General features: G+C 40.8%; 12 protein-coding genes, 2 long non-coding RNA genes and 1 other non-coding gene across 18 annotated transcripts; 10 read left to right on the top strand and 5 right to left on the bottom strand.

Moving 5' to 3' along the window:
* Positions 1–27,939: 27,939 nt before the first annotated feature.
* Positions 27,940–47,428, bottom strand: mrpl3 (mitochondrial ribosomal protein L3). The gene is made up of 10 exons (XM_034161227.1): positions 47,211–47,428; positions 44,088–44,269; positions 43,901–43,992; positions 40,344–40,442; positions 35,851–35,950; positions 35,697–35,757; positions 35,385–35,496; positions 29,773–29,850; positions 29,568–29,645; positions 27,940–28,180 (listed from the first exon to the last, which is right to left on the bottom strand). Exons 1-10 carry the CDS (start codon positions 47,282–47,284, stop codon positions 28,031–28,033), a joined length of 1,026 nt encoding a protein of 341 aa, XP_034017118.1. The 5' UTR covers positions 47,285–47,428; the 3' UTR covers positions 27,940–28,030.
* An 8,266-nt stretch (positions 47,429–55,694) lies between these two features.
* cpne4b (copine IVb) lies at positions 55,695–136,189 on the bottom strand. The gene is made up of 16 exons (XM_034160776.1): positions 136,014–136,189; positions 128,263–128,453; positions 111,026–111,205; positions 84,255–84,326; positions 84,056–84,130; positions 83,429–83,512; positions 83,240–83,329; positions 78,275–78,373; positions 78,114–78,200; positions 74,707–74,766; positions 74,477–74,610; positions 74,298–74,352; positions 74,105–74,156; positions 66,603–66,736; positions 65,942–66,178; positions 55,695–56,152 (listed from the first exon to the last, which is right to left on the bottom strand). The coding sequence occupies exons 2-16, from the start codon at positions 128,431–128,433 to the stop codon at positions 56,021–56,023; spliced, it is 1,662 nt and encodes a 553-aa protein (XP_034016667.1). The 5' UTR covers positions 128,434–128,453; positions 136,014–136,189; the 3' UTR covers positions 55,695–56,020.
* Positions 136,190–138,957: 2,768 nt separating this feature from the next.
* On the top strand, positions 138,958–152,499 carry dync1li1 (dynein, cytoplasmic 1, light intermediate chain 1). Its single transcript, XM_034160867.1, is given in 15 exon segments — positions 138,958–139,208; positions 139,458–139,531; positions 140,934–141,050; positions 141,221–141,451; positions 142,940–143,094; positions 143,364–143,457; positions 145,153–145,288; positions 146,904–146,913; positions 146,966–147,026; positions 147,029–147,066; positions 147,212–147,271; positions 147,369–147,413; positions 147,508–147,595; positions 147,696–147,818; positions 151,238–152,499. Coding segments are annotated over 15 exon segments (1,449 nt in total). The 5' UTR covers positions 138,958–139,104; the 3' UTR covers positions 151,351–152,499.
* An 8,859-nt stretch (positions 152,500–161,358) lies between these two features.
* LOC117501309 (catenin beta-1-like) lies at positions 161,359–180,479 on the top strand. Of its 2 annotated transcripts, none has more exons than XM_034160155.1 (17): positions 161,359–161,511; positions 162,466–162,515; positions 164,972–165,181; positions 165,480–165,730; positions 165,917–166,155; positions 167,180–167,381; positions 168,577–168,721; positions 168,914–169,017; positions 169,421–169,555; positions 169,712–169,915; positions 170,030–170,188; positions 170,272–170,391; positions 172,603–172,753; positions 177,722–177,843; positions 178,534–178,594; positions 179,241–179,436; positions 179,553–180,479. In XM_034160155.1, the coding sequence occupies exons 2-16, from the start codon at positions 162,503–162,505 to the stop codon at positions 179,429–179,431; spliced, it is 2,307 nt and encodes a 768-aa protein (XP_034016046.1). In that variant the 5' UTR covers positions 161,359–161,511; positions 162,466–162,502; the 3' UTR covers positions 179,432–179,436; positions 179,553–180,479. The 2 variants fall into 2 exon arrangements, with proteins under 2 accessions (XP_034016046.1, XP_034016047.1); XM_034160156.1 differs by lacking the exon at positions 161,359–161,511 and adding an exon at positions 161,738–161,919.
* Positions 171,480–172,011, top strand: LOC117501311. Its single transcript, XR_004558006.1, has 2 exons — positions 171,480–171,778; positions 171,951–172,011. It is a non-coding gene; the product is annotated as an uncharacterized LOC117501311 (long non-coding RNA).
* A 5,027-nt stretch (positions 180,480–185,506) lies between the features above and the next one.
* Positions 185,507–185,578, top strand: trnad-guc. Its single transcript has one exon. It is a non-coding gene; the product is annotated as a tRNA-Asp (tRNA).
* A 14,743-nt stretch (positions 185,579–200,321) lies between these two features.
* si:rp71-45k5.2 (uncharacterized protein LOC560783 homolog) lies at positions 200,322–201,594 on the top strand. The gene is made up of 3 exons (XM_034160402.1): positions 200,322–200,468; positions 200,816–200,911; positions 201,031–201,594. Exons 1-3 carry the CDS (start codon positions 200,322–200,324, stop codon positions 201,592–201,594), a joined length of 807 nt encoding a protein of 268 aa, XP_034016293.1.
* An 18,460-nt stretch (positions 201,595–220,054) lies between these two features.
* Positions 220,055–244,412, top strand: ndrg1a (N-myc downstream regulated 1a). Its single transcript, XM_034160192.1, has 16 exons — positions 220,055–220,182; positions 229,256–229,327; positions 236,085–236,120; positions 238,801–238,906; positions 239,072–239,192; positions 239,448–239,510; positions 239,611–239,671; positions 239,996–240,082; positions 240,223–240,279; positions 240,385–240,488; positions 240,671–240,727; positions 240,835–240,886; positions 241,193–241,240; positions 241,606–241,641; positions 241,938–241,989; positions 243,020–244,412. The coding sequence occupies exons 2-16, from the start codon at positions 229,274–229,276 to the stop codon at positions 243,235–243,237; spliced, it is 1,152 nt and encodes a 383-aa protein (XP_034016083.1). The 5' UTR covers positions 220,055–220,182; positions 229,256–229,273; the 3' UTR covers positions 243,238–244,412.
* A 66-nt stretch (positions 244,413–244,478) lies between these two features.
* Positions 244,479–259,329, bottom strand: ccn4a (cellular communication network factor 4a). Its single transcript, XM_034160193.1, has 5 exons — positions 258,996–259,329; positions 249,592–249,880; positions 249,201–249,455; positions 245,345–245,538; positions 244,479–245,239 (listed from the first exon to the last, which is right to left on the bottom strand). Exons 1-5 carry the CDS (start codon positions 259,041–259,043, stop codon positions 244,946–244,948), a joined length of 1,080 nt encoding a protein of 359 aa, XP_034016084.1. The 5' UTR covers positions 259,044–259,329; the 3' UTR covers positions 244,479–244,945.
* A 20,974-nt stretch (positions 259,330–280,303) lies between these two features.
* Positions 280,304–294,803, top strand: sla1a (Src like adaptor 1a). Its single transcript, XM_034161347.1, has 8 exons — positions 280,304–280,440; positions 280,861–280,948; positions 281,082–281,182; positions 286,634–286,720; positions 286,911–287,014; positions 288,360–288,491; positions 290,945–291,077; positions 294,250–294,803. Exons 3-8 carry the CDS (start codon positions 281,154–281,156, stop codon positions 294,449–294,451), a joined length of 687 nt encoding a protein of 228 aa, XP_034017238.1. The 5' UTR covers positions 280,304–280,440; positions 280,861–280,948; positions 281,082–281,153; the 3' UTR covers positions 294,452–294,803.
* Positions 294,804–319,276: 24,473 nt separating this feature from the next.
* abitram (actin binding transcription modulator) lies at positions 319,277–323,875 on the top strand. Of its 2 annotated transcripts, none has more exons than XM_034160183.1 (6): positions 319,277–319,455; positions 319,626–319,677; positions 321,082–321,211; positions 321,304–321,380; positions 322,631–322,700; positions 322,795–323,875. In XM_034160183.1, exons 1-6 carry the CDS (start codon positions 319,374–319,376, stop codon positions 322,909–322,911), a joined length of 528 nt encoding a protein of 175 aa, XP_034016074.1. In that variant the 5' UTR covers positions 319,277–319,373; the 3' UTR covers positions 322,912–323,875. The 2 variants fall into 2 exon arrangements, with proteins under 2 accessions (XP_034016074.1, XP_034016073.1); XM_034160182.1 differs by having other exon boundaries at positions 319,280–319,455; positions 322,820–323,871.
* An 8,009-nt stretch (positions 323,876–331,884) lies between these two features.
* Positions 331,885–509,867, bottom strand: ctnnal1 (catenin (cadherin-associated protein), alpha-like 1). 2 transcript variants are annotated; one of them, XM_034160180.1, is made up of 19 exons: positions 509,450–509,867; positions 397,892–398,081; positions 387,054–387,241; positions 385,171–385,290; positions 381,503–381,592; positions 380,012–380,182; positions 377,156–377,356; positions 373,940–374,026; positions 373,535–373,693; positions 363,476–363,568; positions 359,475–359,625; positions 354,379–354,416; positions 354,244–354,294; positions 353,778–353,932; positions 351,476–351,524; positions 350,113–350,169; positions 344,108–344,227; positions 333,155–333,238; positions 331,885–333,026 (listed from the first exon to the last, which is right to left on the bottom strand). In XM_034160180.1, the coding sequence occupies exons 1-19, from the start codon at positions 509,543–509,545 to the stop codon at positions 332,856–332,858; spliced, it is 2,271 nt and encodes a 756-aa protein (XP_034016071.1). In that variant the 5' UTR covers positions 509,546–509,867; the 3' UTR covers positions 331,885–332,855. The 2 variants fall into 2 exon arrangements, with proteins under 2 accessions (XP_034016071.1, XP_034016072.1); XM_034160181.1 differs by lacking the exon at positions 509,450–509,867 and having other exon boundaries at positions 398,013–398,081.
* A 25,197-nt stretch (positions 509,868–535,064) lies between these two features.
* elp2 (elongator acetyltransferase complex subunit 2) lies at positions 535,065–600,777 on the top strand. Its single transcript, XM_034160795.1, has 22 exons — positions 535,065–535,209; positions 535,292–535,370; positions 540,709–540,779; positions 540,877–541,021; positions 542,641–542,718; positions 543,106–543,170; positions 543,339–543,405; positions 551,784–551,933; positions 554,371–554,466; positions 555,179–555,279; positions 575,333–575,464; positions 576,250–576,399; positions 581,852–582,043; positions 582,224–582,293; positions 582,487–582,582; positions 588,421–588,478; positions 589,270–589,342; positions 589,631–589,823; positions 594,464–594,585; positions 598,501–598,634; positions 599,706–599,819; positions 600,154–600,777. Exons 1-22 carry the CDS (start codon positions 535,078–535,080, stop codon positions 600,356–600,358), a joined length of 2,523 nt encoding a protein of 840 aa, XP_034016686.1. The 5' UTR covers positions 535,065–535,077; the 3' UTR covers positions 600,359–600,777.
* A 32,603-nt stretch (positions 600,778–633,380) lies between these two features.
* Positions 633,381–651,851, top strand: LOC117501272. The gene is made up of 3 exons (XR_004557989.1): positions 633,381–633,623; positions 635,397–635,401; positions 651,841–651,851. It is a non-coding gene; the product is annotated as an uncharacterized LOC117501272 (long non-coding RNA).
* Positions 634,438–1,123,330, bottom strand: gabbr2 (gamma-aminobutyric acid (GABA) B receptor, 2). Its single transcript, XM_034160116.1, is given in 20 exon segments — positions 634,438–635,917; positions 641,455–641,572; positions 678,956–679,085; positions 679,253–679,435; positions 681,236–681,460; positions 683,474–683,584; positions 756,886–757,008; positions 768,200–768,307; positions 799,941–800,073; positions 800,394–800,544; positions 802,206–802,286; positions 812,504–812,564; positions 835,871–836,113; positions 838,121–838,309; positions 838,444–838,509; positions 853,549–853,650; positions 888,976–889,059; positions 889,061–889,147; positions 985,975–986,112; positions 1,122,457–1,123,330. Coding segments are annotated over 20 exon segments (2,817 nt in total). The 5' UTR covers positions 1,122,775–1,123,330; the 3' UTR covers positions 634,438–635,751.
* Between the last annotated feature and the right edge of the window lie 23,032 nt (positions 1,123,331–1,146,362).

The following is a 1,146,362-nucleotide window of genomic DNA, read 5'->3' as shown; positions in this document are numbered from 1 at the left end:
CTTTTTTTTTTTTTTTGCAAATTTATACAAAAAAAAAAAAATTAATTCATTTAGTTTATTTTGTGCCAAATCACAACAAACCTGCCTCAAGGTGCTTCACACAATTAAGGTTGAACTACCAACCCCTAGAGCAAGCACACAGGTGACAATGGTAAAGAAACCCCCCTCTGATGATTTGAGGAAGAGACCTCAAGCAAACCAGTCTCAAAGTGGTTCAACCTCTGCTTAGGCCATTCTAACAGTTACAGGGGTTTTGCAAAGTTTTTTGCAAAAACATTGTAATCCCATGTCCATAAGTATTCACACCCTTTGGTCAATTCTTTGTTGATGCACCTTTGGCAGCAATTACAGCCTCAAGTCTTCTTGAATATGATGCCACAAGCTTGGTGCACCTATCTGGGCAGTTTTGTCCATTCCTCTTTGCAGCACCTCTCAAGCTCCATCAGGTTGGATGGGGAGCGTCGGTGCACAGCCATTTTCAGATCTCTCAAGAGATGTTCAATCGGATTCAGGTCTGGGCTCTGGCTGGGCCACTCAAGGACATTCACAGAGTTCTCCTGAAGCCACTCCTTTGATATCTTGGCTGTGTGCTTAGGGTCATTGTCCTGCTGGAAGATGAGCTGTCACCCCAGTCTGAGGTCAAGAGCGCTCTGGAGCAGGTTTTCATCCAGGATGCCTCTGTACATTGCTGCATTCATCTTTCCCTCAATCCCGACTAGTCTCTCAGTTCCTGCTGCTGAAAAACATCCTCACAGCATGATGCTGCCACCATCATGCTTCACTGTAGGGATGGGGCCTTGTTTCCTCCAAACATGACACATGGCATTGACACCAGAGTTCAATCTTTGTCTCCTCAGACCAGAGAATTTTGTTTCTCATGGTCTGAGAGTCATTCAGGTGCCTTTTGGCAAACTCCAGGTGGGCTGCCATGTGCCTTTTACTAAGGAGTGGCTTCAATCTGGCCACTCTACCATACAGGCCTGACTGGTGGATTGCTGTAGACATGGCTGTCCTTCTGGAAGGTTCTTCTCTCTCCACAGAGGAATGCTGGAGCTCTGACAGAGTGACCATCAGGTTCTTGGCTACCTCCCTGACTAAGACCCTTCTCTCCTGATTGCTCAGTTTACACAGGCAGCAAGCTCTAGGAAGAGTTCTGGTGGATCTGAACTTTAACATTTATGGACAACAGACCTTCAAAGCAGCAGAAATGTTCCCCAGATTTGTGCCTCAAGACAACCCTGTCTCTGAGTTCTGCAGACAATTTCTTTGACTTCATGCTTGGTTTGTGCTGACATGCACCATCAACTGTGAGACCTTATATGCAGACAGGTGTGTGTCTTTCCAAATCATGTACAATCAACTGAATTTACCCCAAGTGGACTCCAGTTAAGCTGTAGAAACATCTTAAGGATGATCAGTGGAAACAGGATGCACCTGAGCTCAATTTTGAGCTTCATGGCAAAGGCTGTGAATACTTATGTACATGTGATTTCTTAGTTATTTTATTTTTAATAAATTTGCAAAAATCTCAAAAACTTTCACATTGTCATTATGGGGTATTGTGTGTAGAAGTTTGAGGGGGAAAAAAAAAGAATTGCTTCCATTTTTGAGTAAGGCTGTAAAATAAAATGTGGAAAAAGTGAAGTGCTGTGAATACGTTCTAGATGCGCCATATTATTTTAAATAGAAATGAATGGAAACACCTATTCTGACCACTGACCCAGTTGAAATGGTCTCTCACTATAGCTATTTATATTGCACATAGTATAAACTCTGGATCTGCGTGTTTTATGTTATCTTGCATGGTTACATTATGCAAAAAAAGGTGTTACAATAAAAAGGCAGTGACAGTGTTCATGTTGTGTCTGTTCGCCAGAACAAGCCAATAAAACAACCAAATGAGTAGAGTGGAACAACAAAAAAAAAAACAACTCTATAATCAAACGTGTTCAAGATTTTAAAAAAGTGATACAATTAGGTTTTTTTTTTTAAGAGGATTTCTGCAGTCAAAATTTGCTTTTTAAATTTGGTCCTGCCTCTCAGGTAGATCATTCGACACGAGTGAAGGAAAAGATCAAGAGCAATAAATAAAGTAAAAGTGCAGAAAGGGAGACGCAGAGGATGGATTATCACTCCTTCTGAGACCATCAGATCGTATCGCACATCCTCTCAGGAGTGTTCTGCTAATCCTGGAACACACTCAAAACCACCTGCACACATAGAGTGATGATTCTCTGTGTGTGTGTGTGTGTGTGAGAGAGGACAGCTGGTGCAGAGGCAGATCAGAGAGCTGTCAATGCTCAGATTTTGGCCCTGTATGAGCTCTTGTTTCAACCACATGGAGACAAACAGTCTGCATGAACAATGACAGTCTGAGTCTCACTGACAAGAGGGGAGAAATATTTACAACATACACCCATATGTAGTGTATGTTGTAAACATTTCTCCCCTCTTGATAGTATGTGAGCATGGGGGGGGGGGTGTTTGCTGCTATGATCATTACAGTAACAATCTGTGATAAACTGCTTGGGTCCAGCTTCCATAAAGACAAAATAAGCATTTCATGTGCAGAAACATACATTTTTGACACATTGTCCTCATTCTGGTGCACAACCTGCCCTCCAGTTTATTCCACCCCTCCCGGCATGCACCACTGAGTGGCAGCATCCTCCCACAGCCCAGCATGCATTGCTGCTGTAGATCCTGATAAGACCCACTGGCACTTTGAAACTGCTGATCTGCATCTTCATTAGCATTCCCTGTGTTGACTGAGGGAATGTGAGTGGAATCAGATATTGTTATCATGCAGATAGATAACTGTGTGATCTGTGATCAGCTCAGGTGCACGCTGAGGTGAGACATGGCACAGGTGTGGGTGTGAATGTGCATGTGGGCTGTGTGCTCGGCCCAGTCCTAATTAACACTGGCTCTTTAAGTAAATCTGGTCTTGTTTTTTGCTGACCCATAATCAATGTGCTTCTGCTCTTCTTTCTGTGACACACATGCACATCTCCAGGGGCGCCTCCAGAGCAGATGAAGGTTATTATAATGACTGAAATCCTCACATAATTCACTGAGTGTGTCAGTAAACAAAAACCAATCATAGTTTAAGCCACCCGTTGACAGATTTGATTACATTCATCATCAAATGCGATCAGAAGCAGAAGGATTAATGTACCTGATCTGAATACTGAAAACAGAATGCCATAGGTGCGGTTAAGGGTGGAGGGTTTGGGGTTCGAGCCACAAAGGGAAAAACTCTGCACAAGATGTCACAAACAAGGCTTTTTGAAACTTTGAACTATTTCAATATGTTAGAAAAAGCAAATAAATCAATTGATCCAATGATTTACTGTTTCAACAAGTTCGAAACATTTCACAAAAAAATTACTTCAGATGACGAGTTCATTGTTTTGATCACGGGTTTTCCCAAAATGAAGAAAAAAAAAAAAATCAGTTGTCTTTCAAAACAATTCACTTTTAGATTTTAGCAATACTCAAAATGGAATATTTACTTCAGAAAAGAATTCAGTGTTTCAAAAAGCTAAATAAAAAAAAAAACCCTTTGCTTCAGTAAATGATTCTTCAACAAAGCTTGAAAAGCTAAATGGGGGTGGGGGGAATGGCTTCAGACAGCTGAAGGAACAAATGAACTGAATTAACTTTGAAAAATGATTCATTTGTTTGAGGCATATGAATGTCAGCGAACTAAATGCTTCACAAGACAATTCAGCTTTTGAATTGCTCAAAAGAAAATCAGTGGCAGATCAGGGGGGCGCACCCCCCCTTCATGGACTAATGAACCCTTTATTCAGCAACAAGTGACTGCTAGATATATTTGTACCACACATTTCAAATGTTCTGTTACTTGTCATCATAACATTCAAGACTGTACAATAAAAGTTAAAATTAATAAAAATACAAAACAAAAACAGGTTATAAAGTATATTTTCTCTCCGATTGCATTTTGTGGTGAAAAATGCACCAAAATGCAGGAAAAGACACAAACATTCAAATTCTAAAAATGTAAAATTTTGTGTGGGGGGCATGTCCCCAGAGGAAGCACGATGCGAATCATTCACAAATCGATGCTCCCCCCCACCCATTTACAAAATCCTGGATCTGCCCCTGAAAGTTATTCATTTCTGAAATACATGAAATGAAGCAATTGTGTTTAAAAAAAAAAAAAAAAAAAAGAATGTTTCAAAACAGTAGAAAATAAAAAAAAGTGATCATTTTGAATATTTAGTCCTCCAAAACAATCACATACTTTTAGGAAATGCTATGATGGTGGCACCTAGTAAACATTTGGTCCCCAAAATGAAATTGCACCCTTGCAAACCACAATAAATTATTTATTAAATATGAGTATGTCATTTTTAAATGTTTTACTTCACGCTCCACAATATTATGAGGCTTCTCTCTCTCTCCATTGTCATGCTGCTTTTGTGTCGGGCGTCTTTCTCTCTCGGTCTGCCAGCCTGAATGGCTCTGCATTCTATTCAGACATGAGAAATGTCATCACGCGGGATGTAGTGAATGTGCAGCTCAAACAAGTCACACACAAAAAAAGATAAATTCCATATTTAACCCTCTGCTATGACGTAGCAGAAGCTGGGATTTGTGTTACCAACGTGACAGTGGAACTGATTCCAACAGGTCAGATGTGCAAGCATGGCCTGGTGCCATGTGTTGCTGGATGACAACCACCCAGGGAGACAACCAGTCCATCCCACCAGGCGGTGACACAGATGGTTCTCTGTGCCGCAGCCTGGTGAAACAAAGCCAACACCTGTGAGTCACCTGAGTGCTGGACCACATCCAGAGAAACCCCATGGCCAAAACACCCAAAGATACCTTAGGTCACTGGTATAGCGTCCAAGTCTCACAACCATATAGTAAGACAGCAAGCACCAGAACCCTAAAGACTTGAACCTCTATTCTCCTGCAAATGTAGCAGCATCACCAAACAACTCTGCACAGTGACCTCATGACTCCATCAGCTCTTACCAGGCGTGGTCCTGATCTCAAAGGCTGAGGGCCCAGTGACATAAATGTCACTGCTGAGGCCAGTGAACATCTGCACAAGTTCAGCTTTTTCACTGCACAGCAGTTGAGATAGGTCCAGGATCCAGATAGTCACTGAAAATCTAGATTGTATTCTGATCCAGGACAACTGTAAACCTGCACTGGATTCCTCAGTGGACCTGCCGCAACATAACAAAATCCCCGGGATGAACAACATGTGGCACCACAATATGTCCTTAACCAGAAAACGTGGATAATCGCCTACAGGGTGTTGTCTACAGTGTTGAGACATTAACACAAGCAAAATTCACTCCTTTGTAACAAATGTATCAAAATGAAGGTCAGTCAGAGGTGAAGGTCAACTTTTCTTCTTCTCCATACTCATTCTCTCCTACTTCTCTTTTGTTTTCATTTTCCACCAGCAGTAACATCCCACCCTGCCCACCCACGTTCATCCTCCTCCCTTGGCTCTGTATCGATTTCCTTGATATCCTGCAGACACGTTCTTGTGGCGAAGGCTTCCGGATGAAAATTGCTGACATTTACCTCTTACTTGGATTATTTAAGTACACAAAACATTGCACGAGTTTGCGCTCAGGTGATAATGTACGTGATTGACATTTGAGCAGCTAATGAAACAATCACCTCTCTGTATGACATGGTCACAGCCCTGCATGACAGAAGTTTAAAGTATGATGTGTTTAGCTGCAAAAAATCTCAATGCCCTTTATTCTAGTGCCAGCTTTCTCATCTTCAACTGGTCCTTGCAACTGTGTTACCATGGTAACACCTTGGTGGGCTTTAATTGAGAGGGGGAGAACATTGAAGAGACCAAAGACAACGGGTGAGAGAGAGAGAGCGATAAAGAGACACCGACAGCTAATGAGAGGGAGAGAGGGTGCTTTTAGTAAGGTCAAGAACACAGAGGCATCATGGGAGCACCTGTTGAGAGGAGGGCAGGAGCCCAAAGGCTACACCCTGCTCTTTCTCAGGGGAGCTGGAAGGAAGGAACCCAAATTTACCAACATGGGTAGGAGGCATCTCACACACACACACACACACACACACACGTGAAACGCAGGTGTTCATGCTTGGGAGGGGTGCAGCGCCACAGCAGGACCACTGGCACAGTCTGAGCGTGTCTGTGCCTTTTAAACACGTCAACATCATTAGTAGTGACTCCAGAACTTTTTTCTCTGGATGGAGGAATTCGTCTCATATGTGAAAATATTTACTTGAAACCTACAGTGTGTCTGATTTAGGGGCGTTTATTAGCAGACATGAAATACTGACTTCATAACCTTCTGGACATTAGTGTGTAATAACCACCAACAACAGGTCAGTGTGTTTTCACAAGCTTAGAATGAGTCCTTTCATTTCTACATGGGAGTCGGCCCCCTCATGGAGGTCGCCATGTTGTACCACCGTGTTAATACTGTAGTCGTATTTACTGCACCCTTCACCTTTTTCATACATATTGTTTATCACAAGAGGAGGCAAGGGAGCTTGAATTCCTGTCGCCAAGGAAGTGAAAACATGAATAGAAACAATACTGGTGAGGATATAATGCAGTTTGTAACTTCACCACTAGATGGCACTAAATCCTACATGCTGCAGCTTTAAAGTAGATCTCATAAGCCAATTCCTGACATGTATATACACGTGGATCTATTATATATATACACACACACACACACACACACACAGTGAGGAAAATAAGTATTTGAACACCGTGCAATTTTGCAAGTTCTCCCACTTAGAAATCATGGAGGGGTCTGAAATTTTCATCTTAGGTGCATGTCCACTGTGAGAGACAGTCTTAAAAAAAAAAAACGGAAATCACAATGTATGATTTTTTTTTAATTAATTTATCTGTACGTTACTGCTGCGAATAAGTATTTGAACACCTGTGAAAATCAGTTTTTGTTTTTTTTCTTTATTAGAAGACAAAGACAACAAAACAGGCATTAACGAGCACTGGCAACAACGGTAATATAAAGAAATAAATACATGAGGATAATAACCATATAGCATAAAACAATACAGACATGATACACAAGGAGGTATATATACACATGCATACCCACAATCATAACAACATCAATCCATACCACAGCAACAATGACTAAACAACCTTTCAAAATAGTGTGACATTGATTATTGCGTTGTATCTGACCCATTCTTTTTTTTTGTAGTCTGTGTGTGGGTCTCATCTTGTATGGTGCATTAAAAAAACATTGTGGAATGTAGTGCATTAAAAACACAGACATAAATGTAGGGTTAGAATGGACAGGATGCTTGAATGTGCAGTGTTTTATTTTTAATTATCTTTAATGTATATGGGTGATTCTTAGACTACGGGCACTTATGTCCTTTGATCATATTGTATGAAAAACAGAAAAAAAGGGGAAATTTCACACTTTTATAGTTATCTTTACAATGAAAGTGTTAAGAAATTTGTTCTAGCAGTCTATGATGACTTTTTCACCTTTTTTCAGCATCATTATATGCAAATATTGCCGTTTTGCGCTTGTCCCACACCCAGACTTTTGATCTTCAATGATAAAAATGAATGGTAAAGAAACGTTCATTCTAATATTTTAAAATATCTCTGAATAAAATATCAGTAAAATAATCAAAACATAATTGGGGTATTCAATGTCATACAACTGTTGTGATTTTGTTTTTGTTTTTTTTAAGATGTAGTTGTCCCACACTATTGCCGTAATTTCCACCACAACACTGTAATGTCCCTAAACAGTTTGTATGAAAGATTGTTTGGGTAGTTTCTATGGAGATAAACAGTGACATCAGAGCACATGTATATAGCGCCAAATCACAACAAACAGTTGCCCCAAGGCGCTTTATATTGTAAGGCAATGGTGTGGTGGAAATTACATTTACAAGGCCAATAGTGCCCGTAGTTAAAGAATCACCCATATATATTTATTCAACCTGTCCTTGTGTTGTTGTCACTATTAGTATTTCATGCAGCCGTTAATCATATAAGTAATCGTAAAATCTCATACATACACATCCATATCATGTCATATATCATATGAAAACAATTATAATAATATCAATAATTATTATATTACCATAAATAATGAATACATAAATAGCCTAAAATTTTTTTAATTATATACACACATACACCCAAACATATATCATAAAAATAATTATATCAATAATATATAAATAGCCTAAAATTAAAAAAAAATTATACGAGGTCTATTAGATAAGAAACCGACATTTTGTTTTTTAACTATATGGATTTGAATGACGTGCGATTACACCAATCATGCTTGAACCCTCGTGCGCATGCGTGAGTTTTTTCACGCGTGTCGGTGACGTCATTTCCCTGTGGGCAGGCCTTGAGTGAGATGTGGTTCAGCCCTCTCGGCTGAATTCCTTTGTTTTACACGCTGCTCGAGACGGCGCGCATTGCTTTATCAAAATTTTTTCTGGACCTGTGAGGGATATCCGAGTGGACACTATTTGAGAAATTTAGCTGTTTTCGGTGAAAAGTTTAACGGCTGATGAGAGATTATGGGGTGTTTGTCGCTGTAAGGACTTCCCATGGAGCGGGACGTCGCGCAGCGCTTCCAGGCGCCGTGGTCGGCCTGTTTCAACTTGAAAACATCCTAATTTAAGACTTAATTCACCCAGGACGTCATGAGAGAACAGAGAAGATTCAGAAGAGGCTGGCATGAGGACTTTATGCGGACATTCCACTGTTTAAGGACATTTTATAATGAAAGACGTGCGCGCAAATTCGCCGAGTCGTCATGTGTGTGCAGCGACAGGAAAAACACCTCCGTGTTGAAAACCATTTGTAAAATTCAGGCGGCTTAACAAGTGAGTAACTGAGAAATTGTTTAACAGCTTGGGCATGTTACAACTTGCCCATTAAGGTTTCCAAAGCAGGTGTTTTTCTTGTCGTGACCCCCCGGGGTTGGGTCCGGCCCGACATGCGACTCTGCCCGCACGTTCTTTCATTACAAAATGTCCGTTAATGGAATGTCCGAATAAACTTCTCATGCCGACTTCTTCTGAAAGTTCTGACGATTTCCTGTGTCAATAGAGCCTGAAATGTGGAAGTTTTCAACTTGAAACGGCGAGACGCTGCCGCATCGAAGCACAGATCGCCGTCAGGCGCCGTGGGCCATCAAAGCGATACTACCAGACCAAAATCTCTCAGCCGTTAAAATTTTTACCGAAAACCAGCTGAATTTATCGAATGGTGTCCACTCAGTTATGCCTTACAGTTTTTAAAAATTTTTTATCAAACAAAGCAGCAGTCTGAGCCATTCCTAAACAATGGGGAAAAAAAAAAAAAAAAACGACGAGAGGGTGGGCGACTCCTCACTCAAAGACTGCCCACAGGCGAATGACGTAACCGACAGGCGTGAAAAAACTCTTGCATGCCCACGAGGGTTCAAGCATGTCTGATGTAATCACACGTGATTCAAATCCATATGGTTTTTGGAAAAAAAAATAATAAGGTTGGATACTTTTCTAACAGACCTCGTATACATATGTATATACATACACCGATACATATACACACACACGTACAACTGGTGTGAGGTTATGAGAGAAAAGTTATTAATATTGACCAGATGCCAGTGGGCTCTGTGAGGGGGGTAGAGGCGAGTGTGCTGTCAAGAGTGACGTGGTTTTGATTTTTTTTCCCCTCCTTTTTCTTTTCCTTCTCCCTCCTTCTTCCCTTCTCCCTGAAAGGAAATTAAAACAATACCAGGTCAGTTAATGCTGAGTGGGAGGGTTGGGATGCTGCTGAGTCATTGTAGGGAGGTGAAGAATATTGCATTGTGATGAAATCTGTGAGAAGAGTTCTCCAATAATTGATGTTTATACGGTTTCGTGTTTTCCAGTTCATGAGGATAGTTTTCTTGGCGACGGTTAGAGCTATGAGAACCAGTTTGAAATCTATAGTTTTTTTGGTAATTACTGAAGTGTCCCCTAGCAAGCAGAGCGCGGGAGATAATCGGATGTGGCAGTCCAGCAAGGATGAAAGTGCCTGTGTAACCTGTTCCCAGAAGTGTCTGATGGGGGTGCAGTGCCATGTCGTATGAATGTACGAGTATGTGTCTGTGCAGTGCATGCAAATTTCTGATGTGAGTCCCATTTTTGATAACCTTTCCCCCGTGTAATGTGTTCTATGCAGTGTTTTGTATCAATTATAAATTTGCATTATTAGTCATAAAATAAATATTTTTATAGATTTGACTCCAAAAGCTGGCATCGGGAGAAATTGACAAGTCATTTTCCCATTTGGATGTCGCCAGAGATATTTCTTGAAGAGGTTTTAAAATAATTTTGTATATTTTGGAGAGTAATTTTTTGGATGAAGATAGATTAATTAATTGTGATATTACAGGTGATAGTTGTAGATTTGATGATCTGAAATGTATTTTTGTTTGTAGAATTGATTTTAATTGCAGGTATTTCAGGAACTGATTGCTCCCGATGCCAAACCTCTGGATCAGGAGTGGAAATTGTAAAAGTTCATTGGAATTGAAGATATGGTTAATGTGAGTGATACCCTTTTCAGCCCACGTGTTAAAGTTAAGTGATTTTTTTTATTATTTACAAAGCCCGGGTTATTCCACAGTGGAGTGAAGTTAGATGGGGCAAGAGTGGAATTAGTGATTTGGTGGAATTTCCACCAGGCTGTCAGGGTGGAGACTATTGTGACCGCGTTGAAACATGTATGGTGTTTAATGGACTTTGTAATAAAAGGAATGTCTGATATGTTTATGTCTTTGCACAGAGTTTGTTCCAAGTCTAGCCAGATGATATCAGATTGGGTAGGGTGTGTCCATTTATATATGTATTGTAGCTGGTCTGCCAGGGAGTATAATTGAAAGTTTGGTGCTTCTAGACCTCCTTGAAATTTTTTTTTTTTTTGGCAGAGTAGTTAGTTTTATTCTTGGTGGTTTGTTTTTCCAATAGAAATGGGAAATGATTGAATCTAATTTTTTGAACCAGTTGGGTTTGGGATGGATTGGAATCATTGAAAATAAATAGTTTAATTTAGGTAATATATTCATTTTTACGACTGCTATTCTGCCAATTATGGTAAGTGGTAAATTATGCCAGTGGAGTAAGTCATCTTCTATTGTTGTCAGTAATGGTGTAAAGTTGAGAGCACTCAGCTCTGACAGCCTGGAGGATATCTTCACTCCTAGATAAGTGATGTGATCTGTGCATAAGGGAATGGGTGACTGCTGGATTACCACATCCCGATAACTGTTAAGTGGGAGAATGGATGATTTATTCCAGTTTATTGCATAATCAGAGATTTGGGAAAATGACTGAATTGTTGTAATTACTTCTTGTAGAGAGATTTGTGGATTTTGAATGAAAAGTAAAATATCATCTGCATATAATGATATTTTATGACTTTGGGTTGTTTCAATACCTTTGATGAGTGGGTTCTGACGGATTGCTGCTGCCAGGGGCTCAAAGATGTTAAATAATGATGGAGAGAGTGGACATCCCTGCCTAGTCCCCCTGTGCAATGTGAAACGTTGTGATGTTAGTCCATTAGTAGTGACTGTGGCTGATGTGTAGAAAATCTTGATCCAATTCATAAATGAGTCCCCAAAGCCAAACCTTTGCAGTGTAGTGAGTAAAAAATTCCAGTTAACCCTGTCAAATGCCTTTTCAGCATCTAGGCTAACTATGAGTGTGTCTTTTTGTTGTACTGATAAGTAATGCATTAGGTTGTATAATCTGCAGGTATTGCTGGATGATTGTCTTCCTTTGATAAAGGCTGTTTGGTCAGGGTGAATAATATATGGTATGACTTTTTCAATTCTGAGGGCTAGAGCTTTACTGATGATTTTGAGATCTACATTGAGTGAAATTGGGCGATAATTTGATGCCAGGGTGGGGTCTTGATTGGGTTTGGGGAGAAGTGATATAAGCGCTGTGTTCATGTGTGTTGGGAATTTGAGATTGTTTTATTTCATCTATTCTCATAAATAATGGAGATAAGATTGACCACAAGTGTTTGTAGAACTCAGCAGGGAAGCCATCAGGTCCTGGTGCTTTATTGCTGGGCATTAAGTTAAGAGCGGAGTAAAGTTCTTTTTCTGAAATTGATAATTCTAATGCATTTGTTTGTTCTATGTTAAGCTTTGGTAAATGAATGTTGTTGAGAAATTGATTTATGTCTTCTTGACTTGGGTTCAAAGCAGAGGAGAACAGATTTGTGTAATAGTCTTGGAATATTTTATTTATTTCTTGTGGAGCACTGGTTGGCTCCCCTGCTGAGCTCATGATAGAATTTATTGTTTTTTCTTTATTTTTTACACTCAACAAAAATATAAACGCAACACTTTTGGTTTTGCTCCCATTTTGCATGAGATGAACTCAAAGATCTAAAACTTTTTCCACATACACAATATCACCATTTCCCTCAAATATTGTTCCCAAACCAGTCTAAATCTGTGATAGTGAGCACTTCTCCTTTGCTGAGATAATCCATCCCACCTCACAGGTGGGCCATATCAAGATGCTGATTAGACACCATGATTAGTGCACAGGTGTGCCTTAGACTGTCCACAATAAAAGGCCACTCTGAAAGGTGCGGTTTTATCACACAGCACAAAGCCATAGATGTCGCAAGATTTGAGGGAGCGTGCAATTGGCATGCTGACAGCAGGAATGTCAACCAGAGCTGTTGCTCGTGTATTGAATGTTCATTTCTCTACCATAAGCCGTCTCTAAAGGCATTTCAGAGAATTTGGCAGTACATCCAACCAGCCTCACAACCGCAGACCACGTGTAACCACACCAGCCCAGGACCTCCACATCCAGCATGTTCACCTCCAAGATCGTCTGAGACCAGCCACTCGGACAGCTGCTGGAACAATCGGATTGCATAACCAAAGAATTTCTGCACAAACTGTCAGAAACCATCTCAGAGAAGCTCATCTGCATGCTCGTTGTCCTCATCAGGGTCTCGACCTGACTCCAGTTCGTCATCGTAACAGACTTGAGTGGGCAAATGCTCACATTCGCTGGCATTTGGCATGTTGGAGAGGTGTTCTCTTCACGGATGAATCCCGGTTCACACTGTCCAGGGCAGATGGCAGACAGCGTGTGTGGCGTCGTGTGGGTGAGCGGTCTTCTGATGTCAATGTTGTGGATCGAGTGGCCCATGGTGGTGGTGGGGTTATGGTATGGGCAGGCGCCTGTTATGGACGAAGAACACAGGTGCATTTTATTGATGGCATTTTGAATGCACAGAGATACCGTGATGAGATCCTGAGGCCCACTGTTGTGCCAATCCAAGAACATCACCTCATGTTGCAGCAGGATAATGCACGGCCCCATGTTGCAAGGATCTGTACACAATTCTTGGAAGCTGAAAATGTCCCAGCCGGCATACTCACCGGACATGTCACCCATTGAGCACGTTTGGGATGCTCTGGACCGGCGTATGGGTGATTCTTAGACTACGGGCACTTATTATGTCCTTTGATCATATTGTATGAAAAATAGAAAAAAGGTGAAATTTCACACTTTTATAGTTATCTTTACAATGAAAGTGTGTTAAGAAATTTGTTCTAGTAGTCTATGATGACTTTTTCACCTTTTTTCAGCATCATTATGTGCAAATATTGCCGTTTTGTGCTTGTCCCACACGCAGACTTTTGATCTTCAATGATACAAATGAATGGTAAAGAAACGTTTTTTCTAATGTTTTAAAAAATATCTCTGAATATCAGCAAAATAATCAAAACATAATTGGGGTATTCAATGTCATACAACTGTTGTGATTTTTGTTAAACAAAATGTAGTTGTCCCACACTATTGCCGTAATTTCCACCACAACACTGTAATGTCCCTAAACAGTTTGTATGAAAGATTGTTTGGGTAGTTTCTATGGAGATAAACAGTGACAGAGCACATGTATATAGCGTCAAATCACAACAAACAGTTGCCCCAAGGCGCTTTATATTGTAAGGCAATGGTGTGGTGGAAATTACATTTACAAGGCCAATAGTGCCCGTAGTTAAAGAATCACCCGTATACGACAGTGTGTACCAGTTCCTGCCACTATCCAGCAACTTCGCACAGCCACTGAAGAGGAGTGGACCAACATTCCACAGGCCACAATTGACAACCTGATCAACTCTATGCGAAGGAGATGTGTTGCACTGCATGAGGCAAATGGTGGTCACACCAGATATTGACTGGTATCCCCCCCCCCCCAATAAAACAAAACTGCACCTTTCAGAGTGGCCTTTTATTGTGGACAGTCTAAGGCACGCCTGTGCACTAATCATGGTGTCTAATCAGCATCTTGATATGGCACACCTGTGAGGTGGGATGGATTATCTCAGCAAAGGAGAAGTGCTCACTATCACAGATTTAGACTGGTTTGTGAACAATATTTGAGGGAAATGGTGATATTGTGTGTGTGGAAAAAGTTTTAGATCTTCGAGTTCATCTCATGCAAAATGAGAGCAAAACCAAAAGTGTTGCGTTTATATTTTTGTTGAGTGCATTTGGTTTGCTAGGTATTCGCCGGATTTATTGCTATGGTGGAATGATTCTTGTCTCAGTCTATGAATAAGGAATAGATTTTTTGTTAATTATTTCATTTAGCAAAAGTTTATTTTTTCCTGAGTTCTCGGTCTATAATTTCAGTTGGTTTTGTTGCATTGAATTGTCTCCAATTCTTTAATTTTCATTTCTAGCTGTGTTTGTTTTTCCTTTTCTACTTTCTTTTTATAGGCAGAGAATGATATTTTACCTCGCAGAACGGCTTTCCAAGTTTCCCAGAGTATTGTTGGTGAAGACTTTGGGGAGTCATTTATTTCAAGGAAGGATGTCCACTCTCTCTTAAAGTAACTGTCGAACTCTGAGTCCTGTAAAAGAGATGTGTTAAAACGCCATCTGCTAGAGCATTTCTGAAAAGCAGGCAAGTTCCAAGTGAATGTTACAGGGGAGTGGTCACTGATGATTGGATATATTTGAGATTCGGAAATACTGGGTATGATTGAGTTGCTTGTTAAAAATAAATCAATACGAGAGTAACATTGGTGAACTGATAAAAAAAAAATTATATATATATATATATATATATATATATATATATATATTCACAGGCATTTGGGTGTTGAAGCCTCCAACCATCACCAAGACCAAAATCACTCATGAACTGCTGTATGGTTATAGTAGAATGCCAAGGTTTATTTGAGGTTTTTGATCTGTCTATTGACGGGTTAATGACTGTATTGAAGTCACCTCCTACAATTACTGGGCAGTGAGAATAATTAGAAATAGATGAAAATAGATTATGAAAGAAGGATCATCAGAATTTGGACCATAAATGTTGACAATTGTGATTGGGTTATTGTTAATGGAAATGTTAATAAAAACGCCCTTCTGGATCTGTAATTGTTAAGACAAATGATTTTTTTTTTTTTTTTTTAGTAGGATACATACTCCTCTTTGTTTTGAATTATATGGAGAAGAAAAGGAATTGGTAAATTGTGAGTTTTTTAAACTATGTTGATTTGAATGGGTGAGGTGTGTTTCTTGTAAGAGACAGATGTCTGCATGAATGCTGTATAAATAATTTTATTACTTTAATTTTCTTTGCCCGAGAGCCAACCCCCCGAATGTTCCATGTTACAAATTTAAGCTGCATAATTTGTTATTTTTATGGTAATCTGGAATGCTATGTGTGTATAGGTCTGCAAGCGTGTGACTGATGTATGTGCACGTGTGGTTTGGAGCGCAATAAATGTTGAGAAGGGGAGAAAAAAAAAAAAAAGGACATCCACAGACATACAACAACAAAAACAATAACATGAACAAACAAGAGAAACGACATAAGCGAGCAATGAGATACGTGCATGGTATATACAGTGTGATAAGCGCGGTGCAAATAGATTTATCTTCTGGGTAGAAAGAGTACGAAAGAAAACACAGGTGGTAATGTAATGTTAGTAAAGCCAGGGTGTAATGTTTTTGTCTCTAAGGGTGACTCTTAGACTACGGGCACTTATTATGTCCTTTGATCATAATGTATGAAAAACAGAAAAAAAGGGGAAATTTCACACTTTTATAGTTATCTTTACAATGAAAGTGTGTTAAGAAATTTGTTCTTGCAGTCTGTGATGACTTTTTCACCTTTTTTCAGCATCATTATATGCAAATATTGCCGTTTTGTGATTGTCCCACACCCAGACTTTTGATCTTCAATGATAAAAATGAATGGTAAAGAAACGTTTATTCTAATATTTTAAAATATCTCTGAATAAAATATCAGTAAAATAATCAAAACATAATTGGGGTATTCAATGTCATACAACTGTTGTGATTTTTTTTAAACAAAATGTAGTTGTCCCACACTATTGCCGTAATTTCCACCACAACACTGTAATGTCCCTAAACAGTTTGTATGAAAGATTGTTTGGGTAGTTTCTATGGAGATAAACAGTGACATCAGAGCACATGTATATAGCGCCAAATCACAATAAACAGTTGCCCCAAGGCGCTTTATATTGTAAGGCAATGGTGTGGTGGAAATTACATTTACAAGGCCAATAGTGCCCGTAGTTAAAGAATCACCCCTAAACAGTTGTCCGTTAATGTACAATTTGTCAACTGTGATGACTGCTTTTTACCTTGCTTCATCATGTCCTTGCGTATGGGAAATAACTGCTTGCGTCTGCGAATGATCTCTTGCGGATATTGGTCATTAAGTCCGTAATGGGTCCCTTTCAGCTGTCTGCTTTGCCTTTGGACTAATTCTTTTTGTTTGAAATGTTCAAACTTCACGATAATGGGCCGGGGTCAGATGGAGTTGGGGAGCTTGCGGCCTAAACGGTGCACACGGTGGAAAGTGATGTTGACAGTATCTAGTGGGAGGTTGAGTTCTTTAATCATGAAGTCTTTTAACAGTTTTTCGGGGTCGTCGATGTGTGGGTCCTTAATGCCCGTGAAAATCAAGTTGTTCCTCATACTGCGTGCTCGTAGATCCAGGCCAGTTTCATTCGTAGTTTTATTTGCGGTCGTGAGAGTGGCGAGCTGGGTTGAAACAGTGGAGCGTTGGTTTGTGAGCGAGGTGACGGTGTTTTGTAGTGATGCATTTTCCTTCGTGAGCGATTCGATTTGATGTTGACTGTATTCTAAACTGCGGCGAAGTTCTTGGAACTCTTTATGCTGGAGTTCAGTCAGCGCGACTCTTGAGTCCAGAGAAGATAATCGCTCCTTTATAGATAGTAAAAGGTTCGTCATTTCTGGGCTGTCCGATGGTTTAGCAGGAGAACACTGAGGTGAAAGATCAGATGATGATGAAGCGGATTCTACCGTGCGTGTTTTTTGTTTTTTTTTAGCCTTTTGAGTACGTTGAAATATTCGTCAATGTAATCCTCCGGGTGCTCTAGTCCTGTATTGTAATCCAGATTGTGTAAAATGGCACAGAATCGGATGAAGAGAAGAGAATAAGAACTTGATGGGAGAAAAAAAGTTTGTTGCTGTTTAGCAGCAGCGCGCCGCTCGTTGTTTAGCTAGCAGCAGCGCGCCGCTCCATTTCAGCGCCGAAACACCTCGTTTCTGCTTCAAACTGTACTCCAGTAATCATCTATCTCAGCGACAGATATCTGAAGCCTCTGTACAACAATCACCTCCACATAGAATCAGCCTTATATCATAAAAGGCGGCAGAAGCAATCGGAGCGCCGCGGCTAAACGAACGAGCTGCTAGCTGATGCGTTCACTGCGCCTCCAAAAAGTAGGCAAGAAATCCCCACACATGTGAAAATCAATGTTAATATTTGGTACAGTATCCTTTGTTTGCAATTACAGAGGTCAAACGTTTCCTTTCACCAGGTTTTCACACACTGTAGGAGGGATTTTGGTCCACTCCATACAGATCTTCTCTAGATCTTTCAGGTTTGGAGTTTCAGCTCCCTCCAAAGATTTTCTATTGAGTTCAGGTCTGGAGACTGGCCAGGCCACCCCAGGACCTTGAAATGCTTCTTACGGAGCCCCTCCTTAGTTGCCCTGGCTGTGTGTTTGGGGTCAATGTCATGCTGGAAGACCCAGCCATGACCCATCTCCAATGCTCTTACTGACGGAAGGAGGTTGTTTGCCAAAATCTCGCAATACATGACCCCATCCATCCTTCTTTCAATACGGTGCAGTCGCCCTGTCCCCTTTGCAGAGGACCACCCCCAGAGTATGATGTTTCCACCCGGTGCTTGACAGCCATCTTGTGTTTCTTCCACTTTCTAATAAATAATCATAACAGTTGTCTTCTACCAAGCCGCTTGCCTGTTGTCCTGTAGTCCATCCCAGCCTTGTGCAGGTCTACAGTTTTGTCCCTGGTGTCCTTAGACAGCTCTTTGGTCTTGGCTATGGTGGACAGGTTGGAGTGCGATTGATTGATTGTGTGAACAGGTGTCTTTTATACAGGTAACAAGTTCAAACAGGTGCAATTAATACAGGTAAAGAGTGCAGAATAAGAGGGCTTCTTAAAGAAAAATTAACAGGTCTGTGTGAGCCAGAATTCTTGCTGGTTGGTAGGTGTTCATATACTTATTTGCAGCAGTAACATACAAATAAATTAAAAAATCATACATTGTGATTTCCAGATTTTTTTTTTTTTTTTTTTTAGATTATGTCTCTCACAGTGGACATGCACCTAAGATGAAAATTTCAGACCCCTCCGTGATTTCTAAGTGGGAGAACTTGCAAAATCGCAGGGTGTTCAAATATATATATATGGAATAGTATATGTGGAATATTGTGGAAAAAGTTCAATATTTTTGTCAGTTATTTTAAAAAGCTAAAATTTATATATTGTAGACTCATAGCATATAACAAAATGTTTCAAGCATTTCAGTCAAGTTGCAGCAGTTTTGGCAGGTCACTGGGCAGGAGGTTAATAAGATTCTATGTACAAATAGAAATAACAATCCCTGATATCTGCTACTTGGCATACCTGATTTGTCCATCACTGACAAACTTAAAAGAAAACTTCCATCAAATACTTACTTTCTGTGCTAGAAAGTGTATTCTCTTAAATTGGATAATGGATAGAGTTCCATCCAAGGTTCAGTGGCAAAAGGTGACACTTGAATATGTTGCTTTGGACTATCTGCCGTATAAGATACACAGCAGAAATGATGTTTTTCGTAAAACATAGGAACTCTTTTGGTCATATACAGTTGTATGTAAAGGTTTGGGCACCCCTGATGATTTTCCTTTAGAAATTATTGGTTGTTTTGATCAGCAATTTCAGTTAAATATATCATATAGCAAACAAACACTGATTTAAGAAGTGAAATTAAGTTTATAGGATTTACAGAAAGTGTGCAATAATTCTTTAAACAAAATTAGGCAGGTGCATAAATTTGGGCACCGCAACAGAAAAAAATCATCAATATTTAATAGATCCCCCTTTTGCAGAAATAACAGCCTCTAAACACTTCCTATAGCATCCAATGATGGATTCTGGTTGAAGGTATTTTGGATCATTCTTCTTTACTAAACATCTCAGGTTTGTTGGTTTCCGAGTATGGACAGCCCAGAACGTTGTTCCTCTGCATGAATGCCTTAGTAGATTTTGAGCAGTGCTTAGGGTCGTTGTCTTGTTGAAAGATCCAGCCCTGGCACAACTTCAACTTTGTCACTGATTCATAAACACTGTTCTCAAGAATCTGCTGATATTGACTGGAATCCATGTGACCCTCAACTTTAACAAGATTCCCAGTACCTGCACTGGCCACACAGCCACACAGCATGATGGAACCACCTTCAAATTTTACTGTCGGTAGCAAGTGTTTTTCTTGGAATGCTGTGTTCTTTTTCAGCCATGCATACCGCCCCTTATGTCCAAATAACTCAATTTTAGTTTCATCAGTCCATAGCACCTTACTCCAAAATGAAGCTGGCTTGTCCAAATGTGCTTTAGCATACCTCACGCAACTGTTTGTAGTGTGTATGCTGAAAAGGCTTCCTCTGCATTCCAGCATCATACAGCATCTCTTTGTGCAAAGTGTGCTGTATAGTTGAACGATGCACAGAGACACTATCTGCAGCAAGATCATGTTGTAGGTCTTTGGAGCAGGTCTGTGGGTTGACTATGACTGTTCTCACCATCCTTCGCTTCACCTTATCAGAGATTTTTCTTGGCCTGCCACTTCCGACCTTAACTAGCACTGTGCCTGTGGTCTTTCATTTCCTCACTATGTTCCTCACAGTGGAAACTGACAGCTGAAATCTCTGAGATAGTTTTTTGTATCCATCCCCTAAACCAGGGGTGGCCAAGTTCGGTCCTCGAGAGCCACATTCCCGACACTCTTAGTTGTCTCCTTGCTCCAACACACCTGAATCCAATGAAAGGCTCATTAAAAGTCTGCTAACGAGTCTTTCATTGGATTCAGGTGTGTTGGAGCAGGGAGACAACTAAGAGTGTCAGGAATGTGGCTCTCAAGGACCGAACTTGGCCACCCCTGCCCTAAAACATGATTTTGAACAATCTTTGTTTTCAGGTCATTTGAGACTTGTTTAGAGGCTCCCATGTTGCCACTCATTGGAAGAGATGTAAAGAGGAAAAACATTTGTAAATGACCACCTTAAATACCCTTTCTCATGATTGGATTCACCTGTGTAAGGAGATCAAGGGTCAATGAGCTTACCAAACCAATTTTGTGTCCCAATAATTAGTACTAAATGTGTTGAAACCAATAAAATGACAAGGGTACCCAAATGTATGCACCTGGCTTATTTTAAATAACTATTGCACACTTTCTGTAAATACTAGAAACTTCATTTGGCTTTTCAAATATCAGTGTGTTCGTCTGCTATATGACATTTTTAACTGAAATTTCTGATCCAGACAACCAATGATTTATAAAGGAAAATCATGAAAATTATCAGGGGTGCCCAAACGTTTGAAAACTTTGAATATTTCTACCATTCCTGCAAGAGGGTTTGTATCATAGCTGTGAATGCTTTGCCTTGTAAATAATATACTATCATTCATGACAGTGTACACTTGGTTTATTTTACGCAATTTTTCTTTTTTGTGTAAAATGATTATTGAATCTCTCACCTGTATAAAGTTTAAATTTAATTTTGAATTTAAATGTGGAAGTGAGCCAAATGTATGTTTGTATGGTTGTTTTTGTTCTATGTGTTCCCGTTTTTTTTCTTTTGAAAACTTAATAAACATATTCTAAAAAAATTTAAAAAATTGAGAAAGGCAGTCTGAACCCCCTACACAAGGAGGATAAGCCACAGGAGGTCACTGGTGAAAGGGTGGCGCTGTTTAGTGATTTATCAAAACATGTTCATAGAAAGTCAACATTTCCGTTAGATCTTAAAAAAAAAAACTGATTGGATGAAATATTCTAAAAATTTTCAACATTTTTTTTTGAATCTGATAGCAGACAAAAGCATATTTGGAAACACTTCCAGAATATCACACAGCTAAAGTCAGGAGCTCCTCCTCAGCCAAAGCCAACAGTCCTTTTGACTTTTTCTTCTGTTAGATCCTGACAGCTGACCTTTGATTCCATTTACTCACCTTTATTTCTGAATACACATCCTAATTTTGTTACCGAATAAGATCCTTTGATCCTTCATAAAAGAACAGCAAGATCTGCTCCATGATCTGGACCAACACCAAAATTTTATCAGTTCCATCCATTTATACAGTATATAGTTACTTTATTTGTGGAAGTAACTAACCCCAGAGTGAGGACAGACATGGTGTTTAACTTTAGGTGGAGCTGTTGTCCGTCATCCTCTTATTCATTTTCACCAGTTTCTGGCTCTGAGACAGAGTTGAGAAGAAATTTTTTTCATAACGCTGACACACAGCCTATGAACACCATTAATCTACACTCTCTCTCACCAAGAAAGATGTCATTTTAAAAATTATTGGATTAAACTACAATCACAGAATACACAACTATTTATACTTCCAATTCAACTATTCCTCATTCATGTGAATATTAGTGGAGAAAAACACACCATCAGAAGTGACTTAACTTCAGTGACTGAGCTTTCAGCAAATCATCACATAAATAACATCCTTAATTAAATTCATGTTATTTAACTGCCTTGAAAACATTTTTAAATACCCCATAATATCCAGTCTGTATAATATAAGCCAGTGTGAAACTGGATTAAAATCAGACAAACGGATTCTCTCATTTCCATCCTCTTGCCTCAGTGTGGGCTCATGACAGGCTGTCTGACTGAGGGAATTAATGTGTTCAATAACCAGCTGTCCCTCAAATAACACACTCAATAATTCATATTGCACAGCGTGCGCACACACCGACACGCCTGTGTGTGTGTGTGTGTGTGTGTCTGCCTGTTGAGGTCAGATGAACACTTTTTTTTTTGTGTCAACTCTGCAAGCAAGAGGCCATATACACTAAGTGCTCTGCCAGGCTTGGACAGCATGCCTTAAAACAAACAGGCCTGCAACAGGCAAACACGAAGGGGGGGGGGAGCTTGTGTCCTCTTTCCTAATGAGAAATCCGATCGCTCGTGTTGAGCCAGCAGAAGCGCAGTACATCCATCACATCAAGACAGGTCAAAATTACGCACTTTCGCTAATTCCACCCAAAGCCATCCGCTTCAGCCAAACTTAGCCACATCTTTAATTAACGAAATGCAAATTACCGTAGTGATCAGCAGCTGCAGTTTGGACCGACGCTGCAGGTGGATGTGGTTCAGATCTACATGGGTGATTCTTAGACTACGGGCACTTATGTCCTTTGATCATATTGTATGAAAAACAGAAAAAAAAGGGGAAATTTCACACTTTTATAGTTATCTTTACAATGAAAGTGTGTTAAGAAATTTGTTCTAGCAGTCTATGATGACTTTTTCACCTTTTTTCAGCATCATTATATGCAAATATTGCCGTTTTGTGCTTGTCCCACACCCAGACTTTTGATCTTCAATGATAAAAATGAATGGTAAAGAAACATTTTTTCTAATGTTTTAAAATATCTCTGAATAAAATATCAGTAAAATAATCAAAACATAATTGGGGTATTCAATGTCATACAACTGTTGTGATTTTTTTAAACAAAATGTAGTTGTCCCACACTATCAATCAATCAATCAACTTGTTTCTTATATAGCGCCAAATCACAACAAACAGTTGCCCCAAGGCGCTCCACATTGCAAGGCAAGGCCATACAACAATCATGAAAAACCCCAACGGTCAAAACGACCCCCTATGAGCAAGCACTTGGCCACAGTGGGAAGGAAAAACTCCCTTTTAACAGGAAGAAACCTCCAGCAGAACCAGGCTCAGGGAGGGGCAGTCTTCTGCTGAGACTGGTTGGGGCTGAGGGAAAGAACCAGGAAAAAGAGATCGATCACTAATGATTAAATGCAGAGTGATGCATACGGAGCAAAAAGAGAAAGAAACAGTGCATCATGGGAACCCCCCCACAGTGTACGTCTAAAGCAACATAACCAAGGGATGGTCCAGGGTCACCCGATCCAGCCCTAACTATAAGCCTTAGCGAAAAGGAAAGTTTTAAGCCTAATCTTAAAAGTAGAGAGGGTATCTGTCTCCCTGATCTGAATTGGGAGCTGGTTCCACAGGAGAGGAGCCTGAAAGCTGAAGGCTCTGCCTCCCATTCTACTCTTACAAACCCTAGGAACTACAAGTAAGCCCGCAGTCTGAGAGCGAAGCGCTCTAATGGGGTAATATGGTACTACGAGGTCCCTAAGATAAGATGGGACCTGATTATTCAAAACCTTATAAGTAAGAAGAAGAATTTTAAATTCTATTCTAGCATTAACAGGAAGCCAATGAAGGGAGGCCAACACGGGTGAGATATGCTCTCTCCTGCTAGTCCCCGTCAGTACTCTAGCTGCAGCATTCTGAACCAACTGAAGGCTTTTTAGGGAACTTTTAGGACAACCTGATAATAATGAATTACAATAGTCCAGCCTAGAGGAAATAAATGCATGAATTAGTTTTTCAGCATCACTCTGAGACAAGACCTTTCTGATTTTAGAGATATTGCGTAAATGCAAAAAGGCAGTCCTACATATTTGTTTAATATGCACTTTGAATGACATATCCTGATCAAAAATAACTCCAAGATTTCTCACAGTATTACCAGAGATCAGGGAAATGCCATCCAGAGTAACGATCTGGTTAGACACCATGCTTCTAAGATTTGTGGGGCCAAGTACAATAACTTCAGTTTTATCTGAGTTTAAAAGCAGGAAATTAGAGGTCATCCATGTCTTTATGTCTGTAAGACAATCCTGCAGTTTAGCTAATTGGTGTGTATCCTCTGGCTTCATGGATAGATAAAGCTGGGTATCATCTGCGTAACAATGAAAATTTAAGCAATACCGTCTAATAATACTGCCCAAGGGAAGCATGTATAAAGTGAATAAAATTGGTCCTAGCACAGAACCTTGTGGAACTCCATAATTAACTTTAGTCTGTGAAGAAGATTCCCCATTTACATGAACAAACTGTAATCTATTAGACAAATATGATTCAAACCACCGCAGCGCAATGCCTTTAATACCTATGACATGCTCTAATCTCTGTAATAAAATTTTATGGTCAACAGTATCAAAAGCAGCACTGAGGTCCAACAGAACAAGCACAGAGATAAGTCCACTGTCCAAAGCCATAAGAAGATCATTTGTAACCTTCACTAATGCTGTTTCTGTACTATGATGAATTCTAAAACCTGACTGAAACTCTTCTAATAGACCATTCCTCTGCAGGTGATCAGTTAGCTGTTTTACAACTACCCTCTCAAGAATCTTTGAGAGAAAAGGAAGGTTGGAGATTGGCCTATAATTAGCTAAGATAGCTGGGTCAAGTGATGGCTTTTTAAGTAATGGTTTAATTACTGCCACCTTAAAGGCCTGTGGTACATAACCAACTAACAAAGATAGATTGATCATATTTAAGATTGAAGCATTAAATAATGGTAGGACTTCCTTGAGCAGCCTGGCAGGAATGGGGTCTAATAAGCATGTTGATGGTTTGGATGAAGTAACTAATGAAAATAACTCAGACAGAACAATCGGAGAGAAAGAGTCTAACCAAATACCGGCATCACTGAAAGCAGCCAAAGATAACGATACATCTTTGGGATGGTTATGAGTAATTTTTTCTCTAATAGTCAAAATTTTGTTAGCAAAGAAAGTCATGAAGTCATTACTAGTTAAAGTTAATGGAATACTCAGCTCAATAGAGCTCTGACTCTTTGTCAGCCTGGCTACAGTGCTGAAAAGAAACCTGGGGTTCTTATTTTCTTCAATTAGTGATGAGTAGAAAGATGTCCTAGCTTCACGAAGGGCTTTCTTATAGAGCAACAAACTCTTTTTCCAGGCTAAGTGAAGATCTTCTAAATTAGTGAGACGCCATTTCCTCTCCAACTTACGGGTTATCTGCTTTAAGCTACGAGTTTGTGAGTTATACCACGGAGTCAGACACTTCTGATTTAAAGCTCTCTTTTTCAGAGGAGCTACAGCATCCAAAGTTGTCTTCAATAAGGATGTAAAACTATTGACAAGATACTCTAACTCCCTTACAGAGTTTAGGTAGCTACTCTGCTCTGTGTTGGTATATGACATTAGAGAACATAAAGAAGGAATCATATCCTTAAACCTAGTTACAGCGCTTTCTGAAAGACTTCGAGTGTAATGAAACTTATTCCCCACTGCAGGGTAGTCCATCAGGGTAAATGTAAATGTTATTAAAAAATGATCAGACAAAAGGGAGTTTTCAGGGAATACTGTTAAGTCTTCTATTTCCATACCATAAGTCAGAACAAGATCTAAAATATGATTAAAGTGGTGGGTGGACTCATTTACTTTTTGAGCAAAGCCGATAGAGTCTAATAATAGATTAAATGCAGTGTTGAGGCTGTCATTCTCAGCATCTGTGTGGATGTTAAAATCGCCCACTATAATTATCTTATCTGAGCTAAGCACTAAGTCAGACAAAAGGTCTGAAAATTCACAGAGAAACTCACAGTAACGACCAGGTGGACGAGATAATAACAAATAAAACTGGTTTTTGGGACTTCCAATTTGGATGGACAAGACTAAGAGACAAGCTTTCAAATGAATTAAAGCTCTGTCTAGGTTTTTGATTAATTAATAAACTGGAACGGAAGATTGCTGCTAATCCTCCGCCCCGGCCCGTGCTACGAGCATTCTGACAGTTAGTGTGACTCGGGGGTGTTGACTCATTTAAACTAACTATTGCCGTAATTTCCACCACAACACTGTAATGTCCCTAAACAGTTTGTATGAAAGATTGTTTGGGTAGTTTCTATGGAGATAAACAGTGACATCAGAGCACATGTATGTAGTGCCAAATCACAACAAACAGTTGCCCCAAGGCGCTTTATATTGTAAGGCAATGGTGTGGTGGAAATTACATTTACAAGGCCAATAGTGCCCGTAGTTAAAGAATCACCCACATATGTGCGTTTCGTTTGTTAGGCTGCTGCAGAGATTACGCTGGAAGACGCGGTTTAAATTTTCACGTGCCCTCGCTGCTCAATGTACAAATGAAGATTTTTCGGCCATGTGTCAGAAAACACTTTAGCGGGGGTGAAGCAGATGTTGATATTTAAATATTATTCAACGCTGAAGCAGCTAATGAGCTCAGTGTATTTGAGTGCCACAGACAAATTTGCGCATCCAAAGCCGAACTGTAAGGAAGTGGCCCCCGTCCCGTTCCGGACTGAACGCCTGCGATGTTAATTTGTGCCTGAAGTGGATGGTTCAGTCTGCCAAGCAGATCTTTGTCCATCTGTGAGTCTTATGAAAGTCAGACGAGACCCCGGCTCCTGAAAGTGAGTTGGAGTTCTTCTCTTTCTGCTCTGCTGCTTTAACAGGCAGCCGCCCCCCCCACCACCACCACCACCTCACCATCCTCTCGTCCACCCCCACAAGAGGTTGATGATGTGCAGGCTGCACAGCAGGCTTTCAAACGGCATTACCATTTCAAAGAACCTGCCGCCGCCTTATGGACCTACAAACTGCTGCACATTACACAGAGCAGCAAGTTGTCATAAAGTCCATCATCACCCAACGCGTTCGTTCTGTTCACCTGACAGCCGACTCCCTGCACGCCGTGCATTTTTTTTGTAGTGTTTTGTTTCAATTAGGTAACAGCAATGATGCTCGTGTAACACTGTTTCAAAACAGAATCTTCAGTTGCTGCTGTCGATGGCGCGAACAGTGTGGGGACTGAATGACATCCACACCTCTGTGGATGCATTTACAGTGAATAGTTAACACATTCAAGAACAGTTCCAAAAATGTGAGAAATCCACATTGTGCTGAGGGAGACTGCCCCCCCCCCCCCCCCACAGCATTCATTTCATTAAATACTTCCAAACACACAGAAGCTTAACTGACCAGCAGTTCCTGCTGCAACATTAATGTCCTCATTTGTCCTCTTATGCACAAATGTCAACCTTTGTCATCCTCATCCCTGCTTCTCTCTCTCTCTCTGCACCTTTATCCTCTCTCCCTTCTTTTTACTCTTTTGTACTTGCTTCCACGCTTCCTACTCCCCACTTATTCATTCCTGCTCCCCAACCCACCGTAGCCTTTCCCTCAGTCTGTGATGCTATTCCGCTTCCACTTCATTTCTCTTGCCTCTCCCTTCTCATAGCCTGTGTGGTTATTGCACATTTCTCTTCCTCCCTGTTATTGTCTTTTCTCTCTGCTAGGGGATCCTCTGGTGACATCATCATTCCTGCGGTTACCATGGTTTCAGGAAAAAAAAAAAGGGGGGGCATAATAACTGTTTGGATCAAAGAGGCAGGCGTGGTGCTCTTGTATAGAAAACAAAAAAAAACAAAAACAAAAAACGGGCTCGAAACATCCAATGAGATTATCGTTTATTAAATGATCCGGATTGAACTACAGTTTTAGATGTAACATGTGCATTTGCTGGCGGTGAAGAGGACATGTCAGGTCAGTGTTAGCGACTCCTCTGTGTGAACAAACAGGTCATCGTCGTACAGGTCCTCTTCGAGGTCGCCTTCCTCCTCGGCGAAATAGGTTGGGAAAGGACCGCTGGGCATTGTGGGACGCCTGGTCGGCAGCACCGTATCTTTCACCTGAAACACATTGCGCATTTTTTATTTTAAATCTATTTTCTCCTTGTCTGCCATACAAATAATACGCTGCATGGAGCGTGCACAAAAATACAAAATGAGCACAATCTGCAGAGCAGGGCTGTGAAATGAAAACTGAAATCCGAGGAAAATTTGCAGAAGGCCCCCCTGGAGCCGGGTCCATGGGGCCCCAGAAACCAAATTAATTTGGTATCTAATGATACATTTTCAGCATCCCCTGGAATAAAAAAAAAAAAAAAATCTCAAAAGAAGTGCATTTTTAAATGGTCCTAGATTCAACCTCTCATTTGAACTGTCAATGATAAAGTTGAAATAACAGAATATGATGTGGAAGTAGGACCTGGAGTGATTTTCCTTTTAATTGCAAACCAAATTATGCATTAACTCAGAACAATTAAACTACATGAAATTCATGAAAACTGAAAAGACTGTGAAGGCATTTCAAAAACCAGCTAAAGCTTGTAGAATATTTTGAAAATCATTGTAAAATATCAATAACATACCTTATAGCAAAAAAGTCACTTATACCCTTGTGTAAATTCCTGCAAATCCATTCAAAGCCACAATGTCTTTTTTCCCCACTGAAAGAAAGTCTTGTCTGAAATTCTGTTTGAACAGCACAATGTTTATTTTCCAGACAAAAAAAAAAAAAAAATTCTTGAGGGCACAAGATGCAGTGAACTTTTCCCGTTTCTTTTATCTGTGTTCATGATGACGAACTTTAAATTCAACCCAGCGCCAATTCCACGGATTCTCTAAGCTTTTTCAAACCGTGTTTCTCACCATCTTCCCTCTCGCCGACATCGCTCCGTGACACACATGCTGCAAAATTCTTCTTTTAAAAACTTGATGGCTATTAAAGTATGCTATGTTTATCTTGCAGCAGTCACACAGCATCGCCGTAGCAACCAACCAGTCCTGCTTTACGACAACTGTCGCAACAGCCATGCTTTGCGAGAGGGATTTTTCTCCGTGGAGTTCCGCGGATCCAAGGACAAAGATTTGTATCTGTTATAAGTGTCTGCGGACTTATAAAACTTGCACGATGTGGTAAAAAACCAAACTCTTTGCGATAGGCATTTTTGATGAAATCCCTGAAATTCCATGGATCCGCGGAGTTTTCACAGCCCTGGCAGAGTACGGCAACGGATGCTCCAGATAGGACAGTCATCACCACGGTGCGCGCTTTCATTTGCTCATAGACACAAACGCATGCAGAGGCACTCTGCTGACACGGCACACTGTTAATGAAGATGGATCACGCTGTCTTACAGGTGCAAGGTCACCCGTCTCTATCAGAACATTAAGCATGCTTGGGGTTGACCTCCTGACTTCAAACGTTACTTGGCGTGTGTGTTGTTATTTTTACCTTCACTAAGCAATTCCTGTGGCCGGGCACAGAGCCGTGCACATACAGCACGTTATGTTTGGTATTGACTCGCCAAATCTGAGAACGAGAGAGAATGAGAGAGAGATGAGAAGGGAACAATGAAATGAATTCAAAGACAAATAAGTTCACAGCCATGCCGGTGTACATGCTGCAGCTGCATCTTTATGAGTCTAAATCTGCACACCTTGAGTCCGTGTTCTGTGATGTTTATGTTGCCCATCATGCCGGGCATCTTCTTTCCTTTGAAAACTCGGCCTGGATCCTAAACACACATGAAGAAGACAACACATGCTCATATCAGCAGATTATGAGAACAAAAATGTTTGTGTCTTGTTGTGATACGTGGCTCAGGGTTTTTTTTTTTTTAAACACCTGAACCCATCGACAGGTCCTGACGGCCAATCTGCACCATCCAACCCACAAAAATATGTGCTGATTAACGATCCAAGTCCAACCCAACCCACAAAGAAAAGGGATAAACACGGGTACAAACAACAAGGACGTGCACCGTCACTGTGGGCTACACTACTCATGCTGCTTTCACATGTTGGCTGTAAGTGGCAGCAAGTGTACTGCAAAGGGTTTTCGCACATCTGTCCATCTGTCTGTGCTCAGCGTAAGTCCAGTCCTATTACTGCCAGACTCTTGAAATTCACAGGGAACATTCTTGGGACACAGACCTCTGGATCGCTTGCAGAAATGCTGTGACGTAGCATGGGCACACAAAGCTGTTAACCCTCAAAATGTGAATCAGCTGTGAATCGTGAATTATCCACAAACCGCTAATTGCAAAACGTGAATACTGAAAAAATATCTCCAAAAACGGGAGCACAGGTCTCACAAATACACACACACACACACACACACGTTTTTTCAGTTTAAGTAGTTTCTGGATTTCAGTTTATGGATCAATTACTGCAGGAAATCTTGATCGCAAACCCTATCACTGTAAAAATGATTTTTATTTTTATTTTTTTGGCAGGGGTCACTGCAGCCTGAGGAGGTGATCCGAGCACAACTTGCTTCTGGTGTCAAGGGTCCGACCCCGCTGGGTCTGTCCCGCTCCACGGACAGTGTCAGGTGAGGAGTTTGACTGGGACGGTCCACCTGTCAAACAGGAATGAAGGCTTCGAACTCAGGAGGACAGAAACCTCCCCCTCTGGTAAACAGCTCAATAATCTTAAGAGAAACATTGTTGAAAAATAAACAATACTAGTTTCTAACCTCAGGAAGGTAAACAACGAACTGCAACCTTATTTTTATCCATATGAGCCATCCTCTGGGAAAACAGAGCGTAAAAATGTCTTTGTGAAGCTCAGTGCAGCTGTGCTGTCATCACCACGCTTTGAGAGACGACAACAGCTTTTTTTTCAACTCGGGGAGGCTGCTAAAAACTGCAGAGGAAAAGCTTGCAGCTCGCTGAAAGTGGGCAGTTCAGTTGAATCCCGACCTCCCCCTGCCCATGGACCAACTTTAAAGCTGTGATTGACCCACAATGCAAAAATAATAGTAACACACAGTGACTTGGAGAAGTAACTTTAATCTGATTACTGATTTAGAAAGATTAAAGTGTTAGATTACTCGATACTGAAAAAACATCAGATTAGAGTAACATATTACTAATTAACGTGTTATGGCATCACTAGTCGCTGGTCTCTTTAAAACCGGTTTGTTTTGTGTGTTTATGTACATGTTTGTCATATATTATGTAAAAGATAGCGAGCAATAAACACTTCTAAAACTGAAAATACTGTTTTTTAATAACACCTCTGAACTTATTTACAAGACATTTAGCTGAGGTTAGCATGGTGACATCACTTCCTGGTGTAGCTACTTGCTAACAGCTTAGTTTGCGGTATATTAAGCCCCTTTCACACCGGGTCTGCTTTGAGTTGCATTAGCCGCGTATCTAATGATGTAGGAATGTCTGTGGTGGTGGTGGTGGTGGGGGGGGGGGGGTTGAGGGGAGTGCAGAGGAGCTGCAGGCAGACTGTGTGCACTCTGATTTCTCTTCTACTTTATATTTCTTCTTGTGCAGTACTGCAGGTTTACACTGATTTCTGTTATAGTTTATATTTCTTCCTATGACCGTGGAGCTGCAGCCGGCATTTACGCGCACCACCTGTGAGTGGTCGTGGAGATGTCTGGAGTTATATGGGATGTGGACATGCCCTGTCCCTGGCAATCAGTCTGTGAGCAGGACTTTTATGGACTTAACACAATCGTGAGAGAACTGAGGTGAGCGCAAGGAGCTGCAGTCAGGCTGCAATGAGCATTTTTTTCTTTTAATTGTATGTGCTCTTTGAGTGGTATAGATTTATTGCATTGTGTACACGGTATAAAAAGTTCGACAACAATCCTGCATGATTTACAGCTCGGCAACAATGGAGGACAGCAGGAATCATAAACTGGCGTTGGGTAACGTAATATTGTGTGGGTGTGGCATCCAGTCATGTTAAGTTCCATTAAGTTGCCTTAACTTGTGAGAAAACGGCTTCCTTTCTGCGTCTTGTGCTCGACGCAGAAAAAATTAAACATTTAATTGTTGGCGTCCATTTCACTTCGCCCTTGTGTCCCTCACAGTGTTGTGGCGTTGAGCTGCATCAACTTGGCACTAGGTTGCACCAACGTGGCATCAACATGACGCCGCATGACGCAACTCGAAGCAGGCCTGGTGTGAAAGGGCCTTTATGTAAAAATCCCTGGAGTCATTTACAAGACTTTTTGTGGACGTTAACCTTGCATGCTAACTCAAAGCTAACATTCTATGGTGTTAAATTTGTCTCATTAATAACTACAAAAGCACAGAGGGTGAGCTACAAATATTCCTTGATTTGACAACATGAACAAATGCTGATTTGATCTGAATTTCTACAAATTGTTCATAAGACAACAGGATCTTAATAATTAATTAAACTGCAAATTATAAAGAACACAATGCTCTTACGGCCAAGGGTATTTTAGCATTACGTTATATTTATGATTTTAATAGCATTAAAACGTCCTTTGAAATGATTATGAAATTTTAAGGGACTTCTAACTGCACTTGAACTGTAATTGTAAACTGTTAGTTACTTAGTAGGAACTCTGCTTGGTCACTCTTTGACCCACCCCGTGTGTATCTGCAATATTTTCTGACCAAGCTTACTTTTAGATATTTAATTTGATGATGTGTTGGGATTACATTTTGGGATTACTGGGAGTGCCCTTGTATGGTTGACGTCATACTTGACCAGTTGTTCTCACTGTGTTTTGTACAGTAACACAACCTCTAACCTTACTGACATGAAATTTGGGGTTCCAAAGGGATCTGTCTTAGCCCCCCTGCTTTTCTCCCTTTATATAGCACTCCTTGGGCACATACTGCAGCGTTTTGGGATTACTTTTCACTGCTATGCTGATGATACTCAGTTATACATGCTGATAACTGCTAGTAATCTCATTCACTTAAAATCCTTAGCATCAGTGAGAAGTTTGGATGTCTAGAAACTTCCTACTTTTAAAATCTGATAAGACTGAAATGATGGTTCTTGGTCCAGTAAGACATTGGCATCAATTTGACCAGTTAACACTTAGCCTAGGCTCGTGTGTCATACATTACACTGAAAGTGAGGAACCTTGGGATAATTTTTGTTCCTACATTGTCCTTTGACCTCCATATTAGAAATATTACGAGGACTGCTTTCTTCCACCTGCGAAATATAGTGAAGATTCGTCCCATCCTGTCTATAGCTGGTGCTGAGACCCTGATCCATGCGTTTGTCTCTTCTAGATTGGACTACTGCAATGTTCTATTTTCTGGTTTACCGCAGTCCAGCATTAGGGCTCTCCAATTGGTTCAAAATGCTGCAGCCAGACTTTTGACATGAAGCAGAAAGTTCGACCACATTACACCCAATTTGGCATCCCCTCACTGGCTTTCTGTCCCAGTGAGATCAGATTTTAAGGTTCTGCTATTAGTCTATAAAACTGTTCAAGGACTGGCACCTCCCTACTTAGCTGACCTAATTAAACCTTACATACCGGCCCGGGCTCTGCGTTCTCAGGATGCAAGACTACTTTGTGTCCCTAGGGTGAATAAGAAGTCTGCAAGTCACAGAGCTTTCTCTTATCGTGCCCCTGTTCTGTGGAATGATCTCCCTGCATCAATAAAACAGTCAGATTCTGTGGAGACTTTCAAGTCCAGACTTAAGACGCACTTATTTTCCCTTTCGTATGGCGTGCATTCTGGCATAATATAGTTCTATGATTTTTAGTCTTTTAATTCATTTTATTAGGAAATGGAGCGGGCCGCGGCCTCAACTTTACCTAAATTCTGGGTCTTTTAGTGAAGCTTAGGGCTAGTGGCCGGTGATCACCTTAGTATTTCCTGTTTTTCTTGTTGTTTAATGCTGCCAAATTATACTGTATTTCTTGTCTTTCTGATGCCTGATTCTGTTTTTTCTCTCTGTTTAAGGTGCAGCTCCATCCAGAGATGGGTGTGGTATTTGTGCTGGAGACCCTCCTGTCCTGAGCACCAACAGCATTTCCTGTATATTTGTTTTGTGAATTGTTCTGTGATTTATGTCTGTAGCATGGCCCAAGCAGAGGGTCACACTTTTGAGTCTGGTCTGCTTGAGGTTTCTTCCTCAGAGGGGGTTTTGCCTTACCACTGGTGCTCTGGGGGTTAGTAAGGTTAGACCTTACTTGTGTGAAGCGCATTGAAGCAACTCTGTTGTGATTTGGTGCTATATACAGTAGTGTTCAGAATAGTAGTGCTATGTGACTAAAAAGATTAATCCAAGTTTTGAGTATATTTCTTATTGTTACATGGGAAACAAGGTACCAGTAGATTCAGTAGATTCTCACAAATCCAACAAGACCAAGCATTCATGATATGCACACTCTTAAGGCTATGAAATTGGGCTATTAGTAAAAAAAAGTAGAAAAGGGGGTGTTCACAATAATAGTAGTGTGGCATTCAGTCAGTGAGTCTGTCAATTTTGTGGAACAAACAGGTGTGAATCAGGTGTCCCCTATTTAAGGATGAAGCCAGCACCTGTTGAACATGCGTTTCTCTTTGAAAGCCTGAGGAAAATGGGACGTTCAAGACATTGTTCAGAAGAACAGCGTAGTTTGATTAAAAAGTTGATTGGAGAGGGCAAAACTTATACGCAGGTGCAAAAAATTATAGCATGAAGCATGGTGGTGCAAGCATCATGATATGGGCATGTTTCTCCTACTATGGTGTTGGGCCTATATATCGCATACCAGGTATCATGGATCAGTTTGGATATGTCAAAATACTTGAAGAGGTCATGTTGCCTTATGCTGAAAAGGACATGCCCTTGAAATGGGTGTTTCAACAAGACAATGACCCCAAGCACACTAGTAAACGAGCAAAATCTTGGTTCCAAACAAACAAAATTAATGCCTCGCAGATGTGAAGAAATCATGAAAAACTGTGGTTATACAACTAAATACTAGTTTAGTGATTCACGGGATTGCTAAAAAAGCAGTTTGAACGTAATAGTTTTGAGTTTGTAGCGTCAACAGCAGATGCTACTATTATTGTGAACACCCCCTTTTCTACTTTTTTTTTTTACTAATAGCCCAGTTTCATAGCCTTAAGAGTGTGCATATCATGAATGCTTGGTCTTGTTGGATTTGTGAGAATCTACTGGTACCTTGTTTCCCATGGAACAATAAGAAATATACTCAAAACCTGGATTAATCTTTTAAGTCACATAGCACTACTATTATTCTGAACACTACTGTAATTGAAAATAAATTGAAATTGATAATGATGTGTCTTACCCCTCCGGGTCCAGAAGCTCCCGGTCGGCGGTGAGTTTTGGTTTGCCCGTGGGTGGCCGGCTGACCACTGAACCCCCAACGCTTCATTACACCTTGAAAACCTTTGCCAATACTACATACACACAAATATTTTCAGGTTAAGTATGGCAACTTCTATTGCAAGAGAATGACGTAAAATGTTCTTGGAAAGTCAAAAATTGGTATTTTCTCTGAAATAGATTCTAGATTACAGAAGCAAGAACAAAAACAAATAAAAAAAGGCTAAGAAGACAGAGTGTCAGTGATGAGGAAGGCTGGCAGAACAGATCTTACGATTTGGCAGTGACGTCCACATACTGGCCTGGACGGAAATGCGCTGCATACAGAGGAGTGCCTGAACAGATGCAGATGCCAACCAAGGTTATCGAACAAATGTTTGAGCTTCAGTTCAGCATGAACACAAGTTAAATCCGGTCTTTGTTTGTACCTGGTTTGAGGATAGCATTGTCAGAGACTCTGAAATAGGCAATTTTCTGTTTTGGGGGCACTCCTGCATTTCTGAACATCTCGACTATGCTTTCCGACCTCTGTAAGTCAGACACAAGGGGGAAAAAAGATGAAGATGGTGCAAAAGAAAATAATACGAAGAAGAAGGAAAAAAAAAAAAAAACAAGCAGCGAATAGCAGTTGGAATTTGGCATTTTAAAATCTTTTCGGCCTGTTGTGACTGTACGGGAGCCAAACACTCACAGGCATACGCATCAGGGTTGGCAGTGAATGTCTCTGACATTTGCTTTCACCCGACTCGCTCATTTCAGCTCGCTCTCCCCTTCTGTTGACTGAAAATTAGCCTGCCAAAGCTTCTCACTCTGACAAACTCTGCCTCTGACTCGAGTGTGATGCGGTTGTGAGGACGAATCAAATCAACTTCATTCTCGACACATGCAACTTTTGACACCCGACATCATGCGCCTTGAAATAATCAACTAATAAATTACACAGAAATTAGGGGCTGCAACTAATTACCTCCAAAAAATTTTTTTTTAATCTAACATTTCGTAAATATGTTTGGAGTTTAATGTTAAATATCAAAGTCACGGTGTATGTCGAAATTATCCACAATAAACTGTATTAACCAGAAATCGCTCATTTGTGACATTATATTTGGGCTCCATCTTGCAATGTGTGACAGATGGACTACAGGATTTCCCCTACCACTGTACAGGCCTGGCGGCTCGACAGTGAAAAACTACAGCTTGCTGGGCCTGTGATGTTCCTAAAATACAGTTTAAATAACAAGAGTCAAGTGAGCGCTATTCACAGCAGCTCTCATTTCTCTATTGCTGCATGTAGTTAATGTGTAAGAGCACTGATGATAACTCATTCTCCTGAATGCACTGCATAACAGCAGCAGCCATTGCTCTGTGAAATTAGCTTGATGATATACTGGATGGCATTGGCTCTAAAGTGCACAGTGCCAGTAACATTTGGGCCGTTTCCAGCTCCCTTATCTGTAGTGCAAGTAGTCCAGTGGATAAGGAGCTGGCATATCGATGAGGAACCTGGTTTTGTATCATTCTCATGCTTGTCCATACTTTGCCAATTCACTTAATCTGCCTTGTCTCAGTGCATGCACCCAGCTGTAAACGGGTAACAGCCTACCGTAGGCTGGGGAAGTAACCTGTGTCAGACTGGCATTCCATCCAGAGAGAGTTGCAGACTCTCATCCGCTTCATGTTACAGAATCCGGAGAAACACCCCAGGGCCAATATGAGGCTTACTTCTTCTTCAACACCCCATTGCTATTTATACAGTGTGAAAACTGAGCACTAGAGGGCACAGAATGCAAATGGGCTGTTTAGGCTCATACTTTGGGTGCATTTTGGGTGCAACATAGAAGAAAACCATTTTTGGTGTAACACAGAAGAAAACAATCGGACCATCATCCCCTCAAGACATAAGGATTCGAGCATCTTGCCCACTGCAACTCGGAGTGTGACCTCGGAAGTGAGAGGTTTTCTGGCAAGGAAACAATTCTGCCTGCACAAGTGCATGAGGGGGAAGTAGAAGGTAAAACAGACAAAGACAACACTACAATACTTGTCAAGTGTAGCGACTGCTACAAGACTTGGAATGATACTTGGTGCTCTGAATGCTATGCCTGAAGATTCATTCACCGTGTTGCAAAATGTCTTCCTGGATCACTGTAGAGTCAAGCTCTATGCACATAAGGTGCAGCTGGTTCAGACAGCCTTTGAGAGAAACCTTACATGCAAGTACCTGAAGAAGTTGATGGATAATGTCCTCAGGAGATTCCACACAAAGACATGCGTTTCTTTCAACAGGAAGACAAAAAATGTCCCCTCTGACTCAAACTGAAAGTGTTTGTGCAGTCTAGCTTGGTTGTGCGTGGACACCGACATGGACTGACTTGAGTTTTTCTTTATCTGTTTATGATGGAGTGTGTGATTATAGTCTTTAATGTGTTTTGCATCAAAGTATGGGTTGTTACACAACTTAATGATGTATTATCAGCAGTCTATTTCTTCATTTCAAACCATGATTAAATTTTGGACCCCCTGTGAAACTGAATGCCCCCCTCCCCCCAGTTTGTTCTGACTATGAGATTGAGCAGCACCACAACTCCCTGAGGTGAAGCATTTAGTGCTCAATTCCTGCAACCCTTCGCCAGACCACCTGATCTCCTCTATAGCCAACAAGCTATGCGACCCCCCCCCAGCTAACCTAGGGAGGAAGCCAACCAGTCTAACACCCCATTTACAGAGTCCACAACCGTGTTGTGATTGAAAAATTGCCTCCACTTGCCGGCGCACTCAGTGATTCCCACTGGGGTTGTGAGCTGATCACAACGGGGTCTCTCCATGGTCAGAAAAAAAGATCCCTCTTGGTCACCATTGGTCTCCAACAGGTGTGCAAGTGTACTGTACTGTTTAAAGCACTCGTGCAAGTTGTGCGACCAGTTAACAGATACATGGGTCTCATAATCGGTCCCGATAAACTCTCAAGTCTCAACTCACTCTGAACGTGATCCTGTGGGTCACAATAGACTCTCCATTAAGTCTGCATGGGGTTGCATCAATGATCGCCGATATTAACATATTGTTCACTCTCACAATTCAGTCACAATGCGAGCTTGGTGCAAACACAAACAACAGATCACAACAGAGACCAGGCAAGACTTGTGAGAGTTGACAAAATGTGATGATCTTGTAGGTCTTATATAGGTCTCAGTCTGGTGTAAATGGGCATAAAGAAACCCGAGTCATTGAAGTTTTGTTTTTCCCCCCCCATTATTTCATACTTTTGTTTGACTGATAATGTCATGGACATGGACCTGCCTATGTGTAGTGTCTCCAAATCATGTGGCGTGTAAACAACAGAAAAACAACATGCAACTTCCACTTTAACAATGCATGGGCACTGTGCCTGACCACACCTCACTTTTAGACCACGGGCACACAAATGAGTGCTACTGTACTTGTTACATACACGCTGGATGCAGTGGGCGTGAAAATGACTGCTGCAGCTGAAAGATAGACACCCCCCCACGATCAGCAGGTCATTTTATACCGTCTAATACATTACAGCTTGATAATCGGTTTTGCTTGAAAACAGATATCCCACAAACAGAACTCCAATTAAAGGCCCTGTTTTCATACTTTTAATAACATTACTGTATACAGTACAGACAAGGTGGCAGTGGTTACTAGTGTTCCAGCAGAGAGCTAATGTGCCGACTGTCACTTTGGTTTTCAACATTTTTAATCATGGTAAAGGTGGAAAATTCTGATAAGCAATGAGGCACTGAAGGGACTGAGCATGAAAGACACTTTCCAGAAGTGTTCTTGGCAGCAATGAAATTAGTTAGACCTCATTTCTTTAGACACCTGAAATGAAATACTGTCATTGTTGGTTAGCAGGCAAGTTTAATTTCCTGACTACAACTCTGTATTCATAAAAGCGCTGAGAACTGAGTGGCATGATATGAACTCATTTCTCATGAGAAATGACAAACTTCACCTATAAAGCTGTCAAGATCACATTTCAGTGTATTCCTGAAACATGCAGCAACCTGCAGAAACAAATACATGTGAGTAATGTTTTAATTAAATTGCCAGCTTCTGAGAGAACATTAGGCTGGGTGGTCATGTAAGAGAGTATTTTGCACTGTCTGATGAGTTTGAAATATCTTTCATCAAGCCGGTGAAATTACAAATGAACAGAGCAAACAGATTTCTGTGTAATCACAATCCTGATAATAAACACGCTGACCTCACTCAGCTCTTAAGTAAACGCTCCCCACCACAGTTTTAATCTGAACAAACAGGCTTTGACAAAGTTGAAATTACCGAGTGAGTTACTGCTGTTTTCCCCTTAAGTAATTCTGGCAATGTTTCAAAGCGGCTGGAAAAATAAATAAATGACATTTTTGTGTGTTGACAGGTGCTGGCGAGAATGATACTTTGGCAGCAAAAATGACCAATTAATCAAAAGCTTTTCTACCTCATGGCAGAAGTAAAAATTTAGTAGAACTCCCTCTTCCAATTTTAATATTTGAAGAAAAAAAAAAAAAAAAAAAAAAAAACTGACATCATTAACCCCCGCCCCCATTTTTTTAACATGTTGGATCAGAATTATTTTCCTTTCTGCACATCTTGATATGGAGTGCCAACATTGCATATTTCATTAAAAGCCACCTATTTAGATAATACTGCACTTACAAGACACATGTATGAATAGACAGACAGACAGACAGACAGACAGACAGACAGAGGGACTCTTCCCCCCCAATAAAAGTTCAATGCCTGTGAGAGCAGAAATTCTGTAATAATAAAGCATTTACTTGCATTATAAGTAAGTTCCTTCGGCTTGTCTCTTAATTCACTCGGAGTCACTATTATTTAAAAAAAAATTTGTGGTCACTTTAACGATATAAAAAAAAAAAAAAAAAATTCTTACATAAAATGGTGATACATTTTTCCCTCCTACAAGGAGAGCAGCAGTGCGACCATCAAATTCTTCTTTGGAGACGTGCTTGATTACGTGGCAGTCCTGTACCTGGGAGAAAAAAGGGGGAGGGGAAAAAAGAGAGGGTAGGGACTATAAGGACTGATTGTATGTTGTATATCAAAAATAACAGCTCTGTACTCTAGCCTCTTCTCCCTTGGATACTGTATACAACCCCAGTTCCAATGAAGTTGGGACATTGTGTAAAATGTAAATAAAAGCAGAATACAATGAATTGCAAATCCTCTTCAACCTATATTCAATTGAATACACCACAATACAAGATATTTGATGTTCAAACTGATAAACTTTATTGTTTTTGTGCAAATATTTGTTCATTTTGAAATAGATGCCTGCAACATGTTTCAAAAAAGTTGGGACAGTGGCATGTTTACCACTGTGTTACATCACCTTTCCTTCTAACGACACTCAATAAGCGTTTGTGAACTGAGGACACTAATTGTTGAAGCTTTGTAGGTGGAAGTCTTTCCCATTCTTGCTTGATGTACGACTTCAGTTGTTCAACAGTCTGGGGTCTCTGTTGTCGTATTTTGCGCTTCAAAATGCACCACACATTTTCAATGGGCGACAGGTCTGGACTGCAGGCAGGCCAGTCTAGTACCCACACTCTTTTACTATGAAGCCACGCTGTTGTAACACGTGCAGAATGTGGTTCGGCATTGTCTTGCTGAAATAAGCAGGGACGTCCCTGAAAAAGTCATTGCTTGGATGGCTGCATGTGTTACTCCAAAACCTGGATGTACCTTTCACCACTGATTGTGCCATCACAAATACATGTTTCCCATGCCATGGGCACTAACACACCCCCATACCATCACAGATGCTGGCTTTTGAAGTTTGCGCTGGTAACATTCTGGATGATCTTGATCCTCTTTTGTCCAGAGGACACGACGTCCATGATTTCCAAAAACAATTTGAAATGTGGACTTATCAGACCACAGCACAGTTTTCCACTTTGCGTCTGTCCATTTCACTTGAGCCCGGGCCCAGAGAAGGTGGCGTTTCTGGATGCTGTTGATGTATGGCTTTCACTTTGCATGGCTGAGTATTAACTTGCACTTGTAGATGTAGCGATGAACTGTGCTAACTCACAATGGTTTTCTGAAGAGTTCCCCAGGCCACGCGGTAACATCCTTTACACAATGATGTTGTTTTTTAATGCAGTGCCGCCTGAGGGATCGAAGGTCATGGGCATTCAATGTTGGTTTTCGGCCTGGCCGCTTGCATGTAGAAAGTTCTCCAGATTCTCTGAATCTTCTGATTATATTATGGACTGTAGATGATGGAATCCCTAAATTCCTTACAACTGAACATTGAGAATCATTGTTCTTAAACTGTTGGACTATTTTTTCACGCAGTTGTTCACAAAGTGGTGATCCTCACCCCATCTTTGCTTGTGAACAGCTGAGCCTTTTGGGGATGCTCCTTTTATACCCAATCATGACACTCACCTGTTTCCAATTAACCTGTTCACCTGTGGAATGTTGCAAACAGGTGTTCTTTGAGCATTCATCAACTTTCCCAGTCTTTTGTTGCCCCTGTCCCAGCTTTTTTGAAATGTGTTGCCGGCAGCCATTTCAAGATGAGCAAATACTTGCACAAAAAAAAGTCCATCAGTTTGAACATTAAATATCTTGTCTTTGTGGTGTATTCAATTGAATACAGGTTGAAGAGGATTTGCAAATCACTGTATTCTGTTTTTAATTTACATTTCACACAACGTCCCAACTTCATTGGAATTGCGGTTGTAATACAGATATGCAAAACATATGAAAACTCCAATATGCTCTCTGGGCTAGCTATTATTACTAGGGATGGGTATCGAGAACCGGTTCCTTTCGGGTATCGTTAAGAAATTATTCGATCCACCGACATCAATAACCTTTTTACTTAACGATTCCCTTATTGGTCCTTCAGAGTGGCCGTTGTTTTTGGGGGTGTTTGTCAGGAAAATTATAATTTCTCTACATTGATTACAGACCCTGCAGTGGGTCTATAATCAACTTTTCTGCAGCTCGGCTTTGCGGCTTGTAAGAATCTTCTCACCCAGAAGAAAAAAGAGCGCCAACAAATACCCATAACTGTGTTCTTCACTCAGAAAAAGACACCTGCACTGAGGTGTCACTCAGTGGAAAAAGACGCGACAGCGGAGCGGCGCTAGGACGAAGAGGTGTGGTCAAAGGAACTGTGAAATACTGGTCAGTCACTATTAATAATTTCTTATGTGTCCAACCTCGTCAGTTAATCGTTAAAATTAAATTTGTTAGTTCTAAAAGCCATCATAATTATTTATAGGAAAACGTTCCTTTTTTATTTCTCAAACAAATGTTTGGGCCTGGAAAGAGGTTTTGATCTTTGGTTTCATTCTATAATACTGGTCTTATTTTTCTACTAAGGTTTGAACTTTGAGAGTGTTTACACATGACAGAAAAGTGAGAAAATGTTAATGCCTGTTTGAGAAAAGTGTATAAAGTGTGTAGTGAAGGGTTTTACAGCCTTAAAACATCTATAATAATTGTAAAAAATAACGCTGACTACTTTGCGGATTTCGCCTATTGCGGGTTATTTTTAGAACGTAACTCCCGCGATAAACGAGGGACCACTGTACATTAATCGAAGTATTAATGCATTAATCAGAAAATAATAAATTAGTCAGAAAAACAACTGACTGATTAATTGATTAGAAAAATAATAATTAATTGCAGTCCTGAGTTTTTCTAATACATATCACAGTATACCTGCTGCAAATCGAATATAAATGTGACGTGAGGCTGAAGTACAAATGGTGATTTACTGACACTGAAATTAGAATTTATGTTGCACAGCGCAGCACATCATGACTAATGAACCACAGAGTGAATAAACTCAGCTACTGTTTACTTTTTAAATACCTCTCTGATAGATTTTTCAGTTTACAAAAATGTGACGGGAATAATGCACACCTAAAACTTAAATGGTAAATGAACTGCATTTACGTATATAGCGCTTTTCCATCTGCATCAGACACTCAAAGCGCTTTACAATAATGCCTCACATTCACCCTGATGTGAAGGTGCTGCCATGCAAGGCGCTCACTACACACCGGGAGCAACTAGGGGATTAAGGACCTTGCTCAAGGGCCCTTGGTGATTTTCTGGTGAGGCTGGGATTTGAACCGAGGATCCTCTGGTCTCAAGCCCAACGCTTAACCACTTGACCATCACCTCCCCTACTTCTCTTTAGTCCTGCTATGAAGGCAGAAACAGCTTGCTGAAGAACAGTGAAGCAGTTCTAATGCCTTCAAGTGAGATTTAAGACTGCCAAAAAAAATGATATTCTTTTCCCACAGTGCACAGGGCTATCTAATTTATTTGACTGCCTCTGTGACCTGTTGGATGTGTCATTACGGTGACAAACATAAATACACATTATTATTGAAGAAACACTGAGGCTCCTTTGCAGTTCTTTGTCAAACGTGTGGAGGGAAAACACAGATCTGGATATGATACCTGCAGGATGGTGACAGGAAAGTTTTCTCCTGTTTTTGTCCAGATCGGGGCCATTCCCAACTTCACGGCTATTAACCCAACTCTACGACTGCCTGTGAAAGACAAAGATGAAAAGCCAGTGGGAGAGAGGCTCAACGAGAGGACTCAAGAAAGAGACACTGCTGTACCTAACAGTCATAACACAGACCTTCTGTCCATTCATGTCTTGGCCAGGGCTCGTCTTTAAGTGGGTTGAGCTTTTCAGCTGTCTGTCTTCTGTATTCCTCTGCAACGCTCCTTCTCATGAACTCCTGGTTGTCCTCTGTGAGGTGTTCATCAAACCATGTGCTGGATTCTATTGACCTAACAGAACCGACCAACTGGACAGGACTGCAAGAAAAAAAAGAAAGAATGAAATGAGCTGCTATAAGACAACTGCTTCCAGACACATACAAGTACAGCTGGCAGTTCAGTACCAATAAAACAAAGCATATTTCATACAGCATGTGCTGTACTGCACTTGATGAAGCTAAAAATTTATCTTACATTGTTTCACTGCTGTGTAATCAGGTCGGGGCATGAGGTACCAGTCGCAGTTAGGAATGAAACAGACAACAGGCACCGAGTCACTACACCCCTCCTGATACCAGAGGCAACATGCATATGCAATGTGTACTCACAAATACTAAATAAAGGCAGAATGTTCAGTGAAAATGTGTATACACTTCAGACCATGTGTACGCACACTGTTCAAATCAAGTCACACTTCACACTGGGAAATGTAAGTGAAGCAAGACAGAATTTGAGGTAAAACAAAGCACCCAACATCAGGGAATTTGTATTTCTTATTAACATCCTATTTTTTGTTGATGTACCCACACACACTAATATTAAATCACAACAGAGTTGCCTCAAGGCGCTTCACACAAGTAAGGTCTAACCTTACTAACTCCCAGAGCAACAGTGGTAAGGAAAAACTCCCTCGGAGGAAGAAACCTCAAGCAGACCAGACTCAAAGGGGTGACCTCTGCTTGGGCCATGCTACAGACATAAATTACAGAACACACAGGCCTGTGTTTATGATTCAGATGGTGAAACAAATTAGCCCAAATTAGTTTGGGATCTTCAGATCCCAAACACGTTCCATACTCTGGAGGAATGCTGCATTCCATAAAACTGGGATGTCTGACTTATCCCACTTAGTGTACTACATCTCACCTCAAAGCGTTAGAGACAAAGTTGAACGAAAAAAAAAAAAAAAAAACACACAGACGGCCACGATACGCTAATATTTGCTTTGTTTTTGAAGAGACACTGACTGTCAACAATCCAGTTTTCTTGCATACATAAACAAAACACAGGGTAAACAACTCATGAGGTAACACACCTCATTATACATTGTATAACCTTCCCTTTGCATTCCTGCTTAGAAAACATAGCCTATCAAAAAATATATTATAGCGACATATCTTAACGCCAATTTCGATGCAGAACAATTTGTGTTAAATGGTGATGTCTAGTAACCAATAAATACAGTTGATGGTCTATTAGTTGAGGTTTTACCCTTCACGGTGTGCATCTTCGTGGCGCCACCATTGTTCTGTGACATCAGGCTACTGTGTCTCAGTAAAGCTGGGGTAGATCATTTTGCCCCAACTTTGCTAGTAGTTATTCCAGTGCACTTTTCCTCGTCAGAGGTATGAAATTTCTGACTTTCCAGTTTACTAAAACATGACAGAAGCACCTCTTTTGATGGCCAACTGTTCTTACCTGCATACAGTAAACTGACCAGGTGTGGTGCACATGTAAACAACTACACTGTTAATACGAGCAAAGCGCCTGGTAGACCAGGGATGCCCAAGTTCGGTCCTCGAGATCTACCTTTCTGACACTGTTAGTTGTCTCCCTGCTCCAACACACCTGAATCCAATGAGACTCGTTAGCAGGCTTTTAATGAGCCTTTCATTGGATTCAGATGTGTTGGAGCAGGGAGACAACTAATAGTGTCAGGAAGGTAGATCTTGAGGACCAAACTTGGGCATACCTGTGGTAGATGAAGGTACAAACCAGAAATGGCACAAAAAAAAAATCTGCCCAGTGGGGAAAAAGCCACAAACCAAACAACACTGTCGTAAAAAGCCACAAACTGATGGTAGACAAACATAGACACTATAAAGAGTAGATGCCGCATTAGTTGTTGAGGCTCAAGAAATGTGGCCGCCATCATGGACATAGTCATTCCATCACAAGGCACAGTGAAGGTTTGATTTTATAATCTTGGTTATTTTTTTTTTATCCTTCTATAATAAAGTTGCTTTGTTCTTTGTTATTTTCTGTTCTGTTAAAGTGTCTTTTAGCACTGTGTAAAGCTATATATAAATATAATGCATTATTAGTAGTAGTATTATAATAAGGTGCTGATGCTCATGCTCCCCTGAAGCATTTACTCAAAAAACAGTCTGAAGGACCTAAATGACATAATGAGATGCTGAAGAAGAGCTTCGCTCGTTCTTGTCCGCAACATATACATATTATTGTGGGATGACAAATATGATATGGCACATCCCCACCACACAGACACATGGCTTTGAAGAAGAGGAGTTTCTTATTTAACATGGGCAGCCAACGAGTTTACGACTTGCTTCCAGAAGGGCCCATGGCACGTGTCACTACCCCCCCCCCCCCCCAAAGCACTGATGTTGAGAGTGCCAGTCGGGAGCGTGGTTGCCATCGGGAAGCGAACCCGAGTCGCTGGCATCCCAGTCCAACGTGCAAGCAGCCACCACCTGCCTGGCTTTATACGTCAGGTGAAAAGAATACATATGCACATTACTCTTTGTGCGTACACAGTTTTAATCGTGAAACTACAGTTTTAAGCATGTGGCCTCAGGTCTCACCCTCCTAGTCAGTCTGTTCATCTATCATTAATGTGCAATATATATATATATATATATATATATATATATATATATATAGACAAGATAACCGAAGCAAAATGTTAATGAATTGAAAGGCAAACTGCAGAGTCTACTTAATCCTCTCCCTCCCAACTCTTCTGTACTTTGCTGCACGGTGAAACCGTCTGATAAAACCGATGATTAAGTTGTGCACATATCATTCATCACAGAACCTACTGTGGGCAAACTGTATCTGCATGAATTACCGACCAATTTCCATTTAAGTCAGAATGGGAGCCTTGCTACCGTCAAGACATGAAGTTTGTAAAATGTGTAAAAAAATAAAAATAAATATATATATATATATTTTTTAAAATAAAAATTTTGCCTGGAAGGAAAAAGATTAAGCTACATGCTAGTTAGCTAATAGCCACCTTTCAGATGCTGCTCGGAAACAGAAGAATCCAACTCCCCGCTGCAGCACAAAACGACAACTCTGCGTCGCCATTTCCGTCCTTAATCTGTACACTTCTTTCTATAAAAACGTGACCGTTTTACAGGTTCGAATTACTGGTTTAAACATGCTTTCTTATTCGTCCTACGAGTCACCCGAGCTACATCCGGTACGTCACGAAACACTTCCGCCGCTCGCAGACTCACGACAACAGTTCCGAGCGGGCACACTTTAATGTAGCAGATAACTGAAACAATCCTGCAAATGGTGACAAAAGAACTGAATTCGGCACAAATACTCCTTAGACATTACTCTTTTGAAAAAGCCGATTGGCCATTTGAATTTTCAATAGGCAGCCATGTAGGGGTCAATTGAAAAATTACACAGGGGGCAAAATAAAAGATGCTCCAATTATATTGATAAATTATACCACATTATTTGTTTGATCATAAAGATTTCAAAAAGGTATAGTTTGGACTATCTATGGCTGAATGTTATGGAGTTATGGGGTAAATATAATACAATGCTAAAATACCCTCAGCTATATGAGCATAAAAAAAATAGAAAACAGAATGTGACCTTTTGACCTCTGATAATAGGTCAAGGTTAGCCATCTTTAAACTTGTCCAAGATCTGTGTCCTAAGAATGCTCCCTGTGAATTTGAAGACCGTGGAGGTCTGACACTTTTTCGAACTGAGTTGTGGAATTTTGATGACACAACGAAAAACATAACAGAAAGAATTGAATCATTTTCACCAAACACTGAAATCAGACACATCCAACCACTTCATTCAGATCCCCTACTAATTGAAATGTGATTTCACCCTCAATATCTTAATTACTTAATTTCCTAATTGACGTTAATGAAATAATACATATTTCAGAGTATTTATTACTGGATGATTATTGTCTGCTTCACGTTATGGATTCTACAACCCCTGGCAAAAATTATGGAATCACCGGCCTCAGAGGATGTTCATTCAGTTGTTTAATTTTGTAGAAAAAAAGCAGATCACAGACATGACACAAAACTAAAGTCATTTCAAATGGCAACTTTCTGGCTTTAAGAAACACTATAAGAAATCAAGAAAAAAAGATTGTGGCAGTCAGTAACAGTTACTTTTTTAGACCAAGCAGAGGAAAAAAAATATGGAATCACTCAATTCTGAGGAAAAAATTATGGAATCACCCTGTAAATTTTCATCCCCCAAATTAACACCTGCATCAAATCAGATCTGCTCATTGACATTGACCCTATGCCATGACATTGACCCTATGTGTCTTTTTGCAAGGAATGTTTTTGCAGTTTTTGCTCTATGGCAAGATGCATTATCATCTTGAAAAATGATTTCATCATCCCCAAACATCCTTTCCATTGTCCAAAATATCAACATAAACTTGTGCATTTATTGATGATGTAATGACAGCCATCTCCCCAGTGCCTTTACCTGACATGCAACCCCATATCATCAATGACTGTGGAAATTTACATGTTCTCTTCAGGCAGTCATCTTTATAAATCTCATTGGAAAGGCACCAAACAAAAGTTCCAGCATCATCACCTTGCCCAATGCAGATTTGAGATTCATCACTGAATATGACTTTCATCCAGTCATCCACAGTCCACAATTGCTTTTCCTTAGCCCATTGTAACCTTGTTTTTTTTCTGTTTAGGTGTTAATGATGCCTTTCGTTTAGCTTTTCTGTATGTAAATCCCATTTCCTTTAGGCGGTTTCTTACAGTTCGGTCACAGACGTTGACTCCAGTTTCCTCCCATTCGTTCCTCATTTGTTTTGTTGTACATTTTTTGATTTTTGAGACATATTGCTTTAAGTTTTCTGTCTTGACACTTTGATGTCTTCCTTGGTCTACCAGTATGTTTGCCTTTAACAACCTTCCCATGTTGTTTGTATTTGGTCCAGAGTTTAGACACAGCTGATTGTGAACAACCAACATCTTTTGCAACATTGCGTGATGATCATTAAAAAGTCTGAATTTGTTAATCCAAATAGTAATGCTATAGTGTAGCTTATTCGTAGCTTTGGAGGCCAGGCTGGGCGAATTGGAGACTCGGCTCCGCACCTTGGAAAATCCTACAGCTAGCCAGGCCCCTGTAGTCGGTGTGGACCAAGGTAGCTTAGCCGCCGTTAGTTCCCCTCCAGCGGATCCCAAGCAGCCGGGAAAGCAGGCCGACTGGGTGACTGTGAGGAGGAAGCGTAGTCCTAAACAGAAGCCCCCTGTACACCACCAACCCGTTCACATCTCTAACCGTTTTTCCCCACTCGGCGACACACCCACCGAGGAACAAACTCTGGTTATTGGCGACTCTGTTTTGAGAAATGTGAAGTTAGCGACACCAGCAACCATAGTCAATTGTCTTCTGGAGGCCAGAGCAGGTGACATTGAAGGAAATTTGAAACTGCTGGCTAAGGCTAAGCGTAAATTTGGTAAGATTGTAATTCACGTCGGCAGTAATGACACCCGGTTACGCCAATCGGAGGTCACTAAAATTAATATTGAATCGGTGTGTAACTTTGCAAAAACAATGTCGGACTCTGTAGTTTTCTCTGGGCCCCTCCCCAATCGGACCGGGAGTGACATGTTTAGCCGCATGTTCTCCTTGAATTGCTGGCTGTCTGAGTGGTGTCCAAAAAATGAGGTGGGCTTCATAGATAATTGGCAAAGCTTCTGGGGAAAACCTGGTCTTGTTAGGAGAGACGGCATCCATCCCACTTTGGATGGAGCAGCTCTCATTTCTAGAAATCTGGCCAATTTTCTTAAATCCTCCAAACCGTGACTATCCAGGGTTGGGACCAGAAAGTTGTAGTCTTACACACCTCTCTGCAGCTTCTCTCCCCCTGCCATCCCTTCATTACCCCATCCCTGTAGAGACGGTGCCTGGTCCCAGACCACGAACAACCAGTAAAAATCTATTTAAGCATAAAAATTCAAAAAGAAAAAATAATATAGCACCTTCAACTGCACCACAGACTAAAACAGTTAAATGTGGTCTATTAAACATTAGGTCTCTCTCTTCTAAGTCCCTGTTAGTAAATGATATAATAATTGATCAACATATTGATTTATTCTGCCTTACAGAAACCTGGTTACAGCAGGATGAATATGTTAGTTTAAATGAGTCAACACCCCCGAGTCACACTAACTGCCAGAACGCTTGTAGCACGGGCCGAGGCGGAGGATTAGCAGCAATCTTCCACTCCAGCTTATTAATTAATCAAAAACCCAGACAGAGCTTTAATTCATTTGAAAGCTTGACTCTTAGTCTTGTCCATCCAAATTGAAAGTCCCAAAAACCAGTTTTATTTGTTGTTATCTATCGTCCACCTGGTCGTTACTGTGAGTTTCTCTGTGAATTTTCGGACCTTTTGTCTGACTTAGTGCTTAGCTCAGATAAGATAATTATAGTGGGTGATTTTAACATCCACACAGATGCTGAGAATGACAGCCTCAACACTACATTTAATCTATTGTTAGACTCAATTGGCTTTGCTCAAAATGTAAATGAGTCCACCTACCACTTTAATCATACCTTAGATCTTGTTCTGATTTATGGTATGGAAATTGAAGACTTAACAGTATTCTCTGAAAACCCCCTTCTGTCTGATCATTTCTTAATAACATTTACATTTACTCTGATGGACTACCCAGCAGTGGGGAATAAGTTTCATTACAGTAGAAGTCTTTCAGAAAGCGCTGTAACTAGGTTTAAGGATATGATTCCTTCTTTATGTTCTCCAATGCCATATACCAACACAGGGCAGAGTAGCTACCTAAACTCTGTGAGTGAGATAGATTAGCTCGTCAATAGTTTTATATCCTCATTGAGGACAACTTTGGATGCTGTAGCTCCTCTGAAAAAGAGAGCCTTAAATCAGAAGTGCCTGACTCCGTGGTATAACTCACAAACTCGCAGCTTAAAGCAGATAACCTGTAAGTTGGAGAGGAAATGGAATCTCACTAATTTAGAAGATCTTCACTTAGCCTGGAAAAAGAGTCTGTTGCTCTATAAAAAAGCCCTCCGTAAAGCTAGGACATCTTACTACTCATCACTAATTGAAGAAAATAAGAACAACCCCAGGTTTCTTTTCAGCACTGTAGCCAGACTGACAAAGAGTCAGAGCTCTATTGAGCCGAGTATTCCTTTAACTTTAACTAGTAATGACTTCATGACTTTCTTTGCTAATAAAATTTTAACTATTAGAGAAAAAAAATACTCATAACCATCCCAAAGACATATCGTTCTCTTTGGCTGCTTTCAGTGATGCCAGTATTTGGTTAGACTCTTTCTCTCCGATTGTTCTGTATGAGTTATTTTCATTAGTTACTTCCTCCAAACCATCAACATGTCTATTAGACCCCATTCCTACCAGGCTGCTCAAGGAAGCCCTACCATTAATTAATGCTTCGATCTTAAATATGATCAAATCTATCTTTATTAGTTGGCTATGTACCACAGGCTTTTAAGGTGGCAGTAATTAAACCATTACTTAAAAAGCCATCACTTGACCCAGCTATCTTAGCTAATTATAGGCCAATCTCCAACCTTCCTTTTCTCTCAAAAATTCTTGAAAGGGTAGTTGTAAAACAGCTAACAGAATGGACTCGAACAGACGGTTACAATCGTGTTCCTATTAAGCAACTTCTCCAGCGCTGAATGCAGTCTGCGTCGGTGCGACTCTTTTGATGTGGGTGGTCTCTGATGGTGAAACAGATAGAAACAGGAGGCTCGTGTTGAATACTGATCTGACTCTGAGAGACAGATGCACACATGGAGTCTATTCTCAGGACAGCCCAACTTTAGTTTGCTCTAATTAAGTATATGGAGATTAGTGAAATAATTAATTCATGCATTTTAATGCTTGTCTAGAAGAGAGTTAAAGATAGACTTATGGGGATGAAAATGTCTGTGAATCCGTGTTATTTGTGCGTGTATAGCAAAGGGGTTCAAGGCACTTTGAAGTGGAGTGTTGGCTCATTTTCAGGACTAGCCGGGGCTGTCAACGAGAGAGGAGAGGGGTAATGTGAATAATGCGATACCACACCTCGGTTGGAGGTGTGCATTCACAAACAGGCTGCATGTTAACCGGAATACAGAGACAAGTCTATTCAGGCTTCCACTTTGCTGCACACTGTAGTGCAACAAATAACAGAATATTATGGTGAAACAACACCAACATTGGCACACATACTCCTTAGACATTACTCTTTTGAATAAAATGACTGGCCACTTGAATTTCCAATAGGCAGCCAGGTACACAGTAAATTTTGCTGAGTAAAATATACTCTGCTGGGATAACATTTGGTCCCAGTCTAAATAGAGTAAAATACACTCTATTATAAAGAGAGTGCAGGCAGGGTGGAGTGGGTGGAGAAAGGTGGCAGGAGTGATTTGTGACCGAAGAATATTAGCACGTGTGAAGGGGAAAGTTTACAAGACAGTAGTGAGACCAGCTATGTTGTACGGTTTAGAGACGGTGGCACTAACAAAAAGACAGGAGGCAGAGCTGGAGGTGGCACAGCTGAAGATGTTGAGATTCTCTTTGGGAGTGACGAGGATGGATGGGATTAGGAATGAACATATACGGTTTGTAGACAAAGTCAGAGATGTTAGATTGAGATGGTTTGGACATGTGCAGAGGAGGGATCCAGGGTATATAGGGAGAAGGATGCTGAGGATGGAGCCACCAGGCAGGAGGAGAAGAGGGAGGCCAAAGAGGAGGTTTATGGATGTGCTGAGGGAGGACATGCAGGTGGTTGGTGTGACAGAGGAAGATACAGAGGACAGGGTGAGATGGAAACGATTGATCTGCTGTGGCGACCCCTAACGGGAACAGCCGAAAGACAAAGAAGAAGACGAAGACACTCTATTATAAAGTGAATTCAGCTACTGTCTTGTCAAATCAAGTGTTTCTACTCCAATAAGTTGATTTTACACTGTGATAGTGTTAATTTAGCACTGTGGTAGAGTATATTTAACTCTGTTTGGACTGGGACCAAATGTTATCCCAGCAGAGTAAATTTTCTCTGCAAAATTTACTGTGTAGGGGTCAATTGAACAATTACACAGGGGTCAAAATTAAAAGATGCTCCAGTCATATTGAAAGCTGTACCACATTATTTGTCTGATCATAAATATTCCAAAAAGGTATAGTTTGGACTATGTGTGACTGAATGTTCTGGAGTTATGGGGTAAAAACAGCGAGAATGGTGACAAAGGTCAATTTCAGTTTGTACAGAGGTCAAAAGTAAAAGTTGCTCCAATTTTGGTAAAAAGTGGTGCAAATTATTGGTTGAGCTAATAAGTTTCTGAATGAAATATTTTTGATTGTGTAGAATGCTTGGTCTGGAAAGTAAAGGTCAAACAATGTCAACATCCAGTGGTTCCTATGACATGACATAGTTTAGGTTACCCCGTACCATGATAACTATTCATGACACACAGTGCAAACTATTCCTTTTTAAAACCCTGTTAACTCATCCAATAAGTTGCATCACCCTTCCATCCATCCATCCATCCATTTTCTTCCGCTTTATCAGGAGTCGGGTTGCGGGGGCAGCAGCTCAAGCAAAGCTCAAGCATCACTTTTAAACAAAATTAGAGCAGCTTTAACTTTTGACCCCTGTACAAACTGAAACTGATCTTTGCCACCATTCATGCTGTTTTTAACCCCATAACTCCATAGAATTCAGTCACAGATCGTCCAAACTATACCTTTTTGTAATCTTTGCATTCAGACAAATAATGTGGTATACTTTTCAATATGATTGGAGTATCTTTTAATTTTGACCCTGTGTAATTCTTCAATTGACCCCTAACCTGGCTGCCTACTGAAAGTTCAAGTGGCCAATCAGTTTTTTTTTTTGTTTTTGTTTTTTTTCCAAAAAATAATGTCTAAGAAGTATGTGTGCCAATTTTGGTGCTTGTTTCCAGAAATGAACAATTGTTACAGTTATCTGCTGCACTACCAAGAAAAGCAATAGATGACATGAGAAAATCAGAGTATTTTATTTATTTATTATAATCAACATGCAGGATACAGAAAAAAAAGGCAGCACATAGATGAATCTGTAAGATACACACTTTGCTAGTCTCCCCTAAATCTTTACAACGTATGAAATTATTACAGTTGTTCATTGGTTTATTACTGTTTTGCAAAATTTCAAAGAAGTCTGTATAAAAGAACCCAAACAACCCTGAATGTCACTCAAATGACAGAGATACTTTATTTCATAACTAGCAAGCAGCTACTGGAGACTGAGATTGGGTATTAGCTGGAGCTGAATTATGCATGCATTTATGCGTTGCACTAACAAGGATTCTACCTTTTCCATAAATAATATTTGCAATGCAAATCCTAAACATTTTTTGGGGGGAATGTGGGTTATGCAATCACACACACTTTGACTCGCCTACTTGCTGGTCTTTTGTACTAGTGCAGCAGATAACAGAATATTTACAGAGGAATCTTTCAAATCTGGAAACAAACACCAACGTTTGCACAAATACTCCTTAGACATTACTCTTTTGAAAAAACTGAGTATCCACTTGAATTTTCAATCGGTGTTCAGGTAGGAGTCAATTGAAGAATTACACAGGGGTCAAAATTTAAAAATGTTTCAATCACATTGAAAGCTATACCACATTATTTGTCTGATCACAACTATACCAAAGAGGTATAGTTTGGACTATCTATGACTGAATGTTATGGAGTTATGGGGTAAAAACAGCAAGAATGGTAACAAAGGTCAGCATTAGTTTGTACAGGGGTCAGATGTTAAAGTTGCTCTAAATATTGTAAAATGTGATGCAAATTATTGGTTGAGTTAATAGGGTTTTTAAAAAGGAATAGTTTGCACTATGTGTCATGCTTAGTTATCATGTTACAGGGTAACATATGTCACATGTCATAGAATCCAATGGATGTCGACATTGCTCTACCTTTACCTTGCAGACCAAGCATTCAACACAGTCAAAACTATTTCATTTATTAATCCTATTAGTTCAACCAATAATTTTCACCAATCTTTACCAAAATTGGAGCAACTTTAACTTCTAACCCTGTACAAACTGAAATTGACCTTTGTCACCATTCTTGCTGTTTTTACCCCATAACTCCAGAACATTCAGTCATAGATAGTCCAAACTATACCTTTTTGGTATCGTTGTGATCAGACAAATAATGTGGTATAGCTTTCAATATGAATGAAACATTTTTAAATTTTGACCTGTGTAATTCTTCAATTGACCCCTTCCTGAACACCGATTGAAAATTCAAGTGGATAATCAGTTTTTTCAGAAGAGTAATGTTTGAGGAGTATGTGTTCCAATTTTGCCACTTAATTGTTTCCAGAAATCAACAATTGTTACAGTTATCTGCTGCACTATACTGCACTTGCTAGTTATCTAAATAAGGTAAGAGTGTCATTTTTTGTGGTGGACTATGCGCTTGCATGCTGGTTCAGAACACGGCTCTTATTTCTATAAACACCTTTCTCTTATACAGTATACAGCAATAATTTCCCAAATGATGCCATTGTGGCAAAACATGCAACAGTCATCAATGTTAATATTTCATATTGTTTCACCAGAACGAGCTAATTCTCTGCGCTAGACTATATGTATGCATGATGGCTGCACATACGTGTGTGTGTGTGTGTGTGTGTGCATGTGTGTGCTTTTGCACGTGTGCATGAATAATACAATCTGTAAACGTATATACATATATACGATATACATATGCATGTCTTTTTTGCGTTTAGTCCACTGTCAGGGGCTGAAGGTTCTGTTTGACTCATAGTCTGACAAACACTTGGGTTTGATGCCTTTCGAGTTGTAATAATCCACCACTTGGTTTGGGACTTCTGCCAGCACACTCTTAGCCAGCGCAGCCGGGGAGGCCTGCAAACACAGAGACAGACATAAGCGGAGGGAGGTTGGGTGTGTGTGGGGGGGGGCACAAATGCTTCACTGCCCGTGCATGAGCCTGATGAGCCCCGCCACTGTCACAGGTCGACTCCACTGAAACTGATATGATCCGACAAGCTCGAATGACAGTTCTAAAAACATCACCCGTTTCACCTTTTTTGTCCTCAGACCAGGCTGCGTCCTACATACTGTACGTGCTCGCCAAAACCAAAAACACAAGAGAGAAACGCATCACACCCTTTTCATAAATGATGTAGTTAGGTGAACATTTTAGTGACGTCTTTACTTCTAATAAGGAGGCTATGTATCTGCAGCCATCTGTCTGTTTGCGTGTTCAGATACTAATGAACATTTTCATACATTTGGTGCAAACAAACACTCTAATGAGAGAAAAAAAAATATGTTTAACCCTTTAGGTTTAATGGTGATTTAAGAGAATGTGATGGTTGATCTCCAAGTTGATTTGGCACAAGTTTTATGCCAGATGCTTATTCTGATGCAACTGCAAATGTGCATGGGAAATGAGGCAAAGGCGAGTTTGAACCCAAGACCTTATTGCTGCCTTTCATTTTCTGAAAGGCATCAGAGAGTTGATACACACCGTGCACGCTCTGCACACCACAATATAAATGTACAAGTAAATATACATATGGCTGTAATGTTGTTGGTCTTTTGTTTTTTTGTTTTTTTTACTATGTATGACTTCAGACCAGTCAATCACAAATATTTTGCTGATCAATATATGCTTTAGATGATCCATCTACGCTTCTTTGTTTTCGAGATACACAAAAACTGGTGTTTTTTTTTTTTTTGACTGCGTTTTCCTTGATCATTCATGAAATTACTCCAAAATGTAATCACCCGTAGATAGCTTTCCAAGTAATATTCCTATCACATTTGAAAGGAGTCCATCCAGCTGTATTTAAGTTAATCTTGTCCACAAACACACTCATATATGCCAGAAAATACCCTGCTTTGCCTGTTTGCCAGCGCATAAGTTAAAAATTAAAACAGCATAAAAGACAAATCAAAATAATTAAAACTCAGAGAGCACACACCTCTGCCAAGGCAACATATCCCCCCGACCCCCAACCGACCGTCTCGCCAAAATACCCACTTTCACTTGTATTTAAGACTTATTTCCTAAGAACTGATCTATATGCTTAGAAAATTTCATCAAGATCCATCGATGTCATTTTGAGTTCAGTGTTGCCGTATCGCTACCATTCTTCTGGATCCTGGATCCAGAATGTTACAAATTGACTAAACAAATTTCATAATTTTTTATCTAAATGTTTGTGAACGCTTAAAACCTCTCATGGATCCAAAATATGTTCAAGACCTAATTCAATATAGAATCCCTCATTTTCTAAGAAAGTATCCATCTGATCACCAAATTTCATTAACATCTGTCAAATAAAGGCCAGTAAAAACATGCTGGTGGATGTAATCATATCATGCACATTTATTTGTTGGTAATTATAGACTAATGAACAGCTGGGTATGAACACTGTATTCCATTTCTGCTCATAAATCCTGCCCGCTGTAGCTTTAATAATAAATGAAGCAAGATTTTCACCAAGCAGCATCAATATTATTACTGTAAGAATACTATAGAATTAATTAGAATTATATAATGCTTAATATACAGTGACACTGTGAAACTAAACATTAAAAATATAACAATGATGAAATACCCTCGGCCGTATGAGCATTGTCTTATTTATAATTTACAGTTGTTTAATTGGTATCCCACTGCAAAGTATATATATATATATATATATATATATATATATATATATATATATATATATATATATATATATATATATAAAATTGTTATTTACATTAATTATTAAGATCCTATTGTCTTACTTAAAATTTTTACATGTTCAATAAAGCCTTTCAATCAATCAGTCACAAACAAAATTTACATTTATGAGCTTTTTGAGAAGAGCAGAAGTTAGCTTCGAGTTAGTGGAGGTTAGCGTGCATGGTGACGTCCGTGAAATGTCATTTAAATCACTCTGTGTTATCAGGTTACAAAACAGAGTTTTCAGTATTAGAAGTGTTTATCTCTCCCTAGCGTTTACATAATATATGACAAAGATATTATATTTACACACAGCGAAAATGGGAGTTTGCAGCTAGCTACCAGCCTATGACCTCACCACGCTAACATCCGCTAAATGTTTTGTAAATTACTTCAGAGGTGTTATTTGGTTCCAAAAACAGTGTTTTCTGGCTGATATGATGGAGAGGAGAAAGGTAGACATATTGTGTGTGCAAGAGACCAAGTGGAAGAGAAGTAAGAGCAGGAGCATCGGCGGTGGGTACAAGTTGTTGTACCATGGTGAGGACAGGAAGAGAAATGGTGTTGGGTGTCATTTTAAAGGAAGAGTATGTTAAAAGTGTGTTGGAGGTTAAGCGAGTGTCTGACAGGGTGATGAGTGTGAAGTTGGAAATTGAAGGGGTGATGATGAATATCATCAGTGCATATGCCCCACAGGCAGGTTGTGAGATGAAGGAGAAAGAAGATTTCTGGAGTGTGTTAGATGAGGTGGTGGAGAGTGTGCCCAAGCATGAAAGAGTGGTGATAGGAGCAGACTTCAATGGGCATGTTGGTGAAGGGAACAGAGGTGATGAGGAAGTAATGGGTAGATATGGTATCAAGGATAGGAATGGGGAAGGACAGATGGTAGTTGATTTTGCAAAAAGGATGGAAATGGCTGTGGTGAATACCTACTTTAAGAAAAGGGAGGAGCACAGGGTAACATATAAGAGTGGAGGAAGGTGCACACAGGTGGACTACATTCTTTATAGGAGATGCAAGCTAAAAGAAATCATGTTTGTAGGATGACTTTAGAGGTAAAGAAGAAGAAGAGAGTGAGAGCTCAACAAAGGATCAGATGGTGGAAGCTGAAGGAGGAAGACTGTTGTGTGAAATTTAGCGAGCAGGTGAGAGAAGCACTGGTTGGAGGGGAAGCAATTTTGGACAACTGGAAAAGTACTGCAGATGTGGTGAGGGAGACAGCTAGGGCAGTACTGGGTATGACATCTGGACAGTGGAAGGAAGACAAGGAGACTTGGTGGTGGAATGAAGAGGTCCACGAAAGCATAAGGAGAAAGAGGTTGGCGAAAAAGTTTTGGGATAGTCGGAGAGATGAAGAAAGTAGACAGGAGTACAAGGAGATGCGGCGTAAGGCGAGAAGAGAAGTGGCAAAAGCAAAGGAAAAGTCATATTGCGAGCTGTACAAGAAGTTGAATAGTAAGGAAGGAGAAAAGGACTTGTACCGATTGGCCAGACAAAGGGACAGAGCTGGAAAGGATGTGCAGCAGGTTAGGGTGGTAATGTGCTGACAAGTGAGGAGTGTGTGCTGAGAAGGTGGAGGGAATATTTTGAAGAGTTGATGAATAAAGAAAATGAGCGAGAGAAAAGGCTGGATGATGTGGTGAGAGTAAATCAGGAAGTAAAAGAGATTAGCAAGGAAGAAGTGAGGGCTGCTATGAAGAGGATGAAGAGTGGAAAGGCAGTTGGTCCAGATGACATTCCAATGGAGGCATGGAAATGTCTAGGAGAGATGGCAGTAGAGTTTCTAACCAGATTTTTTAATAAAATCTTGGAAAGTGAGAGGATGCCTGAGGAGTGGAGACGAAGTGTGCTGGTTCCTATTTTCAAGAACAAGGGTGATGTGCAGAGCTGCAGTAACTACAGAGGCATAATGCTGATCAGCCACAGCATGAAGTTATGAGAAAGAGTAGTAGAAGCTAGGCTTAGAAAACAGGTGAAGATCTGTGAGCAACAATATGGTTTCATGCCGAGAAAGAGCACTACAGATGCAATGTTTGCTCTGAGAATACTGTTGGAAAAGTACAGAGAAGGACAGAAAGAGTTACATTGTGTGTTTGTGGACTTAGAAAAAGCTTATGATAGGGTGCCAAGAGAAGAGTTGTGGCATTGTATGAGGAAGTCTGGAGTGGCAGAGAAGTACATTAGGGTAGTGCAGGACATGTACAAGAATAGTGTGACAGCGATGAGATGCACAGTCGGAATGACAGACTCATTCAAGGTGGAGGTGGGATTACACCAAGGATCAGCTCTGAGTCCTTTCTTGTTTGCAGTGGTGATGGACAGGTTGACAGATGAGATCAGACAGGAGTCCCCATGGACTATGATGTTTGCAGATGACATTGTGATCTGTAGTGAGAGTAGAGAGCAAGTTGAGTCTAGTCTGGAGAAGTGGAGATATGCTTTGGAGAGAAGGGGAATGAAAGTCAGTAGAAGCAAGACTGAGTACATATGTGTGAATGGGAGGGAGCCCAGTGGAATAGTGCAGTCACAAGGAGTAGAAGTGGTGAAAGTAGATGAGTTTAAATATTTGGGGTCAACTGTTCAAAGTAATGGAGAGTGTGGTAGAGGTGAAGAAGAGAGTGCAGGCAGGGTGGAGTGGGTGGAGAAAGGTGGCAGGAGTGATTTGTGACCGAAGAATATCAGCAAGAGTGAAGGGGAAAGTTTACAAAACAGTAGTGAGACCAGCTATGTTGTATGGTTTAGAGACAGTGGCACTAACAAAAAGACAGGAGGCAGAGCTGGAGGTGGCAGAGCTGAAGATGTTGAGATTCTCTTTGGGAGTGACAAGAATGGACAAGATTAGGAATGAACATATCAGAGGGACAGCTCAGGTGGGACAGTTTGGAGACTAAGTCAGAGAGGCGAGATTGAGATGGTTTGGACATGTGCAGAGGAGGGACCCAGGGTATATAGGGAGAAGGATGCTGAGGATGGAGCCACCAGGCAGGAGGAGAAGAGGGAGACCAAAGAGGAGGTTCATGGATGTGCTGAGAGAGGACATGCAGGTGGTTGGTGTGACAGAGGAAGATACAGAGGACAGGGTGAGATGGAAACGATTGATCTGCTGTGGCGACCCCTAACGGGAACAGCCGTAAGACAAAGATGCTCCAGTCATATTGAAAGCTGTACCACAAAGACAAAGAAGAAGATGACAAAGAGATTATACAAAGAAAACAGGAGTTTGCATCTAGCTACCAGCCTATGACCTCACTACGCTAACATCCTCTAAATGTCTTGTAAATGACTTTAGAGGTATTATTAGGTTCCAAAAACAGCATTTTCAGTTTTAGAAGTGTTTATTTCTTGCTAGCATTTACATGATATATGACAAAGAGATTATACAAAGAAAACGGGGCTTTGCCGCTAGCTACCAGCCTATGACCTCACAATGCTAACATCCTCTAAATGTCTTGTAAATGGCTTTAGAGGTATTATTAGGTTCCAAAAACAGCATTTTCAGTTTTAGAAGTGTTTATTTCTTGCTAGCATTTACATGATATATGACAAAGAGATTATACAAAGAAAATGGGGGTTTGCAGCTAGCTACCAGCCTATGACCTCACCATGCTAACATCCGCTAAATGTCTTGTAAATGACTTCAGAGGTGTTATTAAGTTCCAAAAACAGCATTTTCAGTTTTAGAAGTTTATTTATTTATTTATTTATATAGCGCCAAATCACAACAAACAGTTTCCCCAAGGCGCTTTATATTGTAAGGCAAGGCCATACAATAATTATGTAAAAACCCCAACAGTCAAAACGACCCCCTGTGAGCAAGCACTTGGCGACAGTGGGAAGGAAAAACTCCCTTTTAACAGGAAGAAACCTCCAGCAGAACCAGGCTCAGGGAGGGGCAGTCTTCTGCTGGGACTGGTTGGGGCTGAGGGAGAGAACCAAGAAAAAGACATGCTGTGGAGTGGAGCAGAGATCAATCACTAATGATTAAATGCAGAGTGGTGCATACAGAGCAAAAAGAGAAAGAAACACTCAGTGCATCATGGGAACCCCCCAGCAGTCTAAGTCTATAGCAGCATAACTAAGAGATGGTTCAGGGTCACCTGATCCAACCCTAACTATAAGCTTTAGCAAAAAGGAAAGTTTTAAGCCTAATCTTAAAAGTAGAGAGGGTGTCTGTCTCCCTGATCTGAATTGGGAGCTGGTTCCACAGGAGAGGAGCCTGAAAGCTGAAGGCTCTGCCTCCCATTCTACTCTTACAAACCCTAGGAACTATAAGTAAGCCTGCAGTCTGAGAGCGAAGCGCTCTATTGGGATGATATGGTACTATGAGGTCCCTAAGATAAGATGGGACCTGATTATTCAAAACCTTATAAGTAAGAAGAAGAATTTTAAATTCTATTCTAGAATTAACAGGAAGCCAATGAAGAGAGGCCAATATGGGTGAGTGTTTATTTCTTGCTAGCATTTACATAATATATGACAAAGAGATTATACAAAGAAAACAGGAGTTTGCAGCTAGCTACCAGCCTATGACTTCACCACGCTAACATCCTCAAAATGTCTTGTAAATGACTTCAGAGGTGTTATTAGGTTGTTTGGTTGGTATTAGGTGTTTTCAGTTTTAGTGTTTATTTCTCGCTAGCTTTCACAGATTATATGAGAAACATGTTATATAAACACATAAATTAAGCATTTTTAGAGGGACCTGCCACTGACATCACAGTGCCTCTCTGCTCTAATCACCTCCTCCACTCAAAAAAAAAAAAAAAAAAAAAAAATGGAACAGATTGAAACAGAATGTGACTTTTTAACCTCTTAAATAGGTCAAGGTTAGCCATCTTTGAACTTGTCCAAAGTCTGTGTCTCAAGAATGTTCCCTGTGAACTTGACGACTCTGGCAGATTGGACGTCTGCTGAGCAGAGACAGATGGATGGATGGATGCAAAGTCTTTGCAATACCCAACGGTCATATTTGATGGCCTTGGGTAACAATACAGATCAGCACCAAAACGGGACAACAAAACCCCTTCTACTTTCCACACAAGAACACAAACAGTCGATTGTGAAAGTGTTAACAGTCATTCTGTCCTACACTGTGTTTCACATAATTTGCAGAGACAATGGACAAAGTGCCCTCAGCCGTCCTCTTCCTCTCTCTGTCCTCTGCTCCTGTTATTCCCAACTCTGCCGTCACATGCCAGCTTGGCCCTGCTAATCCCTTCTGAAAAGAAATGACGGAGCAGAAAATCACCTCTCCACCTCTGTCACACACTCCCTCAGTCCCTTTTGTCTTTAGCTACGGTCTCCTGTTGACCCCCCCCCCCCCCCCCCCGCAAGATATTACAAGATATTTTTGAAGGTTTTTTTTTTTTGTGCACTTTAATGTCATCACTCACAGTCTAAAAAACAGTTTGGTTTCTGCTGCAGTTGTGCTGGCTTTGCAGAGTACCAGTATCTACTTAAAAAAGGGTGGACAAAAAAAATGCAGTCTGTTGTGGTACTACATGCTGGCTTATATTTAAGTTTTAATATTTTCAATCATGCATCATATCTCTAGAGACTGAACAGAATCTCTGACTAGAATAACTGTGTTACTCCTTTTAAGCAGACTTTTTGCCATCGCTGCTGCTACTCAGCGGCGGCACCAGAGGATTATTGTTGGTGGGTGGATAATTATTTAGTAGTGTGTGTATATGTGTGTGTGTGTGTGTGTGTGTGTGTGTGTGTGTGTGTGTGTGTGTGTGTGTGTGTGTGTGTGTGTGTGTGTGTTGGGGGGGGGGCAGAATTTGGATTAAGTTTGCAAATATGAAGTTTTAAGTAAATCTCAAAATGCCTATTATATACTATACACAATAAATAGGACCAGCAACAGCTACTGTTACTGTACTGACAGGACACGAGTGTGAATGTGGGAAATTAGACAAATGTACAGGTTCTTCTTTATATTTATCATCCTCCATTTGCCTGACAAGGAAATTAATCTTATTGTGAAGGCTTTGCATCCATCTGTCCATCCGCCTGTCTGTGCTCAGCCAGTCCAGTCCTATTTTTGTCAGAGTGTTGAAATTCACAGGGAACATTCTTGTGACACAGATCTTGGACAAGTTCAAAGATGGCTAACCTTGATATATTTTAAGAGGTTTAAAAAGTCACATTCTGTTATAATCTGAGCCGTTTTGTGTTTGAGTGATGTGGGTAATAGCCAATGAGTCGCTGGTCTCTTCAAAACTGCTTCATTTTGTGTGTGTTTATATACATGTTTCTCATATATGATGTAAAAGCTAGTGAGAAATAAGCACTTCTAAAACTGAAAATGCTGTTTTTGGAACCCATTAACACCTCTGAACTTGTTTATAAGACATTTTACAGAGGTTAGCATGGTGGCATCACTTCCTAGCTTAGCGACTTGCTAACCACTTAATTTCTGGTATATTATGTAAAAGCTAGCAAGAAATAAACACTTCTAAAACTGAAAAGGCTGTTCTTATAACCTGATAACATCTCTGGTGTCATTTATAAGACATTTTGTGGATATTAGCTTGCACGCTAACTTTCGCTAACTCAAAGGTAACTTTCTATGGAGTTAAATTTGACTCATTAATATTAATACGTGCAAATGAACAGAGCGTGAGGTACAAATATTCCTTGATTTGCACAACATCAACAAATGATGATTTGATTTGAACATGTACAAATTGCATGTAAGACAATAGGATCGTAATAATTAATTAAACAACTGCAAAGTATAAAGAACACAATGCTCATACAGCCGAGGGTATGTTAGCATTGCACCTCTGAACTTATTTATAAGACATTTTACAGAGGTTAGCATGGTGGCATCACTTCCTAGCTTAGCGACTTGCTAACTGCTTAATTTCTGGTATATTATGTAAAAGCTGGCAAGAAATAAACACTTCTAAAACTGAAAAGGCTGTTCTTATAACCTGATAACATCTCTGGTGTCATTTACAAGACATTTTGTGGATGTTAGTTTGCACGCTAACTTTCACTAACTCAAAGCTAACTTTCTATGGAGTTAAATTTGTCTCATTAATATTAATATATGCAAATGTACAGAGGGTGAGCTACAATATTCAAATGATGATTTGATTTGAACATGAACAAATTGCATGTAAGACAATAGGATCTTAATAATTAATTAAACAACTCCAAATTATAAAGAACATAATGCTCATACGGCCAAGGGTATGTTAGCATTGCGTTATATTTAATTATGCCAGCATAACAAAGTAAACTGAATAATGTGCTTCAATAAAAATAAATACAGCAAACTTCATATGATCAGTGGTGGCTCTAGAGTGGAGCTTGATGGGACTGTAGCCCCACTGAGAATTTCAGTGCCCTGCCATAAAACCACCAGAAAATGAATCAACATTTGCATTTCAAAAACCTGCAATTGCAGCTGGAGTTTCTCACATTCTCTGACTGCTATGGTTCCATAGCCCAGATGTGACCAACTGAGCAACTTCACACTACACACACACACAACACAATATGCTTTCATTTTATTTAGTTTTATTTGATTTAGAATTTTCAGCATTTGTGTTTGGGTTTTGTTGGAAGGGGGATTATTATTATGGATTTGTAAGCAACACTTCCTGTTGTTAGTTCAACCTGCCATGTTTTGTATGCAGGAATTAAGACCTACATATTTCAGATCTGCTTTAAAAATGCAAATTTGCATGTTTACTACATCTTTTGCCACATAATTCAATAACCTTGAGCCAAACCTAGCCCCACCAAGAAGAAAATGTCTGGTGCCGCCACTGTTTGTGAGAAGGGTGAACTCAGGAGATAATATTTAAAGGGTGCTATGGAAACTATGAGCATCCCTTGATAAAAGAACATGGTAAACTGAGGTAGAAAACAATTTATTAGTGGGGCTACAGCCCCATGAAGCCCCACCCTAAAGCCGCCTATGTACCACCTACATGTTTGAAGTCTTTGAAGGGAACAAACTGGACGATGTCACGGAGGACGGGTTCGCCTTTGGGTGAACGCAGGATCCCATCATCTCCATCCAGCATCTGCATGTCAGTGAAGTCTGCGTTGCCCACGCCAACGATGATGACGGACATGGGCAAGTGGGATGCATGCACGATGGCCTCGCGTGTGTCTGCCATGTCAGTAATGACGCCATCCGTCAGGATCAGCAGGATGAAATATTCCTAGTGGGACAGGTGGGAATGGGAGCAGAGTGAAATTTGCGGAGGATGTGAGGAGAGAGGGGAGGAATGAATAGATTTTCAATGAATGTATGTTTCGAAAGTAGCTTCTTGTCAGAGCTAATTTGAATAAAACTCATTCTAATCCACCAGAGAGCCAGAGAGAAGTGCAAAGCGTTAAGGCAGAGAGGCATTTGCTCCTGAAAATTTGTGACCGGAATTAAATCAAGATCACTAATTTCTTCATCTTTTCAATTTATCTTTTTTTTTTTTTTTGGCTGTATCTTGCTTTATTTCCAACTTTTCCTTCCTCTCCTCTCTCACTTTTTGATTTTTCATGGCATTTCTTGTCTGCAAGCAACAACTGCCCACAGGGAAAAGAAATGACATCCTGTCATATTTCTTTTATGCTTTCTCTCTCTCTCACCATGGCCTCTTTGGTGTGCATCTCCTCTGAGGCCGAGGAGGCCACTTTCTGGATGATTGGGGCGATGTTGGTCGGCCCGTACAGCTGGATCTTCGGGAGGCAATTCTGATAGGCTTCCACCACGCCTTGGATCCCTGCAATGCACACACAAAAAAGTTTGTTGCTGCTGGGTTATTTGTCTCCAAGGTGGGATATTATTCTGAAATGGCCTCACTGCTGTCTGTGTACTTGCAGTAGTGTTTGTAGGAATAAATGAAATTGCGCTCCAAGGTGACTGGGACATTCTCAGGAACTGAAAAGCGTCCACCCTCAAACAAAGAATGACAGACACCGTGTGCACTTTCACTGTGGGCATGCAGCTATGTGGAAAGAAGTCCACAGAAGCCCATTTCACACATACAGATTAGTGTTGTTTGTGTGTTCGAGCCTGAAATGCTTCACGGTAGCATAGTGACAAATCTCCCAGCTGCATGTGTTGGCGTGAGAGGGGACAGATATAGAGGGAGAAATATGGGACTGGCAGCAAGGGAGAGATGAGAAGCGCCCAGCAGTGATAGTATTTAGTCTTGAATATGTATGTGGGAGTCAAGATGTCTGTGCAAGATGGTGTCAAGTGAGTAAAACATCCAACGCACCATTCTGATGTCATATTTATAGGCGTGATGTGATTACATATTTAGTATGACTTGGGTCAACGAGAATCAATGGATATGAGAAGTTGATTAAGGAGTTAATCTACTACCTGGATAATCTTCGGAGTGAGATTGCATCAGAATTTTGGCTCTCTGTTGGGACTGTTTACACAGAGACTGCTACCTGCTGCTTTGGACTTGAACTAACAGTCTTTTCAAGACTTTTTTACTTTTTTACCTTTTTACTTTTTTTAACTTTTTTACTGTGCTCCAACGCCTAAGGAAGACCTCTAACGGTCGAAACATCGCGACGGAGCACTTTTATCAGCTAACTTTCATTAGCGTTGGCAAGCTAACTAGCTTGCTAACGCTTTCGTTTTATTTTTTATATTTTTATTTTATTTTAGCACCGTTGTCGTGCGTTCGCTGTTGTCGTGCGTTGCCTGTGCTGCTTCATGGCCTGTTTGGTGCCTTGATTGGGGCACTCCTTCTGCTGAATCACCTCTGGATTATTTGCACATTATTCACTTTGTGTGTTTTTGGGAATCCGCTAGCTTAGTGCAGCTACTAGCTCTTAGCCGATTTAGCATGGCGGCTTCTCCTGTCTCTCCCGCACTTTTCTGCTCTGGGTGTGAAATGTTTAGTTATTCCTCGGCCTCCTTTAGCAGTAACGGTACTTGTAATAAGTGCAGCTTATTCGTAGCTTTGGAGGCCAGGCTGGGCGAATTGGAGGCTCGGCTCCGCACCGTGGAAAATTCTACAGCTAGCCAGGCCCCTGTAGTCGGTGCGGACCAAGGTAGCTTAGCCGCCGTTAGTTCCCCCCTGGCAGATCCCGTGCAGTCGGGAAAGCAGGCTGACTGGGTGACTGTGAGGAGGAAGCGTAGCCCTAAAACAGAAGCCCCGTGTACACCGTCAACCCGTTCACATCTCTAACCGTTTTTCCCCACTCGCGATACACTCGCCGAGGATCAAACTCTGGTTATTGGCGACTCTGTTTTGAGAAATGTGAAGTTAGCGGACACCAGCAACCATTGTCAATTGTCTTCCGGGGGCCAGAGCAGGCGACATCGAAGGACATTTGAAATTGCTGGCTAAGGCTAAGCGTAAATTTGGTAAGATTGTAATTCACGTCGGCAGTAATGACACTCGGTTACGCCAATCGGAGGTCACTAAAATTAACATTAAATCGGTGTGTAACTTTGCAAAAACAATGTCGGACTCTGTTGTTTTCTCTGGGCCCCTCCCCAATCAGACCGGGAGTGACATGTTTAGCCGCATGTTCTCCTTGAATTGCTGGCTGTCAGAGTGGTGTCCAAAAAATGAGGTGGGCTTCACTGATAATTGGCAAAGCTTCTGGGGAAAACCTGGTCTTGTTAGGAGAGACGGCATCCATCCCACTTTAGAGGGAGCAGCTCTCATTTCTAGAAATCTGGCCAATTTTTTTGGATCCTCCAAACTGTGACTGTCTAGCGTTGGGACCAGGAAGCAGAGTTGTAGTCTTACACACCTCTCTGCAGCTTCTCTCCCCCTGCTATCCCCTCATTACCCCATCCCCGTAGAGACGGTGCCTGCTCCCAGACCACCAATAACCAGCAAAAATCTATTTAAGCATAAAAATTCAAAAAGAAAAAATAATATAGCACCTTCAATTGCACCACAGACTAAAACAGTTAAATGTGGTCTATTAAACATTAGGTCTCTCTCTTCTAAGTCCCTGTTGGTAAATGATATAATAATTGATCAACGTATTGATTTATTCTGCCTAACAGAACCTGGTTACAGCAGGATGAATATGTTAGTTTAAATGAGTCAACACCCCCGAGTCACACTAACTGTCAGAATGCTCGTAGCACGGGCCGGGGTGGAGGATTAGCAGCAATCTTCCATTCCAGCCTATTAATTAATCAAAAACCTAGACAGAGCTTTAATTCATTTGAAAGCTTGTCTCTTAGTCTTGTCCATCCAAATTGGAAGTCCCAAAAACCAGTTTTATTTGTTATTATCTATCGTCCACCTGGTCGTTACTGTGAGTTTCTCTGTGAATTTTCAGACCTTTGTCTGACTTAGTGCTTAGCTCAGATAAGATAATTATAGTGGGCGATTTTAACATCCACACAGATGCTGAGAATGACAGCCTCAACACTGCATTTAATCTATTATTAGACTCTATCGGCTTTGCTCAAAAAGTAAATGAGTCCACCCACCACTTTAATCATATTTTAGATCTTGTTCTGACTTATGGTATGGAAATAGAAGACTTAACAGTATTCCCTGAAAACTCCCTTCTGTCTGATCATTTTTTAATAACATTTACATTTACCCTGTTGGACTACCCTGCAGTGGGGAATAAGTTTCATTACACTAGAAGTCTTTCAGAAAGCGCTGTAACTAGGTTTAAGGATATGATTCCTTCTTTATGTTCTCTAATGTCATATACCAACACAGAGCAGAGTAGCTACCTAAACTCTGTAAGGGAGTTAGAGTATCTCGTCAATAGTTTACATCCTCATTGAAGACAACTTTGGATGCTGTAGCTCCTCTGAAAAAGAGAGCTTTAAATCAGAAGTGTCTGACTCCGTGGTATAACTCACAAACTCGTAGCTTAAAGCAGATAACCCGTAAGTTGGAGAGGAAATGGCGTCTCACTAATTTAGAAGATCTTCACTTAGCCTGGAAAAAGAGTTTGTTGCTCTATAAAAAAGCCCTCCGTAAAGCTAGGACATCTTTCTACTCATCACTAATTGAAGAAAATAAGAACAACCCCAGGTTTCTTTTCAGCACTGTAGCCAGGCTGACAAAGAGTCAGAGCTCTATTGAGCTGAGTATTCCATTAACTTTAACTAGTAATGACTTCATGACTTTCTTTGCTAACAAAATTTTGACTATTAGAGAAAAAATTACTCATAACCATCCCAAAGATGTATCGTTATCTTTGGCTGCTTTCAGTGATGAGGGTATTTGGTTAGACTCTTTCTCTCCGATTGTTCTGTCTGAGTTATTTTCATTAGTTACTTCATCCAAACCATCAACATGTTTATTAGACCCCATTCCTGCCAGGCTGCTCAAGGAAGTCCTACCATTATTTAATGCTTCAATCTTAAATATGATCAATCTATCTTTGTTAGTTGGTTATGTACCACAGGCCTTTAAGGTGGCAGTAATTAAACCATTACTTAAAAAGCCATCACTTGACCCAGCTGTCTTAGCTAATTATAGGCCAATCTCCAACCTTCCTTTTCTCTCAAAGATTCTTGAGAGGGTAGTTGTAAAACAGCTAACTGATCACCTGCAGAGGAATGGTCTATTTGAAGAGTTTCAGTCAGGTTTTAGAATTCATCATAGTACAGAAACAGCATTAGTGAAGGTTACAAATGATCTTCTTATGGCTTCGGACAGTGGACTTATCTCTGTGCTTGTTCTGTTGGACCTCAGTGCTGCTTTTGATACTGTTGACCATAAAATTTTATTACAGAAATTAGAGCATGTCATAGGTATTAAGGGCACTGCGCTGCGGTGGTTTGAATCATATTTGTCTAATAGATTACAGTTTGTTCATGTAAATGGGGAATCTTCTTCACAGACTAAAGTTAATTATGGAGTTCCACAAGGGTCTGTGCTAGGACCAATTTTATTCACTTTATACATGCTTCCCTTAGGCAGTATTATTAGACGGTATTGCTTAAATTTTCATTGTTACGCAGATGATACCCAGCTTTATCTATCCATGAAGCCAGAGGATACACACCAATTAGCTAAACTGCAGGATTGTCTTACAGACATAAAGACATGGATGACCTCTAATTTCCTGCTTTAAACTCAGATAAAACTGAAGTTATTGTACTTGGCCCCACAAATCTTAGAAGCATGGTGTCTAACCAGATCGTTACTCTGGATGGCATTTCCCTGATCTCTAGTAATACTGTGAGAAATCTTGGAGTCATTTTTGATCAGGATATGTCATTCAAAGCGCATATTAAACAAATATGTAGGACTGCCTTTTTGCATTTACGCAATATCTCTAAAATCAGAAAGGTCTTGTCTCAGAGTGATGCTGAAAAACTAATTCATGCATTTATTTCCTCTAGGCTGGACTATTGTAATTCATTATTATCAGGTTGTCCTAAAAGTTCCCTAAAAAGCCTTCAGTTGGTTCAGAATGCTGCAGCTAGAGTACTGACGGGGACTAGCAGGAGAGAGCATATCTCACCCGTGTTGGCCTCTCTTCATTGGCTTCCTGTTAATTCTAGAATAGAATTTAAAATTCTTCTTCTTACTTATAAGGTTTTGAATAATCAGGTCCCATCTTATCTTAGGGACCTCTGGGTACCATATTACCCCATTAGAGCGCTTCGCTCTCAGACTGCGGGCTTACTTGTGGTTCCTAGGGTTTGTAAGAGTAGAATGGGAGGCAGAGCCTTCAGCTTTCAGGCTCCTCTCCTGTGGAACCAGCTCCCAATTCAGATCAGGGAGACAGATACCCTCTCTACTTTTAAGATTAGGCTTAAAACTTTCCTTTTCGCTAAGGCTTATAGTTAGGGCTGGATCGGGTGACCCTGGACCATCCCTTGGTTATGTTGCTTTAGACGTAGACTGTGGGGGGGTTCCCATGATGCACTGTTTCTTTCTCTTTTTGCTCCGTATGCATCACTCTGCATTTAATCATTAGTGATCGATCTCTGCACCCCTTCTCGGCATGTCTTTTTCCTGGTTCTTTCCCTCAGCCCCAACCAGTCTCAGCAGAAGACTGCCCCTCCCTGAGCCTGGTTCTGCTGGAGGTTTCTTCCTGTTAAAAGGGAGTTTTTCCTTCCCACTGTGGCCAAGTGCTTGCTCATAGGGGGTCGTTTTGACCGTTGGGGTTTTTCATAATTATTGTATGGCCTTGCCTTACAATATGGAGCGCCTTGGGGCAACTGTGTGTTGTGATTTGGCGCTATATAAGAAAAAAGTTGATTGATTGATTGATTGAGTTGAACTGTCTGGGTCCTGGATTCTGACTGACATCCGGGCTTTCAATGACTTCCTGGACTCAGAAGTCTAGATGTATCCGGTGAAAGTGTTGAACTTCTGGAGAAATCCACTTATCTCTGCAGTGACATTCAGGTCTCTGGATGCTCGACGATTGAGAGATGCCTGGGAAGAGCTTATGGAGTCATGAGGTCACTGGACAGAGGTGTTTGGTGATGCAGATAGCTTTACAGGAGAATAAACGTCCAAGTCCTTAGGGTCATGGTGCTTCCTGTCTTAATGTATGGTTGTGAGACTTGAATGCTAACCAGTGACCTACGGTGATGACTACATGTCTTCGGTATCTGGCGCACTTTGGTACTGTGACAAAGACTTTACATTACTTTACCTCTGGGGACTACGATGAGGGATATCACTCGTATGGTGAAGAAGTGCCAGCTACAACATTTTGGCCCTGTGGCGCATTTCTCTGTGTGCAGGTGCCCAAGTGTCGAGGACCCAACAGATGGAGAAGCTCAAGGAAACAACCCAGTTTCATTTGAATGTGGCCGATAGATGGTTGTTTTCTAGAGATGGGGATGACGATTGTCTGCCTAGGTGGTTCCCATGCAGGACCTGGATCATTTCTGTGTTGTGGTGGATACAGTGACATGTGGCACCAGCACATGTTCCCAGACGTAGCTTGGTTCAATTCAGATTGAAGAGCATTCACTGTAGTTGGGCACTGCTGCATTCCTACGGGACGATACCTTAAAGTCTTGTTCCTACATGCACGATTTTTAACCAGGGCACCATCACAACTGTCAAATTTTGATAGGTCCTGGGGACAGCCTTGGTGGTGTTTTGGTGAGTCTTGGACACTGTTGGTAAGCCATGATGGTACAAGAAGCTCAGTACAGTTTAAACAGTTTAAAGTCCCATTTTCACATACTGTATGAGATTTTTTCAATGTTACCGTAGTGAATCTTGAACACTTTTAGTCAACTCACAAGACATCGCAATGAGGACTAGTATGTTGCTGTTTAAAGAACATGGGTGCCAGGTGTGAAAACCATAACTGTCAGATGGCCTGGTGGTTATATTGAACTGAATGTTCCTTTGGGCTGTTGAAAGATTGGGCCCAGACTCTTTCTCCAGCCTGCTGCTGTGACATTCCATCAACAAGCACAACAGTTATCCTTTCTCTTCCATGTGGCTGTGTCCTTGGACAAGACACTACATCGGGGTGGCCAAGTTCGGTCCTCGAGAGCCACCTTCCTGACACTCTTAGTTGTCTCCCTGCTCCAACACACCTGAATCCAATGAAAGGCTCATTAAAAGTCTGCTAAGGAGTCTATCATTGGATTCAGCTGTGTTGAAGCAGGGAGACAACAAAGAGTGTCTGGAAGGTGGCTCTTGAGGACCGAACTTGGCCACCCCTGCACTACATCATCCCAGTCCACCCAACTGTAAAGAGGTACCAGTCTTGACTGGGGAAGTAATCTGTATGGTGTCAGACTCGTGTCCCATCCATGGAAAGTCCTAGATGTTCATCCACTCCGTACTACTTTGGTCTGACAAGTGTCAGAGTCTTTACAGAATTTATGTACTTCTTCTTCTTCTATGTCTTCTATTCTTTTGGTCATAGTGGTCTAAAATTTGCATCAAGGTGATAGTAAGTGGTATTTAACATGGTCCCTACCCTGGATATTACTGGCCAATCCACAATATAAGAAATGTAAACAAACCAGTAAATGCAAAATATACCAAAAGGAGAACTTTACTGGCACAGAAACAAAAGCAAGTAAACATTCTCATTATAATATAACGGCATCGCAATCCTAAATCAATATATCACATTCATTAGCCGCAATATTTTTACTGTTGCACTGGAAGGTTTACTCGTTGATTTGTGTGGTAGCTCACCAGCACATTCTGGATTGTCCTCATCAAAGTTGACGGCGAAATCGTGCGATACCTTCAGAGAACACAGAGTGGTTTACAGCCACACGAAACAGTCCAAGTAACAAGCTGACAGATGCATTTTTATTTCTTTAATCCAAATAAAAAGCAAGGTGTTCCTTCTGTTCGCTGCACTTGCATCATAAATGGGTTTTACCTTGAATTCAGGTGGTATCAGAGCACCAAAACCAAACGCTGGGAACATCTTATCACTGGAGAAAGAGAAAGACAGGCGATTGAAAACTAATAGACGCAAGGGTTTTGGTCTCAGAGAGAAAGGCTCGCATGTGTGTGTGCTAACAAAAGGTGATTGATGTGAGATGGGTTAACCTCTACCTGTCATAGTCTTGACAGATCTCTCCAACAGCCACCAGGGCTTTGAGGTACTCATTGGGCTGATAAGGGTGGATGTAGTGGAGGGAACAACTGTTTCTAGGGTCCCCGTTGGATGCTGTGAAATCTATTGCCACCTGGCACACACAGAGACAACACAGACACAGCATGAGTAATCACAGACAAACAACGATGTGCTTCTGCAAATATCAGAGGAATGTGACAAAACGTACCGTGAACTGGATTTGACAGCCTCCCATGATGTAGTCCAGGAAGGAATACATTTTGATGATCTGTCAGAGACAATATGGATTATTTAGGTACGCAATTTGACATCAGATCTACAGTCAGGTCCATAAGTATTTGGATACTGACAATATATAAGTGATCATTTTTTGTAATTTTGCATCTGTACGCCACAACTATAGAGCTGAAATGAAAAATCACGATGTACTTGTAGTGTAGACATTCAGCTTTAATTCAAGGGGTTGAACACAAATATCACATTTAGGTATTACAGCAATTTTGACAAACAATCCCTCCATTTTCAGAGCCCAAAGCAAAGTAAATATAAGTACCGTTTTTAATACAAAATATCACTTTTATACTGATGGGACAAGTCAAGCTCCATCGTACAGTAGTGTTCAGAATAATAGTAGTGCTATGTGACTAAAAAGATTAATCCAGGTTTTGAGTATATTTCTTATTGTTACATGGGAAACAAGGTACCAGTAGATTCAGTAGATTCTCACAAATCCAACAAGACCAAGCATTCATGATATGCACACTCTTAAGGCTATGAAATTGGGCTATTAGTAAAAAAAAGTAGAAAAGGGGGTGTCACAATAATAGTAGCATCTGCTGTTGACGCTACAAACTCAAAACTATTATGTTCAAACTGCCTTTTAGCAATCCGGTGAATCACTAAACTAGTATTTACACTCAACAAAAATATAACGCAATACTTTTGGTTGTGCTCCCATTTTGTATGAGATGAACTCAAAGATCTAAAACTTTTCCACATACACAATATCACCATTTCCCTCAAATATTGTTCACAAACCAGTCTAAATCTGTGATAGTGAGCACTTCTCCTTTGCTGAGATAATCCATCCCACCTCACAGGTGTGCCATATCAAGATGCCGATTAGAACACCATGATTAGTGCACAGGTGTGCCTTAGACTGCCCACAATAAAAGGCCACTCTGAAAGGTGCAGTTTTATCACACAGCACAATGCCACAGATGTTGCAAGATTTGAGGGAGCGTTGCAATTGGCATGCTGACAGCAGGAATGTCAACCAGAGCTGTTGCTCGTGTATTGAATTTTCATTTCTCTACCATAAGCCATCTCCAAAGGCATTTCAGAGAAGTTGGCAGTACACGGATAAATCCCGGTTCACACTGTTCAGGGCAGATGGCAGACAGCGTGTGTGGCGTCGTGTGGGTGAGCGGTTTTCTGATGTCAATGTTGTGGATCGAGTGGCCCATGGTGGCGGTGGGGTTATGGTATGGGCAGGCGTCTGTTATGGACGAAGAACACAGGTGCATTTTATTGATAGCATTTTGAATGCACAGAGATACCGTGGCGAGATCCTGAGGCCCATTGTTGTGCCACACATCCAAGAACATCACCTCATGTTGCAGCAGGATAATGCACGGCCCCATGTTGCAAGGATCTGTACACAATTCTTGGAAGCTGAAAATGTCCCAGTTCTTGCATGGCCGGCATACTCACCGGACATGTCACCATTGAGGCATGTTGGGATGCTCTGGACCGGCGTATACGACAGCGTGTACCAGTTCCTGCCAATATCCAGCAACTTCGCACAGCCATTGAAGAGGAGTGGACCAACATTCCACAGGCCACAATTGACAACCTGATCAACTCTATGCGAAGGAGATGTGTTGCACTGCATGAGGCAAATGGTGGTCACACCAGATACTGACTGGTATCCCCCCCCAATAAATCAATACTGCACCTTTCAGAGTGGCCTTTTATTGTGGGCAGTCTAAGGCACACCTGTGCACTAATCATGGTGTCTAATCAGCATCTTGATATGGCACACCTGTGAGGTGGGATGGATTATCTCAGCAAAGGAGAAGTGCTCACTATCACAGATTTAGACTGGTTTGTGAACAATATTTGAGGGAAATGGTGAATATTGTGTATGTGGAAAAAGTTTTAGATCTTTGAGTTCATCTCATACAAAATGGGAGCAAAACCAAAAGTGTTGTGTTTATATTTTTGTTGAGTGTAGTATAACCACAGTTTTTTCCTGATTTCTTCACATCTGCGAGGCATTAATTTTGTTGGTTTGGAACCAAGATTTTGCTCATTTACTAGTGTGTTTGGGGTCATTGTCTTGTTTGAAACACCCATTTCAAGGGCATGTCCTCTTCAGCATAAGGCAACATGACCTCTTCAATTATTTTGACATATCCAAACTGATCCATGATACCTGGTAGGCGATATATAGGCCCAAACACATAGTAGGAGAAAACATGCCCATATCATGATGCTAGCACCACCATGCTTCACTGTCTTTACTGTGAACTGTGGCTTGAATTCAGAGTTTGGGGGTTGTCTCACAAACTGTTTGCGGCCCTTGGACCCAAAAAGAACAATTTACTCTCATCAGTCCACAAAATATTCCTCCATTTCTCTTTAGGCCAGTTGATGTGTTCTTTGGCAAATTGTAACCTCTTCTGCACATGTCTTTTATTTAACAGAGGGGACTTTGCGGGGATTCTTGCAAATATGTAAATTATTTTAATTTTATTTAAATGTAAATTGTAAATTATGCCATGCAAACACTATGGTAAAACTGTCTGGAGTGACTGTGCAAGAAGGAGACTCGTGAGGGAAGCCACCAAAACACATATAATAGCTCAAGGTGTTGTAGGATTCTGTGACCTTCGCTTGAGAAATTGTGCAGGGTGCCACTTTTGTCTGTTGCGTTACCAGTCGCAGCTTCATGGTGGAGCAGAGAAGGATTTTCTTAAAAAGTCAACATGAAATTTCAGCTACACTTTGCCAGAAAGCACACAAAGGACTGGAGTCCAGATCTGATCTGTTTTCTTGTATAAAAATCCTTGTCGGTGTTATTCCACCATTAAGCTGCAACTAATGGTGCAACAGGCAAAAAAAAAAAAATCCACCATACACACTTTCTGCAATCGCAGCCACAAATGTGTATCACTCCTTCACAGTTGGTGGCTTCCCTCACTTGTATCCTTCTTGCACAATTAATCAGCTTTTGAGAACTGCCTATTCCCCACAGGCTGAAATTCAACACAACAAACACATTGTGACTGTATCATTTCGACTCCATTGTGGTTGTGACTTTGCTGTCTTGGTGAACAGGATGTTTTTTTTTAACCAAGGCCAAATATGGCCACAGGGTATTACGAAGACTTTGCGACCATCTGTCTGTCTGTCTGTGCTCAGCATAACTCCAGTCCTATTACTGTCAGGGTCTCCAAATTCACAGGAAGCATTCTTGGGACACAGACCTTGGACAAGTTCAAAAATGGCTAACCTAGACCTATTTTAAGTGGTAAAAAAAAGTCACATTTTTTTTCCTATTTTTAATGCTCATACCACTGAGGGTATTTTAGCATTGTGCTATATTTTCACCTTGCAGTGGTTGAGAATGACAACACCAGAGTTTCTGTAATTCTTCTTCTTCATCTGATATTTAGGGTTGATACACTCCCACTGGATCTGGCAGGACGAAAACACGCGTTAGCAGGTGTAGCTGTGGGCGTGGCTTGGATTTGAGCATGACTTCTATTCACCTGTTTGCCTTCCTGCTCTGCTCTCATCTCCTTAAAGGTGGTCTGAAACTCCCCAATAAAGTCGTGTTTTCCGTTGGAATCCCAGTCCCAGACTGTGCACTGCAATAGAGAAACACATAATGTGTGCATGTGTCACCTAAACACATGCACGTGCACTCACAAGCATGCAGGAAAATGCCATGGTGAATGATTGATAAGGAGGTGTCTGTGTGTGTGTGTGTGTGTGTGTGGGGGGGGGGGGGGGGGGGGGGGGGGTACCACAAGTGGTGAAATATTAATCTGAAGACGCTGTGAGAGACTCGGCTTTGGAGACAGTCTCCTGTGCTCCCGTGTGTGTGTGTGTGTGTGTGTGTGTGTGTGTGTGTGTGTGTGTGTGTGTCGGCTCGGTGTGTTTTACTGTAATGGTTTGTGTCTCTCAAAGGAGCTACAAGACAAGATAAATGACTTCAATCACCAGTGAAATGTGCAGGTCAGCGAGTCGACGCTGGAGCACATATACCTTTAAAAAGAGAAAATCTATGCATTCAAAATGTGACAAACGATGCCGTCATCCAATATGTCGGCTTCTCCAGAGAGTTTGTGCAATTAACGGCGTCCAATAAACACATTTAAAGGCAACAAAGCTTTAAGCTCTGGATGATGCTTTCTGCCCCGTTGTCACCGACCGAACGGTCTCCGCTAAAAATCGGTCCACCCTGCCTTCACTGCGCATGCTTCATTACTGCACATCAGCCGCTGTTCACTGATTATCACCTCGTTTCTGCTTCAAACTGCACTCCAGTCATCATCTATCACAGCGACAGATATCTGAAGCTTTTGTACAACAATCATTTCCACATAAATTTAGCATTATTTCATCATAAAAACGAGGGAAGCGATCAGAGCGCGGCAGCCAGATGAGCTGCTGGTGAGTGTTCACTGCGCCTCCGTCATTTCAAAGCATCAGTACACTGTAAAACTCAAGGAGTTAGTTGAACTCAAGCCACTTGAGGAAACCGATTGCCTTAAACCATTTGAGTTTGCCAATTTAAATAAAATAATTTTCAAAAATGTAATTGTTAAAGTTTTGGTAAGTTAACAATTTATAGTTAATTAAACTTATGTAAATCTAGTTTATGTTTTTCAATAAAAAAGTGACATAAATTTCTGCCTAAAACATTTGCATTACATTTTGGATTAGATTTTTTTGATGCATTCTTTGGTTTACTTGTTTACTCTGCATTGTGTTGTTATGACTCTGCCCATATGCTCCCCTCGGGTCGCAAACTCACGATCTCCGGCATAGAAGTTGGACTCTCTAACCAGAAGGCTAAAACCCAGGGCTCTGGCCTTGTGACCAGATAATTCTTTTGAGCTGTTGGGAGCGAGGTTTGCTAACTACATCTGCACAGCGACACCTGCTGGCCTCCGTGACATAAACTCAATTAAAATGAGTGAATGGAATGCACTGGAAACACATCACCAACACTTAAATGCCCCAAAACTTTAAATGAACTTAAAGGAACTGAGTTGTGATGACAACAATTCATTTTTGAGTTAGTTTAATTAATGAAAATGAGTGATTATAACTTTTTCAAAGTTTGAATTACATTAACTTAATTATTGTATTGAAATGTAGTTTAACAGTGTAGCGACTCACCGATTATCGCCTCATTTCTGCTTAAAACTGACTTTAGAATGATTTAAGAGGTTTTACTTTGTCATCTGATGGTTAATAATCACATTATTCCCTTTGATCTCTTTGGGTATAGAGACTCAGTCTCAGATGAGCTGCTGTGGTCCCAAATGGCGCATGCACAGTGAAGGCAGGGCAGACCAATTTTTAGAGGGGGACCATTCAGCCTGCGTCACCGGGTTTCATGAATCTTCCTGTTGAAGTCACGACACAAACAGCAATCAGAAGCAAATCAACAAGGCTTGATTAACAGTAACAGCCAGCGGTTAATCCACTCATTTGCTGCCTGCAACTTCAGGCAAGAGCCTTCACCTGAAGAGCTGGGCTTCCCCCCGTCCTTTCTTTCTTTTTGCATGATCTCTTGTGCATTGTACTGTTTGTGTGTCTGTGTTTCTGACTGTAATTTGTGTGTACTGGGAAACATTTGCTTTTACAACCTTGCTTCCACATTAATTTGTTGAGAGCTGCACAGGAGACTAATGAAAAAATGAACAACCACTGTTCCATTCAGTGAATACTAGCTGTTTGATGGAGAGAGAGATCGAGAGAGAGAGAGAGAGAGAGAGAAAGGAGGGAGGGAGGAAGACCAGCAAAGAAAAGTGGAGAAAAGATAAGGTGGAACACAAAAGGAAAGAGATCACAATGCACTTATGCAATGGTCAGTTTTGGAGGTGAGCCTGAATAGAAATCTCGGCCTTGCCAGTTTAGCGTCGATACTTCAAGCATGTAGCCGTGGAAACCACTGCTGATGGCGTGCGTGTGAGTCCTTTCTCCTGCTGTCAGGAGCCACGCAGGGTTAAGACGCCTCTGAATATTTAATGATGGAGCTCATGGTTATTCATGGGGAAAAAAATAAGTGTTCAGCACTGATGTGTGGCTTCCAAACATGTAGGCAGACACAAAGGATTGTGGGACATGTTATAATCAGAATCGAATGTATTGCCAAGTAAGTTCGCACATACAAGGAATAACAATAAGAAAAGAAAATACAAGAAAAACACTTCTGTAAGAAGTAAAAGAGTCAAATAGGCAAAATTATATAACGGCTGTGTGGATCCTTGTCATTTGATTGGTGCTTTGTATGTCATGTGACATATATTATTTGTCCCATTTGTGTTGCATTGCAGGGTTCTCCCCAGAAATTTTTAGTATAGTGGTGCTGTTCACCGCGCGCAACGCTTCCACTCAGGGTCCTGTCCGACCTTGTGTCCTGAAGCCCAAAGACAAAAATGAAAATCCTTTCGTACTGTTTCTGGTCTGATTCTGTGCTGAATTGTTGATTAGTTAAATTAATCTAAATGTTCATGTTTCATTGACTTGATTTGTATGTTACAAATGTGCAATAAACATATTTGAAAGAAAAAGAATGTACAGAAAAACAATTTAAAATGTGGGAGATTGCAGACTTTATTTTTTACACATTTCCCTGCATTTTTTTAATTTGAAAAGTTTGACTTCCCAATTCACAATATGACCAGGCCGGGGGCATTCACTGTGAAAATCTCCCTTGTCCTTGTGATTCAGATTTGGACACCCCTCTATATTGTCAAAAATAAAATAAAAATAGAAAAACAAAGTGAGTCAGCAGGTGCATTCTGGAAAACGTCTTATGACTCTGGATTTTACTCTGCATTTGTCGGCATTCTCAGCGTTTGATTGCACATTTTAGGAAAAGCAGAAACATCCCGATGGCTGACAGACAGTGAAACGAACACTGCTTTGTCCAATAACAAAGCTTCCGAGCTTCATTCGAAAGTGAAGGTTCAGATTTACAGAGAGGCTGTACAGAGAGACAGGAGGTGACACACGTCACCCCAAAACTCTTAATTTTTTCAGAGTCTGTCAGATTTGGATTCTAACATGCGGTGACGCTACTGTTTGTGTCGCTGGACACTATTTTAGTCCCGCCATGAGCGTGCACACTCTCCATGCTGTCTCCATGACGCTGTTTTTTTTGGTGGAGCAGACTTTAGAAATCACAAGTGGATGACTGTTCAGGTTTTTTTTTTCCTTCTTCTCACTGAAGCTGGTCGGGTTTATTTTTATTTTACTTTGAGAGTCTGTCTTGATGTGACACTCTACTGTAAGAGTGCAGCATGCACCGCACTTGCGCAATGTGCAGGTGCACTAAGTTTTTGCACAGTGGAAAGCGGCTGCTGTTTTTTTCCGTGACTGCAGCAAAATGAACAGTTATCACTTAAAAAAACGAGTCATCATAACATGATATCATACTTATGTAAACTTTGTAATTAATCTGTGGTTCTGTTTTTAACGTTAGCAGCATTCAAGTGCATGCTGACACGTTTTCACGTGACTCGTGGTGCCATCTTGGTTCCAAAATAGCGTTCACTGTTAATCCGCATGTAAATCCAGCTATTTTATTTATTTATTGGCTGAAAATGTCAGGTTGTTGTGCATTTGGAGGCACAAATAGACACAACAAGGGCTTCAAGATGTACAGATTCCCTTCAGATCCAAACAGAAGAAAAATTTGGAAAAATAAAGTCAGCCGCGTGGGATGGAAGCCGACTTCATCATCAAAGTTTTGAGAGGTAAATTTATTGTTCAGTCTCATGTACACTAAATCTCACCTATCCAGTTTATACTCATCGTATGAACTGGATATTCGCAGTCACCGGACAAAAAAAGTCCCAATGTTTTTGTATTGTTTTCCATGTCATAAACATCGTATACTTGTATATCTCTCCCCACAAACAGCATGACTTCTAACAGAAAAAATGGTGGACTTTTTTGTTTCCGGCTGCAGTTTTTTTCAGCTTCCAGCAGAGAAGGGAAGACGAGGCAAATGGGAGAGGTTGTGTCAGTAAGTGTTCGCCTAGACAGCAGCCAGAGTAGCTGTGTTGTCCCTCCTGCACAACCGCCTCAAAACGTTTGAGCTCCGGGTCATAAACAAACCGCAACACGTGTCCGCTTTCCCACCGCATCGTCACTTTTTCTTTGCATTTTGACTTTGTTTGCATGTAATTTGCCCAAACCTTAGAGAAAATGCTGTGTTTTCATCCCCAGAAGTAGAGAAATGACGTCATATGCGTCATATTTTACCCCTGTAGCGCCCGTCCTCAAACGAGACTGCGCTGCCCAATTAGATGGAGGCAAAATGTACAAACTCAACTGACGGTTTGGGTTCACTGATTTCTCTACCACCTGATGGATGCGCCGCCCACTGTCACATGTGTGTCAGATAACAAATTAAGCTAGTATTATGTGTGATACGCCCTCCACTGTGTTGTCTGCCGCCTAGTAACCACCGATCCGAGTTGCAGACTCACCTTCAGGTCCCTGTCGTGGTCTCCGCTGCACAGCGTGTTGAAGGAAACTTTGAAGGATTTCCAAACCGGGCTCAGGTTATTCATGACCGTCTTCCCGCATGCAAACAGCACAGACACTGTTAATCACGGACTCGAAGCAGAACAGAACACGGCACAATCTATAGCCACATGCTGGTGGCGTACAATTACCTCAGTTCTGTGCACCAGTGACTCAGTCCCGTCGTCATTTAGTCTAAAAATCTCCAGGAAAGGGTCAGATTTGCTGAAGAAATCCTTCAGGGGGAAATTGCAGATATAAGAAAACACCTCTGATCTCTCTTTGATCACTATAAATCATTTCTACACTAACAGCATCATTATTTCAAACTTTTTTTCTCTCTTTTTCTCTCTTGCCTTTCTTCCTTTTTTCCTTCCAGGCATCCCTTCCCTGCCCTCGCTACTCTACCCATCCTCGCCTGCTTTCTTCCATCTTTCCCCTAAGGTACAACTTGTTTGGATTAGTCATCCATGGCTGTATGTATGCGAAGGCTGAAAATTAATATAGTTATCTGTGTGTGAGTGTGTGTGCGTGCGGTGGGTCGGGTCAGATAGAAGGGTCACTGGGGAGGTGGGGGTGCAAACCACTCTCGGGGGGCCTTCTCTAAGGCCAGATTGGATTTGTGTTTATTGTGCATGAGTTGCTACATCTTCAAATCCCTCCACCCGCCGGCCACTTCAGAAAAGCAGAAACATCTACACATGCACGTACACAAAATCTCACATCTCCAAGTATTAATTACATATCAGAGGAGCAATAAGAGCTTTCCCCACACGAACCTTGTCGTCTAGCTTGCGTGCACTGAAGGAGAGCTCAACATAGTCGTCATTGCCAGACAATTCCTCCGCTGTCACCTTTCAGATTTGGCAGGTGGGGAGGAAGGGACAGAAGATGAAATGGGAACACCAGAGCATCAGTTTAATTAGACATTTGAGTGCGACAGGTGAAGCGTGTTCATGCAGACGTGTAGCGTCGTACCGCTATGGAAGACTTGCCGGCGGTGTTTCCCTGCTTCAGCAGAGCTTTGGCCAGTTTCCTCTGTGAGACGATCTGAAAAGGCACAAAGAAGTCGGCCCATTTTGCCGTTTCTTGCTCGAACATCAACTTGACTGCCAAACATGTTGCGTTAAAGCTACAGTGTGTAGGATCTAGAGGTGCTTATTTGCATAAATGGAATATTTTTCCATTTCAATTTATTTTCATTTATATAGTGCCAGTTGCCTCAAGGCGCTTCACACAGGTAAGGTCTAACCTTACCAACCCCCAGAGCAGCAGTGGTAAGGAAAAACTTCCTCTGAGGAAGAAACCTCAAGCAGACCAGACACAAAGGGGTGACCCTCTGCTTGGGCCATGCTACAGACATAAATTACAGAACAATTCACAAAACGAATATACAGGAAATGTTGCCGGTGCACAGGACAGGAGGGTCGCCAACACAAATACCACACCCATCTCTGGATGGAGCTGCACCTTAAACAGAGAGAAAAAACAGAATCAGTCATTAGAAAGACAAGAAATACAGTATAATTTGCCAGCAGTAACAACAAGAAAAAACAGGAAATACTAAGGTCATCGCCAGCCACTAGCCCTAAGCTTCACTAAAAGACCCAGAATTTAGGTAAAGTTGAGGCCACGGCATGCTCTGTTTCCTAATAAAATGAATTAAAAGAGTAAAAAGCGTAGAACTATACTATGTCAGTATGCTAGCAATACGAGAGGGAAAAGTATGGACTTGAAAGTCTCCCCAGAATCTACTGTTTTACTGACACAGGAAGATCATTCCACAGAACAGGGGCATGATAAGAGAAAGCTCTATGACCCGCAGACTTCTTATTAAGTAGTCCTGCACCCTGAGAACACAAAGCCCAGGCCGGTACGTAAGGTTTAATTAGGTCAGCTAGGTAGGGAGGTGCCAGTCCGTGAACAATTTTATAGACTAAAATACAGCATTCATAACCATGTGTTCATAGTGTATACTGACTTGTAACAACAAATCGACGTGTTTTCATTAAGCTCAGAATGAGCCCTTCTAGTCCAGTCAAAATGGGCAAAAAGATCAGAAGAAAATTTGTAAAAAGCTGAAAATTGGTGTATGCTCTCCTCTCAGCAGCCTTGATAACATACAGAAAGTCCCAGCGTTTCCTCACTGAGCTTTCACCGTTATGACGTCATGACATCATAGCTTATAATTTACATGAGAAATGGCCTCCTCGGGATATATAATTTAGTATACAAGGGTATATTGATTTTTTTTTTTTATGAAACAGCCATACAATGCTTTGGAACATTGACATAAATGTAAATAAACAAAAGAGCATGAGATCATAATGTCATGACCTCATTTATGATGTCATCATGTTGAATTACCTCATAGTCGGTAATTATAGGGATTTTCATGGGAATGTTGAAGAACCACAAAAAAAGAGGTCGTTATACAATCCAGGATAGGAGTTCTATGCAGTTTATCAAACTTGGGGACTTGGGTTCACAATGTAGTATTACGGATTGAATCAGACTGTGCCAACATGAACATTATTAAGGGGATTTTCGTTTTGTGGATAAAAGTCACGGATGAAGTCACATTCATCAAAATGATCCTTGTCAGCCACCTGGAAATCATATGTTTCATTTTCGAGTACCAGTGAATTGGAATTGAACTCATCTTTGCTCTCTTTTCCATCAAATCACGCTCTTCATCAGTGTCTGGTTTTTCAGAATTTCTGCAGCCATTTCCACAGCACATAGAATTGTACAGAACAGAGCTGACTTCTTGCAGTCACACGATCGCTCACAAGCACTTTTGCAATTGCATGAAATCAAAGAGTTTTTCAGGTGCAGGTGGTTGACGGGTGAGAACTGGTCGCAGCTGTTCGTTTATCTATTCCCAACCCTATTCAGTCGGTGGCAGCTCCGCTGCGAACCACTGTTGCATTTGGGGATAGACTCTGAATGAATGTTCGCTTGTTGCTGTAAATGTTGGTGGTCACGATGTCGCAATGACATCATGGCATCTACAACTCCTGGCAAAAATTATGGAATCACCGGCCTTGGAGGATGTTCATTCAGTTGTTTAATTTTGTAGAAAAAAAGCAGATCACAGACATGACACAAAACTAAAGTAATTTCAAATGGCAACTTTCTGGCTTTAAGAAACACTATAAGAAATCAAGAAAAAAAATTGTGGCAGTCAGTAACGGTTACTTTTTTAGACCAAGCAGAGAGAAAAAAAATATGGAATCACTCAATTCTGAGGAAAAAATTAAGGAATCATGAAAAACAAAAGAACGCTCCAACACATCACTAGTATTTTGTTGCACCACCTCTGGCTTTTATAACAGCTTGCAGTCTCTGAGGCATGGACTTAATGTGTGACAAACAGTACTCTTCATCAATCTGGCTCCAACTTTCTCTGATTGCTGTTGCCAGATCAGCTTTGCAGGTTGGAGCCTTGTCATGGACCATTTTCTTCAACTTCCACCAAAGATTTTCAATTGGATTAAGATCCGGACTATTTGCAGGCCATGACATTGACCCTATGTATCTTTTTGCAAGGAATGTTTTCACAGTTTTTGCTCTACGGCAAGATGCATTATCATCTTGAAAAATGATTTCATCATCCCCAAACATCCTTTCAATTGATGGGATAAGAAAAGTGTCCAAAATATCAACGTAAACTTGTGCATTATTGATGATGTAATGACAGTCATCTCCCCAGTGCCTTTACCTGACATGCAGCCCCATATCATCAATGACTGTGGAAATTTACATGTTCTCTTCAGGCAGTCATCTTTATAAATCTCATTGGAACGGCACCAAACAAAGGTTCCAGCATCATCACCTTGCCCAATGCAGATTCGAGATTCATCACTGAATATGACTTTCATCCAGTCATCCACAGTCCACGATTGCTTTTCCTTAGCCCATTGTAACCTTGTTTTTTTCTGTTTAGGTGTTAATGATGGCTTTCGTTTAGCTTTTCTGTATGTAAATCCCATTTCCTTTAGGCGGTTTCTTACAGTTCGGTCATAGACGTTGACTCCAGTTTCCCCCCATTCGTTCCTCATTTGTTTTGTTGTGCATTTTCGATTTTTGAGACATATTGCTTTAAGTTTTCTGTCTTGACGCTTTGATGTCTTCCTTGGTCTACCAGTATGTTTGCCTTTAACAACCTTCCCATGTTGTTTGTATTTGGTCCAGAGTTTAGACACAGCTGACTGTGAACAACCAACATCTTTTGCAACATTGCGTGATGATTTACCCTCTTTTAAGAGTTTGATAATCCTCTCCTTTGTTTCAATTGATATCTCTCGTGTTGGAGCCATGCTTCATGTCAGTCCACTTGGTGCAACAGCTCTCCAAGGTGTGATCACTCCTTTTTAGATGCAGACTAACGAGCAGATCTGATTTGATGCAGGTGTTAGTTTTGAGGATGAAAATTTACAGGGTGATTCCATAATTTATTCCTCAGAATTGAGTGAGTCCATATTTTTTTCCCTCTGCTTGATCTAAAAAAGTAACCATTACTGACTGCCACAATTTTTTTTCTTGATTTCTTATAGTGTTTCTTAAAGCAGAAAGTTGCCATTTGAAATTACTTTAGATTTGTGTCATGTCTGTGATCTGCTTTTTTTTTCTACAAAATTAAACAACTGAATGAACATCCTCTGAGGCCGGTGATTCCATAATTTTTGCCAGGGGTTGTACTTGATATCATAATCTCTGTTTCATTTTGATGCAATCTTGTCTATCAAACAATGAAGACACATATACCACTGCAAATAATTAAATGATGAACATGTGTGAAATACTCCTTTTGACATCCATAACACTCATGACATCATGACATCATACCAGGAAAAGCTCAAGGAGGATACATGGGGACTTTTAGTATATTATTTAGGATGGTTAAAGGATTGCATCCAGCAATTTTCAGCTTTCTGCTATTTTTTTTTTTTCCGGCCTTGGCCAAAAAAATACCTAATATTACTGGACTATTCTTTTTAACATGGGAGCACATCCCCTCATGGAGGCCACTATGTTACAGTGAAATGTTGATACAGTAGCCCAAATGGGACATGCTTACTCTGCCTTTCACATTTTGAAGTGCTGCTATAAGACTGAATATATGGTCACTCCCTTATACATTGCCCACTGGTTACTAGCATAGGCTAGTCAGCTTAGTGCAGCAGATAAGAGAATATTTAAAGCGGAATCCTGCAAATGGTGATACAAGCATCAAGTTCAGCACAAATACTCCTTAGACATTCCTCTTTTGAAAAAAACAAACAAACAAAAAAAGATTGGCCACTTGCAATTGAAGAATTGCACAGGGGGTCAAAATTAAAAGGTGCTCTAATCATATTGAAAGCTATACCATATTATTTGCCTAATCATAAAGATTCCAAAAAGGTATAGTTTGGACTATCTGTGACTGAATTCTATGGAGTTATAGGGTAAAAACAGCAAGAATGGTGACAAAGGTCAGTTTCAGTTTGTACAGGGGTCAAAAGTTGCTCTAATTTTGGTAAAAAGTGATGCAAATTATTAGCTGAGTTAACAGGGTTTTAAAAAGGAATAGTTTGCACCATGTGTCATGCCTAACTATCACGTTACTCCAATGGACGTTGACCTTATTTGACCTTTACTTTGAAGACCAAGCATTCAACACAGTCAAAACTATTCCATATATTAATCCTATTAGCTCAGCCAGTAATTTGCTTCACTTTTTACCAAAATTGGAGCAACTTTAACTTTTGACCCCTGTACAAACTAAAACTGACCTTTGTCACCATGCTTGCTGTTTTTATCCCATAACGCCATAGAATTCAGTCAGATAGTCCAAACTATACCTTTTTGGAATCTTTATGATCAGGCAAATAATGTGATATAGTTTTCAATATGACTGGAGCATCTTTTCATTTTGACCCCTGTGTAATTCTTCAACTGATCCCTACCTGACCGCCGATTGAAAATTCAAGTGGCCTATTGTTTTTTTGTTTTTTTTTTTTCAAAAGAGGAATGTCTAAGGAGTATCTGTGCCCAATTTAATGCTTGTATTACCATTTGAAGGATTGTTTCCGTTATCTGCTGCACTAGCTTGAGAACCTTCATTTTTGCGATATGGTGAATCGCGCATATTGATTATGACAAGAGAAATCAAAGGAGTATGAATTCCCATTACCAGAGAAGTCACAGAGTGAAGGGATACAACACTGTTAGGTGATGGCTGTAACTGTGTAATGGTGTGATGGTTGTTTTTCTGTTTTTTTCTTCCTGCAGTTGTATTTGTTGAACAGGCTTTAAAGCTACAGTGTGTAGGATTCAGTGTCATCAAGTGGTGAGGCTGCAGACTGCATGACTGTTATGAATTTTTTGTTTCTTTGGCGATAGGGGTTCATGCTCCTTTGCCTTCTCTTGTGATAAGCAATACGTATTATTTTCTATTTCACAAAAATGAGGGTTCTCAAACTTGTTAGCCAACACTAGCAACAGGTAGACAGTATATAAGGGAGCAGCCACTGAGACCTCTTCATTTTTCTGCAGTCTTATAACTACACTACAAAAAGGTGAAAGTCAGAGTAAATATGTCCCTTCCGGGCTACTTTATGAACACAGCAGTGCAATATGGCTGCCTCCATGAAGGGGACCGCACCCATGTATATATGAAAAGTTCATTTTACGCTCATGAAAACACATTGATTCTTTGCTGCATGTAACTATACACTAATAAAGAGATGATTGTTAAAGTTATATTCCATGTCTGCTAATAAACACGCCTAAATCTTACACATTGTAGATTTAAATTTATTTAATTTGAAGTGTGACTGTATGGGAAAGTGTTAATTGCTTTGACACCTTGTGTGTGTGTGTGTGTGTGTGTGTGTGTGTGTGTGTGTGTGTGTGTGTGTGTGTGTGTGTGTGTGTGTGTGTGTGTGTGTGTGTGATTCGTGCTTCTGGTGCTTCCACTGTACGATTATAGCACTGGAGCCATAAACAATGGAGCCATAAACAAGTTGCAGCATTCAGAATGCAAAATGCTGTTGTTCACACCCAAATACAGTGTTGGCAGCACGTTGTCCTATTTCTGTAAAATTCTCTCATCGGCTAAATCCTCCAGTGCCACGTCAATTATCACATTTACACCAACTATTGTAAACCCCCCATTTTTATGTCGATGATAGCTTCTTTTAAGAAACGCGCTGGAGAATAAACAAATCCTTCAGTCCATAACACACTACACCTTTGGGTTGAGTCATTTTGTTGTTCCTCTGTTTGCTTCTATTCAAACTGAAATTGCTCGATCTGTTTACCAGCCCCGGTATCATTTGCAGTGTAGCAGGTTGTGCACTTCAGGAAATATGCCTGGTTAGATGATAACTCAGTGAGGTACTCACGTGAGTTACTCATGTCATTGCTATTCATAAATGCTCTTGGAGGTAAGCAGTGCTCATCCTGGTGTCCACCAGACCAACACTAGACTTTGAAAATGGAAGAAACTCACAAAACAACTTATTTTATAACTTCAACCACACCTACCCCTAATTTACATCATGCGTGTGATGATAACATTGTTCCCTGCAACAAGCCAGACATGTCCTTGTGGGAGTAGACATGGTACATGGTACAAGCATAGAACCAGATAGAAAAACTACACCACATCACTTTGTGACTCTAGCTCAAAGCTGTTCAAGGACATTCTGTCCCAAAATTGTCCTTTCAAAGTAAGAAAATATACTTTTTTGTAATCAAAAGCATTTCAGCAAGTAATATTAATTAATTTAACTTCAAGATTTTTTATAAGCTACATTTATGTACTGCTTTGCTGTCAAGTTACTGGTTTCCATTGTTTGTGAGTATGTCTTGCCCCATTCGGTGATGTTGGACAGCTCCCCATGGTGGCACACTTGCTATACATGCACAGTAGAGGAGGCTGCCCTCTAGTTCTTCTATATCACTCTGTGGGTACAAGATTATTTCCTGCAACAAGCCTGGACATGTCCAGCTTATTGAATGTGGTATATTCATAGACTGTATAACATAAGCAAGACAAACCTGCTATTTGTATTGATCTAGTACATCAAAGCTAAACAAAGGTTACGCGGTTTATCCTCATTATATGCCCTGTTACGAGGGCCGATTGAGAGGTTTTGAGCCTGACCCAGAAAAAGTAGAGTGTTGGTTCTCCATCTTTTGCATTCTGAGAAACCCAACATTTCTCAGCATTGCACCCAGTAAGTCCAAACTTGTCACATTCTCGAGAAATGTTAGTTTCTTAGAATGCAAAAGAAGGAGAATCAGGTCCTACTTTTTCTGGGTCAGACTCAAAACCTCTCAATCACCCCTTGTATTTTGGAGATTTTCAAAACTGTAATATTTATTGTGGTCTAATCCATAAACAAAATGTATCTTCATTAATTAGCTGATTTGCTGTACTGTGTCTGTCTGTCTGTCTGTCTAGTCACTCCATTTTATAGAGTACAAGTGCTGGCTTTCACCCAGCCTTTGGGTTTATTGAACAATAAATAAAACAAGTTTTTAAATATTAATCACTGCTATGACATAGGGATGGTAAATCCTTACAACTAACTGAAAGTCTGCTAAATGTTTTCAAAGATAGTCGAAAAGCTAATCTGCTAATGAAAATGCTAGCTTCGGGTGCTTAGCTGAAGTGCACTATCTATCTATCTATCTATCTATCTATCTATCTATCTATCTATCTATCTATCTATCTATCTATCTATCTATCTATCTATCTATCTATCTATCTATCTATCTATCTATCTATCTATCTATCTATCTATCTATCTATCTATCTATCTATCTATCTATCTATCTATCTATCTATCTATCTATCTATCTATCTATCTATCTATCTATCTATCTATCTATCTATCTATCTATCTATCTATCTATCTATCTATCTATCTATCTATCTATCTATCTATCTATCTATCTATCTATCTATCACTGCATTTGATAGGGTACAAGTGTTGGCTCTCCCACAGCCTTCGAATTTACTGAACCATAAATAAAGCAACTTTTTAAATATTAATTAGTACTATGACATTTAGAAAAGGTGGCAAATCCCTACAACTCACTTAAAGTCAATGGAACTACATTTAATGGAAGGTAATTGGACAGCTAATGGTTTTCAGCGTTAGCTAAGTAGCTAATTTGCTAACAGAAAAATTCAATCAATTTTTTTATATAGCGCCAAATCACAACAAACAGTTGCCCCAAGGCGCTTTATATTGTAAGGCAAGGCCATACAATAATTATGTAAAACCCCAACGGTCAAAACGACCCCCTGTGAGCAAGCACTTGGCTACAGTGGGAAGGAAAAACTCCCTCTTAACAGGAAGAAACCTCCAGCAGAACCAGGCCCAGGGAGGGGCAGTCTTCTGCTGGGACTGGTTGGGGCTGAGGGAGAGAACCAGGAAAAAAAGACATGCTGTGGAGGGGAGCAGAGATCGATCACTAATGATTAAATGCAGAGTGGTGCATACAGAGCAAAAAGAGAAAGAAACAGTGCATCATGGGAACCCCCCAGCAGTCTACATCTATAGCAGCATAACTAAGGGATGGTTCAGGGTCACCTGATCCAGCCCTAACTATAAGCTTTAGCAAAAAGGAAAGTTTTAAGCCTAATCTTAAAAGTAGAGAGGGTGTCTGTCTCCCTGATCTGAATTGGGAGCTGGTTCCACAGGAGAGGAGCCTGAAAGCTGAAGGCTCTGCCTCCCATTCTACTCTTACAAACCCTAGGAACTACAAGTAAGCCTGCAGTCTGAGAGCGAAGCGCTCTATTGGGGTGATATGGTACTACGAGGTCCCTAAGATAAGATGGGACCTGATTATTCAAAACCTTATAAGTAAGAAGAAGAATTTTAAATTCTATTCTAGAATTAACAGGAAGCCAATGAAGAGAGGCCAATATGGGTGAGATATGCTCTCTCCTTCTAGTCCCCGTCAGTACTCTAGCTGCAGCATTTTGAATTAACTGAAGGCTTTTTAGGGAATGTTTAGGACAACCTGATAATAATGAATTACAATAGTCCAGCCTAGAGGAAATAAATGCATGAATTAGTTTTTCAGCATCACTCTGAGACAAGACCTTTCTGATTTTAGAGATATTGCGTAAATGCAAAAAAGCAGTCCTACATATTTGTTTAATATGCGCTCTGAATGACATATCCTGATCAAAAATGACTCCAAGATTTCTCACAGTATTACTAGAGGTCAGGGTAATGCCATCCAGAGTAAGGATCTGGTTAGACACCATGTTTCTAAGATTTGTGGGGCCAAGTACAATAACTTCAGTTTTATCTGAGTTTAAAAGCAGGAAATTAGAGGTCATCCATGTCTTTATGTCTGTAAGACAATCCTGCAGTTTAGCTAATTGGTGTGTGTCCTCTGGCTTCATGGATAGATAAAGCTGGGTATCATCTGCGTAACAATGAAAATTTAAGCAATACCGTCTAATAATACTGCCTAAGGGAAGCATGTATAAAGTAAATAAAATTGGTCCTAGCACAGAACCTTGTGGAACTCCATAATTAACTTTAGTCTGTGAAGAAGATTCCCCCATTTACATGAACAAATTGTAATCTATTAGACAAATATGATTCAAACCACCGCAGCGCAGTGCCTTTAATACCTATGGCATGCTCTAATCTCTGTAATAAAATTTTATGGTCAACAGTATCAAAAGCAGCACTGAGGTCTAACAGAACAAGCACAGAGATGAGTCCACTGTCCGAGGCCATAAGAAGATCATTTGTAACCTTCACTAATGCTGTTTCTGTACTATGATGAATTCTAAAACCTGACTGAAACTCTTCAAATAGACCATTCCTCTGCAGATGATCAGTTAGCTGTTTTACAACTACCCTTTCAAGAATTTTTGAGAGAAAAGGAAGGTTGGAGATTGGCCTATAATTAGCTAAGATAGCTGGGTCAAGTGATGGCTTTTTAAGTAATGGTTTAATTACTGCCACCTTAAAAGCCTGTGGTACATAGCCAACTAACAAAGATAGATTGATCATATTTAAGATCGAAGCATTAAATAATGGTAGGACTTCCTTGAGCAGCCTGGTAGGAATGGGGTCTAATAAACATGTTGATGGTTTGGATGAAGTAACTAATGAAAATAACTCAGACAGAACAATCAGAGAGAAAGAGTCTAACCAAATACCGGCATCACTGAAAGCAGCCAAAGATAACGATACGTCTTTGGGATGGTTATGAGTAATTTTTTCTCTAATAGTTAAAATTTTGTTAGCAAAGAAAGTCATGAAGTCATTACTAGTTAAAGTTAATGGAATACTCAGCTCAATAGAGCTCTGACTCTTTGTCAGCCTGGCTACAGTGCTGAAAAGAAACCTGGGGTTGGTCTTATTTTCTTCAATTAGTGATGAGTAGAAAGATGTCCTAGCTTTACGGAGGGCTTTTTATAGAGCAACATACTCTTTTTCCAGGCTAAGTGAAGATCTTCTAAATTAGTGAGACGCCATTTCCTCTCCAACTTACGGGTTATCTGCTTTAAGCTACGAGTTTGTGAGTTATACCACGGAGTCAGGCACTTCTGATTTAAAGCTCTCTTTTTAGAGGAGCTACAGCATCCAAAGTTGTCTTCAATGAGGATGTAAAACTATTGACGAGATACTCTATCTCACTTACAGAGTTTAGGTAGCTACTCTGCACTGTGTTGGTATATGGCATTAGAGAACATAAGAAGGAATCATATCCTTAAACCTAGTTACAGCGCTTTCTGAAAGACTTCTAGTGTAATGAAACTTATTCCCCACTGCTGGGTAGTCCATCAGGGTAAATGTAAATGTTATTAAAAATGATCAGACAGAAGGGAGTTTTCAGGGAATACTGTTAAGTCTTCTATTTCCATACCATAAGTCAGAACAAGATCTAAGATATGATTAAGTGGTGGGTGGACTCATTTACTTTTTGAGCAAAGCCAATAGAGTCTAATAATAGATTAAATGCAGTGTTGAGGCTGTCATTCTCAGCATCTGTGTGGATGTTAAAATCGCCCACTATAATTATCTTATCTGAGCTAAGCACTAAGTCAGACAAAAGGTCTGAAAATTCACAGAGAAACTCACAGTAACAACCAGGTGGACGATAGATAATAACAAATAAAACTGGTTTTTGGGACTTCCAATTGGATGGACAAGACTAAGAGTCAAGCTTTCAAATTAATTAAAGCTCTGTCTGGGTTTTTGATTATTAATAAGCTGGAATGGAAGATTGCTGCTAATCCTCCGCCTCGGCCCGTGCTACGAGCATTCTGGCAGTTAGTGTGACTCGGGGGTGTTGACTCATTTAAACTAACATATTCATCCTGCTGTAACCAGGTTTCTGTAAGGCAGAATAAATCAATATGTTGATCAATTATTATATAATTTACCAACAGGGACTTAGAAGAGAGAGACCTAATGTTTAATAGACCACCTTTAACTGTTTTAGTCTGTGGTGCAGTTGAAGGTGTTATATTATTTTTTCTTTTTGAATTTTTATACTTAAATAGATTTTTGCTGGTTATTGGTAGTCTGGGAGCAGGCACCGTCTCTACGGGGATGGGGTAATGAGGGGATGGCAGGGGGAGAGAAGCTGCAGAGAGGTGTGTAAGACTACAATTAGCCTAATTAGCCTCAGTAATTAGCTGTGAGCTGATAAGCTGATCTGGGCCCAACACTACTTTCTATCCATCATCTGTCTCTTCACTCACTACACTTTGCAGGGTACTAGCCTTTGTTTTAACCCCACAAATTTACTGAACCATAAATAAAACACATTTTTAAATATTAATTACTACTATGACATTTAGAAGGAGCGGTAAAACCCTTCAGCTAGTATGAAGGCTTTGTGTATTATTAATTCAATGTGCACAAATGAATGTTCTGAAAACATGAACCTCCATACTTTATGGATTCAAGGTCACTGAAGGAATTGTGTAGTTTCACGTGGTGACAGCGCCTGACCCCAAGTCAGGAAATCACATTAAGTTTCCACACACGACCAAAAGTTGGCTCTGCTAACCTTAAAATTGCTCTGTCATCCTAATTATAACACCCAATACCTAATACATGAATTTAATATTTCTACAAGCTCAGTGAACTTGACACACTATATATCCTTTTGCAAATAATATCATAGGCAAAGGGCACACGCTGCATTCAAGCATGCCTGACACATTTACGTGCTTTAAATTGGTATAAAAATAAGAAAGTTATGAAATATGAAAATATGAACATTAAGGCGATGTGCTGGTCAAGTGCAATTTGCTGGTGGTAAGTGATTTATGGGCACTCACTGATGCACGTAAATGCACTCCTGTCACGTGTCCACCTGTAGAAGCATGCTCTCTCATCAGAGGCATTTCTGTTTGAGATAATGCACTCTAAGCATGCACTCACATGTGCGCTGTATCTGAGCTGCAAGATGCGATTAAATGCACCTTTCAGATGGTGTAGTAACATAAAACAGTGGACTTAACATACAGCGTCCTCTACGTTCGGGCTGGTCAGACTTGCTAACCTGTCCCTAAGGTGCACTCCATGGCTCCCAGGAAGTCAGCATCACGTAGGCCGTTGTTGCCAGAGCTAATGTCGTAAAGCTCAAAGCGAAGCCTTTGAACCTCCTCAAAGTAGTAATCCACCAGGAAGATCTTGGAAAAGACTGGGGTGCTACTGCTGCGGATCACCCTCGGTACGGTCCACCTGAAATTGAACAAGATCGTTTTTACTCTCTGAACACAAAAGGTGCACTATTTTTATTTTGACATTTCCACATAAATGATAAGAGTTGGGCTTCATTTATCACACGCTGACAGGCGGACAACCTGTGCCAAACCAATCTACTAGGTATCAGTTCACAAATACTGTATCACTCACCATCTAAATGTTGTTCTTGAATATCAAAGAAGATCAATTTGATGATACCTGCAATCCTATCACAGCGGAGGTGAGCAAGACTCACGGGATTCAGAGAGGTGCACGACATTTAAATACACACAGGGGATTATTGGCAGATCTAATTAGCTCATATTCAGGCTCTGAGGCCAGTTGGTGCCAGTACTTATCCTCAGATTCTGTAGCGTGAAGCAGTTGAGAGTCTACGACTCCCCCTGATGATATGCCAGGACATGCCATTAGTCCCCAGGTCAAGGCTGGTACCCATTTACAGCTGGGTGGACCGGGACAAACAGATCAGTGTCTTGTCCAGGACACAGACAGGTACTGTGAGCGGAGACTTAAACCCCAGTTTCTACATACTGGAAGCCAAACTCCTTATTTCACTGGTCTACATTAAAAAAAACTGACTCATTGGGATTGGATTTCTAATAAATATATGTCGTCCCAACTAAATTAATTAAATTATCTTGCATGGATGTACTTTATTTGAGTTGGGACTACATATATTTACTAGATGGAAATCCTGCTCATAACTGAATTGAGTTCAGTCCAATGAGTCATTTTTTTTAGTGACACTGCTCTAGAGTTATCGGCAGAAAAGGACAGAAAAACACAATTTGCTAATGCTAGTTCAGTAAAATATAGAAACATCCATCCATCCATCCATTTTCTATACCACTTACTCCAATTAGAGCCACGAGGGTGCTGGAGCCTATCCAGCAGTCATAGGGCGTGAGGCTGGGTACACCCTGGACAGGACGCCAGTCTATCGCAGGCTACGTTGAAACATATTCTCTAATATTTCTTAAAAACTGAAGGATCATATTGTACAATTTGCAAGCAAACAAAGATCACCAAGTGTCTTAAAACCTGATATTTAATTATAACTGGGAGAGCGCCATCTCAATATTTCAGATCATTATTGGTATAATATCAGCCAAGTGTACTGGCTTTGGCATTGGACCATAAATTATTAATCCAGATTCAAGCTTTATTTCCATTCTGAGTCATGTTGAGGACTATGTATATTTCCTTTACTGCAGTAGGCACACTTTGAGTTGATATTTTTGTTAGATAGCTAGGTTATCATAGTACATTAAGACAAATGTATTTAGGGAAGACAGTATTGGATGGGTATCAGTATGGGCAGATAATGAAGGTTCCAGTATCGGCATCATATAGGTATAGGACATGAAAAAGTGGTATTGTCGTGCTGTCTTGGTCGGCTCTCTCCCCCTCCCTTCCTGTGTCTTCCAGGCGCCAAGTCACAGAATTGATTGTCTCACCGTTCCTCCTCAGCAGCACCTGTATTTATACCAGGAACTCAGTTTACCTGCAGGGTACCAGGCCTCTGTTCGTATTCATCCATTCCTTCAACTCTAGCCTGGACTAACTGTTTACTCTTTCCTCAGATCACCTGCCGCCATCAGCTCCGTCGTAGCCACCTGGACCTATCCAACCGTTCAGGGTTCCTCGTTACAAACTCTCTGGCTCTCTCTACGTCTCCGGACCTACAATCCTGCTCTGAGCTCCTGTCGTGCCTCCGCTCTCCAGCGCCTGCTTCCGCAACTACCACCACTGCACAATTCATTATTTACAATAAATTGTTATTCCTTTTATCACAGTCTGTTCCTTGCCATTTGGGTCCAAATCTCATGCTCTGGGTTTTCAACCATAACAACTATTGTGCCATCCCAAAAAAATAATATAGGTGATGATGTTGACAATTTCCCAAATACAGCATAGAGCCTAAAGCAAGGTACCCTTAAAAACTAATGGAAAATTATTTCAAAGTTCCAAAAAGGTTTTTCTGCCTATGTGATTGTTACTTTAAATTAAGAAAATCCCTCAACAAAGGAGTGAGAGTAGGAGGACTGTGATGTCCAAATAGTCCATCTCTATCCTGTAGATTGTGTTAGTATGTCACAAAGAAAGCGTGAATGAAATATGGACTCTTGTGACATACATCACAAATATCTAAAACAAGGTGTTTCAGGGCTTGTAGCAGGGTAACGTCTGCCTCACGTCAACTCGTACAAATGTAGGAGGATTTTTAAGGATATTTAGCACAAAACCCCAATCATATTTAACAGTACGAGGTACATAAAACTGAATTTGCATAAGATGACCCCTTTAATCAAAGAGAGCAGAAGAGTTACGTCCTTAGTGAACGTAATAAAATCATTAGCATTTATCTATTGGTCTGTCTGTCTGTCTGACTGACTGTTAGCAGGATTACATCTAAACTACTGTATTTTGACAAACTTTTCACCACAGATACATATTAGGGCATGGAAGAATCCATAAATTTTGAAGGGTGATCCGGATCCGGATCTGGATTCGGATTCTGGATCAAGTTTCACTTCATATAGCGTTTGAAGGATTACTTTTAGCAGGATTATGTCAAAACTACTGCGCAGATTTGAGAAACGTTTCAACACAGATACATATTCAGCCATGGAAGACTCCATTAAATTTTGGAGGTGATCTGGATCCAAATCTGGATTCTGTATCAAGATTTCACTTTATATAGGCTTTGAACGATTACGTCAAAACTACTTCACGGATTCTCACCAAATTTGCACCACAAGAGATGCTAGGGACGGAAGACTCCCTGAATTTGGAGGTTATCTGGATCCAAATCTGGATTCTGGATCAAGATTTCACTTTATATAGGCTTTGAACGATTACGTCAAAACTACCTCCGATTCTCACCAAATTTGCACTACAGAGAGATGCTAGAGAAGGAAGACTCCACTGAATTTTGGGGGTGATCTGGAAAATCTATTTAAGCATAAAATTCAAAAAGAAAAATAATATAGCACCTTCAACTGCACCACAGACTAAAACAGTTAAATGTGGTCTATTAAACATTAGGTCTCTCTCTTCTAAGTCCCTGTTAGTAAATGATAAATAATTGATCAACATATTGATTATTCTGCCTTACAGAAACCTGATTACACAGGATGAATATGTTAGTTTAAATGAGTCAACACCCCGAGTCACACTAACTGCCAGAATGCTCGTAGCACGGGCCGAGGCGGAGGATTAGCAGCAATCTTCCACTCCAGCTTATTAATTAATCAAAAACCCAGACAGAGCTTTAATTCATTTGAAAGCTTGACTCTTAGTCTTGTCCATCCAAATTGGAAGTCCCAAAAACCAGTTTTATTGTTATTATCTATCGTCCACCTGGTCGTTACTGTGAGTTGCTCTGTGAATTTTCAGACCTTTTGTCTGACTTAGTGCTTAGCTCAGATAAGATAATTATAGTGGGCGATTTAACATCCACACAGATGCTGAGATGACAGCCTCAACACTGCATTTAATCTATTATTAGACTCAATTGGCTTTGCTCAAAATGTAAATGAGTCCACCCACCACTTTAATCATATCTTAGATCTTGTTCTGACTTATGGTATGGAAATTGAAGACTTAACAGTATTCCATGAAAACTCTCTTCTGTCTGATCATTTCTTAATAACATTTACATTTACTCTGATGGACTACCCAGCAGTGGGGAATAAGTTTCATTACACTAGAAGTCTTTCAGAAAGCACTGTAACTAGGTTTAAAGATATGATCCTTCTTTATGTTCTCTAATGCCATATACCAACACAGTGCAGAGTAGCTACCTAAACTTTGTAAGTGAGATAGAGTATCTCGTCAATAGTTTTACATCCTCATTGAAGACAACTTTGGATGCTGTAGCTCCTCTGAAAAAGAGAGCTTTAAATCAGAAGTGCCTGACTCCGTGGTATAACTCACAAACTCGCAGCTTAAAGCAGATAACCCGTAAGTTGGAGAGGAAATGGCGTCTCACTAATTTAGAAGATCTTCACTAGCCTGGAAAAAGAGTCTGTTGCTCTATAAAAAAGCCCTCCGTAAAGCTAGGACATCTTACTACTCATCACTAATTGAAGAAAATAAGAACAACCCCAGGTTTCTTTTCAGCACTGTAGCCAGGCTGACAAAGAGTCAGAGCTCTATTGAGCCGAGTATTCCTTTAACTTTAACTAGTAATGACTTCATGACTTTCTTTGCTAATAAAATTTTAACTATTAGAGAAAAAATTACTCATAACCATCCCAAAGACATATCGTTATCTTTGGCTGCTTTCAGTGATGCCGGTATTTGGTTAGACTCTTTCTCTCCGATTGTTCTGTCTGAGTTATTTTCATTAGTTACTTCCTCCAAACCATCAACATGTCTATTAGACCCTATTCCTACCAGGCTGCTCATTATAGGCCAATCTCCAACCTTCCTTTTCTCTCAAAAATTCTTGAAAGGGTAGTTGTAAAACAGCTAACTGATCATCTGCAGAGGATATGGTCTATTTGAAGAGTTTCAGTCAGGTTTCAGAATTCATCATAGTACAGAAACAGCATTAGTGAAGGTTACAAATGATATTCTTATGGCCTCAGACAGTGGACTCATCTCTGTGCTTGTTCTGTTAGACCTCAGTGCTGCTTTTGATACTGTTGACCATAAAATTTTATTACAGAGATTAGAGCATGCCATAGGTATTAAAGGCACTGCGCTGCGGTGGTTTGAATCATATTTATCTAATAGATTACAATTTGTTCATGTAAATGGGGAATCTTCTTCACAGACTAAGGTTAATTATGGAGTTCCACAAGGTTCTGTGCTAGGACCAATTTTATTCACTTTATACATGTTTCCCTTAGGCAGTATTATTAGACGGCATTGCTTAAATTTTCATTGTTCGCAGATGATACCCAGCTTTATCTATCCATGAAGCCAGAGGACACACACCAATTAGCTAAACTGCAGGATTGTCTTACAGACATAAAGACATGGATGACCTCTAATTTCCTGCTTTTAAACTCAGATAAAACTGAAGTTATTGTACTTGGCCCCACAAATCTTAGAAACATGGTGTCTAACCAGATCCTTACTCTGGATGGCATTACGCTGACCTCTAGTAATACTGTGAGAAATCTTGGAGTCATTTCTGATCAGGATATGTCATTCAATGCGCATATTAAACAAATATGTAGGACTGCTTTTTTGCATTTGCGCAATATCTCTAAAATTAGAAATGTCTTGTCTCAGAGTGATGCTGAAAAACTAATTCATGCATTTATTTCCTCTAGGCTGGACTGTTGTAATTCATTATTATCAGGTTGTCCTAAAAGTTCCCTGAAAAGCCTTCAGTTAATTCAAAATGCTGCAGCTAGAGTGCTAACAGGGACTAGAAGGAGAGAGCATATCTCACCCATATTGGCCTCTCTTCATTGGCTTCCTGTTAATTCTAGAATAGAATTTAAAATTCTTCTTCTTACTTATAAGGTTTTGAATAATCAGGTCCCATCTTATCTTAGGGACCTCATAGTACCATATCACCCCAATAGAGCGCTTCGCTCTCAGACTGCAGGCTTACTTGTAGTTCCTAGGGTTTGTAAGACTAGAATGGGAGGCAGAGCCTTCAGCTTTCAGGCTCCTCTCCTGTGGAACCAGCTCCCAATTCAGATCAGGGAGACAGACACCCTCTCTACTTTTAAGATTAGGCTTAAAACTTTCCTTTTTGCTAAAGCTTATAGTTAGGGCTGGATCAGGTGACCCTGAACCATCCCTTAGTTATGCTGTTATAGACTTAGACTGCTGGGGGGTTCCCATGATGCACTGAGTATTTCTTTCTCTTTTTGCTCTGTATGCACCACTCTGCATTTAATCATTAGTGATTGATCTCTGCTCCCCTCCACAGCATGTCTTTTTCCTGGTTCTCTCCCCTCAGCCCCAACCAGTCCCAGCAGAAGACTGCCCCTCCCTGAGCCTGGTTCTGCTGGAGGTTTCTTCCTGTTAAAAGGGAGTTTTTCCTTCCCACTGCTGCCAAGTGCTTACTCACAGGGGGTCGTTTTGACCGTTGGGGTTTTTCCATAATTATTGTATGGCCTTGCCTTACAATATAAAGCGCCTTGGGGCAACTGTTTGTTGTGATTTGGCGCTATATAAATAAAATTGATTTGATTTGACCCAAATCTGGATTCTGGATCAAGATTTCACTTTATATAGGCTTTGAACGATTACGTCAAAACTACTTCACGGATTCTCACCAAATTTGCACCACAAAGAGATGCTAGGGATGGAAGACTCCACTGAATTGTGGGGGTGATCTGGATCCAAATCTGGATTCTGGATCAAGATTTCACTTTATATAGGCTTTGAACGATTACGTCAAAACTACTTCACGGATTCTCACCAAATTTGCACCACAGATAGATGCTAGGGATGGAAGACTCCACTGAATTTTGGGGGTAATATGGATCCAAATCTGGATTCTGGATCAAGATTTCACTTATATAGGCTTTGAACAATTACCTCAAAACTACTTCACAAATTCTCACCAAATTTACACCACATATAGATGCTAGGGAAGGAAGTCTCCACAGAATTTTGGAGGTGATCTGGATCCAAATCTGGATTCTGGATCAAGATTTCACTTTATATAGGCTTTGAACGATTACGTCAAAACTACTTCACGGATTCTCACCAAATTTGCACCACAGAGAGATGCTAGGGATGGAAGACTCCACTGAATTTTGGGGGTAATATGGATCCAAATCTGGATTCTGGATCAAGATTTCACTTTATATAGGCTTTGAACAATTACCTCAAAACTACTTCACAAATTCTCACCAAATTTACACCACATATAGATGCTAGGGAAGGAAGTCTCCACAGAATTTTGGAGGTGATCTGGATCCAAACTGGATTCTGGATCAAGATTTCACTTTATATAGGCTTTGAACGATTACGTCAAAACTACTTCACGGATTCTCACCAAATTTGCACCACAGAGAGATGCTAGGGATGGAAGATCCACTGAATTTTGGGGGTAATATGGATCCAAATCTGGATTCTGGATCAAGATTTCACTTTATATAGGCTTTGAACAATTACCTCAAAACTACTTCACAAATTCTCACCAAATTTACACCACATATAGATGCTAGGGAAGGAAGTCTCCACAGAATTTTGGAGGTGATCTGGATCCAAATCTGGATTCTGGATCAAGATTTCACTTTATATAGGCTTTGAATGATTACGTCAAAACTACTTCACGGATTCTCACCAAATCTGCACCACAGAGAGATGCTAGGGATGGAAGACTCCACTGAATTTTGGGGGTAATATGGATCCAAATCTGGATTCTGTATCAAGATTTCACTTTATATAGGCTTTGAACGATTACTACTTCACAGATTCTCACCAAATTTGCACCACAGAGAGATGCTAGGGACGGAAGACTCCACTGGATTTTGGAGGTTATCTGGATCCAAATCTGGATTCTGGATCAAGATTTCACTTTATATAGGCTTTGAACATTTACGTCAATACTACTTCACGGATTCTCACCAATTTGCAACACAGAGAGATGCTAGGGACGGAAGACTCCACTGAATTTTGGGGGTGATCTGGATCCAAATCTGGATTCTGGATCAAGATTTCACTTTATATAGGCTTTGAACAATTATGTCAAAACTACTTCACTAATTCTCACCAAATTTGCACCACAGATAGATGCTAGTTCCTTCCCTAGCATCTATCTTTGGTACAAATTTGGTTATAGATATTAGGCATGTATGACTCCACTGAATTTTGGAGGTGATCCAGATCCAGGTTGCCGGATGTCAGAAATCTGATTGCTCTTGTTTTAAGTTTTGCACGATGGTAGAAGTTGAAGAAACACTATTCGATATACAGATGCCAGCTGGATTTGAATATTTGCACAGCATTCTTGTTGTAGCCTATTTTCTATTCTGGAAACACCATGCATGTCTTTCAAGAAATAATGCAATTTTCCAAGTGCACTGAAGTATGATGATTTCATTCAACATCCAACACTGTGCTTGTTCCCAGTATTGATTGTGAACCTCAGCAGCTTATTTTTTCGCAGCATTGCAGCAACGAATTACCACAAACAGCCATTACCACATTGTTTAAACTTATCAAGTTGAGAACTAGAAATATTGATTTTGGTTTTGTGCGGGCTGTGTGACTGCACAGACAAAGGGACTGAAGTGGCGACGCTGTTATTGGACATTCTTCACTCAAATTCACCAACACAAAAACAGAAAAGCAACAGAAACCCAAACAATAAGTCTCTCCCAGCAGTCCAACCAACAAACACAAGAACAACTGGGCTGCTTTTTTATTGTTGACGGCCCTTTGGCGTGCACATCAAGCATGACAGCGGGTTTGATGTGCACTCACAAACACACAGATTTCTGAGAGTCAGCTCAATGGGCTGGCATCTCATTAAAGCAAATAAATAAATAAGTAAATGGGTGATTCTTAGACTACAGGCACTTTTATGTCCCTTGATCATATTTTATGAAAAAAGAAAAAAGGGGAAATTTCACACTTTTATAGTTATCTTTACAATGAAAGTGTTTTAAGAAATTTGTCCTAGTAGTCTATGATGACTTTTTCACCTTTTTTCAGCATCATTATATGCAAATATTGCCGTTTTGTGCTTGTCCCACACCCAGACTTATGATCTTCAATGATAAAAATGAATAGTAAGCAAATGTTTTTTCTAATGTTTTCAAATCTCTCTGAGTAAAATATCAGTACAATAATCAAAACATAATTGGGGTATTCAATGTCATACAACTGTTGTGAATTTTTTAAACGAAATGTAGTTGTCCCACACTATTGCCGTAATTTCCACCACAACAATAATGTCCCTTTAAAAAGTTTGTATGAAACGTTGTGTGGGTAGTTTCTATGGAGATAAACAGTAACATCAGAGCACATGTATATAGCGCCAAATCACAACAAACAGTTGCCCCAAGGCACTTTATATTGTAAGGCAATGGTGTGGTGGAAATTACATTTACAAGGCCAATAGTGCCCGTAGTTAAAGAATCACCCAAATACATCACACAGCCACACTGACTTTATTAGCAATTACCCAATTAAAAGAAAACACTGAGTCTGATGGGCAGTGATAACATTCATGCAGTCCTACATTCCCACAAAGGGTCTTATCATAAAATGCATACAAATCTCATGCCCCCCCCCCCCCCCACTCCATTACACACCACAGACAGCCTCCAAAGACAGAACAATGCTGCACGACTTTCTGAGTGCTCGATCTGGTGCCCCTGTGGAAACAGGAGATGTGTACGAGAAGCTGCATTCATGCAGGGGAATGCGTGTTCCTGCATGTGCACATGCTTGCGTGTGACGTGCACGCGTGCATGTTCACATCTATCTACTTATTAAAAATTATGTTTGTTTTGTTTCCTCAGTGATGGAGAAGAAAGATGAAATTGTTTATTTCATTATTTATTTATTTGCCCTACAATCCAGATTTATCTCGCACCACAGGAAGCGTTGCTGCAAATTACAGGTAGTGCTACAGCAGCTGAGGCTTCAGCAGGGATCAGATGTTCTCTAAAAGAGAGATTCCATTTCAGCTTCCTGTAAGAGCACTTTAGGTAGGAGGAAATAGTAATAAAAATGTGTGTAATGATGCATTATGGGATAACTCAACAAAATGTAATGTAACAACAGCCACAATTTGAAATAATCTACCACATTTGGTAATAAACAGCCTGAACGTAATCCATAATAAATGTCCCCCACACACTCTAAACCCGAATGTTCAAATTAATTACAAACATTAAGTAGTGTAAACTCAAAGTTTTAAGAAAACATTTGATTTAAATATTTCAAGTTACATGGTCATGTAACATGTAACATGGTCTTCTTTTTTGAGTAAATTTAACTCAGAATTTTTGATTGACTTGAACTAATTATATATTAAGTAAGCAAAACTTAGCATAACTTAAGCACAACTTAAAAGAATTAAGTAATTATATCTATATACATAAAGGGCTACGTCTGTCTGTCTGTCCGGGACAAATTCCCAAACTATAATATGTAGCCCTAAAAACTATATATATTCTGAATCCTCATGACATGGAGAACAAACTGGTACCATTTTTTTTAAAAGTTGAACTGAAAATTACCCCAAAATAGCCATTTATGTAAGACCATACAGTGTTGTACCATGAGCGATAAACTCCCAAACTATAATATGTAGCCCTAAAAAAAAAAAAAAAAAATATATATATATATATACTGAAAATTACCCCCAAAATAGCCGGCTGTGGGTATGACAGGCAGATTCAAATTTCCAGCCCTGTATGTGTTGGCCATCTCTGTTTTTTTAATCCCTTCCTTCAGCTACTTTATGTTCTCAACTGTTAAGCACCTGACTGTCCTGTACAACCCAGTTTGCCTTCCTGTCTGAATACATTTGTAAAATTGCAATGTAAAAACAGTGAAATACACCACTACCTCAATTTTGATTCATTGATATTTCCATTTACTGTTACCTACCTTTTGTGTGTAATTTTGTTCTAAATTTGATTGCAAAACAAATTCTGCATGAAGGACTTCAAATGTGTTTGTCTTTTAACCAAGTATTTCCACTTAGTTTGGGGAGTCCACCTCTTATAATGATGCTGGATAGAGGTCAGGGTAATGCCATCCAGAGTAAGGATCTGGTTAGACACCATGTTTCTAAGATTTGTGGGGCAAGTACAATAACTTCAGTTTTATCTGAGTTTAAAAGCAGGAAATTAGAGGTCATCCTGTTCTTTATGTCTGTAAGACAATCCTGCAGTTTAGCTAATTGTGGGTGTGTCCTCTGGCTTCAGGATAGATAAAGCTGGGTATCATCTGCGTAACAATGAAATTTAAGCAATACCGTATATAAACTGCCTAAGGGAAGCATGTATAAAGTGAATAAAATTGGTCCTAGCACAGAACCTTGTGGAACTCCATAATTAACTTTAGTCTGTGAAGAAGATTCCCCATTTACATGAACAAATTGTAATCTATTAGACAAATATGATTCAAACCACCGCAGCGCAGTGCCTTTAATACCTATGGCATGCTCTAATCTCTGTAATAAAATTTTATGGTCAACAGTATCAAAAGCAGCACTGAGGTCTAACAGAACAAGCACAGAGATGAGTCCACTGTCCGAGGCCATAAGAAGATCATTTGTAACCTTCACTAATGCTGTTTCTGTACTATGATGAATTCTAAAACCTGACTGAAACTCTTCAATAGACCATTCCTCTGCAGATGATCAGTTAGCTGTTTTACAACTACCCTTTCAAGAATTTTTGATGAGAAAAGGAAGGTTGGAGATTGGCCTATAATTAGCTAAGATAGCTGGGTCAAGTGATGGCTTTTTAAGTAATGGTTTAATTACTGCCACCTTAAAGCCTGTGGTACATAGCCAACTAACAAAGATAGATTGATCATATTTAAGATCGAAGCATTAATAATGGTAGGACTTCCTTGAGCAGCCTGGTAGGAATGGGGTCTAATAACATGTTGATGGTTTGGATGAAGTAACTAATGAAAATAACTCAGACAGAACAATCAGAGAGAAAGAGTCTAACCAAATACCGGCATCACTGAAAGCAGCCAAGATAACGATACGTCTTTGGGATGGTTATGAGTAATTTTTTCTCTAATAGTTAAAATTTTGTTAGCAAGAAAGTCATGAAGTCATTACTAGTTAAAGTTAATGGAATACTCAGCTCAATAGAGCTCTGACTCCTTTGTCAGCCTGGCTACAGTGCTGAAAAGAAACCTGGGGTTGTTCTATTTTCTTCAATTAGTGATGAGTAGAAAGATGTCCTAGCTTTACGGAGGGCTTTTTATAGAGCAACATACTCTTTTTCCAGGCTAAGTGAAGATCTTCTAAATTAGTGAGACGCCATTTCCTCTCCAACTTACGGTTATCTGCTTTAAGCTACGAGTTTGTGAGTTATACCACGGAGTCAGGCACTTCTGATTTAAAGCTCTCTTTTTTAGAGGAGCTACAGCATCCAAGTTGTCTTCAATGAGGATGTAAAACTATTGACGAGATACTCTATCTCACTTACAGAGGTTTAGGTAGCTACTCTGCACTGTGTTGGTATATGGCATTAGAGAACATAAAGAAGGAATCATATCCTTAAACCTAGTTACAGCGCTTTCTGAAGACTTCTAGTGTAATGAAACTTATTCCCCACTGCTGGTAGTCCATCAGGGTAAATGTAAATGTTATTAAAAATGATCAGACAGAAGGGAGTTTTCAGGGAATACTGTTAAGTCTTCTATTTCCATACCATAAGTCAGAACAAGATCTAAGATATGATTAAAGTGGTGGGTGGACTCATTTACTTTTTGAGCAAAGCCAATAGAGTCTAATAATAGATTAAATGCAGTGTTGAGGCTGTCATTCTCAGCATCTGTGTGGATGTTAAAATCGCCCACTATAATTATCTTATCTGAGCTAAGCACTAAGTCAGACAAAAGGTCTGAAAATTCACAGAGAAACTCACAGTAACAACCAGGTGGACGATAGATAATAACAAATAACACTGGTTTTTGGGACTTCCAATTTGGATGGACAAGACTAAGAGTCAAGCTTTCAAATTAATTAAAGCTCTGTCTGGGTTTTTGATTAATTAATAAGCTGGAATGGAAGATTGCTGCTAATCTCCGCCTCGGCCCGTGCTACGAGCATTCTGGCAGTTAGTGTGACTCGGGGGTGTTGACTCATTTAAACTAACTATTCATCCTGCTGTAACAGGTTTTCTGTAAGGGCAGAATAAATCAATATGTTGATCAATTATTATATAATTTACCAACAGGGACTTAGAAGAGAGAGACCTAATGTTTAATAGACCACATTTAACTGTTTTAGTCTGTGGTGCAGTTGAAGGTGTTATATTATTTTTTCTTTTTGAATTTTTATACTTAAATAGATTTTTGCTGGTTATTGGTAGTCTGGGAGCAGGCACCGTCTCTACGGGGATGGGGTAATGAGGGGATGGCAGGGGGAGAGAAGCTGCAGGGAGTGTGTAAGACTACAATTAGCCTAATTAGCCTCAGTAATTAGCTGTGAGCTGATAAGCTGATCTGGGCCCAACACTACTTTCTATCCATCATCTGTCTCTTCACTCACTACACTTTGCAGGGTACTAGCCTTTGTTTTAACCCCACAAATTTACTGAACCATAAATAAACACATTTTTAAATATTAATTACTACTATGACATTTAGAAGGAGCGGTAAAACCCTTCAGCTAGTATGAAGGCTTTGTGTATTATTAATTCAATGTGCACAAATGAATGTTCTGAAAACATGAACCTCCATACTTTATGGATTCAAGGTCACTGAAGGAATTGTGTAGTTTCACGTGGTGACAGCGCCTGACCCCAAGTCAGGAAATCACATTAAGTTTCCACACACGACCAAAAGTTGGCTCTGCTAACCTTAAAATTGCTCTGTCATCCTAATTATAACACCCAATACCTAATACATGAATTTAATATTTCTACAAGCTCAGTGAACTTGACACACTATTATATCCTTTTGCAAATAATTATCATAGGCAAAGGGCACACGCTGCATTCAAGCATGCCTGACACACATTTACGTGCTTTAAATTGGTATAAAAATAAGAAAGTTATGAAATATGAAAATATGAACATTAAGGCGATGTGCTGGTCAAGTGCAATTTGCTGGTGGTAAGTGATTTATGGGCACTCACTGATGCACGTAAATGCACTCCTGTCACGTGTCCACCTGTAGAAGCATGCTCTCTCATCAGAGGCATTTCTGTTTGAGATAATGCACTCTAAGCATGCACTCACATGTGCGCTGTATCTGAGCTGCAAGATGCGATTAAATGCACCTTTCAGATGGTGTAGTAACATAAAACAGTGGACTTAACATACAGCGTCCTCTACGTTCGGGCTGGTCAGACTTGCTAACCTGTCCTAAGGTGCACTCCATGGCTCCCAGGAAGTCAGCATCACGTAGGCCGTTGTTGCCAGAGCTAATGTCGTAAAGCTCAAAGCGAAGCCTTTGAACCTCCTCAAAGTAGTAATCCACCAGGAAGATCTTGGAAAAGACTGGGGTGCTACTGCTGCGGATCACCTCGGTACGGTCCACCTGAAATTGAACAAGATCGTTTTTACTCTCTGAACACAAAAGGTGCACTATTTTTATTTTGACATTTCCACATAAATGATAAGAGTTGGGCTTCATTATCACACGCTGACAGGCGGACAACCTGTGCCAAACCAATCTACTAGGTATCAGTTCACAAATACTGTATCACTCACCATCTAAATGTTGTTCTTGAATATCAAAGAAGATCAATTTGATGATACCTGCAATCCTATCACAGCGGAGGTGAGCAAGACTCACGGGATTCAGAGAGGTGCACGACATTTAAATACACACAGGTGGATTATTGGCAGATCTAATTAGCTCATATTCAGGCTCTGAGGCCAGTTGGTGCCAGTACTTATCCTCAGATTCTGTAGCGTGAAGCAGTTGAGAGTCTACGACTCCCCCTGATGATATGCCAGGACATGCATTAGTCCCCAGTCAAGGCTGGTACCCATTTACAGCTGGGTGGACCGGGACAAAACAGATCAAGTGTCTTGTCCAAGGACACAGACAGGTACTGTGAGCGGGAATTAAACCCAGTTCTACATACTGGAAGCCAAACTCCTTATTTCACTGGTCTACATTAAAAAAAAACTGACTCATTGGATTGGATTTCTAATAAATATATGTCGTCCCAACTAAATTAAATTAAATTATCTTGCATGGATGTACTTTATTTGAGTTGGGACTACATATATTTACTAGATGGAAATCCTGCTCATAACTGAATTGAGTTCGTCCAATGAGTCATTTTTTTAGTGACACCTGCTCTAGAGTTATCGGCAGAAAAGGACAGAAAAAACACAATTTGCTAATGCTAGTTCAGTAAAATATAGAAACATCCATCCATCCATCCATTTTCTATACCCACTTACTCCAATTAAGAGCCACGAGGGTGCTGGAGCCTATCCCAGCAGTCATAGGGCGTGAGGCTGGGTACACCCTGGACAGGACGCCAGTCTATCGCAGGGCTACGTTGAAACATATTCTCTAATATTTCTTAAAAACTGAAGGGATCATATTGTACAATTTGCAAGCAAACAAAGATCACCAAGTGTCTTAAAACCTGATATTTAATTATAACTGGGAGAGCGCCAATCCAATATTTCAGATCATTATTGGTATAATATCAGCCAAGTGTACTGGCTTTGGCATTGGACATAAAATTATTAATCCGATTCAAGCTTTATTTCACATTCTGAGTCATGTTGAGGACTATGTATATTTTCCTTTACTGCAGTAGGCACACTTTGAGTTGATATTTTTGTTAGATAGCTAGGTTATCATAGTACATTAAGACAAATGTATTTAGGGAAGACAGTATTGGATTGGTATCAGTATTGGCAGATAATGAAGGTTCCAGTATCGGCATCATATAGGTATAGGACATGAAAAAGTGGTATTGTCGTGCTGTCTTGGTCGGCTCTCTCCCCCTCCCTTCCTGTGTCTTCCAGGCGCCAAGTCACAGAATTGATTGGTCTCACCTGTTCCTCATCAGCAGCACCTGTATTTATACCAGGAACTCAGTTTACCTGCAGGGTACCAGGCCTCTGTTCGTATTCCTCCATTCCTTCAACTCCTAGCCTGGACTAACTGTTCTACTCTTTCCTCAGATCACCTGCCGGCCATCAGCTCCGTCGTAGCCACCTGGACCTATCCAACCGTTCAGGGTTCCTCGTTACAAACTCTCTGGCTCTCTCTACGTCCCGGACTACAATCCTGCTCTGAGCTCCTGTCGTGCCTCCGCTCTCCAGCGCCTGCTTCCGCAACTACCACCACTGCACAATTCATTATTTACAATAAATTGTTATTCCTTTTATCACAGTCTGTTCCTTGCCATTTGGGTCCAAATTCTCATGCTCTGGGTTTTCAACCATAACAACTATTGTGCCATCCCAAAAAATAATATAGGTGATGATGTTGACAATTTCCCAAATACAGCATAGAGCCTAAAGCAAGGTACCCTTAAAAACTAATGGAAAATTATTTCAAAGTTCCAAAAAGGTTTTTCTGCTATGTGATTGTTACTTTAAATTAAGAAAATCCCTCAACAAAAGGAGTGAGAGTAGGAGGACTGTGATGTCCAAATAGTCCATCTCTATCCTGTAGATTGTGTTAGTATGTCACAAAGAAAGCGGGAAATGAAATATGGACTCTTGTGACATACATCACAAATATCTAAAACAAGGTGTTTCAGGGCTTGTAGCAGGGTAACGTCTGCTCACGTCAACTCGTACAAATGTAGGAGGATTTTAAGGATATTTAGCACAAAACCCCAATCATATTTAACAGTACGAGGTACATAAAACTGAATTTGCATAAGATGACCCCTTTAATCAAAGAGAGCAGAAGAGTTACGTCCTTAGTGAACGTAATAAAATCATTAGCATTTATCTATTGGTCTGTCTGTCTGTCTGACTGACTGTTAGCAGGATTACATCTAAACTACTGTATTTTGACAAACTTTTCACCACAGATACATATTAGGGCATGGAAGAATCCATTAAATTTTGAAGGTGATCCGGATCCGGATCTGGATTCGGATTCTGGATCAAGTTTCACTTCATATAGCGTTTGAAGGATTACTTTTAGCAGGATTATGTCAAAACTACTGCGCAGATTTTGAGAAACGTTTCAACACAGATACATATTCAGCCATGGAAGACTCCATTAAATTTTGGAGGTGATCTGGATCCAAATCTGGATTCTGTATCAAGATTTCACTTTATATAGGCTTTGAACGATTACGTCAAAACTACTTCACGGATTCTCACCAAATTTGCACCACAAAGAGATGCTAGGGACGGAAGACTCCACTGAATTTTGGAGGTTATCTGGATCCAAATCTGGATTCTGGATCAAGATTTCACTTTATATAGGCTTTGAACGATTACGTCAAAACTACCTCACGATTCTCACCAAATTTGCACTACAGAGAGATGCTAGAGAAGGAAGACTCCACTGAATTTTGGGGGTGATCTGGAAAATCTATTTAAGCATAAAAATTCAAAAAGAAAAAATAATATAGCACCTTCAACTGCACCACAGACTAAAACAGTTAAATGTGGTCTATTAAACATTAGGTCTCTCTCTTCTAAGTCCCTGTTAGTAAATGATATAATAATTGATCAACATATTGATTATTCTGCCTTACAGAAACCTGATTACAGCAGGATGAATATGTTAGTTTAAATGAGTCAACACCCCCGAGTCACACTAACTGCCAGAATGCTCGTAGCACGGGCCGAGGCGGAGGATTAGCAGCAATCTTCCACTCCAGCTTATTAATTAATCAAAAACCCAGACAGAGCTTTAATTCATTTGAAAGCTTGACTCTTAGTCTTGTCCATCCAAATTGGAAGTCCCAAAACCAGTTTTATTTGTTATTATCTATCGTCCACCTGGTCGTTACTGTGAGTTGCTCTGTGAATTTTCAGACCTTTTGTCTGACTTAGTGCTTAGCTCAGATAAGATAATTATAGTGGGCGATTTTAACATCCACACAGATGCTGAGAATGACAGCCTCAACACTGCATTTAATCTATTATTAGACTCAATTGGCTTTGCTCAAAATGTAAATGAGTCCACCCACCACTTTAATCATATCTTAGATCTTGTTCTGACTTATGGTATGGAAATTGAAGACTTAACAGTATTCCATGAAAACTCTCTTCTGTCTGATCATTTCTTAATAACATTTACATTTACTCTGATGGACTACCCAGCAGTGGGGAATAAGTTTCATTACACTAGAAGTCTTTCAGAAAGCACTGTAACTAGGTTTAAAGATATGATTCCTTCTTTATGTTCTCTAATGCCATATACCAACACAGTGCAGAGTAGCTACCTAAACTTTGTAAGTGAGATAGAGTATCTCGTCAATAGTTTTACATCCTCATTGAAGACAACTTTGGATGCTGTAGCTCCTCTGAAAAAGAGAGCTTTAAATCAGAAGTGCCTGACTCCGTGGTATAACTCACAAACTCGCAGCTTAAAGCAGATAACCCGTAAGTTGGAGAGGAAATGGCGTCTCACTAATTTAGAAGATCTTCACTTAGCCTGGAAAAGAGTCTGTTGCTCTATAAAAAAGCCCTCCGTAAAGCTAGGACATCTTACTACTCATCACTAATTGAAGAAAATAAGAACAACCCCAGGTTTCTTTTCAGCACTGTAGCCAGGCGACAAAGAGTCAGAGCTCTATTGAGCCGAGTATTCCTTTAACTTTAACTAGTAATGACTTCATGACTTTCTTTGCTAATAAAATTTTAACTATTAGAGAAAAAATTACTCATAACCATCCCAAAGACATATCGTTATCTTTGGCTGCTTTCAGTGATGCCGGTATTTGGTTAGACTCTTTCTCTCCGATTGTTCTGTCTGAGTTATTTTCATTAGTCACTTCCTCCAAACCATCAACATGTCTATTAGACCCCATTCCTACCAGGCTGCTCAACCTTCCTTTTCTCTCAAAAATTCTTGAAAGGGTAGTTGTAAAACAGCTAACTGATCATCTGCAGAGGAATGGTCTATTTGAAGAGTTTCAGTCAGGTTTCAGAATTCATCATAGTACAGAAACAGCATTAGTGAAGGTTACAAATGATATTCTTATGGCCTCAGACAGTGGACTCATCTCTGTGCTTGTTCTGTTAGACCTCAGTGCTGCTTTTGATACTGTTGACCATAAAATTTTATTACAGAGATTAGAGCATGCCATAGGTATTAAAGGCACTGCGCTGCGGTGGTTTGAATCATATTTATCTAATAGATTACAATTGTTCATGTAAATGGGGAATCTTCTTCACAGACTAAGGTTAATTATGGAGTTCCACAAGGTTCTGTGCTAGGACCAATTTTATTCACTTTATACATGTTTCCCTTAGGCAGTATTATTAGACGGCATTGCTTAAATTTTCATTGTTACGCAGATGATACCCAGCTTTATCTATCCATGAAGCCAGAGGGACACACACCAATTAGCTAAACTGCAGGATTGTCTTACAGACATAAAGACATGGATGACCTCTAATTTCCTGCTTTTAAACTCAGATAAAACTGAAGTTATTGTACTTGGCCCCACAAATCTTAGAAACATGGTGTCTAACCAGATCCTTACTCTGGATGGCATTACGCTGACCTCTAGTAATACTGTGAGAAATCTTGGAGTCATTTCTGATCAGGATATGTCATTCAATGCGCTATTAAACAAATATGTAGGACTGCTTTTTTTGCATTTGCGCAATATCTCTAAAATTAGAAATGTCTTGTCTCAGAGTGATGCTGAAAAACTAAATTCAGGCATTTATTTCCTCTAGGCTGGACTGTTGTAATTCATTATTATCAGGTTGTCCTAAAAGTTCCCTGAAAAGCCTTCAGTTAATTCAAAATGCTGCAGCTAGAGTGCTAACAGGGACTAGAAGGAGAGAGCATATCTCACCCATATTGGCCTCTCTTCATTGGCTTCCTGTTAATTCTAGAATAGAATTTAAAATTCTTCTTCGTACTTATAAGGTTTTGAATAATCAGGTCCCATCTTATCTTAGGGACCTCATAGTACCATATCACCCCAATAGAGCGCTTCGCTCTCAGACTGCAGGCTTACTTGTAGTTCCTAGGGTTTGTAAGAGTAGAATGGGAGGCAGAGCCTTCAGCTTTCAGGCTCCTCTCCTGTGGAACCAGCTCCCAATTCAGATCAGGGAGACAGACACCCTCTCTACTTTTAAGATTAGGCTTAAAACTTTCCTTTTTGCTAAAGCTTATAGTTAGGGCTGATCAGGTGACCCTGAACCATCCCTTAGTTATGCTGTTATAGACTTAGACTGCTGGGGGGTTCCCATGATGCACTGAGTGTTTCTTTCTCTTTTTGCTCTGTATGCACCACTCTGCATTTAATCATTAGTGATTGATCTCTGCTCCCCTCCACAGCATGTCTTTTCCTGGTTCTCTCCCCTCAGCCCCAACCAGTCCCAGCAGAAGACTGCCCCTCCCTGAGCCTGGTTCTGCTGGAGGTTTTCTTCCTGTTAAAAGGGAGTTTTTCCTTCCCACTGCTGCCAAGTGCTTACCTCACAGGGGGGGTCGTTTTGACCGTTGGGGTTTTTCCATAATTATTGTATGGCCTTGCCTTACAATAAGCGCCTTGGGGCAACTGTTGTTGTGATTTGGCGCTATATAAATAAAATTGATTTGATTTGACCCAAATCTGGATTCTGGATCAAGATTTCACTTTATATAGGCTTTGAACGATTACGTCAAAACTACTTCACGGATTCTCACCAAATTTGCACCACAAAGAGATGCTAGGGATGGAAGACTCCACTGAATTGTGGGGGTGATCTGGATCCAAATCTGGATTCTGGATCAAGATTTCACTTTATATAGGCTTTGAACGATTACGTCAAAACTACTTCACGGATTCTCACCAAATTTGCACCACAGATAGATGCTAGGGATGGAAGACTCCACTGAATTTTGGGGGTAATATGGATCCAAATCTGGATTCTGGATCAAGATTTCACTTTATATAGGCTTTGAACAATTACCTCAAAACTACTTCACAAATTCTCACCAAATTTACACCACATATAGATGCTAGGGAAGGAAGTCTCCACAGAATTTTGGAGGTGATCTGGATCCAAATCTGGATTCTGGATCAAGATTTCACTTTATATAGGCTTTGAACGATTACGTCAAAACTACTTCACGGATTCTCACCAAATTTGCACCACAGAGAGATGCTAGGGATGGAAGACTCCACTGAATTTTGGGGGTAATATGGATCCAAATCTGGATTCTGGATCAAGATTTCACTTTATATAGGCTTTGAACAATTACCGCAAAACTACTTCACAAATTCTCACCAAAATTTACACCACATATAGATGCTAGGGAAGGAAGTCTCCACAGAATTTTGGAGGTGATCTGGATCCAAATCTGGATTCTGGATCAAGATTTCACTTTATATAGGCTTTGAACGATTACGTCAAAACTACTTCACGGATTCTCACCAAATTTGCACCACAGAGAGATGCTAGGGATGGAAGACTCCACTGAATTTGGGGGTAATATGGATCCAAATCTGGATTCTGGATCAAGATTTCACTTTATATAGGCTTTGAACAATTACCTCAAACTACTTCACAAATTCTCACCAAATTTACACCACATATAGATGCTAGGGAAGGAAGTCTCCACAGAATTTTGGAGGTGATCTGGATCCAATCTGGATTCTGGATCAAGATTTCACTTTATATAGGCTTTGAACGATTACGTCAAAACTACTTCACGGATTCTCACCAAATCTGCACCACAGAGAGATGCTAGGGATGGAAGACTCCACTGAATTTTGGGGGTAATATGGATCCAAATCTGGATTCTGTATCAAGATTTCACTTTATATAGGCTTTGAACGATTACTACTTCACAGATTCTCACCAAATTTGCACCACAGAGAGATGCTAGGGACGGAAGACTCCACTGGATTTTGGAGGTTATCTGGATCCAAATCTGGATTCTGGATCAAGATTTCACTTTATATAGGCTTGAACATTTACGTCAATACTACTTCACGGATTCTCACCAAATTTGCAACACAGAGAGATGCTAGGGACGGAAGACTCCACTGAATTTTGGGGGTGATCTGGATCCAAATCTGGATTCTGGATCAAGATTTCACTTTATATAGGCTTTGAACAATTATGTCAAAACTACTTCACTAATTCTCACCAAATTTGCACCACAGATAGATGCTAGTTCCTTCCCTAGCATCTATCTTTGGTACAAATTTGGTTATAGATATTAAGGCATGTATGACTCCACTGAATTTTGGAGGTGATCCAGATCCAGGTTGCCGGATGTCAGAAATATCTGATTGCTCTTGTTTTAAGTTTTGCACGATGGTAGAAGTTGAAGAAACACTATTCGATATACAGATGCCAGCTGGATTTGAATATTTGCACAGCATTCTTGTTGTAGCCTATTTTCTATTCTGGAAACACCATGCATGTCTTTCAAGAAATAATGCAATTTTCCAAGTGCACTGAAGTATGATGATTTCATTCAACATCCAACACTGTGCTTGTTCCCAGTATTGATTGTGAACCTCAGCAGCTTATTTTTTCGCAGCATTGCAGCAACGAATTACCACAAACAGCCATTACCACATTGTTTAAACTTATCAAGTTGAGAACTAGAAATATTGATTTTGGTTTTGTGCGGGCTGTGTGACTGCACAGACAAAGGGACTGAAGTGGGCGACGCTGTTATTGGACATTCTTCACTCAAATTCACCACACAAAACAGAAAAGCAACAGAAACCCAAACAATAAGTCTCTCCCAGCAGTCCAACCAACAAACACAAGAACAACTGGGCTGCTTTTTATTGTTGACGGCCCTTTGGCGTGCACATCAAGCATGACAGCGGGTTGTGATGTGCACTCACAAACACACAGATTTCTGAGAGTCAGCTCAATGGGCTGGCATCTCATTAAAGCAAATAAATAAATAAGTAAATGGGTGATTCTTAGACTACAGGCACTTTTATGTCCCTTGATCATATTTTATGAAAAAAGAAAAAAGGGGAAATTTCACACTTTTATAGTTATCTTTACAATGAAAGTGTTTTAAGAAATTTGTCCTAGTAGTCTATGATGACTTTTTCACCTTTTTCAGCATCATTATATGCAAATATTGCCGTTTTGTGCTTGTCCCACACCCAGGACTTATGATCTTCAATGATAAAAATGAATAGTAAGCAAATGTTTTTTCTAATGTTTTCAAATCTCTCTGAGTAAAATATCAGTACAATAATCAAAACATAATTGGGGTATTCAATGTCATACAACTGTTGTGAATTTTTTAAACGAAATGTAGTTGTCCCACACTATTGCCGTAATTTCCACCACAACAATAATGTCCCTTTAAAAAGTTTGTATGAAACGTTGTGTGGGTAGTTTCTATGGAGATAAACAGTAACATCAGAGCACATGTATATAGCGCCAAATCACAACAAACAGTTGCCCCAAGGCACTTTATATTGTAAGGCAATGGTGTGGTGGAAATTACATTTACAAGGCCAATAGTGCCCGTAGTTAAAGAATCACCCAATACATCACACAGCCACACTGACTTTATTAGCAATTACCCAATTAAAAGAAACACTGAGTCTGATGGGCAGTGATAACATTCATGCAGTCCTACATTCCCACAAAGGGTCTTATCATAAAATGCATACAAATCTCATGCCCCCCCCCCCCCCCCACTCCATTACACACCACAGACAGCCTCCAAAGACAGAACAATGCTGCACGACTTTCTGAGTGCTCGATCTGGTGCCCCTGTGGAAACAGGAGATGTGTACGAGAAGCTGCATTCGTGCAGGGGAATGCGTGTTCCTGCATGTGCACATGCTTGCGTGTGACGTGCACGCGTGCATGTTCACATCTATCTACTTATTAAAAATTATGTTTGTTTTGTTTCCTCAGTGATGGAGAAGAAAGATGAAATTGTTTATTTCATTATTTATTTATTTGCCCTACAATCCAGATTTATCTCGCACCACAGGAAGCGTTGCTGCAAATTACAGGTAGTGCTACAGCAGCTGAGGCTTCAGCAGGGATCAGATGTTCTCTAAAAGAGAGATTCCATTTCAGCTTCCTGTAAGAGCACTTTAGGTAGGAGGAAATAGTAATAAAAATGTGTGTAATGATGCATTATGGGATAACTCAACAAAATGTAATGTAACAACAGCCACAATTTGAATAATCTACCACATTTGGTAATAAACAGCCTGAACGTAATCCATAATAAATGTCCCCCACACACTCTAACCCGAATGTTCAAATTAATTACAACATTAAGTAGTGTAAACTCAAAGTTTTAAGAAACATTTGATTTAAATATTTCAAGTTACATGGTCATGTAACATGTAACATGGTCTTCTTTTTTGAGTAAATTTAACTCAGAATTTTGATTGACTTGAACTAATTATATATTAAGTAAGCAAAACTTAGCATAACTTAAGCACAACTTAAAAGAATTAAGTAATTATATCTATATACATAAAGGGCTACGTCTGTCTGTCTGTCCGGGACAAATTCCCAAACTATAATATGTAGCCCTAAAAACTATATATATTCTGAATCCTCATGACATGGAGAACAAACTGGTACCATTTTTTTTAAAAGTTGAACTGAAAATTACCCCAAAATAGCCATTTATGTAAGACCATACAGTGTTGTACCATGAGCGATAAACTCCCAAACTATAATATGTAGCCCTAAAAAAAAAAAAAAAAAAATATATATATATATATATAGAACTGAAAATTACCCCCAAAATAGCCGGCTGTGGGTATGACAGGCAGATTCAAATTTCCAGCCCTGTATATGTGTTGGCCATCTCTGTTTTTTTAATCCCTTCCTTCAGCTACTTTATGTTCTCAACTGTTAAGCACCTGACTGTCCTGTACAACCCAGTTTGCCTTCCTGTCTGAATACATTTGTAAAATTGCAATGTAAAAACAGTGAAATACACCACTACCTCAATTTTGATTCATTGATATTTCCATTTACTGTTACCTACCTTTTGTGTGTAATTTTGTTCTAAATTTGATTGCAAAACAAATTCTGCATGAAGGACTTCAAATGTGTTGTCTTTTAACCAAGTATTTCCACTTAGTTGGGGAGTCCACCTCTTATAATGATGCTGGACAAACTTTAGCCCATTAACTATTATATTTATAAGACATCAGCATTACAAAAACAAATGTTGGGCAATTGTTTTGATTAAAATGATTGGCATTTGGCTTATGTCTAAAACAGGTTTATCTGGGCAATGCCGGGGGTGGTGACCAAGTGGTTAGGGTGCTTGGCTTTGATGCAGAAGGTTCCGGGTTCAAACTCCACCCCTGCCACACTTTTGTATGTAATGTGGAGTTGTATCAGGAAGGGCATCTGATGTAAAACTTGTATCAGCACTTTAATTTAATTGTAATCATGAGGTACAAGTAGCATATAATCAAAACTTTTATGTTCTAGGAACAATTGACTAAGTTTATGAACTAAAAAAAACATTGTGGCAACTGATTACCTCAGTATTTTGAGTAACTTGTTTAGGTTTACTGTGCATTTGGTAATAAATTATTACATCTTGCAGTGTTTATTACAAAACACAACAGTTGCATCGTTTTCTAAGTATAATGATATAGTGCATTATACACTAATGCAACAAAATGCAATACATTTTCACTTCATTACACTGTAAACCCAAACAAGTTAGCAGAACTCAACAATATTGAGGCAATTAATTGCCTCAAAATTTTTGAGTTCATAAACGTAAAAGTCAATTGGTCCCAGAGCTTAGAAGTTTTGATTGTATGCTACTTGTACACTCTAAAACATTGCAGCTGTGTTTAGTTATGTCCGCTTGCAAGGTTGGGTAGGATTACTTTGAAATGTAATCCAAAAGTAATCAGATTACAACTAATCCAAATGTATGTACATACATACATGTAATCCACATGTATTCTTTCAAAGTAATCCTACCCAACCTTGTCCACTTGCTACCTCTCTTTAACATAAAGAGCTCTTACAAGTTTTGGATGTTGAACAATTTCCATCCATCCATCCATTTTCTATACCAGCTCATACATGTCAACCCCTTTGAGGGTCCACCTGTATAACCAAGTGATAAAATCCATAAAATCAACACAAAATCCTTATAACCTCCTAAATCGCACCAAAATCAGTTTTATTATAGTACACACAACCGCATAGCAGTATCACATAATTGGGGTTTTGTCCATATATTAATAACTAACACCAGGGATCTCCATGGGCTCTTTTATGGTGGAAGTCCTCCACAGTTAAATCCTCTTGATCCACAGTAAAATTGCTTGCTGTCAATAAAATCAATGTCTACAAGTACATTGTAGGTACTTTGTACAAACTCAATATATTTCCCGTGAATATAGTGTCACACAGCTGTTCTATTTTTACAGAAACAAGAACTCACAGAGTAACAAATCACTGCTCCTAACAATCTTTGGCCCTACCATCTGAGACTGCTCTGCCCTACGATTGGATATTGGAAAACTATGTGACAGTGAACCAATTCTGATTGGACGCTCACATTGTGCACGTCATCACACAGCTTCTATGAGGAGTACAAAGATGGTGGGTGGCTGGCCGAAGGTCCATAGAGTTAAGAAAAACAACAGTAAAAAAATGAATTTACAACAGAAAACCCTGAATATCCATAAGACTTTATTTGTACGTCCGTATGACTCTGAAACTCTGACAAATCCGTATAATTTACGGACAATCCGTATAGGTTGACATGTATGCCCGCTTACTCCAATTAAGGGTCACGGGGAGGCTGGAGCCTATCCCAGCAGTCATAGGGCGTGAGGCGGGGTACACCCTGGACAGGACGCCAGTCTGTTGAAGGGCCACATATAGATGGACAAACAGTCACATTTGCACACACACACACACACACACACACACACACACACACACACACACACACACACACACACACACACACACACACACACACACACACACACACACACACACACACACACACACACACACACACACCTACAGACAATTTTAAAGTTCCCAATCCGCCTAACCTGCATGTCTTGGGGATGTGGGAGGAAGCCGGAGCACCTGGAGGGAGCCCACACAAACACGGGGAGAACATGCAAACTCCACACAGGAAGGCCACAGGTGGTTAAGCAACAGTGCTAACCACTAAGCCACCATGCTGCCCACTATTACACAATGAAGTGAAAATGTATCACTTTTGTTGTGTTATGACACAATGCAGTCTAAACAACAGGTGTAAAAAATCAGCCAGCAATTAGAAACAGCTTACTTCTATAGAAAATAATCATCCTCAGCCATTTGAGACATTTCATTGCATAGATTATAAAAATTATCCAGCGGATATGATCAAAATGTGATTTTATTCTCCCATTACTGTCATTATCAGAAAAATTGAGGCAGGAAACAGCTTTCATGTTTCTTGTGGATGAATGCAGAAACAAAACTGTCTTCATGTTATCGTTTTCAAGATGCCAAAAGCTTTCGCATAAATTCCTAAAACTACACACCAGTCAGCAAAAGCAAAGATGTTTGTTGCCTTTGGTGACAAGCTGGCATCCATAATGTATGAGCACTAAACATAACCCACAATTTCAGTGCAAGGCACAATCAAAACTCTGCAGGATATACTGCTGATCATTGATTACACATAATCATGATAGTGTGTGCGCTGAGGATATATATATATATATATATATATATATATATACACTCAACAAAAATATAAACGCAACACTTTTGGTTTTGCTCCCATTTTGTATGAGATGAACTCAGATCTAAAACTTCTTCCACATACACAATATCACCATTTCCCTCAAATATTGTTCACAAACCAGTCTAAATCTGTGATAGTGAGCACTTCTCCTTTGCTGAGATAATCCATCCCACCTCACAGGTGTGCCATATCAAGATGCTGATTAGACACCATGATTAGTGCACAAGTGTGCCTTAGACTGTCCACAATAAAAGGCCACTCTGAAATATATATATATATATATATATATATATATATATATAGAGAGAGAGAGAGAGAGAGAGAGAGAGAGAGAGAGAGAGATAGATAGATAGATAGATAGATAGATAGATAGATAGATAGATAGATAGATAGATAGATAGATAGATAGATAGATACTGGCAATGTCTAGATTGGGTAGTGTTTATCAAATACGTTGCTGATATTTTTCAAGGGTGGTAATGAATTATATAAAGTTTCTATAATGAGTTGGAATGTTGTGTGAGTCCAGAATGTTTTTAGAACTTTAGACCTCAACAGTTTTTAGAAGAACTCAACCCTTTCATTTCCTGTTAATTATGTAATTACATCTGCCAGATTTTCCTGACTTTGCCCTTTGACCTATAACCTTGAAATTGAATCAGTTCTTGCCTATTAGGATATCAATTTTCAGTAAAAATTTCATAACGATATATGAAAAATTGTAGACTCCGGGCTGTTCACAAACAGACAAACAGACCAATGGGGCGATAACATAACCTCCTCCAACTTTGTTGGTGGAGGTTAAGCCTTGGGTTCTTTGGATCTGTCCTGGATCAGTGAGACTCAGTTATTACTAAAAGGACAATTTAATGAATTTCACGTGAAGTTGATCAATCAATCAATCAATCAATCAATTTTTTTTATATAGCGCCAAATCACAACAAACAGTTGCCCCAAGGCGCTTTATATTGTAAGGCAAGGCCATACAATAATTATGTAAAACCCCAACGGTCAAAACGACCCCCTGTGAGCAAGCACTTGGCTACAGTGGGAAGGAAAAACTCCCTTTTAACAGGAAGAAACCTCCAGCAGAACCAGGCTCAGGGAGGGGCAGTCTTCTGCTGGGACTGGTTGGGGCTGAGGGAGAGAACCAGGAAAAAGACATGCTGTGGAGGGGAGCAGAGATCGATCACTAATGATTAAATGCAGAGTGGTGCATACAGAGCAAAAAGAGAAAGAAACAGTGCATCATGGGAACCCCCCAGCAGTCTAAGTCTATAACAGCATAACTAAGGGATGGTTCAGGGTCACCTGATCCAGCCCTAACTATAAGCTTTAGCAAAAAGGAAAGTTTTAAGCCTAATCTTAAAAGTAGAGAGGGTGTCTGTCTCCCTGATCTGAATTGGGAGCTGGTTCCACAGGAGAGGAGCCTGAAAGCTGAAGGCTCTGGCTCCCATTCTACTCTTACAAACCCTAGGAACTACAAGTAAGCCTGCAGTCTGAGAGGGAAGCGCTCTATTGGGGTGATATGGTACTACGAGGTCCCTAAGATAAGATGGGACCTGATTATTCAAAACCTTATAAGTAAGAAGAAGAATTTTAAATTCTATTCTAGAATTAACAGGAAGCCAATGAAGAGAGGCCAATATGGGTGAGATATGCTCTCTCCTTCTAGTCCCCGTCAGTACTCTAGCTGCAGCATTTTGAATTAACTGAAGGCTTTTTAGGGAACTTTTAGGACAACCTGATAATAATGAATTACAATAGTCCAGCCTAGAGGAAATAAATGCATGAATTAGTTTTTCAGCATCACTCTGAGACAAGACCTTTCTGATTTTAGAGATATTGCGTAAATGCAAAAAAGCAGTCCTACATATTTGTTTAATATGCGCTTTGAATGACATATCCTGATCAAAAATGACTCCAAGATTTCTCACAGTATTACTAGAGGCCAGAGCAATGCCATCCAGAGTAAGGATCTGGTTAGACACCATGTTTCTAAGATTTGTGGGGCCAAGTACAATAACTTCAGTTTTATCTGAGTTTAAAAGCAGGAAATTAGAGGTCATCCATGTCTTTATGTCTGTAAGACAATCCTGCTAATTGGTGTGTGTCCTCTGGCTTCATGGATAGATAAAGCTGGGTATCATCTGCGTAACAATGAAAATTTAAGCAATACCATCTAATAATACTACCTAAGGGAAGCATGTATAAAGTGAATAAAATTGGTCCTAGCACAGAACCTTGTGGAACTCCATAATTAACCCTAGTCTGTGAAGAAGATTCCCCATTTACATGAACAAATTGTAATCTATTAGACACATATGATTCAAACCACTGCAGCGCAGTGCCTTTAATACCTATGGCATGCTCTAATCTCTGTAATAAAATTTTATGGTCAACAGTATCAAAAGCAGCACTGAGGTCTAACAGAACAAGCACAGAGATGAGTCCACTGTCCGAGACCATAAGAAGATCATTTGTAACCTTCACTAATGCTGTTTCTGTACTATGATGAATTCTAAAACCTGACTGAAACTCTTCAAATAGACCATTCCTCTGCAGATGATCAGTTAGCTGTTTTACAACTACCCTTTCAAGAATTTTTGAGAGAAAAGGAAGGTTGGAGATTGGCCTATAATTAGCTAAGATAGCTGAGTCAAGTGATGGCTTTTTAAGTAATGGTTTAATTACTGCCACCTTAAAAGCCTGTGGTACATAGCCAACTAACAAAGATAGATTGATCATATTTAAGATCGAAGCATTAAATAATGGTAGGGCTTCCTTGAGCAGCCTGGTAGGAATGGGGTCTAATAAACATGTTGATGGTTTGGATGAAGTAACTAATGAAAATAACTCAAGACAGAACAATCGGAGAGAAAGAGTAACCAAATACCGGCATCACTGAAAGCAGCCAAAGATAACGATACGTCTTTGGGATGGTTATGAGTAATTTTTTCTCTAATAGTTAAAATTTTGTTAGCAAAGAAAGTCATGAAGTCATTACTAGTTAAAGTTAATGGAATACTCAGCTCAATAGAGCTCTGACTCTTTGTCAGCCTGGCTACAGTGCTGAAAAGAAACCTGGGGTTGTTCTTATTTTCTTCAATTAGTGATGAGTAGAAAGATGTCCTAGCTTTACGGAGGGCTTTTTTTTATAGAGCAACAGACTCTTTTTCCAGGCTAAGTGAAGATCTTCTAAATTAGTGAGACGCCATTTCAGATCTGGTTCTTCCACGGACAGAGTTTGTGGGAGCTCTGTCCGAGAAAGACCCCGAACATAGACATCCATTGACATCATTCATGATAAAGAATATTGTATAAGCTTGGATATTGCATGAGATATGTAGCAGGGGTAGTGGCCAAGTGGTTAATGCACTTGGTTTCAGTTCAGAAGGTTCCGGGTTCAAAGCCCACCCCTGCCACATTTATCCATGTAATGTGGAGTTGCATCAAGAAGGGCATCTGACGTAAAACTTGTGCCAATTCAACATGCAGATCCACCTTGGATGTGCCCGAGTGCAAACAAGGGAGCAGCCAAAGGGACTTACTTTTTACTATTGCATGAGACATGTGGTCTGGCTCTTGGCAGAGGTACGCACTCAAAGAGCACTGCTTTTAGATTTTCCTACAAAGGGTTAATAAGTATTATACATGTCACGGCCACGTTACAGTAATGTCTCCTGTCACACTGAAACATTTTGACTTTGACAGCCTGCTACCCTATATGTTACCTCAAACCACTGCCCGTGTGACTGCATCTTCAGCACCACGCAGGGATCTGGCTTGGAGAGGGCATCTCGGTCTGAGATTCCCCGGCAGGCCACTCTCAGCTCTACCTTGGTCAGGCACGGAGAGCTGATGAAGCCCAGCGTGGCCTCTGCAGACTCGTAGATGTTACTCATGCTGAACACACAATCACGCGCTGCAAAGAAAGAGAGAGAGCACAAAACATTAGAGACAGACAGACAGACAGACAGACAGACAGACAGATAGATAGATAGATAGATAGATAGGTATACTCGATGCAATGCAGTTCATTTGAACTGACTTGTGCAGGTGCAATGATCCTGACTAAGCAGAGAGCAAACAAACTGTTCAAGGTCGGGACACTGAAGCCGCTAAATAAGGTACCAAATGCACAACACAAACCTATATATATATATATATATATATATATATATATATATATATATATATATATATATATATATATATATATATATATATATATATATATATATACACTGCATAGAGAGGAGAAAAAACCCATACGTGTACACATACTGACACTGAGTGAACCCTGCTGAACAAAGACCTCTGTTTAGACTTCAGAGTCTCTGTATGATGATCATGTGGCTTAGCTATGGGAGAACTCTCTTTAATTTAAAGAGGTTGCGGCATTTCGACAAGCTAATATAGATCAAAAAGGGCTCTTTTTGATGGCGGTTGCATAACATGTACCTTTGTTGCTGACTAGTGTGCAGGAAAAATCAGCACAAACGCGTGTGATTTATTAACCTTTATTACTCAAGGGCGTGTTGTGGGCGTAACATAAAATTATTTTCTACAATACACACTAAAAAAATGGCTCTTTGGATGAACTCAATTTAGTTATGTGCAGGATTACCATCTAATAAATACACTCTAAAACATTGCTGCGGTGTTTAGTTATGTCCACACTCTAAGAAATAAAACAATGAATTTAATTGATAAAGTTAAGGTAACTTTTTCCACATAACATTGCCAGTTAAATGGAAAACAATATTGTAGTTGAAATTAATTAAATCAAATGAAACATTATTACTTAAATCCCTAAAATTAACAATTGCAAGTATATTGAAAATAATAGTATTAATTACATTTAAATCCCCTGTTTTTCATTTCTTACCTCTCTTTAACATAAAGAGCTCTTACAAGTTTTGGATGTTGAACTCAACTTTACAACTTGGCTCAACTTGAGCTGAGTTGTAAAGTTGAGTTCAACATCCAAAACTTGTAAAGAGACGTAGCAAGTGGACATATGAGTAACTAAATGCAGCTGCAATGTTTTAGAGTGTATATGAAGCCCCAACTCAAATAAAACACATCCATGCAAGATAATGTAATTTACATAATTTAGTTGGGATTACATATATTTATCAGGTAGAATCCAATGAGTCATTTGTTTGAGTCAAAAAACTGACTCATTGGATGAACTCAATTCAATTATGAGCAGGATTTCCATTGAACAAAAACATGTAGCCTCAACTAAATTAAATTAAGTTATCGTGCATGGATGCACTTTATTTGAGTTGGGGCTACATATATTTATTAGATATAAATCCTGCCCATAATTGAATTGAGTTCATCCAATACATCATTTTTTTGAGTGCATACACATCTTTGTTTCATTTTAGCTCCATTGTGGTGATGTGCGCAGAAGCAAATTTACACACACAAAACATCCATCGTCCAAATACTTATGGACATGACTGTATACACATATATACAGTGAAACTTTAAAATGAGTTTCACAATCTGCAGACTACCTGCAGTACCTCATACAATACACGGAAATTCACCAACAAGGTGGGAGTTTGGACCACTAGTATTTATTTTAGGGGTGCAAGATATCACTTTTTCATGTCCAACACAATACAAATACTGGAACCTTCAGTATCTGCTGATACTGATACCAATCTAACAACTAATCTGTTAATCAGTATATTTGTCAGGATGGGTTTTTCCATCATGGACATTAAACAAAACATCAACTCACACTGTGAAACAAATATTCCACTCCTCTCAAGGACAACACACATAACCCTCAACATACCTCAGACGTACCTTAGAAGTCTCGGATTGATCAGATATACACTCGCTGGCCACTTTATTAGGTACACTGTTCAACTGTTTGTTAAGGCCCCCTTCACACATAGTGTGAAATTGGTCAATTTGCGCATAAAGTGCACATGAAGCAGGAACCATGTGCAAAATGTGTAAAATCAGCTCAATTGCTGCATAAATAGCTGAGACGTGACTATGACATTTTAAAGCTGGCCACCATGGTGGTCGTATTTGAAATGGCAGAAATATTTGAACAAACTTTGAAGTTTCAACTTCATTGTGCCAGTGGTTTCGGAGAACATGTTTACACACATCGTCGATGACGACCGCGGACAGGTGACCCACGGCATTAGGTCATCGGACCTTCAGTCCAGGTGAGCTAATGAGTTGTTTTAGGCCTAAAAGCAGACATTAGAATGGTGGAACTTTGAGAGTTACTATAAAACCCCAAACAATTGTAAAAAGCAGGTAAAACCAGTTTTGCCACATTGAAAGAAAATTGTACCCGTTAGTGCTCTCCTGCTACTGCCTACTACTTCCTTCAAGACATTTTCTCCAACTGTTCACAGCTCTCACCCAATTAAACCAGGTAGTAAATCTACTTTAGAAGGACTGCATCACATGCATAATTAATCTCAAAATGCATGGATCCATTTTCTCAGTCTATAATGTACAGTATATATATCAGGGCTGTATATAGGAATGTGAAAGAGGGGGTTCAAATCCTTGAGTTGGGGGTCCAGTGGGCCGCAGGGCCCCCGGTGGGGTCAAGGGGCAATGCCCTCGTGGGGGGCTCAGGGGGGCGAAGCCCCCTGAAGCAGAAGCTTTTTGAGGATTTTGAGTGGTAAAAAGCTACATAAATTTCATTTGAAACCCAAAATGTATCATTTTAGGAAATACATTTTTATATACAAATAGTCCTTGCTTGGGATTGGATCAGTTGCCATAAGAACCACCCAGGAAGAACCAAGATAACATTAATGCAAACTTTATACCTGCCTGTCGGTTGCGAATGACACAACTGACAGGCGTGAAAAAACTCACGCATGCGCACGAAGGTTCAAGCTTGGCTGATGCAAGCGCACATGATTCAAATCCATATAGTTTTTGCAAAAAATAAAAAGGTCGGATAGTTTTCTAACAGACCTCGTATTTAGCGATATTAATATTCGCGTTTACATTATGAATATGTACGTATATGTACGTTATGTATTAAAATAGGGGTATTTAATTTGGCGACCTTGTTTAACTCGCAAAATTCGCATAATAAATCCCACGCGAATATTTGCACCTTTACAGTATTTGCAACAGGAAGGAGAAGCTCCCTTTATTTCTCAGCTTATACATACAAACATGTTTTTACAAACCAGACAAGTGTAATTGTGTGTCTACATGGGTATTTACAAGCCTACTAATCTGTTTGATATCAGAGGAAGATAGGGACCAGGGAGCAAAAATTCTCAACCCCCATGGGAAAAGTTTATCTAGCAGTTTCCCCTTTCATCACTTAAGGGATTACTCTGGCAGAGGAAATTGAAACTTGAGGGTGTGTGATAATAGCTGTGTAACAGTTAGTGCTTGTTGCTTATTATCAATGAAAAGAAAATACATAACGTTGATATCCTGATCAGAAAAAAATCAGCAGAAAAAAATCAGCAGAATTCTTGGGGGGGGGGGGTTGAACCCCCTGAGCCCCCTCTATATACGGGCATATATATATATATATATATATATATATATATATATATATATATATATATATATATATATATATATACATATATATATATATATATATATATATATATATATATATATATATATATATATGTGTGTGTGTGTGTGTGTGTGTGTGTGTGTGTGTGTGTGTGTATTATACCCTTATATATATAAATGTTAAAGATTTTATATATATATATATATATATATATATATATATATATATATATATATATATATATATATATATATATATATATATATATATATATATATATGTTATCACTGTTAAACATTTGTACCTTTGTCTTCTTTCTGATGAAAATGTTATTGTGCTGCTTTGTACCTGTCTGTCTTTAAAATAACCCTGATAATGTACTTGTTATTCAACTTTGTCTTAAGTATGCTGAGGTCAGTCTGAACTGGGAGTGAAGATAGTATGCTGAGGTCAGTTTTGACTGTTGTGAATTTGTGATGCAGAACAGATGATAAGTGCAACAGAAGAGCCTGCAAGAACGGGATGTGCTGTATATATATATATATATATATATATATATATATATATATATATATATATATATATATATATATATATATATATATATATATATATATATATATATATATATATACAGAGTTCAGGTGCAAAACCCAGTATCTCCAAAACCATAAATTTTTGGTTGAGGTCAACATGTACTTGGCTGTCAAGGGGACCATCAGTGTGCAAAATATGAAAGTTTTGGATAAACTGTTCTCATTTTATTGATGAAAGTCTGTGCATTTCTGTATATGGTTTCCTTTAAATCTCCATTTTCAACTGCATTTTTCTCCATTTGAAAAAAAAAAAGTACTTACTGGGTTTTACATCTGAACTCTTAATATATATATATATATATATATATATATATATATATATATATATATATATATATATATATATATATATATACAGCATGAGGGAGCTGCAGCAGCAGGGTGCGTATCTTAGGTTGAGTTAGTCTAAAATAAAGGATAACCACAGGTCGGATGTGCTGGATGGTACAAACTGAATATTAATGCAGTGGTCTAGTATTATCATCCTTAGGGAGCTACGCTTGTGGAACTGGGTCTGACTGTGACCTGAATGTCTCTCGCTCGCTCTCTCTCTCTCTCGCTCTCTCTCTCTCTCTCTCTCTCCCTCTCTTTCACTCTGTCTTTATTTCCCCACCACCACTGTCTTTCATAATTCATGTTTCATGTTTGTGTTGCTGGTGCTGATTATTTTTAGCTAAGCAGGGTGAACGGGCTGAAGCGACAGAGCCACAGGGCAGGTGTCTGACATACGACGGACCTGCATGTCAATGTCGTGTACTTAATTGTGTGTGTGTGCCTCCATGCAGGACGACACATTTCTGTGTGTGTGTGTGTGTGTGTGTGTGTGTGTGTGTGTGTGTGTGTGTGTGTGTGTGTGTGTGTGTATGCCAGAAGAAGCAGATGCCTGTCTATTCCACTTGACAGCAGATGACACCGACTGCAACAGAGGATGTGGAAGATATAAAGTCAGAGTTATAGGAGCGGTGCGGAAAATCTTATACAGTGTACATCAGAGGATAAGCTGTCACATGTAATGCAATGAGGGGTAAAGTGAAAAGGGGTGCAATAATTTTGCAGGGGGAAATTGTTTTTTGGCAGTAGCATCAAGGTAACATTGATGGAGAGAATTTTTAGTGTCTGTAGTTTGATCAATATCACACAGATTTTTATGCTTCCCCCAGAAGTTGCAGTGTGTACGACTTATGGGAGTTTATTAGCAGAGTTGTAAAACTGACAGATTTTTTTTTTTAACTTAAATGAAGAAACAGGTGTGTTAATGCATTAACAGAAAATATGGTGAAGAGTTTGTGTGCAAGCTGAGCCAGAAATTAATATTTTGTTCTTGAAATTTTACTTTTGTGAACATTATGTAAGGGCACAACAGGAGACCCCAACGGAGAGAACAGCAATGAAGGTGGGTAAAAAGCTGGCTTGTTACAATCAGTTCCTACAGACAGTGCAAAAACACACAATAGTAATAGGTGGTACCAAAGGATTGTCCTTGAGGTGGCAGAGAAGTTTGGTCGCTTAATCAGACCCAGGTCAATCCCGCAGTGTCCAGCAGTGTCCTTAACGGGAGTGAAGGAAGCATTATCCAAAAAACACAGGCAGAGGTTCAAAACCATGATCTGTCATACCAGGTGACCAAATTTGGAATCAGCAGAATGGTAGCATGGGACGTAATATCGAAAATCAAGGGGAGAGACCATGTGGGAATCTAGACAATCTGGCAAGAGGTTACAAAGTGTGAGAAACATTTAATCGTGGACATGGAGAAACGCATGAACCTGGAAACCATTGAACAGAAAGTAAAGCCACACATAGAACACATGGAAGAGACGTCAGAGTAGAAGCAGGAGAAATCACTAACATGGAGGAGAATATCACTAGAAAGCAATAAAATAACACTAGGATATGATACACAGGAGATAACACTAGAAACAGCCCAAAGACCAGAATAGAACACCAGAAACATGAACTATGACAACTGCACCGCCCCCGCCTCACCCCTTCCCCAATGGAAAGTGCAGCAGGGTGGACTTGAATCAAAGACTTATCCAAAATATTAGCCATCTGCTCCCACAAGCAGTCATCAGAGCATGACCTTCCCAATCAACCAGAAACTGAATACCCCAATGGAAGTGGAGCTCATACAAAGAAAGATATAGGCATATAAAGCTGTACAGTGGAAGGACTAAGAATGATTTGAAATAGGAAAGGGACCGATAAAATGCTCCACAACCTTTCCGCATGGGTTCCGCAGCAGCAGGTCCTATGTCAAAAGCCACATTCACTAACCTACCTGATAGTGAAGGACTACCAACCAGCCTTATTCCTTGCCCACACTGAGAAACCAACGGTGAACCCAACAAGGCCCTCCGCTAGGTGAGGTGACAACAGTGCATATACACAGAAGCTGAGGGAAGCATCACCTCCAGGTTTATGGGGGGGTCACCAATCTAAAATCGCGCCAAGAGCTCCATTTCTGGGGCCGGCCCTGACACAAATGTAGTATTTTCACTTTTTAAGGATATTAAAACATTGGTGTTCAAATGAAAATAATGCGTAACGAAAACTGTGATTGATTGCCAGGAAATCAAAACTGTCTCCAACTCATTCCGAGGCTCCTTGGTGTCAGCTCTTATTTTCCACACTGATCAGTTGTCACGAGCCTTGGCATTGTGTGCATGAACGCCTGTCCACCTTTGCCTATGTGCACGCGTGCAGACTCTTGACAGATGATTCAGCAAGCGGGAAGGTCGGTGACATGCAAGTACAATGGGACGGCTCTGTTTTGAACTGATCATCGTAGTAACAGTGACATCCCGGAGGCAAAGTACAGGAAACTTAAAGAGGCATTTGTCCCCTCATGCAACCCTGAAGGGGATTATTGGTCATGACAGATGCTTAGAGTGGACAAGAAAGTTGGCTGATGTGAGAAAGAAGACAAGAAGTGAAGCAACTCTGCAGCAAACTCACAGTGTCATTAGAGCTGACAGAGTGAGAAGAGCAGTGAAAGTGAGGGAGACAGAGGGCGAGACAGAGGTTGGGGGGGGGGGGGTGGATTAGAGAGGGATGACTGAGAGGAAGAGTTGAGCAGAGGCAAAAAAGGAAAATAAACAGAATGAGCCCGATCTCACATGGGATTGTGTGGAAATCAGCTTGGAAACATGTTTTCCAAAGATGTTTCTTGCTCTTGAATTCCCTATTGTGCTGCATTATAATGACATTTTAGGATAAAATAACTAATCCAACACCAAAGTCACACAATGCATCTGAAGCTCCACCAGGCTGCAGAATCTATATGATATGCAATCAAATCAAATCAAATCTGGCATGAACCGTCCTGCTTGGAGATACTCACCTCAACGACCTGGAGAGACGATCCAAGCGCATCAGAAGAACTTCACCAGCCCGTTTACTTGACAATCACAGATATGTCACCCATCTCCTCCCCACCTGCTTTACTCTCGATCTTCTCGCTCTACACTGCAGAGATCGGCCGCTTTTGGCACTGAGAGCCAAACACGGCTACTGAATCCTGCAAAAAAAAATTTTAAATAATTTAAAAAATAATAATAATTTCTTTAAATAAATAAATAAAATTCCCACAGGACGCGCGCGGTGAGGGTGCGCTCCGCGCGCCTGGCTTTACTCTGATAGATAGAAAGACAGAAAGGTGGAAGAGGAGGAAAGGAGGAGGAGAAGGGAAAGGAGGAGGAGGAGTAGGAGGAGGACGGTGCACCACTTAACTGGAGTTTGTAATCCGCTGGTTCCATCGGGGGACGCAGAGAGAGCGCGCGGTATCCAGGGACCAGCCGCCTCTGCACGCAGTCTGTCAGCGCCATCTGCTGGTCGCTACAGTGAAGTGTCACTCCGTGCTGATGCGCTGAAAGGCGCAGGATCAGTTTCAGGTTTGTGTGGACACAATTTCGCGCAGTTGATTCGTGTGAACCTACGAGTGCATAGATTTTTCTATCCATCCCAAAGTTGGAATATAGATCAGCTCCATAAGTATTTGGACAGAGACTATTTTTTGTTTGTTTGTGTGTGTTTTTTTTTTATTTTGCTTCAGTTCATCATCACAATTACAGCAGAACTGTATAGCAGCACAGAGGGTAAGAAGTACACAGAGTATCAAAAGTGAAAGTAAAAAGCAATTTGCAAATATAAATACACAAATGTAAACACCAGAAATACTGCTCGCTACTGGGTCACTGGCTACTCTTCCTCTCCTTCCTGTCCTCTGTCTTCCTGTTACTCTTCCTCCCCCTGAGTGAGGAGTTGTACAGTTTGATGGCCTGAGGGACAAAGGAGTTTTTCAGTCTGTTGGTCCTGCACTTGAGAAGGAGCAGTCTGTGGCTCCTCTGGTTGCTGATGACGGTGTGTAGAGGGTGACTGGCATCGTCCATAACGTCAGTTTTGTTCAGTGTTCTCTTGTTCAGTGTTTTGATCAGACCTGCCAGGTCTGATCAAAACAGGTCTGAAACCAACACAGTAACATAGAGACCAAGGGGATCACATAGTCCATGGGCCAGGCAGGTTTTCAGTGTCACTTAACAACACTTAGTTACACAGAGATAAAAATTTAAAAATGCTCAGATCATATTGAAAAATACACCACATTATTTGTCTGATCATAATGATTCCAAAAAGGTATAGTTTGGACTATCTGTGACTGAATTCTATGGAGTTATGGGGTATAAACAGCAAAAATGGTGACAAAGGTCAGTTTCAGTTCGGGCAGGGATCAAATGTTCAAGTTGCTCAATTTCTGGTAAAAAGTGATGCAAATTATTGATTGAGTTAATAGGGTTTCAAAAAGAAACAGTTTTCACCATGTGTCATGCTTAGTTATCATGTTACAGGGTAACATATGTCACATGTCATAGAATCCAATGTACATCCACCTTATTTGACCTTTTCTTTAGAGACCAATCATTCAACACAGTCAAAACTATTCCCTTTATTAATCATTTTATTTCAACCAACAATTTGTGTAATTTTCAAATTGGAACAACTTTAACTTTTGACCCCTGTACAAACTGAAATTGACCTTTGTCACCATTCTTGCTGTTTTTACTCCATAACTACATAACATTCAGCCATAGATAGTCCAAATTATACCTTTTTGGAATTGTTCTGATCAGACAAATAATGTGGTATATTTTTCAACATGATCATGAACATGACCAATTCTGTTCAATCTTCACAATAAATTTCACATTGTCAAATTAACACTTCAGCAAGTGCATTCAGTCCCATTTCAAATGTTGTTCAATCAATTCTATGAGAGGGTTACATCAACATAAAGTTAATTTAGACAATGATTTAACACTATGAGAGAGTTGATTTAAACTTTTTTTTTATTCAACCATGCACTGGCTGCTGTGTTAATTTTGTAGTTAACACATCAAAATTTGAGGATCCTGTAGCCAACCATATCAACCAATTTGCAGATTAGATTAGATTAGATTAGACAGAACTTTATTGATCCCTTGGGAACACTCCCTCAGGAAAATTGAGGTTCCAGCAGCATTGTATAGCAGCACACAGGGCAAGAAGCACACAAAGTATTGAAAGTGAAAGTAAAAAAAAAAAGTATGAAGCAGATTTCATCAGCAGTGCAAATATTACAAAATAAAATGTTGACATAAATAAAAATAGCATCGCTGTGTCTAAATTAAAGGATAAGTTCACTTTTTCCATGCAACAGTAACAGCAGATTGATTGATTGAATTTATTTAGTAAAACAATGTACAAATGTGTAATTGCACATTAAAATACATGGACAGTACAAGAAAGTGAAAAACACTTGTTTCCATTGTGGTCCCGTTAAAGTAAAATAACATAATAGGACAAAGTAACAAAGGTAATCTAAATTAAAAATTGTGACAAATTACATAAAATAAAAATCAGAGAAATAACAATGATACTAGAAATAATTATTAAAAAAAATAAATGATATTGAGCAGAGCTTGTTCAAAACCACTGCTCAGAACATCTTTGGGTGACATCACAGACTGTTCAGCATGATGACAATCTGTGGTGGAAACGGCCCTGTGAGCAGCACCCCTACATACGCCCCTGCTTTAGTGCAGTGTCATTCAAAATTAGGAATGCGTTTGGAAACCTTTGGGTAAAACAGATTTGTTTTGTTTTAATATTATAACATTAACATAAAGTCAGAAAAATGTCTATGTAAAAGCCACTTAAAAATACACTCCGTGTAAATAAATTATATGTCGTTCATTTATTCAGCATTATACATTACACACGTCCTGTGTAGTGTGTGTTTCATCAGCTCCAGGTGACTGTGCTTCGCCGGGGCGCGTTCGAGCTGTCTGCGGGCGGACCACGCCCCGGCCCCGGCGTGCTGAGCGCCAGGCTAGCCGGTAGCCTCGCACAAAGCCGCTACATCCGGGCGTTCTGTTCAGTTTACAAGCCCTGCAAAGATGGCGGCGCCAGGGAGGAGTGCATTATTATCCTTCACTTCAACCGGACCCAAGACGTCGCTGGAGAACTCCAACCCGGAGGAAGACGATGGGCAGAATTTGTGGTAAGCGAAAAGCGGTAAAAGTCGTGTTATAGGGAGCAGAGTTTCCGTACGGAGAAGTTTTATTGGATGGGTTGACAGCTAGCTCGCTAATATGGCTAACTAGCATCAGTACCAGCCTGACTGGGCAGTGATAGCAGGATGTGTAGTGACACAGCAGCCCTCATTATTTATTGCAGCTCGATGTTTATGAATGATTTTTTTTTTTAAGTGTCTGCTGGTCGTTTGGTAAAAGAGCTGTTCTGTCCGCAGGTCGACCATCCTCAGTGAAGTGTCAACACATTCAAGATCAAAGCTACCATCCGGGAAGAATGTCCTGATTATGGGTGGGTATCCGCCCGCTGGGCTGGCTAGCATCCTTAGCTTAAAGGTAGCAGGTGCTGCTAATGATTAGGCTTTAATAGGTCCACAACTCGGCTAAGTCAGTGCGAGTATTGGTGCTTTTGTTTTCGAGCGTGGAAGCTGATGCTGGTAGTGGGGGAGAGACAGGTGCATTTTCGGAGCGCACCTCATACAAGTGCAAGTCATTGTAGCACTGAGTGATGCTACTAGCGGCTAGGAGGAGATGATGCTGTCATCAGGCCATCTGCAGCAGTGTGCATCCGCGTGGTGCTCGGTCCTTGTGGACACACCGTGAAGATCCATGCATGAGATTATCTCCTCCCTACTGCAGCTATTTAGCCACGTGGCTACTGATTCATGCTGGTGTGTCTTAGCCATCACTTAAAACTTGCTGATTTTAAAGTGTTATTAGGATTCTAATGTTGCCTTTGTGCACCACCACAGTGGAGATGAAATAAAATACAAATTTCAGCTTTAAATCAAGAACTTTAACAAAAATATTGTGTTATCCATTCAAGAATGATCAACATTTGTCAGGTCAGGGAATGGCTTTATTAATATTTATAAATCACAAACTTCATTAATGCCAATCAATAGGAAATACAAATGTATTAGGTGGATGACAGGATCATTTAATAGGGTTCAGTTAATATGGTTTTAAAAAGGAATAGTTTGCACCATGTGTCATTAAATTATGTCGCGTCATTGAATCCAATGGATGTCGACATTGTTTGATCTTTACTTTGCAGACCGAGCATTCAACACAGACAAAACTATTCCATTTATTAATCTTATTAGCTCAACCAATAACTTGTACCACTTTTTACCAACATTGGAGTAACTTTAACTTTTGACCCCTTTATAAACTGAAATTGACCTTTGTCACCATTCTTGCTGTTTTTACCCCATAACTTCATAACATTAAGTCATAGATAGTCCAAGCTATACCTTTTTGGAATATTTATGATCAGACAAATAATTTGGTATAGTTTTCAATATGATTGGAGCGTCTTTTAATTTTGACCCCTACCTGGCTGCCTATTGAAAATTTAAGTGGCCAATCAGTTTTTTCAAAGAGTAATCTTGAAGGAGTATTTGTGCTGAATTTGGTGCTTCTATCACCATTTGCAGGATTGTTTCAGTTATCTGCTGCACTTGCACCACCACTTGTTATCAATAAGTGTCTGTGTGATAACAGGTTTCTTCTGTTTCATACTTTATTGGCTGGTTAACACCTTTTTCTTTATGTGTCAATGATTATCCTTATAAAATGTAGTTTGCAGTTCGAAACTGAACGGGATCTACTCATCGCACCAAATTGCATAATCACAGAAAATGCCACTTTTTATTCTGGTAAACAGAATTGTGTGTTACTTTTATGTTTAGGTGAAGTTGGCTCAGGGAAGACCACCTTGGTTGCAAAGCTACAGGGAGTGGACGAATACATGAAAGGACGTGGTCTGGAATACCTCTACTTCAGTGTTCATGATGATGACATTGATGGTAACTAGAGATGGCTTTCACTAGACCAATGTCTAAAGGGTTGTTTTGTTGTTGTTTTTTGGGGGGGGGAGGTAGAGAAATATAATAGTGGAAGCTTCATCATTTTTTTAACCATGTAATTTTTTTTCTTAAGCTTTGCTTTGTGTGTTTTTTTTTTTTTTTTTTTTTAGACCATACTAGGTGTAATGCCTGGGTGTTAGACGGTGACCTTTACCACAAAGGTCTACAGGGAGTAGCTGTACCAGTGGATGCGATTGGCAACACATTGCTGCTGATAACAGTTGATATGTCCCGGCCATGGAACGCCTTGGACTCGCTCCAGAAGTGGGCCGCTGTTGCTAGAGAGCACATTGACAAGCTCCGGGTCACCCCTGAAATACTGCGGGAGCTCGAGCACAGACGTGAGTCATACAGAGAACAGACAGACTAGTAAAGTAGAAAAGCTTTCCACTGTAGTTGCATTGAGGAAATATTGTCAGATGTATGAAAACTGTATTTAAATGAAAGGCATCAGCGAGCTGCACACTGAAATCTCTCCGGGTGCTCCGGCTTCCTCCCACATCCAAAGACACACAGGTTAGGTGGATTGGAAGCTTTAAATTGGCTGTAGGTGTGCGTGCGGGTGTGAATGTATTTGTCTATATGTGGCCATGCGACAGACTGGTGTCCTGTCCAGGATGTACCCCGCCTCGCACTCTAGGTCTGCTGGGATAGACTCCAGCCCCCTGCAACCCTTAATTGGACTAAGGGGTTGTAGATGAGTGTGTAAATTTATTAAGAATACAAAAAAAAAAGTCACATCTGCTTAGGTACATATGGTTTATTATTATAGGTTTTTGTTATTATTCACACCCTTTGCTCAGTACTTTGTTGACACACCTTTGGCAGCAATTACAGCCTCAGGTCTTCTTGAGTACAGTACCCTCTAAAAGTATTTCAACACTTGGTGTTTCACACATTTTAATTTGTTTATGCCATTTCAAATACAAAAAATAAAATTTAGTAAAATGATCTTCCTTAAACTCACAGTGAAAGCAAATCTCTACAACTTGATATAAATTAATTAAAAATATAAAACCCAAGATGAGGAGTAGCGTAAGTAATGGAACACTTTGGTATAATACCTGTAAATGATCAGTTTCATTGCCAGTTTTCTTCAGACAAGTCAGGAGATGGATACCTGAATATTTCCAAGTCACTGAATACGTCTTGGACTTTATTTACATCAGTTATGAAGAAACAGTATGGCACTCTATGGTAAATCAACAGTTCTCAATAACTGACTGTGCAAGAAGAGTGAGGAAAGACACCAAGAAGAAGTTTTAGTCTTCTCTGGCTGATTGGAGAAATTGTGCACAATATTTTCCATTTTGTGTGCACAGTTATACAGCTTCATGATGAAGAGGTACAGAGGAGGATTTTCTTTCACCAAGACATCGAATCCAGGCTTGCATTTCAGATGTACCTTCTGGAAAATTGTAGATGAACTTTCAGGTTTTCTTTTTAAGAAGGTGACGTTATATATAATATCAATCAATCAACAGCGTTATTAATCCCACAAGGGGCAATTTCATTTGAGCAGTTCGTTTAAGAAAAAATAAAATAATATATAACAACAATAAAACTAATAATAAAAAACAAATAAAACAGACTTAAGAAGTTAAAATGAATAGCAAGAATAAATAAATAAAAACATGGCAGACCTACGGAGCATTTAAAAGTCAAATTGCCAAAGGTATAAACAACTTTAAAAACCAATATAAACAATTCTCAGCTGTAAACCATAGCTGCTTATAATATGTAATAAACTTCAATGAGCAACAGCAACTTGAGTGCACATTTTGTACTGCAATTTGTCAATATTTGATTGCTGTTGTGTGTATGTGTAGTTGTAAAGCAGTTTCAAGAATACACAGAACCTGGCAGCGGGGAGGACGGTGCCCCACAGAGGCGGAGTGAAGAGGAGGAGGGTGTGCTGCTGCCGTTGGGGGACAACACACTCACACACAACCTGGGCATACCAGTGGTGGTGGTCTGTACAAAGGTACTCACACTCACTGCTGCCTCACCTGTGGAAGCATATTTTACTTTTTGTGTTAAAGTTCTCATCCATGCATTCTGCAAATTCCATTCACCTAATCTGTGATATTTGCCAGTTGCAAAAGTAGTGCATAATAATTTGAACACAAATGATTTTCAAACTTTTTTTTTTTTTCTTTCCAAGAACAGGCTTTCTTTCATAGCAGCACAGTGCTGATTTGTTGCTTTCCTTACACATGTACCTGTATCTAACACCTACTTCTCTGTCCACAGTGTGACGCCATCAGCACACTGGAGAAGGAGCACGACTACAGAGACGAACATCTGGATTTTATCCAGTCTCACATCAGACATTTCTGCCTGCAGTGTATCCTTCACTGAAATGGCATTGATTCTTAGATGTTTGAGTTTTCACAAATTGGCAAAAAGTGCTTCATGTTTACATCTAGTTATTATAAAGTACCTTATTTCTGTGTTCTGCAGAGCGAAAAATCACAACTAATTTTTTTGCTGCAAAAGTATTTATTTTGGAGGGATAAATGGTAAATGGACTGATTTATATAGCGCTTTTCCAACTGCATCAGACGCTCAAAGCGCTTTACAAAAATGCCTCACGTTCACCCTGATGTGAGGGTGCTGCCATATAAGGCGCTCACTATACATCGGGAGCAACTAGGGGATTAAGGACCTTGCCCAAGGGCACTTACTGAATTTCCGGTCAGGTTGGTATTTGAACCAAGGATCCTCTGGTATCAAGCCCAACGCTTAACCACTAGACCATCACCTCCCCTATGGTCTAGGGATATGAGTGCAAATGTAGAGTTTTTCTCTGTGAGGTTATTGCTTTGTTTGATTGGACTCTGAGGAGTGAGTGGGGTGAGCTTTGACTCTGGAAAAATGTAGTAGACCAGCCATTCCAGTTCGAATTACAAATCGGAAAGACAGACAGTATCCATAAAGCCCGATGTCGCCGAGCTGACGTCACAGCAATGTGGCGGCACACAAAGTGAGTGGTAAACAGAATAACATTTTTGTTAATTTTTACTTTTATGTAGTGTTGATGGTGGGTTTATACAGTAAACGTATATGACAGGTCCTGACTTCAGTTGAGGATCCAGGTGTATGGCAGTTGTAAACTGGTGACAATCCCCCTCCCAAGATGGAGAAAGTAAATATCACAGACAGGAACTCGATGTCCGATGCACTGGAATGCTTTTAGATCAGACATCTGAAATGCGGACTCGGAATTAATGACTTCCAATGTGCAATCAAACTCAGGATATGCAGACAGCGCGGAAGATGGAAATGCATGCGCACAAGTTCATACTGCCTTCAATTAATTGTTGCGTTCTGTATTGTAAACCTTTTGGTAGAATGGCCTAAGCAATAGGTCATCCCTCTGAGTCTGGTCTGCTTGAGGTTTCTTCCTCAATATCATCAAAGGGAGTTTTTCCTTACCACGGTCGCCTGTCCTTGCTCTAGGGATTGGTAAGGTTAGACCTTACTTGTGTGAAGCGCCTTGAGGGAGAAAGTTGGAACTTGGGATTTCAGAGTTGAAATTAGAACTACAATTTTAAGTAAGCTATGGAAAAATGTTAGTTTCTCCAAACTAAAAATGTCCAAAAGGATTACATCTTGAACTTTGGTTTCTAAGTGCTATAAAGTGCTTAAATTAAAATTCTTAGTTGCAGAAACCAAAACACTAGGTACATGGAGTTGGTGTTCCTGGTGATTAGTCCGATTCAAGTGAGTGGTAAAATTTGCACTTTTGGAAGGAAAAATCCATCCTTTCCATAATTGTAATGATAAAGAAACTGAATGTGTCATGATCTTCACTGGACAAAGACTTGGCAGTTTTGTGTTTTTATGATTATTTTTACATTTATATTATTAGCCAGGATACATGCATTGTTGGCAGTGATCCTACACAAGCATGGTAGCTTCTCACTATGTTTGTATTGTCCTCCTGTCATAAAAATCTGATTTGTGTAGATCTGGTGTTTTTATTTTTTTGCTCCAATTTTAAAAAGGTGTTGGAAAATATCCTTCACAGCTGTATCAGATGGAGCTTCTTTGGTTTACACATCGGTGAAGGAGATGAAGAATCTGGATGTACTTTATAAATATCTGGTCCACAGACTTTATGGTTTCCCTTTCCACTGCCCTGCACAAGTTGTGGAAAGAGACGCTGTCTTCATGTAAGTTCACTTTAGCATGTACACAAATGTGGACACTGGTGTTGGACTATTTGTGGGGCTGGGTGATAAAATGAGTAGAAATAAACATGATCATGACTGCCACAGTTTTTTTTGTTGTTTGTTTGGTTTGTTTTTTTGTTTTTTTTTTGCTTTTATATCAACATGTATGACCATTTCCTACTGCAAAGTGTTGTTTGAGCTATTGATCCACGGGGAAGAAAGCTATGGGAATGGAGCGAGCAAAAATAATAATAATAAAAAAAAAAACTGGTGATGGGCAAGAAAAGCAGCTGTAAAGGTGAACTTGTATCATCGCTAAAGCTGAGGAAATTGTTGAAAAAAGGTTATCTAACTGAGGGTTATAGTTGTGCATATAGTTGTAACAGGATAAAACAAAAACAGACATGGAGGCTCCAGTTGTTGAATGGACCAGTGCAGTGTCTGTAGGAAGTTTGTATGACTATAGAAAATTGGGAACTAAAAAGTCCAATTTAAAAAAAAAAAAAAAAAAAAAAAAAAAAACACCAGATCAATGTGTGCATAATAATGCCAAATACCACCACCAGATGGAATGTTAGTGTTGTGAAATGTCATCAGCTGAATGCAGCACTTTCAAATGACACCAGCTTTAATATAAATAATAAAAATTATAACAATGAATATACCTGTAAAGTATTTAGCACAGTGCTTTAATTATCCCTCAAAATATTTTATTTTACAAATTGTATCAACATTTTTGAATGGTTTATCTATTAAAGAGTAAAACCGGAAGGAAATCAATTGTAAGGCCTGAAAGAAGTTTCTGTAGGAATTATTTTAGCCATAAAGTCAAGTGAAAGACACTGGACTCATCGAGAGGATTCAGTACTGCTATAACAGACTGATGCAGAAGGTGGCAGCAGTGCAGCAATAAGGATATCGGCTGCCATTAAATGGCATAGAAGAAGAAAGGGTGCGCTGAGAGGAACGTGTTTCATGTCAAAATCAAGCCATAAAATCTATATTTATAGTTTTAACTTGGCGTTTGTTTTATGATGAAATAAACAGAACATAACAAATTTTGATGGTAATCCTTATACAAACGGAGGTTTTGCAGGACACAGACGCCACAGAGGGCACCGTCTTGGAAGTACTAATGCTACAGTATCAAAATAAAGGTTTTGAAAATTAATCCCCAAAATTTTCATAATAAAGGGTGCACATCATCGTGCCATGCGCAAGCCATATTGAAAGCTGAGGCCAATCTGACAAACAGAAAGATATGCGAAGCCACATGCACACACACACAGATGTTTCTTGCTTTTATAGATAGATTGGTAAAGGTTACATGACTGGAGAACACCTCTCACAGAACAAGAAAGAGAATCAGAATCATGCCCTGCCCGACCATTCATACCGAAAACCACAGACATGCACTGCTACTACTAACAATACTGCTAATAATAATAATGACCCTTTAGTTTCTTAGGTTTCAGCCATTATCAGACACTTTACAAACTGTCAGCATTACTATAATTCTATTTTGTGATTTTTAAATACCAAAAAATCTGTCAATACTGATTATTTATTTATTTATGATTTTTTTTTCTTATTTTTTAGATGCCCTATTGCCCAGCCCCAACTGTGTATTTTAGATGACATTTATGTGTAACTGCCTCTGTTTTACTAGTCCATCAGGTGGGACAATGAGAGAAAATCGGCATCCTTCACGAGAACTTCCAGACAGTTAAAGCAGAAGACGGCTTGAGGATGTAATAGTTAAACCGCCAGTCAGAAAGGTGTGCTATGATCATATTATTTTGCATGAATAACTTTGTCCCAAAACAATCATGAGTTTGATCAAATCTCATGATATACTGCACCTGTAAAGGAGAGTTGCGTGTGACCTTTTGTGGTTTATTGTTTTTTTGTTGTTGTCATCAGATTGTACATGAAAAAGAGATTCAGGCTGAAGATGATCAAGTATTTCTGGTCAAACTGCAGGTCAGGAAAAAAAAAGCTTGTTTATGCCAAATGGCTTCTTGTTTACTCAAACCTCTGTTCAGGGAAATAGAATGAACATTTGTACTCTAATTTGCAGTCGTTGCTCGCCAAACAGCCCGCTGTGACAACGGGCCGGCCAGTGGTGAGCAGTAACTCTTACACCTTTGCCTTAATGAAATTAAAGACATCTCCACATGTGTTTAAAATTTAAAAGGAACAACTTCTGTCACTAATAGGACACCACCACCAGAGCCCCGAGCAATTCTCCCAGAACGAGTAATCGCTCTGCCGCGGCCAATGTAGCCAATTCAGTGCCACAATCTGGTAAGCTATGTATGATTGGTGCACATGATTACTCTATCGCTGCTCGACAATTCCTAAATGCATGCATGAGTATCTTAACTGCAGTTCCTGTACGCTGCAGGTCAGACCAGTGAGGGGGTGTTGGCCAACTTCTTTAACAGTCTGCTGACGAAGAAGGCAGGGACGGGAGGACCTGGAACGCCAGGTGGAGGTAACAACACTCCAGGAACCGTACGCAAGTCAGGTGAGATCGTAGACATGACGTGATAGACGTGAATTGATTTGTTTGAAAGGGCTTTTGTTGTGTCATTCCTCATTTGCTCCTCATCTCTCTGCTTTTATGGTTTTCAGCTCCCAACTTTCATATTCACTTATCGTTTACTCCGCTTGTCTCGTTATCTAGCACATGGTAAAGAGAATCATAAAGTCTGAGTGCATGTTCCAAACACACAGCTATCATCTTATGCCTGTTGTGTGACCATGTCTCTACATTCTTGACTACGATCATATTCTTATTCTGTGAAATCTCACTGTGTGTGTGCACTAGTCAGAGGATGCTGGCCACGCTAAGGTGTGTGTGTGTGAGACATATTCCTCATTTGTTATTGCTTGTCTGCCAGAAACATCCCTTTGTCCTCTTGACCCCTATCCCCCAGCCTCCAACTTTATCATGTATCTTATGAAGAACAAACTTTGGCTCATGCCTCCTGTATCACCCATTTGCTTCTTGTCAGCACTCACGACCTGGACTGCTAATTTATTTGAACTACTATTAGCAACTTAGACCTGAAGGTGTGGTTTAAAAGATGATCCCATGGATTGGGCTACTTTTGTTTTACTCGTTAATGTCATCAGAAATGCAGGAATTGATGCCTACATATACGGTGCATCCCGAAAGTATTCACAGCACTTCACTTTTTCCACATTTTATGTTACAGCCTCATTCCAATATGGAGTAAATTAATTTTTCCCTCAAAATTCTACTCACAACACCCTATCATGACACATAAAAAAAGCTTTTTTGAAATTGTTGCAAATTTATTAAAAATAACAAACTAAGAAATCACACGTACATAAGTATTCACAACCTTTGCTCAATATGTTGATGCACCTTTGGCTTCTTCTTGAATATGATGCCACAAGCTTGGTGCACCTATCTTTGGGCAGTTTTTATCCATTCCTCTTTGCAGCACCTCTCAAGCTTCATCAGGTTGGATGGGGAGCGTTGGTGCACAGCCATTTCAGATCTCTACAGACATGTTCAATCGGGTTCAGGTCTGGGCTCTGACTGGGCCACTCAAGGACATTCACAGAGTTGTCCTGAAGTCACTCCTTTGATATCTTGGCTGTGTGCTTTGGGTCATTGTGCTGCTGAAAGATAAACCTTCACCCCAGTCTGAGGTCAAGAGCGCTCTGGAGCAGGTTTTCATCCAGGATGGCTCTGTACACTGCTGCATTCATCTTTCCCTCAATCCTGACTAGTCTCCCAGTTCCTGCTGCTGAAAAACATCCTCACAGCATGATGCTGCCACCACCATGCTTCACTGTAGGGATGGTGTCTGGTTTCCCCCAAACATGATGCCTGGCATTCACGCCAGAGAGTTCAGTCTTTGTCTCATCAGACCAGAAAAGTTTGTTTCTCATGGTCTGCGAGTCCTTCAGGTGCCTTTTGGCAAACTCCAGGTGGTCTGCCATGTGCCTTTTACTAAGGAGTGGCTTCTGTCTGGCCACTCTACTGTACAGGCCTGATTGGTGGATTGCTGCAGAGATGGTGGTTCTCCTCTCACCACAGAGGAATGCTGGAGCTCTGACAGAGCGACAATCAGGTTTTTGGTCACCTCCCTGACTAAGGCCCTTCTCCCCCGATCGCTCAGTTTAGACAGGCGTCCAGCTCTAGGAAGAGTCCGGTGGATCTGAACACCTTCCATTTATAGATGATGGAGGCCACTGGGCTCATTGGGACCTTCAAAGCAGCAGAAATCTTTTTGTACGCTTGCCCAGATTTGTGCCTTGAGACGATCCTGTCTCAGAGGTCCACAGACAATTCTGCAGAGGCTGTGAATACTTACGTGCATGTGTATTTTATTTATTTTTTGTTTTTAATAAATTTGCAAAAATTTCAAAAACCTTCACATTTTTTTTTTGTAGGGTATCGTGTGTAGAATTTTGTGGAAAAAATGAATTTACTTCATTTGGGAGTCATTATATGCATTATTGGGAAAACCAAAAACCATGTGGGGATCAAGCCAGAGATCTCTGGACTTTTTCCCCACTTAAGAGGAAGAAAAACAGCATTCCAAACCTAACCAAAAATTATTCTTTTGACTGTTGTGTGCCTGTCCCCCATCTGCTCTCTGTCATACAAGCTTTTATCAATTTATTTTTGCATGTTTCATTCATTGCATTTCACCCAACATCTCTCACAAATTTGGTGCATGGTTCAGATTAAGGCTGGCGAGTTATGGTTCAGTGTTTTTGAACACACGGGCAATGTGAACATTTTGTATCGGAAATGGATCGAGAAATTTATTTTTCATTTGGAACCACAATTTAAACTTTGGATAGTCCCTTAAATTTTTAAAAACAAAAATTCAAATTAAATTGGTTTTGCTTGAAGAATGTGGAACATGCACACCCAGACCATCACTTAAAATAAAATCCACATATTTAGCTCCTTACAAATCACATTAAACTTTTAATGCATTAAATCGTTGATCATCTGCTCCAAATTGGGAGTTAAACTTTTGTTTTCCAGAAGCAATAATGGGGCGGTATGGTTGTGTGTTCAAACCATGTGCTCAATCACATCTGCAGAAAACAGTCTTCGCATGCTGTTTTTTCAGTCATAAACTGTCGCCATCTGGAATGCATATCCATGAAAATGAGAGCAGGCCTTTAATTCTTGTTGGTAGCACCAGTTGTAAATTTAGGATTATTATTATTAATTTCCATGTGAATTGTACTTTGTGAAACAGTGCCCCCACGTGCCCTTAAACTCTGTTAAAGAACATAAATGTGACGTCGGGGCTTGGAGTTTATGCATTCTGTTACAGCCTCTAATAGTGAGTGTTTTGGTTTTCTGATAAAGAATATAGCTATATATATGTAAAAAAAAAAAAAAAGTTTAAACTGGAGGACACTTGCAGAGCAGATGCCTCTGCAAAGGTCCAACAGTTCCAATTATCCACCCTTCATTGTTAGCAAGGGCACTGTTGGTGACATTAGAAAAATATTCATTAAATATAAAGACAGTTTCCTACATTTGGCTTAAAAAAAAAAATTAACATTTCCTTGTTTCAAGGCCTCCCTCTTCAGCATAATTCACTGCTTTTAAAGTACTCTGCTACTAACACAGGCATTACCTGCTTTTCAGAAATGACAAATACTGCAATAAAAGTACACCATGAGTCACTCTTATGTCCTTATTTTTACACTACAGTTTTTACCACAATGTTAATATTCCATACTTCACCCAGCCCTAGTTGTAACCATGTGCGACTGCTTTTTTTCTTTCTTGAAATGTCTCAACCACTTGTGGCCATGATGGATTATTATTTATTGCACTGGCAACTTTTTATTTTTTCTGCATGATTGTCTGATTACATGATTGTCCCTCTGTGAAGGAGTTTTCTGATGTATAATATTTGTGTGCACTGGATGCAGGGTCGAAACTGGGCCTGAGCGATGTGCAGGCAGAACTGGACCGCATATCCAGCCGGGAGACTGACTCAGACTTGTCCAACGCCAACGAGGCCGCTGACGGCCAGGACACATGAAGATCACTGCACGTCACCTGCGCTCCTCTCTCTCACTCCCTCTCCACCTCCATCGTCCTTCCTACCTCCACTCTCACCTCTCCCTGTCTCCATCACAGCGGTGCAAAGAGAAAGAGGGAAGTAGGGAAACAGAAGGGGTGGACACTTTTTTTTTTTTTTTTAATCCCATCGTTTTCGCTCACTCTCCTGAACAACTTGTTCTCCTTCCTGGCTGTTCCACTGAGGATGAGTGTTTGTCATTGTTGCCAACCAGACTGTGTGTTACATGAGAATAAATGGGCATGAGAGACCAGTGGACAAGGAGAAACATGAGCCGGGATCAAAAAGACTGACTAAAAGTGTGCACAAACTGGAAATGTGTTTAAAAATGAGAGAGGTAGGAAAGAGGCGATGTCATTTCCATCCATTTGGGGTGGTACAGTTACTGTTTTTAACTGCAGGATTTGCTGAAGGGCACGTGTTGAAGAAACTGCACATAGGGTACTGGAAGGATTGTTGAATACATGTGAGGGCAAGTCGTGCTTGGCCAGTAATTTGGACGGATGAAGAGTTCCAAAACAAAAATATGACTGATTTAAAACTCTACTCTTGTTTTCTAAGATGAAGGGACGTGTGTGTGTATGTATGATAGAGTGAGTGAGGTGGTTGGAGGTTAATCAGTTAAGTTACTTCAAACTAGACCTGTATGTTGAAACTTGTTTGCACTTTCAACAAAAGGGAAGGACAGCTGTTAAGTTTAAGAACCTCTTAAAACAGTGCATAAGGAATTCCCGCATTTTGACAGCCATTTCGAAGACACTGCAGGATCTGAACCCTGACCGAGACTACACTACAGAATGTCACAGCCATGCATTAGCTCCCCTCTATGGTAAAACTGTTCAAACTTGTAGATAACTGACAGGGCACTATAAAAAGGGAATGTGACCGCGTGGGAGGGTAGCTGAGCTTTAATTGTACAAACATAAGCGTTAGTGAAATTCCATAGTTGGTGTGGGGAGGGGATGTGCAGGGGGTCAGACCTTAAGGTTATGTCAAGGTTGTACAGTCATTGTCTTGCTGATTGGTCCTGTTATTTCAGAGCTCTGTGTTGGCGTTTGTATAATCAGATCTGTTAATCAGTCTAATAAAAGGTGTATTTATTCGGATTCATCCTCTTGGCATTTCTTTTTTTTGATGCAAAAGAAAAGGAAAAAGTTGGATTACTTGGTTTGGGAATGTTACAGGAGAGTAAAATGCCTGACAGAATTTATGCCAGTGGTGTAAGTAGTACACAGTAGTACAGTTATTTTAATAATATCCAGATCAGGTCTAATTAAAACTGCTCTGCTTCATTTGTGAGATCGGATGGGGATCAGATGCACACAACAGCACCATTGTTGCCCACCTCTGACCAGATGATATCACTAGGGCCCGGTCACACGGCACACAACGATCGCTGAACGAAGGAATAAAAAGTCACAATCGTCGACAAAAAATGAGCCAAACTTCTCCCATCACTGAAAAGCCTGCGAGTCCAGCACGCAGAAAAAAAACAAAACTAAAACTAACAAAACAAAAACAAGCGAACAGGGTGATTCTTAGATTATGGGCACTTATGTCCTTTGATCATATTGTATGAAAAACAGAAAAAAGGGGAAATTTCACACTTTTATAGTTATCTTTACAATGAAAGTGTGTTAAGAACTTTGTTCGAGTAGTCTATGATGACTTTTTCACCTTTTTTCAGCATCATTATATGCAAATATTGCCGTTTTGTGCTTGTCCCACACCAGACATTTGATCTTCAATAATAAAAATGAATGGTAAAGAAACGTTTTTTTCTAATGTTTTAAAATATCTCTGAATAAAATGTCAGTAAAATAATCAAAACATAATTGGGGTATTCAATGTCATACAACTGTTGTGGTTTTTTTAAACAAAATGTCCCACACTATTGCCGTAATTTCCACCACAACACTGTAATGTCCCTTTAAACAGTTTGTATGAAAGATTGTTTGGGTAGTTTCTATGGAGATAAACAGTGACATCAGAGCACATGTATATAGCGCCAAATCACAACAAACAGTTGCCCCAAGGCGCTTTATATTGTAAGGCAATGGTGTGGTGGAAATTACATTTACAAGGCCAATAGTGTCCGTAGTTAAAGAATCACCCAACAGCGACCTTGACGCTTTAAACAAAATCAAAACAAAACATTAATTATGACGTGACTTGACAGCAGGTATCAGACCGAGTGCCAGCCTGTGATCATTTCTGCAGCCAACGTGCGCTCTCCACAGCACCTGCAGGTGCAAGAGTTGTCTTGACAACAGGTCTGTCTTCACAAAAACTGTGCGCACACGCACATTCCAGTCGTGCGTGTGCGCACAGACGGCATGCAAACGTGCGCACAGCCTCTCCAGCCAAAGACAGCATACGAACGTGTAAATAGAGTAGTTGATAAAACGTTCTTGCCACTATTGTTTCTGTATGACGTTGCTTTTCGTCCACATAGACGAGTCACGTTCATCTTGTCAGATCTTTAGTTATTGATCCGTTCTGATATCATCAATGTTCGTGCAAGACTTCGGACTGGGAGGTTGAACGACAGTAAACGGAATGCTGACTGTACAGGAACTACGCAAACGATGAGGAACCGTCAAGACAAAGCAAAATGGAAATACGGATGAATTGAAGTTGTCGTTGGGGTTCGTTCACGTTTTCAACAGTTTTGAAAATTCTGATGAAGCGGCAACTACAGGAACGAAGCTGGACGACGTTAAACAGTGTCAACGTAAGTCCAGATTCTTGTTTCGTTTTGGCTTCGGTGTCCTTTGATAGTGCCGTGTGGCCGGGGCTTAACACACAATTTAGATAAGGGACAGTCGTGAGAGAACAGTGAGGTAGCGTTCCATTTATAACTACCAAACTGACAAATTCACATAAATCTCAGTGTTGGTTTAATACTTTGCTATTTCACATAATTGCCAACCACATCCACCTATAATAACGAGGAATCTGAGATTTCTGACGGCCGCCGATCTGGATCACCTCCGAAATTCAGTGGAGTCTTCTATGCCCTAATAAATAACAGCTTTACCTCAATGAATGGAACATTCCATCTTTCACTGTGTGAAATAATCGTACCATTGAACTAATAAACATTAATTATTTGTATCATATCTGTGGTGCAAATTTGGTGAGAATCCGTGAAGTACAAAGTGAAATCTTGATCCAGAATCCGGATCTGGATTGCCTCCAAAATTCAGTGGCGTCTTCCATGGGCTAATATCTATCTGTGGCGAAAATGTCGTCAAAATCCGTGCAGTAGTTTTGATGTAATCCTGCTAACAGAGACAAATATACGTATAAACGCCAATGATTTTATCATGTCCTTGGCGGACATAATTAGCTCCGGCTATGAGAAGCCCATGTGGTGAAATTGAGATGCTGGTCCATCTTTCTGTCTTTCTGGATTCAGATCTCATCCCCAGTTCAGTGGATTTCCTTCATATTTGCTATGATGTTTTTTCCAACTTTTCACCAACATCTCTTCAGTTGGTCAGTTTCCGTCATATCTGTCACAGTGTTGTCACCTGTTGCTGTAGTTATGTTATAAATGAGGCATTTTGAAAGTGAGTACACTACTAATTTGTGACCAGACATTCAATTTTCCTACTGGAAATCTTGATGTGAAGATTTACTGCCCCCTGATGTTTGTAAGATGGCTGTGACATAGAGCAGCCCTTCCTGGTTGTTTGACATGTTAAACTCAGCCCAGTCTCACACTTTCTTCTGTGCCAATCACAAAAATGGGATGCGTTTTGTGACATGTTTTTTAAATTTACTACTTATAATCCTCACCCAAACCATAACTTGCCCAGACCCCCATCACCCTGCGTTTCTTGCCCCCGTCACGAAAGCGATATGACTATGACGAAATGAGGTGGGCTTCATAGATAATTGGCAAAGATTCTGGGGAAACCTGGTCTTGTTAGAGAGACGGCATCCATCCCACTTTGGATGGAGCAGCTCTCATTTCTAGAAATCTGGCCAATTTTCTTAAATCCTCCAAACCGTGACTATCCAGGGTTGGGACCAGGAAGCAGAGTTGTAGTCTTACACACCTCTCTGCAGCTTCGCTCCCCCTGCTATCCCCTCATTACCCCATCCCCGTAGAGACGGTGCCCTGCTCCCAGACCACCAATAACCAGCAAAAATCTATTTAAGCATAAAAATTCAAAAAGAAAAAATAAGTATAGCACCTTCAACTGCACCACAGACATAAAACAGTTAAATGTGGTCTATTAAACATTAGGTCTCTCTCTTCTAAGTCCCTGTTGGTAAATGATATAATAATTGATCAACATATTGATTTATTCTGCCTTACAGAACCTGGTTACAGCAGGATGAATATGTTAGTTTAAATGAGTCAACACCCCCGAGTCACACTAACTGTCAGAATGCTTGTAGCGCGGGCCGGGGCGGAGGATTAGCAGCAATCTTCCATTCCAGCTTATTAATTAATCAAAACCCAGACAGAGCTTTAATTCATTTGAAAGCTTGACTCTTAGTCTTGTCCATCCAATTGGAAGTCCCAAAAACCAGTTTTATTTGTTATTATCTATCGTCCACCTGGTCGTTACTGTGAGTTTTCTCTGTGAATTTTCAGACCTTTTGTCTGACTTAGTGCTTAGCTCAGATAAGATAATTATAGTGGGCGATTTTAACATCCAACAGATGCTGAGAATGACAGCCTCAACACTGCATTTAATCTATTATTAGACTCTATTGGCTTTGCTCAAAAAGTAAATGAGTCCACCCACCACTTAATCATATCTTAGATCTTGTTCTGACTTATGGTATAGAAATAGAAGACTTAACAGTATTCCCTGAAAACTCCCTTCTGTCTGATCATTTCTTAATAACATTTACATTTACTCTGATGGACTGCCCAGCAGTGGGAATAAGATTCATTAACACTAGAAGTCTTTCAGAAAGCACTGTAACTAGGTTTAAGGATATGATTCCTTCTTTATGTTCTCTAATGCCATATACCAACACAGTGCAGAGTAGCTACCTAAACTCTGTAAGTGAGATAGAGTATCTCGTCAATAGTTTTACATCCTCATTGAAGACAACTTTGGATGCTGTAGCTCCTCTGAAAAGAGAGCTTTAAATCAGAAGTGCCTGACTCCGTGGTATAACTCACAAACTCGTAGCTTAAAGCAGATAACCCGTAAGTTGGAGAGGAAATGGCGTCTCACTAATTTAGAAGATCTTCACTTAGCCTGGAAAAAGAGTCTGTTTGCCCTATAAAAAGCCCTCCGTAAAGCTAGGACATCTTTCTACTCATCACTAAGTGAAGAAAATAAGAACAACCCCAGGTTTCTTTTCAGCACTGTAGCCAGGCTGACAAAGAGTCAGAGCTCTATTGAGCTGAGTATTCCATTAACTTTAACTAGTAATGACTTCATGACTTTCTTTGCTAACAAAATTTTAACTATTAGAGAAAAAAATTACTCATAACCATCCCAAAGACGTATCGTTATCTTTGGCTGCTTTCAGTGATGCCGGTATTTGGTTAGACTCTTTCTCTCCGATTGTTCTGTCTGAGTTATTTTCATTAGTTACTTCATCCAAAACCATCAACATGTTTATTAGACCCCATTCCTACCAGGCTGCTCAAGGAAGCCCTACCATTATTTAATGCTTCGATCTTAAATATGATCAATCTATCTTTGTTAGTTGGCTATGTACCACAGGCTTTTAAGGTGGCAGTAATTAAACCATTACTTAAAAGCCATCACTTGACCCAGCTATCTTAGCTAATTATAGGCCAATCTCCAACCTTCCTTTTCTCTCAAAATTCTTGAAAGGGTAGTTGTAAAACAGCTAACTGATCATCTGCAGAGGAATGGTCTATTTGAAGAGTTTCAGTCAGGTTTTAGAATTCATCATAGTACAGAAACAGCATTAGTGAAGGTTACAAATGATCTTCTTATGGCCTCGGACAGTGGACTCATCTCTGTGCTTGTTCTGTTAGACCTCAGTGCTGCTTTTGATACTGTTGACCATAAAATTTATTACAGAGATTAGAGCATGCCATAGGTATTAAAGGCACTGCGCTGCGGTGGTTTGAATCATATTTGTCTAATAGATTACAATTTGTTCATGTAAATGGGGAATCTTCTTCACAGACTAAAGTTAATTATGGAGTTCCACAAGGTTCTGTGCTAGGACCAATTTTATTCACTTTATACATGCTTCCCTTAGGCAGTATTATTAGACGGTATTGCTTAAATTTTCATTGTTACGCAGATGATACCCAGCTTTATCTATCCATGAAGCCAGAGGACACACACCAATTAGCTAAACTGCAGGATTGTCTTACAGACATAAAGACATGGATGACCTCTAATTTCCTGCTTTTAAACTCAGATAAAACTGAAGTTATTGTACTTGGCCCCACAAATCTTAGAAACATGGTGTCTAACCAGATCCTTACTCTGGATGGCATTACCCTGACCTCTAGTAATACTGTGAGAAATCTTGGAGTCATTTTTGATCAGGATATGTCATTCAAAGCGCATATTAAACAAATATGTAGGACTGCTTTTTTGCATTTACGCAATATCTCTAAAATCAGAAAGGTCTTGTCTCAGAGTGATGCTGAAAAACTAATTCATGCATTTATTTCCTCTAGGCTGGACTATGTAATTCATTATTATCAGGTTGTCCTAAAAGTTCCCTAAAAAGCCTTCAGTTAATTCAAATGCTGCAGCTAGAGTACTGACGGGGACTAGAAGGAGAGAGCATATCTCACCCATATTGGCCTCTCTTCATTGGCTTCCTGTTAATTCTAGAATAGAATTTAAAATTCTTCTTCTTACTTATAAGGTTTTGAATAATCAGGTCCCATCTTATCTTAGGGACCTCGTAGTACCATATCACCCCAATAGAGCGCTTCGCTCTCAGACTGCAGGCTTACTTGTAGTTCCTAGGGTTTGTAAGAGTAGTGGGAGGCAGAGCCTTCAGCTTTCAGGCTCCTCTCCTCTCCTGTGGAACCAGCTCCCAATTCAGATCAGGGAGACAGACACCCTCTCTACTTTTAAGATTAGGCTTAAAACTTTCCTTTTTGCTAAAGCTTATAGTTAGGGCTGGATCAGGTGACCCTGAACCATCCCTTAGTTATGCTGCTATAGACGTAGACTGCTGGGGGGTTCCCATGATGCACTGTTTCTTTCTCTTTCTGCTCTGTATGCACCACTCTGCATTTAATCATTAGTGATCGATCTCTGCTCCCCTCCACAGCATGTCTTTTTCCTGGTTCTCTCCCTCAGCCCCAACCAGTCCCAGCAGAAGACTGCCCCTCCCTGAGCCTGGTTCTGCTGGAGGTTTCTTCCTGTTAAAAGGGAGTTTTTCCTTCCCACTGTAGCCAAGTGCTTGCTCACAGGGGGTCGTTTGACCGTTGGGGTTTTACATAATTATTGTATGGCCTTGCCTTACAATATAAAGCGCCTTGGGGTAACTGTTTGTTGTGATTTGGTGCTATATAAAAAAATTGATTGATTGATTGATTGATATCACAAACCCGTAGATTAATTGACTTTTTGTAATGCCATCATGAACTGCCGTGAGTCTGGGTTGTCTAAAATGATTTGAACAAAAAGGCAAAGTAAACGTAAGGTATAACCAAATAAATAAATTGTAGAATGTATTTTAGTTAAAAATATGATCTTGGTGTATATATTATAATTATCCGAGTATCACAATGTTACACACACACATTTTACAGTCTTTAAATATGATTTACTGAGAGTTCCAAAGTTGCAAAAGCCGGTGTAGCTGCCGTCTTCCACGTGATGAACGGCTGCCTATAAATCATAATGTTTCAAACCTTATTTAAGACTATTTGTACCTTTAAACAAACAAAAGGCCACTTTATGCAGCTTAATTACAGAGAGGTGAAGGTCTAGTGGATAGGCAGTGGCCTTGAGACCAGAGGATTCTTGGTTCAAACCCCCATCTTCCTGGATGCTCCAAGATATCGGTGTGAATGTGAAGCATTACTGTAAAGTGCTTTGAGCTTCTGATATAGATGGAAAGCGCGATATAAACACAGTCCATTAGTCACTTTTGTGGACTTTCCTGTGTTCATTTGCAGTTTGTTTTTGGTGCTCGTCAGCTTAGATTTTCTCGTTAAATTGCATCACACAAGATTTCCTTTCTATGTCAGTTGGGGGGGGGGGGGGTGTTTCCATTTGCAAGCCTATTTCCTTATTACTTCATTCAAATTAATTGAACTATTCTAACTATTTGCTTTTAGTCCTTTGACATATTTAGATGAATATCAGACGAGGATTTATTGAAATAAAGTTTTTAAAAAATTATCAGACCACCCATACTGCTAATCATAGTAACAGTTTCCATTGGTCCACTTTGAAGTAGTGCACAGACTTCTTTCCAGCAATGGGTGATCAATTGTGTCAAGTCAAAGAGTATGTGCTGGACCCGAGCTTCGCCACAGACACACCAATTTCAATTTCAGTTCAGTTTCAATTTATTTCATTTATATAGTTTCAGATCACATCAAAATTGCCTCAAGGCGCTTTACGCAAGTAAGGTCTAACCTTACTAACCCCAGAGCAGCAGTGGTAAGGAAAAACTCTCTCTGAGGAAGAAACCTTAAGCACACCAGACTCAAAGGGGTGACCCTCTGCTTGGGCCATGTTACAGACACAAATTACAAAACAATTCACAAAATGAACATATAGGAAATGTTGCCGGTGCACAGGACAGGAGGGTTCCCAGAACAGACACCACACCCATCTCTGGATGGAAACAGAAAAAAAAAACAATCAGGCATCAGAAAGACAAACAATACAGTATAATTTGCCACCATTAAGAAACAAGAAAAAAAAATACTAAGGTGATCACCGCCTGACTGGAAAATCACTAAGGGACCTTGGGCAAGGCCTTTTATCCCCTATTGCTCCCGTTGTGTAGTGAGCGCCTTGTATGGCAGCACCCTGACATCGGGGTGGATGTGAGGCATAACTGTAAAGCGCTTTGAGTGTCTGATGCAGATGGAAAAGCGCTATATAAATGCAGTCCATTTGATCGCCGGCCACTAGCACTAAGCTTCACCTAAAGACCCAGAATTTGGATAAAGTTGAGCCTGCGGCCCGCTCCGTTTCCTAATAAAATGAATTAAAAGAGAGGCACCACCAAGGAGCTGCCCTGGGTCCTGGATGACAACAACCCAGGCAGACAACTGGTCCATCCCCACATCTCAAAAGAATCCATCTATCTGCCACAGCCAGGTGAAAGGTGGGCATCTCCCACCCTGGCCATCTCCAGCTATTGGGGTCCTCAACACTCAGGCACCTCTGTGCTGGATCATGCCCCCCAAAAATGTGCCACATGAACAAAATGTCAAAGATAACATTCCCTCACACTACAAGTGATACTCCTCATCTTACACTCACTAAGTACCCACTCCTTTGCCACTAAGGATACCCAAGGATTCTCCGAGGAGATCGACAGACATCCAGTCGTCAGCGGCTTTTTCTTCGAAAGATTCATCGCCTTGACACCTACTCACTGGGAATAGCCTCCTATTCCTTTTTTCTTTTTAATTCTTTATTAAATGTTGAAATACACCGTTTAAGAATACAAATGAATTTCACCATTTCAATTGCACCATTGGTTGCTTATTATTTCACACAGTAAAACAAGCATGTTGCATTCTTGTGTGTTCAAGATAATATTTTAATACTTTTCTGTGTTGTGGCATACTTACAGGTTTTATTCATTCCATATTTATTTATTTATTTATTTATTTATTTAATAGAACTATCTTTTTAAAAACATGCCTATATACACATGTATTTTTACAGTGGGTCTTTTAATTGAGTGCATTTTACTCTATGCAATACTACTGCAGTCATCCAAATATTAATATATATAATTGAAAAAAAATGCGCCCTATATTTTCGAACGCGGCGGAATACCAGTTTTTGGCCTTCGCCTACAGGCGTAAGTGTCATCGGTGGCGCAGCAGCGGGTGTGCTTCGGTGTTTTACGGGTGGTTCACCTAAGCTGCCTTTTCCTATTTTCACCCGAAAGAAAGGAAAACTATCGTCCTGAAAACAGCCACGGGGGAGCAGCTTGACTCTGGTAAACATTGTGTGTTCAGTACGTGTTGTATAAAAAGGTATTTACGGCGCGTTAATGGCTGTTCGGCTAAAGAAAATCATCTTTAATAGGGAGGGGGCTCCGGTGGGGTTTTCTGATTTGGAAGACAGCACGGCAGGTTTTGTACGGTGGCGCTTGGAACTACTTTTCATATGTCCTGGCTAGCTATGCTAAGCTAGTTAAATCGAATTTTAAAGAAGGCGTGGGGTTTGTGTGCAAGTATCGATTTAGTTAATGGAAGGACTCATTCCCATTACAGCTCCCATCGAGACTGTTTCGGGACGAGTCTTGAGAATTTTGGATTGACGAAGCCTTAAGTTGTTTGTTTATGTTAGCTAACTAGCTCGCAGGTTAGCTACGCTCGCTAGGTTACCCGTGTGAGCTTTCAAGGTAAGCTAGCCAACCTGTTAGCTAGCTGATTAGCTCTGTTATCTTTTGCCGTTGAGAAACGGCCTGTGTGATGACACATTTAAAACTTTTGGTCGGGGTTTTCTTTGGCCATTGTGCTCGCAGTTGGACCCAGTATGAGAGGAGGAGTCGTGGAAGTGATCGTGGGGCGGAGGGTGGTAGTTTGTCTCGCTAGACACCCAAGCTGCGAGGTCAGAACTTGGCCGCTGTAGGGGGAGGGAGAGAAATATGCCTTTGATGTTTCTTTTGCTGCTGAATGGTGAATTGTGTTCATGCTGGCCTGGAAATACCCACCGCTTTGCTCTTTCGGCTGGTGGTGGAGGCTCGGCGTTTCCCCTCACAGTTGCGTTAGCAAACCAAACAAGCGACCGACTCAGAGCCAGCGCACCAGACAACGTTTTTATTATTCTTCACGCCACGCAGCAGGAACACATGTCACGTTTAGACGTGGCTTTGGCAAACAAGAGCTCAAGGTTGAGTGAAGTTGGCTTCTTTTCCCCCATGTGCTTATTTCCTTTTTTTTAACAGACATATTTGCTGTGCAGGCTGAGGGCAGGCGAGAATAATGGCTACCCAGTGTAAGTATAAAAAATGCACAATAATTCATGACATATATCCCTCATAAGAATTTTGGTTGAAAAAAAAAAAAAAGATGGGATACTGTAACCCAATAGGCAAGGTGAGCACCTTACGTTAACCCATAATAATAATGGTGACATTGATTTATAGAGTGCCTTATTATTGCTAAAGCACTTACAAAGTGCGTTATGCAATCACTCGCACATTGACACATCTTGGTGGTAGTAAGCTACTAGTGTAGCCACAGCTGCCCTGGGGCAGACTGACAGAAGTGTGGCTGCCATTCTGCGCCTATGGCCCCTCCGACTACAACCTCATTCATACACATTCATTAATAAGCATTTCTTTGATTGTGGAAGGAAACCGGCGTACCCGGAGGAAACCCATGCGGACACGGGGGAGAATATACAAACTCCACACAGAAAGGGCGGGAAGCGACAACTTTTTTGCTGTGAGGCATCAGTGCTAACCACTACACCACCGTGCTGACAATAGGCTTGTTTTTTTGTTGCATCTTATGTTTCTCCTTCAAGCGAAACACTTACATCTAAGAAGAATCCCACATTTATACTTTGAGGATGACATCAGTATAGAGAATGGGCAACTTAGTTAATAGGATATTGTTCTGGGTAGAGGTTGCTATATTTTAGGGCATGCAAAACAATAGGAAGTGGCTATTTGTATGTAGCTGTGTTAATAATTTCAAATTCTATTTTGTACATAGTGCAGTCTTCTTAGGATTAATGGTTGTCATTAATGTAGTTTTGGGATCTACGTATCAGCAAATACATGTACAAGTAGGCTGTGTAGCCTCATGATCATGTGACCTATATTGACTGAGAGAGATGCTGCAGACCAAAATAATTATATGAATGTGGCTACATATGGATAGCCGCTGCCAAAACATTAACAATGGTGATGGTGACTGTGACAAACAAGAAGCCTAATCAACAGAGGAGGGGGTTGGGGGGGACCCATGGATGGACACTGATAAGAGCAACGTGAAGAAAGAGGCAAAGGAACTATTTTTAGAGAAAGTAAAGTAGGGCAATTATTTTAATGAGCTATTAATTGAATGATTTTTTTTTTTTAAAGTTAGGTGTCAGGCCCACATTTGTCAAAAAAAAAGGGGTTAAAACTCTGTCAGTGTTATCCAGAGTCCAAGATGATTCCTTCGGATATCTTGTTTCGCCCATAGCTTAAATATATTCAATTTGCTGCCAGATAGGATCAAAGCAGCTAGCAAAAAAAACAACAAAAAAAACAGAAAATACTCACATTTAAGTAGTTCAAAGAGTTTAAATATTAAAAAAAAGCCTCAAAATGTAAACCGGTTACCAAACCGGTTGATTAAACAATAGAACTAGCAGAATCAGTCTTTATGAACACAATGGTCAGTGATCTAAGGAACCTACAAACATTACTTCCAACAAATGGAATTGCTGGCCAGTCAGCTAACTGGGCAAAGTTAACAGAGTAGTACCCTACAACATGTACACACTGGTAGTGTTAGTCTCACACAATAGTTAAGTGTGTTTTGATATCTTTTGTGAAAGTACCTTGACCAAATAAACATGCATTGCAGAATATTACTGAAGATATTGTTTTTCCTTATAGCTGCAAACGATTCCATTCAATGTCTCTTTATAATATTGAATTGGTGGACACCTTTGTTCATTTTCTAACCTGGATAACTGAAAAAGTATGCTCAGTTTCCTCATGGTTTTCCATGCCAGTTAAAAACAAAAAAGATTATGGCAAACATTTCACCATTAAGTAAGCTTTTCTAAAAGTTAGATCACATTTAAACACTCTTTCTCCATTAACACATAATCTGTACAGTAACTTCCATGCCATAAACTCATGTATGACAGGGTTCTCGCCAGCGTAGTTGAGCGTAGGGGGGGCCCTATGTTGTGATTTGGATCCCCGGCTTACGCTGTGATTTGGACTCTTATCCTGTCATTTAAGCAGCATAGGGAAGATCCAGCTCTAGCTTTTTTTTTTTTTTTTTTTAGCAAAAGTGGCCATCAAAATGCAAGAAATAGTGTTTCAAAGGCTTATAAATTTCAAGATTTTTTGGGGTAGGGGGGAAATTCTGGACTGTCCTACAATACTTGCGCCTGCAATGCTCATCACACGGCTACGTTGTTGCCCCTATGCTGTGAAAAAAATCCTGGAGAGAATCCTGTATGAGTGCATGCTTGTAATAATTCATCTTGTACAGTGTTACTTGTATGTTGTCACTTAAACATTGTCTTTTTTTCCCCCTCAATATCCATATCTTAGCATTAGATGTCTTCTCCACATTACGATAAAGATTAGTAAAATCTTTTAAGATTATTCTCTTTTTTTTATTGCAGACACAAACTTAAGCATGTTTTAACGTGAAGTTTGCCGTTTCTCCTAATCTTGAATCCTTTTTTTTTTTCCAATTTCTCTCACATTTGTGTAGCTGATTTGATGGAGTTGGACATGGCAATGGGAGACAGCAAGGCTGCAGTGAGCCAGTGGCAGCAGCAGTCCTACCTGGACTCAGGCATTCAGTCTGGAGTCACGACCACAGCACCATCTCTGAGTGGCAAAGGAAACCCCGATGCAGAGGAGGAAGATCCAACTCTGTATGACTGGGAGTTCAACCAACCTTTTACTCCTGAGGCTACAGGTATGTGTTAATATCAGAGGTGGGGAAAGTATTTCTGTGCCTGACTTACTAAAAGAACGGAATTGGATACAGCATTTGTTGCACCTCAGTGGTGTATTTGCCTGAAAAGCGGTGTCTATAATCAGAGTTGGGTAGGATTACTTTGAAATGTAATCCAAAAGTAATCAGATTACAAGTAATCCAACTGTATGTACATACATACATGTAATCCTACCCGACCTTGTCTATATTATTAATAATAATAATAATTGTCAGATGAGGTGTCGGTGGTTAAAATGTGATAGTATTTCTTTTTTAGACATTGAGGGTTATGCCATGACTCGGGCCCAGCGGGTACGTGCTGCCATGTTCCCAGAGACCTTGGAGGAAGGCATCCAGATCCCACCCACACAGCTAGATGCTGCCCACCCTACTGCAGTGCAGCGCTTGGCAGAACCGTCACAAATGTTGAAGCATGCTGTGGTCAACCTCATTAACTACCAAGATGATGCAGAGTTAGCCACTCGTGCTATCCCTGAGCTGACCAAACTGCTCAATGACGAGGATCAGGTATATGTACAAATGAATAAATTCTGATGATGGGTTACAGTACTTTAAACATGTACCAGTTTCACTGACACACTAATGGACATATATATTCATATGGGCATAAGAGGACTGAGAAACTTGAGTACATTATTAGCAGCCCAGTTTGCACCCCTTCTTAATCTGTGTGTTTCTGTCGTATCTGTTTAGGTTGTTGTGAACAAGGCAGCTGTAATGGTGCATCAGTTGTCGAAGAAGGAGGCGTCTCGTCATGCTTTGATGCGTTCACCACAAATGGTTTCGGCAGTTGTCCGTGCTATGCAGAACACTGGTGATGTTGAAACGGCTCGTTGCTCTGCTGGAACCCTGCACAATCTATCCCACCACCGTGAGGGACTCCTTGCAATCTTCAAGTCTGGGGGAATTCCTGCACTTGTGAAGATGTTGGGGTGAGCCGTACTGTCTTGCACCCATCACATAAGACTTTTCCAGTCTTGTGTACTTGGCTGCAATTCCCCCCCCCCCCCCCCCCCAATTTCATCGTTGTTTTGATTACACTTTCATTCGTATGGGTACGTCATTGACATGCATAAACCCCTAAAGTGTAAAGGGCCTTCACTGTCATTGGACATAGAGTAATTTCTCCTCTGCATTTAACCCATCCTAGTTACAGTTAGACACAATCCAACCACTAGGAGCAGTGCGCAGCCACAGCCTGGTGCCCGCGGACCAACTCCAAATGTAGAGGCTGCCTTGGTTAGTGGCAGAGAAAGGAGCAGACCCTAGTGCTGGCTGACCATCTGCAATACAGTGCCAACATTGTGCTGGTCTGCGTACTGAGCTTTCACTCAGGTGATCTCCTGAGTTGAGGGGAAGAGATCATCCTTGAAATCACATGCTGAGGAGATGCTCATCTGATGGTACATGAATGGTCAGCCCAGCATTAATATATGTGGATCATCACAGACTTAACTCTTCAAATGCTCTGACAAAAACCAACACAAAGGTGGTATATCAGTTGGTATTAAAGGGGCATTCTGGAATTTTTCTATATATATATATTTTTTTTAATCTTCTTTCCTGTGTTTTGTATATGTTCCTATTGAGCTCAGTAAATGTAAAGTAACAAACATTGATTTATGATTCTGTGCAGTGTTTCGCCAAAACAGGCTAAGTTAATATGTCAACTGTATAATCAGAAGTTTTTAAGTGTTGTTACATACTTATTGAGGTAAACAAGCGCACGGGTAGGTTAAAACTAGTCAAATATTTTTGCATTTCGAACAGTTGCAGCCAGCCAGCCGCAAAACATCAAGCAGCCTTGTCAGATCTTTTTAATATCGAAAACGGTGACATGTTAAACTAACACTGGTTCCCTTGGATGAAACCTCCGATGGTGTAGCTTTTTATTTGTTGACGAGCTGAGCGTCTTTATAGCTAAATTGGTCTGTCTTGATTTGTTTTTGTCCCCAGCTCACCAGTGGATAGTGTGTTGTTCTATGCCATCACCACACTTCACAACCTGCTGCTGCATCAAGAAGGGGCCAAGATGGCAGTTCGCCTAGCTGGAGGACTGCAGAAGATGGTGGCCTTGTTGTCTAATACTAACGTCAAGTTCCTGGCAATCACAACTGACTGCCTGCAGATCTTGGCCTATGGCAACCAGGAGAGCAAGGTATTGGAATATGAACTGATGACTCTGTCAGTTAGCATTTAGTAACTTCTTCTAGGTTGAAAAGCTGTCACCCCTTCATGTGTGTGTGTTGTGAGTCTTCTTAAATGATAAAGTTAATGCTATTGAAGCAGGTGTTTAAACACCCTCCAGGATTTTGTTTGTGTCTTTGTACTTTTTGTGCACAGACATAACATGTTTCTTGACTGAATGAAAATTATTTGATTAGGACCAACATGCTGGTACGGTGATCATATGCACAAAGGCGGCAGCACCCCCCACCCCCACTATCTTGTTCTTTTAGTTATTCTAAGAAGTTGAATTTTTTAGTTTATAATCCAAAAGCATGTCTTTCATTACCAGTGTAAAGGCCCATTTACATGAGTGCATTTGCTTCGTGCAATAGCACGGATGTCGTTGTGACGATCCCACCTGCTGTGTTCATAGCTGGACGCCGTTCTTTGTTCTACCAGCTGCCACGCACACTGCGCTGGACGCTGCGTATATAAAATATTTATTTCGATGCAGATTAATTGTTTTTTTTTTTCTGCAAATTGCAAGTTTATTCACTGTATCATTTGCAGAAAGTTGGGTAAGTGTTAAATTTCTTGATGCTAGCCTTGGCGCTTGCCAAGACTTTTTTTTTTTTTTTTTTTTAAGTTTGTGGTCTTCAGTTTTAGGATTTTACTAATTTACTCGTGTCATTTCTCGCCATATTAGGCCACTGTCCGTTTTATTGTACTTTGCTCTCCATGTTGTAGAATATATTTTGGGGATCTCGTGTTTCTAAACAACTTCTTGAAGAATTCTGTTGATAATGTCTGTTTTTAGGAAAGCTCTCCTAACTTGTTAACATCAGTAACCCAAATTACAGAAGGATTTTCAGTTTGTTTGACTGTTTAGCAGCTGCTTTGACATGATAATGCTTTTAGTGTCGAGCACATTCAGAAAAACACAGGTGATTAGCAGTGATGTTTAATTTACTGCCTGCAGCAACGCAGCAGGAAAGGGCAGAAGTCTTCAGCAGCTCTTTGTTTTAGTGGGGTACTTTCAGAAATCTTCAGGCTTGGCAGCCCTCAGCTTTTGTACAGTGAACTCTCAGGCCTGCACAACAACGGGAAATGTCATCATAAAATTTAAGCTCTCACTGGTAATATTTTGTAGTCAATGTGTACATTGTCTTTCTTGTCAATTTTAGCTCATCATTCTGGCCAGTGGTGGTCCCCAGGCCCTGGTCAACATCATGAGGACATTCACATATGAGAAACTGCTGTGGACTACGAGCAGAGTTCTCAAAGTGCTTTCTGTTTGCTCAAGCAACAAGCCTGCCATTGTAGAAGCTGGTACGTGCAATGCCAATGATATTAAAATAGAATAGACCCCTGGTACACTGGGATATGTATCACAAATGCAGGCTTGCATGGTCATACAATTGTGGGACTCTTTGCAGCTGCTTTAGCTATATTAAAGAAGTACTTGTGGCATGTTAAGAGGTGTAAGGTGGCTTATGTTTGCTTTGTCTTGTGTATGTGTAGGAGGTATGCAGGCGTTGGGACTCCACCTGACAGATCCTAGTCAGCGTCTTGTCCAGAATTGCCTTTGGACTCTGAGGAACCTTTCAGATGCTGCCACTAAACAGGTATCTCTTGCTTGGTAATGTCTTGTTTGTTTCTGAGTTCAGTCTTCAGAATGGATGACATTGGCATATAGTGTCATTTCAGCTGTTTAATCACATTAGAAGTGGCTGCTTTGTTGTAAAAGTTACAGTACAGAATACATACTGCATTCCTCAGTTAGTTTCCAATCTGGGAGATTTTTGCATGTGTTGTGTATCTCCTCCTCTCACTATAGTATAGAATAACTGTTAAAGAAAAAAGATGATTTGGATTTTGAGGCTTCAGAGCCACTTAACTTTATAGTTTACCATTTTATAGTGTTTGGATAGTTTACATTGTATGAGAGAAACGCTAAGAATGGACACTGCTGTTTTTCATCTTTTGTTTTTCTTTCTTTCATTCATTCCCACCCCTCGGTCTCTCCAGGAGGGAATGGAGGGTCTCCTCGGTACTCTGGTCCAGTTGCTGGGCAGTGATGACATCAATGTAGTGACATGTGCTGCTGGCATTCTCTCCAACCTGACCTGCAACAACTACAGTAACAAACTCATGGTTTGCCAGGTAATGCCTTTTGGGAAACACTGGTGGTTTAAAATTGTGTGTGTGTGTGGGTGGGTGTGGTATTGTGCATTTCTGGTAGCTTGGTAGTGTAATGTGATTTTTTATTTTTTTTTTCTTCTTTGTACGTGGTAATACTTAAATGTCTTGTTGCATTAGGTTGGTGGCATTGAGGCTCTGGTGCGAACAGTCCTTCGGGCTGGTGACAGAGAGGACATCACAGAGCCAGCCGTTTGTGCGCTACGTCATCTCACCTCTCGCCACCAGGATGCTGAAATGGCCCAGAATGCTGTGCGCCTTCATTATGGCCTGCCTGTTGTGGTCAAGCTACTGCATCCTCCATCCCACTGGCCACTAATCAAGGTCTTGATTGTTTACTATAAATGTCCTCACATGTACTTTTCTGATGTCCGGAAATGAGAGAGGAACAATATTAACTTGAAAGGGGTTTTATTTATTTTCTCCTATCTTGTCTAGGCTACGGTTGGGCTTATTCGCAACCTGGCTCTTTGCCCTGCTAACCACAGTGCCCTGAGGGAGCAGGGAGCCATCCCCCGTCTAGTTCAGCTGCTTGTCCGGGCTCACCAGGACACTCAGAGGCGCACTAGTATGGGAGGCAACCAGCAGCAGTTTGTGGTGTGTAACCAAATTAACATAAACATAACCTCTGTTTGAGAATTTGTTCATCTCATTGACTTCTTCTGCTTTCAAATGAATAGGAGGGAGTCCGTATGGAGGAAATAGTGGAAGGCTGCACAGGGGCTCTGCACATCCTGGCCCGGGATGTGCACAACAGAATTGTCATCAGAGGGCTTAATACCATTCCACTCTTTGTTCAGGTAAACTGGCAAGGCATTTCTTGTTGACTATTCTTAAATGGGCTAAACCATACAGTCCTATATAACTACCGTATTTTCTGCACCATAAGGCGCACCGGATTATAAGACGCGCCCTCAATTAGCGGGTACTTAACCCTTACAAAAGGCGCACCGGATTATAAGGTGCGCCCTCAATTAGAGGGAACTTAACCCTTACAAAAGGCGCACGCTAAAACATATAGTCTACAAAAAAAAAAAAAAAGTCACGGAAGCAAAACGGTGAGTTTATTTGAACTTTTTAACAACTTTGAACTACCGGTATTTAACAATATGGTACTCACATTATTTTTATTACAGTTCTGTCACAAATCCATCGAAGTCTGAATTGAACAGTTGGTCTTCTAGCTGTGGCCACCTCGCTTTGTTTCTGCGGAAACTCCGTTTGGTCTTTTTAATTTGGTGCAGTTCATTTTCTTGTTTCCTCTCGCAGCTGCTCTATTCCCATTAACAACCGCGTAACTGATAGCCTGCAGTTTGAATTGTGCCTCGTAAGCATGTCTCTTCGCTGGCGCTATTTTCGGGGGTCCTTAGACAAACGTTGTTTTGCAGGATACCTGTAGTATACGGTAACTACCGGAGGAGTGGCGGAGGTAAGTGTACGTAACACAGACTCACGGACTCTTCTCTGATTGGTTTATCGCTGGCAGCGTACGTACTCTACGCTACCAGCGTATGTACTTTACGTATTACGTAATGTTCTCCGATTGGTTTATCGCTGCCAGGGTATGTACTCTACGCTGCTAGCGTACATACTTTACGTATTACGTCCTTGTGTCAGCGGGAAATGGTCCGATATTCCGACGATCAAAGACAACGTCAGTCGTTTTTACAGATTTTGGAATTCAGTGCGCACATAAGGTGCACCGGATTATAGGGCGCATGGCCGATTTTTGTGAAAATTTAAGGCTTTTAGGTGTGCCTTATGGTGCGGAAAATACGGTATATTTTAAATCTCTGCAGCACTCATATTAATACAATAACATGCTTTTGGAGGGCGGTATGCATTTTCAGAGGCCCGACATCCATGCCATGTCTAACTCGGGCGAATATCTGTCATTTTGGGCATGGACGTCGGGCCTCTGAAAATGCATACCACACGACAACTGCATGTTATTTGCATTATTAGCACTTATGAGTATTCTGCCCTTTATAAGTTCAGCTGAGTGATGTGGTTTTGTACGCTGCCCTGGATCGCCCTCTGGTGGTTGCTTAGCATTAGTGTTTTGTTGATAGTGGAAGGAAAGAAGAAGAATCCAAGATGGTGGTACACAGCTCCGGGTTGTTCATGTGTTGAGCCGATGTTAACTTATAACGTTGTTGCCTTGAACAAGATTTGTCCGTAAGTATTGTGATAAGACAGAATCATAATTTTCTTTTTGTTCTGTGTAAAATATGCACAAATTTGTATGTTTCTGTTGAGTCGTGAGCAAGCTATTGTGCTAGCCTACGATTAGCATGTAAAGAGCTAGTTTGCTACGTGAGATAGCTAACATCTTTTGTATATTTTGTATTTCCTTTAGTTTTAAGACGGCCTAAAGAGGGCAGTGGTCAGAGGCCATTCTACAAATAAACCAGCACAAAGGGATATAAAGTCTGATTATTTGAAGCGTCGTTAACTCGCTGTCTAGCTGGTGAAAACTTGATACTTCAGAGTGAGGACAGCACACTGAGATACACAACACGTGGAATCACGTTAACAGTATTTAATGTTATTTCAAAATGCACTACACCCAGCAAACGCGTACATAAAAAGTTGGCTCACTTTAACTTTTGTTGTGTTGGCTGGTACCGCGCTGCTCTCCAAATTCGCCAGGGCGTCCTCATCAAGCTGGCTGCTTTGGCTGCTGTTCATTGTCATACTATCCATGATGAATTCATCCGGAATATCCATATTGGGACCAACACACACACTTCTCGCCTTTTCATGTTATCGTCTGTGGACAGTTCTTGACTTCCGCGTGCTAAAACGTCATCACTTGTATTGGGATACCCGCCCGTTACTGCGGGCAGGTATGGACAGGTAGTGTAAATGTAAATCTAAGCTACCGGCCCAGCAACGCCTCAGTAAGTGATAATAATGCGGGATCGTGTTTTTGACAGCAAAAGTATATTAGACCCTTATTATCTCTGTCTTATTTATTTATTTATTTTTCTGCATGCCATGTACTCCAGTTGCTATATTCTCCAGTAGAGAATATCCAGCGTGTAGCAGCAGGTGTGCTGTGTGAACTGGCTCAGGACAAGGAAGCTGCTGAGGCAATCGAAGCTGAGGGAGCCACTGCACCACTCACTGAGCTCCTGCACTCTCGTAATGAGGGCGTCGGTGCGTATGTTTGTATAAAAAGAGACTCCACATGTTTGTAATTGCAATTGTCATTTTCAGTGTGTTTTTCTATTTGTCCTCTGATTAGTACTCTAGATTTGGGTTAGATGCACATTTTTTTTCCTGTTATGATTATGGCTGCATGTTGCAGAAGCAGTCAAAGGCGTGACTGTATTTGATTATATTTATCTGCTCATTCCCTCATCAGGCAGTTTATATAAGCTCTTGCATCTCTTAGACATGTCAGTCAGGGTTTTCTGATTTCTCAGTTGCATTATATAGAACTTCTGCTCCTATTACGTGCTGGTTTCAGACTGTTGGCTCTCTCAGAATGTTAGTTTTGTTCTTTGCTGCATCAGCACTCATGTCTGTGACTTTGTCAACAATGCATTCCTTAATGATTTAAGGCCAGTATTTAGTCCTCTGCTATTGCATGTCTGTGTCACTTCTGGCAGATATAAACAAAAGAATTATGGGTAATCTGGTGATGCAGAGGCTTTTTGACGTGCTGTTATGCACTGCTGCTGTCATCTCTGTTACATGGTGGGCCTGAACTGTGACAGAATAATGGAAAAAATGAAAGAGTTGGATAGCTATATTAAAACATTGTGGGTTTAGGAAATGGATGTTTATATTAAAACATGCAAATGAGTTTTATGACATTGAAATTGGATGCTGTACTTGCAGGCTGAAAACTCATAGTTCCTCTTTCTGGGCTACTATGCTGCACTTTCTGGAATTGTATGTGCCACTATTAACAGTGGAAAAACTGTAAAGGGGAGCAGACACACAACAGTCTGTGCATGTTGGGTCACAACGCTAATGTGCATAAATGAAACCAGGCTTTAATCTTTACACTGACCTAGGCTCAGTAAAAAAAATGTAGTAGTCATTTAAATGCAGTGTAAATACAAATGTTTTCAACTTGGGGAGGCTAAAGCCGGGTTCACACGGCAGGATAATTAGGCCGATATTGGACCCAATCTTCCCCTTCCGACAATCTTAAGGACGCCCCGACAATCGTGATGACGTCAAAGATAATCTTATCAGATATTCCTGTTGTGTGGTGGGTTAAGAGCGCCAATCAGAAAGCGAGGTGACAGACGCACGGAGCGGAAAATAAAATCAAAACAGCTCTTCTGACTTACCAGAAAGTCCGGTGGTCGCGCTGTCTCCACTTCTTTAAAGAACACCTTTCCTTTTCCTTTTTTTTTTTTTTTTACCATTTTTCCCTCTGTTTTAAATAGTCCACAAAGTACCTCTGTTTGTTTACTCTGAAGTCACGTTTAATCTCGAGAGATTTTGGCGAGATTTCCTGTCTGAACTGTAAATGTTCGTGTGTTAAATCTGTTCGTGTGTGGTGGTGTTATTACCGTGTGGCTGAACACCACACACTGTACGACCAAACCTGTTAGATCCATGATTTTTTTATCTTCACATGTGTGGTCTCTCAGGTTTTGGAAACCTAAAGATAATTTTAAAATCCTGTCGTGTGAACCAGGCTTAAGATGAGTATTACTTGCATTTTAGGCAGCCTCAGCTTTGACATTTTGGCCATGTGGTGCTTGATGCCACAGGTGCTTGAGTGACAACTTGGCTGGAAAAAGCCAAGGGGGGTGCCCACACTTCATGTGGCTGTGGCAAATAGGTTATTTTACAGATGTGGGGATAGACCGACTGTCTGCATGGGTGGTTGCCATCCAGGATCTTAAGCGGATCTGTGGTGTCATGGATAAGGGAAGGCACGGCAGCAGGATCTTCCTCAGACTTAAATGACAATTTTGTCCCCCCTCCCCCCATGTTTTTTTTCTTTTCTTTTCTTTATTACTTGAGGCCAAATCCGTTGAGAAAATTTTAGGGGGTGGGGGTAAGAATGCAAAAAAAAATTAATGCCAGGAGTACCTTTAGGGGCTTTCAGTGGCGTATTCGTAGAGCTGCTCATTGCAGCGTTGTTTCATTTAAATATGGCCGAAATACGCGCGTACTCATCCTTTAAGTGTTCGTTCATACTTGCAGCTGCGTGTGTTTGCGTTTTAATGTGTGCACACAGTCGTGTGTGCCATGATGCACCAGTTTCAGTGCTATTTTCTGCCTCTGTGGAAGTGCGCTCTGCTGCATGGTGTGGTGTGGCTCAAAAACAGTCATTTAACATTATTATTATTTTTTTTTTATGCAGCGAGTGCGAGTTTATTTTAGAGTCACAACTCTTTTCAGCTTTGATCAGACTGATCGATCAGGGTGTTTGATGAGCGCACCGCCATGTAGCGAGTGCGCGTTTATTTTAAAGAGTCGCAGCTGATTAGACACACAGAGAGAGAGAGAGAGAGTGAAGGAGGGAGAGCGTGCGCGTGAAAGAGCGGGTTTATTTTATTTTAAGGAGTCTGATAGAATACGCCACTGTGACAGGCCCCTTTGTTTAATAAAATTGTCATCTATTCAGAACACTGAGTGGTCTTTGTTATCGCCGACGCAGCAAGTTCAATCAGTCCGTCAGTCAGCCGAACGCGGAAGTAACGCTGTGCTGATCAGTGACCAGTATGAAGTAGGTGCACAATGAGCATGTAGTGTAAGGGAGGCAACTGTGTAGTCTTTCAACTTCCAATATTCAGTAGTTTTCCCTCCAACAAATCATAAAAACCGAGACGTATCGAAGCGCAGTCGACGCTATTACTTGCGCACGTTTTCATTGGTTATTACAAAGCTTTTGCCCAGTCAGCGCAAAGGTTATATATGCGTTTCTCCCGCCCTTTCTTCGGTGTTGCGCACACACACACACACACACAGTCAGTGGATTATGTAAACAGACGTTTTGACGTTATTGTAATGTGCTAGAACATTGTAATTATATATACATATATACACGTGATGACTGTTATAGGTGGAGATCACATCGACTAAATATAAACCTTATATGGTCTGACTATTCAATGGACATAGAACATTGGATTATACATGTACATGTATTTGAGGATATACATGTATGTTTGTTGACAAGTGTGCCATGCTGAAAATCAAGTAAGTCTAGTTATGAAAAAATATTTTGTTCACAAAAATACACATGTACAGTAGATGGTCTTAGTAAGGGTTTACAGTTTGAATTATTGATATGAACACCTGGCATTTATAGTAGTTTTTAATATAATTTTAGTGCAGTTTACATGTTTTAAAACAGCAAAAATGCTTTGGCTTCAGACCCCCTGGCCAGGGCTCCCGCCGGGGCCTGCGGCCTCTGGACCCTGGCTTATTTTCCTCTGAAAATCTCATCCCTGGATATCTCAAGATCCAGTTTCATTCATATTTAGCATAAGGGTGTATGGGGTGATTTTCCCTGACACTTTGTATTGTTGATTTGTGGGGACTGAGGGTATATGTCATCTCCTGATGACTCTTGTTTACATTTGCCGTGTAGGGAAGCTTGGAGTGTTTAGCTGCAGAGGTTCATGTGTGCAGACCTGCTGCCCTGTATGCATTTTTCTTTCTAGACACATGAAAAATTTACGTTCATGAAAAAACGTGATAAACAAAACTAATTTCAAATCCTAACTTTCCCCTCAATTTGTGTTTTGTGTGTGTGGGGTTTTTTTTTTTTTTTTAAATCACTGCTTCTGTTCTGCCTACCTGATTTCATCACATCACATCCTTTAGCAACAGTTAGACCTGAAAGTGTTTAGTGGTGGGTTCTGTGTGCGCTAGTTGGCAACTGTTGCTCAATATTTCGTTCAAATAAATTTGGGCAACCGTACTCTGAAAATTATCCAAATATTTGGCCGTGAGTTTAAAACTATACTTCTTCTTTGTTGGAAACATGCTATAGTAACTTAATTTTTCTTATATTTCTTTACATTTACTGTGATGAATATGCACATGTACCTTGGCAGCTAAACACTCCATGCTTCCTGACAGTCTAATGATATTTTTGCATATTCAGTGGCCAGGGGAAGTATTTTTTTGCAATGTCTTCTGTTTGCCCCGTACACTTCCCCTGTTTTAACAAACTAAATATTGAAGTGATTTGATTACAATCTCATCTCTAAGTGAGGTATTTAACACAAAACAAAAACAGGGCTCAGGTTAACAAAAATGTCAGAATTTTCCTTTGGCGACATTATTGAACATGATGTGATTTCAATGTAAAGTTTCTTTGTAAAATGTGCAAATGAGTCTGTAATCACACTTTTGGCAGAGCTATTGGATAAAACAGTCAGACCACTTTTTTTCCACTGATCACCTAAAATTCATTCATTTTCTGTACCCACTTACTCCAATCAAATGTCATGGAGCTGGACCCTATCCCAGCAATCATAGGGGCGAGGTACACCCTAAATGGGATGCCAGTCGTGGGGCCACGTGTAGATGGACAAACTCAGTCACACTCGCATGCACACCTACATTCAATTTCAAGTGTCCACCTAGCCTTTGTTTCTTTGGAAGTGTGTGGAAGCCAGAAGGACTCTGCGCAAACACGGAGAACGTGCACACTCCTCACAGAAAGGCCCATTTAGGAAGTGATTCCATGACCTTCTTGCTCTGAGGCAACAGTACAAACCACTAAGTCACCTTGCCACCTTCACATGAAATTGTTTCACATTTTCCCCAGAAATTAATAGTGTATATACTACCTGACATGATGTACAGTTCCATAATTTTCCAAGACAACCTGTAGCATGTGGGACAAGCATGTAATTGTTTTCATTTTTCATACATGTTCATATAAAATAAGGTGACTGAATCACCATCTAATTGAGGTAGGTTTGTTTGCTTTAATAGGACTTGGTGGTATAAATCACTTTCCGTACAAACTAAAAGTGTTACTCGGGTTGGGCTGATAAAGGTTAAAATTTTAGGTGGTTAAAAAGCTCAGCACACATGCATTGAACAGTAAGTTGATCTATGTGCTATGTGTACCAGCTAATGTGCTCGTGTCCAAGCTCATCTATGTGACAATGTGCTGTGCATTGTGTTTTGCAGCAACTTATGCGGCAGCCGTCCTGTTCCGCATGTCTGAGGACAAGCCCCAGGACTACAAGAAACGACTATCAGTGGAGCTGACCAGCTCTTTGTTCAGAACTGAGCCTATGGCGTGGAATGAGGTATACATGATGCATAGTAATCTTTAAACGTATTAATAAAAGCGGGATTTTTTTTTAATGTGGCTTATTATTGTTATTAGTGTATATGCTGTAAATATAGTTAATGATTTTCAGTACCGGTGTGATGTCTGTAAACAAATGTTTAGCTGTTACTGTGTAATTTTTTTTTTTTTTAATTCAAAAACCGTTTCATAGGCTTTGTGTAACTTTTTTTTTTCCTGAGAATTACACCTCGCTATGGTGTGGGCATATTATTTCATTATTATTCAGGACCCAACGTAATCATGCTACTGATGGCTGCCGAAAGTGCTAATGCTGTTAGCATACAAAAATCAGTGACCTGGAAATACTGGCGCACAGATTTCTTAGATGAACTGTTAGGACAATTGGCCACACAACAAACCATATTACAGATATTTAAAATAAAATGCTCAGAAAAGATGAGCACGGTCTTGTACCAGGCTGTAAACATGTTTTTTAAGCTCTAAAGTTAGACATTTTAACATAGCAGTCAGCTCCGTTTTGGAGCCAAAGTGGCCTGTCAAGGAACTGCAACTCTTTCTTGTTCTGGATGTGCCTCATTTTGGATGAAATTTGCCTTTTGGTCATTTTAGGGCACAGACACATCCCGGTACTTGTCTTCATAGGGTGCATTTATCAGACTGCAGTAATTGTTGTTGTCTGGTTTAGACTGGAGACCTGGGCCTGGATATGGGAGCTCAGGGAGACCCTTTGGCTTACAGACAGGATGGTGAGTACATTTAACAAATTAAATCCACACTCTTCGTTGCCTCTTTTGTTTGAGAATTCATTATCTTTTGCTTATCGTATTTGATCGTGTGTGTGTGTGAGTAATACATTAATAAATTCTAGCTGTCCATTTAGAATATATTTTCTCTGGACACAAGGATGTTTCATGAACCTGTTAAATTAATCGTGACGTGAACTCTTGTGCAAAAATCCACATATCAATAACTGCAATGGAAATAATATTGCTTTATTGTATTATCCTCAGTACTTAATAATTTGTGTTTTATGTACATTTTATTGTCATTATCAAAAAGCAAAATAAGAAGTACTGGTTGATTAGCTGTTTGCTCAGTTGTGATGCAGAATATTCAATTAAATGGTATAAAGAATTCCACCATAGCAGTAATTGAGGTGGTGATGTCAGTCAACTATAGTCTACCCTCTGAAGCTGGATGAAGCAGAGATCCAAGGTGCCTCTATGAACACCCATGCAGTGGTAACATAACCTTTACCTCATTCTAAGACTGTTTTCTTTTGGCAACTGCTGATCATTTATAGAACTAAGTAGTTGCTATTAACAAACAGTTCTGAGTGATTGTATCCTATTTGGACCAGTTTTGTCATTGCTTTTTTATTAATAATTTCAGATGGAGCCTACCGTACCTACCCAGCAGCCTATGGCCAGGACACCCTGTTGGATCCAATGATGGAAGGTGCTGATTACCACGCAGACACACTGCCAGACCTGGGCCACAGCACTGATCCTTTGCCAGACCTCGGCCACACCCAGGACCTGATGGACAGTAACCAGCTGGCCTGGTTTGACACCGACCTGTAGGATTGGTGAGAGAGACATAACCTTCACACTAAGTTAAAGTGAACCCACACAATAAAGAAATCACTGCTATAAATGGCACCACGCTTATGCACTTTTCTTTGGCCTTGGTATTTTTTTGCAGTTTTATTTGAAAAGAACCTGCATTGTGATTGGCCCAGATCATCTGAAGGAGCATTATGATTGGCCTGTAGAGATGTTGAACGTATAGAAAGAAGTAAGGGGTCATGGAAAGTGCCTGACACAAGAAAACAAGAGCTGGTTTCCATTGGAATGTTTAAGCAAGTTGAACCTGGAATAAGAGAGGAATTAAAATTGCACAATGGAGGTTTTGGAGCAGGTTATCTAAATAAGTGCACATGCGGTGAATCTTAAAGTTGGAAACATGTTTTAGCCTTGCCTGTATTATCAGTTTTTGTTCCCTTTTTTTTTTTAATTTCTTTTTGTATTACTCATTCTCTGTTATGGTACTGACCCAGCTTGCCTTTGTACTAGCCATCTTCATTTCTCTTTAATTGCTAATCACTTGTAATTTTTTTTTTTTTAAACAACGTATATTATATGTAGTGTTAAGTTATAGTGATATTATACAATGTTCCTTTGGTTTATGGCCGAATGTGTAGAACACTAATAATCAGTTGAATTGTACTCTGACTTAAAGTGTAACATTGTGTAGTTTTTTTTATATATATATATATATATAATCTCAAAATGGAGAATTATGCATTCTTTAATATGTGCTTGTTTAAGCATAAAATGTCCAGTGTCACAAATGTTCTAAAGGGGTTAACTGTTAAAGCTGAGGGTGGGGTTGGGGAGAAATCTAGAGACGTGTTTTATATACAGTATCACCGTAGGTTATCAACTATTTTGTATGCTATCATTGGACGTGTGATAGAAAGTCTTTATCGCTATCATTGGTGGTCTAATAAAACCCAGTTTTATGTGCTATCAAAGGTAGCTCGGTTGATAAACCAGTTGTAGTCCTGCTGTGCTTGTTTTGGAGACGAGGTTATGACACGGCTGAACAATAAAGTGGCATTGTATTTGATTCAGTCTGTCGTTTATTCTTCTGTGCTGAAAGGTCTCTGGACAGAGTCTCAGAAGGTGACTACATGGGGGAAGAGGATTTGGTTTTTGCTATGATGCACAGCTAACCAAACAGTATACAAATAATGAATGTTTGAGTTCAGTAGTACGAATATTTCATGAGGTGAAAGCTGAAACATACAATTCAACTCGGCTTTGCCTCGTTGAATTGTATGTTTCAGCTTTCACTAGATTAAATATTTGTTGCTTTGAAAGAATGTAAAAACATTCATTATTTGTTTTATATAACGGTTAAAACAGATACTTGTCATTTGATATTTTATTAATTTATAAACAACAGAAAAGGGACTTACATTTTGGTGTTCCACTGTAACGTGTAGTCCAATGATGCTGTGCACTGAGTTAGGACTTACATTAAAAAAAAAAAACAGTAGTTCCTCAATCCAGTCAAAAATCACATAAAATGACACTACCAAGAATCAGTAATTATGAATTTAGCTTTAAAAAAAAAAAAAAAGGTTTAGCATGTCAAGATCAGATGATGATTGAGATGTACACAAATAAACAAGAGCAATCAAATTTCTGACCTCTACTGATTTGGATTACCACCAAAATTCAGTGGAGTCGCCTTAATATCCATCTCTGGTACAAATTTGTTGAGAATCTGTGAAGTAGTGTTGATGTAATCCTTCAAAGCCTATATAAAGTGAAATCTGGTCTCACCGGCCGAATGGTCCCCCTCTAAAAATTAGTTTGGAGCCGTCTAAAAAGATAATTTGTCATGTTACATTGTCATGGCTTGGTAAAACAGTTGCATGTACTTTTCTTTTTGTTTACAGCTGTAAAAGTATGTGGCAGATTTAACATCTCGTAATCGTTCAGTCGAGCTGTGCTCTGATGCAGTGCGCTGACAGTCACTCGCACTCAGTGTTTCTGAATTGTTTGCGCAATGTTCACTTGGGAGTTTGCGTCATTAATGTGTAATGGAGATTTTGAACATTTCAAAATTTTCTTTGCGCACTTGCAGGAAGCTGGGCACAGTTTACACCGGTTTCCAACGTGTTTGAGACATGTTTCAGTTCAGTCTGCGACACTGGATCACTTCCAAAATTTAATGGTCTTCCATCTGCTAATACCCATCTGTGGTGAAGATTTCATCAAAATCTGTGCAGTAGTTTTGATGTAATCCTACTAAAAGACAGACAAATAAATAAACACTGATTTTGTGATGGCCTTGGAGGATATAACAAAGTGTTTAAAAAGTCGACCCTCTCTTAAAATATCAGTCTAATTTGTAGTTAGTTTTGTTGTGACGATGTGTACATGCCGGCAGTCATGATGGTGACTGAGTGTATTCTCACGGTCCAGGGTTCCTGCTCTTGTGTATTAAAGCACAGACAGAAGAAAAGCAGCGGCTTCAATCAGCAAATATCTGAAAGGAGCAGCCTGAAGGTGCATTCAAGTGATTAAGCATTTCAAATAACTTCAAGGGCTTCAGACTCTTCTTGATGGCATGTTCAAAGGCTTCAAAAGAAGCTTTCACAAAGTCTGATTTTGAGACATGAAATGACTGACTACTGAAGGCTTGTGTGATGTTTCTTTGATGTATTGTCATCCTGATCACTCACTACTTAAAAAGATAACACCCCCCCCCCCCCCCATGGGTATTGCTTAACATTTAATTATATAGCCCCTGATGATGTACACTGAACAAAAATATAAACATATACACTAAAACCTGTTTCTCTCAAATATTGTTCACAAATCTGTTAGTGAGCACTTCTCTTTTGCTGAGATGAGCCATTCCACCTCACAGGTGTGGCATATCAAGATGCTGATTAGAATGATTATTGCACAGGTGTGCCTTAGGCTGGCCACAATAAAAGGCCACTCTGAAATGTGCAGTTTTGTTTTGGTCAGAAAAATGGTCAGTATCTGGTGTGACCACCATTTACCTCATGCAGTGCAACACATCTTTGCATAGAGTTGATCAGCAGCCAGATGCCATTGAATGTGAACGTTCGCCCACTCAAGTCAGTTATGCTGAACATTCTTGCAGTCAGCATGCCAATTAACACACTCCCTCGTGCGACATCTGTGGCATTGTGTGATACAACTGAACATTTCAGAGTGGCCTTTTATTGTGACCAGCCTAAGGCACACCTCTGCAATAATCATGCTGTCTAATCAACATTTTGATATGCCACACCTGTGAAGTGGGAGGGATTATCTTAGCAAAGGAGAAATGCTCACTGACACAGATGTAGACAGATTTATGAACAAGAAATAGGCCTTTTGTGTGTATAGAAAATGTTTTAGAACTTTGAGTTCAGATCATGAAAATGGGAGAAAAACAGAATTCTTGCATTTATATTTTTGTTCAGTGTATTTTGTGGATGTGCAGCTTTCCTGTTTATCAAATGTGTAAACCTGATTTGGAAATACATACCTGACAAATTCATGAAATCAAGACGTTTTTATAACACACAAAAAACGTCTGAAAAATAGCTATTAACTATTGTATGTGTTTCCATCTAACTGAGTCTACAAGTTAATAATCTACTTCCATAAAAATGCTGTTTAATTTTTTTTTCTTTTATAAAACAGAAAATGTTCTTGTGCACATTTGCAAGAGGCCTTGCACGTGATGTCACAGGTAATGTGCAGGGTGGTGTCGCGTGCTGCTGCCGCCATTTTGAAGATCAATTTTAGCCGGTCAGAAAACACTTGGCTGTATAAACAAGCCATCTCAACTCGTCTCTGTTTTTCCACTTTTACACCATGCTAGAGACTTTTTGTGCTGTTCACTGTCACAACAGACGTGGACACAAGGAGAATGTGAGCTACAGGGTTCCAGTGGACACAGCGCAGAATTTTGTGGATTGCTGCAATCGACCGAAAAGGCTGGTTTCCCACTGAATACACACACTTGTGTAATAAACACTTCATATCAGGTACGTTTGTTGTTAAAAGTCACTGGTGAGTGAAATGTGCACCAATTTCAGGAAGAGAAAGGAACGCCGGTGCAACATAGATAATTACACAGACATTTGGTGAGTCCAAAAATTTTACCAAACATTTAGATGTTTTCGATGTTTGGTTAAATCTTAGGACTCTGATGAAGATGTAGTCATACATCGTAATGTTACTCTTTATGTACCTTAGATAAATAATTACGCAAACATCTGTGTTCCTTTCTCTGTTATAAGACCAGGTGAGATCATCACTCATGCTTCTGAAACATTAGTTTCACTGAAACATCACAGTGTTGTTAGTATGTTACTATGCTTTTTACTCTTAAATTCATCTTATGGGGAAACGGAGGGGCCACGGCCACAGCTTTATCTAATTCTGGGTCTTTGAAGTTTAGGGCTAGCGGCCGGCGATCACCTTAGTAGTTCTTTTGTTCTTCTTGTTGCTTAATGCTGACTAATTATACTGTATTTGTTGTCTTTCCGATGCCTGATTCTGTTTTTTTCTCTCTGTTTGAGGTGCAGCTCCATCCAGAGATGGGTGTGGTGTCTACTTCTGCAACCCTCCTGTCCTGTGCACCGGCAACATTTCCTGTATGTTCGTTTTGTAAATTGTGTCGGTAGGATGGCCCAAGCAGTGGGTCACCCCTTTGAGTCTGGTCTGCTTGAGGTTTCTTCCTCAAATCATCAGGGAGTTTTTCCTTACCACATGCCTGTATGCTTGCTCTGGGGGTTGGTAAGGTTAGACCTTACTTGTGTGAAGCACCTTGAGGCAACTTTGTTGTGAGTTGGTGCTATATAAATGAAAATAAATTGAAATTGAAAATTGCTGGCCCTCCACCAAGACTGTGATGTCCTAATGGAGAAGGTTAGGGAGCTCAAGGACACTATAAAGAACACGAAGTTTGATGTGATGAGTCTGATAGATAATGAAAAAGAGAGTGCATGCACTGACAGGACTGCCCTCATAGACCAAGCTGGACGTGGTCTTCGACACAGGTCCCACCTGAAGGCCAAGTCATCTTGACTTTGATCAGACTTGGCATGAACTTGCCTTTGTACTTGCTATATTGTTCAATGTGCCCACTGCCACAGTGTCAAAACTTCAATAATACTGTGGATGTCATGTGTTCTGCTCTCACCAGAGACTTAGTATTTTGTCCGCAAACGTAGATTAAGTTTACCTGTGTCTTTTCTATCCGTTTTCAAGGATTGTGCCTGCATAATAGATCATTTTGAAATTTTTATAGATAAACCCAGTAATCGCAGGGCAAGGGCCCAAACCTATTCACAGTATAAACACCACAACACCATGAAATATCATAATGGCCTTACTCCCCAAGGTGGCGTTGCTTTTATTTCAAAAGGCTGGGGTGGGAGAACAAGTGATAAACGCATCACCAAAAATAGTGAGGTTTTAAATAATTTGGTACTAGGAAATGTTGCTCTTGCAGACAGGGTTTTTCTTGTAGGGGACACTGTTAAACTTTTTAATGCTGCCCGCTTTTACCAACGGTAAAACAAAAAAATTATAATTTTTATGAATCACATTCGTTTTGTTATCCCAGCTGTAGTTTATTGACGGCTCCTAAGTGTAAAAAAAAAAAACAAAAGTTATAATTTTTATAAATCACATTCGTTTTGTTATCCCAGCAGTAGTTTATTGACGGCCCCTAAGTGTAAAAAAAAAAAAAATCCAACGAGCGCTGAGAGATGAGATAAGCACCCGCAAGTAAAACAATGCCTTTGATCCAGAGTAAATATCTAATATCTCATAACTTTCACTGCGGTGCAGAGGACCGACACGACAGGTGAGACTCATGATCTACTACAGCGACGCCTAACGGGAATAGCCGGAAGAACAACAGAGAGCCGCCACCTTGCGAAATGTCTTCGTTCAAAAAATAAAACCAAATAAAAATAATTTTTCTTCCTTCAGTGTTTGGCTTTAAAAATGTCACGACGAAGAATGTCCTTGAAAATAATAATTTAATTGTATTATCTCATACTGTGTACAATAATGAAAACGAAGAATTGCGCACATGTAGACATTGGTTCCTCGTTAGTATAGTGGTCAGTATCTCCGCCTGTCACGCGGAAAACCGGGGTTCGATTCCCCGACGGGGAGAATTTACTTTTCGTTCTTTCTTGTACCGATTCCAAACATAATCAATTAAGAAATTAATCATTAACGCTCGTGAATGAAATATAAGCCAACTAAATAAATGAACATACAAACGAACTAAAAACTATTTTGCATTTATATACCGCCCCCTGTGGTCTCTGTCTGTCCCTGCCCGCTAGGTAAATAGCTATAATTTTCATGGCCTCCACATGGAACACACATAGTTCTGTGTGGGTTTAAATGGTTTGAAAAACTGTATTTATATTTTTCATGGTTGTGAGTTCTTTACCAGTCACAGAAAGAAGTAGTAAACTGTATTAATTATTTAATGTTGCCGTTATGATGTCAAATTGCCTGTCTGCAAATCATTTTTTTTAAATGTCTATTTCAGTGCGTGCTGCTAGAATAAAAAAATCAGTACCAGGTCTATTCTGTAGAGGGGAACGGCACACACAAAGCAACACAAGTGTCTTGGGCATGTCTTCGACGTGTCATGGCGCCTGTCTGCAAGGTTTAATCTGTTAACGTCGACACTTAAATAACAACGGTAGTAGTTGTCACATAATACTTTATAGTGCAAATACACTCCCCTCATGTATTTTCTAACATATTATTGGCTAGCCAACCAGCCATCACGCCGTTTTCATTGCTCATTGCGGTCTTTGTGCTAGTTTAGCTTGCTAGCATCTCACTAAGATTTCATGCCATTGTAGAGATTTCTACCATACCAAAGTGAAACATTCTAAAAAACGTTTGATGGACTGTAATTTAAGTCATTGTTAACGATAATGAATAGTACAAATATGTTTTCTTCATGCATTTGTTATTGCTTTTCTATGTACTGGCTGTGCATGCTAGATGAGCAAATAATAGCAAGTAGCCTTGTTCTGCTAATACGTATTGTCCCGTTCTCTGCTTCACTAGACAGGTTAACCTTGTATTTAATATTACATATTAACTTCTCATAGAGACTGTATTAGCTGCACTACAAAATTTTTAGAGGAGCAACAGAGGCCAGAAAAAATGCACCATACCCCTACCGGAGCTATAACAAGATGAAAATTTTCATCTGAATCTATAGTTTTCAGAACTGAAGTTGTACTTTACAAAAGTTGTGCACATCATGCCGTTTTAATCCTTTCAAGGTCAAAACACCCACAAAAATCGTACCGCTGGGTCTTTCAAGAACATGATCCAGGGATTAAGGAATCATGTTTTGAATCAAATTGGTGTTAGTTTTTTGTTGGGAATAAGTTGTACAAGACAACCATTGATCATTCAGGGGTTTAAAGTTGTCGTAAGGGTCCACTTGGACCCCTCAAAACAGCATTTTGGCCCTTTCTGGTGCTTTTTTTCAGGAAAGTTCTCTGCCAGATTACCTTGAAGGGTAAATTTTTACTTTTAACTCACACAAAGTGTTCCCCAGAGCCAAATAATTAAGAAAAAAATGTTTTAGAAGTCTGAAAAAATATGTAAGTAACCCTTTCAGAATCAGAATCAGAAGAAGTTTATTGCCATTGCCAGTGAACAGGATTCACAGACTAGGAATTTGCTTCGGTACAATGGTGCAACATTAAGAAGAGAAAAATGCTAGGATAAAATATAACATATGTGTCAAAATAAGATAAAATATAAGATAAAAAAAGAAATATGAAATATGAAAGGCTGTGTGCAACAGAAAAACAGAGAAACAGAAAAAACAGTGCAGTGGGAGGAGTGCAATTAAAAACCAAAGTACATTGTCTAAAGTGACCCGTGATAAAATGATAAAGTGACAGAGTTAAGCTTAAGGTGACTGAGTTATGAGGTGTTCATGAGTCTAATGGCAGAGGGGAAGAAACTGTTCTTATGGCGGGAGGTTCTGGTCCGGATGAACCGTAGCCTCCTGCCCGAGGGGAGTGGTTCGAATAGACCGTGTGCAGGGTGAGAAGGGTCAGCTATGATCCGACCTGCTCGGCCCAGAGTCCTGGAGACGTGCAGGTCGTGGAGAGATGGAAGGCTACAGCCGATCACCTTCTCAGCAGTGGCTACAATGTGTTGCAGTCTGTGTCTGTCCCTGGCTGTGGCCCCGGCATACCACACCGTGATGGAGGACCAGAGGATGGACTCGATGATGGCCGTGTAGAACTGCACCATCAGCTGGACAGGCAGCTTGGCCTTCTTCAGCTGCCGCAGGAAGTACATCCTCTGCTGGGCCTTCTTGATGAGGGAGCTGATGGTTGACTCCCACTTGAGGTCCTGGGTGATGGTGGTGCCGAGGAAGCGGTGACAGACCACAGTGGTGATGGGGCTGTTGGTGAGGGCGAGGGAGGGCGGGGGGGCTGTGGCTTTCCTGAAGTCCACGATCATCTCCACTGTTTTCTGGGCGTTGAGCTCCAAGTTGTTGCTGCTGCACCAGGTCACCAGCCGGTCCACCTCCCTCCTGTAGGCAGACTCATCCCCATCCGAAATGAGTCCGATGAGGGTGGTGTCGTCCGCAAACTTGATGAGCTTTATACAGAATTGTGGCTGGAGGTGCAGCAGTTAGTGTAGTTTATTGTAGTTTTTTGTATTTATTGTATTTATTTGTATATATATGTATATATATTGTATTTATTTGTATATGTTGTATTTATTTATTGTATTTATTGTATTGTAGTTTTTTGTAGTTTATTGTCAAAACACTGAATTGGCATACAAAAGAGCTAAACTCACAACTGTCTCATTCTGCAAGAAATTAATGAACATTGGTGATATTATGATGCTTGTGCAGTCATTGTTCAATGTCACTGTGTGTCAGTCAGCTATGCTTTAGAACACAGGATATGGGATGCCGCATTGAGGGACCCCCCCAACAGGTGGGGTCAACCCTGGGTGGGACCCCTCCTCGGTTAGCAGTCAGTTTTGAGTGTTACATTTCTAATTGAATATAGAAGACCTGATGAAATAACATCATTTGATGTATCTTTAGATCAACATAATATGTAGGGACACGTGATTTTTTTATATCCACAAAGCAATTAGATGACCTGTCTGAGGTGATAATACACATGTACATGCCTAATTGAAAAAAGAATACGTTTCAGGGTGTTTTTGAGTTTTGCACCACAGATCATTGTTTTCCTTAGTTTTATTATATGACTTTTCTACCATTTTGTAATCAAATAAGAAAAAGTTGCAAAACTGGCCCCAAAACCCATTTCAATCTATCGGTTAGACAAACCCGATGCCTTTTGTTTTTATCACAACCGTACAATATGCACCACGTGGTCAGTTTGTGAATCATTGCTATGAACCTTTAGAAGTAGAAGTATTCCATATGACTCCGCCGGTATTTTAGTGCATATCATATTAGTGCACTTACTGAATATCTGTCTGACATCTGAGCAATTTAGATTAGCATGTAGCTTTCAACCGCGCATCTTGCTAGTAACATTTTGCTAACGTGGCCAAGCGATAAAGTCAGGCTGCTATACAGTTGGTGCTTTAATAAATACTTTAATCAAGCATTTGTAATACATATTAGCTGCAGTGCAAATAAGCTTCCAGCTGTAACTGTTTCAACAGACCAAGCAATTATAACTGATGGACAATCAAATATCAATAAATCAATCAACTGTAATCTTATTACAGCAAATAAGATTTTAGAAAGTATTTTTACTGTTGTTAATGTCTAGCTTCTGCTGGAGCTACACTGGCATTAGCATGTTGCTGTTTTATAAAACAGTTAAGTGCCTTCTCTTACCAAAAGATAGTACTGATAAGTATATAAAAAGTAAACTGGAAGTATACTTGAAACATACTTGCATATACTACTTTTTGGTAAGGGTTTGATGGCAAATAATGAATTTTCCTAATATTTGTTTAACAGGTAATGCCAGGCTGCCAGCTGGTGGTTTAATTAAATAGTTTAACCTTGGATTTGTAATGTTACTGTTGGGAAGGTGTCGTAGCACGGACCCACAACAGGGGGCGCAAATGAACGGACAATGAATAAGCCAAAAAGTAACAATTTAATGTTGTGATAATACACAACTAAATACACAGAAATTGTAAAGTCAATTGACACCAGGTGACGTGTGGGCAGGCTCGAAGATAGAAGACCCCCGACGAGAGAGAAGCCGCGTCCCACACGGCTTCCACCACCAACGGTCTGAAGAACACCGGAGCCGCCAAGTCCCGAGTCCCCAGGTGGCCTCTGTCTTCGGCTGTCGACCCTGGTACTGCTGGCAGAAAGCAGAGACAAGATGAATGAGTGTGAGTCCGCACACTCAGTAATCCACAGTCTGTACACAGTTAGGAGGGAGCACCTCCACCTCCAATCACACACTCGTGCAGCTCCTGGTTAACCACTTATCTGGTTTGGAGTGTGAGGCGAAGCTGTCGCTGTCACACCAAACGCCAATCCCACAGACAAGGAAAACCACCAGGAAAACGGCTACAACAGAAGTTCAGATTATTATACAACGTATGTGTCAGCAGAGAAATTACCTCTTCAGTAGTCGATTTCTCGGCGAGGAGGTGGAGCTGCAGTCCGGCCTTTATGGTGATGATGATGATGATGAACGAGTGACAGCTGGTGCAGAGGATGAATGACAGCTGTCACTTCTTCTGGGTCTGGCGCCCTCTCGTGCTTGGAGCCCGCACTCCAAGGAGGGCGCCCTCTGGTGGTGGTGGGCCAGCAGTACCTCCTCTTCAGCGGCCCACATAACAGTTACATATTAGTGCCACATACACTATTAGCTGTGTTCCAAACACCTCCAAACAAGCTTCCAGTTCATCCAATTTCAATATCCCAAAGAAATAAAACTATCATTGTCCATCTTAATTTGACCATAGCAAATATGGCTTTTTAAAGGATTGCTAATGTTGTTAATGTGTAGCATTAACAACATTAGCAGAAGCTAGATTAGCATGTTGTTAACTTAGAAAAGAGAAACCAAATAATCAATCTTAATAATATTTTGCTAATGTGTTCAACAGGTAATGTCATGCTGCAGTTTGGTGTTTTAGTTAAATAGTTTAACCTTGTTTTTTTTTTATGTTACATTAATTCCACAATTACACCATATTAGCTGCTGAACAAAGCTTCCAACACACTGTATTTTCATAGACCAAGCAAATAACAGTATCAACCCTAATGTGAATTCAGAATTAATCTAATTATATTTCTATTTAAAAACATGATTGGTCTTAAATTATACACTTTTTTTTAAAAGTTATTTTTAAGTAAACCTATTTCAAACATGTCTCATATCAATGAACCTGCAGGCCTCACAACATTCCAGATTCTGTTTTACAGGAAACTTAATGAATATTAACAGCTGCAAATGGTCACTTTGACCTCTCGCTCAACGACCCTATCAGAGTTAAATGGGTATTTTAAATGAGGCGACAAACACTGGAATGTGGGTTGGTTAATTAAGTACTTACGGAAAAGTTGTTTCTCACATCCCACTGGTTTTCACCTCATAGTGAACAGAATGACACATTAAACACGTTTCAACTTACATTATGGATTTCTTCAATAAATAAATAAAAAGAATGTCACGCTGGTGCACAGAATTACCACATCATGTCAGAGTAACTTCAATGACCTGAGACGTTTCTCTTCATTTAACTTTGAAGCCTGCATGGCCATTTGAGTTGCCACTTTCTAGTGTTAATTACACATATGGTCGGTATTAAGGATGAGTGATTTCTTTTAGCTTCTCTGCTCTTCCCTCTGGGTCTCCACAGCAGATCTCAAATGGATCTGCAAAGTGATTTGGCACAAGTTTTACGCCGGATGCCCTTTGTGATGCAACTCCACATTACATGATGAATGGCCAGAGGTGGTCTTGAACCAGGAACCCTCTGCACTAACTGCTTGCCTACCACACTTCAGCATTAAGGATGTATTGATCAATTTTATTTATCAAAATTTTTGCAAATGTGCACTTTAGTTTCACGCAATAAATACTGATAAAACATATATGTTATGATGGTTAAGTTACAGTTTATGGTCACTAGCTGAGGTTACATGGACCACAAGTAATCTGATTGAACGATCAAAGTGTTATTGGTTGAAATAAAAGGATTAATAAATGAAATAGTTTTGACTGTTGAATGTTTGGTCTCCAAAGTAAAGGTCAAACAAGGTTGATGTCCATTGGATTCTATGACGTATGATACATGTTACCCCGTAACATGACAACTAAGATGACAGATGGTGAAAACTATTCCTTTTAAAAATGCTATTAACTCAACCAATAATTTGCATCTTTTTTTTTCTTTTTTTTACCAAAATTGGAGCAACTTTAACTTTTGACCCCTGTACAAACTGAAACTGACCTTTATCCCCATTTTTGCTGTTTTTACCCCATAACTCCATGAAATTCAGTCACAGATAGTCCAAACTATACCTTTTTGAAATCGTTATGATCAGACAAATAATGTGGTATAGCTTTTAACATGATTGGAGCCTTTTAAAATTTTGACCCCTATGTAATTCTTTATTGACCTCTGTAACTCATTAGAGGTCACCTCCAGGATGGCTCCATATCTGAGAATAAACATTAGTTAATTTAGAATATGTGTGCCAAATTCCATGCTTTCATCACAAAATGAACAATTTTTATGGAAATTTTAGCTAAGCTGCACCACTATATTTGTTGCTGTCTCATGTTCCTTTTGTGTTAGCACATGTTCTGATCTGACTGATCATGACACCTGTATCAGGTAAAGTTATTTAAGCTGCGCCCTCTATTTAAGCCGCGGTTGATTACACTCAGTTCTTTGCTCCTGTCAGATCTCTGGTATCTTGTAAGTGTCTTTAACCTGCTGTAAGTTTTAGTATTTTTTTTTCCACCTTGTTAGTCTTTTTCACTCATTTAGTTTACTTCATTTTGGAATCTAGTCACTTGGAATTATTTGGTTACAATTGTATTCTGTCACTTTGGAGAAGTAAAGCACTCATTTTTGTGAACTCAACCCTTTGTGTCCTGGCTGTCTTGCACCTGGGCCCTATCTTGATTGTTTGAAATGCAAACCGTAACAAAATCAGACAGAGTTTAGAGTGTCACATGAGAGATTTATTTTGATTAGTCATTATGCTTCGTTAGCACTTTTCATCTTCAGGCTTTTTCATATTTAGAAACTTTTAACTGCATCTCTCTTTTTTGTATATTTACTGTTTAAATCATACTTAAAATTACGACACAGGACAAGCTTCATGAGAAGTCTTATATACTCAACAAAAATATAAACGCAACACTTTTGGTTTTGCTCCCATTTTGTATGAGATGAACTCAAAGATCTAAAACTTTTTCCACATAAACAATATCACCATTTCCCTCAAATATTGTTCACAAACCAGTCTAAATCTGTGATAGTGAGCACTTCTCCTTTACTGAGATAATCCATCCCACCTAACAGGTGTGCCATATCAAGATGCTGATTAGACACCATGATTAGTGCACAGGTGTGCCTTAGACTGCCCACAATAAAAGGCCACTCTGAAAGGTGCAGTTTTGTTTTATTGGGGGGGGATACCAGTCAGTATCTGGTGTGACCACCATTTGCCTCATGCAGTGCAACACATCTCCTTGGCATCATCTGTGAAGAGAACACCTCTCCAACGTGCCAAACGCCAGCGAATGTGAGCATTTGCCCACTCAAGTCGGTTACGACGACGAACTGGAGTCAGGTCGAGACCCCGATTAGGACGACGAGCATGCAGATGAGCTTCCCTGAGACGGTTTCTGACAGTTTGTGCAGAAATTCTTTGGTTATGCAAACTGATTGTTTCAGCAGCTGTCCGAGTGGCTGGTCTCAGACGATCTTGGAGGTGAACATGCTGGATGTGGAGGTCCTGGGCTGGTGTGGTTACACGTGGTCTGCGGTTGTGAGGCTGGTTGGATGTACTGCCAAATTCTCTGAAACGCCTTTGGAGACGGCTTATGGTAGAGAAATGAACATTCAATACACGAGCAACAGCTCTGGTTGACATTCCTGCTGTCAGCATGCCAATTGCACGCTCCCTCAAATCTTGCGACATCTGTGGCATTGTGCTGTGTGATAAAACTGCACCTTTCAGAGTGGCCTTTTATTGTGGGCAGTCTAAGGCACACCTGTGCACTAATCATGGTGTCTAATCAGCATCTTGATATGGCACACCTGTGAGGTGGGATGGATTATCTCAGCAAAGGAGAAGTGCTCACTATCACAGATTTAGACTGGTTTGTGAACAATATTTGAGGGAAATGGTGATATTGTGTATGTGGAAAAAGTTTTAGATCTTTGAGTTCATCTCATACAAAATGGGAGCAAAACCAAAAGTGTTGCGTTTATATTTTTGTTGAGTGCTGTATTCTTCAACATTTCTTACTGTCTGAAAATATCACTACTACACAAATCTTTAGGCATCCTGGAATACTGACACTGTCAACAAAAATAATTAAATAAAAATAATAATCAGCTGTTTGATTAGTCACACCACCCAGGTGGCTGGATTATTTTGGCAAAAGTGAAGTGCTCACAAACACAGATTTTAAAGAAATTTGTAAACAAAATTTGAAGAAAATATTTTTTTTGTGTGTGCATAGAAGTGTTTGATATTTTATTTCAAATGATTGAAAAATGAGTGAAAACAAACATGTTGGTTAGATTTGTGTTGATGATCAGAGTTTCAGAAATCAGAATATATTTTTCAACCATTTTCTTTATTTGAACAGACTCACAAGAGTTTCAGAAGGACAGCCGACATGCAGTTCTTAGTAAAAAGTGTATTTTCATGAGAAAATAAAGTATGATTAGCTGTAATAAATAGACAAATACTGGGAACCTGGCAACTCAGAAGATGAGAGCAAAGACAATAAGTGGTGATGACCTGAAACTGGAAAAGCTTTTGATCACTGATTTATCCCGTTTTCACTTTGGTTTAATGGCTAATAGACTTCTTTTTTTTTGAACAGGTAACAACCATGGAACTAACATGTACGGAAGCACAATACTGCCACATCAGTGAAAGAAATCCGAGTATCGCGTTATAATTTGATTAGGTTGTATCTCGTAATAACGTAAGAGGTTTCACCTCATGATGGGATACTGAGCATTTTTTTAACTGGTGTGGTTGCAATACACGTACATAAAAATGTAATCCAGACCAGGTCCTTTTTAATGCTTTGCATGCATATATTTTGATTTATATTCACTAGACAAGATTATAACACAAAATATATGCATGCAAAGCATTAAAGGGGATGTCAGCCCCATTTCACTTTGGAAATTGTAGCTTGTTTAAGATTACTACAGGAAAAAAGAAAAAACCATTAAACTGTATGTTTCTTACGGTGCATCCGGAAAATATTCACGGTGTTTCACCTTTCCCAAACATTTTATGTTACAGCCTTATTCCAAAATGGAGTAAATTCATTTTTTGCCTCAAAATTCTACTCATAACACCCCATAATAACAAAATTAAAGTTTTTGTGTTTTTAAATTTTTGGAAATTTATAAAAAAAAAAAAAAAAAGAAGAAATCACATGTACATAAGTATTCACACCTTTTGTTCAATACTTTGTTGATGCACCTTTGGCAGCAATTACAGTAGGTCTGTGACAAAAAAATTAAATTACAGGAATTGTAACAGAAATGGTGGTTGCAAAATAGCTTATAGAGACCTTCAAAATGGTGTTTAAATATTTGTTCTATGTCAAATATGAAGAAAGTTATGAGCATTTGAAGGTGGAAAAATCTTGGTAATTTATGTCTGTGTGTTTTAAGGGACAAACACCAGAAAGCCATGACCAGTGTCTCATTGTTTACATTTCAAAATGATGGTACTCTGTCAAACATAATTATCTCATTTAAATGTGTGATTTCTAACGATCCACCGTATAAACACTGTTTTGACAGTAGTTTCCAAGGTAAAAAAATGTCAGTTTCGCCATGTTGACATCGGTTTTGTGGATCATAAAAAAATATGCATGTGAAGGCTTCGATCACCACCAAACTTCGCAGAAAGATATGTAATTACATGAATTAAATGTTCTATATGATTTGAAAACTGATCTTACTCACCTTCAAGGTGAATTTCTTCTACTTTTTCAACATAATTTTTCAATCACGGAATTTCTTAACTTCGACTCGTCACAGGAATGCCGTTCGAAAATGAGGTTGCAGGGGGGATTTCAACTACGTCATCAAATAGGGGGATCCCCGTTTGTCAAAAAATAAACACATTCCACAAAATGCAAACTCAGCACTATACTGCCTGGAAAGTCTCTCGAGCCAGGTGCAGCTGATACATCCACAGCAGCGGAGACCATATTTAGGTCATATGCGTGTACCTAATTACAGCCTCAAGTCTTCTTGAATATGATGCCACAAACTTGGTGCACCTATCTTTGGGCAGTGTTGTCCATTCCTCTTTGAAGCACCTCTCAAGCTCCATCAGGTTGGATGGGGGAACATCGGTGTACAGCAAGTTTCAGATGTCTCCAGAGATGTTCAATCGGATTTAGGTCTGGGCTCTGGCCTGGCCCCTCGTGGACATTCACAGAATTGTCCTGAAACCACTCCTTTGATATCTTAGCTGTGTGTTTAGGATCATTGTCCTGCTGAAAGATGAACCGTTGCCACGTTTGAGGTCAAGAGCTCTCTGAAGCAGGTTTTCATCCAGGATGTCTCTGTACATTGCTGCATTCATCTTTCCCTCAATCCTGACTAGTCTCCCAGTTCCTGCTGCTGAAACCCATCCCCACAGCATGATGCTGCCACCACCATGCTTCACTGTAGCGATAGTGCCTGGTTTCCTTCAAACATGACACCTGGCAGACAATTCCTTTGACTTCATGTTTGGATTGTGTGCCTTTCCAAATCATGACCAACTGAATTTACCCCAGGTGGACTCCAGTTAAGCTGTAGAAACATCTCAAGGATGATCAGTGGAAGTACGATGCACCTGAGCTCAATTGTAAGCTTCATGGCAAAGGCTATGAATACTTACGTAGGTGTGCTTTTTTAGTATTTATTTTAAATAAATTTGCAAAAATAAAAAAAAAATACTTTGTCATTATAGGGTATTGTGTGTCAAATTTTGAGGAAAAAATTAATTTCATCCATTTTTGAATAAAATGTGGAAAAAAATGATGCACTGTAAATACTTTCTGGAGGCGCTGTATTTTTTTCTTTGTAACTTGATGTCATGATATGAAATCATTGATCCAAATCTATAGTTTTCTTTAAAGCCTGCAGTCCTATTAAGAAAATTGAACTCAAAGCTCCTCATTTTGAGAAGTGAACCCTGTGTAGATGTGTGTAGATGTTTTACTTCAGGTTTCACCGTCTGTAGTTATTTCTGTGAATGGCTGTTAACCTTTTCCCATAATATGCCAACGAGCCCAGCTGACAGCCATCAGCCGGTATCAGAATGAAACCTGCACAAAGCACTGAGCTCAGGTCATGAGTGTTCTGCATCTGAATGAGGATTCCACATGCAAATAGCTCTCGTCATTCCTGGAACAAATAAAGGGAGTGATGATGAATGTAAAAACACTTTGGATGTGCAAATAGATTTGTTCAGCTGCTAATTTGAACATTTTGAGATGTGCACCGCAAAGCATCTGGCTTCTCTTCTCCCACGGCACCTGAAGGAATCTGGTGGAGCAAAATTAGAATTACAACAATAAAATTGTATTATTACATGAAAATAAGGCCTGTTGGATTATTTTAACTGCACAAATTGCACTATAAATAGATCATTTTAATTGTGACAAGAAAGTCGTGTACATAAGTATTTGGACAGTGACATTTTTTTAAACTTTCCTCCAAACACTACAACAATGGTGTTGAAATGAAACGATGTGTTTGTAGCGTCGACTACAAAACTTTACTCAAGTCATTTAACAAATTCTATTGTACATCGTCCCTCCAGTTTCAGAGACCATAAGTACCTAGACAACTAAATATAATGATTATTGTTACTATAAATAACACATTTTCAGCTAGTTTTCTTCAGACAAGCCAGGGGAAGGATACATGAACATTTCTAAGTATGTGAATATGTCTTGGACTTCATTTAAACTGATCATTAAGAAATACAGTTTGGTAATGTATGATAAGGCATTTCTCAAAAATGCAGTGACTGTACAAGTAGGCAAGCGAGGAAAGCCACCAAGATACCCATGAAAACTGTGGATGTCTTGGACTTCATTTGCATTGATAATTAAAAATACAGACAGTATGGTACTGTTGGCAAATCTGAAGTAGAGAGTCTCAAAAACTGAATGACTATGGAAGAAGGATAGTGAGGGAAGCCACCAAGAATATCCATGAATATTCTGGAGTTAGGCTTCTATGACTGGAGAAACTGTACATAAGGCAACTTTTGTCTAGAACAGAAAAGGATTTTCATACAAGAAAACGGATCAAATTGAATTATTCCCATTTGGTCTACACCCATTTCGTCTACACTGAAATTCCTTTTTCATCCTAGGCAAAATTTCCGTTTGGTCTACTCCCATTTGGTCTACACCCATTTCGTCCATTTTCATTTTGACCACTATTCCAACATCATCGACTCCTAGACTGTCTACGGCCCAAAAGTGTTGAACTTATAAATAAATAAGTGATATTGCCACATGAAATTTTGTAATAACATGCTTGTAAAATGTGATATTTAACGCGTGAAATGTGGTATTTTGACATGATAAATGTGATTTCTCATAATAATATGCTTTAATAAATATAAACACTAAAAACATGTCATCATTACACTTTTAGGCAAAGGTAGACGAAATGGGAAACACTGTCAAAATCGGGTGTAGAGGAAATGGGAAGTTACCATCAAGTCAAAGCTCCAGTCTCCCATGTGCCTTCTGGCAAACTGTGGCTGAAAAATCTTTCTGCCACTCCACCATGAAACTGTCTGCAACAGAAAGTTGCACTATCCTAAAATATATTAGCCTAGAAAGATAGTGTATGTTAACATTTTGTAAAAGTTTCACACATACTCGAAATTTTATTGAAAAAAAAGTCTCATTTTACTTTCTTCATCAGAGAATTAAATTTGAAACATATTGAATGTGAATCTTTTTTCTTCACTTTTAAATGACAGAGTGGACGTACACTGTACTTAGGTTTATTTATTCATAAATATTAGATGTGTAGCTGCTTTTTGCTCATTTTTTATAGTTTTCGTCATGTCTGATGTTCCTAAAACGGTTGCACAGTGCTGTAAAAGACAGTCACATAGTGGAACTCCTGGGAAATGTTTTTAACTGGTTATAATTCTTAATCCTTAAAACAAACTCTTGATGTTCGCTAAAGCTCATTATGTTTTGTTTACTGGACAGCCACAGAAAAATGAATTTGCTTTTGGTTTGAATTAAACATCAAGGTCACATAGAAAGATCAAAGTTTTTGTCTTAATGCTTGCATACAGCATATATTTTGCATGATTTTAAAAGTGTGTTACATTAATGATGTCAAATGAGTATGGATCTTGACTGTGGGAGGTCACAGTGATGGTCATAATTACGCTGATGCTTGCAGTGGTTCAGGTTAGGATGAAGTGATTTGGTGGAGATCTGGGTTGAGAATTTTCTTTTCTATGTTTAAGAATGACCGTTTTGGTAAATAAACTCTTTAGATGTACATATAGTGCATCCAGAAAGTATTCACAGCATGATGCTGCCACCACCGTGCTTCACTGTAGGGATGATGCCTGGGTTCCTCCAAACATGACGTCTGACATTTACACCAAAGAGTTCAATCTTTCTCATCAGACCACAGAATTTTGTTTCTCATGGTCTGAGAGTCCTTTAGGTGCCTTTTGGTAAACTCCAGGTGGGCTATAGGAGTGGCTTCCTTCTGGCCACTCTACCATACAGGCCTGATTGGTGGATTGCTGCAGAGATGGTTGTCCTTCTGGAAGGTTCTCCTCTCCACATAGGAATGCTGGAGCTCTGACAGAGTGACCATCGGGTTCTTGGTCACCTCCCTGACTAAGGTCCTTCTTCCCTCATCGCTCAGTTTAGATGGGCGACCAGCTCTAGGAAGAGACCTGGTGGATCCAAACTTCTTCTGTTTACTGATCGAGGCCACTCTACTCATTGGGACTTTCAAAGCAGCAGAAATGTTTCTGTATCCTTCCCCAGATTTGTCTCAGAGGTCTACAGACAATTCCTTTGACTTCATGTTTAGATTGTGTGTCTTTCCAAATCATGTCCAATCAACTGAATTTACCCCAGGTGGACTCCAATTAAGCTGTAGAAACATCTCAAGGATGATCAGTGGAAACAAGATGCACCTGAGTTCAATTTTGAGCTTCATGGCAAAGGCTGTGAATACTTATGTACGTGTGATGTCTTAATTTTTATTTTGAATAAATTAATTGTTAATAAATTTACAAAAATCTAAAAAAAAAAAACGTTTTGCACATTGTCATTATGGGGTATTGTGTGTAGAATTTTGAGGAATTTCATTCATTTTGGAATAAGGCTGTAACATAACAAAATGTAGAAAAAGTGAAGCACTGTGAGTACTTTTTAATGTTATGTCTCATGTGGAAGAAAAAACTCGAACAGGTTCCCAGATGGAAGTGCTGACGATCCTTTGGAAATGAACCATCAGCAGCTCCACCCTCAGTACTTACAGCTCGTCATCTTGTGAAAAGCTCCTCATTAATGTCCTATTGTCCCAACAGGACTTAAATCCAGAGTTGGCCCTTCCACCAGTACCCATCTACACAGAGTGAACTTGTGATCACAGCTCTCACAGCACGATGCAGAACAGGACAGAGATGTTTGGAGCTCAGCTGCCTGGATTTGCTGGGGTTCAGAGAGGCCCCCACAGGAGACGCACCACCTGCCTGGCAAAGGTCGCTATGGTCCTCCAACAGGCTCCAGACAAGATGCTCACTTTTACTGAGGTAATGAGAGCCAAAGTAATTTTTTTTAACTCTTTTCTGTTTTGTCACACACAAATATTACACCTCTGCTGCTCCAGTTTTAAGCAGGATCAGGACGTTTGACTATATTACTCCAGTTTTGGCCTTACTTTACTGGCTGCCTGTTCATGTGGCATCTGATTTTACAGTTTTATTGTTAATTTATAAATTGAACTCGTAAAACCTTATGTGCCACCCTGTGCTTTCTGGCCACAGGGTTGTTTAGATTATTTTTATGAATATATGCAATTGAAGTTTTATGGTTATTAACACCAGTATGTCAATCTAAGACACAGAACAAACCTAAATCTTACATTGCTGCTTTGCAGCTGATGGACAAACTGGAGCCGATCATCTATGAAAACCGAAAAGCTGCCGAGAACAACATAAGAGTCTGTCTGACAACCTACAAATGTTTTGTCAAGGTGAGTTGGAGTCATTTTGACAATTAAAATTAAAATACATTTTTAAAAAAGATGAGTGACCTCTGTGACCCCTGTCTGCTTGTCGCATGACTAACTCCTGTCGCGTTATGACTCTTCAGATTCCACTGATCCCAGATTCACTCAACTGTAAGAGGAACTACTGGAAACTGGACCCCAATCAGATCACAGTGAAGATGGTGCGCCGTCACTTCACAGGACTCCTGCATGTCTTCCCTGAGCTCGCCTCCAAAATGGAAAGGGAGAACAGGAACAGAGAATGGGCCGTGCCCTCCACTGAGCCCACGGCCTGCAGAGGTGTTCAGATCCGATGCAAGGTGAAGTTCCGCAGCTCCTTCTCCATTGAATCGCTGCTGAAGTCCGACACTCAGACCTCCACGGCTCCTCCTCAGACCGGAGACACGGCTGGAGAGGAACGCCAGAGGAGGAGCGGAGCTGCAACCCAGAGGAGCTTCACCTGGGCCCTTCCACCACCTGAGCAACTGCTCCTCCCTCAGGCTTCAGCTGGAAGTTCCACCATTTTCTCAGCAGGGGGCGACACACGACATGTTTTCCCAGTGTGCACAAGAGCCTATGCTGCCCCTTGTTTCAGCAGCCCACCCTGCAGCTACATCACTTACCCTGTACCCGCATTCTCCCATCACGCTCCCTGTTTTTGGTTGTGACCTTTTCTGATCAGGTCTTGCACTTTACCATTATATGTTATTTTGTCAGTACAAATGGACATACAGGAAGACCATTAATAGGCATGATGTGTTCAGCTTTATATTGTCAGAAGACAATTCATTGTTAAAGTAAACATACAGTTGGAATTTATTGTGATTGAGGTAAGAAACACTGCAGATTGTAGTAGTTTTATTTTTACAAAAAGCCAGCATTATGACTGAGGGCAGCACTGTGCATTTTATTAACGATTTTAATACAATATTTAAGGTCAGTATTGTGCACTGTGACTAGAGTGCACCTCACAGTAATGACTTATTTGAAGTCAGTATTACTATTGACCACTAGGGGAAGTATTGTACCATAAAGTGTGTGACATCACACCCTCTGTTGTGTCAGCTCAAAAGGATTAAAGTTGTTTTTGTTTTGCATCCAGGTTGTATAAAGTCATGCTTTATAGCTTTATTTACATCATAAAATAACATTTTATTAACCTCTGAAGGGAAATTAAGCATTGTAACAGAACAAAAACAGATTCAGCAGTAATATCTACAACCAATAAAACACACAAGTAACAAAACTTATTAGATGATATAACACATTACTGTACTTTATATGGTTTCAGCAGTGGTAGGCACAGTTCAGCTAATCTGCTAACAGCTAATTAGCAAAGCTAATTTTTTCATTAGTGGATTACCTTTTTAACTTACTTTGCAAGCCATTTCCGCTTCCACTAAATTTAGTTGCGCCAAAGTCAGCTAACATTTTTTTTAAATAAAGTTTAATGGACAAAACATTCATAAACCCCCAAATCTTGTATACTTGTTTCTATTGAAACAAGCATACAAGGGTTAGCATCTTAGATGCTAGTCCAATAAACAAAACTGATAGGTTGTCAATATTTATTAATTTACTTCTTTCTGTACTGTGAATAAACTGTTTTAAATGGAAAGTACTGTTTAATTTCATTTGTCCATTATTCATGTACATCTTGTTCATCACCTAAACCTTTTTGCAATTTTCTTTCATGTATATGGTTCATGTTAAAATTTCAGCTCTTTAGGTCTGTTTTTCTTGGTTTTAGAGCCCAAAACAACCAAGCCACAGGTACTTAGAATCAGAAAGTAAGTTACTGTCATTATGTTTGTCCAGAAATATAGAAAAAATAGATATCGGTAACTTCAGCTAAATATTTTCATGGTTTATTGGTTTAGTGTTATTAAAGTTAACGTTTCACTTAGCAGATTAGCAGTCACCGAAGCTAACTTAGCTGTGCCCACCGCTGGGATTCAGCATCCACCTCATGTAACAGACTACTTAATGTTTGAACTTAGGAGGCAGTGTTAACCGGTTTTCGTAACCATCCTACATTCAGTGATGACACATGCATTGGCTGCAATTGTAGAGTGAACGTTTCAGCTCAAATTTCTTTATTTACGTGGTGCAATCACTGTTGACTGACCAAAGTTGCAAAGTCGAGGTGAGCAAATACATGTGTCTATTTGTAGCACATCTGTACCATTGGGTACATCCTCTGACTTTTTTACCTTCCTCTGTCAGCTCAAAATGATATTAAAATATTTCACATTCAGGGTAATGGGGAAGTTGCTTTATTTATACCCATAGTTAGTCTGTTTGGTTAAAACCACTGAATTGTAGTAGATGGCTAATTCAGTATACTGGTATATACTTTGTCTGTTAAAGCACTTCAAAATACAAATTGCAAAGAAAAATGTCCAAGTGAATGCAAAGACTGCTGCGACCAAACTGATAGGTGTGGTTTGTTCAACAGTTTACACAATAGGATCACATTAAATCTGTGAGGATTCAGATTAGAGATACCTCCTTATAGTGCATACCTTTATCAAAACCAAATGTGTGCCAGTAATTTCTTTCTGTTCCAGGTCATACTTAGCAATTTGCAAGAAAATAAATTTATTTGTGAGCAAAACTGCCAACAGGAAGGGCGCTCTGTAAATTGCATATCTTTGTCAAGAATTTAAATTTAAATGACCATAATCCAATTATAGTCCATTCATTTTGCACTAAATCCATGTCAAATTTGATTTCTGATCCAGATATTTGGTACTGTCTGCTGAATGTTGATAAAAAAAATGATTGAACTTGAGTCTGTGATAGGCTGGTGTCCTGTCCAGGGTGTATCCCGCCTCTTGCTCTCTGACTGCTGGGACAGGTTCCAGGTCCGCCGTGACCTGTAATTTGAATAAGCAGGTATACAACATGATTGAATGACCTAATTATTCTGAATGCTATTGATTCTGAAAACTGACCCTTGATCTTGATTACTGATTGTTGATCCTAACTGCTGAACTTTAATCCTGAATGGTGACCATTAATTTTGTTCGCTGACATTTGAGCCAAAATATTGGACTTTGATCCTGAACCTTCACCATTAATTCTGATAACAGAATTTTGATCCTGACAGCTAAACTTTGATATTGCCCAGTGAACTTTGATTCTGATCATTGATAATTCCTGATCTTTGAGCTTTGTCAAATATCATTGATACCAATGCTAACATTTGAGCCTGATTGCTGATCTTGTATCCTTATGATCAAAGCAATCAGTTAACATTTAAAGTCCCAATTAGAGGATAAATGGTCAGGATCCACCACTCGATCCACATCTGCCCTGACTTAGCGGGCTTGTTGCGTGGCCCATGGCTCAACCCTCTGTTAAGTTACGGTAAATTGAAATAGGTTCATTCCATTCTGGGTAATCCTGACAGGAAGCAAACAAATAAACAGAAAATGGGAATCACAGAAGGTAGCAATCCAACCAGTAAACTGACAAAACATAAGCATGAAATTCAGTTGCTCTGCAGCAATTAGTGTTGACAAATGAGCTGCAGATAAGGAGTGCATCTGTTGAGGTTTATATCACAGGGAATAATTTATCCCTCTAGACGGTTGTCTCCTGTTTACAAATCTTATCGTGGTGAGAAATGTGTGCAAAGATAAGGTCAGAAGAGCATGTGAGTCCTGAGGTCAAAGAGGATCTTCCTGTCATGAGATCAGATCCTGGCTGGACAGAGGGCAGACGAGTTGGCTCAGTTCAGCATTCGGCATTGTGGGCGCCATGACATACTTCCACAGCCTGGGGTTACTGATGGACGACACAGATTGCGTCAGAGCCCTCCTGTCTTCCACCTTTCCTCTGTCCTCAGACAGGTCAAGAGTCAGAGCAGCTAAACAGAGTGGACAAAAAGCACTTTCCTGAATCCCACAGGTGATTTAACTGCTTTTCTTTCTTTATTTTCTGAGGCCCAAACACACAAACAGGCAGCGAACATAATGGACCGTGTTTACCAGACAGAATTTCTGTGGATTTTAATTTTTTTTTGCGTAAAATGACAGATTTCATTGATGTGAACAACAAAAGCAAATGGTTGCGTGTCTGTCTGTGCAGCCTTAAAGATTAAATTCAGCTGCTGGTGTGTATTTACAGACTAAGAAATCTGGTTCAAGCATTAATCCTCCTAAATGCTGCGCTGTATGTCTCTGTATATCCTGACCTCACACTGCGCACGGCACGTGTATCTCTATGTATGTGTGCACGTTAGTTTACACATTCATTCACCAAACCTTACTCATAAAGCTACAGATTGACTGTTTGACCTCTCTCCCTCTCAGCGTGACCCCGCTGTCTCAGGCTGCTCTGATTTCCGCTGTTCTTCGGCTTGTGTACATGTGGGCCCAGGCAACTGCCGTGGGATCCTGTTGCACAAGGAGTAAGCGGTTGAAGATGAGTTAAATAATAATATAAATATAAAATATAATACAATATAATATGTAGTGTAATTTAATATATATCAATACAACAGTCACATACAAATATACTTTATTATAATATATAGCAAGTGGTTATTTGTACGTAGCCGTATATAATCCAAAATTGTATTCGTATGTAGCACAGCCTTGTTATGGTTAAGGTTAAGGATAGGGGTTATGGTTAGAGGTTATTGTTATGGTTATGGCTTGGGGTTAGGATTAGTGGTTGTTGTTGGCATAGTTTAGGAATCTCTGGATCAGTAGCAAATACATATACAAATATGTAGCCTCATGATCACGTGACCTGTTACTGACCAATGAGTGAGACCCTACCTTTTGTCTCTAACTCGCTTCTAACAGCCACCACTGTGGTGGCTGTTAGAAGCGAGTTAGAGACAAAACAAAACCACCTTATTTCAAGAGAAAGTAATACAGCCCAAGCTTGGTTTCATTGGGCGGCCATTGACGGATATACGAATTCTTGCCTTCTCGCTTCTTCACCGGAAGTGACGTATACTCGCACCAACCCATACAAATACAGTTAGCTAGGTACTGCTAGCCACTGCCTAAACTAGACGTATATATTTGTTTACAATAATAATATTGTACTGAGATTAGACAGACAGATAGATAGATATAGATAGATAGATAGATTCTGGACAGGTCTTTTATGCTATTTATTGATAGTAGAGGTGGGCAGATCGATCCTAATATCTATAATATCGATACCAAGCTGGTATTGATATTGAACGATCCTCGTGTAAAAAGATCGATACTCAAGCTATTTTTGTCTCTTGCACACACTGACTGCTGCACACGCAGATTCATCAAAGTCTACTTACTCTCTGTCTGTAAGAGCAGCGCTGCGCTGTGTCACACAAAACGGAGCAGTGCACCCTCCCCCCTCTGGTCTTTTGTTGTTGCGCCGTCACGTGGCTCAGCGGCGCAAGCCAACAACCTTGTAGGTAGTCTCAGCCTGGCCCGCCCACTCAGCGCTCTTCTCTACCTCAGGAGATTTTGTTTTAAGTTGTGTTGAGTGATATTTTTTTAAACAAAAATGTTGATTGTGATAATAAAGTATTTTGTTGTCACGTATAATGCTTGGCGAAATTATATCCTAGGTCTTTTGGCTCCTTTGGATCTATGAAGCTTAAATATGAAAAAGTATTGGTATCGGTATCGATATCGGCGATACTGGGCCTGTATTTACTTGGTATCGGATCAGTACCAAAATTCTCGGTATCGCCCACCTCTCCTTCTCGCTACTTCGCAGAAAGTGACGTATACTCGCGTCAACCCATACAAATATAGCTAGCTATGTACTGCTAGCCACTGCCTAAACTATGTATATATATATATGTATATATTTCTTTACAATAATAATTCTACTGAAATTAGATAGATTCTGGACAGGTCTTTTACACTATTTATTGATAGATAATTTTCTATGTTATTTTAAATTAATGAATTTATTTAGGTTGTGGTATTTGTTTATGCCTTCTGAATGTCCTTTGTGGAAGCAACACGTGTTATTCACAGCTGTAAGCAAGAGCATAAACGTTCACTTTTGCTAAGAACAGTCACGTCGGTCACGTCGTGCTCGTCTCTGTCTGATAGTCATGCTCCGCCCACACATTCGTCATCATCATCATCATCATCGTCGTCGCTCCTGTCTTCACGTGCGCGCAGGAAAATGTCGTAATTGAACCGCCTGCTCATTTTTTTTTTTTTTTTTTAAGTTGAACAGACAAGACATTCTGTAATATTAAACACCCACTAGGAGTTCAAAACACTGTAAAATTCTATACATAAAACATTTTATACTATGTTCCGACCTTTAAAACACTTAAATAATATGCGTGCCCCTTCACAATAAAAGTTTATAATATAATATAATATAATATAATATAGGTAGACCTGCTTTATGTTTTCGCAATGTTGCCTTCATTGTAAAATCTTCAAGTAGTAGAACACAAAAAATTCCATACCAACTATTTTTCATTTATTTATTTTAGCTTTAGCCATTAAAGCTTTCATTTGACCTACCAAGGTGCTGCCTGCTTTGACACATGTACCTTTACAACTTGTTCATGCTTTGTGTTAAATGAACTGAGAAATGTTCCCTTGTTGTCCTTAGGTGACTTTTGATTTATTACATGCTGGTGTACTATATTACTTTTACATCAAGAGATTGTGATTTGTTTATTGCAGGTGCAAGGATAATGAAGAATTATTAAAGGTTGTTTATCTGGGCCACCAATGTAAATTATTAACAAACACTGAGTAAATAAGCCAGTGCATGATCTGTGTCCCATTTTTCAATAACAAATTGTTAATCATCAATTTAAATTATGAAACATCTACCTGATTCTTGCACTGTGTGTTTTCGCCTGCACTTTAAAATGATTTTAAGTTTATGTTTTCCTTGACTTTGGGTGACTATCTGTTGTAAAAATTAACACATGATTCCAGTCCTCTGAGTTGTTGCCTATGTCTCCTGGATCGCACACCAAATCAACAATTACAGCTCTATGTTAAGGAATCATCTGTTGACATTTCCATTATTTTTACATCCCATGGGGTTTTCACGAGTGGCCAATTTGTATAATTTTTTCCCCTTTCCTGTTCCACTTTCTCAATTCCATGGATGCTTCTCGTGCTCGTCCACAATGCACCATCGCCCCTTAAATCTGTGTCACTGACTGCTGGGGGCACACTGTCGCCTCCTCCTGTAACCCCTCCACCAAAAAAGTGCAGACAGCTGTGTATATAAACCCTGTTGTTCCACAGTGCATAAGATAATTTGCCTTTGTGGGTCGTGAATGAAAACAGAGTCCCACCTGTGACACAGCAGGAGATGTTTTCAGATCACTGGACTCCGATGATGCTGGTGAAGCATAATGATATCAGCATGATGGACAACAGGATCAAACCGTGGAAATGAATCCCATCTACATGCATCAGCCTGAACACAAGCAAAGCACAAAGGATACATCAAATAATCAAATATACTCTCCAAGGCATTTCTCAAGGCATTCCACCAAGACACCCATGACAACTCTAAAGGAGTTACGGTGTATCTGGAAAGTATTCACAGCGCTTCAGTGTTTCCACATTTTGTTGTTATAGTCTTATTCCAAAAATGGATGAAATTCATTTTTCCCCTCAAAATTCTACTCACAACACCCCATAATGACAACATGAAAAAATTTTTTTATTATAATTTTTCCAAAGTTATTAAAAATAAAAAATGAAGAAATCATATGTACATAAAAATTCACACCCCTTGCTCAATACTTTGTTGATGCACCTTTGGCAGCAATTACAGCCTCATATCTTCTTGAATATGATGCCACAAGCTTGGTGCACCTATCTTTGGGCATTTATACTCATTCCTCTTTGCAGCACCTCTCAAGCTCCATCAAGTTGGATGGGGAGCGTCGGTGCACAGCCATTTTCAGGTCTCTCCAGAGATGTTCAGTCAGATTCAGGTCTGGGCTCTGGCTGGGCCACTCAAGGACATTCACAGAGTTGTCCTGAAGCCACTCCTTTGATATCTTGGCTGTGTGCTTAGGGTCATTGTCCTGCTGAAAGATGAACCTTCACCTCAGTCTGAGGTCAAGAGCGCTCTGGAGCAGATTTTATTCAAGGATGCCTTTGTACATTGCTACATTCATCTTTCCCTCAATCCTGACTAGTCTCCTAGTTCCTGCTGCTGAAAAACATCCCCACAGCATGATGTTGCCACCACCATGCTTCACTGTAGGGATGGTGCCTTGTTTCCTCCAAACATGATGCTTGTGAGCGTGACAAATGTGATTTTCTAAAATATATTTTTTAGATTTTGTCTCTTACATTTGAAGTGTACTGATGATACAAATTACAGACCTCTCCATTCTTTGTAGGTGAAAAAACTTGCAAAATCAGCAGTCGCTCAAGAGTGACAATAAATGTAAGTGAGCGTAAACATATATGCATGTGAGAGTGACAACACATGTATGTGAGAGTAAAAATAAATGCATGTGAGAATGATGACACGTATGTGAGGGAAAAATATATGCAGATGATGGTGATAACTACAACCCCTGGCAAAAATTATGGAATCACCGGCCTCGGAGGATGTTCATTCAGTTGTTTAATTTTGTAGAAAAAAAGCAGATCACAGACATGACACAAAACTAAAGTCATTTCAAATGACAACTTTCTGGCTTTAAGAAACACTATAAGAAATCAAGAAAAAAAGATTGTGGCAGTCAGTAACGGTTACTTTTTTAGACCAAGCAGAGGAAAAAAATATGGAATCACTCAATTCTGAGGAAAAAATTATGGAATCACCCTGTAAATTTTCATCCCCCAAACTAACACCTGCATCAAATCAGATCTGCTTGTTGACATTGACCCTATGTGTCTTTTTACAAGAAATGTTTTCGCAGTTTTTGCTCTATGGCAAGATGCATTATCATCTTGAAACATCCCCAAACATCCTTTCAATTGTCCAAAATATCAATGTAAACTTGTGCATTTATTGATGATGTAATGACAGCCATCTCCCCAGTGCCTTTACCTTACATGCAGCCCCATATCATCAATGACTGTGGAAATTTACATGTTCTCTTCAGGCAGTCATCTTTATAAATCTCATTGGAACGGCACCAAACAAAGGTTCCAGCATCATCACCTTAACCAATGCAGGGTTCGAGATTCATCACTGAATATGACTTTCATCCAGTCATCCACAGTCCACGAATGCTTTTCCTTAGCCCATTGTAACCTTGTTTTTTTTCTGTTTAGGTGTTAATGATGGCGTTCGTTTAGCTTTTCTGTATGTAAATCCCATTTCCTTTAGGCGGTTTCTTACAGTTCGGTCACAGACGTTGTCTCCAGTTTCCTCCCATTCGTTCCTCATTTGTTTTGTTGTGCATTTTTCGATTTTTGAGACATATTGTTTTAAGTTTTCTGTCTTGACGCTTTGATGCCTTCCTTGGTCTACCAGTATATTTGCCTTTAACAACCTTCCCATGTTGTTTGTATTTGGTCCAGAGTTTAGACACAGCTGACTGTGAATAACCAACATCTTTTGCAACATTTCGTGATGATTTACTCTCTTTTAAGAGTTTGATAATCCTCTCCTTTGTTTCAATTGACATCTCTCGTGTTGGAGCCATGATTCATGTCAGTCCACTTGGTGCAACAGCTCTCCAAGGTGTGTTCACTCCTTTTTAGATGCAGACTAACGAGCAGATCTGATATGATGCAGGTGTTAGTTTTGGGGATGAAAATTTACAGGGTGATTCCATAATTTTTTCCTCAGAATTGAGTGATTCCATATTTTTTTCCTCTGCTTGGTCTAAAAAAGTAACCGTTACTGACTGCCACAATCTTTTTTTCTTGATTTCTTATAGTGTTTCTTAAAGCCAGAAAGTTGCCATTTGAAATGACTTTAGTTTTGTGTCATGTCTGTGATCTGCTTTTTTTCTACAAAATTAAACAACTGAATGAACATCCTCAGAGGCTGGTGATTCCATAATTTTTGCCAGGGGTTGTATATATATATATATATATATACACACACACACACACATATATATATATATATATATATATATATATATATATATATATATATATATATATATATATATATATATATATATAATGTGATAACATGTGATAACGTATGTCAGAGTAAAAACAGATGTATGCAAAAGTCTAAGATTGAATTATGTATTGTATTGGCCCTCGTATGGAATCCAACATGAACACGACTGTCGCTGTTATCAGAGCTGTGTGTACAGGTGGTGCTCCTGATAACGTCATTACCGCTATGATGGAGAACACGATGAACACGGACTGGGGCTGTGAGAGGATTATGTTAGCTCAGGTCCATTCACTGGTTATCCACTTTTCTTATGCAACATGGTAACAGATGCGTGCATGCAGCTCATTCGTGCAAAATGCTAAACGCATTACATGGAAGTGCCCAGCTGCATGTTGACTGTAAGATCAGTCCTACTAAGAAAATGCTGACTGTGCATGCTGGAAAGTCACTTCATGGTCATTTTTAATTGAGACTGTGTGAAGAACGAATGGGACTGCATGACTTTCACATTAGTCTTGTGCCTTCTATAGTGTTCAAATACAGCCAACAGTATATAGTTTAATTTTTGAAAAGACATCATGCTTTGATGCAATGTAGCCTTCATTAGTTACAGACTTGTCTCTTTGTGTGCCAGCTGACATTCAGTGGGTTTGGTGGTTATGTGAGTTTTGTCTTTTAAATAACGTCAGTTAAAAACCACAGTGGATTTATTGTCTTTATCATGCTTTAGATTTATCTCAGATATTTCACCATCTGTATGAATAAAAACATACTAAACCTAACAAGAACACTCATGCCGAACATGTTTGCCATTTTGTATACGAAAAGTTTATGTGTGATATTTTTTGTGCATGTCCCTACAAATTTCCAAATGCATGCACAAGGAGAATGCAGGGGGCATGGTTTGAGTTTGGGTAAGAAAAACAATAATAAATTTAAAGGCCATCTTCTGTTTGCCCTATTGCAAACATCATTAACATTGCAACATAAAATTCTTTGTATATTGTGCCTAAAACTCTTGTTGTTTATTTTCAATGGGAATTGCTGTGACCCGCGATCGCTTCCTGTTCAAGTCGTCCTGGGGGAAAGTGAACTTTGCTCTTTAACGTCCTGCTTATTGTCCTTTACAGCACTGTTTGTCCAGTTTGTTCCAGAGTAATATGTATATATATATATATATATATATAATGTAGCGGACACAGACTATTTGGAATATTGGTTTTAACAGGATTTCAAGGTCTCATGCATGCAGTCTCGTATTAATGTGATGAAAAACACAATAAAGTTCCATTTTGGTAGTATAATGTTCATTTGCAATTGTTGTCATGTGGCTTCTCTATGTTGTTTTGACTGCAGCGACTGGTATGCAAGGGATTATGGGATATCTCAATTGGGTGAATTACCAATTTTTGGCCTTGATTTCGTCCCAGTTTTAAAATTGAGGAAATTGGGTCAGAGTTTTTAAAAAAATTAATCAACAAAATTTCTATGTAATCTTCTTCTTACTAGTATACTACTACTATACTATTTTATGTCCAATTATATATGCTAATTGTAACTGATTATTGCCAATTACACACAATTAACATACAAGTCTCTTTATATGATTTTATTGTGCATGTGCCAGCGTGTGCACAAAAGGCTACTTCCTCTTTTCCAAAATGGTAAAATTTCTCTGATAAAATCTCAAAACTGTTTGTTGATAAAGACTGCAACTTGCAACATGTTTCATGTTGTGTAGGAGGATCAGGAGGCCCAAGATCGCCCCCAGTCTGCACCATAGATAAGATCAATTTTATTTATCCCGAAGGAAATTATTTCACCAGAGTACAGAAACAGTAAACAGTAAACAATGTTTTTTTTAATTTATCTATTTATTTATTTTACAATAGTACAACAAGCTAACTCTGAATAACTGCGAGTAGCTCTGTTTGTTATCTATTCATCTTGCAGAAGGGGGAGGAATTGCAATAGGTGTTGTTCTGTGGTGCACCTCTGTGGTCTCAGTCGGCTGAAGGTGCTCTGACAGGATGTCATTGTTGCATGCAGGGGGTGGGAGATGTTGAGCTGAGCAGGTTCCTCAGCATAGTCCTCTTGACTCTGATATAAGCCCGATTATTCACTTTTGCTGGATCACAATTTATTCCAACATCCCAATTTTTTTTAAACATCTTTAAAACATTCCCGATTGCTCAAAATGTTCTGCAACTCTACTTTTACCACCGGTTTCAGGACCTGATTTTTTTTTCCAGATAAGTGAGGTATCAAAAATCAGCAATAGTAGACAAGCTTAAGGCAAATTACCATATTTTTTTTTTCCACACAGAAAATTTCCTGTCCTGTTTTCAATGACATCATCACTGCTTGGCTGCTGGCAAATACAATTTACTACAATTTTTTTCATGACCATCGCCCAATGTGCAGTAGTTTCATGGCTTGACCTTGGAATGTGACCTTCACTTTTAAATGACATTTCTCAAAATCAAACAACTTTATCCTTGGCTGACCCTCAATCATTCCACCACATTTGGTCCAAATCGGGTAAAAATACACCCACGAGGTGGCTCAGTGGTTAGTTTAACCTTTGAGATCAGAAACTCACAGCTCAAACAATGTCCTTAACATTTTACTGTTTAATGATGGCTGTTATATATCTCTAAGAATGACACGGCCTGTCTTGTCATTCAGTAACAACTTTATCAACATCAAGAGAAGGAAGGTCAGTCTTATCACAGCGGGCGCTGCTGCGCCTCATTGAGATAATCAATACTGAACATGGGTTGTGCAGAGAAAAAAAAAATTCCTATCAGAACACGAAGGTGAAACAGCCGCTAGTTAACTCCATTTATAGCCAAATAAAAAAAGCTGCAAAGCTGATTCGTAAATCCGTACAGCAGAAAACAACAAAGCAACATTTTGCTTCAAACAAAACTTCATGAAACGGTTCATGTGGCCACAGTTCAGCCTCGTGTTTAACATCGCAAAAGGTTTGTAAAGATTTACTCATCAGGTGAACACACACTGCCAGACGCCACACCTTTTCCACGCACAGGTTACCAGTTATGCTTTAGTCATGAAATTACAGATACTTTTTCACCACATGGCCTACACACATTTCATGTCATGTGCGGCTGAATCATTGGCCATTGTTGTTGTTGCAGGATTGTTGCGTCACTGGCATTTTCACAACTGGTTTGATCTAGTTTAGAAGAGCTTCGGGACAAAGTGGAATCAGGGACAAAGTGGAATCAGGGAGAGGCTGTCTGGGAGTGTGTGGTCTGTAAATTCTGCTGTGTTTGGCCCCTGCAGATGCAGAGATCTGAAATAGCTTCAAATCGACTTGGAACAAGAAGGTTTCAAAGCAAATCGGAATTTGCAAAGGCACCAAATCTGTAGCACGTGTTTATCTCACTGAGGGCACCCTTAAAACTTTGCACATGGGTGCAGAGGAGACTTGCTTTTTAGATGCTTTGAAGAGGCTGCAGGCTTCTCCCACAAACCCTCTAATCAGGCTGGTGAAGTCCATTGATCTTATCAGGTATTGAGACACTCAGTGACCCACATGATGCAATAAAACTCTTGAAGTTGGCAAGCTTGTAAAGGCCATTTTCTGTTATCATTGTTGCGCAATGACAGTTGAGCTGGACAGTCAGAGAACGTGAACATGTGCATACAAAGTGAAGTTCCCCCCAGTTATCTAGCCAACTAACGCTACACCATGCTCTTATTCAGTTAAAGGTATAGTGCCACTGGGTTTTTTAAGATTTAAGTCATAAAAATAATGTTCTTTGGCACCACCATAATTTTATTCCTTAGCATTTAGATAAGGGATTCATAATATGATAGTGCCAATATGATAAAAATCCATGCTGTCTGGAAACAATTTAGAATTTCAACCCCTGAGGGGCAGAAATTCGAGGGATCAGATGCTATGACCAGCATTTAGTAGATTTGGAAGTGATTTACAAGAAATCTTCTTAGAATGTTAATGTAAAACGGTTCACAGGTAATCTCAAAACCTCACGCATGCGCACACGCGCTTCATACTGTAGTTTGCATGAAGGCGATGAAGGAAAAGACAGTGTTCACTGTGGAATTTCCTCCAGATAAATATGTCCTGCTCATTAAAATGAGCTGTAATTTTGCAACATGTTCCAAAAATAAACTTACATTATAATGCTTGGACTTTGGTAGAAACAAAATTTCTCAGTTTCATTTTGTTTGAAAGGCCCTATAGCTTTGACACAGTGGCTAATTCTTCCGTTTGGATGTGGGTTAGGTCCTGTTTTGTAGCTACTGATAGTCTCACATTACAAGCCCACACTGCTGCCATTGTGTCAAGACAAGATACATTCACACATTCATTGGCAATGCACAGTAACTCTTGCAAGTGTGGAATATTCCAAGAAAAGCTCTGCTCTTTTGTCTTTGGTAATGAAACACAGCTGATCTGACACAAAAGTATGCATTTATACATGACCTAAACAGGCCTCAGGACTGCCGCTTCTATATATAAAGACATCAGATTAGATTATTGGATTTAGGGGGTGGAGCCAGGGAGTAATTGGGTGTGGAGTTCCTACAGTCCACTAGTTGTAGACATCACGATGTTTCAAGCATTTCCGAACTTAAGATCTATTTCTGAATCAAATGATTCATTCATTGTTTCAAGTGATTCAAAACAGTGAATCATTTCTGAAAAATTGTTTCATTTAAGTGCTTCAAAATATATAATAGATAATAATTTTCTTCTGCAGTTGTGTCATTTAGTTTTTCAGGTGTTTCAAAACGGAATTATTTCTGATAGCTATTACCATTCACATCGACAAACCAGCAATAAAGTAGCAGGGTATTTTTTCACTGGAGTGTGTGTGTGTGTGTGTGTGCGTGTGAGACTGTGGACACCGTAACTCAAAAATGGCTGTAGGGGTTTTATTCAAATTTGGTGAGAATATTACTTGCATATATTGCAACAACTAAGAAGTTTAGATAGATAAAGCATATATGGAGCATCACAATATTTTCATAATGAAGTCATATGATTAACTCATACATAGTCAAATACACCATTACATACACATATACAGTATTTACTCGTACATTTGCATTGGGGCGTGCAGCGCATGCATCAACCCTCTGATGTCTTTCAATTTATTTTGTTTGTTTTCTGAAGTAGTTCTTTTATTTCATTTTTGAGAATTTTGAAGAAATTAATCATTTTCTGAAGAAAATACTTAGTTTGGTTTCAGTGATTATCTTTATTTCTGCCATCCTTACATGTAAAACATTTCTAAAGGGGCATCAACCTGAAATACACCTACTCCTGTGATTAGACACATATTGTTAAAGAGTTGTCACTCGCAGAGGGAAATGTTTGCCAGATTACACCTCTTTTATTATTTCTCAAGGTGACATTTACACAGCAGCTCATTCTGGTATTGATTATGTCCCCGTCCTGATAATACAAATTAAAATTGATTAAACAGTAGCGAATGACTGTCAAGGAAAGGTGGTACAAGGAAAAGGAAGGACTTCTCTTTGTACAGACTTACTGTGTCTCTTGGACTCAAATCAAGATTGCAGACTACATTCCAATCTTCTTCGTTCTATCCGTCTACCTCAAAAGTCAACTCAAAGAAAATTCATAAGAAATATCAGCTGTTGGGTTTCATACAGGGCAGGAAACCCATAAAGGATTTTCGGATACTTTGAGATGAAGTGTAGTTTACTGTAGAGGTGATACAAAAAAATTCCAGTCCACTCCCTGTTAGTACACGGAGTTACCAAAATAAGCAGTTGTGAATTTTAACAGTAGATCATTAAATGAAACAGACGGTCAAATGTCAAAGCAAATATGCATGTTGCACATATTTTTTATTAAATACATCCAGGGTTGGGTAGGATTACTTTGAAATGTAATCCAAAAGTAATCAGATTACAAGTAATCCAACATGTATGTACATACATATATGTAATCCACATGTATTCTTTCAAGGTAATCCTACCCAACCCTGAATACATCTTATAACTTTCATATGTAATGGCTGTACTACAAAGGTCCAGAGAGGGCAGTGCCCCCTAAACAACAGTTTTACTCTCTGGATGCACTAAAATGATACAGGAGTGTAATGTAAATGGACTGCATTTATATAGCACTTTTTCATCTGCATCAGACACTTAAAGCGCTTTACAATTATGCCTCACATTCACCCCAATGTCAGGGTTCTGGCATACAAGATGTTCACTACACACCGGGAGCAACTAGGGGATTAAAGGCCTTGCTCAAGGGCCCTTAGTGTCACGATTTCGGCCTGATCTGGGGTTTGATTTGGGTTTTCCCTCTTTCTTTTTTCCCCCTCACATGCCCCGGTCTTGATTTACTAGTTATTTTATTTTCATCATGTGATTATTCTTTGTTTTCTTTACTTGTTTCTTTGGCTTATCATTTTGTTCTAGTGTTCTTCAGTCAGTTGTGTTTTATTTATTGTTTAATTCATCACTTGTTTTATCTAGTTTCTCTCATTTGTAATATTTGTTGTACAGTTATGTCAGGATTTGTTTTCTGTTATTATTTAGTCACTGCTTTTTCTTATGGTTTGTCTTACCGCCTTGTTAAGTCAGTTCTGGTTTAATTTTGTATTTATCTCTATTTTCTCATGCAGTTTTCATTAGGTTATCACTTTTTTTTTCTTTTTTTTTTTACTATTAATACTTGTTTAGTTTTGCTTTACTATCTATGCTCCATGTTTTCTGATCAGTTTGTCATCTTCCAATTTGGTGTATTTTGTCTTCAGTTGTAGCTCTGTTTCACTCCATGCCCTGCTTTTGCTCTGTTCTCATTCCGCTCACATCTGTCTGTGTTGTCACGTCATTCCACTAGCTTTGTGCCCTGCTCTCACGCTTTGTTCCAGTCTGCTTTGTGTTATCACTTACTTACGCTCTTGGCTCCAGCTCACGTGTCTTTGTCTGTTACTTCACTCCACTCTGTGCTTTCCTTCCTTCATTATCTTGTACTCTGCACAACCTTTGGCTCCCCCGGTCACGCCCCCTTCCAGAGACTTCCACGCACCTGCTTCACATCACCCTAATTTGTTTGCTCCTTATTTAAACCATCACAGTCTCACTGCCAGGTTGTTGTCGCTTTATGCACACATCCCAGCCTCTGTATTTTTGTCCTGATTTCTTGCTTTGCTGTATACCGTGTTTTGCTCTGTTTTCCTCGACCACGCCTTTTTGCCTCACCCTTGATAACTGTGTTTGCTCGTGTCTGTGAATCCTGCCTGAATATGAGTGCGTTCTTGCCAAATCCATATTGTGCTTCTGCTCCACTGACTGATCACTGGTGTGCTGAACCTGAGCATGGAATAAAGACCATGATTACTCACATACCAAAAACAAGTCTGGGAGTCTGCTTCGCGGGTCCAACCGCTCCTGGTGTCGGGCACCCGCCCTCCCTGACACTTATTGATTTTCCAGTAAGGCGGGGATTTGAACTCATGATCTTCTAGACTCAAGCCCAGCACCTTAACCACTAGACCAACCCACGAGATTTTATAATGGTTTTCACTTTGGCAATTTACTTGAAGTTTGGAAGTAGGCTGGACTTAGTAAGCCCTAAGAAACATCAAGGTGGATTCCACATTGCTTTGTCGTGAAATTCCTTGTTAACTTTAGGAGCTTCAGAAGCATGGTGTGCTAACACTCTCAACTTTCTCGGGCCAGCGCTGCAGCACACTATAACGGAAAAACTATCTGAAAAATTACTTTCATGAAAAGAAGCTGTTGTTCTGTATAGCTTTTTTATTCAATCCAAAAGTTGACTTATGTCTTTGCTGTATTTTATGTGATTCAGCTGCGGGGGCCGGGGCATTAACTTCATAACTTAAGACACTGGAATTCTGTCTTTGGTATTGTAACTGAGATGTTCAATGCATTAAATTTTGTAAAGTTTGTCTGTGGTGGAATTTGTTCTTTGCTACCTTAAGATGTAAATTATGACCTCATCTGCAAGACTTTGACCAAATAAAAACAAGCAAAAAAAATTCTTAGTATGGTTTCCATTGTAAATTGTATGCTCCCCAAATAAATAAAAATAGATAGCTATTTACCACCATGGCTACTTTAACAGAACTAATGTTCCAGTTACCTCAGAAGCTGTAAATCCAGACTAGGAATGATGTTACCCTTGAGGTAAATGGATTCCAATTTCCACACAACACATAAGCTGGATGTCTTCAACCTTTTTGGAGTGTAGAGTAGAAAAATATGTAGTCCACCAAAGAGACCGCATGGAAGAGGACAGATACGAAGATACTCGTAGTGCTGAAGCTATATTTAGTGTTTGTTTACTGCTCACTTTATTGCACAGAGTTGTTCTTTGTTACCAACATCTACCACATTAGCGGCACCAGTTGATAATCAACACATTACACCATATTTCCCGCATAAAAATATTGTAGCAATATATCCACTGATAACAGCAGGACGACAATCTGTGTATAATTTTTTTTTAAACTGAACACAAAAAAGACCAAAGTCTGACTAAAAGCCAGTAAAAACTACAGCGTTCACTCCTGTTGGTACTTGGAGCAGCCATGTTGGATTGTGAACTCAAGGTATGTTTTTGAAAAAGTTGACAAGTTGGAATTCTGACTTCAGTGTGTATTCCTGGGACGCGCAACTGGGGAATTATGACCTCTGAGTACAACTGGAACACACCATTAAAAGCCCCCTGATTTATGGTTAAAATGATGGAGATCCGCCATTGGAAAACTGCACAACTAGATCCACACAAAAACAGCAAAAATTAACCCTTAAAACAGTGTGACAGTGGATAAAAGCACCTCGTGTGAGATTAATATGGTAATACTAAAGTAGGATAAAACTGAAGATTTAGGGTTTTTTTCTTCTTCTTTTTCACGACTGTTTATCACACGAACAAGTCTCAAAGTGTAACCGGTGGAAAAAGTGTCGTCGCCATTGTCCCGCCTAGAGCTGCTGCTGTCCAATAGGAAGAGCGGCTGGCAAACTGGGCGGGAAGACACGCCCCTTTAGCCTTTATAAAATTCTCTCATACATCCGCCTTTCACTACTGGTTGTAAACAAACGCAACGTTTGTCTTCTGAATTATTTGTCAACTTTTTTTTTTATGTGTGTGTGGAGTTTTAACGTCAGGACAATCAGGATTTATACGTTCACAGGTAGGTTTTTATTGCGAGCATTAAAAATTTTGATTTTTTTTTTTTTTTTTCTGTCAGAAACTGAGGAGTTGTCAGTTGTGGCTGAGCGATTGCAGCATGTCCGGACATGCTATTCTTGCTCGTCACTTCATCTTCTTAAAGATACACTCGGTAGGGTGGAAAAGATTTGGCATATGCTCGAATATTATTCTGAATATTCTGGTACCGTTCAGTTGCATTTTTAGGGTAGGGTGCGTGACGTGTAAAAGAAGAAGAGCATATACTTTCCCCACGTGACCCCGTGTGCGGAAGGTTTTTATGTCAACTCTTTTACAATCATGAGAGGAATAGTTCCGTAACAAATCCTCTTTCCTTTCGAACCTTAATATTTAGAGACCGGAGAAAACATGCATAATCTGTTTATTTTGGGGGGTGTGTGTGTGTGTGTGGGGGGGGGGGGTCTTTTTTTTTTTGCAGACTCAAAACTCAGGGAGTGTGTCTGTTAATCTAATGGCACTGATGGCAGATCGACCCCACTGGTTGGTATTAAATGCATTGAATGAATTTAATTGCATCCAGTTCTTGACTTAACTTGCTTTTCACCAGATACTGCAGTAAAAAGCCGTTTTTGATACCGTCTGTAAAGAAAGCCATGGGCAACACTAGCTACTTCAAATGCATACCCAGCTGCAGAACCCGACCCCCTGACCCCCAACTCTTCTGGCTCTCGCTCTGCAGGCTGTGTGTCATGACCACATATTGATAGGTGACACCACATGAAAATGTAGGTCTGTCACAGCTTAGTTGAATCGGGAAGGCTGACATTTCAGAATCAGGGATTTGACAGATTAAGCAAGTTCACAAAGATTAGTGAAGCAATCGTTTTTGGTTGTTTTTGCAGATTAGTGCTGTCGTCTTGTGGGTGTACAATTGTAACAGTGCTGAAAGACCTTGAGGCTTGGTTAAAAATAAGCCTATCCTTCTGTTCCAGCACATAAAGCGAATACGAGCAGAGTGTGACAGGCAATTTCAGATGTTTTGGCTTAAAAGCAGTGGCGTATTGATTAATTTTTACTGAAGGCCATCCGGTATTGCAAAGACTTCGCGTCCGTCCGTCCGTCTGTCTGTGCTCGGCATAAGTCCAGTCCTATTACTGCCAGAGTCTCCAAATTCACAGAACACAGAGCTTGGATAAGTTCAAGGATGGCTAACCTTGACCTTTTTATAAGTGGTAAAAAATTCACATTCTGTTTTCAGTCTGTTTCCTTTATTGCTTTGAGTGGCAGAGGTGATAGCCAATTGGAGTAGAGCGGCATCGTGACGTCAGTGATGGGTCTGTCTTAAAAACACTTAATTTATGTGTTTATATAACATGTTTCTCATATATTCAGTAAAAGCTAGTGGAAAAATAAACACTTCTAAAACTGAAAATGCCATTTTTGGAACCTAATAACACCTCTGAAGTGATTTACAAGACATTTCGCGGACGTTGGCGTGGTGACGCCACAGGCTGGTAGCTAGCTGCAAACTCCATTTTGTTTGTGTGTAACTGTAATGTCTTTGTCATATATTATGTAAAAGCTAGCAAGAAATAAACGCTTATAAAACTGAAAATGCAGATTTTGTAACTTGATAACACTTCTGGAGTCATTTACAAGGCATTTAGCAGACATCAATGTGCATGCTAACTTCCGCTCTTGTCAAAAACTTATCCACGTAAATATTGTTTATGATTGATTGATTGAGGGGCTTTATTGTACATGTACAAACTGTAAGTAAGACAATAGGATCTTAATAATTTATGTAAATAACAATAAATGCAGAATTGTTTATATATATATAAAATATACTTTGCACAGGGATATTAATTAAACAACTGCAAATTATAAAGAAGACAATGCTCATGGCCGAGTGTATTTTAGCATAGTGTTATATTTACTTTTTTCAAAAAAAATAAAAAGAAATGGAGATGTCACGTAGTCCGTCAGTGTTGTTTTTTCCCCTAAAGTAAAACCACATTGTCTTCCTGTCAAGCGAAAACATTGAATTTCTGAAAAAACTATCAGTAATCTACAAATGCAGCTTTATTCTCAAAGATATACAAATTGTGCTTGAAAATTCAGAAAGCTTTCAGGTTGTGTGTCCTCTACATTCTACTAAATTGTTGGAGTGTATGTGTTGGATCGTCCGGAGTTTGTGTCCTCCCACTGTTTCCTGTTGCTGATTGCATAACATTCTCTCACTTCTGCCAGACAAAAGCTGTTTCACTGAAGAGCTTCTCTTCCCCACTGCCTGAGAAAAGGGGTTAGTAAAAGGAATATGCATGTAGATGTTTGTGTGACTTTGTTGCACACACTGTGTGCATGTTGCCGTTGACACAAGCCTCTTTGGAGAGTTGCCAGATTAGAGGAAGCTCCCTGTGCTGCAGCTAAACGCATCAGATCTCTGTGACAAAATGATATGCTGCAAAATAGTGTTTCCCTTTTTAATTATGATTTCTAGAGCTGACAATTTGCCACCACCTCCTCGTGTCACTGAAATGAATCACCTGTTTTGTACAGCTGAGTAAGTATTGTATTGCAAACAAGGCAAATCAGAAGTAGTGTGATGCGCTGGTCTTATTTGACGTTTCAGTAAATTTCAATATGGTGGAAAATCTGGTATAGCAGAATGCTGGAATTGTAGATGTGAATAGAATGACTGAACTGTCCTCAGTATCATTTCACAACTTTTTACTGTATGTTGAAGTGCATTTCTGTATCGGCGGGCGAGAGTTAAAATTCCAAATCATTACTGAATTTTTACAAGTCTGACATTTGTCTTATTTTGAAATTGCTGTACAGGAAGGATCCTTGTGTAATGTCTTTCAAACGTTTAAAATTCAGTTAAACCAGCTTTTGGCTAACTGAACAGATTTTAAATTGTTTTCAAAAATACAATATTACTCTTTAAAATCTGATGCTAATTGGTTTTAATTAGAGGGTATCTACACTCAACAAAAATATAAACGCAACACTTTTGGTTTTGCTCCCATTTTGTATGAGATGAACTCAAAGATCTAAAACTTTTTCCACATGCACAATATCACAATTTCCCTCAAATATTGTTCACAAACCAGTCTAAATCTGTGATAGTGAGCACTTCTCCTTTGCTGAGATAATCCATCCCACCTCACAGGTGTGCCATATCAAGATGCTGATTAGACACCATGATTAGTGCACAGGTGTGCCTTAGACTGCCCACAATAAAAGGCCACTCTGAAAGGTGCAGTTTTATCACACAGCACAATGACACAGATGTCGCAAGATTTGAGGGAGCGTGCAGTTGGCATGCTGACAGCAGGAATGTCAACCAGAGCTGTTGCTCATGTATTGAATGTTCATTTCTCTACCATAAACCGTCTCCAAAGGCGTTTCAGAGAATTTGGCAGTACATCCAACCAGCCTCACAATCGCAGACCACGTGTAACCACACCAGCCCAGGACCTCCACATCCAGCATGTTCACCTCCAAGATCGCCCACAATAAAAGGCCACTCTGAAAGGTGTAGTTTTGTTTTATTGGGGGGGATACCAGTCAGTATCTGGTGTGACCACCATTTGCCTCATGCAGTGCAACACATCTCCTTCGTATAGAGTTGATCAGGTTGTCAATTGTGGCCTGTGGAATGTTGGTCCACTCCTCTTCAATGACTGTGCGAAGTTGCAGGATATTGGCAGGAACTGGTACACGCTGTCGTATACGCTGGTCCAGAGCATCCCAAACATGCTCAATGAGTGACATGTCCGGCGAGTATGCCGGCCATGCAAGAACTGGGACATTTTCAGCTTCCAAGAATTGTGTACAGATCCTTGCAACATGTGGCCGTGCATTATCCTGCTGCAACATGAGGTGATGTTCTTGGATGTGTGGCACAACAATGGGCCTCAGGATCTCGTCACGGTATCTCTGTGCATTCAAAATGCCATCAATAAAATGCACCTGTGTTCTTCGTCCATAACAGACGCCTGCCCATACCATAACCCCACCGCCACCATGGGCCACTCGATCCACAACATTGACATCAGAAAACCGCTCAACCACACGACGCCACACACGCTGTCTGCCATCTGCCCTGAACAGTGTGAACCGGGATTCATCCGTGAAGAGAACACCTCTCCAACGTGCCAAACGCCAGTGAATGTGAGCATTTGCCCACTCAAGTCGGTTACGACGACGAACTGGAGTCAGGTCGAGAACCCGATGAGGACGACGAGCATGCAGATGAGCTTCCCTGTGCAGAAATTCTTTGGTTATGCAAACCGATTGTTTCAGCAGCTGTCCGAGTGGCTGGTCTCAGACGATCTTGGAGGTGAACATGCTGGTTGTGGAGGTCCTGGGCTGGTGTGGTTATACGTGGTCTGCGGTTGTGAGGCTGGTTGGATGTACTGCCAAATTCTCTGAAACGCCTTTGGAGACGGCTTATGGTAGAGAAATGAACATTCAATACACGAGCAACAGCTCTGGTTGACATTCCTGCTGTCAGCATGCCAATTGCACGCTCCCTCAAATCTTGCGACATCTGTGTCATTGTGCTGTGTGATAAAACTGCACCTTTCTGAGTGGCCTTTTATTGTGGGCAGTCTAAGGCACACCTGTGCACTAATCATGGTGTCTAATCAGCATCTTGATATGGCACACCTGTGAGGTGGGATGGATTATCTCAGCAAAGGAGAAGTGCTCACTATCACAGATTTAGACTGGTTTGTGAACAATATTTGAGGGAAATTGTGATATTGTGCATGTGGAAAAAGTTTTAGATCTTTGAGTTCATCTCATACAAAATGGGAGCAAAACCAAAAGTGTTGCGTTTATATTTTTGTTGAGTGTATTTCTAATTATCTATGACAAGGTTACACTAATATAAAATGGTTTTAATACAATTTAGTTTATTCCATAGAAGCTGGTTTTAAAGTGGTTTTTATTCATTCAGTGTATTGATAACCAGTACAGAGTATCCCTTACAGTATTATAGGTTTAATGGGCATCCAGGCCAGACATATTTTGTTAATTATGCCAAGAAAAATAACGCTATTGAAATAAATGAAAGCACTGCTAAAATCCATTATGTAGGATACCAGTTACTAAATGATGCATCTGCAGCGCTTGGATTTCTTGATTTCTCATATATATAAAAAAAAATTGATTGATATATAAAAAATCTTCTGTGGAGTGTGTTTATATTTAATTTATTTTTATAAATCTTAATGCACTTGACTGACAGCAGCACAAAATTTAAAAACTCCTGTTAAACAGCCTGCTGTCTGCATCAATTAACGTTTGCAGTATGCACTATTAGTAAAAGGCAGAGTCTGATATCTACTCCACAGATTTTGCCTCCTATCGATGTGCCATTACCACACCTTATACATCACCTACAGCTATTGCCCCCCCCCCCCCCCCCCCCCCCCATGAAAACAAACCCAAAACCTTTGTGATTCTTAATGTGATCTGCGTGATGGTTTTGTCAAACAGCAGCTTATGTCTGCCGATGTACAGCAGCTGAATCGGGGTTGTTAATTTGCGCCTTGCAGGCCATGTTTGGCCCAGGCTTCTTTTGCATAGACATGGTTTATCATGTTGTCTGGAATTAAACTTTGATTAAAATAGTAGGTGAACATGCACCCTGAGGTCTACCAGTGATGTCTGAGGGCATTCTGACAAAATATGTATACATTAACTTTGGCTTATACCCAAATATATTGATGCTCCTATGCGGTTGGTGGTGGGGAGGACACTTTTGTGAGTAGCACCTGCCCTGAAAATTCTAGGTTAAACACTGCAGTATTGTGAAATTATTGTCACAAACCACCACCGCTGTTTAGTCAAAAGAAGTAAAAACTGAGAAGCAAAAATGATCTGCTTTGAAACTGAACCACTGAATTTTTTTACGCATCTACGTGACGAAGCTCAGAAATGGACACCTGTGAACTCCACTCGGTTACTCATTGCACAAGTATGGTGATCGCTGCAACATGTACAGGTCTATGTAAAGTTATAATTAAGATCCTGTGGAGGTTAAATGAAAACACTTTGCTCCATCCATCCGTGCCAGTTGTTCAGGTGAAATATTAGCGGTACGAGGTGACCATTCACAGGCACGTTTAGCATTTTGCTGCCTAACTGACATTGAAGGTCAGTGCTGTTTATATTTAGTTCTCTGGTTTACTGATTTCTAAGATTTCTCCATCTTCAACTCAAAAAGTTCATATGTTGCAATCAGTCTTTTTTTTTTTTTTTTTTTTTTAAACTTTCAGCGTTGCCTTGTTTCACATGGCTGTGGAATTTCAGCGAGGGCTGACCTCTCGCCGTCTTCAACAAAGCTCTTGCAGTGTGAAGACGGCCGGCCTCGGCAGAAAAATGAATCTGTTGTCTGATCGTTCTCGTCCTCTGAGCTCTTGTGTGTTCCAGCTGGCTCCAGTCTCTGCTCTCCCAGTCAGAGCAGCGTGTGGGGACATGCATGTGTCCTGGTCGTGTATGTGACATCCTCACTTCTGAGCTGCAATGAATCACTTCCCCCGACAAGGCCGCCACGCATGGCAGGCCGGGCCGCAGAGTGCCGTCAGCATGTTTCTGTTGTTTACAAAGATAAAAAGCCTGCAGAGGACTGAAAAGAAGCTGAGATGTTTTGGTGGAAACCATGGTGTCATAGTTATGTTATTTAAGGACCTCATCAGCAAGACAAGAGCGGCACGCTGCCCTCTGACTCTGTGGAGCTGCTGGGGCCCGGTGCACAAAGAGCTCTCTTAACCAGCTAATTTGATTTGCATGCAGAGATGCTGCTCGACTCCAAAGCGTCATGATCCGAGCACAATCTGATGCCTGGCATCTCTTTGCACGCCCCCTGTTTATTCTCTCTGCAGCCCCCGCAGCTGATTCTCTGTTCTTATATACATCAGAAACATTCTGATTCCTGAAAGTCATCAGGGTGTGTTGGCTGTTTTTAGTTTGTAGTAGATTTTGACTGTATTTTTAGGCGAAATTAACTGGAAAGGGGATTATTTGCAAATCACATTTCCTCCTGTTTTGTTTTCCTCTCTAGGAGACCATCTGTCACTGAGACAAATAGTCCATGAGCCAGTCATGAATTTTGGCCTAATCAGTACCACTTAAGGGGAAAAAAGCAACACTTAGAATCCAGCCTCAGTGTATCATGGCCTACACAAAAATGTATGATAGCCATCCCAGGGTGGTAGCTGTAGCCAGGTAGGGGTCAATGAAGAATTACACAGAGGTCAAACTTTAAAAATGCTACAATCATGTTGAAAACTATATCACATTATTTGTCTGATCATAACAATTCCAAAAAAGTATAGTTTGGACTATCTATGACGGAATGTTATGGCATAAAAATAGCAAAAATGGTGACAAAGGTCAACTTCAGTTTGTACAGGGGTCAAAAGTTAAAGTTGCTCCAATTTCAGCAAAAATGATACAAATTATTGGTTGAAATAAAAGGATCAATAAATGGAATAGCTTTGTCTCCAAAGTAAAGGTCAAACAAGGTCAACATCCATTGAATTCTAGGACATGACATATGTCTGTAACATGTAACATAACTAAGCATGACAGATGGTCAGTGGTGGGCACACTTCCGATAATCCGATAACAGATAATTATCGAAGATAATGTTTTCAGTATCGGATTATCTTTTTAGATAATTTTAAAAACAATTATCGGTCCAATTATCTTCCGATTAATTTTTGCCCGATAACTTTTAAACCGATAAACAAAGCTGAACAGGGGTAGACTGTTGAAAGAAAAGTGTGGTCTTATTGTTTGGGTCTGTTGTTATTTTTGATAATATTATATTGGAATTTATCTGTTATCGGTTATCTGTAACTTCTGATACATTTTTGGGTGGTTTATCGTTTTATCTTTATTGAAGATAACTTTTCAGTTATCTGATTATCTGTTATCGAAGTTAATTTTTTGGTTATCTGTGCCCACCACTGCAGATGGTGCAAACTATTCCTTTTTTGAACCCTATTAACCCAAACAATAATTTGCATAATTCTTTACTGAAATTGGAGCAACTTTAATATTTGACCCATGTTCAAACTGAAATTGACCTTTGTCACCATTTTTGCTGTTTTGAAACGCTGAAAGAGTCACTCCAGTCAAAAATGCATCTTATTGTTATATCTCCTGGGACGTCAGCGTCACTACATTCTGTGACATATCAGGGTTCTTGCCTGCGCAGTTGAGCATAGGGAGCCCCTATGCTATGTCGCATGTTATTTAACGCCCCAGTTAGCAATACAGAGTTATAAAAGCCCTCAAAATGCAGGAAAGCATGCTTCAAAGGGTTATAAATTTCAAAGTTTTCTTAGGGGGAGATGTCTCTGGACCCTCCTGCAATACTCACGCCTGCAACGCTCACCGCACGGCTAGGCTCTGCTAAGTTCCCACCTATGCTGTGAACAAATCTTGGGGAGAACCCTGCATATGTATGTGCATTACATTACTTCAAATTATTGAGCCTTGGGTTGAGACAGAAAATCCAGAAAATCTTCCTTGTCGACCCCGTTTGACAACTTGACTGAGATACTGTCTTTGTTTCCTCGCCACTGGATCTTGGGTGTTTGATGGGTGTGGCCTGTTATGTGGTCGGTGTGTTGGCGCCGATCAGTTCCCGTCTCTGTATGTCTGTGCACCTGCACCTGCACGTGAGCATGCATGCTCACGTGCAGGTCGGCGTTCACTTTTCTGAGTCACTTGTAGATAAGCGAAGCACCCACCCAAGGATCAGGACGTCGTAGCTGATTTTCACACCAGTTAATGAATCATAAATCCCAGTGAAGACTTTGACGTGGAATCTTATTAATGTGGAAGTCGCTGAAGTGTGGAATTTTGGAAAAACAGAATCAGACTGTCTGAACCAAAGCGATACTTCTTGTTTTGTGTGGATAACTTTGTTTGACCTTTTTCCATGCAGCTGCTTTTTTTTTTTTTTTTTTTTTTCACACCCTGAAGTGTCTTGGATTGCAACAGAAACTGGTTAAACCGGTCGTTTTTTGCATTTGCTTACTCTCCCCTCCTCTCTGACCCTCCAGGCTCTGCTGCTCACTAAAATGGACAACATCCAGGTTGTTGAGTCTAAACCTCTAGTTGACAGAGATGTGCTGGTAAGTATATTATTCCATGAAAATTCAGTAAGTTTTGTCTTCTATTATAGATTCCAAATCTAAGGTGGAATTCTACTAGTGTATACTAAAGTACACCTAAATTTCTTAAAATGCATTTTTTGCTGTTTATAAGCAGAAACAGAAAATAGAATTCATGACCATCTATTCATTGGTATCCAATTACCTGTAACAGTAAATGAATGTTTTCATGAGCTCTGAATGAACTCTTCATATCTACATGGAAGCTGCCATGTAGATATGAAGAAGCTCCGCCATGTTGCTACAGTAGCCCAAAAGGGTCATGCTTACGCCACCTTGCCACTTGCACAAATTTTGGCTCTGCACTGCCGTGCAGTTCATTGTGTCAATGCGTATCATTAGATGGTACGCTTGAAAAGCCACCATGACACTTGCACAAATTTGATCCCCACACTGGCACCCAATCTTGCGTGCCAATGAGTAAACTGTGCGGCACCCTGCGCGCAACAACAGACAGTGACACGCAGTGTTTACAAATAGGTTGCGCAGTCTTCACGCAAGTGTCATGAAATTTGTGTGCCAGAAATTTTGAACATTTCAGAATTTTCTTTGTGCATTGGCGTGCAGCTTCACATGGTTTATAACAGTTTACGATGAGTAAACTTGTCAAACTGTGCGACACCCTGCGTGCAATGAGGCATTGGCACACAGTGTTTGCGAATATGTTGTGCAATGTTCACGGGTAGTTCACACAAGTGGCATGAAATTTATGCATGCCAGAAATTTTGAACATTTCAAAATTTTCTTTGCACACTGGCGCACAGTTTATAACAGTTTACGATGAGTTTACTCATTGGCACTGCGTAAACTCATCATAAACTGTGCGAGGCCCTGCATACACTGACAGGCAGTGTTTTGCGAATAGGTTGTGCAATGTTCACAGCTAGTTCCCGCAAGTGGCACGAAAATTATCCATGCCAGAAATTTTGAACATTTCAAACTTTTCTTTGCGCTCTGGCACACAGCCTCGCACAGTTTGCAATGAGTTTACGCATTGGCACTCAAGATTGAGTGCAAGTGTGGGGAGCAAATTCGTGCAAGTGTCAAGGTGGCTTTACTCTGTATTTTGCATTGCAGCCACAAAAATGTAGGGGGGAAAAGAGGAATGTGTGGTTACTCCAGTATAAACTGTTTACTGGTTGCTAAAGCAGGCTAACAAGTTAGAGAACCCTCATTTTTGTAAAATGGAAGAAAATGCATGCTTGTTTTTTTTCCACAAGGCAGCACGAGTTTCTGTTAAAGAAGTAAGAATGTGACCGGAAACAAATTCTTCAGGGATGATGGTATAATGCAGTCTGTAGCCTCACCACTAGATGACACTAAATCCTACATAGTGTTGCTTTACGTTTCTAAAGTTTAGTTTAGAAATTTGTTTAAACATATTTTTTTTAAAATGCTATTCTAAGGACAAGATGATATAATATGACTACACTGACCTTGTGGACAATAAAGTGTACAGTGCCTATGCCTATAAATAAACCCCACTGGGCTTTTACATATTTTACTGCTTTGTGACATGTCATCAAAATAAGGAATTTACTAAAAAAAACATTTGAAATGCACACTGTTTCATCTCAAAGTAAAAACAAATCCCAGTAATGTGATTAAAAAAATAAATGCAACCCCAAATCAGGAAAATGGTGGAACATTAAGGAAAATGTATAGAAAAGCAAAACTCTGTGATTCTTACATTTACCTTAACTTCTGTTTCATAGCAGACTGTATGAACCAAAGAGATTTCATGGTTTGTGTACCTTCATTGCGTTTCTTAATATACACCCATTCCTGCATTCAAGACCTGCAACACCCCCCCCCCCCCCAAAAAAAAAGTGGGGTTGGGGGGGCAGTTTAGGGCTGTTAATGAGGTTTAAAAAAATACATTTAAATGGCGCAAGTATTATGTGTGCCAACTTTCTATTTGAAAGTGTTGCAGGCTTAAAATGCAGGAATGGATGTATACAGGTTGGCCAAAAAAACAAAAACAAAACACAACCCATAAATATTGTAATAAACTTAAATTTCAGTCTGTGTATGACCATTCCCCAAAGTTTCAGTTGTCTTGGTTGCTTTGTTTAAAAGTCACATTCTTTGCGCCAAATGGTGTGATTTGTTGGCAAAATACGCCTCTAGACAAATGTCTTTTCCTTGGCTCAAGCAGAGGGTCACCCCTTTGAGTCTGGTCTGCTCGAGTTTTCTTCTTCAAATCATCAGAGGGAGTTTTTCCTTACCACTGTCGCCTGTGTGCTTGCTCTAGGGGTTGGTAAGGTTAGATGTTACTTGTGTGAAGCACCTTAAGGCAGCTTTATTGTGATTTGGCGCTATATAAATGAATTGAGTTGGTTGAACAAGACATGTTGAGGAAGACGATTGGAACAATAGTCTTCCCCTAATTTTCTGGACCTTTGTTGGATTTATTACAATTTTTGTGTGTTCTGTTTTTTGTTTTTTTGGTCACCTTGCATTAACAAATTAAATGAAGTTGACCACGCAAAACATTAAATATCATGGGTTCATACTGTCTGCTATGAAACAAAAGTCAAGATAAAATCTGGAATCACTGCGTAGTTTTTATTATTATTATTATTATTTCATTAGCATTTTCCATATCGTCCCAGTTTTTTCAGTTTGGGGATTGTATGGAACTTCAAACAATGGCTTGAACAAGGACTTGCCTCCTTTAATATAACAACAAAATCATCACTTGTACACACACTTGGCTTTAGACAAGCCACGGGGTAGATTAAAAGTCCCTCAATGAGCATTAAGATGGGTTCCACTGGGCAATAAGAAATGGAGTGTGGGTGCATACAAATAAATGACTTGTGTTGGGTCATTCTGAAAAACTGAACTTGCACGCTTGAGGGGAAACTGTCAAGATAACCGCGCCAACTCTGAAGGAGTTACAGCTACTATGAGCTTTTCCATCTTTATATATATGACTGTGCACAATGACTTTTAGAGAAGATATCCACTGGGTGTCAGTTCCTTCAATGAATTGCCAAAAAAAAAAAAAAACCCAAAAACTGAATCATCCCAGAAAACCGTTGGTGTTTGAAGAGAATATTAAGTCTGGTGTTTTTGAAATGATCATGAAAATAAAGTGCAACTTTGAATTTTTCTGTTCTTATGGCATCAACTACATACTTGTTCATTTTGACAGATGGATCCTGTCTTCATTACTTTCATTCATTTATTTTTCTCCTTCGGTTATCTTGTAATGTTCAATACTGTAATGCACATACAAAGAAACAACTGATTATCAGCAGAATTTAGCACGACAGTCGGTCGGACCACTCAACCACTTGTTTGTTTTTTGGATTTATTCATGTATTTTTCTTGCCACATTGTTACATAGCTTTTATTCAGATTTGGATGGCTACATGTCTGTATGCTCAGGAAACTCTGTCACTACCTGAAATTCTATTTGTTATGAACCAAACTGGTTTGTTTACTTGTAGAGGGGGGAAAAAAGGCATTTCCAATGTTTGCTGGCTCATTATGGGGGAAACGTGTATATAGAGGAATTTTATCTGTTCTTATATCAGTCACAACTTTGTGGTGGATTGTAAAAAAGAGATGATTTTTAAAAAAGAAGACAAGAAATCAAGTTTTCCAGGAGGTGTGCTTAAGAGATTCAGATCTACGCCACCTGTTATGCAGATTTTTCACTTTAAGCTTAAATGACATATATTTGGAAGTTTTTGTATAGTGAAACCTTATTATACTTTTATGCATTTTCCAGATGTAAAAAAAACAATGGAAAATCACGTAAAGACAAAGGGGTGGGTACTTTTAAAAAAAATTTAATTTCAGTCATTGCCCTTTGAAACTACAAACAGTTCAATGATCACATCCCTCCTCAAAGGTTGGACAGTGCTGGAAATTTGCTTTAAAAAAATGTGAACCTGCAACAGATTACAATGAAAGACATCAATGGGGTGACACCTACCCTGCTTCAGACTATAGTGATGTCATTTCCTGATGTTTTAGTGATGTCATCTCATCATGCCATCAGTTATACCACATAATTGATCAATATGAGCTTTATATCGCCTTTGTAGCCCTGTTGGTTTTGGAGATATTCTTGAAAATGTGTTTTTCAGACCGTTTTTGATGACCTTAACCTTTGACCAATCTGTTCCTAAAGTTAATCACCTATAGACTAGGGCTGCAACTAACCACTATTTTTCATAATCCACAAAGCTGTTCATTAATTTCTCAATTAACAGATTAGACGTTTGGTTCATAAAATGCCAGAAATTCTCCAATATGGTTGGCGGTCTATTAATCATCAGTTATTGATTGCAGTTCTACTGGAGACACATGCCCAAGGAATATTCTTCCCACATTTGGTGAAAATCTCTTCACTCAGACAACGGCTGCTGCAGTAGTTTAAGAATGCGTTCAAATGTACCTTATTTCACAATATGAAGAAATTAGATTCTACGCCTCGAAGGAATCATGTTCCCACATTCAAGACGTGACTTTCCTTTTTTTGGGTGGGTGTGTGTGTGTGGGGGAGGATGGTACTGCAGAGGTGTCTTGCCAACTATGCAGAAAGACTGAAAGCATATCCTCCTTGGTGGAGATGACTTCATCCAGTTATGCCCATTCAAGCCGAGGGGTGTAAACACAACTGTCTGAATGAAAAGTTCTAGAAAATGATTTAAATATAAAGCAAATACCGCAATACCCTCTGCTGTATGAGCATTATCTTCTTCACAATTTGCAGTTGTTTAATTGGTATCCCAGTGCAAAGTATCTATCTATATTATTATACATTTGTTATTTACATTAATTATTAAGCTCATATTGTCTTACTTACAATTTGTACATGTTCAGTAAAGCCCCTCTATCAGTCGTAAACAGTATTTACGTTTTTGAGCTTTTGACAACAGTGGACGTTAGCTTTGAGTTAGCGGAAGTTAGCGTACATGCTGACGTCCGTTAATGTCTTATAAATGACTCCAGTAGTGTTATCTGGTTACAAAACCAGAGTTTTCAGTTTTAGAAGTGCTTATTTCTCACTAGCCTATACAAAATATATGACAGAGCTTATATTTACACAAAAGTGACAGAGTTTGCAACTAGCTACCAGCCTGTGACGTCACCATGCTAATGTTCGCTAAATGTCTTGTAAATGACTTCAGAAGTGATATTAGGTCTCAAAAGTGACTTTTTAACCTCTTAAAATAGGTCAGGGTTAGCCATCTTTGAACTTGTCCCATGAATGTTCCCTGTGAATTTGAAGACGCTGGCAGTAATAGGACTGGACGTATGCTGAGCACAGACTAACAGACGGATGGATGCAAAGTCGTCACAATACCCGATGGCCATATTTGATGACCTTGAGTAAAAATCAGTACTCATTAAAAGCTTTTTTTTTCTCATCAAACTGATCATTAATACCGTATTTTCCGGACTATAAGTCGCACTTTTTTACATGTTTTGGCCGGGGGTGCGACCTATACTCCGGTGCGACTTATAAATGAAAAATATACCGGTAGGATCTCAATTAATTTACTGTAACAAAACAATTTTACGTGACAGAGTCGATCTATGTTTTAAAATGGCCACCGGAAAAGGAAATGCAATGCATCATGGGCACTGTAGTATGACGGCCATCCTATAGTTCACGCTGGTCGCGATAACCAATCAGAGAACAGAACTTTGGATGCGTATTCCTCACCTCACCCACAGCGTGTGAAGCTGACGAACACGGTGCTTGCTGTTATTCCGGCATGGCGAACAGAACAGCTTCAACCCTTGGATATCAATGTGAGCAGAGTGTTTAAGTTGACGCTGAGAGCTGCGTGGGAGCACCGGGTGAGCGACGGCGGAGGATTAGCGTGTGCACTTGGAAGGAGCTGGCGTCGATGATTGTGAAAAGCATTTGAAGCAGACGAACATGGTGTTTATTCCGGGACGGCTAACAAGACAGCTTCAACCCTTGGATATCAGTGTGAGCAGAGTTGACGCTGAGAGCTGCATGGGAGCACTGAGCGACGGCGGAGGATTAGCATCTGCACTTGGAAGGAGCTGGATCGACACCGCTGGGTGGTCATGAGCTGCGCAGGTAGGTGCTGCATGGTTCGGCTCGCAATGTGGTCCGCAAAATACAAACATATCCGTAGGTAAAATGCAGCTCACGAGAGGGCACTCGAGGCTTGTGTGACTGTTCCTGCGACTTCTGACTACCATAGAAAAATAAAAATTTCAACGTTACTGATAACATAACAAGACAACGGAGAAGGCCCGAAAAAATGCCACCAAAAAGAAAATCATACTCTGCAGATTACAAGTTGCGACTGGTGAAATATGCATCCGAAAACGGTAGCCGTCACAATATTATCATCTGAACTTTTCATGTTAACATACCTGTATGTCCATGGGACTTATAGTCCAGTGGACCTTATTTATGGTTTATTTTTCTTTATAATGGATAAAGTGGCTGGTGCGACTTATACTCCGGTGCGACTTATTTATGGTTTGTTTTTCTTTATAATGGATAAAGTGGCTGGTGCGACTTATACTCCGGTGCGACTTATAGTCCTGAAAATACGGTAGTCTGTGTAATTAACTTCTAAAAAGCTTTTACTAGACACGTGAATGCCCGTGCTTGACAGTTTTAGCGCAAAGCTGTTTTTTTTTTTAAATTACACGTTGCATTATAATGGTGTTTGTTGTACGTCTTCATTGCTCTGTTTTTTCCTTTCAGGGGTTGAGAGAAGCTGTGCTGCAGCTCGTAACAAAGGTACGTTCCCTTCCAGCTCTCGTTTCTTACTCCTACTGCTGTTAAAAATGTTACTAGTTAAAGCAGGTTTTCAGCGCTTGGTGGTGTACACACCCCTTTTCTAGTCTTAGCAAGTTTAGTTCCATCTAGTGGTTGAATTAAAAAGAAATTCCCGGGTACTGATGCGGTGTAGTTGCAGAGCCTCATCCATCTTGTGATGAACTCTTCCCATCCACTATAATTTCATGTGTACAAATCAAATCGAGGATCTGCTAATTCAGTCCGATGATACGGTGACAACATATCAAAGTCTTTAGCTTTACTTATCAGCTGATGTGACTATGTAAGCTTACACAGAAACCTCCGCTTCTAAATGCGGGAGCTGCTGGGTCGCTTTAGAACGCTGAGGCACGATGGACAGACTCTAGGGTGGCTTAAACTCATAGGAGCATGACTTTAACATTGAAACTTTTATTTAAAAAGTCCAATCTTTGAGCTTCTTTTCTCTTCTGGACACCTATTGTTTTTAGTTGTCTGCTTCTAAAACCACTGCTGACTTATTTTAAAGTCACACTGACACATTTGTTGAACTTAAAAATCGGTGCGCATAACTGGTACTCATGGTGCTTGTGCATGCTAAAAATAAATGATGTGCAGCAGAAAACACAAAGGGAGCACTTCATAGGAGGAAAACAATGACAGATTGTAGGAAAGGTCTTTCCCTCTGCTGTGCATCAATGATTTTTAGCACCATGAGTACCAGTTATGTGTACCCCTGTGTATATACATATCCATGCATGCACAGCTAAGTATGCATGCTCATATCTTCTTCCACATCCGCACAAATGTTGGTTGCGGCATTTTTACCTTGCAGGATTATCTGGTCTCTGCCGCCTGCGTGCCTCTGTGTCTCGTGTGGAGGGCGGGTGGAGTGACGTGTAGTGAATCCTGAGATCCTAATGTCTACATCACATCCAGTAAATACTCTCGCTTGGTTATTTGTTCGACGCGGATCAGCACAGTCAAAATTAGTCAACCCAATAACTCATCTTTTACACCAGAGTGGACCATGTACACATCTTTGGCTAGACTTCAGATTCTCAGACACATTTTAAAAATGGTTGTGCAGCAGACTTGAATTAATTAAACCAGTTTGTTTGCTTACAAGCAGGATTACTCAAATATGTAACTGTTTAACAGTTTTTTTTTGTTTTTGTTTTGTTTTTTTTCTTTTCTTTCCTTCCTCACAAAATGTGGCAGTGGGGTGGGACATGGGTGAAGAAGCCGGATAATATGCTATAAAATGCAAATGTACAACATACAGTGTTTGGCACAACAAATAGTTTAATTTTTCTGTGAAATGCTGAGTGGTCAAACCATTTAAACCAGTTTACTTTGGATGTGATTTGGGATTAATGCGGTTGAAGGGTCTGGTTGCACATTCAAACTCATTTTCTCGACACGTTCATACTGTGCGCTGGAGCACATTAATAATGGGGCGCGTGAAAATTATGGAAACGATTCTCAAAACTTGCTGACTAATTCTCGCTGCCGTCACCTCATTCGTTCAGTCATCTGGTATGTTTCCCGTTGACCATTCGCCCATTGGTATGTTGACTTGTTTGCTGATGCTCCTCTGTCTGACATTGGCTGATCCTATTTAGGGATGTCTTCATCTAGAATTAGCTTGTTTTAACCAGCCTGCAAGGCTTCATGGGAGTCTAGGAGCTTAGTCCAGCCGGTCCGCTGCAGGGATATAAAATGCAGCTCTCAGGATGAGGCTTAAAAACCATCGGATCTGTAACTCTGAGAGCTGTTGTAACCTCACTTGTCAGTTGTGTTAAACTCCTTTGCAATCATGGTTCTGGAAGATCCTGACATGGAAATGATTGTTGCTGAAATTGAAGTCAGCGTGAGTAGATAAACAGATTTATATTAGTGTCTCTGAGTAATTTATCAGGATTGTATGAACATAGAGATAATCAGTAAGTGTTTTATGCATCTGTAGTTTTATAACTGACTTTTCATATTAAAGGAAAGCACAGTATAGGAGTGCAACAAATTATTATTTGTGTGATCAATTAATCTAAGGATTTTTTAAATTAATTTGAATTATTTTTATTTTATTGATATTCTGATTCTTGTGCCAATAAATCAGCACTATAAATTCTTTGTATAACTTTCAACCCTTCTTTCAAATAATTTTGTTATAAAATGTATTTATTTTGCAATGGTAATAAAAAAAATTCCTCACATTTACAGGATATAAAATTAAAGAGCCATTTGGGGGCAGGATATAGTAGAAAATATTGCACACAGCTTTTCCTCTTCTGAAGACAGGAAATAAAATCCTAACATATTTTACACGGCTGCAACTAAGTTATTTTTGTTATTATGATGTTCCAGAGTAGTTTGGTCCATAAAATGGTGAAAAATATAGATCAGTTTCTGAAAACGCAAAGACCTTATTTAGTCTACAACCCAAAAATGTACGGTTTACTGTCAAATAAGACTAAAGAAACTACAAAATGTACACATTTAAGAAGTGGAAATCAAAGAATTTGTACATTTAAGACGATGATTATCAAAATAGTTGGTGATTAAATTAATCTTCACTTAATTATCGATTCATTGTATTAGCTTTTTATTCCCACCCTCCTTAAGATGCACTTTTTTTTTTTTTTTTTTTTGCGCTCTCTAGGAGCATGATGTGGAGACTCCGTTTGGAAGAGTCCACTGTACTGTGAAGGGGATTCCAAAGGGTGACCGACCAGTCATCCTCACCTACCATGACATAGGACTGAACCGTAAGCCTGACTGCCAACATCTTAACTCTTGTATAATTGCTGTGGGATCCTTGTGAATGTGCTCCACAGTTTCCAGTAATATTTCTGCACATTTTTTTTGGTTAAATGAAGTTGTTTCTCCACATTCAGTCAACACATTTCTCCCCCTCTTTTGACAACTTCCAGACAAAACGTGCTGGAACACGCTCTTCAACCATGAGGACATGCATGAGATCATGCAGCACTTCGCTGTGTGTCACGTTGAAGCCCCCGGGCAGCACGAGGGTGCGCACAGCTTTTCCACTGGGTAAGCTCTTCACATGCACTGATGTTGAATGTGGGCACTTGCCAGTCTTTGACTCAACAGGCAGATTGCTGTGGAAGTTCTTAAGGTGGCCCAGTTAAAGGGGACAGGTGTTTATTTTAGACGGCCTAATTAATCCCTGACATGGGGACCTTAACTCGCGTTAACGCCTCCTCGCTATGATATCAAAGCAGATGGGCAACCAGAAGTGGCTCGGTATCAATAATATAGTGCTACATAGATATGTCTGGTCTGCAGGTACGAGTACCCCTCTATGGATCAACTCGCCGAAACCCTCCCTCTGGTCTTGAAGCATTTTGGGTGAGTTGCAGTTTAGACGCTGATTGTTGATACTTAAATAAGAAAGCTTTTCTAATCGTATTCTAACAGTATCCACACATCTTTTTACTGCAATACTCAGGCTGAAGAGTGTTATTGGAATGGGCATTGGAGCCGGGGCCTACATTCTGACTAGATTTGCTGTAAGTTTCCTACCTCACCCTCCGCGTCAGATATTGGAGAGGGTGGGGAGATGCATTCAGCATAGGATTACCTCATAATACTTAACAGATTTTTTGTCCAAATATCATTGCTTGATCTTGCTGAGCCATGACCCCCCCCCCCTTGAATGTTCTGGATCAGTGAGCACTCATGTTGTGCTGAGTAGAAAGTGTGACTTTGTTGTTTACAAGATTTTATCTTCTTCTTGCTGCTTTGTCAGGAAAACAAATGTGCAGCACTGAGCATTTTTTTGCTTGTTTCTGTTTTGCTTTGATGCATTACAAACAGCATTTTCTTTGCCACAGCTGGACTACCCAAACATGGTAGAAGGCCTGATGCTGATCAACATTAACCCGTGCGCTGAAGGTTGGATGGACTGGGCTGCTCATAAGGTACACAGTCCTACCTGACATGCTGCATGCACAGATTAGATTTGGTTGGATTGCATTGCCAAAAAATAAAAAAATAAAACAAGTTGTCACAAATTTTTTGCTGATGTGAAAGTAGATATTTTTACCACGTCTTCTTTCAGCTCTCTGGACTCACCCATGATTTGTCTGGCATGATCATCACACACCTCTTTGGAAAGGTACAGATTCTCAATCTAATGACAAGATTGGTATTCGCATAGGATGGTACTTTTTAATGCCTTTAGGACACAATGACTTCACTGTCTATCTCTTGGTTACCACAGGAGGAGATCCACCACAACCAGGAACTGGTCGGAACGTACCGCCACCACATCATAAACGACATGAACCAGTTCAACCTGCATCTCTTTGTCAAGTCGTACGAAAGGTAAAGCAAACACATTAAACGGTGGCTGTATGCAGCTTGCACAGATCACACGAATCGTTAACCAGTGCACTGAAACGTGTCTAAATGAAGCACAGTCAAAGTAAATGAATAAACAAACCCAACAAATTGTTATAAGATGGGAATTTTCTTAATTAGTGCTTATAATAAGTGTCTCTCTGCAGTCGAAGGGATCTGGAGATTGAGAGGCCGATCCCTGGAAGCCACGTCAGAACTCTCAAGTAGGTTGGCGTCACACACTAAGCAAACATTTCCTCTTAAATGTGCAATTTAAGGACAAAAAGTAAAACTTCCTGCATTTATCACTTTGTTTTTCCCCTTTGTGTAGGTGCCCTACTCTGTTGGTGGTTGGTGACAACTCTCCTGCTGTGGATGCCGTGGTGAGTTAAGACGTGAACGTTCACACAGCCATTAAACGCGGCCTCCAGCGCTAATGATTACACGTCCTGACACTAATCTGCGACGGACGTGTTTTCCATTTACTTCAGTTACCTATTTAAGTCCAAGTGATATGGAAGATTAAACACCTGAGGGCAATGGTTTAACATATCTTCCAAGCGTGCACTGATCTCTCTGGCATTATTATACAAAAATTATTCATTCAAATTCACCTAAATTTTTTTTTTTTTTTTTTGCACCAATTCTAGACTTTTTATGTATATTTTCTTGTCTGATTTTCCTCACAGGTTGAGTGCAACACCAAGCTTGACCCGACAAAAGCCACCCTGCTGAAGGTACGTGGCGTATTTCTCACCCTGTCCTTCCCACATCCTTGCTCAGATAATAGCCTTGATGGAATGGGCATCTGCTGATAAGATTCCAGTGGCTCAGCATTTACCTGGTGACTTATTAACCAGAGGCAGGACAGTTGAAGTTGACCTCTGAGGAGATGTGTGAATGCACACTGCCGCTGAGGACACAATTTGCTGCAGCTGACCTACTTTTTTAGGCCACAGCAGCCTTTTATCAGACACAAACGTGTGGATTTTTAGAGGGGTTAACTGTTCAGGGCCTTGTGTTCCTTGTGTTTAAATTAGTGAGGTGCCAGCTTGCTAAATGTCTTATCTGTTGTTTTTTGTTTTTTTTCCCCCCCTCTCAGATGGCCGATTGTGGTGGAATGCCTCAGGTTGACCAGGTGTGTATGCACACGAGACCAAAAAAAAAACAAAAGTCTTGAAGTGGTTACTGTAGAGCTGCTGGATAATCAGCACAGAGGGTCAGGTGGATGTTGTAAGAAGGTTTCGCTTAAGAGCATTAGGAAGTGGCAGACGTAAAGCACAGTTGTCAGGGTGTAATCTTCCGCCCGGTGCAGCACCTGCTCTTCGCAGCTGTTCTGTCTTAGGCCCGAGCAGTAAACTGCTGGAGTTTGAATCTGTCAGAATTGGTGACGAGGGCCAATTATCACACTTCTTGTGTTCTCCTTTTCTGCAGCCTGCCAAACTGACAGAAGCTTTCAAGTACTTCATTCAGGGCATGGGATACAGTAAGTTGCCATTTTTTATATTCTGCGACACTGTTGGTTATAAACAGTAATCTTACTTGGTGCTGCACACATACATACTGCACTAAATGAGTTTATCTTGGGAATCGACTGCCACCTTGTGGTGAGATAAGGATCTCACAGTTCAAGCTTTAAAGATTATTGACGTTAATCCTTTTGGCGACATAATGTCAGACTTAATCAGTTTTCCAGAGGCTATGGTACTCTATTATCTACTGTGACAGCAACTGTCCAGATCCCAAAAGATATTATTTAAATACTTCAAACTAGGACATGCAGCAAAATTTATTTATTCTTAAATAAAAAAAAAAGGTTAAGTAATGAATTGTGCATTGAATAAATGTATTCAAGCTGCGTCTTCATCCACGTGATCTATGCATGCAGAAGAGACTGTCCAATGTAGATTAATACTCTGGAGTCCCTGGTTCAATCCGCATATGCATCAATCGCAAAGTCCATCTGGAGTTGCATCCAGTGTAAAACTTGTGCAAAATCAACATGATGGTCTATGGATCCATTGTGGTGACCCCAGAGGAAAATTTATTAATCTTTTTTTTTTTTAACTCATAATTGGCTCAGGGGGAGGAGTAACGGGAAGACAGAGGTCTGGAATGAGAGGAACAGTAGTAACCAGTATTGATCAATATGTCTGGTATTTATATTTGCAAACTGTTTTTCTTTTTGATACCCTGTCTGCTGCTATACAATGCTGCTGGAACCTCAATTTCCCTGAGGGAGTCTTCCCAAGGGATCAATAAAAGTTTTATCTAATCTCTTGTCCAAACATGTCTAAAGGTACATTCCAGTTACAGTACTAAATGTGAGATCAAAATCTTACCTACAATTAGAGTGGCACAAGTTCAAGGATATTGCTCCATTTTTCTTGCAAATAACTTTTAAAGTAGTGATAAAAAAAATTCCTGGGAATGTCCAGATTCATTCGAAATATTGTTTTTATTAATGGTGCATTGATTAAAGCTGCTGTTACTGAATAACCGCATTTGTCCCTCAGTGCCTGCAGCAAGCATGACCCGGCTGGCCCGCTCCCGCACCGCCTCCGGCTCCAGCATCACCTCTTTCGAAGGCTCCCGCTCCCGCTCCCACACTACCGAGGGAAACCGCAGCCGCAGCCACACGGCTGAACACCAGCGCAGTCGCTCCCACACAGAGGGATCCCTGGATGGCAGTGCGGACCAAGCTGTGCTCAAGTCCACCGAAGTGTCCTGTTAGATATGCGTTCCCTCTCATGACACCCAAACCCGTCGCGGTCCTATCAGTTCGTGCTGCGCTGCCTCTAACTGCAAAACAACTCTCTCTCTCTCACGCGCACAAACACACATGCTGGCGTAGAGTGGGACAGGGAGACACAGTAATGCACACGGACACATAAAACGCACAATGGACACTCACCTGCAGATGACATTTCTGTGCAGGTTAGACGCTGCAATTTGAGAAGACGTTTTAAAAGATGGACCCATTTCTGAAGAGAAGTTCCACAAGCGCTCCCTGGTCAGGTGGTTGGTATAGTTAGGGGCAACGCAGCATTTTTGGGGACATAAAAACAATGTCATACAGCTGTGGCTACGTTTACACCAGCTTGTACATTTATCTCCGATCTCATATTCATGATAAAATTCACACCTCTGCCCCCCCGCCGGATCTTCATTTTTTTTCATGTATCAGAGCTTTTTCCAATATACCTGACTGTAAATTGCTGTTTTTTTTTTGTTTTTTTTCCTTCTTCTCACTGGAATTGATCACTTATTTTCTATGTCAGAAGTGTTGTCATTTTGTACGTAGGAGCGGTTATGAACGACAAAGTATGAGAATAAACCAAAATGGCAATTTGCCTCCAAAATTATGCATTTTTTTTTTTTTTTTAACTGAAGGGACAGACTTAATTGCATTTTGCATAAAGTGAGTGACAGTCCATTTTTCCAGCAAACCCCCCCCCCCAAAAAAAAACATTTAATTCAATGACATTTTACCTGTTAACTGGTGAGTCTTTAAGAATTGTGAAATCTTATTTTTACAGCATTCCAAAGAGCACCATTTAAAAAAAAAAAAAAAAAAAACATTAAAAGCTTTTATATCTTAAAGGTCATTAATAGACTATAGCTTTAGACAATTGCTTTAAACCTTTTTTTTTTATGCTGACTTCTATGCAATCAAACAAACTGGAACAAAGATGTGCCATGGAACTTCTTTTTTTTTTTTTTTTTTTTTTTTTTTTTTAATAATGTGATGCTCCTTTGCAGTTTTGGCTGAGTGACACAACACAACAGTAGCTGTAGAATTTACCTGATAACATCTGCTCTCATTTTACTTGCACTACAGCAGCTTTTGCATTGTAGAACTCAAGACAACTTTGTAAAGATGTAACTCGCAGCCATCTAGTGCTACATTAAAATGACATAACACTTTGTATTTATTTTAAACAATGACAATTAAAAAGCCTGTTGTTCCTTGATTGTCACTTCAGTTTTTAATGTCACTCAATGATCTCAAACATAAGGTCATGTTTGACACAATGTCTGCGTTTGATCATAAAGAAATTTATAAAAGTAAATGTATTTAATGATAGAAAAGGTCTTAGTTTTCTCTATTTTATATATATATATATATATATGCGCCAAAGCTCTATAAATAAATACAGCTTTCAATGTTTATACACTTTTTGGCTGAGTATTTTCATTTGCAAACTAGTTCTTGATGTTCTCCAAAACACACTGTTTTATGAATCCATTCTGGAAACACCTTCATATTTACAGATTTTTTTTTTTTTTCCAATAGGAAAAGAAGAAAAATGTAGGAAAATCCCTTCCGTGCAATCATACATTTTAAAAAATGCATTCCACTGCATAAAGAATCTACCAAAAAAGGTAACTTTCAGAATGCCAGTTCAATTTCAGGCAACCAATGATTGAATCCTTTCAGTTCATGATTTCTGGGTTTCGTAGTAACTCTCCAGCTCAGCGAAGATGTCATTGGGGTTTTTGCAGCTCAGGTTGCAGAAACAGGCTTGCACCCACATCATCTTCCAGGTAAATCCCATCCCATTGGGACACTCAAATTCTACGTCGATGGTTTTGGACTTGTACGGCATGCAGCACCGCTCATCTGTGCAAACGCCACAGTACTTGGGTCTGTACGGCTTCTTGCTGATGCATCCAGAGATGGTGAAGTTTGAGGGCTGTTCTTCCCTGTAGATGTTCATACACTTCTTTCCTGGCTGAAGAAGTTAAAGATGCAGAGTATATTGACTAATCTTTTTAAAATTTCCTTGCTTTATATTGGGTGAGAGTACTCAAAACGTCAGCGTTACATCTGCATATACCTTGATATGTTTGGTGATGTCGACCTCACAGGGCCGCAGATTACAGAGGCGAGACTCTTTGACCATCTCACATTGATCATTGTCATTGGAGATCCTCAAGGACACGCCTCGGCCACATGTCTTTGAACAGGGGCTCCATGAGGTTGTCTGCGAAATGCAGTTCTTATGCCACTTCCTGGACTCAGCTGGAAAAACTAGATTAAAATGAAGTAAGAACATGCATTTCTACAAATGACCAAAAATTTGACACATTTGTACCAACAACTTAGTTAAAATTTAAAAAAAAAAATCTGGACTATGACTATGAACTATGCTACAATGAACTGAACGCTTTACAGCAGATAAATTCACTAAATTCATTTAAAGGGGTCATATTGTACAAAGTCTATTTTGGTACTGTATAACTGATGGTGGCAACCTGTTAAATGGCCTGAGTTAAGTCTTGGAGCATGCACTGATGCTGCGCTTTGCTGCATCTACGACACCCTGGTCCATTCCCACCTCTCTAAAATAACCATCTATCTGTCACAGCCAGGAGAAATGTAGACATCCCCTTGGTCTTCTCCTGCTACTGGGGTCCTCATTATGCAAAGAAACGGGCCCCATGGCCAAACTCTTGTAGCTGACACTCCCTCATAATGCAACTTGTACTCCTCATCCTAGTGTCTCTTAGTAACCGCTCATTTGATACAAAGTCATTCCAACGGTACTCTATTCAAAGGATCTTTGGGTATCAAAGACATCCAGTCATTGCCTTATGTCACTGGATGGTATCCAACCGTATAGCAAGAGAGACAGAAACAGAACCCTAAAGACTTGGGCCTTTGTTCACCTCCAGATATCTGGATGGCCAAACACCTCTGTGCAGTGACTTTATGACTCAAACAGCTTTTCCAAAGTGCCTCTCAATCTCAGAGTCCAAGGACCCAGAGACATGTATGTCACTCTCGAAGTAAGTGAAGGTCTCCACAAATTCAACTCTTTCCCCACATACAGGTACACTTCTGATGGCTGCGTCCAGGAATCTGCAATCTGCCATCCCTTCAGGACCTCTACACCTCCAGTGTATAATTATTTATTAGACAAATGCTGCAAAGCCAATCGTGTATCAATGGAAAATGCATTATCTTATTTGTGGTATACTATACGATACTATATAATATACTATATACTTATTTGTGGTATAAAGACAACTGCATTTAAAACTATTTAAATATAAAGTTAACTGGATGAAAAAGAAATAACTGAATAGAAAGCTAAGCTATCCGGCTTAGAAGTCACAATACCTTAGAGAAAGACAAAGCTATACCTTTAAAGCTAGCTAAATCTCAAGCTGTCTGACAATTAGGCCTAGCGAACATACTTTGAAGCTACACTGAGGCTAAAACGTAATGAAAAAGTGTACATAGCTTAGGTGTCATATAGCAGCTTCTGTTAGCGCTAATGGAAAATGCTGCCATAACTATCTGAAACTACCTAAATTTAAAATGAACTAAACTAAGGTACGGAAACAGAATAAATACAAATAAAACCTAAATGAATCAAGGCACTGCGTGAACAGAGTGCACACAAAGTAAACACATAAAAGTAATGGAACATAACGAAAATGAATTAAATCTAAAGCTAACTGCCTGCTGTACAAAAAAAAAATTGGTTTTAAAGCACCTTGTGATAAATTATTTTAAATAGAGGCCCTTAAAACTGTAGGAAATTTTTAATATCCTACATCTCAGTCTGCTCCAACACATTTGAGCCACATGACCTTCACAAACCTTGGTTCCTGCAGTTTTTATGGGAATGGTAACACTACATGCTACCGCGCTATTGCTGTTATTAATCTAACGCTTACATTTGTATTTGCCTTGGCATTTGGAGCCCTTTTGCATCTTTACACTTCACAAAAAGATCATTCAAAATCTGCCCACGGCTCATTGAACCACAGGACTGGAACTGGACATGACCCAAAAACGGTGCGAGGGCTTCCACAGGAAGGGATTGGCCTGTCTCTGTGTGAGCACACACCCAAACCTCATCATCCTCCTGGACTGCAAACTATCAACTTGTTCACTGCCAATTTTAAACACAGCTGTAGCTGTTTTGTTTCTCTAATCTCAACATGACTATTGGCAAACAAGGAGCCGTTTCTTTAAGCATTTACTATTACAAATAATCATGGTATGGGTGTGGTAGTTTGGTTCACGAATTAAGCTTAGTAGTAAGCGTGGCCAGAGAATTTTAATACGTAGACCATCATATTTAGTAATTTAGATAAAGCTAGTACCCACATACAGTGGGTAGTAGCAGTGTTGGTTCTACTGTACCAGGTGTGATTAGGATTTGGGGAAGGGGCTTTGATTATAAAATTCTCCTTGTTGGTATGCAGTTGAGAGAATTTTAAAACATGAAAACTAGAAAGTTCTTTTGGCATCCCACTCGGCAGATCCGATATGACTGCATGCTGATATGGCACAGGTTTTACACCGGATGCCCTTCCTGACGCAACAGCACATTACATGGAGAACATGCAGAGGTAGTCTTGAACCAGGAACCATCTCTACAAATAAGCACACTAACTGCTTGGCCACCATTCTGCCCCTAGAACACCAAAACTGGTAGATGGAAATAAAGTTAACCAACCTGTGTTCCAAAAATGAAAACAATCTGCGATATTTGTGAAATACTTTGCCATATATCATATGGCATTTCATAAATGTTAAACAGCAGATGATGCTAATATGGTGCCACCTGGTGAATGAGGCCGAAAAAAGCAGTCATGCAAAGTCACTCAGAACTGTTTGACCATTTTCATTATACTGTACAAAGACACACGTGGTTTGCTGGCTGTAATTTCCAAGTGCGAGTGAAGTACACAGCCCATAGGCATCACACTGAGGGTGCAGGTTTTCTTTGTAGCCACCAACTCCACCAGGTGATTTTACTGACTAACATCACTTTGAGCAAATGGGATGAGTTCATCAATGAAATCACCTAGTGGAGTTGGTGGTTACAAAGAAAACCTGCCCCCTCTTGGCCCTTTCTGGAATCAGTTTGAAGCCTATGGCATACACCATATATACAGACAAATTTTGCTTCCAGTTTGTCCTGCCGGTTGATCACGAAAATTAAGTTGCATGTCTTCCGTGCGGTTTGTGAATCCAAATTATTCCCACACTAAACATGGATTGTATCGGAATTTTACTCTTCCGCAAAACCTCTGGAAGTATGCAAAATCATGGCAAGGTTATTAGGTAGTTGAGATAGGTTTAGAGCCTCATTCTGACATGAGAAGCACACATCATTCTTGGAGAAATTGCGGTCAGTTTTGGTCATAAAAATTCTGACATTACCCCATTTTTGCAAACTGTGCAGAACACATAAACGGCTTTTGTTTCCAGTTCCTGCTTCTGACTAACCACAAAATTTGAGTTGCACAGTCTACAGATTTTTTTTTTTTTTTACAAGTGAACAAATATAGTATACACATTACACAAGAGCATGTTCTTGCAGCTCCAGCTTTCCGCATATTATTGCATGTATTTATGACTAGATTGATGCATATATTTGCAGACTGATGTTAGAGAAGTCATTTTTCTTCCGAACATGATAACTCATGAACACACAGTAGTCACTTCATTCTTAAACCATTAGTATTTTGGTAGATGAGCTGTTTATAGTTTTGGGCTGTATGGTATGAAGTTCAAGTATGCTTCATGCCAGAGACTTTTTATCAACAATGTGTGCCCATTTGGGTGTCACAAATATATCAACGAAAACAATAATCTCCACTGGAAAGGTAAGTAGGGTGCTGATATGTAAACACTATTTTCTTTTCTTTTTAATATCCAAGGTGTTCTACCCTCTACTGCATGTCGAAGGGTCGTCCTGCGTCCTTTTTTGGGCTCATCGCAGATCCATTGCTCACAGCATTGACCTCGGACTTTGACTCGACGTGGAGTTTGGCACCAGACTCGGGGCGGCTGGGACTCTGTGCACAGCGCCACGCAGCCGATGGCGCCGTCCACACACACGCACTGGTATTTACAGCTGGGCTTGAAGCTCTGGCCGTTAAGGTAGATCACACCATTGTGCTCACAGCCGGTTCCCACCATGTCTGACAGAGAGGAACAACAAGCTGCCTTACATTAACGAAAGAGCACGGCACACTGTAAACACTTGAAGAAACTACATTTTCTAGATTGCACTTCCTTGCTGTGTTTGTGTTGTCAGGTTTGCTTAGTGACACTTACATGCGCACACTCCTTTTTCGTACCTAGGCATGTCCGAACTGTAGTCACAGTAAAGTCCCTTGTGGTAGTCGCATACGTCTGCTTCATTACAGATCTCGCCCACCTGCTGGGCGCAGCTCTTGCAGCAGTCACAGCCGTCCATGAGGAGGCTCACGCCCGGGGGACAAACAGGGGTGACTTCGGGACACTCACATGGCCATTTACAGTACCGTGTCCGGTTATACGGGTCCACATCTGTGGGTGTGAAGGATGTGGTGGCCGGCATGGCAGTGGAATTCTGGGAGAAGGCCTACCCAGAGAAGGATGTCCAAATTAAAGATTATTAACAGGCAAAAAAACAGTTCAACAATTTATGTAAAGAATCTGAGCAAATATGATGTGAGACACACACACACACACACACACACACATATATATATACAGTGAGGAAAATAAGTATTTGGACACCCTGCGATTTTGCAAGTTCTCCCACTTAGAAATCAGGGGTCTGAAATCCGGAAATCACAATGTATGATTTTTAAAATAATTTATTTGTATGTTACTGCTGCAAATAAATATTTCAACACCTGTGAAAATCAATGTTAATATTTGGTACAGTAGCCTTTGTTTGCAATTACTGAGGTCAAATGTTTCCTGTAGTTCTTGACCAAGTTTTCACACACTGCAGCAGGGATCTCCAAATTGTTCAGGTTTGGAGTTTCAGCTCCTTCCAAAAATTTTTTATTGAGTTCAGGTCTGGAGACTGGCCAGGCCACTCCAGGACCTCGAAATGCTTCTTACTGAGCCCCTCCTTAGTTGCCCTGGCTGTGTGTTTGGGGCCATTGTCATGCTGGAAGACCCAGCCATGACCCATCTTCAATGCTCTTACTGAGCGAAGGAGGTTGTTTGCCAAAATCTCGCAATACATGACCCCATCCATCCTCCCTTCAATACGGTGCAGTCATCCTGTCCCCTTTGCAGAAGAGCACCCCCAAAGTATGCTGTTTCCACCCCCATGCTTCACAGTTGGGATGGTTTTCTTGGGGTTGTTCTCATCCTCTAAACATGGTAAGTGGAGTTGATTCCAAAAAGCTCTATTTTGGTCTCAACTGACCACATGAGCTTCTCCCATGCCTCCTCTGGATCATCCACATGGTCACTGGTGAACTTGGTCAAATGGGCCTGGACATGTGCTGACTTGAGCAGGGGGACCTTGCTCCCCTGCAGGATTTTAAACCACGACAGCATCATGTGTTACTAATGTAATCTTTGTGACTGTGGTCCCAGCTCTCTTCAGGTCACTAACCAGGTCCTCCAGTGTAGTTCTGAGCTTTCTCAGAATCATCCTTACCCCACAAAGTGAGATCTTGCATGGAATCCCAGACTGCGGGAGATTGACAGTCATCTTGTGTTTCTTCCACTTTCTAATAAATAATCATAACAGTTGTCTTCTACCAAGCTGCTTGCCTGTTGTCCTGTAGTCCATCCCAGCCTTGTGCAGGTCTACAGTTTTACCCTGGTGTCCTTAGACAGCTCTTTGGTCTTGGCTATGGTGGACAGGTTGGAGTGTGATTGATTGAGTGTGTGAACAGGTGTCTTTTATACAGGTAACAAGTTCAAACAGGTGCAATTAATACAGGTAAAGAGTGCAGAATAAGAGGGCTTCTTAAAGAAAAATTAACAGGTCTGTGTGAGGCCCGATACTCATCCCTGGATACCACAGGATGAGGGGTGCCAGTGCCATTGCAGGTGTCTTCCATGTCCAAAGTCAGGTCAGGTTTGGAAACATGCTGCTGCAGCATGGTGCCACATCCACCACACCACAGAAATGCTTTGGGACCTGGATGGGAACTGCCCAGGCAGACAACTGGACCATCCCCTCTCGAAAGTAACCTTCTATCTCCGACAGCCAGATAAAACACGGGTGTCCCACCGGGCAGTTCTCCAGCTGCTGGTGTCCTCAACACCAAGGCACCCATGTGCTGAATTGTGCCCAGAGAAATGCACCACGTGGCCAAAATATCGTAATTGACATTCCCTCAATATAAGTGATACTCATCATCTGAGACTCCCTAAGTAATTGTTCATTTGACAAGTCCTTTCATTGATGCCCAAGGATCTTCTGAAGAAATGCAATGAAGGGAGACCTAGTGCCCTATCCAAGGCTGGTACCCATTTCTGGCTTGGTGGACTGAGAAGATGCAGGAAAAGTGTGTTGTCCAAGACACTTCTCAAGTAACTTTAATTGAAACTGAACCCTGGTTTTTGGTTGCCAGTCCAGCTGGTCTGTCACAAATCTAATTTTTTTTTTTCATGTGACCTATGATAGGCTAAATGTCTTCATACAACACATAGTTGCTTCTGATAGATTAAAAAATAAACAGTCCCAAGACTGTTAAGGATCTAAAACATGGACATGTATCCTGTAAATTGTAGTGAGTGACTAAACACATAAATGAATGGCTTCATCCTCTCTGCTTTATGTCTCTTGTCTAAAAGGAAATATAACAAGGATAAAACCGATTAATATCTGCTAAAATCTGATGCACCAGATCGATTGAAAAACCAACTTAAATTTGCTTATGTAATGGCATAGGCCTGCTGAACCTGCTGAACACTGCCACCTGCTGCACGCTGAGTGGTTGCTGGATGGATGATGGAAATTAGGAGCAGGTGTGGTTGTCAGTGAGAGACCAAGAGACAGGCCGTTAATGAAAAAAGCACAAAATCAGAGGGAAAAACCATTAATTTCTAATTGTTTCACAGCGGGTACATTCTAATACTCAAATAACAGTCACAAATTCATGCAACCTTCCAGAAAGAATTTTATATGAATAGAGCACACACTTCTTTCTAATTTCTCCCTAAAAGTACGTTTGTCTTGAATTTATATGTAGCTTGAAATTAGCTTGTTTATGCCATTTCCAAAGCCTAGGTCTATTAGATGCCAATGCTGTACTGAAAGAATGAATGAATAAATGAATGAATGAATGAGTCCATAACTTTCACTTTGTTGAAGTGAGAACTCAAAAATAACAAAAGCTGTCATCTTGAAACTCACCTAATTAAAAGGAACCTACTGTGGACCATCTGTCACATCTGATAAAGAGATCAATTGAAAAAGCTACTTTGGTTTGCCTGTGTAATATCCCATAGACGTGTCTGCCACCTGCTGGATGGTTAGTGAATGGTGGCTTGATGATGGATTAGATGCAAGTGTGCCCGTTAAGGTTAGGGTTGGAGTTAAGGTTATGGTTCACTCACTGCATTTTAAGACAGTACATGCCCAGGGGTTTCCAAATACTGGGGGGAAAATGATTTTAATAGGGTCAAAGGTCAAAATATTGTCATGAAAATGTTCGTTTAGCTCAAATAAATAAGATCTCTAAGAAGAATGACTGAAATATGCCAAGGAATGAGTTCATTATGCTCAAAGGATAAAAAAGGCATTTGTAGTCATTTTTTTAAAAAGATTTTTTAAGTTTTTTTAATATGAGCTGGAACAAATTTGTGGTCTCTGAGTAGTTTAAGCACATGATCTGCTTTGTAGCCTCAGTGGTTACTGAGATCTGAGTTTGAGGTTCGTTTAGTTGTTTTTGGGTATTACCGTAATAACAATTCACTTTATGGGAAAAGGTTCCATTAGAACCAATTGAAACTTGTACGGTGCAAACTGGTTCTGGATATGCAAGTATGATTTAACAACTGCAAGCAGCAACAACAACAACAACAAAAAAGAAAAAAGCAAAAACTTTTAAATTCGTATTTCAGTTATGTGGGTTATGCAATAGATTTTCTAGCGGCCGGACTTGTTACTTCTGCAGATTTGGGATTTTATCTGAGAGTCTTTGTCATAATATAATTTGAGCTATATTTGTCTGATTGTTCTGTCCTCCCAGGTTCCAAGGCTGATTTCTACTAAGCTTGCCATGTGGATGAAGTCTGGCCCTAGAATTGACCCTAAGTGGTTTGTTTTGCTTAAGGTCAGTGCCATTGAGTTTAAAGGTTTGATTTTTCACTCCGATCTACATCAAATTCCTGACACATATCAATTATTGGGGTCAACATCATTGGGGGTCAATGATCCAATAGGTGGGTTCTGGAGTTAGTCAGGCAGGTGAAATTTACTAAATATCAGCTCAAAATTTGTGTTTTCCAGTCTGATGTCCCTCACATCTGGCAAACATATGGACAGTGTTGCCAGTTACTTTGAAAAAGTATCCAATTACTGACTTCTCCTTGAAAAAGTAACAGTTACTTTACTGATTACTCAATTTTAAAAGTAGCTAAGATAGATTACTAGTTACTCTATCAGTTGCTTTCAGCAACAACCCCCCTGCCACCTGAACATGAAAATGATAACCAGTTTTGCCAGTACTAACTTTTTTGGAAGTACATTTTTAACAGTAACATAAAGTAAACAATGTATGTCCTTTCATTTTAAGTTGAACTTAAATACTATTTCCTGAAAAAAGTTTTTGTAAAACATGAAATAAAGTCAGTCTTTGTTGACATCAATGAACATAAATTACATAAACTGTTGACAGCACTGTAACGGTGATACTTACATTTTATAATCTACATTGTTTATAAACATAACTAAATTCTTTCTACCATTTTTCTAACATTTTAATTCTTTCTAAACATTTTAGTTGTTGAAATTATTATTATTATTGTTGTTGTTCTTGTTATAAGTAGTAGCAGAAGTAGTAAGAAAAAAATGTCTTCAAAGGTGGACCTTTAATCTAGGGGTGTTGTGCTATCTGAACAGGAAGAATGGATAACGTGTATTTATGCAGAATGCACGATCAGATCTATGTTTTTACATCATGTCGTTCTCAGATAGAGACTTTAGGCGCATTTGGGTGGAAAAAGAGCGTTAGTACTTGTTGTTAACATGGCAGGTCTTCAGCTGTTGTTTAGCAAAGACACACAAAGCAGCACATAGTTTTAAAGGAAAATAAAGCGTAAAAATGTCTTAGTTAAGCTCAGTGCAGGTGTGCTGCCATCACTTGAGAGAAGACAACTCTTTTTTCAACTCGGAGCTGCTGCACAAAACAGCAGATGAACAGCTCGCAGCATCAAATGCAAAGTCTGTGAAGTGGGCAGTTCAACTGAACCCTGGACCTCCCCCTACCCAAGGGCCAGTTTTAATACTGCCATCGAGCCACACTATCTCTGCAATCGTCCAGTCAATTGTGATCAATATATTGGGCATCCCTGATTTATACTGTATAAAAATACAAAAATAATAGTAACGCACAGTGACTTGGAGAAATAACTTTAATCTGATTACTGATTTAGGAATATTAACACGTTAGATTACTCGTTACTGAAAAAAGCGGTCAGATTAGACCGGTATCCTTGCATATGGAGTTGGAATCTGGAATAGCCTAGCAAGGCCAAATTTGCCAAATTAGAGGTCAAGGTCATGTGGGTCTGTCTGCTAATTGTTTACTTATTCCAGGTTCTTTCGCTCATTTCTACCAAACTTGGCATGTCAGTGAAGGTTGACCCCAAAATTACCCTTAAAGAATTCATTTTTATCAAAGGTCAAGGACAAGGAGCTTGATTTTCAACCCAAAATGTTCCAAATGGGTCACACACCTCCATGGATTTCAGGATTACATTGGCAAGATCGGACAGAGGTCTATTGTTTGGGGGGGATGTTAAGGTGAGGTCACATGTCAAGCTCAATTACACGATTACCTAATCAGTAAAATACATAGAAAATACTGCAGTAAAAATGGACTGTAAACACTTTTGAGGTCAGTTTGTGCACTCATTTATTCATTCATTTCAGCAGGACACTTGTTTAGATTAAACAGAAAATCATACATTTGTATGTGTAGTATTTTCCATATGCTTATAAATCATAACTGCGTCTGTCTTGCTTAGAAAAGCAGACCACAGTTTATGACTGATTAAAGACGCGCTTATTCCGCACTTAACTGCAAGAAAACATGCTTAATCATCTGGTAACTTATTATTTCCTGAAAGCTTCTTCATGGTGCTTTGATAAAATTATGAATAACGGTGAATGAATATGTGCGGCTTCACAAACTAATGCAGATAAATGAGTCTTAATGTCAGCCACAAACCTGGTTCCTCAGAAGTTTTAATTTAGCCCACAGCTCTCCGACTAATTGTGCAATAAAACAAATAGCACAGAACCTGTCCTCTGCTCAGCCAGAAAAAGAAAAAGAGAAACACGAGTACAGAGAGAGATGGCTGTTTCACGTGTTAACCAGACAAATGTTTCCACTTTCTCTGCAAACCACCTGTCCAAACACATTGTTCTTAAAAATTGCTGTGTTTTTTTTTATTTTGGGGTCATTTCCTATAAACTGTAGGTAGTGTGTAGTATTGGGTGATACTTTAAATTCTGTTAAGATGTTACATGAGACAATTTTGCTTCCTGGGAAATAATGAAAGGTGTCATTTCAGTGGGGTCAAAGTTCAAAACAAGAATTTTCCATGCATTTTCAGGAATAGTTTTTCATTGTCTTTCAGTAAATTTAAATTTCATTCGAAAAAGTTCTCTCGCCTCAGTGGGTGCTGAGATCTAAGTAATGTGGCTGAAATGTGTGGTTTTGGCTGTTATCATGGTAACACTTTAGCTTCTGGCAAAGTCTTTCATTGCAGCCTCCAAAATATATGACACATAAATTAAGACAGTACTAACATGTTGCCCGCGGGGATCCACGGACTCTAGATTGGGTAGTGTTTATAAAATAGGCAGCTGATGTTTTTCAAGGGTGGGAATAAATTATGCAAAGTTTCTATCATGATTTGGAATGGTGTGTGCATTCAGAATGATATCAATGTCCATTGTTCACGCTTCTTACGTAATGTCTGTGATGTCTCAAAAAATATTTGTCCTATCAACATTCCCTTTTAGCTGCATTCATCCTTGAGCCAAAATACTACATAAGCATACCAAACGGCAAATGTCAGCTCTCCCCAGTTTGTCCGTGTTCAATGGTACAATCAATCAATCAATCAATCAATCAATTTTTTTATATAGCGCCAAATCACAACAAACAGTTGCCCCAAGGCGCTTACGCACCTACGCACAGAGGCCACTTCACTTTTAATATAGATTATTTACCACCCCCTGCTGGAATGGTGTGTGAGTCCAGAATGTAATTATCAACGTCCATTGTTTACTGTTGTTAGATAATATCCGTAGTTTCTCCAAAATATTAGTCCTATCAACTTTCAGTTTTCACAGCATTCATCCTTGACCCAAAATACATAAGCATACTAAATGGAAAATGTCAGCTCTCCCCGGTTTGTCCGTGATTTAAGTTATACACACAAATGCATGCACACACGTACACATGCATAATTCATGTACACAGAGGCCACTTGGCTTTTAATATATAGATGATTTACTGCCCCCTGCTGGAATGGCATGCGAGTACAGAATTTAATTATTAAAATACACTGTTTAGTGTTGTTCCCGCGACCCTTGATTGGACTAAGCGGTTGAAGATGAGTGTGTGTGTGTTTACTGTTGTTAGCTAATCCCTAATTTTTCCATAAATATTAGTCCTATCAACTTTCAGTTTTCACAGCGTTCACCCTTGGCCAAAAATATATAAGCATACCAAATGACAAATGTCAGCTCTCCCCAGTTCCTCCGTGATCGAAACCAGATACGCACGCACGCACTAACAGAGAGGCCATTTGGCTTGTAATATATAGATTCCCAGTGCTTTCTGAGATATGCTGTAGTGTCCTTGGCAGTATACAATCAGAACACACAGCTATTTTACTTTTCAGTCGGGTTAGTTTAGTCAGGTAGGTTAGTTGGTCAGGTTGATAAGCTGGTTGTGCAGTTATGAAAACGTGAAGTTAGTCATCATGTTTGACATGGTTTTGCTTTGCAAACTAATTTGTTCATTTAAATAAAAATAAAAAATACTGCCAGGAAAGGACCAAATAGTAGAATATTAATCCCATTTGAGCAGTAAAGAAAGTTGAACTCAAACGTGAAAAAATTTCAGTGACCAGTTCATGAATGTGAGTGCCCTCTCCCTCTCATTTTTCAGACGTGTCAAAGACTAATGACCTCCATTCTTTACCTGGTTTGACTTATGAGAAACTCATCTGCCTCCGGTAAGACAAGATGGCCTTTGATCTCGATGAGTGCAGCTGCCTTCCTCAGGGAAGATATATTACGTTAGAAAGAATTCTTTTCCCAGTGATAACACATGGCAGTAGTAAAAGTGTCAAACTGAGTGACATTTTTTTTATAAATGATGAGTTTTTTTTAGCATCTGTGTTAAAATATGCGTCGAAAAACTATATTCATGAAACAGCTGAAGTGACTAAAGCACCTTTCATGGGTGCTCATAACTGAAGCACAACACATTTTTTTTTAAATATAATTTTTAAAAGTCATTTTCTATACAGCACATGGATGTGCATACACCTTTTTGTGTATATGACATAAAAAACAAAGATGTAAAAAGACGGCTTTTCTTTGGATTGGTACAAGATAACTCTGCTAAAATGAACCCAAATTAAAGTTTCTTCCTTGAAATATATATATTTTTATATTAACAACTAATACTCAACCTAATTAGAGAAACGTTACTTGCTTTTTTAATTTAAAAATGATTGATATAGCTGCTGTCACCAGTTGTAATGTGCGGCTAGCTAGCTAGCTCATGCTAATAGATAGACTGCTACAAAGGCTATTCACCGAACGACCACACGGTGGCAATAAAATCAAATAAATCACACCTCAGAGTCTCAATGTGGCAACTGGCAGCACGTCACACTGCAGGTTTAACACCTAAGACGGTGTTCACGTCATATGTATAAATAAATAAATAAGATATTTTGCAACAAGCAATCAAAAAAATGCACGGCTGCTTTGATTTATATTTTAGACATTGCTAGATGTCCCAACAGAAAGATATCTTAATGTGAGCACAATTAAAAAAAAAAAACTTTCCCACAAGAAGATAAAAAAGTAATAAAAAAAAAAAGTTGAGAATGAATGTAAATCACAAGGATTTTTTTTTTCGCAGCGAAAATAAAATCACTCCGTGGTCCAAGAATTAGTATAATTCAATAGTGTTAGAATTATGCGAGATAGTAAATACATTTTCCTTCCATAAAATAAATAAATAAATGGACTGCATTTATATAGCGCTTTTCCATCTGCATCAGACGCTCAAAGCGCTTTACAATAATGCCTCACATTCACCCCGATGTGAGGGTGCTGCCATCCAGAGTACCCACTACACACCTGGAGCAAAGGAGATTAAGGACCTTGTCCAAGGGCCCTTTGTGATTTTCGGTCAAGCTGGGATTTGAACCAAAGATCCTCTGGTCTCAAGCCCAGCGCTAAACCACTAGACCATCACCTCCCTCCAAATAAATAAATAATAAAGTGATCTTCATCCAACCTGTTGAATCCCGGCTGCTGTTAGAATCCACAACAGGATCCACCTCATCACTGGTGAAGGAGTGCAAATACATTGAATCCAGAAGCAGTCCCGGTGATTATTATTACTATGTTTTATTTGTTGCTTGTTTTCAGGCGCGCTACATCCTCGTCCCGTGCGTGTCGCCTCTGTGGACCGCTCGTTCTTGTGAGTCGGGACTCGGGATGGAGCCGTCTTAAAGAGTCCAAGCTCACGAAGCCCAGCGTTCTTCTGACAGCTCCACTTTCACCCGATCCTCCTTCTCCTCCTTATTCTCCTCCTCCTCGTCCTTCTCCTGAGAGTGACGCCGCTCGCAGGGCGTGTCTGGAATCGCCCGGAGTCACAAAATGCACATGTGCACTTTATACGCACAGATGTGCGCATAGATCCACTGTGGACTTGAGTCAAGTAACCGGGAGGAAGATCATTTTCCTCCGTCCGTATTCATAGACATGTTTGCACCAGGTCCACTTTTTCAAACACGTGGCGAGATTTTCATTAATTCGTGGGAGTGCAGGGGCGGATCTAGAGGGTGGGATGAGGGGGTTGACCCCCCCCCCGCCCCTCCAGCTGCAAACTGAGATGTGATAAAATGTGGGAATTTTTTTTATAAAAGCAAAGGCTGATTGATTCATGCAGAATCAGAAGATTTCCAGTATTGAAAATAAACATTGTGTATTAAAAATGATGACTAAAGTCCACATTTAGCATCCCAGATTGCCTGAGAATGCATAAAAAAGCTAGAAATTTTTATTTTTAGAATTTTTTTGGGGGGGGGGGGGCTATCTTAACTCCCACCCCTTTCTTCACCTAGAGTGGGGTGTGGGCAAAGACACACCCCATTAAATGTTGGTATGAATCTGGATCTCTCTCTCTCATTTCATTTCAATGGAGCTTTATTGACATGGGAAACATACGTTTCCATTGTCAAGTGTTACATAGAGCAACAAATAAAAGTAAAAATTAAGAAGTTGTACATACAGTTAACAATATTCTACAGTAAATAAATGAGTAAACAGGAGATGTGGGATTGAAATAATAGCAAAAATTGTGCTTACCAGTTTAATCTTCTGTTTTGGGTTTACACTGAAAAAAGAACCATCTTAAAAAAGCATTACAATTGGTAAAACCTAAATGAATTAATTTGTTTGAACTCAAGTCTGTAAGTTTGAGTTGAGTCTAGAGTTGATCTAATTTACAAACTTAAGTTCAAACAACTTAATTCATTCTTTTTTTTTTTTTTTTTTTTTTTTTTTTACCAATTGTAACGCTTTTTAAGTTGTCTCAACTATTCTCTTTTTTCAGTGTACGGTGGTTTATGTCCATTGCTTCTTTTTGTGTCACAGCAGCTCCCAAACCTTGCACAGTGTTGTACTTCACCCCACAGATACAGGAGTTTGTCGATGTTGGTCATTCTCTCAAAGTCTCAAAGTCTTTTTGGGTGTTTGTGATCTGTCTCTGTCTCTGTCTCAGCATTCCAAGGACCTGATTTACAAATAAACTAAGTTGTTTTATGTGGTTCTTTTTCAGTGTTGAATTTTGTGAAATGTTTTATGGTGTCTGAAGTGGGATGATGAAGGAGCAGGTAGCTGGGCTACCAATATGTTGACTTCGGTTTGAATCCTACTCATCCAAGACACTTACGTAATCTGCACAGATTGAAGAACAAGATTTTTATTTGTCATTTGTGCCTAAACCAAACAGTCCAGGTACATAGGAACTCTTGTGCAGGGCTACATTGTCCCAGTCTACAAGGCTATAAATGGGTACTGGCCTTGACGGGGGAAGTAATCCACAATGGACTGGCATCCCATCCAGCGAGAGTTGTAGACTCTCATCTGCTTGATGCTCTGGAATCTGGAGATAAGCACCAGGACCTAGGACCAGGACCTGTTCATCAGTTTATCAAAAAGTAACATGCACCCAAAGGAAAGAAAATGTGTTGGGCATAGCATCTTTGAAAGATGGAGGTATACACTCCACTGAGTGTAGGGTTTGGCATAATCTCAGTTTTCCACCACAATTTGCTGTCTGTTCCCAACCAGACAAATAAACCACTAATCGCAGCACGTAGACCTTTAAATAAATGGATAAAAAAGATCATTTATTCTTATAGGAATAATAAAAAGTACTAAAGATGCCCTGAAGGTTGCCTGTTGTACATCTGGACTTGAGTCTGGACCACAGATGTTCATTTTTAATCAGTGATGTCATTAATCTCTAATGCCTTGCTTTCTTTTTATTTAGAAAAAAATGTCAAGGCATCTCTTTGCGGTGACACATTCAGCAAGGATCCACAGGAATTCCACTTTTGCTGCTATGCCGACGTATGGAAAAAGGCTTTGGAGTGTTTGCCTTATGGGTGTTCCACTCGTGGCAGACCTCCTCCACATGTCCTCCTCCACTGCATTTCTCATAGCCAGAGTCTGCCAGCATTAATCAGAGATTGTAAAGAAAATGTGACGGAAGAGAAAACCAGCACTTTATCAAGGATGAAGGTGCTCCAGGTCTGAACCCTATTTATTTACAGCCGCTCCTGTAATCCCTGTCCGCGAGCTGTCAGCCTCCGAGGAGATCTGAGCGGACCGTCACACACCGTGAAGGCTCGATGAACAATGCACCCACTCTGTCTCTGTTTCCTCTTACTCACGCCCAATTGCTCTCACTTTCTTTATCTTTTATTTTATCTCCAAGCTGCTCTCTTTCCTCCACTTCATTTCCCTTCAGTTCAGGTTATTTGCTAGAATGAACATCATGAACTGCAGATGTGCAAGAGATCTGAGGTGATTCCAGAACAAAACCGGTAAACTGAGCCACTTAGAAGACTACACGTGTACGTGGACATGAACCAAGATGTCGATCTGCAACAGAAGCCACTTTGTTTTCCGTTCATTAAAGAATCACGTTTCAGTGTTCATTCAGGGGACTGCTGACAAACTGAACGGTTTCACAACATGATGCGATGTTAATTCCTTATTTTATTAATTTATGTTAGTTATCAAGTATTTGTTTTTGTTATCTGTTTGGAAGTGACGAACCTGGTTCTTACTGATTCAAAGTTTCAACAGAAGAGATAAGTTTCACTTCCATTATGCATGCGTAAGCATCAGATATAGGGAGAGCGTCCCTCTGTCTATGGGGAGCCACTAAGATTAGGTTTGTGAGACTAAAACCCATCATTTTAGTGTCATTTTAGTGTCTGATCATTTTAATCTGGTTCAGTGTGTAGAAGCCTTGCAGTAACAGGCTTGCAGACAGGAAGGCACTGGGGAGGTTCGTGAGGGCAGCAGAGAAGATTATTAGGGTCAGGCTCCAACCAGTGGGTGAACTGGCAGAACAGCGCTGCTTGTCCAGGGCAAGAAGAATAATCAAGGGAAACTTCACCTCCCATAACAATCTGTTTTCCCTCCAGCCCTCGGGTAGACGGTACCGTAGCCTGAGGTGGCAAAAACATGCAGATTCAGGGACAGCTTTTACCCCAACCACCATAAGACAGTTAAATACAAATCGATAGAAAGAACTGTGCAATATAGAATGTAGGATATAGAATACACTTAACATCTGGCTGCAACTTTGTCCTTGTAGCATCTTCATATAGCAATATCCCGTGTCCTTTATTTATTATTGCAGTTATGTATACACAGATACAGACATAGTTATCAATAGGCTTGACAAAAAAACCCGTCACTATCACACACCTTGGACTGGTATTCTGTGCTTTATTCTGTGTTTTTATCTGTTCGTGCACTGCATCGATATTTCATTTTGTGACAGCATCTGTGATGTTTTTTACTGAATGATCTGCTGGACGTGAGCGAGTGTTCTCTCTGCATACGACAAACTGCAATCGCCACTCAAACGGAACATCCCCTCATTAAAATCCCTTAAACTTCCACAGAAGCCTTGATGCTGAACCACGTTTTGTAACTCCTCAAACTTCAAAGTCAAGTGGAGTCGGTAATCCTCTTAAATGAGAGAATGAGTTTTACAACACCTTCAGGCGACCAGAAAACACTGAGCTAACGCTTTTTCAAACAACGTCCTTGAGAGGCACAATGCTACTGTGGGAAACCTTTTTATGAATCTCACACTCCTTTGCAACTTGTATTTTGCCTTTAAAGTCGGAAACAACAGGCTAAACTACAACCCCTGGCAAAAATTATGGAATCACCGGCCTCGGAGGATGTTCATTCAGTTGTTTAATTTTGTAGAAAAAAAGCAAGATCACACACATGACACAAAAACTAAGTCATTTCAAATGGCTTTAAGAAACACTATAAGAAATCAAGAAAAAAAGATTGTGGCAGTCAGTAACGGGTACTTTTTTAGACCAAGCAGAGGAACCAAAAATATGGAATCACTCAATTCTGAGGAAAAAAATTATGGAATCACCCTGTAAATTTTCATTCCCAAAACTAACACCTGCATCATATCAGATCTGCTCATTAGTCTGCATCTAAAAAGGAGTGATCACACCTTGGGAGAGCTGTTGCACCAAGTGGACTGACATGAATCATGGCTCCAACACGAGATATGTCATTTGAAACAAAGGAGAGGATTATCAAACTCTTAAAAGAGAGTAAATCATCACGTAATGTTGCAAAAGATGTTGGTTGTTCACAGTCAGCTGTGTCTAAACTCAGGACCAAATACAAAAAACATGGGAAGGTTGTTAAAGGCAAACATACTGGTAGACCAAGGAAGACATCAAAGCGTCAAGACAGAAAAATTAAAGCAATATGTCTCAAAAATCCAAAAATGTACAACAAAACAAATGAGGAACGAATGGGAGGAAACTGGAGTCAACGTCTATGACTGAACTGTAAGAAACCGCCTAAAGGAAATGGGATTTACATACAGAAAAGCTAAACGAAAGCCATCATTAACACCTAAACAGATAAACAAGGTTACAATGGGCTAAGGAAAAGCAATGGTGGGATTGTGGATGACTGGATGAAAGTGATATTCAGTGATGAATCTCAATCTGCATTGGGCAAGGTGATGATGCTGGAACTTTTGTTTGGTGCCGTTCCAATGAGATTTATAAAGATGATTGCCTGAAGAGAACATCTAAATTTCCACAGTCATTGATGATATGGGGCTGCATGTCAGGTAAAGGCACTGGGGAGATGGCTGTCATTACACTCATCAATAAATGCACAAGTTTACGTTGATATTTTTGGACAATTGAAGGATGTTTGGGGATGATGAAATCATTTTTCAAGATGATAATGCATCTTGCCATAGAGCAAAAACTGCAAAAACATTCCTTGCAAAAAGACACATAGGATCAATGTCATGGCATAGGGTCAATGTCATGAGCAGATCTGATTTGATGCAGGTGTTAGTTGGGGGATGGAAATTTACAGGGTGATTCCATAATTTATTCCTCAGAATTGAGTGATTCCATATTTTTTTCCTCTGCTTGGTCTAAAAAAGTAACCATTACTGACTGTCACAATCTTTTTTTCCTGATTTCTTATAGTGTTTCTTAAAGCCAGAAAGTTGCCATTTGAAATGACTTTAGTTCTGTGTCATGTCTGTGATCTGCTTTTTTTCCACAAAATTAAACAACTGAATGAACATCCTCCGAGGCCGGTGATTCCATAATTTTTGCCAGGGGTTGTAGTCAATAATTGAACCTGAGGAACCTTATGTTGGCTGCCATGTTTCATGTTTGAGGTTTGTATAAATGAGAGAAAGAGAGAGAGAGAGAGAGAAAGAGAGAGAGAGCACGGTGATCACCGTTCAGACCAGTCCAGTAATTATACATCTTTATATAGCTGTGGTCTGCTTGGCTCCACACATACAATCCTCCAGCTTCCACTTCAATTCACTGTTTTAGCACACTGAACGCAAAGTGAGGGCCTGTTGCTACACACACACACAATTTTATATATACGTATACATATATATATATATATATATATATATATATATATATATATATATATATATATATATATATATATATATATATATATATATATATATATATATATATATATATATATACACACATGCACACACACATATATATTGCTACAGAAAAACGTGATGGACAAAATATCGTAGCTGACGCTCCCTCACAAAGCAAGTGATTTGTCATCTTTGTCATCTTTTTTTGTCATCTCTGTCCTAAGTCACCACTAGTTTGACAGAAAATCATTCCAGCTGAACCCAAGGATCGTCTGAAGAGACCTGGTACCAAAGACACCCAGTCGACACCTTGGTTAACATGGTTATCACTATGGTTGGGAAGACTAGATGTAATAGTCAACTACAACTAGAAAGTACCCGAATAGCTGGCTGACTAGAAGAAAATTAGTCAGCTAATCGGATAATTCAGAACAGATTTTTCATCCAATCTAAAAATAAATGTTTGAAAAAACTGTTTAAATAATGTATTTTTATGCTATACTCTTCAGTTTACAGAGACAGTTTAATGTACACTGTTCCACTGCGGTTGATTTACAAAGCACCTTGAGTTTAACTCCAAATTGAGTTTAAATAAAGATTAAACTTAATTTGGAGTTTTACTGCTTAGTTTAGACCGTATTAATTTATTGTCAATATTAGGCACTGAGTGGTCTACTATTTGATGACGAATGGTACCCGACTAGTCTACTAAGGGCCCGGTCACATGGCACACGGCAATAGCATGGACGAAGGATAAAAAGTCAAAAAGTCACAAATCGTTGAAAAAAGGTGGGAGAACGATCCTGCACCTTTCCCAGCACCGAAAAGCCTGCGAATCAAGAGCAAAAAAGGGACGAAACAAAACCGAAAATAGCAAAAGAAAAAAGAAGTTAAATGTTGACCTTGACACTTTAAATGAAATCAAAACGAAACATTCACGATGACGTGACCGAAAGCGAGTATAAAACCGAGCGCGACCAGCCTTGTCCTCATGTTGGCAGTACTTGCAGGTGCAGGATTTTGTTTGTCTTGACAACAAGAACATGTCTCCACACATAGGCCAGGCACAAACAGTTGAAACATGCGTAAATAGTTAAAGTAGTTGATAAAACATTCTTAATGCTACTGTTTCTGTATGAAACAGTAGAACATAGATGATTCATGAGTGATACAAGAATGTTTAATTCAGCTCGTCAAAGTTTTAGTTATTGATTCGTTCAGATATTGTCAACGTTTGTTCAATACGTCAGACTTGGAAGGTTGAACGAAGTTGGATGAAAGTCAAAGGAAACGCTACTGTTACGAAAACTAAGCAAACGATAAGAAACCATCAAGAAAGAAAGCAAAATGAAATATGGGTGAATTGAGGTTGTCGTCAGTAATCGTTCAAATTTTTCAACAGACTGAAAAACTCCTTTGTCCCTCAGGCCATCATAGTGTACAACTCCTCACTCAGGGGAGGAGGAGTAACAGGAAGACAGAGGACGGGAATGAGAATGAGTGGAACACTAGTAGCCAGTAAACCTGTATTGATCAGATCTGGTATTTATATTGTGTATTTGTATTTATATTTATATTTGCAAACTGTTTTTCTTTTTTTCACTTTTGATGCTCTGTGTGCTTCTTACCCTGTGTGCTGCTATACAATGCTGCTGGAACCTCAATTTCCCTGAGGGAGTCTTCCCAAGGGATTTATAAAGCTCTATCTAAGATAGATAGATAGATAGATAGACTGATTGATTTTCACAATGTTGCAGAAGGACGTTTTGACAATGTATCTTTGTTTGGTCCTAAACATCATGGGCAAATTCAACTGAAACTCCTCGCTTTATATCAGACTCAGCCAGGCTGAGACATGCCTCGTTAGGATATATAAGAATGAAATGTATTTCTGTGTGAATTTCAACATCATGGAAAAATTTAAGGGAAGCTGTAACGAAGCGTCTCGTCATCTCGCCGCCTTTACAGAGCTTTGGCTCCACTCTGTTCATCTCGCAGGCTAAATGAGCAAGGTAGGACGCTGCAAAATCATGCAGACTTGTCTGAAGATAACTTTCAATAAGTGTTTTTAAAGCGTCGGTTCATTGCCTTTGCCGTGCAAAACGGCTGGAATTTAGTTTCAAACATTGCTTTAAATAGCAAATTCAGAAATTGTGATTGAAAATATCTGTTCGTTAATATTTCTTCAATGCATGAGCCGAGCCCTTTGCAGGAATGCTTTGTCTTGGAGTGTTTACCCTGGCTGACCTCCCGTCTGTAGAAGCCCCAGGCTGTGTGATTTTAGGGAGCGTCCATTTGCAGACATGAATTAGTCCTACGTTTGTACTATCTGACTTGTGGTTCTGCACTTTGATAGCAGCTGCTTATCTGAGTCTGCAGAGATCTTGCAATGACTGACAGTGTAAAATGACTTGGAGGCTTTAATGCCAGATTGCTTAACATCTGCAACTAATCCCGTCAACATTCATGGTATCAAGCTGCTGACATTTGCAGTTATTCAGCTTTCAATGGCTGTGATGGATTTACAAATAAACTGGGAAATCTCATCCATAGCTGTCGCAAGCTGAGGAGGTTAATGTCTAATTTCTTCTGTGAAGATTTCCAAGAGTCCATGCTGTCGTATCTGCAACATATTTCGGAAAAAGATCAGGTAGTGGAAATCCCGGGGACATCGTGACTTGAATGAATTTTGCCAAAGTGAAGTCGTAAACAGGATTAAGAGTTGAGCGCATCCTTGGAAAATCGGCTACAGCTAAGTGCAGTTTAATGGAATCACAAGTCAAAAAAGAGACAACATTTTGTTTGTGTAAGAGGACTTGAAACCTGCAAGCAATCATCTCAGATATAACTCCAGCGTTTGAACTTTTCCCGCTCTGTGAGTAAAGGAACGGGAGTGAAACAAAGGTCGAAGGAAGGCCGCAACAGTGCAAATGCCAGCGACATCTCTCCAGTGTGAATACGCTCCAGCACGGCAGCCTAGAGTTGGACGTGTAATCCATGTTTTGTTGTGACTGGAGGTCAGTTGTTGACAGGTGAAATACATCCTGAGGCCTGTTCTCTTTTATTAGCACAAATGATTCCACATGGAAACATAATCTTGGCTACATTCAGAATCAGATGCATGCTGATTGGATAAAAGCTGCACCTACTCCTAATTTCCATCATGCACGTGATGATAATATTATTCCCTACAAGCCCTGACATGCCTAGATAGCAGAAAGATATAAAACATATTAAATAAACAAAATAAAGTTATTTTTATTCATCTGATGCATCCACAGTCACCAAATTGTAATCAGTTTAGCCTCATTATAAGTGTTTTTAATTTGGAGACTTATAAGATGATAACATTTATTATTTTTGAGCAGTTCCAGGGGTGGTGGCCAAGTGGTTAATGCGCTTGGTTTCAGTTCAGAAGGTTCCGGGTTCAAATCCCACCCCTGACACATTTCTCCAGGTAATGTGGAGTTGCGTCAGGAAGGGCATCCGGCGTAAAACCTGTGCCAATTCAACATGCAGATCCACCGGCGTAAAACCTGTGCCAATTCAACATGCAGATCCACCTTGGATTTGCTGTGGTGACCCCGAGGGCAAACAAGGGAGCAGCTGAAGCTTACTAATTTTTGAGCAGTTCTGTCAAAGAACTGCACATGCCTAGGCTTTTGTATGTGTATAAGTCAATGTTTTTTACTAGTATGGGAGGCCTTGCAACTAATACTCCACTGTGACTTATATACTGAAAAATCACATTGGTTATTTATTATAACGAGTGTTTACAACCTGTAGCATCTCTCTGTGGCATGAAAGTAGCAGCCTTAGACAGGAAGGCACTGGGGAGGGTCGCAAGTGCAGCAGAGAAGACTATTAGGGCCAGGCTGCCAACCATTGGTGAACTGGCAGAACAGTGCTGCTTGTTCAGGGCAAGAAGGATAATCAGGGACACTTCATATCCCTTTAACAATCTGTTTTCCCTCCTGCCCTCAGGTACACATTACTGTAGCCTGAGGTGCAAAACATGGAGATTCAGGGACAGCTTTTACCCAACCGCCACAAGACGGTTAAATACAAATTGATAGAAAGAACTGTGTAATATAGAATATAGGATATAGAATACACTGTAGTATCTGGTGCAACTTTATCCTTGTAGCATCTTCATATGTGCAATATCCCGTGTTTTTTACTTATTTATTGTATGTTGTGTATTCACAGATACAGAGACATCTATCGATAGGTTAAAAAGACCAAACAATTTATCACGACACACCTTGGACTGTTATTCTGTGCTTTATTCTGTTTTATCTATTCGTGCACTGCATTGATATTCATTCTGCGACAGCATCTGTGATGTTTTTTTACAAAATGACAAGAAAAATGAGTCTAAGTCTTTACGCGTTTTCCCAGGAATCAAGCGTTAAACAAAATAAACTCCAATAATTAAATAAATGTCAAACAATAAAAGCACATTACAACCAATGCAGAAAAATCCTAAATTAACCAGCTACAGAAAAAGGTGCAACTTATACCAGTGTGACTTATACACCCAAAAATATGATAGGTGATTCAAAAAGCAGCAGCACCAAAGAGGTTTACTAAAAACATTGTTGTAAATTGTAGAGTTTTGTTTACATTAATTTTAACTCTAGTTAAATTAGAAATGAATTGTAAAAACTGAATTAAAAGTGGGTTACTTTATTGACAATCCTTATTGATTTTTTTTTGCAGATAAACTCAGGTGTAATGTAATTTGTATGAAGAAAAAAAAAATTTTGTGTGAAGTATGTAAGATTTACCAGCCAAAAACAACATCAAATGTAAAATATCACATTTCCCATACATTCATGGGGATAAATCACATTATTAGAGCTGTGAATACAGCTGTACACCAAAAAGATATCCTTAATCTGCATTTCAGTCTGGTTTGTCCTCCATTTAATCACACAATCCTGTGAGTTTTTCCTCCTCAAACAGCCTGAATCCACGATAGATAAGAATATTCAGTGAGCTGACAAGCGTACACTTAAGGTCACAGAGCAAATGATCTGGAAATTGAAGTATAAATTTCCACTGTTCTGGCGTGGGCGCCTTTTTCAGAAAAGTATTAAAGCAAACGATGTGTGTTCAGTGCAGCAGCTGAATGATTCGACAAGCAGCCAGTGGAAAAATACATTTGGGAGTTTCCTCGTTACATAACAGCTGCTTGGCTTCTGTCTTCACGGAAAGGTAAATAACTATCATCATCGAATGTCACTGGAAAGGTTCTGTGTGTTTGTCTTATTTACCCGGTTTAGTTTTATCTAAAACAAAATGAGTCATATGATATCTGATGACAAATTCATGAATTTGAGCTTCATTAAGTTTATATTTAGAAAATTTCTTATCTATATTAATAAGAAACATGATCCCAACCTTGAAACCTGCTAAATATTACACACAGTTATGTTGTTATATTTCTGGTTTTTGTTGCCTAGTTTTTTTGTATTTTAAGAAACATAATGCTGAATAAAGTGCATAGAGAGAGAATAAACAGAATAGATTTCACTAAGCGTAATACAATAAACAGTGGTGCCATAAACAGCGCAAATTGGCCTAACGTGGCTCCTCAGATCATTTCCAAATCATTCCGATAATCTACACAGGTGGAATTTGTGCAGATTCCGATGAAGGGATGAGGAAAGCATTATGGAGATTTACTTAAATTTTTTTTATCAGAAAAATTAGAACAAATAAAATAGCATCATCCCACCCTCATGAGTTGTTGTACATAATCTGCATGGACACTGCAGGAGGGGCAGCTACAGAACACATTCTGAGAAAGGTGAAGGAGGAAGTTAACACGATGTGATGTGATTCTGCTGCCCTCTTGTTTAAGATGAAATCTTTCCTGTATGCAGTTTGAGCAGCAAATTAAAATGTGTTAATTTCCTGAGTTTGAGCAGCAAATACCATGAGTAGATTGTTGTAATAAAATTGTGGGAGTGTGGTGTGTGTGTGTGTGGGGAGGGGGGGGGCACAGGAGCTTGATGTCAGGGGGAGGAGTTCAATGAAGGGGACAACAGGGGCTATGGGGGAGTGAAACTGCAAATAATTGCAAATAACTGTGAGTTTAACACAATATTCTTTCCTTATTGTGAATGTTTTATGCTCTTTCTTGTGGGTGATTTTGTTAAAGTTATGCAGATAAATGATTGTGGTGTTAAAATGTAGAAAAGCAGCATTTGACACCATGAGTGTAAATTTACCTTGAAATATGACTTTTATCAGTTCTTAGACGCTGTGGCTGGTTGTTAGTAAAAAGTAGTGCGGGGTGGGGGGGTGCACTGGTTTTCTCACAACCTAGAGTTAAGTAAAACTATATAAAATATAAAACTCTAGTAGTTGATTTTAATCTGACCTAATATTTTTAGATGTACATTCACAGAAAAAAAAAGGATATTTCAGCCAATATAATATAGACAACCTAGTCTCACAAATTATTTTTGTGCTCTCGTCACGAAATAAGTCACATTTTCATGACTTTTTTTTTATCTTACTATTACTAAACCTACCCCTTCCCCTAACCATAACCCCCCAGACCCACCTGCATCACTTTTCATTCGTGCTCCCGTCACAGAATTATTCGAATGAATTTGTGTTCCCGATTACAAAATGTGGTACTTCTCTGGACAATATCATGAACCAATGATTAATGTATATTTCATGTTGCTGGACTTACGACATTGCCGTGAATATGGTAAAATATAAAACGATTGAATGCAACCGAGGCAGATGTTACATACAAATCTTAAAAATTCTATTCCAACTGCTTATGGACCTGACTGTTGACGTAGGACTATGAGCACACATAATTCCCTTGATCCAATTCAAAATTCCTTTGGCAGAAGTGTGCGCTCTGTGAGCACCTTGCTCATTCAGTTCGAGTTCATACTGACCAAAACATGCTTACACCTATTAAAGTGTGAAGGTTCTTTGAGGCTTGTCTGGCTTTGCATGTCTTTAAAAACCAGCAGAGCATGTGTGGTGTGTGTGTGTCGGACGTAGATCAATGACTACTTTTTGCAGGTTTGCAATGAAAACACCATCATGAAAAAAACCTCGTTGGCCTGTAATGACGAGGTATTAGGTGATGACCTAGCCATGAGCAAACAGGAGACTCCCATCTGGACTGCAGAACTGGTCAGCTGATGCAGATGATTATTATGGGCTTGGCCACGCCGGCTGGCATGGTGACCTATAGTTACCCTGGCCTGGATGTGAAGACTGACATTATCCCTTAAGTGTGCATATATGTGCATGAGCTTGCATGTAGAGGTGGAGGCTGGAGGCGGGGGCTGCCAGACATACACAGGTGGTCCTCGTGGATCTGCTCTGTAATCACTGTTTGCAGAGCATCATTTACAGCCTGACGTTTGCAGCCCTTTCCCTCTTTGCAAACCACATCTACAGAAGGTTAAAGTCCACAGCCAGTTGTTAGTTTAATGACACAATTAGTGCATAACTGGGTATTATTCTGTAATAGAATGACAACCAGATTATCACCATTAAAGCACGTGTCTGTTTTATGCAGACGGTTGTGTTTGTTTAATTGAAGTAGGAGCTGCATCGCATGGCCAGTTTGGTACTAATTAATGCAGATTGTCTTTCAATGAGTTATTCTGCAAAGCGTGGTCTTCTCACCGTACGACTCTTAAATACCTTTATTAAACAATACCTAAACATAAACGTGTTAAAAGTGTGCACCATAGTCCTCCTGTCCGTCTGTGCTTCATTGTACATAATGCCAAGAACTGCTGGTCACAGGGTTTATTGCTGCTGTCATTATGTTATTGCATAATCCGGGTTTCCTCAGGCTCTTAGAGAATACTTTTTCAGAAACTGTGCATACCCTAAATCCTTTGTAGGCCCTCAGGCCTACTGGTGCTGGGTTTATCTGTGGATTCTGCATGTGAAGCGGATGGGAGTCTACGATTCCCCTGGACGGGATTCCGTCCTATGCAGGGTTACTTCCGCAGCAAGATTGGTACCCACTTACAGTTGGGTGGACTGGGAGAATGCAGATGAAGTTCTTGTAGTAGCATGACTGGGAGTCAACCCCAAGTCCACATATTGGTAGCCCAACGCCTTATCCCCCTGAGTTACCTGCTTGTTGTAATGACCATAATAAATAAATGAAGGAATGTCCCCGATTTGATCTCAAAATCAGATTTGGGGCCAATAAATCTGTTTCGTTGCACTGACAGGTCTAAGCTTTATTAAATACGAGTTTTATGCAGGTCTGTTTTTGATGGATGCTGCGTCTGGCTTCTTGTCCAGTTCCATGGTCTCAATGCTTAGTCTCAATTGCCGCTTTAATTACAGCTAACAATTTACTTCACTGCTTGTAGTTTCTGTACCCAATAGATTTTTGTTTGTACCACCAGAGGTGGGCCGAAGTCACCATCAAGTCACGTTCAAGTCATGAATCTGCAAGGTCCCAAGTCAAGTCTCAAGTCAGCTTGCAAACGGTTGGTGGTCATTAGACTTGAGACTTGAATTGAGGACTTGCAGATTCATGACTTGAAAGTGACTTGATAGTGACTTCGGCCCACCTCTGTGTACCACCCAGTCTTGCCTTCTTCTCCTGCTTCTTTTCCATCTATCACATGTTCAACAAAACTCTACTGACACACTCTACTGACTAGTCTGCTGCTGTCTTACAGTTTGGCTTGGGGAAAGTCAAAGCTATGGCAGTAAACCCTGACAGAACACTAAAGCCTATGCATGCTAGCTAGATAGTGTTGTCATGCATAGACCCTGGGTCCATTGACGTTGTCTTGAGGATAAACAGGCATTCCCTCAGCCAGAGTACTCCCTACATGCCTCCGAGTAGAGGTGGCGATACCGGGGAATTTTGGTATTGATCCGATACCAAGTAAATACAGGACCAGTATCGCTGATATCGATACAGATACTGATACTTTTCATATATAAAGCTTCATAGAGCCAAAGGATCCAAAGACCTAGGCTAGAATTTCGCCAAACATTGTACGTGACAACAAACTACTTTATTATCATAATCAGCATTTTTGTTTAAAAAATATCACTCAACACAACTTTAAACAAATCTCCTGAGGTAGAGGGCAGACAAACCACATACAAGGGTGTGGTGATCCGTGTTGTTGACACAGTGCAGTGCTGCTTTACAGACAGAGAGTAGACTTTGATGAATCTGTGTACGCAGCAGTCAATGCGTGCAGGAGACAAAAAAAAAAGCTTGAGTATCGATCTTTTTACACGAGAATCATTCAATATCAATACCAGCGTTGGTATCGATATTATCGATATTATGATCGATCCACCCACCTCTACCTCAGAGGACAGTTTTTGAACCAGAGGCTTGGAGACAGATATTGCAAACACAAAGCTGCACCAGCTGAGGCTGTCCTATGTGTGGCGCTGTTTCCCAGTGAGACTATGAGCGTTGGTAAGAAGAAAACTGCACAATCGATTTCCAACAAATCTAACACGCTATTGTCAGAACACGGTAAGTAGCCAGCCTGCCTTGTACCCGCTACCTACGGTGTCTGACGGGAGATTCCAGTGTTCAGAGGTAAAAGACCATATTTATCACATCACCCTTTTTTGAAGTGAATGCGACGACATGGAATTGATAAGAGCTTGTGTTTAAAAAATCCATTTGTTTACTTTGTAATTTTGTTTAAAAATTAGTGTTCAACTGACAAACATAGTGTAATATGGGGGAAAGTACAAGTATCGGAATAAGGACTTGGTATTGGCAGAATACTCAATATTTAATGGGAAAAAAAAAAAAAAAGACTTCGTCAGGACAATTCACCAACAGCTGAGGCTGAGAATTTAGGTTCCTGGGAGAAACTCGAGACAGTATTTACTTCAATTGAACATTTTCTCCTAGGGAAATTCCTATTTTGATTTTGGTCAGTGATTCTGACACCACAAAGACTTTATGACTTTTGTGCTATCGGAAAGTTTTCTTGTCACAACTAAGAGCCACATGGCACATGTTGAATTTTTTTTAAATGGTGATCAGGGTTCAGACAAATACAGTGATGTCATGTGGATAAGAAAAAACTTTCCTGCACATGCTGACAAAAAAAAAATCCAATTAGTCAGCTCAGGTTTATTACAACAGAATGGAATTCCGACTACACATATTTTCCTGCTCCGGAGCGCTTCCTCCTCCTCTGTGATAAAGACACACAGGCCTGCAAATACTGTCTCAGATTCTTATACAATTTTATCTAATTATTACCATTAAAAAGACTTTTTTCTTGTTTTGGAGGAATGCATTAACGGATGCAAAGAGCAGGAAGGAAGACTATTTGGAGATGCTTTGATGGCTAAGATGCCTCCAGATGCATGAAACACTTATCACATTACTGATTACAGAGTAACTCGTGCAGGATTTGTGGTTCTTTTAAAGCATTTCAGGCTTTAAAGCCAGCGGTGAAACTTACACATGAACGCACGTCCTGCTCCTGTCGACGGTGCGGTTTTTGCAGATGCAGATGTGGCTGGCCTCGACTCTTTATTTAGATCCTGCTCGTTACACCAAGAGAAAACGACAACCACAGTAGCACTAACTACCAGTGTCGGAGCATGTGGAATCTGTATTGTTTTTTTTCGGAACAGCCTGTGGAGGCATTCATTACGCCAAGTCACCTCCTTACCACAGCTAGGCCGTAGGAACCATCTGGATATAGACTAAAAAAGATGAATGGTTTCAAGAGGGTGGGGACATCCACTATCCTTCAAATGTTCAAAAACATGCACAGTCTGATATGGCGGCACTACCAACTGTGGACAGCGGGGGACAGAAAAGTGCTGACAAATCCAAATCTTCAAAGTTGGACTTCACAGTTTGGCCCAAAGTGTTTTCTAAATGGTAGCCAAGTAATTAATCATTCACAACACGTCAACAAGCTGCCGGCAGCTTATATCAGATTTATAACCACGGTAACACCTGGAAAGAGCTGCTAGGCTGATTTTTATGAGCATTTTTATGCAAAGACGATGTCCGTTCTTGTTCAACCAAGGCACCAATACTTGGCGGTTTTACTGCCCAAAGTGATCTGGGGAAACAGAAAATAGAGATGATGTAATTGAGTCTAATAGTAGCAGCATAATGGCCACTGATGATTTCATTTCCTTTTTTTATAAACTAAGTCGGAACAAATTCTCCAGAAGCCTATTAACTGTTGCACATATTAGTGCCTGCTGAATACAATTACGAATGTGGCTGTGCAACATTTAAGAGTTTATAGTGCAGTAATAATCACACTATGATTTAGTGCAAACTGATAGTCGTCAAAAACATGAAAATTTTAAATCATACAATTCTCAAACATCTTTAATAATTATTACCAACATGAATAACAATGCAAATTAAAAATCCAATGCAGAAATAATCAGATGTCACACTGCTAACAACATTTAACAACATTTATCAAACATTTACGTTCACTCGTTTGATGATTTTCATGGAGTGCAGCAGATAACAGAATATTTACAGAGGAATCATTCAAATAGTGATACAAGCACCAAAGTTGGCGCAAATACTCCTTAAACATTACCCTTTGGAAAAATCCACTTGAATGTTTAATAGGTGGCCAGGTAGTGGCCAATTAAAGTATTACACAGGGGACAAAATTTAAAAATGTTCCAATCCTATGAAAGCTATATCATATATTTGCCTGAACATAAATATTCCAAAAAGGTATAGTTTGGACTATCTATGACTGAATGTTATGGAGTTATGGGGTAAAAACAGCAAGAATGGTAACAAAGGTCAGCTTTAGTTTGTACAGGCATCAGAAGTTAAACTTGCTCCAAATATTGTAAAACGTGATGCAAATTATTGGTTGAGTTAATAGGCTTTTAAAAAGGAATAGTTTGCACCATGTGTCGTGCTTAGTTATCACGTTGCATGGTAACATATGTCACATGTCATAGAATCCAATGGGCGTCGACATTGTTTGACCTTTACCTTGCAGACCAAGCATTTAACACTGTCAAAACTATTCAATTTATTAATCCTATAACCAATAATTTGTATCACTTTATACCAAAATTGGAGCAACTTTAACTTCTGTCCCCTGTACAAACTGAAATCGACCTGTCACCATTCTTAATGTTTTTACCCCATAACTCCATAACATTCAGTCATAGATAGTTCAAACTATACCTTTCTGAATTTTTTGTGATTAGACATATAATGTGGTATAGCTTTCAATATGATTGGAACATTTTTAAATTTTGACCCCTGTGTAATTCTTCAATTAACCCCTACCTGGCTGCCTATTAAAAATTCAAGTGGATACTCAGTTTTTCCAGAAGACAAATGTCTAAGGATTATGTGTGCCAATTTAGGTGCTTGTTACCAGAAATGAACAATTGTGAGTGGTAATTTCATTGGAATTCTCACAGTTTCTCCTCATGTCACGTGTCACGAGCACATTAATATACACAAACAGTAGAAATATTGATAAAATTATTTATTTTTAATAAACATTTATCAAACAATGAGCACCACTGGCATCCTGTCACCCCTGCTGGTTAGCCATTTCTGGTTATACATTTATTTTGTGAAATAACCTCTTGTTCACGTCCAAATTTCTGACAAAATTAAATAAAGTAGAGTCAACATTATTTTCCTTTATTGAGAAAAGTGTTTTCATGTCCCAAACTCACAATGAATCCATTGAGGTGGGGATGCCGTTGACTGACTTTCACCTGTGTTATGTCTGCTGACTCACTGAGCAGACACATGTGGCACCGACACTGACTGTGCAAAAAAATATATCCCTGTAGTGAAGAAGGAAAATCTTCCAGAGCGGAGAGAATTCTTGTTTTCTCCGTCCACCACAAAATGTTCACAGTCGAATGTTACACACAATTTACGCATCCTCTGGGGAATATTTACACCTTTTAAGGCAGCAACAAAGGGAACTAACTGTTGTGAAAGTGTAGTGACACGGACCCACAACAGGGGGCGCAAATGAACGGTCAATAGATGAGCCAAAAAAGTAACAATTTAATGTTGTGAAGGTGCACAACGAATATACAGACAATCTCAGAATCTGATAACAGTCAATCCACAAAGGTGACGTGTGGGCAGGCTCGAGGATAGAAGACGTCTGTCCTGAGAAGAGCCGGAACCACACGATTTCCACCGCCACCGAACCTGGTGAATACTGGAGCCGCCAAGTCCCGAATTCCAAGGTGATCACCGTCCCCGACTGTCGGATCTGGTACTGCTGGCGAAGAGCAAAGACAGTCAAGTGTGGGTGTGTGTACACCCTGTAACAACAACGGTGGGAATGCCACCTCCACCTCTAACACACACTCGTGCAGCGTCTGTTTAACCACTTATCTGACGGGACGTAGGACGAAACAGTCGCGACCCACGCCGGTCCTCTGGTTGACAGCTGCAACACAATAGCACTTGGAATCACTTAATGCTGGCAGAGAAAGTTACCTCCATAGAAGTACGATATCTCGGCGATGAGGTGGAGATGACGTCTGGGTTTTATGGAGTGAGATGATGAAGAATGAGTGACAGCTGTCAGGAAATAATGAGTGACAGCTGTCACTCCCGGCTGTGTCCGTGGCGGCAGCGCCCTCTCGTGCCTGAAGCCCGCACTTCAGGCAGGGCGTCCTCTGGTGGTGGGCCAGCAGTACCTCCTCTTCTGGCGGCCCACACAACACTAACAGTAACTAATGAAGCATGTCATTCAGCCTTATTTGATGTTTGTTCTCTGTTTTTGGTTGTAACTGTACGAATGTCGAGCATTCATTCCTTTTGAAAAAAAAAAACATGGACTAAACTAACATAAGAACCTGTGATCTGACCAATCTAACATAATACAATGTTTTTGCACGTTAAAAAGGTCATATTATAAACATTTTCAGGATTCTAATATAGGTCACCAAGGGCGCTAACTTGATGTTGGGTGTATAACACATGACACAGGAGAATTTGGGACTCCAGTTTTTGCTAGATGATGCATCAAGAGGGTGAAAAGTTGAGCGCTTGGCACAAAGAAGTCAGATTTATTATCATCATTATTCATGGGCATGTCGTGGGCAGAACAGTAATGCAGCCAATCAGAGTGCCACATGCCATTCCCTTTAAACCAATGATATTAAGGAGGCATAAGTGAAAGGTGTAAGAGGATCTGCACAGATGGTACTAGAAGTTGCTATTACAGATAGATAAACATGCATGTGAATATTACATCATTTAAAAGCTGTTACATCCACTATGTGTGAAAAGTGTTCACTGAGCGCTGTGCATGGCTCTGCGTGTGCAGTGCAGCTCTTTTGCAGTATTTTTTAAGGTAAGTTAAAACCTGTTCAGTTTGTTTTTAACTGTATTTTGCTGCTGTGCGCTCTGTCTGTGTGTTGTGACACAGATGGGGTGATCTTTCTTTTTCTGATAATGACTATGTGCATGTGTGATTACTGTTTGTAATGGGTTTTTGGATCAAAACACAGGTTGTCATACATCTTACAAAGGCATCATCGGCTGTTTACATTTTCATGTCAAACTGATAAATGTCTGTCACTCATGGGAAAGTTAAATCCCCTCCTGTGTTAATCTGCAAGGAAGAAGAAAAGCAGCATGACAAAATACTTAAGAAAAGTCTTGTTTTATTTCATTGCCAGTTTGTGTTTGAAGTTCTAGTTCATGAAATTGGAAATCCTGGAGAGAACACGAGGACATGACACCTGTTTGCTGCCTGTTCACACACACACACACACACAGACAAAGTGATTACAGTTGTCTTGCAAACCTGAGGGTTCGACTAAAAGTCTAAATCAGTTGTTTTCAATTTTGCCATTAAGCCGTAAATAGAGTTCTGTTTTTGCATGTGCAAGTCAATGATTTTGAGGCCTTCTGCAGCCTGTGATCCACAATTGATGTACATCTGCATAACCACTGCAGAACACCTCTGCCCTTCCTTCCGAACACTAAAACTGGTAAACGCAGACTTCCTCTCAGCCAATCACAATGTGACACTGTGACTAAAAATAGTTTTCAATGATCAGTTTTAATGCAATCTTTAGTTTAGCAACAATTATTGCCCATTAATAGAGATTATTGTAGGTTTTCCTCCGGTGTGAAGTAAAGAATTTGTGACATGAACAAACAAACAAACAAACAAACACACACACACACAAACATGGACAGTGCATGTCATGAAATTTGTTCTCTGCTGCAAATGTACTTTAAATAATCTGTTTTGCATCTGCTGCATCTGGAAACCACTTCACTTTTGTTCATGTTCTTCCTCATTTCAGGACAGGAAGTGAGTCTGCAGTTAGTTACGGCGTTGCCACCAGCGCACTCTGTGGTCAGCTTGCTGCTGTCAGCTCTGGCGAGCGTGGCACCTCAGAGCCAGACTGTGCCGGCACCGCCACACTCTGTGTGGCCCGCCATCTGTGCCGCCGCGCCTGATGTCATCGCAGCAGGCGATGATCAGTCCTACAGGTAGGTCTGATGAATAGGTCTGTTCATCTGCTGCATTGAATTGTTTGTGAAAACGGGGAAGTGGTAGTTCTCAGTTTTTTGTAATTGTGGAATATATGTTGTGGCAGAAAGGCTTGCGCATTTTTGATATGGTGCAAATCGCGTAATGATGTGTCAGGGCTCCAGTTATGCAACTGACCAAGAGGATTTTGCGACATAAATATCTGTTATCACCACATTGCGTTCGGCACTGCAGTGGAAAAGTGAGTGTGATAGGATCTCGCCTCAGCTTCCCCATTCAGCAGCGAGTACTTCAGTTTAGATGGTCAACTAATAGGAAGTTACAAACACAGAAGTACTGAGAACTCAGCAACCTGGATGAGTCCAAGCAGAAACACGTACATATGTGTTGAAGGACTGAGAAGTCTACGCTGTCTTCAGTCTGCCCGTAGGATGGGGAATGTGATTCGAGGTACGAGTGCCAGGAGCAAAGTCAACACAGACGAACTGGACAATTCTCTACTAAAGGGTAAGTTTTCTTGGTTTCCTATTTGATATCGGTAGTGTACAGTAGATATCTTTGTTTGACTGCTATCAGGAACGACTGTGATGATCTTTCAGGTCGTTTCCAACTTTTATCTGGTAAATGTTGCTCCTGGCAGGTCCAGATGATGACATGGCGCTGGTGATCCAAGACTACCCCTCTCCTCAAATCACCGAACCAATCTACAAGAATGGGGGGAGAAGCTCAGAGTCTTGCAGAGTACGACCACATTGTTGAATTATAATTGCAAGGGTCCCTATTTTCAGTCTGTCCTTTCATGGGTGAACGAAATTAGTCTAACAGTTTTGATTTGATTTGACTAAACTTGATGTTTTGACTGAGGGTCAGCCAGGGACAAGTGATTTTATTTTAAGAAAAAAATCAATTAGTTCACAGCCCATTGCCAATGTTTTCACCAAAGGCTTAACCGATATTTCAAATGACTAGTTCAAGGAATTGATTAGCGATACAGTGCATCTGGAAAGGTATTCACAGTGCTTCACTGTTTACACATTTTGGTTATGTTATAGTCTTATACTAAAATGGAGTAAATCATTTTCCCCCCCTCAAAATTCTACTCACAACACCCCATAATGAATGGAAAGCATTTTTTTTTAACTTTTGCAAATTTATTTAAAAACAACTAAGAAGTCAAGTACATAAGTATTCACACCCTTTGCTCATACTTTGATGATCACAGCCTCAAGTCTTCTTGAATATGTTGCCACAAACTTGGTGCAACGATCTTTGGGCTGTTTTGCTCATTCCTCTTTGCAGCACCTCAAGCTCCATCAGGTTGGATGGGGGAGCGTCGGTTCACAGCCATTTTCAGATCTCTACAGAGTGTTCAATCATATTCAGGTCTGGGCTCTGACTGGGCCACTCAAGACATTCACAGAGTTGTCCTGAAGCCACTCCTTTGATATCTTGGCTGTGTGTTAGGGGTCATTGTCCTGCTGAAGATGAACTGTCCACCCCATTCGGAGGTCAAGAGCGCTCTGGAGCAGGTTTTTCAATCCGAATGTCTCTGTGCATGGCTGCATTCATCTTTCCCTCAATCCTGACTAGTCTCCCAGTTCCTGCTGTTGAAAAACATCACCACAGCATGATGCGGCCACCACCATGCTTCCACTGTAGGGATGGTGCCTGGTTTCCCCTCCAAACATGATGCCTGACATTCACAACCAAAGAGTTCACATTTGTCCTCATCAGGTCAGACAAGTGTTTGTTTCTCATGGGTCTGCGAGTCCTTCAGGTGCCTTTTGGTAAACTCCAGGTGGGCTGCCATGTGCCTTTTACTAAGGAGTGGCTTCTGTCTGCCACTCTACCATGTAGACCTGATTGGTGGATTGCTGGTAGAGTGGTTGTCCTTTCTGGAAGATCTCCCTCTCTCAACAGAGGAAATACTGGAGTTCTGACAGAGAGACCATCAGTGTTCTTGGTCACCTCCTTGACGTAAGCGCCCTTCTCCCCAATCACTCAGTTTAGACAGGCCGGCCAGCTCTAGGAAGAGTCCTGGTGGATCTGAACTTCGTTCCATGTACAGAGATGGATGGGAGGCCACTGTGCTCACTGGGGACCTTCAAGGCAGCAGAAATGTTTGTTGTACCCTTCCCTAGATTTGTGCCTCCAGACAATCCTGTCTCAGAGGTCTACGACATTCCTTGTCATTCATGCTTGTTTGTGCTCTGACATGCACATTCAACTGTGGGACCTTATATGTAGACAGCATGTGTCCTTTCCAAAATCATGTCCAATCAACTGAAGTTACCCCAGGTGGAAATCCATTAAGCGGTAGAAACATCTCAAGAATGATCATGATCAATGGGATGCAACTGAGTTTGGATTTTGAGCTTCATGTAAAGGCTGTGAATACTTATGTTCACTGATGTCTTTTTTAATCAATTTGCAAAAATCTCAACAAAAAAAAGTTTTTCGCATTGTCATTATGGGGTATTGTGTTTAGAATTTTGAGAAAAAAAAATGAATTTCATCCATTTTGGAATAGGCTGCAACATAACAAAATGTGGACAAAGGTGAAGCGCTGTGAATACTTTCTGGATGTACTGCATACCTATGGCTACTAAGTAAAGTCCCTTCGGCTGCTCCCTTGTTTGCGCATCGGGGTCGCCACAAGCAAATCCAAGGTGGATCTGCATGTTGAATTGGCACAGGATTTTACGCCGGATGCCCTTCCTGACGCAACTCCACATTACATGGAGAAATGTGGCAGGGGTGGGATTTGAACCCGGAACCTTCTGCACTGAAACCAAGCGCATTAACCACTTGGCCAACACCCCCTGCTAACCTATGGCTACTACTAAACACTAAATGAAAATAAACAATACACCTTTGACCTTAAACCTTCAGTCATATTATGAATTAGTTGAGTTTTCCAGAAAAAAAAACCTGTGGAAACCCATTGCTTAGAACTAGTTAAGTGTTTCAAGAGGTGAAATGTAACAGGTTAAGTTCTAGTAACATGAAACTTAAGTATCCAGTTAATTAATTCAGTCCTGACAACCATTTTCATTATAAGTAAAACCTCAAGTAGTTTACATAAGTAAGTCCTTATACCCCGAGAGCAATCAGGCCAGTGCTTGTCTTCTGCATCCATGGCATGAAGTGGACAAGAGTCCAGGACTCCTCCTAGACAGGACACCAGTCCATTGGCATTATTTCCAGCCAAAGCTGGTACTGATTTACAGCTGGGTGGACTGAGACAATGTAGATTAAGTGCCTTGTTCTTGTCCAGGACAAAGACAGGCAGCAGGGATTCAACCCTTGTCTGCATATTGGCAGGTGACTTCCTTATCTGCTAAACCACCTCTCTACTTAAGTAGTTTAAGTTAACAAATTTTTTGTCTGATTATTCTACACTGTAAGAAATAAAACAATACAGTGACTGTCATCTAGTTACTTAAGCTATGTAACTAGATTATTTGGAACCATTCTTATTTGTAGCAACGTGTTACAATGAATTGTATATTTTGGTTCAAAAAGATTTTACGTGGTTTTCTATGCTGTAAGAAATGACAACACTATATTGATTTAATCTAGTTATGTTGAATAGAATTGATTATTGGGACTATTCTTATTTGTAACAACTTATAACAATGAATCCTAGATTTGTTTTCCCATTTAAACAACCAAGTTTTGTTCAACCAGGATGACATAAATACGGAGACCCACATGACAACATGCAAAACTCCACTCAGAAAGGACCAGGAAGGGAAACAAACCTGGACTTTCTTGCTGTGAGGCAACAGTGCTAACCCTGAGCCATCGTGCTGTTGTTGCATCTAGTTGTTAAAATAAGTGTATATTTTGTTTTAATTTAAAACACTGAGTTTGTGGGACCAGTTGACCTAACTAGACACAATTACTAATATAGTTAGTTGTAACGTTCTATAGTTTTCCCTATTTAAACACCATGTTTGATGAAGTAAATATAACATTTAATTTCTTAAAGTGCACTGAAAAAAGAACCAACTTAAAAGTTGTATCATTTGGTAACACCCGAATGAATTAAGTTCTCTGAACTTAAGTTAGTAAGTTAGATCAACTCTAACTTAAAAACTTAAGTTCAAACAACTTAATTAATTTAGATGTTTCCATTCATTTAAGTTGATTCAACTATTCTCTTTTTTCAGTGTAATAAAGTCAAGTACATGTATAAGTAACGGTAAGAGTGTTGGTGTTTCTTAACCATTTTGGAGCTAAGATGGTTTAAATATGATGGAATACTTGTGTTGTACAACCCCTGGCAAAAATTATGGAATCACCGGCCTCGGAGGATGTTCATTCAGTTGTTTAATTTTGTAGAAAAAAAGCAGATCACAGACATGACACAAAACTAAAGTCATTTCAAATGGCAACTTTCTGGCTTTAAGAAACTATAAGAAATCAAGAAAAAAATTGTGGCAGTCAGTAACGGTTACTTTTTTAGATCAAGCAGAGGGAAAAAATATGGAATCACTCAATTCTGAGGAAAAAATTATGGAATCATGAAAAACAAAAGAACGCTCCAACACATCACTAGTATTTTGTTGCACCACCTCTGGCTTTTATAACAGCTTGCAGTCTCTGAGGCATGGACTTAATGAGTGACAAACAGTACTCTTCATCATCTGCTCCAACTTTTCTGTGATTGCTGTTGCCAGATCAGCTTTGCAGGTTGGAGCCTTGTCATGGACCATTTTCTTCAACTTCCACCAAAGATTTTCAATTGGATTAAGATCCGGACTATTTGTAGGCCATGACATTGACCCTATGTGTCTTTTTGCAAGGAATGTTTTCACAGTTTTTGCTCTATGTCAAGATGCATTATCATCTTGAAAAATGATTTCATCATCCCCAAACATCCTTTCAATTGATGGGATAAGAAAAGTGTCCAAAATATCAACGTAAACTTGTGCATTTATTGATGATGTAATGACAGCCGTCTCCCCAGTGCCTTTACCTGACATGCAGCCCCATATCATCAATGACTGTGGAAATTTACATGTTCTCTTCAGACAATCATCTTTATAAATCTCATTGGAACGGCACCAAACAAAAGTTCCAGCATCATCACCTTGCCCAATGCAGATTCGAGATTCATCACTGAATATGACTTTCATCCAGTCATCCACAGTCCACGATTGCTTTTCCTTAGCCCATTGTAACCTTTTTTCTTTTGTTTAGGTGTTAATGATGGCTTTCGTTTAGCTTTTCTGTATGTAAATCCCATTTCCTTTAGGCGGTTTCTTACAGTTCGGTTACAGACATTGACTCCAGTTTCCTCCCATTCATTCCTCATTTGTTTGTGTGTGCATTTCGATTTTGAGACATATTGCTTTAAGTTTTCTGTCTTGACGCTTTGATGTCTTCCTTGGTCTACCATTATGTTTGCCTTTAACAACCTTCACATGTTGTTTGTATTTGGTCCAGAGTTTAGACACAGCTGACTGTGAACAATCAACATCTTTTGAAACACTGCATGATGATTTACCCTCTTTTAAGAGTTTGATAATCCTCTCCTTTGTTTCAATTGACATCTCTCGTGTTGGAGCCATGATTCATGTCAGTCCACTTGGTGCAACAGCTCTCCAAGGTGTGATCACATCCTTTTTAGATGCAGACTAACGAGCAGATCTGATTGATGCAGGTGTTAGTTTTGGGGATGAAAATTTACAGGGTGATTCCATAATTTATTCCTCAGAATTGAGTGAGTCCATATTTTTTTTTCCCTCTGCTTGGTCTAAAAAAAGTAACTGTTACTGACTGCCACAATTATTTTTCCTGATTTCTTATAGTGTTTCTTAAAGCCAGAAAGTTGCCATTTGAAATGACTTTAGTTTTGTGTCATGTCTGTGATCTGCTTTTTTTCTACAAAATTAAACAACTGAATGAACATCCTCAGAGGCCGGTGATTCCATAATTATTGCCAGGGGTTGTAGTCAAAGATGAAGTCAATCAGTTTTGGAGACATGATCAGATTTCAAGGCCATGTGTGAATTATTGGCATACATGTTGGTGTGGGTGGTGAGCTCTCTTTTCGAGTTCTGTTTTTTTTTTTTTTTGGTTTTCACCGGCAGATACATTTGGAGAAGTTGCTTTTTGTGCACGACCAAGAAGTGACACAAAAACTCAGTGTCTGATTCCTCTTTTCTTCTTTGTGATGATCAGAGAGGCGTACTGGTGGAGAGTCCGCTCGGTCCAAACAGGGAATGAGAACTACATTCCCAGTACCCACGTGGCAAAGGTTTACCACAGGTAGTCTGTTCTCATGTTTTACATCCAGGAAGTGGTTTTATTTAAATTTTAAATGCCAAAGATATTTTTTGCACTCTCGACGCTGACAACCATCTGAGTTCTTTGTGTGTCTTAAAGATTTTGGATTTTGCACTTTTTTACACTATCTTTGAAGGTAATTTTCAAAATATCACAATTTTTGCCTTTTCAGTTGGCTGTTTGAAGGTTTGGTGCGGCAGAAGGCTGAAGAGCTGCTCCAGCTACCTGGGAACAGAGTGGGCTCCTTCCTGATTCGGGAGAATCCCAGGGAGAAAGGTGAATGTGTTTACGCTGGTTAGCCGAGGATAGGAAAAGATGCCCAATTTAAGACTTGACATGGTTTTTCCACATAAAGTAGACCCTGGATCTCCATACCTGGTAAATTAATTCCTCATCTATTTGTAGAATTAAGGCTGGATTGACAAAACCCACAGCAGATGAGGTAAAGGCCAAGTTCAACACAAATTCCAAGTCTAGAACAAAGCTGGCAATTGCAGCTCAAGAGAATTATAGAGAGAAGCAGGAACCTCCTCCTCCTCACTCGAGGGAGGAAGAGCAACAGGAAGACAGAGGATAGGAAGGAGCGCAGCAGTAGTAGCCAATAAACCAGTAGTGAGCAGTATTTATGGTATTTATATTTACATTTGCTAATTATTTTTTACTTTCACTTTTGATACTCTGTGTGCTTCTTACCCTGTGTGCTGTTATACAAAGCTGCTGGAATCTCAATTTCCCTGAGGGAGCTTTCCGAAGGTATTAATAAAATTTTATCTAATCTAATGTAATCTAAGGAACAGCCTACAAAAGTTAGAAAAATGTGACAAATATTTCATATTTAGTTTGAAAAGCAACCAGGGATTAAAGGATTGCCATCAAGTGAGTTTGGATCAGTAAATTCATTTAAACTGCTGGTCTCAAAGTTGAAGCCTGGGGCCAGATAAGGATAGGTAGAACAAAATCAGCCTGAATGTCATTTTAATTGTAAAACAAATAATAATATTATATATCTAGCCTGGCTTATGTCTGGTTTATTTCCCTCTCATTTTAATAATATTGCATCCGTTATCCAATAGTCATGACAGAGGCATTTACATATGTTTGACAGTGGAATAATTGAAGAAAAAAAAAAAGTTAACAATTTAACCATTTTTATACAGCAATTTTCCCACTTAATTGCAAAGGTTTTAATTTTACAAATGTACTTAAAAGTGCAGGAATTGGCCTTGATAACAACACTTTGGCTGTTGGATCAAAACATACCAAATTATTTTTGATTATTTCAGTGGAAGCACAAAGTATTTCAAATGGTTCTTGAGTAATTACAGTTGAAGACTTATTTAAGTCATGTGTTCTAAACTCAGCAACAGTTCAGAACCAAAGCACTAAATATAGTCAATAAAATGAAGTGGATTCTCACCTGACATGTGATCTGTAGAAAAATGAACATTGTTTTCACATCTTTGTGAGGCAGCATCGTTGTTATTGTTAATTCTATTTGTGTATTTGCGATATGTTTCAGTGTGATTGGTGGTTATTGTTGATGATCCTGCCTGGAAGTGATGCTGTGACCTCATTTGCATACTCTTTTGTTGACGTGTCGTGTCGGATCATATGTCCACAGGTGTCTATTCGCTCTCCGTGAAGCACACGATTGTAAAGCACTATCGTATCTTCAGAATGGACAACAGCTGGTACTACATCTCACCACGGCTCACTTTCCAGTGCCTTGAAGATATGATCAACCACTACTCCGGTGGGTGAACCCATACATGCATGTGCACATGTAGATGCTCATGTAAGCACAAAAACTACAAGTTTACAGAATATTAAATTAGATGCACCCTACTGAGCAATCTGATGCTTCTACTTGGATGGACTGGGTGTCAGGTAGAGTTGTGGAATCCAGTGACTTGGGTGCCCTTATCAGTGCGAAACTGTTTCGTGACCTTGACTTTGCAGGTCATGCAGTGAGGAGTTGAAGTATTCTAGTTTGCAAGATATCCTGGATCAAGACTCAGATCCAGGCTTTAGATGGCTTCCTGGACTCGGCTATCAGAAGTAAATCTGTGTGTGGGGAAAGTGTTGAACCTGTGGAGACATTCAGGTACAACCCCAATTCCAGTGAAGTTGGGACATTGTGTAAAATGTAAATAAAAACAGAATATGATTTGCAAATCCTCTTCAACCTATATTCAGTTGAAAACACCACAAAGACAAGATATTTAATATTCAAACTGATAGTCCAACGGTTTAAGAACAACATCCATGATTTCCAAAAACAATTTGAAATGCGGACACATCAGACCACAGCACACTTTTCAACTTTGTTTCTGTCCATTTCAAATGAGCTCGGGCCCAGAGAAGGCGGTGGTGTTTCTGGATGTTGTTGACTTATGGCTTTCGCTTTGCATGGTAGAGTTTTAACTTGCACTTGCAGATGTAGCGACAAACTGTGTTAACTGACAATGGTTTTCTGAAGTGTTCCTGAGCCCACGTGGTAAGATCCTTTACACAGTGATGTCAGTTTTTAATGCAATGCTGCCTGAGGGATCGAAGGTCACGGGCATTCAATGTTGGTTACGTGTAAAAAGTTCTCCAGATTCTCTGAGTCTTCTGATTATATTATGGACTGTAGATGATAGAATCCCTAAATTCCTTGCAAATGAATGTTGAGAAACATTGTTCTTAAACTGTTGGGCTATTTTTTCATGCAGTTGTTCACAAAGTGGTGATCCTTGCCCCATCTTTGCCTGTGAAAGGATGAGCATTTTGGGGATGCTCCTTTTATACCTAATCATGACACTCACCTGTTTCCAATTAACCTGTTCACCTGTGGAATGTTCCAATTAGGTGTTCTTTGAGCATTCATCAACAATCCCAGTCTTTTGTTGCCCATGTCCCAGCTTTTTTGACACGTGTTACAGGCATCCATTTCAAAATGAGCAAATATTTACACAAAAACAATAAAGTTTATCAGTTTGAACATCAAATATCTTGTCTTTGTGGTGTATTCAGTTGAATATAGGTTGAAGAGGATTTTCAAATCATTGTATTCTGTTTTTGTTTACATTTCGCACAATGTCCCAACTTCATTGGAATTGGGGTTGTATCTCTGCAGTGATGTCCATGTCTCTAGGGACTCCGCCTTGGAGAATGAGAGTCACCTGAGAAGAGCTTATGGAAGCATGAGGCCCTTGGATAGATGTGTTTGGTGCTGCTGATACGTATCTTTGCAGAAGAACAAAAGTCCAAATTTTGTAGGTCCTGGTATTTCCAGGGTTACTGTATGGTTAGAAGACTTGGACACTAACCAGTGACCTAAGGCAATGACTGGATGTCTTTGGTACAAGGTCTCTTTGACGATAGTTGGGTACAGTTGCAATAAGCTTGTGTCAAATGAACTGTTACTTAGGGAGACTCAAATGAGATGTATCACTTGCTTTGTGAAGGAACGTCAACTATAACATCTTGGCCATGTGGAGCATTTCTTTGTGCCTGATCCAACCAGTCGGTGCCTCAGTGTTGATGATCTCAAATAGAAAACCCCAAGGAGATACCAGACTTACTATCTAGCAGTGGGGAAGGACCAGCTTGCCTGTCCTGCGTGCCAGATTGCCTGCCAGTCCTGACCTAAAACATCAGCTTGTCTTTAGTTGTTTAGTTTAAATTAAGGTTACTTCAAGTTGAATGATTAGTGGACATCTTGTCTTAGTAGATATTTCACTCTATGAGCAAAGAGAATTTGTGAATATGACAAAAATTACACTGTAAATATGAAAGTCTGCAATGCTTATGTTTAAAAAAAATTATAGATTAGTATACATTTTTAAAATAACTAATGAAGTTTTTAAAATACTGTCTAAAACAGGGGCTACGCATATTCAAAATTGTTCTGGTCTATATCAGAGCTACAACATATACAGTGTCAAAATGTTATCTATTACTCAGCTGACCACAAACAGTTACCATGCACTAAATATAGAACAGTCTCTTATCAGCAGTTTGATACATTTGTGGCACTGACAGATCATTTTTGGGAGAAAACAGGAAATGACATGCAGTGTGCATGTTTGATGATGCTCAATGGTGCATGTGCTAAAACACTGCAGTTAAACTGGGAAATATCTGCTCTATAAACAGATGATTTATCCTGTGCTCGTTTGCAAGCACGCAAGCAGGATTTGACATGGATGCTGACCTTTTCAGACTCTGCAGATGGACTTTGCTGCACGTTAACCACTCCCTGTTTGTCCACCACGACGAGCCCATCAGCAGATCCAACTTCTGGAGCTCCACCCGTCGTCATGAGAAATAACTTCGACTGGAAGAAAGTCGACAGGTACACTCTTACTTGATGATACTTACCAACTTTAAAGTGTAGGTGACACCAAAAAATGTGCACAAATAATCACTAAAAATGATATTTTAAAAAATCCTGAACAATAAAAGTCTGCGCTCTATTTCAGTCTTCAACCGCGGCCATATTGTTGCTACATTATCACAAGAAGGGGACCTGCTGATTCAAGCCCAAATCAATTGCAAACACGGCAGAGGTCAAACTGCTTTCAGACAATTTTTTTTCTAGTGTGGAGCTTTTTTTAAGTCAAGTCTGAAGGTGATGCTGAATAAGCTGTGGAGGACACAGCCTTATGGTTTAGAGCCTTATTTAGACCACAATGAGGGAGACAAAACCTTGGAAGAAAACCTTCAGTCTGACAGCAGTGATAATACTGGCAGAGTTCAGAACACAGAATGGTGATTATAAAAAAAAAATAATGCAGGCGATTTTGGCATGCAGGCAGAGATGATAAACTTTTTTTCCCAGCTCCATGGTCATAATCAACTGATAAAAAAATGTAAAAAAAAAAAAAAAAAGAAGAAGTTTGTTTTACAGTCTTTGTCATCAGAAAAAAAGGGATGAAGAACTGTGGATTTTTTATTAATTTGTATTTTTTTCTTAGAAACAGGTATATACATTCCAAATCTGAAAAATGACACGAAGGACTGAAAATATCAGCTATTTTTAAAATAAATCTTGTTTCCTTCTTGAATACAGTTAGTGTACTATATGGTAGTAGCGTGATAAAGATATTATTAAATAGGCAAAGGTTAATTGCCCAACCGTTGGGCAGATTACTATGTCTTACCTTATTTGCCCACCCGTTGGGCAGATAAGTCATACATTGAACATTACATGTTACACGCACAACCGTTGGGCAGATAAATATGATGTCTTACCTTATTCGCCCAACCTTGATCGTGTATTTGACACATTTTGTGCATCTAAACTACGTTTTTATACCATTTTTTAAGGCTCTATTGTGGCGTATGTTTAACACATTTAATGGCGCTGGCTTTAATTACTGCGAAAACACCACAATGGATGAAAGCAGACAAACTTCATAAGTATTTTGAACGGAAGCCTGTTAACAACGACGAAACAGTTTTTGAACAAAATGCTGCTTGTTGTCTGTAAGATGGTGTTAGTTTGACACACAGTTCCCTGGGTGTTCCCTGGGTGTGATGAGCCAAACAGAACTGCTTTAGATCACAGCCCCTCTGCGGATTGTGAACCCTCCTGCAGCCACCTTTTTTCCCTCCCGCATTGAAACCAGAAGTGAATTTACAAGGGCTCTCATTGGTCAATAACAAAACAATGTATAAAAACAATTTAATTCCTAATGCCCCAGCCGAAGAAAAGTCCGTTGGTAACTTTTAAACAGGTAACTATTCTGACACCTCCTGCTTAAAACCCAAAAAGTCAGAAGGATCGTGAGGCCCTGCTTTCACGGTCTGTATTCATACTGAAAATCAAGATCAAGCGAGCTTTTGCCCTTCTGCTCCACAGGAGGTTTCTGTCCTCCCTGAGCTCGCCTTAGGACACCTGCGTTACTGTTTGACAGGTGTACCGCCCCAGGCTGTAATCAGTTAATTGGGGCTGATGGACCAAGTCTCTGCTGTTAACAAGCCCCTTTGTGCCATAAGTTGAAAGACTCAGTCCCTCAACTGCTCATAATGTCTGAGTCTGCACACGATGAAATTATCCAATGATCCACAAAACAATAAAATAAAATAAATAATGTGAAAATACTCAGTTTTGCCTCTGTCTCGAGTGGAGAAGCCGCAGACACCGTGCGTGCGCACTCGTCAATATAACTGTTCCACCTGCCAATCTAAAAGATTCTGCTGGTGAGGATTAACCTGTTGTGAAAGTGTAGGTACACGGACCCACAACAGGGGGCGTAATGAACGGACAATGGAGAAAGGTGAATAACAAGGTTTACTATTGTGAAACGAGCACAACAAATACAAAAATTAACAATTTGGGGTCGAATCCGCTGGTGTCGTGTGGGCAGGCTCGAAGGTAGGAGACGTCCGTCTCAGTCGAACCGGAACCACCCAGATCTCCTCTGCCACCGAACCCTGGAAATACTGGAACCGCCAAGTCCCGAATTCCCAGGTGGCCACTGCCTCCGCTCGTCGGATCCGGTACTGCTGGCGGGAGAGAGCAACAACACACAGGTGTGGATGCGACAGCACCCAGTAACGGAGAGGGGAGAAGCCGCCTCCACCTCTTGTCAAAGTACAGCAGGAAGGTGAGTACTTATCCAAGCAATGAAGCTATCAGTAGTCAACAGTCCTGAAAAGGTTTAACAAGTTTAGCTGGTTGTTCAGAATATAAATGCAGAGAATATTACCTCAGTCTTAGGCGATATCTCGGCACTGAGGTGGAGACGCTGTCCTCCTGATATACCTCTGTGCTGAGTGGAACAGCTGTGTCTGGTGATGGGTGACAGCTGTCACCCAGGCTACTCCCATAAGGCGGCAGCGCCCTCTGGTGCCTGGAGCCCGCACTCCAGGCAGGGCGCCCTCTGGTGGTGGTGGGCCAGCAGTACCTCCTCTTCAGCGGCCTACACAACATAACCGTTCTGACACGTATAACACAGTGCAGCTCTGACCCAAACCACTCGGTGGAAACGGGGCTGTCAGTAGCCTGTAAAAATCCATAAATTAATGGGGCTATTAAGAAAATGTTTTTTGTGCTGATTCCAATGTTGGGACTCGCCGGGAAGTTCCTGGTTTTTAGTGGCGCGCAGTTCAAAATCCAAATATTTATGTCTTCAGTAACTGCACACCAGCAAAGGTTAAATTTCAAACTGTTTAATTTTAGTCTTAAATAGTAAAAAAAAAAAAAAAAAAAAATTACATATCATGTCGCCTACACTTTAAACATATTAGGATGAAAGTGCAAAATGTTTCCAGCTGTTATATCATTCTGTGCTCAGGCCATCTGAAAGGTTTCACTACAAAAATGCGCTATGATGAAACAGCCTGAATTTGGGTATTTTCTCAGATTTGCACAAGATGGTTTATGTGTAAAGGAATCTTTTGATCTGCTGTTTTTGCACACTTCTTTCAGACCTTATGGAATAGCATCAAAATGTTTCTGCAAACACTGAATTTTTCAGTGCAAAAAGCATTAATTTATTTCTTTTCCCCACCTGTGACAGGGGTGAGCTTGTCAGCACGAATAGCTGCAGTGACAACATGGTGAGCTACGGAGTGCGAAACAGCATCGCTGCCTATCTGTCCTTCTCAGAAACTCAAGATGCTCCCCAGTCGAGGATGCGCAGCAAGAGACACAAGAGCAGATCTGTTTATGGTGTGCCTAAGACTGTCCTTGCAAAATTAGACAGTGAGGAGGAACTCTAAATGCATAAGTGAGCTTCGAAAGACTAAAACACACTCGCAAATTCAAGCAGACGCCTCTGAGATGGTGGTGAGTTGTGTTAATCTCACAAACTCTGCGCTGGAATTTCTGACGTGAGCACTTTGACCTTTGTGGCCACATGTGAGAACCTGTGATGAACTGAAACACGGAAGTTGAAATGAACTGGGACAATATAAATTAGAAGTGTATAATTCTGCACATAAGGTGTAAAATAACCCACATGGTGTTATGATTTTACAGTCAGACTTGGATGCTTAATGTTATGTCAAATCTGAAGGGAAAAAAAAAAACGCCTCTCGCCCAATGACAAGTGGGATAGGTTCCAGCCCTCTGTGACCCTTAACAGAAATAAACAGGTTTTGAAAAATTTTGGATGGATGGATGGATGGATGGATGGATGGATGGATGGATAGATGGATGGATGGATAGATGGATGGATGGATGGCATTCAAACTACAACAATTTTCTGTGTTACAAGTATTGTGAAATTGTTGAATTTTCATGCTGTGAAAGGTAGTAAAGACTTTGTTATGTATAGAAAAAAGAATGTTTTTTTTAAGAAGAAACATTATTAGTATAATAAATATTTATTACTGTAAATACTTTAACAGTGACACAAAAATATAATTTTACTGCATTTATAAACACAGAGCACATATTAAAGGTTATTAAGGTCATTAATGGTGTCGTCTCATCAGGTATTATTATTATGTTATTAATAATAATACATGCGTGTATGACACATGCATAGTTACATACACATACATATGTATGCATGTATGTATACATATATTTTTTCTCCCAGTCTATTGAAATTGTTATGGTTGGACAATTAGCTACTAACACAACATGTAAAATGAAAACTACTCCATTTTTACTTATCCAAATACAACCCAATAAACCACGTATTACTTGTTCACAAACCAGGTTTGCAGGCTAATTCCCAGCTACATGCTAGCTAAGCTTTCAGACAGACTTGCTAAGCTAGGCTATTTAGTTTGCTACTACAGTAACTAATCAGGTAATATATGAACAAATACGCAAAGAGAATCCACTTGTACTCTCTGGACAGCTTATAATAACCACAGTGATCTGTTTTTGCAATATTTTACAGATTTTCAGATTACAGTTTACATTTTGCAGATTTTCTACAAATTGTTGTTGAATGCATTGTGTTTGATTGCTGATGCCACTTTATGATTGCGTAAAAGCGGCTACAGCTGCTAACCTAACGAATGAAGGACTTTAAAATTTAATTAAAAAAAGCTGTGCTTTATCTTGGTTGCTATCTTGTGCTTTTCGTTGGATTTATCTCAGGGTTGCAGTGTGTTTGAATCTCGTGGTTGGGCTCATTTTGTTCAAGAGAAACAAATCGATATGTTTATATCATGCCATTTTATTGATTATAAAACATTGTGAATGCTACCTCCAGGGCTCTGATTTGGTTTAACTGGTTATAACATCCAGTGTCCCACCATTCTGTGTCAGTGCATGTATAGGCTACATTTCCCTTCTGGTCCTCAAGTAGGTCATCATCGGATTCCAATTTACTTTACAGAAAAGTGCATTTAAGTTGCAGCACCCTGGCAAGATTTTTTTTTTTCCCTCACATGAAATGCATCCCGCCAACTGTCACGACGTGCTCAGCACTTTACCTTTTCCAATTAAAAAGCAGGATCAAATGCTTGTGCCACACGGTTTTAAAGTCTCATAAAATAGCTGCATGTAAGAAACACAAGAGCAAATGAGAGAAGTGGAGCGACGCATATGATGAGTGGAATAACACACATCTGGACGCCCAGTGCTGCTACACCATGCAGAGACGACTGCCCAGTCAGCAGTCATCACTTTCTGCCTCTGCACACCACGTGGAAGACTCCAGGAAAGACAAGAGACTGAAATGCAAAAGTCACAGCTAGCTGACATAAAGCGCCCACCTTCAACCATACTCCCACCGACTGGAAAGTCTTTCCTGAAAGCACGTGAGGATTTACTGGAATATCAATGCAGATAAGAAACACAATCCTCCGTCAGCCTGCCAACCATCACACATTAGTGCGCTAACACAGTGAAAACAAAGGCCGTCAGCGGGGAGAAGAACGGAAGGGTTACAGCTTGGCTTTACGAAAACAGACACCCGCACGGATCATGTTGTCTTACAAGAAAACGCTGGGCTCAACATGACTTCATGACAAAACGAGGGAAAAAAAGGCTGTAAGTTGAGTCTCCATCTACAAAGCACCAAGAAAAACAGACAGACAAGGAGCTAGCTCTGTGACCTCTATCTCTACCGACAAGAATCACAGCGTGAGGAGGAAAGAGGGATAAGGGCAGGAAGTTGAGATATGGATCGAGAGCGTCCTCTTCTTAGTGCCAGTTTTTTCTTTTTTTCTTTTTTTGTAATCAGGTTCTTCTAATCTCACCATATCCTACCTCTGCTTCCTTAAATCCAGCTGTCCAAACCTCTGACTTCACAGCTTCAGTGCTGGATACATCTGCAGAAATGTTTGCTTTGCTCAGTCAAAAAGCTTAATTAAAGATTTTCCATTTGTCCACGCTGTAGTATTCATCGCACGATGGGTATTCATCTTTTAAAGCCACAGTGTGTAGGATTTAATTACATCTAGTGGTGAGGTTGCAGATTGCAGTCATGATTTTGTTGTCCATGTTTTTGTTTCCTTGGCAGCAGGGATTCATGGGCCCTTGTATTCTCATGTGATAAGCATCCGCTACATTCCTCAGTCTTCAGGTTGTGCTGTAAAATGTTATACCGACTCTCATAACGCGCTTCATATGATATAATGTGGTACAAAAAAATACACATTTTGTGCATATGCTAAAGAATTCCCACATGCATGAAAAACTTGCATTTCACATTTAAAGTTCACAAATGCACATTTGTATTTTGGTTAAGTTTAGAATCACAGTATAATGAGTTAAAAATACAAATTACTGCTTTATGTTTTCATTTGGATGATCTCCCTTCTTGTTGTCAGTGATGTTGTCTCTGCATCCCAGCGAAAAATATGCACAAATTTGCATACAAATATGTATAAATTTTTGTGCACTACTTTTTTGTATGTTTTACTCACTTTTTTGTGCGAGAATAGGATGAAATATGAAAGGCACATTAAGTACGCTTCCAGTTAAATGTTTGGACACACATTCCCATTTCGCTGATGAGGGGACTCGCTCCCACGGAGATATGAAAGGCTTATGAAAATACAGTACATCAATTCATTGTTGCAGGCAATTTTATACACTAATGAACAGTTACGAGTGCTATACTCAGTTTCTCCCAATAAACGTCCCTAAATCCTGCTCACTGTTGCTTTAATATATCTAGGCGGCGCCTCATTAAAGCTCTTGAGTTGTCAGTAGTTTCATTTGGTTTCTGCTTGTGCATTTCCTGTTACAAAACCTGTTGTGTGATGCTGTTTGACTTTCAGTTTATTTGGCAGAAATGGTAACTTTCCACTCTAATTTTAATGATACCCACTTCCTGCAGGTGCAGAAGAGAAATTTCATGATTCTCCACCCCAACAAAACCACAACCTCAAATCAAAAAAAGATGGAGCAATATGGAAATTTAAAATAATGTGCCTCACAGTGATCCTCACACTGACTTTGCCTTTTATTTGATTGCAGACTGCATGAGCTAAGATATCATCTTTTCATGTGCACTCATAGCATCATTATTTAATTGTTTTTAAATGTCATTACTAACCCAAACTTGATCCTCTCCCAACTTTTTATTTTTAATGCTTATTTGTTTATTTATTGGAATGTGCTGCAGGGCTGAAATGCAGGAATGGACGGTTATTTACAAAATTCAAATGAAGTTTAGCATACAAACATGAAATATCTTTGGTTCATATGGTCAGCAATGAAACAGAGGTCAAACTAAATGCAATAATTACTGCATTTTATTTATTTATTTATTTGCATTTTCCATATATTTTCTGATTTGGGGTTGTATATGAAAAGTTTCTGTTTGATATCAAACTTTTCAAACACAAATTGATGGCAAATTACAGCGTAATTTATCAAATGACTTCATGCAAAGTCATGCAATTTCCGAGAACTGCCCCTAAATTTACTAACTCTTCCATCAATGACGTGAAGGTTTTGCTTCAGTGCCATCACAGTACTATTTATTTTAATGTTTAACAGAATTTGTAAGCCAAAGTGCACAACCATGTCTAAGATGGTCTGCAAACTCAACAGAAAACAAACATGATAGAAACACGAAAAAAACAAAACAAACAAACCCCGCTTTCATATACTTCTCATAAATTAATTTAGTCTTTCTGCTCTCTTTTTTAAACAAGCACCATATGTGCTGGTGCACGTACAGACTGCGCTGACTGCAGCAGGGCCTTCACTCATGTTTTATCATGTCTCAACACCATATGGCATAAATCAATTGGAACTTTTCAAAACAATTATTTGAAAATGGTTGTTGACGTATTTATGCCCATTTAACAAGTACGTATGTATGCAGTTTTTCCTTTTGATACGGTCTCCAAAACAATGTTCCAAAACATAGGCGTTAGTCATCACTAATTTGATATTACAACAGTGCAGACAGGTCTTCAACCATTGTTCTCCTTTACAGAAGTCTCCCAACAAGAGATATCTGCCACTTTTCAATCCTTAAACAACTCTCACACACGGGATGTCACTGGCTTAACAACGAACTTCCTGAAGACACACTCTGAAAGCTTTGTACCTTTGTTTCACCATCTGATCAATTTATGTATTAGACTCTCTGTGTTCCCATCTTCCTGGAAAACTGCCCTGATCATTCCCATATTTAAATCAGACAGCCCTACATGCATTTCAAATTACAGACCGATAGCTATACTTTCAACAATATCAAAATTACTAGAAAAACTCTGTATAATCAACTTATCAACTTCCTGGAGAACAACCACCTGCTCAGTGACTCTCAGTATGGTTTTCGGTCCAAACGTTCCACTATGTCTGCTCTTCTACTGTTCACTGAACATACGTATATGCTCTGCTTTAAACAAAGTGTTGGGAAGGTGTCGTAACACAGACCCGCAACAGGGGCCGCAAATGAACGGACAATGGATAAGACAAAGAGTAACAATTTAATGTTGTGAAACGCACAACTGGATACAGACAAAAATATAATGCCAATTAAACACAAGGTGACGTGCGGGCAGGCTCGAAGATAGGAGACCTCTGACGATCGAAGAGCCGGGACCCACACAGCTTCCACCACCAACGGCCTGAAGAACACCGGAGCCGCCAAGTCCTGAGTCCCCAGGTGGTCACCGTCTTCTGTTGCAGACCCTGGTACTGCTGGCAGAAGATGAAAACAGTTAATGGTGAGTGTGTATCCACACACCCAGTAATCCTTCAATACAGATCTTCAAGGAGGGAAAACCTCCACCTCCAGATACAATTTCACCCGTGCAGCTCCTGTTAGTCTCTTCCCTGGAAGGAGTAAGAGGCGAAGAACGTCGCACTTCCACTATCCGCCAATCCAGCTTCAGACTCAATCCACAGGAATACGGCTGCACACAGAACAAGGTTTAGTTATAATAATCACCGCAGAGAAGGTTACCTTAGACGGTAGCTGATTTCTCGGCGAGGAGGTGGAGTAATAATCCGGCTTTTGTAGGGACGGTGGTGATTGGTGACAGCTGGTGTAAATGAGTGACAGCTGTCACTCTCTGTTGTCTCGGCGCCCTCTCATGCTTGAAGCCCGCACTCCAACCAGGGCGCCGACTGGTGGTGGTGGGCCAGCAGTACCTCCTCTTCAGCTGCCCACACAACACAAAGGACAGGTTACAGGTGCAGTTTTTATAGATTTCCATAAAGCATTTGATACAGTAAATCATCTCATTTTACTAAGTAAACTTCAGTCCTTTAAGCTCTCCCAAAGTGTGCTTGACATGATTACGTCCTGTTTGAGTGGCAGGTCTCAAATAGTGAAAACTGGTCAAACTAAATCTCGTCCTCTTAAATACAATATCGGTGTACCACAAGGGAGTACTCTTGGTCCATTACTGTTTCTTCTTTATTTTAATGATCTTCCACTTATATGCAATTATTCTAACATTTTATTGTATGCAGATGACACTGTACTCTTTTACTCTGACTTAAACCCCAATTTTGTAAATGCTAAATTGTCATCTGATCTCAAAACACTCCAAAATTGGCTAACGGATCACCACCTTAGTATCAACATGAAAAAGACAGAATGTATGTATTTTCATTCCCCCAGGAAGCAACTCCAAATGTGCAACACAGTCATGTTCTCCGATTACAAACTGCACATAACAACAACAACCTATAAATATCTTGGTGTGCTCTTGGATTCTCATCTTAATTACAAAGAACATGTCAACTCTCTGACCAAGAAACTACAACAAAAACTGTATGTCTACAACAAAATCAGGCCATATTTGACAACCTCTGTTTCTCATACGTACCTCCTGTGACTGAGAACTGAAGCTGAAAAAGAAGTTCAATTGGAACGTGTCAGACAAGAGACTGAAAAAATGAGATTGGAATTGGAACACTATAAATTGAATTTGATTCAGGATGGTAAGGTTATAGGCGAGGTGAGTGAAGAATCATTTGACACTCCATGCTGTAGTCCTCTCCTCCATCTCCTATTGGCCTATATGGTCTCTCACCACAAATGATGTTCTTGATCCTGTGGCTCGACTGTACAACAGAGCTTTTAAAATTCACTGTCAACTTCCAGGTTGGACCCACCATTGTATAACTCTGTCCAGATCAAATGCTCTGACCTTCAACAACTATATAGGTAGTATGGCTATTAGATTCTATTTTCAGTTAAAAAACTTCAACCTGCCACCAGCTCTGTTGGCTCTAGTACCAACTACAAACTCTCAAAGGAGCACCAGATCAACACGGCGGAACAGCTCCAAGTCCCTTCTTATAAAAACACTTATGGACAAAGATCATTCTTCTACATCTATACTAAGGTGTGGAATGATATCCCTCTGGGCACTAGAACTATCAGCTCAGAGATACTATTTAAAAAACTTACAGAGATGATTTATTGAATAGTTATTCATGTAACCACTGATCTACCTTTCTCACTTGTCTGATCTTTTTATCTTTTTATTTATGTATTTATGATTTTATGAATGTGTGCTGTACATGTTAGGTTTATTGTCCACATGATTGAATGAAATGACTGTTTGTGTGTAAAACAGGAACCTGCTGTAAAACAGTTTTAACTGAGTCAGGCCTGGGGTAATGTGCAATTGTGCTTTTAACCTTTTTCCTGTATAATAAATGAAATGAATTTGTAGTACAGACAAAAGATTTTGGCATCATCCCCAGGCACACATTCTATCCAGTCTTTAAATCTGGTTTTACTTTGTCATTCTGTTGTATATTTCATCCTGCGTTTGCCCGCATAATGTGTATAATGTTTCTCCCCACACTTGCAAGCTTAACTTGTTAGGTGACACTCACATGAAGGCGGGCGCTGGTGGGCGGAGCACACCACCAAGTACATGAGTTGCCAGTGTTGGGTAAGAATACATAAGAAAAGTAATCAGTTACCAAATACAAAATACAATACAAATGGAATACTTTGGGATAACTTAAAATATAATCTCAATACTTTTGAAGTTCCTCAAAAATCTGTTACTGAAAGTGATGCACTTCATACTAAATATGGACACAATCACAAATTTTAATTTCTTCATTTGATAAACTATAAATTAAATTAGAAATCAAAACCAAGAATGCATTGAGAAAATAGATGTTTTGAGGACCTTTTTAAATTGATCATTTAGCATTTTACTACATGAAATGTATTCAGATTACCTTTTAAGTTATCCAAAAGCATTCTGATTGTAATGTATTTTGTACTTTGAAAGTAATCCTACCCAACTCTGTGAGTTTCCCAGTGTTCAGCATGTGGCAGAAAACTAAATGCAGATTCAAGTACACCTATTCAGAATTTTCCATAATCCATCCAGCAGGTGGTAGACAACTGTCTGGGATATTAGATCAGCAAAACAAATTTGCTTTTTTGATTTATTTAGTGGTTCAAAGTTAACCAATTGCTAATCACGTCATCCTCATTATGTGCTCTTCTTATTTTGTGCGTTAAATGATGACAACATTTACTGTTTTTGAGTTATTGCTTACACAAGCTGGCTGGGTTGAAGTAACTCACCCACTCATCTACATATTTGCTGTACAAGTCTGATGTTGTTAGAAGTGCAGGGAATATGACATAAAAACAGCAGAAATACAGTGGCGCTTTGCTCTTTAATGGATAAGGAAACTTTCACAAAAAGCTTTTACTGAGGGACAATATGACATCTTAAGAAAAGGTTGTTACCAGGTGAGAAATCTGTACATTTTGTTTAAATATTTGCACTTCAAAATGTTCAGCCAGCTGGAGGCATAACTGGTTTTTCTGGGAAACACTTACAAATTTTGCATGACACAAAAAGTGTAAGTTGGCTCCGGACACACGGCTAATGATCAACTGCCAAGTCAGCGAAGAGCTCAATGGACCCTGAGACCTGGTGTGCTACACAGAAACACAAGACGTGAACGGTTCTTCTAGGACATCATGTCCAATTTCCACACGGAGAATTAAAAACAGCCGCTCGTCACGTGGACTCTCACAAATAATTACCACAAGCCCTGTGCAAATTCAGATATTAAAATACTGGTCAAACAAGCACAGTGATGAAGGGGGAATACGTCATACAGTCAGGTCCATAAATATTTGGACAGTGACATGCTTGTACAGTTGAAATGAGACGATGAAGATGCGCTCATAGTGCAGGTTTCCATCTTTCATTGAAAGGGTTTTACAAAAAATATTACATTAAGAAAATACAACCACACTCAGAGACAAAAAGTAATTGAACAAACTAATATAACACATGAGGATTATTGTTATGTTATGGATGTAACTCATTTGCAGTCTAGAACCCATGAACGTCACCAAATACTGAGTTTCTGCCCTTGAAATACTTTGCCAGGACTTCACTGTAGCCTCCTTCATTTGGCTCTTGTTTGTGGGTCTTTCTGCTTTTAATTTGGCCTTCAGTAAATAAAACACGTGCTCTGCTGGGTTGAGGTCAGGTGACTGACTTGGTCATTGAAGAATATCCAGTTTCTTGGTTTGTTTTGGCAGGATGTTTTGGGTCATTTAAATCAGCACTGTTAAGCTCCTTCCTATCCATTTGGCAGCATTTGGCTGAATCTGAGCAGACAGTACAGCTCAAAACACTTCAGGATTCATTATGTTGCTTTCATCAGCAGCCAGATAATCAAGAAACACCAGTACGCAGTTCCATTAGCAGCCGTATGTGTGCATACTCTAACACTGCCTCCACCATGTTTGATAGATATGTTTTGTACGTCAAGTGATGAGCCATTTTTTTCCTTCTGCATCTTCTCTACCCCATTCTCCTCCAAGTTCATCTTGGTTTCTTCTGTTTTGTTCCACAATTGGGCAGGATGTTTTAGAAGATGTTTTCAGACAAAGTCTAGTCTGTCCTGCCTGTTCTTGAGTGTTACCAGGGGTTTGAACCTTGTCCGAACCCCCTGTGTTCACATTCATGAGGATGTCTCTTGATGTAGACTTTGATGGTGATACACCTGCTGTACCTCCTCTGGAATGTTCTTGTCTTCTGTGATCTTTCAGGTCTTTTGGTATTGTTTAGCTCGCCAATGCATTTTGTCTTTTTAAGGATTGTTTTGTTTTATTTTTGGGATATTTTTCAGCATAATTGTGGCTTCCATCACCTCTTCAGACCTCATAATGATCATTCCAGCTAATGGCTACTGAATGCAAATTAAATACTTGGATTCAACTCCAGACTTTCATTTTATTTTTTCAACTTAAATTCACCATCACATCATGAGGCAACAGACCAAAGTTATCCACTGCTAAGTGGAGTCCAGTTACTTATAGAGTCTGAAAAATTGCAGGACTGGACACAAAAATAGCATTAATTCCTTTTGTTAATGCAATATTTTTGTTAAAACCATTGCATTTAAGTCAAACGTCAACAGTACAAATACATCTTGACTGTTTTATTTCAACTCCATTATGGTACATGAGCAAATCTGACAGTCGGAAGCAGTTGGTTCAAAGCTTCTAAAAGCCTCATTTGTGCCATCACTATGTGTTAAATATTTCAGTTACCACAACTCCACCCTGAGCTACACCTGTGCTACTAATAGTTTAATTTTGAATTTTCACAGTACGTGTGGTAATTATTTGCAAGAATCCATGTCTAACAAATGCATTTCAGTTCAGTTTATCTTATCAGCACCAAATCACAAGAAGGCCCTGTACATGAGCAAGGACTAGACCTTACCATCCCATGAGCAATCACACTGGTGGCTGTGTTGAAAAACTCTCTTGATGGTTTTGTGCTTTGACCTTGTACTATAGAATGTCAAGATAGGGCCCCCAGTGTTTCAAAACATAAAAACACAACAATGGTAACACTGAGCTGACAATGGGTTCCTTCCACCCCCCCCCCCCAAAAAAAAATTCCTGGATACGCCCCTGGTTGGAAAAGATAAATTTAAATTGTACCACTTTGATAGGATAATTCATGTGTAACGAATCCAACAATGAACCATTAAATACTTTTAAATTATTACTTGTGTGCAAATATACTGTCTGGCTTCTACATCTGGTGATGCTGAGGTCAGTGCAAATGATGGCTCGTGTTGAACCTCATCTGTTTCTGGAAAATGACAAGTAGGACCACTATCACTGAATTTAAAGTGCTTCAGAGTAAATATTGAAAAAATGGTGAGAAATAAGTGAAATTCTGGGCAAAACAAAAGCTATCAAAAGAGAACTGATGACTGACCTAAAATCACCTAATCAGCTGATCTGAAACCAGTGTTGCTGTGTTGTATAACCCCAAATCAGAATAAGTTAGGACGCTATGGAAAATGCAAATAAAAAAAAAAAACCCACAGTGTTTCTGACACCCTCAAATCTGAGAAAGGTGGAACGCTATGGAAAATGCACATAAAAAGCCCTCACAGTAATTCTGACATTTACTTTGACTTCAGTTTCATTGCAGACAGTATTTAACCTAAGATGTTTCATATTTTTTTTCTTTCAGATTTATTTTATTTGGTAACATGCATCCATGCCTGTCCTGTAACATATTTCAAAAAGAGTGGGGACAGGGACAAAAAAGTGTCAAACCCCTTCCAGTGTTTGTTGGAAAGGGTTTGCAGATTTCTCCCTCTACAATCCAAAATATCATCAAATAATTCAAGGAATCTGAAAGAATTTCATTGCGTAATGGACAATGGCGCAAGCTGAAGCTGAACACTCCTGATCGCTGATCCCTCAGGTGACACTGCATCAAGAACCGGCATTCATCGATAGATGATATAACCACAGTAGCAAGGGATTACTTTGGGAAACCTTTGTCAAACACTACAATACAGAGGTACATTTACAAACGTCACTTACAAATTCACACTGCAAAACAAAAATAAAAGCCTTATGTTAAGACCTCACCTGTTAGAGAATCTTAGAATTTAATAAAGAAAAACTGTTACAGGAGCAGTTCTTATCTCAGCTTTAGTTGTATTAAAACATTGTTAGCCATTGAGCCTCTAAATGCTCTGTTCGCCTTTGAGAAATGTGTCATATGAGAGAAATCCCTTTTTTTTTTTTTTTTTTTTTTTTTTGCAAATCGCTGAACAAGAAATAAATGGATATTAATGAAGCTCTCCTAAGATCCTTCCATTGGGTTCAAATGCTACTGAGAAGTGCCACATGACTCCCACTTGGGGCATCATATCGTCTGGTTCTACTTTCATCCTGCATCGTTATGGCTCAGTGAACTGGCAGGATAACAAATACAACACAAACAATTTGTATAAAATTCTGTATAATTTTCTCTTGTTCTCTTTAACAAATAATATTATGAATTCACCCAAAGTCCAGGTCAGTCTTGTATGTACATTTCCTTCTAGATCGTGTGTTAAGTAACTATGATGTAGTATGGAACAAGGACTGACACAACCTCCGTTTTTAAGAATTTCTCCTAAATCAGACATTTAGGAGCCACTTTCCGCGTTTGCATTCTCCAGTGTTTTCTTTTTCTTTTTGGAATGCAGAGAGAAGACGTACACAGCTCTGCATTTTTGTGCAAAGATGTTTTTGCCTTAGCCGAGTGTTTGGGCTCTGGGAAGAGAGACATGTCACGCTGCTGCCAAAAACAACTAATCCTGTTGTATCGTGCACATACTGACATGCTTAAATCACTGCAGCAGATAACTGAAACAATTCTTCAAATGGTGATACAAGCACCAAATTCAGCACAAATACTTAGACATTATACTTTTGAAAAAAAATGACTGGCCACTTGAATTTTCAATAGGCAGCCAGGTGGGGGTCAACTGAAGCATTACACAAGGGCCAAAATTTTAAAATGCTCCAATCAAATTGAAAACTACACCACATTATTTGTCTGATCATAAAAATTCCAAAAAGGTATAGTTTGGACTATGTGTGACTGAATGTTATGGAGTTATGGGGTAAAAACAGCAAAAATGGTGACAAAGGTCAATTTTAGTTAGTACAAGGGTCAAAAGTGAAAGTTGTTCCAATTTTGGTAAAAAGTGATGCAAATTATTGGTTATACTAATAGGATTAATACATGGAACAGTTTTGATAGTGTTGAATGTTTGGTCTCCAAAGTAAAGGTCAAACAATGTTGACGTCCATTGGATTCTATGACATGTGACATACAGGTATGTTACTCTGTAACGTGATAACTACGCGTAACACACGGTGCAAACTATTCCTTTTTAAAACCCTGTTACTCAACTTATAATTTGCATCACTTTTTACCAAAATTAGAGCAACTTAACCCCTTAACGCCTATTGTTGCATACATGCTACAATATTTGACTCAAATATGCAACATACCAAACTGACCGGTATGCCTGTTGTCGCAAATTTGCAACATACCATTATTATTATTATAACATTCTTCTTCTTGTTGTGTGGGCCGCTGAAGAGGAGGTACTGCTGGCCCACTACCACCAGAGGGCGCCCTGCTTGGAGTGCGGGCTCCAAGCACGAGAGGGCGCCAGACCCAGAGGAAGTGACAGCTGTCACTCATTACTCCAGCTGTCACTCATCTACACCACCATATAAGCCGGACTGCAACTCCACCTCCCCGCCGAGAAATCGACTACCAGTACCAAGGTAATTTCTCTGCTGACTGACACATTGTGTAGCCAACTGAACTTCTATTGCAGCCGTTTTCCTGAAGTGTTGCCTTGTCTGGAGGATTGGCGTTTGGTGTGACAGTGACGGCTTCACCTCGCACCCCCTCCCAGATAAGTGGTTGATCAGGAGCTGCACGAGTGTGTGTGATTTGGAGGTGGAGGTGCTCCCTCCTAACGGTGTCTGGACTGTAAATTACTGAGTGTGCGGACTCACACTCATACATCATCTTTCTGTTTTCTGCCAGCAGTACCAGGGTCGACAGCCGAAGACAGAGGCCACCTGGGGACTCGGGACTTGGCGGCTCCGGTGTTCTTCAGACCGTTGGTGGTGGAGGCCGTGTGGGACGCGGCTTCTCTCGCGTCGGGCGTCTTCTATCTTCGAGCCTGCCCACACGTCACCTGGTGTTTATTGACTGTGAAAATTACGACACATTTCGTTGTGTATTATCACAACATTAAATTGTTACCTTTTGGCTTACTCATTGTCCGTTCATTTGCGCCCCCTGTTGTAGGTCCGTGCTACGACACCTTCCCAACACTTCTTTGTCTTTCGGCTGTTCCCGTTAGGGGTCGCCACAGCAGATCAATCGTTTCCATCTCACCCTGTCCTCTGTATCTTCCTCTGTCACACCAACCACCTGCATGTCCTCCCTCAGCACATCCATGAACCTCCTCTTTGGCCTCCCTCTTCTCCTCCTGCCTGGTGGCTCCATCCTCAGCATCCTTCTCCCTATATACCCTGGGTCCCTCCTCTGCACATGTCCAAACCATCTCAATCTCGCATCTCTGACTTTGTCTCCAAACCGTCCAACCTGAGCTGTCCCTCTGATATGTTCATTCCTAATCTTGTCCATTCTTGTCACTCCCAAAGAGAATCTCAACATCTTCAGCTCTGCCACCTCCAGCTCTGCCTCCTGTCTTTTTGTTAGTGCCACTGTCTCTAAACCATACAACATAGCTGGTCTCACTACTGTTTTGTAAACTTTCCCCTTCACCCTTGCTGATATTCTTCGGTCACAAATCACTCCTGCCACCTTTCTCCACCCACTCCACCCTGCCTGCACTCTCTTCTTCACCTCTCTACCACACTCTCCATTACTTTGAACAGTTGACCCCAAATATTTAAACTCATCTACTTTCACCACTTCTACTCCTTGTAACTGCACTATTCCACTGGGCTCCCTCTCATTCACACACATCATAGTCCATGGGGACTCCTGTCTGATCTCATCCGTCAACCTGTCCATCACCACTGCAAACAAGAAAGGGCTCAGAGCTGATCCTTTGTGTAATCCCACCTCCACCTTGAATGAGTCTGTCATTCCGACTGTGCATCTCACCGCTGTCACACTATTCTGTTGTGGGCTGGGGTGTTTGGCTGGCTTGGTTTTTGTTTTCTGTTTCTCCCACCAGGTGGTATGCATTCAGGACTGAGTGGCTGAGCATTAGGACCTCACTCTAAACACCTGAGGCTTGTTTTCACGTGCAGGTCATCAGGACTCACAGCTGTGGTGTATTTTGTCTTGATCAGAGATTGCTGCATTTAAACCTTGAATGCACAGTGTGTGATTGCCAGAGACTCGACCTTGTGAGCAGACGTGTGAGATCGACGTCAGGAGAACAATCTCACCATCACGGACGCAGAGACCGCTCCAGGTTTGACGCCACAGTCTAAGGAGGATTGGGTGAGGTCTCACGCTCTTCAGCACACTTCCTGAAGTAATTTGGTTTTGGTGACTTTTATGAAGTAATGACAGTGGATTTGATGTCTCTCACACCTTGTGTTAGTGAGCTGTCACGTTATGCTAATTGTCTAATCAGCTTCTGCTGCAGTGGAGATTTGAACTGAGTTGTTCCGTGCCTGCAGGGTGAGAAGCTGATGTATAGCTTTAAGCCAGGAAGTGTTTGCTGATTGCGTGCACCTTTGAATTGTGTCTCTCTGTATGGAGTTGGACTCACCTCCATGTTTTCTTTCTTCACAGAAAGAAAGAAGTTTCTTTTCTTTCTTCCACCATCTGATCCTTTGTTGAGCTCTCACTCTCTTCTTTACCTCTAAAGTCATCCTACAAACAACCATCCTGTGCTGTCTAATGACACTCTCTCCTGCTACCACCTTACAGTCTGTGATTTCTTTTAGCTTGCATCTCCTATAAAGAATGTAGTCCACCTGTGTGCACCTTCCTCCACTCTTTTATGTTATAGTGTGCTCCTCCCTTTTCTTAAAGTAGGTATTCACCACAGCCATTTCCATCCTTTTTGCAAAATCAACTACCATCTGTCCTTCCCCATTCCTATCCTTGATACCATGTCTACCCATTACTTCCTCATCACCTCTGTTCCCTTCACCAACATGCCCATTGAAGTCCTATCTCCACTCTTTCATGCTTGGGCACACTCTCCACCACCTCATCTAACACACTCCAGAAATCTTTCTCCTTCATCTCACAACCAACCTGTGGGGCATATGCACTGATGATATTCATCATCACCCCTTCAATTTCCAACTTCACACTCATCACCCTGTCAGACACTCGCTTAACCTCCAACACACTTTTAACATACTCTTCCTTTAAAACGACCCCAACACCATTTCTCTTCCTGTCCTCACCATGGTACAACAACTTGTACCCACCACCGATGCTCCTGCTCTTACTTCCCTTCCACTTGGTCTCTTGCACACACAATATGTCTACCTTTCTCCTCTCCATCATATCAGCCAGCTCTCTCCCTTTACCAGTCATACTACCAACATTCAAAGTCCCCACTCTCATTTCCACCCTTCTAGTTTTCTTCTTCTCCCGCTGTTCGTGGCAACGTTTTCCTCCTCTTCTTCGTCGTCTTCGCCCAGCAGTAGCCCAATTTCCACCAGCACCCTGTTGGGCAATAGCACCGGTGGCAGACGTTGTTAACCCGGGCCGCGACCGATCTGGTATGGGAATTCGATTCTGAGTCTGCATAGTTCGGTTGGCTTGTTTTACGCCGGATGCCCTTCCTGACGCAACCCTCCTCATTTATCCGGGCTTGGGACCGGCACTCAGAATGTACTGGCTGCACACCCCATGTGGCTGAGTTATTATTATTATAACATTATAACATAAATTATTACCAAAATACCAAAATTACTATTTATTTTTTTTTGTGCAAAAGTGAAATTAATAATCTCAACATTATTTACCATCTACTTAAAGGCAAAAACACACACAAAACATTTTTTATATACAGCTATATAAATTCAGGCGTTAAGGGGTTTTAACTTTTGACCCCTGTACTAACTGAAATTGATCTGTCACCATTTTTACCCCATAACTCCATAACATTCAGTCACAGATAGTCCAAACTATACCTTTTTGGAGTCTTTATGATCAAGCAAATAGTGTGGTATAGTTTTCAATATGATTGGAGCATCTTTTAATTTTTACCCCCTGTGTAATTCTTCAATTAGCCCCTACCTGGCTGCCTATTGAAAATTCAAGTGGCCAGTCAGTTTTTTTCAAAAGAGGAATGTCTAAGGAGTATTTGTGATTAATTTGGTGCTTCTATCACCATTTGTAGGATTCCTCTGTAAACACTCTCTTATTACTATGATCACTAGAGCCCAGGTGCATCATGTGAATCAAAAGGTCAAAGAAAACTGATGGGGCTGCTTGGCGCCGAGACACATCGGACTTGTGGAACAAGTTCTGCTATTTGTCACCCAGTGCGAGGTTTTTGTCTCTTTCAGTGTGTTTTTGTGAGCTGTATCATGTTTCATTTCACAGGACAGAACTGCACGAGATAAAAAACAGTTTTCTTCTTCAACTAAAAGGGCAAGATCAAAAATTTTCAACTGGTAATCCTCCTCACATAAATCCACCCATAACGCTACAACTGAACCCCTTTGAAGACTCAGCCAGGTGCTCACAGAGGTGGTTAGTGCACACACACACACACACACACACACACACACACACACACACACACACACACACACACACACACACACACACACACACACACACACACACACACACACACACACACACACACACACACACACACAGCCTGAGGTGTTGCAGCTTTTGGAGAGAGTCCAGGACTTGATTGATTGCACCTTTAATAACAACCTGATGTGGGACCAGACATGACATTTGTAAAGATCACAGTTTGTCCAAGGACTGATTCAAACCACTGGTCAAGAGGCTTTGGTCTTTTTGGATGTGCACGCTCGCTGACACATGCATGGAAGCCATTTAAATGAGTTATTTACTAACTGTTTCAACTGTCACTCTGGTATTTTATAAAAAAAATTGTAAAAGTGTGTTTAGATCCTCTTGGAAAAAATGCAAAGCTTTCCCTGAAATGACACATATCAGCAAATTAAACAGGCTGAAAATGTTCATTTTGGCAGCGTACGGCTGCCTTCTAACATGATGGCAAATACAGATGTTTATCTCAGTGCTTTTCAAAAAGAAAGAAAGAAAAAAAAAAGAATGGCAGGATTTCAAGCTGAAACTTCCCCGTTTATTCAGCAGTGGGACTCGGCACCAAAGACACAGTTAAACTGTATCAAATGATTCGAAATTCAATGCTTACAATAACTCTCTGCAGCTGCACTGAAGCAGTGCTCCGGCAAATTACACATGATGCATCTCATCTGTCTTGTGATTAAAAAAAGAAAAGAAAAAAGAATGACGTGCATGCCACAAAACCAGGAAACACTCATTTGTTCCCCCTCTGCAGCTGAAGTGTGATCTCAATATTCACGTTTGTAACCCTGCAGAGACACTTACACTGTGCACGGCCTTCGTCAGAGCCTCACTTTTCTTATTGCGTTCTTTTCTGTCTGAGGGGACAAACTACACAAACAAGCTGGACGTCGTCCATGAGGACGGCGAGCACGCCGGAGTCAAACAGGCAAATCGTGTGTACGATAAACAGCTGCAGCAGGAGCTGACGTGGAGCTGCGCACACACACACACACACACACACACACACACACACACACACACACACACACACACACACACACACACACACACACACACACACACACACACACACACAAAACAACACTGAAGCCCGAGCAGCTGGAGACACTTGAGATGTCTGTGTGACAGGCGGATAATGAACCTCCAGCCTGTGCTGCCAGTGTGGGACGTGGAGCGTTTAATTCCACAAATAAGACGAAAAGTTTGGGAATGTTCACAAAACGGACAGAAACATGTCAACTGATGTGAAGAAACAGATTAAGGCGAGGGACAAGTTAATATTCATTCTTATCCTCTCACGTACATAGAATCCTCTCTCACATGCAGTACGTATCTCATCCTCTCACATGCAGTAAATACTTCATCCTCTCACATGCAGTATGTTACCTATGTTATCCTCTCACATGCAGTACGTTACATACATCATCCTCTCACATGCAGTACGTTACATACATCATCCTCTCACATGCAGTACGTTACATACGTTATCCTCTCACATGCAGTACGTTACATACATCATCCTCTCACATATAGTACATTACCTATGTTATCCTCTCACATGCAGTATGTTACATACATCATCCTCTCACATGCAGTACGTTACCTATGTTATCCTCTCACATGCAGTATGTTACCTATGTTATCCTCTCACATGCAGTACGTTACATGTGTTATCCTCTCACATGCAGTATGTTACATACGTCATCCTCTCACATATAGTACGTTACCTATGTTATCCTCTCACATGCAGTATGTTACATACGTCATCCTCTCACATGCAGTATGTTACATACATCATCCTCTCACATGCAGTATGTTACATACATCATCCTCTCACATGCAGTACATTACCTATGTTATCCTCTCACATGCAGTAAATACATCATCCTCTCACATGCAGTACATTACCTATGTTATCCTCTCACATGCAGTAAATACATCATCCTCTCACATGCAGTATGTTACATACATCATCCTCTCACATGCAGTACATTACCTATGTTATCCTCTCACATACAGTAAATATGTCATCCTCTCACATGCAGTACATTACCTATGTTATCCTCTCACATGGAGTAAATACGTCATCCTCTCACATGCCATACCTTACCTACGGCATCCTCTCACATGCAGTATGTTACATACATCACCCTCTCACATGCAATATGTTACCTACATTATCCTCTCACATGCAGTACATACGTCATCCTCTCACATGCAGTAAATACTTCACCCTCTCACATGCAGTATGTTATGTACGTTATCCTCTCACATGCAGTACATACGTCATTCTCTCACATGCAGTACCTGTTATCCTCTCACATACAGTAAATACTTCATCGTCTCACATGCGGTACTTTATGTAGGTTATCCTCTCACATGTAGTAAATACTTCATCCTCTCACATGCAGTATGTAACATACGCTATCCCCTCACATGCCGTATGTTACCTATGTTATCCTCTCACATGCAATAAGTACTTCATCTCTAACATGCCGCACAATGGCGCAAGCTGAAGCTGAACACTCCTGATCGCTGATCCCTCAGGTGACACTGCACCAAGAACTGGCTTTCATCAATAGCTGATATAACCACAAAAGCAAGGACCTATGTTATCCTCTCACATGCAGTAAATACTTCATCCTCTCATATGCTGTACATTACCTACAGTATCCTCTCACATGTAAATACTTCATCCTCTCACATGCAGTACCTTACCTACGTTATCCTCTCACATGCAGTAAATACTTCATCCTCTCACTTGCGGAACATATATGCACTTCCTCAAGTATTCATACTATATTTCTTTCTCGCACACATATATTCTTGGGTGGCACACTGCCTTCATGGTTAGCACTGTTGTCTCATAGCAAGAGGATTGTGGGTTTTCTTCCCACCTGGTCCTTTCTGTGCGAGGTTTGCATGTTCTGCCTGTGTTTGTATGGGTTCCATCTGGGTGCTTCTTCCCATATCCGAAGTCATGCAGGTTAGATGAATTGGTGACTAAATTAACCATAGGTGCGTGTGTGCGTGTCTTATATGTGGCCCTCTGATAAACATGCGTCCTGTCTGGGATGTACCTTATGACTGCTGGGATACACTCCACCCCTTGTTGATTGGAGTAAGCCAGTATAGAAAATGAGTGTGAATGAATGAATATATGTTCTCATGAGCATGTATAGTTACACATACTTCCTCTCACATACATGCCTTGCCAAACACATATACAGTATATATAGTATAGAGAGTATGCCACTGCATACATGGTTTAGGAGTTTTAAAATTGCTGGAAATTTTTGCACAGAACTGCAAAAATGCAAATACTTCTTATTTATACATAAACATGTCAAGTGCCCGTTTTGAAGCCTTTAAAAATACACCATTTATTTTACAAACCATAATTGCTTTAAAGCAATCTCAATTCATAAGGCACTTTCCAACGTTTAGGTGAACATCAACGACCTGGTGACACTGCGGGATGGATCGTGTGACATGAGGCCCGCGGCTGCATGTGACTATACGTGACCTCACCAAGCAGGGGTCATTCACACGACTCCTGGTTTAGCCTTCTAACAGCAGCTGTTCCATCTTAATCTGGTGGGAAATTTTGAGAAAATGGTTGAAAATGAAGCCAGTTTGCCACACATGGCTGCATATCAAGTTGAAAGGACACTTATTTTGTGTGTCCACTGTTTCCACAGCGGTTTTCTGTTTCATCGCTTAATTAATTGCAGACGCTGGCCTACCACAGATGGAGCAGTACAGGAAAAAGTTGTTACAATTGGTTCTGATGGCAAAACTTTCCAATTCTTGAGTCCAGATATTAAAAAAACCCCCATTGTGCCTGAAAAAACCCAGCAGGACCTTGCTTACTATTCCACATTTTCTCTCAGTAATATGACCACGATGAAGTCATCATTACGTAATCTGTGACCTGCCAGGCCTCCAAAAGATGTTCTCTCAGGGTGGTTCACGTTGGGGAAGCGACCTGTCGGGACAGACATGTTTGGTATGTGAACAAGGGGATTCCTCACATCCAAGGAAAACATGTTTTCATTGCTTACGTACTTAATTCTATACTTTTTATAACATAACAGAATGCAGACTCACAATAACGACTGTCCCTATTCAAATTCATCAAAGCTAAAAACAGCAAATAAAATAATAATAATAATAATAAAGGTTTGCAAACTAGACAGGTGATTGAAATTTATCTTACTGATTATATTTTTAAGTAAAAAAGCATGAAAAACTTTTAAAATGAATTCAGTTTGGATTAGAGTCGTCTGACTGACCTCAGTTATCAGCACAAGTCTGACATCTAGTGGTCAGTGACATTATTGTGCTGGTCATGTTCTTCAGGTCTCATATATTTGGACACTAACAAAGCTACTTTAACAACAGAGAGAGACAGAATTTAAATTCAGATGTGTTTGTCGAGTGTTTAAGCTATATTTTACAATTTTTAAACAGGAATCTAATTTAATCCAAAAGAAAACTAACATGAATAAGAAGATTGAGATGATTATTTTGTCCCATTATGGATTAGACAGCTTTGATTAGACATTAGACATAGCTCGACATATGTCACTTTTCATTATGCTGTATTTAGGGATGGCCTTTGAAAGAGCCTTTTGAAACACTGAATCACTTTCTGAAGCAATTGCTTCAGTTTGAAGATTTTGAAAGTCATGATATTTCTTAATTATGAATCTTCTGTCAATTTATAGCAAATTCCGTATTCATAAGTGCAGATATAGCATAAAGAAACTTTTTAAAATCGTTTCTTCAGACATATTTAAACCTTAAAAACTTCCAAAATTTGAAAAAGTGTGACCACCATTAACATCTGCAAGCGTTTAATTACCACAAAGACTTAGTGTTTTGAGCCTTTTGATAGTAGCATATCCTTTTCTGAACCACTGGTTCATTTAGTATTTCAAGTGTTTTGAAAATAGCGCATCATTTTCTGAACCAATAGGTTCATTTAGTGTTTTGAGTATTTTGAAAACAGATTGTAATTTTCGGAACCATTGGTTCATTTAGTATTTCAAGTGTTTTGAAAATAGCACAACATTTTCTGAACCAGTTGGTTCATTTAGTGTTTTGAGTGTTTTGAAAACAGCATGTAATTTTCTGAACCAGTTGGTTCATTTATTGTTTTGAAAACAGCACTTCATTTTCTGAACCAGTTGGTTCATTTAGTGTCTCAAGCATTTTGATAATAGCATATCCTTTTCTGAACCATTGGTTCATTTAGTATCTAAAGTGTTTTGAAAATAGCACGTCATTTTCTGAACCAGTTGGTTCATTTAGTATTTCAAGTGTTCTGAAAATAGCACATCATTTTCTGAACCAGTTGGTTCAATTAGTGTTTTGAGTGTTTTGAAAATAGCACATCATTTTCTGAACCAGTTGGTTCATTTAGTGTTTTGAAAATAGCACTTCATTTTCCGAAGCATTTGGTCCATTTAGTTTTTCAAGCATTTTTATAATAGCATTTTCTTTTTCTGAACCAGTTAGTTCACTTAGTGTTTTGAGTGTTTTGAAAATAGCATGCCATTTTCTGAACCAGTTGGTCCCTTTTGTGTTTCAAGCATTTTGGTAATAGCATATCCTTTTCTGAACCATTGGTTCATTTAGTATTTCAAGTGTTTTGAAAATAGCACATCATTTTCTGAACCAGTAGGCTTATTTAGTGTTTTGAGTGTTTTGAAAACAGATTGTAATTTTCTGAACCATTGGTTCATTTAGTGTTTTGAATGTTTTGAAAACTGTAATTTTCTGATGGTTCATTTAGTGTCTCAAGCATTTTGATAATAGCATATCCTTTTCTGAACCATTGGTTCATTTATATCTAAAGTGTTTTGAAAATAGCACGTCATTTTTTGAACCAGTTGGTTCATTTAGTGTTTTGAGTGTTTTGAAAACAGACTGTAATTTTCTGAACCAGTTGGTTCATTTAGTGTTTTGAAAATAGCACTTCATTTTCTGAACCAGTTGGTTCATTTAGTGTTTCAAGCATTTTGATAATAGCATATCCTTTTCTGAACCATTGGTTCATTTAGTATCTAAAGTGTTTTAAAAATAGCACATCATTTTCTGAACCATTGGTTCTTAGCATCTAAAGTGTTTTGAAAATAGCACTTCATTTTCTGAACCAGTTGGTCCATTTAGTGTTTCAAGCATTTTGATAATAGCATTTTTTTTTCTGAATCAGTTAGTTCATTTAGTGTTTTGAAAATAGCACTTCATTTTCTCATCCAGTTGGTCCCTTTAGTGTTTCAAGAATTTTGATAATAGCATATCCTTTTCTGAACCATTGGTTCATTTAGTATTTCAAGTGTTTTGAAAATAGCACATCATTTTCTGAACCAGTTGGTTCATTTAGTGTTTTGAAAACAGCATGTAATTTCTGAACCAGTTGGTTTATTTAGTGTTTCAAGCATTTTGATAATAGCATCTTTTTTGTGAACCTGTAGGTTCACAAAATTCAACATGCAAATCCTCCTTGGCTCTGCTGTGGTGACCCAGAGTGAAAACAAGGGAGCATTGGTTCATTTAGTGTTTCACAGACACACTTATCTTCAACCGCTTCCAATTAAGGGTCACGGGAGGCTGGAGCCTATCCCGGCAATCACAGATCGCAAGACAGGGTTCACCCTGGACAGGACGCCAGTCTGTTGCAGGGCCACATATAGACAAACAAACACATTCACACCCGCACACACACCTATGAAGAATTTAAAGTTACCAATTCACCTAACCCACGTCTTTGGATGTGGGAGGAAGCCGGAGCACCCGGAGGGAACCCACGCAAACATGGGGCGAACATGCAAACTCCACACCGAAAGGCCACAGGTGGGAATCAAACCCACGACCTTCTCGCTGTGAGGCAACAGTGCTAACCACTAAACCACAGTGCTGCCATTTAGTGTTTCTGAACCATGATTCACTTAGTGTTTCAGGCATTTTAATAATATCATATTCTTTTCTGAACCTTCAATTCAGTTTTTCTTTTCAGTGTATTTTAATTTATATAGTGCCAAATCACAACGAGGTTGCCTCAAGGCGCTTCACACAAGGTCTAACCTTACCTTTGGGTCATTGTGTTTCAAGCATCCTTTTCTGAACCACTGGTTCATTTAGTGTTTCAAGCAGTTTGATATATTCTTTTCTGAACCCATTGGTTCATTTAGTGTTTCAAGTGTTTTGAAAATAGCACATCATTTTCTGAACCAGTTGGTTCATCTAGTGTTTCAAGCATTTTAACAATAGCGTATCCTTTTCTGATCCATTTGTTCATTTATTATTTTATTTTGAAACAAGTAATAATTTCAGAAGCATTTCGTTAGTTTAGTTTTCCCAGCATTTTGAAAGTAACTGTTCAGTTTGGTTCAAACAAGTAAACAAAATTCCTCCTCTGTTTTCATGTTGGCTTTTTTTTCCTTGTGTATTTTATTATCGACCATGTTGCGCTAAATGTCTAGTAAATGATCGTTTTGTAGTTAAATTAAATATCCGGAACCTTCCACGTCTTTGAAACAGTTTCTGTCCGTCTTCATTTAAAATACGGACTGTTTTGGGTGTTTCATAATTTCTTGTCCGTCGAGTGAAATTATAACACAATCGTTTGTTGTTGCCAATAGCCCCTTCGATCTTTTTAATGGACGACATGGAGCAGAAAGAAACAGAAGTAACGGCTCCGTCAGTTATTGACCGTTACTACACACGTTGGTACAGAGCGGGTAAATGTTTTTAACTGTTCTCGAACTGATGTTAGCTGTTGGCTAACGATAGCTGGACTCGTGTTGAACAAAAAATTAACGTGATACGAAATAAGTTAGTTGAAGAAGTAGCAAACATCTTCATACATATATAATTATTGAAGACTCTGAAAATGACTGTTTTTATTCAGATATGAAAGGGAAACCGTGTGAAGACCACTGCATCCTGCAACATTCAAACAGGTAAGGAGTGACCATGATTCCATACATTTTCGAAATGTTACATTAAGATAAATAAGATAAATTATAATTATTCATTCATAAAGAATAATAAATTTGAAGAATATGTAAAAATATATTTTCAGTAAACAAAAACGGCAGACTCCAGCCTAAAAATGACAAAAGTTGATCACCTTTCAGTTGGTGTCAAATGACCAAATAGGTCATTTGGTAGAGGTGGGTGGATCGACCCTGTATTGGCAGAAACTCAATGATAAATGACTGAATCAGAGGCTAAAAAAAAAAAATGTAATCAGGATGTTCGAAGTGGTGACATCAAGCAAAGTTGTAGTTGTAGGTGGCCATGAACCACTGCAGTCATTTGGATGTCCTGTCGAGATGAAACTACAGCTACATATACTGATTTAATATTGAGTAACCTTTCAGCTGTCCTTTTGATTAACATTTACGCAGTCTTTAGAATCTCTCTGGGCCAAAGGTGTCATTGTTTAACCAAGGTTTGCAATGAAAGTTTCAATGATAAATGGATAAAGTTAAAAGTGTCATTGTTTAACCAAGGTTTGCAATGAAAGTTACAATGATAAATGGATAAAGTTAAAAGTGACACTGTTGATGGCTAAATGAAGCCTCTTTGTTGTGTTGGGGCCAACTAGTAGCCTGACAGTCGGCCCTGAAATGGGCCAGATACTGGCCTCTCTCCCCTAGCCTGTGATTGGTTGGCGGCCGAGACACAGACGTCAGCCTCACTTTGATGGGTTGCGAGAGCTGCTCTCCTATTGGTCCTTTGGGAGTGGGAAATCTCACTCCAAGATGGAGGCCAGTATCCGGCCCAATTCATAGCCAGGCCGGTTGTCGGGCTAACCAACTAGATGCTTCACCGAAAGCTTCACCACTTGAAACCCTGTTAAACTGCTTATTGTACTGCTGGCATCTGCTGGTGAAATAATGTATAGCACATTTACTATGATATTACAAGCTCGAGGCTACATAGCACAATTTCTGTGGACGTGTAAGAAATATAGTTTTTATTGATGAGCTAGATGTAATTTGCAGGATGAAAAAGGCCAAAATTATATGACAGAAGATGCAGGTATGCACAGAAATGGAGGCCTTGTTTGTCCTTGGTCACCACAGTCTGACAGATGATGCAAGCTTCAAACTGAGGTTTAATTTGGACACGCCCATTCTGTTCAACATAAGCCTCAGAGCTTCAGTATCAGATGTAAGATGAATTATTAACATCTGGATTATCTTACTTATTGAGCAACCTCCATTTTCACCTTGTTTCAAAAAAATTGCTTCATTAGTTTCAGTTGGCCTATTAGCATATTTGGTGGAGGTAGTAAAGACGTTAAGTTACCAGACACATTCGTATCAAAGACGTTGACATTTGTTTGTTCTCTGCAGGATATGTGTCGTGACTTTAGCAGAGACTCACCCGATCCTTCAGAATGGACGGACAGTTAAAACCATCAATTACCAGATCAGTAACAGCTGCAGTCGGCTGAACAACAAAGTCTGTGGGAAATCCAAGCGGGTACGTTTATAAAGCCACCGGCGGGTTTTGTTTGACAGTCTGTTTGAAAGTGTCATTCTTGCCTTGAGTCGTAAACATTTCTCCCACACTAGGGGGGGCAGTTCCTCACTGATTTCGCACCTCTTTGTAGGATCACCTGCACAGACGACACTGAATACACAATATACAGGTGAGCTCCCCCCCAAAAAATCATATTGTACATTTTACAGCCAGGTCCATAACTATTTGGACAGTGATTTTTATTTATTTGTGCTTTTTTTGTCATTTTGCATTTGTACACTACAGCAATAGAGCTGAAATGAAACACTGAAGATGTTTAATAAACGTAGAACTTTAATTCAAGGGGTTTAACAAAATATGTTTATTAGCCATTTAGGAATGAGGGACATTTTTTAACAACTAAATTTTCAGGCCTCAAACTGATGCATAAACATTTCCCATACACTGAATAAGTCTTGGATTTAATTTATACCTATTATTATTATTATTATTATTATTATTATTATTATTACTACAAGAAATGCAAGCATTATGGTAAATCTGCTTGGATCAGCCAATAATCAAAACACTGAGTGACTAATTAGGGAAGCCACCAAGAGACCCAGACAACAGATGTAGTTATAGGCTTCTGTGATGGGACAAGAAACTGCATAGTGCGTGTGTTCTGGAACAGAATTATTATTTTATTACATTTTTTTCTTCTTGAAAAGGTTTCTGTTTACAATGACCTGGTGAGGTTCACTTCCTGTCATTCACTTGTTTTTGTAGTTGTTGCCGGGATGAAGCGCCATGTCCTGTTTCACACTGAGAAACAGACCCGGAGCAGACAAACACTGAGGGACTTCTTTAAAAACACTGAGTGTATTGGCATTATTATGCTTTTTCCCCCCTTTTTTGAATTCGCAATTTATTTTTGAGACGATTGATGTCTGAATGGAGCGCAGTGATGAGGGACTTCTTTAAAAATGTGTTTCTTCAGTAATTTTCATGATAAGTACACTAGCACACTGCTTCACTTTAAATATGCAATAAGTCTGTTTCAGGTGATCAGCACGGACCCTCGCTCTCTTAAAAGGCTTTATTTTACTCAGTGTCCCACAGAATGCTGTGTTGTCTTCGTCACCATTTTTTGTGGGAGCGTTACAGCACCACATACAGGTCTGGCATATATCTTGTTTTCAGTGTCCCACAGCTGGAATAGAGCCTTATTAACCAGTTTGGGAATGTGAGTTTTGGGGTGGAACCCAAAACTGGAATCATTAAAATACCATTTCTGTTCGGAACTAACCAGTTGGGAAGCAATTCTGGTTCAAAGCCCTGGTACAGATGTCCAGTTACAAAAACTCACTGTCCAATTACTTTTGGTCCTGAGTGTGTGTTGCTTTTGTCTGGTAAATTCAGTCTCAGCAATCTTTCCAGCTGCATCCGTGGGCGCCTCCTAGAGGTCAACGAGAGTATTTTAGAAACGCCTGCGCTGCTGCTGGAGAAGGTGAGTAACACATTCAAAAATCACATCTGGATACGAAGCACGTTTGTCACCATGACAACAGGAGTGATGCGGGTGACTTCACTGACACCATCAGGTCATGTGTTTAAATCTTGGAACAGCCAGCCACGGAAGGATACATCGCAGTCATCCTGCCAAAGTTCGAGGAGAGCAAGAGCATCACGGAGAAGCTGCTGAGCAGAGAGCAGTTTGAAGACGTCGTCTCCAAGCGGAGCGTCCTCCAGCCTCTCCCCAGCTGATGGAACGTCGCATTCTGTTCGGGTCGGAGCTGTTCTCTCACGTCCCCCGCCAGGTTGAGTGAGGACACGGAGCACGCGACAGAGTGACCCTTACACGTGATTCCTGCTAAAGGACGTGTAAATGTGGACACTTGTGCGTCGTACACGCATCCAGCGTCGCGCTGTGCCTTTAGGTTTTTAATTTAGTTTTTTGTTTGTTTATAGAAATTGTACAGTCACAGAGTGTTATTACTATGTTGTTCCTAATTTCAGGTTTCAGGGAAGTACTTTCTAGATTTGCTGATATCCAATCAGGTCCATAAGTATTTGGACAGCTGTACAATTTGTGTACCTGTGGACACCACAATAGATTTGAAATTGAACTGAAACTGAAGATGTGCTTGTAATGTTCATTTTTCCCCCTGTTAAAATTAATTCAAAGGATTAAAAAAAATAAATAAATTTACCATCTAAGAATCTGACCCTCCATTTTCAGAGGCCATAAGTAATTGGACAAACTAAATGTAGAGATTATTGTTTGTACAAAATCAGTTTTACAGCTAGTTTAGTTGAGGCAGTATTCTGGTCTTCACTGATATTGATCTTTCAAAAATACAAACTAAATCAGTCTGGGGTAGGCAGAAAGAAGTGACAGTTCAAGGAGATGAGTGAGGGAAGTCACCAAGACATCAATGACAACTTTGAAGGAGTTACAGGCTTCTGTGTGAAACAGTGTGTCGTGTAACTTTCAGTGATCTGGTAATGTTCATGTATCCATCCCAATTTGTCTCAATAAAACTGGCTGTTAAAGTGATCATTTTTACAATAATGTTTTAGTTTCGCTAATTACGTATAGTAGTGTTCAGAATAATAGTAGTGCTATGTGACCAAAAAGATTAATCCAGGTTTTGAGTATATTTCTTATTGTTACATGGGAAACAAGGTACCAGTAGATTCTCTGAAATCTTACAAAACCAAGCGTTCATGATATGCACAGTCTTAAGGCTATGAAATTGGGCTATTAGTAAAAAAAAGTAGAAAAGGACCCCCTTTTCTACTTTTTTTTTTTTACTAATTTACTAATACAAAAAGTCCTTTGCTAAGGCCTATCCGGTCCCTGTACGACCGCAGCAGGAGCTTGGTTCGCATTGCCAGTAGTAAGTGAAACCTGTTTCCAGTGCACGTTGGCCTCTGTCAGGGCTACCCTTTGTCACTGGTTCTGTTCATTATTTTTATGGACAGAATTTCTAGGCGCAGCCAGGGTGTAGAGGGGGTCTGGTTTGGGAACCACAGAATCTCCTCTCTGCTGTTTGCAGACAATGTGGTTCTGTTGGCTTCGTCAAATCAGGACGTTCAGCGTGCACTGGGGTGGTTTGCAGCCGAGTGTGAAGCATCCGGGATGAAAATCAGCACCTCCAAATCCAAGGCCATGGTTCTCGACCGGATAAAGGTGCTTTGCCCTCTTCAGGTCGGTGGAATGTCCTTGCCTCAAGTGGAGGAGTTTAAGTATCTCGGGGTCTTGTTCACGAGTGAGGGACGGATGGAGCGTGAGATCGATAGACGGATTGGTGCAGCATCTGCAGTGATGCGGTCGCTGTATCGGACCGTTGTGGTGAAGAGAGAGCTGAGTAGGGGGCAAAGCTCTCGATTTACCGATCGATCTACGTTCCGATCCTCACCTACCTTGTATGGTCATGAGATTTGGCTCATGACCGAAAGAACGAGATCGCGAGTACAAGCGGCCGAGATGAGTTTCCTCCACAGGGTGGCTGGGCGCTCCCTTAGAGATAGAGTGAGGAGCTTGGTCACTCGGGAGGAGCTTGGAGTCGAGCCGCTGCTCCTCCACGTCGAAAGGAGTCAGTTGAGGTGGCTCGGGCATCTTTTCTGGATGCCCCCTGGACGCCTCGCTGGAGAGGTGTTCTGGGCCCGTCCCATTGGGAGGAGGCCCCGGGGAAGACCCAGGACACGCTGGAGGGATAACATCTCTCGGCTGGCTTGGGAACGCCTTGGGGTTCACCCGGATTAGCTGGGGGAGGTGTGTGTGGATCGGGAGGTCTGGGCGGCTTTGCTTGAGCTGCTGCCCCTGCGACCCGACTCCGGATAAAGCGGAAGAAAATGGATGGATGGATGTTACATGGGAAACAAGGTACCAGTAGATTCAGTAGATTCTCACAAATTCAACAAGACCAAGCATTCATGATATACACACTTAGTAAAAAAAAAAGTAGAAAGGGGGGTGTTCACAATAATAGTAGCATCTGCTGTTGACGCTACAAACTCAAAACTGTTATGTTCAAACTGCTTTTTTAGCAATCCTGTGAATCACTAAACTAGTATTTAGTTGTATAACCACAGTTTTTCATGATTTCTTCACATCTGTGAGGCATTAATTTTGTTGGTTTGGAACCAAGATTTTGCTGGTTTACTTAGTGTGCTTGGGGTCATTGTCTTGTTGAAACACCCATTTCAAGGGCATGTCCTCTTCAGCATAAGGCAACATGACCTCTTCAAGTATTTTGACATATCCAAACTGATCCATGATACCTGGTATGTGATATATAGGCTCAACACCATAGTAGCAGAAACATGCCCATATCATGATGCTTGCACCACCATGCTTCACTGTCTTCACTGTGAACTGTGGCTTGAATTCAGAGTTTGGGGGTCGTCTCACAAACTGTCTGCAGCCCTTGGACCCAAAAAGAACAATTTTACTCTAATCAGTCCACAAAATATTCCTCCATTTCTCTTTAGGCCAGTTGATGTGTTCTTTGGCAAATTGTAACCTCTTCTGCACGTCTTTTATTTAACAGAGGGACTTTGCAGGGGATTCTTGCAAATAAATTAGCTTCACACAGGCGTCTTCTAACTGTCACAGCACTTACAGGTAACTCCAGACTGTCTTTGATCATCCTGGTGCCAGTCAATGGGTGAGCCTTTGCCATTCTGGTTATTCTTCTATCCATTTTGATGGTTGTTTTCTTCCCCGCGTCTCTGGGATTTTTTTTTTTTTTTTGGTCCATTTTAAAGCATTGGAGATCATTGTAAATGAACAGCCTATAATTTGCACCTGCGTATAAATTTTCCCCTCTCCAATCAGCTTTTTAATCAAACTATGCTGTTCTTCCGAACAATGTCTTGAACGTCCCATTTTCCTCAGGCTTTCAAAGAGAAAAGCATGTTCAACAGGTGCTGGCTTCATCCTTAATTAGGGGACACCTGATTCACACCTGTTTGTTCCACAAAATTGACAAAGTCACGGACTGAATGCCACACTACTATTATTGTGAACACCCCCTTTTCTACTTTTTTTTTACTAACAGCCCAATTTCATAGCCTTAAGAGTGTGCATATCATCAATGCTTGGTCTTGTTGGATTTGTGAGAATCTACTGAATCTACTGGTACCTTGTTTCCAATGTAACAATAAGAAATATACTCAAAACCTGGATTAATCTTTTTAGTCACATAGCACTATTATTCTGAACACTACTGTATGACCTCTGAAAATGAAGGGAGTGGGCACACATGATGTGCTGTTTTTAAAGCCCTTGAATTAAAGCTGCAAGTCGACACTACAAGCGCATTTTGATTTTCATTTCAATTCCACTGTTGTGTGCAGAGGCAGATAATTACAAATACTGTATACAATAAAGCAGAACTGATGTAATTTATGTTGGTAAATGCCGTGAACAGACATTTTGCAGAATACCAATAAAAAACAACAACAAATGATTTAAGAAAATAATGTTTATTTTTTTATGTCACTTTTATTAACTGATCAAATTTGAAAAGAATAAGATGGTCCAAAACTAAATCTATGATTTCTTCACATCTGTAGCGCTACTACAATAACCAGCATCCTTTGCTGCTCTCACAGTTCCAAGCGTCTCCAAAACTTAATATACACACTTCAGCTTTGTCACTCCGACACACCCACCTAGTACCAAAGTCAACTTAGACTATATATATATATATATATATATATATATATACTCAACAAAAATATAAACAACACTTTTGGTTTTGCTCCCATTTTGTATGAGATGAACTCAACGACCTAAAACTTTCTCCACATACACAATATCACCATTTCCCTCAAATATTGTTCACAAACCAGTCTAAATCTGATAGTGAGCACTTCTCCTTTGCTGAGATAATCTATCCCACCTCACAGCTGTGCCATATCAAGATGCTGATTAGACACCATGATTAGTGCACAGGTGTGCCTTAGACTGCCACAGATGTCGCAAGATTTGAGGGAGCGTGCAATTGGCATGCTGACAGCAGGAATGTCAACCAGAGCTGTTGATCGTGTATTGCAGTGATTTTCAACCTTTTTTGAGCCGCGGTACCCTTTTTATATTTACAAAATCCTGCGGCACACCACCAACCAAAATAATATTATAATGCTATTACCTCTGGTTTTGCGCAATACCAATTATCGCAATAGAAAATCGATACAGAAAACACCGCATTTCGAAAATCCCCAAGCATTTTGCACTCTGATCTCAAGTAGGGCTGTCACGATTAGGAATTTCTGGAGACGATTAATTGTCAGACATATAATTGCGATTGACGAATATATTGTCTATTTTTTTCTTTCTTTTTTATATTCTACTATTATAGTATAATTACACAACTCTGGAAGAACGTTTGGCTTCTGTGAGTGGAGAAACTGGGAATGGTGCAACATTTTTATTTTTATCTTCATTTTACATACAGTCCCAACTTTTTCTGAATTGTGGTTGTTTCTGTTGCATTTCTGAAATTGTTTCTCCTCATCAGTCACGTTTTGTGCTTAAACACTGCATTAAGCTCAAGATTGAACAAATAAATACTCGTACCTTTGGAAAATAACAGCTGTTAAAGTTCAGAGTTCTCACCTGCTTTTTGTGATCTCTGCGTCTGAACATTGTTTTTTTTTTTTGTGGCTCAGTTCATTCATATATTCTCATTTTTTAAATATGTTTTTAAAGATATTTGACCGTTTATTTCATCTCATGATCTCATAAATTCAGCATACGACGCGCACATGGTGTGAACAGGACGGTAACGGCAGAATCACACCTTTAGAGTAGGGGTTGGTGTTAGCACAAATATTGTGAAATACCCCATTTAAAATATGGAGATGGTCATTATGAACCAGAAAATACAAACTATTGTCCAAATGATTGATTCTAACCCCCCTGTACATACCCCCTGAAATCACAAACCGCCAAATTTTACATTTTTCAATCAAAAATGCTGTCCGGCAATAATATAAGGGCCTGTAAACCAACATGAAATTTTTTTAGTAACATTTTCTTTAATAACACAAAAAATACTAATACAGCAATGCTTTGGTTCAAATAATAATCAACATTTAAGGGTGAGTCCATGGAAATTTGAAGTCCCACAGCCCACAGCTAGTCTCGGTCAGCCAGAATTGTATCCATGGCTTTACTAAAGTCATCCAAAGTCACATCTGCATTTGAGGTAATGTTTTTGAGGTACAGTTTCAGATTCACTGCATATGTGTTCATGGGCAGCTTCTTGTGGTCCTTCATGAGGCGAAAGAGGTCAAAGTCGTGATTGACAAGTCGTGTCATGCAGTCAAGAGCTTGTTCAGTGACACTAGTTGCTGTTGTTGTTGCATTGACAAGGAAGTTCGAGTAGATCTTGTCTCTACCCAGTGTGTTCTCTATTTCAGCCCACTGCTTGGTGATGACCCGGTTGAACATCAGAGTTGGATGTACATTGCAGAAAAGGTGGTCTGGGATGTGCTTGGATTCTAGACTCTCTGCTACCAGCTCGTCCACATGGATATTGTGTGCTGTCTGATCTGTTATCACAAAGTCAATTTTCTCGAACAGACTTTTGGATGGGACACCACTTGCTGCCTCCAGAATCTCAAGGACTGCCAATTTGAGAGCTGCTAAGTTTTTCCTGGACTCCGAAGCAATGCTCATGGTGGGTAGTGCCCTGTATGTTCCATTGATCATGATTCCCTGCACAGAAAATGACCCAGCACCCTGTTTTTTTGAGCCATCATCAGAGTAGGTCACCACAACTTGTTCATCAGAGTTCATGATCTCCTTGACAATCTCATCTAGTGCCAGAACTTCGATGCTCTTGCAGGCTTCCCTGATACTCTTGGATTCTGGCAGAGTGTCTAGATCAATTACTTGTGGCTCATCATGTGGCTTTCAGTTTCGTCCAAACATCCGGTTGCCGACCGTTATGACAGATGCTTCAGCCTGGGCTTCGGACATGTGATAACAGCTCTTCAGTTTATCAATAGTCTCATAAAACTCTGGCCTAACTTTTCTTATGCTCTCACGGATGTGCTGGTATTTTAGAGGCAGTTTGTCTCCTGGTTGAGTGAGAGTGACTGTGGAAGACAACCTGCACTTCTTTGTCTGACTCTGAGTCTCCTCAGTCTCAGCTGCACTGGAGCATTCATCACAGGATGAGAAGGCCGCATCTGTGTCCATACTGTGGTCACCTTCCTCTGACTGGTCACTGTCCTCAAAATAGGCAACTGGCTGGCTCAGCTCCTTTTCTTTTTCAGCTTCTTCTCTCATTTGATCAATGGCTTGCATCTCCTTTTGCCTGTGCTCCATTGTCTTCATCCATTTGCGGTCAACAAAGTCTTCACAGTACATTTTCCTTTCAGCTCTCTGATCACTGAGAAAGTTCCACTCCATGTCACTCATCTTTACACCATGCTTCAGCTCCAGTTTCCTGCGTATTACAGGGTCCTGACAGAAGATGTCAAACACCTCCAGTGTTCGACTGTTGAATGTCTCTGCTCTTTTGGAGAAACTATCATTTTGTCGCTGTTTTCGTGTCTGAACCAGAGTCAGAAAGTCACCATACAGCTTCAAAATGTGCTTCTTTATGTGCCTGGTGTGGATGGTGTACAGGTTGCAAAACAGCCAGTGTTCCTGGACCAGTTCAGCAAGCAGCTGAGCTGCTGCATCCCTTGATCGTTGGGCCTGGCCGGCCCGCTTTGGCTGCAAAAGATACAGCATGTTCTGTATGATGTCCTTGCCTGTTGGAAGCATTCCACTTGGAAACTCTGCCTTCTCTATGTAGTCCACACCACAAAGTGTCTTTTTGGCCTGTGATCTTGTAAAGGGTGTACTACTACTACTACTACTACTACTACTACTAGAAGCCATTTTTTCACTTGCGACAAGTTGAAATGTTCAAGATCTGAAATAGGGAAATGATATTATTGATAAACTATTATTACTGTTTATGCCTGGGTTTCAATTCTGCAAATTGTGCTGAAAATGAAAATGAATCTGTGCATACAACTTATATTTAAAGTTATAACCACACTTTTCAACAGTTTTCTGTACTGAATATATCCGCAAAAAGGATAAAAATCATATTTTTGGTATTTTTTGAGGGTACTCACATTCACAAGGTATGTACATGGGGGTTAGGTTGGATAAATTTGTCACAACTTAATACTTTCATGTTCAGAAGATCTGTCCCCATATTTTTAAGGGGGTAATACACCACAATCTTTAATTTTGCAAAATAGTACCACCCCCTCAGTTCATTCATATATTCTCATTTTTTTAAATATGTTTTTAAAGATATTTGACCGTTTATTTCATCTCATGATCTCATAGATTCAGCATACGACGCGCACATGGTGTGAACAGGATGGTAACGGCAGAATCACACCTTTAGAGAAAGTTCAGAGAGAAGTAAAGGCAGCTTCACGTTTCCGTTTTGTTAACGTTCACTCGGGTTTACAATCCTCTCTGCTCCGTGCTCGCTGCGCACTGAAGGTGTCGCGCCTGCATTCAGGAATCTCCCTCACCCACCCCCTCCCTCGCTGTCTGCAGCCTGTTAACTCTGCGTGCACACACACAGGCACAGACACACACACCGACAGCTCCGCATTTTAGACGGCTTTTGAAGGAGACGGCACTGTTTTAATCGGCCGTCAGCCTCCTTGTTATTGTCCCGCCTTAAGACGAGAGCGAGGCTGCAGCACGTTTGACATCAGATTCTGAGTCGTTTTATGCTTTATGGATAAAATAAATAATTCACGGTAATCGCGAATATGAAAAATAATCGCGAATATGAAAAATACCCACGGCACCCCCGACGATCGATCACGGCACCCTAGGGTGCCGCGGCACCCCGGTTGAGAATCACTGGTGTATTTAATGTTCATTTCTCTACCATAAGCCGTCTCCAAAGGCGTTTCAGAGAATTTGGCAGTACATCCAACCAGCCTCACAACCGCAGACCACGTGTAACCACACCAGCCCAGGACCTCCACATCCAGCATGTTCACCTCCAAGATCATCTGAGACCAGCCACTCGGACAGCTGCTGAAACAATCGGTTTGCATAACCAAAGAATTTCTGCACAAACTGTCAGAAACCGTCTCAGGGAAGCTCATCTGCATGCTCGTGGTCCTCATCTGGGTCTCGACCTGACTCCAGTTCGTCGTCGCAACTTTGCACAGCCATTGAGGAGTGGACCAACATTCCACAGGCCACAATTGACAACTTCATCAACTCTATGCGAAGGAGATGTGTTGCACTGCATGAGGCAAATGGTGGTCACACCAGATACTGACTGGTATCCCCCCCCAATAAAACAAAACTGCAACTTTCAGAGTGGCCTTTTATTGTGGGCAGTCTAAGGCACACCTGTGCACTAATCATGGTGTCTAATCAGCATCTTGATATGGCACACCTGTGAGGTGGGATGGATTATCTCAGCAAAGGAGAAGTGCTCACTATCACAGATTTAGACTGGTTTGTGAACAATATTTGAGGGAAATGGTGATATTGTGTATGTGGAAAAAGTTTTAGATCTTTGAGTTCATCTCATACAAAATGGGAGCAAAACCAAAAGTGTTGCGTTTATATTTTTGTTGAGTGTATGTATCTGTGCTTCAAGTACCATATTATACACACAGTATACCATTTTAATACAACTGGCCGACCACGCTGCTTCACACCGTCTTCGTAACAAGGCTCCACTGGACAAGAGTGCCGGACCAAAATGATATTTCCATATTCTGCGAGGAAATAAATTTTAACAGGATACACAGAAGTTAATCATGAATGCATAAAGTAAAACTCTGACTTCCAAAAAGCATGTCCATCAGTTGTTTTGAGGAGAAACCAGATCCAAACACAAGTAACAGTGAAGAGCTTAAAATTTCAGATGGTGACTAAACCGAAGATCACATGCTCCTCTTCAACATAACTATTTTTGGCATTAAATTGTGACTTTTGCATTTACAAACATGGCACATGTACATTCCATTAATAACTGCTTGGAAGCCGGACATTAATGCTGTTGTGTCTTCTAAAAACATTTATCCAAGTAAGCTAATGCTGCAACGCCAGTGATCGGGAAGATAAAGAGAAATCACAAAAACAACATACGGCACGTTGACGGTTTGATAGCTACGTTGTGCACGGTGGGGATTTTTGGAAGTTTCTACATGAAATTTGGGTTGGAGGTGCGGCACATTTACAGAACACCACAAAGCAAACTGGTTTGATACGCAGAGGCACGCAGTGAAAACCGATGTATGACTGATCAGAGTGCTGAGTGGAATTCTTTCCCAAACTGTCTATCTAACCAGAAAAAAAAAAAGTGATTCCAAAAGTAATGGCTCTCTTTGATGAGGCTCACTGCAATACTCAACAATGTTGGCTGATTGTCTCCATCTTGTGGTCAGGGGTAGTACTACTGGTTTGGGTAACCAGCAAAATTTTTAGGTTGGAGAAACCCATCCGAGGCGACGTCACCCCACAGCTTGGCACATTTTGGGATGGTTGAATGAAGATGACGGGAGAAAGTTATTTCCTGTTTTATGTTCTCCGCCAGTGAGGTTGTGCAGGGCGGGTGGAGGGGATGGTGTGTGTGTGTGTGTGTGTGTGTTTTGACTATTTGCTCTCGAGGAGGTTGAGAGCAACCATGTGCTGCTCTAAGGACTGGACACCGAAGCCGTTGCTGTTCTTGCTGTTGAGGGCGACCTCCTCTTTGACAGGTGTGGAAGATTCTGGTCTCTCCCTCCACTCTTGCGGGGAACCCAAACTACTCTCTTCTGACTTGTTCTGTAAGAACGGAAAGCAAGACAAAAGAAAAAAAATTTACGATTCCTAAGTGAATTCCAAATTTTTCTTTATTGTTGCTTCCTGAGTGTCCGGTTGTGAGTGTGATGTCCTGATTTTGTGTCGGTCACCTTTCTGTTCAGCTTGTTACAGAAGGGTAAGAGGGACAGGACTGTGTTCAGGATGCCTCTGGTGGTCTGAATGGATGAGTCCACCTGTGAATAGGAAATGTTCTTTGGATTATCTATTTAATCAAATCTGTTCATATAGAAGACATGGGTTCATCCTGAATCTATCTAACTAGGTGGATAGACCTTTTGAAGGACTAGATCCCAGTGGTGGACACAATTCAGCTAACAGCTAATTAGCAAAGGTAACCTTTTTGTTAGTGGGTTAGCTTTGCAGCTAACTGATCAAACCCAGGTTACTTGCCATTGATATTCCCATTTCAGAAGGTCCTTAATTTCACAATCACTGCAAGGAAACAAGTAATCTCCATGCAACGCCATGTTAGCGGGTGACCGGAACCACTCCATCCGCACAATGATCATGGGACTCTGAAGTTGTCTATGCATTAACCCAATAAGTGAAAACGACACACAATAATAAGGCAACAATCATCACCTCGAGAAGCCTGAGGAGCAGGACATCAATCAATCAATCAATCAACTTTTTTCTTGTATAGCGCCAAATCACAACAAACAGTTGCCCCAAGGCGCTCCACATTGCAAGGCAAGGCCATACAATAATTATGAAACACAGTCTACGTCTAAAGCAACATAACCAAGGGATGGTCCAGGGTCACCCGATCCAGCCCTAACTATAAGCCTTAGCGAAAAGGAAAGTTTTAAGCCTAATCTTAAAAGTAGAGAGGGTATCTGTCTCCCTGATCTGAATTGGGAGCTGGTTCCACAGGAGAGGAGCCTGAAAGCTGAAGGCTCTGCCTCCCATTCTACTCTTACAAACCCTAGGAACTACAAGTAAGCCCGCAGTCTGAGAGCGAAGCGCTCTAATGGGGTAATATGGTACTATGAGGTCCCTAAGATAAGATGGGACCTGATTATTCAAAACCTTATAAGTAAGAAGAAGAATTTTAAATTCTATTCTAGCATTAACAAGAAGCCAATGAAGGGAGGCCAACACGGGTGAGATATGCTCTCTCCTGCTAGTCCCCGTCAGTACTCTAGCTGCAGCATTCTGAACCAACTGAAGGCTTTTTAGGGAACTTTTAGGACAACCTGATAATAATGAATTACAATAGTCCAGCCTAGAGGAAACAAATGCATGAATTAGTTTTTCAGCATCACTCTGAGACAAGACCTTTCTGATTTTAGAGATATTGCGTAAATGCAAAAAGGCAGTCCTACATATTTGTTTAATATGCGCTTTGAATGACATATCCTGATCAAAAATAACTCCAAGATTTCTCACAGTATTACCAGAGATCAGGGAAATGCCATCCAGAGTAACGATCTGGTTAGACACCATGCTTCTAAGATTTGTGGGGCCAAGTACAATAACTTCAGTTTTATCTGAGTTTAAAAGCAGGAAATTAGAGGTCATCCATGTCTTTATGTCTGTAAGACAATCCTGCAGTTTAGCTAATTGGTGCGTATCCTCTGGCTTCATGGATAGATAAAGCTGGGTATCATCTGCGTAACAATGAAAATTTAAGCAATACCGTCTAATAATACTGCCCAAGGGAAGCATGTATAAAGTGAATAAAATTGGTCCTAGCACAGAACCTTGTGGAACTCCATAATTAACTTTAGTCTGTGAAGAAGATTCCCCATTTACATGAACAAACTGTAATCTATTAGACAAATATGATTCAAACCACCGCAGCGCAATGCCTTTAATACCTATGACATGCTCTAATCTCTGTAATAAAATTTTATGGTCAACAGTATCAAAAGCAGCACTGAGGTCCAACAGAACAAGCACAGAGATAAGTCCACTGTCCGAAGCCATAAGAAGATCATTTGTAACCTTCACTAATGCTGTTTCTGTACTATGATGAATTCTAAAACCTGACTGAAACTCTTCAAATAGACCATTCCTCTGCAGGTGATCAGTTAGCTGTTTTACAACTACCCTCTCAAGAATCTTTGAGAGAAAAGGAAGGTTGGAGATTGGCCTATAATTAGCTAAGATAGCTGGGTCAAGTGATGGCTTTTTAAGTAATGGTTTAATTACTGCCACCTTAAAGGCCTGTGGTACATAACCAACTAACAAAGATAGATTGATCATATTTAAGATTGAAGCATTAAATAATGGTAGGACTTCCTTGAGCAGCCTGGCAGGAATGGGGTCTAATAAGCATGTTGATGGTTTGGATGAAGTAACTAATGAAAATAACTCAGACAGAACAATCGGAGAGAAAGAGTCTAACCAAATACCGGCATCACTGAAAGCAGCCAAAGATAACGATACATCTTTGGGATGGTTATGAGTAATTTTTTCTCTAATAGTCAAAATTTTGTTAGCAAAGAAAGTCATGAAGTCATTACTAGTTAAAGTTAATGGAATACTCAGCTCAATAGAGCTCTGACTCTTTGTCAGCCTGGCTACAGTGCTGAAAAGAAACCTGGGGTTGTTCTTATTTTCTTCAATTAGTGATGAGTAGAAAGATGTCCTAGCTTCACGAAGGGCTTTCTTATAGAGCAACAAACTCTTTTTCCAGGCTAAGTGAAGATCTTCTAAATTAGTGAGACGCCATTTCCTCTCCAACTTACGGGTTATCTGCTTTAAGCTACGAGTTTGTGAGTTATACCACGGAGTCAGACACTTCTGATTTAAAGCTCTCTTTTTCAGAGGAGCTACAGCATCCAAAGTTGTCTTCAATGAGGATGTAAAACTATTGACAAGATACTCTAACTCCCTTACAGAGTTTAGGTAGCTACTCTGCTCTGTGTTGGTATATGACATTAGAGAACATAAAGAAGGAATCATATCCTTAAACCTAGTTACAGCGCTTTCTGAAAGACTTCTAGTGTAATGAAACTTATTCCCCACTGCAGGGTAGTCCATCAGGGTAAATGTAAATGTTATTAAAAAATGATCAGACAAAAGGGAGTTTTCAGGGAATACTGTTAAGTCTTCTATTTCCATACCATAAGTCAGAACAAGATCTAAAATATGATTAAAGTGGTGGGTGGACTCATTTACTTTTTGAGCAAAGCCGATAGAGTCTAATAATAGATTAAATGCAGTGTTGAGGCTGTCATTCTCAGCATCTGTGTGGATGTTAAAGTCGCCCACTATAATTATCTTATCTGAGCTAAGCACTAAGTCAGACAAAAGGTCTGAAAATTCACAGAGAAACTCACAGTAACGACCAGGTGGACGATAGATAATAACAAATAAAACTGGTTTTTGGGACTTCCAATTTGGATGGACAAGACTAAGATACAAGCTTTCAAATGAATTAAAGCTCTGTCTAGGTTTTTGATTAATTAATAAGCTGGAATGGAAGATTGCTGCTAATCCTCCGCCCCGGCCCGTGCTACGAGCATTCTGACAGTTAGTGTGACTCGGGGGTGTTGACTCATTTAAACTAACATATTCATCCTGCTGTAACCAAGTTTCTGTTAGGCAGAATAAATCAATACGTTGATCAATTATTATATCATTTACCAACAGGGACTTAGAAGAAAGAGACCTAATGTTTAATAGACCACATTTAACTGTTTTAGTCTGTGGTGCAATTGAAGGTGCTATATTATTTTTTCTTTTTGAATTTTTATGCTTAAATAGATTTTTGCTAGTTATTGGTGGTCTGGGAGCAGGCACCGTCTCTATGGGGATGGGGCAACGAGGGGATGGCAGGGGGAGAGAAGCTGCAGAGAGGTGTATAAGACCACAGCTCTGCCTCCTGGTCCCAACGCTAGACAGTCACAGTTTGGAGGATCCCAAAAAATTGGCCAGATTTCTAGAAATGAGAGCTGCTCCCTCTAAAGTGGGATGGATGCCGTCTCTCCTAACAAGACCAGGTTTTCCCCAGAAGCTTTGCCAATTATCAATGAAGCCCACCTCATTTTTTGGACACCACTCAGACAGCCAGCAATTCAAGGAGAACATGCGGCTAAACATGTCACTCCCGGTCTGATTGGGGAGGGGCCCAGAGAAAACAACAGAGTCCGACATTGTTTTTGCAAAGTTACACACCGATTCAATGTTAATTTTAGTGACCTCCGATTGGCGTAACCGAGTGTCATTACTGCCGACGTGAATTACAATTTTACCAAATTTACGCTTAGCCTTAGCCAGCAATTTCAAATGTCCTTCGATGTCGCCTGCTCTGGCCCCCGGAAGACAATTGACAATGGTTGCTGGTGTCGCTAACTTCACATTTCTCAAAACAGAGTCGCCAATAACCAGAGTTTGATCCTCGGCGAGTGTATCGTCGAGTGGGGAAAAACGGTTAGAGATGTGAACGGGTTGACGGTGTACACGGGGCTTCTGTTTAGGGCTACGCTTCCTCCTCACAGTCACCCAGTCAGCCTGCCTTCCCGACTGCACGGGGTCTGCCAGGGGGGAACTAACGGCGGCTAAGCTACCTTGGTCCGCACCGACTACAGGGGCCTGGTTAGCTGTAGAATTTTCCACGGTGCGGAGCCGAGCCTCCAATTCGCCCAGCCTGGCCTCCAAAGCTACGAATAAGCTGCACTTATTACAAGTACCGTTACTGCTAAAAGAGGCCGAGGAATAACTAAACATTTCACACCCAGAGCAGAAAAGTGCAGGAGAGACAGGAGAAGCCGCCATGCTAAAACGGCTAAGAGCTAGTAGCTATGCTAAGCTAGCGGATTCCCAAACAGGGAATCCGACACTAGACAGGCTGTGGGGCAGCACAGGTAACGCACAACAACAGTGCTAAAAAATAAAATAAAAATAAAAATCCACTGGACAGGCTGTGGAGCAGCACAGGCAACGCACGACAACAGTGCTAAAACAAAATAAAAATCCACTAGACAGGCTGTGGAGCAGCACAGGTAACGCACGACAACAGTGCCAAAATAAAATAAAAATCCACTAGACAGGCTGTGGAGCAGCACAGGTAACGCACAACAACAGTGCTAAAATAAAATAAAAATCAACTAGACAGGCTGTGGAGCAGCACAGGTAACGCACGACAACAGTGCCAAAACAAAATAAAAATCCACTAGACAGGCTGTGGAGCAGCACAGGTAACGCACAACAACAGTGCTAAAAAATAAAATAAAATAAAAATAAAAATCCACTGGACAGGCTATGGAGCAGCACAGGTAACGCACAACAACAGTGCTAAAAAATAAAATAAAAATAAAAATAAAAATCCACTAGACAGGCTGTGGAGCAGCACAGGTAACGCACGACAACAGTGCTAAAACAAAATAAAAATCCACTAGACAGGCTGTGGAGCAGCACAGGTAACGCACAACAACAGTGCTAAAACAAAATAAAAATCCACTAGACAGGCTGTGGAGCAGCACAGGTAACGCACGACAACAGTGCTAAAACAAAATAAAAATCCAGTAGACAGGCTGTGGAGCAGCACAGGTAACGCACAACAACAGTGCTAAAACAAAATAAAAATCCACTGGACAGGCTGTGGAGCAGCACAGGTAACGCACAACAACAGTGCTAAAAAATAAAATAAAAATAAAAATCCACTGGACAGGCTGTGGAGCAGCACAGGCAACGCACGACAACAGTGCTAAAACAAAATAAAAATCCACTAGACAGGCTGTGGAGCAGCACAGGTAACGCACGACAACAGCGCTAAATAAAAATCCACTGGACAGGCTGTGGAGCAGCACAGGTAACGCACGACAACAGCGCCCAAAAAAATAAAATCAAAATCCACTGGACAGGCTGTGGAGCAGCACAGGTAACACACGACAACAGTGGTAAAAAATAAAATAAAAATCCACTGGACAGGCTGTGGAGCAGCACAGGTAACGCATGACAACAGTGCTAAAAAATAAAATAAAAATAAAAATCCACTGGACAGGCTGTGGAGCAGCACAGGCAACGCACGACAACAGTGCTAAAACAAAATAAAAATCCACTAGACAGGCTGTGGAGCAGCACAGGTAACGCACGACAACAGCGCTAAATAAAAATCCACTGGACAGGCTGTGGAGCAGCACAGGTAACGCACGACAACAGCGCCCAAAAAAATAAAATCAAAATCAAAATCCACTGGACAGGCTGTGGAGCAGCACAGGTAACACACGACAACAGTGGTAAAAAATAAAATAAAAATCCACTGGACAGGCTGTGGAGCAGCACAGGTAACACACGACAACAGTGGTAAAAAATAAAATAAAAATCCACTGGACAGGCTGTGGAGCAGCACAGGTAACGCACGACAACAGTGCTAAAAAAATAAAATAAATAAATAAATAAAATAAAATAATAAAATAAAAATCCACTGGACAGGCTGCGGAGCAGCACAGGTAACACACGACAACAGTGGTAAAAAATAAAATAAAAATCCACTAGACAGGCTGTGGAGCAGCACAGGTAACACACGACAACAGTGCCAAAAAAAATAAAATCAAAATCAAAATCCACTGGACAGGCTGTGGAGCAGCACAGGCAACGCACGACAACAGTGCTAAAACAAAATAAAAATCCACTAGACAGGCTGTGGAGCAGCACAGGTAACGCACGACAACAGTGCTAAAATAAAATAAAAATCCACTAGACAGGCTGTGGAGCAGCACAGGTAACACACGACAACAGTGCTAAAAAATAAAATAAAAATAAAAATCCACTGGACAGGCTGTGGAGCAGCACAGGCAACGCACGACAACAGTGCTAAAACAAAATAAAAATCCACTAGACAGGCTGTGGAGCAGCACAGGTAACGCACGACAACAGCGCTAAATAAAAATCCACTGGACAGGCTGTGGAGCAGCACAGGTAACGCACAACAACAGCGCCCAAAAAAATAAAATAAAAATAAAAATCCACTGGACAGGCTGTGGAGCAGCACAGGTAACGCACGACAACAGCGCCCAAAAAAATAAAATAAAAATAAAAATCCACTGGACAGGCTGTGGAGCAGCACAGGCAACGCACGACAACAGTGCTAAAACAAAATAAAAATCCACTAGACAGGCTGTGGAGCAGCACAGGTAACGCACGACAACAGCGCTAAATAAAAATCCACTGGACAGGCTGTGGAGCAGCACAGGTAACGCACGACAACAGCGCCCAAAAAAATAAAATAAAAATAAAAATCCACTGGACAGGCTGTGGAGCAGCACAGGTAACGCACGACAACAGTGCTAAAAATAAATAAATAAATAAAAAAAAATAAAATAAAATAAAATAATAAAATAAAAATCCACTGGACAGGCTGCGGAGCAGCACAGGTAACACACGACAACAGTGGTAAAAAATAAAATAAAAATCCACTGTACAGGCTGTGGAGCAGCACAGGTAACACACGACAACAGTGGTAAAAAATAAAATAAATCATCAAGTCTAAGTAAATGTATTACTTCCATTATTAAAAGTATTTTCTGCATGTATTTTTGTTTCTTGATGTTTTTTGTTAAATACTTTCTATACTAGGAATAAACTCACATTTCTCCGTGTAAGGAAGTCAGGAAGGGGATCCGGTGTAAAACTTACGCCAAATCAACACGCAGATCCACCTCAGATCTGCTGTGGCGACCCTGAGTGCAAACAAGGGAGCAGCCAAAGGGACTTACTTTTTACTATGAATAAACTCTGCTCTACTTGGGACATTTTGGTGGCGTTGGGGTGTGCACAAAAACGAACAGAGTGTGCATACAAGTAATACAGCTCTAAACTGAGCTACCCTGTAGCACTGTAACCGTATTGTAAATCTGACTTAAAACTAGCATAAACCTGGTGTAGGATGGTTTGTGCGTAGCATGGAATCTACTAGAATTCTGGGTGTGAACTATGGAAATGCTATTGCCAAACTGACAACTGATCCCAGTTGTACACAGGGATGAAACAAGTCCACACGTTGTGCTCAGACTGGTCTTCAAAACACAGAAAGCCCATTTTGAAAAGATAGTGAAGAACTAGCTTGAGCATCATCATGGCTCCCTCACTTATCATCATGTGATGTCACGTATCTATGTGACATCACACTTTGGTGCTCTTAACCCACAGGAGGCTGTAAAAACACCATGATGATGCCATACTCTGTTGTGATGTAATTTATATTGGCCCAATGCTATTACCAACTACCATAAAATCAATAATGTTTAAGATGTAACAACTGGTGCAGGGTGATGTCAAATTAAATCAATATTCCATTTAAGGGATCTTTTCACCTGAACAAACAATCCAGTCTATGATTGCGAGGAATACAATGGGGCATCTAATTATATATAAATGCATCAATCTAACCTACGTTTCTTGATCAGCACTCGACCAGTCTGACACACACATACACACACACAAATATACTGCCCAGTGACTAATACTGCTGAGAGTAAATCCATATCAAAGAGATTCTCGTGAGTCATCTGAAGATGAAAGATTATTCATCCAGTCTTTTGATTCTAACCTTCGTCTTTAGTACAAGGAGACACAGAACAGCTCATCCTGCACAAAATGTTCATTAATTCGTCACAAACATTCATTATTTTAGCTCCTTATGCTGCACATTAGTGATTCTGGTTGATTATTCTGCAGATAATAATGAAATAATGTTGACACTGGACTTATTAAGTTTAAGGACTTTTTAAAGCATTAGTTACACTTTATAGTTAGTTCACTTATATAATGGTAACTGTGGAGATGAGAGAAAATGTAAGTCAAACATTACGGGCGCTAACGACACTCTAGAGCACATGGTCTAAAGCTCACTGCTGTCTAGACAATGTGTCTTCTGTCACTGTCTTAAAGAGCGGTGTGTGCGTCAAACTAGTGCATTGCTCTTTAGATGGCGGGCTTAAATGAAAGGTTTTCTGGCAAGGACGCACATCTGGGCATAAATTGTCAAAGGGTGTAAGCAGATCATTAAGGATTTGCAAATCACTGTATTCTGTTTTTATTTACACAACGTCCCAGCTTCACTGGAATTGGGGTTGTACATGTGATTTCTTTGTTTGTTTTTATATATATGTATATATATATATATATATATATATATATACATACGAGGGCTGCCAATAAAGTAACGGTCCTTTTTATTTTTTCAAAAACTATATATTCATATGTTTTTACGTCAGACATGCTTGAACCCTCGTGCGCATGCGTGAGTTTTTCCGCGCCTGTCGGTGACGTCATTCGCCTGTGAGCACTCCTTGTGGGAGGAGTCGTCCAGCCCCTCGTCGGAACTCCTTTGTCTGAGAAGTTGCTGAGAGACTGGCGCTTTGTTTGATCAAAATTTTTTCTAAACCTGTGAGACACATCGAAGTGGACATGGTTCGAAAAATTAAGCTGGTTTTCCGTAAAAATTTTAATGGCTGATGAGAGATTTTGAGGTGATACTGTCGCTTTAAGGACTTCCCACGGTGCGAGACATCGCGCAGCACTCTCAGGCGCCGTCGTCAGCCTGTTTCAAGCTGAAAACCTCCACATTTCAGGCTCTATTGATCCAGGACGTCGTGAGAGAACAGAAGTTTCAGAAGAAGTCGGTTTCAGCATTTTATCCGGATATTCCACTGTTAAAGGAGATTTTTTTTAATGAAAGACGTGCGGACGGGTCCGCGCGTTGGGACGCAGCCGGCGCGGTGCGGCGGCACAGGAAAAACACCTCCGTGTTAAACCATTAATAACCATTTGTAAAATCCAGGCGGCTTTTGATGGCTTTCAGTGGAGTGAGTATATGAGAAATTGTTTAACAGCTGGACATGTTCCAACTTGTCCTTAAGGCTTCCAACAGAGGTATTTTTCCTGTGGCGGAACGTCACAGTGGCTGCGAGCCAACGCTGCAATCTGTCCGCACGTCTTTCATTAAACAAAATCTCCTTTAACAGTGGAATATCCGGATAAAATGCTGAAACCGACTTCTTCTGAAACTTCTGTTCTCTCACGACGTCCTGGATCAATAGAGCCTGAAATGTGGAGGTTTTCAGCTTGAAACAGGCTGACGACGGCGCCTGAGAGTGCTGCACGACGTCTCGCTCCGTGGGAAGTCCTTAAAGCGACAGTATCACCTCAAAATCTCTCATCAGCCGTTAAAATTTTCACAGAAAACCAGCTTAATTTTTCGAACTGTGTCCACTTCGATGTGCCTCACAGGTTTTGAAAAAATTTTGATCAAACAAAGCGCCAGTCTCTCAGCAACTTCTCAGACAAAGGAATTCCGACGAGGGGCTGGACGACTCCTCCCACAAGGAGTGCTCACAGGCGAATGACGTCACCGACAGGCGTGGAAAAACTCACGCATGCGCATGAGGGTTCAAGCATGTCTGACGTAAAAACATATGAATGAAATCCATATAGTTTTTGAAAAAAATAAAAAGGACCTATACTTTATTGACAGACCTTGTATACACACACACACAAATTTGCAAAAAAAAAAAAAAAAAAAAATCACATTGTCATTATGGGGTATTGTGTGCAGAATTTTGAGAACAAAAAATGAATTTCATCCATTTTTGCATAAGGCTGTAACATAATAAAATGTGGAAAAGAAGCGCTGTGAGTACTTTCCAGAAGCACTGTGTATGAAAAGGGTAGGCACACCAACCTAAAACTTCAGCCTACATTGTCACTGCATCTATAATTTTCCCTTGATGAATGTATGTTTTATGCATGAAGTATGAGTCAACATAAACTTGACTATTTCTAACAGCTTGAGGAAAATGCCCACAATGTATCTGCTCTATGTACTCAAATTTAATCTTTAGCAACCAAAGCAGATCCTCAGCAAAGGATTCATGCAGTCATGGCTTTTTAATTAAAATGAAGTGGACATATAATTGTGCACACACACAGATGGTCTCTCAATTGGTTATTCAGAACATTGCCTGTGATTAAATCTAATACTTAACCTTTCCAGAAACAGCGTTTTGATTCCAATAACGTGACTCCCTGAAGTGATTTTTTTTTCTCCTCGTGATGTGACTATTACGTGCACACAGACGTTGTTTCGGTACCTTCTGAAAAGTGGCGTTCTTCCCCTGTACAGGAGTTTTGGCTCCCATCTGCAGCTGTTGGCACAAAGCCACCAGTTTCCCCATCTCCATCATCACGGCAGACTTTTCCTCATCTACCAACTGGAACAGACACACAGGCAGCGAGGCAGATGTCCGTTAGGACAGCAGAACTTATTACGTATTACTGTTATTATTATACTATTAGTTAGGCCAACTGGGTTAACGTGCACCATGGGGAACAGGAAGGAGTAAAACAAATGAGGACTTCCTGTTGCTTAATGGACTGTTAGCTCTCTGAGCTGATACCCAAATCACAGTCATGAGGACATTGATCAACCGCACTTATGCGTGCATGTGGATGCGGTGTCAGTTCAGGGAATATGCACAGTAGTGGCAGGCTGCTGTGCGCGCCATGCATACTACTCATTGAAGCATGCAGTTTGTCTGCATTCTGAAGTTGAGCTGGTAAAATTACATCTAATTTAATATGCATTATTTTTATTTTTGCCAGTGAATTTCATTGAGTATGTACAGTATCATTTGTACAGCTGTTTACTTCAATATAAATTGGAGGAAAAACTTCAATCACTGTTTTGTGCTGCGTTTTAATCTTGTTTTTCTGGTTTGATGTTTCGCTTTGCATCTTCTACCGTGAAATATTTTGCAAACGTTAACGTGACAATCATAACAGAGATTCAACATTGCTGTAGATGATTGTTTACCGTCGGGAAATCTACATTTATAAATGAGACAAATGCTGTAAGGATCGCTGCTTTGTGCCAAGTTTTATTCTTGTTTTTCTGCTTTGATGTTTCACTTTGGATCATTCACCATGAAATATTTTGCAAACTTTTAACGTGACAATCATAACAGAGATTCAACATTACTGTAGATGATTGTTTACTTTCATGAAATCTACATTTATAAACGAGATAAATGCAGTGAGGATCACAGCTTTTACTGTTTTTATTTTTCTGCTTTGATGTTTCACTCTGCATCTTCCACCGTGAAATATTTTGCAAATCTTACCATGACAAACATCATGAAATCCAGTGGTGGGCACAGCTAACCAAAAAGTTAAGCTCAATAACCACTAATCCGCTAACTGAAACGTTAACTTTTATAACGCTAAACCAATAAACCCCTAAAAAAATTAGTGGACGTTCCAGCTAACCGCATACGTTTAGTATAGACTTGGCACACTGTTGGCAACTGATAAACCAATTTCGACTTTTAGTGCCGCAGAGGCTTCTGAGTAAATTCAATGAGAAGCAATCACAAACCCAAAACAACGAGCCAGCGCTTTTGTCTTTAAACACCCTGTCAGCTGCTGCAAAGATGTCTCACTTACCTTTCACAGAGGCAGTGTAGATCAAATGCAAGGCACTTTCACCCATGGTTTCATTTATAAACAGACTAATTCCAAACAGTTTATCAACAAATTAACAGCAACTCTGTCATTTTTACAAAGTGAAAATATCACACCTTTAAAGTAATGCACTAATTCTGAAGGTTAGAGAGTGAAACCGACACACGCCAAAAGGCATTATGGGAAATCTGTCTCGTCTCATCGCCCCCCTACCCCATCAAAATGCATAGAACACTTCTATCTACTGGATGGGAGTGTGAAAAGCGGCCAACATGCTGAGTCACACTTCACAAACAGAACTGCAAATGTTTTTTGTTTTTTTTACAAATGTAAAAAATGACGTATTTACAAATACACATCTATTTGTAAAAACCAACACAGAAGTTACAAATCGGAAATTTGTGTTTGTGCATCCCAAAACACGTGTGCAAATCAAGGACTATTTGTAGATCACCTTCTGTGCATTTGCAGGTATTAACTCCATAAATGTCTTTTCACTTAAAAAAGTAAAGGTTTGCATGTACACGCTGTCTTTTAAAGCAGACACACTGTCGATCATAATGCATTGCAGCAATGCATTATGGGAGTTTGGGGTTTGTTTGTTTTTTTATTATTATTACTGTAGTCCATGTTAGTTTAGGAGTGTTGTTAGTGTTATAGATTTGTTGTGTTTTTATAGTTCAAGGAATGGAGTTAGTTTGGTGAAGAGACAAATGCTGTAAGGATTGCTGCTTTGGTGCAGTGGATCCTGTGGTTAACAGTTCAGAGGCATCTTTGGGAAGAGTAATTAATTACAGATATTACAGACACTGTAAAAGGCCGTGCCATCACATCACATCACCGCTCCGGTTGTCAGTCAGTGAATCTGTACTTCTCTGCAGATTTTTTGGGGATCTGTTAGTAAAGGACAGCACAGTCCGTGACTGACAAAAGTGCATCAAACCTCATTTAAAGCTGTTCAAGCTCATTTGCATATGTGACTTCATAATTTCTCTGAGGGCATCACAGGTGATTTACGCGTGTTTGGTTCGGAGTGGAGGATGAGTCAGAGGGACGCCATTAGCAGCAGTTCCTTTGATGTAATTAATCAGAAAAGCATGCACCAAACTGAAGAGGTAGAGCTGCTGATTGGGAATTAGTACCGGGTGGCCAAAATCAACCCACCTACTCTATTATACACACACACACACACACACACACACACACACACACACACACACACACACACACACACACACACACACACACACGTGAAGAATCACAGACTAGCAGTGACAAATGGGGGTCATTAATGGCTGTCAAAAAGAACTGTTTAATTAAACTTAAAAGAGAGGGACAGAAGCAGAAGAAAGGAGGCGCCGAGGCCACGTTTGTTTGTTGGATCTCCACTCTGAAGAACAGGGCAGCAAGAGTGCGTGACAGCCTTAATTTCCTGCTCTCACTGTGTGATTTATAAGGTGGAACTGGCATCATGACACGTGAGAACGGGGGAAACGGGCACGTATGTGTGAGGCGCAGGTGTCAGTGTGTATGTGCATGAATACAGAGTGAGATATACAACCCATTGGAATTGTCCAATGCAGTTGGGACGTTGTGTAAAATGTAAATAAAAACAGAATACAATGATTTGCAAATCCTCTTCAACCTATATTCAATTGAATACACCACAAAGACAAGATATTTAATGTTCAAACTGACGTACTGTTTTGTTTTTGTGCAAATATTTGCTCATTTTGAATTGAATGCCTGCAACACGTTTCAAAAAAGTTGGGACAGGGGCAACAAAAGACTGGAAAAGTTGATGAATGTTCAAAGAACACCTAATTGGAAACAGGTGAGTGTCATGATTGGGTATAAAAGGAGCATCCCCAAAAAAGCTCAGCTGTTCACAAGCAACGATGGGGTGAGGATCACCACTTTGTGAACAACAACGTGAAAAAATAGTCCATCAGTTTAAGAACAATGTTTATCAACGTTCAATTGCAAGGAATTTAGGGATTCCATCATCTACAGTCCATAATATAATCAGAAGATTCAGAGAAAATGGAGAACTTTCTACACCTAAGCGGCAAGGCCGAAAACCAACATTGAATGCCGGTTACCTTCGATCCCTCAGGCGGCACTGCACTGAAAACTAACATCATTGTGTAAAGGATCTTACCGCGTGGGCTCAGGAACTCTTCAGAAAACCATTGTCAGTTAACACAGTTTGCCGCTACATCTACAAGTGCAAGTTAAAAAGTGAAAGCCATACATCAACAACATCCAGGAATGGTGCTGCTTTCTCTGGGCCCGAGCTCATTTGAAATGGACAGACGCAAAACGGAAAAGTGTGCTGTGGTCTGATGAGTCCACATTTCAAATTGTTTTTGGAAATCATGGATGTTGTGTCCTCCAGACAAAAGAGGAAAAAGACCATCCAGATTTTTATCAGCGCAAAGTTCAAAAGCCAGCATCTGTGATGGTATGAGGGTGTGTTAGTGCCCATGGCATGTGCAACTTACACATCTGTGATGGCACCATCGATGCTGAAAGGTACATCCAGGTTTTGGAGCAACACATGCTGTCATCCAAGCAGCGTCTTTTTCAGGGACGTCCCTGCTTATTTCAGCAAGACAATGCCAAGCCACATTCTGCACGTGTTACAACAGCGTGGCTTCATCGTAAAAGAATGCGGGTACTAGACTGGCCTGCCTGCAGTCCAGACCTGTTGCCCATTGAAAATGTGTGGTGCATTATGAAGCACAAAATACGACAACGGAGACCCCGGACTGCTGAACAACTGAAGTCGTACATCAAGCAAGAATGGGAAAGAATTCCACCTACAAAGCTTCAACAATTAGTGTCCTCAATTCCCAAACGCTTATTGAGTGTTGTTAGAAGGAAAGGTGATTAACACAGTGGTAAACATACCGAGGGTAGGCTGAAAAGTTCTAAGGCTCACCAAGAAGGAGAAATGCCATTTCAACAAAACTTGGCATGCATTAAGTTCAACTCTTCTGATGACTAACTGTGTTATTTTCTTCCAGGTTGTGAGGTAGTTTGTGGTTCATAGCCAAGTTTGAAAGTTCGTGGTAGAGGGAAACAGCAAAAATGGACAAAATCTGGCATCGCGGTGTGATTAAGTACCTCCATAAGAAGGGGTTAAAGCCCAAGGACATTCATGCGGATATGGTTGCTACATTAGGGGCTGAAGCTCCCTCCATATTTACAGTGCAGAAGTGGGCAGCTGAATTTAAGAAGAGCAGAGAGAGCCTTGAAGACGACCCAAGGTCTGGGCGGCCTGCAACAGCCACAACCCAGAAAAACATTGACCTTGTTCATGAAATTGTGATGGACGACAGACGATCGACGATTAATCAGCTAGCAGATGCTGTGGGAATATCCCATGAGAGAACTGAACACATTCTGCATGAAGAACTTGGAATGTCAAAGGTGTCAGCTCGGTGGGTGCCACGTCTTCTGACGCCTGATCAGAAATGCACCAGGCTAGTCATGTCGAAGGCAAACTTGGCGCAATTTGAAGAGGATCCAGCCAATTACATGGAACGTTTTCTTACCCAGAATGAGTGTTGGGTTCACCACTTTGAACCAGAGACAAAAAAACAATCAATGCAGTGGAAACACCCAAGGTCACCACCTCCAAAGAAGGACAAGGTCGTTTCGTCTGCGAGGAAGGTCATGGTTTCAGTTTTCTGGGATGCCAAGGGCATTGTGTCCGTGGACTATCTTGAAAAGGGACAAACCATGAATGGACAGTACTATTCTAACCTACTGAGACAGTTACGCGAGGCTATCAAAAAGAAGCGACCAGGAAAGCTGACGAAAGGGGTGCTGTTCCATCAAGACAATGCCCCAGCTCACAAGTCAACAATGGCCATGGCCACTATCCACGAGTGTGGATTCGAACTGGTAGATCACCCACCATACTCCCCTGACTTGGCACCCTCGGACTTTCATCTGTTCCCAAACCTGAAAAAAAACAACTTGGCTGGGAAGCACTATCGGAGCAATGATGAGGTGATGGCTGCCGTTGAGGACTATTTTGACTCTCAAGATGAAAGCTTCTATGCCAAGGGAATCGAAGCACTCAAGCACCACTGGAAGAAGTGTGTGGAGTTACAGGAAGACTATGTAGAAAAATAACCCTGAATTTGTTCAATTCAACAACTGCATCATAATCAGCCTTAGAACTTTTCAGCCTACCCTCGTACCAATGTCCCAGCTTTTTTGAAACGTGTTGCAGGCATCTATTTAAAAATGAGCAAATATTTGCACAAAACAATAAAGTTTATCAGTTTGAACATTAAATATCTTGTCTTTGCGGTGTATTCAAATGAATAGGTTGAAGAGGATTTGCAAATCATTGTATTCTGTTTTTATTTACATTTTACACAACGTCCCAACTTCATTGGAATTGGGGTTGTAAGCTCAGCCATGTGTAAAAGAATAAATACAGAAACTTCTTAAGGTAACACCAGCACAATCAGGGTCCACGCCCCGTATGTTACAATACACCACAGCTTTAATCAATAAATCAACAGATTTATGCTGTTTGGGTGCAGAGTAAATATTTGGAGTTAGTTTAAAATGTGTGCTTCTGTAAGAGAACGGGACATATTGCATTAAGGTATACCTGGGTGGAAAAAGCGCGGAGAGATGAGCACAGCTGGAGTCCCTCCTCTGAAAGCTCCTTAAAAAAAAAAAAAAAAAACAGCAAAAAATTTATGCTATAAAAGCACAACAGCTACCATGAAGAATCATTTAATGGCAAAACGTACATAAAGTATCATCTCTTACTCCCTTGTTTAGTCTTCGCTATCCATGGGCAGCGGTGTCCTTGGTGGCCAATCAGACAGACAGTCGAATTGAGGAATGAAAAAACTGACAAACCTAATTTCAAGCTTCATATCACTTCAACCATGCATATGTTGAGTGAGAGAGAAATCTGCTTCACCTTTATTCATATAAAATCCTTTCTGCAGGGTTGTGTGGATTCTAAAATGTATCTGCTGGAAATTACTTACTTTTTTGGGTTCACCAGATTTTTTAGAAGCTTGTCCTCATTATATTCTCTTTTAATTTGGAGATGTACAAGATGACAGCATTTTTTTGAGTTATTGTGTTAATTAACGGGAAGGGATGGACCATAGAGATAACAACAACAACAACAAAAAGACGACAGGGAACACAGCTCATTTCCACAATATTTTCATCTGCCATCTTGTGTAAATTGCCTTGATGTTTTTTTTTGGGTGAAAATCAATTATTTTAAATGGGATCCAGTAGCATTCTCTTTAAATTACTCCACATTAGGGAAGTGATTTCAATAAAATGTGTCCCTTTGCATTGAAACTGAATGTTTATCACTAGAATCTCTTCAAACTTTCAGTCGTCTTTGTTATCGCCCAAGCAATGGCTCTGGCCTCGAGTCTGAATCTGAAGCATTCAGTAATTAGCCATTAGAACAGATGACCTGCTGTTATCCTTCCCAGACGTTTGTGGGCTAAAAAGTGAAGTAGTCTGTTTATGTTGTGCAACTTTATTTAACACCTCTACTAAGATGGTGGCCTGAAGTTTGTCATTACTGGCTGGTTCAGCCAGTGGTGATGTCTGTTCTTGTCTTGTTTCAACTTTATGTGATGTATTCTTCATTTAAATATCAATTCATCCAATGCATTTTACAGATCGATGCAAGGCTTTTCCAAAGCCTAGAAAAATTAGTACAGATGGGACACACACCTCTGTGCAACTTTGTCTGTTATTACATTAGTGTATCCAAGGTGACCAAGCACCGTGTTGTCCAGGAGTTACTCAGTACTGTATGTTCTTGGAGATATTTGAGTGGTCATGAGATAATGTCATTTACCAATCTATTTGTCTGCCGGCACCATTGTATTTTTGGTTTAATGACACAAAAGAAGCACAGCTTTGATAAAACAGAAAAAAGAGGCAGCAGGCAGAGAGGAAGAGAGATTAGCGGATAAAGGTGCCTGTACCTCAGCTTGATGAAAGAGATCGAGTGTGGTTTTCAGCAGGCCCTCCCCCCTGTGGAATCAATATGGGAAACACCAAATGAGAACGAGAAAAATTTGGGGCAAATTGCATCTACAACTACCAGAAATAGTGTACGGCGAATGACTCACATTTATTGTAAGACAGAAGCACTGCCGTACCAAATTTGAAATTTGTGATCTAATATCAATAGCTGTGGGCTTGAGAATGTCAACACTAATCCTATAAAGAGATTCCTGTAGACCCCGAAGAGGCTTTAAAAGGTTGAGCTCTTAAATTAATGTAAGCACGCTGCAGATTTAAAATGAGTGTGCACGTCTGCACTATGCCCCAAGCTCCAGTCGTGAAAAATGAAGCCCATAGACCCCCATGTTAAAATGTCACACTTTTACAGCCTGGTACAAAAAATGCTTTAAGTCTTAAATTTCCCATTCAGTCATCAATTTTCTATACTCAATTACTCCAATTAAGGGTCATGAGGTGCTGGAGCAGCTCCAGCACCTCGTTTGAAGTGGGTTACACTTTGGCGTGGCTGCGTTGACTGACATCTGTGGATAGAAGTCAGGGCTCCATTTGCAGTGACTGCAAACTGCTGTGGACGCAACCTGGTTGAGTCAGACGTATTTTTTCTGAACAGTTTATTCTGAATAACAGAAATACCGTAATGTGGCTTCTTGTGCTTAAATTAACCATTTGTATAATTAAGTTATTGTACTAACCGTCCATCAAAGAAGTTGTGCTCTGGTATTTCCACTGAGTGAAATTTTAGTATTATCTAATTTTATGTTAGCACTGTTAGCGCCAATTAGCAGATAGCCTGCAGCATTAGGTCCACTGATGGTGCAACAGTTACTAAGGAATACTAGTCATACAATTTTAATAACACCACCCACTACCGCCTAGTCCATAAAAAACATGCATTTATTAAACAACCACACCCAAGTTAGCCTGCTACCATTATCCTACCATTCCTTATCTGTTAACTGTGAGATGGGGAGGCATATTTAGATTTTATTCATCATGCCAGTCAGTGGTGGGCACAGCTAACCGAAAGGTTAGCGTTGAATGATTAATCCGCTAACTAAGAAGTTAACTTTTATAACACTAAACCGATAAACCGCTAAAAAATTTAGCGGAAGTTACAGCTATCTGCTAATTTTTAGTATTGACTGGGTTGCAGCCACATCAGATTATACGGTCGGCTACTGATATACCAGTTTCGAGTTTAAGTGCCGCAGGGGCTGCTGGGTAAATTCTGGATCACAAACACAAAAAGGAATGCACTAAAAAAAAAATAAACAAAAGATTAAAGCCCAAACACAGTCATCGTTTTTATAAAAAGCAGTAAATCACAGTACTTACAGTCACAATTTATTATCTCTGCATTATATTTATAAACTGTTACAAGAACGGCTCACCTGTGTTGCATTCTATGTGACTAGTAAAATCTACACCTCACCCATCGCGTTGAGCTTCCCCACCGAAAAAAAGTTTTGTCTTTACATAAAAATTCAGCAATAAGTGTTTTTTCACTTTAAAAAAGTAAAAATTTGCATCCAGAGTTTTCATGTATCCCATAATCCCTTTCACGCCAGAGAGTCGCTGCAGTCAAAACAACATAGAGAATCCACATGATGACAATTGTAAATTAATATTATACTACAATAATGTAATTTTTTAATGCTTTTTGTCACGTTAACAAGAGACTGCATGCATGATGATCTCGCAGCGCAGCGACCTCTCCGAAGTTTTGCGGGATTTGAAACCTGAAAAGGGTGGAGTGCACGCTGTCTTTAAAGCAGACACACTAACTGTCGATTTACGCTACGGGAGCTCATCGACAGAACACCAGCCTGACTGTTGGGTTGATTTTAGGGTTTACAAATGTTTGTGACTGTTAAACTTTACTCACTTTACCAGCAAAAAAAAAAAAAAAAAATGTTAGCAGATTGAAAGTTAGCGGAACTAAATTAAGCTAACTGCTAACCCGATGGTTTTCAAAGTTAGCTGAAAAGCTAATCCGCTAATGAAAACGTTAGCTTCGCTAAATAGCGGTTAGTGGATTAGCTGAACTGTGCCCACCACTGTTGCCAGTCTTGCTCCACCTCTTGCTTTTTTAAGGGTTGGCTGTAAGTCAGGTGGAGTTAAGTACGGCCAAGATTGTGTCATTGGGAGCCGCCCTATTTCAGCTTTAAAACGGCTCTTCAGAAACCAGACGGGTGACGGCATGCAAAGTTTGTCCAGTATAAGTACAGTCTATAGCTGCGCGGTGCAGCAGCAGGCTACCTGGTGAACAGGTACATGTTGTAGGCCATACTGGCCAGGCTCTGGCTCTGTCGGACAATGTTGTGTTCTTGCTCCTCCCACTTCTCCACCTCTGCGTCCACATCTGATGACAGCAAGCGGAGCTCCAGACCGAGCTTGGCCATGCTGGTCTGCTCCTGCACACACCAAAAAAAAAAAAAAAGATTCCGAGCATGTCATCTTACAAATCCCAAACGCAAGTTAGCAAACAGGCAAATTTTAATTTAACACCATGTAATCAGTGTAATGCTGCCCTCCTGCTTCCTGCAGTCCATCATCTAAAAAATGGCGAGCCAGCATATTGCACTCTATTACCATACGAACGCATCAATTCTTCAACATGGCAACACAAAGATTCCTGGTGTACCGCTGTCAGAACGGGGGAACACCACCAGACGCGATGTGATGTATTGTGCTGAAAGACAGAAAAGTTCATGATGTATGTTACCTCTGCATCCAACTTCACAGCCTTGGCAGTCTTTAGGTTAGCCGAATGCTTCTGCAGAAAAAGATAAATAATGTAATCAGAAGATTACAAATGAATACAACAGCGATATGCATGAGAGTACGTAAGAATACTCACCCCAGGTCTGGGGAGTGACAAATACAGTCTTTTGTCTCCTAACAATAGAGTTATTATGATTATTTCAACACGAAGCCATAAAAAAAAAAACTTAGTTTACAGTTTATACATACTGTGTTATTATTTATCTTTAAATGATTATGAGTTGATATCTACACTTCCATCCATCCATCCATTTTCTTCCTCTTTATCCGGAGTCGGGTCGCGGGGGCAGCAGCTCAAGCAAAGCCGCCCAGACCTCCCGATCCACACACACCTCCTCCAGCTACTCCGGGGGAACCCCAAGGCGTTTCCAAGCCAGCCGAGAGATGTAGTCCCTCCAGCGTGTCCTGGGTCTTCCCCGGGGCCTCCTCCCAGTGGGACGTGCCCGGAACACCTCTCCAGCGAGGCGTCCAGGGGGCATCCGGAAAAGATGCCCGAGCCACCTCAACTGACTCCTTTCAACGTGGAGGAGCAGCGGCTCGACTCCGAGCTCCTCCCGAGTGACCGAGCTCCTTACCCTATCTCTAAGGGAGCGCCCAGCCACCCTGCGGAGGAAACTCATCTCGGCCACTTGTACTCGTGATCTCGTTCTTTCGGTCATGAGCCAAATCCCATGACCATAGGTGAGGATCGGAACGTAGATCGATCGGTAAATCGAGAGCTTTGCCCCCCTACTCAGCTCTCTCTTCACCACGACGGTCCGATACAGCGACCGCATCACTGCAGATGCTGCACCGATCCGTCTATCGATCTCACGCTCCATCTGTCCCTCACTCGTGAACAAGACCCCGAGATACTTAAACTCCTCCACTTGAGGCAAGGACACTCCACCGACCTGAAGAGGGCAAAGCACCTTTTTCCGGTCGAGAACCATGGCCTCGGATTTAGAGGTGCTGATTTTCATCCCGGACGCTTCACACTCGGCTGCAAACCGCCCCAGTGCACGCTGAAGGTCCTGATTTGACGAAGCCAACAGAACCACATCGTCCGCAAACAGCAGAGATGAGATTCTGTGGTTCCCAAACCAGACCCCCTCTACACCCTGGCTGCGCCTAGAAATTCTGTCCATAAAAATAATGAACAGAACCGGTGACAAAGGGCAGCCCTGGCGGAGGCCAACGTGCACTGGAAACAGGTTTGACTTACTACTGGCAATGCGAACCAAGCTCCTGCTGCGGTCGTACAGGGACCGGATAGCCCTTAGCAAAGGACCCCGGACCCCGTACTCCCAGAGCACTCCCCACAGGGTGCGCCGAGGGACACGGTCGAATGCCTTCTCCAGATCCACAAAACACATGTGGACTGGTTGGGCAAACTCCCATGAACACTCGAGCACCCGATGGAGCGTGTAGGGCTGGTCCAGTGTGCCGCGACCAGGATGAAAACCACACTGCTCCTCCTGAATCCGAGGTTCAACCATCGGTCGAATTCTCCTCTCCAGTACTCTGGAATAGACCTTACCGGGGAGGCTGAGGAGTGTGATCTCCCTATAGTTGGAACACACCCTCCGGTCCCCCTTCTTAAACAGAGGGACCACCACCCCGGTCTGCCAATCCAGAGGCACTGTCCCCGATCGCCACGCGATGTTGCAAAGGCGTGTCAGCCAAGACAGCCCCACAACATCCAGAGACTTAAGGTACTCAGGACGGACTTCATCCACCCCAGGAGCCTTGCCACCGAGGAGCTTTCTAACCACCTCGGTGACTTCGGCCTGGGTAATGGATGAGTCCGCCTCAGAGTCCCCAGTCTCTGCTTCCTCTTCGGAAGACGTGACGATGGGATTGAGGAGATCCTCGAAGTACTCCTTCCACCACCCGACAACATCCCCAGTCAGGGTCAACAGCTCCCCACCCGCACCGTAAACAGTGCTGGTGGAGAGCTGCTTCCGCCTCCTGAGGCATCGGACGGTTTGCCAGAATCTCTTCGAGGCCGACCGATAGTCCTCCTCCATAGCCTCCACGAACTCCTCCCAGACCCGAGTTTTTGCCTCTGCGACCGCACGGGCTGCGGCACGCTTGGCCTGCCGGTACCTGTCAGCTGTCTCTGGGGTCCCACCTACCAACAAAGATAAGTAGGACCTTCTTCAGCTTGATGGCATCCCTTACTTCCGGTGTCCACCACCGGGTTCGGGGATTGCCGCCGCGACAGGCACCAGAATCCTTGCGACCACAGCTACGAGCAGCCACATCGACAATGGAGGTGGAGAACATGGTCCACTCGGACTCCATGTCTCCAACCTCCCCCGGGATCTGGGAGAAGCTCTCCCGGAGGTGGGAGTTGAAGACCTCGCTGACAGAGGGTTCCGCCAGTCGTTCCCAGCAGACCCTCACGATACGTTTGGGCCTGCCAGGTCTTACCGGCCTCCTACCCTCCCAGCGGATCCAACTCACCACCAGGTGGTGATCGGTCGACAGCTCTGCCCCTCTCTTTCTTCACTCAAGTGTCCGAGACACGTGGCCGAAGTTCAGATGATACGACTACAAAGTCGATCATCGACCTCCGGCTCAGCGTGTCCTGGTGCCACGTGCACTTATGGACACCCTTGTGCTCGAACATGGTGTTCGTGATGGACAAACTGTGACTAGCACAGAAGTCCAACAACTGAACACCACTCGGATTCAGATCGGGGAGGCCGTGCTTCCCGATCACCCCCCTCCAGGTCTCACTGTCGCCGCCCACGTGGGCGTTGAAATCCCCCAGGAGAACAATGGAGTCCCCAGTCGGAGCGCTATTTAGTACCCCTCCCAGGGACTCCAGGAAGGTCGGGTACTCTGCACTGCTGCTCGGCCCGTAGGCCAAGACAACGGTGAGAGACCTGTCCCCGACCCGAAGGCGTAGGGACACAACCCTCTCGTTCACCGGAGTGAACTCCAACACTTGGCGACTGAGCTGGGGAGCAATAAGCAATGCGACCCCAGCTCTCCGCCTCTCCCCGTGGGCGACGCCAGAAAAATGAAGCGTCCAGCCCCTCTCCAGGAGTTGGGTACCAGAGCCCAAGCTGTGCGTGGAGGTGAGCCCGACTATCTCTAGTCGGTATCTTTCAACCTCCCGCACAAGCTCAGGCTCCTTCCCCCCCAGCGAGGTGACATTCCACGTCCCAACAGCCAGGGGCTGTGAGCATGGACCGGGCCGCCGGGCCACCCGCCCTCGACCGCCACCCAATCCTCTCTTCACCCGACCCCCATGGCCCCCTCTGCAGGTGGTGAACCCACAGGAGGGCGGGCCCACATCACTCTTTCAGGCTGAGCCCGGCCAGGCCCCATGGGCTAAGGCCCAACCACCAGGCGCTCGCGCGCGAGCCCCAACCCCAGGCTTGGCTCCAGGGTGGGACCCCGGCTCCGCCATACCGGGCGACGTCACGGTCCTTGATCTTTTACTGGTAAAAGATCAAGTAAAAAAAAAAAAAAAAAAAAAAGATAAGTAAAAAAAAAAAGACCAGTAAAAAAAAAGATATCTACACTTTTTTTGACAATTAGGACGGGCAATTGTGGTTATTTACTAATGATGGCAGTGAAATATCTTTTCACACTGTCCACCCTCCACACACACACACACACACACACACACACACACACACACACACACACACACACACACACACACACACACACACACACACACACACACACACACACACACACACAGAATCTTTCATCATAACGTTGAACAGCATGGTTCACATGAATAGACTACGCGGAACATAAACTTTATTGGTACGTTTAATGGGGGAAGATGAAAAGAAATAATAAAAGCACTATAGATCTCTCCACGGTGGCCATATAACGGCTTAACAGGGCATTTTGGCTTTATGGGAAGATCACATCCTGATGTGATTCTCATACCCTGCTGAACTGAGCTTCAAAATATTACCTCCACTTTCTACAACTGTCGCATGCTTAAGGGCAGTTGTGTCTTAGATGTGTGGAATAAAAACCTTCCCCCATCTTTGTGGGAACGGCTGTTTTCTGCCCGAAACGTGTGCTGCACTGTACTGTCTTCCTGAGGCACTGTTTTTTATAACACCACTGTTATATGACCACTGTTTCAATGTGACCAATCAAAACATTATTGCCATCAATAATACAGGACAATAATGTAGAATTTACCATATTTTCCGGACCATACTTTATTTTAAACCTGTTTAGCTGGGTGTGCCGACTTATATTTCAAAGCAATTTATATTATGAAAATATGACATTGTCATTGATGGCCACAAGATGGCACTGTCTTTACATGTGACAAGCTGTCCTTGTTTACTGATCTTAAAGAGGTACTGTGATTCACACTCCAGAGCAAAAGGTAATGCTAATGCACCATTAAATTGGATGTCAACAACTGTAAAACAAGAAGAAGAAGAAGCAGAAGTAGGTCTGACTCAGCATGACGTGTTGCGTCTTAGAGAATACGTGAAATTAATAAATCTTGCTCTCAAACAGAAAGAACATGATCTGGAATAAAGAAAAGGAATAAGCTAACTTTCATAGTACTCAGCATTTATTTAAAAATAATAATAATAATTTAACTGTAAAGACGGGACTTTCTCAGAAAATAACAATAACTTGCATAATCTTGAATAGACAATGTGATCCATGGTTCGCGGAAACCTTTTTTGATATGTGACCACGCCAAACCAACATTCTACCATCATCACGTGTGTGTGCTAAAGAATATGTAATAAATTACAAGGAAAAAGTAGCAATGAATTAGCTTTTATATTCAAATGCTAAATAGTTTAATATTTGCAAATTTAACATTTTTAGGAGCTTTTGTGGACCTCTTTTGAAGTCCCACCCTCACTTCTTTGGGGTCTGTTTTGACAGACCAAATCTGGCAAGATTATTTCATTCCCGTCAATAATGCACAAACAATCATATCTGGGTCAGTAAAACCTGCTGAAGAGTTTGTGCTTCTTAATTTTATTGTCAATTCTGGAGTTTCCCAGGACTTAACTAGTTGGAACCTTGGGACAAATATTGTGATCATAATGATGCCAATCAAAACAATTGGTACCATATAATAGCCCTGATGGGATGGTGATGGCATCAATGAAGTACTTCCCCAAAGATAATGACAAGTTTTGCACATTTACGCCAGTTGCTTTGGCTTTAACAAACCTCGTCTGCCTTCAAACACGTCGCTGATCTCTCGGACCAGTACTGCCATGTCACACAGCTGGGACTCCCAGGCCTCACAGAACACCTCCAGGTTCTCCTTTGCAATCTTACTCGATGGGTGGAGAGCTAGCGTCTGCGCTGCCGATATGATCTGAGCGAGAGTATAAAAAGTTGTTCAGCCAATGATACAAGTGATTCAAATGCAGCGGTGGGCACAGCTAACCGAAAAATTAGCTTTGATAACCGCTAATCTGCTAACTGAAAAGTTGACTTTTATAACACTAAACCGATAAACCGCTAAAACATTTAGCAGAAGTTACAGCGAACCACTATCCACTAACTTTTAGTACTGATTCCGCACACTGTCGGCTACTGAAAAGCCAATTTTGAGTTTAAGCACCGCAGGGGCTTCTGAGTAAATTCAAAGGCTATCACAAACCCAAAACAAACCATGAGCCAGAGCTTTTTTCTTTATGCACCCTGCCCATTGCTGTAAAGAAATGTCACTTACTTTTCACACACAACAACACAGACTGTGGCAGAGAAGATCAAATGCAAAGCATTTTTCACTCATGGTTTCATTTATAAATAAAACTAATTCTGGACAGTTTATGGACATGAACGGCAAGTCTGTCACTTTTACAAAGTGAAAGTATCGCACATATCTTTTAAAGTAATGCGCTAATTCTGAAGGTTTGAGCGTTAACCGACACACGTGCCAAAAGGCATTATGGGAAATGAGTCTCCTCTCATCACTGACCCCCCGGCCAAAATGCATACAACACTGCCATCTGCTGGATGGGATAGGGCATAGTGGACTATGCTAGCAAAAATGTCAGAGGACTGAAAGTTAGCAGAAGCTAATTGGTCCGCTTATAGTTTTCTAACTTAGCTGAAAAGCTAATCCTCTAACAAAAAAGTTAGCTTCACTAATTAGCGGTTAGCGGATTAACGGAACTGTGCCCACCACTGTTCAAATGTGGTTAAAAGGGCTGCCTCTTCACCACAATATAAAACGAATGAATGAATGCTGTCATTTCCAAATCTGCCAATCAGCATAGCAACTAAAACCATCTGTTTTCTGACAATGATAAAATAATGCATAAAGACAACACAACAGTCAGGTTTTTCATCATTACGATACAATGTTCAATCAAATGTTGATACAATCTGCAACCCAGCCTGAGTTTTAAACTGTCATTGGCAAGAGAAATGGGATTTCAGACATCCAAACATAAAAATCAAACACATACTGTTTGCATCGGAAGCAGAACCCCAGCCCTGTTATGTCTTACAGCATAGCATTTAATAGCCAATTACCTTCTGGGGTTCTGGGGCACCCCTCTATTAGTCTGGAAGGAAAGAGAGAGCTGTCACCCCCCCCCCCCCCCCCCCCCCACTGTGACTGTATTGATTGGCTAACCTTTGAACCTCGGAACGGAATCATTACTGCAGAGTCACGCAGGGCCTGACATTAGTGCAGCAGGACGAGAACATTCTACATTGCCAGATAATTACAGGCATGGTTGCTTTTCAAGAGCAAACATAATTAGATTTGGGACTGGGTGGGGAAGGGGGGGAATAAGGTGTACAGCGTATTCCGATAAATGGCAGGCTCAGCTGATCGAGACAGGAGAAAATGCAGTAAACTGTCTATTCCGCCTTGTGATGGTGTCTAAACAGAATATTATTACACAGGACTGATTTCATCCCCGTCACTGGACCACACGGATGCCATATATTATGGAGCTAAATGGTTCTCCGGTTTAAATCTTGTCGCTCTGTATGTCTTCCACTGTGACACCTGAGTCCCATTTTACCCCCATTTATGAAGTAAGACAGGTGAAATGTTAAACTTAATGTATACGAAAGCAAAAAAATGCCAACGTTGCAATCAGTCAACTTGGAACCTGAACATTTCCGAGCCCCTACTTGAAAAAAATTCACTGGAATAACACACTGACGTCAGAGTTCCACCGGTTAAACTCAGGGCACTTTCACCAGCTACAAAGAACTGCTGCTCTGCCGTCACTCAATACTGCACTTATCGTGGAATCGATGTGAAATAATCAGGTAACAGTCAAATAATTGCATTTTCCTGCATAATAATGAAATAAAAGAAACTACAGAGCCTCAAATTAGAAAAAGTTGGGACAGTATGGCAAATGCAAATAATAATAATACTAAAAAAGAAAAGAAACTTGCAGTTTTTATTACATTTATTTTGACTTCTTTTTAAAATTTTATTGCAGACTGTATGAACCCAGGATTTTTCATGTTATGTGCTGTCAACTTTTTTAAATCCATTTCTGCAATACATGCCTGTAAATCATTCCAAAACAAGTTGGGACGGGAGTCAATTTGCACACCGTAAGATGTGTTTGCAGGAAGAATGGGACAGAATAACATCTGAAGTATTTCATTGCTCATCGCTTGGAGTCCTCAATGCCAAAATGTCTGAGAAGGAATGGCAACATTACCACTATACACTAAGTGTGCTGCCCTCTGCCATGTGGCAGTCAAAGTAAATGTGGCAAACAGTTTTTTGTTGTTGTTTTGTTTTAATTTGCATTTTTCATGCAATCTCATCACTTTCTGAGTTGGGGTTGTAAAAAAACAAACAAAAAAACCTAAATCATGTGTGCAGACTGAAATCAAACTATGTTGCCAGTGTTTTTGGTTGTTTCTTGGATGTACATTAAACACACAGTAACACTACACTTAATAAAGTTAACAGTGAATCACAAATATTGATTATTAATGACATCATGCATGATCTATATTCGTGTGTAGGGGGGGACGGGTGATAGTCCAGCTGATCAAGTTCCATAAAAATACTGTAAAATAACAGAAAATAACTATCACTGCTGTAAGCTGTTCATAGTATCTCACATTAGATGTGTAACTTCACCGTCTCTTGTTACCCGAGGCCATCAAATATGGCCATCGGTTATTGCGAAGACTTTGTGCCCATCCATCCATCCGTCTGTCTGTACTCAGCATAAGTCCAGTCCTATTACTGCCAGAGTCTTTAATTTCACTGATAACATTCTTGGGCCACAGACCTTGGACAAGTTCAGAGATGCTAACCTTGACCCATTTTAAGAGGTTAATAAGTCACATTCTGTTCCATTTTTGTTTTGAATGGCGGGTTGTGACAGCCAGTCAGAGCAGAGTGTCACCATCTCTATAAAACTGCTTCATTTATGTATTTATGTAACATGTTTCTCATATATTCTGTAAAAGCCAGCGAGAAATACCTCTAAAACTAAAAAGGCTGTTTTTGGAACCTAATCACACCTCTGAAGTGATTTATAAGACATTTCGTGGACATTAGCATGGTGAAGTCACAGGCTAGCTGCAAACACTTTCATTTATTTGTAAATATAACTTCTTTGTCATATATTATGTAAAAACTAGCGAGAAATAAACACTTCTAAAACTGAAAATGCTGTTTTTGTAACCTGATAACACGTCTGGGGTGATTTACAAGACATTTTGCGGACGTCAGCAACCACGCTAACTTCAGCAAACTCAAAGCTAACTTTCGCTGTTGTCATAAGCTCATAAACATAAATATTGTTTCTGATTGATTGATAAGAGGGGCTTTATTGAACATGTACACACTGTAAGTGAGACAACAGGATTTTAATAATTAATGTAAATAACAAATGTATAATAAATTTATATATATACACACACACACACACACACACACACACACACACACACACACACACACACACACACACACACACACACACACACACACACACACACCCCGCACTGGGATACCAATTAAAGAAGACAATGCTCATATGGCCGAGGGTATTTTAGCATTGAGCTGTTTTTGTAATTTTATTGAGTTTACTGGGAGGTATTTTAAAATGCAGGAAAAAATGTAAAATATACAGAAAAAAAAATCCATAAAATTACATATTTTTAATTTTTTTTTTTAAAGTGTAGAAGGAAGTGTTTCTGAAAACATCTGGTGAGATTACCTGTGGACCAACCACATGGAAGGTCTCCTCTGCATGTATACAGGTAATCTCCAGTGGCTCTGTCCCCGAAACGTGACACAGCAGCCTACATGTCTGCAGTGAGAGAAAAACAGAATTTACAATATTACAACCTCAATGTTATACTTGAAGGATTTGTGATTATAATTTTTCTGCAAGTACATTAAACCTTCTAAAACACATTCTCTTTTAAAGGATATGTTCACGTTTTCAGTTTCAATCATATTGAAACATCATCAGGAATCAAAATGCTGAGTGAATGACTCACCTTTGAAAAACATAAGTAATCCAACAAGGCAGCAGTACCAGTGTATAAAATCCACTACACACTTAAAATAACACTAACAAACCAGGGTATGACCATTTTCATGTTAGTGGTACAAAACATTTGTAGAAATATGGCCAGATAGGTGTATTATTTCCTAATATATCAGTTTATATCAGCCCTGCATCAGCCACAGAAGTTAGCACCAGTCTGTTTACCTCACGCCTGGTTAATAGTCCCTACAGAAATTTAACAACATCACCAGCAATATATGCAATAATTATAAAATCAACAATGATACTACACTTGACTGAGATTCAGAAAAAATATGATTTGAGTTCATTTACAGCTCAGCTGTAGATGTCCCATTGTGTTAAGAATGTAAGAATGTTTTAAAATGAAGAAACAAGTCCTATATAGACCTTGAGGCGTGTTGGCGTTGGTGCTTATCTCCATATTCTGATTCCAGCGTTACTGTTTAACAAAGGTAGCCAAACAGAAAACTTGCCCTTTAATATCTGACAGTGAGAGGTTTACTGGTGTTTCAGTTGGTGACAGTGTGAGGACATACACTAAATCAATTTAGGATCAGGATCTAAAATAAAGCTGTAGTACAGCCACTGTTTTTCGATGGAAGCCCAGTATGACCATGCAATTGCAGTGTTGCCAACTCTTCAATAAGAAAAGTGGCTATTGGCTGTCCTAAAAGTCACCAGAAGTCGCTAAATGATGTCATCATGTAATCTGCCTATTATTTGCATCGTATGACATCATCATCATAAAACTGCCACACTCTATAAGGAATTTTTTGAAGAGAATTCATGTTAAAGTAACCTTTACTTTTGTTATTGTACAATTGATTTTTTTTCTATCTCTTTCTATTTCTAATGATAGTATTGTGAGTGTTATTGTGGCCTGATCCTTTGTTCGTTTGCTGTTCATTTTGCTGTTAATGTATTTGTTGGAAAAAAAACCCCATTGTGACAGACAAAAAAGTGAGTAAAAACACCTTAATAATATTAAATGAGAAATAAACTTGATTGGAATTTATGTCTGTAGCATGGCCCAAGCAGAGGGTCACCCCTTTGCTGTATGCTTGAGGTTTCTTCCTCAGAGGGAGTTTTTCCTTACCACTGCTGCTCTGGCGGTTCGTAAGGTTAGACCTTACTTGTGTGATGCACCTTGAGGCAACTCTGGTGTGATTTGGTGCTATATAAATGAAAATAAATTGGAAAAAACTGAAATTGTTGGTTTGTTTGTTTATTTTGCCATTTAAACTTTTCAAAATAACATAACTTTTCAAGGCCAGGGATCCTCAAAGTCTGGAGACTAATTAGTCACAGCGCAGCAAACGAGGTGAGCAGGCTGAGTGAGTCCGAGTCAGGTTTGACATTCAATGTGGCAACAGCCGCGGAGGCATCACGTGTACGTGTTTGAACGCTGAGTACCCCATTGTAAACAGGTGATAAAGCGTGTCTCAGACCCCTTCCCCGGTTAAGGCTGGGTTTCAAACGTTTCACAAAGAATGCCTCCTTGACCCCTCTCTCAAACCATTGCTTCTCTCTGGCTAATATTTTAACTTCCTTGTCCTCAAACGTGTGGTTAGTGTCTTTAAGGTGGAGATGAACTGCAGACTGAGGTCCACTGCCGCCCTCTCTGCGGTGCTGGTATAGCCTTTTGTGTAAAGGTTGCTTAGTCTAAGTCTTAGACAGAAGACTTAGACTTTGCTCAGGTCAAAGCAGTTTCAGTCTTTTGTTCATGGTAATGAGTCATTCATGTCATCAGCAGAGTCGTCAAGGGAGCCATCAGGAGAGGGACAGCTGTCCTGTCATTAGGAGGGTGCTAACTAGAGCACAATAGGTGCTAATTAGAGCTATTGTTTAGTCACTAGCCTATAGCAGTCTGCCTCTCCAAACTCCAGCTTTTGTGACTTCTTGATTATTCTTCTCTACAAAAGTCAAGACAGAAGTCAGACCACCAGAGCAAGAATTTTAGCTGAGGAAGCTTCTGCGATTTGAAGCGAAACGTCCTCGCGTCAAGCAACCCAGTCCAGTCGAAGATTCAAGCTTCTATACTACGTCTGTGTGAAGCTAATTTATTTGCAAGAATCCCCCGCAAAGTCCCTCTGTTAAATAAAAGACATGTGCAGGTTACAATTTGCCAAAGAACACATCAGCTGGCCTAAAGAGAAATGGAGGAATATTTTGTGGACTGATGAGAATAAAACTTGTTCTTTTTGGGTCCCCAAACTCTGAATTCAAGCCACAGTTCACAATGAAGACAGTGAAGCATGGTGGTGCAAGCATCATGATATGGGCATGTTTCTCCTACTATGGTGTTGGGCCTATATATCACATACCAGGTATCATGGATCAGTTTGGATATGTCAAAATACTTGAAGAGGTCATGTTGCCTTATGCTGAAGAGGACATGCCCTTGAAATGGGTGTTTCAACAAGACAATGACCCCAAGCACACTAGTAAACAAGCAAAATCTTAGTTCCAAACCAACAAAATTAATGCCTCGCAGATGTGAAGAACTACTAGTTTAGTGATTCACAGGAGTGCTAAAAAAGTAGTTTGAACATAATAGTTTTGAGTTTGTAGCGTCAACAGCAGATGCTACTATTATTGTGAACACCCCCTTTTCTACTTTTTTTTTTTACTAATAGCCCAATTTCATAGCCTTAAGAGTGTGTATATCATGAATGCTTGGTCTTGTTGGATTTGTGAGAATCTACTGAATCTACTGGTACCTTGTTTCCCATGTAACATCCATCCATCCATTTTCTTCCGCTTTATCCGGAGTCGGGTCGCTGGGGCAGCAGCTCAAGCAAAGCCGCCCAGACCTCCCGATCTACACACACCTCCCCCAGCTCCTCCGGGGGAACCCCAAGGCGATCCCAAGCCAGCCGAGAGATGTAGTCCCTCCAGCTTGTCCTGGGTCTTCCCCGGGGCCTCCTCCCAATGGGACGTGCCCGGAACACCTCTCCAGCGAGGCGTCCAGGGGGCATCCGGAAAAGATGCCCGAGCCACCTCAACTGACTCCTTTCGACGTGGAGGAGCAGCGGCTCGACTCCGAGCTCCTCCCGAGTGACCGAGCTCCTCACCCTATCTCTAAGGGAGCGCCCAGCCACCCTGCGGAGGAAACTCATCTCGGCCACTTGTACTCGCGATCTCGTTCTTTTGGTCATAAGCCAAATCTCATGACCATAGGTGATGATCGGAACGTAGATCGATCCGTAAATCGAGAGCTTTGCCCCCCTACTCAGCTCTCTCTTCACCACGACGGTCAGATACAGCGACTGCATCACTGCAGATGCTGCACCGATCCGTCTATCGATCTCACGCTCCATTCATCCCTCACTCGTGAACAAGACCCCGAGATACTTAAACTCCTACACTTGAGGCAAGGACACTCCACCGACCTGAAGAGGGCAAAGCACCTTTTTCCAGTCGAGAACCATGGCCTTGGATTTGGAGGTGCTGATTTTCATCCCGGATGCTTCACACTCGGCTGCAAACCACCCTTGTGCACACTGAAGGTCCTGATTTGACGAAGCCAACAGAACCACATCGTCCGCAAACAGCAGAGACGAGATTCTGTGGTTCCCAAACCAGACCCCCTCTACACCCTGGCTGCGCCTAGAAATTCTGTCCATAAAAATAATGAACAGAACCGGTGACAAAGGGCAGCCCTGGCGGAGGCCAACGTGCACTGGAAACAGGTTTGACTTACTACCGGCAATGCAAACCAAGCTCCTGCTGCGGTCATACAGGGACCGGATAGTCCTTAGCAAAGGACCCTGGACCCCGTACTCCCGGAGCACTCCCCACAGGGTGCCCCGAGGGACACGGTCAAAAGCCTTCTCCAGATCCACAAAACACATGTGGACTGGTTGGGCGAACTCCCATGAACCCTCGAGCACCCGATGGAGCATGTAGAGCTGGTCCAGTGTGCTGCGACCAGGACGAAAACCACACTACTCCTCCTGAATCCGAGGTTCGACCATCGGTCGAATTCTCCTCTCCAGTACTCTGGAATAGACCTTACCGGGGAGGCTGAGGAGTGTGATCCCCCTATAGTTGGAACACCCCCTCCGGTCCCCCTTCTTAAACAGAGGGACCACCACCCCAGTCTGCCAATCCAGAGGCATTGTCCCCGAGCGCCACGCGATGTTGCAGAGGCGTGTCAGCCAAGACAGTCCCACAACATCCAGAGACTTAAGGTACTCAGGACGGATTTCATCCACCCCAGGAGCCTTGCCACCAAGGAGCTTTCTAACCACCTCAGTGACTTCGGCCTGGGTAATGGATGAGTCCGCCTCTGAGTCCCCAGTCTCTGCTTCCTCTTCGGAAGACGTGACAATGGGATTGAGGAGATCCTCGAAGTACTCCTTTCACCGCCCGACAACATCCCCAGTCAGGGTCAACAGCTCCCCACCTGCACTGTAAACAGTGCTGGTGGAAAGCTGCTTCTGCCTCCTGAGGCGTCGGACGGTTTGCCAGAATCTCTTCGAGGCCGACCGATAGTCCTCCTCCATGGCCTCCCCGAACTCCTCCCAGACCCGAGTTTTGCCTCTGCGACCGCACGGGCTGCGGCACGCTTGGCCTGCCAGTACCTGTCAGCTGCCTCTGGGGTCCCACCTACCAACAAAGATAAGTAGGACTCCTTCTTCAGCTTGACGGCATCCCTTACTTCCGGTGTCCACCACCGGGTTCAGGGATTGCCACTGCGACAGGCACCAGAGACCTTGTGACCACAGCTACGAGCGGCCGCATCGACAATGGAGGTGGAGAACATGGTCCGTTCGGACTCCATGTCTCCAACCTCCCCCGGGATCTGGGAGAAGTTCTCCCAGAGATGGGAGTTGAAGACCTCGCTGACAGAGGGTTCCGCCAGTCGTCCCCAGCAGACCCTCACGATACGTTTGGGCCTGCCAGGTCTGACCGGCTTCCTCCCCTCCCAGCAGATCCAACTCACCACCAGGTGGTGATCGGTCGACAGCTCTGCCCCTCTCTTCACTCGAGTGTCCGAGACACGTGGCCGAAGGTCAGATGATACGACTACAAAGTCGATCATCGACCTCCGACTCAGGGTGTCCTGGTGCCACGTGCACTTATGGACACCCTTGTGCTTGAACATGGTGTTCGTGATGGGCAAACTGTGACTAGCACAGAATTCCAACAACTGAACACCACTTGGGTTCAGATCGGGGAGGCCGTGCTTCACGATCACCCCCCTCCAGGTCTCACTGTCGCCGCCCACGTAGGCATTGAAATCCCCCAGGAGAACAATGGAGTCCCCAGTCGGAGCGCTATCTAGTACCCCTCCCAGGGACTCCAGGAAGGTCGGATACTCTGCACTGCTGTCCCCAACCCGAAGGCGTAGGGACGCGACCCTCTCGTTCACCGGAGTGAACTCCAACACATGGCGACTGAGCTGGGGAGCAATGCGACCCCAGCTCTCCGCCTCTCCCCGTGGGCAATGCCAGAAAAATGAAGCGTCCAGCTCCTCTCCAGGAGTTGGGTACCAGAGCCCAAGCTGTGCGTGGAGGTGAGCCCGACTATCTCTAGTCGGTATCTCTCAAACTCCCGCACAAGCTCAGGCTCCTTCCCCCCCAGCGAGGTGACATTCCACGTCCCAACAGCCAGGGGCTGTGAGCATGAACCGGGCCGCCGGGCCACCCGCCCTCGACCGCCACCCAATCCTCTCTGCACCCGACCCCCATGGCCCCCTCTGCAGGTGGTGAACTCACAGGAGGGCAGGCCCACGTCGCTCTTTTAGGCTGAGCCCGGCCGGGCCCCTCCCATGTAACAATAAGAAATATACTCAAAACCTGGATTAATCTTTTTAGTCACATAGCACTACTATTATTCTGAACACTACTGTACATGTATTTGTTACTATGTTGGTTATATTGTGTATCTTATCATAATTTTGGATAAAGAGAGATTTTGTAAAGATTTGTACAGATTGCCTGTGTACACTGGCTAGTCAAGTCTCACGTTAGATATGTTTACTCAGAAAAAGCATGTTTTCCTGTGCTTCTGCTTTGGCAAATATCCTCTCACGAGGCACAGAAGCTGCTGGAATAATAAAAAAATGTCAGCTGGAACAAATAAGAGAACATTGCACTATCCAATAAACTAGAGATTCTTCTCCTCTGGGCGAATATGGCAATAAGTGTTATTGACACTGAGGGGTGTTGAAATATTTCTGAAAGCAGGCTGTGTGGTATTACAATCAATAACAACACAAAGAAGCTATAAATAAGTCAACTTTACTACATTAAGTATTGTTTGTGACTAAAATACGGCAATCTGAGTTCATTAACTTGTGTTTTATTATGTTGAACCACCAGACAAGGGCAACTACACAACTAGAATATTCAACATTTCAGAACAGTTGGTGATGAACTGAAGCCCCGTTTAGTGTAGAAACATGACTTCTTCCTTTTGATAGGGACTCCAGACAATGTTTCAGAACACGTGCACTGAAAAGGTCTCAAGGTGTTTTGAAACACTGTTCCAATTTTGCCATCAGTTAAAAAAATAAAAACATCAATCATTATTCATTATCACGATGATGACCTTGTTATCTTGAGAAATCTGCCTCTTGTTATGTCATGTTAATGAGATGAAGTAACCAAGTTATCATTAGAAAAGTGCTGTTATCTCGAGCTAAGCAAATACGAGGGTTGAATGAAAAGTAATGCCTCCAAGAAAATTACTTGTGATTGGATGGGAATATATTAAAGAATGAAACACAAAAATTTTCCTTAAACTTTGTACTTTAATTATATACCTTCATTTTTCAACATAGTCATCAGATAAGTGAATACATTTATGCCAAAGATGAACAAGTTTAGTGAAGGCATCATGGAAGAACTCCATCTTCTGTTTCCACAACCAGCTCCTGACTGCTGTTTACACGAAGGTCTTCCTTCATTTTAGGGAAAAGATGGAAATCAAGTCTGGTGGATGTGGCAATGTGTTTCAGCTTCCTCACTTCTTCCATGGTGACATGAGAAGTGTGTATGGAAGTAAATCTGTGCCATCATAGTTTGAATTTGAATTTTTAAGTTCGAATTTTTTAGCATCAAAATCAGTTTGAAGTTGAATTTCTAAGGATGAATTTGTTTAGCATCAAAATATTCAGCCTCAAAAACTTAAACCTAAATAAATAAATAAATCATCCTAAAAAAAAAAAAAAAAAATCAGCTTTAAAAATTCAACGTCAGAAAATGCAACCTCAAAAATTCAATCTAAAAAAAATTTCTGCCTCAAAAATTCAACCCCCCCCCCCCCCCCCCCAAAAAAAAATTTAAAACCTCAAAAAATAGAAAAGCAGGGGCAAGCAATTGATCACTGTCTCAATCATCCAACATTCAGGCAATCATGTTTTGCTCCATTGGTCATGTGACACCAAGACCAAATCAAAAGAAGACGTGTTAAATTGCTGAACATTGGATGATTGAGACAGGGTTAGATTGCTTCTCCCTGCTTTTTGAGGTTGAATTTTTTTTTTTAGGTTGAAATTCTTTTAGGTTGAATTTTTTAGATTGAATTTTTGAGGTGGAATTTTTAAAGCTGAATTTTTTTTTGAGGTTGAATTTTTTTTAGGTTGATGTTTTTTTTAGGTTGAAGTTTTTGAGGCTGAATATATGTGTGTGGCCTAGCAGCATTGTCATGTTGCAGCAAAACATTCTCTTTCTCCCTTCGAATTCTCCGTAAGCGCTTTTAGAAAGCTATGCATGTAATGGGCTAATTGTTGCACCATGTTCCAGGAATTCAATATGGAGAAGACCATCTGCATCCCCAAAACTGTTGACATGACTTTTCCAGCCGGAAATTGTGATGTGAATTTTTTTTTTCTTTTCTGAGGCGAGGCTTTGTGTCGCTATTCCAAACACTGACATTTTGTTTTGGGTTCATAATGGTGCACCCAAGTTTCATCTGCAGTAACGATATTGTCACCTTAAGTATCATAACGCAACAGAAGTTACTGGCAAGTTCCAAGCCCGTGAGCTTTCATTTCAGGCCGTGCATCAGGGGAACCCGCCGAGCACAAATCTTCCAGTAATCAAGCAAAGCGATTATGTGACCCACACGCGCTTGTGAAATTCCAATTGTGAAGGCAATTTCTCTTTAAGTGATGCACCAGTTCTTCCGAATCAACTCGTTTCTTGTGAAACTCATCAGTTGCTGACAGAGGTCATCCAACACTTGGTTTGTCACACAAATCCATTGTTCCAGCTTCACCATCTTTGCATCTGTAGACCCAGCGCACCACACAGTGCCTACATCAACACATCCATTACCATAAACGACTTGCGTTCTTCAATGAGTTTCCACTGGAACAACACCATCTACTGTCAAGAACTCAATGATTGTTTCTTAAAACGTAGTAACAAACTTCCTTCACATGGTTCCATACTCACCACAGTAACAAAGCAAACTTTCACCGTGACATCTTGGCGCTAACTAACTTGGCGCTTGTAGATGGGAAACTACAGAATGGATTCGTGCCAGTGCTGCCAACTGTTGACAAACAAGAGTCATCAGAAGATGACAAATCCCCCCCAGGCCCCACAAATCAGTAATACACATGTCAGGGGATCACCCAAGTACACCCTCATGGGGAGGTGATGGGGTAGTGGTTAAGCAGAGGCTTGAGAGGATCCTCAATTCAAACCCCCATCTGGCTGGAAAATCACTGAGGGCCCTTGGGCAAGGTCCATAATCCCCATGTTGCTCCTGGTGTGTAGTGAACGCCTTGCATGGCAGCACCCTGACCTCGGAGTGTGAGTGTGTGTGTGTGTGAATGGGTGAATGCGAGGCATCACTGTAAAAGCACTATATAAATGCAGTCCATTTACCATTGTGCTAAATATGAATGAAATTGGTCAAATGGTTCTTCAGATAACATGCAAACAAGGGTGGTAAAAAGAATGTTGAAAATCTTGCTGTGACCTTGAAATTGACCCCAAAGTCACTGTAACTGGTGTGGAGGAGGGATCACCCAAGTACTCCCTTTTTATGCTAAATATGAATGAAACTGTTCAACTCGTTATTGTGATATCACGCTAACAAGGGTGGCAATGACCATATCTTGAATATCTACTATGACCTTGAAATCAACTGCAAGGTCACTGTAATCGACTGGTTCTTGGGATATTGCGCTAACAAGCAAAAATGGACGGAGGGACGGACATGCTTATCGCTACACCCCCCCATTTCATACCGGGGGGATGAAAAAGGAAATGGAGGCATTACTTTTCATTCAACCCTCATAATTAGCTCATTATCATAAAAATAGTTACTAAAATAAACTGCAAGCTGGAAGTTATTATCCTCCATATTTTGCTTTTTTCCGATTCCAAATACTCAGATGGTGAAGTACATCTCGTCTGTTTATTTATTTATTTCTATGATATAAGATTTGTTCTAACATTAGCAAAGGCAGATATAAAAAGTTAGTTTGAAGATGACCTTCATGCATCTCAACCTGCGTGTGTTTTCTTCCGTAACCACTGTCCAGGTTGCACACACGCCTTCGGTAATGTGCAAGTTATAAGCAGCTACCTGACTATTATTGCATCTGCTCTGATGTGTCATCGGGCACAGTGTGTTATTACGAGAGTTATGAGACGTGGCTGCAGACTTCTTCATTACCACTATGCAGTAAGTGTGCCCCCCTCTGCTAGGTGGCGGCACTGCCACTCCTCTCACTGCCCCCCGCCACTTAGCTCCAGTGACTCTATTCCCACCCACCTCCACCAGCTGCTCCTTCTGCTCCGTGAGCGTGCGCGAGTACTCAGCCACAGCCTCCAGGTTTCCCTCGGCACACGCCGCTTTGAGAGCTCGCAGCGGCAACTGCTCCCCGTGAACTTTGAGCAAGTCTGAAGCGCGGCTGGCAGCCACTTTATGGAGCTGGAGGAGGAGGAAGTGAGGTTGAATGGGACATAATTAGAAGGGGATGGAGTAATGGAGGGTGGAGAAAGATGAGTGAAGGCAGTGAATGAAAGCCAAGCTGGTTGACAGAGAGCCAGCAGGTGAGACAAGTGATGTGAATAAAGAAAAACAGAAACACGGCGACAGAAGCACAATGGCGGCGACTCAGTTCTGTCTCTGTCAGCAGCACATCGACTCAGGATGAAAGGATGGACTGGTGCTCACCTCACGTCTGAGGTCGCTGACACTTTGGCACGTCTTCAGGATGAACGTCTCCAAGTCTTCGGTGACCTCTTTGGCGTGTTCTGACTGCTGCTCCAGCAAGAAAAAAAACAGGAAGCAGAGCATAAAACGCTAAGATATTACAAGCCTGTAATGTTTTCTGCAGGAGTACGATGAACGTTATTGCACATTTTAATGACAAAATGGAAATGAAATCTCGGCATGTTAATATCTGTATTTAATAGAGCCCGACCGATATGGATTTTTTGAGGCCGATGCCGATAACAATATATGGATGAAAAAAATGCCAATAATCAATAAATCAGCTGATTTGCCGATAGCCGATAAATAAGCCGATATTATTATTATTATTTTTTTTTTTAATGAATAAAATGTTCTTTTTTGGACCCTTAACAAAAAAAGGTATGAGCTAAAAGCTGAAGCTTTGTCCTCATATTGATTAACTTTATAACAGAAGAATTTTCAAGTTCAAAAAATGCAAAAATGCAATTGGAGCAGTTAGAGGGCTATTCAAATGGGCCAACTAGTAACATATCACTCATGAAAACGATCTTTGCCATATCACGTGAGGTAAATCTGCCCTACAATTGGATTTTGGAAAACCATGTGACGGAGAACCAATTCCGATTGGACACTCACATTGCGCACAGCATCACACATCTTCTATGAGGAGTACCAAGATGGCCGACGGTGGCTCGAAAGTCCGTGGAGTTAACTTTTCAGCAAAAAAAAAAGTAAGTTTCTATCTCATCATTAAAAAGTTATTTACAGTTTAGTAAACCTTGGTCCCAGCCGTCGTATACGACGGCGTCGGCCCTAGAGAGTTAATGGTGAACGGTAGTAATTCCCAGAACCCTTCCGGATGACCAGTGAATCTGAATGTTTCAACCTCTTAGCAGTAAACGAAAGTTTTTCATGCTAGAAATAAGGTCTACACAACGTGGGCTTAATAAAAAGCGTGACCGACACAATGAAGCACATTTGACACATTACTACATAAACTGAATTAATCAAACTGAGTTGAACTGAAATGGGAGAAATGTGGGGTGAATGTAATCGCAAAGTTATTACAAACATCATCCTTATAAACTTACTTGTATGCTTTTGTCAGCCGATCAGTGCAGTGTGACGGCAAACTACGGGGGCCGGTGATGAACACATTTAGGCAGGGGTGTAAGCAGCTATCAGTTGAATGGAGTCAGAGCTCCATCTACTGGACAAACGGTGCAAGGACATTTTACATTGCCGACACAAACATTATTTCAGTAACTATTCTGCTTATGAGAAATTATCGGCGTTGTATCGGCAAAATTTCGGCCGATAGTGAGTACTTTGAAAAGGGCTTATATCGGCCGATAATATCGGCCGGCCGATATATTAGTCAGGCTCTAGTATTAACAGTCCAGTTGTTTGAACTCTCAAAATGCAAAAGTGTTCTAATCTCTGCTCACGTACCCTAATCTCGATTGTGTTTTTGACCCTGTCTGGGTTTTGGATTTTGTCTCAGTCTGTTTGACTGAATTTTGTCTTGGAGTCTGATATTCTTGTCTTTCCAATTAATGACGATTAATATTCCATTTACTTCCTAAGTCATGCTCTTGGGTCCCTTTTAAGAACTGTGACAACCTCATATGACACTATAGATTTAAGATCAAGATACAGTTATGCACTATTTTAACCTACATAAGATGGTGCTGAGATCATGGGTCTCATTTATAAAGTATATGATGCATGCACAAAAACCATGTATGCACACTTTCATGCATGAACTGGAATTTATAAAGGAAAATGTGTGCATCACATGCATGCTTCAAAGAATGCATACACGAGCATGAAGTGCACCCATATTTTCTCTAACCTTTTCTCCATTTCCTCAATGACCATATTCATTTCACATTTGGTAAAATTGTGCTTTTTCCTCCCCTGTTTTATTTTTCATCGCTGTGTTGTTTTCTATGAGCTATGTGAGGAAACGGGTGCAGCTTTTGATAATCAGACAGAGAGGATTTATATGGAATTGACTGCTCTACATCCATTCATGGCTAAAGATGGGAGTGGAGGAACAGGCTAGCCCATGTGCATACAATTTCATGATGACTGAGATTTACAAAGGAGAACCATGTGTAAGTGTGGCTTTAGGAATATGGAAAATAATGCGTTTGCACATTTCTGCTTTGCATACATATTTTTATAAACGAGACACTAGATGTTCGAAATCCAGATCTTCCGCAGAATTAAATCAAGTCTTCTGTGAATCAAACCCCAATGTTCCACAAAATCTCATTCAAATGCATTCATCTGTTTTGGTGCTATCCTGGTGGAATAAAAAAGAGACCGTTGACAAAGGTTTGTCTTCACAATAAAAATAAATGTATTACTGTGCAAAAGGAAGATTTCTTTATCAGCTGTCTTTACACACATTACTAATGTAAAAATGGAACCACTAGCTCATTTATCAACAGTGAATCGAATCAATTTCAGTGTTAAAAAGGTTCTGAAACTCTCTTTTCATTGAGACTTTACATTTAAAAATACTGTACAACAGTTAAGCAAAATCAGTCTCTGACCAACGATTTAGCTGGAGTGAAACGCAGCACAGTCAAATATACAGATTCTACTAACTGCAGCTGTGACGACAAAAGCAAGACCTCAAAATGAACGGGGCAGAACGTCTAAGAATAATTGCACATTCAGATTTACTTTTATGAAGCTTCCTCGACCATTTAAAAACTCCTCTTCTACTCCTTTCACTTCCAGCCGTGACCTTTAATTTCAAAGGGCTGGACGAGGCGCCGTTGCACTGCAATAGTCGTCGTGCCCTTTCAGGATACGTGCTGAAACACTTCACTATGAGAAACTGTGATAAAGTGACTTGTGTTTCATAAGCCCATCATTTCTGAAGGCCGATGAGTCTCTGCTGAGTGGTAACGAGACAAAGAATGCAATGTGATGATTGTGGCTCAGCTGAATGAGCCGTGGTGACGGTGGGCAGGTTATTACACACGGCTGTTCTCAAAGCAGTGTGTGAAAAGAAACAGACAAGGTGAATGAGTGAATGAGGCGGTGAGGGAGTGTGTGCTGGGTTCTGACTCTGAGTGGGTTCTGCACGCTGCTGCTTGCTTTGTTAACTGTTTGTGGGAGGTTGTTTTGAGGTTCTGGGCTTAATGTGAGTTTGTGTATCCGTTTGTGCCAACGTACTGTGTCAGACCAGGCGTGCACCAGCTGCTGAGTGTCCTGGTGGGCCCGCTGGCACAGACCGAGGATGGCCTGTCGCTGTTCGTGACTGGTGTACGCAGAGTCGGTGAAATCTTCTGTCCGCTCCACCAGCGCCTCCAGCTGACTGCCCACGCTCTGGGGTGACGAGGAGCACAGACTCTCCCGCAGGCACTCCACGCTGGACTGCACACGAGGCAGGGAGGATGTGGTTTGGGAGGCGATTGAAGGATGGGTGAGAGGAAAAGGAGAAAACACTGAGCAAAGGAACAGAAAAATCCCCAAATTTAATGCTTTAATATCAATATTCCTTGAAGATCCTATTGTTAAGTGAGCAGGATTATGATATATAGATAGACTGGGCCTTAGATCTCATCTCAGGATTCCAATGTTTACATAAATAATGCAAACAGCATCTCACTGCAACTTCACTGTACTTCCTCCCCCCCTTTCTTGACAAATACCTCTTTTAAAGTCTTACCAGGCAAACAAAACATACCAAAGTTATCTTAAATTTGTCATTCGGTACTATGAATACTGTTATTAAAAGCAACAAGCACACTTTTATTTTTTTCCCCTCAATAAATAAATAAAAAATCTGATTTTCTTCATTTCATTTTTCAGTAAGCAAGGAAGAGACAGATTAGTAACAGTGATGTACATTTCACCTTCAAATAACACTCATACCTCAAGTACAAGTGGATCACATCATTATTTGCTTTTATTTAATGAGTTTTGTTTAAAACTTATTATTAAGGATATTTTTGTGATTGTGCCATTTGTTAAATTAATTGTCACCAAAATTATTCAAGAATCTATTTCTGTATAAGTTGCAAGTTGGTTTTGTTTTTTTTACTAGTTTGGGAGGTCCTGTGACATACACTCCATGCAACTTACATACTGAAAAATCACGTCTGTTAATAATAATAATAATAATAACAATACAAAGCATTTATATAGGGCTTTCCCAGGAATCAGCACACTAATCAAAATAAACTCCAACAATAAACATACATTACAACAATGCACAAAAAGCCCAATTTAAAGATTTGCTAAAAATAAATAAATAAATAAAATAGACTCATGTTTTCATTGCAATGATTCCAGTGCTGTGGATCAGCCAACCATGTCCATCTGACATTGTCTTTCGCACAAACTGCATCAAATAACATCCATGTTGTCCATTGCTCTTTTATTTGTCCGTCTTGCTTATTTTTGGAATTTAAAAGTCCTGATATTAAATAACAGCACACGCTGTGGTGTGCAAATGTGCTACACTTAGCAAGCAATATAAAAAGCAATAAAAATAAATAATGCTTCCCTGGGGGAAACGTTATTTATTTTTATTGCTTTATTAAACTCAGCAAGATAGAGCATTTTTCTACATTATTTATTTATTTATTTAACCAGGAAAGTCCCATTGAGATTAAAAACCTCTTTTGCAAGGGAGTCCTGGCCAAGAGGCAGCAAAAGTTATACAACAATTAAAATTAAATTTACACAATTAAAATAACATACAATTCAGAAAAAAAGAAGCAATTTAAAGAAGTAATTTCAAGTTCTCTCAGTCTGGACTTAAAAGTGCTCAATGAAAAAAAAACAAAAAAACAGTTAATTTGCAGTCTTTTTGCAACATGTTCCATGTAGATTTAGCCAAGCAAACAAAAGCCCTTTTTCCCAGTTCTTTCCGGGAACAGAGAGAGCAATGAATGATCATTTGAATGCAAAGAGTAATAATCAACAGATGTCAGAAGGCAGCAGCCCAAGCATGGCCTTATAAATAGAAATATACCAATGTCCCAACCTCCTGGTGGACAAAGAAAGGCCATCCCACTCGAGAATACAGTTCACAGTGATGGGTCTAGGCTTTACAGTTTGTAACAAAATCTCAGAGAAGCATGATAAACAGCATCAATTTTTTGAAGACATTGAGCTGAGGCATTCATATACAACAAATCTCCATGGTCTAAAATAGATAAAAATGTTGCTGTGACAAACCGCTTTTTCACCTCAAAAGAAAAACAAAATTTATTGTGAAAGAAAAACTCAATTTGAATTTGACTTTCTTCAAAAGATTGTCTATATGTGGCTTGAATGTGACGGAGTCATCAAGCAAGACACCAAGGTATGTGTGTGTGAACCCCCTCAATGGCATTTCCCTCAAGAGTGGATACCGTAGGGGTAGCTTGAGCTTGAGGCACCTTCTTGGTGTTTCCAAACAACATTAGTTTGGTCTTTTCAGCATTGAGCACCAGTTTTAGCTGCAAAAGTGTGTGCTGGACCATATTAAAAGCTGTCTGTAGAGATTCAACAGCTTTAGCAGGGGTGAATCTAAAACAGCAAATAACTGTGTCATCAGCATAAAAACGCATATTAAGCATCTGACACATTTTGTCCTAATTCTTTAATGTAATGAACATTTTCATTAGTTTATCAGGAAATGATGCATGGATGTCAATATAAAAATTAGAAACATACTGTATGCAAAATTTTAATGACTGCTGCTGTTTGATTGACTAAACTGGCTATATGCACTCAGGGTAAAGTCAGGCAGGTATGAATAGTTTATATGTTTAGACGTTTAGAAAATATGTAAGGCTATTTTTTGACACATTGGCACAGGTGTGTCCTCCAGTTAGTCCTCCACCAGTTAAAACTGCACTTCCCTAACCCATGAAACAGTTGAGCTGTTCTCATCGCTTCAGAACAGAAAAAAAATGACTTTGCTTTGCTCAGAAGAACATCACTGCTGGACCTTACAGACCAACATGCGGCCGATGAGCATGAGCAATCTTAAGCCTGTTCCATAAAACATGACCACTTCACCGTGTCTGAACCTACCTTGAAGTCCTTGATGCTGTTGTAGATGCTGGTAGGAATAATCTTGTTCTCGCCACTGGTCCGTGCCTCGGTGACTATTTCAATGACCTGCTCCAGAGCACAACGCATCCGGTGGAACACAGCGTCTTTATTGATCCGTGCCGACTCACAATCCGGGTGCCGGAGGCAAGTCTTTGGTAGAAAATTGATGTAAAATGTCAAAGCCCATGATTTACCGTACTTTTCAACTGCTAATATTTTTACCTCCACCAACGAAGCTGGAGGAGGTTATGTTATCACCCCTTTTTGTTTGTCTGTTTGTGAACAGCCTGGAGCCCACAGTTCTTCATATATTGTCATGAATTTTTTTTACTGAAGATTCATGTCCTGATAAGCAAGAACTGATGAAAGTTTCAGGGTCAAAGTCAGGAAAAATCCCTAGCTTTACCACTGAACAGATATTCACAAATTCACAACTCTGTCAAAAAAGATAAAATTTCTTCCATATTTGAAAGCATTATGTAGGATGGTATCCTTTATTGACCGAGAAAGTTTGATCTGGATCTGATCCAGATTACAGATTTTGTGGTCATTTAAATGGCCAATTAAATGTGTTCCGAGTGTGAAGACAAAGTCTGTGGGTCAAAGAGCCTTCTCCTATCGTGCCCCAATCTTATGGAATAGTCTCCCAGCCTCAATAAGACAGTAAGATTCTGTGGAGACATTGAAGATGAGACTTAAGACACATTTCTTTTTTCAGTATTATGGTTAGCATCCTTTTTAATTCTTTAAATTTTTACTCCTTTATTGTGTTTTTTTAAATTTTTTAATTGTGCTTTTATTTTTTTGTTTTTTTAATTAATTTTAAATTGTTTTGAATTGTTTTGTGTGAAGCACCTTGGGGCAACGCTGTGTAAAATTGTAAACATTGAAACCCCCATTTAATGTATATTTTACATTATATCTTAATTAAACATGCTTCAATTGCTCTCATATTTGAAAGCGAGATGCAGACTGGCACTCACTATCGCCTGACAAAGTTTGATCTTGATCTGATCCAGACTGTGGATTTTGTGGACATTTGAATTTAATATTGAAAAGCGCATCTGATGTACATTTTTTAATTATATCTCAATCAAAAGAGCCTCAGTCACTCTTATTTGTGACAATGAGGTGCAAACTGGCACTCTCAAGGAAGAGACTAAGTTTGATCCACATTTGATCCGTATTGTGGATTTAGCAGATATTTGATTTTAACACTGAAAAGCCCTTTTGATCTATATATTGTATTATATTTTAGTTTATGAAAAGCCACTTCTAACAGGACTTTGACACTGAAAATTTTTTCTAAGGTACAAATTTGTGGAATTGAATACTAGTGTTGGTGGAGGTTTGTGCTCTACGAGCGCGGCGGTCTAGTTTATGATTTTAACAAGTTGAATACATTTGGGACATGCTCATATCTTTGGATCCAGCCCACCACACAGACCCAGAGGTGACCCAGGTGTTTACCTTGGATGCCGTTAGCAGCATCATAGTGCATTTCTCCAGTACAGCTCTGGCTGCTGCCATCCGTGCTTTCTTCTTCTCATCCTTCAAGTCCTGCAGGACAAACACACATGCACCAGATGGTAATGGGTGGCTTTACTCCAGTTTTGAATTCTTAGAAGTCTTTGGGTGGCTGAAGGACATGCAGCATCAAATGCATGCATAAATGTCATGCTTGAATGAAAGGACGCACAAATGTGTCATGGGCTGCTGTCCAACTTTAAAGACTCACTTTGTTAAAATAAGAACGCTGTCACTGTGTATGAGCTGCTGGTGCCGTGCACACTAAACAGCTTGAATTAGGCAGATATTGAATTTTGGATTTTGGGAAAAGGCAGCAGAATAATCTCCTCAGAAATGCTGCACATGCGAACGAGTAGGAGTCAGTACAAGAAACATATAGAAAACAGGAGGGCAAATGAGCAGAGATATATGGAGCTGCAACGAGTTGTGGTTTATGTGCTTTATGCGATTCCAAAAGAGGGAGGGTCAGTCCTGCCTCCCTGTGGAGGTTTTGCATCAATTTATATCTACTGCAGTCAAAAAGCTTTAGCTGCAGAGGCTGACTGCATGCATCAAAGTCAGATTCAAACTTTCCTCACAGTGAAGAGCTGCAGCCACTAAGATGGCTGTTGTGATGGAGCTCTGAACTAAAGTTTCACTTTAAATGTCTGCTGCATGGCACATTATAGAAGATCTGCAGAAAGTACACAGCATGTCCATATCCATAAGCGTGAGCCATTAATAAAAATAAATATGTGTAAAAAGGAAAGCTGAAACCTTCCAGTGACAATGAAAATCAGCATAACATTTGTTACTCATATTTCATGGTGGAACAGCTGATCAGCACAGTTTGCTTACACACTCACTGCATAAATATAACAGATTTCAAAGTCTAATTTCACAATCCACTCACACAGTCAGGCCTGTATAATAAATCCTTCTGTCGATAGATTATATTTAGATCAGCAACCATTTTAAGCAGTACAGATTGTTGCAGAAATGACAAGGAAGATCACTCAGAGAGTGCAACACTTAAACCTTAAGTGTTTGAGATGCAGTCATACAAATTCATTATTTGTGGTTCACTAATACCATAATACGTGGTTTTGTGTGGCCTTGACACTTGATCAGTTTTCAAATTGAACCACTTTATCCTTGACTAACACACAATCCTTCCACCATGCTTAATCCATACAGGCTCCAAACTTAAATTAAACAGTTGCTGTTGAATTAAACAGTTATGACCTTGAGTTTGACCTTTCAAAGTAATCAAAGGTCATGTGACCAATAAGTTGATGTCTTCATATTAGTGCAAAAATAAAAAAAATCCACAGCAATGTATTTTTTAACAGAAAAGACACTCTAAATATCTCCTATAAAATTATATATTACAAATATCCCCTGTATATACTGTAAGCACTGGGTCTAGATTTTGACCTTAACTTCTCCCTAATTTTTCTCAGCATACAACAGTGGCCACCAGGGCTCTGTGGTTGGTAGTACAGGTGCCTATAAATTTAATCACCATGCAGGCAAAATGCAGTGCTGTCTGTCTTTACTTTATCATCCTCATACTGCGTGTTAAAAGGTACCAACATGGCACAAAACATAAGGCTCTCGGGTCCTCAACTGTAGTTATCAGAATTTAAAAATCTCAGACCTGAATATGCAGTTTTTATGGAGTTAAGGCTGCCTCCCACTACGGATTTTTGATATTCAATTGTCTACGATTTCAGGAAAAACTAAAAATTTAAATAAAAACACTGATACCCAATCAGGGTTTCAAATTAGGTGTCATTGGTGGTAAAAGTAGCGTTGTAGAACATTGTGTGCAATTGAGAAAGTTTTAAACAAGTTAAAAAAATAATCTTAACATCTGGATGAACCATGATCCAAAAAAGTGAACAAGAGGATTTAATGGGTGGAGATCTGGGGTAATCTTGTGTAAAAGTTGGAGACAGTGGACAATTGGGTTTAAAAAAAAAATGCAGTAATCGGGACCTACACCGTTCTCTGAATAGAAGCCTCTTTCTGATTCTTGGTTGCAACATGAAATCCATGAAAAGCCTGTTGTGCTCTTCAAATTAAGATATTTTAACAGAATAATCTGTTCATATGTGATATAAAATGGTAACAGTAAGAACTCTAATTACATACAAATTGTAACTACAAAAACCTACAACTTTTTGGGGGTCCGATTTCCTCTATTTCGGAATCTGGACAAAAATCAAGGCTAAAAATCAGTAATAGGAGATGACCCTTAGTGACCAAAATGTTGTGGACCCACTCGCTGAATGACTCTGTTAATCCTATGCATGTTTTGCTAATCTCAGGAAAAGTCATATCAGTTTGTCCTTTTCTGACCCTTAGTCACTCAAGTAAAATTTGGTCCAAATCGGATCGAAACAATTTGAGACAGGACACAGCGGACAAGAAACAAGGTTCCTAGTGAAGGCACCCCACATGCAAACTCACCTCAGGTGAACTCACCCCAGTCTAGGTGAAGTCACCCCACTGTGTTTTGAGTGAAGTCACCCCACTCTAGCAACACAATATTTAAATGCTAGTAAGTTCATTCAGTAATGTTTATACACACCACTAGCGCCATAAATTCCCTTAATCCAGTTTTGAGACAATATCGTTTTATCCAAGTTTTGGCAAGTTATTTGTTCCCTTAAAAACAGCAAAATTTCTTCTAAAATTGTTCCAGTTACATGTTAGGCAGATAAGAAGTCCCTGTGAAACAGTCATCAGGGTCATCTGTGTCAGTCTACAAAATATAATATTATATGGGAAAGTTGTAAAAAATGTAGGACAATAAAATGCATTAAAAGTTATGACAGTATAGAATTTTTTTTAGGACATTTGACAGAATGCATCCATCAATAAGCAGAATTTATCAGTCACCTCACTTCACATGGACTGGGGTGACTTCACCTGGGGTGAGTTAGCATGTAAGGTGACTTCACTCGCTACCGAGAAACAATGCCCCCAGATACACGATCACTGCCTGTGGGTGTAAAAATGTTCATTACTACACATTTAAGAAGGTACATTCTAAAACTACAATTCGTAGTATAATGATAGTGGGATGTATTTACAAACCCCGGACGTCTGGTCAGGTTTTGGTACTCATATTGGTGCTGCTTATAGCCACATCCACCAACCTGATGGTACTGCTTTGAGTCCTGACTGACCACCACTTAGCTCTGTGATCCATCATTATTTCCCCAAATTAAACAATGAATCTGTTACAGCCAGGTGTTATGTCCCCTGGCCCTAATCTAGTTCGTAGTGTCCTCAGCAATGAGACGCCCGTTTGCTGGTTTATGATATAAAAACGTGACACAAGACCACAGTGTCACAGCTAACGTTCCCTCATGATGGAGCTATAGGCCTCGTCCAGTTCTCCAAAATTGACTACACATTTGACAGCAAGTCTTTCCAGCAGGCAGTGGTACCAAATGATAGTACTTAGTACCTCATACACATGCATACAAGTCAGACTGAGATGTGTAAAAGATGACAGTGTGCATGCATGGGTTTTTAAATGAAGTGAAAAGATCAGCCGTGTCCATTTCCCACGGTAGCAGTAAGAAATTCTGCAGGCTCTCAAACGTGTTACTCACATTCTGTCTGTCTCCTGTGAGGTGGGCAAACTCAACCATCTCGTTCCCAAACTGGCTGAATATCTGGACAAATTCCTGGAAGGTACTGACTCGTTCCAAATGGTCCAAGGTTACCAGAACCTGAGAAGAGCGAGAAGATCAGAGTAGCTTGTTGAACAGTAAGTGGCTTGTGTACTTCTAGTACTGCAAGTTCCTCCTGCTGATGCCGTAAAATATAAAAGAAGAGGAAATGTCATAGGCCATGGTTGTACCTCGTCTTTCTTTTACTGTGCACTTTGGAAGTCAGAAGACAATCACGCCCACTGCCCAAAATAATTGAATGTTCAAATTGTTAGCAATATTTCACAAAAATATGTTTTAACCTACAAATGAGATTTTTTCATTTTTGGGGGGCTTCGTGTGAAATTTTACTGATCTTTTTATTTTGTGCCAATTCACTATTTTTTATCCCTTTTTTTTTTATTTATTTCTTTAAATCAGATTTAAGCCCACTGCACTTATAGTCCCAGATCTTATTCACATCTGATCTTTGGTGGTACAGTGTTGGCTGTAGTAATGTTTGGTTCATATACAGATCCCATACTATCAAGCTGAAGTCTTTTTCTTCTTTGGGCTGCTGTCATTAGGGGTCACCACAGCAGATCATCCATCTTCATCTCACTCTGTCCTCTGTATCTTCTTCAGTCACCACTACCACCTGCATGTCCTCTCTCAACCAATCCATTAAGCTCCTCTTTGGCATCCCTCCTCACCTCCTGCTTGACAGTCCCATCCTCAGCATCCTTCTCCTGATATACCCCGCATCCTTTATCTGTGCATGCCCAAACCAACTCAATATCATCTCGGTCACTTTGTGTCCAAACTGTCCTACCTGCTCTGTATCTCTTATATGCTCATTCCTAATCCTGTCCATCCCTGTCACTCCCATGAAAAATTGTAGCATCTTCATCTCCGTCACCTTTAGCTCCACTTTCTGTCTTTTTGTTAGCGCCACCACCTCCAAGCCAAACAACATAATTGGTGTCACTACTGTTTTGTAAACTTTACTCTTGCAGATAATTTTCCATCATAAATCGCTTCTGCCACTCTTCTCCACACACTCCTCCCATCTGCATTCTCTTCATTACTGTGAACAGTTGATTCCAAGTATACAAACTTGTCCACCTTCGCCACCGCCACTCCTTCCAACAGCACCACTGTCGCCCTCCCTCTTATTCACGCACGTGTACTCTGTCTTGCTCTTACTGGCTTTCATTCCCCTTCTCTCCATTGTGTACCTTCACCTGTCCATGCTCACTTCAAACTACTCCCTTCTCTCATTACAATGTGAATTTGAAATGCCCAAACAAAACCAACCAGATATTGCCTTTTATAGGCTTGCAAAATGTGATTAATCTACACTAAAGGTTTCTGCACTTTCATTTGTCTTTAGGTGCTCATTGTCAATAAAGTCCGTTTGAGAACCGTTGCCTTCACACACTATAAGTGGACTAAATATGAAGCTTGTGCTGCAGTTAATTTCTGTATGATATTTGCAAGCCTGCATCTTCAGTAATAGTGGCTGATGGCAGCATTAATGCATCAGCTGTTATTTGTGCCAGACAAAGAGGACAGAAAGAGACGGGAAAGCTATAACTGTGTTTGCCAGTAATGGAGACGAGGGGGCTGTCCACTGTCTGTCCAAACAAGACTAACAAGTCATGATAAGGCCACTCATTTCGGCTCTTTGCTTAATCTCCAGTTACATCGAAATGACACAGGCTGGTTAAGAGTACAGACAGACATTAAGGGGGGGGGAGAGATAGAGAGAGAGAGAGATAGAGAGAGAGAGAGAGAGAGAGGTCTGTTTCCAGCTCACATTTCTATGTCACTATGCGTCTCACCTTGTTGCGTGATGTAATAATCTGTTTGATGACGATGCGGTCGGCCAAGACCAGGACTTTAGTGACTGAGGAGAGGAGCAAGCGAGCGGCCTTCACCATGCCCATTCTGTCACTGAACACTGTGACGCGCCCATCTGCCTGAGCCGACAAGGCTGAACCCACGTCTGTGAGCTGAGCTATGGCATCACCTGCAAGACAGGAGAGAGGAGCACTGCGTGGTTCAGAAAGTGCCTCTGCCCTGTGCACATTTAGAACGCCTACATTTATTCAATTACAGCCACAAAAACATCACGATTTGATCTGTGAGGGGAAAAAAAAAACAAACCTCAGAAGCATAAGAATCTCATTACCCACATCTAGTCAACTGAATCATCACATTAACCTGGGTGAAGTCTGCAGAGTTAACTAGGCCGTATGTGAGGGAGGCATTGATTTAATTTAAAGATCACTATGACTAAGCTGCAACTCGATAGAGTGACCTCATCTGAAATCAGAATTAAATGGGCAGGAGGAGTGAAGCTGCAGGAAGAGGTTTGGAGGTCCAGTGTAAGGTGACGGTGAGGTCCTTTTAGACTAACCCTGGATCCAACAACACAACCTGCTGACAGATGGAATTCTTGGAGGAAACCACAGACTGAAGGACGAGTTCTTTGAAAGGACAAGTATTGACAGGCCGGCAGTTCCTGTGGTCACAGAGACACAGCAGAGGAAGGAAAAGAACACAGAGCTGGCTATAAAAACAAAAAAACAAAAACGGTGCCTTCTGTGATTAGGAAGCAGAACAGGAACATATCCCATGTGGTCTGGGACCGACACCAGAGCTGAATGATTGAGATGTGGTCAAAGAAACAGACACTTTAGACCCCCAACATGTAGGGGTTGGAATTTTGAACCAGTTCCACTTGAGAACTGCGTCCCAATTTTTCAATCATATGCCTCAGATACCATCACTTCCTCTTATCACTGCCTGCATGTTTTTTCCTGACAGTTCCACTTTGCCAAAACTGAATTAAATTTCAATTTAATTTATTTATATACTGGTATAAACTCAATTCAATTATGTGCAGGATTTCCATCTAATAAATATATGTAGTCCCAACTAAATTAAATTACATTGTCTTGCATGGATGTGTTTTATTTGAGTTGGGACTACATATGTTTATTAGATGGAATCCAATCCAATGAGTCAGTTTTTTGAGTGACTCAAAGAAATAATTAACTGGATGAACTCAATTCAATGGGGGATTTTCAAGATCCCGCAAGACAGTGCCTATGCGCATGCGTGATGACGTCACAACTCTATCCAGTTCGGGAGACACGGTTTCTTCCATTAACAAGAACTGTTCAGAAACTTTCTCGTGTGTGGTTGGAGTTGTGTGGCGGTAGGAATATTCTTTTGAATGCTTGAATAATGATGTCAGTCGCACAAAGAAATCAAATAATAGGGGAAAGGCGTTCATTGTGCCCAGAATGTTGGTATTTTGGTAGTTGAACTGTCCTAGCAATGAAACCCCGGTCACATGGCACTAACGAAAGTTGGGACATGCCTATCTCAGCTTTTAATACTTACCAGCCCAGTGAGTATAAGAGAAATTGTGGAGAGCTGGGCATTTCCCAACTTGTCCCCTGGCACTCCGAAACGGAGGTGTTCCTTTGTCTCGCTCGATCAGCGAATCGGTCCTGACACGTGAAGCCTCTGCGCGGCTTTCTATGACAAAATCTCTTGTTAAAAGTGAAATCTGACGGAAAATGGCTGATGTCCAGCTCTTGTGATAACCAGAGAAATTGCTCACGATGGTCCCGGCTCCACACAGCCATCCGTGTAGAAATGATGTGGTGGTTCCTGCCTCTCGATGGCGGCTCGGAACGCGGCGCGCCGTGCGCCACTGTGGGGCGTCCTTAAAGCTGTAGTAACACTCCTTATTCTCTGTGAAGCCCGTAAAATTTTCACCGAAAGCCAGATACATTTTTCGAATGGTTTCCAGCTGCTTGTCTCTAACAGTTTCTGAAAAAATTCTGATGGAAAAAAAGCCCAAATCATTCCGCCATTTCCTGACAATGAAAATCCGACGAGGGGGCTGGACCACTCCTCCCACAGGGCGTGCTCACAGGTGAATGACGCAACCGAAAGGCGTGGAAAAACTCACGCATGCGCACGAAGGTTCAAGCTTGGCTGACGTAAAAACATACGAGGGCTGTCAATAAAGTAACGGTCCTTTTTATTTTTTTCAAAAACTATATGGATTTCATTCATATGTTTTTACGTCAGACATGCTTGAACCCTCGTGCGCATGCGTGAGTTTTTCCACGCCTGTCGGTGACGTCATTCGCCTGTGAGCACTCCTTGTGGGAGGAGTCGTCCAGCCCCTCGTCGGAATTCCTTTGTCTGAGAAGTTGCTGAGAGACTGGCGCTTTGTTTGATCAAAATTTTTTCTAAACCTGTGAGACACATCGAAGTGGACACGGTTCGAAAAATTAAGCTGGTTTTCAGTGAAAATTTTAACGGCTGATGAGAGATTTTGAGGTGATTCTGTCGCTTTAAGGACTTCCCACGGTGCGAGACGTCGCTCAGCGCTCTCAGCCGCCGTCGTCAGCCTGTTCAAGCTGAAAACCTCCACATTTCAGGCTCTATTGATCCAGGACGTCGTGAGAGAACAGAGAAGTTTCAGAAGAAGTCAGTTTCAGCATTTTATCCGGATATTCCACTGTTAAAGGAGATTTTTTTTAATGAAAGATGTGCGGACGGGTCCGTGCGGACGGGTCCGCGCGTCGGGACGCAGCCACCGCGACGCTCCGCCACAGGAAAAACACCTCTGTTGAAAGCCTTAAGGACAAGTTGGAACATGTCCTGCTGTTAAACAATTTCTCATATACTCACTCCACTGAAAGCCATCAAAAGCCGCCTGGATTTTAGAAATGGTTATCAACACGGAGGTGTTTTTCCTGTGCCGCCACACCGCGTCGGCTGCGTCCCGACGCGCGGACCCGTCCGCACGTCTTTCATTAAAAAAAATCTCCTTTAACAGTGGAATATCCGGATAAAATGCTGAAACCGACTTCTTCTGAAACTTCTCTGTTCTCTCACGACGTCCTGGATCAACAGAGCCTGAAATGTGGAGGTTTTCAGCTTGAACAGGCTGACGACGGCGGCTGAGAGCGCTGAGCGACGTCTCGCACCGTGGGAAGTCCTTAAAGCGACAGAATCACCTCCAAATCTCTCATCAGCCGTTAAAATTTTCACTGAAAACCAGCTTAATTTTTTGAACCGTGTCCACTTCGATGTGTCTCACAGGTTTAGAAAAAATTTTGATCAAACAAAGCGCCAGTCTCTCAGCAACTTCTCAGACAAAGGAATTCCGACGAGGGGCTGGACGACTCCTCCCACAAGGAGTGCTCACAGGCGAATGACGTCACCGACAGGCGTGGAAAAACTCACGCATGCGCACGAGGGTTCAAGCATGTCTGACGTAAAAACATATGAATGAAATCCATATAGTTTTTGAAAAAAATAAAAAGGACCGTTGCTTTATTGACAGACCTCGTATGAATCAAATCCATATAGTTTTTGAAAAAAATAAAAAGGTCAGTTACTTTTCTCACAGACCTCGTATGTTGACTTTCAGAGACATCATTTAACCATCGTCCAGCTTCATTCCTGTACGAATCCCGACGAGAACTTCAATTCATCTGTATTCCGTTTTGCTTTCTGTCTTGACGGTTCCTCATCGTTTGCATAATTCCTGTACCGTCAGCGTTTGACAGTTGTCCAGCTTTGTTCAACCTTCCAAGTCTGATGTCTTGCACGAACATTTTACACACACACACACACACACACACACACAAACAGCTGTTCGCATGCTGTAGTGGCTGTGTGCACACACAAATGGCTGTGCGCCACAGACGGCTGTGCGCACGTTCGCATGCCGTCTTTGGCTGTAGAGGCTGTGCGCCACAGACAGCTATGCCTGTGGCGCACAGCCGTTTGAGTGTGTGCACAATGTTCGTACAAGACGTCGGACTTGGGAGGTTGGACGAAGTTGGATGACAGTCAAACAGAACGCTGATGGTACGGGAAAAACGATGAGGAACCGTCAAGACAGAAAGCAAAACAGAATACGGACGACTTGAAGTTGTCGTCAGGATTGGTACAGGAACGAAGCTGGACGATGGTTAAATGATGTCTCTGAAAGTCAATGTAAGTCCAGATTTCTTGTTTAGTTTTGGCTTCAGTGTCCTTCGTTAGTGCCGTGTGACCGGGGCTTTAGATCGATATTCACACCACTGCAGTGCTCCTTCTCATTCCTTGTGGGTTAACAACAACAATGACAATAAAATTAATTTCCAATATGCCGTGGAATTCACCTCCAGTGGCCAATTCACTCCCTGGAAATCTGACAGGTGAGCAGGTGTTTCTAATGACGCCAAACAAGCGAGTGACAGGCTCACTAACCGGAAATCTCAATTTCAAGATGGTTGCGGACCTTGAAAATCCCCCATTATGGGCAGGATTTCCATCTAATAAATATATGTAGTCCCAACTAAATTAAATTAAATTAACTAGCATGGATGCGCTTTATTTGAGTTGGGACTACATATATTTATTAGATGGAAATCCTGCTCATAACTGAAATGCATCAGTTTTTTGAATGTACTGCCAAATTGTGACATGTCACCCCAAGGAACTTCACAAAGGGAAAGGGCTAATCCTACTACCCTTAAACATGCAAAACCTCTTCATGTTTGACATCCCATCTGATGCCATGTTGGAGAACAGCTGCAATTATCCTGAAAATCTGTGTAGACATTTTTCCAAAGAAAAATGTTTAGGGACTAGATAAAGAACTACACAACCAGAACTGTCAATGGCATTAATATTAATGAATCTTATCCAGTCCCATCCATACCACCTTCCTTCACATACTGCAAATGTAATCAGAATCCAGACTAAAGTTGGAAAAATGATGGCCAGACGGGTCTTGTAATAACGTCTTAAAATCCCATTCGATCAAGATATTGTTGGAAAAATCTCTCGTTTCTTAAGCTATTTCAGTACATTTTGTCCTGCACAGAGAAGAACACAGCGGTGGTATGTTCAGCACAGCCTGACCCAAACATTATCTGCATGCTTTTTGTGTGACGTGAACCGGGCCGACACCTGCAAATGCACTTCTCAGGCATGCTGTAGCAAATTCCGACATATATGGACATGCATTCTTTACGATTCAGCTTACTCTTACGTTCCCAGTTTCTCTATTTCTTGCCTCACATTCATCAAAATACTAAAAGGATGAAAACAGTTTCAAGGGTTACATGCAAGCAAGATGACCGGACACACATATCAGAGAAAGGACTCAATGAAATACAGAGAGAAAGGGGAAGAATGGTCACACAGTTTGGTTGTTTGCGGCACAGAGGAGGTGGCTGCATCCAACACTCTGCTTTTCTGCACCAGCTCCGATATCCCATTCCTTGAACACTAAACCAGGCTATACAGCAGATAACTGTAAGAATTGTTCAAATCTGGTTACAAGCACCACAATCTGACTGTGTACACCTTTTGGTACATATTTTAGAAAAATAACGTTAGCCATTTGAGTTTTTAATAGGGGCCAAGTAGGGGTCAATTGAAGAATTGCAGGGGTCAAAACTAAAAAATGTTCCAATCATATTGAAAAGTATAGCATATTATTTGTCTGATCTGGTTTCTCTTCTAGTTTATATTTCTTCCTGTGCCCGCAGAGCTGCAGCCGACGTTTGCACGCACGCTAGTGTGAACCATCCATGAGTGGACGTGGAGATGTCCTCCATGAGGAGTTATACTGGATGTGGACATGTCCTGTCTCTGGCAATCAGTCTGTGAGCAGGACTTAATGGACTTTATTTAAAACAATCATGAGAGAACTTGAGGAGGTGAGCGCAAGGAGCTGCAGCCAGGCTGTAATGAGCTTTTTTTTTCTTTTAATTGTTCACATGTGCTCTTTGAGCAGTGTAGTTTTACTGCATTGTGTACAAGGTATAAAAAGTTTGACAAAAATTTATATAAATTATATTAATGATTTATAAAGGAGGAATCATAAATTGGTGTCAGGTAGCATTATATTGTATGGGTGTGGCATCCAGTCACGTTAATTACCGTTAAGTTGCCTCAACTTACGAGAAAACTATTTCCTTTCTGCGTCCTGTGCTCGACGCAAAAAAATTAAACATGTTTAATTTTTTGCATCTGTTTCGCGTCGCCCTTTGAGTCCCTCACGGTATTGTGGCGTTAAGCTGCATCAACTCGGCGCTAGGTTGCATCAACTTGGCGCTGTCATGATGCCGCACAACGCAACTTGAAGCAGGCCAGGTGTGAAAGGGGCTTAATATTTGCTGTTGCTGATTATTATTTGGAAAACAGTTCTGAGTAAGAAATGTGAGGATGACACTGATGGATCTGAGTCAGAAAGACAGCTGGTCTGCACTGACCTACCTCACTGGATCTCTCCGTTGCCCTGATGATGGGTAGCATCTAATTAAACTAGTGCTTTCAGCCTCCCTTTATTTCATTCATTATAGTGCACAAGGCTGAAGCCTTGCCTGATTAAACTCTCCCCGCGGCTACGTATTAGAGTCATGTCAATCCTTTGCCTAACTAGCCCGTCTCTTCCTCTGAGATTTTGTGCTTTATAAGGGCTGTTTTCCACCCAGAAAGACATCTTCAATATTTAAAAAAAAACAAAAAAAACTGAAGCGTACATAACAAAAAGTTCTCTCTTTAACCAGGGAACAGTTGAACAATGTGTCTGTTGGGTGAAGTGCAAGAGCAAACTGTGAAAACACCTCCCTACGCAGAAAATCAGAACAAGAATAAATTAGTCTCACATTCAAACATTTCCACACACACATTTCGACACACAAACAGACTTTTTTATCATTACTCTCTGTTCCCTTCCTCCCACCAGCACGCTTTTTGTCTGAAATTCAGCCGTCTTTACAAATCAGCGCAGTGCGAGGATTAAACGCTTTGCTACACATCCTGGAAGCCGCGACAAAAACCTATTATCACAATGTCGCGTCTAAATTCTTATCTGATGGCATATTGTTGCCGGTCGCTGCCCTGTAGGCTAAATGAGTCTCTGTTTGAGCTGGTACAAATGAAACGGCTCGTTCTGAAAACTGCTTCACTGTTTGGGCAGCAACAAAAGGATCAACGCAGGAATAGTGACTGAATGGAAAAGGGTGAGTTAGACAGCCGCGTGGGAAAACACGCTAAGGGAAAGTCTAAAACAGAAAGAAACAAATAAAACATATACGAGGGCTGTCAATAAAGTTACGGTCCTTTTTATTTTTTTCAAAAACTATATGGATTTCATTCATATGTTTTTACGTCAGACATGCTTGAACCCTCGTGCGCATGTGTGAGTTTTTCCACGCCTGTCGGTGACGTCATTCGCCTGTGAGCACTCCTTGTGGGAGGAGTCGTCCAGCCCCTCGTCGGAATTCCTTTGTAGGAGAAGTTGCTGAGAGACTGGCGCGTTGTTTGATCAAAATTTTTTCTAAACCTGTGAGACACATCGAAGTGGACACGGTTCGAAAAATTAAGCTGGTTTTCAGTGAAAATTTTAACGGCTGATGAGAGATTTTGAGGTGATACTGTCGCTTTAAGGACTTCCCACGGTGCGAGACGTCGCGCAGCACTCTCAGGCAGCGTCATCAGCCTGTTCAAGCTGAAAACCTCCACATTTCAGGCTCTATTGATCCAGGACGTCGTGAGAGAACAGAGAAGTTTCAGAAGAAGTCGGTTTCAGCATTTTATCCGGATATTCCACTGTTAAAGGAGATTTTTTTAATGAAAGACGTGCGGACGGGTCCGCGCGTCGGGACGCAGCCGCCGCGACGCTCCGCCACAGGAAAAACACCTCCGTTGAAAGCCTTAAGGACAAGTTGGAACATGTCCTGCCTGTTAAACAATTTCTCATATACTCACTCCACTGAAAGCCATCAAAAGCCGCCTGGATTTTACAAATGGTTATCAACACGGAGGTGTTTTTCCTGTGCCGCCGCACCGCGTCGGCTGCGTCCCGATGCGCGGATCCGTCCACACGTCTTTCATTAAAAAAATCTCCTTTAACAGTGGAATATCCGGATAAAATGCTGAAACCGACTTCTTCTGAAACTTCTCTGTTCTCTCACGACGTCCTGGATCAATAGAGCCTGAAATGTGGAGGTTTTCAGCTTGAACAGGCTGATGACGGCGGCTGAGAGCGCTGCGCGACGTCTCGCACCGTGGGAAGTCCTTAAAGCGACAGTATCACCTCAAAATCTCTCATCAGCCGTTAAAATTTTCACTGAAAACCAGCTTAATTTTTCGAACCGTGTCCACTTCGATGTGTCTCACAGGTTTAGAAAAAATTTTGATCAAACAACGCGCCAGTCTCTCAGCAACTTCTCAGACAAAGGAATTCCGACGAGGGGCTGGACGACTCCTCCCACAAGGAGTGCTCACAGGCGAATGACGTCACCGACAGGCGTGGAAAAACTCACGCATGCGCACGAGGGTTCAAGCATGTCTGACGTAAAAACATATGAATGAAATCCATATAGTTTTTGAAAAAAATAAAAAGGACCGTAACTTTATTGACAGCCCTCGTATATTAAAAAAAAAACACCTCACCCACAGGCCAAAGGTTTTGCTCACAAGTTAAAAAGCAAATATAGTGCATGATGTAAAGCGGGGGGGGTCAAAGTTGAAAGAACAGGTCCAAATGCACTTGATCTAGCGTAAGAAGGCTTTGACTTTAAACTAAATCACAGAGGTGAGCCAATTAACACGACTGACTTTGTTAACTTGCCTCTTTTTAAATTTAAGTTAAATTTAAAAAAAACAAAACAAAACAAAAAGTTAATAATAATCAGTGTCAGTCATTTGCTTTTTTAAAAAACTGTTTTATTTATTTAGGATAGTTCAATATTTTTTTCTAATATTACAAATGTAATGTCTGAATATTCTTAAGAATTAATAAGTCATTACGCTTTAAAAGCATCGACTGACAGCGTATGGACCATGCCTTTTACCCAGTGACCTCTGGGACTCTTTACTGGAATAAGTGGGTTTTAACACCCTTTCAAAGGGCATACTTACTTTATTAGTGGCATAAAATAGTTTTACAACGACAACGTTGTTTATTACAATTATTTCTGGGACAGTATATCATTCAATAAATATACAATAGTTATTGGGGATGGAAAGAAAAACTGATACTCAAAATATCACTCAATCATCTTCAACCGGGGGGGGGTTGCTGGCGCCTATCCCAGCAGTTATAGGGTGTGACACAGGGAACACCCTGGACATGACGGCAGTCTGTCGCGGGGCTACTTAAAATATCACAAATTTTATCTTTATCATGCAATCAATCAATTTTCAAAGTCTAGACTCATATATTTCAAACACACTATTATTATTATTATTATTATTGTTATTATTATTATTATTACTTCTATTTTGTCATTTAATTGTTAAATGGACTACAATGGAAATACGTGTTTTCACTTTCTTCTGTCATCCATGTATTTTTAATGTATTTATAATTATGTACTTACATTGAATTTACTAAATAAAATCACACACGCATGCTTTTAACATATAGATGATTTACTGCCCCTTGCTGGAATGGCATGTGAGTCCCGAATGCAATTATCAATGTCCATTTTTTAGCTAATATCTGTAGTCTGTCCAAAAATATTAGTCCTATCAACGTTCCATTTTGGCGGTGTTTATCCTTGACCCAAAATACATAAACAAACAGCAAATGTCAGCTCTCCCCAGTTTATCCAGGATCAAAGCATGCACGCATGCATGCACACAGAGTGTTTTTTTTGTCTTTTTTGCTTTCTGCAACAAGCAGGTGCTTCCATTTTTACACAGCCACAAACAGACACGGCGGTGGAAGACATTAAATGCAGTACAGTTCCCACTCATGGTAACAGCAACATGGCACTTAACTAAACTGACTAAACCAACTGAAATACAAAAACACAATAAATAAATAAATAACACTAACAACACTGTTAAACAAACATGAACCACAATAACAACATTTAAAACTCCAAACCCTGAACTCCCATGGTGCATTGCAGCACAACATCCACTGTTCATTGTTGTTATCTAATATCGCTAATTTCTCCAAAAATATTAGACCTATCAATTTACCGTTTTCGCAGCATTCATCCTTGACCCAAAATACATAAATATACTGAACAGAAAATGTCAGCTCTCCCCAGTTTCTCTGTGATCGAAGCCACACACACACACACACACACACACACACACACACACACACACACACACACACACACACACACACACACACATACACACACACACACACACACACACACACACACACACACACACACACACACACACACACACACACACACACACACACACACACACCACTTGGCTAGTGATATAGATAAATCAATAAATTATTGTTTTATTGAAGCAGTTGATTGGCAATTTTTCTGCTAGCACACATGCATGCACACATGCATGCGTGCACACACCTTGCAACGTCTCATGAATTCCAAATCCCAGTTTTATCTAACACTGAGCAGTGGCTATCAAAGAAAGGACTCTTGGGGACCTCTGCTGTAATGCTGCACAGCAAAGCAGGCTACCCAAAACAATTGAAACTTGATCAAATTTGGTAACACTAAAATGTCGTTATTGCCTTAAAGCATTGCAATATTAAGCCAGAATCCTCAAACGGTTTCATATAATGATCATGTAATGAGTCTGTAGCGATGTGTGCAGTTTTACTGAAATGACACTCAGGAGATCACTGAAGCCACACCTGCTCTACGAGCCTCGAAGCACGCTTGAACCATCTCATCCTTCAGCTCTTGGTTCTCTGCAGCAATGGCCTCGCCCACGGCAACAAAACGTCCCACGGCCACATTTACTGCCTGGCCTACCTTGTGTATAGCTGCCAGGGTGCGCTCTGACTTCTTTGGTTTGTCTTTATGGTTGATCAGAGTGGTGATCTGCAAGCACAAACACAAAAAATGGAGAAAGCAATGCAATATGTTAAGAGAAATACTTTAAAATGAGACGAAATGCAGTCAGAAAATGACATCTTTAAATGAGTTCCAGCTAATTTAATGACACTTGTGACTGAAATGCCGGCAGGCTTTGTTTGAGGGTTTTTAAAAGATTCCCAAATGAATCAAAACAGTGGCGTAGACCACATTCCCAGTCGTGGAATGCAAAATTATCACAAGGAAAGTGAAAATACACCAATCATGCAAGCGCCTCTCCATCCTCTGATGTGGGCTGTTAATTCAACACAGAGAGATGATTACTACTCTTTCCACAACCAAAACTATATACGTACATAATTTCTCATTAAACACATGCTGTAATTACATCAATGTATCATCATCAACTAGTCGACGTGTTGATTCTGAAGGATCTGTAAACTGACATATTGTATTCATGCATGCAACACACATATGAATCCAGCACAGTATTTTATAAAAAGTGAAATAACACTAACATGCACGCACATCTGCTGTGGTATAAAACAGTATAACAGACATTCCACCGCTGAGGGCGCACAAATCCAGACACACAAAACCCAGGTGGGTCCATTTAGAGGCAACTGAGAAAATCAATTATGAATGGGAAGAGCCAATTAACATCAATTATTTATTGAATGCTTTCAGTCTCTCCAGCTGCTGTGTGTGTGTGTGTGTGTGTGTGTGTGTGTGTGTGTGTGTGTGTGTGTGTGTGTGTGTGTGTGTGTGTGTGTGTGTGTGTGTGTGTGTGTGTGTGTGTGTGTGTGTGTGTGTGTGTAGCAACCACTTGGCTCAGGAAGTGGCGGATGGAATGTTATTGGGTCCACACCTGCAGGTGGTCCAAGAGGGAAATCTTTTACATTATGATGAGCTGCAGAATAAATATACACATTTTTTCTGGTGGGTTTAAAAGGATGCTTAAACAAGTAGCACACTATTACAGGAAAGCGGGGCTGCTTCATTTTCTGCCACAAAAACACGTAAATGGATAAATGAATTGAAAGGAAGTCGATTAGAATCGAGACCATGATTCCGCGAGGAGAAGACAGTCGGACTGGAGAAAGAAGACTGTACAGCTTTACCAAGTGTATTAATTTTGTTGTTGTTGTTGTTACTTAATGTAGGTCCTGATCTTGTACTCTAAAAGGAAAAAATACACTCAGACAGTCAGGTGCCAGTGAAATGGAGCTTTTTGCAATTCTTGGTTTACTCTGAAACCAAATGGAGATGCAGTCAGATTAGGTAAAAAAAATGGCTCTGCTCCTAATTTGTTCTCAAAAAAATCCAAGCAGCATCAAAGATTCTGCAAAGATGCTTGAATGACATATGGAGGAAATATCAGGAGGGTGCCACTGCTTTACTGAATGCAGACTCACATTAAGTACAGTACACCTGCATTATAGGATTACTTTCATTATCAATGAATTGATGGGTTATTTTATCAGTTAATCGATTACTTGATAGGTCCATAAAATGCCAGAAAATAGTGAAAAATGTCTAGCAGTAATAATCCAGAACGTATTCACATTTGACAAGCTAAAATCACAGAATCTGAATGGGATAAAAGGACTCAAAATAATTCATCAATGATCAAAAAAATAATATAATAGTTGACTGATAATCAGGCAGATCACTGGGCATCTTTAAAAAAGTGACTGGGTGAGGGAGCAAAGTGAATGAGCAGGGGGAGTTGCTCATGAGGGGGGCCCCACCCCCTGTCCTGTGGTGGAAACTTAATAATAAATAAATAGATAATAATAAGCCAATTAATTCCATGTCAAATCGCTTCCAAGAGCAGTTACTCTACACAAGGTAGTGTACGGGAAAGAAATAATCACAGAGTTGTCACAGGCCGGGGGCCGGGGGGTGAGAAGTGCACCCTGGACAGAACGCCAGTCTATCACAGGGTCACATACAGACCAATAAACTCATTCACACACACACACACACACACACACACACACACACACACACACACACACACACACACACACACACACACACACACACACACACACACACACACACACACACACACACACACACACACACAAACCTATGGTCAATTTTAGAGTCATCACTTCACCTACCCGCATGTCTTTGGAATTGTATGGAAGCCGGCGCACCAGGAGGGAACCAACACAAACATGGAGAGAACAGGCAAACTCCACACAGAAAGGCCCCAGATGGGACGCGATCCCACTACCTTCTTGCTGTGAGGCAACAGTGCAAACCAATCGGGCACCGTGCCACCCTCACAGCGCTGTGGAAACACCAAAGTGACTGACATCCAAATGTTACTAACAAAATAAATAAATTTCCAGCCTGGCGGGGTGCCAGGCCTATAATACTGTAGGGGAAACACTGTTGGCTACTCTGATGGTGAGATGGCACAGGCACAAGCAGATAATTGGAATAAACAGACTGAACTCTGCCTCATACTCTCTTCCCCCATTTATTTCTCCAGACTAGTGATTTCATCCATTTCTCCAAAGTGACCAAAGCATGTTGCAACTTGCCAAGCAGTTTTTATACCTTCCTCTCATCATCTGGCAAGAATGACATTACTCTGTACGAAGATCATGACCCTAAAAGAGCTTATAAAGCAGCTCTTCTGCTCTATTCACTCTTTGTGTACTTTGGGCTGTATCAGTCCTTAATCTCAACACACACACACACACACACACACACACACACACACACACACACACACACACACACACACACACACACACACACACACACACACACACACACACACACACACACACACACACACACAGTTTTCCAGTGATTCATCCACATGGAGTGTGATAGTCCCTGAAAACACAATAACTGTGGCTGGAAAATATGTGGTCTATCGAGAAAAATCAATCAATCAATCAACATTTATGTCTATAGCCCTTTACAGCAGCCAGATGGTGTCCAAAGTGCTTTACAGTAAAATCAAAGCTCAAAAATTCACAAAAATAGAACAAACACAATAGAGTTAAAACAGCACATACAAACAAAACATGTCCCAGCACCACTAGGTATTAAAAGCCAGTTTATATAAATATAATAATAATATCATAACCTTTATTTATCCAGGCAGAAAAGGTCAAAATCTCTTTTACAAGGGTGACCTGGCCAAGAAAGGCAGCAGTAGCACACGTCATAAAGGACAGGATAACATCAACATGAGAACATTAGTAATAAATAAAATACAATCTTCTTGGTCATAGTAACATTGTAACGATGTAAAGTCTCAAACAGATTAGAAATTAGAAACATAGGCATTGCGCAAAAGAACCCCATTTGAAATCTCCTGATTACAGAATCAAAGAAATGCAGACAAGTAAACAGTGACAGAAGCACAATCTCCTTGTGGAGGTTCAACAATCCAATCCAAATCAAGGTTCAGCCATCGACACCTATGGACATGATCAAAGATGAGTAAACAGGGTTGAGGTTCAGCAATCAGAATCAAAGGTAAGTGTTCAAGAAAAAGGGTCAGCAATCAGGATAAAACAAACATTAAAATCTTAAAATCAATTTTGAAATAAACTGGAAGCCAGTGGAGTGAGTACAGTACAGGCGTAATATACTCACGTTCGGAAGTGTTCATTAAAAGACAAGCAGCAGCATTTGAGGCAATCAGATGATGCCACTGCACATGGGCGCACCAAAGCCGTCAGATGTTCACATGCATTCACCAAGGCAATCATCATGTCGCACCTGACCCCTTTTGTTGGGAAAGTGTAAGTACACGGACCCACAACAGGGGGCGCAAATGAACGGACAATGGAGAAAGTCAAATAACAAGGCTTTACTGTTGTGAACGTGCACAACGAATACAACCAATCACGAAATGGACAACAGTCAATTCACAAAAGTGTCGTGTGGGCAGGCTCGAAGATAGGAGACGCCTCTCCAAGGTAAGACCCGAACCACACGGCTTCCTCCGCCACAGGACCCCGGAAATACTGGAGCCGCCAAGTCCCGAACTCCCAGGTGGCCACTGCCTCCGCGTGTCGGACCTGGTACTGCTGGCGAGGAACAAAGAACAGTTAGATGGGGGCGCGTTTGCACCCAAGACTCCGAACAGCAGGGAAGTTACCTCCACCTCTCGTTGGAACAGTAATCCACAAGCTATACACTAATCCAAAAGGATACACTCCGTCAGCTTTGATACGTTACCTCGTAGGTAGAAACGATATCTCGGCAATGAGGTGGAGGTGCCGTCCTGCTGATATACCCCACAGATGATTGCCGTCAGCTGTCTCAGGTGATGGGTGACAGCTGTCACCGTAGCTGCTCACGTGAGGTGGCAGCGCCCTCTGGTGCCTGGAGCCCGCACTCCAGGCAGGGCGCCCTCTGGTGGTGGTGGGCCAGCAGTACCTCCTCTTCAGCGGCCCACACAACACCTTTGTCATCACTACGTGGAGAACACATATCATGCCATGAAGAACATCACCTCTCAACATGCCACCATGATGCACATGTCGGCAGGCTCTCAGGACATAGTGAAAAATAAAAACAGCTCACTTGCCCACTGCGCCTCATGTGACGCATGATCACAACATCCACATGGTCTGTCCGTCATGTGACAGCCTGACTAACAGCCTGACTGATAGACCAGTGTGGGCAGCTCCTTTGCCCCACATCCTGGAGCCGTGAGCACATTCATGTGAGAGCTTTGCTGCTCCGGACAGGGGGCTTGTCATCAGGTGCACGTGTTGGCAGGCTTTCATGACATGGTAAAAAATAAAAACACATATCACTCTTGGAACGTGTTCAGTTGCACCTCACTGTGCACTGCAGACACCATCAGCCAGGCTGCCCCTGTCAAAATATCCATTGGATCATGTCAACGGCCAGCTGGTGAGGCAAATGTAACATCCACCACGCAAGATATAGTCCACATGACATGGTGTCCTTCGGCACGCTGCGCGCCGATTGGCCGGACACAGCTGCATATGCGGACCATCTCTGTGGCTGGCCGATGTGTTCATGATATGAGCGCAATTCATTCATGTCAGTTCATTAATTCCTTGTTACGTCCATGGGCAAGGTTCATGAACAAAAAATAACAGAAGGACGATAATTCTTGTATTCTCCAATCTTGGAATTAAATATTTTAACAGACAAAATGAAATCTATTTGTTTCCTCAATTCCAACACAGACAGTCAAGTCACCAAGCATCAACTAAACATCATTACCAGTAACATGATTGTCTTACATTTAAACAGTACATTCATTGTTATTATAATGTTCGGCGCTCTCTCATTATTTTGTCCTTACACATTTTGTTCGATTCACGTACATTTTTGCAATATTTAATTGCTGCCCTTACTGTGAATGCGCAATGTGGTATCACATCTCTCACATGGTCGTGCTGTGTTCATGCGCGTGCTCACAAGCGTGCGCAAAACTGTCGCTGCAGGATTGTACGGCATCTGTACACGGCTGTCCGACCGTCTCTCCCTCCCGACAGCGGCTGGAATTTTTCGGGGTTCACCAATTCAGCCTTTTTTGGCCTGTTTCAGCCTCATTCACCCAACTTCGTGTTATGTGTGAAGGGGCCTTAAGGGACAAAAGAGAAACGAGCTGAACTGCTTGAACACAGCAAAATGTGCACGAGTAACAGCTCAACATTACATTTGCTATGATCAGCATACTGTTTGAATGATGAGACTTTGTCAATAAAAAACTGAAGAAACTGCTCACAGATCATGATTGTAGCATCCATCAAAACAGAGGTACACGGGTTTACAACTGAGTTTATAGTCTGAAATAACACTCTGGCACAATGACAACGGCTGGAAATAATATGAGACAGATTTTGAGCTTTTGCATCCTTCACAGCCTTCTTGGTAGTCAATTAGACTGTCCCTCAGAATATCCAGAGACACCTGTAGTTTGTCCTTTTTCCATTTTCTTTCCACCTGTCTGCAGCATTGCCCGAGGGCACGGGCCGTGGCATTTAACCAGGGGTCAGATCTTGATTTAGTGGATTTGCAGTGAAAAGGGACAACAGAGTCCAGAATCACTGAGCATGTGGAGCTGAAAGAAGAAAGGATTTTTTTTTTCTGGGAGTAAGGGAGAAGCCAGTTCATTCATGGCGTAAAACTGAGAGTCCATGAAGGCAGCAGCAATTTCCTTTTCCATCGTGAGAGGCAGGAATGAGTGGCTTGCCAGCAGATGGAGGAGCAGCAAATTCAAAAATAACAGGGAAGTGATCTGAAATAGCAGTCTCTTATATGTCCTTAAGGGAAACTGAGAGCCCATAAGAAATAACCAGATCCAAAGTGTGTTCAAGATGACGTGCTGGTCCATCCACTGACTGCATTCATCCAAAAGAGTTCAAAAGGTAACAAACATGAATATTCAAATCACCGCAGACCGAGAGTTTATCAAATTTTGGAATAAAAAAACTGCTAAAAACTCAGAGAACTCCTGAAAAAAATCCTTATTAAATTGTGGTGGGTGATAAACAACAGCACAGTGCACAGGACAGGCAAACTCCACCACAGACAGCTGGATGTCAAAAGTGGAGGAATCATTTGGAGATAATAACTGCCATTTAAAGTTCTCCACAAAGACAGCGGCCAGACCACCGCGTCGTCCTGATGCTCGCGGACAGCTGAAGAATGAACAGCCTTGGGGGGGGGGCTGAGAAAAGGTGCTATTTTCACCTGGTTTCAGCCAGGTCTCTGTTAACAGGAGAAAGTCCAGAGCACAAGTGGAGAAAAGTCATTCAGGATGAAAGTCTTAAGTCACCTTGACACTTGCACGAATTTGCTCCCCGCACTGCCGCGCAATTCGTCGTGCCAATGCAACCCGCTTTTGTCCCACTTGATGCAACGTTATACAAAAATAAAATAAAATAATCATTTCGTTCAGCGTTATGTCACAAACAAGACTGTTTTTTTTTTAAAGGGCCTGTTTAAAGGAACATCAATGTTCCAGTGATATACACCCTAATCTTCAGCTTTTCTATAGGACTCAGTGTTTCTTAGGGTTGGGTATCGAGAACCAGTTCTTTTTGAGAATCATTAAGAAATTATTCGATCCACCGACATCAATAGCCATTTTGCTTAACGATTCCCTTATCGGTCCTTCAGAGCGGTCGTTGTTTTTGAGGGTGTTTGTCGGGAAAATTATCATTTCTCTGCGTTGATTGCAGACCCTGCAGCAGCTCTGTAATCAACTGCTTCTGTTACAGTTCCGTTTTGAAGCTTGAACCAACAAAGCAGTGCTCTGATCCGCTGCTTCGTTGGTTCTTTGCTTCACTGTTTTTAACCCCTCTCAAAAGCCATTTAAAAATGTCAGTCGTGAGCCACTTTTGTGCGGATTAAAGTTACTAACTGGGACTCTTGTCTTGTTGCAGGGAAGAAATGACAATCGTCCTCTGATCCGTTCGCACAGCTCCAAACGCTGCGTCACTCTTTGCCGAGTCAAGTTAAAATCCAGTCAGAATTAATAACTTCAAAGTGAATCACCACTTTAAATAAAATGACATCTCTTTCCAAACATTGTAATACAGACAATAACCTACAATTGACAAACGTTTTGTTTTGTTTTTTCCCTCTCAAAATGAGAAGTCCTGCATTGTTTATGAATTACATTGATAATGACGTGCAGCAGCCGGCTGTAAGAGCTCAGCTCAGAGGTATGGAAAGACATTCATGCCAAAATGTCTGAAAGGAAATGCTTTTGAGAAAAACTACAAATTTAGTTTATTTCTATTTATGTCCAGAGATCAAGGACCCAGTGACCAATTTCATATTTATTTATGTTAAGACTCAATAAAATGTTGACATACTAAACCTGTAAAGCCTACTTTTAGTACAGAGAAAATTCATAAGAGGTGTTGATAAGGGAATCTATAAAAAAATCGGTTCGATAAGCAGAATCGATAAAATCTTATCAATACCAATCCCTAGTGTTTCTTCAGTGAGGGTGAAAATAAAGTGGATGTTTTAACTTTTGTACATCAGCAGTTATCCAGGTTTCTTTCATCAGAATTATCTCCAAGATTTTCATGTTGTTGTATTTATTTTATTCTGTATCCCAACAAGCCTTCAAAGCTTCACCATAGCATGATGCTGCCACCACCATCCTTCAGGAGGATTGGGATTGTCTATTCACAACCACTGAAGCATCAACTCATTCAGAGTTGATGTAATCAGTGACCAATTTAACTGGACCCAAAAGATATTCGGTGACTTGCACTTTTTTTTTTTTTTACTCGACAAATAATTTTTGGTAATTATCACATGAAGATGGTTGTTGTTGTTTTTTATACAATAAAGTATTAACAACATACAGCCAAATGGGGTGAATACATCTTATATGCATTTTATTTATTATCATTATTATTGTGAGGTCTAAATTCTGCTTATATAGTCATATTATGGGATTACACCTTCCATGTCTGAGCAAAAATCTGATTAATCAATTTCTATAATTAAAATTTCATTTTTCTTGATACCTTTCAGGGATAGGTTGACGTTAGCTATGTTAGCCACCAATCCCTGTCATTTGATTGGTGGCTGTATGTCACGTGACATGGATTATTCATACCATTTGCCATTGTGTGTCACTGACCGTGCAATAGTTCTTTTTAGCGTGCAATTTTGGAACTATATGAAATGTGCTATTGCACACCCCGGTGGCTGCGGTTAGCTAAACATGGCGGCATTTGTGTGTGACTGATGAACACCAAAATTTAAGTCCCTTTTCTGTTGTTTATAAATTAATAAAACATCAAATGACAAGGATCTATTTTCACTGTTATATAAAACAAATAATAAATGTTTTTCCATTCTTTCAATGGAACGAATATTTCTTGAGGTAAAAGCTGGAACGTACCATTCATTGAGGCTCGTTGAATGGTACGTCCCAGCTTTCACCTCAAGAAATATTCGTACATTGAACTCATAAATATTCATTATTTGTATAATATCATTATCGTTGAATGATACGTTCCAGCTTTCACCCCAAGAAATATTCATACCATTGAACTCATAAAACATTCATTATTTGTATAATATCATTATCGTTGAATGGTACATTCCAACTTTCACCTCAAGAAATATTTGTACCATTGAACTCATAAACACTCATTATTTGTATAATATCATTATCGTTGAATGGTACGTTCCAGCTTTCACCTTGATAAATATTCGTACCATTGAACTCATAAACATTCATTATTTGTATAATATCATTATCATTGAATGGTACATTCCAACTTTCTCCTCAAGAAATATTTGTACCATTGAACTCACAAACATTCATTATTTGTATAATATCATTATCGTTAAATGGTACGTTCCAGCTTTCACCTCAAGAAATATTTCCAACTTTCTCCTCAAGAAATATTTGTACCATTGAACTCACAAACATTCATTATTTGTATAATATCATTATTGTTAAATGGTACGTTCCAGCTTTCACCTCAAGAAATATTCCTATCATTGAACTCATAAACATTCATTATTTGTATAATATCATTACTATAGTAATGGTTTGAGTAAGTCCATAGGGGATCAATGGTCCACCAAGGTCTGTACATGTCAAAATACAAACTCAATGAAGGACACAGAGGTAGAGAGAGAAGAAAAGAGGGCTGCCATTCACAGAGACAAAATGCGCATTGTTAGGACAGTCAAAATGTAAAGATTTAAAAAATAAATTTAAATTGGCACTGTGTGTCTGGGAAAAGCAAACAGAGAGAAGAGTGAAAGCGTAACACTGCTTGTGATTCCTCCAAAAAAAAAACTTTACTAGGTTGATATATTGACTGGAATGTTCAAACAAGAGCAGAGGAGGACAGAGAGAACATAATATTGATACAGGGAAAGGCACCAGAAGAGGGGCCTTCGTGCTTGAGTGCCAAAATAATGTGGCGGTTTCAGTGTCTACAAGTAGACAATTTCTACAGAACTGTCTCGGCTTGGATTTGTCTTCTGTTTACCATTTTGTCCCGTCTGCAGTGTTTCTACAAAAACCCCTCCAACCTGTGGCAAATAGTGCTTCATTCTGAAACATCAATCATGTTGTCACCTCCTGCCGGGTGTGTCTGCTCCATCGGTAGCTGTGATTTACATTTTGGGATAAATACCAATAACAAGGCTCACAGTAGTTGACAAAGCAGCTGTTTGGGTTTAACAGTAAAGATCTTTAATGTAACTCTTGCCAGATGAGGAACAACCACTGGACTGCAGGAATTAAAAATAAATAAATAAAATCTTAAAGCATTAAGATTAATTATAAGTGGGAACTCTTCTCCCATTGAATGGAGACGACAACGCTGCTCTCCCCCTCCTCTCTCCGTGTTTGTCTCCCAGACTTTCAGACTTCGGATGGCAATCACAGCGCACACGTATGGCATTCAAAGTGCATTCTTCATATTCTTACTGCATTCTGACAGCAGTCTGGGTATTCGGAATGTGTTAAAACTACATTTGACCAGCTTTCGTAAGCATACACACGGAATGTGCACAAATCAGTTGAGGCGGGATCCTCCAACATTCTAAGTGGTCGTGTGCCATTCATACACGTCTGTCCGAATGTCTGTCCCTCCCAACTGTGCCTCGAATTTGGACTTTTCCCCCATTCCGACTGGGTCGGCTTGATTCGTGCTCATTCTTGCTAAGTGTGACGGGGCCCTAAGAATCAAAGGGGAGTTATCAAGATCAAAGATCACGGATCAGAATAAATGCTTAGAATCAAAGATGAGTGATCTGAAACTAAGATCAGGAAAAGGATTATAGATCAGTGAAAGAAACGACAGTGACCAACTGGGATCAAAGTCATAGCTGTGATGCGAGTGACCCTCCTCTCCTTGAGTAACCGTTCACTTGACCAAGGATTCTCTGATGAAACTAAATAGTCGTCACCTTAGGGTCCGGTCACACAGCACACCACGATCACTGAACGAAGGAAAAAAGCCACAAAGTCACAAATCGTTCTGAAAAGGTGGACGAATGAGCCTACACTTCTCACATCACTGAAAAGCCTGCGAAACAAGAGCGCATAAGGGAACGTAACAAAACCGAACCTAACAAAAGAAAACGAAGCGAACGCCGACCTTGACACTTTAAACAAGATCAAAACGGAACATGGGAATGTGCGCAGAGCCTTTCCAGCCATTTGTGGCTGGAACAGCCGTGCGCACACGCACACTCTGGCCACCCGCGGTCGGAACGGCTGCGCACACAGCCGCTCCGACCACAGACAGCTGGAACGTGAGTAAATAGTTGATCAAATGTTCTTGCCGCTATTGTTTCTGTATGAAAACGTTGCTTTTCATCCCACACGTGGACGAGTCACGTTCAGCTCGTTGGATCTTTAGTGACTGATCCGTTCAGATATCGTCAACTTTGTGCAAGATGTCGGATGTGGGAGGTTGGACAACAATCAAACGGAATGCTGACGGTACAGGAATTACGCACACAATGAGGAACCATCAAGACAGAAAGCAAAACGGAATATGGATGAATTGAAGATGTCGTCGGGATTCATTCACATTTTTCAACAGTTTGAAAATTCTGATGAAGTGCCAGCTACAGGAACAAAGCTAGACGATAGTTAAACGATGTTTCCAAAAGTCAACATAAGTCCAGATTTTTTGTTTTGGATTGGCTTCAGTGTCCTTCATTAGTGCTGTGTGACCGGGGCTTTAAGTCACTGATTAAGGTCCAAGTCTCACAACTATACAGTAAGACAGGAAGCACCGGAACCATAAAGACTTAGACCTTCGTTTTCCTCCGTATCGGCATTGCCAGACACCTCTGTGCAGCAACCTCATGACTATATAAGCTCTTTCCAGGCATCAATTGATCTCAAAGGTAGAGGATCCAGAGAGATGAATTCACGAGATGAAGTCACTGAAGCCTAGATCTTCATCTTGACCCAAGACAGCCTTAAACCCGGACACACTGATTCTTATTAATAATAAATTTGTTGCATAAAACCAACATTCTGTAACACTTTGAAACGGTGCATCATGAAGAGCATCAGTTCGATGGATGTTGCAAAAATGTGCTCACAAGTAACATTTTATTCAAACATGATCTGATGTTGGAAAAGTTAATATCTAGCAAAGCCCTTTTTGAAGAATTAGAACCCTACCCTACTGTACGCCCATCTAATCTGGTTCACAACCAGTAAATGAACAACCTGTGACTTCAGTATTGTCTCTTAAATGAGGCAATAAAACGGACATTAGCTGTTTACTCTGACTTACACAATACATGAACAGAGTGAACCCAGTGGTCAGCAGGAAATCTAGTCCAAGTCCTCAAGGACACGTTGACTGAGTATAAATCAGACAGTAACAAAAGCTGGAAACATATGTGGTTACCTCCCCTGGTTATGTGGTCTTATCAGTGTCATTCTGCTCATTTTTGTTTCACTGTTTGATAAAACGGTTGTATAAATACAAAAAAAAAAAAAAAACAGTTAACAGAAAGCAGATCATTTCACATTCTCCTTTTCAGTGGAAATTTTACTACATTCACGTCATTTAATGATGCCGTTCGATTTAAACAAAGACAGCAAGATTAAAGTGAGTGTGAACAATCTTTGTGGTCTGATGGAGCTTTTATTATACACACATTGCAGCCATTCATCCGAATAATTGCTAGTTTGCTAAATGTGAGGGTGGCCTGCTTATTTTTTTCTCATTTATATCACTCATTTCTTTAAGCTTTACTTGACCTGTTTAAAGTAAGAAAGCCACCACGGCAAAGTCAATCACTGCAAAAAGTCATTAGGAGCCAAAGATTTTCACATTATACCTGGTTCACGCACCAAGATTTTAAACCTGTCGGTAGATTTTCAATACCTGAGAGACCCCACACATGGCGATAAATAAAATCATAGATATAACAGTTTTGGTTGTACAGTGTGCAGCCACACGGTAAAGACAACACACCACACACAAACAGATTTTACTCACCAACATTCCCCGTTCAGACGGGAAATCTCGCGAAACCTCTCGAGCTCAAACGTGATTTTGAAGTAAACAATTGTTTATTCCCCTCCGTGCTTCCGTCACCTCTCTTTCTGACTGACGACACGTCACATTCAACTGGTTGCGTGCTCGTTTGTGCTCGAGGAACCCCCCCCACGCTGGGATAACAGCCAGGACAATCCAACGTGTTGAATATTCATGATTTGAGGTCCGAGCGGCCCCTCCAAGCAGACTACAGCACTCAAGATATCAAAGGAGTGGCTCCATGACAACTCTGTGAATGTCCTTGAGTGGCCCAGGCAGAGCCCGGACCTGAATCTGATTGAACATCTCTGGAGAGATCTGAAAATGTCTGTGCACCGATGCTCCCCATCCAACCTGATGGAGCTTGAGAGGTGCTGCAAAGAGGAATGGGCAAAACCCACCCGCTCTCTCAGGTCAGCTGAGTGTGTCTAAAACTAAGAGGAAGCTCAGAGAGAACCGCACATTCACTGTTGCAGCTCCAAAATTATGGATGACCTACCTCAGCAAATTAGACCAGCCTCATCTGTCTGCTTTTACATCTCTTCTGAAAATCCATGTCTTCTCTTTAAACTTTGACGCCAAGTAAGACACTGACTTCAGTCATTTATTTGATTTTATGGTTGTTATTTTATGTTATGTTTTATGGCTTATAATGATTTTAGTTGTATTTTGTTTACAATTTTATGTTTTACGTAAATTATGTGTTTTATGATGATTTTTTTTTATTTATTCTTCTGTACAGCACTCTGGTCCACTATGGTTGTTTTAAAGTGCTTACTTGGTTGGTTGATTGTAAATACATTTGTGGACATTAAGTGTACATTATGTACAGTACAGCGAGGCTAAAAGCCAGAGGTGGGATGAAGTCACTGTCAAGTCATTCTCAAGTCACAAATTGGCATTCTCAAGTCTCAAGTCAAGTCTCAAGCCAGCTTGCAAACAGTTGGTGGTCATTATGACTTGAGACTTGACTCGAGACGTGTGACGTGCCAATTCATGACTTGCGAATGACTTGCTGGTGACTTCGTCCCACCTCTGCTAAAAGCTTTCAAAGTCAATTCTTGAAACTTCACATAATACATTTTATCAAACAATATATATAAAGTCAAACTTTAAAATTCGTTATTTAAAAATAATCATTCCAACATATTTATTTTTATTTGTCTTCGTTATGTCAGATTTTCAGTGGATTACTAGCATACATAGGGGAGGGGGATTAGGGGAGGTGATGGTCTAGTGGCTAAGGTGTTGGGCTTGAGTCCAGAAGATCATGGGTTCAAATACCCACCTGACTGGAAAATCACTAAGGACCCTTGGGTAAGGCCTTTAATCCCCTATTGCTCCCGGTGTGTAGTGAGCGTCTTGTATGGCAGCACCCTGACATCGGGGTGAATGTGAGGCATAATTGTAAAGCGCTTTGAGCGTCCGATTCAGATGGAAAAGCGCTATATAAATGCAGTCCATTTACCATTTACCATACATACACTGGTATAATTTTAAACCACATAGAAGACTGGTCTATGAGAGGAACCAGTGCCAGCTTGTATTCCAAAGAATTAAGTCGGTCCAGATGAGGCCTATTATGTGCATCACCAAGGACTGCTAGCTATGATACTAGGGGCATGTCATGTGATGAACTGCCAAGAGTATGTAGGTGGGTCACTGCTGAAGTCCACAGCAACTGGATTCGACCAAGAAGATTGAATCCAACTGCTGTAACACCTAGCTGGTCGATAAGATGGATACCGTATTTTCCACACCATAAGGTGCACCTAAAAGCCTTAAATTTTCACAAAAATTGGCCGTGCGCCCTATAATCCGGTGCGCCTTATGTGCGCACTGAATTCCAAAATCTGTAAAAACGACTGTTGTTGTCTTTGACCGTCGAATATCGGACCATTTCCCGCTGACACAAGGGCGTAATACGTAAAGTACATATGTTAGCAGCGTAGAGTACGTACCCTGGCAGCGATAGACCAATCAGAGAACATTACGTAATACGTAAAGTACGTACGCTGGTAGCATAGAGTACGTACGCTGCCAGAGATAAACCAATCAGAGAAGAGTCCGTGAGTCTGTGGTACGTACACTTACCTCCGCCACTCCTCCGGTAGTTACCGTATACTACAGGTATCCTGAAAAACAACATTTGTTTGTCTAAGGACCCCCAAAAATGGCGCTAGCGAAGAGACATGCTTACGAGGCAAACTGCAGGCTATCAGTTACGTGGTTGTTCATGGGAATAGAGCAGCTGCGAGAGGAAACAAGAAAATGAACTGCGCCAAGTTAAAAAGACCAAACGGAGTTTCCGCAGAAACAAAGCGAGGTGGCCACAGCTAGAAGACCAGCTGTTCAATTCAGACACAGAAGATGAAGACTTCGATGGATTTGTGACAGAACCATAATAAAAAATAATGTACCATATTGTTAAATACCGGTAGTTCAAAGTTGTTAAAAAGTTCAAATAAACTCACCGTTTTGCTTCCGTGACCTTTTTTTTTTTTTTTTTTTGGTAGACTATATGTTCTAGCGTGCGCCTTTTGTAAGGGTTAAGTACCCGCTAATTGAGGGCGTGCCTTATAATCCGGTGCGCCTTATGGTGCAGACAATACGGTACTTTGTGGAAATAACAGATGGACCATAGGTCTGCCTGGGTGGTTATCAATTCCAATCCAAAGCAGTTCCCTGAAGTGATAACTATAACACACAAAATCGGCGCATGTACCAGTTCTCATGAAGCCACCAGACAGGTACACTCATGTGATTGCCTTGGTCTAGATGTAAATATATTTATAGGTATGTTATCAATATTTTAAGAATACCTAACCCGGTTTTGATCAAAATTGTCAAACACATTAGTCTAATGTATTTGACATGGATGGGAAAATGTGGTTTGATTTTTGTTAAGTTTGGTCAATAATCAAGCACAGAAGTCAAGGAGGAATGTCTGGTCCCATGATAATATATCAGAAAATGGATATTTTTATGGAAATTCATTCACATGTTGTACTGTTAGAGCAAGTACAGTACTATTCAAAAGTTTGGACCCACTTTCCCATTCCATGAATGGTGCGGTGTGACCAAACACTTCATCTGCATCAGCCCAGTCCACCCAACTGTACATGTGTACCAGCTTTGGCTGGGGAAATAAACTGTGTAAAACTGTGGGAGTCATCAAATCTGGGTATCAGCATCAGCACCTCAAGGCCTGTATAGGACTTACTTCTTCTGCTTTTATTGTTTATTGAACTTAACTGTTTAAAAGCCCTTGTAACATATTCTCTTCACACCTGATACTTTGAAATGTGGCTTTGGCATTGCTAGACTCTCTGTCCACTTCTGATATAGCATATTTTGTGCTTGCATATCAGTGTCATGGTAGTAAATGGTTGCATGTTTCCTCAGCTTTATTCGTCACCACTAGAGGCAGTGCAGCATACAGCAGTAGAAAGTACTGCACAGAAGAATCCTACAAGAAGAAACTTCCATGTGCTGTAATTATTCTACGTTTCGTGATGTTTAACATAAACATCAAATTCTGCTTTTTGCTTCGTTATTTTATCAAGTTCATTGTGCACGAAAGATGATGCACTATTATGAACTGGCTAGGTCACATATCAGTAGGGCTGGGTATCAATCAAAAATTTTCGATACCGGCACCAATTTCAATACCTTCACTTTGATACCGGTTCCTGAATGATACTTTTTTCTAAACCAATTTTATAACATCAATTCTAACAAAAAGCAAAATTACATTACATATAGTACAAATCTTGAGTTTTATTTTTCAGCTTTGGTAATTTTCCACTCCAAGCAGTTTTCTTACAGAAAAAATAAGCAGCAATCAAGCAATAATTTCCAGTGCAAAAGAACACTTGAAAACACTCTGTAGTTTCTGTCAAAAGCATTTCCTTTCAGACATTTTGGTATGAATGTCTCCCCATAGAATCTGAGCTGAGCTCAGCTGGCTGCTGCACGTCAGTGCAGGATGTCTTATTTTGGGAGGAAAAAACTTTTGATCGATTGTAGTTTATTGTTTGTATTACAATGTTTGGAAAGAGGTGTCATTTGATTTAAACTGTGATCCGCTTTGAAGTTCTTAATTCCGACTGGACTCTATCTTTCTAACGTGATTTGGCAGAGAGCCGCACAGCGGTTGGAGCCGTTTGAACGGAGCATTTCTTTCTCGTAACAAGACAGGAGTCCCAGTTAGTGACTTTAATCCGCACAAAAGTGACTCAAGATTGACATATTTCTGAGTGGGGTTAAGAAGCAGATTTGCCGCTTCTGAAAGGCAGCAAAGCAAAGAACCGAAGCAGCGGATTGGCACAGTGCTTCATTGCTTCAAGCTTCAAAACGATGCATGTATTAAGTTGCAGTTGAAGCAGATTCCGGTGATGGAGATTTTGAACCAGGCTGCCAGGCTGCTCGTGCTCTGTAATGTCCACAGGTGGACTTGAATGCTGAGAGGCGGATGGCTGTGGGCCGCTCTTCTTGCAAGTGATTAACCTCTGGGTACCAAAACTTGGCACCAGAAGACGAGGCATGTTTCGATACTCGGTACTACCGAAGCATTTCAGTCGGTGCCACAAAAGAACCGAAGTTCGGTACCCAGCCCTACATATCAGTGCATCCAAAAGCCTTTACGCAAATCGATTACCCATAATTCTCTTCTTTGCATCGGTCAGAAACAAGCACGCAGCAGTGTGGGACTTTAAAAAAAAAAAAAAAAAGGTCTTTAGGCTGCAGTGCAGGAGACTTGATTCAGTGACCTAAAAGGGAACTTTTGTTTCATCCACTTGAACTTGGAAGTGTGAACTGTGGTACCCTTGAAAACAAAAAGCAGAGTTCCTCTTCTTTACTGATGCAAGACGACACGGCTGGCTGTTTGCCGGGGGAGCGAGAGAAACAAACATAAGAGGAAAGTGATGAAAGATGCACTGAACATGCACTTTAATGGGACAGCCAATTCCTCCCAAATTGGCTGCGAGCAGACGGGAGTTTGATGCTGTGCTGGTCGACAGCCAGCGTGAAGAAAAAATGGGAGGAGATGAAGAGAGAGGCGAGGGAGTTAAGAGGTGCAAAATACAGGATGGTGGGGACTCGAGAGAAGAACATGGAAGAAAAGGGTGTGTTTGTGTCGCGGGCCTTTAACATCTAATATTATACGTTGTACTATGTTCATCTCCTTTCAACCCCACTGCCTGATTTATCGAGCACCGTTTCCTGCTACCAAGTTCCCTCCCTGTGAACACAAGAAAGCTTTTGTTCTCCATCTTTCGCTTTCTGTTCACACCTTCCCCTTCATCTGTTCTCTGTCAGTCTTCTACCTTTTGTCAGTTGGGGATTCTGGAGTTGCCGCAGTACAATATGGCGTGAAACGTTACAGTAGCAGTTTGCAGAGTTTAAATGTTTAAGCCACAGCCACTGGATGTACCATGAAAATCCGTGCAAAGACCATCAGAAAGAAGCCATTCCCTGGTGGCAAAAACATGTAACTAAGGTAACATATCCCCTTTCATTCCCCAAAGACTGGAATCCATTTCTGATTTTCTGATTTCAAATGCACAATGCAGACGCTGACGCCTGTTGGCCCAAATGAATCCTGGACATGAGCTACACACCATCTGCTCATTAATGATCTTAGTAAATTATAGTAAGCCAGCAACCAATTTACAGCCATATACTGTAACAATGATTCATACGCCGTGATCTAGAAAATGTAAGCTGCACTTATTTGACACGTCACAGCTGCATGTGGATAGAATGGAAATTAGGAAGAGCGCTGCCTAAGAGCAGCAGAATGAGTTTTTTTGCGATCCTAACTAAATTAGAACCGCCAGGCAGCACTTCAATTTAACATACTGGAAAAGCCGAGTTTAAACACATCCATATGTAGCCTTGCCTGGTGGTGTATTCTTTTGGAATTAAATTGCATTATACAGACCAATTTTTCATTCAATTCTCTCTCTCTAGCACACACACAGACACAGACTTGCAATACTCATACACGAAAAGTCGAGTGTGTTTCTCTGTTCCCTCCCGGGAGTTAGTCTAAATATTACTTTTGCCTCAGGCGCTAACAACCAAATAGGCATTTACAATGTGCCAGCATAACTGAACGTCTGCACTTAGAATGACAAAAAAAAAAAAAAAAATCTGTTGTTCATAAAAGTAAACTCCAACAACAAGGTTTGGGATTTGCCAAAGACAGACTGCATTGACTCTGAGAAGGCAAAGAGTGCAGCCAACAAAATCTGCATCTTTCCACCTGCGTCGGTCCAACAGCGGTCTCACGGTCTGATTGGTCAGCTATGGCATCAGTAAGCCTGTTTTCTTCTCACATATGGGGATGACACATCGGCTCACACAAATAATCTCATGATCCTTTGTGTGACATGAGGCCTTTCCTTCCTGTACCTGGGTATAATATGTCAAAAACAAGATAAGTTAGTTTTCCAACCTGATCTGACTGTGTCTAGATTTGTGACTGTCATGGATCGAGGATTTCAAGGATTCCTGGACTCAGCCATGTCTGAAAGTGTTGAATTGGAGGAGTTATTCATTTATCTCGGCAGTGGCAAGCATGTCTATGGGTCCTCAGCCTTTCAGACGGAGAAACACCTGAGAAGAGCTTATGGAGTCACACAGTGCATCCAGAAAGTATTCACAACACTTCACTTTTTCCACATTTTGTTATGATACAGTCTTATTCCAAAGTGTATGAAATAAATTTTTTCCCCTCAAAATTCTATACACAATACCCCATAATGACAATGTAAAAAAGTTTTCTTTGAGGTTTTTACAAATTTATAAAAAAAAAAAAAAACTAAGAAATCACACATCATATTCACGGCCTTTGCAAGCTGAGCTCAAATTGAGCTCAGGTGCATCCTGTTTCCACTGATCATCCTTGAGATATTTCAACAGCTTAATTGGAGTCCACCTGGGGTAAATTCAGTTGATTGGACATGATTTGGAAAGACACACACCTGTCTACATATAAGGTCCTACAGTTGACAGTACATGTCAGAGCACAAACCAAGCATGAAGTCAAAGGAATTGTCTGTAGACCTCCGCAACAGGATTGTCTCGAGGCACAAATTTGGGGAAGGGTACAGAAACATTTCTGCTGCTTTGAAGGTCCCAATGAGCACAGTGGCCTCCATCATCCATAAATGGAAGCAGTTCAGATCCACCAGGACTCTTCCTCGAGCTGGTCAACTGTCTTCACTGAGTGATCGAGTGAGAAGGGCCTTAGTCAGGGAGGTGACCAAAACCCGATGGTCACTCTGTCAACGATCCAGCAATCTTCTGTGGAGAGAGGAGAATATTCCAGAAGGACAAACATCTCTGCAGCAATCCATCAATTAGGCCTGTGTGGTAGAGTGGCCAGATGCAAGCCACTCCTTAGTAAAAAGCACATGGCAGCCTGCCTGGAGTTTACCAAAAGGCACCTGAAGGACTCTCAGACCATGAGAAACAAAATTCTACCCTATCTTTAAACAAAACTGCCCAATGATAGGTGCACCAAACTTGTGGCATCATATTCAAGAAGACTTGAGGCTGTAATTACTGCCACAGGTACATTAACAAAGTATTGAGCAAAGGGTGCAAATTCTTACGTACATGTGATTCCTCAGTTTTTTATTTTTGATAAATTTGAAAAAAAAAAAAACTTTTTTCATTTTGTCATTACGGGGTGTTGTAAGTATAAATTTGAGGGAAAAATTTAATTCACTCCATTTTTGAATAAGGCTGTAACATAAATTGTGGAAAAAGTAAAGCGCCGTGAATACTTTCTGGATGCACTGTAGCAGAGGCGTTTTGCAATGTCGGTATCTTTGCAGAAGAATGAAGGTTAAAGTCTTCAACGTCCTGCTGCTTCCTGTCTTTCTGTATGGTTCTCACACGTGGATGCCAAACAGTGACCTCAAGTGACATCTAGAAGTCTTTGGTACTAGGTCTCCTCGAGATGTGGGGATGAAGCTGTGAGTGGCAATGTAGTGGATGCATCAGTGTGCAGCACTGGTGCACCCTCCCAGATCTGACCTGACCTCATGCCACTGCTGTCTGATTAAATCTGCTGCATGCTTCAACTAATATGTTATTTTGCACTAAAAAGATTCATTTATTTTCTATTAACTGGCTAATCAAGACTATTTTGGTGTGCGATTATTCATGTTTGTCAGTTATAAAGCTAAGATGGCAAACCTTCTTTTGTTCCAGTTTTTCATGGTGAAGATTCAATGGTATTGTATGCTAATATGACAAGGAAGCTCAAAAATTCACTGGATGTTGGACGGCTCCTCTTAGACTCTGGACAATTAAGCTGTACAGTTTCATTATCATCAGACACTAATCAGTGAATCAGTTAATTGATAATGAAAATAATCATTAGAAGCAGCTCTAAAATCATTACTGTGCCACCGACAAAGTGCAACCACCGAAAACAAACACAGGACAAAATACTGGACATTATGGATAATGCCAGTCACCTTCTGCACACCATCATCAGCAACAAGAGGAGCCTCTTCAGCCACAGACTGCTTCTTCCCAAGTGCAGGTCCAACAGACTGAAAAACTCCTTTGTCCCTCAGGACATCAGACTGTGTATTGTGTATTTATATTGCAAACTGTTTTTCTTTTTTTACTTTCACTTTTGATCCTCTGTGTGCTTCTTACCCTGTGTGCTGCTATGCAATGCTGCTGGAACCGCAATTTCCCTGAGGAAGTCTTCCTAAGGGATCAATAAAGTTCTATCTATTCTAATCTAATCTAATCCAATCCAATCTAACTAATACAGAGTAAGTGTTTGCTCACACAGAATGATGGAGAGACACATCGGGGATGACAAGTGAAACATCATTAGATATTATTAGCCCAGCCGGTCTACATTTGGGGTAATAAACCTGCGGCGGTCATGAAGAAGTGCATTCGTGCTCTTTGTAACCTTTTTCTAAGACACACTGATGTCAAAACAGTTTTATATTCCTTCCACTGAGCTCTGCTTTGACCCTACAAGCCAGTGATAGAATGTTATAGACCTGACATTATAGTGCTACAGCCAACTAGCCACACACACACACCTATCTAAAGCACCAAATTTCCCAGAGAGAAAGTCAGAGCGTGCTGTGATTTGGCAGTTGCAACTACAGCACTTTGGAATGATTGAGCACAAATGGCTTTAACCAGCAAGGAAGATGAATCTAGTGAAAAGTTATTCAAATCTCTGTGTGCCTCTACTACTAAGAGACAGTGCAAATGTGATGCCAACAAGAGAAGGCGCACAAGCAGTAAGACTTGTGGTGATAGATGTGGCAAAAGTCTGCAGACTTCAGAATACTGACAAGCTGATTTTAATGTAGAGCAGACAAATATTATATTGAAGCGTGAAGGGAAATGTCTCAATTTTCCCATATCTACATGAACACATTTCTCCTTATATGTGCAAGAAGAAAGGAGTACTTATTCCACTTGGTCTGATGTGAGCAGCTGAACACAGTCTGTGAAGGTGATGGGTCAGATATGGCAAAGGTTACATCACAGGAGAGGAGTACAAATGAATTTTAGCCCGCTCGGTCCGTGCAGCCAGTGAGAGAGGTGGACGGGCAGACGCTGACGCATACAGACAGACAAAAGTGGGTGTGTGGAAGGTCCATCCACACAGTAAGTGCAGAGAAGCAAACAAAGAGCAGGCTTCATGGATACTACTACTGTTACGGGCTATTCCACAGAGGGCCTTTCCTTCTCGTTTAATCCCAAATTGCAAATTGGGGCATGTTTTGGAGCATCATAGTAACTTCTTGATCTATCTTTGTCAGAACCTGGGGCCAAGTAGTAAGTGTGCTTGGTTTCGATGCTGAAGGTTCCCAGTTCAAACCCCACCCTGCCACATTTCTCCATGAAAATTCAGTAAGGTATATCTTATATATTATATTCCAATTCTAAGGTGGAACTATGCTAGTATACTATGGTATATCTAAATATCTAAAAAGGAAGAGTAAAACAGAAGAGTTTAAAAGAGTAGAGTAGAGCCACTTAGGTGCCTGGCCTTGAGAACCAGGGATGGTAGGTTGAAAAGTGGGACATTAAAATTAAACTATGACATAGGGAGAGCTGATTTTTTTTAAATAAATTTTAAAAGAATAAACTACAAGTCCAACTATTGTTAATTACACTACTTTGTAAAACTTCTGCTTATTTTGAAATTTGCCATGTAATGTGGAGTTGCATCAAGAAGGGCATCCGGTGTAAAATGTGTGCCAATTCAACATGCAGATGCACCTCAGATCTGCTGTGACGACCCTGAGTGAAAACAAAGGGAATTACTTTAATTTTTGCCAACCATGGCAATTTGCATGGCATAGTGAGCCACGTTTGGGCTGAGGAGATCTGTGCTACAGGCACCCTGAACAACAGTTGAACGGCTGAATGAGTTTGGATTTTATTCCCCGAGTCTGTCAACAATCAGCCTTCAGGCTTTGGCTCAGCGATCACAGCCGGCATCTAAACAAGTGGTCAAGCAAATTGTCAGAAACATGAAATCTAAATTTCCTTGTGACACACACATTCACAAACAGGAGTTCAAAAGGTTTGGTGAAGCATGATGATTCAAATTTTTCCCTCTGGCGAAAGATACGATGAGTACAAAATCATCTACTGGTTTGTTTTTGCTTTCGGTGGCTGGGGGATAACGGTGTAACTCGCGCTTAGCCATTTGCGAGCTATCAAAAAGGCATTGAGATGCATCACTGTGGCACACTGCTCTAGGGCCGCCTGTGGAGCAGAAACAAATATAAAACAGAACTTACGTCTGTTAAAGCTGAACTGATTTTCCAGAAATGTTTTACGTTTCTTGTGTGTGCTTATGTTGTGAAGTTTAATTCACGTCTGGACATTCTAATTGATTTTGTTGACAAAAACAAGTTGCTTTTGGTCAGTTTTGGAGGCTCCTGTTCTAAAACAATAGACAAAATACAGAGCATCAGATATCCATTTGATGATGCTGACCCACTGTGCCATGACACTGACCATTTGATCAACAAAACTGCAACAACATCAAAATGCACAAACCTGTGTATAATACTGCTGCACAAACAATACACCAATATGGACAAACATCTATTTGCCTATCATTGAAAGCAGTACAAACGCTCCGTTTCCTTGATGTATCTAGATCAGTGGAAACAATGTTTTATTGGCAGTCATAGAGGGCCAAGACAAATTATGTCATAACTCTTTTTACCTTTACGTTGAAAAACTATTACAGATGTTAGAAAGCAGCTCCGTCTGTGTAGTTTTTGTAGCAGTTATTTATGAGTGCTTCTTAAGCTTATTTATGTTTACTCATGGAAAACAAATGAATGAATTAATAAAAATTGCTCCATTCCATGCAACATATTACACAACAACATAAGCTCTTTAATGAGGTAATTATTTTATTTCTTGAAAGGTTCATCTCATTCACAGTGGATTGGAAATGTCCTTTTAAAAAATCTTGTTAAAAGCACTTGTGATACAGTAAATCTTGGATATAATGGATTCAGGTGGACCATGTTGTCCATTATAATCGAAATCCACTACAGTGGTCCCTCATTTATCACGGGTTTTACGTTCTAAAAATAAACCGCAATAGGCGAAATCTGTGAAGTAGTCAGCGTTATTTTTTTTTACAATTATTATAGATGTTTTAAGGCTGTAAAACCCCTCACTACACACTTTATACACTTTTCTCAAACGGGCATTAACATCTTCTCACTTTTCTCTCCTGTATAAACACTCTCCTTTTTCTTCTGGGTGAGAAGATTATAAACAGACACACGCAGAACACAATGCGCATGCTCTCCCTTCGCTCACTGCCTCCAGGGGTACGTATGCGGGACCCACAAAGAATCCAAGTCATGGCCACGGAGCTCTGTGGCTGCGGTTACTGAGACCATGCAGCGGGCGCTGGATTTTCCACAAGAAGTCTATCCTTGTGGGCTGCCGGTGCGCTCCGCATCAAAACAGAGAGCGTAGTCTCTGGACCTGTTGCTGGAGTTGGACGCAGCAATCGTGAGAGCAATCGTGGTGATGCCGACCGGTGCTGCGACCGGCACGCCTGATAAGGACGCAGAACACAATGCGCTTAAAAAAAAAAAAAAAAGCATGCAAAATTGCACTAAAAAAAATCCGCAAAACTGCGAGGCTGTGAAAGGTGAACCGCGTTATAGTGAGGGACCACTGTATATGTGCAAAACGGACAAATCTGTTACAGGTATTGTAACGAATTAGTTACAGTCAGGATGCGCCGAATGATCTACTGGGAATCCCCAGCATGAATTAGGCTTTTGTATTTCCTTGATTAAAAGCCTGACCTTGAATAGGGGCCTGCCTCATTTAATGGTCAGGTCAAAACTTCGTCTGAATAAAAAATAAAAAATAAATGCCTACCTTAAGCGCCGGACATTATCTGCATTAAAAGGATTACATTTGGTTGAGTCAATCTTTTTCTAAGTCTGCTGCAGAGTGGTACCTTAAGATCCTAAAGCCTGATTTATGCTTCTACAACTCTGTGGCCATGCAATGAGTGTCAATGTGTGAGTGACCCTTTTAAAGTTCTTCGCCGTGTTGGTTGGGAACATGGCTTTTTCTGGACCAATTTGTCCCTCAATGAGCGCCCTTCTTTATCCAACCATCAACCTCCAAACCAACGGTATGGCACGTGCAATTTTCCCTCCCTGAATTGTGGATCATTGAGCATCTTTGTTAGTTTTTAGACTCTGTGTTGTAAAGTGGTCATATTTGCGGACTTTTCTGCCAAACATTCCTCCATTTGATCCATGATCAAAATGTAATCACTGTAGGCGCTGCAAAAACTTTTAAAATAGGACGGGACAGGAAGGCGTGAATCCAGAAAAGTGACCAATCACAGCTCTTGCAGTCTCGTCATTTAGCAGGTGTGTGTTAGGCTATAGAGAGGGCTTGCAGCACACAGAGGGCTCTGATCTAAAGCGGTTGTCTTTGTTCACCACATCCAGATATACGTGGTCTGTCCATAAATTAACAGTCCTTTTATTTTTTTTTAAACTATATGGATTTCATTCATATGTTTTTACGTCAGACATGCTTGAAACCCTCGTGTGCATGCGTGAGTTTTTCCATGCCTGTTGGGTGACGTCATTCGCCTGTGAGCACGCCTTGGGAGAGGAGTGGTCCCGCCACCCGTCGTCGGATTTTCATTGTCTGGAAATGGCGGAATGAAAGCACTTTTTTTCCATCAGAATTTTTTCAGAAGCTGTTAGGAGACTGGCACCTGGAAACCATTCGAAAATTTATCTGGATTTCAGTGAAAAATTTTACTGGCTTCACAGAGAATAAGGACTTTAACTACAGGTTTAAGGACCCCTTAAGGACGGTCGGTGCGCCGCACTGCGAGCTGCGACGATGCGGCACAAACCACTGGATCATTTCTAAGCTGGATGGCTCTGTGGATACGAGACCGTCGTGTGCTCTTTCTCTGGTTATCACAAGACCTGGACATCAGCAGTTTTCCGGCAGATTTCACTTTAACAAGAGATTTTGTCATGAAAGCCGCGTGGAGGCTTCGCGCATCACGACCGATTCGCTGATGAAGCGAGACAAAGGAACACCTCCGTTTCGGAGTGTTAGAGGACAAGTTGGGACATGTCTATCTCGCTTTCAGTGCTTACCAGTCGAGTGAGTATAAAAGAACTTGTGGAGAGCTGGACATGTCCCAACTTGTCCTCTAACACTCCGAAACGGAGGTGTTCCTTTGTCTCGCTTCATCAGCGAATCGTCGTGACCCGCGAAGCCTCCGCGCGGCTTTCCATGACAAAAGCTCTTGTTAAAAGTGAATTCTGCTGGAAAATGGCTGATGTCCACTCTTGTGATAACCAGAGAAAGAGCACACGACGGTCTCGTATCCACAGAGCCATCAGCTTAGAATGATCCAGTGGTTTGTGCCGCATCGTCCAGCTCGCAGCGCGGCGCACCGACCGTCCTTAAGGGGTCCTTAAACCTGTAGTTAAAGTCCTTATTCTCTGTGAATCCCGTAAAATTTTCACTGAAAGCCAGATAAATTTTGATGGGTTCCAGGTGCCAGTCTCTAGACAGCTTCTGAAAAAAATGTCTGATGGAAAAAAGTCCTTTCAATTACGCCATTTCCAGACAATGAAAATCCGACGAGGGGTGGGACCACTCCTTCCCACAAGGCGTTCTCACAGGCGAATGACGTCACCGACAGGCGTGGAAAAACTCACGCATGCGCACGAGGGTTCAAGCATGTCTGACGTAAACAACATATGAATGAAATCCGATATTTTTGAAAAAAATAAAAAGGTACGATACTTATTGACAGACCTCGTATGTGTGAAACATATCATATTACAGTGCGGGCAGCAAGCAGCATTTTGTTAATAATCACCGTCTTTGAATAAAGGCCTGCCTTGTTAGGCGCCAGGTCTGAGCACGGTTAGAAAAAAATAAACCGGCCAGGCTTTTAATCAAGGAAATACGTACCCCACTTGCCTCGAATCAGCAAGTGTCAGTGGCTGAACTTCAGTTGTACCTTTATTGCAACTAGGCACATCCAGACTGCTCTGTCCGGTACATGCGAGGGGTTTTTTAATGGAAATGCATTGCGATGGACGGGGAACGTTTTGTCAGATATGAGCGAAATCTGTTGTACAAAACCCAGTATATACGGTGTTTATTACATGAAAACCATACAAAAACATTGGGACTTTTTGTTATGGTCCGGTGGTTTATATGTTGACTGTTTAGGCCAGTTTTACTGTATTTTGTTTTTGGATGAAACAGCATAGGTACATTTCTTTTTTTAACAACACAGTTTAACTCCTTAGAATGGAATATTTATCAGTACATAAACCTTTCTGATTTCAATCAAATTTTGGTGACACTTTCTTTCACTGCAACTAACAGGCAAAACTGACTGAATAACTGATAATTATTTTTTGTTAAAAACCTGTTAGTTACAGCCCTAGAGCATGTATACCATTAACAGAGATGTCTCAATCTGATGTCAGATGGGTATTGGGTCCAATCAAGGCATATTTGGGCTGACCAGAATCAGCTTTATTAAACACGAGTCTCACCACGATCCATCTGAAGCCTGTTTTAAAAGCAACGTATCAACATAGCTGATGGCCACGACTGTATTCAATGCTTGCTGGCTTACCAACCACATCGAAAGTGAAAGTGAAAACTGCAAGTACAACACATTATAACCTCTACAATCAATTTCTTCTGGCAACCAAGTTGAAAATGAAAGTAGTCAGTGAGCATGTGCAAGCAAAAGTAATTAAGATATGTTACCAATTCGACATGCAGATCCACCTCAGATCTGCTGTGGGGACCCCAAGTGAAAACAAGGACTTTATAGTGAATGTGATACATGTATTTGCATATAGCTCAGAGTCTGTCAGAGTGCACATCATAAAATTTTCAGGGAATATTTTTGAGTTGGGAATTTGAAGAAATTTGAAGGATACAATTTTTTGGCAGATTTGAAGACTGTAGTTTGGATTGTGTTAATGCTTGAAATTGTCACCAAAGCCCGCTCTCTAGTTGCTATTATCTTCTGAGATATGGCCATTTAAAGTCACAAGGGCGTGCTAATTAGCTTAAACTTCGGAATCACGTATCTCACTAAATAAGAGGACATGAGCAAAAATATGAGAATTCTGGGCATTAGTCATGAATCCCAATCATCCCATGATTTACAAAATTCTGAGAAATGTTGGCTAATTTTTTCATTGATTTAACATGAAATGACTTCCTGAAGTGTTGAAGAATTACCAAAAATGTTATAGTAGTTTAGCACAACAGTTGTCATGCATCACTTCAGTTTTCTGCTTCCCACATGCTCCAAACTGCAAAAGTTACTACTGTCTGACATGAATAACATTTACTCATTCTCACAAACTCCTCCAGACTGTGAGCACAGACATTTACTGACTAGACCAAAAATATGTCATTAGTCAGGGATTAAAATATTTTTGTACTACAGTGAATGTTGGAATGTTGTGTCTATGTTTGGGAAAGCAACTTCTCAACAGCATGTTATGCTGCTGAGTTTAAAATATGCTCTGAGAAAATACTAAATATGATGCTAATCTGAAACCGCTCTTTTTTGCTATTTGGTTGCTGTGGCATGCCAAAGCTGCAGCGTCTACGAGACGAACAACAGCCACTGAAACACACACACAGCTTGCTTTCAACACAAAACAATACCTCTTTTCATTCCTTCTTGGTCACGTAACTCTCTGGATAGTAGGTGGAGGGAGAGACAGAAACGGATAGAGACAAAGCAAAAGTCAGGGAGGAGTCAACCAAGGAAAGACGTGCCCTGAAAACAATGTGACTGTGAGGTGAAAGTCCCTCTAGCTGTCTCAACTGTTCACCTCACACCATCTCCAGCATACCAGGGGATAGATCTTGGAATAACTGCACTGTGGGGATGAATGTATAAGCCACAAAGCACCACAACATATTCATTTCTTTATGCACTCAGTCCATATTTACATAGATTATAAATCATCACACATGACTGAGCAAATGGTTTAAAACCAGAGTTGGGTTATCTGTATTTTCAGACTGTCCAAGCTGTTATTGATCACCAATACCTGATATGACAAAGGAGTGAGAACAGGACTGATTTAATGTGGCTAGAGCGAGATGATAATTGTGGATTCTGGATTGTTTTTAATCCTCTCGTCACAGTGAACGGTTACCATCACTGTGCTAACCATATTTTGCATGCAACTCCTCATTTTTATGGAATGTGGGGAGTACAACAGTTTTGTGCGGAGGAATGCAATGCACAGTATGGAGGTGCATCGTATCGGTATCTCAAATTTGGTGGTTTGCTTTCACATTGTGCGAGTTATGTACCACTCAGCCGAATAGTAAACAGGGTGGAGACTGCACTTATAATACACTAGAGACTTATGCTAACAACGTATGTGTAAGAACTACCAAAACTGGGCAACAATAAGGGGCAATGATTTACAAACCTCATGATCTGGATCATCATGATTTTTAGTTATGGATCGGATCCTTTTTTCACAAAAAACGGAGAGAAATCTAACTTTGCTGTCCAAGTGGCACACCACTCGGCAACAGTCAGGAAAAGTATGTTTATTTTTTGTTTTCTGGGACCTCAGTGGACTCCCAGTCACCTTGGCCATACCCACATTTGGATCACTGGGTCAAGACAGCACTGGGAAGATGCGGCAGGCATTCTGTCCTCTCCTGATATTTCAGAGGTATTCTTTCTGTGACTGGACGTGTGTCAAACCTGCATTGTGCTGCCTCAAGCTCAACCCAGCACAAGTGGCAGATGCGGTCCATTCATGTAAATGCACGAATGCTATTTTCCCCCCGCTCATGTGAACATGTACACAATGAATTTTGCAGAGCAAAATAAACTCATGTTGTGAATGAGTCTTACTGCACTTGAAAAACTTGATTTGACAAGACGATAGTGCAGATTTCACACTATAATAGTTTACTTAACTCTTGCTAGAGTGGGATTCAGTGTAGTCCCTGTAGAGTGCATTTTACTCTGCAAAATTTGTTGGGTAGCTGCTTTAATTCCAGTCCAACTCTGCAACCAAAGTTTATGCAATTGTTACTTTAAAAATAATTCACTGGGACAACACAATAAATCTGTATTTCACACTCTCACAGTTTCAGACTTTACAAGTGATCCACAATCAACTTTTGCCCATTACATCACAGCCAACAACACAGACAAAAGTAAAAGTATAACCAAAAAAGAAATGAAAAATATAAAATCCAGTTGACTTTCTTTGTAAAATATTCGTTTACAATCTAAAATAAATTCAGCTATGTCAAGCCTAACACAAGCAACATTCAGCAATGGAAGTAAAGCAGAAGAAATGTATCACCATCTACTTTTTGGAGTAGTAATGATCTGCATGGATGAATGAACACAGCACTGGATTTGCCATCACAGTGAATAGATTAGAATTTTAACAACCACCAAACAACGGCGATTAATATGATTGCTAATCTGCATTGTTATTCACCTCTTCGCTTTTCTGGTTAAGTCGTGAGAATTCAGCTCCGTTTTCACCACGGTTGGTGCTGATCAGCAGGAAAACTCGGGATGAGATGTTAACAAAACTGTCATGTGTTGTAGTTGAGGCGGGAGACTGCACATTGGCCATTAAAGCTGAGGTCATGTAGATTCTTGAATGTTCAGTTGAAATATCCGCTCCAGGCTCCTTGTATGAATCAGGGCTGGGAAACGTGTCCAAGACTATCCTATTTTCCTGCTGTCTCAACTTTTGTCACACCACAGTATGACAGCCCGAACAGCTGCAGTCTGCATCATCATCTTTATGTAAGAAACTCAATCATATTCGCTGACTTACCTGGAAGCCTCACTGAATAAAAATAATGAAAATGTAGAAATTCCTCAGTGGACAGAACACTTACTGTAAATTAATTTAACATGAATACACCCATGTGATATCATACCACAAGTCAAGTGCTGGAAAAGTGGTATGTGAAATAATTTGCAATGACTGCGATTGTTAAAAGGCAGCTGGCACAAGATTATACAGGATCAAAGTCAATATGCTCAATCTGCACACGTGTATTACAGCCATCCAGGGCAAAACAAGAGAATACACTGTATTATGAACTTGGCACACAGCAGGTAAACCAATAAACTCTGCTCATTTTCCAAGGGACCGTTCACTGTCAAATAAATGACAAGTATAATCCCACTTATTGCCCGGCTGTACAGCTTGGTATTGATCCTTGGAGGAGTGTCATAGTGCAGCAGATAACTGAAACAACCCTTCACATGGTGATACAAGCATCAGATTTGTCATGAATGTTCTTCATAAATCAGTGTTTGAGGAAAAAAGTGCCGGCCAATCCAATAAAAATCCAATATGGCAGCCAGGTAGGGGTCAATGAAGAATTACACAGAGGTCAAAATTAAAAGATGCTCCAATCATATTGAACATTATACCACATTATGTGTCTGACCACAAAGATTCCAAAAAGATATAGTTTGGACTATGTATGACTGAATGTTATGGAGTTATGGGGTAAAAACAGCAAGAATGGTGACGAAGATCAGTTTCAGTTTGTATTGGAGTCAAAAGTTAAAGTTGCTCCAATTTTGGTAAAAAGTGGTGCAAAATATTGGTTGAACTAATTTGTCTCGCTTCCAAAGCGAATCGGTCTTTACGCGCAAAGCCTTCGCGCGGCTTTCCATGACAAAATCTCTTGTTAAAAGTGAAATCTGCCGGAAAATGGCTGATGTCCAGCTCTTGTGATAACCAGAGAAAGAGCACACGACGGTGTCGTATCCACACATCCATCCGTTTAGAAATGGTCCAGTGGCTTGTGCCGTGTCGTTGCAAATTTTCACCGAAAGCCAGAAAATTTTTTCGAATGGTTTCCAGGTGCCAGTCTCTAACAGCTTCTGAAGAAATTCTGATGGAAAAAAAGTCCTTTTCATTCCGCCATTTCCAAACAATGAAAATCCGACGACGGGGTGGGACCACTCCTTCCCAAGGCGTGCTCACAGGTGAATGACGTCACCGACAGGCGTGGAAAAACTCACGCATGCGCACAAGGGTTCAAGCATGTCTGACGTAAAACATATGAATGAAATCCATATAGTTTTTGAAAAAATAAAAAGGACCGTTACTTTATTGACAGACCTCGTATATGGACTTTCAAGTGGCCCGCACTTCTTTTAGCCTGAACATTAATGCCAAATCTGATACTTGTATCACCAAGTGAACAATTCTGGCCAAAAGTCATACTTATTGGCTCCACTACCACGGGTAAAGTGTTCCCAGCCTCCGTGAAACCCATGAAATGGCTTTCCAGAAGGAGGGCGGAAAACATTTTTGTGATATTTTCACATGAAGCGTTGATCTCCGCGGGACATGGTGGTAATAGTGTGTGGCTCACTATTCACCAGCCATAGCAGGGTAGGTGTTTCCACTCAGGACATAGAAGCTAAAAAGAAAGCAGGGGGGGAAAAAGAAAAAGAAGCTGTGTAAAACCTGGCACTCCATCACAGTTGTCTCAAAATAATGGAAAATCTATCAATTCTTAAGTGAGCTCGCTGAGTGTGCTGAGTGGAAAGTTCTCTGCAGTCACTCCGACCTGGGCCAGTGTGACAAATCAGGACAACCCAAATCAAATTAATCTCCGCAACTTTTTTCTTTTATAAACAATACACACCACATATATTTTGAAAATAGGTTTATTTCCAGTGTCTGTTTGATGAGAAGCAAAGTTACGTATTCTTTGAAGTAAGAAAAGCACTTATGGAGTGGAACGGGATCACAATGACCCGTTTTGTCAGTGCATTTAACAAAATGTCAAGTAAAACCAGCACATTGCTACGGTGTAATCAGTCAGGCTGATATGAGGTGCAGGAAGCCCAGAGGAACCAGTGGCAGCTGATAAGAGACAACGAGTAACCTGGAAGAAAAACAGACAGGCAGCTGTGATGGAGAGATAGAAGAGGAAAACGGTAGAAAGCATACAGTAAATAAAAAAAAAAAAGAAGGGTGGACAGCTAAGACAGATAAACAGAAGGGACAGGAAGTGGCGGAAACAAAGCTGATACTCTGATATTCTGGAGGCTTTTGCTCTAACATAAACACATACTATGACAGAATTCATGTTGTCACATTTCCACCCACTGTCCAGTCGTACTGTCCGGTCACCTCCACAGCAATAAATCTAAAATGACATTCTCCAACAGGACGGCAGGGACAGAAGAGGTCGAGAGTGAGCCCTGATTCCTTGTTCCACACCGGAGAATAAAGAATCCCGTCAATGCCGTGGATCAATTGTTACTCAGTTAACAAAAATTCAAGGGTAACTAAAATTAGAAAGAGAGGACTGACACAGCACCAGAACACGGCACACGCTGTTTCTGATTGGGAAAAAGAGATGGGGTTGGGGGGGGGGACACGAAACTAGAAGGGACTCTACCTCCACTAAGGCCACATACTGCTGAAAAAAGTCTTCTGGATCCTGGATCCAAATATGTTTTGGCTTAAGATCAAAATAAAACCCTTAATTTTAGAGAACGTTGTCCATCTGCTTGCCAGATTTCATTAACATCCTTTTACAACGTTTGAGTTAAATGATGTTATGTGCCAAAAATTCTTTTGAATCTCAGTTCCAGAATACATTCCAGAACACCTCCAAAATGTATTCACTTATTCCTCAGGACATCTTCTATCTGCTCAACAAATTCCTTTGAAATCTGTTCATTACTTTTGGAGTTATCTTGCTAATAGTGTCAAACAAACAGACAGCTATTACCTCCAAGGCAGAGGCAAAACAGATAAATAAATGAATAATAATAAATGAATAATAATAAAAAAACTGCTGGCAGCTGATGATCACCAACAAGCAAACATTGTGTGTGTAAAATAATTAATGATTTTTAATTAAAAAATAAGAATTCCCCATGAAAAACAAAAGTTACTGTGGGCCACCCGGTACATTTACTACAGAAAGACCAGCGCACAATGATGAAGTTGTCATGTGTGGGAGCAATGAGAAAAACTTTGTGAAAAATCAGTATTTTTTGCTTTTTATGCTGTGTTGGAGGTCACAAATATAATTTAATTTAGGGCAGGCATTTAATCAACATTAACAAAAAAATTTAATTTAACTTAGGGCGGGTGTTTAATCAACTTTAATAAAAAATAATTGTAATTTAGGGCCAGTGTTTAATCAACTTTAATAAAAAAATAAATGTAATTTATGGGCAGTGTTTAATCAACTTTAATAATAATAAAAAAAATTAATTTAGGGAAGGTGAGTTCTCAACTAAAAAAAAAAATTAAAACAAAATCATTTAGGGCTGGTGTTTAATCAACATTAATAAAAAAATAATTTAATTTAGGGTAGGTGTTTAATTAACTTTACTTTTAAAAAAATAATAATTTCAGGTGGGTGTTTAATCAAATTTAATAAAAATGTATTTAATTTTGGGTGGGCATTCTAATGTGTGGATATGGTAGGTTAGACAATATGGCAAAAAAAAAAATAGTGATAGGTACGACGATTTGCTGTTTGTGTCACAGGGGGAAAAAAAAAATCAACAGTTACTGAATGATGAATCCTTATATTGGTCGTGTATACATGATTTTTACGACAGCAAGCTTCACAAAGTCGAGCATGAAAATGTTCTCTTACAGTTCTCAACACTAAGCACTTTCAAAAGAAACCAGATATCAAAATAACACACTGTAACAAATCATGCTGTTTGAAAATACCTCCTCCACCTCCCCAAAGAACACGCAGTCCAAATCACACTTCCTCCTGTTTTCTTGCTACCCGACAAATTATGATCGACTGCCTTCCGTGAGTTCTTCCTGCCAGCGAAACTTGATGGGAAAGTGCTGGAAATAAAAAAAAAGCTGACTCCAGTTCTTGATGAGGCTCTATTGTATTCTTCATTCTAAGCCTCAATTATCTTAGTAAGCATCTGTGTAGGTGCAAGTTGGGATTAATGAGTACCTGTGAGACACCCAACAAAGCAGAACTACAAATGCATATATCCTGAAACATTCATTTCCACAGCCTTCACCGCCAAATGTCATCCGCAGCCTTTCAATACGTTTTAGAATAACAGTAAAAGTAACTAGCAGACAACAGGGTCACTGTGACACCAACATTACAGCAGCGTTGGTCTTGTGACAATGCGACAGGAGTATGGGGTGGGCGTGCCATTTTTTTTAAAATTACACTCAGAATGGTGCAATTTGGTACATTCTGCAAGGGGAACATCACCACAATCACTTGGGTGCTTTCACGTTATGTAGAAAGATTGGTCTGGGCTAAAGGGAGAACAAGTGAAGATCCTGTATATCACTGGACACACATATGACAAACCCCCAGGGATGGGCGGTATATGTGGTAGACAGTATCAGACGTGGTTTTTGATGCGGGCGAAGCGGGCAGCAGCCCGGATGCTTTTTTTTTTTTTTTATGACACACGGGGGGGCGCCATAAACACTTAAGAAAAAATAAACAATCATCACCTACGATGCAAAGTGCTTATCATATCACTGTGTGGGGAATTAGCAAATTGGCGGCCCTTTCCTGCAGCTGCAGGCGCCCCTGCTTGCTGAGCTGCACAGAACAGAACCAGTGTGAAAGCTTCGGCGATTGTCTCCTGCATTGTCCCCCGGGACAGGCGCTGTGCTCCCCTGCTTTCTGCTCCGCTTTGACTCCAGATAGATCATCCTGTGCTCCCATTTCTCCACTGTTCTGCTCAGCAGGATCCTGCTGTCCGGTGGCAAAGTCCACTTAGGACGCAGCACAGAACCAGAACTCTGCACCCAGAGCAGGTGTTTGAAAGCGAACAGATAGAGTCTTAAAACAGGTTCGAATTTCACCAGAGAGGACAAACTGCCCACTCGTGGAAAAAAGTTTGCAGGAGAGCCTGCTTATTGAGGGTTTAGAAATTGAGCTGCGTTCACATTATTAGCTGAAGTGACTTGAATTGACCTTGTTTTTTGTGTGCCTGCGTGATGCCGTGTACACTAACAATTACAACTTAATATAATATTTTCTAAACCCTCACCACATAACCTGGTTGTTTAACAAAACATATAACTAATTTAACAAAATCTACAATTAATTGTATTTTATTGTATTTACAGTATATTCTGTTTAATATTTAAACAACTGAAGTATGTTGGACCGGTTTACAGAACTAGATTAGGTGAATATACACTGAAAATCATTTGGAGTGATATTTACTTGAAAAAAACCTAGGTAAGGTTTCCACTCAGAAATTCCAAGTAAATCTTACGAGGGGAATTCTCAAGTAAATTTTACTTGCATATATGAGTTTATCTAAGAGAATAACTCAAGTAACATTTACTAGCAATTATCAACTGAATATTTTCATTGACTTTTACTCTGTCTTTATTCATAAAAAGTAAAACTAACGACATGCATGTGAGAGCATATTTATTCTAATTTGCAATTCATGGGTGTTTTGTATAAGAGTTATATTGTAGCCTGCAGTCTTTTGATGTTAATTTTAATTGCAATTTCAGGGGCACTTCTAAAATATTTAAAATAATCATAAAGTAAAAAAAATGGCCGTTTGTACAAAATGTTGTCTGGTTTTTTTGGGGGGGGGGGGCACTCAGAGGGGTCTCGCCCGGGGAGTAATTCAGTGTAGAACTGCCAATGGACAGTATAAATGATATTTGGGCTACGGTAGACATTTGGACTCCACTGGCCAATCGTGATAACGCTTGTTGATGACATCATGTGCCGATCCGATCCAATATCTGTATCAGCTTCTGATACAAATGTAATTCACAGATCAGAAATTTTCGATATAGCTACGGATTTTTCCGATCCAGGAAAACTCTGAAACATCTGTGAACCACAAGTGCTGTTTTGCTGCTCTGTTGGCTGCAGAATGCGAGGAGGGGGGTGTTCTGAACTGAGATGTGTTGTCTCACTGAGACGAGGGTGTTGTAATGTGAGACGACTCCATTCGAGCAGTCTCTTCCGCAGTTAGCAGCCACCTAACAGACAAGCTGACATATACACTGAATGCTGCAAAGCCAAGACAGCAACGTGCAGTGTTTGCAAAGCCGTTGTTTATTTCACCGGACACACCGGGCGGAGGCGGACGTTCCATCGTGACCTGAGTCAAACATTTGAGAAAACGCCACATTAAATAACACAAGGATTTTTTTAACCTAGAGCTGAAACACCAAATCAGCCTGGGAATGGTGATTTACCCCGACTGACTTCAAATATGAGTAAAGTAAGCCGCTTACCCAACAGTAAATAAATGTACTTAATTCTTTAACCAAAACATCAAATCTAGGCTTGCATCTTAGATGTACCTTCTGGCAAATTGTAGATGTAGTTTTGAGATCTGCACAAAAAATGTTCTCAAAATTACAGTATATCTGTTTTGGGGTGTTTTTTGTTGTTGTTTTTTTATTTTATTTTTATTAATCCAATTAGCTTTGCTAAGGGACTATATAACCCATTCAGAAACATTTCCATTATAATTTTACGCTCAGGTTTATATTGCGATATATACCATTACCGTGAAGGGATTCAATTTATACAGTGATATGAATTTTAGGTCATATCGCCCAGCCCTACAATCTCACATCCTGGTCATAGTTAGACACAATCCAACTACTAGGAGCGATGGGGGAGCTACAAGGACCAATTCCAAGTCAAGAGATACTGCCGCTGGCAAGGACACTGAAAGGAACATGAACTTAATGTGCAGGTGGGATGGTGAGAGAGGTAACTGGATGCGCAGGAGGAAACCCATGCAGAGACACGTGGAAACTCCACACAGAAAGGAACTGGCCATTGATGGAATACCACTGTGCACATTCTTACTGTGAAGAGAGAATCTTAAATACTGTACAGTGCCAATGTGCAGCACAGTGTGGGGTATAACAAGTACGAATGGAAAAAAAAGCAAAAGGAAACTTATTTTTCCAAGTATTTTTCTTTTCAAAGTGCAACGTTTAACAAATAAGTGTACAGAAAACCTTTCCAACAACAACTCATTTGGTAATGGTGGTAACAAAGTGGCATACAACAAAAAATGAGCGTATATTTTGAAGGATTGTAAACATTTTTTGAATAAAAAATTACAAATAAGCACAGGACCAAAATACACTGCAAATATTAACATAAACCATTATGGCAACTGTCAGAAAACACCAATATTTTGGCTTTTAAAAAAATTGCCGTTGGACTGCAGCTATTAACGTGGCTGCATCTGGGTGACAGTCCAAAAATTACAGTCTGTATACTCAAACTATCATGATCTCAAGTTGCTTTGTAAAACGGCATCACCAAGCAAAATCTGGGGAGGAAAATACTTCATGTAACTTCATGGACATTGGTAAAACTGAAAAACGACAGCTATCGCACAGTGATCCTGTCTTCATATGTTGACTGCAGAAAAATCATATAACAAATGACTGTCACTTAATAAAATGAGACAGGGCAGTTTTTCATTGTTAGCGAGACAGCCAATAATTTACTTATTTGAAAGACAACAGAATTTTCCTGTTTTGCACATTGTTATTTTAAAACAGGACGTTCTGGCTCTGATGGTGGCATAAAAAGTTAAATTTTTGTGACTTTACAGCTTCATTTCTCTCTGTAAATCACACAAGTTATTCACGCTTATACCTGATTAAAACGGGATGATTCTCCGCACTTAAAGAGTCCATCGCTCATTGCCCGTAGTTTCTCATCGATAAGGACAAAACAACGCAGAGTAAAGTTTTTAACTTCTGACGGCAAGTGCTGTTGTGTTGCACCATTTCCACTTACACAACCCACAATGGCAGAATGCTCTGTCCTCCTCTCACTGAAAACAATGAAACTGAGTCTTATCCTGGTGCCTGATTTTTTGTTTGTGTGAAGTGCCTTGAGGTGACTTTGCTGTGATTTGGCGCTATATAAATGAATGAAATGAAATGAACATCTGGTTTTTCATCTGCCGCTTACAGCCAACATGTGAATGCAGCATTACGCATAATAGGTGCGTTAAATTCAAAATTTCTTTAGCAGTAAGCAAAAACAAAGTGCAGTCCAAAACACAATGGAGCCATTGCTCAAACTAAATCCATCCGTGAGCCACTTTCACGAATGCTACACAGCTTGGTGACAACAGCTCGCTTAAACAACCTGGAAATACAAATACGACAGTCAGCCTCTGGCAGGTCACCCCACCTCAGGTTGTTTTCTCACTTAGCTGTGGTTAATGACGGGGTAATTATATAAAGTCCTCAACAGGATAATACTAACCGCTTGCCAACTCAGCCTCAAAAGCATTCCATCAGTCACTGTGATGGGCAATTACTAGTAATGGACAAGTAATGGTACGAACAGTGTGTGAAAGTGGCTAAGCCAGGCTCCGTGGCAGCTTCCCACAACGATAGCGTGTTCCCTAAAATAAAGCTGTGACTGCAATACCTGCTGTTAGGACTCGTGACCTAAGAGGATCTGGCTTCGCTCCAAAGTAATTGGGCTTGTTGCAGCTCAATAAAGACGCACAGTGACAAAGAAAAATGGGGGTTTGTTTGAGCGTTACCAATTGAGGTGAAGATTTCACAAAACGTCTGTTCTTTTTTCAAGTTAAGCTGACAGTGAAGTGAAACAACGGTCGTGTGATACCACCAGAATTCTGCCTGCCCTGTTTTCAGCCTCTCAAAAAGCACTGATAAAAAGGAGATGAAGACAATCAGATTGTCAGGTGTTGGGAAAAGAAAAAAAGCATCAAACTGACTGCAAACTCTATCCCGAGAGCAAACATACTGTATATCTTCATACAAAAAAGTATTTCAAAGAAGCTGATCTTGAAGGATTGACATTCTAGAAAAGTGACTGACAACATTAATAAATCAACAACAACAAAAATATCATGACAAACCATCAGACCCCTGAATGAAGGGGTTTAGAGGAAGAGCAGGATGACTCACTGATGAAAGTTGGCAGGTAAATGAAGCAAGAAAAAGGCCAAGCCCTTGGGGGGGGGCTAACTAATGCATTCCAGCCGTCATGTTGTGTGTAAAGATTCACTCTTTAAGACTTTGCCTTTTGACCCCAGCTGCACTGTGCACATAAAAAATACACACTTTCAGACACCAATCACATGATACACATTGTTAAAGCATGAAACATGAGCCCTGTACAGGAATGTGTGCCCCCCCCTCCACAGCCGCCGCCGCCCCACTCTTACCGCATTACACACTTTCTCACACACCCACAGGAGGCAGAGCCGATACACTTTCACTAGAGGATGTAAAAGCAGCCCTACAAAAAAAAAGTTCTTGACATGTTCTCCTCATGGCTTCTTCTGAGTGCTCCAATGTTCTCCAAGTATCACCAAAACATTCGTTTCTTTCTCCTTCTACATCTGGAGTTGCATCGGGAAAGGGCATCCATCATCTTTGGCAGGAAACTGTGCCCCTGATGTGTCATTTCAATTAAATTTATCAATATTAAAATTCATACTTAACCAGGTTAGTCCCATTGAGATCGAGACCTCTTTTGCAAGGGAGACCTGGATGATTATAAAGTTTCCAATTCACCTAACCTGTGTGTGTTTGGATGTGGGAGGAAACTGAAGCAAACCCATTCAAAAACATGCAAACTCCACACAGGAAGGCCACAGGTGGGAATCGAACCCATGACCTTCTTGCTGTGAGGCAACAGTGCTAACCACTAATCCGCCGTGCTGCCCACCTGTGTGTTTCCTTGTATTATTTTAAAATCACAAAGACAATATGTGCACCTTCTTTAGAAAAAAGTTCCAACTTAAACCAAAAAAAAAATAAAAAAAACAGAATTTAAAAACTATTAAATAAATCTTTCATTAATTGTAATTGAGGAAAAAGTCAATTATTATCTTGGTTTGGTGTTATAATTCCCAGCCCTACCCGAACATATTCACATAACCAGCATGTTGTAATGTCCAGAACAACTGGACCTTTATTTATAGTAGGTGAGTAGCTTTTATTTATTTATAGGTCTTGGCACTGCGTATGTGTGTGTATGCGCACACACTGGGCTGTGTTTTTCATCTGGCTGGTCCTCAGCTGTCACCCACTAACTCTAGTCACCCATAAACATGATAAAAAAGCCGATCTATACTGACAGGGCTGGTATTGTTACATAATAACATAAAAGTGTGGACAAGTGACAGCATCACTTGAACTGGCCAACAGAAGTCATGCACTGGCCACCTGGGATAGATTTAATCTACTGTCTTGATGGCTAGTGTACATTTTCAGACCACATAAATCAGCAAATAAATGCCTTCCTATTGGTGCCTCATCAGTATTCAAGCCATCAATCTTGACATATTGACAAGAGGTTTTGTTCACCATTGGAAGAAGCAATAGAATCAGGATGTTTGCTTTTGTGCACCTGCACAATATTACTTTAGTGTAAAACCAATGCAGCTTTATGAAAGAAATCGTGTAGGTATAGTTTCTAAATAAAGGTTTTAGAATTCATGTTAGTGCTTGTGAGTTTAAGAATTTTTCTTGTCAAATATATCAACTGTCATCTGCTTGAGGGAATGATGGTGACTAGGGGTAGACGTAAACGGTCGTAGCTGGTATAAATTTGCTCTACGGTATGTCACCAGCCTGCACCAGTGAATGATCTGGAAAGCGTGAGTGCTCATGCTGCTTTGTTTTGCAATTTAAAATATAATGCAATGCTAAAGTACCCTCAGCCTTATAAGCATTTTGTTATTTATAATTTGCAGTTGTTTTTAATTATAAGATGCTATTGTCTTACATACAATTTGTGTATATTCAATAAAGCCCCTCTATCAATCAGTCAATCAAAAAACAATATTTACATTTTAAGAGCGGAAGTTGTTCAAATCAAGGAATTTTTGTAGATCACCCTCTGTGCATTGGCAGGTATTAATGAGACAAATTTAACTCCATAGGAAGTTAGCTTTGAGTTAACGGAAGTTAGCATGCATGCTAACATCTGCAAAATGTCTTGTAAATGACTCCAGAGGTGTTATCAGGTTACATAAACAGCATTTCTAGGTTTAGAAGTGTTTACTTCACGCTAGCTTTTACATAATGTATGACAAAGAGGATATATTTACACACAAACAAAACAGTTTTGCAGCTAGCTACCAGCCTGTGATGTCACCATGTTAATGTCTGTGAAAAGTCTTGTAAATAAGTTCAGAGAAGTTATTAGGTTCCAAAAACAGTGTTCTCAGTTTTAGAAGTGTTTATTTCTCACTAGCTTTTACATTATATGACAATGAGGACATATTTACACACAAACAAAACAGAGTTTTGCTGTGACGTCACCATGCTAATGTCCGTGAAATGTCTTGTAAATATGTTCAGAGGTGTTCTGAGGTTCCAAAAACAGCATTTTCAGTTTTAGAAGTGTTTATTTCGTGCTAGCTTTTACATAATATAAGAGAAACATGTATAGAGAGTTTTCAATCACGTGACCGATTTGCTGCAGGACAGGTGCCGTCTCCATTCTGGATTACAAGGAGCCTGGTGCGTGATAGAAAAATGGAGAGAATGTACAGTTATTACGATGCTTTAAATCCTTGAGATAAAGCTATCTATCATGATAGATGTGTAGCAGTTGGTTCAGTGGATCCGTATCTTATACCAGATAGTGAGTTTAGTGTTGATGTAACGAACTGGCCAACAGTGTCACACTGCGATATTGTGAACTAGGAAGCTGCCGACCAGGTCAGCCTCGCCGGCCTCCTGCAGAGCATCACAGCGGAGCTCTGAAAGCGGAGGTCAGTCTTGAAGTCCTGAGAAATTTCTCTCACCAGGCGCTAGAAGGACAGCTTGTGGATCAGCAGCTCGGTGCTCGAGGACCACAATGTAAATAAGCATCCGTATTGGAAGCGTTCTTGTGTTATCCTCCGCAGTTTTTTATGTATTCTTATATAATTTTATTGCCGAATAAAATAAATAAAATAAAATTCTGGTAGCAGTGGATTTCTGCTAGTGGCGGATCTCTCTCAGTGCCACGGTGCCGTGAGGCTTCTTCACACCGACATTGAAGTTTCTGTAATTGTTCGCCAAATGCACGTAGCATATCACAACGGCCACCGCGTCGTAATCCAGAATGGCCGCGGGACACAAAATGACGTGACCAATACGTCACATGAAAACCCTCTATAAACACACAATCCAATCCAACTTTATTTATAGAGCACTTTAAAAGAACAACAAAGTTGACAAAGTGCTTTATAAATAAGCCATTAATAAAATACAACACAGAAAAAAAATAGTAAAAATAAAGTGACCAACATGACTAACACTGACCAGAACATGAACAATTTTGAAATGCCTTAGAAAAAAGATGTGTTTTTAAGCGGAGCAGTGGAGCAATTTCGGAGAGAGCAGCCACTGACATCACTGTGCAGCTCTACTCTGATTGGCTCTCATGCCTGCCACTCAAAAACAAAACTGAACAGATTGAAACAGAATGTGACTATTTAACCTGTTAAAATACCTCTTGAAATAAGTCAAGGTTAGCCATCTTTGAACTTGTCCAAGGTCTGTGTCCCAAGAATGTTTCCCGTGAATTTAAAGACTGTGGCAGTAATAGGACTGGATTTATACTGAGCATAGATAGACAGACGGACGGACAAAAAAAGCCTTCGCAAGATTTTCATGTTGTTGTATTTATTTTATTCTGTATCCCAACAAGCCTTCAAAGCTTCACCATAGCATGATGCTGCCACCACCATCCTTCAGGAGGAGGATTGGGATTGTCTATTCACAACCACTGAAGCATCAACTCATTCAGAGTTGATGTAATCAGTGACCAATTTAACTGGACCCAAAAGATATTCGGTGACTTGCACTTTTTTTTTTTTTTACTCGACAAATAATTTTGGTAATTATCACATGAAGATGGTGTTGTTGTTTTTTATACAATAAAGTATTAACAACATACAGCCAAATGGGGTGAATACATCTTATATGCATTTTATTTATTATCATTATTATTGTGAGGTCTAAATTCTGCTTATATAGTCATATTATGGGATTACACCTTCCATGTCTGAGCAAAAATCTGATTAATCAATTTCTATAATTAAAATTTCATTTTTCTTGATACCTTTCAGGGATAGGTTGACGTTAGCTATGTTAGCCACCAATCCCTGTCATTTGATTGGTGGCTGTATGTCACGTGACATGGATTATTCATACCATTTGCCATTGTGTGTCACTGACCGTGCAATAGTTCTTTTTAGCGTGCAATTTTGGAACTATATGAAATGTGCTATTGCACACCCGGTGGCTGCGGTTAGCTAAACATGGCGGCATTTGTGTGTGACTGATGAACACCAAAATTTAAGTCCCTTTTCTGTTGTTTATAAATTAATAAAACATCAAATGACAAGGATCTATTTTCACTGTTATATAAAACAAATAATAAATGTTTTTCCATTCTTTCAATGGAACGAATATTTCTTGAGGTAAAAGCTGGAACGTACCATTCATTGAGGCTCGTTGAATGGTACGTCCCAGCTTTCACCTCAAGAAATATTCGTACATTGAACTCATAAATATTCATTATTATTTGTATATATCATTATCGTTGAATGATACGTTCCAGCTTTCACCCCAAGAAATATTCATACCATTGAACTCATAAAACATTCATTATTTGTATAATATCATTATCGTTGAATGGTACATTCCAACTTTCACCTCAAGAAATATTTGTACCATTGAACTCATAAACACTCATTATTTGTATAATCATTATCGTTGAATGGTACGTTCCAGCTTTCACCTTGATAAATATTCGTACCATTGAACTCATAAACATTCATTATTTGTATAATATCATTATCATTGAATGGTACATTCCAACTTTCTCCTCAAGAAATATTTGTACCATTGAACTCACAAACATTCATTATTTGTATAATATCATTATCGTTAAATGGTACGTTCCAGCTTTCACCTCAAGAAATTTTCCAACTTTTCCTCAGAAATATTTGTACCATTGAACTCACAAACATTCATTATTTGTATAATCATTATTGTTAAATGGTACGTTCCAGCTTTCACCTCAAGAAATATTCCTATCATTGAACTCATAAACATTCATTATTTGTATAATATCATTACTATAGTAATGGTTTGAGTAAGTCCATAGGGGATCAATGGTCCACCAAGGTCTGTACATGTCAAAATACAAACTCAATGAAGGACACAGAGGTAGAGAGAGAAGAAAAGAGGGCTGCCATTCACAGAGACAAAATGCGCATTGTTAGGACAGTCAAAATGTAAAGATTTAAAAAATAAATTTAAATTGGCACTGTGTGTCTGGGAAAAGCAAACAGAGAGAAGAGTGAAAGCGTAACACTGCTTGTGATTCCTCCAAAAAAAAAACTTTACTAGGTTGATATATTGACTGGAATGTTCAAACAAGAGCAGAGGAGGACAGGAGAACATAATATTGATACAGGGAAAGGCACCAGAAGAGGGGCCTTCGTGCTTGAGTGCCAAAATAATGTGGCGGTTTCAGTGTCTACAAGTAGACAATTTCTACAGAACTGTCTCGGCTTGGATTTGTCTTCTGTTTACCATTTTGTCCCGTCTGCAGTGTTTCTACAAAAACCCCTCCAACCTGTGGCAAATAGTGCTTCATTCTGAAACATCAATCATGTTGTCACCTCCTGCCGGGTGTGTCTGCTCCATCGGTAGCTGTGATTTACATTTTGGGATAAATACCAATAACAAGGCTCACAGTAGTTGACAAAGCAGCTGTTTGGGTTTAACAGTAAAGATCTTTAATGTAACTCTTGCCAGATGAGGAACAACCACTGGACTGCAGGAATTAAAAATAAATAAATAAAATCTTAAAGCATTAAGATTAATTATAAGTGGGAACTCTTCTCCCATTGAATGGAGACGACAACGCTGCTCTCCCTCCTCTCTCCGTGTTTGTCTCCCAGACTTTCAGACTTCGGATGGCAATCACAGCGCACACGTATGGCATTCAAAGTGCATTCTTCATATTCTTACTGCATTCTGACAGCAGTCTGGGTATTCGGAATGTGTTAAAACTACATTTGACCAGCTTTCGTAAGCATACACACGGAATGTGCACAAATCAGTTGAGGCGGGATCCTCCAACATTCTAAGTGGTCGTGTGCCATTCATACACGTCTGTCCGAATGTCTGTCCCTCCCAACTGTGCCTCGAATTTGGACTTTTCCCCCATTCCGACTGGGTCGGCTTGATTCGTGCTCATTCTTGCTAAGTGTGACGGGGCCCTAAGAATCAAAGGGGAGTTATCAAGATCAAAGATCACGGATCAGAATAAATGCTTAGAATCAAAGATGAGTGATCTGAAACTAAGATCAGGAAAAGGATTATAGATCAAGTGAAAGAAACGACAGTGACCAACTGGGATCAAAGTCATAGCTGTGATGCGAGTGACCCTCCTCTCCTTGAGTAACCGTTCACTTGACCAAGGATTCTCTGATGAAACTAAATAGTCGTCACCTTAGGGTCCGGTCACACAGCACACCACGATCACTGAACGAAGGAAAAAAGCCACAAAGTCACAAATCGTTCTGAAAAGGTGGACGAATGAGCCTACACTTCTCACATCACTGAAAAGCCTGCGAAACAAGAGCGCATAAGGGAACGTAACAAAACCGAACCTAACAAAAGAAAACGAAGCGAACGCCGACCTTGACACTTTAAACAAGATCAAAACGGAACATGGGAATGTGCGCAGAGCCTTTCCAGCCATTTGTGGCTGGAACAGCCGTGCGCACACGCACACTCTGGCCACCCGCGGTCGGAACGGCTGCGCACACAGCCGCTCCGACCACAGACAGCTGGAACGTGAGTAAATAGTTGATCAAATGTTCTTGCCGCTATTGTTTCTGTATGAAAACGTTGCTTTTCATCCCACACGTGGACGAGTCACGTTCAGCTCGTTGGATCTTTAGTGACTGATCCGTTCAGATATCGTCAACTTTGTGCAAGATGTCGGATGTGGGAGGTTGGACAACAATCAAACGGAATGCTGACGGTACAGGAATTACGCACACAATGAGGAACCATCAAGACAGAAAGCAAAACGGAATATGGATGAATTGAAGATGTCGTCGGGATTCATTCACATTTTTCAACAGTTTGAAAATTCTGATGAAGTGCCAGCTACAGGAACAAAGCTAGACGATAGTTTAAACGATGTTTCCAAAAGTCAACATAAGTCCAGATTTTTGTTTTGGATTGGCTTCAGTGTCCTTCATTAGTGCTGTGTGACCGGGGCTTTAAGTCACTGATTAAGGTCCAAGTCTCACAACTATACGTAAGACAGGAAGCACCGGAACCATAAAGACTTAGACCTTCGTTTTCCCTCCGTATCGCATTGCCAGACACCTCTGTGCAGCAACTCATGACTATATAAGCTCTTTCCAGGCATCAATTGATCTCAAAGGTAGAGGATCCAGAGAGATGAATTCACGAGATGAAGTCACTGAAGCCTAGATCTTCATCTTGACCCAAGACAGCCTTAAACCCGACACACTGATTCTTATTAATAATAAATTTGTTGCATAAAAACCACATTCTGTTAACACTTTGAAACGGTGCATCATGAAGAGCATCAGTTCGATGGATGTTGCAAAAATGTGCTCACAAGTAACATTTTATTCAAACATGATCTGATGTTGGAAAGTAATATCTAGCAAAGCCCTTTTTGAAGAATTAGAACCCTACCCTACTGTACGCCCATCTAATCTGGTTCACAACCAGTAAATGAACACCTGTGACTTCAGTATTGTCTCTTAAATGATGCAATAAACGGACATTAGCGGTTTACTCTGACTTACACAATACATGAACAGAGTGAACCAGTGGTCAGCAGGAAATCTAGTCCAAGTCCTCAAGGACACGTTGACTGAGTATAAATCAGACAGTAACAAAAGCTGGAAACATATGTGGTTACCTCCCTGGTTATGTGGTCTTATCAGTGTCATTCTGCTCTTTTTGTTTCACTGTTTGATAAAACGGTTGTATAAATACAAAAAAAAAAAAAAAACAGTTAACAGAAAGCAGATCATTTCACATTCTCCTTTTCAGTGGAAATTTTACTACATTCACGTCATTTAATGATGCCGTTCGATTTAAACAAAGACAAGCAAGATTAAAGTGAGTGTGAACATCTTTGTGGTCTGAGGAGGCTTTTATTATACACACCTTGCAGCCATTCATCCGAATAATTGCTAGTTTGCTAAATGTGAGGGTGGCCTGCTTAATTTTTTCTCATTTATATCCACTCATTTCTTCTTTAAGCTTTACTTGACCTGTTTAAAGTAAGAAAGCCACCACTGGCAAAGTCAATCACTGCAAAAAGCATTAGGAGCCAAAGATTTCACATTATACCTGTTTCCACGCACCAAGATTTTAAACCTGTCGGTAGATTTTCAATACCTGGAGACCCACACATGGCGATAAATAAAATCATAGATATAACAGTTTTGTGTTGTACATGTGCAGCCACACGGTAAAGACAACACACCACACACAAACAGATTTTACTCACCAACATTCCCCGTTCATACGGGAAATCTCGCGAAACCTCTCGAGCTCAACGTGATTTTGAAGTAAACAATTGTTTATTCCCCTCCGTGCTTCCGTCACCTCTCTTCTGACTGACGGACACGTCACATTCAACTAGGTTGCGTGCTCGTTTGTGCTCGAGGAACCCCCCCCACGCTGGGATAACAGCCAGGACAATCCAACGTGTTGAATATTCATGATTTGAGGTCCGAGCGGCCCCTCCAAGGCAGACTACAGCACTCAAGATATCAAAGGAGTGGCTCCATGACAACTCTGTGAATGTCCTTGAGTGGCCCAGGCAGAGCCCGGACCTGAATCTGATTGAACATCTCTGGAGAGATCTGAAAATGTCATGTGCACCGATGCTCCCCATCCAACCTGATGGAGCTTGAGAGGTGCTGCAAAGAGGAATGGGCAAAACCCACCCGCTCTCCTCAGGTCAGCTGAGTGTGTCTAAAACTAAGAGGAAGCTCAGAGAGAACCGCACATTCACTGTTGCAGCTCCAAAATTATGGATGACCTACCTCAGCAAATTAGACCAGCCTCATCTCTGTCTGCTTTTTACATCTCTTCTGAAAATCCATGTCTTCTCTTTAAACTTTGACGCCAAGTAAGACACTGACTTCAGTCATTTATTTGATTTTATGGTTGTTATTTATGTTATGTTTTATGGCTTATAATGATTTTAGTTGTATTTTGTTTACAATTTTATGTTTTACCGTAAATTATGTGTTTTATGATGATTTTTTTTTATTTATTCTTCTGTACAGCACTCTGGTCCACTATGGTTGTTTTAAAGTGCTTACTTGGTTGGTTGATTGTAAATACATTTGTGGACATTAAGTGTACATTATGTACAGTACAGCGAGGCTAAAAGCCAGAGGTGGGATGAAGTCACTGTCAAGTCATTCTCAAGTCACAAATTGGCATTCTCAAGTCTCAAGTCAAGTCTCAAGCCAGCTTGCAAAACAGTTGGTGGTCATTATGACTTGAGACTTGACTCGAGACGTGTGACGTGCCAATTCATGACTTGCGAATGACTTGCTGGTGACTTCGTCCCACCTCTGCTAAAAGCTTTCAAAGTCAATTCTTGAAACTTCACATAATACATTTTATCAAACAATATATATAAAGTCAAACTTTAAAATTCGTTATTTAAAAATAATCATTCCAACATATTTATTTTTATTTGTCTTCGTTATGTCAGATTTTCAGTGGATTACTAGCATACATAGGGGAGGGGGATTAGGGGGAGGTGAATGGTCTAGTGGCTAAGGTGTTGGGCTTGAGTCCAGAAGATCATGGGTTTCAAATACCCACCTGACTGGAAAATCACTAAGGACCCTTGGGTAAGGCCTTTAATCCCCTATTGCTCCCGGTGTGTAGTGAGCGTCTTGTATGGCAGCACCCTGACATCGGGGTGAATGTGAGGCATAATTGTAAAGCGCTTTGAGCGTCCGATTCAGATGGAAAAGCGCTATATAAATGCAGTCCATTACCATTTACCATACATACACTGGTATAATTTTAAACCACATAGAAGACTGGTCTATGAGAGGAACCAGTGCCAGCTTGTATTCCAAAGAATTAAGTCGGTCCAGATGAGGCCTATTATGTGCATCACCAAGGACTGCTAGCTATGATACTAGGGGCATGTCATGTGATGACCGCCAAGAGTATGTAGGTGGGTCACTGCTGAAGTCCACAGCAACTGGATTCGACCAAGAAGATTGAATCCAACTGCTGTAACACCTAGCTGGTCGATAAGATGGATACCGTATTTTCCACACCATAAGGTGCACCTAAAAGCCTTAAATTTTCACAAAATTGGCCGTGCGCCCTATAATCCGGTGCGCCTTATGTGCGGCACTGAATTCCAAAATCTGTAAAAACGACTGTTGTTTGTCTTGACCGTCGAATATCGGAACCATTTCCCCGCTGACACAAGGGCGTAATACGTAAAGTACATATGTTAGCACGCGTAGAGTACGTACCCTGGCAGCGATAGACCAATCAGAGAACATTACGTAATACGTAAAGTACGTACGCTGGTAGCATAGAGTACGTACGCTGCCAGAGATAAACCAATCAGAGAAGAGTCCGTGAGTTCTGTGGTACGTACACTTACCTCCGCCACTCCTCCGGTAGTTACCGTATACTAAAGGTATCCTGAAAAACAACATTTGTTTGTCTAAGGACCCCCAAAAATGGCGCTAGCGAAGAGACATCTTACGAGGCAAACTGCAGGCTATCAGTTACGTGGTTGTTCATGGGAATAGAGCAGCTGCGAGAGGAAACAAGAAAATGAACTGCGGCCAAGTTAAAAGACCGAGTTTCCGCAGAAACCAAAGCGAGGTGGCCACAGCTAGAAGACCAGCTGTTCAATTCAGACACAGAAGATGAGACTTCGATGGATTTGTGACAGAACCATAATAAAAAATATGTACCATATTGTTAAATACCGGTAGTTCAAAGTTGTTAAAAAGTTCAAATAAACTCAACCGTTTTGCTTCCGTGACCTTTTTTTTTTTTTTTTTGGTAGAACTATATGTTCTAGCGTGCGCCTTTTGTAAGGGTTAAGTACCCGCTAATTGAGGGCGTGCCTTATAATCCGGTGCGCCTTATGGTGCAGACAATACGGTACTTTGTGGAAATAACAGATGGACCATAGGTCTGCCTGGGTGGTTATCAATTCCAATCCAAAGCAGTTCCCTGAAGTGATAACTATAACACACAAAATCGGCGCATGTACCAGTTCTCATGAAGCCACCAGACAGGTACACTCGTGATTGCCTTGGTCTAGATGTAAATATATGTATAGGTATGTATCATATTTTAAGAATACCTAACCCGTTGTGATCAAAAATTGTCAAACACATTAGTCTAATGTATTGACATGGATGGGAAAATGTGGTTTGATTTTGTTAAGTTTGGTCAATAATCAAGCACAGAAGTCAAGGAGGAATGTCTGGTCCCATGATAATATATCAGAAAATGGATATTTTTATGGAAATTCATTCACATGTTGTACTGTTAGAGCAAGTACAGACTATTCAAAAGTTTGGACCCACTTTCCCATTCCATGAATGGTGCGGTGTGACCAAAACACTTCATCTGCATCAGCCCAGTCCACCCAACTGTACATTGGTACCAGCTTTGCTGGGGAAATAAACTGTGTAAAAACTGTGGAGTCATCAAATCTGGGTATCAGCATCAGCACCCTCAAGGCCTGTATAGGACTTACTTCTTCTGCTTTTATTGTTTATTGAACTTAACTGTTTAAAAGCCCTTGTAACATATTCTCTTCACACCTGATACTTTGAAATGTGGCTTTGGCATTGCTAGACTCTCTGTCCACTTCTGATATAGCATATTTTGTGCTTGCATATCAGTGTCATGGTAGTAAATGGTTGCATGTTTCCTCAGCTTTATTTCGTCACCACTAGAGGCAGTGCAGCATACAGCAGTAGAAAGTACTGCACAGAAGAATCCTACAAGAAGAAAACTTCCATGTGCTGTAATTATTCTACGTTTCGTGATGTTAACATAAACATCAAATTCTGCTTTTTGCTTCGTTATTTTATCAAGTTCATTGTGCACGAAAGATGATGCACTATTATGAACTGGCTAGGTCACATATCAGTAGGGCTGGGTATCAATCAAAATTTCGATACCGGCAACCAATTTCAATACCTTCACTTTGATACCGGTTCCTGAATGATACTTTTTTCTAACCAATTTTATAACATCAATTCTAACAAAAAGCAAAATTACATTACATATAGTACAAATCTTGAGTTTTATTTTTCAGCTTTGGTAATTTCCACTCCAAGCAGTTTTCTTACAGAAAAATAAGCAGCAATCAAGCAATAATTCCAGTGCAAAAGAACACTTGAAAACACTCTGTAGTTTCTGTCAAAAGCATTTCCTTTCAGACATTTTGGTATGAATGTCTCCCCATAGAATCTGAGCTGAGCTCAGCTGTCTGCTGCACGTCCAGTGCAGGATGTCTTATTTTGGGAGGAAAAAACTTTTGATCGATTGTAGTTTATTGTTTGTATTACAATGTTGGAAAGAGGTGTCATTTGATTAAACTGTGATCTCCGCTTTGAAGTTCTTAATTCCGACTGGACTCTATCTTTCTAACGTGATTGGCAGAGAGCCGCACAGCGGTTGGAGCCGTTTGAACGGAGCATTTCTTTCTCGTAACAAGACAGGAGTCCCAGTTAGTGACTTTAATCCGCACAAAAGTGACTCAAGATTGAATATTTCTGAGTGGGGGTAAGAAGCAGATTTGCCGCTTCTGAAAGGGCCAGCAAAGCAAAGAACCGCAGCAGCGGATTGGCACAGTGCTTCATTGCTTCAAGCTTCAAAACGATGCATGTATTAAGTTGCAGTTGAAGCAGATTCCGGTGATGGAGATTTTGAACAGGCTGCCAGGCTGCTCGTGCTCTGTAATGTCCAACGGTGGACTGAATGCTGAGAGGCGGATGGCTGTGGGCCGCTCTTCTTGCAAGTGATTAACCTCTGGGTACCAAAACTTGGCACCAGAAGACGAGGCATGTTTCGATACTCGGTACTACCGAAGCATCTTCAGTCGGTGCCACAAAGAACGAAGTTCGTTACCCAGCCCTACATATCAGTGCATCCAAAAGCCTTTACGCAAATCGATTACCATAATTCTCTTCTTTGCATCGGTCAGAAACAAGCACGCAGCAGTGTGGGACTTTAAAAAAAAAAAAAAAAAAAAGGTCTTTAGGCTGCAGTGCAGGAGACACTTGATTCAGTTGACCTAAAAGGGAAACTTTTGGTTCATCCACTTGAACTTGGAAGTGTGAACTGTGGTACCTTGAAAAACAAAAAGCAGAGTTCCTCTTCTTTACTGATGCAAGACGACACGCTGGCTGTTTGCCGGGGAGCGAGAGAAACAAACATAGAGGAAAGTGATGAAAGATCACTGAACATGCACTTTAATGGGACGCCCATTCCTCCCAAATTGGCTGCGAGCAGACGGGAGTTTGATGCTGTGCTGGTCGACAGCCAGCGTGAAGAAAAATGGTAGGAGATGAAGAGAGAGGCGAGGGAGTTAAGAGGTGCAAATACAGGATGGTGGGGACTCGAGAGAAGAACATGGAAGAAAAGGGTGTGTTTGTGTCGCGGGCCTTTAACATCTAATATTATACGTTGTACTATTTCATCTCCTTTCAACCCCACTGCCTGATTTATCGAGCACCGTTTCCTGCTACCAAGTTCCCTCCCTGTGAACACAAGAAAGCTTTTGTTCTCCTCTTTCGCTTCTGTTCACACCTTCCCCTTCATCTGTTCTGTCAGTCTTCTACCTTTTGTCAGTTGGGGATTCTGGAGTTGCCGCAGTACAATATGGCGTGAAACGTTACAGTAGCAGTTTGCAGAGTTTAAATGTTTAAGCCACAGCCACTGGATGTACCATGAAATCCGTGCAAAGACCTCAGAAAGAAGCCATTCCCTGGTGGCAAAAACATGTAACTAAGGTAACATATCCCCTTCATTCCCCAAAGACTGGAAATCCATTCTGATTTTCTGATTTCAAATGCACAATGGCAGACGCTGACGCCTGTTGGCCCAAATGAATCCTGGACATGAGCTACACACCATCTGCTCATTAATGATCTTAGTAAATATAGTAAGCCAGCAACCAATTTACAGCCATATACTGTAACAATGATTCATACGCCGTGATCTAGAAAATGTAAGCTGCACTTATTTGACACGTCACAGCTGCATGTGGATAGAATGGAAATTAGGAAGAGCGCTGCCTAAGAGCAGCAGAATGAGTTTTTTTGCGATCCTAACTAAATTAGAACCGCCAGGCAGCACTTCAATTTAACATACTGGAAAAGCCGAGTTTAAACACATCCATATGTAGCCTTGCCTGGTGGTGTATTTTGGAATTAAATTGCATTATACAGACCAATTTTTCATTCAATTCTCTCTCTCTAGCACACACACAGACACAGACTTGCAATACTCATACACGAAAAGTCGAGTGTGTTTCTCTGTTCCCTCCCGGGAGTTAGTCTAAATATTACTTTTGCCTCAGGCGCTAACAACCAAATAGGCATTTACAATGTGCCAGCATAACTGAACGTCTGCACTTAGAATGACAAAAAAAAAAAAAAAATCTGTTGTTCATAAAAGTAAACTCCAACAACAAGGTTTGGGATTTGCCAAAGACAGACTGCATTGACTCTGAGAAGGCAAAGAGTGCAGCCAACAAAATCTGCATCTTTCCACCTGCGTCGGTCCAACAGCGGTCTCACGGTCTGATTGGTCAGCTATGGCATCAGTAAGCCTGTTTTCTTCTCACATATGGGGATGACACATCGGCTCACACAAATAATCTCATGATCCTTTGTGTGACATGAGGCCTTTCCTTCCTGTACCTGGGTATAATATGTCAAAAACAAGATAAGTTAGTTTTCCAACCTGATCTGACTGTGTCTAGATTTGTGACTGTCATGGATCGAGGATTTCAAGGATTCCTGGACTCAGCCATGTCTGAAAGTGTTGAATTGGAGGAGTTATTCATTTATCTCGGCAGTGGCAAGCATGTCTATGGGTCCTCAGCCTTTCAGACGGAGAAACACCTGAGAAGAGCTTATGGAGTCACACAGTGCATCCAGAAAGTATTCACAACACTTCACTTTTTCCACATTTTGTTATGATACAGTCTTATTCCAAAGTGTATGAAATAAATTTTTTCCCCTCAAAATTCTATACACAATACCCCATAATGACAATGTAAAAAAAGTTTTCTTTGAGGTTTTTACAAATTTATAAAAAAAAAAAAAAACTAAGAAATCACACATCATATTCACGGCCTTTGCAAGCTGAGCTCAAAATTGAGCTCAGGTGCATCCTGTTTCCACTGATCATCCTTGAGATATTTCAACAGCTTAATTGGAGTCCACCTGGGGTAAATTCAGTTGATTGGACATGATTTGGAAAGACACACACCTGTCTACATATAAGGTCCTACAGTTGACAGTACATGTCAGAGCACAAACCAAGCATGAAGTCAAAGGAATTGTCTGTAGACCTCCGCAACAGGATTGTCTCGAGGCACAAATTTGGGGAAGGGTACAGAAACATTTCTGCTGCTTTGAAGGTCCCAATGAGCACAGTGGCCTCCATCATCCATAAATGGAAGCAGTTCAGATCCACCAGGACTCTTCCTCGAGCTGGTCAACTGTCTTCACTGAGTGATCGAGTGAGAAGGGCCTTAGTCAGGGAGGTGACCAAAAACCCGATGGTCACTCTGTCAACGATCCAGCAATCTTCTGTGGAGAGAGGAGAATATTCCAGAAGGACAAACATCTCTGCAGCAATCCATCAATTAGGCCTGTGTGGTAGAGTGGCCAGATGCAAGCCACTCCTTAGTAAAAAGCACATGGCAGCCTGCCTGGAGTTTACCAAAAGGCACCTGAAGGACTCTCAGACCATGAGAAACAAAATTCTACCCTATCTTTAAACAAAACTGCCCAATGATAGGTGCACCAAACTTGTGGCATCATATTCAAGAAGACTTGAGGCTGTAATTACTGCCACAGGTACATTAACAAAGTATTGAGCAAAGGGTGCAAATTCTTACGTACATGTGATTCCTCAGTTTTTTATTTTTGATAAATTTGAAAAAAAAAAAACTTTTTCATTTTGTCATTACGGGGTGTTGTAAGTATAAATTTGAGGGAAAAATTTAATTCACTCCATTTTTGAATAAGGCTGTAACATAAATTGTGGAAAAAGTAAAGCGCCGTGAATACTTTCTGGATGCACTGTAGCAGAGGCGTTTTGCAATGTCGGTATCTTTGCAGAAGAATGAAGGTTAAAGTCTTCAACGTCCTGCTGCTTCCTGTCTTTCTGTATGGTTCTCACACGTGGATGCCAAACAGTGACCTCAAGTGACATCTAGAAGTCTTTGGTACTAGGTCTCCTCGAGATCTGGGATGAAGCTGTGAGTGGCAATGTAGTGGATGCATCAGTGTGCAGCACTGGTGCACCTCCCAGATCTGACCTGACCTCATGCCACTGCTGTCTGATTAAATCTGCTGCATGCTTCAACTAATATGTTATTTTGCACTAAAAAGATTCATTTATTTTCTATTAACTGGCTAATCAAGACTATTTTGGTGTGCGATTATTCATGTTTGTCAGTTATAAAGCTAAGATGGCAAACCTTCTTTTGTTCCAGTTTTCATGTGAAGATTCAATGGTATTGTATGCTAATATGACAAGGAAGCTCAAAAATTCACTGGATGTTGGACGGCTCCTCTTAGACTCTGGACAATTAAGCTGTACAGTTTCATTATCATCAGACACTAATCAGTGAATCAGTAATTGATAATGAAAATAATCATTAGAAGCAGCTCTAAAATCATTACTGTGCCACCGACCAAAGTGCAACCACCGAAAACAAACACAGGACAAAATACTGGACATTATGGATAATGCCAGTCACCTTCTGCACACCATCATCAGCAACAAGAGGAGCCTCTTCAGCCACAGACTGCTTCTTCCCAAGTGCAGGTCCAACAGACTGAAAAACTCCTTTGTCCCTCAGGACATCAGACTGTGTATTGTGTATTTATATTGCAAACTGTTTTTCTTTTTTTACTTTCACTTTTGATCCTCTGTGTGCTTCTTACCCTGTGTGCTGCTATGCAATGCTGCTGGAACCGCAATTTCCCTGAGGAAGTCTTCCTAAGGGATCAATAAAGTTCTATCTATTCTAATCTAATCTAATCCAATCCAATCTAACTAATACAGAGTAAGTGTTTGCTCACACAGAATGATGGAGAGACACATCGGGGATGACAAGTGAAACATCATTAGATATTATTAGCCCAGCCGGTCTACATTTGGGGTAATAAACCTGCGGCGGTCATGAAGAAGTGCATTCGTGCTCTTTGTAACCTTTTTCTAAGACACACTGATGTCAAAACAGTTTTATATTCCTTCCACTGAGCTCTGCTTTGACCCTACAAGCCAGTGATAGAATGTTATAGACCTGACATTATAGTGCTACAGCCAACTAGCCACACCACACACACCTATCTAAAGCACCAAATTTCCCAGAGAGAAAGTCAGAGCGTGCTGTGATTTGGCAGTTGCAACTACAGCACTTTGGAATGATTGAGCACAAATGGCTTTAACCAGCAAGGAAGATGAATCTAGTGAAAAGTTATTCAAATCTCTGTGTGCCTCTACTACTAAGAGACAGTGCAAATGTGATGCCAACAAGAGAAGGCGCACAAGCAGTAAGACTTGTGGTGATAGATGTGGCAAAAGTCTGCAGACTTCAGAATACTGACAAGCTGATTTTAATGTAGAGCAGACAAATATTATATTGAAGCGTGAAGGGAAATGTCTCAATTTTCCCATATCTACATGAACACATTTCTCCTTATATGTGCAAGAAGAAAGGAGTACTTATTCCACTTGGTCTGATGTGAGCAGCTGAACACAGTCTGTGAAGGTGATGGGTCAGATATGGCAAAGGTTACATCACAGGAGAGGAGTACAAATGAATTTTAGCCCGCTCGGTCCGTGCAGCCAGTGAGAGAGGTGGACGGGCAGACGTTGACGCATACAGACAGACAAAAGTGGGTGTGTGGAAAGGTCCATCCACACAGTAAGTGCAGAGAAGCAAACAAAGAGCAGCTTCATGGATACTACTACTGTTACGGGCTATTCCACAGAGGGCCTTTCCTTCTCGTTTAATCCCAAATTGCAAATTGGGGCATGTGTTTGGAGCATCATAGTAACTTCTTGATCTATCTTTGTCAGAACCTGGGGCCAAGTAGTAAGTGTGCTTGGTTTCGATGCTGAAGGTTCCCAGTTCAAACCCCACCCTGCCACATTTCTCCATGAAAATTCAGTAAGGTATATCTTATATATTATATTCCAATTCTAAGGTGGAACTATGCTAGTATACTATGGTATATCTAAATATCTAAAAAGGAAGAGTAAAACAGAAGAGTTTAAAAGAGTAGAGTAGAGCCACTTAGGTGCCTGGCCTTGAGAACCAGGGATGGTAGGTTGAAAAGTGGGACATTAAAATTAAACTATGACATAGGGAGAGCTGATTTTTTTTAAATAAATTTTAAAAGAATAAACTACAAGTCCAACTATTGTTAATTACACTACTTTGTAAAACTTCTGCTTATTTTGAAATTTGCCATGTAATGTGGAGTTGCATCAAGAAGGGCATCCGGTGTAAAATGTGTGCCAATTCAACATGCAGATGCACCTCAGATCTGCTGTGACGACCCCTGAGTGGAAAACAAGGGAATTACTTTAATTTTTGCCAACCATGGCAATTTGCATGGCATAGTGAGCCACGTTTGGGCTGAGGAGATCTGTGCTACAGGCACCCTGAACAACAGTTGAACGGCTGAATGAGTTTGGATTTTATTCCCCGAGTCTGTCAACAATCAGCCTTCAGGCTTTGGCTCAGCGATCACAGCCGGCATCTAAACAAGTGGTCAAGCAAATTGTCAGAAACATGAAATCTAAATTTCCTTGTGACACACACATTCACAAACAGGAGTTCAAAAGGTTTGGTGAAGCATGATGGATTCAAATTTTTCCCTCTGGCGAAAGATACGATGAGTACAAAATCATCTACTGGTTTGTTTTTGCTTTCGGTGGCTGGGGGATAACGGTGTAACTCGCGCTTAGCCATTTGCGAGCTATCAAAAAGGCATTGAGATGCATCACTGTGGCACACTGCTCTAGGGCCGCCTGTGGAGCAGAAACAAATATAAAACAGAACTTACGTCTGTTAAAGCTGAACTGATTTTCCAGAAATGTTTTACGTTTCTTGTGTGTGCTTATGTTGTGAAGTTTAATTCACGTCTGGACATTCTAATTGATTTTGTTGACAAAAACAAGTTGCTTTTGGTCAGTTTTGGAGGCTCCTGTTCTAAAACAATAGACAAAATACAGAGCATCAGATATCCATTTGATGATGCTGACCCACTGTGCCATGACACTGACCATTTGATCAACAAAACTGCAACAACATCAAAATGCACAACCTGTGTATAATACTGCTGCACAAACAATACACCAATATGGACAAAATCTATTTGCCTATCATTGAAAGCAGTACAAACGCTCCGTTTCCTTGATGTATCTAGATCAGTGGAAACAATGTTTTATTGGCAGTCATAGAGGGCCAAGACAAATTATGTCATAACTCTTTTTACCTTTACGTTGAAAAACTATTACAGATGTTAGAAAGCAGCTCCGTCTGTGTAGTTTTTGTAGCAGTTATTTATGAGTGCTTCTTAAGCTTATTTATGTTTACTCATGGAAAACAAATGAATGAATTAATAAAAATTGCTCCATTCCATGCAACATATTACACAACAACATAAGCTCTTTAATGAGGTAATTATTTATTCTTGAAAGGTTCATCTCATTCACAGTGGATTGGAAATGTCCTTTTAAAAATCTTGTTAAAAGCACTTGTGATACAGTAAATCTTGGATATAATGGATTCAGGTGGACCATGTTGTCCATTATAATCGAAATCCACTACAGTGGTCCCTCATTTATCACGGGTTTTACGTTCTAAAAATAAACCGCAATAGGCGAAATCTGTGAAGTAGTCAGCGTTATTTTTTTTTACAATTATTATAGATGTTTTAAGGCTGTAAAACCCCTCACTACACACTTTATACACTTTTCTCAAACGGGCATTAACATCTTCTCACTTTTCTCTCCTGTATAAACACTCTCCTTTTTCTTCTGGGTGAGAAGATTATAAACAGACACACGCAGAACACAATGCGCATGCTCTCCCTTCGCTCACTGCCTCCAGGGGTACGTATGCGGGACCCACAAAGAATCCAAGTCATGGCCACGGAGCTCTGTGGCTGCGGTTACTGAGACCATGCAGCGGGCGCTGGATTTTTCCACAAGAAGTCTATCCTTGTGGGCTGCCGGTGCGCTCCGCATCAAACAGAGAGCGTAGTCTCTGGACCTGTTGCTGGAGTTGGACGCAGCAATCGTGAGAGCAATCGTGGTGATGCCGACCGGTGCTGCGACCGGCACGCCTGATAAGGACGCAGAACACAATGCGCTTAAAAAAAAAAAAAAAGCATGCAAAATTGCACTAAAAAAAATCCGCAAAACTGCGAGGCTGTGAAAGGTGAAACCCGCGTTATAGTGAGGGACCAATGTATATGTGCAAAACGGAACAAAATCTGTTACAGGTAATTGTAACGAATTAGTTACAGTCAGGATGCGCCGAATGATCTACTGGGAATCCCCAGCATGAATTAGGCTTTTGTATTTCCTTGATTAAAAGCCTGACCTTGAATAGGGGCCTGCCTCATTTAATGGTCAGGTCAAAACTTCGTCTGAATAAAAAATAAAAAATAAATGCCTACCTTAAGCGCCGGACATTATCTGCATTAAAAAGGATTACATTTGGTTGAGTCAATCTTTTTTCTAAGTCTGCTGCAGAGTGGTACCTTAAGATCCTAAAGCCTGATTTATGCTTCTACAACTCTGTGGCCATGCAATGATGTCAATGTGTGAGTGACCCTTTTAAAGTTCTTCGCCGTGTTGGTGGGAACATTGGCTTTTTCTGGACCAATTTGTCCCTCAATGAGCGCCACTTCTTTATCCAACCATCAACCTCCAAACCAACGGTATGGCACGTGCAATTTCCCTCCCTGAATTGTGGATCATTTGAGCATCTTTGTTAGTTTTTAGACTCTGTGTTGTAAAGTGGGTCATATTTGCGGACTTTTCTGCCAAACATTCCTCCATTTGATCCATGATCAAAATGTAATCACTGTAGGCGCTGCAAAAACTTTTAAAATAGGACGGGACAGGAAGGCGTGAATCCAGAAAAGTGACCAATCACAGCTCTTGCAGTCTCTGTCATTTAGCAGGTGTGTGTTAGGCTATAGAGAGGGCTTGCAGCCACACAGAGGGCTCTGATCTAAAGCGGTTGTCTTTGGTTCACCACATCCAGATATACGTGGTCTGTCCATAAATTAACAGTCCTTTTTATTTTTTTTTTAAACTATATGGATTTCATTCATATGTTTTTACGTCAGACATGCTTGAACCCTCGTGTGCATGCGTGAGTTTTTCCATGCCTGTTGGTGACGTCATTCGCCTGTGAGCACGCCTTGTGGAAGGAGTGGTCCCGCCCCCTCGTCGGATTTTCATTGTCTGGAAATGGCGGAATGAAAAGCACTTTTTTTCCATCAGAATTTTTTCAGAAGCTGTTAGAGACTGGCACCTGGAAACCATTCGAAAAATTTATCTGGATTTCAGTGAAAATTTTACGGGCTTCACAGAGAATAAGGACTTTAACTACAGGTTTAAGGACCCCTTTAAGGACGGTCGGTGCGCCGCACTGCGAGCTGCGACGATGCGGCACAAACCACTGGATCATTTCTAAGCTGATGGCTCTGTGGATACGAGACCGTCGTGTGCTCTTTCTCTGGTTATCACAAGACCTGGACATCAGCCATTTTCCGGCAGATTTCACTTTTAACAAGAGATTTTGTCATGGAAAGCCGCGTGGAGGCTTCGCGCATCACGACCGATTCGCTGATGAAGCGAGACAAAGGAACACCTCCGTTTCGGAGTGTTAGAGGACAAGTTGGGACATGTCTATCTCGGCTTTCAGTGCTTACCAGTCGAGTGAGTATAAAAGAACTTGTGGAGAGCTGGACATGTCCCAACTTGTCCTCTAACACTCCGAAACGGAGGTGTTCCTTTGTCTCGCTTCATCAGCGAATCGGTCGTGACGCGCGAAGCCTCCGCGCGGCTTTCCATGACAAAATCTCTTGTTAAAAGTGAAATCTGCTGGAAAATGGCTGATGTCCAGCTCTTGTGATAACCAGAGAAAGAGCACACGACGGTCTCGTATCCACAGAGCCATCAGCTTAGAAATGATCCAGTGGTTTGTGCCGCATCGTCGCAGCTCGCAGCGCGGCGCACCGACCGTCCTTAAAGGGGTCCTTAAACCTGTAGTTAAAGTCCTTATTCTCTGTGAAGCCCGTAAAATTTTCACTGAAAGCCAGATAAATTTTTGAATGGTTTCCAGGTGCCAGTCTCTAACAGCTTCTGAAAAAATTCTGATGGAAAAAAGTCCTTTTCATTCCGCCATTTCCAGACAATGAAAATCCGACGAGGGGGTGGGACCACTCCTTCCACAAGGCGTTCTCACAGGCGAATGACGTCACCGACAGGCGTGGAAAAACTCACGCATGCGCACGAGGGTTCAAGCATGTCTGACGTAAAAACATATGAATGAAATCCATATAGTTTTTGAAAAAAATAAAAAGGTACGATACTTTATTGACAGACCTCGTATGTGTGAAACATATCATATTACAGTGCGGGCAGCAAGCAGCATTTTGTTAATAATCACCGGCTTTGAATAAAGGCCTGCCTTGTTAAGGCGCCAGGTCTGAGCACGGTTAGAAAAAAATAAACGGCCAGGCTTTTAATCAAGGAAATACGGTACCCACTTGCCTCGAATCAGCAAGTGTCAGTGCTGAACTTCATTTGTACCTTTATTGCAACTAGGCACATCCAGACTGCTCTGTCCGGTACATGCGAGGGGTTTTTAATGGAAATGCATTGCGATGGGACGGGACGTTTTGTCAGATATGAGCGAAAATCTGTTGTACAAAACCCAGTATATACGGTGTTTATTACATGGAAAACCATACAAAAACATTGGGACTTTTGTTATTGTCCGGTGGTTTATATGTTGACTGTTTAGGCCAGTTTTACTGTATTTTGTTTTTGGATGAAACAGCATAGGTACATTTCTTTTTTTAACAACACAGTTTAACTCCTTAGAATGGAATATTTATCAGTACATAAACCTTTCTGATTTCAATCAAATTTTGGTGACACTTTCTTTCACTGCAACTAACAGGCAAAACTGACTGAATAACTGATAATTATTTTTTGTTAAAAACCTGTTAGTTACAGCCCTAGAGCATGTATACCATTAACAGAGATGTCTCAATCTGATGTCAGATGGGTATTGGGTCCAATCAAGGCATATTTGGGCTGACCAGAATCAGCTTTATTAAACACGAGTCTCACCACGATCCATCTGAAGCCTGTTTTAAAAGCAACGTATCAACATAGCTGATGGCCACGACTGTATTCAATGCTTGCTGGCTTACCAACCACATCGAAAGTGAAAGTGAAAACTGCAAGTACAACACATTATAACCTCTACAAATCAATTTCTTCTGGCACCAAGTTGAAAATGAAAGTAGTCAGTGAGCATGTGCAAGCAAAAGTAATTAAGATATGTTACCAATTCGACATGCAGATCCACCTCAGATCTGCTGTGGGGACCCCGAGTGAAAACAAGGACTTTATAGTGAATGTGATACATGTATTTGCATATAGCTCAGAGTCTGTCAGAGTGCACATCATAAAATTTTCAGGGAATATTTTTGAGTTGGGAATTTGAAGAAATTTGAAGGATACAATTTTTTTGGCAGATTTGAAGACTGTAGTTTGGATTGTGTTAATGCTTGAAATTGTCACCAAAGCCCGCTCTCTAGTTGCTATTATCTTCTGAGATATGGCCATTTAAAGTCACAAGGGCGTGCTAATTAGCTTAAACTTCGGAATCACGTATCTCACTAAATAAGAGGACATGAGCAAAAATATGAGAATTCTGGGCATTAGTCATGAATCCCAATCATCCCATGATTTACAAAATTCTGAGAAATGTTGGCTAATTTTTTCATTGATTTAACATGAAATGACTTCCTGAAGTGTTGAAGAATTACCAAAAATGTTATAGTAGTTTAGCACAACAGTTGTCATGCATCACTTCAGTTTTCTGCTTCCCACATGCTCCAAACTGCAAAAGTTACTACTGTCTGACATGAATAACATTTACTCATTCTCACAAACTCCTCCAGACTGTGAGCACAGACATTTACTGACTAGACCAAAAATATGTCATTAGTCAGGGATTAAAATATTTTTGTACTACAGTGAATGTTGGAATGTTGTGTCTATGTTTGGGAAAGCAACTTCTCAACAGCATGTTATGCTGCTGAGTTTAAAATATGCTCTGAGAAAATACTAAATATGATGCTAATCTGAAACCGCTCTTTTTTGCTATTTGGTTGCTGTGGCATGCCAAAGCTGCAGCGTCTACGAGACGAACAACAGCCACTGAAACACACACACAGCTTGCTTTCAACACAAAACAATACCTCTTTTCATTCCTTCTTGGTCACGTAACTCTCTGGATAGTAGGTGGAGGGAGAGACAGAAACGGATAGAGACAAAGCAAAAGTCAGGGAGGAGTCAACCAAGGAAAGACGTGCCCTGAAAACAATGTGACTGTGAGGTGAAAGTCCCTCTAGCTGTCTCAACTGTTCACCTCACACCATCTCCAGCATACCAGGGGATAGATCTTGGAATAACTGCACTGTGGGGATGAATGTATAAGCCACAAAGCACCACAACATATTCATTTCTTTATGCACTCAGTCCATATTTACATAGATTATAAATCAATATCACACATGACTGAGCAAATGGTTTAAAAACCAGAGTTGGGTTATCTGTATTTTCAGACTGTCCAAGCTGTTATTGATCACCAATACCTGATATGACAAAGGAGTGAGAACAGGACTGATTTAATGTGGCTAGAGCGAGATGATAATTGTGGATTCTGGATTGTTTTTAATCCTCTCTGTCACAGTGAAACGGTTACCATCACTGTGCTAAACCATATTTTGCATGCAACTCCTCATTTTTATGGAATGTGGGGAGGTACAACAGTTTTGTGCGGAGGAATGCAATGCACAGTATGGAGGTGCATCGTATCGGTATCTCAAATTTGGTGGTTTGCTTTCACATTGTGCTGAGTTATGTACACTCAGCCGAATAGTAAAAGCAGGGTGGAGACTGCACTTATAATACACTAGAGACTTATGCTAACAACGTATGTGTAAGAACTACCAAAACTGGGCAACAATAAGGGGTGCAATGATTTACAAACCTCATGATCTGGATCATCATGATTTTTAGTTATGGATCGGATCCTTTTTTCACAAAAACGGGAGAGAAATCTAACTTTGCTGTCCAAGTGGCACACCACTCGGCAACAGTCAGGAAAAGTATGTTTATTTTTTGTTTTCTGGGACCTCAGTGGACTCCCAGTCACCTTGGCCATACCCACATTTGGATCACTGGGTCAAGACAGCACTGGGAAGATGCGGCAGGCATTCTGTCCTCAACTCCTGATATTTCAGAGGTATTCTTTCTGTGACTGGACGTGTGTCAAACCTGCATTGTGCTGCCTCAAGCTCAACCCAGCACAAGTGGCAGATGCGGTCCATTCATGTAAATGCACGAATGCTATTTTCCCCCCGCTCATGTGAACATGTACACAATGAATTTTGCAGAGCAAAATAAACTCATGTTGTGAATGAGTCTTACTGCACTTGAAAAACTTGATTTGACAAGACGATAGTGCAGATTTCACACTATAATAGAGTTTACTTAACTCTTGCTAGAGTGGGATTCAGTGTAGTCCCTGTAGAGTGCATTTTACTCTGCAAAATTTGTTGGGTAGCTGCTTTAATTCCAGTCCAACTCTGCAACCAAAGTTTATGCAATTGTTACTTTAAAAATAATTCACTGGGACAACACAATAAATCTGTATTTCACACTCTCACAGTTTCAGACTTTACAAGTGATCCACAATCAACTTTTGCCCATTACATCACAGCCAACAACACAGACAAAAGTAAAAGTATAACCAAAAAAGAAATGAAAAATATAAAATCCAGTTGACTTTCTTTGTAAAATATTCGTTTACAATCTAAAATAAATTCAGCTATGTCAAGCCTAACACAAGCAACATTCAGCAATGGAAGTAAAGCAGAAGAAATGTATCACCATCTACTTTTTGGAGTAGTAATGATCTGCATGGATGAATGAACACAGCACTGGATTTGCCATCACAGTGAATAGATTAGAATTTTAACAACCACCAAACAACGGCGATTAATATGATTGCTAATCTGCATTGTTATTCACCTCTTCGCTTTTCTGGTTAAGTCGTGAGAATTCAGCTCCGTTTTCACCACGGTTGGTGCTGATCAGCAGGAAAACTCGGGATGAGATGTTAACAAAACTGTCATGTGTTGTAGTTGAGGCGGGAGACTGCACATTGGCCATTAAAGCTGAGGTCATGTAGATTCTTGAATGTTCAGTTGAAATATCCGCTCCAGGCTCCTTGTATGAATCAGGGCTGGGAAACGTGTCCAAGACTATCCTATTTTCCTGCTGTCTCAACTTTTGTCACACCACAGTATGACAGCCCGAACAGCTGCAGTCTGCATCATCATCTTTATGTAAGAAACTCAATCATATTCGCTGACTTACCTGGAAGCCTCACTGAATAAAAATAATGAAAATGTAGAAATTCCTCAGTGGACAGAACACTTACTGTAAATTAATTTAACATGAATACACACCATGTGATATCATACCACAAGTCAAGTGCTGGAAAAGTGGTATGTGAAATAATTTGCAATGACTGCGATTGTTAAAAGGCAGCTGGCACAAGATTATACAGGATGTATCAAAGTCAATATGCTCAATCTGCACACGTGTATTACAGCCATCCAGGGCAAAACAAGAGAATACACTGTATTATGAACTTGGCACACAGCAGGTAAACCAATAAACTCTGCTCATATTTTCCAAGGGACCGTTCACTGTCAAATAAATGACAAGTATAATCCCACTTATTGCCCGGCTGTACAGCTTGGTATTGATCCTTGGAGGAGTGTCATAGTGCAGCAGATAACTGAAACAACCCTTCACATGGTGATACAAGCATCAGATTTGTCATGAATGTTCTTCATAAATCAGTGTTTGAGGAAAAAAGTGCCGGCCAATCCAATAAAAATCCAATATGGCAGCCAGGTAGGGGTCAATGAAGAATTACACAGAGGTCAAAATTAAAAGATGCTCCAATCATATTGAACATTATACCACATTATGTGTCTGACCACAAAGATTCCAAAAAGATATAGTTTGGACTATGTATGACTGAATGTTATGGAGTTATGGGGTAAAAACAGCAAGAATGGTGACGAAGATCAGTTTCAGTTTGTATTGGAGTCAAAAGTTAAAGTTGCTCCAATTTTGGTAAAAAGTGGTGCAAAATATTGGTTGAACTAATTTGTCTCGCTTCCAAAGCGAATCGGTCTTTACGCGCAAAGCCTTCGCGCGGCTTTCCATGACAAAATCTCTTGTTAAAAGTGAAATCTGCCGGAAAATGGCTGATGTCCAGCTCTTGTGATAACCAGAGAAAGAGCACACGACGGTGTCGTATCCACACATCCATCCGTTTAGAAATGGTCCAGTGGCTTGTGCCGTGTCGTTGCAAATTTTCACCGAAAGCCAGAAAATTTTTTCGAATGGTTTCCAGGTGCCAGTCTCTAACAGCTTCTGAAGAAATTCTGATGGAAAAAAAAGTCCTTTTCATTCCGCCATTTCCAAACAATGAAAATCCGACGACGGGGTGGGACCACTCCTTCCCAAGGCGTGCTCACAGGTGAATGACGTCACCGACAGGCGTGGAAAAACTCACGCATGCGCACAAGGGTTCAAGCATGTCTGACGTAAAACATATGAATGAAATCCATATAGTTTTTGAAAAAATAAAAAGGACCGTTACTTTATTGACAGACCTCGTATATGGACTTTCAAGTGGCCCGCACTTCTTTTAGCCTGAACATTAATGCCAAATCTGATACTTGTATCACCAAGTGAACAATTCTGGCCAAAAGTCATACTTATTGGCTCCACTACCACGGGTAAAGTGTTCCCAGCCTCCGTGAAACCCATGAAATGGCTTTCCAGAAGGAGGGCGGAAAACATTTTTGTGATATTTTCACATGAAGCGTTGATCTCCGCGGGACATGGTGGTAATAGTGTGTGGCTCACTATTCACCAGCCATAGCAGGGTAGGTGTTTCCACTCAGGACATAGAAGCTAAAAAGAAAGCAGGGGGGGAAAAAGAAAAAGAAGCTGTGTAAAACCTGGCACTCCATCACAGTTGTCTCAAAATAATGGAAAATCTATCAATTCTTAAGTGAGCTCGCTGAGTGTGCTGAGTGGAAAGTTCTCTGCAGTCACTCCGACCTGGGCCAGTGTGACAAATCAGGACAACCCAAATCAAATTAATCTCCGCAACTTTTTATCTTTTATAAACAATACACACCACATATATTTTGAAAATAGGTTTATTTCCAGTGTCTGTTTGATGAGAAGCAAAGTTACGTATTCTTTGAAGTAAGAAAAGCACTTATGGAGTGGAACGGGATCACAATGACCCGTTTTGTCAGTGCATTTAACAAAATGTCAAGTAAAACCAGCACATTGCTACGGTGTAATCAGTCAGGCTGATATGAGGTGCAGGAAGCCCAGAGGAACCAGTGGCAGCTGATAAGAGACAACGAGTAACCTGGAAGAAAAACAGACAGGCAGCTGTGATGGAGAGATAGAAGAGGAAAACGGTAGAAAGCATACAGTAAATAAAAAAAAAAAAGAAGGGTGGACAGCTAAGACAGATAAACAGAAGGGACAGGAGAGTGGCGGAAACAAAGCTGATACTCTGATATTCTGGAGGCTTTTGCTCTAACATAAACACATACTATGACAGAATTCATGTTGTCACATTTCCACCCACTGTCCAGTCGTACTGTCCGGTCACCTCCACAGCAATAAATCTAAAATGACATTCTCCAACAGGACGGCAGGGACAGAAGAGGTCGAGAGTGAGCCCTGATTCCTTGTTCCACACCGGAGAATAAAGAATCCCGTCAATGCCGTGGATCAATTGTTACTCAGTTAACAAAAATTCAAGGGTAACTAAAATTAGAAAGAGAGGACTGACACAGCACCAGAACACGGCACACGCTGTTTCTGATTGGGAAAAAAGAGATGGGGTTGGGGGGGGGGGACACGAAACTAGAAGGGACTCTACCTCCACTAAGGCCACATACTGCTGAAAAAAGTCTTCTGGATCCTGGATCCAAAATATGTTTTGGCTTAAGATCAAAATAAAACCCTTAATTTTAGAGAACGTTGTCCATCTGCTTGCCAGATTTCATTAACATCCTTTTACAACGTTTTGAGTTAAATGATGTTATGTGCCAAAAATTCTTTTGAATCTCAGTTCCAGAATACATTCCAGAACACCTCCAAAATGTATTCACTTATTCCTCAGGACATCTTCTATCTGCTCAACAAATTCCTTTGAAATCTGTTCATTACTTTTGGAGTTATCTTGCTAATAGTGTCAAACAAACAGACAGCTATTACCTCCAAGGCAGAGGCAAAACAGATAAATAAATGAATAATAAATAAATGAATAATAATAATAAAAAACTGCTGGCAGCTGATGATCACCAACAAGCAAAACATTGTGTGCATGTGTAAAATAATTAATGATTTTTAATTAAAAAATAAGAATTCCCCATGAAAAACAAAAGTTACTGTGGGCCACCCGGTACATTTACTACAGAAAGACCAGCGCACAATGATGAAGTTGTCATGTGTGGGAGCAATGAGAAAAACTTTGTGAAAAATCAGTATTTTTTGCTTTTTATGCTGTGTTGGAGGTCACAAATATAATTTAATTTAGGGCAGGCATTTAATCAACATTAACAAAAAAAATTTAATTTAACTTAGGGCGGGTGTTTAATCAACTTTAATAAAAAAATAATTGTAATTTAGGGCCAGTGTTTAATCAACTTTAATAAAAAAATAAATGTAATTTATGGGCAGTGTTTAATCAACTTTAATAATAATAAAAAAAAATTTAATTTAGGGAAGGTGAGTTCTCAACTAAAAAAAAAAATTAAAACAAAAATCATTTAGGGCTGGTGTTTAATCAACATTAATAAAAAAATAATTTAATTTAGGGTAGGTGTTTAATTAACTTTACTTTTAAAAAAATAATAATTTCAGGTGGGTGTTTAATCAAATTTAATAAAAAATGTATTTAATTTTGGGTGGGCATTCTAATGTGTGGATATGGTAGGTTAGACAATATGGCAAAAAAAAAAAATATTAGTGATAGGTACGACGATTTGCTGTTTGTGTCACAGGGGGAAAAAAAAAATCAACAGTTACTGAATGATGAATCCTTATATTGGTCGTGTATACATGATTTTTACGACAGCAAGCTTCACAAAGTCGAGCATGAAAATGTTCTCTTACAGTTCTCAACACTAAGCACTTTCAAAAGAAACCAGATATCAAAATAACACACTGTAACAAATCATGCTGTTTGAAAATACCTCCTCCACCTCCCCAAAAGAACACGCAGTCCAAATCACACTTCCTCCTGTTTTCTTGCTACCCGACTGACAAATTATGATCGACTGCCTTCCGTGAGTTCTTCCTGCCAGCGAAACTTGATGGGAAAGTGCTGGAAATAAAAAAAAAGCTGACTCCAGTTCTTGATGAGGCTCTATTGTATTCTTCATTCTAAGCCTCAATTATCTTAGTAAGCATCTGTGTAGGTGCAAGTTGGGATTAATGAGTACCTGTGAGACACCCAACAAAGCAGAACTACAAATGCATATATCCTGAAACATTCATTTCCACAGCCTTCACCGCCAAATGTCATCCGCAGCCTTTCAATACGTTTTAGAATAACAGTAAAAGTAACTAGCAGACAACAGGGTCACTGTGACACCAACATTACAGCAGCGTTGGTCTTGTGACAATGCGACAGGAGTATGGGGTGGGCGTGCCATTTTTTTTAAAATTACACTCAGAATGGTGCAATTTGGTACATTCTGCAAGGGGAACATCACCACAATCACTTGGGTGCTTTCACGTTATGTAGAAAGATTGGTCTGGGCTAAAGGGAGAAGAACAAGTGAAGATCCTGTATATCACTGGACACACATATGACAAACCCCCAGGGATGGGCGGTATATGTGGTAGACAGTATCAGACGTGGTTTTTGATGCGGGCGAAGCGGGCAGCAGCCCGGGATGCTTTTTTTTTTTTTTCATGACACACGGGGGGGGCGCCATAAACACTTAAGAAAAAATAAACAATCATCACCTACGATGCAAAGTGCTTATCATATCACTGTGTGGGGAATTAGCAAATTGGCGGCCCTTTCCTGCAGCTGCAGGCGCCCCTGCTTGCTGAGCTGCACAGAACAGAACCAGTGTGAAAGCTTCGGCGATTGTCTCCTGCATTGTCCCCCGGGACAGGCGCTGTGCTCCCCTGCTTTCTGCTCCGCTTTGACTCCAGATAGATCATCCTGTGCTCCCATTTCTCCACTGTTCTGCTCAGCAGGATCCTGCTGTCCGGTGGCAAAGTCCACTTAGGACGCAGCACAGAACCAGAACTCTGCACCCAGAGCAGGTGTTTGAAAGCGAACAGATAGAGTCTTAAAAACAGGTTCGAATTTCACCAGAGAGGACAAACTGCCCACTCGTGGAAAAAAGTTTGCAGGAGAGCCTGCTTATTGAGGGTTTAGAAATTGAGCTGCGTTCACATTATTAGCTGAAGTGACTTGAATTGACCTTGTTTTTTGTGTGCCTGCGTGATGCCGTGTACACTAACAAATTACAACTTAATATAATATTTTCTAAACCCTCACCACATAACCTGGTTGTTTAACAAAACATATAACTAATTTAACAAAATCTACAATTAATTGTATTTTATTGTATTTTACAGTATATTCTGTTTAATATTTAAACAACTGAAGTATGTTGGACCGGTTTACAGAACTAGATTAGGTGAATATACACTGAAAATCATTTGGAGTGATATTTACTTGAAAAAAAACCTAGGTAAGGTTTCCACTCAGAAATTCCAAGTAAATCTTACGAGGGGAATTCTCAAGTAAATTTTACTTGCATATATGAGTTTATCTAAGAGAATAACTCAAGTAACATTTACTAGCAATTATCAACTGAATATTTTCATTGACTTTTACTCTGTCTTTATTCATAAAAAGTAAAACTAACGACATGCATGTGAGAGCATATTTATTCTAATTTGCAATTCATGGGTGTTTTGTATAAGAGTTATATTGTAGCCTGCAGTCTTTTGATGTTAATTTTAATTGCAATTTCAGGGGCACTTCTAAAATATTTAAAATAATCATAAAGTAAGAAAAAAATGGCCGTTTGTACAAAATGTTGTCTGGTTTTTTTGGGGGGGGGGGGGGCACTCAGAGGGGTCTCGCCCGGGGAGTAATTCAGTGTAGAACTGCCAATGGACAGTATAAATGATATAAATTTGGGCTACGGTAGACATTTGGACTCCACTGGCCAATCGTGATAACGCTTGTTGATGACATCATGTGCCGATCCGATCCAATATCTGTATCAGCTTCTGATACAAATGTAATTCACAGATCAGAAATTTTCGATATAGCTACGGATTTTTCCGATCCAGGAAAACTCTGAAACATCTGTGAACCACAAGTGCTGTTTTGCTGCTCTGTTGGCTGCAGAATGCGAGGAGGGGGGTGTTCTGAACTGAGATGTGTTGTCTCACTGAGACGAGGGGTGTTGTAATGTGAGACGACTCCATTCGAGCAGTCTCTTCCGCAGTTAGCAGCCACCTAACAGACAAGCTGACATATACACTGAATGCTGCAAAGCCAAGACAGCAACGTGCAGTGTTTGCAAAGCCGTTGTTTATTTCACCGGACACACCGGGCGGAGGCGGACGTTCCATCGTGACCTGAGTCAAACATTTGAGAAAACGCCACATTAAATAACACAAGGATTTTTTTAACCTAGAGCTGAAACACCAAATCAGCCTGGGAATGGTGATTTACCCCGACTGACTTCAAATATGAGTAAAGTAAGCCGCTTACCCAACAGTAAATAAATGTACTTAATTCTTTAACCAAAACATCAAATCTAGGCTTGCATCTTAGATGTACCTTCTGGCAAATTGTAGATGTAGTTTTGAGATCTGCACAAAAATGTTCTCAAAATTACAGTATATCTGTTTTGGGGTGTTTTTTGTTGTTGTTTTTTTATTTTATTTTTATTAATCCAATTAGCTTTGCTAAGGGACTATATAACCCATTCAGAAACATTTCCATTATAATTTTTACGCTCAGGTTTATATTGCGATATATACCATTACCGTGAAGGGATTCAATTTATACAGTGATATGAATTTTAGGTCATATCGCCCAGCCCTACAATCTCACATCCTGGTCATAGTTAGACACAATCCAACTACTAGGAGCGATGGGGGAGCTACAAGGACCAATTCCAAGTCAAGAGATACTGCCGCTGGCAAGGACACTGAAAGGAACATGAACTTAATGTGCAGGTCTGGGATGGTGAGAGAGGTAACTGGAGTGCGCAGGAGGAAACCCATGCAGAGACACGTGGAAACTCCACACAGAAAGGAACTGGCCATTGATGGAATACCACTGTGCACATTCTTACTGTGAAGAGAGAATCTTAAATAATGCTGTACAGTGCCAATGTGCAGCACAGTGTGGGGTATAACAAGTACGAATGGGAAAAAAAAGCAAAAGGAAACTTATTTTTCCAAGTATTTTTCTTTTCAAAGTGCAACGTTTAACAAATAAGTGTACAGAAAACCTTTCCAACAACAACTCATTTGGTAATGGTGGTAACAAAGTGGCATACAACAAAAAATGAGCGTATATTTTGAAGGATTGTAAACATTTTTTGAATAAAAAATTACAAATAAGCACAGGACCAAAATACACTGCAAATATTAACATAAACCATTATGGCAACTGTCAGAAAACACCAATATTTTGGCTTTTAAAAAAATTGCCGTTGGACTGCAGCTATTAACGTGGCTGCATCTGGGTGACAGTCCAAAAATTACAGTCTGTATACTCAAACTATCATGATCTCAAGTTGCTTTGTAAAACGGCATCACCAAGCAAAATCTGGGGAGGAAAATACTTCATGTAACTTCATGGACATTGGTAAAACTGAAAAACGACAGCTATCGCACAGTGATCCTGTCTTCATATGTTGACTGCAGAAAAATCATATAACAAAATGACTGTCACTTAATAAAATGAGACAGGGCAGTTTTTTCATTGTTAGCGAGACAGCCAATAATTTACTTATTTGAAAGACAACAGAATTTTCCTGTTTTGCACATTGTTATTTTAAAACAGGACGTTCTGGCTCTGATGGTGGCATAAAAAGTTAAATTTTTGTGACTTTACAGCTTCATTTCTCTCTGTAAATCACACAAGTTATTCACGCTTATACCTGATTAAAACGGGATGATTCTCCGCACTTAAAGAGTCCATCGCTCATTGCCCGTAGTTTCTCATCGATAAGGACAAAACAACGCAGAGTAAAGTTTTTAACTTCTGACGGCAAGTGCTGTTGTGTTGCACCATTTCCACTTACACAACCCACAATGGCAGAATGCTCTGTCCTCCTCTCACTGAAAACAATGAAACTGAGTCTTATCCTGGTGCCTGATTTTTTGTTTGTGTGAAGTGCCTTGAGGTGACTTTGCTGTGATTTGGCGCTATATAAATGAATGAAATGAAATGAACATCTGGTTTTTCATCTGCCGCTTACAGCCAACATGTGAATGCAGCATTACGCATAATAGGTGCGTTAAATTCAAAATTTCTTTAGCAGTAAGCAAAAACAAAGTGCAGTCCAAAACACAATGGAGCCATTGCTCAAACTAAATCCATCCGTGAGCCACTTTCACGAATGCTACACAGCTTGGTGACAACAGCTCGCTTAAACAACCTGGAAATACAAATACGACAGTCAGCCTCTGGCAGGTCACCCCACCTCAGGTTGTTTTCTCACTTAGCTGTGGTTAATGACGGGGTAATTATATAAAGTCCTCAACAGGATAATACTAACCGCTTGCCAACTCAGCCTCAAAAGCATTCCATCAGTCACTGTGATGGGCAATTACTAGTAATGGACAAGTAATGGTACGAACAGTGTGTGAAAGTGGCTAAGCCAGGCTCCGTGGCAGCTTCCCACAACGATAGCGTGTTCCCTAAAATAAAGCTGTGACTGCAATACCTGCTGTTAGGACTCGTGACCTAAGAGGATCTGGCTTCGCTCCAAAGTAATTGGGCTTGTTGCAGCTCAATAAAGACGCACAGTGACAAAGAAAAATGGGGGTTTGTTTGAGCGTTACCAATTGAGGTGAAGATTTCACAAAACGTCTGTTCTTTTTTCAAGTTAAGCTGACAGTGAAGTGAAACAACGGTCGTGTGATACCACCAGAATTCTGCCTGCCCTGTTTTCAGCCTCTCAAAAAGCACTGATAAAAAGGAGATGAAGACAATCAGATTGTCAGGTGTTGGGAAAAGAAAAAAAGCATCAAACTGACTGCAAACTCTATCCCGAGAGCAAACATACTGTATATCTTCATACAAAAACAGTATTTCAAAGAAGCTGATCTTGAAGGATTGACATTCTAGAAAAGTGACTGACAACATTAATAAATCAACAACAACAAAAAATATCATGACAAACCATCAGACCCCTGAATGAAGGGGTTTAGAGGAAGAGCAGGATGACTCACTGATGAAAGTTGGCAGGTAAATGAAGCAAGAAAAAGGCCAAGCCCTTGGGGGGGGGGCTAACTAATGCATTCCAGCCGTCATGTTGTGTGTAAAGATTCACTCTTTAAGACTTTGCCTTTTGACCCCAGCTGCACTGTGCACATAAAAAATACACACTTTCAGACACCAATCACATGATACACATTGTTAAAGCATGAAACATGAGCCCTGTACAGGAATGTGTGCCCCCCCCTCCACAGCCGCCGCCGCCCCACTCTTACCGCATTACACACTTTCTCACACACCCACAGGAGGCAGAGCCGATACACTTTCACTAGAGGATGTAAAAGCAGCCCTACAAAAAAAAAGTTCTTGACATGTTCTCCTCATGGCTTCTTCTGAGTGCTCCAATGTTCTCCAAGTATCACCAAAACATTCGTTTCTTTCTCCTTCTACATCTGGAGTTGCATCGGGAAAGGGCATCCATCATCTTTGGCAGGAAACTGTGCCCCTGATGTGTCATTTCAATTAAATTTATCAATATTAAAATTCATACTTAACCAGGTAAGTCCCATTGAGATTGAGACCTCTTTTGCAAGGGAGACCTGGATGATTATAAAGTTTCCAATTCACCTAACCTGTGTGTGTTTGGATGTGGGAGGAAACTGAAGCAAACCCATTCAAAAACATGCAAACTCCACACAGGAAGGCCACAGGTGGGAATCGAACCCATGACCTTCTTGCTGTGAGGCAACAGTGCTAACCACTAATCCGCCGTGCTGCCCACCTGTGTGTTTCCTTGTATTATTTTAAAATCACAAAGACAATATATGTGCACCTTCTTTAGAAAAAAGTTCCAACTTAAACCAAAAAAAAAATTAAAAAAAACAGAATTTAAAAAACTATTAAATAAATAATCTTTCATTAATTGTAATTGAGGAAAAAGTCAATTATTATCTTGGTTTGGTGTTATAATTCCCAGCCCTACCCGAACATATTCACATAACCAGCATGTTGTAATGTCCAGAACAACTGGACCTTTATTTATAGTAGGTGAGTAGCTTTTATTTATTTATAGGTCTTGGCACTGCGTATGTGTGTGTATGCGCACACACTGGGCTGTGTTTTTCATCTGGCTGGTCCTCAGCTGTCACCCACTAACTCTAGTCACCCATAAACATGATAAAAACAGCCGATCTATACTGACAGGGCTGGTATTGTTACATAATAACATAAAAGTGTGGACAAGTGACAGCATCACTTGAACTGGCCAACAGAAGTCATGCACTGGCCACCTGGGATAGATTTAATCTACTGTCTTGATGGCTAGTGTACATTTTCAGACCACATAAATCAGCAAATAAATGCCTTCCTATTGGTGCCTCATCAGTATTCAAGCCATCAATCTTGACATATTGACAAGAGGTTTTGTTCACCATTGGAAGAAGCAATAGAATCAGGATGTTTGCTTTTGTGCACCTGCACAATATTACTTTAGTGTAAAACCAATGCAGCTTTATGAAAGAAATCGTGTAGGTATAGTTTCTAAATAAAGGTTTTAGAATTCATGTTAGTGCTTGTGAGTTTAAGAATTTTTCTTGTCAAATATATCAACTGTCATCTGCTTGAGGGAATGATGGTGACTAGGGGTAGACGTAAACGGTCGTAGCTGGTATAAATTTGCTCTACGGTATGTCACCAGCCTGCACCAGTGAATGATCTGGAAAGCGTGAGTGCTCATGCTGCTTTGTTTTGCAATTTAAAATATAATGCAATGCTAAAGTACCCTCAGCCTTATAAGCATTTTGTTATTTATAATTTGCAGTTGTTTAATTAATTATTAAGATGCTATTGTCTTACATACAATTTGTGTATATTCAATAAAGCCCCTCTATCAATCAGTCAATCAAAAACAATATTTACATTTTAAGAGCGGAAGTTGTTCAAATCAAGGAATTTTTGTAGATCACCCTCTGTGCATTGGCAGGTATTAATGAGACAAATTTAACTCCATAGGAAGTTAGCTTTGAGTTAACGGAAGTTAGCATGCATGCTAACATCTGCAAAATGTCTTGTAAATGACTCCAGAGGTGTTATCAGGTTACATAAACAGCATTTCTAGGTTTAGAAGTGTTTACTTCACGCTAGCTTTTACATAATGTATGACAAAGAGGATATATTTACACACAAACAAAACAGTTTTGCAGCTAGCTACCAGCCTGTGATGTCACCATGTTAATGTCTGTGAAAAGTCTTGTAAATAAGTTCAGAGAAGTTATTAGGTTCCAAAAACAGTGTTCTCAGTTTTAGAAGTGTTTATTTCTCACTAGCTTTTACATAATATATGACAATGAGGACATATTTACACACAAACAAAACAGAGTTTTGCTGTGACGTCACCATGCTAATGTCCGTGAAATGTCTTGTAAATATGTTCAGAGGTGTTCTGAGGTTCCAAAAACAGCATTTTCAGTTTTAGAAGTGTTTATTTCGTGCTAGCTTTTACATAATATAAGAGAAACATGTATAGAGAGTTTTCAATCACGTGACCGATTTGCTGCAGGACAGGTGCCGTCTCCATTCTGGATTACAAGGAGCCTGGTGCGTGATAGAAAAATGGAGAGAATGTACAGTTATTACGATGCTTTAAATCCTTGAGATAAAGCTATCTATCATGATAGATGTGTAGCAGTTGGTTCAGTGGATCCGTATCTTATACCAGATAGTGAGTTTAGTGTTGATGTAACGAACTGGCCAACAGTGTCACACTGCGATATTGTGAACTAGGAAGCTGCCGACCAGGTCAGCCTCGCCGGCCTCCTGCAGAGCATCACAGCGGAGCTCTGAAAGCGGAGGTCAGTCTTGAAGTCCTGAGAAATTTCTCTCACCAGGCGCTAGAAGGACAGCTTGTGGATCAGCAGCTCGGTGCTCGAGGACCACAATGTAAATAAGCATCCGTATTGGAAGCGTTCTTGTGTTATCCTCCGCAGTATTTTTATGTATTCTTATATAATTTTATTGCCGAATAAAATAAAATAAAATAAAATTCTGGTAGCAGTGGATTTCTGCTAGTGGCGGATCTCTCTCAGTGCCACGGTGCCGTGAGGCTTCTTCACACCGACATTGAAGTTTCTGTAATTGTTCGCCAAATGCACGTAGCATATCACAACGGCCACCGCGTCGTAATCCAGAATGGCCGCGGGACACAAAATGACGTGACCAATACGTCACATGAAAACCCTCTATATAAACACACAATCCAATCCAACTTTATTTATAGAGCACTTTAAAAGAACAACAAAGTTGACAAAGTGCTTTATAAATAAGCCATTAATAAAATACAACACAGAAAAAAAATAGTAAAAATAAAGTGACCAACATGACTAACACTGACCAGAACATGAACAATTTTGAAATGCCTTAGAAAAAAGATGTGTTTTTAAGCGGAGCAGTGGAGCAATTTCGGAGAGAGCAGCCACTGACATCACTGTGCAGCTCTACTCTGATTGGCTCTCATGCCTGCCACTCAAAAACAAAACTGAACAGATTGAAACAGAATGTGACTATTTAACCTGTTAAAATACCTCTTGAAATAAGTCAAGGTTAGCCATCTTTGAACTTGTCCAAGGTCTGTGTCCCAAGAATGTTTCCCGTGAATTTAAAGACTGTGGCAGTAATAGGACTGGATTTATACTGAGCATAGATAGACAGACGGACGGACAAAAAAAGCCTTCGCAATACTCGACGGCCACATTTGATGGCCTCGGGCAAGATTTTAAATAAGAGAGGCAAAAACCAGTGCCCACAATGAAGACAAGCTGGTCACCAAGACTGGTGGAAAATGAGTTGTAAGGACGTGGGTCATATTTAAGAAGTCAGACAGTGAAAATGATTATTTTCAAACTGACAAGCAACAGTGGTTGCAAGGAATGGTAATACAAGCAATGTTTTCTGTCTATGGAGTCTGAGGAATGCAAAATAATGCATCTACCATCAGATAAATCATTGAGTGGAGATGTGAAGAAAAAAGCTAGCTCTGCAAATTAAATCACTTCTCACTTTGTGCCACTTGATTTAGATCGCATTTCATTGAACTGTTTCTCAAAGACTGAAGTTACTTGAGGAAAGGTTTTGTATTTATTCTTTTTTTTTCTATTTATTGCAGTTCTGCACATTAAACTACAAAAACCCTTATCTATGTGAAATATGTTGTAGTAATAATGTACAAACACAATACGTGACTGAACACAACCACAAAAATAAATAAATAAATAAATAAGACATGTATACATTGTGAATGTTCATGCTTCAAATGATAGAAATTTTTAGGCCATACTGTCCGGCCCTAATGGTAGCAAACAGAACACACGTGGTTTACAGCTTTGTCAAGTGGTGTATGAGGAAGCACCTTTCCCAAATTATGGTCAAGACCAAGGATTCCTGGCAAACAAGTACAGCAACAACACACCCACCATTCTGGGTGACTGGAGGTGAAAAAGGCATACAAATACCTGGAAGTCCACCTCAACAGCAGACCGGGCCGGAAGAGGAACAGAGGCTTGTATACAGGAAACAAACTATCCTTCTTGGAAGCTTGCAGAGGCGTAGGACCTTGAATGCCTCCAGAGTTACAGTAAGCACAATACTGCTCCCCAGCATTGGAAACCCTAAAGCCAACAAACTAAAAAAAAATAATCCTCTTGTCACAACAGGTTTTGCTGTTGTCAAATTCTCTTCTGGTTTCTCTGACATTCCCCCAAACGATATGTTATTATCACACAAACATGGCAGGCCTGATTACTATCTTTCATTGCATGTTAGTCAATGTGACAGCACAGTCTGGGGTAGGTGGCTACATGCGGTTCATGTTGCTCTTTCTCCGAATATGAGCGCAGCGGTGCAGCACTGAGTATTACAGTGTGTCTCAGTTTACAGCTAAGTAGAAAAAGGTATGAACCCCAAAGAAAAGACTGTGCTACCTGTAGCCTCTGGCTAGGTTTCAGCAGGCTGCATAATTAATAAGGTGATACAGAGACATCGAACTCGCAAGAGAGATTGAGATTAAATGTGAGAAAACAAGGAGATAAGTAAAGCAAGACGAGAAGAAACTAAGCGCAAGGCTTTAAAGGTAGAACAAGCGGGAGAGGACGAGGTGTGACGGGAAAACCAAATTAGGAAATTCTATAGGTGGCAGGTGGGAAGCATACAAATGGGTGCTACAACGTCTTGCAGCAGCTCGCTGAAATCACAACATCATACATTCAAAGCGCACAGTCTTTGTTGATTTTACTGCACTAGGTTTGAAAACATTCACCATTAATCATTCAATGCACCGTGTAAGAATAATTAGAGGACGAAGGTAATACACTCCCAAATACATATAAAATCCACAGAAACCTTGACCCTTGACAAGAAGGAAAATTATCCTACGCTCTCCCGTGTCCTTCACACACACACGTTGATCCGCCATGTAAAATTTCATCAAGTTAAAAAAGCTCATTATCAAGATTCAAAGATGCTCCAAGACAGCAATTAACACGCACAAGCTAGACTCAAGGATTCCTCTGTGCTACCCTTAGAAATGTTGGTAATGATGAGGCAGAAAAAGAAACATGCTAACTTGAAGCGCTATTTGATGTGGAAAAACAATGCCTGAAGGTATTGTTTGAATCAGCATTCAGATTTCTGTGCAGATGATTGAGGAGCAGGTGCAACAGTTTTAGTATTGTCTGGGTTGTATTGTTCCTTGGCTACACATGATTGCCAGATCTGAGGTGAGAAGCCCCCATCTGTGTTTCAAATGAGTTAGCTATCTGCTAGCCAAGCAGATAATCACCTAGTTTTCTGAAGCATGGCACGTACGACGTTATGGCTGGGTTTCTGTCACATGGATGTAGTGTAGATGCATCAGCAACTGCAGAATTAATTGTAGCTAACAAGTACTAACGACCGCAGCCACCGCAGTTGGGTGCCGCTCACTTTGGTGGAGTCAAGGTTATTTTTAAGAGAACCTGCCAAAGTCATGCAAATGCACCTCAGTCAGCAATTAGTCAAATGAAGACGAGAATGAAGAAGTGTGTAGCTTCTGTAGTAATGACTATGGCACTTGTTATTTTTTTTTAAGGATATCTTCTCCCCTAAACCTTGATTTTAAAGGGGATTTTCAGACAGATAAAATTTTAAGGCCTTGTGTGGGAATATGTATGATCTCTTCATTTTCAGGAGCAAGAATTTTAAATGTTGAGGCACATGGACTGTAAGTTTGACACAAAAAGACCAACCACCTGACTCCTCGCATATCGACTGGCCGGGACCACAGTGACATCACTGATGCTGTGCAGTTTGGCCAGTATAATTTCTCCTGTGGATACATGCAAGACAAGAGCAATACAATTTGGATCAGAATGTTGCAGAAACAATATCTTTGTTTATATAATGGTTGAGTGGATCCTTGCCATTTGATTGGTGGCTTGTATGTCACGTGACATGGATTATTTGTACCATTTGCCGTTGTGTTTCATTAACCGTGCAATAGTTCTTTTGCAATTTTGGTGCTATATGAAATGTGCTATTGCATGCCCTGACCACGCATGCTCACATTAGTTGGGGCAGCGCTTAGCTAAACATGGTGCCATTTGTTTTGCTGGTAAGCTGTCTGGAGGCATGAAGAGCTGTTAGGATGAAGTTAGAATGAAAAGCTAGACAAATTTCTGCGCAGAGTGAGGAAAGCAGATGGCAGTCTGTACTGAATTCGGCACAACAACGGCGTCTCGGACTACATCGTCAGAATTGTTTTTTGCAAGTTGACTGAGAACAATTTTGGACTTCTGTTTAAAGTTTGTGTTGGACCAAATGTAAGTCCCTTTTCTGTTGTTTATAAATTAAAACAATATCAAGTGACAAGGATCTATTTTCCTTGTTATATGAAACAAATAATGAATGTTTTTTCATTCTTTCAGTGGAATGAATATTTCATGCAAATTATTGGTTGAGCTAATAGGATTTATAAATGGAATAGTTTTGACCATGTTGAATGCTTGGTGTCCACAGTAAAGGTCAAACAATGTCCATATCCATTGGATTCCGTGACATGTGACATATGTTACCCTGTAATATGATAACTAAGCATATTCCTTTTTAAAACTCAACTTGCTCAACCAATAATTTGCATCACTTTTTAACAAAATTGGAAAAACTTCAACTTTTGACCCTTGTACCAACTGAAATTTTTGCAATTTTTACTCGATAACACCATATTCAGTCATATATAGTCCAAACCAGAGGTGGGATGAAGTCACCATCAAGTCACTCTCAAGTCATGAATCAGCAAATCCCAAGTCATAATGACCACCAATTGTTTGCAAGCTGACTTGAGACTTGACTTGGGACTTGCTGATTCATGAATTGAGAATGACTTGACAGTGACTTCGTCCCACCTCTGGTCCAAACTATACCGTTTAGGCATCTTTATGATCAGATAAATAATATGGAATACCTTTCAATATAACTGGGACATTTCTAAATTTTGACCCCTGTGTAATTCTTCAATTGATCCCATCTGGCCGCCTATTTAAAATTCAAGTGATCACTCTGCTTTTTCAAAAGAGCAATGTCTAAGGGGTATTTGTGGCAAATTTGTTGCTTGCATCACCATTTGAAAAATTGCACTGGAAATATTCTCTTACATGCTGCACTATCAGTGTTCCCTCTCACTTCGTTTCAGTGGCGCGAGCAGTCAGTCCACTGCTGCCGAGTTCACCACAGAGCAGCAAGGCATATCTTTAAAGTACACAAACACTCTCATTCGCTTTAAATATTCAATAAGTCTATATTATTCACACAGATCAACAACAGTGCGAGTCAGTCTTGCTTTGTTTCATAGCACGGTCTAGACGCAGTGTTAACAACCAACGCACCCACAGTGCAAGTTTTAAAAACTTATTTACACTTTTCTTTTATTCAAATACACACCGTCTGTTTCCAACAGATGGTGCATGTGACATAACCTTCATAGTGTTCAATCAAAGAGCACTTTCCACATGAATACACAAGTTTTTCTTCTCATCATGTTTGTTGTCCTTCTGCTCAGAGACGCCACAGAAAGAGGGGCGAGTGGTCGGAATCCTTACTCCCCCACCTCCCTAGAAAAGAACGACTCTTGAAGACATTTTAAAGAGCTTTTTTTGTCTGCACATGATAATGATGATAATAATAATGTTTCTAACAATAAAAACATTGTTCTATCAACATTACTCTGAGTGTCCTAGTTTACTACTACAATTCTGCAACGTGGAATTGATGAGCCATATAAAAAAAATGTGCTTACTTAATTTTTTTTAATAAATAAACAGCTTGGACTGAAGGTGTTTTTATTATTATTGCATGGCAAAACTGCTAAATTGTCAAGCACATACACTGGATTGAGCTTACTCTGCTTGTAATGTGACCTGTGCAACTGCAATATCTGGAAAAATACAACTATTAGATCGGGACCCGTATCAGCAGATACTCAGTATTAAATGACTCAGTTTAGGGATAGAAAAAAATATTGGGACATCCCTAATGCAGATGAAGTATCTTGTCCTAAGACACAGACATGCTGCCTGAAGCAGACACACCTGGAATCAAACCCCGGTCTATATAAAAGAAGCAGAAGTGCCATTGGACTGAGACAAGATATCACTAACATAAAAATGATGGTCGAGAAACGGCCACCTCCCAAACACTAATCTGTTTACCTGTAGTTGTCTAGGCAGCGAACAATCTTGATATGCTGTGTGATACAGTGTCTCTGGATGTGTGTGACAAGTGGAACAGAGCATTATTGCATAAGTATAGTAACTGGACAACCCTGATACACGGATGTTGTGTGATTAAGTATTGTGCCACGGCCACCTTACATCTAGTCATTTTTCATCTCTATTCCCCGTTTTGCTTGACACAAAACTAACACACATCTTTCGGGTGCATTTCCATTTAAATAATTATACTTAACTGATGTTAGCCCATTAAAAATAAATGCAGCAGGGTCTAATGACAGTTTCTCTTGGGTATGCTGAAAATATTTTTGACAGTCTGAATGGAAAAACTGACCACAGAGTTCTTACTTATTCCTCTTTATGCAATACTGCTGCTGTTTCCTCTTTCTTGAAGGTTAAAGGGCCAAACTACAAAATCCTACAATTACAGAATATAAAGCACAGCTTAGGAAGTTGCAGTGTATGCATTCCTGATCTTGCTGGAGCAGCGGACTAGTGTCCCACACCCCCACACCCCAGTTGTGAAGGTGACAAATTGTTGAGGCTTAGGTAGGTGTGCTGCTTTGAGATAGTGATTATTATACACACATAAAAATAATATACAAAAGCAGCATCCACACATGTACAGTTTTATTTTCTTTGGCTGCTCGAGTTTTTGTTTTGCTCACGGTGACCACGGCAGATCCACCGGGTAACCACGTGTTAATTTAGCACAACTACAAATGTACATGGAGACCAGGGTTTTGAACCGGGCACCTTCTTGTTGGGAGTAAAGCCCGATCAATATTAACTTTGAGGGAGCTGACACCAATACAGAAAATAGGGAGTAAAAAGAATTCCGATACCGATATGATATTCCTAACATTGCATAATCAATCCCTTATGAATGTAACTGAGGTTTGATGTTTTCCAGTTAAACCATAAACTTTAAATAACAATAAATATAATCGGCAGCCACCCAACATATGTCAAATTGCCTTCCCTCAGATTGACAGTCCGATAACCAGTTTCACGGTATACTGCAGTATGAAAAAGCCACGGTATCAAAACGGTTATACCATCCCTACGGTATGAGCCGGTTATGAGAATTCTTGACAGGCAGAGCGGAGGCAGCCGCTGCCGCCCTTCCCCCTGGCGTGCACCTCTGTCTCTGTTTACAAACAGGCAGCTAACGTTAGCTAGCTCTGCATCATGGCTAAAGGAGGCGAAGCCCGCGCTGAACTTTTCCCTCCGTCTAAAAGGACCAAGTCGGCTTTTTTGTTTTATTTTCTGCGGAATAGTCCTTCAAACCAAAAACGGTGGCAACAAAGCACCGTAGCTATGGCCTGTGTCGGACACTGAGCGATTCATGATACCTGCAAAGGATTACATGGAAGGAGTAAACTTTATCCCATCTTTGAAACCACTGAGAAGTACAAGCGGTGAATTCGAATCGTGCTTGTGGTCGACCAAATTTCTCCCACAAACATGTCAAGAGGGACAAATACATCTATTCCAAGCACTTTTTTGGTGAAGCTGGGCCAATATTGAGCATCTGGAGGTCCGGACCTTATTCCACCCACATTTCTACCTAAGCAAGTAAGTCATGTTTCCCATGGGGCAGATGCCACATGTCTAAAAGAGTGACTATTATTTTGGTATTTTCTCTAAAGTTATCAGTGGTATAGTGCTCGCAGCAGTAGACATTGCGTCAATTAGTGCGCCTGAATCACGTGCGCTTCATAGGCAAATAGCCATAATGTTGTTAAAGGACATTTTAAAGCTATACATATAGTAGTGTTCAGAATAATAGTAGTGCTATGTGACTAAAAAGATTAATCCAGGTTTTGAGTATATTTTTTATTGTTACATGGGAAACAAGGTACAAGTAGATTCAGTAGATTGTCACAAATCCAACAAGACCAAGCATTCATGATATGCACACTCTTAAGGCTATGAAATTGGGCTATTAGTAAAAAAAGTAGAAAAGGGGGTGTTCACAATAATAGTAGTGTGGAATTCAGTCAGTGAGTTCATCAATTTTGTGGAACAAACAGGTCTGAATTAGGTGTCCCACATTTAAGGATGAAGCCAGCACCTGTTGAACATGCTTTTCTCTTTGAAAGCCTGAGGAAAATGGGACGTTCAAGACATTGTTCAGAAGAACAGCGTAGTTTGATTAAAAAGTTGACTGGAGAGGGGAAAACTTATACGCAGGTGCAAAAAATTATTGGCTGTTCATCTACAATGATCTCCAATGCTTTAAAATGGACAAAAAAAAAAAACAGAGATGTGGAAGAAAACAGAAAACAACCATCAAAATGGATAGAAGAATAACCAGAATGGCAAAGGCTCACCCATTGATCAGCTCCAGGATGATCAAAGACAGTCTGGAGTTACCTGGAAGTGCTGTGACAGTTAGAAGACGCCTGTGTGAAGCTAATTTATTTGCAAGAATCCCCTGCAAAGTCCCTCTGTTAAATAAAAGACATGTGCAGAAGAGGTTACAATTTGCCAAAGAACACATCAACTGGCCTAAAGAGAAATGGAGGAATATTTTGTGGACTGATGAGAGTAAAATTGTTCTTTTTGGGTCCAAGGGCCACAGACAGTTTGTGAGACGACCCCCAAACTCTGAATTCAAGCCACAGTTCACAGTGAAGACAGTGAAGCATGGTGGTGCAAGCATCATGATATGGGCATGTTTCTCCTACTATGGTGTTGGGCCTATATATCGCATACCAGGTATCATGGATCAGTTTGGATATGTCTAAATACTTGAAGAGGTCATGTTGCCTTATGCTGAAGAGGACATGCCCTTGAAATGGGTGTTTCAACAAGACAATAACCCCAAGCACACTAGTAGACCAGCAAAATCTTGGTTCTAAATCAACAAAATTAATGCCTCGCAGATGTGAAGAAATCATGAAAAACTGTGGTTATACAACTAAATACTAGTTTGGTGATTCACAGGATTGCTAAAAAAGCAGTTTGAACATAACAGTTTTGAGTTTGTAGCGTCAACAGCAGATGCTACTATTATTGTGAACACCCCCTTTTCTGCTTTTTTTTTTTACTAATAGCCCAATTTCATAGCCTTAAGAGTGTGCATATCATGAATGCTTGGTCTTGGATTTGTGAGAATCTACTGAATCTACTGATACCTTGTTTCCCATGTAACAATAAGAAATATACTCAAAACCTGGATTAATCTTTTTAGTCACATAGCACTGCTATTATTCTGAACACTACTGTCATACCATGAAACCGCAGTATTTTTGCCCACGGTTATCATACCGTCCAAATCTCATACAGGCCCATGCCTAGATATCATACATCAGGGTTACTTAACAAAGACGGTTGCTCCCCTTCACTGGCTATCTGACTTGCTTCTCATCACCTCATCCTAAGGCAAAGACATGAAGTAATTCACAACAACAGTGTGGCACAGCCTTGAATAGAAACCTTTGTAGAAATCCTGCTAAAATGTTGGTACATCTAGCTTTGTATTAATTTTAGGTTGAATGAGTTTCCTCACCAGAATCCACATTTTTCATTCTGCAATACCCTGGTTACCACACTTCCTCCCTGGCTGACAGCCACCTGGAGATTCCTGTGGTGTCATGTCACACAGTATCAATGAAAGCTGCACGATACTGCATATGCATATGTGTATCGTGAAATATTGTTCCACGATGCACTGCACATGCTTAGCGTCCTGTCTTTGAAATACTCAGAACTATCACAGTACTGTCATGCTGGCTCACCTAAAGTTCACAGATGGCCTTTGAGTGACTAAATGTCCTTGTCTGTGCTTCTGAGCATGTGTTAATGCATCTGTTTTACTCCACGGGGTTCTTTCTGCAAAGATGGACGACACACTATATGAGACGGCTTCCCTGCTGACAGAAATCTCTTCCTGCATGGCAACAACTGGGAGGCATCCAATCCCAACACTCATCACCACAAATTAAGAAAATTCTGTAATTACAAGTTGGGAGGTAGCCAGAAATTCTCGTCTTTTAGATCCTGCACAAACATTGGCGGACTCCACACAACGGGTCATGAAAGATGCCGGACAAGGAAGAAATGTTAGCATAAGCAAAAGCTCTACCAGGAAGACTCAAATTTTATGTCATTAATTCATAATTGGCCGATCAATCACAGCTTGTTAAAGCCATACTAAGTATTAGTATCATCATTGATTCAGCTATTAACTTGCGACATGCATGTTTAAACCCATCACTTCTAAGGGCAGGATCCCATTGCTGATTTTTGACTCCAATTTCCATCACAATTTCTAAATTGGGGGAATCTGGCTCGATTTTTTTTTTTAAATAGCAGACAAAATTTGTATTACCTGCTATTTTATATCCACTTACATACAAGTGTATCTTACATATTAGTATCCAAAAAGATGAAATGTCTCTGCTCACAACTCAAAACTGTTTTCTGCTGAAGAGAATGATGTGTTTTTCTTTGGTTTTATGATGTAGAGGCGTCTCTACTCATAAAATGGTAGGTTGAGATTACTGCATGTTATACTCAATTGTCTACTTTCACCTACTTTTCCCAAAGATTACCCCTTGTCTGCACCAGTGATTTATATTTTGTGCAGTACAATATATCACAACGTCATAAATTTTTCAAACATGCTTAAACTTTTCCTATTGTTTTACTCCAATTACACCCTTTTTTCAAGCCCCAATATCCAATTTATTTATTTCATAAAGTGAAAAATTGGCTAGGCTTCCCTAACTCACCACTCTGCTTCTCACAATACGTAGACTTCAACATAACCACCACGGCCCCACCAGCACCATTTGCTCTCTTGTTCACATCGGTGGTGGGGGGTGGCGTCTGCCTTCTTCTGTCTGTTCACAGATTGGGACTTACACTAACAACTGTTTCCAGCTCTTAAACTGGCATTTTACCTTGTTCCTTAAAGGTGATGGTCTAGTGGTTAAGGCGTTGGGCTTGAGACTAGAAGATCCTTGGTTCAAATCTCAGCCTGACTGGAAAAATCACTAAGGGCCCTTGGGTAAGCTCTTTAATCCCCTATTGCTCCCGGTGTGTAGTGAGTATCTCGTATGGCAGCACCCTCACACTGGGGTGAACGCGAGGCATTATTTGTAAAGTGCTTTGAGCGTCTGATGCAGATGGAAAAGGGCTATATAAATGTGGTCCATTTACCATTTAAAACATGAGCCATACCACAAGAATGGGCATATATCCAAAGATGGCTTTTTTTAGTTGCTGTAAAATAACATATCATATTTACTACATTACATGCCCGAGGGCCTGCAATTTTCAAAAATGGGGGCATCTATTGAGGATCATTTGCGTGCCTGTACATGCATGTTGTACACAGTGCAGCCATATGGTATTTATGGAAATACGTACTGCATGAAAATTCAGTAACGTATATCTTATATATTATATTCCAGTTCTAAGGTGGAACTATGCTAGTATACTAAGGTATATCTAAATATCTAAAAAGGAAGAGTAAAATAGAAGAGTAGACCCACTTAGGTGCCTGGTCTTGAGAACCAGGGATGGTAGGTTGAAAAGCTTTTTTATCCCATGGGAACTCTCCCTACCTACCCAAGCGGCTCAAGAAAAAAGTATATATATAATAATAAATAATAAGACATAAGAAAGATAAGACATCATATATATAACTATATTTAAATATTAAGGGTAATAAACAACATATACAATAAATATGGTACTACAACCCCTGGCAAAAATTATGGAATCACCGGCCTCGGAGGATGTTCATTCAGTTGTTTAATTTAGTAGAAAAAAAGCAGATCATAGACATGACACAAAACTAAAGTCATTTCAAATGGCAACTTTCTGGCTTTAAGAAACACTATAAGAAATCAAGAAAAAAAATTGTGGCAGTCAGTAACGGTTACTTTTTTAGACCAAGCAGAGGGGAAAAAATATGGACTCACTCAATTCTGAGGAATAAATTATGGAATCACCCTGTAAATTTTCATCCCCAAAACTAACACCTGCATGTCAGGTAAAGGCACTGGGGAGATGGCTGTCATTACATCATCAATAAAGAAATTAATAAATAAAGTTTACGTTGATATTTTGAACACTTTTCTTATCCCATCAATTGAAAGCATGTTTGGGGATGATGAAATCATTTTTCAAGATGATAATGCAAATAGTCCAGATCTTAATCCAATTGAAAATCTTTGGTGGAAGTTGAAGAAAATGGTCCATGACAAGACTCCAACCTGCAAAGCTGATCTGGCAACAGCAATCAGAGAAAGTTGGAGCCAGATTGATGAAGAGTACTGTTTGTCACTCATTAAGTCCATGCCTCAGAGACTGCAAGCTGTTATAAAAACCAGAGGTGGTGCAACAAAATACTAGTGATGTGTTGGAGCGTTTTTTGTTTTTCATGATTCCATAATTTTTTCCTCAGAATTGAGTGATTCCATTTTTTTTCCCCTCTGCTTGGTCTAAAAAAGTAACTGTTACTGACTGCCTGTCTGTGACGACTGTCTGTGATCTGCTTTTTTTTCTACAAAATTAAACAACTGAATGAACATCCTCTGAGACCGGTGATTTCATAATTTTTGCCAGGGGTTGTATATAATATACAGGAGTAGGTATTAAAACCTAAATATTAATACAGGAGAAGATTTGGTCATGGTATTTTATTACAGAAACAGAAGCTATGATGTAATGTGTATTGTTATCTATCTAAAGTAACTCTGCTAGCATGCTATAGGAAAATAAAAAGCATAATCTATATGCTATGAAATGTAAACCTAAGAACTAAGGTACTATATGTTGATATCTTTAAAAAGAACAAACTGATGAATCATTAAAAATCTACACCATGTAAAATAAAATAGTAAATAACAAAAATAAGCTAGTTATACTTAGAAGAGCTAAATTAGCCGTTAATAAGCCAACCGTACCTAGCATGCAAGAGACGCAGTGCAGACTGGAAACAAATGTTTTTTCCTGCATGCAGTAGCTGCCACACACTTACACAAAATGGTTCCACGCAAACATTATTACTTGGCAGCATTCAAGCTAAAAGTCGTGAACGAAGCGGAAGAGAAGGGGAAGCACCATGCTGCTCAGATTTTCCTAGTCAATAGGAAATGCGTCCGGGAGTGGTGTAGGAACAAAGATAAATTTGCAACCCCGGCCAAAATAGCAAAACGGATGCCTGGTGGGGAGAGGAAAGTGTGTTATCAGGACATTGAAGAGGAGCTGATAAAACAGTTCCAGGAAAGGAGAACGGCATGCGTCCGCATGACAGGGAAGGGTCTGAAATACGAGCCACTGTGGCTGCATAAGCAACATGGAAACCAGAACAGACTTGATGAGATTTCATAACAATGACGTAGGACTATTTCATTTTCATTTTACTCTGTTCTCTCAGGAATTCACAATTTCACTACATGTAACGTGCCAAAAAAAAAAAAAAAAAGTCGGGGAGGGGGGGCTTTTAATGGAGTAAATACAATACACACATAAAATCATTCAAGTCACACAATGTACTTTGCTGTTGAAGCAAAAGTCAACAAACGTACGTTTAGCTGCTTTTGCTTTAGAACATCTCAGCCATTTAAACCCAAGTTAAACTGTTTACAGTTTGTCCAGATGCTTTGTAGAGAGCAGAACTCTTAAGTTCCCTTTTTTGTGCACAGAATGATGACTGCAACAAGATACGTGCGAGTGCAACTTTGAACATGCTGTAGGTGAAGATGTTCAATCAATACATTACCAATGACCCAACTATTGCACCTTAATCACAGGTGTAGACTTAAGCTGCAACAATTAAGTGCTGACCACAGTAACTCTATCCCTCAGATGACCAAAAGAGTGAGATAGCTTTTTTCACCATTAAGTAAACCGTGTTGTTTTCTCTAGGTGACTGATCCCTGTAGGCTTGAGTAAGGCACAAGTGTGCATTCGCAATCTCGCTCACACACAAATGCACATCTGAAAATATATTAGCAATATCGCAGTCTATCGATCCACATGCAAGGCAGAACCTTTTATCGGCACTTAAAACGAGCACCGATCTGTAATGACTCCCTTGACAGCAGGAGTGGCAGAGCACACAGCGATACGAGGGAGAAACGGTGGTCACACAAAGTTCATGTAAGTGTGTGTCAGACAGAAGCATAAAACCAACCAGGACCAGGACAGTTTTCATTCGTTCCTCATTAACGTGCCTTTATCATGGGGCAGCGCACGCAATGGTTCTCTGACGTGCTCCTGCCTAAGTGCCCCCCGAACCCGTGGCTTTTTAAAGGTGATTTTTCCATCTCATTACTCTGCTAAAAAAAATTCTGAGAACGCTGTGACTGATGTTTGCAAATTTAATCTACTGAATAGAAACACATTCTTCTTAATTTTAAGGAGAGGAAATGACTGGCTGACAGAAAGATTTCACAAATTATTAAATTATTGTGAACATGCTGGTGTATATTTTGGTCAAAATCTATTTCTGTTTATGTCATCACAGGAAAATTGGTGGTAGCTGAGCTCTGTCACATCTGGAGTAAAATCCATTTCTTTTGGCTACTTCCTTTTCGCTTGGGGTCACCACAGCAGCTCAGATATGGATCCACAAATTAATATGGCACAAGTTTAACACCAGCTGCACTTGCTGACCAAACTCCGGATGTATACAGAGAATGGGGTACAAGTGCCATAGAACTATGGACTTTTGTGTTTTGGGAGCAATTGCACTGCTTGTGCCATAATAATAATAATAATAATAATAATCATAATAATAATTAGGGATGTTCCGATCAGGTTTTTTGGCCCCGATCCGATTCCGAGTCATCTGATTTTGAGTACCGATACCGAGTCCCGAGCCGATACTGTAAAAAACTGAATGAACAAATGCTAAATATATAATATTTCATTTTAATCATCTTATTTTATTATTTATCACTTAAACAGTGCACTTCTCCTTGAGGTAGCTTGAACAATCAAGTAAACTTTTTTTTAACAGTAATCAGAAATTTTGAGGTAACAAACAACAACAACAAAAAACATTTCCAAGGATTTTTCTTCGGAAAACTGCTCTATAAATGAGCAGTCCTGTGACACGTTTCTGTTTTGTAGAGATCAGTGGTTTCTGCTCCGATCTGTTTTGTAGAGATCAGTGGTTTCTGCCACTAGTCTTCTGTGTTTTGGCCCGATGTGTTGTTCCTATTGGACAGCGCAAATCTACGTCACAGCTCAGAGTGTCGAAAGTTGGATTGGGTTGAACTTGGACCGCGTCAGCCTGCCGACAAGCGGCAATGCATGCTCCCGCGACGCTTCTGACACCTCTAAAAAGCAACGCGTCTCATTGAAAATAATGCTTTTTAGACCAATTCTTCACGCCTCTGATGCTTCCGACGTGTTCTGTGTGAAAGGCCCATTAATCTGCAATAATGAGCTTGAAATAGCGCTGATCAAAATAATGAGGATAAAATCTATATCAGATTCCTGATTGTGATGCAATGTCCGATTTCGATCAAGTCTGAAACCACGTGATCGGGCCCAATTTCCGATCACGTGATTGGATCGGGACAGCCCTAATAATAATAATAATAATAATAATAATAATAATGATGATGGACCGTCAGGTTAAAAAAAATAAGTGTTGACCATATTACAAAAAAAAAAATCTAAAGCGAAAAGGAAATGCAGAATTTCAACAATAAAACCAAATTTTAAAAAAATCTTGCAATGCAAAAATGTCTGGAAAAACATGACAGTATTTGTAAGAGGAATTGATTAACACACAGCCGTTGGACTGCCAATATGTGTAGACCAGGTTTCCATTCTAGGTGTGTGTTTGAGACTTCCTGTCTCTGCTCTTGGATGGCTACCACCTTTGAATTGGGGAAGCAGCCTGTAATGGACTGGCGTCCCGGTCAAAGGGAATCGCAGACTCTCCTCTGCTTCATGCTACGATATCAAGTGTTAGCACTGGATACCAGCATGACAGACGTCAGAATGTTCTGGAAAAAATATCAAAGACTTGATATGTGGAAGAGTGACGTGGGATGGCAGCAGAATCAACACACCAAATGCAGGTGATGAAACTATAAACACAATTACCACAGACTCATTTAGTTTGTGTTATCCGTGAGCAAAGTCATAGCAAAGTACACAAATATACAGGCACCATACTAGAATCTGCCACCCAGCTCTTATACATGGACAAAATAAAGGCTTATTCTGTCCTTTTCTCAGGAGGTGAAGTGAAGGATTTTGTCTGCGAGTGTGTATGCACACTTTTGTTTGTAGTGCAGTGTAATCCTCATGTGATTTCACCTTCATGCCAGGGACCCATTTGTCTTCATTATCATCATAGGGCCTGAAGAAGCAGATCTGTTAGGGCTCATGGCAACAGTAATGCCTCTCTGTCGGAGTATAAAAAACAACTTCACTACCTGGACGTTAGTCATGTCACACCGCCACAGGACCAGGAACATTAGCAGGCAATACTGACTCATGTTGCAATAAAACATCTTTTCCAACAATATTTCCAGTAACAAAAATGAACATATGAGGAATTGCAATGCAGGCAAAGCTGTAAAGATGTTTCGTCAGCATTATGCTTAAGGCTGAACTGATGTGACACAAGAGGCAATGAATTGCTAAAAGTAATGCAAAATTTTAGGCAACCTTGAATTTTGAAAAAAATGTAGTGATTGCAAATCAGCATTTTAAGTATTCTCTCCATGTATCTTATTATACCTACATCCAACACAATATAAACACATGATTATGAAGGTTCTTATCAAGTATTATCGAGTTATGGCTGATGCAAAAATTAGCATAAATAATAGTACAGTTGTCATAAAGCTTCCCAGAGCAATGGCATGTCAGATTAGGTCAGGTTTGCAGGAGGCACTGGCACTGCATGCTACCGCATCCACCACACTACACATTTGTGCTGGGTTCTCCATGGCAACCATTCAGGAAGACAACCAGTACATTGCAAATTCCCGAAATTAACCATCCATCTGTTACAGCCCGGTGAAATATGGGCATCCTGTTGCCTTTTCCCAATTTCTGGGGTCCTCAACACTGAGGCACCTGCATGCTGCATCACATCCAAAGAAATGAGCCACATGGCCAAAATGTGGGAGCTGATGTTACCTCACAGTGCAAACTGTATGCTGTGTCTGAGTTTCCCTAAGCAATCATTAATTTGACACAGTCACTCCAACAGAACCCAAGGATCCATTGATCATGTCATTGATAAGCATCCAAATCTCACAACCAAATAATTAGACTGGAAGCACCAGGAGCCTAAAACCACGGACCTTCAAGATATTGCCATCAAAAAACAAAGGGTACCTCATGACTACATAAGCTGTTCCGAGGCACCTCTTGCTCTCTAAAGCCAATGACCAAAAGACATGAATGTCACTACTACTGCGTTCATAAAGATAAGTAATGAAGTAATGGCGTGGGTTCACACATATACACACACACACAAAAAAATCATACTATAATATTGAAATATATGCACCAAACAACTAGGGATAGGGCCAATCCGATCCAATATCGGTATCGGCTTCCAATACAAACAATTCACGGATCGGAAATTTCCAATACAACCTGCAGAGTTTTCAGATTCAGGAGCAATGGGTGTTTCTGCTGTGCTTGCTGGCTGTAGAGTTGGGAGGGGGGTCTGAATGGAGGAGTGTCTCAAAGAGACGCTGTCGCGGAGTAATGTGAATAGCCTCCATTCGTCCCTTATGCAGTTAGCAGCCAGCTAGCAGGCAAGCATTAAGGAGTACTGTCACTGACATGTCCACTGAAACACTGCAAAGCAAGACAGCAATGTGAAGTGTTTGCAAAGCCGTTGTATTGAGAAGCCGAAGCTCCGTCATGACCTACAATACAGCGAACAGAATCAAACATTTGAAAAAGCACCACATTAAAGAGCATGAAGATTTTTTTAACTGGGAGCAGAAAGACTAAAGGACCCAGGGTGCAACGATTTACCCAGACTGAGTCCAAATATGAGTAAATTAAGTAATTTTATTTATTTATTTATTTATTTGGTGGTTTCTTGTTGCATTTTGGAAATGCGGAAACGCCCTCTATCCTGAAAACACTACATGTACTTGGGACGGGTGTGCCATCTGGTGTTCAAGAGATGAAACTTCAGCCACTGACTCAACAATAAATCAACGTACTTAATTCTTTCACCAAAATATCAAATATAGTCATCTTGGATGTACTTTCTGGAAAAAATGTAGCTGAACTTTCAGGTCTAAAATATCCTCAAATAAAATCAACAATAATAATAATAATAATAATAATTAGGGCTGGGCAACATTAACGCGCTAACGTTGCGTTAATTATTGAGGTCATTATCGCTGACAATTTTGTTCCTCCCCTTAACGCTGCGGGTTTTTTTGTTTTTTGTTTTTTTTTTAGCCTTTTATGACTGTTGCTCGTTGCCTTTTATTTTGAAAGCGTCAGTCGGGGGCGAGCTTATGCTGCTGCTTCCTGCTGATAGCTGAGTTCACACAGAAAACGACACGAGGATCGAGAAAAGTACAGGCTATGCAATGCACAACAAAACAAAATGCAGAAAGACGCCGAAATTTTGAATGGACATTTTCGGTACAAAGTTCTACAGGATCAGGCCCGGATCCAGACTGGTTTGGACCGATGCAGCTCCATCGGTCAAATTTTTTTTTACACATCATTCGTCATCGGTAAAAAAAAATCTTGAATAATCTCGAATAGCCGAACGTGTCCCCGCGGTGAACACAGCTTTTCGGTGGTTTTCATGTCAACCTATAGTCCGTAAATTATACGGATTTTTCCAAGTTTCAGAGTCATACGGACGAACAAATAAAGTCGGATATTCAGGGTTTGGTCTGTAATAAACCATTTCTGCAGCGCGGCTCCACTTTGAAACCATGAACCATTGAAGCAATGCTTCGATCCAGTAGCTCGTTGGGTTCTTTGATTCACTGCTCTTCAGAAACAGCAAGCCGCTTCTTAACCCCTCGCAAAGCCATTAAAATATCGTCAGTCACTTTTGTGTGGATTAAAGTCACTAACTGGGACTCTTGTCTTGTTGCTGTCAAGAAACGAGAATCGTCCTCCGTTCCGTTCACACAGCTCGAAATGCTGCGCGGCTGAGACAGAGTCTGGTCGGAATTAATAACTTCAAAATGAATCGCCGCTTTAAATAAAATGACACCTCTTTCCAAATGTAATACAGACAAGAAACTACAATCGACAGCACAGCAGCTGTAAGCTCAGCTCAGATATATGGAAACACATTCATGCCAATGTCTGAAAGGAAATGCTTTTGACAAAAACTACAGATTTTGTTTATTCCTATTTATGTCCAGAGATCAAGGATTCACCATGTAGAGTTCATTATGTACAAAATTTAAGGATCCAGTGACCAAATTCATATTTATTTACTTTAAGACTCAATAAAATGTTCAATTTCAATTCAGTTTAATCGGCTTATAAAGTGCCAAATCACAACAAAATCTAAATATACTAAAACAAATACATCACAATTGTACACATATCAAATTGTGGTATGTGTACAATTGTGACGTATTTGTTTTAGTACATTTAGTCATGGACATGAATATTGTTATTTTGATATGAAACAGGATAACAAATGACCTGCCAGTGGTTTTATATTTGATTTCATTAGTGTGTTTCAGTTGAAATTTACATTTTCAAATTTATGCAATGTTAATTTACATTTTTAAATAAAACTGTGCTTTTAAGCGGCTTTTGAATTCATTTTTGGGTTTTACATATACCATGCGATTAAGATTTTTTATGTTTGCCCACCCCTAATAATAATATTAAAGCAAACAGAGCTTTGATATCTGAAACATATTGGCATCAGCAGATATCCAAATTCAGCTATCATGATTGGAACGGAAGTGAAAAAATGTGGATCATGCATCCTTACAAACAACCCTAAAATCTAATCAGTTGATTTTCTACCATGGAGGTACCTACGATGCAAATAAGAAGTGCCTACCAAATGTTTAAATTAATTTATGAGTCCACAAGGAATGTAGCCACTGACAGAGAGACAGACACACAACCATGGCCAAGCATACTAATGCAATGTTCACAAAACGGTATGATTAGCAAATGATGTCCTCAGACGTACTTGTCTGGTAATAAATGTGCCATTTAAATCGAGTCTGTGAGCAAAAAGAACATACACAAACACACAATAACTCACGTCCTTCTTATCAGATCAGAAAGCAAAATAGCAAAAGCATCAGAAACCCTGCCAGTATGATAAACTCCAAACTAACAAACTGGGGCAGCATACATATTTTCTAAGTCCCAATTATAGCAGAAAATCTTTGCAGAAACTCCAGATTTAGCCATGCAGAAAAATGATGAAGACAGCATAACTTCATAATCACAAGGCCAGTGTGTCAAAACCGCAAAATGTTCACATGCCTGAACATTTTGCAGTTCTGATTTTCTCACGCACACGCTTACCTCCAAACAGCAGTACCCTTAATGCCGCATCAGTCCAAGGACCACTGACTGCACCCACGCAAAGCCTTGTTGTTAGGGCTGCAACAAACGATTATTTGGATCATCGATGAATCTGATGGGGTTTCGACACGATTAATCAATTAATCGGATTAGCGGGGAATTTTTTTTAAATGTGCCAGGGAAACAATTTTTCTCTCCTTCCATCACTTTATTTAACAACAGAACATTATTTGAAAACTTAAAATACTTTAAAATCAACAAATCGTCAAATGTCCCTTGTCTGTTGAAATATAAAATAATAAAGAATAGAACAGTTTATAATAAAGAACAAAAATAATTATTTCAAATGGCATTGCTTTATCAAAGTGCTGAGTTGGCATAAAACAACATTGAAACATATAAATGTTATAAAATCTATGGTGTAAAAATAGGTATTTTTGTTGCTGCAAATGAGCAATTAGCATAACCAGTTAACCATAAAACCTAAATCAAAAACTGTAGCCTGACTCATTACACTATGTAACAATTTTTTATTTTTGTTTTGTTCCTGGGTACACAGTGTGTTTTCCTAACCTGTATGCCTTAAATAAATAGAAAATAGCTGTTATTCCACAGAAACTTTGCTTCTGTGATCAGGACAGTGATATTTTGAAATTTGTCTGTTTTCAAGAATATTCTCGATTCGCCTTCACTACTACTGAGTAGTCTTCTAGAATATTCTTTAACTGCTAGAACTGTCCAGAATTTTCTAGAAGTTTCCAGAATTATCTAGAAATTCCAAGAAACTTTTAGAACTTTCTAGAACGTTAAAAAAAAATAAAATCAAAGTTTGTGCTGAATGTAGTCATTTTTCCATAGACTTTAGACATAAGCAGTTGAAATATAACACGTAGAAGCCAGGAACAAAAATTATGTTACATAGTGTTATATGTGCAACATTCTCTGTATAACTTAAACTATGTGGTAATTTCACAATGACACATGTGACTCATGTCTCTTTCTCTAAAATTGTATTGTAGCATTATTAGTTTATTATTATTGTTGCTATTATTATTAATATATAAATAAAAATAAATTAAAAAATATTATAATTTGTAATACATTTGACTCTTTTATGCCAACAAACGCTAGGCCATTAATTATTATACAGAAAACAAATGCACAAACATGCTGAAATGCCAGCAGCTTAATGCTAACTTTAACACTGAAAACGCCATAGACATGCTAACGCGTTAGCATCGGCGTTAGCATAAAATACATTTATCAACTGTTTCAGAAGACCATAACATGTCAGTTTAACATAAAAAGGTAAATATTCCTCACAGACATATGCTCTTTAGGGTTTTAGTGGGGAAAATTAAGATAAAGCAAAATAAAATAAATGAAACCAATGAAGCAGCAGCTTGAAGCACTCCTTCATTGGTTCAAGATTCAAAGCAAAGCTCGGTTGATTATATGGAAAAAGCGAAACATTTGCGGTAAAACAAAGTTATTTAGCAACTAATCGATGACTACATTAGTTGACAACTATTTTAATAATCGATTTTAATCAATTAACTCATTAGTTGTTTCAGCTCTACTTGTTTTTAGTAGCAACACACCTCAATTACTAAAGCTCAGGAACCGAATGACCACTTCAAAACAGGAATCAGATCTTAATAATGGGGGAGCCAAATTATTGCTAATTGCCTTCCAGCTGAGTAGGAACCACATCACAGATAGGATACATAACGTCCTTTCTCTCTGTGTGGCTCCCATTATTTTACTAATGTGGCCACCATCAGAGCAACTCATTACCCCCACATGTGTCATCACAATACAAGCCCATTGGTATGGAGGCAGCTGTAGCAGCAAAGGCGGAGTAACACACATTAATTCACAGCTGAAGTGCATTTCTTCAAATACGAAAGGCACCTCTATTCTGAATGATCATGATATTGGGATGCAGCCAGAAAACCTCGAGGTGTCCACAGGGCAACAACAAAAAAAGAACTAATTCAAAATTTAAATTAGAACCTCAGCCCAGCAGTAAAGTCAGGAGTAAAGCTGACGTTCAGGCTCAGTGTCAAATAGATATATGCATGTATGCAAAATGTCAATAACCCAGGTAAATTAGAAAAAAAAATGAGGAACAGAGGAGTTGAACTGTTTGCACGTCCGTCTGGTGGTTGTGTGTATGCAGCGTGAGGCAGGGAATCTCCCCGGCCTATAATTATACCCTGTTGGGAGTGAAGCTGATAACAGAGGCCTAAGGATACCAACATGATAGGAAGAAGAGGAGAGGAGGAGGCAACACAATATACGAAGACCATCAAGCACAACACGATACCTTATCAAACCCCGGCTTTTCTCACTGACACTGCTTTTTCATTTCCTCCTCGACAGTTATCTAATGTGGCCCACAATAGACATGTAAACACGCACACACACGCACTTACATTAAATCTCATCAAATTAATTAGAACTAGAAAAGGTCACTCTGGGATTGCAACACCTGCACCTGACATGTTTGACACCGATTCGTGCAAATTAATTCTTTGTGATTCAGTGATACCATAATATATACTTTGGTGTGCATTTACTGTGCCTATTTTATGATTTATTACATGAATAGAGTCTATAGGCTCGACTGTACTGATACAAATATAGAACAATACAGATTTTCCCTCTCCTTTTAAATTCATCATAATGTAAGCATATCAGTGTACAGAGCTTAAATCATGTGATTTAAATCACTGTAAAAAAAAAAGGTTTTTTTTAGAAATCAGTACTTAATTAATGGTACTGGTTCATTGATCAGCATCCAAATGTCACAACCACACCATTAATTAATGGTACTGACTTCATATTTCACTATCATTAATTAATGATACTTGTACATGTTGTATGTGCACCTTCATGATTTAACATGTCAATAAAGATTATAACTAATGATATTATTGGAAAAGCCTCATTTACGTAGAAGAGTGAAATAAATACAAATTTTGAAAAGTTGATGTAAATCAATACAAGTCAATTTAAATTTTTAAAAAATCTAAAATCGTGAGTTTTTAGAAAAAAGTTTTTTTTTTAAACTAGCCCTGTCAGCGTACGTTTGTATTTCATTGTATGATCCATTTAATTATATGCTTTTGTTGAGCTGCAGATTAAGGAAGTTTTATATGTGAAATATAACTACATAACATTTATTATATAGAAATTTGACCGTTCAAGGTCCCCAAGGTCAAGGTGATATATGACTTCATATTAGTGTTGAAAAGTAACCATGTGTGCATTACTGGACTAATTCCCCTAAATAACCATTCCAGGCAATTCCCATTATAGAAGCATTGGGCACACATTTTGACATGAGTTTTAAGAATTATTTAGAACCCATTAAAAAAAAAAAGGAAGTGGCTATTCGCAGGGCAAGACTCTGGTACGTATATTCGCATGGCAAGACTCTGGTGGTAAAACTTGGAACTACTTGTATAAACAAACATACTGCATTAAATGAGAGTTATGGACACGGCCGCCGTTCGAATAGGGTCACCCTTTTGCCACCACAGTCTGCCATGCGAATACTGAAATGAGAGTTATAGACACAGCTGAATAAAAAAAAATAAAAAAAATCATCAAAATCGACAAATATTAAAGGAGTTAAGACATCTTGAATGCAGTATGTTTGTTTATACAAGTAGTTCCAAATTTTACCACCAGAGTCTTGCAGTGCGAATAGCCAAATGAGAGTTATGGACACGGCCGTCGTGCGAATAGCCACAGCCTAAAAAAACCCCATTAGTTTATCATCCCCACCTGCGTGCCAAAATCAGCCCGCTTCAATTTTAATTTCTTTTTTATTATTATTATGGTGAATTTCATTGACAGCAGTACAGCTGGTGCAAGAACCGGCACGTCCGCAAGATGGCCAGTATGCTTTGACCAAAGACGGTCATTGGCAACCACATAGTCTTGTTCCATCTTACTCACACACACTATGCATGTTTATTGCGCTACTAGCGTGCAGTATGCTGGCTGTCTTCAACATGGAAATAAGATTTATTTTAAAAATATCTGGTATTTTCAGTTCCTCACTTGGTATGCAGGTGCTGTATGTGTCATTTTCAGGTTAGAAATGACGTCGTATGTACCTGTTTCTAAGAAAATAAAAAAATAAAATAAAAAATCCGCCTGCCCTCACCACTTTTTTCCTGATGTCAAGGATGATAAACAATTTATGTTGTTTGTTTTTTATGGGGCCTTATCAAAATTAAATCACTTTGTAATTGGTTGACCCTAAATCACACCACCAGGTTTGGGACAAATGGAATCAGTGCTTGTTAAGTTACAGCAAATCAGAAACTAGAGCTCTGTGATCAAGCTCATAATGGCACCGCACCCCGTACACCCCCCATTGATTGCTTTGCATGTGTTACATATTGGTGGGGTACATAATTTGTGATGAAATGCTGATCGTGAAGCCAACTCTCCAACGGGTTTCATGAAAATGTGCAAATAAGCTTTAGAATAGCCCCAGAGACAAACAAGCAAACAGGCACAACAAACAAACATTAAAAATCAACAGACACAGGTGTAAACACAACCTTCTGGGTAGAGACAACAAATGGATGAAATATCCTCAATTTATGTGCCAAATCAACATGCAGATCCACTTCAGATCTGCAGAGTGACTGGATGACTGTCCACCCGGTGATGAGTTCAACAGGAAAAAAACTAGGGGTGTAACGGATCAGATCTTTTGTTTTTCTCGACAAAAAAAAAAAAAAAACGTAAATAACTACATTGGGGGGTGGGGGGGGGGGTTGCAAATAAAACTTTGCCTTTTATTTTTAAAAGAAATCAGATTATTAGTTAAAAACAAGTCACTGTGATTTTAAATCTACATTTCACACTATTATGCAACTGAGTGCTGAATTGGCGGGGTTGCGTACGTATCACGAGTCAAACGTGATCAGTTATGAAAAGTCACAAGGGAAATCCAGCTGCAGTAAAACACACTACGGTGTCTGCATACTTGCAGCGAGTGACTCACTAATAAGTGCATGTGCATAATGTGCATATAAACGCACTGAAAGAGAAGCACACTTTAAAGGTCAGCACCGAGTGAATGGTCACCTGATGACATCACAGCAACAACTATTTTTTTGTGCACCGTCAACGGTCCTTGGAAATTTTGTTTCTTTCAGCACTGCAGAGCTTGTTGCTATGGGGACATGCCTCACAATGAAGGAAAAAAGTTATAAAAACTGTCCTTACAGCCCAATATTCACTGTAATCTGCCATATACTGAATGCAGGTATAATATTAAAACACTCATCATCTTCAGTTCATAAATGAAAGCAATTTCTCATCTTTTTAACGTTACAGCACATGCATTTAGTGATGTACTGGAGTAGCAGTGCTTCCCATATATATTCTGGATGCTTGCATCACATCTACATATTTTGTAGAATAGCAAAACAGGAGTGGTGTTCATTCAGAATACCAAACAAAATGACCAGAAATTGAACATACCGTGTATTTTCTTTTCATACAACTTAGATTTATTGCAGAATTGACCTCATGCTGGATCTTGCAAAATAATCCACTGCAATGAAAAAGAAAGCAGAGATTCTGAGCCCTGATAGGGGATGAACAGTGACAAGGTCCTTCCACCACAGTACGGTGAAAACCCCATTAACCCACGACTGTGGTGTTTCTTTCATTCCTGCTTCTTGCTCTGTGTGGAAACAAAAGACCATTTACAGGTCTCTGCCCTCTTCTTCTTACACAACAAGGGGGGATATTATTAGCATTTGTAGGACTGATATTCATTCCCTTAGGAAATGCAATCCACCTCAAATCCCATGTGACGCACAAGACATTACAGTGAAGCACAACTGCCTTCACAATAAAAGCAGGTGTGTCATTCAAAAAAATAAATAAATAAATTACTGTCCATATGGGATTTTTTTTTAAGTAAAGTAAGTTTGGGGTTTTATGCTAAATATCGTCAAAATCCCACAATTGTATGACTGCATGTGTAAATTCTCCTATAAGCAATTTTTTTTTTTTTTTTTGACAAAAACATCTTGTTTTAGGGTATTGTGACAACAGTAACTCCTTTACTGAAAATGGCGGGTCCCGATTACTACACACTGTACCCGATCGTCCACTTTCACCTACTTTTACACAAGTACCACCAGTATAGGGATGGGTATTGATAAGAATTTATCAATATCGATGCCATTATCGATTCCACTTATCGATCAGATTCCTTATCGATTCCCTTATCAACACCTGTGAATTTTCTGTGTACTAAAAGTAGGCTTTACAGGTTTATGTCAACAACATTTTATTGAGCCTTCAAGTAAATAAATATGAAATTGGTCACTGGATCCTACATCTCTGGACATAAATAAAAATAAACAAAATTTGTAGTTTTTGTAATTAGGCAAATTTAACTCCATAGGCTCTGAGTTGAGCTTTTGCAGTCAGCTGCGTTGAACGTTAGGATGTAATTCATAAAGAACGCAGGATGGCTTATTTTTGGGAGGAAAAAAAAATGTTTTGGTTTGTTGTCTGTATTACAATGTTTGGGAAGAGGTGTCGCGCAGTGTTTGGAGCTGTGCGAATGGAACAAAGAACAATTCTTGTTTCTTGCCCGCAACAAGATAAGAGTCTCAGTTATTGACTTTAATCTGCACAAAAGTGACTCATGACTGACATCTTTAAATGGTTTTGCGAGGGTTTAAGAAGCAGACTTTCCGCTTCTCAAAAGCAGCAAAGCAGAGAACCAATGAAGCAGCAGATCGGAGCGCTGCTTCATTGGTTCAAGCTTCAAGCAGAGCTGCTGCAGAAGCGGTTAATTGCAAACCCGCTGCAGGGTCTTCAATCAATGTAGAGAAATGATCAATGATTTTCCAGATAAACACCCTCAAAAACAACAAAAAGGACCGATAAAGGATTCGTTAAGCAAAAAGGCTATTGATGTCAGTGGATCGAATCATTTCTTAACGATTCTTGAAAAGAACCGGTTTTCGATACCCAAGTCTACTCCAGTATGAACTAGTTAAATCTAACAATTCACATTTTGTAAGTCATGATTAATATGACTTCTCAAGCTTTTAATATATGTTTAAAAACTTTCCCCACTGCTCACAGTGTTCTACGACACTACTTTTACCACAGACTACACCTGTTTGCAGGCCCCAATTGGGTATCTGATTTTTTCGACAATGGTAGACCACCCTCAAACAGACTTTACTCTGTCACCAACCTATTCCAAAATCTGTGTAATGACTGAGCCCATGTGTGAATAGTGCAGGTTATTGTTCAGAGCATGGGGTGGACATCAAGGGCCAAGATGATGCAGGTTTTCTTTGCAACCAACTGTTGCAGCAGATGGTTTTACTGCAGAACTCCTTCCCTCAACTTATTGCTCTTATTATCTCTAAAATCACCTGCTGAGATGAACAGATCGATACATTGATCCATCACGGCACAACACTGTCCGCTTCAGGTCCAGAGGACCCATGTGTTGGTGACGTTTCTATCTATCCACATGGTAGAAACTTACAAAATACCATGATTATTTTAAAATAAACTTGGAAAATGTTATGCAGAATATTTTTGGAAATTATAACATTTTAATATTTGTTTTTAAAGCTCTTAATCGTCTTGTACCGCCCTATTTGAGTGAGTTATTGGTGCTACGTAACCAAAGCAGGGTTCTGAAATTCCAGTGTCTGTCTGTTGGAGGTCCCCAGATCAAACTTAAAACATTGAGGTGACCAGGCTTTCTCAGTCGCTGGGCCCAGACTTTGAAACAAGCTCCCCCCCTGATTTAAGCACCATCATTGATCTGGGTCTTGTTAAAACTAAACACTTTTCTTTTTTAAAATGGTTTTTAACACTTCGTAGTGCTGTGAGATTTTATTCTGGTTTTATGTACACACTTATTTATCTTTCTCAATTTTATTTTGTTATTAGAATACATTAGACAGAACTTTATTAATTCCTTGTGAAGACACTCTCAGGGACATTGAGGTTTCAGCAGCATTGTATAGCAGCACACAGGGTAAGAAGCACACAGAGTATCAAAAGTGAAAGAAAAAAAAACAGTTTCCAAATATAAATACCAGACATACTGATCAATTTGGTACTTATTATTATTACTGTAGTACTGATAATTATTAGACGGCATTGCTTAAATTTTCATTGTTACGCAGATGATACCCAGCTTTATCTATCCATGAAGCCAGAGGACACACACCAATTAGCTAAACTGCAGGATTGTCCTACAGACATAAAGACATGGATGACCTCTAATTTCCTGCTTTTAAACTCAGATAAAACTGAAGTTATTGTACTTGGCCCCACAAATCTTAGAAACATGGTGTCTAACCAGATCCTTACTCTGGATGGCATTACCCTGACCTCTAGTAATACTGTGAGAAATCTTGGAGTCATTTTTGATCAGGATATGTCATTCAATGCGCATATTAAACAAATATGTAGGACTGCTTTTTTGCATTTGCGCAATATCTCTAAAATTAGAAAGGTCTTGTCTCAGAGTGATGCTGAAAAACTAATTCATGCATTTATTTCCTCTAGGCTGGACTATTGTAATTCATTATTATCAGGTTGTCCTAAAAGTTCCCTGAAAAGCCTTCAGTTAATTCAAAATGCTGCAGCTAGAGTACTGACAGGGACTAGATGGAGAGAGCATATCTCACCCATATTGGCCTCTCTTCATTGGCTTCCTGTTAATTCTAGAATAGAATTTAAAATTCTTCTTCTTACTTATAAGGTTTTGAATAATCAGGTCCCATCTTATCTTAGGGACCTCATAGTACCATATCATCCCAATAGAGCGCTTCGCTCTCAGACTGCAGGCTTACTTGTAGTTCCTAGGGTTTGTAAGAGTAGAATGGGAGGCAGAGCCTTCAGCTTTCAGGCTCCTCTCCTGTGGAACCAGCTCCCAATTCAGATTAGGGAGACAGACACCCTCTCTACTTTTAAGATTAGGCTTAAAACTTTCCTTTTTGCTAAAGCTTATAGTTAGGGCTGGATCAGGTGACCCTGAACCATCCCTTAGTTATGCTGCTATAGACTTAGACTGCTGGGGGGTTCCCATGATGCACTGAGTGTTTCTTTCTCTTTTTGCTCTGTATGCACCACTCTGCATTTAATCATTAGTGATTGATCTCTGCTCCCCTCCACAGCATGTCTTTTTCCTGGTTCTCTCCCTCAGCCCCAACCAGTCCCAGCAGAAGACTGCCCCTCCCTGGGCCTGGTTCTGCTGGAGGTTTCTTCCTGTTAAAAGGGGGTTTTTCCTTCCCACTGTTGCCAAGTGCTTGCTCACAGGGGGTCGTTTTGACCGTTGGGGTTTTTCCGTAATTATTGTATGGCCTTGCCTTACAATATAAAGCGCCTTGGGGCAACTGTTTGTTGTGATTTGGTGCTATATAAATAAAATTGATTTGATTTGATAATGCCCCTGGCAGCCCCCTGCACTTCCCAGAATGCACCCCAGTACCAGCAGAGTTCCGGTATCTCACATCACAAGTAAACAATGAATAACAAGGATGTGAACGACGTTGATCCAGTGAATTCATGGGCGATTATGATGATGACACGTTCTCCCAAATTGAGAGTGTTATCTGGAGGAGGTGTAGCACCTGTGATGAACTTCTGCAGCGCCAAGATGTTGTCTTGTTGTCCATATTTCACAGCGTTTGTTTACATTGTGCCCTGAACTGGTATTGCAGACCGAACGATCCCCCTGTAAAAATTGGTCCGCCCTGGCTCCACTGTGCACGTGTCAGTTCAGAGCTCAGCCACTCATCTAAGACAGAGTCTCTTCACCCAAAGCAATCAAATGGATTAATGGGGTTATTAACCATCAGATGAAAAGGTAAAACCTCTTAAATCATTCTAAAGTCAGTTTTAAGCAGAAGCGAGGCCATTTTAAGCAGGAACAAGGCAGCACTCTGTGACGCTTTGAAATGACCGACCTGCAGTGAATGCATCAGTTAGCAGCTCGTGTAGTTGTGCTCTGATCACTTCCTCCATCTTTTATGATGAAATAATGCTGAATTTATGTGGAAATAATTGTTGGACAAAAGCTTCAGATATCTGTCGCTGAGATAGATGATGACTGGAGGGCAGTTTTAAGCAGAAACGAGGTGATAATCCGTGAACCGCGGCTAATGACGCATGAGCAGTGAAGGCAGGGCGCACTTATTTTTAGGTGGGACCGTTTGGTCTGCGACACCAGAACTCTGCTGAAAATGATCTCTCGCGTGAGTCACAGACTGTGAGATGGTGCGAGATTCGCAACTGCGAAACACCGAATACTGGTTTACTGGCTACTACTGTTCCTCTCCTTCCCGTCCTCTGTCTTCCTGTTACTCCTCCTCTCCCTGAGTGAGGGGTTGTACAGTCTGATAGCCTGTATATTGTCCTTGTGTTGTGTGTTTTTACTTTTACTGGAAAGCCCTTTGGTTGTCTTTTGGGCTGTGTAAGGGGCTATACAAATAAAAGTTGATTGAGATTTATGAAAAGAGCATTATTCACCATTTTCCTGTGGTCTAGTGTTGGAAAAACCAAACAAAAATGCCAATAAATATAAATATTGAACTGCAATACTAAGAATCACAATGCATATCGCAATGCCCTTATAAATTCTTTACCAGGAACTACTGGAGTGTGCAGGAGAGTTGCTGAAAGACTGCAGTGGCCTTAAGTAGGTCTTATTTACTGAAAGACAGAAAGAAAAAAAAATATCACATCCTTCAAAAGGTGCCTAACTGGAGAAGTGCAGGTCAGGATTTACAAAGGGGAATACACAATTTGTGAAACTTTCCATAAAGTGGACTACACTTGCAGGGGTCAGGATTCCAGCCAAAAAAAAAAAAAAAACTCACTACCACATTATGCATTTCTGCATGCTGCAAATTTTGCACAAAACCGACTAAATTCGTTTTTGCAGTGTGTGTGTGCATGTCTAACGTGTCCAAAGTGGTGGACGCACACTCGTATGCAACAAACAGCCAAACCACACAACGAAATCCACTCCACTCACAAATACTCCAATTCATGGACCAGTCATTGAACGCACCACAAGCGGTAAAAAAAAAAACAAACAAAAAAAAAACATACCAGACAAAATAAATGTCAACCAAAGTCACCTTTTTTAAAAACAGGAATGCTTATGTAAAGCTTTTAAAAAACGCTGTAAAGTAAAAGTGATCCTGCACTTCTTTTTCCTTTCTTTCTTTCTTTTGGGACTCACCTGTGATACTAAAGGAATAAGCGTCTGCTCCACCGAGCGAGTTTTGATTTCCAGCCCGGAATCAAAGTTAGTGTTGCCGCACGGAGATGAAGCCATTCCCGCCGAGCTGTGTCACAACGCGCCGCTGAGTTCTTCCAAAGCCTTTTTTTCAGCCGCAAACTGCTGTTACACACCAGGCTTTCTCTTTGCGTGGCTGACAGTGGTTTGTCTCGGGTGTGTGTACATATGCACGCCGTTTTAATCCACTCGGACTCGGTGTGGTTTGCGCCGCTGCGCCCGCTAATGTCCGCGTAGTTTACTCAACTATGGCAGCCAGGCGGCGGACTGCAGCACACCACCGCGCACGGCTCACTCCCCCTCAGCGCTGCTGCTGCTTTCATCAGTCCGAAGGCCACTTTTCTCCTCAGACAGCCGCGAAATCCAGAAAAAAAAAAAGAATTATGCTAAAGCACCCAGAGCCCAAAATTTATATTCTCAAATGCCCATAAAAAATGTTCGGTTTACAATGAGCAAAGCGGATATTTCCAAATATCCACACTTGACAAGATGAAATCATAACATATTTGGTATTCCCAGGTTTTGGAAAAGACTAGACAAGTGTTTCCCAAAGTGTGGGTCGCAGACTCCCAAAGGGGCCGCAAATGCACTTCAGTTGGACCACAACCCCCTAGTGGGCTGTGAATGTACTACAGCAGCCCCATGAGAGGACATCAAAAATATATATATATTTTGGTAATAATGTAATAATTACATACATTTTTTTCAACCAATATTTAAATTATGTGTCACTCTTCATTTATCTGAACTACTTTAACATTAGATAGATCAACCTGGTCTCACGGAAGTCGCGGTTCAGCAGCACGAAATGTACATGAATCTATTGGTTTGTGATATTGTGACGAAAAGCGCCTTATTTTCGCACAGCAGCACGAATTCATTCTAATTCATTCCATGATGGCTGCACGAAATTAAAAGTGAAGGGTGGGGGTGGTTATGGTTAGGGTGGGGGGAAAGAGTAACATTAGGGTTAGGGTTAGGGTCGGGGGTAGGAGTAGGGTTAGGAATAGTGAGTTTAAAAAAAATCCCGTCACGAAAATTTGACTCATTTCATCAGAGAAGCATGAAAAAAAAAACATGAGACTGGGCTGGATAGATAGATAGATAGATAGATAGATAGATAGATAGATAGATAGATAGATAGATAGATAGATAGATAGATAGATAGATAGATAGATAGAATGGAGTCTTTATTTTCATTGTACATATATACAACAAAATTTGTCCTCTGCATTTAACCCATCCTAATTACAGTTAGACACAATCGGAGCAGTGGGCAGCCACAGTCCGGCGCCCAGGAACCAACTCCAGATGTAGAGACTCTGCCTTGGTCAGGGGCAGAGAAAGGAGCAGACCCTAAATAAGCATGTTTTTGATTGTGGGAGGAAACCGGAGCGCCCGGAGGAAACCCACGCAGACACGGGGAGAACAGGCAAACTACACTCAGAAAGGGTGGGAAGCGATCCCATGACCTTCTTGCTGTGAGCCACCAGTGCTAACCACTAATCCACCGTGCCACCCGTAGATAATGTATACTAGATAGAAGATAAGTAGCCGTTACCCGTGATTCAGAGACTTCACCTTTACCAACAAAGCTATCACCTCCCACCTATTCTGGATTCCAGAAAACTGTTGAGGTGCGACTAAAGCTGCCTCAAGAGACAGTTGCTATTACTACTACTACTACTACTGCGGCTACTACTAGTACTACTACTACTATGCTACTGCTACCGTTACTTGCAAAAATGAAGTAAAAAGTTCAAAGGAAAAAGAAGAGAACAGAAAAGTATGACACCAACCTTTTTGCACACTTGCTTATGATGGTTTAGGACAAAAGCGTCTCCCCCCTTAACTACGATGACTACTATTACTACTACTACTACTACTAAGGTGCTCAGTAGCCTATGTCACTCCCTGTATGTCAAAGTACTGTATATGTGTGCCAGGTTTGTCTCAGTTCTGCAACACAAAAGTGTTTCTCCCCTTACCATCTTCTACTACTGCTACTACTTCTAACTACTACTACTACTACTAAAGTGCTCAATAGCCTATGTTACTTCAAATGTATTAATATATATATATATATATATATATATATATATATATATATATATATATATATATATATATATATATATATATATATATATATATATATATATATATATATATATATATAGGACAATTCTGGAACTGATCAAAGTGTGTGCCACATTTGGTCCAAGTTGACTTCCTTGACCTTTACTTTTGCTGAAATGAATTTATGAGCAGCAATTTTGGGGTTAATCTTCACTGGCATCCCATATTTGAGAGAAATCATTAGACCAGAGAGTAGCAGGTCAACAAACAGACAGGCAGACATAACCTTTGACCTCACTAATTGACCTATAGCAAATTTGACCTTGCCGGGCAATTCAGACCCCATATACATATGTGTGCCAAGTTTGGTGCAAATCAGAGCAAAAATCCTAATTTTGACATTTAACACAATGGCCTTGACCTTTTGCCAAAAACATGCCCATTAAGGGCAGTTCTGGGTTGACTGTCATCCACATATCAAGTTTCTTTGAAACTGACCAAAGGACCTCGGAAGAGTAGAGGAAATGTGGTCCACCTTTGGCAAATTTAACCATGCTTGGGAAATTCTGGAACCAGTCTACATATGTGTACCACGTTTGGTGCAAATTGGAGCGAAAATCAGAATTTTGACATGATCTCCAATCACCTTGTCCTTTGCCAAAAATATACCCTTTAGGGCAGTTCTGGGGTTGACTGTCATTCACGTATCAAGTTTATTGGAAACTGACCAAAGTACCCAAGAGGAGCAGGGCAACAAACAACCAGATGTTTGAAAATTCTCACCTTTGAGCCTCAATGATCTTGACAGCGATAATCAACCTTTGGAAAATGTAACCATGCCTGGACAATTCTGGAATCAGTCTACATATGTGTACCAAGTTTGGTGCAAATTAGTGCAAAAATCAGAATTTTGACATTATCTCCAATCACCTTGTCTTTTGCAAATAACATACCCTTTAGGGCAGTTCTGGGGTTGACTGTCATCCACATATCAAGTTTTTTGGAAATTAACCAAAGGACCTGGGAGAAGTAGAGGAAATTTGGTCCACCTTTGGCAAATGTAACCATGCTTGGGAAATTCTGGAACCAGTCTACATATGTGTACCACGTTTGGTGCAAATTGGAGCGAAATTCAGAACTTTGACATGATCTCCAATTGCCTTGTCCTTTGCCAAAAACATACCCTTTAGGGCAGTTCTGGGGTTGACTGTTATCCACATATCAAGTTTGTTGGAAACTGAGCAAAGGACCTGGGAAGAGTAGAGCAACAAACAACCAGATGTTAAAAAATTTTGACCTTTGAGCACCAATGAACTTGACCTTTATCAAAACAAACCCCTCCAGGGTAATTCTAGTGTCAACCTACATGCACACACCACGTTTGGTGGAAATTGGCCAAAACCCTTAGGAGGAGGCATAAACACACACAAACATTTCTCAAATTACAGTACGATGTGGGTGTGAATGATTCAGAACACGCTGCCCACAGTAAGGTCCAAATCTGACAGCGATTCATTAGAGATTGTTGGAATTTTGCTGCCTTCTACCAAAGTCACAGACATCCAATTTCGTCCTACTAATTCAGGGGCGTCCACACGGGGACTTGCTCACTGGCGCCTCTGCATGCCCCAATTACGCATAAGTAAAGACTGAAATTTTATTGGATGACTACGTATGTTTGAATACATCTCATCTTCATTTTGCTTTTACTCTTTTTAATTACATTTTTTTTGAAGAGAACAAACACAACGTCAAAAGAAAACATTACATTCTTTAATTTTTCTTTTTTGCAAAACAGAACATACAAAACCATGAACAGCGTCTCTGCTCAAAATGGACAAATGAATTAAAAGAAAGAGAGAATAAATAAATAAACAAAAAAGAAAATTTTAAAAAGGGTACAAAATTACAAACATAATCCCTTGAGTAAAGGAATAAAAATGAAGTTAAACTGAACTCTGAGTTGGTAATGCTGGTATTTGATGAAAGGTTTCCGTTTGTGAAAAACTTTGCAGAACAATCTTTAATAGTTAAAGAAATCTGTTCTACATTCTTAATGCTTTAAAGAAACAGGTGGAGGATTGGGTGACTTCCAGAGGAGTAAGATACGAATCTTGCCAAAGGGAAGTAAAAACAAGTATTTCATATTGCAAGGAGGGTATCTTGAGGATCCTAGTAGAAGAAGACACAAACTTAAAATGATTTTGCTTTTACTCTTTGTCAACTTTCTTCTGAATCCTGTCTGAGCTCCTTCAAACACTTCTTAGAGTGATTCATGGTCCTGCTTTAAACATCGCCGGTGCCTAAGTCGGCAATGTCGGCCTCAGATCCAAACCACAAATCGCCCTGCTGTAGCTTACACCCACATTGCACCCCCCCACCAAATAAAATAAAATAAAATACACATATTACATATTAGATTAAAAAGAATCTGATGAAAGTGTTTTTAAAATGTTCCAGATGTATATTATTTGTGTAACTTTACATAACAGCTGTAAGAAATAAGTAATTACGACACACAGCCTGATGGCCTGGAGAGGCGACACAAGCACAATGGAGCATCAAACGCAGTGAATTACTGGAGTCACGAATGCTTTTGGTTCACAAATCCAAATTCTATCATCAAGAAGTGTAACCACATTAATGCATCTATTATCTTTACCGGTGCAATATACATAATGCAAAACAACAGAACGCAATACTGCTGCTTGCTGTTGTTTATGGACTGTAAGTTCAACAGGGATATTTTTCAGAGTACGTGAAACAAAACAGCTTTTCATACTGTAATTAACAATATTTTGTGGTTTGCTGCCTCTAGCTACTGTTTGTGGTTACGTTTATAACTCACGATGTTGCAGTTCATAATTAATGTACCATGTAGCACAATCGGAATTGATATTGGGATCTTGTTGATATTATTCACATTGTTTGATTATTTATGAAGATGTGTTGAAGCAAGTAACCTGAGAGAAAGATGTCTAGTTGTCATAATATAGAATGGAGTCTGGCTAGAGCTCCTGTTCCACTAACGCTAACTGTAGCCCCGTCATGGTGTCATAATTAATGGTTATTTAACGTGGCTGTGATCTGCAAGGCAAATATAGGCATAACAGAGTCAGTCAATAGTCCTGCCATATCACATTCTCACTTCCAACTGGTTGCATTTTTCACTAAGTAAGTCCGTTGTTTCATTTAGTGAAGGGTGTCATTTCTTTCTGACAGAGCATGGAACTGTTTCACCTTCATGTCTTCCAGGAACATTCATCGATGTTTTGATGATGGTAAGGTTAGGGTTGGCATTTGCCCTTGTGTCACTGTGTAACACAAAGAGGGGTACCCAACTTGTCACAGACTGGCCTTCAGTCAAAATGAGCCATTTGCATCAAAAAGTGACAATATGGGTAAAAGAAGGACTCAGAAGGCAACTTAATGTTGATTATTGCAACAAGATAGTGCACAGAAATTTGTAGTTTATGGTGAATTAGATTTGGCACTGGTCCCCATCATGGCAGAGAGTAGACTTGAGATGGTCATGAAATGGCAGGGGGGGAGCTTGCCCCCAGTCAGAGGACGGGGGCCAACTGGTGGCGGTGGAGAAGGGGATGTCTTGTCAGTGATCTGCAAACAGCAAGAGATGAGAACATTGAAGTTTTATGGAATGTTTGTGGTTCCTATAGGGCACCGCAGACTTGTTTGAACCCTGTGTGGTATCGCGGGATTTGACCACTTATGGGGACAGCCGGTCACGTTGTGCAATATATACACAGCATAACTTCACATGGAAAAAATGTTGTAGTGTTCTTTTTCTGCTGCAATCACCGAAGCAGTCACGAAAAGTGCAGTTTTTCAGTTCCCAGTGGAAAAGGGAAGATGAGGCAAATGGGAGACGTCGTGTCGGTAAGTGTTAGCCTACACAGCTAACCAGAGTAGCTGTGTTCTCTCACCTGCAAAACCGCCTCGATATGTTTATGCGCCGGGTCATAAACAAACTGCAACTCATGTCCACTTTCCACCGCATCGTCAGTTTTTCTTTGCATTTTCACTTTGTTTGCGTGTAATTTGCCCAAAAGCTCCAAGAAAATGCCATGTTTTATTTCCCGGAAGTAGAGAAATTATGTCATATGCATCATATTTTGCCACTTTAGCGCCTACCCTCAAACGAGACTGCAATGCCCAGTTGGTTGAGAGATGATGATTAATGGAAAAACTGCTCTGTTTAGAGATTAAAGTTTAGGTTACTTAACCAAATTGGAATGACGACTTAAAAATCTGAGTCCTCTGGTAGAATTTATGCTGTGCTGTATTTCCATCAATAACTGTGGTAAACTCAAAAGAGACCTTACTAGTTAACTAGTAAGGTGAATAGGTACTTGACTAGATAACATGTCACAGCTTTTGCATCTCACTAGTTAAGTGGTATGTTTTGGCCTTTACTAGTTAACTAAGAGCCTAAAAGTTCACGAGTAAACTAGTGCAGAGAATAGTAAGTCACTAGTGAACTAGTGAGGTGAGTCAGTGGTTGTCTATTTAACATGTCACAGGTTTTGCATGTCACTAGTTAACTAGCAAGTTTTTTGGGCCTTCACCAGTTACCTAGCAAGAGCTTAAATTCTCACTAGTTCACTAGTGCAGGTTACTAGGTTACTGTCCTTGCACAAATAAATAAAAGTTTAAAAAAAAGTTGAGTGAACTAGTGAGGTGAGTTGGTGCTTGATTAGTTAACCTCACAACGCTTACACTTCACAAGTTAACCAGTAAAGCTTTTAGTATTACTAGTTTGGTCAGATGGCCATTATTACTGTATCAAAAAGCAGACTAGTTGGGACTTTGGTGCTACTAGTGCAGTGTGTAGCATCACTAGTAAGATGTCTTGACAAAAGTGCCATTAGTTCAATCAATCAATCAATCAATTTTATTTATATAGCGCCAAATCACAACAAACAGTTGCCCCAAGGCGCTTTATATTGTAAGGCAAGGCCATACAATAATTATGTAAAACCCCAACGGTCAAAACGACCCCCTGTGAGCAAGCACTTGGCTACAGTGGGAAGGAAAAACTCCTTTTTAACAGGAAGAAACCTCCAGCAGAACCAGGCTCAGGGAGGGGCAGTCTTCTGCTGGGACTGGTTGGGGCTGAGGGAGAGAACCAGGAAAAAGACATGCTGTGGAGGGGAGCAGAGATCAATCACTAATGATTAAATGCAGAGTGGTGCATACAGAGCAAAAAGAGAAAGAAACACTCAGTGCATCATGGGAACCCCCCAGCAGTCTAAGTCTATAGCAGCATAACTAAGGGATGGTTCAGGGTCACCTGATCCAGCCCTAACTATAAGCTTTAGCAAAAAGGAAAGTTTTAAGACTAATCTTAAAAGTAGAGAGGGTGTCTGTCTCCCTGATCCGAATTGGGAGCTGGTTCCACAGGAGAGGAGCCTGAAAGCTGAAGGCTCTGCCTCCCATTCTACTCTTACAAACCCTAGGAACTACAAGTAAGCCTGCAGTCTGAGAGCGAAGCGCTCTATTGGGGTGATATGGTACTATGAGGTCCATAAGATAAGATGGGACCTGATTATTCAAAACCTTATAAGTAAGAAGAAGAATTTTAAATTCTATTCTAGAATTAACAGGAAGCCAATGAAGAGAGTGGAACTCCATAATTAACCTTACTCTGTGAAGAAGATTCCCCATTTACATGAACAAATTGTAATCTATTAGATAAATATGATTCAAACCACCGCAGCGCAGTGCCTTTAATACCTATGGCATGCTCTAATCTCTGTAATAAAATTTTATGGTCAACAGTATCAAAAGCAGCACTGAGGTCTAACAGAACAAGCACAGAGATGAGTCCACTGTCTGAGGCCATAAGAAGATCATTTGTAACCTTCACTAATGCTGTTTCTGTACTATGATGAATTCTAAAACCTGACTTAAACTCTTCAAATACACCATTCCACTGCAGATGATCAGTTAGCTGTTTTACAACTACCCTTTCAAGAATTTTTGAGAGAGATTAGTTGCTGATAAGGAGTGACTAGTAAGAATTTTTGGTCAGTTAGTACAACAAAATACCAAACTTTTGTGATCAAATGTTAAACTCGTGCTGATAGGAACAAGTGCTCAAATGGTTTTCAGTAAGTAAGGTCACTATTGCTTGTTACCTAGTCGTTAGTGCATATAATGCATATTGACAGAAGCCAGCCAGGCAGGGACGCAGGGATGCATGCAAACACATGCATCAATCTACAGGGCTGCACTGGGATTGGGTCGGCGTTGGGTCCCACGGGTTTCGAAGTGACAGGATGACTCAGTCAACAAAGGAGAATTGTGTAAAAGTATGTGGTGACCACAGTCTCCTGTCAACTTAAATAGAACATCTTTAATTTAACAGGAGCAGCAGATAGGGAGAGCACCAGAGCAGATACACGGACGCAGATGCAGCTACTGCATGCTCATATAGGGCACACATATATGAAACCATCTTTAAGACACAAAACAAACAACCCCATGAAACTTTTTATTAATAGCCTAAATGATGTTTTCTCTCGGGGGGTGGGGGGGATGACGACGGGAGGAGACACAAAATCAATGCATAACTACTACTGTGCGGGCACAGATTCTTAGACTTTTGCCAGTGTGGGGTGGACTGGAAATGCACATACAGTAGTGTTCAGAATAATAGTAGTGCTATGTGACTAAAAAGATTAATCCAGGTTTTGAGTATATTTCTTATTGTTACATGGGAAACAAGGTACCAGTAGATTCAGTAGATTCTCACAAATCCAACAAGACCAAGCATTCATGATATGCAAACTCTTAAGGCTATGAAATTGGGCTATTAGTAAAAAAAAAAAAGTAGAAAAGGGGGTGTTCACAATAGTAGTAGCATCTGCTGTTGACGCTACAAACTCAAAACTATTATGTTCAAACTGCTTTTTTAGCAATCCTGTGAATCACTAAACTAGTATTTAGTTGTATAACCACAGTTTTTCATGATTTCACATCTGTGAGGCATTAATTTGTTGGTTTGGAACCAAGATTTTGCTCATTTACTAGCGTGCTTGGGGTCATTGTCTTCTTGAAACACCCATTTCAAGGGCATGTCCTCTTCAGCATAAGGCAACATGACCTCTTCAAATATTTTGACATATCCAAACTGATCCATGATACCTGGTATGCGATATATAGGCCCAACACCATAGTAGGAGAAACATGCCCATATCATGATGCTTGCACCACCATGCTTCACTGTCTTCACTGTGAACTGTGGCTTGAATTCAGAGTTTGGGGGTCGTCTCACAAACTGTCTGCAGCCCTTGGACCCAAAAAGAACAATTTTACTCTCATCAGTCCACAAAATATTCCTCCATTTCTCTTTAGGCCAGTTGATGTGTTCTTTGGCAAATTGTAACCTCTTCTGCACATGTCTTTTATTTAACAGAGGCACTTTGCGGGGGATTCTTGCAAATAAATTAGCTTCACACAGGCGTCTTCTAATTGTCACAGCACTTACAGGTAACTCCAGACTGTCTTTGATCATCCTGGAGCTGATCAATGGGTGAGCCTTTGCCATTCTGGTTATTCTTCTATCCATTTTGATACTTGTTTTCCGTTTTCTTCCACGCGTCTGTTTTTTTTTTTTTTTTTTTTGTCCATTTTAAAGCATTGGAGATCATTGTAGATGAACAGCCTATAATTTTTTACACCTGCGTATAATTTTTCCCCTCTCCAATCAACTTTTTAATCAAACTACTCTGTTCTTCTGAACAATGTCTTGAACGTCCCATTTTCCTCAGGCTTTGAAAGAGAAAAGCATGTTCAACAGGTGCTGGCTTCATCCTTAAATAGGGGACACCTGATTCACACCTGTTTGTTCCACAAAATCGATGAACTCACTGACTGAATTCCACACTACTATTATTGTGAACACCCCCTTTTCTACTTTTTTTTACTAATAGCCCAATTTCATAGCCTTAAGAGTGTGCATATCATGAATGCTTGGTCTTATTGGATTTGTGAGAATCTACTGAATCTACTGGTACCTTGTTTCCCATGTGACAATAAGAAATATACTCAAAACCTGGATTAATCTTTTTAGTCACATGGCACTACTATTATTCTGAACACTACTGTACTATACACATTGCGGGAACAGGTGGGAGTTACACTCCCACCTGTTCCCGCAATGTGTACAATATGTGTATAATATGTAATATATAATATGTAACTCACACATTGCGTGTGTGGGTGGTAATGGTCCGACTTTCAGTGGGAGCCGGCGGGAGCAGGACAAAGAAACTAGCCCCCGCGCAGGGCTCTACATCAGTCTTCCTGTTTGTACAGAAGTTGAGGGCAAGCAGTCCCAGGAAGTGGGCTTTGAATCAGTTCTCCGGTTTTGCACTGATTGCTTTGATCAGAAGCTCATATTATTCAATCAAATATTTGGTATAACTGACTTCATAATGATGTCACAAAGACATCAAAATATGAAGTCATGTATAGTAAAAAAAAACAAAAATAAAGCTTTTTGCATGGAAGCGCTGTGGTGGTGTGGATCATTCTATTTCTGTTTTTGGTACAATTTTTCTTGATCCAGCACGCCTTTTATGTGTTTTGGATGTGCGTCGTAAAAAAACAAAAACATGTCCTTACGCGCAGGGTGTGCATCTGCCTTGTGATGGCTTTCATTTCGTTTGAGTCTTTTCCAAGTCACCCAACAGGAACGGGTAAATTCAACTAATCAACTTCCTGCAACTTGCAGAAGAGATCCTCTGCTATTAAGAGTTGGCGTCTTTGCATCATTCACCTACCCATGATTCTCTTCTCTGCATCTGCCTGATGCAATGCAGACGTGTAGCAGCGAAGACGCCATCCCTGACTGAATCGCGTCATGAAAGTTGGGCCATCTGATTGCACCCCCCCCCCCCACAACACAAAACTCTCACCTACGCCCCTGCACTATAAAGCTGCTCTTTTCACTTGACACTCTGACTACTTTCATGCATCCCCATGGGTGAATATATTCTTTTGTCTGTTCATCTGGATCACAGCCCAAATAAACTACTGCCAACTTCCCAGTATCCCCAAATGCCTCCAGCAGCTATTTCCAACTGTGCAAGTGCAGCCACTGGATGACAAGTACTGTACAACACTTCATACGCCAACCAAACTGGTTGGCTGAGAGCAGATATGGCTCATAAGCACTGTGGCACACTTTGCGAGGATTTGTGCTGCCTGCTTTATTATCATCAGCTACGGCAGCGAACGCTCTGTCAGCACCGCAGACAGTCGCTATCATGCCCAGGATGTATTTATTTAAACCCCAGAGTTATGCTATAGTTTAACCCTCCCTGTTTGCAACGGCTCCACCATACACGCGCACACACACACACACACACACACTGCGTCATTACGAGGGTAGTAGTTTGGCTGCTGCACGCGTACAGGCTCATTTTCTACTTTGATGAATAGCTCTGCTGCAAGATACCATCTCTGTTTTCTGTTAATCTGCTCTGAGGCTCTCGAACTAGTGATAAGATGATAACGTGAGCAACACTGACTGCACGCCGGCTACTCCACTCGTGTCGGATCAACTTATTATTCAGGTCACAGCGGATGGGTTCAAGAGGCCGGAATCCATCTTGTAGTGTTGCAAGTGAAAGTGATCCAGACAAACAGCTTCCAGTACAAACACTCAGCTGGAAAACCAACTGTCAACAGAACACCAGGAAATGTGGAGGAATATTAATTATTGGCTGCCGCACTGCCTCTAATCTCTTTTAGGCACGTTGCATTTTCTCGACGCTATTTGTCTGGAAGCCCACACGAGCAGAAAGTCTCTTTTGTGTATACTCATCTGCAAAGTCTGGGAGTATTACTTAATAAAAGATGCTCATGTGTGTTGTGATTGCGTTGCTTGCAGCCGTTGCCGTCCTCGTTCATTTGTTAGAAGTGCTGACTCTACTTCCCTCTCTCGCTGGATTATTCTTTCTGCCTGTGCGGCTTCTGGGACAGGGATTGCAGAACCTAAAGAGACAGTGATTTAGCACAGCGTGAGATGTAAAATGAGCACGCCGTCATATCTCCCTGTTGGATAAAAAGGTGTAAATTTGGGTTTCAGAGGAAGTATCTCTATAGAAGTTTTAAAATTCTAATTTGGCGACTTATTAAACTTATACTAGTGAATTTGAATTGCATTCACTTGTATAACTAGGCAGGGATGTGCAAAAATTCTGAGTTTTAAACTTGTAAATGTACAACCTGTTTTCTGACTCAGTTCAAAATTCAACTGAAGTTCAAGAATTGACTGACTTCTTTTTAACACAACGGGGATACAGAGCAAGCCTGCGTTCTGCAACCATGGGGCACAAGAAGGCACATAAGGTTCAACATGTTCAGCAACATAGGTAGGTGCACCACTAGTTAGACCCTTATATGTCAGAAAGGAAACCTTGAAATCTGCTCTTACAAGCACACAGAGCCAGTGAATGGAAGCTGGAATAATTGCAATGTGATCAAATCTCTCGATTTTAATCAAGATTCCAACAGCAGCATTCTGAACCATCTTAAGTGGTAATCCAGTCATAATATGACTACTGTCTCACTTTAGAAATGTTAGGATGCCACTGCCATTCCTTCCATGTTGCCAGTCCAACTTTAAGCTGGTACCGCAGGAAGCAGGGGTGCCAAAAAAGGGAGAATAAGGCAAAAGATTCCAGGGGCCCATGATTGACAAGGGCCCAGAGAGGCCCCTAATACAATTATAATTCTGACAAAATAATATGACGCTCAGTAATAAACTTACAATCACACATATATTTTATTTACAATGTATTGGTAACACTAAGGTTATTTGTTTTGGGAACATTTGTCAATGCTCACCCCCTCGTATTTACGTAAAATGGTTCAGTCCACCTGCTCTGTCAGACAGCTGCTGAAACCTTTCACAGACAGTAAGTAGAAGAGCAGATGGCAGTGTGGATCAGAGCTCAGGAAAAAAGAAAAGAAAAGAAAAAAGAAAAGAAAAGGCTCAGACAGGGGTGTCTGTGATGGAAAGTTCTGGAATGTTAGCCTGTTGTCTGTTCCCAACTTTGTCCATAGTTTATAAGCTAGCTCACTTTTCTCCTCATATTAGTTCATATTTCTGAAGAAAACTCTGGATTTATACACTGTTGTTTTAGTTAAATAACACTATGTAACAAATTTTTATTTTTGTTTTGTTCCTGGGTACACAGTGTGTTTTCCTAACCTGTTATGCCTTAAATAAATAGAAAATAGCTGTTATTCCACAGAAACGTTGCTTCTGTGATCAGGACAGTGATGCAATGCTGATCCTACTGCTTTGCAGTAGGAACAGAGAACATTTCTAGTGCAAAGAAAAAAGAGAAAACTTGAACCAACTTAAAAAAGCTTTACAATTGATAAAACCTGAATGAATTACGTTGTTTGAACTTAGGTTTGTAAGTTAGAGTTAATCTAACTTGCTAATTTAAGTTCAAACAACTTAATTCATTCAGGCTTTACCAATTGTAATGCTTTTTTTTTTTTAAAGTTGGTTCTTTTTTCAGTGTGAGTGCAGACTGGGTGATTGCTTTCAACCCAATCAGAGAAATGTTTGCATTTTCTGGAAATCAGAATATTGTATTTTCATCGCTTCCCCTACCAAGTAACTGTCAAATCATGCTTTTTTCTTTTCACAAATATGAGAATGATAGTCAAAAATATCATTAAATGCATAGGTTTATGTAAAACATTGTCAAAATTTTATACCGGCCTAGTGGATGGCTACTGGGGAGAGGGGGAGCAGTAAGATTTATTTTCAGGGGGCCCAAAATCCCTGGCAGAGCCCCTGGCAGAACGTATCAACATATTAGTACTTCAGTAATCTGCGGCAGTGCCACAGTGACTGTTGAGTTCCTGCGGAGAGGAGACAAGGTCAAACTGAGGTGAAGGATCCTGGTAAATGTTTAGTCGGCTGTGTCTTCTTTTTGCTTCACTATTCATGTCGGCTTCAGCTTAAGGTGGGCTCAGGAAAAATGCAATAGCTTCTGGTGCAAATAACGTGCCAATAGTTGGAAACTGGACAGAAATCAGATGTTTTCCAAAGCTCAAATTAAACAACAATATAGCAGTGGTAATAAGGAGCTGGTCATCCATCTGTCAATTGCTGCTCACCTCCTGCCAAGTGGGCTCCCACAGGGACGAGGCTAATTTAATTGCACATAAACAAAAACAGGCAGCAACTAAGTGTCATGTAGACACCCAATTTAGTAATTTTGTCCTTTTTCTCCAGCCTTTTCTGTTGTTACATAATGACAACTCAAATGATCATTATCATTCTGTTTCCATCTGGAATTTGCCTTGCCTGTAACTTAAGAGATGCTCTGTGTAATTAGAAATCGTATCTTATATAAAAGTTTATACTTCGAACAGGACTTGTGAAATCGATGTGCAGTTTCAGCCACAATCACAGAAATGATCCTGTGTTTAAAAAAATATATCAATATGCACATAAAGAAATAGGCATCTGTGCAGGCATATGTATACCCAGTGCTGGTAACATTGTGGAGCTTGGACAGCAAAAAATGCAGATGAGTGAGTGGGTGGGTTCGACCATCCAAGCCAACTTGTGTAAGCGGTAACTCAAAAACAATCAATGCTATTATTTTGTAACACATCATATTACAGTAGAACATAATAAGGATGAACTGATTAGATGATGGTTATTTATGATGGCTTAGATCAATGAAAAAAGCAGCTTTGTCTTGTAATTGCTCACAGATGTGTCTGCTACCTCTTGGATGGTAGGTATTTGGATGGAATACCAGAAATTGTGAACAGCTGTGGTTGAATTTACATGTAGTTTGTCTGCCACCTACTGAATGGCAGGCACCTCACTTGAGGGGTCCCTTACACAGTGACAGGACAGCGACCTTTCAGAGTCTGGTGTGCATTGAAAAAATTTGCCAGGATCCACAAGGGATGCAAACACCTTTTTGTGGAAGTGCTTCAGCGTGCTTTGTGCGTTGTTGTTGTCACCTGTGGAGTTGGGGCACTACAGATGATGTCACATTTTCATGGAGCTCTGCACTGAGCAGAAGGATTGTCCTACTTATATATATATATATATATATATATATATATATATATATATATGGATTTGAGCATTGTTTGCCGTGGTCTATAAGCATGATGTCATATTCCCTCACTGTTCGTGTACCAAGACATCAAACACCTCCACTGTGCTGCAGAGCGAGAGCTGTCTTTTTCTTCAAGACATACAGCTGCGTCGGTCCTTTCTCCACTTATGCTTAATTGAGAATGGAGCTTTGACCAATCAAAAGCCTAGACTGAACCTATTGGATAGCCACAGGAAAAGTAGCAGACAAAGTTTTCCGCCTGAGCTCCTCAAAGTTTTCTGAAAGTTTTGAACTCGCACAAAACTTTCTGATAAAGTCTGTGGACATCAGCTGACAAGCAACTCATTTTGTACTTTATAGCAACACTTTATAAAATGAACTTTATTCATAAAAATTACAGCAAACAGCCCTGATCATTGTGCATTCAAAAGCCAACCATGGCATTGTCTGTGCGTCCTTTGAGTGTCCCCCAGTCTCTGTGTCCCTTCTGTGTGTGTTTCAAGCATGCTCAAAACTTCACGGTGACCACGGCGTCCAGTGTGCTTCCACTGAGCATTCCTTGTATGACCTAGGCTTGCACTGTGCTTTCCTTCAGCATCCAGTGGAGTCCTCTGTGGTTTTCTGGTCGCACAAGGGACACAGAAGGGACTCCATCCCTGTGTAAGGAGAGTTTAAGCTTGCAACAGTAGGGAGAAACATAATACCTGGTATGTGCTAAAATATATAGCAGAACAGGAAAGTAAAACTCAAATTAAAGACTGGATAGAATGTTTGGCTGGAGGCAATATCAAAACCTTTCATCTGTACTGCAAATTAGTTACAGCTACCTCAAAACAATACTGTGGGAAGTTTCGAAAGCTTCAACAGCTATTTTTTTAAATGTTTTTTTCCACAGTCCGTGTCTAAATTAAGACATCATCCTTTGCTGAATGGAGCCTCGCTATTATTATTATTTTTTTTTTAAACAAATGTTCAAATCTACAGTCAGCACAGGGTCATACGTGCACCTGCACTGCTTGCTTTCAACATAATAAAAACAGGTGACGCTGTTTGAAAATACAAAAGAAATGAAATTTGTGTAAAGTTAAAGAAAGTAGAATTAGACATTGGAGCATTTTTACACATCAATCAGTGACTAAAGAGAAGATTTTGCCATGTAGAAGACGGTAATGATGGGTCATTTCTGTGAGTAAATTGTGATTACAGAGCCATTACACCCACTGTTTTCACCTGTCTGTTCCCCAGTGATGAAACATGCCTGTTTATAGCTGTGTGGGTAAGTGAAGCAGTGACACTGAATATTTCTCTCAGAACTACAATGACACTCGAAATGAATATTCAGTAGTTAACAAAACACATCTGTCTCACTATCAGTCATATATGCCCACTAAGGAGTACATTTATTGTCGTAACTTCTTACTGACCCGAGGTCATGGCCATCGGGTATTGCAAAAGCTTTGCGTTCATCCGTCCGTCTAAACTGAGTGATCAGGGTAGAAGGGCCTTAGTCAGGGAGGTGACCAAGAACATGGTGGTCATTCTGTCAGCGCTCCAGCATTTCTCTGTGCAGAGAGGAGAACATTCTAGAAGGACAATCATCTCTGCAGCAGTCCACCAATCAGGCCTGTGTGGTACAGTGACCCGATGGAAGTTGCTCCTTAGCCCACCTGGAGTTTGCCAAAAGGCACCTGAAGGACTCTCAGACCATAAGAAACAAAATTCTCTGCTCTGATGAGACAAAGATTGAACTCTTTGGTGTGAATGCCAGGCGAGGAAAACCAGGCACCACTGTTAACCCCCAAAACATGAATCAACTGCAAATCATGCACAGATAGATATTAGCCTTGGGAAGACTCCACTGAATTTTGGAGGTGATCCAAATCCAGATTGGTGGACGTCAGGAATATTCGATTGCTCTTATTTTACTCATTTGCTTTCACTGGATCATAACAGGTTACAAACCAATAATTGATTTCACAAAATAACTGAACCTTGAAGTTGTGATATTAGATATTCACCCTTATTTACCTCCATACTGACAACGCAATGTCAGAAAGAGTCTGCTAGAAAGATCTTTCTTGACAAACAGTGGCAACTACAGGAAGCAAATGTAATAGCGTGTAATGTTGCTGTGACACGTGTGACAGGCGGCAAAGCAAGGCAGCAGCTTGTTTTGCAATCAGGATGTTGCCTCCCTGTAGATGATAACTCACACACCACGGCGCCGCCACTGTGGGTGTATGAAGAATGTGACCTTCCAAGGATACACTGTACTAATTATCTCAGACCTGCTGCTCAATCTGTTTGCAGCCACATAATGAGGACTTCGTTTCTGATGCGGAGTGCGTCCACTGACTGAATCAAAGTGTTTTCAGTGGATCACTTCTTCATTACTGTGAGTGAGAAACTGTAGTTAGTGCTGCAGAAGATGAAGCCCCGTGTTGGGAAAGTAGGACAGGATGCTTCCAAATTTCCAAATGAATGCGCCTCTTTCAACAAAACTAATCCATCATTATGAGCAGGTAAGGAGCACCAGAGATACTAAGGAAGCTACGACCATTACCTTTGCACCCCTCCACCCCCAGGACTAAACCAAACCAACTTTTTTAGGTTCCTTAGATGACCCCAAAACACAATCAGGATGTTCCCAAAAATAAAAACTGGCTTCAAGCCAGTTATCCAAGATAGCATCCAAGATGGCAGCCAAAATAGGGTTTTTTACTAAAACACCTTTAAACAACATATAAACAACTTAAATATCACAGAGATTCAATGATAAGGGTATATTGGTGGCCATTTTGGACGCCATTTTGAATCTTAAACCCATGAATGAATTTAGGCACAAATGAGTTTGCTGTGACCTGCAATGGTCTTCCCATTGAATCTCTGTGAAATTTAAGTTGTTTATATGTTGTTTAACCCCTTAACGCTTATTGTCGCATATATGCTACAATATTTGACTCAAATATGCAACATACCAAATTGACCAGTATGCCTGTTGTCGCAAATTTGCAACATACCATTATTATTATTATAACATTATAACATAAATTATTACCAAAATACCAAAATTACTATTTAGTTTTTGTGCAAAAGTGAAATTAATAATCTCAACATTATTTACCATCTACTTAAAGGCAAAAAGACACACAAAACATTTTTTTATATACAGCTATATAAATTCAGGCGTTAAGGGGTTAAAGGTGTTTTAGTGAAAACCCTATTTTGGTGGCCATTTTGGACGCCATCTTGGATAATTGGATTGAGGCCAGTTTTTAATTTTGGGAACATCCTGATTGTGTTTTGGGGTCATCTAAGGAATCTAAAAAAAGTTGGTTTGGTTTAGTTCTGGCAGGGGTGCAAAGGTAGTGGTCATAGCTCCCCTAGTAAGAATGCAAATGTATATGCTTACTTTACTTTACTCGTTCATGAACAAAAATTTCCATGAACACGGAGCGAAACAAGATAAATCTTGTAAACATTGTCCCTTATCTCATAAATTCATAGAAAAAAATCCATGAACTTCCACAAAACGTCCAGAATTTCAATCCCAACACAGTCTCCTTGTCAGTCACCAAACATCAACAGTGACGTAACTGTCTTACATTTCAGCAGTTGCATTCACTTTTCTTCTAATGTACTGTATTCTCTCATAATTTTACCCACATTTTTTTTGAACTTGTAAACATTTGTACATTTAATTTCTTCAGTCAGTCAGTGCATTCCAAAGCTTAACTCCATACATGTAGTTTCATAGTAGTTTGTGAAAACTTAACCCAAAAGTTATATTTTCTTCTATGGCGAGTGGCCTGTGTAACAAGACATCATCTGGTAAAATACCACGCTTAGCTTTCCACATAATACAACCCCTGCCAAAAATTATGGAATCACCGGCCTCGGAGGATGTTCATTCAGTTGTTTAATTTTGTAGAAAAAAAGCAGATCACAGACATGACACAAAGCTAAAGTCATTTCAAATGGCAACTTTCTGGCTTTAAGAAACACTACAAGAAATCAAGAAAAAAAGATTGTGGCAGTCAGTAACGGTTACTTTTTTAGACCAAGCAGAGGAAAAAATATGGAATCACTCAATTCTGAGGAAAAAATTATGGAATCACCCTGTAAATTTTCATCCCCAAAACTAACACCTGCATCATATCAGATCTGCTCGTTAGTCTGCATCTAAAAAGGAGCGATCACACCTTGGAGAGCTGTTGCACCAAGTGGACTGACATGAATTATGGCTCCAACACGAGAGATGTCAATTGAAACAAAGGAGAGGATTATCAAACTCTTAAAAGAGGGTAAATCATCACGCAATGTTGCAAAAGATGTTGGTTGTTCACAGTCAGCTGTGTCTAAACTCTGGACCAAATATAAACAACATGGGAAGGTTGTTAAAGGCAAACATACTGGTAGACCAAGGAAGACATCAAAGCGTCAAGACAGAAAACTTAAAGCAATATGTCTCAAAAATTGAAAAATGTACAACAAAACAAATGAGGAACAAATGGGAGGAAACTGGAGTCAACGACTGTGACCGAACTGTAAGAAACCGCCTAAAGGAAATGGGGTTTACATACAGAAAAGCTAAACAAAAGCCATCATTAACACCTAAACAGAAAAAAACAAGGTTACAATGGGCTAAGGAAAAGCAATCGTGGACTGTGGATGACTGGATGAAAGTCATATTCAGTGATGAATCTCGAATCTGCATTGGGCAAGGTGATGATGCTGGAACCTTTGTTTGGTGCCGTTCCAATGAGATTTATAAAGATGACTGCCTGAAGAGAACATGTAAATTTCCACAGTCATTGATGATATGGGGCTGCATGTCAGGTAAAGGCACTGGGGAGATGGCTGTCATTACATCATCAATAAATGCACAAGTTTACGTTGATATTTTGGACAATTGAAAGGATGTTTGGGGATGATTAAATCATTTTTCAAGATGATAATGCATCTTGCCATAGAGCAAAAACTGTGAAAACATTCCTTGCAAAAAGACACATAGGGTCAATGTCATGGCATAGGGTCAATGTCAACGAGCAGATCTGATTTGATGCAGGTGTTAGTTTGGGGGATGAAAATTTACAGGGTGATTCCATAATTTATTCCTCAGAATTGAGTGATTCCATATTTTTTTCCTCTGCTTGGTCTAAAAAAGTAACCGTTACTGACTGTCACAATCTTTTTTTCTTGATTTCTTATAGTGTTTCTTAAAGCCAGAAAGTTGCCATTTGAAATGACTTTAGTTTTGTGTCATGTCTGTGATCTGCTTTTTTCTACAAAATTAAACAACTGAATGAACATCCTCCGAGGCCAGTGATTCCATAATTTTTGGCAGGGGTTGTAAGAGCCATTTTTGAGTCAATAAATCTTTCAATTTGAACTGACTGGCTGCAATAAACAGATTGTTAGTGTGCTTTTTTGTTGACTATTCTAATGGCTCTCTTTTGTAGCAAAAACAATGGTTTAGTGGTACTGTTATATGTATTTCTCCAGACTTCAGCACAATAACTGAAATTTGGGAGAATCACTGAGCAATACAACATAAACAATGAATTACATTCAAATAAATCTTTTACTTTAAATAAAATACCAGTGTTTTTACTAACTTTCTTTGTTATGTATGTGGGCTTTCCAAAGAGACATCTCTTTGGAGATGTGTGTAGAAATATGTTTTTCTAAAAGAGATGATTTTACACACACATGAGAGCCGACGCAGCACAGAGAGGTCGCCTGACCCGTCTCGCTTGTCGCCCGTCTCGTCCTGTCAAGTCTGTCTAAACTCTGTGTGGCAGATGAGTGAGGAGGGACAGCAGCAGTAACACCATCTATTTCCTGCCCGGCTCTTGTTGACAGCACTGTTTTGTCTTTGTCACACTCACATATCGCAGGACGGCACAGATCAAGGCCGGCCAACGCCTCTCCCTCCGCCCCGCCTCACCTCCACGTGCTCTCTGCTTCCACTCCTCTTCATCTTGGCTGCATTGTCATCTATCACGTCGTCTCAAGGGTTCACAGACGCTGTCACGTTTCTCCTTCTGATCATATCAAACGGGCGCCTGGAAACTCCTCGTGACAATAATGTCATCTCAGCCTTTGAAATCTGAAAGGCCTAGGGTTGTTTTATTTATTTATTTATTTATTTTTAACAAACACCACTGTTGTGGCTGACAGCAAGCTCAGCTGTGAGCAGCCACCCTCAGTCAACACTTTTCACCGGACAGCGGAGTGCGTGATGTGGCTTTGATATTGGAAATGACGCGAACATAAAATAATGAAAACTGTCAGGAGTGTTTGTTTTTTTTTGTTAATGACTGTGGATAAGTACAATATTCTCTATTAGGTTAAGCTTCTGAACAGCTTGATGAAAAAAGACAATGTGGTTAATAAAACCACTGTGTGCATTTGTTCTCAAGTTTGCTTTTGTTTTTAGATTTTGTAGTATAATACAGTGTTGCTTTTGATTGTAGGTTGATGCATTAAATAAGGAGTTTTGGAAAATAGATGGATGTATGGAAGGTTGATGTACTACGGTATAACTGTACTGTACTGCACTGCACCATACTATACTATTCTATACTTATGCTATACTAAACTATGCCATACCAAACTATACTATGCTGTACCATACTGTACTGTACCATCATGTACTGTATTATACTGTACTATACTATATTATATAATGCCTGAATAGATATGTCTCTTTTAATTGGTGGTTTGTATGTCATGTGACATGAATTATTCATATCATTTGCCATTGTGTTCTATTTACTGTGCAATTTTGGTGTTATTTAGCATGCAATTTTGGTACTATACTTTTTGTGCTATTGCACGCCACGACCATCGGGTGCGCTCACGCTAGTGGTGATGGCGCTTAGCTTAAATGTATAAAAGATGAAATGTTCCATTCAGCGAGGTGGAGCCAAGTTCCATCTTTCACCTCATGAAATATTCTTACCAATGTACTCGTAAACATTCATTATTTGCATACTATACTGTACTATACTATACTATACTATGCCGCTATACCAAACTATACTATATTGTGCTATACTGTATTGTGCTATACTGTACCGCACTATACTATACTATATTATACTATGTTATGCCGCTATACCATACAATACTGTATTGTGCTATACTGCACTATACTATACTATACTATTCCATGTTATGCCACCATACCATACTATACTATATTGTGCTATACTGTATTGTGCTCTACTGTACTGTACCATATTATGCTATACTATGCTATACTATGTTATGCCGCCATACCATACAATACTATATTGTGCTATACTGTGCTATACTATACTATACTATGTTATGCCGTCATACCATACTATGCTATATTGTGATATACCATATTGTGCTATACTGTATTGTGCTCTACTGTACTGTACTATACTGTACTATACTATGTTATGCTGCTATACCATACAATACTATATTGTGCTATACTATACTATACTAAGATATGCCATACCATACTACATTGCACTGTGCTGTACTATAATATGTTACACTATACCATGCATAGTATGCTAAATGCTACTATACTATACTACATCTGTAATATCCTTTAGCATAGTATAGGATTACATAGTATAGTACAACAGCACAGTGTAGTACCATATAGCAGAGAATAGTGTAGAATAGTATGTCACAGTACAGTGTAGCATAGCATTGTATAGTACCATACTGCAGTTTACTATAGCATAGTATAGTGTTGTGCAGAATGGTATAGTTTAGTATAGTATAGCATATCATAGTAGAACATGTATCTATTATCTATTCCAGAACTGCAGAGTTGATTTTATATTATATTATATTATATTATATTATATTATACAATATACTGTGCTTTTAGGCTTTTACTTGCATTATTGTTGTATGACATTAATTTGCCATGTAAATATCATGTGTCTTTCAACAACAAATAAATAAATAAGTTATATATATATATGTATGAAAGTGATGGTTTTTAATATCAAAGTAAGACCACTCTAACATACAGAGAAATACAACAAACAGAATAAGGTGATACAACATAATAAAATGATCACTTTTACAGCCAGTGATCTTTCAATGACTCAGAAGGTTGGATACAGAAATGTTCTCATTCAGTTCATCTAAGTTTTAAGACACAGAAAAAAAAATGACTTTACAAAAGCGCAGGTAATTCATTTTCTTTAAACTTCAGAGATCTTCTATCTTAACTGAGAATCTTCATCTTCACCAGGTGTAGTGTATATGAACATAAATCATATTTACCAGAGTGAAGTCGCAGGTTATTCTTTTAATTACAGTTTGATTTCAATAAATCTTCAAAAAACTACTTAGTAATGTGATTTATAAAAGAATGGTCTGATAAAACCTGATTTGATTTTCTGATTACCTTCTGCCATCTAGTGGCCATAAGGTGGCAGGGCACTGAGCGAAAAGGAAGTCTTAAATCATGAGCATCATTTTAAACATAAATTTTCGAAGGCAGTCCGCTTAACAATGGCAGTATGATGCATCGTGTGTGAACAGCTTTATAAATTACAGCCACAGAGTGGAAATGATGACAAATATTGGGAAACACGAGGCACTTGTTTTGCTTCGCAGTGGGGTTGGGTGAAATTTGGAACACGAAGAAGGTGAATGAAGGGATGTAGCAAGGAAAGATAACATTTATATGGGGTCCAGCACATATAGGTATCCTAACAAATGAGAAGGTGGATAGGTTGGCCAAAAATTATTAAAGAATTAGTCATACTTTCTTGAATACTATACTCTTCCTCCTAGGAAAGCTTCATGATGGACCATGTTTGGAATGACCAAGGCCAGAGACAGTGCAACATGTTCTCATGTATTGTAATAAATATTCCAGTGAAAGGCAAGAGCTTCTCTCAGACTTTAGAAGAATAGGCCTGAAAGTTTCTGTAGTAAGTATTTTAGACATAGGGTCAAGTGGGAGAGGGAAGCATTGCCTTTTCACCCGAGGCCATCAAATATGGCCATCGGGTATTGCGAAGGCTTTGCATCCATCCGTCCATCCATCTGTCTGTGCTGAGCTGATTCCTATTATTTCACTTTATTTTTATTTATGTGACTGGAGGACCTTTGTAGCCAGGACAGCGGTGGGATCGAACCCCGGACTCGATTACATATATATATATATATATATATATATATATATATATATATATATATATATATATATATATATATATATATATATATATATATATAAATTATACATTTGTTGTTATTTACATTAATTACTAAGATCCTGTTACATACAATTTGTACATGTTCAATAAAGCCCCTATATTAATCAGTCATAAACAATACTTTATTTACATTTTAACAGTCTGCTGGAGAGTGTGTGTGCATGATGAGCTTTTGACTAGAGCGGAAGTTAGCGTGCATGCTGACATCCACAAAATGTCTTGTAAATCACTCTAGAGGTGTTATCAGGTTACAAATGTTTATTTCTCACTAGCTTTTACTTAATATATGAGACGGAGCTTATATTTACACACAAATGGAGCACAGTTAGCAGCTAGCTAGACCAGCATGTGACATCACCACGCTAATGTCCTCGAAATGTCTTGTAAATTACTTCAGAGGTGTTATCAGGTTACAAAAACTGTGTTTTCAGTTCTCGCTAGCTTTTATGTAATATATGAGAAACGTGTTATATAAACACATAAACAAAGCAGTTTTGGAGCGCCACAGATAGGGTTGCCAACCGTCCCTTCAAATACAGAATTGTCCTTTATTTGACAATTAATTGTTGCGTCCCATATTGTTCCCGTATTGTTCCGTATTTTCATAAATGTCCCTCACACACTCATCAAAACTGAATAATGAACAAAATAAAAGTAGGGAGGACCTGATGCGAGGTACAGCGGATAGACCTCAGACTTTCACGTCTGCGTCTCCGTGTGCCCATCTTTCTGGTCCTGTCACGGGTTGCCTGGTATGTCTACACCCAAAACAATATCCGAAGAAGCAAAAATGTTTGCAAATGCACAGATGGGAGTGGGAAGAGTCAAACCCCTGGCTCCACAGCGTTGGCAGTGGGTACAAGGCAAACTGTGGGCAAACAAGTATTTTTATTTTTTATTTCCTCTTCTTAAAGTAAAATGTCCTCACTTTAAAGATTACAATTATTGTAATATATAATGACAATAAACCGATTAAAATTTTGTGAATTTTTGGGGGAAAACGGACTCGAGAGAATTTAGTACTGCTATTACGAACCCATGCAGTAGGTGGCAGCAATGCCACAATTAGGATGCCGGTTAAGCGTCCTAGAAGAAGAAGAAGAAGACGACGACGTCATAGAGGAAAATGGCGACTCCTGTCATAGAAACATGCCATGTAGCTTGCTGTGCTAACAGAACACCAAATGTTGTTTCTTGGAGCCGTGGAGGACTCCTTGCCTTTGGAACATGTCACTCGGTGGTTCTGTACGACCCTCAGGTACACTGACGTTTGTAATGAGCGTCATTTTGTCAGAGGAGCGCGTTGATGTTGTTACCTGACACCTTGTTGTTGTTTTTAGGGGAGAAGAGTTGTCTCTGTGCTGAATGGACACACAGGCAGAGTCAATACAGTCCAGTGGGTCCACAGGCAGGACTGCGGTGAGTGGGACCAGACAAAACACAGCGGTGTCCTAACTAGTCTAGGACCTAGCTGAGACATGTATGCATATCATGTAAGCGAGGATAACTCAACTGGTCTAGACTGATATGAACCCACTGAACAACTTGGCATATGTGTTCAGGGGTAGCGAGTGAAGTCACCTCACTGCAAACTCACCCAGGTGAAGTCACCCCACTCCAGCTATCCAGCCTTCAACATTAAGGATATGCCGGTGTGATGTATAGAACTGGCCAGTGCTCCCTGCTTCTCCCATCAGTGGGCTTTTTACCTGACAATTACATTCCCCTACCTTAAAACATCATCTCGCTAACAAAACTTGTCACTTTGTGGAATAGTGTATTATGCCACTGGTGTGTATAAATAATTTATTACATGAACATATCAGAATTGAAATATTGTGTTACTAGAGTGGGATGACTTCACCTGAATTGGGGTGACTTCACTCAAAACACAGTGGGGTGACTTCACTGTGAACTGTGCTCAGGGATCGGTCATAGGACATGTTTTGTTCCTAGTCTTTACCTGACAGTTACATTCCTCTAACTTAAACGTCATTTCACTAACAAAACTTGACTAAGAATAGTGTATTATGCCACTGGTGTGTATAAATAATTTATTACATGAACATATCAGAATTGAAATATTGTGTTACTAGAGTGGGATGACTTCACCTGGATTGGGGTGACTTCACCTGCGGTGAGCTCACAGTGCGGTGACTTCATTGTGAACTATGCTCAGGGATCGGTCATAGGACATGTTTTGTTCCTAGTCTTTACCTGACAATTACATTCCTCTAACTTAAACGTCATTTCACTAACAACACTTGACTAAGAATAGTGTATTATGCCACTGGTGTGTATAAATAATTTACTACATGAACATATCAGAATTGAAATATTGTGTTACTAGAGTGGGATGACTTCACCTGGATTGGGGTGACTTCACTCAAAACACAGTGGGGTGACTTCACCTGCGGCGAGCTCACAGTGCGGTGACTTCACTGTGAACTGTGCTCAGGGATCGGTCATAGGACTTGTTTTGTTCCTAGTCTTTGTTAATGATTTGTCAGGTGTTCTTTCAGCAAAGAGTACATTTTTTTGCAGATGACACAAAATTGATTCACTCTATTCTCGAGGTCGGCGCCACATCACTCCCGTGAAGCCGCCTGTGTGTTTTTATGTATTATATGTACAAGTTAGTATTATTATAGTGTTTTATTGATTATTATTGTGATGGTTTTTAACTTTTGGTGTGCTTTTATGTACTGTCTATACAAACTTTTTTAATGACACGGTAAATGAGCACGCCCTTTTTTTGGCCCGAGTGTTGCTTTAAATACAGCTGTATTTCATTAACTGCATCAGCTACAGATTTTCCAGGGTATTCAAAATGTTCAGAATGACCAGTACATGTTTAGAAGGGTCATAGAAGAGTATAAAACTTCTAATTTTTGTTGGGAAAGTGTAGGAACACGGATCCACAACAGGGGGCGCAAATGAACGGACAATGGAGTAAGTCAAAATAACAACGCTTTACTGTTGTGAATGTGCACAACGAATACAACCAATCACAGCAATGGACAACAGTCAATTCACAAAAGTGTCGTGTGGGCAGGCTCGAAGATAGGAGACGCCTCTCCAAGGTAAGACCGGAACCACACGGCTTCCTCCGACACAGGACCCCGGGAATACTGGAGCCGCCAAGTCCCGAACTCCCAGGTGGCCACTGCCTCCGCGTGTCGGACCTGGTACTGCTGGCGAGGAGCAAAGAACAGTTAGATGGGGGCGCGTATGCACCCAGGACTCCGAACAGCAGGAAAGGTACCTCCACCTCTCGTTGGAACAGTAATCCAAAAAACTAGCTCAATCCAAAAGATGCACTCTATTTGCTTTGATACGTTACCTCTCTGGTAGAAACGATATCTCGGCAAATGAGGTGGAGATGCCGTCCTGCTGATATACCTCCGTAGTGATTGGGATCAGCTGTCTCCGGTGATGGGTGACAGCTGTCATCCTGGCTGCTCCTGTAAGGCGGCAGCGCCCTCCGGTGCCTGGAGCCCGCACTCCAGGCAGGGCGCCCTCTAGTGGTGGTGGGCCAGCAGTACCTCCTCTTCAGCGGCCCACACAACAAATTTTGATATTTTAAGAGAAAACTGCTAGAAAACATTATGTCAAATGACCAACATGCAGTCCGGAATCGCAACGTATTTAGTAACTTAAACATTCTGGGCTTAAATTATGTGCATGTTGAGAAATTTCCCTGATAATCTTTAAAACATTTAGATCTCTAGATACTGCTGTCTGCTAAAGAAATAAGTTTTGTATTTTTCACTTTAACCCTTTCATGCATGAACTAGAAGCACTCAGAGAGTGCAAACCTCCACCAAGGCCATGGGGTCACTGACACCATAACATCTACACGCTGTGGAATCATTGAACCTAAAAAAGTCTAACAGTGATGTTTGCTCTGTAGTAAAAAAAAATTTTCATCTGCTGTGACTGGATAGCATGTATGTACCAGTGTTTGAGTTATCCTGCTGACAGACAGACAAACAAACAAACGCGACCGAAAACATAACCTCCTTGGCGGAGATAATTATGAGAACCTCATTCAAGATTTTTTTCCAAGGTGTTTTTATTTCTCTTTAGGCATGAAATTAACTGTGCACTTAAAATCTTTCTTGTGTACCTACCTATTTTTCATGGAGTTACAAACATGTCCACTCAGCTGGACCATTGATAACATTATGAATGAAAAATAAAATGTCATTATATTTGGCAAATGTTCATTTTCTGTCGATGTGCGGTAATAAGAATACGTTGACTCACTTCTTTTAGCCATTTTCTCTTAAAATAACAAAATAGAAATTTTGTACTTTTCTATGACCCTCCCAAACATGTACTAGTCATACTGACCATTTTGAATACCTTGGAAAATCTATAGCTGCTGCAGTTCAGGAAATATGTACAGCTGTATTTGAAGTAAGGATGAAAAGGTCATTTTCGGGCTGTTCGTCCTGGATGAAGCTATATCACAAGTTGTTTGTTGGGGTCATATTATTCTAGAACAGTTAAGTTATCCTCTCCTAAATGATGTGCGATCATGTCTCAGCTAGGTCCTCTACTGAACATTTTATCCTCCCTATTGAGAGTGAGTCGTCCTACCAAGGCTTAGTGCGCATGCACACAACACAAAAATGTCTCTCTTTTTTTGGCAGAGTATTAATCGTTTTCCACTTTATTAAAGTTAATACTCGATTTTGAATAGTTGAATTTACTTATTGTTCGTGGCTTTTTTTTTGGTTGATATTCTCTGTATTAGTATTCTAATGTTAGCATGGTATTAGCTTTGTGGACTTTGTGCATTTGGTGTTACCAATCAAGTTCTGTTTAGATTAATCCTGCATCCTATTTTTGCTGGTTTCACACCATTCCAATGAGAAGATACTGGCTACAGTGCAATTTATAACTACTGTAAACCACTTGACAGTTGTGCCTATAAATTCATTGTGCAGTTGGACGTTTCGACAAAGTAGCATTGTTCATTAGAACAATGCTGTAACTATAACTCTCCTACCGTAGCTGTAGAATTCATCTTTTGGGATACTGCAGCCACTTGGAAACATACACACGTGACAAAATATACCATTTTTTTTTTTCAGCTAAATGCTGTTTATCTTAAATCTGGGTATTTTTGGGAATGTAAACTAAATATTCTTACAAACAATACTTTTACACCACCTAGCCACCTCATTTCTGTTCTCACTCTGGCAAATTACAGTGTTGTGAGTCTAACATGACATGTATATGTGGCATATAGCTGTAATGACTCATCAGGCCTCAGAATGGCAGGGGTATGAGTGAGATCACTGACTGACTGGGGCTGCGCCTAACGTCCTCTGGACCTTTTGCTAGACAGTCGTGGCAAAGAAAGAGCTGAGCCAGAAGGCGAGGCTCACAATTTACCACTCGCTTTACGCTCCTGTCCTCATCTGTGGTCATAAACTTTGGGTGATGACCGACAACAACAAGGTCATGGATACAAGGGGTGGACATCAGTCGAGTATCTGTGGCTGCGTTCAGGGACTGGGTGAGAAACCAAAATATTGAGAGGGACTCAGATTAGAATTGCCGCTTCTTTGCCTCAAAAGGAGCCAGCTGATGTGGTTCGGGCATCTAGTGAGAGAGGTCTTCAAGGCGCATCTAACTGTAGGAGGGCTCGGAGAATACCCAGGACACGTTTCTAGGGATTATATTTCCCAGATGGTTTAGGAACTCCTCTGAATCCCCCAGGAGGAGTTAGAAGACTTAGCTAAGGATAGGGAAGTGTGGTATGAGCTGCTTGTTCTACTGCCACTGCGACCTGACCAGCGACCTGGCAGGAAAAAAAAAAAAAGATTGAGGTCACAAAATCTAATGAGTCACAGAACTTAACATAACACAAACAAATTGTAGTCTCTTTCTTTGTCTACATTGCGATTGTCAGGGATCAACACACAATAGCTTTCAGTGACTTTTTAGGACTCGACTGTCAGAAGTAAAATGAAATAAATTGAATTGTGTATCTGTATGAGGTGAAAGTGTTTTAATTTGTGGAGATGTTTAGTTATCTCAACTGTGTCCTTCACTTCTCTGCATCCTCGGCCTTTGAAATTGAGAAACTCCAGCAAAGGGTTTATGGAGTCACGAGGTCAAACCCCAGCTCGGTTGGTAGAGTGGGTTATTGCCAACCAGAAGGTCAGGGATAAACTTTAACAGCCTTTTAAAATTACTCACACCTCTTCAGATTTAGGGGCATTCCATGTCAAATCATCGAAGAAGCTGCCGTCTCTCAGGCTTTTGTAAATCTCTGCGGGATGATTGGCCGTAACACCCACAAGTCTAATATTTTTGCTCACTTCCTCTTAATTAGTGAGATACTAAAGATGTTTCAGCTAATCAGTGCACTCTTGCAACTTTAAATGGCCATATGTCAAAAGATATAGCAGCTAAAGAGCTTGTTGTAGTGTCATTTTCGAGTGCTGTCTCTTGTTTCATAGCACCAGCCAGATGTTAGTTATGAAATATTTAAATTTTCAAATGTGTAATCTCTGAAAATGTCTGAAAAATTTGTGGTAGGCATTCTGAAAGCTTCTGGGATCAAGGAAATCATCTCCATTAGTACCATATCTTAACTACTATTGCTAGCACTTACTCATTAGCTACTTTCATTTTCAACTTGGCATTGAAATAAATTTAATCTGTTGGTGGCTTAATGCTTTGTCCTTTCACTTTGCATTTGGAAAGTTCTAAATTTATGTATTTGTTTTTGTTGCAGCTCCAGAGTGTCACCTTGTTTCAGGAGGTTCAGACAATCGCCTCATTGTCTGGAAGGTTCAAACTGGAAGGGTTAGTTCCCTCTTGCGTCACTGTTCAAAGGAGTTTCTACTGTTCTTAATGGACATCAGGTTAAATTTGTTGTACAAATGAAATCTGTTGTTTCCAGTTGATCCAGTCTGTTGAGTGCAAAGGTCACACTGGGCCTGTTTGTGCTGTGGATGCCATCTATGTGGAAGACTCAAAGATCTTGGTGGCCTCCTCAGCTTCAGACTCCACAGTGAGACTGTGGAGCTGTAAAGATGTTAAAGAAGGTAATGCTTCAAAATGTCAGAATAACAGGTCAGTCTGTGAAGTGGTTGTGGTCACTTGATGGTATCATTTTGGACACTTGTAGTTTTTGGTTGTTGCTATTTCATAAGGTCAGAAAAATGTGTGGAAATTATTGCATTTCCACACTGTCCCCTTAGGTTTTTGATACAGGCCATCTAAAATACTATATTCAAAGATTCAAAGCTTTTATTGTCATATGCACAGTAAAGAAACATGTTTCCCTGTGCAATGAAATTCTTTATATATAAAACTAAGTATAAAATATCTAAATATAAGTGGGGGGAAAAATGAAGTAACATAAAATAAGCATGCTGGTAAGAGCAATAGAATATAACAAACAATGTAATAAAATGTAATAATGTAATAAAAAGAAATATACACTGTAAGAAGGGAAATATAAAATATGCTTGTGTATTGTCCTCCATGATATGTACATGATAGTGCATCAGTGCACATTCACTGTTTTGTGCAACATTCAGCAGTAAATGGTTTCGTGCAATTTAGTGCAATTGAGCCAATGGATTCAAGTTAACAGGTATCGTAGTGTAATTGAATAAAGTGTCCGTAATATAGTAAAGTGTCCAATAGAAGATAAAGTGACCAGTGATGGGGGCTCTGTCCTTAAAGGGGGGGGGGGGGTGTTCAGCTGTTTAGCTGTTTAACAGTCTAATGGCTGTGGGAAAGAAGGAGTTCTTGAACCTGATGGTTCTGCATCTCACATTCCTGAACCTGCGGCCTGAGGGGAGGAGTGTGGATAGTCCATGTTGGGGGTGAGTGGGGTCTTTAATGATGGAGACAGCTCTCCTGTGGACTCTGCGGTGGTAGATGCATAACATTATGCATAACGTAACTGACTTGCAGCTTGAAAAAAGATAGATATAGGGCTCTCTAGTGGCTGCAAGAATAAATGACATTGTTCACAAGAAGGATTGCTCATCTTCACTGCAGCACTGTGATAAACTGGATACGTTTTTCTTTTTACTTACATTTACTGTATAATAGACTGTTTAATGATGACCGTATTTTATGTGTAAAGCAAAAGCACAGCAGTTTGCCAGTTATATATTAAACAAAGTTGATGTTTGACACATTTTAGGACTGAACTGATTGCTCATACTGTCAGCTTTCTAGGCAGTGTTTTCATTTCCTTAATTATAAGTTAACACAATCACAGCAGGTTTTTTTTTTATGGCAATATTGCTTTGTTTTTTTCCATAACGTTAACTATCTGTGGCATTCCAGCTGTCACATTGGTAACTGTTTTCTGTGCACCTGTCAGCGCAGATGAACCCTGATGCTGTTTGACAGTTAAGAAGATAACGTGTATTTGCATTGCACTGGACATAACCTCCAGGGTGTCACTAGATACAAATATAAACCATGATATACTGGTGCAAACTCTGAGAAATGGCAGAAACACCCTTTCTATACTGGAAAGGTCAAAACAAGTACCAACACCAAAGACCAGTTATAGAAATCTGCATGGAGACAATTGAGATGGTTTTTGCAGAGCAGAAAACCACGTTTTGTGGAATAATGTTATCATTCAGTATTCTCACACTGTGCTTTCATAAAGTTTAAATCCTTGTGTTTTTTTTAGCCGAGTGCCTCCATACCTTATCGTTTGGCAGTGGCTTCATGATGGATGTGTCTCTGGCACTGTTGCCAGGCAGCAAAGGTAAGCCTAAGCGCTTCTTCCATAAACAACCATTACGTTGTGTGCCCCACACACACACACACACACACACACACACACACACACACACACACACAACACACACACACACACACACACACACACACACACACACACACACACACACAACACACACAACCCTCTTATGTCATCCGTCTCATTTATACCACAGCTTTAGCGTCTTTAACCAAATGTCCTATTCAAATACTGTCTGCATTTGAAATGTCTTGAGTCATTTTTCTTTCCTCTTTCATGCACCTGTCATCTGTTTGTTTTATCCCCCGCGGTTATCTGTATCAAACCTATATGTGCATGTAAATGTACACACATTGCCTTGTGTGTGTGAAGCCTGACGTTCATCTCTTGCAGTTCCCATATTGGCCTGTGGGGGTGATGAGTCTTGTGTCCATCTATACGTACAAGCTGACACACAGGTAAGCTCAGACAGCATCTCAAATGTTTTTTTAAATTTCTTTTTCTTTTTATGTATATATTTATATTGAGGAGGGGGGGTAACCATCACTTTAATCTGTTTGTTTTTTTTTTGTTCTGAAATTTGAGGCACAAAGCATCATTAATTTGCTATAACTGCTCTGTACCAGCTCAAGAAAGTCAGATCACTGCAAGGACATGAAGACTGGGTTCGTGGGGTGGAATGGGCATCTGTTGGTGAGTTTGAGTCAATCTAATAATGCTGTAGTGTTACTGCTGGAGAAGAAGTCATTCATTGCACACTGTCCTAATATGATTATATGGCTCATGTAAAGGCCCTGTCACACCTTGATGACTTAGCCAGCATATGCCAACTGTATTAAAAAGACACTGGCATAAGTCCAATAAGTTGAGGGTAAGTTTTTTATAAGTTAAGAGCAGATTGAAACACACTGAAGTTTGCTGATGTACGTCCTGATAAGTTGAGTTCCTCAAAAAACTTTGGGCATGCTGAAAATTTTCAACGAGTACCAGCGTGTGACTCACACGTCCGGCACATGCTGGACAGAAGTAGTAGGTAAGTTATGTGATTGTTGGCACACATTTCTTGTAATTTACTCATACAGTGAGGAAAATAAGTATTTGAACACCCTGCGGTTTTGCAAGTTCTCCCACTTAGAAATCATGGAGGGGTCTGAAATTTTCATCTTAGGTGCATGTCCACTGTGAGAGACATAATCTAAAAAAAAAAAAAAAAAAAATCCGGAAATCACAATGTATGATTTTTTAAATAATTTATTTGTATGTTACTGCTGCAAATAAGTATTTGAACACCTACCAACCAGCAAGAATTCTGGCTCTCACAGACCTGTTCATTTTTCTTTAAGAAGCCCTCTTATTCTGCACTCTTTACCTGTATTAATTGCACCTGTTTGAACTTGTTACCTGTATAAAAGACACCTGTTCACACACTCAATCAATCACACTTCAACCTGTCCACCATAGTCAAGACCAAAGAGCTGTCTAAGGACACTAGGGACAAAACTGTAGACCTGTACAAGGCTGGGATGGACTACAGGACAACAGGCAAGCAGCTTGGTAGAAGACAACTGTTATGATTATTTATTAGAAAGTGGAAGAAACACAAGATGACTGTCAGTCTCCCTCGGTCTGGGATTCCATGCAAGATCTCACTTTGTGGGGTAAGGATGATTCTGAGAAAGCTCAGAACTACACAGGAGGACCTGGTCAATGACCTGAAGAGAGCTGGGACCACAGTCACAAAGATTACATTAGTAACACATGATGCTGTCATGGTTTAAAATCCTGCAGGGCAGCAAGGTCCCCCTACTCAAGCCAGCACATGTCCAGGCCCATTTGAACTTCACCAGTGACCATCTAGATGATCCAGAGGAGGCATGGGAGAAGGTCATGTGGTCACATGAGACCAGAATAGAGCTTTTTGGAATCAACTCCACTTGCCATGTCTAGAGTATGAGAACAACCCCAAGAAAACCATCCCAACCGTGAAGCATCGGGGTGGAAACATCATACTCTGGGGGTTCTCTTCTGCAAAGAGGACAGGACGACTGCACCGTATTGAAGGGAGGATGGATGGGGTCATGTATTGCGAGATTTTGGCAAACAACCTCTTTCCCTCAGTAAGAGCATTGAAGATGGGTCATGGCTGGGTCTTCCAGCATGACAGTGACCCCAAACACACAGCCAGAGCAACTAAGGAGGGGCTCCGTAAGAAGCATTTCAAGGTCCTGGAGTGGCCTGGCCAGTCTCCAGACCTGCACTCAATAGAAAATCTTTGGAGGGAGCTGAAACGCCAAACCTGAAAGATCTAGAGAAGATCTGTATGGAGGAGTGGACCAAAATCCCTGTTGCAGTGTTTGCAAACCTGGTGAAAAACTACAGGAAACGTTTGACCTTTGTAATTGCAAACAAAGGCTACTGTACCAAATATTAACATTGATTTTCACAGGTGTTCAAAAACTTATTTGCAGCAATAACATACAAATAAATTATTAAAAAATCATACATTGTGATTTCTGGATTTTTTTTTCATTGTCTTTCACAGTGGACATGCACCTAAGATGAAAATTTCAGACCCCTCCATGATTTCTAAGTGGGAGAACTTGCAAAATCGCAGGGTGTTCAAATACTTATTTTCCTCACTGTAAGTCTAAATCTGTCCATTAATGCTGGCCACTGATTGTCTGAAAGCTGCGGTCTGTATGCAGAACAACTGTTTCATTCACACACGAGTAGCTGACCTGTTCACCATCACAGACGGACATGAATCCACATAAAGCTCCTGATTTTTGAAAATGACCTCGGGAAATCCTTTAATTTGTGGCTGGAAGTGTAGTGTTTTAAAGCAAGTCCCTCTGTGGGTTTTTTCTGCAGCAGATGCGTTTCTCAGCCGGTGCTGCGCTCTGATCACACAGAAGCGCTGTGATGATTTCAACTTTCAAAGCGCCGTGGCTGTGGTGTGATCATCAGATGACCTGATCGATCGATCAGGGTGATCACACCTGATTAATGCTCTGTTTAAACATTTAAAGTGGCTGTTGGTGATCACCATGCCAACAGATCACACCGACAGATCACACAGCACTTCCTTCAGATCACACCTGATAGTGGTCGACTGGCGTTTTAAAAGTTTAAATCATCACAGCGTTTCATTATTCAGCTCTGTGATGACATGATCAGCAGACCTGATCATCCGCTGATCAGGTCAGCTGATTGGGAAGCAGCCGGCGCTTGAAGACAGCCCTCCATTCATTCACGGCAGTGTTTCCCACAGCCAGTCCACTCATCAGCATTTTGTACACAATGAAAATGGTCCACCAAGATAAAAAAATGAAAATAAAAAAATAAAATAATGTTAAATTACTCTGTTTCTGACACGCACCACATGTTGCAGTACCGACTTGAACCACTTGGTGGAAACTGGGCTGTCGGAAGACGCTGGTTAATCGTCAAGGTGCGACAGGCCCTTAAAAACAGGATGTTTTTGTGTTGATTTCCTTCAATCTTCCAAGCAACTGTTTTCCACAGTGTTGATGAGTTGTTGTGCAATATGTCATCTTGAAAAAGTTTTTGCACAGCAGTGTGCGTATAACATTTCAAGCATCTGTACCTGCTGAGTGAGAACATACAACAGAGGTGTGTGCGTATATATATATATATATATATATATATATATATATATATATATATATATACGAGGTCTGTCCATAAAGTATAGGTCCTTTTTATTTTTTTCAAAAACTATATGGATTTCATTCATATGTTTTTACGTCAGACATGCTTGAACCCTCGTGCGCATGCGTGAGTTTTTCCACGCCTGTCGGTGACGTCATTCACCTGTGAGCACTCCTTGTGAGAGGAGTCGTCCAGCCCCTCGTCGGAATTCCTTTGTCTGAGAAGTTGCTGAGAGACTGGCGCGTTGTTTGATCAAAATTTTTTCTAAACCTGTGAGACACATCGAAGTGGACACGGTTCGAAAAATTAAGCTGGTTTTCAGTGAAAATTTTAATGGCTGATGAGAGATTTTGAGGTGATTCTGTCGCTTTAAGGACTTCCCACGGTGCGAGACGTCGCTCAGCGCTCTCAGCCGCCGTCGTCAGCCTGTTTCAAGCTGAAAACCTCCACATTTCAGGCTCTATTGATCCAGGACGTCGTGAGAGAACAGAGAAGTTTCAGAAGAAGTCGGTTTCAGCATTTTATCCGGATATTCCACTGTTAAAGGAGATTTTTTTAATGAAAGACGTGCGGACGGGTCCGCGCGTCAGGACGCAGCCGACGCGACGCTCCGCCACAGGAAAAACACCTCTGTTGAAAGCCTTAAGGACAAGTTGGAACATGTCCTGCTGTTAAACAATTTCTCATATACTCACTCCACTGAAAGCCATCGAAAGCCGCCTGGATTTTACAAATGGTTATCAACACGAGGTGTTTTCCTGTGCCGCAGCACCGCGTCGGCTGCGTCCCGAAGCGCGGACCCGTCCGCACGTCTTTCATTAAAAAAATCTCCTTTAACAGTGGAATATCCGGATAAAATGCTGAAACCGACTTCTTCTGAAACGTCTCTGTTCTCTCACGACGTCCTGGATCAATAGAGCCTGAAATGTGGAGGTTTTCAGCTTGAAACAGGCTGATGACGCTGCCTGAGAGCGCTGAGCGAAGTCTCGCACTGTGGGAAGTCTTTAAAGCGACAGAATCACCTCAAATCTCTCATCAGCCGTTAAAATTTTCACTGAAAACCAGCTTAATTTTTCGAACCGTGTCCACTTCGATGTGTCTCACAGGTTTAGAAAAAATTTTGATCAAACAAAGCGCCAGTCTCTCAGCAACTTCTCAGACAAAGGAATTCCGATGAGGGGCTGGACGACTCCTCCCACAAGGAGTGCTCACAGGCGAATGACGTCACCGACAGGCGTGGAAAAACTCACGCATGCGCACGAGGGTTCATGCATGTCTGGCGTAAAAACATATGAATGAAATCCATATAGTTTTTGAAAAAAATAAAAAGGACCTATACTTTATGGACAGCCCTCGTATATATATATATATATAAGAGAGAGAGAGCCTTTGTCTGTGTTTCACACAAGTCAGCATTTTGTCTCATGTATACAGGAATACAGATTACCCACGTAGGGATAAAGACAGGAACCATCAATATGCGAGACAGTTTGTCATGTGCGAGACAGTTTGTTGTATGCATACATAGCAGGGATACATATTGTCGAGACGGGAACAAACATCAAAGGGACCGAGAGGCTTTGTATGTGTAGAATACACAATGACGAGACAGGAAACTCAGTATTCTCATCTACGCTCTGCACATGATGGGGGAGGCATGTTACCACATACCAAACAGGAAACACACTCAAATTACAGTGACTATTCTGCCTCTTTTCTGCTTGGACTCATTTCTTCCATTTTTGTTCTATTGAGAGTTTGCTTCTTTTACTCAATCAAGATAAAGTTTAAGAATTCGGAAGGTAGGGAGATGGGTGAGGGAGTCCATATTTGATTTTGAAGTCATAGAATATTGTTGAGGAGATTCTCTACTTTCATCTTAATGGTAAGGTTGAAATGTCTTCATATTAGTTGTACATAGGAGATAATTTATCCACAACTGGATGAGTCTGATATACTGGGCAAACATCCTTTGTTGCTCAATAACCACCTGAAAAATCAAATAGACAGTGTGTAGCTTATTTCAAGCATTTCTTTAAAGTGCAGCTTCACCACCCAGTGTGATGTTCACAGTGGTGTGGCCGCTCGTCAGTGCATGCATTCGATCCAGGTTCAACTAATTGTGTAACCCTCTTCAAGGGCACTTCATTACTGCACCAATCTGCCTGTATAAAAGCTATTTCGTGTCCTTAACCAACTCTCGGCTGCAGTGTCTCCATCCCATTCACAGTGTACAAGCCACTCTACACCAAGTAATGAGCAGATACAGCGCCGGTGGAGTTTGGGTACACCCTCCCAAATTATCACAACAGCAGTGTCAAACTTCTATTTCCACTGGGACAGCAGTTCAAATAATAAAAAATAATTATAACTTCTAAGTATTGGGGTTTAGGGAATATTTTTTTATTTCCTAGTTTTTACAGTATATTTTCTCAACTCAACCTTTATTTCTAAAGCACGTTTAAAACGACAACAGTCGACCAAAGTGCTGCACATAATTTAAAAATGGGCACTAAGTTACCCCCAGTCTAAATAAATAAATTAAAAATAACAATAAAATTGCAACAGGCAATGAAACAAATAAAAGACAAAGTTAAATAAAAAGTACTTTTAATCTATTTGTACAGCCATAGTTTTCCATCAGTCTTGTTAGTTTGCTCCTGCGCTCCATATTCATGTCAGCACTACTGTAAAATCAAACTCTCCACAAGTTGCGTTTTCTTTCTTTCTTAAAATATTTTAATGAGTTACATTAAAATATTTAGCAAAAATGGCTAACTTTGACAAAGAAATTGACAAATCCGAGCACGTGGTTAGAAATACTGAGCATGAGGCATCATCAGGGATGCCCTGAACCTCTGTAAACCATTGTCTGTTCGGTGGAACTTTTCCTTATATTTCTATATTAAACAGTTTTTGAATTTTATAGGTGGACGCTTTTAGGGGAAATCCTGGTGAGCGGGAAATTTGAAATTCCTCATGTATTAGTCAATATTTTGCCTATTTCAGTAAATAAGACGTCATTTCATGTGTTTTCCGATATGGGGAGTTCATTTATGTAATTAGTTTTATGATCAGAGGTCAATGTCATTGACAAAGGTCAAGGTCAAGATTGTGCAAATTTTTTTGCCAATGTTTCATATTCAGCAGTATGTATTACCACCAGAATTGATAATATTGAGCTTTTAGTGAATCAGTGTGATAGATGAGATTATTGCCTTTATATTGATATGCAATATGACTGTTGTTTAACAGATTTCAGGTCTTTAAGGTCAGCAAAGTAAGGTTCTTTGAAATCCCGCTCTATTTCATCAAATTTGAATCTCCTCATTATTCCAGTCAATACTTAGCAACCAAAGTATCAATTTATATGTTTTCAAATATAGGGAGTGGAATTATGGGGTTAGTTTTATGATCAGAGGTCAAGGTCATTGTGTAATTCCAAGGTCAGACATTTTTTGGTTTTTGGACAGAAAACAGTCAGAATACCGGTACTGTATCACATGATCATACGAGTATGATTACTTTTCCTCATATGTCTTACTTTTGTTTAGCTAAGCTAAACTCCATTATAAAAATAAACTTGACCATATTTCTGCATTATCATTCAAACAGAAATAATTTGTAGTCACAGATGTTAATGCTATAATATTACATTGTTTTAGAATTGTATTAGTTGCATTTTCTTACTTAAACATGTGAACATTTCATATCACTGGCTGATAGCAGAATTCCTTGTGGATGACCTACTGATGTAATCCAGATTATTTCATCAGATGTTCTGTTCAAGAGCGATAAGTGTACACGGCCATTTTTACTATATATTTTAAGGTAAAGGGATTCATGGGGTGTTTTGACATCAAATTTTGAATTGACCAAAAATGGGGTAAAACTTTACCATGCCTAATCAATCTATTTGAAGAGTAATTGGTGAAAATATTATCAAAATCTTATCAAAATTTTATCAAAAATTTGCTATTATTTCTTCTTCAACACAAACCTTTGTTTTACCATGGATAGATGAAATGATTGAATAAACACCACTTTAGGATCTTCAGAATGTAATGGTAAAGACAGGAAGCAGGTAACTTGTCCACTAGGTGTTTAACAGAAAAACTTGAAACTGAAAAACTGCAATATTTACATTTATAGAACTGTGGTATGCATAGTTAATTGTTTTATGGTAATGTTTGTTTTTAATGTGATACTCAAAATATACTGTAGAAACTTCAGGCAGAATGTTCAGGATGTGGAAGCTGTAGATCCTCAAGCCAGTTGTACTCCATCTTTTGAATTTTGTGTTTTTTTTTTAATCTACTATACATACATGATGAAACCTGGCAGGAAAGGGTCGTGATTTGAACCTTACCATATCCTTGAAACCATGATTGATAGAACCATGAATGTTTACCCTGTTGTGTACTATTTTCTCATTCACAGTCATGAATCAAGTTAAAGTTAAAGATTTTAATTTGTTGTGTTTGGCCTGAATGGTGTGCATTCAAGTGTCAAAAACAATGCTGAGTAGATAGACATCTGACAAACTTGAGATTAAATGGTAATGGAGCATTTAATCATCATGAACGAGCACGACTATTAAGACTAGCAAGTGAGATCATCACGATTAGCAGACAGTCCAAGCTTTCATTCTCTCTCTTGTAGTGTTTAGGAGGCCTTTGGTCAGGGTCACCACACCTGTTTTTGGAGATCACCTGCCCTGCATGAGTTCCAACACTCCCCTGCTCACTTGCTGCTAATTAAACTAAGTCAAATGATCTCTAGGAGCATGCGGTTGGTGACCTCTCTGCCTTACGTAGTAGCCTCTGAGAGGAATTTAAATCATGGTTGGGGGAGCAGGGTAACGGCTGTTTTGGATTAAACAAGAAATGCATTATGTGAAGGACATTTGCACCTGGAGATGGTGAGATTGTTTGCTACTGTGTATAATTGCACTGATCTCCTGCAGCGTTAGTGGCCACATCACAGTTTGGAGTGTCTTCTAATGAGAAGATTGCTGTTCTCTCAAGTAATTCAAAAATAAGAATAAAAGTCGAACCGTGCTGGTAAGGCTGTAATGCAGTTAACACATCAGTAAACAAAGTAGTCCTGTATGTAAACAGAAACATTAATGCTCCCCATCCCAAACAAGTAACTGTACCAATAAAAAACACATCTCGGACTTGAGGCTGAAGTCATATATTTTAATTTACTAACATCCATATTGTACTATATACCTACTGTCACCGATAATTTATATTTCAAACAGTACCACACTTTCTTTGAAAACTCTATAAAATGGCAAATAATGTAAAGGCAGCAGGGATAAATTGTGTGATTAAGAGTTGACATAAATGTGTTTCTCAGGGAAAGATTTCAGGTCCTCTCTCTTCTTCATTCAGGTGGGGAGCTGTTATTAGCCAGCTGCTCCCAGGACTGTTTTATCAGAGTGTGGAGGCTGTCTGCCAAGTCTGGGACAGATGCCCATGTAGAGGACGACCAGAGCACCGCAATCAAAATGAAAGAGGAAGTTTTTGAAGTGAAAGAGAGCGGTGAGCAGACTGCAGACTTGATGTTAAAATGGTGTTCATTAACCAGTAGAGCATCCTTTTTCATGGTTTATGGCCCAGTCACACGGCATACGATTGATTCCTAAACGAAGGGAAAAAAGTTAAAAAGTCACAATTCGTTGAGAAAAGGTGGAGGAAAGAGCTTCATCACCAAATAGCCTGCGAAGCAAGAGCGCAAAAGGGACAAAAGAGGAACTAAATGAAACGGAAGCTAACGTTGATCTCGGAGCCACTGCTAGAGCAGTGTGTGTCTGCATCTCTTGCGTTCCAGGACTCGGCGCTGGGATGGAGCTCATAGCGCCGAGTCCTGGAGAAACTGCATACAGAAGCTGTTGAAATCTGTTTGCACGTCAGTGGACCCACCTGCTCTGGTTCCTCGTCCAGAACAAAAGAGGGATCACCTCCATCGTCAGAATCCTCACTGTCTGGCGACACACTGCGCGCTACATACATAGATCAGCCGTGGTGCTGATCTATCACTTTATTATGTTACTAAGCTATATATATTGATTTATAACAGAAAACTGTCAAAAGGGGGAATAAATATAAGTATAAAAATGAATGAATATATCAGAGCAGTAAATTGATCAGTCCGTGTGAACGCGCATTGACTCCTCATGTGCGGTTATTCCACCAGCTGCAGCTGTTCCACAATGTGAATTCTTCCTTCCAGAACAGCTCTTTATATAATCATCTGAATCATCTACCTGTTGCCACATGTACATAAGGGCTGGATTGTCATTCCTACACTCATATTGTTACATTCAATAAAAAATAATAAGCACACGCAGGCGCTGCTGCTGTCACTGCGTTCATGTACCGTTGGAATTACACAACTTTTTTGTTGTTTCAAATTCAGCAGTTGCTTGTTGGCAAATAATTAATTGTATCCACACAAGATTAATTCTGGTCTATATAAGGTGCTTGACCCCAATGAAGCAGACCCCCCACCCAGATAATAAAAAAATCCAAGCAAACAGGCTGAGTTTGCCCTGTAATTTCCAAAGGTACATGAATGCAGCGTCAGCAGCAGTGCTCACAAATTGGCTTCTGCACGGTGTGAAAACATTCAGCTGGTCGAACGAAGTCAAACTAAACAATAACGTTACAAAAACTAAGCAAACGATTTAAAAAAAACGTAAGAACGACAGCAAAACAAAATACTGACGAATTGAGGTTTTCGTTGCCCTTCGTTCAAATTTTTCAACAGTTTAAAAATCCTGACAAAGCGTCAGCTGCAGGAATGAAGCTGGGCAAAGGTTAAACGATGCTAACGAAAGTCAACGAAAGTCCAGATTTCTTGTTTTGTTTGGGCTTTGTTGCTCTTCGTTAAGTGCCGTGTGACTGGGTCAGTAAGGATCCTTCATGGTTATCAACCTGAGTATGATATCATTGAGTATGTATGATAAAACTTTGTTTGCATGTACTGCAAACTTGGTATAGTGCACACATTCTCCAAGGCTCCACAGTCAGTTTATAATTATTTATATAGCCCCAAATCACATTATAGGTCACCCCACAGTGCTTCACAAGGGTAAGATTTATCCTTACAAATGTCCCCCTGACCAAACACATAGGCAGCATTGGTAAGGAAAAGCTCTGTCGGGTGTTTTTGAGTGTAGGAAGAAACCTCAAGCAGACAAAAGTCAGAGGGGTAGCCATCTGCTCTGGCCATATTACCAGTAAAAAAAAAAAAAAAAAAAAAAAAAAAAAAAAAAATCAAATAAAGCACTGCAAAGACTAGTGAAAACTGCACAATGGAGATGTTGGAACTAAGCGTCTAGGTACTTAAAGGTCCAGTGATCATAGTGACAATAACCTTTAAGTTAAGGCCTCAAACAAATTGTACTCCTGTGGTTATTGGTGGTTTTGCCTCACAGAAGGAATGTCCCACATTCAAGCCCACCCATGGCCATTCTCTTTGTAGATCTGGAGCTGCTTCATGAAGGGCATCTGGCATAAAATTTGTCAATTTAGATCCATCCTTCATCTGCAGTGTTAACCCAAACAATTAAAGCTGTAGACAGTTCTACTGAGCCACCCCGTCCAAATAGCCATTTGTTTTCCAGGTCATTATCTGAGGAACCCCCCCCCCCCCCATGAAAATTGTTTTATTACTCTGGGAGAAATGAAGCAAAATGTCCAAACACACCCTACATTGCTTTGTTAAAGATTCTGAACTTACTCCTTCATCAAGCTCTCCCCTCCTCCACATTTCATTAAAATCTGTTTATATTAGTTTTGGCATAATCCTGCAAAGTATCATGTGTATGAAAACATAACCTCCTGGGGTGGAGATAATAGAAAAATAGCTGATCACAGAATACATGCTTTGGGTGTACTAAAGCAAGCCACATTTCTTTTGTTTATAGCGTAAAGCTGATATTCTTAAGAGGGCCTTCCTGTGTTTTTGCTATAGACGTATCCTCTGTGTTTGCTGTGTCTCTGGAGACAGTCTTGGCAGGCCATGAAAACTGGGTCTATGGAGTCCACTGGCAGCCTCCTTTCTACAAAGGTACTTTGATTAAAGACGAAGGAGGGAACCGATGACTAATGAAGCTTGTTTTTAGTATAATCTAATGTTCCTTAGCTTTTTAAGTTTCCTGCTAGAGTCTCTGAGTGCAAATTAAACAGGGAGTGTGTTTTCTTACAAAATCAGAGTTCTCTTTCAGTATCGGCATCCTGTGGGGAGGGGGTATAATTAGGTCTCAAGGTTACCAGTGATACATATGCTATGTCTTCTATTTAATATCTGGTTGTCTTAAAGAGCTCATTGTCAAGATCACATCTATCCCAGATTTTATGGGCGCCTCGGTGACTGAGTGAATTAATATGATTATTATTCTTTTACCAAGATTATGAATTTTAGTCTTAATTCTCAATGGTGATGACAGTTTTATTCATATGTTCTGTTTAATTACATTCGCTCACTGTGCTGAGATAATTACGTCAGCCATGTTTAAATGAAGAGGAACACATAGCTCCAGCTGAAGTGGTACAGTAGATGAGAGAAGCACAGGTATTCAGGCACTTGCTCACATATGAATCCTCCCCGATTTAACCAGGTCCAGGTTTTTTGAGGCAATGAGAAAAACTTTTCTGAGTAATGCATCCTATACAGTGGTCTAGTGGCAGTGCTGATAGGTTCGAACCCAACCTGACATTATTGCATCATTTTCTTGTATGCTGTTCCTTCAAGGATTCTATCCCTTTGTTTCCCCCTGCAGGCAATGAGCTGCAACAACCCCTTTGTTTCCTCTCTGCTTCCATGGACAAAACTATGATCCTCTGGGCTCCAGAGGAGGAATCTGGAGTCTGGGTGGAGCAGGTATAAAGAATGTGTGGTACTGTACACAAGGGCTGCTCAGTTTTTCCTATCATGGAGGCCTCCCGCCCACTTTCTCTGTGTAACCTCACCCTACCCCTACCTGATCAGTTATGCCAGGTGTGTCCAGCTGATCAAGAGTGCCCCTTCTTAACTAGCTAAGCACATTGCCTTTTGGTACAGAGGGTCAATAATGCAGAAAGAGGTCCTTCAGGATGCCCTACCCTGTCTCAAATAGCTGCTTCCCTTTCACTTGTTTTTGACATGATCGTGAGGTCGAGTATACCTCAATAACCTCTTTGCTGCTGGCAGAGTCCCCGCGTTGGTTTCTACACTCCCTGACAGTGAAGTGTCAGGAATAGATGTGATAGACGGTGATGAAGCGGCGCACATCCCGTCGCTTCATTCTGAGTTTAGACAAGCTGAGGTTGGCCTCCCCCATCATCCCTTCTGTCCCTCAGTCACACTGAACCGCCCATTCCCTAACTTATCCATCTGGGGATGGAGGGGCTACATAAGACACGCCGTGACCTCCGTGCTGCCATTCGCCATTGCCCCCCCCAGGATGCTGTGTTTGTTCCTTTCACTCTGCACTCTGCCATCCAATGTATTTTTCCCCCTCCTCTGTTCTTTTCACTGCCTGCCTCCCTTTCTTTTCTACCTCTCTCACATTATCTCTCCCCCTACACCTCATCCCTCTGAGCTCTCAGCAGCTGCTGTTGTGCCATAATGGGGCTAAATTTATCACAAGTGTGGCAAAGAAAAATCAGTTCTATACCCATCTGCTTCACCTTTTAATAAAAACACACAAAAAACACAAACATGGAAAATTCACACTCTGCTCTAGCACCTTGAATCATTGTTGCTCATACATCACAGATGAACACAAACCATGTGCAGAAATTCTGGCATGTATGGAAATTTGAGAATGTGTCCTACTGCGTGCACACAGGATGACGCATCCATTAAGGCACACATCTCATGGCACACAAATGGCTCAACCTGCCATTGTGGAAGACACCTTCAGTGCGATCACACACTGTGGTGATTTAACGATTCCTCACTTGATCAGTTGTTTTTGTCCTGTTGATTTAGTCATAGGAGCAGCAACGTCCTCTGATGTTGCCTGTATGTATGTGTGTGTGTGTGTGTTTTTTTTAAGGGGTGGCGCAATACATAACTCATAGTGTCGCAGGCCGCCCTCACACATCAGAATGCATGTGAACCATGGATTAATTGCAAAGTTTACATAAGTTTTATTTCATGCCATAGTAGTTTGTTTTTAAAGTGATAACGGTGTTCATTTTCGATGATGTTGCAGTAAAATCACAGTATGAGTGGAGGGTAAAGCATCTGAACATGCACATAGTCCTGTCGTGAACGCAGCCTGTTAATAACAGCCACGTTTTCATTTGCTGCACGCTCAGCTCACCTCTGGATCCCAAAAACCAACAGAAGCTCTCAAAAATGAAAGGAGTTCAGGACGAAGTGTCCGTCATCTCTTCCCTGTGCAGCCGTGAGCCCACTGAACACGTGCACAGCCGAGCTTGCCAAAAGTCCACAGCTACAGCAAAATACCAGTGTTCTAGACTTTTTCCTAGCATCTGTTCTACAGAACCACTGACCTGAGTGAATTCGGATTATATGGGAGAAGTAATTAATTTATCCTGAAATGGTTATAAATAAAATTATTATTATTGCTACCCTCTTACCAGACATTGTAGACATCGTCCTTTTCTTTTTTTTTTACTTAATCATGACTTTGATAAAGGCTATTTTTTTATTCACATATTGCCATTTAATACAGCAATTACATATTTTATTTTTAAATATTATAAAACATTGGACACCTTGTTTTCATGTTTCATTTCAGCATCGTGGAGAAAAGATTGTTTTCGTCGTTCATTATAAAAATGGAAAGCAAAGCAGTATTTGTGTTTGCGTGTGTGTGTGTTTTTTTTTTCTGATCTGAAAACGGTTTGATCCACTTAAGAAAACCATATCCAATCCAAACTGTGGGTTTTGTGACCAGTGACACTCCTATATTATATATCACGTATTGTGTGACCTGTAGAGTCGTATTGTTTTTTTTTTTAAATAAGCATCATGATGCCATTAAAAGTCAACTATTCCATGGAAGAAATAAGAAGCATAACTCATTTGTAAAATATACAAAAAGGAAATGAATACCATTAGACATTACAGTTTATTCCTCAGAATAATGCTAAACTTTCATGACTGATTACATTTCTGTATAGTTGCTGCAAACAGGACCAGTTCAGTTAATCGGCTAACTTCTTCCTAAGCGGATGTTCTTTTCGACTAATTAGCGTCCATTAAATTTTGATCCACTAACTGTAAGTCATCTAACATTTTCTTTGACTAAAGTTTAACAGTGAAATAGGTTTGCAAAGTGTATAATCGTGCATTTGTTCCTGTTGGAGCTTATACACTAATCATTGTGAAATTGACACATCGCACAAAGGCAACAAACATCACGTTGAAGAGATGGAGGAGCAGGAGGTCAAGTAATAGTAAATGCATTAATTTGATTTTTTTCAAATTATTTTACATGTGTATTTTTTATTTCTTATTTGGTTAGTACTTTCTGTACTTTTAGTAAACTGTATATGTTAAATGGAAACTACTGAACCTTCATGTTTACTAATTTTTTAAAAGGGTTTTAAAGCCACAAAACTAAGCCAAAGCTAATAAATTGAATAAAAGTTAGCGGTTTTCAGTAGCTTCAGCTAAAAGCCTTAGCAGTTTATAGGTTTTGTGTTTTCAGTATTCACGTTTCAGTTTGTGGATTGGCGATTATCAAAGCTAATTTTTAGGTTAGCTGTGCCCACCACTAACCTAAAAGTTAGCAGTGGGCATGATACATCGATCAGTGTATCATGATCAGTGATGCTGATAATGCATTACTCTAATCTGACCGCTTTTTTCAGTAATGAGTAATCTAACGCGTTAATAATGTTGGGAAAGTGTAGGTACACGGACCCACAACAGGGGGCGCAAATGAACGGACAATGGAGTAGGTCAAATAACAACACTTTACTGTTGTGAATGCGCACAACAAATACAACAGATTACAACAATGGTCAAAAAGTCAATTCATAAAGATGTCGTGTGGGCAGGCTCGAAGATAGGAGACGTCTGTCCAAAGCAGAACCGGAACCACACGATTTCCTCCGCCACCAGACCCCGGGAATACTGGAGCCGCCAAGTCCCGAACTCCCAGGTGGCCACTGCCTCCGCGTGTCGGACCTGGTACTGCTGGCGAGGAACAACAAACAATTAAATGTGGGCGCGTTTGCACCCAGCAATCCACACGGCAGGAAAACTACCTCCACCTCTCGTTGAAAAAAGAAACAGATTATCTGCTGTCCAAACACACACAAGCAACAGATATTCCTGTCACAGTCACCTGAGAACGTTACCTTCCAGGTAGAAACGATATCTCGGCAAAGAGGTGGAGACGTCGTCCTGCTGATGTACTCCTGCCGATCAGATGATTGGTAACAGCTGTTGCGGGTGATGCGTGACAGCTGTCACCCTGGCTGCTCCTGTGAGGCGACTGCGCCCTCTGGTGCCTGGAGCCCGCACTCCAGACAGGGCGCCCTCTGGTGGTGGGCCAGCAGTACCTCCTCTTCTGGCGGCCCACACAACAGGACCCCCCCTCAACGGGCGCCTCCTGGCGCCCGACCAGGCTTGTCCGGGTGGCGGCGGTAGAATTCGGCCAAGAGGGCCGGGTCCAGGATGAAGCTCCTCTTCACCCAGGAGCGTTCTTCAGGTCCGTACCCCTCCCAGTCCACCAAATACTGGAAGCCCCGGCCCATCCTACGGACATCTAAGAGCCGGCGCACAGTCCAAGCCGGCTCGCCATCGATGATCCGGGCAGGAGGTGGTGCCGGACCGGGAGTACAGAGGGGTGAGGTGTGATGGGGCTTGATCCGGGACACGTGAAAAGCGGGATGGATCCGCAGTGAGGCTGGAAGCTGAAGCCTCACTGCGGCTGGACTGATGACCTTGATGATTTTGAGCGGACCGATATACCGGTCCTGCAGTTTAGGGGAGTCCACTTGAAGGGGTATGTCCTTGGTAGACAACCACACTGCCTGCCCTGGCCGGTACGTAGGGGCCGGGGTCCGCCGACGGTCTGCATGGGCCTTCGTCCTCATCCGGGCCCTCAGCAAGGCAGAACGGGCGGCACGCCACACCCGACGGCACTTCCGTAGGTGGGCCTGGACCGAGGGCACACCGACCTCTCCCTCAACCACCGGAAACAAAGGAGGTTGGTACCCCAGACATACCTCGAAAGGGGAGAGGCCGGTGGCTGACGACACCTGGCAGTTATGGGCATACTCGATCCAGGCCAGATGGGTACTCCAGGCCGCCGGGTGCGCGGCTGTCACGCAACGCAGGGCCTGCTCCATCTCCTGATTGGCCCGTTCTGCTTGCCCGTTGGTCTGGGGATGATACCCGGATGAGAGACTCACCGTGGCCCCCAGTTCCCGGCAGAAGCTCCTCCAGACGTGCGAGGAGAACTGGGGACCGCGATCGGAGACGATGTCTGTTGGGATCCCATGCAGCCGGACGACGTGGTGAACCAGGAGGTCCGCTGTCTCCTGGGCCGTCGGGAGCTTCGGGAGGGCCACGAAGTGGGCCGCCTTGGAGAATCGGTCCACTATCGTGAGAATGGTGGTGTTGCCCTGGGACGGCGGGAGGCCCGTGACAAAATCCAGGCCGATGTGGGACCAGGGGCGATGGGGCACGGGCAGCGGCTGGAGCAGTCCCGAAGCCCTGCGATGGTCAGCCTTGCCCCTGGCGCAGGTGGTGCAGGCCTGGATATAATCCCGGACGTCGGCCTCTAGGGACGCCCACCAGAAGCGCTGCCGGACAACTGCCACGGTTCTTCGCACCCCTGGATGACAGGAGAGCTTAGAGCCGTGACAGAAGTCCAGGACTGCAGCCCTAGCTTCTGGTGGGACGTAGAGTCTGTTCTTCGGCCCAGTTCCAGGGTCCGGGCTTCGTGCCAGGGCCTCCCGGACGGTTCTCTCTACGTCCCAGGTGAGGGTGGCCACGATAGTGGACTCCGGGATGATGGGTTCCGGTGGATCCGACAACTCCGTTTTGACTTCATCTTCATGTACCCGGGACAAGGCATCCGATCTCTGGTTTTTGGTCCCGGGACGGTAGGTGATCCGGAAGTCAAAACGGCCGAAGAACAGTGACCAGCGGGCTTGCCTGGGGTTCAGCCGCTTGGCGGTCCTGATATACTCCAGGTTCCGGTGGTCAGTGAAAACCGTGAATGGCACGGACGTTCCCTCCAACAGATGTCTCCACTCTTCAAGAGCCTCTTTCACCGCAAGGAGTTCTTGATTGCCGACGTCATAATTCCGTTCGGCCGGGGTCAACCTGCGGGAAAAGTAGGCACACGGGTGAAGGACCTTATCGGTCTTCCCGCTCTGGGAAAGCACAGCTCCTATCCCTGAGTCCGAGGCGTCCACTTCAACCACTAACTGGCGACTAGGATCGGGCTGCACCAGAACGGGTGCAGACGAGAAGCGCCGTTTCAACTCCTTGAACGCGGCATCGCAACGATCCGACCAGGTGAAGGGGACTTTTGGTGAGGTCAGGGCTGTCAGGGGGCTAACTACCTGACTGTAGCCCTTAATGAACCTCCTGTAGAAATTAGCAAAGCCGAGGAACTGTTGCAGCTTCCTATGGCTAGTGGGTTGGGGCCAGTCTCTCACCGCCGCAACCTTGGCCGGATCAGGAGCGACGGAGTTGGGGGAGATGATAAACCCCAGGAAGGACAAAGATGTGCGGTGGAATTCACACTTCTCGCCCTTTACAAACAGCCGGTTCTCCAACAACCGCTGCAGGACCTGACGTACATGCCGGACATGAGTCTCAGGATCCGGAGAAAAGATGAGTATATTGTCTAGATATACGAAGACGAATCGGTGCAGGAAATCCCGCAAGACATCATTAACCAAAGCTTGGAACGTCGCGGGGGTGTTTGTGAGGCCGAACGGCATGACCAGGTACTCAAGTGACCTAAGGGGGTGTTAAATGCCGTCTTCCACTCGTCTCCCTCCGGATCCGAACCAGGTGATAGCATTTCTAAGATCTAGCTTAGTGAATATCGGGCTCCATGCAGGGCGTGAACACTGAATCCAATAGGGGCAACGGGTATCGATTCCGAACCGTGGATTTTCGTCAGTCCCCCTATAATCAATGCATGGACGAAGTCCGCCGTCTTTTTTACCACAAAAAGAAACCTGCACCCATCGGGGAGGTGGAATTCCGGATCAACCAGGCGGCCTAAAGAGTCCCGGATGTAGGTCTCCATTGATTCGCGCTCAGGTCGTGAGAGGTTGTACAGCCTGCTGGACGGGAACTCAACGCCTGGAACCAAATCAATGGCACAATCGTACGGACAGTGGGGGGAAGGGTGAGTGCCAGATCCTTACGGAACACATCTACAAGGTCATGGTACTCCACCGGCACCGTCCCCAGATTGGGCGGGACTCTGACCTCCTCTTAGCCTGGGAACCGGGAGGGAACCGAGGAACCTAAACATACCCGATGGCAGGTCTCACTCCACTGAACCACTACCCCGGACGGCCAATCGATCCGGGGATTGTGTTTTAACATCCAGGGGAACCCTAAAATCACACGGGAGGTAGTAGGAGTCACAAAAAACTCGATCTCCTCCCAGTGATTTCCTGACACCACCAGAGTTACTGGTGGTGTCTTATGTGTGATTGGTGGGAGTAGGGAGCCATCTAGTGCCCGCACCTGCACAGGCGAGGTAAGCGCCACCAGAGGGAGCCCTATCTCCCTGGCCCATCTGCTGTCTAACAGATTCCCTTCAGAGCCCGTGTCCACCAGTGCTGGGGCCTTCAGGGTTAAATCCTCATAAAGGATTGTCACTGGGAGTCGTGTGGCAATATGGGTATGTCCCACGTGAATGTTTTGGCCCACCCCTAACCCAGTGTCTAGGGGCGGGTGTTGGTGTTTTAACCGCTCGGGGCAGTCCCTTACTTGATGCTCTATTGAGCCACAAACAAAGCACGCTCCGCGGGCCAGCCTCCTCTGTCTATCTGGTGCCCTAAATTTGGCCCTGCTCGTGTCCTTAGCTTCATCAGCAGGGGGAGCTGTCACCACACGGAGCTGTAAAGGCCGTGGAGCGTGGGGAGGGCGGAACTCGGTCGGAACCGGAAGGGAGAGGGACGGCGCGTGCCCGGCCACGCCCTTCGTCTCGTTCCCGACGGCGTTCTTCTAACCGATTGTCTAATCGTATAACGAGATCAATAAGCCCGTCTAAATCCCACGGTTCGTCCTTGGCCACCAGGAGCTCCTTCAGGACCAACGACAGTCCGTTTACGAAGGCGGCGCGGAGGGCAGTGTTATTCCAGCCGGACCTCGCAGCCGCGATGCGGAAGTCGACTGCATAAACAGCTGCGCTCCGGCGCCCCTGTCTCATTGACAGCAGCACGGCTGAAGCGGTCTCTCCTCTATTCGGGTGATCGAACACTGTTCTGAACTCCCTCACAAACCCATCATATGTCAGAAGAAGCTGTGAATTTTGCTCCCAGAGCGCTGTAGCCCAAGCGCGTGCCTTGCCGCGAAGCAGATTAATTACATAAGCTATCTTACTAGCATCAGTCGCGTACATGACGGGACGTTGTGCGAAGACGAGCGAACACTGCATAAGAAAGTCCGCGCACGTCTCCACACAACCCCCGTACGGCTCTGGAGGGCTTATGTATGCTTCAGGGGAAGGTGGGAGGGGTCGTTGAACGACCTGTGGAACGTCACTGTTGCGCACAGGATCAACAGGAGGGAGAGCCGCAGCAGCGCCCTGAGGGCGCACCTCCACCTGCGCGGCGAGAGCCTCCACCCTGCGGTTAAGGAGGACGTTCTGCTCGGTCATTAGATCCAACCGAGCCGTAAAAGCGGTGAGGATTCGCTGCAACTCACCGACCATTCCTCCTGCAGACGCCTATGCGCCCTGCTCTTCCATTGGCCGTTCAACAGCCAGTTGACGCCCCTCGGGGTCCATGACGTTGGCCAAGATATCCTGTTGGGAAAGTGTAGGTACACGGACCCACAACAGGGGGCGCAAATGAACGGACAATGGAGTAGGTCAAATAACAACACTTTACTGTTGTGAATGCGCACAACAAATACAACAGATTACAACAATGGTCAAAAAGTCAATTAACAAAGATGTCGTGTGGGCAGGCTCGAAGATAGGAGACATCTGTCCAAAGCAGAACCGGAACCACACGATTTCCTCCGCCACCAGACCCCGGGAATACTGGAGCCGCCAAGTCCCGAACTCCCAGGTGGCCACTGCCTCCGCGTGTCGGACCTGGTACTGCTGGCGAGGAACAACAAACAATTAAATGTGGGCGCGTTTGCACCCAGCAATCCACACGGCAGGAAAACTACCTCCACCTCTCGTTGAAAAAGAAACAGATTATCTGCTGTCCAAACACACACAAGCAACAGATATTCCTGTCACAGTCAGCTGAGAACGTTACCTTCCAGGTAGAAACGATATCTCGGCAAAGAGGTGGAGACGTCGTCCTGCTGATGTACTCCTGCCGATCAGATGATTGGTAACAGCTGTTGCGGGTGATGCGTGACAGCTGTCACCCTGGCTGCTCCTGTGAGGCGGCTGCGCCCTCTGGTGCCTGGAGCCCGCACTCCAGACAGGGCGCCCTCTGGTGGTGGGCCAGCAGTACCTCCTCTTCTGGCGGCCCACACAACAAATAATTAAAGTTATTTCTCCAAGTCACTGTGCGTTACTAATATTTTTGGATTGTGGGTCGATAGCAGCATTCAATCTTGGCCCATGGGGGTCGGGGTTCTACTGAACTGTCCGCTTTAAGCGAGCTGTGAGCTTTTCATCCGCGGTTTTCTGCAGTAGCTACGACTCGTCCTCACCTCTTAAAGTGCGGTGACAACAGCACACCTGCACTGAGCGTTACAAAGACATTTTTATGCTTTTTTTCTCCTTTATTTAGAATTCTGAGCTGAGCTGCTCCGTATCTGCTCGCTAAAAACAGCTGATCCTCCTCGACACATCAACAATTAACACTTTCCCACTCAAATGCACCTAAACTCTCTTTCTGAGTACCACGTGATGTGAAAACGCAATAAAACTTTCTTACCTGTAAATCTGGTCATGTTTTCTGCATAAATAAATGTTATACATTCTTTGTGCTCAAACACCAAAGCAGGGGCGAATCCAGAGGGAAAGGGGGCGTGGGGCGGGGTAGGGATGTAAACAACACCCCTAGATTAAAGGTCCAGTTTTGAAGCCTTTTTTTTTTAACTACAACTACTAATACTACTTATAATAATAATAATTTCGACAAGTAAAATGTTTAGAGAGAATTTAAATGTTAGAAAAAATGTAATAGTTAATAGTTACAGTAAAACTTGCAATTTCTAACCTACATTGTTTATAACAATGTAGGTTAGAAATTGCAAGTTTTACTGTTACAGTGCTGTCAACAGTTAAATATGAGGTCAAGAAAGATGTCTTTATTTTACTTTTTATAAAACAAGTATTTATTTTAATTGAAGTCAAGAAAGGGTGACTATAAAGTGAGTTTTGGCAAAACAGGTATTGTCATGTTGAGGTGACAGAGGGTTGTTGTCGACAGCTGGGAAAAGTAACTAAAAAGTAACTAGTAATCTAACTTAGTTACTTTACAATTGAGTAATCAGTAAAGTAACTAAGTTACTTTTACAAGGAGTAATCAGTAATTGGATTACTTTTTCAAAGTAACTGTGGCAACACTGATCATGATAGGGATCGTATTGTTGAAATGAATTGAAAGCCTTTATTGTCATTGAACTGATTTCAGAACAATGAAATTAGGGTTGCAACTCCAGTAGGTAAACATGAAAAAAGTTACATAATAAAATACACTTACAGTAAATTAAAATACACAAGTATAAAGTGCAGTGTTTCCAGGTAAACATGTGCAAGTAAACGTAAAAGGAAGGGGGTTTTGTCAATGATTGTTTAGTGTGGTTAGGGCATGCGGGCAAAAGCTCTTTGTGAGTCTGGATGTTCTGGATTTGATCGCCCTGTAACGCCTGCCGGAGAGTAATGGTTCAAACAGTTGATGACCGGGATGTGTAGTGTCCTTAATGACGTTCTTAGCTTTTGAGAGAATGCAGCTGTTTGCGATGTCTGACAGAGAGGGGAGGGTCAACCAATGATTTTTTTTGTGCTGTCTTAATGATTCTCTGAAGAGCTTTCTTGTCTGCAACAGAACATCCAGCAAACCACACAGAAATGCAATAGGCCAGGATGCTCTCGACTGTTGATTTATAAAAGGACACCCGCACTCAAATGTTTTTTTTCTGAGAATTCTCAGGAATAAGAGCCAAATTCTTTGAACTGCTGTGCTTCCTGCCTGCAAAGCCAGCTTAACTTTCAAAGCTCTGAAACACACAAGCAGTGAAAATGTCAGTGAATTAAACTGCGTTTACAATTTAATACCATGTGCTTTTTTACGTGTTGCGGTTGAATAGGCTTCACAAAGGCTTTTGTGTTTGACATTGATGTTTTTGGCAAAACAGATTCCAGGGTGGCAAATCACCAGCCATGTGTGTCTTAATTGGGCGACTTTTACAAAGAAGTGCTGCACTTCTTCACGCTGATTAGAGTAATTGGTGAGCTATAATGGAGAGTGGGGTTAGCGGTGGGGCGGCTTGGGCCCACCGCTGCGTAAAGCACATCTTGCTAATGAGACACACTTGTAATTAACATCTCAGACTGACCACAGCGGGCCACCGCAACGCCTGGAGGGGCTGTCAGCTCATGTGTTTTCAGAGAACTTATTTTCAGAAGTCTTGTGTATTCAAGTTGTTGTCCCGTGGTACATGAAAAAACTAGAAAGGTCTCTGAGAGTGCAACACCCGCACTTGTTTGATAGTGATTCATACACATTAATTCTTTCTATTTCAGTGACACCATAATCAGGGTTCTAGATATGGTGGGCGGTGCCAGGCGGTACCGCCCAGTAATGCAAATTTCCGCCAGGTACTCGCGTTCAAATTGGTTGTCCCGCCCACCACGGATTTTCCAAAAAATGAACTGAAATGTTGCCGAAAAATGTACCAGTTCAATCGCATTTCAAGCTTATAGAGTCGTAGTTTTGTTTTATTTTGCAATTTCAACCAAATAATTAAAGAAATAAGAAATATATTTATTCAGATCTAAGCACAAACAGCAGAGAGATCAGCAGTCAGCTGCTTTCAGTGCTCTGTGAAGCCGCAGAATGCTGAAAAGTGGATTGATTAACACGGACTCCGCTCTGACTTAAAGGAAAACAAATACTCCAGAAAAATGTTTCATAATCCAGAGTTGCTTCTGTGTTGGCAGATGCTGATAATTTACTCAGAAGTTTACTTCTTATTTTACAGTTTAAAAGCTTCGTGTTTCCAACAAGGTCGGAGGAAAACAGACGGTAAGACCGAGGGGGAGGGCGGAAGAGGAGCAGGGGGAGGAGCCTCAGTCACTCAGTTCATAAGGCAATTAGAGGTTATATTGTTTAAAATAATAATAATAATAATGCTATCCCACTGAAACATTTTGGAAAAAAAACTGTCATGACAGAAAAACTCTGCCTGTTTCACATATTAATGTGTTTTTAACCTTTTCAGCGTTATTTTTTTTATTAATTTAGACTTTGATAGAAACATTTAAAAAAGAACTTTGGTATTACAAATATTACAACATAAATTTAATTTTTTTTGTCTATTATTCTTTCTTTCTATGCATCTAAAGCCACTCAAAATTAGTTTAAAAAAAGGGCTTGCCAGTAACGTTTTAGATGTATAAAACCCTATAGCTTCAGGGGGCTCTGCCCCCTTGATCCCCGCTGGGGCCCCCGGACCCCTGGCCATGAGTCGCGATCACGTAATTTACTTGGCACTGAAATGGGTCTAGCTACAACCCTGATCATAATGTGGTTCTGTGTGGCCTTCAGATCTGATCAGGAATTAAACAAGTATGACTTTGAGTTTTTGATCTTTCAAGATAGCCGAAAGTGTAATAACAAGTTGGTGACATTTTAGAGTTTAATAGTAACTAACTTGATGTTATCTTAAACCAGTTTTGACCATTCAAGGTCACTCAAAATCAAAGGGCTAGGTGACCAATAGAAATGTGATCTGACTTCATGCGGTCAGGACAGTAACATGATTTTTGTAATTTGAAATGAAACAGTTGAGATGTGCTTGTAGTGTAGCCATTCATAGTGGAGTAGAGCGGAGAAGGATATTCTTACACCAGAACAGACCAAATCTAGGCTTGCATCTCAGATATACCTTCTGGCAATTTGTAGCTAAAGTTTCAGGTCTTCATTTTAAGAAAATCCTCCTCTGTACCACTTCATCATGAAGCTGCATAACTGCTGATTCAAAATGCAAAGCTTGCACTGTGCACAATTTCTCCACAATTTTACCAATAGAGAGCCTCGTCCACAACTACCACAAAAGACTCCAAGTTGTCATTGATGTTAAAGGGGGCAATACACTGTATTAAGAACAGTGTTGTGGAGAATTTAGGGCAAAGTCCTAATCACCAGACAATAGTCCAAGTGTTTTAGCTGCTCAGTCATAAAAAAGTTTCCTCAAAGGTGTCCCAAATTCAGAGAGAATCAAAGTCTCAAAGCAACAGTTTTTATTTTTTGCCGGCAAAAAAGGAAGCAGAATCCACAGAGTCTTCGGGAACACCCGTACAGCTTCAGTACCTTTTTATACACTTCAGGGGTCAACAACTCTACCCAAAGTGGGTGGCCTTTGTAAACTTAGCACTTCTTACACCAATAAAAACAGTTATTAATGACATCATTATACAAATGCAAATTAGTTAATTTCTTTGAAATCCCCCAGCCACTGAGTTCACCTTAAGTCAAGGTGGAGGTGTTAAAACAACCTTCCAAATGAAACAGTCTAGTGCGTTCATCTCTGATTCAACAGGCCCTGAGTCATGGACATTTACTCCTCTTGTTTAATCCAATATTTATTTTCTTCACAGATTAAGTGTTTCAGTCAAATTATAGCTTTAACTCCAGATTCTGGCCTTATAGTTTCCTTTTTAGAAACATACATTTTGCACAAAACATATATTATTTTAAACATCTGTCCACTGTCATCAGAAATACACAACAAACCCCTTTTCTGGCATGACATATTATCATAATAAGTTTTTCATTAGCACCCCATCTTTATTTAACAAAAAAATTACTACACTACAACAGGAATATGTAAACTTTTGATCAGGGTCATTTGGGTAGTTTCTTTTGTCATTCTGATTTTAAAAGAGTTTACACAGTTGTTTGACAATAAATGGCTTCACCAAACCACTGACCATGAGTGGAAAACTTTTTTGTATTATCATTCATATTCTTTGAAAAATGGCCAGAAAAATTCTGCCAGGGTATGTAAACCTTTGAGCACAACTGCATGTGTGCTTCAAAGGATGCAATAAGAGGTATTTTCTTGTTTGTACTGTGTGACTTCAAGAGGAAAGACTTGAACACTATTTATTAGCCAGTATTTCATCAGCCAGAGAAAATTTGATTTGAAAACCTGTCCTCATATTTGACTCACACTCTGAGTGCTCGTCACCCTGTGTTCCTCAGAAATGATAGATGCCCTTCTTTCTTTTCTGCCCTTGTTCTCTTCCCTCCTGTGCCTCTCTTGGTCGGCGATAAGACACGTCCTGCATCCATATTGTTGTTCTTCCCGTAAACAAGACAAATGGTGACATTTTGACTCTGTGAGGTTTTCTGTGATTTACGGCGGCTTCTCTTGTGCAGAATTTTAAAATCCATCTGCTTAATGTTGCGTCTTGATCTCTCCCAATCTCACCGCCTTCATTTCTGCCCGGCTTTCTGGCTTACCTTTCTCTCTTCGTCTCTCTCGGGATGGCTGGGGGAGCATGCCATTCAAAGTAAGTGCATACCTTTATTACAGTCATTAGTTCTGCTGTGTTTCAGCCTGCAGACACACATTATTTTGAAGGTCACCGATGAGCGGCAGAAGCTGGATGGTAGAGGAGATGACTTTGGTCCCACGTGGAGTAGACAGATGTAGTAAGGATATGTTTGTGTAGCTGCAGTTGAGGTTGTGTACCTTTTTAGCGTGTTAACACATTAGATCCTTTTGTGTTTCTGCAAAAGCCAGGGCTCATTGATGCAGAGAATAATGCTGTCACTCTACCTGCATGCAAAAGCCACTCATAAATTTCATCTTTCAAATGTATCTTTTCTGTATCATACTTCCTCATAGCAAACCTCTGTTTGAAAGAACAAACTAATTAAAGATGTTAGCGATAATGTACGTGTGTGTGGATACAGTCTGGAGGTGGGGTTCTGTTGCTATCGATTTGTATAGATCTCCCTCCTGGGCCAAGTTTACCACTGTGGGCTCGGCACCTGATAACGACTTTTATTGTGCGTGTAGAATTTGCCAGCGAGACGTTGGCCTGTTCCAGAAAACATTCCAAGCCTTTGACTAAATACTTTGTTTTATGGTGGTAAACAAATTGACAACAGTGCGTTGATAACTGTGTTAAAGCCAGGCAGGATTTGCTGATGTGTTTTAGTTGGTGTGCTCTGAGATGATATTTTGGATCAGTATTGGTGCTATATTGGCTGAAATTGCTGGATTGATAATAGAAATTTAAAAAAATAAAGCCAAACAAAAACCTGTGTAATCATTGTTTTCTATTGCACATCTGAGTTATGTTGTGGACTAAAAGCTCATTTATTCTGGTTTGAAGCACTGTCTCAAGTTTCAACAAGCACCTTTGTTTTCATCACTTTATGGAGATTTTCAATATTTCCATTAATTTTGAGGTTATTTTTGTCTTGTCTTATAATCCTGCACTGAATCCTGCTGGTTATGCAAGAAATGGGGCAGGATATTGTGTTCTGATTCAAGCTTTAATTTATTTTCTATACGGATGTTCAAGCTGATGAAAAGCTGCATCTAGATGTCAGTTTTTACATTTTAAGCCCAATAACAATTTTTGACTTTTCCAATGAATATTAGTAAGTCATGTAGTATTATTATTTTTATCCCCTATATTTGTTTGTTTTAATTGTGCTCTTTGATTTTGTTTTATTCTTGTCTCTGAAATGCAAAAAAACAACAACAACAACAAAACAAAAAACAAAAAAGAAACAAAGAAAACTGTGAAGCTCAAGTGCAATTTATTCTATAGGAATAAATATAATGGAGGAGGAAGTATAATGCACACTAGTGTGTTTCCTGTGGGGATCCATGGGCTCTACATTGGGTAGTGTTTACGAGGGCTGTCCGTAAAGTATAGGTCCTTTTTATTTTTTTCAAAAACTATATGGATTTCATTCATATGTTTTTACGTCAGACATGCTTGCACCCTCGTGCGCATGCGTGAGTTTTTCCATGCCTGTCGGTGACGTCATTCGCCTGTGAGCACTCCTTGTGGGAGGAGTCGTCCAGCCCCTCGTCGGAATTCCTTTGTCTGAGTTGCTGAGAGACTGGCGCTTTGTTTGATCAAAATTTTTTCTAAACCTGTGAGACACATCGAAGTGGACACGGTTCGAAAAATTAAGCTGGTTTTCAGTGAAAATTTTAACAGCTGATGAGAGATTTTGAGGTGATTCTGTCGCTTTAAGGACTTTTCACGGTGCGAGACGTCGCGCAGCGCTCTCAGGCAGCGTCATCAGCCTGTTTCAAGCTTAAAACCTCCACATTTCAGGCTCTATTGATCCAGGACGTCGTGAGAGAACAGAGAAGTTTCAGAAGAAGTCGGTTTCAGCATTTTATCCGGACATTCCACTGTTAAAGGAGATTTTTTTAATGAAAGACGTGCGGACGGGTCCGCGCGTCGGGACGCAGCCGACGCAGCGGGGCGGCACAGGAAAAACACCTCCGTGTTGATAACCATTTGTTAAAATCCAGTTGGCTTTTGATGGCTTTCAGTGGAGTGAGTATATGAGAAATTGTTTATCAGCTGGAGATGTTCCAACTTGTCCTCAAGGCTTCCAACAGAGGTGTTTTTCCTGTGGCGGAGCGTCGCGGCGGCTGCGAGCCGACGCTGCAATCCGCCCGCACGTCTTTCATTAAAAAAATCTCCTTTAACAGTGGAATATCCGGATAAAATGCTGAAACCGACTTCTTCTGAAACTTCTCTGTTCTCTCACGACGCCCTGGATCAACAGAGCCTGAAATGTGGAGGTTTTAAGCTTGAAACAGGCTGATGACGCCGCCTGAGAGCGCTGCGCGACGTCTCGCACCGTGAAAAGTCCTTAAAGCGACAGAATCACCTCAAAATCTCTCATCAGCTGTTAAAATTTTCACTGAAAACCAGCTTAATTTTTCGAACCATGTCCACTTCGATGTGTCTCACAGGTTTAGAAAAAATTTTGATCAAACAAAGCGCCAGTCTCTCAGCAACTTCTCAGACAAAGGAATTCCGACGAGGGGCTGGATGACTCCTCCCACAAGGAGTGCTCACAGGCGAATGACGTCACCGACAGGCGTGGAAAAACTCACGCATGCGCACGAGGGTTCAAGCATGTCTGACGTAAAAACATATGAATGAAATCCATATAGTTTTTGAAAAAAATAAAAAGGACCTATACTTTACGGACAGACCTCGTATGAACTAGGTAGCTGACATTTTTCAAGGGTGGTAATAAATTGTGCAAAGTTTCTGTATTGAGTTAGAATGGCATGTGAGTCCAGAATGTTTTTAGAACCTTAGACCTTATCATTTTTTTTGAAGAACTGAACCCTTTTATTTCCTGTTAATTATGTAATTTTTTTAAATGAGAATTTACTGTATTAATGTATTTATAAATTGTTTAGGTTCTCATCATATTATTATATTATTATCATTATCATAGCAGCCGGTCTGCTCTGTGTCAGCCTGATCCCGTCAGATCTCAGAAGCTAAGCAGAGCAGGATCTGGTTAGTACTTGGATGGGAGACCTCTTTGGAACACCAGCGGCTGTGTGTGTTTCTCCAGGTAAAACTGGAGTTGCGTCAGGAAGGACATCCGGCGTAAAACTTGTGCCAATTACCAATGCGGATCTGGCTGTATCCGCTGTGGCGACCCCGAACATAAAACCGAGAGCAGCCTAATGAACAACAACAACATTATTATTATTATTATTTTATTTTTACTACTATTTTGTCATTTGATTTTTAAATGGACCACAATGGAATGAGTGTTTTCACTTTCTTTTGTGATCCATGTATTTTTAATGTATTTACAATTATATTATATACTTACATTGAACTTACTAAATAAAATCACACACACACACTCACGCTTTTAATATATAGATGATTTACTGCCCTCTGCTGGAATGGCATGTGAGTCCAATATGTAAATATCAGTGTCCATTGTTCAGTGTTGTTAGCTGCCATATATGCAGCTTCTCTAAAAATATTAATTCTATAAATATTCAGTTTTGGCACCTTTCATCATTGACCCAAAATACATAAGCATACCAAACAGCAAATGTCAGCCATCCACAGTTAAAATTGTATGCATGCACTCACTTACAGCTTTTTGTCTTTCTGCAATTTGCTGTAAGCAGGTGCTTTTAATTTGACAAACAGAGAGGGTGCGGAAGACATTAAAAGCATGACAGATTTCACTCATGGTACCAACATGACACTTAAGTCACTTGTGGCAACAGCAACATAACACTTAACTAAAGTGATCAAACCAATTGAACTACAAAAACACAATAAATCAATAACACTAACAACTCTGTTAAACTAACTAGCAGGTGCCATAGTTGGACAACAGTGCACTTTGGTGCTACCTGGTGGACCACAACCTTAATAAATTAACTTGAAATAACTCTCAACATAACAATGAGATACACTTTGGCCATTTAATTTGAAAATTCTTTGGGGACTTGTCTCTTTCAGTTTTAAATTATATCAAAGTTTTGTGGATACAAATATGTAGACCTTCATATTACATGTGTACAGCTAATATTACATAAAAAAAATGGTGTTTGTTTGGTGGTTGGTACTTCCTGTGACCAAAGTTTGAAGAAAATCTTAGGTGGTTATATCAGAGCCTGTTTGTGCCTGAGGGGGGAACAATAGGCTCTTAAATGTAAATTTATCTGTGTAATTGGTAGTTGGTAGCGTTTTATTGCATAGTAGACCATAATTGTGCCTGCTATCTCCATATATAGATTTGAATTGACAGAATTGTCTTGATGCACAGAAAGATGGTGTCCAACACTGAACTGGATGTAAGATGAATAAATGAGAATTTATTGTTGAATATTGATCTGACCTAAAGTGCCGTGATGCTAAATTGTTTGTACTGTAATTTCCAAACTATATGCTGCACCGGAATATTAGTCATATCTGTCCAAAAACTTAGAAATTATGAAGAGTGGGGAAAAAAGTCACATCGGTCTGTCACATTTACTTTTGAAACGTGGGACTACTGCTTTATGCAACAAGAAACAAAATGAATGTAATTGATGCATTGTTTATTTATAATGCAAAAATTGTGTTAGCAAGCAGCTAGCAGACTGATGTTATTGTATGTGGCACAAAGAGCTCAAGCGCAAACTGCTTCTTGTGACCACTGAACATATGAAAACATCAGTGTGTAGCTTGCATGTTTAGTTCATTAAATGCAAATACAAATGTATATACATTTTAAAACATAGTTAGTCTTACTTTAGCTTGAACATCCTCCTCATTGTTGTTCGGCTGTCCCACAAAATGCAAACAAGTGATGTGCAAAGTAGTGTGAAGGTTGCTCCATATCTTAATTGAAGCGTGTATGAAGGCTGTTCTCTCTTTATTCAAGTGGGTCATCTTTCAGTTTGAGAGCATGATTTATTCATTTTGGCCTTTTTCTTACACCCAGCACATTATCGTCTTGTTTGGCAGTTTTTGACATGAGTCACTTTGAAATATAAGTCGCAGGACAAGCCAACCAAGTTTAAAAAAAAAAGAAGAGTCTGGAAAATATCATAAATAAAGAAAACATTGATTGTATTTTCATTTGTGGCTTATCCTGTGCACAAGCCCCATGTTGTTTGTTTATTTTTAATACAGTGTATATGCTCTTCCTGGTGAATATAGCAGAGGGGTTACAAGCACCCATCCTAATTCAGTTTATGTAAATCCTTCTGTGATCTCAAGCTTTGCAATCTTTCACAATTATTTGTTTAATTTGGCATGCGGCATTGCAATGGCCTCATTTATTAGACAAATGTATTTTGTTTGTAATAAAAAGGCTGCGCAGTTTACTCAACCCTAATGCATCTAATAAGTCCTGTTTTGCATAATTTCTCATCTGACTTGTCGGCTTAATTTGCTTTCCCCCCCATCTATCCATGATTGTGGTAACTTTGTTAATAAGTCTCAGTGGCAGACAGAATAGATTTGACATTCTCAACTTTTTCCACCCATCTCCTTGGATTTACTGTAATTCTGCGAATGTAGTTTAAGAGGTCTGAGGCAACAAGGCCCACAAGTGTGGCAGAATGAATGCTTGTGGAAGAAAAGTGCTAAATTCATCACATGTGCTAAATTCATCAAATACCCTACCTCAGACAGATGTCTTTTCTATTCACTTAGTCAATGTACATTCAGACTGTCTCAGGTTAGTTTGATTTTTGGTAGAAATTCGTGACTGTGATCCAGAAGCTAAATGTTCTTCACCCACCTGATGTGACAGACGAGTGTGCTGTATAAATTTCTGATCAGTAATTGTTGCACTCCTCAATAAAGTCCTTTCGGCTTCTCCATTTTCACTCGTGGTCCACACAGCAGGTCTGATATGGATCTACATGCTGATTTGTTGCATGTTTTAGGCAAGATGCCCTTCCTGGTGCAACTCTACATTACATGGCTAATGGGCATGTGTAGTCTCGATCTGGGAACCTTCTCTTTTGGAACCATGTGCACTAACTGTTTGGCCTTCTCCCCCCCCCCCCCCCCCCCCCCCAAAAAAAAAATCAACAGGTGCGTGTAGGGGAGGTTGGTGGCAACACTCTTGGTTTCTATGGCTGCCAAATGAGTCCAGACGGTTCAATGATCATTGCTCATGCTTTTCATGGAGCACTACACCTCTGGTGTAAGGACCAAGATAAAGAGGTGCGTGTTAGGGCATACTTTCACTTTTGACATCAGGTTTTTGCAGTTAAAGTTTACTCAGTAATCATAGATACACATAACAGCGGACTTGGTGGCCACCAGGACCCTACAGTTAGCAACAGTTCCTCATAAAGTGCATGCAGACTAAAGGTTTACTTTAGATGTGGCTGCTTGAACAAACCCAGACATGTCCCACGATGCCAACATGTTTATTGAAACCAGTGTATTAAAGAATAACTGCAAATTATTAAAAGGTGCCAACATGATCCCAAATAGGAGGTTCATTTGTCATCATCTGTATCTATTAGAATCCAGAATTTCCAAGCTGAATGTGAAGTACTTTTTATGGAGTTACTGATGGGGTATTTTTCTGATTTTACAGACCCACTCACTCCTAACTGATGACATTATGCCTATGCTCACTCTTCTTATCACAGGGAATAATATTTTCTTGCCTAAATGGCTTATGCACATATACACAGCGTTTTTCATTTGTGCAAGAGATGTTTGGTGATTTGTTTTTATAATGCCCCCTCTGCTCCGCTCCCAAATCATTTCATCGAATGATTGAAATGAGAGTTTATGACATAACTGCGGGTGTGACAGTGATTTGTGTAATTAGTCGCAGCAGGCCACCTGCCTGCCACGTCATTCAACCATCTTATGCGGCATGCACGGTGAAATAGCAATTTTAAAAACACAACTTCTGAGATGACTCTGTTAAAGGCGGTTAGTATAGTTTAAAAGTCTACTCTTTAAAGGTGTTTATTTATTTGTACATCCAGGGATCATGGCAGCCTGGAGTCGTGATATCAGGACACTTTGATGCGGTCCAGGACCTGAGCTGGGATCCAGATGGAGACTTCATCCTCAGCGTAGGCTCAGATCAGACCACCAGACTCTTCACTCCATGGAGGAAAGAAGACAGTGAACAAGTAAAACATGGCCTATGTCACCTGTAACGTGCCAGAATGTATCCATTTGTAAAGCTAGTTAGGCCATTTGTACAGCTTCTGTATTTTTACAATGAATGTTATAATAGCAGATACCCAGAGATTATATCTCTGACAGAAATAATAAATATAGGTTAAATTAAAACTGCTTTAAAAGTTTAAGATTAAATGGATCATATTTGGTAAATACAATGGTTCTGGCTTTTATAGTGAAATATTGCTGAGGTTTCCTTTTAAACATCCCACAAATCTATAATTAAATGTGCTTGTAGAAATTCTCCTTTACATATATATATATATATATATATATATATATATATATATATACACTCAACAAAAATATAAACGCAACACTTTTGGTTTTGCTCCCATTTTGTATGAGATGAACTCAAAGATCTAAAACTTTTTCCACATACACAATATCACCATTTTCCTCAAATATTGTTCACAAACCAGTCTAAATCTGTGATAGTGAGCACTTCTCCTTTGCTGAGATAATCCATCCCACCTCACAAGTGTGCCATATCAAGATGCTGATTAGACACCATGATTAGTGCACAGGTGTGCCTTAGACTGCCCACAATAAAAGGCCACTCTGAAAGGTGCAGTTTTGTTTTATTGGGGGGGGGATACCAGTCAGTATCTGGTGTGACCACCATTTGCCTCATGCAGTGCAACACATCTCCTTCGCATAGAGTTGATCAGGTTGTCAATTGTGGCCTGTGTTTGTGGTACCTTGTGCAAGGCTTCTGTGGTAACATGTAACATGTTTGATCAGTAAAACACGCCTGTTGAGTATCTCTGCGTGTTCTGGCATGCTGTCATAGGATGGCAGTTCGTGTAAATGGTTTCAAAACTCACACACACTAATCATACACATGCATGCATTACCAATGTATCCGTGAGCAGAAACCATCCTAGTGAGTGAGTGTTTTTGGTTTGAGAGAGGATGTTTCCTTGATTAGCGTGTGTACGATTAAAAGCAATCAATCAATTCAATTTTTTTTTTTATATAGCGCCAAATCACAACAAACAGTTGCCCCAAGGCGCTTTATATTGTAAGGCAAGGCCATACAATAATGATGTAAAACCCCAACGGTCAAAACGACCCCCTGTGAGCAAGCACTTGGCTACAGTGGGAAGGAAAAACTCCCTTTTAACAGGAAGAAACCTCCAGCAGAACCAGGCTCAGGGAGGGGCAGTCTTCTGCTGGGACTGGTTGGGGCTGAGGGAGAGAACCAGGAAAAAGACATGCTGTGGAGGGGAGCAGAGATCGATCACTAATGATTAAATGCAGAGTGGTGCATACAGAGCAAAAAGAGAAAGAAACAGTGCATCATGGGAACCCCCCAGCAGTCTACGTCTATAGCAGCATAACTAAGGGATGGTTCAGGGTCACCTGATCCAGCCCTAACTATAAGCTTTAGCAAAAAGGAAAGTTTTAAGCCTAATCTTAAAAGTAGAGAGGGTGTCTGTCTCCCTGATCTGAATTGGGAGCTGGTTCCACAGGAGAGGAGCCTGAAAGCTGAAGGCTCTGCCTCCCATTCTACTCCTACAAACCCTAGGAACTACAAGTAAGCCCGCAGTCTGAGAGCGAAGCGCTCTATTGGGGTGATATGGTACTACGAGGTCCCTAAGATAAGATGGGACCTGATTATTCAAAACCTTATAAGTAAGAAGAAGAATTTTAAATTCTATTCTAGAATTAACAGGAAGCCAATGAAGAGAGGCCAATATGGGTGAGATATGCTCTCTCCTTCTAGTCCCCGTCAGCACTCTAGCTGCAGCATTTTGAATTAACTGAAGGCTTTTTAGGGAACTTTTAGGACAACCTGATAATAATGAATTACAATAGTCCAGCCTAGAGGAAATAAATGCATGAATTAGTTTTTCAGCATCACTCTGAGACAAGACCTTTCTGATTTTAGAGATATTGCGTAAATGCAAAAAAGCAGTCCTACATATTTGTTTAATATGCGCTTTGAATGACATATCCTGATCAAAAATGACTCCAAGATTTCTCACAGTATTACTAGAGGTCAGGGTAATGCCATCCAGAGTAAGGATCTGGTTAGACACCATGTTTCTAAGATTTGTGGGGCCAAGAACAATAACTTCAGTTTTATCTGAGTTTAAAAGCAGGAAATTAGAGGTCATCCATGTCTTTATGTCTGTAAGACAATCCTGCAGTTTAGCTAATTGGTGTGTGTCCTCTGGCTTCATGGATAGATAAAGCTGGGCATCATCTGCGTAACAATGAAAATTTAAGCAATACCGTCTAATAATACTGCCTAAGGGAAGCATATATAAAGTGAATAAAATTGGTCCTAGCACAGAACCTTGTGGAACTCCATAATTAACTTTAGTCTGTGAAGAAGATTCCCCATTTACATGAACAAATTGTAATCTATTAGACAAATATGATTCAAACCACCGCAGCGCAGTGCCTTTAATACCTATGGCATGCTCTAATCTCTGTAATAAAATTTTATGGTCAACAGTATCAAAAGCAGCACTGAGGTCTAACAGAACAAGCACAGAGATGAGTCCACTGTCCGAGGCCATAAGAAGATCATTTGTAACCTTCACTAATGCTGTTTCTGTACTATGATGAATTCTAAAACCTGACTGAAACTCTTCAAATAGACCATTCCTCTGCAGATGATCAGTTAGCTGTTTTACAACTACCCTTTCAAGAATTTTTGAGAGAAAAGGAAGGTTGGAGATTGGCCTATAATTAGCTAAGATAGCTGGGTCAAGTGATGGCTTTTTAAGTAATGGTTTAATTACTGCCACCTTAAAAGCCTGTGGTACATAGCCAACTAACAAAGATAGATTGATCATATTTAAGATCGAAGCATTAAATAATGGTAGGGCTTCCTTGAGCAGCCTGGTAGGAATGGGGTCTAATAAACATGTTGATGGTTTGGATGAAGTAACTAATGAAAATAACTCAGACAGAACAATCGGAGAGAAAGAGTCTAACCAAATACCAGCATCACTGAAAGCAGCCAAAGATAACGATACGTCTTTGGGATGGTTATGAGTAATTTTTTCTCTAATAGTTAAAATTTTGTTAGCAAAGAAAGTCATGAACTCATTACTAGTTAAAGATAATGGAATACTCAGCTCAATAGAGCTCTGACTCTTTGTCAGCCTGGCTACAGTGCTGAAAAGAAACCTGGGGTTGTTCTTATTTTCTTCAATTAGTGATGAGTAGAAAGATGTCCTAGCTTTACGGAGGGCTTTTTTATAGAGCAACAGACTCTTTTTCCAGGCTAAGTGAAGATCTTCTAAATTAGTGAGACGCCATTTCCTCTCCAACTTACGGGTTATCTGCTTTAAGCTACGAGTTTGAGAGTTATACCATGGAGTCAGACACTTCTGATTTAAAGCTCTCTTTTTCAGAGGAGCTACAGCATCCAAAGTTGTCTTCAATGAGGATGTAAAACTATTGACGAGATACTCTATCTCCCTTACAGAGCCTAGGTAGCCACTCTGCACCGTGTTGCCACATGGCATTAGAGAACACAAAGAAGGAATCAGCCACAAAAATGGGTTGTTTTTCATAGATATGTTTTCATTTTTTTTTAAAGATGCTTGACCTCATGGTATGTGGTGTATTTTTGGGCTGCAAACTGTAATAACTGTTTAAATAAACTAGGGCCCTGTTTCATAAAGCGGTCTAATCTTTTAGTCTACTAAGCTTCCTTATTCGACTAAGGTTAGTCAACCAACATTATCCATCTAATCCGTTTCACATCGATGGCTAAACTTGTAGATTAGCTGTTTTACACTGGCCGATGATTTTCACGAGTTTGTGAGTTATACCACGGAGTCAGACACTTCTGATTTAAAGCTCTCTTTTTCAGAGGAGCTACAGCATCCAAAGTTGTCTTCAATGAGGATGTAAAACTATTGACAAGATACTCTAACTCCCTTACAGAGTTTAGGTAGCTACTCTGCTCTGTGTTGGTATATGACATTAGAGAACATAAAGAAGGAATCATATCCTTAAACCTAGTTACAGCGCTTTCTGAAAGACTTCTAGTGTAATGAAACTTATTCCCCACTGCAGGGTAGTCCATCAGGGTAAATGTAAATGTTATTAAAAAATGATCAGACAAAAGGGAGTTTTCAGGGAATACTGTTAAGTCTTCTATTTCCATACCATAAGTCAGAACAAGATCTAAAATATGATTAAAGTGGTGGGTGGACTCATTTACTTTTTGAGCAAAGCCGATAGAGTCTAATAATAGATTAAATGCAGTGTTGAGGCTGTCATTCTCAGCATCTGTGTGGATGTTAAAATCGCCCACTATAATTATCTTATCTGAGCTAAGCACTAAGTCAGACAAAAGGTCTGAAAATTCACAGAGAAACTCACAGTAACGACCAGGTGGATGATAGATAATAACAACATCTGTTTTTTATGATAAAATAATGCTGAATTTATGTGGAAAGGATTGTTGTACAAAAGCTTTAGTTATCTGTCGTTGAGATAGATGATGACTGGAGTGCAGTTTGAAGCCAAAACAAAGTGTTAATTCGTGAACCGCTGCTAATGACACATGCGTAGATGCAAAAGTTAGGACCGATTTTTAAGGGATACCGTCCGGTCGGCGACACCGGCCCTGGTTATTACTACTTCTTTGTCCCTTGTCTTTATCTTCTCTTTCTTCTCCTTTGTCTTCTCATTCATCTTCTCTTTTCTTCTTCTTCTCCTTTGTGTTCTTTTTCTTCTCCTTTCTTTATGTTCTCCTTTGTCATCTTCATCTTCCTCCAGCTTCTGCTCTGTCTTCTCCCTCCTCCTTTCTTCTTACTGTACTTCTCCATCTTCCTCCTTCTTTTTCTCTTCCTTGTGTCTTCTTTGTCTTCTCCCTCTTTCTTTCACCTCCTTCTCTTCCATCTTTTTTCCTCCTTCATCTTCTTCCTCCTTGTAGTAGTAGTGTATTGGCTTGCTGAAGAGATATATGATGTGACCCCTTTTAAATAATCTTGCAGTAAAGATCATTTAACATATTTTTAAAATTGTTTACTACACTGTGTCCATCCTTTTAACTTCATACAGTATCGTCCAAAATTCTGTTTTGCATCTTTTCTATGGCTGCAAGTTGATCAGTAAATAATTTTCAATCCATGAAGCATGAAATTGGTGGAAAATTATCTAAATTTGAATTGATATTTCATTGTTGTCAATACTGCAGGACTCCACCTGTTTCATTCAAATACACTTTTTCCTCAAGCCCGTCTAGATACATTTGTAAGGTGCAGCGAGGTGAAACTTCACTTTAGCCAAGATAATTTATTTTAATAAAATTCCTGCTCAGGGGATTTTTTTTTTTTTTTTTTTTGGTGGAGCTTGAAGAGACAGAAAGGATTGTGAGCAGGTTTGAGATTCTCCACACTGTGTGTGTTTCTTGACCTCCTCCAGGCAACCTGGCACGAAATCTCCAGGCCACAGATCCATGGATATGACATGCAGTGCCTGGCAACAGTCGGTAGGTTTCAGTTTGTGTCCGGCGCTGACGAGAAGGTGCTGCGGGTGTTTCATGCACCACGTAATTTTCTGGAGAACTTTGCCAACATCTCTCAGACCTCCAGAGATGAGCTGTTAACATCTAGTGTGAGTGTAAATTCATATTATGTTCATTTCCATGCATAGAAGCACCGGTTGGGTCTCGCAACGTTTATCTCCAGCCTCACTTTTCATCCTGTCGTTTTAGAGCTGAATGGATTGCCTGCTCACCATGAAAATCTAATGATGCGTGTGTCTCTGCTCATTAATTTGTCTTCACGTTGCCAGGACTCTGTAAACCTGCCAGAAGGAGCCAGCACACCTGCCTTAGGTCTGTCCAACAAGGCTGTATTTCAAGGTAAAACACTGCACGCGTGAGAATATCTGTTCTCAGGCTTTACGCCAGCTTCTGTCTGGCGATCAGTTTCTGTCGTCTGTGCCAGCTTTACTTCAGTAAATTTGGGGATTGCTATGTCTTTGAAGTTTGCAAAAAACGAAAACTCTTTTGTAAAGCGTGACTTACAAATCCTTTATGCTATTATTATTATCAGGTGACCTTGTCCCAAGGACTAATGAGGAAGAGGAGCAGTTCAGCAGTATATCTGACCAATATCAAGAATCTTACTTCCATCCTGTTCATATGACTGGTACTGTAAATACCATCTTGTCTGTTTATCTCATACAGGCTCCCTGTACAAACATTAATAAGCTTACTGATGAGAAGTGATGCTTTTCTGCAGAAGCCTTTTACAAAGTACAGTTTATTGATTTAAAAATTTTTGACCCCAAAATCAGTGGGCTTCTTGGGGTCACCATGATTAAGTTTGGTGATAATCAGGCAATTAGTAAAGATGTCATTGCACTCATGAGAGTTTTTTTTTTTTTAACAAAGTATGCTCCAGTAAGCTTGACCTGTGACCTCAGAGACAATAGGCTTCTTGGGCTTCAAATACCTAACACACATAACCAAGTATGATGGCATTTAGTCAGTTACAGAATTAGTTATTGCACTCACAAGATTAAAAAAAGTACTGTAGATTTTTAAAAAGTACTCTGGTGACCTTGCCCTTTGGATCCCAGAGACAACAGGCTTCTTGGGGTCCAAATAGCTAACACATATCAAGTATGATGGCATTTAGTCAGTTACAGAATTAGTTATTGCACTCACAAGATTAAAAAAAGTACTGCAGATTTTTAAAAAGTCCTCTAGTAACCTTGTCCTTTGACGTTTGGTTCCCAGAGACAACAGGCTTCTTGGGGTCCAAATAGCTAACACATATCGAGTTAAGTAACAGTTGGGTAGTTAAGTTCACAATATTTTAGTATGCTGCAGTGACTTTGACCTGTGGGGTCACTATGCAGAAGGTCACAGGTAGCATAGTTTGGTGATAATCAAGTCAGTACAACTGAAGGGATGTTGCTCACAAGTGAAATGTCACATGGCTGGCTGATTTTTTTTTTTGCACACATAGTGATATCTGTCCCACTAGCTGTGCTGTGGGAGTAATACTTTTAAATTATAAAGTACTTTTCAGAATGCTCAGACACATTGCAGAAATTTTAAAATGGGCATAAATGTAATGCAACAAAATGTATCACAAAATATTAATTGCACACTAAAAGCAGTTTTAAAAAGATGACTTTTAAGTAGTGATTTTAAAATTGGGGTGGAGCGATGCATTCTTGGATGTGTTCTGGAGTCACACACGTGCAGTGGTGGGCACAGTTCCGATAACATAATTATCAAAGATAACGTTTTCATTATTGGATTATCTTTTAAGATAACTTTAAAGACCATCATTGGACTAATTATCTTCCGATGAATTTTTGTCCGATAACTTTTAAACCGATAAACAAAACTGAACAGCGACAAGCATTTTTAAAATTAGTTCAGCACCCACCTGTTAAAAGTTTTGTTCCAGATGCTCAGTTATAACCTTTGCAAACAGAAGAGAACTGCTTGTATAAAAAGCATCTCAAGCCTCTGCAAACAAAGGAAAAACAGCCCCAAAAAGAAAAAAAACCCCATTTCCTTTAACACCATACTGATATGCTGACAATATGACCCAAGTCATCCAGAGGCATACATCTTTAACTTATGGTTCAAATTTTAACCAAACTAATTTTGGACAAGTTATTTAAAATTAATGTCATGTCTGAAGTTGTATAAAGTAAAAATATCAGATATATGTTTTAGTTTTAAAGTAATGTGTTCATTTTTAAGGTTTTCTGAGCACATGCTGTGCCCCGCAGTGCATTATGGGTAGGATGATGTAATCTCAGTACGTCACGACAGGACAAATGCATTTCAGACACTCTGTTCAGGCTCAAAGGACAACAGCATTAAACTCTAGTGCCTAAAACTCTCTTGTATATATTCTCTGCGTTTATAGACGTTGATTTTTTAATTGTGTTTGTTAAATTCCACGCATTTTAAATGTGAACAGACAGGGATTATCTAGAATTTGTTTTGAAAGCCTCTACTGCCATCTAGCATCTACTGGCCAGTACTGTTCGTGGCAGTGTCTGGGGACCAGTAGATGGCAGTGTTCTATTTATTTTGACCCCGGTTATGTCAGATATAAGACTTGTTCTTCTCTTTGCTCCGTTTCATTCTGGTGATTGTGATGCTTTATTTCTGTTTTTTCTGTTTTTTTCTTTTAAATTAATGAAATAAATATTAAAGAAAGAAAGAAAGAAAGATGATTGTCAAATCAAATTTTTGCTTTGCAAATGGCTTTTTTTTTTTTTACAAATGAAGTTTAGAAACAAAACAACTGCATAATAATGATAATAACATTATTACAAGACAGCTCTGCAGTGTTAGCACAGATACAGTGCGAACGGTTAGATGCTGCTTGTAGCTTTCAGCAGCAGGATAACCTCACGACGGCCGACCACAATAATATATCAAACAGGTTTGATTCTCATTCGACCATACGATCAGCGATCAGGAGGTGGTCGTCAGATGTTGACCGCAGCTTGATACTCCATGAACACTACACGATGCAGGACGCACGATTAACCTGAAACTTGGTCCAAAAAAATCCTGCATGAAAAATAATCTCGCACAGTGTAAAGTATGTTTTACAACATCAAATGAATGTTGTAAAGAGAGAATTCAAAAAAATGAAAAAAAAGAATGCAAAAAAAAAACATGCAAAAAAATTTGCAATGACACTTCCAGAGCTCCGTAAAAATGCGTGTTTTTACAAATAAAAAAATGGAATATTTTACAAAAGCACATTTAAACACCAACACACAACAGACGTCACATTAATGTGTTGGTTTACATAATGATGACTGAACCAATCAGTGTTTAGCAGGCACCTTTACCCAGAATCTTGGGTAATCTTTGCGATCTGTCTCTTTGTTACAAAACCCCAGAATTAGTGCATTATTCAACATTAAAAGATATATGTTATATTTTAACTTTGTACAAATGACAGAATTGACATTAATGGAGTTATTCTATCGGTATTAATGTTATTTATAAATCAAAACCATAAGTCAATATGACTTTATTTTTCAAGACCTCCGCATGACCGGACCTTTATAATTGATACAGGTTTGGCTTTACGGCTGCTCTCACAGTGCCGCTGTGCTGGGAGGGCTTGTAATAAACAAGAGCTTCCAGCAGGGGCCGAATGTTTAAAGAAAAAAAAGTATGGTCTCATTGTTTGGGTCGTGGGGTATCTCTGTCTGTGCTTGGAGCGCTGTAGAGCTTCCAGCAGGGTCAGACTGTTGAAAGAAAAAAGTATGGTCTTATTGTTTGGGTCTGTTGTTATTTTTAATATTATTAGAAGCTATTAAATTTGTTTTACTAGTAGTTGTAAATGTGCCAGAGATAATATTAGAATTTATCTGTTATCGGTTATCTGTAACTTCCGATAAATTTTTGGGTGGTTTATTGTTTTATCTTTATCGAAGATAACTTTTCAGTTATCTGATTATCTGTTATCGAAGTTAATTTTCTGTTATCTGTGCCCACCACTGCACACGTGGTAATGGGGCAGGTCGGAGGGCTAGGAAGGGGACTGGTTTAGACTTTGACAGTTTGGTACTGGATCCAAATCCAGTTCTCAAAACCTAAGAGATCTCGCAAGAGAGAACCTAGTGAGGGAAGCCATCAAAAATACAGGCTGCAATTACAATAGTAGTAGGTGAAAAACGTTAATTTTTACAGTGTTGTATAAGAAAAATGGCAATGCTTCATGATGTATGCAGGTACGAAGAAAAAATAATACAATTCAGGATACAAGGTGAAAAAAGCAGCTGATTGTAGAATCAGGGTAAAATAAAGAGCAGCGCTTTAAAACCCGTGGGCTAGGCGATGTGGAGGGCTGTCATCAGCATGATTGAAGCCACTCCTTAATCTGCAATGCTAATTAGAACACAGGCTTATGTGATTGCAAAGTTTTTAAGTATCGTGCCCACGGGCGATGTAGGGAGCAGCGAGTGTGGAGCCTGTTGTTGGCAATGCTTTTTCACTTCCCTGATTGGCTTCCTCGGGCACAGAGATGAATGAATAATTAGACAAAATGTGAAGCCGATGACCAGTAATGAAGTAGGAGGAGTGCAGCTTACAATTACTTGCACCATGGAAGCTGAGATGCTGATTGGTGCACCGTGAAGCGTGATCCGCCTCAAAGCCAGCAGCCATTAAGAACTGCATATGAAGCTGTGTTTTATTTTATTTTTTCTAAGTAACGTTTCTTTGCAGGAGCAAGTTGTAAGGCTGAGGATTTTGTGCAAGTGTAATGCTAGCAGAAAAGTGAATGTGTGAGAACATTGTCTCCAGGCTTTCAGTCGGGTATTTCGGTCCAGTGTCGAGCTGGATCTTGGCGTCTTTCTCTTGCTCCGCTTTTAATGCTTACAGACTCTTTTTCCCTTTCAGCTCGTGCGCTCATCGGGTAAACACACAGAGGCACACAGTTCGTGCACGGTCTGTCACTGCTATAGTACAGAAATGATAATAGTCACATCCTCACTGACAAGTCTGGAAACTGGCTGTATGTAAATTTAAATGAGCTCAGGTTTATTTCAAATTACTGTTATGTGAAAGCTCTAAAGTTTTTGTTGCTGTGCAGATTTCTTAAGCACCCTTATACTTCTGCATAAATGTGGTTGTCTTCTAATTTAGTTCTGTAACACATTTTGTTTTCAAAATTAATGTTGTAGGAAAATAATTATTATTGTTTTTTTGCAGTTTTACAGCCACTGCACGATTCCACAAAACGGTTGTAAAAAAAGAAAAAAAAAGAAAAAAAAAGTATTTTTGTAAAACTGCAGAAATGTTTTCTAAAAAGAATTCAGTTTTATAGGTAACAGGTCAAGTCACCAGACATGGGGTCAAATACTTTGCATTGTATTTAAATACAAATACAAATACTTTAGATTTTCGAATTCCAAATACAAATACTTTATATTTTGAGTATTTCAAATACAAATACTTTCCATGAACTATAAAGAACAAATCAACACAAAACTGATAAACCGGTGACAATTTATTGTGAAAATAGCGTGACCAAATACTATTGATAAGTAAAGGATTGAATGTTTTATCACAAATTCACTATTATAATATCACAGGCAATAATCAAACTATCACAATCTATATTCAACACGGTGTCACAGAGATTCCCAAGTTTGAAAAGTATTTGAAAAAGTATTTGTAAAAGTATTTGGAAATACTTGGGATCGGCAATGTATTTGAAATACAAATACTTTGAATTCAAAATCAGAAAATACAAATACAAATACTCTGTAAAATGTATTTAAGTATTTTCAAATACAAATACTTTTGTATTTGGCCCCATGTCTGGTAGTCACATTTATTTTTATCATTGAACACTTACCACTGTATATCTGTAATATTTAGATGTTCCATTATTTCTGCAGCATATTTTCTTTCTGAACTTTTTAAAAACTTGTGTGCAAATGTTTTAGGCAACCTGAAAGTTTTCTGAAATTGTAGGGGCTTATTTATTTATTGTTCTTTGCTTGTTAATTTCCTTATCAACAATAAATTTTAAATACTGAAGTATTTAATTCCCAGCAAAAATAAAATATGACCCCTACTAATCACCTTCACAATTGAATTAAATAAGTTAATGATTTTGGGAGTTGTGAAACTCCTTTTCAAGTAAATGATGATGACAGCAAGGATAAAAAAACAAACAAACAATCTTGATTTCTTTGTTGCTCCGCTGCACTGTGCATTACAACACAACTGTTGCTGTTGGTCACTTGGTAATAAATAGGAAACTACCGAAATGAAATTATGCTTTGATGTGAAAAAACACATTTTGTATTTTTAAAGGTAAAACGTAATCAAACATTTGATATATTTATTCATAAATCTTAGATAGTAGTTGTTTTCAGCTCATGACATTTGCATAAATGTTTGTGCAGTTGTGTATTTTACGTGTGTGTGTGTGTGTGTGTGTGTGTGTGTGTGTGTGTGTGTGTGTGTGTTTGTGCAGAGCCGCCACCAGAGGATCATCTCCTCCAGAACACACTCTGGCTGGAGGTCCAGAAACTGTGAGTATGAAGATTTCTCTCTGCTTCGTTGTCAGTAGAGTCTCACATTAACGTGACACCAAACATCATGATAATTTACAGTCACAGCGTCCACAGGATCCACTTTATGGTGATAGTGCATCTTCCACCTGGCTCATAATGAGGCGTGAGGTTTGTTTGGTTTGGCCCACAGGGTTGACTTTATTATATCCGAGAACGATGAACCTCTCACAGCCCCCCCACCCCATTTATTAACCAATCGGAGCTTCCTGCCATCCCATGAGCCACGTCTCCAAGTTGAATATATTGCCTTAATTTGTGGCCGATGTTAAATCCATTTACTAGTCAGTTCGCCATAAATGTGCCGCATTGTGTGGCCCTTTATTCATGCCGTGAGCATTATGTGATTGTGCGTTAAGGTTTTTCTGCCTCTCTTTGAGTCATTTAGCACATCATAGGAACATTAAAAGGAGCAAGTGGTTGAATTGTTTTTGTGGCATCAATAAAACGAGCCCTGTCAGGTTCAGAGCTGTGGAGGAATTTCTCCTGTGACTTTGTGATCTGTGGGTTCAGTCTGCTGACATTTTTAAAAACACTCAAGCTAAACGTTGTTAGGTACCAAGTCATTAACCGGAGCGCTACAGCGCGCCTTAATTTCACACTGACGGGAAGCGATGACGACTTGAGCATAAGAAACTCAAGTTGCCATCACCCGTCTGTCAGATCCCGTCCGTCTGTCCACGCATTCAGCATATCTTTAAGCTTTAATGTTGATGAGTCTCTACAAGTTTTCCGTCTTCTCTGACTTGCAGGTACGGTCACAGCTTTGAGATGTTCTGTCTCGCGTCCGACAGCGCCAGAACGGTGGTGGCCTCCGCCTGTAAGGTCAGTGCGATGAGGCCGCACAAATGCACCAATCAGCCGTCAGCCAGGTGTTGATGGTGCACATCCTCCTGTCCCTTGATTAGTTGTGTAGAAGAAGAAGAAGAAGAAAAAAAAAAAACGCAGAAGGTTTTTGTCTTCACTTTGATTCCACTTCCACATCACTCTTCCTGCCTGACAGCTCCTCCCCCTTACCTGTTCTTCCTCAGCCATCTTTGCCCCCACCTCTGTGCATTTGTTTTTTCTTTCCAGCACGTTGCAGATGAGTTGTGTGTTATTTGATCCGTGCAGGCGTCTAAAGCAGAACACGCATCAGTGCTAGTGTGGAGTGCCAAAACATGGCGCCAGCTGCAGACGCTGTCTTGCCACACCCTCACAGTCACCCAGATGGCCTTCTCTCCTAATGCACGACTCCTGCTGGCCGTTTCCCGTGATCGCACGTGGTCGCTATGGAGACGGAACCTGCCTGCGCCTGATTGTCCAGGTGAGAACGGGACTTACTCAGGGATGAGATTTTTCCGCAGATCCGCGGATTTCCGCGGATTTGACAGTCCCGCGGGTCGATTTTGTGAAACGTCCAAATCCATTGAGAAAACGTTAGGAAGGGGGGGGGGGGGGGGGGTGGGTGGTAAGAATGCAAAAAAAAAAAATGCCAGGAGTACTTTTGTTTAATAAAATTGTCATCTATTCAGAACACTGACTGGTCTTTGTTTATCGCCGACGCAGCAAGTTCGATCAGTCCGTCAGTCAGCCGAACGCGGAAGTAACGCTGTGCTGATCAGTGACCAGTATGAAGTAGGTGCACAATGAGCATGTAGTGTAAGGGAGGTAACTGTGTAGTCTTTCCACTTCCAATATTCGGTAGTTTTCCCTCCAACAAATCATAAAAACCGAGACGGTATCGAAGCGCAATCGAAGCTATTACTTACGCACGTTTTTATTGGTTATTACAAAGCTTATGACCAATCAGCGCAAAGGTTATATATGCGTTTCTCCCACCCTTTCCTTTCTCCCGCTCTTACATGTATGTTTGTTGACAAGTGTGCCATGCTGAAAGTGGAGAATGCTGAAAATCAAGTAAGTCTAGTTATGAAAAAATATTTTGGTCACAAAAATGCACATGTACAGTAGATGGTCTTAGTAAGGGTTTACAGTTTGAATTATAGATATGAACACCTGGCATTTATAGTAGTTTTTAATATCATTTTAGTGCAGTTTACATGTTTTAAAACAGCAAAAATGCTTTGGCTTGCTTTGACTCCCTGACCAGGGCTCTGCCCTGGATCCGCTGGGGCCTGCGGCCCCTGGACACTGGCTTATTTTCCTCTGAAAATCGAATTTGCCAATCTCATCCCTGCTTACTGTATTTAATGTGATTACCGTCAGCAGCAGTTCATGTGCTGGCTGGTAGGTGCAGGGATTTTTTGAGACAGCAGGTGCCTTCTTACATGTTTCGGTGTCGTCCTTTGCTGGGCGGCTTGCAGTATATATGGTATATATGGTCGCGCAGTCACTAACTGACAGCACACACACACACCAACAAAATATATATAAAGCAAAGCTAAAATACCCTCGCCTGTATGCGCATTGTGTTCTTCATAATTTGCAATTGTTTAATTAATTATTAAGATCCTATTGTCTTACTTAAAATTTGTACATGTTCAGTAAAGCCCCTCTATCAATCAGTCAATCAAAAACAATATTTCCGTTTTAACGGCGTCTGCAGGAGGCCTTGCATGTGCGCATATTTGAGCTTTTGAGAAGAGCGGAAGTTCTGCACATCAAGGAACATTTATAGCTCACCCTCTGTGCATTTGCAGGTATTAATGAGACAAATTAAACTCCATAGAAAGTTAGCTTTGAGTTAGCAGAAGTTAGCGTGCAAACCAAAAGCAGCATTTTCAGTTTTAGAAGTGTTTATTTCTCGCTTGCTTTTACATAACGTATGAGAAAGATGTTATTCCTAGCCAACAATGAAATGAAGTTAGCAGCTAGTAGCGACACCAGGAAGTGAAGTCACCATGCTAACGTCCACAAGATTATACCATAAAATTAGGTATAGAATGTCAGAATCAGAATCAGAATTTCTTTATTGTCCCGTAAAGGGAAATTAATGTTGCAGCAGGAGCACACAAAAGACAAGGTACACAAGATAACAATATTAACAGTGAAAATAAGACCCAATTAAAAGTCTAAAATCAAACTTAATAAAAATAAGAAAAACAATAAAAACAATACCCATACAATGTCAAATATTCAATCCAGAGTCCATGCCAAAAACAAAGTATTGCAAAAGTGCAATATGTGGATGTGCAAATAAGCAATAATAATGCAAAATAAACAAGAATGTGACTTTTTAACCTCTTAAATACCTCTTAAAATAGGTCAAGGTTAGCAATTTTTGAATTTGTGCAAGGTCTGTGTCCCAAGAATGTTCTCTATGAGTTTGAAGACTGTGGCAGTAATAGGACTGGACTAAAGCTGAGCATGGACTGACGGACAGAAAGCCTTCGCAATACCCGATGGTCATATTTGATGGCCTCGGGTAAAAATCCTGAAACAGAGGTTCATTTCATCTATGTTATGGCCTTTGAAGTACTTTGTATTTGAATCATTTGGAGATTAAAATGTATTTTAAAATACTATTTAAAAATTTAATGTACATCACTTGGTTATTTGATTAATTTAAAAGCCATTTTTAAAATATGGTGTGTATAATTATGTAGTATATTGTGGGTGTATTTCAAACACACGGTAAGTCAGTAATGATGTTTGACTTGGTAGACTGCACTTCTTAGATCTATGAATTTTATCAGTCACATTTCTACATTAGTGCACATTACAGTTGCAATCATTGTTCAACTTTTGACATTGATGTTTGAATGTCACAGTTGATTGGGCCTTTGAGCAAGATTTCTGATTGTTACAATGTAATAATGTTCCAGTGCAGTTAGCAGGGCATGCGTAGGATTAACGTAGTCATTGATTCAGTGAGTCTGTGAGTGGGTCTGCAAGGTTTCAGTAAAAACTATTGCATGTTCAACTCATCTTTTAAGATACCAAATGACTGTAATGTACTTGTAAAATAGAGACACATAGGCCACTGCTGTTTGTTTGCAGGATTAACAAAAAAGAACCCTAAAAATTTCCTTCTGTATAATATCTTAAATAAACCTCAAGAATCCTTCAGCTGACAAGGACCTTTGATGCAAAGCATGATGGGTGCACAACTGCAATATCCAAGAGGTCTGATGGAACCTAAACAGCTGCTGCATTCTTGGGAGTTTTTGGCGTTTTAGATGACTGTATTTCACATTTGAAATATTGCCATCTTAGATATTTGGATGAAGTAGCTGAAGTACTTGAAATACATGAATATGTTCATGGTTTGAAATGAGCCATTTGTAGAAACTAGTTTATGTCAAAAAACCCTAAATCCTTGAACACTACATTTTGAATTGGTATCTGTACTTGAGCCAGATCTGTAATACGTCATGTGTTTGCTGCAGCATGATGGGCAGAAGTTGAAAAGGATACAGGAAAAAAAAACACAAAATCTATATCCTAATGTTTCGGTGGATTAGTTGATGATGGAAGCGAAGTTTGCTGTGAAGGTTCTGAGAGTGCTAACGGGCCGGAAACACGACCGCTGTCACTCTTTCTATCACTCATTCTGTCATGTGTTTTACGTGACCTTTTCCTGCAGAGTGGGACTTTATCCTGATGGTGACTTTTATTTTTGGAAAGTCAGATTTGTTTCTGGAAGGTCATCTGTCAGGGCCCACACGCTCCGAGGACCTACCTGGTCCCACATCCAGAGCGAGCACAACATTCCAACATTTAGGACTCACATCATAATGCAGGAGACGATAATCCTCTTGGCAGCAGAAGATGCCACTCAGACGCCACTCGGTCAACACAGAGCGAGGCTGGACGTGCAGACGGGGAGGAGGCGTGTCCGTGTGTCGCTTGGCTGCATTCGCTCAAAGTGAGTGCGAGGACCAAACATTCTCACAGGTCAGACCAGCAAAGGTTAAACAAAGTGATCAAACACAGCTCCTCCGTCACTCATTAGAGGAGGTGATGGTCTAGTGGTTAAGGTGTTGGGCTTGAGTCCAGAAGATCATGGGTTCAAATCCCCGCCTGACTAGAAAATTACTAAGGGCCCTTGGGCAAGGCCTTTAATCCCCTATTGCTCCCGGTGTGTAGTGAGCGCCTTGTATGGCAGCACCCTGACATCGGGGTGAATGTGAGGCATAATTGTAAAGCGCTTTGAGCATCTGATGCAGATGGAAAAGCGCTATATAAATGCAGTCCATTTACCATTTATTTACCATTTTACTCCCCTCCTCCTCCTCCTCCCTGCTGCTGTTCTTCGCACCCTCATGTTTTTCTGACTATGTTGGGTCACACACACCCTGAAATCTTCATTCCAAGGAGACTCCGTTCTCTCTCCCTTTACTTCTTCTCCACTTGTTTACCACGTTTTAATTTGCAAAGCCTGTCGTGCACCGTTCCTCTTGATGAATTCCGCTTGTTGTTGCTCCACTGAGCACATCTTTTCTTTTCCTTAATCTCCCATTGAGTGGTCGGGCTGAAAAAAGGGTGATCCCAGATGTGAATTTGGATGGAGGCGCTTCACTGTTATACTTCTGAATCAATATCACAGCCTATTCATGTTTTGGATCCATAATGATTAACTCTGCACGGCTTCTGTGGCCACGCAGGTTGTGTTATCCGTATTCGTGTTGAGACCAGTGTTACTGCAGACGTGCAGACGACGTCTGCCAGCAGCGTCTAAACAAGCTCTCTGGGGAAAACCAATGCGATGCTGAAATGACTTAAGCAGGGGAATTAAACCGCAGGTCATAAAGCAAAAAGTGAGTGAAATGACGGGCTGCTGCTGCCGCTCTTTGTGTTATTATGTTATTTGTCACCAGGGAGAGGGAGTGTTTCTACATAGAGATATGCTGATTCCACGCCACCAAAATCAAGCCTTAAATGTCTCCATCAGGTCCTCTTCATGTGGAAGGAAGCATGAAAGTAACAAAATATATGGAGCGTTGGAGCCGACGTAAGAATGACTTCTTCAAGTCGTTTTGTGAATCTGTCGTTTGCATCCAGAGCCCGAGTTCTCCCTACTGGCACGCACGGCCAAGGACACAGCCATACACAGCCGAATCATCTGGTCCTGTGACTGGAGCCCTGACAGCAAATACTTTGTGACATCCAGCCGGGACAAGAAGGTAATTTTCAAATGCTGACTGCATTTTTTTTATTTATTTATTAATGCTTTACAAATGGAAAACAAGTCTGTTTGTTCCTCTCAAGACCTGGGGCCGGGTGCATAACATTTATTGGCGAATCAAGACAAAAGTGTGCACAACCAAAGGCTGAAATATGCATACGCATTCTCTTCTCCACATTTAATGAATATATTTTCATGCCATTTTGGTAATTTTGAAAACTTGCGTACATGCAAAAATTTGATGTCCTTCCTAACATTTAGGCACAGTATTTTCCAAATTATAAGTTGCAGTTTTGTCTTTTTTTAATTAGTTTAGAAGGTCTTGCAACTTTATATACAGAAAAATGATGCATTTTGTTATAATAATTATTATTATTATTATTATTATTATTAAAGTGCTTCCCAAGACTCAAACTAAAAAAAAAGAAGCTCCAATAAATAAAGGTAGGGGAAAACGGGCCACAGTGAATCAGTAGCTATAGCTGCAAAACTACATATATTTGCAGCAGTAATGCCACATTTTTATGCATAAAGACATCCCCCTTATAAATTGGTGTTTTGTTTTTGGATACATTAAGGGTAAAAACTAAGTGCCAAGTGAAGTCAGTTTTTTCCTATCAAAAGTAAATTTTGTGGATGTCAGTGTCTTTGTATTTATTTCTCACAACAGAGGAAAGGTGGCCCAAAAAATTGTTATTAGTTAGAAGACTACCCCGTCCAACTGATGAGCATGTGTTATGTCTTCTCCAGACTCAGCTATTTGATAACATGACTCATGTGTCACATGCACCCTGGGCACAGTGTATTGGGGCACAATGAATCAGTCTAGAAAGTGATTTACTAAGCCCCAGTATCAAGTGGATGACAAATATTACTTGTTGAAGCTTATCCATTTATTTTTCCATGAATTCTTTCTAGAATTTGTGTATATAAACAACTGTTTTCACATTTGAACAGAAATTATGACAGTTGTATTTATAATACTTTCTAAAGGACTTAGTTTGTACAACCCCTGGCAAAAATATGGAATCACTGGCCTCGGAGGATGTTCATTCAGTTGTTTAATTTTGTAGAAAAAAAGCAGATCACAGACATGAGACAAAACTAAAGTCATTTCAAATGGCAACTTTCTGGCTTTAAGAAATCAGGAAAAATAATTGTGGCAGTCAGTAACGGTTACTTTTTTAGACCAAGCAGAGGGAAAAAATTATGGAATCACTCAAATCTGAGGAAAAAATTATGGAATCATGAAAAACAAAAGAACGCTCCAACACATCACTAGTATTTTGTTGCACCACCTCTGGCTTTTATAACAGCTTGCAGTCTCTGAGGCATGGACTTAATGAGTGACAAATAGTACTCTTCATCAATCTGACTCCAACTTTCTCTGATTGCTGTTGCCAGATCAGCTTTGCAGGTTGGAGCCTTGTCATGGACCGTTTTCTTCAACTTTGACCAAAGATTTTCAATTGGATTAAGATCCGGACTATTTGCAGGCCATGACATTGATCCTATGTGTCTTTTTGCAAGGAATGTTTTCACAGTTTTTGCTCTGTGGCAAGATGCATTATCATATTGAAAAATGATTTCATCATCCCCAAACATCCTTTCAATTGATGGGATAAGAAAGTGTCCAAAATATCAACGTAAACTTGTGCATTTATTGATGATGTAATGATAGCCATCTCCCCAGTGCCTTTGTCTGACATGCAGCCCCATATCATCAGTGTCTGTGGAAATTTACATGTTCTCTTCAGGCAGTCATCTTTATAAATCTCATTGGAACGGCACCAAACAAAAGTTCCAGCATCATCACCTTGCCCAATGCAGATTCGAGATTCATCACTGAATATGACTTTCATCCAGTCATCCACAGTCCACGATTGCTTTTCCTTAGCCCATTGTAACCTTGTTTTTTTCTGTTTAGGTGTTAATGATGGCTTTCGTTTAGCTTTTCTGTATGTAAATCCCATTTCCTTTAGGCGGTTTCTTACAGTTCGGTCACAGACGTTGACTCCAGTTTCCTCCCATTCGTTCCTCATTTGGTTTGTTGTGCATTTTCAATTTTTGAGACATATTGCTTTAAGTTTTCTGTCTTGACGCTTTGATGTCTTCCTTGGTTTACCAGTATGTTTGCCTTTAACAACCTTCCCATGTTGTTTGTATTTGGTCCAGAGTTTAGACACAGCTGACTATGAACAACCAACATCTTTTGCAACATTGCCTGATGATTTACCCTCTTTTAAGAGTTTGATAATCCTCTCCTTTGTTTCAATTGACATCTCTCGTGTTGGAGCCATGATTTATGTCAGTCCACTTGGTGCAACAGCTCTCCAAGGTGTGATCACTCCTTTTTAGATGCAGACTAACGACCAGATCTGATTTGATGCAGGTGTTAGTTTTGGGGATGAAAATTTACAGGGTGATTCCATAATTTATTCCTCAGAATTGAGTGAGTCCATATTTTTTTTCCCTCTGCTTGGTCTAAAAAAGTAACCGTTACTGACTGCAAATTTTTTGCCAGGGGTTGTATATGCATCAGCATATATTTAATAATGTTGAAGAGATCTTTATAATCGTGTTTTTTTTTTTCCCATTATATTCTAAATTAATTCACTGTGCCCTGTGAATTAGTGTCCGGGGCACAGTGAATCAAAAATTTTAAAATCTATTTTAAACACCTGTAATTTACACTTGGGGAGAAATAAATAACACAGAATTATAAACAATAACTTGCTGTATTAAAGCCACAATAGAATAACCTAAACCTATGCATAATGTTTTATGCTGCCACAAAACAACATTTCTGATCCACTGTGCCCCGGCTTCCCCTATACGACAAAATTCCCAAATTGAGGAGCTGATTTAAGGGTGATTCTTAGACTGCGGGCACTTATTATGTCCTTTGATCATATTGTATGAAAAACAGAAAAAAGGGGAAATTTCACACTTTTATAGTTATCTTTACAATGCAAGTGTGTTGAGAAATTTGTTCTAGTAGTCTATGATGACTTTTTCACCTTTTTTCAGCATCATTATATGCAAATATTGCCGTTTTGTGCTTGTCCCACACCCAGACTTTTGATCTTCAATGATAAAAATGAATGGTAAAGAAATGTTTTTTCTAATGTTTTAAAATATCTCTGAATAAAATATCAGTAAAATAATCAAAACATAATTGGGGTATTCAATGTCATACAACTATTGTGATTTTTTTTTAACAAAATGTAGTTGTCCCACACTATTGCCGTAATTTCCACCACAACACTGTAATGTCCCTAAACAGTTTGTATGAAAGATTGTTTGGGTAGTTTCTATGGAGATAAACAGTGACATCAGAGCACATGTATATAGCGCCAAATCACAACAAACAGTTGCCCCAAGGCGCTTTATATTGTAAGGCAATGATGTGGTGGAAATTACATTTACAAGGCCAATAGTGCCCGTAGTTAAAGAATCACCCTTAAATAAAAGGGCACATTTTTATTTTGGTGTTTCTGCTGTTGTGGGTCAACAATCAATGTTCATCTGCATCAGAATAACATCCAATATGTTGTCCACTGCATGTTTGTCTGTCTTGCTTATTTTTGGAAAAGTCCTTGACACACACCACAAACTGAGGGCTTCCTGCAGAAATCCACTGTTCAGTTCTCCAGCTGATGTTCCTGTTGTCCAAACGCCATCAAATGTGGTCATCTTGCTTATTTCTGGAATGTAACAGTCCTTATTTTAAATAACAGCACATGCTGTGGTGTGCACATGCGCCACACTGAGCTCCTGTCCGTCGAGGAAAGGGGCGACTTATACTCCAGAAAATACGGTATCTGTTTGTAGATGTTTTAAAGATGTTTGTAGCATACATCTTGTCTTTTCTTTGCTCTTCTTCTTGATGTATTTGTGTTTGCACGTGCAGGTAATAGTTTGGGGCCCGTGCACATTCAGGGACTCTGCGGGTCCTCATGAGATCAAACCCTCTTCGTCTGTCATGGATGTGGCTGATTCAGCCACCGCAGTGGCTTTCTGTCCAGTGTCCTGCTGTGGAAAAAGGTGAGAGTTCCTGTTCTTCTCTTTACTGTCCAGCTGGGATTTATTTTTTTTAATGTTACCTACTTACCCTCAAGTGACCAAGCTATTTAGTGACTAATATGGTAGGATAATTATAGCAGAACCGGTGACTTACAAATATGCCAGTACTTGAACATAAATCTCAATGAACCTATCAATCATCCTTTGTGACCACCAGCTATTTTCATCCTCAGTCTGGGCATCAAGAATCAGTTTCAATGCTTGTGCAGCTGTAAATCTGGCTATTCTAGGTCTGTTGGTTTCCCTGCCAAATAGTAAAATATAATGATTAGAGTTGGCAAATTACAATACCATCTGAAGCTATAATGTCAAAAATCTCATCGATCTTCCCATGGTCATAAGTGACCCTGCACAAGTTTGGATTATACTTGCCACACGGAGCGGCCAATCCTTGCAAAATTCTATGAACAAATGCAGGATAAATAGATCGACAAATTCATGGTAGGAAACTTTTTTCTGATTAAAATTAGAAAAAATGACCTCACGTAAATGACCCCACTCAGTCGCTTGGGGGTTAAACACCACTGTGAATTTTAATGGCACAGTACAAACTATTTTAGTACTTCTTAGAACTCTCTTAGATTTTTTTTTTTTTTTACTGTGGAACAACCTCAAATAACAAAAGCGGTTTCAAAGGCAATAAGAAAAGCAAATGTTCCTGCCAGTGAAGATGAAACGAGGAAATACATTTCATCACAACTAAATCGTTTCACATAACCAAATTACACATAACCACTTATTCCTGAAAGCAAAGCACAGAGAACACTGTTGTTCCAGAATATTTTCCCATAAAACTACACTTCTCAGGGGAACACTGGGATTTTTCAACTTGGCTGGAAATGTACTTTTTTAACCACATGTTCATGCAGACAACCGATACTTGCCTAAGAACAAGGCGTTACCAGAGGCCTCCACCAGGGGGCGCACCAGCTTCCTTTTTCATGTGTTCTAAAAATTTACTGATCTCTTGCCAGCTCTGTGGGTGAAGTGATCCTCTAAGTGATGGAGGTGTGTATGTTGTGAATTTGACAGCTACTTATTGGCGGTGGGTCTGGAGCACGGCACCATCCGGCTGTACAGGTGGAGCCCAGAGAAGGACTCTGGAGGAGGACTCGACTGGACCTGCTGTGGAGAAACCGATGCCTCGTATCCTTGAAAACACAAACGTGTTTTATTGTTTGTTTGAATCTATGAAACACTCCGTGGACACGTTGATGTAACAGTGCTTGGATACGGGGATAAATTCAGCTGAGCAGCAGAGAGAAGCGAGTTGAAGGTAGCGATCTGTTTGCTGTCTCTTCTGCTCCTCAGGCCTTCAACAATTTTAAGAATCAGTGAGTCACTCTGGCTCATCACCGGTGTAGAATTTATTCACCTCCTCGCCCGGGTGTTTGAGAGTGAGGGATGCTGCTGGTTTATTAATACATTCTGTCAAACCAGACGTCTTGTTTGTTTTCCTTCATCACCCGTCCTTCTGCAGACAAAGCCACACCTTGGCGGTGAAGAGACTCCGCTGGAGGCCCAGGGCGGGCTGCGCAGGTCGAGAGAACGGCAGCAAGGACGCGACGAAACAAGAGTCGGACAGACGGAGCAAAGTGGACGAGGGGGGCTCCTGGCTGCAGCTCGCCAGCGCCGGCACCGACCACTCTGTCAAAATCTTCAACATCAACACACTGGCTCTTTAGCACCAGCGACACTGACGCGATACTGTCTCGCACACTCAGACTGAGGGCCACAGGCCTGACGGCGGTGGCGCCAGGGCCACAGCTGCTCGCTGGCTCGCCGTTCACTCCCCATGACAGCCGGTTAACTCACAGGTCACTCTTAGGACAAACCGGCTCGGCCCGCAGTCTGTCTGCTGCACCGCCGAATGTTTGATGGGTGGAAACAAGAAGATATAAACACCACAACCCGAGGGAGTAAAAAAAAAAAAAAAAAAATTCAGACACTTCAGAGTGTTTTGGAATGAGATGCAAAGGATGCTGGGTATCTGCACAATATCTGGTCACATGTAGTCTTTTCAGAAACAAATCAAATTGTACTTTTCTCTGTAAGAATGTTATGTTTTCTTTTTCTATACAATTAAATGTTTATTTACACAGTCTGTCTAACTGAAGCAGTATTTGTACAGATATTGAAGTTTTTTCCAGAATGACCAGAATTCAATTCTGGGAGCATGTGGTGGCGTGGCCACATTCACCACACCAGCCAGGTGCAATGTGGACATCCTGTTGGACTCCTCAGCCCAGAGACACCAACGTGCTGAATCACACACAGAATTTATGCAGGTGAAACTCCTCCTCTTCATCTCTTCAAGTACCCAAGGATCCTGTACCAAAGACATCTACTTGTCCCCGTCAGCCACTGGTTAGCTTCCAAGTCTCGCAACCTTACAGTAAGACAGGAAGCACCAGAATTGTAAAGACTCAGACCTTTGATCTCCTGCAAAGGTATCATCATGTCCAAACACCTCTGTCCAGTGACCTTGTGACTCCATAAGCTCTTCCCAGGTGTCCCCCAGCTTCAAAGGCCAAGGAACCAGAGACATGAATGTCACTGCTGAGACAAGTGAACATCTCTACAAATCCAACAGTTTAACCACATGCAGATACACTTCTGATGGCCGAGTCCAGGAAGTCATTGAACACGTGGATCCAGACATGATTCTGTTTGTACCCAACACTGTTACAGCTGTATCAGTGGGGTAGGAGTTGGACTCCCAAAATGTACACTAGATCTGGGTTTGGCTACCTGTCTGTGTCCTTGAACAAGACACTTCATCTGGAGTGTCTCAGTCCACTCAGCTCACTTATCTGGGAAAATAACCTTCCATGAATTTGCATCCCAACTAGGTGCAGTTGTAGACTCATCCACATCACACTAGCAAATCCTGGGATAGGCACCGGCACCAGTGGGCCTCAGGGTCTTGCGTAGGACTTCTTGGTATGTTGATAACTGCCAGTTGATATTACACAAAACAACAAAAGGCATCAAGAGGGCTGATGCCTACCGCGTTTGCTCTACACACCGCTAAATATCTGTAATGGTGTTTTTAACTGTATGACTTCATTATATGACTTCTGTGTGAGTTCATTATGAAGACATTCATACCAATCAGTCAAATATTTTTCTGATCAATATTTCTTGAGAGCATCCATCAAGACTTCTTGATTGTTGAGATATGGGGAAAAAAATGTGCTTTTGAAACTAACTTTTCCTTGACATTTGACTAGACTACTATCAAGTCATCAATCTGCAAGTCTCAAGTCAGCTTGCAAACAATTGGTGGTCTTTATGACTTGAGACTTGATGTAGATCAGTAATGAATGTGTCTTTTTGAGTGTACACTTGCACATACTGAAATCGTTGATATTTGACCTTTTCTAAGTTGCGCTCACGGGGTACCCTGTGCACTTCCTTCATGCGCACCCTGTTGCGTTGGAGAACACGATCAATGGTGGAAAGGCTGACACTGTTCATTCCTTCAAAGTTTGTGTTGTCTTCAAGAACTCGCCGTTGTATTTCTTGCACTTTGAAGGTATTATTTTGGATGACTGTCAATGAGAGCCTCTTGTTGCTGGTTGAACACAGGAGTCCTTCATGTGGCAATCTACAAAAAGAACATGCCTTTACAAAAACATACATGTGTACTATATAAACAGTAGTGGATGGACACCCCCCCCCCCCCCCCCACACACACACACACACGGTGTCCTTTATACTGGTACGGTGGTGTACTGAAGTATCTGTATACAATGACCTTTCATTGACCAAAACGAAGAAGGAAAAACAAAAACCAAAATAGAAATTACCTGTTCTCCGAATCTCTTGATTATAGCGGACACAGAGGATCTGCTCAAATTTGGTTCTACCCTCTGTCCTGCTTCTCTCATGCCATCATGAACAAGAACATAATCAACAAAAGCAATCAGAGATTTCTGACATCCGGCAGTCTGGATCACCAAAAATTCTGTGGAGTCTTCCATGCCCTAATATCTATGTGTGGTGCAAATTTTCTGAGAATCCGTTAAGTAGTTTTGAAGTAATCCTTCAATGCCTATATAGGAAATCTTGATCCAGAATGCGCATCTGGATCATCTCAAAGGTTCAGTGGCGTCTTGTGTGGCCTAATGTCTGTTTGTGGTGCAAATTTGGTGAGAATCTGTGAAGTAGTTTTGACATAATCCATCAAATCAAATCAATTTTATTTATATAGCTCTAATCACAACAAACAGTTGCCCCAAGGCGCTTTATATTGTAAGGCAAAGCCATACAATAATTACGGAAAAACCCCAACGGTCAAAACGACCCCCTGTGAGCAAGCACTTGGCGACAGTGGGAAGGGAAAACTCCCTTTTAACAGGAAAAAACCTCCAGCAGAACCAGGCTCAGGGAGGGGCATCAAAGTCTATATAGAGTGAAATGTGATCCAGGATCCGGATCACCTCCAAAATTTAATGGAGTGAAAAAAATAATGTAAACTTGAAACGCACTGCAATCAACAATTCAAGAGTATTTATTCTCAGACTGTGCTTGATACATGAAAGGCAACTTGAAGCATCAGAAAACGTGAAACTCTCCATAATACATTTGAAAATTCAAAAATAATGAGCACAAGATGTGCACTGTGCACTGAAAGGAATAAAACTTGCAAAGAGACCCGTGTTGCACTTTAACGATGCAGCAGATCAGGTTAAAGTAACACAATTCTGAAACCTGGAGAATTTAACGGCTGTTTTTGTAGGCCGAGACAGGACCTCAACAGAGTTTTCAAGGACAGCGGATGTTTGTTGTGTTGGATTTACTGTGGGTTCAGTCAAGTGTGCCGCCGTTACATGTCAGCCATAAATTTATGTGGAGGTGATTGCAAGTGCTGGCTGTAATTTTCTCTCTAATTGTGTTTCCTACTATGTACTGGAGGCATCCGTCAGCCACGTGCAGCCATCAAAAGCCTGTTTGTCCAACAGTGAGAGCAGGTTTGGATACGGTGCAGCTATACGTCAGGGGGTTTTCCCACATGGCATGCAACAATGTAATTACTGAGTCATTACCGCTAATGGTTCAATTTAAACAAGTGGTTTTCATCACGAGTATTTGTGACTTGCCGTCTCAGGTCTTTACTCCTACTCGTAAACTAAAGGCACGTTTCTCAAGTGTTTGATCCAAGGCCTCACAGCAGTGTGTGGTGGCATTACAAAAAGTAAATTGTGATACCGCCACAAAAATAGGGTGCTTGTCTTGACGGCACGAAATGCAGGGTGACCTGGGGGGGTTATGGTTAGGGGAAGGGAGAGACTTATGGTTCTGGGTAGAGTGAGGAGAAGGAGAAATAGTCAAATCTAAAAAAAATGCAGTCTCATGGTTTTTTTTCGAGGGCCGCCACGAAAATGTGACTCATTTTGTGACGGCCCTCGAAAAAAACCCATGAGACTGGGCTGCCTCCACCATTCGTCTTCAGGATGTTGAATAGCCCTAATGTAGGAAGATGATTAAAAATTTTAATCCTGCAGATCTGTGAGCAATCAAAAGACCAGTACAGCTAAAAATAAAGAAATACATTCACGAACTTATCTGAAAAACTCAGAACAACAGTGTCATCTAGTGGTGAGGTCGCAGATTGAGCTGTTATGATTTTGTTTCCCTTCATATTTAAGCTTCTTTGGATATGGGGATTCATTCTCACTTGCATCTCTTGCAATAAGAAATATGTATGATCATCCGTTTTCCAAAAATGAGGGTTCTCAAACTTGTTAGCCTGCGTTACCGACCAGCAGACAGTACATGGCGGAGTTGCACCACATTTTGGTTAAACGTGGTGCAAATTATTGGTTGAGTTAATAGGATTAATAAATGAAATAGTTTTGACTGTGTTGAGTGCTTGTTCTCCAAAGTAAAGGTTAAATAATGTTGACGTGCATTGGATTCTATGACATGTGACATGTTACCCCATAACATGATAATTAAGCATGACACATGATGCCAACTATTCGCTTTTAAAGCCCTATTAACCAATAATTTGCATTACGTTTTCCCAAAATTAGAGCAACTTTAACTTTTGACCCCTGTACAAACTGAAATTGACCTTTGTCACCATTCTTGCTTTTTTTAACCCCTAACTCCATTACATTCAGTCATAGTTAGTCCAAACTATACCTTTTTGGAATCTCTGTGATCAGACAAATAATATGGAATAATTTTCAATATGATTGGAACATCTTCTAATTTTGACCGCTGTATAATTCTTCAATTGACCCCTACCAGGCTGCCTAATGTAAATTCAAGTGGATTCCCTGCCTTTTCAAAAGAGTAATGTCTAAGATGTATTTGTGCCAAATTTGGTGCTTGCATCACCATTTGAAAGATTTTTTTGTTATCTGCTGCACTAATATGTTTCCAGAGCGTACTACCTATTCCATCATTATTATTGTCAAAACCATTTTTCTTCTGCATGGCATCACCAAAAGGTTTTTTTTTTTTTTACACCTGAAACCTGCTGTCTACCCTTGGGTCTGTATCCACGAAGCAGCTTAAGGCTTAAAACAGTTCCTAGTGACGTTATTGCAGAAAAGACAGAGGAAGCTGTGATATTCTCCGTATGTAGGATGGCAGTGAGTCAGTAACACAACACCGGCTTGATCTGTGTGATTGATTTATGTTAATTTAGTGTCTTACTGTTTTCATAAATTGTTTATTATCATTATTTGTTGATTTAGTGTCTTAATGTTTTCAGAAATTGTTTAGGTTATTGTTATCATATGCACACTGTTAATGTTATCATTATTTGTATTATTATTGTCGGTATTATTAATATTGTTATTTTATTAATATTGCTATTTTAATTTGATTTTAAATGGACCACAATGGAAAATTGGTGTTTTCACTTTCTTGTGTCATGTATGTATTTTTGTAACGTATTTACAATTATATTATGTGCTACTCACAATGAATGTACTAAATAAACTCACACACGCAAGCTTTTAATATATATATATGCGGCATGTGAATGAAGTGTGTTCAAATGTTTTCAAGCTGTGTAACAATTCAGTCAGTTTTGCTAGATTTCATCGTCACAAGAGTTATCCTCATGATTACACGTCTTAATGCAGTTCAGTTTATTCACCATATTCAGCCCCGCCCACTTTTACAACAGAGGCATTTTCATTTTGTCTTAGGACTTTCGGTGAGTGGTGTTTTCAGTATAGAACAATGGAAGATATTACATGGATAGAAACAAAAACCTTTTTGAAAAGCTCAAAGGGAACGACTCTGGCTCACCCACTGGCAGTGGTGGACGCAGTTCTGCTAATCCGCTAATTATCGAAGCTAATGTTTTCATTATCGGATTAACTTTTCAAATAACTTTGAAACTCATCATCGGACTAGTTATCTCCTCATAGGTTTTGGTCCGATAATTTTTAGACCACTAACATATATTTTTGCAGGCGCGGTGAACAAAGCTTAATAATTACAAACATATATTAAGTCTAAAATCAGTTGAGAACCTACCTGTTAAATGTTTTGTAGTAGATGTGCAATTATGTCCCCTACAAACAAACGAGAGCTGGTTCCAGAAAAAAAACTGCTCCATCCTCTGCAGACAAAGGACAACTGGTCACTGAAAAGAAAAAAGCTCATTTCTTTTGACCCCATACTGATACGCTGGCAATATCACCCAAGTCACCCTAGAGGCATACAGTTTTAGCTTATGGTTAAAATTTAAACTAGTTAAGTTATTTAAATTAACGTCACGTCTGAAGTTTTACAAAATGAAAATATCATATATGTTTTAATTTTAAAGTAATGCACTAATTTTGAAGGTTTTAGTGTGGACATGCTGTGTCCAGGTGCATTATGGGTAATCTCAGTACATTCATGACAGAAGAAATGCATTTGAGATGCTCTGATCAGGCTCCACATGGACAACAGCATTAAACTCTTTGTATATTGTGCCTAAAACTCTCGTGAATATATTCTCTGGGTTCATAGATGTTATTGTGTTTGTTTTATGTAAAAATGCCAGAAGAATCTCAGATTGCTTCTCCATTATTTTCAATTGGAATCATTGCATTTGATTCCTGTTTGCTCCTTAGAGTCCTGCTTATGTCAAACACTGTCTGTCCTCTTTGTTCCAGAGTAATATATATGAGATGTCTGAAATTCAGTTTGCATTTATTAAATTCCACGCATCTTAAACGTAGCAGATACTGTCTGTCTGGAATTTTGTTTTGGCAAGTTTTCATGGCCTCCGCTGCTAGCTGCTGGCCAGTACTGTTCATAGTAGTATGAGTGTCTGGATGCCAATAGATGGCAGTGTTCTATTCATTTTGACCCCGGTTATATCACATGGTTGTCAAATCAGTTCAGAACTTGGCTTTAAGGCTTTTTGCAAATGGCTTTTATTTTACCAATAAAAAAGGGCATGTTTTACAAAAGGACATTTATATGTAAACACCAACACACACACCTCACATTAACGTGTTGGTTTTTACATAGAATGAATGAGTCAACCAATCAGTGTTAGCGGAGGCACATTGTACCTATAATCCCTTTGGCATCTGTCTGTGTTTGTTACAAAACTTCAGAATTAGCACATTATTTAAAATTAAAAGATATGTATTATATTTTAACTTTGTACAAATGACACAATTGACATTAATGGAGTTATTCTATCTGGAATAATTTGATGATTTTTAAATCAAAACCATAACTCAAAACTGCTTTATTTTCCAAGACCTCTGCCTCACTGCAGTATGGTTGTATTTGGTTAAGGAATAATGGCTTGTGTTGTATAGAGTTGAGCTTAGCTCCTCTCAATTGCTTTACTGCTGCAAAATATGTAGTAAACAGGAGCTACCAGCAGGGTGCACAAAGACAGAAGTGCTGACTCATTGTTTGGGTCTGGTCGCCTTTGATGCTACCAGAAGTGATCGTGATGTTAAAACTCAAAATCAGCTTGTTAGTAGTTGCAAGTGTTTTGGAAGCAATACTGAAAGTTATGGGTTAGCTGTAGCTTCCAATAAATTTTTGGGTGGTTTATCGGTTTAGCTTTATAAAAGATAACTTTTCAGTTAGCTGGTTAGCTGTTATTGAAGCTAACTTTTTAGTTAGCTGTCCCCACCACTGCCCACAGGTCATAACAAAGTGGGAAGATGACATGAAAAAGTGTCCCTCGATTATTTTTAACTACTTTGTGTTGTCACTCAGTGTGGACGGTTTGGCTATGAGGAACTACGAGCTTCGTGCTGCACAGCAGTGCAGAGCTCGTATAAAAGCACAATCAAGTTAAAATACTACCCGACAAGTAGTACCACCGTAATGCCAAGATTACGTAACGTTAATATATGTATGGTGTTATTTCATGCACTGTTTGGTTGTATCAAACGCCAGAAAATGAGTAAATTAGATAGCAGCTAACGCTACAAACACAGCTTACCCATTTATCTCACTAGCATCCGCCGTGGCTTCTTCAATGGAGCGTTGTAGTCTTCTCGTTGTACAAGCGTTGTACATTTCTCTGGGTAAGGATGCAGTGGTGTGAGTTTTTTCTCCATAAACTGAAAAGAACAGGCATAGAGATGCTTGGGTGGATTTTTCAAATTCAGCGCCTTTAGCCAGCACTGGAGATCCTCATTGTTCAATGGAGGAGGGAACAAGTTAAATGCTGGTCCACAGCACTCAGATCTTTCCATGTTCAAAACATCATTCTGAAAGTGATAGTTTCCTCTTCTTCCAGTTGTTGTAGCACTCACAAACTGAACAATTAATGCTGGTCATGTTTGGACACTTCTAGCGTACTGTGTTCCCACATAGCTAATCATTAGATGCAGCGGCAAACCCAAAGTTGCTGACAAATTAGAGCCACCCACCCTGACTTCCTGAATAAGGTGAATATGATAGGGTGATTTCACTGTCCATTCATGACTAGGATGGTGGAGCGAGTTTTTTTTTTTTAAATTTCTCTTCCCCTTTCCATGACAACCAATCACAGCTCTTAGATGACTGTGTCATACCTAGTAACAGGGTCAGCCCCGCCTCCTCACAAAGATTGGAGTTTCTGTCCCCTCCTTGCTCGGACTTGCTCTCAGACACCTGCTGGCTCACTCTGAGGCTAAGATTCCTTGCCAGGAAATTTTAGGCTAAGTTAGGAGCTCTTTGAGAGGACTTTGAGTTGCTTCGCTGATACAGGTCCAGGATGTTTACTGCGACATGACAAAAACGTGAATGTAATTGTTTTGAAATGTTACCAAAATAAGTTCATGCAACCAGCTACTGATGTACGAGGGGTGATTTGAAAAGTTTTGAGTTAAAGATAAAAGTAGGGTGTGGTTTTCCATCTTTTGCATTCTGAGAAACCAACATTTCTCTTGAGAATGTGTGAAGTTTTGACTCACTGGGTGCGAAGTAGAGGTGGGTGGATCGATCCTAATATCGATAATATCGATACCAACGCTGGTATTGATACTGAACGATCCTCATGTAAAAAGATTGATACTCAAGCTTTTTTCTCTTCCGCACGCACTGACTGCTGCGCACGCAGATTCATCAAAGTCTACTCTCTGTCTGTAAGAGCATCGCTGCTCTATGTTACACAACACAGAGCAGTGCACCCTTGTATTGTGGTTTGTCAGCCCTCTACCTCAGGAGATTTTGTTTTAAGTTGTGTCGAGTGATATTTTCTTAAACAAAAATGTTGATTGTGATAAAGTATTTTGTTGTCATGTACGTTTGGCGAAATTCTATCCTAGGTCTTTTGGATCTATGAAGCTTAAATATGAAAAAGTATCGATATCGGTATCGATATTGGCGATACTGGGCCTGTATTTACTTGGTATCGGATCAATACCAAAATTCCCGGTATCACCCACCTCTAGTGCAAAGTTGCAGACACAATATTTCAATGAAATGAGACAGGGAATTCAGTTTTTTTTTTTTTTTTTTTTTTGGTCGGGCTCAAAACGTTTCAGTCACCCCTTGTATGATGTCCACAGAAGCACGAATGTGCAGTTATTTGGCCTGGTACACAGACCATCCAATACTTTAACCCCACACCATAATTTATGTGTGTGTCGTGTGTTTGGCCAAAGCATGTGTACTTTTTTAACTACACTGCTGTTTTTGCTTGTGTTTCAGAAGGCAGAACAGGTCCAGGAACTGCATGAGTCCATGTATGTGTCCGAGGATTCATATGTACATGATATTGGGTGTGCTGGATTCTTACTGTGTCCACAAGGGGAAGCGCGGTACACAAGCTCACCTCATCACGCCGTCAGACAATTTCAAAGTTAGGCATGTTTAGATTCCAACTGTGAGCACCCAGAAGAGTCTACGGAACCTCGTGTTCACAATAACGCCACAAGGTCTTCATGGATCAGGACCAAACTTGCTACTGTAGATTATAAACCTTGTTAAAACTTGAGGTTGAGCTCAGCGTTGCATGTTACGGTAAACAGATTGTGTTACGTAAAGAAACATTTTGGAGATACATCATGCTTACTTGTCATTTTTGTATGCTGCACATCGTCGTCACAGCGGCGGTTTTCTTCCTCAGCTGGACCTTTCGTACACATATCTCTACAGCTTAGTGTGTATCTGTTAATATACTTTTACTTTTCCAAAAGAATTACTACACGTGAAGGGTGCAGCGCCCTTTTGTTTCAGCGGCACTCAGGTCACCTTAATCAACCCGCTATCTGCACAGCCGCTGATCTCACTGATTCGAGACACAGAAGCTCGGAATTTGTCCTCACGCTGGCTGGGGAACGTCGTCCTGCAGAAAGCAACAGGTTTAATTTAAAAAGTAAATCTGACGATATGTGCAGTCAGTTAGTTTACGCGCGCGGTCACAGCCAGCGTGGGCCGCCATAACTGTCTAGCAACAACATGGTAAATATTTGAAAGTGGGGCTCATACGGGGAAACCTCTGAGAATTTGTGTCCTCAAACTTGAAGACATACTGTAAATGACTTACAAACAAGGGTACAAATGCACAATGACACGGTGCCAAGAACACAGTTGCACATTCACATTCACTCCCTCATCCCGTCTGCCACTGCTCATCCCAGCAGTTCAGTTCATTACACATTTTCATTGCAAATTTATTCCTCCATCGCATCGCTTCTTCATGAGATGACAGAAAACGGCTCCATCGTGCTGACTGGGTGCTGTGGGGGCACTTTGATTTATGTTTTAACCCCCATAAATGATTGATGTGGCCGGTATCAGGATGGATTCCAGATTTGTTAATGGTTAATGTTAACAATGTATAAGAACAATCTGGTTTTTGTGTGAAGAGTGAAACAACTTTGATGCTACATGACCTCAAGAATCAGGTTGACCAAATGTTGGTAGGGGGAGCTAGATAAAACCACTTGCTTAGAACCTCCCAAAATAAAACCAAATCTGAAGTGACCCTAAAACCCTATCAGGATGTTTCTGAAAAAAAAACAAAAAACAAAACTGGCATCAACCTAAACATTCAAGATGGCACCATAAATGGCCACCTCTCCCCACTCTTTTTTTTTTTTGCTTTTTTTTTTTAATACTTTCATACAAAGGACTTGCATTAAAAAAGTCCATGTGAAGAATGTTCCAGAGCACAATAAGAACATTTGTGCCTACATAATTTAATTTCTCAAAATGGCATCCAAAATGGCCGCCCAATGACTGATTTTACATTATGTTCCTAAAATGCATAATATCAACAAGCAACAAATTTAATAGTCATAATTCACCATATTTTGGCTGCCATCCTGAATATCTGACTTTTTGGACAGCTTTTATTTTTTGGGTACATTCTGTTTTTTTGTTGTCTAATAATACAAAAAAAAAGTTGGTTAAGTTCTAAAGGGTGTGATAAAGTTAACTCAAAGCTCATTCTTACTTTCTTGGATATTCATCCTGGAATCTCAAAGGTTTGAAACCTGGTGCATATTTTGGTAAACTTTAGGTCTGCAGAGGTCTGTGATCAACTGGGATATTCTGGAGTGGACATATTTTTGGTTGAAATTTCAAGAGGTTAGAAAATACTTTGTTTTCCGCTGAGAAAGTTTCCGTCGTTTGGTAATAACATGCAGTTTGTGGAGCTCGTAACGTCTTACATGCTGTGACGTCAAACTTGCGCTAAAGTTATGTGCATGATATGGCTGATTTTGCACATTGCATGGTACAAATTTTGCAGGTTATGTCATCAAACAATGTGCTAGATCATGTTAATGATGTATATGATGCATATCCATGAAAACAAGAAGAGAGATGTAGTCAAAGCTCAAATTATAGTCTGTAGTCTACATCACAGAGGAGCCAGTGTAAACTGTCGGGCGGATTTCAGGATTGTATCGCTGCTGCTGTGAAATCCGAGGGCTGTCAATAAAGTATAGGTCCTTTTATTTTTTTCAAAAACTATATGGATTTCATTCATATGTTTTTACGTCATCTGTTAAAGGAGATTTTTTTAATGAAAGACGTGCGGACGGGTCCGCCGTCGGGACGCAGCCGGCGCGGTGCGGCGCCACAGGAAAAACACCTCCGTGTTGATTTGTAAAATCCAGGCGACTTTTGATGGCTTTCAGTGGAGTGAGTATATGAGAAATTGTTTAACAGTTGGACATGTTCCAACTTGTCCTTAAGGTTTCCAACAGAGGTGTTTTTCCTGTGGCGGAGTGTCGCGGCAGCTGCGAGCTGACGCTGCAATCCGTCCGCACGTCTTTCATTAAAAAAATCTCCTTTAACAGTGGAATATCCGGATAAAATGCTGAAACCGACTTCTTCTGAAACTTCTCTGTTCTCTCACGACGTCCTGGATCAATAGAGCCTGAAATGTGGAGGTTTTCAGCTTGAAACAGGCTGACGACGGCACCTGAGAGCGCTGCACGACGTCCCGCTCCGTTTGAAGTCCTTAAAGCGACAGTATCACCTCAAAATCTCTCATCAGCCGTTAAAATTTTCACCGAAAACCAGCTTAATTTTTCGAACCGTGTCCACTTCGATGTGCCTCACAGGTTTAGAAAAAATTTTGATCAAACAAAGTGCCAGTCCCTCAGCAACTTCTCAGACAAAGGAATTCCGACGAGGGGCTGGATGACTCCTCCCACAAGGAGTGCTCACAGGCGAATGACGTCACCGACAGGCGTGGAAAAACTCACGCATGCGCACGAGGGTTCAAGCATGTCTGACGTAAAAACATATGAATGAAATCCATATAGTTTTTGAAAAAAATAAAAAGGACCTATACTTTATTGACAGACCTTGTATACTCTTTGTTCGAGTCATCACTGGATGCTTTCAAGCTGTGTTTTTTTTTTTTTTTTGCCAAACAAGTGTGTTTTTACATGTTTTTGACATGTTTGTTGTATAGCAGCATATCACGCGGGGATGAGACGCCCGTCTCCATAGAGAAAACAAACATTGCACATTTTCAGTCTCACTTTATTGGACGATGATGTGAAAAGTAAAGGCTGTCCATTTTATTTTATTTTTAGCACTGTTGTCGTGCGTTACCTGTGCTGCTCCACAGCCTGTTCAGTGGATTTTTATTTTATTTTTTAGCACTGTTGTCGTGCGTTACCTGTGCTGTTCCACAGCCTGTCCAGTGGATTTTTATTTTATTTTTTAGCACTGTTGTCGTGTGTTACCTGTGCTGCTCCACAGCCTGTTCAGTGGATTTTTGTTTTGTTTTTTGGCACTGTTGTCGTGTGTTACCTGTGCTGCTCCACAGCCTGTCCAGTGGATTTTTATTTTATTTTTTACCACTGTTGTCGTGTGTTACCTGTGCTGCTCCACAGCCTGTTCAGTGGATTTTTGTTTTGTTTTTTGGCACTGTTGTCGTGTGTTACCTGTGCTGCTCCACAGCCTGTCTAGTGGATTTTTATTTTATTTTTTACCACTGTTGTCGTGTGTTACCTGTGCTGCTCCACAGCCTGTCTAGTGGATTTTTATTTTATTTTTTACCACTGTTGTCGTGTGTTACCTGTGCTGCTCCGCAGCCTGTCCAGTGGATTTTTATTTTATTTTATTTTTTTTATTTTTTTTTAGCACTGTTGTCGTGCGTTACCTGTGCTGCTCCACAGCCTGTCCAGTGGATTTTTATTTTATTATTATTATTTTTTTTTTTTTTTTTTAGCACTGTTGTCGTGTGTTACCTGTGCTGCTCCACAGCCTGTCCAGTGGATTTTTATTTTATTTTTTACCACTGTTGTCGTGTGTTACCTGTGCTGCTCCGCAGCCTGTCCAGTGGATTTTTATTTTATTATTATTATTTTTTTTTTTTTAGCACTGTTGTCGTGTGTTACCTGTGCTGCTCCACAGCCTGTCCAGTGGATTTTTATTTTATTTTTACCACTGTTGTCGTGTGTTACCTGTGCTGCTCCGCAGCCTGTCCAGTGGATTTTTATTTTATTATTATTTTTTTTATTTTTTTTTTTAGCACTGTTGTCGTGTGTTACCTGTGCTGCTCCACAGCCTGTCCAGTGGATTTTTATTTTATTTTTTACCACTGTTGTCGTGTGTTACCTGTGCTGCTCCACAGCCTGTCCAGTGGATTTTTATTTTATTTTTTACCACTGTTGTCGTGTGTTACCTGTGCTGCTCCACAGCCTGTCCAGTGGATTTTGATTTTTATTTTATTTTTTGGGCGCTGTTGTCGTGCGTTACCTGTGCTGCTCCACAGCCTGTCCAGTGGATTTTTATTTAGCGCTGTTGTCGTGCGTTACCTGTGCTGCTCCACAGCCTGTCTAGTGGATTTTTATTTTGTTTTAGCACTGTTGTCGTGCGTTGCCTGTGCTGCTCCACAGCCTGTCCAGTGGATTTTTATTTTTATTTTATTTTTTAGCACTGTTGTTGTGCGTTACCTGTGCTGCTCCACAGCCTGTCCAGTGGATTTTTATTTTGTTTTAGCACTGTTGTCGTGCGTTACCTGTGCTGCTCCACAGCCTGTCCAGTGGATTTTTATTTTATTTTTTACCACTGTTGTCGTGCGTTACCTGTGCTGCTCCACAGCCTGTCCAGTGGATTTTGATTTTGATTTTATTTTTTTGGGCGCTGTTGTCGTGCGTTACCTGTGCTGCTCCACAGCCTGTCCAGTGGATTTTTATTTAGCGCTGTTGTCGTGCGTTGCCTGTGCTGCTCCACAGCCTGTCCAGTGGATTTTTATTTTTATTTTATTTTTTAGCACTGTTGTCGTGCGTTACCTGTGCTGCTCCACAGCCTGTCCAGTGGATTTTTATTTAGCGCTGTTGTCGTGCGTTACCTGTGCTGCTCCACAGCCTGTCTAGTGGATTTTTATTTTGTTTTAGCACTGTTGTCGTGCGTTGCCTGTGCTGCTCCACAGCCTGTCCAGTGGATTTTTATTTTTATTTTATTTTTAGCACTGTTGTCGTGCGTTACCTGTGCTGCTCCACAGCCTGTCCAGTGGATTTTTATTTAGCGCTGTTGTCGTGCGTTACCTGTGCTGCTCCACAGCCTGTCTAGTGGATTTTTATTTTGTTTTAGCACTGTTGTCGTGCGTTGCCTGTGCTGCTCCACAGCCTGTCCAGTGGATTTTTATTTTTATTTTATTTTATTTTTAGCACTGTTGTTGTGCGTTACCTGTGCTGCTCCACAGCCTGTCCAGTGGATTTTTATTTTGTTTTAGCACTGTTGTTGTGCGTTACCTGTGCTGCTCCACAGCCTGTCTAGTGGATTTTTATTTTGTTTTAGCACTGTTGTTGTGCGTTACCTGTGCTGCTCCACAGCCTGTCTAGTGGATTTTTATTTTGTTTTAGCACTGTTGTTGTGCGTTACCTGTGCTGCTCCACAGCCTGTCTAGTGGATTTTTATTTTGTTTTAGCACTGTTGTTGTGCGTTACCTGTGCTGCTCCACAGCCTGTCTAGTGGATTTTTATTTTGTTTTAGCACTGTTGTTGTGCGTTACCTGTGCTGCTCCACAGCCTGTCCAGTGGATTTTTATTTTGTTTTAGCACTGTTGTTGTGCGTTACCTGTGCTGCTCCACAGCCTGTCTAGTGGATTTTTATTTTGTTTTAGCACTGTTGTTGTGCGTTACCTGTGCTGCTCCACAGCCTGTCTAGTGGATTTTTATTTTGTTTTAGCACTGTTGTCGTGCGTTGCCTGTGCTGCTCCACAGCCTGTCCAGTGGATTTTTATTTTTATTTTATTTTTTAGCACTGTTGTTGTGCGTTACCTGTGCTGCTCCACAGCCTGTCCAGTGGATTTTGATTTTATTTTTTTGGGCGCTGTTGTCGTGCGTTACCTGTGCTGCTCCACAGCCTGTCCAGTGGATTTTTATTTAGCGCTGTTGTCGTGCGTTACCTGTGCTGCTCCACAGCCTGTCTAGTGGATTTTTATTTTGTTTTAGCACTGTTGTCGTGCGTTGCCTGTGCTGCTCCACAGCCTGTCCAGTGGATTTTTATTTTTATTTTATTTTATTTTTTAGCACTGTTGTCGTGTGTTACCTGTGCTGCTCCACAGCCTGTCCAGTGGATTTTTATTTAGCGCTGTTGTCGTGCGTTACCTGTGCTGCTCCACAGCCTGTCTAGTGGATTTTTATTTTGTTTTAGCACTGTTGTCGTGCGTTGCCTGTGCTGCTCCACAGCCTGTCCAGTGGATTTTTATTTTTATTTTATTTTATTTTTTAGCACTGTTGTTGTGCGTTACCTGTGCTGCTCCACAGCCTGTCTAGTGGATTTTTATTTTGTTTTAGCACTGTTGTTGTGCGTTACCTGTGCTGCTCCACAGCCTGTCTAGTGGATTTTGATTTTGATTTTATTTTTTTTGGGCGCTGTTGTCGTGCGTTACCTGTGCTGCTCCACAGCCTGTCCAGTGGATTTTTATTTAGCGCTGTTGTCGTGCGTTACCTGTGCTGCTCCACAGCCTGTCTAGTGGATTTTTATTTTGTTTTAGCACTGTTGTCGTGCGTTGCCTGTGCTGCTCCACAGCCTGTCCAGTGGATTTTTATTTTTATTTTATTTTATTTTTTAGCACTGTTGTCGTGCGTTACCTGTGCTGCTCCACAGCCTGTCCAGTGGATTTTTATTTAGCGCTGTTGTCGTGCGTTACCTGTGCTGCTCCACAGCCTGTCTAGTGGATTTTTATTTTGTTTTAGCACTGTTGTCGTGCGTTGCCTGTGCTGCTCCACAGCCTGTCCAGTGGATTTTTATTTTGTTTTAGCACTGTTGTTGTGCGTTACCTGTGCTGCTCCACAGCCTGTCTAGTGGATTTTTATTTTGTTTTAGCACTGTTGTTGTGCGTTACCTGTGCTGCTCCACAGCCTGTCTAGTGGATTTTTATTTTGTTTTAGCACTGTTGTTGTGCGTTACCTGTGCTGCTCCACAGCCTGTCTAGTGGATTTTTATTTTGTTTTAGCACTGTTGTTGTGCGTTACCTGTGCTGCTCCACAGCCTGTCTAGTGGATTTTTATTTTGTTTTAGCACTGTTGTTGTGCGTTACCTGTGCTGCTCCACAGCCTGTCCAGTGGATTTTTATTTTGTTTTAGCACTGTTGTTGTGCGTTACCTGTGCTGCTCCACAGCCTGTCTAGTGGATTTTTATTTTGTTTTAGCACTGTTGTTGTGCGTTACCTGTGCTGCTCCACAGCCTGTCTAGTGGATTTTTATTTTGTTTTAGCACTGTTGTTGTGCGTTACCTGTGCTGCTCCACAGCCTGTCTAGTGGATTTTTATTTTGTTTTAGCACTGTTGTTGTGCGTTACCTGTGCTGCTCCACAGCCTGTCTAGTGGATTTTTATTTTGTTTTAGCACTGTTGTTGTGCGTTACCTGTGCTGCTCCACAGCCTGTCCAGTGGATTTTTATTTTGTTTTAGCACTGTTGTTGTGCGTTACCTGTGCTGCTCCACAGCCTGTCTAGTGGATTTTTATTTTGTTTTAGCACTGTTGTTGTGCGTTACCTGTGCTGCTCCACAGCCTGTCTAGTGGATTTTTATTTTGTTTTAGCACTGTTGTCGTGCGTTGCCTGTGCTGCTCCACAGCCTGTCCAGTGGATTTTTATTTTTATTTTATTTTTTAGCACTGTTGTTGTGCGTTACCTGTGCTGCTCCACAGCCTGTCCAGTGGATTTTGATTTTATTTTTTTGGGCGCTGTTGTCGTGCGTTACCTGTGCTGCTCCACAGCCTGTCCAGTGGATTTTTATTTAGCGCTGTTGTCGTGCGTTACCTGTGCTGCTCCACAGCCTGTCTAGTGGATTTTTATTTTGTTTTAGCACTGTTGTCGTGCGTTGCCTGTGCTGCTCCACAGCCTGTCCAGTGGATTTTTATTTTTATTTTATTTTATTTTTTAGCACTGTTGTCGTGTGTTACCTGTGCTGCTCCACAGCCTGTCCAGTGGATTTTTATTTAGCGCTGTTGTCGTGCGTTACCTGTGCTGCTCCACAGCCTGTCTAGTGGATTTTTATTTTGTTTTAGCACTGTTGTCGTGCGTTGCCTGTGCTGCTCCACAGCCTGTCCAGTGGATTTTTATTTTTATTTTATTTTATTTTTTAGCACTGTTGTTGTGCGTTACCTGTGCTGCTCCACAGCCTGTCTAGTGGATTTTTATTTTGTTTTAGCACTGTTGTTGTGCGTTACCTGTGCTGCTCCACAGCCTGTCTAGTGGATTTTGATTTTGATTTTATTTTTTTTGGGCGCTGTTGTCGTGCGTTACCTGTGCTGCTCCACAGCCTGTCCAGTGGATTTTTATTTAGCGCTGTTGTCGTGCGTTACCTGTGCTGCTCCACAGCCTGTCTAGTGGATTTTTATTTTGTTTTAGCACTGTTGTCGTGCGTTGCCTGTGCTGCTCCACAGCCTGTCCAGTGGATTTTTATTTTTATTTTATTTTATTTTTTAGCACTGTTGTCGTGCGTTACCTGTGCTGCTCCACAGCCTGTCCAGTGGATTTTTATTTAGCGCTGTTGTCGTGCGTTACCTGTGCTGCTCCACAGCCTGTCTAGTGGATTTTTATTTTGTTTTAGCACTGTTGTCGTGCGTTGCCTGTGCTGCTCCACAGCCTGTCCAGTGGATTTTTATTTTTATTTATTTTTTAGCACTGTTGTCGTGCGTTACCTGTGCTGCTCCACAGCCTGTCCAGTGGATTTTTATTTAGCGCTGTTGTCGTGCGTTACCTGTGCTGCTCCACAGCCTGTCTAGTGGATTTTTATTTTGTTTTAGCACTGTTGTCGTGCGTTGCCTGTGCTGCTCCACAGCCTGTCCAGTGGATTTTTATTTTATTTTATTTTATTTTTTAGCACTGTTGTTGTGCGTTACCTGTGCTGCTCCACAGCCTGTCCAGTGGATTTTTATTTTGTTTTAGCACTGTTGTTGTGCGTTACCTGTGCTGCTCCACAGCCTGTCTAGTGGATTTTTATTTTGTTTTAGCACTGTTGTTGTGCGTTACCTGTGCTGCTCCACAGCCTGTCTAGTGGATTTTTATTTTGTTTTAGCACTGTTGTTGTGCGTTACCTGTGCTGCTCCACAGCCTGTCTAGTGGATTTTTATTTTGTTTTAGCACTGTTGTTGTGCGTTACCTGTGCTGCTCCACAGCCTGTCTAGTGGATTTTTATTTTGTTTTAGCACTGTTGTTGTGCGTTACCTGTGCTGCTCCACAGCCTGTCCAGTGGATTTTTATTTTGTTTTAGCACTGTTGTTGTGCGTTACCTGTGCTGCTCCACAGCCTGTCCAGTGGATTTTTATTTTGTTTTAGCACTGTTGTTGTGCGTTACCTGTGCTGCTCCACAGCCTGTCTAGTGGATTTTTATTTTGTTTTAGCACTGTTGTTGTGCGTTACCTGTGCTGCTCCACAGCCTGTCTAGTGGATTTTTATTTTGTTTTAGCACTGTTGTCGTGCGTTGCCTGTGCTGCTCCACAGCCTGTCCAGTGGATTTTTATTTTTATTTTATTTTTTAGCACTGTTGTTGTGCGTTACCTGTGCTGCTCCACAGCCTGTCCAGTGGATTTTTATTTTGTTTAGCACTGTTGTCGTGCGTTACCTGTGCTGCTCCACAGCCTGTCCAGTGGATTTTTATTTTATTTTTTACCACTGTTGTCGTGCGTTACCTGTGCTGCTCCACAGCCTGTCCAGTGGATTTTGATTTTGATTTTATTTTTTTGGGCGCTGTTGTCGTGCGTTACCTGTGCTGCTCCACAGCCTGTCCAGTGGATTTTTATTTAGCGCTGTTGTCGTGCGTTACCTGTGCTGCTCCACAGCCTGTCTAGTGGATTTTTATTTTGTTTTAGCACTGTTGTCGTGCGTTGCCTGTGCTGCTCCACAGCCTGTCCAGTGGATTTTTATTTTTATTTTATTTTATTTTTTAGCACTGTTGTCGTGCGTTACCTGTGCTGCTCCACAGCCTGTCCAGTGGATTTTTATTTAGCGCTGTTGTCGTGCGTTACCTGTGCTGCTCCACAGCCTGTCCAGTGGATTTTTATTTTTATTTTATTTTATTTTTTAGCACTGTTGTCGTGCGTTACCTGTGCTGCTCCACAGCCTGTCCAGTGGATTTTTATTTAGCGCTGTTGTCGTGCGTTACCTGTGCTGCTCCACAGCCTGTCTAGTGGATTTTTATTTTGTTTTAGCACTGTTGTCGTGCGTTGCCTGTGCTGCTCCACAGCCTGTCCAGTGGATTTTTATTTTTATTTTATTTTATTTTTTAGCACTGTTGTTGTGCGTTACCTGTGCTGCTCCACAGCCTGTCCAGTGGATTTTTATTTTGTTTTAGCACTGTTGTTGTGCATTACCTGTGCTGCTCCACAGCCTGTCTAGTGGATTTTTATTTTGTTTTAGCACTGTTGTTGTGCGTTACCTGTGCTGCTCCACAGCCTGTCTAGTGGATTTCTATTTTGTTTTAGCACTGTTGTCGTGCGTTACCTGTGCTGCTCCACAGCCTGTCTAGTGGATTTTTATTTTGTTTTAGCACTGTTGTCGTGCGTTGCCTGTGCTGCTCCACAGCCTGTCCAGTGGATTTTTATTTTTATTTTATTTTATTTTTTAGCACTGTTGTTGTGCGTTACCTGTGCTGCTCCACAGCCTGTCCAGTGGATTTTTATTTTTATTTTATTTTTTAGCACTGTTGTTGTGCGTTACCTGTGCTGCTCCACAGCCTGTCTAGTGGATTTTTATTTTATTTTAGCACTGTTGTCGTGCGTTACCTGTGCTGCTCCACAGCCTGTCTAGTGGATTTTTATTTTGTTTTAGCACTGTTGTCGTGCGTTGCCTGTGCTGCTCCACAGCCTGTCCAGTGGATTTTGATTTTGATTTTTTTTTTTTTGGCACTGTTGTCGTGTGTTACCTGTGCTGCTCCACAGCCTGTCTAGTGGATTTTTATTTATTTTTTACCACTGTTGTCGTGTGTTACCTGTGCTGCTCCGCAGCCTGTCCAGTGGATTTTTATTTTATTATTTTATTTTATTTATTTATTTATTTATTATTTTTTTTAGCACTGTTGTCGTGCGTTACCTGTGCTGCTCCACAGCCTGTCCAGTGGATTTTTATTTTATTTTTTAGCACTGTTGTCGTGCGTTACCTGTGCTGCTCCACAGCCTGTCCAGTGGATTTTTATTTTATTTTTTACCACTGTTGTCGTGCGTTACCTGTGCTGCTCCACAGCCTGTCCAGTGGATTTTTATTTTTATTTTATTTTTTTGGGCGCTGTTGTCGTGCGTTACCTGTGCTGCTCCACAGCCTGTCCAGTGGATTTTTATTTAGCGCTGTTGTCGTGCGTTACCTGTGCTGCTCCACAGCCTGTCCAGTGGATTTTTATTTTTATTTTATTTTTTAGCACTGTTGTTGTGCTTTACCTGTGCTGCTCCACAGCCTGTCCAGTGGATTTTTATTTTGTTTTAGCACTGTTGTTGTGCGTTACCTGTGCTGCTCCACAGCCTGTCTAGTGGATTTTTATTTTGTTTTAGCACTGTTGTCGTGCGTTACCTGTGCTGCTCCACAGCCTGTCTAGTGGATTTTTATTTTGTTTTAGCACTGTTGTTGTGCGTTACCTGTGCTGCTCCACAGCCTGTCTAGTGGATTTCTATTTTGTTTTAGCACTGTTGTCGTGCGTTACCTGTGCTGCTCCACAGCCTGTCCAGTGGATTTTTATTTTTATTTTATTTTATTTTTTAGCACTGTTGTTGTGCGTTACCTGTGCTGCTCCACAGCCTGTCTAGTGGATTTTTATTTTATTTTAGCACTGTTGTCGTGCGTTACCTGTGCTGCTCCACAGCCTGTCTAGTGTCGGATTCCCTGTTTGGGAATCCGCTAGCTTAGCGTAGCTACTAGCTCTTAGCCGTTTTAGCATGGCGGCTTCTCCTGTCTCTCCCGTACTTTTCTGCTCTGGGTGTGAAATGTTTAGTTATTCCTCGGCCTCTTTTAGCAGTAACGGTACATGTAATAAGTGCAGCTTATTCGTAGCTTTGGAGGCCAGGCTGGGCGAATTGGAGGCTCGGCTCCGCACCGTGGAAAATTCTACAGCTAGCCAGGCCCCTGTAGTCGGTGCGGACCAAGGTAGCTTAGCCGCCGTTAGTTCCCCCCTGGCAGACCCCGTGCAGTCGGGAAGGCAGGCTGACTGGGTGACTGTGAGGAGGAAGCGTAGCCCTAAACAGAAGCCCCGTGTACACCGTCAACCCGTTCACATCTCTAACCGTTTTTCCCCACTCGACGATACACTCGCCGAGGATCAAACTCTGGTTATTGGCGACTCTGTTTTGAGAAATGTGAAGTTAGCGACACCAGCAACCATTGTCAGTTGTCTTCCGGGGACCAGAGCAGGCGACATCGAAGGACATTTGAAATTGCTGGCTAAGGCTAAGCGTAAATTTGGTAAGATTGTAATTCACGTCGGCAGTAATGACACTCGGTTACGCCAATCGGAGGTCACTAAAATTAACATTGAATCGGTGTGTAACTTTGCAAAAACAATGTCGGACTCTGTTGTTTTCTCTGGGCCCCTCCCCAATCAGACTGGGAGTGACATGTTTAGCCGCATGTTCTCCTTGAATTGCTGGCTGTCTGAGTGGTGTCCAAAAAATGAGGTGGGCTTCATTGATAATTGGCAAAGCTTCTGGGGAAAACCTTGTCTCTTAGTCTTGTCCATCCAAATTGGAAGTCCCAAAAACCAGTTTTATTTGTTATTATCTATCGTCCACCTGGTCGTTACTGTGAGTTTCTCTGTGAATTTTCAGACCTTTTGTCTGACTTAGTGCTTAGCTCAGATAAGATAATTATAGTGGGCAATTTTAACATCCACACAGATGCTGAGAATGACAGCCTCAACACTGCATTTAATCTATTATTAGACTCTATCGGCTTTGCTCAAAAAGTAAATGAGTCCACCCACCACTTTAATCATATTTTAGATCTTGTTCTGACTTATGGTATGGAAATAGAAGACTTAACAGTATTCCCTGAAAACTCCCTTTTGTCTGATCATTTTTTAATAACATTTACATTTACCCTGATGGACTACCCTGCAGTGGGGAATAAGTTTCATTACACTAGAAGTCTTTCAGAAAGCGCTGTAACTAGGTTTAAGGATATGATTCCTTCTTTATGTTCTCTAATGTCATATACCAACACAGAGCAGAGTAGCTACCTAAACTCTGTAAGGGAGTTAGAGTATCTTGTCAATAGTTTTACATCCTCATTGAAGACAACTTTGGATGCTGTAGCTCCTCTGAAAAAGAGAGCTTTAAATCAGAAGTGTCTGACTCCGTGGTATAACTCACAAACTCGTAGCTTAAAGCAGATAACCCGTAAGTTGGAGAGGAAATGGCGTCTCACTAATTTAGAAGATCTTCACTTAGCCTGGAAAAAGAGTTTGTTGCTCTATAAGAAAGCCCTTCGTGAAGCTAGGACATCTTTCTACTCATCACTAATTGAAGAAAATAAGAACAACCCCAGGTTTCTTTTCAGCACTGTAGCCAGGCTGACAAAGAGTCAGAGCTCTATTGAGCTGAGTATTCCATTAACTTTAACTAGTAATGACTTCATGACTTTCTTTGCTAACAAAATTTTGACTATTAGAGAAAAAATTACTCATAACCATCCCAAAGATGTATCGTTATCTTTGGCTGCTTTCAGTGATGCCGGTATTTGGTTAGACTCTTTCTCTCCGATTGTTCTGTCTGAGTTATTTTCATTAGTTACTTCATCCAAACCATCAACATGCTTATTAGACCCCATTCCTGCCAGGCTGCTCAAGGAAGTCCTACCATTATTTAATGCTTCAATCTTAAATATGATCAATCTATCTTTGTTAGTTGGTTATGTACCACAGGCCTTTAAGGTGGCAGTAATTAAACCATTACTTAAAAAGCCATCACTTGACCCAGCTATCTTAGCTAATTATGCTAGCTAATAATGCTTAGCTAATTAATATTGCTTGCTTGCCTCTACTGGTGGTTGGCTCTCACTGCGGTATTGTATCACTTCCTGTTCCGGAGCACAGCGGTGTTTTTCTGTATCTGTTAGCTGTTTAATCTGCGCAGTTAGATTGATCTAGTTATCTAGATTACGATTTGTTTCCCAGTGTAATCTTTACGTGCCTTAACTAAAGCACTCCTTCTGCTGAATCACCTCTAAATTATTTACACATTATTCACTTTGCGTGTTTTTAGGAATCCGCTAGCTTAGCGTAGCTACTAGCTCTTAGCCGATTTAGCATGGCGGCTTCTCCTGTCTCTCCCGCACTTTTCTGCTCTGGGTGTGAAATGTTTAGTTATTCCTCGGCCTCCTTTAGCAGTAATGGTACTTGTAATAAGTGTAGCTTATTCGTAGCTTTGGAGGCCAGGCTGGGCGAATTGGAGACTCGGCTCCGCACCGTGGAAAATTCTACAGCTAGCCAGGCCCCTGTAGTCGGTGCGGACCAAGGTAGCTTAGCCGCCGTTAGTTCCCCCCTGGCAGATCCCGAGCAGCCGGGAAAGCAGGCTGACTGGGTGACTGTGAGGAGGAAGCGTAGCCCTAAACAGAAGCCCCGTGTACACCGCCAACCCGTTCACATCTCTAACCGTTTTTCCCCACTCGACGACACACCCGCCGAGGATCAAACTCTGGTTATTGGCGACTCTGTTTTGAGAAATGTGAAGTTAGCGACACCAGCAACCATAGTCAATTGTCTTCCGGGGGCCAGAGCAGGCGACATTGAAGGAAATTTGAAACTGCTGGTTAAGGCTAAGCGTAAATTTGGTAAGATTGTAATTCACGTCGGCAGTAATGACACCCGGTTACGCCAATCGGAGGTCACTAAAATTAACATTAAATCGGTGTGTAACTTTGCAAAAACAATGTCGGACTCTGTAGTTTTCTCTGGGCCCCTCCCCAATCAGACCGGGAGTGACATGTTTAGCCGCATGTTCTCCTTGAATTGCTGGCTGTCTGAGTGGTGTCCAAAAAATGAGGTGGGCTTCATAGATAATTGGCAAAGCTTCTGGGGAAAACCTGGTCTTGTTAGGAGAGACGGCATCCATCCCACTTTGGATGGAGCAGCTCTCATTTCTAGAAATCTGGCTAATTTTCTTAAATCCTCCAAACCGTGACTATCCAGGGTTGGGACCAGGAAGCAGAGTTGTAGTCTTACACACCTCTCTGCAGCTTCTCTCCCCCTGCCATCCCCTCATTACCCCATCCCCGTAGAGACGGTGCCTGCTCCCAGACTACCAATAACCAGCAAAAATCTATTTAAGCATAAAAATTCAAAAAGAAAAAATAATATAGCACCTTCAACTGCACCACAGACTAAAACAGTTAAATGTGGTCTATTAAACATTAGGTCTCTCTCTTCTAAGTCCCTGTTGGTAAATGATATAATAATTGATCAACATATTGATTTATTCTGCCTAACAGAAACCTGGTTACAGCAGGATGAATATGTTAGTTTAAATGAGTCAACACCCCCGAGTCACACTAACTGTCAGAATGCTCGTAGCACGGGCCGGGGCGGTGGATTAGCAGCAATCTTCCATTCCAGCTTATTAATTAATCAAAAACCCAGACAGAGCTTTAATTCATTTGAAAGCTTGTCTCTTAGTCTTGTCCATCCAAATTGGAAGTCCCAAAAACCAGTTTTATTTGTTATTATCTATCGTCCACCTGGTCGTTACTGTGAGTTTCTCTGTGAATTTTCAGACCTTTTGTCTGACTTAGTGCTTAGCTCAGATAAGATAATTATAGTGGGCGATTTTAACATCCACACAGATGCTGAGAATGACAGTCTTAACACTGCATTTAATCTATTATTAGACTCTATTGGCTTTGCTCAAAAAGTAAATGAGTCCACCCACCACTTTAATCATATCTTAGATCTTGTTCTGACTTATGGTATGGAAATAGAAGACTTAACAGTATTCCCTGAAAACTCCCTTCTGTCTGATCATTTTTTAATAACATTTACATTTACTCTGATGGACTACCCAGCAGTAGGGAATAAGTTTCATTACACTAGAAGTCTTTCAGAAAGCGCTGTAACTAGGTTTAAGGATATGATTCCTTCTTTATGTTCTCTAATGCCATATAACAACACAGTGCAGAGTAGCTACCTAAACTCTGTAAGGGAGATAGAGTATCTCGTCAATAGTTTTACATCCTCATTGAAGACAGCTTTGGATGCTGTAGCTCCTCTGAAAAAGAGAGCTTTAAATCAGAAGTGTCTGACTCCATGGTATAACTCTCAAACTCGTAGCTTAAAGCAGATAACCCGTAAGTTGGAGAGGAAATGGCGTCTCACTAATTTAGAAGATCTTCACTTAGACTGGAAAAAGAGTCTGTTGCTCTATAAAAAAGCCCTCCGTAAAGCTAGGACATCTTTCTACTCATCACTAATTGAAGAAAATAAGAACAACCCCAGGTTTCTTTTCAGCACTGTAGCCAGGCTGACAAAGAGTCAGAGCTCTATTGAGCTGAGTATTCCATTAACTTTAACTAGTAATGAGTTCATGACTTTCTTTGCTAACAAAATTTTAACTATTAGAGAAAAAATTACTCATAACCATCCCAAAGACGTATCGTTATCTTTGGCTGCTTTCAGTGATGCCGGTATTTGGTTAGACTCTTTCTCTCCGATTGTTCTGTCTGAGTTATTTTCATTAGTTACTTCATCCAAACCATCATCATGTTTATTAGACCCCATTCCTACCAGGCTGCTCAAGGAAGCCCTACCATTATTTAATGCTTCGATCTTAAATATGATCAATCTATCTTTGTTAGTTGGCTATGTACCACAGGCTTTTAAGGTGGCAGTAATTAAACCATTACTTAAAAAGCCATCACTTGACCCAGCTATCTTAGCTAATTATAGGCCAATCTCCAACCTTCCTTTTCTCTCAAAAATTCTTGAAAGGGTAGTTGTAAAACAGCTAACTGATCATCTGCAGAGGAATGGTCTATTTGAAGAGTTTCAGTCAGGTTTTAGAATTCATCATAGTACAGAAACAGCATTAGTGAAGGTTACAAATGATCTTCTTATGGCCTCAGACAGTGGACTCATCTCTGTGCTTGTTCTGTTAGACCTCAGTGCTGCTTTTGATACTGTTGACCATAAAATTTTATTACAGAGATTAGAGCATGCCATAGGTATTAAAGGCACTGCGCTGCGGTGGTTTGAATCATATTTGTCTAATAGATTACAATTTGTTCATGTAAATGGGGAATCTTCTTCACAGACTAAAGTTAATTATGGAGTTCCACAAGGTTCTGTGCTAGGACCAATTTTATTCACTTTATATATGCTTCCCTTAGGCAGTATTATTAGACGGTATTGCTTAAATTTTCATTGTTACGCAGATGATACCCAGCTTTATCTATCCATGAAGCCAGACGACACACACCAATTAGCTAAACTGCAGGATTGTCTTACAGACATAAAGACATGGATGACCTCTAATTTCCTGCTTTTAAACTCAGATAAAACTGAAGTTATTGTACTTGGCCCCACAAATCTTAGAAACATGGTGTCTAACCAGATCCTTGCTGTGGATGGCATTACCCTGACCTCTAGTAATACTGTGAGAAATCTTGGAGTCATTTTTGATCAGGATATGTCATTCAAAGCGCATATTAAACAAATATGTAGGACTGCTTTTTTGCATTTACGCAATATCTCTAAAATCAGAAAGGTCTTGTCTCAGAGTGATGCTGAAAAACTAATTCATGCATTTATTTCCTCTAGGCTGGACTATTGTAATTCATTATTATCAGGTTGTCCTAAAAGTTCCCTAAAAAGCCTTCAGTTAATTCAAAATGCTGCAGCTAGAGTGCTGACGGGGACTAGAAGGAGAGAGCATATCTCACCCATATTGGCCTCTCTTCATTGGCTTCCTGTTAATTCTAGAATAGAATTTAAAATTCTTCTTCTTACTTATAAGGTTTTGAATAATCAGGTCCCATCTTATCTTAGGGACCTCGTAGTACCATATCACCCCAATAGAGCGCTTCGCTCTCAGACTGCAGGCTTACTTGTAGTTCCTAGGGTTTGTAAGAGTAGAATGGGAGGCAGAGCCTTCAGCTTTCAGGCTCCTCTCCTGTGGAACCAGCTCCCAATTCAGATCAGGGAGACAGACACCCTCTCTACTTTTAAGATTAGGCTTAAAACTTTCCTTTTTGCTAAAGCTTATAGTTAGGGCTGGATCAGGTGACCCTGAACCATCCCTTAGTTATGCTGCTATAGACGTAGACTGCTGGGGGGTTCCCATGATGCACTGTTTCTTTCTCTTTTTGCTCTGTATGCACCACTCTGCATTTAATCATTAGTGATCGATCTCTGCTCCCCTCCACAGCATGTCTTTTTCCTGGTTCTCTCCCTCAGCCCCAACCAGTCCCAGCAGAAGACTGCCCCTCCCTGAGCCTGGTTCTGCTGGAGGTTTCTTCCTGTTAAAAGGGAGTTTTTCCTTCCCACTGTAGCCAAGTGCTTGCTCACAGGGGGTCGTTTTGACCGTTGGGGTTTTACATCATTATTGTATGGCCTTGCCTTGCAGTGTGAAGCGCCTTGGGGCAACTGTTTGTTGTGATTTGGCGCTATATAAAAAAAAAATTGAATTGAAATTGAATTGAATTATAGGCCAATCTCCAACCTTCCTTTTCTCTCAAAGATTCTTGAGAGGGTAGTTGTAAAACAGCTAACTGATCACCTGCAGAGGAATGGTCTATTTGAAGAGTTTCAGTCAGGTTTTAGAATTCATCATAGTACAGAAACAGCATTAGTGAAGGTTACAAATGATCTTCTTATGGCTTCGGACAGTGGACTTATCTCTGTGCTTGTTCTGTTGGACCTCAGTGCTGCTTTTGATACTGTTGACCATAAAATTTTATTACAGAGATTAGAGCATGTCATAGGTATTAAAGGCATTGCGCTGCGGTGGTTTGAATCATATTTGTCTAATAGATTACAGTTTGTTCATGTAAATGGGGAATCTTCTTCACAGACTAAAGTTAATTATGGAGTTCCACAAGGTTCTGTGCTGGGACCAATTTTATTCACTTTATACATGCTTCCCTTGGGCAGTATTATTAGACGGTATTGCTTAAATTTTCATTGTTACGCAGATGATACCCAGCTTTATCTATCCATGAAGCCAGAGGATACGCACCAATTAGCTAAACTGCAGGATTGTCTTACAGACATAAAGACATGGATGACCTCTAATTTCCTGCTTTTAAACTCAGATAAAACTGAAGTTATTGTACTTGGCCCCACAAATCTTAGAAGCATGGTGTCTAACCAGATCGTTACTCTGGATGGCATTTCCCTGATCTCTAGTAATACTGTGAGAAATCTTGGAGTTATTTTTGATCAGGATATGTCATTCAAATCGCATATTAAACAAATATGTAGGACTGCCTTTTTGCATTTACGCAATATCTCTAAAATCAGAAAGGTCTTGTCTCAGAGTGATGCTGAAAAACTAATTCATGCATTTGTTTCCTCTAGGCTGGACTATTGTAATTCATTATTATCAGGTTGTCCTAAAAGTTCCCTAAAAGCCTTCAGTTGGTTCAGAATGCTGCAGCTAGAGTACTGACGGGGACTAGCAGGAGAGAGCATATCTCACCCGTGTTGGCCTCCCTTCATTGGCTTCCTGTTAATGCTAGAATAGAATTTAAAATTGTTCTTCTTACTTATAAGGTTTTGAATAATCAGGTCCCATCTTATCTTAGGGACCTCGTAGTACCATATTACCCCATTAGAGCGCTTCGCTCTCAGACTGCGGGCTTACTTGTAGTTCCTAGGGTTTGTAAAAGTAGAATGGGAGGCAGAGCCTTCAGCTTTCAGGCTCCTCTCCTGTGGAACCAGCTCCCAATTCAGATCAGGGAGACAGATACCCTCTCTACTTTTAAGATTAGGCTTAAAACTTTCCTTTTCGCTAAGGCTTATAGTTAGGGCTGGATCGGGTGACCCTGGACCATCCCTTGGTTATGTTGCTTTAGACGTAGACTGTGTTTCATAATTATTGTATGGCCTTGCCTTGCAATGTGGAGCGCCTTGGGGCAACTGTTTGTTGTGATTTGGCGCTATACAAGAAAAAAGTTGATTGATTGATAACATTCAGACATAAAAGAAGAATGTGTTTCACCCCCCCAACCACACACACCCAACTCCCCAAAACAACTGATTGCTCCGAAATGTTCAGGTCGTCCAAGTGCTGTATTTTAATTTATACAACTTTTTCATATCTATATCTCATCTGTACATAACATACTTACACATACTGTAAAAAACAAAAACATAAACAAACAAAAAACATTGTAGTGTAGTTGTGAAATATTTGTAAAAATCAGAATGTATGTAAAGGTCTTTCACATAGAGTTATTATTATTATTTTTTTGTTATTTTTATTTTTATATAAGAAAACAAGTTATTGCCCCTCTGGAATATGTTGCATTTGACATAGGCTCTCTTTACCGATTTAAATTCTTTCATGTGATACCACATATCAAACTGACAAACATTAACAGTATGTACCTGTGTGTTGTTCCACTTATATATATATTTATACGCCATATTGTTATTTATTTATTTATTTTTTTGGATATGTATGTTTCATATTATCCAGAAACCCTGATAATGACGCACATACAAAGATATATACGTTTAACCTTCAAACAACCAAAAAAATAAAAGCAAAAAAAAAAAAAAAAACAAACCTGTGGCAAGTACAAATTATTAGCATGACGTTATTTATTACATGAAATCATGAGCCCTTGACCTACCATCGTTGCATTAGAACAATTTTTCATCCGTGTTGGGGGAAAAAAGATGAGAATGAAAATCACAAAATAGTTAAATAAATAAACAGGGCACATTTGTAAAATCTAGAACACCCCATGATTTGAATTTAGGATATATAGTGCGTCCGGAAAGTATTCACAGCGCTTCACTTTTTCCACACTTTATGTCACAGCCTTATTCCAAAATGGAGATTAATTTTTTTTCCCCTCAAAATTCTACTCACAACACCCCATAATGACATGATTTTTTTTTTTTTGCAAGTTTATTAAAAATAAAAAAACTAAGAAATCACATGTACATAAGTACTCACACCCTTTGCTCAATACTTCGTTGATACACCTTTGGCAGCAATTACAGCCTCAAGTGTCAGTGCACAGCCATTTTCAGATCTCACCAGATATATTCAGTCGAATTCAGGTCCAGGCTCTGGCCGGGCCACTCAAGGACATTCACAGAGTTGTCCTCAAGCCACCCCTTTGATATCTTGGCTGTGTGTTTAGGGTTACTGTCCTGCTAAAAGATGAACTGTTGGCCCAGTCTGAGGTCAAGAGTGCTCTGGAGCAGGTTTTCATCCATGATGTCTCTGTACATTGCTGTATTTAGCTTTCTCTCAATCCTGACTAGTCTCCCAGCAGTGATGCCGGTTACTCTAATCTGACCACTTTTTTTAGTAACGAGTAATCTAACGCGTTAATCTTTCCAAATCAGTAATCAGATTAAAGTTACTTCTCCATGTCACTGTGCGTTACTATTATTTTTCATTGTGGGTCGATAACAGCATTAAACTTGGTCTGTGGGCAGGAGGTCGGGGTTCGACTGAACTGCCCACTTTCAGTGAGCTGTGAGCTTTTCATCCGCGGTTTTTTGCAGCTGCTCGACTCGTCCTCACCTCTTAAAGCGCGGTGATCAGCACACCTGCACTGAACTTTACAAAGACATTTTTATACTTTTTTTCCTTCTTTATTTAGAATTCTGAGCTGAGCCGCTCTGTATCTGGTCGTTAAAAACAGCTGATCCTCCGCGACGCGTCAACAACTAACACTATTTTCCACTCAAATGCACCTAAACTCTCTTTCTGAGGACCACATGATGTGAAAACGCAATAAAACTTTCTTACCTGTAAATCTGGTCATGTTTTCTGCATAAATAAATGTTATCCATTCTTTGTGCTCAAACGCCAAAGCAGGGGCGAATCTAGATGGAATGGGGGCGTGGGGCAAGGATGTGCCCCCTCCCCCACAACACCCCTAGATTAAAGGTGCAATTTTGAAGCCGTTTTTTACTACAATTAATATTGCTTAAAATAATAATAATTTCGACAAGTAAAATGTTTAGAGAGAATTTAAATGTTAGAAAAATGTTAGAATTTAATAGTTACCTTTATAAACAATGTAGGCTCGAAATTGCAAGTTTTACTGTTACAGTGCTGTCAACAGTTAAATATGAGGTCAAGCAAGACGTCTTTATTTTACTTTTTATAAAACAAGTATTTATTTTCATTGAAGTCAAGAAAGGGTGACTATAAAGTGAGTTTTGGCAAAACAGGTATCATTGTCATGTTGAGGTGGCAGAGGGTTGTTGTCGGCAGCTGGGAAAAGTAACTAAAAAAGTAACTAGTAATCTAACTTAGTTACTTTTACAATTGAGTAATCAGTAAAGTAACTAAGTTACTTTTTCAAAGTAACTGTGGCAACACTGTCTCCCAGTTCCTGCTGCTGAAAAACATCCTGAACAGCATGAGTTTAGACGGGCGGCCAGCTCTAGGAAGAGTCCTGGTGGATTCAAACTTCTTCCATTTACGGATGATGGAGGCCACTGTGCTCATTGGGACCTTCAAAGCAGAAATGATTCTGTACCCTTCCCTAGATTTGTGCCTCCAGACAATCCTGTCTCAGAGGTCTACAGACAATTCCTTTGACTTCATGCTTGGTTTGTTCTCTGACAAGTACTGTCAACTGTGAGACCTTATATGTAGACAGGTATGTGTCCTTCCAAATCGTCCAATCAACTGAATTCATCCCAGGTGGACTCCAGTTAAGCTGTAGAAACATCTCAAGGATGATCAGTGGAAACAGGATGCACCTGAGCACAATTTTGAGCTTCATGGCAAAGGCAGTGAACACTTATGTACCTGTGATTCCTTGGGGGGTTTTCTTTGTTTGTTTGCTTTTAATAAATTTGCAGAAATCTAAAAATATATATCTTTTTTTCACATTGTCATTATGGGGTATTGTGTGTAGAATTTTGAGGGAAATATGAATTTCATCCTTTTGGAATAACGCTGTAACATAAAATATGGAAAAAGTGAAGTGCTGTGAATACTTTCCAGATGCACCGCAAAAATGCAAATTTGCTTGTTTACTGCATTCACATTATTGCCTTCAGCGACTAACTGATAACCTGGTAGTAGCGTCATTTGACGAGGACGTGTTTGTACAACAAGAAGCGTGGTCTTCTTGATCATTAGGTTAAAGAAATTCACCTCAAAGTACACATCAAACCAAACTGTAGGTGACAGGATGAAACAACAGAGTGGGTTTATCACGACAGCTGCAACAACAGAGGTAACCGTGAATTATACATTTTATTTCATGCCATCTTGAGAAAGCCAAATACCAAATACTCCATACATGGACATCATCATCAGGGTATCAGAAAATTGTACACAGTCACATACAATGTAATATATAAAATGTGTGTGTTTGTTTTTTCCTCCTGAAGGAAAAAATAAAACTCTCAAATGTCTCTCACTCATTTGACAAGGTGGGAAGAGAAAGAAGCAGTGACACCTCGGAGTTCTGTGCTCAGGGGTTTCCTGCTCCTGTGCTCAGCAGGGGGCGCTCATATAAGGTCACCCCGATGTGTCCGCTGATTGGTGGTTCTCGGGTAGAGTCTCTCACTCTGGCCTTTCGAATGATTCGACCGTTTATAATCTGGACTCCAGCTTGCAATGAAAAAAAAAATCCATGCAGGCTGAAGCAGCACCGTCACCTCGTCACCTAGTGCACCCGTGCAGTCCCACGGATTGAGGCTTTGAATTCAAATAAATCTATGATTCGTTGTACAATATACAGATGTGTGGTTCTAGTTTGCTGGGTCGGCGCCATTGCTCCTCCTACTGTGTACTGTGGTACCTGCAGGCTACAATATAAGACAACAGGCATGGCGCTTGACATACTAAAAACCAAGACACCAACGGTGAAACATATGCAGAGAGCAAAACTTTACACACCCTCAGTAAAATGTGTTCTGGAGCCCCTGTTTGTCTCCTGAATGAGGACAGTAAAACAACAACAAAAAAACAAACAAAAAAATGACTCCATGTCATTGACCATTGTGCTCAGTGGCGCCATCTTGGGCCGAGTCCAGCAGCACTGAGTGACACTTCCACAGCGAGTGCGGTACGGCCACTGCTGCTTAGTGTAGAGTGATTTTTCACAACACTAAACATTAAGTGTGAAAGTAAGCCCTGTCTGTGCTTTTACTACATCGCTGCAACCTTCAGCGGTGCACTCAACATCTTCAGACTGTCGGCTACAGCCAGACGCGGGTTTTCACACAAGGCTCCCGTGCATTCTTTTGCTATAACTCGTGGAAATTCGGGTCAACCGCTTTAAATCCAAACCTTTTGTGGATCTGGCAGACCTACATCCTTTCCAACACCTGCGGAAGGAGTCAAGGAACTTCAGATCTTTGTGCTGTTGGACTATGTGAGATAGACATCTTAGTCACCTGGAGACCTCTCTGCGCCTGCTGCCGATGCCTCGCCGGAAGAGCACCTGAATTCATAAACTGCTTTCTTGCATTTAAGTGTGCATAACACACATAAGAGACGACCGTGGAACAGTGGTAGCATTCTTCAGCTCTGTTGTCTAACACATGTCGACCTGCCAACTTCTTAAGAGGCTTAGCGTCTATACTCTAGCATGCTTATTGAGGACGTATTAAGCAAGTTGTAAACTCTTAAAGGTAAGGTTCGATGTGAAAATTGAAGAAAACCAACTGATGCAAATTTAGACGATGTGCATCTTGCGCCGTTAGAGGGACAGATCCCTGGTTGGGGCTCGACCCCCAGTTGGGGTTTGATGTTTGTTGATTCAGGCTTTGCGACGCATATTACACAAACCAGTTCAACTCCCTTTCATTACAGGCTGCTCCCCCTTTTTTTGTTCTTTTTTAGGTTTTACCGCCTCTTTCAGAGCTCCACTCTTACAGTAGAACCTCTAATTGTCCCTTCACAGCATGTACAAAGCTTACAGTACATCAAAGTCAGAAATGATTCTATTTACATGTCTCTGCGAGGTTGGGGCAGGGAGTCAACTTTTTCAAACCTTTGTTAGATTGTTGGAAATTTCAACTTTTCCGCTCACATAACTTTAGCAGTGAAATCCTCAAGTTAGATGATGAGCTCACATGTTGGCGTGAGCACAGACATATAACAAAGAAGGAACAGAAACAGGTGACCCACCCCCCTCTGAAGCTGATAAGGCTACACATCAGGTCGGGGTTGGTCCAACTGCTGCTCTGCTGTGGGAGTGTGTGTGAGTGTGTGTTTTCATGTCTGTGCGCTCATGTGCATATATGCCAAGGCAAGGGGAGCCAGTGATGGAGGGTTTGCTGCTGTGAATCATGGGAGTTTAAAAGGGTCATCCAGTGGCTGCTCTCTCTCCTCCCGTCCCTTCCACAAGGAGGGTTTGCGTTCTCAAGAGAGGCTGGGGTGTAGAGGTGCAAAGAATGAAACTCGGCACCCTCCCTCTCTTCTCCCCCCTCCGTCCTCCTTGTTGTGAGACAACATACGCACATACGCTGATGATGTCAGTCTGTTTGTTGCAGAAAAAAAGAACTGTGTATTTCTCTGCTGCACAGAGCCGGGCAGGGGAGCAAATTAAGCTCACAGACCAGAAACCATTACCCTGTAGGATGGGGGCATGTGTCTGTGCCGTGGGCTGGAACCAGGGCTGCCATTGGGGCTTGTGCAGCTGGCATCTACCCCTCCTATGGAAGGTAAGTAGGCGTGGTGCAGGATGGGCAGCTGCAAGGACAGTCGACGCTGTATACTGCAGGGAGAGACAAGCATATTGTAAGTGGTCAAAACAATACAAATATTATACATACACTAGCGTGTCAAAGGAGCTGTGACTTAGGGAGATTCAGACAAGCACTGATGGAACATCAGCTTTGACTTTTTGGCCATGTGGCACATTTCTCTGTGCATGAATCGGTGTTGAGGAACCCAGTGGCTGGAGAAGGCCAAGGGCACGCCCATGTTTCACCTGGCTTCAGCACATGGAGATGTGGGTCTGGGCCAGTTATCTGCCTGGACGGCAACCACCCAGGCAGTTCTGGGGTGTGGTGGATGTGGCAGCGGGTGGCACTGGCACATGCTCCCAGACCTGACCTGAATATTTTGCACATTTACAACTCTTTGGCATGCCAATATTTACATTTTACTCAGTGCTGCACAGAAGAAAAATAAAATGGATTTCATCACAACCAGAGGGTAAAAGAGAAATGAAAGTTCATGCATGCCTCCAGGTGTTACTTTAATTGTTTTCCCTCTTTTTTTTTCTTCAGCATCCTCGGCTCGTCTCGCCTCCTTCCTTCCTAAACGCCTAAACTACTGTGCCTCCCGGCTTCTGGGATCATCTGACACAAAGAACATTTCAAGCTTCCGCCTGGTGTGATACTTCGCACCCTACCTCGCCAGTGCCCGCGCCACTGCCAGACATTTGCAAGAAAATTACATAACCAAATGCCAGTTATGTAAAAATAAATAAATGAGATGAGGGACAGGGGAGGGGGCACTTCAAGCTCATTGACTGACAGACGTTGAAAAAATGTCTCACTTTGGTAAATGATGAAATATTAATGGTCCTCAGGCACCTTGAGCTTTGTCAACCTGTTTGTATTTGTGCTGGAAATAACATCTTATTGTTTTTTAGCAGCTGCCGCATTACACTCGACTCAAATCTGGATCTGCCGTCTTCCACGTCATCAGACTCATGTGACCGCCCACATCATCCAACCAACGCCAGAACACTTATCTTTTCAGATTCTCCAGAGCCATGTGCGAACCTGCTGCCTTCTTCAGCAGTTTGGAATTTGGAAAAGTGCAGAACGTTTAACTTACAAGACAAGACAAAGCACTCTGACTGATAAAGCGGGTTTGAACTCTCGGGACAGGCTGTATCAACACCATCCCTTAAGCCTAGTTCACAAGGCAAGATTTTCAAATTTTCTGTAGGTTTCCAAAACCTGAGAGACCACACACGGAGATAAAAAAAATAATAGATCTAACAGTTTTGGTCGTACATTGTGTGGTGTGCAGCCACATAGTAGACAACACACCACATACTAACAGATTTCACACATGAACATTCCCAGGTCAGACAGGAAATCTTGCAAAATCTCTCAAGATTAAACATGACTTTAAAGTAAATAAACGTGGTCGATGAGGAAGATGCAACGGAGATAAGTTTGTGGACTATTTCCAACGGAGAAAAAAATGATACAAAAAGAAAAAGAAAAGGAGTTGGTTAAAGGAGTGAAGACAGCGTGACCATCGGACATTCTGGTGCACCACAACAGCCATTTTGATTTTGGATTCCGCGCCGTGCGTCTGTCACCTCACCTTCTGATTGGCTGCACGTCACATTCAGCAGGCTGCGTGCTCGCTTGTGGTCGGGGAACACCACACACACACACTGCGATATTGGGCCAAGACAATCCAACACGTTAAATATCCCGGATTTGAGGTCTGAGCAGTCCCGACATCCTTCTGAGCAAACTAGAGCGAGCTTAACACACCACGCAAGGCAGGAATATCTGATAAGATTATCTTTAGCATCATCACGATAATCGGGGCATCTTTAAGATTGTTGAAAGGGGAAGATTGGGTTCGATATCAGCCTAATTTATCAGGCTTTAGCGGATGCATGGAGGATGGTTGTGTGGACTACACCTACAGTCAGGTCCTTAAATATTTGGACAGCAACTCACCTTTTTATTATTTAGTCTCTGTGCACCACTACAACAGTGTTAAAATTGAGCAATCAGGATGTTTTTGTAGTGTTGACCTTCAAGGGGTTAAACAAATATACTACATTAACCATTTAGAAATTAAAGCCGTCTTTATACGAGCAAAGCGCCGCACAGTGGTGTGAAGCTCGCTCATGGTACAGGGAGTCCCAAACAGGAACTGCCAAATTTGGGTCCACAGTGAAACAGGAAATGTGAAATGTCAAACGCTTCCTGCATCGACACTTCCTAGACTGACAGACAAGATCTCATGGAATCTCGCGGGAACTCAGTGGCAAGTTCACACTGAAACAGGAAGTGCCAAATTTTGAGTTCACAGTGAAACAGGAAATGTCAAATGTTAAACACTTCCTGGCATGGGTGGAGCTAGAGCAGAGGTCAGGGTTGCACTGGAATCCCCTGAAATCTGATTGGACACAGATGATTGACATGTCACGGCACCGCATGTCTGGTTGACAAGAGCTGCATTTTGAAATCAGTGAGTCACACTGACTGCTAGGTTCCTCCTGTCCAGTAGTTGGTACTATGCACCATAAAAAGTTCTAATGCGCCTTTCTAAAAGAAGAAAAATGTTTGCCTCAAATTTGAACTGAACACATCATTTGAACCTTGGACTAATAATGACACCAAAGTTATACTGGTGAGTAAATGACTGTATTTTGTGCCAGAAATGAGGTACAGGTTGTTAAAAGTGGCATTTTTCCTTTAATTCGGGTTGCTTTATATATGCGTGTGTCTCCAGTGATTATTAAATGAGGAGGCAGCTGTTGATTAAATAACCTCTTAATTTTGCTATCTGAAGGACTTAAATAACCTCTTAACTTTTCTGTCTGAGTGACACCAGGATGATGCATTTCACTTAAAAATACACATGCCACGAAGTGTTTCTCAACTGTACTCAAAAGAATTGGAACACTAGGCATTTCATACATTTTAATTTGTTTATGCCATTTCAAATACAAATAAATCTAAACTTATCTTCCTTAAGCTCAAACAGAAAGCAAATGTCTACAACTTGATATAACTTAATTAAAAATATAAAATCCAGCTTCCTGGTGAAGTGGTGAAAAACCAACATTGCTCGTATATTGCACACAGGAGATTATTGCACATGGGCAATTAAAGTGTTTTTAGTGCAGTCCGTAAGTGATGGTGTAAGTTCTATGGAGCACGGCTCGAGTTCAACAGTCTGACAGCCTCAGGGAAGAAGCTGTTTCTATCCTGGTAGTCCTAGTCTTGGAAATACGAATGTTACAATGTTAATCAAAATAAAGGTTTTGAAAATTAATCCCCCCAAATTTTCATAATAAAGGATGCACATCATCATGCTATGCCCAAGCCATATCCAAAAGCTGAGGTCGCTCTGACAAACAGAGAGATATGCGAGCCATATGCCCACACACAACTGTTTCATTCTTTATAGATAGATTATGAAGAAATACAAACAATATGGTACTGTGTGGTGAATCTGTATGGAGGAGGCACTTCTGAAAAACTGCGACCGTGCAAGAAAGAGATGACTGAGGGAAACCACCAAGATGCTCAGACAGCGCAGAAGAAATTAGAGGCTTTTTACACCTGTGATTGGGAAAAAGTGCAACTTTTGTGTATTCGCCCTATTGAGATATCCCCTAATCCCTTGCATGCCAGAGAGTCGCTGCAGTCAAAACAACATAGAGAAACCACATGACGACATCTGCAAATGAACATTACACTAATAAATGCAATTTTTATATTTTCATCACGTTAATAAAAGACTGCATGTATGAGACCCTGAAAACTTGCTAAAAGCAATATTCCAAATAATCTGTGTCCGCTACATTTTACCTGTGTGGAATTTAATAAACGCAAACCGAATTTCTAACATTTTCTATATATTACTCTGGAACAAACTGGACAAACAGTGCTGTAAAGGACAAAAATCAGGACGTTAAATAGCAATCCCCCAGAATGACATGAACAGGAAGCGTTCGCGGCTCACAGTAACTCCCACTGAAAATAACGGAGAAACAATCTGAGCTTCTCGCATGTTTACATAAAACAAACACAATAACATCTAAAAACCCAGATAATATATTCAGAAGAGTTTTAGGCACAATATACAAAGAGATTTATGTTGTGATGTTAATGCTGTTGTCCATGTGCAGCGGTTAAAGTGCAGCCTGATCAGAGTGTCTCAATGCAGTTCTCAATGTTACTGACATCTCGCAGCGCAGCGACCTCTCTGACGTTTTTTGAGATTTTGCGGGATTTGAAACCTTAATATGTGGAATTGCATCAAATGGAGTGCAATTTCAGCTACTATTTGCCAGAAGGCACATGGGAGACTCCAGCCTAAAACTGATCTGGTTTTTTGTATTCGACTCCACTATGAAGTTCTCTGGCGGTGCAACAGACAAAAGTTGGACAAGTCACAACCACAGAAACCTGTAACTCATTCAGACTTATTAGGGGTCATGTTGGTGGCGTCCCACAGCACGGTCACTATACTATTAGTACTTCTCAATAATTGATGTAAATGAAGTCCAAGATATAAATGACGACTTGGAAACGCCCTGACTGTCTAAAGAAAACTGACTGTAAAAGTGATGACTTGTTCAATTACTTATTTACTTATGAGCTACATTCAAGTTCCATTGTTGTGATACACCAGAGGCAATATTACAAATTTCTGTCCACCATCCGCATACTCATGGGCCTGTCTGTAATCACCTGCACCTGCTGCATGACTTTACAGCCTCCATGTCCCACAGATTTGAGCTCTTCTTGACGTCAGATGTCTTCTTTTTTTTTTAATATTTGTCTTCTTCTCCTCATTCGCTGCCTCTTCATGTGATCAAACATTCATGCGGCATGGGAATAGCTCAGAGTGTTCCTTTACTTCTGTTCTCCTTGTCTATTTTCAGAGCTGCTTCCAATGCGAGCTGTAAATCACTGGTTACATAAGCCTCTGCAAGTCTCTACCTCCTTCTTTCTCTCCTTCTCCTTCTCCTTATCTCTTTCTTTCCTATCTAACTGTCCTTCTCCCTTCATCCATCTCCTCTCCGTAAACTGCCTTTGCCACATTTTCTTCTTGTCTGCAGTCTCCCTTTCTCCAGCCTTCGGTCCCTCTGTGTTTTGCATTATTTTCCTGCTCCAAGTTAAAGGAGTGTAGGAGGGAGACTTCTCAATGATGCATGAAGCCTCCCTCCCCCCGCCACCCCCATGCAGGTCCACATAAGTGAATGTGGACCTGCATCTGTCGCAGCACTCCAAAACCATCATGTCTTACAACGTCGGTACCACAGCCAAGCAGCAGTGTGTCTTTGCATGCACATGGTGACGTATGTGCACGTGAGTGCATGTGTGACAGTACATGCGCACATATGCAAGTATGCATATATGTTGATGCGTGCAGGAGAGAAAAGTGCATGATTTTGCACAGCCTCTGTTGCCAGAGCAACCGCCTGATAGCTGCTAGTGGTTGGGATACGTGTAACATGTAGTCTGATGAAAAAGCTGACAAGGTGGGAGGGAGCGTGGCACTCGAAGTGCAAAAAGAATGGGGACATCTCACTGTTCAGGTGAGTTGATGTCCTCCAGCGGCCCTCTGTTTATTCTGGAGGGATCCATGGAGCCCCACTGCGCCTGAGGTTTCTGCTCCAGGTGGTTCTTCAGTATTGACTTCTCACCATCTGCACAGAAACACAAACAGACATCACAAAAACATGACTGCTGTCACACTTAGCTAATGTGCCCTTATAATTCACACGTTTTGTAACTCAAATATGAAATTGCTGAGTCTGTTTGTATGAAAACAGAAATTTCATTATATCTATATATATATTTGCATTTCGACCTCAGCTAGCAGATCAAAAGTGCTCATTATCAAGCAGGTAGAGGAAATATGTGAATTCATTTCTATATACTTAGATACAGACAGACGAGTCCATTCCCCACATATTTTGAACAGGATAACTCAAAAACAATGAATGCTATCATCTTGTAAGTCATCATATTAAAAGTGTGTATAATAAAGGAGAACCCATTTAAATGTGGTGAATGTTGATGCATCAGATCAGTTTAAAAAGAAACTTTGTCTTTCCACATGTGATATCCCAGAAACATGCCTGCCCCCTGCTGGATGGTTAGTGGATGCTGGATTAGGTGCAGGTGCTGTTGTCAGTGAGAGAGATGATCCATACCAACACAGAAAATTCCCAAAGCCTCCTAAAGGAGGAGTTTCAATTGTAGCAGTCGTGGAAAGATTGAAGAACGACACACGTCATTCCAATGTGACCCCCCAAACTTTGCTCACAGAAGGTATCAAAAACAGTGGTGGGCACAGCTAACCAAAAAGTTAGCTTCGATAACCATTAATCAGATAACTGAAAAGTTATCTTTTATGACGATAAACCGATAAGCTGCTAAAAAAATTATCTGTATTACAGATAACCGAAAACCGATAGCTATTAGTATTGATTTAGATGCAGCCACATCAGATTACACTGTCGACTTCTGATACACCAGTTTCACTTTAAGCACCGCAGGGGCTTCTGGGTAAATTCAAGGATCACAAACACAAAGAACACACGAAAAATGAATAAATAAAAAATAAAACCCCAAACACTGTCATCATCTTTCAAAAGCAGTAACACACAGTATTAGAAGTCACAGTTTATCTCGGTATTAGAAATACCGTCATTTACGAGCTAAAAGCTGCCGCTTTTTTCACACACTTTGAACCCTGCAGCTTTGATTGGCAGAGTAAAATACACGTAGTAAAGATAGTTTCTTACCTGTTAGTTTCAGTGGATTCATCTGAATAAATAATCCACGTTTTAAATCCAAAACAATGTCTAAACATGAAGAAAAGTCCCTCCCTCTATACACAGCTGCGCAGTGAGAGCTCCTCTCCCCCACCAAGTCTTGGCAATTAAATTACAGCCACAAAGAAATAAAATTAAATAATGTTAAAATTAGTCTGTTTTGTTTTTGTGTCGAGTGGACAAGCCACTGTAACATGCAAAGTGAACCTGAACTACACTACCCACAATGCTCCCTGCGTCGACCGGCCAATCACGTTTTGCGCTTAATGATGACGTCATCAGCAAGCGACAGGCAGCCAAGTCTGCTCCGTGGCTAGAAACACACAACAAACGGACTAAAATATTTGATTTTAGGGTTTACAAATGTTTTTGACCGTTAAACTTTACCAGCAAAGAAAATGTTATCGGACTGAAAGTTATCGGAACTAAATTTATTGGAAGATAATTGGTCCGATGATGGTTTTAAAACTTATCTGAAAAGCTAATCCGATAGCAAAAACATTAGCTTCGATATTTCTGTGTAGGCTCTCAGTTAGCTTCGATAATTATCTGCTATCGGATTAGCTGAACTGTGCCCACCACTGATCAAAAAGATGTACGTTTTCAAAATTCCACTAAGGGTTTGTGAGAGCTTGCAAATACTTGTAATTTCAGTCACTGTAACTTCAGGTCAGTTTGACACAGTGGAAACCTGTTCAGATTCCCAAATGGCCACTTGGCAAATCTAGATGAACTCAGTTTTGTACTCTTGAAAAGAGTCCCTTCTGAATTTGGAATGAGGCTCTCCAATCAATGTTTCTGCTGCCTCGCAACCTTTTGGAATAGCTTCTCTTAAATCGTGTGGAGTTATGTTTAGGATGAGTGTCTTTGACATGCATAAAATGTCTGGGGATAAGACCAATACGTCTAGATCCCTACAGTGTCTTTGAACACTTCTTGAAGTCTTGGACCATAGCAGAATTACATTGTGGTCCAGCTTCACCTCGAAGTTTCTACCTTCCTGTACTGTGTGGAACATCTCCACTGTCAAAGTAACCTGGAGGGGCTCGAGATCTTGCAAAAGTACTTTTTTCTCCTCCATAGATATGCATGAAAGCATCCATAGATATGGATGCTTTCATGTATAATACATTAGTGTACATTTGCATAAAAGGGGAAAATGACATATGATGGACTTTTATACTGATGCTCCGTTTTTTGTCTATGGAACGAGATATGACGCTAATGTAACACATTATCCGATCACACGGATCTGCTTCTATCACATATCATGTAGGATCCGGAGAACTGAACTGGAAGCCGCTGTTTTAATGCGGAACAGACCAGGTTTAACAGACTGCATTACTTGTGAAAAAAAAAAGCTCCTGACAAGTTTGGCATATATATATACGAGGTCTGTGAGAAAACTATCCAACCTTTTTATTTTTTTCAAAAACTATATGGATTTGAATCATGTGCACTTGCATCAGACAAGCTTGGACCTTCGTGTACATGCGTGAGTTTTTTCACGCCTGTCGGTTGCGTCATTCGCCTGTGGGCAGGCTTTGAATGAGCACTGGTCCACCCCCCTCGTCGGATTTTTATTGTTTAGGAATGGTGGAGCGACTGCCACTTTGTTCCATGAAAAGTTTTTCAGAAACTCTGCCAGACAGCCAGATGGATGGGAGATTCAGATGGCTTTCGGTGAAGATTCTATCGGTATCACAAGGATTAAGGACCATTAAAACTGGATTAAAAACGGCCCACAGCAGCAGAGGGCGCACCGCGCCCCGAGCAGCCATCAACAGGCTGGAACAAGCAGATCACTTCCAAATTTAAGGCTCTGTTGATGCAGGACGTCGTGTGACTAGCAGAGAAGTTTCAGAAGAGGTCGGGGTTAGCACTTTATTGGCACGTTCCACTGTTAAAGGAGATTTTGTAATGAAAGACGTGCGGACGGATTCGCGCATTGGGACGCAGCCGCTCATGGCACGGGACAAACAACACCTCCGTGTTGGAAGTCTCACAGGACAAATTGGAACATGCGCAGCTGTTAAACAATTTCTCGGATACTCACTCGACTGAAAAGTCACAGAAAGCCGTCTGAATCTTACAAATGGTTTCCAACACAGACTTCCATGGAAAGAGGAGTGGAGGAATTCGCCACAGAGCCGCTAATGGCGCGGGACCAACCGACAGGCGTGAAAAAACTCACGCATGCGCACGAAGGTTCAAGCTTGGCTGATGCAATCACACATGATTCAAATCCATATAGTTTTTGCAAAAAATAAAAAGGTCGGATAGTTTTCTAACAGACCTCGTATATAGAAATGGCATATTTTTTGAATACCTACAAATGTAATGATATATTTAAGTCACTACTAATGGAAGGAAGGACTCAAAGGAAAGAAAGAAGGAATAACATGAATAACTCAAAGAAAAGCAGGGGGAACTTAAAGGAACAACTAAAGGAAGGAAGGAAGGACTTAAAGGAAAGAAGGGTTAGCTCAAAGGAATAACAGAAAAGAAGGGAGAACTTAAAAAGAACTTGAAGGAAGGAAGGACTTAAAGGAAGGAAGGAATAACAAATGAATAACTTGAAGAAAAGCAGGGGGAACTTAAAGGAAGAAAAAAAGTAAGGAAGGACTTAAAGGAAGGAAGGAAGGAAGGAATAACGAATAACTTGAAGAAAAGTAGGGGGAACCTAAAGGAAGAACTAAAGAAAGTAAGGAAGGAAGGACTTAAAGGAAGAAAGGAAGGAATAACAAATGAATAACTCAAAGAAAAGCAGGGGAGAGATAGCTCAAAGGAATAACAGAAAAGAAGGGAGAACTTAAAAAGAACTCAAGGAAGTAAGAATTTATAAGGAAGGAAGGAAGGAAAGATGAACTTGAAGGAAGGAAAGAAAGAATTAAAGGAGAACTTAAAGAAATGAAGGAATAACTCAGAGAAAAAAAGGGAGAAACTAAAAAGAAGTCAAAGATGTAAGAATATGGAAAGAAGGACTTGAAGTAAGAAAGGAAGGAAGGAAGAACTTGAAAGAAGGCAGGAAGAGCTCCAATGAAGGAAGGAAGAAGGAATGAGGAAGGAATCAAAGGAAAGAAGGATGGAATAACAGGCATAATTTAAAGAAAAGAAGGGAAAACCTAAAGGAAGAACTCAAGGAAGGAAGGAAGGAAGGAAGAACTTCATGTCTCCATCTAAAAAAGGTGATGGAGTGAAAAATATGAAAAATTCAAAGCAAACCCTTTCTGACATGATTTCTACATTATCCTAGAGTTACTTTGGGGGAGCAGATGTTGAGGATGAAACAGTCAGAATTTTAGTTAAAAACACACACACAAACACACAATAAGTGAGTTTTCTACAGCTGCACCTGGAGATAAATGGGACAATCCCCCTGCAGAGTTTTCTCTCCGGTTGTCCCAGATTTCTTAGCACTTGCCGACCTGATTCCTGATCGTGGTGCTCGATGTCCCAGTTGGACATCTGAACTTACAGCAAACTAGCCCTGTTTGTGTTTTGAGAAAAACCTGACCTCGTTCCTCTCATAGCTGTGTTAAAAGCACACACTTTGTTATTAATCAGTGTGACTGTGCAATCGGATGCAACATCCATCACGCAGAAAGAGCGTTCAAGAACTAAAGCGTGCACAGCAAGCCGTGTTATCTCAGATATTTGCAATAAAATGTTCAGAAAGACTCAGTCGAGTCCACAGCAGCTAAGGGCTTTTGCTAGTGGCTAGCAGTTGGCTAGCTGCTAGTACACTGGCTGTCACTCAAAGTGACCACGCCCTTAAATGTATCTAATTGTATTGCTTAAAAACTCTTAAACTGATTAGTTATACAAAAATTCTACCCCGGTACAGTTGGCACTTCCTGAGGCCTAAGAGTATTATCGCGATTTTAATATGCCTTCAAAAATTATCCTTTCAAGGTACTTGCATATCAAAATGTTCAGCACAATCTCAGCTGTCTGAATGTGAGGCATACATTTGGCCTAGATCTCTATACAATTATAGACTTTTGATGAGGTGTACTCGTGATTATGTGGACCTGGTCAGGATGGGCAAGGCCTCGGTGAACCCCATCCTGACCACGTCCGCATAATCACGGGTACACCGAAATTAAAAGTCTATAACTGTTTTATTATATGGTAAACAAGAAAACTGGGAGTTTGTCAAACATACTAAAACTGAAAATTCAATCTCAAGTTTCAGCTTTTTATTATTACTGTCATACTGCACCAACAGGTCCAAAATACTTCATGAGCACAATCTCTAAAGCCATTTTCACACCGGGGCTGCCTCGAGCTTCCTGTGGTGTCATGACGATGCAGGAATATCTGCGTCAGGTGCGCGCAGCAGGGGGCAGAGAGAAGGTGATAACGCAGCCTGCAGGTTCTCTGGACAGATGAATCAGAGTGCAGTTTGGCTGCAGACTGACTGTGCACGCTGATTTATTTTCTAGTTTATATTTGTGCTGAGCTGCAGGTCTGCGCTCTGAGTTCTGTTATAGTTTATCTTTCCTACTTTGACTACGAGATGCACGTGTGCACGAACGAACCATCTGTGAGTAAATGTGGACATGTCCTGTCTCTGGCAATCAGTCTGTGAGCAGGACTTTTATGGACTGTATTTAAACACATTTGTGAGAGAAGACCGAGGAGCTGCTGCAGCCAGTAGTGTTTTTTTTCTGTGCCCTTAGTTTTTACTGCATTGTGTACACGGCGTCGTCATGATGATGTACGATGCAACTCGAAGCGGACCAAAGTAGGCGTTGTATCGCGTTATCTGATTTGTCGTTATCGATAGAAGGCGTCGCTCGATTGGCTAGCACTACGCTGCACGCGAGGTGTACTCGGCTCTACCAGCGGTCAACTCGGCTCCACCAGCGGTCAACTTGGCATGTGGTACAGCTCAGAAAGTGGCGAATGGGCAAATCAGAAGTTGGCAAAATCACATACGATATAATAATGTATAAAGACATAATCTGACTCTAAAGATGAAAATCTGAAATGTATTATTAGCTAACCGCTAATTATCAAAGATAATGTTCTCATTATCGGATTAGCTTTTCAGATAACTTTAAAAACCGTTATCGAACTAGTTATCTTCTGTTTTTGTCCGATAATTTTTACACTGCTAACATATTTCTGCAGATGTGGTAAATAAAGCTGAATAGTTAGAATCATTTATGAAGTCTAACATTATTTGAGTACCTACTTGTTAAATGTTTTGTAGTAGATGAGCAGTTCTATCCTCTGCAAACAGAGGAAGCTGGTTCTCGAAGAAACCGCTCTATCCTTTGCAGGCAAAGGATTACAGAAAAGAAAAATGCTAATTTCTTCTAACCCCATACTGATGTGCTGGCAATATAACCCAAGTCATCCAGAGACATACAGTTTTAACTTATGGCTAAAATTTTAACCAAACTAATTTCAGACAAGTTATTTAAATTAACGTCACGACTGAAGTTTTATAAAGTGAAAATATCAGATATATGTTTTAGTTTTAAAGTAATGCACTAATTTTGAAGGGTTTAGTGTGGACATGCTGTGTCCAGGGGAATTATGGGTAATGTCAGTACCTTCACGACAGAAGAAATGCATTTGAGACGCTCTGATCAGGCTCCACATGGACAACAGCATTAAACCCTTTGTATATTATGCCTAAACTTGAATATATTCTTTGGGTTTATAGACATTGTTATTGTGTTTGTTTTATGTAAAAATGCCAGAAGAAGCTCAGCCTGCTTCTCAATTATTTTCAATTGGAATCATTGCAATCGATTCCTGTTTCAATCAATCAATCAATCAATCAACAACTTTATTAAACGTTTGCTATTTTAGTCCTGCTTATGTCAAACACTGTCTGTCGTCTTTGTTCCAGAGTAATATATATAAGATGTCTCAAATTCAGTTTGCGTTTATTAAATTCCACGCAGCTTAAACATAGCAGACACGGATTATCTGGAATGTTGTTTTGGCAAGTTTTCACTGTCTCTATTGCCATCTACTGGCCAGTAGTGTTCATGGTAGTATTCGCCCTAAAGCTGGGCAGACAATATTTTCAATCATTGTACTTGGCTCCAGCTCAAACTGTATGACAAAACTGCACGGTGTAAAAGTTCAGAGTGCACGGCCCGATGCTCTGATGCGATCTGACTGCTCACATTGTAGGTTCAGAAACCACCCGTCGGACTCTTGTTTCCAGAAGCAAAATGTAAACAGTAGCTTTTTCTTTCAAACTTTATTTACATTTGTTATTTTTACAAAAACTCTCGATGGGAGACATCTGGGCGGCTTTGCTTGAGCTGCTGCCCTCGCGACCCGACTCCGGATAAAGCGGAAGAAAATGGATGGATGGATGGATGGATGGGAGACATCAAAGTTTTAAAAAAAAATGCAAGACTTTACATGAGTTGAAGAAAGGGGGGAAAAGAAACAGAAGCTGCTCTCCCAAAGAGATGATCACTCTTGTGCTCTCTCCAATTCTGCATCAGTGTTTGCACATGCACAGCGTGAGAGGTTGGACGCTTGTAGCGCTTCAGCAGTGGGATACCCTCAGGACGGCTGACCATAATATCAATCAGGTTTGATTTTCATCTGACCATACGATTGCCAATCAGGAGGAGGTCGAGAGAGGTTAAACGCAGCTCGTTACTCCATGTATACTACACGATGCAGGACGCGCGATTAAGCTGAGACTCATCTAGGTGGCATGGTGGATTATTGGTTACCTCTGTTGCCTCGCAGCAAGAAAGTCATGGGTTCGATTCCCGCCTGTGGCCTTTTTGTGTGGAGTTTGCATGTTCTCCCCGTGTATGTGTGGGTTCCCTCCGGGTGCTCCGGCTTCCTCCCACATCCAAAGACATGCAGGTTGGGTGGATTGGAAACTTTAAAATTGTCCGTAGGTGTGTGTGCGGGTGTGAATGTGTTTGTTCCTTTATATGCGGCACTACGACAGACTGGCATCCTGTCCTGGGTGTACCCCACCTTCGTGCTCTATGGTTGCTGGGATAGGCTCCAGCCCCCCGCGACCCTTAATTGAACTAAGCGGTTGAAGATGAGTGAGTGAGTGGAGCCCGTTTCAAGTGGCCATCGAAGGAACTGCAGGTTTTGGTACTTCGGCGCTGACTTCATTTTAGGGCACTGGAGGTTAAACAGTGCAAATGCTCACAGGTTTGGTGCATTGATGCCTTAATGTGAACTCCTCAGCCTAAACTCACATCCCGCCGTCACCGTGTGATGGTACATACTGATGAGGAGAGACAGGGGGTGGGGGCGGAGCCTCACCCTTTGTGAGTGAGTATAATCGCTGTTGACACGCCGCTCTACTCTTCTAAGTGCCGCTCATTCACGGCCTCGGCTACATTAAGACCGGCTCTTATGAATACTGATGACTACAGTCAGGAGCAGGCAACGCCGGCTGTCGAGCGCCGGCAGATTGAGGCTGCGAAAAGTTAAAGGAGGCTTAATGACCTGTGATTTTATTTCCATAATGTCATCAGATTGACAACTACAAGTGCCGCTTCTCTTCATCGCCACTACTCGCTTTCTCGTAACTCTCTTTCTCCTTCTCTTTTCTACAGAATATTATCCAGAAGATGTCAACAGGCAGCAAATAAATGACTTTCTCCTGGATTTAAACAAAAATAAAACAGTTTTTAATATAAAAGATCGGTCAGCAATTAGAGAGGCTGATGAACAATGACCTTTTGCTGATGCTGAGGGCAACATCAGCTTCTTGACAAACATCTTATTTTCGCCTGTGGCAGCAGGTGTTGTTTTAAGTGCTGCGTGTCCGCGTGTGAACAACGTAAGTTGAAGAGTTTTTTGAGTTTTGATCTGATTTTACATAAGATGCTGAACTCTTAAAGTGCTCGACGTTGGGACTGACAGCCTCGTTTGACTTCAGGCAAATGTGGAATAATAATGTGCAGAAAGAAGATGACTAATTAACAGATTTAACAAAATGTGCTTTTTTGTTAAATTAATTTATTGAGGATCAAAACAAAGAAGTGAAATAGGATAAATAAATGTAAGCGCAGCCTCTTTTCTGCTTTTCTGTGCCTAATATGTATATGTCGTGGACCTGATTGAGTGAAACTCTTCAGCATCTCACCATATCATTAGGTCCTTCAGACTTTTTTTTTTGAGCAAATGCTTCAGGGGAGCATTAGCATGACTAAAACTTTTCAGTTTACATCAGATTGACAACTACAAGTGCCGTTTCTCTTTATCGCCACCGCTCGCTTTCTCGTAACTCTCTTTCTCCTCTTTTCTACAAAATATTATCCAAAAGATGTCAACAGGCAGCAAATAAATGTTCAAGTTCACGTTCAAGTTCAAGTTCAAGTTTATTCGGTTCAAGGAAAGAACTTTGCAACTAAATAAAACAAAATAAAACAAATGACTTTCTCCTTCTGGATTAAAATGAAAATAAAATAGCTTTAAATATTATTTAAAACCCTACGTACCGGCTCAGGTTTTGCAGTCACAGGATGTGGGACTGCTGTGTGTTCCCGCATGCACCCGCTCTATGGAACAGTCGCCCTGCGACTGTGAGGCAGTCAGATTCCGTGGGCATTTTTAAGTCAAGACTAAAAATGTATTTTTACTCCCTTTCTTACGAATAGCTTTTATTTTTTTAATCTGTTTATTCTTTTGCTTGTGTCTTTTAAATGTGTATTTGAATCTTTTAATTTACTCACTCATTTTCATTTTTATTTTGAACTGTTTTGTGTGAGGGGCCTTGATGCAACTTTGTTGTGATTTGGCACATTATAAATTGAATACATTTAATAAATTGAAATTGAATATAAAAGATAACTTGAAGAATTTTTGAGTTTTGGTCTGATTACACATAATATGCTGAACTCAAAGTGCTAGACGGAATAATAATGTCAAGAAAGAAGATGACTAATTAACAGATTTAACAAAATTAGCTTTTTTGAAAAAAAAAAAATTTCTTGAGTATCAAAACAAAGGAGTGAAACCAGGATAAATAAAAGTAAATGCAACCTCTTTTCTGCTTTTCTGTGCCTTGTAATTCACGTCGGCAGTAATGACACCCGGTTACGCCAATCAGAGGTCACTAAAATTAACATTGAATCGGTGTGTAACTTTGCAAAAAACAATGTCGGACTCTGTAGTTTTCTCTGGGCCCCTCCCCATCAGACCGGGAGTGACATGTTTAGCCGCATGTTCTCCTTGAATTGCTGGCTGTCTGAGTGGTGTCCAAAAAATGAGGTGGGCGTTCATAGATAATTGGCAAAGCTTCTGGGGAAAACCTGGTCTTGTTAGGAGAGACGGCATCCATCCCACTTGGATGGAGCAGCTCTCATTTCTAGAAATCTGGCCAATTTCTTAAATCCTCCAAACCGTGACTATCCAGGGTTGGGACCAGGAAGCAGAGTTGTAGTCTTAACACACCTCTCTGCAGCTTCTCTCCCCCTGCCATCCCCTCATTACCCCCATCCCCGTAGAGATGGTGCCTGCTCCCAGACCACCAATAACCAGCAAAAATCTATTTAAGCATAAAAATTCAAAAAGAAAAATAATATAGCACCTTCAACTGCACCACAGACTAAAACAGTTAAATGTGGTCTATTAAACATTAGGTCTCTATCTTCTAAGTCCCTGGTTAGTAAATGATATAATAATTGATCAAACTATTGATTTATTCTGCCTTACAGAAACCTGGTTACAGCAGGATGAATATGTTAGTTTAAATGAGTCAACACCCCCGAGTCACACTAACTGTCAGAATGCTCGTAGCACGGACCGGGGCGGAGGATTAGCAGCAATCTTCCATTACAGCTTATTAATTAATCAAAAACCCAGACAGAGCTTAATTCATTTGAAAGCTTGACTCTTAGTCTTGTCCATCCAAAGTGGAAGTCCCAAAAAACAGTTTTATTTGTTATTATCTATCGTCCTCCTGGTCGTTACTGTGAGTTTCTCTGTGAATTTTCAGAACTTTTGTCTGACTTAGTGCTTAGCTCAGATAAGATAATTATAGTGGGGCGATTTTAACATCCCACAGATGCTGAGAATGACAGCCTCAACACTGCATTTAATCTATTATTAGACTCAATTGGCTTTGCTCAAAATGTAAATGAGTCCACCCACCACTTTAATCATATTTTAGATCTTGTTCTGACTTATGGTATGGAAATTGAAGACTTAACAGTATTCCCTGAAAACTCCCTTCTGTCTGATCATTTCTTAATAACATTTACATTTACTCTGATGGACTACCCAACAGTGGGGAATAAGTTTCATTACACTAGAAGTTTTTCAGAAAGCGCTGTAACTAGGTTTAAGGATATGTTTCCTTCTTTATGTTCCCTAATGCCATATACCAACACAGTGCAGAGTAGCTACCTAAACTCTGTAAGTGAGATAGAGTATCTCGTCAATAGTTTTACATCCTCATTGAAGACACTTTGGATGCTGTAGCTCCTCTGAAAAAGAGAGCTTTAAATCAGAAGTGCCTGACTCTGTGGTATAACTCACAACTCGCAGCTTAAAGCAGATAACCCGTAAGTTGGGAGAGGAAATGGCGTCTCACTAATTTAGAAGATCTTCACTTAGCCTGGAAAAAGAGTGTTTGCTCTATAAAAAGCCCTCCGTAAAGCTAGGACATCTTTCTACTCATCACTAATTGAAGAAAATAAGAACAACCCCAGGTTTCTTTTCAGCACTGTAGCCAGGCTGACAAAGAGTCAGAGCTCTATTGAGCCGAGTATTCCTTTAACTTTAACTAGTAATGACTTCATGACTTTCTTTGCTAATAAAATTTTAACTATTAGAGAATAAATTACTCATAACCATTCCCAAAGACGTATCGTTATCTTTGGCTGCTTTCAGTGATGCCGGTATTTGGTTAGACTCTTTCTCTCAGATTGTTCTGTCTGAGTTATTTTCATTAGTTACTTCATCCAAACCATCAACATGTCTATTGGACCCCATTCCTACCAGGCTGCTCAAGGAAGGCCTACCATTATTTAATGCTTCGATCTTAAATATGATCAATCTATCTTTATAGTTGGCTATGTACCACAGGCTTTTAAGGTGGCAGTAATTAAACCATTACTTAAAAAGCCATCACTTGACCCAGCTATCTTAGCTAATTATAGGCCAATCTCCAACCTTCCTTTTCTCTCAAAAATTCTTGAAAGGGTAGTTGTAAAACAGCTAACTGATCATCTGCAGAGGAATGGTCTATTTGAAGAGTTTCAGTCAGGTTTTAGAATTCATCATAGTACAGAAACAGCATTAGTGAAGGTTACAAATGATCTTCTTATGGCCTCAGACAGTGGACTCATCTCTGTGCTTGTTCTGTTAGACCTCAGTGCTGCTTTTGATACTGTTGACCATAAATTTATTACAGAGATTAGAGCATGCCATAAGGTATTAAAGGCACTGCGCTGCAGTGGTTTGAATCATATTTATCTAATAGATTACAATTTGTTCATGTAAATGGGGAATCTTCTTCACAGACTAAGGTTAATTATGGAGTTCCACAAGGTTCTGTGCTAGGACCAATTTTATTCACTTTATACATGCTTCCCTTAGGCAGTATTATTAGACGGCATTGCTTAAATTTTCATTGTTACGCAGATGATACCCAGCTTTATCTATCCATGAAGCCAGAGGACACACACCAATTAGCTAAACTGCAGGATTGTCTTACAGACATAAGGACATGGATGACCTCTAATTTCCTGCTTTTAAACTCAGATAAAACTGAAGTTATTGTACTTGGCCCCACAAATCTTAGAAACATGGTGTCTAACCAGATCCTTACTCTGGATGGCATTACCCTGACCTCTAGTAATACTGTGAGAAATCTTGGAGTCATTTTTGATCAGGATATGTCATTCAAAGCGCATATTAAACAAATATGTAAGACTGCTTTTTTGCATTTACGCAATATCTCTAAAATTAGAAAGGTCTTGTCTCAGAGTGATGCTGAAAAACTAATTCATGCATTTATTTCCTCTAGGCTGGACTATTGTAATTCATTATTATCAGGTTGTCCTAAAAGTTCCCTGAAAAGCCTTCAGTTAATTCAAATGCTGCAGCTAGAGTACTGACGGGGACTAGAAGGACAGCGCATATCTCACCCATATTGGCCTCTCTTCATTGGCTTCCTGTTAATTCTAGAATAGAATTTAAAATTCTTCTTCTTACTTATAAGGTTTTGAATAATCAGGTCCCATCTTATCTTAGGGACCTCATAGTACCATATCACCCCAATAGAGCGCTTCGCTCTCAGACTGCAGGCTTACTTGTAGTTCCTATGGTTTGTAAGAGTAGAATGGGAGGCAGAGACTTCAGCTTTCAGGCTCCTCTCCTCTGGAACCAGCTCCCAATTCGGATCAGGGAGACAGACACCCTCTCTACTTTTAAGATTAGGCTTAAAACTTTCCTTTTTGCGAAAGCTTATAGTTAGGGCTGGATCAGGTGACCCTGAACCATCCCTTAGTTATGCTGCTATAGACTTAGACTGCTGGGGGGTTCCCATAATGCACTGAGTGTTTCTTTCTCTTTTTGCTCTGTATGCACCACTCTGCATTTAATCATTAGTGATTGATCTCTGCTCCCCTCCACAGCATGTCTTTTTCCTGGTTCTCTCCCTCAGCCCCAACCAGTCCCAGCAGAAGACTGCCCCTCCCTGAGCCTGGTTCTGCTGGAGGTTTCTTCCTGTTAAAAGGGAGTTTTTCCTTCCCACTGTCGCCAAGTGCTTGCTCACAGAGGGTCGTTTTGAGCTTTGGGGTTTTTACGTAATTATTGTATGGCCTTGCCTTACAATATAAAGCGCCTTGGGGCAACTGTTTGTTGTGATTTGGCGCTATATAAATAAAATTGAATTGAAATTGAATTGAATCCTTTTCCCTTAAGGGGCAATTTACTTGTTTTACTGAACTAATTTGTTTAGTGGGATTTTTTGCACTACCTCAGACAACCAAAAAAGTTATTTTCATTTATTTATTTATTTTTGCTCCACCTATACTTAAAAATAGTTTTGTCTTTGATGATATTGTTTTTATTGTTCAAATATTTATTTAAAAAATATGCTAGTTATTTTTATTTATTTATTTATTTTTTGTCCTTTTTGTTCCTGGCGGAATGGACTATTTTCCTGGGTATCGGTATCAAGTTTGAAATTTAGTATCGTGACAACCCTACTAGCTGACAAGCACTGAAAACATTTTTTTTTTTTTTTTTTTTTTTTTTTTACAAAATACAGTGTATGCATTAAAAAAAAAATGTAACATATTAAATAAAGCCGTAAAGCCATAAAGCCAGCTTCTATAAAACAATATAGGTAAGTAAGGCATGCTCCAGCACATGCTGCTGTAGTTTCAGCTCAAAAACATTTTTAGTATTTTTTTTCCAGGAGCAACACATGGGAGCAGAACAACAATTACAAAACAAAAAAGCCTGAGACCATTTCTTTGTGAAAGTACACATCACCACTGCATAAAGTACCACAGATGAGGAACTTCTCGAAACGTTCCAACCCACTCTGCTCCCAATCTGCATAGCGAACCCAGCTGTTTTATTCTTCTACTTTCCAGAACTCTGACAGATCCACTGGACACCCCTGAGAGGAGCGTTACGCTGTGCGTGCATCACACACGTAGGGATCTGGATGCTGAACATTCTCATAAATGTGAGTAAGGTGCAAGGGCGTCATGCACACAACAGTTCAGGAGGATTAAGGTTGGTGCACAATTAGAGCAGAAGACACTGGGTTGGGGGGGGGGGGGGGGGGGGGGTCTATCTCCTGAAAAATAAAAGTAAATGATGACACAGTTATCAGCAATTTAACATATATAGTCAAGATGTTAGGGGGGATTATTTTAAAACAGATTTTCTTAGTAACCCCCCACTTTATATTTGGGTATATTTCATATTTGGATATATTTCATGTCTACACTGCTGCTTGTTATTGCTTTGTTAGAATTATTATTAATTATTACACGATTGTCAGAACAATCATAAGGCGTTTTACTTCATATTAAGTGGGAATAAATATTTCTCATGAATCATGAATCAATTTCAAATCAGGTGACATCCAGAGGCAGGTGCTCGTGCTGTGCATTGAGCCTCAGTGGGTTCTAGATGGCAACCCACCCAGAACTCAAAACAAACAGGTTAAAACGTGGTGACAAGTTGAAACGTAGGTGTCCCCCTCAGGCTTCTCCAGTTTTGTGATCCTCAGTACTCAGGCAACTGTGTGCTGTATCATACCAAGAGAAATGTGCCAAAACAAGCAAACAAAAACAAAAAGAACACAAAAACAGCCCAATGCCTGAACCCAAAACATACTCCTGGCAAACCAAACACGCTACGTACTTTTAGATTCCAAAAGCAGCACTGTTATCAACCAGTGGACACAAAATTCAACTCGCTGCAACACTTTAAATGGAGCCTACAGACTGTCTTCATCCCGGAGCTTTTTGAAGACACCACACTGAACTGTGGATGTGTCTTCTTGAGGTATGATAGGTTTCACTCATACTAGATTATACAATGATCCAAACTATATATTACAGAAATAACAGCAATCAAATACAATAAAATGAAATATTAAAGGTCTGCAATTAAGCTCAATTAAGTATTATTGTCGTGTGGGCCGCTGAAGAGGAGGTACTGCTGGCTCACCACCACAAGATGGCGCCCTGCTTGCAGTGCGGGCTTCAAGCACAGAGGGCGTCGGAGCGACAGGGAGTGACAGCTGTCACTCATCATCCGTACCAGCTGTCACTCATCCACTACACATCACCACCACCATAAAGGCCGGACTGCAACTCCACCTCCCCGCCGAGAAATCAGCTACCATTCAGGTAATTCTCTGCTGAACCTTAATTCGAGCATTAGTCTGATCTCTTGTGCAGCCGTTTTCCTGGGACGGATACCCTGTCTGCTGAGTTGGCGTTTGGTGTGGACTTGCGACGGCTTCGCCTCCCACCCCACCCAACTAAGTGGTTATCTCGGGAGCTGCACGAGTGTGGGATTCGGAGGTGGAGGTTCTCCCTCCTAACTAAACACTGACTGTGGGATTACTGAGTGTGCGAACTCACACTCATCGTACTGTCTCTGTTCTCTGCCAGCAGTACCGGGTCTGACTGCTGAAGACAGTGGCCACCTGGGCGCAGGGCTTGGCGACATCCGGTGTTCTTCAGATCCATTGGTGGTGGAAGCTGCGTGGGATCCGGCTCTTCTCTCGCCAGACGTCTTCTATCGTCGAGCCTGCCCACACGTCACCTTGTGTATAATTGACATTCCACCATATTGTTATTGTCTGTACTTCGTTGTGCGATTCACAACATTAAATTGTTACTTTTTGGCTTATCCATTGTCCGTTCATTAACGCCCCCTGTTGTGGGTCCGTGTCACGACACTTTCACAACAATTATATCCATTTATACCATGGTCAGTGAGATTCCATGTCTAACTAGCGTGTATTATTTTCGTGATATGCACACGTAGTTGGCGAGTTAAGTCACTTGTTATAGTCACTCCACTCTGGTCGTCACCATAGCAACGTGCAAATCAGTTGGCGCAGATCAGCTGTGTTTTGACAGGTGAATGACAGAAACGCAATAAAACATGGATTTCCAAGTTAATTTTAATATTTTTGACCAAAATAAAACGTTTGAGGAATGGAAAGGAGGAGAGCAAACGAGAAGAACAGCAAAAGCAACGGCATAAAGATTTAACATCGTACAAACCGGACAAGATTGAAGACGGGAAAGAAGAAGAGAATGGTTCTATCCTTGCGGGCTGCCGGAGCGCTCTGCATCAAAACAGCGAGTGTAGTTTCTGGACCTGTTGCCAGAGTTGGCCGCAGCTCCACAAAGCAGAGTGGGGGGCAGTGTGAGTTGCCCGCTGTGGCGCTTACCAAGCGTGCAGACACGGTAAGTGCATCAGAGACAAAATATCTTGAGACTGACATAAAATAGTCCCAAATACTTACGCATTTTTATCAAGTTCTGTTAATTTAAATAAATATGTGTGTGTTAGCTCACTGTGTGGGATCATGGTATAAGCGGATTAAACAACTCAAAGCCGTGCATTATACAGTTTGAATGCACTTCCGCGTCGTGCATTTAAACCGTATAATGCACAGCTTCTCGTTGTTTAATCCTTACATATCGATAGTAGTAAATATTTTGTGATAAACTATCCAAATTTCCAATTAACAAACTAGTCAACCTCTATACGTGTAACTGACAAAATGATGCATTAAAGAACATAGGTCCAATTATCTATCATAAGCGTGAGGCAGGGTACACCCAGGACAGGACGCCAGTCTGTTGCAGGGCCACAAATAGACAAACAAACACAGACACACCCACACACACTTACGGACAATTTTTAAAAAGTCCAATCCACCTAACCCGCATGTCTTTGGATGTGGGAGGAAACCGGAGCACGCAAACACGGGGAGAAGATGCAAACTCCACAGAAAGGCCACGGGAATTGAACCCACGACCTTCTCGCTGTGAGGCAACAGTGCTAACCACTAAGCCACCGTGCTGCCCATAAACAAAAATTCTGATTTTCTGTCCTTGAAGACATCAGACCAGGATTCTTTTCCTTCATACAGAGTGTCTAACTATTGTGTGAAATTTTGTGGAAGTTCTCCAAACGGTTTAGGACTAATTAAAGAATTTCGATGCAAAATCCAGTCAGAACAAACCGACAAGTTTAGTTCAGGCCACCATGCACCTGACTGTATAGGTAACACCTTCAACATAATATTTCCATTTTATTTTTGGAAATCTGTGCATTTACAAATGTGTTTTTCTATAAATTTCCCATTTTAAACTGTATTTGTCTCCATTACGGAAAAAAGGACTTAACTGGGTTTTGCATTTGAACCCTTCAGTTGCACTTATAAGGTTCATGTGATTCCTAGATCCGCCCCTCCAGATTTTTTTTGGGGGTAGGGGTGAGGCGGTAGAGTGCCTTCATACTAAGAGTGGCAACAACTAGTGATTTGAAGCCATACTGTTTCCTCGCTTGAACTGCATTTACTGTGTTTATGCATGGTGACATCTGTCACATCTGTCTTAGTGCCATCCAAAAGGGTTAATTTGAATCTAGGAAACACATTTGAATGCATATTTACATAATTTGACTTTTAAGTTGGAAAAAAAAAACAGTGCATTTGCTAGTTTTATTAATTTAACATTTAAGCATGTGAATAACAATCATGCATATCTACATTGCCTGCTTCTCCATCTGATCTTTGAATGCTAAAATATGGATAAAGACAACAGGAATCAAACATTTTTATACGGTTTGCACATTTAAAAGATCTGTGGCTGTGTTTAATTACAAATCATTTAAGGTTCATGAACATTTAAGGGATAAAACGGCACAAAACTCTGCAAACTTCTACAAAGGCGGGGATTCCTAAGACTCACATGAGACACGTGTGTCTTTTTATTTCAGCTCCTTGTGTTTTCAAGTATGTCAACCCCAGTTTTCAAATCCAACAAAGCCCCGTGTTTGTGCCATTTTCTCAGGTGCACTGTTTAAACACCCGAAACACCAAATAATTCTGTGCCAAGCCAGGTGTCGAGCCAGTTCTTATTACTTTAAATAAATGTGACGGGTTAATGCGAGTGTTGCAATGTGCACATCTTGTCAAGCAGTGAGATACAGAAGCAGCTAATGACTCATTCTGAAAAACATCAACGACAGCTTCTGCGTTCTTTCTTCACCTGCAGGTAATTGGAGCTTCAGCGATTTCAGATTGAACTAAATAGAACCCGCGGCGCAGATGTAACGAGTGCCTCACCTTTGGCGTCTGTGAAGTTACGTATGCTGAGGATGTTGTTGGCATCCGGGTAATGGTTTTGCTTGATATAAGGCGTTTTCTGGGGTATCTTGGAGCTGCATGGTCACTTCCTCCAGCTCCTTGTCCAGCTTTTACCAAAGAAAAACAGAAAAGGGTCATTGTCAAATTAATCTTTTTTTTAAGTGTTAAAATATGCAATGATCAAACTAATAACTGGTTGGGAGGCAATCAGCTCATGTCACTACTCAGTGTTGACTGTGTGCAACAGTTTATAAGAAAAATTAACAAAGAAAACCTCAGTTATCCTCATTCGAAGGCGGTGGTTGTCAGTTTGAAGGCCATCCAGTCGAGATGTGTTCGCCTGGTTGACGCTGGTGACTGAGGTGGAGGTTTTGGAGTCTTCCTTCTTTTGGTTCTGGGTGAACTTCAACCTCCGGTTCTGTGTTGCTGCATCTGGGTTGGTTCTCATGGTGATTAACTAGGTGACAGATTATGGTATTAGTCCTGGTAGCACTTTGGCTCCATGTATTATTGTCTCCATTGATATGTTTCGAATCACATGTCTTGGTTTGGTTGACGCAAAGATTACGCAAAAATTTATGAACAGATTTTCATGAAACTCGTTGGTGGGTTTCAGTGTGAACATAGAAAGAAGACACTCAGTTAGGTGTTGGTGCAGCTCCAGAACAGCATCCAGGAATTTTTTCCTCAACTTTTACCAACACTGTAACTGGGCTTTTTAATTAATCTATTTACATTTTGGCAAAATTTGCAGTTTAAATGAAATTATAGACATGTTTGAAGGTTAGAACATGGGTTGGAGGATAATACAGCTGTACCTTGGTGTTATGTGACTACTTAGCATCAGTGTATGCTGTACAATTTCAATTTATTTGATTTTTATATAGCGACAAATCACAACAAAGTTGCCTCGGTGCTTCACACAGGCAAAGTCTAACCTTAGCAGCCCCTAGAGAAAGCACACTGATGACAGTGGTAAGGAAAACTCTCTCTGATGTTGTTGAGGAAGAAACCTCAAGCAGAACACACTCAGAGGAGTGACCCACTGCTTAGGCCATGTTAACAGTTACAAGGTTTTTACAAAGTTTTACAAAGCTGAAGAAACAGAAAATTGGAAATCAAAGCAACGTGACATCATAACAAAATAATATGTATTTGATGAGAAGTCCATGCAGGTGGTTATGCCACAGGCAGAGGTCATCCAGCATTCCTCATGCGTCAGTGGGCCTGTTGCAAATACTTGTAATTCAGTCACTGTAACTTCAGGTCAGTTTGACACAGTGGAAACCTGTTCAGATTCCCAAATGGCCACTTGGCAAATCTAGATGAACTCAGTTTTGTACTCTTGAAAAGAGTCCCTTCTGAATTTGGAATGAGGCTCTCCAATCAATGTTTCTGCTGCTGCCCGCAACCTTTTGGAATAGCTTCTCTTAAATCGTGTGGAGTTATGTTTAGGATGAGTGTCTTTGACATGCATAAAATGTCTGGGGATAAGACCAATACGTCTAGATCCCTACAGTGTCTTTGAACACTTCTTGAAGTCTTGGACCATAGCAGAATTACATTGTGGTCCAGCTTCACCTCGAAGTTTCTACCTTCCTGTACTGTGTGGAACATCTCCACTGTCAAAGTAACCTGGAGGGGCTCGAGATCTTGCAAAAGTACTTTTTTCTCCTCCATAGATATGCATGAAAGCATCCACAGATATGGATGCTTTCATGTAATACATTAGTGTACATTTGCATAAAAGGGGAAAATGACATATGATGGACTTTTATACTGATGCTCCGTGTTTTTGTCTATGGAACGAGATATGACGCTAATGTAACACATTATCCGATCACACGGATCTGCTTCTATCACATATCATGTAGGATCCGGAGAACTGAACTGGAAGCCGCTGTTTTAATGCGGAACAGACCAGGTTTAACAGACTGCATTACTTGTGAAAAAAAAAAGCTCCTGACAAGTTTGGCATATATATATACGAGGTCTGTGAGAAAACTATCCAACCTTTTTATTTTTTTCAAAAACTATATGGATTTGAATCATGTGCACTTGCATCAGACAAGCTTGGACCTTCGTGTACATGCGTGAGTTTTTTCACGCCTGTCGGTTGCGTCATTCGCCTGTGGGCAGGCTTTGAATGAGCACTGGTCCACCCCCCTCGTCGGATTTTTATTGTTTAGGAATGGTGGAGCGACTGCCACTTTGTTCCATGAAAAGTTTTCAGAAACTCTGCCAGACAGCCAGATGGATGGGAGATTCAGATGGCTTTCGGTGAAGATTCTATCGGTATCATCACAAGGATTAAGGACCATTAAAACTGGATTAAAACGGCCCACAGCAGCAGAGGGCGCACCGCGCCCCGAGCAGCCATCAACAGGCTGGAACAAGCAGATCACTTCCAAATTTAAGGCTCTGTTGATGCAGGACGTCGTGTGACTAGCAGAGAAGTTTCAGAAGAGGTCGGGGTTAGCACTTTATTGGCACGTTCCACTGTTAAAGGAGATTTTGTAATGAAAGACGTGCGGACGGATTCGCGCGTTGGGACGCAGCCGCTCATGGCACGGGACAAACAACACCTCCGTGTTGGAAGTCTCACAGGACAAATTGGAACATGCGCAGCTGTTAAACAATTTCTCGGATACTCACTCGACTGAAAAGTCACAGAAAGCCGTCTGAATCTTACAAATGGTTTCCAACACAGACTTCCATGGAAAGAGGAGTGGAGGAATTCGCCACAGAGCCGCTAATGGCGCGGGACCAACCGACAGGCGTGAAAAAACTCACGCATGCGCACGAAGGTTCAAGCTTGGCTGATGCAATCACACATGATTCAAATCCATATAGTTTTTGCAAAAAATAAAAAGGTCGGATAGTTTTCTAACAGACCTCGTATATAGAAATGGCATATTTTTTGAATACCTACAAATGTAATGATATATTTGTCACTACTAATGGAAGGAAGGACTCAAAGGAAAGAAAGAAGGAATAACATGAATAACTCAAAGAAAAGCAGGGGGAACTTAAAGGAACAACTAAAGGAAGGAAGGAAGGACTTAAAGGAAAGAAGGGTTAGCTCAAAGGAATACAGAAAAGAAGGAGAACTTAAAAAGAACTCGAAGGAAGGAAGGACTTAAAGGAAGGAAGGAATAACAAATGAACTTGAAGAAAAGCAGGGAACTTAAAGGAAGAAAAAAGTAAGGAAGGACTTAAAGGAAGGAAGGAAGGAAGGAATAACGAATAACTTGAAGAAAAGTAGGGGGAACCTAAAGGAAGAACTAAAGAAAGTAAGGAAGGAAGGACTTAAAGGAAGAAAGGAAGGAATAACAAATGAATAACTCAAAGAAAAGCAGGGGAGAGATAGCTCAAAGGAATAACAGAAAAGGGAGAACTTAAAAAGAACTCAAGGAAGTAAGAATTTATAAGAGGAAGGAAGGAAAGATGAACTTGAAGGAAGGAAAGAAAGAATTAAAGGAGAACTTAAAGAAATGAAGGAATAACTCAGAGAAAAAAAGGGAGAAACTAAAAAAAGTCAAAGATGTAAGAATATGGAAAGAAGGACTTGAAGTAAGAAAGGAAGGAAGGAAGAACTTGAAAGAAGGCAGGAAGAGCTCCAATGAAGGAAGGAAGAAGGAATGAGGAAGGAATCAAAGGAAAGAAGGATGGAATAACAGGCATAATTTAAAGAAAAGAAGGGAAAACCTAAAGGAAGAACTCAAGGAAGGAAGGAAGGAAGGAACTTCATGTCTCCATCTAAAAAGGTGATGGAGTGAAAAATAAAAATTCAAAGCAAACCCTTTCTGCTGATTTTCTACATTATCCTAGAGTTACTTTGGGGGAGCAGATGTTGAGGATGAAACAGTCAGAATTTTAGTTAAAAACACACACCAACAAACAATAAGTGAGTTTTCTACAGCTGCACCTGGAGATAAATGGGACAATCCCCCTGCAGAGTTTTCTCTCCGGTTGTCCCAGATTTCTTAGCACTTGCCGACCTGATTCCTGATCGTGGTGCTCGATGTCCCAGTTGGACATCTGAACTTACAGCAAACTAGCCCTGTTTGTGTTTTGAGAAAAACCTGACCTCGTTCCTCTCATAGCTGTGTTAAAAGCACACACTTTGTTATTAATCAGTGTGACTGTGCAATCGGATGCAACATCCATCACGCAGAAAGAGCGTTCAAGAACTAAAGCGTGCACAGCAAGCCGTGTTATCTCAGATATTTGCAATAAAATGTTCAGAAAGACTCAGTCGAGTCCACAGCAGCTAAGGGCTTTTGCTAGTGGCTAGCAGTTGGCTAGCTGCTAGTACACTGGCTGTCACTCAAAGTGACCACGCCCTTAAATGTATCTAATTGTATTGCTTAAAAACTCTTAAACTGATTAGTTATACAAAATTCTACCCCGGTACAGTTGGCACTTCCTGAGGCCTAAGAGTATTATCGCGATTTTAATATGCCTTCAAAAATTATCCTTTCAAGGTACTTGCATATCAAAATGTTCAGCACAATCTCAGCTGTCTGAATGTGAGGCATACATTTGGCCTAGATCTCTATACAATTATAGACTTTTGATGAGGTGTACTCGTGATTATGTGGACCTGGTCAGGATGGGCAAGGCCTCGGTGAACCCCATCCTGACCACGTCCGCATAATCACGGGTACACCGAAATTAAAAGTCTATAACTGTTTTATTATATGGTAAACAAGAAAACTGGGAGTTTGTCAAACATACTAAAACTGAAAATTCAATCTCAAGTTTCAGCTTTTATTATTACTGTCATACTGCACCAACAGGTCCAAAATACTTCATGAGCACAATCTCTAAAGCCATTTTCACACCGGGGCTGCCTCGAGCTTCCTGTGGTGTCATGACGATGCAGGAATATCTGCGTCAGGTGCGCGCAGCAGGGGGCAGAGAGAGAAGGTGATAACGCAGCCTGCAGGTTCTCTGGACAGGTGAATCAGAGTGCAGTTTGGCTGCAGACTGACTGTGCACGCTGATTTATTTTCTAGTTTATATTGGTGCTGAGCTGCAGGTCTGCGCTCTGAGTTCTGTTATAGTTTAATCTTTCCTACTTTGACTACGAGATGCACGTGTGCACGAACGAACCATCTGTGAGTAAATGTGGACATGTCCTGTCTCTGGCAATCAGGTCTGTGAGCAGGACTTTTATGGACTGTATTTAAAACACATTTGTGAGAGAAGACCGAGGAGCTGCTGCAGCCAGTAGTGTTGTTTTTCTGTGCCCTTAGTTTTTACTGCATTGTGTACACGGCGTCGTCATGATGATGTACGATGCAACTCGAAAGCGGACCAAAGTAGGCGTTGTATCGCGTTATCTGATTTGTCGTTATCGATAGAAGGCGTCGCTCGATTGGCTAGCACTACGCTGCACGCGAGGTGTACTCGGCTCTACCAGCGGTCTCAACTCGGCTCCACCAGCGGTCAACCTTGGCATGTGGTACAGCTCAGAAAGTGGCGAATGGGCAAATCAGAAGTTGGCAAAATCACATACGATAATAATGTATAAAGACATAATCTGACTCTAAAGATGAAAATCTGAAATGTATTATTAGCTAACCGCTAATTATCAAAGATAATGTTCTCATTATCGATTAGCTTTTCAGATAACTTTAAAAAACCGTTATCGAACTAGTTATCTTCTGTTTTTGTCCGATAATTTTTACACTGCTAACATATTTCTGCAGATGTGGTAAATAAAGCTGAATAGTTAGAATCATTTATGAAGTCTAACATTATTTGAGTACCTACTTGTTAAATGTTTTGTAGTAGATGAGCAGTTCTATCCTCTGCAAACAGAGGAAAGCTGGTTCTCGAAGAAACCGCTCTATCCTTTGCAGGCAAAGGATTACAGAAAAGAAAAATGCTAATTTCTTCTAACCCCATACTGATGTGCTGGCAATATAACCCAAGTCATCCAGAGACATACAGTTTTAACTTATGGCTAAAATTTTAACCAAACTAATTTCAGACAAGTTTATTTAAATTAACGTCACGACTGAAGTTTTATAAAGTGAAAATATCAGATATATGTTTTAGTTTTTAAAGTAATGCACTAATTTTGAAGGGTTTAGTGTGGACCATGCTGTGTCCAGGGGAATTATGGGTAATGTCAGTACCTTCACGACAGAAGAAATGCATTTGAGACGCTCTGATCAGGCTCCACATGGACAACAGCATTAAACCCTTTGTATATTATGCCTAAACTTGAATATATTCTTTGGGTTATAGACATTGTTATTGTGTTTGTTTATGTAAAAATGCCAGAAGAAGCTCAGCCTGCTTCTCAATTATTTTCAATTGGAATCATTGCAATCGATTCCTGTTTCAATCAATCAATCAATCAATCAACAACTTTATTAAACGTTTGCTATTTTAGTCCTGCTTATGTCAAACACTGTCTGTCGGTCTTTGTTCCAGAGTAATATATATAAGATGTCTCAAATTCAGTTTGCGTTTATAAATTCCACGCAGCTTAAACATAGCAGACACGGATTATCTGGAATGTTGTTTTGGCAAGTTTTCACTGTCTCTATTGCCATCTACTGGCCAGTAGTGTCATGGTAGTATTCGCCCCTAAGCTGGGCAGACAATATTTTCAATCATTGTACTTGGCTCCAGCTCAAACTGTATGACAAAACTGCACGGTGTAAAAGTTCAGAGTGCACGGCCCGATGCTCTGATGCGATCTGACTGCTCACATTGTAGGTTCAGAAACCACCCGTCGGACTCTTGTTTCCAGAAGCAAAATGTAAACAGTAGCTTTTTCTTTCAAACTTTATTTACATTTGTTATTTTTACAAAAACTCTCGATGGGAGACATCTGGGCGGCTTTGCTTGAGCTGCTGCCCTCGCGACCCGACTCCGGATAAAGCGGAAGAAAATGGATGGATGGATGGATGGATGGGAGACATCAAAGTTTTAAAAAAAAATGCAAGACTTTACATGAGTTGAAGAAAGGGGGGAAAAGAAACAGAAGCTGCTCTCCCAAAGAGATGATCACTCTTGTGCTCTCTCCAATTCTGCATCAGTGTTTGCACATGCACAGCGTGAGAGGTTGGACGCTTGTAGCGCTTCAGCAGTGGGATACCCTCAGGACGGCTGACCATAAAATCAATCAGGTTTGATTTTCATCTGACCATACGATTTGCCAATCAGGAGGAGGTCGAGAGAGGTTAAACGCAGCTCGTTACTCCATGTATACTACACGATGCAGGACGCGCGATTTAAGCTGAGACTCATCTAGTGGCATGGTGGATTATTGGTTACCTCTGTTGCCATCGCAGCACAGAAAGTCATGGGTTCGATTCCGCCTGTGGCCTTTTTGTGTGGAGTTTGCATGTTTCTCCCCGTGTATTGTGTGGGTTCCCTCCGGGTGCTCCGGCTTCCTCCCACATCCAAAGACATGCAGGTTGGGGTGGATTGAAACTTTAAAATTGTCCGTAGGTGTGTGTGCGGAGTGTGAATGTGTTTGTTCCTTTATATGCGGCACTACGACAGACTGGCATCCTGTCCTGGGTGTACCCCACCTTCGTGCTCTATGGTTGCTGGGATAGGCTCCAGCCCCCCGCGACCCTTAATTGAACTAAGCGGGGTTGAAGATGAGTGAGTGAGTGGAGCCCGTTCAAGTGGCCATCGAAGGAACTGCAGGTTTTGGTACTTCGGCGCTGACTTCATTTTAGGGCACTGGAGGTTAAACAGTGCAAATGCTCACAGGTTTGGTGCATTGATGCCTTAATGTGAACTCCTCAGCCTAAACTCACATCCCGCCGTCACCGTGTGATGGTACATACTGATGAGGAGAGACAGAGGGGGTGGGGGCGGAGCCTCACCCTTTGTGAGTGAGTATAATCGCTGTTGACACCCGCTCTACTCTTCTAAGTGCCGCTCATTCACGGCCTCGGCTACATTAAGACCGGCTCTTATGAATACTGATGACTACAGTCAGGAGCAGGCAACGCCGGCTGTCGAGCGCCGGCAGATTGAGGCTGCGAAAAGTTAAAGGAGCTTAATGACCTGTGATTTTATTTCCATAATGTCATCAGATTGACAACTACAAGTGCCGCTTCTCTTCATCGCCACTACTTCGCTTTCTCGTAACTCTCTTTCTCCTTCTCTTTTCTACAGAATATTATCCAGAAGATGTCAACAGGCAGCAAATAAATGACTTTTCTCCTGGATTTAAAACAAAAATAAAACAGTTTTTAATATAAAAGATCGGTCAGCAATTAGAGAGGCTGATGAACAATGACCTTTTGCTGATGCTGAGGGCAACATCAGCTTCTTGACAAACATCTTATTTTCGCCTGTGGCAGCAGGTGTTGTTTTAAGTGCTGCGTGTCCGCGTGTGAACAAACGTAAGTTGAAGAGTTTTTTGAGTTTTGATCTGATTTTACATAAGATGCTGAACTCTTAAAGTGCTCGACGTTGGGACTGACAGCCTCGTTTGACTTCAGGCAAATGTGGAATAATAATGTGCAGAAAGAAGATGACTAATTAACAGATTTAACAAAATGTGCTTTTTTGTTAAATTAATTTATTGAGGATCAAAACAAAGAAGTGAAATAGGATAAATAAATGTAAGCGCAGCCTCTTTTCTGCTTTTCTGTGCCTAATATGTATATGTCGTGGACCTGATTGAGTGAAACTCTTCAGCATCTCACCATATCATTTAGGTCCTTCAGACTTTTTTTTTTGAGCAAATGCTTCAGGGGAGCATTAGCATGACTAAAACTTTTCAGTTTACATCAGATTGACAACTACAAGTGCCGTTTCTCTTTATCGCCACCGCTCGCTTTCTCGTAACTCTCTTTCTCCTCTTTTCTACAAAATATTATCCAAAAGATGTCAACAGGCAGCAAATAAATGTTCAAGTTCACGTTCAAGTTCAAGTTCAAGTTTATTCGGTTCAAGGAAGAACTTTGCAACTAAATAAAACAAATAAAACAAATGACTTTCTCCTTCTGGATTAAAATGAAAATAAAATAGCTTTAAATATTATTTAAAACCCTACGTACCGGCTCAGGTTTTGCAGTCACAGGATGTGGGACTGCTGTGTGTTCCCGCATGCACCCGCTCTATGGAACAGTCGCCCTGCGACTGTGAGGCAGTCAGATTCCGTGGGCATTTTAAGTCAAGACTAAAAATGTATTTTTACTCCCTTTCTTACGAATAGCTTTTATTTTTTTAATCTGTTTATTCTTTTGCTTGTGTCTTTTAAATGTGTATTTGAATCTTTTAATTTACTCACTCATTTTCATTTTTATTTTGAACTGTTTTGTTGTGAGGGGCCTTGATGGCAACTTTTGTTGTGATTTGGCAACATTATAAATTGAATACATTTAATAAATTGAAATTGAATATAAAAGATAACTTGAAGACTTTTGAGTTTTGGTCTGATTACACATAAATATGCTGAACTCAAAGTGCTAGACGGAATAATAATGGTCAAGAAAGAAGATGACTAATTAACAGATTAACAAAATTAGCTTTTTTGAAAAAAAAAAATTTCATTGAGTATTCAAACAAAGGAGTGAAACCAGGATAATAAAAGTAAATGCAACCTCTTTTTCTGCTTTTCTGTGCCTTGTTAATTCACGTCGGCAGTAATGACACCCGGTTACGCCAATCAGAGGTCACTAAAATTAACATTGAATCGGTGTGTAACTTTGCAAAAACAATGTCGGACTCTGTAGTTTTCTCTGGGCCCCTCCCCAATCAGACCGGGAGTGACATGTTTAGCCGCATGTTCTCCTGGAATTGCTGGCTGTCTGAGTGGTGTCCAAAAAATGAGGTGGGCTTCATAGATAATTGGCAAAGCTTCTGGGGAAAACCTGGTCTTGTTAGGAGAGACGGCATCCATCCCACTTTGGATGGAGCAGCTCTCATTTCTAGAAATCTGGCCAATTTTCTTAAATCCTCCAACCGTGACTATCCAGGGTTGGGACCAGGAAGCAGAGTTGTAGTCTTACACACCTCTCTGCAGCTTCTCTCCCCCTGCCATCCCCTCATTACCCCATCCCCTAGAGATGGTGCCTGCTCCCAGACCACCAATAACCAGCAAAAATCTATTTAAGCATAAAAATTCAAAAAGAAAAAATAATATAGCACCTTCAACTGCACCACAGACTAAAACAGTTAAATGTGGTCTATTATACATTAGGTCTCTATCTTCTAAGTCCCTGTTAGTAAATGATATAATAATTGATCAACATATTGATTTATTCTGCCTTACAGAAACCCTGGTTACAGCAGGATGATATGTTAGTTTAAATGAGTCAACACCCCCGAGTCACACTAACTGTCAGAATGCTCGTAGCACGGACCGGGGCGGAGGATTAGCAGCAATCTTCCATTACAGCTTATTAATTAATCAAAAACCCAGACAGAGCTTTAATTCATTTGAAAGCTTGACTCTTAGTCTTGTCCATCCAAATTGGAAGTCCCAAAAAACCAGTTTATTTGTTATTATCTATCGTCCTCCTGGTCGTTACTGTGAGTTTCTCTGTGAATTTTCAGAACTTTTGTCTGACTTAGTGCTTAGCTCAGATAAGATAATTATAGTGGGCGATTTTAACATCCACACAGATGCTGAGAATGACAGCCTCAACACTGCATTTAATCTATTATTAGACTCAATTGGCTTTGCTCAAAATGTAAATGAGTCCACCCACCACTTTAATCATATTTTAGATCTTGTTCTGACTTATGGTATGGAATTGAAGACTTAACAGTATTCCCTGAAAACTCCCTTCTGTCTGATCATTTCTTAATACCATTTACATTTACTCTGATGGACTACCCAACAGTGGGGAATAAGTTTCATTACACTAGAAGTTTTTCAGAAAGCGCTGTAACTAGGTTTAAGGATATGTTTCCTTCTTTATGTTCCCTAATGCCATATACCAACACAGTGCAGAGTAGCTACCTAAACTCTGTAAGTGAGATAGAGTATCTCGTCAATAGTTTTACATCCTCATTGAAGACAACTTTGGATGCTGTAGCTCCTCTGAAAAAGAGAGCTTTAAATCAGAAGTGCCTGACTCTGTGTATAACTCACAAACTCGCAGCTTAAAGCAGATAACCCGTAAGTTGGAGAGGAAATGGCGTCTCACTAATTTAGAAGATCTTCACTTAGCCTGGAAAAAGAGTGTGTTGCTCTATAAAAAGCCCTCCGTAAAGCTAGGACATCTTTCTACTCATCACTAATTGAAGAAAATAAGAACAACCCCAGGTTTCTTTTCAGCACTGTAGCCAGGCTGACAAAGAGTCAGAGCTCTATTGAGGCCGAGTATTCCTTTAACTTTAACTAGTAATGACTTCATGACTTTCTTTGCTAATAAAATTTTAACTATTAGAGAATAAATTACTCATAACCATCCCAAAGACGTATCGTTATCTTTGGCTGCTTTCAGTGATGCCGGTATTTGGTTAGACTCTTTCTCTCAGATTGTTCTGTCTGAGTTATTTTCATTAGTTACTTCATCCAAACCATCAACATGTCTATTGGACCCCATTCCTACCAGGCTGCTCAAGGAAGGCCTACCATTATTTAATGCTTCGATCTTAAATATGATCAATCTATCTTTATTAGTTGGCTATGTACCACAGGCTTTTAAGGTGGCAGTAATTAAACCATTACTTAAAAAGCCATCACTTGACCCAGCTATCTTAGCTAATTATAGGCCAATCTCCAACCTTCCTTTTCTCTCAAAAATTCTTGAAAGGGTAGTTGTAAAACAGCTAACTGATCATCTGCAGAGGAATGGTCTATTTGAAGAGTTTCAGTCAGGTTTTAGAATTCATCATAGTACAGAAACAGCATTAGTGAAGGTTACAAATGATCTTCTTATGGCCTCAGACAGTGGACTCATCTCTGTGCTTGTTCTGTTAGACCTCAGTGCTGCTTTTGATACTGTTGACCATAAAATTTTATTACAGAGATTAGAGCATGCCATAGGTATTAAAGGCACTGCGCTGCAGTGGTTTGAATCATATTTATCTAATAGATTACAATTTGTTCATGTAAATGGGGAATCTTCTTCACAGACTAAGGTTAATTATGGAGTTCCACAAGGTTCTGTGCTAGGACCAATTTTATTCACTTTATACATGCTTCCCTTAGGCAGTATTATTAGACGGCATTGCTTAAATTTTCATTGTTACGCAGATGATACCCAGCTTTATCTATCCATGAAGCCAGAGGACACACACCAATTAGCTAAACTGCAGGATTGTCTTACAGACATAAGGACATGGATGACCTCTAATTTCCTGCTTTTAAACCAGATAAAACTGAAGTTATTGTACTTGGCCCCACAAATCTTAGAAACATGGTGTCTAACCAGATCCTTACTCTGGATGGCATTACCCTGACCTCTAGTAATACTGTGAGAAATCTTGGAGTCATTTTTGATCAGGATATGTCATTCAAAGCGCATATTAAACAAATATGTAAGACTGCTTTTTTGCATTTACGCAATATCTCTAAAATTAGAAAGGTCTTGTCTCAGAGTGATGCTGAAAAAACTAATTCATGCATTTATTTCCTCTAGGCTGGACTATTGTAATTCATTATTATCAGGTTGTCCTAAAAGTTCCCTGAAAAGCCTTCAGTTAATTCAAAATGCTGCAGCTAGAGTACTGACGGGGACTAGAAGGACAGCGCATATCTCACCCATATTGGCCTCTCTTCATTGGCTTCCTGTTAATTCTAGAATAGAATTTAAAATTCTTCTTCTTACTTATAAGGTTTTGAATAATCAGGTCCCATCTTATCTTAGGGACCTCATAGTCCATATCACCCCAATAGAGCGCTTCGCTCTCAGACTGCAGGCTTACTTGTAGTTCCTATGGTTTGTAAGAGTAGAATGGGAGGCAGAGACTTCAGCTTTCAGGCTCCTCTCCTCTGGAACCAGCTCCCAATTCGGATCAGGGAGACAGACACCCTCTCTACTTTTAAGATTAGGCTTAAAACTTTCCTTTTTGCGAAAGCTTATAGTTAGGGCTGGATCAGGTGACCCTGAACCATCCCTTAGTTATGCTGCTATAGACTAGACTGCTGGGGGGTTCCCATAATGCACTGAGTGTTTCTTTCTCTTTTTGCTCTGTATGCACCACTCTGCATTTAATCATTAGTGATTGATCTCCTGCTCCCCTCCACAGCATGTCTTTTCCTGGTTCTCTCCCTCAGCCCCAACCAGTCCCAGCAGAAGACTGCCCCTCCCTGAGCCTGGTTCTGCTGGAGGTTCTTCCTGTTAAAAGGGAGTTTTTTCCTTCCCACTGTCGCCAAGTGCTTGCTCACAGAGGGTCGTTTTGAGCTTTGGGGTTTTTACGTAATTATTGTATGGCCTTGCCTTACAATATAAAGCGCCTTGGGGCAACTGTTTGTTGTGATTTGGCGCTATATAAATAAAATTGAATTGAAATTGAATTGAATCCTTTTCCCTTAAGGGGCAATTTACTTGTTTTACTGAACTAATTTGTTTAGTGGGATTTTTTGCACTACCTCAGACAACCAAAAAAGTTATTTCATTTATTTATTTATTTTTGCTCCACCTATACTTAAAAATAGTTTGTCTTTGATGATATTGTTTTTATTGTTCAAATATTTATTTAAAAAATATGCTAGTTATTTTTATTTATTTATTTATTTTTTGTCCTTTTTGTTCCTGGCGGAATGGACTATTTTCCTGGGTATCGGTATCAAGTTTGAAATTTAGTATCGTGACAACCCTACTAGCTGACAAGCACTGAAAACATTTTTTTTTTTTTTTTTTTTTTTTTTTACAAAATACAGTGTATGCATTAAACAAAAAATGTAACATATTAAATAAAGCCGTAAAGCCATAAAGCCAGCTTCTATAAAACAATATAGGTAAGTAAGGCATGCTCCAGCACATGCTGCTGTAGTTTCAGCTCAAAAACATTTTTAGTATTTTTTTTCCAGGAGCAACACATGGGAGCAGAACAACAATTACAAAACAAAAAAGCCTGAGACACATTTCTTTGTGAAAGTACACATCACCACTGCATAAAGTACCACAGATGAGGAACTTCTCGAAACGTTCCAACCCACTCTGCTCCCAATCTGCATAGCGAACCCAGCTGTTTTATTCTTCTACTTTCCAGAACTCTGACAGATCCACTGGACACCCCTGAGAGGAGCGTTACGCTGTGCGTGCATCACACACGTAGGGATCTGGATGCTGAACATTCTCATAAATGTGAGTAAGGTGCAAGGGCGTCATGCACACAACAGTTCAGGAGGATTAAGGTTGGTGCACAATTAGAGCAGAAGACACTGGGTTGGGGGGGGGGGGGGGGGGGGGGGGGGGGTCTATCTCCTGAAAAATAAAAGTAAATGATGACACAGTTATCAGCAATTTAACATATATAGTCAAAGATGTTAGGGGGGATTATTTTAAAACAGATTTTCTTAGTAACCCCCCACTTTATATTTGGGTATATTTCATATTTGGATATATTTCATGTCTACACTGCTGCTTGTTATTGCTTTTGTTAGAATTATTATTAATTATTACACGATTGTCAGAACAATCATAAGGCGTTTTACTTCATATTAAAGTGGGAATAAATATTTCTCATGAATCTGAATCAATTTCAAATCAGGTGACATCCAGAGGCAGGTGCTCGTGCTGTGCATTGAGCCTCAGTGGGTTCTAGATGGCAACCACCCAGAACTCAAAACAAACAGGTTAAAACGTGGTGACAAGTTGAAACGTAGGTGTCCCCCTCAGGCTTCTCCAGTTTTGTGATCCTCAGTACTCAGGCAACTGTGTGCTGTATCATACCAAGAGAAATGTGCCAAAACAAGCAAACAAAAAACAAAAAGAACACAAAAACAGCCCAATGCCTGAACCCAAAACATACTCCTGGCAAACCAAACACGCTACGTACTTTTAGATTCCAAAAGCAGCACTGTTATCAACCAGTGGACACAAAATTCAACTCGCTGCAACACTTTAAATGGAGCCTACAGACTGTCTTCATCCCGGAGCTTTTGAAGACACCACACTGAACTGTGGATGTGTCTTCTTGAGGTATGATAGGTTTCACTCATACTAGATTATACAATGATCCAAACTATATATTACAGAAATAACAGCAATCAAATACAATAAAATGAAATATTAAAGGTCTGCAATTAAGCTCAATTAAGTATTATTGTCGTGTGGGCCGCTGAAGAGGAGGTACTGCTGGCTCACCACCACAAGATGGCGCCCTGCTTGCAGTGCGGGCTTCAAGCACAGAGGGCGTCGGAGCGACAGGGAGTGACAGCTGTCACTCATCATCCGTACCAGCTGTCACTCATCCACTACACATCACCACCACCATAAAGGCCGGACTGCAACTCCACCTCCCCGCCGAGAAATCAGCTACCATTCAGGTAATTCTCTGCTGAACCTTAATTCGAGCATTAGTCTGATCTCTTTTGCAGCCGTTTTCCTGGGACGGATACCCTGTCTGCTGAGTTGGCGTTTGGTGTGGACTGCGACGGCTTCGCCTCCCACCCCACCCAACTAAGTGGTTATCTCGGGAGCTGCACGAGTGTGTGATTCGGAGGTGGAGGTTCTCCCTCCTAACTAAACACTGACTGTGGGATTACTGAGTGTGCGAACTCACACTCATCAGTACTGTCTCTGTTCTCTGCCAGCAGTACCGGGTCTGACTGCTGAAGACAGTGGCCACCTGGGGCGCAGGGCTTGGCGACTCCGGTGTTCTTCAGATCCATTGGTGGTGGAAGCTGCGTGGGATCCGGCTCTTCTCTCGCCAGACGTCTTCTATCGTCGAGCCTGCCCACACGTCACCTTGTGTATAATTGACATTCCACCATATTGTTATTGTCTGTACTTCGTTGTGCGATTCACAACATTAAATTGTTACTTTTTGGCTTATCCATTGTCCGTTCATTAACGCCCCCTGTTGTGGGTCCGTGTCACGACACTTTCACAACAATTATATCCATTTATACCATGGTCAGTGAGAATTCCATGTCTAACTAGCGTGTATTATTTTCGTGTATATGCACACGTAGTTTGGCGAGTTAAGTCACTTGTTATAGTCACTCCACTCTGGTCGTCACCATAGCAACGTGCAAATCAGTTGGCGCAGATCAGCTGTGTTTTGACAGGTGAATGACAGAAACGCAATAAAACATGGATTTCCAAGTTAATTTTAATATTTTTGACCAAAATAAAACGTTTGAGGAATGGAAAGAGGAGGAGAGCAAACGAGAAGAACAGCAAAAGCAACGGCATAAAGATTTAACATCGGACAAACCGGACAAGATTGAAGACGGGAAAGAAGAAGAGAATGGTTCTATCCTTGCGGGCTGCCGGAGCGCTCTGCATCAAAACAGCGAGTGTAGTTTCTGGACCTGTTGCCAGAGTTGGCCGCAGCTCCACAAAGCAGAGTGGGGGGCAGTGTGAGTTGCCCGCTGTGGCGCTTACCAAGCGTGCAGACACGGTAAGTGCATCAGAGACAAAATATCTTGAGACTGACATAAAATAGTCCCAAATACTTACGCATTTTTATCAAGTTCTGTTAATTTAAATAAATATGTGTGTGTTAGCTCACTGTGTGGGATCATGGTATAAGCGGATTAAACAACTCAAAGCCGTGCATTATACAGTTTGAATGCACTTCCGCGTCGTGCATTTAAACCGTATAATGCACAGCTTCTCGTTGTTTAATCCTTACATATCGATAGTAGTAAATATTTTGTGATAAACTATCCAAATTTCCGAATTAACAAACTAGTCAACCTCTATACGTGTAACTGACAAATATGATGCATTAAAGAACATAGGTCCAATTATCTATCATAGAGCGTGAGGCAGGGTACACCCAGGACAGGACGCCAGTCTGTTGCAGGGCCACAAATAGACAAACAAACACAGACACACCCACACACACACTTACGGACAATTTTTAAAAAGTCCAATCCACCTAACCCGCATGTCTTTGGATGTGGGAGGAAACCGGAGCACGCAAACACGGGGAGAAGATGCAAACTCCACACAGAAAGGCCACGGGAATTGAACCCACGACCTTCTCGCTGTGAGGCAACAGTGCTAACCACTAAGCCACCGTGCTGCCCATAAACAAAAATTCTGATTTTCTGTCCTTGAAGACATCAGACCAGGATTCTTTTCCTTCATACAGAGTGTCTAACTATTGTGTGAAATTTTGTGGAAGTTCTCCAAACGGTTTAGGACTAATTAAAGAATTTCGATGCAAAATCCAGTCAGAACAAACCGACAAGTTTAGTTCAGGCCACCATGCACCTGACTGTATAGGTAACACCTTCAACATAATATTTCCATTTTATTTTTGGAAATCTGTGCATTTACAAATGTGTTTTTCTATAAATTTCCCATTTTAAACTGTATTTGTCTCCATTACGGAAAAAAAGGACTTAACTGGGTTTTGCATTTGAACCCTTCAGTTGCACTTATAAGGTTCATGTGATTCCTAGATCCGCCCCTCCAGATTTTTTTTGGGGGTAGGGGTGAGGCGGTAGAGTGCCTTCATACTAAGAGTGGCAACAACTAGTGATTTGAAGCCATACTGTTTCCTCGCTTGAACTGCATTTACTGTGTTTATGCATGGTGACATCTGTCACATCTGTCTTAGTGCCATCCAAAAGGGTTAATTTGAATCTAGGAAACACATTTGAATGCATATTTACATAATTTGACTTTTAAGTTGGAAAAAAAAAAACAGTGCATTTGCTAGTTTTATTAATTTAACATTTAAGCATGTGAATAACAATCATGCATATCTACATTGCCTGCTTCTCCATCTGATCTTTGAATGCTAAAATATGGATAAAGACAACAGGAATCAAACATTTTTATACGGTTTGCACATTTAAAAGATCTGTGGCTGTGTTTAATTACAAATCATTTAAGGTTCATGAACATTTAAGGGATAAAACGGCACAAAACTCTGCAAACTTCTACAAAGGCGGGGATTCCTAAGACTCACATGAGACACGTGTGTCTTTTTATTTCAGCTCCTTGTGTTTTCAAGTATGTCAACCCCAGTTTTCAAATCCAACAAAGCCCCGTGTTTGTGCCATTTTCTCAGGTGCACTGTTTAAACACCCGAAACACCAAATAATTCTGTGCCAAGCCAGGTGTCGAGCCAGTTCTTATTACTTTAAATAAATGTGACGGGTTAATGCGAGTGTTGCAATGTGCACATCTTGTCAAGCAGTGAGATACAGAAGCAGCTAATGACTCATTCTGAAAAACATCAACGACAGCTTCTGCGTTCTTTCTTCACCTGCAGGTAATTGGAGCTTCAGCGATTTCAGATTGAACTAAATAGAACCCGCGGCGCAGATGTAACGAGTGCCTCACCTTTGGCGTCTGTGAAGTTACGTATGCTGAGGATGTTGTTGGCATCCGGGTAATGGTTTTGCTTGATATAAGGCGTTTTCTCTGGGGTATCTTGGAGCTGCATGGTCACTTCCTCCAGCTCCTTGTCCAGCTTTTACCAAAGAAAAACAGAAAAGGGTCATTGTCAAATTAATCTTTTTTTTAAGTGTTAAAATATGCAATGATCAAACTAATAACTGGTTGGGAGGCAATCAGCTCATGTCACTACTCAGTGTTGACTGTGTGCAACAGTTTATAAGAAAAATTAACAAAGAAAACCTCAGTTATCCTCATTCGAAGGCGGTGGTTGTCAGTTTGAAGGCCATCCAGTCGAGATGTGTTCGCCTGGTTGACGCTGGTGACTGAGGTGGAGGTTTTGGAGTCTTCCTTCTTTTGGTTCTGGGTGAACTTCAACCTCCGGTTCTGTGTTGCTGCATCTGGGTTGGTTCTCATGGTGATTAACTAGGTGACAGATTATGGTATTAGTCCTGGTAGCACTTTGGCTCCATGTATTATTGTCTCCATTGATATGTTTCGAATCACATGTCTTGGTTTGGTTGACGCAAAGATTACGCAAAAATTTATGAACAGATTTTCATGAAACTCGTTGGTGGGTTTCAGTGTGAACATAGAAAGAAGACACTCAGTTAGGTGTTGGTGCAGCTCCAGAACAGCATCCAGGAATTTTTCCTCAACTTTTACCAACACTGTAACTGGGCTTTTTAATTAATCTATTTACATTTTGGCAAAATTTGCAGTTTAAATGAAATTATAGACATGTTTGAAGGTTAGAACATGGGTTGGAGGATAATACAGCTGTACCTTGGTGTTATGTGACTACTTAGCATCAGTGTATGCTGTACAATTTCAATTTATTTGATTTTTATATAGCGACAAATCACAACAAAGTTGCCTCGGTGCTTCACACAGGCAAAGTCTAACCTTAGCAGCCCCTAGAGAAAGCACACTGATGACAGTGGTAAGGAAAAACTCTCTCTGATGTTGTTGAGGAAGAAACCTCAAGCAGAACACACTCAGAGGAGTGACCCACTGCTTAGGCCATGTTAACAGTTACAAGGTTTTTACAAAGTTTTACAAAGCTGAAGAAACAGAAAATTGGAAATCAAAGCAACGTGACATCATAACAAAATAATATGTATTTGATGAGAAGTCCATGCAGGTGGTTATGCCACAGGCAGAGGTCATCCAGCATTCCTCATGCTGTCAGTGGGCCTGTTGCCGTGGCAATGCCCATTCCAAACACAGACTGCATTGTGCGGCACCAGCGTCAGGTGTGGCATCTCATGGTCAGTCCAGCACCCTGTCTTCAGAAGGCATCCCACTATCCGTACCTTGGACAGAGAGAAAAAGAGCTGAATCAGTCAGCCGTAAAAACTACACCTAAGGTATAATTTACCAGTAGTAAATCGATAGGAAAGCAGAGAAAATACTAAGGTGACTGCTGGCCCGCTAGCCCCAAGCTTCACTAACAAACCCAGAATTTAGACCGAGTTGAGGCTGGGACCTGTTCCATTACTAATAAAGTGAATTTGAACAGATAGGAAGCATAGTTCCATACCATGCCAGTACGCTGTTGGGATGACCTTGGCCTCTGTGTAACTATTTAAGTATTTTAGCAAGATATCTTAAGAATGACAATTTTGATTTTGATGAAACTTGTTTACTTGATTGAATTTTGGTTAAAATCAGTCAATAAAAGCAGGTAACTCACTGAGACAAGGACTTGGGCTGCCAATATGTTGACCTGGGTTTAATTCCCGGTCATGCTACCTGTCTGCATTCTCAGGTAAGATGCTTCATCTGTATCTTCAACACAGTCCATCCATCTGTAAATTGGTACTGGTCTGCCACTGGACTGGCATCCCATTGAAGGGGGGTGGTAGACAGCTGTTTGATGCTACAGAATCCAGGGATCAGCACGGGCACCAATGGGCCTCAGATTGTGGTCAGAGGTCAAAACTGTCTTCTCTACCTGCCATTATTCACCATGTTGATGAATGTGAAACAAATTGCTCAAAGCACCCTTGGATCCAGATTTGCACTAAAATCTAATGGATTCTTTCTTGGCCTGCCCAGCAATGTTCATGAAAATAAGTGCAGATACGTTTGAGTAATCCTGAAGACATTTAAAACAAACTAACTTCCAGCTTCCACCACTTGAATGATCTTTATTAATGATGATAAACAAGTGCAGCTGTTAATCTGATTACCAGCTGTAATTTCTTTCGCACAAATACTCACCTTGGGAACAAAGACCAAACAGAGTGTGATGGTGCTGCAGAAGATAATGACAAGCGCCACAATGCAGAACTGGACATTGGGCTGATCCCTGGTCAGAAAGGACACTGCGGCACCGATGATGCACATGATGCCCACATTGTACACACTCATGCCTATGTATTTGCTGTCATTGAGTGCAGGGATGCTGACGTTCCTCGTCTCCCATGCCAGGAAACAACCAAACAGCTGTGAGGAAGAAGAGAGAAGAATTTTGAGGGAAGTGTCCGATGAAGCCTTCAAAACATGGGAATGTAATAAATAACACAGAACAGCTGTAATTTTCATATTTTTCTAATATTTTCAAAGTGTGAATTGCAGTGGAAGCAGAAGCCTGCTGAATAATTCATTGTCCCTGTTTTCTCAAAGACTAAATGGGAATTAGTGGAATGCAGACAGGAGAATTAAAACAGCAGTCATCAAGGATTATACTTCAGGCGTGTGAACATGTGAATGTATACATGTGATTATGCATCCGTGAGCCTGTTTGTCAGGGTTGATTCGAGCCTTCAAATACTAGTTTTGTTATGTTTACAACACATGCAGTTGATTCCAGTTCTTCATTTGATCCATATGTTTGACTCTTGTCTTTTTTTTTTTTTTTGGTCTGTGTTGCTTTCTCCTCAGATTTTCCTGTGCTTTAACTTGTGAAGATGACATACGAGCCAGATGGCAGGAATCATCATGATGCCCAAGCTGGTTGATGAATCACATGACTGCAAACTACAGAGCCTTTATGGAGTTATGATTTTGCCTACATTTCAATTCATATATATGAGGTTCAGATATTGGGAAGTGACTGATCATGACTTTATGAATCAATGTGGGGTACACTAATGTGGTGTGGGCTGAACTTAAGTGCCGAGATTGAAATCAAGAATCTGATACATCCCATCACTGGGATGTTTCATCATCCCACTGAGTCTGGTCTGCTTGAGTTTTTTTTTCCTAAAGCTGACAGTTTTTTACTTACCATTATATTAGCCAAGCTAATATAGATCAGACATTTAGTAGGCTTTCCGTATTTACAACTGTTTTAGATGCATTTGATGTTCCTAAAAATGTTTGCAAAGTACTGTATATTTCCATACACTTCCAAATATAAGATGGTATTTTTGTTATGGAAATATATCCATAACATTAGGTATGCCTCACGGGACTAAAGTGACCCACCCCTCTAATTTTCTAGGAAAGCAGGACAGGGTCTAAATGTTGAGGTGAGTGATGCATTTTAATGTTTATTTGTTTTTTAAATCACGGTGTGCATTTCAACCTTGTTGTTATCTGTTTATTATTGTCATAGAAATAAAAGCCTGATAAAAATCCTGGGATGAAGAACTCTGAACTGCCATGACAGTGCTTTTATGCCCAGAAAATAAAATACTGTATAAGCATGCAGCCTGTGCAACTGAGGAGCAGTTATGCAAACTTTATGGGCTTGGTTATAAATGCAGTACAGTCAAACAACTCTCAAGCAGCCATGAAATAAAGGTGTGAGACTGTAATGTTGGGAGTTGGCAAGTCTAGGAAGACTGTATTAAAAATGTCAGTAAAGCTTACCTAATACTGGCTGCTTTCAAAAGATTGACAGACGAGTGCATCAGTATGTAGTTGGAATAAAATAAACGTTATTTTATTAAAATTATTTTTCCCCAATTTCGTGTAACTCCCCCCGTACAATGACAATAAAGACTGTTTTATCTGGTCTTCAGTGAGTCTTTTTCCAAAAATCTAACTTGGGGGGGGGGGGGGGGGTGGGGGGGGGTTGTTGTAAGCAAGGCCATCTCATATTCAGACCAATTTTGTTACTGAAAAATTGAGAAATCAAATCACTTCTTTGCCAAATTAATTCACAAAAATGAACAACATTGAAATTAAATCCATGAGAAAGAAAGAAAGAAAGAAAGAAAGAAAGAAAGAAAGAAAGAAAGAAAGAAAGAAAGAAAGAAAGAAAGAAATGTGCTCAATGTGTTGTTATAGTTCTGGATGCATCATTTAATTAACACAAGTAAGCTTGATAAGAGGTCATTCACACGACTGGCCAGACTTTTAATCAAGCAGCAGCCCCGTTACATTGTATTTTTTCATCTGTATCAACATCAGAAGTCGCTTACATTTCCAGTTTCATACTGAAAGCATTTCATCTTCATGGTCACATCTGCAAATCCTTGGTGAATGAGTATGTGATGAAATGTCTCTCACCATTAATAGGCCTTTGTAGGCATAGACGATCCCCAGCCAAATAGTCATGTGGGTGTTCTCACAGTGCTCGAGGAAGGGGCGGATGGCAAAGTCTCGACCTTGGGGGTCCGGCTGTCGACAAGAAGAGGAGAGAAACACAAATCACACAGATGAGCAAATGATTGCAGGCTGAGAGAGAAGCAGACAACATTTCCTTCAGCAGCAATCAAACTAATAGAGAAAATGTGTGTTCAGGCTGAAGCCAGTGAGCCGTTTCCGTGTCAGGTGTTCGAATTTCATCTTCAAGGACAAGAACTAACAGTTTGCTGGAGACTGGCTTTGCTTAACTAGTTAGAATGGACTGTGTCAGCTGTGCAATCCAACAACAACAGGCTTCTCCAAAACAGTCCGTTCAATTAATTATTTCTTAAGATGCTAATGGATACGATTAATGAAGCTTATTCATTAATGTGATTTATACCTCTTCTTCTTTTCTTGTTCCTCACTCACTTTCCATCACTCTATCTTTCGATTCTCTGCAGTTGAAAACATACTAAGGACTCTCGTGAAGAACATGAGCTGTACACGGTGTTTTCTGTGGCTGAAGTCAGTGATCCTTACTGCTGATAAATGCACACCCACTCCTGCAAGATGCTCCCTGTGATCAGCAGCTCACACCTAGGCTTAACAGAGTCACTCAGTAAGTGAGTCCGTCCATAAAACATCCAAAAGTAACACTGTAAAACTCAGCTCTGAAATTTTAGCTTCTGACAGATACAGGTGAGACACAACCTCCTATTTTGGGCCATGCTGGCACCTTTTAACATGCAGAGTGCCCTTAAAATGAAGACAAATAGATTGATCAAGTTGCTTGTGAAGCCTTTTTCCTAATCACGGGGTCTTGGTGGCCACTAAGATCACTGCTTGTCCACATCAATGGAAATGGAGCATTTAATTCTTGCTTTCCGATGCCAGCTTGATTAACAAGGAACAGACAATACCTTTGCAAATGTGTGGTGAACCAAGTGGTAAATATGGGGTTACCACTGTGGTAACCAAAATCAAAAAGTGAGAAACTGAGATGATATCTCTACTGGAGAACAAAAGATCCTACTACATTATCTGTTATCATATGGTAATAAAGACTTGCACACTAATGAGTGATCTAAGGAAGATGATTGGATGTGTTTGGTAGTAGGTGTTTCTGGAGGATCCTTGGCTTCTTCTACTGGAATAATTTTGAGGGAACATCAGCTACAACATTCTGGTCATGTGTTTTTCTCTGGGCATGATCCAGCACACAGTGTTGAGGACTCCAGTGGCTGGAGAATGGGGTGCCCATATTTTACCTGGGTGCAGCAGATACATGGCTACTTTTGAGAACTGGAGATGGAGCAGCTGCCTGCCTGGGTAGTTGCCATCCAATATCCAAGTTGGATCCATGGTGTGATGGATGTGGTGATGCCACCACTAGGACATGCTCCCAGACACGACTTCACTGGGAATTTACATTTATTGATCGGAATAATTACTTAATATGGGTCACTGGTCATAAAAAATACTCCTTAATACTACTAAGAATTAGTGCTAATCATAGAATTTGTGGCTATCTTTGAAATGATTCAGTATAATTTTTTACCTTTAATTCCCACATTCCTCACCACCCCACCCCCGCCTGGTTTTACTACACAACCTTGACACTGTCTTCCTTATCCAGAGTGTCTGTCCCTGTCACTATTCCATCTGCAGCTCCACATCTCAGTATCTCAAAGACATTTGACAAAAAAGCAAGCAGAACCCCCACAACTATGATGTAGTGTTAATGTTTGCGCCGTCTGACAAAGACCTTTAAAACCCCCCGATGTCTCAAACAGAAAACACACTGAAGGAACTGCTTTGTGCCTGGGAGTTTACCCACTTTATCAAAAGCTCTTCTGTAACCTCTTATGAGAGTTCCTCCATCTCTAGAGCTGTTGCCATCTGATTTATTTTTCTGGTACTTTAGGTGAAGGACGAGCAGAACTCTGTTTCTGCCTCAAAAACGATCACAGCACTTTAATACACGGCAAAGGAGAGCAATAAGTGGTGCTGGGTTGTTTTTACCCCCCCGCCCCAAGAAAATTCAATTAACAGTAACGAGAAGAGAGTATGAAAACACTGACAATCAAACATGGTAGATTTATGTTAGAACCACAATTAACATTGACAAAAGTACTTAATAAGCAAACTAGAAAATCATCCCATCATCTATGCAGGAGATTCCTCGGTTTCACTGAGTATAGCTGCACTGGGCAAAGACTCGGTGATAGACACCGAAGGGGCGATGCAGGTGCACGTAATTCAGGTTTCTCAGATGGGACGTCAGTCCAACGCAGGTTACTTCCCCAGCCAAGGACGGTATCCATTTACATTTGTGTGAACTCCAATAATGTAGATTAAGTGTCTCGTCCAAAGACACTGACAGGTAGCATGAGTGGGATTCAAACCATGGTCTACATATTGGCAGGCCAGCTCCTTATCCACTCACCCACCTGCTCTATGCTTATTAATGTTACTGATTAGCAGCCCACTCACTGTTAATACCGCCGTCACACTAGAGGCCAAATGAGCCCAAATCCCCTCTGAATGAAAATTCGACCCACATTTGGTAGATGTTGAGGTGCATTTGTGGCCAATGGACAGCATTCTGAGCGCAGTCTAACAGTCAGGCACAGTTGTGCTGCTGCCTTGTATGTTTTGCACATGTTCAAAACATTTGTGGCGCAGTCGAAGTGGAAAAACTAACAAATGGCAGTTGATGTGCCGTCTGACCACAGTGTGACTGCATTCTAACCAATCGGACAGCGTGAAAACAGCATTCGTGACATTCTGGTTATATTTGGGGGGATGTTCAGTATTTCCACTAGGCTGAACGTCTGAAATGCTCCTGAACGCACCATGAGCACACCTCGAGTGCTGCTGGATTATATCCTGCTGACCCGCAATCGGACCGCAATCATACGGCTTATAAGTGCATTCGTATTGTTCTTACTGCAATCTGGCACCTGTCCAGGTACTATTATTGTGTTCCACCTACATTTTTACTGTGTTAGGAGGCTCATGCGCAGGGCCAGCCCAGTCTCACATTTTTTTTCGTGCTCCTGTGATGAAATGAGTTAAATTTTCGTGACAGGGTTTTATTTTAACTCATTATTCCTCACACTACTCCTACCCCCAACCCTAACCTTAACCATAACCTGTCTCCCCACCCTAACCATAACCACCCTGACCCCCCGCTTCACTCTTAATTTTGTGCAGCCATCACGGAATGAATTAGAATGATTTTGTGCTGCCGTGACGAAAATGAGGCGCTTTTCGTCACAATGTCACGAATAAATAGATTAATGTATATTTCGTGCTGCTGAATCACGACTTGCTGTGAGACCAGGTTGGCACGGCACGTGCATGAATCAGTCAGGGCGGGTCAGAACGCAGTCTGGGTTTTCGGACGATTGTCCTCTGCAATTCTTATTCCCTCTCCAGATGTGGCACAAATCCTTTTTTTTTTTTTTTTTTTTTACATTCTGCCTGATTCAACTTGGCTCATGCTCATTTGGACCAAGTATGATGGGGTTCTGCTACTAACCTATTATTGTGGTGGAGGGTGGACTTTTTTCTGGTTCCGGAGCACAGCGGTGTTCTGCTGTATCTGTTAGCTGTTTGAACTGAGCTGTTTGAGTTCTTTGAATTAACAGTCTTTTTCAAGACTTTTTTACTTTTTTTTACTTTTTCACCGTGCTCCAACGCCTAAAGAAGACCTCTAACGGTCGAAGCATCGCGACGGAGCTCTTTTATCAGCTAACCTTCATCAGCGTTGGCAAGCTAACTAGCTTGCTAACGCTTTCGTTTTTATTTTTATTTTATTTTTTAGCACTGTTGTCGTGCTGCTCCACAGCCTGCCTAGTGGATTTTTATTTTATTTTTAGCACTGTTGTCGTGCGTTACCTGTGCTGCTCCACAGCCTGTCCAGTGGATTTTTATTTTATTTTTAGCACTGTTGTCGTGCGTTGCCTGTGCTGCTCCACAGCCTGTCCAGTGGATTTTTATTTTATTTTTAGCACTGTTGTCGTGCGTTGCCTGTGCTGCTCCACAGCCTGTCCAGTGGATTTTGATTTTATTTTTTTTGGCACTGTTGTCGTGTGTTACCTGTGCTGCTCCACAGCCTGTCTAGTGGATTTTTATTTTATTTTTTACCACTGTTGTCGTGTGTTACCTGTGCTGCTCCGCAGCCTGTCCAGTGGATTTTTATTTTATTTTATTATTTTATTTTATTTATTTATTTATTTTTTTTTTTTTAGCACTGTTGTCGTGCGTTACCTGTGCTGCTCCACAGCCTGTCCAGTGGATTTTTATTTTATTTTTTAGCACTGTTGTCGTGCGTTACCTGTGCTGCTCCACAGCCTGTCCAGTGGATTTTTATTTTATTTTTTACCACTGTTGTCGTGCGTTACCTGTGCTGCTCCACAGCCTGTCCAGTGGATTTTGATTTTGATTTTATTTTTTTTGGGCGCTGTTGTCGTGCGTTACCTGTGCTGCTCCACAGCCTGTCCAGTGGATTTTTATTTAGCGCTGTTGTCGTGCGTTACCTGTGCTGCTCCACAGCCTGTCTAGTGGATTTTTATTTGTTTTAGCACTGTTGTCGTGCGTTGCCTGTGCTGCTCCACAGCCTGTCCAGTGGATTTTTATTTTTATTTTATTTTTTAGCACTGTTGTTGTGCGTTACCTGTGCTGCTCCACAGCCTGTCCAGTGGATTTTTATTTTGTTTTAGCACTGTTGTTGTGCGTTACCTGTGCTGCTCCACAGCCTGTCTAGTGGATTTTTATTTTGTTTTAGCACTGTTGTCGTGCGTTACCTGTGCTGCTCCACAGCCTGTCTAGTGGATTTTTATTTTGTTTTAGCACTGTTGTCGTGCGTTACCTGTGCTGCTCCACAGCCTGTCTAGTGGATTTTTATTTTGTTTTAGCACTGTTGTCGTGCGTTACCTGTGCTGCTCCACAGCCTGTCTAGTGGATTTCTATTTTGTTTTAGCACTGTTGTCGTGCGTTACCTGTGCTGCTCCACAGCCTGTCTAGTGGATTTCTATTTTGTTTTAGCACTGTTGTCGTGCGTTACCTGTGCTGCTCCACAGCCTGTCTAGTGGATTTTTATTTTGTTTTAGCACTGTTGTTGTGCGTTACCTGTGCTGCTCCACAGCCTGTCTAGTGGATTTCTATTTTGTTTTAGCACTGTTGTTGTGCGTTACCTGTGCTGCTCCACAGCCTGTCCAGTGGATTTTTATTTTGTTTTAGCACTGTTGTCGTGCGTTACCTGTGCTGCTCCACAGCCTGTCTAGTGGATTTTTATTTTGTTTTAGCACTGTTGTCGTGCGTTACCTGTGCTGCTCCACAGCCTGTCTAGTGGATTTTTATTTTGTTTTAGCACTGTTGTCGTGCGTTACCTGTGCTGCTCCACAGCCTGTCTAGTGGATTTCTATTTTGTTTTAGCACTGTTGTCGTGCGTTACCTGTGCTGCTCCACAGCCTGTCTAGTGGATTTCTATTTTGTTTTAGCACTGTTGTCGTGCGTTACCTGTGCTGCTCCACAGCCTGTCTAGTGGATTTTTATTTTGTTTTAGCACTGTTGTCGTGCGTTGCCTGTGCTGCTCCACAGCCTGTCCAGTGGATTTTTATTTTATTTTATTTTATTTTTTAGCACTGTTGTTGTGCGTTACCTGTGCTGCTCCACAGCCTGTCCAGTGGATTTTATTTTTATTTTATTTTATTTTTTAGCACTGTTGTTGTGCGTTACCTGTGCTGCTCCACAGCCTGTCTAGTGGATTTTTATTTTATTTTAGCACTGTTGTCGTGCGTTACCTGTGCTGCTCCACAGCCTGTCTAGTGGATTTTTATTTTGTTTTAGCACTGTTGTCGTGCGTTGCCTGTGCTGCTCCACAGCCTGTCCAGTGGATTTTTATTTTTATTTTATTTTATTTTTTAGCACTGTTGTTGTGCGTTACCTGTGCTGCTCCACAGCCTGTCTAGTGGATTTTTATTTTATTTTAGCACTGTTGTCGTGCGTTACCTGTGCTGCTCCACAGCCTGTCTAGTGTCGGATTCCCTGTTTGGGAATCCGCTAGCTTAGCGTAGCTACTAGCTCTTAGCCGTTTTAGCATGGCGGCTTCTCCTGTCTCTCCCGTACTTTTCTGCTCTGGGTGTGAAATGTTTAGTTATTCCTCGGCCTCTTTTAGCAGTAACGGTACATGTAATAAGTGCAGCTTATTCGTAGCTTTGGAGGCCAGGCTGGGCGAATTGGAGGCTCGGCTCCGCACCGTGGAAAATTCTACAGCTAGCCAGGCCCCTGTAGTCGGTGCGGACCAAGGTAGCTTAGCCGCCGTTAGTTCCCCCCTGGCAGACCCCGTGCAGTCGGGAAGGCAGGCTGACTGGGTGACTGTGAGGAGGAAGCGTAGCCCTAAACAGAAGCCCCGTGTACACCGTCAACCCGTTCACATCTCTAACCGTTTTTCCCCACTCGACGATACACTCGCCGAGGATCAAACTCTGGTTATTGGCGACTCTGTTTTGAGAAATGTGAAGTTAGCGACACCAGCAACCATTGTCAGTTGTCTTCCGGGGGCCAGAGCAGGCGACATCGAAGGACATTTGAAATTGCTGGCTAAGGCTAAGCGTAAATTTGGTAAGATTGTAATTCACGTCGGCAGTAATGACACTCGGTTACGCCAATCGGAGGTCACTAAAATTAACATTGAATCGGTGTGTAACTTTGCAAAAACAATGTCGGACTCTGTTGTTTTCTCTGGGCCCCTCCCCAATCAGACTGGGAGTGACATGTTTAGCCGCATGTTCTCCTTGAATTGCTGGCTGTCTGAGTGGTGTCCAAAAAATGAGGTGGGCTTCATTGATAATTGGCAAAGCTTCTGGGGAAAACCTGGTCTTGTTAGGAGAGACGGCATCCATCCCACTTTAGAGGGAGCAGCTCTCATTTCTAGAAATCTGGCCAATTTTTTGGGATCCTCCAAACTGTGACTGTCTAGCGTTGGGACCAGGAGGCAGAGCTGTGGTCTTATACACCTCTCTGCAGCTTCTCTCCCCCTGCCATCCCCCTATTACCCCATCCCCGTAGAGACGGTGCCTGCTCCCAGACCACCAATAACTAGCAAAAATCTATTTAAGCATAAAAATTCAAAAAGAAAAAATAATATAGCACCTTCAATTGCACCACAGACTAAAACAGTTAAATGTGGTCTATTAAACATTAGGTCTCTTTCTTCTAAGTCCCTGTTGGTAAATGATATAATAATTGATCAACGTATTGATTTATTCTGCCTAACAGAAACTTGGTTACAGCAGGATGAATATGTTAGTTTAAATGAGTCAACACCCCCGAGTCACACTAACTGTCAGAATGCTCGTAGCACGGGCCGGGGCGGAGGATTAGCAGCAATCTTCCATTCCAGCTTATTAATTAATCAAAAACCTAGACAGAGCTTTAATTCATTTGAAAGCTTGTATCTTAGTCTTGTCCATCCAAATTGGAAGTCCCAAAAACCAGTTTTATTTGTTATTATCTATCGTCCACCTGGTCGTTACTGTGAGTTTCTCTGTGAATTTTCAGACCTTTTGTCTGACTTAGTGCTTAGCTCAGATAAGATAATTATAGTGCACGATTTTAACATCCACACAGATGCTGAGAATGACAGCCTCAACACTGCATTTAATCTATTATTAGACTCTATCGGCTTTGCTCAAAAAGTAAATGAGTCCACCCACCACTTTAATCATATTTTAGATCTTGTTCTGACTTATGGTATGGAAATAGAAGACTTAACAGTATTCCCTGAAAACTCCCTTTTGTCTGATCATTTTTTAATAACATTTACATTTACCCTGATGGACTACCCTGCAGTGGGGAATAAGTTTCATTACACTAGAAGTCTTTCAGAAAGCGCTGTAACTAGGTTTAAGGATATGATTCCTTCTTTATGTTCTCTAATGTCATATACCAACACAGAGCAGAGTAGCTACCTAAACTCTGTAAGGGAGTTAGAGTATCTTGTCAATAGTTTTACATCCTCATTGAAGACAACTTTGGATGCTGTAGCTCCTCTGAAAAAGAGAGCTTTAAATCAGAAGTGTCTGACTCCGTGGTATAACTCACAAACTCGTAGCTTAAAGCAGATAACCCGTAAGTTGGAGAGGAAATGGCGTCTCACTAATTTAGAAGATCTTCACTTAGCCTGGAAAAAGAGTTTGTTGCTCTATAAGAAAGCCCTTCGTGAAGCTAGGACATCTTTCTACTCATCACTAATTGAAGAAAATAAGAACAACCCCAGGTTTCTTTTCAGCACTGTAGCCAGGCTGACAAAGAGTCAGAGCTCTATTGAGCTGAGTATTCCATTAACTTTAACTAGTAATGACTTCATGACTTTCTTTGCTAACAAAATTTTGACTATTAGAGAAAAAATTACTCATAACCATCCCAAAGATGTATCGTTATCTTTGGCTGCTTTCAGTGATGCCGGTATTTGGTTAGACTCTTTCTCTCCGATTGTTCTGTCTGAGTTATTTTCATTAGTTACTTCATCCAAACCATCAACATGCTTATTAGACCCCATTCCTGCCAGACTGCTCAAGGAAGTCCTACCATTATTTAATGCTTCAATCTTAAATATGATCAATCTATCTTTGTTAGTTGGTTATGTACCACAGGCCTTTAAGGTGGCAGTAATTAAACCATTACTTAAAAAGCCATCACTTGACCCAGCTATCTTAGCTAATTATAGGCCAATCTCCAACCTTCCTTTTCTCTCAAAGATTCTTGAGAGGGTAGTTGTAAAACAGCTAACTGATCACCTGCAGAGGAATGGTCTATTTGAAGAGTTTCAGTCAGGTTTTAGAATTCATCATAGTACAGAAACAGCATTAGTGAAGGTTACAAATGATCTTCTTATGGCTTCGGACAGTGGACTTATCTCTGTGCTTGTTCTGTTGGACCTCAGTGCTGCTTTTGATACTGTTGACCATAAAATTTTATTACAGAGATTAGAGCATGTCATAGGTATTAAAGGCATTGCGCTGCGGTGGTTTGAATCATATTTGTCTAATAGATTACAGTTTGCTCATGTAAATGGGGAATCTTCTTCACAGACTAAAGTTAATTATGGAGTTCCACAAGGTTCTGTGCTAGGACCAATTTTATTCACTTTATACATGCTTCCCTTGGGCAGTATTATTAGACGGTATTGCTTAAATTTTCATTGTTACGCAGATGATACCCAGCTTTATCTATCCATGAAGCCAGAGGATACGCACCAATTAGCTAAACTGCAGGATTGTCTTACAGACATAAAGACATGGATGACCTCTAATTTCCTGCTTTTAAACTCAGATAAAACTGAAGTTATTGTACTTGGCCCCACAAATCTTAGAAGCATGGTGTCTAACCAGATCGTTACTCTGGATGGCATTTCCCTGATCTCTAGTAATACTGTGAGAAATCTTGGAGTTATTTTTGATCAGGATATGTCATTCAAAGCGCATATTAAACAAATATGTAGGACTGCCTTTTTGCATTTACGCAATATCTCTAAAATCAGAAAGGTCTTGTCTCAGAGTGATGCTGAAAAACTAATTCATGCATTTATTTCCTCTAGGCTGGACTATTGTAATTCATTATTATCAGGTTGTCCTAAAAGTTCCCTAAAAAGCCTTCAGTTGGTTCAGAATGCTGCAGCTAGAGTACTGACGGGGACTAGCAGGAGAGAGCATATCTCACCCGTGTTGGCCTCCCTTCATTGGCTTCCTGTTAATGCTAGAATAGAATTTAAAATTCTTCTTCTTACTTATAAGGTTTTGAATAATCAGGTCCCATCTTATCTTAGGGACCTCATAGTACCATATTACCCCATTAGAGCGCTTCGCTCTCAGACTGCGGGCTTACTTGTAGTTCCTAGGGTTTGTAAGAGTAGAATGGGAGGCAGAGCCTTCAGCTTTCAGGCTCCTCTCCTGTGGAACCAGCTCCCAATTCAGATCAGGGAGACAGATACCCTCTCTACTTTTAAGATTAGGCTTAAAACTTTCCTTTTCGCTAAGGCTTATAGTTAGGGCTGGATCGGGTGACCCTGGACCATCCCTTGGTTATGTTGCTTTAGACGTAGACTGTGTTTCATAATTATTGTATGGCCTTGCCTTGCAATGTGGAGCGCCTTGGGGCAACTGTTTGTTGTGATTTGGCGCTATACAAGAAAAAAGTTGATTGATTAAGTGTTGGAGACTCTATGGGAACCAAGAAGGCATATTCTGGGAATGTCCAGCAGCAGTACAATTCTGGTCTAAGATACACAGAATAATGGAAAATATATTAAAAATGATACCCTTTCTGTTTAGTACCCTTGTATTAGGAAATACTCATTTTCATTTTAATATGAATGTATACAGCAATAGGTATATGTTGGGTATTCTGATATCAGCTAGTAGGAAAACTCTTACCAGACACTGGTTACAGCCTGACCCTCCCACAGCAGAAGAATGGACAGAGATAATCAATAATCGTGGTGCAGCTTAGCTAAAATTTCCATAAAAACTGTTAATTTTGTGATAAAAGCATGGTATTTGGCACACGTATTCTAAATTAACTAATGTTTATTTTCAGATATGGAGCCATCCTGGAGCTGACCTCTAATGAGATACAGGGGTCAATAAAGAATTACACAGGGGTCAAAATTTTAATCATTTTGAAATTTAATCATGTTGAAGACTATATTTGTCTGATCATAAGGGTTCCAAAAAAGTATAGTTTGGACTATCTATGACCGAGTTCCATGGAGTTATGGCGTAAAAACAGAAAAAAAACGGTGTCAAAGGTCAGTTTCAGTTTATACAGGGGTCTAAAGTTAAAGTTGTTCTAATTTTGGCAAAAACATATGCAAATTATTGGTTGAATTAAAGCATTTTTAAAAGGAGTAGTTTGCAATATCTGTCATGCTTAGTTATCATGTTACGGAGTAACTTTTGTCACATGTCATAGAATCCAATGCACATCGACCTTGTTTGACCTTTACTTTGGAGACCAAACATTCAACACAATCAAAACTATTCCATTTATTAATCCTTTTATTTCAACCAATAATTTGCATCACTTTTTACCAAAACTGAAGCAACTTTAACTTTTGACACCTGTACAAACTGAAAGTGGTCTTTGTCACCATTTTTGCCATTTTTATCCCATAACTCCAGAACATTCAGTTATAGATTGTCCAAACTATACTTTTTTGGAACCATTATGATCAGACAAATAATGTGGTATAGTTTTCAACATGATTGGAGCATTTTTAAATTTTGACCCCTGTGTAATTCTTTATTGACCTCTGTAGCTCATTAGAGGTCAGCTCCAGGATGGCTCCTTATCTGAAAATAAACAGTTAATTTAGAATATGTGTGCCAAATATCATGCTTTTATCACAAAATGAACAATTGTTTAGCTATGCTGCCCCACTATAACATATATATGAAGAGGAACAAAAATACTTTCTCACATCGGCTACAAATGGACAAGTTTGTCAAACTCTGGACTGGGTGGATCCCACATATACAATAGACACAAACACTGGGAGGATTATCATAGTAATTATGCAACGTCTGCTGAAATCAATATTCCATTCAAGGGATCTTGTTATCTGGATTAACCAATTCAAGCAAAGGTTGCATGTAGCACAATGAGCCATCTAGTGGTATATATCTGTGCATGTGCAGGGGTCTGTGGCTTAGATGTTCAGCTGTGACACTGCCACCTGCTCATGCACTCTTCCATATTGCTTTAGAAATAATCAAAATTTGTCAGCTCAAGGATTTCACACCTGTATCCTCGCATTTGTGGTTTGGCTCAGCACCAGATATTAAGCCTCTTACTGAGACAATGCTGTAAAAGTCGACTCATTTATTCATTCAGTGTGAGCCACGCATTATGCATCAGTGCACGCTGCATAGAGTCCCAGCTCCAAGCAAACTTGTGTCACTAACAACGCAAGTGATAAGACAAAATAAGATATTATGCTTATTAGAGCCGGGTCTCTATCTCTGCAGAGCAGACAGGGGCGCTCGCCGGTTGGAGAGAAGCTGTCTGGGGAGTTGCCAAGCAACAGGGCTGTAGGCAGCAGGTAGCCCTGGAGAGGAAGTGATTGCCGTAAAAGTGCTGGTTCTCTGTCATTTTTTTGCAGCATTAGCCCTGTAACGGGATCACTCTGGGAGGGCTGGATGGAGCGCAGAACTGCCAGATTGTCAGCAGAGAGCCGAGGCTAGATGAGGCGATGAAAGGTTGATGAAAAGGAAGAAAGAAATGGAGGGTGAGATGGGGAGAAGATGGCAAGCAAGAAAGAAGTATGGACGGGAAGATGAAAGATGAAACCAGTGGAGTTATACAGGATGAGATGGAAGGAGGGCAGAAATGAGGGCACAGACAGAGAAAAGGAAGGGATTGTGGCAAACTTGTTCCCTCAGAGAAACAGGAAGATGTTAAAGGGAAAGAAGAAGAATTTCCCACCTGAATATGACACAATGTGAAGTTCCCTCACAGTCTTAAGAGGAGGATCACTTGCATCGTGAGGGTACGTCAGCTATGAGATTTTAGCCATGTTGCTCATTTCTCTGGGTATGATCCACTGAGCTGCTGTCAGTGTTCAGGAACACAGGAAATAGAAAAAGGCCGAAGTGGGAAGCCAAGTTTCACCTGTCCATGGCAGACATGATGGTTACTTTTGAGATGTGGCGATGGACCGGATGCCTACCTGTTTGTTTGCCATCCAGGACCCAGGACAGTTCCATAGTGTGGTGGATGCATCGACCTACGGCACATGGTCCCAGACTTGACCAAAGCTTATCAGGCTCATTATGTCTGGGACAGCTTCATGCTAAGCTAAGCTAGCATGGAAGTATATGGTTTTATACACGATTTAAAATTTTGTACACGAGAGATGAAATCTGAAATAACCTTCAAATGTCCACAGAAGCACAAACTGGGGCAGTCGCAGTTGCCGTGACATTAAAGGTTGTTTTTCCATCATTTATGTAATAGGAATTCACTTTGAGGATACGACCCCCCCCCCCCCCCCCCACACACACACCCACACCCTTCCTCTTTATATTCATGCTTTAACTCCATATGGATAAAGTGTCTGATCATGATACAGTTTGCCAGCTTTGAATCTCTAGTTATCAGTCACGATATGGATATCGCCAGTCATCAGTGGGTCATTCATGAGGGTACTTTAAAACATTCTCTGCCTCAGCCAGAAAATGTTACAGGCAAAAGACTATTCTTGGATTATTTTCCAACGTAGTCTCCCCCATCTTCAATGTAGCTGGTCCGCCAGTGGTCAAACTTCACTATCCTTTCATGGAAGAAGGTAGGCCCACTTTGAGCCTCCAGATACTTTAGTTTCTGTGTGAGGTCGAGAACATTTTGAAACACCCTCGCACTTGCTGTATGTTACATTTCATATCAAATATGTCATTTTTTATAACGCCTGAATAGATCCTTGTCATTTGATTGGTGGTTTGTATGTCACGTGACATGGATTATTTGTACCATTTGTCATTGTGTTCCATTTACCATGCAATTTTAGTGCTATTTAGTGTGCAATTTTGGTACTATACGATTTGTGCTATTGCATGCCTGTTCTGACCACTGTGCACGCTCACACTAGCGGTGCTGGCCAGGGGTGCTGAAAAGGGAAGAAAAAAGAGAAGGACTCTTAGGGCCCATGACTGATAATACAATTTTAATACTAACAAAATAATATGGGAGGTGGCTCAGTAAGATTTCTTTTCACAGGGCCCAAAATCCCTGGTGGTGCCCCTGTCGCCGGCGCTTAGTTTAAAAACAAACATGGCGGGAGCTTACTGATGCAGTTCATTGTTCTAGCACACACACACACACACACACACACACACACACACACACACACACACACACACACACACACACACACACACACACACACACACACACACACACACTATTCGCTAGGACGTCTCCGGGTGAAGTGGAACTGCTGTCGGATGATGAGCTCAACACATTTTTGGCACAATTTTTCGCTGGACTGAGAAAACCAGACTGCATTCTGTACACCATGCACACAACACATGCAGGCATCAGCTATGGACTACACCGTCAGGATTATTTTGGAACTATTTGACTGTTTTTTTGCAAGTTGACTGCGAACAATTTTGGATTGGACTGCTATTTAAAATTCGCCTTTTACTGTTTGGAACCTGTTGATGTCAAAGGACCAGTGATGCACACCCAAATGTAAGTCCTGTTTCTCTTGTTTATAAATTAATAAAATGTCAAATGACAAGGATCTATTTTAGGTGTTATATAAAACAAATAATGAATGTTTTTGTTTTTTCATTTGTTCAATGGTACAAATATTTCATGCGGTGAAAGATGGAATGTGCCATTCAACGACTGCATGAAATATTCGTACCATTGAACTCAAAAACATTCAGTATTTGTATACCAGTATGTATCACAATATACTGAGCTGATATGCAACCAGTGGTGGTCTCTCAGGAAGATACCACACATATTCAAGTTAGAAAATGTGCCTTAAATGTCTTAAACCATAAGAAAAATATACATATTTTCATTCACGTGCCGGGTAAAAGCAAATAGGATTTGTTAGATTTGACTGTGAACATATGATGACCGGCATCCTGGTAGAACACTGAAATCCACAGGTGAAACAGCTCACTCACTGTCACCTGTAGCTCCTTCAAGTGTGTGTGTGTGTGTGTGTTGTGTGAATGCACTTGGCTTGTGTGTGTAGTTTTAGTGTGTGTACAGATGAGCTGTCAGGCAGCGACTGACAGAAACATTCCATCATTCATGCCTGCAATTCCAGCAAGAGGAGAGTCCGCGTGTCGTGGGGGAAAACAGAGAAAGAACCAAAAAAAAAAAAAAAAAAAAAAAGCAGAGATGATGCCAAAAGATGTGCAGAGGGCGGACTTTGGACTTTACAGATGCATTATTTTCAAAAAGAAAAGGAGTGATAATTTCTCTCCCTGCACTCTCTGTGGAAGGAGGGAAAAATAAAATGATTTTAAAATCCTGTGAAAATAAATAAATAAATAAACAGACTGTGCTGGGATCACTCCAGGGATGAAATCATTTACATTTATGTGGGCTGTGCCTATTTGAAAGGTCTCTCGGAGCACAGAACAATGCAATATATTGCACGTTAAATAATGTTTATTTTCTGATCTGACACTCAGGATATGTTGAGTGTCGGCCTTCGTGTTTTTGCTGATGCACGATTCCAGCTCTGTCAGCCGTTTGCACAGAACACGCTGAACCCGTTGTGCATGTAAATGCAAATGATTTTAGTGTTTTCCACACGACCTGCATGTGCCTGCAGTCTTACTGTTATTAGGGTGGTGGACAAAAGTTACAGTTACGACAATTCTAACATCAAATCTGCTGTGTTGAATACGATAGTAAAAGAGACAAAAAAAATGTACCAAGATCTGCCCCAAATTCCAGAAATTCCAGTGGAGCACATATATTATGGGAATAATAAACACTATTCTTAATTCACTCACAGTAATGACAGACAGACAGACAGATAGACAGATAGATAGATAGATAGATAGATACTCCATCCTCTCCAGATTGTTAACACAATTATTCATAAACAATAAAAGCTATTATTTTGAAAATCTCCACATTAAAAATGCATATAACAAGAAGAATCTGATGAGAATCTAATAGTCTTTGATGCAGCAGATATGTTGTGTGTTGGGGGGTTTGGCTGGATATTTTGGTGTTGTTTTCTTTTCTTTGCTCTCCAGGTGGTATGCAAACTGGGTTTTTGTCTGTGGAGAAGGTACTGGCAGAAGAATCCTTCACCCTCATCAGCACTATTGGCTGCACTTGTGGAGGATGTTCACGTGCAGGCCTAATGACTCGCAGCACCTGTGGATGATGCTCACGTGCAAACTTAAAGACTTTCAGCTGAAGCAGATAATGAGATGGCGTTCTGCATTTAAGCCATGAGTGATTCGAGCAGAATTGCTGGGAACTCGACCTTGTGACGTTCGTTTGTGAGACGCTGAGGACCGCGCCAGGGTTTGACACATCATGCCTGTGAAGGAGGACAGGTGAGGGACACATGCTGTCAGCACACATCAGAGGTGATTATTGTCTGAATGATCGTTAATAGTAATTTGGCATTTTGTTACGCAGTATATTTGAACATTGATGAGAATTGTGCAGTTTGCTTCTCACTGCCGTGGCGTACGGACTGATGATCCTCCACCTGTTGTGAGAAGCTGCTCATTTACATAAAGCTTAAATTCAGACCTGAATGTGTTGCTGATAGTGTGTGCCTCTGAAGGATATTTGCTGTAGCTCTGTTGACTTACCTCACCTTTTCCATCCTTCACAGAGTCAGTTTGTCGTGGCCACCTGGGGGGTGTTTGGCAGTGAATCTGAGTCCAGAAGCGCCGGGCTTCGATCCATTTGGGCACTGCAGAGCGCGCCGTCCTTCACCTCGCCAGACCACCGCACATTTATGTTGTACACTAATTATTGCACAGGAGGGAAATAAAATTGTTTTGTTTTTGGAACCGCTTTCTGGTTATTTAGCGCTGGGTTCAGTCAGACACTGGTCCGCTCCTCAACCCGCGTCTGCACATAACAAGATCATTTGAAAAGCCTCATGTAATATCACATAGAGTACGTGTGGTTGTTGGTGAGAGAGAGAAAGGCACAATTTCTGCACAGAAATGTGCTAAATCAGATAAATACAGCCTCATTTTCTGATTATTTCACAACAGTTATATTCAAAATCTCAAATAACAGTAGAGTAGCTACACACAACCCTACAAAAAGGATTTTGTATGAATTTCATTGTAAGAAAGAAAGAACAAAGAGGTGGTTGAACGAGGTACACTCCAAAAAAAAGGCACTGCTGTTGCAACGAGAAAAACTGACAATTACAGTAACAATTTGCATAGATTTTATTAAAGTTATTTCAACTTTCAACTGGGTTAATGCCACAAGACTTCTCTAGTTGTTAAAATAATTTTAGTTAAGTTGAAATAACTTAAAAAAAATCTATACAAATTGTTACATTATTTTTTTCTCGTTGAGACAGTGGTTCTTTTTTTAGAGTGTACTGAGTTTTTAGAGTGTACTGTGTTTGAGGAATCTAATATCAATGGCCAAGAGCAGATTTCAAAATAATGGTTTAGATTAATTTATAGCTGAGGTTTGTTTTTAATTATGCATTTCCGTTGTTAATGTTTATTTTTCAATGGAACTGCTGGAATAAAATGTATTTTACAACCATTTCAAACTAGGCCGACCCTTGACTACAAATGGAAAGCAATTTATTTATTTCTCCTCGTTGTGTTATGTCACCCACTCCTCTCATTCAGCAATAATTAGAGAGACGACGGGCTTTTAAAACCAGCTATGTCTCCCAGATTGAAACCTCAGCTTCCCTCCTGAGGTGAGGAGATTTATGAAGGACCTTCTCTGTGTTGCTGGGGAATTTCCAACGACTGCAAAGCACCCGATTCCACCACTTGATGAGCTTCAAAAATTAAACTCACATTTCATTCAAATTACACACATGTCAGAAGTGCAGACATTTTGGGCACAGCAAGCAAATTTTTCCTGTGATGCATGACTGACAACAACACAAACTGCCACCGAAAGCAGATATTAGGACTCGCTGTATCATCTTAATTTTGGTGTCATTATTCCCAACATGCAAACGAAATTTCCTGAATTACATCATCATGAAGCCAGACATACACTACGCAATGACATGATGAGATAGCACTGTATCAACATAACATGATACTGTATCAACATAACATGATATTGTATCAACATAACATGATATTGTGTCAACATAACATGATACTGTATCAACATAACATGATACTGTGTCAACATAACATGATACTGTGTCAACATAACATGATACTGTATCAACATAATATGATATTGTATCAACATAACATGATACTGTATCAACATAATATGATATTGTATCAACATAACATGATACTGTGTCAACATAACATGATACTGTATCAACATAATATGATATTGTATCAACATAACATGATACTGTGTCAACATAACATGATACTGTATCAACATAATATGATATTGTATCAACATAACATGATACTGTATCAACATAACATGATACTGTATCAACATAATATGATACTGTATCAACATAACATGATACTGTATCAACATAACATGATATTGCATCAACATAATATGAACATAATGTGGGATTGTATTGCGGCAGAACCTCCGCAATGGAGGAGCCATGCAGTGCTAAGCAGTGAGGCACAGATTGTCCTGTCTGTGGTCAATGCAGAGCTCAGGTGAGAGAGAAACAGATGTGTAATAAGGCCATGGTTTATTGAAAACTCAAAATGCTCCTGTGTGCGCACAAGATACAATTATTTCCCATGTTTTTATTAGTTTGTGCTCACATGATAAACATTCACGCTGTGCCAACTTGCCAAGTGCTCAAAGAGAATTGAGATAGAAAATAACACCCTGCACTGTTGTTATTGGGTGTTTATGTGGATAATAACAAACAAAAGAATACATATATTGAGCACCGAATAGATTTTTTTCGGTCATAGAGAAAATGCATCTGGGCCAGCAGCACACCTTCTCCAATGGCACCGACAAAACTATTCAATTATATTTTGCAAATGGGTAATGAAATGTCAGGTGTTAATTTCCCCCCTCTGTACAGCTACTCTGAGTCTTTGTGGGTGTGAACATGGCTTGAATGGCTGTGATGTGGTCTTAACCCGTCAACACGCACGTTCCTACTGCAGTTTCTCCATACACTCTACAATGCGGCGTGCGTTTCTTTACAATCCTGGTGTTATGCGCATTCGTATTGCATTGTCGTGTACTGCATGGCCATCTTTTGATATTCAACCCGAGTTTTTCACATCCTATTAAGTTTGTCTCTTAAACAGAACTAACTTGCTGACTTATACCTGCCCTTACATTACATTCAACTAAGGTCAAAGTTGGACCAAATAAAATCTTTGGGTTCCTGAGCAATTTAAGCCCAAAACGTGCTCTCGAGCCTCAGGGATGGCAAGCTATGACAAGGGCTACTTTAATTGGACACAAAGGTCAGAAGCAGGTGTTTCTGGTCATTTCCAGGGAAACATTTATTTGGTTCAAGTAGGAACTTTGGGTCTGTGAGTAATTTAAGACCACATTCTGCTCTGTTGCCTCAGTAGCTACTGACATCTGGGTAAATTTAGTTCTTTCAGGCTCTTACTGTGGAAACTATGAAGTTTTTGACAAAATGTTCCATTATAACCTGTAGAAACATGTAACACTGACACCAAATTTAGACCTCACCTCTGGTGTGGTGTAACATCTGCAAAGGCACACGGGGAAAGTTTTTGAATTTGAATTAGTCAGGTAGATACAAGAATCATGCAATCAATCTAATGCAATTGACCTATTTCCCTTTGCTACGTTTTTTTTTTTTTTTTTTAGGTAATATAAGCCCATTCAGCAGCTCTCTTTTTTCAGTTGTGGTCACCACAGCAGATCAGAGATGGACCTGCATGTTGATTTGGCACGAGTTTTACGCCGGATGCCCTTCCTGAAAAACTGTGAGAGGATTTTGCCTGTCATTTCCTTCTCTGGAAGAGATTTGCACAGGAAGTAAGCCCCTACGGCTGCTCCCCTGTTTGCACTCGGGGTCGCCACAGCAAATCCGAAGTGGATCTACATGTCGATTTGGCACAAGTTTTATGCAGAATGCCCTTCCTCACACAACTTCACATCACATGGAGAACTGGGCAAGGGTGGATTTGAACCGGGAACCCTCTGCTGTGAAAACAAGCACACTAACCACTTGGCCACCACCCTGCACTACATTTTCAGACAATACCTGTTTAAAAATAAAATTATAGCCTGAACCAGTTTTTCTTAGGAAAAAAACATCACACCTGCAAAACAATACGTCTGCATGCATATTATGATGTGAAATTAATCAACCGCAATTTATCAACAAAATGAATAAAAGTGGAGTACAGAGATGTTGAACCCCTGCACCTCAACACATTGAAGATCTGTGGCCCATCAACTAGTTCATCGTAATTCTAATAATGTACAAGTGTAATAGCTGTACTGTAGGGAAAGAAAGAGAGCAAGAAAATGAAGAGGCAGCCCCATGAGAGAATGCTGAAATGAGGAAGAGGAGGGTAACAGACAACGATGAAGGAGGGAGGGAGGGAGGGAGGATGGTGCACCCCTGGCCCAAACTGACCTACATGTGGAGGGGCCATGGTGGCTGAACAGCGAGAGACCCGCGGCATTCCAAGCCGTGTCGGTCAGAGGCATCACACTTCACACTGTATGAGTGCCGTCAAACTGTGTGCATGTACATATATGTGTGTGTATGTGGGGGGGGGGGGAGACAGCATGCATGTGTTTTACTGTAGTGTCCTAATCACACTGGATGGTTGACCACGATATTCCACTCCAGTGCATCCTCACAGATAATGTTCAAGAGAGAGAGAGAGAGACAGAGAATGACAGAAAATAAAAACATAATAACATCGCACAATCTTGCAATCTTTAATCTTTATTCGACTGCTGAATTCACATCTTGCCACCGTCTCCTCCCCCAGTCTTCCTGATTCCTCACTAATGATGATAAGATGACCTCGTTAGTTGAATTTATCTCTGTGTATTTTTCTTGGTCTTTTCTTTTTCTTTTTTTTCAATACACAATAATCCCATTTGAGGATTATGCCTTCTGATACAACCATGAGCCGATGACCTTCTAATCACCGCTGTACATTACTGGCGGTGACAAACTGTGAAAGGATTTTGGCTGTCATTTCCCTCTTTGGAAGAGACTGGCACAGGAAGTAAGGTTTTTTTTTTTTTTTACCTGTAGGGGTGTCCTGCTATAGAAAGATTTACAAGATATTCCTTGAGCATTCAGCATTTCTGGCTTCCCGTCGGCCATCTTGGTTTTGCATTAAAAATTGCACTTACTATGACTTGCCATTAGGTGGCAATGTATGCGATGGTGCGCAAGCGTCCACTGTGTTTGCTGATATGCAACTATAACAACAAAACCCATGCATATACAAGAGAACAACTTTTAAGTAGCTGTCCACTGTAGTGATCACTATACATAAAAGGGATATATATATATATATATATATATATATATATATATATATATATATATATATATATATATATATACACACACACACACACACACACACACACACACACACACACACACACACAATTCTTGACATATTGTTAGTACCGTAACTTCAAAAGCAGACACTTCAAAGTGACATAGCAGAACAGAAGCTAATACCTCTTTCACATATTCATAGTCAGAAAAATGATGCACAAACCTGTAAGCATTTAAAAGCAGATAATATACGTACTCATGTGCATTTATTCCCTCACATGTGCATGCATTAAAAATTGCAATGTAATCCTATGTTCGTGCATGCAATAGAGTCACATTATAATGAACTATGTAAGCAGTGAGTTCAAAGTGTGTGCACATACGCACGGGTGTAGCTCCCTGGGCTCCAGCAGGGAGCTGCCTTAACTGATTTATTAAGAGCTAAACGCGTCATTAGTGTAAGCTAATGACGGCTAACCCTGAACATTGGGATCATTAGAATATGCAAATGATGTGGTATAGCCTGGCAGTCTGTTAGTTTGCAAGATGAGGCCTTTGTTATCATAGGCTCCAGCTGCTTTTATTGCTGCTATTCTTTCACATGACTCGTTGTCATAACACTGGCTCTCATCTCAGCATCCATCTGTAGGCTTCTTCGCTTTGGGCTGCATGTTGGGTGGAACTCTAACTTCCTGATGTTATTTTGCACCAAGTACTGTCGTCATAACTGAATAGTAGTCAGATATACCCTGGTATATAATATGGCATATTTCTTTCTGAAATGGTGGTATTGTGTCAGAAAGATGGGAACACTGTGTGTATAGTACTGTGAGGAGGGCATATTTCTACTGAAATAAGTAGTAGTAGTAGTAGTAGTACACTGGGGCAAAAGTGGACAGAAAAGTTCTCTGGGTGGGTACATCACTTCATCAGATGCATAGAGGTATCTACGGGCTTCATCTTCCACCCGGTGCACAGCATTACACATAATGGCCTTTAGAGCAGCGTACAGAGTGGCATAAACAGTGGGGAATAGAGTGGTGTACAGTGTGGTGTACAGTGTGGTGTAAAGAGTGGTGTACAGTGTGGTGTAAAGAGTGGTGTACAGTGTGATGTAAAGAGTGGTGTACAGTGTGGTGTAAAGAGTGGTGTACAGTGTGATGTAAAGAGTGGTGTAAAGAGTGGTGCACAGTGTGATGTAAAGAGTGGTGTAAAGAGTGGTGTACAGTGTGATGTAAAGAGTGGTGTACAGTGTGGTGTAAAGAGTGGTGTACAGTGTGATGTAAAGAGTGGTGTACAGTGTGGTGTAAAGAGTGGTGTAAAGAGTGGTGTACAGTGTGATGTAAAGAGTGGTGTAAAGAGTGGTGCACAGTGTGATGTAAAGAGTGGTGTAAAGAGTGGTGTACAGTGTGATGTAAAGAGTGGTGTAAAGAGTGGTGCACAGTGTGATGTAAAGAGTGGTGTACAGTGTGATGTAAAGAGTGGTGTAAAGAGTGGTGTACAGTGTGATGTAAAGAGTGGTGTAGAGAGTGGTGTACAGTGTGATGTAAAGAGTGGTGTAGAGAGTGGTGCACAGTGTGATGTAAAGAGTGGTGTAGAGAGTGGTGTACAGTGTGATGTAAAGAGTGGTGTAGAGAGTGGTGCACAGTGTGATGTAAAGAGTGGTGTAGAGAGTGGTGTACAGTGTGATGTAAAGAGTGGTGTAGAGAGTGGTGTACAGTGTGATGTAAAGAGTGGTGTACAGTGTGGTGTAAAGAGTGGTGTAAAGAGTGGTGTACAGTGTGATGTAAAGAGTGGTGTACAGTGTGGTGTAAAGAGTGGTGTAGAGAGTGGTGTACAGTGTGATGTAAAGAGTGGTGTAAAGAGTGGTGTACAGTGTGGTGTAAAGAGTGGTGCACAGTGTGGTGTAAAGAGTGGTGCACAGTGTGATGTAAAGAGTGGTGTAGAGAGTGGTGTACAGTGTGATGTAAATAGTGGTGTACAGTGTGGTGTAAAGAGTGGTGTACAGTGTGATGTAAAGAGTGGTGTACAGTGTGGTGTAAAGAGTGGTGTACAGTGTGATGTAAAGAGTGGTGTAAAGAGTGGTGTACAGTGTGGTGTAAAGAGTGGTGTACAGTGTGATGTAAAGAGTGGTGTAAAGAGTGGTGTACAGTGTGGTGTAAAGAGTGGTGCACAGTGTGGTGTAAAGAGTGGTGCACAGTGTGATGAAAAGAGTGGTGTAGAGAGTGGTGTACAGTGTGGTGTAAAGAGTGGTGTACAGTGTGGTGTAAAGAGTGGTGCACAGTGTGATGTAAAGAGTGGTGTAGAGAGTGGTGTACAGCGTGGTGTAAAGAGTGGTGTACAGTGTGGTGTACAGTGTGGTGTAAAGAGTGGTGTAAAGAGTGGTGTACAGTGTGATGTAAAGAGTGGTGTAAAGAGTGGTGTACAGTGTGGTGTAAAGAGTGGTGCACAGTGTGGTGTAAAGAGTGGTGTAAAGAGTGGTGTAAAGAGTGGTGTACAGTGTGGTGTAAAGAGTGGTGTAAAGAGTGGTGCACAGTGTGATGTAAAGAGTGGTGTAAAGAGTGGTGTACAGTGTGGTGTAAAGAGTGGTGCACAGTGTGGTGTAAAGAGTGGTGTAAAGAGTGGTGTACAGTGTGGTGTAAAGAGTGGTGCACAGTGTGGTGTACAGTGTGGTGTAAAGAGTGGTGTACAGTGTGGTGTAAAGAGTGGTGTACAGCGTGGTGTAAAGAGTGGTGCACAGTGTGGTGTAAAGAGTGGTGTACAGTGTGGTGTAAAGAGTGGTGCACAGTGTGGTGTAAAGAGTGGTGTAAAGAGTGGTGTAAAGAGTGGTGTACAGTGTGGTGTAAAGAGTGGTGTACAGCGTGGTGTAAAGAGTGGTGTAAAGAGAGGTGTACAGCGTGGTGTAAAGAGTGGTGTAAAGAGTGGTGTACAGTGTGGTGCACAGTGTGGTGTAAAGAGTGGTGTAAAGAGTGGTGTACAGTGTGGTGTAAAGAGTGGTGCACAGTGTGGTGTAAAGAGTGGTGTACAGTGTGATGTAAAGAGTGGTGTAAAGAGTGGTGTACAGCGTGGTGTACAGAGTGGTGCACAGTGTGGTTTAAAGAGTGGTGTAGAGAGTGGTGTACAGTGTGGTGCACAGAGTGGTGCACAGAGTGGTGCACAGTGTGGTTTAAAGAGTGGTGTAGAGAGTGGTGTACAGTGTGGTGTACAGAGTGGTGCACAGTGTGGTGTAGAGAGTGGTGTACAGTGTGGTGTACAGAGTGGTGCACAGTGTGGTTTAAAGAGTGGTGTAGAGAGTGGTGTACAGAGTGGTGCACAGTGTGGTTTAAAGAGTGGTGTAGAGCAGTGATTCTCAACCGGGGTGCCGTGATCGATCGTCAGGGGTGCCGTGGGCAATTATCAAATATCACCATTATCGGGTGTATGTGCTGTAATAGTGTGGCAGAGGATGTAATGCTCTTTTATTCCAGTAGATGGCAGTAAAGCGCTGTACTATAGTATAATAGAGATACTCGTGCACATAGCGTTGTGCGTCTCCATGGTTACGGGTTGCTGACTACAGCGTGAATCTCAGCTGCTCACGGAGCATGGCTCCTCTGGGGAAGGAGAAACCGCGTTGGCTGTGGATGTGTGCGGGGAAGGCGGCCTGACCTCCGTTGATGTCACCGTGGTCAGATTTGGGCCTTCTCGCTCACAACTGGGTTCGCTAAAGGCAGCCTCCGCGCTCTGTGAATATTAGAGTGGCAGATTATTGTGAATAAAAGTGTCGACACGTCTAAAAAAAACACTTGAGATCAGAGCGCAAAATGCTTGAGGATTTTCTGTGGTGTTTTCTGTATCGATTTTCTATTGCGATAATTGGGTTTTGCGCAAAACCAGAGGTAATAGAATTATAATATTATTTTGGTTTGTGGTGTGCCGCAGGATTTTGTAAATATAAAAAGGGTGCCGCAGCTCAAAAAAGGCTGAAAATCACTGGTGTACAGTGTGGTGTAAAGAGTGGTGTAAAGAGTGGTGTACAGTGTGGTGCACAGAGTGGTGTACAGTGTGGTGTACAGAGTGGTGTAAAGAGTGGTGTACAGTGTGGTGCACAGAGTGGTGCACAGAGTGGTGTACAGTGTGGTGTACAGTGTGGTGTAAAGAGTGGTGTAGAGAGTGGTGTAAAGAGTGGTGTAAAGAGTGGTGTACAGTGTGGTGCACAGAGTGGTGTACAGTGTGGTGTACAGAGTGGTGTAAAGAGTGGTGTAAAGAGTGGTGTACAGTGTGGTGCACAGAGTGGTGTAAAGAGTGGTGTAAAGAGTGGTGTAAAGAGTGGTGTACAGTGTGGTGTACAGTGTGGTGTAAAGAGTGGTGTAGAGCGTGGTGTAAAGAGTGGTGTAAAGAGTGGTGCACAGAGTGGTGTACAGTGTGGTGTAAAGAGTGGTGTACAGTGTGGTGTACAGTGTGGTGTAAAGAGTGGTGTAGAGAGTGGTGTAAAGAGTGGTGTACAGTGTGGTGTACAGTGTGGTGTACAGAGTGGTGTAAAGAGTGGTGTACAATGTGGTGTACAGTGTGGTGTAAAGAGTGGTGTAAAGAGTGGTGTACAGTGTGGTGCACAGAGTGGTGTACAGTGTGGTGTACAGAGTGGTGTAAAGAGTGGTGTACAGTGTGGTGCACAGAGTGGTGTACAGTGTGGTGTACAGAGTGGTGTAAAGAGTGGTGTACAGTGTGGTATACAGTGTGGTGTAAAGAGTGGTGCACAGAGTGGTGTAAAGAGTGGTGCACAGAGTGGTGTACAGTGTGGTGTACAGAGTGGTGTAAAGAGTGGTGTACAGTGTGGTGCACAGAGTGGTGTACAGTGTGGTGTACAGAGTGGTGTAAAGAGTGGTGTACAGTGTGGTATACAGTGTGGTGTAAAGAGTGGTGTAGAGAGTGGTGCACAGAGTGGTGTAAAGAGTGGTGTAAAGAGTGGTGCACAGAGTGGTGTAAAGAGTGGTGTAAAGAGTGGTGCACAGAGTGGTGTACAGTGTGGTATACAGTGTGGTGTAAAGAGTGGTGTAAAGAGTGGTGCACAGTGTGGTGTAAAGAGTGGTGCACAGAGTGGTGTACAGTGTGGTGCACAGAGTGGTGTAAAGAGTGGTGTAAAGAGTGGTGCACAGAGTGGTGTAAAGAGTGGTGCACAGAGTGGTGTACAGTGTGGTGCACAGAGTGGTGTAAAGAGTGGTGTAAAGAGTGGTGCACAGTGTGGTGTAAAGAGTGGTGCACAGAGTGGTGTACAGTGTGGTGCACAGAGTGGTGTAAAGAGTGGTGTAAAGAGTGGTGCACAGTGTGGTGTAAAGAGTGGTGCACAGAGTGGTGTACAGTGTGGTGCACAGAGTGGTGTAAAGAGTGGTGTACTGTGTGGTGCACAGAGTGGTGTAAAGAGTGGTGTACAGTGTGGTGCACAGAGTGGTGTACAGTGTGGTGTACAGAGTGGTGTAAAGAGTGGTGTACAGTGTGGTATACAGTGTGGTGTAAAGAGTGGTGTAAAGAGTGGTGCACAGAGTGGTGTAAAGAGTGGTGTACAGTGTGGTATACAGTGTGGTGTACAGTGTGGTGTACAGTGTGGTGTAAAGAGTGGTGTAAAGAGTGGTGTACAGTGTGGTGCACAGAGTGGTGTACAGTGTGGTGTAAAGAGTGGTGTAAAGAGTGGTGTACAGTGTGGTGTAAAGAGTGGTGTAGAGAGTGGTGTAAAGAGTGGTGTACAGTGTGGTGTACAGTGTGGTGTACAGAGTGGTGTAAAGAGTGGTGTACAGTGTGGTGCACAGAGTGGTGTAAAGAGTGGTGCACAGAGTGGTGTACAGTGTGGTGCACAGAGTGGTGTAAAGAGTGGTGTACAGTGTGGTGCACAGAGTGGTGTAAAGAGTGGTGTACAGTGTGGTGCACAGAGTGGTGTACAGTGTGGTGCACAGAGTGGTGTAAAGAGTGGTGTACAGTGTGGTGTACGGATGCCATTCAATGATGAGCTTCTTAATTTTTTTCCTCAGCTCTTCCCTCAAAGTGATAATTTGCAGCATAATTCCAAAGTAGTGCATCTTTTGGTGCCACTTCCCTTCATTGTGAATTACAGAAAGCAATTGCAAACTATAATTACCACCTAAATAAAAGTCCATATCTATTTATTAATTTGTAAAACATGAAAAAATGTACAAGAGAAAAATGGCTTGAAATAATCACTATTTTTCTCAAATGGTTCTGCCTGCGTGACACAACAAGACCATTACCGGTATATAAATTCTACCACGCACCAGCCTCTGCTGATGCTCTTTGCAGTTAAGAAGGAAGCACATTTGTACATACAAATGTAGGCACAAATAAAACTGTGCACACTCTGGCAGAGGTGCAAAGGCACAGCTGAAGATGTACTCCTGCATGCCCAGAGGCACACGTCAGGGGCTAGCAGTGACAAGAACGTGGCCAGCAAGGGCGAAAGAGAAGGAGAGTTATATGATAGGAGCATCAGAAGCAGCCTGCAGGAGCTGGCACAATAAAATCAACACCACTGGCTTAATATGACAGTGCTGCCAACACCTACTACAGTTAGTGCACAGAACACACACACGCACCGAAGCATGGGTGAGTCAGACATTCCCAGGGGCCTCTCCACCTAGCTAAAGCTGAGCTCTGACAAACACAACACCTTATGGTTACCTAGTGGTACCTATGGAAAAAACAGCAAGGTAGGACCATCTGTCCCCCAAAGAGATCACGTAACTCTACAGTTGAAAGCAACTGCACAGCACGATTCTGTGCAAACAGCAGTGTGAGGATGGCCAGCCCTCCGCTACATCAGCACCAGGTAGGAAATCCATTAGAACTTAACAGTCAATTACTTCGGCTGTCACTGGGCTGCCATCATGTGCCTCCCCAAGGACAACAAGCAGTCACACCCGCGAATAATGCAGTGCTACCAATCACCACAAACGATGAGTCCACTTGAGTTATGGACAAGGAAAATGAGGGTTGGTCTGAAGGAGCCAGACATCTCAGGTGACTGATGAATGCAATACCACAACATGTCTGGCAGGACGTCCACAAGTAGTTCATTACTGTTTTTCTGGGGTATATAAGTTTCTTTGTTTAAAACTAGTGTGGGAAGTCCTGCAGCTTATATTTTGGTATGAAATATCCAGAAAAAAAACACACGTCCATTAATAACAACAATAATAATATCTATTTACAAAGGGGTAGTGCATTTACAACAAAACAAAATAAACTCAAATTATAAAGGTACACTACATCAATGCACAAAAATCCCAAATTAAAGAACTGATTTAAAAAAAACAAACAAACAAATGGACTCACATTTTTGTTGTAGTGTTTCCAGTGCTGTGGGCCAGCAATCTGTGTTGCACATTTGTCAAACTTACTTCTTTTTGGAATTTAAAGTCCTTATGGTACACACCACTTCCTGCCTAAATCCACACTTTACTTCTTCATCCATGTTCATCTGATGATTTCCTGGCTGACAAACCACTGCCTCATCTCTGCTGCACAACACGCTTGCAGGAAGTCCTATATAGGCCACTTTCCTCCACTTTCAGCATATTTCCCAATGTATATTTGCTACCCAGGGATGGGGGTGGGGTGGAGGGTATTCTCACCGATGCCAACTGTCCTTCTGTAAAGTGGGAAAGCAGGCCAAGAAAGTGTCCATTTAGGAAGCAGATCAAAGCATGCGAGAAATGCTGATGGACAAACAGTGGCTCATTGCGCTTCCATCTTAGTGGGAACACATGGTGGGCTGAATAACTGCAATCTGTTATGGCATGCTCAGACAGCCGTCCACAGAGTTATTAGTCGCTTTACAAAATGTTTTCAAGGCAGCCACTCACTGCATGTGCAACTTATCTGATCTACGATAAAGAAACCTCCACCTCGTGTGAATTTTCACATTGTTTTGTTTTTGAACACAATGGTGCCAACAGTCCTGTACCAAGTGAAAGTGGATGTCTATGTTTCATTAGTTTTGAGGGGGAATGGACCACTTGTCTTCCTGGGTGATTGCTGTCCAGGACCCTGAACAGCTCCATGGTGTTGTGGATGTGGCAACACGGGGACCTCTGTGAATGCTCCCAGACCAGATCTGTCCTGTGGCATATGATTCATACCCATCACTGAAAATGAAATATTTCCTGACAGCTCCATTGATAGTGGCAGGTGGTGGATTGAAAAGTGGTAGCCATGGCAGTACCGCCCAAGCCCAAGAAGGCAAATAACAGAAATGGACAGCCAAACACATTAAATAGATCAACAGGTCATAGGAGTGTGCCACTGGCAGACTCACCAACATATTCTGAGTTTAACCCAGAAATATCTGTCAAAATCATCCACATCTTAAAAGAATTCATACTATGCACCACCAGTGTTGCTTGCAATTAGCAGGGAAAGCACAGGCACAATAGAGACAGACAGGGAGATGATGCATGGGTTTGCAAAATTTCCATCAGTAACTCACACACACACACAAAAAAACCTACTGCACATTCAACCTTGTAATTTTGGATGTTTATAGATACAGGTGAGAAGCAGCGAACCTCCTATTTTGAACTATACGAGGTCTGTCCGTAAAGTATAGGTCCTTTTTATTTTTTTCAAAAACTATATGGATTTCATTCATATGTTTTTACGTCAGACATGCTTGAACCCTCGTGCGCATGCGTGAGTTTTTCCACGCCTGTCGGTGACGTCATTCGCCTGTGAGCACTCCTTGTGGGAGGAGTCGTCCAGCCCCTCGTCAGAATTCCTTTGTCTGAGAAGTTGCTGAGAGACTGGCGCTTTGTTTGATCAAAATTTTTTCTAAACCTGTGAGACACATCGAAGTGGACACGGTTCGAAAAATTAAGCTGGTTTTCAGTGAAAATTTTAACAGCTGATGAGAGATTTTGAGGTGATTCTGTCGCTTTAAGGACTTTTCACGGTGCGAGACGTCGCGCAGCGCTCTCAGGCGGCGTCATCAGCCTGTTTCAAGCTTAAAACCTCCACATTTCAGGCTCTATTGATCCAGGACGTCGTGAGAGAACAGAGACGTTTCAGAAGAAGTCGGTTTCAGCATTTTATCCGGATATTCCACTGTTAAAGGACATTTTTTTAATGAAAGACGTGCGGACAGGTCCGCGCGTCGGGACGCAGCCGACGCGGCGCGGCGGCACAGGAAAAACACCTCCGTGTTGATAACCATTTGTTAAAATCCAGCTGGCTTTTGATGGCTTTCAGTGGAGTGAGTATATGAGAAATTGTTTATCAGCTGGAGATGTTCCAACTTGTCCTTAAGGCTTCCAGCAGAGGTGTTTTTCCTGCGAGCCGACGCTGCAATCCGCCCGCACGTCTTTCATTAAAAAAATCTCCTTTAACAGTGGAATATCCGGATAAAATGCTGAAACCGACTTCTTCTGAAACTTCTCTGTTGTCTCACGACGTCCTGGATCAATAGAGCCTGAAATGTGGAGGTTTTAAGCTTGAAACAGGCTGATGACGCCGCCTGAGAGCGCTGCACGATGTCTCGCACCGTGAAAAGTCCTTAAAGCGACAGAATCACCTCAAAATCTCTCATCAGCTGTTAAACTTTTCACTGAAAACCAGCTTAATTTTTCGAACCGTGTCCACTTCGATGTGTCTCACAGGTTTAGAAAAAATTTTGATCAAACAAAGCGCCAGTCTCTCAGCAACTTCTCAGACAAAGGAATTCCGACGAGGGGCTGGACGACTCCTCCCACAAGGAGTGCTCACAGGCGAATGACGTCACCGACAGGTGTGGAAAAACTCACGCATGCGCACGAGGGTTCAAGCATGTCTGACGTAAAAACATATGAATGAAATCCATATAGTTTTTGAAAAAAATAAAAAGGACCTATACTTTACGGACAGACCTCGTATTCACATCTTTTACCATAATTTACAGTTATTTACAGTATATATACTAGTTTAAATAGCAATGTGGGCACAGTGGGACATTGCAGGCTCCTGGTTGCCACCATAGAGTGCATATATACTATACAAACCCTCCCTCATGTCACCCATAAGTTTTGTGAAAAGTAGCTTTGAAGCTTCAACCTGGCAGGTTTGGATGGCATCATGTTGGCAGTGCCTCACCAACCTATAAATGGAACTTGGGAAAGATCAACATGATCCCAATAAAGTCCCTGTCTCAGTGGCCAAACAAGATAAAGCTAACAGGCTATCCTTGGTTCAGATATTGTTTTTTGGGGCTGGGCAGCAGTTTTTATAATAAGTGGCTTGGTTGTGGGTATCAAAAATTATGACCAGCTAAATGCCTCAGTAACTGTGGCATGACAGTGGAGCTCATGTAACCAAGGTACTGATATCTGCTAACAGTGCTAATGGTGCTAGCATATAAATAAAATAATAAGAAAATTCAACACAGAGTTTATAAATGCTCTGTTAGTACAATTAGACACTCAGTAAGCCATACTATCTCAGAAATTGTAATAAAATGCTCAAAAAGGACGATCATGGTTGGTGTACAACAATCCCGTTGCCTGTTGGTTCACCGCAGACAATGGTTTTTAATTAATTTATGTCTTAAAATATCTTAAGCGGATAGGCTTTTTAAAAAATGCACCCCTTTGCAGTTGTCGTAAAGGAAGAAACTAGCTATCCAGGCAAAATCCAGTTTTTGTACCAGGCTGTACATGTTTACTTCCACTATAAGTTGGGGATTTTAACGTGGGGGTCTTTGGGGAGTGACTCAATTTTTGAGCCAGCCTCAAGCGGCCATACAAGGAACTGCAAGATTCCCAGCTTCCGGGTTTGCCTCATTTATGAGGACCGGAGGTTGGGGCCACTAAGGCTACTGTTGCTACCGTTTACAATTAAATATGTTAAATGTGGACAAAGTCTCATAATTGTGAATCCAGAATTTACCAACAAAACGTGTTGCAATCTAAATGAATAACTACAGATAAGAGAAGCTCATATCTAAGCAAAGTGGACTATCAGCGAGTCAATCCCAGCAAAGCAGAGTAACAACCGCTGCTTTATTTCCCCGCCACACCGAGCCGGCGGGGTGACACATGGATTATTATTATTGTCAGATGGCCTAATGGTGGTTGTTTTTTGGGGCTCAGATGGTTGGGTTTGGCTACTGGCACTGTCACCAGGTGCCACAATGTCCTTCCAGGGTACAGACCCACCATCAGAGGGCACTACAGGGTCGACACAGTATGGAGCACAGAAGACTGTGAGCAGAAAGTTGGCATGAAGAAAACAATATGTCACAGTTTATCACACCAAAAGGTGGTGAAGAAGGAAGACAGGAATAAAAGAAGAGAAGAATCCAAGACACACTGAGTAGCAAGAAAATTAGATGACCAGGGGGGAAAAAAGAGAAGAGAGTCTGTGCACTTTGCAGTTTCAGTGTATGCCCTTGAATCAATTTAATCCAAAATGTAAGAACATAATTTCTGCTCTGATCAAGGCAGATTAATTAAAAACCAAAGCCCTGTTAATTATACCCAACTATCTCAGAGTCAGAGCGATGAGCCTCGTCATCTTCTCCTCTCAACGTGGATCACCTCAGCTCCTCTGGGAAACGTTCTCACACTGCATACAAAATCATCAGCCCTATTACTTTATGCCCCATCACGGGATTTTTTCCAGTGCTTCAACATGCTAAAACTCACATTTTACTGTTTTTATTCTCCTTTCACTTGTGGCATGTGTGGTTTTGTGCACATGGTTTACATGCTGCCGCTACATATGTGTTACAAGCAGCACGACGTAAAGCGTTTATGGGTTGTTGGGACTGGGCTGCAGCAAAATGCTGCTACCCTCTCGCTGCTACCTCTCATTTCTTTCTTTTTATAGATGTAATGAAGACCAGCAAATACATCTCTCTCTCTCTCTCTCTCCCCGTCAATTCGCTGCTACCTTATTGATCTCTCGCTCCAATCATGCTCTTGGGGTGATGTGAATCTCATTCGGAGGATGGAGCAGCACATTTAATCTGAGCAGAAATCCATAGTAATATGTGTTATGAAGGGATACGTACTGAACTTAGAGCGTGTACATCAACATGCAAAAAGGCTTCAACTGCAGCCTTAATTAAAGGTATGGAGTTATACATCAGGTAAAAATCAACCTCTCATCTCCTTGTCTGTACGCTGTCAGGTTGTAGTTTTTGTCTCTGTGCACCACACTGGTGTCAAAACAAAGAAGATGTGATCTGCAGTTCATCTTTAATTCAAGGGGTTTAGCAAAAAAAATTTCTATTAACCAAACCGGAGCAGGTAAATCTCAAAAGTTGAGTAATCGTGCAAGAAGGAGACTAGTGAGGGAAGCCACCAAGACACCTATGACGAATCTGAAGGAGTTATAGGCATTTATGGCTGTGATTGAAGAAACTGTAGGTGACTGGAGGATACTTTTTTTTAACTTCTCTAGTATGTAAGGCCAAGTAGGATTTGGTAAGGATATGCAAGTTGATTTGGCACAGGTTTGACTCCAGATGCCCTGATGCAACGTCAGATGTTCACTGAGGATTGAGGCACGAGTTGCCTCGAAATGTGGATCTTTTTGTTTGGAAGTTGCGTGCTGTTTGCACCACCACCAGCCACAGCCTGCAGCCTAGAGTGAAGCAACAGTGTACAGCAGTGGTTTTCAAACTGTGGGGCGTTCCTCCCCCAGGGGGCACCAGAGTTCTTCGGGGGGAGGGGGGTGCCAAAAAAATAACGGTAAACACTGTTAACCAACAAAAGAAGAAGGGGAAAAAAGGAAGAAGAAAACATTGTTAGCTAACATGCCAGGAACAAAATGGATAAATATTTAGTGTGAAATCTACCAGTGAGAAGACAGAGTTTGGGACAACCAAAAAAAGAAGAAAGTAGAGGACGATCTTCGTTTACTCCTCTCCACAGTGCATCCCCGCGTCAAAGACCCCGATGAGAGACTAAATATGTATAAAAGTTTAATTTATATTATTTGTGTTAAAATGTGTTAGATATGTCAAAAGACATTTAAAAACACACACAGATGTTTGAATGTTTTTTTTAAAAAAAAAAAGATGTTTAAAATATGACAAAAGGTAAAAATAGAAGAATCAAAAGGTTTTTAAAAACACATTTACAATGTTTGAAAAGGGTGTAAATGTGTGAAAGAATAGAAAGTTTCTTAACAAATATGTTTTAAAATGGTTTACAAAGGCTGTAAAATGTGTAAATACACAGACAGCTCCTTAAAAACACATAAAATCAATTTAACGTGTAAAAGAATAAAAAGAAACACACAAAGATGTTGAAATTGTGCGTATGTGTGTCGGTGGGGGGGGGGGGGCGCAGCTATTCATTTGTTCTCTGAGTGGGGGGGCTGACTCTCCACACTTTGAAAACCCCTGGTGTATAGGATTTAGCATCACCTAGTGGTGAGGTTGCAGACTGCATTACGCTGTTGCTCATCACAATTTTGTTTCCCTTTACGTTTTTTTTCCCTTTTTGGCAATGGTGGTTCCTGCTCCCTCGCCTTCTCTTGTCATAATCAGTATGTATAATCACAAAAATGAGAGTTCTCACACTTGTTAGTCCTAAATCCTCCACGCTGTAACTTTAACCTCTCGCCCACCAGTGTTTGGTATAAACCTTTAACCGGTCAAATGCACTAATTTAATATATAAATATTGAATGTTTATGAGTTCAATGGTATGAATAATTCACCAAATTAAATATTCGTACCATTGAAAGAATGTAAAGATATTCATTATTAGTTTATAGTGACTATCCAGGGTTGGGACCAGGAAGCAGAGTTGTAGTCTTACACACCTCTCTGCAGCTTCTCTCCCCCTGCCATCCCCTCATTACCCCATCCCCGTAGAGACGGTGCCTGCTCCCAGACCACCAATAACCAGCAAAAATCTATTTAAGCATAAAAATTCAAAAAGAAAAAATAATATAGCATCTTCAACTGCACCACAGACTAAAACAGTTAAATGTGGTCTATTAAACATTAGGTCTCTCTCTTCTAAGTCCCTGTTAGTAAATGATATAATAATTGATCAACATATTGATTTATTCTGCCTTACAGAAACCTGGTTACAGCAGGATGAATATGTTAGTTTAAATGAGTCAACACCCCCGAGTCACACTAACTGCCAGAATGCTCGTAGCACGGGCCGAGGCGGAGGATTAGCAGCAATCTTCCACTCCAGCTTATTAATTAATCAAAAACACAGACAGAGCTTTAATTCATTTGAAAGCTTGACTCTTAGTCTTGTCCATCCAAATTGGAAGTCCCAAAAACCAGTTTTATTTGTTATTATCTATCGTCCACCTGGTTGTTACTGTGAGTTTCTCTGTGAATTTTCAGACCTTTTGTCTGACTTAGTGCTTAGCTCAGATAAGATAATTATAGTGGGCGATTTTAACATCCACACAGATGCTGAGAATGACAGCCTCAACACTGCATTTAATCTATTATTAGACTCAATTGGCTTTGCTCAAAATGTAAATGAGTCCACCCACCACTTTAATCATATCTTAGATCTTGTTCTGACTTATGGTATGGAAATTGAAGACTTAACAGTATTCCCTGAAAACTCACTTCTGTCTGATCATTTCTTAATAACATTTACATTTACTCTGATGGACTACCCAGCAGTGGGGAATAAGTTTCATTACACTAGAAGTCTTTCAGAAAGCGCTGTAACTAGGTTTAAGGATATGATTCCTTCTTTATGTTCTCTAATGCCATATACCAACACAGTGCAGAGTAGCTACCTAAACTCTGTAAGTGAGATAGAGTATCTCATCAATAGTTTTACATCCTCATTGAAGACAACTTTGGATGCTGTAGCTCCTCTGAAAAAGAGAGCTTTAAATCAGAAGTGCCTGACTCTGTGGTATAACTCACAAACTCACAGCTTAAAGCAGATAACCCGTAAGTTGGAGAGGAAATGGCGTCTCACTAATTTAGAAGATCTTCACTTAGCCTGGAAAAAGAGTCTGTTGCTCTATAAAAAAGCCCTCCGTAAAGCTAGGACATCTCACTACTCATCACTAATTGAAGAAAATAAGAACAACCCCAGGTTTCTTTTCAGCACTGTAGCCAGGCTGACAAAGAGTCAGAGCTCTATTGAGCCGAGTATTCCATTAACTTAACTAGTAATGACTTCATGACTTTCTTTGCTAATAAAATTTTAACTATTAGAGAAAAAATTACTCATAACAATCCCAAAGACGTATCGTTATCTTTGGCTGCTTTCAGTGATGCCGGTATTTGGTTAGACTCTTTCTCTCCGATTGTCCTGTCTGAGTTATTTTCATTAGTTACTTCATCCAAACCATCAACATGTCTATTAGACCCCATTCCTACCAGGCTGCTCAAGGAAGCCCTACCATTATTTAATGCTTCGATCTTAAATATGATCAATCTATCTTTATTAGTTGGCTATGTACCACAGGCTTTTAAGGTGGCAGTAATTAAACCATTACTTAAAAAGCCATCACTTGACCCAGCTATCTTAGCTAATTATAGGCCAATCTCCAACCTTCCTTTTCTCTCAAAAATTCTTGAAAGGGTAGTTGTAAAACAGCTAACTGATCATCTGCAGAGGAATGGTCTATTTGAAGAGTTCATTCAGGTTTTAGAATCATCATAGTACAGAAACAGCATTAGTGAAGGTTACAAATGATCTTCTTATGGCCTCAGACAGTGGACTCATCTCTGTGCTTGTTCTGTTAGACCTCAGTGCTGCTTTTGATACTGTTGACCATAAACTTTTATTACAGAGATTAGAGCATGCCATAGGTATTAAAGGCACTGCGCTGCGGTGGTTTGGAATCATATTTATCTAATAGATTTACAATTGTTCATGTAAATGGGGAATCTTCTTCACAGACTAAGGTTAATTATGGAGTTCCACAAGGTTCTGTGCTAGGACCAATTTTATTCACTTTATACATGCTTCCCTTAGGCAGTATTATTAGACGGCATTGCTTAAATTTTCATTGTTACGCAGATGATACCCCAGCTTTATCTATCCATGAAGCCAGAGGACACACACCAATTAGCTAAACTGCAGGATTGTCTTACAGACATAAAGACATGATGACCTCTAATTTCCTGCCTTTTAAACCTCATATAAAACTGAAGTTATTGTACTTGGCCCCACAAATCTTAGAAACATGGCGTCTAACCAGATCCTTACTCTGGATGGCATTACCCTGATCTCTAGTAATACTGTGAGAAATCTTGGAGTCATTTTTGATCAGGATATGTCATTCAATGCGCATATTAAACAAATATGTAGGACTGCTTTTTTGCATTTACGCAATATCTCTAAAATTAGAAAGGTCTTGTCTCAGAGTGATGCTGAAAAACTAATTCATGCATTTATTTCCTCTAGGCTGGACTACTGTAATTCATTATTATCAGGTTGTCCTAAAAGTTCCCTGAAAAGCCTTCAGTTAATTCAAAATGCTGCAGCTAGAGTACTAACGGGGACTAGAAGGAGAGAGCATATCTCACCCATATTGGCCTCTCTTCATTGGCTTCCTGTTAATTCTAGAATAGAATTTAAAATTCTTCTTCTTACTTATAAGGTTGTTGAATAAATCAGGTCCCATCTTATCTTAGGGACCTCATAGTACCATATCACCCCCAATAGAGCGCTTCGCTCTCAGACGGCAGGCTTACTTGTAGTTCCTAGGGTTTGTAAGAGTAGAATGGGAGGCAGAGCCTTCAGCTTTCAGGCTCCTCTCCTGTGGAACCAGCTCCCAATTCAGATCAGGGAGACAGACACCCTCTCTACTTTTAAGATTAGGCTTAAAACCTTCCTTTTTGCTAAAGCTTATAGTTAGGGCTGGATCAGGTGACCCTGAACCATCCCTTAGTTATGCTGCTATAGACTGCTGGGGGCTCCCATGATGCACTGAGTGTTTCTTTCTCTTTTTGCTCTGTATGCACCACTCTGCATTTAATCATTAGTGATTGATCTCTGCTCCCCTCCACAGCATGTCTTTTTCCTGGTTCTCTCCCTCAGCCCCAACCAGTCCCAGCAGAAGACTGCCCCTCTCTGAGCCTGGTTCTGCTGGAGGTTTCTTCCTGTTAAAAGGGAGTTTTTCCTTCCCACTGTCGCCAAGTGCTTGCTCACAGGGGGTCGCTTTGACCGTTGGGGTTTTTACGTAATTATTGTATGGCCTTGCCTTACAATATAAAGCGCCTTGGGGCAACTGTTTGTTGTGATTTGGCGCTATATAAATAAAATTGATTGAATTGATTTTATATAATGGCTAAAATAGATCCTTGTCATTTGATATTTTATTAATTTATAAACAACAGAAAAGGGACTGACATTTTGGTGTTCCACTGCTGTTAAAGTCCAAATTGTGACGTGTAGTCTGGTGATGCTGTGCACTGACTTTCAACTTCCATTAAAAAAAAAAGACTGTGTAGTTCCTCAGTCAAACCAAAAATCACATCAGCTTTTCATCTGAACAGCTCTTCATGCATCCAGATGGCTTACAGCAGAGTGGATTTTGTGTGAGTGTGTGTGTTACAAGAATTAGCAGCATCAATTAGCTCAATAAAATCGTCATCTCGGTAGAGTCGTTGTCCCCCACGCGCACGCACACACAACTGGGTCTGCGCTCGTGAAAAAAGACTGTGTACATCCTCAGAATAATGAAAAAAAAATCACGTCAGAAATTAGTCCAGCTTTTCATTCTAACTTCCTGCTAACAGCCTACAGACAGTGTAGTGGATTTGTTTTGTGTGTGCGTGCACGTTGTGTGTGTGTGCACATACGTGCATGTGTGTGTGGGGGGGGGAGCGTGTGTGCATGTGTGCGCACATGTACGTGTGTGCGCGTGTGCAGAGTGCAATGGTACCAAATGTATAGAACCAAATTTGCACTCTAAATGGAACCAAACTGCACTCTAAATGCAATGCAACACAAATGGGACAATAATACTATGTAACAAATTTTTATTTTTGTTTTGTTCCTGGGTACACAGTGTGTTTTCCTAACCTGTTATGCCTTAAATAAATAGAAAATAGCTGTTATTCCACAGAAACTTTGCTTCTGTGATCAAGACAATGATATTTTGAAATTTGTCTGTTTTCAAGAATATTCTCGATTCGCCTTCACTACTACTGAGTAGTCTTCTAGAATATTCTTTAACTGCTAGAACTGTCCAGAATTTTCTAGAAGTTTCCAAAATTATCTAGAAATTTCAAGAAACTTTTAGAACTTTCTAGAATGTTAAAAAAAAATAAAATCAAAGTTTGTGCTGAATGTAGTCAGGTGATTTTTAGACTACGGGCACTTATTATGTCCTTTGATCATATTGTATGAAAAACAGAAAAAAGGGGAAATTTCACACTTTTATAGTTATCTTTACAATGAAAGTGTGTTAAGAAATTTGTTCTAGTAGTCTATGATGACTTTTTCACCTTTTTTCAGCATCATTATATGCAAATATTGCCGTTTTGTGCTTGTCCCACACCCAGACGTTTGATCTTCGATGATAAAAATGAATGGTAAAGAAACATTTTTTCTATTGTTTTAACATATCTCTGAATAAAATATCAGTACAATAATCAAAACATAATTGGGGTATTCAATGTCATACAACTGTTGTGATTTTTTTAAACAAAATGTAGTTGTCCCACACTATTGCCGTAATTTCCACCACAACACTGTAATGTCCCTAAACAGTTTGTATGAAAGATTGTTTGGGTAGTTTCTATGAAGATAAACAATGACATCAGAGCACATGTATATAGCGCCAAATCACAACAAACAGTTGCCCCAAGGCGCTTTATATTGTAAGGCAATGGTGTGGTGGAAATTACATTTACAAGGCCAATAGTGCCCGTAGTTAAAGAATCACCCAGTCATTTTTTCCATAGACTTTAGACATAAGCAGTTGAAATATAACACTTAGAAGCCAGGAACAAAAATTGTGTTACATAGTGTAATCCATGTCATGTGACATACAAAGCACCAATCAAATGACAAGGATCCACTCAGCCGTTATATAAATAAGAAATATTATATTTTATTATCACAGTTGAAGTGCTGCTGAAAAATAACCATTTGTGGATTTATATACTGTGAGCAAACTGCAGATTACCACAGAGGAAAAACTGATTTTCGATTGGTGCTTGCAACCTGACGCCTCACTGCAGATACTGTATTGCAGAAATGCTGCATTGCTGCTGTTACGGATGTTTTGAAATGTCAGGGCAGCTCCTCCATCATTCAGTCTCACACATGCACACACGCATTTGTATACAAAGATCACACGCCCCTCTGCAGGATGAGCTGGCATCATTGAGAATAAAGTGTCAATGTGTTTGTGTGTTTGTATCAGATGGAGCAGTTCCTCTCCTTCTTAATCACGAAGCGATCATCTCATACTTTTTCTTAAGGACTGTGATTGCTTATTTCTGCTCAGAAGACCTCTCCTCCTCTTCATTCTTTCCATTTATCTCGCCCTGCCCTGCAGTCAGCCCTGTCTGGTTAGAATGATGAATGAACCTGAAGAATGGAGGTGCTACAGTTGCAGCACAGAGTGGATGCCGTCACTGAACGGTGCCCCTTTCTTCCTTTTGCATCAGATTGCATCAGCGCAAAAGACCGCTTAGACAACACAGCCATCCGTTTCGATCAGAGCCGAGAACACGGTTAACATGCAGAAGTAAAACAGACAGAAAAACGAAAGCAGTCGGTGCTGCAGAGTGCAAGTCAGGTTAATTACAGGACAGATGGCTGTGCGTGTTCTGAGGTGGGTGGGGTGGGTGAGTGGAAGAAATGCATTTACATAGGCAGGTGACACACTCACACAAACCAAATGGCAACCAGCAGATTCAGCTTCCAACATCCAAAGATGCTCTTCACTCACTAAGCAGTCATCTATCTCCCTGATTTTTTTCATCTCTCGCTCTTTGCCATCACCTATTTTTTTTTGGGGGGTCGTCATCTCTTTCCTTCTCCCCTCGCACCTTCTGCGTTGCTCTCTCTCTGTCTCTCGCTAATCCACAGTGACACATCTCACCGTTCAAATCTCACGCGGTGATAACCCGCCTCGCTGCAGCTGATAATATGCAATGTGCCACTGAGAAGCAATCACAGTCAGTTCACACATGACAGGTAATTCATCATTAATGACTGCAGTTTTATTCATCGTTCTTGTCTTTTAGAGACAAGGTGCTAACATGCCACTGTTCATATGTTTCACAATGACAACTATGGCTCAGTTCGAGACAATTTTTACACAATCAAACAGCAACAGCTGTCGGAAGAGTGAACACACTCTTAAAGGGGTCATATAAAAATTAGTTTCCAACTTCCTTTTTCGGTGAAATATGGCTGGAGTTTCCTGTTAAACATCATCAAAATCTCACATTTCTATGTCTGTGCATGTACAATCTACATTGGGATAAGTTAAATTTCACCCTAAAATAGTTTGTTTCATATATGAGCTCCATTTTGCCGTGAGACACGCCCAATGAGCCAGTCAGCACTCTGTGAGTCTACAGGTGAAAAAAAAAGAAGTGCCACCTATAAAAATGGAGAAGGGGGTGTGGTCAGCAGCAGTTTATTTCCATTTAAAGCAACAGGCACATAAACAGGTTATGAATGAATGAATGAATGAATTTTTATTCGGCGTGCGCACACACATACTTAACAAAAGAACCTCTCATAAAACAAATAAGTTTTTTACTTATAACTCTTATAGCTTTCTTTTGTAACAGAAATATTGGGGTTGTATTTATTTTATATATGTGTCCCCAAACTTCAATGCAGTAGGTCATGTATGGGACAAGCAATGAATGATACAGCGTAAACAACGAATGCTGGGAGAGGACGTATTGTGCTTTATACAGAATCACGATAACTTTTGACATTTTGGATTTAACATCATTTATATGAGTTTCCCAACTTAATTTATCATCAATAAAACCTCCAACAAACTTGGTTTTGGTTACTATTTCAAGTTCAGCATCATTTAATAATATGTTTCTACTTAAGTTCCTGGGCTTATTTCTGAATATAATACATTTTGTTTTACCCAAATGAAGCGATAATTTATTTGAATCAAACCAGTATTTAAATTTTTGTCGTTCCCTCGCCATCATGTCCAGGAGCTGTCCCAAATGATCTCCACTACCAAACACAGTCGTATCATCAGCAAACAAAATACATCTCACAGACTTGGAAACCAAACCTATATCATTAATATACAACAGAAAGAACGGCCCTGGGACTGAACCCTGGGGCACCCCACATGTAATCCTCAAAAATTCAGAATTTGTCCCAAAATGGACACATTGATACCTGTTGCATAAATAGCTAGCTATCTAATCAAGGGCCAGTCCTCTAATACTGTACTTCTGTAATTTGTCCAATAGTAAAGTGCGATCTATGGTATCAAATGCTTTCTGCAAATCAAAGAAAACTCCTACAGTTATTTCTTATAGACCTGAAAATGGCCATTTGTACCATGCCTCACCTGAAGTGTCTCTGATGTACATTTAGATATAAACTCTAATATGTCTTAAGACACCTTTTTAGTCATGAATTAATCTACAGATTGTTTTACTCATGTGGCCCCACATCACCTGTATTAGCTTGTCAAAACATGTGACATGTAAAAGCAAATTTCTGACATTCACACACAGAATGTTCATGACCTAAGTGATATTGGGGGGTGATCATGGGGTTATTCAAAACGTCTTTGTAAAAGGTGATACTGAAGCTACAGTGCATCTGGAAAGTATTCACAGTGCTTCACTTATTCCACATTTTGTTATTTTACAGCCTTATTCAAAAATGGATGGAATTCATTTGTCCCCCTCAAAATTCTACACACAACGCCCGATAATGACAACATGAAAAATGTTTTTTGACATTTTTGCAAATTTATTAAAAATAAAAAACTAAGAAATCACATGTACATAAATATTCACCCCCTTTGGGCAATACTTTGTTGATGCACGTTTGGCAGTAATTACAGCCTCAGGTCTTCTTGAATATGTTGCCACAAGCTTGGTGCATCTATCTTTGGGCAGTTTTGCCCATTCCTCTTTGCAGCACCTCTCAGTCTCCACCAGGTTCGATGGGGAGCGTGGGTGCACAGCCATTTTCAGATCTCTCCAGAGATATTCAATCAGATTCAGGTCTGGGCTCTGGCTGGGTCACTTGAGGACATTCACAGAGTTGTCCTGAAGCCACTCCTTTGATATCTTGGCTGTGTGCTTAGGGTCATTGTCCTGCTGAAAGATGAACCGTCGCCATAGTCTGAGTTCAATAGCGCTCTGGAGCAGGTTTTCATCCAGGATGTCTCTGTACATTCCTGCATTCATCTTTCCCTCAATCCTGACTAGTCTCCCAGTTCTTGCTGCTGAAAAACATCCCACAGCATGATGCTGCCACCACCATGCTTCACTGTAGGGATGGTGCCTGGTTTCCTCCAAACGTGACACCTGGCATTCACACCAAAGAGTTCAATCTAATCAGACCAGAGAATTTTGTTTCTCATGGTGTGAGAGTCCTTCAGGTGCCTTTTGGCAAACTCCAGGTGGGCTGCCATGTACCTTTTACTAAGGAGTGGCTTCCGTCTGACCACTCTACCATACAGGCTTGATTGGTGGATTGCTGGAGAGATGATTGTCCATCTGGTAGGTTGTTCTCTCTTCACAGAGGAATGCTGGAGCTCAGACAGAGTGACCGTCAGGTTCTTGGTCACCTCCAAGACTAAGGCTCGTCTCCCCCGATCTGTCAGTTTAGTCGGGCGTCCAGCTCTAGGAAGAGTCCTGGGGGATCTGAACTTCTTCCATTTATAGATGATGGAGTCCACTGTGCTCATTGGGACCTTCAAAGGAGCAAAAATGTTTCTGTACCCTTCCCCACATTTGTGCCTCGAGACAAACCTGACTCGGAGGTCTCCAGACAATTCCTTTGACTTCATGCTTGGTTTGTGCTCTGACATGCACTGTCAACTGTGGGACCTTATATGTAGACAGGTGTGTGCCTTTTCAAATCATGTCCAATCAAATGAATTTACCCCAGGTGGACTCCAATTAAGCTGTAGCTACATCTCAAAGATGATCAATGGAAACAGGATGCACCTGAGCTCAATTTTGAGTTTCAGGCAAAGGCTGTGAATGTATGTATGATTTCTTGGTTTTTTTTTTTTTTTTTATTATTATTTTTAATAAATTTGCAATAATCTAAAAAACTTTTTTCACATTGTCATTATGGGGTATTGTGTGTAGAATGTTGAGGAAAAAAATGAATTTCATCCATTTTGGAATAAGGCTGTAACATAAAATGTGGAAAAAGTGAAGTGCTGTGAATACTTTGTGGCTGCACCGTAAGTGGATGAAGGTGTAGTTCGAATATCAGATGTACATCTTCCCCCTGCTGCTATAATGTTCTAAGTGTATTGGTCCAGGACATTCATAATCTCCCTCTGATCTTTGGATTTTTGGCAAAGGAGGTTGTCAACACCAAGATTCACAGAGACAGGGACAGAGAAACAAAGGAATGGAAATCAAACCCCAAAAAAGATAGTGGAATCCAAAGTTAAGGTAAGTTCCTTGTCATTTTTTAGTTTTAGAGGTGTGCCAAGTTGAGTTGCACATGTTTTGAGCCACAACAGTACCAGTCCCTTTCCTTGCCATTTTACAAGTCTAACTGGAACTGGCCAGGCACAACTTTTCATACTGGGTAAGGAGCACAGGTCATTAGGCCCAAGCTGTGGCCAGGACTTCACACTACAACCTTTTGTACAGATCAGTGCTTTAACCACCATACCACCATGAACCTGAGCAAAAATGATAGAAGTCAAAAGGAATTCTTTTTAAAAAATCACATGAGGACATTGCAGGCAGCATGACCTTCTTGATTAACAGCAAGAAGGTCATGGGATCACTTCCCACCTGTGGCCTTTCTGTGTAGAGTTTGCATGTTCACCTTGTGTTTGTGTGGGTTCCCTCCGGGTGCTCCTGCTTCCTCCCGTATCCAAAGACATGCAGGTGAATTGGAAACTTTAAATTGTCCGTAGGTGTGCGTGCAGATGTGAATGTGTTTGTTTGTCTATATGTGGCCCTGCGACAGACTGGCATCCTGTCCAGCGTGTACCCCGCCTCACACCTTGTATACTGCTGGGATAGGCTTGAGCCCCCCGTGACCCTTGACTGGAGTAAGCGGGTATAGAAAATAGACGGATGGATAAAGACATTGCTAGTAGCACCTCCTTTCTATTTTAATCAAGAGGTATAGAAAGTAGTTATTTCTTCAAGACTTAAGACTACAAGTTTTCACAGCAACCATCTCTGATGTGTTTATGAATTTTTTTGATCATAATAGTTTAATATTTCTTTTAAGATACCCAATAATCTGTATTGATTTGCTGAAGTGGTGTATGATACAGTTTGACCCCTTTAACCTGTGAGGTTGGTATCCAATTTAATGCTAAGCGACATTACTGAGCCAGCATTATGAATAACGCCTGAAGCAACATGATCGCGTTAACAAGCCAGACTGAGAGCAAAACATGTGCACTTGGGCTGTTCATGTTATATAGTGATATATAGTCATCTCCCCTTTTTGCTTGTTTGGGGAAAATTGTTGCTTTGTTTGGGACCCCTAAACAATGTCCCATTACAATGAAATTTGGCACAGATCTTTTATTTTATTAGTGGAACAAGAACAACATGTGGCCCAAAAGATTTTGTAACATTTGACATTTTGAATAGTCCATTTGGGAAAGGGCAGGCAAATTGGAAGCAGAGCATTTGGAGGGAGGTGAAATTTAAACACACACACAACACTCAATACATTATGACTGAGATCAGAAGGCATCTGTCACAACCACGTTACAGTCAGACAAGGAAATGGCAGATTATTTACTATGTGTATTCAATGACAACTGAATGAGTGAAACTGTAAACCTGCATAGAAAAATGTGAGGGACTGGGTTAAATAAGCCACAAATTTTTCTTCTGATATTTTGCATCTACAACCCCAATCTACCTTACCAACCCCCAGAGCAAGCACACAGGCGACAGTGGTATGGAAAAACTCCCTTTGATGATTTGAGGAAGAAACCTCAAGCAGACCAGACTCAAAGGGGTGACCCTGTGTTTGGGTCATGCTACCGACACAATTTACAAAACAATTCACAAAACGAATATACAGGAAATGTTGCCGGTGCACAGGACAAATACAGTATAATTTGTCAGCATTAAGCAACAAGAAAAAACAGAAGAAATACTAAGGTGATCGCCGGCCACTAGCCCTAAGCTTCACTAAAAGACACAGAATTTAGATAAAGTTGATGCATTAAAGCAGAAGCACACTAAAACCTTTTCTTCCCTAATCCAAAACAGGTTCGGCTTGGCGTCATGCCAGCTGGTTGCTGCAGTGTTGGGTTTAATTATCTGACCTTCCTGTTAACTTCCTCACAGACTCCCCACTGATGGCAAGTGCTAATCAATGTCACCGACGGCAATATGATAATAAGTCGCTATGACACCACTTTCTCTCTGTTCTGCTCTTCTTTTTTCTCACTCCAGCTTTCATCGCTTATCTTTGACTCCCCCAAATGCGTCTATCATCACAACAGCTTTGTGCCCCAATGGTCTTTACCTATTTTGGTTCTTTCACTGTCTGTGGAGCTCTTAACTTTTTCTCTCCTCTAATTCCCTTCATGTGCTCCTGCAGTCACCTCCCGATGCTGCGATACTGAAGAATCGGCAGTGTGCCGAAGACTCGAGGCCTCGTGTAAAAGAATCTGGCACTTCAGTGAACATGTCTGTATTCCTCATAGTGCTGAGGCAGCATCGCTACTTTGTTCAAGCGGTAACAAAGTGCTCTCATCTCCCCATCGCCGGCTGACCTTGGTGGTCTCTTACATGTGCCTCCTAGAAGCGGCGGTGAACGTGTGTTTTCCTTTGGGTGAAAGTGTGTGGGATCAGTGATCAACCTTTCTTTAATTGACTTCTCCCCTCAAACCGTGTCACTGAGGTACCAAAGTCTCTCAGCAGTACCGCCTTGTCCTTGAGGTGAGCATAGCTCTGCAGAGGCTGTGCAGGGCCTGTAGTGCACTCACAGCGTGGTAGCAATTACAAATGGGAGTGGGAAAAGCAATCGGAAGTGCTGTGGTACATGACAGAGCACAGATCCAGTCAGATACAGCTGCCAATCACCTCTGACAAGAAGGCACTGTCAGTTCGGAGTTAGGCTGTTACTGATTTTGCATCATTTGGTGCATTGGTGCGGCATGGCACAAAGAAGAACCCATTAAATTTTGCTGCTGACCTGGATGAAGGGGATTTTCTTTTTAATTCAATTCAATTCAATTTATTGAACTTATAGAGCACCAAATCACGACTGCGTCACTTCCAGGTGCTTCACGAAAAACAGCAACAACAAATTAAACCAAAAGATCAAAGAGTGTAATTAAAAGATTAAAAGCATAATAAAAAGTTAAAAACATTAAAAGAATAACAAGCATAATAAAACAATATGTTAATCATATAAAATAGAAAACAAATGCGTCTTCAATCGTGACTTAAAAGTCTCAACAGATCATCACCATCCATGGCACTGGTCATGGGGAACTGTCAGTGTCAGATGAGGCCACACCTACATGCAGGTGAGTCACAAATGTTTGAAACATCCATACATAGTTGATAAAATGTTCTTAACGCTATTGTTACTGTATGAAAACGTTCAGCTGCCCGAGGCTTTAGTTATTGATTCGTTCAGATGTCGTTGTGTTTGTTCAATACGTCGGACTTGTGAGGTTGAACAAAGTGTAAACAAAGTTGAACGAAACGCTAATGTTACAAAAACTAAGAAAACGATAAGAAACCATCAAGAATGACAGCAAAATGAAATACTGACAAATTGAGGTTTTCAGTGGCATTCGTTTAAAGTTTTTGACAGTGTAAAAATCCTGACAAAGCGCCAGCTACAGGAATGAAGCTGAGTGAAGGTTAAACGATGCCAGCGACAGTCAACGAATGTCCAGATTTCTTGTTTCGTTTGGGCTTTGTGGCTCTTCATTAGTGCCTTGTGACCGGGCCTTAAGGTTTGGAATTGTGAGATGGGAGCATCACTTTCCACTGGCAACAGGTGTGACAAAATAGTCTCTTCAGAGCAATGCATTCTGAATGAAACACAGCAGTATCTTTAACCTCAGCCTGGAATGGCAAGTAGGCTCTGATAATCCCACAAGCCTTCACAAAAATCTCTTTCAGGATGAACCGCAATGATGGCCTGGACAGTGATGCAAAACACTGCTATTTGGCTAAATTAGAGGCTGCTGGACTGCAGTCACGATGATACAACCGACCAGCAGATATTTGGAAGGACAACCACAAAACACCCAGAAAAGAAGCTACGAGGTCTGTGATGAAAAAAGCGGTCCTTTTTATTTTTTTCAAAAAAATAAATGGATTTGATTCATATGTTTTTACATCAGACATGCTTGAACCCTTGTGCGCATGCGTGAGTTTTTTCACACGTGTCGGTGACATCATTCGCCTGTGGGCAGGCCTTGAGTGAGGAGTGCTCCTCCCCGCCCGTCGGAATCTCTTTGTCTGAATAGCCGCTGCGGACGGCGCGCGTTGCTTTATCAACATTTTTTCTGGACCTGTGAGGGATATCCGAGTGGACACTATTCGAGAAATTAAGCTGGTTTTCGGTGAAAAGTTTAACGGCTGATGAGAGATTATGGGGTGTTTCTGTCGGTGTAAGGACTTCCCACAGAGCAGGACGTCACGCAGCGTTTCCAGGCGCTGTCGTCGGCCTGTTTCGACCTGAAAACATTCTAATTTAAGGCTTAATTCACCCAGGACGTCGTGAGAGAACAGAGAAGATTCAGAAGAGGCCGGCATGAGGACTTTATGCGGACATTCCACTGTTTAAGGACATTTTGTAATGAAAGACGTGCGCGCAAATTCGCAGAGTCGTTTCCGTGATGACTCGGCGAATCTGTGTGCGCCGCGACAGGAAAAACACCTCCGTGTTGAAAACCATTTGTAAAATTCTGGCGGCTTTTGATGGCTTTTAACAAGTGAGTAACTGAGAAATTGTTTAACAGCTTGGGCATGTTCCAACTTGCCTGTTAAGGTTTCCAACGGAGGTGTTTTTCCTGTCGCGACCCCCCGCGGTCGGGTCTGGCCCGACATGCGACTCTGCCCGCACGTTCTTTCATTACAAAATGTCCGTTAACAATGGAATGTCCGAATAAACTCCTCATGCCGACTTCTTCTGCAAGTTCTCTGTTCTCTGACGACTTCCTGGGTCAACAGAGCCTGAAATGTGCAAGTTTTCAACTTGAAACGGCGAGACGCTGCCGCCTCGAAGCGCAGATCACCGTCAGGCGCCGTGGACCGTCCTTAAAGCGACACTACCAGACCAAAATCTCTCATCGGCCGTTAAAATTTTTACCGAAAACCAGCTGAATTTATCGAATGGTGTCCACTCAGTTGTGCCTTACAGTTTTGAAAAAATTTTGATCAAACAAAGCAGCAGTCTCTGAGCCATTCCTAAACAATGAAAAAACGATGAGAGGGTGGGCGACTCCTCACTCAAAGACTGCCCACAGGTGAATGACGTAACCGACAGGCGTGAAAAAACTCTCGCATGCCCACGAGGGTTCAAGCATGTCTGATGTAATCACACGTGATTCAAATCCATATGGTTTTTGAAAAAAATAATAAGGTTCGTTACTTTTATCACAGACCTTGTATATCTATATCTATCTCTCTGTCTTTATATATATATATATATATATATATATATATATATATATATATATATATATATATATATATATATATATATATATATATATATATATCTTTTTGCACATGTCACATTATAAGTCCAATGCGTGATCAAACTGTCTTGTCGTTTACATTCATGGGGAACCCTGATCTTCACACACTGGTTTGTCACAGTTAACGGCCTTGATCTACTGGGTTGCACATACATGAACAGTAAGAACAGAGTATTACAGAGTTAGGACCACCTCTACTTTCATTATCATGTCTCCTTGTAGCCAAACGAGAGAGATACTTTTCTCTAACCTCTCTTTCTTTGTGTGTTTGTGTGTGTGTCTATCAGCTGCTGAGACGTAATGGAAACCTGGGGGCTACGGATGAGCATAAGAGAGAGAACATTGATGGATGTGTCTGGTCACTGATGGAGGGTGTCTCTGGTGTGAAACTGAGACAGAGTGAGCGAGGCAGATGGAAACAGGCGACGGCAAAATGAATGGATGAAGGAAAGATGGGAAAGCAGAGGAGAAAAGAAAACAACAAGCATGATAAAGAAGAAGAAAGCCCAATTAGAGAGAGAGCGATGAGAGAGATGAAATTTGTCATTGTCATTACGCGAGTGCAACAACAACGAAATTACGTTTACACTCCAATTACCTCAGACAAATACAGCAATTAATCCACAATTATTACTAGTTGAACGTAATAATGGCACACATCAGAGTTAAAGACAAAACATATACATTTGATATTGTTTATGTGCACCAAACGTGAATCAGTCCGTCATCTGAATTGAGGCAAAGTGGGTGAAGGCTGCAGCAGGAGGGCCTGCACCGCCTAGCTTGAGGAGTTGAAGGCTGCAGCAGTAAAAACCACACTGCCTCCAGGGTGGCCATGGCTAATCCAAATCTTAATTTGAAGAATTTACAGCCTGGTGAAGCTGAGACTTTAAGGTCGGAGCAGAGATAGAGAACAGAAAAGAAAATGAAGCGCCTTGGGGTGACTGATCCTGTGATTTGTCGCTATGTAAATAAACTGAATTGAAATGAATCAATGTAATAATTCCATGCATGCATGCATGCATGTGCACCAGCATACAGTGTAAGAATATTTACCTGTCAGTCTAACAAACAAATATCTGGTGGGTACATGTGTGCATGTGCGTGCACCTATAACGCATGTGACGTGTGCAGAAACAACTGTGGGAACTCCTGACACTGCTTCTCATTTGGAAAGCTTCTTATTGGCCAGCTGAATACCCCTCATGCACAATCAGCTGTTGCCTAGCAACTGTAGTCCGGGAATGTGAAAGGAAAAACAGCTCAAAAAGAAAAAAGAGTAAAAAAAAAGAGTGAGAGAGAGATGAGGCGGTGGTTTACACTGAGGGTAATTCAACATAGAAAAGACTGAGGGGATGATGGGGGGCAGGATCACACAGATGCGGTGCAGGTGAACGATATTGTCACACGCTTCCATTTCAGCACTGTTGTTTCACTTGAACAGGCTCAACAATGCACAAACGTGTGTTCAATCTACCAGCTAATGTGTCAACAGCAGCGCACCTGTGACAGCGCTGGCAGATGACGCACACTCACATCGCCGCTGATCCTCGTGCCAAATGCCAGCGCTTTGCAAAAGCTCAACAAAACAAACTGCGTAAATATCCTCCGTGAAAATGATGAAATCTTGTGTAAACTGAAACTTTTGTGTCGAGATGTCCGCGTTGGAATTCTCTTTGAAAATACAGGGATGAGCTGCTTCCAAGATATGAAATGTAACCTGAGATTAAATGTCACTTTGAAATTGTATTAACTATTTAACTTGAAAAATAACAAATCAGCTACATTGGTCCTTGTGCTAACTGAAGGCTAAGGGAGTGGGGGGTCAGGGTGTTGTTAGGGTGTAGGGAACCCTCATCCCTGTCCCCCGTCCCAACCACTGACCAAAGATGAGACAAAATATGGGAAAGGTCTTGCATAAACAAAAGCTGCTGCATGCAGAATTAGAAGATTTCCAGTGTTTAAAATAAAAAGTGCATATTAAAAATGATCACTAGAGAGTCTGTATTCTTCCTAGATTGCCTTAGTGTTGGGAAAGTGTAGTGACACGGACCCACAACAGGGGGCGCAAATGAACGGTCAATAGATGAGCCAAAAAGTAACAATTTAATGTTGTGAAATGTGCACAACGAAATACAGACAATCTCAGAATATAATTACAGTCAAATCACAAAGGTGACGTGTGGGCAGGCTCGAGGATAGAAGACGTCTGTCCTGAGAAGAGCCGGAACCACGATTTCCGCCGCCACCGAACCTGGTGAAGACTGGAGCCGCCAAGTCCCGAATTCCCAGGTGATCACCGTCCCCGACTGTCGGATCTGATACTGCTGGCGAGAGCAAAGACAGTCAAGTGTAGGTGTGTGCACACCCAGTAACAACAATGGTGGGAATGCCACCTCCACCTCTCACTCAATACGCTGATGAATGTACAGTGATCCCTCAGAGGAAAAGAGTGCCGTCCTGCACTCACTCAGCCTCCAGAGGAAGAGGGACCGGTACTCCTGCAAACACTCACAATATACAGCTTATAAGTAACACAAATGGCTGAGGATATTACATCCAATGAAGTACGATATCTCGGCAATGAGGTGGAGATGACGTCTGGTTTTTATGGAGTGAGATGATGTTGAGTAGATGGGTGACAGCTGTCAAGAGATAATGAGTGACAGCTGTCACCCCCGGCTGTGTCCGTGGCGGCAGCGCCCTCTCGTGCCTGAAGCCCGCACTTCAGGCAGGGCGCCCACTAGTGGTGGGCCAGCAGTACCTCCTTTTCTGGCGGCCCACACACACAACAGGACCCCCCCCTCAATGGGCACCTCCTGGCGCCCGACCAGGCTTGTTCGGGTGACGGTGGTACAAGTCGGCCAGGAGGGCCGGATCCAGGATGAAGCTCCTCTTCACCCAGGAGCGTTCTTCAGGTCCATACCCCTCCCAGTCCACCAAGTACTGGAACCCCCGACCCATCCGACGGACGTCCAGGAGCCGGCGCACCGTCCAAGCCGGCTCCCCGTCGATGATCTGAGCAGGAGGCGGCGCCGGTCCGGGAGCACAGAGGGGTGAGGTGTGGTGAGGCTTGATTCGTGACACGTGAAAAACCGGATGGATCCGCAGTGAAGCCGGGAGTTGGAGCTTCAGGAGGACTGAGGACTTTGAGGATCTTGAATGGTCCGATATATCTGTCCTGAAGTTTCGGGGAGTCCACCTGGAGGGGGATGTCCTTTGTGGAAAGCCACACCTCCTGCCCGGGCTGGTAAGCAGGGGCCGGGGATCGCCGGCGGTCTGCATGGGTCTTTGCCCTCGTCCGGGCCTTCAACAAGGCAGAACGGGCGGAGCGCCACACCCGACGGCACTTCTGCAGGTGGGCCTGGACCGAGGGCACACCGACCTCTCCCTCCACCACGGGAAACAACGGGGGCTGATACCCCAAACACACCTCAAATGGGGAGAGGCCGGTGGCAGAGGACACCTGGCTGTTATGCGCATACTCGATCCAGGCCAGATGCTTACTCCAGGCCATCGGGTGTGCAGACGTCACACAGCATAGAGCTTGCTCCAATTCCTGATTGGCCCGTTCTGCCTGTCCATTGGTCTGCGGATGATACCCAGACGAGAGGTTCACAGTAGCCCCCAGTTCCCGGCAGAAGCTCCTCCAGACGTGTGAGGAGAACTGGGGACCATGATCTGAGACGATGTCGGTGGGTATCCCATGCAGACGGACGACGTGGTGGACCAGGAGGTCTGTTGTCTCCTGGGCTGTTGGGAGCTTCGGGAGGGCCACGAAGTGGGCCGCCTTGGAGAATCGGTCCACTATCGTGAAGATGGTGGTGTTGCCCTGGGACGGCGGGAGGCCCGTGACGAAATCTAGGCCGATGTGGGACCAGGGGCAATGAGGCACAGGTAATGGCTGGAGAAGTCCTTGGGACCTTTTATGGTCTGCCTTGCCCCTGGCACAGGTGGTGCAGGCCTGGATGTACTCCCGGACGTCGGCCTCCATAGACGCCCACCAGAAGCGCTGCCGGACAACTGCCACGGTCCTTCGCACCCCTGGATGACAGGAGAGCTTGGAACCGTGACAGAAGTCCAAGACTGCAGCTCTGGCCTCTGGTGGGATGTACATCCGGTTCTTCGGACCTGTTCCTGGGTCCGGGCTCCGTGCCAGGGCCTCCCGGACGATCTTCTCCACGTCCCAGGTGAGGGTGGCCACGATAGTGGACTCAGGCAGGATGGGCTCCGGTGGATCCGACAGTGCAGTCTTGACCTCCTCTTCGTGTACCCGGGACAAGGCATCCGACCTCTGGTTCTTGGTCCCGGGGCGATAGGTGATCCGGAAGTCAAAACGCCCGAAGAAGAGTGACCAGCGGGCTTGCCTGGGGTTCAGCCGCTTGGCGGTCCTGATATACTCCAGGTTCCGATGGTCAGTGAAAACCGTGAACGGCACAGACGCTCCCTCCAACAGATGTCGCCACTCCTCAAGGGCCTCTTTCACTGCCAGAAGTTCCCGATTGCCGACGTCATAGTTCCGTTCAGCCGGGGTCAACCTGCGTGAAAAGTAGGCACACGGGTGAAGAACCTTATCGGTCTCTCCGCTCTGGGATAGCACGGCTCCTATCCCTGAGTCAGAGGCGTCCACTTCAACCACGAACTGGCGGCTAGGGTCGGGCTGCACCAAAACTGGCGCAGTAGAGAACCGTCGTTTCAACTCCTTGAACGCGGCTTCGCACCAATCCGACCAGGTGAAGGGGACTTTTGGAGAGGTCAGGGCTGTCAGGGGGCTAACTACCTGACTGTAGCCCTTAATGAACCTCCTATAGAAATTAGCGAAGCCGAGGAACTGTTGCAGCTTCCTACGGCTTGTTGGTTGGGGCCAATCTCTCACCGCCGCAACCTTGGCCAGATCAGGGGCGACGGAGTTAGAGGAGATGATAAACCCCAGGAAGGACAAAGACGTGCGGTGAAACTCGCACTTCTCGCCCTTCACAAACAGTCGGTTCTCTAATAACCGCTGCAGGACCTGACGTACATGCTGGACATGGGTCTCAGGATCCGGAGAAAAGATGAGAATATCGTCCAGATATACGAAGACGAATCGGTGCAGGAAGTCCCGCAAGACGTCGTTAACCAAGGCTTGGAACATCGCGGGGGCGTTGGTGAGGCCGAACGGCATGACCAGGTACTCAAAGTGACCTAACGGGGTGTTAAATGCCGCCTTCCATTCGTCTCCCTTCCGGATCCGAACCAGGTGATACGCATTTCTAAGATCCAGCTTAGTAAAGATTTTGGCTCCATGCAGGGGGGTGAACACGGAATCCAACAACGGCAACGGGTATCGGTTGCGAACCGTAATCTCATTCAGCCCCCTGTAATCAATGCATGGACGGAGTCCGCCATCTTTCTTGCCCACAAAAAAGAAACCTGCCCCCATCAGGGAGATGGAGTTCCGGATCAGCCCGGCAGCTAATGAGTCCCGGATGTAGGTCTCCATTGATTCGTGCTCAGGTCGTGAGAGGTTGTACAGCCTGCTGGACAGGAACTCAGCGCCTGGAACCAAATCAATGGCACAATCATACGGACGGTGCGGGGGAAGGGTGAGTGCCAGATCCTTGCTGAAGACGTCAGCAAGATCGTGGTACTCAACCGGCACTGCCGTCAGATTGGGAAGGACTTTGACCTCCTCCTTAGCCTGTAAACCGGGAGGAACCGAGGATCCTAAACACACCCGATGGCAGGTTTCGCTCCACTGAACCACCACCCGAGACGGCCAATCAATCCGGGGATTGTGCTTCAACATCCATGGGAAGCCCAAAATCACACGGGAGGTAGAAGGAGTTACAAAAAACTCAATCTCCTCCCGATGGTTTCCAGACACCACCAGAGTTACTGGTTGTGTCTTGTGTGTGATTAAAGGGAGGAGGGTGCCATCTAGTGCCCGCACCTGCAATGGCGAAGGAAGTGCCACCAGAGGGAGCCCTACCTCCCTTGCCCATCTGCTGTCTAGCAAATTCCCTTCTGACCCCGTGTCCACCAGTGCTGGGGCTTGAAGGGTTAAATCCCCGCTCAGGATTGTAACTGGGAGTCGTGTGGCAATCTGTGTGTGTCTCACGTGAATGTTTTGACCCCCCCTTAGCCCAGTCTCTGAGGGCGGTTGTTGTTGTGGCCGTTTGGGGCAGTTTTTCTGTGTGTGCTCCTTTGAGCTGCAGAGAAAACACTCCCCGCGGATCAGCCTCCTCATTTTGGCCCTGTGCGTTTCCCTAACAACGTCAGCAGGGGGAGCTGTTGCCCCACAGAGCGCTGCGGCTGTGGAGCGTGGGGAGGGCGGCCCCTTTTCGAACCCGGAAGGGAGAGGGACGGCGCGTATCCGGCCACGTCCTTTGCCTCGCTCCCGACGGCGTTCCTCCAACCGATTGTCTAACCGTATAACGAGATCGATAAGCCCATCTAAATCCCGCGGTTCCTCCTTAGCTACCAGATGCTCCTTCAGGACCAACGACAGTCCGTTTATGAAGGCGGCGCGGAGCGCAACGTTATTCCAACCGGACCTCGCAGCCGCGATGCGGAAGTCGACTGCATATTCGGCTGCACACCGGCGCCCCTGTCGCATTGACAGCAGCATTGTTGAAGCGGTCTCTCCTCTGTTAGGGTGATCAAACACTGTTCTGAACTCCCCCACAAACCCAGTGTATGCTGATAACAACCGTGAGTTCTGTTCCCAGAGCGCCGTAGCCCAGGCGCGTGCCTTACCCCGAAGCAGAGCAATCACATAAGCTATTTTACTAGCATCTGACACGTACATGACGGGCCATTGTGCGAAGATGAGCGAACACTGCATGAGAAAGTCCGCGCACGTCTCCACACAACCTCCGTACGGCTCAGGAGGGCTTATGTATGCTTCAGGGGATGGTGGGAGGGGTTGTTGAACCACCACTGGAACGTTCATATCCTGCACAGGCTCGGCAGGAGGAGGAGCTGCAGCAGCGCCCTGAGCGCTCGCCGCCACCTGCGCAGAGAGAGCCTCCACCCTGCGGTTCAGGAGGATGTTTTGCTCGGTCATTTGATCCAACCGAGCCGTAAAGGCAGTGAGAATGTGCTGCAGCTCACCAATCACGCCTCCTGCAGACGCCTGCGCTCCCTGCTCTCCCATTGGTCGTTCAACAGCCGGGTGACGCCCCTCGGAGTCCATGACGCTGGCCGAGATATCCTGTTGGGAAAGTGTAGTGACACGGACCCACAACAGGGGGCGCAAATGAACGGTCAATAGATGAGCCAAAAAGTAACAATTTAATGTTGTGAAATGTGCACAACGAAATACAGACAATCTCAGAATATAATTACAGTCAAATCACAAAGGTGACGTGTGGGCAGGCTCGAGGATAGAAGACGTCTGTCCTGAGAAGAGCCGGAACCACACGATTTCCGCCACCACCGAACCTGGTGAAGACTGGAGCCGCCAAGTCCCGAATTCCCAGGTGATCACCGTCCCCGACTGTCGGATCTGATACTGCTGGCGAGTACAAAGACAGTCAAGTGTAGGTGTGTGCACACCCAGTAACAACAACGGTGGGAATGCCACCTCCACCTCTCACTCAATACGCTGATGAATGTACAGTGATCCCTCAGAGGAAAAGAGTGCCGTCCTGCACTCACTCAGCCTCCACAGGAAAAGGGACCGGTACTCCTGCAAACACTCATAATATACAGCTTATAAGTAACACAAATGGCTGAGGATATTACCTCCAATGAAGCACGATATCTCGGCAGTGAGGTGGAGATGACGTCTGGTTTTTATGGAGTGAGATGATGTTGAGTAGATGGGTGACAGCTGTCAAGAGATAATGAGTGACAGCTGTCACCCCCGGCTGTGTCCGTGGCGGCAGCACCCTCTCGTGCCTGAAGCCCGCACTTCAGGCAGGGCGCCCACTGGTGGTGGGCCAGCAGTACCTCCTCTTCTGGCGGCCCACACACACAACACTTAGAATGTAGAAAAAAGGCTAAAATATTAAAAAATTTTTGAAGGTACAACAAAATGTTTTAAGAATTTCCATTTCACCATTTTTCCTCTAACATTAGAGCAGATAAAGTGGATGAAGAGCTGATCTGCCGGTATGGAGACGTGGGTCTGAATCCCAGTCATGCTGCCTTTCTGTGTCCTTGGAAAGACGTCCAGTCCACCCAGTTGTAAATGGGTACCGGTGTCGCATGAGCTGCTAGCTGGTGCGTTCACGGCGCCTCTGTTATTTCAAAACGTCACTGATTATCGCCTTGTTTCTACTTAAAACTGACTTTAGAATGATTGAAGAGGTTTTACCTTTATCATCTCATGGTTAATAATCCCATTAATCCATTTGATCGCTTTGGGTGAAGAGAGCCCATCTCAGACAAGCTGCTGTGGTCCAAAATGACGCATGTGTGATAAAGGCAGGGTGGAACAATTTTTAGGGGGGGTCAACCGTTCGGTCTGCGACACCGGCCTTGGCTGGGGAAGTAACCTGCATCAGACTATCGTTTCTGAGTCAGATATCGTGTCTGGATATCTATTGTGTCATTCAGGTGGAGTCGTAGAGTCTCATACACTTCACACTAAAAAATTCGGGATAAGCACTTGCACCAACAGACCTCATGGCCTATATAGAGCTTACTTCTTGTCTTACGGTCTAAAATCTATTGTTTAGAGTGAAATACACCAGAGGGGGAGGTGATGGTCTAGTGGTTAAGTGTTGGGCTTGAGACCAGAGGATCCTCGGTTCAAATCCCAGCCTGACGGGAAAATCACTAAGGGCCCTTGGGCACGATCCTTAATCCCCTAGTTGTTCCCAGTGTGTAGTGAGTACCTTGTATGACAGCACCCTCATATTGGGGTGAATGTGAGGCATTATTGTAAAGCGCTTTGAGCATCTGATATAAATCATGCATCAACATAAACGCAGCCCATTTACCATATAGAGCTTTCAAAGTGTCGCAACTGTGTGTTTGTGCATGGAGACACTACCCCTCTATCAGCAACTTTTAGACCTAAAATGACTTGTGATGGATTTCACTGAAGCCCATATTTCAAATCCTCCTTGCTGGCTGGCTTCACACCCAAGAAGTCCACCTTTGCCTGCATTCTAGTTGTGCATGTGCAGATATGGGCAGTGTTTCTTTGCAGCCTATGTTGAATTTCACAAAGCATTGGGTGGCTGAGTTTTTGCCTGAGACTTCCTGAGAACTGACAGAAACCCTCACCAAGGTGCTGGGCATCATAGGTGGTTGATACACAGGTATACTGTGATTGCTGTGAGGAGAAGGATCAGATTCTCTTGACTTCTTCGCACTGACTTCTGGCATTCATCAGTGATGTGTTCTGGCTATTCAATGATTGCACAGACTGGGCGTTAGGTAGAGGAGTGGAAACCAGTGGCTTAGGTGCCCTTGCTGGTGAGGAAAGGTTTAAAGGTGCTTGACCTTGTGGAATATTCTGTGAACTTTGCAGATTCAAGACATGCCCTGATTGCAGCCTAAGACCTTATGGATAAGGTGACAATATGGATTATCAGCAAAGACAACGTTTGCAACACAGCACCGTACAATTCATAAAGAAATATGCAAATTACTCAACTTGTGCCCTCAGTTGTGTCACTCCCTCTTTCCTCCCTCAGGAGGTTGCCGAAGAGAAAAGGAGAGGGTTGGAGGTGGATATCCCTTAATGACCCAGTTTACTTTGAAAAGGCAAAAGGATCTCTGCCTCAGTGCCTCAATCGCAACAAAAGAGCTGCACAGCCTGTGAAAGCAGCACACTCTTAGTCCATCCTGAATAATGCTGCACATGACTTTGCTCTTGGAATACATGCTTTATGTTTGCATGTTGTTGTGTATGGAGCTAAATCCAGGCCAAAAGTTTTGTAATCTGAAAAAAAAAAGCCTGAAAAAAATCAATTTTGAAACTGAAAATTCAATGTTTGTTCTCGAATTTTCTAACCATTTAAAAAGTATTATTAAAATAAAAATAAGTGTAAGATATAAATTTTTCAGTTTAAATATACTTTTGATTCAGATCTGTAATTATTATGATCAAATCATTTATTTTCATTTTTTACTCTGAAATATATTTTAACATGTGATGTGTCATTTTCATCAGTAGCAGGATTAAATTTTTCAGAATCAAATCGTACCTTTTTGGTTTCATATTTCTTTTTTTTTTTTTTTTTACCTTCAGACTTTTGTTTTACTTTCAGATCTTATTTTTTCAGTTTCAAACTTTTGGCCCCGTTCTGGCGTGGGAGGGCGTGGCTTCGATTGAGAGGGGCGTGGAATTGTGAGTGACAGCAGAGCAAACAGGTCTCACATGATGTTGCTTTCAGGAAACATAGGTAGTTTGATAGATAATGACTCAATGCAAAGTTTTAAGAAAACATTCTACTTACTTAAAATATTTCAAGTTTGATTGACTTGAACTAATTTTATATTAAGTAAGCAAAACTCCAAAGTGTAACTTAAGCACAACTTAAAAGAATTAAGTAATTATATAGGAAAATATCTGAGTTGGCTTAATGAACGCTTTTGCAGGAGTGGTGGCCAAGAGGTTAGTGTGCTTGGTTTTGGTACAACAGGTTTCCGGTTCAAACTCCACCTCTGCCACATTTCTCCATGTAATGTGGAGTTGTGTCAGGAAGGGCATCCGGTGTAAAACTTGTGCCAAATCAACATGCATCCACCTCGGATCTGCTGCGGTAAAAAACAAGGGTGCAGCTGAAGGGACTTATTTTACTTCAGGAACCCTTTAATTTAATAAGCGAAGTGCGCATCTCAGGCCACGTGGTGCATTATGGGTAGGCTAAATTGTTCGACTACCAACCCACAAGCTATGGCGGTGGAAAGCAGAGAGGAGTGCTGTGATTTGGATAATTTCAACCGCTGGAAAGTTGATGATTTAAAGTGTTTTTGTAAGCTCCGCAGATTGCCTGTTGCAACCAGGACTACGTACGGCAGTGGACAGAAGCGGAAAGAAGAGCTGGCTGTGCTTGTGTGTGCTGCATCGTTACAGAAGTGCCAACAAAGGAGGAAGAGAGAGCCGCTGTCGAAAATGACCAGTCCTTGTTGATAGTTTGAGACAAACAAATTTCTGACCCCTTGAAGGCAACTGACGGATGGATCGACGAAGTCCAGAGACTGAAACTGAATATTGCAGAATATTTGCTAAGCAGGGATGAGAAATCGCTACTCTGCCGGCTTCATAATGACGACAATGAAGGTGGGTCTCGCATATAACTTCTTTGGTGTCAGGTTTGTTTTGATAAGTTGACAGACATACAATGATATGTGCATGCATGCAGTTTGTTTATAGAACATGTCAATTTTACAATATTACGCGCCACGTCATTCATGGTGCAACATTACAGTCATAAGCCGATGCACGAAAATGGCGGCACAGTTTCAGGATATTGACAAAATAAATGTGTGCAAGAAACTTACAATTTTAATCCGTCTTTTACGTCCGTCTGGATCTTTCTTTTCTGTGGCGAAATTGTGTAGAATGAACGGTTTACGACCACATTTCTTCTTCTTTCCGTCTTTGGACTCGGCAGAGCTTTGCAATCGTGTGTTTTCAGCCAACTTTCAAGCCTATAAATTCCGTTCGAGCATTTGAAAACAGCACAATGCGCCCCTGTCATTATTGTATGCGTCGCTTAAGGCTTAAAGCCTTTGAAACAATCCCTGTAAAAGCCTTAACTTTTACAGTCTGCTAATGCTATTGTATACGAAATTCAATGGGAGCAGTGTGAGTGTGGTAGCTGGGATTTTTGCCCCCGTTTGACCCACGCATGCGCAGATGCGTTGCACACTTCGCTTGTAATCATGAGGTACAAGCAGTGTTGCCACAGTTACTTTAAAAAAGTAATCCAGTTACTGATTACTGATTCCTCCTTGAAAAAGTAACTTAGTTACTTTACTGATTACTCAACTGTAAAAGTAACTAAGTTAGATTACTAGTTACTTTTTTAGTTACTTTCCCCAGCTGCCGACAACAACCCTCTGCCACCTCAACATGACAATACTTGTTTTGACAAAACTCACTTTATAGTCACCTTTTCTTGACTTCAATGAAAATAAATACTTGTTTTATAAAAAGTAAAATAAAAACCTCTTTCTTGACCTCATATTTAACTGTTGACAGCACTGTAACAGTAAAACTTGCAATTTCTAACCTACATTGTTTATAAATGTAACCATTAAATTCTTTCTAACATTTTTCTAACATTTAAATTCTCTCTAAACATTTTACTTGTCGAAATTATTATTATTATAAGTAGTATTAGTAGTTGTAGTAAAAAAAAGGCTTCAAAACTGGACCTTTAATCTAGGGGTGTTGTGGGGGGTGAGCACATAATTGCCCCACGCCCCCATTCCCTCTGGATTTGCCCCTGCTTTGGCATTTGAGCGCAAAGAATGGATAACATTTATTTTTGCAGAAAACATGACCAGATTTACAGGTAAGAAGGTTTTATTGCATTCTCACATCATGTGGTCCTCAGAAAGAGAGTTTAGGTGCATTTGAGTGGAAAATAGTGTTAGTTGTTGACGCGTCGCGGAGGATCAGCTGTTTTTAGTGAGCAGATACGGAGTGGCTCAGCTCAGAATTCTAAATAAAGGAGAAAAAAGCATAAAAATGTCTTTGTAAAGCTCAGTGCAGGTGTGCTGTTGTCACTGTGCTTTAAGCGGTGAGGACGAGTCGCAGCTGCTGCAGAAAACCATGGATGAAAAGCTCACAGCTCACTTACAGTGGGCAGTTCAGTCGAACCCCGACCCCCTGCCCACGGACCAAGATTAATGCTGCTATCGACCCACAATCCAAAAATAATAGTAACGCACAGTGACTTGGAGAAATAACTTTAATCTGATTAATGATTTGGAAAGATTAATATGTTACATTACTTGTTACTAAAAAAAGTGGTTAGATTAGAGTAACGCGTTACCGGCATCACTGGGTACAAGTAGCATATAATCAAAACTTTTACATTCTTGGAACAATTGACTTATAAGTTTATGAACTCAAAGGTTTTGTGGCAGTATGTCTCATGGCCATGTTCTCATCTACTCGATAACTTCATATCTCCTCTGGAACGCCATGATGCATACTGTTCTTTTGCTTACCACGCTACATAGACAAAACACAGTTTTACTTTTACACATACCGTCTTAGATAATACAATGCAAGCAGTCACCCTATATAAATGTCAAATGCAACATTTTTCAACCAATCACATAACTTGACTGATCGACGCTGAAAGGTGGGTGTCTGGGTGCAGAGGTGAGGTTAGGCGGAAGAGGCAGGCAGAGCGCTGTGTGATCAGCTTGCAAGCTGGTTGTAGCAACTTTCTGTTTAGTGAAGGCATCTTTCAATACAACATCTATAATCCGAAGTCCATTTCCTGTCAGTTTTTGAGTCTTCTGAGTTCGCTCCTCACAACCTGCACAATAACCCCTTTACAATTGCCTCAATATTTTTTGAGTTCTGCTCACTTGTTCAGGTTTACAGTGATATGCTTTTCCTGCTCTGAAGTACAAAAAGGAGTGCCTTCTTCAGATAGTCCCTGAAATGCAACCAAGTTAAGCCCTGAGTATGCCAATTATTAATTTTAAAAGTAATTTCATCCCTTTCTGGAATGTTTCTTGCTGTTTAAAGCGACAATGTGTCTGATGCATACGTTGATTTGGCACAGGTTTGACTCCAGATGCTCTGCCATGAGAACAGGGCATGAGTGGGCTCAAACCAGGGACCTTTTTTGTTGGAAAGTGCACCAAGCACTTGCATCACCACCAAAACTACACCACCACACCAGCTGGCCTTCATTCGGATGCCCTTCCTGAGGCAACTGCATGTTACATAGACAGTGGGCAGGGGTGGTCTGGAACCCAAAACCCTCTGTTTCCCCTGACTGTACATATTCCATTTCATCAAGTTTTTTTAAAGGTGTATGTTAACTTATGTCTGTCAGCCTCATTGTGACCCATGTGAGCACAGTCGAATATCTACCTGCTTTTCTCTTCCTTTGACGTGGCTGCACAGAACTGTAAAACTAGCTGAGCAGGAGATGGTGAATTGAGAGGAAAAGAGCAATGAGTAAAATTAGCCAGGATAAATCACAATCGGAGAGGGAGAGGAACCGAAATGACAAAGGAAAAGAATGCAGGAAGAAGAAGAAAAAGGAATGTTCCAGCTCCGTCGGAGTATCAGCTCCTGTGCTACCATCTCAAACATGTTTTTCAATTTTATTTTCTTTTTCAACACTCTCCCACGGGGTGGGAGCTGGCTGAATGAGGAAACGCAGCAGAAGGATAGAGAGTGAAGGGAACATGAGGGAAGAAGGGGTCTACAAATTGAAAAGAGGCTGGTAACATAAATCTGCCGACAAAACATTTTACAGGTGGAATACAAATGTGGAAGGGAAAACTGTGGGTTTGAGGTAATGGATTTATAGCGAGGAAACATAATCAGGTTGCACTAATTGCACTGCAAAAATTGATACTTGCAGTTTTCTATACCCAAATGTACCTGACCTCAAGTGACACAAAGAGTTATTGCTGTCTGTGGTGGTTTTTCTGCAGGCTGCAAGTGCAGACAAGAGAAGGCTCCCTGCTCTGCAACGGTTTCATAACCGAATGAGTTACTCATTTTACCTTTAGAAAGCACAGTTTGTGCCTGTTTATAAGTCTTAAAATTATTCTGCTGTTACTCAATGAAGCAACCATCAAACCAGAATCAGATCACTAGAAATCTATCAGGAATTTAGTGTGTACTATATTGCATTTGAAAAAGATGCATTACTTTTTGAAAAAGATGCAACTTTGCCTGAGAAAATTAATGCACAAGAGTGACTTGCTAAATTAACATGAAAAATTGATAAACGTGGACAAAAAGCTAAACATCCTGTCACAGTTGGCTAACTGCATTGTAACTGGCCGGGTTATAATTTAGTGTACCTCAGCTAATTCCCCAAAGATGCATTTTACCTGGCAGTCTTTGGTGCTGAGTCCTCTTGAGCAGACACACCACTTGGACAAATTCGGAAAAAGGGTTTCTTTGTTTCCTGGAGACTGGTGGATTCTTAGCCACCTTGGTCCCGCCAGCATTCACTTCAAGATAACCAGAGGTGAAGGCCCGGTGTTGTTGACCAAACGGTTCCCCCTAAAAATTGGTCCCCCCCTAAAAATCTGTCTGCGCTGCCTTCACTGCGCGTCATATCGGAGTGTCAGCAGCAATTCACCGATTATTGCCTCGTTTCCACTTAAAACGGCCTTGTTTCTGCTTAAGACTGATTTTAGAATAATTTAAGAGGTTTTACTTTGTCATCTGATGTTTAATAGTCACATTATTCCCTTTGATCACTTTGGGTGTAGCGAGTCAGACTCAGAGAGTCAGACTCAGGCGTGCTGCTGTGGCGCTCTGATTGCGCCCCCCCCCCCCCCGTCTTTTATTATGAAATAACGCTGAATTCATGTGTAAATGATTGCTGTACACAAGCTTCAGATATCTGTCGCTGAGATCGTTGGTGACTGGAGTGCAGTGTTAAGCAGAAACAAGGCGATAATTGGTGAATTTCTGCTGACGCTCTGAAATGACGCATGTGCAGTGAAGGCAGGGGGGTCTGATTTTTATGTCGACGACATGTTCACAACTTGATGTAACACCAATTAAGCAACTGTTTATCTCATTAAAATAGAGAAATGACGATGTCTCACGTCTTCATTTAGTGCCTGCCACTGCAAATGACATTAATCTACTATAACAACAAGTATGATGGTCTTTCTATCAACAACATGTGAATGTAGCATAACTTTGTACAGGTGGGAGTAAAAGAGGGGAATGATGAATAAATGTTTGATTTTGCTGAGCACTTCGTAAATTTTTCCAAGATAAAATGCTACATAAACAAAGAAATTAATTAACAATATCAATATCAATAATAATGAAAACACTCATTCATTCATTCATTTTCAGCTGCTTACGGAAATAAATTATTATTATGTTTATTCTAAAATTAGGCAGCTGAGGTAAAACTGTGATGGCTCCTAATTGTCTTTCTTGTTTGTGTATTCATGTACACTTAATACATTTGTGTTATGATTTTTAACCACTTTTCTGCTGTCAGTATTCATTTCTACAGCTGGGCTCTGAATGTGTCGTCATCCCGAAACCCTCTATTTTTGTCTGACGGTTCAACAATGTTACGGATGTCAGAAACCGTGGTTGTTGCTATGGTGATGCCACACTGCAATATCCTTTAGCAGCCCACCCGCCCGCATTCCTGCCGACGCTTGCGGCAACTTTGAAAATGACAGAGAAGGGAGTGGAAGAAATAGAAGACGAGATGAGGGACGTGAGTAGAGTTTGCAGGATGCAGCAGAATGCTAATGAACCGTGACCACAACAGAGGAAATGATTGTACGTGTAGACACACAGACAGATATACAAAGTCCATGCATGAATCTAGTGTCTAGGGATCCCTAAGGAGGTACATCCATCTGGGAGGAGACCCTGGGGAAGACCCAGGGCTAGGTGGAGAGATTATATCTCCACACTGGTCTGGGAACACCTCGGGATCCCCCAGTCAGAGGTGGTCAATGTGCCCCAGGAAAGGGAAGTCTGGGGTCCGCGACCTGATCCCGATCCCGGATAAGCGGTTGAAGATGAGACGAGAATGGATCTAATTGCTCACTATTATTTAACATCTTTTTCAGCATTCCTAAATCATTCTGACAGCAGCCAGAATTGGCCCAGCTGCCAAAAGCTTTCTGAAAAAAGAAAAAAAAAAAAAATGCAGCGTATGTTTGCACTGGAAGGATTGAGGAAAAAAAATGAAAGAAGTAGAAAAGTCAAATTTTGACGATGACCCCCTTTAATCTTGAATGAGTGAGTTTATTTATTCGGCACACGTGTTAATAATATAACAATTTAACAAAAACAATGAACAAACCAATATAACATTATAACAAAATAACAATAATATTAACCAAAAAACAAACCTCATGTGTCTGAAAGGGAGTGGGTTGAAGCAGATCTTATCACGCCCAACAGTTATATTCACTCATACTCACCGACTCGTAAACACATATCACTATGCAGACACAGACTCACATATTCATACACTCACACAAACGCAAGGATACATACATGTCTCCACACACACACACATATATGCATATATTTGTCCATAATTAAACAATACCTATAATTCAAATCATATTTTCTTCACTGTAATACTTTGTTATAATATTCTTTTTTAAATAATCTCTTGAAAAATACTAAAGTACCACACATTCTAATCTCTGTCGGACATTCATTCCATTTCTTCACCCCAATCACAGACACACAAAAAGCCTTTGCATTTGTTCTTACTAGTGATTTCTTAAAAAATGCACAACCTCGTAAACTGCAACCGGATTCCCTCAATCTGAACAGATTCTGGACATGTTTCGGTAATGCTTGGCTTTTTGCTTTAAACAAAGTTTGAATTGTGATGTAATCCACCAAATCTCTGAATCTTGTTTGCACATAAACTTTCAGGACTGTGCACTGTGCCTGGTTAGCAAAGAACTTCTTAGAATGGCAAAGCAGCCCCTCGGTTTCATCAAACAGAAATACAAAAGACACACCCACTTATGCAAACCTGATGGAGTGATCAAGAAGTAAAGTGGCACGTAGGTGAGTGCCTCCAGAAACAGACATGAACCACTGTTAATGCATCATTTATAGGACAGTAATTAATTTGTTAATTGAAAGAAAGAAATAATATCTTGGTGCAACAAAATCAAGAACACAAGCAAATAATCACTTATTTTATTTTATCGAGAATAAAGTCGTAATATTACGAGAATAAAGTCGTAATATTACAAGAATAAAGTTGCAATTTTAAGACTTCAAGAATAAAGTCGTAATATTATGAGAATAAAGTCGTAATTTTACGAGAATAAAGTCGTACGTTTATGAGAATAAAGTCGCAATTTTACAAGAATAAAGTCGTAATATTATGAGAATAAATTCGTAATTTAAGAGAATAAAGTCATAATATAATATTTCGACTTTATTCTCATAATATTATGACTTTTTTCTTGTAATATTATGACTTTATTCTCGTAATATTATGACTTTATTCTCGAAGTCCAAAAAAAAAAAAGAAATTCAATGTGGCCCTAAAACCCCATTGTACGTACAAATATAGAAACAAAAATGTTTATATATATATATATATATATATATATATATATATATATATATATATATATATATATATATATATATATATATATATATATATATACTTGCAGTTGTTGTTTAATATGATATGTACATGGTGGTCACAGGCGGCATTTAAATTTTAATGGTTTTATATCTACTTGTAATAAAATGTTAGTAAAAATCATATATATGTTGTTGTTATTAAAAGACTAGCAATAATATTACAGTGGAAAAAGCAGCAAGGTAAATGACCACAATGGCAAGGCATACTTCAGATTTATATTTTAATACATAAGGATTTTTTATCCAGGCATGTGTGGGTTCATTAGAGCTTTTAATCAGCTTGAATACAACTTACAAGGCTTCATTTATAAAAACCTATCGAGAATTATGATGACAGAAAAAAACATCACAGTAAATGTACAGAATAGCATATTTCCCTCAAATTTCCACACTTTACATAAAACATTTTTTTTTCTACCCAGGCATGTATGGGTTCATTGGAAAGAGCAATTAAGGGCTTTAAAACAAATATTAAAATCTGTTAACAAATAGCGACAATAGAGCAAGAAAAGCAGCACAGTTTGTCATAATTTCCCCAAATTTCTGCATTTTACATAAAGTTTTTTTTCACCCACACATGCATAGGTTCATTGGAAAGAGCTTTCAAAGGGCTTTAAAACAAGCCTAGATTGACTAAAATCCGTTAAGAAATTGTGATGCTAGTGCGAAAAAAGTGGTCAGCTTATTATTTATGATCTGCACATCTCCACCCTTAGCAATGGCGCCGCCCTGTGTTTAGCGATGCTAATAGATTGAGGTGCACATGTCCATTCCAGGTCTATATTTCCATGTCCAGTACATGAATTTAATGCATGATTCACATCAATATTAAATTTATTATGTGCACTTTTATGCACTTTTATTTATTTATGTAGACATATGTTGCATTTGATTACCTCAGCCATTATTTTGGATATGTGTTAAACTAGAATTCTAAGATTCGACCTGTGTATTGTTATCATGTTCATATGGGTAAAGCAAGTTTTTATGGAATTGCAACATTTTTCTTTTATGTGGCAATGCATAGTCAGTTGCAGCTCAGAGCCCAGGATTGGTTCAGAGTGGTTATGAACAATGCCAAGGTCACATCTTTCCTGGTGAAGGAACATCATCTACATACTGTAATTAAAACTGCAAGCTTAAAGTATGGCCATTAAATGTAACTCGCAGACTTCATCCATTACATGAACTCTGGGCCTTTTTTACTTTTATTTGGGAGAAAATTCAATCAGTCATGTTTTATGAAGCATTCCACAAGGATCTATTCTAAGCCTCATCAGTTTCATCTTTTTGCTGATGCTAACAAAGGATGCAAAAGGGGGATGCCCTAGTTTTGCTAATGGTAGCTCATTACGATTAGCTTGCTGGATCCATGGTAATGTTTCACGTGCAGAGGCTTGACTTTGTCCACATTCTCGCTGGGTAAATCTGTTTTGAACAGCATGGGCACAAAATCTCCACTATAGACAGTTATCCACTTAAAGCCGTGATGTGTCTTTGTAGCATACATGACCACTAAGGCCACCGTTTTACACACTTGTGTGTCTCTTCCACACACAACTGTCTGATAATTACCCGAAACCCAGACCATCAACTACTACTCCTATAAACGACGTGCAGGCGCCCTTGTTGAATCCGAGTCAATAAGGAAACTCTCCTGTGCCATAGTGCAAACAACGAATGCGGCGGACTAGCAGCTACGGTGACAGTTCAATAACATCATTCTGTCATACTGCATACTCTTCGGAAAAGCAGGTAGCAACAGCTCTGTGAACCCGAGGTCAGTATCACTCCCACTCTTCCACAGTGTGCCAGGGACATACACAGAGAGTGAGAAAGACACTGAGAAAAATAAGGCAACAGCCAGATAGAAAGAGGGATGTCACAGGGGAGAGGTGGACTAGCATGTTGTGACAAACCACAGGAAAGTGGGTAACTAATGGGCTTTTCACTCAGCTTCAATTATCAGAGCTGGTCTCACAGGATCTACTATCCCTCCACAAGTCAACCATTATGGAAACAAGGCAACATCATCAAAATAACAAATAGACTACATGTTTTTCCCCCTGTGATATTGTGTTTACAGTGCTTCCATGTCCCTGAGCACCCCTTCTTACCTCATTTCTGATTATTGTGTTGCCTTCTGGTGTCTTGGGTGGCCTACAGCATTGTCTCCACTAAGCTCCAGGAGATTCCATGGGTGTTGATGCTTTAAATAGGCAGGTTTGGCAGGCACTATAAGTCTCTGCCTCAGTCCAGGCATGCCAGTCCATGACCCCCAGGGGGCACTAAGACTCAAAACACTCACTGGTTATTACCCCTCACAATACCCTCCTGGCTGCTGTCCTAGAGTCTTAGACTAGCTTACAAGGATGTACAGTAACTGCATACACTCAGAAAATGGCTCTTTGGATGAACTCAATTCAATTGTGGGCAGGATTTCGATTTGTTTAGGTAGTGCATTTTCCACAAACAGTAAAGGGGAAGTCAGGATTTTTTTTCCTGCAACTGCTGTAGCGAGGGAGAGCCGACACAGAAGTAGAAGTCCCATTTGGTGCGGGTTTCTACAAAAATGCGCACCAAAAATGACCATAACATTCAGGAAAAAACATGTCAAAATTTATTAAACATGATTCAGGTTTTACTGGGCCTATCAAGAAAATTAAAAAAACTGGTATATAGTTTGAAGTCTGCACTTTCAACTCACATTGAAATGCAGACTCAGAGTCTTTGATGGGATGACTGCTTAATTCAGTCAAGTGACTTTTACGCAGAAACGCGCCAGATGAATCCAGAGTGTTAATCAGGCAACAACAAACTGATACGATTGTCTTGCTTAATTTACTGAATGGGTTGCCTTAATCAGAAAAATTGCTCCTGCTGAGAAATGTTTCAGTTGCTACCCCTGCCAGGCATAGCTGAGGATGTAACCTGTGCTGTATTGTAATTCAGTCCAGGGGGAGTCATAGACTCACATCACCTTCATGCTGTGGAATACTGGGATATTTGTGGAATCCTGGGCATTTGGGCCTACACATGGAGTGTAGTTCCACCAGTGAAACCAGGGCTATGAATACAGACAAGAGTACAAATTGAGAAGTACGCTTATGCAGTTGCACATAAATATCCAGCTGCAGTACAATTCACTGCTAACAATTTTGTTTTTATACTTAAAACAATCCCACTGCCAATTATTGTCTGAACTCTGCAAACCATTTTACCATCGCATTGCTTTTGTTCCCCTTGGCCTAATTTGAGCCCATCTTTTTGTTTAACAGCTAAATAGATTGAGAAAACAATGAGCTCCTGCAGTTGAAAAGGGCAACGCGCCCAAAGATTGAGGAGCTGGACACATAAACTGACACTCTCAAATGAAGAGATCAATAAACTAAATTTTTTCATGTGTACAGTTAATACCATATCACTGACTCGCGTATTTGACCCATGTATTCATTCATATGTACTTATGTCTCCAAATACATTTCTACACGCTATACTTTTTCTTGTTCCCCCCTTTTTAACATTATTATATTTCAGGAAATATTGGAGGAGTGGAGTACAATTAGTTATACCTAACAGCTAACATTAGCTTATCTAGCCGGCCTTAGCAACGTTCATTGTAGCTTACAAAATAGTTGGTTCTTTTGTGTTTGATAACCCACATTAATTCATACTTTTGCCCACATTTATTTTATATGTATTTGTTAATACCATTACTGTAGGTTTAACTACGCTATTATACTTTATACACTAATTACCGTTTTTGTTTATCGTGTTAGTTTGCTAACACGGTTGGCTTATTCACGGCTAATTTCTAATTCACGGCTAATTTCTTCTACTACAACTAGCTTATTTTCCCCATTTACAATTCTATTTTACATGGTGTAGATTTTTAATGATTCATCAGTTTATGTGTTCCTTTAAAGATATCAACATATAGTACCTAAGTTCTTAGGTTTCCATCTGATAGCATAATGATTATACTTTTATCTTCCTATAGTATGCTAACAAAGTTACTTTAGATAGATACCAGTACACTCACACACTCATAGCTTCTGCTTCTATAGCTTAGCCTACTAACTATATTTGATTTTACTACTAGTCTACATACTAAATTACCTATACTACAATCTTCTCCTGTGATGTCTTATCCATCTTATGTCTTATTATTTATTATATTATATATACCTTTTTCTTGAGCTGCTTGGGTGGGTAGGGAGAGTTCCCATGGGATAAAAAAGCTTTTCAACCTACCATCCCTGGTTCTCAAGACAAGGCACCTAAGTGGCTCTACTCTACTCTATTCTACTCTCCTATTTTACTCTCCCTTTTAGATATTTAGATATACCATAGTATACTGGCATAGTTCCACCTTAGAATTGGAATATAACATATAAGAAACATTTGTTGTACAAAAAGACACCTGTATAGAAAACTGCAGTTCTGTGGAGTAAAGCACATTTTTACAGTTTCATTCCTGTGACAAAATAAATGTAGTTGCTTACTCACAGTCTGCATTCCCTTAATACTACTGACAACATGCAAATATGTCATCTGCCTCTGAAAAACACACTTAACACTTCTTGAACCCCTGATGCCGATCCTATGCTCATTCTAGCCAACTGGACTAACAAGTAGTCGAATGCCGAACCAATCTCCGACAATCTGAGCCCACTTTCACCAATCGCAGAGCGGCACACCACATTTCTCCTCTGCACTGTGCCCCCTCTCCAGCAAAAGAGAACATAATGCCAACTGCCTCTTTTCCAGCAGGCTTTGCCAAAGTCTCATTTCCAAGTTGGAAAATATCCGGCCATGGGATCAGCACAGTAGGCGGCAATGGCTCATATCCTGACCTAAAAATAACAAACACAGCAAAGACACTCCTGCTGCAGTCTGAGGTGGAGACTTCGGTTACTCAAAGTCAAAATACGTGGTGTGGAATTCACCAGGATCTCCTGATTAAGGCAAATAGTGTTTCATCGTCAACAAAAGAACAATCAAGACGTCGAAGAAAAAGCAAAGAAAGGACCTTTCTATGAAATTGCGCGTGCACACTGACCTCTAAGCTGTATTCCTCCACAGTCCTCTTAAGTGGATCCACAATCTGCCAGCAAATGAGGATGCATAAGTCGATTAACAGCATTCCACCCACGATAATCAGCAGCTTCTGGTCCTTTATGATCTGAGTGGAGAAAGAAAGATGAGACGCTTGCATTAGCCTAATTCCTCATTTGGCTTCACGTTCAATACAACCGTTCTGTTCCACATGTGGCCGAGGAGCAAAATCTGCTCAATGATTGACATTTGTGTCGATAACAAAGCCAATAATTCATTGTTACCTAGAACCGGGGAAAGTGGGAAGTAATACGAGCTCTGTCAACTTCCAAAGCTCCTTTTTTGTACAGTGAACTTTAGAGGGATGAAAGCCGTGACCCCGTTTGTGATCTTTATTTATAATAGCATTTGACTGTGTGGAAGCTCGGATCAAAGAAAAGGTCAGGGAGCACAGGCTGGGCTGTGTGTGGAAGGTATCACACAGTACAGACGCAGCGGTGTGGTCTCTCTCAGCTCGCCATCCACAACTGCGCTCAGGCTGAGGCCGTAGTTTTTTGAACTGCTGTCTTTTGATGGCGCTGGTACTGAACTAAAACAGACAAGTGAAAGTTTTTCTTGTCGTGGCACTAAAATACTTTAGGACTATATATAAAAAGTGAGGCACAGCAGCTGTTTTTTTTTTTTGTTTTTAAAGGAAAATTATTTGATGGTTAACAGGCCATAAATATGATACGCTCACTCCCACCTCTCCTACATACATAATTGGCCTTAATATAAAATGTTAACACATCTGAAACACACGGGAGTATCTTCGAAACACAAACTAGGGTGGTGTCAGACAGCGGTGAGCAGCGTGAGCTGATCTCATCAACAAACTGATATAACGAAAGGCACTTGTCTGCATTTTAACACTACAATTATTGCATTTATCTGCAGAACTTGAACAAGATCACCACAACAACCAGGATATAACATTTACAAATCATCATTATGTAGAATTATTGTACAGTACTGCCAGAAGACGCTGTGGTTCCCGTGGACTCCATCAACAGGCACTGCTGTTTTTGACCATCAAAGCAGTTAGGATATTTAATGTCCAAAGTCGTTTCTCTTGTCCCCTTGTAGGAATCTCTGAGGACCTTTTGGGCATTTACCCATCTGAAAAGTCCTGTGAGTATGTCGTAGAGCTTACGTAAGTGGTGAGCAAATGACAAAGAAGGCATGACAGAGCAGGCTGATCTGCACTTTTTACTGAATCACGACTTGCCGTGAGACCAGCTGGGGTCTCACACCCCATGAAAAGAAATTTTACTGGGCCACCCCTCATATTTTTTTTGTCCGTATTATAATTGTATTAGGGGCCTCTCTGGACTTCGGTCATTCATGGGCCCCTGCTATGTTCAGCACCCCTGATTTGGACAAACATGTTAAATATTTCCTATATACTGGTACCAAATTGGTACCAAATTTTTAGCTTGGCCTGTGAAACTGTCTTTTAACTGATTTTTATCTATATCATATCACTGTATCCTTGGCTGATCCTCAATCATTCCACCTAGTTGGGTCCTTACCAGATTAAAACTCAAGTTAATTTGCTCAAAGACAAACAGACAGATAGAAAGTCCCCAAAAAAGCACCCTCACATGCACTACCATGCATGGCTGTGATAAATTAATGTGGCAAATGCTCATCAGATTGATTGTACGAGCACATCAACAACTCCGGATCCATCAGCATTCAAGAAATACTGTGAAATTATTATTATTATTGTTATTATTTTTGGCATTAATGTAATTCACAGCCTCAAAAGATGCAAATGTTTGTGCACGGTTACTGTGCTGGTGCTTGTTTGTGCATGTACAGTATTGATGGACAGCTATCCCTGTGCACTGTCTGGCACTGAGCTCTTTAAGAAGTGAGGGAGTGTGAATCGCATCCCGCAAAGTGGAACTGGTATCGAATACATCCCCGATTTACAATCTGCGCTCTCACAGTGTGTGTGTGGGAGAGAAGATGGAGGAACGAGTCTGTGAAGGACTGAATGATGCACATCACTGTTTATAGAAAAGACTGTGCACACTTGTGTTTGCTCCACTGCTGATTGTGTTTGGCAGCAATTTCAAGGCACCAAGAGCCACTATCACTCCAGTGAGGCCAAAGCACCTGCACGCAATCCACGTGGAGGAGGGTGTGATATCTATATTTACACACACAGCGGGCAGGACGAATCCTGTCCAGTGGAAGAGGAGGAACACGACCCATGCGATCCAGATTTTGTGTGTGTTTTTCTCAGCAATTTTGTATGCTGAATTGTTTATTTTACATATATGTATCTTATTGCCGAATAAATCAAATCAAAAGATGCATGCCGTTCCTGCGCATCGAGGGACGCTTTGAGAGGATCTCGGAGCCCGACCAGTGGAGCAACGTGTACTGGTCAGTCTTGGGAGGAGAGGAGAGTGGATCCAGCAGGGGCAATAATGACGAGCTGCAACAACATCTGTCTGTGCGCAACATAACTCCAGTCCTATTACTGCCAGGGTCTTCAAATTCACAGGGAGCATTCTTGGGACACAGACCTTGGACGAGTTCAAAGATGGCTAACGCTGACCTATGCTAAGTGGTGAAAAAGTCACATTCTATCTACGCACTCTTTTATTGATTATGTGCTCATATGGCCGAGGGTATTTTAGCATTGTGTTATATATTTATTTTATTTACATGGCTTTCCCTTCTTTGGATACAGTCTGGAGTATTTCCACAGCCTATTTTTACATAATAGCAGCATAAGAGCAGCACACAGCTATCCTGAGCACTTTCTTCACAAACATGTCGTAATTTCAGCTGCACGAGTGGTGCTTGACATTTGCGAGAGTGCCGTGCGGCATTCCAGTGGGACTCGTGCAATATGTATGCAGACTACTTGTGACTTTTGGCCCTATTTTTGTTACCAGTCTGTGTGACATTCAGCCCACATTTGGCGACATCCACTAACGTGCAGTAAGTACCAATTCAGTGAGATTTCAACTGTAAATTTGCTCATTCGTGTGTTTTATCAAAATTCAAATCAAATCAAATCAAGTCAATTTTATTTATATAGCGCCAAATCACAACAAACAGTTGCCCCAAGGCGCTTTATATTGTAAGGCAAGGCCATACAATAATTACGGAAAAACCCCAACGGTCAAAACGACCCCCTGTGAGCAAGCACTTGGCAACAGTTGGAAGGAAAAACTCCCTTTTAACAGGAAGAAACCTCCACCAGAACCAGGCTCAGGGAGGGGCAGTCTTCTGCTGGGACTGGTTGGGGCTGAGGGAGAGAACCAGGAAAAAGACATGCTGTGGAGGGGAGCAGAGATCAATCACTAATGATTAAATGCAGAGTGGTGCATACAGAGCAAAAAGAGAAAGAAACACTCAGTGCATCATGGGAACCCCCCAGCAGTCTAAGTCTATAGCAGCATAACTAAGGGATGGTTCAGGGTCACCTGATCCAGCCCTAACTATAAGCTTTAGCAAAAAGGAAAGTTTTAAGCCTAATCTTAAAAGTAGAGAGGGTGTCTGTCTCCCTGATCTGAATTGGGAGCTGGTTCCACAGGAGAGGAGCCTGAAAGCTGAAGGCTCTGCCTCCCATTCTACTCTTACAAACCCTAGGAACTACAAGTAAGCCTGCAGTCTGAGAGTGAAGCGCTCTATTGGGGTGATATTGTACTATGAGGTCCATAAGATAAGATGGGACCTGATTATTCAAAACCTTATAAGTAAGAAGAAGAATTTTAAATTCTATTCTAGAATTAACAGGAAGCCAATGAAGAGAGGCCAATATGGGTGAGATATGCTCTCTCCTTCTAGTCCCTGTCAGTACTCTAGCTGCAGCATTTTGAATTAACTGAAGGCTTTTCAGGAAACTTTTAGGTCAACCTGATAATAATGAATTACAATAGTCCAGCCTAGAGGAAATACATGCATGAATTAGTTTTTCAGCATCACTCTGAGACAAGACCTTTCTAATTTTAGAGATATTGCGCAAATGCAAAAAAGCAGTCCTACATATTTGTTTAATATGCGCATTGAATGACATATCCTGATCAAAAATGACTCCAAGATTTCTCACAGTATTACTAGAGGTCAGGGTAATGCCATCCAGAGTAAGGATCTGGTTAGACACCATGTTTCTAAGATTTGTGGGGCCAAGTACAATAACTTCAGTTTTATCTGAGTTTAAAAGCAGGAAATTAGAGGTCATCCATGTCTTTATGTCTGTAAGACAATCCTGCAGTTTAGCTAATTGGTGTGTGTCCTCTGGCTTCATGGATAGATAAAGCTGGGTATCATCTGCGTAACAATGAAAATTTAAGCAATGCTGTCTAATAATACTGCCTAAGGGAAACATGTATAAAGTGAATAAAATTGGTCCTAGCACAGAACCTTGTGGAACTCCATAATTAACCTTAGTCTGTGAAGAAGATTCCCCATTTACATGAACAAATTGGAATCTATTAGATACATATGATTCAAACCACTGCAGCGCAGTGCCTTTAATACCTATGGCATGCTCTAATCTCTGTAATAAAATTTTATGGTCAACAGTATCAAAAGCAGCACTGAGCTCTAACAGAACAAGCACAGAGATGAGTCCACTGTCTGAGGCCATAAGAAGATCATTTGTAACCTTCACTAATGCTGTTTCTATACTATGATGAATTCTAAAACCTGACTGAAACTCTTCAAATAGACCATTCCTCTGCAGATGATCAGTTAGCTGTTTTACAACTACCCTTTCAAGAATTTTTGAGAGAAAAGGAAGGTTGGAGATTGGCCTATAATTAGCTAAGATAGCTGGGTCAAGTGATGGCTTTTTAAGTAATGGTTTAATTACTGCCACCTTAAAAGCCTGTGGTACATAGCCAACTAATAAAGATAGATTGATCATATTTAAGATCGAAGCATTAATTAATGGTAGGGCTTCCTTGAGCAGCCTGGTAGGAATGGGGTCTAATAGACATGTTGATGGTTTGGAGGAAGTAACTAATGAAAATAACTCAGACAGAACAATCGGAGAGAAAGAGTCTAACCAAATACCGGCATCACTGAAAGCAGCCAAAGATAACGATATGTCTTTGGGATGGTTATGAGTAATTTTTTCTCTAATAGTTAAAATTTTATTAGCAAAGAAAGTCATGAAGTCATTACTAGTTAAAGTTAAAGGAATACTCAGCTCAATAGAGCTCTGACTCTTTGTCAGCCTGGCTACAGTGCTGAAAAGAAACCTGGGGTTGTTCTTACTTTCTTCAATTAGTGATGAGTAGTAAGATGTCCTAGCTTTACAGAGGGCTTTTTTATAGAGCAACAGACTCTTTTTCCAGGCTAGGTGAAGATCTTCTAAATTAGTGAGATGCCATTTCCTCTCCAACTTACGGGTTATCTGCTTTAAGCTGCGAGTTTGTGAGTTATACCACGGAGTCAGGCATTTCTGATTTAAGACTCTCTTTTTCAGAGGAGCTACAGCATCCAAAGTTGTCTTCAATGAGGATGTAAAACTATTGACGAGATACTCTATCTCACTCACAGAGTTTAGGTAGCTACTCTGCACTGTGTTGGTATATGGCATTAGAGAACATAAAGAAGGAATCATATCCTTAAACCTAGTTACAGCGCTTTCTGAAAGACTTCTAGTGTAATGAAACTTATTCCCCACTGCTGGGTAGTCCATCAGAGTAAATGTAAATGTTATTAAGAAATGATCAGACAGAAGAGAGTTTTCAGGGAATACTGTTAAGTCTTCAATTTCCATACCATAAGTCAGAACAAGATCTAAGATATGATTAAAGTGGTGGGTGGACTCATTTACATTTTGAGCAAAGCCAATAGAGTCTAATAATAGATTAAATGCAGTGTTGAGGCTGTCATTCTCAGCATCTGTGTGGATGTTAAAATCGCCCACTATAATTATCTTATCTGAGCTAAGCACTAAGTCAGACAAAAGGTCTGAAAATTCACAGAGAAACTCACAGTAACGATCAGGTGGACGATAGATAACAAATAAAACTGGTTTTTGGGACTTCCAATTTGGATGGACAAGACTAAGAGTCAAGCTTTCAAATGAATTAAAGCTCTGTCTGGGTTTTTGATTAATTAATAAGCTGAAATGGAAGATTGCTGCTAATCCTCCGCCTCGGCCCGTGCTACGAGCGTTCTGGCAGTTAGTGTGACTCGGGGGTGTTGGCTCATTTAAACTAACATATTCATCCTGCTGTAACCAGGTTTCTGTAAGGCAGAATAAATCGATATGTTGATCAATTATTATATCATTTACTAACAAGGACTTAGAAGAGAGAGACCTAATGTTTAATAGACCACATGTAACTGTTTTAGTCTGTGGTGCAGTTGAAGGTGCTATATTATTTTTTCTTTTTGAATTTTTATGCTTAAATAGATTTTTGCTGGTTATTGGTGGTCTGGGAGCAGGCACCGTCTCTACAGGGATGGGGTAATGTGGGGATGGCAGGGGGAGAGAAACTGCAGAGAGGTGTGTAAGACTACAACTCTGCTTCCTGGTCCCAACCCTGGATAGTCACGGTTTGCAGGGTTTAATAAAATTGGCCAGATTTCTAGAAATGAGAGCTGCTCCATCCAAAGTGGGATGGATGCCGTCTCTCCTAACAAGACCAGGTTTTCCCCAGAAGCTTTGCCAATTATCTATGAAGCCCACCTCATTTTTTGGACACCACTCAGACAGCCAGCAATTCAAGGAGAACATGCGGCTAAACATGTCACTCCTGGTCCGATTGGGGAGGGGCCCAGAGAAAACTACAGAGTCCGACATTGTTTTTGCAAAGTTACACACCGATTCAATGTTAATTTTAGTGACCTCCGATTGGCGTAACCGGGTGTCATTACTGCCGACGTGAATTACAATCTTACCAAATTTACGCTTAGCCTTAGCCAGCAGTTTCAAATTTCCTTCAATGTCGCCTGCTCTAGCCCTCGGAAGACAATTGACTATGGTTGCTGGTGTCGCTAACTTCACATTTCTCAAAACAGAGTCGCCAATAACCAGAGTTTGATCCTCGGCGGGTGTGTCGCCGAGTGGGGAAAAACGGTTAGAAATGTGAACGGGTTGGCGGTGTACAAGGGGCTTCTGTTTAGCGCTACGCTTCCTCCTGACAGTCACCCAGTCGGCCTGCTTTCCCGGCTGCTCGGGATCTGCTGGAAGGGAACTAACAGCGGCTAAGCTACCTTGGTCCTCACCGACTACAGGGGCCTGGCTAGCTGTAGAATTTTCCACGGTGCGGAGCCGAGTCTCCAATTCGCCCAGCCTGGCCTCCAAAGCTACGAATAAGCTACACTTATTACAAGTACCATTACTGCTAAAGGAGGCCGAGGAATAACTAAACATTTCACACCCAGAGCAGAAACGTGCGGGAGAGACAGGAGAAGCCGCCATGCTAAACCGGCTAAGAGCTAGTAGCTGCGCTAAGCTAGCGGATTCCTAAAAACACACAAAGTGAATAATGTGTAAATAATTTAGAGGTGATTCAGCAGAGGGAGTGCTTTAGTTAAGGCACGTGAAGATTACACTGTGAAACAAATCGTTATCTAGATCAATCTAACTACGCAGATTAAACAGCTAACAGATACAGCAAAACAGCGCTGTGCTCCGGAACAGGAAGTGATACAATACCGCAGTGAGAGCCAACCACCAGTCAAAATTGTGTGTCCCCATCTACTCCCCGACAGTCACAGCCTAATGAGATAGAAATGAATTCATTTGAAGCTCCGTTTTCACTTTCTGCATCTTTTCTTTTCTATTCTGATGAATTGGCCTTAGTATAACTTTACCACAACCTTGGTGCTCCCACCAAACCACAACCATGTTATGGCCTCCTTGGAAATGCAAGAGATTACCAAAGTATGTCAGCATTTGTGATGTAAAACTGTCCTTCCCACTCAAACATCTTGTAAAATCCACCATGAATTCAGTCCAGTTCATCACAGACACCCTCCCAGGCCAAGGATTTTGATGGACAAGGTTTCAAATCATGACCTTTCAGGGGTGTATGTATGTATGTATGTGTGTGTGTATATGCAGATTAAAAATGTATTCATTGCAGCTGGATTTTGTTCATTTCTGCCACTCCTTTTGAAGTTCTTTTCATTCTACTTACATTTTACATGATGTTGTTACAACTTTTTTTTTTTTTTTTTTTTTTTTTTTTAGCCCTCTGAGAAATCCTTTGACTCAAGTTTAACCCTCTGGGGCCAACGCCGTCGTACACGACGGCTAAGACCAAGCTTTACTAAATTATGAATAACTTTTTAATATGACATAGAAACCTACTTTTTTTTGCTGAAAAGTTAACTCCGCGGATTTTCGAGGTGTGCATGGACCATTTATCTGCTTGGGTGGTTGTTGTACTTGACCTGGGACAGATCTGTTCTGTAATAGATGTGGCGACACACTGAAACATCTTCGCTGACCTGACTTTGAAAAAGATAATGAAAATGAACAGGAATTAAAAATATCTTGGAATTGCCAATTTTACAGTACGATGGGCCACCTATCATTTGGTAGACGGGTCAAAACACCTAGAGCATGTATACAACCCCTGGCAAAAATTATGGAATCACCGGCCTCGGAGGATGTTCATTCAGTTATTTAATTTTGTAGAAAAAAAGCAGATCATAGACATGACACAAAACTAAAGTAATTTCAAATGACAACTTTCTGGCTTTAAGAAACACTATAAGAAATCAAGAAAAAAAGATTGTGGCAGTCAGTAACAGTTACTTTTTTAGACCAAGCAGAGGAAAAAAATATGGAATCACTCAATTCTGAGGAAAAAATTATGGAATCACCCTGTAAATTTTCATCCCCCAAACTAACACCTGCAACAAATCAGATCTACTCGTTGACATTGACCCTATGCCATGACATTGACCCTATGTGTCTTTTTACAAGGAATGTTTTCGCAGTTTTTGCTCTATGGCAAGATGCATTATCATCTTGAAAAATGATTTCATCATCCCCAAACATCCTTTCAATTGTCCAAAATATCAACGTAAACGTGCATTTATTGATGATGTAATGACAGCCATCTCCCCAGTGCCTTTACCTGACATGCAGCCCCATATCATCAATGACTGTGGAAATTTACATGTTCTCTTCAGGCAGTCATCATTATAAATCTCATTGGAACGGCACCAAACAAAAGTTCCAGCATCATCACCTTGCCCAATGCAGATTCGTCACTGAATATGACTTTCATCCAGTCATCCACAGTCCACGAATGCTTTTCCTTAGCCCATTGTAACCTTGTTTTTTTTCTGTTTAGGTGTTAATGATGGCTTTCGTTTAGCTTTTCTGTATGTAAATCCCATTTCCTTTAGGCGGTTTCTTACAGTTCGGTCACAGACGTTGACTCCAGTTTCCTCCCATTCGTTCCTCATTTGTTTTGTTGTACATTTTTCGATTTTTGAGACATATTGTTTTAAGTTTTCTGTCTTGACGCTTTGATGTCTTCCTTGGTCTACCAGTATGTTTGCCTTTAACAACCTTCCCATGTTGTTTGTATTTGGTCCAGAGTTTAGACACAGCTGACTGTGAATAACCAACATCTTTTGCAACATTTCGTGATGATTTACTCTCTTTTAAGAGTTTGATAATCCTCTCCTTTGTTTCAATTGACATCTCTCGTGTTGGAGCCATGATTCATGTCAGTCCACTTGGTGCAACAGCTCTCCAAGGTGTGTTCACTCCTTTTTAGATGCAGACTAACGAGCAGATCTGATGATGCAGGTGTTAGTTTTGGGGATGAAAATTTACAGGGTTATTCCATAATTTTTTCCTCAGAATTGAGTGATTCCATATTTTTTTCCTCTGCTTGGTCTAAAAAAGTAACCGTTACTGACTGCCACAATCTTTTTTTCTTGATTTCTTATAGTGTTTCTTAAAGCCAGAAAGTTGCCATTTGAAATGACTTTAGTTTTGTGTCATGTCTGTGATCTGCTTTTTTTCTACAAAATTAAACAACTGAATGAACATCCTCCGAGGCCGGTGATTCCATAATTTTTGCCAGGGGTTGTAGAAACATTAAACAAAAATTCTTCTATGGCCTAATATGTACCTACAGTACAAATTTGGTAAGGTAATTTGACATTATCTTTCAAAGCCTATATAATGTTAAACTTGATCCAGAATCTGGATCCGAATCTGGATCACCTTTTTTGTTAATTTGAGGTGTCCCTTTTCCATGCCCTAATATCTATCTGTGGTGCACATTTGGTGAGAATCTGTGAATTAGTTTTGACGTAATCCTTCAAAGCCTATATAAAGTGAAACTTCATCCAGAATCCAGATCCGAATCTGGATCACCTCCAAAATTTAATGGAGTCTACCACTATCTGTGGCAAAAATTTAATCAAAACCCGTGTAGTAGTTTTGATGTAATATTGCTAACAGACAGACAAACAAATAAATATATGAACACCAATTATTTTATTGCGTCCTTGGCGTAAATAGACAGTAAATAGATACTGTAGCAGAAAACTTTGATCTCCGTATGAAGAATGTGTCCTTTCTCACCTGTCTGGAATTTTCACATCTACCTGACCGCTGAGCTTGGATGAAACCAAAGCTTGGTTTACAGCTGGTCTTTTAAACTGTGCCTGACTCTCTCCATTTGCAGATTTACCTCTTGTCCTCCTCAGTGTCCAACCTACGTTCTTCACACCACTGTGTGTATCATTGTCATCTGTTCTTGTCCTTTTCTTTACCCATTTTCCCCCAACCTCCTCCTTCTTCCTCTGTCGCTACTTTGTTAAATCCATGCAACCTTTTTCACACTTTGATCCTCCCTCTTTACTCCTTCTTTTCCTGCTCTCTCGTTTTCTGGCAAGCCACTGGTGCTTCTACAAATATTTAAAAGGGTGTGAGACAGAGGGGGAGGGCAACATCTATGAATACCAAAATGCAAGACACAGTTACAACACAAAGTGAGCTTGGCACCGCTTTAAAAACTAGGTCAGAGAAACAGATTGTGTCAGATGTTTAAAAAGCCATTTGTATTTCTGAATCTATTTCAGAGGAGAAGATTCTAAAAGCAGCTGCCAGCACCTCAGTTTGTTAACAAAAAAGTGAATGTGTGCAAAAATCAAGCACACGTTTCAAAGCTGAGCATGTGAATTTTCCAGGACAAATATAATTATCTGCTGATATAATAGAAAATAACCATTTCAACAGATACATTAGTTAAAAAACAAGCTCCATTGCGCCCTTTCAAAGAGTGATTAACAGGAGAATGTGAATCATTCTGCACCTTCTTCTTCATCTTCACATTTTTGAAGATGGCGTGTACCCTCCAGGTCTTGGCAAACATGGCACCAAAAGCCGTTGTATACCCAACAATGAGGATCCATGTCCGAACCTGGAGGAAGAAGAGGAAAGCGTTTTATTGGGCTGAAAACAACATCGGATGTTTCCTCAAGCAGCTCGCTCAAAAACAAACGAGATCAAAAGCGTACAGAGAGCACGCAATGCCATATTTAATCCATATTGACTCCAAGCTGTGTGACCTTTGAAGCTCAGTTAAGGTGAACAGTCATGTGATCAATATAAAGACATCAAAGGCATGACTGATGTTAGTATTTAACAGTAACCACAGGTGTATCTTTGACCACTTCCTTGACGTAGCCATTTTAAATATCCCCTATATGTAAGCAATCACCCAAACTTTAAAAGCTGCTGGTGACCTTGACTTTAACATTTCTTTTTCCTCAAAATCAAATCAGTTTGTTCCTGGTAGCCCATCAGTCATTTTAGCGACTTTGGTCCAAAGTGGATTAAAAGTCTTTGAGTTTTTATTTTCTTTGTACATCAAATGATGGATGGAAACACAGGACCAAAAACAATAACCCCATATGCCTAAACACCACATTAGCAGCACGGTGGCTTAGCGGTTAGCACTGTTGCCTCACAGCAAGAAGGACATGGGAGCGATTCCCACCTGTGGCTTTTCTGTGTGGAGTTGGCATGTTCTCCCCGTGTTTGCGTGGGTTTCCTCCCACATTTAAAGACATGCAGGTTAGGTGAATTGTAAACGTTAAAATTGTCCAGGTATCCCTTGCAAAAGATCTTGATCTAAAGGGGATTAACCTGGTTAAATTAAATTAAATTAGCCATGTATTAACATAGGGCAATGTCACCTTGACCTCTGACCTTGATTGTTAACAATTTTAACCAAAATCAAATCACCTCTTCCCATCCATGGTTGCAAACAGGCAATCCTAAAGAAGGATTCTGGCTAATTACAATTCCAGAAAGTATTCACAGCACTTCACTTTTTCCACATTTTGTTATGTCACAGTCTTATTCCAAAATGTAGTAAATTTATTTTTGCCCTCAAAATTCTTCTCACAACACCCCATAATGACAACATGAAAAAAGTATTTTTGAAATTATTATAAATGACATAAGTATTCACAACCTTTTCTCAGTACTTTGTTGGTGGACCTTTGGCAGCAATTACAGCCTCAAGTCTTCTTGAATATCCTCCTGACTACGAGGACATATGTACGACAGATCTTGTATATATATACATACGAGATCTGTCAATAAAGTGGCTTGTGCCGCGTCGTCGCAGCTCGGAGCGCGGTGCGCCGAGCGTCCTTAAAGGGGTCCTTAAAGCTGTACTAACAGACCTTATTCTCTGTGAAGCCCGTAAAATTTTCACCGAAAGCCAGATAAATTTTTCGAATGGTTTCCAGGTGCCAGTCTCTAACAGCTTTTGAATAAATTCTGATGGAAAAAAAGTTCTTTTCATTCCGCCATTTCCAGACAATGAAAATCCGACGAGGGGGTGGGACCACTCCTTCCCAAGGCGTGCTCACAGGCGAATGACCTCACCGACAGGCGTGGAAAAACTCACGCATGCGCACGAGGGTTCAAGCATGTCTGACGTAAAAACATATGAATCAAATCCATATAGTTTTTGAAAAAAATAAAAAGGACCGTTACTTTATTGACAGACCTCGTATGTGTGTGTGTGTGTGTGTGTGTGTGTGTGTGTGTGTGTGTGTGTGTGTGTGTGTGTGTGTGTGTGTGTGTGTGTGTTTGTGTGTGACAGTAATAAGGAAAAACTCTCGGCTATTTTTGAGGAAGAAACCTCAAGCAGACCAATCTCAGAAGGGTGACCAACTGCTTAGCCCATACGATTCCACAGAACAGGTGCACTGTCCTGTGTCTGTTCCAATATCATGAGAAACAGACCGTTGCAGTGCTTTGCCAGATGTTTTCTTAAACCTTAGAATTGGAGTAGAATCTGAATATAACTTATCAAATCCTTTTATAGCGACAGAGCATGTGGGGGCTCAATGAGAATGTGTTTGGCTGCCTCATACAGTGTTTGTTTTGTTGGATGCATGTGTGTTTACACTTTTTACACGTGTCTATGTTCAGATGCTCTTTACTGCTGCATGAAGCAAGAAACACATTCAGGGGCTGACAAACTGTGTAGAAACATGTCTGTTCTGACCTTCACACATTTATCCAGGTGCTGGAAGAAGTCCAAAATGTGCTCTGCAGATCTACCTGTAACATCAGCAGCAGACATGTGTGTATGTATGTTATGTGTCTGTGTGTTGTGCCTGGGAGGTATCTCAGTGGAAACCACTTATCACTGCAATCAAAACTCTAATTAGTCCAGCATCTACATAGTCACACTTTAATACTACCGGGGTGGGGGGGTGCATCAATGTGTTATGTGCTCGCTCAACACCAGGAGAGAAAAAGAGAGAGAGAGAGACAAAACAATGTTCACCATCCTGTTGACACATGTATGTTTTATTTCATATACACCACTAACTAGACAGGACACACGAGCAGCTGCAAAGCCCACCACTGTGGCGCTGCACCATCAGTGAGGGAAGTATATTCTGCTTCATTTATTGCAACTTATGACGCTCTATTCATGTCCAACAGTAACTACAGCCATATCTGGCACCATTTAATCACTATAAACAATCAAAGACCGAATGACCTTGATTGTGAGCTTCAAGGTCACTCAAGATCAAAGGCAATGGCATATTTGGAAACCTTGTGTATGACATCCTATCTATGTGTAATACTAATCATCGACCTGTCTGGCACACTTTAGTAGGTATAAATGATCAAAATATGACTAACCTTGATTGTGAGCTTCAAGGTCACTCAAGATCAAAGGCAATGGCATATTTGGAAACCTCATGTATGATGTCCTATCTATGTGTAATACTAATCATTGACCTATGTGGCACAGTTGAGTAGCTATAAATGATCAAAATATGAGTGACCTTGAAGCTCACAATCAAGGTCACTCATATTCAAAGATCAAAGACAATGGCATATTTGGAAACTTTGTGTATGATGTCCTATCTATGTGTAATACTAATCATCGACCTATCTGGCAGACTTTAGTAGGTAAAAATGATCAAAATATGACTGACCTTGATTGTAAGATTCAAGGTCACTCAAGATCAAAGGCAATGGCATATTTGGAAACCTCGTGTATGACGTCCTATCTATGTGTAATACTAATCATTGACCTATGTGGCACAGTTGAGTAGCTATAAATGATCAAAATATGAGTGACCTTGAAGCTCCCAATCAAGGTCACTCATATTCAAAGATCATGTTGTGTGTTGGGGGGTTTGGCTGGACATTTTGGTGTTGTTTTCTTTTCTTTGCTCTCCAGGTGGTATGCAAACTGGTTTTTGTCTGTGGAGACAGTGCTGGCAGAAGAGTCCTTCACCCTCATCAGCACTATTGACTGCACCTGTGGATGATGCTCACGTGTAAACTTAAAGACTTTCAGCTGAAGCAGATAATGAGATGGCGTTCTGCATTTAAGCCATGAGTGGTTCAAGCAGAATTGCCGGGAACTCGACCTTGTGACGTTCGTTTGTGAGACGCTGAGGACCGCGCCAGGGTTTGACACATCGTGCCTGTGAAGGAGGACGGGTGAGGGACACATGCTGTCAGCACACATCAGAGGTGATTATTGTCTGAATGATCGTTGATAGTAATTTGGCATTTTGTTACGCAGTATATTTGAACATTGATGAGAATTGTGCAGTTTGCTTCTCACTGCTGTGGCGTACGGACTGATGATCCTCCACCTGTTGTGAGAAGCTGCTCATTTACATAAAGCTTAAATTCAGACCTGAATGTGTTGCTGATAGTGTGTGCCTCTGAAAGATATTTGCTGTAGCTCTGTTGACTTATCTCACCTTTTCCATCCTTCACAGAGTCAGTTTGTCGTGTCCACCTGGGGGGTGTTTGGCGGTGAATCTGAGTCCAGAAGGGCAGAGGCTTCACCTCGCCAGACAAACGCACATTTATGTTGTACACAATTATTGCACAAAAGGGAAATAAATTTGTTTTGTTTTTGGAACCGCTTTCTGGTTATTTTAGCGCTGGGTTCAGTCAGATGCTGGTCGCGCTCCTCAACTCGTGTCTGCACATAACAGATCAAAGACAATGGCATATTTGGAAACCTTGCGTATGACGTCCTATCTATGTGTAATACTAATCATCAATCTATCTGGTATCATTTAGTGGCTATAAATGATTAAAAATATGAGTGACCTTGATGACATCAAGGTCATTCAAGATTAAATGCAATTGCATAGTTTGAAAGCCCACATATTAGTTCCTATCCATTTTCATCTTAACCATGGGTCTATCGTTTCTGATTCATGGATTATCAGCATGTGAAAACTTCTCCTATCAGCAGTATTTGCATTGACCTTGTGTTTGTGACCTTGACCTTTGACCCTGAAAAGTCTGTCAGTAAAATCCTCTGGGCAGAAACATCTTATTGTATTGCTAGTATATTTGTTGTCTTGTGGCTATTTGCAACATGTCTGCGATTTTGCATGTTTTGTGTGAATTGGCAACAGACACATCAAATTAACAATGGAACTACCAGAGTGGTGCCAAATAGTACTTCTTCCTTTCATGACCAAGGTGGTGCCAAATGGCACTGCTGGGGTAATTTACAACTCCTTAGGGCACGTTTTCTTACGTACTTGTTCTTGTGTTTCATATGTAAGTGCAGCCATTAGATCGGAATGTGGCAGTACCAGAGTGAAAAGGTGGCCTAATGAGTTGTAAATTACCCCAGCAGTGCCATCTGGCACCCTCTGGTTAGAATAGGAGGTGGGAGAAAAGGTTGGATTTTTGAGTGTTAATCCTGTACATCTGCAGGTTTATTTGCTTGTGGACATGGGCCGGACTGGGTCATTTCATATTGGTTTGCTCTTGACTGGTCAGTAGACGTAGGTCTTACTACTACCATCACATCAACGACCAAACGACCACTGCACATAAATGGGAAGTGGAAAGGGAGGGGCCAGGAGCAAAAAGGTTGGGAACCACTGATTTACTGTATGTTTACCCAAATAAATGCACTTGATCTGCAAGAGAACTTACAGTGCAGAGAGTCTCAAACTCTTTGTCAGAGACAAAACCTCCATCCAGGCCAAACAGGAAGATTGAGGCATAGGACAGCATACCTCCTAGGATGATCAGGTTGTTCATGTAGGGACTAGACATCTTGATTAATCTAGAAGAGAAGAAAAGAGAATTAGAACAGTAATAGAAAACTCAGTCGCGGAGTGGAATGTGAGATAATAACGCACGTGGAGACAGTTAAAGGAAAATCATTATTCTCCTGCTTTATCATTTTGATCCCACTCACACTCCTCGTATTCTTCCTGCTCATTATTCATCCCACTCGTCCTCTTGTCTTAGCAGTAACCCTTCATTTACTTATCTCCCTGCAACATATGTCCAAGTGCCTTTCTTTAGCTGGATTTAGTTTGCACCAAAACCCCACAGTGTGTCCTCCCACCCTGAAACGTGCACCCGATCAGTGACGGCTCACCGATGGTTGCGGTTCTTGATGTTGAAGAACAAAAAGGCACTGGCCATGACCATGCCCAGCACAGTCATGGTGGACAGGATGCTGTAGAGGGGTACATTGATGTGGCGACGCTGCAGGCGCACAATTGTGCGATCTTTGGGGGGCTCGACACCTAGTGGGAACAGAAGGTGACACACGTACAATAATTTAAACAAAGACAACGAGCTATGATCACGGTGAGTCCGCATCAGACAAACAAATACAACAGTCTGAATAACCTCAACCTGTTCTGGCAACAGTGGACTACTAGGTCATAATCTTCAACTTTGATGGCTTAAAAGCACCTTTTTCAAAACGTTTCCTTTTCGACCACAAAATAGCAACACTGCAGCAAACATCCAGTTATTTGAGGCCCATTTCCTGCTCTTCAGTTTCGTCTTGTTGAGTAGATGCATCGCTATACACCACAGTCCAGCTTTTGTGGTTACACCCTGCACTTTCTTATCTTTGGCTCTATTTTTCCTCCTGTCCGTATGTCAATCGATTGCAGCGGCATCGTCTTACACATCTCCACTCACTGTGGTCAGTTCTGTGGAAGCAAGCCTTTTAGATGGAGCTGTCACGGAATGGGACAGATGTGGGGCAAGGCTGAGAAAGTGGAGAAGGGTTTGAGGGTCAGTTTGGATGGACTAGACAGAGATATCGAACAAATTACAAACACACGCAAACATGGGACAGGTGCAAAACAGACGGGTGAGTAAGTGAGCTGAGAGAGGGACATTTGGAGTGGAAGCGGGGTAAAGCGGGAAGTGCTACATGAGTGTTGGAGGGTGTTTAGGCATGAGGGAGTAAGTCAGTCCTTGTCAAATAGTGTGGGGGGGGGGGGGGGTGGGACCGCGGGGAACATGCTTTTTTTCCCCCGTACTAGAAAAAAGTGTAATTGCACATCCACTACAGGAAAGACCGGTGTGTCTTAAAATTTTGGCAGCGGACAGCATGTAGCCAAATAAATTAAGGCGTCACTTAAAGACATTACACCCCAGTCACACCAAAAAGCCACGTGAGTTTTTTTCATCGAAAAATGTGCCGAATATTGCCAGCAATCATCCCGCTTTGTAAAAGCTGCTTCAGTAAACCAGCGAGCACCGTTAGCATCATAGCACCATAGCACAGGAGCAGAGCAGCAGTAGACATGGTCTCTGTCATGCCGAATGATGCAAATGCTGCAAAAATAAAAACTAATAAAAAATTTAAAAAAAAATTAAAAAAAAAAAAAAACATAAAAAATCAGCACAAATTATTTTATTCATTTTTGTTTTGGCTGCTAAATTGTTTTATATACGAGTATTGTGCTCCTGAGTAAGTGTTCTGATCAATTTGAATTTATTATTTATTGATTTCATTTAATTTTGTTTTTCAGTATGAAATGGCAGTCAGTCAAAAAATGTTATAGTTTAAGGATTAATTTTTTTTTTCATTTCAAGTGATGCAAATTTTTTTCTGTTACAGACTAAAAACACTGTTAATAAAGTTATTCTTTGCTGAAAGTTGATCTAAAGCTTTTTCTTTTTTGTTTTCTTTAATGACAATAATGATACAATGTTATGCAGAGGTGTAGTTATAATAACTGTATGGACAAATGATACTATTTATAGTCACGGCAGAGAGTGGGGGGTGCGCGAAATGTTTTCTTCTTACTGGGCGGGGGGGGGGGGGGGGGGGGGGACAGAAAATAATTGAGAATCACTGGAGTAAGTGAACATGAGAAGAGAGTCTCAGCTCACACACAATGAATGTACATGCATACAGTATGTGTCCGACCTTCTTCGTACCTTGAAACCTGATGGAGTTGTTGATGAGGTCCAGCTCATCGGCGATTGCGTTGTACTCCCCCACCTTTACCTCCCGTCCCTCTGTTCAAAACACGCATATATAGATGTCCAATAAATATGGTGAAAGACATGTCAAAACAATTACAAAGTCCTCAAATGGCAATTAAGCTACTGTTGAGTGTTATGTGTTGGACGCAGCTCGGAGAACCGACCAGCGTTTGAAGGACCCAGTATGAAATAAGCAGAGCACGGTTCAAAGGATAACTGAATTTAATACATAACAGTGATAATATAATAATAAAAAGGTGCGGCCTGGCGTGGTGCGCTCCCAGCAGCCCTAACGGTCCGGAGCCAGAAGCTGTTTCGGACCCAAGGGACCCCGCCGACACCCCCCAGGTGGCCGCAACAACCGAGTCTGTGAAAGAAGGAACCATTATGTGAGTCCACACTCTACAGACAGAACACTTAAAGGTGTACAAACAGCAAACACTTCCTGGCTTGATTACTGATCAGCTTCCCAACCTGCAGGCATGGAACATCCCGTTCACAAAACTCCACTGCAGTGGAAGCTGATACATGACTAACAAACAGCTCAATACAATAAGGTGTGAGGGACACCACATTTACTGACTGTATAACTGTTAGTCACAAAAATCTAACGTACCTCAGGAAGTGTGCTGACGAGCATGAGACCTCACCCCCTCCTCTTTCACAGACTGTGCATCAAACCTGGACGTTCTCAGCATCCGCTGCTGATGAGATGACTCCCGAGACGACGATCTCACCCGTCTGGTCACAGGTCGAGTCTCTGGCAAATACACACTGTGCACTCCAGTCTTAAATGCCAACATGTTCCAATCCATCCAGATGCACTACAGCTGTGAGTCCTGGACGAGTCGCAGGTGATCAGGGTGAGGTCCTGACAGCCTCAGCAACACAGCCACTCAGTCCCAAACGCAAGCCACCTGCGAGGAAAACCAAAAAACAGAAACAAACCGGCAGCCAGGCCCCCCCCAGCCATATAACAGTTGAGTACTTAAAAAACTCTCAAATAGTGCACACATCTACCATACAAGTTTGACGTGATAATGCAGATGAATTCTTTATGGACTTTAATGAAGCAGTAAGATGTGGTTTTTGATCACTTCTGTCCAAATTTGACCCCTTTATCCTTCCACTATGCTTTACCTGTATTGGCTGCAAACAGAGTTAACCAGTTATGTCCTCCAATATGATCTTAAACGAGACATTCCAAATAAGTCTGACCTTTCAAGGTCACCCAAGGTCAAAAGTCATGTGGTAAACAGAACAGGTGACATATGCCTTCATGCTATATTAAAAGTGTATCTTTAGCCATTTTCTCAAACTAGCCTTTCCAGGTATATCCGCTAAACCAGAGGTTCCCCAACTGGCTCCCTCATGAACCCCTTAAACTGCACCTTTTCCCTCTTTTCCCTGCTCTGCTAAAAATTGATGAGCTCATTCTGGTGTCTATTAGCTCTTCCTTGCTGACACCACCTGAATGAGCTAATTAGCTTTAGGCAGAACAGCAGATCCTCAGGACTGGGATTGGGAACCATTCCCTATACCAATCAGCCACCTGTTGACTGGCTGAACACACCTGACTGAGTTGATATGATCTGAGTATATAATAGACAAATGAAAAATGTACAGTATTTTAGATTCCAAGCACCAGGATTGGGAAACACTGCCCTATACTCTGCAAGTAATAGGCCAAAAGCTTGACCTTAGCTTGCAACTTTAACCTTTTACTGATTTTCTCAGAAATCAACCACATGAGTTCTTGGCTGACCCTCAAACATTCCACAAAGTTTGGGTCCAATCAGATCAAAACACATGGACAGACACAGGATCAAAATCAATATCCCCATACTGCATATTTGACCCCACAAGGGTACATGGCTCAGCATTTTCCTTTCGGCGTCGCATGAGATATTTTCTCCTTGACCTCTCGACAAAGTCCTATAAAATCTCTGGTGGTAACCTGCTGAATTATGCAATAGGGAAGGACATGACAGAAAGTGGCTTAGAGTTTATAAAAGGTAGCACCAGTGATCATTATTCAGTGAAAAACCAACAGAGGCTACTTCAAGTAAACATTTAAATTTAATTCAAATAGTAAGTGGACAGATTGAAGTATCCCGGCTTTCAGCAGTATAGTTTGCCACAGCTGTGCACCTCATACAGAGTTTTAAAATCACTGTGAGAGTATCCAAATTCATTAGCAATGCAATAAAAAGTCCACAATGTAGCATTTCTCCACTTTTAAGCTACTTGGTAATATTATCTTTTAAGATGCAGCTGAACGTGGCCAGTAAAGGGTCGTTCTGTTTAATACACTTTGAGTTAGCATTTTATCTTACGGCAAAGAAGCATAAAATGCAACAGAGAAGAAGAGATGCTTGGAAATCAAATGAAATATAGTAGAAACGGTCCTTGAAGAGTGGACCAGCTATTCACCCTCGCACGAATCTCAATCTGAAACTACATGTTCCCAAATCACAATCTACATGTGATTGTATGGGAGTCCACTGCTAGGAGGTGTATCCACATCATCTGCATTTCATCAGACCCTGTTTCCAGTGGAGCTGAACTCCACCAGGCCTGCCACTTGTCATCAATCTTGATTGTCATTTTCATGAACAGGATTTCAAAGCACAGTCAAGGACTGCAGGGTGCCCAGTTTGGTCATGTCAGAATTGCATCTCAAATTTTTGCAGATTATATGGCTCTGTTGGCATCATTAGACCTCTGATAGTCACCAGAAGGCAGAGTGAAGCAATGGGATAAAGAATCAGCAACTCCAAATCTGAGACCATGGACCTCTGTCAGAAAGGGTGTATGTGTCCCCTCTAGGTCAGGGGAAGGTTATTGCCTCAAACGGAGGAGTTCAAGTATTTGGGTTATCTTATTTATGAGTGGAGGTACGATGAAGCACGAGATTCATAGATGGATAGATCAGTCCGTAAGTAAGAGATGAGCCAGAAAACAAATATCTCACATACCAGTCGATTCACGATATCCTCACCTATGGTCATGAGCTTTGGTCAGTGACCAAAAGAAACAGATCATGGATACAAGGGCTTACAGTCAGGGACAGCGTGAGAAGTTTGAATATCAGAGGGGACTCGGAATAGAGCCGCTGTTTCTTTGTATCGCAAAAAGGCAGCTGAGGTGGTTTGGACAGCTAGTGAGAATGTCACCTGATCATCTTCCTCGGGAGGTCTTCAAGGCATGCCCAACTGGGAGGAGGCCCCCAGGGAAGGGAATCAGGACACACTGGAGGGATTACATCTCCCAGATGACTTGGGAATGTCTTGGAGGTCCCCAGGAAGAGTTAGAGGGCCTGTCTGAGGATAGGGACATGTCTGCTGAGCTGCTTAATCTGATGCCACCATGACCCAGACGTGGATAAACGTAAACGTAATTTCTCCACTGTGAGATCAATAAAGGATTCAAGGATTCAAAAGAATTTTATTGTCATATGCACAAAAAGAACATGTTCCCTGCACAATGAATGTGTCTACTGCATTTACCCATCCTAATGCCAGTAGGAGCAGAAGTCGCCATTAGGCGCCCAGGGACCAGCTCCAGATGTATATCCTGTCTTGTCACAGCCCTGCTGAGCAAACCAAGACCGACCATAACAAAGACACACAACACACATAGGCCGGCCCGGTACATAAACACTTATGAGAAAAAAAAAATATGTGTAGCTAATCTAATCTAATCTATCTAATAAGATGAAGAAAAATGAAAGAAAGAATATAGTAGGGGAGCGGTGGTCTAAGGGTAAGGAGATGTGTTGATACCAGAAGATCTTTGATTCAAATCTCCATGAAATCGGAAAATCACTAAGAGCAACTGGGCAAGGAGCCGTCAATTGCAAAGGTGCTCCTGAATGAGCAGCAAAGCACCCTAAATCACAGCAAGCTGGTATGAGGTTGTGCGGACATTATTGTAATGCCTTTGAGCAGTTTCAGATGGAAAAGTGGTCATAGAAATGCAGTTCCACTGACTGGAGAAACACCAAATAATAGATTTATTCTTGTTAATTTCTACTGCCTTGTACGATGACTTAAGATTCTTGTGGCGTCATCAATGAATGATGAGGTGAGCTTGTAAATATCACTGTTTCTCTGCAGGGCTGTTTCACAATTTGGTGTTTTTCTTCTGTACAAAATGATGGATCCTTCAGGTGTAATGATCAAAGAAGAATTACCTTCCTAGACGAAACTGACCCGCTCATAAAATTACTCCCACCCATGAGGTAGAAGAGTGAAAGGATTATTCAGATTTTTCTTACATAAGCAATACCAGAAATGTGCAGTAGACTGTGTTGAAGTGTGTTCGACTCTCTTTTAGATCATCCCTCTTATCAATCTTTCAAGGAGAGTTGAACTCTCCAGCACTGTCCTTCAGCAGAAAAATGACAGATGACATCTGTTGTTGAAACATCACAGGCTAACGGACGTCTCCTTTACTGCTGGCGAATCAGCTTATTCGATCTTTAATTGAAGCATGAAAGCATCAGCCAACATTACAACACATGCGTTTTTAGTGCAACACAGTTAATGTAAGCAAAAAAAAACAAAACAAAACAGTGGTTGTATTGTTGTAAAACTCTCAGTGCTGAATGGGGAGTCGACAGCTGTGCCTCGCTTGACTGGATCTTTTATTAGGATCTACGTATAGCAAACCCTGAGGTTTAATTTCTGTCCTACCTTAGGACACAGATTTGAAAACATAGTACAGAGAGAGACTGTGATCAGTAACTCTAGTGCTGAGATTTTATCCCCAAAAGAGACGGAAAAAGCCTGAAATACACCAGATGGATTGCATGTACGTGGCAGCTGCAGAGCGTGTTGATTTTTATTTCGGTACCTGTATTAACAGGTTACAGCTTGCACGCTGGCTGCATGAGGAACGCCTCCCAGAAACTTCCACACATCTCACATCGTGACTGCCACACTCCAATCGTGAGTTGGTCCAGCATCTATTTTTGTTGTTGTTGTTTGGTTTACAACTATTTCAACAATTGAAAAAAGTCATGTGACTGCTTTTTGGTTACAAGAAGTCAGTTTTGTAGTTTTTATTTCTTCAAACACTCCACAGTGAAAATCATAAAGGGCTTTATGGTGCATAGAATTATAAAGACATTATTAAAAGGAAAAGCTGTTGGTTCAGATGGTAAATGCAGTGTATATATATATATATATAGTACTTTTCAGAATAATAGTAGTGCTATGTGACTAAAAAGAAAAAAGATTAATCCAGTTTTGTTGTGTGTGGGCCACCAGAAGAGGTACTGCTGGACCACCACCAGTGGGCGCCCTGCCTGAAGTGCGGGCTTCAGGCACGAGAGGGCGCTGCCACCACAGACACAGCCGGGGTGACAGCTGTCACTCATTATCTCTTGACAGCTGTCACCTTTGTGGATTGACTGTAATCATATTCTGAGATTGTCTGTATGTTCGTTGTGCTCCTTCACAACATTAAATTGTTCATTTTTGGCTCATCTATTGACCGTTCATTTGCGCCCCCTGTTGTGGGTCCGTGTCACTACACTTTCACAACAGGATATCTCGGCCAGCGTCATGGACTCCGAGGGCGTCACCCCTGTTGAACGACCAATGGGAGAGCAGGGAGCGCAGGCGTCTGCAGGAGGCGTGATTGGTGAGCTGCAGCACATTCTCACCGCCTTTACGGCTCGGTTGGATCAAATGACCGAGCAAAACATCCTCCTGAACCGCAGGGTGGAGGCTCTCTCCACGCAGGTGGCGGCGAGCGCTCAGGGCGCTGCTGCAGCTCCTCCTCCTGCCGACCCTGTGCAGGATATGAACGTTCCAGTGGTGGTTCAACAACCCCTCCCACCATCCCCTGAAGCATACATAAGCCCTCCTGAGCCGTACGGAGGTTGTGTGGAGACGTGCGCGGACTTTCTCATGCAGTGTTCGCTCGTCTTCGCACAACGTCCCGTCATGTACGCGTCAGATGCTAGTAAAATAGCTTATGTGATTGCTCTGCTTCGGGGTAAGGCACGCGCCTGGGCTACGGCGCTCTGGGAACAGAACTCACACTTGTTATCAGCATACACTGGGTTTGTGGGGGAGTTCAGAACAGTGTTTGATCACCCTAACAGAGGAGAGACTGCTTCAACAATGCTGCTGTCAATGCGACAGGGGTGCCGGTGTGCAGCCGAATATGCAGTCGACTTCCGCATCGCGGCTGCGAGGTCCGGCTGGAATAACGTTGCACTCCGCGCCGCCTTCATAAACGGACTGTCATTGGTCCTGAAGGAGCATCTGGTAGCTAAGGAGGAACCGCGGGATTTAGATGGACTTATCGATCTCGTTATACGGTTAGACAATCGGTTGGAGGAACGCCGTCGGGAGCGAGGCGAAGGACGTGGCCGGATACGCGCCGTCCCTCTCCCTTCCGGGTTCGAAAAGGGGCCGCCCTCCCCACGCTCCACAGCCGCAGCGCTCCGTGGGGCAACAGCTCCCCCTGCTGGCGTTGTTAGGGAAACGCACAGGGCCAAAATAAGGAGGCTGGTCCGCGGGGAGTGTTTTCTCTGCAGCTCAAAGGAGCACACACAGAAAAACTGCCCCAAATGGCCACAACAACAACCGCCCTCAGAGACTGGGCTAAGGGGGGGTCAAAACATTCACGTGGGAAACACACACAGATTGCCACACGACTCCCAGTTACAATCCTGAGCGGGGATTTAACCCTTCAAGCCCCAGCACTGGTGGACACGGGGTCAGAAGGGAATTTGCTAGACAGCAGATGGGCAAGGGAGGTAGGGCTCCCTCTGGTGGCGCTTCCTTCACCATTGCAGGTGCGGGCACTAGATGGCACCCTCCTCCCTTTAATCACACACAAGACACAACCAGTAACTCTGGTGGTGTCTGGAAACCATCGGGAGGAGATTGAGTTTTTTGTAACTCCTTCTACCTCCCGTGTGATTTTGGGCTTCCCTTGGATGTTGAAGCACAATCCCCGGATTGATTGACCGTCTGGGGTGGTGGTTCAGTGGAGCGAAACCTGCCATCGGGTGTGTTTAGGATCCTCGGTTCCTCCCGGTTTACAGGCTAAGGAGGAGGTCAAAGTCCCCCCAATTGACGGCAGTGCCGGTTGAGTACCACGATCTTGCTGACGTCTTCAGCAAGGATCTGGCACTCACCCTTCCCCCGCACCGTCCGTACGATTGTGCCATTGATTTGGTTCCAGGCGCTGAGTTCCCGTCCAGCAGGCTGTACAACCTCTCATGACCTGAGCGCGAATCAATGGACCTACATCCGGGACTCATTAGCTGCCGGGCTGATCCGGAACTCCACCTCCCCGATGGGGGCAGGTTTCTTTTTTGTGGGCAAGAAAGATGGCGGACTCCGTCCATGCATTGATTACAGGGGGCTGAATGAGATTACGGTTCGCAACCGATACCTGTTGCCATTGTTGGATTCCGTGTTCACCCCCCTGCATGGAGCCAAATCTTTACTAAGCTGGATCTTAGAAATGCGTATCACCTGGTTCGGATCCGGAAGGGAGACGAATGGAAGACGGCATTTAACACCCCGTTAGGTCACTTTGAGTACCTGGTCATGCCGTTCGGCCTCACCAACGCCCCCGCAACGTTCCAAGCCTTGGTTAACGACGTCTTGCGGGACTTCCTGCACTGATTCGTCTTCGTATATCTGGACAATATTCTCATCTTTTCTCCGGATCCTGAGACCCATGTCCAGCATGTACGTCAGGTCCTGCAGCGGTTGTTAGAGAACCAACTGTTTGTGAAGGGCGAGAAGTGCGAGTTTCACCGCACGTCTTTGTCCTTCCTGGGGTTTATCATCTCCTCTAACTCCGTCGCCCCTGATCCGGCCAAGGTTGCGGCGGTGAGAGATTGGCCCCAACCAACAAGCCGTAGGAAGCTGCAACAGTTCCTCGGCTTCGCTAATTTCTATAGGAGGTTCATTAAGGGCTACAGTCAGGTAGTTAGCCCCCTGACAGCCCTGACCTCTCCAAAAGTCCCCTTCACCTGGTCGGATCGGTGCAAAGCCGCGTTCAAGGAGTTGAAACGACGGTTCTCTACTGCGCCAGTTTTGGTGCAGCCCGACCCTAGCCGCCAAAGGAACACCTCCGTTTCAGCGTGTAGGAGGACAAGTTTGGACATGTCCAGCTCTCCAGAATTTCACTGATACTTACTGGACTGGTAAGCAGTGAAAGCCGAGATAGACATGTCCAAACTTGTCCTCTGACACACCGAAACGGAGGTGTTCCTTTGTCTCGCTTCCAAAGCGAATCGGTTGTGACGCGCGAAGCCTCCGCGCGGCTTTCCATGACAAAATCTCTTGTTAAAAGTGAAATCTGCCGAAAAATGGCTGATATCCAGCTCTTGTGATAACAGAGAAAGAGCACACGACGGTCCAGCTCCACAGAGCCATCAGCTCAGAAATGGTCCGGTGGCTTGTGCCGTGTCGTCGCAGCTCGGAGCGCGGCACGCTGAGCATCTTTAAAGGGGTCCTTAAAGCTGTACTAACAGTCCTTATTCTCTGTGAAGCCCGTAAAATTTTCACCGAAAGCCAGATAAATTTTTCGAATAGTTTCCAGGTGCCAGTCTCTAACAGCTTCTAAAGAATTCTGATGGAAAAAAACCCAAATCATTCCGCCATTTCCAGACAATGAAAATCCAACGACGGGGCGGGACCACTCCGCGTGACCACACACAAGGCGTGCTCACAGGCGAATGACGTCACCGACAGGCGTGGAAAAACTCACGCATGCGCACAATTGGGTTCAAGCAAATCCATATAGTTAAAAAAAAAAAAAAGGTACGATATTTTATGGACAGACCTCATATACTCTCAGTTTTAAAATATTATTGGCAATCAAACACCGGTATTTTCATTTTAAATCATGCCTGGTCTCTGTGTTTGAATAGTAAGAACAGTGTCTTTCTCAAGAACACTTTGAAGCACTCTGACAATCCACCAATTCTGTGTCTCTGCTACGTTCTCAGACACACAGTCTGATGGTGGCAGCCAGCAGGATGGAGTGCCTCTGCAGTGTCAAAGATAAGATATGGAGGCAGAGAGGATTGAACAGCTGCATGGAGGATACTCCAGTGTGGGAAGCATCTTAGCTGAGAATCCCCTGTATTGAGATGCAACCTGTGGGTTCGTCTCCCTGTGAGCAGGTCCTGCTGGCTTAGAAACAATCTTAGAAGGAAGCCACGGGGGACAACATGCACCAGAGACACGTTTTTAGCATCATCCATAGGAGATCTCCACATCGTGGACATCAGCCACTGTGAACCACCTGAAGCTGACATTCACCAAATGATGTCAATCATGTATTCAGTCATGTCAGTTACTCTAGTAAAGAATCAGTGGAGTCAAGCATATTTGATGCTCTAAAATAAAATAAAAAAGAACAAATCCTACCCAGAATGATGCAATATCCATTGGCTTCAAGGGGGCAGTGTGTTTGCAGGATATGTAGAGCATTTAATATGTGCAATGTTTTATATACAACCAGGTCCATAAGTGTTTGGACAGTGACACGCTTTTTATGATATTGTCTCTGAACACCATCACAATGGAGCTCAAATGAAACAAACAACATGTACAGAATAACAAGGATTTTCATAAAAAAAAAAAAGATTATGTGAAATTTCAGGTGCAGTTTGCACATTTACAAAAAAATGTCATAGTCCAAATAGGTATGGACCTGACTGTACTTTGTGAGAACAACACATATGCCACAGACATTGGTGCTAAAGATTATGGCTGGTTGTAATTATTATTGTTGTGGTTGTTATTTTTATTTTGCAACAAGATATAATAAAAGACAGAGTAAAAAGCAAAGGCTTTCATCTTAAATATAAGTTAAAGTGAAAATGATAAGTATAAGTGCTGTAGACTGACTAATCATATTACCTTAATCACTCATAACTATTTTTATTAATGTAAAAATCTGGTGCTCTATCAAGGAAAAATTTTGTTTTAATGATGATCATGATTGTGATATTGATCTGCAGACAGAAAGATGGACAGAGAGACACTGCAAGGCATGGTTAACACATGAATTTAATAATAGTAATAATCATTTATTTATATAGCACTGTCGGAGAAAAAAATACTAAGTATTCTATGTGATAAAAAAAAAAAATCAAGATAATACTGGCCAAAGTAAAAATAAAAGCGAATTCCATGACATGTTTAAAAAGTTAAGACTGATTCACACTTACCTTGAAACTGGTTGAATTTTATTGTGCCCATTCTCTCTCCATTTCGAAACATTACCTGGCCCTGAAGAGAGGAAAAAGTACAAATTAAAGAGGTTTTAAAAATTTAAGAAACTGGCAAAGGACAGAGAAAGAAGCAAGAAATTTGTGAAGGCTAGTCCATTCATTCAAAATTGTGTCATTTCACTCAATTTGTTGCTGTTAAACTAATGTTAATCTGTATGCAGAAGCGCTCTCTCTCTCTCTCTCTCTCTCTCTCTCTCTCTCACACACAGATCTCACTCCCTGCGTAACCAACAGAAGCAAACATTTCCCATGCTCTCTTTTTCTTCCTTGGATAAATTTGGGTAAAATCCTTTCTGCTCTCTTGGGTTGGGGCCACACTTAAAACAAATTATGTTTTTTTTTTTCAGCTGTGCTGCATCAAAGTTCACAAGTTATGAAATCATTTGTTCTCATTTTATGCCCTTCTAATAAGGGAAAAATGTAAGTCCATTTTCTGTGGTTATACAAATAATGAACAATACTGAATGTTTTTTCATTCGTTCAATGGAACAAATATTTAATGGGTTGAAAGATGGTATGTTCCACCTTTCACCTCATGAAATACCATTGAACTCATAAACATTCTGTCAAGTCTAGTCGATGGATAATGCAGGATGCAAATTCAGGACTCAGACAAATGGCTCTGTATGTAAAAACAGTTTACTGAAGCAGTAAACGGGGTCCAGTACACAAAAAGGCAGTCTAACAAGAGCAACAGTACTAGGAACATCAGGTTTAAGCGTGGTCGAGGATACAAGCAGGTGGTCAACACATCTGAGGCAAGTAGGTTGAGAATACACAAACAGAGCTGGAGAGAAGGCACTAGGCGCATCAATCTGGCAAAGGACAAGGCAAACTGAGGAGCTATAATATACACCCAGGTGATGAGGCGCAAAGTGAGAGCAGGTGTGTGTGGAACGCACCAGAATGAGGGTGTGGCCAGAAAGGGAGACACCCACCACCAAGAACCAGGAGAGACAGACAAGAGCGATAGAGACAGATAAACCCAAACAGAAAACCCAAGAGAATAAAAACAGGAAAGCAACAAAACCAAAAAATCTAACCAAACGTACAAAACCAAACCAAAGCAAGAAAATAAAACAGATAAAAACTCACATCCTGACATGTTCATTATCTGAATATTATCATGCTAACCAACTGGAGTGGATGGACTCATCCATCTATCTATTTATCTATCTATCTATGCATTCCTAGGCTTTGGAAGGACTAAGAATAAATCTGTAGTACAAAAGAAAAGCAGCTAAATTTATTCCCAGTCCTTCAGTGATACTGAGTATTGGCAGGCAAAGTCCAATCTTGTATGATTAAAAGATGCCAGAAATCAATCTGTTATAGATATAAACAAAATTATCTCTGGACCAAATTCATCTGCTAATATCCTCAAAACAAACTTTTTCCTGCTTAGCACCGCTACAAACCTGCAACCAGACTGCGTTTAAAATGCAATTTCCAAACTCAGTCTGACCTTTGACTATGGAAAAATGTGGAGTGCTGAGCCACGATTTTATGCTGCTTTTCAACCTGATAATAATGAATTACAATAGTCCAGCCTAGAGGAAATACATGCATGAATTAGTTTTTCAGCATCACTCTGAGACAAGACCTTTCTAATTTTAGAGATATTGCGCAAATGCAAAAAAGCAGTCCTACATATTTTTAATATGCGCATTGAATGACATATCCTGATCAAAATGACTCCAAGATTTCTCACAGTATTACTAGAGGTCAGGGTAATGCCATCCAGAGTAAGGATCTGGTTAGACACCATGTTTCTAAGATTTGTGGGGCCAAGTACAATAACTTCAGTTTTATCTGAGTTTAAAAGCAGAAATTAGAGGTCATCCATGTCTTTATGTCTGTAAGACAATCCTGCAGTTTAGCTAATTGGTGTGTGTCCTCTGGCTTCATGGATAGATAAAGCTGGGTATCATCTGCGTAACAATGAAAATTTAAGCAATGCTGTCTAATAATACTGCCTAAGGGAAACATGTATAAAGTGAATAAAATTGGTCCTAGCACAGAACCTTGTGGAACTCCATAATTAACCTTAGTCTGTGAAGAAGATTCCCCATTTACATGAACAAATTGGAATCTATTAGATACATATGATTCAAACCACTGCAGCGCAGTGCCTTTAATACCTATGGCATGCTCTAATCTCTGTAATAAAATTTTATGGTCAACAGTATCAAAAGCAGCACTGAGCTCTAACAGAACAAGCACAGAGATGAGTCCACTGTCTGAGGCCATAAGAAGATCATTTGTAACCTTCACTAATGCTGTTTCTATACTATGATGAATTCTAAAACCTGACTGAAACTCTTCAAATAGACCATTCCTCTGCAGATGATCAGTTAGCTGTTTTACAACTACCCTTTCAAGAATTTTTGAGAGAAAAGGAAGGTTGGAGATTGGCCTATAATTAGCTAAGATAGCTGGGTCAAGTGATGGCTTTTTAAGTAATGGTTTAATTACTGCCACCTTAAAAGCCTGTGGTACATAGCCAATAATAAAGATAGATTGATCATATTTAAGATCGAAGCATTAATTAATGGTAGGGCTTCCTTGAGCAGCCTGGTAGGAATGGGGTCTAATAGACATGTTGATGGTTTGGAGGAAGTAACTAATGAAAATAACTCAGACAGAACAATCGGAGAGAAAGAGTCTAACCAAATACCGGCATCACTGAAAGCAGCCAAAGATAACGATATGTCTTTGGGATGGTTATGAGTAATTTTTTCTCTAATAGTTAAAATTTTATTAGCAAAGAAAGTCATGAAGTCATTACTAGTTAAAGTTAAAGGAATACTCAGCTCAATAGAGCTCGACTCTTTGTCAGCCTGGCTACAGTGCTGAAAGAAACCTGGGGTTGTTCTTACTTTCTTCAATTAGTGATGAGTAGTAAGATGTCCTAGCTTTACAGAGGGCTTTTTTATAGAGCAACAGACTCTTTTTCCAGGCTAGGTGAAGATCTTCTAAATTAGTGAGATGCCATTTCCTCTCCAACTTACGGGTTATCTGCTTTAAGCTGCGAGTTTGTGAGTTATACCACGGAGTCAGGCATTTCTGATTTAAGACTCTCTTTTCAGAGGAGCTACAGCATCCAAAGTTGTCTTCAATGAGGATGTAAAACTATTGACGAGATACTCTATCTCACTCACAGAGTTTAGGTAGCTACTCTGCACTGTGTTGGTATATGGCATTAGAGAACATAAGAAGGAATCATATCCTTAAACCTAGTTACAGCGCTTTCTGAAAGACTTCTAGTGTAATGAAACTTATTCCCCACTGCTGGGTAGTCCATCAGAGTAAATGTAATGTTATTAAGAAATGATCAGACAGAAGAGTTTTCAGGGAATACTGTTAAGTCTTCAATTTCCATACCATAAGTCAGAACAAGATCTAAGATATGATTAAAGTGGTGGGTGGACTCATTTACATTTTGAGCAAAGCCAATAGAGTCTAATAATAGATTAAATGCAGTGTTGAGGCTGTCATTCCAGCATCTGTGTGGATGTTAAAATCGCCCACTATAATTATCTTATCTGAGCTAAGCACTAAGTCAGACAAAAGGTCTGAAAATTCACAGAGAAACTCACAGTAACGATCAGGTGGACGATAGATAAAAAATAAAACTGGTTTTTGGGACTTCCAATTTGGATGGACAAGACTAAGAGTCAAGCTTTCAAATGAATTAAAGCTCTGTCTGGGTTTTTGATTAATTAATAAGCTGAAATGGAAGATTGCTGCTAATCCTCCGCCTCGGCCCGTGCTACGAGCGTTCTGGCAGTTAGTGTGACTCGGGGGTTGGCTCATTTAAACTAACATATTCATCCTGCTGTAACCAGGTTTCTGTAAGGCAGAATAAATCGATATGTTGATCAATTATTATATCATTTACTAACAAGGACTTAGAAGAGAGAGACCTAATGTTTAATAGACCACATGTAACTGTTTTAGTCTGTGGTGCAGTTGAAGGTGCTATATTATTTTCTTTTTGAATTTTTATGCTTAAATAGATTTTTGCTGGTTATTGGTGGTCTGGGAGCAGGCACCGTCTCTACAGGGATGGGGTAATGTGGGGATGGCAGGGGGAGAGAAACTGCAGAGAGGTGTGTAAGACTACAACTCTGCTTCCTGGTCCCAACCCTGGATAGTCACGGTTTGCAGGGTTTAATAAAATTGGCCAGATTTCTAGAAATGAGAGCTGCTCCATCCAAAGTGGGATGGATGCCGTCTCTCCTAACAAGACCAGGTTTTCCCCAGAAGCTTTGCCAATTATCTATGAAGCCCACCATTTTTTGGACACCACTCAGACAGCCAGCAATTCAAGGAGAACATGCGGCTAAACATGTCACTCCTGGTCCGATTGGGGAGGGGCCCAGAGAAAACTACAGAGTCCGACATTGTTTTTGCAAAGTTCACACCGATTCAATGTTAATTTTAGTGACCTCCGATTGGCGTAACCGGGTGTCATTACTGCCGACGTGAATTACAATCTTACCAAATTTACGCTTAGCCTTAGCCAGCAGTTTCAAATTTCCTTCAATGTCGCCTGCTCTAGCCCTCGGAAGACAATTGACTATGGTTGCTGGTGTCGCTAACTTCACATTTCTCAAAACAGAGTCGCCAATAACCAGAGTTTGATCCTCGGCGGGTGTGTCGCCGAGTGGGGAAAAACGGTTAGAAATGTGAACGGGTTGGCGGTGTACAAGGGGCTTCTGTTTAGCGCTACGCTTCCTCCTGACAGTCACCCAGTCGGCCTGCTTTCCCGGCTGCTCGGGATCTGCTGGAAGGGAACTAACAGCGGCTAAGCTACCTTGGTCCTCACCGACTACAGGGGCCTGGCTAGCTGTAGAATTTTCCACGGTGCGGAGCCGAGTCTCCAATTCGCCCAGCCTGGCCTCCAAAGCTACGAATAAGCTACACTTATTACAAGTACCATTACTGCTAAAGGAGGCCGAGGAATAACTAAACATTTCACACCCAGAGCAGAAACGTGCGGGAGAGACAGGAGAAGCCGCCATGCTAAACCGGCTAAGAGCTAGTAGCTGCGCTAAGCTAGCGGGATTCCTAAAAACCACAAAGTGAATAATGTGTAAATAATTTAGAGGTGATTCAGCAGAGGGAGTGCTTTAGTTAAGGGCACGTGAAGATTACACTGTGAAACAAATCGTTATCTAGATCAATCTAACTACGCAGATTAAACAGCTAACAGATACAGCAAAACAGCGCTGTGCTCCGGAACAGGAAGTGATACAATACCGCAGTGAGAGCCAACCACCAGTCAAAATTGTGTGTCCCCATCTACTCCCCGACAGTCACAGCCTAATGAGATAGAAATGAATTCATTTGAAGCTCCGTTTTCACTTTCTGCATCTTTCTTTTCTATTCTGATGAATTGGCCTTAGTAGTAACTTTACCACAACCTTGGTGCTCCCACCAAACCACAACCATGTTATGGCCTCCTTGGAAATGCAAGAGATTACCAAAGTATGTCAGCATTTTGTGATGTAAAACTGTCCTTCCCACTCAAACATTCTTGTAAATCCACCATGAATTCAGTCCAGTTCATCACAGACACCCTCCCAGGCCAAGGATTTTGATGGACAAGGTTTCAAATCATGACCTTTCAGGGTGTATGTATGTATTATGTGTGTGTGTATATGCAGATTAAAATGTATTCATTGCAGCTGGATTTGTTCATTTCTGCCACTCCTTTTGAAGTTCTTTTCATTCTACTTACATTTTACATGATGTTGTTACAACTTTTTTTTTTTTTTTTTTTTTTTTTTTTTAGCCCTCTGAGAAATCCTTTGACTCAAGTTAACCCTCTGGGGCCAACGCCGTCGTACACGACGGCTAAGACCAAGCTTTACTAAATTATGAATAACTTTTTAATATGACATAGAAACCTACTTTTTTTTGCTGAAAAGTTAACTCCGCGGATTTTCGAGGTGTGCATGGACCATTTATCTGCTTGGGTGGTTGTTGTACTTGACCTGGACAGATCTGTTCTGTAATAGATGTGGCGACACACTGAAACATCTTCGCTGACCTGACTTTGAAAAAGATAATGAAAATGAACAGGAATTAAAAATATCTTGGAATTGCCAATTTTACAGTACGATGGGCCACCTATCATTTGGTAGACGGGTCAAAACACCTAGAGCATGTATACAACCCTGGCAAAATTATGGAATCACCGGCCTCGGATGATGTCATTCAGTTATTTAATTTTGTAGAAAAAAAAGCAGATCATAGACATGACACAAAACTAAAGTAATTTCAAATGACAACTTTCTGGCTTTAAGAAACACTATAAGAATCAAGAAAAAAAAGATAGTGGCAGTCAGTAACAGTTACTTTTTTAGACCAAGCAGAGGAAAAAAATATGGAATCACTCAATTCTGAGGAAAAAATTATGGAATCACCCTGTAAATTTTCATCCCCCAAACTAACACCTGCAACAAATCAGATCTACTCGTTGACATTGACCCTATGCCATGACATTGACCCTATGTGTCTTTTTTACAAGGAATGTTTCGCAGTTTTTTGCTCTATGGCAAGATGCATTATCATCTTGAAAAATGATTTCATCATCCCCAAACTCCTTTCAATTGTCCAAAATATCAACGTAAACGTGCATTTATTGATGATGTAATGACAGCCATCTCCCCAGTGCCTTTACCTGACATGCAGCCCCATATCATCAATGACTGTGGAAATTTACATGTTCTCTTCAGGCAGTCATCATTATAAATCTCATTGGAACGGCACCAAACAAAAGTTCCAGCATCATCACCTTGCCCAATGCAGATTCGTCACTGAATATGACTTTCATCCAGTCATCCACAGTCCACGAATGCTTTTCCTTAGCCCATTGTAACCTTGTTTTTTTTCTGTTAGGTGTTAATGATGGCTTTCGTTTAGCTTTTCTGTATGTAAATCCCATTTCCTTTAGGCGGTTTCTTACAGTTCGGTCACAGACGTTGACTCCAGTTTCCTCCCATTCGTTCCTCATTTGTTTTGTTGTACATTGTTTTCGATTTTTGAGACATATTGTTTTAAGTTTTCTGTCTTGACCGCTTTGATGTCTTCCTTGGTCTACCAGTATGTTTGCCTTTAACCAACCTTCCCATGTTTGTTTGTATTTGGTCCAGAGTTTAGACACAGCTGACTGTGAATAACCAACATCTTTTGCAACATTTCGTGATGATTTACTCTCTTTTAAGAGTTTGATCATCCTCTCCTTTGTTTCAATTGACATCTCTCGTGTTGGAGCCATGATTCATGTCAGTCCACTTGGTGCAACAGCTCTCCAAGGTGTGGTTCACGTCCTTTTAGATGCAGACTAACGAGCAATCTGATGATGCAGGTGTTAGTTTTGGGATGAAAATTTACAGGGTTATTCCATAATTTTTCCTCAGAATTGAGTGATTCCATATTTTTTTCCTCTGCTTGGTCTAAAAAAGTAACCGTACTGACCTGCCCACAATCTTTTTTCTTGATTTCTTATAGTGTTTCTTAAAGCCAGAAAGTTGCCATTTGAAATGACTTTAGTTTTGTGTCATGTCTGTGATCTGCTTTTTTCTACAAAATTAAACAACTGAATGAACTCCTCCGAGGCCGGTGATTCCATAATATTTTGCCAGGGGTTTGTAGAAACATTAAACAAAATTCTCTATGGCCTAATTATGTACCTACAGTACAAATTTGGTAAGGTAATTTGACATTATCTTTCAAAGCCTATATAATGTTAAACTTGATCCAGAATCTGGATCCGAATCGGGATCACCTTTTTGTTAATTTGAGGTGTCCTTTTCCATGCCCTAATAGCTATCTGTGGTGCACATTTGGTGAGAATCTGTGAATTAGTTTTGACGTAATCCTTCAAAGCCTATATAAAGTGAAACTTCATCCAGAATCCAGATCCGAATCTGGATCACCTCCAAAATTTAATGGGTCTACCACTATCTGTGGCAAAAAATTTAATCAAAACCCGTGTAGTAGTTTTGATGTATATTGCTAACAGACAGACAAACAAATAAATATATGAACACCAATTATTTTATTGCGTCCTTGGCGTAAATAGACAGTAATAGATACTGTAGCAGAAAACTTTGATCTCCGTATGAAGAATGTGTCCTTTCCCTCACCTGTACTGTAATTTTCACATCTACCTGACCGCTGAGCTTGATGAAACCAAAGCGTGGTTTACAGCTGGTCTTTTAAACTGTGCCTGACTCTCTCCATTTGCAGATTTACCTCTTGTCCTCCTCAGTGTCCAACCTACGTTCTTCACACCACTGTGTGTATCATTGTCATCTGTTCTTGTCCTTTCTTTACCCCATTTTCCCCCAACCTCCTCCTTCTTCCTCTGTCGCTACTTTGTTAAATCCATGCAACCTTTTTCACACTTTGATCCTCCCTCTTTACTCCTTCTTTTCCTGCTCTCTCCTCGTTTCTGGCAAGCCACTGTGCTTCTACAAATATTTAAAAGGGTGTGAGACAGAGGGGGAGGGCAACATCTATGAATACCAAAATGCAGACACAGTTACAACACAAAGTGAGCTTGGCACCGCTTTAAAAACTAGGTCAGAGAAACAGATTGTGTCAGATGTTTAAAAAGCCATTTGTATTTCTGAATCTATTTCAGAGGAGAAGATCTAAAGCAGCTGCCAGCACCTCAGTTTGTTAACAAAAAAGTGAATGTGTCAAAAATCAAGCACACGTTTCAAAGCTGAGCATGTGAATTTTCCAGGACAAATATAATTATCTGCTGATATAATAGAAATAACCATTTCAACAGATACATTAGTTAAAAAACAAGCTCCATTGCGCCCTTTCAAAGAGTGATTAACAGGAGAATTGAATCATTCTGCACCTTCTTTCTTCATCTTCACATTTTTGAAGATGGCGTGTACCCTCCAGGTCTTGGCAAACATGGCACCAAAAGCCGTTGTATACCCAACAATGAGGATCCATGTCCGAACCTGGAGGAAGAAGAGGAAGCGTTTTATTGGGCTGAAAAACAACATCGGATGTTTCCTCAAGCAGCTCGCTCAAAAACAAACGAGATCAAAAGCGTACAGAGAGCACGCAATGCCATATTTAATCCATATTGACTCCAAGCTGTGTGACCTTTGAAGCTCAGTTAAGGTGAACAGTCATGTGATCAATATAAAGACATCAAAGGCATGACTGATGTTAGTATTTAACAGTAACCACAGGTGTATCTTTGACCACTTCCTTGACGTAGCCATTTTAAATATCCCCTATATGTAAGCAATCACCCAAACTTTAAAAGCTGCTGGTGACCTTGACTTTAACATTTCTTTTTCCTCAAAATCAAATCAGTTTGTTCCTGGTAGCCCATCAGTCATTTTAGCGACTTTGGTCCAAAGTGGATTAAAAGTCTTTGAGTTTTTATTTTCTTTGTACATCAAATGATGGATGGAAACACAGGACCAAAAACAATAACCCCATATGCCTAAACACCACATTAGCAGCACGGTGGCTTAGCGGTTAGCACTGTTGCCTCACAGCAAGAAGGACATGGGAGCGATTCCCACCTGTGGCTTTTCTGTGTGGAGTTGGCATGTTCTCCCCGTGTTTGCGTGGGTTTCCTCCCACATTTAAAGACATGCAGGTTAGGTGAATTGTAAACGTTAAAATTGTCCAGGTATCCCTTGCAAAAGATCTTGATCTAAAGGGGATTAACCTGGTTAAATTAAATTAAATTAGCCATGTATTAACATAGGGCAATGTCACCTTGACCTCTGACCTTGATTGTTAACAATTTTAACCAAAATCAAATCACCTCTTCCCATCCATGGTTGCAAACAGGCATTCCTAAAGAAGGATTCTGGCTAATTACAATTCCAGAAAGTATTCACAGCACTTCACTTTTTCCACATTTTGTTATGTCACAGTCTTATTCCAAAATGTAGTAAATTTATTTTTGCCCTCAAAATTCTTCTCACAACACCCCATAATGACAACATGAAAAAATATTTTGAAATTATTATAAATGACATAAGTATTCACAACCTTTTCTCAGTACTTTGTTGGTGGACCTTTGGCAGCAATTACAGCCTCAAGTCTTCTTGAATATCCTCCTGACTACGAGGACATATGTACGACAGATCTTGTATATATATATACATACGAGATCTGTCAATAAAGTGGCTTGTGCCGCGTCGTCGCAGCTCGGAGCGCGGTGCGCCGAGCGTCCTTAAGGGGTCCTTAAAGCTGTACTAACAGACCTTATTCTCTGTGAAGCCCGTAAAATTTTCACCGAAAGCCAGATAAATTTTTCGAATTGGTTTCCAGGTGCCAGTCCTCTAACAGCTTTTGAATAAATTCTGATGGAAAAAAAAGTTCTTTTCATTCCGCCATTTCCAGACAATGAAAATCCGACGAGGGGGTGGGACCACTCCTTCCCAAGGCGTGCTCACAGGCAATGACCTCACGACAGGCGTGGAAAAACTCACGCATGCGCACGAGGGTTTCAAGCATGTCTGACGTAAAAACATATGAATCAAATCCATATAGTTTTTGAAAAAATAAAAAGGACCGTACTTTATTGACAGACCTCGTATGTGTGTGTGTGTGTGTGGTGTGTGTGTGTGTGTGTGTGGTGTGTGTGGTGTGTGGTGTGTGTGTGTGGTGTGTGTGACAGTAATAAGGAAAAACTCTCGGCTATTTTTGAGGAAGAAACCTCAAGCAGACCAATCTCAGAAGGGTGACCAACTGCTTAGCCCATACGATTCCACAGAACAGGTGCACTGTCCTGTGTCTGTTCCAATATCATGAGAAACAGACCGTTGCAGTGCTTTGCAGATGTTTTCTTAAACCTTAGAATTGGAGTAGAATCTGAATATAACTTATCAAATCCTTTTATAGCGACAGAGCATGTGGGGGCTCAATGAGAATGTGTTTGGCTGCCTCATACAGTGTTTGTTTTGTTGGATGCATGTGTGTTTACACTTTTTACACGTGTCTATGTTCAGATGCTCTTTACTGCTGCATGAAGCAAGAAACACATTCAGGGGCTGACAAACTGTGTAGAAACATGTCTGTTCTGACCTTCACACATTTATCCAGGTGCTGGAAGAAGTCCAAAATGTGCTCTGCAGATCTACCTGTAACATCAGCAGCAGACATGTGTGTATGTATGTTATGTGTCTGTGTGTTGTGTCTGGGAGGTATCTCAGTGGAAACCACTTATCACTGCAATCAAAACTCTAATTAGTCCAGCATCTACATAGTCACACTTTAATACTACCGGGGTGGGGGGGTGCATCAATGTGTTATGTGCTCGCTCAACACCAGGAGAGAAAAAGAGAGAGAGAGAGACAAAACAATGTTCACCATCCTGTTGACACATGTATGTTTTATTTCATATACACCACTAACTAGACAGGACACACGAGCAGCTGCAAGCCCACCACTGTGGCGCTGCACCATCAGTGAGGGAAGTATATTCTGCTTCATTTATTGCAACTTATGACGCTCTATTCATGTCCAACAGTAACTACAGCCATATCTGGCACCATTTAATCACTATAAACAATCAAAGACCGAATGACCTTGATTGTGAGCTTCAGGTCACTCAAGATCAAAGGCAATGGCATATTTGGAAACCTTGTGTATGACATCCTATCTATGTGTAATACTAATCATCGACCTGTCTGGCACACTTTAGTAGGTATAAATGATCAAAATATGACTAACCTTGATTGTGAGCTTCAAGGTCACTCAAGATCAAAGGCAATGGCATATTTGGAAACCTCATGTATGATGTCCTATCTATGTGTAATACTAATCATTGACCTATGTGGCACAGTTGAGTAGCTATAAATGATCAAAATATGAGTGACCTTGAAGCTCACAATCAAGGTCACTCATATTCAAAGATCAAAGACAATGGCATATTTGGAAACTTTGTGTATGATGTCCTATCTATGTGTAATACTAATCATCGACCTATCTGGCAGACTTTAGTAGGTATAAATGATCAAAATATGACTGACCTTGATTGTAAGATTCAAGGTCACTCAAGATCAAAGGCAATGGCATATTTGGAAACCTCGTGTATGACGTCCTATCTATGTGTAATACTAATCATTGACCTATGTGGCACAGTTGAGTAGCTATAAATGATCAAAATATGAGTGACCTTGATTGTGAGCTTCAAGGTCACTCATATTCAAAGATCATGTTGTGTGTTGGGGGGTTTGGCTGGACATTTTGGTGGTGTTTTCTTTTCTTTGCTCTCCAGGTGGTATGCAAACTGTTTTTTGTCTGTGGAGACAGTGCTGGCAGAAGAGTCCTTCACCCTCATCAGCACTATTGACTGCACCTGTGGATGATGCTCACGTGTAAACTTAAAGACTTTCAGCTGAAGCAGATAATGAGATGGCGTTCTGCATTTAAGCCATGAGTGGTTCAAGCAGAATTGCCGGGAACTCGACCTTGTGACGTTCGTTTGTGAGACGCTGAGGACCGCGCCAGGGTTTGACACATCGTGCCTGTGAAGGAGGACGGGTGAGGGACACATGCTGTCAGCACACATCAGAGGTGATTATTGTCTGAATGATCGTTGATAGTAATTTGGCATTTTGTTACGCAGTATATTTGAACATTGATGAGAATTGTGCAGTTTGCTTCTCACTGCCGTGGCGTACGGACTGATGATCCTCCACCTGTTGTGAGAAGCTGCTCATTTACATAAAGCTTAAATTCAGACCTGAATGTGTTGCTGATAGTGTGTGCCTCTGAAAGATATTTGCTGTAGCTCTGTTGACTTATCTCACCTTTTCCATCCTTCACAGAGTCAGTTTGTCGTGTCCACCTGGGGGGTGTTTGGCGGTGAATCTGAGTCCAGAAGGGCCGAGGCTTCACCTCGCCAGACAAACGCACATTTATGTTGTACACAATTATTGCACAAAAGGGAAATAAATTTGTTTTGTTTTTGGAACCGCTTTCTGGTTATTTTAGCGCTGGGTTCAGTCAGATGCTGGTCGCGCTCCTCAACTCGTGTCTGCACATAACAGATCAAAGACAATGGCATATTTGGAAACCTTGCGTATGACGTCCTATCTATGTGTAATACTAATCATCAATCTATCTGGTATCATTTAGTGGCTATAAATGATTAAAAATATGAGTGACCTTGATGACATCAGGTTTGAAAGCCCACATATTAGTTCCTATCCATTTTCATCTTAACCATGGGTCTATCGTTTCTGATTCATGGATTATCAGCATGTGAAAACTTCTCCTATCAGCAGTATTTGCATTGACCTTGTGTTTGTGACCTTGACCTTTGACCCTGAAAAGTCTGTCAGTAAAATCCTCTGGGCAGAAACATCTTATTGTATTGCTAGTATATTTGTTGTCTTGTGGCTATTTGCAACATGTCTGCGATTTTGCATGTTTTGTGTGAATTGGCAACAGACACATCAAATTAACAATGGAACTACCAGAGTGGTGCCAAATAGTACTTCTTCCTTTCATGACCAAGGTGGTGCCAAATGGCACTGCTGGGGTAATTTACAACTCCTTAGGGCACGTTTTCTTATGTACTTGTTCTTGTGTTTCATATGTAAGTGCAGCCATTAGATCGGAATGTGGCAGTACCAGAGTGAAAAGGTGGCCTAATGAGTTGTAAATTACCCCAGCAGTGCCATCTGGCACCCTCTGGTTAGAATAGGAGGTGGGAGAAAAGGTTGGATTTTTGAGTGTTAATCCTGTACATCTGCAGGTTTATTTGCTTGTGGACATGGGCCGGACTGGGTCATTTCATATTGGTTTGCTCTTGACTGGTCAGTAGACGTAGGTCTTACTACTACCATCACATCAACGACCAAACGACCACTGCACATAAATGGGAAGTGGAAAGGGAGGGGCCAGGAGCAAAAAGGTTGGGAACCACTGATTTACTGTATGTTTACCCAAATAAATGCACTTGATCTGCAAGAGAACTTACAGTGCAGAGAGTCTCAAACTCTTTGTCAGAGACAAAACCTCCATCCAGGCCAAACAGGAAGATTGAGGCATAGGACAGCATACCTCCTAGGATGATCAGGTTGTTCATGTAGGGACTAGACATCTTGATTAATCTAGAAGAGAAGAAAAGAGAATTAGAACAGTAATAGAAACTCAGTCGCGGAGTGGAATGTGAGATAATAACGCACGTGGAGACAGTTAAAGGAAAATCATTATTCTCCTGCTTTATCATTTTGATCCCACTCACACTCCTCGTATTCTTCCTGCTCATTATTCATCCCACTCGTCCTCTTGTCTTAGCAGTAACCCTTCATTTACTTATCTCCCTGCAACATATGTCCAAGTGCCTTTCTTTAGCTGGATTTAGTTTGCACCAAAACCCCACAGTGTGTCCTCCCACCCTGAAACGTGCACCCGATCAGTGACGGCTCACCGATGGTTGCGGTTCTTGATGTTGAAGAACAAAAAGGCACTGGCCATGACCATGCCCAGCACAGTCATGGTGGACAGGATGCTGTAGAGGGGTACATTGATGTGGCGACGCTGCAGGCGCACAATTGTGCGATCTTTGGGGGGCTCGACACCTAGTGGGAACAGAAGGTGACACACGTACAATAATTTAAACAAGACAACGAGCTATGATCACGGTGAGTCCGCATCAGACAAACAAATACAACAGTCTGAATAACCTCAACCTGTTCTGGCAACAGTGGACTACTAGGTCATAATCTTCAACTTTGATGGCTTAAAAGCACCTTTTTCAAAACGTTTCCTTTTCGACCACAAAATAGCAACACTGCAGCAAACATCCAGTTATTTGAGGCCCATTTCCTGCTCTTCAGTTTCGTCTTGTTGAGTAGATGCATCGCTATACACCACAGTCCAGCTTTTGTGGTTACACCCTGCACTTTCTTATCTTTGGCTCTATTTTTCCTCCTGTCCGTATGTCAATCGATTGCAGCGGCATCGTCTTACACATCTCCACTCACTGTGGTCAGTTCTGTGGAAGCAAGCCTTTTAGATGGAGCTGTCACGGAATGGGACAGATGTGGGGCAAGGCTGAGAAAGTGGAGAAGGGTTTGGAGGGTCAGTTTGGATGGACTAGACAGAGATATCGAACAAATTACAAACACACGCAAACATGGGACAGGTGCAAAACAGACGGGTGAGTAAGTGAGCTGAGAGAGGGACATTTGGAGTGGAAGCGGGTAAAGCGGGAAGTGCTACATGAGTGTTGGAGGGTGTTTAGGCATGAGGGAGTAAGTCAGTCCTTGTCAAATAGTGGGGGGGGGGGGGGGGGGGGGGGTGTGACCGCGGGGAACATGCTTTTTTCCCCCGTACTAGAAAAAAGTGTAATTGCACATCCACTACAGGAAAGACCGGTGTGTCTTAAAATTTTGGCAGCGGACAGCATGTAGCCAAATAAATTAAGGCGTCACTTAAAGACATTACACCCCAGTCACACCAAAAAGCCACATGAGTTTTTTTCATCGAAAAATGTGCCGAATATTGCCAGCAATCATCCCGCTTTGTAAAAGCTGCTTCAGTAAACCAGCGAGCACCGTTAGCATCATAGCACCATAGCACAGGAGCAGAGCAGCAGTAGACATGGTCTCTGTCATGCCGAATGATGCAAATGCTGCAAAAATAAAAACTAATAAAAAATTTTAAAAAAAATAAAAAAAAAAAAAAAACATAAAAAATCAGCACAAATTATTTTATTCATTTTTGTTTTGGCTGCTAAATTGTTTTATATACGAGTATTGTGCTCCTGAGTAAGTGTTCTGATCAATTTGAATTTATTATTTATTGATTTCATTTAATTTTGTTTTTCAGTATGAAATGGCAGTCAGTCAAAAAATGTTATAGTTTAAGGATTAATTTTTTTTTTCATTTCAAGTGATGCAAATTTTTTTCTGTTACAGACTAAAAACACTGTTAATAAAGTTATTCTTTGCTGAAAGTTGATCTAAAGCTTTTCTTTTTTGTTTCTTTAATGACAATAATGATACAATGTTATGCAGAGGTGTAGTTATAATAACTGTATGGACAAATGATACTATTTATAGTCACGGCAGAGAGTGGGGGGTGCGCGAAATGTTTTCTTCTTACTGGGCGGGGGGGGGGGGGGGGGGGGGACAGAAAATAATTGAGAATCACTGGAGTAAGTGAACATGAGAAGAGAGTCTCAGCTCACACACAATGAATGTACATGCATACAGTATGTGTCCGACCTTCTTCGTACCTTGAAACCTGATGGAGTTGTTGATGAGGTCCAGCTCATCGGCGATTGCGTTGTACTCCCCCACCTTTACCTCCCGTCCCTCTGTTCAAAACACGCATATATAGATGTCCAATAAATATGGTGAAAGACATGTCAAAACAATTTACAAAGTCCTCAAATGGCAATTAAAGCTACTGTTGAGTGTTATGTGTCGGACGCAGCTCGGAGAACCGACCAGCGTTTGAAGGACCCAGTATGAAATAAGCAGAGCACGGTTCAAAGGATAACTGAATTTAATACATAACAGTGATAATATAATAATAAAAAGGTGCGGCCTGGCGTGGTGCGCTCCCAGCAGCGCTAACGGTCCGGAGCCAGAAGCTGTTTCGGACCCAAGGACCCCGCCGACACCCCCCAGGTGGCCGCAACAACCGAGTCTGTGAAAGAAGGAACCATTATGTGAGTCCACACTCTACACACAGAACACTTAAAGGTGTACAAACAGCAAACACTTCCTGGCTTGATTACTGATCAGCTTCCCAACCTGCAGGCATGGAACATCCCGTTCACAAAACTCCACTGCAGTGGAAGCTGATACATGACTAACAAACAGCTCAATACAATAAGGTGTGAGGGACACCACATTTACTGACTGTATAACTGTTAGTCACAAAATCTAACGTACCTCAGGAAGTGTGCTGACGAGCATGAGACCTCACCCCCTCCTCTTTCACAGACTGTGCATCAAACCTGGACGTTCTCAGCATCCGCTGCTGATGAGATGACTCCCGAGACGACGATCTCACCCGTCTGGTCACAAGGTCGAGTCTCTGGCAAATACACACTGTGCACTCCAGTCTTAAATGCCAACATGTTCCAATCCATCCAGATGCACTACAGCTGTGAGTCCTGACGAGTCGCAGGTGATCAGGGTGAGGTCCTGACAGCCTCAGCAACACAGCCACTCAGTCCCAAACGCAAGCCACCTGCGAGGAAAACCAAAAAACAGAAACAAACCGGCAGCCAGGCCCCCCCAGCCATATAACAGTTGAGTACTTAAAAAACTCTCAAATAGTGCAACACATCTACCATACAAGTTTGACGTGATAATGCAGATGAATTCTTTATGACTTAATGAAGCAGTAAGATGTGGTTTTTGATCACTTCTGTCCAAATTTGACCCACTTTATCCTTCCACTATGCTTTACCTGTATTGGCTGCAAACAGTAAGAGTTAACCAGTTATGTCCTCCAATATGATCTTAAACGAGACATTCCAAATAAGTCTGACCTTTCAAGGTCACCCAAGGTCAAAAGTCATGTGGTAAACAGACAGGTGACATATGCCTTCATGCTATATTAAAAGTGTATCTTTAGCCATTTTCTCAAACTAGCCTTTCCAGGTATATCCGCTAAACCAGAGGTTCCCCAACTGGCTCCTCATGAACCCCTTAAACTGCACATTTTCCCTCTTTCCCTGCTCTGCTAAAAATTGATGAGCTCATTCTGGTGTCTATTAGCTCTTCCTTGGCTGAACACACCTGAATGAGCTAATTAGCTTTAGGCAGAACAGCAGAATCCTCAGGACTGGGATTGGGAACCATTCCCTATACCAATCAGCCACCTGTTGACTGGCTGAACACACCTGACTGAGTTGATATGATCTGAGTATATAATAGACAAATGAAAAATGTACAGTATTTTAGATTCCAAGCACCAGGATTGGGAAACACTGCCCTATACATCTGCAAGTAATAGGCCAAAAGCTTGACCTTAGCTTGCAACTTTAACCTTTTACTGATTTTTCTCAGAAATCAACCACATGAGTTCTTGGCTGACCCTCAAACATTCCACAAAGTTTGGTCCCAATCAGATCAAAACACATGGACAGACACAGGATCAAAATCAATATCCCCCATACTGCATATTTGACCCCACAAGGGTACATGGCTCAGCATTTTCCTTTCGGCGTCGCAATGAGATATTTTCTCCTTGACTCTCGACAAAGTCCTATAAAATCTCTGTGGTAACCTGCTGAATTATGCAATGGGAAGGACATGACAGAAAGTGGCTTAGAGTTTATAAAAGGTAGCACCAGTGATCATTATTCAGTGAAAAACCAACAGAGGCTACTTCAAGTAAACATTTAAATTTAATTCAAATAGTAAGTGGACAGATTGAAGTATCCCGGCTTTCAGCAGTATAGTTTGCCACAGCTGTGCAACCTCATACAGAGTTTTAAATCACTGTGAGAGTATCCAAAATCATTAGCAATGCAATAAAAAGTCCACAATGTAGCATTTCTCCACTTTTAAGCTACTTGGTAATATTATCTTTTAAGATGCAGCTGAACGTGGCCAGTAAAGGGTCGTTCTGTTTAATACACTTTGAGTTAGCATTTTATCTTACGGCAAAGAAGCATAAAATGCAACAGAGAAGAAGAGATGCTTGGAAATCAAATGAAATATAGTAGAAACGGTCCTTGAAGAGTGGACCAGCTATTTACCCTCGCACGAATCTCAATCTGAAACTACATGTTCCCAAATCACAATCTACATGTGATTGTATGGGAGTCCACTGCTAGGAGGTGTATCCACATCATCTGCATTTCATCAGACCTGTTTCCAGTGGGAGCTGAACTCCACCAGGCCTGCCACTTGTCATCAATCTTGATTGTCATTTTCATGAACAGGATTTCAAAGCACAGTCAAGGACTGCAGGGTGCCCAGTTTGGTCATGTCAGAATTGCATCTCAAATTTTTGCAGATTATATGGCTCTGTTGGCATCATTAGACCTCTGATAGTCACCAGAAGGCAGAGTGAAGCAAATGGGATAAAGATCAGCAACTCCAAATCTGAGACCATGGACCTCTGTCAGAAAAGGGTGTATTGTCCCCTCTAGGTCAGGGGAAGGTTATTGCCTCAAACGGAGGAGTTCAAGTATTTGGGTTATCTTATTTATGAGTGGAGGTACGATGAAGCACGAGATTCATAGATGGATAGATCAGTCCGTAAGTAAGAGATGAGCCAGAAAACAAATATCTCACATACCAGTCGATTCACAATATCCTCACCTATGGTCATGAGCTTTGGTCAGTGACCAAAAGAAACAGATCATGGATACAAGGGCTTACAGTCAGGGACAGCGTGAGAAGTTTGAATATCAGAGGGGACTCGGAATAGAGCCGCTGTTTCTTTGTATCGCAAAAAGGCAGCTGAGGTGGTTTGGACAGCTAGTGAGAATGTCACCTGATCATCTTCCTCGGGAGGTCTTCAAGGCATGCCCAACTGGGAGGAGGCCCCCAGGGAAGAATCAGGACACACTGGAGGGATTACATCTCCCAGATGACTTGGGAATGTCTTGGAGGTCCCCAGGAAGAGTTAGAGGGCCTGTCTGAGGATAGGGACATGTCTGCTGAGCTGCTTAATCTGATGCCACCATGACCCAGACGTGGATAAACGTAAACGTAATTTCTCCACTGTGAGATCAATAAAGGATTCAAGGATTCAAAAGAATTTTATTGTCATATGCACAAAAGAACATGTTCCCTGCACAATGAAATGTGTCTACTACATTTAACCCATCCTAATTGCCAGTAGGAGCAGAAGTCGCCATTAGGCGCCCAGGGACCAGCTCCAGATGTATATCCCTGCCTTGGTCAACAGCAGGGCTGAGCAAACCAAGACCGACCCATAACAAAAGACACACAACACACATAGGCCGGCCCGGTACATAAACACTTATTAGAAAAAAAAAATATGTGTATCTAATCTAATCTAATCTAATCTAATAAAATGAAGAAAATGAAAGAAAGAATATAGTAGGGGAGGCGGTGGTCTAAGGGTTAAAGGAGTGGTGTTGAGACCAGAAGATCTTTGATTCAAATCTCCATGAAATCGGAAAATCACTAAGAGCAACTGGGCAAGAGCCTTCATTGCAAAGGTGCTCCTAATGAGCAGCAAAGCACCCTACATCACAGCAAGCTGGTATGAGGTTGTGCGACATTATTGTAATGCACTTTGAGCATGTTTCAGATGGAAAAGTGTCATAGAAATGCAGTTCCACTGACTGGGAGAAACAACAAATAATAGATTTATTCTTGTTCATTTCTACTGCCTTGTACGATGACTTAAGATTCTTGTGGGCGTCATCAATGAATGATGAGGTGAGCTTGTAAATATCACTGTTTCTCTGCAGGGCTGTTTCACAATTTGGTGTTTTCTTCTGTACAAAATGATGGATCCTTCAGGTGTAATGATCAAAGAAGAATTACCTTCCTAGACGAAACTGACCGCTCATAAAATTACTCCCACCCATGAGGTAGAAGAGTGAAAGGATTATTCAGATTTTTCTTACATAAGCAATACCAGAAATGTGCAGTAGACTGTGTTGAAGTGTGTTCGACTCTCTTTTAGATCATCCCTCTTATCAATCTTTCAAGGAGAGTTGAACTCTCCAGCACTGTCCTTCAGCAGAAAAATGACAGATGACATCTGTTGTTGAAACATCACAGGCTAACGGACGTCTCCTTTACTGCTGGCGAATCAGCTTATTCGATCTTTAATTGAAGCATGAAAGCATCAGCCAACATTACAACACATGCGTTTTTAGTGCAACACAGTTAATGTAAGCAAAAAAAAACAAAACAAAACAGTGGTTGTATTGTTGTAAAACTCTCAGTGCTGAATGGGGAGTCGACAGCTGTGCCTCGCTTGACTGGATCTTTTATTAGGATCTACGTATAGCAAACCCTGAGGTTTAATTTCTGTCCTACCTTAGGACACAGATTTGAAAACATAGTACAGAGAGAGACTGTGATCAGTAACTCTAGTGCTGAGATTTTATCCCCAAAAGAGACGGAAAAAGCCTGAAATACACCAGATGGATTGCATGTACGTGGCAGCTGCAGAGCGTGTTGATTTTTATTTCGGTACCTGTATTAACAGGTTACAGCTTGCACGCTGGCTGCATGAGGAACGCCTCCCAGAAACTTCCCACACATCTCACATCGTGACTGCCACACTCCAATCGTGAGTTGGTCCAGCATCTATTTTTGTTGTTGTTGTTTGGTTTACAACTATTTCAACAATTGAAAAAAGTCATGTGACTGCTTTTTGGTTACAAGAAGTCAGTTTTGTAGTTTTTATTTCTTCAAACACTCCACAGTGAAAATCATAAAGGGCTTTATGGTGCATAGAATTATAAAGACATTATTAAAAGGAAAAGCTGTTGGTTCAGATGGTAAATGCAGTGTATATATATATATATATATAGTACTTTTCAGAATAATAGTAGTGCTATGTGACTAAAAAGAAAAAAGATTAATCCAGTTTTGTTGTGTGTGGGCCACCAGAAGAGGAGGTACTGCTGGACCACCACCAGTGGGCGCCCTGCCTGAAGTGCGGGCTTCAGGCACGAGAGGGCGCTGCCACCACAGACACAGCCGGGGGTGACAGCTGTCACTCATTATCTCTTGACAGCTGTCACCTTTGTGGATTGACTGTAATCATATTCTGAGATTGTCTGTATGTTCGTTGTGCTCCTTCACAACATTAAATTGTTCATTTTTGGCTCATCTATTGACCGTTCATTTGCGCCCCCTGTTGTGGGTCCGTGTCACTACACTTTCACAACAGGATATCTCGGCCAGCGTCATGGACTCCGAGGGGCGTCACCCGGCTGTTGAACGACCAATGGGAGAGCAGGGAGCGCAGGCGTCTGCAGGAGGCGTGATTGGTGAGCTGCAGCACATTCTCACCGCCTTTACGGCTCGGTTGGATCAAATGACCGAGCAAAACATCCTCCTGAACCGCAGGGTGGAGGCTCTCTCCACGCAGGTGGCGGCGAGCGCTCAGGGCGCTGCTGCAGCTCCTCCTCCTGCCGACCCTGTGCAGGATATGAACGTTCCAGTGGTGGTTCAACAACCCCTCCCACCATCCCCTGAAGCATACATAAGCCCTCCTGAGCCGTACGGAGGTTGTGTGGAGACGTGCGCGGACTTTCTCATGCAGTGTTCGCTCGTCTTCGCACAACGTCCCGTCATGTACGCGTCAGATGCTAGTAAAATAGCTTATGTGATTGCTCTGCTTCGGGGTAAGGCACGCGCCTGGGCTACGGCGCTCTGGGAACAGAACTCACACTTGTTATCAGCATACACTGGGTTTGTGGGGGAGTTCAGAACAGTGTTTGATCACCCTAACAGAGGAGAGACTGCTTCAACAATGCTGCTGTCAATGCGACAGGGGTGCCGGTGTGCAGCCGAATATGCAGTCGACTTCCGCATCGCGGCTGCGAGGTCCGGCTGGAATAACGTTGCACTCCGCGCCGCCTTCATAAACGGACTGTCATTGGTCCTGAAGGAGCATCTGGTAGCTAAGGAGGAACCGCGGGATTTAGATGGACTTATCGATCTCGTTATACGGTTAGACAATCGGTTGGAGGAACGCCGTCGGGAGCGAGGCGAAGGACGTGGCCGGATACGCGCCGTCCCTCTCCCTTCCGGGTTCGAAAAGGGGCCGCCCTCCCCACGCTCCACAGCCGCAGCGCTCCGTGGGGCAACAGCTCCCCCTGCTGGCGTTGTTAGGGAAACGCACAGGGCCAAAATAAGGAGGCTGGTCCGCGGGGAGTGTTTTCTCTGCAGCTCAAAGGAGCACACACAGAAAAACTGCCCCAAATGGCCACAACAACAACCGCCCTCAGAGACTGGGCTAAGGGGGGGGTCAAAACATTCACGTGGGAAACACACACAGATTGCCACACGACTCCCAGTTACAATCCTGAGCGGGGATTTAACCCTTCAAGCCCCAGCACTGGTGGACACGGGGTCAGAAGGGAATTTGCTAGACAGCAGATGGGCAAGGGAGGTAGGGCTCCCTCTGGTGGCGCTTCCTTCACCATTGCAGGTGCGGGCACTAGATGGCACCCTCCTCCCTTTAATCACACACAAGACACAACCAGTAACTCTGGTGGTGTCTGGAAACCATCGGGAGGAGATTGAGTTTTTTGTAACTCCTTCTACCTCCCGTGTGATTTTGGGCTTCCCTTGGATGTTGAAGCACAATCCCCGGATTGATTGACCGTCTGGGGTGGTGGTTCAGTGGAGCGAAACCTGCCATCGGGTGTGTTTAGGATCCTCGGTTCCTCCCGGTTTACAGGCTAAGGAGGAGGTCAAAGTCCCGCCCAATCTGACGGCAGTGCCGGTTGAGTACCACGATCTTGCTGACGTCTTCAGCAAGGATCTGGCACTCACCCTTCCCCCGCACCGTCCGTACGATTGTGCCATTGATTTGGTTCCAGGCGCTGAGTTCCCGTCCAGCAGGCTGTACAACCTCTCATGACCTGAGCGCGAATCAATGGAGACCTACATCCGGGACTCATTAGCTGCCGGGCTGATCCGGAACTCCACCTCCCCGATGGGGGCAGGTTTCTTTTTTGTGGGCAAGAAAGATGGCGGACTCCGTCCATGCATTGATTACAGGGGGCTGAATGAGATTACGGTTCGCAACCGATACCTGTTGCCATTGTTGGATTCCGTGTTCACCCCCCTGCATGGAGCCAAAATCTTTACTAAGCTGGATCTTAGAAATGCGTATCACCTGGTTCGGATCCGGAAGGGAGACGAATGGAAGACGGCATTTAACACCCCGTTAGGTCACTTTGAGTACCTGGTCATGCCGTTCGGCCTCACCAACGCCCCCGCAACGTTCCAAGCCTTGGTTAACGACGTCTTGCGGGACTTCCTGCACCGATTCGTCTTCGTATATCTGGACAATATTCTCATCTTTTCTCCGGATCCTGAGACCCATGTCCAGCATGTACGTCAGGTCCTGCAGCGGTTGTTAGAGAACCAACTGTTTGTGAAGGGCGAGAAGTGCGAGTTTCACCGCACGTCTTTGTCCTTCCTGGGGTTTATCATCTCCTCTAACTCCGTCGCCCCTGATCCGGCCAAGGTTGCGGCGGTGAGAGATTGGCCCCAACCAACAAGCCGTAGGAAGCTGCAACAGTTCCTCGGCTTCGCTAATTTCTATAGGAGGTTCATTAAGGGCTACAGTCAGGTAGTTAGCCCCCTGACAGCCCTGACCTCTCCAAAAGTCCCCTTCACCTGGTCGGATCGGTGCAAAGCCGCGTTCAAGGAGTTGAAACGACGGTTCTCTACTGCGCCAGTTTTGGTGCAGCCCGACCCTAGCCGCCAAAGGAACACCTCCGTTTCAGCGTGTAGGAGGACAAGTTTGGACATGTCCAGCTCTCCAGAATTTCACTGATACTTACTGGACTGGTAAGCAGTGAAAGCCGAGATAGACATGTCCAAACTTGTCCTCTGACACACCGAAACGGAGGTGTTCCTTTGTCTCGCTTCCAAAGCGAATCGGTTGTGACGCGCGAAGCCTCCGCGCGGCTTTCCATGACAAAATCTCTTGTTAAAAGTGAAATCTGCCGAAAAATGGCTGATATCCAGCTCTTGTGATAACCAGAGAAAGAGCACACGACGGTCCAGCTCCACAGAGCCATCAGCTCAGAAATGGTCCGGTGGCTTGTGCCGTGTCGTCGCAGCTCGGAGCGCGGCACGCTGAGCATCTTTAAAGGGGTCCTTAAAGCTGTACTAACAGTCCTTATTCTCTGTGAAGCCCGTAAAATTTTCACCGAAAGCCAGATAAATTTTTCGAATAGTTTCCAGGTGCCAGTCTCTAACAGCTTCTAAAGAAATTCTGATGGAAAAAAACCCAAATCATTCCGCCATTTCCAGACAATGAAAATCCAACGACGGGGCGGGACCACTCCGCGTGACCACACACAAGGCGTGCTCACAGGCGAATGACGTCACCGACAGGCGTGGAAAAACTCACGCATGCGCACAATTGGGTTCAAGCAAATCCATATAGTTAAAAAAAAATAAAAAGGTACGATATTTTATGGACAGACCTCATATACTCTCAGTTTTAACCAATATTATTGGCAATCAAACACCGGTATTTTCATTTTAAATCATGCCTGGTCTCTGTGTTTGAATAGTAAGAACAGTGTCTTTCTCAAGAACACTTTGAAGCACTCTGACAATCCACCAATTCTGTGTCTCTGCTACGTTCTCAGACACACAGTCTGATGGTGGCAGCCAGCAGGATGGAGTGCCTCTGCAGTGTCAAAGATAAGATATGGAGGCAGAGAGGATTGAACAGCTGCATGGAGGATACTCCAGTGTGGGAAGCATCTTAGCTGAGAATCCCCTGTATTGAGATGCAACCTGTGGGTTCGTCTCCCTGTGAGCAGGTCCTGCTGGCTTAGAAACAATCTTAGAAGGAAGCCACGGGGGACAACATGCACCAGAGACACGTTTTTAGCATCATCCATAGGAGATCTCCACATCGTGGACATCAGCCACTGTGAACCACCTGAAGCTGACATTCACCAAATGATGTCAATCATGTATTCAGTCATGTCAGTTACTCTAGTAAAGAATCAGTGGAGTCAAGCATATTTGATGCTCTAAAATAAAATAAAAAAGAACAAATCCTACCCAGAATGATGCAATATCCATTGGCTTCAAGGGGGCAGTGTGTTTGCAGGATATGTAGAGCATTTAATATGTGCAATGTTTTATATACAACCAGGTCCATAAGTGTTTGGACAGTGACACGCTTTTTATGATATTGTCTCTGAACACCATCACAATGGAGCTCAAATGAAACAAACAACATGTACAGAATAACAAGGATTTTCATAAAAAAAAAAAAAGATTATGTGAAATTTCAGGTGCAGTTTGCACATTTACAAAAAAACTGTCATAGTCCAAATAGGTATGGACCTGACTGTACTTTGTGAGAACAACACATATGCCACAGACATTGGTGCTAAAGATTATGGCTGGTTGTAATTATTATTGTTGTGGTTGTTATTTTTATTTTGCAACAAGATATAATAAAAGACAGAGTAAAAAGCAAAGGCTTTCATCTTAAATATAAGTTAAAGTGAAAATGATAAGTATAAGTGCTGTAGACTGACTAATCATATTACCTTAATCACTCATAACTATTTTTATTAATGTAAAAATCTGGTGCTCTATCAAGGAAAAATTTTGTTTTAATGATGATCATGATTGTGATATTGATCTGCAGACAGAAAGATGGACAGAGAGACACTGCAAGGCATGGTTAACACATGAATTTAATAATAGTAATAATCATTTATTTATATAGCACTGTCGGAGAAAAAAATACTAAGTATTCTATGTGATAAAAAAAAAAAATCAAGATAATACTGGCCAAAGTAAAAATAAAAGCGAATTCCATGACATGTTTAAAAAGTTAAGACTGATTCACACTTACCTTGAAACTGGTTGAATTTTATTGTGCCCATTCTCTCTCCATTTCGAAACATTACCTGGCCCTGAAGAGAAGGAAAAAGTACAAATTAAAGAGGTTTTAAAAATTTAAGAAACTGGCAAAGGACAGAGAAAGAAGCAAGAAATTTGTGAAGGCTAGTCCATTCATTCAAAATTGTGTCATTTCACTCAATTTGTTGCTGTTAAACTAATGTTAATCTGTATGCAGAAGCGCTCTCTCTCTCTCTCTCTCTCTCTCTCTCTCTCACACACAGATCTCACTCCCTGCGTAACCAACAGAAGCAAACATTTCCCATGCTCTCTTTTTCTTCCTTGGATAAATTTGGGTAAAATCCTTTCTGCTCTCTTGGGTTGGGGCCACACTTAAAACAAAATTATGTTTTTTTTTTTCAGCTGTGCTGCATCAAAGTTCACAAGTTATGAAATCATTTGTTCTCATTTTATGCCCTTCTAATAAGGGAAAAATGTAAGTCCATTTTCTGTGGTTATACAAATAATGAACAATACTGAATGTTTTTTCATTCGTTCAATGGAACAAATATTTAATGGGTTGAAAGATGGTATGTTCCACCTTTCACCTCATGAAATACCATTGAACTCATAAACATTCTGTCAAGTCTAGTCGATGGATAATGCAGGATGCAAATTCAGGACTCAGACAAATGGCTCTGTATGTAAAAACAGTTTACTGAAGCAGTAAACGGGGTCCAGTACACAAAAAGGCAGTCTAACAAGAGCAACAGTACTAGGAACATCAGGTTTAAGCGTGGTCGAGGATACAAGCAGGTGGTCAAAACACATCTGAGGCAAGTAGGTTGAGAATACACAAACAGAGCTGGAGAGAAGGCACTAGGCGCATCAATCTGGCAAAGGACAAGGCAAACTGAGGAGCTATAATATACACCCAGGTGATGAGGCGCAAAGTGAGAGCAGGTGTGTGTGGAACGCACCAGAATGAGGGTGTGGCCAGAAAGGGAGACACCCACCACCAAGAACCAGGAGAGACAGACAAGAGCGATAGAGACAGATAAACCCAAACAGAAAAACCCAAGAGAATAAAAAACAGGAAAGCAACAAAACCAAAAAATCTAACCAAACGTACAAAACCAAACCAAAGCAAGAAAATAAAAACAGATAAAAACTCACATCCTGACATGTTCATTATCTGAATATTATCATGCTAACCAACTGGAGTGGATGGACTCATCCATCTATCTATTTATCTATCTATCTATGCATTCCTAGGCTTTGGAAGGACTAAGAATAAATCTGTAGTACAAAAGAAAAGCAGCTAAATTTATTCCCAGTCCTTCAGTGATACTGAGTATTGGCAGGCAAAGTCCAATCTTGTATGATTAAAAGATGCCAGAAATCAATCTGTTTATAGATATAAACAAAATTATCTCTGGACCAAATTCATCTGCTAATATCCTCAAAACAAACTTTTTTCCTGCTTAGCACCGCTACAAACCTGCAACCAGACTGCGTTTAAAATGCAATTTCCAAACTCAGTCTGACCTTTGACTATGGAAAAATGTGGAGTGCTGAGCCACGATTTTATGCTGCTTTTCAGTGGTCAGAATTCATTTCTGACTTAAGGAAAAAAAAAAGGTCTCCTTATCGGTCATACAACTACCTTAAAATGAAAAAGGAAACTCCACAGGAACCAGATAAGCAATTTCAAACCCAGGAGCATCTAGTAAACACAGATAAAGAAAACAAAAGCAATTTTTGTGCCAATATCATCACACGTGCCAATCAATCTGCCTTCTGACACTTTATCTCCCGTGTATTCCAGTTCTCCCCATCTAGTTCTATTTTTGCCTTCTGTCCATCTGTTTTGCTCGTTCTCCCACTTCATCTACTAAGACGGTTCAATTAATTCAGCCCACCATCTGCTTACACAGCCCTTTAATTACACATTTAACTGGGTTTACATATGATTGGCTGGCTAACAAATCAGGTGAATGTGAGCGTGAGAGCCAGACTGACAAAGAAAGAAAGACAGACAGACAGACAGACAGGAAGCATTTACATGCGCTGATTCAAAGACAGCTGACGGGGAAAATACAGTGAAGGAAGCAGGAGAAGAGACGAGATGCTCTGAAGCAGACGCACAAGATCCTCCCATCTGTTTGAATATCAGCCTTTGTGTGGCGCCTTTGATGTTTGAGAGTTCTTGCGCACGTGTCTGTGCACATAACGTGACACATGATGCTTTATGTACGCAAACATGCGCTGCTGATAATGCACGTGAGGATGCAGAGCAAGCTCCTTGTCCTGGGACATGGCATTGATCAGATCCACTGGTGACAATTTCCCACCGCATCTGACTCGTTGATGAAGTCCTTTTATGGTGCGCTCCCCTTTCCTGCAGTATGCACTGGAATTGTGCTTGAAGTGCACGATTATGTAGGACAGAGCGGTGTGCCCCATTTCGGCTCATTAGGCGATGAGATAACTGTGGTGTCCATACAGGGTCAAACAATGTGGGCAGGAAATAAGAGGAACTCAACTTGAACCCATAATGAGGAGGAGTGTGTGCATGTTTATAGAGTATGTGCACCATCCTGCTCTTGCTGTGCACGAGTCCTTGTTGGTGTTTACATCAGCAAAAGTAGAGCTATGACAAGCCTTAATGTAATGGTATGTGGTTATTATAACAGCCCCCAATTTGTTCTATCAAGTCTATACTCGCTTTGCAGGATAGTGTATTAAACAAATGCAAAAGCATCAAATCTGATGTGTCTGATTGGAAATAAAATGGCTCTACGTATTACACAAGGTAAATTAAATTCAGGCCAAAAATCAAAGAAGCTGCAAAAATGCTCTTGCTAGAACATTTCTTCTTACTTGCACGGCCTTCGTCCACCCCGCTGCGCTTTGATCAGCACCATACTCCATAATCAAGCTCTTGCACCACATAAAACACACTTGATTTTTTTTGTTGTTGTTGTTGTTCTTCCCCTAACTTGCTCAGAATGGCCAATTACATTTAAAACTACAAAGCACAGAGCACATACCTTAGTAAAGGCCACATATTTTCTGAAATGTATGTTCCAGATCAAATTGAACTTAAAGGTGCACGGCCACTGAACTTTTTAAGATTTAAGTCATAAAAAAATATATATATTTTTTTGGTACCACTATCATTTTATTTCTAAGCCTTTAAATAAGGGATTCGTTAATATGACAATGCCAAAATGATCAAATTTGTGCTGTCTGGAAAAACCGTAATAATTATTTCCCCTGAAGGGAAAAATTTGAAATGAACAAACAACCTTGAACTACTTATGCCAACGACCCATACAGTGTGTGGTGGCAACCACAGCCACATCATAGATCAAGCGGGTGCTTCCCCTGACTTGAGCAAGGAATGCTGGGAAGCACATGACAACAGCCAATCAGAGTAGAGAAAGGCATGGCAACATCAGCTGGCTGCTTGCTTGAACAAAATATCCCAGATAGCAGAAAATGCTCCAAAACAGTTTATTTCTGTATAAATCTAATATGTTTTGTAAAAGTTAGCTTGAAATAAACACTTCTAAATCTAAAAATGCTGTTTCTGAAAGCAGATAGTAACTCTAAAGTGGCTTACAAGACATCTTATGGATGCTAGCATGCACACCCTGTGTACTTGTATCATGTAAGGTCAGCGGTAACTTCCAGTAATTTCAAAACCTCATGCATGCGCACATGCTTTTTAAGTAAATACATTGCAACAGATTACAGGTTATCTCAAAGCAGTAAAAAAAAAAAAAAAAAAAAAAAATCTGCAACTTTCACTCCAGAAAATACAAAAATATTTCCCCGTGCGTCATAAGGTGATGCAAACGGACCGCCTAAGTAGTCACATAATGACACAAAGGGACACTGACCGAATGTCAAAATGTGACAAGTTTGGAGCGAGAATGTGTTGAACAAATGGACAAATGTCAGTGAAAACAGGTAAAAAAAAAAAAAAAAAATACATTTCTGCATTGTTGCCAACGATTGCTAAATATGATGATTTGGAAAGATGCAGACATACTGGTTGAGTACAACATAGTTTTGATTTTGTTTCTTTGACTGCAAATTTGCAAAGGCTGTTTGATTCTCAGCAGCTCTGCAGCAACCTGGTGATTTTTTTTTTTTTTTCTCTCTGAGATCTGTAATGGGCCTCATTCTGTCATTTTAAGCAAAGCTGGTATCAAGAAGATGTCTGACTCTATATTAAAGTTACAAGACTGCTGTTGGAGCAGAGCCTGTTATGAAGTCTCCTGTCGTCACGTGTGAATTGATATTATTCACTGTTATTATTGTGAGCCAGCTGCCGGCGTGTGAAGAGGACTCTGTAAGTGACTTTGGCATGGGAGATATCATCTCAGCGTTTTGACTCAGAGGGGTCACACTGCCCTGGTTTTCAAAGAACATTCAGACCTGTGTCACAGCGGTGCTCAGTGGAGCAATCGTCGTGTAAATGCATCTGTCTGAGGTGAGACAGTGGAGGTGTCCAGGTATCATTTCATCTGTGGAAGTGAGAAAGGTGCCGGTGACAGCGATGTTAGGGGGTGGCATGGGACGCTGGTGTGCAGGCGGCAGGTGTGACATCCTCTAGGTTTTGAGGTGGCGGTATTACACACTGGAATGCACATGAACAGATGTCAGAGACACCAGTCCCGACACGATGACTGCTGACCATAGGTAAACAAGTGCATAAACACACCTACACTACAGCTGGTCAGCTATTTGCACTCGATGCACTCTGGAAATGTCTCCTAGCGAGCGTCAGACTTCTCCTCTGTGGCCTCGACAGCAGCCACATCAATACCGCAGAGCTCTCAATGATCACTCGCCTTCTGCTGTGACTGCCACTGCTACTGATTCAGCAGCACAGTCGAGTTAAAACGGAGGAGGCTCGTTCCCAGTAGCGGCACACACCAGCGTGTCCATGCACGGTGCACACACACACACACACACACACACACACACACACACACACACACACACACACACACACACACACACACACACACAGCATGGAAACTAGAACATAAGGAAATGCAACATAGGCTCAAGATGGGGTACGATCAAGCATGCACGCGTAGCATTCAAACCAAAGATAAAACAGCTACATTTCCCGTTTTTCTGCAGCTTGTCTACGGGTTCATTTTATTGGAAACCAAGCTGAAGCGACTGCAGTTCACCAGTACATGGTTGTGTAACAGCTGCTTTTGATATCTGAATTCCAAAACAGCATGAATGATGCATACAGTGTGCATGGGAAATCGCCTTAATGTGTTTGTGTTTGCTGTGCGTGGGGAGAAGTGTCTATATGCTATATGTGTCTGTGCGCGATGCTTCTCATCTCAGTTCATGTAATCCCTTAAAAGAGAAAAACAGCAATAAAAAGGCTATGGATGACAAATCTTTTGAGACCAAAATGCATTAAATTATTTAGCAATGCGCCCATCTTCAAAGAACATAACTGCATGGCACGTGTACAATATTCATGATTTGTGCTTAGATTTGATTTTTTGCTCAGAGGATATTAGAATCACAGCCACAAAAAGTATTTCCTTATTTAACAACAACAACAAAAAAAGCAAAAACGTATTTTCTACAAACATATTTTCTACATACATTACAAAATGTGAAACATGTCCCTTTCGGGCTACTGTATGAACATCACTGCCTGTAGATATGAAGGACTCATTCTGACAGCTATATTCCATTTTGGCTAATAAACACACTAAGCGCTCATACTCTTTGGTTTCATACTAAACATTTAAAAAGTCATTAAAGGACCAGCTGTTGTTCTTAACAACCTTAACCACACAAAAACATTTTTAGCAATTAAGCTTCAGAGCGCTTAACTCATCATTGACAATGGCATCATAGAAATCCTGCTCTCCAAAACTATACTAAAAAGGACACATGGAAAACATGAAACGCGTATGAAACTACACTCAACAAAAATATAAACGCAACACTTTTGGTTTTGCTCCCATTTTGTATGAGATGAACTCAACGATCTAAAACTTTTTCCACATACACAATATCACCATTTCCCTCAAATACTGTTCACAAACCAGTCTAAATCTGTGATATTGAGCACTTCTCCTTTGCTGAGATAATCCATCCCACCTCACAGGTGTGCCATATCAAGATGCTGATTAGACACCATGATTAGTGCACAGGTGTGCCTTAGACTGCCCACAATAAAAGGCCACTCTGAAAGGTGCAGTTTTATCACACAGCACAATGCCACAGATGTCGCAAGATTTGAGGGAGCGTGCAATTGGCATGCTGACAGCAGGAATGTCAACCAGAACTGTTGCTCGTGTATTGAATGTTCATTTCTCTACCATAAGCCGTCTCCAAAGGCGTTTCAGAGAATTTGGCAGTACATCCAACCAGCCTCACAACCGCAGACCACGTGTAATCACACCAGCCCAGGACCTCCACATCCAGCATGTTCACCTCCAAGATCGTCTGAGACCAGCCACTCGGACAGCTGCTGGAACAATCGGTTTGCATAACCAAAGAATTTCTGCACAAACTGTCAGAAACTGTCTCAGGGAAGCTCATCTGCATGCTCGTCGTCCTCATCGGGGTCTTGACCTGACTCCAGTTCGTCGTTGTAACCGATTTGAGTGGGCAAATGCTCACATTTGCTGCCATTTGGCATGTTGGAGAGGTGTTCTCTTCACGGATGATGCGAAGGAGATGTGTTGCACTGCATGAGGCAAATGGTGGTCACACCAGATACTGACTGGTATCCCCCCCCCCAATAAAACAAAACTGCACCTTTCAGAGTGGCCTTTTATTGTGGGCAGTCTAAGGCACACCTGTGCACTAATCATGGTGTCTAATCAGCATCTTGGTATGGCACACCTGTGAGGTGGGATGGATTATCTCAGCAAAGGAGAAGTGCTCAATATCACAGATTTAGACTGGTTTGTGAACAGTATTTGAGGGAAATGGTGATATTGTGTATGTGGAAAAAGTTTTAGATCGTTGAGTTAATCTCATACAAAATGGGAGCAAAACCAAAAGTGTTGCGTTTATATTTTTGTTGAGTATATTAACAAATATAAAGGAAAATATGGGACTCGCTACACTTTTTTAGGGTGCTGTTGACAAAACTCAACAAATGATTCTTGAAGAGAACTACAATTCTTGAAGTGAATTACATGAGGAACAATGTTGTCAAAGTAACTTTGAAAAGTTACTTTTTTAGTTACTTTTTTAGTTGCTTTATACAGTTACTTTATGCAGTTACTTCATTAGCAGCTTTATGCAATTACTTTAATAGAAGCTGCCGAAAACTTGCAACTAATAAGTAATGTAACTAATAAGGTAACTAGTAATCTAACTTGGTTACTTTTAAGCTTGAGCAATCAGCAAAGTAACTAATCAGCAAAGTAACTAAAAGTTACTTTTCTGAGTACTAAATCTTAAAAATCATCAAGTTAGATTACAAATTACTTTATTAATTACATTCAGCAGCTGCCGACAATTTACAAAGTAACTAATGAAGTAACTATATAAAGTAACTGTAAAATATAACTGTATAAAGTAACTAATGAAGTAACTTTTCAAAGTTACTTTGGCAACACTGGTGAGGAAAACCATATTAATAAATAAATTTAGCATGACAGGACAAATATTAAGCTAAATGAACGCGTATAAAACACACATGGAATTATTTAATGTGATACCGTGATCGTAGAGGTTCCAAGATTGTCTCGGCACTGCTGTTACCAAGGTTGTTTGGTTCTGAGATCTTTACCTTACAAAGTATTTCAGGCGACAAACAAAGCCAAGAGTTAAGTCCTGACTGAATTACATGGACAAAATGGTAAATAGACTGCATTCATATAGCGCTTTTCCATCTATATCAGAAGTGCAAAAGACTTTACATTAATGCCTCATTTTGAATTGAATTGAATTTATTTATTTATCCGGCACACAACTGAGCAACAACAAAGGCAATAACAGAACATAAAAAAACAACGTACGAAAACCCGTGTGGCCGAAAGGGTGAAGGCAGAAGCAAAGCTTATAAGCAGCCTCCCCTTATACCATTAAAAATAAAGAATGTATATATACATATACACACACATACATACAGTATATACATATACATACATATATACATATACATACAAACCTACACATATGGTCATAATAACTGTACAAGAAAAGAGAGAGAGAAAAAAAAAAGAAAAAGTACATAAACAATTTAACTTAATCACAAAATTTCAAAACACAACCAAACAAGTAAGAGTGAACAGTGACAAAATATAAACCTAATCCTTCAACCTATAATGGGTAAATATATTCTTTTTGTAAAGCCTTTTAAAACCAACCAATGTACCAAGTATTTTAATATTATCAGGACAATTATTCCAAATATTAACACCCCTGACGGAAACACAATGATTTTTAACAATAGTATGGATCTTCAATTTCTCAAATAATAATGTTCCTCTCAAACAGTAGCTGGAGTCTCTCATTTTAAACAGATTCTGGACATGTAGAGGCAAAAGCTTATTATTAACTTATGAATCTGTATTGTAATATAATCAATCAATCAATCAATCAATCAATCAATTTTTTTATATAGCGCCAAATCACAACAAACAGTTGCCCCAAGGCGCTTTATATTTTCATATATATAATCAACCAAGTCCCAGAATTTTAAAATTTGCAGACAAGCGAATAACGAATTTGTTGGCTCTCGATATGGTTTATTACTGATAGTTCTTATAGCTTTCTTTTGCAACAGTATTAGTTCTGTATGTATTTCCCCAAACCTCGACACAATATGTCATATATGGGACAAGTAATGCATGATATAAAGTGGTCAATGCATGTTGGGTGAGGAAGTCCTGGGCTTTGTGCAGAACTGCAATGGCTTTTGACATTTTAGTTTTAACATAGTTAATATGTGTTTTCCAGCTTAATCTATCATCAATATGAACACCAAGAAATTTTGTATCTGTTACAATTTCAATATCATGTAGTAATAGTTTTTTACTTAAATTCCTGGTCTTATTCCCAAATATCATACACTTAGTTTTACCAAAATGGAGCGATAATTTATTTAAATCAAACCATTTTTTACATTTATGTAATTCGTTCTCCATCTTGTCCGGGAGCTGTCCCAAATGATCCCCACTACAAAACACAGTTGAATCATCCGCAAATAAAATACAACTTACATACTTAGAAACCAAACAAATATCATTAATATACAAAAGGAACAACAGTGGCCCAAGGACTGAACCCTGGGGCACCCCACAAGTAATCTTCTAAAACTCATAATTTGTCCCACCAAAGTGGACACACTGATACCTACTGTCTAAGTAGCTCGCTATCCAGTCATGTGCCAATCCCCTGATACCATACTTCTGTAATTTGTCCAATAGCAAGGTATGATCTATAGTATCAAATGCTTTCTGTAAATCAAAAAAAAAAAAACCCCTACAATATATTGTTTATTTTCAATCGCGTTGGTAATTTGTTCAACGAAATCCATCACAGCCAACGAAGTAGTGTGATTCTTTCTAAAACCATATTGCTGCCCGTTAAGGATATGATGTTTAGTTAAAAAATCGTTTAACCTAATTTCAAATACCTTTTCCAGAATTTTGGAAAATTGTGGTAAGAGGGAGATTGGCCTATAATTGCAAAACACATGCTTGTCACCAGATTTGAACAATGGGATCACTTTAGCTATTTTCATTTTGAAAGGAAATTTCCCAGTCATTAATGACAAATTACAGATATATGTTAAAGGCTTAATAATGCAATCAATAATATTTTTTAACCAAAAACATATCAAAACGGTCACTATCAGTTGATTTTTTCACTTTAAGTTTGTGAACTATATCAATAATTTCTTTTTCATCCGTTCCTCTAATAAACATTGAATCACAAACTGTTTCTATTGTTTTGTTGTAATTCAAGGAGCACGTTTTGGAATTGAATTTGCTACGTTTTTACCCATGTTAACAAAATAACCATTAAAATGATCTGCAATAGCTTTGTTTTCTTTAACAATTGTGTCAGTATTTGCATAAAAATAGGCAGAATATTCTTTGACATCTTTTTTCTTATTTATGATTTCATTTAACAACCTCCAAGTACCCTTTATATTCATTTTATTTTTTCCAATAAATCACTATAATACTGCTTTTTACATGATCGCATAATGTAAGTTAGTTTGTTTTTATATGACTTATATCTTATCTCAGCTTCAATTGTTCTAGATTTTAAAAACTGCTTATAGAAAAAATGTTTCTTTTTACATGCATTCAGAAGTCCCTTAGTGATCCAAGGTTTATCTTTGCTTAGCTTTTTTCCATTTTTTTAACACACAAGGGCAATGTCTGTCATATAAATTAGAAATAATAGAAATGAATAATTCGTAAGATTGATCAACATCCTCAACGTAAATGTCACTCCAGTTTTGCTGTCTTAAATCCATCCTAAGCTTTTCCATAGTTTCCTTTGTTATTTTCCTTGTGAAGTTTGTAATGTTAATATGGTCAATTTTATCAACTAATGAATTGAAAACAACAAAAACAGGCAGATGATCACTGATATCACTAATGAGAAGTCCACCCATTATGTTTCCCGTAGTAATGTTTGTCAATATATTATCAATAAGTGTTGATGAATTCCTAGTTATCCTAGTTGGATAAGTAATTACTGGATACGGAATTAATAAATTAATCTATGTGTGATTGACAATGAGGATTGAGGAAATCCATATTGAAGTCTCCACAGATAAACAAAAGCTTATTATTTTTATAGGTGTTATACATATCTGTCAATTTATCCACAAAAATATTTGTATTTGATCTAGGAGCTCTGTAAATACAACTTATGATTATGTTTTTTGATTTTACACATTTAATTTCCACTGAGACACATTCCATAACATTATCAAAGAAAAAGACATATTACTGACAATTTCACACTGATAACTAGAACTGATGTAAAGTGCCACGCGACCGCCCCTTTTATTCATCCTATTTATAAAAAAAAGATCATAACCATTGAGCCGGACCATGTCCATGTGCTCATCCCTCAACCATGTCTCTGTAACCGTAATGACAGAAAAGGGGTTATTGACACTTTTTAAACAATCCTGAATTTTGGACAAATTCATAGGAAGACTTCTACTATTAAAATGTATAATGGAGAAAGAACCATTTATCATGGAACAGTCCTTAAGTTGTTCCTCTGTAAAGTAACTGCAGTGGTGAGTAGTGTTTTTGAGAAAAAAAACAATCCGGATCTATATTGTAATCAATGCTATGAGATTTGTGTTCAGAGTAATCAAACACTTTTAGATCAAGCTCCTGTGCAGAAGGAGCTTGATCTAATTGATTTTCACACACATACTGATGTCAATGTGCTGCCATGTAAGGTGCTCATGACACACCGGGAGCAACTTGAGATTAAGGACGTTGCCGAAAGGTCCTTAGTGATTTTCCAACCATACATTGGTTTGAACCAAAAATACTCTGGTCTCAAGCCCACTGCTTAACAACTAGATCATCACCTCCCCTGGAATTTAAAGACAAGTGGCTGTGTTTTAGTCAGCCCACTCTCACGTTTTTTTTTTTTCATGTTCCCGTCACGAAATGAGTCAAATTTTTGTGAAAGGGTTTTTTTTTTAAATCATTATTACTAATCCTACTCCTACCCCCAACCCTAACCTTAACCATAATCTAATACTACTCCTTCCCCCCACTCTAACCATAAGAGCTAGTTCAAAAATAATGAAGCCAAAGTGTGACATAACCATCAAAATTTAAAAGTGGTCTTTTTTGTGAAATGTTATCATTTTAGGTATGGTTATATATCAGAGTTTCAATTTGGTCTCGGTATTGGTCTCGGTTCAGTCATTGCTAGAAATTATCAGTGCATATATACTATAATGTGCTAGAGCGTAATGCTTGCAATAACAATTGGAGGAATCTTCTTTAGTCTGCAGAAAGTCCCAAAAATAGGCTTGGTGTGTATTTGAAGTGAATCAGACCATAGATATACAGTATTTGTTTGTCAGAGGGCCAAGGGCAGAGCTCTGGCCCGCTCCCTTTTTTAAAGAAAGTTGGTTAAACAGCCACCAAAATTACATTAAATTACAAGGATCACATTTAATGAATGAGAAATGGACAAAAGTGGGCACAAACAGGTGTTATTTTGTGTGTGTGTTTTTTTTTATTATTACCTCAGCCAATGGAGTTGGAGGAGGTTATGTTATCTCCCCTGTTTGTTTGTTTGTCTGTTTGTTTGCTTGTGAAAAACATGGAGCCTACAATTTTTCATATATTGTTATGAGATTTTTACTGGATATTCATATCCTGAAGACAAGAACTGATTAAATTTTCAAGGTCAAAGTCAGGAAAAATCTTGGAAAAATCCCTATCTTCAAAAAATATCAAATTTCTTTCATATTTGACAGCACTTTGTAGGATGGCATCCTGTATCGACTGACAAAGTTTGATCCGGATCTGATCCAGATTACAGATTTTGTGGTAATTTAAATTTAACATTGAAAACCCCATTTAATGTATATTTTACATTATATCTTAATCAAATGTGCCCCAATAACTCTCATATTTGAAAGCGAGGTGCAGACTGGAACTCATTATCACATGACAAAGTCTGATCCAGATCCGATCTCGATCTGGATTGTGGATTTTCTGGACATTTGAATTTAATATTGAAAAGTCCATTTGATGTACATTTTGCATTATACCTCAATTAAAAGTACCTCCATCACTCTCATTTGTGACAATGAGGTGCAAACGGGCACTCTCAATTAATAGACTAAGTTTGATCCAGATCTGATCCATATGGCGGATTTAGCGAATAACATTGAAAAGCCCTTTTGATCTATATTTTTGATTATATTTCAGCTTATGAAAATCCACTTCTAGCAGGACTTTGACCTTGAAATTTTTTTCCCAAGGTCAAAATTTGTGTAATTGGAAACTAGTGTTGTGGAGGTTTGCGCTCTACGACCGCAGTGCTCTAGCTTGTACTGAAATCAGGCATTGTATTGAAATCAGTATTCTGCCAAACATAAAATTGGCCCTGGGCACTCTGATGGGCGAACGCATTACTTATGAAACACTTTTGAAATGTGCTGTCACGTCGCAGGTAAACAAGTAAACCGTGATTAAGTTGCTGGATATCAGCTCCGTTTGATGTTTCACAGACAGAACACGAACAAATCCGTTACTCATGTGACCAAACCCAATGTGTGTTTTCTAGTGATGTCATTTCAAATATTACTGCAAAAACTAATGACGGTTTGTTATTGAAACTGAAAAATGGTTATTGGCATGCATATTGCTTTTGATTTATCAACCAGGCAAAGTTAACTTGACCTTTAATTATGACAGTTTGGTACAATTTCACACATCCGGCAGCACATAAAGTTGTCAGCTGTGACAACACCATCCTACCTGGTTGGTGCACCAATACTTTGAAAGAATTTTGAGAACCAATGAATGCAAATTAATAGCAGGTGAAAAACATAAGTAGCCTCTTTATCCGAGCCCATCTCTGTGTGTGTGTGTGTATACACGTGCACCAAGAGGCAAGAACAAAATGTTGCATAGCCATCAATATTCCTGCATTGCCTCATATCGCTGAGTCTCAGAGGAAAGGCTCAATGTCAGCCTGCTCATAATCAGGAGCCTTGAGTGAGTGTGCGCTGGGGAGAGCATGGGCGCGAGGAATTACGGCCCTGAGGATTTGGTGTAGCTTTGCAACATAAACACACCCAGACATGGACTTTAGTCCCCAAGGGCCTCGAAGTAAAACCAGTCTGTGCAGATTTGCTGAGGATAATAATTCTCCTCTCTGCTCTTCTTTGCACCTGTTCTCTAATTGTCAGCACTACGATCTTATTATTCACACCACTTTCTCCCTTTTGCCTCATCTTGGCTCCACTCTTGCACATTTAGTATCTGACAACATGTAGACTCACTACTCTGTTGCAATTTCTGTTGAAATATTTTCAGTATATTAGCCTACCTTTTGTAAAATTTTGGAATAACTGTTCTGATAGCATTAAATTATCTTGTACTTTAGTTGACTTAAAAAGACTTTATAAAAACAATATAATTACATATTATGGTATGAAGAATTAGGTTAACTGAGTTTGTTAGTGGTTTTTTTGATTGTGCGTTGTGCACTATTGCTTGTTTTGTTGAGTTGAGCTATTTTAGTTCACTGATTAATCTATATTGTCTGTGCTTGTTCTTTTCTTTTTTGTTATTTGTTGTTATGAGTATATATATATATATATATAGAGGCAGAGTTCAGATGCAAACCCAGTATCTCCAAAACCATAAATTTTTCGTTGAGGCCAACATGTACTTGGCTGTCAAGGGGACCATCAGTGTGCAAAATATGAAAGAATTTGAACAAACTGTTTTCATTTTATTGATGAAAGTCTGTGAAATCTCCATTTTCAACTGCATTTTTCTCCATTAAAAAAGTACTTACTGGGTATATACGAGGTCTATTAGAAAAGTATCCGACCTTATTATTTTTTTCAAAAACCATATGGATTTGAATCACGTGTGATTACATCAGACATGCTTGAACCCTCGTGGGCATGCGAGAGTTTTTTCACGCCTGTCGGTTACATCATTCGCCTGTGGGCAGTCTTTGAGTGAGGAGTCGTCCACCCGCTCGTTGATTTTTTTCATTGTTTAGGAATGGCTCAGAGACTGTTGCTTTGTTTGATAAAAACTTTTTCAAAACTGTAAGGCACAACTGAGTGGACACCATTCAATAAATTCAGCTGGTTTTCGGTAAAAATTTTAACGGCTGATGAGAGATTTTGGTCTGGTAGTGTCGCTTTAAGGACGGTCCACGGCGCCTGACGGCGATCTGCGCTTCGAGGCGGCAGCGTCTCGCCGTTTCAAGTTGAAAACTTCCACATTTCAGGCTCTGTTGACGCAGTAAGTCGTCAGAGAACAGAGAACTTTCAGAAGAAGTCAGCATGAGGAGTTTATTCGGACATTCCATTGTTAACGGTCATTTTGTAATGAAAGAACGTGCGGGCAGAGTCGCATGTCGGGCTGGACCCGACCGCGGGGGGTCGCGGCAGGAAAAACACCTCCGTTGGAAATCTTAACGGGCAAGTTGGAACATGCCCAAGCTGTTAAACAATTTCTCAGTTACTCACTTGTTGAAAGCCATTAAAAGCCGCCTGAATTCTACAAATGGTTTTCAACACAGATGTGTTTTTCCTGTCGCAGCGCGCGCAGATTTGCGTACGTCTTTCATTAAAAAAATGTCCTTAAACAGTGGAATGTCCGCATAAATTCCTCATGCTGGCCTCTTCTGAATCTTCTCTGTTCTCTCACGATGTCCTGGGTGAATTAAGCCTTAAATTAGGATGTTTTCAGCTCGAAACAGGCCGACGACAGCGCCTGGAAGCGCTGCAGGACGTCCCGCTCCGTGGGAAGTCCTTACACCGACAGAAACACCCCATAATCTCTCATCAGCCGTTAAACTTTTCACAGAAAACCAGCTTAATTTCTCGAATAGTGTCCACTCGGATATTCCTCACAGGTCCAGAAAAAATTTTGATAAAGCAACGCGCGCCGTCTCGAGCAGCGTGTGAAACAAAGGAATTCAGCCGAGAGGGCGGGACCACATCTCACTCAAGGCCTGCCCACAGGGAAATGACGTCACCGACACGCGTGAAAAAACTCACGCATGCGCACGAGGGTTCAAGCATGATTGGTGTAATTGCATGTCATTCAAATCCATATAGTTAAAAAAAAAATAAAAGGGTCGGTTTATTATCTAAGAGACCTCGTATATACGAGGTCTGTCAATAAAGTATAGGTCCTTTTTATTTTTTTTAAGAACTATATGGATTTCATTCATATGTTTTTACGTCAGACATGCTTGAACCCTCGTGCGCATGCGTGAGTTTTTCCACGCCTGTCGGTGACGTCATTCGCCTGTGAGCACTCCTTGTGGGAGGAGTCGTCCAGTCCCTCGTCGGAATTCCTTTTTCTGAGAAGTTGCTGAGAGACTGGCGCTTTGTTTGATCAAAATTTTCTGACAGAGAAGTTTCAGAAGAAGTCGGTTTCAGCATTTTATCCGGATATTCCACTGTTAAAGGAGATTTTTTTAATGAAAGACGTGCGGACGGGTCCGCGCGTCGGGACGCAGCCGCTGCGATGCTCCGCCACAGGAAAAACACCTCTGTTGAACGCCTTAAGGACAAGTTGGAACATGTCCTGCCTGTTAAACAATTTCTCATATACTCACTCCACTGAAAGCCATCAAAAGCCGCCTGGATTTTACAAATGGTTATCAACACGGAGGTGTTTTTCCTGTGCCGCCGCACCGCGTCGGCTGCGTCCCGACGCGCGGATCCGTCCGCACGTCTTTCATTAAAAAAATCTCCTTTAACAGTGGAATATCCAGATAAAATGCTGAAACCGACTTCTTCTGAAACTTCTCTGTTCTCTCACGACGTCCTGGATCAATAGAGCCTGAAATGTGGAGGTTTTCAGCTTGAACAGGCTGACGACGGCGGCTGAGAGCGCTGAGCGACGTCTCGCACCGTGGGAAGTCCTTAAAGCGACAGAATCACCTCAAAATCTCTCATCAGCCTTTAAAATTTTCACTGAAAACCAGCTTAATTTTTCGAACCGTGTCCACTTCGATGTGTCTCACAGGTTTAGAAAAAATTTTGATCAAACAAAGCGCCAGTCTCTCAGCAACTTCTCAGACAAAGGAATTCCGACGAGGGGCTGGACGACTCCTCCCACAAGGAGTGCTCACAGGTGAATGACGTCACCGACAGGCGTGGAAAAACTCACGCATGCGCACGAGGGTTCAAGCATGTCTGACGTAAAAACATATGAATGAAATCCATATAGTTTTTGAAAAAAATGAAAAGGACCGTTACTTTATTGACAGACCTCGTATATATATATATATATATATATATATATATACATACACCCAGTAAGTACTTTATATATATATATATATATATATATATATATATATATATATACATACACCCAGTAAGTACTTTATATATATATATATATATATATATATATATATATATATATATATATATATATATATATATATAAATGCAATTACATTTTTTCCACAAATCTGATTGGTTAATCGTGTGAGATTTCAGACCATAAAATATTGAGTAGACTGACAAAATAGTTGACCGTTTCACATTTGATGTATAAACTCTATGCCCTAACTGCGTTGCTGCGCATGTGTCAATAATGGCGCTATCATCTGACAGTGACAGAAACTAGCGCAACGATGATGATGCTGAAATGTCTGGATTTAACTGGATTGATTGATGGATTTACTGTAGATTTAACTCAATGCAGCTGACGAGATGGAGAAATCTGTGGGTCTGTACACAGAATTTCCAGTTTGTTGCGACGGTAAGCTTTGACGAGCCGACCACAACCTTTCACAATGATTCGCCGACTGAATTACTTACAGAAAAATAAACTGTGCAAATGATGGAATTGGATTAAAATGGGAATAACCCTGTTGTGTCTGACGTTCATGCTGGATTAAGGTCGCAAATATTCATTTTACTGGCGACGTGTTAGCATGAACGTCCGCAAATCATCAGACATAACAGGGTTATTTCCTAAATATGTGTGTATATAGTAAATGGTAAAAGGGGTGGGTGTTTATAAGCTTTTACTTTTGACTACACCCTTACCGCGGCACATAACTGGGAAACTTTTGTCTTTGTTTTACGAGATTTTTTGTTAAGTATGTGTGTGCGCTGAATAAATAAATTCATTCATATATATATATATATATATATATATATATATATATATATATATATACATATATATACTCAACAAAAATATAAACGCAACACTTTTGGTTTTGCTCCCATTTTGTATGAGATGAACTCAAAGATCTAAAACTTTTTCCACATACACAATATCACCATTTCCCTCAAATATTGTTCACAAACCAGTCGAAATCTGTGATAGTGAGCACTTCTCCTTTGCTGAGATAATCCATCCCACCTCACAGGTGTGCCATACCAAGATGCTGATTAGACACCATGATTAGTGCACAGGTGTGCCTTAGACTGCCCACAATAAAAGGCCACTCTGAAAGGTGCAGTTTTGTTTTATTGGGGGGGGGGGGGGGGGATACCAGTCAGTATCTGGTGTGACCACCATTTGCCTCATGCAGTGCAACACATCTCCTTCGCATCATCCGTGAAGAGAACAACTCTCCAACGTGCCAAACACCAGCAAATGTGAGCATTTGCCCACTCAAGTCGGTTACGACGACGAACTGGAGTCAGGTCGAGACCCCGATGAGGACGACGAGCATGCAGATGAGCTTCCCTGAGACGGTTTCTGACAGTTTGTGCAGAAATTCTTTGGTTATGCAAACCGACTGTTCCAGCAGCTGTCCGAGTGGCTGGTCTCAGACGATCTTGGAGGTGAACATGCTGGATGTGAAGGTCCTGGGCTGGTGTGGTTACACGTGGTCTGCGGTTGTGAGGCTGGTTGGATGTACTGCCAAATTCTCTGAAACGCCTTTGGAGATGGCTTATGGTAGAGACATGAACATTCAATACACGAGCAACAGCTCTGGTTGACATTCCTGCTGTCAGCATGCCAATTGCACGCTCCCTCAAATCTTGCCACATCTGTGGCATTGTGCTGTGTGATAAAACTGCACCTTTCAGAGTGGCCTTTTATTGTGGGCAGTCTAAGGCACACCTGTGCACTAATCATGGTGTCTAATCAGCATCTTGATATGGCACACCTGTGAGGTGGGATGGATTATCTCAGCAAAGGAGAAGTGCTCACTATCACAGATTTCGACTGGTTTGTGAACAATATTTGAGGGAAATGGTGATATTGTGTATGTGGAAAAAGTTTTAGATCTTTGAGTTCATCTCATACAAAATGGGAGCCAAACCAAAAGTGTTGCGTGTATATATATATATATATATATATATATATATATATATATATATATATACATAGGCTCTTGCATTTTTTTTAAGTTATTGGTAGCTGATGTGAGTATGATGGCGTATGATGAGTAATACTGTGCCGTTTATCCCTGCATGTCTGCTGGCTTCCTCAGCTGAGAGCAGCGTGGTATCCTCTAATAATGGAGTGGCCTTTATCAGGGAACAAGAGATATCCTTTAACAGCTCAATGTGTAGTGAGTGCTGGAGTACACAGACACACACACACATACACACACACAGCTGCTTGCAAGCATAGCCACCAGGATCAATCTTGAATGCATTGGAGTGAGTTGCCAGTACCAAATAACATCTCTTTAGGCTTCAGACAAACACGAGGATGGCTAAGTAACCTTCTCTGCATACAAGCTCCCAGCTTTACAGAGCACTAATTATTTTTTTCCCCTTCTAAGTGCGCTGACATTTCCCCACGCCGTAGTACAGATGTATTACAAAAACATACAGTGTATAAACGTGCCAACAAGTACGCTACTCGCACATTTTAATTTCCCCAGACTTACTCTTCCTCTCCCCTTTCTCTATCTGTATGTGCCTTGTGAATATTAATTTTAAAAAATAAACCAGAAAGTCTTTCCATGGTGGCCATGAGAGGCCATAGCACTTTTATAATAAAGACAACACTTGTAAATGCAGAAGAACACCAGCATCAATGACACAACTGGTAGTTGCATCAAAAAATGTCTTGCAAATTAAAAAAACACAACACAAACAAGTATTCCATAGAGTACATGGACCAATACTACGAGGTCTGTCAATAAAGTATAGGTCCTTTTTATTTTTTTCAAAAACTATATGGATTTCATTCATATGTTTTTACGTCAGACATGCTTGAACCCTCGTGCGCATGCGTGAGTTTTTCCACGCCTGTCAGTGACGTCATTCGCCTGTGAGCACTCCTTGTGGGAGGAGTCGTCCAGCCCCTCGTCGGAATTCCTTTGTCTGAGTAGTTGCTGAGAGACTGGCGCTTTGTTTGATCAAAATTTTTTCTAAACCTGTGAGGCACATCGAAGTGGACACGGTTCGAAAAATTAAGCTGGTTTTCGGTGAAAATTTTAACGGCTGATGAGAGATTTTGAGGTGATACTGTCGCTTTAAGGACTTCCCACGGTGCGAGACGTCGCGCAGCGCTCTCAGGCGCCGTCGTCAGCCTGTTTCAAGCTGAAAACCTCCACATTTCAGGCTCTATTGATCCAGGGCGTCGTGAGAGAACAGAGAAGTTTCAGAAGAAGTCGGTTTCAGCATTTTATCCGGATATTCCACTGTTAAAGGAGATTTTTTTAATGAAAGACATGCGGACGGATTGCAGTGTCGGCTCGCAGCTGGTGCGACGCTCCGCCACAGGAAAAACACCTCTGTTGGAAGCCTTAAGGACAAGTTGGAACATGTCCAGCTGTTAAACAATTTCTCATATACTCACTCCACTGAAAGCCATCAAAAGCCGCCTGGATTTTACAAATGGTTATCAACACAGAGGTGTTTTTCCTGTGCCGCCGCACCGCGCCGGCTGCGTCCCAACGCGTGGACCCGTCCGCACGTCTTTCATTAAAAAAATCTCCTTTAACAGTGGAATATCCGGATAAAATGCTGAAACCAACTTCTTCTGAAACTTCTCTGTTCTCTCACGACGTCCTGGATCAATAGAGCCTGAAATGTGGAGGTTTTCAGCTTGAAACAGGCTGACGACGGTGCCTGGGACCGCTGCGCGACGTCCCGCTCCGTGGGAAGTCCTTAAAGCGACAGTATCACCTCAAAATCTCTCATCAGCCGTTAAAATTTTCACCGAAAACCAGCTTAATTTTTCGAACCATGTCCACTTCGATGTGCCTTACAGGTTTAGAAAAAATTTTGATCAAACAAAGCGCCAGTCTCTCAGCAACTTCTCAGACAAAGGAATTCTGACTAGGGGCTGGACGACTCCTCCCACAAGGAGTGCTCACAGGCGAATGATGTCACCGACAGGCGTGGAAAAACTCACGCATGCGCACGAGGGTTCAAGCATGTCTGACGTAAAAACATATGAATGAAATCCATATAGTTTTTGAAAAAAATAAAAAGGACCTATACTTTATTGACAGCCCTCGTATGCACCAATACCAACAGGTGTGCTGCATGCAATTTTGCATGCACACAGCAAAGTTCCACAACACAACAGACGCACACACAGCACAGAGACAGCCAGACCTTTCAGGGCATCACAGCACTCCATCATCTTAACCTCTACCTGGTTGGTCAAGCTAAGTAAGATTTATTTATTACATCTGCTAAGGATGTGATGAAATCATCAGCGTTTATTTATTTGTCTGTGTGTTAGGATTGCGTTAAAACTACTGCCTGGATTTTGACAAAGTTTTCACCACAGGTACATATTAGGCCATGGAAGAATCCATTAAATTTTGGAGGTGATCCAGATTCTGGATCGAGATTTCACTTTATATAGACTTTGAAGGATGCTGCGTTTATACATAGGCAAGACGCATTACGAATGTCATATTTGCACCATTCTTGGCACATTGCTAACATTCTTGTGACTTAACGCATCTGAATAGGTTTCTTAATACTGTGTGTTGGTGCGTGATAGTCATGATTTTCGTGCAGCATGTTTTTGGCTGTCAAAAAATCTTCCACGAATGTCACGCACCACCCTCATTTCGTCTCATGTCGTGGAGGTCACAAGTGAGCGTGTTGATCCGTCTTGATTAGTGGTGATCCTTAATAGAGCGTGACAGTGTTCTTCTCCGACGTGCGCACAATTAAACCCTACTGCACCGCATTCAGTTTCAATGCTGCAGTATTCTGAAGAAGGACAGTGACGCGAAGTCGGCGAAAAGTCTTGTTCCAGTGCTCATCAGCATGCTCCTGTAGGTGTTCCACCTGCTGCATGTTTGGGAAAACGAGCGAGACGAGAGCCATGTGGAGCCACACATCTGGCTCTCTCCAGATAACAGCAACATGTGCCATTAATCGTAACGCATGGTAACAGGTTGCAGCAGTTCCTGAGGACACCTGATGCCTCTGCAGCAAATCATCACATTCGTGATCAGCGGCCAAGAATGTATACTTTGTGGCATTCATGACTTGCCGTTGTTATTTGTAAATGCAGCATTACATTAAAATAACTACTTCACGGATTCTTACCAAATTTGCACCACAGAAAGATATTAGGGCATGGAAGATTCCACTGAATTTTGGAGGTGATCCGGATCCAGATTCTGGATCAAGATTTCACTTTGTATAGGCTTTGACAGATTGCATTGTGTTGTGGAATCCAGATCCAGGTACTTCCATTGTGTTGTGGAGCTTTGCAAAGCGTGTTGGTTTGGGTGCGTAGTGCGAATTTGCAACAAACACATTATCATTTTAAATTGTTGCATGCTGTTTGTGTTCTCTGTAAATTCAAGCTTTTTCTTAATTTGCAAGACAATTTTTGATGCAGCTACCAGTGCTAGAATTGATGCATGCTTTTTGTTTCTATGTGTTTTCTGTATTTGTTTGTGTATTCTGGCTTCTCTTAGCCAGCATATCAGTGGCGGCGCCAGGAAATTTTTGTTGGAGGAGCTGAGGGGGTGCTGGGGTAAAAGTTGGAGGGGCTCCACAAAATGTTGTCGAAATGAACAATATATAGTAAATTGCTTTATAAATACCAAGGTATATGTTTTTTAGTCACCCGTGCTCCTCTAAAATGTGGTATCAATGCACACACACCACTTAGAATGACTGCAAGTTCAGTAAACTTGCACATAGGTATAAATAAAGATAAGTGAAGTTTTAAGAGTGGCCGTAATAAATATTTATTTATTTATTTTAGTATGGAGTTAAATTTGTCTCATTAATACTTGCAAATGCACAGAGGGTGATTTACAAATACCTTTTCATTTGAACACGTGCTTTGTGATCCACAAACAATATTTCTGATTGGTAACTTGTGTGTGGGTTTTTACAAATAAATGTTTATTTGCAAAACTGAAAATTCTGTTTTTGAAGGGTGATTCAGCATTGGTGGCTCACCGAACACACATTCCTCACTTTCCTCAGTTACGCAATATTGAGACATTCTCAGTACAAAACTGCAGTTGAAATCCACAAATATGTCAGTCGCTATTCACATTATTGGCAGCTGAGGGGATGCTTGGTGGCTCATTATTGGGTGGGCTTAAGCCCCCCCCCAAGCTCCTCCTTGGTGCCGCCACTGCACCATATTTTGTTTGCATATACATACACACTGTATTTGCACAGCACTGCTGTTTTTAAAAACCTCTTCAACATTTGGCTATAACTCACTGTAACACCATTGAAGTTTGTCTCATTCATCACGTCCAGCACCAACTTTCCGACTTCATGATCATCCACGGTGAAGTTGTGATGGATGTCTTTTCGTTGTTTGATCCGGAGCAGTTCCCTCACTCGGGTCAAGGTCTTAGCAATCACCCAGATGCCGTCGTAGGCAAAGCCGTGAAACTTGCTGGCCTCCACACCTTTCTGCTGCAGCTCTTGGCTGTATTCCCTTTCATATTCTTTTGGGGTCTGACAGATGCATAAAAGGAGATAGAAGATAATGACATGACTAACTGCTGAATCTTGCAACCCCAATTCCACAGGAGAAGCTGCTTCACTTGTTTGGAAAAAAGAAGTCCTTAAAAATACAGAAAATACACATTCTTTGAGAAATGTTGTATCTAAAAAAAATTAAATGGTACAATTACAAGCCATTCATTTTAATAAATATGGTTTTTACTTCCATCTTGCTTTGGTATAAGCCATCTTTGGGTAGGGTAGGTCATATAGTATACACCCTGAGGCCCATTGATATCACTACAACTAAATCTACAACTTACCCGAGATGGAGTGTGCACCAGGAGTGTAGTATGTGGAGTGCTACAAGGGAGTTGCCTTGGTCCACTAAATGATTTACCATATATTTTTCATAAAGCTAGTATAGTGATGTATGCAGATGACTCAACCATTTATACATCAGCACGCTCACACAGTGATTTAGAAGCTGCTTTAAATATTAAACTGTACAAGGTAGTTGACTGGGTAACATCCAATATGCTAGTGTTAAATACAGTAAAGACTAACTGCATGATTATTGGCCCCAGTCGTGTTATTATGAAAAACCCTGCATTAAACATTAAAATTAATAATGTGAGAATAAATCAAGTACATGAGACTAAGCTGCTGGGTGTAATGGTAGACTCAAAATTATCATGGAAAAAACATGGGCAGGGGTATATTGTTTATGAGAAGACATGCAAGGTTTTAAGTTGTAAAACATTGAATTATTCTATTAAAGCATTATTATTAGTATACCTGGACTATTGCCCAGCAGTTTGGTCAAATGCCTCCAGAGAAATGATAAATAAATTACAGATTATTCAAAATAGGGATGCTCGTATAGCACTTAAGCGCAGTTATAGGACTAGCATCATTACACTGCAGTAGAGAAGCTTGAATCTTTGACTGGACTGGGTTGCTTGACGCGAGGATGTTTCGCTTCAAATCGCAGAAGTTTCCTCAGCTAAAATTCTTGCTCTGGTGGTCTGACTTCTGTCTGACTCTTGTAGAGACGAAGCAAGAATTTTAGCTGAGGAAGCTTCTGCGATTTGAAGCAAAACGTCCTCGCGTCAAGCAACCCAGTCCAGTCGAAGATTCAAGCTTCTCTACTATGGAAACGACCTGGACAACTGAGAGCCTACACAGAATCATTACAATGCATAAAAATTTAAACTGGCTGTTAGTTAAAGACAGACTTTTATCATTTTTACCAGAAAGATTATTGTCACTAAGTTACCTTGTATTTTGTTTAGGAATTTTTCTTTCAGTTCAGAAAAACATAGATACATAATTAGACATACTGTGGTGGGAAACTTTGTGCTACCTGTAGCCAGGACTAATGCCATAAACAAAAAAAAACAAAAAAAAAAACTGTCATATTCAGGGGTATGAAGGAATGGAATTTATTACCAGACTGCATTAAATTAACTTCAAATGAATGTTTTTTAAGGAACGTCTAAGGCTGGATCTGTTGGTATGACAAGCATTCTGGATTTGACCTATGATCATGGATAGACATGTTTTTTGTGTATATAGACTAACCATGTGTGATGATTAATTTAATTTGATTGGAATATTTTTTCCTCTTTTTTTATATATTTATATATATTTTTGAATGCATTTTGATTTGTGTTTGTAAATTGTGTGGACCCCAGGAAGAGTAGCTGCTAATGGAGATCCAAATAAATAAATAAATAAATGGGACGCCAGTTCACAGGTGTTTCCCAGCCACCCTCAGTCCCCATTTACAGCTGGGTGGACTGGGACAATACAAATTAAGTGTCTTGACAGATAGCTTAACAGGGAGTAAAACTCAGGTCTACATATTGACTGCCCAAAGTCTATACCACTGAGCAACCTGCTGTGCTTGAATCATGGTCAAGGGCACTCTACAAATGTAAGTTTTTTGACATTGTGTTAAATTTCTTTGTAACAACACATACATTCTTCTGTAGGACAATGGAGGCAGTCACTCACTCTTCCAGAGATCCCCTTGGTCTGTCGAGAGCTAAGCGGCTCAAAGTCCACACTGATGTATCCCTCCATGGCGGTCAGCAGCTTCTTGGTGGTACAGTTGGTGGTGTTGGCCTGCTCCCACCAGTTGCCTTGGTACCAGCCGGGGATAACCCACTGGTACTTACTGCCAAACATGTTCAGGTTGTAGGCCTAAGGAGTAACAGAAAAGGAAGTTGTGCACATACTGTATTCCAAACCAGAGAGAAAATAATATTCGGTGTAGCTAGATTTGTCCAAATTTACATATGTTTTTGCATGATATAAAATGTGGACTGAGGACTTACGCAACAGAAGACTTTCGAGGCCAAGTTCTCATCAAACTGGCCAATGATGATTCTCACATCATTATCCTGTATAAAACAAGAACATGTACAGATGGATGTAAAAACAAAAACTACTGTGCAGGGTGAATTGTGGATCTCATTTGTTGCATTACTTAGCTGTAATGCTCCAGTGTTTAGTGCAGACTGTGCACAATTTTGTTCTGCACTTAACTTCCCAACTTTAATGTTGCAATACACAGTTGACATTTTTAAGAATGGATGTCTACTTTTGTACACCCTGGAACTGCAACTCAGCCAAGTAAAACTATTAGGAAAAGAGCTTCAACTCTTGTTGAAATGATCCCATTTCTCACCCTTCCATAGCAACAGACTTTGTTAACAAATGGACAGATTCAGAAATATTGCAAGTACAGTATTTTCATCACCATGTCATCAGCAGCTACAAATATGTGGGATTCAGTAATAAACCAGCGGCAGAGAGGCTAAGGCAATATCAAGTTGCAAAGTGTCGATCCATAACAACAGAGACATTAGTGTCAGCAAGCAGAATTGCCTGTCGTGCCACCCGGGCTGCATAGCTCTACTTTACATGGGGATTCGAGCACACGGCCTAGTGATGGCTCTGTAAATAATGCAGAAAGCTCAGGAGTCGGAAGTCTGTCATTTAATGAAGACACGCATAAAGTACAAACACAAGCATGGGTGTGATCCAATGGGATCATCACAAACAAAAAGATCCAAAATAGTGCCTGAAGTGTCACCCAGTAATACTAACCATCAGATCAGTGGCAGCTAGCCCATAGGGGGCGCTCGGGCGCCACCCTCCCAGATGTAGAGGGGAAAAATGATAAAATATAAGTAAGTCCCTTCGGCTGCTCCCTTGTTTGCACTCGGGGTCGCCACAGCAAATCCAAGGTGGATCTGCATGTTGAATTGGCACAGGTTTTATGCCGGATGCCCTTCCTGACGCAACTCCACATTACATGGAGAAATGTGGCAGGGGTGGGATTTGAACCCGGAACCTTCTGCACTGAAACCAAGCACATTAACCACTTGGCCACCACCCCTGCTAAAAATGATAAAATATATATATATTTAAAAAGTATTATCAATGTCAGTTTTACTTAATAGTATGTGCCTACATGTAATCTGAATTATTAAAACAACATTTCCACCAAGTGACTCTCATTCAACAGTGCATTTCCACTGACAGAAGCACAGAATGTATCATTTCTCTTCTTGGGCGCTCACTCATCTGCCCCTTGAAATATGTAGCGAAATGACCAATTGTGTTTGTTGCTAAGGAAGATAATAAATATTTGGCCAATCAGCATCACCAAATTTAATATCTTGTGGGCGAGAGAATTGGTGCCCATGAACCAATTGTGTGTGGTTGCTAAGGAAATATAATAAATATTTGGCCAATCAGCATCGCCAAATTTAATGGCTTGGGTCGCCCGTGGATTTATCAAAGTGCTGCTGTCTTTGGCGGAAACAAAAACCCCACCGACGTTTAGGTTATATTTATTTGTTTGTCTCTGTGTTTTTTGCTGGAGTAAGTTGAAGAACTTTGGGACTTTACGATGCTGCTCCTCCTGGCCGTTATGTTTTCAGCTCAGGTGAGCTGAAAAGCTGTTAGGATTTACTCCCTGATGCCGCTCCTGGTGTGGAAATGAGGATGAAAATTTAAGATAAAACGAATGAATGATGTTTGTTTGTTTGTTTTAGGGGGTCAAAGCTGTGAGTTTTACTGGTACAGCGGACCAATATAAGGGTTAGGGGAGGCCGGGGCTGTTTCTAACAGTGTTCAAAAGCTGCAGCCATATTGGCATTTTGGTCATAAAATATTGGAGTAGTTCCAACTTCATTTCAGTTTACATGCATTAAGGATCAGCCCACAGAAGTGAAAAATTCTTTGGAGTATTCCACGGTCTAAAACTAATTATTTGCTCAGTTTTTAAAAAAACCTAAAATAGGTTTTAAAGGTTTTGATGTTATTAGTTAGCCAAATTATTTAACCCTCTGGGGTCTGAGGGCATTTTTTTGGACAGTTCACTCGCCTGGCATAAATGTTTTATTATTGCTGTTAACAGCTCTCCCTGCATCCCACAATCAAGTTTTATGTCTCTTTTTTTTCAGGACAACCTGTGCTTTCAGAATATATATGTTTTTGTTGTGTTTTATAAGTGTAATAAAGGTTTACAATCAAAAATGGGCAAGGAAAAAATAAAGCGAAAAATAATTTTCCACACACATTTATACAAAACACACAGCAAACTATAATAAACAACTGTTTTGACACTTTGTAAAGGTAATTTGAGGTCGTGCGTTTTGTTGTCCATTGATATGGTAAAGAGTGCTTTACGCAGAGAAAGCAACAGAGTTATCCAGTAACATTCACATGCAAAGTAGTGGAGCAATCCTGATAGTTACACACTCGTTGTTTGAGCATGTGAGATTGTCATCAGACGCTCTCCGTGTGCTCCTGCTTTCACTGATCGCTGTGTGTAATGGTGCAGGGCACACTGAGTATGTACTAATAGTATCTACCCATTGGAGCACCCGGAGGCTATTCAAACAGGCCAACTAGTAACACATCACTCCTGAAAATGATCTTTGGCTTTTCACGTGAGGTGAATCTGCCCTACGATTGGATTTTGTAAAACCATGTGACGGTGAACCAGTTCCGATTGGACACTCACATTGCGCACGTCATCATACAGCTTCTATGAGGAGTACAAAGATGGCCGATGGCTGGCTCGAAAGTCTGCGGAGTTAACTTTTCAGCAAAAAAAAAAAAAAAAGTAAGTTTCTATCTCATATCATTAAAAAGTTATTTATAATTTAGTAAAGCTTGGTCTTAGCCGTTGTATACGATGGCGTCGGCCCCAGAGGGTTAATTTAAGATATTCTAGCTTCTTTATTTTGTCTCCATTCCACTCAGTAATATTCATGCAAATTATTACCTTAATTTTAACTTAATTTTCTCTCTCTTTCTCTCTCTCCCTCTCTTTTTTGGAAGGTGGTATGAACATTGTCATATGTACATAATGTTCTTTTGTCAATTAAGGAATTTTTCCATATTTTGCAAGAGTCTAAATTAAAATTTGGTGATATTTTTGCATTCTGTTCAGGGGGCGTCACTGTGAAACCCAGGAAGTGTTTTGCTGAAGATGATGGCAGTGCATTACAGTGTACTATGTGTGTAATTGGTGTCAAATGGTGAAATGTTCCTTGCTCAAGAACTTGAGTGTTGTATTGTATTTGATACTGTTCCTTTCCAAAGTATAATGAGGCCTAATATAGCTGTAAATTGATAACTTTATCTGTGAAACTGCTGATTTTGAGAAGGACATGAAATGATTATTGTGGAATTGTAGTAATTTTCCGACTGTTCATTTGCATGCCTGTACTGGACTAGGAAAGGAAATCTATTGTCACACCAGCCCCACCATGCTGCCACTCCTAACCATGTTTCAATTAATTTACATCTTGCTGTCAAAGATCATGATGATGTATGCTGTACAGACAAATTTACTAATTTACTGACACTGGTAGTTCAACACCTATTCCACTGAGCTACCAGCTCTGCAGAAGGCAACATGGCTGTCTAAATTACAAGGGCCTGGTTTCATAAAGCAGACTAATCTTCTTTAGTTGAATAAACACACTTAGTTGACTAATTTTTTGATGTTAGTCATTGCACAAAGCACTTAGTCACCTAAAGTTTTGCATTACCCGACTAAAGTTTTTAGCCTGGTACAGAGAAGGCTAATATTATTTTAGCAGACCAAAAAACTAAAGTGTCTTACCTCAAAAAACAGAAGCTATATCATGTACCACCACTTGATGGAACACTCAAGAGCACTCCTACGTCACTCATATTCCTACAAAAGGAATACGCTTTTGCCCATGGTTGTAGCAGATGACGACTGTTGTGTTTGTGACAGTTTTCACATTAGCCACCGGGTGTTGCTGTTGCACTGAGCAGCATTGTGTGCACAAAATGCTTGACAGAAATGTAGAAGAAGAAACTGAAGAGTGAAACTGCTAGGCTAAGTGCTAATCATGTCATTCTGCAGTTCGTATGGGTTTGTAAATATTAATAAAGCCAGTTAATGAAACAAAGGCTGGATAGTTCATGACAATGACCAACCCGGAAGTAAACAAAACTGTCGCGCATTGGAGCCATCTCTTGGTAACGCCACGCACAAGGCCGTTATGCCTGTGAAAACCGTCGATGTACGTAAGCCGGCCAAATACAACCCCTGGCAAAAATTATGGAATCACCGACCTCGGAGGATGTTCATTCAGTTGTTTAATTTTGTAGAAAAAAAGCAGATCACAGACATGACACAAAACTAAAGTCATTTCAAATGGCAACTTTCTGGCTTTAAGAAACACTATAAGAAATCAAGAAAAAAAGATTGTGGCAGTCAGTAACAGTTACTTTTTTAGACCAAGCAGAGGGAAAAAAATATGGACTCACTCAATTCTGAGGAATAAATTATGGAATCACCCTGTAAATTTTCATCCCCAAAACTAACACCTGCATCATATCAGATCTGCTCGTTAGTCTGCATCTAAAAAGGAGTGAACACACCTTGGAGAGCTGTTGCACCAAGTGGACTGACATGAATCATGGCTCCAACACGAGAGATGTCAAATGAAACAAAGGGGGGGGGGGGGTTTTGGACTCTTAAAAGAGAGTAAATCATCACGCAATGTTGCAAAAGATGTTGGTTGTTCACAGTCAGCTGTGTCTAAACTCTGGACCAAATACAAACAACATGGGAAGGTTGTTAAAGGCAAACATACTGGTAGACCAAAGAAGACATCAAAGCGTCAAGACAGAAAACTTAAAGCAATATGTCTCAAAAATTGAAAAATGTACAACAAAACAAATGAGGAACAAATGGGAGGAAACTGGAGTCAACGACTGTGACCGAACTGTAAGAAACCGCCTAAAGGAAATGGGGTTTACATACAGAAAAGCTAAACGAAAGCCATCATTAACACCTAAACAGAAAAAAAAACAAGGTTACAATGGGCTAAGGAAAAGCAATTGTGGACTGTGGATGACTGGATTAAAGTCATATTCAGTGATGAATCTCGAATCTGCATTGGGCAAGGTGATGATGCTGGAACTTTTGTTTGGTGCCGTTCCAATGAGATTTATAAAGATGACTGACTGAAGAGAACATGTAAATTTCCAGTCATTGATGATATGGGGCTGCATGTCAGGTAAAGGCACTGGGGAGATGGCTGTCATTACATCATCAATAAATGCACAAGTTTATGTTGATATTTTGGACAATTGAAAGGATGTTTGGGGATGATGAAATCATTTTTCAAGATGATAATGCATCTTGCCATAGAGCAAAAACTGCAAAAACATTCCTTGCAAAAAGACACATAGGGTCAATGTCAATGAGCAGATCTGATTTGATGCAGGTGTTTTGTTTTAAAAATGCAAACAAAGGAAACAGAACACAGATACAAAAAATATAAAAATAAACTATTGACAATAATTAGGAAACAAAAAAAAGATTATTATAGTGAACAATTAAATAAGAATAAAGATAATATGAGGGCAACATGGGGAATTATAAAAAGTGTGATTGAAAGTGATGGAGCGAAAGCAACTTTTCCAAATTACTTTGTCAAAGAAAATAAAGAGATATATGACATAAAAGAAGTGGCAAATGGGTTTAATGATTATTTTTCAAATGTAGGATCAAGTCTGGTGGGAAATAAACCAATAGTAGAAGATACATTACATACACTTGTAAATACGGTCAATAGTATTTTCCTGGACAATGTGGAAAAAGATGAAATAAGAAATATTGTAAAAAACTGTGTAAGCAAAAGATCAACTGACCATGAAGATTTAGACATGATGACTGTAAAAAGTATAATAGAAACTGTTATTGAACCATTTACTTATATTTGCAATCTGTCTCTGTCAACAGGGATTTTTCCAGATGAAATGAAAATTGCCAAGGTAGTCCCATTATATAAAAATGGAGACAAACATAAATTCTCTAATTACAGGCCAGTATCATTGCTTCCACAGTTTTCTAAAATTATGGAAAAAGTTTTTGTGACAAGGTTGGATAAATTCACTGAGAAACATCATATTTTAAATAATGCTCAGTATGGATTCAGAACAAAACATTCGACAGCTATGGCAATTATGGAATTAATAGAGAAAATATCAACAACAATAGAAAATAAGGATTATTTTGTAAGTATTTTTATTGACTTGAAAAAAGCTTTTGATGTTATTGACCACTCAAGATTGCTTCACAAGTGACACCAATATGGAATAAGAGGTATTGCACATCAGTGGGTAAAAAGCTACTTAGAAAACAGAAAACAGTTTGTTCAGATAATAATATCAAATCAGAATTGTGTAATATTGCATATGGAGTACCACAAGGATCAGTACTTGGACCCAAACTGTTTATTTTGTATATCAATGATTTTGTGAATGTATCTAATGTGCTTGGTAGCATTTTATTTGCTGATGATACAACGCTGTTTTATTCTGGATCAGATATACAGGAAGTAGCACAAGTGATAAAAACAGAATTGGAAAAGGTTAAGCATTGGTTTGATATAAACAGACTGTCACTAAATATTAATAAGACAAATTTCATATTGTTTAATGACAGAGCAAAAAAAAAAAACATGTCATTACAAATAGATGGAATGGATATACAAAGGGTAAAAGAAATGAAATTTTTAGGAGTCATAATTGATGAAGATCTTACATGGAAGTCACACATAAATTACATAAAAGGAAAAATAGCGAAAGCCATTGCTGTTTTGCATAAAGTAAAATATTCATTAAATAGTTATGGTTTATTAACATTGTACAATTCATTGATTTTCCCATATTTAACTTATTGTGTAGAAATCTGGGGATCAACATATACAACTTATATACAACCTTTGTTTATTCTGCAGAAAAGGGCTTTAAGGGTGATTAGCAACAGTGGTTTTAGAGATCCATCTAATCCATTGTTCATTAAGTACAGGGTACTTAAATTTCGTGATTTGGTCAATTTGAAAATATTACAAACAATGTACCAAGCAAATTAAAATACTTTACCAACAAACATTCAAAATATGTTTGAGAAAAGAGTAAGTAGTTATAAACTGAAAGGAATAGAAGTCTTTAGAAAACCAAGATACAGAACCAGAGTAAAAGAACGGAGTATGGTGTAAAATTATGGAACAATCTAAACAAAGAAATTAAAGAATTAAGGTCGCTTAAATTATTTAAAAAACGTATTAAACTAGATGTATTAAGTAAGTATGAAACTATAAAATAAGTTAGTGGGCTGTAAGGAAGTTTAAAAAAAATGTAATTTGTTAATAATGTATAAAATGTTTAAGTTTAAAAATGTAACCTGTCAGAGATGTAATCTATTTAATAATGGTCATAATTATGAAATAAGTCAGTGGTATGTGACAAGTTAAAGAAATACAATCTGTTAAATAATGTTGAAAAATGACGCTGGATATTGAAAGATTGTATTGTAAAAAGGGGCAGAAAATATAAGACTTGTTCTTCTCTCTGCTCCTTTTCATTCTGGTAATGGAGATGCTTTATTTCTGCTTTTCTGTTTTTTTTTTTTTTTTTTTTTTTTTTTTTTGTTTTGTTTTTTAAATGAATGAAATAAATAAATAAATGAAAATGAAAATTTGGGGGATGAAAATTTACAGGGTGATTCCATAATTTTTTCCTCAGAATTGAGTGATTCCATATTTTTTTCCTCTGCTTGGTCTAAAAAAGTAACTGTTACTGACTGCCACAATCTTTTTTTCTTGATTTCTTATAGTGTTTCTTAAAGCCAGAAAGTTGCCATTTGAAATGACTTTAGTTTTGTGTCATGTCTGTGATCTGCTTTTTTTCTACTAAATTAAACAACTGAATGAACATCCTCTAAGGCCGGTGATTCCATAATTTTTGCCAGGGGTTGTACAAGTTTAGCTGTTGGATAATGTTGGGTGACTAACCGTAGTAAGTTTAGTAGACTGAAAGATTAGATTGTTTTATGAAACCAGGCCAAGATGTAATTTAACTATGAAAAATTCAAAAAAAACAAAACAAAACTATGAACTAACTTTCCATTGTGACATCCTTTAATCTGAGCATAGCTTTCAGTTCTCAGATGCTCTAATGTTAAGAAATATGGAAATATGTGAGCAATTAGCATATTAACTCTGTTTTGAATGCTAATAAAAGAAACTCAAGTCTTTTAAAAGCCACAGTAAGACACATCCACCAATGCCATGGTGTGGTGAGAAGTCATATTGAATATGCTTCATGAAGTCCATCTGCTTCAGAAAATCTAAACCATATCTTGTGTATTCACACAGACAAGACAACTAATCACTATCTTGATAGTTCCAGTTCTTGAAGGAAACTAGGCGTATGTGTTAATCATCTAGCTCCTCTGTTGAAAAATCAGGTAGATTTTGGCGAACCATGTACGTATGTCTGGATTATATGTAACTTTATGACGACACTATTGTTTATTAGTAAAAAAGTAAGTCCCTTTGGCATCTCCCTTGTTATTTCTCAGGTCATCACAGTGGATCTGCATGTCGAGTTGGCACAAGTTTAATTAAAATCGGATGCCCTTCCTGACTCAACTCCATATTGGAGAATGGGTAGAGGTGGAGTTTCAAAAGGGAACCTTCCGCACTGGAAACAAGCGCACTTAACCACTTGGCCACCACCCCTGCTTTGGGGTTTATTTGTATTATTTATTGTATTTACAATGCACTGTGAGTTCTTTATTTTGATGAACATTTGATTTTGAGCTTGGACAGGGTGTTGAGGGTGTTGTCTTCCATGGAAATATCTCTACTATTATAAGTAGATCAGGTAGCCTAATGGGATAGAAGCTGGGCATAGACATTCTTTGGATTCCCTGTCACGTGACTTGTCTGTGTCCTTGGACAAGTACACTCAGTTATAGATTGGTGGGGAAGTATAATGGATGGGGATATAACCTGTGATGGAGTGGGGTCCCATCCATGGGGAACTGTAGATTGTCTTTTGCTTCATGCTACAGAATCCCATGATAAGAATGGGCACCAATAGGCCTCAGGGTCTATATGAGACTTATTACTTCTTTTTATTATTATTATCGGAACTGGAATTAAGATCCTGCTGCTGTCTTTCAAATAAAATGTTCTAAAATAGCACATAATGTAACACATAGGGAACCTCAGACCTAGAAACTGTCACAGGCTGGCCCCTTAAGCCAGTTGTGAGATGATCTGTATTTCATAGTCCAAGACTCACGCTGCAGCTCTGTGCTGTTTGGGGATTCTGAGCAGCAGAAGTGCTCCATCAGTTTAAAAAGGGAGCACAGAAAACGGCAGCTCTTCTGATGATATTATCAATATTGGGCTATGTGAAATAGACGACCTTATGATGATAATGTTGGTGTAAGACATTTGTCTTGTGCTCGACTCTATGCCTATCAGCTGAAGAGAACAAGTGTATTTTCTGCAGTTCACTCGGAAGAAAATGTAATGTTTTGCTATAGTTTGTATTATTATCATTCTGTTTTAAAGTCAAGATAAAATATTGTGCCCAGTAAAACATTCTTTCCCACCACCACTGGCTGGAGAAGGCCTAGGGGATGCCTACATTTCATCTGGTGGCAGGTCCGTTGCAACAAGGCAAGCAAACCAATCAACTGCCTCAGGACCTGACCTGGCCTGGGGCCCCCAGACAATGACTGGTTATGAATTTTATTCACCGACAAACTGTGTGAGCTCCACTTTAAATTCTGTGACAGTCAATGCAGGAAAGTGCAGCGATGCTGTTATCAGAATCCCCTTCAAGGGGGCCCCTCCCACAGAAGCCAACCACGTGACATAGCTCAACTCGACGGGTGAGGAGAGCGCAGAAGCCAGAAAAGAAAGAAGAGAATGGAAGAGCAAGAAAAAAAAAAACAGGACAGTGGTAAGTGATAACTTACATGGGATAAATTAGGCCTACGTGTCAACAAAATATAATGTTTATGTTAGCTACCTGCCTGGCTGTGTTATATTAACAGTGTTGCATCTTCATGAATGATACAAGTCCACTCGTGAACTGAGTTTCTCAAAAAGTTACAGTATATACTGAACCACGCTCAACTTCCTTGGTCTCACATCGCTCTCTGCTGGACTCTTATGAACATCACGCCCAAGGACTCATGTAGACATACAAACATAGTATCTATGATATCTCCTCGCCTTGAGTTAACAACTTATACTTGTTCACATTTAAATATTAATTTTAAAAGTAGGTTTAATTTGGTTTGTTAGATAAAATGTACTGTACAAACATGCTATCATTTATTATCCTTTATTACATCTGCTCTTTTATATTGCTCCTTTTGTATCTTAAATTCTGCAAACTTTTTGTGTCAGATATTCCCAGATAGATAGCACAGCTGCTCAATAACAAAAAGTACAAACAGGAGCCAGGTCAGCCTGTTTGCGGTTTGACATTTAGCAAGCTTCAGCAAAACCACTCACTCTGTACCTAAGATCGGAATGTTTCAGTTGATTGCATACGTATCTGCACATGACTAATAGCACATGTTGGAACCACATGCCCTGTGGACTCATGTAGCCCCCACCCTTATCTTTGTTTTTTACACACAATAAAAGAGCCTCACAGAGGATGTCACAGTTGGAGAACTGTACGTAGAAGCTGCAAGTTCTGCTGTGTCTCCCCTTTGCAAGTGTCATTTCTTGTATGTCCCGGTGAGGTCAAACCTGACATGGTTACTGTGCACATTTTCTGAAGTATTTTGGAGTTTGTAGTTGCAGCTGATCTGCTCTGTGTCAGCCTGATCCCATCAGATCTCAGAAGCTAAGCAGTGCGGGACCTGGTTAGTACTTGGATGGGAGACCTCTTTGGAACACCAGCGGCTTTGTGTGTTTCTCCAGGTAAAACTGGAGTTGCATCAGGGAGGGTATCCGGTGTAAAATTTGTGCCAAATATCAATCTGGATCTGGCTGTATCCGCTGTGGCGACCTCGAATGAATTGGGAGCAGCCGAATGGACAACAACAACAACAACTTTGGAGTTTGTAGTGACAACACAATTTGCACTTTCTTTCTATGTTGGTTATTATGGGAAGGTGGTGGGGTTTTTGCAAATGTTGAAATGCACCGGCAAAGAAATACTTTATTGATATAAAGTGTGACCTTAAATGGTGTGTCTATGCTGTGGTTCGTGTAGGCTTTGGGCAGATGGGCGGGGTGGTGAAGCATTGGGGAGCTTCCAAGTCCATTTTGTTTGGGGCCCCTAAATGCCAAGAAACGGCCCTGCCTGGTGGTGGAAGATAGATTGTTACTTTTGAAAGGTGGCTCCCAGAACACAAGTGGTTCTCTTAACATTAGCACAAGCTTCCAGCCTTGACTTGAACATCCATCCATCCATCCATCCATCCATTTTCTTCCGCTTTATCCGGAGTCAGGTCGCGGGGGCAGCAGCTCAAGCAAAGCCGCCCAGACCTCCCGATCCACACACACCTCCCCCAGCTCCTCCGGGGGAACCCCAAGGCGTTCCCAAGCCAGCCGAGAGATGTAGTCCCTCCAGCGTGTCCTGGGTCTTCCCTGGGGCCTCCTCCCAATGGGACGTGCCCGGAACACCTCTCCAGCGAGGCGTCCAGGGGGCATCCGGAAAAGATGCCCGAGCCACCTCAACTGACTCCTTTCGACGTGGAGGAGCAGCCGCTTGACTCCGAGCTCCATAGTAACCAAAACCATTATTACTCCCACCAATCATGGGTTTTCATTCAGATAAGATGTAACTTATTATTGCATTATAGACAACACCAACCAAGATGTCCTCAGACCACATTAAAGCACCACATTAACCAGTAGAAAAAAAAAATTCTGTGGAACACTTTGCCCACTGGGATAAACCAGTCTGATTATGTTGAGTCTTTTAAATTCCAGATTTAAAGCACATCTTTTCTCTTCAACTTATCATTTATAAGATGTATGTCACTGTCTTGTCTGTCAGTTTTCTTGGGCACATTATCTACTGGGGATGGTTAGGTCTAATCAGATTCTGGGATCGGGTCGTGTTAGTTGATTGTGGTATAATTTAGTTCATCGTAACTCCAGTTTATAGTTCCCCTTATTTAAAAAAGAAAAAAAACTTGATTGAATCTGGTTAAAGTGGAGTGATTAAAATTGTCATGCAGTTCTAAAATATTCTGGTCTTTTCAAACTCTACCACAATAATGTTGCTCGGTACTCAAACTAAAGAATACAGAGGATATTCATAAGCACAATTTGGAGCTGTCTGTCATGGACCACGTGTCTACTTTTTCTTCTGATGTATTTTCAGTTTGCTGTCTAATAAATGCAGAAAGTGGGACAGAAACAAGAGACAAAGACAAAAAAGAGAAGGTGATAAATTAATGTAGATCACATCAAGGCTGCTTCAGTGCCCCGTAGCGGCAAAGTGTGTCTGCTTTTTGCATATTATACAAGTAACTAGAATATCACAGACGTGAGCACTCTATTTGTGGATCATACAATTGTGATGCTGCGGATCCTTTATTCCCCATAGTGCACCCCCCCCGGCAACAACCAAAAAGACCCTTTTTCAGGGCAAAATCTGGATACATCAGCATGTTTCGTAGCTGTCAAAGAGACGACAAACTGCTGTTGGAAGATGAGTGGGAAACAGGCCATTAGGGAGTCAGAGGCGCCCCACCCGCATCTACTCAATCCACAGAGCCTAAAGAGCCTTTGAGGCAATGCTGTGATTTGCATATTTAGAGTTGATCAAGGAAGGATGGTGTCAGCTTAAAATGTCACGTCCTCAACAGGCATGGTTACATATACATATTTCTGGAGCTACAGCTTAGCTTCTTGTTCTTTAACTGTCTCTGTGTCTCATCATCTCTCTTTTGCACTCATTTCAATCAACCTGAACCATCTTGTACACGTTACATCTTCCTGTCACACATCATAACTCTTTCTCTCCTTGACTGCAGTGCTGTAGTCGAGGCCCAAACCATCAAGGCCAAGGATTCGACTCCTCAAGACAAAGGTTAAGTCTTGAAAGCCCAGGGACCAGGCCAAGTCTTTCACCCCTCAAGGCCAAGCCCAAGGTTTGAAGCCTCAAGATCAAGGCTTAGTGTTCAACCCCTCAAGGCCAAACCCAAGGTTTGAAGCCTCAAGACCAAGGCTAAGTGTTTGACCCCTCAAGGGTAAGGCCAAAGCATTGACTCCTCAAGGCCAAACCCAAAAAATTGTGCCCCAAGTACCAGGCCAATTCTTTGCTCAAGGCCAAGGCCAAGTCTTTGACTCCTGGTATGAGTAGGGTCTACGTGGGGGCTGTTTGAGATCAAGAGTGAGCCTATGTGACCATAAAGTAAGTCCATTCTGATTCTCCCTTTTTTCACTCAGGGGTTACCACAGCAGATTCATTATGGATCTGCATCTGGAGATTTGGGATGTTGAATGCTCTTCCTGACACAACTCCACATTACATAGAGAATGGGCAGGGGTGGCCTTGATCTGGGAACTTTTGGCACTGCAAACAAACCCAATTAACTACTTGGCTACCATTCCTGCTGCTAGGGGGACCATCATGTGGGCAAAAAACTGGGTTGGGGAGAAAACTGGAGAATGTCCTGTTTAATGACTGATCTGATATCAACACAAATACTGTCTCAGTAATTGTAGCTGATTTTACCGGGAGTCTGCTCTTCATCTCTTGGTTATATTTTGAGCCAATGGTCATTGTGATCATTGGACTCTATATGTATATGGGTGCTTAAACTGCAACATATCTGTCTCTGCATGTGTGAGAATTCCTTCTTGTGCTTTTTGTTTCATTTCATTGTTTTATTTTTGTTAGTATTGCCAAAGCAGATGCTCACCTCACTGAGTCTGGTCTGCTTGATGTTTCTTCCTATAATCAAAAAAATGCCCGAGGAAATTTTTCCTTGCCATTAATGTAAATGTACTTTTAACATGGGGTGGGTAAGGTTTAAACCTTGGGGTGACTCACGTTGAGTCGGTGTTGTACCAGTAAATTGAAATGTACTGAATTACAGTCTGTACATACACTTCAAAGCGTTCCCATTTGAGTTCTACATGTCACTTCTTGCCTAATATCAGCCTGGGTTTATACAACCTCAGCTAACTGATTATCATAACAGTTATCAGCTCAACATGATTTAATAGCTCAAGTGAGATAAAAAAAAAAAATGAATACAGTTTGTGTGCATGTGGATGTAGATTTATGCCTGAAAATTCCCACCAAACATCCTTTAGTCAAATGAGATCATTATGATACAACCCCTTCACCTCCCCACCCACAATCATCCATTCAACCTCCCACCCACCCGCTGCTGTCCTCATCAGAGTTCCAGCAGTCTTTATTGAGAACTACTGTGCTCGGTCAATTTTGTTGACAAATTCAAAATCATTCACTGTACTGGAGACACAAATTTAAAAACAATAATGTCCAACTTCTTGAATCAAGTACCAACTCCAGTGATATCAGGTGGCAGTCGCGTGCTGTTTGCTGTTGCATCACAAAGTTATTATCATTTTTCAAATTGCCTTAGTTTCTGTCAATGTGGTCAAATTGGTTCACTTCAAGAAGGCTGCTCCAATAATAGGATGAGGGAGGTGTGGGTGGAGGTGAGTAACGTTAATCCTCCATCTTTGAATCATTGTTTGTCCATGTTCGCCAAGGTTCCGCCTACTTCCAAATCCTTGAATCAGCTCGGGCTTAGCATGAGGTCCCGTGCAAAAACTCATCTCGATGGAAAATACATTACATCACAGAAGCTTCGACTGCTTGTTTCTACAAGAGTATAAAAACTGTCCAATCTGTCTACTTTAATCTAACAAACAATGAATCACCCACATTTAAACACCTGACAACTGAGGTGTTGTAGACAGAGATAACATGAGTATGCAGCATGTTGTGTTTCACAATTATAGTTATTGAAAATGAATTACCTAATTCTCTGTCTACTTATTCTGCAGACCACAGATCTCTCAGCGGTTGGAATTGGACAAGAATACAAAGTACCTGCTTACCTTGAGCTTCTTGACATTGATGCAGGGATCGTTCGAGAAACTTTCCGTATCTGCGATCTGAATATCTGCTTTCTCGAGCTCATTAGTCAGGTCATTCCTCACCTAAGAGCAAAATAGACATAGAAAGAGAGAAAGCATGAGTGTGGTTGATAATCAAGTCAAGTCTGATGCTGCACATCGCCTCGTCCACCATGACACGTAACCACTGTAGGTCCTGGATGGTTGATTCTACAATATTAAAGATTTGTTCTTGTCTTCTTTTTTAAAATCTAACTTCCTCTTGTTTTTACAGACAATAAGGACTGAGACTGCTCAGCTTTTAACCAAGCTTAGTTTTTGACTTTTACATGAACAGTCTAAATAGTTTTCTCCATATCACTAGAATTCAAAAGCATATATCATATTACAATCATTTTGACATTATTCCACTTTTTCCTAGGCTTTTGCCAGCTATGTACCTTGTGAAATGCAATGTGTGAAAACTTGAATGAATGAGTCCGTCTCCTCTGGTCTGTTAACACGATAACTCAGAAACAACAAGAGCAATCTGAGATGTCTGATGTCCGCCAATCTGGATCCAGATCACCTCCAAAATTCAGTAGAGTCTTCTATGTCCTAATATCTATCCGTGGTGCAAATTTGGTGAGAACACGTGAAGTACTTTTTATGTAATCCTTCAAAGCCTATATACGAGGTCTGTTAGAAAAGTATCGGACCTTTTAATTTTTTTCAAAAACTATATGGATTTGAATCACGTGCGATTACATCAGACAAGCTTGAACCCTCGTGGGCATGCAAGAGTTTTTTCACGCCTGCCGGCTACGTCATTCGCCTGTGGGCTGGCTTTGAGTGAGGAGTGGTCCACCCCTCCCGTCGGAATCTCTTTGTCTGAGAACTTCCTGAGAGACTGACGCTTTGCTTGATCAAACTTTTTTCAAAAACTGTGAGGCACATCGAAGTGGACACCATTCGAGAAATTTAGCTGGTTTTCTGCAAAAAGTTTAACGGCTGATGATAGATTATGGACTGTTGCTGTCGCTTTAAGGACTGCCCACGGAGCGGGACGTCGCGACGCGCCCTGAGCTGCCGCTGTCAGCCTGTTTCGAGCTGAAAGCTTCCAAATTTAAGCCTCTGTTGACTCAGGACGTCGTGAGAGAACAGAGAACTTTCAGAAGAGGTCGGGATCAGCAGTTTATCCGGACATTCCACTGTTAAAGGAGATTTTATTAATGAAAGAAAGTGCGGATGGGTCCGCGCGTCGGGACGCAGCCGGCGCCGCGCGCTGCCACAGGAAAGACACCTCCGTTGGAAGCCTTAAGGAAAAGTTGGAACATGTCCAGCTGTTAAACAATTTCTCAGATACTCACTCAACTGAAAGCCATCAAAAGCCGCCTGGTTTTTACAAATGGTTATCAACACGGAGGTGTTTTTCCTGTTCCGCCACACCGCGCCGGCTGTGTCCCGACGCACGGACCCGTCCACACGTCTTTCAATCAATCAATCAATCAATCAATTTTATTTTTATATAGCGCCAAATCACAACAAACAGTTGCCCCAAGGTGCTTTATATTGTAAGGCAAGGCCATACAATAATTATGTAAAACCCCAACGGTCAAAACGACCCCCTGTGAGCAAGCACTTGGCTACAGTGGGTAGGAAAAACTCCCTTTTAACAGGAAGAAACCTCCAGCAGAACCAGGCTCAGGGAGGGGCAGTCTTCTGCTGGGACTGGTTGGGGCTGAGGGAGAGAACCAGGAAAAAGACATGCTGTGGAGGGGAGCAGAGATCGATCACTAATGATTAAATGCAAAGTGGTGCATACAGAGCAAAAAGAGAAAGAAACAGTGCATCATGGGAACCCCCCAGCAGTCTACGTCTATAGCAGCATAACTAAGGGATGGTTCAGGGTCACCTGATCCAGCCCTAACTATAAGCTTTAGCAAAAAGGAAAGTTTTAAGCCTAATCTTAAAAGTAGAGAGGGTGTCTGTCTCCCTGATCTGAATTGGGAGCTGGTTCCACAGGAGAGGAGCCTGAAAGCTGAAGGCTCTGCCTCCCATTCTACTCTTACAAACCCTAGGAACTACAAGTAAGCCTGCAGTCTGAGAGCGAAGTGCTCTATTGGGGTGATATGGTACTATGAGGTCTCTAAGATAAGATGGGACCTGATTATTCAAAACCTTATAAGTAAGAAGAAGAATTTTAAATTCTATTCTAGAATTAACAGGAAGCCAATGAAGAGAGGCCAATATGGGTGAGATATGCTCTCTCCTTCTAGTCCCCGTTAGTACTCTAGCTGCAGCATTTTGAATTAACTGAAGGCTTTTTAGGGAACTTTTAGAACAACCTGATAATAATGAATTACAATAGTCCAGCCTAGAGGAAATAAATGCATGAATTAGTTTTTCAGCATCACTCTGAGACAAGACCTTTCTAATTTTAGAGATATTGCGTAAATGCAAAAAAGCAGTCCTACATATTTGTTTAATATGCGCTTTGAATGACATATCCTGATCAAAAATGACTCCAAGATTTCTCACAGTATTACTAGAGGTCAGGGTAATGCCATCCAGAGTAAGGATTTGGTTAGAAACCATGTTTCTAAGATTTGTGGGGCCAAGTACAATAACTTCAGTTTTATCTGAGTTTAAAAGCAGGAAATTAGAGGTCATCCATGTCTTTATGTCTGTAAGACAATCCTGCAGTTTAGTTAATTGGTGTGTATCCTCTGGCTTCATGGATAGACAAAGCTGGGTATCATCTGCATAACAATGAAAATTTAAGCAATACCGTCTAATAATACTGCCTAAGGGAAGCATGTATAAAGTGAATAAAATTGGTCCTAGCACAGAACCTTGTGGAACTCCATAATTAACTTTAGTCTGTGAAGAAGATTCCCCATTTACATGAACAAATTGATTGGCCTATAATTAGCTAAGATAGCTGGGTCAATTGATGGCTTTTTAAGTAATGGTTTAATTACTGCCACCTTAAAAGCCTGTGGTACATAGCCAACCAACAAAGATAGATTGATCATATTTAAGATCGACGCATTAAATAATGCTAGGGCTTCCTTGAGCAGCCTGGTAGGAATGGGGTCTAATAAACATGTTGATGGTTTGGATGAAGTAACTAATGAAAATAACTCAGACAGAACAATCGGAGAGAAAGAGTCTAACCAAATACCGGCATCACTGAAAGCAGCCAAAGATAACGATACGTCTTTGGGATGGTTATGAGTAATTTTTTCTCTAATAGTTAAAATTTTGTTAGCAAAGAAAGTCATGAAGTCATTACTAGTTAAAGTTAATGGAATACTCAGCTCAACAGAGCTCTGACTCTTTGTCAGCCTGGCTACAGTGCTGAAAAGAAACCTGGGGTTGTTCTTATTTTCTTCAATTAGTGATGAGTAGAAAGATGTCCTAGCTTTACGGAGGGCTTTTTTATAGAGCAACAGACTCTTTTTCCAGGCTAAGTGAAGATCTTCTAAATTAGTGAGACACCATTTCCTCTCCAACTTACGGGTTATCTGCTTTAAGCTACGAGTTTGTGAGTTATACCACGGAGTCAGGCACTTCTGATTTAAAGCTCTCTTTTTCAGAGGAGCTACAGCATCCAAAGTTGTCTTCAATGAGGATGTAAAACTATTGATGAGATACTCTATATCACTTACAGAGTTTAGGTAGCTACTCTGCACTGTGTTGGTATATGGCATTAGAGAACATAAAGAAGGAATCATATCCTTAAACCTAGTTACAGTGCTTTCTGAAAGACTTCTAGTGTAATGAAACTTATTCCCCACTGCTGGGTAGTCCATCAGAGTAAATGTAAATGTTATTAAGAAATGATCAGACAGAAGGGAGTTTTCAGGGAATACTGTTAAGTCTTCTATTTCCATACCATAAGTCAGAACAAGATCTAAGATATGATTAAAGTGGTGGGTGGACTAATTTACATTTTGAGCAAAGCCAATAGAGTCTAATAATAGATTAAATGCAGTGTTGAGGCTGTCATTCTCAGCATCTGTGTGGATGTTAAAATCGCCCACTATAATGATCTTATCTGAGCTAAGCACTAAGTCAGACAAAATCAATCAATCAATTTTCAATCAATCAATTTTTTTATATAGCGCCAAATCACAACAAACAGTTGCCCCAAGGCGCTTTATATTGTAAGGCAAGGCCATACAATAATTATGTAAAACCCCAACGGTCAAAACGACCCCCTGTGAGCAAGCACTTGGCTACAGTGGGAAGGAAAAACTCCCTTTTAACAGGAAGAAACCTCCAGCAGAACCAGGCTCAGGGAGGGGCAGTCTTCTGCTGGGACTGGTTGGGGCTGACGGAGAGAACCAGGAAAAAGACATGCTGTGGAGGGGAGCAGAGATCGATCACTAATGATTAAATGCAGAGTGGTGCATACAGAGCAAAAAGAGGAAGAAACAGTGCATCATGGGAACCCCCCAGCAGTCTACGTCTATAGCAGCATAACTAAGGGATGGTTCAGGGTCACCTGATCCAGCCCTAACTATAAGCTTTAGCAAAAAGGAAAGTTTTAAGCCTAATCTTAACAGTAGAGAGGGTGTCTGTCTCCCTGATCTGAATTGGGAGCTTGTTCCACAGGAGAGGAGCCTGAAAGCTGAAGGCTCTGCCTCCCATTCTACTCTTACAAACCCTAGGAACTACAAGTAAGCCTGCAGTCTGAGAGCGAAGCGCTCTATTGGGGTGATATGGTACTACAAGGTCCCTAAGATAAGATGGGACCTGATTATTCAAAACCTTATAAGTAAGAAGAATAATTTTAAATTCTATTCTAGAATTAACAGGAAGCCAATGAAGAGAGGCCAATATGGGTGAGATATGCTCTCTCCTTCTAGTCCCCGTCAGTACTCTAGCTGCAGCATTTTGAATTAACTGAAGGCTTTTTAGGGAACTTTTAGGACAACCTGATAATAATGAATTACAATAGTCCAGCCTAGAGGAAATAAATGCATGAATTAGTTTTTCAGCATCACTCTGAGACAAGACCTTTCTGATTTTAGAGATATTGCGTAAATGCAAAAAAGCAGTCCTACATATTTGTTTAATATGCACTTTGAATGACATATCCTGATCAAAAATGACTCCAAGATTTCTCACAGTATTACTAGAGGTCAGGGTAATGCCATCCAGAGTAAGGATCTGGTTAGACACCATGTTTCTAAGATTTGTGGGGCCAAGTACAATAACTTCAGTTTTATCTGAGTTTAAAAGCAGGAAATTAGAGGTCATCCATGTCTTTATGTCTGTAAGACAATCCTGCAGTTTAGCTAATTGGTGTGTGTCCTCTGGCTTCATGGATAGATAAAGCTGGGTATCATCTGCGTAACAATGAAAATTTAAGCAATACCGTCTAATAATACTGTCTAAGGGAAGCATGTATAAAGTGAATAAAATTGGTCCTAGCACAGAACCTTGTGGAACTCCATAATTAACTTTAGTCTGTGAAGAAGATTCCCCATTTACATGAACAAATTGTAATCTATTAGACAAATATGATTCAAACCACCGCAGCGCAGTGCCTTTAATACCTATGGCATGCTCTAATCTCTGTAATAAAATTTTATGGTCAACAGTATCAAAAGCAGCACTGAGGTCTAACAGAACAAGCACAGAGATGAGTCCAATGTCCGAGGCCATAAGAAGATCATTTGTAACCTTCACTAATGCTGTTTCTGTACTATGATGAATTCTAAAACCTGACTGAAACTCTTCAAATAGACCATTCCTCTGCAGATGATCAGTTAGCTGTTTTACAACTACCCTTTCAAGAATTTTTGAGAGAAAAGGAAGGTTGGAGATTGGCCTATAATTAGCTAAGATAGCTGGGTCAAGTGATGGCTTTTTAAGTAATGGTTTAATTACTGCCACCTTAAAAGCCTGTGGTACATAGCCAACTAACAAAGATAGATTGATCATATTTAAGATCGAAGCATTAAATAATGGTAGGGCTTCCTTGAGCAGCCTGGTAGGAATGGGGTCTAATAAACACGTTGATGGTTTGGATGAAGTAACTAATGAAAATAACTCAGACAGAACAATCTGAGAGAAAGAGTCTAACCAAATACCGGCATCACTGAAAGCAGCCAAAGATAACGATACGTCTTTGGGATGGTTATGAGTAATTTTTTCTCTAATAGTTAAAATTTTGTTAGCAAAGAAAGTCATGAAGTCATTACTAGTTAAAGTTAATGGAATACTCAGCTCAATAGAGCTCTGACTCTTTGTCAGCCTGCCTACAGTGCTGAAAAGAAACCTGGGGTTGTTCTTATTTTCTTCAATTAGTGATGAGTAGAAAGATGTCCTAGCTTTACGGAGGGCTTTTTTTATAGAGCAACAGACTCTTTTTCCAGGCTAAGTGAAGATCTTCTAAATTAGTGAGACGCCATTTCCTCTCCAACTTACGGGTTATCTGCTTTAAGATACGAGTTTGTGAGTTATACCACGGAGTCAGACACTTCTGATTTAAAGCTCTCTTTTTCAGAGGAGCTACAGCATCCAAAGTTGTCTTCAATGAGGATGTAAAACTATTGACGAGATACTCTATCTCCCTTACAGTGTTTAGGTAGCTACTCTGCACTGTGTTGGTATATGGCATTAGAGAACATAAAGAAGGAATCATATCCTTAAACCTAGTTACAGCGCTTTCTGAAAGACTTCTAGCGTAATGAAACTTATTCCCCACTGCTGGGTAGCCCATCAGAGCAAATGCAAATGCCACCAAGAAATGATCAGACAGAAGGGAGTTTTCAGGGAACACTTTTAAGTCTTCTATTTCCATACCATAAGTCAAAAGGTCTGAAAATTCACAGAGAAACTCACAGTAACGACCAGGTGGACGATAGATAATAAGAAATAAAACTGGTTTTTGGGACTTCCAATTTGGATGGACAAGACTAAGAGTCAAGCTTTCAAATGAATTAAAGCTCTGTCTGGGTTTTTGATTAATTAATAAGCTGGAGTTGAAGATTGCTGCTAATCCTCTTTCATTAATAAAATCTCCTTTAACAGTGGAATGTCCGGATAAACTGCTGATCCCGACCTCTTCTGAAAGTTCTCTGTTCTCTCACGACGTCCTGGGTCAACGGAGGCTTAAATTTAGAAGCTTTCAGCTCAAAACAGGCAGACAGCAGCGGCTCAGGGCATGTTGGGACGTCCCGCTCCGTGGGCAGTCCTTAAAGCGACAGCAACAGTCCATAATCTCTCATCAGCCGTTAAAATTTTCACAGAAAACAAGCTGAATTTCTCGAATGGTGTCCACTTCGATGTGCCTCACAGTTTTTGAAAAAATTTTGATCAAGCAAAGCGCCAGTCTCTCAGGAAGTTGTCAGACAAAGAGATTCTGACGGGAGGGGTGGACCACTCCTCACTCAAAGCCAGCCCACAGGCGAATGACGTAACCGACAGGCGTGAAAAAACTCACGCATGCGCACGAGGGTTCAAGGTTGTCTGATGTAATCGCACGTGATTCAAATCCATATAGTTTTTGAAAAAATAAAAAGGTACATTAGTTTTATCACAGACCTCGTAGAGAGAAATCTTGATCCAGAATCTGGTGTTGCAGACCGAAGTGTCCGCCCCTAAAAATCGGTCCACCTTTTGAGCCTGAGTCAATTCGGACTAAAGCAGCACACCTGAGATGCAGTCTCTTCACCCAAAGCAATCAAATGGATTAATGGGATTATTAACCATCAGATGACAAGGTAAAACCTCTTAAATTATTCTAAAGTCAGTTTTAAGCAGAAAAGAGACCGTTTTAAGCAGAAATTTCGCGAAATTCCATGATGCTTTGAAATGACCGACGTGCATGGGAACGCATCAGCTAACAGCTTGTTTAGCCGCGGATGTGGAAATGATTGTTGTACAAAAGCTTCAGATATCTGTCGCTGAGATAGATGATGACTGGAGTGCAGTTTTAAGCAGAAATGAGGTTTTAATCCGTGAACCGCGGCTAATGATGCATGCGCAGATGCAAAAGGCGGACCAATTTTTAGGGGGCCGTTCAATCGGCAACACCTCCAAGATTGAATGGAGTCTTCCATGGCTTAATATCTATCTGTGGTGAAAGTTTTGTTAAAATCCTTGCAGTAGTTTTGACGTAATCCTGCTAACAGGCAGGCAAATACATAAACAGATGATTTTATTGCGTCCATGGCGGACGTAATAAATGCTATCATCTTGTACATCTCCAAATTAAAAGGATTAAAATATGATTTGAGGTTCATTAAAATTTGATGAATCAAAAAAAGCAGCTTTGTTTTTCTTATGTAATGTCCCATAGACGTGTCGGATGGTTCGTGGATGCTAGATTGGTGATGGATTAGGAGCTGGTGTGGCTGTCAGTAAGAGAAACAGACTGAGAGGCAAACAGTAACTTTCTGATTGTTTAACAACACTTACATTCAAAAACTCTAATGACACTTTCAGACTATACTGTCTATTAAGACCCCGTGGAAAGGATTTTAAAAAATGAATTTAGCTGTGAAAGAAAGAGTGAGGGATGTGGTCAAGTGAGATATGGAGTGATGGGGTCTGTGGGAGAGAGAGAGATTTTGCGCAGAAATATACCAAAACAGAGAAACAAAACAATTATTTTCTGATTGGTTAACAGTGGTTAGGTTGTTAAACTCAAATAACATGATCACAACTCCTCACAGGCCTACTGAAAGAATTTTGTAGTTGTATCTGTCTCTTTCATTTGTAAAATCTCGGGCTTGTGGAAACCAGTGCCACTGCTGCTTAATTTTAATGGTGTAGTGCCTTCGATTTTATTTATTTATGTCATTAAGTAATGAAAAGAATTTTCTCTGGCACCACTATAATTTTGTTCCATCCAATACAAATGCAGGATTCATAATGTAATATGAATAATATATGTTATGTACAATGTGATCAAAATTCACCTTTTCTGGAGAAAATTAGAATTTTGAACGTCATGAGTAAAAGCTGTGACAAAATTCCATGACACACAGGGAAACTCAGTTTCCCCACATGCCACTCGAAATTCAAATGGCAAGACTACACCACAAACACTAGTGTTCAGAACACGGAACAGAAGAAACGCTGTAGATCTTCAACTGCAAGTGAAAGTGCCCAAAACTAAAAAAAAAAAAAAAAAAAAAAAAAAAAAAATGGAAACAGAAACATGGCAACGGTATACAAATAATGAATGTTTATGAGTTCAATGGTACGAATATTTCATGAGGTGAAAGCTGGACCATACCATTCAATGAGGTGAAATATTTGTTCCATTAAAAGAATTTAAAAACATTCATTATTTGTTTTATATAACAGCTAAAATAGATCCTTGTCATTTGATATTTTATTTATTCAACAACAGAAACGGGACTTACATTTTGGTGTTTCACTGCTGCTAAAGTCAAACATAAACTTTAAATAGGAGTCCAAATTGTGAAGTGTAGTCCCGTGATGCTGTGCACTGACTTCATACGTCCAAAAAAAAAAAAAAACTTTGTGTAGTTCCTCAGTCCAGTGCAAAATAACTCCAGCTTTTCATCCAAACAGCTCTTCATGCCTCCAGACGGCTTACAGCGGAGTGGATTTTTTTTTGTGTGTGTGTGTGTGTGTGTGTGTGTGTGTGTTAGAAGAACTAGCACCATCAATTAGCTCTTTCAAATCGTCGTCCGTCAGCAACATAAACTCCACCATGTTTGTTTTAAAGCTAAGCGCCATCCCACTTGTGTGAGCGTGCCTGCACACCGCACACACGCTCACACTAGCGGGGCGGTGCTGGTGGTGGTGGAATTGTGCTCTTCTTTTCTTCTTCTTGCATTTTCAGCTGCTCCAGTTCAGGGTCAACACAGCAGAAGCATGCAATGGTACCAAATGTATGGAACCAAATTGCACTCTAAATGGAAACAAATTGCACTCTAAATGCAACAATGGGATGAGTAACCCATGTCACGTGACATACAAAGCACCAATCAAATGACAAGGATCCACTCAGCCATTATATAAATACAACTAATAAACATATAGGCCCCCAGAGATTCTGTGGAAAACTCTAGACATATTTCACATGAAAGTGTTGTTGAATATGTGCTGGACAGGTAATTAAAACAGTTTTACTTCATTTGTCAAACTGAGTCAGCAGGGAGACTAACATGTTGTCATGCTACAACTATTACTTAAGAAATATATAAGCCCTGAGGCACCTAACTTAATTAAAAGTATTTTTCCTAACTGTTATGCCGCGTTCACACTGCACGCCACACCACAAATTCATAATTTGCTGCAGGAGCTGTATCTGGATGATAGCCACTTTCAGCAGTACTTCCGCCTCTCCAGGATCCAGTTTGAGGACCTCCTGTCCCGTTGCGCGCGCACATGTGAACAAAGAAAAAAAACTGGCTGCCGCTGCGGTTCCTTGCTCTCTCTCCCCTCAAACTCTGTCATCATCGTGTTATAAACCAGTCACCATTTGTTTTATTATACATCTGTGTAGCTAATAAATAAAATAATCTTCACGGATGATTCATTCGCGCACGTGAAAAAAAAAAAAAAAAAAGAAACCGGCTGCTGCCGCTGCTGCGGTGCTGCTGCTCGCTCTCCCCTCAAACTCTGTCATAATTGTGAAATAAAGGACAAAAGGGACATAAGTCCTGCTCACAGGCTGGCTGAAAGAGACAAGACATGTCCACATCAAGTATAAACTCCAGACATCTTCCACTGAATGCAGCATGAACTTCAAACCTTGTTCATCGTCTTCCCCCTTCAAGTCATCTGCTTGATGTTATCTGTCATGAAATTAGCGTTAATTATTTCGTATCCCACAATAATAAAGGTACTTTTCATTCCAGCATGAAGTAAATTTGAACAATTTTGTGGAAAACTGAAAAACACCACCTGGTGTTGCAACATACATAATATTCAATGTGCATTTATTCAATAGTGTTTATAGAATAACACAAAATACCCACAGTTACACATTTTAAACAATCCCATATGGTTATCTGGTCTTGACAAAAGCAGGCATACAGGGTAGTGTGCGCACAGGTGCAGCGGGAAGGTGTCTCCGTTGATTTATTGATTCAGTAGAATGGTGGGTAATGGCATCAGAGGAGGAGAAGAATGGAGCAGGTACCCTGCTGTGATGTGGCGCTGGAGGTGCTTTATCACACGGTTTCACGCATATTTTCACTTTCTCTCCATTTCCCTGGCTGCTCTCTTTAAGATACAAATTTAGACAGGCACACATTTTTACTTGTCACTGCTGAAAATGTGCATCTAAATATATTAATAAGGCCCCCTCTTTTTTTTTTTCTTGTGGCATGGGAACACCTAAATGGAATGCACCCATTACTGAAGGTACTGTACTTGGGATTTATAAAATTAATGATCTGCCTTGAGAAAGATGTGTGATGTCCTTGCCTTGATTTACTGCTGACATCTGCTCCTCTGTCTGATTTCCTCTGGCTATGCCCTGTGGCCACTTGCCCTTTCACCTCGGTTTGGCATCAGGGAGCATAAGCCATCAGAGAATGTGTGCACTCAAATGGCAGCTCTACTAGCAGTAAACAACGCGTAATAGCTTGCGTAGAAACTCAGTGTGTGCACCCTAAAACATCTGTGGCTGTGTGTTTTCATAGTCTCTGTTTGTCACATCTGTGCACCTTATATGGATACATACTGATGCATACTGAACGTGCACACACCATAGGAGCAACTTCAACACATTTTGTTGCTGCTCTTAGTGATGTAAAGTTTACATTTTATACTATTTTGATGCATTTTTTAAACTACTTTGGGAGGTCTTGTGACATTCAGAAACAACTTGTATATGAAAAAAATACTGCATTATCACGCATGGTCACAAGGTGGCAGCATCTACACACATGACAAGCTGCTCCTCTATACTGAATAAGGTACTGTGAGTCATAGTCCGGAGCAGATGTTGACAGTAATGTACCACCAAGCTGGATGCCAACCACTATGAAACAAAAAGAAAAAGACCTGGATGAGAGAGACATTCATTGTCTTAGTGGTTATTTTTGTGAGGTGGAGTTTGACCCGTTGACTACAACCAAATGCAGTTCTGCTGTGGGGTGGATGTGCAGGACCAGCACATGATCCCAGACTTGACCTGTCTCTGAGTATCCCTTGGAGCTTATGCCATTCCTGATTGGAGTAAACTACAAAAACAAAGAAAAAAAAAACACTGTGATTTGAGTCTGAGTTGTCGATGTCTAGACTACGGAAACTCTGATCAATTACTGGTCATGTTGTAGAAGGAGAACATTCCAATCTCCAGATGAGAACTATTACTAGCATTGTGAGGGAACATCAGCTATGACATTCTGGATATCTGGCATGTTTCTCTGGGTATCATCCACACTCAAAAAACAGATGCATTGGATAAACTCAATTTAATTATGGGCAGGATTTCCATCTAATAAATATATGTAGCCCCAACTCAAATAAAGTGCATCCATGCAAGATAATTTCATTTAATTTAGTTGGGACTACATATATTTATTAGATGGAATCCTGCCCATAATTGAATTGAGTTCATCCAATGACTCATTTGTTTGAGTCAAAAAACTGACTCATTGTATTGGATTCGACCTAATAAATATATGTAGTCCCAACTAAATTAAATGAAATTATCTTACATGGATGTGATTTATTTGAGTTGGAGCTACATATATTTATTAGACGGAAATCCTGCCCATAATTGAATTGAGTTCATCCAATGACTCATTTGTTTGAGTGATATCACTCAAAAAACTGATGCATTGTATTGGAATCCACCTAATAAACATATGTAGTCCCAACTAAATTAAATTACATTATCTTGCATGGATGTGTATTATTTGAGTTGGGGCTACATATATTTATTAGATGGAAATCCTACTCATAACTGAATTGAGTTCATCCAAAGAGCCATTTCTTTTCGTGCAGCATGCAGGTGCCTCAGTGTTGAGGACCTCGGTGGTTGGAGAAGGCCAAAGGTACATCTATGTTTCATAAGGCTGCAATAGATAGATGGTTACTTTGGAGAGATGGGGATTGATTGTTTGTATTCCTGAGTGGCTGCCATCCAGGACCCAAGGCGGTTCTATAGTGTGGTGAATGTGATGACACCTGTGCATGCTCCCACCTGAAGTGACCAATGTGCAAGAACTTCGCTATGTTCCCAACATCTTTCTCCTAGTGAGAAAGGTGGGCTTAGCAGATACAACGCAATGACTATGTGTTTTGGAACAGAACTCCACAAGCGCACCCAAACACCCTGATATCATTTTGGGAAGATGTATTCTACTGATGTAAATCAATATACACTGAACAGTACATTCTTAACCAGATTTCCAGATTTCTGATGGACTTTACTTTGTGTTGGGTTGTCCCAGGTGATGCTACTGGAACATACTAATGCCAGTGTCCAGGGTTCAGTTTGAATAGTGTCTTGCATATTTAAACTCATATTATTTACAATATTGCGAACACGGAAAGTGAAGTCAGATGTTTAGACATGTTTTGCAACAAAGGTAAAGCAGATTGTAACCTTTGCCCTGAAAAATTTCCAACAGGGGGATTGAACATGACCTCAAGCAACACAGGCAGCTTTTATGAAGGTGCATGACTTTATGAAAAGAAACATGCTGATGCCACTTCTTTGAGGCATGTTATTGTACTTCTAGATGTATCAATTACTTAGTTTTAATATTCGATGATGACCAGTACTTAGACACTCTGTACTCGTTCATGGAAAAATGTAGTATTCCACCATCCCTAAATCTCTGCTGCGGTTATAATTAATAAACAACTATTTTGTTTGCTCACAATTGTCAGTATAAATCTGAGCCACTTTCAGTTTCTTTCTCTCCTGCCGGTAAATATGTTGCCATAATCTCCTCCTCCTCTGCCAGCCTAGAGGGAGGACTAAATTACTCTCTCCATCACTCACTCCTGTACAAACATTCCCTCCAATGTCGTGCTCATTGAGCTGAAACAACAGGGAGGCTGGAGTGGATCAATACAACCAGGTTTTGCTCTTGAAGAACAATTGCTTGGTGGTCTGGACATGGTACAAATGTCCTGTTGTGTCGAGCAATGATCTAAAAGGCCTCGTCGTTGCACTGCTAAAAAGAAAGTAGGTCGGAAGAGAAGTATGGGGCAGCCGGTTTAAGGACATATGTTGGAGCGGGTGCAGCGGTGGAGGGGATAACGATCAGAAGACGTGCAGACACTGTTGCTCCATCACTCAGCTTAGCGACAGTTTTACATCAGAGGCTAATAACACAAGCAAAATACTCATGTTTACAATATTGCAAAGGTAAGGGCCCTGTCCCACTGGGGAGAGGATTAATTGCACATGAATTGAGTATACGAATTGTGGGAGTTCGTTGTCATCCGCAACAAAAATGGCCAAAAATGACAAATGTCCCAGTATGAATTATGGATATATTAATAATATATAGCAAATATATGATGAACAATCACGGTTATATAACGCATGTAGTGAGGAAACTGATCCGACACATTGAGATTATCACGGCAGTATTATGGGTGTATTATGAATGAATCGCGCACGTGTTGTGCGTGCACGGCATCTGCATTGCGGTCATAAAAGAAGCGCACTCGCTCCTTTCGGCATCACTATTCACACCAACAATACAGCCTCTGGAGCATTTGCTGGACTTGGACAAGTTGATCACAGAGTGTTGTCATGCGAGGGTTAACTTTTCATGAGTTTGGGGAACGGGAGGGGGGAAGCCGCTCAGGGTGTGAGACGGTGTTTTTTTTTTTTTTGAGAGTGTCACAGTAAACAGCAACTCTTCCTTTTGTTGGTGTTAAATAAAAGTCCTGGATTGCAGCAGCTACATCTTTGTGGATCTACACAGCCGAACCGGCACTGACTGGCAGGTATGTCGCTTTCTGCCACATATAGTACTTTGGGTTTACGTGACGTGTTTGTTATGCATTCACAGATTGTCCACAAATCAGCTGCAAAGCAGATGTAATAAAAACGCTTTATTCGTGGCCAATTTGTATGCATTCGCTACAACATATTTTAGTTTGTGATGTGGACATGATGGGCACTCAATATATCTGTTTTACACACTGTCCCGGTCCGCTGCCAAGCCGCAAATCCCCATCAGTTGTGGATATCAGCGGTTAACGGCAGATATACAGCGCATAGAGTGAGTATGTATTGTGTATGAATTGAGTATATATGGAGTATGTAAGTAGATGTCATCTGCATCCAGATTTTTGAGCTACTCAAAAATCCTGGCTGCGAACATGCGTGCCTCTGCGGATGATCACGGGCGTGTTCGGATGACGGCCGACTCATACAGGCATGTTACACAGATATTGCGGATGTTTGGCGAATATGGGCCAATTTTGTGCGCAATCCATACGCAAATCCTCCTAAACGCAAGTGGGACAGGGCCCTAAGGAGAAGAGTTCATAGTAATTGGAGCATAAGGACTCCTGGGAGAAATGTACATAATTGTGTATAACTATTATCGTGTTACATTGTTAAACCGAACACTCCATTTTAATACAATAATTAAGTTAATGTAACTCAAACTTTGAAAAAAGTTATAGTCACTCATTTCCATTAATTAAACTAACTCAAAAATGAATTGTTGTCATAACTCAGTTCCTTTAAGCACTTTTAAAGTTTTGGGGCATTTAAGTGGTGGCGATGTGTTTCCAGTGCATTCCATTTACTCATTTTAATTGAGTTTATGTAACGGAGGCCAGCAGGTGTCGCTGTGCATATGTAGTCAGTAAACCTCACTCCCAACAGCTCAAAAGAATTCTCTGGTCACCAGGCCAGAGCCCTGGGTTTTAGCCTTCTGGTTAGAGAGTCCGACTGCCATGCCGGAGATCATGAGTTTGCGTCCCGAGGGGAGCAAATGGGCAGAATCATAACATCACAATGCAGAGTCAAAAAGTAAACCAAAGAATACATCAAAAAATCTAATCCAAATATATTTATTAGATGGAAATCTTGCCCATAATTGAATTGAGTTCATCCAATGACTCATTTTTCACTCAAAAAACTGACTCATTGTATTGGATTCCACCTAATAAACATATGTTGTCCCAACTAAATTAAATTACATTATCTTGCATTGATGTGTTTTTAGTTGGAGCTACATATATTCAGTAGATGGAAATCCTGATCATAATTGAATTGAGTTCATCCAATGAGTCATTTGTTTGAGTGATACATTCAAAAACTGACTCAGTGTATTGGATTCCACCTAATAAATATTTGTAGTCCCAACTAAATTAAACAAGTAAACTAAAGAATGCATCAAAAAATCTAAACCAAAATGTAATGCAAATATTTTAGGCAGAAATTTATTTGTCACTTTTTTTATTGAAAAACATAAACTAGATTTACAGGTTTAATTAACTGTAAATTGTTATGCTACTAAAACTTTAACAATTACATTTTTGAAAATTATTTTATTTAAGTTGGCAAACTCAAACTCAAATTCAAAAACCCAAAATAAAAATTCTTAAAATATATTATACGGAATCATATTGCATTCACTGGATAAAAGAAAAATTAGTCTGATGATCTGAGAAAAGATCTCAAAATTACAAAATCAGGCAATTTTTTTGTTGTTTTTGTGGTCAGTGGGGCTGTGTGCGTGAAAGCAGGAAGTCTGGAGGGGGGCAAGACACGTCTCATTTTGGTGAGATGCCCCGTGCCCGTTCCTGGACATTCATCCAGGTGCACCTTAGGGGAAAATCCACACTTTGTGTTTGATTACAGTGTGTTATCATTGGCTCAGCCCGCTTCTTTACTGAGGGACTGGAAGTACAGAAGTGATATATAAAAAAACAAATTAGACACCTGATCGTGGAATTATGAGATTCTAATTATGAGATCAGAGGTCTAATTTTTTTATCCAGTGAATCCAATACACTTCCCTAATTTTAGTAAATTTATTACATTAAATTAATGAAGCATATAAAATCACCACAATAACAACAGCTAACAATTTTAGTACGTTTTTTCGTTATAGTATTTACAAAATATAAGCTGATGAATAAAATATACTTTATTATGATCACAGCTAATAAATTTGTCTATAATCTGTTGAAACATTAGTCTTTCATTTGAGCAGATATTGGCGCATCACAGATTTGGTCTTTACAGGATTACGATATACATTTGTGAATATTTCAAGTTGTTTCTTTGGGGTAGAAGGATCCACTTACTCCACGATTTCAATACATTTCACGATACATAATTACATCACTCACACTGATTATGCACTAAATAATGTGTGGTGAATGTTTAACTTCAAAGAAATATTTTTTTCTGAAGTGTAAATTGAAATCAATTTCAATTCAATTTCAATTTATTTCCTTTATATAGCGCCAAATCACAACAGAGTTGCCTCAAGGCGCTTCACACAGGTAAGGTCTAACCTTACCAACCCCCAGAGCAACAGTGGTAAGGAAAAACTTCCTTTGAGGAAGAAACTTCAAGCAGACCAGACTCAAAGGGGTGACCCTCTGCTTGGGCCATGCTACAAACATAAATTACAGAAATAATTCACAGAACAATTCATGGACGAATATACAAGAATTGCTGTTGGCACAGGACAGGAGGATCGCCAACACAAACACAACTCCCATCTCTGGATGGAGCTGCACCTTAAACAGAGAAAAAACAGAATCAGGCATCAGAAAGACAAAAAATACTGTATAATTTGCCAGCATTAATCAACAAGAAAAACAGAATAAATATACTCAACAAAAATATAAACGCAACACTTTTGGTTTTGCTCCCATTTTGTATGAGATGAACTTCTCCTTTGCTGAGATAATCCATCCCACCTCATAGGTGTGCCATACCAAGATGCTGATTAGACACCATGATTAGTGCACAGGTGTGCCTTAGACTGCCCACAATAAAAGGCCACTCTGAAAGGTGCAGTTTTGTTTTATTGGGGGGGATACCAGTCAGTATCTGGTGTGACCACCATTTGCCTCTTGCAGTGCAACACATCTCCTTCGCATAGAGTTGATCAGGTTGTCAATTGTGCCCTGTGGAATGTTGGTCCACTCCTCTTCAATGGCTGTGCGAAGTTGTTGGATATTGGCAGGAACTGGTACATGCTGTCGTATACGCCGGTCCAGAGCATCACAAACATGCTCAAAGGGTGACATGTCCGGTGAGTATGCCGGCCATGCAAGAACTGGGACATTTTCAGCTTCCAAGAATTGTGTACAGATCCTTGCAACATGGGGCCGTGCATTATCCTGCTGCAACATGAGGTGACGTTCTTGGATGTATGGCACAACAATGGGCCTCAGGATCTCGTCACGGTATCTCTGTGCATTCAAAATGCCATCAATAAAATGCACCTGTGTTCTTCATCCATAACAGACGCCTGCCCATACCATAACCCCACCGCCACCATGGGCCACTCGATCCACAACATTGACATCAGAAAACCGCTCATCCACACGACACCACACACGCTGTCTGCCATCTGCCCTGAACAGTGTGAACCGGGATTCATCCGTGAAGAGAACACCTCTCCAACGTGCCAGCGAATGTGAGCATTTGCCCACTCAAGTCGGTTACGACGACGAACTGGAGTCAGGTCGAGACCCCAATGAGGACGATGAGCATGCAGATGAGCTTCCCTGAGACGGTTTCTGACAGGTTTCTGTCTCAGATGATCTTGGAGGTGAACATGCTGGATGTGGAGGTCCTGGGCTGGTGTGGTTACACGTGGTCTGCAGTTGTGACGCTGGTTGGATGTACTGCCAAATTCTCTGAAACCCCTTTGAAGATGGCTTATGGTAGAGAAATGAACATTCAATACACGAGCAACAGCTCTGGTTGACATTCCTGCTGTCAGCATGCCAACTGCACGCTCCCTCAAATCTTGCAACATCTGTGGCATTGTGGTGTGTGATAAAACTGCACCTTTCAGAGTGGCCTTTTATTGTGGGCAGTCTAAGGCACACCTGTGCAATAATCATGGTGTCTAATCAGCATCTTGATATGGCACACCTGTGAGTGAGATGGATTATCTCAGCAAAGGAGAAGTGCTCACTATCACAGATTTAGACTGGTTTGTGAACAATATTTGAGGGAAATGATGATATTGTGTATGTGGAAAAAGTTTTAGATCTTTGAGTTCATCTCATACAAAATGGGAGCAAAACCAAAAGTGTTGCGTTTATATTTTTGTTGAGTATACTAAGGTGATCGCCAGCCACTAGCCCTAAGCTTCACTAAAAGACCCAGAATTTAGGTGAAGTTGAGGCCGCGGCCCACTTCAATTACTAATAACATGAATTAAAAGAGTAAAAAGCATTAAACAAAACTGCACCAGTATGCTAGCCATATGAAAGGGAAAATAAGTGCATCTTAAGTCTGGACTTGAAAGTCTCCACAGAATCTCATTGTTTTATTGACGCAGGGAGATCATTCCACAGAACAGGGGCACGATAAGAGAATGCTCTGTGACCCGCAGACTTCTTACTCACCTTAGGGACACAAAGTAGTCCTGCACCCTAAGAACATAAAGCCCGGGCCGGTACGTAAGGTTTAATTAGGTCAGCTAGGTAGGGAGGTGCCAGTACATGAATAATTTTATAGGTTAGTAGCACAACCTTAAAATCTGATCTCACTGGGACAGGAAGCCAGTGAAGAGACGCCAAAATGGGTGTAATGTGGTCAAACTTTCTGCTTCGTGTCAAAAGTCTGGCTGCAGCATTCTGAACCAATTGGAGACCCCTAATGCTAGACTGCGGTAAACCAGAAAATAGAACATTGCAGTAGTCCAATCTAGAAGAGATAAACGCATGGATCAGGGTCTCAGCATCAGCCATAGACAGGATGGGACAAATCTTTGCTATATTTCGCAGGTGGAAGAAAGCAGTCCTAGTAATATTTCTAATATGGAGACCAAAGGACAACGAAGGATCAAAAATTATCCCAAGGTTCCTCACTTTGTCAGTGTGATGTATGACACACGAGCCTAGGCTGAGTGTTAACTGGTCAAATTGATGCCGATGTCTCAATGGACCAAGAACCATCGTTTCAGTCTTTTCAGAGTTTAAAAGTAGGAAGTTTCTAGACATCCAACTTCTCACTGATGCAAGGCAATCTTCTAAGGATTTTGTGAACGAGATTACCAGCAGTTATCGGCATATATAACTGAGTATCATCTGCATAGCAGTGAAAGGTAATCCCAAAATGTTGCAATATGTGCAGCATAAATCCTTGATCTTATCTGTTTTCTATTTGTATATTTTATCAATTGTTTATGATTCTAGTAGTTGACGTTTCATGGTATCATGATGCTCTTTAAAAGAAAAAGATATGATTCGATACAGGCACCAAGATAAGATTATCTCAATATGTAACGACATGACCACTTTAAAGTGTTTCATCTCTGCTGCTTTGGTTCCTTTGATGCTCAGAAATGAGTTTATTATCTGAGATCATGTCAGAGCACAATTATCATGTCAAAGTACAAAATAAAGGATAAACAAGTAGAATTTTAAAGAATGCTTTAATATTATATAAACTGATGCTGAGGATAAAGTATGAATATACTTTTTCTCATCAAATGTGCAATATATTTTAAGTGTATATTGTTAGATACTCAAGCGATGAATTCACTCCTCCGCAGTCAGAGATGCTGACTGACACCAATTTCCGTAATTACTGTTTCGCCAGGAAACTGTGTAAATCATTAACCTTCTGTGAATGCACACGGAACAAAGTCTGGTTCTCCAAGAATCAAATGATGGATGACATCATTCTGAGTGAACGACGAAACTCTAAATCAGCGATGTGGAAGACGGAGAGCTCACTGCACTCATCCATCGGCAATCCTGAAGCAGGCCGAGAGGAACGTCAGGCTTCCGGTTTAACTCTCGCTGTGGTGAGGTGAACTAGTGAGATCATGCTGAACAGAGATTAGCTGAGCCTGATCTAAACCTCAGCCTGACAAAATCACATCTCATGGTGAATTCTTCTTGGTTGAGAATTATTTATTCTGATGAAATATGAAAGGACAGGTGTTTGTGTGTTTCTTTGGACTGACTGTGTCATGTGGAGAGATGTACATGTAGAGGGGAGGGGCCAAGGAGAAGGTATGGAGGAGGCGGGGGGCGGAGCAGCCTTCCACCACAACAAAAATATCATCCATTGTCTGAGGGAGCTGGGAATCCCCATCAGCAAACAACCCAACTGTACTTTCAGAAACGTGTGAAAGCACATGGACACACACACACACACGAGTGTACGTACACACACAGGCTACACGTGTTAAACGCAAGTGTGATAAACTTATGTGTGTGGAACACACTGGTACTCAGATAGTATATAAACAAAACAGGTTTCCTTTAATGCATGTGACAAAGTGAAGATGAATTACTATGTGCAGAAAGTTTAGAAAAGATGTGCAATTGTGTTTGGGGTGAATATTGCACAAAATATTACAATCGCACACTTAGAAAAGCAAGCTGGTAATACTGAAGGATTCACATGACGACCCATAATATTTTTATGGCACTGACTAAACCCATCCAACTAAAAATGAAAACAAACTCAAACATCTACTCATGCTCACATGCCAACCCGATCACACACGCCAAAAACATGGCTATACTAAAATACAAAATGGAACAAAATGGAGCCTGATAATCATGAAATGGAGCAGACTAGCCCAGACTGACTCCAAATATGATTAAATATGATTCAATTAAGTACTTTTATTTAATTATTTTTAAGCAAAATTGAGCAAAATGGGGACTGATAATAACGAAACTGGAGTAAAACGTAGCGAAATGGAGCAGACTGACTCCAAATATGATTCAATTAAATACTTTTTGTTGTGTGTTGGGGGGTGTGGCTGGACATTTTGGTGTTCTTTTCTTTTCTTTGCTCTCCAGGTGGCATGAAAACTGATTTGTCTGTGGAGAAGGTGCTGGCTGAAGAGTCCTTCACCCTCATCAACATCATGTGCAGCACCTGTGAATGGTGCTCACGTGCAGCCTTAAAGACTTTCAGCTGAAGCAGATAATTGGAAGGCGTTCTGCATTTAAGTCATGTGTGATTCAAGCAGAACTGCCGGGAACTCGACCTTGTGATGTTCGTTTGTGAGACGCTGAGGACCGCGCCTGGGTTTGACACATGGAGCCCGTGAAGCAGGAAGGGTGAGGGACACATGCTGTCAGCACACATCAGAGGTGATTAAGTGTTTGACTAATTGTTGATAGTAACTTGGTATTTTGTTACGCAGTATACTTGAATTGTGATGAGAATTGTGCAGCTTGCTTCTCACTGCTGTGGCGTGCGGACAAGTGATCCTCCACCTGTTGTGAGAAGCTGCTCATTTGCATAAAGCTTAAAATACAGACCTGAATGTGTTGCTGATAGTGTGTGTCTTTTGAAGGATATTAGTTGTAACTACTGACTTACCTCACCTCTTCTATGCTTCGCAGAGAGTCGGTTTGTCGTGTCCACCTGGGGGGTGTTTGGCGTGGTAGTGGGTCCAGGAGCGCCGGGCTTCGATCCTTTTGGGCACTGGAGAGTGTGCCAGCCTTCACTCCACCAGAAGGACGCTATTTTGGTTTTTACACTTTGTTGTGCACCAGCGGGTGAAATAAATAAATTGTTTTTGTTATTGGAACCACTTTCTGGTTATTTTTAGCGCTGGGTTCCGTCTGACGCAGGTCCGCTCCTCAACCCGCGTCGACACATAACACTTTTATTTAATATTTTTTACCGAAACGGGGCAAAATAGTGACTGACAATAACAAAATGGGGTAAAATGAAGCGAAATGGAGCAGATCAAGTCCAAATATGATTCAATTAAGTACTTTTATTTAATTTTTTTTTTTTTTTTTTTTGCCAAATGAAGCAAAATGGGGACTCATAATAACAAAATGGGGGTAAACTGTAACGAAATGATGCAGACTGACCTGTTGACTGAAATTTCATCTCTTGAATGCCAGATGGCACACCTGCCCCTACTACATGTACTGAGCGCATCTCACAAAAAACAAAAGCCAAACAATTATATAAAAGTAGTTATTTGGAATCCGTCTGGTTCACTCTGCCCCATTTGATTACATTTTACCTCCATTTCGTGATCATCGGTCTCCATTTCGCTCCATTTCGTCCATTTTGTATTTTAGTATGGCCCCCAAAAACGTGATGGCGTCAGAAAAGTGATTTAATACAGTCGTCCGTGACACCATCACAAAATTGGGTATATGTTTGTGATGGTGTCACAAAATGATTTTGTGATGGTATGATGAAATTTGGGGTGACACAGGTCGTTCATGTTCATGTTTTGTCGTGCAAACCTCGCTACTTCAGTTGTATATCCATGCAGCCTTTGTAAACGTATGGCTTATCCCACATTATTCAACCTTCGAGAAGAGAATTACAGGGTATTGGATGGGTTGCGATCTGAAACCATATCAGATGTCATCAAAAATTCCATCAAGTTGATTTAACACTTGATTTATTTCAAAACTGGTCTAATTACAATATCCAGAGTCAGACCTCCCAATATGCATTGCACGCTGCATAGGGCCCCGCAAATGAAGAAATGCCCCACCTCCTGTCTTGTCATAGTCAATGTCAGTGATTTATTTGTGACAATTTTGATACCAGGACAAAAATAAGTGCAGGAAAATAAGATTAAAAAAAAGAACTACATGAGAGTGAACTACATGAAAGCGGTCAGGTACAAATATAACAGCACTGGTATACTACTAGCAATCAATCCCTCCTGAGGACATTAAACTATTTTAAAATTGTGCTACACAGACATCAAAAATACACTGCACTTGACTTTAGACCAGGTTTTTATTGCTTTCTGTGTCCTCAGAATTGTACTTGCAGTGCACCGACTGTGCACCTGACCACACATTTTAAACCAAAATGACCTGCAAGTACTCCAAGTACTACACTGACACTGTGAGTGCTGTATGGAATGGGGATAGAATCTATGACTTTTTCTTGTGAATCTGGCATTCATCAGGGATGTGTTCTGGCTCCTACTCTGTTCAATGCTTGAATTGACTGGTGCTTGGTAGAGTTGTGGAGATCAGCATCTTAGGTTTCTTTGTTGAGAAGTAAAGGTTTACTGACCTTGAATTCATGGACAATGCTGTGATCTTTGTAGAATCAATGGATGTCCTGATAGCAGCACTTGAAATGTTGAGTGAGGAATTAGAGTGTTTTGGGTTTACCATTGTCCTGGATCAAGAGTAAGACCCAGGCTTTCAATGACTCAGTGGACTCAGTCATCAGAAGTGTATTTGTATGTAACAAAAATGGCAAATTTGTAGAGATTCACATATATTGGCAGCAACATTCATGTTTGTGGGTACTGGTCTTTGAGTTTGAGAGATGCCTTAGAAGAGCTTATGGAATCATGAGGTCCATAAACAGAGTGACCTGGTTCTTCCTGCCTTAATATATGATTGTGAGACATGGATGCTAACCGGTGAGCTAAGACAATAACTGGATGTGTTTGGAGGATCCTTGGGTACCACTGAAATGACTTTGTGACAAACGAACAGTAACTTAGGGGGACTCAGATAAGGCATACCACTTGCATTGTGAAAGAATGTCAGGTATTACATTTTGATCAAGTGGTGCGTTTCTCAGTTCATGATCCAGCATGAAGGTACCTCAGTGTTGGACACTCCTGCAACTGGAGAAGGCCAAGGGGAACCCAAAGTTTCACCCGGATGTCGTAGATAGATGGCTATTTTTAAGAGATTGTCTACCTGGGAAGTTGCCATCCAGGACCCAAAATGGTTCCCAGTATGGTGGATGTGGTAACATTTGGTGACCACTGCATGGTGGTTGAAGCTTCACACGAGCTTGTTAGTTTCTTTCATTTCCAAATCCTAGGTCTGGTGGCAACCAAGGATGGTGCTTTATGTGTATTTTCTAAGACTTAACATTAGGTAGATTTACTTTTCATACCAATCTCATTGTACAATAGAATAATTCAGCTCTAGCAGGTTCAAGGGGATTCTTAGTCGGAAAAAAAGAGTCCTCAGTGGACTTTATGTGCAGACAATGAGTTTTACCAAGTCGTAAAGTGTTTCAGATTGATACAAATACCTCAGAGTCCTGTTTCTTTGATGGTAAAATAGCAAAGGTCTTTTCCAGAAGGTAGATGTGATTGTAATAATGCACATACAGCACTTCAATCTGGTGATATTGGCGTGCAGCGCTCTATGTTGCCTTGCATAAATCATAGCTGTGTCTCTGTCAGCTACAATCCACGGCTACAGCATTAAGGTCTGCAACTAACCTGAATAAATAAAGGTCAGGCACAACAACCTCTTATCTGAAACAATGACTAAATGTACTCACCCCCACTCCACTGTGCATTTGTGGATGTTGACTTTGGTATTTCATCACTGCCTTCCTCTGCATTGAGGAAAATTAACATTTATATGTACAGAATTTTAGAAGGCTTTACCGGAGTGAATAGTTTTTTCCCCCCTTTCTTTTTTTTGGTGGTGGATAGGGCAAGTCGAACAAATCAGAGAGGTTTAACACTGAAAATGTGACTTGTGTTAGGTTTTCCAATAGTGTAATTAAATGCAACAGCTGAGAGGGTTCCAGGCACAGAACAGGGTCTTAATCCTGATCTCAGTCAGGTCTGCCATCTGACTGACTGATAATGGCTGCTACATTCCACGGTGAGCCGTATTTGTCTGGCAAGTTCAATAATGTTGATTGCAGTCTGTGTGTGCATGCGTGTGTGTGCTAGTGTGTAGAGAGACACCAGCACACCTCATGATGCATGTTCTATGATGTATGAGTTGGTTTTACCTGACTGGTTTTAGTCCCAGGCGACTCCATACTGTGTGTGTGTGTGTGTGTGTGTGTGTGTGTGTGTGTGTGTGTGTGTGTGTGTGTGTGTGTGTGTGTGTGTGTGTGTGTGTGTGTGTGTGCATACATGATGTGCATGACTCTGAATCCTTAACAAGCATTACATAACATTAACCTTGAAGGTAGTCTCCTTAGGAAACAGTACACTGGCACAGGAAAGTAGAGAAAGAAACACAGGAGTGAAGAAGATAAAGAATGCTATCAATGGTGTATTCAATGCCCAGATTGGTAGACATTGGGAAAAGTCTCTACGTGTACCGTGTAAAATGCAGCGAGTGACTAGTTTGTTAACACAATTACTCAAAAACAATACATGGATTCATCTCCAAATTTAAAGAGCATATTATCCTATATATGAAGCACCTTACATGTGTGGCTTTGTGCCTCTGTGTGTGTCTTCAGCGAAGGCTGGGCTCTCGGCATTGTGGCTTTCTTTGCGCGTAAGCCGCCACATCAATCGATGGGGAAAAAAGCAACACATGTCTCTGAGATGATCAGTTAGGCCAATTAACCACACAACAAACCATATTATTACATATATATGTAATAAAATAATTATAAAGGAGCCATTTATTCATTCTAACATTAGCCATTACCCTAGTGCTATGTAATGCTCGCGACTTCTAAAAGATCACGTTTTCAAGAACGATTAAATCCATCATGAATCCCTGCTTTAAGGCGTTCACCTTGGTCCCGTCGTCAGCCACAGTCTGAAAATACACTTAACACTGATAAATTAATCAAAATCAACCTTTTTCTTTATCTTTATGTAGCAGATCACAAACAAGCTTTAGTGTGCACCACAACCAACTGTATGGGAGCGTGTGGAATCATGGCATTAATTATTCTAAGTCAATACAATACAATACAGAAAATGAAAAAAAATTGAATGAAAAATAAAATAATTAAAATGAACAATAAATGTCTCAGCACTGTTAGGAAACTGCACACATTTGGTAGTTTTAGAATAACTATACAGCAATTTTAATACTGAACCAGTCATCTGTGAGTGCTGTAGATTATTTATAGCCAAAAACAGTGTGCCCAATTTATTTGTTTGTGTATTGTATTATTATTATTATTATTATTATTATTATTAATACATTTTAATTTGTATTTTTTATTTTATTATTAATCTCTCTCTCTCTCTTTTTTTTTTTTTTTTTTTACAAAAAATGCATACAGCTTGATAACTGCTCTTCATCTGGGCAAAGACAGGTACCTCTGCAAGTCAGGATAAACTGATGAGCGTTGATGCACCAGATCAATACAAAAAGCGAGTTTGTTTTGCTTATTTAATTTACCACAGAAGCAGGGGGGGCAAAAAATCCTACCATTACATGCATCCTGATAATTAGGAGCAGGTGTGTTTCTGTGAAGGCTCTCAGTTGTCCAGGTGGTTTCCATAGTAGAGAAGCTTGAATCTTCGACTGGACTGGGTTGCTTGACGCGAGGATGTTTCACTGCAAATCTCAGAAGCTTCCTCGGCTAAAATTCTTGTTCTGGTAGTCTGACTTCTGTCTTGACTCTTGTAGAGAAGAACTACAAGAGTCAAGAACTTGACACGTTTGGTCAGTTACTTTCATTTCCAAAGTCTACGTCTGGCTGTCGCAAAGACCATCGCTGCTGACCAAAACTCCAAACTCAGCAGTAAAATACGCCAATACATTGGGAACAAATGACATTATTTTAGTGATGCTCTGGGTCCAAATTTAGTTTTCTCTGCCACTGAACAATAACACCATGACTTGAATGCCTATATTGTCTCAACATAATGATGCAGCATCCCCAGTATAACAAAGTGGTAGCACACAAACAGCACATTTCCCGTCTCATTAAGCATTTGTCTTGCTGCATGGTGCTGTAAAAGCCCCCAAATCAGGCAGAGTCGGAACTCATCAGAGGATTGTACGGCTCACGAAACATGGAAGCGATGCTTGCATATTTGTAAATCGGGATAGAGGCCAATCTCGAGGCAGGTTGATTGAATCGGGCCGTCTGTCTTCCTCCCGTCCTAAGCCCCTTGCCGCTTTCAGGAGGGGAGAGATAAAGGGATTTGGATTCTCTGAGATTTGCAGTGAGACTTCTTATGCACCCCCACACCTCCAGCTCACATCCCTAGGCTTGAGCAGATTGTTTTCAACCAATACCTTAAGGCAAGTGCTCACAATGTGTTTTCAAATGAACTGAATGCTTCTCTCCAGCTGAAGTGACGTAATGTTTGTTGTATGAATTTGATTTTTGAGCTCAACAAGTGAGAATCTATTTGTTACCTGTAAAAATAAAAAAAAACAGAAACGTCACCCCATTGTCCAGTTTGGCATGCTAAGGTTTTAAAGTAGCATGATGGAATTTTCGACAATGTGTTGAACTTTGAAACTGCAACCAGACCATTGACTGAGACTTAGAGTCCCTTGATTGAGAGAGTGGCGACATGACGAGTTGGGGAAAAAATGGTCACATGACTCCTGGTGCCATCTTGGGTTCAAAATAGCGTTCGCTGTTAATGTGTCTGCATGGAAATCCAGCTATTTTATTTACAGTGCACATGCTGATTACAAATGGATCAGAAAAATCTGCAACTTTACAACACGGAGTCTGAAAAAAGATGAAATTGTACAGCTTACCATCGAATTGGAGGTGATGATTGTAGAAAGAAAAGCTTGTTGAGGGTCAAATTAAGCCATAATAAAGCATAATCCAGCGACAAGAACTTTAAAACTGTCATGCACGTCATTGCGTGGCACAGAGTTACAGAGCTGAGCATTATTGTTTGGATTAATAGGGTTCATATAAGGAATAGTTTGCACCATGTGTCATGCTTAGTTATCATGTTACAGGGTAACATATGTCACATGTCATAGAATCCAATGGATGTTGATCTTGTTTGACCTTTACTTTGGAGACCAACCATTCAACGTAGTCAAAACTATTTCATTTATTAATCCTTTTACTTCAAACAATAATTTTCATAATTTTTTACTAAAATTGGAGTAACTTTAACTTTTGACCCCTGTATAAACTGAAATTGACCCTTGTCACCATTTTTGCTGTTTTTACCCCATAACTCCAGAACATTCCATCATAGATAGTCCAAACTAGACCTTTTCAGAATAGTTAGGATCAGACATATAATGTGATATAGTTTTCAATATGATTGGAGCAGTTTGATCTCTGTGTAATTCTTCATTGACCCCTACCTGGCTACAGCTACCACCCTGGGATGGCTATCATACATTTTTGTGTAGGCCATAGTACACTTACACTGACGCTGGACTCTAAGTGCTGTTTCGTCCCCTTAAGTGGTACCGTTTAGGTTAAAATTGATGACCGGCTCATGGACTAATTATTTAATGTAGTCAAGTGCATGTTGCAGTTTTTAAAAAGGATCAATTCAGGCACAGTTTAGGTACCTAGACTATGCCCAACCTGAGTGTTCAGACATTATACTGTACTTTATATGTCTATTTGTTGTGAAACATGCTGATTGAAGTGGGAGCACAGGAGTATGTGGTGACTGCGTATTTATGGTAAATGGTTTACATGTCTCACGAGTCAGATAGGTGGGCTCTTTTGTAGAATTTTGCTTTGGGCCCTAGAGAGGTTAGGACCGGCTCTGACAATACCCTTTATTTCACAGTGGACAAACGGGACTCAATAACATTCTTCTACTGTCTGCAAAATTGTCTCAAAAAAGAAAAAAAAAAATCAATCCCTTCGGAGGACATTAAACTAAATTACTACCAGACGCAGTGTAGTACATAAATAATGCATGAACATTTCACTGATCACTAATTTCTATTCCACAGCGGTAGCATCTGCTTTTGTCTATTTCTTGGGTGAAAAATTGGCTGCAAACTCAGTTCCATTATTTTATGTCATCATATGGATTTATTAATGAAGACTTAAAACCTTACAGCTAAAGGACCACGCAGAGTTATTTTTAAAACTATTGTCTTTTTTTCTCTCCTCTGAGAACCAAACATCATGGACCATGTGGGCAATAAAAATTAATTCAGTCATCCAGAGCTGAATAGGTTAAATTTAGCTGACGACTGCCCACACGAATCACCTAAGCATCAACTCAACAATAAGTTGTTAAAATCGATCAATAAGAGGCTCAGGAATTAGTCACCCAACTTTTAGGTACAGTACAATTTGAAGTAAAATCTAGCGACCACCGATTAGAACCTAAATGATCATATTTCATATATGTCGTCCTACTTATGCCACTATAACACAAACATTGTGAATATAAAGTTTCATTCATAAAATATACAACAGCAATGACTGAAAAAAAATCATGCTATTCTCATTAACATGCAAATAGCTTCATGCTACAGCAGCACAAAGAAGGACTTTGATAAAAAAGATGATGTGAAATTTCAACTGCGGTTTGCCACAAGGCACAAGGGACACTCATAGCCTAGATTTAATCTTTTCTTTTTAAGATCTTCTTTGAGTCACTCTGATATCAAACTGTAACTGGTGATGCAACAGACAAAAGTTGCCTGGTATCCAGTTTCTCTAATCACATCAACAGTAGGTGGCAACTAACTCAACGCTGTGATCTGTCTCTTGGGAGCTTCCCTCACGTGTACGCTTTGTTTGCTGTCATTCTCTTTGTAAAGTGATCCTGCTGTATACAGAATGACCATGCACCTCCACGCTCTTTCTAGTTGTCTAATTTAACTGAACACCAAGAGATTCTAAGTGACCTGAATATGTTCTTGATTCTGTCCCCTGATTTAGATTTGTTGTAATAAAAGATATGCTTATGTGTACTGACTCTTGTTCTATTGCGTTTCTACTTTGGGGTGTGTACTGTCAATATGCAGTATATATAAAGTAATTGGTTTTGAGTATTCCTGAGAAGAAACACTCAACTTGTCAACCTGGAGTCTGTGTTGTTATTGAGAGGTGATAGAATTTTAGATCATTTAACAATTAAGTGACATTGTACAAGGACATACTCACTTCTGTTAGGCTTTGTCTGTGTCGGTTCACAACAAATGACACATGGCCTTCTTCAGCCACTCGGATCCTCAACACTGAGGCACCTACAAGCTGGATCATACCCAGAAAAAAACGCACACTATGGCCAAAAAAGCCATACTCCCCATCACTCATTTGCCACTTCCAATAGTATCCATGGATCCCCAGATGAAACCCATTACCAAAAATATCTAGTCGTCACTTAAAGCATATTTTAAACAAATGTATTTCCATACAGCAACTTCAAACAAGTTTCTCCCATAAAGCTGGGACATACAACCCCTGGCAAAAATTATGGAATCACCAGCCTCGGAGGATGTTCATTCAGTTGTTTAATTTTGTAGAAAAAAAAGCAGATCACAGACATGACACAAAACTAAAGTAATTTCAAATGGCAACTTTCTGGCTTTAAGAAACACTATAAGAAATCAGGAAAAATAATTGTGGCAGTCAGTAACGGTTACTTTTTCAGACCAAGCAGAGGGAAAAAAATATGGACTCACTCAATTCTGAGGAAAAAATTATGGAATCATGAAAAACAAAAGAACGCTCCAACACATCACTAGTATTTTGTTGCACCACATCTGGTTTTATAACAGCTTGCAGTCTATGAGGCATGGACTTAATGAGTGACAAACAGTACTCTTCATCAATCTGGCTCCAACTTTCTCTGATTGCTGTTGCCAGATCAGCTTTGCAGGTTGGAGCCTTGTCATGGACCATTTCTTCAACTTCCACCAAAGATTTTCAATTGGATTAAGATCCGGACTATTTGCAGGCCATGACATTGACCCTATGTGTCTTTTTGCAAGGAATGTTTTCACAGTTTTTGCTCTATGGCAAGATGCATTATCATCTTGAAAAATGATTTCATCATCCTCAAACATCCTTTCAATTGATGAAAAGTGTCCAAAATATCAACGTAAACTTGTGCATTTATTGATGATGTAATGACAGCCATCTCCCCAGTGCCTTTACCTGACATGCAGGCCCATATCATCAATGACTGTGGAAATTTACATGTTCTCTTCAGGCAGTCATCTTTATAAATCTCATTGGAACAGCACCAAACAAAAGTTCCAGCATCATCACCTTGCCCAATGCAGATTCGAGATTCATCACTGAATATGACTTTCATCCAGTCATCCACAGTCCACGATTGCTTTTCCTTAGCCCATTGTAACCTTGTTTTTTTCTGTTTAGGTGTTAATGATGGCTTTTGTTTATGTAAATCCCATTTCCTTTAGGCGGTTTCTTACAGTTCGGTCACAGACATTGACTCCAGTTTCCTCCCATTCATTCCTCATTTGTTTTGTTGTGCATTTTCGATTTTTGAGACATATTGCTTTAAGTTTTCTGTCTTGACACTTTGATGTCTTAATTGGTCTACCAGTATGTTTGCCTTTAACAACCTTCCCATGTTGTTTGTATTTGGTCCAGAGTTTAGACACAGCTGACTGTGAACAACCAACATCTTTTGCAACATTGCGTGATGATTTGCCCTCTTTTAAGAGTTTGATAATCCTCTCCTCTGTTTCAATTGACATCTCTCCTGTTGGAGCCATGATTCATGTCAGTCCACTTGGTGCAACAGCTCACCAAGGTGTGATCACTCCTTTTTAGATGCAGACTAATGTACAGATCTGATTTGATGCAGGTGTTAGTTTTGGGGATGAAAATTTACAGGGTGATTCCATAATTTATTCCTCAGAATTGAGTGAGTCCATATTTTTTTCCCTCTGCTTGGTCTAAAACAGTAACTGTTACTGACTGCCACAATATTTTTCCTGATTCTTATAGTGTTTCTTAAAGCCAGAAAGTTGCCATTTGAAATGACTTTAGTTTTGTGTCATGTCTGTGATCTGCTTTTTTTCTACAAAATTAAACAATTGAATGAACATCCTCTGAGGCTGGTGATTCCATAATTATTGCCAGGGGTTGTATAAGAGCAATTGGTGGAAAAGGTGACTTTTCTGAGGTGAATTTGTCATTGTTCCTAGACTTTGGAAAAGCTGAGAAATGCACGCTGTTAAATTTAGGGAGAAAATAGCTGGACAGCTAGATGAGACCATCCTCACCCCCATCATCTTGTGAGTTTCCAAATTAAAAAGGGTATATAATGCAGATAAACTGTTAAAAATATGGTGACTTTTGGTGCACCAGGTGAACAACAAACAAATAAATAAGCAACTCTGTTTTGCTTATTCAATATCCCACTTCATGTCTGCTATGTGCTGGATGGTTAGTGGATGCTGGGTCATTGATGGATTAGGAGCAGGTGTGCTGTCAGAGAGAGGTGCACAACCATTCCCCGCAGGAATTCATTAAATCAGAGAAATACAACATCCGTTTCTTCTAAAGACAGCAATAACACTGTCATACCTCCATGCAACCCTGAGGAAAGGATTTTGTATGAAGTTAGCCACAAAAGAGAATGGGTGAATGGGATAGATGATGCAGTGAATCGGACAGAATTGAGTGAGAAAGTTTCCACACAGAAATGTATGAAATCGGAGACATAAAGTGCTGTTTTCAAATTAACAGCTGTTACATTCTAAAACTCAAATGATACAGTTATATGAACGCAACCCAAGCTACATGGTTTTGAAGCTATATGTAGCTTGAAATGTGCTTGTTTTTCAGGTGTTTCTTTCATTTCCACAGCCTAGCTATGGTGGCCATCAAGGCCACTATTGCAGATACACTCACAGGCCAGTTTATTAGGTACACCTGTTCCCTTGCTTGTTAACACAAATAGCTAGTCAGCCAATCACATGGCAGCAACTCAATGCATTTAGGCATCTAGACGTGGTGAAGATGACTTGCTGAAGTTCAAACCGAACATCAGAATGAGGAAGAAACAAGATTTAAGTAACTTTTAACATGGCATGGTTTTTGGTGTGAGTATTTCAGAAATTGTTGATATTGTGAGATTTTCACGCACAACCATCTCTAGGGCTTACAGAGAAATGGTCGAAAAAAGAGAAGATGTCCAGTGAGCGGCAGTTGTGTGGATGGAAACGCCTTGGTGATTGTCAGAGCCAAAAGGGGGCACAACCCAGTGTCACCAACCGAACAGTCCCCCTAAAAATCGGTCCCCCCGATGACGTGGTTCACAGATTAACATCTCGTTTCTGCTTCAAACTGCACTCCAGTCATCATCTATCTCAGCGACAGCTATATGAAGCTTTTGTACAACAATCATTTCCACATAAATTCATCATTATTTCATCATAAAAGGCGGCGAAAGCGATCAGAGCGCCACGGCTAAACGAGCTGCAAGCTGATGCGTTCACAGTGTATCGGACATTTCAAAACGTCACAGAATTTCACCTCTTTTCTGCTTAAAACAGCCTCGTTTCTGCTTAAAACTGACTTTAGAATGATTTAAGAGGTTTTACCTTTATCATCTGATGGTTAATAATCCCATTAATCCATTTGATTGCTTTGGGTGAAGAGACTCTGTCTCAGACGTGCTGCTGTGGTCCGAAATGACACATGCACAGCTGCAAAAGGCGGATGGATTTTTAGGGGCGGATCATTCGGTCTGCAACACCGGCATAGCGAGGTGTACCTAACAAAGTGGCCAGTGAGTGTATATAACTAGTATTTACATTAATGTAAATGTTGAAGACATGGTTTGTGTTATGTATTTATGATGAACTATTGGAGATTGTGAGTGAAGGAGATATGGGGCTCCTCTCCACACTGCAAAAATGGTCCCTCTCAAAATAAGACAAATAATCTCAAATCTAGCCAAATTGTCTTGTATTAAAAAAAAAAAAAAATCTGCCAATGGGGTAAGAGAACTTGGTTAGAATTCTCAAAACTAGCAAAATGTCTAGGCACTAAATAATCAAAATGTGCCTTAAAACTAGACAGAATTGCGGGTGAAGGAGATATGGGGCTCCTCTCCACACTGCAAAAATGGTCCCTCTCAAAATAAGACAAATAATCTCAAATCTAGCCAAATTGTCTTCTATTAATAAAAAAAAAAAAAAAAAAAAAAAAAAAAATCTGCCAATGGGGTAAAAGAACTTGGTTAGAATTCTCAAAACTAGCAAAATGTCTAGGCACTGAATAATCAAAATGTGTCTGAAACCTAGACAGAATTCTTATTTTAAGATTAGCCTCTTGCTTGGATGATTTGCCTTTCCTGTTACTGGTAAATACAGCTTGATATTAGCTGGAAAAAACATATTAAGAAAATGTGAGATACATTTTCCAAAATAAGACATTTTGTCTTATGTTAAATAAAGGTTGACAAGATTATTTTTCTATTTAGACAAAAATAAAGTCAAATATTCTTTAAACGTCTTTTTAAACGTTCAATTTTTGCAGTGCATACACACATTATCCATGCTGACTGGTGCTTGTGTACTTGTTTCTGGTCTGTACTCTGAGCTGAGACCTCTCAGGATATCACGTCAGGTTTCTCTTGCAACTTTTCAACATTATACCTGTGAAAATGCAGTTTCTTTAGATTAAGAAGGACTAACCTCTGAGAACCTCTGCACATCCTGCGTTAGGGTCCCCACACGGCTCCAGTTGTAGTAGTTCAAGAACTTGACCACAGCCGGGTTTCACAGCATTGTCCGATGGGACAGTTCGGACGAAATTGGGGGTATTTTTCTTGTCTGCCAGAACGGGGGTCGTTGCAGCAAAGGACAGCTAAAAAAAAAAAGGATATGATAGCATGAGCAATAAACCCAACTGCTGGAATTCACTACTGTTTATAAAAAATAAAAATAAAAAACCCTGCACAATCTACTTTGAGGTTGTAGCATCATGAATCTGTTTACACTTGCTATGGGACAGTGGCTTCTGTCATTTCAGAGTAGAAATCACCTTTGCAAATGAATGTAATTTGGATTCAACCTTTCTTGACATAAAAAGAATATAAATCAGCAAAATGACCTGTAAAACAACAAACAGACAGGCAGACATTAGCTTAGCCTTAATTATGGCTTTAGGCAAATAATAATTGTTATTATTGGCAAGTTTTGACCTGAAAGGGGAATTTTGGAACCATTTCCACAGTGTGCCAAGTTTGATACAAACAGAGTGAAAAAAGGTCAGTTTGACCTTTGACCTATGACCTTGACCCCAATAATTAACCTTTAGTCCAACTGACATTGCCTGGGTAATTCCAGTTGCCACCTCCATAGTGTTGCCAGGTTTGTGGAAATTTGTAGTGAAAAATATGACCCTTGAAAAAAATTTGACCTTTGACCCATGATCATCACCCCGTGATTGACTTTCAGCAAATCTGATTTTACCTGGGTAATTCCAGGACCCATTTACATATGTCTGACACGTTTGGTGAACATGAGAGTGAAAAAATCTCAAATTGACCTTTCACCAGTGACCAGTGACCTTTGCCAAAGCAACCCTCTGCTGAAACTGACCTCTCGCGTGAGTCACTGACCGCGAGACTGCACGAGATTCACAACAGCAAAACAGTGAATGTGCACACCCCTATGGAAGCAAATCTGTTCCATCTGCTATTGAATTTAAAATGCCACAGATTTCTAGAACTCAGTATTTATACATGAACATTATTTATCTGAATGTTTCTCCGAATTAAAGTCTTCAAACTAATTTTCACATTTGTCATTATTCACAATTTCACAATGTATAATACATGTTAAAAAAAAATGAATAAAAAATAATAATATAATAAAAAAATTATACATTTTCAAGTTCCTCAAATTTTATACACCAAACCCTCATGTGACCAATAAAGCATAAACGTGATTGGCTGGATGTCAACTGCTTTTGCTTTAGTTCCTGGATGTTTAATCTGAAATTTATATGGCATTTTGGCATATGAATTTATCTTATCAAATTTAAGCATCTTGAATATCCCAGTTTGTTATTTGAATTTTTTTAAACTTGTATTTTTGACTCTGAACTTTTCAAAAAAGTGAAAGTAAAAAGGAAAAACAGTTTGCAAATATAAATATAGATACACGATATAAATACAAGACATATTGATCAATACTGGTTTACTGGCTACTACAGTTCCTCTCATTCCTGACCCCTCTCTTCCTGTTACTCCTCCTGAGTGAGGAGTTGTACAGTCATATGGCCTGAGGGACAGTTGGTTTCCTTGGGTCGGTGTTTGGGATCATTGTCTTGCTGAGATGTCCTCGTTTCATCTTCATCATCCTGGTAGATTTCTTTATTCTTCTTATTGTTAAAAATGTCTGTACACTTTTCCATTCCTCCTTCCGCCTTAGTATGAATTTTGCCAGTGCCATATGCTGGAAAAACAGCTCCACACGATGATGTTCCCACCTCCAAACTTTACTGTTGGTATGGGGTTTTTTTGGCTGTGCACTGCCATTTGACCTCCAAACATGGAGTGTATTTTGGCATCCAAAGAGTTCAATTTTGGTCTCATTTGACCAGACTATATTCTCCCAATATTTCGTAGACTTGTCTAAATGTTGCTGCCAGCAACTTTAAACAAGCTTCAACACGATTTTTGTCAGCAATGGAGTCATGCGTGAGCATGCACACAGGCCATGGCAGCAGAGTGCATTACTTACTGTTTTCTTTGAAACAATTCCACCTGCTAATTCCAGGTCTTTCTGAAGCTCTCCACAAGTGGCCCTCGGCTATTGGACAACTCTTCTGATAATTCTTTTCACTCCTCTTTTATAAATCATGTGAGGAGCACCTGGTCGTGGCTGGTTTATGGTGAAATGATGTTCTCTCCAATTCAGAAGTTTAGAAATCCTAATGTAACCAATGCCATCAGTATGGTTTGCAACAATAAGGTTGTGAGGATCTTGAGATAGTTCTTTGTTTTCATCTATCATGAGATATTTCACTGTATGACACCTTGGTAGTGATACATCTTTTTATAGGCCATCAGCTGGGACTGAACCAACTGATATTAATTTGCTCTGACAAGGGGCAGGATTGCTTTCTAATTATGATAGATGTCAGCTGTGTCTTGGCTTTCCATGCTTTTTTCCCCACTTCCTTTTCTTCAGGTGTTCAATACTTTCTCTCTGAGTAATTTCGCACTAACTGATGGACATCTATGGCTTGGATTTCTTTATACGTTTCGGTTACTTGGGTTGTTACTGACACCTGGTAGAAATTTCTTTTCCAGTAGCACCTTTACAAATATATTTACTGATTTAAAAAATGGTGACATGTTCAATACTTATTTTACCCACTCATTTGGTTTTATTTTGGGGCTGTGCCACAATCCTTTTGTCAACTTCAGCAACTCTTTTAAAGAATAAATCTTTGCATCTCTATGCACGTGCAACGCTGCATGCAACAACCACTCCACAATTGCATTTCCCATCATTTCCACCCCACCCTTCATTTGTCATTTCTTTGCTAATCAAATTCCCTCTCACTCTCTTCCACTCTGCAGCACATTTTTCCACAACTGTAAACAATTTTCTCAAGAGGCAAAACAGTTGTAATTAATTTCTGCATTAAGATTCCAGTTTACAAGTCTGAATAGTGTATCAACCATTAAAAAACGTGAACACTTTAATGCTTGTTCTCAACCTTAAATGACTGTTATTGACATTATTTTTACTTGTATTAATACAGCAATTATTGTTTCGTAAGCAAAACCAGCTTTAACCTGGCACACGCATAATGACCGGAGCAGAAAAATGTAATAAATGTTTAAAGATGTTTGCACAGAGCCTAACTAAGAGTAGCTGAGCTGAGGAAAAGCACTGTGCTCTAGTTTCGGTGTCCCCTCTGTGTTAATTTAATGAGCGATATGAATCACTGCAGGGTTAATTACATCCTTGGTAGAGATTAAGCAGAACTTGTGATTCATGATAGTGATCAACACCAGCATATTATAATTCTGACTGAGACCAAAAGGTACAACAGTGTATTTCCTAAAATACACAGAAGCTTTTAGGAGTTCAAGCACCTCCTAACTTTAGGGATAACTGCAATCTTTACATGAACTTATTATACAGATGTGGTAATTATTAATGGCAGTTCCACAACGCTTATTTTGAGAATGAAAGTCTCTGCTTCAGACAGTATGTTTTGCTTGATTTGATGATGTGTGTTAACGATGAAACTGACAACTGCTTCAAGAAGGGTCAGCAATCTGTTGGTTTCTGTTTCGACCAATTATCTCACCAGATGCATGGTGGAACAGTGGTGTCCCCTCTTGTCTCATAGCAAAAAGGTCTTCAGTTCAACTTTACCAATGCCCAATTCCTTTCTGTATGGAATTTCTTTCTCCAAGTGGATCTGGATGTGCATCAGGAAGGACATCCAGTGTTTATCAAAAACACATTGTGCCAAATATATAAGAGATTCATTGTGGTGACCACAAGCAAACAGAAGCAATCAAAAGTAGAAGTAGAAGAATCATCTTGGCAGGTCATTTTTCACTGAGCTACCTCACTCAACCAAAATAGTGACATAGAAGAAATCATCTCCTGAGAGGTTCTATTTTAACAAAAACCTGCATACTGATGGCCCAAAGCGGCCAATCCCCCGCTGCACACAGGTTCCTTATGATGATGAAAATTTACTCAAAGTACCACCTTTTAAATGTTTATTAACCATTTTGGGTGACTGGCATCCAAGTCAAGGACTTGTCTTTTTCAGATGAAAAAAACTGTTTATCCAAATCAACTTCATTCACAAAGTCATCAGGGTTTGTGGTGAATCTACTATGAGAAGAACAAGAAGGAGAAATATTGCAAATCCTATATAGGTTTGAAGTCCACCAGGTTCCATGGCATCAGTGAATACCCCAAGATGGATCATCAGTCCATCACAGGTTACTTCCCCGGCCAAGGCTGGTACCCATTTCCAGATGAGTTGACTGAGACAATGCAGATGAAGATTCTTGCCAAGAACAAAGAGAGCCAGTGTGGATGAGAATTCCACCAAAAATTCACACATTGTTAGACCATCTCCAATCTCACTGAACTTCCTGCTCAGAAGAAGGATGTCTAAAAGGGAGATGAACTCAGTGCCAGAGTCAGGAGGCCACCGTGGGTCCAGTAACTTCAAAGTGCCATCTCATAGACTACAACGATTAGTTACACAGCGAAACAACCATCCGTTCAATATTACTGCCAACTACTACTACTGATCCAAAATCATCATCCATCCATCCATCCAGATAGATAGATAGACATAGACAGACAGACAGATAAGGAGAAAATCTATCAAATGTATAATGTGTGTATCAACAAATATGCATTTTGCCAAATCTTATGACATTCACGGAACTAAGTGCTTTTCTGCATGTTGTCTGAATTTAGATTATCTGATGTGATCAACCATTTTTAATTAAATACATCACCTAGAATACATTCAGACCTCTCTAAGAAATTCAACCCTACAGGTCAGTCCATGTATGCTAGCTCCATTTTGTGAGAACTGTGAATTTAGACAGCAAAGAGGCTTGTCTTTATCTGACTGTGAACAGTGTTTTTCCAAGCCAAAGCCAAAAATAGTTGAATGATATCACACGTATGAAAGTAGTGGCTTATGTAAGAGGTTTTTAAAGGAGGCCAAACCAATTAGGACAGCCTTTTCTGAAGAATCCAACTTCAGTGTCAGATTTACACATGCAGTTGACACCTACATATGGAACAAACAGATCACACACACACACACACACACACACACACTCTGCATTCACCAAAACGGCCTGCTTCCCTTTGTCAGTGGAAAACAGTAGCAATGGGCTCCAGGCAACCTCTCACTCTCTTCTCACTACAAGGTCAACAAAGCTCTTGGTAATACTAATGAGGACGCCTATGGCCTCACTTGAACAGAAGGTGTATGTGAAGCATGAAGGGAATCAATGGTATCACAGTTAGTCCACTTAAACATGCTGACTGAAAGTACAGCTGTTTCTCTACTGGGACGTCTTCAAGTCTCAATAAAAGTGGCTTTATGCTTAGATATCAACAGAAAGTGCAGAATGAGAGGCACAGAAGGTTTATTGATGATTCACCCCATGGATCACATTTCATGATACTTAAAGGGCCTTAAAGACTTAGAGAGTAGAGGATTTTTCATCATAGGCCCTTTTTTACTTTTTTGTTTGACAATGATAAGTGGCCCAGTACTAAATAAGAACACTAACACCATCAAGAACTAATTAGGAATACAGCTGAAGCCTGTGAGGCAAGTTAACATAATCACATTACGCCTAATCCACTTGACCCCTTAAACAAGCAAAACTGCCAATAAAAGGGTTTAGTAGCATGGAGAGGTACAAATGCATGGTTTCCTCAACATCTGCCAAAAACGAAAACTTAAAAACACCAGATTATGCAAGTACAGGCAGCTACTTACCTTAGCCATCTTCTGATTTGGCAATGCTCCTGTCTACTAAGTCAATACAAGTTGATTGCCGATGAGGGGGTCTTTCCCAGTGTAAGCAGGAGAATGAGCCCCTTGTCAACAATCAACTTGCATGGACTTAGGGAAGAGCAATGTCACCAAATGGGACCTCAGTTGAAAAATGCTTGAGTTCCCCTATAAAAGTGAAAGTTGATCATACTGCTACTACTATTCAAATGTTCCAAACCAATTTTATCAACCGGTTCTTTATGTTTTCCTAAAAGTTACAGCAGTTAGCAATGAGCACAGTAAACTCACAGTCCTTTGGATAAAATTATAATGAGTTCATGATTGTTTACTATTAAACTTTCCATCGAAAGAGTTGAATTTGGTTCATCTTTGACTGCATTACAACATATTTTTAAAACCAAGGTAGGCTTGGGTTGCTCACTCAGTGAGACATAAATCCAGATGATAACGTCTTTTCATTTCTATCTTCTGCTGCTTTCCTGCCTGATCAAACAGGTATATAGTGACATTGACTTGGAGTCAATGCGGCATAAATGAATGGCAGTATACCTTACAAATTTTCCAAGCAAAAACTGAAAAAGAAATAAAGAAGATGCAAGAGTGCGTCTAATCACACTGACAGCACTGATCGAACAGCATTGATTGGTCCTAGTGGGACGGCTTCGCAATAGGATACTTTGGTGCTAATTGCGTGTTTGGCCTTTGAATAATGAAGTGGCAAGTGTGGGCAAGTCAGGAAAAAAAATGGCACATGAATATCATGTGTCAGTGATTTGCTCATCACTTTCTTACAGTAAAGGTGAAAATGGCAACAGCACTGATTTGAATATGGCAAACACACAAAAACTAGACATAGAAAATAATTTACATATATTTGTGTTTATAATTTTAAAAAGATGCAATACATTTGTATCAAGCAAATTGTAAAAAAAAAAAAAAAAAAAAACAGTTTATCTCCATTGTAAAATTAATAATATTGGTTCATAAGCAATTTCTTTTTCCATAGGGAAGTTTGAATTTTAATATTGATGAAATAATGAATCACACCACAAAGGAAAGGAAGGTGTTTTTTTATTTACACAGTGACTGCTGATTAAATCAGAGGAACAACTATTTGCATTGATATATTAAAAGCCAAGTGACCTCTGTGTATGTGTTTGTGTGCATGCTCGTGTATGAATTCGATCACAGAGAAACTGGGGAGAGCTGACATTTGCTGTTTGGTGTGCTTATGTATTTTGGGTCAAGGATGAATGCTGCAAAAATGGAAAGTTGATAAGACTAATATTTTTGGAGATATTAGGCATTCATGACTTGCCATTGTTATGTGTAAACACAGCATTAGGAAGTGGGAGGAAACACTGAGACAGAAATGAGAAATATTCATGAAATGGCATTTTTTTTTTTTTTTGATAGATTTAATAAATATTCATCAGTTATTCCACCAATCATTTCAAAGCCAGCACATTTTATTTCGAGACCATTAATGTACTGTACCTGACTCACACATAGGGATTCATTGGATTTACAACCTTGTAAACCTTGTAATGTTATGGCATAACTTCAAAAGAATATAAAAAAAAACTTTAGATGTTCAATATAGCCATTTTATCTGCACCTTCAGTCCCAACACATTAAGGCCATCTATCTTGCCAAAGCCCTGGGACCTCATATAGTGTAATAGCTTAGATAAAAGCAATGCTGCTGATCAGAAAGCAGAGAAGAGGTCTCAGAGTTTATTCAATGTTCACGGGAAGCATTTGGTACCCTGTGGGAGCACCCAGCTTGAGCAGCAGCACTAAGGGAGAATCTTTGGAACCCACATCGCCCATATCCAAAAGACATTAGCACATGGATGGAGAAAGAAAAAAGGATGGATATCACAAACAGACTATAGAGGAAAGGTGTGAGCGGCAGAATAGCGATAATATGGTTCAGATAAGGAACTGGAGACAAGATGGAGGGTGTGGAGACAAACATACAAACTGAATGGCATGAAGATGTAAAGACGTGGAATTTCACTGCTGTTCTTCAACAAACACCCACTGCAGGGTATATACTGTATAAAAAATACAACAGACTAAGTGTAGTAGCTTTAGATGCACACAATGGTACAATGCCATTGAGGATAACACAGAACATCAAATGCAATTTGGTATGTGCGCATATATCACTCTGACATTTGCTGGATCTTATAACAGTCATGCTAAGGCACGTTGTTGACGACATGTCCCATGGTTCAACATTTTGGTGTGAAATGCAATGCAGCCGGACAAAGAAGGTTAAAAGTTTGTGATTAAATGGACTGCCTTGATATAGCGCTTTTCAATCTGCATCAGACGCTCAAAGCGCTTTACACATCAGTGCACATCATGCATCGGTGCATTCACCCCAGTGTCAGGCTGCTGGCAGGCAAGGCACCCACTATACACCGGGAGCAACTAGGGGATTAAGGACCTTTCTCAAGGGCCCTTAGTGATTTTCCAGTCAGGCTGGGATTTGAACTGAGGATCCTCTGGTCTCAAGCCCAACACTTAACCAATAGACCATCACCTCCCCTTGTGACTGATATTTGTGATGGCAGAAACTGTCATGTTCATGTCTAATCACTGTCTGTACAGCTTTTATTTTGTCACGTCTGGTTCTTGTTCATTTCTTTATCTTTATTTCCTGTTTTATTTTGATACTTCCTTTCAGTGTTGGTTTCTGTACCTTTCTTGCTGTGCCCTTTCTTTGCTGTTCCTTATTGTTCTAATTACTATCTAGTATATTTAAACCATTCTCACTGGTGCTGTAGCGCTAGATTATCAAGTTTACAAGTCTGATTTCTCAAGTTTGATTTCCTCATATCGACCCACACTGTCTCCCTGTGTTTCCTGAGTCTTTCACTCATATGTGCACCCATGGGTGTGTTGGTTTTAACAAGAAATGTCTTCAGGTGCAGTTTTGGTTGATTGCTATTGCGAGGAGTCAGAAAAAGATTGTGTCATAGACGACTAAAAATTCTAAAGTCATGCTCAGAGTTGTTCTGCTTTTCATATGGTACAATATTCAGATACGACCTTCATAGGCGGGTTCACAATACATGTATATTCTGCTTGAATGCACCATAAAACTGAATTAAATGCAACCATCAGACAAAAGAAAAGTAAATACTCATGGAAAATACAAAACTTCCCCTTACTGTTTCACTGCTTCACCTCAGAGATCTTTAGATTACATTAGATTATATTAAATTAGATTAGATAGACCTTTATTAAGCCCTTGTGAAGACTCCCTCAGGGAAATTGAGGTTCCAGCAGCATTGTATAGCAGCACACAGGGTAAAAAGCACACAGAGTATCAAAAGTGAAGGTAAAAAACAAACACAAATATAAATACACAAATATAAATACCAGAGTACCAGATCTCCATGGTGGACCTAAACTGCTGTTGTCTGACCTTTCAACCTTCCCTCATGGGTTTTAACATCCTGTGTGAGCATTCAGTCATGCATGCACCACTACTGTGCTGCTGCTGTCAAAGGTGACTAACAATTACTGTAACCTCCCCCATGCAGACGTCTCACATCTCTCACATTTTTTTTTCCAGAAAGAGCCCCTCAAAGTGAAGTGCCATCACAGGCAGAAGATAAATGTACAGAGAAAGTTAGACTATAAAAGAGGCAAGTAAGAAACAGCAACCAGCTAAACCATAAAGAAAACCGACATCATAGAAGTGTATTAAAGCAAACAAAGCTCCAGTCATTCGTCATCGTTATTATACATTAATCATGGCAAACGTTTGAAGCCAAGCACATGTTAGCTATAATGCTGAGTCTTTAAGGCTCATGTTTGTAAAACAGCAGCTAATCAATCAATAACTGATGGCTGCTCATCTCATTTGAGTCATCACACTCAAGCTAACTATCTGTCAGAGAAATACTGACACCTTCAAATGCCCTACTTCTGAAAAGAAAAATAGAGAACCCTACCTTGAGGATGTATGGTGCATGGACTAAAAAGCAGAATGCAAAACCCCTCAGGAGATGTCCAAGTGCTTGTTGCAATCCTATGGGGTGTTTACACTGAGTGCAAAGGTGGGTGCAGAACGCAAAGGAATTGGGTGTATCTGATTCATTATTAATGGCCGTGTTATTGGCAAATCCATGAAATCAACCAGAGTGTCACTTGTCATACTGGAGTATAAGGGGGGCATTGCTGTCTTAATGAATGGACAGAAGTGAAAAGTGCAGAGGTTTCTGGTGAGGAAAATGATTTGCACAAACAGGGCGAGTGAGAAACAGCTGGCAAAAAAGACATAATGCCAAAAGTTGCTGTGACAGTTGCATTAACACCTATGTGAACACTGTGTTCTTCAACGGTTTTTTAAACCACCTTGTGAAGACTGTCAGCTGGATTTTGAGATGTATCTCCCACATGCAGATCAACCAGCTGTACACAGTGCTTTTCAAGGTGAGTTGAGAGCTGAGTGTCTGTGGACTGTGATGCAGTTGGAGTGATGTTTCTTTGTCTATTATAAGGTTGGAGTGTGAGGAGTGTTTATAATGTCTTTTTGTCTCAAAGCACGGGTTGCTATGCATTATAATTTTGTATTATCAGCACATATATTTTAGTTTTATTCTGGACTGCCTGTGAAAAATGATTCCTCCCATATTTCTACACCCAATCACCACATAGCCCCAGGTATGGAAACGAAGAAAGGCAGTGATAAAATATGAAACAAGCCAATCAATCAATCAATTTTATTTATATAGCGCCAAATCACAACAAACAGTTGCCCCAAGGCGCTTTATATTGTAAGGCAAGGCCATACAATAATTACGTAAAAACCCCAATGGTCAAAACGACCCCCTGTGAGCAAGCACTTGGTGACAGTGTGAAGGAAAAACTCCCTTTTAACAGGAAGAAACCTCCAGCAGAACCAGGCTCAGGGAGGGGCAGTCTTCTGCTGGGACTGGTTGGGGCTGAAGGAGAGAACCAGGAAAAAGACATGCTGTGGAGGGGAGCAGAGATCAATCACTAATGATTAAATGCAGAGTGGTGCATACAGAGCAAAAAGAGAAAGAAACACTCAGTGCATCATGGGAACCCCCCAGCAGTCTAAGTCTATAGCAGCATAACTAAGGGATGGTTCAGGGTCACCCGATCCAGCCCTAACTATAAGCTTTAGCAAAAAGGAAAGTTTTAAGCCTAATCTTAAAAGCAGAGAGGGTGTCTGTCTCCCTGATCCAAATTGGGAGCTGGTTCCACAGGAGAGGAGCCTGAAAGCTGAAGGCTCTGCCTCCCATTCTACTCTTACAAACCCTAGAAACTACAAGTAAGCCTGCAGTCTGAGAGCGAAGCGCTCTATTGGGGTGATATGGTACTATGAGGTCCCTAAGATAAGATGGGACCTGATTATTCAAAACCTTATAAGTAAGAAGAAGAATTTTAAATTCTATTCTAGAATTAACAGGAAGCCAATGAAGAGAGGCCAATATGGGTGAGATATGCCCTCTCCTTCTAGTCCCCGTCAGTACTCTAGCTGCAGCATTTTGAATTAACTGAAGGCTTTTCAGGGAACTTTTAGGACAACCTGATAATAATGAATTACAATAGTCCAGCCTAGAGGAAATAAATGCATGAATTAGTTTTTCAGCATCACACTGAGACAAGACCTTTCTAATTTTAGAGATATTGCGTAAATGCAAAAAAGCAGTATTACATATTTGTTTAATATGCGCTTTGAATGACATATCCTGATCAAAAATGATTCCAAGATTTCTCACAGTATTACTAGAGGTCAGGGTAATGCCATCCAGAGTAAGGATCTGGTTAGACACCATGTTTCTAAGATTTGTGGGGCCAAGTACAATAACTTCAGTTTTATCTGAGTTTAAAAGCAGGAAATTAGAGGTCATCCATGTCCTTATGTCTGTAAGACAATCCTGCAGTTTAGCTAATTGGTGTGTGTCCTCTGGCTTCATGGATAGATAAAGCTGGGTATCATCTGCGTAACAATGAAACTTTAAGCAATGGCGTCTAATAATACTGCCTAAGGGAAGCATGTATAAAGTGAATAAAATTGGTCCTAGCACAGAACCTTGTGGAACTCCATAATTAACCTTAGTCTGTGAAGAAGATTCCCCATTTACATGAACAAATTGTAATCTATTAGATAAATATGATTCAAACCACCGCAGCGCAGTGCCTTTAATACCTATGGCATGCTCTAATCTCTGTAATAAAATTTTATGGTCAACAGTATCAAAAGCAGCACTGAGGTCTAACAGAACAAGCACAGAGATGAGTCCACTGTCTGAGGCCATAAGAAGATCATTTGTAACCTTCACTAATGCTGTTTCTGTACTATGATGAATTCTAAAACCTGACTGAAACTCTTCAAATAGACCATTCCTCTGCAGATGATCATTTAGCTGTTTTACAACTACCCTTTCAAGAATTTTTGAGAGAAAAGGAAGGTTGGAGATTGGCCTATAATTAGCTAAGATAGCTGGGTCAAGTGATGGCTTTTTAAGTAATGGTTTAATTACTGCCACCTTAAAAGCCTGTGGTACATAGCCAACTAATAAAGATAGATTGATCATATTTAAGATCGAAGCATTAAATAATGGTAGGGCTTCCTTGAGCAGCCTGGTAGGAATGGGGTCTAATAGACATGTTGATGGTTTGGATGAAGTAACTAATGAAAATAACTCAGACAGAACAATCTGAGAGAAAGAGTCTAACCAAATACCGGCATCACTGAAAGCAGCCAAAGATAACGATACGTCTTTGGGATGGTTATGAGTAATTTTTTCTCTAATAGTTAAATTTTATTAGCAAAGAAAGTCATGAAGTCATTACTAGTTAAAGTTAAAGGAATACTCGGCTCAATAGAGCTCTGACTCTTTGTCAGCCTGGCTACAGTGCTGAAAAGAAACCTGGGGTTGTTCTTATTTTCTTCAATTAGTGATGAGTAGTAAGATGTCCTAGCTTTACGGAGGGCTTTTTTATAGAGCAACAGACTCTTTTTCCAGGCTAAGTGAAGATCTTCTAAATTAGTGAGACGCCATTTCCTCTCCAACTTACGGGTTATCTGCTTTAAGCTGCGAGTTTGTGAGTTATACCACGGAGTCAGGCACTTCTGATTTAAAGCTCTCTTTTTCAGAGGAGCTACAGCATCCAAAGTTGTCTTCAATGAGGATGTAAAACTATTGACGAGATACTCTATCTCACTTACAGAGTTTAGGTAGCTACTCTGCACTGTGTTGGTATATGGCATTAGAGAACATAAAGAAGGAATCATATCCTTAAACCTAGTTACAGCGCTTTCTGAAAGACTTCTAGTGTAATGAAACTTATTCCCCACTGCTGGGTAGTCCATCAGAGTAAATGTAAATGTTATTAAGAAATGATCAGACAGAAGGGAGTTTTCAGGGAATACTGTTAAGTCTTCAATTTCCATACCATAAGTCAGAACAAGATCTAGGATATGATTAAAGTGGTGGGTGGACTCATTTACATTTTGAGCAAAGCCAATTGAGTCTAATAATAGATTAAATGCAGTGTTGAGGCTGTCATTCTCAGCATCTGTGTGGATGTTAAAATCGCCCACTATAATTATCTTATCTGAGCTAAGCACTAAGTCAAACAAAAGTTCTGAAAATTCACAGAGAAGCTCACAGTAACGACCAGGTGGACGATAGATAATAACAAATAAAACTGGTTTTTGGGACTTCCAATTTGGATGGACAAGACTAAGAGTCAAGCTTTCAAATGAATTAAAGCTCTGTCTGGGTTTTTGATTAATTAATAAGCTGGAATGGAAGATTGCTGCTAATCCTCCGCCTCGGCCTGTGCTACGAGCGTTCTGGCAGTTAGTGTGACTCAGGGGTGTTGACTCATTTAAACTAACATATTCATCCTGCTGTAACCAGGTTTCTGTAGGGAAGAATAAATCAATATGTTGATCAATTATTATATCATTTACTAACAGGGACTTAGAAGAGAGAGACCTAATGTTTAATAGACCACATTTAACAATGCAGTTGAAGGTGCTATATTATTTTTTCTTTTTGAATTTTTATGCTTAAATAGATTTTTGCTGGTTATTGGTGGTCTGGGAGCAGGCACCGTCTCTACGGGGATGGGGTAATGAGGGGATGGCAGGGGGAGAGAAGCTGCAGAGAGGTGTGTAAGACTACAACTCTGCTTCCTGGTCCCAACCCTGGATAGTCACGGTTTGGAAGATTTGAGAAAATTGGCCAGATTTCTAGAAATGAGAGCTGCTCCATCCAAAGTGGGATGGATGCCATCTCTCCTAACAAGACCAGGTTTTCCCCAGAAGCTTTGCCAATTATCTATGAAGCCCACCTCATTTTTTGGACACCACTCAGACAGCCAGCAATTCAGGGAGAACATGCGGCTAAACATGTCACTCCCGGTCCGATTGGGGAGGGGCCCAGAGAAAACTACAGAGTCCGACATTGTTTTTGCAAAGTTACACACCGATTCAATGTTAATTTTAGTGACCTCCGATTGGCGTAACCGGGTGTCATTACTGCCGACGTGAATTACAATCTTACCAAATTTACGCTTAGCCTTAGCCAGCAGTTTCAAATTTCCTTCAATGTCGCCTGCTCTGGCCCCCGGAAGACAATTGACTATGGTTGCTGGTGTCGCTAACTTCACATTTCTCAAAACAGAGTCGCCAATAACCAGAGTTTGATCCTCAGCGGGCGTGTCGCCGAGTGGGGAAAAACGGTTAGAAATGTGAACGGGTTGGCGGTGTACACGGGGCTTCTGTTTAGGACTACGCTTCCTCCTCACAGTCACCCAGTCGGCCTGCTTTCCCGGCTGCTCGGGATCTGCCAGAGGGAAACTAACGGCGGCTAAGCTACCTTGGTCCGCACCGACTACAGGGGCCTGGCTAGCTGTAGAATTTTCCACGGTGCGGAGCCGAGTCTCCAATTCGCCCAGCCTGGCCTCCAAAGCTACGAATAAGCTACACTTATTACAAGTACCATTACTGCTAAAGGAGGCCGAGGAATAACTAAACATTTCACACCCAGAGCAGAAAAGTGCGGGAGAGACAGGAGAAGCCGCCATGCTAAACTGGCTAAGAGCTAGTAGCTGTGCTAAAATAGCGGATTCCTAAAAACACACAAAGTGAATAATGTGTAAATAATTTAGAGGTGATTTAGCAGAGGGAGTGCTTTAGTTAAGGCACGTGAAGATTACACTGTGAAACAAATCGTTATCTAGTTAACTAGATCAATCTAACTGCACAGATTAAACAGCTAACAGATACAGAAAAACACCGCTGTGCTCCGGAACAGGAAGTGATACAATACCGCAGTGAGAGCCAACCACCAGTAGAGGCAAGCAAGAGCAAAAAAGCTCCCAAAAGCCAGAGTTACTAAAGTTTTTTTTACTTGTTTTTTTTTTCCTGTTTCTCCTTTTTTTCTTTTTTTACCTCTTTCAATAAAAAAAAAAAACTTCCTCTTGTTTTTCACACATTTACACAGCTGCTTATCCCATGAAGGATCCCATCATGCAACACAATTTACGCACTTAATCCTCTGCCTGCTGCCATGGATAATTACTTCAAATAACAGTATAACGTTTTTTCCATTAGTTATTCCTTTAATTCTGTGATTATTTTTGTATTCAATTCAGTTTCATATTTCTAATATTGTCAGGGTGTATGTGTGTGGAGAACCCATTAATGTAAGGTGTGTAGGAGTGCTTGACTCTAAAAATACCAAAATAATTACTGTGCTCAATGCGCTGAACTTTCAACCTGCATTTTGGTGGTCAAACCAGGACGTTGAATATGTCAAATACATGGGGGGGGGGGGGGGGCACTTGCATTGCGTAGTGCACCACTCTGAACATGGTTGAACACAGGAGTCTGAATATTATTCAAGCATTAACAATTGTTAGCAGTAACAATGTGGAAAATAGCAGCAAGTGAAATAGCTTCACCTAATTTTAATTCATTGCCAAATAAATAAATGCTTATGCAACACGTATGCTGCCCATAAGAACAATGAACACAACTGTAAGTTGATTTTTAGATTTTCAGCCCATTTTATTTTTGAAAAAAAATTAACTTCTCAAATTAATAAACAGTCGAGACCTTGCCGAACATTCGAGCAGCTTTTTTTTTTTTTTTTTTTTGCATCTAGTAGATGATCTGTGCACAACAGAAGCTGTTGCCACAAGGACTCTGGGAGAGAGAAGCCTGTAAGAGAGGACGCCACCTCTCCTTCCCTTCTATTCGTCATGTGACCATCTGTCCACAGGCTGTCCTTGAAGGATGGAGATGAGTTGCACTGAAGCATCGCTATCACGTACAAGATCGGTAAAAGCTTTTTGATTACTGACGCAGGTGTGGTGCAGTATCGGACAGATGCTGACAGCTGAGGATGTGAAATGACAGGAAAGGATCTGACGCACATTAAAGATTCAGAAAATCAGTTATTACTAACGCAGAGACGTGAGCATGTTCAGGCCTGAAAGGATGTAGGAAATAATTTCATTTCACCACGTGGGACTGTTCTCCTGTTGCAAGACTGATCTTTGGGTTTTCCATGTTCACAGTCAGATACTGTAGTATGACTAAGAAATCAGTGCATGCTCAGGGGGAGATGGGATCATGGACGCTGTGACTGATGGCATTCGGTTGCCGAGCTCCACAAATATTCTATTTATAAACTTGAGATTTGATACTGTAACCTGAAATCTTGCTGTGCTCCCTGCTGCTGCCACTTGGCTGGCAATGAATGATTAATGAGCAGAAACCGAACGGTTGAAACCGTCATCGTCATTCTCTCCCCGCCCTCACTCATCATTCCATCATTCCATCTACTCCTCTCAACACTCATTGCATTGTCAATGCACTGCAGTGCATCAGTTTGTATTGATGCAAACGTGCCGCAAAACTGTCCATCTTAATAAGACCAGTGTGCCGCTGCACTCAAAAAACTGACTCATTGGATTCAATTTCGATCTAATAAATATATGTACACTCAAAAAATGGCTCTTTGGATGAACTCAATTCAATTATGTGCAGGATTTCCATCTAATAAATATATGTAGCCCCAACTCAAATAAAACACATCAACGCAAGATAATGTCATTTAATTTAGCTGGGACTACATATATTTATTAGATGGAATCTAATCCAGTAAGTCAGTTTTTTGAGTGTATCACTCAAACAAATAAGTCATTGGATGAACTCAATTCAATTATGGGCAGGATTTCCATCTAATAAATATATGTAGTCCCAACTAAATTCAATTAAATTATCTTGCATGAATGTGCTTTATTTGAGTTGGGGCAACATATATTTATTAGATGGAAATCCTGCTCATAACTGAATTGAGTTCACCCAGTGCATCAGTTTTTTTGAGTGCAGTTCCAACTAAATTAAATTATTTTACATGGATGTGCTTTATTTGAGTTGGGGCTACATATATTTATTAACTGGAAATCCTGCACAAAAATTGAATTGAGTTCATCCAGCGAGTTATTTTTTGAGTGTGTTTCAGTTGCAGTATCAATTAAATTTATAATGAAATGTCGCTCCACTAAATAATGTGTACGTGCATTGCTCTGATTTTTACTTTTTCCACTGTGCTCAAAATGGAACTTGAACTTTGACCTGCCTGCAGATAACGTGACATGTGCACAACCAAACTGAGCACACTTGCAGATGAAGCAACACAACACGGGCTCATAACCTGTGACAGTTCCCAAAGTTGCTCAATATAACTGTATGTAAGTAAAGGTAAGTCAGAAGGCACAAAGTGCTTCACAATTTACAAGAAAATATAGATGCATTAATATAACAAATAAAATTAAATAGAAGCAACTCTGTGCAAATTGATCTTGAACTTCTTGTTAAATGTTCCAACAGTGTCCACAGATCTCAAATCCAATGTGAGTGCATTCCACAGTTTGAGAGCCACAATCTTTAAAACACAGTCTCCTTTTGGTTTTCAGTCTAGAATGAGGAACCACCAACAGGATTTGGTCAGAGGATGTCAGAGACCTGCTTGTTACATCGGCTGAAAACGTTCACTGTTATAGGGAGGCATCTGAGCACGCATCAACATCTTAAACTGAAGCGTTTCCCTGGAACCAGCGTACAGTGCATCTGGAAAGTATTCACAGTGCTTAACTTTTTCCACATTTTGTGGTACAACTTTATTCCAAAATGGAGTAAATTCATTTTTCCCCCTCAAAATTCTACACACAGTACCTCATAATGGCAATGTGAAAAAAAACTTTTTTTATTTTTGAAAATTTAAATGGAGTCCACCTGGGGTAAATTCATTTGATTGGACATGATTTGGAAAGACACACACCTCTCTACATATAAAGTCCTACAGTTGACAGTGCATGTCAAAGCACAAACCAAGCATAAAGTCAAAGGAATTGTCTGTAGACGTCCGAGACAGTATTGTCTTGAGGCACAAATTTGGGTGAGGGTGCAGAAACATTTCTGCTGCTTTGAACGTCCTAATGAGCACAATGGCCTCCATCATCCATAAATAGAAGATGTTCAAATTTGTCTGTCTAAAGTGAGAGATCAGGGGAGAAGGACCTTAGTCAGGGAGGTGACCAAGGATCCGATGCATTCCTCTGTGGACAGAGGAGAACCTTCCAGAAGGACAACCATCTCTGCAACAATCCACCAATCAGGCCTGTATGGTTGAGTGCCTAGACGGAAGCCACTCCTTAAGCCCCGTTTACACATAGACGGTAAGAGCTCCCGGATGTGTCCCAGAAGTTTTTGGCCGTCTTAAGGATCACACGCCGTTGTTAACGCCGGCACTAGGGGGCGTGGCTTAGTTCCGGCTTTACAGGGAATCATCGAAAACATTATTCAACATGTCGAATAATTCCAGGAGCGCTCCCGGAGAATTCGCGTGACGACGGAGACAACGCGAACAACAGCATTTGATACTTTTAATCACGGTTTCATCCCGCCCCTTCCTGTAGTGCCGCAGTTTACACCACCGTAAGTGGCGGCCGGCGTTGTATCCCTAACCAACGGCGTGTAAAACGACGATAAAGCCCACATCGGCGTCCTCAAAGGCATTTTAACCGGCGACAGAGGAAGACAAAACGGCAGCGCTAGCGGACAGTACGCCGTTCTAAACGCCACCTCCCGGTTAACGGCGTTCCAAACGGCCATAGGCGGCAGTCAATATAAAAATGCTAGCGCGCTGCATGCAGGCCTCTCACTCGCGGCCAGCTCCAGATATTTTTGCAGAGAAGCTCCAGTATGCCTCCTAAAATAAAATTGGCAGCAGCAAGGACTTACCAAGAGGTCTGGTTCAGAAGCAGAGGAGAGGCCTGTGGTGGAGACGAGTAGTGATGGCAATTTCGAAGCCTCATGAACCAATGAGCCACTGCAACACAACTGGCTGAAAATCGACACACTGCTTCGACCCGTTTGATACAGTTTGAAGGGTGACATCTGCTGGATTGCTTTGAGAATTACCTTGAGCGCCCTGACAAATGTTTGCATTAATTCATGACTGATGTGGTTTGTTCTTGAAAAATAATAATAAAAAAATGTCATATGTATTATTGTGTCTTTGTTAATGTAATAAATAGTCCCTACAGATGCACACATAATGGTTATGAAAGCCTTTATTGTAGACTATATGTAGATTTGTGTTATCATTCCTCAAACTATATTTGGATAAAATGTGACGGGAAAAGTGAGAAAGGCATGTGCTTCTGCAACTGGTGCTCATGTTGCTGTAATTTGTAAATTAGAATAGAGGGGATAGGAGACGGTGATTATGCAACTTTCAACAATTTTTATTAAAAAAAAGAATAATTTCAACGGTGCTGGGCTTTAATCGGTTCCTCTTCTGCCTCATGACCTCTCCATCTTTGGAGAAGACCCGCTCGCAAGGCACTGATGTTGCTGGCATCGACAAATATTTTTTTTGCCATTCTCTGTAAATTGGGATAGACCGCGACTCGTGTCACCGAGTATTTGAGCCGATCTTCTCCTCTGGAGGTGGGCATATGTTGGGTCAAACCTTTGTAGTAAAGCCCTGAAGGCTTTGATCTCCACTATTTTGAACGGTCGTGCATCTTCCATAGTCCACCAGTGCCTCATCCAAACCAGCTTGTCTGCCTTTAATATGCTTAGCTATTTTTGTTTATGAGTATGTTTTAATCTTCGATAAAGAATAAAATATAGCTTACATGGCCTGATTCCTGCTCCAGGAGCAGCAACAGAAGCAGCAGCTATTGGTGTCTCGGGATGTTTGGACCTCAGGTGTCGCAGCATTAAAGACGTATTGTAACTGTACCTCAACTCTTGAGCACAAATCAAGCACTTGACCTTTTTGGGGCTTATTAGATCAAAGTGCTCCCAAGCAATTGATCGTGTTCTTTTTGGCACTGGCTGCTCCATGTCCCTCACCACTACTCACTCTCTTACACACACACTCACCTTTCTCACACCTTTCACTTCACCAAAATCACAGCTCTCAGCTCAGTCTCTGATCTACCTATAATATATAGTCGAACCTATAACCTATGTTGATGTACTGTGTGAATAAATGTTGTATATGCCTGTTGTGTATGGTGTGTGTCTGTCTATGTTAGATCCTATGTGTGTGTAGCTAACAACACTAAATGAACTCTAAACTAGACCCAAATATAAACTAATAGTTTCCTTGGCTCTGATTCACGTGCTAATTGGCAATAACAGTGTCACTAGCAATCTCCTCTCAAAAACCCACGGTTTGAGCTGCGATTAAGATCTCATTTAAATACTTGCCGGGTCGTATTGACACGCCCAGATTATTCGAATTTTCCGCGAAGCTCGACACGTGGTGTGACGTAACGAGGCCTCACTCGCAGTGGTCACGTGATGGGGGCGTGCTCGAAATGCTGCTCACTGACACTTCTGGTTCGATGCAGTGTCGAGCAGACTGGCTCGAGCTTAACATCACTAGAGACGAGCAACACGTTGAGGAGGGGAAAAGGAGAGGAAAAGAAAAGGCTGAGAGATGAGCTCCCTCCCCCTGCAGTGACAGCTTCTTCAGCCTATTATACTCTGGGGGCGGTGCCTATATGCAAAAGTTCCTGGAGTAATGCAGGATTTGCCTGGATAAATCCAGCGGTACACAGGGCATTATCGGCGGCAGCAGAACACCGCCATTCTCACGCACATCTTAACCTGCGATCGTAAAGGATAGAACTGGGCATTAACCCCCGTTGCCTGATGCGTGCCAGATGCTACGGCGTCAAAACGCTGCTTTATTCGGCGGATTTAGCGGCGTTTTATCCGCGTATTTGCGGCTAGTATGGCACTCAAAACGCCGGTGAAATGCTCCGCCCCTTTCCACTGCGAAAACAGCTGGAACTACCGCGAACTTCGGTCTACGTACTACCCGCCGACAAAACCGTCTATGTGTAACCTGGGCTTTAGTAAAAGGCACATGGCAGCCCACCTGGAGTTTACCAAAAGGCACCTGAAGGACTCTCAGACCATAAGAAACAAAATTCTGTGGTCTGATGAGACAAAGATTGAACTCTTTGGTGTGAATGCCAGGTGTCATGTTTGCAGGAAGCCAGGCACCATCCCTACAGTGAAGCATGGTGGTGGCAGCATCATGCTGTGGGGATGTTTTCAGCAGCAGGAACTGGTTACACTAGTCAGGATTGAGGGAAAGATGAATGGTAGAGAAAGATGAATGGTAAAACCTCAAGAACGCTCTTGACTGCAGACTGGGGCGACAGTTCATATTTCAGCAAGACAATGACCCTAAACACACAGCCAAAATATCAAAGTAGTGGTTTCAGGACACATCTGTGAATGTCCTTGAGTGGCCCAGCCAGAGCCCAGACCTGAATCCGATTGAACATCTCTAGAGAGATCTGAAAATGGCTGTGCACCAATGCTCCCCATCCAACCTGATGGAGCTTGAGAGGTGTTGCAAAGAGGAATGGAAAAAACTGCCCAGAGATAGGTGTATCAAGTTTGTGGCATCATATTCAAGATGACATGAGGCTGTAATTGTCAAAGGTGCATCAACAAAGTACTGAGCAAAGGGTGTGAATACTTACGTACACGTGATTTTTTTAGCCTAAAAAAAAAATTTCATGTTGTCATTATGGGGTGTTGTGAGTAGAATTTTGAGGGAAAAAATTAATTTCATCCATTTTGAAATAAGACTATAACTTAACAAAATATGGAAAAAGTGATGCGCTGTGAATACATTCTGGATGCACTGTAAGGATGACAGAACCGGTGTCACATGATGCCTCAGTGGACCGCATAAGGAGCCTCACAGTTTCATTGTGGACATTTTTGTACATAATCCAAAGAGGACATGCTGAGGTAGAAGAACAACAACTTACAATGATCTAATTGTGATGAAATAAATGCATGAGTGATCATTTCCATTTTAGATACAATATGACTGAGGGGACACAGAGACAATTAAGAACTTCAGCTTCCCCTGTGTTAAGGGACAACTAATCAGCAACCATCAAGTAATCAGCAACCATCCAGTTCTTTATAACATTAATGCAATCCTGAAAAATAAATAATTTAGCCACCTTCTGAGGTTTGAATGAGATGTACAACAGGATTTCATCTGTGTAGCAATGATATGAGATGCCTTCACAAGTACTTGGTTTGTGTCCGCGTGAAATAATATTTGAAGCAAATAAAATAGGCCCCAGGATACTACCTTGGGGCACACAACAGGACAGAAAGGTCAAAGAGGGAGGGCACAACATTTGTGGCTCAAAATTAAAATCATATTATCATCTTGGTAGAGAAGTAAATGCATGGCAGAGAGAGTGATCTCATGTTGAAAACTGAAATGTATCACCGAATTAGGAATGTCAGTGTTTTTATATTGGGCATTGGTGATGTGGGTTGCTAGGGGGCACTGGGCATTTAATTTTCTAGTCTGCATACTAATGCCAGTTAATTTGTCTTTGATTCCTATGACATGTTTCTTTGACATTTGGCAACAGTGGATATTTAATTTTCATCTTGATTCAACCACAGCCACAAATGTTACTGAGGTTAAATAAAAAAGAAGCAGCTCTTTTCCTATTGGACATACTAATTTACAAAGTTATAGCCATTGGTGGGCACAGTTCTGCTAATCCACTAACTGCTATACTCATTATCTCACAGGATTATATCACACTTATCTGGGAACTACTTTTTGTGCAGGAATTCATCAAGCACATCGGCCGGGAGTGCGTACTAACACAGAATATCCAAAAACTGGATAGTTGTTCGGCTAAAACGAGAGCATCCACTTTTAGCTTGCCATAAACTAAGCTAGTAGCTCATGTGAGAGTATGCAGATTAGCTTTTCACCTAACTTTGAAAAACATCAGCAGACCAGTTAGCTACTGCTAAATTTAGTTCCGCTAACTTTCAGTCCGCTAACATTTTTGTTTGTGTGTTTGTTTGCTGGTAAAGTGGGTAAATTTAGCAATCAAAAATGTTTGTATACCCTAAAATCATACGTTACTTCCTGTTTATGAATGCAGAGAGCTAGCTAACACTTCCGGTTCACAGGTCAAAGTACACATTCAGCTTCCCCTGTGTAAGAAGGGGAAGTTTAAGTAAGAAGACAAGACATTACACTGTGGACAAAAATGGTATGTAAGCAGAGCAAAAGTGAGTCTTTTATTTGTTTAATTTTTGTGCATTTGTATGGTATTTGAGAACGCAATACAGGTGAGACGTTAGCGGTTTATTAATATATAATATGGAGACAAACTGTGACTTCTAATACTGTGATTTACTGCTTTTGATAAAGATGATGACAGCGTTTGGGGTTTTATTTTTTATTTATTTGTTTTTCGTGCATTGGTTTTGTGTTTGTGATCACATTTACCCAGTAGCCCCTGTGGCACTTAAACTCAAAACTGTCTTATCAGTAGCCGACAGTGTAATCTGATGTGGATGCGACCGAGTCAATATTAAAAGTTAGTGGTTAGCGGTAACCTCCACTAAATTTTTTAGCAGTTTATCATTTTTGCATTATAAAAGTTAACTTTTCAGTTAGCGGTTAAATGGTTATCGAAGCTAACTTTTCGCCCACCACTGTGCTTGTTTGGCATATCTCTGCAGACAGCTTTAAACAGGTCATGGTGACTGAAAACTAAATTATTATTGTGATCCAACCAGAACCAAAAAAGTTGTGGTGGAGGAAAAAGATTGTTATGTATTTATATATTTATTTATTCTTACTGTTTTGAGTTATTGTTGACACAAGCTGGGATGGATTCAGTCAGTCCCTCTGACATTTTTGCTGTCCAAGCCCTATGCTGTTAACACAGCAATAAAAACAAACAAAAAAGGATCAAATTTCACATGCACAAAGTCGACATTTCAGTACAAACACCTGCCTGTCAAAGCTGCACAAGGATATTACAGGTTGCTATCGTTCCATGAGAAAATAAAACCGTGCAAACAGCAAGAAAATTGCTTTATGAAAAGTCCCACCTTTGAGGACGAGCGTGCATGTTTACGGATGCGCCATAAAATATTACAGCACAACAACCAATAAAACTCACAGCAAAATATTCCATTTATAATAGGTTATATATCGGCAGGGCAAAGCACACCAATGTTTTGACTTGTGAACAGGCAAAGCTTCTGCTGGAGACAGCAAGCATTTGCAAATCACTATCTTTTCAGTTGGCTGACGCGTATTTTCTCTCATTCTTCCTCCTCCATTTGCTGGAGAAAGCATTTACAGTCCATACTTAAGGGATTCTGTCCGTCCCATTTGGTCCAATAATATTCAGATGTGACTCTTCCCCTTGCTTTTCAATTAAATTGTTAATGAAGGTAATAATAAATAAAGCATGGGTACACAGAACAGACACCGCATGGAGGAGAGAGGGGAAGAAGAGAAAAACACGGCCTCTGTGCCAAAGAGAGAGGAGGATGCTGGGAACACCCAGATGGCTTCATGAGCACCACTCTCATTTTTCCTTATTCTCTCGTTCTTTATTCTATTACTCTCTGCGGACGGCTACATCTTGTTTTCAGGCAAAGCCATATAAGGATTTTTCAAAAGGAAAGGGTCTGTTCAGGATGCAGCTGAAGCTATATCTTCAGCTGCATTTATCTATGATCTTGAAAAAAGCACCTTTCTTATACATTTACCAGTTAGTCTTGATCATTTTGTATTAATTCTTTGTGACCGATGAGTGTTTGTGTGCTGTTTCCAGCTAAATAACATATACAAAAGTAGAGGCTTGTTATGTTTGAACATGTGATAAATGAGTCATTATTTTGTACTGACTGATAGAAAACCCATTCAAATTTTAAGAAAAAGTAGTTAACATTAAGATCAGACATTCTCAGGTTTGACAGTGATGACATAAATACTTTGTGATGTTCCTAAATGTGTCAGTTCCAGCTGTAGATATATTTGGAATTGTTGAACAAAGTCCATCCATCCATCCATTTTCTTCTGCTTTATCCGGAGTCGGGTCGCGGGGGCAGCAGCTCAGGAAAAAAAATTATTGTTACACACCCAGGCATATGTGTGAAACTTAAAACCATATTACTATAACAGCATTTTTTTTAATCCACATTCTGCTGCAAGCAGGTGCTTTTATTTTTACACACCTACAAACAGAGACAGTGGGGGAAGACATAAAAGCAATACGCTTTGCACTCATGGTAACGGCAACATGACACTTAATTCACTCATGATAACGGCAACATGACACTAAACTGACTAAACCAACTGTACTACAAAACACAAAAAATCACTAACAACACTGTTTAACTAAAATGAACCACAATAATAACATTTAAAAACCCCAAACCCCAAACTCCCACGGTGCATTGCAGCACAATGCTCATTGTTCACTGTTGTTAGCTAATATTGCTAATTCCTCCAACAATATTAGTCCTATCAACTTTCCATTTTCACAGCATTCATCCTTGACCCAAAATACAAAAGCATTCCAAACGGCAAATGTCAGCTCTCCCCAGTTTCTCCATAATTGAAGCCATACACACACACACACACACACACACACACACACACACACACACACACACACACACACACACACACACGTGCGCGCGCACATACACACACACAGAGGCCACTTGGCTATTATAATATAGATAATGATAATATATGGATAACACTGGAAAACCTACGTGAGCACAACTAACCAGATGATGGTCTTGCCTATGGGCTGCTCCAGTTTTAAGGGGCTCAACTGAGATCTTTTTTATTTGTTTTCACTTTTAATTCTGCAGGTCTACAAGTATCTTTTAGCATGCTCCACCTTTGTAAATGTGGCTTTTAATAGGAGACGGCCATGGTTACTCAAGCAAAGGATTCCATGAGAGAGGATAGGCAACATGAATTGTAATGCTGCACTGCAGGACTTCCACTGAGCTTGTCCTGAGAAAAGCTTGTGGTGGCTAATTGGTTATATATCCTCGGAAAAAGCTTCCCTCAAGTCAATATTACTCAGACTACCAAAACCATTTCCCTCCATTACTCTCATTCATTCTCCATTAACAAAAAGACAATAACGTAATCCTCCAGATTTATCATGACTGCTCTCTTCCTTTCTCCTCTCTCCTTCTTTCAGCATTTCTTCTCTGTTCATCTCTCTCCATTAGAAGGATAATTTAATTTGCAGCCTCTCTCTGCCCTCTGCACAGCAAAGAAGGAGATGATCTGAAGATAGAGATGAACTGGCACAACATGCCTTTACATGTTAGTTTCCTGTGACAAGTAGTTTGCAGTAGTGATAAGATCTATGGATACTTAATAGTTTTAGACATTTTATTTATCTATTTAAATGCCACTGCTACGGCGCTTTGCACAATTGAAAGTCAGGACTTCTTGGTGCTAGCTGGTACTAAGTGAAATACACAGAAGGTGTGTATGAACTGGCAAACTAGGTCAGTGTAATTTGCTACTCCTGTCATGGCTACAAACAGTATTTGCAGGCATCTCTGCAATACGGTGCATCCTGAAAGTATTCACAGCGCTTCACTTTTTCCACATTTTATTATGTTACAGCCTTATTCCAAAATGGAGTAAATTATTTTTTCCCTAAAAATTCTACACACAACACCCCATAATGACAACATGAAAGTCTTTTTGATTTTTTTTGCAAATTTGTTAAAAATAGAAAAAAATTATAAATAACATCTACATAAGTATTCACAATCTTTGCTCAATATTTTGTTGATATACCTTTGGCAGCAATTGCAGCCTCACATCTTCTTGAATATGACGCCACAAGCTTGGTGCAGCTATCTTTGGGCAATTTTACCCATTCCTGGGTGACTGTGAGGAGGAAGCGTAGCCCTAAACAGAAGCCCCGTGTACACCGCCAACCCGTTCACATTTCTAACCGTTTTTCCCCACTCGACGACACACCCGCCGAGGATCAAACTCTGGTTATTGGCGACTCTGTTTTGAGAAATGTGAAGTTAGCGACACCAGCAACCATAGTCAATTGTCTTCCGGGGGCCAGAGCAGGCGACATTGAAGGAAATTTGAAACTGCTGGTTAAGGCTAAGCGTAAATTTGGTAAGATTGTAATTCACGTCGGCAGTAATGACACCCGGTTACGCCAATCGGAGGTCACTAAAATTAACATTAAATCGGTGTGTAACTTTGCAAAAACAATGTCGGACTCTGTAGTTTTCTCTGGGCCCCTCCCCAATCAGACCGGGAGTGACATGTTTAGCCGCATGTTCTCCTTGAATTGCTGGCTGTCTGAGTGGTGTCCAAAAAATGAGGTGGGCTTCATAGATAATTGGCAAAGCTTCTGGGGAAAACCTGGTCTTGTTAGGAGAGACGGCATCCATCCCACTTTGGATGGAGCAGCTCTCATTTCTAGAAATCTGGCTAATTTTCTTAAATCCTCCAAACCGTGACTATCCAGGGTTGGGACCAGGAAGCAGAGTTGTAGTCTTACACACCTCTCTGCAGCTTCTCTCCCCCTGCCATCCCCTCATTACCCCATCCCCGTAGAGACGGTGCCTGCTCCCAGACTACCAATAACCAGCAAAAATCTATTTAAGCATAAAAATTCAAAAAGAAAAAATAATATAGCACCTTCTACTGCACCACAGACTAAAACAGTTAAATGTGGTCTATTAAACATTAGGTCTCTCTCTTCTAAGTCCCTGTTGGTAAATGATATAATAATTGATCAACATATTGATTTATTCTGCCTAACAGAAACCTGGTTACAGCAGGATGAATATGTTAGTTTAAATGAGTCAACACCCCCGAGTCACACTAACTGTCAGAATGCTCGTAGCACGGGCCGGGGCGGTGGATTAGCAGCAATCTTCCATTCCAGCTTATTAATTAATCAAAAACCCAGACAGAGCTTTAATTCATTTGAAAGCTTGTCTCTTAGTCTTGTCCATCCAAATTGGAAGTCCCAAAAACCAGTTTTATTTGTTATTATCTATCGTCCACCTGGTCGTTACTGTGAGTTTCTCTGTGAATTTTCAGACCTTTTGTCTGACTTAGTGCTTAGCTCAGATAAGATAATTATAGTGGGCGATTTTAACATCCACACAGATGCTGAGAATGACAGCCTCAACACTGCATTTAATCTATTATTAGACTCTATTGGCTTTGCTCAAAAAGTAAATGAGTCCACCCACCACTTTAATCATATCTTAGATCTTGTTCTGACTTATGGTATGGAAATAGAAGACTTAACAGTATTCCCTGAAAACTCCCTTCTGTCTGATCATTTTTTAATAACATTTACATTTACTCTGATGGACTACCCAGCAGTAGGGAATAAGTTTCATTACACTAGAAGTCTTTCAGAAAGCGCTGTAACTAGGTTTAAGGATATGATTCCTTCTTTATGTTCTCTAATGCCATATAACAACACAGTGCAGAGTAGCTACCTAAACTCTGTAAGGGAGATAGAGTATCTCGTCAATAGTTTTACATCCTCATTGAAGACAACTTTGGATGCTGTAGCTCCTCTGAAAAAGAGAGCTTTAAATCAGAAGTGTCTGACTCCATGGTATAACTCTCAAACTCGTAGCTTAAAGCAGATAACCCGTAAGTTGGAGAGGAAATGGCGTCTCACTAATTTAGAAGATCTTCACTTAGCCTGGAAAAAGAGTCTGTTGCTCTATAAAAAAGCCCTCCGTAAAGCTAGGACATCTTTCTACTCATCACTAATTGAAGAAAATAAGAACAACCCCAGGTTTCTTTTCAGCACTGTAGCCAGGCTGACAAAGAGTCAGAGCTCTATTGAGCTGAGTATTCCATTAACTTTAACTAGTAATGACTTCATGACTTTCTTTACTAACAAAATTTTAACTATTAGAGAAAAAATTACTCATAACCATCCCAAAGACGTATCGTTATCTTTGGCTGCTTTCAGTGATGCCGGTATTTGGTTAGACTCTTTCTCTCCGATTGTTCTGTCTGAGTTATTTTCATTAGTTACTTCATCTAAACCATCAACATGTTTATTAGACCCCATTCCTACCAGGCTGCTCAAGGAAGCCCTACCATTATTTAATGCTTCGATCTTAAATATGATCAATCTATCTTTGTTAGTTGGCTATGTACCACAGGCTTTTAAGGTGGCAGTAATTAAACCATTACTTAAAAAGCCATCACTTGACCCAGCTATCTTAGCTAATTATAGGCCAATCTCCAACCTTCCTTTTCTCTCAAAAATTCTTGAAAGGGTAGTTGTAAAACAGCTAACTGATCATCTGCAGAGGAATGGTCTATTTGAAGAGTTTCAGTCAGGTTTTAGAATTCATCATAGTACAGAAACAGCATTAGTGAAGGTTACAAATGATCTTCTTATGGCCTCGGACAGTGGACTCATCTCTGTGCTTGTTCTGTTAGACCTCAGTGCTGCTTTTGATACTGTTGACCATAAAATTTTATTACAGAGATTAGAGCATGCCATAGGTATTAAAGGCACTGCGCTGCGGTGGTTTGAATCATATTTGTCTAATAGATTACAATTTGTTCATGTAAATGGGGAATCTTCTTCACAGACTAAAGTTAATTATGGAGTTCCACAAGGTTCTGTGCTAGGACCAATTTTATTCACTTTATACATGCTTCCCTTAGGCAGTATTATTAGACGGTATTGCTTAAATTTTCATTGTTACGCAGATGATACCCAGCTTTATCTATCCATGAAGCCAGAGGACACACACCAATTAGCTAAACTGCAGGATTGTCTTACAGACATAAAGACATGGATGACCTCTAATTTCCTGCTTTTAAACTCAGATAAAACTGAAGTTATTGTACTTGGCCCCACAAATCTTAGAAACATGGTGTCTAACCAGATCCTTACTCTGGATGGCATTACCCTGACCTCTAGTAATACTGTGAGAAATCTTGGAGTCATTTTTGATCAGGATATGTCATTCAAAGCGCATATTAAACAAATATGTAGGACTGCTTTTTTGCATTTATGCAATATCTCTAAAATCAGAAAGGTCTTGTCTCAGAGTGATGCTGAAAAACTAATTCATGCATTTATTTCCTCTAGGCTGGACTATTGTAATTCATTATTATCAGGTTGTCCTAAAAGTTCCCTAAAAAGCCTTCAGTTAATTCAAAATGCTGCAGCTAGAGTACTGACGGGGACTAGAAGGAGAGAGCATATCTCACCCATATTGGCCTCTCTTCATTGGCTTCCTGTTAATTCTAGAATAGAATTTAAAATTCTTCTTCTTACTTATAAGGTTTTGAATAATCAGGTCCCATCTTATCTTAGGGACCTCGTAGTACCATATCACCCCAATAGAGCGCTTCGCTCTCAGACTGCAGGCTTACTTGTAGTTCCTAGGGTTTGTAAGAGTAGAATGGGAGGCAGAGCCTTCAGCTTTCAGGCTCCTCTCCTGTGGAACCAGCTCCCAATTCAGATCAGGGAGACAGACACCCTCTCTACTTTTAAGATTAGGCTTAAAACTTTCCTTTTTGCTAAAGCTTATAGTTAGGGCTGGATCAGGTGACCCTGAACCATCCCTTAGTTATGCTGCTACAGACGTAGACTGCTGGGGGGTTCCCATGATGCACTGTTTCTTTCTCTTTTTGCTCTGTATGCACCACTCTGCATTTAATCATTAGTGATCGATCTCTACTCTCCTCCACAGCATGTCTTTTTCCTGGTTCTCTCCCTCAGCCTCAACCAGTCCCAGCAGAAGACTGCCCCTCCCTGAGCCTGGTTCTGCTGGAGGTTTCTTCCTGTTAAAAGGGAGTTTTTCCTTCCCACTGTAGCCAAGTGCTTGCTCACAGGGGGTCGTTTTGACCGTTGGGGTTTTACATAATTATTGTATGGCCTTGCCTTACAATATAAAGCGCCTTGGGGCAACTGTTTGTTGTGATTTGGCGCTATATAAAAAAAATTGATTGATTGATATACACACACACATACACACACACATACACACACACATACACACACACATACACACACACATACACACACACATACACACACACATACACACACACATACACACACACATACACACACATACACACACACATACACATATACATACACATATACACATACATATACACATATACACATACATATACACATATACATACATATACGTACATACATATACATACATATACATACATATACATGACAAAGTGACAAAGTTTTTTTAATTCGGCACACAAAATATTCAAATAGAAAAAAATGAACAATTCCACAAACAAACACAGACAAAACTAGTGAGTCCAAAAGGGTGTGGGCTGAAGCAAAGCTTATTAGCGCCCACCCCTGCTAGTACAAGTCCAACAATTCTAATCAGTCATATTTACATAAATATAAATTCACTACTACATGTCGACACACAGACATACACATCAATATACTATTCACATAATTATATTTATATAGTACCAGATCATAAGAAAGTCGAATCAAGGCACTTTACGCCAGTAAGGACTAACCTTACCAACCCCCAGAGCAAGCACTAGGCAACTGTGGTGAGGAAAAACTCCCTATAAGGAAGAAACCTCAAGCAGACCAGGCTCTTGGGGGTGACCCTCTGCTTGGGCTGTGCCACATATACCTATATACATACGTATATACTTTACAAACAAATATATACATACATATACACAGTCACTTATATACATATACACCTACCCATATCTATATATCTACATACGCATATACATACCCACACATTCAAATATACAATAAGTCCCACTTATAAATTGAACATTCCATATAAATCAAATTATATTTGCTTTTTTATGATACTTAGACATAATGTTCTTTTTGAGTAGTTTCTTAAATCTCACTAAGGTACTACTCATTTTAACCTCTGTTGAACATTTGTTCCATTTCCTCACCCCAACCACAGACACACAAAAACCCTTTACATTTGTTCTTACTGGTGGTTTCATAAAAATTGCACAACCTCTTAAACTATATCTGGATTCCCTCAATCGGAACAGACTCTGGACATGTCTCGGTAAGGCTTGGTTTTTCGCTCGAAATAAAGTTTGAATTGTAATGTAATCGACCAAATCAATGAATTTTAATAAATTTAAAGACACAAATAGAGAATGAGTTGGTTCACGATATTGTTTATTGCAGATGATTCGTATGGCTCGTTTTTGCAAAAGGAATATTGGATTGGTATTTGATTAAGTGTTTCCCCATGACTCAACACAATATGTCATATATGGTACCATCAGAGAATGATATAAAGTAAGTAACCCTTCTTGCGGCAGTAGGTCTTTGGCTTTATACAAAATGGCTATAGTTTTTGACAATTTTGATTTCACATAATTTATATGTGGTTTCCAGCTAAGTTTATTATCAATTATAACACCTAAAAATTTATTCTCTGTTACTAACTCAATTTCCTTATTGTTTATAGTTACATTTTTACATTTGGGTGCCTGTTTATTTCCAAATATAATACATTTAGTTTTCCCAAGGTTGAGTGACAGCTTATTAGCGTCAAACCAAACCTTAAATTTTTCCAGTTCTTTCTCCACTATGTCCAGAAGCTGTTCAAGATTTTCACCGCTACAGAACACAGTTGTATCATCCGCAAAAAGGACACATCTCAGTGAACTCGACACCCAACTTATATCATTTATATAGATTATAAACAACAAAGGACCCAGCACTGAGCCCTGCGGCACCCCACATGTGACATCCCTGAGTTCAGAATTTGTGTTATTGAATTGAACATACTGAAATCTGCCTTGTAAATAACTAGCTATCCATTCATATGCCAGACCTCTGATTCCATATTTCTGCAGTTTACTTAATAGTATTCCATGGTTAATTGTGTCAAACGCTTTCTGTAAATAAAAAAAAACACCTATTGTGTATTGTTTATTATCAATTGCAGTTGCTATACTTTCCACAAAGTCCATCAAAGCATGTGATGTAGTTCGAGACCTTCTGAATCCATATTGTTCTTCACAAATGATGTTATGCTTCAGTAAATAATCATTTAATCTTTTAGCAAATATTTTTTCCAAAATTTTGGAAAATTGTGGCAGGAGTGATATAGGTCTATAATTAGAAAATGTGTGTTTGTCACCAGTTTTAAACAGAGGAATTACTTTGGCTATTTTCATTTGAGAAGGAAATTTACCAGTACTTAGTGACATATTGCAAATATAATTGAACGGTTTTACTATACAATCAATAACTTTTTTTTAATAAAGCCATATCCAAATTATTAAAATCAGTCGATTTCTTACTTTTTGAACCATGAACCAGATCAAGTATTTCCCTTTCATGAGTACCACCAATGAACATTGAAACAGATTTGTTAAACGTTGAATTATTTACCCAGAAGTTATTAGTTGATGAGTCAATCTTACTGGCAAGATTTTTACCCACATTAACGAAGTATTCATTAAAGTGTTCAGCAATAGACTCGTCGTTATCAATCGTGATGTAGTTGTTACTCTGAAAAAATGAAGGATAATCTGTAGTTACTCTATTCTTTACTATTTCATTTAATATGTTCCATGTGTTTTTGATGTTATTTCTATTTTTGACAAGTAACTCATTATAATATGTTTTTTTACTGAGTCTCATGATATTGATTAACTTATTCTTATATGTTTTATACTTACTTTCAGCTTCCTTAGTTCGTAGTTTTATGAATTGTTTATATAGTACGTTTTTCTTTTTACATGCCCTCTGAAGTCCCTTAGTTATCCATGGTTTGTTGCTATATTGATTTCTATATATTTTGTCAACAAATGGACAGTGTTTATTATACAAACTGGAAAAAAATGGAAATGAAAGCATCATATGACCTGTCAACATCATCAACAAAAACATCTGACCAATTCTGACTTGATAAATCCTCCCTTAAATTATCAATTGTTTCAGGTGTTACTTTTCTACTCATGAATTTGATATTGCTTCGATACTTACAACAACCCTCCAATGCAAAGACTGAGAAAACTGGCAAGTGATCACTGATATCACTGACCAGTAGTCCCCCACTAAGATTACCGGATATAACGTTAGTTAAAATATTGTCAATGAGAGTTGTTGAGTCCATAGTTATTCTGCTAGGATGAATGATGGTTGGAAACAGTCCTAAACAGTACAAGGTGTTTATAAATGAGGTAATTTGTGGATGATTGTGAGGGTTTAAAAAATCTATATTGAAATCTCCACAGACAAATAAATGCTTATTTCTGTTGATTTTGTTGTACATTCCTAAGATAATGTCTTCAAAGGTGTCAATATTTGTCCCAGGAGCTCTGTAAATGCAACTAACAACTATGTTTTTGGAGTTTATAGATGTCATTTCTATGGTAACACATTCCATGATGTTGTCCACTGTAAATGACATGTTAATGAGTTTACAGTTATAATCTGACTTTACAAACAATGCAACGCCTCCGCCCCTTCTCATCTGCCTATTAACCAGGAACAATTCATAACCATCAAGATATACCAGATCTTTATTATCCTCATTTAACCATGTTTCTGAAATTGCAATAACTGAAAAACGTTTTTTGGATGTTTTCAAACAATCATTAATAGTGGACAGATTACGAGAAAGACTTCTGCTGTTGAAATGTATAATTGAAAAATCTTCATCATTGATTTTATAATTTTTGAATTGTTCTTCTGTAAAATATTTGCACTGTCTCACAATATTCTCACTGAAAAAGGTATCAGGATCATTTTCAGATTCGAAGGGGTGGTTAGCAGAGTTATTATAATTAAATGTATCTAGACAGAGCTCCTGGGCAGAAATAAACAGATCATTATCCTTAGTCATTATGTCTCTCTTGTCTCTGGGTGTAGATGATGTGGATGAGTGGGTTGCTCCAGTCTGCATCATGGTGCTGTGATGTGTTTGAGTCCTCATACCTATTGTTCATATTTGTCCAGCTCCTCGATGTTCCATATTGCCATGACTTTTGCTTGTTCAGGTGATCCGTTCAGTTTGATGAATATTTTACAGTTTGAAGTCCATGTGTGCTGTATTTTTCCCTGTTTCTTTAAGAAGCGTGCTTTCCTGGCGATGTCGGCATTCCGTTTGGTGAGATGTTCATTGATGAATACGTTTGTCCCTTTCAGTTTTCTTCCTTGTTTTAACAGTGCTGTTTTGTGTTTTCTGTTGATGAATCTCATGATGACGGTTCGTTTATCACCGTCATTTCTCCGGGGCAGAGGGTGGCACGCTTCAATGTTATTTAAATCCATTTCTATACCTTTAGATAGGAGGAAATCAGCAACCTGTTTTTCCACAGAGCTGACCTCCTGTTCACTGGGCTCCCCTCCGCTCTCATCTGTTACCGCCCGTGCGTAGGACCGTGGTTTGATATGAAGACCTGTGATGATGACGTCGTTGATTCTGGTGTACTGCTCCAATTCAGCCACTCTATTTTCCAGCTGCACCAGATGCCGGTCTTTCTCGGCGTTCTGGAGCCGTAATGCCTTCACCTCCTCCACCAGATCCATAATTGATTTCTGTTGCTGCTTCACAACAGAAATCTCCTCTGATAGAAAGTCCAGAGATTTTTTTAATATCGTCACCTTCCTCCGCTGTCAGAACCTTCTTAGGCCCCATGGTCAGCTTATGAGCAGCTTGTCGATCGCCGATGTTAACAGCCTGCGTTGTTTGTCACCGGGATGGATCTGCACTGCGCTGGTGCCGCGCGGCCTCGGTGTTTCCGCGCTGATGGATCCGCGGTGGCTGCACGAGGCCTCGGGGAAGCGGCACTCGTGACGCGCGGCTCTAATGACGCAGCGCGCGGCCTCAGTGAATTCACCACGTTGGGCCTCGGACGTTGTTGCTGTCCAGTCGCGGGGCTAAGTTGCCGGTTGAGGTGGTATTCCCACTGTCCGGGTTGGCAAACACCGGCGTGGCAGATGGCAACTACAAACACCACCTCTGAAAACTCAGGTACAAACTTTTTGCAGCTCGCTCTGACGACACGCAGCTCTGACTGACTGTGACTGACGCAGCTCGAAGAAGAATCTCAGAGATCTCCACATATAATCTGTGTCTAATCAGCATCTTGATATGGCACACCTGTGAGGTGGGATGGATTATCTCAGCAAAGGAGAAGTGCTCACTATCACAGATTTAGACTGGTTTGTGAACAATATTTGAGGGAAATGGTGATATTGTGTATGTGGAAAAAGTTTTAGATCTTTGAGTTCATCTCATACAAAATGGGAGCAAAACCAAAAGTGTTGCGTTTATATTTTTGTTGAGTGTATGTATATGTATATGTATGTATATATATATGTATATGTGTATATGTGTATATGTGTATATGTGTATATATGTGTATATGTATATGTGTATGTATATATGTATATGTATATGTGTATATGTCAATCAATTCAATCAATTTCTTCTTTATATAGCGCCAAATCACAACAAACAGTTGCCCCAAGGCGCCTTATACTGCAAGGCAAGGCCATACAATAATTATGTAAAACCCCAACGGTCAAAACGACCCCCTGTGAGCAAGCACTTGGCTACAGTGGGAAGGAAAAACTCCCTTTTAACAGGAAGAAACCTCCAGCAGAACCAGGCTCAGGGAGGGGCAGTCTTCTGCTGGGACTGGTTGGGGCTGAGGGAGAGAACCAGGAAAAAGACATGCTGTGGAGGGGAGCAGAGATCAATCACTAATGATTAAATGCAGAGTGGTGCATACAGAGCAAAAGAGAAAGAAACAGTGCATCGTGGGAACCCCCCAGCAGTCTACATCTATAGCAGCATAACTAAGGGATGGTTCAGGGTCACCTGATCCAGCCCTAACTATAAGCTTTAGCAAAAAGGAAAGTTTTAAGCCTAATCTTAAAAGTAGAGAGGGTGTCTGTCTCCCTGATCTGAATTGGGAGCTGGTTCCACAGGAGAGGAGCCTGAAAGCTGAAGGCTCTGCCTCCCATTCTACTCTTACAAACCCTAGGAACTACAAGTAAGCCTGCAGTCTGAGAGCGAAGCGCTCTATTGGGGTGATATGGTACTACGAGGTCCCTAAGATAAGATGGGACCTGATTATTCAAAACCTTATAAGTAAGAAGAAGAATTTTAAATTCTATTCTAGAGTTAACAGGAAGCCAATGAAGAGAGGCCAATATGGGTGAGATATGCTCTCTCCTTCTAGTCCCCGTTAGTACTCTAGCTGCAGCATTTTGAATTAACTGAAGGCTTTTTAGGGAACTTTTAGGACAACCTGGTAATAATGAATTACAATAGTCCAGCCTAGAGGAAATAAATGCATGAATTAGTTTTTCAGCATCACTCTGAGACAAGACCTTTCTAATTTTAGAGATATTGCGTAAATGCAAAAAAGCAGTCCTACATATTTGTTTAATATGCGCTTTGAATGACATATCCTGATCAAAAATGACTCCAAGATTTCTCACAGTATTACTAGAGGTCAGGGTAATGCCATCCAGAGTAAGGATCTGATTAGATTTGTGGGGCCAAGTACAATAACTTCAGTTTTATCTGAGTTTAAAAGCAGGAAATTAGAGGTCATCCATGTCTTTATGTCTGTAAGACAATCCTGCAGTTTAGCTAATTGGTGTGTGCTCTGGCTTCATGGATAGATAAAGCTGTGTATCATCTGCGTAACAATGAAAATTTAAACAATACCGTCTAATAATACTGCCTAAGGGAAGCATGTATAAAGTGAATAAAATTGGTCCTAGCACAGAACCTTGTGGAACTCCATAATTAACTTTAGTCTGTGAAGAAGATTCCCCATGTACATGAACAAATTGTAATCTATTAGACAAATATGATTCAAACCACCGCAGCGCAGTGCCTTTAATACCTATGGCATGCTCTAATCTCTGTAATAAAATTTTATGGTCAACAGTATCAAAAGCAGCACTGAGGTCTAACAGAACAAGCACAGAGATGAGTCCACTGTCCGAGGCCATAAGAAGATCATTTGTAACCTTCACTAATGCTGTTTCTGTACTATGATGAATTCTACAACCTGACTGAAACTCTTCAAATAGACCATTCCTCTGCAGATGATCAGTTAGCTGTTTTACAACTACCCTTTCAAGAATTTTTGAGAGAAAAGGAAGGTTGGAGATTGGCCTATAATTAGCTAAGATAGCTGGTTCAAGTGATGGCTTTTTAAGTAATGGTTTAATTACTGCCACCTTAAAAGCCTGTGGTACATAGCCAACTAACAAAGATAGATTGATCATATTTAAGATCGAAGCATTAAATAATGGTAGGGCTTCCTTGAGCAGCCTGGTAGGAATGGGGTCTAATAAACATGGTGATGGTTTGGATGAAGTAACTAATGAAAATAACTCAGACAGAACAATCGGAGAGAAAGAGTCTAACCAAATACCGGCATCACTGAAAGCAGCCAAAGATAACGATACGTCTTTGGGATGGTTATGAGTAATTTTTTCTCTAATAGTTAAAATTTTGTTAGCAAAGAAAGTCATGAAGTCATTACTAGTTAAAGTTAATGGAATACTCAGCTCAATAGAGCTCTGACTCTTTGTCAGCCTGGCTACAGTGCTGAAAAGAAACCTGGGGTTGTTCTTATTTTCTTCAATTAGTGATGAGTAGAAAGATGTCCTAGCGTTACGGAGGGCTTTTTTATAGAGCAACAGACTCTTTTTCCAGGCTAAGTGAAGATCTTCTAAATTAGTGAGACGCCATTTCCTCTCCAACTTACGGGTTATCTGCTTTAAGCTACAAGTTTGTGAGTTATACCACGGAGTCAGGCACTTCTGATTTAAAGCTCTCTTTTTCAGAGGAGCTACAGCATCCAAAGTTGTCTTCAATGAGGATGTAAAACTATTGACTATTTTGATTAATTAATAAGCTGGAATGGAAGATTAATTAATAAGCTGGAATGGAAGATATATATATATATATATATATATATATATATATATATATATATATATATAACTCCAAAGCTGTCTTCAATGAGGATGTAAAACTATTGACGAGATACTCTATCTCCCTTACAGAGTTTAGGTAGCTACTCTGCACTGTGTTGATATATGGCATTAGAGAACATAAAGAAGGAATCATATCCTTAAACCTAGTTACAGCGCTTTCTGAAAGACTTCTAGTGTAATGAAACTTATTCCCTACTGCTGGGTAGTCCATCAGAGTAAATGTAAATGTTATTAAAAAATGATCAGACAGAAGGGAGTTTTCAGGGAATACTGTTAAGTCTTCTATTTCCATACCATAAGTCAGAACAAGATCTAAGATATGATTAAAGTGGTGGGTGGACTCATTTACTTTTTGAGCAAAGCCAATAGAGTCTAATAATAGATTAAATGCAGTGTTAAGACTGTCATTCTCAGCATCTGTGTGGATGTTAAAATCGCCCACTATAATTATCTTATCTGAGCTAAGCACTAAGTCAGACAAAAGGTCTGAAAATTCACAGAGAAACTCACAGTAACGACCAGGTGGACGATAGATAATAACAAATAAAACTGGTTTTTGGGACTTCCAATTTGGATGGACAAGACTAAGAGACAAGCTTTCAAATGAATTAAAGCTCTGTCTGGGTTTTTGATTAATTAATAAGCTGGAATGGAAGATTGCTGCTAATCCACCGCCCCGGCCCGTGCTACGAGCATTCTGACAGTTAGTGTGACTCGGGGGTGTTGACTCATTTAAACTAACATATTCATCCTGCTGTAACCAGGTTTCTGTTAGGCAGAAACATTAAACAGGAAATACCCTGACAAATACAGTAGGCCTGTTGCTGAAGTTGTTAGTACCATTAGCCATACGTTTAAAAGTGTGATATCATGGAGAATGACAGACTGGAGTCTGCAAAGTGCCAAGTAAGCTCAACAGCACTTCTAGAACCCTCAAATTCATTGAGGTCACTGGTCATTATGGATTGATTCCACATGATACAACACAAAAATATGTCCACAGTATGAAAAAACACTAATATTCATCTCAACACATCATTTCTAAAGGCGCAATTAAATGGTAACCATGTCAAAGATGTCCTGTACAGTAATCATAAAACTATTTTGTCCTTGCAGATTTGATCTTCAGCAGACGTCCTTTGATAGAGCTCCCAGCTACGTTCCTCTTTTCTCCCTCTGTCCCCTATAGTCTGACCATCATTATCATGCCATACAATGCTGCACTGCAAACGTGACTTGGACGCCAATGCAACCTGTTCCCACACTCGGCATGCTGGGTACACATCAGCGACTCATCTCAAAGACACAGGCTCCAAGGTCCCTCAATGACAAGCCATTAGGTTTCTCTCCATCTCTCATTCTTTCTTTCTTTCTTTCAGTGTCTCATATTTTCTTGAATGATCAAAAATCCTTGCTGTAATTCGTCCTTATCTTCCCGTGTAAATGAGCAGAGTATTGTGGATTTACGTAGGTGTGTGTGTCAAAGTCGTCTGTCAATTAATAGACTACAATATTGTGCTAAAACACACAGCATAAATCATACAGAAGCCATGTGATTCAAAACATATTCCTGGTTTCCCGTTTGTCCTTGTGAATTTATATATAGATCCATGTCCTATAACTCAATCTCTAATAGCTATCAAATCAAAGGCAAGTATATGAGGGCATATATTTCCACAAAGGCCAAACATGACTAAAACTCTGCTCTGGGTCATTTCTTGGCTTTTGACATAAAGTAATTCCAGTAGCACTGGTTAGCATCCAAACTTTCCGATTATATATTAAAACAGGAAGCACCAGAATACTAAAACCTTTGGACCTTTGGACCTTTCCAACCTCACCTTCTCGAGTCCTACAATCAGAGCGTCCATTGACTCTACACAGATACACAGATCTCAGCTTCACCTGCTCAGTCACAGTCAGTGAACTTCTCCTCGGCAATGAAGGTACCGCTGGGCTCTATGATCTCCCCTATGCAAGACTCTGCCTCCTCTCCATAGAGAACTCACGGTGTTGGTTTGTGGTTGATGGATAACATAAAACCAAACTGCTCTGATCGGAGACCAGCAAGCAGCTGGCACTAAATCATCCTGAGAATGACTCTTAGAAGTACCTTACACGACACACCGTCATACCCTTGTAGTTGTTATAATCCACATGATCACCCTGTCTTTTCAAAAGTGGGGTAAGTCCTTTCTTTCAGTATGTTGGTATGATATCCACCTTGCAAATGGAAGTAAAGATGGTTTGGAATGCCAGGAGACCAGCAACCCCACCCAACTGAAGAAGATCAGGCCTGATAGCACAGATCCCTGCAGCTTTACTCACCCTCAGCTGTGTCATCACATTTTCAGTCTCAGTGAGAGTCGATGGTTTCCAGCTGACTGGAGGATGAGACACAAGAACCTTGGCAGCAGAGACACCCCCAATATCCTGACAGGAGGATCAGCCTCATACAACTGCTCAAAGTAGCCAGCCCACTGAGCCACTATGGCAGAATCATCTGTCAGGACCATACCGTCACATGCCATGACTGTGTCTGGAACATGGTGTAGGTTTAGCAGGAAGCAATGCTTCAATTTCTCTGTAAGAAGGCCTTCAAATGTCACACCATCTGTGACACACCATCTGTGGTAAAAAGAGATGTCACTCTAAAACCTTTGTTTTATTAGATTTGGACACAATATTTGAGTTGAACTTACTCATGACAAATAACACCAACAAGAAACTACACTATATACAAACTTCACTCCAAATTTTGTTCAGTGTACACTAAAAACAAAAACTCCTAGATAGATGTAAAGATTCCAGCATATGCTTTCTGCCATTCCTCTAAAAACCTGGATGGGTGCCCGCACTCACAACACCGTATCCACTAATTAAGTTCTTATTTGGGGAGTTATATTACTCACAGAATAGCAGTTTTCCACTGATGCAGATGCTCAAAGCTCTTTACTATGAGGCCCAACATTCACACACACACATTCACACAGTGTTAGCATGGTACATGCTAGGCACTCAACTGCACACCAGGAGCAATTTGTGGATTCAGGACCTTGCTTAAGTGAACTTCCTGTCTGAAGGGTGTTGAACTAAGGACATGTGTGAGAAATTACTTGTTGTGTGAGTAAGTCCTGTACAGGCCCTGAGGCCCATTAGTACTTAACCCTGGATTCTGTAGCAGGAAGTGGATGAAAGTCTATGACTCTCATTGGATGAAAGATAGGTTACTTCCTCAACAAGGTTGGTACCCAATGGGAGGACTGCGACAACACAAATGAAGTTCCTTGTACAAAGAGATACCATGACTGGGAATTTAACCCAGTCTACATATGGGTAAAGCCCAAGTCTATGCCATTGTTATGGCAAAACTTGACACTCCGACCTTAAAAATCAGGTGCATATATTAAAAAACAACAACAAACCATCCAAGTGGGTATGTGGCCTGAACAATCCAAAAGCCACCAATCACCACAGATGTAAGCCGCTGGTGTTAGAGCTGTGCAACAACAGAAAAATTAATTACTAAGAGTCTGAGTCGATCAGCCATGGATTTTCAATTACTCTTCAAGCGATGAATACAGAACAGCTTCAACTGCGAAATAAGTCTGACACTGGCTCAGAGAGGTCTGAGAAAATAGGAAGCAGTCTGAGAATTATTTTCAGTGATGTACTCTCAACGTAAGCTGGATTTCTGAATGATGGCACCGGGCCTCTGAGATGGAAGACCACTCCACCGCACAAACAAGAGAGAGACTGAAATTTCATTCTCTCTTCTTTGCTCTCTCTGACTTTTCAATTTGCAAAGACCTGCAGGGGCCAAAAGGCTAGCTCAAAGACTATGGCAAATTTTTAAAATTCCATCTCCTGGGTTGTGCGTTGGACCTGACCAGGGTTTGAGGTGGAATGGCAGTCACACATCAAGTAACATGAAAGACATCTAAGAGCATGATGACACCAAAGACTGAATACTATTCAAAGCTTTGCTTTCTGCAGGGCAGTAATACACTTAAGGAAAAAAAAAGATTAAAATTGTAGAACTGGAAGAGGTATTGGAGGAGTAAGAGGTGAGTTTTATATTTTATCAAAGCTTGTTCTTCAGAATGGAAAAATCCTTTGGTTTTAACAACAACCTGACTGACGCAATGTGAGAAAAGCAAACATCTTTCCCTACATTCATCTTGATTAAAGTAATAGTTTATTCAAATTAAACAGTAGGTGAATATATATATAATATGTAGCAATGTTAAATAACATGGTACATGCAGTTTTTCATCTTTCATTGGTGAGAACATGGCCACTAAATATACAGAGAATGACAGGAATCAAGCATTAACTGATTTCACCAGAGAAACATCCATAGACAAGAGCAACCTGAGATTTCTAACATCCACCAGTCCAGATCCGGATCACCTCCAAAATTCAGTTGAGTCTTCCATGCCCTAATATCTATCTGTGGTCTAAATTTGGTGAGAGTCCATGCAGTAGTTTTGACATAATTGTTCAAAGCCTATATAAAGTGAAATTCTGCTCCAGAATCTGTATCCGGATCCGAATCACCTCCAAAATTTAATGGAGTCTTCCATGGCCTAATATCTCTCTGTGAGGAAAATTTCATCAAAATCCATGGAGTAATTTTGACGTAATCCTGCAAAAGGCGGACAACTAAATAAATAAATAAACACCAATGATTTTATTATGTCCTTGGCAACCATAAAAGTGTACAAGGTAGAAGTGCACCGAGACACTCACCTAGACCTCACTGGATGCAAATGTAAGTATGACACATACATAAAAGAGCCCTGCCATTCTAGAAACAGGGTGCCTGACTTGCTCCAACAGGTCAACACACAGGATCAACATATCAAGAGGCAGAGGGGGTGGGACATAAGACATACCCATGTCCTGTACAAGAGCATTTGCCTATCAACATGGTCCCATCCAGAGGCAGTGCCCAATTGCAGAGACATGGTTATGTCCTTGCCAGTCAACAGTCTCAACTCGTAACCATCCAACAACAGCGCCTCCATCCTGCAGTACATGCCACCTTTCATCCAGAAAACCAACCAGCAGTTGTAGAGCCACTGATGTCCACTGATCTCTAATAGAGGGGCAGACATGCAAAATATCACTATCATTGTGTATTTTATGGTAAAACCACCAAATTTTGCAAATATATTATTTGATAAATAATTACAAAGAACTGTTTTTAGATATTATACCATGCTGAATTTTTCACGTGAGGATGATAAACAGCAACAATGAAGATGGCTGCCATGCAGCTCCGGAATATCTTCAAAATGGTTTATTACTGTATGACTATACTTCTTCATATATATATATATATATATATATATATATATATATATATATATATATATATATATATATATATATATATATATATATATATATATATATAACAAAATTTGATATTGTTAAAAAATAATGAGTAATAGAGAATATATTACCCTGTTACTTGACATGATATCTAATAATAATAATAATTTTATTATATTTATTATTATAATGATATCAAACAATATTTTGCAAAATTTGGTGCTTTTACCATTAAAAGCTCAGTCATTTCATATATCTGCCCTTCTAAAACACTAAATATATTTACAGCAGCAAAAAATTACAAATTTACAGCTAATTTTCAATGTAAGACTGATCTGGAGGTAGGAATAGCTAGTCTGGGTTTTAGATAACTATGGCACCGATCATAAAAGTTTCTCTAGAATTACAAATTGGGCACTTTATAGCCAGCAAGGGATGTTTCTATTTGCTCAGAAAATGATATTATCTACAAATATACATTTAGAAAAGCAGAGGCATGTGTTCAAGGGTTAATTGCTGCTTCCCCATAATGATACCAAATATTTCAAGTAAAATATCTGTCCATAACCAATGTGTGGCGTCTTGTTTTGCTGCTATGGGTAAGTCGCAGTTGATCAGGAAACCATTCAATAAACAAAATATGTACTTCACTCATTAAATCTGAAAAATCTCATCCACTTTCTCATCCCATCAAATTTATTTTGAATGAATGGAACAAATTAAAATGACCCAGCACCATTTTGCTGCAAACCAAGTAAATGTACCATTATGCAGCATCAAAGCTTTGATTAATGGTGTGATGTTTGCAGTGTGGCCTAATAATGCCAACGAAAATGTCAAGATTATTATAGCAAAAAGAAGTCAGATAAAATGTGGTGAGGTTTTGAATTTCAAAAGCACATGTGGCTTTATGTGTGTATGGGCTGGGGGTGGGGAACAAAGTGCCAGTGGTTACTCTCAATTATGTCCTTATTCATATTTAATGATGTTTATTGGAGTTAAAGGTCAGTGGAGGTGTGTTTATGTGCCTTTCCGGACACTGAGGGAGGTAGCCGATGCCATGCTGGGTAGCCTGCCCTGTCTCTTTAAAAATGTAGTGTTCCACCACAGGAAGCATCAACCCCCTTGATGTTAACCTATTGAGCATAAATATCAGGTAACAGTCAATGAAATTTTGCAGCTCATGATCATCCGCCTTCCTTTCTACCTGCTACAGTGATCCTTGAGAATAAATATTACAGCCTCTGCTCTATTCAACGAGAGGAAGTCCACTGAGGATCACTGGAATTTTAAGTCACGGTATTGATTTTTCAGTGCATGTGGCTGAGACCTCGGCAGATGAGCTGGTTGTGACAGATTGTGTTTTACTAATCTAGACAGGAAATCATTTGAAAAGGCCAAGACTTTGGATTTGTGGAGGAAATTTGCATTGCATAAGAATGAAAGAAAAATTTCTTCATTTGGTGCATGATGGCTTTCTAAATGTCATACCTCATGTCATATAAGTGCTTCTTGTTGGCACATTGTATATAATGTGCCTATCTACAAATAGGTATAAATACATATCCACAAGCAGTGGAGGACTTGGTAACCATCAGATATAGGCTATGGAAATAAATTAAATTGAAAACTACAGTGCCAAGGGCTCGTTACCAGCTCGATTAAAGCCCAAGGCAAAATGGCCATTTTCGGCATAAAAATGGCTGTCATTTCCAAACAAATGAACCTACACAAACAATTTTGGGAAAGAAACAATGTAAATGACCAGTATTTTGCCCTTGTTAAATTAAATGAAAAGTTAAATTGGATCCAAATATCCAAATGGGGTACATAAAAATGGCTACCAATTTCAAACGAACAAATTTGTGACCATATATTTTTTTTATGTGAAATATGCCAATGACCCATATTACTCCCTTGATAAATTTAAAAAAAAAGTTATCAGACAGTTTTTGAGAGAATTGGGGCCAAATATCCATACTGGCTATTTTCTGCATAAAAATGGCTACCAATTCCAAATGAATGAATCTATGACTATAATTTTTTTGATGTGAAATATGTCAATGACCCATATTACTCCCTTGACAAATTAGAAAAAAAATTATCAGAGAGTTTCTGAGAAAACTGCCTTTAAGTACTCAAAATGGCTTTTTTCCCACATAAAAATGGCTGCCATTTCCAAACAAACGAATCTACATATATGATTTTTAGACGGGAACAATGTCAATGACCCATATCGCACCCTTGGTAAATTAGAAAAAAGTTATAACAGTTTTTGAGAGAATTATGGCCAAATATCCATACTGGTTATTTTCTGCATAAAAATGGCTACCAATTCCAAATGAATGAATCCATGACTATAATTTTTTTTTTTTTTATGTGAAATATGTCAATGACCCATATTAATCCCTAGACAAATTAGAAAAAAAAAAGTTATCAGAAAGGTTTTGAGAAAAGTGTCTTTAAGTACTCAAAATGGCTTTTTTCCCCCCACATAAAAATGGCCGACATTTCCAAACAAATGAATCTACGAATATGAATTTTAGATGGGAACAATGTCAATGACCCATATTACACCCTTGCCAAATTAGAAAAAAGTTATCACACAGTTTCTGAGATATCACAATAAACGGACGATGATTACGATGGACGCCGAGCCACAACATAGGGTTAGCGACCTATCAACCAGTAACCCAAACAAGATCATTTCAAGCTACACTTCAGCTACACCTACTCTAAATTTCCATTATGCATGTGATATTAAGAATATCCTGGACATGTCCAGCAGGCTACAGGCAAGTTCAGCCACACCTGCCCCTGATTTTCACGTCATCCACCCTCTTTTCACCAACCACCCAGCAGGTGGTTAGCAGGTTTACATGTTATATAAGCAAAAAAAGGGGGCAGGGGGAGACCTGCTTTTAGGATTGATGAGGGCATCAATATTAATCAATGTCTAATTAGTTCACCCTCATTACATGCCCTTTTAATGTGGTGAGTTACAAGATGACAGGTCAAAACTGAACTGGATTTATTCATCAGCTCCTGCAACTGTAACACTTTTCTTCCTGTGACCTTTGGACAAACAGATTTTAGCTGTGGACAATGCAGCATGGTTATCAGGTCTGACCTTCCTCAACATCCCTCGAGTGAAAACTCGGCCAAAACCTGAACATTATGCGACGTTCTATTGAGGTTTCATTGCCTCATAAATTAATTATCCATTTAAATACAGACTGTCAACAGCTCATAAAGCCAATTATGTTGTCAATAGGTAGTACAGTCGCCAAGTGGACTGGAAATTTACATTCTACTGTATGTTCTACTGCCGCAGAGGGTCCATATTCTCAGATAACCCCCCTCCCCCCAATCCAACAAATCTCAAACACAATTTTCTAAACCCTTGATATCTTTGGACTATGAAATGAGTGGTTGTGAAATTAATTTCAATGGTTTTTTTTTAGTACTTTTAATCTGTGTCTCGTATGACACAGATTCCACATTGATGAATCTTTAAAAAAATCTCAGAGATTAACATTTCAAAGTTATTTATAATGCAACAGGAACCATCAAGGTGGCAAGAGAACCAGAATTATAAGTACTGATTTCAACAGTGTCTACACATTTTAACATGCTTATCATGTGTTTTTGCATAACGTATGAGTAGGTGTTATACTCTGAAGGTTTCATCTCGTGAAGTACTTGCAGGAATGACTTATGAAGTTCAGCCTTCATGACTTCAGGTCTTCTTCGTATGGAGAGAGTGCCGCACAAACCTCGTCATTCTGTGTTTGAGCAACAGCAAGAAATAGTTTTGTGTTCTGTTGTAGGATTCTTTACCACATGAGCTTTTCCTTTCTTAGTCCCAAGGGATTTAAAACAAATCACATATTTGTTTTTGTCTAGACAAGAAGTTTTCTTCTCTGGTGGTTCATCGCTCATAAGCTTCTTAGTGTGACTGAAAGACAGAAATGGGAAATATGTATTTTAATTCTCACTTGATCACTCTTATTAGCTCCAAATAAATAACTGCATTCAATTTCTTGAAGAAAACCTTAGATCATAGATATTGACTCAGTGTTTTTGTGGTAATTTTTAATATGTTTAGTAGGTATGTACTTTGTTAAACCTAAGTTCATGACATATTTCATGAAGTTAGGGTCATTTTTGACACTGTTATGATGTATACTGCTCAAAAATAATAATGCCAATTTTTCTGCTTTTTCAAGTATCGTTAAAAAATGAAAACCCACAAACACAAATGCAAGCAAAAAGAGCGTGAAACACTTTAAATAATTTCACAACCATCCATTCCATGATCCATAGAGCCCAAGGGTTAAGAAAAATATGGCTGTGATTTCTTGGGCGGGGGGGTTACTCAAATATATAGACCTCTTTCTAAGGTTGTGCTGACTGTAGCCTTTGAATATGAATTTTCAAATTTGATATACATCCAGAATCCTAAACTGTCTCACAGATGCAACTGTTCATTGTACTTTTCAAGTTAACACAAGAACTTTTTTTTTTTAAGGATTCAAAAAAATTTAAAGCAGTGTTTCAACTCAGTCATTACAAATATGCAGTAGTGACAAAAAGCTCTGTCACTTTCCCCAGCCAGACATTCTATCTATTCTTAAATTCCAGTTTTACTTTACCATCCTGTTGCATCTATCTATTTATTAATTTGTGTCTGGGGGGGTGTACTGTGATAGCTTCCTTTGTATGTAGACTCAAATAATGTTCAAAACAAGGGTGTTTCAAATGTTTCAAAACGTTTTGAAGCAGTGTTTGGATTTATTCATCCGTAGTATGTAGTAGTACATTAGTAGTAGTAGTAGTAGTATTGTTACTACATTACTACTACATAAGTAGTAGTAATGTTGAATGGTTTTGGCACCATCCACAGCTGCACACTCTAGCTATCCTTTAATTCCAATTTTTCCTATTCATTCATTCATTTTCTATCACTTATCCTGCTCCAGGCTGAGGTGGCAGCAGACTAAGCAGCTCAACCCTTACTTCCCTATCCTCAGCCAGGCCTCCTAACACCTCCTGGGGAATCCCAAAGCATTCCCAAGCCCGCTGAGAGATGTACTGCCTCCAGCATGTTTTGGGTCTTCCATGGGTCCTCTTTCCACTTCAACTTGCCTGGAAAACCACCTTAAGGAGATGAATGGGTGGCATGCAAACCAGATGCCAGAAACACCTCAGCTGGCTCTTTTTGATGCAAAGAAGCAGCGGCTGCACCCCGAGTTCCTCCCAGATGTTTGAGTTTCTCAACGTGTCACTGAGTCTAATCCAGTGACAGGGTGATATGTTTCCATACTGTTGTTGCTCTAATTTGCCCACATGGTGGGCATCATGTTTCATCCTGCAGTTACTCATTAGCCTACCACACCTGAGAGGCAGTGCAGACATGTCTACAGAATACTACAAAACAAAGTTGTTCTTGGGATTCATCTGGTGACTCAAAGTTCACCATGAGCTAATCAGCTCATCTGCATTATGAGTTACAAAATAATAGTATTTATTATTTCTGACTTATTGCCGACACAAACTGGCTGGGATGGATTAATTCACCCTCTCGTCTACATTTTTTTGCAGTTTAAGATGTCCACTGTTACATCTTAGGGAAAAAAATTAAATGAAAACCAAATAAATGTGCTACAACAAACCAAACTTCTATCAATAAAAGACAATATATAAAAGGTTTAAATGATAATGGTAAAATGAAGCCCAGTCACTAAAATTAGACTGCACATAAAAAAATCATTCCAATGCATTTTGAAGTAGAAATGCACAGCGCTCCTCAAACATAAACCGGCTTTTAATACCTCAATGGTATTTATACATTTAAAAGCTCGGTACACATTGAGAAAACAGTTACCTCATTAGCGTGTGTTTGAATTATTGTACGATGGGATTAGACTCTGTGTGCATTCTGTGCTCTGTGTTTAAGAATATTTTGCCCTACTTTAATTTTTTTGCCAACCTGTGAAGTTTGTTCTTCATCACTTAACTGTATATGGGTGATTCTTTAACTACGGGCACTATTGGCCTTGTAAATGTAATTTCCACCACACCATTGCCTTACAATATAAAGCGCCTTGGGGCAACTGTTTGTTGTGATTTGGCGCTATATACATGTGCTCTGATGTCACTGTTTATATCCATAGAAACTACCCAAACAATCTTTCATACAAACTGTTTAAAGGGACATTACAGTGTTGTGGTGGAAATTACAGCAATAGTGTGGGACAACTACATTTTGTTTAAAAAAAATCACAACAGTTGTATGACATTGAATACCCCAATTATGTTTTGATTATTTTACTGATATTTTATTCAGAGATATTTTAAAACATTAGAAAAAACATTTCTTTACCATTCATTCTTATCATTGAAGATCAAAAGTCTGGGTGTGGGACAAGCACAAAACGGCAATATTTGCATATAATGATGCTGAAAAAAAGGTGAAAAAGTCATCATAGACTACTAGAACAAATTTCTTAACATGCTTTCATTGTAAAGATAACTATAAAAGTGTGAAATTTCCCCTTTTTTCTGTTTTTCATACGATATACATCCTCATTGAAGACAACTTTGGATGCTGTAGCTCCTCTGAAAAAGAGAGCTTTAAATCAGAAGTGTCTGACTCCATGGTATAACTCTCAAACTCGTAGCTTAAAGCAGATAACCCGTAAGTTGGAGAGGAAATGGCGTCTCACTAATTTAGAAGATCTTCACTTAGCCTGGAAAAAGAGTCTGTTGCTCTATAAAAAAGCCCTCCGTAAAGCTAGGACATCTTTCTACTCATCACTAATTGAAGAAAATAAGAACAACCCCAGGTTTCTTTTCAGCACTGTAGCCAGGCTGACAAAGAGTCAGAGCTCTATTGAGCTGAGTATTCCATTAACTTTAACTAGTAATGAGTTCATGACTTTCTTTGCTAACAAAATTTTAACTATTAGAGAAAAAATTACTCATAACCATCCCAAAGACGTATCGTTATCTTTGGCTGCTTTCAGTGATGCCGGTATTTGGTTAGACTCTTTCTCTCCGATTGTTCTGTCTGAGTTATTTTCATTAGTTACTTCATCCAAACCATCAACATGTTTATTAGACCCCATTCCTACCAGGCTGCTCAAGGAAGCCCTACCATTATTTAATGCTTCGATCTTAAATATGATCAATCTATCTTTGTTAGTTGGCTATGTACCACAGGCTTTTAAGGTGGCAGTAATTAAACCATTACTTAAAAAGCCATCACTTGACCCAGCTATCTTAGCTAATTATAGGCCAATCTCCAACCTTCCTTTTCTCTCAAAAATTCTTGAAAGGGTAGTTGTAAAACAGCTAACTGATCATCTGCAGAGGAATGGTCTATTTGAAGAGTTTCAGTCAGGTTTTAGAATTCATCATAGTACAGAAACAGCATTAGTGAAGGTTACAAATGATCTTCTTATGGCCTCGGACAGTGGACTCATCTCTGTGCTTGTTCTGTTAGACCTCAGTGCTGCTTTTGATACTGTTGACCATAAAATTTTTTTACAGAGATTAGAGCATGCCATAGGTATTAAAGGCACTGCGCTGCGGTGGTTTGAATCATATTTGTCTAATAGATTACAATTTGTTCATGTAAATGGGGAATCTTCTTCACAGACTAAAGTTAATTATGGAGTTCCACAAGGTTCTGTGCTAGGACCAATTTTATTCACTTTATATATGCTTCCCTTAGGCAGTATTATTAGACGGTATTGCTTAAATTGTCATTGTTACGCAGATGATACCCAGCTTTATCTATCCATGAAGCCAGAGGACACACACCAATTAGCTAAACTGCAGGATTGTCTTACAGACATAAAGACATGGATGACCTCTAATTTCCTGCTTTTAAACTCAGATAAAACTGAAGTTATTGTATTTGGCCCCACAAATCTTAGAAACATGGTGTCTAACCAGATCCTTACTCTGGATGGCATTACCCTGACCTCTAGTAATACTGTGAGAAATCTTGGAGTCATTTTTGATCAGGATATGTCATTCAAAGCGCATATTAAACAAATATGTAGGACTGCTTTTTTGCATTTACGCAATATCTCTAAAATCAGAAAGGTCTTGTCTCAGAGTGATGCTGAAAAACTAATTCATGCATTTATTTCCTCTAGGCTGGACTATTGTAATTCATTATTATCAGGTTGTCCTAAAAGTTCCCTAAAAAGCCTTCAGTTAATTCAAAATGCTGCAGCTAGAGTGCTGACGGGGACTAGAAGGAGAGAGCATATCTCACCCATATTGGCCTCTCTTCATTGGCTTCCTGTTAATTCTAGAATAGAATTTAAAATTCTTCTTCTTACTTATAAGGTTTTGAATAATCAGGTCCCATCTTATCTTAGGGACCTCGTAGTACCATATCACCCCAATAGAGCGCTTCGCTCTCAGACTGCAGGCTTACTTGTAGTTCCTAGGGTTTGTAAGAGTAGAATGGGAGGCAGAGCCTTCAGCTTTCAGGCTCCTCTCCTGTGGAACCAGCTCCCAATTCAGATCAGGGAGACAGACACCCTCTCTACTTTTAAGATTAGGCTTAAAACTTTCCTTTTTGCTAAAGCTTATAGTTAGGGCTGGATCAGGTGACCCTGAACCATCCCTTAGTTATGCTGCTATAGACGTAGACTGCTGGGGGGTTCCCATGATGCACTGTTTCTTTCTCTTTTTGCTCTGTATGCACCACTCTGCATTTAATCATTAGTGATCGATCTCTGCTCCCCTCCACAGCATGTCTTTTTCCTGGTTCTCTCCCTCAGCCCCAACCAGTCCCAGCAGAAGACTGCCCCTCCCTGAGCCTGGTTCTGCTGGAGGTTTCTTCCTGTTAAAGGGAGTTTTTCCTTCCCACTGTAGCCAAGTGCTTGCTCACAGGGGGTCGTTTTGACCGTTGGGGTTTTACATCATTATTGTATGGCCTTGCCTTACAATATAAAGCGCCTTGGGGCAACTGTTTGTTGTGATTTGGCGCTATATAAAAAAAAAATTGATTGAAATTGATTGATTGATATGATCAAAGGACATAATAAGTGCCCGTAGTCTAAGAATCACCCATATTTGTCACATATGTTCATATTTTCACTCCCTGCTCCCAGCTGCCCTCTTCTTTGTGCTTTATCTATATTTTGCTAAAATATAAAAAGTTAAAATTAGATTTTTAAACTGTTGTACTACCAGTAACTCAGTATACCTATACTTTAAACTTTTTTTTTTTTTGCCATTTGTCAAGTTCAAAAACCTTTGCAATGTCCTCAAAGGTGTTCAGCAAAACATGAGCCCATGCATTATTTTCCAGATAACAAATCAGATCATAACAACCTTTATGTCAAACATTTGCCCAGCTGCTGTGTAGTATTTAATTGGTTGACTCTGGATCCATCCATACAGCCAATGGGAGACAGTAAGATGTTGTATAAATTTGAAAATGGATACTCAGACAGTAACATTGGTATTAATAAGTTTTGACTCTGAAAATTAATTTTTGGTTTGACGGGCAGTTGTATGTTTGTTTTGATTGCGCCTTGATAAATATGCTACAGTGCATCCAGTAAGTATTCACAGCACGTCACATTTTGTTATGTTACAGCCTTATTCCAAAATGGATGATATTCATTTTTTCCTCAAAATTACACACCATACCCCATAATAATAATAATGTGAAAAAAGTTTTTTTGTTTTTTTTTGTTTTTTTTTTAGATTTTTGCGAATTCATTTAAAAAACAACAACAAATAAATCACATGTAAGTATTCACAGCCTTTGCCATGAAGCTCAAAATTGAGCTCAGGTGCATCCTGTTTCCACTGATCATCCTTGAGATGTTTCTACAGCTTAACTGGAGTCCACCTGGGGTAAATTCAGTTGATTGGATATGATTTGGAAAGACACACACCTGTCTACATATAAGGTCCCACAGTTGACAGTGCATGTCAGAGCACAAACCAAGCATGAAGTCAAAGGAATTGTCTGTAGACCTCTGACATAGGATTGTCTCAAGGCACAAATTTGGGGAAGGGTATAAAAACATTTCTGCTGCTTTGAAGGTCCCAATAAGCACAGTGGCCTCCATCATCTGTAAATGGAAGAAGTTCAGATCGTCCAGGACACTTCCTAGAGCCGGCCACCCATCAAAACTGAGGAAACCAGACACCATCCCTACAGTGAAGCATGGTGGTGGCAGCATCATGCTGTTTGGATGTTTTTCAGCAGCAGGAACTGGGATACTAGTCAGGATTGAGGGAAAGATGAATGCAGCAATATACAGAGACATTCTGGATGAAACCCTGCTCCAGAGCGCTCTTAACCTCAGACTGGACCGATGGCTCTTCTTTCAGCAGGACAGTGACCAGGAGCACACAGCCAAGATATCACAGGAGTGGCTTCAGGACAACTCTGTGAATGTCCTTGAGTGGCCCAGTCAGAGCCCAGACCTGAATCCGATTGAACATCTCTTGAGAGATCTGAAAATGGCTGTGCACCGACGCTCCCCATCCAACCTGATGGAGCTTGAGTTGCTGCAAAGAGGAATGGGAAAAACTGCCCAAAGATAGGTGCACAGAGCTTGTGGCATCATATTCAAGAAGACATGAGGCTGTAATTGCTGCCAAAGGTGCATCAACAAAGTGTTGAGCAAAACGTGTGAATACTTATGTAGATGTGATTTCTTAGGGTTTTTTTATTTTTAATAAATTTGCACAAAAAAATTAAACTTCTTCATGTTGTCATTATGGGGTGTTGTGAGTAGAATTTTGAGGGAAAGAAATAATTTACTCCATTTTGGAATAAGGCTGTAACATAACAAAATGTGGAAAAACTGAAGCACTGCGAATACTTTCTGGATGCACTGTAAATAGGCATTATCAGCTGTAGCTTCAGCCTACGTTTCATGCTGCAGAAATGTCTTAACCATGTAAAGTTACTTTATTATCATGTTTTCACCTGCATTATTTAATTATCTCCTATTTTCAGTAAGAAGCTATGTATTTATGTATATGAATTTGAAAATTTGTACACGATAAACTAATTTGTATTTGCAGGCAAATAATTCCAACTGCACACACACTCACACAGACACACACACAAAGAATCTGCACATCTTGGCACCGATTTGAATGTAAACATGACAGTCAGCTAAAAGAAAGCTGTACTTTTTAGAAATCATCACAAGTACAAACATATCACAACACAGTAATAAGCATGTTATGACTATTCATGAAAGCAGTTGCCTAGCGATTTCTTTCCTCACGATAAACAGGATCTGTCTTTGTTCATGTCAACTTAATTAGGATGTGGGACTCCATGTGTCAAGCACTTCACATCATGTTTTCCCAGATTACTGCATTTTCTACTATGTGTATTCAAAAGGTTTGAGAGGAGGTTAAATAAAATAAAATAAAATAAAATAAAAACAAGCAGTGGTGGCCTTAACAGACCTCAGATTTGGAAATGAAAATGGACAAATAACCTTGTTTCAAGCTATATGTAACTTCAAAATTACATATATGATGAGAGCAGAGGCAGGCAATTTTTTTTTCCTTTCAAGAGCTGTAAGGTAACGTAGCTGGACGGGCTGATGATGTATTAATTACATATATGATTTTTTTTTATATTTTAAATAGAGGCTTGCCTCTACTGGTGGTTGGCTCTCACTGCGGTATTGTATCACTTCCTGTTCCGGAGCACAGCGGTGTTTTCCTGTATCTGTTAGCTGTTTAATCTGCGCCGTTAGATTGATCTAGATAGCGATTTGTTTCACAGTGTAATCTTCACGTGCCTTAACTAAAGCACTCTGTCTGCTGAATCACCTCTAAATTATTTACACATTATTCACTTTGTGTGTTTTTAGGAATCCGCTAGCTTAGCGCAGCTACTAGCTCTTAGCTGGTTTAGCATGGCGGCTTCTCCTGTCTCTCCCGCACTTTTCTGCTCTGGGTGTGAAATGTTTAGTTATTCCTCGGCCTCCTTTAGCAGTAATGGTACTTGTAATAAGTGTAGCTTATTCGTAGCTTTGGAGGCCAGGCTGGGCGAATTGGAGGCTCGGCTCCGCACCGTGGAAAATTCTACAGTTAGCCAGGCCCCTGTAGTCGGTGCGGACCAAGGTAGCTTAGCCGCCGTTAGTTCCCTTCCAGCAGATCCAGAGCAGCCGGGAAAGCAGGCCGACTGGGTGACTGTGAGGAGGAAGCGTAGTTCTAAACAGAAGCCCCATGTACACCGCCAACCCGTTCACATTTCTAACCATTTTTCCCCACAGCGACACACCTGCCGAGGATCAAACTCTGGTTATTGGCGACTCTGTTTTGAGAAATGTGAAGTTAGCGACACCAGCAACCATAGTCAATTGTCTTCCGGGGGCCAGAGCAGGCAACATTGAAGGAAATTTGAAACTGCTGGCTAAGGCTAAGCGTAAATTTGGTAAGATTGTAATTCACGTCGGCAGTAATGACACCCGGTTACGCCAATCGGAGGTCACTAAAATTAACATTGAATCGGTGTGTAACTTTGCAAAAACAATGTCGGACTCTGTAGTTTTCTCTGGGCCCCTCCCCAATCGGACCGGGAGTGACATGTTTAGCCGCATGTTCTCCCTGAATTGCTGGCTGTCTGAGTGGTGTCCAAAAAATGAGGTGGGCTTCATAGATAATTGGCAAAGCTTCTGGGGAAAACCTAGTCTTGTTAGGAGAGACGGCATCCATCCCACTTTGAATGGAGCAGCTCTCATTTCTAGAAATCTGGCCAATTTTCTTAAATCCAGGAAGCAGAGTTGTAGTCTTACACACCTCTCTGCAGCTTCTCTCCCCCTGCCATCCCCTCATTACCCCATCCCCGTAGAGACGGTGCCTGCTCCCAGACCACCAATAACCAGCAAAAATCTATTTAAGCATAAAAATTCAAAAAGAGAAAATAATATAGCAACTTCAACTGCACCACAGACTAAAACAGTTAAATGTGGTCTATTAAACATTAGGTCTCTCTCTTCTAAGTCCCTGTTAGTAAAAGATATAATAATTGATCAACATATTGATTTATTCTTCCTTACAGAAACCTGGTTACAGCAGGATGAATATGTTAGTTTAAATGAGTCTACACCCCCGAGTCACACTAACTGCCAGAACGCTCGTAGCACGGGCCGAGGCGGAGGATTAGCAGCAATCTTCCATTCCAGCTTATTAATTAATCCAAAACCCAAACAGAGCTTTAATTCATTTGAAAGCTTGACTCTTAGTCTTGTCCATCCAAATTGGAAGTCCCAAAAACCAGTTTCATTTGTTATTATCTATCGTCCACCTGGTCGTTACTGTGAGTTTCTCTGTGAATTTTCAGACCTTTTGTCTGACTTAGTGCTTAGCTCAGATAAGATAATTATAGTGGGCGATTTTAACATCCACACAGATGCTGAGAATGACAGATTAAATGCAGTGTTGAGGCTATTATTAGACTCAATTGGCTTTGCTCAAAATGTAAATGAGTCCACCCACCACTTTAATCATATCTTAGATCTTGTTCTGACTTATGGTATGGAAATTGAAGACTTAACAGTATTCCCTGAAACCTCCCTTCTGTCTGATCATTTCTTAATAACATTTACATTTACTCTGATGGACTACCCAGCAGTGGGGAATAAGTTTCATTACACTAGAAGTCTTTCAGAAAGCACTGTAACTAGGTTTAAGGATATGATTCCTTCTTTATGTTCTCTAATGCCATATACCAACACAGTGCAGAGTAGCTACCTAAACTGTGTGAGTGAGATAGAGTATCTCGTCAATAGTTTTACATCCTCATTGAAGACAACTTTGGATGCTGTAGCTCCTCTGAAAAAGAGAGCCTTAAATCAGAAGTGTCTGACTCCGTGGTATAACTCACAAACTCGCAGCTTAAAGCAGATAACCCGTAAGTTGGAGAGGAAATGGCGTCTCACTAATTTAGAAGATCTTCACTTAGCCTGGAAAAAGTCTGTTGCTCTATAAAAAAGCCCTCCGTAAAGCTAGGACATCTTACTACTCATCACTAATTGAAGAAAATAAGAACAACCCCAGGTTTCTTTTCAGCACTGTAGCCAGGCTGACAAAGAGACAGAGCTCTATTGAGCCGAGTATTCCTTTAACTTTAACTAGTAATGACTTCATGACTTTCTTTGCTAATAAAATTCTAACTATTAGAGAAAAAATTACTCATAACCATCCCAAAGACATGTCGTTATCTTTGGCTGCTTTCAGTGATGCCGGTATTTGGTTAGACTCTTTCTCTCCGATTGTTCTGTCTGAGTTATTTTCATTAGTTACTTCCTCCAAACCATCAACATGTCTATTAGACCCCATTCCTACCAGGCTGCTCAAGGAAGCCCTACCATTAATTAATGCTTCGATCTTAAATATGATCAATCTATCTTTATTAGTTGGCTATGTACCACAGGCTTTTAAGGTGGCAGTAATTAAACCATTACTTAAAAAGCCATCACTTGACACAGCTATCTTAGCTAATTATAGGCCAATCTCCAACCTTCCTTTTCTCTCAAAAATTCTTGAAAGGGTAGTTGTAAAACAGCTAACTGATCATCTGCAGAGGAATGGTCTATTTGAAGAGTTTCAGTCAGGTTTTAGAATCCATCATAGTACAGAAACAGCATTAGTGAAGGTTACAAATGATCTTCTTATGGCCTCAGACAGTGGACTCATCTCTGTGCTTGTTCTGTTAGACCTCAGTGCTGCTTTGGATACTGTTGACCATAACATTTTATTACAGAGATTAGAGCATGCCATAGGTATTAAAGGCACTGCGCTACAGTGGTTTGAATCATATTTATCTAATAGATTACAATTTGTTCATGTAAATGGGGAATCTTCTTCACAGACTAAGGTTAATTATGGAGTTCCACAAGGTTCTGTGCTAGGACCAATTTTATTCACTTTATACATGTTTCTCTTAGGCAGTATTATTAGACAGCATTGCTTAAATTTCCATTGTTACGCAGATGATACCCAGCTTTATCTATCCATGAAGCCAGAGGACACACACCAATTAGCTAAACTGCAGGATTGTCTTACAGACATAAAGACATGGATGACCTCTAATTTCCTGCTTTTAAACTCAGATAAAACTGAAGTTATTGTACTTGGCCCCACAAATCTTAGAAACATGGTGTCTAACCAGATCCTTACTCTGGATGGCATTACCCTGACCTCTAGTAATACTGTGAGAAATCTTGGAGTCATTTTTGATCAGGATATGTCATTCAATGCGCATATTAAACAAATATGTAGGACTGCTTTTTTGCATTTGCGCAATATCTCTAAAATTAGAAAGGTCTTGTCTCAGAGTGATGCTGAAAAACTAATTCATGCATTTATTTCCTCTAGGCTGGACTATTGTAATTCATTATTATCAGGTTGTCCTAAAAGTTCCCTGAAAAGCCTTCAGTTAATTCAAATGCTGCAGCTAGAGTACTGACAGGGACTAGAAGGAGAGAGCATATCTCACCCATATTGGCCTCTCTTCATTGGCTTCCTGTTAATTCTAGAATAGAATTTAAAATTCTTCTTCTTACTTATAAGGTTTTGAATAATCAGGTCCCATCTTATCTTAGAGACCTCATAGTACCATATCACCCCAATAGAGCACTTCCCTCTCAGACTGCAGGCTTACTTGTAGTTCCTAGGGTTTGTAAGAGTAGAATGGGAGGCAGAGCCTTCAGCTTTCAGGCTCCTCTCCTGTGGAACCAGCTCCCAATTCAGATCAGGGAGACAGACACCCTCTCTACTTTTAAGATTAGGCTTAAAACGTTCCTTTTTGCTAAAGCTTATAGTTAGGGCTGGATCAGGTGACCCTGAACCATCCCTTAGTTATGCTGCTATAGACTTAGACTGCTGGGGGGTTCCCATGATGCACTGAGTGTTTCTCTTTTTGCTCTGTATGCACCACTCTGCATTTAATCATTAGTGATTGATCTCTGCTCTCTTCCACAGCATGTCTTTTTCCTGGTTCTCTCCCTCAGCCCCAACCAGTCCCAGCAGAAGACTGCCCCTCCCTGAGCCTGGTTCTGCTGGAGGTTTCTTCCTGTTAAAAGGGAGTTTTTCCTTCCCACTGTCGCCAAGTGCTTGCTCACAGGGGGTCGTTTTGACCGTTGGGGTTTTTCCGTAATTATTGTATGGCCTTGCTTTACAATATAAAGCGCCTTGGGGCAGCTGTTTGTTGTGATTTGGCACTATATAAATAAAGTTGATTTGATTTGATTTGATTAAATAACATTAACAATTAATTAATTAACATTCAGAAAAATACTGTTCAACTTGCTTAAATGTAATTTATTAATTTGCAGATAATAGTAAATTTCCCTGTTGGGCAAAAACAAAGGGAGTGTGGGCCAAACATGGCACACGGACCCCACATTGGGCAGCACGGGTTGACAGAGACAAAAAGAAGAAAGAAGTCAAAATCCTGGGGGTTGTGTGAGTTTTTGGTGAGTTTTTTGAGTTTTAGACAAAGAGTTACATCAGAAAATAAAGAAATATTTCCCAAATATAGGAAATGTCTATGTACCAACTGTCTCTATGTACCAACTGTCTCTCTCTCTCTCTCTCAGACGGCATTCAGTGCGCATCATGCTGGACCAGCTATCTCACTTCCTTTTTATGTCAAGGCTAAATTCACACAAAATCTTTTCTGATAGTTTGTGTGGAGGATTGTGTTATTTGAGTTTTAGAATGTGACTGCTGCCAAAAAAAAAAAAAAAAAAAAAAAAAAAAAATCGCAGAATAATGGTTTACGTATGTGTGTGCAAACTCTCTATTTCTCAACTTCCACTAACCATCCAGCAGGTGGCACACATGTCTATGGGATATTACATAGGCAAAATGTACATCAAAGTTCACAAGGTGCAAAGGGACTGTCCTTATTTTATGTGCTTCATAAAAGCTTCTAGGATTATGAAGAAGTTTAGAGTCCATTCACACATGGAAAGGTGAAGGTTCATTCATAAAGCTGCAAAATTTCTGTGATTCTGCTCCTGAGGTGTTCAACACCAACTGGCAGTGGGATCTGTTATTAAAAAGAGGCTCTACGCCTGCTTTTCTCCAAATATAAATAAATAAATAAACAAACAATATCTTGAAAATCATTTAAAATTTCCCCAGTGGAAATGGGGAAAGGTCAAATAGAATCAATTCAAAACCGTAACATTTGTAACATGACATCTTTCTGGAGAGTAAAAGTCTGTTTGTCACGCTGCTGAAGGAACAGGACGCATCATGTGACCAAATATATTTTTATCGAGGCACATTTCCAGCTTTTTATCCCACTTTCCTTGTCTCCTATTTACAAATTCTGAGGCTATACTGAAGGATAATAATAAAAAAGGAATGATTCTTTACACATGTAAAGATTTAAAGAATGTGTCTTTAAATTTATTAAAATTCATTGATTTGGTCGATTACATTACAATTCAAACTTTATTTCGAGCGAAAAACCAAGCCTTACCGAGACATGTCCAGAGTCTGTTCCGATTGAGGGAATCCAGATATAGTTTAAGAGGTTGTGCAATTTTTATGAAAACCACCAGTAAGAACAAATGTAAAGGGTTTTTGTGTGTCTGTGGTTGGGGTGAGGAAATAGAACAAATGTTCAACAAAGGTTAGAATGAGTAGTACCTTAGTGAGATTTAAGAAACTACTCAAAAAGAACATTATGTCTAAGTATCATAAAGAAGCAAATATAATTTGATTTATATGGAATGTTCAATTTATAAGTGGGACTTATTGTATATTTGAATGTGTGGGTATGTATATGCGTATGTAGATATATAGATATGGGTAGGTGTATATGTATATGTATATAAGTGACTGTGTATATGTATGTATATATTTATGTTTGTAAAGTATATACGTATGTATATAGGTATATGTGGCACAGCCCAAGCAGAGGGTCACCCCCAAGAGCCTGGTCTGCTTGAGGTTTCTTCCTTATAGGGAGTTTTTCCTCACCACAGTTGCCTAGTGCTTGCTCTGGGGGTTGGTAAGGTTAGTCCTTACTGGCGTAAAGTGCCTTGATTCGACTTTCTTATGATCTGGTACTATATAAATATAATTATAAGTGAATAGTATATTGATGTGTATGTCTGTGTGTCGACATGTAGTAGTGAATTTATATTTATGTAAATATGACTGATTAGAATTGTTGGACTTGTACTAGCAGGGGTGGGCGCTAATAAGCTTTGCTTCAGCCCACACCCTTTCGGACTCACTAGTTTTGTCTGTGTTTGTTTGTGGAATTGTTCATTTTTTTCTATTTGAATATTTTGTGTGCCGAATTAAAAAACTTTGTCACTTGTCACTTTGTCAGATGTTACTTTTTTTTCAGTGATGACAAAACTGAATATTTATACAGTAGCATCAGGTACGTCCAACATTTGAGTTCATGGGTGCTGCACATTAGCTTCAGATGGAGTTCACGGGGCCTCTGATGCGTTCCACCTCTCCAGAGCTGTATAACGCTGACAGATGTTGTACGGTTTCTGGACACGTCTCGGGGACTTTTTGCGGGTTGCATGTCTCCAGAATATGCAGGATAAAGACCGTAACTGATTACCCACTCCTCATTCTCTCTGCTCATCTGTTACATCTTGTCTTTTGATTAAACCTGGCATTTTCGAGTGGCCTCTTATCGTGCCCAGCCCATGCAGTGTCGTGGCGCTGCCATCACATCCTGACTGCTGATTAAGCACGCTCACGTCCAACCATGGATTAGCTCAATTAGGAGGAGATTAGCACCAGTTGAGAAATAATCTTCTTTTCAGCACAAAATTTGTTCAGTTTAACCTTTTTCTTTATGATAGAGTCAAGGACAAATGTTAAATATGAACCTTTCTTAAACACAGCATTTAAATCAGCCATACGATTGCTACAACAGGATTACCTCCTGTTGCTCAGATATGTCGATGACACATGGGTTAAAATCAAGCAACAGGAGGTCGAGGACTTTACAGAACACATCAATTTGGTGGATTCCAATATCAAGTTCACACGTGAGGATGCCAGAAACAACCATTTAGCCTTCTTGGACTGTGATGTTACAATTGGAGAGAACAGGCAGCTCCAGACAGGGGTTTACAGAAAACCCACTCACACTGACCAATATCTGCTCTTCGGCTCAAACCACCCCCTTGAACACAAGCTCGGGGTGATCAGGACTCTTCAACACAGAGACCTACAGGTGCCCACAACTGCAGAGGGAAGGGCTAAAGAACAACAACTTGTCCGGAAAGCCCTCACAGTATGTGGGTACCCACGATGGTCCCTGGACAAACTGCAGAGGTCCCAGAGAACTAAGAGACCAGAAAGACAGGAGACAGAGACAAGAAGAAGAGAGTGTCTCTCCCTTATTTAGCAGGAGTAGGGGAAAAACTACAGAGGATCTTCAGACAGCACAAAATCCCAGTTTACTTTAAACCGGTTAACACCTTGAGACAGAAATTAGTTCACCCTAAGGACAGGATCCCTAGTTACAAACAGAGCAATGTAGTGTATTCTATCAGATGTCAGGAAAACTGTAACAAACACTACATAGGGGAGACTAAGCAACCTTTAAACAAGAGGCTATACCAGCACCGCAGAGAGGGCACCAGTGGACTTCAGTCTGCAGTTCATCTCCACCTGAAAGACACTAACCACACGTTTGAGGACATGGAAGTTAAAATCTTAGCCAGAGAGAAGAAATGGTTTGAGAGAGGTGTCAAGGAAGCATTCTTTGTAAAACAGTTGAAACCCAGCCTTAACTGGGGGGCGGGTCTCAGACACACTTTATCCCCTGTTTACAATGGGGTACTCAGGTCAAAGCAGTTTCAGTCTTTTGTTCATGGTCATGAGTCATTCACATCATCAGGAGAGTCGTCAAGGGAGCCATCAGGGGAGGCTTCCATCCCATCATTAGGAGAGTGCACAATAGGTGCTAATTAGAGCTATTGTTTAGTCACTAGCCTATAGCAGTTGGCCTCTCGGTAGGAGGGGTCTGGTTAGGTTAAAAACTCCAGCTTTTGTTGGCTTCTGGTTTATTCTTCTCTACAAGAGTCAAGACAGAAGTCAGACTACCAGAGCAAGAATTTTAGCTGAGGAAGCTTCTGTGATTTGAAGCGAAACGTCCTCACGTCAAGCAACCCAGTCCAGTCGAAGATTCAAGCTTCTCTACTATGCAAGGGGACCAACAAAAACAGAAAAAAAAAATTCAACCTCATTCTTTTTAAAAATTAGCACAGGATAAGTACTGTGCCAATATTTTATAATCCTTTCCAGAATGAGTGAACAAAGCTAGAAAATTGAAGAGCAGCATTGATTCAACTCTCAGTTATGGACAATTCAAAAACTAATGAATGTTCTAAAATTAAAGATAACTTTCAAATTTGGGGGGCACGTCTAGGGGATTTTTTTTTTTTTTTTTTTTTTTTTGGGTTACATGCCAAGTGAATACAGCAACTCTACAGAAACACAATTACAATTAGAGTAAATTTTTAATAACGAGCTAAAATATGTAAATATATAATTTTAATTCTGTTACCATAGATTTACCCAATATGCAATGAAACAGCCCAAACTGGCCCCTAATCTGCCAATTCATCTGCACCACTTCTGCTACTTTTGGTAGTTGGGACTTGCTTTTGCAACTCTGAGATCATCACACTCACAGCTGTCAACTACCTACCAACAATTACTGGGACATGTGAAATTCAATAGGTTTGTTGCACAGTAATTATGTCAAAGAAACATGCACACACACACACACACACACACACACACACACACACACACACACACACACACACACACAAACACACATCTGCACAGACTCCCACAAGACAGAATGACAGCTTTCTTTAGGTAGACATATCAATTTGTATTGTGATTAAGCACCAACATTGCCGGAGGCTAGAAAAACATTATAATTTATCGAGACGTATTCTGGATTCTTTTTGAAGCCACAGACTAAAAATGTGTTGAATGAGTGCACCAGAAGGGAATGAAAATAGTACTGAGTTCAGTATCAACCTCAAGGAGGCTTAAAGCTTCTGCATTCTGATACCCCGGTAAAACGAAAGAGGATCATGTGGGAGGAACGAGAGACAGAAAGGGGTGACAAAGAGAAAAGACAATTCAATCAAGGAAGGAGGTGGTGAGGCTCCGAGCCTTTCTCCTTACATCTGGTGTTTGTCACAAAATACTTTGATCAGTTTTCAGATGAATGCAAGTCAGAGTCCCGAGTCCTATAAGTGTTTGAGTCAAAATAAAATGTTTCTCACCTGTCATTTGCACTATCTGACATTTTTACACAGCTTGTAAAGTGTGTTTATATTGGTGCTGCGTTGGACGTGACTGAGTTGAACAATACAACAGATTTCTAGGTCTTCGTCAGGATGAGCTCCATCTGTCAGAGATTAACGATACTAATAGGCAATGAAAATGAAATTTATCAAAGTTGTTTTATTGTGTCTAAAATTCCCAAAATGCATAAATAATAATTATTCATACAATACCTTAAGAACTGAAAAAAAAACAGCTGTACAGAAAAAAATGAAGGCAAAAAAAGCAGCATATGAAGTGTTGGGGTATTATGACAGTATTGTCAATGTTACTTGATGAATTTTGCAGTGGTGTCCGTGATGTTATCATGAGGGCCATTGTAAGACCAAATTTCCTTGAGCAAAAGTCTGTTGTAATCTGAAGTAAATATGTACGTAATAACACTGCTGTCACCAAAATGAGTGTTCTCCAGGGCCTGGGTTTGATCATAGTGTTTACTTCGACATCAGTAGACTGAGTGGCCCATCAGAATAACTGACTCTGTATTTTGATCCAGCAGAGAAAATTATTTTCGTCTGTTGACCATGTGACCACCAGCTGCAGTTAGTCGAAATCCAACCCTGGCATGGTCTTTATGTGTAAATGGCAACAGCTGCAGGACATCTACCCACTGTCATGCCATTAATCTGGACGTGCAGACACTTTCTTTAGCTATCTGGAGAAGATTGTGAACATGGCACAAGACAGAATGTTGGCCCTGCCTTGTGATTGTTACCCTTTATGCACATGATGGTAGGTAGATCTCCACCCTTCTGGTAAACAAGCACTTTGACTACCAATATGTCAACCTGGGTTGGATTACCGGTGTGTGCTTCAAGCTACCTGTCTGTGTCTGTGGACAAGACATTTTTTCTTTATTATTTTCTTTACATTCTTCTCTACAAGAGCCAAGACAGAAGTCAGACTACCAGAGCAAGAATTTTAGCTGAGGAAGCTTCTGCGATTAGAAGCGAAATGTACTCGCGTCAAGCAACCCAGTCCAGTCGAAGATTCAAGCGTCTCTACTACCATGGACAAGACACTTCATCTGCATTGTCCCAGTCCACTCGCCCACTTGTAAATAGGTACTGGTCTGGACTGGGGAAGTAAAGGGCGGCAATAGCTCAGTTGATAGAGCGAGCAAAGATAGGTAGCATGATGGGAAACAAACCTAGGTCTGTATATTAGCAAAGCAACTCCTTATCCCACCGAGGTACTCCACAGAATCTCTCTACAGAGGAACTCGATTACCTTCTGCAGGCTGACTGTGCATCTCTTTAAAAAAACAAATTAATCTGTGGGTCAAATGACTGAAGATTACATTACTGAACATGCAAGATGGACAACCAGAAGAAATGGCAAGTGAAAGAGGACAAAAAGAAATGGATGTGAGAAATGAGGGAACACTTTCTGTAATGATCACAAAGAGTCTCTCTTTCCGTTTCCTCTCACTCAACCACAAAGTTCACACTCATCCTTTCTCTCCCTCTCTCCGTTCCTCCCTTCTCCCCTCCCTGTCTCTGTGTGCAGGACAGCTGGATGGTTCAGATATTAGTGAGCTATGTGAGACCGTTAAACTGCCCTTTATCGATCCTCTAAGCTTCAATCTTTCCAAGCAGCCGTTATGGTTTTAATGGCTTGTATTGGAGCCCAGTCCTCTCTAAAGTCCAACTTCTCCGCCAGCCTGCACTCCTTTGTTTTTTTGTTTGTTTGTTTGTTTGTTTTTGTTTTTGTTAGCAAATGTTAGCTAGTAATGAAAAAAAATCACATATTTATATGCTTTAATGTTCCTGGCTTTTTGCTGCGTTTCATGCTGGATAAGTATCTATCATTACCAATCTTGTTTTACACATTCCAGTGGTCAGAACCAACATACACGTCACTGCGTAGATCTGGGGCCTGTACTACGAAGCGGGGTTAACTTACTCAGATGTAACCCAGGGTCAACCTCTTAAACCGGGGTTGACAAAACCTGGTTTCCTGAAGTGGTGTTAATCGGTACTACGACGCTGAATAAGATGTTGATTTGTTGAACCTGTATTAACCTAATTGGAGTTTGTGCACGTTCACATAAAAGGGGCGGGTTGCAGCACACGTCACCATTTTTCAATGATGACACGGTCACCTTACTTTACCGAAGAAGAATGCACCATTATTATGTGGAGCTACGCGGAATTTAAATTAACGTTAAGGGGGAAATCGAACACATCGTCTGCCAATAAAGCAAGACAGGCTTGTTGGCAACGTATTGCTGATCGGGTAAATGCGTACGTACAATTCAATTGTTTTCCAAATCTGTTACAGATGATTAACCTGTGGAATGTCTAATATGTGTAAAAAAAATGACCTTCTTTCATTAATTACGCCCAGATGCAACACGATTCAGAAGTGGCTATAGGCCTACTAATAAATGTTAGGTTAATTTAATGTTTCCTAAATAGGCTACCTTGACTGTTTAATTGCTATTCCTAATCCTGTCAATATTTCAGATGCAATAGCAGTACCAAACGCACCTGGCAGCAGGTGAAGATGAAATATAAAAACATCCTTCAGAACGGTAGGTTTATATTCTTATCTTGATAAGCCCCACTTCGCCTAATTAATGGACATGCATTAGACCTATTTTGATATTAGTAATTACCCGCGATTGCATAAAATCCTTCTTTGATTTGTATTGCTGATAAATGGCCAGGGAAAACGACAAATGCATCCAACAGTTTAGATAGAGCAAGTACTACCTTGCGAATCATACGACATACAGTATTCTTGCTCAGATGTTCAGCATCACCGATGAAATACATAAATTGTCCACTGGCAAAATAGGCACAAGGCACATTATCTGCTCGATCGTCGGGGCATTGCTACACTGTAAAAAATGACTTGTTTTTACAGGAAAACGCTGGCAGCTGTGGTTACCAGGGAATTCCTGTAAAACATACAGCAGCACAGTAGATAACATTACAGACATAATATGTATATGGATTTACAGTGAATGAACCACGGCTGACTCACATTAAAGGAACTGTTAAATCTACAAACAAGAGCTCTCTTTTTTTGTACATTTAACTGCTGTATTTTTTACAGGAATTCCCTGGTAACCACAGCTGCCAGTGTTTTCCTGTAAAAACAACAGTCTTTTTTTTTACAGTGTACGATGGGTGATGTTACAGACGTCTGGCCCGATCAGCTGACAAAGATAACGAATTCCCTCGGCTGAGAATCTATATCTTTCATAGAGAATATCGTCCGGGTATGTCAGCGGATTCTGGCGGTCTTTAAAAACCCTCGCCCTGTGAAGACAGCCCCTCACAATTTGTGCCCCAATATCAAACGGATCATCCAGGTAGGCCGGCATTGTCTTCGGAGTGATTGAAGGTGGATGGACGGTACTTATAAAGGGAGTGGTTAAGCAAAAACCTCAAGCTAATGCTTCGTAGTACAGGCCCCTGTTCCCTTGCCAGAAAACCTCTCACTTCTATCACTTACTGAACCCACCACCTAAGTAGCAATACACCAGCTCCAAGCACACACACAAACCTTCAAGCCAGTGATAAATGACAATCAGATTGTTGTAATTTAAATGCACCAAAACACACACACACACACACACACACACAACTGCTCAAAATGTGAGCTCAGTTCTGTTCAGTATTTCAGCTGTCCCTGGTTAGTGTGTCATTAAAAAGCAATGCAGCCAAAGCATATTTCCTGCAGCAATAAAATGCAGCAGTCAATCACATCTACTGCTCATAACTAGCTACTACAAAGCCATTTGATGATGTCATGTAACTGATTATGCACTCCTGGGTTTTGTTTTATATTTCCATTAAATTAGGATGCATTTTTAAAAATCCAGCAAACCAGTTCAAAGCTTTTGTTTTAAAATTCAAAACCACCCAGTCTGGCAACGCTGTATACTGCAGATTTCACTGTGTTGTGATTTGTTTGACTGGACTCAAAATGCAGACAGTAACCACACCAGAAATGAAATATTAAGCATGTTTATTGACAGCAAAACAAGTTGAAGTCTAAAAACAGGCAGCAGTCAAAAACAAATGTCAGGGGGAAGGAAGGGGGTCTTGTTACAGCACAGAGTGAGGGGAACCCAAAGACAAACACAAGAATAATACAGAATTTTAGGAAGAACTGTGGCAAATTTAAACAGTGGCAAATAATGAGCAGACAAGTGACAGGTGTGGTGACTGTGATGTGCAACAGCTGTGAGGAACACAGAGTGACCAGACCACACCTACAAACACAAAAACATGGACTGACGAGGTGAAACATCAAAGTACAAGGAACTCAGTGTGAGTATAATTTCAAACACACCATAAATAAGACTCTCAAAGACCAGTGCACGAAAACTAAAGGAGAACTCAACCAAAGACCAGTCCATGAAAACTAAAGGAGAACTCAACCAAAGACCAATGCATGAAAACTAAAGGAGAACTCAACCAAAGACCAATGCATGAAAACTAAAGGAGAACTCAATCAAAGACCAGTCCATGAAAACTAAAGGAGAACTCAACCAAAGACCAATGCATGAAAACTAAAGGAGAACTCAATCAAAGACCAGTCCATGAAAACTAAAGGAGAACTCAACCAAAGACCAATGCATGAAAACTAAAGGAGAACTCAACCAAAGACCAGTCCATGAAAACTAAAGGAGAACTCAACCAAAGACCAATGCATGAAAACTAAAGGAGAACTCAACCAAAGACCAATGCATGGAAACTAAAGGAGAACTCAATCAAAGACCAGTCCATGAAAACTAAAGGAGAACTCAACCAAAGACCAATGCATGAAAACTAAAGGAGAACTCAACCAAAGACCAATGCATGAAAACTAAAGGAGAACTCAATCAAAGACCAGTCCATGAAAACTAAAGGAGAACTCAATCAAAGACCAATGCATGAAAACTAAAGGAGAACTCAACCAAAGACCAATGCATGAAAACTAAAGGAGAACTCAAACAAAGGCCAGTGCATAAAACTAAAGTAGAACTAAAAAAAAAACAACAACAAAAAAAAACAAATGAATATAACAAGAAATTGCGGTGACAAAACCACAATAATGAACAAACAGGATATAAGACAGGGACAAGGGATGAGTTGCAACACCATGCCAATATTACATGGCATGGTGTCATAATTACTTCTGCCCTGAGGTCTACTTGTGCCTGTGCTTCTCCCCAAGCTGATGAGAGGCTACGACTCCATCTTGATAGGATGCCAGTCCATTGCAAGTTTCTTCCCCAGCCAAGGTATCCACTTACAGGAGTGTGCACTGAGACAACACATATGAAATGTCTTGTGCAAAGACACAGATATGTAACCAGGAATTGAACCCAGGTCTACATGTTGGTAATCCAACTCCTGCAGGTTGCTCAGTGAGACAGGAGTTGAACATTGAGTGCCCATTTAATTACCTTCATCTGTTTGTCCCATTTAACATTTTTTAAACAATTATCCATTTGATTTTCAGCAGGTCAATGGCTGAAGTTAAATTAAAATTATTTTTAGATGGAAGTACAACACATTAGAAATTAAATTCATATTGAAAAGTGCTTGTTCCAAGGATTATTTTCCTTCCCAACTAAAAGTTGTACACACCAGCCAACACTTCAAAGTATTTTATGGGCTTTATGGCCTAAATTGAAAAATATCAAAGCTGTAAAACCCCAAAAGAAAGAAACTGGAAAAGAGCCAGAAAAAAAATGTGATAGTCTTCACAAGATGTGTGTACATGATAAAATTACTTTGTGAAACGCAGAAAGAAAAAAGGGGGAAAAATCCCTCAAAATATTCATGTATCTTGTTTGTTTATTGTCGCTGGTGTCTGGCAGCTTTAACACCATTTTTATTGCAGTGTGTGTGTGAGACACACTTTTTTCACTCCGCTTCCTTTAAAAACTAATACTGCTGTGAGGAGTGATAGTACTTGAAGGTAATGGTTGAATTCAACACACACTCATCCCGTGTTCCTTCTGAACGTGTCTCATAGACCTTGTAGTCAACAAGATGTGTCAGAATGAGAAACGTTACATTTTTTTGTCCCCGTTTCCTTCAGTGAAGCCAAAAAAAAAAAAAAGATTCCATGAAAACTCTTGTTCCTTGGATTGAAATCCAGTATGCCGCAATCTGTGAACAATCCCAAAAAATATGAGTGTGATTAACATTGATCATTCCACATTGTCTCCAACAAATTTGTTGACTTGACAACTGTCTACTCTTTATACAAAAAATCGAATTACATTCTTCCAGTTGAATTCCCTCCATTTTAGTGAAGTGGTGGAAGACGTTGCCAACTCGCATATCCTGTACCATTCCTGATCTGTTATTGTGGTAATCATTTCTTGTTCCCATTTTTCTTTAACGTATAGAGTTGTGACCTTCTGGCATGACATCATGCTATTATAAAGTTTTGATATAATCTTGAGTGTTTTTTGTTGATACGCACCTGTTATTGTTTTTAAAACTGCATTTTCTTCACCCCCATTTTCTAGTTTAACTTCCTTATTGTAGTACTCTCGTAATTGGAGGTAACGAAAGAAATCCTGATCAGTGAGTCCAAATGATGCTTTTAGATCTTGAAAGCTCCTAATCTCCTTATTTTTAATAACTGTACAAATTGCTGTAACACCTTTATTACTCCAATTCTTAAATGTTGAGTCATATTTTGCAGGTTTGAATTCATGGTCCAAAAATATCCATTTTAGTACTTTTCTTTCCCTATTTAATTTTAATTATTTGGCTACTTTATACCAAGTTTCTATTCTGAATATTGTTATTGGGTTGAGACAATTTTTGATATCATTGGGTATGGAATCCTCCCCCTAAAGTGTTTGGATGCGATATCCATGTATACATGTCTCATTCTCTTTCCATTTGGCATAATACCCAGGATCACACCAGCAACATACAAACCGCAGCTGAGCCGCATAAAAATAATCCATTCAACCCTGACACAAGTACTTCGGTACTCTGTCCCTTTTACACCAGCAACAATATACTTAGGACATGTTTCTGGAGTTGTTACAAATAGAGATGAGAAAATTTTATTAACTTCAGCAAGAAAGGCCATAACAAGAAGATGGCTTAAACCTGAACCACCGAACCTCACTGAATGGATGGACATTGTACAGGAAATATTCACTATGGAGAAAATGACATTCACTCTGTGACTGGAAGAAGAGAAAATTATGGAAAAATGGGACAAATGGATTACATACCAAAAGACACTTGTTACATAACTAAACATTTAAAATGTAATAATACTTTAATGGTTGCAGTTGTTCCCCCCCCCCCCCCCCACACCTTTTTTTTTTGTTTGTTTATTTTTTTTTCTATTTGTTTGTGTGCATTCATCTTGGTTAATATATTCAATCAGAAATTGAAATGAAAAAGGGTTGTAATTTTCTATTGAAAACTCAATAAAACATTTGTGAAAAAAAAAGAAAAAAGAAAACTCTTGTTCCTATTAAATTCCAACAAAGTGACATGTTTATTCAATGTGCACCACCATTAGTTGGATCATTTCCTAAAAAGGGGTCACCAATATATGACATAAGGGTAACTTTTTTAATTTCCTACCAAGGTGCTATAGAGTGTAAGATATGAATATACGGACCATGGGGAATACATAAAATACACTATTGAGATAAGTCATGTAATACGTTTTTTGGATGGGTGTGCAGGAAAGCACCAGAGTGCTATTTTTGGCAGATATATTAGGACTCGAGCGCGAAACAAACATAAAGGGAATAATTGATGACTGTTACTTTACTGTTCAACTAAATTCGATCTTCCCATGTGTTTACACCTCTCAAGAGTGGTGCTTATAAATAACTGCAGTTTTAGTTACTGAATATGGGTTTTAAATGTAACCGAACAAGACACTACGTGTTACATTCGACACCACATTTTTTGCATGCTCTCTGCTGCTGTATCCAGTGATTAAGACACTGGTCAATGGGGGAAGTTAAGCCCCGTTTACACATAGACGGTAAGAGCTCCCAAAAGCGTCCCAGAAGAGTTTTTGGCCGTCTTAAGGATCAAACGCCATTGTTAACGCCAGCACTAGGGGGCGTGGCTTAGTTCCAGCTTTACCGGGAATCGTCGAAAAAATTATTCAACATGTCGAATAATTCCAGGAGTGCTTCCGGAGAATTCGGCAACGCAAACAACAGCGTTTGATACTTTTTAATCGCCGTTTCATCCTGCCCCTTCCTGTAGTGCCGCAGTTTACACCGCCATAATTGGCGGCCGGTGTTGTATCCCTAACCAACGGCGTGTAAAACGGCGATCAAGCCCACATCGGCGTCCTCAAGGGCGTTTTAACCAGCAACAGAGGCAGACAAAACGGCGGCGCTAGCAAACAGTATGCCGTTCTAAATGCCACCTCCCGGTTAACGGAGTTCCAAACAGCCGAGGCGGCGGTCAGTATAAAAACGCTAGCACGCTGCATGCAGGCCTCTTGCTCCAGATATTTTTGCAGAGAAGCTCCAGTATGTCTCCTAAAAGAAAATTGGCAGCGGCAAGGACTTACCAAGAGGTCTGGTTCAGAAGCAGAGGGGAGGCCTGTGGTGGAGACGGAGCAACACGTTGAGGAGGGGAAAAAAGAAGGAGAAGAAAAGGCTGAGGATGATCTCCCTCCCCCTGCAGTGACAGAGGCATGTATCCCTGCTGCTTCAGCCTATTATACTCTGGGGGCGGTGCCTATATGCAAAAGTTCCTGGAGTAATGCAGGATTTGCCTGGTTAAAACCAGTGGTAAACAGGGCATTATTGGCAGCAGCAGAACACCGCTGTTCTCACGTGCATCTTAACCTGTGATTGTAAAGGATAGAACTGGGTATTAACCCCCATTGCCTGACGTGTGCCGGATGCTACGGCGTCAAAACGCCGCTTTATTCGGCGGATTTAGCAGCGTTTTATCCATGTATTTGCAGCTAGTACGGTGGTCAAAACGCCGGTGAAATGCTCCGCCCCTTTCCACCGTGAAAACAGCCGGAACTACCGCCAACTTCGGTCTACGTACTACCCACCGACAAAACCGTCTATGTGTAAACGGAGCTTTAATTTTATCATGTGCCCATCAAATCAGAAGTCAATTCAGATAAATTAGTTGAAGTGATTTCTGTTCATTTTTATTTTTTAATAATACGTGCTATGTGTCACAAATTTGTTCGAGTTTGGTGTCCCCCTTTTCAAATAAAAACTCAAAAAAGAAAAATTCCAAGACAATTATGTCCTCTATGTTATCAGTTATTTAATTATATATAGAGCCAATCATTATATATATATATATATTTTTTTTTTTTTCCCTGCACATAGGGCTGTTCTGTTTTTACTGACCAATAATGTTGGCTTGTGTAATGGTGACCCCTTTTCATAAAGTGACCCAGTAGCAACTTGTTAAGATGATGCATTCATCAAATGTTGCTAAAAAAAACAAAACAATTATGGCATGTCCTGTCAAATGGCAACCTTTTGGGATTTGTGCCAGATCAGTCTGACAAAAAAAAGTCAGTGTTCTCTGAGTGCATACAGCCTATACTGACCACAAATGTCTCTTTTTGTCTATTCCCCACTTAGTGAAACATAGAAAGGCTGACTGAGAAAACAGAAGAATGCAACACTTTGCTTTTAGCTTGTTTGTCTGAAGTACAACATTTCCTTTGTCTACCTTGAGTTTACACTTGACATCTGGAGAAAAGACGAAACAGATGACCTCCACTTTCGCTTTCCGAAGGAGAAATGATCTGCCGATTAAAAAGCAGCAGCAGGTGGTGGTGCTGTGGTGTGGTGGATGTAACAGTACCAGTGCATGCCCCTAAACCTGACCTGACGATTTAAAACAAGAACACAACACAATGACTACAACCCCTGGCAAAAATTATGGAATCACCGGCCTCAGAGGATGTTCATTCAGTTGTTTAATTTTGTAGAAAAAAAGCAGATCACAGACATGACACAAAACTAAAGTCATTTCAAATGGCAACTTTCTGGCTTTAAGAAACACTATAAGAAATCAAGAAAAAAAGATTGTGGCAGTCAGTAACGGTTACTTTTTTAGACCAAGCAGAGGAAAAAAATATGGAATCACTCAATTCTGAGGAAAAAATTATGGAATCACCCTGTAAATTTTCATCCCCCAAATTAACACCTGCATCAAATCAGATCTGCTCATTGACATTGACCCTATGTGTCTTTTTGCAAGGAATGTTTTTGCAGTTTTTGCTCTATGGCAAGATGCATTATCATCTTGAAAAATGATTGCATCATCCTCAAACATCCTTTCAATTGTCCAAAATATCAACATAAACTTGTGCATTTCAATCAATCAATTCAATCAATTTTTTTTATATAGCGCCAAATCACAACAAACAGTTGCCCCAAGGCGCTTTATATTGTAAGGCAAGGCCATACAATAATTATGTAAAACCCCAACGGTCAAAACGACCCCCTGTGAGCAAGCACTTGGCTACAGTGGGAAGGAAAAACTCCCTTTTAACAGGAAGAAACCTCCAGCAGAACCAGGCTCAGGGAGGGGCAGTCTTCTGCTGGGACTGGTTGGGGCTGAGGGAGAGAACCAGGAAAAAGACATGCTGTGGAGGGGAGCAGAGATCGATCACTAATGATTAAATGCAGAGTGGTGCATACAGAGCAAAAAGAGAAAGAAACAGTGCATCATGGGAACCCCCCAGCAGTCTACGTCTATAGCAGCATAACTAAGGGATGGTTCAGGGTCACCTGATCCAGCCCTAACTATAAGCTTTAGCAAAAAGGAAAGTTTTAAGCCTAATCTTAAAAGTAGAGAGGGTGTCTGTCTCCCTGATCTGAATTGGGAGCTGGTTCCACAGGAGAGGAGCCTGAAAGCTGAAGGCTCTGCCTCCCATTCTACTCTTACAAACCCTAGGAACTACAAGTAAGCCTGCAGTCTGAGAGCGAAGCGCTCTATTGGGGTGATATGGTACTATGAGGTCCCTAAGATAAGATGGGACCTGATTATTCAAAACCTTATAAGTAAGAAGAAGAATTTTTTATTCTATTCTAGAATTAACAGGAAGCCAATGAAGAGAGGCCAATATGGGTGAGATATGCTCTCTCCTTCTAGTCCCCGTCAGTACTCTAGCTGCAGCATTTTGAATTAACTGAAGGCTTTTTAGGGAATTTTTAGGACAACCTGATAATAATGAATTACAATAGTCCAGCCTAGAGGAAATAAATGCATGAATTAGTTTTTCAGCATCACTCTGAGACAAGACCTTTCTGATTTTAGAGATATTGCGTAAATGCAAAAAAGCAGTCCTACATATTTGTTTAATATGCGCTTTGAATGACATATCCTGATCAAAAATGACTCCAAGATTTCTCACAGTATTACTAGAGGTCAGGGTAATGCCATCCACAGTAAGGATCTGGTTAGACACCATGTTTCTAAGATTTGTGGGGCCAAGTACAATAACTTCAGTTTTATCTGAGTTTAAAAGCAGGAAATTAGAGGTCATCCATGTCTTTATGTCTGTAAGACAATCCTGCAGTTTAGCTAATTGGTGTGTGTCCTCTGGCTTCATGGATAGATAAAGCTGGGTATCATCTGCGTAACAATGAAAATTTAAGCAATACCGTCTAATAATACTGCCTAAGGGAAGCATGTATAAAGTGAATAAAATTGGTCCTAGCACAGAACCTTGTGGAACTCCATAATTAACTTTAGTCTGTGAAGAAGATTCCCCATTTACATGAACAAATTGTAATCTATTAGACAAATATGATTCAAACAACCGCAGCGCAGTGCCTTTAATACCTATGGCATGCTCTAATCTCTGTAATAAAATTTTATGGTCAACAGTATCAAAAGCAGCACTGAGGTCTAACAGAACAAGCACAGAGATGAGTCCACTGTCCGAGGCCATAAGAAGATCATTTGTAACCTTCACTAATGCTGTTTCTGTACTATGATGAATTCTAAAACCTGACTGAAACTCTTCAAATAGACCATTCCTCTGCAGATGATCAGTTAGCTGTTTTACAACTACCCTTTCAAGAATTTTTTGAGAGAAAAGGAAGGTTGGAGATTGGCCTATAATTAGCTAAGATAGCTGGGTCAAGTGATGGCTTTTTAAGTAATGGTTTAATTACTGCCACCTTAAAAGCCTGTGGTATATAGCTAACTAACAAAGATAGATTGATCATATTTAAGATCGAAGCATTAAATAATGGTAGGGCTTCCTTGAGCAGCCTGGTAGGAATGGGGTCTAATAAACATGTTGATGGTTTGGATGAAGTAACTAATGAAAATAACTCAGACAGAACAATCGGAGAGAAAGAGTCTAACCAAATACCGGCATCACTGAAAGCAGCCAAAGATAACGATACGTCTTTGGGATGGTTATGAGTAATTTTTTCTCTAATAGTTAAAATTTTGTTAGCAAAGAAAGTCATGAAGTCATTACTAGTTAAAGTTAATGGAATACTCAGCTCAATAGAGCTCTGACTCTTTGTCAGCCTGGCTACAGTGCTGAAAAGAAACCTGGGGTTGTTCTTATTTTCTTCAATTAGTGATGAGTAGAAAGATGTCCTAGCTTTACGGAGGGCTTTTTTATAGAGCAACAGACTCTTTTTCCAGGCTAAGTGAAGATCTTCTAAATTAGTGAGACGCCATTTCCTCTCCAACTTACGGGTTATCTGCTTTAAGCTACGAGTTTGTGAGTTATACCACGGAGTCAGGCACTTCTGATTTAAAGCTCTCTTTTTTAGAGGAGCTACAGCATCCAAAGTTGTCTTCAATGAGGATGTAAAACTATTGACGAGATACTCTATCTCACTTACAGAGTTTAGGTAGCTACTCTGCACTGTGTTGGTATATGGCATTAGACAACATAAAGAAGGAATCATATCCTTAAACCTAGTTACAGCGCTTTCTGAAAGACTTCTAGTGTAATGAAACTTATTCCCCACTGCTGGGTAGTCCATCAGAGTAAATGTAAATGTTATTAAGAAATGATCAGACAGAAGGGAGTTTTCAGGGAATACTGTTAAGTCTTCTATTTCCATACCATAAGTCAGAACAAGATCTAAGATATGATTAAAGTGGTGGGTGGACTCATTTACTTTTTGAGCAAAGCCAATAGAGTCTAATAATAGATTAAATGCAGTGTTGAGGCTGTCATTCTCAGCATCTGTGTGGATGTTAAAATCGCCCACTATAATTATCTTATCTGAGCTAAGCACTAAGTCAGACAAAAGGTCTGAAAATTCACAGAGAAACTCACAGTAACGACCAGGTGGACGATAGATAATAACAAATAAAACTGGTTTTTGGGACTTCCAATTTGGATGGACAAGACTAAGAGTCAAGCTTTCAAATGAATTAAAGCTCTGTTTGGGTTTTTGATTAATTAATAAGCTGGAATGGAAGATTGCTGCTAATCCTCCGCCCCGGCCCGTGCTACGAGCATTCTGACAGTTAGTGTGACTCGGGGGTGTTGACTCATTTAAACTAACATATTCATCCTGCTGTAACCAGGTTTCTGTAAGGCAGAATAAATCAATATGTTGATCAATTATTATATCATTTACCAACAGGGACTTAGAAGAGAGAGACCTAATGTTTAATAGACCACATTTAACTGTTTTAGTCTGTGGTGCAGTTGAAGGTGCTATATTATTTTTTCTTTTTGAATTTTTATGCTTAAATAGATTTTTGCTGGTTATTGGTAGTCTGGGAGCAGGCACCGTCTCTACGGGGATGGGATAATGAGGGGATGGCAGAGGGAGAGAAGCTGCAGAGAGGTGTGTAAGACTACAACTCTGCTTCCTGGTCCCAACCCTGGATAGTCACGGTTTGGAGGATTTAAGAAAATTGGCCAGATTTCTAGAAATGAGAGCTGCTCCATCCAAAGTGGGATGGATGCCGTCTCTCCTAACAAGACCAGGTTTTCCCCAGAAGCTTTGCCAATTATCTATGAAGCCCACCTCATTTTCTGGACACCACTCAGACAGCCAGCAATTCAAGGAGAACATGCGGCTAAACATGGCTGCTCGGGATCTGCCAGGGGGTAACTAACGGCGGCTAAGCTACCTTGGTCCGCACCAACTACAGGGGCCTGGCTAGCTGTAGAATTTTCCACGGTGCGGAGCCGAGTCTCCAATTCGCCCAGCCTGGCCTCCAAAGCTACGAATAAGCTACACTTATTACAAGTACCGTTACTGCTAAAGGAGGCCGAGGAATAACTAAACATTTCACACCCAGAGCAGAAAAGTGCGGGAGAGACAGGAGAAGCCGCCATGCTAAATCAGGCTAAGAGCTAGTAGCTACGCTAAGCTAGCGGATTCCTAAAAACACGCAAAGTGAATAATGTGTAAATAATTTAGAGGTGATTCAGCAGAAGGAGTGCTTTAGTTAAGGCACGTAAAGATTACACTGGGAAACAAATCGTAATCTAGATAACTAGATCAATCTAACTGCGCAGATTAAACAGCTAACAGATACAGAAAAACACCGCTGTGCTCCGGAACAGGAAGTGATACAATACCGCAGTGAGAGATCATTTATTGATGATGTAATGACAGCCATCTCCCCAGTGCCTTTACCTGACATGCAGCCCCATATCATCAATGACTGTGGAAATTTACATGTTCTCTTCAGGCAGTCATCTTTATAAATCTCATTGGAAAGGCACCAAACAAAAGTTCCAGAATCATCACCTTGCCCAATGCAGATTCGAGATTCATCACTGAATATGACTTTCATCCAGTCATCCACAGTCCACAACTGCTTTTCCTTAACCCATTGTAACCTTGTTTTTTTCTGTTTAGGTGTTAATGATGCCTTTCGCTTACCTTTTCTGTATGTAAATCCCATTTCCTTTAGGCGGTTTCTTACAGTTCGGTCACAGACGTTGACTCCAGTTTCCTCCCATTCGTTCCTCATTTGTTTTGTTGTACATTTTTCGATTTTTGAGACATATTGCTTTAAGTTTTCTGTCTTGACGCTTTGATGTCTTCCTTGGTCTACCAGTATGTTTGCCTTTAACAACCTTCCCATGTTGTTTGTATTTGGTCCAGAGTTTAGACACAGCTGACTGTGAACAACCAACAACTTTTGCAACATTGCGTGATGATTTACTCTCTTTTAAGAGTTTGATAATCCTCTCCTTTGTTTCAATTGACATCTCTCGTGTTGGAGCCATGATTCATGTCAGTCCACTTGGTGCAACAGCTCTCCAAGGTGTGTTCACTCCTTTTTAGATGCAGACTAATGAGCAGATCTGATTTGATGCAGGTGTTAGTTTGGGGGATGAAAATTTACAGGGTGATTCCATAATTTTTTCCTCAGAATTGAGTAATTCCATATTTTTTTCCTCTGCTTGGTCTAAAAAAGTAACCGTTACTGACTGCCACAATCTTTTTTTCTTGATTTCTTATAGTGTTTCTTAAAGCCAGAAAGAAGCCATTTGAAATGACTTTAGTTTTGTGTCATGTCTGTGATCTGCTTTTTTTCTACAAAATTAAACAACTGAATGAACATCCTCCGAGGCCAGTGATTCCATAATTTTTGCCAGGGGTTGTAGATATCCTGGTGCATCATAGACACATTCCCAGGCTCCTTTCCAACAATGGACAAACTTTCAAACTGTGGCATTCCATCTTCCATGATGCATGTCCATGAAAATAAGTTAGAGCCTTTAACGCTTCCCTGGAGATTTCATCACACACACACACACACAAGCACACAGAAGTAATCTCAGAGTCATAATGTGTTGATATATGATGATCTGTTGTGATGGTCACACCATTCGTGCTCTGTCACACTCAAGATTTTGGGTGTCTTGAAATATTGGTACAGTACACAGGAGGATTTAATGTAAGTGAGGGAGAATACTGCAACACTTGTTTTATTGAAGCATTTCAGTGTAGCACTTAGGAGAAGTGAGAAAAATATAATGGAGAAAAGGCTCAAAAGAGTGGATTAATGTTCCAAAAAGAGAATGCCAGAAAAGAAGAAAGCTGGAATCTCCAATTTGTCATCCTTACTGACAAAGCTTCAGTCAAAGTTTGTGCTGTAGAAAATTGTGCTTAGGTTCTATAGATAAATATTAGAGCTCCTAGTGCAGCGTAAAACTGAAAAAAAAGTCCTTTAAATGGTGATGCAAGCACCAAATTTGGCACAAATACACCTTAGACATTACCCTTTTGAAAAGGCAGGGAGTTACTTGAAATTTCAATAGGCAACCAGATAGGGGGTCAATTGAAGAGTTACACAGGGGTCAAAATTAAAAGATACTCCAGTCATATTGAAAACTATACCACTTTATTTGTCTGAATGTTATGGAGTTATGGGGTAAAAACAGCAAGAATGGTGACAAAGGTCAATTTGAGTTCATACAGGGGTCAAAAGTTAAAGTTGCTCCAATTTTGGTAAAAAAGTGGTGCAAATTATTGGTTGAGATAATAGGTTTTGAAAAGGAACAGTTTGAATTATGTGTCATGCTTAGTTATCATGTTATGGGGTAACATATGTCACATGTCACGGAAACCAATAGACGTCGACATTGTTTAACCTTTATTTTGCAGACCAAGCACTCCACACAGTTAAATCTATTCCATTTATTATTCCTATTAGCTCAACCAATAATTTGCACCACTTTTTAATAAAATTGGAGAAACCTTCACTAAAATTGGCCTTTCTCACCATTTCTGCTATTTTTTACCCCATAACTCCATAGAATTCAGTCACAGATGGTCAAAACTATACTTTTTTGAAATTGTTATCATCAGGCAAATAATGTGAAATACCGTTCATTAAGACTGGCACATTTTTAAATTTTGACCCCAGTGTAGTTCTTCAATTGGCCCCTACTTGGCTGCCAAGTGAAAATTCAAGGGGACACTGCTTTTTCAAAAGAGTAATGTCTAAGGGGTATTTGTGCCAAATTTGGTGCTTGCATATTGTCTTATCTGTGGCACTAAGGTATGTAGTTTTCCTCTAGTGAACAATAAAAGTAAAACAAGAGGTGTCCAAAGAGAATCACAGAATTACTTTTTGTCAAATGAGTGGCTACTTTAGATTAGCAAAATGAGGAGACTTAAAGGAGATATACTTCTTGCAATGTGAGGGGATGTCACCTATGACATTTTGGCCATGTGGCACCTTCCTTGGTACAATCAATGTTGAAGACCCCAGCAACTTCAGCAGGATACCTGCTGTATGTATGACTTGGCTGTGGCAGATAGATGGGTATTTTTGGGCGGTGGGGATGAACTTGTTGTCCGTATGGGTATTTGCTTTCCAGGATCCAGAGTGGTTCCACATTGTGTTGGAAGTAGCGATGGTTTCTCAAGGTTTGTTAAACTAAAAAACAAGTAACAGAAGAAGCGACGGTGTCCAACGATTCAAATATGTGCCTACATAGGCCCATTACCTGTTGTTTAAGACTTGTGGTTCAATCTTTGAACAAATACAGAAGTAAATGTTCTCATACAGAAGAAATTTTAAAGAAAATAGTGGTCATTTCTGATGTAAGTCCACTTTTGCACAAATGATCAGATTTGTTGGAATGATGCTTTCATCTTTTCAGAATTACAAGGTGCAAGATCAAGGAGCATAATTTTTCATTATACACTTTGCCTCAGCTGTAAGTGAACAGTAGCACCAATGATAGGCTTAATTGGTCAGCACAAAGGGGAAAACCAGTAGAAGAAGCATGGGTTAGAGTTATGCCCTGGAACTCATTGAGCCTTGACAGAAAATGGACACCAACTGGTGTTGACCGGTAAGAAGCCACTTGTAAAAAAAATAAATAAAATAAAATAAATATATAGTAAATACAGTGCAGAATGTTGATTTGGTGCAGACATCTGTGCTTGCAAGCATTTTAAAAGCTTTCCAAATGCCACTTGGAAGTAAACAAAAACCAACCCAATGTAACTGCCAAAGATGGCTTTAACAGTCGTCGTCTCATGGAAATAAAACTACAGCAATCTGTAGCATTTATGGCTAATGGCAACTAAGAAGCACAGCTGCGTCTTCCCCCGTTCTTCTGAATTTTAATTTTAAAGTCCACGGCTGTTTCTGTTTGTCTATCCCTCAGTCTACTCTTCGCCATCTGCACATTGGCGCCTGTAAAATACTTAGCCACCATTTTAATTTGCTCGGTCATTACAAAATGTTGCTTAGGGAGAAACGAGCAACTTCAACAGGGTCAGAATGTGTGAAAAACAGATGAATTCTGGCTTGCAGAATGTAGGCGTGCTGCTGGCAAAGCGATCAGTGTCAAACATTATCTGTACACATGTGTGTGTATTCATTAGTGTGTGTTTGTGTTTGTGAAAGCAAAGCAGGATTTGTGCATGTGTGAATGTTATACATGATTGACCGTTTCAAAGACATTTTGTACTGATAGAAAGGGAAAAATCTGAAACCAAAAAATGGTTTTATTATATTATTTATTCACCAAATGAGTTGTCATCATATTCAGCTGTGCATTAATGCAACTATTTTCAATTTGATTTAGTCTAAAGGAGAACAGGGCCACATAACAGGGGAATATTTTATGAAATTGTCAGTTCTTCCGTTTGTTATAAAAAAAAACAACACACAAAAAGAAGTCAAATCATCCACCACACCCAAGACTTACCCAGGGTCCTGAATCCCAACCACGCAGGTAGACAACCAATCCATCCTCAACTCTTGAAAGCAAGCATCTATTTGCCACAGCCAGGTGAAACCTGAGTGTCCTCTTGGCCTTCTAAAACCGTTCCTTGGCAATGAGGCAGATGCACAGTGGTTCATGCACAGACCAAATGTCTCAGCTGATGCTGCTGCACAATGCAAGTGATAGTCCTCAACTGAATCCCCCTAATTAACTTTTCATTTGAAGTCACTTCAGCAGCATGCAAAGATCTTTCAAAGAGTACCAGGTACCAAAGACATCAAGTTAACACCTTAGGTCACTTGTTAGCGTTGAAGACTTGCAACCACACAGGAAGCAACAGGAATCTAAAACTTGGACATATGTTGTGCTACAAAGATACTGGCATCCCAAACACCAGCTACTGTCCAGCTACCCTCTGACTGCATATGCTCTTTCCAGGTCTCTCCCATTCTCAGAGGCTGAGGACCCCAAGACATGCATGTCATTGCCAAGATAAGAGAATGTTTCTATAAGCTTAACACTTTCGGAGCATATGGACAAACAGCTGATGACCGAGTCCAGGACATCATCGAAAGCCTGGATCTTGACCTGGATCCAGACATTTTGATTCTTTCTATTGTACACCAAGATTCCTGAAAATGATTAAAATTTAAATCCAAACCCAAAAACAAATTATGGTCCTTTTAACCATTTTCATTTACTTTGTGAAAAATAATGGTGTAATTTATTTTTCTTCCTTCAGAAAAGAAACAGCAAGCAAATCCTGGTAGAAGGATGTAATCCTTCGATGATGAGGAAGACTGTCTTTTGATCAATTCCTGGACAGGATGATGGATGTGGAGAAAATGTACATCCAGGATTGATCTAGAAACAGATCCTTAGCTTGGTCCAATAGCTGGGAACTTCACAGCCATTGAGCTACAAGCCATCACCTCCTCTGCCTGATCCACCATTGAGGACTTCTTGCTTCACAAGAGTCCCATTAGTCATCTCATGTTCAGGGTTCCTGTTGGGCCTGTGGGCCTGCATGTGTGTGTGTTTACACTGTAATAAATGGTTTGCAGTGGGAATTTTCTTTTGTACTCTACAAAGTTGGCTTCATTAAGTTATCATCTGTGATTGAAAGCTATTTTTATGGGTACATGATTTAGCTGTTTTTCATGAGTGCTTGTTCTCACAGCTATCTCGACTGTTGATACAATCTGTTATCTTCCCGTTTTGATGTGAAAATGATGAGCTCGTTAAGCCTGGCCTGTAAAATCACCATGGAAAATTCTGCATTTCTTTATGCACAAACTCAAACGTGATAAGACAGGGCAACAGGGCTCAGTAATAAGTTCTGAGAATTGGCAGCTCTAAAAGTTGGTTTCTCTCAATGTAGCACACAGACCACAGTCAGGTGAAGATTTCAATACTTTCAAACATCTCAACTGCATTCAAACAACTCTTTTTATTTTCTGTTTAGCTCAGGAACCCTAGTTTTTCATATTTCCTTTGCTTATATCCTCATTTTAGAGACTTTTCTCAAACCAAAGGCATCATGCAAAAAACCCACTACAGACACAGGTAAACAAGTTTACTACAAATAGAACACATGTTCTCATGCCAACAGCTTTTTTTAAACAATTTATGACAAGGGATTGATGTTCATACTTGTCTGTCAATTTCAGTATTTATGTTCCATAAATTGACCAACGGATGACAAGGTTGAAGTACAAAGTTGCTTAGTAACACCTGTGAGGATGTGTTTATGGTATATACACAGTAAAATCACCAGTGTAAAACCAACACTGCCAGTGTACATATGGTCCTACTCTGGCCAGAGTGGGACCCTATGTTCACTATCAGTGTTAATTTAACACCGGTGATTTTACTGTGTACCATCTGGTATATGCATAGAATATTAAAACTTCTACAAAAGATATTCACACCAGTGTACTCAATGCCCAAACCCTCAAACCCAAGGCCCAGGCAAAGACTTTAACTTTTTAAAATCTTGTAACTGTTAGAATGGCCTAAGCAGTAGGTCACCCCTCGGAGTCTGGTCTGCTTGAGGTTTTTTCCTCAAAAAAGCCACAGGGAGTTTTTTTTCTCACCACTGTCACAAACTTGCACAAATTTCCACTTTGCACAAATTTGATCCCTGTACTGCCATGCAATTCGCATGCCATTGCATCGCACATTGTCCTGCATGATGCCACACTTTTTCCTGCTTGATGCCATGCTATATAAACTAATTATTTTGCTGCCAATAACGCATTTGCTCTCAGAATTTGGCTGATGAAACCATTCTCTCATTGCTCCCAGAATCACAGAGAGATTATCTACAGCTACAGGTTGTCTCGTGCTCATTGTGCGGTGGAGAACGCATTTGGAATCTTGTCTCAAAAGGATATTATTTAGAATACATATATTGTAATGGATTGGTAAAACAGCTGCATTTTCATTCGTTCTCATGAGTTAGATAATGTATCTGTAAAATTATGTTTATTATAGATGCAACATCTTGTCATAATTGTTCAGATGCCCTTAGCGCAATGACACACATTGACACGCAGTGACACATAGTGTTTTAGAATAGGTTGCTCAATGTTCATGACTAGTTCACACAAGTGGCACAAAATGAATGCATGTCAGAAATTTTGAACATTTCAAAATTGTCTTTGAGCACTTGCACACAGCCACGCACAGTTTACAACTGTTTATGACGCATTTACTCATTGGCATGCATGATTGCGTGGCAGTGCGTGGATGAAATTAATGCAAGTGTCACGGGGCCTTTTGGCTAAGGTTCTGCACCTCAAGGCACCTCAAGGAAAAAGCTTGGATCAACATGCTACAACAAAGGTATATACAGAAAGGCCCACTTTTTAGACACATGCTCAGTCAGATAAACTATCTTTCACCAAGGCATCATTGTCAGCATGATACGTAGAGGTGGGTGTTATTGTGACATCAACAAATTGGGTCATTCATAAACGGAACCCTTTTGAAAAATGGGGTCACAGTGTTAAAGAAAGATTATTATGTCTAATATGGTAAATGGTGGTACTTAACCTCTCAATAGACATGTTTTTGTGACTCCCCAGTTGTGACTCCCTGGTTAGCTAACAGACTGGGGAAATGCCGTTGTACCCCCAACATGTCAACTGGGCTTAATAAATTAATTAATAATTGTAGCATGAGGAGTGGCAGGTTAGGATTCAAATGGATAATTTTCCTCATGCAATCCACTTTTCTTAAGCGTTTGCCTTTACATATAACTCCCAGTTAATTGCTCATCTATATTCTGGCAGCTGCAGAATGTGCAACTGGGATGAACTTAGCATGGCTTTGTTGGTGTTAGTCTGCATATTGACAGAGAAAACAGTCCAGCTGCAAAGATAAGCATTCTGGGGGAACAGGCTGTACAAGTCAGAGTGTTCTGCAATACGGAAGATCACTACTGCACCTAGACGTAATCACTGCCAAGCAAGGAAAGAAACACAGAGGAACACATATATGGACAAGCAAACACACACACACAAAAAACTCACACAAATACATATAAAAGCACTTAAGACTCAGCCATGACTCAAAGCCCTCTTAGACCAAAATGATTACATCTGAACAGAAGCTGAACACAGAGGGTGGAATCATTCACCCTTTGATTCCCTCATCCTGTTGATCTTTTCACTCTTTGTGACCCTGACAAGTCAGCAAGCAAAAGTGGAACATGAAAAGCAGCAGATCCCCAGTAATTACAAGCAGAGGAAATGTGCCATGTGATGTGACATTCAGTTAAAAATGTAGCCTCTTGAATTATGATATCGCTTCCAAGCTCAAGCTTCACTGCCTTCTTATTTGTGCCAGATAACCTTTGGAGAGTTGGCACCAAATGAAATGTATTCTTCAGAGAGAAGCATTTTCCTTCTTTGAGATTGCTGTAAAGTACATATTGAAAGAAGTAATCTTACTGGGAGGTGAGGAAAAAGTTTGCCACATGCAACAGTAGATGGTGTACCGTCAGAGGTTAACTTTGCTGCAAATGCACAAGGGAACAGTGAAATTGATTGTGTTGAATGTCTTGAGACATTAAGTTTCTTTTGTTCCACCAGGCACAAAGCAACACCAATGTTTTTGTTTGTAAGACAAAGTGGATTTATACTCATCTGTATGGCGATGCGTGTGTTGGTATTAAAAGGAGGTCAGGCATATAGTTGTCATAGATGACCAAAAACGTGGTCTTAAGTGCAGAGGTTTTCTGGTATTTGTACTTAGACTTTATATATAGTAGACAAACCCTCTATGATGTCACCCATAGGTTCACATCATAGAGGTTCATCATCTCTGCAGTACTTACTCCTCCTAACTCTTGGCCAGTTCTGCAAAACCGGCATGACTTGAGTGAGAAGAATGGATCCTCAGTATGTCACTATCTCTGAGTTATGAAACAAACTCAAGCTAACAAACAACCTTGGTTTAGGTGTTTCATTAATATACAGTGGCTTGCAAAAGTATTCAGCCCCTTGGTATTTCACGCATTTTAATTTGTTTATGGCATTTGAAATACAAAAAGTAAATCAGCCTTCTCACTATAAAAATTTCTAAAATGATCTTCCTTAGACTCAAACTGAAAGTAAATCTCTACACCTTGAGATAAATTAATTAAAAATATAAAAGCCAAGATGATGGGTTGCATAAGTAATCAGCCCCTTTGGTATAATACCTGTACATAATCAGTGCCAGGACATTGCCAGTTTTCTTCAGACAAGTCAGGAGATGGATACATGAACATTTTCAAGTCACTGAATATGTCTTGAACTTTATGTCCATCAGTTATGAAGAAATACAAACACAATGGCACTCTATGGTAAATCTGTGTGGAATGGACAGTTCTCAAAAACTGAGTGACTGTGCAAGAAGGAGAAGAGCTAGGTGTTGTGTGGGCCGCTGAAGAGGAGGTACTGCTGGCCCACCACCACAAGATTTCTCGGCCAGCGTCATGGATCCCGAGGGGCGTCAACCATCGCTTGAACAGCCAATGGAAGAGCGAGGTGCACAGGCGCCAGCAGGAGGCGTGTTGGGTGAGCTGCAGCACATCTTAACCGCCTTTACCGCTCAGTTGGACTTAGTTACCGAGCAGAGCAGTGTTCTCAATCCTAGGATAGAGGCTCTCACTGCCCAGGTGGAAGCGCGTGCTCAGGGCGCTGCTGCAGCACCTCCTCCTGCTGACTGTGTGCCAGAAACAGACATTCCGCTGGTCGTTCAACGAACCCCCCCACCGTCCCCTGAAGCATACATAAGCCCTCCGGAGCCGTACGGAGGCTGTGTGGAGACGTGCGCGGACTTCTTGATGCAGTGCTCGCTCGTCTTTTCACAGCGTCCAGTCATGTACGCAGCAGACGCTAGCCGGGTGGCTTATGTGATCAATTTGCTTCGAGGAGAGGCACGCGCCTGGGCTACAGCGCTTTGGGAGCAGAATTCACGGCTCCTAACGGTTTATACTGAGTTTTTGAGGGAGTTCTGACAGGTGTTCGACCACCCTCATAGAGGCGAGACCGCTTCAAGTGTGCTGCTGTCGATACGGCAGGGGCGTCGGAGCGCAGCGAAGTATGCAGTCGACTTCCGCATCGCGGCAGCGCGAGCCGGCTGGAATGCTGTTGCGCTCCGCGCCGCCTTTGTAAACGGACTGTCTCTGGTCCTTAAGGAGCACCTGGCGGCGAAGGACGAGCCGCGGGATTTAGATGGGCTTATCGACCTGGTTATACGGTTAGACAACCGATTAACGGAACACCGACGGCAGCGAGACGGGAGGCGTGGTCAGGTACACACCGTCCCTCTTCCTCCCGGGTCTGAAAGGGAGCCGACTTCCCCATGCTCCACTGCCAGGGCTCTCCACGTGACAACAGCTCCCCCTGCTGACGTGGCTATGGAGACGAGCAGGGCCAAAAAACGATCAGATCAGAGACAAAGGAGGCTGATCCGTGGAGAATGTTTTCTCTGCAGCTCTACTGAGCACACAAACGGTCAAAACAGCAGCACTCGTCCTTAGAGACTGGGCTAAGGGTGGGTCACAACACCCACGTGGGGAAACCCCGACAATCTGCACGAATCCCAGTCACGATCCTGAGTGGGGATCTAACCCTTCACACCCCAGCACTGGTGGACACGGGGTCGGAGGGGAATCTGCTGGATAGCAGATGGGCAAAGGAGTTTAGGCTCGCTCTAGTGGCCTTACCGTCACCATTATCGGTGCGGGCACTAGATGGCACCCTTCTTCCATTAATCACACACCAGACTCAGCCAGTGACATTGGTGGTGTCTGGGAATCACAGGGAGGAGATTGTGTTTTATGTAACACCTTCTACCTCTTGAGTGATTTTGGGTTTCCATGGGTGTTAAAACACAATCCCCGGATTGATTGGCCGTCTGGGGTTGTGGTTCAGTGGAGCGAAACCTGCCACCGGGAGTGTTTAGGATCCTCGGTTCCACCCGGTGTGACAGCTAAGGAGGAGGTTTTAGTCCCCCCCAATCTGGCGGCGGTGCCGGCCGAGTACCACAACCTTGCTGACGTCTTCAGCAAGGATCTGGCACTCACGCTGCCCCCGCACCGTCCGTACGATTGTGCCATTGATTTGATACCGGGCGCTGAGTACCCGTCCAGCAGGCTGTACAACCTCTCACGTCCGGAACGCGAATCAATGGAGACCTACATCCGGGACTTGTTAGCTGCCGGGTTGATCCGGAACTCCACCTCCCCGATGGGTGCTGGTTTCTTTTTTGTGGGCAAGAAGGACGGCGGACTCCGTCCATGCATTGATTACAGAGGGCTGAACGAGATCACGGTTCGCAACCGATACCCGTTACCTCTGTTGGATTCAGTGTTCACGCCCCTGCATGGAGCCCAAATTTTCACGAAATTGGATCTTAGGAATGCTTATCACCTGGTTCGGATCTGGGAGGGAGACGAGTGGAAGACAGCATTTAACACCCCGTTAGGTCACTTTGAGTACCTGGTCATGCCGTTCGGCCTCACCAATGCGCCCGCGACGTTCCAAGCATTGGTTAATGACGTCTTGCCGGACTTCCTGCATCGGTTTGTCTTCGTATATCTACACGATATACTCATCTTTTCTCCGGATCTTGAGACCCATGTCAAGCATGTACGTCAGGTCCTACAGCGGTTGTTGGAGAACCGACTGTTTGTGAAGGGCGAGAAGTGTGAGTTCCACCGCACTTCTTTGTCCTTCTTGGGGTTCATCATCTCCTCCAACTCCGTCACCCCTGATCCGGCCAAGGTTGCGGCGATGAGAGATTGGCCCCAACCAACGAACCGTAGGAGACTACAACAGTTCCTCGGTTTTGCAAATTTCTACCGGAGGTTCATCAAGGGCTACAGTCAGGTAGTTAGCCCCCTGACAGCCCTGACCTCCACAAAAGTCCCCTTCACCTGGTCGGATCAGTGCGAAGCCGCGTTTAGGGAGTTGAAACGCCGGTTCTCGACTGCACCGGTTCTGGTGCAGCCCTATCCCAAGCGCCAGTTTGTTGTTGAAGTGGATGCCTCTGACTCAGGGATAGGAGCCGTGCTATCCCAGAGCAGGGAGTCCAACAAGGTTCTCCATCCATGTGCCTACTTTTCCCGCAGGTTGACCCCAGCTGAACGGAACTATGACGTCGGCAATCGGGAACTTCTTGCGGTGAAGGAGGCTCTTGAGGAGTGGAGACACCTGTTGGAGGGAGCATCGGTACCATTTACGGTTTTCACGGACCATCGGAACCTGGAGTACATCCGGACCGCGAAGCGTCTGAACCCCAGGCAAGCCCGCTGGTCGCTGTTCTTCGGGCGTTTTGACTTCCGGATCACCTACCGCCCCGGGACAAAGAACCAACGATCTGACGCCCTGTCCCGGGTGCACGAAGAGGAGGTCAAGACCGAGCTGTCAGACCCCCCTGAAACCATCATCCCCGAGTCCACTGTCGTGGCCACCCTTACCTGGGACGTGGAGAAGACCGTCTGGGAGGCCCTGACACGGAGCCCGGACCCGGGGACCGGTCTGAAGAACAAACTGTACGTCCCACCAGAGGCCAGGGCTGCGGTCCTTGACTTCTGTCACGGTTCCAAGCTCTCCTGTCACCCAGGGGTGCGAAGGACCGTGGCAGTGGTCCGGCAGCGCTTCTGGTGGGCGTCTATGGAAGCCGACGTCCGGGAGTATGTCCAGGCCTGCACCACCTGTGCCAGGGGCAAAGCCGACCACCACAAGGCCCAAGGCCTCTACCTGTGCCTCGTCGCCCCTGGTCTCATATCGGCCTGGACTTTGTCACGGGCCTCCCGCCGTCCCAGGGAAACACCACCATCTTAACGATAGTGGACCGGTTCTCCAAGGCGGCCCACTTCGTGGCCCTCCCGAAGCTCCCGACAGCCCAGGAGACTGCAGACCTCCTGGTCCACCACGTCGTGCGTCTGCATGGGATTCCATCAGACATTGTCTCGGATCATGGTCCTCAGTTCTCCTCCCAGGTCTGGCGGAGTTTCTGTAGGGAACTGGGGGCCACCGTCAGTCTCTCGTCTGGGTACCACCCCCAGACGAACGGGCAGGCAGAGCGGACTAATCAGGAACTGGAGCAGGCCCTCCGTTGCGTGACCTCCGCGCACCTGACGGCCTGGAGTGACCATCTGGCCTGGATCGAGTACGCTCATAACAGCCAAGTCTCGTCTGCCACCGGCCTCTCCCCATTTGAAGTGTGTTTGGGGTACCAGCCCCCAATGTTCCCGCTAGTGGAGGGAGAGGTCGGGGTGCCCTCGGTCCAGGCCCATCTGAGAAGGTGCCGTCGGGTGTGGCGTACCGCCCGCTCTGCCCTGCTCAAAGCCCGGACGAGGGCCAAGAACCATGCAGACCACCGGCGTGCCCCGACCCCTGCGTATCAGCCTGGGCAGGAGGTTTGGCTTTCCACAAAGGACATTCCCCTGCAAGTGGAATCCCAAAAGTTGAAGGACAGATACATTGGACCTTTCCCCATCCTCAAAGTCGTCAGTCCAGATCCACCCGGTTTTCCATGTGTCACACATCAAACCTCACCACGTTTCACCCCTCTGTACCCCCGGACCGGCGCCGCCTCCTGCCCGGATCATCGACGGGGAGCCGGCTTGGACCGTGCGCCGGCTCCTGGATGTCCGTCGGAAGGGCCGGGGGTTCCAGTATTTGGTGGACTGGGAGGGGTATGGACCCGGAGAACGCTCCTGGGTGAAGAGGAGCTTCATCCTGGACCCGGCCCTCCTGGCCGACTTCTACCGGCGGCACCAGGACAAGCCTGGTCGGGCGCCAGGAGGCGCCCGTTGAGGGGGGGGTCCTGTTGTGTGGGCCACTGAAGAGGAGGTACTGCTGGCCCACCACCACAAGATGGCGCCCTGCTTGAAGTGCGGGCTTCAAGCACGAGAGGGCGTCGGAGCAACCAGGAGTGACAGCTGTCACTCATCATCCGTACCAGCTGTCACTCATCCACTACTCATCACCACCACCATAAAGGCCGGACTGCAACTCCACCTCCCCGCCGAGAAATCAGCTACCATTCAGGTAATTTCTCTGTTGACTCAAACCGTTGAGTGATAATCTGAACTTCTTTTGCAGCCGTTATCCTGTGGTGTTCTGCCTTATCTGTGGGATTGGCGTTTGGTGTGACAGCGACCGCTTCGCCTCACACCCCAAACCAGATAAGTGGTTTAAACAGGATCTGCATGAGTGTGTGATTGGAGGTGGAGGTTCTCCCTCCTTTACTGAACACTGATGGTGGGATTACTGAGTGTGCGAACTCACACTCATCAGGACTGTCTCTGTTCTCTGCCAGCAGTACCGGGTCTGACTGCTGAAGACAGCGGCCACCTGGGGCGCAGGGCTTGGCAGCTCCGGTGTTCTTCAGCTCCGTTGGTGGTGGAAGCTGTGTGGGGATCCAGCTCTTCTCTCGCCAGGCGTCTTCTATCGTCGAGCCTGCCCACACGTCACCTGGTGTATGATTGACAGTCCACCATATTGTTATTGTCTGTACGTCGTTGTGCGATTCACAACATTAAATTGTTACTTTTGGCTTATCCATTGTCCGTTCATTAACGCCCGCTGTTGTGGGCCCGTGTCACGTCACTTTCACAACACTAGGAAAGCCACCAAGACACCCAGACAACCCAGAAGAAGTTACAGGCTTCTGTGGCTGTGATTGGAGAAATTGTGCATAGTGAATGTTTTGCATTTTGTATCCCCAGTTATACAGCTTCATGATGAAGTGGTACAGAGGAGGGTTTTCTTTCACCAAACATTAAATCTAGGCTTGCATCTCAGATGTACCTTCTAGCAAATTGTAGCTGAACTTTCAAGTCTTCTTTTTAATAAAATTCTATTTAATAAGTATTTGTGCTGAATTTGGTGCTTGCATTACCACATGGAGGCAAAAAAGGACTTTAGACTGTCTGAGGCTATTTGTGGAAAAATAAAAAGATCAGAGAATTGACTGATTGTCTGTAATACAGGCTTTTAATTTGAAGCTTTGAAGTCACACCCAATACCAGAGCACATGCAGCAAAATCTGGCAAAGTGTGTGCATGTGACAACAGCAGAAGTGCTCTTTTTGTACATTCAGAGAAAGGTGGGGCTGTTGCAAACAGTCATGTACATTTTGCCAGCAAATGAAACTTCAGTTTTCCCATGAAAACTCTCACTAAAAATGAATGGTATCAGAGTTTCGGCTTTGGAGGAGAGACGGTGAGTTTTATCAGTGCAGCTGCAAAGCAGGTTACATAAAGACAATAGAGTTTAAGGCCCGATCCCACTGGGGAGAGGATTAATTGCGCGTGAATTGAGTATACAAATTACGGCGTTCGTTGTCATCCGCAACAAATTTGGCCAAAAATGACAAATGTCCCAGTATGAATTACAGATATATTATTAATGTATAGCAAATATATGACGAACAATCATGGATGTATAACACATGTATTGAGGAAATAGATCTGACACATTGCGATTATCATGGCAGCATTACGGATGTATTGTTAATGCATCGCGCATGTGTTGCACGTGCGCGGCATCTGCATTGCGGTCATAAAAGAAGCACACTCAGGTCTTTCGGCATCACTATTCACACCAACACCACAGCCTTGGAGCAATTGCTGGACTCGGACAAGTTGATTGGTATTGTAATGATCATAGAGTTGATGTTCATGTTGTCATGCAAGGGTTGACTGTTCATAAGTTTGGGGAGCAGGAGGGGGGAAGCTGCTCCGGGTTGTGAGACGGTGTTTTTTTTTTTTTTTTTTTGAAATAGAGAGAGTTCAGCGTACGTTGAGGCTGTAACAGCAACTTTTCCTTTTGTTGGTGTTAAATAAAAGTCCTGAAAGAGAACCTAGGTCCACAGCTGACTTCTCTGCAGCTGGGGATTTACAGTATGTTGTTGCACGGCAGCAGCTATTACGTCTTTGGGGATCCATACCTACATCTGTGCGTCTCCACAGCTGGACTGGCACTGACTGGCAGGTATGTCAATTTCTGCCACATAGTACTTTGGGTTTACGTGACGTGTTTGTTATGCATTTGCAGATTGTCCGCAAATCAGATGCAAAGCAGACATAATATAAACGCTGTATTCATGGCCAATATGTAAGCATTCACTACAACTTACTTTAGTCCATGATGTGGACATGATAGGCACGCAAAATATCCATTTTACACACTGTCCCAGTCCGCTGCCAAGCCACAAATCCCTGTCAGTTGTGGATATTAGTGGATAACGGCAGATATACAGCGCATAGCTTCAGTATTTTTTGAGTATGTATTGAGTATGTAAGGTATGTGTCATCCGCAACCCAAATTTTGTGCAGCTCTAAAATCATGGCAACAGAAAAACGTCCCTCTGCAGACAATTGCAGACGTGTGGATGTCAGCCAACTCATACAAGCATGTTTCACGGATATTGTGGATGTTTAGTAAATATGAGCCAATTTTGTGCACAATCTATACGCAAATCTTCCTAAACGCCATTGGGACTGGGCCATTAGATGCAAAAGTTTTAGGCAGACTATCTGTGAGGTAAAAATGAACAATTTTACATGACAACCATTTGCAGGATTCCTCTGTAAATATTCTGCAATCTGCTGCACTATAATGAATGATTAAGCCACAAATATGGACTCCTGTAAAATTGCAGAACCCAACACCACATCAAAAATCAAGGGACAAGAGGGGTTTCATGTTAAGTAGCAAATATGGGCTTCTGATCATTACACAAACTCAAGGTGATAATGTCACTCCATGCTGTGACAGACTCAATCCATCAGCACTCAATATTTTTATATATAAAGATATCGTCTCTTCTTCCTACCTGCACCAGGTTCCAGCCTTCTAGGGATTCTGCAATAATGGAGGTGACAGAGGGGCAGACACCTCCGAAGATCATCAGATGTTTGGGACCGTAGCATATGGCATCAAAGAAGGCCCTCAGCCCCTTGGCGTTGTCGCACTGCATACGCAAAGAGAGGTGAAAGGGGGGAAATGGGTGGAGAATGGGAAGATGGAGAGAAATAAGAACAGAGAACATACATTTAAATTAGGTTTTGTTAACATAACGGGAGAAGAAATTGGCAATTTTAGGAGCACTGAGTAGCACGACTATGACATCCAAAGCGCACGGTTATATTAATGACATGTTGTAATGAAGGGGTGCAATCAATCACACAAACTACAGTACTAAGCAACAGCTCTAACTCTACAATTTGATCAGGAAGACATATTTAGTGGGCCACAAATGAATCATTTCAAACGGCTGGTGATGCAAGTCCAAACTTAGTGAGCTGTTTGCCATTGTTACCATCTGGACATCTGGGATATTATGCAGAACTGCCTGTTATGACAAGTTTTGCCTAGTAGATGCCAACTACTGCACAAACAGTATCATTTTTATGCAACGTTTTGTCATTGCCTTAAAGGTCAAGGATATTGTAAAGCAGGGGTGCCCAAGTTCGGTCCTCGAGAGCTACCTTCCTGACACTCTTAGTTGTCTCCCTGCTCCAACACACCTGAATCCAATGAAGGTTCATTAAATGCCTGCTAACGAGTCTTTCATTGGATTCAGGTGTATTGGAACAGGGAGACAACTAAGAGTGTCAGGAAGGTAGGACTGAACTTGGGCACCCCTGTTGTCAAGGAATTCAATTGTACAGCAATATGATGCAAGCATGTGTCATTGCTTTACATTAGCTAAAACTTAAAAATCAAGTTCTTGGAAAGAGGTGGCGCACAGGTGTGACTCGGGTTCGATGAATGAAGCCACAAAATGCCCCCTCTGAAACAAGTTGAAGCTAAGTGATTATTTGGGTGTTTGATTAATGCATATTTTTATAGAGTGGACAGGGAATTTCATAACGGGTGGCATAATGGGGAGGGCATAGTAAAGTATGAACAACACCGTCAATGTCACCAATCTACTGCCCGCTAATTGGTGCTAACAGTTGCTAACATGCAAATGAAATACTAAAATTTTGCTCAAATGAAATACAGGCGTACAGGCTTTTTAAATGATCTATTTGTACAATTAACTGCACATCATGATGTATTACATCAAATCTTTGCCGTAAAATTGTCAGAAAGGGCAGCCAAAGTCGATCGCGGCACCTAGCAACCACTGCTAGCGGGGGCCCTGGAGTGTGGATCCTCTAGTTGGCACACAGGTGTCACTCAAAGAGCCCATGCCCCCAATTAATTATTCATAATGTTTTAGCTTTAAATATCTGAAATTGATGAGTTAAAAAATATCCACACACCCCCCAACCGCCACAATCACCACCTAGTACAGCTGTCATGACAGACAAAACTAGCTATAAAGACCAAATCTGTGTTTGTACCAGGCTGTATATGTGTTTACTTCTGCTAGTTAGAGATTTTAACATGGGATCCTCTATGGAATGACTCACTTTTTGAGCTAGCCTCAAGTGAACATTCAAGGAACTGCAAGTTTTTGGCATGTCCACGTTGGTTAGCAAAATTTAATTTTATTCTGCTTAACACAAGTGAGATACAGCCAGAACTCCAAATTAAGTTTCTCCTTCATTATATGCAAATTTATGCCAAACTGACACACATGGTGCACACCTGCTTCTAATTTCCATGAGAAATTCCATCAATCCAGCATGCACTAATTATCCAACAGATCATAATGTTCAGCAGGTGGGTATCTAGTAATATAAGCAACAGGTTGGTTGGCACAGGTATCCCACAGCAGCCCATACTCAAGGTTATTGAAATGGTGCAATATCTCCATCTGGTGGACATTTGCCATTAATGCAGGCACAACAGAGTTTCGCCAAGAGCTCTACTATTGGATAATACACGAGGAAAACTTGTTTTTTTATCTGATTTATTTTCATCATATGTTCTTTTGGCTTCTCCCTTTTTGCACGAGGTTGCCATTGCAAATCTGAAATGGATCTGCATGTTGATTTGGCACAAGTTTCACACCAGATGCCCTTCCTTATGCAATACCACATACACAGAGAATGGGCATAGGTGGTCTTGAAGCTGGGATCTTCTATTTTGGAAGCACATACGTGGACCTCTTGGCCACTACAACGCCACGGTTACTGTTTTTGCGTTTCTGTGTTAACAATTCTCATGCTGAGCTTCTTGCTCACAGGATGTTTACCTCATGGATATATAAATGAAGATAATGACTCCAAAATCTGATCAGATCATCTGTAACCTCTAGGAAGTAGTTGCACTGATCTCAGGTCTTCGTGTTGACAAGCATGCGTCTAAAGACACACAAGCACACTAGCAGTGGTGGAGACACATAACTATAATGTACATGCTGCTGCAAAACAAATGCTGTGCTCACACAGATATTGCATGAATTAGTCCATCTCCTTGTAAATATCATTTACCTCACTGTATAATCTCAGCACTGTGGCATTTGCTGGCGTAATTTCCGACATGTGCGTGCATTTTTGAAATAATCACCACATAAAACACGCTCAGAGGCTGTAGAAGCAGGCCCCTGTTCTCATCAAATGCTGCAAAATGCAGCCATTTCACATCACTATAGCAACTGGAGGAAAAAGACTGTGCAAAAAAGACAGAGAAAACCAAGAGGAGGGGAAAAACAGTGTAAGTTCCTATTGATTGCAACATGACTAGGCTAACTGCTTTTGCTGTGATTCCCCGATTTCCTGTTTGTAATAATTTCCTATCGGCAGTAAACACAATCTTCTGTTATTGCCACTCCATTCAGGATGTGTGGCTGTGCAAGAGATAGACTGACTGACTGGCAGGTAGTGTGTTTGCTCCTTCTGACACACACAATCTTATCTGGAGAGTCATTTGACCTTGTTAGCCATCAGCCGGAAACGCAATGAGATTTCCACCTGAACAACAGCACGGTGAGCCCTTCACAGCACAGACTGAAAACTGGAAATTGAATGTGGAGGAATGAACCTCTCACCAGACATAGAGGACCGTATGTTTTCTGTGGTGGTCATTCTGTTAAGAGAGTGGTGGCCGTCCTCACAGCAGCATGGTCTGTGATCTGTTTGAGCTTGTGTTTTTTCAATTTATCTAAACTGTGTACTTGTCGCCCAGGAAGTGAGCAGCCTTGGAAGTTTTCCCCTTGCAGCGCTTCCATTTCCTGTATCCTATTTATGGATGTGTCTGGGTTTGAGATTGTCCTGGATCAAGACTAAGATCCAGGCATTCAATGACTCTCTAGACTTGGACATCAGAAGAGTATCTGCATGCGGTGAAAGTGTTGAGATTGTAGACGTTTACGTATCTCTGCAGTGATGTTCATGTCTTTGGGTTGCAGACTGTTGAGAGCAAGAAACACCTGGGAACAGCTTCTGTCCAAATCTTTAGGGCTCTGGTGCTATCTGCCTTACGGTATGGTTGTGAGATTTGGGCACGAACCACCAATGACCCAAGGTGAAGATTGGACGTTTTTGGTATTAGGTCTCTTTGTAGGATCCTTGCCATTGGAATGTCTTTGTGTCAAACGAGCACTTACTTTGGGAGACTAGCATTGTGAGGGAACGTCAGCTGTAGTATTTCTGCCATGTGATGCATTTCACTGTGAATACTCCAGCATGCATGTGTCTCAGTGGAGAAAACCCCAATGGCTTCAAAAGCAACTGGCTGCAGCCAGTAGATGGTTTGTTGCAAGAGGTGGTGGTGAAGTGGTTGTCTGCCAGGGTGGCTGATACACAGGATCCAATGTGTGTTCTGTGGTGTGGTGGATATGGTGAATCACGGCACCAGGGCATGCTCCCACATGCTTTCACTGTCAGATTTCAGATTGTTTCTAAAAATAAGACCCTTTGGTGAGAAAGTTATTTTATTTTTATTTCCAGTCTGGTTGGGTTTTCTCATGGTACTCCTGGTTCCTCCCACCATCATGAAAAAAACATGCTCATTAAATTAATGCGTCTTTCACTGCTGTTGACCAAGGCAGAGTCTCCAGAGCTGAAGTTGGTCCCCTGGCAGCAGACTGTGGCTGCTCCCTGCTCCTAGTGGTTGGATTTGTCTAACTATACATTAGAATGGGATAAATGCAGGGTACATATTTTGTTTTATATAACAGCTGAGCAGATCCTTGTCATTTGATTGGTGCTTTGTATGTCACGTGACATAGATTATTCATCCCATTTGTGCTGTGTTTTATCGTGCAAATTTGGTTCCATACGCTTTCTACCATTGCACGCAGCGACCAATGTGCACGCACACCATGCGTGCACACACTAGTGGGGATGGCGTTTAGTGAAACATGGGTTTGTTTTGCTGATGGATGACAACTTGAACAAGCTAATTGACTGTGTTAATTCTTCAAACACAAAAAAGCTAGTCCACTACACCGTAAAGCGTCTGGAGGCATGAAGAGCTGTTAGGATGAAGAGGATGAAAAGCTGGACAAATTTGTGATGCGATTTTTCACTGGAGTGAGGAAAAGCAGACGGCAGTCTGTACATGAGGTCTGCATACGGCATCGCGGACTACATTAGCAGAATTGTTTTTGAACTATCTGACTGTTTTTGCAAGTTGGCTGAGAACAAGTTTGGGCTCCTATTTAAACTTTGTGTTGGACTGTTGACGTCAAGGTACCAGTGATGCACATCAAAATACAAGTCCGTTTTCTGTTGTTTAGAAATTAATAAAATATCAAATGACAAGGATCTATTTTATTTTATATAAAACAAATAATGAATGCTTTCCATTAATTCTGTTGTGTGGGCCGCTGAAGAGGAGGTACTGCTGGCCCACCACCACCAGATGGCGCCCTGCTTGGAGTGCGGGCTTCAAGCACGAGAGGGCGCCAGAGCCACTGGGAGTGACAGCTGTCACTCATCCTCAGGACCAGCTGTCACTCATTCATCATCATCACCATCACCATAAAGGCCGGACTGCAACTCCACCTCCTCGCCGAGAAATCAGCTACCATTCAGGTACTTTTCTCTGCTGACTCAAAACGTTGAGTAATAATCTGAACTTCTTTTGCAGCCGTTATCCTGTGGTGTTTGCCTTATCTGTGGGATTGGCGTTTGGTGTGATCAGCGACGGCTTCGCTGATCACTCCAATCAGATAAGTGGTTAGACAGGAGCTGCACGAGTGTGTGATTGGAGGTGGAGGTTCTCCCTCCTTTACTGAACACTGACTGTGGGATTACTGAGTGTGCGAACTCACACTCATCAGGACTGTCTCTGTTTTCTGCCAGCAGTACCGGGTCTGACTGCTGAAGACAGCGGCCACCTGGGGCGCAGGGCTTGGCGGCTCCGGTGTTTTTCAGCTCCGTTGGTGGTGGAAGCTGTGTGGGGATCCAGCTCTTCTCTCGCCAGGTGTCTTCTATCGTCGAGCCTGCCCACACGTCACCTGGTGTATGATTGACAGTCCACTATATTGTTATTGTTTGTACATCGTTGTGCGATTCACAACATTAAATTGTTACTTTTGGCTTATCCATTGTCCGTTCATTAACGCCCCCTGTTGTGGGTCCGTGTCACGACACTTTCACAACAAATTCAATGGAAAGAATACTCGTACCATTGAACTCATAAATATTCATTATTTGTATAACGCATGTACAAATGAAAAATAAATGCTCTTCTTCATCTTCATCTCCTTCTTGTGGTTCAGTAAGCCTTTCATTTAAGCCTGCTCTTCTAATAATTATCAGGAAAGTGATTATTATCGGACTAATAATCTGCAAACGCACTCATATTCATGGAAAAAGCTATTAGTGACATTGCAAATATTATGACAAAAGTGGGTGATTTTGTGTTGCATTTGTTGCAATCACTATAATAATTACTACAACAGTAGTTTAGGTTCCTGTGCAGTTTTGCAGTCTTGAAATAATTATCCAGAAAGTGATTATCTGACAAAGAATCTCTCTTATATCAGTCTCTAAGAGGCATGACTAACATTTTTTACAAAAGCAGGTGAGTTTGCTGTGCATTTGAGCCCAAAATTGTAAAATATATTACAATAGTGACAGTTATTACAACAACAGTTACAACAGCTCTTCTGCTAAATTCAGTCTTGCAGCATAAATAACCTGCCCCTTCTCCACAACAGCCAGTCTAAAGCAACAATGCCTTTTTTTTTTTTGGTGTTTTAACCAATAACTGGTTCTCTCTTGCTGTGGGAGAACATTCAGTACATTCATATTCAGTACACATATAACAGGGGAGACAAAACCCTGAAATGCCAGTCAAAAATAGACCAGATTGCTTTAAGTGAAATGAGAGAGAGATGTGATTAAACACAGCTGGGGATTCCTGACCACACTGCTGAACAAAACAAGAGACTATTAAAGGTGATATCTCATTTGTATACTCGTGTCAGTCATGTCTCTGCAACTGCCAAGTCCAAGGTGGATAGAAAGTACTGAATCTCTGAATTGGTTACCATGTAACAGTGAGGGCTCCTTCACACAGTGCGAATACATACAACTCAGGGCAACTCCCGTCGGAACAGCTCATAGTTCGTGCACGCAGGAACACAGTGCCAGCAGCTGCTGTGAAAATTTTTAAAAATTAAAAATACTTGTCAACCACGGAATACGAACCCGCACTTTACAAAAGATCTGGTTACTAGTCAGAAACTTTACCACTGAGCTACTATCACTGGCCTATAAAAGATGCAGGAAACTGCCTGATATCAGGAAGGACATGGACATATTTAAAAAAAAAAAAATAAAATCACACACCATATAAAACATAGCATTATACTGAATCCCTCTTATCAAGTGGACAATACAAATATGATCCGTCTGTTTCTCTGTAGATGACCCATGGTCACAGATGTACAGTCATGAAATGACATGAATTAGAAGCAGTTCGCTCGTCTCATCATGTCCACATCTGCTGGCGCGTGTCCTGCTAGCGCGCCACAGGACTGACACTGCGTCATGTGGAACAGAGCTCACGTGGGTGACGTGACAGTCAGATCGCCCGCTTCATGTTATGATCTGACGGCCCATTTCAACCTGGGGGCAGCCTGTCAATGGGCTGCAGCATGTGCATGCTCGCTGCCTGTCGCCACAGTGATATACACTCAACAAAAATATAAACGCAACACTTTTGATTTTGCTCCCATTTGGTATGAGATGAACTCAAAGATCTAAAACTTTTTCCACATACACAATATCACCATTTCTCTCAAATATTGTTCACAAACCAGTCTAAATCTGTGATAGTGAGCACTTCTCCTTTGCTGAGATAATCCATCCCACCTCACAGGTGTGCCATACCAAGATGCTGATTAGACACCATGATTAGTGCACAGGTGTGCCTTAGACTGCCCACAATAAAAGGCCACTCTAAAAGGTGCAGTTTTATCACACAGCACAATGCCACAGATGTCGCAAGATCTGAGGGAGCGTGCAATTGGCATGCTGACAGCAGGAATGTCAACCAGAGCTGTTGCTCGTGTATTGAATGTTCATGTCTCTACCATAAGCCTTCTCCAAAGTCATTTCAGAGAATTTGGCAGTACATCCAACCAGCCTCACAACCGCAGACCACGTGTAACCACACCAGCCCAGGACCTCCACATCCAGTATGTTCACCTCCAAGATCGTCTGAGACCAGCCACTCGGACAGCTGCTGAAACAATCGGTTTGCATAACCAAAGAATTTCTGCACAAACTGTCAGAAACCGTCTCAGGGAAGCTCATCTGCATGCTCGTCGTCCTCATCGGGGTCTCGACCTGACTCCAGTTCGTCGTGGTAACCGACTTGAGTGGGCAAATGCTCATATTCGCTGGCGTTTGGCACGTTGGAGAGGTGTTCTCTTCACGGATGATGCGAAGGAGATGTGTTGCACTGCATGAAGCAAATGGTGGTCACACCAGATACTGACTGGTATCCCCCCCAATAAAACAAAACTGCACCTTTCAGAGTGGCCTTTTATTGTGGGCAGTCTAAGGCACACCTGTGCACTAATCATGGTGTCTAATCAGCATCCTGATATGGCACACCTGTGAGGTGGGATGGATTATCTCAGCAAAGGAGAAGTGCTCACTACCACAGATTTTGACTGGTTTGTGAACAATATTTGAGGGAAATGGTGATATTGTGTATGTGGAAAAAGTTTTAGATCTTTGAGTTCATCTCATACAAAATGGGAGCAAAACCAAAAGTGTTGCGTTTATATTTTTGTTGAGTATATGTTTTTATTTATGTCCATGTGATGACAGCAAACAGACACACGTGTGTCACAGTGGGCAGTTGTTAGTCCATGTCTGTCCAAACATGGTACGTGTTGTCCAGCAGGGATGTTCAGAATGACAGATCTCTACAGCCGCTTCAGCAGATGTCCAGGACAGCACCAGCTGGTTGGGGGGATTGGGTCTTCAGATCCAGTCTTTGAGCATAGTCCTTTTTGCAAGTGCCATAGTCAACCTTCATTTACACTCATGGGTGTAGCATCAGCACCACAGGCAGGGCTTGTCCACGCTGTCAGTCACTCCAAATCACAATATAGTAAGTCCCTTCGGCTGCTCCCTTGTTTTTACTTGGGGTTGCCACAGGAGATCTGCTTGTTGATTTGGCACAAGTTTTACACTCGATGCCCTTCCTGACACAGTGGGGTTTGAAACGCCATCCTTTTGCACTGGAAACAAGCACACTTAACCACTTGGACAAAACCCCCACTTCACTCAAAATCACTATAAAAGTCACAACAGAGACCAAAAAAACAAAAAACAAAAAACTCAACTGTAGATTGGATAGACGCTTGGTTCTGGCTGAGGGTGAGTGTTTTTTATTGCCCGACTTTATAAGGTAGTCATTAGCTGTTTATTGCTGTCTTAGAAACAAATCTGACAAATCCCACAGAAAACGTTGAAATCACTGGGAAGAAGTGCTAGTGCGTGCTCTCTCAGTCTATTTCCGCCTGGGGGCGTGGGGGGGGGGGGGGGTGAATGTATATGGACAGCCTTTAGAGTAAGCCGAGTCCTTATTCTTAGACTTTTTTTTTCTCCTTTGTTCACTACCACTACCTTCCATTCATTCTCCCCTACACACACACACACACACACACACACACACACACACACACACACACACACACACACACACACACACACACACACACACACACACACACACACACACACATCATAACTGCTCCAACAGACCTGACTGGTGTGTTGTCATGCCAACACTGAGACGACCCACACTTTTTGTACTACATTAGTGAAGGAGCCGTCGCAGGGCTGCCATGAAGATGGCTATATTTAGCTGCTCATTAGGTAGCACAACCACTCAGACATGAATCAATACTTATTTAGCGATGGAAAAGCTGCAACGTTTCACGTCAGATTGGCAAAGAGGAAGCAGAATAAGAAGCAACGCAAAGAGTTCGAAGACACAGATACCATGAAGGCATTCGCAAGACGAGAGAAGAAGACGACGAGGGAAGAGGTAGACCTGAGGCAGACGCTGCACTAATAAAGTCAAGCTGAACACTTTTACAAGGCTGCCCTCTGTTAGAAACATGCACAGTGGGACACATTTATGACCGTGACCTTGATTCAATGACTCTGTGTAGATTTTTGCAGCTGCACAGGTTGCTGTGGGTTCATACAGTCCTCAAACCTCTCACCTTCATTTTGAACATATATAGTTCATTTTTCTTGACATTTACAGGCATATACTGTGTATCCTTAAGCAACAATTTTTTTAAAACCAATAGCAAATTGGTGCAAAAACAAACTGTGCTTCACTCCCATTTCAAATGGCAAGAAATATTACAGCACTTTATTACCCGCTTGCCCAGTCTGAAATCTAATTCCTGGCATTTGTAGGCCATTTGTGGAGTGAATCGATGGGGTTAACGCCCGTAGTAATCCATTTGACCAGCGGGGGAAGCTGCCAAGAAGGGTGAGAGTGTGTGTGTGTGTGTGTGTGTGTGTGTGTGTGTGTGTGTGTGTGTGTGTGTGTGTGTGTGTGTGTGTGTGTGTGTGTGTGTGTGTGTGTAAGGGGTGGTTGCGTTGTTGGCTGACGGCAGAGGAATGTGGGGAAGGACGTTCAGGAAAGGCATCTAAAATCTACCTAATGCTGATGATTTTCAAATAGAAAATTAAACCACACTGCTGTGTGGTACTGCAGCTGGAATACACACTGAAATCTGATTTCAGTTTCATATAAATGAGCTGGATTTTAGTTTTGTATTTCACTCAACGTGTTTTAGTTTTTGCAATTTATAGCGCCTCCTCTGATGTTTCATTGCAGTGAATTTCTACTGTAATACAGTACTGCTAATGGGAAAAGGAGCTGAGGAGAAGTTTAGTTCAAATGCTCCTCAAGCCAGTCTCCCCATTATATTTCCTTCACAGTGACCTTTGCACCAAAGTGCTGAGAGTCATTCTGTTTGATTAATAGTTACATGATGACAGTTTGTTGTTAGTGTGCTACTAATAAATCCCTCTCAATTACATTAAATGGGATGTACATTAAAAACCTCTTTTTATACATCACACAAACAAAAATGGAGTGAAAGTTGTCCACCCGGTCTGTCCTTCTGTCTGTCCATGAGATTCTAAGTGCAACTCATCTTAAACCAAATTTTACACCATGTGAAAATATGCAATAATAATAATCCGCCAAGGATGTAATAAAATCATCAGTGTTTATTTATTTGTCTGTCTGTCTGTTAGCAGGATTACTTCAAATACTGCATGGATTTTGACAAAAGTTTCACCACAGATACATATTAGGCCATGGAAGACTCCATTAAATATTGGAGGTGATCCAGATCCGGAGCCAAATTCTGGATCAACATTTCACTTTATATAGGCTTTGAATATATCCCCACATTAGAAATATTACGAGGACTGATTTCTTCTACTTGCGAAATATAGCAAAGATTCATCCCATCCTGTCTATGGCTGATGCTGAGACCCTGATTCATGCATTTATCTCTTCTAGATTGGACTACTGCAATGTTCTACTTTCTGGTTTAACCCAGTCCAGCATTAGCGGTCTCCAATTTGTTCAAAATGCTGCAGCCAGACCTTTGACATGAAGCAGAAAGTTCAACCACATTACACCCATTTTGGCGTCTCTTCACTGGCTTCCTGTCCCAGTGAGATCAGATTTTAAGGTTCTGTTACTAGTCTATAAAATTGTTCACGGACTGGCACCTCCCTACATAGCTGACCTACTTAAACCCTATGTACCGGCTTTGCGTTCTCAGGGTGCAGGATTACTTTGTGTCCCTAGGGTGAAGAAGTCTGCAGGTCACAGAGCTTTCTCTTATTGTGCCCCTATTCTGTGGAATGATCTCCCTGCATCAATAAAACAGTCAGATTCTGTGGAGACTTTCAAGTCCAGATTTAAGACGCACTTATTTTCCCTTTCATATGGCTAGCATACTGGTACAGTATGGTTTTACGCTTTTTACTCTTTTAATTAATTTTATTTGTAAATGCAGCGTGCCGCAGCCTCAACTTTGCCTACATTCTGGGTCTTTTAGTGAATCTTAGGGCTAGTGGCCAGGAATCACCTTAATATTTCCTGTTTTTCTTGTTGTTTAACGCTGGCAAATTATACAGTATTTCTTGTCTTTCTGATGCCTGATTCTGTTTTTTTCTCTCTGTTTAAGGTGCGGCTCCATGGGTGTGGTATTTGTGCTGGAGACCCTCCTGTCCTGTGCACCAACTGCATTTCCTGTATATTTGTTTTGTGAATTGTTCTATAATTTGTGTCTGTAGCATGGCCCAAGCAGAGGATCACCCCTTTGAGTCTGGTCTGCTTGAGGTTTCTTCCTCAGAGGGAGTTTTTCCTTACCACTGCTGCTCTGTGGGTTAGTAAGGTTAGACCTTAGTTGTTTGAAGCACCTTGAGGCAACTCTGTTGTGATTTGGTGCTATATAAATGAAAGTAAATTGAAACTGAAATTGAAGGATTACGTCAACGGATTTTCACCAAATTTTCACCACAGATTGGTGTTAGGCCTTGGAAGACTCCATTCAATTTTGGAGGTGATCTGGATCCGGATTCTAGATCAGGATTTCATGTTGTAGACTTTTAAGGATTACGTCAAAACTACTTCATGGAAACGACATCAAGATGTAAAACCAAGATCATGAAGACACTATTTTGTTTCAGGTTATGAATTAAATATGAGATTGCAACATCTTGATCAATTGGACTGTTCTGGATCAGTATGCAATTATTGCATTGTGTTGTGGATTCCGGATCCAGATAAAGTCCGGGTCACGATGTGAATCATATATTTTTTATTTTGAGTCCTCGTCGACCCTTGGCACATGTAACAAATCTCGGATTGTTCTTGTTTAACAATAAAATCCATAAACAGTAATGGAAGTATTTTTTTTTTAAGTCAACAGGGCAGCGCAGTCTTGAATGAACCCTGCGTGATATCACGGGATTTGACCACTTATGGGGACAGCTGTTCCCGTTGCGCAATATATACACAGCATAATGTCACAAATGGTGTACTGCTTTGTTTTCGGCTGCAATCACCGAAGCAGTCATGAAAAGTGCCGTTTTATCAGTTCCCAGTGGAGAAGGGAAGAGGAGGAAAATGTGAGGTCATGTCAGTATCTGTTACCCTACACAGCTAACCAGAGTAGCTACGTTCTCTCACCTGCAAAACCGCCTCAACATGCTTGAGCACCGGGTCATAAACAAACTGCAACACATGTACACTTTCCCACCGCATCATCACTTTTTCTTTCTATTTTCACTTTGTTTGCGTGTAATTTGCCCAAAATCTCAGATAATGTTCTGTGTTTCTGTCCCCAGAAGTAGCGAAATTATGTCATTGTTTTTTTTTTTTTAAATAACATATATTTGCTGTATGTTGACACTTTGGGCCAGCTGTTCTCACCAACGCTCAAAATTCACGTTTGTGAAAAAAGTATACTGTTTGGGGTACCATAGGCTTTCATTTTCATTTTAGGCCAACATTTTCACACCCACTCCAGACATAGATCATGGTCTCAAAAATCCAAAGGGTTATTTATTACATGGCGGCAAGACGACAGGATCAGGAGCACAGACGTGTTTCGACTAGGTCTTCATCAGTGTGTCTCACACACACACACACACACACACACACTGACACACTGATGAAGACCTAGTCGAAATGCGTCTGTGCTCCTGATCCTGTCGTCTTGCCATGAGTCATTAAACCGTTTATTAAGATGGACACTTGAGTGTTGCTGGCTATATTTTTATATTGACTTAGTTTTTGAGCCGTGCACCTCCACTCCTGGTCCCTGTGAGTGCTCGTTTTTTTCTCTGCTTTTATTTATTACATGGCCCATGGTCTTCCAGACAAACAACTGATACATGCCCACCTCTAGAAAGTAACCATGTATCTGCCACAGACAGGTGAACCGTGGGTGTCCCCTTGGCCTTTTCCCACTGGTGGGGTCCTCAACACTGAGGCATCTGCATGCTGGAGAAACTCATCCCATGGACAAAATGTCACAGCTGGTCAGAATGCAAATGATACTCCTCAGTGGAATCTCTCTAAAGGTGTCATCACCCTGTGACAGACTGAGTCATCTGCTTAGTACCGGAGAGAAAGAATTTTTCCGGTGGCAAAAATCATCTAATCCATCTGTCTCAGGTGGATTTCAGGCTCCGATGGAATAAGTGAACAAGGACCAAATGCAGGTGCACAGCACTTCTAGACACAAACCGAAGACGAACAGATAACACACTGATAAAACTAACGTCTACTAGATATCCACGGGCAAGTTAATGTAATCATCATCATCTTCAACCGCTTTTCCAGGTTCAGGTCGTGGGGGCAACAGCTCCAGCAGGGGACCCCAGACTTCCCTTTCCTATGCCACACTGACCACCTCTGACTGGGGAATCCCAAGGTGTTCCCAGGCCAGTGTGGAGATATAATCTCTCCACCTAGTCCTGGGTCGTCCCCGGGGTCTCCTCCCAGATGGACGTGCCTGGAACACCTCCCTAGGGAGGTGCCCAGGAGGCATCCTTACCAGATGTCCAAACCACCTCAGCTGGCTCCGTTCAACGCAATGGAGCAGCGACTCTACTCCGATGATGACCAAACTTCTCACCATATCTCTAAGGGAGACACCAGCCACCCTCCTGAGGAAACCCATTTCGGTCACTTGTACCCGCGATCTAGTTCTCTCGGCCATGACCCAACCCTCGTGACCATAGGTCAGAGTAGGAACAAAGACTGACCAGTAGATCGAGGGCTTCGCCTTTTGAAAGGGTAATGAAAAGGTATAGGAAAAAAATGAAAAAGAGATGTGCAACCACCGAGGAAGCTTGCCATCTGCTGTCTGCTCAAAAACTCCGACCAAACTTTCCGATGGGCTTGTTGGACATCAGCTGACTTCAACTGACAAGGGAGAAATGAGAAAAGGATTCATAAAGGCGAAAACAGACATCTGCTACTCATACATTTCCTCAATCCATCACCCAAGGATCCTTGGGTACCCCACCAGTACCCAAGGATCTTCTGAAGAGACTTACTACTATACTACTATATATTCAGTCATCAGTGGTTAGCGTCCAAGTCTCACACCAGGACCCTAAAGACTGTCTACAGATTATTCTAATTTCTAAATGGTTAATGCAATATTTTTGTAAACCCACTGAATTAAAGCTGTGTTTGTGTCCAAATACTCATGGGCCTGAGAATTACAAAGGTTGATCATCTTGTCAATTCAGGTATTTCATCAAAAAAGACGTAGGCTATCATGATTATACAAATGCAGGCAACTAGTATTCCAGAGCTTGGGAGCTGACTGTGTGATATTGCAAGAAGAACAAGAACTGACCACAGCATCAGGCTGGAGTTAACCATGATGAAATACCTTGTTAGTGTTGCACATGAAGGCAGCTGCACCTGTCCCTCATCTAATGGCAAATTACTGTAACCAGATCAGCCAAATGAAGCCAAAACACTGCAAACCAAATGCACATGTGAGAGAGCAAGAGCTGGAACAAGAGAGCAGAGAAACATGGAGCAGAAAGAGAGCCCCGATGTGATGTCACAGGCAATCTGCCCATCTCAGACATCACCTTTAAAAGGTCAGGTTGGATATGTACACTTTATCATTCAAGAAGTGGAATCTCTATACGATATGAATTGCAGTAATTTATTTGCATCTTATAAATAATACAAACATTTGGAGTTGTTAGAACACTATAACTTAAAACTCAAAGGCTATCGTTATTAATCAGAGCAAGGTCAATGCAAATATTGTACCGTTGTTACAAGCAAATCCATCCACTTGACTTGAGGCATCGTGTAGCAGCCTTAAAAGCGGGTCTTTCCTAATAGCCTGGATCCACTGTTTAATGAATCACTTCTGTGCTTCCAGCGCAGCAGAGAGAATGTGCACCAAGCTGACTTGAGTAATTTGTAAAACATATGCCCTGCAACACTTATCAGGGTGTAGCCAATAGGTCATATCTAAAGGAGATTATCCATTTTCCCTTGTACTTGTACAAATACAAATAATCCTCTCAGGTCCGTCATGGCTGTCAATACCATATACTCAACATACATACTGAAGATGAAGACAGGTTCTTGTTGCATGTGTGACTCTGCAGCAGCAGTTACACACTTTAAACATTTGGGGGCAAACCATGCTTTTGCAGATGATCCTGTGATCTTTGCAGAATTAACAGATGCCTGATTGCGGCACTTCAAAAGCAGTTTTCCTGGATCTAGACTTAGATTCAGGCTTCCTGGACTCAATCATCAGAAATGTATGTGCATGCAGTGAGTGGGACATACTTGTCAAGAGATTTACTTATCTCTGCAGTGACGTTCATTTCTCTGCTTTCTCAAACTTCAAGACCAAGAGCTTCAAGACCAATGAAGACATGTATACAGGAGAAGGAAGATCAAAGTCTTGAAGGTCCTGGTGCTTCCTGTCTTACTGTATAGTTGTGAGACCTGGATGCTAACCAGTGACCTAAGGCAATGACGGGATGTCTTTGGTGCTTGGTCTCTTCAGTGGACACTTGTGTCCTGCTGAAATGACTTTGTGTCAAATGAATACTTACTTAAGGAGACTCAGAAGATGTGTACTACTTTAACGGACTACTACAATATGTTGGCCATATGGGACATTTCTTTGGATCCTATCCAGTGCACAGGTGCCACAGTGTGTAGAACTCTGGAATCATGAAAAGGGGAATCACCTGGCTGTGGTAGACAGATGGCTACTTTTGGGAGGCGGGGGCCGACTGGTTGTCTGCCTAGGTGGTTGCCATCCAGGACTCAGGGCAGTTCTGTAGTGTGGTGGACATGGAAACACATAGGACTAGTGCATTCTCTCAGAGGTGACCTACCCTGGCCTGCGCGAAAGCAGAGTAACAGAGGTATAACAATTTCAGACATTGCATCTGCAACACAGGAATAAAAGTAGGGAAGCCTCCACTTGTCTGGGGAGTGTCTGGCCTTTAAGATCTACTGCGACAGACTGTCTCAGCTGCTCAAACTGATATCTGTTTGCTCTCCATCTCCTTCCTGCTCCCTCGTTCCCTGCAGTCTGGCTCCTGTTATTTTACTCAGTCCATTTCTCGCTTCCGGAGAGCTCAGATCGCCACCAGGATAGCCATGATGGTACACTGAACGCCTCATTGGTGGTGACAAGGCTCTCTTTTTCACTTCCTCCTGCACACTTAATTCCGATTATGCATCTTCCCAAATGCACATGTGCACTACTAGGTAAATTATCTTCACACAAAGGCACAGCGAAACACAATCATAAATACAAATATGAATGCGCGCAGGGGCCCGCTCGCTCACAAAGCCGAGCTAAGCCCAAATTGGCCAGAGGTACTGAAATCACAGTGAACACATTGCGCTTTTATTAGCAATCTGTGCTGTGCAGGAGGCAGACGCTCTGTTAAGCCTATTAAAGGTTGTTGTGCTTTTTGACAACACCTGACAACAGCTGGAACATGTTGCGCTAATCATGGAGGGGGACAAAGTGTAATCCCACTGAACCAAGCCAAGCAGTCCCTCAAGAGGCACTGGACCCACAAAGAGAAGACTAGTCAATCAAGCAAAGGAAAGAGAATTTTCTTCATTTTTGGCTAATTTGGTCTTAAACTAAGCGCACAATCACATTATTCATCAGTCACACAAGAAAATCAGCTCGCACTATTCTGGAGTTTCTGCTTTAAAATTTCACAGGACAATCTTTATTTTGGCAGGTCACATTTTGGTCAGAGTCATCACAGTAGATACTGGATAGAGCTGCATATTGAGTCTAAATGCTCTTCCTGATGGAACTCCAGATTTACATGGTGAATGGGACATGGGTGTTATTTAACTCCTCTGCTTGAGGCACTTCAACAGAGACTCTTGTTTTATAAGTTGACTTATGCTCCTGTCCTCACCCCAGGTCATGATCTTTGGGTAATGACAACAAGGTCATGGATACAAGCGGAAGAAATGAGATTTCTCTTTCAAGTATCTGAGCATATGCTACTCTTAGGGTACTCGGAGTTGAGTTGCTGCTTCTTTCCATTGAAAGGAGCTGGCTGAGGTGGTTCACCCATCTGTTGAGGATGCCCCCTGGTTGAGTACCTAGGGAGATCTTCCAGGCATATCCAAGTGAGAAGAGATGCCAGGAGAGACCATGCTACAGGGATTGTATTTCCAAGCTGGCTTAGGAACTCCTTGGGATCCCCCCCGGAAGGGTTAAGGTGCCCTGACACTTGCATGACTTTGATCCACGCATTTGCACGCACTTCGTTGTGACGATCCCACCCATTGTGTTCCCAGCTGGATGCTGTGCTTTGTTTCACTGGATGCCCCTCGTTGTGCGCTGGATGCTGTGTATATAAAATAATTATTTCATAGCGGATTAATCATTTTCTCTCCAAGTTGGCTGTTGAAAATGCCTCTAATAGCTTCTGGAACTACAGAGGCCCGTTTCAGCTGGAGTGTTTTTTCTCTTTCCCTCTCTCTCTCTCTTTCCTGCACTTCATGAGGTGGAGAACGTATTTGGAACAGTCTAAAAGGTAATTATTTGTAATATTTATGTTGTAATAGCTTGGTAAAACAGTTGCATGTTCATTCCTTCTCGTGAGCAGCTGTAAAAGTACATTTATGTTAGATTTAACATTTGTTATAATTGGTCAGATGAGCTGCGCTGTGCGGTGCACTGATGCAATCACTTGCACTCACACACAGTGTTTTTAATTGTTTGCACAATGTTCACTTGAAGTTCACATAATTAATGCAGAATGGACATTTTGAACATTTCAGAATTTTCTTTGCGCACGTGCACAAAACCGTGCACAGTTTACAATGGTTTAAAATGAGTTTACAACAAGTTTACTCTCCTGCATGACAGAGTGCGTGGATCAAAGTCGTGCAAGTGTCATGGCACCTTTAGAGGACTTGGCCAAGGATAGGGAAGTGTGGGTGGAGCTGCATGGTCTACCGCCACTGTGACCTGGACCTGGATAAGCAGCAGAAAATGAATGAATGAACAAATGTATGAATGATTTATTGGGGTAGAGGTGGACTTGAACCAGGAATGTTTTGTTTAAGAGGCCACCATGATCACTGTTTACGCCACCAGTTTCAAACTACTGTCACATAAGTCTGGGAGCATCCACTGGTGCTGCACCTTGCCGCATCCACCACACTGTTGAAATGGATGGCAACCATCCAGACAGACAACCCATCCATCTTGAGCTCTCAAAAACAACCGTCTATATGCTGCAGCTAGGGGTAACATGGGTATCCCCTTGGAGTTCTCCAGCTGATTGGGTCTTCAACACTGAGGCACCTCAGACTCAGACTCAGACTCACTTTTATTGTCACTCGACCCTTACAGGCAGAACGAAATGCAGTTTCTCCAGGTCTTGGTGTAGTTAACTGGGACCTGCATGATGGTTCATGCACAGAGAAATAAGACGCATGGTCAATCTCTTCGTGGCATTCTTAAAAAATTATTCCTTCACAGCACAAGTCATTTAACAAGAGAAAACTCCATTTCATTCTGTTTCCTGTGCACCATACATTTTCATTCACAAAAAAGCTTTAAGTGGCCGCAGAGATATTTGCGCAAATGACAGTGTCTGGAAGAGAAACGGAGGATGTAGACAGAGAGTGAGAAGAAGGGGGTGGGGGCGGACACCGATTATCAATTTAATTGTGTCTTGTGCCCATGAGATCCTCCAGGGGTGCAATTGGATGAATTGTGTAAATGTGAGCAGAAAAACTAAATATACAGGAGAACATTGGAGGATGATTCAAGTTAGCAGTGGAGTCCCTAAAGAAAACAGTATTGGGCTCAGAGTCCGTTTTAAGAGTTAGGGGGGGAAAAAAGCAGATTTGTGCAAGACGGCAGCAAAGGTTTTGTTGACCGGAACTGCCGAGATATCTGGTGGCAACAACACACTCAGTCACAGTCATTTTTCACTTGTTTGTTTATTTTATTACCAGCAGCAATGTTCTCAACATGAAATATTCCTACCCTTCAAGATGCCTTTTAGATTATGTGTGATTTTCTTGTCACCTGAAGTATCTTATAAACTGAATAACAAGGGAGCGCATGAAAGCCCTCATATATTTCATGTCATTTGGGGGATACTACAGTGTTATACACAATAACTGGGGAAAACCTCCACTTTTAATAAGCACTTTCCCAACTCATGCCTTCTATAGTCCCACAATGCTCACAGTACTAACAACCAAGCTCCTACAGGCAAAAAGATAAGTGGACACCCTCTCCCAAGTCATTAAATTGAGCTTAATTAGAACTAACAGTGTTGGAAACTTGGCAAAAACACTCTAGCTCTGATTACAAAATTGTAAGATGAATAAAAGGCTTTAAAGGGCTTTTCAGCTTAGACCAGGGGTATTTAATTCATTCCAGAAAGGGTCAAGAGGCTGCAGGTTTTCTGTGCAACCTCCCGCTCAACCAGGTGATTTCATTGGTTAACTGATTCCATCTGTGCAAAGTGATGTTAATCTGTGAAATCATCTGGTTGAGTGGACGGTTGCACAGAAAACTTGCATCCTATCGGCCCTTTCTGGAATGAGTTGAATATCCCTGGTGTAGACCATGATAAATAGAATTAAGTCCTACACTTCTCCAGCCTAGGCTGGTGCCCACTAACAGGTCAATGAACTGGGACAATGTGGATGACAGGTCTTGTCCAAGTATACTGACAGGTAGCGTGCCCATAAACCAATAGGTGGTATTTAAACAGTGGGGACAAAGTGTTAAGGATTTTATATATATATATATATATATATGTTATCACTGTTAAACATTTGTAGCTTTGTCTTCTTTCTCATGAGAACGGTGTTGTGCTGTTTTGCACTTCACCCTGAGAACGTACGTGTTATTCAACCTTGTTTTAGCTTTGTCTTCTTTCTCATGAGAACGGAGATGTGCTGTTTTGCACCTGTCTTAATGCAATCCTGAGAATTCAATTTTGTTTTAGCACTCTGGGGTCAATCTGAGCTGGGAATGAAGGACTGGATGTACTTATTGTTATAACATAACTTTGTTTTCGCAGCCTCTAACGACTGGGAGCAAGAGAACGTTTTGACTATTGTGATGTGGTGTTTAGTGTGAAGGAGTGTGGAAGACAGGACACTTCAGGCAGATGCAGAACAGCTGATACCTGCAACAGACGAACGAGATGTGCTGACCTGAAGTGTTCTTCCTTACAGCTGCACTTGACGTATGCGTTTATGTTATGGGAAGAAACTTGTCTTGCGTCATTACCCCCACCCTTAGGACAAGTTTCTTGTTTATGTGATGAGGGCGCCTCTTAATAAAAAGAGCGGAAAAGCAGGCCAGACTTTAGTGTAGCTTTGGTGTACAGCCTGGCCGCACTCCGCGCGTAATATTTGATTTTCTGTCTCACTGGTGTTTCTTGACTCTGTTTGTCTTGTTAAAGGTTTTAAAAATGTTTGGAGGAGAAAATACCCAACATTGACTGGGGGCTCGTCCGGGATCTCAACAACACCGGAGGTGTCCGGCGGAGGTCGTCAAGTCCAGACGTAAATCCTTGGCCAAGGTCTGATCGATCGATTGATCGTGTCTGCAATTGTCGACCACCGTTGGCATCGTCTGGTTGACGAGATTTTCCCGAAGAAGACAGACAGGAAGTCGAGTCAGTGAGTAAAATTTCTTTGTAAATAGTACTGAGTGAGTGGTGATCAGATCACATAAAACAGTTAAATTCCGCAAGCGATGATACAGAATCGTCTGTTAATGCAAAGCAGTTAAACTCTGTAAGGAGGGCGGACTCCTCTGTTTATATACGCGTACCGGTAGGGGATAAAAGTGATCACATAAAACAGTTAAACTCCGTAAGCGATGATACAGAATCGTCTGTTAATGCAAAGCAGTTAAACTCTGTAAGGAGGGCGGACTCCTCTACGGTTGCGAGGGACGCAAGTAGTTAAATTCCGGAAGGAGGATACGGACTCCTCTGTTTTAATACGTACAGGAAATCCCGGGTAGAAATACGTGCACTGTAAAAAGTAGTTAAATTTGGCAGGGACGGCGGAGTCCCCTAATGCAGGACAGTAGTTAAATTTCACGGGAGGGCGAGCTCCCCTGACATAAGAATGCGCGTACGATTATTAGGAGTGTTTCTATGTGTAAATAGTGTTTTGTGTAAGTGTAAATAACTGTGTGAAAGTGTAATACTTTGGACAACGTTAGTGACAACCGTGCGTGTGGAAGCAGAGGCAAGTGATTCCGCTTCCTACGGGGAGGTGAAAGGAATCAACCACACGACGGCAAATTAATTGTCACGTCCAAAGAAAGTGTGAAAACTTCAGATTTAGAACACCCTAGGTGTGCCCCCGTCTGAAGTCCAAATTATAACAAGGGATAATAAAAATGGGGGGTAAGACGTCTATAAATAAGGAAAATTTATCAACTGACGACTGGAAATTTATGGAAGCAAAAAATCCAAAAACAACAAAAAATTGGAGACCTGGATTAATAAACATGACTTTGACGGACGACTGAACCTGATCAGTATACAGAAGCTGAAGAAGGAGTTAGAACAGCAACATAAAGGTGATGAGAAAAAGATGCAGAAAGTAGGGGCAGATTTAGTGGCATTTTGGGAGGAAGAAGCAGAGAACAGACAGAAAGGAGCAGAGAAGCGACGATTAGAGAAAGCAAGGAAAAAGAAAGCTGTAGGTAAGGCAGAAGAAGATGTGATAATTCAGCACAGAGAACCAGAACAGCCTCAACAATCACCGCCGGCTGGATCGTCGGTGACAAAGAGACCTTTATCTCCTCTACCAGAGGATGACGATGTATTGCCACCACAGTATGATTTGGCAGTAAAACCTAAGGTAAAAAGAGAAAAACCAGAAAAACCACAAACACGCAGTCAAGCGAAAGTGCCCACAGCCCCTCCCATGGTGGAACACAGTGACCAGGGAGGTGCCTATCCTATGATAGAAGTACCAAATCCTCGTGCAGAAACAGCAGGACAGCTACCAACCATGCTCGTTTATCGGACATGGAATGCTGATGATATCAAAGCAGCAGTCGACATGATACCATCGCCACATGTCGACATTGAGGGATTTATGCAGGATATAGAAAACATTAGAACATCTTACCACCTTAATGGACCTGAAGTCCAACAGGTGTGGATGAAAGCATGTGGCCCTAAATGGAGTCAGGTACGTGGAGACTGGAATCCTGCAGATCAACAAGGCGTACCACTGACACATGATGATCTAGTCTTGAAAACAAGAGTGGAAGCTACGATTACACGTGCAAAAGGAGTGTTAGGACCAAAGATAAATTATACTGAAATTACCAGGACAACTCAGAAAGAAGGAGAACCATGGATAGAGTTTAGATGCAGATTTGAGTGTATTTAGAGTCCATAGTGGCATATTGCCAGGAACACCAGTGTATGAAAACAAATTGAAAAATATTTCACCTGTGAAGCTGATAATGACCGATTTGATTCATGATGGCAACTCAACAGCTGTCATAACAGTAACAGGTGCCACTGAAGATGTTTTAAAATTGAGATTCACAGGTATGCCATTACATGTGTCACTTTGTAAACCATATTTGACAGAATGGCAAGAATTGGGACTGACAGTCATAACAGCTTTGTCAGCCACTGATTGGAGCAGAGTTGGACCACGAACGGAGTTCAGTCCATCAACTAAATTGTATAAAGTGCCAGTTAATGTCTCATTGGTGCTGACAGCTGGAACACAGATTGATGTGTCCACTTCACAATCCTGAGTGTTTCAGTTGAGTCCTGAAGAGGATGATCTTCTCTCTTCTGTACCATCAGGATTGTGGACAACAGGTCCTTCAGACGTAGGACTGATAAAAAAATGCACAACCTGTAGTTATAAGACCAAAAACAGAATACAGACCATGTGTAAGACAGTATCCATTGAAACCTGATGCAATTGAAGGAATCAGGCCAGTAATAGAGAATTTATTAACAGCAGGAGTAATAGTGCCATGTCCAGATTCACCATGTAACACACCCATATTTCCTGTAAAAAAAGGCTCCGCCCTCAGTGGGGTGGAGAATGATTCAAGATCTGCAGGCAGTAAATGCTGCTGTGATTAAAAGAGCACCATGTGTCCCAGATCCACACACCTTGTTAAATTCGCTGAGACCAAATTCTAATAGTTTCTCAGTAATTGACATAAGTAATGCATTTTTCTCTGTGCCAGTACACCCAGATAGTCAATTCTGGTTTGCTTTTACCTTTAAAGGACAACGATATACATTCACCAGATTACCGCAGGGTTACGCAGAGAGCCCAACTATTTATTCTCAAGTCATGTCAGCATGTTTAGCTAATTTCGTTCCACCGGCAGATAGCCAACTATTAGTGTATGTTGATGACATTCTGATTGCCTCTGACACACGAGAAAACTGCATAACTGACACAGTAGCATTATTATGTTTCTTATTTGATAATGGCCACAAAGTGAGTAAAAACAAAGTTCAGTTGTGTAGGGATAAAGTAAAATATTTAGGACATGAATTATCAGCCACAGGGCGCACAATCCTGTCTGACAGGAAGGAAGCAATTTTGCACGCTCCAAAACCACAAACCAAAAAGCAGATGATGTCATTTCTTGGATTGACAAATTACTGCAGGGCATGGATTCCCTGCTATGCAGAATTGACTAGTCCACTTTCTGATTTGATGTACAAGGATGATATTTCAATGTCAACCGTGTTGGAATGGAACAAAGATGCTGAGGAAGCTTTTGTAAAAGTAAAACAAACAGTGTCATCCACAGTTTTGGCACTACCAGATTATAGTAAACCATTCATTCAAACAGTTGATTGTAAGAATAAGTTCATGACTAGTGTTTTGGTTCAAGTGTATGGCTCAAAATTGAGGCCAGTTGCCTACTACTCATCTAAATTGGATGCAGTAGCAAGTGCTCTACCACCATGTGTACAGGCTGTTGTTGCAGCCTTTATGGCTGTTCAAAGTAGCAGTAATGTTGTTCTATTCCATCAGTTGACACTGAAAGTTCCACATGCAGTCTCTGCACTTCTGTTGCAGACAAACATGAGCCTTTTGTCCCCAGCAAGACATCTTTCGTGTATGTCCTTGCTATTATCACAACCACATCTTACGGTAGAGCGATGTACAACATTGAATCCATCCACATTGATACCCTTACCTGAGGATGGTGAGCCGCACAATTGTCTTGATGTAGCTACGGTCTGTACGAAAGCACGTCCAGACCTCCAGGACACACCCATCCCAAACAGTACAATTGTGTATGTGGATGGTTCTTCCACTAAAAACGCTTATGGACAAACACAATCTGGATATGCTGTTGTCACAAATTCAGAAGTATTGGATTCTGCTTCATTGCCATCCTCATTTTCAGCACAAGCAGCTGAATTAGTTGCTTTAACTGCAGCTTGCTATCTGTTTAAAGGTACGGCTGTATCAATTTATACAGACAGCCAGTACGCTTTCAGTACGCTGTGAAATTGCCTAACCAAATTGCTATATGCAAATGTGCGGCTCACACCAAAGGCTCTGACAGTGTTTCAAAAGGAAATGACGTTGCTGACAAAACCGCAAAGGCGGCAACAGCTCTTTCTATTTTTCTCCTATATGACACCCCTCCGGATATGACCACAAAAGAAACCCATATTACCAAAAAAAAATATGTTTAAATGGGCAGCTATTATGAGCCATGGCGTGACGCATGTCTCATCAGGGGGTATGATATCGCAATTGCAATCTATTTTTTGTCTTTATGGGTTCGATGCATATGCAAAACAGCATTGTAGAGCATGCATGACATGTGCAAAACACAACTCACAAGGCAATTTGAGACCCCAAAGAGGTAAATTTCCAACACCACAATATCCCTTTCAAGTGATTCACATGGATTATATACAGCTGAGTAAACATGAAGGGAAGGAATTTTGTTTAGTCATAATTGATGCCTTCTCAAAATGGGTAGAATTGTTCCCTACAAAACATGCAGATGCACTTACAGTGGCTAAGGCATTGTGCAAAGACATCATTCCATGATTTGGAATACCAGAAACAGTCTATTCAGATAATGGAGCGCATTTTGTTAATACAATAGTGCAATACGTAGGAGAAGCGCTACAGGTCAATCTCAAAACTCATTGCGCTTATCATCCACACAGTGCCGGATTAGTGGAAAGGACAAAGGGCACAATAAAAATAAGATTAAGGAAATGTATAGAAGAGACAAAACGAACCTGGATTGAATGTTGGACCTAGTAAAATTGTATATGAGAATAACACCAACACCATCAGGGTTAACACCATTTGAGATACTTTATGGACGACCATATCGTCTACCAATTTTGACATGGATACTAAAACAGCAGATGAGGAACAAACATTAGCAAATTTTATGAAAAAGACATTAACACAGAAAGAGATAACTTAAACACATTTACTGCCGAATAATTTTGATCTTCCACAGGACGGCCTTCCAGTAGTCTAGGCAGGAGACTGGGTGTTCATCAGAGTGATTAAGAGGAAGAACTGGTCCAGTCCTCGTTGGGAAGGTCTATACCGAGTGCTGTTAACAACACCAACTGCAGTAAAGATAGCGGAGAGATCAACGTGGATACATCACTGTAAGATACAGCGTGTGTTGGCTGCCTCCACAGTGTAAGGGGAAGTCTGGCTACAAAGGGAGTCTATTTAATTAGCAATAGATTGTCTCAATGCCAGTGAAGCAGGGAGATCCTTGCACTATTAGGTGAGGTGGTTAACAACACTGTATCCTAGCAATCATGACTGAACTACAGCAGACCCCGGAGCGGCGTGCTCAGCGCCGCCGCTGCCGGACTGTTGGTAGGGCAGCCGGTTGTGTTGTGATCTTAGTGTGTTTCGTGCTCCTCGGATTCCTGGCCTGGTGGTTGACCCAAGAATTGCAGCTCACTGTGGACCGAGCCAGAGAACAACGCAAGCAACATCAGAAGAGGTTTATTCATAATGTGAACGAGACAGATGGACACCCTCATATATACCATACTAATATGTGGTACAGATATGTTCATTTATTGGCTATGGAATTACGTTACTAATTATTATGTTTGTTCGCAAATACCTATATCCTCAACACACCCAGCTCTGACGGCTAAACCGTACCCTGCTAGGGTGACAGAATGTCTTATCATACGGATGCATAATCAAACTGTATTTCGGGGGCAGCAGTTCTCAGCAAATCTGATAAGATGTAACACCACTTGCCTCAGTGCAACCACTTATATGATAGGGATTTCAACAGAGGACGTACAAGCGTGCCCAAGTGCTGCTCCATTGACTAGACTGAAGGGAAACGCAAAAATATCATCACGTTAAATTGTCATCACAACGGCCATTCCCAATTTGCTTTTACGGGACAGGGAATAAAAATGTAGGTAAAATTAAGAAACGTCTGTGTACCCAAACGTATGTTTTATCAAATAATTTAAGCCTAACCAAAACATAATATGTGGATGGTACTTATCTTCATCACATTGGACGGGGATGTAATTATACAGGCTCCTGTCCATGGGGAACGGATGAATCATGTGCTTATGTTAGTAAGTTTTGCTACCACCTGTAAATGGTACTCCGGTGTATGATGACATCTATTGGCTTTATGGTTCCAGACTGTACATGAGTCTCCCACCAAATTGGGGTGGTGTGTGTGCACCTACCCAGGTGACTGACCATACATATGTGGTAAGACCTCCACAGAGAAGAATGGCAGCACCAGACGGAGGAGATTGATATACCCAGATGTGTTACCACATAATCACATGTGGGGCTCGGATGTACTAAAGGACCAAAAAATTGTGGTCTGTAGGAGATAAAATAGCACATTCATTGTTCCCCTGGATAGGAGTGGGAAAAATTCATTAATGATTGAAACTCTGAATTATTGATTGGGTCTGTTCATGAATGTAACAAAAAAAATAGTAGCAGCTCAAAACACTGAAATAGATGCTTTACGTACCATGGTGATGCAAAATCGCATGGTTTTAGACTTGCTTACTGGTTCACAGGGAGGAGTTTGTGTTCTGCTGAACACAACATGCTGTACTTTCATCCCAGACTCCATTCATTCAGTGGATATGCAGGACGCATTGGAGGAGCTGAATGAACTTCGTGATGCAATGCATAAAGACACCCTAGCCGTGAACCGGTGGCATTGAAACAGTCAGACCTTAGTGGAGAAAACTGTAATGACTGTACTGAGAATTATGATGATATTGAAAAGCTCACAACTCCAGTTCAAGCTTGAACTGTTGACGTGATGAGTTAACACACTCTTAGCCTATGAAGCTTTAGCTGAAAAAGTAATAAGACAAGTGGTGTAGTCGAATAATACAGAAAAACGGTTCATTTATACCAGTCGGTAGGAGTGATGTATGGTGGTGGTGTGGTGATAACAGAATCTTTGATAGACTGCCACGAAATGTGTCAGGTTATTGTGCATTAATATCATTATTGTTACCCATGACCCCTGAAGACGTTACGACATATGCAGCCTCTTATTCCTGAGGATTGGCAGAAAGGCATAGCCAGACATAGAGTAAAAAGAGATTGGAAAGGAGTAGGAAATCCAACATATATTGACGCAATAGGAGTCCCCAGAGGAGTGCCTGACGAGTATAAACTGGTTGATCAAATAGCAGCTGGATTCAAATCTTCCATCTGTTGGTGGTGTTCAATTAATAAAACGTGGACAGAATAAACTAAGTTAATAAACTAACTAACTAAGCTGGGTGATGCCTGCTATACGTTTAACAGGTGATAAACAGGTGGGAAATGTTAAGGATTTTATATATATATATATATATATATATGTTATCACTGTTAAACATTTGTAGCTTTGTCTTCTTTCTCATGAGAACGGTGTTGTGCTGTTTTGCACTTCACCCTGAGAACGTACGTGTTATTCAACCTTGTTTTAGCTTTGTCTTCTTTCTCATGAGAACGGAGATGTGCTGTTTTGCACCTGTCTTAATGCAATCCTGAGAATTCAATTTTGTTTTAGCACTCTGGGGTCAATCTGAGCTGGGAATGAAGGACTGGATGTACTTATTGTTATAACATAACTTTGTTTTCGCAGCCTCTAACGACTGGGAGCAAGAGAACGTTTTGACTATTGTGATGTGGTGTTTAGTGTGAAGGAGTGTGGAAGACAGGACACTTCAGGCAGATGCAGAACAGCTGATACCTGCAACAGACGAACGAGATGTGCTGACCTGAAGTGTTCTTCCTTACAGCTGCACTTGACGTATGCGTTTATGTTATGGGAAGAAACTTGTCTTGCGTCATTACCCCCACCCTTAGGACAAGTTTCTTGTTTATGTGATGAGGGCGCCTCTTAATAAAAAGAGCGGAAAAGCAGGCCAGACTTTAGTGTAGCCTTGGTGTACAGCCTGGCCGCACTCCGCGCGTAATATTTGATTTTCTGTCTCACTGGTGTTTCTTGACTCTGTTTGTCTTGTTAAAGGTTTTAAAAATGTTTGGAGGAGAAAATACCCAACACAAAGAACACTTAATCATGGTTGAATAGGGCACCGCAGCTCGTTTGAGGGCAGGCGCTAAAGGCGTAAAATATGATGCATATGATGTAATTTCTCTACTTCCGGTGGACCAATCACAGCATTTTCAATGGGTTTTTGGGCAAATAACCTGCAAACAATATGAAAATGCAAAGAAAAAATGACGATGCAGTGGGAAAGTGGAAATGAAAGTGGTGCTACTGTCTCTTTTTTTAAAGATATTTAGATGTACCTTAGTATACACTAGTAGAGTTCCATCTTAGATTTAGAATATATAATAGAAGATATACTGTACCTTACTGAATTTTTATGTGTTGCGGTTTGTTTATGACCTGGAGCATAAACATGTTGAAGATAGTAGCAAGCCCAAAATTTTTGTGTTTTTCATATTCTTCAGGGCTGAAAGGAATCTTAGATTCAGCACCATATTTGCTACCCATCATCTTGAGATATGCAAAAAATACCTGGTCAAAATATCAATATGATGCGCAATTACCCACACTGGGGTGCAGAAAATAGGTATATTCTGAAGCTCATTCAAAATTAGATTTCTATCAGTTTTGCTCCAGGAAACCTGAGTTATGATTTGACTGTATAGATATGCTGTTAATAGATCATAAGCCATGATGAAAACAATTAGAATGACACAGCTAGTGTATTTCTTTGATTTTTGAGCAATCAGAAATATGAACGACATCAGGTTTTGGGCTTGCTACCTTTTTCTGGCCTATTTTTTCTTTCTGTTTGAGGTGCGGCTCCATCCAGAGATGGGTGTGGTGTCTGTTTCTGTAACCCTCCTGTCCTGTGCACCGGTAACATTTCCTGTATATTCATTTTATGAATTGTTTTGTAATTTGTGTCTGTAGCATGGCCCAAGCAGAGGGTCACCCCTTTGAATCTGGCCTGCTTGAGGTTTCTTCCTCAAATCATCAGAGGGAGTTTTTCCTTACCACTGTCACCTGTGTGCTTGCTCTAGGGATTGGTAAGGTTAGACCTTACTTGTGTGAAGCTCCTTGAGCCAACTTTGTGATTTGGCACTATATAAATGAAAATAAATTGAAATGGAAACTGAGGCTGTTTTGCAGGCGAGAGAACGGAGCTACTCTGGTTACTTGTGTAGGCTAACACTTACCAACACAACATCTCCCATTGGCCTTGTCTTCCCTTCTCCACTGGGAACTAAAAAAAAAAAAAAAAAACACTTTTCACGACTGCTTCGGTGATTGCAGCCGAAAACAAAACAGTACATCATTTATCCATGTGAAGTTATGCTGTGTATATATTGCGCAATGGCAGCGGAGGTCCCCGTAAGTGATCAAATCCCGCGATATCATGCAGTGTTCAAACGAGACTGCAGTGCTCTATTACCCCAAAAAATTCTTTTTGTAAATTATGACAAATATCTAGGAAAAACTGGACCAGTGTTTCTTGGAAGTGCAGCCATTTGTGGTTGTCAGTGTGTGTGTGGGGGGGGGGGTGATAGAGCAGTGTACTGTATTCGGGGCAATCCCTCACCGTAGCCCACATCAATCTTGTTGCTGCAGAACGCTGCCTCACAGGAATCCTACCCTACTCTCCGTTTGAACCTTCTCTTCTCCACACATCACGATTACTTGCACCCCTACCTCCCCCAACCCCTTCCCCTTTTACTCTCCTCTAGCCATCTTGATCTAAATAGTATTCCTGAATTTCTGTGCACGAAACACATTAATGACCAAAACAAATTGCACATTTTACACATTTGCACTGTTGCTTTTGACAAATGAAACCCACAACCTCCTTCAGCTCCTTTGAGACTTTAGCACCAGTTGGACTTTTTTTTTTTTTTAGGGATCCGCTCACAACTCAAGCCAACGGCACCAGCACACACGCACACGCGGACACGGCGCTCTGAGGCATTCGTCAACCAGCGTGTCTTTAACTAGACTGGGGGCCATGCCAAGCATGTCTACAAATAATCATCAATCACCAGGTGCTCCGAGCACACCACACACACACACACACACACACACACACAAGCGCCATACAACCAGGTGGTCGGCTCTCGTCTCACAATGGATATTTTCCAGACGAAATAAATGCCGCAGTTGAGGCCACTGACTGCGAGCGCTTGTCAGCTCGTCCATTCTGATGAATCACTTATTGAGTGTGCAGCCTTCACTGAGGGTAATATAAAAGAATAGAGCAATAAGAGCCCCTGCAAACCTACAGGGCAACAGCAAAACAGGAATGCCACAGCCCAAGAACTCTGACAATACCGTCTCTTTTGAAAAGCTGACGTACAGGACTGCGTTGCCATAGATACCAAAAGAGAGAGGAGATGATGGAGAGAGAAGACGGAGAAAAAAGTGCACAGAAAAGGAAAATTAATTTGTGTACAAACCAATGGCACTAAGAAAACTGCATTTTTGCCTTCTATGGGTACAGAGGGGAAAAGCCACTCTGCCCCGTGGGGGGTATGAGTGCAAATCCATATGCATCAAGTTATTATTTTGGGTGGACCGCCTGCAGAAGTGTTGCAGGATGTCAGGAAGCTCCTCATTGCAGAAGCTTTTAAATAAAACAGATTGAAATGTCTAAAATAAGATGCAGCTGGTGGAACAGGACACACACTCTGAGGCAGAACAGGAAAAGAAATGGAGGAAAACACACACACTGATTAGTTTAATGCACGTGTGTTTGCACATCTCGGAAAACGGTGTACAGGATAAAACACTGTGCATATGTCTTTCTAACACACACGTGCACAGAGCAAGACAATGACTTTGTGGAGAGTGTGTGTGTGTGTGGACCTGTGCGTTTTTGTGAAACGTCGAGCAGTCTGAATTCCACGGCTCTCTAAGTAGGTCATGCAGCCTTTTCAGAATTCCTCTCCTCCCCACGCGGCATCAAAAATGCATAAATCCCTGCGCATTCTCCCTGCTTGCAGCTTCTCAGGCTGACTAAAGCCCATCTTTAGTGATTCTAATCCCATCAAAGGTGGTTCTGCTGGTATGTAAACACAACATGGGATAAAAGCACCTTTTTTTCACACTTACATTCTTATGACTGGCCTTCACTTTTTTGGGAAGACGTTCATGAAGTTATGCAGAAATCCACTTAGTGAATAAGTGCAGTGAAATTCAGTGCTCAGGATGCAATTGGCTAGACCATAAAGATGAATATCCAATCAGAGAAAGAAACGTGGCAGACCCTGCAGAGTCTGAATTACACAATAGACCTCATCCATATCTTGGGACTGGACCTGCTTCTGGTGGAAACAAACTCCAGATAAGTTTACTGGCACAAAGTATTTCTATGTGGGACTGACTCGCACCTGCCCAACAGCGAGCAAAAAAATGTCAAAAATATGTTAATATCGACGCCTTTGTGTAAAACCCCAATTCCAATGAAGTTGGGACATTGTGTAAAATGTAAATAAAAACAGAATACAATGATTTGAAAATCCTCTATTTAATTGAATACACCACAAAGACAAGATAGTTAATGTTCAAACTGATAGACTTTGTTGTTTTTGTGCAAATATTTGCTCATTTTGAAATGGATGCCTGCAACACATTTCAAAAAAGTTGGGACAGGGCAACAAAAGACTGGGAAAGTTGATGAATGCTCAAAGAACACCTAATTGGAAACAAGTGAGTGTCATGATTGGGTATAAATGGAGCATCCCCAAATGGCTCAGCCTTTCACAAGCAAAGATGGGGTGAGGATCACCACTTAGTGAACACCTGTGTGAAAAAAAAGTCCAACAGTTTAAGAACAATGTTTCTCAACATTCAATTGCAAGGAATTTATGGATTCCATCATCTACAGTCCATAATATAAGCAGAAGATTCAGACAATCTGGAGAACTTTCTACACGTAAGCGGCAAGGCCAAGAACCAACATTGAATGCCCGTGACCTTCAATCCCTCAGGCGCACTGCATTAAAAACCGACATCATTGTGTAAAGGATCTTACCGCATGGGCTCAGGAACACTTCAGAAAACCATTGTCAGTTAACACAGTTCGTCGCTACATCTACAAGTGCAAGTTAAAACTCTACCATGCAAAGCGAAAGCGAAAGATATCTTGTCTTTGTGGTGTATTCAGTTAAATATAGGTTGAAGAGGATTTGCAAATCATTGTATTCTGTTTTTATTTACATTTTACACAATGTCCCAACTTCATTCTAATTGGGGTTGTATTTTGAATGAGTCTATATGGATGATAAGTGCTTTCTGAAAGACATAAAATGCTTAAAAGTTCCAGAACTCAAGAGTTATTGAACAAAAGCAGACTGAAAGCTACCAAGAAGGATTACCTCCAGTCACTCATTTTTGCAACAAGTGAATCTTCAGATTAGTTGATTTCAGTGTTTTCAGCTTATTTTTTTATTACATTTATAATTATTTTTTAGAGTTTTTCAGCAGTTTTCACTGGTCAGCTTCATATATCTTTATTTGATTTGTATTTTTTTTGTATTGATCAGTGTGTCTGGTATTTATATTGTGTATTTGTATTTATATTTGCAAACTGTTTTTCTTTTTTTCCACTTTTGATACTCTGTGTGCTTCTTACCCTGTATGCTGCTATACAATGCTGCTGGAACCTCAATTTCCATGAGGGAGTCTTCCCAGGGGATCAATAAAGTTCTGTCTAATCTAATCTAACTTTCAGTGTTTTCCATGTCATTTTCATCCCTGTTTATTGATTATAATTGCTTAAAAATAATAAGATTTATTTAATGAACACATACTACATAAACAAATTTAAAATGCAAAATACTCTTTCATGAAAAAAATAATCAACGAATGGTATTAAGACTGCATATTTTTGTTGTCATTTGGCCCACTTTAGGGGTCTCTGAAATCATATAAGTTGTTCATGTCAGCTGTGTTTGTCTTTAAAATTTGAAAATCATCACAAATGATGAACAAGAGATTTATATACTCAACAAAAATATAAACGCAACACTTTTGGTTTTGCTCCCATTTTGTATGAGATGAACTCAAAGATCTAAAACTTTTTCCACATACACAATATCACCATTTCTCTCAAATATTGTTCACAAACCAGTCTAAATCTGTGATAGTGAGCACTTCTTCTTTGCTGAGATAATCCATCCCACCTCACAGGTGTGCCATACCAAGATGCTGATTAGACACCATGATTAGTGCACAGGTGTGCCTTAGACTGCCCACAATAAAAGGCCACTCTGAAAGGTGCAGTTTTGTTTTATTGGGGGGGATACCAGTCAGTATCTGGTGTGACCACCATTTGCCTCATGCAGTGCAACACATCTCCTTCGCATCATCCGTGAAGAGAACACCTCTCCAACGTGCCAAACGCCAGCGAATGTGAGCATTTGCCCACTCAAGTCGGTTATGACGACGAACTGGAGTCAGGTCAAGACCCCGATGAGAACGACGATCATGCAGATGAGCTTCCCTGAGATGGTTTCTGACAGTTTGTGCAGAAATTCTTTGGTTCTGCAAATCGATTGTTCCAGCAGCTGTCCGAGTGGCTGGTCTCAGACGATCTTGGAGGTGAACATGCTGGATGTGGAGGTCCTGGGCTGGTGTGGTTACACGTGGTCTGCGGTTGTGAGGCTGGTTGGATGTACTGCCAAATTCTCTGAAACGACTTTGGAGACGGCTTATGGTAGAGACATGAACATTCAATACGCGAGCAACAGCTCTGGTTGACATTCCTGCTGTCAGCATGCCAATTGCACGCTCCCTCAAATCTTGCGACAAATGAGATATTATGATTTTAAAAATAATTAGGTATGATTCAAAATGTTGTAAAGAAAGTATTCCAACAACGGAAAATAAGAAAAAATCAAACCTTCCCATATAAGTTTACTAGGCAAAAAAAAAAAAAAACAACAACAACCCAGCGTATACAATGTACATCTTCACAGTGTGGAAAAGTCATGTTGAATGATGTTCTCAGTCCTTTTGTAAGAACTCTGTTGTGGCTGTACATCAGAAATACTTGACCAAAAATAATCTAAAAAAAAAAACTCCAAATTTTCTGAATCATAAAGTCCTGTTAGATTGTGTTCACCTTTAATTTTTTTTTTAATCTTTGCTTGTGCATGCGACAGTTATGCTTCATGTCAACTCAGAGTTTTCCTTCTCACTCTGGGTATAGAGTTCATCCATCAATGAATAATTAAGTACATCACAATGATAGTTCTCGTCTGTTACATCTCAATCTCTGACCACTGAGCCACCCTTGGGACCGCGACAGTCACCACCAGTGACTCCTCCAGACTGCATCACCTATCACAGTGTTCCTGAGCATATGTGCAGGTCAGTGAGCTCCTGAATAATTCAAACGCAAGCAAAGTACCTGTTCTAAATTACATGTGTGAAAACCGCATCAAAGAATGCATCAAATTACACATAAGGATTACATAACGAGAATCAATCTATGCCATCTATTCATAATCCAGTTCAACTCTTCAGCCACAAATCTGAGACTCTTAGTCCAAAATATTCTCACTGAGTCCAATTGATTTTGTTGCAGAGATGGAGACATTTTATGGCAGGATGATGCTTGTTCAAAAACATCCAACAACGAGCCCCCCATCTCAAACCCCAACTGAACGCATAGTAGCACCAATTATGACTTCCTCCAATGTTCAAAAGAGTACAACTGCACTCACTGCATGTGACCTTCACAACTGATAATATTGATAAACAGGATTTAGATTCAGCTGAGGTGGTTCCGGCATCTGGTAAGGATGCCTCCTGGGCACCTCCCTAGGGAGGTGTTCCAGGCACGTCCATCTGGGAGGAGACCCCGGGGAAGACCCAGGACTAGGTGGACAGATTATATCTCCACACTGGCCTGGGAACGCCTCGGGATCCCCCAGTCAGAGGTCGTCAATGTGACACGGGAAAGGGAAGTCTGGGGTCCCCTGCTGGAGCTGTTGCCCCACGACCCGAACCCGGAAACGCAGTTGAAGATAAGTAATGAGAGTGATGAGGATTTGCATTTAGTCACCTAATTAACTTGGTTATGTTTTGGGCATAACAAAACAAACCAAACAGATTGTGATCTGCCTTTTCAGACATAACTGTACCAGAGTCACTCCCACTGTTATCCACAGAGTGAAATCAGAAGTGAGAGGTTTTCTGGCAAGGACCACCAGCAGTCCACACGCCATGCATATAAGGCATAGCTGGTTCAGCTGGCCATTGAGCGAGACCACGTATCCAAATAGTGAAATATGTATTTCAAGAAAAGCAATTGTGCACTGGATGGATGGATGGATGGATGGATGGATGGATGGATGGATGGATGGATGGATGGATGGATGGATGGATGGATGGATGGATGGATGGATGGATGGATGGATGGATGGATGGATGGATGGATGGTGCTGGTTTCTTCCTGTCAAAGTTAAGTTTAAAAGTACTGGAGAAGATTTTGGTGAAGCTGAGTATTTCGTGTTGCTGGTGACCTCATGGAGCGCACGTCACCTTAAAATGAGGGAATAACCCTGTTGTGTTTGATGGTTTGGGGATGTTCATGCTGGACTTTTATGGTCACAAATTGAGTTTTACCGGGGGATGCATTAGCTGGGCTTGTAAAACAGATATTTGCAGACACAACAGGGTTATTCCCATTCTAATTCAATTCCATCTTTTGCACGGTTTAATTTTCTGTATGTAATTCAGTCAGTGAATTGTTGTGAAAAGGTGTGGTCAGCTCGTCAAAGCTTAACATTGCAACAGCGTCTTCATGCCAAACTTTGGGAATTCTGTGAGCAGACACACAGATTTCTCCATCTCGTCAGTCGCATTGAGTTAAATCCACAGTAAATCCATCAATCAATCCAGTTAAATCCATTAAATCCACGCATTTTGGCATCACTGTCACTGCACTAGTTTCTGTCGGTCTCAGCTGATTGCGCCATTATTGACACCTGTGCAGCAACACGGCTAGGGCGCGGAGTTATACATCAAATGTGACACGGTCGAATAGTTTGCCACATCTACGTGATATTTTATGGTCTGAAATCTCACATGATTAACCAATCAGATTTGCGGAACAAATGTAATTGGATTAATATGAACTATCAGTGTCAAATCAGGTCTGGTCTGGTCCATCCCCACCTCTCACCATTATCTATCCATCTCCTACCCATTTCCTACAGCCAGGTCAAACGTGGGCGTCCCCTTGGCTTTCTCCAGGTGCAGGGTTCCTCAACACTGAGGCACCTGCAGCTGGCTCATGCTTAGACAAACATGCCACATAATCTTGCAAAGAATTTGACACCAAAATAAAGACTGTATGAATGGCAGTTCTAGAGATATATAATAATGTCCAGGGAAAGACAAAAGAATGGATGGCTGAGTGAACAGGCAGAATTAATTGTAGTATGACTTTTGTTTTGTTTGGGGTTTTGGTTATTTTGAGACCCTTTTTTAAGTTGGGCTGGTTTATACAGGCCTATGAATGATTTAATTCATACCCAGGTCATGCAGTCAGAAGATGTAACCATGTTTGTGCATTGTGGGCATTTAATATCTTTGCAGAGCAGCACAGTAAACAGCCACCAGTTAGTTTTGTTCCTGTCTTGGCTGCATTTTGGCATCAGCAAATCAAGACTGTTTCCATCTCTTGAAGAAGACTGGGACATGTAGTGTAATTCTGCAGTGGTTTTGGAGGGATTGGAGCCTTCTACAGTTTGAATCTCCTAAACTTATACAATGCAGGCGGCTGAGTTTAATGAGTGTTGTTGAGCTCCAGTAAGCATGAGCTACCAGTTGCAGAATGTTGTACTGCTACTTTTTTATTTTCTTCCTTGACTTTTTTTTTTACAATGCCCATTGGCTTCTTTAGTTTCTCAACAAACCAACAACCTCTGATATGCAACATGTAAGACAAAGACCAATAAGAAGCACAGAAGTAGTTAAAGCTTTGGGGCATAGAAAACAACACTGTTCAACCTCTTTGTACTCTGGGCTGAGTTCCCTATGTGTACTTGTGTGTACACAAAATGCGGTAGTTTATTCACATGAGAAAATCTGGACATCCAGCACAGTACCTCAACAACACCTCGCCCCTAGTTGTCCCCGCTGCAAGTTGGACAAAGCAGTTCATCAAAAGTTGCCAAACTAAAAAAACAAATATAAGAATGGTATCACCACAGTCTGGCAAGGTTCTTGCATCTCTTTTTCATTCTCAGTAGGCTTCAGAGCTACTACTTAAAGACATGCTTAAAATCCTGATGCAAGTAATGAGCCCAAGTGACAGACCATAGAACTATTCAGTATAAAGTTAATCAAGACTAACCATTACAAGGTACGTTCATTTATATAGGCCCATTCCAAAGAGTGCATTACTAATTTATGAGAGGGAAAATTATTGAATTCTTCAATTTATTTCATTTATATAGTGCCAAATCACAACAAAGCTGCCTCAAGGTGCTTTACACAAGTGAGGTCTAACCTTACCACCCCTAGAGCAAGCACACATGTGACAGTGGTAAGGAAAAACGTCCTCTGATGATTTCAGGAAGAAACCTCAATCAGACCAGACTCAAAGGGATGACCCTCTGCTTGGGCCATGCTAGTGACACACTTGATAATACAAATATACAGGAAATTTTGGGAGTCCATGCTGGTGTCCAGGATGGGAAGATGGCTGGGGGGGGGAGTCCAGAGATCCCGTCTATTTCATGGCCATTACAGAAGAGGACACCCACTCCCACTTCTGGATGGAGCCCATTATTTGATTTTAAAGTATGAATAAAAATAAACAGAATATGACAAACCTCAAAAATCAAGGCAGCACAAAGAAAAAAAATACATAAAAATGTGTTTCCAAACAGAGAAAAAAATCCTGAGTAATTCAGACAAGGCACGTGTAGTTTTCTCATATAATCTAAGGTTGATGTGATCAGTGGGAAAGGAACGTGAGAGATCACATTTAAAATGCAGCATTACTCTTTGTAGCCTCTCAAGCAAGTTCACTGTCTGCAAACATCAGGCTTGAACCCCCCCCCCCCCCCCCCCCCCCCCCCCATTTAATAACCACTGTGTGCTCAGTGTTATTTTTATTTATTCTGTGTTTATGCTTCCCTTTCTATTTTTTATTGTGAAGCACTGTGTAAACTTCAATGTGAGGCCTTTAAAAGGTTTCTGACATTTTAAGGTGATGATGGGGCGACAGTATCTCTGATAAAATATTGACATAATGGTTGGCTAGGTGTTATATAGCCTAAACAGACACAACCATGACTAATAACAAGGAAAATCATGGCAGGTGCCTTTGGGCCTTCAGATGGTAGTTTACAGCTACCTTAGCGATTGATTAGTTTTTCCACTAATGACACTATGGAGGCTATAAAAGCCCCATGGAGATTAGTAGAGTAAATGAGTGCCATGAGAGGTTACTTTTTTTGTCAGATGTCCAAGAGGTACAAGAGAACAGTAATTTAGAAGAGAAGGGGGTAGCTGAAGCAGACTGGGAAGAATACAACCCAAAGCATGATGCATCATCTTCAGATAACAAAGAAATCCCCCAAGATAAAAGAGTAATATTTTGTCAAAGGACAGGAAACAATATGGTCCTTGTTACTACATGGCTGCCAAGGCAGAATGACAGCACAAAATGTCCTAAGAGTGACCTCCAGGCCCACAAGACAGACAGCTACCAGTACCCAAGAAATCATCTCAACATTCTAAAGGTTAATCTTACCACTTATTAAGAAAACAAAAATCCTGGAGAAGACAAAATTGAAGGGTTTTTGTAAACAGATACAACTGGAAAAAGATAGACGAGCTTGATCTACATGCCTACATAAGGTTACTAATCATAGCAGGTGTAGGTTTCAAGAAGGATACAGAGAGTAGATGGAGTCTGCCCCACATAGATCCTGGGGCCCATTGATGCCCATGTTTATCCTCGGATACCATAGCGTGAAGTAGACTGGACTCCAGTCCAACACAGGTTACTTCACCAGTCAAGGTCAATACCCATTTCTAGTTTGGTGGACTGAGACAATGCATGACCAGGAATCAAACGCAGGTCTACATATTAGTAGTCTGATTCCTTAATCTACTGATCTACCTGCTCTGTACTATTTATAGGTGAGTAATTCATTTACTGAAAGATAACATGAGACCTGGATGCTAAAAGTACAGAAGTCACAATTTTCAACAATTCAGTTTGAGCACAGAAACATGTTGTTAACCCTATAAATATTGTTGACATCAAAGATTCCTAAGCCTCTTTCTCCAAAATAGAAACAACTTAATACCATTTTCTTTTACACAAGAAATACCTAAGTCCAGTTCTTCGATGTAAAGAGTGCCTTAGTCTGAAAAGACCAATCACACACAATAAACAGTTTTTTGACTAAACGTGAGACCAAAAAACAAAATTGGTGCTATCTCATAGTCAATGACATTTCAAAGTGCTGATTGTATGACTGATTTTGCAGCTTCTGTACCTTTAGCTCCCAGGTCTTCATATTGTTTTGCTGCAACAAAATCAAGAGCACAAGCTGATAATTGTTTTTATTTACAAACACCTTTAGAGGTTCTATTAGCTTTAATTCTTGGTGAATATGATCATTATTGATGCACATTTGGTGCATTATTCCAGCTACTGTATGATTTTATTCAAACAGGTGAATGTGTGCAGACATTTCTAACATTCATTTCATTGATCATCTATGTTAATAAAACATAAGGTTGTTTTCCTTGTGCAACATAGATTTGGATTTTAAAATGAAATTAAGCTACTTCATTTTAGGCAATTGGTGAAGGTGGATTGTTAAATTTTTACCCTTAGGAGAGGAGAGGAGAGGAGTATGCAATTCAATTCAATTTAATTTCAGTTTAATCAATTTATAAAATGCCAAATCACAACAAAAGTTGCCTGAAGGCGCCTCACACAATCAAAATCAAATTTAAATAAGTGAGTAAATTAAAAGATTCAAATACACAAGTAAAGACACAAGTAACAGAATAAAACAGACAAAATAAATAAAAACTAGTCATAAGAAAGGGAGTAAAAATATGTTTTTAGTCTTGACTTAAAAATGTGTGCTTCACGCCGTAGGGAGGCTGTTCCATAGAGCAGGTGCACGATAAGAGAAGGCTCTTTGACCCGCTGACTTCATCTTCACCCTAGGAACACACAGTAGTCCCGCATACTGCGACTGCAGAACCCGGGCTGGTACGTAGGGCTTCACCAAATAGGCCAGGTAAGAAGGCCCCAGTCCATGAACAATTTTATAGGTTAGCAGCAGGACCTTAAAATCTGCTCGTACACAGACAGGAAGCCAGTGCAGAGAAGCCAGAATGGGGGTAATATGTTCAAACCTACTGCTTCATGTCAAAAGTCTGGCAACAGCTTTCTGAACCAGCTGAAGACCCCTAATGCTGGACTTGCATAATATTTTGCTGGAATGCAAAATATTAAGACTGTAATAAGGATTAACTTTCAAAAGACTGATACATCTGATCACTAGTTAACACATATGCCTATTTTTTTTTTTCCTCTCCAGCCAGTACGGCTGCCAGTACTGTAGAATGTCATGGAGGAATGCTGTTTTTTCTCCACCCACCTCACAGTCTGTGACATGAAAAATACATCCACATGGCTCAGATAACAGCTTTAGTATTTAAAAAAAATGCTACAATAGGTTTGCATAAGAATCTTTCTTTGTGATGCTTTGCATGAATGTAACTCCACTGATTCAAACGAGGTGAATGTGCAGAGGAGGACGGGACGTCTGTATGTGAGAAAACCACTAAATCGAGTCCACGTACAATACCACAATGCTTCTACACAACCACCACAGCCAATAACTGTCAGCGTGACCTGACGATATGTGGATTGATGTGAGGGAGGTAAAGTAGTGTGACTCCAGAGGTTAGACATTCATGTTTTTGATGTGTCTCATGGTGGATGGCGATGCCCCAGGAGAGCAAACCAGGCCATAAGCCCTTTGATGAAGCACCTCCGCCGGTTGTGACTGGATAAAACTCTCATTCTCTTTACCCTGTATGGAACAACTTTGATTGTGGCAAAAAAAAAAAAAAAAGCACTGAATAATGTAAAAAATCTGTGGTATTTATATAGGAAACTGATCTTGAAATATCTAAATTGCCTGCTTTGTTTTCTGATTAATTCTGTCTTGCCTTATTTTTCATTTCTACTTCACCATATCAGGCTTGAGTAGCTTTGAAAAACGTATGTATGAATATTAGTTCATGATTGGGTAAAAGATGTACACGTGGAATACACATCATTTATAAGTGAGGACCCTCATGTCCTATATTAGCTTACTGAAAAGGTGGATAATGGGAGTTATTTTCATAATTAATCAAGAAAATAATTTATCTATTCATAACTGTATAGTCCATAAAATGACAGAAAATGGTGAAAAATATTGATCAGTGTTTTTCAGAGCCCAAGATGATGCCTTGAAATGTCTTGTTTTGTCCCCAACCTAATAATAATCAAGTTATTGGCAGATACAACTTTTAAAAAGTAGTAAAATACGCCACAAAATATTCACATTTAAGAAGCAGAAATCATACAATTTGAATTATTTTTTAACGATTAGGCATGATTAACCTATCAAAACACTTACCAAATAATTTAATAATGGATTAATAAACAATGAATCATTGCAGCTCTAGTGGACAACACAGCCTGATTTACCTTGTGGCACCTGAGTTTGAAGAGGAAAAAAACAAATATGCACTCACAGAAATATTTAACCCTAACTTTTAAGATTTATGTAATTTTATTACATGACAAATTCCCATTTACTTTTTAGATAATTTTAATATGAACCTACCAAATAAACCTTACATGATGCATATTCATTACTTTAATAAATCCTATTTATTTGAAATGCATAATCCTCAGCTTTATGTATTTAGTATTAATAAACTATAATTATTCTAAATCAATAATAATGACAGTATTTATTTAAAATACATAAAGCATATTGTTTGAATTGCATAATAACTATGTTACCTATACAAGATAAATGGTAACATAATAACCTATACAAGATAAATGGTAACATAATTATTATGCAATTCTAACAATGTACTTTATGTATTTTAAATAAATACTATTATTATTGATTTAGAATTTAATACTAAATACATAATGCTGAGGATTATGCATTTCAAATGAATAGGATTTATTACAGTAATGAATAGGCATCATGTAAGGTTTGTATTAAAATTATCTAAAAAAAGTAAATGGGAATTTGTCATGTATAAAATTACATAATCGTAAAAGTTAGGGTTAAATATGTCTGTGAGTGTGGAAACATGGTCTCTGGAGGTTAAGCCAAATTTTTCAAAAGATGCTTTACAGGAACACGTGAAGAGTATAAGGTCTCATGATTTAGACATATATTTGCGGTCAGAAATTTAAATACACTCAGCAAGAACAAGAATGCCATGACAAAAATGGGCTTTCAATAAATTTGTTGTACCTATTGTATAAAAAATAAAAAAAAACGTTCACGGTTTACTGTTCGGTACTCTGGCAAAATAATTTCCTTCGGAATAATAAAGTTGATCTTATTCTTATGCTGGCACAGACTGTAGTCATGATCACTAATAAGAAGCTTGGGGCCCTGTCCCACTGGTGTTTAGGAGGATTTGCGCATAAAATGAGGAAACAAAAGCTGAGCATCCGCAACAAAGGTGGGCGGAAATGACAAATGTCCCGGGGTGGATCAGCAAATACATGAGGTTGAAAAGTGGATATAACAGGGAACAGAAGCAAAGGTGACCGCGGAGGCGCCCCCATGAGGGGCACAGCGGCTGTGATGCACTCGCTTCATCTGTGCCCACTCTGTCTGCATGCGCGACATACCATTTGCGACCGTGATGTGGCCGTGCTGGGTACGCGTCATATCTGTTTTGCACGCTGTTCCGGTCCACCGCCAAGCCGCGCCAACCCGTCGGTTGCGGATATCAGCGGATGACAGGGGATATGCAGCGTGTTGGTTGTGTATGTCCTGCGTACGAGGTCTGTTAGAAAAGTATCAGACCTTATTTTTTTTTTTTTTTCAAAAACCTGATGGATTTGAATCATGTGTGCTTGCATGAGCCAACCTTGAACCTTCGTGTGCATGCTTGATTTTTTTCACGCCTGTCAGTTGCGTCATTGCCTTGAGCAGGCTTTGTGTGAGCACTGTCCTCCCCCCTCGTTGGATTTTCATTGCAAGGAAAGGATCAAATTTTTCCAGAAACTGTGAGAGACAACAAGATGGAAACCATTGGGAAGATTCAGACGGCTTTCGGTGACGATCCTATGGGCATCACGCAGATTAAGGAGTGTTACAACCAGTTTAAAGATGGCGCAAAATGGCGGAGGCCATCGACAGGCTGAAATGACCAGATCATTTCCAAAGTGAACGCTGTGTTGATCCGGGACGTCGTCTGACTACCAGAGAAATTGCAGAAGAGGTGGACATCAGCACTTTTTCGGCACATTCCACTGTGAAAGAAGATTTTGTAATGAAAGACATGCGGAGGGTTCGCGCATCGGGATGGAGCCACTAATGGCGCAGAACAAAAAGCACCTCCGTGTTGGAAGTCTCACAGGACATGTTGTGACATGTCCAGCTCTTACACAATTTCTCGGATACTCACTCGACTGAAAAGCCACCGAAAGCCATCTGAATCTTCCGAATGGTTTCCACCTGGCTGTCTCTCACAGTTTCTGGAAAAATCTGATTCAGCGCTGCTCCAATCGTTCAGACATTTTCCTCGCAATGAAAATCAGATGAGGGAGGAGGACCAGTGCTCACTCAAAGCCTGCTCACAGACGAATGACGCAACCGATAGGCGTGAAAAAAATCAAGCATGCACACGAAGGTTCAAGGTTGGCTCATGCAAGCACACGTGATTCAAATCCATCAGGTTTTTGAAAAAAAAAAAAAAAGGTCTGATACTTTTCTAACAGACCTCGTATGTCTTCAGTATGTGTTCAGGCAGTGATGCGTGCCTCTGCGGATGATCACGGACATGTTCAGATGGCGGCCGACTCATACAGGAATGTTACACGGTTATTGCACTTGTTTGGCGGATGTGGGCCACTTTGTGCGCATTCCATCCGCAAATCCTCCTAAACGCCAGTGGGACAGGACCCTTAGAGACTTCGGCAACTTTCAGCACCACTGAATTGATAGTCTCAGTGGATGTATGTTATTTTTGACCCTGTGATGAATTCAAGAAACTTAAAATATACTGACATGCACTAAATTCTTGCCCCCCAAAAGATATGCCCTATCTTGTACTACCATTCTTCCCCAGAGAGAGAGAGACAAATCAAATTAGTGAAAGCCCAATATTACCACATCTTCCATGCTGTGACGAATGTATGTAACCTTCTGAACCTCTACTGTGAGCAGATAATTCTGCTCTCCATCAGACAAGTGAAGGGACGACAGGACAGATCAGAAAAGAAGACAGGTAGCAGTCAGAAATGACAAATCAACAATGTGAGACAGGGGACAAACTGCGGAAGGAAGCATGACAGAAAGATGAATAATGAAAATGAGTAGAGGGTGCGAAGCGAGCGAGGAGAGGAGGGAAGAAAAGTTCCACGGCTGCTGCTATGATGTGGGTGGGAAGGCAGCGTGTGGGTAGATTTATGGGAGAGAATAATACAGAAAGGGAACTGGCTCATAGATTCTCGCTCTCCTCACATCAGCTCAACTCAGAGATGCCGAATGAGCTCGAGACGTTTCCCTTTTCAGGTCGCCCTGTTCTCGTGCGCAGGCAGATAAGGATTGCACAAGTCATTAGGGGAACTGGGGGGGCTAGGTCCATGTGTTTGTAGGGTTGCATATGTTGGCGTGAGAATCAGCTGGTCATGTCAATCACCGAGACTCAATCCATCTCTTATTTACGTTTGCTTATCATTGTTGGGAAGCAGAGATGCTGCTCAGGGTTGAAGCGCACAGGAACATCAGAATGCATTCTTAAAGACACACAGAAAAAACCGTTTGATATTTCTGCATGTCTCCACTGGACACCTTGGAAATGGGTTTTTTCACTCACATCCTGCTCAGTCAGCCTGCAGCATATTGCCATGGCAACAGGGAAACCTGTTGAGGGGTGTTAAGCACATCACCGAGGTTTTCATGTGCTGGCATTTGTAAATTTGAACTGCTCTCCTGCCAAGAATGTGTGTGCACGTATTAATGCGTGCCTGACGCATGTATGCAATGACGACGTACTGGGTCTTTTCTTGTCCGTGCGCCTGAGAGAACGCACGACGCGGGGGCGGAGAGAGAATGTGAGAAACACCACAGTCTCCACTGGCTGCAAGAAGTTCAGCATAATTCCAAACAAACCAATTCATCATAAATGTGCGTTAAGTGTGTCACACTCCCCGCGCTGAGCTCGCTGCGGAAAGTAGAAGGCTTTAAAATGATCATACATAGGTATGGCAGTTGGAAGCATAATTGTCACTGTTCAGGCCCATGGGCACAACATACACAGACATGCATGCATACATACACAAATATGCACATGAATCAATAAGTGGCTTATGTGTGCATGAAAAGTTAAATATTACACAATGAAACAAACTGCATCTGCTGTTTCTGCAGCAGTAAAAGCTTTAGACAGAGAACATTCTGATCAGTGATGTCATTCGGACAAAATGAAGTCTGTGATTTTTCTCAGTGTCCAGCTGGTCTGCTCCAGGCCTGCCTGTGCTGCTGCCTGCGAGCACTTCTACAGGCTACATGTCATTGTCAAATATCTCATTAATCAGAAAATCTGTACTGCAAAAAAAAAAAGCACAGCTGAGACATAAAGTTAGAACTTTATTCTTAACTTGTGTCGTGAGTCATACATCACACTGACAAAGTGAGGAACCTTGGGGTAATTTCTGATCCTACGTTGTCCTTTGACTTCCACATTAGAGATATTATGAGGACTGCTTTCTTCCACTTGCAAAATATAGCGAAAAGATTCCATCCTGTCTATGGCTGATGCTGAGACCCTGATTCAGGCATTTGTCTCTTCTAGATTGGGTTACTGCAATGTTCAAATGTCTGGGTTGCTGCAGTCCTGAACTAGGGATCTTCAGTTGATTCAAAATGCTGCTGTAAGACTTTTTACACGGAACAGACAGTTTGACCACATTACTCCCATTTTGGCGTCTCTTTACTGGCTTCCTGTCCTGTCAGATCAGATTTGAGGTTCTGCTATGGCCTAAAAATTGTTCATGGACTGGCACCGCCTATTTAGTGACTTAATTAAACCCTACGTACCGGCCCAGGCTTTGCGTTCACAGGATGCAGGATAAGTCTGCGGGTCATAGAGCTTTCTCATATCATGTCCCTGTTCTGTGGAATGATCTTCCTGCGTCAGTGAGGCAGTCGGACTCTGTGTTGACTCTCAAGTCCAGATTGAAGATGCATTTGTTTTCTCTTTATATGATTTGCATATGTGTTATTATGCTTTTTATTTATTTATTTTTACTTTTATTGTGTTCTTAATTTTAATCATGCTCTTTGATTTTGGTCCATTGTGGGGTTTTTTTTTAGTTGTTTTCTGTGAAGCGCCTTGAGGCGATGCTGTCATAATTTAACACTCTATAAGTTGAATAAATTGAAATTGAAATTGAATTGAATTGATGTGAAATTAACAATAGATTATTTCTGTCCATCAGATAAAAAGCATTACTATGTAAGTACCTACTCAGAATAATGCACCCTATCCCTCTTGGACTGAAAAAAATAATAAGTTTATGAATAAAATACAACAGGACACAATTACTACGAGTCATTTCTGACCATTTTTACTTGGCATATTTATGGTATTCATATTTCCTTTTGATTGACTTTGTCACCTGTTTCTTTACATTTTGTTGTGATTCTCATGGTGCTCTCCCCACTATGGCTGAACTCTTGTATGTGACCAAACGCATGCATTTTGCAGATATAAAATGTGCTACATGTAGAAAAAAATGATTGTGTTTAGCGCCAAATCATAGGTTCAAAAAAGCTTTAAGTCCAGAGGAATAGGCTTTCCTCTGGACTTTTTGTTGTTGTTGTTTCTTTGTTTTTAATTAAAAAAATAAGTCAATGTTTATCTTACTAAATGATACTGATACTAAAAAATTTACCTGTCCAATGAGAAATTTAGTTCTAAATATTAATATGATATGTGAATCCTGATGGGAGCAAAGTCCTAAAAAACAGCCAACAGCTGTGGCCTCTTCTAATCCAGAGTTGTTATTAAGCACCAAATACAACTCATCTTTGAAATTTACATGTCAAATGTTATTCACTGCATCAAAATACAAACTCCTCATTCACCACGAATGTGATTAGCACATTTCTTTATTGGACAGTCCACTGAGTCGAACTGTCACTGACTTTGGAATTACAAATAAATAAATAAAAATTAAAAAAGACAAACTACACTGACATCTCCCACCCTACCACCACCACCATCCTGCCCAAAAAAGACGTGTGTGTGATGCTGTTTAGGCCATGTAACTGCTTACTTTAAAATAAATAAATAATGGGATGCACGCATAATACCACAATTAATTAATCACTTGCTTTCAGGCAAATCATATGAACATTATTGGGAGTTCAATTAAATATCAAGAAAGTAAAAGAATATTACACAACATTTATTAATTAATTAATAAATTGAATTTAATTAATGACATTTTTTGTTTAAATCAGTCTTGTTTATATTTTTATTTGCGATAATAAGGCATAATTTTCACACTCACACACACACATCTGCAACCGCGTACTCCAATTAATGGTCACAGGGGAGCTGGAGCCTATCCCAGCAGTCATAGGGATTGAGACCAGGTACACGCTGGACAGGACGCTAGTCTGTCACAGAGCCACATATAGACAAACAAACACATTCACACCACACGCACACCTACAGACAATACAAAGTTTCCAATCCACCTAACCTGCGTGTCTTTGGATGTGGAAGGAAGAACCCATGCAAACATGGGGAGATCACGCAAACTCCACACAGAAAGGCCACATGTGGGAATTGATCCCATGGCCTTCTTGCTGTGAGACAACAGTGCTAACCACTAGGCCACTGCGCTGTCAGCATAATTTTCATCTATCTTAATTTTAAAAGTTTTTATTGCATTCATGTTATTAAAAAATGTTATTAAATATTAAAATAAAAAATGTAAAAATGTTCATGAATTTCATTTAGATCAATCGATAGGCTTTCCTCTGGACTTTTTGTTGTTGTTGTTTCTTTGTTTTTAATTTTAAAAAATAAGTAAATGTTTATCTTACTAAATGATACTGATACTAATAATTAAAATAAAATATGTAAAAATGTTCATGAATTTCATTTAGATCAAGAGAGTTTTGGTGAAACTTTGAGATTACAGAGCATAATTTGTTAAATATTTCTTTTAATAAGTCTGAATTGTGTGATTTTCATTTCTTGACAAAAGCTACCAAATTAACAGAGGGATTTCTAAACTTTTGCATACAACTGTATGTCGTGCTGAGAAGAAAGTACCACATCACAGATTTTAGACCCTCATCCCTGTTGATCAGGTCATTGGTTTTTGCATCTCGTCCTATTTTGAACATCACAACCGCTCAGCTTGTGTGAAACCAATGGAAACACATTGCTCACCAGATCCACATCTTGTTTGATGATCTAATGTGTGCAAAAATCTCAAGTCTGTCTATTTGTTTAAAAAAAAATCCAAAAATTGCATTGCAGTTGCTGACATTATGACTAAAGTAATCATTAATAACTAGGATACACTCAATTATTTGAGAATACTGTTTGCATAAAATGTTCCATATACCTGCAGTTTATTTCAGTATATTATATTAGATGACTGCTAATACAAAGCACATAAATTCCATTTCTGGTTTATTGACTGTCTGTGTTTCCTTGCCTCATTCAGTGTTCTGCAGCATCACCAATGTTGGTCTCAGTGAGGACAGATATCGGCCTCGGGGTCTGAAGTACCGTGTACTGGATGCAACCATCCAAACACAAAAGAGGAAGGAACTGTCTAATACAGTATTCTGTGTTCTCTATTATGAGTGCAAGTTACAAACCAATTAAACTATGTAACTCTATAAAAGTCTGTAATTCCGGACTTGTTAATCCAATATCCTTGAATTACAGCTGAAAGCATAAACTACAAGAACATCTTAATTGTTTAATTTCTCCTATATTGTGATGGTGTACAGAGGCAAGATTACACTAATCATGTCACTGTCCAAATACTTATGAACCCGATTTTACTAAAACCTCACCACGCACCGTGAACTTCTATTTTTGTTTCATCTTGTAGTAGTTATGGCAAAAACGGACAAAGTACACCGACTTACTGGGCTGACTAATGCTTCACTGACTATAAATCGGATGTTATTTGCTGATATGAAGAACATCCCACAAGGAAAACGATGATATAACAACACAGCTGCATGAAATTACTGCCAAGATGGGAAACCCTGTATTTTCTTTCATTCTTTCAGTAAAGCAGCACTTTTACACTCCTACACAAGAATACAGTCCCTCTAAACAACATGCCGGAAGAAAGCACACAGCAAACACAAAAAGCAGTGACGGAGAATGAAGCAAAAAACTGATCCCTCTCCAATTTAGACCCATGTCTTTTCAAAGACAAAGCTCTGACAGTGATATGTACTGACTGCCCCAAAACACAGCTCTGTATGTGTGTTTGGCGGGGGGGTCTTTTTGCTGTCCAATCTGTAATTATCTAACATCCATGTCTCTGTCAATGGAAAATACACAGCTTACAAAAATAAAATCAATAACAAACAAACAAAGAAAAAAAAATCGGGAATTTCAAGCCTAAAGTCTATCAGTGTTTTTTTACTTCATTCACAGCTCGATTTTTGCAACATGCAACTATAAATACTATTTACCTACTATTTAAATATAATTTCCTTTTTTTTGTCATTGTACATACATACAATGAAAATTGTCCTCTGCATTTAACCCATCCTAATTACAGCTAGACATAATCCAACCATTAGGAGCAGTGGGCAGCCACAGTCCGGTCTCTGAGACCGAACGGTCCCCCCCGAAAATTGGTCTGCCCTGTCTTCACTGCGCATGCATCATTTGGGACCACAGCAGCTCATCTGAGTCTCTACACCCAAAGCAATCAAAGGGAATAATGTGATTATTAACCATCAGATGACAATGCTGAATTTATGTGTTAATGATTGTTGTACAAAAGCTTCAGATATCTGTCACTCAGATAGATGATGACTGGAGTGCAGTTTGAAGTAGAAACAAGGTGATAATCGGTGAACCGCGACTGACGCACAGAAATTATGCATGCGCAGTGAAGGCAGGGGTGGACCGATTTCAGGGAGACAGAGTTGGACCACGAACGGAGTTCAGTCCATCAACTAAATTGTATAAAGTGCCAGTAATGTCTCATTGGTGCTGACAGCTGGAACACAGAGTGATGTGTCCACTTCACAATCCTGAGTGTTTCAGTTGAGTCCTGAAGAGGATGATTTCTTCTCTCGTCTGTCCATCAGGATTGTGGACAACAGGTCCTTCAGACGTAGGACTGATAAAAAAATGCACAACCTGTAGTTATAAGACCAAAAACAGAATACAGACCATGTGTAAGACAGTATCCATTGAAACCTGATGCAATTGAAGGAATCAGGCCAGTAATAGAGAATTTATTAACAGCAGGAGTAATAGTGCCATGTCCAGATTCACCATGTAACACACCCATATTCCTGTAAAAAAGGCTCCGCCCTCAGTGGGGTGGAGAATGATTCAAGATCTGCAGGCAGTAAATGCTGCTGTGATTAAAAGAGCACCATGTGTCCCAGATCCACACACCTTGTTAAATTCGCTGAGACCAAATTCTAATAGTCTCAGTAATTGACATAAGTAATGCATTTTTCTCTGTGCCAGTACACCCAGATAGTCAATTCTGGTTTGCTTTTACCTTTAAAGGACAACGATATACATTCACCAGATTACCGCAGGGTTACGCAGAGAGCCCAACTATTTATTCTCAAGTCATGTCAGCATGTTTAGCTAATTTCGTTCCACCGGCAGATAGCCAACTATTAGTGTATGTTGATGACATTCTGATTGCCTCTGACACACGAGAAAACTGCATAACTGACACAGTAGCATTATTATGTTTCTTATTTGATAATGGCCACAAAGTGAGTAAAAACAAAGTTCAGTTGTGTAGGGATAAGTAAAATATTTAGGACATGAATTATCAGCCACAGGGCGCACAATCCTGTCTGACAGGAAGGAAGCAATTTTGCACGCTCCAAAACCACAAACCAAAAAGCAGATGGTCATTTCTTGGATTGACAAATTACTGCAGGGCATGGATTCCCTGCTATGCAGAATTGACTAGTCCACTTTCTGATTTGATGTACAAGGATGATATTTCAATGTCAACCGTGTTGGAATGGAACAAAGATGCTGAGGAAGCTTTTGTAAAAGTAAAACAAACAGTGTCATCCACAGTTTTGGCACTACCAGATTATAGTAAACCATTCATTCAAACAGTTGATTGTAAGAATAAGTTCATGACTAGTGTTTTGGTTCAAGTGTATGGCTCAAAATTGAGGCCAGTTGCCTACTACTCATCTAAATTGGATGCAGTAGCAAGTGCTCTACCACCATGTGTACAGGCTGTTGTTGCAGCCTATGGCTGTTCAAAGTAGCAGTAATGTTGTTCATTCCATCAGTTGACACTGAAAGTTCCACATGCAGTCTCTGCACTTCTGTTGCAGACAAACATGAGCCTTTTGTCCCCAGCAAGACATCTTTCGTGTATGTCCTTGCTATTATCACAACCACATCTTACGGTAGAGCGATGTACAACATTGAATCCATCCACATTGATACCCTTACCTGAGGATGGTGAGCCGCACAATTGTCTTGATGTAGCTACGGTCTGTACGAAAGCACGTCCAGACCTCCAGGACACACCCATCCCAAACAGTACAATTGTGTATGTGGATGGTTCTTCCACTAAAAACGCTTATGGACAAACACAATCTGGATATGCTGTTGTCACAAATTCAGAAGTATTGGATTCTGCTTCATTGCCATCCTCATTTTCAGCACAGCAGCTGAATTAGTTGCTTTAACTGCAGCTTGCTATCTGTTTAAAGGTACGGCTGTATCAATTTATACAGACAGCCAGTACGCTTTCAGTACGCTGTGAAATTGCCTAACCAAATTGCTATATGCAAATGTGCGGCTCACACCAAAGGCTCTGACAGTGTTTCAAAAGGAAATGACGTTGCTGACAAAACCGCAAAGGCGGCAACAGCTCTTTCTATTTTTCTCCTATATGACCCCCTATATGACCACAAAAGAAACCCATATTACCAAAAAAAAATATGTTTAAATGGGCAGCTATTATGAGCCATGGCGTGACGCATGTCTCATCAGGGGGTATGATATCGCAATTGCAATCTATTTTTTGTCTTTATGGGTTCGATGCATATGCAAAACAGCATTGTAGAGCATGCATGACATGTGCAAAACACAACTCACAAGGCAATTTGAGACCCCAAAGAGGTAAATTTCCAACACCACAATATCCCTTTCAAGTGATTCACATGGATTATATACAGCTGAGTAAACATGAAGGGAAGGAATTTTGTTTAGTCATAATTGATGCCTTCTCAAAATGGGTAGAATTGTTCCCTACAAAACATGCAGATGCACTTACAGTGGCTAAGGCATTGTGCAAAGACATCATTCCATGATTTGGAATACCAGAAACAGTCTATTCAGATAATGGAGCGCATTTTGTTAATACAATAGTGCAATACGTAGGAGAAGCGCTACAGGTCAATCTCAAAACTCATTGCGCTTATCATCCACACAGTGCCGGATTAGTGGAAAGGACAAAGGGCACAATAAAAATAAGATTAAGGAAATGTATAGAAGAGACAAAACGAACCTGGATTGAATGTTGGACCTAGTAAAATTGTATATGAGAATAACACCAACACATCAGGGTTAACACCATTTGAGATACTTTATGGACGACCATATCGTCTACCAATTTTGACATGGATACTAAAACAGCAGATGAGGAACAAACATTAGCAAATTTTATGAAAAGACATTAACACAGAAAGAGATAACTTAAACACATTTACTGCCGAATAATTTTGATCTTCCACAGGACGGCCTTCCAGTAGTCTAGCCAGGAGACTGGGTGTTCATCAGAGTGATTAAGAGGAAGAACTGGTCCAGTCCTCGTTGGGAAGGTCTATACCGAGTGCTGTTAACAACACCAACTGCAGTAAAGATAGCGGAGAGATCAACGTGGATACATCACTGTAAGATACAGCGTGTGTTGGCTGCCTCCACAGTGTAAGGGGAAGTCTGGCTACAAAGGGAGTCTATTTAATTAGCAATAGATTGTCTCAATGCCAGTGAAGCAGGGAGATCCTTGCACTATTAGGTGAGGTGGTTAACAACACTGTATCCTAGCAATCATGACTGAACTACAGCAGACCCCGGAGCGGCGTGCTCAGCGCCGCCGCTGCCGGACTGTTGGTAGGGCAGCCGGTTGTGTTGTGATCTTAGTGTGTTTCGTGCTCCTCGGATTCCTGGCCTGGTGGTTGACCCAAGAATTGCAGCTCACTGTGGACCGAGCCAGAGAACAACGCAAGCAACATCAGAAGAGGTTTATTCATAATGTGAACGAGACAGATGGACACCCTCATATATACCATACTAATATGTGGTACAGATATGTTCATTTATTGGCTATGGAATTACGTTACTAATTATTATGTTTGTTCGCAAATACCTATATCCTCAACACACCCAGCTCTGACGGCTAAACCGTACCCTGCTAGGGTGACAGAATGTCTTATCATACGGATGCATAATCAAACTGTATTTCGGGGGCAGCAGTTCTCAGCAAATCTGATAAGATGTAACACCACTTGCCTCAGTGCAACCACTTATATGATAGGGATTTCAACAGAGGACGTACAAGCGTGCCCAAGTGCTGCTCCATTGACTAGACTGAAGGGAAACGCAAAAATATCATCACGTTAAATTGTCATCACAACGGCCATTCCCAATTTGCTTTTACGGGACAGGGAATAAAAATGTAGGTAAAATTAAGAAACGTCTGTGTACCCAAACGTATGTTTTATCAAATAATTTAAGCCTAACCAAAACATAATATGTGGATGGTACTTATCTTCATCACATTGGACGGGGATGTAATTATACAGGCTCCTGTCCATGGGGAACGGATGAATCATGTGCTTATGTTAGTAAGTTTTGCTACCACCTGTAAATGGTACTCCGGTGTATGATGACATCTATTGGCTTTATGGTTCCAGACTGTACATGAGTCTCCCACCAAATTGGGGTGGTGTGTGTGCACCTACCCAGGTGACTGACCATACATATGTGGTAAGACCTCCACAGAGAAGAATGGCAGCACCAGACGGAGGAGATTGATATACCCAGATGTGTTACCACATAATCACATGTGGGGCTCGGATGTACTAAAGGACCAAAAAATTGTGGTCTGTAGGAGATAAAATAGCACATTCATTGTTCCCCTGGATAGGAGTGGGAAAAATTCATTAATGATTGAAACTCTGAATTATTGATTGGGTCTGTTCATGAATGTAACAAAAAAAATAGTAGCAGCTCAAAACACTGAAATAGATGCTTTACGTACCATGGTGATGCAAAATCGCATGGTTTTAGACTTGCTTACTGGTTCACAGGGAGGAGTTTGTGTTCTGCTGAACACAACATGCTGTACTTTCATCCCAGACTCCATTCATTCAGTGGATATGCAGGACGCATTGGAGGAGCTGAATGAACTTCGTGATGCAATGCATAAAGACACCCTAGCCGTGAACCGGTGGCATTGAAACAGTCAGACCTTAGTGGAGAAAACTGTAATGACTGTACTGAGAATTATGATGATATTGAAAAGCTCACAACTCCAGTTCAAGCTTGAACTGTTGACGTGATGAGTTAACACACTCTTAGCCTATGAAGCTTTAGCTGAAAAGTAATAAGACAAGTGGTGTAGTCGAATAATACAGAAAAACGGTTCATTTATACCAGTCGGTAGGAGTGATGTATGGTGGTGGTGTGGTGATAACAGAATCTTTGATAGACTGCCACGAAATGTGTCAGGTTATTGTGCATTAATATCATTATTGTTACCCATGACCCCTGAAGACGTTACGACATATGCAGCCTCTTATTCCTGAGGATTGGCAGAAAGGCATAGCCAGACATAGAGTAAAAAGAGATTGGAAAGGAGTAGGAAATCCAACATATATTGACGCAATAGGAGTCCCCAGAGGAGTGCCTGACGAGTATAAACTGGTTGATCAAATAGCAGCTGGATTCAAATCTTCCATCTGTTGGTGGTGTTCAATTAATAAAACGTGGACAGAATAAACTAAGTTAATAAACTAACTAACTAAGCTGGGTGATGCCTGCTATACGTTTAACAGGTGATAAACAGGTGGGAAATGTTAAGGATTTTATATATATATATATATATATATATGTTATCACTGTTAAACATTTGTAGCTTTGTCTTCTTTCTCATGAGAACGGTGTTGTGCTGTTTTGCACTTCACCCTGAGAAACGTACGTGTTATTCAACCTTGATTTTTGCTTTGTCTTCTTTCTCATGAGAACAGGAGATGTGCTGTTTTTGCACCTGTCTAATGCAATCCTGAAGAATTCAATTTTGTTTTAGCACTCTGGGGTCAATCTGACTGGGAATGAAGGACTGGATGTACTTATTGTTATAACATAACTTTGTTTTCGCAGCCTCTAACGACTGGGAGCCATGAGACGTTTTGACTATTGTGATGTGGTTGTTTAGTGTGAAGGAGTGTGGAAGACAGGACACTTCAGGCAGATGCAGAACAGCTGATACCTGCAACAGACGAACGAGATGTGCTGACTGAAGTGTTCTTCCTACAGCTGACTTGACGTATGCGTTTATGTTATGGGCAAGAAACTCTGTCTTGCGTTCATTACCCCCACCCCTTAGGACAAGTTTCTTGTTTATGTGATGAGGGGCGCCTCTTAATAAAAAGAGCGGAAAAGCAGGCCAGACTTTAGTTGTAGCCTGGTGTACAGCCTGGCCGCACTCCGCGCGTAATATTTGATTTCTGTCTCACTGGTGTTTCTTGACTCTGTTTGTCTTGTTAAGGTTTTTTAAAAATGTTTGGAGGAGGAAATACCCAACACAAAGAACACTTAATCATGGTTGAATAGGGCCACCGCAGCTCGTTTGAGGGCAGGCGCTAAAGGCGTAAAATATGATGCATATGATGTAATTTCTCTACTTCCGGGGACCAATCACAGCATTTTCAATGGGTTTTTGGGCAAATAACCTGCAAACAATATGAAAATGCAAAGAAAAAATGACGATGCAGTGGGAAAGTGGAAATGAAAGTGGTGCTACTGTCTCTTTTTTAAAGATATTTAGATGTACCTTAGTATACACTAGTAGAGTTCCATCTTAGATTTAGAATATATAATAGAAGATATACTGTACCTTACTGAATTTTTATGTGTTGCGGTTTGTTTATGACCTGGAGCATAAACATGTTGAAGATAGTAGCAAGCCCAAAATTTTTGTGTTTTTTCATCTTCTTCAGGGCTGAAAGGAATCTTAGATTCAGCACCATATTTGCTACCCATCATCTGAGATATGCAAAAAATACCTGGTCAAAATATCAATATGATGCGCAATTAACCCACACTGGGGTGACAGAAATAGGTATATTCTGAAGCTCATTCAAAATTAGATTTCTATCAGTTTTGCTCCAGGAAACCTGAGTTATGATTTGACTGTATAGATATGCTGTTAATAGATCATAAGCCATGATGAAAACAATTAGAATGACACAGCTAGTGTATTTCTTTGATTTTTGCAGCAATCAGAAATATGAACGACATCAGGTTTTGGGCTTGCTACCTTTTTCTGGCCTATTTTTTCTTTCTGTTTGAGGTGCGGCTCCATCCAGAGATGGGTGTGGTGTCTGTTTCTGTAACCCTCCTGTCCTGTGCACCGGTAACATTTCCGTATATTCATTTTATGAATTGTTTTGTAATTTGTGTCTGTAGCCATGGCCCAAGCAGAGGGTCAACCCTTTGAATTGGCCTGCTTGAGGTTTCTTCTCAAATCATCAGAGGGAGTTTTCCTTACCACGTCACCTGTGTGCTTGCTCTAGGGATTGGTAAGGGTTTAGACCCTTACTTGTGGTGAAGCTCCTTGAGCCACTTTGTGATTTGGCACTATATAAATGAAAATAAATTGAAATGGAAACTGAGGCTGTTTTGCAGGCGAGAGAACGGAGGCTACTCTGGTTATCTAGTGTAGGCTAACACTTACCAACACAACATCTCCCATTGGCCTTGTCTTCCCTTCTCCACTGGGAACTAAAAAAAAAAAAAAAAGACGTTTCACGACTGTTCGTGATTGCCAGCCGAAAACAAACAGTACATCATTTATCCATGTGAAGTTATGCTGTGTATATATTGCGCAATGGCAGCGGAGGGTCCCCGTAAGTGATCAAATCCCGCGATATCATGCAGTGTTCAAACGAGACTGCAGTGCTCTATTACCCCAAAAAATTCTTTTTGTAAATTATGACAAATATCTAGGAAAAACTGGACCAGTGTTTCTGGAAGTGCAGCCATTTGTGGTTGTCAGTGTGTGTGTGGGGGGGGGGGTGATAGAGCAGTGTACTGTATTCGGGGCAATCCCTCACCGTAGCCCACATCAATCTTGTTGCTGCAGAACGCTGCCTCACAGGAATCCTACCCTACTCTCCGTTTGAACCTTCTCTTCTCCACACATCACGATTACTTGCACCCCTACCTCCCCCAACCCCTTCCCTTTTACTCTCCTCTAGCCATCTTGATCTAAATAGTATTCCTGAATTTCTGTGCACGAAACACATTAATGACCAAAACAATTGCACATTTACACATTTGCACTGTTGCTTTTGACAATGAAACCCACAACCTCCTTCAGCTCCTTTGAGACTTTAGCACCCAGTTGGACTTTTTTTTTTTTTTTAGGGATCCGCTCACAACTCAAGCCAACGGCACCAGCACACACGCACACGCGGACACGGCGCTCTGAGGCATTCGTCAACCAGCGTGTCTTTAACTAGACTGGGGGCCATGCCAAGCATGTCTACAAATAATCATCAATCACCAGGTGCTCCGAGCACACCACACACACACACAACACACACACACACAAGCGCCATACAACCAGGTGGTCGGCTCTCGTCTCACAATGGATATTTTCCAGACGAAATAAATGCCGCAGGTTGAGGCACTGACTGCGAGCGCTTGTCAGCTCGTCCATTCTGATGAATCACCTTATTGAGTTGTGCAGCCTTCAATGAGGGTAATATAAAAGATAGAGCAATAAGAGCCCCTGCAAACCTACAGGGCAACAGCAAAACAGGAATGCCACAGCCCAAGAACTCTGACAATACCGTCTCTTTTGAAAAGCTGACGTACAGGACTGCGTTGCCATAGATACCAAAGAGAGAGGAGATGATGGAGAGAGAAGACGGAGAAAAAAGTGCACAGAAAAGGAAAATTAATTTGTGTACAAACCAATGGCACTAAGAAAACTGCATTTTTGCCTTCTATGGGTACAGAGGGGAAAAGCCACTCTGCCCCGTGGGGGGTATGAGTGCAAATCCATATGCATCAAGTTATTATTTTGGGTGGACCGCCTGCAGAAGTGTTGCAGGATGTCAGGAAGCTCCTCATTGCAGAAGCTTTTAAATAAAACAGATTGAAATGTCTAAAATAAGATGCAGCTGGTGGAACAGGACCACACTCTGAGGCAGAACAGGAAAAGAAATGGAGGAAAACACACACACTGATTAGTTAATGCACGTGTGTTTGCACATCTCGGAAAACGGTGTACAGGATAAAACACTGTGCATATGTCTTTCTAACACACACGTGCACAGAGCAAGACAATGACTTTGTGGGAGAGTGTGTGTGTGTGTGGACCTGTGCGTTTTTTGTGAAACGTCGAGCAGTCTGAATTCCACGGCTCTCTAAGTAGGTCATGCAGCCTTTTCAGAATTCCTCTCCTCCCCACGCGGCATCAAAAATGCATAAATCCCTGCGCATTCTCCCTGCTTGCAGCTTCTCAGGCTGACTAAAGCCCATCTTTAGTGATTCTAATCCCATCAAAGGTGGTTCTGCTGGTATGTAAACACAACATGGGATAAAAGCACCTTTTTTTCACACTTACATTCTTATGACTGGCCTTCACTTTTTTGGGAAGACGTTCATGAAGTTATGCAAGAAATCCACTTAGTGAATAAGTGCAGTGAAATTCAGTGCTCAGGATGCAATTGGCTAGACCATAAAGATGAATATCCAATCAGAGAAGAAACGTGGCAGACCCTGCAGAGTCTGAATTACACAATAGACCTCATCCATATCTTGGGACTGGACCTGCTTCTGGTGGAAACAAACTCCAGATAAGTTTACTGGCACAAAGTATTTCTATGTGGGACTGACTCGCACCTGCCCAACAGCGAGCAAAAAAATGTCAAAATATGTTAATATTGACGCCTTTGTGTAAAACCCCAATTCCAATGAAGTTGGGACATTGTGTAAAATGTAAATAAAAACAGAATACAATGATTTGAAAATCCTCTATTTAATTGAATACACCACAAAGACAAGATAGTTAATGTTCAAACTGATAGACTTTGTTGTTTTTGTGCAAATATTTGCTCATTTTGAAATGGATGCCTGCAACACATTTCAAAAAAGTTGGGACAGGGCAACAAAAGACTGGGAAAGTTGATGAATGCTCAAAGAACACCTAATTGGAAACAAGTGAGTGTCATGATTGGGTATAAATGGAGCATCCCCAAATGGCTCAGCCTTTCACAAGCAAAGATGGGGTGAGGATCACCACTTAGTGAACACCTGTGTGAAAAAAAAGTCCAACAGTTTAAGAACAATGTTTCTCAACATTCAATTGCAAGGAATTTATGGATTCCATCATCTACAGTCCATAATATAAGCAGAAGATTCAGACAATCTGGAGAACTTTCTACACGTAAGCGGCAAGGCCAAGAACCAACATTGAATGCCCGTGACCTTCAATCCCTCAGGCGCACTGCATTAAAAACCGACATCATTGTGTAAAGGATCTTACCGCATGGGCTCAGGAACACTTCAGAAAACCATTGTCAGTTAACACAGTTCGTCGCTACATCTACAAGTGCAAGTTTAAAACTCTACCATGCAAAGCGAAAGCGAAAGATATCTTGTCTTTGTGGTGTATTCAGTTAAATATAGGTTGAAGAGGATTTGCAAATCATTGTATTCTGTTTTTATTTACATTTTACACAATGTCCCAACTCATTCTAATTGGGGTTGTATTTTGAATGAGTCTATATGGATGATAAGTGCTTTCTGAAAGACATAAAATGCTTAAAAGTTCCAGAACTCAAGAGTTATTGAACAAAAGCAGACTGAAAGCTACCAAGAAGGATTACCTCCAGTCACTCATTTTTGCAACAAGTGAATCTTCAGATTAGTTGATTTCAGTGTTTTCAGCTTATTTTTTTATTACATTTATAATTATTTTTTAGAGTTTTTCAGCAGTTTTCACTGGTCAGCTTCATATATCTTTATTTGATTTGTATTTTTTTGTATTGATCAGTGTGTCTGGTATTTATATTGTGTATTTGTATTTATATTTGCAAACTGTTTTTCTTTTTTTCCACTTTTGATACTCTGTGTGCTTCTTACCCTGTATGCTGCTATACAATGCTGCTGGAACCTCAATTTCCATGAGGGAGTCTTCCCAGGGGATCAATAAAGTTCTGTCTAATCTAATCTAACTTTCAGTGTTTTTCCATGTCATTTTCATCCCTGTTTATTGATTATAATTGCTTAAAAATAATAAGATTTATTTAATGAACACATACTACATAAACAAATTTAAAATGCAAAATACTCTTTCATGAAAAAAATAATCAACGAATGGTATTAAGACTGCATATTTTTGTTGTCATTTGGCCCACTTTAGGGGTCTCTGAAATCATATAAGTTGTTCATGTCAGCTGTGTTTGTCTTTAAAATTTGAAAATCATCACAAATGATGAACAAGAGATTTATATACTCAACAAAAATATAAACGCAACACTTTTGGTTTTGCTCCCATTTTGTATGAGATGAACTCAAAGATCTAAAACTTTTTCCACATACACAATATCACCATTTCTCTCAAATATTGTTCACAAACCAGTCTAAATCTGTGATAGTGAGCACTTCTTCTTTGCTGAGATAATCCATCCCACCTCACAGGTGTGCCATACCAAGATGCTGATTAGACACCATGATTAGTGCACAGGTGTGCCTTAGACTGCCCACAATAAAAGGCCACTCTGAAAGGTGCAGTTTTGTTTTATTGGGGGGGATACCAGTCAGTATCTGGTGTGACCACCATTTGCCTCATGCAGTGCAACACATCTCCTTCGCATCATCCGTGAAGAGAACACCTCTCCAACGTGCCAAACGCCAGCGAATGTGAGCATTTGCCCACTCAAGTCGGTTATGACGACGAACTGGAGTCAGGTCAAGACCCCGATGAGAACGACGATCATGCAGATGAGCTTCCCTGAGATGGTTTCTGACAGTTTGTGCAGAAATTCTTTGGTTCTGCAAATCGATTGTTCCAGCAGCTGTCCGAGTGGCTGGTCTCAGACGATCTTGGAGGTGAACATGCTGGATGTGGAGGTCCTGGGCTGGTGTGGTTACACGTGGTCTGCGGTTGTGAGGCTGGTTGGATGTACTGCCAAATTCTCTGAAACGACTTTGGAGACGGCTTATGGTAGAGACATGAACATTCAATACGCGAGCAACAGCTCTGGTTGACATTCCTGCTGTCAGCATGCCAATTGCACGCTCCCTCAAATCTTGCGACAAATGAGATATTATGATTTTAAAAATAATTAGGTATGATTCAAAATGTTGTAAAGAAAGTATTCCAACAACGGAAAATAAGAAAAAATCAAACCTTCCCATATAAGTTTACTAGGCAAAAAAAAAAAAAACAACAACAACCCAGCGTATACAATGTACATCTTCACAGTGTGGAAAAGTCATGTTGAATGATGTTCTCAGTCCTTTTGTAAGAACTCTGTTGTGGCTGTACATCAGAAATACTTGACCAAAAATAATCTAAAAAAAAAACTCCAAATTTTCTGAATCATAAAGTCCTGTTAGATTGTGTTCACCTTTAATTTTTTTTTTTAATCTTTGCTTGTGCATGCGACAGTTATGCTTCATGTCAACTCAGAGTTTTCCTTCTCACTCTGGGTATAGAGTTCATCCATCAATGAATAATTAAGTACATCACAATGATAGTTCTCGTCTGTTACATCTCAATCTCTGACCACTGAGCCACCCTTGGGACCGCGACAGTCACCACCAGTGACTCCTCCAGACTGCATCACCTATCACAGTGTTCCTGAGCATATGTGCAGGTCAGTGAGCTCCTGAATAATTCAAACGCAAGCAAAGTACCTGTTCTAAATTACATGTGTGAAAACCGCATCAAAGAATGCATCAAATTACACATAAGGATTACATAACGAGAATCAATCTATGCCATCTATTCATAATCCAGTTCAACTCTTCAGCCACAAATCTGAGACTCTTAGTCCAAAATATTCTCACTGAGTCCAATTGATTTTGTTGCAGAGATGGAGACATTTTATGGCAGGATGATGCTTGTTCAAAAACATCCAACAACGAGCCCCCCATCTCAAACCCCAACTGAACGCATAGTAGCACCAATTATGACTTCCTCCAATGTTCAAAAGAGTACAACTGCACTCACTGCATGTGACCTTCACAACTGATAATATTGATAAACAGGATTTAGATTCAGCTGAGGTGGTTCCGGCATCTGGTAAGGATGCCTCCTGGGCACCTCCCTAGGGAGGTGTTCCAGGCACGTCCATCTGGGAGGAGACCCCGGGGAAGACCCAGGACTAGGTGGACAGATTATATCTCCACACTGGCCTGGGAACGCCTCGGGATCCCCCAGTCAGAGGTCGTCAATGTGACACGGGAAAGGGAAGTCTGGGGTCCCCTGCTGGAGCTGTTGCCCCACGACCCGAACCCGGAAACGCAGTTGAAGATAAGTAATGAGAGTGATGAGGATTTGCATTTAGTCACCTAATTAACTTGGTTATGTTTTGGGCATAACAAAACAAACCAAACAGATTGTGATCTGCCTTTTCAGACATAACTGTACCAGAGTCACTCCCACTGTTATCCACAGAGTGAAATCAGAAGTGAGAGGTTTTCTGGCAAGGACCACCAGCAGTCCACACGCCATGCATATAAGGCATAGCTGGTTCAGCTGGCCATTGAGCGAGACCACGTATCCAAATAGTGAAATATGTATTTCAAGAAAAGCAATTGTGCACTGGATGGATGGATGGATGGATGGATGGATGGATGATGGATGGATGGATGGATGGATGGATGGATGGATGGATGGATGGATGTATGGATGGATGGATGGATGGATGGATGGATGGATGGATGGATGTGCTGGTTTCTTCCTGTCAAAGTTAAGTTTAAAAGTACTGGAGAAGATTTTGGTGAAGCTGAGTATTTCGTGTTGCTGGTGACCTCATGGAGCGCACGTCACCTTAAAATGAGGGAATAACCCTGTTGTGTTTGATGGTTTGGGGATGTTCATGCTGGACTTTTATGGTCACAAATTGAGTTTTACCGGGGATGCATTAGCTGGGCTTGTAAAACAGATATTTGCAGACACAACAGGGTTATTCCCATTCTAATTCAATTCCATCTTTTGCACGGTTTAATTTTCTGTATGTAATTCAGTCAGTGAATTGTTGTGAAAAGGTGTGGTCAGCTCGTCAAAGCTTAACATTGCAACAGCGTCTTCATGCCAAACTTTGGGAATTCTGTGAGCAGACACACAGATTTCTCCATCTCGTCAGTCGCATTGAGTTAAATCCACAGTAAATCCATCAATCAATCCAGTTAAATCCATTAAATCCACGCATTTTGGCATCACTGTCACTGCACTAGTTTCTGTCGGTCTCAGCTGATTGCGCCATTATTGACACCTGTGCAGCAACACGGCTAGGGCGCGGAGTTATACATCAAATGTGACACGGTCGAATAGTTTGCCACATCTACGTGATATTTTATGGTCTGAAATCTCACATGATTAACCAATCAGATTTGCGGAACAAATGTAATTGGATTAATATGAACTATCAGTGTCAAATCAGGTCTGGTCTGGTCCATCCCCACCTCTCACCATTATCTATCCATCTCCTACCCATTTCCTACAGCCAGGTCAAACGTGGGCGTCCCCTTGGCTTTCTCCAGGTGCAGGGTTCCTCAACACTGAGGCACCTGCAGCTGGCTCATGCTTAGACAAACATGCCACATAATCTTGCAAAGAATTTGACACCAAAATAAGACTGTATGAATGGCAGTTCTAGAGATATATAATAATGTCCAGGGAAAGACAAAAGAATGGATGGCTGAGTGAACAGGCAGAATTAATTGTAGTATGACTTTTGTTTTGTTTGGGGTTTTGGTTATTTTGAGACCCTTTTTTAAGTTGGGCTGGTTTATACAGGCCTATGAATGATTTAATTCATACCCAGGTCATGCAGTCAGAAGATGTAACCATGTTTGTGCATTGTGGGCATTTAATATCTTTGCAGAGCAGCACAGTAAACAGCCACCAGTTAGTTTTGTTCCTGTCTTGGCTGCATTTTGGCATCAGCAAATCAAGACTTGTTTCCATCTCTTGAAGAAGACTGGGACATGTAGTGTAATTCTGCAGTGGTTTTGGAGGGATTGGAGCCTTCTACAGTTTGAATCTCCTAAACTTATACAATGCAGGCGGCTGAGTTTAATGAGTGTTGTTGAGCTCCAGTAAGCATGAGCTACCAGTTGCAGAATGTTGTACTGCTACTTTTTTATTTTCTTCCTTGACTTTTTTTTTTACAATGCCCATTGGCTTCTTTAGTTTCTCAACAAACCAACAACCTCTGATATGCAACATGTAAGACAAAGACCAATAAGAAGCACAGAAGTAGTTAAAGCTTTGGGGCATAGAAAACAACACTGTTCAACCTCTTTGTACTCTGGGCTGAGTTCCCTATGTGTACTTGTGTGTACACAAAATGCGGTAGTTTATTCACATGAGAAAATCTGGACATCCAGCACAGTACCTCAACAACACCTCGCCCCTAGTTGTCCCCGCTGCAAGTTGGACAAAGCAGTTCATCAAAAGTTGCCAAACTAAAAAAACAAATATAAGAATGGTATCACCACAGTCTGGCAAGGTTCTTGCATCTCTTTTTCATTCTCAGTAGGCTTCAGAGCTACTACTTAAAGACATGCTTAAAATCCTGATGCAAGTAATGAGCCCAAGTGACAGACCATAGAACTATTCAGTATAAAGTTAATCAAGACTAACCATTACAAGGTACGTTCATTTATATAGGCCCATTCCAAAGAGTGCATTACTAATTTATGAGAGGGAAAATTTATTGAATTCTTCAATTTATTTCATTTATATAGTGCCAAATCACAACAAAGCTGCCTCAAGGTGCTTTACACAAGTGAGGTCTAACCTTACCAACCCCTAGAGCAAGCACACATGTGACAGTGGTAAGGAAAAACGTCCTCTGATGATTTCAGGAAGAAACCTCAATCAGACCAGACTCAAAGGGATGACCCTCTGCTTGGGCCATGCTAGTGACACACTTGATAATACAAATATACAGGAAATTTTGGGAGTCCATGCTGGTGTCCAGGATGGGAAGATGGCTGGGGGGGGGAGTCCAGAGATCCCGTCTATTTCATGGCCATTACAGAAGAGGACACCCACTCCCACTTCTGGATGGAGCCCATTATTTGATTTTAAAGTATGAATAAAAATAAACAGAATATGACAAACCTCAAAAAATCAAGGCAGCACAAAGAAAAAAAATACATAAAAATGTGTTTCCAAACAGAGAAAAAAATCCTGAGTAATTCAGACAAGGCACGTGTAGTTTTCTCATATAATCTAAGGTTGATGTGATCAGTGGGAAAGGAACGTGAGAGATCACATTTAAAATGCAGCATTACTCTTTGTAGCCTCTCAAGCAATTTCACTGTCTGCAAACATCAGGCTTTGAACCCCCCCCCCCCCCCCCCCCACATTTAATAACCACTGTGTGCTCAGTGTTATTTTTATTTATTCTGTGTTTATGCTTCCCTTTCTATTTTTTATTGTGAAGCACTGTGTAAACTTCAATGTGAGGCCTTTAAAAGGTTTCTGACATTTTAAGGTGATGATGGGGCGACAGTATCTCTGATAAAATATTGACATAATGGTTGGCTAGGTGTTATATAGCCTAAACAGACACAACCATGACTAATAACAAGGAAAATCAATGGCAGGTGCCTTTGGGCCTTCAGATGGTAGTTTACAGCTACCTTAGCGATTGATTAGTTTTTCCACTAATGACACTATGGAGGCTATAAAAGCCCCCATGGAGATTAGTAGAGTAAATGAGTGCCATGAGAGGTTACTTTTTTTGTCAGATGTCCAAGAGGTACAAGAGAACAGTAATTTAGAAGAGAAGGGGGTAGCTGAAGCAGACTGGGAAGAATACAACCCAAAGCATGATGCATCATCTTCAGATAACAAAGAAATCCCCCAAGATAAAAGAGTAATATTTTTGTCAAAGGACAGGAAACAATATGGTCCTTGTTACTACATGGCTGCCAAGGCAGAATGACAGCACAAAATGTCCTAAGAGTGACCTCCAGGCCCACAAGACAGACAGCTACCAGTACCCAAGAAATCATCTCAACATTCTAAAGGTTAATCTTACCACTTATTAAGAAAACAAAAATCCTGGAGAAGACAAAATTGAAGGGTTTTTGTAAACAGATACAACTGGAAAAAGATAGACGAGCTTGATCTACATGCCTACATAAGGTTACTAATCATAGCAGGTGTAGGTTTCAAGAAGGATACAGAGAGTAGATGGAGTCTGCCCCACATAGATCCTGGGGCCCATTGATGCCCATGTTTATCCTCGGATACCATAGCGTGAAGTAGACTGGACTCCAGTCCAACACAGGTTACTTCACCAGTCAAGGTCAATACCCATTTCTAGTTTGGTGGACTGAGACAATGCATGACCAGGAATCAAACGCAGGTCTACATATTAGTAGTCTGATTCCTTAATCTACTGATCTACCTGCTCTGTACTATTTATAGGTGAGTAATTCATTTAACTGAAAGATAACATGAAGACCTGGATGCTAAAAGTACAGAAGTCACAATTTTCAACAATTCAGTTTGAGCACAGAAACATGTTGTTAACCCTATAAATATTGTTGACATCAAAGATTCCTAAGCCTCTTTTCTCCAAAATAGAAACAACTTAATACCATTTTCTTTTACACAAGAAATACCTAAGTCCAGTTCTTCGATGTAAAGAGTGCCTTAGTCTGAAAAGACCAATCACACACAAATAAACAGTTTTTTGACTAAACGTGAGACCAAAAACAAAATTGGTGCTATCTCATAGTCAATGACATTTCAAAGTGCTGATTGTATGACTGATTTTGCAGCTTCTGTACCTTTAGCTCCCAGGTCTTCATATTGTTTTGCTGCAACAAAATCAAGAGCACAAGCTGATAATTGTTTTTATTTACAAACACCTTTAGAGGTTCTATTAGCTTTAATTTCTTGGTGAATATGATCATTATTGATGCACATTTGGTGCATTATTCCAGCTACTGTATGATTTTATTCAAACAGGTGAATGTGTGCAGACATTTCTAACATTCATTTCATTGATCATCTATGTTAATAAAACATAAGGTTGTTTCCTTGTGCAACATAGATTTGGATTTTAAAATGAAATTAAGCTACTTCATTTTAGGCAATTGGTGAAGGTGGATTGTTAAATTTTTACCCTTAGGAGAGGAGAGGAGAGGAGTATGCAATTCAATTCAATTTAATTTCAGTTTAATCAATTTATAAAATGCCAAATCACAACAAAAGTTGCCTGAAGGCGCCTCACACAATCAAAATCAAATTTAAAATAAGTGAGTAAATTAAAAGATTCAAATACACAAGTAAAGACACAAGTAACAGAATAAAACAGACAAAATAAATAAAAACTAGTCATAAGAAAGGGAGTAAAAATATGTTTTTAGTCTTGACTTAAAAATGTGTGCTTCACGGCCGTAGGGAGGCTGTTCCATAGAGCAGGTGCACGATAAGAGAAGGCTCTTTGACCCGCTGACTTCATCTTCACCCTAGGAACACACAGTAGTCCCGCATACTGCGACTGCAGAACCCGGGCTGGTACGTAGGGCTTCACCAAATAGGCCAGGTAAGAAGGCCCCAGTCCATGAACAATTTTATAGGTTAGCAGCAGGACCTTAAAATCTGCTCGTACACAGACAGGAAGCCAGTGCAGAGAAGCCAGAATGGGGGTAATATGTTCAAACCTACTGCTTCATGTCAAAAGTCTGGCAACAGCTTTCTGAACCAGCTGAAGACCCCTAATGCTGGACTTGCATAATATTTTGCTGGAATGCAAAATATTAAGACTGTAATAAGGATTAACTTTCAAAAGACTGATACATCTGATCACTAGTTAACACATATGCCTATTTTTTTTTTTCCTCTCCAGCCAGTACGGCTGCCAGTACTGTAGAATGTCATGGAGGAATGCTGTTTTTTCTCCACCCACCTCACAGTCTGTGACATGAAAAATACATCCACATGGCTCAGATAACAGCTTTAGTATTTAAAAAAAATGCTACAATAGGTTTGCATAAGAATCTTTCTTTGTGATGCTTTGCATGAATGTAACTCCACTGATTCAAACGAGGTGAATGTGCAGAGGAGGACGGGACGTCTGTATGTGAGAAAACCACTAAATCGAGTCCACGTACAATACCACAATGCTTCTACACAAACCACCACAGCCAATAACTGTCAGCGTGACCTGACGATAATGTGGATTGATGTGAGGGAGGTAAAGTAGTGTGACTCCAGAGGTTAGACATTCATGTTTTTGATGTGTCTCATGGTGGATGGCGATGCCCCAGGAGAGCAAACCAGGCCATAAGCCCTTTGATGAAGCACCTCCGCCGGTTGTGACTGGATAAAACTCTCATTCTCTTTACCCTGTATGGAACAACTTTGATTGTGGCAAAAAAAAAAAAAAAAAGCACTGAATAATGTAAAAAATCTGTGGTATTTATATAGGAAACTGATCTTGAAATATCTAAATTGCCTGCTTTGTTTTCTGATTAATTCTGTCTTGCCTTATTTTTCATTTCTACTTCACCATATCAGGCTTGAGTAGCTTTGAAAAACGTATGTATGAATATTAGTTCATGATTGGGTAAAAGATGTACACGTGGAATACACATCATTTATAAGTGAGGACCCTCATGTCCTATATTAGCTTACTGAAAAGGTGGATAATGGGAGTTATTTTCATAATTAATCAAGAAAATAATTTATCTATTCATAACTGTATAGTCCATAAAATGACAGAAAATGGTGAAAAATATTGATCAGTGTTTTTCAGAGCCCAAGATGATGCCTTGAAATGTCTTGTTTTGTCCCCAACCTAATAATAATCAAGTTATTGGCAGATACAACTTTTAAAAAGTAGTAAAATACGCCACAAAATATTCACATTTAAGAAGCAGAAATCATACAATTTGAATTATTTTTTAACGATTAGGCATGATTAACCTATCAAAACACTTACCAAATAATTTAATAATGGATTAATAAACAATGAATCATTGCAGCTCTAGTGGACAACACAGCCTGATTTACCTTGTGGCACCTGAGTTTGAAGAGGAAAAAAACAAATATGCACTCACAGAAATATTTAACCCTAACTTTTAAGATTTATGTAATTTTATTACATGACAAATTCCCATTTACTTTTTTAGATAATTTTAATATGAACCTACCAAATAAACCTTACATGATGCATATTCATTACTTTAATAAATCCTATTTATTTGAAATGCATAATCCTCAGCTTTATGTATTTAGTATTAATAAACTATAATTATTCTAAATCAATAATAATGACAGTATTTATTTAAAATACATAAAGTATATTGTTTGAATTGCATAATAACTATGTTACCTATACAAGATAAATGGTAACATAATAACCTATACAAGATAAATGGTAACATAATTATTATGCAATTCTAACAATGTACTTTATGTATTTTAAATAAATACTATTATTATTGATTTAGAATTTAATACTAAATACATAATGCTGAGGATTATGCATTTCAAATGAATAGGATTTATTACAGTAATGAATATGCATCATGTAAGGTTTGTATTAAAATTATCTAAAAAAAGTAAATGGGAATTTGTCATGTAATAAAATTACATAAATCTTAAAAGTTAGGGTTAAATATGTCTGTGAGTGTGGAAACATGGTCTCTGGAGGTTAAGCCAAATTTTTCAAAAGATGCTTTTACAGGAACACGTGAAGAGTATAAGGTCTCATGATTTAGACATATATTTGCGGTCAGAAATTTAAATACACTCAGCAAGAACAAGAATGCCATGACAAAAATGGGCTTTCAATAAATTAGTTGTACCTATTGTATAAAAAATAAAAAAAACGTTCACTGTTTACTGTTCGGTACTCTGGCAAAATAATTTCCTTCGGAATAATAAAGTTGATCTTATTCTTATGCTGGCACAGACTGTAGTCATGATCACTAATAAGAAGCTTGGGGCCCTGTCCCACTGGTGTTTAGGAGGATTTGCGCATAAAATGAGGAAACAAAAGCTGAGCATCCGCAACAAAGGTGGGCGGAAATGACAAATGTCCCGGGGTGGATCAGCAAATACATGAGGTTGAAAAGTGGATATAACAGGGAACAGAAGCAAAGGTGACCGCGGAGGCGCCCCCATGAGGGGCACAGCGGCTGTGATGCACTCGCTTCATCTGTGCCCACTCTGTCTGCATGCGCGACATACCATTTGCGACCGTGATGTGGCCGTGCTGGGTACGCGTCATATCTGTTTTGCACGCTGTTCCGGTCCACCGCCAAGCCGCGCCAACCCGTCGGTTGCGGATATCAGCGGATGACAGGGGATATGCAGCGTGTTGGTTGTGTATGTCCTGCGTACGAGGTCTGTTAGAAAAGTATCAGACCTTATTTTTTTTTTTTTTTTCAAAAACCTGATGGATTTGAATCATGTGTGCTTGCATGAGCCAACCTTGAACCTTCGTGTGCATGCTTGATTTTTTTCACGCCTGTCAGTTGCGTCATTTGCCTTTGAGCAGGCTTTGTGTGAGCACTGGTCCTCCCCCCTCGTTGGATTTTCATTGCAAGGAAAGGATCAAATTTTTCCAGAAACTGTGAGAGACAACAAGATGGAAACCATTGGGAAGATTCAGACGGCTTTCGGTGACGATCCTATGGGCATCACGCAGATTAAGGAGTGTTACAACCAGTTTAAAGATGGCGCAAAATGGCGGAGGCCATCGACAGGCTGAAATGACCAGATCATTTCCAAAGTGAACGCTGTGTTGATCCGGGACGTCGTCTGACTACCAGAGAAATTGCAGAAGAGGTGGACATCAGCACTTTTTCGGCACATTCCACTGTGAAAGAAGATTTTGTAATGAAAGACATGCGGAGGGTTCGCGCATCGGGATGGAGCCACTAATGGCGCAGAACAAAAAGCACCTCCGTGTTGGAAGTCTCACAGGACATGTTGTGACATGTCCAGCTCTTACACAATTTCTCGGATACTCACTCGACTGAAAAGCCACCGAAAGCCATCTGAATCTTACGAATGGTTTCCACCTGGCTGTCTCTCACAGTTTCTGGAAAAATCTGATTCAGCGCTGCTCCAATCGTTCAGACATTTTCCTCGCAATGAAAATCAGATGAGGGAGGAGGACCAGTGCTCACTCAAAGCCTGCTCACAGACGAATGACGCAACCGATAGGCGTGAAAAAAATCAAGCATGCACACGAAGGTTCAAGGTTGGCTCATGCAAGCACACGTGATTCAAATCCATCAGGTTTTTGAAAAAAAAAAAAAAGGTCTGATACTTTTCTAACAGACCTCGTATGTCTTCAGTATGTGTTCAGGCAGTGATGCGTGCCTCTGCGGATGATCACGGACATGTTCAGATGGCGGCCGACTCATACAGGAATGTTACACGGTTATTGCACTTGTTTGGCGGATGTGGGCCACTTTTGTGCGCATTCCATCCGCAAATCCTCCTAAACGCCAGTGGGACAGGACCCTTAGAGACTTCGGCAACTTTCAGCACCACTGAATTGATAGTCTAAGTGGATGTATGTTTATTTTTGACCCTGTGATGAATTCAAGAAACTTAAAATATACTGACATGCACTAAATTCTTGCCCCCCAAAAGATATGCCCTATCTTGTACTACCATTCTTCCCCAGAGAGAGAGAGACAAATCAAATTAGTGAAAGCCCAATATTACCACATCTTCCATGCCTGTGACGAATGTATGTAACCTTCTGACCTCTACTGTGAGCAGATAATTCTGCGCTCCATCAGACAAGTGAAGGGACGACAGGACAGATCAGAAAAGAAGACAGGTAGCAGTCAGAAATGACAAATCAAACAATGTGAGACAGGGAGACAAACTGCGGAAGGAAGCATGACAGAAAGATGAATATGAAAATGAGTAGAGGGTGCGAAAGCGAGCGAGAGAGGAGGAAGAAAAGTTCCACGGCTGCTGCTATGATGTGGGTGGAAGGCAGCGTGTGGGTAGATTTATGGGAGAGAATAATACAGAAGGGAACTGGCTCATGATTCTCGCTCTCCTCACATCAGCTCAACCTCAGAGATGCCGAATGAGCTCGAGACGTTTCCCTTTTCAGGTCGCCCTGTTCTCGTGCGCAGGCAGATAAGGATTGCACAAGTCATTAGGGGAACTGGGGGGGCTAGGTCCATGTGTTTGTAGGGTTGCATATGTTGGCGTGAGAATCAGCTGGTCATGTCAATCACCGAGAATCAATCCCATCTCTTATTTACAGTTTGCTTCATCATTGTTGGGAAGCAGAGATGCTGCTCAGGGTTGGAAGCGCACAGGACACATCAGAATGCATTCTTAAAGACACACAGAAAAACCGTTTGATATTTCTGCATGTCTCCACTGGACACCTTGGAAATGGGTTTTTTCACTCACATCCTGCTCAGTCAGCCTGCAGCATATTGCCATGGCAACAGAGGAACCTGTTGAGGGGTTAAGCACATCACCGATGGTTTTCATGTGATGGCATTTGTAAATTTGAACTGCTCTCCTGCCAAGAATGTGTGTGCACGTATTAATGCGTGCCTGACGCATGTATGCAATGACGACGTACTGGGTCTTTTCTTGTCCGTGCGCCTGAGAGAACGCACGCGCGGCGGGCGGAGAGAGAATGTGAGAAACACCACAGTCTCCATGGCTGCAGAAGTTCAGCATAATTCCAAACAAACCAATTCATCATAAATGTGCGTTAAGTGTGTCACACTCCCCCGCTGAGCTCGCTGCGGAAAAGTAGAAGGCTTTAAAATGATCATACATAGGTATTGCAGTTGGAAGCATAATTGTCACTGTTCAGCCCATGGGCACACACATACACAGACATGCATGCATACATACACAAATATGCACATGAATCAATAAGTGGCTTATGTGTGCATGAAAAGTTAAATATTACACAATGAAACAAACTGCATCTGCTGTTTCTGCAGCAGTAAAAGCTTTAGACAGAGAACATTCTGATCAGTGATGTCATTCGGACAAAATTAAGTCTGTGATTTTTCTCAGTGTCCAGCTGGTCTGCTCCAGGCCTGCCTGTGCTGCTGCCTGCGAGCACTTCTACAGGCTACATGTCATTGTCAAATATCTCATTAATCAGAAAATCTGTACTGCAAAAAAAAAAAGCACAGCTGAGACATAAAGTTAGAACTTTATTCTTAACTTGTGTCGTGAGTCATACATCACACTGACAAAGTGAGGAACCTTGGGGTAATTTCTGATCCTACGTTGTCCTTTGACTTCCACATTAGAGATATTATGAGGACTGCTTTCTTCCACTTGCAAAATATAGCGAAAAGATTCGTTCCATCCTGTCTATGGCTGATGCTGAGACCCTGATTCAGGCATTTGTCTCTTCTAGATTGGGTTACTGCAATGTTCAAATGTCTGGGTTGCTGCAGTCCTGAACTAGGGATCTTCAGTTGATTCAAAATGCTGCTGTAAGACTTTTTACACGGAACAGACAGTTTGACCACATTACTCCCATTTTGGCGTCTCTTTACTGGCTTCCTGTCCCTGTCAGATCAGATTTTGAGGTTCTGCTACTGGCCTATAAAATTGTTCATGGACTGGCACCGCCCTATTTAGCTGACTTAATTAAACCCTACGTACCGGCCCAGGCTTTGCGTTCACAGGATGCAGGATAAGTCTGCGGGTCATAGAGCTTTCTCATATCATGTCCCTGTTCTGTGGAATGATCTTCCTGCGTCAGTGAGGCAGTCGGACTCTGTGTTGACTCTCAAGTCCAGATTGAAGATGCATTTGTTTTCTCTTTATATGATTTGCATATGTGTTATTATGCTTTTTATTTATTTATTTTTTACTTTTATTGTGTTCTTAATCTTTTAATCATGCTCTTTGATCTTTTGGTCCATTGTGGGGTTTTTTTTTAGTTGTTTTCTGTGAAGCGCCTTGAGGCGATGCTGTCATAATTTAACACTCTATAAGTTGAATAAATTGAAATTGAAATTGAATTGAATTGATGTGAAATTAACAATAGATTATTTCTGTCCATCAGATAAAAAGCATTACTATGTAAGTACCTACTCAGAATAATGCACCCTATCCCTCTTGGACTGAAAAAAATAATAAGTTTATGAATAAAATACAACAGGACACAATTACTACGAGTCATTTCTGACCATTTTTACTTGGCATATTTATGGTATTCATATTTCCTTTTGATTGACTTTGTCACCTGTTTCTTTACATTTTGTTGTGATTCTCATGGTGCTCTCCCCACTATGGCTGAACTCTTGTATGTGACCAAACGCATGCATTTTGCAGATATAAAATGTGCTACATGTAGAAAAAAATGATTGTGTTTAGCGCCAAATCATAGGTTCAAAAAAGCTTTAAGTCCAGAGGAATAGGCTTTCCTCTGGACTTTTTGTTGTTGTTGTTTCTTTGTTTTTAATTAAAAAAATAAGTCAATGTTTATCTTACTAAATGATACTGATACTAAAAAATTTACCTGTCCAATGAGAAATTTAGTTCTAAATATTAATATGATATGTGAATCCTGATGGGAGCAAAGTCCTAAAAAACAGCCAACAGCTGTGGCCTCTTCTAATCCAGAGTTGTTATTAAGCACCAAATACAACTCATCTTTGAAATTTACATGTCAAATGTTATTCACTGCATCAAAATACAAACTCCTCATTCACCACGAATGTGATTAGCACATTTCTTTTATTGGACAGTCCACTGAGTCGAACTGTCACTGACTTTGGAATTACAAATAAATAAATAAAAATTAAAAAAGACAAACTACACTGACATCTCCCCACCCTACCACCACCACCATCCTGCCCAAAAAAAGACGTGTGTGTGATGCTGTTTAGGCCATGTAACTGCTTACTTTAAAATAAATAAATAATGGGATGCACGCATAATACCACAATTAATTAATCACTTGCTTTCAGGCAAATCATATGAACATTATTGGGAGTTCAATTAAATATCAAGAAAGTAAAAGAATATTACACAACATTTATTAATTAATTAATAAATTGAATTTAATTAATGACATTTTTTGTTTAAATCAGTCTTGTTTATATTTTTATTTGCGATAATAAGGCATAATTTTCACACTCACACACACACATCTGCAACCGCGTACTCCAATTAATGGTCACAGGGGAGCTGGAGCCTATCCCAGCAGTCATAGGGATTGAGACCAGGTACACGCTGGACAGGACGCTAGTCTGTCACAGAGCCACATATAGACAAACAAACACATTCACACCCACACGCACACCTACAGACAATACAAAGTTTCCAATCCACCTAACCTGCGTGTCTTTGGATGTGGAAGGAAGAACCCATGCAAACATGGGGAGATCACGCAAACTCCACACAGAAAGGCCACATGTGGGAATTGATCCCATGGCCTTCTTGCTGTGAGACAACAGTGCTAACCACTAGGCCACTGCGCTGTCAGCATAATTTTCATCTATCTTAATTTTAAAAGTTTTTATTGCATTCATGTTATTAAAAAATGTTATTAAATATTAAAATAAAAAATGTAAAAATGTTCATGAATTTCATTTAGATCAATCGATAGGCTTTCCTCTGGACTTTTTGTTGTTGTTGTTTCTTTGTTTTTAATTTTAAAAAATAAGTAAATGTTTATCTTACTAAATGATACTGATACTAATAATTAAAATAAAATATGTAAAAATGTTCATGAATTTCATTTAGATCAAGAGAGTTTTGGTGAAACTTTGAGATTACAGAGCATAATTTGTTAAATATTTCTTTTAATAAGTCTGAATTGTGTGATTTTCATTTCTTGACAAAAGCTACCAAATTAACAGAGGGATTTCTAAACTTTTGCATACAACTGTATGTCGTGCTGAGAAGAAAGTACCACATCACAGATTTTAGACCCTCATCCCTGTTGATCAGGTCATTGGTTTTTGCATCTCGTCCTATTTTGAACATCACAACCGCTCAGCTTGTGTGAAACCAATGGAAACACATCCTTGCTCACCAGATCCACATCTTGTTTGATGATCTAATGTGTGCAAAAATCTCAAGTCTGTCTATTTGTTTAAAAAAAAATCCAAAAATTGCATTGCAGTTGCTGACATTATGACTAAAGTAATCATTAATAACTAGGATACACTCAATTATTTGAGAATACTGTTTGCATAAAATGTTCCATATACCTGCAGTTTATTTCAGTATATTATATTAGATGACTGCTAATACAAAGCACATAAATTCCATTTCTGGTTTATTGACTGTCTGTGTTTCCTTGCCTCATTCAGTGTTCTGCAGCATCACCAATGTTGGTCTCAGTGAGGACAGATATCGGCCTCGGGGTCTGAAGTACCGTGTACTGGATGCAACCATCCAAACACAAAAGAGGAAGGAACTGTCTAATACAGTATATTCTGTGTTCTCTATTATGAGTGCAAGTTACAAACCAATTAAACTATGTAACTCTATAAAAGTCTGTAATTCCGGACTTGTTAATCCAATATCCTTGAATTACAGCTGAAAGCATAAACTACAAGAACATCTTAATTGTTTAATTTCTCCTATATTGTGATGGTGTACAGAGGCAAGATTACACTAATCATGTCACTGTCCAAATACTTATGAACCCGATTTTACTAAAACCTCACCACGCACCGTGAACTTCTATTTTTGTTTCATCTTGTAGTAGTTATGGCAACAAACGGACAAAGTACACCAACTTACTGGGCTGACTAATGCTTCACTGACTATAAATCGGATGTTATTTGCTGATATGAAGAACATCCCACAAGGAAAACGATGATATAACAACACAGCTGCATGAAATTACTGCCAAGATGGGAAACCCTGTATTTTCTTTCATTCTTTCAGTAAAGCAGCACTTTTACACTCCTACACAAGAATACAGTCCCTCTAAACAACATGCCGGAAGAAAGCACACAGCAAACACAAAAAGCAGTGACGGAGAATGAAGCAAAAAACTGATCCCTCTCCAATTTAGACCCATGTCTTTTCAAAGACAAAGCTCTGACAGTGATATGTACTGACTGCCCCAAAACACAGCTCTGTATGTGTGTTTGGCGGGGGGGGTCTTTTTGCTGTCCAATCTGTAATTATCTAACATCCATGTCTCTGTCAATGGAAAATACACAGCTTACAAAAATAAAATCAATAACAAACAAACAAAGAAAAAAAAATCGGGAATTTCAAGCCTAAAGTCTATCAGTGCTTTTTTTTACTTCATTCACAGCTCGATTTTTGCAACATGCAACTATAAATACTATTTACCTACTATTTAAATATATAATTTCCTTTTTTTTGTCATTGTACATACATACAATGAAAATTGTCCTCTGCATTTAACCCATCCTAATTACAGCTAGACATAATCCAACCATTAGGAGCAGTGGGCAGCCACAGTCCGGTCTCTGAGACCGAACGGTCCCCCCCGAAAAATTGGTCTGCCCTGTCTTCACTGCGCATGCATCATTTGGGACCACAGCAGCTCATCTGAGTCTCTACACCCAAAGCAATCAAAGGGAATAATGTGATTATTAACCATCAGATGACAATGCTGAATTTATGTGTTAATGATTGTTGTACAAAAGCTTCAGATATCTGTCACTCAGATAGATGATGACTGGAGTGCAGTTTGAAGTAGAAACAAGGTGATAATCGGTGAACCGCGACTGACGCACAGAAATTATGCATGCGCAGTGAAGGCAGGGTGGACCGATTTTCAGGGGAGACCGTTCGGTCAGCGACCCCGGCTCCCGAGGACCAACTCCAAATGTAGACGCTGCCTTGGTCAGGGGCAGAAATAGGAGTAGCCCGAGGAAACCCACACAGACACCAGGAAAACATGCAACTCCACACAGAAAGGGCAGGGAGCAATCCCACAGCCTTCTTGCTGTGAGACACCAGTGCTAACCACTAAGCCACCGTGTCACTATTTATTATTGGACCATTATTGGTCCCATTTCCAACATCGTAACTCTATACACTTTCTAGATCTCATGAACATTTACACATAAGGCCCTGAAACTGGGCGTCTTAGCCGTTGTGTATCCATTGCGGTGAACACATCTCTCATGCAGCTATGTAGGCAGTGGTTCCAACCAGTGGTTTTTCGGGCCAGTTCAGACATACCTGCCCCACAGCAATGAAAAGGGCCCAGAAAATTGCTTTTCATGGCGTGTCGGACCCCCGAAAATACGCTGGAAGTTCCTGCTGAGGCGGAATTAGATTTTATGCTGTTTGCAAGATAGTGTGTTGCAAAATGCTGGTTAAAGTTGCACAGTTGATCATCACCTGTTCCGTTTAGCAGATTAGCAAATGAAAGAACTTTTAGAAAGAATTTCAGTCTGAAATATGAAACCTTGCAGTAACATGAGTTAATGATTAAAGAACACCAGCGATTTGTCTTATTTAGCTGCTCTTACATTACTTTAAAAAGGGAATACCACATGCATATTCCAGATGTGCTGCATAGAATCTGCAGAAACGGCAACCCACTGGCACTGACTGCTAAAACATGTATTGTGAAGTCATGCACGCTGTTTGTTAGTCTGTAGGCTCACACTGCAAAACCCAACAGTAATGGGCAGAATTTAAACTGTGCGTGTGGGCAGCTAAAGTATGGACAAGGCTTGTTAGATCATTGGAAGGATACATGTACATACACATACACACACATCAGTGTTGTGGTGCATTTCCTGTAAGTTTGTTTTTCAGAGTTTTAATGCATTTTTTCAACATATCTTCTATGCAGGATCTGTCATAAAATCTTTGTAGTGAGAAAAATACAAGAAATGAGGGGTGGGGGCGTTGAGCAGTACAAAGATGTTGGGATAATAACAGGATTAAACATCATCCCTTGTTTAGTGCATGTCAGCCATTCTGAAAACCTTTTTCTGATCCCTCTGTAGCCCCTTTGTGGATTCTTTCTGATGTTTCTCGTCAGACAGGATGTTTTATTGGGCCGATCCAGAGGGGACTTGGATCGTCTGCCCTTTGACATGTGTTGCCATCAATTGGGCCAAGCTGTCGGACTAATGGGCATCTGGGCGGATATTAGAGTGCTGTGTTTTACAGTTCCCTGCAAACGTAATGAGGAAAGACTAGTTCCCCGCAGTCCTCCTGACAGGAGAGGCGGGGGGAGAAGATGAGAAACAAGCATTAATTAGAGGAAGGAAAAGACAGAACATCTCAGAGATAGTAGAATTCGGATCATGAGAAGAGTTGTTGTTTGTCTTTTGGCTGCTCCCAGTTGTTCAGGGAGTACAGATCTGCATTGGGATTTGGCACCAGGTTTATGTTGAATCTCCTTTCTGGACCAGCAACTCCAGTTCAACATGGAGAGAACTCCTGGCCTTCCTAAGCGGTCTCCTAGGACCTACTCTGGTTCGCTTCTGAGATCTGACGGGATCAGGTGTCGACAAAGCAGGACGGCTGCCTGTTGGGTTGGCGGTACAAATAAATGATACGTAAGTATACCTTATCACATGTCTGTTTGGGGTACATGTCTGATGAGGGCTGATACAGAAACATCGGGACAAGATACAGGGCGTGATACATGAACAGACATGTGATAAGGTATACATATGAACTGGGGAATTTCCATAAATAATCCAAATACATTGTACTACAAGCAACATAAGGACACCTTCTCTGGCTTAAACTTTTAGTGGAGCAGATAAGTTTGATTTTTGGCCAGAATTGTTCACTTGGTGATACAAGCATCAAATTTTGCTATGAATGTTCTTCATAAATCAGCGTTTGAGAAAAAAGAAGTGCGGGCCACTTGAAAATCCAATATGGCAGCCAGGTAGGGGTCAATGAAGAATTACACAGGGGTCAAAATTTAAAAGTGCTCCAATCATATTGAAAGCTATACCACATTATGTGCCTGATCACAAAGATTACAAAAATGTATAGTTTGGACTATCTATGACTGAATGTTATGGAGTTATGGGGTAAAAACAGCAAGATGGTGACAAAGGTCAATTTCAGTTTGTATAGGGCTCAAAAGTTAAATTTGCTCCAATCTTTGTAAAATGTGATGCAAATTATTGGTTGAGTTAATAGGGTTTTAAAAAGGAATAGGTTGCACCATATGTCATGCTCAGTTGTCACATTACAGGGTAACATCTGTCACATGTTATAGAATCCAATGGACGTCGACATTGTTTGACATGTACTTTGCAAACCAAGCATTCAACACAGTCAAAACTATTCCATTTATTTATATAGCTTTCAATATGATTGGAGCATTTTTAAATTTTGACTCCTGTGTAATTCTTCATTGACTCTTACCTGGCCGCCATATTGGATTTTCAAGTGGCCCGCACTTTTTTCTCAAACACTGATTTATGAAGAACATTCATGCCAAATCTAATGCTTGTATCACCAAGTGAAGGATTGTTTCAGTTATCTGCTGCACTATTTGACTTTATTTCATCTTAGGCGGTCGGGTTGGATGAGAAAACCCGCTGCTGTGACTCTGAGCCCAGGAATGGGTCATGCATTGCTACAAAAGGAGCCTGGATTATAAAAGCAGCGGCAGTACTTGGAAGGAGAAGAGAAAGGGGAGGCGGTGGGGGGGAGCTGGCTCCTTTTGCTCTTCCTCTCCTTGGCACAAGTGTCAGCTGTGCTCCCCATCTTTTTAACCACTGGTGTGGAACAGGGCCCGGCTTGGAGGGTGGTGGCGGGGTGAGGAGTGTGCGTCTAGGCAGGAAGGGTTTGATGGGTGTGTATGCACATGTTTGACACAACTGCATCCTCAGCTCCAAGAAAAGTGCCCCCTCTGGCTGGGCGCAGGAGTCTTTACAGTCTCACACTGTCATGCCCCGCCCAGTTCCAGGCTTCAGCCCTTATTTTTCCACTTTATTTGGTTCTGCTCCTTTTGCCCCAGCCTTGTTTTATTAATTGCCTTTTTCATCATGTGTTTATTCTATGTTCTGTTTTGCTTTGTCACTTTCTTTCTTTGTTACTTTTATTCTTCTGCCATGTTCCAGTTCCGTTCTAGTTTTGTTCTATCAGTCTGTTTTCATGGTTCATCATTTAGTTATTGTTTGCCTATTGTTTTTGCTGTTCTCGTTTCTGTTGTGTAGTACTGTTTTGCCAGGTTTTGTTTTTCTTATAGTTTTGTCTGTCTGTTCCACTTGGTTTTGTCACAGTGTGTTATTTCCCATGATTCTGTTTATCATGTTCTGGTATGCTTTTCAGCCCTGTTCAAGTTTAGATTCCTGTTCATGTTTTTCTTTGTATGATCTTTAGTTGTCATGTCTGTAATCTCTTCACTGCTCACTTGCACCTGCCTGTCATTCTCTCTTTGTCTGCACTCCTCTCAGGTCTCTAAGTTGTCATCTCCAGTTTCATTGTTGTTACAGTCTCTTTCTGATCACTACACTCTCATGTCCCGCACCTGCACTGTGTCATCACTGTTGGCCACGCCCCATTCATCTGTCATTTTCTTGCCCCTTTGTCACCGCCTTTCTGCATCTCTTTTGCCTCTTAGTTGTCACCTGACCACGCCCCCTTCCAGGCCCTTCGTCCTCCACGAGCACCTCATTATCTTATTAACACCTGTTCTTATTTAAACTGCTTCAGTTCACTTCCTCGCTGCTCGTTTGTTGATTCATTCACTCACCAGCACTTTGTTTCAGTCCTGTTTTGCCAAGCCGTGTTTTTTGACTCTGCTCTGTGTACCGGATCCTGCCTTTTGCCTCAGCCCTGACAACTCTGTTTGCTCGTGTACTGACCCTGCTTGTTGACCACGTCCTCTGTCTTGTCCCTGCCCGGTACTTTTTCTCCGCGGACTACCTTCCTGTTACTGAACCCAGGCCTGAATAAAACCATCCTTTACGCATACGTCCTGTGGTGAGCCTGCATTTGTGTCCAGCCTCTGACTGTGCCTCGCCTCCGCTCAATCCTGTCACACACTTTCAATCCATGTGCTAATCCTGCGGAAAGCTCTCCCTGCTTTAGCGAGGCAGTCGGACTCTTTTGAGACTTTTAACCCCTTAACGCCTATTGTCGCATATATGCTACAATATTTGACTCAAATATGCAACATACCAAATTGACCAGTATGCCTGTTGTCGCATATTTGCAACATACCAGTATTATTATTATAACATTCTAACATAAATTATTACCAAAATACTAAAATTATTATTTATTTTTTGTGCAAAAGTGAAATTAATAATCTCAACATTATTTACCATCTACTTAAAGGCAAAAACACACACAAAACATTTTTTTATATACAGCTATATAAATTCAGGCGTTAAGGGGTTAAGTTGCGATTGAAGACACATTTGTTTTCTATTTTATATGATTAACATTGTTTTACTATGTTTTTTTATTATTTTGACTTTTTGGTTGAATTTCTGGTTGTTTTCTGTGAAGCACCTTGAGGCAACGCTGTCGTGATTTGGCGCTCTATAAGTTCAATAAATTAATTAAATTAATCTTTTTTTCCGTCTCTCTCTTGCTTTCCTCACTCCCTCTACACAAGCTCTGGATACTAAGTAAATAAAATTTAGGACTGATGCTTCCCTTCCTGAGAAATATCTCTGACACAGAACACAGCAACACCTGTTATGATGTCATAAAGTGATTTAGCTAGGGGCAGTTCAAAGGGTTAGTCTATGCTGATACATGGAAATGGGAGAGGGCGACTGAAATGCTAATACTAAAAGACAACACTATATCCTGACATCCCAGGAACATCAGAAGAATATTCCACCAATGAAATGTCCAGCTGATCAATGAAACATGTTACTAAGAGGGATGCTGAGTTGTGATGACAAAATCTGAGGTCCAGTACACTGATAACCAGGCAGCTCCAGGTTGACTTGAGTGAGGTCCTTAATCCCCACGTTGAGCCCAGTGTGCAGCTGAGCACCTTGCATTGCATCATCCTGACATCAGTGTGTGTGTGTGTGTGTGTGTGTGTGTGTGTGTGTGTGTGTGTGTGTGTGTGTGTGTGTGTGTGTGTGTGTGTGTGTGTGTGTGTGTGTGTGTGTGTGTGTGTGTGTGATTGTAAAGTGCTTTGAGCATGTGCATAAGATGGAAAAAAAACTGTCGAAATGAAGTCCACTTCTTTATCATTTAGTGGACCAACAAATCTGCATACACAAAAAGGGCTACACTCGAGGTTACGAGCATATGATGTAGAAGGCAGGTTATAGAATAAAACTGGTAAATCTTGCATCCACTTAATACAGTCAATTTGCAACTGCAGGAACACACACACTTAAAATGTAGGTGACACCAAAAAAATGTGCACAAATAATTACGAAAAATTATGAAATGTTAATATTTTTAAAAATCCTGAAGTCGGATCGAGTCTCTGCTGTGAATGGATCCTCTTCTTTCACCGTGGGCCACTTTGCACCACAAGTTGAAAGACTCGCAGCCCCTTATCTGCTCATAAGATCTGAAATTATCCTATGATCCACAAAACAGTAAAATAAAATAATGTGAAAATACTTGGTTTTGCCTCCGTGTTGATTGGAGAAGCCGCACGACACTGTGCGTGTGCGTGTGCGCTCGTCAATATAAGTGCTCCACCAATCAAAAGGATTCTGCCAGCCAGAATTAAACATTCTAACATGTATAATACTGGGCAGCACCAACCTGAACCACTCTGTGGAAACGGGGTGAACCACTCGGTGGAAATGGGGCTGTCAGTAGCCTGTAAAAATCCATAAATTAATGGAACTATTAAGATAATGGTTCTTGTGCTGATGTCACTTCCCCCTACTTCTCCAATGTCGGGACTCACCCGGAAGTTTCTGGTTTTTAGTGGCACACAATTCAAAATCCGAATACTTATCTCTTCAGTAACTGCACACCAGGAAAGGATAAATTTCAATCTGTTGTTTAATTTTAGTCTTAAATACTCAAGAAAACATTACATATCATGTCACCTACACTTTAAATAGCAATTACAACTCATTACAGCTCCCTTATCTGTTACACCTGCAGATTTAACAGTCCATAGTAACCCCAATTCAAAACGCAATATTGTAGAGAAAAGAGGGAAAAAAAACCTTTCCAGTCTTCATGTTTGCATATATTCCACAGTTTGCACAGGCAAGCAAATTGTGTACAGTATGTTGTGTAAGCACCATAAACGTGAATGTGAGCCAAAGGTACAAGTTTTTACAGACATTATCTGTGTATAATCTGGCCAAATAGATGTCAGCGCTGTGACAGTAACGCAGAAAGTGTGGCGTGTGTGTGTGTGTATATATATGTGTGTGTATATCAGCTTGATAGAAGTAAAATCCAATCCAATCCACTTTATTTATATAGCACATTTAACAACAAAAATGTTCCAAAGTGCTGCACATACAATAGAATCACGATAGATAAAACCCCAGTAGTCAAAAATTAAGAATAAGAAAATTAACAATAACATTAACTAAAATGTGGAAGATAAATAAATACATACATACAGCATACAAAAGATAAAACCAATAACATCTACCAAAATAAAAACAAAACCAATAAAACAGAGGACCACACAACTCACTCAGTGTTAAAAACCAGAGAATAAAAGTGGGTCTTCAGACGAGAGACTTAAAACATTCCACTGTGGGGGCTGTTCGGACATGGAGGGGCAGAGCGTTCCAAAGTCTGGGGCCAGCCACAGAGAAAGCCCTGTCCCCCCTGGTTTTAAGTCTCGTCTTGGGTACCACGAGCTGGAAATGGCCCTCAGACCTCAGAGCACGCGCCACAGAGTAAATTTGTAGGAGGTCAGTGATGTATTGAGGGGCCATCCCATTCAAAGCTTTAAAAACAAACAATAAAATCTTAAAATCAATTCTAAAATTAATAGGGAGCCAGTGCAAAGATGCAAGAATTGGGGTTATGTGATCACGCTTCCAGGCTCCTGTTAAAAGTCGCACAGATAAAAGCAGATTAAAAGCAGATATATAGGAAAGGATTTTAAAAATTATGCATAGAGGCGATGGTTGAAATAGATGTGATGCTGTATTTATTTTGCGCTGCAAGCAAGTACACACAGCTAGCCAGGCAGAAGACTGTGCTTTCAATCAGACCTATAAATAAAACCACTACTGTATTTATGGCAGTTGTGAGCCAAATGAATAGCAAAAAAGAAACAGTGCTGCCAGACTGCGAGGAGAGAAATCCATGACTGATTGGGTAATATCTGACACTGGAATGAATTTATAAGTAACTTCAATAATCAAAAAGAAAATCTTGTATTTTGACTGGCATGGTGTATTCAAATGCAAATCTCCACGTATGAAAGTCTGACGTCCTTCCAGTTGGCGTATTTAATGCAAAAATCACATTGTTAATTGCTGGAGACTAAAAGAAACAGAAAAGAAAAAGTTAAAAGAAATTTGACTCTAAAGTTTGAACTGAACTACAAACTACAGCTCCAGGGGACTTAAACACAACAACTGCAAAGCTCCTCGTTAGAACACGAGTGACAGTGACAGATCTTGTCTACAAAATTAAGTCAAATCTCAGCTGGTGCTTAAAGTAAGAATGTTGTCAGAAGCCTGTGGGGCTTCAATAATTAATCTGTAGATTATTATCCAAGATGTCATGAAATTGCAAACTAAAAGAGAACTCAGGTAGCACATACTGCCATTACAGCTGAACAATACTGGACCATTATTTAGAAAAAAAAAATAAGATGGAAATGTTAAAAAAAAATACCTTTATTTAAGAAAAAAAATGGACTCCACATTTGGATCAGCAACAAAACATAATGAGTTTCTGTCATTAAGATCAAGAAATTCACCAGATTTTCTGCAGACTGACTGAAAATTTTCAAGAAAGTGATTAAAAATGTAAAAAATAAATAAATAAATAGCTGTTTCCATACCTGCCTGAAAATACCAAATAAATAAAATTCAATTACAGAATCCAGAATTAACATCCAGGTTCTACATCTTGGTAACTTTGTTCATTAAGTGTCACTAAGATTGGCTGAAAATCTTTTTTAGTAATTGTGCAAACAAAACAAACCCAAAATCCAAATTGCCCAGCCATCCATCCGTCCATCCAAGCCAATCAAAACTGGTTTATCTCAAATTTAGCCAGTTCATTTACCATTGATGTACAGATCTTTTCCCTCAGTTTAAAAACTGCAAACATCTTGTTTAAAACTCCTTTAAAGTGATTTAGGACCACTAGAAATCAGTGTGTCCTTGGGGTGGAACAAGCTACAATTAATCAAAACCAATTCATTTGAATTACAAGATAAAAGGGCCGATTGCTCACAATACACAAGCTACAGCAATAAAATTGTGCTTTTTCTCCCTTTGATAAACACAATCATTTCCCAGTATAGTTAAGACTCAACTAATCATTATTACACAACACTGAAAGCTCCACCTAGCTGTTCCAAACCTTCCAATTTATCTTCAAGTGAACGGGTCGGGTCTGGTTTACCAGCCTAAACTGGTCCTACACAAAAAACACACCTCAAATGGCTTTAACCAGCTGATCAGTTTTCCATTTTTCTTCTAATCCATAATGTTTTTAAACATCTCCCTATACGTTCTTGCTCTTTCTATTGTCTCATCTCCACTGCGATTCTCTCGTTTTCATTCTATACCATAACTCTTAATCTCACCAAGAGCCAAATCAGCAGATTAGATGGAAACTGACTCCAGCTCAGACTGTGCAGAGCAGTTTAACGCTCTGTTCAAAGAAAGTTAGAAGCCGATTAAGTCCAAGAAACCCCCCCACCCCAACCCCTGTCACATTTCGGATCTGGGACAGAAGTGCAGACACGTCCAACAAACTACAACAAATCTGCCGTAGTGCCTACAACCTGCTTCAAACTATTACATCTAAACTGTTTTGCATATAAGGTAGTTTGTCAGTGTGTAAACGCCACATCTTTGTTGGACCTTCATGGTCCCTACTGTACACCGACACAACATCCCCGTGCAAGTGTCAGTGCTTATTTCCACAAAACACCGTTGTCATTTTTGCACCCACATCCTCAAAACGTTGGGATGTTGGTCTAAAAATGAGGTATGGTCAAGCATACAGCTTACACTTTGATATCATCCATGACCAAGCAGTCATGCCTTAGACCACCAAAAACCTGGTCTAAAGTCTGCCAGGGTTGTAAAAAGTGCAACAATAAGACATGCCTTAGATAAGCGGATTCACAATGCACATACACTCTGCATCTGTACACCTGCAAAGATATAATTTTAGCTAGTTGTTGGCCAAACTGAACTCTTCTCTGTGAGAAAGCACCATTTGGGCATAGCAAGCAACACACTTGGAGAAATGAGTTCAGAAGTGAGAAGTTTATCCAACACCAATTAATTTTTAGGAGTGGTTGTACGTCCAACCGCTGGTTCAACAAAGTAAATATGCGAGCATATACACCCAACCACAACCAACCAATGAATGTAAGTTCACTTCTGGTTTCAACGCGGGGGGTTGTGATCTAAAGCGGCTCTGTTTGGCTCATCACATCCAGGGAACTGTGTCAAACTAACACCATCTCAGAGGCAACAAGCAGCATTTTGTTCATAAAAACTGTTTTGTCCTCATTAACAGGCTTCCGTTCAAAGTGCTTATAAAGTTTGTCTGCTTTCATCCTTTGCGGTGTTTTTTTTTCGCAGTAATTAAAGACAGCGCAGTTAAACGTGTCAAATATGCGCTGTGTTTCACACTGCAATAGAGCATTAAAAAGTATAAAAAACGTAGTTTAGATGCACAAAACTTGTAAAATACATGATCACGGTTGGGCGAATAAGGTAAGACATATTTATCTGCCCAATGGTTGGCCGTGTAATGTTCAATGTATGACTTATCTGCCCAACGGTTGGGCAGATAGCCTTTGCCTTCATTTTTTCTTTGCTTATTGTGGAGACAAAGAAACATTCAGAGCCCTTTCTGCCTCCACCCTGAGACAGACAACATTATATGCACAAAATAAGCTGCATAAGTGAACTGCAAACAACCAAGAAATTAAATAAGAGTAAACACTCAGCAAAAACCACCCATGTTGTTGCTTTACTGCTTCACCCCCAGGAGCTTTGGTAGTGACTGTCTGCTGTGTTAATCTGTTAATATTATAGGAATCCATTCCGTTGTGTCTGCTTCCTCACGGACTCGGGGTAGCTGGCATCTGCCGGTATTTGGTTAGACTCTTTCTCTCAGATTGTTCTGTCTGAGTTATTTTCATTAGTTACTTCATCCAAACAATCAACATGTTTATTAGACCCCATTCCTACCAGGCTGCTCAAGGAAGCCCTACCATTATTTAATGCTTCGATCTTAAATATGATCAATCTATCTTTATTAGTTGGCTATGTACCACAGGCTTTTAAGGTGGCAGTAATTAAACCATTACTTAAAAAGCCATCACTTGACCCAGCTATCTTAGCTAATTATAGGCCAATCTCCAACCTTCCTTTTCTCTCAAAAATTCTTGAAAGGGTAGTTGTAATACAGCTAACTGATCATCTGCAGAGGAATGGTCTATTTGAAGAGTTTCAGTCAGGTTTTAGAATTCATCATAGTACAGAAACAGCATTAGTGAAGGTTACAAATGATCTTCTTATGGCCTCGGACAGTGGACTCATCTCTGTGCTTGTTCTGTTAGACCTCAGTGCTGCTTTTGATACTGTTGACCATAAAATTTTATTACAGAGATTAGAGCATGCCATAGGTATTAAAGGCACTGCGCTGCAGTGGTTTGAATCATATTTATCTAATAGATTACAATTTGTTCATGTAAATGGGGAATCTTCTTCACAGACTAAGGTTAATTATGGAGTTCCACAAGGTTCTGTGCTAGGACCAATTTTATTCACTTTATACATGCTTCCCTTAGGCAGTATTATTAGACAGCATTGCTTAAATTTTCATTGTTACGCAGATGATACCGAGCTTTATCTATCCATGAAGCCAGAGGACACACACCAATTAGCTAAACTGCAGGACTGTCTTACAGACATAAAGACATGGATGACCTCTAATTTCCTGCTTTTAAACTCAGATAAAACTGAAGTTATTGTACTTGGCCCCACAAATCTTAGAAACATGGTGTCTAACCAGATCCTTACTCTGGATGGCATTACCCTGACCTCTCGTAATACTGTGAGAAATCTTGGAGTCATTTTTGATCAGGATATGTCATTCAAAGCGCATATTAAACAAATATGTAGGACTGCTTTTTTGCATTTACGCAATATCTCTAAAATCAGAAAGGTCTTGTCTCAGAGTGATGCTGAAAAACTAATTCATGCATTTATTTCCTCTAGGCTGGACTATTGTAATTCATTATTATCAGGTTGTCCTAAAAGTTCCCTGAAAAGCCTTCAGTTAATTCAAAATGCTGCAGCTAGAGTACTAACGGGGACTAGAAGGAGAGAGCATATCTCACCCATATTGGCCTCTCTTCATTGGCTTCCTGTTAATTCTAGAATAGAATTTAAAATTCTTCTTCTTACTTATAAGGTTTTGAATAATCAGGTCCCATCTTATCTTAGGGACCTCATAGTACCATAACACCCCAATAGAGCGCTTCGCTCTCAGACTGCAGGCTTACTTGTAGTTCCTAGGGTTTGTAAGAGTAGAATGGGAGGCAGAGCCTTCAGCTTTCAGGCTCCTCTCCTGTGGAACCAGCTCCCAATTCGGATCAGGGAGACAGACACCCTCTCTACTTTTAAGATTAGGCTTAAAACTTTCCTTTTTGCTAAAGCTTATAGTTAGGGCTGGATCAGGTGACCCTGAACCATCCCTTAGTTATGCTGCTATAGACTTAGACTGCTGGGGGGTTCCCATGATGCACTGAGTGTTTCTTTCTCTTTTTGCTCTGTATGCACCACTCTGCATTTAATCATTAGTGATTGATTGACCTCCACAGCATGTCTTTTTCCTGGTTCTCTCCCTCAGCCCCAACCAGTCCCAGCAGAAGTGTTGTGAAAGTGTAGGAACACGGACCCACAACAGGGGGCGTAAAAGAACGGGCAATGGATAAGCCAAACAGTAACAATTTAATGTTGCAAAATTGTGCACAACGGAATACAGACAATCAGTTTGGGACTACAGTCAATTACACGTTGGGTGACGTGTGGGAAGGCTTGAGGATAGGAGACGCCCGTCCAGAACCGAGCCGGATCCCACACGGCCCTCACCGCCAACGGACCTGAAGAACACCGGAGCCGCCAAGTCCTGGGTCCCCAGGTGGTCACCGTCTTCAGCTGTCAGACCTGGTACTGCTGGCAGAGAACAGAAACAGCACAGGTGAGTGTGAGTACGCACACTCAGTAATCCCACAGTCTGTGTTCAGTAAGGAGGGAGAACCTCCACCTCCAATCATACACTCGTACAGCTCCTGTGAAACCACTTATCTGGTTTGGGGTGTGAGGCGAAGTCGTCGCAGTCCACACCAAACGCCAATACCGCAGATAAGGACACCATCACAGGAAAACGGCTGCAACTGAGATCAGACTATTACACAAGGTTTAGTTCAGCAGAGAAAATTACCTCCAAGGTAGCTGATTTCTCGGCGAGGAGGTGGAGTTGCAGTCCGGCCTTTATGGTGATGGTGATGAGTTGACTGAGTGACAGCTGGTGCTGATGAAGAGTGACAGCTGTCACTCCCAGTGGCTCCGGTGCCCTCTCGTGCTTGAAGCCCGCACTCCAAGCAGGGCGCCATCTGGTGGTGGTGGGCCAGCAGTACCTCCTCTTCTGGCGGCCCACACAACAAGAAGACTGCCCCTCCCTGAGCCTGGTTCTGCTGGAGGTTTCTTCCTGTTAAAAGGGAGTTTTTCCTTCCCACTGTCGCCAAGTGCTTGCTCACAGGGGGTCGTTTTGACCGTTGGGGTTTTTACGTAATTATTGTATGGCCTTGCCTTACAATATAAAGCGCCTTGGGGCAACTGTTTGTTGTGATTTGGCGCTATATAAATAAAATTGATTGAATTGATTGATTGATTGTTGTCAAAATAGGGCCCTACACTACAACTTGCTTGATGTTTTATTACCTCCAACACCTACATGCTATTTGTTGACATTTCCTCAGTTGATATACAATTTTTTAATGACAGTTTTATATCTATTATATTATACTACATACAAATGCTTTTACTGAGGCCAAGCAAGCTATTTCTTCCATAAACATGATAAAACATTTGATATGACATTTACATGTTCATCGCTAAATACTCAATAAAGAGTGCCATTTCTTGTAAATTCCTCTTGGTATGATTTGTAAATAATTTCAATTTTTCAATTTATTGTCATTTATATAGCGCCAAATCACAACAGAGTTGCCTCAAGGTGCTTCACACAAGTAAGGTCTAACCTTACTAACCCCAGAGCAGCAGTGGTAAGGAAAAACTCCCTCTGAGGAAGAAACCTCAAGCAGACCAGACTCAAAGGGGTGACCCTCTGCTTGAGCCATGCTACAGTCACAAATTACAGAACAATTCACAAAACAAATACACAGTAAATGCTGTTGGTGCACAGGACAGGAGGGTCTCCAGCACAAATATCACACCCATCTCTGGATGGAGCTGAACCTTAAACAGAGAGAAAAAACAGAATCAGGCATCAGAAAGACAAGGCATATACAGGAAATGCTGTCAGTGCACAGGGCAGGAGGGTCTCCAGCACAATACATGATATAAATGGAGGATTACGCGCTTAAAGGCAGGGATGTTGTTAATGTGCTATAATCATGATCACAAGCAAAGCGCCCTCCCAGAAATGAGTGACGCCATACCACACAGGAAATTTTGCTGAGTGAAATTGACTCTGCTGGGATAACGTTTGGTCCCAGTCTAAACAGAGTTAAATGTACTCTACCACGGGGCTAAATCAACTCAACATAGTGTAAAATCAACTCTTATTGGAGTAAAACCACTTGCATTGACTAGACGACGTCGCAGACCAAACGGTGCTCCTTAAAAATCAGTCCACCCTACTTTCACTGTGCATGCGTCATCAGCTGCGGTTCACTGATTATCACCTGGTTTCTGCTTCAAACTGCACTCCAGTCATCATATATCTCAGTGACAGATATCTGAAGCTTTTGTGCAACAATCATTTCCACATAAATTCAGCATTATTTCATCAGAAAAGGTGGAGGAAGCAATCAGAGCAGCTACAGGAGATGCTAGCTGATGCATTCACTGACCATTCGTCATTTCAAAGCGTCACGGATTATCGCCTCGTTCCTGCTTAAAACGGCCTAATTTTTGCTTAAAACTGACTTTAGAATGATTTAAGAGGTTTTGCCTTGTCATTTGATGGTTAATAATCCCATTAATCCATTTGGTCACTTTGGATGAAGACAGTCCGTCCACAGAGCGTCTGAGCTCCGAAATTATGCATGCGTAGTGAAGGCAGGGCGGAAGGGGGAACCATTCAGTCGGCGACACCGGTAGAGCTGATTTCACTCTATAATATAATTTTTTTTTAAGTCTGTTTAAACTGGAATCAAATGTTTTCCCAGCAGAGTAAATTTTACTCAGCAAAATTTATTCTGCTGGGAAAACATTTGGTCCCATTCTAAATCAAGCTAAATATGCTCTACCACAGGGCTAAATCAATGCAACATAGTGTAAAATCAACTGTTATTGGAGTAAAACCACTTGCATTGACTAGAAGATGAAAAATCAGTCCGCCCTACTTTGACTGTGCATGCGTCATCAGCTGCGGTTCACTGATAATCACCTCGTTTCTGCTTCAAACTGCACTCCAGTCATCATCTAGCTCAGTGACAGATATGTGAAGCTTTTGTACAACAATAATTTCCACATAAACTCAGCATTAGTTCATCAGAAAAGGTGGAGGAAGCAATCAGAGCGCCACAGCTACACGAGATGCTAACTGTTGCGTTCACTGACCGTCCATCATTTCAAAGCTTCACAGATTATCGCCTCGTTCCTGCTTAAAACAGCCTCATTTTTGCTTAAAACTGAATTTAGAATTTAAGAGGTTTTACCTTGTCATCTGATGATTAATAATCCCATTAATCCATCTAATCGCTTTGGGTGAAGACAGTCTGTCCACAGAGCGTCGGAGCTCCAAAGGCAGGGCGGGCGGGGGGGTTACCGTTCAGTTGCCGACACCGGTAGAGCTGATTTCACTCTATAATAGAGTGGTTTTTTTGTTTGTTTGTTTGTTTTTTTACTCTATTTAGACTGGAATCAAATGTTATCCCAAACAATTTACTCTGCTGGGATAACATTTGCTCCCAGTCTAAACAGAGTTAAATATGCTCTACCACAGGGCTAACATAGTGTAAAATCAACTCTTATTGGAGTAAAACCACTTACATTGACTAGACGATGAAAAATCATTCCCCCTGCCTTCACTCCGCATGCGTCGTCAGCCGCGGTTGGCGACACCGGTAGAGCTAATTTCACTCTATAATAGAATGGGGGTTTTTTGTTTGTTTGTTTGTTTTTACTCTATTTAGACTCTCATCAAATGTTTTCCCAGCACAGTAAATTTTCCTCATCAAAATTTACTGTGCCCCATCATTAAAGCAGATGCTTCCACTCAAGGGTTAATCAGTTGGTTACACAACAATAAGGGGTCGCGACGGCACCGAGCTCCCTGGTTTAAGGGTCCCTGGGTGTGTAATGATAATGTGTGACAGGATATTTCCTCTGGGCTGCCGGAGCAGACATCCATTACTACTGAGCAGAGGATGGAAGTGGTGGAGACGAAGACAAGGAGCGGTGAGGATGAAGAAATCAAAGAGGGAGTGAGGGATGTTGTAATACATGAGTGGGGGTGTGGATTCCTACTTGCCGTGAGGATCAAACAGCAAACCAGGAGGGGTGATGGGGGAGAAAGCAGTGGTCTTCAGACAATTCTGTGATGAGTGGCAAGTAAGCAGATGTTTCTATGGAAATCTCATCTCTTTCTCTCAAGATACAATATATGGCTGTTGTGTGGGCCACTGAAGAGGAGGTACTGCTGGCCCACCACCACCAGATGGCGCCCTGCTTGAAGTGCGGGCTTCAAGCATGAGAGGGCGTCATAGCAACCGGGAGTGACAGCTGTTGCTCGTCATCAGCATCAGCTGTCACTCATCCACATCATCACCACCACCTTAAAGGCCGGACTGCAACTCCACCTCCCCGCCGAGAAATCAACTACCAATCAGGTAATTCTCTGCTAAACCTTAACTTCGAGTATTAGTCTGATCTCTTTTTGCAGCCGTTTTCCTGGGACGGATACCCTGTCTGCGGAGTTGGCAAAACTCTCAGGCATTCCAGATGTTTCTGGGCAATAGCACTAGCGAGGACGCTTATGCCCATGAAAATCATCAACTAACATTAGAACGCTAATATACAAATTTAGCTGTCTACGTGAGATGGAGATTAGACGGCTAATTAGGGAATGACCCTGTTCTGTCTGATGATTTGTGGACGTTCATGCTGGTTATACGATCGCAAATTGATCTTTACAAAGGAGTTTTACCAGTGACGCGTTAGCGGAACCAGTAAAATGGATATTTGTGGCCGTAATCCAGCATGAACATCTGCAAATCATCAGACACAATCCCATTATAATCCACTTCCATAGTTTGCACGGTTTATTTTTCTGTAGGTAATTGGGTTGGTGAGGCTTACTGTCAAGGCAGCATCGTTCCAACAGCAGTCAGGGCGCGGAGTAATCCATCAAGTGTGAAAATCCATCAAATGTGAAACGGTAATTCTGTATCAAAATCCACATCAATACTTTCGTATGGTATCTTAAAATCACCCATTTCGGCATAGTCGTCGCTGCGTGACTTTCTCTCACTCTGAGATGACAGCGCCATTACTGACATCTGCGTAGCAGCACACGCGGTCAGGGCGCAGAGTAATACAAGAAATGTGAAACGGTCGAATATTTTGTGACATTACACCCGATATTACAACCCCAATTCTAATGAAGATGGGATGTTGTGTAAAATGTAAATAAAAACAGAATACAATGATTTGCAAATCCTCTTCAACCTATATTCAACTGAATACACCACAAAGACAAGATATTTAATGTCGCTTTGCATGGTAGAATTTTAACTTGCACTTGTAGATGTAGCGACGAACTGTGTTAACTGACAATGGTTTTCTAAAGTGTTCCTGAGCCCACACGGTAAGCTCTTTTACACAATGATGTCGGTTTTTAACTCAGTGCCGCCTTAGGGATCGAAGGTCACGGACATTCAATATTCCTTTTCGGCTTTTCCGCTTACGTGTAGAAAGTTCTCCAGAGTCTCTAAATCTTCTGATTATATTATGGACTGTAGATGATGGAATCCCTAAATTCCTTGCAATTGAATGTTGACAAACATTGTTCTTAAACTGTTGGAGTATTTTTTTTCATGCAGTTGTTCACAAAGTGGTGATCCTTGCCCCATCTGTGCTTGTGAATGGCTGAATATTTTGGGGATGCTCCTTTTATACCCAGTCGTGACACTCACCTGTTTCCAATTTGGTGTTCTTTGAGCATTCATCAACTTTTCCAGTCTTTTGTTGCCCCTTTCCAACTTTTTTGAAATGTGTTGCAGGTATCCATTTCAAAATGAGCAAATATTTGCACAAAAACAATAAAGTTTATCAGTTTGAACATTAAATATCTTGTCTTTGTGGTGTATTCAGTTGAATATAGGTTGAAGAGGATTTGCAAATCATTGTATTCTGTTTTTACTTACATTATACACAATGTCCCAACTTCATTGGAATTGGGGTTGTATACGGTCTGAAATCTCACATGATTAACCAATCAGATTTGCAGAAAAAATGTAATTGATTTGAATGTTGGGCGACTGACCTTAGTCGACTAAGTATGTTTAAAAGATTAGACTGCTTTTATGAAACCGGGCCCAGGAATTCACTGCAAAGCAGCAAGACATCTGCTTCCACTCCATGCCTCACTCATATGTGTCCAGCAACTTACTGGGGATCCCACAAATTTTCAAGACGCCACTCTGAAAGTGCATGTGGAGTACATAAAGGTACAGCAGGTATACATCACTCTCAGCCACACAGGAACAGCATGTGCTACTACACTGATGTTAGTGGCAGATCGAGCTTCAGGTGTTGTTTTTTTGTTCTTTGATAAAGTCTCGGGAAGAAGTGCCATCTCCACAACCATTCTCCTACATCCATACATCTCAGCGGGTGGGTTTTTTCCTCACACGCTACCATGCTAAGCGCCGCATGTGACAGCAGCAGCACATGGCCTCCCAGCAAACCAAACCCAACTCCATTTCCCCCGACAGTCTGAACACAACGCCGGACACACATCGAGCAACCCCAAATGATCATCTTGGAAGCACACACGCACACACACACACACTTACACAATATTGCTGCACTGTACTATGTGCATGACGCAGAGATGTTTCAACTTTCATTCCGCTACATTAAATAGGAGATAAACACGTCAGGTTGCCCTCATCCCAATCATCCCTGTACCACTTTGGAGTCAGGGCCACATATAGACAAACAAACACATTCACATTCACACGCACAATTTAAAGTTCTTTTCATTTTCTATCAAGGGGAAAAAAACACTTGTTTTTCCAACTTCGCTTACAAGTGATAAAATTCTGCACCTTCTAAGCCCATTACCACCAATATTTTTTAGTTATACTTGGAACAGTGGTCAAAACACGTTTTGCAAAGAATTCTAAACATTTAAAAGCAGTATTATGAGTTAGCCATCACTAATTTGCAGTACTGATGAAGTTTTGGCACTACCCCCAGTCAGACGTTCTATCTGTTTGTTAATTTCTGTTTTATTTTCCTATTACGTTGTATATTTTGGCTGATGTTGTAATGTCTTGCTTTTCATGCAGATGCCACAATAATGTTTAAAATATGGATCTTTCAAATGTTTCATAATATCATAAGCAGTGTTTCAAGTTAGCCATAAAGTAATGATGAAAGTTTTGGGGCAGCAGCCGCAGCCTCACATGTTCTTTCTGTTCTTCTATCCATTCTGTCTTATAGTTCATCTCGCATTGTGATATCTTCCTTTTCATGCATACTGCAGAGGAATGTTCAAAACATGGGTGTTTCAAAAGTTTCAAAGTAATTTTTTGAATTAGTAGCTTAACTGCATTCCAGAGCTGATGTTAACATGAGGGGCAGAGCAGACATGTATACGGAATATAACACAAAGTTGCTTTTAGGATTGATCTGGTGCATCAAACTTCACCACAAACTAATCAGTTCATCCTTATTATGTACTCATTTTGATTTGTTGAGGTATAAGATGATAGCATTTTTCATTTTTGAGTTATTGTCTGCACAAGCAAGACAGACTAACTCACTCACCCACCCACCCACATTTTTGCTGTCCAAGTTCTATGCTGTTTCAAGTGCAGGGAATATCATCATTTTTAATAGACAAGTGTTTGTTAGCTTTCTTTTTTTTCCTGTTCCTTCCTCCGTAGATCACAGCTGGAAGCCCTTTTTCCATCCGTCACAGCTTATTCAGTATAGCATCAGAGTAGCAGACCTTTATCTTTCAGACGCCGCTGACATTTACATTTGCCCTCTATCATAAGCAGAAGAATGACTCTGACCCTGCAGAAGCCTTGCCATCGATGTCACACTTTCTGCCTTGAGGAAGCTCAAAGTGACAGTGTGAGTGTTACACCTCAGAATCTGAACTCACCATGTGGTCTCATTATGTAAACCAGTCACACCTGTGCTTCACTCGCAATTATCGACTCTCAAAATGCGCTCCTTCCTGCCTCAGAGCGGCACACTGTTCTTGAGTCCGTGCAATGTGAACTCTTTTTCAACTGCATAACTGTGGAGAGGATTGTTTTGCCCAGGTTTTCAAAGCCTTAATATTCCCTCAGACAGAAGGAATATTACCTTCATGCTACTTAGCACAACACTTGTTTGGACTGTGTGAGACAACAAGAACAGCAATGGCACATCATCCAGGCTAAGGGCCCCTTCACACAGAGTGAAGTTTGGACAAAGTGCACACTTAGTGCGCATGACGCAGGAATCGTGTGCAAACCGTGAAATGTCGTCCCTGCCTCCAACACCTCGTACACCTGTTGCTACAGGTATCTGCACACACAAGCGCCTGAAAGACATCAAACCCATTGAACCCTCTCTCGGCAGATGTCGGGCAAATTCCAGGTGACACACACGAACATCTAACACCGCTCACATGGCATTTAGAAAATGTGTGGCCAGTCACACTCTTGGCATGACAACAGACTGCAGACAATCACTGTCGTACTGCTGTGAAATTTGTCTAAGTTCCCCACAAGTGTGACTTTGCAAACACACACAGACACGTGGGTGTGTGCGCTCCACTCACGGGAGGCGTGGCTTCCGACAGAAGCAGCTGTGGTGATCTGTCATTCTGGACATTCCACCTACCCAACACCTACTGTGTTTGGACAGTCATGGACTAACAACTGTCCACTGTGAGGCGCGTGTGTCTGATTGCTGTATTTACATGGACAGAAATAAAAACATATATCACCATGGTGACAAGCTGCAGCAAGGGAGCACATGCATTGAACGGACACTAACAGCCCCCCAGATTGAAACAGACCCTCAGATCAGAACACGCAGTGGGCAATCTGACCATCACATTACCCACATGAGCTCTGTTCCACATGATGCGGTGTCTGTGCTGTGGCATGCCGTCCACAAGACGAGTGTCAGGCAGAACATGTGCACAGCCGACTGGACACACCTAACCAGTAGATGTGGACATGATCAGAGCACAATGCTTTTCATTCATGTCATTTCATGACAGTATGTCTATAACCATGGGACATCACCAGAGGAACGGATCATATTTGTATTGCTCACTTAATGAATGCGGTGTTTTTATATGGTGTGGGATTTTTTTTTTTTTTTTTGTAATACTTCCATGTCCTTCCTGATATGAGGCAGATTCCCACAGCTTTCAAAGAACGTCTCCGTAGCTTAGTGGTAAACTCTCTGACTAGGAATCAGAGGTTTTGAAAGGTGCAAGTTCGCATCCCAGGTGGTGTGTTTTTTTTTGTTGTTTTTTTTTGGGGTTTTTTGTATTATTCCACATAAGCGGTGCGATGTGGCCCCACAGGTACCGACTGGTTTTTATTTTTTTATTTATTCTACATAAGCAGCGTGATGTGGTTACACACGTACCAGCTGGTTTTCTCTCGCACCAGGTTTGTGCAGGCCTGCCCGTTGGCATGATGTTTCGTGCGCTAATTTCGAACTGTTTCGCCGTTTTCGTCCAAACACCATCCAAACTTCGCACTGTGTGAGAAGGGGCCATAAGGTTAGGCTATTATCTTTAGCAAATGTTTTACCAAAGAGTATTCAAGCATCTAATTACATTGCACATTTACATCACCTATGATCATCTGTTTAATGGCCACAAGAGGTTTATTCCTTAATTATGTGACTTGAACAATAGCATTAATTAGCCCATTAGCTTCTGCTCATTAACAGTTTTTCTGTTATAAATAATGTGCCACTTTTTAAATGTGTATTTACAGTACACATTTACCCCACCTCTTGATCATCTGTTCAACAGTGACAAGACATTTACTCAGAGTTCTTCATGTTTCCAACAGTGATATTAATTAGCCCATTAGCTTCTGCTCTCTGACACGGTGTTTACATTTTAGATAAATAATGTGTCAATTAAAATCATTTTGTATCTTATTGCACAAAGCAGTGGCACCATGTTTCAAAAATAAATGTGACTTATAGACCACTGCAAGTTATGTTTGTTTTTCCTCTTCATGACAAATTTTTGGACAGATGCAACTTACACGGGTGCAACTTATAGTCCAGAAAATACAGTATTTGTGGCTGTTATTCTATATGCCACATTAATATACAAACATTTTTAATATAAAGTTTCCTTCAAAAAACACTCAAACATAATGCTTTCATTACATTAAAAAATGACTTCATCCTCAATATGCAAATGTATGCACCACACAACCCTAAAATCTAATCTAATCTTTTGGCTTCTAAATTTTTGATCGGAATCAATGAATCCAGCACAGATCCACTCAGTCTCCCCAAATACCAACAGATGCAAGAATGGTGACCTCATGTCCCACATGCACTGTAGATAGTAGCAAAACACAAATGTCATACAAGCAAGTGGCCACCAGGATCCTGCAATCAGCAACAAGTCTTCACAAGCAACCTTCTAGGCCCATCTGTCTTCATTTAATGTTACAATCAATTTACATGTCAAGAGATGTCAACGAGGCTAAAAATAGGAAGTTCACCGGTCCTCACCTGAATCTATCAGAACCCAAAATGTCATAGCTGAATATGCAAGTCTAGCGAACTGAGGAATCCTGCATGAAGGCCTTCTGGAAATCAATAGAAGCTCCCCGGTGTCTGAGAGCAAGTCAACAGAGCAGAGTCGAGGCACACAGATAATATTTATGTAGAAGGAGGCTGCCAACATCGGCCAGGGACCGTGTATAATTCTCATTCATACATCTTGAAAGAAACGATCGAGCAAATATGAGGCACGTTGAGTTACTCGGTAAAATGCACACAGCAACAGGTCAGCAAATGGAGGATGCTAAACATTTATGCACACAATCATTAGCTTGTGCCTTCGAACACAGCAGCGGGTCTGGGATAACATGATAACATTATGTGGGCGCTGGGCGGAATCTTGTGCATCCACATTATTGTGCTCCCTCGCACATGTTGGGTGAACATTTGTGTACGTATGTGGTCAATTTTAACTTGCAACATTTGCAGTTCAACGCAATTAACTACAGCAATGCTCCAAAAATATGGGTCAGCCAATACACAGAGCAGGAGCGCCATTCGTCAGAATGTGCACGCAGCCGGTTCAAATTGACGTTCCCTTTATGCACAGTTTTGCATACATTAGGAATTGTTACATCACCCAAGGAACTTTTATGCACAGCAAAGAGGTGCCAATGCACCTACTCTAACACAGCCATAAAAATTTATGGCTATGTTAATTACTAATGTGCCACTACAGTTCAACAAGGGCACACTTTTGTTTTCTTTTTAAGGAACCCCCCCCATAAAAGGGACATGAAATTCCTTGTGGGCATATTTGAGTAAACATTTGAATTAATTAGCAGATGCTTACTGCTAAATCTTACACACGATAAACGTACCCTTGAAAACTACAGCACTGTCAAAAGAGCCACAGTTGGTCAGTTTTTATTGCTCCTCCATCCTTTGATGCATGCTAGCTTGTTAAACGTCACACTAGCCGAGATGATTTGTCTACAATGTGCATGATACATTGATTGTTATCGATGCAGATATTAGCATTATTGGGTATATCAGGCAAGTGCAAGAGATTTGCAAAGTTTTAACGCTAAGGCATAGCCACAACAGCTCTGCTGAGATGTGAAGAAGATATTATGCAAAAGAACATGTGTTTATATGTTTCTAGTTTATGTGTCAACTACTTATGCATTTTACTAATAAGGTGTACTGTTTTCTTGTATTATCCACTGTTTGTTGTGTATTAAGTGGTTTGCATTGTATTTGCATTATAGTAGCATAACCTAAAGTGATCTTTTGTAACTGCCAGTAAATGCTATTATTGTGTAAATACTGTCCACCTGTTGAGTGTGTTTTGAAAAAACAAGAAACTGTGTAGACAGATTGTGGGAAACTGATAAACGGGTCAGACTTTCTGCGGATAGAATGAGACATGGTTGAATGCCCAAAACAACTCCTTTTTAGGTGATTATTCTGAAGGACACCGTGTGTCACTGTACTGAGTGCAGGACGAGAAGTGGACCAATCAAGAAAGAATGTAAGCTCTTACCATAGTGACGCAATGTTTAGACAGAAACTCACTCAGATAGTATATATGGGTTCAAGAAAAGGTAGACGGAGCTCCTGCTCAGAGCCTGAATGCTGCGGCAAACTAAGCGTGAACCCAGAGACACTGTTATTGTTACTTTGCCTCGTTCTGTGTATTAAAGGCGAGGTCAGTCTGAGAATGATGTTTGATGTTTTGGGTTTACAGATGTGTGAGACTGTTGTAAAAGGTCCACTCCAACAGTGAAATTGTGTGAAAATCATGTAAAGCTACTGCTGATATGTTGGATTTCATGAATATGCTTAATATGCGATCAATTTAGAACAAACTCTTCATTCTGTGACATACATCACAGAAGTTCATACCTGTTAGACATCTATGTTTCACCCTTTGTAAAGCAACTCGTAGTGCAAATGCCACTGCTAATTTTCACTTGACACAGTACTCATTTTTATGTGCGCTGATACTTGGTTTCTTAGAATGCAAAAGATTGAGAAGCATGCCTGACTTTTTTCTGGGTCCGGCTCGAAACTTCTCAGTCACCACTCGTAAGTGACAGGTAATTAACAGCCATCTAGTTCTTTACAACAATAATACATTCCTGAAAGATAGATAATGTAGCAGTCTGAGGTGGCTATCATCTGCATAACAATGACACAAAAAGCCTTCAAAGGTACAGAAAGTGTCCAAGTGGAAGCAAATATAAAGCAAACAAAATAGGTCTGAGAAGAGAACCTTGGGGAACACCACATGACAGAATGACAGAAGAGGGCAAAATAACCTGAAGAGTTGTTTTTTGTTTGTTTTTATTTTATCAAACTTGATGGAATGATTGCAGACCAGCCAAGGACAAAGTGATTTTATTTTGAGAAAAAAAAAAAATCAACATCACAGGCCAAGATAAAATCAATTTTGATAGAAGACAAACTGGCTCAGTTTTGGAAAGAACTGATGAAACGCCTCACTGAATTACAAAGAATTGATTTACATGACTGTCGCACATGTGAGCCACAGGTTTTGTACTCTGAGTGCCGTTCTTGTTTTTAAACCACTCACTCTGACATCAGCCTGTGTTTGGCTGTGAGAGGAGATAAAGTTAGATCAACCCACCCGTAGTTTAGAATTGCATTACAAAGACTTGTAATAAACATGTGAACATAAAAGCATTGTTTATACCTCAGGAGTTATGTCCTCCATCCCTCCAGATGGCCCTTATAATGACTGTTTATGTGCGATAATGAAATCTCTTTCACTATCCAACTGGTTTTTATTGAATAAATGCAATAGGCATCCTTTCTCCTCACGGCGTAGCATGTCATCAACAGAGCCATCGGCCTCCATTCAGTGGAAACATCAATCACAGACAAGTGAGGAAATAAAAGCTTACAAAAGTTCAATAACTACGACTGCAGGAAAAGCACGAATGATAGACAGCACTGAGGTTGTATCTTCACCTTAAAGGGGGTCTCGTTGAAAACTCAACAAACTGCCTCTGCTCCGTTCTTGATGTAAAACCTACAGTATATACAACCTTTAATTTTATTGCTTTATCTATATTATAAAAGCCAAGTGGCCTCTGTGTGCATGCATGTGTGAGTATGGCTTCAATCATGCAGAAACCGGAGAGAGCGGACATTTACCATTTGGTATGCCTATGTATCGCGAAAAAGGGAAAGTTGATAGGACTAACATTTTTGGAGAAATTAGCAATTTTAGCTACCCAGTAAATAATGGACATTGAGCTGCAATGCACTATGGGAGTTTGGTGTTTTAAATGTCGTTATTGTGGCTCATGTTAGTTTAGTTAGTTTAACAGTATTGTCAGTGTTATTGATGCATTGTATTTGTTTAACAGTGTTGTTAGTGTTATTGATTTATTGTTTTTCTAGTTCAATTGGTTCAGTCGGTTTAGTTAAGTGTCATGTTGTCATTACCATGAGTGAAAAGAGTATTGCTGTTGATGTCGTCCACCACCATCTCTGTTTGTCCATGTGTAAAAATTAAAAGCACCTGCTTACAGCAAAATGCAGAAAGAAACAAAAAGTTCTCCGTGCATGTGACTGGGGAGAGCTGACATTTGCTGTTTGGTATGCTTATGTATTTTGGGTCAAGGATGAACGGCACCAAAATGAAACATTGATAGGACTACTATTTTTGGAGAAACTATGGATATTAGCTAACACTGCTCATTACAGTCTGGACTACTATATCATTCCAGCAGGGGGTGGTAAATCATCTTTATATTAAAAGCATGAGTGTGGGCGTGCCTGATTTTATTTAGTAAGTTCAATGGAAGTACATAATATACTGTAATTGTAAATGTGTTAAAAATACATGGATGACACAAGAAAGTGAAACCACTTATTTTCATTGTGGTTCATTTAAAAATCAAATGACTAAATAGAAGTAATAATAAAATATAATGATGATACTGATACTAATACTAATACTACTACAACTAACAATATGACAACAAGAACCTAAACAATTTAGAAATACATTAAGACAGTAAATTAACATTAAAAAATATATATAAAAGGAAATAAAAGGGTTGAGTTCCTCTTCTAAAAGGTTTCTAAGGTTATAAAAACATTTTGGACTCAAACACCATTCCACTCATTATATAAGTTTTGCTTAATGAGCTGTCTCAGAGAAAATCATGCAGAAAAAGAGAAGTTGGCTGGATGGCCATCACCGATTTCCATGAAACTTTCCAGAAGTGAAGAACAATCATAAAAACTTGGACCCATAACATTTTGTTTCACTCCATAAAACGTTCTGAACAACTTTAGACAATTTTTGAAGTGATCCACTTTTGGCCATCCTTGCCGTCTCTACATTGAAATATAGAGTAAAAAAGCAGATTTTGAAAGCGAATGATCTCAATTCGCAATGCCTGTATTGCTATCGCCTGTGTACAAGAATTTAGGAAATATAGTTTTCTAAATGTTTTTAGTGTCTGTAGCATGGCATATTGCAGTGTAAATTAACAAAGTGACCTTTTCTGAGGGAATGTCAAATTCCCTAGTTACTGTCTTTAATGAGCTGTCTCAGAGAAAATCATGCGGGGGTGGCTGGATGACCGATTCCAATTTTGATTAAATTTTCACCATATACCCTTCAAGTAGATTGATTAGGAATGGCAAAGTTTGTTTTTCCATCAGACAAAACTTTACTTGAATTTTGATCAGTTCAATATTTGACGTCAAAATGGCCTCAGATTGTGTTACATTTAAATATAGTAAAAATGGCCAACTTTGACATATCGGTTCTCAATTCTCAACAGGTAGATTGAAAAAGTGAGTGTGATTCCTCATACGGGGTGCCAAGGACCTTCAAAAACCACTGTTTGTTCTGTGGCATATTTCCTTATATTTCTGTAATTGACACTTTTTGAATCCTATACAGTGCAGCAGATAAGAGAATATTTAGAGCGGAATCCTGCAAATGGTGATATGAGCATCAAATTCGGCGCAAATACTCCTTAGACATTGCTCTTTTGGAATAAACGATTAGCCACCTGAATTTTCAGTAGGCAGCCAGGTAGGGGTCAATTCAAGAATTACACAGGGGTCTTTTAAAATGCTACAATCATGTTGAAAACTACACCACATTATTTATCTGATCATAACTATTCCAAAAAGGTATAGTTTGGACTATCTGTGACTGAATTCCAGGGAGTTATGGGGTTAAAAACAGCAAAAATGGTGACAAAGTTCAGTTAGGATGAATAAATGGAATAGTTTTGACTGTGTTGAATGTTTGGTCTCCACAGTAAAGGTCAAACAAAGTCGACGTCCATTGGATTCTATGACATATGATATATGTTACCCCGTAACATGACAACAAAGCATGACAGATGGTGCAAACTATTCCTTTTTAAAATGCTATTAACTCAACCAATACTTTGCATAATTGTTTACCAAAACTGGAGCAACTTTAACTTTTGACCCCTGTACAAACTGAAACTGACCTTTGTCACCATTCTTGCTGTTTTTACCCCCATAACTCCATGGAATTCAGTCACAGATGGTCCAAACTATACCTTTATGGAATCGTTATGATCAAGCAAATAATGTGATATAGTTTTTAATATGATTAGAGCATCTTTTAATTTTGACCCCTGTGTAATTCTTCAATTGACCCTTACCTGGCTGCCTATTGAAAATTCAGGTGGCTAATCAGTTATTTCAAAAGAATAATGTCTAAGGTGCATTTGTGTGGAATTTGATGCTTGTATCACCACTTGCAGGATTGTTACAGTTATAAAAAATTTTTTAAAAAGGTGTAAAAACATTTAATACAAGTTTTTCATCAACTTCACAACTGTGTTTAGAATGCTCGATTTGATAACCTGACGGAATGTGAAGATACTTAAAACTGTGCATGTTAGCAATTAACTTTATGCTAACAATGCCAAAATGGGTGTAATGTAGTCAAACTTTCTGCTTCCTGTCAAAAGTCTGGTTGCAGCATTTTCAACCAATTGGAGAGCCCTAATGTTGGACTGCGGTAAACCAGAAAATAGAACATTGCAATAATCCAATCTAGAAGAGACAAATGCATGAATCAGGGTCTCAGCATCAGCCATAGACAGGATGGGATGAATCTTCACTATATTTTGCAGATGGAAGAAAGCAGTCCTAGTAATATCTCTAATGTGGAGGTCAAAGGACAACGTAGGATCAAAAATTACCCCGAGGTTCCTCACTTTGTCAGTGTGATGTATCAATCAATTTTCAATCAATTTTTTTTTATATAGCGCCAAATCACAACAAACAGTTGCCCCAAGGCGCTTTATATTGTAAGGCAAGGCCATACAATAATTATGTAAAACCCCAACGGTCAAAACGACCCCCTGTGAGCAAGCACTTGGCTACAGTGGGAAGGAAAAACTCCCTTTTAACAGGAAGAAACCTCCAGCAGAACCAGGCTCAGGGAGGGGCAGTCTTCTGCTGGGACTGGTTGGGGCCTAAGCTCGTGTATGACACACGAGCTTAGGCTAAGAGTTAACTGGTCAAATTGATGTCGATGTCTCACTGGACCAAGAACCATCATTTCAGTCTCGTCAGAGTTAAATAGTAGTAAGTTACTAGACATCCGGCTTCTCACTGGTGCAAGGCAATCTTCTAAGGCAGGGGTGCCCAAGTTTGGTCCTCGAGACCTTCCTGACACTCGGGAGGGGGGAAGCCGCTCAGGGTGTGAGACAGTGTTTTTTTGTTTGTTTTTGAGAGTGTCACAGAAAACAGACTTCAGCGTGAGTTGTGGCTATAACAGCAACTCTTCCTTTTGTTGGGGTTAAATAAAAGTCCTGGATTACAGCAGATATTACGTCTTTGTGGATTTACACAGCCGGACCGGCATTGACTGGCAGGTATGTCGCTTTCTGCCACATATAGTACTTTGGGTTTCTGTGATGTGTTTGTTATGCATTCACAGATTGTCCGCAAATCAGCTGCAAAGCAGATGTAATAAAAACTCTTTATTCATGGCCAATTTGTATGCATTTGCTACAACATATTTTAGTTTGTGATGTGGACATGATGAGCACACAATATATCTGTTTTACACACTGTCCCGGTCCGCTGCCAAGCCGCAAATCCCCATCAGTTGTGGATATCAGCAGTTAACAGCAGATATACAGCGCATAGAGTGAGTATGTATTGTGTATGAATTGAGTATGTGGGTGATTCTTTAACTACGGGCACTATTGGCCTTGTAAATGTAATTTCCACCACACCATTGCCTTACAATATAAAGCGCCTTGGGGCAACTGTTTGTTGTGATTTGGCGCTATATACATGTGCTCTGATGTCACTGTTTATCTCCATAGAAACTACCCAAACAATCTTTCATACAAACTGTTTAGGGACATTACAGTGTTGTGGTGGAAATTACGGCAATAGTGTGGGACAACTACATTTTGTTTAAAAAAAATCACAACAGTTGTATGACATTGAATACCCCAATTATGTTTTGATTATTTTACTGATATTTTACTCAGAGATATTTTAAAACATTAGAAAAAACGTTTCTTTACCATTCATTTTTATCATTGAAGATCAAAAGTCTGGGTGTGGGACAAGCACAAAACGGCAATATTTGCATATAATGATGCTGAAAAAAGGTGAAAAAGTCATCATAGACTACTAGAACAAATTTCTTAACACACTTTCATTGTAAAGATAACTATAAAAGTGTGAAATTTCCCCTTTTTTCTGTTTTTCATACAATATGATCAAAGGACATAATAAGTGCCCGTAGTCTAAGAATCACCCATGTATGGAGTATGTAAGGCAGATGTCATCCGCAGTCAGATTTTTGAATAGCTCAAAAATCCTGACTGCGGACATGCGTGCATCTGTGGATGATCACGAGCGTGTTCGGATGAAGGCCGACTCATACAGGCATGTTACACGGATATTGTAGATGTTTGGCGAATATGGGCCAATTTTGTGCGCAATCCATACGCAAATCCTCCTAAATGCCAGTGGGACAGGGCCCAAAAACATGAGTTTAACACCAAATATCAATCTCTGGACTCTTGAGATTTTTCCCACATTGTTGCAGGAGACACAGGATTTCGATCCATCTGAAAACAAAACGCAACCTTGCATGTGTCGTGAACGAATGGCTGCACGTCAAGCAACCTGGAAACTATTTTCTTTTACATCTCTTGCATATTTTATGTTGTGAAAATTATAACAAGCAGCCCAAATGCTTTTCCTAGCATCCACAAGATGCTGCTTTTATCAAAACAGTGGGGGAGCATGGTGCACGCTCATCAGACAATGGAGCAGAAACCCCGTAGTCATCATCATTACGCGAGAAAATCTACTGGTGCTCACCTGAGCAATAACGGGAAAAAAAAACCTACGGGCATCACTGTATGTGTCAGCAAAAACAAGAATTCAGCAACCACTTGATTTATAGGCTGCAGAATTGCACCTACAATGGTATTTTTTTCCCTCCCCCAGTTTCAGTTGCCAACAGTTCTTTCCAGCAACTTGCTTTGTCATCAGTTGACCATATAGGTCCAGACGCAACCCAACGGGGACCAACCACGAATGATGAAGGTCCTTCAGAGAGGCTGAAGTTTTTGTCTTCGTGGTAGAAAAGGTGTACAGCAAACAGTCACCAGCAACTGCTTTGGCCTCATAAAAGAGGCCATAAAAAGCTCCCGCTGTACAGTAATGGCTTATAAATCAGACTGTAGATTCCTCCAATCAGGGGCCAACACCAGCCATCAGCTGCAGGCTGAAGCAGGCCGGGCATCACCAGTCATTCTATTGGGTATAGCGATGTTTGTTTAGGTGGTAGTCAAAGAGAAATAGCTTCATTAAATGGCTACTTTTGTGTGTGTGTGTGGGTGTGTGTGTGTCCATGCATAGATGTGGATTTGAGGCACTCAAAGGATTCTGCTGTGTCCATGTTTTCCTGAGGAAAAAAAAAAACGAACGCACCATGCCATCAGAGTTTCTATCAATTTATCCAACCATCAATTCGTACGCAAGATTAGGCCGGACAGAGCTCGCAAATGATCCGTTATCATAGCCGTGCAGGCTTTCATTGATCACACGTGTAGGTTTTCATCTGTGATTCTTGCGATGGTTGTTATCACCCTTGGCTCACCAAATGCTTTCCACTAGAAGGACCAAGCAATCACGACGGGGGGAAGTGGGAGCCGCGCAGAGCAGGTGGTAAATGGCCAAAGGTCTGATGTATATCAGAGGGTTGCAGCGTGAAAACACGCCGTAGCTCACAAACGGCGATAAATAACTGTAGTTCACCACCAGACCGTGCCTGTATATGTTGACAGTGACGGCAGCAAAATGCACTGAGAATCACAGCGGTTGACAACTGCAGCGTCTAAAGGCCGCACGCTGGAAGAATGAAGTAAAAAAAGAGAAGTGACAGCTTGTTTCATCACAGCTGGACGAGCAGGAAAACCTGAGATGTCACTTGGGGAAACATTAATGTATTAAATCCAACAGTTGTGTGAAGCCTGCACTCTATATGACAGGTGCTCTGTGAAATTAATCAAGCCTTCACTTAATGAATCACTTCCTGCAGAAGAGAGAGTTGTGTTTTTGGGTAGCAAAGGTCTTTGTCACCATTGTCTCTCTCTGTAAAAAGTCCAACTTTCCACTCCAATTTGTACCAAACTTGGCAGACATACACTAATATAGAAATGGAATATATTATAGAAGACATACCTTACTGAATTTTCATGTGGATGCAGGTTCTGGAATTGCCCAGGCAAGATCTAATTTGCCAAAGGGCAGATCAAGGTCATTTTTTTTTTTTTTATTACTCAAACTTGAGCCAACCTTGGCACACATATGGAGTTGGGTTATTGCAGGCATCACCAGCCCTGTTCCTAGAGGGCACCTGCCCTTCATGTTTTCCACATCTACCGACTCAAGTCACACCTGTTTTTTTAAAGTGGTGTTTTCCATCTCATGAGAGTTAATTACCTTGGAGTGGAACAGGGAGAGCTAGAAAACATGCAGGGCAGGTGCCCAACAGGAACAGGGTTGGTGACCCCCTGGGTTATGGAATTGTCCAACAAGGCCAAATTTGTTAAAGGTCAATCATTCGGGCCAAGGTTCTATTTGTTTGTTAGCCTACTCCTCCCAGACCTTTTTGCTGATTTTTACCAAAGTAGGCATATCAATGAAAACTGCCTGTAAATACTACATTTTTGCAAAGATTACTGCCAAGGAATTTGATTTTCAGTGCAATTTAAGACCAAATTCGGCACACACTTAGGTGGATTCCAGAATTGCACTTGCAAGATGAGCAAGAGGTTAATTTGGGTGAAGGCCAAGGTCATTAGGTCAAATGTCAGACTGCGGTACCCTTACTGTCTTCATGCCTATGTGACTTATGTATGACAATAACAAGCAGAATGGTGACTGTAATTGGTAGAAATCAGTTCCATTTTCAGTTTTTGTGGAACCATTTTCTCCTCGGAGGTAGTTAAATAGATTTAAACCTTGAATTTTGATTGTTACATAACAACGTGCAATCATTGTATAGCATCTTAAATGCAGGAGGTGATGGTCTAGTGGTTAAGCACTGGGCTTGAGACCAGCGGATCCTTGGTTCAAATCCCAGCCTCAACTTGGGCAAGGTCCTTAATCCCTTAGTTTCTCAGGGTTAATGTTCACATTGGGGTGAATGTGAGGCATTATTGTAAAGCACTTTGAGTGTCTAATACAGATGGAAAGGTGCTATATAAATGCAGCCCATTTACCATTTAAATACAACTGGTTATCACAATCATAAGGAAACTTTTTCATTACTGGTTTACTCTAATCATAGGCCACTGGGAGGGCTGGAGCCTATCCTAGCAGTCATAGGGCGTGAGGCAGCGTACACCCTGAACAAGACACCAGTCCATCACAGGGCCAAATATAGACGAACACATTCACACCCACACCTAAGGTCAGTTTAGAGTCACCAATTCACGTAACCTGCATGTCTTAGGAGGTGAGAGGAATCACCCCAAGGAAACCCACACAAACATGAGGAGAACATGCAAAATCTACACAGAAAGGACCAGGGAGGAGGTGATCCTGTGACCTTCTTGCTGTGAGGCAATAGTGCTAACCACTAATCCACCGTGCCAACGGCAATTGTAAAGAAAGAGGTGAAATTCTTCTGTCTCTCTGGTAGACTGAACTAAAAGATGTTTTACAAAGTCTGTAGACTGCATGAGACTTTGTCATAACCAGGCTGTTTTGTTCAGTTTTGTCATCCAACGTTCAAATAATGGTGGTGTACAGCAGATCTTAATCCGGGTGTTCCACTCTTTTTAATGAAAAGATGATAGGAACAGCCCAACTTCCCATCATAGTTCTTCAGGGATTTATTGTCACATCCATAGACATTTAGACAATGACTCAATTTTTGCCTTTTTTCTTTCTTTCTGTGCACCGCCAAAATGGAGCTGAAATGGAATGGTGGCGGTGGACTGAGGCAAAATGACAAAAATTGCCTCACATGTGCACGCACCCATACACTGATAAGACGAAGAGGCCTGGCTCCTCTTTTTGGTCAAGAATTATATGAGCCCTAATGTAATTACAGGAGTGTCAAGGACAGTCTCTCTCTGGTTATTGCGGAGAGCAACAGACTGGAGCGCGCACACAGTGTTTGTTCAATCTCTAATGACGACGGCACACCCTTTCCACAGTAATCTCATCATTTCTGTCTGCTCACAGAATAGGTGCAGGGAGGTAGAGAGGTAAATGTGCAGTGTGTTTTGTGAGGGCGGGTGACGTGATGAGGAGAGGGGAAGGACAGAGGGGACGGCGGGAGGACGGCGACGGGGTTGTGCACGTGGTGGAGGGGTGAAATTTGGAGGATTATGCATGATAGTGCTACACAAAAGGTGAAATTAAGCAGAAAAGAGTCATTGTTCAAAAAAAAGGTCATCCTGCGTAAACAGGGGTTTTGGCTGCAGTTTGAACGATGTAAAAGGTTCAACAACATCAAAGGGAACACAAAGCTAAACATGGGAAACACCACACACACGTCAAACACACACTCGTGTTCACATGTGCAGAGCGTTTTCAGTGATGGAAATTCTCCTGATGTGCAACAGCAGAGCGGTTCTCTCTGGAGGTTGGTAACCATAAGCACGCAAACACGGCCTCCCGGATGCTGCGTGCAGCGAAAAAAAAAATAAAAAAAAATAAAAAAAACCAAGGCAACTCCTGTCTAAGGATCTCCCAACAACCTCCTGCACCTGTTACTGCTAGACATCAATGACAGACTAAAACTTGCAATTGTACTAAATGTAGCCTGAACACACCCACTTATCTCAAAGTTAGGCTCCACTTCTCAGGGTGTTTGATTAAGACATATTTTTGCCGACTGGCTGGTGGTTTTCAAAATAAATGTCTCGGGTGCAGATATTAAAACCGGTGACCGGCATATTGGCTCAGTAACTGTGACACTATCAGTGTAGATGAATGTCACAAAGCTATTGATACCTGCTAATTAGTGCTAATAAGTCATTAAATAAGGCTAAAATTTCACTCAAAGGAAATACTGGAGCACATACTTCTTAGATGGTCAGTTAGTACATTTCTGCATAGTAAGTCATGTTATTGTCAACATCTGGAATAAAATGCTCAGAAAGAATAAACATGGACATATCCACAGTGGCTAGAGGCTGGACTCAAACACAAGCTGAAACTCAAAGTGACCTCACCCCCCAATTATTTATAGCTTTATGGCTTAAAATGACTTAAACAGATGAGTCAAAATTAACAATTCACCCCTCATAGCTGTCATAGTTAAGGAAACTAGTTATAGAAACCAATTTTTTATGTTGTTTGTTGTTTTTTGTGGGGAGGGGGGTGCCAAATGTAAGCAAAGTCTCTGCTGTAAAGTTTTAACATTTTAACATGGGGTTCTATGGAGCATGACTCACTTTTGGAGCCAACCTCAACTGGCCATTCAAGGAACTGCAGCTTTTGGCACTTCCAATGTGGCCTAATTTTTCAGCACTGGAGGATATCAATCCAATCTCACGCCAGTTTGTGTGGCATCACGAAAAGTGAGTTAATCTATGGTTCGTGCTCCCGTCATGACAAAGTAATTTCAATTTCAATCAATTTCAATTTATTAATTTATATAGCGCCAACTCACGACAAAGTCGCCCAAAGGCGCTTCACACAATTCATAACAACACAAATTAATTTAAAATCAAAATTAAAAGCAAGAAAAGCACAATAAAAAGATAAAACACAGTAGAATAAAAAGAAATTACAAAGCAACACAAACAGATTAAATTAATGATAAGACAGTCTAAAAAAGTGGGTCTTCAGACTGCCTAATAACAGCAGGTAGATCGTTCCAAAGAGTCGGACCACGGTAGGAGAAGGCTCTATACCCCACAGACTTCTTGTTCATCCTCGGAACACACAGAAGCCCTGCGCCCTGCAAACGCAAGGGCCGCGCAGGTACGTAGGGCTTTACCAAGTCCGCCAGGTAGGAAGGTGCCAGTCCGTGAACAGTTTTATAAACCAACAATAAAACTTTTAAAATCCGATCTGGCAGAAACCGGTAGCCAATGAAGGGATGCCAGAATGGGAGTAATGTGGTCAAACCTTCTACTTTGTGTCAAAAGTCTGGCAGCAGCATTCTGTACTAATTGAAGTCCTCGAATGCTAGACTGCGGCAGGCCAGAAAATAAAGCATTACAATAATCCAGTCTGGAAGAAATAAATGCATGTATCAAAGTCTCAGCATCAGCCATAGACAGGATGGGACGAAGCCTCGCCACATTTCGCAGATGGAAGAAGGCTGTCATTGTAATGTCTCTGATGTGGGGGCCAAAAGACAGTGTAGGATCGAAAAGTACTCCAAGATTCATCACTTTGTCCGTTTGATGCACAACACACGATCCCAAATTAAGCGCCAGCTGGTCAAAATGATGCCAATGTCTGGCTGGACCAAGAACCATCATTTCAGTCTTATCAGAATTCAAGAGTAGGAAATTACTAGACAACCAACTTCTCACAGATATAAGGCAATCTTCTAAGGCTTTTATATGGACAAGATTACCAGCAGTTACCGGCATGTACAATTGAGTGTCATCAGCATAACAATGAAAGGCAATCCCGTAATGCCGCAGAATATGCCCAAGGGCCACTATATATAGTGAGAAAAGCAAGGGGCCTAACAGACCCCTGTGGAACCCCAAATTTCATTTTACCAAGGCCAGAAGTAGTGTTATTATACACAACACAATGAGAACGATTGGACAAGTATGACGTCAGCCAAGCAAGAACACTTCCAGTAATCCCAAAGTAATTTTCCAGCCTATCAAGTAAAACACGATGATCCACAGTATCAAACGCAGCACTAAGATCCAAAAGCACTAAAACCATTGTGGTGTCCGAATCCATTGCACACAGTTCACAATTTCATTAAGGGAGCATGAAATGCGAGGTGACGTGGTGGGGAGGGACTAGGGTTAAGGGAGAGGGTTAGAAATGGTTAAATAAAAAAATAAAAAAAACGCACCACGAAATGAGTCACGTTTTCGTGACACGGTTTGCACTTTAGGTACACCTTACTAGTAACAGGTTGGACCTCCTTTTGCCTTCAGAACTGCCTCAATCCTTCATCGCATGGATTCAACAAAGTGTTGGAAACATTCCTCAGAGATATTGGTCCTCATTGACCTGACAGCATCACGCAGTCACACATTCACCTATGACATCAACAAGGCATTTTTGTCCACAGAACTGCTACTAATTAAATATATTCTCTTTTTCAGACCATTCTCTGTAAACCCAAGAGATGGTTGTGCTTGAAAATCCTAGTCGGTCAGCAGTTTCTCAAATACCCAGACCAGCCTGTGTAGAACCAACAACTATATAACAGATTCAAAGTCACTTAAATCTCCTTTCTTCCCCATTCTGATGCTCAGTTTGAACTTCAGCAAGTCATCTTCACCACCTCCTGACGCTTAAATGCATTGACTTGCTGTAATGTAATTGGCTGATGAGCTGTTAACAAGCAACTGAATGAAGTGATAAAGCGGCTGGTGGGAGTAGCCAAAACAAACTTACTTTTGGGATTAGGTTGGTGCATCAAGGTTCACCATGAACTAACCACTACATCCACATTCCACCCTCTTTCTAATTTGCTGAGTTACAGAATAACTGTATTTCTTGTTATCGTCTACATCCGCTGTCTGGGATGGATTCTCATCCTCACTCATCTACATTTTTGCTTTCCAAGTATTATTATGTATATCAGTCCCAAACCATTCAGCCATCAAAACTGAAGTGCTGAAAGAATCCAAAGTGTAATTTGAAATACTCGCCTCCTTTTCTCCCCCCCAGCAGTTTGCAGTGAAACAGGCAGCTGAGTTGTGGTAATTGACTGTGCAAATAGCTTGGAAGGGAATCAATGGCAGCTTTTACAGATGCACCACCGGCAGCAGCCAAATTGAGCGACTTGTGTTGCACTTGACATGGCAGAAGCCATGTTGTTGTCAGGATTTTAGGCAGCGCTGAATGAAGAAGGCAGATTTTCACCCTGGTTCCATCACAGTGAACTGTTAAAGCTACAGTGTGTATGACTTTAGGGGTGTTTACTTGCAGAATTGGAATACAGCATTCATAGCAATCTGTTCATTAGTGTATCATTACCTCTGGTGATGAATCTGTGTTTTCATAAGCTCAGAATGTGTCCTTCAGATCTACTTGGGAATGGGCCCCCTCATGGAGGTTGCTATCTTGCACTGCAATTTTGATATAGGTGCCCATATTTAGTCCAGCTTTTTGCATTTTACAGTAGAGTGCAGTTCAGGCCTCATATTTCTGTCCAAATCCGACCCGCGTCCAACACAGTCGTGACACGGCCAGACCCGAATCCAACACTGTCAATGTCTGTTATTTAAATCCTAAACAAATCCCCGCGAAAAGAAAGCTAGTTGCTCGATCCTCTATATTCTTTTTTTATTAACATAAACGTTTGCATTATGTGAAGCAGACTTGTTGGCCCAGAATGCATAAAGTCTGTTGTGCCCTTTCTGCCAGCGTCATCATTACAGCCTGATGAAAACTGTTATCCACATAAGACGTTTTGGAAGACGACATCTGGAAATACTATTATTCCTTATTGTGGAAATTGCTTGTGAATAAATACAGCATTTTGTAAAGAAGTCCCTCTGTGCTCCGGGTGCAATTCTCAACCTGAGAACGGAGGAAGAAGCTGATTTATCCCGTCACCAACAAGAAGAAAAATATCTTATTTTAAAAGCTGAAAGTCCTTTCTGCAATTATTTTATCAGCGTCACAGTGCTACATTACTCACAATCAGCATTCGCCAGAGCCATCCTTCATCTCTTTAGCGTTCTGCTCGCAATGAAAACATATACCATTAATAATCCAAGAAAAAAGTATGATAAATTACCCCGTTAGAGAGGCAGCGTTATGACATTATCGTTTCAAAGACCTTCCATACAATTAGTGTCTTTGTGCTGACTTGACTGATCATCAACCCGAACGTGACTATTATTGTGAAATATTTGTCCGAACCTAGCCTGAACCGTCAGGTCTCATCGGGCCCAGGTTGGCTATCCACACTCTGTTATGCAGTGAGGGCTGAAGACTGAATAAAACTAAGAGTAATCAATGATTGCTCTCGTATACATTCTCTACTGGTTTCTAGCATAAACTAGCAAGTTTGAGAAGCCTAAACTGAGGATCATCTATATTGCTTATCACAAGAGAAGGCAAAGGAGCATGAATCTGTGTCGCCAAAAAAGCAAAAATGTGAAGGGCAACAAAATCACATCCATCAATGGCACAATGCAATTCACAACCTCTTTGGCATCTCTTCACTGGCTTCCTGTCCCAGTGAGATCAGATTTTAAGGTTCTGCTACTAGTCTATAAAATTGTTCACGGACTGGCACCTCCCTACCTAGCTGACCTAATTAAACCTTACGTACTGGCCCGGGCTACCTTGTGTCCCTAGGGTGAATAAGAAGTCTGTGGGTCACAGAGCTTTCTCTTATCGTGCCCCTGTTCTGTGGAATGATCTCCCTGCGTCAATAAAACAGTCAGATTCTGTGGAGACTTTCAAGTCCAGACTTAAGACGCCCTTATTTTCCCTTTCGTATGGCTAGCATACTGGCATGGTATAGTTCTACGTTTTTTACTCTTTTAATTCATATTATTAGGTAACGGAGCAGGCCACGGCCTCAACTTTACCTAAATTCTGGGTCTTTTAGTGATGTTTAGGGCTAGTGGCCGGTGATCACCTTAGTGTTTCCTGTTTTTCTTGTTGTTTAATGCTGACAAATTATACTGTATTTCTTGTCTTTCTGATGCCTGATTCTGTTTTTTCTCTCTGTTTAAGGTTCAGCTCCATCCAGAGATGGGTGTGATATTTGTGCTGGAGACCCTCCTGTCCTGTGCACCAACAGCATTTACTGTGTATTTGTTTTGTGAATTGTTCTGTAATTTATATCTGTAGCATGGCCCAAGCAGAGGGTCATCCCTTTGAGTCTGGTCTGCTTGAGGTTTCTTCCTCAGAGGGAGTTTTTCCTTACCCCTGCTGCTCTGGGGGTTAGTAAGGTTAGACCTTACTTGTATGAAGCACCTTGAGGCAACTCTGTTGTGATTTGGCACTATATAAATGAATATAAACCGAAATTGAAAATTTAAAGACACATGTTTGGTGGGGTTTGTTTCTCCTTCACGTTCAATCTCTCTACTTCAAACCTGCTCTGGCTCATCCTCCTAAACTTTCCACTTCCTGCAGTCACCTAGGTGATTCCCTCAGCAGGAGCCCCTCCCTCTGCGCCAAAGTCCTGCCCATGTGGATCAGACAGTAACTGGTTGGTTAACATTAATGATGGCCAGCTGCCTGGTTCACCACCTTTTGTAATCATGCTGAATCTTAAAACTAAAGAATATGTGAACAAGCCGTGCTAGCAGATGTCCTGTTAAAGCTTCTGCTAGAAAAATGCAATAAGATGAAAATTTGACAATGACAAATGCATCTGAATCCTAATTGATCATCAGATACTGAATTAATTAAAGCATTTACTAAGCAAGCGTGCCATCTGGTTGTAATTAAGACACAATGAATTCAGGCCAAGCTTTACATACTGCATTAATCTTGGCAGGTGAAGCATTAAATTCACTTGAGTAGTGTGGTATAATTATTATTTCACTGTTAATTTTAGGTGAGGTTGCACTCTGAGCCTCTCACATTTATCTCCACTGGCTGTCATAAATTTGTCACCACAGAGGATATATTTATCCAAGCTGTCACATAAAACACAGTTCGCAGCGCACCATGGACAACTTCACATTTCATTTGAGATTTAGTTCAGTGAGCTACCAAAGTACTAAATTAGTCATCCAGCGACGCTGCAGCTGGTTTACTAATGTGGACTGCACACACAAAGAGACAATAAAGTGCGATACGAACAACGACGGCAGCATTCTGTCGCGCTGAAGGTCCCACTGATATTGCCAGACTTTTAACAATATCACTCTGGAGTAATTGGGTCCATCACCAACCGTGTCATTCAATGCCTCTGAGAATAATGGTGCATATGGCAGTGAACAAACCACGGAGTACTTTTCATCATTTCTGGCAGCTCCGGTAGCACTTGTGTCCACTCGCACGCGCCGACTGCTTGCTATGCAACAAACAGGCCTCAGTTAAAGTGATTTTGAGACTCAAATTGGTTCTTCTTCCAAGTTTTTAACCCACATCAGACTGCACAGATTTGTCTTGTTCAATCAAATCATCAATGTGCACAAACTAGAGGACAGCTCCATCAGGTCCCTAATGTCCTCTGCTTATCTGTCCTCAGGTGGGTGCCAATTTAGTAATATCGAAATCAATAGAAGACACCGGAGCAATATTAATTAAAATAAATAAATATATACTATTGCTGTGTATTAAGACTAAAATACTCTGAGGTATAACCCAGATTTTAGAACATCCATATCACTCATGTTGACCAACATTACGTAAGACTTTACACCAGTTTAAAGAATGAAAAGAGCAACTAGAAACAACTGACATATTTGCGAGTAACAAAAACAAAACCAGAAACATTATACTTTAAAATCCTCTGCAACAGAAATGCTTATTTTAAAAAGGCCTTGAAACCAGAATTTGTTGAAGTAATCTGTTCATTCTGTATTATACACAGGCCCGGCGCCAGAAAAAAATATTAAGGGAGCGATGAGTTTATCACAAGGGGTCACCCCCCCCCCACAAAAAAAGTGCGCACTTTACCTGCCTCTGAGCGTGCGTAATGAACTGGGTGCGCTCCTAGAAAGCTCGTGTATTTAGGCTACACCGTGGTAAGAGACTGACTAAGAGTAAAGAGTGATGACAGTATTTTTTTAATTATTATTTGAACATATACTACCCCTGGCAAAAATTATGGAATCACCGGCCTCGGAGGATGTTCATTCAGTTGTTTAATTTTGTAGAAAAAAAGCAGATCACAGACATGACACAAAACTAAAGTCATTTCAAATGACAACTTTCTGGCTTTAAGAAATACTATAAGAAATCAAGAAAAAAAATTGTGGCAGTCAGTAACGGTTACTTTTTTAGACCAAGCAGAGGAAAAAAATATGGACTCACTCAATTCTGAGGAATAAATTATGGAATCACCCTGTAAATTTTCATCCCCAAAACTAATACCTGCATCAAATCAGATCTGCCCGTTAGTCTGCATCTAAAAAGGAGTGATCACACCTTGGAGAGCTGTTGCACCAAGTGGACTGACATGAATCATGGCTCCAACAGGAGAGATGTCAACTGAAACAAAAGAGAGGATTATCAAACTCTTAAAAGAGGGTAAATCATCATGCAGTGTTGCAAAAGATGTTGGTAGTTCACAGTCAGCTGTGTCTAAACTCTGGACGAAATACAAACAACATGGGAAGGTTGTTAAAGGCAAACATACTGGTAGACCAAGGAAGACATCAAAGCGTCAAGACAGAAAACTTAAAGCAATATGTCTTAAACATCAAAAATGCACAACAAAACAAATGAGGAACAAATGGGAGGAAACTGGAGTCAGCGTCTGTAACCGAACTGTAAGAAACCGCCTAAACGAAATGGGATTTACATACAGAAAAGCTAAACAAAAGCCATCATTAACACCTAAACAGAAAAAAACAAGGTTACAATGGGCTAAGGAAAAGCAATCATGGACTGTGGATGACTGGATGAAAGTCATATTCAGTGGATGAATCTCGAATCTGCATTGGGCAAAGTGATGATGCTGGAACTTTTGTTTGGTGCCGTTCCAATGAGATTTATAAAGATGACTGCCAGAAGAGAACATGCAAATTTCCACAGTCATTGATGATATGGGGCTGCATGTCAGGTAAAGGCACTGGGGAGATGGCTGTCATTACATCATCAATAAACGCACAGGTTTATGTTGATATTTTGGACACTTTTCTTATCCCATCAATTGAAAGGATGTTTGGGGATGATGAAATCATTTTTCAAGATGATAATGCATCTTGCCATAGAGCAAAAACTGTGAAAACATTCCTTGCAAAAAGACACATAGGGTCAATGTCATGGCTTGCAAATAGTCCGGATCTTAATCCAATTGAAAATCTTTGGTGGAAGTTGAAGAAAATGGTCCATGACAAGGCTCCAACCTGCAAAGCTTATCTGGCAACAGCAATCAGAGAAAGTTGGAGCCAGATTGATGAAGAGTACTGTTTGTCACTCATTAAGTCCATGCCTCAGAGACTGCAAGCTGTTATAAAAGCCAGAGGTGGTGCAATAAAATACTAGTGATGTGTTGGAGCGTTCTTTTGTTTTTCATGATTCCATAATTTTTTCCTCAGAATTGAGTGATTCCATTTTTTTTTCCCTCTGCTTGGTCTAAAAAAGTAACCATTACTGACTGCCACAATTTTTTTTCTTGATTTCTTATAGTGTTTCTTAAAACCAGAAAGTTGCCATTTGAAATGACTTTAGTTTTGTGTCATGTCTGTGATCTGCTTTTTTTTCTACAAAATTAAACAACAGAATGAACATCCTCTGAGGCCGGTGATTCCATAATTTTTGCCAGGGGTTGTAGACCCTCGGTCAAGTGATCTCCTGCATACCACAAAACCAAACCAACAACGGATCTGAGAAACGACACAAGACAGTAGATTAACCCCACATAAACCTTTCATGTAGATATACAGTGGTTCCTCGTTTATCGCGGGAGTTACATTCTAAAAATAGCCCCCAATAGGCGAAATCCGTGAAGTAGTCAGCGTTATTTTTTACAATTATTATATACGTTTTAAGGCTGTAAAACCCCTCACTACACACTATACACTCTTCTCAAACAGACATCAACATTTTCTCATTTTTCTCTCGTGTGTAAACACTCTCAAAGTTCAAACCTTAGTAGAAAAATAAGACCAACCTGTTTTCAGGCCCAAACATTTGTTTGAGAAATAAAAATAGAACGTTTTCCTATAAATAATTATGATGGCTTTTAGAACTAACGAATTTCATTTTAACGATCAACCTACGAGGGTTAGGGACACATAAGAAATTATTAATAGTGACTGACCAGTATTTCACAGTTCCTCTGATCGCGCCTCTTCGTCCTGGCGCCGCGCCACTGTCGCACCTTTTTCCACTCACACCTCGCTGCCGGTGTCTTTTTCCGAGTGAAGAACACAGTTATTGGTAGTTGTTGGTGCTCTTTTTTCTTCTGGGTGAGAAGATTCTTAGAAACAGACACGCAGAACACAATGCGCGTGCTCTCCCTTCGCGGTGCTGCAACAGGTGTCCCGTCATCTTGATAGAACACCAGCCTGCTTGATGAGGACGCAGAGCACAATGTGCTGTTAAAAAAAAAAAAAAGCATGCAAAATTGGACTAAAAAAAATCCGCAAAACTGCGAGGCGCTATATTTTCCAGTATTTCTTTTTCTTTCTTTTTTATTTTTATTTTTGATAACTCTCATATCCGATGGGGTGAGGTTGATGACGTGAGGGGGCGTCGCCCCCAAACGCCCCCTCGTGGCGCCGGGTCCGATTATATATTTTCCAGTTTTGGGTTCCATGAATGAAATTCGCCCTATTGACGTATCCCATAATCCCTTGCGCGCCAGAGAGACGCTGCAGTCAAACAACATAGAGAATCCACATGATGACAATTGTAAATTAATATTATACTACAAAAATGTAATTGTTTTTATGCTTTTCGTCACTGCATGATACCCTGAAAACTTGCTAAAACAACAAGTAATCCTTGTCTGCTACATTGAATCTGCGTGGAATTTAATGAACGCAAACCGAATTCCAGACTTATTATATATATTAGTCTGGAACAAAGAGGACAAACAGTGTTGTAAAGAACAATAATCAAGACGTTAAAGAGCAAACTTCACTTTCCTCCAGAACGACATGATCAGGAAGCGAGCGGAGCTCACAGCAGCTCCCATTGAAAATAACGGAGAGACAGCCAGTGATTCTCGCATGTTTACATAAAACAAACGCAATAACAACGTCTATAAACCCAGAGAATATATTCATGAGAGTTTTAGGCACAATATAAAAATAGTTTTATGTTGCAATGTTAATGGTGTTGATGTGTGCAGCGGTTAAAGTGAAGCCCGATCAGAGCGTCTCAATGCAGTTCTCAATATTACTGAGATCTCACAGCGCGGCGACCTCTTATTTTTGTAGGTCAGGCTATGCTGGGCACATTGTTTAACCCAGTTGGAGCTAACTAACCGTTTCCAACATTATTTCTCTTTACACGTCAGTCTGTCCATCAAACATTTAAGAAACTGAAGTCTAACACCAACATTCTATAAGGCACATAGCAGAATATTTACCTCCTCTGGATAGAAACAGGGAGACTATAAAAATTGTTTTTATATATAGAGTTATATAATGGCTGAGTGGATCTTTGTCATTTGATTGGTGCTTTGTATGTCACGACATGGATTAATTCATCCCATTTGTGTTGCACTGCATTTAGAGTGCAAATTTGGTTCCATACATTTGGTACCATTGCACTCTGCACACGTATACACACACACGCACGTCCTCATGTACGCGTGTGAACATGTGCTTGTGCATGAACGCGCCACATGTGCTCCTGCACCCACACATGCACATGCGCGCATGCACACACAAAACAAATCCACTGTGCTGTCTGGAGGCTGTTGACAGGAACTTGGAATGAAAAGCTGGACTAATTTCTGATATGATTTTTTTCTCGCTGCAGTGACGATATACACAGTCTTTTTTGGTCGTACACACGCAAGACTGCTTCACCTCATTGAATGGTATGTTCCAGCTTTCACCTCATGAAATATTCGTACCATTGAATTCATAAACATTCGTTATTTGTATTTTATTAGTAATAGAGTGTGTGAGTGCACAATGAACCATGTGGCAGGAAATACACTAGAAATTTGTGGCGGTAGAAAGGTAAGTACTTTCACTTGTGAAGGATGAAAATGATTTTCAGTGATGCCATTCTATGAAAGTCTGTTACACTGTGAAAAGGATGGATGAAGGTACAGATGTTGCAAAAACAAAAATGTCATAATGTCAAGAGTCTATATTTATCAGATCCGTACAATAACATTCAGGCTAACTGCTCTACTTATGCTGATACTCTGACCACAGACAGACCTGACTAGCATGTTTCCACGTATGTGCTTCAGTCAGCTTGTGTAACACTGTCTATTATAAAGGTTCAGAACAGCTAATCTGAAAAGAGGTCTGGCTCAAACAAAAACAAAACAAAGTCGGCATGCCTTTATTAATTTTGCAGGGGCACAATGGGAAAAAGACAATTCTTGGGCTAACTTAAAGTATTCCAGTTGGTAATACTCAAAGTTTCGTTTAAAACCTGGACATTAACACTGACACAAGATCCGGACGGCCTAAAACTGATGGATTGTCCATACACCATTGCACGGAGGAATATCTCTTTTTTTTTATCCAAATAGCCATTAAATTATGTCACCCAAGACAAACTATGCAAATGGCATTACATTGCAACCCAATAAGAATGAAGAACTTGGCCATTTCCTCTTCCTGCACAGATGATTATATAATCTTATTTTGGGATCTCCATCACGTAGCTCTCACCTCACTCTCCAGCGCTCCCCTGAGATCCTGTTCACTCTATGAGAAGGGCCTCTGCACATTGATCCATGCTGTCTGTGTCGGATGGGGGAGATACATGCACACTCAGCACTTCCTGCATACACAGAGAGCACCCTCGTTGTCACAAGCTGCTTATACCATCCTCGAAGATTCACTCCCACTGAGGAACACTGACCGCTGATTGGAGTTCCACTTTAAGGATCGTTTCTACAGCATAAGGTGTGTGTGTGTGTGTGTGTGTGTGTGTGTGTGTGTGTGTGTGTGTGTGTGTGTGTGTGTGTGTGTGTGTGTGTGTGTGTGTGTGTGTGTGTGTGTGTGTGTGTGTGTGTGTGTGTGTGTCTCCAAACTGGCCTGTGTCAGATGTTTTTACCGGCACTGTAAAAAGATTGGGCTGCCCTAAAATTTTTAACTTGATTCAGCTGAAAAAAGCAAATTGAGAGAACTTTTTCAAATGGTTCAGCCAACACGGTCAGGAGTCAACCTTAAGCCGAACCATGCCAACTGTGTGGAAAAAAAAATCATCTGAATGTCATCCAGGTACATCACAGCACAATTTGCAGCAAAAGCCAGTTCCCCTAATGTAATCCGAGCTACTGACTGCACACGTACGTATTGCTATAAAGGCACCATCACATGATGAGTTTGTTTTTGTTGAAAACATATGTGATGCACAAATGCATCCAACTAACATCGTGGCTAGGTGGCCTGGTTCAAAGCATGACTCATTCATCCTGAATAACAGCATGTTTGAGGGAGCCCATTCTCTCGCTTTTTTTCATGCTCCCATTACGAAATAAGTGACATTTCCGTGACAGTTTTTTATTTTACCATTTCTAACCCTATCCCCTTCTCCTAACTCTAACCATGACACCCGCCCCATGTCACCCCGCATTTCATGCCTATGTCTGGCACATGCGTGATGAGTAAATAGTTTTTTCACAAAATTGTTCTGAATGAAACCAGCGTGGGCACATTTGGGCAAGTGTACATTCAAATATGTTTTTTGTTATTATTATTGTTTTTGTTTCTTGATGGTGAAACTACAGCTTCTTAACAAGCCCACGATTGTCTCCCTGTGTTCAGTATTTGTCAATAAACATGTGTGTATAGTTGTGATGTCACACACTGTCAGCCGTACCTCATTCTCTTTAACTGCAGTGTGTGTGCGCTTCTTCCGCTTCATGTTTATTCTGGTTGACAGGGTACCAAATAAGATATCCCAGCGTATCTCCACTTCAGTTACATCATTTACTTTTTCATTTACTTCACTTCATCTGTAGCTCACACTCGGTTAAATTCCTTTTCTTACCGTGATCATTCCAGAAAGAGAGGGGAATCCCCAGGTCCCAGGGCCTATTTAAACACATTTGCATATTTAAATAGGGGTGTAGACAGGAAGGAGTTTAGTGTGTGTGCTTTTGAGCTCAATTCTACATTGATTGTGTTGTACAAATGGAACGTGCTTGGATCCATGCCTATGTACACTTTGATACATCTGAATTTTTTTGTGCTTACGCCAGTTTCTGAGTTTTGTCATACACCATATTTCAGTAGGAAATCCACACAAATCTTTGTACAAGAGGTCCCAGGTCTGGGCACAGTTTAGGATTTTGACCCATGTGGGTCAAAATACAGTGACAAAACACTGTAACAGAAGCTTTTCTGACCCTCAAACAGCAAAAATGGTCAGAATTAGCATCATGGAGCTGAAGAAACATGGGAGACCTTCAGCTGTGAGTACAAATGACAAATCAATTATGTAAAAATTGAAGAAGAAAGAAAGCAATGGGACACCAATACATGCATGTCCTCTTCAGCATAAGGCAACATGACCTCTTCAAGTATTTTGACATATCCAAACTGATCCATGATACCTGGTATGCAATATATAGGCCCAACACCATAGTAGGAGAAACATGCCCATATCATGATGCTTGCACCACCATGCTCCACTCTCTTCACTGTGAACTGTGGCTTGAATTCAGAGTTTGGGGGTCGTCTCACAAACTGTCTGCTGCCCTTGGACCCAAAAAGAACAATTTTACTCTCATCAGTCCACAAAATATTCCTCCATTTCTCTTTAGGCCAGTTGATGTGTTCTTTGGCAAATTGTAACCTCTTCTGCACGTCTTTTATTTAACAGAGGGACTTTGCGGGGGATTCTTGCAAATAAATTAGCTTTACACAGGCGGCTTCTAACAGTTTGAACATAATAGTTTTGAGTTTGTAGCGTCAACAGCAGATGCTACTATTATTGTGAACACCCCCTTTTCTACTTTTTTACTAATAGCCCAATTTCATAGCCTTAAGAGTGTGCATATCATGAATGCTTGGTCTTGTTGGATTTGTGAAAATCTACTGAATCTACTGGTACCTTGTTTCCCATGTAACAATAAGAAATATACTCAAAACCTGGATTAATCTTTTTAGTCACATAGCACTACTATTATTCTGAACACTACTGTATGTGACCAGATTTCTAATAGGAAGAATCTGGATAAAATTTGCACATTCCACATTTACCTGCTGCACAGGTAAGACAACAGTAACACTTTTACTTTGCGAGTTTATACTGACATTAGTCGCAGTTTTTACTTAGTTTGCAGCAATGACTGAGTGATGAGACATAATGTTTTATTATAGCTTTACACCCTATGTGCATATGTATTTTTAACAGTTGGAAGTCAGAAATTCCAAATTTCCATCAAATGCAGCATGAATGTCAAACTTGGCGTGCAAGCGCGCACGTCCTCCTTCATGTCTTCTCCAAATGAACTCATTGCATTTTGAATGGAATCCCACCAAAATAAATACAGACAATCAAATAAGCTGTAATTCTGCAGTAAACCACAGGAATAAAAGTAGTGTATAATAGCTGGATTCCAACATCGATTAAACATGGTCAGTTTTGTGTGACACCTTTAAGTCCAGTGCAAGACTGCAAGTGTGAATCATTACAAGGTTCACCAGAATGCTTTTGGTGAGTAAATCTGTGAAATGCTTAAAATTTTTGTGTGAAAATTCTACTAAAAGCTGAGGGGGGGGAAAAAAAAGAGCAACAGCAGAAAAAGCTTGTTTTGACTTGTGACCTATGCTGTGGAGCGGCCAAACCTCCATTATGGTAATGCCTTTTCACACAAAACCTAACTTCTTCTGACAAAATCACATTCGCTCAGGGGGCTGCTTGTGTGAAGGAGGGTACTGTAGAGCAGTTTCAGGCTCACCAACATTATGCACAAACGTAACATGTCCCATTGAGACTGTAGACAACAGAATGGAAAGGAGCATACATCTGTGTGTGCAGCATCTCGAAAAGTCTCAAGAGCATCATAGCATCACACGGATGGACAGTTAGATGCTAAAAATATGCATCTGCATACTGGATCTGTTGCATTATACTCAACTGCAGACTGTCTTTGTGGTTACAGTGACATGGTGACATTGTGGTGCACAAATTGCATCAAACATTTGTTCTAATAAATGGGAATGCCCTTTATAAATCATAACCGAAATAAAGAGTCCTTGGAGGTTCATTAACTTAACTGTTGCCATGTCCTATTTTGTCTTCTTTTTTTTAACCACACAGTGGGAGGGGGGAAAAAAATCTCAGCATCAAAGTTTTTTGGCTGTTGTCTTACATGTACGGTGGCTGTCAGAGGCCACAACACTTCCAAATGAGCAAACAGAGATTTCTGACATCCACCAATCTGGATCCAGATCACCTCCAAAATTCAGTGGAGTCTTCCATGCCCTAATATCCATTTGTAGTGAAAATTTGGTGAGAATCTATGACGTAGTTTTGACATAATCCTTCAAAACCTATATAATCCGGATCCTGATCTGGATCACCTCCAAAATTTAATGGAGTTGTCCATGGCCTAATATCTATCTGTGGTGAAAATTTTGGAAAAATCCATCCAGTAGTTTTAACGTAATCCTGCTAAGAGTAATCCTTCAAAACCTATATAAACTGAAACTTGATCCAGAATCGGGATTCGGATCTGGATCACCTCCAACATTTAATGGAGTTGGCCATGGCCTAATATCTATTTGTGGTGAAAATTTCATTAAAATCCGTGCAGTAGTTTTGACATAATCCTGCTAACGGCAATTCTTCAAAGCCTATATAAAGTGAAAGTTGATCCGAATCTGGATCAGACAGACAAATAAATAAACGCCGATGATTTTATTACGTCATTGGTGGATGTAATTAAGACAAACCCATCAAATGCAAAAATGTCTCTTGCAAGTTCACGCATCATACCCAAAAACAGCTGTGCTCCAAATAGTCACAACACAATGGAGGTACTACAACACAAAAAGACATTTCTACCTGTAAGACTTTTACTGACAGACTGTTCAGTGCATTTTGGAGTTTATTTAGTTACTCTATTGGGGAGTTAACATTTAAGATAACTATAGTTTCATGTGTTTTTATTTTACTTGCACTGAACAGTAGAAGTCAATGAAAGTTCTCCAAGCAGAAGCATCTTTGTTTTGTTAGTACATCTGTTGTGTTGCATTTTTTTTTTTTTTTTTTTTTGCAATGAATCTGTGTTTTTTGAATGTACTGTGTGAATTTGCAGAAAGCCCATTATCACATTAAACTGTACATTATGTTTGTGTTCTCTGTTTTCAAGTGTCTTCTCATTTTGCATTTTTTAATCTATTTATTTATTTTGGATTTAACTACCTGTTGTTGAATTAATGAAGGGGCTGGGTTTTATTTTTTTTTTTTTTGTATTTGTAGGTGCTTTCTCTATTTGTTAGTGTTGTGGCCTCTCAGGGCCACCGCAGTTATGATTTGCCGTGTTCAAATATATGATAATTACCTGTAACAGAGTGAACTAGAAGACCGTCACTAGTGTTTCCTTTCCTCTCCAAACCTTTGATCTTTTAATCCTGCAGAGTTGTACCATCAGACCTATGTTGTGCTGAACTCCACACCTGCACATCCACCGTTGCCGTGGAGAACTGGCACTAAGCCTCCCGGTTAACGTATTCCAATTCTGCTTCTTTACTACCTAGAATACTTCAGCTTTTAATCAAAGTTGTATCTTCATTTGCAACTGCCTCGGCCTACGGAGAAGCCTACAGATTGATGATTATTTTTTCCACCATATTTAATCGTCAGACATTCCACACCAGGGCACCTGCTCCAGTGTGAGCAACTGCTTCTTCAGTTTGGAACCATTATAGTAAAATGTTCTAATATCACAGGCTTCTTCCCACTGTAGGATGGCCTATGAATACCCCATCCTCATCAGGAACACCACAGCCACGGACACAGTGAGCCTGCATAGCCTACCCAAGGTTCCACTGACACCGACAGGGGATGAAGGGATAAAGACCCTCTGCTCAGGGACCAATTACTTACATCTTGCACGCTAAATCCCACTGCCCCCAACCCCCAACCCCACACGCTCAAAAACGCATTCATCCGCATGTAGAAAAATGTTCACTTGGCCTCCCAATTTCTGCACAAAATGCAATGACACAGGCATTGTTTTTGTGGATGTGGTTTCATGACTTCTGTTTACATGTAAGCAAGATATTCTGCCTATAAATATGGAAGAAGTATATTATATATATTATATATATATATATATATATATATATATATATATATATATATATATATATATATATATATATAGACACACACATATACATACATACATATCATATTATTATAGTATATTTGCACCAGCATAGACTTTGGTAATGTTATAAACATGTCAGCATAGCTCTAAAATCATTACATTCAACATTTCAGCAGTAACCCTGGGCAACGATGTTACCTAAAAACGCTTGTTAGTGTTGAGACATTCAGAACGCCACATCACATTAAACAATTCGTCTCCATTAGCTGCGAACAGTATGAACGCCAGCATCCTCTCTAATAGCCCCCATCAATATAGTGAAATACACAGTTGCACCAAATATATTTGGACATTGACAAATTTACTTTTTTTTAACTGTGTATCACTGTATATTAGAGTTGAAAGATGACTTTAACCAGTGCTGCTGGAGATGTAGGCGCTTGTGATTGCTGTGGTCTCTATGGAACTATGTTTTACAGTATATAAGGAGAAATTTAGCCAGCTATCTTAAGAATGCTTAACCCAATTTTGATCAATCTTGGCAGGTATGTTGGGACTGTGGATGGAAAGAGAGTTGATTTTGGTTAAGATCAGTTAATGATCAAGGTCAGAATTCAAGATCAAATTTCTAGCCCCTTATAGGAAAACAGTTAATGTTATGGAAATAAGTTAACTTTTTTTTTATTGTTGGTGAACTTGACTGTTTAAGAAACAGTGAAACATTTACTCTACATCCCAGATACTTTGATGAAATGTGCGCGTGGCATCGCTGAGCGCTTTTGATCTTATTGCTTTGTGAGAAAAGAAAAAACTCTACATGTAGGCAGTCTGAGCCTCTGAAGGTGGATTTTATTCTTGGTCATTAACCTAAGAATACTGACAGACTTACTTTTATTTCAGCCTTTCTAGGTATAAGGGGGCTCTAAGGAAGAAAGGTTGGAAAATGTTGAAGTAATGGGGAAAATGGAATAAATGAAAGAAATAAATGGAATGAGAGTGTTCCCATCCATAGAGCATAAAGGGTTACTGAAGGGTTCGATTGGTATGAAAATGATGCTACTCACAAGCAGTCCTTCATGGTCACCAGACCGCAAACCAGTTGAACAGATATGGGAGGTTGTTAGAGTGTTTGCCTAAAAGTTAAAGAAGCTGATATGTGACCAAAGGGTCATAGGTTCCATTTCCTACGGTGAAGATCTTTAATCCCCAAGTTGTTCTTGGTGCTCAAGAGCAGTTCATTGCATAGCTGCACACTGACATCAGTGGAGATGCAAAAACATCTAAAAATCAACACCAAGTGAGGCTGAAGCTGTTCTGGCAGTATGTCGCGGGCCAGTCACCTATCTGTCTGTGTGGATGTATTAGAGCCCAACAGACATATCAGTTGGCTTACCAGTTTCACATATCATGACAGGCTTTTTGGCCTTTCACAAAAATATCTGTATTAGGGTTATTTTTGCAGATATGAACATTTTTACTGTATACACAATGCATAAAAACACTTTGGCTGTTGGAAATCAATCAATCAACAACTTTATTAATCCCACAAGGGGCAATTCCATTTGAGCAGTCCGTTTAAGAAAAAATAAAATACAATAACAATATATAACAACAATAAAACTAATAAAAACAAATAAAACAGACTTAAGAAGTTAAAATGAATAGCAAGAATAAATAAATAAAAACATAGCAGACCTATGGAGCATTTAAAAGTTGAATCGCCGAAGGTATAAACGACTTTAAAAACCGGTTGGTTCTACACACCGGGGACGCATAACGGCATCCTAAAGGAAGCAGGGAAAACTCTCCTAAAAGAACATGACCTGACATAGACAAGATGATTTCAGCCTTCAGGAGGATCTGTTGATTACATAAAGAGTGTAAGTCTCTTTGTATCATTACATACTTTGTCCAGCAGACAGTGCTCCGACAGCATTGTTTATAATGCTAGCATCGCGGGGACCCCATCACCCCTTGGTCACATTAGCTACATAAGATGAAGATCCAGGCAAAGGGACCAGCTGCCATTCACTAGGTGGGCACTAGGTGGACTGCTAGGTGGGCCATAATAGTCAAGATGCCAATTTTTTGCAAATGCTGAGTGATGCAGCACAGTGACTGTCAATCCAAGTGAAAGCATCATGACGTATGAAGATTGGTTGTTAGGTGCACTTGTAGTTATTTCCAATAAAGTTCATGTTTAAACTGTAAAACATCAAGCCTCAGTTACATTTCTTTGTCATAAGGCTTTGATAACAAGGCTATTCCACAAGGCGCCCTTCTACTACACTCACCCGCAATCCAAAAAAGTGCAAAAACAGGATGACGTAGGTAGGTTAACGTTCTTCAGGACTGCTTTGGCTTTAAATTTTTAGCCAGATGGAGCACAATGAGGTTTCAAGCCGTGCTCACTACAAATACCCTGTTTAATGAATGTTTGAACATGATTGAAGCTATTAAGATTACGAATACCCAGACGTGACGGCGTACTGTCCACAGTTTCAAGAATTGGGATCTAATTTTTGAAACGTTCAAACATTTGATCCGATTCTTGAAACTGTTGATGGTATGCGGACGTACTACTACATGTACCAAATGTTTTCAAGATTGACAAAGCTGTATCAAGAAGCTACTATGATGCTTTAAAACGTGCCCCAATTTTGTATTCGGAATTAAATAGGAAGGAAGGGCGCTCTGTGGAATAGCCTCTTTTATGTATAAAAAAATTTACTCCCTAATATCAATGTCTTATCAGCCCTCCAACAAACCCATATCAGTCGGGCTATACGCTAAAACTGTCATTTGTGCTTCCAGGCTCCCTCTCAGATTTCTGGTTGCTTTGGCAACCCAAGTACATGTGATTTCCAAAAGACTTGTCGGCATGTTTATGCACTGAAACAAATGCTTCTACTGTGTGCTATCGAGAGAACATATAGAAAAGATGCAATAAATACATTTATAGATCTCTAAGAACATGATTGATGCTCGGATTTTCATATCTTACGGGAAAGGTGACAGTGCAACAGTGTCACAAAGTTCAAATGTTCTCATTGCCTGCCAGTATTAGAAAGCTGGAGTCACTATCAGACATTCCTCGAAAGCAGATGGCAGGCTGGCCCACTGACCTCTGGCTTTCTAGCTCAGTTTTTTCCCACAGGGCAATAACAGGAGGAGAAAAACCATAACTCTCATAAGAGCACATTAATCCCACGGTCTAAGCGCAGGCCACATGCCACCTGTGAGGGTTTACCTCTGTCAACACAGATTTGCATGCCGCTTCACACAAGTTCTGACGAAAAGAGAGAGAGAGGAAAAACACTGCAATTTGATGCATGAATGAAAATTAATCGGGATCAGAGGAATCATCAAATTATAATCATAGCAAAACCAGTAATCTGATCCCTCCTCCCCCTGCAGAATTTCTAGTTTGTCAAACCATCAACCAACTCATTTTTTTTTTTTTTTTTTTTTTTTTTTTTGGCAACTGTGTGATGCAGCAGCTCGACTTCATCCTCACAGCAAATCGATACACTGCAACTGAGAAGGATGCCAAATGTAGACAGACTATAGGCTGGATTCATGAAGCATAACGTGATCAAGGTGTTTTTTTTGTTGTTGTTGTTTGTTTGTTTGTTTTTAATCCATGCTTTGGTGAGGAGTTTGAATGCGGTCAGATGATCAGATCTGCTTGCAAAGGTGCAAGAACAAAATCGTCCAACAAATTACCAGGCCAGGATGAGCACAGTCCAATGCTGCCGAACAGACGAGCTTTAAACGCGTTTTAAGGTCGTCTCAACTCTGACACCTTCTAAATAAACAAACAAACAGCAGACGCAGCGCTTGGAGGCAGATCCGGTGACACCAGTCGGCTGCACCGTGTGTCGTTCTGTCTCATCTTGTGATTTTGCGGCAACCATTCGAATGTCTGGCGTGCGCCCGTGCGCGCGGGGCGATGCGGTGAGCGACAGGCGACAACTGCGACACGCACGCAGCCTGAATTGCGCACTGCGCCGAGAAAGAAAACAGACAGCGGGTCGACTTTTTTTTTTTTTTTTTTTTTTTTTGGCGCATAATGGAAACACGCTCTCCGTGATGAGTTTGCGCAGACAGCGCACTCAGACAACAAGCGCACACGCGCACACACCCGGATCCCCCCCCCCCCCCCAACCCACACACACACACACACACGCGCACACTAAAAGGGAGCGCATCATTTCGTGTGCACACGCGTTTACCTCGGTGTCGTAGATTTTGGTGATGAGGGAGAATGAGTACGCCCTGGTCTCCCGTATGTGCTGGATAGCCAGCTGGACCGCGGGTTCGATCCCCTGGCTGATGCTGCTCATCAGGGCCGACTCGTTCATGGGCATTAGAACCATGATGGGCAACTTTTCCCCGTCTCTGGTGAACCAGCTGTTGTCCTGCGTGTGTTTGGTGCGGTCGTTGCACACCTTGGCCAGGGCGGGTTGGAAGAGCAAAACAGACAGGAGGAGCAGGCATCCCGTCGGGAGGAACATCTCCCAGCCGCTGCAGTCCCTCCGGGCTGGAGCCATGCTGCCGGGAAGGGTGACCAAAAGCAGATCCGGGCCGTTATAACCTCACTGGTGGAGCATCGCACGTTTCGGAGCTCGTCGGTGATGCTCAGTGGAAGCGGTGCCGGATGGAAAGCCGCAGCAGCCCCTGCAGTGGGCACGCTGCTCCCGTGCACGGGCTGCAAAGTGAGCAAACTGTTCTACTCTATAAGAACAGCTCTTCTGGAACAATATCCCAAAGGCGCAGAGCGGGACAGGTCGATGTCCGTCATCCAAACGATCTCCTGTCAATTCATCGCCAGCACCGGAATGGCGCACGAAGACCCCTAAAAGTCTGAGCAGGAGTCACCCTGCTGGACTCTCTTTACTGATTACAAAATCACAGCTGGAGGAAGATCCCAAGCAAGACATAGGCAACTGTGGGCATCCCTGTCAAACACAGCCCAGAATCACGTCAAAACACTGCCAGCGGACACCAAGAGGACACGGAACAGAAACACAAGGTGTCCGGAGGTGGACGACTGACGTCCGGAGGTGGAGGTGATCAGAGAGTCGCTGCTGACAGCCGGTGGGAGTCTAAGATGTTCGTCTCCGACGGTGCGTCAGAAAAAGCGCCCAAACCGCCGCTGCTGCACAGCGAGCGCGCGAGATGGAGCAGTGCGCGCGGAGGAGAGGAAACAAGGAAGGGAGGGGAGGAGGCAAAAGCAAAAGCGTGATGGTAATGTTACCGAGTTATGTTAAAGGAGACAGGCCACTTTCAAGAAGGGCCTGAGCCAGACTGATTCAAAAAAAAAAAAAAAAAAAAAAATCAAAATGATGCCGCATGCAATAGTCAATTCAAACCAATTCCTCCAGCTATAATGACGTCATTCTCGTAATCGGTAAAGCCTATATGATTGTACTTTGAAGTGCATCAGCGATGGTGTGACAGAAGCGAAACAAGAGAATTACACCTATTATCTAAAACCCATGTTTCCCAAAGATCACGGCGGAGATGGTGGGAGGGTGTACTGTAAGGTCGTCAAAATTAGAAGTGCACATTTTACATAACACACAATAACTCACTTATTGGATAATCAAAAGTCATTTAAACAGATCCATATATATATATATATATATATATATATATATATATATATATATATATAAAACAAAGAGGGGGAGTAATCATTATATTGTCTCTCTTTTGTTTATGTGTGTGGTAATAATATGTTTCCTGCATCTATTGAAATAGTTTTATTCCAAATTGTTTGCACTTTTAATTACGTGCACCAGACACGGAATGAATTAGAATAAATTCGTGCTCCCATGACGAAAATTTTGCACTTTTCATGACAATATGACGAACGAACAGATTAATGTACATTTCGTGCTGCTGAATCACGACATGCCGTGAGACCGAGTTGGTATATTCTTTACTCTTCCATCCAGTGTAGTTTTCCTCACATCTACTGCAGGTCACCTTGGATTTGAAGGATCTCCTAAAACAAATGCACACGGTTTCAAAACCTTGGTTGATCTCCCCTCTGCAGTAATTATCGATTTGGTGAGCAGCTTATTCTTCTCCTCACATGCTCCTTTTGCACAGGTGTCAACCTGACTCCAGAAAGAGCAAAAAGGGGGCAGGTTTCTTTGTAACCACCAGGTGATTTCACTGATCAACAGCAGACAAGATGAGTTCATCAGTGAATTCACCTGGTGGAGTTGGTGGTTACAAACAAACCTGCTTCCTCTTTGCCCTTTCTGGAGTCTGGTTGATGCTTGTGCTTTTGAGAGTAAATTTCAGCACCACGGACAGAGACAGGAGCGCGGCGCTGAACCAGGCAGCGACTTGTTTCTTATCCAGTGACACTGCAGCTCATCAACCTGTCAAAGCTCTGATCTTCCTGCACATTATCTGCACTTCTTCAGGCCGGCGTCAGATTTTTAGTCATGGTTATTTGCATTTTTTCCTCACTGGGCTCACCTTATCACATTGTCCTAACAGGTTCAGATAACTTGCTATAAGCCGCTGTTCACCTCAGTTCTTATCACTGAGTCGTATTGAAATGTAAACGTTTGAGCAACACAGTTCATCATCTGCAGAAAACTCACTTCTCTAGATTTTCAATTTAATTTCAACTTATTTTCATTTATATAGCGCCAAATCGCAACAATGTTGCCTCAAGGTGCAACCCCCAGAGCAAGCACACAGGTGACAGTGGTAAGGAAAAACTCCCTCTGATGATCTGAGGAAGAAACCTCAAGCAGACCAGACTCAAAGGGGCGACCCTCTGCTTGGACCATCCTACCGACAATTTACAAAAAAAATTCACACAACAAATATACAGGAAATGTTCCCGGTGCACAGGACAGGAGGGTTGCAGAAACAGACACCGCACCCATCTCTGGATGGAGCCGCACCTCAAACACAGAGAAAAAAAAATAGACATCAGAAAGACCACAAATACAGTATAATTTGTCAGCATTAAGCAACAAGAAAAACAAAGAAATACCGGCCACTAGCCCTAAGCTTTACTAAAAGACCCAGAATTTAGATAACGTTGAGGCCGCGGCATGCTCCGTTTCCTAATAAAATGAACTTAAAAGGGTAAAAAGCATAGTAATATACTGTGCCAGTATGCTAGCCGTACAAAAGGAAACATAAGTGCGTCTTAAGTCTGGACTTGAAAGTCTCTACAGAATCTGACTGTTTTATTGATAAAAGGAGATCATTCCACAAAACAGGGGTATAATAAGAGAAAGCTCTATGACCCATAGACTTTTTATTCACCCTACAGACACAAAGTAGTCCTGCACCTTGAGAATGCCGAGCCCGGGCCGGTATGTAGGGTTTAATTAGGTCAGCAAGGTAGGGAGGTGCTGCTTCCTATCAAAAGTCTGGCAGCAGCATTTTGAACCAATTGGAGAGCCCTAATGCTGGACTTTTTTAATAACATTTACATTTACCCTGATGGACTACCCTGCAGTGGGGAATAAGTTTCATTACACTAGAAGTCTTTCAGAAAGCGCTGTAACTAGGTTTAAGGATATGATTCCTTCTTTATGTTCTCTAATGTCATATACCAACACAGAGCAGAGTAGCTACCTAAACTCTGTAAGGGAGTTAGAGTATCTTGTCAATAGTTTTACATCCTCATTGAAGACAACTTTGGATGCTGTAGCTCCTCTGAAAAAGAGAGCTTTAAATCAGAAGTGTCTGACTCCGTGGTATAACTCACAAACTCGTAGCTTAAAGCAGATAACCCGTAAGTTGGAGAGGAAATGGCGTCTCACTAATTTAGAAGATCTTCACTTAGCCTGGAAAAAGAGTTTGTTGCTCTATAAGAAAGCCCTTCGTGAAGCTAGGACATCTTTCTACTCATCACTAATTGAAGAAAATAAGAACAACCCCAGGTTTCTTTTCAGCACTGTAGCCAGGCTGACAAAGAGTCAGAGCTCTATTGAGCTGAGTATTCCATTAACTTTAACTAGTAATGACTTCATGACTTTCTTTGCTAACAAAATTTTGACTATTAGAGAAAAAATTACTCATAACCATCCCAAAGATGTATCGTTATCTTTGGCTGCTTTCAGTGATGCCGGTATTTGGTTAGACTCTTTCTCTCCGATTGTTCTGTCTGAGTTATTTTCATTAGTTACTTCATCCAAACCATCAACATGCTTATTAGACCCCATTCCTGCCAGGCTGCTCAAGGAAGTCCTACCATTATTTAATGCTTCAATCTTAAATATGATCAATCTATCTTTGTTAGTTGGTTATGTACCACAGGCCTTTAAGGTGGCAGTAATTAAACCATTACTTAAAAAGCCATCACTTGACCCAGCTATCTTAGCTAATTATAGGCCAATCTCCAACCTTCCTTTTCTCTCAAAGATTCTTGAGAGGGTAGTTGTAAAACAGCTAACTGATCACCTGCAGAGGAATGGTCTATTTGAAGAGTTTCAGTCAGGTTTTAGAATTCATCATAGTACAGAAACAGCATTAGTGAAGGTTACAAATGATCTTCTTATGGCTTCGGACAGTGGACTTATCTCTGTGCTTGTTCTGTTGGACCTCAGTGCTGCTTTTGATACTGTTGACCATAAAATTTTATTACAGAGATTAGAGCATGTCATAGGTATTAAAGGCATTGCGCTGCGGTGGTTTGAATCATATTTGTCTAATAGATTACAGTTTGTTCATGTAAATGGGGAATCTTCTTCACAGACTAAAGTTAATTATGGAGTTCCACAAAGTTCTGTGCTAGGACCAATTTTATTCACTTTATACATGCTTCCCTTGGGCAGTATTATTAGACGGTATTGCTTAAATTTTCATTGTTACGCAGATGATACCCAGCTTTATCTATCCATGAAGCCAGAGGATACGCACCAATTAGCTAAACTGCAGGATTGTCTTACAGACATAAAGACATGGATGACCTCTAATTTCCTGCTTTTAAACTCAGATAAAACTGAAGTTATTGTACTTGGCCCCACAAATCTTAGAAGCATGGTGTCTAACCAGATCGTTACTCTGGATGGCATTTCCCTGATCTCTAGTAATACTGTGAGAAATCTTGGAGTTATTTTTGATCAGGATATGTCATTCAAAGCGCATATTAAACAAATATGTAGGACTGCCTTTTTGCATTTACGCAATATCTCTAAAATCAGAAAGGTCTTGTCTCAGAGTGATGCTGAAAAACTAATTCATGCATTTGTTTCCTCTAGGCTGGACTATTGTAATTCATTATTATCAGGTTGTCCTAAAAGTTCCCTAAAAAGCCTTCAGTTGGTTCAGAATGCTGCAGCTAGAGTACTGACGGGGACTAGCAGGAGAGAGCATATCTCACCCGTGTTGGCCTCCCTTCATTGGCTTCCTGTTAATGCTAGAATAGAATTTAAAATTCTTCTTCTTACTTATAAGGTTTTGAATAATCAGGTCCCATCTTATCTTAGGGACCTCGTAGTACCATATTACCCCATTAGAGCGCTTCGCTCTCAGACTGCGGGCTTACTTGTAGTTCCTAGGGTTTGTAAGAGTAGAATGGGAGGCAGAGCCTTCAGCTTTCAGGCTCCTCTCCTGTGGAACCAGCTCCCAATTCAGATCAGGGAGACAGATACCCTCTCTACTTTTAAGATTAGGCTTAAAACTTTCCTTTTCGCTAAGGCTTATAGTTAGGGCTGGATCGGGTGACCCTGGACCATCCCTTGGTTATGTTGCTTTAGACGTAGACTGTGTTTCATAATTATTGTATGGCCTTGCCTTGCAATGTGGAGCGCCTTGGGGCAACTGTTTGTTGTGATTTGGCGCTATACAAGAAAAAAGTTGATTGATTGATTGACTGTGGTAAACCAGAAAATAGAACATTGCAGTAGTCCAATATAGAAGAGACAAACGCAAGAATCAGGGTCTCAGCATCAGCCATAGACAGGATGGGATGAATCTTCGCTATATTTCGCAGGTGGAAGAAATCAGTCCTCGTAACGTCTCTAATGTGGAGGTCAAAGGACAACGTAGGCTCAAAAATTACCACAAGGTTCCTCACTTGGTCTGCATGATGTATGACACATGAGCCTAGGCTAAGCGTTAGCTGGTCAAATTGATACTGATGTCTCACTGGATCAAGAACCATAATTTCAGTCTTATCAGAATTTAAAAGTAGGAAGTTGCTAGACATCCAGCTTTTCAATGATGCAAGGCAATCTTCTAAGGATTTTATGTGGATGAGATTACCAGCAGTTATCAATATGTATAACTGAGTAGAATTAATTGCAACTGAATTAACTGTAACTGTTCCCGCTGCAAAGACAATTAATTCTCGTTACAGATGGAACAGTTAGTTACTGGGAGATTTGGAAAAAATGAAGCAACTTTTGAAAACAAATACTCCTAAACATATATTCCAGCTCCACCTGTATTAAAAGACTGAAACATAAAACCTTCATGGATGATAAGCAGAAGGGATCCTCTGTAACACCAGCCACTGATCACAAATCACACGTGTAGAGGTTGGATATTTTGTAGAGGGTTGCATTAACCAATTTATTTGGAGCTAAGAGAAAAATCCCAGCCAGCATTATCAGTCAGGTGTGGGCGCATGCACTGGTGCTGTGCATCACAGCACGTCACGTCACTGCATGGCAACCACCCAGGCAGACAACCGGTCAAACCTCAGGTGAATTTTGGGGGTGTCCTTGGCCTTCTCCAGCTGCTGGGGTCCTCTGTGCTGGATCATACACAGAGAAAAGCACCACACATCCAAAATGTCCTAGCTGACGTTCTCTCACAATGCAAGTGACACTCCTCATCTTCGTCTCCCTAAGTAACCATTCATTAGTCATTCTAGAGGAAGAAGAGACCAAGTAACAATGACATCTTGTTGTTGCCATAGAATGGTGGTCAGCATCCAAGTCTCCTAACCACACAATAAGACAGGAAGCACCAGGACCTCAAAGGCTTGGATCTTTGTTCTCCTGAAACAATAGTTTTGCAGTGGTTGAAAAGTTCATCACTATATTTTCATCACCTTGCACTCAGTCACACAGCTTTATTTCACCTCTCCTTTCATTGATCATCTTTTTCTATTCAGCAGGATCCACATGAAGAAGTGGTTCACATCTTTGTCCAATCTGCTGATTTCAGACAAGACAACGTACGTTCTCGCTGACACGATGATTCTAACAACCACAGCAACAAAAGGCAAATTTAAGGTAAAGAAAAGAATCATGTCCAAGAACACAATAAATAGTGCAGCAGATAAGAGAATATTTAGAGCAGACTCCTGCAAATGGTGATACAAGCATGAAATTCAGCACAAATACTCCGTAAACGTTTGAAAAAACTGAGTGGCCACTTGAATTTTCATTCGTCAGTCAGGTAGGGATCAATTGAAGAATTACACAGGAGTCAAAATTAAAAGATGCACCATTCATATTGAAAACTACACCACATTATTTGCCTGATCATAAAGATTCCAAAAAGGTATAGTTTGGACTGTCTATGACAATGTTATGGAGTTATAGGGTAAAAATGGCAAGAATGGTAACAAAGGTCAGTTTCAGTTTGTACAGGGATCAAAAGTTAAAGTTGCTCAAATTTTGGTAAAAAGTGATGTGAAATATTAGTTGAGAGGGTTTTAAAAAGGAACAGTTTGGACCATGTGTCATGCTTAGTTATCACTTTACAGGGTAAAGACCCCTTCACACATAGTGCGAAGTTTGGTCGAATATGGTGAAACCGTGCGAAACAGTTCGAATTACCGCACCACGAAACATCGCGCCGACGGGCAGGTGTGCACGATCCTGGTGCGAGGGTTCATGCACGTGACAGTGTCTTTCGAGCAGGAACACAGTGCGAGGTGCACCACATTGTGCCGCTGACGTGGAATAAATAAAAACCAAAAACCAGCTGGTACCTGTGGAACCACATCGTGCCGCTGATGTGGAATAAATATTAAAAAAAGCAAAAACAACATACCACCCACAGGATTCGTACCTGCACTTTACTGATTGCCAGCCCAAAACTTTACCACTGAGCTACTGTCACTGGCCTGTAAACAGTGCAGGGAAAATACCTGAAATCAACAAAGAGATGGATGTATTTTTTTTAAATAAATAAAACTATACACCATTAAAAACACAGCATTTTATATTGAATCCCTCTTATTAAGTGGGCAATACAAATATGATCTGTCTGTTCCTCTGTAGATGACCCATGGTCACAGACAAACAGTCATGAAATGACATGAATGAGAAGCAGTTCACTTGTCTCATCATGTCTACATCTGCTGGCACATGTCCAGCCAGCCTGAGCACGTGTCTGGCCCGACATGCATGTCTTGTGGACAGTGCACCAGAATTGACATCATATGGAACAGAGCTCACATGGGTGTTGTGAAAGTCAGATCGCCCGCTGCATGTTCTGATCTGGTAAAGTTTCGGGCTGACACAGCAATATGTGTTTTTATTTATGTCCACGTGATGACAGCAAACAGACACACGCACGTCACAGTGGGCAGTTGTTAGTCCATGTCTGTCCAAACACAGTACGTGTTGTTCAGCTGGGATGTCCAGAATGACAGATTTCCTCAGCTGCTTCAGTGGGCAGACACACCTCCTGTCAGTTCAGTGCACACACCAAAGCTACACTCGTGGGGAACTTCACCGCCAGCACGACAGTGATTGTCTGCAGACTGTTGTCGTGCCAAGAGTGTGAATGGCCACACATTTTCTAAGTGCCAAACAAGCGGTGTTAGATGTTCGTGCGTGTCAGCTGGAATTTGGCTGACACCTGCCGCAAGAGGGCTTGATGGGTTCGCACAGCGCACACTCTCTCGTTCAGCTGCTGGCGTACGCAAATTGTTGTAGCAACAGGTGTACGAGGGGTTCAAGGCAGGGATGATTTTACACATTTTGCACACAATTCCTGCTTCATGCGCAGTTCGACCAAACTTCGCACTATGTGTGAAGGGGCCCTAACATATGTCATAGAATCCAATAGATGTCAAACTTGTTTGACCTTTATTGTGGAGACAAAACATTCAACACAGTCAAAACTATTACATTTATTAATCTTATAATCCAATAATTTACATCACTTTTTACCAAAATTGGAGCAACTTTAACTTTTGACGCTGTACCAACTGAAACTGATCTTTGTCACCATTCTTGCAGTTTATATATTTACTTTAGCACATTGTTGTGAGTAGAAATCATTACCATGTGAATTAATGACAAACGCTATCATTTGAAATATTTTTCTCTTGCAAAAATGCTACGTGTTGCAGATAATACATGAATGTTTGCAGACGCACAGATGAAACTGTCTAATTCATTTCAGATTATTAATCATTTCATTAAGTTGTCAATCACGGCTCTGCAATCTCCCCACACTCACTAAATGAGATGTCAAGCTAATGTATCAGCATTAATTGTAACACAGTTGTGTGGCAGGAAGGGCAAACAGACAAATAATTATGCAGCTGTTAACACTTGAGCAGGTCAGAGTTGGTATTTTATGACAGTGAAATTAAAAAAAACCCTGAGTGAATTTGTAATAATAAAAACAGTCCTGTGGTCATGTCTGTGTGTTTTTCCACTTGTACTTTTACAGCCAAGTTCAGATGATTGCATCTGGGTCTTTCTGTTCCCCAAAGACCAATCACAAAGAAGCTAGAGTCAACATTTTAAAAGCAGATGTCCTGTCACACATCTAAATCAATGCAAAACCTTAATGCATACAGTATGGCACCCATGATGCATGCCATTCGTGAAAAATCGGAGCCACCCCAAATGCCTCGTACACCTGTCGCAACAACATTTGTGCACACAAGCGGTTGAAAGACAGTGAACGCCCTGCGCGCGCTCATTCATTTCCCCTCTCGGCAGGTGTCTGCCAAATTCTAGGTGTCACACACGAACATCTAACATCGCTTGCTGCACACTTAGAAAAGGCGGGACTATTCGTGCACCTGGTATGATAGACAGCAGACGATCCCATTCAACCTGTCTGTGAAAAGTGTCTAAGTGCCACACGAAAGGGGGGTAACCGAGCAACACACATGGGTGTGACTCTGCCAACCCCCCCCCCCCCCCCCCCCCCCACACACACACACACAAATAGCTTGTGGAGTGTGTCATCGCCATCGTCACTCTCCCCCAAACACAAATGGCTTCTGAGTGTGTCGCCCCCCCACCAACACACACACCATGAATCCAACATTGTCAGCTGTGGCTGAATTTCCCAGAGTCCACTGCTGGAGAACACACAGTGCACATGTGTGTGCGGGCGCTCACACCCTCATAAGGACCAGTGTCGCAGACCGAACGGTACCCCTAAAAATTGGTCCGCCCTGCCTCCACTCTGTCTCAGACGTGCTGCTGAGCTCCAAAATGACACATGCGCAGTGGAGGCAGGGCAGACCAGTTTTTAGGGGGGATTGTTCGGTCTGCGACACGGCCAGCATCTGAGTGCGCGGCAAGTTGTGAAGCCACCTGGCCGGCTGATGTCACTTCCAACATGTTAAATTGTAGTTTACATTACAGACAAAATGAGTGGAAATTAAATCAAAACACATAAGGCTGAAGGTGTGCACTCATGCATGTCTGATTGCTTTGCTGTGGACATACTGTGGCATGTCAGCTGACCGCCGAGTATTTTCATTACTGATGAATCAAGAAAATACTTGACAGATGGATCAGTGTTGTTTGCTCCATAAAATGGTGATCAGTGACTCCAAAAAACCCAACATGTCATACTCAAAATTTTTTGTCCACACTCAAAAAAACTGATGCATTGGATGAACTAAATTCAATTATGAATAGGAATTCCATCTAATAAATATATGTTGCCCCAACTCAAATATAAAACACATCCATGCACAATAATTTAATTTATTTTAGTTGGGACTACATATCTTTGATGGAAATCCTGCCCATAATTTAATTGAGTTCATCCAGTGAGTCATTTGTTTGAGTGATACACTCAAAAAATGGTTCATTGAATTGGATTTCAATCTAATAAATATACAGTGGGGTAAAAAAGTGTTTAGTCAGTCCCTGATTGTGCAAGTTCTCCTACTTTAAAATCTTTAAAATCCTACAATGTGATTTCCTGGAATTTTTTTTTCTCATTTTGTCTCTCATAGTTGAAGTGTACCTACAATATGATGAAGATTACAGACCTCTCTCATCTTTCTAAGTAGGAGAACTTGTACAATCAGAGACTAACTAAATACTTTTTTACCCCACTGTATGTAGTCCAAATTAAATTAAATTATCTTGCATGGATGTGCTTTATTTGAGTGGAGGTACATATATTTCTTAGATGGAAATCCTGCACATAACTGAATTGAGTTTTTTTGTTGTTGTTTGTTTGTTTTTTTGAGTGCACTCAAAAACTGTCTCATTGGATTGGATTTCCATCTAATATATATATATATATATATATATATATATATATATATATATATATATATATATATGTATATATATATATATATAATTCCAACTAAATTAATTACATTATCTTGCATCCAATGAACCATTTTTTTGAGTGCACAACCCAAAAAATATTCAGTTTACCATCACAGAGAAGTCAAGAAACTAAAAAAAATATTTACAGAAATCAGAGAATTTGGACATTGAAATATAAGAATTTATCCAAATAGTTGGAAATTAATTAATAATTATAAGCAATATGCAAAAAGTAAGTGATAAATCATTGCAGCACTAAAGAAAATATATTATTCTTATCTCTTCAAAAAGGTAGACTTTCATTCAAACAAGAACAAAATTTTCTTTTCAAAACTCTAACCTGAGGAACAATGGACTATCTCGAAAAAGTAACGCCACCACACAGCAGGGAATATTTTATCCTAAATCTCTGAGATGCTTCACTCCCTTGTTCTTGCCACGCTTGGTGTGCCAGTTACAGTGACAGCTATTTGAATAATTGGTTTCAGAATCTGAAGTCACAGTCCTGCGAGTTCCATGCATACCAACAAGTTTGAGAGGCGACTTTCCAACGGGGGTGCGATCTCCACGCGGCGCCAAGAGAATGCATGTGATCTGACCTTGAAAACATGAAAACAGTGCACATTTTCCACCATGAAATTTCCTCTTGAGGCAAAATAAATAAGCGATGGGTTTAGTTGAGTTCTGCTGGAATGTCTGACGGTGGGAGTCTTTATTAATACAAGAATGACACGTTCCTCCACTAATCATATGCAATCTATCCTGCGGAAATCTGCAACAGCAAAAAAAATAAGTCCCCAGCAGCACCAGGTACAAAGCAGTTCTGTAACATCTGTTGGTTATGTACTACATTTATCCCACTTTTTTGGTTTTGTTTGCAGCTTGAGGTCACAGTAACACAAGCAGATGCAGCAGATAATTAGTAACATGTGAGATCAAAGCTGTCTCACACATCTGCACAGTGGCGGTCCTAGAGTGATTTACTCCCCGGGCGAAACCCCCTGCGTGCCCCCCCACGCACACTAATGTGGCCACCACCTCCGCCCCACCACCCATGAAAACACTAACTTCGTCCTGAACACCCACAATCCCACAAATTAACTCACAACAGCTATTTTCAAGAACAAATTTCCGGTTTTAATGACTACTGCATTAACAAACACAAAGAAATTGGCACAGTCTAATGTGTCATCATCCATGGACTTATCTGCAATGATCATCTCAAAAGTTTGCAGGAGGCATCATAATTGTTTGCCACAGTGCTCACTATCCGTGATGTGAAATTCCATCGAGTAGGAGCATTTCTGGGCAACCTTGAACAGCCTGCAGGACTCAAGAAAAGACATCCTCTGTGGATTTTGAGACAAAAATGTGGCAAACCCAGAGAGTGATGCAAAAAATATTCTGTACTCAGATAAGCATTTAGCACCCTGAGACAGAACCAGATTCAGTCTGTGTACATAGCAATGCACAAACATTGCACTGGGGGCTATTGCTTTAACTTTGGCCTGCAAACCATTGAGAGTTGAAGCCATGACAGCAGCCATGGCTTCTTCGTAAGGAAGACTATCAAATGGCTTTGCCAAAATCCGGTCCACAACATTCAAATTGTCTGCCATTATGTGCAGCTGTACCTAGCTAGCTCGATAGCTGAGACCGGCACGAGGCTAGTGTGAAGTTTTGTCCGCCTGTGAGTGCTTTGTGATGGTGGAGTTCAAGGGCCTGTACTACGAAGCGGGGTTACTGGCTTATCAGGGTAACTTCGGGAGTAAGTTGATGACGTGTGGAGTAACTTCCCGGTTAACCCCTACTATGAAAGGTGGATAGGTTTTGATCGAGGTATGCTGCCATGGCAAGTTATGCTGTGCGCCAAACCTGCTCCGAGCAGGTTATGATCTCGGTTAGCTTGAGGTTTTCGCTTAACCACTCCCTTTATAAGTACCGTCCATCCACCTTCAATCACTCTGAAGACAATGTCGGCCTACCTGGATGATCCGTTTGATATTGGGGCACAAATTGTGAGGGGCTTTCTTCGCAGGGCGAGGGTTTTTTAAAGACCGCCAGGAATCCGTGACATACCCAGACGATATTCTCTATGAAGGATATACGTAGATTCTCAGCCAAGGGAATTCGTTATCTTTGTCAGCTGATCAGGCCAGAAGTCTGTAACATCATCCATCGTACACTGTAAAAAAGACTGTTGTTTTTACAGGAAAACACTGGCAGCTGTGGTTACCAGGGAATTCCTGTAAAAAATACAGCAGTTAAATGTACAAAAAAAGAGAGCTCTTGTTTGTAGATTTAACAGTTCCTTATCCAATAACTCGTATCGTTTCGCTGCAGTCTTTGTGTCGCTATTGAAGTCTGTGGACGCTCAGCGTCCACACTGTTTAAAGCACTGTGAAGCTGCTGAATGAGTGAGAGGAAAGCCGCGTCGTTACCAGTGATAAGAAGATGATTCTGAACAAAAAAGTTGAGCGCGTTGTAACCACGAACCCCCCCATCAGGACAACTCCCCCCCCACCCCGTTTTTTTTCCCGCACGGTCGTGCCGCCCCGGCCGCCCCTGCATCTGCATTTAGTCATGTTCTAAGTTTCCACAAAGACAAAACAAAACAAAACAAAAAAAATGCCCTACCTGCCAGGGGAATTCTGGAATCCACCTAAGTGTGTGCCACATTTGGTCCAAATCAAGTTGAAAATCAAATTTCTTGACCTTTGACAAATGAATTCTTTAAGGGCAACTTTGAGGTCTGTCTTCACTGTCATACTGAGTTGGTAAAAATTAGAGGTGGAACAGTACACAGATGTCATGGTTCAACTCACACCACGGTTGGATATCACAGGTCAGTACTGTACTGGTTCGGGACAGTGGTTGGGGGTGGGGGGCTGCAATAAACAGTTTTTTTTGTCTGCTCTGCTGAGCTCTGGTGATTGGCAGATCCAGGCGGTGTCACTATGAGTTAGCATGTTTTCGTGTGCTATAAAAGAAACGTGGCTCCTCTGTGGGCAGTGTGTGTGTGTGTGTGTGTGGATGGATGGATTTGGGGTGGTGGGTAGGGGGTGTATGAGTGACAGTGAATGGATCAGGAACTTTGTAAAGCAACTGTCACAACAACAGAAAAGTGTCAGACGATTCTGAGTAAGCACCCTCAAACCCTAGAACTGAAAACTGTTAACCACCATCCCAAAGTTTTCCCTACATCACTGATTTAAAGAAGCAGGTGGGTCCTCTGAACCTCTTGTGAGTCATTAGTTTGTACTTGTCATATCACCGAGTTAGACTGAGTCAGACTCATTGACAAGGCGAACTTCTTGGTCTATTCTTGTCTGTCTTACATTGTGAAGTATCTTACTGTCAAGAACCCCACTGACTGTGCTTCTGGACATGTGAGACTTTTCTGTCACTATTCCTCTTGGCTTCAAATTCTTTACAAGTATTTGTTTCCTGGGCCTCCTGCTCTTTCTTCAACCAGTTGTTCTTGGCTTCAAGCTACTGATAATTCCTCTCGGACCTCTAGCTCCTTCTTGTACTGGTCTTTGGCTTCAATCTCCTTAAGAAATCCTTTGTCCTATGCCTTCAGCTCTTTCTTGAGCCAGGCATCAGTTCTTTTTTCAAATGGGCAGTTCCAACTTCCTCCTCTTCTTTTTCTCTGAAATGTCTTCCTTATGTGCCAATTCTTTATGGTGTCGGTCCTCCTGGGCCATCTTCTCTTTCTGAAATTTCTCTTGCTGGGTGACCATCTCTTTGGTGAAACACTCAGTTGTAGCTTTCAGCTGTTGACTACATTGTCCTTTTTCTTGGAACCACTTTTCTTCTCTTCCAATGCTTTCTTTGATTCAGTATTCATGTTCAAAAGTTCTTTTTTGGGGAGGCCATTTTTTCATATCTTTCAGCTTTGTTTCAGTACTTCCATGTCACCTCTTTGCTGGATGTGAGCTTTTGAATCTTCTTCAAAGGTTTTCTTCTAGTTGGTTAGCACCTTGTCCTTTTTTTCTACCCACTTGTCAATTCGGTGGAATAACTCCTTTAAATTGTCACCCTTTTGTCGATGCTCTGTTCCTCCAGAGAAACAACCAGAGAACCTTCTTGATTATCACTACTGGAGTTGGTTTGAGGAATTCAAAACCTTGAATCTTCTGTCAGTTTCATCCCACTGGTCTTCAAAGACTAAATAAAATTTGTGACTTTGACTGTCCTTCTGTATATCACCATGCATCACTACCACTGCAGACCTCAACATATTCCACCAACTTATTCCACCTGTGAATAAGGTATCCTGGGTATTCCAACCCAGGATGACTGGACTACATTCCACAGTTCCTCTGAGTTTCTCTCTCTTTTTTTTTTTTTTTACATCAGAAGCAACATTTTTCATGTCACCCCACATGTTTTCTAATGGATTAAGGTCCCAGGATTGGGCTGGCCACTCCATAACATTAATCTGGTTGGCCTGTAACCAAGATGCTGCTCACTTACTGGTGTGTTTGGGGTCTTAATTGCTGAAACATCCATTTCCTTTTTGGCATGTGGCAACAGGACCTCTTCAAGTATTCTGATGTATTTAAACTGATCCATATGCGATAAATAGAACCCCAACACCACAGTATGAGAACCGTCCTCACAGTGTACTGTGGATTTAATTCAGTTTTTGGAGGTCATCTGACAAACTGTCTGTGGCAGCTAGACCACAAAACAACCATGTTGCTTTCATCAGTCCATAAAATGTTGCTCCATTTTCTCTTCAGGCCAGTTCTTTGGCAAATTGTAACCTCTTCAACTCATGTTGTTTTTTTCAACAATGGACTTTGTGGGGGCTTCTTGCACATAGCTTGGCTTCACTTAGGCATCTTCTAATTGTTACAGTACTCGCAAGTAACTTTAGGTCTTTGTTGATCACCCTGAAGCTGATCACTGGCAGGAGTTCTGACATTCTGCTATTCTTCAATCCATATTGAACGGCAGTTTTCTGTTTTCTTCCATGTCTTTCTAGTATTTGCTGCCATTTTAAAGCATTGGAGATCATTTCAGCTGAACAGCCAATCATTTTCTGCACTTCTTTTATATGTTTTCCCATCTCCAATCAACTTTTTAATCAAAGGATGTTGTTCTTCTAATCAATGTCTGTGTGGAATAATGCATTTTACTCAGATTTTCAAAGAGAATGCAGAACACCCAACATGTACAACATTTGCTGCCTTCGTCCTTAAATAAGGGCCACCTGTAAGGGTGTAATAAGGGTTACAGTAAGAAAAATATGCACACTGCTAGTTTTATATTATTTTTATTATATTTTTAGCTTATGAAAAGTCACTTCTAACAAGACTTTGACATTTGAAATTTTTTTTCCAACGGTAAAATTCGTAGAACTGGAAACTAGTGTTGGCAGAGGTTTGTTGCACTAGTTTTTTTAATAGTTACCGTTGGTTTATGTTTAACAAACTACACAAACAGCCATTCTACATACCCTACACATAAGCATTTGTAAATATTTTATCTTGGCGCACGGCCTCATTTTTCAAATTGTTCTCAAAATCAAGTCGGCCAGTCCCAGTGTGAACCTGGAACACAGCACCCCTACATATGCTACCACTGCAGGCAGGTGTAATAAAGAGGCTGCAAGAAATACTAGTAGCCTTAGCAGCATTGTACAAAATGCTTTTGAGACACCACAAAAGGCCAAATGTGTCTGAACTACGCGTGCGTGAGTCTGTACTTGTTTGGTTCTCCATGACAAAGATGGTTCCATAGTGTGGCTGAAGAGCACTCGGGCTGTGAGTGTGCATTGATCTTAGGGGGCATTGATGACTTTGTCGTAATGATTTAGCAATTTGGACTCTTGAGTCAGGAGTCACTTTTGCAGACGCTGCTCAGCCAACATGTTCCATTTTTTGCATGCACCCAGAATTATACAGTTAAGTTCATGCACACACATAAACTGCAGCTAAGCTCTAGGATATTAACAGAACCAGACAGACTGTGTTCATTCTAATACTAGACTGTTGCTTCTCAAGCATATTAATCAAAACAGCAAGAGAATATCCAAATATATATATGTACTGTATATATAATTTATATTTATATATATATAAGTCAGCACTTCATTTGTATTTGAGAGTTGGGCTTAAGAAGCGTTACACAACTGACACAACCAGCCACAACCTCACAGTCATAAAAATAATTAGCTGGAAGGAACATCTGTGATGCAGAGGCGTGTGCGCTCTGTGTGCATGTGGGTGGCTGAGTCGATTATGTTGGACATTGGGTCTGAAATGTTGTGTTACAGTTTGAAAGGCTGTTGTCTCTTCTTGTGCACAGCAACGGGATTCCACATAAAAACATTACCATCATTATTTTGAAAAATATTTATGCTAAGTGAACCAATCACTGAGCCTCAGTTCAGTGTGGATGGGGAGACAACATTCTGGAGGAAATCCCCTTGCATCTTGTATATACATAAAAATCTGATGTATGTGAGTATGTGTTTCTGCCTTTGACTAGCTTATTGCCTAGCAACAGTAACCATGACAACTCCCTCATACATACACAATCCCTCTCACCTACAGTCCCTCTTTCTCCCACAGGTCCTTCCTTCTTGTCTGTTCATGGATCCCTAGGATAGGGTTTGTCAAAGGACTTGTAAATTAAATTTAGGACTTTTGGGCATTTCATTACCAATCAAAATAATCTGTTGATTAGACAACAAAAACAGACTTGTTTGAGCATTTTCAGGTTTGAGATCTTAGCGATTATTAATAGAGGGCGTCCTGCAGTGTGGTGTACCCATTGTCCACGTAATGTGGTGCTGCATGAGTCAGGGCATCCTGTGCAGGTCTGTGCTACATATGTTGTGGTGCCTCACAGCAAAAAAAAGCTATTTACATTTAATCTACTGTAAGCAGAAATTTTTCATAAACAACAACAAATTTTATCACTTTTATTAAATGATACATTGCCTTGGCACTATTTTCAATTAAATATAAGGTTTAATTTAATTTTAATTTAATTTAAGGTTTTAAATGATTGCAAATCACTACGTTGTGTTTTTATTTATACAAGGCATAGTGCCATGGGCATGAAGGCAGCAAGACCTACAGCAACCTGACATTTGACCCCAGTGACCTTGACTTTCACTCAATGATTTGTATGCTAGCTGACCTTGCCTGGGCAGTCTGGAATCCACCTAACTGTATGTCACAGTTGATTAAAATCCAGTTGAAATTCCAGTTTGTGGATTTGGGACCTTTGTCAAAATGATTTTGCAGGTCAAGCTTCATTGTTGTACCAACTATGGTAGAAAATGGTAAAATGGCCAATTGAAGTTACCAGGGCAATTCCAGGACAGGTTTGTGGCAAGTTTGGTGCACACTGAAGTGGAGGTGGGAGAAATTTAGACATTTTATCCCAATGACCTTTGCCCACATGCCACCTCCCTTTAGAGGAGGGTGATGGTCTAGTGGTTCAGTGTTGGGCTAAGACCAGAGGATCAAATCCAACCCTGACCGGAAAATCACTAAGGGCCCTTGGCCCGGTGTGTAGTGAGTACCTTGAATGGCAGCACCCTAACATCAGGGTGAATGTGAAGCATTATTTGTAAAGTGCTTTGAGCGTCTGATGCAGATGGAAAAGCACTATATAAATGCAGTCCATTTACCATTTATTTACCAAAAGAAACCCTTTCAGGGCAATTCTGCAACTGATTATGTTCCACATACGAAGATTGGTGGTAATCAGCCAAAGGACTTGGGTGGAGTAATGGAAAAAGAGAGACAAATGTTGCTCAAATTACAGTACAGTTTGATGTTGCGTCCCCACTTTTTTAGAAATGTGGTTATGTGCACAGCTTTATGCATAAGTGCAATGAAGCCTTTTTAAAATGTAATCAGGCCTGTTGAAGATATTCTTCTTCTGTGTGCGTAGCTCTGGGTGCCGATTAACCCCCCCACCCCCTTAATAGTCATTCAGTCAGCCAGTCATCGGATCAGCTGATGTGGCCCAATCGATAAGCAGGCGGGCAGACTCTCTTCATTAGGAGTCCCTGGGGCCAGGCCACCTGCCATTCACTCACCGGCTCGTCTTTGGCAGGAGCTTCAAAGTGGCTGCCTCCACTCAGTACATTTAGTGTTTCCATGTCTTTCCTCACATTGGTTGTGTGTGTGTGCGTGCTTCGTGAAAGTGTGCTGGCACAGAAGGATCGAATGATCGAATCACAGATCTGGCAACTTGCTTCTGATGGATTGTTTGTTGCTGTGATGCTACTCTGAACTTCACATGGTTGTATACGCTTCTTTTATTTCTGTTTAGCACTCTTCTGGTTATTAATTGTATCTACTCTGAACGTTATTTAACAACAGTCCTGTTGTGAATTGCTAGCAGTTAGCATTCACTAGAGGTTAGCTTTCACTAGCTAGGTCAACTCCTCCCCTCCCCCCATCGTTACTTTTTATAGCTGTTCTTTTTTGCCCGTTTAATACTTCTGTTCGTTTTTCAGTCGAACTGCTGTGAATTTTAAATAATTATTTTACTCTTGTGTAAAATCTTAGGAGCAGCTAGCATTTTCGCTAGCGGTTAGCTTGCGTTAGCTATTTTGGACCCCGTCATCATTTTTTCCTATATCTGTTAGTTAATTAACTGTTTAGTGTATTTTACAGCTGCTGCTTTTTTACCTGTTTAATACTTCTGTTAGTTTTTATTTGAATGAATTTTAATTCATTTATTTGCATCTGTGTGAGCCATAGGAGTGGTTAGCTTATCCATTATTGGTTAGCTCGTGTTTGCTTGGCTACATTCTTGAATTTCTTAGTGCACAAAGTACACTACAAATCCTACTTTACACCCTCCGTAAATCCTGCGTGATGTTGGAAGATAGGGTGGCTCTCTTAGAGAGCCATGTCCGTAAGTTAGAGCAGCTTCTTAGCTCAGTGGAGTTAGATGTTACGGGCACTCCAGATGAGGTTAGTGTTGGGCCGGCTAGCCCATTAGCTTCAGCTTAGAAACGCCGGCTGCGGAGGACGGCTTTCGGACTGTGGCTAGGTGAAGGAAGCCCCGTAGGGCTTGGTGCCCGGTTGTGGCACCCCGATCACACTTGCCAGTGTGAACTGTGAATCGGTTCTCCCCCTTGGATTTGCCTGATGCGAATTCTCTGAGCCCACAAGTGACTTCCACTCCTGTCTCCAGGCCGAAACACCGGACTTTAGTGATAAGGGATTCTATCACCCACAAAGTCAGGTTACAGACGCCGGCTGATGTTAAATGTATTCCTGGGGCCAGAGCTCCCGACATTGCATCTCATCTTAGGGTGCTGACGCTGCAGAAGGGAAGACAGACGAAGGAACATGACATGAGATATAGTCACATAGTTTTCACGTTGGCACCAATGATATCAGGATGAAGCACTCAGAGGTCACAAAAATGGACGAGAGAACTTGTGACCTTGCCAGAAAGATGTGTCGGCATCAATTAATAGTCTCTGGTCCCCTCCCCTCCCGGGGTACTGATGAGCATTTAGCAGGCTGACATCGTTAAATAGGTGGCTGGCGCAGTTTTGTAGACAGCAAGGCTTTAGCTTTATTGATAACTGGCCTTCATTCTGGGGCTGCCGTGGCTTGCTGATGCCGGACGGCCTCCACCCTACTCGGGAAGGCGCTGCCATCTTGTCTGCGAACATAGATAGAGCTCTACAGGGAGGGTTACATTAAGAATCTACAGCAGGCCACAGAGCAGGTGATTAGAGACCCTGCAAGGCTTATGACAAATGTGGGGTGGAATCCATTAGCTTAGCGGGGAATTTAGTGCAGAAAATCCACTATGGTGATAGTGCAGTTTATTTGCCAGAGAGGGAATTTCAACAAGTTGAGACTGTGGCCTGCTTCCGTAGTCGTGTCCATAAAAAAATCATAGAGGGTGTTATGTCGGACGCAGCCCGGAGAACCGACCAGCGTTTGAAGGACCCAGTATAAAATAAGCAGAGCACGGTACAAAGGATAACTGACTTTAAAAACATAACAGTGATGTGATAATACAAACAAATAAGTGCGCGGTCTGGCGTGGTGGAATGCCGGTGTGCTCCCAGCAGCACTAACGGTCCGGAGCCAGAAACAGTTCGGACCCAAGGACCCCGCCGACACCCCCCAAGTGGCCGCGACAAACCAAGTCTGTGAAAGAAGAAACCATCATGTGAGTCCACACTCCACACACAGAGAGACCACTCAAAGGTGTACATAAACAGCAAACACTTCCTGGCTTAATTACTAATCAGCTTCCCACCCTGCAGGCATGGAACACCCTGTTCACATACTCAAACTGCAGTGGAAGCTGATTAAATGACTAACATAACAGCTCAATATAAGGTGTGAGGGACACCACATTTACTGACTGTACTAATGTTAGTCACAAAACCTAACGTACCTCAGGAAGTGTGCTGACGAGCGTGAGACCTCACCCCCTCCTCTTTCACAGACCATGGCATCAAACCTGGACATTCTCTGCATCCGTAATGATTAGATGGCTCTCAAGACGACGATCTCACCCGTCTGGTCACAAGGTCGAGTCTCTGGCAAATACACACTGTGTACTCCAGACTTAAATGCCACTATGCTCCAATCCGTGTAGATGCACCACAGCTGTGAGTCCTGACGAGCTGCACATGATCAGCCTCAGGTGATCAGGGTGAGGTCCTGATAACTCAGCCACACAGCCACTCAGTCCTAAACGCGTGCCACCTGGAAGGAAAAACAAAGACAGAAAACAAGACAAACAAAAGCCAGCCAGGCACGCCAGGCACCCCAGCCACAACAGCACCCCACCCTCACGGGAAGCCTCCCGGTGACCACACAAACCTGGCCCAGGAGAAACACCCCCCTCCAGGGACCATGGCTGGAAACCGTATCTGCGTTCATCCTCCAACAGAATCTTCATCTAACAGAACGGTTGACGTCTTCTCCTATGGCTGCATCTTTGCCTTTGTTTCTGTCAATCGATTTGCACAGGTGTGGCCAGGAGTTCTTAAACCTGTGCGGTCAGCCTTTGTCCAACCATGTTTACAGTCTGATTAGTCATAAAACAAAAAAGACAAACACAAACAACCAAACCACCCCCCCCCCCCCCCCCCCAGAGGACCGTCCCATCAACCCCGGGAAGAGGAGAAAAGAAAAACAACCCAAACTTAAGCTTGCAAACAAAAACGCTAACACCCCCCACCCCCCACCCCCCCGACGACATGTAGGGACCAACACCCCCCAGAGGACATCCCGCCAGCTCCAGGAGTAATAACCACAGCCGAGGTCCCTCTGGGATCCAAAGTCACCCACGGGGACTCCCAGCGCCTCCCAGAGGACCGTTCCATCAACCCCAGGAGACGCCCCCCCTCATGACCAACGGACCCAGCCCCGGCCGTCTATGGCTAGATGGACCCACAGCCCTTTCCCCCCAGAGGACACCACAGTCACACACCCTGAGGGCGGAAACTGGGGGGAAAAACAAAAGGAGGAAAAAACAAACAAACAAACAAAACAACCCCAACCCCACCCCCTCGGCGCAGTGGAAACTGGAAGCACGTCCAGCGTCACCAACCATGACTATACCACAGAAGTCAACCGGGAGGAGTGGAACAGCGGTTATGGCAGACGGCACAAAACGGCACCACCCCTCCGACTTCCAAACCAGCCACCAGCTGCGGGTATATTCCACTGCCCCAAACCTCAGCCACGCCGATGGCAGACAGCTCAAAGGCGTGCTGAAGCCGGAGGTGGAACAGGGAATCAACAAAAAAAAAACAACACACCAAACCCCCCCCCTCCCCTCCCAGGTGCAGAGGTTACCTGGGAACGCCCAGCATAACCAAACTGCACCACTCCAGCAACGCCGACAACCTACGGCTCACACCTGGAGCCAGAGGAGAAGAGAGGGCATAACAAAAACAAAAAAAAGAAAAAGAAAAAACAACCCAATTACCCCCCCATCACCCCCCAGAGGACCGTCCCATCAAACCCTGGGAGGTGAAACCAAAGAAATAATAAAAAAAACGACTAACAGACTAACATAAAGTGACTTGGGTCCTTTTTTATGCTCCAGACAGACTGCAGGGTCACGACCCCAGACACTAATAGTGTAAAAAAATCCACACAAAAACCAACTCAAAAAACACCCACAAAAATGAACCAACACAAAACTAATAAGTGACTCATACCGTTAAGCTCAAACAAATGGAACACACCTGTTCCATCTTAAGAGCATTAACGGTACTGTGACTCAGTCACCAACAGAGGGAGCCAGAGTGCTGAAAATGAAAAACCCCCTTTGGTAACAGAGAAACCAACTCATGCTGCTTTTCTGTGCGCAGCTATGTGTAACACACAACCAAAATGTGATTCAACTAAATTATGCCGGAGCTGACACAACAGACGCAGTAGTTATCTTCACCCGGGGAAACGGAGCTACAACTGTAACACAGGAAGCACAGCGACCCGTGCCACAGAGCTCCGCCGTGCGCGTTCACCCATTACAGACTCACTCATGCAGCTCCCGTTTAAACCTCTTATCCGGTCGAAGTGTGACACAAAGCCGTCGCTAGTCACACTCCACCACGACCCTCGGATAAGGCACAACACAGGAACACGGCTGCAAGAGCGCTCAAATCAGTATTCAGT

The sequence above is a fragment of the Thalassophryne amazonica genome, chromosome 20 (assembly GCF_902500255.1).
Source record: "Thalassophryne amazonica chromosome 20, fThaAma1.1, whole genome shotgun sequence".
NCBI lineage: Eukaryota > Metazoa > Chordata > Actinopteri > Batrachoidiformes > Batrachoididae > Thalassophryne > Thalassophryne amazonica.
This window is presented reverse-complemented; position numbering and strand designations above follow the sequence as displayed.

Coding starts and splice junctions, on each gene's coding strand:
- mrpl3 (XM_034161227.1), bottom strand. CDS start 47,284: ATGGCGACGCAGAGTTGTCGTTTTGTGCTGCAGCGGGGAGTTGGATTC. Junction 43,993..44,087: donor AAGACATGAATGGACAGAAG/GTCTGTGTTATG, acceptor TGTCTTTCACAG/GCAGTCGTAGAGTTGGGTTA. Junction 35,951..40,343: donor AAAATGTATCACCATTTTAT/GTAAGAATTTTT, acceptor TCTGACTTACAG/AGGTCGGAAAGCATAGTCGA.
- elp2 (XM_034160795.1), top strand. CDS start 535,078: ATGGCGACTCCTGTCATAGAAACATGCCATGTAGCTTGCTGTGCTAAC. Junction 541,022..542,640: donor CTGTAAAGATGTTAAAGAAG/GTAATGCTTCAA, acceptor TGTTTTTTTTAG/CCGAGTGCCTCCATACCTTA. Junction 543,171..543,338: donor ACGTACAAGCTGACACACAG/GTAAGCTCAGAC, acceptor GCTCTGTACCAG/CTCAAGAAAGTCAGATCACT.
- cpne4b (XM_034160776.1), bottom strand. CDS start 128,433: ATGAGTAACATCTACGAGTCTGCAGAGGCCACGCTGGGCTTCATCAGC. Junction 74,767..78,113: donor TCATTCTCAACCACTGCAAG/GTGAAAATATAG, acceptor TGTCTCTGACAG/ATCATCAAAATGTATTCCTT. Junction 74,157..74,297: donor TGATACCACCTGAATTCAAG/GTAAAACCCATT, acceptor TGTTCTCTGAAG/GTATCGCACGATTTCGCCGT.
- si:rp71-45k5.2 (XM_034160402.1), top strand. CDS start 200,322: ATGCAGAACAGGACAGAGATGTTTGGAGCTCAGCTGCCTGGATTTGCT. Junction 200,469..200,815: donor AGATGCTCACTTTTACTGAG/GTAATGAGAGCC, acceptor GCTGCTTTGCAG/CTGATGGACAAACTGGAGCC. Junction 200,912..201,030: donor CCTACAAATGTTTTGTCAAG/GTGAGTTGGAGT, acceptor ATGACTCTTCAG/ATTCCACTGATCCCAGATTC.
- ccn4a (XM_034160193.1), bottom strand. CDS start 259,043: ATGAGGTGGATCCTGTTGTGGATTCTAACAGCAGCCGGGATTCAACAG. Junction 245,539..249,200: donor CCTTCGACATGCAGTAGAGG/GTAGAACACCTT, acceptor ATTTTAATCTAG/TTTTTCCAGCTGAGTCCAGG. Junction 245,240..245,344: donor ACATCACCAAACATATCAAG/GTATATGCAGAT, acceptor TAACTTCTTCAG/CCAGGAAAGAAGTGTATGAA.
- sla1a (XM_034161347.1), top strand. CDS start 281,154: ATGGGGGGAGAAGCTCAGAGTCTTGCAGA. Junction 286,721..286,910: donor GTGGCAAAGGTTTACCACAG/GTAGTCTGTTCT, acceptor TTGCCTTTTCAG/TTGGCTGTTTGAAGGTTTGG. Junction 288,492..290,944: donor TATGATCAACCACTACTCCG/GTGGGTGAACCC, acceptor TGACCTTTTCAG/ACTCTGCAGATGGACTTTGC.
- abitram (XM_034160182.1), top strand. CDS start 319,374: ATGGACGACATGGAGCAGAAAGAAACAGAAGTAACGGCTCCGTCAGTT. Junction 319,456..319,625: donor CACACGTTGGTACAGAGCGG/GTAAATGTTTTT, acceptor GTTTTTATTCAG/ATATGAAAGGGAAACCGTGT. Junction 322,701..322,819: donor CTGCGCTGCTGCTGGAGAAG/GTGAGTAACACA, acceptor ATCTTGGAACAG/CCAGCCACGGAAGGATACAT.
- ctnnal1 (XM_034160180.1), bottom strand. CDS start 509,545: ATGGCTTCATCTCCGTGCGGCAACACTAACTTTGATTCCGGGCTGGAA. Junction 377,357..380,011: donor ACAGCATCAAGGACTTCAAG/GTAGGTTCAGAC, acceptor CCTCGTGTGCAG/TCCAGCGTGGAGTGCCTGCG. Junction 344,228..350,112: donor TCCGCGCTTTTTCCACCCAG/GTATACCTTAAT, acceptor TGTCTGTTCCAG/TTGGTAGATGAGGAAAAGTC.
- ndrg1a (XM_034160192.1), top strand. CDS start 229,274: ATGGACAACATCCAGGTTGTTGAGTCTAAACCTCTAGTTGACAGAGAT. Junction 229,328..236,084: donor TAGTTGACAGAGATGTGCTG/GTAAGTATATTA, acceptor TTTTCCTTTCAG/GGGTTGAGAGAAGCTGTGCT. Junction 240,728..240,834: donor AGCCACGTCAGAACTCTCAA/GTAGGTTGGCGT, acceptor CCCTTTGTGTAG/GTGCCCTACTCTGTTGGTGG.
- LOC117501309 (XM_034160155.1), top strand. Junction 169,916..170,029: donor CCCACTGGCCACTAATCAAG/GTCTTGATTGTT, acceptor TATCTTGTCTAG/GCTACGGTTGGGCTTATTCG. Junction 170,189..170,271: donor GCAACCAGCAGCAGTTTGTG/GTGTGTAACCAA, acceptor TCAAATGAATAG/GAGGGAGTCCGTATGGAGGA.